General features: G+C 43.9%; 1 protein-coding gene and 1 long non-coding RNA gene across 5 annotated transcripts; one reads left to right on the top strand and one right to left on the bottom strand.

The window, feature by feature from the left end:
* Window positions 1–79,593: 79,593 nt before the first annotated feature.
* Window positions 79,594–149,798, bottom strand: LOC138528762 (uncharacterized). Its single transcript, XR_011284233.1, has 2 exons — window positions 149,700–149,798; window positions 79,594–79,759 (listed from the first exon to the last, which is right to left on the bottom strand). It is a non-coding gene; the product is annotated as an uncharacterized lncRNA (long non-coding RNA).
* A 43-nt stretch (window positions 149,799–149,841) lies between these two features.
* Window positions 149,842–883,185, top strand: PCDH9 (protocadherin 9). Of its 4 annotated transcripts, none has more exons than XM_069640630.1 (3): window positions 149,842–149,973; window positions 150,779–153,969; window positions 882,331–883,185. In XM_069640630.1, exons 2-3 carry the CDS (start codon window positions 150,916–150,918, stop codon window positions 882,406–882,408), a joined length of 3,132 nt encoding a protein of 1,043 aa, XP_069496731.1. In that variant the 5' UTR covers window positions 149,842–149,973; window positions 150,779–150,915; the 3' UTR covers window positions 882,409–883,185. The 4 variants fall into 4 exon arrangements, with proteins under 4 accessions (XP_069496731.1, XP_069496734.1, XP_069496732.1 ...); XM_069640633.1 differs by lacking the exon at window positions 882,331–883,185 and adding an exon at window positions 422,745–426,556; XM_069640631.1 differs by lacking the exon at window positions 882,331–883,185 and adding an exon at window positions 233,604–234,359.
* The last annotated feature ends 270,248 nt before the right edge of the window (window positions 883,186–1,153,433 follow it).

Here is a 1,153,433-nt window from a genome sequence, read left to right on the forward strand (position 1 = left end):
TGGCTGTTGGCTGTGCGCTGCAAGCTAGCGAACCAGCGAACAGCAAACAGCAGCACTTATGCAAGCACTTGATGCATGTGCACTGATGCGCGCGGCCTGTGGTTTATGTAGGCTTCTGGGAAATAAGGGGCGGAGCTATCTGTAAGAATATAAATATACGCTCTATTAGTACTATTTTACTATTCTAAGTATATTAAATACATATTGAATAAAACCACAGTAAAATATACCCATAAAGAAAGTCCAAACAGGTAGCAATGTAGTATTAAAGCAGTCCAGTCCAATCCAATCCAAAGGCAGCGAGGCTTGCCAGCAAACAGCAGCACCTTTGCAAGCACTTGATGTGCGCACGCTGATGCGCGCGGTCCGTGGTTTATGTAGGCTTCTGGGAAATAAGGGGCAGAGCTTTCCAGAAAGAAAGTCCAAACAGGTAGCAATGTAGTATTAAAGCAGTCCAGTCCAATCCAATCTAAAGGTTTAGTTCGTATATGAGATGCCCAGGGAGTCCAAGATTTTAAACAGTGGCCTTGTGAAGAGGTTGCAGAGGGAGGGGGCCGTGCATGAACTTTGCAGAACCCTGCATTTGATGGTGCTGGGGTCAGCACATGAGGAGTCAGAGAAGACCTTCATTCCTCTGTCTTTCAAAAATGAGTCTATCCATTTGCAGGCACTGTCAGAGAAGTTGGCTACTGAGGAGAGGTGCTGGCATAAGGTTTTGTGGTCGACCAGATAAAAGGCCGCCAACAGGTCCAAGAGCAGAAAGAGCATGGGTTTGCCTGCGTCTCTAAGGTCATCAATCTGTTTTTTTGGTCAAGGAGAGCTGTTTCGGTCCCATGACGTGGTCTGAACCCTGATTGTCTGAGTCCTAGGAGATGATTGTCTTCTAGGAATTTCTGTATTTGCCGTTAAGCTGCATTATTCAGAATTTTTAATAGGAAGGGGACAGTGGTGATGGGCCTGTAATTGCCTGCCATGGGTGGGTCAAGGGAGGGATTTTTAAGGAGCGGGCGAACCCACGCTGACTTTAGTCCCACTGGGACGTAGCCAAAGCAAAAAGAGGCATTAATAAATGCAGTGATGATAGGGGCTAGGGAGGGGGCACAGTCCTTGATGTCTTGTGCTGGGCAAGCATCGCCTTTGCAATTGGAAGGTTTGATGGATCGGAGGAGTGAGACGACCTCTGTTTCACTCATGTCTTTAAAGTGAAACACAGGGGAGTGACTAGAGTTGGCTGCTAGCGTAAGGTTACCTTGACTGCTGATGACCAGTTTGGTGAGCTCCCGTTGGTGGGAGAGGATTTTGGCCTGCAAGGTTTCCAATTTGTTCAGCATGGCGGATGCACCAAGTGTCATCCTTCACAATAGGTGATGGAGGGGAGGTGGGGGTCTCAAGCTCTCTGAATATGGCAAAGATTTCTCTACTTCCAGATTTACTATTGGTTATCCTAGTATTGAAGGAGGTGGCTTAAGCATTGATGATGGCGATTTTGTATTGTTTAGAGAAAGATTTGTTAATCCAAGTGGTGAGTGCAGCCCTTTTTTTCCCATGCATCTGTAGGAGATCCTGGGAGAACCAGGCATTAGAATGTTTAACTTTTTTAGCTTTTTTGAGGGTGAGAGGTGCCACTAAGTCAACGGCCTGGGTGATGACTGTGATGCTGTAAATGCATCGGAGGGACAGGGCCTCTGTATCCTTGCCCTTTACTGCTTTGTATGGTGTGTTCTGTCATGTTTTCCACGCAGGAGTTCATATGGGACTCCTGGTGGTGCAGCTCTCTCTCTTTTGTTTTGGTGAACAGACCCGTGGGATACCCTTATGGCACCCATGGGTAGGGGTACAACCCTGTGCCCCTAGTGTATATTTTTGGGCACCTGTGTGTGACCCACAGAGCAGGCTACAGGCTGGTGGCAGCTCTGTGCTGAAATGACTGGTGCCCTGAGCGTCCTCCATTTTGGGATGCCCAGGCCCTGTCATTGGAATCGGTAGATTCCTGATGGAGACAAAATGGCCCCCATGGCCTCTTGCCTTCCATCACCTATTACCTTGATCTTACCTTGATCTTCCCGAAGTCCCGGGAAGCCCTGCCTCTGTCCCTTCCCCCATTTTATTGTATTATAATCAATAACAAACCAACTGCTTGCCCCCTTCTAATATTCCAGCAGCAAACAGATCCTACCCCTAAAATAACTAAATACATTTGAAATGCTACGTAGATGAGACATGGTGTTATCAAAAGGTATTTCCCCTTTCTGTAAAGGCCTGGCAGGCTTAAGTACAATGGTCTGGAAGTTTTCTCAGACCTATGACAGAGGTTAAGGTTGATTTGAAACTTTCCAGCCATTACCTCTTTTGTTTTGCATGAGTCAAATGCACTTGGCCGGTCGTGGGAAGCAGCCTTGTACCACTTCCAGGAACAAGTCCTGTGAAGACCTTCTTCCATTTCTCCACTAGCCGTAATTATCGCACTCAAATGACCGAGTACATTCTCTCGTTGTTTAAGGGTTGCGTCCCCATAATGCTTCTCATGGAGTGTCAACGCCCTTTTTTGCAAAGTCAGTGTTCCACCATACCAGCCGCCCAATTCCTCTCTGGCCTCATGAATCATACCATTAGCTCTACAATCGAGCAGAGGCCCGTGTGCCCTGCCAGAGGGCCCGTGCGCCCAGCTGTCCAAGTGGGCCTGTGTGCCCTGTGACAGAGAAAGGTCAGCGTAGGCTGACAGAGAAAACCTGTGCGGCCGATGCATCCGGGAGGCCCGTTTGCCTAGTAGAGGCCTGTGTGCCCTACCGCGGGCCTGCGTGCCCAATAATAGCGAGCACGACAGCAGCGGGCCTGTGTGCCTGGATCCAGCACCCGCAGCGAGCCTGTGTCACGAGCGAGGAACGCGAGTGCCCCCCCCACACGGCTCCGAATGACCAAGCGAGATCATCCCGCAGTGGGCTGAGAGCCCTGAGAAGAACAGAGGACCATGAGCGACCGACGCCGTGCAGCGCATCGGAAAACACCTCAAGTAAGACATTCCCCGCTCCACCGCGTTGCACAATGCAAAATACTTGAGACATTTCCTGGTATCCGAAATACCCGAGTGCCTGCTAACATCCCAACTGCCCCAGCCAACGCAATCATAGCAAGGGGAACAGTAACAACCAATGGCCACAACCAGGGCCACGGCAAAGGAGTACCCAGCACCCTGTCAACACCCTTGCCACCCCGACCACCACCAAACAGTGTGGTGGGGATAGCAATAGTACCTAGGAACAACGCACCAAAACAGCAACAAATGGTGACCGCCCAACACCCAACTTCACATACTGGAACACAGAATAACCGGGGCACCCGCGCCACCCGCGCCGACGACGCCACCGTCCCTTACAGTAAAAGGAGCTCACCACCCCTGCCTACATTACCAACAGAAAGGACAGGGACCACCCAGAGAACCCAAACCCGTAACACATCGACCTGAACAACACCGCACGCCACAAGAGGGCCGCCATGACTGACCAGGCACAGGCAGCCAAGGATGCTTGGACACCACCAATGGCCAATGCCAACCTCAACTCAGATGCCAGCCTCATGAGGAGACCGAGCCCACTCACACTCAATCCTCACCACGACCAGGGCCAGCGATGGAAAGAGTGGGTGGAAGAATTTGAGGACTTCGTAGGTGCCATCAGCACACAAGAACCCCCCAATATACTGAGTATTTTCTCCAATGTTGCAGGGAGAGAAATTAAAAACATCATACGCACGATTTCCCTACAGGATTGCAACACGTATGCGAAACTTCTACAAGCCATCAATGAGAAAATTGTCATCTCACCCAATCGTGACTATGAGCGGTACACTTTCAATCAATGTGGTCAACTCCCTCATTGATTGATAGGAGAATTCGTCATCCGCCTCCAAAGAAAGATTACGAAATGTGACTTTGCCAACTTTAATGATGACAAAGCTATCAGGTTACGCATAATAGAAGGGTGCATATCCTCGATGTTCACGAAACATCTCCTAAAAAAGCCCCTTTCACTAAAAGAAGTCCTAGACTTAGCCAGAGTTTACGAAAGAGTGGATGTCCACGCCGCAGCTATTGAAAATCCTAAAAATGGCAACATCATCGCAGCTGTGCGCCCCTATGCCCGATACCCAACCTCACAAAACAGGATGAACCCCAGATACTCAACTCAACGGACCCAGAGTGACCGCCAATGCTACCGCTGTGAGTTCGAGTACCCACACAGAGGACCATGCCCTGCCATTGGCCAGTGTTGCCTAAAATGCGGAATGGAAAACCACTTTCAAGTGATGTGCAAGGAACAACTCCCCGAGGGGAGTTCAACACTCCAATGGACTGCCAACCGAACAACGGAGTCACACACAGAACAACAACGCCCTGCAGAGAGAAATGCACCACTCCCAATGAACGCCTATCAACGCCCGAACACAGTGAGAGCTCTTGAAGGACTCCAGATTGAACCAGATAGGAAAGACCATGAACTATATGACATCCACCAACGAGACCCGATGCAAATACCGGAACAAAGGGCGACATACATGAGGGACTCCCTGTCTCCCCATGAACAGGACATAGACCCGTACACCAACTCCCCACCAAGATATCAAGTAAGGGAGAGCGACCATACTCAATACCTGCAAGATGGTTACGACAGGGAACACGTCCGCCTCCTCAGTGTTGACATGGAGGACAGAGTAACAATTCAAATGGGGAACACCAGAAACAAATTTGTTGTCGACACAGGAGCGACAGTGAACATCATGAATGAAGACCTATACCGTGATATCGCCCTCTCATACCCCCTACGAGAATCCAGGACGCACATCTTCCAATGGGGAGCAGCCCTACCCATGACATCCAGAGGGCAATTCCAATGTGACCAGAGACATCGCACCCTCACGGTGACTTCCACGATTCATGTCATAAAGAGTCCATCTATTGGTCACTGCCTTCTCAGCTACCGAACGGCCAGTGCCCTGGCATTGATTGACTTACACTACGACCAATTGGAAGTGATAGAGGGACGCCCATCGATACATGAAACCATTATGGCGATAACAGGCTGACCCCTTGTGACAGGAAACCTCAAAGACCAGTTCCCAAAACTCTTTGAGGGAGTGGGAATGCTCAAGGACTCACCCATCAAACTACACATCAACCACAACATCATGCCGGTACCACAGCACCCCCACAAGGTAGGCTTCCACCTACTGGAACAAGTGTCAAAGGAGATCCAGCTCCTCCTCCTCAATGACATCATAGAGAAGGCAGAAGGACCAACGCCTTGGGTATCCCCAATAGTGATAGTGCCCAAAGACAACAGATGCCTATGCATATGCGTCCATATGCGCATCCCAAACACCGCCATCCAGAGGGAGAGGCACCCAGGCCTGAGCCTGGAAGACATGCTTATCAGGCTAAATCAGGCGAGGCACTTCTCAAAACTAGATCTCAATCAGGGCTACCACCAGCTCGTCCTGGACCCAGATTCAAGACCTATCACCACCTTCACAACCCATGATGGACTATTTAGATATAAGAGACAACATTTCGGTATATCATCTGCTGCGGAGATCTTCCAGGAGACAATTAGACGCCTGATAGCATCTGCAATGAATGCTCTAAACTACAGTGATGACATTCTGATTTTCGGAAAGGACCAGGAACAACACGACAACGCCCTAACAACTATCTGCAAGATCCTCCAAGAAGCAGGATTGACGTTAAATGAACTCAAATGTAACATCAACAAGACCAGCCTCAAATTCTTTGGGCACATATTCTCCAACAAAGGAATAACAGCCGACCCAGATAAGATAAAGGCCATCACTGACCTCCAAGCCCCCACGACAGCGGTGGAACTGCGCTCCTTCTTAGACATGGCGAGATATTGTGCACGCTACCTCCCGAACTATGCCACAATCAGCGACCCACTCCGCACCCTCCTGAAAAAAGACCAACCTTTTGTCTGGGATGCACCCTGCCAAGCAGCGTTCGCAACCATGAAGGAAAGTCTCACCACTAACCGTCAACTGGCATACTTTCACCCAGAGTGGCACACCATCATTACAGTAGATGCCAGTCCAGTAGGACTTGGGGCCATCCTTGCCCAGACCGACGCCAAAGACAATGCCCGCCATGCAGTAGTGGCATACACCAGCCACGCTCTATCGCACACAGAAAGGGCCTACTCACAAGCAGAGAGGGAAAGCCTAGGTGCGGTATGGGCCTGCGAGAAATATCACCATTTTATCATCGGTCGGAAGTTCACCCTTGTAACAGACCATTAGGCACTCCTCTCAATATTTGGCAACCCCAAAACTAAAATGCCACCCCGAATAAAGCACTGGGGAATAAGACTACAAGAATATAACTACGTGATCATCCACAAACCTGGGGGAGACCCTGGCCCATGAAGCCGCCAACTCCATCTCCTACCTGTCCTCAAATGCCATGCGACCAACGATCTCAACTGCAACATTCTAGGAAAGAAGCAAGGCCGACCCTACAATCATAGCCACCGTCTCCCTCACCCGCTCCAACAAATGGAGAGAGTGCCAGACAAGAGGTATTGGAGGGGAGGAAGGAGACAAGAAGGACCTCGATCAGCTAGCCAAAGTGCATGAAGAACTAATAGCCACAGACCAAGGAATATTACTGTGTGGAAACAGACTAGTAGCCCCGAGAGACCGAACGAAAACCCTGGTAACACTAGCCCATGAGGGCCACAGAGGGATCGACAACACAAAACGATTTCTCAGAAACTATTTCTGGTTTCCCTACATGGACGTGATAGTTGAAGATATGCTGATGCACTGTAAACCCTGCCAACTTTCGGCAAAGGGGCCAACCCCGAACCCCCTCCAACTAACCACACTTCCAACAAGGCCCTGGCAAAAAGTCGCAAAGGACTTCTACGGCCCTCTGGAAGAAGGGGGGTACCTGCTAGAGATAATAGGCGAATACTCAAGATTCCCGTTCATCAAGCAAATACCCTCAACATCATTCACGGAAACAGCACCCATCATAGATAAACTATTCACTGAGTGGGACATTCCAAACATTGTCAATACAGATAACGGATCTCCGTTCCAAGGACGAGAATTTGTGAAATTCGCAGACCACCTAGGATTCCACCACCAGAAGATTACACCACTCTGGCCCCAAGCCAACGGGATGGTGGAACTTTTCATGGCTACTATCAAATTGACCAGACAGAAAGCGGCAGCAGAGCAGACGCCCTACATGCAAGCCATCTGCAGCATGCTCAGAAGGTACCGAAACACCCAGCATGACGCAACGGGAAAGCCATCGGCCAAACTCATGGTGAGATACTAACCCCACACACGCATTCCCCGATGGGAAGATTACACACCAGAAGAAGATATACAACCATCAGAGAACGAGACACTGAAAAGAAGAGAAAAGCCAAGCAGTGGGCCGACAAAAAGAGGAGAGCAAAGGAACACCAACTACAAGTAGGACAAACTGTCCTAGTCCGGCAAACTCAATGGAAGAAGACAGACACAGGCTACAGCCCGGAGCCTCGGGTCATCACAGCCATCAAGGGACCCATGATCACAGCGACCGGAGAACCAGGAGACATCACCCGAAACTCCTCATTCTTTAAGAGACTATGGGCCTCATTACGACCCTGTATTTAAGGGTTTAATGGCGCCGTAAAAGGTGTCGGCGCTGTTAAACCCTTAACGCCTGATTATGAGTTCCCTTTGTGGGTTCGAGATTTTAACGCCTGCTTTTTGCAGGCGTTAAAAACCAACCCACAAAGGGACCTTGGTGCTAATTACGGTGCCGCAATTTGCAGCACCGTACTTAGCGCCTTCCCCATTCCCATTGAGCCCTATGGGGCAAAAATGGGAATGGGGCAGGGCCATGGCGGCATGGGGAATTACCGCCCCGCCAACCTCGGAATGGGGTGGTAATTCCCCATTCCGCCATGGCGGAGTCGGTAAGTTACCGGCATGGACCATGGTCCAACGCCAGGGTCGTAATGAGGGCCTATATCTTGAAGAGCCAGAGACGCTGGAGATAACAGGCGAAGCTGCGAGAGAGGACGAGGAAACAGAGCCCCCAATGGAAGCGACTGGCGAAAGCAGGGAATCCCCAGGGAGGCCTCTCAGAGCAATAAAGAGACCAGTGAGACTCATCGAACAGATGTAACTGGACTCTCATGTTAAGCACGGGGAGGTGTTGTACGTGATTAACAGGGACAGAGCCCCTTTAAGAACAGAGACACACAAGGGAAGCAGGAGGAGGGCAGAAGGGGAGGGGACAAAGGGGGAAACTGGAGTGAGTGAAGATGTGAACGGAATAAAGGAAGGTTGATATGCATGGTGGCTCCGTGTCTCTGTGAGGTGTATGGACGCTAGCGCGTGTTGAATGCCACCCCAACAATGACTTTTCACCTCTCAATTCAAGTTTCTGGAACGCAGGTTTGTATAAATTAATGTTGTACATATAAATATTTATCTCTTGTGTCACTATTCTTTTGTCATTTCTAATCCACTGTTCCTGTTTTCTGGAAGAACATCATATGTAATACTTCTGGTTTAGATAGTTACAATCTTTCTAAACTCTGAATCTTATCTGACACATTGAAAAGTGTTCTAGCTGGCATTGCACATAATTTCATTCAATGTTAAAAGGGTAAAGGAAATCAACACACTACACAGTGAATCATTTTCCATTTTAGAAGCTTAAAGAATATGCATGTTTTAGCAAGAAATACATTTGAGAGAAGTTGAAGTGGTCACACATAGGCGTCAAAGTATTGGGTGAGTCTCTCTCGTCCGCCACTCTAAATATAAAGACAGGAGTTGCAATCGTGATTTAGAAGGCGCTAAAAGCATCAGTAGAGGGCTGCAAAGTAGGCCAAATGGGCCATTTTCTTTTAGCTGATCTAATTATTGATGGAGTTCACATTTCAATTTTAAATATTTATCGTCCTCGAAAATGTACCTTGTTATTCTGGGAAGATATCAAGAAGCTATTGTTGGACACAACTGCTCTAAATTAGTGGTGTAGTGGTTTTAATCAGTGATGCGGCACAGAGATAGGCTGATGAATAGACAATCTAAGGCCAGGATTGCTATGTAGAAAACACACAATTCTTTCATCATATTCCTAGATGAGGTAGGATTATTGGACACATGAAGACTTCTGGATAGTGGGAATACTTTCACATCTAAGTAATACAAATCAGATCCTTGCATACATTATGCATTTTTTTTTTATAAACCCTAATTGGTAATATTTGTTTGGTTTCAGACACATCCACCGATTATATATGACTGCTCACAAGTGACATTATCAGATTTTAAACAACGGCCCATACTAAATACCTAGAAAAATGAAATGCATAGGGATACATATTATATATGATATGACATAGTGATGAGTCATTTATAACGCACCTGTACACAAGTGTTTCTAGGTGCGACAGGACCAGGTAGGGAAGACAGAGGGAGGACATAACAAATGATCTGACTCCGCCTTATGTCATTCAGTCTGTGCAAGTGAAGGGGGGAGAGGGAGAGGAGAAGTGCCGGGGGAAATAGAATGAGGGTAGCATTGCTCTAAGTAAGTGCAGCCAGAGCAGTGTGGCTCTGGGCAAGTGCAAGGAGGCAGAAGACCGTACGGTTACAGATACAACCCTGAGTGCGTGTTGTGACCGGAGGCAGTGCAGGGGCTACTGGTCGTGGATGAGCCTGGTGCGCAATGAGATTCTGAGGGTAGCTAGGCAACTAATCAGCGCAGCAGACTGGTAGGTCAGCAGGGGGGAGAGAGAGAGAGAAAGCAGAAGCAAAAAGAAAGGTCTTGAGCTGCTCCAAAACCTTAGTTGGTCCGGCTCAAGTTTGAGAGGGCAGGGAGGCCGTTCCAGAGGGAGGCACCTGCAGAGGAGAGAGACCTACCACTCACTCTCTGCCTGGAAAAGCATCTGACCCTCAGACAATTGGAGGTGGCTGAGCGAAGAGCTTGAGTTGGAAGGTGTTTAGGAAGAAAGAGTCGGATGTAGTGCCAGCCCAGCCCCAGAAAGCCTTGTGAATGATCCAGAATGTCTTGAATTTGATCCTTGCAGCAAGTGGGAGCCAGTGAAGAGATTTCAAGGCTGGAGAGGGATGGATCTCTGGGCTTGAGGCCAAGGACAAGTCTTGCATTTCTGTTCTGGATTAGTTGCACAGAGTGGAGAGTAGAGGAAGGCAGATTGAGAAAGAGGCTGGTGCAGTAGTACAGCCTAGAGAGAACCAGGGCTCTGGAGACTGTGAGCTTCTGGGGGAAAGTGAGAAAAGGAAGAATACCTCTGAAAAGTTGCAGCTGGTACTGGGACTTCTTAGCGATGTATGTGATGTGAGGAGAGAAGGAGAGAGCAGAGTCGAAGATGACACCAAGGTTTTTTGCCTCACAGGAAGGTGCAGAAAGAGGGCCCAAGAAGGGCAGCCAGAGTGAAAGAGGGAAAGAGGGAGCAGGGTTGCCATTGAGAAGAATCTCAGTCTTAATGGCATTAAGGCATAGATTGTTGGAGGCGCACCACTCTTGAATCGCTGATAGACAGTCAGGAATGAGGGAGAGAGGAGAAGAGACTGAGGGGAGCTTGAAGGAGAGATGAGTGTCATCCGCATAACACTGAAAGTTAGAGGAGAAGGTAGAGATGAGGTGGGCCAAAGGGGCCAAGTAGATGTTGAAACGCGAGGGTGAGAGGTTAGAGCCCTGGGGAACAGCACACATGGAAAAAAAAGGTGGTGGGGAGAACGGACCCAGGTTGGACCTGGAGGGACGGTCAAGGAGGAAGGAGGTCAACCAAGCCAAGGCCTGATCTGTGAGGCCCCGGTTCTCACGGAGATGATTGATCAGGATGGCATGATTGACCGCACCAAAAGCAGAGGAAAGAACAAGGAGGATGAGGACAGAAGGAAGGCTATAGTCACGATTAGGGAGCAGATCTTTGCGGGTGTTCAGGAGAGCGTTTCTGTGTGTCTGGGTGCTCTGAAGCCAGACTGATAGTCATGGAGACAACCAACAGATTCAGTGTGGGGAGTAAGCTGGGATATGGCCAGCTTTTCCAGGAGTTTGCTGAGGAAAGGAGTGATAGAGATGGGGTGCTACTTTTCCAGACAGGATCAGCAGAAGGTTTTTTCAGGAGGGGGTGCACAAGGGGGTGCTTTAGGGGGAGGGGAAGGTTCCAGTGGCAAAAGAGTGATTGTAGAAATCGGCCAAGGCTGGATCGAGGGTGACCATGTGGTCCTTGACGGTTCTGGGGGAGCAGGGGAGCACCTGCTTGGATGAAACTTTCATAGGTGGGATCCATCTAGAAACATTGTCAGGTGCGATCGGAGAGAAAGAGGAGAAAGGCGGAGGAGAGGGAGAGGCAGCCAGAGGATGGACAGGAGAGGCAGAGTAAGAGGAGAGAGAGGACAGGATGTCCTGAGTTTTAGTCGAGAAGTGAGCAGCCAGAGCTGTGCAGAATGCCTGGGAGGGATCAGGAGAGTTGGCGACTGCAGTAAGATTGGCCAGCTCCTTGCACATTTTGAAGAGTACAACCGTGTTGTTAGAGGCTATAGGTTGAGAAATTGCGTGCTGACAACAGTCTGACACGCCTCCACATCCGTTGCAAGGTTGCAGACTGATGGTAATCAAGTAGCTGGATGTCCCCGTCGAGCAGCACTTACTAGTGCTTCATGATGCTCACCATGCCTATGGCGTTTTGAGACCTTTCTTGGATCATCACGCTGGGGTACAAGACACCTGTGGGACCCACAACTTATTGTGCTTATCGTGTCATCATTTTGACACTATTGGAATGGCTACTGATTCCAGCCCTGTTGCTGTCCTTGTATTTAAAAGGCTTTGACCCCGTATTTTCAGGGGCAGATGTTCCTGTCGATTCCAACAGGGGCCTCTAGCTGTCCGTTTTAAGAGTGTATATTTGTCTATTGTTGTTTGGTATTAGTGTATGTATGCATGATGGTTGCATGTGGACGAATGAGTAAACGATTGAATGGTATTTGGATGAATTGTATGAATTGTATTTAATTTGAATACTCTTAATTTTCCTGCTATGTAAATTATATTTGTAGTGCTGATTAAATCATGATTAAATTCATATATTGAAATAATGTATGAGGTGTAATAAATTCCCTTTGATACCTTGGGCCTCATTACACGTTAGGCGGTAGTCATGGCGCTATTAGCGCCATGGCTACCCCCTTACCGCATTCCGGGCCCGTGTTCCCGGTGTAGGGCCTTACCGGGTCATTCCGACCCTGGAGGACCCGGTATGTCCCCATTCCGGAAACCATTCCCCATTCCCATTTGAGCCCCCATAGGGCTCAATGGGAATGGGGAAGGAGCTAATAACGGTACTGCAATTTGCGGTACCGTTATTAGCTCTGAAGTCCCTTAGCGGGTCCCTCCCCTAACGCCTGGTAAAACCAGGCGTTAGGGGAGGGACCCGCTAAGGGACCTCGTAGTAGGGTGGTAAGGGATTACTGGCAACGGTGCCCTTACCGGTGCCGGAAATCCCATACCGCCTACCGTGTAATGAGGCCCCTTGTCTTTAAAAAATGGTATCCTCTGTACTTCTTTTCCGAGTGAATAAGTAATACTAATACCCCAGCCCAGAGTGGAGGGTTTCCTGTGGCTTTCAGAAATATATAGATAGAGACTTTTGAGACATGGGCTTGGATGTGGGCTCTCTTCTTGGACAGGACAGAGACTCATTATTGCTATTTGGAGCAGGAGGCAGGCCAGGTTGTCAGAGGATGCGCCGGATGCCCTCCACTTCCTCTCAGCCACCCTACACTCCGGTTTCATGGTAGCGATGTTGGAGTCATACCAAGAAATGCACTTGGAGGTAGGCTTCAGGCGGATTCTCATGACAGGGGCAAGTACATCCAGAGTGTAAGAGATAGAAAAATGCAGGTTATAGAGGGCTGTGTCAGAGTGTGAGTGAGCTGCAGGCGTAGGAGGAGGAGAGAAAGTAACGGCAAAGGCCTCGACTGACACTCGCTTCATGGGCGGGGTGACCAAGAAGGTAGGTGGCAGTGCTTTTATCGAATTCACCTGGGGGATAGAGAGTTTAAGGTGGAAAGAGAGCAGAAGCGGTCAGTCCAAGAAAGAGGAGTAGTGAAAGGATTAGAGAGGGGGAGTATGTCGGGTCAGAGGGTAGAATAGTAAGAGAGAGAGTATCGCAGAAGAGCCCTGAGGAGGGGTTTGAAGCATCTAGGTGGATGTTGAGGTCTCTGAGGAGGAGAAGTTGAGAGGTAGCGGCAAGGAGAGAAGCAAGACCACTCAGAGGAAAAGGGTGACCAGGCCAGGTGGCCTGTAGATGGTGGCCACAGTCAGAGAGAGGCCAGAAGAGATAGAAATCCTGCAGACAAGGCATTCAAAGGAGGAGTAGATCTGCATAGGAATGACAGAAGCAGGGATCCACACCGGGAAAGATCAGAGCTGCTCCATCTCCAGTATGGTTGGTTCTGGGTTCAGGGAGGATATTGTAGTAATCAGGGAGGAGAGTGTCAAAACTCATGACAGCGCTGGTCGTGAACCATGTCTCAGTGAGACACATAATTTGTTAGCTCTCTGAGTGAAGTATACTATCTAAATTCAGAATCCATAAGCATATAATTTCCCAGTGTAAATCAATGACATCAATTAGGTGTTTAGCATAGATGAGCATTGCATGGTGGGGGCACAAGTTATAGATGCCTAGCTTACCAAAACTGGCAAATTTGTTTGGTTATTTGCACTGCAACCATAACGTCACTTTAACAAAGTTCTTTTCTCTGAATTTCAAAGGTTTTTAGTCAAGTTAGTGAACCATAACCTACCCTTAGCAATGTTGAGTTTTTTTCCGTTCTAAATAGTGACTCTGTAGTTATGGTTAGGGTGACGTTTCCATAGAAAGAGCAGATTTTGGGTGCCTTAAAAACTTTGGTGGTGTTGCAAAATAGTATAGACCGCAAATTTTAATGTTTTTGAAAGGTTTGATGCAGTTTTCGTCGAGGACAGGGGCAAAGTGATAGGGGAGTCCCAAAATCTGTGAAATCTGCTTGGCATTGAATGGGCTATAAAGTGTCCTGCCAGCTAAAGCCCAAAAGGCTGCACAGAATTACACCAAACCTGTGTGAGGAGCGGCACCCTGGTCCTGAATGTGTGCTTTTGCAGTTTGGCGTTAATCCGCCCAGTTTTTAATTTTTTTTATGTGGAAAGTTTAGATAAACGCATCAATATATTGGCCTGGTTCGTGGATTCACTTCCTGATTTGTTGTTCATAGATGCCTCTCGACCAATCATAGAGTGACGCAAACAAGGGCACTTATTGGACAATCAAGGAACGTGAGTTGCATCAAAATGCTTTCAAAAGGGTGCCATGTTTGGTTGGAGATCCATGCAGTTTGTCAACAGAAACCGCAGTAGAAACATGTGTACAAGTGCTCATTTGGACTTGTATTGCTCAAGATAGAGTGCTTGGGTAGGTTCGGAGTCACTCGAAAGATGCAGAATCTATGCGTTTTGTGGCAAAAAAAGAGTGTTGTTATCTGCAATGTTTGCGGTCGCAGTTTTATGGTCGCAGACAGTGGAATATGCCCGGGAACTATTTTGCTGTCTGCACATACCACTGCAGTTAATATAGTGGGAATATAATGCCACACATTTGGTCATTTATTTAATGTATATTGTTTGTAGGTATGTTGGGGTGGCTATGTTATTATGTTACAGATAGGACACGTGTGTGAGTGGGGGGTTGCAGTTTGTTTTGTTAAGGGTTTTTTGGCATGTTGGTATGGCTAGTGGTCCATGCCTTGAACAATATGGCCTCTTGCCATGGCATTCGGGAATGCTGTATATTGATTTTATGTATGTTGGGGTGGGTTTTATTTTGTTACAGATAGGGTCAATGAGTATGGGGTCTAGTTTTGTTAAGGGGGTGCAAAGTTGACTTGTGCACATGGCCAGTAGTTAGATTGTTTGGGGTATGTGAATGTGGTGCATTGTAGGTCTGGACATATGTAACATTAAGTTAGAGATAGGGGTTAAGTGAGTGAGGATCCTAGTTTTGTTAAGGGGTACAAAATTGCTTTGTTGACATGGCAAGTAGGTAGATTGATTGGGTATGGGAATTGGGGTCGAAAGTTGATCTATGGGTAGTGGCTAGATGAAGTTGTTCTGTGTACATGACCAGTGGCCAGATTGTTCAGGGCACAATGGTCAGGCCATGGCCATGAGGGATGATGTTTTTGATTGTATGTATGTTGGGGTGGGTTTGATTACGTTACATACAAGAAAAAGTGAGTGTGGGTCCTCATTTTTTAAGGGGGTGCAAAGTTATTTTGTGGACATGGCCAGTATTCAGATTATTTGGGGTATTGGAAGGGTTTGCTAAACTAGCCTGTGGGTGTTGATAGTGGCCAGATCAAGTTGGACTGTGTCCATGGCCAGTGGCCATATTGTCCAGGGGAAACTTGTATGGCCATAAGGGATGTTTCTGGAATTGTGAACAGTGGGCATGTCTGTAAACTAATCACAGGAATTGTGGAGAATTTCCATGGGTGCATGATGTTTGAAGTGGTAAATGATCCCTGTTTTACTGTTACATGCTATACAAATGTAGTGGGCACTGAGACTTGGAATAAAAGTAGGTGTGACGTTCCAGGGGGAATTGGGTGATGTGTAGAAAGTCTGTGAAGCAGTGCTTAATTTGGAATGAGGGAGGCAGTTGGGAGATGTTAGGGAGTTTTTCTAAAGTCCACTTGTGATAGGACTTTATAAACTGTCCCTTTGGTATACAGAGATCCAACTTCTAGTATAGACCTGTACCACTCAAGGTTTTGGAAGTGTGGCAGAGCAGCCATGTGTATGTAAGGAGGGCGATGTGAGCAGTAGCTCAGTACAGAGTACTTAGAATTGACATGCTTAAACAATTGGAGTTATATAAAAAGTTACTTATTGCAAAGATAAATCTTCAGATAGGTAAGTATTATTTCAAAACTAATAAACACAAGAGAAACCCAAAGCACTAAAATATAAGATTGATGAATGGAATTCAAAGGTAAGTAAAACCACGGTTACAGTAGCTCAGAGCATTCTGCTGTAGGAATAAAATGAATGAACAGCACCACAACAGCAGGTAAGCTCTTTAAGACTAATGAGACTTTTCATCTGCCTAAAGGCTTTAGCAGTCCATCTCTATCTAGGTATGAGTTATTCAAGGTCAGACTGGAGGGCAAATCAGGTAAGGCACAGCTGTAGAAAAGGCAAAGTTCCAGATGATTCTTCAGTTACAAATAAGTAGCAACGTTTGTTGATAATAAAAGGGTCAAGGTCTTCTGAGGCGGATCCCTGATGGTGCACATGCTTTAGGCCTGAACTTGTATGGGAGAACACCCAAACACTGTAATCAGCACTCCAGTAACACAGTAGTGAGAGACTGACTCAAGGTAAGTATTACCAAGAGTCCAACAGTACCTGTGGAGTTATGAAGATGATGAAGCTGATGCATTCATGATAAGGCAGCTGCAGATCCAGTTGCTTGTTTCTTGTTTGTGGTGATGAAAGAAGGGACTCTTGAAGGGATGTTGCAGCGGCAGTCGAGAGTGGGGAGCACCAGCAAAGGATTCTTCATGCTCTAATGTGGATCTGTGGTTTTGGTGCCTTTTCACAGACACCAACGAAGAATGGTTACTGCCAGGTCAAATCACTTTGATTGCTCGGTACTTTGAGGAGTTGAATCTTGCCTTTGGAGTTCTGGAAGGAGTCTACCAAAGGTTTGGGAGGATTCAATCTTCAACAGATGATGCACTGCAGGATGGTCTCAGGACCCAGCCTATTGGAGGTTTGCAGCCCATGAAGGCCACATATCATTGTGGGATGGCTCAAATTGCAGGTCAACATAGGACTGATTATGTCCATCAGTCCAAGGGAGGAGGTGATCCTCCTCCTAGCCTCCCTGTCAATTTGAAAACGGGGTCAGAACAGCAGTGTTCACTTCAGCAGACTTCTCCGGTTGCTGGAAGATGCTGCAGATGTCTCTGGTCATCATCTTCTTTGGATCTTCAAATCCAGTGGTTGACTATCTCAGCTTCAGGATCCTCACCTTTTATCCAGGAACCCAGCCAATCAACATTCATGCTACATTCAAACTTTGTGGGGTGGTTGTCCTGAAAGTTGAAACTGGTTCCAGGCATGCACGCCAGAAGACAAAGACCAGCAGTGTTTCAGGATCCTCCAGTGACAAATCAACTTCTGGGGCACCAGTGGTCCAGGGATGACTATCGGTTTCTAAACCATCAATCAGCCCCACACCTCTAGTACACCAGAAGGGATCCAAACAGATTGGAAACACAAGAAGACATCGGTTTCAGGGCGCTTTGCAGCATCTGCAACAGAGTTCAAGACTGTAGACAGCTGCTGGTATCAGGCGTCTGGAAGTTTAGTGAGAAAGGCTGGCCTACACAGTGTATTAGGGTCAGGAATCATTGTCTCAGTGCTGTTCGGTGGGTCTCAAGCACTGGTGGAGGCATCTTAGATGGTGTGAGCGACTGTGGCATGATAACAGTCAGCGTTGCAGTCAGTTACAGCTCAAAGGGCTAGACTGCCTCAGAAATGTGCTCAAAAGTGGACGCTGGTTGATGCTTGTCAGGCACTTTCCACCTAGAAAGTTTGCTTGCAGAGCCTAGCAGAGTGTTCTGTGTGCTGGCTGGGTACCGGTTCTGGAGCTGCTGGACGGATCCTCTGAGTCCAGTATCTCCCTCTGTTCCCTGGGAGATGTTTAAGGGAGGGATCTTGCTTCCCTCTTGGATTTCCTGGCCTTCCTTCACTGGTGGAAGATGTAAGGCAGACTGTACCTTTAGCCACGGTTCAAATGAGTCCTTCTTGTTACTCCTAAGCCTACCTTAATGAACCAATCCTGGGTCACCACCAACAATCTTCTGCTATGCGTGAGGTCATAACCAGAGTGCTTTGCAACAGGAAAGGTAAAGGGGTGACAACATGTGCTACTGATTCCCACCCATCTTCCTATCTGTTGTGGATGAAAGTGTCTCTCTGTATCACGAATGTCAGCTAAATCCTCCTCTTCACTGGACAAATCAGGGTTGTCCTCGCCCTTCCCCCCCCCGACTCCTCACCTTCCGTTTTCTTCTTGGATCTTCCTTTCTGGTAGAGTGAAGGTTTCTCCTTTTTTTTATGAAGGAATGGACGCCCCCGAAAGGATGCCACTGTGCCACCATCAAAGGTGCGACGGGGGCAGCCCTTCCGAAGACACTATTTGCGGGGAAAAAGCCAGAGGCACAAAAAACCCCGATGTTGTTCCAAGGGAGTGAGGTTCTGGCTTGAGTGGGAGGTACTTGCAGCAGACGGAGAACGAGGCAAAGAGGATATGCACCAGGAAGGTAATTCCGCTGCAGGAATGGCTGGGTGGCAGTATCTGCTCGAGCCGCAGGCTGAGAACAGGTACCCAGCGGATAGTCCGACACCAAGGGCAAGGCAAAGGCAGTCCAGTGAACGGGCAGAATTCCGGTACACAGCGGGTCAGTAGGTAAGAAGGGCGAGACGAAGGCAGTCCAAAAAACAGGCCGAATACTGGTACACAAAAGGCGGAAGACTAGAAGACAGGACCGAGGCAAGCGTAAGACAAGAAGAACAGGGAAACAGCAGAAGGGGAAGCAGATCAAGAAGGAAACCACAACGGAAGAAAAGGGAAAGGTATTAAAAAGCCTAGTGAAAAGAGAAGAGAGAGAGGGGGACAAGGGTGAGCAAGAGGGCTCAGGAGGAGCACGAAGAAAGAAAGGGGAGGTCCAAGAGGAAACGGGAGGAAGGAAGGGCAAAATAACCCAAACGGAGAAGCAAAAAGCCAAGGACCGGGAGGAAAAACGAAAGCAGCAGGGAGCGACGGCAACCTCAGAAGGAAATCCGGAAACGTTGCAACGCGCTCACAACCCGGAAGTAATGGAATAAATACTTCCGGTTGTGTATGCGTGCAACCACTAGAGCGATGAAGAAAGATGTGAGGATACGTGAAGGGAAGTCCTATGGCAGGCTGAAACACCAGCGGTTCCACACCCGCCAGCCCTGTCTAGATGTGACAGTATGCCCCCTCCGAAGGAGGCCTCCCCCAGGTTTGCCAGGATGAAGGAAATGGAACTTGCGAACTAGGAGTGGGGTATGGATATAAGAGGCTGGTTCCCAGGAATTTTCAGACCAAGGATACCCTTTCCACCGAACTAAATATTCTAATCTACCCCTACGGTATCTTGAATCACAGATCTGGGCCACTTCGTATTCCTCCTGGGTGACAACTGGGGGTAAGGGCAACTTCTTGGTATGACGTGTCCAAGTGTCTTTGTGAAATGGTTTAAGTTGGGAGGCATGAAAAACAGGGTGTACTCTACGAAGGCCCTTAGGTAGTTCCAATTTAAAGGCCACCGGATTGATCACCTGTGTGATCTTGTATGGCCCCAGAAACTTAGGGGAAAGTTTGGAGGGGTGAACCCATCGGGCTAAGTATCTAGTGGACAGTATCACTCTAGAACCCACTCCCCACCCAGGGTCCGGGCAGCGCTGTTTGCCAGCTTGTATTTTAAAACGTTTTTGGGCCTCACTAAGATTCCTTTTAGCCTGGTCATGGGTTTCCCGAAGAGTGGCCAGTGTGGAGTCCACTGTAGGTAAGCTAGAAGGTGAGTCAGAGACAGATAATATAGATCTTGGGTGATAGCCATAAGAACAGAAGAAAGGACTAAACCCGTGGGCAGAGTGGAAAGAGTTGTTATATGAGAATTCTACCAGAGGGAGAAGGGAGACCCAATCGTCCTGTTTGAGGTTTACAAAGCATCGTAAGTACTGTTCTAGGGTTCCGTTAAGGCGTTCTGTCTGCCCATTGGATTGTGGGTGGAACCCAGATGTCAACGCCCTTTCCACCCCTAATCGATCACAGAGGTCCTTCCAGAATTGGGAAGTATATTGACTTCCTCGATCAGAGATAATCTTCGTGGGCAAACCATGAAGGCGGAAGATGTCTCTAATAAAGACTTCGGTCATACTAGCAGCTGACGGAACCCCCGGTGAAGGGGAGAAGTGGGCCATTTTTGTAAAGGAATCGACCACCAACATAATACAAGTGCATCCCTTAGATTGAGGCAGGTCCATAATGAAATCAGTGGATATGACCTTCCACGGTCCGTCAGGCACAGCGTTGGGTTCCAAGAGTCCTATCGGCCTTTGGCATGAACTCTTGCTTCGAAGACAGAGTGCACAAGACTGAAAGTAATGAGTGACATCTTCTCTCATCCCTGGCCAATAGAAATGTCTTTGTAAATACTCCAAAGTACCCTTGGTGCCTCTATGTCCAGCCATCTTGGAATCGTGACAGCTAGTCAAAGCCAGTCTCTGAAACGATGGTTTGGGTAGATGCAACTTGTTTTTAACCAAAAAAAGGCCGTCCTTGATGTCATATTGGAGGTTTCTGGAATGATTATCTACCTCAAATTGGCCTCCAGAAGCTTCTCTCACCTGTTTTACGAACAGAGATAACTCCCCGACTCGCTTGGTAGAAGGAAACATCAAATCTCGAGAGAGTTCTGATTCTGATTCATAATCCCCTCAACGGGAAAGGGAGTCTGCCACCAGATTGAGGTGCCCGGGTATGTAGGTTATGTCAAAATCAAACTGAGCAAAAAAGTGGGTCCAACGTGCTTGACGTGTGTTGTAACACTCAAACTGCCTCAGTACTTGTAAGTTCTTGTGGTCGGTCCGGATAGTAAAGGGATGTTTACCTCCCTGCAGTAAATGGCGCCACTCTAAACAGGCTGACTTCATAGCCAAGAGCCCACGCTCTATAACTGAATAGTTCTTTTGACTGGCATTGAGTGTCTTGGAATAATATAAAATGGGGTGTTCCACCCCTTGGTATTCTTGCAGCAAGACTGCCCCAATGGCAGACGCAGAGGCATCTGTCTCCACAATGAATGGACGGCTTTGATCAGGTTGGCGAAGGATGGGAGCGGTACAAAAGGCGTCTTTCAGGCTGCGAAAGCTGTCCTCAGCATCTGTAGGCCATTGAAACGGGGCCGAAGATTTCTTGAGCAGGGTGGTAATGGGTACTATCCTTTGAGAAAAGTTGGAGATGAACTTCCTATAGAAATTCGCCAAGCCAAGAAACCTCTGTATGTCTTTTATGGATTGGGAGAAGGCCATTCCAAGATGGCAGCCACCTTGCGAGGGTCCATGGCTATGCCTTGGTTGGAAAGAATGAAACCCAGATATGGGTTGGATGTGGCGGAGAACACACATTTGTTTAGCTTAACTGAGAGATGATTGTCTCTGAGCCTCCTCAAAAACCTCCTTGACGTGTTCTTCATGTTCTTCTATAGTGTTGGAAAATACTAAGATGTCATCAAGATATACTATGGTGGTCTGACACAGTATATCAGAAAAAAGACGGTCCATGAATCGCAGGAATATCAAAGGGGCATTTACAAGCCCAAAGGGCATCACCTGGTATTCATACAGCCCAAACGGGGTCCTGAAAGCCGTCTTCCATTCATCTCCTTACTGGATCCGTAGCAGATGGTAGGCATTCCCTAAATCTAGTTTCGTGAAGACGGTGGCACCCTGGACGGCTTGTATGATTTCTGCTATCAGAGGCATCGGGTACCGATCCTTAATAGTGACCTTATTCAATCGCCTATAGTCAATGCAAGGTCTCAATTCTCGCGTATCCTTCTTAGGGATAAAAAACAAGGAGGCCCCCGCATGTGATTTCGAGGGCCTGATGAAACCATTGGCCAGGTTGCTGTCCAGATACTCTCTAAGGTACTGTTTCTCCTCCAGAGTTAGTAGGAACATCCGGCAGAAGGGTACTAGAGCTCCAGGGTGAGTTCGATACTGCAGTCTTCGGGTCGGTGCGGAGGAATATCATCAGAGTCTTCTCTGTCACAACTTCTGTAAATTCCTTGAGATGATGCGGAAGACAGTGCACGGTTCTGGGTTCTTCATAACATAAGGTCTGAACTATCTCGAATCTTGGCCCAGGTAGACACTCTGCCTTACAGAAGGTAGATTGGAAACTTAGAACGTTCTTTGCCCAATCAATGTAGGTATTGTGTTTTCACAACCATCCTATCCCCAGGATGAGGGGAAAGTGAGCAGCAAAAATGATGTCGAAGGTAATCTTCTCCGAATGCTGCTGAATGTAGAGGGTGAGTGTTTCCGTGGTGTGAGTAATTATTCCAGAACTTAAAGGTTCTCCATCCACGCCTTCCACCTTCTGGTCCTCTGGTTTAGCTACTCGACGTATCCCTTTCTGTTCTGCCCACAGGTTATCTATAAAGTTGCCAGCTGCACCACAGTCGAGTAAGGCCTGAAAGGTTACCTCAGTGTTCTCCAATTTTAAGGTTACAGTAAGGACCATCAGTCGAGAGTCTTCTGGGATCCCCGTGGAAGACACGGAAAGTGTAGTGTAAGGACTTGACATGGCCCCTCGGAAGTGAGTCCTGACACTAACCGAGGGCGATCGTTTCCCGATCGTCTAGGAGGGACTTCTGGGTAGTCACGTAGCAGATGGGTTGACGCAACACAATACATACATAAACTGCCATCCCGTCTTCTCTTCTGTTCTTCCGGGGTGAGTGGGGCCCGGGCAGTTCCAATTTGCATAGGTTCCTCCTTACTCTGACGCAGAAGCGGTGAAGGGGCTAGAGAAGGAGTATTCAGAGGAGGGGGTCCGTAGAACCTAGTCTTTTTCTTTTCGGCTCGCCGTTCCGACAGCCTGAAGGTAATACGGAGGGTTGCAGTAATCAGGTCGACGAAGGAGGCTGGACGGCAATTCGTGCCAGTTCATCTTTGAGGTCTTCTTGTAAGCCTCGCCGAAAGATGGCATATTGGGCTTGCTCCTGCCATCCTGCTTCTACAGCGATTTGCTTGAAGGAGGTGATGTAGGTCAACAAGTCGGAATTCCCCTGTCGGATGTCTAAAATGTCTTCCAAAGCTAGGAACGTACTTTCCGTGCGCAGGAATGTCTCCTGTAGTCGGGTCTTGAATGCATTATAATCTTGCAAAACAGGATCGGGTTGGTTTACTAGAGGGGTAGCCCAGGCCAGGGCATTCCCCGTCATGTGGGTAATCATAAATCCCACCTTGGCGTGATCTGAAGCAAAGGTTTGTGGACGAAACGAGAAGTGAAGGTTGCAGGCATCTAGGAATTCTTTTACCTGTTTGGGAGAGCCATCAAACTTGCCTGATACCAAGGGAAGGGGTGGTAAGTCTGTAGAGGGCCCTTCTCTCTCAGTCATTCGCTGTTGTAATGCGGCATTGGCGGCCTTGAGGTTCTGTACCTCCAGGTTCAAGCTTTGGACGGCCGCTACTAATTCTTGCACCTGTTGGGGAGTTGCCATCTCAGTTTCTTGTGGGCGTTGCAAACTATCACGAACGTCAGCTAAATCCTCCTCTTCACTGGACAAATCAGGGTCGTCCCCCTCCCCCGGATCTTCCTTTCTGGTAGAGTGAAGGTTTATCCTTTTCTCCTTTTTTTTATGAAGGAATGGACGCCCCCGAAAGGATGCCACTGTGCCACCGTCAAAGGTGCAACAGGGGGCTGCCCTTCTGAAGACGCTATTTGCAGGGAAAAAGCCGGAGGCACCAAAAACCCCGATGTTGTTCCAATGGAGTGAGGTTCTGGCTTGATTGGGAGGTACTTGCAGCAGACGGAGATCGAGGCAAACAGGATATGCACCAGGAAGGTAATTCCTCTGCAGGAATGGCTGGGTGGCAGTATCTGCACGAGCCGCAGGCTGAGAACAGGTACCCAGCGGATAGTCCGACACCAAGGGCAAGGCAAAGCCAGTCCAGTGAACGGGCAGAGTTCCTGTACACAGCGGGTCAGTAGATAAGAAGGGCGAGACAAAGGCAGTCCAAAGAACAGGCCGAATACTGGTACACAAAGGGCAGAAGACTAGAAGACAGGACCGAGGCAAGCGTAAAACAAGAAGAACAGGGAAACAGCAGAAGAGGAAGCAGATCAAGAAGGAAACCACAACGGAATAAAAGGGAAAGGTATAAAAAGCCTAGTGAAAAGAGAAGAGAGAGAGGGAGGGGGACAAGGGCGAGCAAGAGGGCTCAGGAGGAGCACAAAGAAAGAAAGGGGAGGTCCAAGAGGAAATGGAAGGAAGTAAGGGCAAAATAACCCAAAACGGATAAGCAAAAAGCCAAGGACCGGGAGGAAAAATGAAAGCAGCAGGGAGCGACGGCAACCTCAGAAGGAAATCCGGAAACGTTGCAACGCGCTCACAGCCCGGAAGTAATGGAATAAATACTTCCGGTTGTGTATGCGTGCAACCACTAGACCGATGAAGAAAGTGTTACGCTCACCTGGTTCCCACGGGGGCGTCGACCAGAACTGGGCCGCTGTTATTTCCACCAGCATGACGTGTAGCGCCGAGATGACTGACTGGACTGGCCCGCTCAGCCTAGTTTGTCTGGCTCGCAAGAATATTCTTCTGCAAAGGAGAAGAGAAATTAACCACCCGTGGAATTGAGTGTCAACCCACCTTCCCCACTCCCGTTGTCTTCCCACTGATCACTCTTGATGTCCCCTCCTTAGTCTCACCTGATGGTTTGGAAGGATGAGCTCTCCATCCTGCGTCGACCGCAGGGGCGCCTTGATGACCAGTTACTTCACTGGCGTAGAGGAATTGGTGAGTTCCAGTATTGACTCTAAAGTCCAATTGTTCATAAGAGTTCAAAGGTCTGCTCTTCACTCTGTCCGATTCCTTGCAGGTTGCCGATCAATCCACTCGAAGATTTCCAAATGGCACTCGGTAAGATTCAGGTAAGTCTATTGTATTTTTCCCCTTAGGGACCGGGGTACGGCGATGAAGCAGAGTTGACTGTGCCGACCCGAGATGAGGTGAGACCCCCGTGGTAATTCAGGTAAGTTTTGTGGGGGATAACTCGTATTGTCCTTGCTTTCTCCCTTTAGGGGCCGGGGTACGGCGATGAAGCAGAGTTGACTGCGCCGACCCGAAATGAGGTGAGTACCTCCCGTGGTAAATCAGGTAAGTCCTTGGGGGTAGCTTGTATGGCCTTAGAGAGTCCCCTTGCTCACCTTGCTGTCTTTGTCTCCTTAGGTGTCGGAGGGCGGCCGCGAGATGGAGAGAGCGTGATGGAATGCTGAAGTACCGCCGAAGCAGGTGAGTTCAGCGCGGCGCCGTAGGAATGCGAAGCAATGCTTCAAAGACTTCTGTCTTTCAGTTACGTGGCGAAATGGATCAGGATTCAGGTAAGGATTAAAGTTAAAACTCCTGTTCTAACCTTTATCCTTTTTGTCTTCTTGTTTCAAGAGTCCCAGGACTGAAGCGGGCGTGGCTGAAGACTGGAGCTGCAGAAAACACGGTGAGCGTTACGCTGCAGCAAGCAGAATAACGCGAAGCACGTGTGACTGTCCGGGCGTGGTTTAAATAGCCTTGGAAGAAGATCCAGGTAAGTATTCTTCCACAGCCCCACCCAAGTAACAAAATAGTCCCTTCAGTAAAATAGTCCCTCCTAAGCCTCATTTGGCTTTAGTCTTCATGCAGCATGGTCTGCCTCAGGTGAGTATGCAGCATGGTCTGCTTCAGGTAAGTTATCAATAATGAGCCTGGCGCCCATGGCGCCAGGACTGACTTTATCTTTATGAGCCTGGCGCCATAGGCGCCAGGACTGTACCCAAACAGCCCCTAACTGGGGCTTTTGGGCATGCTCCAAGTGGCATGATGCCTGCTTCCGGGGCTGCTGGGCCTGGTCTGGTCTTCCGGGGGCAGGCATCATGACAGCACTCCCCCTAAAGGCCCCTCCTAAAGTCGTTCCCCCCCTTGGCCGTGGTTTGTCTGGAAATTCCCGATGGAACCTCTTCACTAAATGAGGTGCATGCACGTGGTCACTAGGTTCCCAAGACCTTTCCTGTGGATCATAACCTTTCCAGTCAAAATATTCTTGACTTCGAACTCGGGCTCCCCGTCTATGAGGATAGGTTCAGGTGGAGTGGTTAGCCTTGTTCCTGGTTGCACTGGCTTCAAAAGAGACACGCGGAAAATGGGATGGATTCGCATATGAGCAGGTAGGTCCAACTTGACGGCCACTAGGTTAATAATTGCCTTGACAGAAAAAGGTCCCAAATACCTGTGGTTAAAGGTCCGAGTCCCCTTGAGTGGTAAGTGCTTAGTGGCTAACCATACTTGGTCCCCTATTTGGTATTGAGGAGCTTCACTTCTCTGCTGATCCGCATCCTTTTTGTATTTTTCCTTAGTCTTTTGCAAATGGATGGTTGCTTCTTTAAAGGCTTGTGTAATAACAGCGTGGAGATGGTCCTGCGGGCATCTCTAAATGCTGGGGTGAGTCCAAATCTGAGGTTCGAGGATGGTGCCCATAATTGGTAAAAAAAGGACTTTGTCCAGTTCCTGAGTGTACAGAATTATTGTACGCATACTCTGCGATCCACAGGATGTCTTTCCAATTCCCCTCAGACTGATGTAGCATACAACGGAGGTTCTGTTCAAGAGTCTGGTTGGTCCTCTCCGTTTGACCGTCGGTCTGAGGGTGGTGACTGGTCGAAAGCCTAACATCAATTTGTGCCAGTTGGCAGCATTTCCTCCAAAAATGTGAAATGAATTGACTGCCCCGATCTGAAATTAACACTGAAGGAAAGCCATGAAGGCGGACAACATTTTCAAGGAATTCCTTGGCCAGGATTGAAGCTGAAGGTATCCCTTTTAAAGGAATAAAGTGGGCCATTTTAGAAAAAAGATCTACAATAACTAGAATGGTATTGTAACCTTGGTACGGGGGTAAATCCGTGATGAAGTCTAATGACAAGGTATGCCAAGGGGTAGGTGGTATGTCTAATGGTTGCAATTATCCAGCAGGTTTTTTCTTTTGCCCTTTATTTTGTGCGCAAATGCCACAAGACATGACAAATGACTTGACATCCTTTCGCCAGGTAGGCCACCAAAATTGCTTCCTAATTTTAGCTTCGGTTTTTGCAATACCCGGATGCCCTTCTATTAAGGTGTCATGGTAATGGGAAATGACTAGTTCCTGTAGTTCCTTTTGCGGTAAAAATAGCCGGCCTTGGTAATAAGGTAAATCATCGATGACAGAGTACTCTGGACCTTTCTTTGCCCAGTCCTGTAGGGCAACGGAATCAAAGAGTTGGTGGATCTTGTTTTGAATGTTCTCCAGTGTCTGTGTGGAAGTCAGGCCAAGGATTCTCTGTTCCGGAATTATGGGTACGGGTTCTAAAGTTATTTCTGCTTCTCCCATTCCAATCCGGGACAAGACGTCTGCTTTACCATTCTTACAACCTGGTTGATAGGCTATTACAAAATCAAACTCGGCGAAGAACAATGCCCAACGGAGTTGGCGCGAAGATTGGGCTTTGGCTGTCTTTAGGTATTGTAAGTTGCGGTGATCGGTGATGACCGTGATGGTATGTCTGGCACCCAGTAGATAGTGCCGCCAAGCCTTGAAGGCGGACTTGATAGCCAGCAGCTCCTTGTCGGTTATGGCATAGTTTAATTCGGGGGCTGAAAATTTTCTTGACCAAAACGCCACTGGGTGAAGCTGGTTAGTTTCGGGATCCTTTTGGGAAAGGACTGCTCCCATGGCTGAACTGGATGCATCTGTTTCCACTATGTAGGGAAGCTCGGGCGTGGGTGTCTTAATATGGGAGCAGATGTGAATTTAGCTTTTAACTCTTGGAAGGCGTTCTCGGCTTCCTCTGTCCACACAAAGTGTTTGTTTTTTCGCAATAGTGTTGTGATGGGATGTACAATGTGCGAGAAGTCCGGGATAAACCTGCGGTAGAAATTGGCAAAGCCAAGCATGCTTTGAACTCCTTTGATTGAACTTGGCGAAGGCCAATCAAGAATGGCATCCACTTTTCGTGTATCCATCCGGATTCCTCTCGGGGTCAGAATAAATCCAAGGAATTCCACTTCCGTAGTGTGGAAGATGCATTTTTCCAGTTTAGCATATAATTTATGCTGGCGTAACTTCTCTAGGACTGCTCGGCCGTGTTTTACATGCTCAGATTCTGATAAAGAGTATACTAAGATGTCGTCGATGTAAACAACCACACAAACGTTGATAAGCTCTCGGAGGACATCGTTCATGAAGAACTGGAAGGCTGCTGGTGCATTGCATAGTCCGAAGGGCATCACCTGGTACTCAAATAGTCCGTACTTGGTGCGAAAAGCAGTCTTCCATTCGTCACCCTCTTTGACACGTACCAGATGATATGCCCCCCGAAGGTCTAGTTTCGTGTATATACAAGTGTCCTTCACCTGGTCTAGTAGTTCTGGGATCAAAGGCAGTGGGTATCGATTCTTGATGGTTATCTGATTCAGTGCGCGGTAGTCTATACATGTTCTAAGGTCGGCTTCCTTTTTCGGTACGAAGAACAAAGCTGAAGATGCAGGGGATTTGGACGGGCGAATGAAGCCATTAGCAAGGTACTGGTCTAGGTACTGGCGCAAATGAAGATTTTCGGGTTCCGTAAGGGCATAGATTCTGCTGCAAAGTGGTTGTGCTCCAGGTACAAGATCTATTTGACAATCATACGATCTGTGAGGTGGTAAGGTGTTTGCCTGTTCCTTTTGGAAGACATCCTGAAAGTCTTGGTATTCAACAGGTAATTGCATGGCTACTGGAATTACTGGGGCCAGGACTGAGTTTTGAGTTTTCCTTGGGTAGCAGGTGTGAGCACATTCTGGGAAGGTTAGTCTCTTCTCTCGCCAATCAATACAGGGATTATGTTTTTCCAACCAAGGTATCCCCAGTATCAGCTGAAACTGTGGGGCCTTGATTAAGTCAAATATCATAGCCTCTCGATGCCCATCTTGACTCAGCAATGTCATCTCTGCAGTGGAATGAGTTATGGGTCCAGAGGCAATTTCCGTTCCATCTACAGTGGTGACAACATCAGCCGTGGTCTTGCGGGTGAGAGATAGATTCATCCTGGTAGCCAATTCCCAGTCCAAGTAATTTCCTATGGCTCCACTGTCTACGTACGCCTTTACCGCGTGCATGCGTGATGGCTGCTCTGGATCTACAAGGACCATGGGTATGGTGAAATGCGAGGTCAGAGTGTCCTTCTTTAAGCTCGGCAAGCGGACCTCTACGCTTGCCGGGCGTGGTCGTTTCCCGAGTCAGATTTCACATGGTTTTCGTCTGCTGCTCCTATAACTTTCTTGGGTGGTTTTACAGGGCAGTTCTGAAGAAAATGACCAGTAGTTCCGCAATATAAACATAATTGCAGTTGCCGTCTTCTATCTCTCTCCTTTTGGGTTAGGGGTCCTTTAACCCCCCCGATTTGCATTGGTTCTGAGACATCTACTCCCTTGGAGCTTACGTGGGTTTTAACCAACACCCTGTTCTCAAACTTGGTTCGGTCAGCCTTCCTGGTTTGAAGTCTGTGATCGAGCTGGACCACTAGATCTATATATTCAGCACAGTCTTGAGGCGGGTCCACGATTTGGGCCAAAACATCTTTGAGTTCTCCTCGAAGTCCTCAATGGAATAATGTAATTCGCTTGGCTTCAGGCCATTCGGTTTCCACTACTAATCTATTGAAAGTTGCAATGTAAGATAAAAGATCCTGGTTACATTGACGTAGGGATAAAAGTTCGTTGTCCAAAGCCTGTCCTCGGGAGTGTCGGGCGAATAGTCTTTCCATGCTTGTTCGAAAACCCTGGAAAACTCGAAGAATCGGGTCATCCTGGTTAACTAGTGGAATGGACCAACCTGCCGCACTGCCGCTGAGATATGACAGTACAAAGGCTACCTTGGCCTGATCGTTTGGGAAAGCTGCAGGTCTACATAAAAAGTGCAAGCAGCATTGATTCATGAATGTTGCAAACCCTTTTGGGTCTCCGGCAAAGCGTTCAGGCGGAGCCAAAGGAACGGCTCCAGGTAAATTTATCTGCACCGGGTTACTCAATGGTACAGGAGCTGGACTTGCCCCAAGTCCTGGTAGAGGTGTTTGTCCAGCCTGGCTCTGTAATAGTTGTCTGGCCAACTCATCAGTTCGTTCTTTTGACACTATCAGTTCCCTCCTGAGGGCATTGGTTTCTTGGCAGGCGGAATGCACTTCGGCCCTTAATTCCCCTAATAATTGGGCCAACTGATCAGTTTCCGAGGTCTCCATGACGCCCAGGTGAGTATTTGTGGGTATGCTTCGCATTCTGTTTCGCTCACCTGGTTCCCACGGGGGCGTCGACCGGAACTGGGCCGCTGTTATTTCCACCAGCGTGACGTGTAGCGCCAAGATGACTCACTGGACTGGCCCGCTCAGCCTAGTTTGTCTGGCTCGCAAGAATATTCTTCTGCAAAGGAGAAGAGGAATTAACCACCCGTGGAATTAAGTGTCAACCCACCTTCCCCACTCGCGTTGTCTTCCCACTGATCACTCTTGATGTCCCCTCCTTAGTCTCACCTGATGGTTTGGAAGGATGAGCTCTCCATCCTGCGTCGACCGCAGGGGCGCCTTGATGACCAGTTACTTCACTGGCGTAGAGGAATTGGTGAGTTCCAGTATTGACTCTAAAGTCCAATTGTTCATAAGAGTTCAAAGGTCTGCTCTTCACTCTGTCCGATTCCTTGCAGGTTGCTGATTAATCCACTCGAAGATTTCCAAATGGCACTCGGTAAGATTCAGGTAAGTCTATTGTATTTTTCCCCTTAGGGGCCGGGGTACGGCGATGAAGCAGAGTTGACTGTGCCGACCCGAGATGAGGTGAGACCCCCGTGGTAATTCAGGTATGTTTTGTGGGGGATAACTAGTATTGTCCTTGCTTTCTCCCCTTTGGGGCCGGGGTACGGCGATGAAGCAGAGTTGACTGCGCCGACCCAAAATGAGGTGAGTACCTCCCGTGGTAAATCAGTTAAGTCCTTGGGGGTAGCTTGTAGGGCCTTAGAGAGTCCCCTTGCTCACCTTGCTGTCTTTGTCTCCTTATGTGTCGTAGGGCGGCCGCGAGATGGAGAGAGCGTGATGGAATGCTGAAGTACCGCCACGCAGGTGAGTTCAGCGCGGCGCTGTAGGAATGCGAAGCTATGCTTCAAAGACTTCTGTCTTTCAGTTCCGTGGCGAAATGGATCAGGATTCAGGTAAGGATTAAAGGTAAAACTCCTGTTCTAACCTTTATCCTTTTTGTCTTCTTGTTTCAGGAGTCCCAGGACTGAAGCGGGCGTGGCTGAAGACTGGAGCTGCAGAAAACACGGTGAGCGTTACGCTGCAGCAAGCAGAATAACGCGAAGCACGTGTGGCTGTCCGGGTGTGGTTTAAATAGCCTTGGAAGAAGATCCAGGTAAGTATTCTTCCACAGCCCCACCCAAGTAACAAAATAGTCCCTTCAGTAAAATAGTCCCTCCTAAGCCTCATTTGGCTTGAGTCTTCATGCAGCATGGTCTGCTTCAGGTGAGTATGCAGCATGGTCTGCTTCAGGTAAGTTATCAATAATGAGCCTGGCGCCCATGGCGCAAGGACTGACTTTATCTTTATGAGCCTGGCGCCATAGGCGCCAGGACTGTACCCAAACAGCCCCTAACTGGGGCTTTTGGGCATGCTCCAAGTGGCATGATGCCTGCTTCCGGGGCTGCTGGGCCTGGTCTGGTCTTCCGGGGGCAGGCATCATGACAGAAAGATGTGAGGATACGTGAAGGGAAGTGCTATGCCAGGCTGAAACGCCAGCGGTTCCACACCCGCCAGCCCTGTCTAGACGTGACCCTCTGGTTATTTGAGCTCTCTTTGTCTCCCGATCAAAGCACAGGTCTCCCTTGAAGTTTGTGGCGAGAACAGACTTTCTGTCTCCATCAAATCACATACTTCTTCCTTCTGAAAGGAGGTCCATCTGCAGGGGTTGCCTACTGTAAACAGTTGTCACAGACATAACATTCACTGCCCTTCATACTAAAGGGTGGGAGCTAACTTCAGTTGATACAGATGCATATTAAACATGTGTTGGGTTTCCTGTGCTCTGTTAGTTCTGTGACCAGGCCTCTTCACAGGGCTGCTTCAATTAGCTCTCATCAGTATTTGCTGCCATCACATAGAACAGATAATGAACAGCAGGGATGCATGGAGCCTTTGATATTTTAATTTGGCTGGCCATGGCAGGAGGAAGGTGTTTGACTTCCCCCTTCCTGAGATGCTTTGATGTACCAGTGGCTGTCAGATTCCAACTGAACATGACTGAACATGACAGGAGGACATTCCAACTGAACATGACAGAGTACACTTCACTAAGTAGCGAGTGGTTTGCCACACAATGAATTGCACCACACAAAAGTTTCAGAGAAGTGTGAATTTCTTTATAGTTAGTTAATTGAAGCCCTCCGGTTGTTTACACGTGTTTAATGATAATCACATTTGTGTATTGATCAAAAAGAAGACATTAGTGATGAGAGGTTGAGTGTATGTTATACCATAGTGTTCAATTTAAGCAATAACCAAATAATTCAAACACAGTCATCCCACAATGAGTGAATTCAATGAAAAGTGGATAATAATAATAAAAAAATATATAATAAAAACGTGGAAATAGACACACAAGAGACAAAAAAGAAGAAAAAAAGAAAGAGAAATTTAAAAGGTTTTTAGAATGGAGTTCTCATGTACAAGTACATATCATAAATCAATTCTTTGCTATATTTACTTAAGTTCCAGTTTTTGCACCATTTGCGCTTAATATTATATCATGAACCATGTACTAGTAATATGGGGGAGGTATCATGCTTGTATTATAGATTTGAAGCCTCTCACATCTGACATTAGTACTATCATTCCATGTTGCATAGTTAAACTCAATTGTTAAAAACACACTTAGTCACCTAGAAATAAAAGGATGTGTTTGTCTTATCCATTTTCTTTCACAAATTAATTCCTGGGTAAATCCCTACAATAAAAAAATACGGTGGGTTTTCAAGTTACTAAGGCAGTTCACATTATTTCTTAAGTTTTAAGATTTTCAGAGTCACTATTTTTTCATATGCAATCTATTTTATACCACATCCCGCTTGTGTCAGCTCAATATACTTGAAAAATGTCCAAATCATATGTATACACACTCTTACTTTAAAGTGATTCTAATGATTCTAATGGTCTGTGCGAATTCGCGCGTTCAACTCCGCACAGCAGACGTAAAAAAATGTGTCTCCAACCTCCCAGGCTATCCTTACCTTGTAACTCTTCCTGTCCACATTACTCGCGTTGGCTCTGCACATCACTGAGCCGTCGCGTTGATCTCCTGTGTTTTCTATGGCGTTGCCATAGTTTCAATTGTAGTCCCTTCTCTCTTTTTGTTCACATTTTAGTGGCTGCCATATTGGAATGGTAAAAGCTGACATACATACAGTGTGGTCCCCATAACATTAACCACAGATACAATGTATACATATTGATGGACCTTTTTGGTATTAATGATTTCAGTCTAAAATAACAATATTTAAGGTAATGCATTTGTACATTAATTTCATTCAATCGAAAGGCGTTTTTCCTTCCTTAAAGCTACAAACGCTTCCCTCTGCTATTTTTCATTCATTTGTAGGTATAACTTTCTATTTCCTCACTCAAGATTAAAAATATATTAAATTACTAATGCCAGATGTACAGTGCTCTAACCTACATCAAACTTAAATTTGAATCAATGCGGCGGGCATAGGACCCCCTATATTTGTCCTAAATGACAATTGAAGAATTCAAACTTCCCAAATACCAATAGCTGTAATTCTGTTACAATACTCATTTAGTCTTCGTATTATGTTTATCCAAGTTTTTGGATATATGCAGTTTTGCCCTCCTCCACTTTTTCCGATGTATCACAGTTTATTACATATAACTTCACTTTTTGGCCTGTGTGGAGCCCAAAATCCAAATTTTAAGTTTTCGAGGGTGTCCTTTCAGAAAAACATTCATAAGAAATGTCCCATTTCATTTTCCTGATTCAGACCAAATTCTATTGTTCTTAATTTGCAAATAAATCTTGCATCCGTCTGCCTCAGTTTTTCTTCAAGATTTCCTCCTCTTCTTCCTTATTTCTCTGAAACTTGTGTGTGGCGCAATTCATTGTGTGGCAAACCACTCGCTATTTGTACACACCAAGGAGGTAGGGGATTGGTTCCTCCAATAAATTGCCGCATGGATGCGACATGGTTGAAAGGCCATTAGAATAAATAAGGTTGCCAACAGAAGAAGTTGCACCGGTGCCCATCCCCAAACAAATCTCTACAGTTACACTTGACTAAGTGTTTGTTATGCGGCGAGCATAGGAAAATGTGTGTGGATTAGCCCCACACATTTTCTGGAGGTTGATCTCCCAACATTTAATTTAATTACAAAATTTCTAAAAAGCCCTGGCAAGCGCACACTGCCCGTGCAGATGGTCAAATTCCTCACCTCCCCTGCTTCCTGTCCTCACAGATACTCTCGATCCTTGACAGACTTCACAAAGTGTTCCTGCTGAAGACTAATGTCAAATCAGGACCTCCCCCAACCAGCACAGTACAAAGGCCAAGAAAGGACATGTCATCATGAATTGGCAAAAAAAAGGGCAGCCGCCATTTTGGGTCAATAGTCACCCTTCTGTGGATTACCGCAGCTGCGATCACAGCCAGGTTAGGAACACTACACTAAAGTTGGTAGAATATGTCCACTGCCACCAGCCCTTCAGATGAGCTTGTTCCTGTAACCAAAATGGTACAGCAGCAGTAAACATAATCATACAGGAACATACAGTGGAGTGGTCTGTGCTGATTTCACAAAAGAAAGGGTAAGAAGAAGAACAAGTATCCCCCTATCCTTGGGAAGAGGTGTTCTCACAAGGAAAATAAAATAAAATAAAAAGGGAAGTCCAAAGGGCTGACAGTAACACTGCACAAAACGTGCTGGGTGCTGCACAAGTAAATTACAGATGCCTTGGAAAAGATAGAAGAAAGGATGACTCCATAAAATAAAGTACACAAATAAAGAACAAAGAATCCCATAGTCAGAGGAAAAGAAGGTGTGAGTGAGAAAAGGGTCCCACTGACTCAGGAGAACAGACAAGAACAGACAACAAAATTCAGGAGTCCTGCTGAAAGTGCTGCGGGTCTCACAGGTGGAGTAGATTTGACATACACATGAAAAATCGACCTAGCAGGAGAGAGCTGGGAGAAGGAGCGAGCTCTTGTGGGCTGATTAACCATTATTTCAACTGAAACATTCAACTGAACAAAATGAGCAAATCAACCCGCTTTACTTTGTGTACTGCATAACAGTGGAAAAAGAGATGGATGGAAGCAAGCAGGCATATCAGGCTGGCCTGCAGCGACAGAGGAGGCAGCTCCTATTTATAGTGGCTGCCAACTGCAATGGAGCAGCAAAGAGGTGGTAGCCAGAAACGGCAAGGCAGATGGCCGGCAATGGCGACATAGGGGTAGGAGTAGCAAGGGAATCTCTAACCCTGCCTACCATGCGCTATGTTGCATAAACAGTTAGAATGTTGCATGAATAGCTGGAATCAGGTAGGAGGTACAGGGGATACCATCCCTGGGGATGCAAATGCTGAATGAAAGGAAGGACTATTTCTGTCATCATCAGTGGCCTTATTGGAAGGGGCAAATTGCAGAAGAACTTTAGCTGCGAGTAGCAGCGCCCATATCAGAAGGGCGTCCTTCTAATGAAAACATACTTACACAGCAAGCTCCTATGTGAAGACCAAGATAAGTGGAGATGCACCTGGTACTCTTTAGAAATAAATGAGTGGAAATTAATAATCCATAATGAGCAGTTTTCCACCACAATATCTGGCAGTACCACGGGAACCAGCAATAAAGTTGAAGTGTGTAAGGAGGACTTCCAGAACAATACATGGACCCTCATACAGTATCAACAGGAGGAAGGCCCTCCTCATGTAGTGCCTCAGGTTTGAAGGGAGGAGGATCATCAAAAGCCTTCCGGAAGCCGCCATGCCAGGTGCTACTTATGGAACCATTATGAGACCGTATTAAAGAAGTTTGATCTGCAGTTTGAGAAAAAGACTAGCTTGATGATGAAGAGGTATAATTTTGGCATGCAGGAGCAGGTAGAAGGAGAGACCATAGAGGATTTTAATACTTGTCTAACTGAACTCGCTAACAAGTGCAACTTTGGAGAAACCTAAAACGAACACATATGTTGGACTCTAATCAATCACGCAATAACGAGACGGAGCCAGCGCTGCCGTGAACCTTCTTTATTCACGCCTATACATTTTCTGTCCTCCGCCCCTCCAGCCCCCTCCCGTTCCTCCTTCCTCCCGCCCTTTCCCTGTGGTCTTTCTTAAAGGGGCTGTGTCCCTTTTGTACAATGTACAACAACATACAGGACTAGTTTATGCTGAAGATCAGAGAGTCCAAAATTAGCGAGGAGATATAGATTTAAGGGGGCCTGACTTTGGATCCGACCGTGGACATAGTTAAAAGGATGGAACGCATGCTGCATTTCTTCAAATACATGGAAAGAAAGGATACAAGAGGAAAAGAAGGTGCGGCAAAGATAGGGACAAAGGAGGAAAGAGGGAAGAGTGGAGGAGGAGATTGACAATCGGGGGAAAGATAGAGCACCTGTGAAAATGGACAGAGGATGGGGAGTGAAGAGGTGCTTCAGGTGTGGGGGTACCTTTAATTTTGTAACCTCAGGAGCTTTACGGAATTAAAAGCAGAATGTAGGAAGTGTGACAAGATGGGACATTTTGTCAGAAGCTGCGAGAATGTTTCCCAGGAAGAAGTAAAAGAAATTCAGGCAGATATTGTGAAAGTTGAATGCAAGAGAGTAGACAAGGAAGTTGAATGGGTAAGCTTCTCTGTCAGTAAAGTGGGGGCAAGCCAAGGAAAGGAGGGTAGCGTCATGCTGAGGTTAATGTGAACCGGGTGACAGTCCCCATGTTAATGAACTCGGGGTCTGACTACATTATAATTGATTGGGAGGTGTGGGATGACATTTTTAAAAGTGCCAGCGTTAGGCTCTAACCACCGAGAGTTCATGCCATTGCATTTGTCTATGGACCCCCAAACTGTTTGTATTTGTTTTTGCACATTTTCCTGACTTTATGCAGTGAAGTGAAGCGTTGAGCCTCAATCCACTGGCCTTTTGCTCACTTGTTATGGGGAAACGGAACAGCACTTCAGACTGTCAGTACTGGGACACTAGGTTTTCCTTTTTCTTTTTACAGGTTATCTATTTTGGGTAACCTTTTTCTTGTAGCACACAGCAACTTCCAGTGCCATGCGGATATTTTTGCATCACCCTAGACTGTACTCAGAGGATGTGTTGGTTATTTTTAAATGTGCCTAAAGACAAGCTGGTGGCAGCAGTAACTTTTTCCTTATTTTTACTGTATTTTATATGAGCTCTCACGCATTTACGTTTGGCTACTAACTGTGGCTAGTGTCCTAACATGGCCATACCACAAGGATTTTTGGTTGTTCTTTGGCCATTTTGTCTTTTAGCATTCTACAAACCTTGCTGGGTCAGAAAACCTATGCTATGGTCATGCATTTGCGTGGGAAAGGAGTTATTTTCGTGGGGTAGTGCAAGGCATGTGTGCTGGAAGCCCGGAAGTGGGTTGTGACTGGCTGGTCCCAATCCACAAACTGGATCTGTATGTCTGCTGTGTTTGAATGAGTTTCACCAATAGTGGTCCCTGATTGTACCTCTGCTGCAGTGTGTGTGAGGGGCAGATCTTCATTGGTTGGGCTGAGTTTCAGTGCTCAGCTGAATTTTTCCATAAGAAGGAGACCTGCATCCATTCTAAAGAGATCAGAGAAAGAGTCAAGTATCCTGCATAGCCATGAGGACTTTGAAGACCATGGACCGGTCCTGGGAAAGCCTGGTGACTAACTTTTGCTGTAGTCTGGCTACTGATCTTAGAAGACCCTCATAGGTACTTCGACACAGTGAAGCGGTTGGAACAAACCATTCTACGTCTTCTCGGTATCCTCCTATTTGGAGTCTTCAGAAGCATTCCCGGACCTTCCAGTGGTCTGACCAACTCCAATTTCGGCTACCGTGGTAGAAGCGGCTTTGTTCCACATTTCTGCTCAGAACTTCAGGAGTCTTCAGTTTGTCCAGCAATTTTGGTATCCCAGCATGCAAAGGTTTCTGAGATAGATGCTTTCTTCAACCGCAACATCTGTGAAACCTGCGGTCGCTCTGCATCGGTGACCGTTCCTGAATTCAACTTTCCTGCACCTAGTCAAGGATCCTGAAGAATCATACACTGGTGATTGCTGCATTGTTGCATGGGAAGAGTTTGCACACAGTTACTGGACATGATCAGAACTCTTCTTGCACTCACAGCTCCTGGGCTTCTTCGACCCAAACAAACAGTAAGAAAACCTTCCGTAAGTCCCTTGAATGACCTGGCAAATCTGAGGAAGAATTGGAGCATGGTGGATGCATTACAACAGTTCTTACCTGCACCCCTATCTCCACCCTTTAAAAGTTTGTAAACCTTTAAATAGTTTTGTAACTTTTGACTTTGGCAATACTAGTTACCAAAAGCCCTCCAAAAAGGTAAAAAAAAGTTTTACACACCAGTGAACATCTTCATGTGTCACCTGGAAACTGATTCACATCCACTGGACCCTCCTTACCTTTTCCCTTTCTGTTACACTTTGAAAGTTTGTGAACCTTTGGGTGCAAGGCCCCAATCAAATTATGGTTGGACCTTATAATCACTCTAAGTTACCTGGGGCAACCCGAATGTGGAGCCCTTGCTCACGGTGCTCAGAGAGGCACAGCTCCACCTCACTGAGGAGGCCCAACAAGGCTGAAACACATGTATGGGGTTGCAGTTGGTACTATTGTTGTTACGCGCACCTGGCTCCCACAAGGAGGTTTGGCTGGCTTTTCGGTGCTGGACTCCCCTTGTGGGTGGCACAAAGACTGATATGCAAATGAGTATTCCTCCTTTGTGAAAAGTACAGTGAGCTAAAGGCGATGGCTGCAGACTCTCAAAGTGGGAAAAAAACACAGAATAGGTTTTCATGCCATATTCTTTCTAGAGAGGGGCGCCTGCTACCTTTTTTGTATCTTTGTAAGGAACTTGGGGTTGGTCACCCTTTGTTACCTGGGGGAACCTAGATGTGGACCCCTTGGTGCTCAGAGAGGTACAGCTCCACCTCACTAATGAGGCCCAACAAGGCTGAATCATGTGTATGGGGTTGCTGCTGGTACTATTGTTGTTACTCTCACCTTGCTCCCACAGGGGTGTCGATCTGAACTGGACAGCTGCGGCCTCCACCAATGTGACGCGTAGTGCCGAGATGACGGACTGGACTGGCCCACTTAGCTTAGTTTGCTTGGCCCGTAGGAATATTATTCTGCAAATGGAGAAAGGGAATTAACCACCCGTGGAGTTGAGCGTTAACCCTCCCCCACTCCTGCTGTTCTCCCCACTGATCACCTTTGATGTCCCCTCTTATAATCTCACCTGATGGTTTGGAAAGATGAGCTCTCCAACCTGCATTGAGCGCAGGGGCGCGTTATAACCAGTTGCTTCACTGGCCCGAAGGAATTGGTGAGTTCCAGAAAAAAATTGACTCTGAGATTCCCGGCAAGACGCCGTAAGTATGTAGTTCGTAAGAGTTCAAATGTCTGACTTTCACTCTTGTCCGATTCCTTGCAAGTTGCAGCTTGACCCTAGCGAAGAGTTCCTCGTGTCAACCGGTAATATTCAGGTAAGGATTTGTATTATCCAACACAGTTCGATTAAATAATGTCAATATGTAACCTGTTGCTTTCTCCCTTATTCAGGTGCTGAGAGAAAATATGAAGTCTCAGGGAATAATTCCTCTGGCGGTAAAATCAGGTAAAATCAGGTAAGTCTGTTGTGGTGAGGAGGTTTCCCCTTGTTTGTCCCTTTATTTCACCTTGCTGTCCTTTTGTTTTCCCTTAGGGGTCGGGGTTCGGCGAGGAGGCAGTGGAAGCTGCGCTGACCCGTGAAGAGGAATAGTACCCCCGGTGGTGAAAACAGGTAAGTCTATGGGGGGTGACTAATATTGCCTCTGTGTATTCCCTTGGCTCACCTTGCTGTTCTTGTCTTCCCCCTAGGTGGCGGAGTGTGGCGGAAGCATGCAGAAGGATGTGGTGAAATGTGGAGATGCTGCAAAGGCCAGTGAGTTCAGCGCGGCACTGCTGCAGGCGAGGCGACGCGCATAAAATAACTTCTTTCTTCCAGCTCAAAGGCGCGATGGATCGGGAATTCAGGTAAGGATCAAAGGTATTGCTCTTGTTCTAACCTTTTCTCCTTCTCTCCCCTTTTTCTAGGAGCTCCCGACTCGAGTCGGGCATGGATGCTGACTTGCAGGCATGGTGAGCGTTACGCTGCTGGATGCAGAATAACGCAAAGCGTGTGCTGCTCTTCGGGCGTGGTTTAAATAGCCTCCAAAGTAGTCCCAGGTAAGTATTCCTCCCTAGCCCCAACCGAGTAAAAAAAATAGTCCCTTAGGTAAAGTAGTCCCTTCCAAACCTCCTTTGGCTTGGAGCTCTTGCAGCATGGTCTGCATCAGGTGAGTTTGCAGCATGGTCTGCATCAGGTAAATTTTAATCTATGAGCCTGGCGCCTATGGCACCAGGACTGACTCTCCATATGAGCCTGGCGCCATAGGTGCCAGGACTGCACCCAAATAGCCCCTAGCAGGGGTTGTAGGGTTTGCTTAGTATAACTTGATGCCTGCTTCCGGGGTTGCTGGACTTGGTCTGGGTCCCCGGGGGTAGGCATCATGACAGCTCTCCCCCCCCCCAAGGCCCCTCCTAAAGTCGTTCTTCCCTGTGGTTTCGGTTTGTCTGGGAAATTTCGGTGGAATTTTTTCACCAATCGGGGTGCATGGACGTGGTCACTAGGTTCCCATGATCTTTCCTGTGGTCCGTAACCTTTCCAGTCGATTAAATAAAAACGTTTTGACTTTATCAGCTTGGAGTCCAGGATGTTCTTAACTTCAAATTCGGGTTCCACGTCTACAAGGATGGGGTCTGTTGGCTTGGTTAGTCTTGTCCCTGGTTGCACTTGCCTCAAAAGTGACACATGAAAGACGGGGTGAATTTGCATATTAGCAGGTAAGTCCAACTTGACAGCCACTGGGTTGATAATGGCCTTAATAGAGTAAGGTCCCAAATATCTGGGGTTAAAGGTCCGTGTTCCCTTTAGAGGTATATGTTTTGTGGCTAACCATACTTGGTCCCCTATCTGGTATTGTGGAGTATCACTTCTATGCCGATCAGCATCTTTCTTGTATTTTTCTTTCGCCTTTTTTAAATGTTCAGTTGCTTCCTTAAAGGCTTGTGTAATCCTAGTGTGCAGATGGTCCACTGCAGGCATTTCTAAGTGTTGGGGTGAGTCAAGGTCTGAGGTTCGAGGATGGTGCCCATATAAGGTATAAAAGGGGCTTTGTCCAGTTCCAGAATGTACTGAATTATTGTATGCATATTTGGCGATCCAAAGAATGTCTTTCCAATTACTCTCAGTCTGATGTAACATACAACGCAGGTATTGTTCGAGAGTCTGGTTGGTCCTCTCCGTTTGACCATCAGTTTGGGGGTGGTGACTAGTCGATAACCTCACATCGATTTGCGCCAATTGACAACATTTTTTCCAAAAATGTGAAATGAATTAACTGCCCCGGTTAGAGACTAATACGGACGAAAATCCGTGTATGCGAACAATATTTTCGAGGAACTCTGGCCAGGATTGAAGCTGAAGGTAATCCCTTTAAAGGAATAAAGTGTGCCATCTTGGAAAAAAGATCCACAATGACTAGAATGGTGTTAAATCCATTGCATGGGGGTAGATCAGTAATAAAGTCTAACGATAAGGTGTGCCATGGTGTAGGCGGAATTTCTAAAGGTTGTAAGAGTCCAGCTGGTTTTTTCTTTTGACTTTTGTTTTGGGTGCAAATGCCACAAGACATCACAAATGATTTAATATCCTTTCGCCAGGTGAGCCACCAGAATTGTCTCTTAATCTTAGCTTCAGTTTTTGCAATACCTGGATGCCCCTCCATTAGGGTATCATGATAACGGGAAATGACTAGCTCTTGTAGTTCCTTATGTGGCAGAAATAGCCACCCTTGGTAATAAGGCAGGTCATTGGTGACAGAGTATTCCGGCCCTTTCTTTACCCAGTCCTGCAGGGCTTTAGGATCAAAGAGTTGTTGGATCTTTACCCGAATGTCCTCTAGTGTCTGTAGAGTTGTCATGCCAAGAATCCTTTGTTCAGAAATTATAGGTACTGGTTCTGGGTTCATTCTGCCTCTCCCATCCCTATTCGGGATAAGGCGTCTGCTTTACCATTCTTACAACCTGGTCGATAGGTTATCACGAAATCGATCTCGGCAAAGAACAATGCCCATCGGAGTTGAGGTGACGATTGGGCCTTGGCTGTCTTTAAATACTGTAAGTTCCGGTGATCGGTGATCACAGTAATGGTATGCCTGGCACCGAGAAGATAGTGCCGCCAAGCCTTGAAGGCGGATTTAATGGTTAATAACTCCTTGTCGGTAACTGCATAGTTTAACTCAGGTGCCGAGAACTTTCTGGTCCAAAATGCTAGTGGGTGAAGCTGGCCAGTTTCAGGGTCCTTTTGAGACAGGACAGCTCCCATGGCTAGACTGGATGCATCAGTTTCCACAATGTATGGAAGTTCAGGGCGCGGGTGCTTTAATACAGGTGCAGACGTGAATTTCGCTTTCAGTTCTTGGAAGGCATTTTCAGCTTCTTCAGTCCACATAAAAAGGTTTATTTTTTCGCAAGAGTGCTGTGATGGGATGTACAACATGTGGGATAAATCTGCAGTAGAAATTGGCAAAGCCAAGCATGCTTTGTACTCCTTTAACTGAACTTGGTGATGGCCACTTAAAAAAATTGCGTCCACCTTTCGTGAGTCCATTCGGACTCCTCTTGGGGTCAGGAGAAACCCAAGGAATTTAACTTCTGTGGTATGAAAAACGCATTTTTCCAGTTTTGCATATAGTTTGTGCTGGTGCAATTTCTCAAGGACTGCTCAGACATGCTTCACATGGTCAGATTCTGAAGAGGAGTGTACTAGAATATCATTGATATATACGACAACACAAACCTCAATGAGTTCACGAAGGACATCGTTCATGAAGTATTGGAAGGCTGCCGGTGCATTGCCCAACCCGAAAGGCATCAACTGGTATTCGAATAACCCATACTTAGTGTGAAAAGCAGTCTTCCATTCATCGCCCACTTTTACACGTTCCAGATGGTATGCCCCCCGGAGATCTAGCTTAGTGTATATGCAAGCGTCCTTCACTTGGTCTAGTAGTTCAGGGATCAGAGGCAATGGGTATCGGTTCTTAACAGTTATATGGTTCAATGCACGGTAGTCTATGCACGTTCTGAGGTCGCCTTCCTTTTTGGGCACGAAGAACAAAGCTGAAGATGCAGGGGACTTGGATGGGCGAATGAAGCCATTAGCAAGGTACTGGTCTAAGTATTGTCGTAGGTGAAGGTTCTCAGGTTCCGTAAGGGCGTAGATCCTGCTACAAGGGGGTTGTGCACCGGTTATGAGATCTATTTGACAATCGTACGATCTGTGAGGTGGTAAGGTGTTTGCCTGTTCTTTTTGGAAGACATCCTGGAATTCTTGGTATTCTGGAGGTAGTTGCACGACTGCTGTGGTTACTGGGGCCAGGCCTGCGTTCAGATTTTTCTTTGGGTAACAGGTTTGTGCACAATCCGGGAAGGTTATTTTCTTCTCTCGCCAATCAATACTAGGATTATGTGTTTCCAACCAAGGTATCCCCAGTATTATTTGGAACTGTGGGACTTTGATTAGATCAAACACAATAGTCTCTCGATGCCCATCCTGACCCAATAGGGTCATCTCTGCGATGGAATGAGTTACAGGCCCAGAGGCAATTTCAGTTCCATTGACTGTGGTGATGACATCTGAGGTGGTTTTTCGGCAGAGAGGTAGATTCATCCTGGAAGCCAATTCGTAGTCCACATAGTTTCCTATGGCCCCGCTATCAATGTATGCCCTTACTGCGTGCATACGCGATGGCTGCCTTGGATCTACGAGGACCATTGGTATAATAAAATGCGAGGTCTCAGTATCCTTCTTCAAGCTCGGCAAGGGGACCTCTTCGCTTGTCGGGCGTGGTCGTTTCCCGAGTCTGACTCCATATGGCTTTTATCAGCTTAACCACCACCTTCTTGGGTAGTTTTACAGGGCAATCCCGTAGAAAATGCCCAGAAGTTCCGCAATATAGACACAATTGCATTTGCTGTCTCCTTTCTCTTTCCTTCTGGGTTAAGGGTCCTTTAACCCCTCCGATTTGCATGGGTTCTGAAGCATCTGCTCCTTTGGGGTTAGCGTGGGTCTTGACCAACACCCGATTCTCAAACTTGGCTCCATCAGCCTTTCGGTTCTGAAGTCTGTGATCTAACTGGACCACTAAGTCTATATATTCAGCGCAGTCTTGAGGTGGGTTCACGACTTGAACCAAGACATCCTTGAGTTCTCCTCGAAGCCCTCGATGAAATAACGTGATTCGTTTCACCACAGGCCATCCAGTTTCCACTATCAACCTATTAAAGGTCGCGATGTAGGATAGAAGGTCCTGGGTACCTTGTCGTAGGGACAAAAGTTCGTTATCCAGGGCCTGTCCTTGGGAGTGCCGGGCAAATAGTCTTTCCATGCTCATTTGAAAGCCCTGAAAATACCGAAGAATTGGGTCATCCTGAGTAACTAGAGGAATTGACCAATCAGCTGCACTGCCGCTGAGATATGACAATACGAAGGCTACCTTGGCTTGATCATTTGGGAAGGCTCCAGGTCTGTATAAAAAGTGCAAGCAGCATTGGTTCATAAACACGTCGAACCTTTTGGGAACTCCGGCAAAGCGTTCGGGTGGAGCTAATGGAATACTTCCTGGTAGGTTTATTTGCACAGGGTTACTCGATGACACAGGAGCTGGATTCCTCCCGGGACCTGGTAGGGGTGCTTGTCCAGCCTGGCTTTGCAGTAGTTGCCTAGCAAGGTCATCAGTTCGCTCCTTTGACAAAATCAGTTCTCTCCTAAGAGCATTGGTTTCTTGACGGGCGGAATGCACTTCAGCCCTCAGTTCTCCTAGTAATTGGGCCAATTGGTCAATTTCTGAGGTATCCATAACGCCCGGGTGGGAATTTGGGAGTAGTCTTCGTGTTCTGTTAGGCTCACCTGGCTCCCACAGGGGCATCGATCTGAACTGGACAGCTACGGCCTCCACCAATGTGACGCGTAGTGCCGAGATGATGGACTGGACTGGCCCACCTAGCTTTGTTTGCTTGGCCCGTAGGAATATTCTTCTGCAAATGGAGAAAGGGAATTAACCACCCGTGAAGTTGAGCGTTAACCCTCCCCCACTCCCGCTGTTCTCCCCACTGATCACCTTTGATGTCCCCTCTTATAGTCTCACCTGATGGTTTGGAAAGATGAGCTCTCCATCCTGCATTGAGCGTAGGGGCGCGTTGATAAGCAGTTGCTTCACTGGCTCGAAGGAATTGGTGAGTTCCAGAACAATAGTGACCCTGAGATTCCCGGCAAGACGCAGTAAGTATGTAGTTCGTAAGAGTTCAAATGTCTGACTTTCACTCTTGTCCGATTCCTTGCAGGTTGCAGCTTGACCCTAGCGAAGAGTTCCTCGTGGCAACCGGTAATTTTCAGGTAAGGATTTGCATTATCCAACACAGTTCGATAAAATAATGTCAATATGTAACCTGTTGTTTTCTCCCTTATTCAGGCGCTGAGAGAAAATATGAAGTCTCAGGGAATAATGCCTCCGGGGGTAAAATCAGGTACGTCTGTTGTGGTGAGGAGGTTTCCCCTTGTTTGTCCCTTTGTTTCACCTTGCTGTCCTTTTGTTTCCCCTTAGGGGCCAGGGTTCGGCGAGGATGCAGTGGAAGCTGCGCCGACTCGTGAAGAGGAATCTTACCCACGGTGGTTAAATCAGGTAATTCTATGGGGGGTGGCTAATATTGCCTCTGTGTATTCCCTTGGCTTACCTTGCTGTTCTTGTCTTCCCCTTAGGTGCCGGAGTGCGGCGGGAGCATGCAGAAGGATGCGGTGAATGTGAAGATGCTGCGAAGGCCGGTGAGTTCAGCGCGGCGTTGCTGCAGGCGAGGCGACGCGCATAAAATAACTTCTTTCTTCCAGCTCGAAGGCGCGATGGATCGGGAATTCAGGTAAGTATCAAAGGTATTGCTCTTGTTCTAACCTTTTCTCCTTCTCTCCCCTTCTTCTAGGAGCTCCCGACTCGAGGCGGGCGTGGCAGAAGACTGGATGCTGACTTGCAGGCACGGTGAGCGTTACGCTGCTGGATGCAGAATAACACGAAGCGTGTGCTGCTCTTCGGGCGTGGTTTAAATAGCCTCCAAAGTAGTCCCAGGTAAGTATTCCTCCCCAGCCCCACCCGAGTAAAAAAATAGTCCCTTAGGTAAAGTAGTCCCTTCCAAGCCTCCTTTGGCTTGGAGCTCTTGCAGCATGGTCTGCATCAGGTGAGTTTGCAGCATGGTCTGCATCAGGTAAGTTTTAATCTATGAGCCTGGTGCCTATGTCACCAGGACTGACTCTCCATATGAGCCTGGCACCATAGGCGCCAGGACTGCACCCAAATATCTCCTAGCTGGGGTTGTTGGGTTTGCTTAGTATAACTTAATGCCTGCTTCCGAGGTTGCTGGACTTGGTCTGGGTCCCTGGGGGTAGGCATCATGACAGCTGTTCAAAGGAGGTTTGCCTGGCATTTCAGTGCTCGACTCCCTTCTGGGCGGGACAAAGACTGATATGCAAATAGAAATTCCTCCTTTGTAAAAAGTACAGTGAGCTAAAAGTGATGGCTGCGGACTCTCAACGTGGGAAAAAAAACACAGAACAGGTTATCATGCCATGTTCTTTCTAAAGAGGGGCGCCTGCTACCTTTTTTGTATTTTTGTAAGGAACTTGGGGTTGGTGACCCTAAGTTAACTGGAAGAACCCAGATGTGGACCCCTTGCTCAAGGTGCTCAGATTGGCATAGCTCCACCTCACTAATAGGCCCAACAAGGCTGAAACACATGTATGGGGTTGCTGTTTGTACTCTTGTTCAAAGGAGGTTTGCCTGGGATTTCGGTGCTGGACTGCCCTTGTGGGTGGGAAAAAGACTGATATGCAAATGGATATTCCTCCTTTGTGAAAATTACAGTGAGCTAGAAGTGATGGCTGCAGACTCTCAAAGTGGGGAAAAACCACAGAACAGGTTATCATGCCATGTTCTTTCTAGAGAGGGGCACCTGCTTTTTTTTGGTATTTTTGTAAGGAACTTGGGGTTGGTCACACTAAGTTACCTGGGGGAACCCAGATGTGGACCCCTTGCACATGGTGGTCACAGAGGTACAGCTCCACCTCATTAATATGGCCCAACAAGGCTGAAAAACATGTATGAGGTTGCTGTTTGTACTCTTGTTCAAAGGCGGTTTGCCTGGCATTTTGGTGTTGGACTGCCCTTGTGGGCGGGACATAATATGGCCCAACAAGGCTGAAAAACATGTATGAGGTTGCTGTTGGTACTCTTGTTCAAAGGCGGTTTGCCTGGCATTTTGGTGTTGGACTGCCCTTGTGGGCGGGACACAGACTGATATGCAAATGGATATTCCTCCTTTGTGAAAAGTACAGTGAGCTAAAAGCGATGGCTGCAGACTTTCACAGTGGGTAAAAACCACAGAACAGGTTATCATGCCATGCATGTTCTTTCTACAGAGGGGCGCATGATACCCCTTTTTTGTATTTCACAAATTAGAATTCCTGTGGCTGCGAGTGCTATATCTAATTACTTACCTTCCCTTTTAGGTATTGTGGGGGTCAAATTATTGTTTGGCACTGACATATTGTGACTGTATGTATGTTTTATATTATTTAGTGTTGATATTACAACATGTTTTTTGTCATTTTCATTGTGTATTTCTTGGCCATTAATAAATATAGTATTTTTATAACCAACTGTCTACGTGTAATCCTTGATTCCTAACTGTGTGGACTCATTGTGGAACCCCTGACCACACTTTCTCCTGAGACTTGGCTGTGACCACTCTCTATGCTACCTTGATTGGTTTGTCTACAGCTCTCAGAGTTTCCTTGTTCACTACTACTAGGATGGCCTTCTAAACATCTGTCCACCAGGCCAGAGTTTAGAAATCCAGTCTCACAGAAGGCCTGGGGACCTCAAAGTGGAAGACCAACATCAGAGGGTATATAGGGCAGAGTTGTGGTGTTTGAGTTCATGAGACTATAAAACATGTGTGAGACAGGAGGGGACCTACCACTACAAAAGGAAGTATTTTGCTCTGGTTTGGCAATAGCATTCCTCATGCAAGTGATGCACGCCTTGTTTAAAGGAATTGCTAAAGAGAGTTTAAAGAGACTGAAGCAATATCTGCTTCCTGGATAACATTTTGGTCATTGGGAGAACAAAGAACAAAGTAACTCTCTGAAAGGGAGATGTGTATATTTCAAATGGAGTCTATAGATTACCTGGGGTATCACTTGAGTGCTGCGGATGTAGAACTTAAACAGAAGATGATCTCTGCTGTAGTCCACCCGAGCAAATCTATGAATCATCAAGAAGCTCAGCCCTTCATAGGATTAGGGAAATGTTACATACATTTTGAGAGACATTTTTCCAACAAATGTATGGGTTTGTGCAAGAAGCTTATTGAATTTGAGTGGACTAGAGAATGTTTGTCAACCACTTTCATTCGGTGTGCAACTATCAAGTACACAGTAAAACACATGAGAAAGAGTTTGCTTGTTTCCAACCAAAACACAAGCTTCTTCCCATGGGCTCTAGAGAAGTCTAGATTGCTGCTGTTTGTAGAGCAGGTTTTTTAAATTAAGGCTTTTTAGAAAAGTGCTGCCATTTGTGCCCCCTCAGCTTTGTGCACCCCTATTGCGGGTGCACTGGATTACTGTAACAGCATCTGTCTGGGCCAGCCCAACTTTATAGTTCATCGACTCCAGGTGTTGCAGAACTGAATGCCCTATTCGGTCCTCTGCCTCATTTCTACTGACCAGGCTCCACTGGCTTTCAGTGAAGAGTCAGATCAAATTTAAGATGCTCTGTATCACTCATTGTGCCTTTTTTGGCATTGGGCCTCTTTTCTTCAGGCTAAACATATCCACTATCTCCCTAGATGTAATCTGCAGTCATCCTCTGCAAGCTTCCTGGAAGTTCCTTGCTTCTGTAAAGCCCAGGCTAGTGGCTGATCTTTTTCATTGCTGGCTCCTGCCCTATGGAACCCCCTCCCCAAAGCCTTGCCATGCCATCTGGGTTTTTGTAAAGCACTGAAGATTTTCTTGTTTTAGACTGATCTCTGCCCTGTTCTTTGGTGAATTCTCTTTGTGCTGGTGGTTTTAGTGCCCATATGCCCTTGTGGCCTTGGTTTCTGTGCTTTATAAAGCATTTTACATGACATTATTTTTCAGATCCCATCCTCGGGCAGTCATGACACCCCTTCATTACTGCATCAATGATCTCTTGTACATATACAGTAAAGAGCATGGGTGCCAACACACACCCTGCCTCACAACGATATTCACATCAAGTGCTTGTGTCACCTCTTCTCCTAGACCCAACCAAACTATGGCCTGGTTCGTGGAGTAAAGCAACTCAACAATCCAGGCCAGTTCAGGGGAGCATTCCTGGATAATAATAGTTGCCATAAAGAGTTTCTCGTCACTATGTCAAACGTTGTTCTGAGGTCCAGAAAGACTGCATACAATTTAATTTGATTAAGAACTGTGTATTTCTGGACCAACTAGGAGAACATAAAACACTGGTCAACTGTGAAGACAACTCCCTGAACGCTCACACCAGAGAGAATACAACCCACTAGGGAAGAAAGGCCCAAGTCGATCTTGTAAGGATAACACATTTTTTATCTCACACGCAGATGAGAGCAACAGCAAAGAACTCTACTGCTAAGAACGTTATGCTGAAAAGTGGTACAAGCAGAATCTTATAAAGCAAAACATCATCATACATGATGGAATAGATAGAGTAAAATCCTGTGCAGCTTGTGGTGTGTGTCTATACAGGATCCGCCTGCCCCATAAGAGATGCCAGGCCATTGGTTCCAGCCCGAACTGTCTGTCTTCCAGCACCTGGGGGCTGCAGTGATCATCTTCTTCTCAGGTCGAAGGTCAGAAAACAAATTAATTATACTCCTACCATACAACTACTTTATCACTCATACTGTGCACTTAGCAGACCTTAAGATGGGTACAAAGGACTTTCTAGTGCACTCTAACCTTCACACACACACACACACACACACACACACACACACACACACACACACACACACACACACACACACACACAGTTCACTCACTTCTTTCTGCACCATCCAGCACCAAGGTCTCCACCCTCATTTTGAACTGTAATTTACCCATCCCAGCTCCTCAAAATACAAATCACACAATTGTCTCTTCACAATGTGCCCTGTCTGTCCTCTTTGAACATCTCAGGACTTGTTACTTTGGGGTTGGTGCCATGGAATTTAGATGTCTTAAGTTTTAGTCAGTTATGTGGGCTATAACTCGTGGTCACCCAGAATGGGCCGGGTCATGCTTTGGCCAGTGTGAGATAACATACACAAGGCGCCAGTCTGTAATCACTGCCTTGCAGGGCACATTCCTCTCGAACATCTTTGCAACACTGTTACAACAATGAATAGGCATTGTGGTGGTTGGGAGCTCAGGCATAGCTGGGGATTTCTCTTCTCTTGCGATTTGGGCCTAGTGCATGCAATTCTGCATTTACTGTGCAGGCCTTCCTTCTACCTATGGTTACTAACATCTACACAAGATAGCAATGCTGCTTGCGCCTTATGCTGTACTATGTGGATAGACTATATTTGGTTATATTAGAATAGGGTCCTGTTAAACTGAGAGGTAGTCCTCTCACCATTTCCCCTACCCCCTGGCCCTTCATAGTGCTTCGAATGCATCTCGCTTCACTCTAAAGCACCTAGGGGGAAGGGCGGGCTGCCCCCTTCCCAACAACTGTGCCCCTATTCTTCCTGAGCCCAGCCTGGAAATCCATTACTATTTAATTTGCAGACAGTTCAGGATCATCTCCCCGAAGATTTTGCAAGCGCTATCCAGCAGAGAAATAGTATGGTAGTTAGCTGGAGAGTCCTTACCACCTCTTTATATATCGGGATGATTGTCGGTTTTTTCCAGGAGGATGCTATTGTCCCAGCGCAAGTTATAGCATTGAAGATTGTACCCAGTACATAAACCAAAACACCCTCCTCCCCCTGGTTTAAGTCAATTGGAACAAGATTTGGCCAAGCTGCCTCCCCTCCCTTTTGAGACCTCAAAGCTATCACTACGTCTTGTGTGCTGCCTAGTGCTGGCATCATCCTTGTAAATCTCCCACCCAGTGTTGCTCCTTTGAGACAGATATATAACTTGGATAAATTAGACCGCCAAGACTTGCTTGGAATACAACAATGTAATGCTTGGTCCCCATTTAATTCCAAGTCAGCATCATCTTCCAGAAAAGAACAATATATCCATCATAAAGCTTTAAAGAGGATTGACCAATTGTGGGATGTATTGACCCACTCCACTATGCTTCATGGCATCACCCTGATAGTATGGTGCAAGGAACTGCAAAAATGGCGGCAGAATTATTGTGCGCGCCAAAAACCTACACAAAAAACCTACAAAAACCACATTCTCAAGCACACAAAAAGATGGATGCATAACCTGCCACCCATGGTGCATGTTTGGTGGAATAGCGCAGACCCTGCAGAAAATGTGCCAGTGGGCTCTATGACCAGCCAACAGAGTGCAGAGAGAGAAGCAGCACTTTGTAAATAAAACTCCAAAATATGCCTATAAATGGCATTTGCTTTGGTGCTAAAAACTCCAAAATGCCCATAAGACAACACTTCTCAACATCCAAAATCTTGTTTGACGCTAAAATGCAGGTAATCTTATGAAGCATTGCGAACATACAAAGTCCTAAGGTGAAGAGCAAAACTTTTCTTCAGAAAACCTGGATTGTCTGTAAACTGACAGCCCCTGACAGAATCTGGGTGCAGTACCCTGGGCTACCTGGATGACAGCTGTCAGATGAATTACTGATGAAACTTTAAAGTGATCTAAACTAAAATGTCTGCCGGATCAGCAAATATAAAAAGGATTGTGGCTAAAAAGAATAAAGATCTCAGTTGCTTTTATCCCACAGTTAAAGCTAAGAAAGTCATGTATTTATGTTTGATGCAACAAGTTTGGTTTTTCCTAGATTTTTAATTAAGAATAAATTAGCTTGGCTGAGCTCCAACCCTTTGGAAGTGGACAAACAGGTTTCTCCCAGGGGGAGGGATATCCTCTCAGCTGAAAATCACGGGGAGGTCTAAGTATGGGTTAGCCCAGACTTTTGTCTATAGAAAGAGAATGAACAATTGCAGGCCCCTCTGCCCAGGAAACAGAGGTGTGAGAGGGTCATAAATGGCTCCTGGAAGGAACAAACTAGGAGAGGAAGCTCCTGGACTAGAGGGAGAGAAAAAGGGGCATATCATTTGCTGTTAAGCATGAACAAAGAACAATGTTTAAAAGACTCATAACTTGTGATTCAAAATGGTGAAAAATATACCAAGGACATATCTGTTAGTCTAATTTTTGACTGCACGTTTTAAGAGGCGGCAGAACCGTGTAGCATGTTCTGGACTGGAATGGCAATAAATGGGGTTTTATGTGAAATGTATGAATCCTAGAATTGTGAAAGTGTACACACACATTCCTATTTTAAACACACGCGTTTGTGGAAATTTGCATAAAGTTTGGAAATTGTGTTCATAGCAAAAAGGACAAAATTCTGTAGAAAGTTCGAACAAGATCCTACAGCTGCGGGATTTTGATGAACAGCTAGTACATAAAATATGGCATCTTTGTGTGTGATTTGTGTTAAAGGGACCAATGTAGAAATGTATATTTAGTATAAAAGCTGATTTTGAGACCACTAGCTAAAGGGAGCTCTCTGAGAACTGTAAAGCAAACCATAAAATGTGACATCATCCGGCCTGGATCCAATCACTCAAATGGAAGGTGGAGATGAATTTCTGATCCAATCCCAGCTCGCGGGGACATGCTTAGCTAAGATAGACCATACACCCGTTTTGTGATGTCATTTTAAAGGATAAATAGAGACAGCTGACAACACATAGAGACTCACAGATCAACTCACTTTCCTGATTCCGGCGAAGCACTTTGATCCAGTATTCTACATCCAGATTTAACATCCTACCAGATCCAGATTTCAGGACTCTTGCAAGCAGTAGATAACTATTGACTTTCTGCAAGGCCTAAATCTTCAAGCTTATTCTTTCAACCCAGTGGAGCACTGTGATGTGAGAAGGTCTTTTGAACTAAGATCCTGAAATTCTCTGGCTTGCTACCACTAGGCTTGCCTGAAGAACTCGCTATCCAGCTCATTGAAATATCCACAAATAAGAAGGACAGATCCTGTGCAAATCCAGTGACTGGCCTAGCTGACCCGATCCCGTGCCTGATATGCTGTTCTTCCTAGACCAGATCCAATCCATGACCAGAACTGACAGTCCAATTCAATAACTTATCCTATGAGTATTAATAGGAAGAACTGTGACCCATAGTATATTTGCATTGTCTTATTCCAATCTCAAACCCATCCCATTTTTAATTCAGAACCAAAGTGTTGCTAGAACTATCTTTGCGCTGACTCTTTTCTCATCTGAAGAAGTAGAGTATCCACAACAGACGGGTTACGCTGATCACGTGACTGTAAGATCCATCTGTGGCATTCGCTTTTTCATAGTCATAATCTATTGTACTCAACCCATCTTTCTTTTTCAAAGTGCATTTCTAAAACCTCTATAACTCCCTCAGTTTTTATAATAGAAACAAAATTTCAACTCCTACTTGTACCTAACATCCTTAGCTATCCATAGAACCCAAAATGCATTGCAAAACAGTGCAATTTTGTTATAGCGAATATCACATAAAGAAAAATGTTTTTACATTCTGAGTCATTTTACACGTGTGAAATAGCTTTAATGTATTTCCCACTTGGACTTTGAGATTTCAAAAGTTTTTTTCTGACTAAATCATTGTTTATGATTGTTTGCAACTGTGCAAAGCGGCTCCCATAGGAATTTATAACAAATTAAGTATTTTTGACCACATTTGGTGTTTGTGCTCAGTCAATTCCAAATACAATTTCAAAGCCATCTGACAGCTGAAAAGTCATTTCCGTTTTTCTCTTGTGTTTGAAGAGGGAAGGTGGGACTGATATTCTGTTTGCTTTGTGCTATTCCTGAAAACCTGCTCTCTCCTCACATCTATTTAATTGCCTATTGTGAGGTTGAGGGGTGTTGCCGGGGTAACCACTAACCATAGTGCCATCTGTTCCAAACCAATTAGATAAAACTAAATAAGGGTTTCAATTGCGCACTGCATGCTGGGTGTGACTTGGGTGTGTGTAGGATTGAAATCACTTACACAATGATTTAAAGCATAATCTTTCTTTTTAATTGCTAAAATCTTTTTATGCTCTGCCCTAGCTAATCTAAATGTAATTGTATCCACCTTGGGCCCCTCTCTAATGCAGGCCTCTATTTTCTGTTTTGCCAGTCTGCAGGCACCATCAAACCAGAAATTTTGTAATATTGCCCTATTCTTAATTGTGCTCGTATCAGATGAAATGTAGGGGATTAGGTTCTGGTTGAGGCATTCAAACTCTTGTACAATCTCCAGAGGAGTACTCGCCTCCCCACATATAACACCCAGGTTTTCCTCAATTGCTGGTTTCATTTCCAGATGGACATTACTTACAGTGTGATGCCGCAGAACGACAGCTGCACATACAGAAGAGGATTCTCCAACAGATTGAGTAGTAACACCAACTCCTTACACGGCAGAATGAAATCCAGGCATCATTTCAACTCAGAATTGCACAGACCGATTATATCGTTGCAGCGCTAGTGCCCCTCCCAATGATACCGGGCGGTTGCTCTAACCTTCCAGAGGAGGAGGATTTTTGTAATATTCACCTTATTTTATCTAATCCCTGCCCTTATGCTGCCTCTGTAACCCCACCACTCTCACATTAAACCAGGAATGAGGTTAGTGAGGTGTTTTCAAATCACCCAGGAATATGTCCATTCACTGTATTTCACGTGAAGATGTTCACTCAAAATCTGTTGTATCCCAGCTGACTCAGCATTATGAACCAACACTTTCATGAAAATGGAGCAGCACCAATTCCACCCCATTCTTCTTCTTAGACTAATGGTTTTGTCCAGGCTTTTCATCCCTCATTGTTACTCAAGGCCGACCCCCACATCCCTTAGAAAGGCAATCGTCCTTATTTCTTTTTAAACCTGTGTTTGTCATTTTCATCAGACAGCACATTACTATTTTAAAATGTTATCCAAATTCTTTATTTTTAGTGCTTGGTGTGACAATTCACAGGTTCTCATCAATCCTCCCCAGAGGGAAGCCCTTTCCTTTGAGGCTAGGGAGGTGAACCGGCAATGCAAAATATTCCCTCGGGGTGGCAACAGTGGGAACTCACAGGGAGAAACTCCCTGCTTGGAGTACAATAACTCCCATTCCGTCAAGGAACTCTCTAGACCCCTTTCCTAGGAGTCGACTAAAATATTTGATGGCCCTCAAGGCCCTTCGAACCAGTCTCTATTTGTTATTGTATAGTCCCTAAAAATCCCTCTTGTCATAATAATGGTAGTGTGAAGAAGAAGAATGTGAAAACTACGAAGAGTACTCAGTGGTTGGCAGCCAACCACACTAGGACAAGGAAGATTGATCAAGGAGTCATAGGTTTACAAAAGAAAGAAACAAATGACTGCTCTTCTACGCTAGGGAGGACCCAGCACAGTACAATTAAAAGCGAAGAAGGGCCGATAAAGTTGTTCACGGGAACCCGGGAAGTTTAAACCGGGGCTGAGGAAGAAGTTTGGAGATGCCGACCCGTCCTGAGTGAACAGGACATCAAGAAGCCGAAGGCACAGAGATGATGGGGAGTCGAGTGACATGCATGCGAGGAATCTGAAGGTGGTGGCATAACCCAAGCAAAATGGACTGAGTGGTCCAAGAACTGTACCGAGATTGTTCCAGGAAGGGCACCACTGAGGCACGCAACAAAGAAAGAAGAAGCAGCCAAACAGAGTAGCTACAACCGCAGAAAATACCTGACCGCACAGGAAGAACCGGTGATGCCTACCCAACACAACAGAGGTAACGGGAACAGTGGGGGACCCGTGTGGGAAACAGGTCCAAATAAGAGAGAAAGATTATCAAGGGTTCAAGCATACTCAACCCAGTATTTAATATTGTGAATACTATAACAATTGTAAAGATTACCAGGGACCAATCACACTTGCCCAGTAGTGAATATTGTATTTGTATTTTGTATTTATTTTAATGTATATAGCGCTTTAATCCAAAGCGCTGTACAAGAGGAACCAACAAATATAACAAGCAATACATGACAATTGAATCGAAACCAGAAAACAGTACAATGAACAATTTACATTATTGATGAGGCTAGGGGCTGATAGAGAGGGAACAAAGTGAGAGGTGGGTAGGTAGAGGTAGAATCAGTAGAGAGGAAGGAAGCAAAAAGGTGCTAGGGGGGTAAGTGGAAGAGATAAGATTTTAGAGAAGTGCGGAATGAAGGCTAGGAGGTAATAGGGTGGACTGGGAGGGGTAGGTGGTTCCAATGGAAAGGAGCGAGAAATTGGAAGGAGCGGAAGCGGGAAAGGGCAGAGGGTGGAGGAGGAGGAGAGAGAAGGAAGAGACCCGCAGAACAGATTGAATGAGAAGGCGTATAAAAAGTTAGAAGGGAGGATAGGTAGGGAAGGGCAAGGCCATAGAGGGATTTGAAGACTAAACAGAGGAAATTAAATTTGATCTGCGAGTGAAATGAGAGCCAGCCTAGTGAGTTAAGAGAAGAGGAGATGGTGTTGTGAGGTGAGAGAAGGCAGAGGGAGCAGATGGCAGATTGTTAGATGGATTTGAGGGGGGAGAGGTGAGAGGAAGGGAGTCCAGAAACCTGTTGGAGAAAGAGCAAGGAGAAGCCTAGGAGGGCTAACATTTTCCTTGAAGAACTGAAAGAACTTGCAAACCAGAGTAATAGAAGCCATTTTAAGACAGAACTGTTAAGGCTATAGGAGCCTGTCCAGGAGAAGAGAGTCATTCTCCCCAACCCCCTTTTCTTTGAGATTGTGTAACTAGTGATAGGGACCAAATAGGACAGTTTTGGATGGAGGACAGAGTGTTGATTTGGACAAACCTCACTAATGATGAGCCCCCTAGTTAGTTTTACATTTGGTAGGTCAAACATCTTATTGTAAGGGATAGATATGCCTTTTTCCTATAGTTTTAAAAAGTAACCTGTAGAAATACCACCCACTGAGGTGTCTTCTTCTTTGTGCCTACCGCAATGTTTTCAAATTAACAGTACAATCATTTCGAGGAAAGAATCCAGCTCCACTTCCATGTGCCCCAACGCCCTCATCACTTCACGCTCCTCCCTTTCAGCTCAACCTCCTCTGCAAATCAGCCCCCACATGTTTCCCAAGATAAATCAGGTGCCCCCATCTAGTGCTTCACATCAGATCATCTGCTAATCTATGGTGGACGAAGGTCCAATCACGCTTTAAGTTTATCCCCAACATCATGCCACATCGTGTAGCGGGCACCTTCATCCCCAGTTGCATGCATCTGTGAAGCCACATCCATTTCATCCTGCAACCACTTCTGTATCTCACTGCACCACTCACCCGTGCTGGGTCCCAACAATACCACTCTGAAAATAGCCCTGCGTCGTCTATGCTTCCGAATGAGACTCAGCTTCAGTATACAGTGCTGCACTGTGAGTTCGATCTGAGCATCAACTACATCAGCCATCTCTGCACAAACTCCTTCCTAAAACCCCTTTGCCCCATTTGTTAAAGTAGTGAAATCTGAAACTTTGTGTAAATCATGTTTCTCCAAGGAGATTCTTAATCTAAGAACACTTAAGAGACAAAAAGAACAGGCCTGGCAGAAAAACACTAACACTTCTACTTTTGCCTCATATCACATGGTGGAGTCTAATTACAAGTCTGCAATCATGGAGGCTAAATGAACCTTTTATGACGAATGTATTAAATCTGCACACTCTTCCCACAAAGAGCTCTTCTCAATCCTTAGGGACTTTGAGGGGAAAGATAATTCCTTCCCTGTCCTGGTTAAGAGTGATCATTGGTGTTCAGACCTTCAAATGGGCTTCAGTGGAAAACTGACTCTGATTGCAGCAAGATTGCTTCTTTGAGATCATCCTCTTCTAGTACCACTAATAGTATGTCTAGCTCGGACTTTACTCTTACACCCCCTTCCTAACCTATCCATATTTTCAGTTTTAAAGTCATTAGCGATTATGATCTTGTGGATATTATTGCTCACTTACAACCTTCCTAATGTTCTGATGACGTTTTCCCTCCTTTAAAAATTAAAGAACCATTTGCTTGTATGACCCCTCTGTTTACACATCTGGTGAACTGACTGTTTGCTACCTCTATAGTTCCCAAATCTCTGAAGAAGGAATGGCTCTCCCCTGTGATCAAAAAGGCCTCCCTCGATTCTTCCTCAGTCACCTATTATCGTCCCATATCCACTTCTACATTACTTATGAAGACCCTTGACATGGTTGCCTACTCTGAAATTCAACTACATATTGAAACTATTAGAATTCTTGGTCCACTTCAGTCTGGTTTTCGAGCACTCCATGGCACAGAGATTGCCTTGATTGACCTATAGGCTAATTTATGTCATATTGCTGATTCAGGACAGGTTGTGCTTCTCATGCTCCTCAACCTCTCAGCAGCGTTTGACTTCGTGGATCACTCAATGCTGCTTGATAGGCTGGAGAGTATTGCCAACTGCTCTAGCAGTGCTCTACAATGGTTGGCCTCTTTCCTTGGCCCTAGATCAGCCCAGGTGGCTTCTGAGGACTTCAAATCATCTCAGGAACTCCTTACCTGTGGTGTCCCACCTCTTCTCTTCGCCTCTTCTCTTTAATCTGTATATTCATCCTTTTTTCAGCTGCTGGACAGTCTCGGTGTAGACTACACTAACTATGCTGATGATACTCAGGTTGTCATTAAATTCTCTGTCAACTATGAGAATGACCTCCTGACTATCAACTACATCTATGGTTTAATTGAAAACTGGATGATAAACAACTCCTTGGCTCTTAATGGTGAAGAGGGATGGGAAAGCTTACCACCTCTTCCCCCTCCTACGAAATTTATGACACAGATGAAGGACAGGAAACACTGCAATCACCTATTCTATTTCAGACTGATTCCCAGTGGTCCCATGATTAACAAGTATGTCAAGAGATACCTCCTCAGCCAAGCATATCCCCTCAACCTGCCCTACAGACAGGGTGCAGTGTGAATTTACCCCAGCCTGGATGAGGAGCCACATGCCATGTTCAAAGACACCTCCATTGACAGTCTTGACTGAAAGCACCAAAAAGCCATGTTGCTGACGTTGTTAGAGACACCACGACATAGCAGCGTTAGACATGAGGCACTGTGTCATCCACACATTAGGACAAAAACACACTCTCGAATACATGAAGAACACGAGCGTATAGTTCAGTAGTTAGAGGACAGACACGTATACATACTGTCATTGCTTTTATTATTTTTGCCATTAGCCAAATGCAGCAAAGCAGAAACTGCAAGAAGCAAGAGGTCCTGAGCAAAGCTTGCAGATGCTTACATGTGAACAACCCAATGGAACTGCAGGAGCACCTATGGAACCTGACAGAACCAAGTGTGACTAACCTATGGAGAATGTAGGATAGCAGGGACACTGTAGAAACCACATTATAATGGTTTTGGAAAATCACAGCAGGCCATAGGCCTGTCGGCAAGAGACGAGCTGAGCTGATTCAGGCTGAACAGGGAGCAAGACGTGTGAGACAGGACCCACAGCCAAGGCCATGATATTCAGATGACATTCCAATCCACAGACGACAAAGGCACCAGCTTCAGTAAATGTGAATAATTCCTCGTAATTCAGAGCCACACAGCTAAAATCCATGGTCTGTGAACATGTGACGTGGCCGAAGCATACAATGGACAGTGACCAGCGGTGGGAAAGAGAGCCGGTCTCAGGCTACCAGACATAAGACCGCAACAAATATGCCACAATGTGATAAAAGTGTTGCACCGGGCAGGAGGGCACTCTCAAAGATTAAGGTGGTACACACAAGTTACAATGCAGACACATAGGGTCTCATTACGAGATGGGTGGTATTAGCTCCATGGCTGCCTCCCATACCGTGCCTGTATCTGGTCTCGTTCAATGGGGACTTACCGGTGTAGTCCGACCCTGTCGGGACCTGTAAGTCCCCATTGAACAAACCATTCCCCATCCCCATTTGAGCCCCCATAGGGCTCAATAGAGATGGGGAGGACGCTAATAACAGGCTTGTGACTTGCAAGCCCGTTATTAGCGCCCTGGTCCCTTAGCGGGACCCGTAAGGGACGTGTGGTCAGACGACACGTTCCTTACGGTCCCCACCAAGGGACCTTGGAATAGGGCAGTAAGTGATTACCGGCACCGGTCTCCTTAATGGTGCCTGGTATCCCTTACCGCCCAGGTCGTAATGACCCCCATAGTCATTCTTATTACCAGGAAAAGGTACACAGAGAGCTGAGAATCTTTGTAGATCCCGAGCCTCGGGATGTCAGCTCTAGCCAGTTTAGTACCCTGGGAGTGGGTAGCAATGGCAAGAACCAATGGTAAGCCCACCACAATGAAACATTGTTTTAGATAGTAACATGAGGGATGGAACAGGATAGCCACCTGACATACGAGGGCCAGTGGAATAACATGTATAGTGTCCACTATAGGTGATAAAGTATTCAATACCATATCATGGAGCCGATAGGTTTTCTGGAAAAGGGCCCAGGTGTGATGTCACTCTGACATAATTGTACTGTAAAACCGGCCTGCGAGCCGAGGGTGAGTGATTTGTGCATGGATTTTCCTTGTCCCTGTTTGAACCCCATTGGTTTTGTCTGTAATAAACCACAGTTTTAACTTGCCAATGACTGAGTCCTCTGTGTGTCTGGGAAGAAGGGAGTTGGGCTCTCCAAGTCTGAGGACTTCCAGTGTCCCTCTGGCATACCTACGAGTTATTCCCAACACGTTGGTAGGAGAGGTGATGGCTGACTGCGCTAGCCTGGCACCAGGTCGTCTCCTTCGCCGTCGAAACTGAGAGGCTGCGGGTCCCTCGCATATTTTGAGAAAATGGGAAAACGCATGCCTGTGTAAAGGCCATTAGGAGCCCCTTGTGAATCATCCTGCCCAAAGTCAGCGAGTTGTCTTGGCAGACCGGGACGGGGAGGTAAGTGCCTTGAGGAGGAGTTGGCAGCCGAGCAGCACCAGCAGACCTCAGAGTGTAAGTATTGACCCAGTCTAATGGCAACTGTGGCTGTGGGCGGGTATTGAGTATTATAAAGTATTGGTTAGTAGTGTTGAGTATTGTCAAAGTATTATTTAACATTGTTAAAGTAGTAGGGACAGGAGCGGAGGTAGAAGTACCTTTTCTATGTTTAGGGACCATTTGGTATTAGAGGTAATCGGTTCTGGTGAATAACGTAGGCTATAGACTTGAGGTCTTGGATGAGAGAAGATATGTAAATAAAGGTATTTTTGTGGGTTGGGCGTTTTAGCTTGGGTCATAGATAGTTATATCCCTGTGAGGGTTAGCAAGGGAGCTGGCCTAGATTGCGGAAGATGAGTCCACTGGTTAAGTGTCCTGGAGTGAGACATTTCACACACTAGGTGACACAGCAGGACCAGTTCGATCACAAGACAATACTAGTATACTCCGCTTGGAGCATGGGAAGACAGCTGTGGGGTTTTTGTGTGGCTTGGGAGTAAATGGCTACTACGGGGTGGCGTGCGGTATGTGATCTTCCAATACTATCCTGTTAGCTTGGTGATGTCACCCTTATGTTTGCATATAGGACACAGAGAGTTTGAGACGGTGAGGAGCTAGTATTGCAAATTTGGGATTGGCAGACGAGGTGAACCACCAGCGGTGCGTGGAAGGCACATGCTCAGGATTGTGGGTGTGCCTGAGGAGGCAACAAGTGTGAAGGAGGAGTGGTGCACGGAGCACGCCTGATAAGTTGTGATTGTGCATTGCTTCCTTAAAGGTACTGGAAAATGAATCAGGGAAAATGAGGGGGGGCAAGCCCCTTCAGCACTTGTCTAAAACATTAACGCCTTATAAAGAGAACATTTGTAAATATAGCATAGAATGGCCCAAAAATACAGAGGGAAAGTTAACCAAACCATGGCCACCTTGTGGAAGTTTCTCCAAGGACATGAAGCAATCACTACTGACACATACAGGGAGCCTATAAGGGAAATAAACAGACAAAGTTCATGGCTATATCCGAGCTATGGTGCATGTTTCAGAAGGGTGAAGAGGATGCTGCGAGGTGTCAGTGGATGCTGAGTCAACTGGAGGTGAAGGACCAAGGGACTAATCCCTCTGCACCTCCCCCTACCCCTCCCAGTGTAGCATCCGATGATACAGATGATGAACAGTGGATGTATCCAATGCGGGAGCTAAGTGCAGCAGAGGGGTATTCGATTCCGACTTAGAAGCCACCACCATATACAAAGGAGGAAAAGCCAAAGGCGAAGGACAGCCAACTATTAACCCAGAGGCGGGGAGTGATGTGCAGAAGGGTACGAAGGAGGTACTACTCAAGGGCATAACTACAAATGAAGGGATAGCAGCACAGGCGCTCTTGAAACTTATAGGGAAGACTAATGGAGAGGCAAAAGGGCCGACCAAAGTGATAGAAGGCCTGAAGAGAAGCAGCCGAGCAACAGATTGGACAGAAATTATGGACAAGGAAGATAAGGGGAAAAAGGATAGGGAGGTGAGATTAGAGTGTGAGGAAAGAGAGAGAAGGAGAGAAAAGAAGTTGGAAAGGGAGGATAGGGAACAAAGGAGGGAGGAGGAGAAGGAATGCATGGAAAGGGAATGAGAAGAAATGACTAAGAGAGATTTTGAAGAAAGGAAGAGAGCAGAAAGAGAGATGAGGGAGGAAAGGGAAAGGGAGTTGGAAAGGGTAGAACGATGGAGAGAGATATCAGAGCAAGAAAAATGCAAGTTAGCTGAGAGAGAGCAGAAGAAGTTACAGTTGGACAGACTGACAAGGGAACAAGCGTGCACGGAGTAGGACGAGTGATCAATAAGAGGGGTAAACACACAAGTAGCACCAGGTAGGGAAAAAGATAGAATTGAGGAGGACAGACTGATAGAGCCAGACAGCACAAACTCTTGAGGCAGGAGCACAACAGAAGGAGTAGGAGCAGGCATAGGTGCCTGGGCGGGAGGAATCAGGTACGACTTGAGAGACCTCGATTTCAGCATGAAGCCCAAAACAGACGTGACGTCAAGTAGACTGAGGGTTGCAGATGATTAGTGTAGCAACATGGACAAAGGATCTGAAAATTAGGATAAGTACAGTGGGGATGAGAGGGGGGAGCATTTTTGATCCCACTCAGTGGAGACAGGGACAGACAAAAGGGTGTCATGGGAGTTTAGGATGCATAGACAGGGAGAAGGAGGGGGCTGCTCAGAGGAGCAGGCACAGCAGTTAAATTACTTTAGCACCTTGTCCAGAACCTATATCAATAGAATAAGGGATCTCCCAGGATGAAGCAGAGGGGAGACAACCATAGCTTGTTCAAGGGGATGATTGACTAGAGGGTATGATGACAACAGGGGAGTGCCCATATTAGAACCAATAGATGTATGTGCAGGCATTGAGAGGGGAGACCTGTAGAGAAGGAGCCAAGTACCCCCACCTCAACCATCTCGGCCACATTGCCTTTATGTTGGAAACCAGAGTGTGAGACAAGTGCAGTACCAGTGAAAATACTGATACCGAGGAGAATCCTGGAGTCAAGGTTCCCATTAAGGAAGCCATGCTTGCATACAAGACAGTATGATGGCCTTTTGAATGAAATCCCAGAAGAAGCAGGACCAATGAATGAAAGAGCCGATTGGTGACATCACACACAAAGCTGAACCGACGTACATGGAAGAGATGCAGATAAGTGACATCTTGGGCTCAAAATGAAGAAACTTATGCTACAGAAACGATGAAGATATCAAGTAATTTTACACGTGTACATATGCAATGAAACACAAGCAGATGAAGTATGCTTGAGGATAGCTTTGTAGTGAATAAATTGTGGCAAGTGCCAATGTATTCATATAGGAACAAGTGAATTACGAACGATTCTATGATGTGTTATAGCGGAACTAGACCAAAAGAAGGAAGAACTCTTTTCCTAGGAGTTGCAGTTGAAAAAGCAATTGAATTACAGAAGCAGATCTCAGAAAGGTGAGGTTGGATGAATACCAAGAAGCTGAGGTCTTATCAGACTTGGATGAGCAGAAAGTGGTTACAAATTGTGTGAAAGAACAAAACAAGGAAGACATCAGAGGTCTATTAAAAAATAGGATTTTAAATGCACCAGAGCTCCAATTAGTAGTCTCCAGTCAGGTGGAAGGATGAAGTTGGACAAAGAGAACGGACCACACCTACCCATGAAGGAAGAGAGTGCCTTAACTCCCCTGAATTCTCCACAGCAAGGAACATTTCCAAGGACAAGTTCAAAGCCTTGATTGACAGAAGACCACTGAGGTGATGATAGATGATATGCTGATTTGGGGAAACTCTGGTTATGACCAGCTCACCCGAACCTGGAAGTCTAGCCTGCATGCTGCTAACATAGGTGGAAAAGTACTGACGAATGTAAGAGTGCCAACCAATTGTAGGGGGCCACATAATTAAGAGCCCTATAGTTTGTATAACCAATGGGACATTGTGTATTTGTTGACGTTCATAGTGACTTGTTTGAGGGGAGGGATTAGTTGCCCAACTGATGTTAAGAAGCCTATCACTTTCTTAGACTAGTAGGACACATCTACATAGATGTTGCCACTGAGCCTATCACATTTGCCACTAGGTTTTAGTAGTTTGCCACGTAGGATGACGTTAGTAAATATGTAGGTTCATGTCATCTATGATGAATTTTACTATATAACTCATGTTTTTTTCTGAGGAAAATTGAGAGATCATGCAGTGAGACGTCTGTTGATGTCCGTTGTTTCCCCGTTTTAGATCATTGTTATTAAAACAGTTAATCTTTTGCCAACTACCAGAGCCGTTTTGATTACTGATGCATCCCCATTCATCTCACCGTATTGCTACCTTGTCTTAAAGGGCTGAAGCGACTGACTCAGTTCATGTGGTAGCAGAGTGATGATGATTAAAGACCCATCAACATAGTAAGCTTTGGGTTCCCGGCAATATCGAGCATCCTCTGCTATTTAACTGAAAGGATGTGAAGATCCCTGTAGATAGCGGAACCGGTTTTTAAGACACAAGCCTTGCAAGCACAGGTTAGAGAGGTCCCTTGTTTTCAGGCAGAAACCTCTAAAGACTTCTACAGGAAGGTAAACGGACAGAAGCTTGAAGAAGCTGGAAACAAGGCGGCGATCCCGAGAGTCGGAAGTTGAAAAAGCAAATGGTGAGCAAAATTGTGAATGGGCAACGATTGGAGAAAGTGATAAGGGGAAATGATTTGGGGTAAAAAGTAACTTGAGACGATGAGTGTTGAGTTATTAAGTAATTGACTTGAGGAGAGGAGGCAAGCAATTGAGAAAGTGTGAGATAAGTAAGCCCAGTGTCCTGCATCATAAAGACATAACAGAAGGAATCGTATCTAGAGTCCATTTACGGGTGGCGTAGGCTACAGATTAGTTTAAAGACGATCCAAACTGAATGGTTCACATCCCAATCGGCTGTATTTATTAGGGGCAGGATAAGTCTAGAGGATCGTAGACTGAGATATATGTGGCCAGTCGAGTATGTCATGTTTTTCTGTTTGTTTATGTGATTGTATAGCTTTATATGTGGTGAAGGAATAATAGAGAAATTAAGAGATGAAAAAAGGAAAATGCAAGATTTAATAATTAATTATGTATTTGTTGAAATTGAATTGCTGGTGTTTATACAAATAAAGTAGTCTGGAATAAAACGTGATATAGAGGGTTTGGAGGATGCAGTGGTTGGTGCACACTCATATTGTATTATTTTCTTGAAACGTAATTTTGAAAACATGCAAAGTGTAAAGGTGACTATAGACAGTCAAGTGTGATGAGTCAAAATGGAGGATATTACTAAACATGGTCACAAGGGGGATCATTATCAAAGGCAGTTTTGCAGCATATGACAACATATTTGCATACAGCATACATAGGAAAAAAGTTAGAGAAAAGGTTAGTGAGCTTAGAGCTCTGGAAAATGTACCAGGAGGAAACCGAAGAGCTGCCTCCTGAAGACTGGATACTTAACATATGCAAAGAGGGAGGTGAGGAGTCTTCTGCTCCCCCACAGCACCTGATGTAGACAGCAATAGCAAAAAAGATGATGGACTGTACCCATTAACATAGCTTAAGGCAGAAGACCGGGTACAGCAATCCGGCATATGAGTCACCTGCTCAAAGCAACAATGAGGGTGCAGAGAAAATTCCTGAGAGAGATGTGATCTCTAAAGTACGGAGGGACAAGGAGAGACGCGACAAGCAGATAAGTGATCGAGCAAGTACATCCTTAGATATAGGATGAGAAATAAAGAGATGGAAAAGATAAAAGGATAAGGCTGATGAGGTAGCGCTCATACAGAACAAATGGATGGGTGGTCAGATTTTGCTTAAACACGATGGTAAAAGCATTGAGAACGTAAGGCCAAGGGAAGATTGAGACAAACAGAACTAAAAGGATAGAGAAAGAGAGGAATGATTGGAAGAAGATGGAGTAAAAAGCAAAGATATACAAAGACAGGAACAGTTGTATCAAGACAAACAACTGAAAAAGCAGGAAAGAGCAGAAGAGCAAAGAAAGTATGACAACAGACAGAGGGCAATCGGAAATGATAAAGGCTAGAAAGAAAAAGAGGGGAAGAGGATGAACAGGAATTAAGGGATACAACAATACATAGATGAAGAGACAAGGAGATACGAAGAGCAAATGAAAAAATAAATATGAAAAGAAAGGAAGAGAACAGGGTGAGAGAATAAGCAAGGAAATGAAGAGAGCTTGATGATGAAATAGAACGAAAGAGAAGGCAGAGAGCATGCGATCCTGAATGTATGGAAAAGGAATTAATGGATCCTAATCCAGTAGTGGCATTGGAAGAAATAGAATAATTCTTCCCAACAGAGGAGTCCATAGCAGGTCCGCCTAGAGTAAATTTAGAGGATGAGTTTGACTCTAGAAGCATTGGCGACGCAATTGATAAGGTCTCTCATGATATGAGGAATAAAAAAGTACTAACAGGAAAGGGCAAGAGCGACTGTCTTGAGAGTTCACAGCTATATGACAGAGAGCGAGGCTTGTGTAGTTTTGAGCCTAAAGAGCTGTCTTCAGATAGATTAACTCTGAATAGAGATGAAGAGGAGAGAAGCCACACATGTTGGAGGCAGGACATGTCAGTCGCGGACAGAGAAACCTTCAGAGGGGAGGAGGGAGGTAATGCATGTGGTTCCGAGGGATGTTCTCCAAGAGATTGAGAAGTAAGATGGCCTGATCTAAATCTACCCAAATCCCGAGCGTCAGAATCTCTAACGCGACTAGATCAATCTAAAGGATGATCCCATGGTGAGAGGGGGGACTCTCCACCTTATGTGAGCAGGTGAAGGTCACTGCCCAGAAGAAGACGGAGCAGAACCATTGTCCCTGCTATGGACAAGCAGACAATCAGCGATGAATGTGAGTTTTTGATTTCGTAGTTTCCCTTGTTAGAGAAAGGAAAGGGCTAGACCACTGTATATACCCTGGCCACATATGGATAAGGATAATTTAAGGTGTAAACACCTGTGTTTAACTTCTGGTGCTGGGAAATGGATACATGAGTTAGAAAACAATACAGGAGGAAACACGCTAGCTGTAGGGGACATTAAAGGTCTCCTAGATGCTATCCTTGGGGAGAGAGCTGATTACGTTTGGTCAAGAGCATGGTATTCAAGTGTTACCGCGTTGAGCACTGCTCCTGATGGAGCACCGTTCAACAACTGTAGGGCAGCAGTCTGGAAAGTGCTTAGAGTGATGTATCTGGACACGTCAGATATGGGAGCTATAATTACAAAAAAGATGCAGGAAGGGGAGGATTCTCTTGTTTACATTCAGAATTTTCAGGAACAATGGAGCTTGGAAACTCGAGAGCCATGGGGGAAATCTATACCTGTATTTGATGATATACTATGCCAAGGGCTGCCAGAGCCAGTACAGAAGCAAAGCCATGGTCAGAAATTCAGCTGACCATTGCGCATTATTGAAGACTTTTGCAAGAGAAGAATCGAAAGAAAAACGATACTAGGAAACGTGAAGAGAAGTTAGTGAAGAAAAAATTATCAAAGTACGCCATTGAAGGGGCCATGTTAAATAGCGGAGCAGGATCAGGTCTTCAGCAAGCAGCAGGCATGCTACAGGTGAATACCCAAAGGCAGCATGATCAAGAAAACAGTGGATTCGTACCTTGGGGTAGGGGAAACTTTCAAGGTAGAGGCTTCCAGAATAATCAAGGGAATTTCCAGAATAACTAAGATGGGATTCAAAACATGCAGATTGATAGTCAATGCATGCAGGGCAGGCAAATTAGGAGACCTCCTGTATGTTGGACATGTGGTATGTCAGGACACATTACATGTATGTGTAGAAGTCAAGGGTTTGTACAAAATGGGCAATACTCAACAGGGGGGAGCGTATACCCGCCTGCATACACTCAACAGAATGAAAGTGGGTTTGCTCAAAATCAGACAGTTCAGACAGTACAGCAAACACAAACGTTGAGAGTACAGGAAGATTTACACATGCAGCAGACAGCAATGAATCCACTGCTAGGGCAGTCACAGCAGTCACCCATGCAGATACAGCATGGGTCAATTGATGACTCCTAGGATATGGGGTGTCACTGTCGAAGGAGGAAATACATTCACAGGTACAGGAATGAGAATGTATCTACAATAGGACAGCTCACTGGGAGACTTGATGTGTTCAATACTATCTGTAATGCCTAATCCTCAAGAGGAGCCAAGGGTTGACATTAATATAGGGGGCAAATCTTTTTCTTTTTAAGTAGACAGAGGTGTAACACTCTCATGTATATGAGAAGGAAAATGTACACTATCAGGAAATGCCATGAATACTGAAGGTTTCACAGGAGCTACAAGTAGAGTTCCCTTTACTGAAAAGTTGCCAGTCTCTATAGGAGAATTTGACAGGTCTGTGCCATTATTATATTCAAGACAGACACCAGACAATATATTAGTACGCAATTTAATGACAACATTGAACATGACGATTTCATTCACTGATGAAGGCATAGTGAGTTCAACACCAGGAATGCATTGTTTAAACATGAGTGAATGTGTTATGGCATTTTGCAGGACAAGTGACAATGCGAGGGATGCCATGAGAACCAGACATTGTTTTTTTACTATGGAGTATGCATCCTGTTAGCATGGCTACCAGGTTTAGTGGCAAGAACTAAGAGAATACCTGATGAATTTTTGTTCAGGCCAAAGATACCTATGGATGAAGAAGAAGGACGATTCTTTCCTTCAGAATTGAAAGCAGCCATAGTGTGAGGAGAAATTGCTTTGCTTGATGGAACCGATTATGAAGGCAGACAATGGTGCACCGTGATTGCCATTGTGGAAGGCTATAGATTGAGTGAAGTTACTGATGAGGATATATTTAAAGACCATCCGTCAGCTGCCAAAGTATTATTTGAAATTAGTATTATTTATTGGGTACAAGCTATTAGACGCAAGGTTCCTCAAAAAATGATGCTGACATTGAAAAGTCCCAAGATTTTTTTATGAAGATATGGCAAAGGTGCAAGCTTCATTATGGACAACAGGCCCCTATGACGTAGGCCTATTGATGGGAGCTGATGAAGTAAATATTAAATTGAAACCAGGAGCAATTTTACCTCAAGCATGACAGTATCTCATGTCTCGAGAGGCAGATGAAGGTATTTTTAAGACAATATCCAACATGATGGATCAGGCACCAACCTCCTTTCAGCCAAACTGTCCCTTTCCTCCAAATGTACTATACATATGCACATCATTTACAGACCAGCAGGCACAGCCCCTGACTTCCAAGGCACTTGCACCATATTCTAGGCAACAACTTAAAAAGCTCTACAAAAACCATCCTGCTTGGAGATTTCAATTTAGATCTCAACGATCCAAAAGACAAAGCAGCCTTAGCCCTAGCCAAAGATCTGAAAGACCTTGGTTTCTTACAAAAACTCACAAGCCTGACTCACAGTAAAGGCCACACCCTCGATTGGGTGGCAGACCTCAACAGCTCCTCCACCGTTGTTTCCAACACGGCATACCCTTGGACTGACCACAACTGCATCCAATTTACAGTCCCCACCAATCTCACCACCAAAGTAGTTTCTCCCGCTCCAGCAGCTACGGTCAGAAGCTCCAAATAATTAACCAAGAACAGCCTTCTCCCTACCTGGATGTCCCAGAACTTAAACCTCCCTTCTCAAGTGACCCCAGCTCACATGCTGACACCTACTCCCACACCCTCACTAGAGCCATTGACGCCATAGCCCCGATAATAGCTAAAAAGGAAAATAAATCCATGCACAGCAATTCATGCTTCACAGAAGACTTACTAGCCCTTTGCACCAGCAAACATCTAGCACTAACCAAATGGCAGGCTAAGCTTAGTGATTCCACACTGGAAGAATTCAAAAGGCTCTCAAAGCAATTCAAAAAAGCCATATTCAAAACCAAGTCCAACTATTTCAATCACGGTTTCACTAATGCTAACTCCAAATCAAAGGAAATGTTCTCTATCTTTAAAGACCTCATCACTCCTTCCACCAGCCCCAATGAGATCATCAAAGACAAAGCCTGGTGCTCCAGCATTCAGACAGCCGTGCTAAACAAAATTCAATCTCAATGCAAAGCACTCCCCAAACCCATCCGTCAGGCAATGCCCAGCACCGCCCCTCACAGACCTTCTGCCCCTCCCTTCTCCTTCAGAGATGCTTCCGAACCGAAAGTCATAAATATACTCCAATATATCAAACCATCTGTGTGTAAAGGGGACACTTGCCCCCTAACATTATCAAAGATTGCGCCAAGTCGCTGAATCCTTTCATCACGGCATTCATCAATGCCTCTTTTACCTCAGCCACGGTCCCATCCAACCTCAAGGAAGTCTGGGCCTGCCCCTTATAAAAAAAAATCCCTGTACACCACCTCCCCAAATAACTACCGCCCTATCACTACCGTCCCCTTCCTTCTCAAGATCCTAGATAAAGCATCCCACAACCAGATCCAACACTTCATAGAGTCTAACGCCATCCTAGGCAAAAGGCAATCAGGTTTCTGCAATGGCCATGGCACTGAACCCGCCCTCCTAGACCTTAAAAATCAAATAACTAAGATAATAGACACGGGCAAATCAGCCCTTCTGCTGCTACTGGACCTCTCAGCAGCGTTCAATCTCATTGATCATAAAATCCTTACCTCCATCTCACCAACGCAGCTCACTTCTCCAAACAAGCCTCCACCTGGATAACTTCATTTTTAGAAGGCAGAGCTATGAAGGTCTTCTCGGATCAGGCTAACGCCGTGCCCACCACTATCCTTTGCGGAGTCCCCCAGGGCTCCAGCACAGCACCTACACTCTACAACCTATTTACAAAACGACTCTTGGACAAACTGGACTCCTTTGGCATAGATTACACGAACTTTGCCGATGATACGCAAGTCCACCTCCCTCTCACTGGATACTATGACCTAGACTCAGCAGCCCTCCTCCAAATCTACTCCTCCATTCAATCCTGGATGGCTGCCAATGTACTCTGCCTCAACAGAAATAAGACCGAGATCATCCTCCTAGGCCCAAAGAAACCCTGTCTAAACTCAACCACAAATACTGCAACTTCACCATCGACAACACCATTATCCCTGTCTCCTCATTGGTGAAGACCCTTGGAGTCTACTTAGACTCCTCCCTGTCTATGATACGACAGGTCAGTGTTATTGCCTCCGCCTCCGCCCATACCACTAAACTTATAACGGCCATTAAACCCTTCATATCCAACCAAAACTGCCTCTCCATCGCTCAAGCCCCTATCAGAGCTAAATTAGACTACTGGAATGCTCCCTAGCAGGCACCTCGGCCAAAAACCTAAATAGGCTCCAAATAGTCCAAAACAACGCGCTCAGAGCAGCTCTTAGTATCCCTAAAAGAGACCACATCACGCATGCCAGACAGTCCGCCCACTGTCTCCCTGTAAATGAGAGAATCACATTCAAGACCCTCACCCTAACGCATAAATAAATGCTTATGACTTTCTGCCTGCCCTTCTTATCAGAAACTATCACTAGAGAGACCTCTGCGTACCCTAAAAGAAGCCATTACGCCAACCAATTTTGCATCCCACCCATCAAAGGAGCCAAAGCAGGTGGGATTGGTTTTCCTCACATAGTTCCCAAACTCTAGAATGCCCTACCCGAAGCTCTAAGGGCTGAGACCCCCCTCATTGCTTTCCGCAAAGGCCTCAAAACCATACTTGTTAACTAACACTCACCCCTCTCCGGTTCTCTGCATACTCCTGTACTTTCTTGTAACCATGTGTGACTTTTCTGCATCACTATCCTGTAACCAAGATTTTTTTTTCTGCAACCAGCAATGATTTCCTATTGTCTGTGAGTTGTAACTTGAGAGGGAGTTTTAACCTCTTACATAATGATGAACTTACGTGTTATCTGGTACAGTTTGACTTTATTTTGTTACAAGAAACCTGGTGTAGAACCGAACTTTGTTGGGATGGTTTTATGATGATCTCTAACTGTGCCCATGGAGGAAACAAGGGTCGCCCCAAAGTTGGCCTTACTATAGCTGCAAAAATAACTAATGACTGGGTAAAAACAGGGGAATGGCGATGTTCACACCATTTTCGTGTGGCTTCTTTCCAGCTGGGGGTTGATCAGGACTGTATGGCCATCCTTATTGTCAACGTGTATTGGAATCCAAACGAACTATCTGATTTGGAACTCACTAACGAGTTAATTAAATTGGGAACTATCATCAAACTGTGGTTGGATAACAATAAAGGTGGTCAGCTTGTGATTGCAGGAGACCTTAATGCGTACTGCTACAGTGAATGTTTGATTGGTGATATCATCATGGCCAACGATAGCGATTTGGGTAAAATAGGGGGCAACCCCAAGCTGAGGGGCAGAATGTGGAACCATTTTGCTGAATTGTGGGCTCTTGACTTACTATACAACGATCATTTTACATGGAAAGCTTGTGGTCTGACCTCCACTATTGATTATATTTTTCTGTCTGCAGATCTGTCCACCTGTATGAGTAAATTCGAGATTAAAGAAACCAGTTGTTGCAATCATTGCTTTTTGATGTTCGAAACAACCATCAATGTAAAAAGTACAAATGTTTATACGTACAAATATGATCTGACTTCTAGTGTACATGGCAATAGAATAAAATGGACTTATGGTAAGAACGTCAAGTTCACCTCTACTATGGTGACAGACTTTGAGACTATGTCTCCCTATCAACGGACAGTTTGCTACTCTGCTGCAAACTTTACTGCATATATCCACTCTATTATTAATAAAATCGAGAACCAATCACTCAAAAAACCAAAACCAAAAAATTACCAGAATCATAATACTGATGGTACAGTTCATAAACGCAGATGTGCTTTTAGGAAAGAATTAAGACATCTTTATAAATCTGGTCTTCCCTAATCGGATATCATGCTAAAGATAAAGAAAATCAAACAAGGTTACAAAAATTGGTTGATCCACTACAAAGGTCACCGTTCGCAAATGGACGGTGAAGCAATGCTGAGAGCTTTGAAGGGTCCCAATTGTTCCAATTTTTCGTCACTAATTAATGAACTGGAGAGACCTCAAAAATTGGCTAACATGAATACTATCGATGAGCACGTATGGTTAGACCATTTTGCTAATCTGTACACCCTCAACGATAGTACTGACACAATTGAGGTAGACTGGAGACCGAATTGGACACTAAAGTTCTCCAAAGATGATATTTAGAATTTAATTTTTAAATCTAAAAACTCAGGTGCTCCTGGCCCCAACAATCTCTCTAATAAAATGCTTAAGCTTGATCCCGTTAACTGGGCTCATATCTTGTTTTTACTGTTTGAAAATGTTTTGTTATGTAAGCATATTCCCACATCATGGAGGGTGTCCATTGTAATCCCTGTATTCAAAAAGGGCTCTGGGCTAACTCCGTCTAGTTATAGACCGATTGCTATTGCGGATACCGACTTCAAACTTTTCGCCCCCTTGGTCTTAAGGGATCTGGAAAATTGGATTACTGATAAGCACATCTTGGACCTAAAACAAAAAAGGCTTAAAAAAAATGTTGGTACCGACTGTTGTGGCCTCATTCTTAAATCTTTAACTTCTAGATCTTTAAAGGGGGGCAATCCATCCACCTTTGTGGCATCAATGGATCTTAGCTTAGCCTTTGATCTTGTTGACAGGAACATTTTATGGCAATTACTTAAATAACTTGATATCCCTATTCACCTGTTAGAAATTATTATGGCTCTTTACTCGGATACTAGGATAAGGGTACGACTAAATACCAAAGTTATTCCGAACGGCCTTAGACAAAGATGTATGCTAGCTCCGACTATTTTCAACCTCTATGTGAGTGGTGCCAACAAAGCTTTGAATAATAAGGGTCTGGTTTGTCCCAAATTGAATGGTATCTGCTTAGCTTGGATGGCGTATGCCTATGACTTTCTTCTCATTGACAACACTAAGGTTGGTCTTCAGCGATTGCTTAAGGCCTTCTAGAGTTTTATTCTTGACTTAAGGCTCAAAATCAACCCATCCAAGACGGTTATTGTACGCTTCGGTAGGCCTAATAAGAAAGAAAATGCTTTCACATGGCTTTGTGGTAATCAAATCATTAAAGCTCAACCTGCTTTTAAGTATTTGGGATTCCACCTCACTGGGACAGGGTCAAACACTTTAATCAAAAGCCAGCTGAAACTAAAAGCAGAAATTGTGATCAGACAAATGCGTGCGATTGAAACAAAATTTGGGAAGTTCTCTGCGACCCCGCTGAGAGAGTTCTATATTAAAAAAGCTTGGAACTTTTTCTAAAGATTTATTTACATACTTGGCATACATAGAAGGTAACATCTGGAGGTCTGTACTCTTCTTTTTGCCTAAATGTTTGCCATTGGAGTTGATTAAATACGAATTCGGCCTAACTTCTCTTGCCACTGTTGCTACCTGGAAACGTATGCAACTGTGGCGTAAATGCCATAGGGCAGCTAAGGACTCTCTGTATGCATGTGCAGCTAGAAATTCTGCTAACCCTTTCTTCGACTTGTTACAGGAGGAGACAATGCAAAGTCTAGTTAGTATTGGTATGTACGCAGTTTCACTTTGCAATAAAACCAAAAAGGTGAAAATTAGCCTTCAGGGTTTTGACTGGCAAGCAACGAAAAATAAGATCTCTGAAACTAAGCTATATATACACGCTTGCTCTGTTTGGAAATGGTTCCCTGCCATGGAAAGCTACCTCAAGAAATATCCTAGTGAACAAATGCGGAACGACTACATGCGCTTCCGATTTAATGTAATCCAAACCAATCAAATCAACTGTATTAGAAATTGTCCCTCGGGTGATTGGAAATGGTGTCGCTTCTGTAAAAGAGAAGGAGTTGTAGAAACCCTATAACACATTCTGCTGGTGTGTCCCGGACTTCTATCTTATGGGATAAGCTATTTTGCCCAATTTGTACCCTCAGTTTATGATATAAACAGAGAATTTATATGGAACAGAATGCTACATGAGAACTCAGCAGTACTGAATATTCAAATTACTTCTTTCTTGAGAAATGTTTGTGATTTATGTTGGTCTGTCGAATGTGTATGGTATCAGTATGAAATTCTTCTGGGACTGATCTTAAGCTAAGGAATGCTGTCACATGTGAGGGGAAATGTCCTAGTTCCCTAGCTGCTACTGTACTATTTATTTAGTCATATTATTGATTTTTCACATATTATGAATATGTTTTTACATGTAAAACATGGAACTGTTTTTATCATTTAGTTTCTTTATATTTTGAAATTAAATTAAGCTGTGTTCTAAGCTAATACCTTTGCTCTTTGTAACAGTGTTATCTAGATTTGCACATTTGCTTGTTGAATTCTCTTTTACTTTGTATCTTTATGTAAAGGTTTATTATAAACCAAAACAAATAAACATTAAAAAAAATGGTCTGTAACAGTGCCACAATGACCCTGGCTGATGTGTGCTTTGTAAATGTTAATAAATAAATAAATAAATAAATAAATAAAGGGTATCTTAGTGACCTCAGAGTCAGCATGCAATATGTCAGTGTAACCGATCAAAAAAAGTAAAAGGTAGTCGGGGTGTCTAGTGCAAGACCTTCACCTAATTAACCAGATTGTAGAGGCTGAGTTTCCTCTAGTTCCTAATCCTGTGACAATTTTATGTTGTATCCCTGTAGAGGTGCGATATGTCACAGTGATTTACTTGAAGAATGCATTTTCTTCAATCCTAATTGCATAAGAATTCTCAAGATCTGACGTCATTTACGTTTTGTCAGACTAAGTTAAAAAGTCAGAGATTACCTCAAGGGTACTGTGAGTCTCTATCGATTTTCAATAGAGTTTTGCAGATGGACTTAAGTAATATTGATTTGGAAAGTGTTGTGTTGCAAGACGTAGATGACAAATTGGCCTGCAGCACCTCAAAAGAAGAGTGCCGATGCGATTCAGTTCAACTGATGATTACTCTTGCACAGAAAGTATATAAAGTAAACAAAGAGAGTATTGTCAAGAAGAGGTGTTATACATAGGTCAGTTAATCTTGCATGAAGGAAAAAAGGTTACTCCAGAGAGAGTTGAGCCTATTTTGGAAACAATAAAGCCACACACGATAAAGCACATGCAAAGATTCTTGGGACTATGTAATTACATGAGAGCATGGGTCTTTGACTACAGTTCATACATGTATCAGGAAGCAATTGTTTGGACTGAGGAAATGGAAGAAGGGTTTGATGAGTTGAAAAAAGCAATCTGCACAGCTCTAGTTTTAGGGATTCCCAATTATGCTGTGGAATTCTTTTTGTTTTCGCACACAAATGGCACTGTTATGATGGCAGTACTCGCACAGAGAACCAAATTGAGGTACAAGCCCCTTGCATATTACAGTCGGATTTTAGACCCAGTAGTGAGGGGTCACTTTCTCTGCAAACAATCTTTGACAGCCGCTGCATTCGCCATTGAGAAAGCTGCAAGCATAGTAATTGGGTGTTCCATGGCGTTATTTGTTGAACATGCAAAATTTGCCATTTTGGGAAAACCTAACGGCACCTTGTGCTTTCTCAAAGGGCTTCTGCTTATGAGGTGGTTATATTAAATCCAGCGATTAAAATAGTTTGTTGCAGAATAGTGAATCCTGCCATGTTTGTAGCAGAACCACTGGCAAAAGGTGAGCATGTGCATGATTGTTCAAACTATGAAGAATTTAATGACGAGATCACAAGAGTAAAGGAGAATGTGTTGGCAATTGCAGAGGATTGGTTTGTTCAGAATTTAGTGGAACACGTTGCATTTTATGTAGTAAATTGCATCGTATGTTAAATGTTTACTGTTGGACACACATTGCGTACATTTAGAAGAGTTATCCGAGAACTAATAGTCCTTTTTAGCATTTACATATCGACTATGTCGACATGTTGCAAGTCTGTAATCAATACAGATATATGATTGTAGTGGTATGTCCCTTTACAAGATGGATTGAGGCTGGTCCATGTATACATCCAGATTCCACCTGTGCAGTGAAATTTCTAGTACGAGAAGTGTTTGCCAGATGGGGAATAGGTGAAGTATTGAGATCAGATAATGGTCCTAATTTTGTCAATGAAATCTTTGAAAAAATGAGCTTGTTGCTTAGTATGAAGGACAGGTTTTGATGGGCTTATCACCCGCAAGCAAATGGGATCTGTGAGGGACTCAGTGGCCTGCTTAAAGAAAGATTAGCCAAATTGAAACTTACCTTGAGGAAAGGATCGTTGCATTGCCTACCAGTGACATTGTATGCGTTGGGAAATAAACCAGGTTCCGACCACCATCTTATACCCCATGAAATAGTGACAAGAAGGCACATGAGGACTCCCCTCACACCTCCATCTAGAACTAGAAGTGACGCCCAGATGACAGCAGAATTGTTAGGAAAGGAGTTACATGCTTATTTAACCTGTATGACTTTAAGTATCTAAGTCATTTCAGATCAGCTCAAATGAAAGGGGTGTGGGATACAGAACACAGAAGGAACTGCAACAATGAACAGAATTGAATAATTACATCTTCCCAAACTTTTCCCTGCTGATCAAATCTTAATCAGGAACTTAACACGTTGAATGCATGAACCACGCTTTAATGGCCCATTCATCGTGGAAGATGTCACGTCGTCTGCAGTGAAAGTGCAAGGCAGACGTGCATGGATATTTCTTGGAGACAGGAAGATCTATGCTGAAGAACACTCTTCACCTGCACCGCTGTCAGAAGCAAGCATCGGGGAAGAACCTCAGCATGTGCAGACTAGATATATGATGAGGAAGAAGGATGCAGAAACTGTTGAATAAAACAGATAAAGAGTATATTGGACTGTGGCTTGTTTCGGGATACTCTTTTAAGCTACTAAAAAAGGAGTTAAGAGAAGCTAGCTGTTTTTGAGCCACAGGAGTTTGGTGACATTGGACTGAGACATGTTTATGTCTTGAGTGGAAAGCAAAGCATGCCAGATTTGGAGTTCCTTTTTGACGACTGGAAAAGGGAACAATACCATGATTCCTTTCTCACTGAATTTCTTTTTGGAGGTGCCTATGACAACATTCATCGGATTGTCCTTGCTATATGCCCTGCGCTGGTGGGGAGAACTACTGACATTCATCATTTCCTGCAAGATTCTAAGTCTGGTCCAATTGTGAGAAGATTGCTAGTTCTTCAACTTCCTGAGTACCATGGGGAAAATACAAATGCCCCTATCTGCTGGCAATGCACATAGACTGGTTAGCATAGTCTTCTATTACCTGATTGAGGCATGCCCACATCTTGTTGGAGGACAAACGTATGTCTGCATGTTTTCGAGAAACCCAAGGAACAACGTGCCACTTAACAAATTGTTACGGGGTATCATAACACAGGTCAATTTGTATTCTGAAAGAACACTGAGAACAGAATGAGACTTTTAAAAAAAGAGATTCAGAGCCTAATAGCTTTTATAGTTTACTTCTTGCTGAAGGAGAATCTTTATTTCGCCTGGTGAAAGGACAATTCCTTCGTCTTCATTGAGAACTTGTTGATCGTCTAGTAGCCATCAGCTGATCGAGGATCTTGTTGAGCAGGTTCAGCAGCTTTCAGAGTATTGCACGATGTTGCCTGATTAAAAAAGAGAATGGGCAGCTTCATTAGCAACAACATGATAGCAGACAACGAGAGACGTCCACATTGTGCAAGAAGTTATTGTTGTAAGGAATGGGCTTACCTATACATCATTTACACATGCATTGTGTTCATAGTGATACTTCTTTCACTTACAGTGCACAATACTTACTATTTTGATCCAAATAGAGCAAAGAATCCTGTGTATCTTCCTATGCAGAAGAAGGGTACAGATGTGGCAACTACAAGGCAGCCGAGAACGTATGTAATTATCTCTTCTCTAGAGGTACATTTAAAGGCACCTATTCCTGAATTGGATAAAGCTAGGCTACCTATGAAGCGGAGATCGCACATGGAGATTATACAAGACATCTTTATGCCTGCACATTATGTTAATAGGATGAGGCTTTTGAAACTTTCTCCTACACAGGTAGCACATGTAAAAACACCAAGTCCACTGACAAATGTTTCTATGATTGGTCCAGTCAGAATGAATTATATTGACATACTTCATGAGATGATTATAGAAGCTCAAAGGGAAAGAATGAGGCCCAAACAAAGTGCTAAGGAGGAGGATCATGAGTTAAATGATTACCTGGATAGTACAGCACACTTGGGGAATAACAAATGGTATCAGCATATGAAATAAGTGGGAAGGAGGACCTCGAAGGAGGAATGCTTTGTATGTGCACTCCTTTGCAGCATGGAGAAATCTAATATCTTCATAGATACTGAAATAGACGTCCAGACAGAACATTGTCTATCACACATAGCACTCTGCCTTACAAGAGGCCAGTTTATGGCTCAAGATGCTTATCTCAAATGGGCAACTGAATGGACAGATCCAGATGAAGATGTTTATATCCAAGACACAAAGACAAGAAACAGGGTGCATACCAAGAATCACATGATACGAAAGGAAAAGCTTGGAGTTAAAGGAGCTGAAATCAGATGGAAAGTAAACAGAAGACTTGAGAGTCCAGGAAAATCTGCAGAAGAAATTCAGAGATGGAGAAACAGAGGTCAGATACATATTTGGGAATCAGTGCTATCACCAGATGGATGGGAAGAAGGAGTATTTATCTGCAGAGCCTGGGTTGTCATTGGTTGTTATCAGCCAGTCATTGACATAGTGCAGAATGGATGCAAGCCTCTATGGCCAAGACTTGCTAAACTACTGACCTGGGTCAAAGATAAAGGAGGACCCTTGCAGATAGTGCCTCTGGAATGTGCAAAACTGTGCTTCAGAGACAATGGCAGGAGAAAAGTCAGAGAAAACCAGAAATGTGGTTGAACCTTTGATGTACCAGAAATGAAACTTGCAACAGCAGTAATTATGGCTCATTACTGGGCACGTGGATCCAGAGTTTATATGAAAACTCCCCAAAGATTGGGGAGGACGATGTTCATTAGTGAATGTTCATGTTCCTGCATTGGTAATTCCGAAAAGTAACTTAAGCATTGACAGCTTTCCGAAAGCAGATGCTCACCTGAGGAAGAAGAGATCTGTGTAGCTGATGATTCGAATAAAGAGAGAAAACAATTTTTCAGCCAAATCAATAGAAGCTTTTGACTCCTTTCAGTTTGAACACAGACTGTTCCATCAGACCTCGTCGGTATTCACACTGATCTTTATGCCAAGTATCCAGGATGGAGCAAATACTAAATGGCTGCAGATCACCAGATGGGAATTGCTGCAGACAAGCAACACTACTATAAAGGGATTCAATGCCATCAGAGAAGAGATGTGAGCCATATGATTGATGACGCTTCAGAATCAATACTTCCTGGACATGATTACAGCTATGAATCGAGGTGTTTGTGCAAAAATCGAAGAATAATTTTGTACCTTCATACCTTCTCATGACGACGAGAATGGGACCTTAACAGTGGCCATGGAGATGTTGACGAATTTACATGTCCAGATGATAGATGAAGTGGAAGACATTGATGATGATAGCTGGTTTGGGATGCTCTTTTCTTGGTTTCCACAATGGATGGCAAATATATTCAAGTTCCTTGGAGCCCTGATCATGATGGCGTTGCTTGGATTCTGTGTGATTAGGATAATAATCGCAAATTGGAAGAAGACAGCAAAAAAGGCATAGGGATGAAGACCATGATCGATGTTGAATCAGGATGGATGGCCAGAGACCTGACAGATGAGTAAATCAGAGACTTTGTGAAGGCCAGTATAAATGCACCAGTATCCTAAAAAACATCAGAGGTATGTGGGAAAATGGATCTATTGCAGTCCAAGTGGACAGAGCATGCTCATGACGTGGAACAAAGATGAGCATGTGAAATCAGCTGGATCCCTGAAAGGAGTCATAAAGATATGGGTCCTGAAAAAGCATTTCCTCAGACAAGGATGTTTGGATGTGAAGAATGATGGAAGAGTGGTTGATGAATCCCCGAGAAGGGGTGTGTAGCGAAGGAGCCAAGTACCACCACCTCAACCATCTGCAAACATTGCCTATATGTTGGAAACCAGAGTGTGAGACACGTGCAGTCACAGTGAAAATACTGATACAGAGGAAAATCCTGGAGGCAAGGTTGCCATTAAGGAAGCCATACTTGCATACAAGACAGTATGATGGTCATTTGAATGAAATACCCAGAAGAAGCAGGACCAATGAATGAAAGAGCGTATTGGTGACGTCACACACAAAGCTTAACCAACGTAAATGGAAGAGATGCAGAGACAAGAGAATGAAGATATTCTATGTGGCATCAAGAAAGTATCAAAGATAATTGACATCATGGGCTCAAGATGAAGACATTTATGCTACAGAAACGATGAAGATATCAAGTCATTTTACACGTGTACATATGTGACGAACCGCAAGCAGATGAAGTATTCTTGAGGATAGCTTTGTAGTGAATTTTGTAGTGAATAAATTGCGGCATGCTGCAACATATATATATAGGAACAAATGAATTATAGATGATTCCACACTGTGTAATAGCAGAACAAGACCAAAAGAAGGAAGGCCTCTTTTCCAGCGTGTCACAGTTCAAAAAGCAACTGAATTACAGAAGCAGATCTCAGAAAGGCAAGGTTGGATGAATACCAAGAAGCCGAGGTCTTATCATACTTTAATGAGCAGAAAGTAGTTACAAATCATATGAAAAAACACAACTCCTGTTCAGAAGGCATGGACAAAACAAGGAAGATGTTAGTGGTTTATTAAAAAATAGTATTTTAAATGCACCAGAGCTCAAATTTGTGGTCTTCAGTCATGTGGAAGGATGAAGCTGGACAAACAGAACAGACCACGCCTACGCATGAAGACAGAGCGTGCCTTCACTCCCCTCAATTTTCCAGAGCAAGTAACATTTCCAAGGACAATTTCAAAGCCTTAATTGACAGCAGACCACAGAGGTGATGATAGATGATATGCTAATTGGTGGGAAGCTATGGTTATGACCAGCTCACCAGCAAATGGAACTCTAGCCTGCATGCTGCTCACATAATTGGAAAAGTACTGACTAATGTAAGAGTGCCAATCAATTGTAGGCGGCCGCATAATTAAGAGCCCTATAGTTTGTATTACCAATGGGACGTTGTGTATTTGGTGATGTTTATAGTGACTTGGTTGAGGGGAGGGCTTAGTTGCCCCACCTGATGTTAAGAAGTCTATCATTTTCTAAGACTGGTATGGAACGTATACCTAGATGTTCCCTCTTAGTTTATCACATTTGGCACTAGGTTTTAGTAGTTTTCCACATAGGATGACATTCGTAAATACGTAGGTTCACGTCATCTATGACAAGTTTTTATTATATATCTCATGTTTTTTCTGAAGCAAATTGAGAGATCATGTGGTGAGACGTCTGTTGATGTCCATTGATGTCTGTTGTACTCCCTGCGCTAGATAATTGATATTAAAACAGTTAACCTTTTTGCCAACCACCTGAGTCTTTTCGATTATTGATATTGGAATAAAATCTGCATTACTATTCATCTCACTGTATTGCTAGCTTGTCTTAAACGGCTGAGGCGACTCCCACAGTTCAGACCATCAAGTGAGACTGACCAGAAGGACACACGAGGAGGGGACAAGTGAGGATGAGAGGGGAGAGCAGTTTCAATCCCAGTCAGAGGGGACAGGGACAGATAAAAGGGTTTCATGGGAGTTTAGGATGCATACACAGGGAGAAGGAGGGAGCTGCCCGGAGGAGCAGATACAGCAGGCAAATGACCTTTGCACCTCACACAGCACCTATATTAATAGACTAAGAGATCCCCCAGGACAAAGGAGAGGGGAGACAGACAAGGCTTGTTCAAGGGGACGATTAGCCAGAGTGTATGATGACAACAGGAGAGTGCCGATATTAGAACCAATAGATGTATGCGCAGGTATCAAGAGCGAGAGGGGGAACCGTCAAGTGAGACTGACCAGAAGGACAGATGAGGAGAAGCTAACATTCACACAGATGCCCTTATTAGAGAGAGGAGTGTTGCGACCTCAGCATGTGTGCCATGGAAACACACACACAAGGTGAATGTGAAGTGCAAGTTGCCATTGTTGAGTGCGGGAGCTACGAAGTGGATATATGAGATGGAGAAAATAAAAGCTGGCCATAAACTAGCAGTGGGTGACGTAAAGGGACTTCTAGTATTGATCTTAGGAGACACAGCTGAAGATGTATGGAAGAGGGCAGGGTTCCCGGGGGTGACGACACAAAACACAGCCCATGACGGGTCGCCATTTGCAAACTGTAGGACAGCGGTATGGCAAGCACTAAGGACACAATACCCAGACACATTAGACATTGGGGCCATTACGTCACGGAATCTGAAGGAAGATGAGACCCTGTGCAGTACATTCAGGAGATACAAGAGCTTTGATGCCTTGAAACTTGAGAGCCTTGGGACCAAACAGTAGCAATATTCTTTCATATACTAGTGCAGGGGTTACCAGAAGCGGTGCAGAAGAGTCTAAGGAAACTAGTAGGTATGGAAGCAAAGGGGTGGTCAGAAATACAGCTCACAATAGTTCACCATTGTAGGCTGTGGCAGGAGAAGGTGAAGAAAAAGGAAGAGGACAGGAGGGCAGCTGAAGCAAAACTAGTACAGAAAAAGCTATCAAAGTATGCGATGGAAGGAGCGATCATAATCAGCTCCACCCCACAAGCAAAGCAACTGCAGCAACAACCATAACCACAGCAGTTTGCACCGCCCATGGGAGGAGGGTACATGGGGCGGGCGGCCCACTGCAAGGGTTCCAACAGAGGGGGCGCGGCTTTGGACCACAAGTGCATCACAACCAAGGGGGTTTCCCAGGGGGATTTCGGGGATATAGGCAGAAGATGCAGCAGAACCCTAAGGGGATTTTCAGGGGGATTCCAGGGGCAAGAGAGAGAGCCACCACAGTGTTGGACATGTGGGCAGACAGGACACATTACAAGAGTGTGTTGATCAAGGGGAATCAAGTAGAACTGTGGTGGGGGGGTGGCGTCAGCACCCTTACCAAGGAGAGAAGATTGAATATCATGCACAGCATCAGCAGAAGCAAGGGTAGATGCAGAGTACATATCAAAAAATGCCACAAGCAAAAGTGCAAGCACCACCAGCGCAGATGCAGGTACCACAGTTGCCAGCACCAGTACCACACTATCTACAAGCACCACAGATTCGAGGGAGCACACAGCAACTATCACAGATACGGAACAGGGTCGCACCAGCACACATGGACACAGTAGCGACAGTACCCATCAGACAACAGGGGGAGTGACCATTGTGGGGAACAACCACTTTACAGGAAATGGGATATCCTTGTACCAGTACCCGGTCAGATAGCACAACGAGTAGAGCACTCGCTTTGACATCCGTGCATAGCCTTCTGATGCAGGTTCGAATCCAGGCAGAGCCAAACTCAGCCTTTAATCCTTCCGAGGTCGTTAAATGAGCACCACACACCATGGGAAATAAGCAGCGCTCAGATACCTGAGGGATTGTAGTGCTATATAAATGCACAAACAAACCTCATTAGGACAGCCCACAGATGAACTTGATGTGTCTCAACCTGTCAATCACACACAACCCTGCTGAGGAACTTCGCATAGGGGTGGTGATAGGTGACAAGACTTTTTCCTTTCTCTTTGACACCGGGCTGTCTAGGTACTGCATTAGGGAAGGAGCATTTGCATTTTCAGGCAATGCCATGAACACTCAAGGATTCCCTGGGGCTTCAGAAGTGGTTCCTTTTACTGACAATGGGCCTCATTACAAGGTTGGAGGTAGCCTTGCTGGTAAAACCGGCAAGGCTACCTACAAACTTGCAAGAAAGTCTGACACCCACAAATGGGCAATTACCAAATTATTCTGGCCCCGTCGGACCCGGTAATTGCCCTTTTGCGGGTGCCAGAATCGGGTGATCCCCATTCCCTTTGAAGCCCATACGGCTCAAAGGGAATGGGGAAGCCTGTAGCACCGGCTCGGTTCATTACCTTGCTGGTGCTACAGGCAAGCTGTGCTCCCGGGTTCCTTTCATTCTGCCAGGTCAGACGTGGCAGAATGAAAGGCACCCACGAGCACAACACAGAGTTTGCCGGTCCGGATACAACAGTGCCGGTAAACTTACTGGTACCATTGTATCCAGACCGGCAAACTCGTAATGAGGGTCAATATCTCACTTTGTATCGGGAATCACAATCTATCACTGCAATTGCTTTACTCTCGACAGACATCTGTAAACATTCTGGGACGAGACATTATGAGAAAGACTGAACATGACAATCTCATTAAAAGACAAGGAAATAATATTCTCCACACCAGGAATTCAAATGTTAAATGTAATATGAATTGTCCAAGCATTTTGTGGATGCACAGCACAGAAAGGGGTGCCAGTGGACCCAGAGCTGTTCCAGTATGGAACTGACATTGTCATTGCATTGCTTTCAGGAATTGCAAGGAAAATGTGGTGAGTTCCAAACGAGAACCTATTCAGGCCAGAAACACCAATGGACGAGCCAGAGGGAACAAAAGTGCCGATAGAAATAGAGGCAGTAGTTGCAATATAGGACTGGATTGCAGTGTTCAGGATGTATGCCACAGGACGGGCATGGAGATCAGTGATCATAGTGGCGGAGGGGTGTAGGTTGACAACAGTGACAGACGACAAACTATTCAAGGAAGAGAGACCGTAACTAGAGATGGTCTTCAAAATGAGTGTAACATAATGGTAACAGATACACTATAGAGACGTGCCACAGAGTATGGCAATGGCCCTAGAGGTGCAGCCCTCATTCTGTGAGGAAGCCATGGCCAAGGTACCCGGCAGCCTATGGACCACAAGTCCCTATGACATGGGCCACATCAATAGCATAGGGGGAGTGAAGATCAAGCTGAAATCAGGAGCAATTGTACCAAGAGTAAAGCAGTATCCCCTGACAAAGGAAGCAGACAAGGGGATTTATGATACAATCACAGCACTGAATGATAGAGGCATTCTTGTATCATCAGAATCCCCATGTAACACTGCAGTGTATCCTGTGTACAAGGCAAAGGGAGGTTCATGGCATTTTATACAGGATTTAACACCTCTTAACCACATCGTAGAAGCAGAGTATCATTTAGTTGTGAATCTAGTAACTATTTTGTGCAGCATTCTGGCAGAAGCTGCCTGCTTTACAGTGATTGACTTGAAGAATGCCTTCTTGTCAGTACTACTACATCCACTCACAAGACATGACCAGCTTTATGTATAGAAAACAGAACTGGAAACACACTCGGCTCCCACTGGGATACTACGAGTCACCATCTATCTTGAACAGAATGATACAGATGGACCTGAGCAACATACAGAAGGAAAGCACAGTTTTACAGTATGTAGATGACATTTTGATTTGTAGCAAGACAGTAGATCAGTCGGACAGGACCCAGTACACATGCTGACTGTGTTAGCAGACATAAGGTACAGGGTAGACAAGGCAAAGTTACAGTACTGTTGGAAGAAGGTGCTATACATTGGACAGACAATATCTCAAAATGGCCAACAGATTACACTAGAGAGAGCTGGGACAATACGTAAAACACCTAATCCCACAACACTGAAGGAAGGTTCTTCGGGTTATGCAACTACTGCAGAGCATGGGTCTTTGAGTACGGCACATGCACAAGGCCACTATTGTGCACCATGAAGGAAGCACAGAAGGGAAACAAGATACTGACGTGGACCACTGAGATGACTGAAGCATTCGGTGAACGGAACTGAAAGAAGCAATATGCACAGCCCCATTGTTAGGGATCCCAGACTATAAAAAGGAATTCTTCTTGTTCTCACACACTGACAGTTCAGTCATGAAGGTAGTACTGACACAAAGGACAAGCATGGGCCACAAGCCAATAGCTTACTACAGTGGACAACTCGACCCAGTAATGAGAGGACATTATCTGTGCGAACAAGCATTGGCAGCTGCCTCCTTCACAGTGGAGAAGTCAGCAGCAATTACAATGGGGTTCACCAGCACTCTTTACATAGATGATGCCCTCTTTGTGCTACTGTAGAAGCCAAAGAGCACACTGATCAAGCATAGGGCATCCTGTTACAAGGTGATACTATCAAATGTAGGCTTGAAGATAGTGGGATGCAAGACTGTAAACCCAGTAACATTTTTGGCAGATATCCTCCAGTTAGGAGACTATGCCCATGACTGCACAAAGAACATAAAGATGTTCAGTGAGAAACACAAGGTAGAATAGGATGCACTTGAGGGAGGACAGATGCTCCACATTGACGGTTCTTCAATAATTGATCAAACTGATGGGGTCAGGCATACTGGGCGTGCAGTGGTAAGACTGAAGGAAGACGGGACAAGTGAGGTGGTCGCAAGTATTTGACTACCATCCCATTATTCAGCAAAAGCAGCAGAACTAGTGGCTCTTATACTAGCACTGGAAAACAGCATAGAGAGGAAAGTGATGATCTATTCTGACTCCTCCTACTTGACATCAACAGTACACTCAGGACTGGCACAATGGTTCAGGAGAAGGTTCAGGAGAGCAGACGAGACTCCAGTGCAGCATGCGCTATTACTGGACAGACTGATCAAGGTAATTGCTTATCCAACACAGATAGCAATAGTGAAGTGCCAAGCCCACACAAAAGGGGAAGATCCTATCTCAAGAGGGAATGAAGCAGCAGATTCTGAGGCAAAATTCAAAGCATATTTTGGGGAACTATGGGAACTAAGAGAGAGACACAGTGCATAAGGAGGAGTGAGAACTATGATAATAAAGGAGGGTTACAGTGTATTACCATAAATGCAGATCATGGAGTTGCAGGGAGCTGCACCAAGGGAGGAGAGGGAGCTATGGGTAAGGAGGGGGTTCTCAATGTCTCTGTCAGATGCCTATGGTGACAGAACAATGTAGGAATACCCATGGTCCCAGCTTTCTGAAAAAGAAAAGATTGAGAGAAGATCTTTTAGGGCAAAATGATATTCTGTTATTCCAGGAAACCTGGCTAGTCAAACCAATTGAGATAGAGGGCTTCACACTTCAAAACCTCCGGGCCTCCCAGAAAGACAAAGGGAGACCAGCGGGAGGGTTGTTAATTGCCCTCAAAAACTTTATTATTAAAATGACCACACCATTATGTAACAACGATGTGGGAATTCAAGCATGCAAACTAGAACTGAAAATGGACACTCCACGCCCCATCATGGTTATTATTAATATATACTGGAACCCGGCTTATTCAAAACTCCAGCACTTTGTAGAAGCTTTGGACTCCCTCTTAACAGTGGTGAAGACAGAGCATGAGGGAGCAAATATCGTACTAGCAGGGGATTTTAATGCGGATTAGATTATTATCTGCTGCGACAAGATCAGGCAAATGAAAAGGATCTCATTGCAAAAAGGAAAACTGTGGAGAGACTTCTTGACTTCTTGGGATCTCGAGATGTTAATAGAAAAGCCTGTATCAACTGAAAAAACAGGAGCAACCTGGTGTCAAGGGAACTTAGAGTCTACCTTATACTACATCTTTGTTTCCTCAGGGCTTTTTGGTTTGTGCTCCAGCCTAATCACAAACTGGGAGGGGGCAGCGATCATGCAAGCATGGAACTCTCGTTTCCTGATTTGCAAAAATATCAGCACATCAAGACCGCCCAAGAAATCGAGGGTCTCAAGGGCAAATTGAGAGTCGCAAAATACAAGATAGGGGGAAAAAGGTTGAATAAACGACTAGAAAAAGTGCCGTCCGCAACTTGGAGCAACGAATCCCATCTGGAAAAATTCGGAAACTTCATCTGGTCCATACTCCCACCAAGTGAAATAGGCGCCTTTGGCAAACAACAACATCTTCATCCTTTTGACGAAGAAACACAAAGGAAAAAGAGAAATCTCCGACAAACTCTGCGCCATATGGAAAATAGGCACCATGACCCCATTACCCTTTTGCATGAACTAAAAAAAGTTAAACAGATTTACAGAAATTGGTCTAATAATCGAAAACATCAAAGACTACAGGAAGATGGCGAGCGAATGCTCTATCTATTAAATGCAAACAACTGCAGAAACTTTTGGGCGGCGCTGTGTCGACTAGAGACTGGGTTTAACAGCTCCCTGTGTAACTTAGTCCCTGAACAAAAATGGGTAGAATACCTGTCAGAAAATTTATACCAACAGGGTCCACAGTTTTCAACATGCCTATGGATTCCCCCTGGTCTCTTACGTTTGATGAACATGACGTCCTGGAACTAATGGCCAACTCTTCTTCATCAAAAGCTGCATGCCCAAATGGCCTAACCTATTAGGTCTTAAAAGACAATCCAAAACCAACGATTGGAACAAGTCACCACATACAAGTACCTAGCCATTTGGATAAATCAATCAACGAGCGAAATTCCTTGGGCACTCCACTTAAAATAAAAAGTCAAATCGCTGGCCAGACAGGGTTTAATCATCCACCGGAAATTTGGTAAGTTCTCGATCAAACCTTCCTTAGCTTTTTACAAGCAATAAGTAACAGCAATCTTGACATACGGAGGGGAATGCCTGATTAACATGGATCAATCTATATGCATCCAACTTGAAGCCATCTACTGGCGGAAAATTCTATCCCTACCACAATCAACCCGCACGCCATGTATACGCTACGAGATCTGCCTTCAATCTTTGCAATCCATAATCATGTGGAAAATCCTTGACACATACAGGAAACTGAATAACGAAGACAACATTGTAACACTTGATATATTTAGAGCATCGCCATCAACACCAAACAACTCTGTACTGACAAGATTGAGAGAAGCCGTAGTGCTCATATGCTCGGAAAAAAACATATCACTCGACATGCTAATAAAAAGGCTTCAACAAGCCAAAAAGCATCTGGCTAGACTAGACTGGATTGAGACAGAAAAAAAGAAAGATGAATACAAGCTAAATCTTAAATGCGATGGTGAAGCAAGAGCAATAAACCAACTGCCCCATTACCTCAACCTATTCCCAGATCGCCAAATACGCGACACCTTCCCAAGATTTAGGTTAAACATCCTTCCGACACGACAAATCTTAGGCATATGGACTCTGAACGCCTCGAACAGTACAAACTGCAGATTTTGCAAAGTCACTGAAGAAACCATCAAACATATAATAATGGAATGTGAAGCTCTGAATCAGAAAAGGCTGACATACAGTAAAAGATACGAGTCAGCAACCATCCCATTGGACAGTGAGGCACGGTGGAGCTATATTTTAATGGGAAACAACAGAAAAATGGTGTCCACAATCGTCCACTTTTGGAAGGACATCACTGCTGTAAACTATACTTAAGTGTTTTAAAGACTATGCTATTTTCGTTCAGATATTCTTTCTTTTTTCTGTTTTTATTCATATTATCCGTAAATTGCACCAATATGTTGCACAAATGTAAGGTTTAAGAAATAAACCATATGCATTTTAATTAAAAAAAAAAAAACAATCCAAAACTCTGGGCCAAGATTCTAAACCGTCTCTTCCAAGAAATCCTAAAGACCAGGGTTTTCACTCCATCATGGATGAACGCTTTAGTTATTGTATTCTTCAAGGGGGGCGATCTGCTAAGCCCGGCAAACTATCGCCCAATTGCCCTCCTTGATGTAGATCGTAAACTCTTCATGCAGCTTCTATTAAGAGAACTTTCAACTGGGTGGACTCAAGGCAGATACTTTCACACCATCAAAAAGGCTTTAGAAAAGGTCTCTCCACAAGTCTCAATGGGCTCATGTTGAATGTTCTTAGTGAAAAGACAAATGAGAAAGAGGGCAGCCCCCTCTATGGGGCATGGGTAGACCTTTCTAAGGCATTCGACCACATGGACAGTTCTCTACTCTGGCGCAAACTGCATAGTTGGGGGATTCCAGCCTCTCTGTTAGCAATGCTTAGCGAACTTCATAAGAATACCACCATAAGATTGAGGCTGGACGACCAGGGTCATCTGTCAGATTTAAAACAGGTCTTCAAAGGGGTGAGGCAAGGATGTCTAGGAGCCCCCCTGTTCTTCAACCTGTTTCTGTCAGACCTAGGAGACTTTCTGTTTTCATCGTCATTGGTTAGTCCAGTGATCAACGGAAGGAGAATGCATTGGCTCGCCTACGCGGACGATTTAGTCCTGCTGGATAGATCGGCGATTGGTCTTCAGCGCCTCTTAAACAAACTAGGGGAATATGCCACCCTAAATGGGCTTTCAATTAACCCTTTGAAATCCAAGATTCTTATATTTAAACATCCGAAGAAGAAAATAGGTTACGGATATTGGGTTTTGGATGGTAAAGCATTCCCCCGCGTCGAAGACCTCACTTATCTGGGCTTTGAAATTTTCGCCTCACCCGCTATCAACAAGGTGAATACTGCAATTCTGGATGAAGCCAAAAAGATTATTCCTCAAATGAAAAAACTGAATGCAAAATTTTGCAAATTTTCTATCCTTCCACTCATCAAGTTCTACATAGCCAAAGCAGTTCCAGTCCTCCTCTACGGTCTGGAAGCAAAACCTTTGCTATGGCATACTAACTGGAATAAATTAGAGGGTCTTTTGTGGAATAAATCTCTGGCTCTTCCAATGTGCACCCCTTTGGTGAGCTTACGCTTCGAACTAGGTCTGACCTCTCTTGGATGTCGAGCAAACTGGATAATTATATAATTATTCTGTAAAATTTCGATCGCAAGCAAGACCTCCCTCTACTTCGACATGAATAAACATCTCAAAAACTCAAGATCTCAGCTACTTCTTGGTCTAGAGAAGAAAGTCAGAGGTATCTTGCTTAGGTTCGACATGTCATTAGAAACTCTAGTATCCAATCCCTTGAAAGGGAAAAAGACCCTAGAAACAAGTGATTGGATTGACACCATTGACGGAGTGAGGAATCTTAATCCTCCCAACCATTTTCTAAAGGTGGATAAAAAACTTGGTTTTCTTCCTCACTACCTTCAAATGTTTCCGGATAAGGGAATAAGAAATAACTTCTTGAGAATCAGGCTTAACCTAGCCCAAACCGGGGAAACTTTGACCAGAAGGAACTTGGGGGGCCAAGCAAAAAAACTCTGTAGACAATGCGACTCTCCAAGCCAACAATCCAACAATCCCTAAAACACCTTCTATTGGATTGCGAAGGAACTTGGGAAACAAGACTGTTGTTGCTTAGGAGATTTGTGGCTAAGGAAGAGAGTCTAGCAACTGAGTTTTTTTTGGGACAGGCTGATTGCCGGCCAGGAGACCATGCTTATGGCAACAATAGTAGAAGTCATGAAAAAATGCTCAATTCTATCATAGAAGGAAATCATTCGTCCCCGGAAAGAGCACTGCCGTGATGCAACTGGTCCCCCTCGTAGTCCCTGGGTTGTATTTGTATCTTTGTTTTGTACTTTCTTTATTTTATTGAGTTCAATTGTATAAAACTTTTATTTTTATAAAGGTTTTTTCTTTTTAAAAACCAAAACAAATAAATAATAAAAAAATTTAAAAAAGAAAAGTGGTCATGCCACTAGCACTATTGAAGAACACATTAGAACAATTGCACTATCCAACGCACACTGGGAAGGAGATCATTGCTACATGCATTGGAGAAGCATGGTTATGTCCTGGTTTGAGAGAACAAGTGACTATATTTGTGAGTAAATGCTTGACTTGCCAGCTGTTTACACAGGTCATACTCTGAGAGTTGTGAGAGGAGCCATACCAAGACAGGTAGGCATATTTCTGCATCTACACATGGATCATGTGGATATTATCCAAGTCTGCCAAGGTTACCGCCACATGATAGTGGTTGTCTGCCCATTCTCCAAGTGTATTGAGGCAGGTCCCTGTTCACATGTTGATGCCATTAGAGCAGTGAAGTTCTTGGTCAGGGAAGTGTTCCTGAGATGGGGCGTGTGTGAGGTTCTGCGGTCTGATAATGGCCCTCACTTCACCAACGAAAGGTTTGAACACATCACAGCACTGTTAGGCATTCAGCGTACGTTTGCCTGTGTGTACCTCCTGCAAGCAAATGGGGTGTGTAAACGCCCAAATGGACTCCTAAAGGAGTGCATAGCTAAAACACAGCAAGGGACCAAAAATAATTGTCTTTTGCACTGTTTGCATTGCACAATAAGCCAAGATCCGCCTAATATTTAACGCCCCATGAGGTTGTGACAGAACGGTGCATGCATCTTCCCCTGGTTCCTCCCAAAAGGGCACTGAAATACTGTGAGAGTAGTGCAGAAGTGTTAGGACAGGAAATGTATGAATACATCACTCCTCTGGTGGTTAGCCCTTCTTTTATCTCTCGCCAGAAACAGCAGATCCAGGGGGGTCCAGAAGACACCAAAGAGATTGGCTGTGAAAACACACCACAATACTGCAAACTCAAAAATGCAGTGAAGGTTGGGGACATTGTCCTCTTGTGTAATTTTAGTGGCACTGGAATGTGCCTCAGTTCACCGGCCCACACATGGTCGAAGAGGTGGCAGACCGTGCTGTCAAGTTAGTCGATAAGACAGTCTGGAACCACTTGCAAGACCTCAAGCCCTACAAAGCAGTGGCCGTTGCCTGGCAACAAAGTCTCTGTAACAGACAGGGCCAACATTCAGGACCTAGGAGATCTGTAAGTGTGTTCTGAAAGTACCCGTCTACGGAGACCAGGACATCCTATGGTCACACGCTCGCAAGTAGCAGAAGTGGCAACTGAACTTTTGTAGACATCGATTAAGGATACACAGTCTGTTATTTTTCTCTTCCGCACACACAGGGTCTACGTGAAAGCCGAGGAGATTAAAAAAGTTACTGATACGACATCTAATTGGTCACCTCTTTTCTTATCTTGGTGGGGATGCCTAGACACTATCAAAAGGATGATCAGTCCCATTATCCTTTATTCCCTATCCATGATGCCCACAGCAATTCACGCCTCTTTCAACAACAACAAACTTGATTCCCTTCTGTCAGGATTCTGCATGTGATAACACCCACTCCATGCCATGCCATGCACACGTTTCCAAGTCCCCTGCATTGCCAGCAGACATATCTCCATACGGCCAAGATAGTCGCCGTACATGTTTGAACCCAAAGCCCCGTGCCCCACGGTCCTGCGTTCTGAAGCAGGAAACGCTTTCCGGACACAGCACATTCTTCTGTAAGCATTGGAGGTTGCCATGGAAGCGCTGGTACCCTCTGCATGCACTATGTCACGTGTTCCACCCGGGGAGCTGCTGTCTGCACAGTCATGTGACTAGGCGTACTTAAACTCTGCCTGCATGCTTCCCTGAAGCTTTACATTCAATATAGTTTGCCCTGTGATTCCTTGCTCCTGTGACTACGGTTTATCTTGTTTCCTGACCTTGTGCCTGTTTTTTGACTTTTGTCTCGCCTACTCCTTTGTCTCATTTTTGACTCCACGGTAACAACCCGACTTCCATCTCCTGGACTTCTAGATTCATGTTGTGTACCTCACTACCGGCTAAAGCCAACTCAGACTGCTTTACAGACAGCTAGTGTTTCTCCTTGGCCCCTGGTTTTGCTCTCTTGCTTGGACTTCCTCGCCATATGTCGGCCATCGAGACTATAGCGCCTCCTTGCCCTGCGACAGCGCATGGACTAGAGACTTACTTTTTGTGCACCTCACGGAGCGAATAGACATCCTTGTGCCATCGGGGTAGGTGGATTTGCTTGAGACTAAAGATTTCTCAGAACAACTAACCTGCAGCATAGGCACCCTCATGCTGTCAGGGTAGATAGATTGCTTGGAACTTGAGACTCTTGGAACACCACCCCTTCAACACAGGCATCCTCGTGCCGTCAGGACAGTCTTCCTATTCTTGGATTGTTGAACACTCACAGAGGGATTCTGGCTCTATCCTTCTTCGTACCTTCGAGGACCCCATCATCTGGTAAACTACGTATATATACCTGTTGTCTCTCCATATAGTCCTTGCTCCCTATGCTGTCCTTAATAATCCCTGGGTGTTTTGTTACAGGTCAGCATCCAGCGCCTGTTGACAGAGGGACAGTCTGATATCAGACACTCTGTCGCTGGCTATTGCTGAGAAACTCCTCACCAACGTCAGCATTCTCTTGTCTTGTCCAGTACTTAACTATTCTGGATATTCTAGACTGCTCATTTACCTATGTCCTTTTTCTTGCAGCCTATGGTGTCCTGTGTTGTGTTCATCTCTTCCGATTAATAGATTCCTCTGTATGTTATTACAAACACCCAGAGGGGTACATTGTTAAGAAGAACGTGTCGCCTACACTACGAGTTCAACTGCCTGCTAGCAATCTGGAGACCCCAGTACACAATGGGGAATGATGAGTTCTGACATAATCAGAAGCCTTACAAATGGACACAAATGAGACCCTGGCTACCATAGTTCAGTTGGTTACTGACTTGCATGCTGACATGGCGGCTGTGCGGCTCCTACTTACCCATCCAGGATCCCCATCCTGCATATATGAAAGCCCATTTTCCAATGCCCACCCTCCAGAAAGATTTAACGGGTTTCCGAAGCACTTCCGGACTTTCCTGAATCAATGTAGAATACATGTATTGTGTTGTCCGACTTCTTTCCCCGATTCAATGACTAAGGCTGCCTTTGTATTGTTCCTTCTAGGGGGTACAGCTGCCACTTGTACCAACCCATTGTTGGAGGTGGGCAGTCACATGCTTTACGACTGGGATGCCTTGATCACTGCCATGAGTCGTGTCTTCACTATGCGATACAAGACACAAGCCACTGACTTGGTGTTGTTAAGTTTACAGAACGATGAGACCTCCCTATTAACGTATCTGGCGAGGTTCAACCAGCTGGTGGCAGAAACTGGATGGCCGCAGGATAAGAAGGCGTCAAGGTTTTATAAAGGGCTTTCAGACCCTTTGAAGAATACTTTGGCCACCTTACCTGTGGTTCGTACTACGTTCCGAGAGCTGTCAGACCTCATCCTACAAATCGACACCATAAAAGATGAAAGGAAGGGTGAAAAAAGGGGTCTCACTCCTTTTCCCTCAATTCGGCAGGTCCCGTTAACCAGGAACAGTGAGCCCATGCACATTGGGACAGTGGGGGGCCGTTGTCCTCCAATGAGTGGGAACATCGCAGGAAGAACAACTTATGTTTCTATTGTGGCTCTTCGGAACACTTGTTACTGTCATGTCCCAAGAAACCCACTAAATAACAGGGAAACGCAAAAGCTCAGCAATAGGAGTTAATTTGCTGAGCTGTTCATCCCCACACTCCGTAGTGTCGGCCCTGTTCACAGTCACCGCAGTCTTCACGTTCTTCTCTGGGAAATTCTGGATGGCATCAGCAGTCCTTGATTCTGGAGCTACTGGAAGCTATGTCGATGGTAACTATGCCTGGGAGTTGGGCATGCCGGTTATCTCTAAATTCTGTCCCAAATTTGTCAATGCAGTAGATGGGACCACCTTGCTTTCCGGATTAGTAACGGAACGCACCATTGATCTTGTAATGACCACTGACAGTGGTCACTCAGAAACCATTTTGTTTGACTTGATCGCAGCACCACAGTTTAAGCTCATTCTAGGTCTACCTTGGCTTACACTACACAAACCAGTTATCGACAGGCAGTCCTGTGGAATAGTATTCCTCTCGGCCTATTGTGAGTCAAAGTGTCTGGGCTCAGATACTACGCAACAAATCCCTTGTCATCTGCTTCTGGATACCACCGCTATCATAGGGGCAGTTACAGCTACACCACTGCCTAAGGAATTTGATAGTTTCAAGGATGTGTTTGAGATAGGGGGTGCTGACAGCTTAACCCCCACAGGCCTTACAACAGTCCTATTGATCTAGTACCGGGGGCAAAGATAACTTCTGGACGGGTCTACTCCCCTTACTCAGAAGGAGGATGCCGTTCTGAAGGAATACATTGTTAAGGCATTGAGTACGGGTTTCATTCGCCCTTCCCGTTCCCCTGCTCCATCCTCTTTGATCTTTGTACGGAAGAAGGAGAGGGATTTTCAGCCCCATATAGATTCTGCACCCGTAACTCGATCACCATGCTTAACTAATACCCTATACCTGTAATATCGGTACCCTTGGATCAGCTTGGTTCATCTGTGGTGCGCACAAAGTCAGACCTGCGAGGGGCCTATAACCTTGTCATGATACGCAGGGGAGACGAATGGAAGACCACATTCAAGACCCGATATGGCCTATTCGAATACTGTGTGATGCCTTTTGGATTATGCAACAGCCCAGCAACATTCCAGTATTTCAATAAATATGTGTTCCGGGACATGCTGGATCAATTTCTCATTGTATATCTTGACGATATATTGATATATTCCCCTTGCTATGAGTCTTATGTGAAACACGTCTCTTTGGTTGTATAACACCTGCGAGAAAACCATTTATATGCCAAGGCCAGAAATTGCATATTTCATGCTACCGGGGTCGAATTCCTAGGCTATGATATTACCAACCCAGGAGTTAAGATGAGCCAAATCAAAGTGAAGGCAGTACTGGAATGGCCTGCTCCTACCACCCTGAAGGCACTGCAACCATTTCTTAACTTTGCCAATTTTTACAGGTGATTCATTCAGTCCTTCTCTGCCATAGTGGCTCCACTAATTGCCCTCACCAGCTGCAAGAAGGAGTTCACCTGGAATGCGGCAGCACAGCAAGCTTTTGAGGCACTCAAGGCTGCTTTTATGACAGCACAGGTCATACAACACCTGGAGCGTGCATTGCCCTATGTCGTGGAGGCCGATGCCTCTGATGTGGCCATAGGAGCGATTTTGTCACAACAATGCACTTATTCCAGCAGTCTGCACACTGTGGCCTACCATTCCCGGAAGCTAATGCAGTACGAGCAAAATTACACCATCACTGAAAACCAGCTGCTAGCGGTACTCAATGCTTTCCTGGATTTGAGGCACCACCTGTTTGGCATGGCTCTTCCTGTACAGGTATACACCAACCATCGCAATTTCCTGGCGTTACAGTCTGTTAAATGCACCATGACCCATCATGCCCGGTGGCATGAGTTCTTTTCCATGTTCAATTTCGTCATCACGTATCGCCCTGGTCCCTTGCACTCAAAGGCTGATGCGCTCTCTCGTATCCATGGATGGTTCTCTCCTTCTCCCTCACCAGGTGTTGTGTGGGTGTACTCTGCATCCTTCCCTGAAGTCTTCAATCCAGGACATAGTGCAAGGAATCCGGTGGAAATCACAGAATACAACATCGACGTAGTCCGGTCTTTGCCTTTTGTTCAGGGTAGGGTGTATATTCCGGGTGCCGTCACAAGTCACACAGCATTGCAGTGGTGCCACGATTTCATGTTAGCAGCCCATCCATGGAAAAGGAAGACCGTTGACCTTTTTTTTTACGCTGATGGTTTTGGTGGCCATCAGCTAGGGGGTGCTGACAGCTTAACCCCCACAGGCCTTACAACTGTCCTATTGATGCCTCATGTCTTGTACCTTGCTACCAGCTAAAGCCAATTCGGACTGCTTTAGGACTGCTAGTGTTTCTCCTTGGCCCCTGGTTCTGCTCTCTTGTTGCCGACCCTATTTCCACTTGGTATTCCATGCCGTATGTCAGCCATTGACACTACCCTGTTTTCTTCCCCTGTGACAGTGCGCAGACTAGAGACTTCCTTTTTGTGCACCTCACAAAGCGACTAGGAGTCCTCGTACCATCAGGGTAGGTGCATTTGCTTGGGTCTAGAGACTTCTAGGAACAACTCCTGTGCAGCATAGGCATCCTCGTGCCATCGGGGAGGGTGGATTGCTTGGAACTAGAGACTCCATGGAACACCACCCCTGCAACATAGGCGTCCTCGTGCTGTCAGGACAGTCTTCCCTATTCTTGAATTAATGAACACTCACAGAGTGGTTCTGTCTCTCTCCTTCTTCGTGCCTTCCAGAACCCCATCATCTGGTAAGCTACGTATACATACCTGTTGTCTCTTTATATAGTCCTTGCTCCCTATGCTGTCCTTAATAATCCCTGGGTGTATTGTTACAGGTCAGCATCCAGCGCCTGTTGACAGAGGGACAGTCTGACATCAGATGCTCCATCGCTGGCCATTGCCGAGAAACTCCTCACCAAGGTCAGCAATCTCTTGTCTTGTCCAGTACTTTTCTATTCCTGATATTCTAGACTGGTCATTTACCTACATCCTTTTTTTGCAGCCTATGGTGTCCTGTGTTGTGTTCATCTCTTTCGATTAATAGATTCCTCTGTATGTTATCACAAACATCCAGAGGGGTACATTGTTAAGAAGAACTTGTTGCCTACATTACGAGTTCAACTGACTGTTAGCAATCTCCAGACCCCAGCACCCACTGAGGAATGACAAGTACTGACATAATCAGAAGCCTTACAAATGGACACAAACGAGACCCTGACTACCATAGTTCAGTTGGTTACTGACTTGCGCGCTGACATGGCGGCTTTACATGACTCTACACAGCGCTGTATTGATGAGCTGCTAGCCGGCATTCGGCCCAGAGGTACAGAAATGCCTGTCCATGCAGTTGCATCTGGTTCTGGCTCCTCCTTACCCATCCAGGATCGCGGTCCTGTATATATCACTGCCCATTTTCTAATGCCCCCCACGCCCAGAAAGATTTAACAGGTTTCCAAAGCATTTCCAGACTTTCCTGAATCAATGTAAACTACATTATTTGTGTCGTCCAACTTCTTTCCCCAATTCTACGATTAAGGTTGCCTTTGTATTGTCCCATCTAGAGGGTACAGCTGCCACTTGGGCCAACTCATTGTTGGAGGAGGGCAGTCAAATGCCTTACGACTGTGATGCCTTGATCACTGCCATGAGTCGTGTCTTCGATATGCGATAAAAGACACAAGCCAATAACTTGGAGTTGTTAAGTTTACAGCAGGGTGAGACCTCCCTATTAATGTATCTGGCAAGGTCAAACCAGCTGGTGGCAGAAACTGGATGGCCGGAGGATCAGAAGGCGACAATATTTTGTAAAGGGCTTTCAGACCCCTTGAGGAATACTTTAACCACCGTACATTTGGTTCCTACTGCATTCTGAGAGCTCTTAGACCTCGTCCTCCAAATCGACACCAGAAAAGCCAAAAGGAAGGGCGAAAAAAGGGGTCTCCCTCCTTTTCCATCAATTTTGCAGGTCCCGGTCACCAGGAACAGTGAACCCATGCAGATTGGGGCAGTGCAGGGTCCGTTGTCCTCCAATGAGTGGGGATATCGCAGGAAGAACAACTTATGTTTCTATTGTGCCTCTTCAGAACACTTGTTACTGTCATGTCCCAAGAAAGTCTGCAATAGAAGGAGTCCAGCTGCCGAGCTGTTCTTCCCCGGACTCCGTAGTGTCAGCCCCGTTCACAGTCACCACAGTCTTCACGTTCTCCTCTAGGAAATCCTGGATGGCATCAGCAGTCGTTCATTCTGAAGCTACTGGAAACTATGTCGATGGTTAGTATGCCCCGAGTTGGGCATACTGATTATCTCTAAATTCTGTCCCAAACTTGTGAATGCAGTAGAAGGGACCACCTTGCTTTCGAGATTAGTGACGGAACGCACCATTGACCTTGTAATGACCACTGACTATGGTCACTTAGAAACCATTTAATTTGGCTTGATCGCAGCACCACAGTTTGAGCTCATTCTAGGTCTACCTTGGCTTACACTACAACCCGGTTATCGACAGGCAGTCCTATGGAATCGGTTTCCTCTCAGTCTATTGCGAGTCACAGTGTCTGGGCTCAGACACTACGCAACAAAGCCCTTTTTATCTGCTTCTGGATACCCCTGCTATCATAGTGGAAATTACAGCAACACCACTGCCTAAGGAATATGAGGGTTTCAAGGACATGTTTGAGGTAGGGGGTGCTGACAGCGTAACCCCCACAGGCCTTACGACTCTTCCTATTGATCTGGTACCAGGGGCAAAGATACCTTCTGGACGGTCTACTCCTTTACTCAGAAAGAGGATGCCGTTCTGCAGCAGTATATTGATAAGGCATTGAGTACGGGTTTAATTCGCCCTTCCCGTTCCCCTGCTGCATCCCCTTTGTTCTTTGTACCGAAGAAGGAGGGGGATATTAGGCCCTATATAGATTCTGCGCCCTTAACTCGATCACCATACGTAACCAGTACCCTATACCTTTAATATCAGTACTCTTGGATCAGCTCAGTTCATCCGTGGTGTTCACGAAGTTAGACCAGTGAGGGGCCTATAACCTTGTCAGGATATGCAGGGGAGATGAAAGGAAGACTGCATTCAAGACCCGATACAGCCTATTCGAATACTGTGTGATGTCTTTTCGATTATACAACGCCCCAGCAACATTCCAGTATTTCATGAATGATGTGTTTCGGGACATGCTCGATCAATTTCTCATTGTATGTCTTGACGATATATTCATATATTCCCCTTCCTATGAGTCTCATGTGAAACGCGTCTCTTTGGTTCTACAATGCATGCGAGAAAACCATTTATATGCCAAGGCCAAAAAGTGCATATCTCATGCTACCGAGGTTGAATTCTTAGGCTAAGATATTACCAACCCAGGAGTTAAGATGGGCCAAACCAAAGTGAAGGCAGTACTGGAATGGCCTGCTCCTACCAACCTGAAGGCACTGCAATTGTTTCTTGACTTTGACAATTTTTACAGGCGATTCATTCGGTCCTTCTCTGCAATAGTGGCTCCACTAACCACCCTAACCAGCTGCAAGAAGGAGTTTACCTGGAATGCGGCAGCACAGCAGGCTTTCGATGCACTCAAGGCTGCTTTTACGACAGCACCAGTCTTACATCTCCAGATCGTGCCTTGCCTTATGTTGTGGAGGCTGATGCCTCTGGTGTGGCCATAGGTGCCGTTTTGTCACAACAATGCATTGATTCCAGCAGTCTGCACTCTGTGGCCTACCATTCCCAGAAACTAACGCAGTATGAGCAAAATTACACCAACACCATCACTGAACGGGAGCTGCTAGCGGTACGCAATGCTTTTCTGGTTTGGAGGCACCACCTGTTAGGGATGGCTCTTCCTGTACAGGTGTACACCAACCATCGCAATTTACTGGCGTTAGAGTCTGTTAAATGCACCATGGCCCGCCATGCCCGGTGGCATGAGTTCTTTTCCATGTTCAATTTCCTCATCACGTATCGCCCTGGTCCTTTGGACTCAAAGGCGTATGCGCTCTCTCATATACATGGCACACCCTTCGCAGCGTGCTGTGGATGGTTCTCTCCTTCTCCCTTGCCAGGTGGTGTGTGGGTGTACTCTGCAGCCTTCTCTGAAGTCTTCAATCCAGGACTGGGTGCTAAGGAATCCACCGGTAATCACGCATTACAACATGGACATAGTCCGGTCTTTGCCTTTTGTTCAGTGTAGGGTGTATATTCCGTTTGCCATCATATGTCATATAGCATTGCAGTGGTGCCACGATTCCATTTTAGCAGCCCATCCAGGGAAAAGGAAGACCGTTGACCTTTTTTTTTTTATGGCGATGGTGTTGGTGGCTCTCAATGTACAAAGACGTCATGGAATACATTGCATCTTGCGCTGTTTGTGCTCAGAGTAAGAGCACCGCTGCCAAGCCCATGGTTCTTTTAAAGTCTTAAAGAAAATATGCAAGAGCATGAAAGAAGATCCAGGACATTGCGCCTTATTTAAGGTGATTGTAAATGTATTTTAATATCTTTTCTCAAAAAAGTTGCCCTTATAATTACACGTGTTTCGGCCTCTGCCGGCCTTTTTCAAATTAGGGCTAATATGTTGAACCAAACTGGGGCTCACTGACTTCTTATTCACGAAAAATGTATTGGGTCGAATCCCATTGTTTTTTGAGAAAAGATATTAAAATACATTTACAATCACCTTAAATAAGGCGCAATGTCTTGGATCTTCTTTCATGCTCTTTCATATTTTCTTTACTATTTTTGACTGTTTTTTTTGTGGCTTACCGTCGGTCCAGTGATTTGCGACAGATCATTGAATGTCAGCAATAGAGGGGTTATTGATCCCTGTTTACACTTTGGATCTTTTTGCATCTATTTAAGGTCAAAGGAGTCGCCCAACAGACCAGCTGTAACCTTAAGCCCAGCTTTTTGTCTTCTTCTTTTAAAGTCTCTTCTCATTCCTGATCAGCCTTGGATCATGCTTGCTATGGATTCTATTGTGGAACTGCCATCAGTCAGGGCGTACAACACTATATGGGTAGTGATCGATTAATTCACCAAAATGGCTCTGTGTGTACCCTGTCAGGGACAGCACCAGCACCAGCACCAGTGCTCACTGCCTGTTCCTCAAAATTGTCTTCAGGTTCTTTGGTCTCCCTGATATCGTTCTCTCAGATCGAGGATTCCAATTCCTATGATATTTCTGGACGGCTCTCACATCCTCCTTTGGTATTGATGAAAGGTACTCCAGCACTTACCATCCACAGACGGATGGCCAAACAGAGCGACTGAATGTCACCCTTGAACAACACCTATAATGCCTCACTCTCCAACATCAGGAATGCTGGCTTTCTGTTCTGGTAATAGCAGAGTTTGCATATAACAACTCCCCTCATACCTCCACTGGTCCTTTGCCATTCTTTGCCCTCTACAGTCGGCATTCAAGTACTCTTCCAATGAATCCTGCGGTTCCCTCCTACAACCCTGATGCCCTTGCCTGCATTCACGATTTATCTGTTCTACACAGCAGTGTTAGGGAACACTGGATGGAAGCTCAGGAACATGCCAAAGCCTTTGCAGACACACATCGAGTTCCTGCACCAGCCTATCAGGCCTGCATGCAGGTCTGGTTGTCCACAAAGAACCTCCATTTTCCTTGTTGCAAGGCTCTGCTGCCTTGGATTGTTGTTTCTTGTGTGATTTCGGAGGTCATCAGCCCTGTGGCCTTACTGCTAGCCCTCCCAGCTTCTTGGAGTGTTCCACCCGTCTTTCATGTTTCTTGGTGAAACCATTCCATCCTGCCTTAAGGCTCCCATCACGTCCTCTTTCTTTGTCAGTACAGGGTTTGGATGAATATGAAGTGAATGCGATCCTTGACACTAAGGTCTGTAGGGGGGTTTGCTTGTATCTCATCAATTGTTAAAGCTATGGGCTTGAGGATCGGATGTGGCAGCCTGAAGAGAACATCCATGCTCCTGTACTGCAGTCCCGGTTTTCGTTCCACTCAGAGGGTGGGGGGTCCTTTGGGGGAGGATGCTGTCAGGATTCTGCATGTGATAACACCCACTCAATGCCACGCAGGTGTTTCCAAGTTACCCGTATTGCCAGCAGACATATCTCCCAACGCTTAAGATAGTCACTGTACATGTTTGCACCCAAAGCCCAGTGCCCTACGGTACCGCATTCTGAAGCAGGAAACGCTTTCCGGACATAGCACTTTGTTCCGTGAGCATTGGTGGTTGCTATGGAAGCGTTGACACCCTCTGCATGCACTACATCATGTGTTCAGTCCGGGGAACCGCTTCCCGCGCAGTCATGTAGCTAGGCGAACTTAAACTTTCCTGCGCGCTTCCCCGATGCTTCTGATTCAACAGTTTTCCCTATGATTCCTTGCTCCTGTGACTACGGTTTATCTTGTTTCCTGAACTTGTGCCTATTTTTGGACCTTGCCTCGCCTACTCCTTTCTCTCGTCTTTGACTCCACGGTAACAACCTGGCTTCCACCTCTTGGACTTCTTGCCTCACGTCTTGTACCTCATTACAGGCTAAAGCCAACTCAGACTGCTTTACGGACTGCTAGTGTTTCTCCTTGGCCTCTGGTTTTGCTCTCTTGTTGCCGACCCTGTTTGCACTTGGAATTACTTGCCATATGTCGGCCATTGACACTGTCCCACTTCCTTCCCCTGTGGCAGTGTACAGACTAGAGACTTCCTTTTTGTGCAGCTCACGGAGCGAGTAGGCATCCTTGTGCCGTCAGGGTAGGTGGATTTGCTAGGGAATAGAGACTTATCGAAACAACTCCCCTGCAGCATAGACATCCTCGTGCCATCGGGGTAGGTGGGTTGCTTGGAACTAGAGACTCCTTGGAACACCACCCCTGCAACATAGACATCCTTGTGCTGTCAGAACAGTCTTCCTATTCTTAGATTGTTGAACACTCACAGAAGGATTCTAGCTCTCTCCTTCTTCGTGCTTTCCAGGACCCCATCACCTGGTAAGCTACATATACATACCTGTTATCTCTCCATATAGTCCTTGCACCCTAGGCTGTCCTTAATAATCCGTGGGTGTATTGTTACAGGTCAGCATCCAGCGCCTTTTGACAGTGGGACTGTATGACATCAGACGCTCCGTCGCTGGCCATTGCCAAGAAACTCCTCACCAAGGTCAGCATTTTATTGTCTTGTCCAGTACTTATCTATTCTGAATGTTGTATACTGGTAATGTACCTATGTCCTTTTTCTTGCAGCCTATGGAGTCATGTGTTGTGTTCATCTCTTCAGAAATACTAGATTCCTCTGTATGTTATTACAAACATCCTGAGGGGTACATTGCTAGGAAGAACTTGTCACCTACACTACAAATTCAACTGCCTGCTAGCAATCTCGAGACCACAGTACCCACTGGGGAAAGGTGAGTTCTGACACCTCCTTCTCAAATTCTTATGGAATCATAAGGTACAGCGCATTGCTATAAATAAATTTAGACTTTTCAAGTCCTCAGGAGGAGTCATATTCCCTAATTTTCAACTTTATCACAAAGCCTATGTCCTAAAACAACTAATCATTTTCAAACATTACAAATCTCATCCTAATAGTGCTCCCCTTTGGATTAATGTCGAAGCTAGCTTTTTTTTACGCTTTCCTACTTCCTATTGACCTGTGATGGCCCAACTTCACTTCTTTCATCAACCCTGACAATCTTTTTCTCTGGTTCAATCACCACAGCTCCACCAAACCCAATCTTGTCACTATTTACAGATGGTACTCAGCTAGTATCAAATGTATCAAACAACTCTTTAACAACTCAGAAGTAATCCCCTTTCCACAGATTTGTTTGCAATAACAAATTCCTGTTTCAGATATTCCCTTTCACACAACCCTCATTAGATCAATTACTAAATCCTTGTCCACTTTCAACCACAAATCCCCTTCACCCTTTTTGAACTTCTTGATTAGCAGTCCTTCAACTGGTGCTGCCAAACTTTATACATTATTAAATTATCCCCCTTCTCCCAGATCACTCAATGTTAGTACTATAAGGCATTGTCAAGTTGACTGGAACCTGCAGCCTACCCCAGACCAATGGACCAACATTTGGAAAATGTGTCATTCAACATCCACTGCTGCCAATCTCACCCTAACCTATTTTGTTTTTCACCATGCTTTTCTCACTCCTTTACGTATCGCCAAAGCTGTGGACAATCTATCTAACAATTGCTGGTCATGTGCTGAACCTAATGCTGACTTTCTTCTTTTATCTTCAAATGTAAACGTGTTCACGCTTTTTGGTCTATGATTTGGTCACGGTTGGAATCCATTTTTCAGAACCTCTAACACTCCCCAACCGAATGATTGGATCTGTTACTAATCCAGTTACAAATCATATTGAGTGCCCTGCTCTGTTTAATCTGTTCATAAGTATTGTTTTTCAGAATATCACGTACAATGGGAAGAATGTAACTAACTTATTTAATAATACTTGGTGGAACTCTATTTGCTCTACCCATCGAATAGAAAAAATCCATGCTTCTTCTTTTGGTAATATGCATAAATTCAACATAAAATTGAATATTTTTGTTCAGTACCTCAACACTCATGATTAAATGTTATCAACTGCTTGTTATGCTATCCCTACCCTCTCCTTTCATACTGTTTAATGTATTGTCTTTGTCTCTATGTCCCCCTGTTTGTGTCTTTTAATTTACTTTTCTACTTCAATACGTTAATTGAAGCTGACTTGCCCAGCATATTCTTGATCAATTGGATTTATTCTGATACTTCAGATTATTTAATAGTTTAAAAATTGGTTTACCTGTTCTTATACCATCTGTGCTATGCTATTCTAATAAAAGATTTTTTTTTAAAAAGGATACACTGTCTGTTTGTTATTTTTCTCTTCTGCACACACAGGGTCTACGTGAAAGCTGAGGATATTGTACTGTTTGTTTATATCCATGCTGCCTGCTGCCTTCTACCCATCTCCCATATACCTTCTGCAACTAGTTTGTCTCAGTGTCATGGATATACTTGTTCATGGTGCTTGAGAAATTTGGACTAGGCCCATACTTCCTAAAATGCGTCAAGGTACTATACACTAGCCCGGGAGCCAAGGTATTGACCAACCGCACCATGTCAGAATGGTTTGAACTGGGTAGGGGTCCGAGACAGGGCTGCCCGTTCTACCCCATACTGTTCGCCCTTACTATGGAACCAGTAGCAGCAGCAATTAGGGAACACCAGAGACAGAGGGGTATATGGATGGCGGGCTTGACCCAATCAATATCACTATATGCAGATGACACCCTATTATACATCCGGGAACCAGACACACATTTGGGGCCAGTGATGGAGGCAGTGCACACATTCTCAGAATATTCGGGATACAAAACTAATCGCTCTAAGTCTGAAATCTTTCCCCTGACCCCAGCCACTATATGTCCAAACAACACACACGGCCTACAGTGGTCCCCGGACAAGATTAGGTACGTGGGGGTTATTGTGTCGGGAGATAAAACATCCTTACTTTTGAATAACCACGACTCCCTACTGAACACGATTTCTACTAAACTCTGCTTCTGGGCTAAACTTCCCATCTCACTCATCGGCCGGGTAGCTATAGTGAAAATGGTAATCCTCCCCAAGCTGCTGTATATATTTACCAACGTCCCGATATGGCCTGGTAGGCGGTTTTTTGATGCTCTCAGATCCATGGCGGTGGATTTTGTCTCGTGCGGGGGGGGGCAGCCAGAATGAAGTGGGAAAAAATGGTGGAACCCTATAACAAAGGTGGCGTAGCTGCTCCTGACTTCGAATTGTATTATCTAGTGGCACAGGCCCAGTTCGTTAAACACTGGTATGATGAGCAGGACACCTCACCCCACATTAGTTTAGAAAAACATGCTGCATGCCCAACCGACTTAAGGTCAGTCATCTTTAAAGGTAAACACAGAGATGAGTGTCCATTCGACCCAGTCAGTACAACAGCACAGGCATGGTCCAAATTTTACCATAGACTCGGGTTGGAGACACCTTACTATGCAGAGGCCCTGTTCTGGAACTTCCCCGGTATAGCACCCACATATGATCCAGGTATACAGAAAGTATGGGACCCGGAGGAAGAATTTAAAATCAAAGACATATACCCTAATAGCAAATTTAAAACGTTGGAAGAGTTCAAAACAGGGATGGGAAGTGACCAATTGATGATATTACAATACCATAGAATGAGAATGGCTTTTAAGGCTAGGTGGCCAATGTTCCCAGACGAACCGCCACTGCACCCGTGCCTGGTGACCCTGTCAACCCGGTCGGGAAGCAGCAACTCGGGGCTATACATGGCTGTGCAGGCCAACACTCCAATGGTAAATATGATAAAGTACTCCTGGGAAATGGATCTGGGTGCTACCATAACTGACAGAGCCTGGGCGAGGTATTGTGAATTAACCAAGTGGTTATCCATGAACGCGTGCCTCCGGCTGATCCAATTTAAGGTGTTGAACAAGTTGCACTACACCCCCAAAAAATTGTGAAATTTACAAATAACAGTCCCGGTAGCTGTCAGAAATGCGGGGCGGATCAGGCTGATTCGATGCACGTGTACTGGAGCTGCCCTCATATATGTGTATTCTGGGGGGAGGTGGCGAATATCCTAGAGGAAGTAACCTAGATACCGGCAGACCTCACACCACAAAAATATCTGTTTGTGGATATTGATAAACAATCAGAGGTAATCAGAAGGCTCTTTAATATTGCATGCGCTGTGGCAAAAAGTGCATCCTGCAGAAATGGAAGAGTGCACAGGCATCACAAGTGAGCCACTTTCTTAAGGAACTGATGTATGTTAATGAATGTGAAGAACACTACGTACTGTCACTCCCGAACTCATGTAAGCCGAAGGACATTTGTGCCCCATTTAGAGTATACCTGTGCGAAGTGGACTCGTCCAGTAACAGCCCGGGAGGGCCCAGCAATGTGTCTGATCAGTAATACCGCACACTTTGTTATATAACTGAACTGAATGTCGCTTTTATGGACATATACGAAATGTAATGTTGTTGCAATGTTTTTGTACCACAATCATTAAATAAAGTTTAAAAAAATATATATAGCCGTCTAAGGATTTCCATGCCTCAGACGAACTAATTGATAAGGTTTTAAATGAGCGTGGGACTGTAGCTACTGCACCTCCTCCCTATGTGTTATTCCTGTTCCTCCTGTTGTTGCTCCTTCTCCAGTTGTTGCTCCTCTTCCTCCTTCTGCATCTCTGCCCTTACCATCAGTTGTTGTTCCCTTAACTCCGTTTTTACCGCCAGCGATAGTGTCTCCACTACCTGTTGTAAAAGATTTGTCTGAATTGTCTTTTCCAAGTTGTTCTGCTCCACTTGAAACAATTGAAGGGGCAAGTGCCGATTCAAAGGTAAGTGACTCGAAGTACAGTTTCATGTTGAGAGAGTTTTTGAGTTTAAGAGAGAGTCAGATCGGCTAAAGAATGATGATATGGATGGCGATAGATTGGACGCTTCGTATGTGCAGAAGCAATTTCTTCCTTCTTGTAAACCAATGAGTGAAGAAATGCGTATTTGCACAAGGGATGCACTTAGATGGATTTCGGTTGTTTCGATATCTTCCCTGGAAGTATATGACACATTTAGTCAGTATACTCCGGCTGTGCAAAGGAAAGTGTTACAGGTAATGGTAGAGTACCTGCAGGATGAGTGTATGAAGAAAAAGGTTTGTTGTCCCGCATATTTGATGGTCATTTATAAGAGAGCAGTTTCGACTGATACTGCTTCGACTGCTTTGTCTCTTGATTTAGCCTTGTTGCTTAATGAACGTTCAGAATTGCCTACTTGTCAATTGCCAATGAGGGAGGTTCCTCCGACATGTGTTCCTAAAGTAGCGATTCCATTGAACGTCGCGACAGGCACAGCAGCCGCTACTAATGAAGCTCACTATGTTTCACAATTTGTTCATGTCCCGTTCTCTAGACAGGAAGTGAATACTATTAGACTGTCGATTCCAGATATTAGGAAAAATCCAACAGGGTTTTATAAAGAAAGAGAATCTGTTTTGCATTTGTCAGTGATGTAGACTTGTTGTTCCCTGTGATCCTACCTGCTGATTTATGGAAACAGATTAGAACTGTAGATGATCAGGAAGGGCTGGGTGACACATGGGGTAACTTGTTAAGTATAGATGGAGAAAGGTAAGGTGGTGAGAAACCACTACAGGTGATACTGACAATACCAGACAGAATAGTAACTAAATTGAAGACTCTAGTTCCAGAGAGAAGAATAGTTTGGAGCAAGCTTACTGCTTGTCCCCAGGGAAAATCTGAAGGTGATACCAAATGTTTTAATCGGTTTGAACAAGTATTTTCAGATTTTAGCGGTGAGGATTTAAGCGCCGAGTCAGGAAAAAGGCTGTTTGTGGGCAAATGTGTGCTTGGATTGTTGCCTGATATCCAATCCCAAATTATGACCTCCGAAAGTGCCTAGCAAGCTAAATCACAGTCCGAAGTATTGCATATGGCTCAAAATTATGAAAATAGAGTCAATAGTGAAAAAGAGAGAATAGAAAAGAAGAAGGGAGACTTGAAAACCAAAGTATTGTTGCAGCAGACAGTAAGAGGGACTAGAGGTGGAACTACACAGTTTAGAGGTGAGTTTGCTCCACAGAGTAATGTGCAGATGGGTCCTGTACACATGAACCAAAGTGCTTATTGTAGACAAGAAGGTCATTGGCGAGCACAATGCCCGATCCTTCAGGAGAGATCGAATAACACATATAGTACCATGGGTAGATGATCCAGAGGCTGTCCTCGGAGAGGGGGTCCTGGTAGAAGTCAGTTTGCTCAGAATCCACAGTCACTCTCACAGGATAGTGAGCAACATAGTGTTGATAATCGGAATATTTTTGATAATCCTTCGACTTCCTATTTTCTGAGGATATCGTATTCAATGATATATTGTTCCGTTAGGACAGCCCAAAGCTGAGTCTGAAACCGGTGCGTATTCCCGTTGATCAGAAAAGGCCCTATGTAGAAATGAATGTGGGGAATAGGAAGTATCTATTTTTGATAGATACAGGAGCACAGAGTGTTTCATTGATCATTCGCGGGTCCCAGATATTCCACTGTCAGGGCAGAATAATATTTGTATAGGGTTTTCCGGCACACCAGTAGTTAGTCGGGTTTCTCAGCTGGTACCGATTTCACTGGGGCCATTCACGGATCAATGTCCATTTCTTCTAACAACGAATTGTGGTGAGAATTCGTTGGGGTTGAATCTTTTGAAGGAATTAAATGCGGTAATTCATTGTTCCTCAGATGAAGTGCATTTGACGATTTAACCTTAGCAATTTTCTGCTTCACAATTTCTGACTAGGCCTTTACCGACTGAATTGGATAAAATTCTGCCATATTTATGGGCAGTTGATGATAATGATGTTGGCATTTTGCAAATTGATCCTGTTAGAATTGTTTTGAAACCAGGTGTTAAGTTGCCACGTATTCCACAGTATAAGATTTCAGTTGAACAAGCTTTAAAGAGTATAGTTTCCGATTTTGTGCATCGAGGAGTGATTGAGGAAATTGCAGGAAGTTTGTGCAATAGTCCGATTCTACTGGTGTATAAGAAAGGGGATAATGCAATTCCTTTCCGATTTATTATTGATTTGCGTGCTATCAATAAGATTGTTGCTGCACAATTTCCAATTGTGCCTAATGTGACCACTATATTAACAATGATTCCAGCTACTCATTTTAGTGTTGTGGATCTAAAGAATGCTTTCTTCAGCATTCCTGGACATTTTGACAGTAGTCACTTGTTCGCGTTCACCCTAGGGGGACGCTCGTTTACATTCACTCGTGTGCCAAAAGGGTACACTGAGAGTCCAAGTATTTACAGTAGAGCTTTGAAGGAGCAACTCGATACACTTGAGTTGTCTCACACTTCTACATTATTGCAATATGTTGATGATCTTCTTTTAGCTGTAGACTCAAAAGTTGCTTGCAAGGAGGGCACCGTGTTGCTGCTTATCCGTCTAGCAGAGCATGGGCATAAGGCTTCATTGAAAAGGTTTCAATACTGTCGACAGGAAGTCGCCTATTTAGGCTATCTCCTGTCAAAGGAGGGAAGAAGACTGACACTTCAATGGATGAAAAGCATCCCTACCATGTCTGTCCCAAATACACAGAAAGAGGTCAGAGCCTTGATAGGCATGGCTTCGTACTGTAGACAGTGGATCCCGAACTTCTCATTAATGATAAAACCAATGCTGACATTGACAAAGAAGGGCACTTCTTTGCCATTACCATGGAACTTGGATTGCCAGAAAGCTTTTGATCTGCTCAAGGCTGCTTGGTGTTCAGCACCAGTTTTGGGCACACCAAATTATGACAAGGCCTTTGTTTTATATGTGCATGAATGTGATGGATGTGCTTTGGCAGTGTTAACGCAGGAACATGGGGGAAGAATAGACTGTGCGGTTATTTTTCCTCCATGCTTGATCCTGTTGCATGCACTTTGCCGAGATGTCTGAGAGCTGTTGCTGCTGCCGCTGCATCTGTAAAGCAATGTGAGGGTATGGCTTTAGGTCACTCTTTAATCGTGATGGTACAGCACTCTGTAGACGTCATATTGAACAGAACGCAAACAAAACATCTTACATCAGCACGATTAACAAGATACGAGCTGACTCTATTTGCAGCGCATACCTATATTAAGAGATGTTGTGTATTAAATCCGGCAAACTATTGCCTCTTCCGCAAGAAACTGCTTGCAGTGACAAGATGTCACATGACAGCCTCTATACCACAGAGCAAGAATCCAAAGGCAGAATTGATTTAAATGATACACCACTAAAGGATCCACAAGGGGAGCTGTTTTGCAATGGCTCCTGCTTCAAACTTCCGGATGGTACATCCACTGCTGCTTATGCCATCACTACATTGAGCACTATTGTGGAAACCAAAAGAATTTTGCATAACTCTGCGCAGGCCGCAGAGATTATTGCATTGGCTCGAGCTTGTGAACTTTCCGAAGGGCTTAGAGTGAATATATTTACAGTCAGTATGCTTTTGGGGTGGTTCACAACTTTGGCAGATTATGGGCAGAAAGAGGTTTCTTGACCTCACATGGAACTAAGATTCAACATGGCATGTTGATAGTTCGGCTACTCTCAGCACTTGCACTTCCTATCAACTAGCAATAACGAAGTGCACCGCACACTAGAAAGTAACAGATGATGTGGGGAGAGGAAACAATTTTGCTGACAGGATAGCCAAACAGACTGCCACCGATTTATATACGGAAGTGTATGTAACAAATTATCATACCTGTAAATTCTGTATTATACTTGTAAACTTTGTAATTATGGTTCTGTATGTTTTTCCTATGTTGTAACTAAGTGATGCGCCCGGTTGCCCCTGGGCCTGGTGCGCCATACAAATAAATAAAATACAAATACAAACGAAGCCACTAATAGTTGTATAATAGATGAAGGAATTGATTTGATAATACATATTCAAGCTGATGCCACTCCAGAAGAGCTTAATCAATGGTCTGAGGGTTTAGCAAGTTTAGATGATGAAGGTTGTTGGATAGACAATGTCAAGAAATGATGGATGCTACCAGATGCTTATGTCACTGGTATAGTTCCAATGGCTCATCGTCCCACTCATATATGTGCTAGAAAGATTTGTAAACTGCTAGAAGCTTTCCGGGGAAATGTAAACATCTGAAAGACTGCTCAGCGTTTAGTCCAAAATTGCATGGTATGCTTACAGCATAATGTATGGAAAAGTACATCAACACTGAGGGGTATTTTTGGTCCCCCCTCTGTGCTCTTTGAGGTAATACATTTCGACTTCATCAAAATGGAGTGCTGTCAAAACTACAAATACGTTCTTGTAGTCATTTGTGCCTTCAGCAAATGGGTCAAAGCATTCCATGTAAAAGATGCCACAGCAATAATGATGGTGAAAACCATGCTTAAGGAATATTTTCCTAGATTTCGAAAGTCATTTGGTCGGATAATCGTCCACATTTTATCGCTGCTGTTCTCCTACAAATATGCGCGGGATTACAGAAAGATAAACGGTTCCATTCGGCCAGAGACGCTCAGACTTGTAGAACGCCATTATGGTATATTGACGAATAAGATGTCTAAAGTTTGCACTAGTAGCAATTTGAAATGGCCAGATGCCTTACCAATAGCTCTATTGTTTACACGGATGACCTCACAAACAAAAACTGGGCTCTCCCCCTATGAAATAGTGATAGGGAGGCCAGCCAATATTTGGAACATGCCCAAGTCCAAGCGAATGAAAGACATGGAGCATTTGCTCCTTTCTGAATACTGTGACCAGTTAACTCAAAACTTGTATTTGATTTCTCAACAGGTGCGAGAAGCCCTCCCAGTAAAATACGAGGGGCCAGGTCATCGACTTCGACCCGGCGACTGGGTGCTCACTAAAGCATTTGAAAGAGCATCCTGTCTCACTCTGCGCTGGAGAGGACTGTTTCAAGTCCTATTGGCCACACAGACCGCTGTACGAGTAGACGGAAAGAAACATTGGATACACGCAATACACGTTAAAAAGATACCCTTTCCTCTGCCGCACGACAAAGCAGAAGAGAAAGAAATTGTTCACTTTGTTCCTCATCACAAGCCTGTTCTGACTGACACCAAGGGTGTCCCTGAAACCTTTCCTGAGCCTGTGGGGCCTGGGGAGACTGCTGCTTTGCCTTTCAGTTCTCCTTCGGATCTTTCTGCATCATTGAGTAATCTTACTTCTGTTTCACCACTTCCATCACGAAGCGACGACACTTTGTTTGCAGATCACGCCGTATCTGGAGTCTTGAGGTATGATCTGCGTCTGCGGCACTAGCCTTACAGCATATCATCGGCTGTGCCCACAAGAAACCACTGTTGAGCCAGTCCCTTGCCACTCTCTCACTGAAGCATAAATAAGAGGCAGGGGCCGGCAAAGTTACCTTCAAACAAGATAAGCTACATGGTCAGGAGACCACCGACAAATTAACTGAAAGAGCCTGACGGAGAGACTTTCTAAACAGACTCTGAGGAACAATGTCCTTCCCTAGATCTACCCGTACGGAGCAAGCTATTGGTCATGTGAGTGACAAAGAATTTGTTCATCAAAGATCATGGTCCTTGAAGACTCATTGTTTTCTTGTTAAAATGTTAATCGTTCTGACAGTTGTATTTTTGCTTGGGTTGTGGTATTTAGAGGGGGTGCGTCCAATTGAGACTTTGGGCCTCATTACACGGTAGGAGGTGGACCAAGGTGCTATTAGCACCTTGGTCCATGCCGGTAAATTACCGGCACCGCCTTGGAGGAAAGGGGAATTACCACCCTATTCCAAGGTTGGCGGGGCGGTAATTCCACCTTCCTCCATTGCCCTTCCCCATTCCCATTTTTGCCCCATAGGGCATAATGGGAATGGGGAAGGTGCTAATTACGGTACTGCAAATTGCGGTACCGTAATTAGCGCCCTGGTCCCTTTGCGGGTCCCTACTTTAACGGCTGGTCTACACCAGCCGTTAATGTTGGGTCCCGCAAAGGGACCTCGTAGTAAGGGGGTAAGGGTTAACGGTCACCAGTACCATTACTGGTGACCGTTAACCCTTACCGTTTTCCGTGTAATGAGGCCCTTTGTTACCAACCGAAATTGTTCCCACTATGTTTTACCCTTTCGTGCATCTGCACACTCTACCTCCTAGGGATTCCCAACACAGACAGAGTTATCACAACAACACTTTCCTATTAATCATGAATGCCACCCATGCGAGTCTAAACAAAACAAATTGCTGGGTGTGTTCACATTTGCCACAGCACGGGGAAAAAGGGTTGGGCTGATATATTCATCCTCTTCCTTTGACTACTGCATGCTACGCCTCACTGAGGGCACTATTCTTTGGTCGTTGGAACAATAGTATTTCTGGGAACTTCTATGGGACTAATCTGAATGAGTTCGAGAAATGAGCCCTGGCACCTTTTGGATGTGCAAATAGAAGCAAACTCAATGTTGCTTCTATTAGGCCTTCCGATAGATTTTCTAGGCCTTTCCAGTTGCAGGCAACCGGGATGTCATGCCTCCTTCCTACACTATCAATCATAGCTCCAACTGTTTCCTTCTGTATACAAAGGGATGGTTCTCAGCTAATGGGTACATTCAAGGGTTGTAACAACATTGCAAACCTAACTAGTGAGGACAGACCTTTGTATGTAGGTGTTCCTGTTTATTTTGTCTGTGGCAATGAAGCTTATCCTTGGCGACCTAGAGATTGGCTATTAGGAGACTAGCAAAAGTATTGGAGAAAACCATCAACAGAACCACTGATATACTATACAACATGACGCTGGAACAAAAAGCAATCAGATTAGTGGCCCTTCAGAATAGGATGGTGTTAGACGTCATCGTAGCCGAGCGTGGTTGGGTATGTTAATTGGTGGGGTCTGCTTGCTGTGTTTTTTGTACCTGACTCCTCCCCAACTATATTCAAGGCAACACTAAATATGCATACCTTGAGTATGAAGTACATGTCCCCGAGGGAAACTGGGATCTAAGTGCTTGGTTTTGGGACTTTCTACGTTCATAGGGCTGGAAGCTCTTTTCAGTCTTAGTGGTAGTTCTTGGGGTTCTATTGTTCTGTTGTTGTTGTTGTGTACAATGTCTTCCTGCCATATGTTCAATGTTAGGAGGATGTTGTGCACAAGCTATAGGTAAATTAGGACCAAAGGTACATGCGCCCAAGTAAACTGCTAACGTTGTAATGAAAGATATCACTATCAAGGAACTCACGGCGATTGATATTTCTGAAGATTGTGATTCAGGATGTACGGACATTGAGGTGTGGGGTTTTGAATAAAGCGAATGTTTGAGTAATGCTCTTGGCTTTAGCCAAAAGGAGGGTTTAGTAAACCGTATTCGTATAGTACGGCCTTATCATGAACATTGGCCTAAGCCCTTTCCTGTTACACAGAAAACTGCATCTGAAATATTCTGCTTTTCAATCAATGTCGCCGCCATTTTAAGAATCGTCTGCCATTTTGATTTCAATTCTTGTTTCTGTGTTCTAAAATGGTGGACTGTGTTTTCAACTTGCAGCCAAGCGGAAAGACCTTGGAGTTCTGTTAATGTTTAGGCTGACCGAGAGCAGACTGTTTGACCAAAGTAAAGAAACCTTGAGACTCGAATGGACTGCCATCCAAGGGTTGTCTGCGCTCACAAGCCTCATCCTCATATAAACAATGAGACAATGGAAAACAAACTCAGATTGTGTGGTCTGGCTGAACTGCGTTGTAGCGATTCTTGAAACAAGGCTTACAGTGGATCATAGAACCAACAGCACCATTGTAACTTCATGGACATGCAAACTTGTTTAATTCCTTGTACAATATTGTAATATTTGGCATGTGAACTGGGCACCAACTCTAGCTTGTAACTTATTAGCTTGAAGAGAGGCTGGACATTGTTTTGAAAATAGTATAAATATATCTGTTTTTAGATGTCCAGCACTCTAATCCCTCACTGTGTCTGCTGGTACACACTGTGAGGTGTTTTGTGCCAGATAGCTATCTGTTTTGCTTTGAAACTATTGTATCTTTTCAACCCGTGATTGGTGTATTTCATTTGTGGTACTAAGCCTCGACATTTCTTTGGTCTTTCACTGTCATGTCCCTGGACGAGGGCAAGGGAGCCCGGAGGAGAACCAGGATGCTGGGAAAGACCATAGATATTATTGCATGGCCAAGTATACTCAAACGATGGATGGCAGGATGGAGTGGTGGGAAGCAAAGCCCTGACACAAGAGCAGTCATCAGTGAACAAGGTGCAGGATGAAAATGACAAGAGCCTGAAAGTATAGGACGTAAGTGCAAAGTTACTGACATGGGTGGAGATTGAAGTTGGTCCAATGCCGATAATACCCCTGAAGACACCAGCACTGTGCTATCAGAAGAACGGCGAAGTTGCAGTTGGCGAGAACATTGAGTGCAAACCATTGAACAACTTGCAGCTTTGAAGACGGGAACAGCAGTTCTGATGGATCACTATTGGGCTTGAGGATCAAAGGCATACGAGAAGCTGCCACCTGACTGGGGAGGAGTTTGCTCATTGTTACACATCAACAAGTCTTTGTTGGTCATGTCCAGAAAGGATGTGAAGCTCAATGAGTTTTCGAAGATAGACAAGAAGAAACGATAGAAGAGATTGATTGAGGTGGCACCCAATCCCAAGAAAGAGAAAGTGGAGAAGCAAGAAGGATTGAGCAGAGTAAAAAGAGGAGGAAATTACATCTTGGATGCATCCGAAACGTCATTAGATGAAATTCCAGCAGAACACAGGCTGTTCAGCAGGACACACATGTTATTTGCATCAATAAAACCCTATGTGCGGATGTACACCAGTGCAAAATGGTTACAAATCAATCGCTGGGAGCAGATGGTAATGATTAATTCTACTGTGAATGGATTCAACAAGATAAAGGAAGAGCTCAGAGCAATTAAGTTGGTGGCACTCCAGAATAGGTATGTTCTGGATCTCCTCATGGCTATGGAAAGAAGAGTTTGCGCAAAGATAGGGAGTTTATGTTGCACATTCATACCTGCCAACGACAAGGATAACAGGACTTTATCAGATGCAGTAGCACAACTGGCACAGATGCATGCCAAAATGGAAGACCAAGCAAGGGGAAGAGGGAAAGTTAAGAGCTGGCTAGCGTACCTATGGTCATGGTTGCCATCAAGGCTGGCAGACAGACTGAAGGTGATAATGGGAACTCTCGTGTTGGCAGCAGCATCAATGTGTGGGATCAAAATCTGCATGGCCAAATGCAAGAACACAGCAGAAGAGGCTATCAGATTGAAGATCTTGATAGATGTAAACATAGGAGGAGCAAAAGACCAGATTGTTGCAGAAAGAGACAAGCGCAGAGAAAGAATTGCAGAATACCAACTATTCCCAACAGAATCCATGAAGCTGTACAACCCATACGATCCAAAGTACTATGAAGGGAAGTGGGTCTGGTGCAACCCCGAAGGAGTGTGCTGCTACATGCACTAGTCGTTCGATGACCTCACAAATGACTATGGGCACCTCAGAGGAATAATGAAGATATGGCAGCCCAGAGTAAAAGGACTGTCATATAAGGATGTGGTTCACAGGTCGACCAGAGGGCTACCACCTCCTCCCCCTCCTACAAAATCCATGGCACAGAAGAAGGCCAAGAAACACTGCAATCACCCATTTTATTTCGGACCATATCCCAGTGGTCCCATGAATAACAAGTATGTCGAGAGATAACTCCTCAGCCAACTATATCCTCTCAACCAGCCCTACAGACCAGGTTCAGTGTGAATTTACCCCAGCGTGGATGAGGAGCCACAAGCCATGATCAAAGACACCACCATTGACAGTCTTGACAAAAAGCACCTAGAAGCCATGTTGCTGAGGTCGTTAGAGGCACCACGATGTAGCAGCATTAGGCATGAAGCACATGTGCCTTCCACACAGTGAGACACAAACATGCACTCGAATACATGAAGAACGCGAACATACAGTTCTGTAGTTAGAGGACAGACACATATAAATACTGTCATTGCTTTTATTATTTTTGCCATTAGCCAAATGCAGCAACACAGAAACCGCAAGAAGCCAGCACCAGCTGAGGTAATGTGAATAATTCCTCATAATTCAGAGCCGCACAGCTCAAATCCGTGATCTCTGAACACGTGACATGGCCGAAGCAGACAATGGACAGCGACCAGCTGTGTGAAAGAGAGCCGGTCTCAGGGTTCCAGAAATAAGACGCAACAAATATGTCACAATGTGAGACACGTGTTGCACCGCGCAGGAGAGCACTTGCATAGCCTATGGTGGTACACACAAGTTACATTACGGACACATAGTCATTCTTATTACCTTGAAGAGGTATACAGAGAATCTTAGCAGATCCCAAGCCCGGGGTAGTCAGCTCTAGTCAATCACAGTTTATTACCCTAGGGGTGGGTAGCAATGGGTAAGAACTAATGGTAAGCCCACCACACTGCAACATTGTTATACATAGTATCTCGTGGGATGGTCCAGGCCACCAGCCACCTGACATGCAAGGGCCAGTGGAATAACTTGTTTAGTGTCCACTAGAGGTGATAAAGTACTCAATATCCAATCATGGAGCCTGATAGGTTTTCTGGGAAAAGGGCCATCACTCTTACGTAATTGTAGTGTAAAACCGGCCTGTGAGCCGAAGAAGAGATAGTTGTGCATGGATTTTCCTTGTCCCTGGGCTGATCCCTGTTGGTTTTGTCTGTAATAAACCACAGTTTGAACTTGCCATTGACTGAGTTCTCTGTGTGTCTGGGAAGAAGGGAGTTGGGCTCTCCAAGTCTGAGGACTTCCATTGTTCCTCTGGTATACCTGGGAGTTCTTCCCAACAATGGTACCAAATCTGAGACTATGCTCGTTGGCTCTATCCAGCGTCTGCTAAAATTAGACCCTAGATATTCTGTCTTTGATATTGCAGGATCCTTTATTATGACTAGCCCCTGGGTTAAGACCCTGGGTGTCTATCTTCATTCTTTACTAAACATGAAGAAAGATGCTCGTTAGCTGAAAGCCTCATTTGACTATACTATTCGTCTCATTAGGCAGATTAAACCTTTCCTATCTGATGCCAATGCTGCCTCCCTTGCAGTTGCCATTGTCACCTCTAAACTTGACCAATGGAGCTGCCTTTTGACTGGCACCTCTAAAACTAACATGAAAATGCTTCAGGTCACTCAGAACAATGTGGTGCATGCTGTTAGCTGGCTTTCCAGAAGACAGCATGTGACGAGGCCCGTATTGCCTTGAACTGGCTTCCTGTTAAACACCATCCAACGTACGAGGTCTTACTCCTCACTAATAGATGTCTTCATGAGAAAGCGCCATCATACCATATAAATCGGATTAAACATGCTTGCAATTGGACTTCCTTTGGAAAGGTTGTACTTTCGAAAGCTCTCAGCCTGAGGTGAAGAAGGAATCATCCAAGACAGAATAGCACTCTTCACCAGAATTTCCAGAGTTGGGAGAGCAGACCCTGAATGGAACCATCCTATCCTCGAGTTATCCTGAGTGGGCCTCACAGCAACTGGAGGGACAGACCAGCCGAAGCTCCCTTTTCTACCACACCAATCCAGTCGCTCTGTATTCACTGCACCTGGAACAATAGGAAGTCACTAGTGCTGGTCGCTGTGCTCCTCCACTACTTCAAACTTGCATGCACTTTGAACCATCTCAATACTGCATTGTGTCCTAGCTAAAGCTCCTCATCTGCTAGGCCCAAAGTGACTGCTTGATATTGGGGCCTGAACCAAATAAATGGAGCGTCACCCCTGACTTTAACCGGCGGTTACAACCATGGCCTGACCCAGCTGGACTGCTGCCTTACCGACTGTGCTTTGATGCACTCAAGATCCCCACTTCAATGGCCGTTCCCACTGACTCAAACCCCTGGAGCATCACTCATCGACCTCTCCTGGTGACTAAAGCCTGACTCAGCTTGGCCAACTGTGAAGCATTTCTGGGACTGCCCTGAACTGCATCCATGAGAGCCACCCTTCTACTGCAATGAGCAACCACATTCGCCCCTACACGATGTCTGCCTGCTGCTTGGGCCCACATGATCCGACGTTACCAAACTGAGGTTGATCCGCTCGCATCTACGTTCAACACTGGATCTGACTTCGTCAACTCACCAAAAACTGAATCCAGGTACTATTGACTCTGCCCCCTTGGAACTGCTTCTGTCACAATTGCTTCTGTTTTCATCCAAGATATCCTGTTACATCTTCTCTGTTCTTCTATCAGGGTGGGGTTGTGTACAGTATTCTCTGTTCATTCTACCTGCAGATGGTGTGCTTGCCTAAGGTATGTATGCATATATATATATATATTATATATATATATATATATATATATATATATATATATATATATATACACATATATATATATATATATATATATATATATATATATATATATCTCACACGGCCCGCAGTAGCGGGAGTGTAGTTATGGTTAAGTTGCTCAACTCATAGGAAGAACACTTTTTGGGTGGCTTATAACTTCGCTCCGCGTGGACAAATCCTCACCAAACCTTTCAGTAAAAGTAAATGGCCTGCTCTGATTTCTTTTGAGATGTTTGGTGAGGTTTGGTCTAGGAGGGCCAAAGTTATAGAGAGGGTGCCAAAACATAGTTTTTTCCATAGACTGAATAGGCAAAGATTTTGCGTATGCCTGTAGGCCAAACGGCTGGACAAATTTTAACCAAATTTGCAGCAGGACTGGGGGCTTGGTTCCAAAAGCGTGCTTTTGTGTGTTTGGTTAAAATCCAACCAGTACTTTTGTTGCAAAGAACGGAAATGTACATCTCAAACAATTAGTGATATCTGGCTCTGCTCCGCAGACCCATTTCCCTGTTCGCTCCGTGGACAAAGTCTCATTGGCGAGCATTGGACGCAGCCAGTGATTGGCTGGAGGGAAGCGTGCTGTGCATCAAAATGTTTGGGAAACGCTGCCATGGTTTATCGGAGGACAGTGCAGCGCCGGAATGGCCTGGAAAACATATGTTACACCATGTGGTGATGGGAAGAAGGGATCGGAACGGTGAGGGAGTGACAAGTGGTTCATCTGATATATCGCATTAGGTGGAAGAAGCTGGTGGTGTGCCTGCAGTATCTGTGCGTATTGTGCCAAATCGTGGGTACCTCCACAGGCAACTACCTTGTGTGCTGAATGGCAGAGTGTAGTCCCTCACATTACCAGAGGACAGGGTGCTGAGGGACTATATTGATAAAGCCTTGGCCACAGGGTTTATCAGGTTGTCCAGATCACCCGCAGCCTCTCCCCTTTTTTTCGTCCTGAAGAAGGAGGGCGACCTCCACCCTTGTATCGATTATAGGGTGTTAAATGCTATCACTGTAAAGAACCAGTATCATCTTCCGTTGATTTCTGTTCTCCTGGACCAACGTGGAGCATCTGCAATCTTCACCAAACTGGATCTTGGCGGTGCGTACAATCTCGTACGCATACGCAAAGGGGACAAATGGAAGACCGCCTTCAAAATGCGGTATGGGTTATACGAATATCTTGTAATGCCCTTCGGGTTATGCAATGCTCTGGCCATGTTTCAGGCTTTTATTCATTATATTTTACTTGACTGTCTGGACCAATTCGTAGTGGTCTACTTAGGTGACATCCTGATATAATCTTCATCCAGACAAGCACGTGCTGAACATATGCGTTTTGACCTGCAGAGACTCCGGGAAACCACTTATTCGTAAAAGCTGAGAAATGTGTGTTGAACATGACAAAGATGGAATTTCTTGGTTACGACCTCACCAACCATGGTATCAGAATGAGTCATTCTAAAGTCAAGGCAGTCTTAGATTGGCCTGTAACTACGACAGTCAAAGTGCTTCAGTGGTTTTTTGGGCTTTTTGAATTTCTATAGACGATTTAAACACTCTTTCTCATCCATCTCGGCCCCTTTGACTGCTTTGACCAGCTCTGGGCAACCCTATCAATGGAACCCAGAGGTGCAACATGCCTTTGACGCCCTAAAGACGTTTTTTCTTCCACTCCGGTATTGCAGCACCCTAATACACTGTTGCCTTACTTGGTAGAAGCAGATGCCTAAGGGTCGGCTATTGGTGCAATACTGTCTCAGCGTTGTCCTGATTCTGGAGAGGTTCACCCCATCGCCTTTTCTCTAGGAAACTCACTCCATACTAAATAAACTACCCCATCACAGAAAGGGAATTGTTGGCCATCAAAGACACCTTTTCCGAATGGAGACACCATTTGTTGGGTGCCCGGCATCCTGTTACGGTCTTCTCAGATCATTGCAATCTTCTAGCCTTTAAATCATTGAAGTGCCTCACTGCCCGTCAGGCTCGCTGGCATCTCTTCTTTTCCCAATTCAATGTCACCATCACCTACCGTCCTGCCCGTTTCAACACATGTGCTGATGCCTTGTCTCGTCTGCCTCTTGAACCTCGGAGTGCAGCACCCGACCGTCCTTTGGTGTTACCCTGTCTGGGTTTTTTGCGGGTGTACTCCACACCCGTCTTTGCGCTCCTTGATTGGGGATTGGGTTGATTCTCATGCGGCAGAATGTCTCGATCTTTATCTGGATGATTTGCAGGGTCTGCCGTATATTCAAGATCGACTGTAGTTACCTCCAGGGGAGGCGCATATTCGTGCTCTTGCATGGTCCCATGACTCTTTGTTGGTGGCTCATCCATGCCAAAAGAAGACTCTGGAATCTATTCGCCACTGGGCCTGGTGCCCATCAATGTCTAGGGATGTCATTGATTACATTGCTTCCTGTTCAGTCTGCTCCCAATGTAAATCCTCATACACCAAGCCTTTGGTTCTCTTACAACCACACCCGGTGCCGCATAAACCTTGGTACATGGATCCTGTGGATGGATTCAACACCATCTGCGTAGTGATAGACTGCTTCACTAAGATGGCACTGTTTGTTCCCTGTGTTGGACTCCCTTCGGCCTCGGTCTTGGCGGCCCTGTTCCTCAATAATGTATTGCGATTCTTTGGTCTCCCCTCAATTGTCGTTTCAGATTGTGGGACACAGCTCACGTCACGCTTTGGAAAGCCTTCATGACATTCCTCCGCATCAAGGACCGTTTCAGCTTGGCTTATCATCCACAAACCGATGGACAAACCGAAAGGGTCAATGCCACTCTGGAGCAGCATCTTTGGTGTCTTTGCCTTCAGTTTCAGTCGACTTGGTTGGTGATGCTCCCACCAGCCGAGTTTGCGTACAACAATTCTGTGCACTCATTCTCCAGTGTGTCTCCTTTCTTTGCACTGTATGGACAACACCATTGTTCATTACCTCTAGATCCTGCTCTTCCGATCGACAATCCGGCAGCTCAGACTTGCGTTCGGAATGTCAAAGCGGTGCATGAGTCTGTCCGTGGCCACTTGTTGCTGGCCCAGAATCGGGCTAAACGTTTTGCCGACCGGCATCGGGTCCCCGCACCCGACTACAAAGTAGGCATGAAGGTGTGGCTTTCCACGTGCAATCTAAACATCCCTGGGAAACGTAAGCTCCTCCCAAGATACATTGGCCCGTATCCTGTTGTGGCTGTGACAAACCGCGCCGCGCTGCGTCTTTCCTTGCCATCTTCATGGAAGGTGCATCCTGTATTCCATGTCAGTCTGTTGAAACCTTGTTCTGCCTCTGCTAGGCTGCAGGGTCACCCACAGCCTGTGCATGTGGATGGTGATCTGGAGTACGAGGTGGTCGATTTTTTGGATTTCTGTCTGTTCTGGGGTTGTCCCTTCTACCTGATTGACTGGAAGGGTTACGGTCCTGAGGACAGGTCTTGGGAGTCTCTCCGCAACATACATTAGCATGCTCTTGTACGCAGGTCCATGCCCACAGGGGGTTGGCGCCGCCTTTGGGGGAGGTTGCTGTCACACTTCACCGTTCACATCCTGCACCACTTCCAAACAGAAGGGTCCACTCAAAGAGGAATGCTCACAGACCTGTTATCTTCCCTCATGGTGTGTAGTGCTTTTTTTATCTCCATTCACTGCCCGATGAAAGTTACAGTGGAGAACGGCTTTAATGGTCTACATTTCAAATGCTGCTCCGGGTTTGTTTTCATGTGTCCGGCTCCTCCAATCACGTCACTCTGACACACTTCCTGGTTGTGGCTGCTTCCGCTTTCTTTTCATAAGAGAAGCCATGTTACTCGGTTTGCCGCTTCTGTTTGAAGTTAACTCCAGCCTTTTGAAGTTTCATCTTCTTTGTCTTGGATTATTGGTATCGACATTTACCTGCTTCACGGACTGCTTTTTGCCTTTCGTTCTTTTGTTCCTTTTGGCAGTTTGTGCACCAGGACACTTCCACGCCTCCAGGAATGCACTTGCCTTCTGTTTGGTCCCTTCTCTGCCAGCCCATGTTCAAGACACCTTGCCTGTTTCCTGAATTGCTTTTGCCTATCGTTTTGGTGCCTTAGCTGCCAGGTCGTGTATCAGGACTCCTTGCTTATTCACTGACTTTGTGCTTCAGGCATCCACTTGTTTAGCTGCCTGTAGGTATTCCTTTCCATCAACCTGCGTGCAGCTCCTCTCCATTCCTTGAATTCAGTCATTGCACAGCCTCCCACAGGACATGTCTGGACCGTGTTCCTTCACGGTGAGTTCACACGTGTATTTTGTGCTTTCCGTGGGATTTGCATTCAACGTCTGCTGTTTACTCTGGGCAATTCTCTCTACTATACCATCCGAGAACACCCCTTGCCAGCCTTTCTGAACTGTGCTATCTAGGACTTCCTTCTATCTTACTACCACATCTCTGCTACCAATTACTGGGACTTAACATCCTCTGTTTCTTCAAGTGCACAGGTGGACGCTGCGCAGTGTGTGCACCAATCCGTATCTAGCACACTCCTTGTGCCGATCGGGATTAGTACCCTCACTAACCACCCTGTTTATTGTTTTATACTGTCGTCGTCTTCCTAGGAGAAATCCCAGTGCACCAAGTGGTAAGACTAACTCCTCTCCTCTGACACATCTACTGGTTTCCCAATAGATCTCATATCTGTACTTAGTATTATAGGTAGGAAGATCTGTTCCTAGTAGCAAGTCAGGAAGATAACCTACCAAGCATATCCTATATAGTCTTGAGTATTACTGTCAGCATACCTTTCCCTTGTATCTCATTACTTCTTTTTTTACTGCAGCTGGTTTTGTGGCGGTGCATTCTCCACGCTCTTTTGAGTGATCAGACTCTTTGTACTGTTTCATACATTAGAGGGTCATATCATTAAAAAGTTTGTATACCCTCACAGAGAGGAATCTTGGTTGGAGACTCCAATCAAGCTCTTCAATCAAAACTCTGAGCAACACAAACATGGTCTCATACCTTGACTCATCCACAGGTTGGTAACCTTTGTTTTGCGCAAGGGTTCTATTTTCTTCATATTTTTCCTCCATAACCCCCATGTGGAGATATATGTAGGCTGTGAATCGGACCATTTTAATCTGTTCCTCTTTAATACTCATAGTCATATATAACTCGCTCAAGGCTTTATGTAACAGGCCACTGTCCCGCCACGCATCCATGTTCATGGAGGTGACCTGTCACATCATTTCTACTAGCCAGGCCTCCTGATCTTGCTCTACCCATTCCCCTCTGACAAATAATTTGTCCATAAGGTGCTGCCTAGCCATGTTCATCTCCACTGTGGTCATTATGAAGAGTGTTCTTCCTTTATTAAATTATTTATATAAGGGTAAACCTGTATTCTGTTGCTTTTTGTCTAGTTCAGGGTTGATTTTACTTTATTTTTACACACAGGTCTGATAATTAGGGTCTAAGTTTTGGGAAGGCGCTTTTACAGTTTAACACAGCTTTCTAACCCCCAAAATGTATCACTACCTTTCCTGTGTTAGCCTGCTGTGGTAGGCTGCCACGAGTGGAAACACTATCTCAATCCAGGACAAGCCCTCACTTTGTCAAGGATTTTAAAGATGTGGCACACTCCAGAGTAGGACTCATTCTACTGGCCAGGGATGCGGCACCAAATAAAACGCTTTTAAGTTTATTACATTCAAATTCCGTTTTGAGAAGGCAGTCAACCCATCTGACACCCCCTTGAACGTACACCCTGTGTTGCAAAGGACCATGAACCAGGTTGGTGTGTAATCAATGAAATATTTATTTATTTTTAATGTTTAATAAAAATCAAACACATTCAATATAGGACAGCAATCACCAGTGTGATGATAATTGAACAGTCAAGCGATAGGATACACTAAGTTTAACCTTCTAACAGCAGATACACAATGCACAAATGAATGAAAGCCAGATTACTTTTCGGGTAGTATTTTCAAATAGCACCACAGTTAGGCATTCCCCCTGCAACACTTCCTCAAACTCCTGTTAACCAAGTTGTGTGTTGGTGGAGAGGAGTAGCAAGGAGTCAGGTGTACTAGGCAAAAATCAGAATGAAAATCCGATCTACCATCCCTGAATGGGAGGCCAAAATCGGATTGAACTCCCTTGAACAATGAGCAAAATGGCACTCAGAATTACTGAAGGGTGATTTTACATGCGTGGTTGAACAGATAAGGCAAGAATGTGTGTGGCTGTATCAAAGAAGCAAGAAAACTCACAAGCTACAAGGCAAGGTACTAAACAATGGACACGCAAGGAGGTTACTTGCAAGGTTAACCTATCCACACCGCGATCATCTCTATGGGAAATTAATTAGTTTATTCAAATAGTACTAAGGACTTACACAAGGACTGAAATGACTAGAAAGAATTGCGCTAACATATGAAGACTAACTCAGATTTTTCTGAGGACAGGATACACAGAGGATTCTAACAATTTAAGAAGTTGCTAGGATACTTATAGGATTTCTTATTGGGTTTCTTATAGGGTTTGGCAAATGGCAAGGTAACAGAACAAAGGATGCAACTTTTTGATATTGGGGAGGGGTGATACTTACAAGAAGCACTGAAATTGGGTACTTTGGACAGCTAAGCAGGTCTCTGGACAGCGGGACAAGGGTCTGGTCGCTGTGCAGAAGTGGGTCTCCTCTAGGGACACAGCGAGGCAACCAGGGTCTGGTCTCAATGGGCAGCCTTTCCTCCGTTCTCCCTGAATTATTGGGATTTTTGTAGGGTTTCGTTCTGGATGGTGGTTCTGCCTGGATACGGGGTACTGCATGGATCTGGATCAGCTACCCCTGGCCTGACACTGGAGTCTGGAAATCTTGTAGGGTGAATTTGGAATGCCTGGATCTCTGGATGTTGATTTGTGAAGGAATGATTCTTGAAGGTCTGATTCTTGCCGTCCTGACTCTGCCTAAGCTTCCTCCTTTTATAAACCGGATGGCATCAGAGGATTTTTACTATGTGGGCAGAACTAAGCTGGACATTCCACTAAGATCGGATAGGTCAGGCTGAGGATGTCGCCGCCTCCCTGTAAGCAGATTGGACCCAGGGAAGTGACATCAGTTTTAGTATGGGTGTTTTCATGAGGTGCTCTCTTTAACCACAGTTACTTTTGCCAAAATCAGTTATGAAACAAAAACCTTATATTTACAATTGTTAGCCACCTGAAAATCAGATGGGCAGACCCCATATTTTACAAGGAATATGCTGTTCCAACTCCCAAGTTTGTATGATGCTGTTTTGTCCTTCTGGCAATCTTTCACCATTTCTATGGACAACATTTCACATAAAATTCTACAAATGGACACACATGAACCTAACAATGTCGGGCATATCCCCATCAAGTTTCATAACTGTACCATGTACCATTTCTTCAGAAATGCCTCTTTCATACCATTCGTGCCCACTGTGGGATGTGTTTACCCATGCATCCAAGCCCTACAATAAAACTGTGCAGTACTGGCATGGAAAACATCATGATGGCCAGAACTCCCCAGAGAGTGCAGCGGGAAAACATGAAGAATAGGCTGCCACTCATTTTTGCCTATGTTGTGAACACAGGAGGGCACTGCCTAAAACCACCATTGGGCTACACACACAGTAGCCTGAAACCATTGGGAATGGCAATGCTGATTGCAAAAAAAAGCCACTCAGAACTGTGGGGAATTCATTTTCTTAATCCCAAAAATGGTTGCATTACCAGTACTCACCACTATCAGAAAGCCGGCGTTTTAAAACCACCAGACTTTTGTGTAAAACTGCACAAATGAAACAAAACCAGACCAAGGAAAGACTTGCTAAGAGGTGGAAGAATGTAAAACCATATTCTGAAATGACATGAAGGAAGTCATTATTTAATGTATAGGTACAAATTGTCAGTTTGATTTGAATGTAGAAAACTGGGAACAAAAAGTGACATTTAGCTGAAACCTGGTTTAGTGAAACTGGATTCTGCCTGACAACTACCCCCGACAGGAGAAACCTGTTCAGCCACTCTTCCCAGGCCTAGCTGCATCCTGCTGCCCCTTGTCAAAAGGAGTTGTCACCTCTCTGATTAGATTAGGGGTGGAGCACCTGGGAACTGGAAGGAACAGAACAATGCAACTCCCTTGACTCAGGCAAATGTTATATTGGGGCGTCGTAAAATGGCTTCCTCTTAGGGGAAACTGGGAGGGGCAGTGCCTCTGCTAGCAGCTGAGCTTGGGGGAAGTGGATAAACCAGTTATTCCATCCTGTGATGTGGGAAGCCACACCCCTTTTTGACCAGGGCATAATTTAAAAAAGATAGATAACTCATAGTGCGGACTTGTCAGAATTATATAAGTAATATCATTATTTTTGTGATTTTTCTGTGAACATTTTGAGAGGCGTTAGGACCCTCTGGTGTATTCTGGGGGGTTGCTAGTGGAAAATAGGGTCTCACTCCAAATGTACATCCCAGACTAGGCATTGACTTGGCTGTAGTGTTGATTGAATATCGCTTACACCACTGCATGTCAGGAAGACCTGTATCGTCTTATCTTGCTGCTTCCAAAATCACATTTAACCCATCATAATTTCACATTACTGTTATTCATATCACTGAAATAAATGTTTTAATGCAAAACGTATTTTGATTCACATGGCTCGGCTTTTTTCCCAAAAGTGGACAGTCTTTCCAACCACCCAGCCAAATGTTTTGCTCTGGTCAGCTTTGCCCAGAAGTTGCTATGAATTCCCTTTGATCCTAGGCAATTGAAGCTGAAGAGAGGTGTCAAAGGAATTCACACTTCAGTGATAGGGCTGTCTATTGTCTCATGCTGCAGCAATGCATGTCAGTCTGACGAAGTCGCCACTTCCCACACCTCTGGGCATTTCATGTTGTAAAGCGACTTCCTTTCACAAGGGGCTGGATATCTTTGAAGTACCTGCCCAGGCAACTGATTCTGCTGCTTTCAAACTGCTTTCAAAATAATGTTTTGTCTTTCTTTCACAAAAGCCCGTCTTTTTGTAAATATAAATATTATACATTTAAACCAAACCCCAGCCCCACACAAATAATGCTGTTTCTGTGAGAATTTTGGGATGATTTCACATTTTATCTTTTAAAGAGTAACTTTCTTGCATTTGCAAAAGCAGGTTTTTACACATGTGTTTATTTCAGTTAATTTTGAGATTCCCAATGCGGTTTCTGTAGCACACATTTTCTTTGGCACTAGTGGTTCTGAAAGCTTTTTATAGCTCTGGTCAGTTTCTGTACACAGGGATATGCTTGGCAAATGGGTTCTTTGAAACTGACACATAGCAGGTGAGAGAGAGAGCTTCTTTTGAGGCACTTTTCTCAAGTTAATTTGTTCCAAAAGCTGTGTTTCAATAGAAATCCGAATTATTGGCCTTTCAAGTGGTTTCCCAGCACATTAGCAGAACTGGGAATGTTTTTGCCTCATCCCTTGCTACTCAGCAGAAATAAAACTTGCCAGGAGGGCTTTCCTTGAAGGGCAGAATCTTTGTGCAAATGAATCAAGAGCACATTTAAAAGCTGTCTTGGGAGTCATGTGCACAGTTTTAATATTTCAACAGGACAGAACAGAAAAAGGTGATGCCATTCTGAGCAAAGGTCATTTTCAGCTTAATTTCAGATAACAGAAACAAATGCAGCTATTCTTTGTGGTGGCAGTGTTGAAAGCTTGCAACTCCTGCACCAGGGAAAGAAAGCTCAGCCGCTTTTGGGTGAAATGGGAAATGTGGTTTTTGCTGTAGGGGGTTTCTGTGGGGGCTGGCAAATGTACCCCACAATGAGTACATTGAACATGTAAGGAAATGCCTACAGCATGCATTTGCTTATGCTCAGCACAATTTAGAAACGTCAGCTGAAGGAATGAAGCCCTACTATGATCTAAAGGCCACCAAGAAAGAGTATGACATAGGTGACATGGTTTACCTGTACAATTTTCAAAGGAATCAGGCCAAGGAGCAGAAATTCCTCCCATCTTGGCGTGGTGCCTTTGAAATTGTAGATAAAATATCACCTGTTGCTTACAAGATCTGCATCCCAAAAGGTGAACTAACAGAAGAAAAATGGGTCCACATCAATCAGTTGAAAAGCTGTCATCCCAGACACGATTTATGACTGATTGATGAGCCAAGGAAATATATATATATATATGAAACCCATAGTCGGCAACAAATAATCTTTCTAGATGTTTTGGTGAAAACCAACCAACAAGAAATTATTACCGAACTATATCGCAAGCCAACAAGCTCCAACATGCCACTGTTCACCACAAGTAATCACCCCACATCTTTAAAGTGGAGTATTCCATACGGCGAATTTGTAAGAATAAGACATAATTGCAGTCAAATAGAAAGCTTCGACAAAGAATGTAAAGTCACAGTGGTGAAATTTCTAAAACAAAGATACCCTAAAGCTGTCCTAGAGAGAGCATACACAAAAGCCTGCAACCTAAATCGAAGAACTTTACTCTTGACCAATAGATTACCTGAATCTAAAGAACAGGAGGATGCAACAAGACTTATTCTTACATTTGGAACACATACGAATGTCATAAGAAAAATATTACATCGACATTGGCATTTTCTAAAGTTAGACAAAGCTTTAGCACCGGTTCTTAAGGAAAAAGTAAATGTAACTTTCAGAAAATTCACCTCTATCAAAGACTCCTTGGTTAATTGTTTTCTGTTGCCCGTAAATGAAAGTCAAAATACCACCACTTGGATACACAAAAATACTAATGGCTTCTTCAAATGCTCAAAATGTAAAGCATGTAAATTTGCTCAGAATAAACTAAACTATATACATCCTATAACAAAGCATCTTGTAGAATTGGGCAGTCACATTACATGAAATACCGAGTTTGTGGTATATGCTCTTCTATGCTCTTGTGACCGCTGGTACATTGGCAGTACCATCGGAAAACTTAAACTCAGAATTTTATAGCATATGAGAGCTATAAAAAACTGTGACCCCTCTTAGCCAATGGCAGTCATTTTCAAAGATCTACATGAGAGCAAATTGGACAGCCTGAGATTCTTTGGATTACATCACATTCAAGCCAATCCTCATGGGGGCAACAGAGAACTGGCACTAGGCCAAATGGAGACTAGATATATCTTGGATTTCGAATCTAAAAAACTAAAGGCCACAAACTCTATGAAGAGTTATATGCATACTTAGGAACTTAAGACAATGGTCATCAAGAACTAATGAATGCTTTTTATTGTCCTCATTGTCTTGTGGTAAAACTTTGGGCTATTAGTGTATATTAATTTTAAGATCATTATGGATTTTTATGTTGATAGCCTATACACTAATAAGAGTTTGCGAAAGTGAGGTTCGCAGCATGATGTTTTTTGTTACATCTTATTCAAGATTTTAACCTTTTTTGATTATTGCCTGGTTGTGGTTATATTATTGTTTAATTAGTGGTGTTCATGTGTGTTTTTATTTGTATTTTAACTTTTATTCTGTGCTGGTTCCCTTGCAAGAAGAATAAGAACTTACTTCCTAGAAATAATAGTTGCCTTTTGCTGGTTTTAGCTATATACAGATGTTTTTAGCTTGGATTTGTTTCTATGACATATGATGAGTTTTAACATAGATGTCTATTTTTTTATAGATATTGCATCCGCACTATGCACTTCATGAATTTATTTCAAGTGAGATTTCATCTGCACTATGCACTTTATGAATCTACCTCAAGCGAAACTTCATGCAATTTGCACTTTAGGAACAGTTATGTAAAGTCTAGCACTATGCACTCTATTGATAAGCATTAGACATATATCTGTATGAAAGGCCTTATCTATGCACTCTATGATCAGTTTACAGCAAACTAGCAATATGCACTTTATTGCAAAATGTCAAACTTGGGTTTGAACAAAAGGTTCATACACTGTTCTCTAAAATGACACCCGTAATTGAAGTGGCAGCATTGTTTAATTTAATTTATTTAATTAACAACACATTTCTGATTATATACAAGATTGTGTTAAAATGCCTGTAATCCAACAATATTCTTCAGGTCATGTATGCTTCAACAACAGAGTATCAGTAATAAAGTGCATGCAAGATTAGCTGCAATAGCAATTACAAAATGGCAACCGTGTTCAACAGCAAATATAGGCCAAGAATTGGTAGTAATGGAAACCAAAAAGGGACCACCACAGGTAGCAGAACCATAGAGTTGGGAAAAGGTGGGTATATTTACACAATGTTACAGAGCACTCACTTGTACGTGATCAAGCAGCGAGGAAGCTGTGAAATGCGTTGTACCGTGTGTTTCTATCTTTGGCTAATGCCGCAGTAAAACTGGATATTTTTAAGGACACTTCATTTGCTTTTGTTTTTTACTGAACGAACGAATGAAGCATCTTTCTGGCGATTAACTACTCACCGTTTGGAGTGCCATCCCTTCGGGGGAACGCAGGAATTACTTTCCCTTTTCTGTATATATATATATAACAGGGAGTAATTTATTTTGTGTTATTGTACAAATGAAGAAAAGAAAAGATATTGTTTTGTGAAACGGAAATGTCATGGTATAACTATAGGTTGTTGTTGTTGTAAATTCTATGTAAATCTTCCTGGGGAACAATGTGAGTAAAAAGTACTGAAACTCTTTTTCTATCTTTTATTTAGAGAACTAACCTCCTTAACCTTCCAGCCTGGAGGTGGGAGCGGAGTTCGGTGAGCACCCCAGGGACCTGGAAAGGAAGGAAGAAAGAGGCCACACTCTCCAACCCGAAGATGGAAGGGGAGGCTGGAGTGCCCACTCCCACAAGAAGTAGGAAAAAGGGGTACCATGCCATACCCCCCCAACCCATAGATGGAAGGGGACACTTGAGTGCCTCTGATGAAGGAAAGTTATGACTAAGGAAACCCTGCTCTGCCCTGCTCTTCCCAATCAAAGAGTCATGGAAGAACATGGGGGGGCATCTGGGGTGCATTTAAAGCCCCCAAGAAGAAGTCCCTTTCACATGAATGGCAAGCATTTTGAACACACACAGGTTGGCCATGGGAGACAGATTACTGTGCTGGGTGAAGAAGAACTGCCATTTGTCCCATATGAACATTCACAAATAATTTAAAAGGACTATTATCATTTAGACCTCTTTCGCAGAAACCATAATGTGGATTGTATTAATTTTTTAAACCATTTTTATGTAATTTCTAGGTGATTTTGTGGATATAAAATGCATCTACCTGTGACTGTGTGAACTGTAATGGCGAGTTAAACTAGGTGTCTGGCTGATCTGAATATGTTCCAAATGTGAGAGATGAGGAGCAGGTGGAAAATGAAAATAGGGATATGTTTAATAACTAACATGTTCATAACTGTTGTACTTTTTATGGAAACAGCAGAAATGTGCCACATGGCCATGCTACATCGTATGGATTTGGTGGTCGGTTTATCTAATTCTCCATGATCAGCTAAAGCAGAAAATATATTTAGTCTGGCAGTTGCTAGTAAAATTATGAAGTTGTGATACATAACTAGTTTTGTCAAAAAGTTGAAAGGAGAACAAAGGGGGGATTACAAATCGGAAATGCCACATGTTGCTCCAGTCTCCTCAACCAATCCTGACTTGGAGGCGGGTTTTGGAGGAGAGAGTGGGTAACTGCCGAATCAAAGTGGCAGGGATTACTGCAGGGTGCTTCCTCAAGATTGTAAAATTGGTGATGTCATTTCTGCTGTATACGTGGGACTGCAGTAGGACAGAGAGAAACCCAGAAACCCAGGAAGACAGAAAAAGAAGGACAGGAGGACAGAGAGAAGACCATCAGGTAGGCTGCTGAAACTTACCATCTGACAGCTGTAAGGAGACACCAGAGGAGACTGCTGAGAGTGCATCTGGGTGGAGCTGTCTATTTCTAGGAAGGTCTCAAAGCTGACTGGGTGTGGTGGTGGAGAGCGGGAGGCCATCTTTGAGAGTGGAGTGACCAGAGTCCTGCCCTATCTTTCTAGAGTGTCCTGAGATACCGCTGGCTTTCCTGAACCTTAAACAGAGGCTTGCTATGTAAGAAGAGCTAAGCCCACGAAAACCAAAAGGTGGGGGGTCTGCTTGCCTTGAATGCTTTCCCTTTATAGTGGGTGGGAGGGGCAAAACTTTGTAAATCCTTAGCCTATGTAACAAACAAATTACATTTTTTATTTTTTTTATTATCATTTATCGAATATAGTTGAAATTATATCAACTTTTTCAATTCATATAAAATAGAGAAATCCATAAGCATCAAATCCAAGTGAAAATAAGATTCATAAAAATTCACAGAATACTATAAGAATATACAAAATATTTTTTTTCAAAAGTGAATAAAATGTTATCATACAAATTTATCGGAAAAAGATAAACAAAGCAACTCAATTTTTTTTTTTCATTCCATGTCCAAAGCCTTTAAAAAGTTGATAGTTGCAATTCTTATACTCATACATTCAGTGGCTGCCAAGGCGACCCATCTATTTCTAGGATCAATTTGTACAAAATACGCGAAGTGGTTAACAAAGTGCAATCTTCTTAAAGTAATAAGTGCAGGACAATCCAATATTAAATGTTGGAGAGTTTCTAAAATCGTTACATTTTTGCAGAACCTAAACCAGTTGAGGTCAGAGGGAATTTGCTTTCTTCTTGTTTTAACCTCACGGGTAGGCCAGATATTAAGCCGCAAGCGAAGAATGGCAGTTCTTATTGCAGCAGATGGGAAGCGTAGGTAAGAAGCAGTGTCTTTATAACGCTTCGGTCCAAAGATTGTAGAATCAAAGTCTTTGAAGGTTAAACACTGAGTTCTAGTGTCAATCCAGTCCATCATATACACCTTCTTCTTTGCTTGCTCCAGATGAAACGCAAGAAGATCAAGTGATATGTCAGCGTTCACCATAATTGTTAGAATTTTTGTAGACCAGTGTTTCGGAAATACTTCTACGGAGCTAAGCAAATAACTAGAGATGGAAGATAGTGTGGAATTATCATGTATGGATAACAAGCATTTGCAAAATAAGGCACATAAACGCCACTTGTGTAAGGCAGTTAAAGAGATTAATCCCAATTCATAGCGTATCAACACACTGTGGTAAATGTAAAGTTGCACGCCAAAACTTAGCTTCTAATAAATTGAGAAACCCTGGGGGAACAATTAACGTTTCTAAACCATAAAGGATGGTTGCTACAACATTCTGGTTCCAATATGTGATGGCAGCTTTGATAGAAAATTTGCCATATTTGGAAACAATTACTCGTGTTTGACAGATTGCCATGGTTAACTTCTGTTTAATTTTATTCAGGTGCGAGTCTAGCGTTGGACAACCATCGAAAATAAGGCCCAAGTAAACGTAATTTGGTACCATCTTTATGGGTACCCCCTCAATTTGCCATTCTAACAAGTGTTTGCGTAAACCTTTAGGAACATATGTGACAATTTGTGTTTTACCAGTGTTTACTACCAATTTGTTTTCTTTAAAGTAGAAACATAGTGCTGACAGAAGAGTGCATAAACCACTGGGTGTTTTTGACACTAAAACAAGATCATCCGCATACCACAAGGCACACATTTTTACACCGTTCAGTTTAGGAGCATCAGTCGTTACTTTGCTGAAAATCCAGCGTACATCGTTAATGAAAAAATTAAACAAGGCAGATGCTAAAATGCACCCCTGTTTCAGCCCTCTAAATGTTGGAACTGGGGATGAAAGAAGACCCTCAGAGTTTAATCTTACATAGACCTTAGTGTGTGGGTGGAGGGCAAAAATTATGTCAATAAGAGTGGAAGGACAGTCCGCTTTGAGTAACTTATCTATAAGTTTTGGTCTTGAGACCGAATCAAAAGCGGAGTGAAGATCCATAAACGCAAAATATCTGGCTTGTCTCTTGTTAAATGCTTGTTGTCTTATGGCATTTAAAGCAATTACATTGACGCCAGTACCTAAACCAGCCACAAATCCAGTTTGTGCTGGGTTGCGTTGATTTGCTTTATTTGACCAAACATTAAAATCTCTTAGCATCAACCTGGAGAATATTGTGCCTGAAACGTCCAGTAACGTTATTGGACGATAACTTTTAGGGTCCATACGATCGCCTTTTTTATAGATCGGAATAATCACAGAAGAACGCCATGATTCCGGAATGTTTTTGGTTTGTAAAATGTGGTGAAAAGCATTGTTCAAGATTAGTGCCCATTCTGTTATGTCTTGTTAGAGCATTAAATTAGTGAGTCCATCCAGGCCTGCCGCTCTAGACGATGAAGATGTTTTAATAAAGTCTTGAATAATAGATCTTGTACAATGCAAAGCCCAACTATTTACAGAGTTGCTGTTATACTTATAGCAGGTCATCTTGGAGTCGTCATATAGAGTGGAAAAATGTGTGACCCACACCGATTCAGATACTCCATTGAGTTGCGTGTGACCTTGGGGTGATGTGTTACATTTGTTCAACAATTCCCAGACCAAGGCAGAATTTTTGCTACGACAAGCTACCAAAAAGTATTCACTATCTATTTGATACATGGTAGCTCGCCTCGCGTGCACCAAATTTCGATATCTCGAAGTAGCAACCTTAACTGCTTTCATTTGATCAATCATGTGGAGTTTTCGATGATTTCTGATCCCTCTTCTGTAAGCTTTCTTTCTTTCACAGAGAGCGAGATCAAACCCATGAACATGTCTTTTAGCTGATTTACTATGAACGGGATAAAGATTTGCGAAGGTACTTAACACATCTATATACGAACCAGCCTTATGTAACCGTTGATTGTTTAGAATAGCACCATTCAGAGCTAGTAATTTATTGACAGACCATTTGAAGCGGTTTTTGCCATTATTGACAGATACAGTCTGATTATAGTAAAATGCAATTTTCGAATGATTTTCAATTTCAACCGCCCAAAATAGTGCTAAGAGATGGTGATCACTAGATGTCTGTTTTACTATAACAAATTTGCTGGTATTCATAAAGATGCTACTAGACATAAAGATGTAATCTATAGTGGATTTTGAGTTGCCTCTCCCCCAGGTGCTCATTGGGGGAATGTCACCTATAATCGCACCGTTTGCCATCTTTAAGTCATGATCTTCCATAAGGAAGATCCATCTTGCATCCGCAGGATTCTTATTCCTTATGTTCGAATCAAAGCAAGAAAGGTTCAAATCACCCATTAGTAAGATTCCAGAGATAATACTTTGAGCAGAGATATACTCGAAGAGAAGAGAAAGCTCATCATAAAAACTGTCATCAATGATGCCCACCGGATTCCTATAAAGATTAAAAGTGCGTACGTCTGTGAGTTAAAACAGATCTTAGCCAAATGCATGAATTTGTTTGGTGCTTGCCAGGGGGAGATTTTTAAACCCTTACTCACTTTCACTGCAACTAACAGACCAGCTGTAGGTCTACCTTTACCAGCATGGACTGCTGGCAGCAGACTGAGCTCATGATCATCCCATATAGGGGGACTTACTAGCCACGTTTCTTGTAAGGCCACTATGTCATAAGTGTTCAACTGGTTGTTTAAAGTCCACTGCAGATGAGAATAGCCTCTAGTATTCCAGCTAGCAAGCGAAAGTTCAGTAGTGGGAATAACTGCTTGTGGTTATGAGCGAGAATTAGCAGATACTCTGGGATCTAATGGAGATTCTTTAGTACAATAATTGCAGGCACACGAAGGTGCAGGAGTAGTACCTACAATGGATTTATTACCATCAATCTCCTTAGACTGCTGACGTGCTGGATCATGAGCTAGTACAAAACCAAGATTGAATAAATCCATTCTGGCATTCCATAAAGTATTATGAACGATTACAGACTTTATCCAGAGTCTAACGATGGAAAGATTCTTGTCACAAAGAAACTCAACTTGATCCAAATCAGTGGAAGATATGGCATCCAATCCCTCTATATCTCTGAATATGTTTAAGACACTAGCACGACATAAGTCATACTTTGGAAAGGGCCCATCGCGACACTTCAGAGTTAAAGTATGGAACAGATTGAGTTTCTTTGAGAATGCAACACTATCATCATTTATGTAGGGTTTAGTGCCATCATTACGTAAATCAGAGTTTCTCCTATTGTCTTGTTTTGGAGGATCTTGAGGACAATTACTATTACAGGGAGGTGGGCTGGGATTCGTACAATTATCTGTTCTGATTTTAAGGAATGAGGCTTCATTTTGGGTATGGTTAAAGGGGTTATGTGTGTGAGGGGACTGATCAATGGCATGTGAAGCTTCAGGCAACACCTCAGATATTCTTTTCAGTAGATAGGAGTCCACTGCAGCTCTTAATGAGCTTAAACGATCTTCAACTCCCACTGCAGGAGCGGCAGAGGGAGGTAACTTGCCAGCGCCTGTAGAGATGACACGGCATTGAGTAGATAATGTCGTTTGTACAACAGGAAAGGATTGTTTTATTTGTATATTATCAGGCTTGAATGTTAACAGATGTACCAATTCATTCAAGGGATCATAATTAAAAGAAGAAATAGGAACCTCCTTTGAAGCAACTTGGGAAGATGGAAAATTGGCTAGCAAAACTTTATCCACAGGAAATTTGCAGTCATAGCGGCTAATTCGCTATTCGTAATCTCGTCGCAAATATCTGAAGGGGCAACAGCACTGCGAACTGAAGTTTTCGTCACACCTGAAAAGGGATGTGTTTGAGGTAGTTTTTTTTAATCAGCCAGAGTTTTTTTATTTCTTTGTGTAGCTTTGGTTGACACAAATTTTGTTTTTCTATTGTTCAAAAGTAAGGATCCAATTTTTTGTGAGTTTTGGTTAACGCCCCCACGATACTTGCAGGCTGCAGGTTGAACAATACTCTTCACAGGAGAGTCAACGCTGATCCAGGGCTCATTATTTTTTTAAGTCACAATTTCCTCCACACATTCAATCGGGCGGATAATTTTAGAAAATGTTGGTAATACTGAAGTAGTAGTCAGAGGGTCTCGGATCAAAGTTTCTAAGTGTGAAAGACGCTGTGTAATAGATACCCCAGAGTGTTCATTTTAACCTTGATGAGATGACAAATGAGATTCAAGATGGACTACTCTTTGTTCCAGGTTTCCTAAAGAGGGGATTTTAGAACATTTGAGCGAGGTGTCTCTCATCCAGTCACTTATGTGGTCTAGCTTAATGGTTTGTACAGCTATCTTCTGATCCAAAGAATTGAAAAGCTTAAATAGAGTGGACATAGTGGAGTTAATGGCCCCCAAAGTGATTTCTAATAGGGCAGGATTGGCCGAGGGAGCAAAAGATTATTGTTTCTTGACAGTAGTTTGACAGCGGCAGGGAGTAGGATGTAAAAAAGACACCTCCTCATCCAGTCTTGTTGAATCCATGGAGCATGGTTGTGCATAGTCAGTCATTATTGAGGCTCTTGAACTTTCTAAGTCCCTGCATTCAGGGGGATTTTGACAGGGGGGTGAAAGAGATTTATTTAGACTAACGTGTCCCACGTCTTCGATAATTACTGAGGCCAACAAGACATTCTTAGTCGGGATATCTCGTGCTGTTTTATGGCTTTCATTTGCCACGTCTTCAATATCAAGAGTCGACTCTTCTAAAACGGTAGCAAAAGTTTGAATAGGTTTAATAGATTTGATAGGGGAATGAGGTACAGTTAATAAAGTTTGATCTGAAATAGTAGAGCTCAAAAAAGAGTGGGAGCCTCATTGTTAAGGGCGGGATGTTGAGTTGGAGTTACACCACTTAGACAACAATTAGGTAGCGGTGGAGCAGAGGAATCCCTCACAAGAGATGCCAAATCAATCGGATCAGACGTTACTATACCGCATTACTTTTTCTCATAAAAATTACGGATGTCATGTTGAGTGGGAGTTTTATTGATTGGGTTAAAATAATATTTTTCTTAGAAATACGAGTTCGACTTTTGGTCTTTTCCTGTAATTTAGGAATATTTTGATTCATGGGCGTTTGGGGGAGCAGAGCTAGATCCGGTATATTAGGCATTGAACTTGGAGAGGTAACCATAGGGTTTCTAGTAGTCTCCGATGGCATCCCTGTTTTCAGAGTGAACATGGAATGATTTAAAACAAATTGTTAAAAATTAGTACAGCTTTCTCCTTTGATAAAAATTCAAAACAACAGGCTCAAATATTAACAACGTTAAAACTGATATAATTTCAAACAATCATCAATTCAGGATTTAAACGACTTATGTTAGTAGATGCAGCGGGATAGTCAGTACCTGAGGCAGTATGGTTAAATGCCACCATCCGCCAAACAGCCGCACAACAGCCGGTGGACTTGACGCCACAGGGCTTGTCGCCGCAAGTGTGGCTCCGGCGCGACTTTGAGTGCGCTGTCGGGTCACGTGATCGCCCACGTGGTGTGGGCTAACTCCGCCTCCACCAGGAAGCGGAACGGAGCAGGCAGGAGCAAAGCTTGCAGTGCCTGTACAGTTCAGGTAGCAAGTTCAAAGTTCCATAAAGCACAAGGAAGTGACAGGAGTCTGCTCCTGTAAGACACAAAATTCTGGTGAGCAGAAGCCAGTAACATATTAATTTAATTCCCCATTTGGCAGAACACTATGGGTGAATTTTGTTAACATTCGAATTTGAAACCCACTTCCCAGGGTGCACTGAAAACTATAGCCTATAATTTAATTGGATAATCCTTGTTGTCCAGCTGGCACTGACTTCTTTAAGGAAGAGGCGTGTCTTTGTTCTTAAATCAGTCAAATATTCTATCCAGCTCCCCCGTCACAGGCCTTTCAGTAAGGAGGGGAGAGGTCTGAAATCCAAAATTCCCCAAAGCATTAACATTTTTCTGTCTGACTTCCCAAAATAGACCAAAGCAAGATGGGGGTCTGAAAAACCATGGTTTGGTGTGAAATTACATTATTGATCAGTGTAATTATTTTGTTAAGTGAGATTTACAGAAAGGGAAGAATTGTGTCTGTGTTCTTTGTGTGATTATTGATGCTGATCGAAGTTGATTAGGTTGTGCCATGGATAAAGTGGTGTTTTTGATATTTCCGTGCTAATTTCTATTACTGTAAATTTAAATACATACCAATATATACCCTGTACTCTGGCCCGGTTGTTGGCTCATTATTAGCTCAGGGGAGAGGGATCCAAGGGGCATGATATGTGTCTGAGATGGAGCTAAAAAAATAATCTGTTAAACCTTTTGTTGAAAAACCACTTTAGTGGGGAGGAAAGGGACTCCCTGTGTTGAGGGGGGCTTCTCAATAAACCGTAACAACCTGGAGCACCATTTCATAGGCAAATGTGGTGCTGCTACCAGATACATTGGGAACACATAGTCATTTCACATCACCTTAAAGAGGTGCACAGTGGGCTGGGAACTGAACTGGGTCCCAGGCCTGCGGACAACAGTTCTAGCCAATCAGGGGACAGAAATCCAGAGGAGGATGGCAGGGGGCAAGGGCCAATGGTAAGTATGCAACCTTGCAACAATGTAATAGATCGTTTTTTTGGGGACGGGGCAGGCCATGCACATGACATGGAAGGACCAGTAGAGTAAGATGTATATGAACCACCTATAGTGGGTGATAGGTTTTTGGGGGAGGTCCCAGGTGTTGACGCAATCCTTTATTAAAACGGGAAGACACATCTTGTGGAATTGAAGATTCTGGAGATTTGTGAATGTCCGGCATGATCCCTGTTGGTTTTGGTAATACACATCAGTTGTAACTTGCCCTTGGCTGAGTCCTCCATTTACCGTGTCTCCTCCAACGGGGTGCAGGAGAAAGGAAACAGGGACCGTGGCATTGAGGGACGAGTGGGGGGCGGGTGTTGGTTTTCTGGAGGCAAAAGAAGAGGACGAAGGGAGGGGGGCCGAGATGCAGTGAGTAAGGGGATGCAGATCCGCAACTACCAATGTGCTGGGCCTGCGTTAAGGGATTCAGATTCCGTGAACAGGTTGGTCAACTTGTCACCCACATTCCGGCTCACTGCTGTGGGGTTCGGAGTGGGTACACACGCTCAGCCCGACCTGCACACCCACTCGAATCATGGAGGGCTCCCAGATGTAGAGAGCATGTGCTCTCCGTGTAGAGCCACTCTCCTGAAGTAAAGGTGCAAGAGAGGCAAGGAGATACTACTGCTCTGCTTAAAATCACTGAAGATGATCAGAAAATGCATAAGCTGGCTAACAAGCTCTGGGAGAATGCAGCAACACGCAGAAAGCAATGTATTAAATCAAACAGACTCGTAGAGGGAGCGCATAGGACACATTCACGCACATGAACACGCGCGCACACGCGCTGGCGGGAGAGAGTCGCCTTTTTTCTCAATGGACAGACGCCGTCTCCGGAGTCCCACCTCGATGCTGGGAATCGCGGGACGTCACTGACGCTGCGGCTGAGAGAGAGACACGGGGTGCATCTGCGGAGATCCAGCCTCGCGGACCAGCAGCACCCTGGGTGGAGAGAGCCCTGTCCTCGCACAGCCAGCCGCAGCCAGCGAGAGCAGAGGCACACAGCATTGGCTTTCTGAACCGCTGTGCAGCCTGCACGCGCGCACACACACACAAGCCTGGCCAAAGCACCACGCATCGGAATATGCGAAAAAAAACATGACCCTGTCTGATAACATGGTCACGGTTCCTTAGTAACTGATCGTTCGTCATTGCGTGTCTTTGCACCCACGCTGGGCTGCACGGGACTCCGAATGTCTTGCAGAATTCTCATGACATGGGGAGATTACCTGTAACGGCGTCTGTGTTTTTCCATGTATAAATAATATGTTTTTTGAAAATATACATCAGGAGAGTTTTTTTTAATAAGTCTTGAATTGCTTGGTACTGCCCATCCATGCCACATCAGTACTGAGATATCCGCCAGTGTGGGTAGCATGCATAGTACACATGTGTATGTTGTGTATGTGTACTGAGACATGGGTCTGTATTTAGCATGCACATGCTCCTATTGCCTGGTAGTTCTGCTTATGCCTTCAGCCTGGACATTTACAATGGGTGCCCCTTTCTGTTGCACGAGTCTTGCTTACTGGGGGGGACATATCAGAACCTGCATGAAATAATGGCAATTTCAGTCGGATTTAACATGATTGTCAATATGTGTCATGAAGACGCCACGCCCTAGCGTGAAATCTATGTTTCTGCTTGTGGGGCCATTACTCCACAGGCAATACTTACCTGCCTCTAGATGTAAAGCGGCTCGGGAGCCCTTTCTGGAGACTGGCAGAGATTGGCCTGGCTATACCCAGCCCACTTAAAGCCCTGGATGCAGTCCATAGGACAAGACACCCACTCCGATTTTCTGATGGAAATCACACATAAGGTTACCTTTTGTGAAAATGTGTGGCTACATATTTCTTGCCGTGGTGGCACAGACTTCGTGGACATTAATCTTTATATTATCATGCCAGTGTCTGCATGTTCCTGTACATGGTTCCCTAGGATGCCTACATTGTCGTATGTCCTCCCGTATGCTTCCTATGTTACAATGCCTGTCTCTACATATCCTTGGACATAGCAATCTAGGGTTCCCAGACCTTTCCATGTATATCCTTAAGATGTACTCCCAGGGATACAATTCCTGCCCTTGTATGTTCATGGCATGGCTCCATAAGCTGCCCTCCCTGTCCCTGTATTTGCCCTGGGATGGATCTCTCTGTTAACATAGCTGTCTCTGCATATCCTTTGGCATAGCATCCTAGGTTACCAGGCCATTCCCTGTATAACCATGGACATTGCTCCCTGGTATACCATGCCTGCCCTTGTATGTGTGTGGGTATAGCTCCCTAGACTATGTGTGATTTGTCACCTGGATAATTCCTGTGCTATGCTGGCATTTGTCTGTCGATACACATTCCTATAATTGTGTGGTGCGTAGGCACTGTTCTCTAGTTGCTGATACCTAAAATTATATACTGCGTGCAGGTAGATATGCCCGTCCCTGTGTGTGGAAAACCGTGCATTGTTCCCTCGATGCCCATTTTTGTTCAGAAATGTTACATGCACATGGCTTCCTATGTGGCTGTATTTCCCTCAATGTGCTATTATTGCCATTGGTTTCCCTTGCTAATTTACGCGCATAATACACACTGCTCTCAAGGTGTTTGCCCTATGTGTTAAAGGCTAATTGAGCTCAGAATATGTACCCCTAGTAAATGCATGCGGGTGAGCCCAACAATACCTATGTGTTAGGTGCACATTTATCCACATGAGTCCATGCCTCTCCCAAAGTGCCACACACAGAGCGCTCTATAGCTGTTCACAATGGCTGGTCATGCTTATAACTCTGCGTTAGATGGACATTGGTCCCCGTGTGCGCATTCGTATCCACAAGTGCCATACTCAGAGTGCTCTATAGCTGTTCACAATGGCTGGTCATGCCTATAACTGTGTGTTAGATCCACATTGTTTCCAACGCGCCAATGCCTATCCACACGTGCATTACTCAAACTGCTCTATAGGTGTTCATGCATGGCTTGACAAGCATTCTGTATTAGATGCACATTGATGCCTCTGTGAGCATGCCTATCCTGAAATGACGCAAACAGGCTGCTCTATAGTTGTTTGGGCCGGCTGGTCATACATAGATCTCTGTGTTAGAGGCACTTTGATCCACAAGTTATGCACACAGACTGCTCTATGGTTTTTCATGTCCACTAGTCATGCCTATCACTCTATGTTGAATACACATTGATCTCGATTTGTGCCATGGCTATCCCCAGACGCCGGACACAGACCACTCTAAAGCTGATCATGCCAGTTGTTCTCGCCTAACATTCTGTGTTAGATGCACATTCATCCCTGTGTGTGCATGCCAGGCTCAAGTGCTGCAACCAAACTGCTCTATAACTAGGTGTTCACCACTTACACTCTTTGTTAGATGAACATTGATCCGTGTGTGTAAGATGCACACTGCTCCCTATATACCCATGCCTCCGTCGTTGTGCTGCACACGGCTGTTCACACCAATCCCCCTGTGTTACATGTACACTGATACCTTTGTGCTTACGCCTGTCCCTATGTGATGTCCACAGACTGCCCTACAGGTGTTGGCGTCATTCCCTATCTGACGCATAGGGATGTGCAAGTGACACATAATGGGGTAGATGCTCATTGTGTCATTTCCCTTCTATGTATGCTAGGGCAATACTCCATACATTCCCCCGCCCTCCACACACACACACGCGCGGCACCTGTTACACGCACTATCCTCGGTGGGGATCTATGACACTCCTTGCAGTGCATTGGGCTTGAAGCCCTTGCTTGGCACAGGTGCATATGAACCGATGCCTTTTTTCCAAGCGGGTATGCATTCTCGTTCGTCGGTCGCTCCTGGACGCACTCTGCTTCTCTCAAAGGATGTTCCCTGCGGTGCCCTGGCTGCCCCTGCGGCGGCCTCCGAGTCCCAACCCCCTTACTGTTGCCAGACCCAACGGCTGCGGAGGAGCAGCGTGAGCAGAGGTCGCAGCGGCTCTGGCGGCTCCATTAAGGATTCAACAGCCAGCAGACCCGCTGTCACCCGCCCCTGCCCTAAGCGACGGGACCGGCGGCCAATCCACTGCCGCATGAAGGAGAGGGTGGCTGGTACTGAACCCAGACCCGCCTTATTACACTTCTGATTGGCCTCATAGGGGCTCTCAGACAGAAGCTGCTTCGCGACGGCCAATCAGAAGCGACGGGGGCGAGACTAGTTCTCAGCACCCGCCTGCCATCTGGGTTTATTCAGAGTTACATCAAGAAATGCAGTTGAGAGTGTGTGTGTGAGAGAGGAAGCTCATCTTCCCGCCGCGGCTCCCAGCAGTCACCAGCAGCCTGCAGCCCCATGGATTGTACTGTTTCCTCGGCGCGTTCCGGGCACAAGGATGCGCAGGATCTGCTCTGACAAGAAGTTGCAGCCTTTGCTCCTGCACAGGGATGGGATGCGCTTGGAAGGCCTGCAGGGGGAGCATCACTGGGACTAACGCGGAGTCTACCTGGATCTGCATCGACATTTTACCCCTATTTGCAACACATCTGTTTCTCACCTGGACAGGAACGGCATAGAGAGGATTACATCGTCCCACTAAATGGCAATCATGCGTGGAGTTGGAACAGCACACAATAGTTGAGGAATCCGTTCTTCATGGTCTTGCTTTATTTTTGATGATTTTCTGAAACTGGTGCCAAAAGAATTTCTTTCTGCCATATGGGATGGAACAGATTTTTACTCTTACCGCAGTTGCTTGTACGAGGCAAATGGCCAATCGCTCAAGTTCTAACACATGCATTCATAAAATGCATATAATCAGCCGGATGTGAACGCCTTTGTCTAGTCCTATATGCATTTTTGAGGAGATCAAGCCTTCGTGTGTGTGTTTGTCAATGCTCACCTGATCCCCTGGGTCTGCACCCCCTCCTTTCGACTGGAACTAATCGCACGGCATGCGCTTCCCACACAGCCTCATGCAGACGAGATTAGTGTTGGGCAGAGCTGGCCGTTTCCATCCTGGCAGGAGCCTGCAGCCTTTGCACCTCTGTAAATCTGCAGTCGGAAAAACCATCGCAGCCGGGGGCTGCGTCTGTCACGGCTACCTGCATGGACGTTACACTGCATTCTTTCCCTTGAGGTAGCTGCTCGCCCACATCCCGAGGACACGATCTGTGGTAAGACAGCGCGCGCTTCCCCGGCACGCTCCGCAAAATGCACATTCTTGTTCCGCTTTGTTCCTGTGAATGGCAGGTGTCCCATGCCCACCCCCTTCTAGTTTCGGAAGTTGTACGTGCCTTCACTGGGGTATTATTAGCCTGGGGCGGGTTTCCTTGAATAACGGGTGGCACACGTTGGTTGTGAATAGCGTGTGCTGTGCCCTCTCAGTGCAGCGAGCGAGGCAGCGGGGAGCGTGTTCTAGAAAGAAAACATACATCGTGTGTGTGTGTGTGTGTGTGTGTGTGTGTGTGTGTGTGGAGGCGGGGGCGAGACCAAATTCTGTTTGGCAGCTGTCAGTGTAGTTAGGGGGCATGGTGGTGAGTGCACAAAGGCTGTTTTTTGGTTCAACCGTTAAAGAGTGCGCGCGTGTGACGGAGACGAACGGCACCATGTTCAGGGGGGTGTGGGGAAACTGCCTGCAGTTAATCAGGAAAGTACTTCATTTCATTGGTCGTACGTGCGGATAATGCCAGTGCCTGTTCACCAAATCCACATCTGGGCAGTTGGCACTTGCAAATCACAAGTGATGTACAGTGTCAACGTGAGTGCATCCCATGTTTGCATGTTGTGCATCTGTACGCGCGCCTGTGTTAATAAGTGCACACACACACGCCTGCATGCGTAGAAAGCCCATAATAATGTCGACATGAATGTACATGATATTCTCCTGTGGGGGTGTTCCAAAATGTTGAATCATAGAGCGAAATCATGGCATATTTCATGAGATACAACAATGATCTGTCTGTGTGATTCTGTTGGCAGCTGCTGGCTCCAGATCTGACGTGACATGTGAGCTCCTCTGCAGCCCATGAACGCCGCCGACTGCACGCCGCACAGACATCCACGGAAGGAACCTGTGAACCCCAGCGCCCCGGAGAGGAGCAATCCGGCCAACCACCATGGACTTGAAGGATTTTTACCTGCTGGCCGCCCTGACCGCCTGCCTGCGGCTGGACTCGGCCATTGCCCAGGAGCTCATTTACACCATCAAGGAGGAGCTGCCCGAAAACGTGCCCATTGGGAACATACCAAAGGACCTCAACATTTCGCACATCAACCCCGCCACCGGGACCAGCGCCAGCCTGGTGTACCGCCTGGTGTCCAAGGCTGGGGACTCCCCGCTCGTGAAAGTCTCCGGCAGCACCGGAGAGATCTTCACCACCTCCACCAAGATCGACCGGGAAAAGCTCTGCCCCGGGCCCGCCTACTCCGGAGGCAACGAGTGCTTTTTCGAGTTAGAAGTTGTCATCCTGCCTAATGACTTTTTCCGACTGATTAAAATCAAAATCATCGTGAACGACATCAATGACAACGCTCCCATGTTCCCCTCCACCGTCATCAACATCTCCATCCCGGAGAACACCCTCATCAACAGCCGTTTCCCCATCCCCTCGGCGGTGGACCCCGACACGGGCACCAACGGGGTGCAGCACTACGAGCTCCTGAACGGGCAGCGGGTCTTCGGCCTGGACATCGTGGAGACCCCGGAGGGCGAGAAGTGGCCGCAGCTGATCGTGCAGCAGAGCCTGGACCGGGAGCTGAAGGACACCTATGTCATGAAGATCAAGGTGGAGGACGGGGGTAAGATGCAGAAGTCCAGCACGGCCATCCTGCAGGTGACCGTGAGCGACGTCAACGACAACCGGCCCGTGTTCAAGGAGAGCCAGGTGGAGGTGCACATCCCCGAGAACGCACCCACCGGCACCTCGGTCATCCAGCTGCACGCCACCGACGCAGACATCGGCAGCAACGCGGACATCCGCTACGTCTTTGGCGCCCAGGTCACCCCGGCCACCCAAAAACTTTTCGCCCTGAACAGCAGCAGCGGCCTGATCACCGTGCAGAGGCCCCTGGACCGCGAGGAGGCCTCTGTGCACAAGGTGTCCGTGCTGGCCACCGACGGCAGCTCCACGCCGGCCCGGGCCACGGTGACCATTAACGTGACAGATGTGAACGACAACCCGCCCAACATCGACCTGCGCTACATCATCAGCCCCATCAACGGCACCGTCTACCTCTCCGAGAAGGAGCCCGTGCACACCAAGATCGCCCTGATCACCGTCACCGACCGGGACACGGACGTGAACGGCAAAGTCATCTGCTTCCTCGAGAAGGAGGTGCCCTTCCACCTCAAGTCGGTCTACGACAACCAGTTCCTCCTGGAGACCTCGGCCCCGCTGGACTACGAGGGCGCCCGCGAGTTCAACTTCCGCATCGTGGCCGCCGACACGGGCAAGCCCAGCCTGAACCAGTCGGCGCCCGTGCGCGTCGAGCTGGAGGACGAGAACGACAACCCGCCCATCTTCAGCCAGCCCGTGCTGGAGCTCTCGGTGCCCGAGAACAACCGGCGCGGCCTCTACCTGGCCACGCTGACGGCCACGGACGAGGACCGCGGCCGCAACGCCGAGCTGGTCTACCAGCTGGGGCCCAACGCCTCGTCCTTCGAGCTGGACCGGCGCACGGGCGTGCTGACGGCGGCCCGCGTGCTGGACCGCGAGGAGCAGGAGCGCTACGTCTTCACGGTGACGGCGCGCGACGGCGGCAGCCCGCCGCTCCAGAGCCAGGCGGCCGTCGTCGTCACGGTGCTGGACGAGAACGACAACAGCCCCAAGTTCACGCACAGCCACTTCCACTTCTTCGTGTCGGAGAACCTGCCCAAGTACAGCACGGTGGGCGTGATCACGGTCACCGACCCGGACGCCGGCCCGAACCGGGCCGTGGAGCTCTCGCTCCTCAACGACCAGGACAACAACTTCGTGCTCGAGCCGCGCTCGGGCGTCATCAAGTCCAACGTGTCGTTCGACAAGGAGCAGCAGGGCTCGTACACGTTCGACGTGCGCGCGGTGGACGGCGGGCAACCGCCGCGCTCGGCCGCCGCCCGGGTCACCATCAACATCATGGACGTGAACGACAACAGCCCCGTGGTGCTCTCGCCGCCCTCCAACCACTCCTTCCGCCTGGTGCCCCCGCAGGCCATCCCGGGCTCCGTGGTGGCCGAGGTCTTCGCCGTGGACAGCGACACGGGCATGAACGCAGAACTAAAGTACAGTATCGTGAGCGGCAACCACCGGGGGCTCTTCCGCATTGACCCGGTGACTGGCAACATCACCCTGGAGGAGAAGCCCGTGGCGGGCGACGCGGGCCTGCACCGGCTCGTGGTCAACATCAGCGACTTCGGCTACCCCAAGTCTCTGCATACGCTGGTCATGGTCTTCCTGTTCGTCAACGAGACGGCCGGCAACGCCTCGCACATCTACGAGCTCATCCGCCGCACCATGGAGACCCCCCTGGACCGCACCATCAGCGGCGCCAGCGAGTCCTACCAGAACGAGGACTACCTGACGCTCATGATCGCCATCGTGGCCGGGGCCATGGTGGTGCTGGTGGTCATCTTCGTGACCGTGCTGATGCGCTGCCGCCACGCCGCCCGCTTCAAGGCGGCGCAGCGCAGCAAGCAGGGCGCCGAGTGGATGTCGCCCCACCAGGAGGGCAAGCAGGCCAAGAAGAAGAAGCGCCGCAAGCGCAAGGCGCCCAAGAGCTCCCTGCTCAACTTTGTCACCATCGAGGAGGCCAAGCCGGGCGAGGCGGCCCACCACCACCACCACGACGTGCCCATCAACGGGACCATCAGCCTGCCCGCCGAGCTGGAGGAGCAGGGCATAGGGCGCTTTGACTGGGGCGCCACGCCGCCCAGCACCTTCAAACCCAACAGCCCCGACCTGGCCAAGCACTACAAGTCCGCCTCGCCGCAGGCCGCCTTCCACCTCAAGGCGGACACCCCTGTGTCGGTGAAGAAGCACCACGTCATCCAGGAGCTGCCCCTGGACAACACCTTTGTGGGGGGCTGCGACACGCTCTCCAAACGCTCTTCCACTAGCTCAGACCACTTCAGTGCCTCAGAGTGCAGCTCCCAGGGCGGCTTCAAGGCCAAGGGCCCCCTGCACACCAGACAGGTAAACGAGCACTTTTACTGGTCTATAAGTACTGCTTACAAGTGCCCTATCAACCAGTATTAAAGTGCCACTAGGGCGCCTCTTTGCACCCACCCTGGCTTAGTCTGTGTATTTTGAAGCGAGGAGACAGAAAGAGCGCCCTTTGACACCCAGCGATTCAAAGCGGATTGTAGTACTTATCCAAGTCTGTGAGAGTTACACAGTATAACATGTACACGATAAAAAGTGATTGCAATGTACCAAAAATGATGTATGATGCTGCATCTGGGAAGTGTTGCACTGCACAGTGGCCTGGAGCGTGCTGCACAAGCCCCGTGGGCTGTGCGTGATAGCAATGGGACCCGTGCGGGCTCCAGCTCAGGACAGGGCCGCCTGCTTGTGCAGCTGACGCTCAAAGTACATGGTTACAGATCTCCTGCAGTGGGGTGTTATGATGCAAGGTGTTAATGTTAGCTTCTCCCAGGCGTGATTCAGAGTTGCTCAGTTCTGATGTATATTCTTTTGGGTTGTCAGAGCAGGCATGTGTTACCTCTCAAACACTTACCCATCTTTCATTTAGCTACATCTTTCATGCACCCCTTTTGATTGAGCTTCCTGTATTGTCCGTGCTAATTGTCGCGGTTCATGATAATAATGGCAACATATTGAAACATAATGTGCAGGACACGGCCACTCTTTATCGAACAGCCCATGTCCACGACATACATCAGGGGAAACTGATAGCAAAACAAGTGACCACTGCTATATCTAATAGCAGGCACCTTTCTTTAACATCTGCCAGCCTAATGCACAACCCAATCCACTAGAGCACCACCATATCCTGTGCCCAATTGACGACCACGACTTCCAAGCAAACTCGGTTTGATGCAACACTTAAATAGTGGCATCCACCCCTCGCCTCGTGCCCAGAGACACTAATATGCTGCCCAGAGTACAGCTGTCCCAGACATTTCGCCTTCTCAGCTTCAAGCTTCTTTTCTTCGGACAGGAAGGTGCAACGCTTACTGTTAATGCACGTGCTCCACATAAACATCCGCTCTGGTGTGTGTTGGACAGCGTGCAGAGCAGATGCTGCTAGCTTCCTGCGTGAAATATTACCCGTGGAGCAGGATTACCGCCGGGCAACTCATATTTCAAATCCCGCCTTAGTTATTCTTAGGTCCTCTAATGCCTCGATAATTCCGATTTAAATCCACCGCGGTTTCATTGGCTGTTGGCACTCACAGGGACGGTCCGTGCTACCTGTAGGTGGCGCTACGGCACTATGTCGTCTGCGCTGGCCAGGTGCAGTAGAGTACAGGCACGGGGGGGGGGGGGGGTGGGAGGAGGGGATCAATCGGGTGCCACCGCCAAAGCAATCTCCTCCACTCCCGTATCCAATTGCACTGACCCCACAGGCTTCGTGCGATGTCTAGCGTAGTGAGCAACGCACGTGTGCAGTGTTGATCTCTAGGTAGTCTGTTCTCAGGGGAGGCGATTGTATACTCACAGATGGATATGCTTAGAGGGAAGGGGCGCAGCAGAACGTTGTGATATTCCGCTGCATAGAACCATACGCACAAGATTGAATGCACAGCCAGCCTCACAGGCCCACTATACACACACACATATATGTGTGTACTTGTCTGGACCAACTGTTCACAGGGTCAGGGCATAGAACACATATACCATTCCCTGCATGCTTTCTGAAAGTCGGTCAGAGTTTTCTTCTGCTCATATATTTCCGTATATTGTTGAACAAGGTGCTGCTTGAAACGAGTGTGGCGCTCTGGGGGGTGGGGTGGTGGATCGGAGGAGGGGTGCTGGTTCATTCTCCCCATGCTTGTCGGTCGCTTTCATTCGGGGCTTTACAGCAAAGTCTTATCAGCCACTCTTTATCGACAGCAGTTTTTATTGTAGCCGCAAGCTTTACACTAAGCTGTTTATTGCTGTTCGCTAACTCACTTGACAGCAAGTGGGGAATTCATTTTCTTGCCCCAGGTGTCCTTTCTTGGGTATAAACAACAGATGTTAAAGATATGAAAACGGTGACCCATTTACATCCTGCGACTCGTCTGAGGCAGAAGCTGACTCGTGCGCTGCAGTGTAGTCTGGATTGAGGCATGCCAGACAGTCCAATCCATGGCTTCCCAGACAACACAATCCTCTCCCTTCTTAACACTTCACACGCAGGCACCCACGCGAGGCCGTCCCTGCACTGACTTGGGACCGCGCTGATACACACACACGCACACGCACGCACGCGCGTCCTGTACTTAGTTCAGAGCATCAGGAGGCACTTTCTGCAATACCATTGTGCACAGCCAAGGGCTACATATCCCGTACACAGTAACGATCACGGTAAGATATTTTGTGTGGTTTTTGTGCACAGTTCAGACCACTCCGAGACTCGTCCCATACAGAATATAGATCACCATGAAACATGTTATATGCATACTATAATACTGTTGTCCTCACACCAAAAAAAACCGTGAGGCACCCTGTGCTTACGCTGCAGAACGCTCTAAGATCCGGGTCTGGTTCACAACGCGTGTTTCAATGTGTCCAGCCCATTGCAAAACGCTTTGTGAATCATGACCACGGTGTGTACATTTTAGAACACCTGGGGCATTTTGTGTATAGAATAGATCACATGCATGTGCATTACGCACACACGTAACTAGAACGTAAGGCACTTGATACACGCACTTTAGATCACTTTGAGGCACTTGTGCACACATTCGAGACCACCGGACCTAGGTGCAGAAACGTTGTAATGCCGTGATGTACTTTGTGCACAGTTTCGACCGTCATGACACTTTGTTTAGAGATGTAGAGTTCTGTCAGACAAGTTGTGCACACTCGTTATTTAGCACGGACATGTGCAGTGGGTTCCATGTCCTTGGCACACGCACGCGTCACCGGCTTCACCAGCACTGGCTGTCGAATGCTTTGCTAGCTCTGTCCTTTAGATGAATGTGCAGCAGGTTCTTTCCTGCAAGGAGCTGTGCATGGTCCTGAAATCTACTGCCGCGAGCATGGCATGTGACAAAATGCTACGCAAGGCAACCTTACTATACAATCTTCTCTCACAACACTTTTCAGATGACACAGCCTACAATCAGCCATTCGACAAGCAGTTCCAGACACACACGTCACTTATTTGGTGATCTAGTGCAGAACAAAGACACCAGTTCCATTTCTAACTAGTGGGTTACACACACGAGCACACCTTCTTTCACCATCACACTCTGTAGCAGAACATACAGACTAGCTATAAGTAAGTTGAGAAAACGCGGTCACACCGCACAACCATCTCCTATATCCCAGAATGAAATAAACAAGCGCAGATAAAACACGGAATGCTGCAAATGGGCAAATATACAGGGTCATTAGTTTGTCAATCGGTGGTGCTCTTTGGGTCTCATTCATCTTGCCACTCTTTCCGGAATTCTGCTGTTTCGTTTCTGAGTGCACACAAGGGTGTTTGAGTTGTTCCACTGGAAGGGCAAGGTCCCATTGTGTCAAGGTTTCAGTCGATTGTATACCGTTTAAAAATGCTGTTAAAGAGCGGAACAAGGATGCCATTGGTCAAAGTTCACATTTAGCTACCAATGCTTCAATTGGCCCAAAGTCAAACACAACTTCACATGAGAAGTGGCTAAAAGTATGACAAAAGTAAAGATCTCCTATACAAATCCTGATGGGTATTTTTACGTAGGCATTGCATTGTCACTGGCACCATTCTGTCAAGGAGAATGTTATAGTAAAGGTATCCACGTTACAGTCGATCCAGTCGAACTTTATTTCTATTCAGCAGATTATTTCCTGGGATGTGTCTAGATGGGTAATCCTATAGAAAGTTCTGTGGAATCCACATACCTTTTCATTCGATCAGCAAATTCCCAAGCTTAATAGAGAAGGTCAGAGTAAAACCACATGCACACCTTTCCCGACTTCCCTTCACAAATAGCTCTATTTCAGTCCCCACTCTTTTGGTGTTATAGACAGCCTATCAAATTGTCCCATGCGCTGCAAGCATCACCACCATTTTAACATTCTGAAGTACTCTTAAAAACGTACCAAGCAGAATGATTGTCTTTCAGATCAGATAAAGCATTTTAGATGATTCAACACTTCATTCAAAAGTCGCATGGAGTACCAGCTGTGGTTTAACCACATCTGGTCACCTGAGACTGGCTGTATTGTAGCATAATTGTGTCTAAACCTATAAGAAACTAGACCTGTCCAGTCTTGTCTCCACCCTGAGCCTTCCATTTTTTCAATCCTGAAATTTCAAAGCAGTAGGTGTGGATCAGATGTTGATGTTTCTGTACTACATTTTTATGCTGAATAATTTTCACACAAAGAAAGGGAACCGTGTCTTATATAAGTTGACATAGCAGCACAGTGCAGGATACAGGCCTGAGACAGGACCCGGGTATACAAGCAAGCAAAATGTGATGAAATAATGTTTTATAATCACTAATTGTAAAGAAGAGTTCGGTTAAGAGAAGCGTGTACATAATTGATTCTGGCATCATGCAGCATACAACATGCCGAGTACTGACTTTGGTCAGATACTATGCTCAGGATTTGAGCTTAAGTATGCAGATTGTTAGTCCATAACTTCCCGTGTGCAACATAAGTTCCAACTGTAGCATGCTTCCAATTAAGTAATATTGAGACGTTTCCCATTCCTGCTACATGACCGTTTGATATCCTGAAGATGGACTATTTGTCCGAAATGCATTGGCCAACACTGTCGACCTCGTTAATCACAGAAGGAATGTGAAGACAGTAAAGACTCATTTGTCTTTTAGATAAACTAAGATGAAGAAGGAGTAAAGCATTTTGTTTTTTGGATACATTATTATGTAGTTTGACCTGGGGGAGGGCATTCAGTACCTTGGGAGGTTCCTTCAGTTTTCTTTTGGAAGCAGCCACCATGTTGTCTCTGCTTTCAGAAACTACAATGTCGTGCTGTTTTTGTTTAACAAGAACCTTTGCACGGCTCTCCTTGTATTAAACTTTCCTGACACACAGCCCTAGTGAACCCTCTACCCATATCTACCTCTCTCTATCTCTCTCTCTCTTTCCCTCTCTCTCTCTCTCTCTCTCTCTCTCTCTCTCTTTCTCTCTTTCACACACTCTCTTTCTCACACTCTCTCTCACACACACACACGTGCACCGTTTCACAGGTCGAATGATCTGCTCATCTCCACTCCACCATCTCTTTTCTTCCCCAGGGAAATCATATCAGTGTCACCCCTCACAGTTCACATTTTGCTACCAATGGTTCTTTTGGCCCAAAGTCAAACAAAACTTCAAATTAGAAGTGGATAACAGTACTGAGAAAAGAGAAAAGTAAATATCCCCTATATAAATCCTGATGGGTATTTTTATGTAAACATGTAATTGTCACTGGCATCATTCTTTCAAGAAGAATGTTATAGTAAGGGTATCCACGTTACAGTCGACTCACTCCAACTTTATTTCTATACCACACAATATTTCTTGGGATGTAGCTAGATGGGTAATCCTACAAAAGTTCCATGTATCCACTTATCTTTTCATTCTATTACCAATTTCCCAAGTTTCATAGAGAAGGTCAAAGTGAAACCACATGCACACCCTTCCTGGCTCCCCTAAAAAATAGCTCTTTGTCAGTCCCTGCTATTTTCGTGTTTTAGACAGCTGTTCTCAAAGCGTTCCATGTGGTGCAAGCAACACCCCTATCTGAAAATTCTGGAGTACTCTTAAAAAATGTAATGCTCAGAACGATAGACTTTCAAATCTGGTAAAGCATTTTTAGAAGAATCAAATCTTCATTCAGAATTAGCAGGGAGGGCCAGCTACAGTTTGACCACATCTGCTCATCTTGAACTGGATGGAATCAAGCGTAATTGTGTTTCCTTGTGATATTCTCGAATACTTAAGGCCGAACACATAATAATTACCTTTTTTCCGCCAGGTTTGGTGTGGCCTTTAATATTTGCAAAACATCTCTTTTTAAAGGGTTCCGCCCTAACCTCTGAAATAGGTGGGTTCCACCCTCAAACCGGTCCTTTAATCCTGCTCACTCTCCCCACACTAACAATCTTGAACAAACCCCTACAAACATATACATATATACAATCACACACTAATACAGACACGCATCCCTAGTCCCCTTCACATTACACCACAATGTACACATACACGCAAACGGACACACTTACCTGACAGCCAACTTCTGTCTTCCAAGGCAAACCCTGGCTGTGCCTCTCAGCCTCTGCACACACTGGTGTGCGACTGCGACGTGACAGATTTAGAAACACAACCCCCCCCAGAACCCCACTCCCCCAGGGAAAAATAGTGATTTTCACTCTATACCGTCACTTTGTCTAAACCTATTAGAAACTAGACCGGTCCAGTTTTGACTCAATACTACGCCTGTGATTTTTTCAGTCCCGAAAGTTCAAAGCAGAAGGTGTGGGTCAGATGGACTGTCCTAATATTTGTTAATGCTTGTATTCCACATTTTTTTGCTGAGTAAGTTTCACATAAAGAAAGGGACCAGTTTCTTATATAAGTTGCCATAGCAGCCAGTGCAGTAGCCAGGCACAATTGGGGACCAGAGTGCACAATCACGCAAACTTTGATGCAAGAATGTTGTAGAATCTAGTTGTGAAGAGGAATTCGGATAAGACAAGGGTGCAAATCAGTGATTGTGGCCTCGTGGCAGCAGCCACCAAGTTGTCACTGCTTTTAGAAATTAGTGTTTTGCTGGTTTTGATTAACAGGAGCCTTTGAACGGTCTCTTTTTAACTCTTCCTCTCTCTCTCTCTCTCTCTCTCTCACTCTCTCTCTTTCTCTCTCTCTCTTTGTCTCTCTCACACACACGCACAACCCACCACATCACAGTTCGTATGATCATGATCAGCTCCTCTTCACTCCACCATCTCAGTTCTTCCTCACGACAATCGTATCGATGTCAGCATGTTGCAATATGCTAATAAATGGCGTTTGCTATTAGCTGCCAACACTCTGCCGCTGTTTAAACACATAACCACCCAATCAACGGAACAATTCTTCAACGTAGCTTGCCATTTATGTCAACACTTTTCAATAAGGATCCCTATGAAAAATGTCACAGCTGGAAGATTAATTATATCCATGCCAAGGACACTTTTCATTAGTGTTTTGAGCAAGCACATCAACAGAGACTCATAATGTATTGTATATGACCCCAGCACTCTATTGCCGCTTCTTTACAATTTTCCACACAAAGCTGGAGCTGCTTTGCCTGATTTACACCAGATGACAAACCATTTCAAGCAGGCTTGAGTTCAATTTGCCCAATGTGTCGCAGTTGCCAATATTCATGTGCTTGCACAACCTGCCAACAATAGATGGCACTTTTTTTGGAAAACCTCCTGTTCTATTTTTAAACAATATCTTTGGGACTATTTGAAATTATAATACATAAAGTGAGACTAACATAGTTGGTGAAGTTTTCCTTAACCCATCAATCCAACAGTCTGCGAAGCAGAGAGAATAAAATCCAAAATAACAATGTGCCACATCACGCACGTACAATGTACTAATTCTCCTGGACAGCAGTTGAAGTCCGGGGTAGTCAAACATCTTGCTTAGTACACAATTGGATATTTTCAAACTCATTCGTTTTATAAATAGAAGTGTCACAATTTCCTTCTGTCATGTGAACTACCTTCCCTCTAATCTTTCCCTGGTCCCGCTCTTTTGGTCTGGGGAGTTTGTGGTATTTTAATGCATACATTTCTTTATCAGGGAGACCCAGGGTGCATTAATATGAAGTGGTGTGATTGATGAGATCCCACCTGGAATCACTCCAATCTGGGCAGCAGTTTGTTGAAGCACTTCAGAAATATTGTCTTCAGTAGTCCTGAATGAATCAAGTGAAATAGCAGCATTTTCTTTATAAGGAAAAACAACCTGGCGATTGAATCGAATGTCAGAGCTAAATTCAATTATAAGGTAGAAGGAGAAGGCAGGTGTCCCTTGAAGGGAGAGCTCTTGAGCGTTAATTGTGAATGAACAGTGACACAGAAGAAAATGTCTACGCACAGCACAATAACCCAACTCAACTCAAAGTTCCACCACTTCACTTCATAGTGATCGAAGGAGACATGCATTATGTGGAACTTTTACAATTTATCAAAAGCAAGAAGATATCCCAATAGAGAACCTTTCTTTCTCCAGCATTGGATCTTTAATAGATTCACATGCTGTGAATATTCCCTGTTGTAAGGATGGGAATCATCAATGACTTTTTTGATTCCCCTTCCCCTAGGCAAGAAGAACCTACATTTTGTAGCCCAACACCCTTGTTATGCATGTTTTTGGGCCCCATCAATGGGACCTCGAGTAACCCCAGACTAGACCCTCCTCTTCCTCTTCCACTCAGATTCTAACCATGTGTTCTGCTGACAGAGTTCTCTGGCTTTAACAGAATATTACATTAAAAATCATCCAATACAACATCTTCAAAAGAAGCAATTTTCTGTACCACAACATCAGGTCGAATACTTCAGGGTGTGGAAGTTTCCTGGGGGGGGAGGGAAAAAGGAGACACCTTTTTAAGCCCTGTGCCACTTGTGGCCTCAAAAACATACATGAGAGAGAGATAAGCACTCCGACTGTATATACTGCCTTTGCCTTTATCTGTTGAGGTCTTCGCTCTAAGACTCTCTAAGTTAGAAATAGAAGGCTGGTCTGCTGGCTCAATGAGGGGAACCACCCTGAACACCCCTCCAACATCGAATCCATCAAGAGCATGGCTGCCTTCATGGGGAAACGACTGCGTTCGAGGGTAAGGACCAGGCAGGAGGAGCGGCGAATGAAGAAGATGAAGCGCAGGGTCGCCTACGGTTATGATCCATCATCGACAGCCGAAAGACCAAGGGGATGGCCAGTCATCGCCAGAACGGATGTCAGCAGCAGAAGGTGGCAAGTCAGCAGCAAGTACGAAAGCACAAGCATAAAATCAAGGCCAGCGAGAGTGGGCGAGGCCTCGTCAAATTTGCTGCATCCGCAGGGAGGGGGCACAAGAGTCACCCAAAAGCTGTGGGGAGCACAACCGCCGTGGCAGTAGACATAAGTACCTTGCCACCATCGGCCACACTGAATAAGCTTAAAGACACATCAACGAAAGCCGTTGCCGCACACAAGGTGCATAAGCACACCACGACCACAGAGAAGGAGTTGCATTTGGTCAGCCCGTCGACGTCACCGGCGACAAAGCACCAGGCGTCTATCCCTTCCACAATGCTGCATTAAACAACCATCTCAACGACCCTTTGCAAGTTCAGCTTGTCAACGATGCTCCACAAATCGGCGTCGTCCACTCAAAGTCCAGCTCGTCCACGACATTCCACAAAACAAGCTCATCTACGACACACCATAAATCGGTCTTGTTGACAAAGAAAGCCAGGGACAAACACTGCACAAACACAGATACGTCACCCTGGCCTGTGACCCCAAGATGCCATGGAAGAAAGCCCAGTCAACAGAGGGACGAGAACTTCGTCAGGAGGTGCAGGATCCCCAGTAAGAGGCACCGACATAACCAGAGCACGTCAGCCAGGTCTCTCCTATCCAGTACTCAGATGTAACGCCAGAGGAGATATTACATTGTGAGGTTGACGCTGACTTCATAGCATAGCACCAGCAATCGGACTCAGAACCATTGATAATAATGCAGGAGTAGACTCCAGCTAGGTCAACAATGCCAGAGAGTCATATTCTGGAAGGGGACCTACCAGTCAGACAGCCACATGAGGAGGCAGGTCAGGCACCGCAACAACTACAGGGAGAGGCAGGGCAAGCACCGCCCACAGGACCCACCCACATACAAATCCAACAAAGGGAAGCAAGGGCACTGTTAACCAATCCACAGGCCCTACTATCCATGCAAGTGCTCTCGTCCCTGCAGAGGGTCATCACTCCGCTCGATGCAGCTCTGATGAAGCCAGTAATGCTGGCTTTACTTTACCACCGCCTCAGCCAGCATTACCACAGCAATGTCTACATCACAAGGAAGATCAACAACGTCCTCGATCATGCCTGGCAGGTGGGATTTAGAAGAGTGAAACAACCATTCACAATCCCAGCGGTAAAAGGCTGTCTTGATAAGAAGTACAACCCAGCGGAGAATGCACCAAAATGCCTGACTTCACATCCTTCTCTCGAGTCAGGGGTCTCGGCAGCGGCAAGCCGGAAAGCTAAATCCAACAAACAAAAGTGCGCAATACCACCAGACAATGAAGCGCGAAAGCAGGACGCTTTTGGTAAAAAGGTCTTAGCGATTGGAGCCATGACAGTAAAAGCAGCCAACTCATTAGCCATCATAGGCAGACATGATAAGGAGATGTGGCGTAAACTCGCTCCAATCTTGGAGCATCTCCCAGTGGAGAAGTGTATGGAGGCAAAGGCATTCCTGAAGGAAGGGAAGAGTCCTCCAACATGGGGATCAACATGGTGGTGGACCTGGTCGAAAAAGTTTTTAACTGGGTGGCCAACGGGGTGGTCCTGAGAAGGCAAGCGTGGCTCCGATGTACGGATTTCAGGCCATATGTCCACCATAAAATAGTGGACATGCCCATCGAGGGAGACAAGCTGTTCGGACCCAAGATCAACAAAGTTCTAAAAACAATTAAAACGGACACTGACACAGTCAGGTTGTTAACATCCCTGCAGAACCATTGGCCCTTTCGTCAGTTCAGGGGAGAAGCCGGCAGAACATTTATGTCCTCATCCAACAAGTGACGTCAGTACTGTAGGGGCTCGAGATGTTACTCTCAGGGGTACAACAGAGCTTACCAGGGATACAAAGATACAAAAAAACCAAACGATTTCAGACAAAATGAGCATCGCAAGCAGCTCTCTGGTTCCCAGAGGGGACGGCAGGGTAGACCCAACAGTGACAATCCATCACACTGTGCCCTGAGATGGAGGATCTCCAGGTTTGCCCGGGACTGGGAAAAAATAACAAAAGACAAATGGGTGCTGGATTTGGTATTATACGGGCACCTACTAGAGTTCAAACAAACACCCCCTCCCATACCTCCAAACCACCAGCCGCAGGCACACAATACTGCACTGCTAAGAGAAGTGCAGCTCATGCTGCAAAAAAGGGACATAGAAATAGTCTGCAGGGACCAAAGGGGAAAGGGAGTCTACTCCTGGTACTTCGTCATCTGTAAACGGGATGGAAAATGGAGGTCCATTCCAGACCGAAGGAGGTTAAACAAATTTATTGAGCACCAGCAGTTCACTATGATCACCTTAAAATGGGTCATAGAAGTAATGCAGCATCACGACTACCTCGCGTCCCTGGATCTCCAGAATGCATATTTTCATGTGTCTGTACATTCAGGACACCGGAGATACCTCCGGTTTGTGGCTGGGAATCACATTATCACCTTAACGTCCTGCCGTTCGGCCTAAAGTCGGCCCTGAGGACCTTCACAAAGTATCTTGTTCCAGTGGCAGCCAGCCTTCACAGACAGGGACACCACATCTATCCTTATTTAGGTGACTGGCTGGTGCGCTCCCCATCCAGGCCGGGGACACAGTCTTCCATAGAAGCAACAGTGTGCCTATTTCAAACATTGGGCTTCGCCATCAATTACAAGAAATTCTTCTTACGGCCACCCAGGAGGCTCACATTCCTTGGAGCGGAATTCTTCACCCAAGAACCCAGGGTGCATCCCTCCAGCGACAGAATAGAGGCCCTTGCGACCCAGCTGAAGTCATTTGCACCAAATGAAAGTAAAAACAGTATGACAATGCCTGCAACTACTCAGGATGATGGTGTAGTGCATAAGGCTAGTCCTGCACTGCAGACTCCATATGAGACCACAGCAAGAGTTCATGGCAGCGAACTGGTCCCAGACTACTGAATCATGGCGGGACAAAGAGTGTACCCCTCTCAAGTTGTGCTCACGGCTTCAGTGGTGGGCAAACAAAACCAATGTCTGCAAGGGGAAATGTTTCAGGATCCAACACCCGACACCCGGCTGGTTACAGATGCCTCCTTCCAGGGGTGGGACACTCACATGGATCAACTACACATCAAGGGGATATGGGCACCCCAGGAGACATCCCTGCATAGAAATGTGCTCAAACTCAGAGTGGTTCAGTAAGCACTTAAGTCATTCCTCCAAATTCTGGAGTCCTAACAGACAACACAACCCCAATGTATTATCTGCAAAAGCAAGGAGGAACGAGATCCAGTATGTTGTCCAAGGAAGCTCAACTGACATGGCAAAGGGCCATTGCCCATGGGATCAGCATTCAAGCATTACACCTTCCAAGGGTACAGAATTAGACAGCGGGCAGCCTCAGCAGGCATATGTCCCAAAACCACGATTAGGAGCTCAACACCTCACCGCTACAATCACTGTTTCAAAGCTGGGGTCAGGCCAGTGTGGACCTGTTTGCCATGATCCACAACAAAAAGTGTGCCTAGTACGCTATTCAGATCAACCCAAAATGGCTCAATGGGATATGGGTTTGCTTTTCTGTGAGATGGCCTCTTTGTGTACGCATTCCCGAGGTTCCCGATCATGCGCAGAACAATACAGACGATAATGCGTCACACCTGCAGGGTGATCCTCATTGCACCAGACTGGCCACGCCAGACCTGGTACTCCCAAGTGGTCCAGCTTTCCAGGGACAAACCCGTCTGACTCAGCAATTAACCAGACATCATAACACAAGGCAATGGGAAAATTCTGCAACATGACCTCCAATCACTTCCCCTGACGACGTGGCTCCAGACATCGCTGAGTTTGGAAGCCTAAATATATCACAGGAGTGCTGACAAGTCCTAGCGATGGTGGAAGCCCCTGCCACTAGCAAATCATACCGTCTGAAGTAGAAATGGTTTTGTAAGTGGTGCAAAACCCAATGCCAGTAAAAACCAGAATGGGCTCAACCCATTCCGGGTGACGCCAAAGGAGGTACTGTCATACCTGCTGGGCCTCACCAAACATGGCCTTGCCCACAACTCTACTAAAGTGCATTTGGTGGCCATCTATAAGTACACCAGACGGGAGAAAGGCATTTCCCTCTACAGACACAGACATATAAAGCATTTCCTCAAAGGCATTTTCAGAAGTTTTACACCAGTAAAAAGGATATCATCAGAATGGAGCCTCAACAACATGCTTTCAAGGCTCATGAGGAAACCATCTGAACCTATGACCTCTACACCACTGGGATACCTGTCGTGGAAAGTGGCCTTCCTGGTGGCTATTACGTCGGCTAGAAGAGTGTTAGAGCTGCAAGGTCTCACAATCAACTAGCCCTACTTGTGGATCCAAAAGGACAGGGTACTTCCCATGATAAACACACGATTTGTTCCCAAAGTCCCCATGGATTTTCACAAAAATTCCACGATAGCCTTACCAGTTTTCTTTAGCAAGCCTTTGTCACTGGCAGAGGTGGCACTACAGTCGCTCGACCTCAAGCGAACATTAAAATACTACATTGACGGGACAGAGTCCTTCAGGAAATCAATGCACTATCTCATGGCATATAGCCCGATGAATAATTATCCAAGCAGGGCATAGCAAAATGGATCTCATCGGCTATCATGTCCAGTCACAGTCAGCGGGGAACCCCTCCAAGCTCCCCCACATGCACATTCAACAAGAGCTGCTGTGGCTTTGGCGGCATGGTGGTCGGGTATCCTGATCTCTGACATGTACCAAGCGGCCACCTGGTCAGTGCCACAAAGCACTACTGCCTGGAAAAGCAGCATCCTGAAGAAATGCGTACAGGGAGAGCAGTGCCACAGCACCTGTTCAAATACAGTACGATCCTATGGACTTGCTGTAAGGTGTGCTAGTATTTATTTTTTACCTGCATGCACCTCCAAGGTCTCTATACTGCTATATAGTTTTTCACAGCATGTGAATCTTTGAAAGTTCCAATGCTGGAGAAGGAGAATGTGTCTTACCTGTAACTCCTGTTCTGCAGCATTGGTATCTTTCGAAGATTGACATGCGCTCTCCTTCCACCCCTTCAGATAAACCCACTCACATGGGGTCAGAATCTGAGGTGAAGAAGAATAGGAGGGTGTAGTCTAGGGCTATTCGAAGTACAATTTTTGGGGATCAAAAATACCCATAGCAAGGGTGTGAGGTTCTTTTTGCCTAAGTCAAGGGGAATCAAAAAGTAACCGAGGATTCCCAGCCTGACGACGGGGAACATTCACAGCATGTGAATCTATGAAAGAGACCAATGCTGGAGAATGTGAGTTAGAGGCAAGAAACATTCTCCTTAACTTGACTTCACACTTGTTGTTAGTCACACACATATGACTGAGACTTGCAACTGGGCAATACTTCACACTTAGCACTTTCCCTGCTACATATTAAGCCAACAATGTCATATCCCATGGTCTTTTGTTTCATGCTTCCTATGTTGTTATGTGTCTTCTATTCAAATCCAATTGAAATTTGTTTAGGGGGAAACATCATTATTGTTTAATTATTTAAGATTTTGGGGGAGAAGGCTAGTTCTTGGTGTGCATCCTAGATTACATGATGAGGGTCATACATGTGCATTGCAAGTGACTGGGGCCAGATACTGTTGGAGTACAATATTTTGCTTTAGAAACACAGTATTATTGTTTCCTCGTAGAACAACGCTCTACATTTCTCCCTAAAAGTTTTGTAAAGTATGTACACGCGTGTTAGCATACTTCCCAATGTCTCTCCTCTTAGGGTAATTAGTGAATAACTTCAGGATGAGGTAAAGTTAAGAGGTTTCATCCAACTGGTCAATTTTGTATTCTCACGACATATGCGATTGCATTTGATACATTAGCCGTCTTAATTTCAGTTCTGAGTTTTGTGAATGTTTTATCATCGTTGGGTGCCAGTTTTATTTAACGGGAGACTGCAGGCCCTTTGAACTTTTGCCTGTATCACCATCAGTAGAGACATACTTGAAGACATCATGTGTATTCCTATTATTTACATTCTTCTCAAATAAATGCAATTGGTGCTGTTTTGTTCTATATGACCCTCTCATCTTTGAACAGTCCAGCATGTTACTGATCTCATACACATTTATGTCTTAGTCCAAATATGCAGCTTTGTATCACAATAACTGAACTCTAGAACATGAATAAAAATGCTACTTACAGTGAAATGACAATTACATTTTTTTGTTGAGATGTTCAACTGTTCTGAAAGTGCTAGTGAAGCAAAAGCCCCGATTTTAATGGTCTGATGAACGGATAGAAATAGGTTTTGCATGGTCCAAGTTGAATTTTCATACCGTAGCTCATGACATGGGCCCAACTCCACAATGTTAACCAGCAAGATTATTAAACAATGCTACACATTGGAAACACAAGTACACGTGGAATGCAAAGAATTCAGACCACAAGTAAGCAGATTTACAGAGCCAACTGGGTAAGCACATCACACACAATGAGAGCAATGCTATCACTAAATATCCTCCCAACTTTTCTTAATGGCATTTCCCTCTGACAGGGCATGAACTATCACACACGTTCATGTTCAGTGTTCTATTAAGTAAACAAACCGCGATGAACTAAGGCTCTGTGAAGGGACCTCCTTCCTCATTGTGTGTGACCCCATGTACCACCATCGTGGAGTCTTTTCAAGATCAATTAGATGGAGGTTTTGTTCGTCACATATGTACCAACAACACTGGAGAGATAGGTAGTTAATCTCATCAAGTTTTGGCTTACATTGCCAGTTTCACCACTGCATTTGTTTCCATTTTGAATGGCCCGTCATTTAGATATATTTAGTTTTAACTGCTTTGTATGCACACATTAATCAATGGCCTCGAAGCAGATGATGAATCCACAGGCCACAACTATTAACACTCTATCATATAATAGCTGTTTATAGCTAAATTAAGAAACACATTATCTGGGATATCAGAAGTCAAAGAAAGGATGCATATATTGAAAAGTCAGGCTTTTGAGGAATACTTGAAATTCACACTAACTGGCTTCTGCCAAAAGGTAGAAACAGAAAATGTGAGGACCCTTATTGGACAATAAACTTGAGCATGAAGCCGATTTAGGAGTAGCTAGAAAAAGTACATTTTACTCACCATAGTGACTATTGTACCGCTAGAGCATAGTCCTCTTTCTCCATTCATGTGGGAAAAAGCCGCAAAGAGGGAAGGCACTGGAGCATGATGTAGCAAAATGCCAGGGGTATCGAAAGTGACATCGCACTACCCTTGACCACTAATTACATCACAGGACGTGATGTCATTTGACCCCCCAAAGTGACATCAAAGGAAGCGATGGAACATGACCATCACCTCGTGAAAAAACAGGAAGTGGCATCACATAGCATTGTTCCTAAGTACACTTAAAAAATGATGGTTACAATATCACTGTAAAGTGATATACATATGTACAGGAATGGATCACCATATGTAATAACAGCGCGCATAGGCCCATATTACTGTGAATGCAAGCAGACGTCCAAGGCCAAATGATAATGATGTGTTATTATGTAGCACTTACGCTTAAGCGCTTTATGTAGAACAAATATACATACAATATCACTCGACCAGTGTTGGTACTAATTGATCAACATCAGCAGGATGAAAGGCTGAGTTGACCTTGCTGGGAGTCGAACCTGCAGATCACGCACACATTGCAGCAGTGAGCGCTCAACCCCCTGAGCTATTTTACCAGATATAGGTATCAGAAAACCAGCCACTCCAGAAACAAAGCACCACATGCTGCTGGACACAACCCAGGGCCTCAGTTTAATTTCTTTTTTTAAAGGTACTTTTGTTTTTTTTATTTTTTTAGGGATAGCAAGGGAGACCACAGGGCTAGCAAGGGAGACCTCACGGGATGCAGGTGCGACCCCTGGCAACCCCTAAATGCATCTGTGGCATGATGCAAAGCAACATTAATTGAAATGAAAACACATTTCTGGGTGCATGCATATATTCAGCTACAACCTGGATTGTTCCTCCCATGCACAAGCTGCCTGCCCAAACTATGGGTCCTTTAATCAAGTGCAACCTATTATGGGATATTGTTATGGAAGCCGCAGGTTGGGACATTTAGAGGAAAGGTGACTATAGACTAGGATTTCACTAGCTAATGCAATGTGCAGTTGTTCTTACTTTGATGCTCTATCCACTTTCCTCTAAACAGGTGGAAGGTTTCTTAGCACCCTCATTCCTGTGCAATACAAGGTCCAGAAAGACAAAATAAATGCATCAAAATTATAGCCAGATACATTGTATGGTCAATCAGTCAACAACACTTTATTTGACTTGAAGTCTTACAGTGAATATAGTACAATACATAATTCATCATAAAAAATGATATGCATCAAATTACATTATAATAACATAATATAACATTCTCATGGTTACTGTTAATCTCATTAAACCTGAATCCTAAAACACAATAAATAGGAAAAGGCCCTTGAATACATTTTAAGAACTGCCATTCACATATATGACGCTTATGTTAGGGTGGAGGTAGCTGTTCTTCTTAACATTGCCCTGTGCATGTATTTGCCTGCCAAGGCAATGACTGCCTCATTAGTGGTAGACCTGCAAAAAGATATAGCTTCAACGACAGTTTGAACATTAGCAGCTCGCTGAGGTAAAGGCATGTATATCTATCATAGCTTGGCCAAAAAAGGGCGAGTGTTCCATACTTTCTCTTTCTGATGTACAGAAAGGGCACTTGCCTTGGTAGGACACATTTCAAGCTTTTAACAGGGATCCCAATGGTAACAGGCCAAAATGGAATTTCATATACAAGATACGTGCATATGGGGGCCCATCTCCCCAATATATTTCTCTTGGCTGAGCCCCTGTTTGTGTGTCCAATATGCACATGTCAATGTCGATCTTTTGTCCATTGTCAGAATTCTATCCTTACTGGCTACAACTAGTATAGTTATAACTAGCTCGAACTAGAATAGTTATTATACTATAACTAGTATAGTGTTCGTTAATACATGTTGCTTTTGACCACAAGTAAGCAAATCCAATTGAAGGCAAAACACATTTGATATGTCTGCACCAATGGATAGAGGATGTGCCGTCCTGTGATAGCAGGTCTGGCAGCTCTTCTATGTACTTTGTCAAGTGAGGGGCAGCCCAAAAGAGTATCCAGTAATGCACTGGCCTCAAGCCGAATTAGTCTAAAATACATTTTGTGTCTAATTCTGCGTGAAGCATGTGATTAGATAAAGACTTTCGTAGGCTTAAAGCTTTTTGAAGGAACTTATTCTTCAGAACCACCTGCTTTAGTGCCTTTAGCATATACTGGCGAACCAACAACTCTGTTCTATACAAAACATATGCCTTGGCCTGGGAATTGTAAATATCAAGAGTGGGGGGGAAAAGGCTCCTTGCCATTCTTAGCCTAAAACCTGAGAGTAGCATTACTGCATTGTGTTACGTCCTCTGCACGTAGGTGGTTGACGTGACACTGTAGCGTGTCGTATAGATGACAGAACTAAAGTAAGTATTTGAAGTGGCTTCTTCGATGTTCTTGTCCACATACCACGCAAAAACCATCTCCAGATCACTGACATCCACCACCCAGACTGGCATCTTCCTTCACTCTCACCAACCGTCACTCCTGGAACCCTCGGCACACACCATGCTCTCTGCATTCCATGAATGATGTTCATACTAACATCACCAATTCAGTTACTCACCACTACACACTGCTACAGATGTAGGCATGCCTTTTCTATGTGGCTGTGCCATTTGCAGTTTCTATCCAAATGTATACCAAGATAAGCAGCATTTTTTACTTGTTCAATAGTTCTTTAGAGGCTGCTGCTGTATTGTCATAACCTACAAATAAGTGACCAGAGGATCTGCTCACTTTGGCTCTCTGCAGGTAGAACCTAAATGCCGTGCTCACATCAGTGGTGAGAGGAGATCTTTCAGCCTTAGGTTTAGGGGTAGAAAGTAAGACCGGGAGGCTCATACCTTGGTTGGTGTGAACTGGGGCAAGCAGTTTGAATACAGAGGTTTGATTAGTGGACAAGACCACGATGTCATTATGAAAGATAAGAAAGTTGGCTTTAAAACAAAGAGCTTCAATATCACTTATTCTTCATCGGAGTAGGAAATATGTCTTTTAATTAATGAAACTCAAGTATGTTATTGCCATGGCCTTGAATGGTTATGAACCAGAGCAGAAAGAACTATATTCCGATCCCAGGTTGAATGGGGTGTCCAGATCAGTCGTAACAGATAGCATAGGCTGTTGACATGGCTTCTGATCACTGGGTTTGCAAGAGTGACATCCAGCAACTTTGTGATCAGAATGGCACCTATAACCAGCAAGTGTGTTCAACAAAATTCAATGTTGATAACCAAACTGCCCAGACGTGATCTAAAATCAAGAACCACTTTAATGTTTGCCTTCAAGGGCATGATCTAATTTTGTAAGCATCAATGGCAGAATCTAGTCCATGAGTTGGTATATTGGCTGCTAGTGTAATTCACCCTGGCTGCCTTAATTGCTTCCATACTGTTCTGCGACAGAACAAGGTTGCACACATTCAATATTTCAGTGACCAGACTGTTATGGTCAATGATTGAGGGTCTTTGTGAAGACAATTATGAGGTGTGACAAGAATGCAGACCTCTTTCAAGTGCAAGCACATCTTAATATCAAAGCATGTTGTAGCAATTGATAACCAACAGGATCCTCAAGGAAATTGGGCTTGTTCCTGAGCCTGCAAACCAGCTTTGGAATTAGGGAATAAAGAAGACAGGCACAGTTTGTCTGATTCTCCCAACAGAAAATAAATATTTCTTCTACAGAATCGGGATGCTATCCTTTCTATGTAGCACAAGGGACAGTTCTAGTTGTTTTAGCCATTGAGCTGGTCCAGATATACAGTTCTGGAGACAGAAAGTAAACAGTTGACTACATTTACTTCAGAAGTTCACATTTGGATGGGTTTTGAGTGAAGCTTTCAGGGAGTCTGCACTCGTGTTGAGTGAGCCTGCCAAGAGGTTGGCCATGGGGGACAACACTTTATTCTGTATTGCACAATACAACAATTGTAGAGAGATGCCACATAACTGCTGGGATCTTGTTTACCACTACTAAGTCTCCAAAAGACAGGAAGATGCATTTGAGTTCCAAACCACAGATATACAGCAGTCTGGTTCATTGTACTTCACACTTTGCGCAAATGCACTGGACCCAGAGTTCAATCCCACTCCTTGGGGGAGGAGGCTGTTGCTATCAAAATGAAAGGGCTTGTTTGAACAAAGAAACACCAACCATTAGCGTGTTCATGTGCATCCACCAAAGATGGTCTGATTTGACTGTGCCTGGAACCAAGACTCTGTTGGATTGCGTGAGGGACTTTTTAAATTAATCTCTAGTGATAAGGAGGGGAAGCTGATTCGTTTCCATGTATAGCTTGGCATGGAGGTCTATGAGTGCACAAGAAGACACCAGGCTCAGAATCTCCTGATATGTGTTGGCAGTCAGGGGACTTGGCTGGTGTAGAGGTGGAATTCTGTCCCCTGGGTGGAAATGTATTTCCCTCTGGGTATCCCATGCAAGGATGATATATCCTGGATTAAGTTGATATGTGAGTTGATTTTCTGATATTGACACACGAAGAACACACAATCGGAGGTTTTCTGCAGAGAGACTCACACAGTGAGATGCTCAGGGTCCAGATCAGCCAGTTGTTGATGTAAGGGTAATTGTGAATTCCCTCTAACTTCAAGTAAGGGGCGACCACTGACATCACCTTGGTAACTACCATAGCTGTGGTGCTGGGGTAAAAAGAGAGCCCCTTGAATTGGAAGGACTGTGGGAGAGTTACAAAGCAGAGGAAATAGCAAAAAGAAGGTGCCGTGGGAATGTGGATGTACGCATTCTGCAGGTCCAGGCTTCATAACCTGTCCTCCCGTTGTAGGAAGGAAATGATCTGCATCATGGTGATCATTTTAAATTGATCCTTTTCAGAAAACATTTGAAACCGAAAATATTGAGTATAATACACACTCCTGCGTTACCCTTTCTTTGTGTATGCAAAGAATGCAGAGTAAATCCCCTTGTGAACTTTGGAAGTTAGAATTTCCTCTATCACCTCAAACCAGAGCAACACCAGTATCTCTGAGGAGAAATTCAATATATATTGTTGATGGGTTAGGGGGATGATCAACAGTGTTGGGGTGGATGGGGAAGCTATATCATTTAAATAAGTCATAGCCCTGTGGAAAATGCCCTCCAATTGCGAATTAACTGTGTTATTTGGTCCTCAACTGAGGATGTGTTCTCCTTGGACTTGTGGTGGTCAATTCTATCATCTTCAGAGGGAGAGAAGGAAGTGAAATAGTGAGATCATGACAAAGAGTCACATTGCTTACTGTCCTGGGACCGAGTATGAAAACCCAATAACTATTGGAGATTTCTGAGGTGATGGCTGAAAGAGTTTGAATCGTGACTTTGTGTGATTGGCAAGTATACAAGCCTGGAAGTATCCTTGTCTTTTCCTCAGTCAAATTTGTGTCTGTAGATGAGATGAAAAGTTGCAGCTCATCGAAGGTAAGAGATGACCTAACTTTATCCTGAGATTCTGAAAACAATGTTAACCATGCAGAGAATTGTGAATCCATGCCGGTACAAAAACTCTGGCCCCGCTGTCGTCTGTCCTACTATTGATTTCAACATGTCCATCAAAACCTTTGGTATTGGCAAAACCAGAAAGGAAGACCTCTTACTAGTCCACTGGAATTTAACTCACCTGAGCTACACATGCAGAATTTGTGCTTGTAGTAGGATTTGGCTAATACTTATGGACCCTTTTGGAAAAGGCATATAAATGATTTGTACAGGGTCCTTGTGGATAGTGATATAGATGCACAAAAGATTGGGAGTATGTTTTTACCTCTGCTCGCTTATGTAGACAACACTGTACTCATTGATCATACTCTGCAAGCCTTGCAACAATTAATCAATGAGTACACTATGTTCATGTATTCCTTAGATCTTCATGTGAATTCTAAAAAGTCTGTAACAATGGCTTGTTTCTCAAAGAGGAGACATTACAAAATATCCTAGCTGTGAAGTAACCAATCCCAAATTCCACAGGTGACATAATTCAACTATCTTGGTATTAGATTTTCATCAAAGCTATCAGGGGGCCTTCATATAGCCAAGCAAACACTTAGTATGAAAGAAACGCTTGGTGGCATCACTAGATTTACAAGGATGCGTAAATCATCACCACTCAATATGATTCTCAAAATCTATATGATCAAACTAAATCTGTTGCACTCTTTGGGGCCACTCTGTGGGGAATGCGACTGTGTCCTCGTTACAAATATGCGGGGACAATAAAAAAAAATATTGGGCCTTCCAACAGCAGCACCAAATCACGCTATCTATTTAGAGGTAGGTAATCATCATTTGGAGGATGACCTTAGATTGGAGCCGGTCCTTCATTGGATTAGCCTCTGCTCAAACACCAAAGCAATTCTAATGCATTTTACTATTAATAACATCTTGAACAAATCTAGTACTCTAGCCATCTCCTGGTTTAAGCATATCAATCACTCCTTAACTGAAATTAATGCTACACCCCCTTTTCTACTCCAGAATTATTAGATCTTTCAACATGGGTAGCAGTATTTAACCAAATTAAAACCTTTTGTAATGAGCGACATGAGTGCCTAGGAATACAGAAACCGTCCAACCGGAAATACGCATTGTTAGCCTCAAACAAAACGCAGAATTACCTGTTATCGAGTAACTTGCTGAAAGACACATACCTAATTACAAGGGCTTGTTTTAACGTTTTACCTCTGTAGGCGATAATGGCAAATTGGACATGCAGTAACCATGACGAAAAGTGCAATATGTGCTTTGCATCATCAGAAAATGTATCACACTTCACATTCTTCTGGACAGCACAACAACAGGCTAGAGCAAGAACGATAACACCTATTCTAAGGAGGGCTGCATTCATACATTGCTGCCCGGCTCTTTAATATCTATTAAGAGCTGACACCCCGTTAGCAGGCTGGGCACTACTATCGTTCCTTAGACAGGCCCTTAGAATAAGGGATAGAAACACAATAGTAGAATTTGACTAATGCATAACCTGATTATGAATGATTTTACCATTGATTGTTTCTTTCATTGTGTTACATTCTGTATGTATTATCGCTGTTAATGATGTGTATTATATGTAATATTAGGTTATGTTTTATGCAATTTTTTCTTCTGAAATAAACAAACAATGACAATACGTCGCATATAGATATCGAAGGAGAGCCGATCTTTGTGGTGGCTTCAGGCTATATAAAGGTAGTTCCCTTCCTGCAATGAAGTTGTGATGCAGGTGGGTAAACTGGTAGTCCACATTGTTCACATCTTAGACAGTCTGAGACCTGTGGAGAGCTGAGACTGTGTATCCAGGAGTGTGATAGGTAAGGTAGATTAGACAGCCCAGTCCGAGAGATGATGATGCGTTTCTGAGATGGCTCTTTTGGATTGGTCCCAGTGTGGGATCTGATTTGACCCTCAGCTATGATGCTTTTTCCTCGTGCCTGATGGCACAGTGTAAGGTTTAGGGAACGATTCCCAGTCCATTGTGTGATTGGGGTCGAGTCACCCCCCTGTGGTGTCTATGAAAATAAGACCCAACTTACCTTGATACATTCCTTAGGGGACTGCCTATGAAAAAACTCCCCCTACTGCTTGAGGTGAATGAGGGGAGCCCTCTGGGTGAAACAATTGCAGGGTGCAGTATATTTCCAGAAATGATCAGGCCCCAAATGTTAAGAAGGAGCCTTATGTTTATTCTGGGAAAATAATCTATGGAATACCATGCCCAGGCAACTCTGCACACAGGAAAACTCCTTTTCTGTCAAAAGATTTAAAGAAAAGCGCAGACAGTGGGCCTCATTCCGAGTAGGGCAGTAAAGTATACCGGGCACCGGTAAGGAGATGGGTGCTGGTAATCCTTTACCGCCCTACTACGAGGTCCCTTAGCGGGTCCCTTCCTTAACGCCTGGTCGTGGGGTAAGGCCACGGGCGAGATTATTAGTGCGGATAATTTATGGGGTTAATGGGACGGGAGGTTGCAGGGGTGTCCCCCCGCTCCATTAAAAAAATTACGGTGGTTGCAGGGGTGTCCCCCGCAGGTTCCATGGATTAATATCTCCTCAGAAATATGGCAATATTCTTGTATGGTGATATCTTTACAGGGATATTAACACATGGAACCCCTGGCACAAGCTGGACAACTGGATTATTTCTCTAAAATTACATTAGGCGATATTAAATCCCACATTTGCACCAAGGATTCTCAGTGATTGAAAACTACCCAGATATATGTAAGCCAAACTGGACAAGTCGGACGTGTGCTCTGGGACCTGTTTTCTGCTGAAAGAGGCGGGGCTTCTGCTGATCAACGAAAAACAGAAATTAAGAAAAGGTCTAGGGAAAGATCGATGTCAGAGGATGCAGCTTATGTGAAGTACAAAGGGAGTCTTGCTGCCATGGTTACTATCCTAGGTTTTAATTCCCCAGAGGGAAGAACACTATTAATTAAGACCAGGCCAAATTTGTTGTCATTGGCAAAATGAATAACCCGGTTAAAGACGTCCCCATAATGTCACTGTAATATGGGCAAAGGCAGTGAGTGCTGGAAATGGAAAACATTTATTTGGCGAACCGTAATTTCTTAGGAGCGGAAGGCCTTATGGAGGGAGGGGGTGGGACCAAGGGGCGTGGCCCCCAGCCAGGCTGGACAACACAATATCTCCTCATAGACCCTTATGTGTCGGATGCACAGTCCTGTCCCCACTTTTATTTAACATATATATCTGCTCACTCCTTAACATCTTTTCTGACTTTGATCTGTGTTATCATTCATACACGGACGATACACAGATATACATTCGGCTTAGTCAACCCATGGAGGCAGTTGAGCGAGTTCTAAAATGTGCCAAACAAATTCAGCCCTGTTTGTTGGACAATAACCTCCAATTAAATCCTTCCAAGACAGAGATCATTGTTTCAGGCACCAAAAAGAAGACTCTTAATTTGATGTCTACGATTCCCTGTCCATCCTTGTTTGAAACTAACACAAATTGCACTCTGACAGTAAAACACTTGGGCTGCATATGGCAGTCCAGCTTAAGCTGAAACTCCCGAGTTAGCCAAATTGTTAAATCCCTTTAGGATCAGCTAAAGCTTCTCAAACCACTATTGCCTTTGATTTCAGAAAAGGGTCGTCCCGTAGTAGTAGGAACCCATAAAAATTCTAAGCTAGATGTAATGCTCTGTTATAAGGTATTCCCAAATATCAGTTTCAGTGGCTTCAGGTTGCTCAGAATTCTGCAGTACGACTGACTTTTGCAATACCATGAAAAATACCAATTTCAGACTATAGAAGAGACCATCATTGGCTTCCAGTGCAACAGCTAATTCAATTTAAAATCATGTGCCTTGTCTTCAAGTGCCTCCATGGCCTTGCTCCCAATTATTTAATCTCTAGGAAAGCTCTTCACTGTCCTACAGGGGCACGGCGATCTAAGGGAAAGGGGCTTCTGACTGTCCCCCCATCTAGAACTACCACTATTGCTCTTACCTGGAACACCCTGCCTCTTCAGCTGTGACAAATCAAATCCTTTGTCTCTTTTAGGAAACAGGTAAAAACATATCTGTTTAAATGAGCCATCTAGCTGTCAGACAAGCAATTTGTGTCTATTCACTTTATCTCCATTTGCGTGCAGATGCAGGCTCTGCCAGGTTCCCATTGTTGGAATATGCACATTATAAATATTACAATCAAATCAAACCGAAATCATGCACATTACTTATGGCACTGCTTTCCTTTGAGACGTACCTGTACAGTCTTTCCCAAAAATGGTGACCAACCATCTAGGAACCAATTCATTTTCTCTGTAGGTGCATTGCAGATAAAGTGTGAATTCCTGACAATGACTCACAGTTTTAATTATAGACTAGCTCATTATTATTGTATTATTTAATGCATTTCCTAAATCAAACACAGCTCACTGAGACAACATTCATAACAATTCAGAGCTTTTTACTTTTCGTCCTGTGGAAATTGGGTCATAACAGTGGAAGTTATCTGTTGTATGATAATCTTTCAGTTGTCTTTTGGGTGTATCAGGAAGACATTCGATATATTAACTATCCCATCATCATTAAGTTGATTACATTGACATAGGACATGCCATTAGATGTCCCATTTTACTGCATCTTTCTTCGTTTTTTTTAAATGGAGACATCCTCCCATACTCCTCACCTCTAAACCCCTAGCCCCCATTTTGCCCTCATCGCACAGCCTTTTACCACATTTTACTATGGTAAAATGTCCCACTGCAAAATACGGTGAAAACGCCATGGGGGAATACGGGGATGTCAATTGAATACCAATTCTGTGTATTCATATACCATCGTTTGTAATATTTTCACATGCCATAACACTGTACATACCACTGTTTTGCAATCATTAAAATGTACAATGACAGTATACACATTATTACTAGTCTAAAAATGCTGTATAGACTGAGCAATCAACACATTAGGTATTAAGGCTTAATCTTGCAACACATTATTTTACTACATAAACTCGATAGTAATGGATTACATTTATGGAAAAGGCCAAGGAGTCCACATCAATTTGAGATTTTAGCGAATTGTCTATCGCCTTTGTCGAATCTGCAGTTCTTAACATAATTGTTTTAAAACACTAGGTCAAAATACCAGTCGGCATTCTATTTCTTTCTAGTAGCGGGACTTGCATTTGCAGTCAAGCTGTCACATCAATGCTCAGAATCATGCGTCAGAAGGCTTCTAGCACTCGCTTAGAAGATGGGCTTAGCACACATAAGAACACTGTTGCCTAGTTTAATTTTTCCTGCAAACAGAAAAAGCTGTCTATCTGAAGAAGGAAATCTTGACTACGGACGGATCTGTAATCTCTCATGTATACAGCAGGCAACACTATTCTACTTGAGATTGTATCATATTTATTTCAGAAAGCTTATAAATCTGACAAACTCTTCAATAAGAAAAGACGCGCCGGGTGGATAGGCTATATTTGTAACAAAGACACGTAAAGAAAATCTCTTATAATACAGAATTTGATATAACAAAAATGTGACAATTGTGTAAATATCAGAGCATTTCGAATCTTGTTTCCTGAACCAATGAGGGTATTTGAATGACTGCGGGTGGGCTCAGCCATGCGGGTACAGAGACCACAACATGTTTCCTTCTCATGCGGGATCGCTTGCTAGCTTGTACCCTGTCAAGTGTGTGAGCAGGAAATTCAGGGACAGTGTCCCTACGGTGAACCCTGGGTAGTGTATGTGCTATCTGACCTGTGCCATCCTGAAAGCGCTAGGTGAAAGCCTGCTATGTTTGCAGCAATGAGGTCTGTGTTCACAATGAGAGAGGCATTTTCTTCAGCATGCATTAAGATGACAACAAGCTTAACAGATCCAGGCTTTTGTCATTACTATAGAATGCCATGGGATATTGCCCCTCTGATGAACATCAAACATGCTGTTTGGAAAATTCGTTTAGTTTGCTATTCGGAAAAAGTATGTGATGCATAAGGGTGAAACCTCTTTTAGGCTTTATTATATTTTATATTCTAATAATCATAAGGCTAGGGGGGCGGGTAGCATGTCCAGAGCTGGCAGCACTGCTTCACCTCAGCTCTTTTAAGTGTAAAAAAGTCAATAATATTGAATACATATATAATTAATTGGGCTGGGTACCAAATAAATAATGCATGCCCTACGTTTTACATCAAGGACATTTTGTAAGGACAGATGCACCCTTTCTATTGGCTCATAAAGTGACTTAGGGAACCAAGCACGGAATCGTGCAGCCAGGCCTATTGCACCACTAAGCTCACAAAAGTTGAGACTCTGCTCTTCTCTGCCCTGTTCCACGGCATATGATGTACCTTCTGGACAATTGGGAAGATTCACTTGCCAGTGCACGTCTTGAAAGTGTGACATACACTTTGAAAAATACATCCTGCTAAATTCATACATTTGAAGCACATCATCCACACAATGATATTCTTTATTTGCACACTCAACTGTTTGTTTTCATTACATCCTTAGTATAGTAGCAACCACGTGGAGCCAGGCCATTACATACACATGTCCAGGTTTATAGTTTTTGAAAGATGTTGTTCAAATGTTAAATCCACTAAATGCACTATATCAGACAACAGCTTTTGTTTCCTTCAACTCTCAATATTCCTCACCACTTTCTATGCTGGCTGTGGGAGTGTAGGCCAAAACATCTGGAGGGTGACAGGTTGGCTATCCCTGTAATAAACCGTATCACTATTATAAACTCTGGCGTGTATATATATATATATATATATATATATATATATATATATATATACGTTCAATGATAATACAGTCATTAAAGTGCCCAATAATTTAGATGACTCTGGCAGCTGGCATGTCCAGAGTGTGTGGCAATCTTATTTTCTTACCTTTTATTTGTTTAATTATCATATAGTTAACAACTGAAACATTTTATAACACAGACAAAAACTAGTCACACTTGTTTCTCTTTGCAGAGAAGGTATTTATTTGTCAGCATCACTACCCTATGTAAATGTTTCTTAGAATCGGTGCAAATTTCCCTAAAATGTGCTTCTGCGTATCCCAGAATCAATCACTTGTCATGCTGTGTTACTTGCAAACACAGGAGGCACTGCCCACCACTACTGGTGTTCCTACACCAGGCATCCTTTGGACATTGCATTGTCTTTACATTTCTCTAACCACCAACAAAGGGCAAATCATCAATCACTTAACATCCCTAGGGCAAATCATCAATCACTTAACATCCCTATAGGGTATCCACTTGAAGGTAGCACTTTAGCAACAACGTTACACACACACTGTGATCCTACTTATTTTTTTCACATGAAGAGTATCCACAGGCTGTCAATTTCTAGCAAATTACGATTTATGCATCGTTGCAGTGATGTCGCCTCTATTTTTGGAACCTTTTATACCCTTAGGTAAAATAGCAGAGGCCCATCCCATTCTTTTTAGCCACACACAACTACACCATCTCAAAACCCCACCCAACAATAACCCGAAAACTATCCACTTAACCGCAGGAGATCATTTTAATTGTAAACTAAAGTATGGTTGACTTTTCATTAGAGAGGCTCATCCTTATATATCTATTGCAGTTCCTTTGTTCAACACAACAACAAAGCTAACTCCTGGTTTACCATTTTATTATGGGTAATCCCAACTGTGAATTGATTCAGAGTAGAAATAAATAATTTTTCCTGCCAACACAGTTGGCAAATAACATATCATTATTGTATAATACAAAGAGCTTCAAGGCCTCTGTAACCTCCATGCCTTCTGTCAGGTTTGATTGGATACAGGCGTATTTTAAATCTATACATTTGCAATATGCATCATCTTTATTATATTCAGAACGCATATCCTTACAGTAGACAGAATGGCACAGGCCTATGAACATGGATCGGTAAGCAACCGAGCTGCATATGACCCCAAAATGAGGATGTGCCCATTGAAAAATGTTTGTGGATCAGGCAGTAGTGTGGGTTGGTCATGGACTTTAGTATATGGATGGACTAAAACCACCCTCTTATGTGGGATTCGACTTCCCACCATCTGATTCAAATATTGCATCAAACTAGTTCCTCTACTAATGTTTATGCATGATACTGCTCGTTAAAGATCCGAATGCCGATGCACTCTGCACATGTGCTGTGTATGAAGAATGGATTCTGACATGCTTTGATTCTGTTACTAAGTGTAATGATTTCATTTGTAGCATTTATACAGCACAGTGCACATAATGCACATCCTCCAAGGTGGTCTCTTTGTTTCGGGAGATCATCTATAATTGATCATATGGTTTTACATTCTTAGCCATTAGGAGAATGAGTTGTGAAATGGCTTTCCTTGTCCTCTTCAGTTCAAATAAAATGCATTGTGGAATTTCTTGCTTACAGTCCATAATATTTAAACTGATGGAAGGGGTCCAATCTCTTCATAGCATGTTACCACACAGGATTGTACAATGATTCCATTGCAAAAATGTGTTACTCTTTTTTACCTTTATGGTACTTTACTTAGTTGGCAATATTCACGTGATTTACAATATGTAATTCACAATACTGTAAACATGCTTGTGCATCTATCTGTCTGTCTATCCATCTATTCATCCATACTTCCCTCCATCGATTCCTCTGTTCATATACAGGCAGGCAGAGAGAGAGAGAGTGTGTGTGTGTGTGTAAGAGAGAGAGATAGAGAGAGAGAGAGAGAGAGGAAGAGAGAGGAAGAGAGAGGAAGAGAGAGAAAGAGAGAGAGAGAGAGAGAGAGAGAGAGAGATTGATGAGGATATAAATAGATTAATATATGTTTAAGCACTGAAATCGATGTATCCAAGTTAATGTGAATTGCTGGCTTGTTTGCATAGAAACACCACCTCTCTGGTACTTGTTATCAGATGTGAATAATTATATCAACCAGGATTGGTAAATAGGGTGCAGATATACCAAAATGAGTAGAGGGAATCAGCTAGAGAGATTTATATATAAAAAACAATGCAGAGCGAATCCTTGGTTGAACAAAATATCTCTAAAAATGAATTGATGACATAGTTGTTTACTAGATGTAACAGGGTGGACTTGGAGACTGAATCAGAATATCTTATAAGAAACCATGACTGTGCAGGCTTTGTAGTATACCTGCTAAGGTTTTCACTCTAGTAAGTATCACATTTGCTGTTGGCTATTGAAGGAAGGCTGGTTACTATATGCAGACTTGTGTTGGCCCATAATCTTATTTTAAATCTGTTTGACAAACGAGCCAATACTTGGATTTATTAGCATAATGGCGTGATATAGTTGTCCATCTGCAGGGGGCAAGGGGTTTCCTTAGCTATAGGTGTTCTAGAAGTTCTCTCTGTTAAACATCAATTTGATACCATTATTTTGCCACGTATAATTTCAGGTTATATATTTTAAATGACAGACTGATGTGAGTGACACTGGAAGAATGAGAAGATTCTTATTTTTGATATGTAGTTATACACAAAACATAATTGTGATCTAACAAAGGGACTCATTGTTGAAACATGAACCTGTCATATTATGCCACAACATAATAGGAACGGGAATTGATGAGGAACACACAATTTTAGAGTTGTCTCTGATTGCAGGAAGAACTCATTAAATCAGTATTCCATCTACTGGCATAAACCTCTAGCCCTATTTCATCAGAATAAGGCTATACTTTTGTGTGACCCACGCCTTGTGTTTCACTCTTTTTAGTGATTAGTTACTTATTTGTAACTTTAGTTCTCCAGCGTTGATATCTTTCAAAAAAACTCACACACTTGAATGGGAATGCTAACGACATTTTTGTTCTCTGGCAACTTTTGTTTCAGATATATCTATGGGGAAAAATAATTTTCATTAAAAAAAAAAACGATTTTAAAAGTTACCGTTTATGTTAATGCACCCAGAAGGAGTTATTGCATAGCAAACAAAAATACCTCCCAACATATTTCCCACAACAGCTTAACAAGTTCACCCCTGCAGCGGATCACTTTGTATCATCACATTCTAGGATTGTGCCAGCTTCCCTTCTAACAAGGCTTTGGCCCTGTTCAATGCTTTAGCAGTTGATTAAGAAACACTTTAATCCCATGCAGGACACTGAAAACTAATGGTTTGTGGAGTGTTTCAGTACTTAAGCTCCAATTGCAAATGGTATGAAAAATGGTGCCGTTCCGCCCTTGCCTGGAAACATCCTTTTGCAGTTGTATTAATCATCAGTATTTCCTCACATGGCATGTCTGGTTCTTCCGTGGGCATGTGTGCACGTGTTCCCCAGAGAAAATCCATGCAGATATGTCCACAAGGCTAGCAAATATATAATATGCATACCATTTTTACATTGCAACAATCAAACTATAACTGCATATGCCAAGAGTAAATGTGAGTTCGTCTGAATGGAACATAAATATTTCAGAGCAAATATTTACTGGCCACATTTGAGAATCTATGCATGATTACCAACTGCTCAATATACGCGCTACAGGAGAATGTTAATGGTGCAAAACTACAATGGCCGTAATTATGCAAACGCGCTGGAAGTAGAGTACGAGAAGCAAACTACTGCTTCCATCCTGCTGCTGGCAAGTCACACAGTCAAGCCGCTCAACTACAAAACTAGATGACTTGCAAGTGGTGGGATGAGATGCTAGAGCTATGGGTTGTCAGCATTCAGCGCAGTTCCTCATTGCTCTGAATCCTGCATCTGTTTTTTCCATGTAGAGAGCATTGGGCCTGATTTACAAAGCGTTTTCTAAATGGGATTTTCCCATTTATGTATTTATTTCCTTTGTAAAGCACACATACAACCGTTGGCATTGAGGCGCTGTTGCAGGTACAAGGTACTAGGCAAGCTAGTGTGGAGCAGGCATAGTTACATACAGATACAGGTAGGACAGGTGTATCATGACAGTAGTTATCAAACAAACAAATAGAAACAAGGTTGAGAGGCCTGAAGTGGGGAGTTCAGCTCTAGGTGGAAAGCTGGGTTTTTAATGCTTTGCCGAATATCCAGTAGAATTTCAAAGCCCACAGGGAGGGCGGGAGGTCGTTCCAGAGCTTAGCAGCAAGGTACATGAAGCTGGAGCGGCCAGCTTTGCATCTTTTCACTTTGGGAACTCTAAGCTTGTCAATATAGGGGGTCCTACTCGGTCTTGAGGAGTTTGCTTTGGCAATCCTTTTGGAGAGGTATGGTGGGCCAATGTTGGACAGGCACTTGTGGGTAATAGTGCTTTTAAAATGATCAATTTCTAAATGGGGAGCCAGTGTGCATTTCTTTTAGCAAGTTTAGAGATGTTTTTGGAAGATGTGCCATTGAATAGGATATTGCAGTAGTTTGACTTAGAGCCAATGATAACGCAGGAAATTATAAGGCAATTGTTTCAAGAAAGGAAGGGTCTGGCTGCATTAAGATCCTTGGTAGCATTGGCTGCCGAGGAGGCAATGGCATTAACTTGTCTGGTCATGGTGAGTGATGCGTCTAAGTAGAACCCGAAGGTCTTTACGGTGTTAGAGACAGGAATTGGGCATTTGTCCATCATAAAGGTAGAATATTGATTCCTGAGGTTCTGTAGGGCATTTGGTGGGCCAACAATCAGGATTTCTGTTTTGTCGCTGTTGAGACAGAGGTGATTGGCGGCCATCCACGTCTGAATTGTGAACAGGTTGAGTTCAAGGTGTTAGAATCTTCTAGGTAGTTACCTGAGAGTAGGATCAAGATTTGAGTGTCATCGGCATAGTTAATATATGCTATGCTGAGGGAGTGTAGGATGTGGAAAAGGGGCTCTGTGAAGATATTGTAGAGCGTAGGAGCGATGAAGGAACCTTGTGGTACCCCACAAGTGATGCGCGAGGGAGAGGCATTGGAGATTTCAGAGAAAACCTTCATGACTCTTTCATTCAGGAAGGATGCTATCCAGGCAGTGGCTGATGGTGAGAAATGAGCCTGAGTGGTGAGGTTGTGGCAGAGGATCTGGTGGTTGACCAGGTCAAATATTGCCGATAAGTCTAGCAGGAGGAGCAGAGCAAACCTACCTTTTATCCCTGTTCTCATCTAATTGATTTTTTAAATCAAGCAGGGAAGATTCTGTGCCTCGCCAAGGGCGGAAACCGGATTGAAACATCCCTAGGATGCGATTGTCCTCCAAGAACTGCTGAACTTGCAGATAGGCGGCTCGGTCCAGAATATTTAGGAGAAATGGGACAGTGGTGATTGGCCTGTAATTTGAGGTGACAGCTGGGTCCAGGGAGATTGTATTCAGAAGAGGGAGTACCCAGGCTTCTGTGAGGCTGGCTGGAACAGTACTGTGAGCGAAGGAAGTGTTTATGATGGTGGTAATGATGGGCATTGACAAGGGGTGCAGGGTATAAGTCGCCTTTGCATTTTGAGGTTTTTAGGCCATTAATGAGGTTGGTGACATCGGTTTCAGATAAGTCTCTAAAGACAAACTGAGTGGTGGTGGGTTTGGAGGTGGGAGGGGGGCAGGTGTTGCTAGCGGTCATAGGTACAATGTTGAATGTTGCTTGTTGAGATAGGATTTTCTTATTCAGGGTGTCAATTTTGCCTAGGAGTGCCTCTTGGATAGTAGAGCACCCGCGTTTTGTCTTTAATGATGGTTGAGGGGGAGCTGCAGGGGATTCAAGTTCTATATATATGGAGAAGATTTCCTTTGCATCTGACTTGGCATTGCTGATTCTAGTGTTGAAGGAGTTGCTCTTGACTGTGATTATAGCTAGTTAGTATTCTCTGGAGGCTTTTACGAAATTCTGTTTTGAAGAGATGGTGGGTTCTTTTAGCTAAGTTAACTGTGCTTGTCTTTTCTGGGTGTGTAGATCTAACAGCTCAGGGGTGAACCAAGGAAGTGGGTTAGGTGGTGCTGTAGGCTTGTTGGGCTGTGAGAAATAGAAATTAATGATATGGTGGTCAGACCATGGACAGGGAGTGCTGGCGCTTGTGGAGATATGGAAACTGTGGTCTGCGATCCAGTCCAGTGTTCGCCCTTTGTTGTGTTTGGGATTGATGATGCATTGGGTGAGGCCTGGTGTGTTCAGTGCATTCGATAACGATTTTGAGAGTAGATCATTAGGGTCATGGAGGCCAAGGTTGCGGTCTCCCAGCACAAGCAGGATGATTTTGGAGGAGGCTTTGAGGTTATCCTGGAGAATATGCAATATGTTTTTCTCAAAGTTAGGGGACAGGCCAGGAGGGTGATAAATGAGGTGCATGGTTATTGTGCGTGTACAGGATGGGGAGAATTTAAGAGAGCGATCAGTATTGCCATCAATGGTTGTGTGAACTTGTCTGAGGGTTATGGATTCTAATGCGAACATGGCAACTCCTCCTCCCCTAGCGATGGGTCTGTCATTCCGTAGGATGATATATCCTGTGGGGATAGCTAGGGCTAGAACAGGGCCAGATGCTCCGTGAAACCAGCTCTCTGTGATGGCAAGTGTATCAAGGTTGTTATTGGTGATCAGGTCATGTATATCAAGTGCATGTGCAGGAAGGCATTGGGCATTGATCGTGGCACATGTTAGGGCGGGCTGAGAGTTCTTGTGCATGGTGACTGAGGCTAGATCAGGTGTGTGGGCTTGAATCTGGGGGGCTGGGTGTGGGGGTGTCTCTAGTAGGGAGAGCTGTGGTGTGAGGAGGGAGCTGGAGGTTTGAGTGAAGAATCGGGATGAAGCTTTTGGTTGCTAAGGCTGATGTGACTGTAACTAGTTATGGGGTGTGCGGCGCCTGACAATGTGCAGTGTGAGTGGTTGAGGGAGGTGTCTAGGGTATGAATGGTGAAATGAGTATGGCATTCCAGTCCAATTATTTGTGAAAAGGGTTGATCTTGTGAATTTGCTGCTGTTAGAGAGAAGTGATGCTGCATAGAGTGCTGGCTCAAGGATCTCAACTGTATTTATAGAGGTGCACAACCTGAGTCTCTGGATTCCTTGTGGGGCTGATTGGGCTGATAGGTTGATGGGATTCAATGGGCTTTTAGGATGTGTTTGGGTGGGTGTGCTACCTGCTGTGTACATTGGTGCAGGCATTTGATTGTGGAGGGAGCGTGGCAGCGCACTGGGCAGGCAACAGCTCATTGCCTTGCTTGCTGCGTGTGTATTAGAGAGGGACGCATGAAAGGCATTGTTGGTATAGCCAGGAGACTCACATGTTCTGGAGGGGAGGGGATAATGCCTGCACATGTGCTTGAGTGGGGGGTTGTGAGTCTAGTCGTTTTTTGGGCACGAACTGCGCTGGGCGGCCTTTGACTACTGTGTTTGCTCAGGGATGAGGGCAGAATACGTGCATCTGTGAGGGGCTGCAGAAGTGAGGAGGCAAGTGCCTGATGTCATGCTTGGTTGTGCCTAGGAACAGTGGGGTCTGAGGCACACCGGCTGTGCATAAAGTCGCTAGAGCAGCAACATGAATGATGGCCAGCGTAAATTGCACGTTAGCGTTTTGCCTTACTAGTGAGCAGTGAAGTGCGGGAGGGAGGAAGAGGGTCGGAGTGGACAGCGGGATTACATCTGGATGGAACAGGGGACTGTGCGGGGAATGTGCACCGTAATTTGTTGGCCAGCAGCATAAGTAGCGCATGCCAAAAGTTCAATGCGTTATTTGGGGGGTTGTACGGTTGTGCAGCCGTTGAATGGGGAGCGATCCCAAGTACATTTTGTTGAAAAGACAGGGCGTAGCCAATGTAGGTAGACTGTGTGGTGGAAACATAACAGATGTAGCTTGGAAACAGTGAATAACATTATCCTGCAGTGTATTGAAGCCGAGGTTGCCGCCGGTAGCAAAGTCCAGCTTGGAAAAGCTTTTGTAAATCAGGCCCCATTGAGTCTTAAATTAATACGAATTGGCTCATTCAGTGGTCAATGTGAGTGACTTCAGTGGTCAACATGAGTGACTTGCTGATTCCTGGTGATGTCATATCAGTGAGGTATATTATTTTTTAATTATATGTGGTACCCCTGGCACATTTTCTAGCCAGACATTTCCCTGATGAAGGACCTTGCATGGTCCGAAATGCATTGAACAATTTGTCTGTCTGTTGATTATTGAAGATGCGTTAACCACATTTAATATTAGGATTGCTCAAAATGACTAAATGACTAAACTTAGGTACATGTTTTTGCATGACTATTTGCAGTATTTACTACCGAGGTGCAGCCATTACTTGTATCAGTCTTTGGTTTTGGCAGCCCAGTCTGTCATGCTTATGTACGTAAGCGTTGTGCTCGTGCCTGCCCTTCACATATACATTAGTTCTGAGCAATAGGCATTGACTGGCCTATGGGGCAATAATAAAATGCCCAAAGGACCACTTTTTTGGCCAGAGTGGGCCAGTTTCTTAAGCTACTGCACTAGTTTAATCAATGTTACTAAGCAAATATGTTTTCAAATGCATTATTTGCATCATATTCTACCAAAAGCACCCCATTGGATAGTACTTACACAGTTTGTTCTGGATAGTAATGAATTGTAATGTGCAACTGTGAGACACTTTTCCTTTGGTGCCTGGACCGATATTAGGCCACATGCCAACCATGCTGAGCATCAGTCAACAATGATAAAATGCAGGGATTCATCTGTCTCTCACAGGCCAACAATTGGCCCTTTTGTTTGCTTCCCTTTTACAATGTATTCTTATTAACTTTCGCAATTTCCACAAATATGCCCGTTTTTATATCGACATAATCCCACTGGACGTAACCTCATAAAGAACCTCAGTAATCTTTACCAATACAATATATATATATATATATATATATATATATATATATATATATATATATATATATATATATATATATACACACACATCACAATCACATAGGCTTTGAACAAAAGTAAAAGCTAACAAAAACAATAGTATTTTTGAAGCACTAAGGCAAAGAACACCATGCCATGCTACCACACCATGCCATTTTCTCGCTGTGGCCTGTAGGAAATTATTTGTGCAAGCCCCACTCAAAATAAATACAAAATAACAATGTAACGAACAATTGAGAATAGCCAAGAGTAAAAAGTATATATTTTAATGAGAAAACAAGAGGTGCTTCATTAATAAACTGCAGGGTTGTAATTCTGAATATCACTTTGGGAACATACCATGGTGCGAAAACTATGGCCCCCAAGAAAACCGGCACATTACCCCTGGTGAATTCCATGTTGGATGGCCAAAAGCCTTGTCTGTTTGGCCAGGAATGACTGGAACAGTGTACCGTCAGAAAGCTTGCCAAGAGGACGGGTCAGTTAGGAATCAGAGTGAGGAGCCTAGGCCAGGTCAGATATTGGGAGCTAAGGAAGCATTTGGTATTTTCCATGAGTATAGAAAAGATTGAACTTTCGTCCGCTCGCCCCAAAGGAAGAGAACCATGCAAAAACATCAGTGGCAGAGAGATGCGGGAGCATTGTGTGGGAACTATGAGAGGAAGGCATGATTCTGTCATTGGGATAATATCAGCATAAAGTGCAGGCAGTGTTATTCTGCCAGCAGAATGGCATAGATACCTCCATATATACTACACAGTGAGAAATGTGTAACTAGCGTATCCAGATCATTGTGATTAAGTCACACATATAAACTGTAAATAAGACCGCATAGGACAACACAGATGTTCATCAATGGGTCATACTCTAATGGTGTCACTCTGCCTGTTTAAGTAACAAGGAAGACGTTTTCCAAATCAACATACTTGTTTCAATTATTTCTATCATTCTAGAAACTTTAGAATCCTTCATAGTTGTATTTAATTATACATTGCACTTGAAATGGCTACAGTACAGCTGTCAGATTTGTGAAGCGAGCTCTATTTATATTTCATTATGCAAACCCACACTACACCTGTTAATGACTTAAGTAAAAACACACAGTAACTCATGAGATTGTCAATGATTTATTCACAGAAAGGAACCGATGTAGCAAATGGTATTGCTGCACTAAATTATGTTGTTCTGTGCATCCGTGTTCTAAGTGTAGGTGGATTGCAATAATTTAGCAAACAAGATTTGACGGCTGTATGTGATTTTAACAAAAAAAGTTTTTTCGAGGGAATTTTTTACCTAAGATCATATTACCGAAAAAATACTCAATATTTTTATTTTGGGGGGAGGAAACCATTTTTCGTTAAAATCACAGGATACCGATTTGACATATGCCAGAGACAAGGTACCGTGACATTAGTGCTTATAAAAGGTTCATAATTGGTCTGGTGTGCAGGGAATTGTGAAAGCAAATTAATTGTGCACACTAAATTCAATCTTTGATGCACACCATTGCTTCTATGTTGAATACCAACATCTATTTGTTAAAATTATTTGGGTGATGTCACGATATATATTAATTTTGCATAGTAATAAATAATGAATACTGAATAACAAAATCAGACTTTGGACAGAGCATGAACAGATCTGCTTTGATGGTTTGCAGTTGTGATATAGTCATTGCATACTTGACAAACATCCAATACTACATCCAATTACTGCACAGGATCCGAGGTAATCTTCATAATGAACAACTTTTGGTTAAATTCTGGTGCTATTCTGCCTTCGTGCATAACACAAAGGCAAGGTATATCAGTATTGGAATGGCAAAATAGATGTGCAGATGGCTCGTTGTGTTTTTCTTGAGTATTCACACTTACATATGTGACACTGCACTCAATGGGCCTCATTACGAGGTAGGTGGTAAGGGATTACCGGCACCGGTAAGGACACCGGTGCCGGTAATCCCATACCACCCTATCCCGAGGTCCCTTAGCTGGTCCCTTCCTTAATGCCTGGATTTACCAGGCGTTATGGATGGGACCCGTTAAGGGTCTTCAGAGCTAATAACGGTACCGCAAATTGCGGTACTGTTATTAGCTCCATACCCATTCCCATTGAGCCCTATGGGGGCTCGAATGGGAATGGTTCCTGGAATGGGGACTTACCGGGTCCTCCGAGGTTGGAATGCCCCGGTAAGTCCCTATTTCGGGAACCTGGACCCAGAATGCAGTAAAGGGGTACCTCCTACCTCGTAATGAGGCCCAATGTCATTTGTGGTCTTTGCGAGCTGATGGTAAATGCTGGTGTTCAGTAGGGAGAGACAAGACGAGGCAAACAAGTTTATTTTGATGAAACAAGCCCCAAATTAGTGTCAAAATAAAGTATTTACAAAAAGGTTAGCATTGAGGAGAGTGACTTTACACAGCAAAAGTACTCTGCACTGCCCTAAATGGGCCATATTTACAAAAAAAGCCCAACCCAACACTTTTTTAATCCCGTTTATCACAGTGCAGAGTTCTTTTGCAATGCAAAGTCACTTTGCTCTGAGCAAAACGTTTTGTAAATTAGGCCCATTTACAGCGGTGCAAAGTGTACTTTTGCACTGCAAAGCCACTTTGCTCCATGCTAAACATTTTGTAATTTGGACTTCAAAGTCGACATGCATCCCCCAAGAACAGGAAATATTTGGATGAGTCAGAGCAGGTTTCAGACATTGGGCATGATTCATGGAATATTTGACACGGTGCAAAGTGACTTTGCACTACTAATAAACACCCTGATTCACAGAGCTGTGCAAAGTGTATTTTTGCAGTGCAAAATGACTTTTCACTGACTTTGCACTGCAAACATACACTTTGCACTGCTCTGTTAATCGGGGTGTTTTTGGCAGTGCGACATCACTTTGCACCAGTGCAAAGTGATTTTGTATCATGCTAAAAGTTCTGTGAATTTGGCCGTGTATCCAGTCAATCATTGTTTCTGTTTAGAGAAAATCCTGGTGGAGTTTATACAATTCAGGAGAGTCCCCATCAGAATTTTTGCAGTCTATTTCATGAGATATATTAATATAAGTCATCCAACAATATAATTAAAGGCCAGATGTATGTTTGTCCTTTATGTCCAATGCGTCATCGCCTGTTGTCACAGCTAGAGGGAGCTGTTTCCTTAAGATATATTGAGACAATGCCAATTTGCATAGCTTCACCTCTTGTCACCGCTAAGGGAGCTGTTGCCTTAAGATATATAGTGGTCCAACTGTGTTAATGAAAACCTGCACTTTTGGCAGAATGAAGCGTTGTCAAGGGAGCGCTCCCTTGACAGCGCTTCATTCCACGGAAAGGCCAGACTCTTTTGCCCCGCAATTGCGAGGAAATATAGAGATATTCATTAGCACAACGTTAGCCAAGATCTACAATATTACTTGATATGTGAAGGAATAAAAGAGCGTAGAAGCCTCAGAAGAAGGACAGTTGCTAGAAACACGTGCCAGACTGACTTGGAACTCAGTAAATCATATTCAACCTTGCATGCAAATTTCTGACATATGTGCAGTGTGAATGTATCTGTGCCTTTTTATGTAATTCTGAGATGGACCACAGGTATGTTAAATAGAAGGTAGTGATGAGGTAAACAAGGTTTACAGGTTCAATTACCATTAGAAAGAGTTGAGTATGTTTAAAAAACAAATGATGCCATTGAGGATATAGAGAACACTGAATTTCAGTGCTTGTGTGAAGTCCAGAAAATAACATTGCAAACATATATTGAGCCAGTGTAGGGTTCCAATTCTCTCCACCTCGTTCTTCTTTGTTGAATGTTAGGAATAGCAAATCTATGCTGGTTCCAGATGGTGAATAACTGCATTGACAGTTCTGAGACTTTTGTACTCTTTGCACATCAGGTTTCTTCTTAAAAAAAGAAGAAGCTCTGAGCCCCCCACACCGATGACAAGGTTGTGCCCTCTTTGCCTAGACTGATTCAGAAGGACATTTCCAAACACAATGGGCTCATAGGGGAGTCTTCCACTTACCATATTGCTCAGTGGACTGGACCATATTGCTCAATATGAGTCTGACCAATACAATTATGCCGAAAAAACAGAAAGGATGACTTCTGGGCTTTTAAACCCCCTACATCAGTAAACAGAAATAATAAATGATACATAAATAAATAGATAAATACATGTACTCCAGTGATCTTTGTAACTCCCAATATTCTATAGAACGTTTTAAGAGGTATGCCAAAGTTCTAAGCAGAATTATGGCAGTCCCTTTTCTGCTCGGCCAAGCATCTCAAGCATCGAATGAAAACATCTCCTATTTCATCCTATACAGATTAAACCACTTTATACTCCAACAAACTACTTTAATCTTACTAAATCCAGCTAATGTTTTTTTGGTGGAAGTGAAGAAACTTTTGATTTTAAAAAATAAATATTGAACAATTTTCAATAAATGGATTTTACATAACTAATGTAAATACAAGAAGACTAATGTCCTTAAGAATTTCGAAATGCAGAACTCATTGCATGAACTGCATCTCTTTAAATGGATCATGAATAGAGTAAGCATACAACATAACTGCATGAGCAATATCTACTATGATAGCAACGCAGAGATGCTTTTTCAGCTTTGCCTTCAAACTCATGCCAGAGTAGCATTGTGGGATGCCTCTTTGGATTTACAGGCAATTACAGTCCTCATGAATTTAGGGGGAAACCAATATTAAGAGTAGCATTTTTTAAATAATTTTGTGAATAACGTTTACAAAGACAATGCTCATAATACTCATAGGGCAGATATTTTTACAAGGATACTTACAAGCAATTACTATTACATTATTGTATCGTCACACTAGGTGCATTACCCATGCTCTTATTACAAATTCGTCCCACAGTTAATTTCTCAAAGGGTCACTAAATGTGTTGTTTTCCAAGGAACCTCTGTGAAAATATAATAATGCTATTCAAATGGATGCTCGTAAGAAGGGGGTTGAACATTGGCCGCATTTTAAATTTGGCTAATGACAGATTTAGCTCACTGCCAGGGCTCTTGAAGATACAGAATATTTGGGCCCTAGTGTGTCTCCCCTCCATGACCCAGAGCGAGTGCCTCGATAGCTCTGTTATTCTAGCAGAATTGTTTTTAGAAATGAGGGTGTGTTGGGATTTATTGAATGCTGCTTTTAAGAATTTACATTTTCCATGCTTCTTTTTACATTGATGTGTTTTCTGCTTTTGTGTTGCATTACACCCTACTTTTTATTTGTTGCTGTTATTCTTATTCTTATTCTTATTCTTATTCTTATTCTTATTTGTGGCTGCCACTGTTCATGGGTTAAAAAATGCACCCAGAATGGATTGGGCACTTCATATACAGACATTTTCGATTCTCCCAATCCGTATCATGCCCTCAATTGTAAAACCAATTTGGCAAAGTCAGTATGTCTGGCTGTGCAATTGCAGAGGGTAAGCATTGTATTGTGTAAAGCCCCCACTGGTCTAACCCTCTGTATTTGCAAAAGCAGTCCTATTGACTTTGCCGATTCTTGTTATTTAAGAGTGTGTCTCTATAGGAAAGATGGACTATGCCATCTGATCGCATTCAACTCTAAATTGAATATCTAGGGACATATTACGGAAACTCTGATGGAGGTACTAGCTGTAAAAAGTAAACATAATTACCAATTTGTGGCCAAGTGGCACCGGCCACACTGTTCAGTTTTACAAAAGCACATAAGTGGCATTAACTTGACAAATATATAGTGGTCAATTCAGATAATTTCACAATTCTATGATGAATCTTTGCCACATTAATGTAAACTTTCACAAAGTATTTGTGAATTAAATATTCTTATTAAAAGCTAATGCACAAACGTTTTACACAATAAGACCAATGTTTTGTCCTAGAGCTGTTCCTTGATGGTTAAGATTTAATTTGATCTGAACCAAGAAATGTGTGTTTAATGTGAGAATACATGTTTTAGACACTGACTGCCTGATTTACAAATTATTTTTAAAAGGGATGATTTGGTAAATTGGCCCTACATATTTGTTTGATTATGTGAATAAATGTGCACTATAGTTAAATTATAGCAAGGAAAGAGTAAACTGTAGTTTTCAGAGAAAAATTAAGACATGTTGGGCCTGATTCACATCAGCATTGTATAATGGTGCAATCCCTTAGGAAAACCCTCTGCGAATCAGGCCTTTCGAATGGGAATGTTGATGCCCAAGTGTGTAGCCTAATTCCCTAACATATATTGCCAGATACTGAATTCATGTCTTTGAGTGTGAAGGAATTTTCAGATGCTAATATTTGAATTGATTAAAAAAGGTACAGCAGGCGTTAACACTTAATTTTACCGTTCATTACAGGTGTAATGTTTTGGGTCTTAACTTCCTCTTGAGGTGGTTTTGTGCACTTCGTTGACAAACAATGCAATGGTCCTCAGTTTATCAACCTTGGAATGATGAACGGCTGTGTCTGCCCTGCTGGGATTTGAATCTGTGTTCTTCATGCTGTACACTGATATCTCACCTTTGCGTTTCACAAGCAGACCTACGCTGGGGGAATCATTCAGACTTGGAGCCTTTTACCTTTACAACTCTTAGATGGTTTGCACCCACTTGATACACATCTTCTGGCTACCAGTTAAGACAAGGTTTTACAAACGTTAGTCCAAGATGCCAATATTTGTCAGAAGTACTTTATTCATATTTTGTATTATTTCATTTAATATTTCACGCCTCCCAACATCTTTCTGGAGATCCACAAAAATTAGATCTTGCTAAAAAGGCTGGTATCCCTCCCATGGGTCAAACATTCAAGATGCAAGCTACTAGCCAGACATAAAACAATGTTACTCACAACCTCACATATATACATACACACAGCACACAATTTTATACTCACCAAGAGTCAAATAATATTGGACAGTGGCTAGTGGTGAGTGTACATTTTGAACCCTAATCCCGTCCCTTTCAGACTACTCTCTTCCATCATTCACTGTCATCGAGTGCAGGTTTCTTCTTCTGTCTTGTTTTTCAGTTTAAAATCAAACGAGCTAGAGCCATGTGTGTTATGTAACTGGCAAATTTGGTATCACAGAAATGTAGTTGACAGAGTAAGCAAACATGCAAATGCTTGTGTTTCCCTCACGAAAACTGTACACAATTCCTTTTTAATACATTGAAATATAAAATCCAACTGTTATATTTTCTTAGCTATTATTTTGCTTTGGAAAATTATACTTGGTAAAAATATTTGGGCTACATGCCTCAAGATCTATTAACTGAACAACCCCATTGCATTGAAATGTGTCTGACAAATTACATGGAATTGCTTGTTATCATTCCCGGGAGACACTGCCTACTGCGTTATTAATAAGTATGAGTCTGGCAGCGCCACGCTTAGCTGTGAAAGTATTGCTAAGTTGGGAACATTGCCACAAGTAGATGGCTCCCATGGTTCCTAATTGCACAAAAGAAAATAGAAGTGTATGGACATCTTCCACTGCATACAAAAGGCACCTGGTCGAGATGAGTTATGGACACAATTTCCAGGATAAATAAGTAATACGACTACTTTTTTCAATTCACCCAAATAAAGAGAAGAACCTAATTATGGCCATTATATATGCAGTGAAGAAAGTAGTGATAACACATACCAAAATCTCATTCTGCAGATTATAACAGTTTGATGAATACCTAGGGAATGCTCCTGCACTCCCATCAGCTTTCGTTTGGGTAGTAGTAGTACACAATAGCATGACGGTCTGCCATCAGTCTCACACTACTGTAGTGTCATATTCATGACAAAGCAGCTGGCCAACCATAACAGAGCATGAGCCCATATCACTACTTGATGAGGATGAACTATAATTCCCCCTCAACCTTTCAAGATGGTGTCTAATGTTTTTCCTTTGTTATCACTGATGGCTTCAGCCCTTTTAATGGTTCCCAGTCACATGCATATGGTTTCTTCCTATTCAGTCCATGGTGTGATCTGCAGATTAATAATGTTCTTCCTGACCTGTAATATTGATTTTAAAAGGTCGCAGACTTTCTTGTTCCAGAGGGGCACATTCGATTTTTACAATCCGCGATGTAGATTTATGTAAGACTCTCCTCTGCATGGCCTACAGGGGAGAGGGGCCAAAGTCATGCAATAAGCATTGTATCTTCCTATGGATAGTGTTTCCACCTATCAACATACTCTAATGGGAACATGTACGGTGGGACTGCACATTTCCTGACTGGCAAGGAGTATGATCCAGCCCTAATTAATGTTCATATATGTTAACAGTGTTCATGCATTTGAGGACCTTCGTTATGTCCATTCCCACCAAAATCCATTCTTCACCTGCAATCCTTGTGTTGAATGAATTGGATTGAAAAGATAAAAGGTAGGTAAATGGTATTAAGCCTTGTTTGAAAGCTCTAGTGAGGTCCACATCCTAGTGAACATTATTCTTGTAGCAGTCTCTGGACTGGTGTAAGAAGCATATAACCACATCCAACTTAACATGCAACAACTCCACAAAGTACTTGGATGGTACTTGGTGATTGCGAGGAGATCATTTGACATATGTACATGCCGATTCCTTTGGGCATTATATGTTGATTATTGATGAACGGACATCACATTTATGGACGGCTGCTTTCTGACAGAATGTACATTGTTCATAATGTAGGATATATATATGGAAAATATTGAGTAAGAGTACTGGCTGATGGATATGGACATTCCACTGTGATTCACTGTTGTATATGTAATTCTTATTGAAGGGCATTTCATAATTCTTAGGAAAAAATCAATGCAGGTATTTAGATTCTAGAATTAATTGTATATTACATATAATTACTATTATAGAGAGATGTACTAAAGTATGTAGTTAATTCTTTGTGGTAGAGTTCACAGTGTAATATAATGTTTGTAATAGTTAATCTTTTTTAAAAATGAAGTTGGTAAAATAGCGTTATCACATTTTATTATGTTCTCCTCTTAGTAAACCTATTTTGAAAATTATTCTTCAAAGTGTTTTCAAAGTGTAGCAACCCTATATGCCTATTATGTTCACTGATGTAGTTGCAGCAAATTGCTTTATGATTGTTCCTACACACCAACACAGGAACTGACACACACATGCATGTGTGTGCGCACACACACCCACACACAGACACCCACACAATTGTGTTTGTGCATTTATTTTGTTTAAACGTGGAGCTAATGTAGCTGAAACATATCCAGAAACACGTGAAATATAGTAAATCAAGTGCCGCTATTTTTTCAAAACTTTTGCCATTACCGTTCACCATTGAATGTTTGCCTGAGAAACACACTAACTGAAAATAAATGTACATGCTAACTAGTTGAGCAAGCCATAATGCTTATCTATTCAAACGGTTTGAATCGGAGTTCAAATCTTTTTTGGGTAATTTTGACATTCAGCTGCACATGTCGCGAATCATTAGGGATTATTGAAACACCATTCATTAAATTGGCTCAATATTTTTTAATAAAATGTGCCTATCACCATATTACACACTTGTTTTTTGTTGTTACCACTTCCTTTATTGTGTGCTTAAGTGAACATACACACACAAACACACATATATATATATATATATTTTTTTTACAAACATAACCTCTTGGGCCAGCACCATGTGCCACTTTGTCTCTGGAGTGGCTGGCTTTCTTGTTCAGGCCTCTCAAAAAAACAAGGGATTTTACAAATGTAACAGTGACCCTAAATAAAAAAAGAATAGGAATAGGAATAGTAAATCATTTGTCTTTTCTGGAATTCTATACAATCATTGCTAGACTCATTAAAGGTTTATTTTAGGCACACTTCAGGGGTTGAATCACTATTTAGTCTGTTCTCAAACACCTCAAATTCACATTTCAGCCAAAAACGTCCAAAAAAGCATTCAGAGTAGAGTAAGCATCAGTTTCGGACTATGTATGTGGCTTTTCGCAGCTTGCAGTTATAGCCTGTTTTTTCTGCCGTTTTCTCTGTTAATGATCATCACAAGACATTCCATCTCGGTGTCTTCTGTCACTGGACAAAATCCTTGTGCCTAAAAGCTTGTGTAAATTGTAGAAATGCTTGACCATAGCACATAAAGTGGCCCTTGATTTCATTGTGCCACAATACATGCTCTGTTGCAATGTGTCTATCTTTCCTATCTCCATGGCATGCTGTTCAGGATGTTTGCATGTATGAGGTAATGAGTGCCCAGAGTACGAGATGCTGTATGAGTGCGCTGCTTTCCTTGCGCTACACTGAATTCTTTTATACACAGTTATGAACCCTCCCAATGGTATGTATTTTACCAACCTATGAAGCCTGAAAAGTAGATCCACACAAGCTTGACATGTGGCCAAAAATGCACCAGACCTGCAGATGAACTGACCTGTAGTTCACAGTTACCAGTTTAATTGTATCTGCTACAGTGTAATTTGCTTTCTGACTTTGAGAACATTCATGCATGTAATTGCTACTGTTACTATACCCGGTAAGATAGCTCAGTGGGTTGAGCGCTCAATGCTGCAATGTTTGTGTGATCTGCTGGTTGCACGTTTGCATCCTAGCATGGCCAACTAAGCCTTTCATCCTTTTGAGGTCGATACATGAGTAGCAACACAGGTTGGGTGATATTATGTACACTTGTTCTATATAAAGTGCTTAAGCGTAAGTGTTATACAATAACACATCAATATAATTTGACCTTGGACGTTTGCTTGCATTCACAGGAATTTGGTAATATGAGCTTATACACACTGATATTAATGATACGTATGGTGATCCATTCTTGTAGGAAATGTATAGCACATTACAGTGATATCGTAACCATATTTTTCATAGAGTACTTAGGAACAATGCTATGTGATGCCAGTTCCTGTTTTGTCAAGGGGTGACAGCTCGTGTGCCATCACATCCATTGATGGCACTTTGGGGTAGGGTCAAATGACATCACTTCCTGTGATGTCATCAGAGGTCAAGGGTCGTGTGATGGCACTTCCGCTACCCCTGGCATTTTGGTGAAATGACATCCCTGATGCCATCTATTTCTGGCACACCCATTTTCAAACAGAACATATGCAGCCTCAACTTCACTGCGTATAATTTAATGATTGCGAAACACATAGGAAATGAAATGTCCTGCATATATGAGAAATGCATTAAAACAATACCTCTTTCTAAAAACACACAGAGAACAACGTTACGTGTTTCTGTAGGAACTATGTATTGGCCCATACATAGAAAAGTGCTGGCAACTTGGCAGTGTTACAAATCATATCATGATTAACTTCTTTCTCCCATTCAGGAAAGGCCTTTACAATATCTTAGTTACTACCACAATGTCTTTCCTCCCTTTCAACAATCATTCGAGCAATGATTGTATGCCTTCATGAAAATACAGTTCCAAATATTGTGTTTAGAATGCTATTTTGTGGCCATTTGTTTATATGTAATGCTTCTGTAGTACGTTTAATGAAGCTTGCAGCAGTGTGCATGTTCTAAAAAACGATTCCATTTGAATTAAATGTTCATAGGGGTGCACTGGATCTGCTCTTCCCTTTTACTTCACAATCACTCTCACTGGGAAATGAACTGAACAATTACTTTCCCTTCTACTCTGTTTCTGAAGTCAACCCATTGAAGATGCTGTACGTTTTTTTTTATACAGCAGTTACTACGGGTTGAAACTCCAGAACAAAAAATGGGTTGATTCCCAACCAAAATATATGCCAATAATGTTTTGTTCCCAATCAGAACTCATTTGTACATCTTCTAGGGAATACTCTTGTGGTCGATAATGCTATTAGAATGTAGTAGCGATAACGTTGTTCACTTAACAATGAGTAAAGTACACATAACATGTTAGTAAATTAAGTGCCTGATTTACAGACATGTTTTCAAATGAAGAAAGTCCTATTCAAAACTTTTTTGTAAATGAGGACCATTATGTGGTTACATTTTGTAACATTTAAATAACTAAGTTGTCTTTATTTGATGATAATTTTAACTGTAAACTTGTGGAATAGTTTCAGAATCAGCTTGCTTTAAGTACAATGCTAAAGTGAATGTGTTTTCTTTCCAAAAGCGAATGCCTTGCTCTGTGATTTACCTTTCACTTTGTTGTGTTAAATTACGTTGCAGTCAGTGACTATTTGAAAGGTATTGATGGGTAATTGCATTGCTGCTTATTGAATGCATATACATTTTTTTCTGTTGTTTCCTTGTTTCGTGCTGAAGCCAGAATGTCGGCAATGCAGAAAGTACCAGTTGTTATTTACTGCTATCTGTATATTCTGATTGGCTACGAAGAGGCCTGTGGATACAGGATCACGCTCCGAGGCCCCTCCTGTGGGGGCTGTTTGTGGACCCAGTTCTACTGAGTCGTGGGGTACCGGAGCTTACTCTGAGGCCTCTCTGTTTCCCCCAAAAATAAGACTGGGGTGCGCCCGAGACCATGGGTGGGCTTGCTGTCACCGAACGGATGTCCGAGGCCCGTGCAGATAAGGCTGTTACCGGACATGGGTCCGAGGTCCCTCCTACAGAGGCTAAAGCTACCAACAGTTCTGAGAGGCCTAGCAAGGCCTTGTTGGTGAAAGCTGTTTCTCATCGTTCCCACTCTTGCGGCAACACCAGACCTGTTGAGGGGGCACAGAAGCAAAGTTCTTCTTTTACTGGCAGTGCCGAGGTCCTTCCTTCAAAGGCTAATTTGGCAGTTGGTATGTCACAGAAACATTCCAGGCCTCACAGTACCGACTCTGCCGAGGTCCCTTATGCTAGGGCAAAAGTTAAGACCCGTGATCCATCGAGGGGACCCCTGCCTCACTTCCTCACGTGCCGCAGTTCCCCCCAGGTGATGACAAAAAGGCGCCCGTTCCTGCCACGATCGCGGCGGCCATTTTGGGTGCTGCCCCTACAACTACGCCATCGGCCTCAGGTGTAGAGCTTGGTTCCGTGGGTAAACACAGAGTCCCTTGTGCACATCCTTATCAGCCAGTTTATGATTGGAACGCCGGATGCCCCTTCCACACTCTGTTTCGTTGTCTGTGGGGTCGGCACCGTTGATTTATGTGGATTTGTTGGTGGAGGGGCTGTTGTGAAATCCTTCCCCGTTACGTCCCTGGAATTATCCTCCTCATGAGAGGCCGCCTCAGGTTCCAAAGCAGTCCCCTGAGGAAGCCTTTTTCAGTAAATTTCAGACGCTCATGTGTACCGACCCCATGAGGGAATATTTCAAAGGGCTTTTTAGGGAGATACGTCCGGCCGCGCCTACGGCTCCACCCGTTCCTCCGTTGGTTCCGCCAGCGCCTCCCTTGCCCACGGTGCCTTCCCCGACTCTTCTGCCTTTGCCACCATTGTCCCCCGTGGACAAGCCAGCGCCCGGCATGGCTCAGCAAGATCCTGACCTGTCGGATGACGTGCAAGGCGATCAGGGCAACGATGACCTGCCCCGCTCTATCAGAGCTTTCCATGACCGGGTTCTGGATATGATGGCTTTCTTGGATGTTCCGGTGCCCGAGGCACCCGCTCCGCAGGAGGGTGTGCAATCTGGGGCGTTCAACCTGTCTCCCTTGGAGCGTACCGGCCTGTTCCTGCAGAAAAACGTTCTGGCCGAGGTCTGTAGGGCCTGGGAGAAGCCACACTCTGGACTGTTCGTCAATAGGAAAATTGACACGCAATACAGGCTGCATTCTTTGGAAGAGGCAGCCCTGTCGTCTTGTCCGCCCCCCTCCTCCACAGTAGTGGCTGTGGCCACTTTGCAGTCCAGGCCTGCAGAATCCTCTTCCACGACAGCAGCTCAGATTCTGGGAAAGGAGGATAAGCTCCTTGACTCCCTTGGGAGGAAGATTTTCGCCAACTCGGCCTTGCAGCTCAGGCAGGCCAATGCCGAACTGGTGTTAGCGGGGGCTAATATGCAGATGTGGAAAGGTCTGTCGGAGTTTGAGGAGTTTATCCCGGTCGAGAAGCTGGAATACTTTAAGGGGGGATTGTCCGATGCCAGGGTACTGGCCCAGGATCTCCTGGAGGCTGCGGCTCATCACGTGGACACCTCGGCTTGGGGGCTTATGCTGGGGATTGATGCCTCATGGCAGGTGTGGCTACGTGCCACTAAATTCTCGAAAGAGGTACAGGACAAGATGTTGGACCTTCCGTTCGATGGTAAGGAGCTCTTTCATTCCTCAACAGATGTAGAGCTCACCAAGACGAAGGATAGCACTCAAACGGCTAAATCCTTGTCGGTCCTTGTTAAGACCCCCTTCAAAACCCAAAGACCGCTGTCGCAAAGCCGACCCTCCTCTGGCTTTAGGGGCTTCCGTGACCGGAAATCTCGCAGAGTGGATACCCCCTCGGGGAATAACTGCCGCAGACAACAACAGACTCTGTTTTACTCCCGCTCCTCATCTTCCTCTTCAGGTTCAGGTGGCAACACCACCGAAAAACATGCAAAATTAAGGTTTTATGGGCTTGCATGAGATCAAGGTGGGAGGAAGCATCGCGTCTCATTGGGAGGCGTGGCAGACCATCACCGAAGACAGATGGGTCTTGTCAGTCGCTCGGGCGGGCTTCCACTTACCCCTATCCCACCCTTTAACCCTCCTTTTCAGCTGTCAGGCTCGCCCTCCCTCAAAGCCGAGGTTCAGAAACTTCTGCACCTCAGAGCTGTGGAACCCGTTCCCCTCGGGGAACGAGGGGAGGGCTTCTACCCTGGCTGTTTACGGTGCCCTAACCCAACCAGGCTGGCCTGCGCACCATCCTAGACCTTTCCCAGTTCAATCTTTTCCTACCCCAAGAGAAATTCAAGATGATCACGCCCGGCCAGATACGGTCCTCCTTGCAGATGGGCGATTGGCTCAGTGTGGTGGATCTTCAGGATGCGTACATGCATATTCTGATTTGGAATCCACACAGGAGATATCTCAGTTTCTCTTTGGGAGAGGGGCACTTCCAGTTTCGAGTGCTTCCTTTTGGCCTCAGTTTGGCGCTGCGTGTCTTCATGAAGATGATGTCGGTGATTGCGGCCTATCTTCATCTGCAGAGTATCCATGTGTATCCGTATTTGGACGACTGGCTCTTACGCAGCCCTTGTCCGTTGAAAGCAGCGGGCAATCGTCAGTCTCCCCTTCAGCTCCTGTTCCATCTTGGGCTGTCAGTGAACTGGCGGAAATCTTCCATGACGGTCTTGCAGGACTTGATTTTCCTGGGTTTTCGCTGGAACACGATCGACTGCAGAGTGTACCTGACTGGGGACAGGATGGCGGATCTGTTAGCCACGTGTCAGATGCTTGCGCAGTCGGAGAGCATGGCGGCCTGGTGGTTCCAGAGGCTTCTGGGCCTCATGGCCTCGTGTGTGTTGGCTCTTCCTCTTGCTCGTCTCAAGATGAGGCTGACCCAGATGGCTCTTCAGAGTTCTCGGCGTCAGGCTGTGGACCCGGATTCCAAGCTGGTAATGATTCCGGCTTCCATGAGAGTGGACCTGGAATGGTTGTCATCTCTCAGCAACCTGTCGGCGGGTGCAGGGTTTCAGGACCCAGTCCTTACGGTGACGATCACGACAGACTCCTCCCTCCTGGGGTGGGGTGCGACATTAGATCCTCTTCAGGTCTCGGATCTCTGGTCACCTCAGGAAAAGCTCCTCCACATAAATCATGTAGAGCTTCTGGCAATCTTCCTAGCGCTCTGGGCGTTCAGACCGGTCATAGCCAACAAAGCGGTCCGCATACGCACGGACAATGTGGTGTCGATGTATTACATCAACAAGCAAGGGGGAACCAAGTCTCCTCTCGTGGATCTGTCCATCCAGATTTGGGAGTGGGCTGTGCTTCAAGGTGTTTGGCTGCTTGCAGTGCACATCCCGGGCCATCTGAATGTCACAGCGGATGCCCTCAGCCGGCAGACAGTGGTCAGCTACGAGTGGGAGTTGAAGGTGGAGGTCCTCTCATGGATTTTCTTGCATTGGGGCACACCGGAGGTGGACCTCTTCGCTACGGCGGTAAACAAGAAGCTTCCTCAGTATGCCTCCAGAGGGGGGCTGGGAGCCTCCTCTCTGGGGGATGCGCTCGAGATTCCTTGGCACAACATGAGGGCCTATGCTTTCCCACCTCTGCCTCTGATTCATCGGATGATTTGCAAGCTGAATTACACGGGGAACTGTTCTCTTCTGCTCATAGCCCGGTGGTGGCCGGCCAGGCTCTGGTTCTCAGAACTTCAACACCTGTCGGTGTGTGCACCAATCAGGCTGCCGGTGAGTCCCGATCTGCTTCACCAGGGGGATCAACAGCTGTGGCACCCCTCTCCACAATCGTTCAGCTTGGCGGCATGGTGCCTGAGTTCAGGTCCTTAGAACGTCTCAACCTGTCTGCTGATAACATGCACATTATTGAGGCAGCCAGAAACCCTTGACAAGGTTTCAGTATAGAAGCAAATGGCTTAGGTTCTGTCATTGGTGCTTAGAGTAACAGCTGGACCCAAGGGTGGCTACGATTGACACTGTGCTGTCCTTCGTATCCCACCTAGCAGAGTCAGGCATTCACGTTCTGTCGTGAAAAACTTATCTTTCGTCGGTATCCGCCTACCTATCTATGGACCAATGCTCTTACTCGCTGTCTAATCCAGTGGTTAGAGACATTTCGTGGGTTTGACGCGCCTTTATCCCCCGGTTCCCAAACCGCCTCCGGCGTGGTATCTGAACGTGGTCCTTACGGTGTTGTGCCATAAGCAGTTCGAACCAATGGCCACGGTGGACCTCAAGCACCTTTCGTGGAAGGTGTCTTTTCTGGTTGCCGTTACTTCAGCAAGGCGTTTGAGTGAGCTCCAGGCTTTGTCGTGGAGCATCCCTTCTTGGTTTTCCACAAGGATAAGGTGGTCCTACGGACAAATCCTTCTTTCCTGCCGAAGGTTGTCTCTGATTTCCATCTGAACCAGTCAATCTCCCTGCCAATCTTTTTTCCGAACCCTGCTTCAGAAGCAGAAAGGGTTTTGCATTGTTTGGATGTTAGAAGGGCTCTTAAGTTCTATCTAGACAGAACATCCGAATTTAGGAGCTCCTCTCAACTTTTGGTAACTTTTGGTATTCCACAAGGTAAACAGGCCTCTAAGGCGACTATCTCCGATTGCTGCCTGTATTACGGAGTCTTACACTGTCCAAGGACTGCAGCCTCCTAAAGGTATTCATGCACACCTGGTGCAGGGCAAGCAACCTCAGTTGCCTTTCAAAAATATGTCCCCTGGGAGACCATCGCAAAGGCGGTTACTTGGGCCTCCCCATCGGCCTTTTGTAAACATTATTGTCTAGACCTGAGCTCCAGATCTAATGCTCAGTTTGGCCAGGCTGTGCTGTAGAACCTTTTTCGGTAAGGGGTTTTCCATCCACCCGTAGTTCCTGTGAGGAGTGCTTGGGAATCTCCCATAAGAATGGAGGAAAGGGAACGGGACGTAGGAGTATAACCATGTTACTCACCATAGTGACCACCTTACTCCTAGTCCATAGTCCCCTTTTCTCCATATGCCCGCCCGCCGTCCCCTCTAGTAAGGTTCCTCTTTTATTGTTTAAAGGTCTCTGACCTGGCAATAGAAAAGGACTGATGGGCAATGCACGGGGCAGAGCTAAGATGGGTGGGGTTACAGCTGCATGCTGTACCCCACGTAGAAAGAGAGGAAGGACTAAAAAAATTGCTAAATTTTGTATGCTTTTACAAAGTGCTCCGGTCCTGTCCCACAGGATGGAGGAATGTCCCCCATAAGTATGGAGGAAAGGGGACTATGGACTAGGAGTAAGGTGGTCACTATGGTGAGTAATCTGGTTATTTGTAAGGATAGCCCAGGGGCAAAGTACTTGCTTTGGGAACAAGATGATGCAGTGCAAATAGGTTTGGTTCCTGTTCCAGTGCTTAGAAGCTGGAGGAGGCTAGGATTAAGCAAGATAAAACGGACCAAATAAAATGATAAAATGGCCTTTTTCTAGAGTTGATGTCATGGAGCTGCTGCTGCTTACATTTTAAAATAAACAAAACCCTGCAATTACTGTGACCTGCAACACATCGTTCCCCTTTATCTATTTAATGTATTGGAGTCTGCTACTGGAGACTTACGATGTTGTACTAGTGACTTACAAATGTTGGGAGAGAGTGCTTGAGATCTAATGTGTTGTACGAGAGTTGAAATGCATTGAATGGAGATATACGATGTTTGAGGAGGGTAATTGAGACTCACACTGTTGGGGTGTTGAAGGGGGGTACTGGAGACTTAAGTTTGCTTGAGGTTGATGGTGTTGGATAATGCTGGACACTTACGTTGCTGGAAGGTGGCATTGTGTAAACATGAACCTGTTGGAGCAAGGCATTGAAGATGTTCGAGTGTGGGAGTCTGTGCCAGACATTTAAAGCTGTTGATAATTGGGTGCTATGGGCCTGATTCACAAACCAATGATTGCATCTTTTTGCCCAATGCAAGCACACAGATGCACAGAAAACACACACGCCGCATGTTCCAATTCGAATCCCACACAAATCCCAGTACTCAAACAAGTCAAAACTCTTGGGGTATACATTGATGCCAACCTCACTATGCACAAACACATATCAGCCCTCTCCTCTTCTACAGCTTACACAGCTAAACTTTTTGCACTCAGCCGCCAATTCCTTACTCCCGCAAACTGCATTACATTGGCCAAAGCGCTGATTTTATCGAAATTGGACTATTGCAATATCCTATTTCTAGGAACATCCAATTCTCCAGCATTGGATCTTTCATGGATTCACATGCTTTGAATATTCCCCGTTGTCAGGCTGGGAATCCCCGGTACATTATATAGACCCTTTCCCGTAGGAAAACTTTTTCGATGCTTATGCGTCCTATCCACCTCGTTTTGTGTCATGCGTGCCCGTACCGTCAGGACGTCACGATACAAATCCAGGCCCCGCCCCCGCGCTCCCTCAGATTTCAACCGTCTTTCAAAGTAGTGGGATCCTCGTGTTTTACTACTAGTGAAAACTAGGTTGTTTTGTCTGTTTCGCTTCGGCGAAGTTCAAATTCTGGAGAATTATGTCTGGAAAAGCGTTATTTCGCCCGTGTGCAACCTGTTGCCTCAAAAAGGTTTATGAAGGAGACGGCCACATGGACTGTATCTACTGTCTCCACCCGCACCACTCGGCGGATACATGTGAAATTTGTCAGGGTTTCTCCCAAAAAACCCTTAAGGACCGAAAAAGAAGGCTGGTCGACTGGCTTAATGACGGAGCAGGGGCCTACCCGGCTTCGGAAGTTGGCTCCACGGCCTCCAGGAGCAAGTCGGAACCTCCATCGAAGAAGGTACGGCCAGCTGAAATGCGCGCTGAGGACAAGCATAAGAGGAAACAGGATGGATCTTCCTCATCACGTAAAAAGTCCTCCTCCTCCTCATCATCTAAGACGGAGAGGCTAGCGCTGTCAAAATCATCCTCAGGGGACCGCCCCAGGTCTTCCATGAGTCGGGAAGCCTTAGCCGGGAAGTCGGCATCCAAATCGACGACGAAGTCTAAGGGCTCGACGACGACGACTTGCTCGTCGACCTCGGTGTCATTGACGATGCCTATTACCGTTCAAGCAGCAGCGGTGGGGATTCCTCCGTCGACGGAGACTCAGTCTATGGCTTGGCTGCCCGAGGTCTATGACCCGATCCCCCCGGAGGTCTTACTGCAGCCAGACACGGCCGGCTCGGCGGAAGGAGAAGGTGATTTGGTTCTGCAGCCATCGGATTTAGGCTTACGGCCTTCCACGTCGACGACGACAGCGACGAGTGCGAGCGGGGGTATGGTACCGATATCATCCACGTTATTGACCCCCCAGACGGTTTTGTCTCTGGATGTGCTTAATACTCTTCAGAAGCTCCTGCAGCGGCTGGATACGCAGTTCCCTCAACCTGGGACGTCATCGTCACTTTTGTCTGTACCTTCCGTCGACGAGCAAACTTGTACGGCTCGATCGACGATGAAACACCCATCGGCTCCCCAGGCGGCGAAAGATCGTCCTCGAGCTCAGGAGGAGGGTGAGTTGTCGGAGTCCGACTCTATACTAGATGTCTCGGGGTCAGACGTCTCCCTGTCACCGTCGAGGGACCCAACATGGAATTCGGATGTGGAGTTAGAGTCTACGAGGAGCCAGACACAGCCATCTCCCCCTGATGATGTGGGAGCTTTCCATGCAATGATGGGGAAAGCTCGTTCCGAATTCGGCTTGATTCCTGAGGAGCAGAAGAAAGACTGTTTCCTTTTTGACCATATGGGTCAAAGGAGAAAATCGGTATTTGCTATCCCAATCCTGGACCACGTGTGGCAAGAAGGTCTCAAGACGATGCGTCATCCGTTCTCGGAGCCCGCCATAAAGGGACGGATCGAGAAAAAGTTTAAAGCTCCGGAGTCCACTCCAAAATGTCTAACATCACAGCCTCTGTCTGACTCGGTGGTGTCGGCGGCAGCGGCTAGGAAGGCCAGGGTCCAGCAAAAATGTTCAACGCCACCTGAAAGCGAGGCTAGGAGACAGGATGCCTTTGGAAAGAAGGTGCTCTCGGTCGGAGCGACGACAGTAAGAGCAGCCAATTCCTTAGCGATCGTGTCACGATATGATAGGGAAATGTGGCACAAACTAGCCCCTATCCTAGAACACCTGCCAGACGAACACCGGAAAGCAGCTATGTTACTGGTGCGGGATGGCGAAGAGGCCTCGAACCACGCTATCAATATCGCAGTTGACCTAGCAGAGTCGGGGTTCAAACAAATCAACCACGGAGTAGTGCTTCGTCGGCAAGCGTGGCTCAAATGTACTACTTTCCGTCCTGAAGTACAGTACAAAGTCCTTGACATGCCATGCGAAGGGGAACACCTGTTTGGCGAAAAGGTTGATGAAGCGCTGAAAGGGATGAAAGAAGACACGGATACTGCTAGGTCCCTCGGCGCCCTTCAAACGGGTAGAAATTTTCGCTCTTTTCGCCCCTTCAGGGGTGCTTCTGGAAACTCCCGCTTTGGAGCCTCGAGGGACCGTGGATTTAACAAGCCCTCTTACTCTTCACAAGGGTTCAGACGAGCGTCCCAGTCGGCACGTAGAAGCAGGGATTATCAAGCCTCCAGACGGCGAGGCTCAGGTCCGTCGTCAACGAAGAACAAGCAAACCAGCAACCAATGACGGCCTTCGGAACGTCCTGGGGGGTCGAGTCTCTCATCACTTCGACCGATGGAAATGCATCACCACAGATCGATGGGTCCTAGACACGATTCGCATGGGTCATGCGCTGCAATTCAAAGACAAGCCTCCGCGTCTTCCTCCTTTATTCTCGACACAGCCCCACCTCCGAATCCTACGACAAGAGGCGGCGCTTATGTTGCGAAAAGGGGCGGTAGAGAGAGTTCCTGTAGCACAGGAAGGACAAGGAGTTTATTCCAGGTTCTTTGTTGTAAAAAAGCCAAACGGCAAATGGAGGCCCATTCTCGACCTGAGGGTACTCAACAAGTGGCTAAAGAGCCTAAAATTCAAAATGCTAAAGCTCCAAGAGGTTATCAGGTCGGTGCAACCCATGGATTATCTATCATCACTAGACCTTCAAGATGCTTATTTTCACATTCCAATACGCCCACGACACAGGAGATATTTAAGATTCGTCGCCGGGAGGAAGCATTTTCAGTTCAAGGTCCTCCCGTTCGGGCTCAAGTCCTCCCCCAGGACGTTCACCAAGTGCTTGGCCCCTATAGCGGCCCATTTAAGGAAGGATGGTCATCATGTCTATCCATATCTAGACGACTGGCTGGTCAGAGGTTCATCCAAGGAACAAACACGAGACAGTCTACGAGCCACAATGTCCCTCTTACAGGAACTGGGCTTCGCAATAAACTTCAACAAGTCCTCCGTAGAGCCTTCGAGGACCTTGGTCTTCCTAGGAGCGGAGTTTCATACACACACAAGCCTGGTGAGACCATCCAGCGAAAGAATTCAGAAACTTCAAAACAAGGCGTCGGAATGGAGAGGCGGTACCAAGGTCTCGGTGCGCAAATACATGTCCCTGCTAGGTACCATGTCGTCCTGCATTCCGTTGATAAGCAACTGCCGTATGTTTATGAGACCTTGCCAGGAATTTCTAGCGGACCGTTGGGCGCAGAGCCGAGGTCGCTGGTCCGACAGACTGGTCGTCGACGAACAACTAGTTCAAGCACTCGGCTGGTGGAGAGTGTCTACTCATCTAACGAAAGGGATGCCTCTACTGGAACCAGAGTTCCAAAAGACGGTGGTGACGGATGCATCGCTGAGCGGATGGGGAGCTCATCTGGATACGTTACAGGTACAAGGCCAGTGGTCCTTGCAGGAGTCCTCCCTGCATATCAACCTGCTAGAACTAAGAGCAGTGCGATGGGCTCTAAAATCTTTTCTTCCGCAACTGAGGGACTCGGTGGTGCGTGTCATGACGGACAACACCACTACGATGTTCTACTTGAGAAAACAAGGAGGGACACGTTCCAGGTCCCTATCGACGGAGGCACAGAAAATCTGGCATTGGGCCCTACAACACAACATGCAAATCTTAGCGTTCCACCTACCAGGCGTGAGAAACGTGGAAGCCGATGCCCTCAGCAGAGAAATGAACGAAGTTCACGAATGGGTGCTGAACGACCAACAACTACAACAAGTATTCAAGAAATGGGGACACCCGTCTATAGACCTGTTTGCAACGAAGAACAACAAAAAATGCCATCAGTACGCAAGCAGATGGCCTCAGCAGGGCTCTCTGGGGGATGCGTTCTCCTTCCCATGGACAAACAAATTCATGTACGCATTCCCTCCATTTCCCCTGGTCCGGAGGACGTTGCAATGGATCCTCAGGTACCCATGTCGGGTAATTCTGGTGGCCCCATACTGGGCCAGACAGGTGTGGTTTTCAGACCTGCTACACTTAGCGGCGGCGGAACCGATGAGATTTAAGAAGACCCCCGACCTTCTGTCTCGACAGGACGGTGTTGTTTGGCATCACGACCCGGACAGCCTCCAGTTGACGGCCTGGCTCCTGACTTCGCCGAATTTGGTCGGCTAACGATCCCGGAGGACTGTCGGCGTATCCTACAAGCGGCAAGAGCACCTTCCACAAACGCCTCATACGCGTACAAATGGAAAAGTTTCTGTCAATGGTGTGAGGATCAACCAGGTTTGGCCCCGCAATCGATTAAGCCAGAACAGCTCCTTCCATACTTGCTGCTCTTAGCTCAAAAGGGCCTGTCGGTATCTTCAATAAAAGTACACCTAGCAGCCATTTCCAGGTTTACTCGTCGACGGCATTCGGCACCTTTGTTCAGCGACCGCCTGATTAAGCACTTCCTTAAAGGCCTATTTCGGAGTTTCCCTCCAGAGAAGAAATTTCCGCCGGAGTGGAGCCTCAATCTGATCTTAACGTCTCTTATGAAGCCTCCTTTTGAGCCAATGTCATCATCGTCTCTAAAGTTTCTGTCGTGGAAATTGGCCTTCCTGGTGGCCATCACTTCAGCCCGACGTATTTCAGAAGTTCAGGCTCTAATGGTAGACCCACCATACTTACGATTTTTCAAGACCAAGGTAGTCCTAGCCACTAACCCACAGTTCATACCAAAAGCTCCTTCGGTGTTCCATAAACACTCCTCTATTGTTTTGCCTACGTTTTTTCCGGAGCCATGCTCGGGAGCGGAGCGCATGCTACACACATTGGATGTAAAAAGGGCTCTCAAGTTTTATCTTCATCGTACGCAACCGTTCAGAGAAACGAGACAGCTGTTCGTGGCCTATGGTTTGGGGGCTAGAGGAAAAGCCATTTCAAAGCAAGGACTATCACGATGGGTGTCATCTACCATTTCGTACTGCCATTCCAGGGCAGGGAAGCCTCTTCTACGATGGCCAAGAGCTCATTCAACTAGAGCAGCGGCATCGTCGACGGCACTGTGGGCCGGAGTCCCTCTAGGGGACATCTGCATGGCGGCTACCTGGGCGGCTACACACACCTTTACCCGCCATTACTGCCTGTCACAGCAACATGCCGAAGACACCCGGATGGGACAGGCGGTGCTTAGACACCTATTCCAATAAGGTAAGCCCCGGCTGAGGGGTTGCATCCTGTGAAATTTAGGACTGTATGTGGTTCGTTTTCCTATGTTAACGATTACTGATGTATACATGATCATAGGGAACGGGCTTTGCGAAGAAAGTATATGGGTTTGCATGCACGCCTCCTCTTGGGGGTGGTACTGCTATGTAATCTATTCAAAGCATGTGAATCCATGAAAGATCCAATGCTGGAGAAGGGAATAGTTTCTTACCTGTAACTCCATTTCTCCAGCATTGGTATCTTTCATGGATTCACATGCGCCCGCCTGCCTCCCCTGAACATGCAAACCGGTTTCCCCACTACTTTGGGGGCCGAAATCTGAGGGAGCGCGGGGGCGGGGCCTGGATTTGTATCGTGACGTCCTGACGGTACGGGCACGCATGACACAAAACGTGGTGGATAGGACGCATAAGCGTCGAAAAAGTTTTCCTACGGGAAAGGGTCTATATAATGTACCGGGGATTCCCAGCCTGATGACGGGGAATATTCAAAGCATGTGAATCCATGAAAGATACCAATGCTGGAGAAATGGAGTTACAGGTAAGAAACTATTCCCATCTAACATAAATAAAATTCAACTACTTCAGAACAAAGCTCTTAGAGCGGCGCTAGGCATAAAGAAATCTGATCACATATCCAACATCAGGAGAGAAAACCATTGGCTGCCAATTGAAGCCAGAATCATTTTCAAAACACTTAGTGTAGTCTATAAATGCATCTCAAACAAAGCGCTCATCTACCTTAACAATACCCTCAAGAAAAAAATCTCCTGTAGGACACTTAGATCCAATAAGCTGGCCCTCTTGGAAGTACCACAATACAAATACAGCAGAGCAGGTGCAAGCAGTTTCAAAGTCCTAGCCCTGTTGCATTGGAATGCAGTAAAATAGTATCAAAAATGATGTTACCTTATTAGGTTTTAAAAAAGCGTTGAAAACTTGGTTATTCAACAAATATTAAGTAACCTCTGCTAGTCCCATTACTACCCCATTGACTGATTGCAATATAGTATAAGAAAGTAACTATTTGAATGCAACTGTACCGCTGTATAAAAATGTTTTATTTGAATTCTTGACTGTAACTGTAACATTGTATAATAAGTGATAACATGCCTGTAATTCCACTGTGATACCCGCGGGTCTGGGCGACTAATACATGTAATAAATAAAAATAAATAAATAATCATTGTGTCACAAATACATGTTTGGCAACCACGGCCACACAGTTTCTGGTAATAAGTGCAGAGGGAAAATGGCAGATGCTATTCAAATCACATACTGATTCCTAGCAGGATGCCGTTTAAAGTGTGCCTGTTATATGCTTATTTCCCTTGCATCTGTGATCCTTTGTTAGATCACAGGTGCAGGGGGAAGAGCAATGCTATCAAGGGTCTTTACTGACCCTGGCAGCAGTCACATAAAAACAATAGAAACCTTCATGCTTCTTGAGAACTTCTCTCTTCGTTTCTCTCGTGGACTAAATCATCTTTTTATATTGAAGGGATCTTTAAGGACTGGCATGGTAACATAATTGGGATGATAATGTTGGCAGAGGAATGATCCCAGCCCACCACCAAAGTAGTTATCAATCAATAAATAGAAGATTTGGAACTTGTTTAATGATTTCTATTATATTTTTGTGTTTGTTGTTTTCTTGCAATTTCTTGTATAGATTTAAAGGTAATGTTTCTGTATTCATGTATATATTATAAATAAATAAAAAATAAAATAAAAAAATAAATACAATAGTGATGAGCAAGCAAAGGAACTAGCACTATATGGCCGCAGCCAGACACATGCAGTTAGCCGGAAGATAAACCAGGAGTTTTTGACTAGCAATCTGTGCGCTAAAAGTTTCAAACACAAATGCACCTCACACTCTGCTTGCACAGATTATTTATGAATCTCCCCCAATATTTTTTATGTCATTAACCATATACCATAAATGTCAGCTATACAGGTCATTTGGTATTTTCTACCCCACACAATCTCGGAACAGGTCTGATTGCACAATGCTTTCAGAAAATTCAAAGAAAGTTGAAACTGGTATTTCACTCTATAAAAGCTAACAAGAAGATTCCTTTGTTCCTAAAATGAGAATACTTAACAATTATTATTATTATATTGTTATTAGGTAACAAAACAGAATCGTAGGAAGCTTCTATATTGAAACAACTGATCGTAAATAGTAATACAGCATTGAATAGGCTGCTTGTCACGTGAATGGGCCTTGCCACCCAGTTTCTTGCGCCTTCAAAGTCTCTACTTAAGGACTGTAGGCCAGTTCCTGGCACACAGCATTGAGTAGGCTGCTGGTCCCATAACTAGGCCCTGCCACACAGTTTTTCCGCCCACCTCCAGTTTTTCCACATTCCAAGTATCTACTTAAGGACTGTAGGCCAGCTCCAAGCAGACAGCATTACGTAGGCTGCTGGTCACGGGACCAGGCCCTTGCACTCAGTTGCTCCACCCACCTCCAGTTTTCACAACTTCCAAGTCTCTACTTAAGGACTGTAGGCCAGCTCCTGGCAGACAGCATTAAATAGGCTGCTGGTCACAGGACCAGGCCCTTGCACTCAGTTGCTCCCCCCATTTCCAGTTTTCTAAACTTTCAAGTCTCTACTTAAGGACTGTAGGCCAGCTCCTGGCAGACAGCATTGATCAGGCTGCTGGTCATGTGGCCAGGTCCTCCCACTCAGTTGCTCCGACTACCACGTATTTAATCAGTCCTCCTTAGGCGTCCTCATCGCCGGTGTCCTCAGCAAAGGACGTATGAAGACAAGGACCTCACCAGTCTGTGCCTGTTCGGGCTGGACCCACTTATCCTGCATTTCACCTACAAACTAATTGCTACTACTGCTACTCACAAAAAGGCATTACCATGTGTCTCCCCCCTCCACAGCCCACCCCTCTCACTAGGGTTCCAATGGCCAAGCACGCTGGGCAACCCCATCTACCTACCCTAACAAACCTTACCAATATTGCCCCTGCCCCATCTCTCAGGTTTGACAGTAAACAAAGATTCACCCACTGACTTCACCTCCTCCTCCGTCTCCTCACCTGTGGATTCGTCGCAGGATGAATCCTCCGAGGGGATTTGTCTTCTTTCACGCCAAGAGTCGTTAGGCTTTTCTTTGTTGGGTTTAGGATGAGCTCCTCTGGAAGCCACACTGCCTAATGACAAGAAGTCGGCAGTAGGGGCTCCCAGGGAGACCACCCCACTTCAGGAAAAAAGCACAGCTGAAAAAACCCTGATGTTGGTCTTCTGTTCCAAGATGGTGTAATTCGGAATGAGGAAACTCCAAGTCCCAGAATGCACTGGAAGGAGCAGGGTGATGCACAGGAGGGTACAGCAAGGTAATATTGAAGGACCGGGAGGGACGGAAACTCAAGAACAAATGGATGAAAGACTGGGAGTGGGAAGAAATACAGGTAACAGGACAAGCGGCAACAAAACGGCCGGAAAAACAGAATGAAGCGTCACAGAAGGAGAAGGGGAAAACAAGCCCTGAAGGTGATGCTTCGGAGGGGCAGCAAAGGAAAAACACAGCAGAGGAAGGCACAGGCGAAAACACTCGAACATCACTTAGACCCAACCGGAAGAGCAGGGTTGCAACGCGCAGAGTGAAAGAATTGACGTATATTTAAACACGTCAACGCGCACATCACGAAGTTGGCCGCAACACTGGAACGTTACGCCGACATAGCGATGATTGCGAGTAGCTCATCTCCTTCTCCAATGCTCGCACAGTCTCCATGGAGTCCGGATCGTGACACCATCCAACACCACAGACTACAAACATGTGCCCTCTCATGTTGATCACTGCTCGCTCAGCAGTCGCTCACGCTGTAGAGATCGCTGACCTCATCTCGTACAACAACCTTGATACCGTATTCATCAATGAAACATGGTTCATCCCATCCTCCCCAAGCTCAGCGCACGGTGAAAACCAAACTGAAGCTGCCAACAGAACACCACCTTCTCACTTTCCTGTGCCCTCTTCACCCACTAACCCAACCCTACCTCTTTGTTTGTAGATCCGCCCAAGTGCCTGGAGACCAACTCCTTTGGTGACGGTGCGCTATATAAATACCTTTAAAATTAACATTAACATTAAAAAGCCACAACAATGGGAGAAAAGAGTACCATAGGGGTGAACAAGCTACATTTCTCTTGTCGATGAATCCAAACCATGAAACCATCAATGATCAAAAATAAAGACTCATCTGACTGACCAATCCTAGAGAGAAAGACGCAGAAAGGCTCTAACAGGACATTAAAACTGCCCTGATCCCTCAAGAAGATTTTGGAGTAACATAGTTTCAGAGACTGTAGCACCATATGGAAACAGACTTTGAAGCTCAACAGCAATTTCCATCAAATCATTCTAATTCTGACAAATCAGTCATGGAAATGAATATCTGACCTAGTAACAAGGGAACAAGGACAACACACAATGAGAGCCTAAATGCCACTGGCTGCTCAGGAAGACTGACTCCAAATCCATATCCTGCAGGGCCTCATGGTGGGTGATCACTGGTTCCACAAACTATGGATCAGCCTTCAACTTCAACACAGTTGCTATTACTTGCGAACCAGGTCTCGAAGCTACCTCAGCAAATTATATAGCCAAATGAAACTCCAAGTGCTCTGCAAGCCCGAAACATCCCTAATAAGACATCACAGTTCCAAACAGTCCATCACCCAAACAGCCAGTGAGAATGATCAGGAAGGATCCCATTGGAACACATGGGAAAGAGAAAAAACAGAGGACCTAGAAAGGGCACGCCTGTTGCGGTGGATCGGGAGCAGGGAGAACTGTTGCAAACAGATTCAGAGCATGACTCTTGAGAGACAGAGAGCACAGACACCTCAACAGTATTTTTGTGGGCAGATGAAGACTGGAAGGCAGATGTACCGCCTAAGGAAGATGCTCTGGAAAATCCACTGTAGTGCTTGTTGCATGACACGACAGGAGCTGCCCATAGCCTGTGGGTGTTGTTTTTGGGCTTGGTCTCACAGATGATGAAAAAGAATCTTGTTTTGCTTCACTACATGAATAAGATTCTACATTACATTGTGCCCATCCAAATTCTAGACCACATCTGAGAAGTGGGGCTCCTTATTATGTGGCACCTTTTCCCTGAACTCCTCCTTAAAAGATGCCTGAAGACAAAATTCAAGGCATTGGAGAATGCTTCTTATTATCATACTGGTCATCCTACAGCATGATCAGTGGTCTTCGTGGCAGTGAAGCAACAATCAACCAATCCTTAAGCCATGTTTTATGTGCCGATTTACGAGAGAATGAAGGCAGACGCCTATGGTATGGTGTTCTTGTCCACAGGAGCTACAACAGTTAAGGCGGCTAATGCTTTAGGCATCATGGATAAATACAAGGAGAGATGTGGTACTGGGTAGCTACATTACTGGAACACCTCTCAGATGACAACAGCAGAAAGTGCTTGCCATTCTAAAAGAAGAGGAGAATGCATCAAACCATACAATACATATTGTAGTGGATGTAGCAGTGCATGGATTCCCACGTGGATGTTCAAGCAAAGCAGCTGGATATGCTGTTTAAGGCCAATACATTATTTGGAAGGCAAATAGATGAGGCCCTCAATGCCATCATTTTGGATAATGACACTGCTAGAACTCTGGTGTCCTTGCAACATCAATAATCCTATTGGTACTTTCAGGGACAAACCAGAAGATGCACCTCTGCTGCAAAAGGAGGTTGAGATTTCCACCACCAGCCCTACTATATACAGGGCTTTTTCAGGGAATACCAGATTAACTGGAAGGCAAAAGATAACTGCACAGTGATGAGGTACAGATGATCGGTCCAATCAGAGGGTTGACCTCTCCAGCTGTAAGCCTGACTCCCTGTCATCTCGTCCCCTTACAGACAGCACCCCAGTGGGAGGATGGACAGCACACTTGTACACCTGTGGTCAAAAATAACATCAGAGGCCACACCATAGAATTAAAAACAAAATTCCCAAAAATTCCACCAGTCAGTAACACTAAGGAGCAGGGAAAGGAACTCTAACAAGAAGTGAACATCTTTTTACAGAAGGGACCCATCGAAAGAACTTCCCAACACCAAACGAAATTTGGAAGTACATTCTAGATGCTTCCTGGTAAATAATCTAGATGTCAGCTGGAGACCCATCTGGACTTAAGTTCAAGATTCTGCTTCTGCAGGATGTCATCACTTCCTGCAGCACAAAGCCTTCTTGGCATTTCTCTAGCTGCAGGATGTGTACTTTCATATATCATTCCATAAGGCCAACAGGAATTACCTCAGGTTTTTAATCAGCAAAAAGCACTATTGTTTCACGCTCCTGCCATATGACGTGCATTCAGCTCTGATGATATTTGCAAAATGCCTGGCTCCATTGGCTGACCACTTTAGGTGGAGTAGACAACACTCTTGCCATCTAGATCAGGGGTCTGCAATCTTTGTCTATCCAGATGTTTTGGGATACAATTCCAATGAACACTTTCCATTGACATTGATTGCTAGGGACAATGGAAGATGTAGTCCAAAACATCTGGAGAGTCAAAGGTTTCAGACCCCTGATCTAGATGATTGGCTGGTGCAGGGGACAATGAAGGTGCATGCAAGGAAGGGCATGTTAGAGACTGTACACAATTAAAATGTGCATGGATGTTTATGGATTTTCCTTTGATCCTATATCTTGATGTCACGGTCTTGATGTCTAGAGTGCTGTCATTGTTTTCATGGTCTGCAGTTTCCAGACTGTACCTGTGGCATCAGTCAGGACCTATATATTGCTCCTCGGTAGACGGTCAACATGCATCCCACTTATACCAGACTGGAGGTTAAGGATGTGAACTATTCTGTAGTTCCTCAGAAGCAGATGGTTGCTACCCCAGGAAAGATGAGAAGGCACTATCTCTGTACGTGGCAACCTTCTCAGACACCTTCAGCATGGGAGCCAGTTTGCAACCTTAGCAAGTGTACTCATCTACAAGACCCACAACACTAGGAAATAGAAGTCGTTCCTCCCTGCAGACAAAATAATACCTCTTCATCAATGTTTTGGAACTAAGAGCAGTCAAATCGGCACTGTGCTCTTTTCTCCCCTGCAAAAATGTAAGATAGTCAGCAATCTGACAGTCAATACAACTATAATCCTGTCCCCTGTTTTCTCAGAAGTACAGCAACTGTGGAACTGGACCATGCACAACAACATGGGTTTCCACTTGTCAGGTGCACAAAACTCCACAGCTGATGCTCTCGGTAGAGAGGTGGAGGTTTACTACAAACAGGATTTGAAAGAGCAATAGCTGGCTTGCTGAGGTGGAGAAAGACACAATTGCATTTGTTTGCAACACGGTGCTACAAGAAATGAGACTACTTTATGAGCAGGTTCCCTCAGGAAGTCTCAGAGCGGGAAGGTATCTCAATTCCCTGGACAGGGATTTTTGCGTACACTTTTCCTTCAGTACTACTAATGAGGCAGTACCCATGCTGTCTTATCCTCATAGCCATGGCTTGACCCAGATAACCGTGCAACACGGACCTCTTTGAACTGTCACACTGCATACCAATTCACCTTTTCCAATGGTGGATTTCTTCTACAGGGACAGGGGCCAGATCACCATAATGACACAGCATCACTCAAAATAACGCTGTGGCTTCACACATTTTAAAATATGAGAATTTGATCATCCCTGAGGAATGGCAAACAGTACTACATGCAGCTAGGGTGGATTCTAAAACCAAAACGTATACTCTCAAGTGAAAGCGTGTTTGCACTTGGTGTAGAGAAAACAACCTGCAACCTTTGTCTGTACAGTGGCACTGGCTCTTGCCATTCGTGTGCCCCTAGTAAGAGTGTTTTGTTGCAAACGTCTATTTGGGTACATCTTGCATCTATGTCCCACTATACCCGTGTACCAGAGATGACCCCTTCTTCTCCAAAAGGATTATTAAACAGTTCATGAAAGGATTATTAAACAGTTCATGCTTTGAACATTTCTGCTGGTGCACAATATCTCCATGACTTGGGAGTCTAAACACAATATTTTACCATTCTGATGCAAACCCTTTTTGAGCCCATTTACAAGCCTGGCATTAGCCACATTTCTTGGAATCTGGCATTTCTGGTGGCCATCGCTGCAGCGAGTTGGGCGAATAAGAATTAGGCTTTGGCCATTGCGGAACCTCATTTAAAATTCTTTAAGGATGACATTGTCCTCCCAATCAATCAACAATGTCTATGCAAACTACCTTCTGAATTTCAAATACATTTTTTTCTGTAACACTTTGTTAAAGTCTGGGGCTAGACATCAAGCCTGATTTAAAATGTTTCCTTGAAAAAACAAAAGAATTCCAGAAAACTGCACACCTATTCATGATTTACATGCCCATTTGTAAGGGTGACCCCATCCTAAGCTAGGTGCTGCATAATGGATCACATTGACGATCCCCATTTGCCACAGGAAGGCCAACACAACTCTCTCAATGAAAGCTCGAGTCCACTCCATGTGATCTGTGGCTGCTATCAAAGCCATGTGGGTAAAAGTTATCCTGCAATGTATCTGCTGAGCTGCTACCTGGAAAGTGCCACACACCTTCACCAAGCACTACTATTTAGATGTGCAGTTGAGACGAGAGGCAGTGATGGGACGAGCTCTGCTGCAGCATCTTTTTCATTAAGGTGTGCCACTATCACTCGACCTACCCTTTTTTCCTTCTATAGATCATTTTGCATGTGTATATGTATATTGCTTTTAAATATATTAAAGGCATGTGAATCTATGAAAGATCCATTGCTGTAGAACAAGTTAGTTACTTACCTGTAATTTCAGTTATTCATCATTGATATCTTTCATGGATACACATGTGACCCTCCAACCCTCTCCATACAAGTTTCGAATTATTCAGATTAAGGCACTTCAGCCAGATGGATTCTGAACATGGCCTCAGGGTCAGGGCTGCAACACTCAACGTCCCATTGGCTGAGGGGAAAATGGACCAAAGGAAGGTAGGTACAATGCAGTAGTGACTACACTTTAATTTCAACACTATATTAAACATAAATTGTAACACAGGATTCCCAGCCTGATGACATGGAATATTCAAAACATATGAATCTATAAACGATATCAATGATGCAGAACTGGGGATACTGCATGTAGGTAACTGACTCGCTCCCATCTATCCACATGCAACTCATTTACTTGCCCATTCTATAGCTGCTCATTTTAATTGTCTTGGGTAAAGTTTAGGTTGTCATTACATACAGTCTTGTAAACTGTCTTTATCTAAATTTCATATCATTTTCTTTAGAGGCAGACCACGTATGATGTGTCATGAACAATTAGGACATTGTAAAAGTTAAAACACCTAAAAGATAGATCATCCTTTATCCCAGCTAGGAATGGACAGATATTATGCCAATAGAAGGCACATACCAGGCAAACCTGAATGCCTGAAACTGGTTTAAGATGTTATACTTCTGAGCTGCATAAATATTATTATGCACCCTATTATCCTATTAAAAGTTGTCTAAGTCTAGACATTCACAGATGCCATAATGACGTTCTCAGATTACCCAAATACCCAAATATATGTTTTATAATAAATCAGAGATTTTCAGACTCGCATGGTGTAGGGCTTGCACAAATCCATAGTTGATGCAAAAATACTATTTCCACAAATGAACTCATTGATTTACTGATAATTATCCACCTGACCTCTTAATTCAAAGATTGTTTGATACAGTAAATTTATATTGCAGAAACCAAAACATTTGTTGGTGTTACTCAACTATCTCTAAATATGTCAGGAGTGCTTGCTGTTTATACACTGCTGAGTATATTATTGATATCCCCCGATATGTCAGAGAAAACAGTCAATGTTCATTAACATTTCTGAATCATGGATAAAATGAGCAAAGCGCTCTCTGTTTTTTGCATTCAGAATGTCCTGCACTCAAGCTCCCTGAATCCCCTGATCAGGACTTTTGTGAAAGAGGATAGACAGGCGTTGAATGCAAGGGGCTTTTACATATATGTAAATATTTGCTAAACAACTGACACTAAACTAATCATTGCGACCATGCACACCTGCTGGGTGTCGTGTGTTTGTTGCCATTGATGGGCCTAACCACAAAATCCCAACCCCTTTCCACCATGATTTTGGAAATCCATCTAAAGGAAATGGGACCCGGGCCTTTTGCAGTGCAGCATCTTTAAAAGAAATCTGGGAGTGGAGTCAAAACATATATGCAGGACATGGTCCACATACGCTGGCACAATGTCCCAGCAATATCCATCATTCCATTTCTCACATGGGATCATACAGAAGCTGCTGCAGGAGTTAATCAGTCTTCCTTACTTTTTTGTCCTCTCTTTTTTGGTTGTATGTATATTTTCTGGGCTGAGCAGTTCTTATCTCTGGAGATTTGCTTACTCTGTTTGGATTGTTTGGGCCCTGACCACCAATGGGACACCTGTGCTGTTTGTAATGAAACTTTTCCTTGTAGGTTCAGATGACAGCTCCAGAGATTGGAGGAGATGTTCTCCCAGGTCATGCCTATCAACTGCTGAGGTGTGTTGTGCCATACAAATAGGAAGATGGTAAGCAGTTACCTCTTGGCTTTGGTGCCATGGAGAAGTGATTCCTTCACAGAGGTATCTGCATTTGGAGGGATCAATTTCTAACCACTAAACTATGAGCTGGGGCTTTATACAAGCCACTAGCATCCTCTGGTTGGGATAGTGCCATGCCTGTGCCCGGAGTCTGTCATCCACCACAACCATTGCTTTACAGGGTCCTGCCCTTTCTACTGGAGTTCATTCTCAGCTTTCCAAAGCCTCCAATGGCTGTATAATGAGGGACCATGGTGGCCTAAGATGTTCAGCACAGTGGCCCTCATTCTAAGTCGGCCGGTCTGGTAAAATAGTGCCAGTATTTATGGATACCAGCACTGTACTGGACCGGCCGACAACGTGTATGCCGGTGGAGCACCAGGGTTACCTCCAGCTCAAAGCTGGTAGTAAGGCAGGCACCCTACTGGCATACAAAAGCCCTCGTTACTGGCACAAGCATTGTCGGTGCCAGTTAATGGAAATCCCCTCAAGGGGTCCTATGCGACTCCATGAATGGGGATTTACACCGTCACTCCGGCATCCGTATTCAGGGGGCAATGGCGCTGGACCGGGTGCCAGAAATCATATCTACATCTGCTGGTATCCTGGCAGCTCTACCACCAGGATACCAGCAAAGTCAGAATGAGGCCCCATGTCTCCTCATGTAATTCTACCTTACAGGCCAGCCAGGGAGACAATATGGCACATGCCAACATGCTCTCGGCCCATACTGGTATAATTTTGATGATGGCGGCTGGCTCATCTTCGACCCTGTTATCACTTCAGGAGTACTCTGATTGTTTACCTTCAGTAATCTTGCCAAGGGCCACAGCTTAAGGTGAAAGGCCCTTCTGGCCATGGCAAATTGTGAGTCTTTCATGCAGCCGGTTCATTGGTCACCTATACTGAAATCAAACTCCTCTTTTGCATAATCCTGATCCTCCTTAGGCATGAGCAATTTGATTCACCCAATGTAGTAACCCATGACAGTGTCAACCTGGACTCAATTTTTAGTGACAGCAATGTAGTCTACAAGTAAATATAGATTATCTGATCACTTCCAGAGACTTGTATACTTGCCAGTGATGGTGGGATACTTTAAGGGCCTCATCAAAGAGGTAATTTCCAGGAGCTTTCTAAACACACAACACTGCCATCACTGCCTCCACCTCCAGTACCTCCAGTACCCCGGAGACTGCTCCTCAGACCCCAAAGTGTATGAGCCCAGCAGCACTGCACTGAATCATAGACCTTTGTCTTTCAGACTGGCTATGTACAAGAGCCCTGAAGGACACATTATTACAGGTTTCCATTTCTCTAATTGTCCTTTTAGGGCAAACACAGATAAAACACATTGCTGCAATATAGCCTAAATGCGGGTACTCACCACGTGTATGGCATGAGTGGCAACCTGTATGGGTGTGCAGGGCATACAAACCTATCAATAATTGGAAGAGTTGCTGCTTTAATCCCCTTCTTATGATTCCTTTGCTGTTTTGAGAGGAGGCATCTGGTCAAACAGAAATACATCAGAACGGAATTCCGCCCACAGCATACTTTCCATTCATTATAAATATGGTGATAAGCAGGCTATATATTTTCCCCACAAAAGAGAGAGCTTGACATACACTAGCTTCTTAATCTGTAGCAGTAAAGCAGGTCATGTTGAAAGTGAGGAAAATGTGCTTCATCTGGCCAGCTGCTGTAACTAGATAGAGGACAATCAAGTGGCAAAGGTGGATTTGCCACTCTCCGTTAGACCTCCAGTTGAGGAGTTACTACAGCAATCCTTGGCAGGATGTAACCTTTATGGACCCTCAACACTCCCCGATTATGACAACAGGCACCTCCTTTATTGAGTGGGGGACAACTCTATCAGCCCAGAACCTTTGGAGCATATCAATATATTAGAATGCCTAAAGGCCTTCCTCTAAGATCATTTGTGAAAGGTAATCTTAATGCAGAGGGCAAACTAAAACATACTTGTATTAAACAAACTAGAAAATAAGTATTACACTTCCTCAACTGTGTGTCGATTTGTGGTAATGTGGTCGTTTTCACCATATGGCCATCTATAGGGCAGTTGTGAACAATTTGGAGGCAGTCAGGCTCAATCACTCCAACAAGACCAAACATGAATGGAAAATTCCACCATAAGTCCCAGTAGAGACACACCTACAAGATGGCGTACTGCAGCATTTTGTCATCAGGCTCCAGGAACTATTTTTATCAAGAGCACAAGAGCTCCCTTTGCCTAGCAACCGGACACGCTGCCCCAAGGCGGACATACAGCGGCTCCTTATGAACCCGCCCGGCTGTACACTACAGTACTGGTATTGGTAAGCCTCACTAATTTGTACAATCTAGGCATTTTAAGTATCGCTACGACCACAGTTTTGCGGCGCCTCACCAGTTTACACCGGGTACATTCTGCATGATGTCGCACACAATTTTTTAACGGCTCCTGTTTGCCCCACTGGACACAAGCCTTACACAGCGATATTGTGACACACTAAGTATCCAGTTTGAAACCAGACCCCCTACAATAGTGGGTGAGTACGTCTTAGTCTAGTTTCTTACAGTGAAACAGGTGTAAAGCCTCACAGTGCAGTCTTTATGTGGGACCCAGCGCTTTTCTCAAGCGACTGGTCCAGTGTTTTGACTGCATGCCTTGAACTTTCACAAACTGACTAAATATTCCCAATCGTTAGTCAACAGATATGGTGAAGGGACCCGCACCCCCCGGTAGTGAAGACTTACCTGTTTTCTGGCTAACTCTCAGGTTAGTGAAATATGAGCCCAGGTCACATATGCTAAGGTACACAAGTGAAGAGATTTATTTACATAATTAAGAGTACCACTGACACAGTATTACCTCTATTCACAGGAGAAATACTTAATCACAGATATCACTTACTTGATGAAGGGCAAACATATGCCTAAAATGTGTCGTAGTTAACAAGAGGCAATATGCCAAGACATACCAGCCTCACTTCAGCCAAGAATTCCTCCTTATTGAGATATCTGCTCTCATTAAATTTCTAATTGTGAATTTGATTATGTTTTGTGATATGTTCTTGTACCTTGAAGTACCCACAACTGACCAGAAGAGTTTGGTCAGCACATGTTGTGCAAATTATGATGATATTTTCAAGTTTCTTATTTCCTCCAAATGGTGCATGAATATTTTGTAACATCATAAACTGAATTGTAACTACTTTTGTTTTTACCTTTGCACTTACTACTTGTCTTTAGTAAACAGCTTCACATTCCTTGAATTTGTGACTCTGAATAAAATTTTTAAGACATTTATTTTGCCTTAGTGTGCCCTGGTCTTGTCCCCCAAGCTTTTTGAGGTACCTCCTTCCTGCACTTTATCAAATCTTGTAGCCAAGATCAGACCGGGAGCACCTGAAATACCTTGTATTTCACAGTAATCAGTTGAAAACCTTTCAATTTGAACAAACAATTAAGAGTGCACCTCTACATACACCATTCCTCTAAATTAACAATTTATAAATGTAGGGCAACATTGCTCTAATAATGCTTACCATGAATGAAAGTTATAGAAAGCAGTTACACACTGATACCATTGGGATTTTCTTAATAAACAAAATATTAATCAAAGAGATATAATATCTTAAAATTATTACATGGCCAATGACAATTATAGAAGTTGATCTGCTAGATAACTTTGTTCTAAATAAGAACAGAATGTATTACCTGTAACATAAAACACTAGAAAATCAAATATGATGAGAGAATGTAAGGGAATGATGAAAAAATTAAATAAAGGATCAGAGGGTTCCATGATTAATGTATAATAATGTCATAAAATAATTAATAAACAACTAGAGGGGCCCATGATTAACGTATAGCAATGTCATAAGATAATTAATTTACCTGTGTAGTAATCCAATCAGTATTCCCAGGGTATATATTGAGTAAATAAGTGTAGAATACAGCTTCCAGATCTGAAAGATAATAATTAGTAAAAATGATTATATCCTGGGATATTTAGGGATCCAAACTCTTGAGGAGTTAGTAGCCAATGCACCATGAATGAAGAACCGACCAGAAAGGAAAATCCAGGTGCTCCATGCAGCAAGTATATACAATGAAACTTCTCGTAGCATGAAACTCCAAAATGAATAAGCAACGTGTGAAAAAATGTGATGAGACCATGAGATCATGACGTATATATGTGTAAATATAGAAGCACACACAACAGATATTTGAAAAAGAAAAAGGACGGTATTAAAACAATAAATAAAGAAAATAAAGTAATACAGAGTGGTACACAAGAGAAGAATGAGCGAATAAAATGAACTATAATGCTAATAGTGCTAAACTATATTTTTATAAATAGAATGAAGTAAACTAGTCGGTGGGTAGAATTCCTGTAGCTCTCAGTAACTCTGATAAGTAGCATTTGTCTCACAAAGGGACAACAATCAAGTTGAATCAGTGACATAAACTGAAATTTGTAAAGGAAGATAACAAACTCTTGAATTACATGAATACATTAAAAAAGTTCTCAAACCCTGGTGATTGAAACCTTAGGTAACAAGCAGGTAGCTATTGGATATTTGCATAAGATTAAGTAAAAAATAAAGGTAAGAGTAAACATAGTATATATGTCACATTGTTACATTATCATACTTACGGTTAATGTTCTGGGGACATCACATTTCGTGCATACAAATTAAAAGATGAAAAACTATGGACTTACCATACCACTTTAAATCAATAATTTAGGCGGTATATCAAGCCTACATATGGTTCACGTTGCCAGGGTATGTGCAAGAAACATACTAATAGGTGTTACAATGTTTATCAGATATAATCTCTGGATACAATTATACATATCTTTCACAGGCATGATATTAAACATGTTACAAGGTAATGTAACATAGTATTGAGAGACATAAGAAAGTAACACATGTTTAGTATAATGTTTACCCTGCTCCAAGAGGCAAACAACCATGTAATCTTACTAGATATAGCAATGTAAACTAAATTCCTCGTTCATGCCTTTAGGAGTTCTTGTTTCCAACAAGTCAACCCAATACATTTCTCTCTGTATTAATCTCTTCGAAATATCTCCACCTCTTATGGGTGTTTGTACAACCGCAAGGATCATGAATCAAATTTGGGAGGTGATATGGCCATTATTAATGAAATGCCTATCCACTGGTGTATTTATGTTCCACCCATCTTTCACACGTTTTTCTCAGTGTCCATCCTACATAAAGTTGACCACATGGACATGTGATGGCATAGGTGCAAAGTGTCCCAATTTGATATTTTTGCCACTATGGGGATGCTGAATAGAACCGCCTCCAACAATGTTATTACAGTTACTGCAGTTAAGACTGGGGTATGGACCTTTTTTGCATTTTCCTACGTTCACTGTGTGTCAGTAACCAGGTGTTCTGCACACACCAGTTTGGCCCTAAAGTTTTAACTATTTTGTAAGCCATCATGGGTATGCTAGGGAACAGTTTTTGCAACTCTGGGTCAGAATTGAGATATTTCCAATTCTTCATAATGATTCTAGCTATTTGTGTACTCTGTCTAGAGAACTCAGAAATGTATAAAAGTGGGACATATTTGATTTTATGAGTGGGTTTAAGTAATTCTTGCCTAACAACACCTGATGCCTTATGGTGTGCTTCTCTGAAAACCTCCTCTGTATATCCCCTGGATATACATATTATGCTGAGATTAACCTTTTCTGATATCAAGTCTCTGTTTCTTTTATAATCTTCAAGAATAACAGATGACTATACAGTAAGAGTTTCATCATTGAAAGTGGATGAAAGTTATCATAATGGAGTACGTTATCCACTTCAGTTGGTTTGTGGAAAATTGTGGTTTTAAACTCATCTGTTCCCAAACTTACTTCAACATCCAGAAAATGCAATGTTGGACTGCCTACTTCATGGGTATATTTGATTCTGGGGTGAATCATCTTGAGATATTGGAAGAAATGTTCAAGCTCAGATGTTGTACCTACCCAGACACCAAAGATGTCATAAATGTATACTTTCCACATAACTATTTTATTGTACCACATTATGTTATCCAGTACTTTTGCTGGTTCAAAATGATACATTAAAATATTGGCATAAGATGGGACCATAGCAGATCCCAACAAAGAGTCTGAGGCTTGTGCATAGTACATCCTGCAAAAGCGGAAATAGTTGTTTAATAAGATGATCCATAGTAGTACCATGATAAACTGTGTGTTTGTGTGTTGGCTTTAAATGTTTCAGTATGAAGAAGGGCCCACTCTATGGCTTCAGTGCCTTCATTGTGCGGTATCGATGTATACAAGCTCTGTACGTCCATGGTGAACAAGATGCTCATTATGCAGTTTAGAAAATTAGTTGTGTCACGTAAATATATGCTGGTTTGTTATACTACTGGCTGTAAGACACGATCAACATATATCACCAAACGGTCAAAGATGCTGTCAGTCCAAGCTACAATTGGCCTGAAAGAAGCTTTTGTAGTGTGCTTATGTATTTCCGGAAAGGGCATAAAAAACAGAGTTTTGTTAATCAGATTCTGGAGAATTCATGATACATTCATGTAATTTTGCCTGATCAAGGACATATTTGATGATAGTACTGATCTCATTTAATGGATCACTGTCAAGACGTATATATATATGTATCAACTTCCTGTAATAGTGCCGAACAGTTCTACTTGTTCACTTCTGTGTCCATGGCTACAATGGCTCCCCGTTTTTCAGCTGATTTCATAGCAAGTGTATGATCCCACGCTAACTTTTCAATCATTGCTAATTGCTTAATGTTGTTGGGAGACATTTTGTTATAATTAATATGTCTTAAGTGATTAAGAACGTGTGATTCAAACATGTTCAGAGCAGTGTTGTTAAATACTGGATTACAAGTGCTTTTGAGATGTACATCCATCTAGTCTAAAGTGGTATTAGAACTTTAAAGAGGGAGTTGTAAGTAAGTAATCGAACATTTGTCATTTAATCTGGCAAAGGAGTTTCTATAGACAAATCCTTTCAGTAAAGAAAATGGTATGGTTAGTGGGTACAAATGATAAACCTCTGTTAAGGTACACCAATTGTTGATGGTTTAGGCTCTTGCTAGAAATGTTAACCCAAATATTGTCTTCTATTATGTTATTGACCTGAGTTGTCTTTCAAGTTTATTACAAGTTGAATTCTTGTAATAAGCCTTTTTCTGAAAATGTCTTTTAAATGTGATTTTAATTAAAGTAAAACATCTATATGAATGTTCGAACAGCAATTTTGAGAAAATAATTTGTTTATATGAATCTCAATTGCTTTTAGTGTCTTTTGAGCTATTTATTAATATAAAATGAGAATACATGTTTATTTCATTTGTTGCAACAAGTATTTCAAGAAAAGACATTTCTAAACATCTAATTTATGATACTCTTTTTAACCCAGAGGACATGTGATACACTTGTAATAGCCAAGATGAAGCCCATTAGGCGACACGCCGTGATGCTGTGACAGGCGTAGTTGGTGATGTGACTGCTGTTTTTCGATCAGGATATGAGCTTCTTTATTTTGTTTTAACCTGAATCGATTTTAATGACTGAAGACCAGATGCAATACATGTGAGAATTTATGACGTCATGACAGTTTTCTTTCTGTTGGGAGTTTTGGACATTTTGAAAGTAGTGCTGATCAACCAGGAATCATCTCTCAAATACATCAAGAACCTGCAGCCTTTCCTCTTCATTCCAGTTTCAAAACCATAACCTTAATGCTGATCCCTAATATATCAAAGACCAAGTTACTTCATATTGAAAAAGGTAAGGGGATCTACGGATGATTCTTTTACTCGTGATGAATTGGATTTCTTTTTTTATCGAACAAATATTTGATCATTTATTTTCTTAAAGCAAATGTGCTGCCCACTTAAAAAATATATTGACAATATTGTAGATGCCTGCAGCTGCCATTTCATTCTTTCTATGAATATGAAGATCAGTGAATTTGCGAAGTATCGCACTTGTTAAGGTCAAACATCCTCAATTCAGTCATAAAGTAATGATGAATTGTCCGGGCTTTGCTTCCGCTAATAACAAAGTAAATAATCTACAAACTGCTTTATTCCTGATAGCCTCTGATGGGTCTCCCCAATGGTGATCACGTTTTGGCACAAACTTAAAGTAGAATTGAAGCACTATAAAATCTTGTGTAATCAGGTATCATTGTTTTACAATGTTATAAATTATGATATTACTGACAATAAAAACCCAGCGTACCCATCTGGAGAACTATGAAGGGCAAATGCAAGTAGGATCATCAGAAGCCAAAAATGACTAATGAGTCAAATGCCATTCTAATAGTGTTGGAGCAGTATCCTTGGATTGACTGCACACAAAAGAGAAACCCAATATGTCATGGAACTACACAGTATTCAGAACATGCACAACCTTTTTATTACTTTATAGGATAGTTTAGCATAAAATGCCCAAGATTGCTTTTCTGACAACATGAATCTGAAGCAGTGTCCATGCATTCGGAGGTAAAGTAACCATGCTATCCATTTGGTAATTTAAAAGTATGATTTCAAGCATAGTTAAGGGAACACATTATGTATTAGACAATTTGATAAGGTATTTTTATTTCATAAAGTAAAATGTTGCTCAAGTCTATGCTGAGGGTTACTGGATCATCACAGTAGCTCAATTTGATTTTGACAGCAATAATTTGTATGCACAGTTTAGTAAAATATATGGGTTTGAAAGTGATAGACATCCAGGATTTATGCTCACTATCATATTTAATGCAACAGGATCATTTTGACCAATATGGAATTCATAAAATAAAAATAAATCATATTCAATTAAACACATTTTAGGATTTTAATTAGAGAGTTGAGCAAATTTTACATTATTGATTACATTTTTCTGATAACATTGTTGTAATTTTTATTTAATATTGTGGTATAAGTGTTATGACATTTGTTCTTTGAATGTGAAATGCTAAATACACTATTGATCCATTCCTTGCTCATGGCCAAGCTTGACTTTTCAATTTCTTTTTAAAGGTGCTAATATCACAATTCCATGTCAGGCTTTCAATATCACAGGATTCCATTTCTGAAGTTTGTCCAATTTGTGTATAGATTTAAGATTCTTGTTTTAGTTCAAAAACGTAAAGAAAAAGTCCCCACAATATCGGACATACCACTTATCTTCACATAATACTCCATGACCTCTACTATCTTTCAACAAGAACCTGGACAACCATTGGTTGGTAATGGTCTCTACTAGACCCAATTCACTTAAATAAGGAGCCACACGTTGTGCTTGAGAGACTTTGGGTTGTGATGGTATATGCAGTTCTCTCTCTTGAATGACAGGTCCACAGTTGGTGTCAAGCACATTAGTTGGTCCGCTGACATGTGCAGATGGCCAGAGTACCATGGCTGACTGGGTCATGGTCGGACTACAGTTATCATTGGACACTGGTATCTTCTGATGTTTCTATTAGCCTCAATATTAGTGGTATCAATAAGAATGCATTCCTGAGGATACTTTTCCATCAAAAGGAGAATGTGATCCCTACCGAGCCATTCTGGGGAAATCTTCTGGCAAAGCCACAACATTGCTTGTTCTGTTGGGTGGAAAACAGGTGTATTTTGTGGTATTTCCCAATGTTTGTGACACCCTTGCTACCTGCCTTTCGTGTAGTTCCCATGTGTGGCATTGCTGTGCTGCCTGCTGAGCTAATCCACTATCATGTTCTGCGCTCCTGGCATGTGATGGACTTGCAGGGGCATGTTGTGCCAATGGTGCAATTATATACACATTGTGCATACTGCAACACTGCTTAGAGCGAGTTTCACCCTGTAAGCGATTCATCTGTATTGAATCTCTCATGATGGCATGGTTGCTATAGTGGTGCCCCTCGGACAACCCGCTCTCTGTTGTGCAACACTTTTTGTATCCTAGAAGAGTGGTTTTGATCAGTATTTTGTCCTCACAGCGTACCTTGGTTTATGACCACATGTCAGACAGCAAGTGATGAATGGGCCTCATTCAAAACCTGCAATATGTGATGAGGGGAATGTAGAACAACATCGTTCCCAAAAGGGCCATGAAAGTCTTTACTGAAGCAGTTTTGGATTGGTGGATCATTGCCAGGATTGACTGAATTCTTTCCTGAGATGGTTTTACGAAAGAGAGTGCTGTGGTAAACGAGCTTTAAGGAAAATCCATTCCTTGGTGGGGCTTAATGCAAGATTTCTTATAGTTGGTGGCAAATCTTTGTCAGGTCAATGTCTGAACTTTGTGTTACCCAAGTACGGATAGACATTATGGCCCTTGAATTTGAGGCACGCTGCCACTTGTGCTAGAGATGTGGTGAAGGTCGTGGGCACCGATCTGAGGCCAAAGGATAGTACGCCAAATTGTTTTTCCCATAAAAAACAAACACATCTTTTCTATGTAATTTCTTAATGGGTGAAAATATGTGTCCTCTAGATCTCAGAATGTAAGGAAATCCTGGTCTTCTATCGACTGAATAACCTCTCGCAGGGTTATCATCCTGAATATTTGTTTTTTGATAAACTTGTTCAGTGTCCTTATGTCAAGGGCCTTCATTTTCCATCAGTATTTATTATTCTGTTGTATTATTTTAAGTGTGGACCTAGCTCAACAGCAGCAGAGCACTGTACAGTGAGCACATAGCCAGAATTTGATTTGGCATCTTTTAACAGTTACGCAGTACTGCGGGTTGAGGTCTGTGTGTCCATTGGCATTGGTCCTTGATCAGAAGTTGTTCAAAAACTGATGTTTTGGGAAATCTGCAAAATTGGTGAATTTTGGGGCATTCCGAGCCAACACAGGGATAGAGTTCCAGAGGGTGGGTGCACAACAAGAAAAGGATTGTTTGCAAGCCCTCTGTTTGCAGAAATGTTATGATTCAAGCAAGTTGGTCAATTTGCTGTGTGAGGAGGGTGTGCCACTAGATATGTGGAGCTTAGCCACTAGGTACACTTGTGTGCAACTCACAACTGCTTTGTAGATGATACATGCAGTCTTGAATACTTTCCTGGCCTGGATAAGGAGCCAATTTAGTTAGCGTAGGATAGGGTGATTCAGTCAGACCTCTGTGCACCCGTTCTAAGACTTGATGCAGGGGGCTGGACTGCTTTTAGAGGAGCCAAGTGAGCAGCTTGGAGCCCTGTCAGGAGAGCATTTCCTCCATCAATGTGCGAGACCACAAGGGCCTGCAATACGGTCAGGAAGTCCTGCAGTGAGATGAAGGGTTTGATTTTTCAAAGGGCAGCTCTTCGGACACAGGTTGTTTGGGCCTTCTTGACAGGCTGCTGTCAATGGTGAAGCCTAAGGATTTGATGAGCCCAAGAGTTGTGGATGAAATCCTTCTAGGTACATATCATTGAGCCATTGTTGGACAAGTTGTTTTTTAGCGGGTGAACCAATGAGGACAAATTCACTTTTGAATGGGTTTAGTTTGAGGTAGGAAGTTGACATCCAGGACTAGATGATGGCTAGGTAATCATAGAGGGGAATTATGTCCTGTACGCTATTTACTTCAATGTACAACGCATTATCAACCACGTATTGGTGGATGGCTGTTTTGGGACACTACAGGAGACATGGAGTCAGTTGGAATGCAACAACGTCACCTGGATGGCCTGGTTTCTGCCCGAGAAGTAGGAGATAAACCAAGTCATGACAGTACCAGAGAATCCCATCCTGTTGGCAAGGATGGAGAGAAGGATCCAGTGGTTGACAGTGTCAAATGCAGCCAAGGAGGAGGAGGCATGATTTGGAGGCCATAACCAACCACCTGGATGGCGGCTGTCTTAATGCTTCACTTGGGGTGGAACCCTGACTGATTGTCATTTAGCAGGTGGAGTTGTTTGATTCTGGGGAGTAGTTGTGTACAACTACTTTTTACACGATTTTGCCAATGAACAGGAGGTTCATAGTGGGTGGGTAGTGGGCAAGGTCGTCTGGATCTACTGTTGTTTTTTTCAGAAGAGGTTGTATCAGAAAAGTCTTGAGGTTGTCCAGGAATGACCCTTCTGTGAGGGACACATTAATGATGCTGCGGTGCATGTTGAGCGCCGGGCCCCTCTATGTTTTTATGATGGAGGCCGGGTTTGTATTGTCAGCATAAAAAGTAGGTTTTGCGGATGCATTCATTTTGAGGAGATCTGGGGATAGAGGCAAGTATGTATTCCAAATGGTCAGTTTGCATGCCAGGGTACTAAGGGCAGTAATGTTGTCATCAGTTGTTTTGATGGTCTCTTCAATTTTGTCTATTTTCTCGATAAAAAGTGTGTTGATTCCATCACATTTTTCCTGAGTTGCTGGTACCTCGGGTTCGTGTGAGAGTTTGGTGCAATGCTTTACTGCTTCAAAGAGGGCTTTGCTCCTGTTAGAGGCTGCCGTAATGGTGGTGGAGTAGTAAGCAGCTTTGGTTTCTGTAATCACAATCTTACAGTTGGTAGGATCTGGAATACATTCCTTTCCCTCAATGTCTCTTGGGGAATTTTTGTATGGATCTTTTGTGGAGCATGGCTTCCTCCTCTTTTCAAAGTAATTGATGTGGTTTCATCCCCTGTTGTTTTGCTGGTGATGTGTTTGGAGATCTTGTTTTGAATTATAGGATATGTCCCTTCTTTACTATGTATAGCACCCATTTGTCTGATGTTATTTTCTGCCAAGAATTGTAGAACTGCATAATTCGCCCTGCCACTGTGGTGCTTCTGGGGCTTTCTCTTTTCACTGATTCTGGCCTGTTGTTTAGTGGATCTGGCTCTCAAAAGAGTTGAGTTTCTGTGCTTCATTATGGAATAATGGACTTTGTTTATGTGGGACTCCTTATACTCTCTACAGTACCCTTGGGAGGAATAGGTTTGGTGATGGTATGACTTGTTCCAGATGAAGATCTTCCTGTTGCACCCGTAAATGGCCAATAGAATGTTCTGGCTGGCAGAGATGCCAAGGACCTTGCCTTGCCAGTGTCTGCTTTAATTGATTATAATGCCTCATAGATTATATGTGCCAAAGATCTGCAGGCCCCCCAATGGCTCATCTAATATTTTGACCTGTTTGTCTGTTCTGAGCTCTGTACAGCAAAGGCACCACTGCCTACGCAGGATTTCCCAATTGGAAATTTGTTTACATTCTGTCTTGGCGATGCACTGCAAAGTTGATGTTGTGGTTGGAAGCACCCTCACCTTCCTTTAAGATTAACAATACCTACTTTCATTTTTCTTCAGGCAGGTGTCCTAGTATTGGCACTATTCAGTGCCAAATTTCTCTACCATGCCGTAGTTGGTAAGTCATTAGCCGATTTCATGGTGGGGGCTCCTGTTGACAGGTTCGTTTGACCAAAGGCCTTAGTCCCTATTTTTCTGAAGAAACTGAGCATTTGGCCGACTGGGTATTTGCCTTGTTTGCGGTTGCTTCTGACGCCACTGATTCTGGGGTGGGCTGACTGTTGATACATTTTGGAGCCTACTCTACATCCATATACTATTTTCCAAGACACCCTTTTAGGGGAACTTCATCCATAGGAGTGCTTCCACCCAGAAATAGTCTAGTATCAGGATACATTTTACCGATTTCCTGTGCCTATTCATTTGATTGAACAGAAAACAGTCTTTCTTATCCTCAGTTGGTTGTAGTCCAAATGTGTCACAACCTTATGTGATCATGGTGAGAAATGCCCACACCTCCTATGAAAGTGATAGCTTTAGGGGTATTCAAGAAAGTCCTCTTTTGGATACGGGTTGTCCTCCCAGTCATGGTTTTGAGATGATACTGATAATTAATCCATATCTTTTGGTCCTGTATCAGATTCTGTATGGGTAAGTTCCCCTTCTTCCTGGTGTGCTGGGACTGGTGTGTTGTCCAGTGGGGTTTGTGGTGGTGTGTCCTTTCTTTTGTACAGGCACCACAGCAACATGGTTCTCACCTTCAGAGCTTATGGGTACACTTGACCTTGCAAAAGGGTTATAGGAGCAGAAGCGGGATGCATCATTTCTGCTCGGAGATGCACATTTGCAACAATTTAAGAACCTGCATGGACAGAAGCATCTGTGGGTGAACAAGTTTCTCTGGCACAGGTAGTTGTAGTGTAGACAGAGATGGAGGCAGTGGTTGCAGAGGGTGTGACACCCCTTGCTCTTGTTGTGCAATTGGAGGGATCCATGGTGAATGAAGATGTCCATAAGGGAATCTTCTGAATCTGAAAATCTGGGTGAAAGGCCTTCTGCTACATCACAGTCTGAGTCTATGTGATGCTCCAGAATCTGGCCTGGCGTGATGTCTCTCGGATGACAGTTGAAATGATGACCTTTGGCAATGGGCTTCCTTCCTTTATTTTAATTTCTCTTTGTGTATGCTCTGGAGAGCATCTTTGTTTTTCAACTGAAGAGAGGGTCACTGGAATGGTCCATGTGACCCCTAAATGCATGACAGCCCAACGACTGAGAAACAAAAGATGCCAGTCACTGTTTTGCCAGCACCCAGGAGGGCCAGTAAATCCTACATATGTGAGCAGATATTTTCTTAGACAACTGTTCAAACCATATCCAGCTGACGTCTTTGCAGACATTGGTGCCTTATCACTAGACCAGGTTGACTAACGATAAAATATCCAGCTGTGCTGATGTCATTAGAAACACCATGACATAGCAACATTATCCTCGAAACAAACTTGCATCCCTGCACAAAGCACATTGACACACACGCGCACACACAAAGAACATGCATACACAGTTCTATAGATAGAGGACAGATATATGCACATACTGTCGAAAGTCTTTCTTATTTTCTTTCATTAGCCAAATGCATAAATGCAGAAATGCAGAAACGCAAGAGAGCAAGAGTCACACAAAACAAGCTTGTAGTTGCTTATTGCAACTAACCATATGGAACTTTAGGGACATATAAGGAACCTGGAAGGGCAGAATACTACTAACTTCGAGAGAAAGTAAAACAACGTACATATATAGACTAACTATAGTGAAATTTGCACGAACCCACATGCCTCAGTACAAGGAACAAAAACATGCAGACTCTGCAGCACGAAACGAAGGGCCAGTGCTTGCAGCCCAGGACAAAGGCGGGTGGAACATTCCTGACTACAGGGGCACAGAACCACCTGCAAAATAGCAGGATAAATCCTCACTAATTGCAGACCAAAGGCTCAGTTTTGCTGTCCCCACCCATGTAATGTAGCCGAGCCGAAAAATTGCAATTTAGCCGTGATGGGAAGAGAAGCTGTTCCCAGTGAAGCAGGCAAGAAATGATACATGTGTTATACAACAAAGTTTGCAAGTTGCAGGCACTCTCTCAGGTTATAGCAGTGGCAACAATTGGGACACAGTCTTTCTCATCACCTTGAGAAGGTACATAGTGTGCTGAGAACAGAGCAGGGACCCAGGCCTGAGGATACCTGCTCCAGCCAATCAGGGAGCACACATCCTAGGGTGGAGGGTAATGGGCAAGGGCCAATGGTAGTCTTGCAACCTTGCAACAATGTAATAGATTGTTTTTTTGGGGGGAGTCTCAGGCGAGACCACCTGACGTGGAAGGATCACTTAGCTAACAGATATATGTTCCATCTATAGCTATTACCACCCCAGCTACCTAATAGAATGGGCTCTTAGGTTTTTGGGGAGTGCTCAAAATGTATGATGACATCTGATTACAAAAGCCGATGACACAGGCCTAGGAGGGGTGATTGCTGGACCTTTTGTTTTCTTGTATGATCCCTGACTGTTATAGAATATTAAGGACAGTTGTAACTTGCCCTTAGCTGAGTCCTCCGTCATTACCGGTGGAGGGTTTGTTGGGCCCTGGCACTCTGCTAAATGGTGAGTGTGTAGCACACACCTCAGTCCTCCGTTATAAATTTACACAGCCCATACTGGGTGAAGTTGCTGTAACTGTCAGTGAATCTGGTAGCCAAATTGTCAATGAGGTTTCATTTCTGGTCACTGATGAGGTGTTCACTTGTATGGTTATATTCTCTGCTGACAGGTGTGTGTTATTGGTAGTGTTTATGTCGTTGACTGCTGAACTGCGTGTTTCTGTTGCTACCGTGATTTTGGACTATTCATTGACAAGATTGTTGCAATGGTTTTGTTGGCTTCATTGATGGATGTCTCGAGAATGTTAGATTTTTGTCAATGGATGTCTCGATGATGCTGTCATTGATGATAATGTTACGGTGGAGGTTGTTAATGATAGGTTTGTTCCCACCTTTCATGTCATCTATGTTGAGGACATTGATGATGATAAGTGTCGTCTCATCTTTGAAGTTGAGAATTGGTGTGGTTTTGTCGCTGACGTTTGTTGGTGACAACATCGGCATTTGCAGGCTTTCTGATGGTTTTGACGACAGGACCGTACCCATCTTTGACTGTGAAGCACAACCTTTGCTCATCTAGGAAGACTTCGACTGCAGTGAACATTTCGATAGCTGGTCCCTGTGCTTGTCCTAAAGTGTGAGAGGGATGGATTTTGCCTTTTTTGTTCTATTTTTTCCATCTTTCCTCAGACCTAGATCTCTTGTGGCCTGTGATATCCTTTCTCTGGAGGAAGGGATAACCACACTCTGCTTCTGAAGGTGAGTATTTTCCCTCATTTACCTAAATAACTAGGTGACTGTGCATACCGTAAGGGTTTTAGAACTGAAACCCTGGCAAGTGTCACAGTCCTCCATAATAAGATGAGGATGTAGACAGTAGATACAGCCCTCATATCTATCGCCAGTATAGGCATTTCCCAAGTCCACAAGTAGCACAGGCTTTGAAGAGGGATTGTTTGGATCTCTTCCCTAACTGAGATATATTTGGAAGAAACATACCTGTTCTGTTATAGGATTTCTCTGCAAAAACTGCAGAGAAGCCTCAGGATTCCATTAATCACAGTGTGTGGTAAGAATCTAACCGTGGCCTCCAGGGCTGAAGCTGAGCACTCAGTGTCCCATTGGCTGTGATGAAAATGGCCCTAAACAAGGTGGACAGACTGCAGAAAGGCATATTTTCTTCTTTTAACTAGATAGTAGGAAATGGACAAAAGCACGGATTCCCAGCCTTATGATGGGGAATATTCAAAGTACGTGAATCTATGAAGATCCAGTGCCGGAGAAACTGGGTCATTCATTATTTAAAGTATTTTATATTATGTGCATAGAGATATGTTAGTCAATGCGTGCATGCAAATATGTTCACTACTCATTAAAACGTTCCCGATATGAAGTGGGAAGTTTACAGTTTGATCCTTCACTGCAGAAGATGTTAATTATACTCTGAGTGATTCTATTGACTTGAGATTCAAAAGTAACAATAATCACATTCAACTTTTTGTGTAGAATGCCTGTGTTTCTGTGATAACGTGAACCGTTGCAGTGATTTAAAAAGCATAGCTCCATATGTGGGTGAAACTTGTTGATTCCTTGTGCTCTTACCAATGGGTTTTAAGGATGTGTGGGGAGATGGTGGATTTTGAAAATACAATTACAGGCTGCTTACCACCATTTAAAGCATCACAATGTAACCAAAGCAATATGGGGGTTTTAAGGATGTGCGGGTGAGAGTAAATTATTATTTTGCAAACAACATAAACAATCGACATGAGGTACAGAAGATGGAAGTTGTATTATTCCCTTTTATATGTGTGTATGCATATCTGTCACATTCGGTTCCATTGCCATACACATTGGCTTTGCTCCGTGGGCAGTGGAGATTATGTGCTTCTTGTATGATTCGATCTGCCCACAGAATGTTGCCTTCTGATTGACAATTCTTGTCGAGTTAGTATCTGACTCTTGACCCGAGGCTAAGTCAATTAACCAAGTATGCTCCATTGTTGCTGTCTGCTGCATGGGTAGGCCTGCATTTCATTTTCGGAGTAGGACGCCCGCTATTCATCTTTCATATACCGGATACACTCAGCAAATCCAAGGTTTTAATGCTTTGTTTGATAAACGGAATGGAACATCACTACACAATATCAAATGAATTTAACTACTATCATTTAAAAAATAAAATCGGGTTTAGATTGTAGAAAAGCAGCAGGTGGCTGCTGTTGCAAAACCTGCACAAACACATGTTGTTTATGAACGGTGTGCTGATACACAGTGTTCATGGTAGTGTCTTCTTATAACTGGTAGGGCCTGGTTTACAAAAAAGTTTTAACATGGTAAAGTCGCATTGAAAACATGTTTGTAAATCAGGCCTTTAGTTGAAAGAAAGTCAAGTTGCACAGAAGCACAATAAGTCCTGAAGATGTCAATGGGATCTCTTTTAAGTGTTGAAAGAGAAACAAAAACTGGATTTTAATATTTCAGTAAAGTAGCCCGGTTTATGATCCTTTGACTTTTCAGATTTCATATGATAAAAGTTGATGCATATCTGTTGTGGCCTTGAAGGATGACAGGACGCTGTAGTGAATCTACTCTATTAAATAACAACTGGTGTGGACTGGTATATGTCCAAGTTCTCATCAAGCACGTACTTACAGTTCAGTTAAGTTCAGGACTTCCCCAGTTGAGTCACTGAGGGAAGTGGGTGCACTAGGGTGGCACGCTGTAAGCTTCTAGGGCCCCCAGGTAACCTCCTGTGGCTGTGGTGTTACACCCTAGAAGCTGGGCTGTACGGCTGCTGGAAGTTCTTGCCTTCTCTGTTCCTCATCAGGAGCAGCGCTGTGGTGCGACCGCTTCATCTGGCGGGCTGCCAGCTCTCAAGCGAGAAACGTTTTCCCCCGGAGCGTGGGCTCGCGAGATCTCGTTAAGTGCGATCTCGCGAGAACACACTCCCGCGATCGAGTGATATCCCCACACACCTCCTTTGCTGGGAAAAAGGATGCATGGTCATTCCATGACAAAGTCTGCAAACTTGCTGGGTTTTCTTCTCTCTCTCTGAGCTCTGCTTAGATCTGTATATGGGGCAGGATTGCTGGAGTGCCCTTGAGAAGATGCGGGTGATTCAAGTTCTTCTTCCCTTGCTCTTCGCTGTGACTCCCTGGGTGTAGTTGGAGAGCCGGGGCTTGAGAACTCGTTGCCCTGGTGTGGCTCCAAGACACCTCTTTCTGAGCGGCGAGGGTTTTCGGATGTCCCTTGGCGGTCTTGATCTTCTCCGGTGTCCCAGTGTGGTTGTTCCACGTCTTCCCTCCTGCGGTACATGGCCACCCTCTCCAGATTCCATTTCCTTCCGTCGCTGGTGCAGATGTGGTTTGACCCTCTCTCCATGACTTCTATGGGACTGCTGTACTTGGAGCCGGTCTCATTGTCTTTGTGGGGAAGGCGTATTTTCACCAGGTCACCTCTGTTAATTGCTGTGTGTCGAGCGGCTCGACGCAAGTCCCCTTGGGCCTTCATGGCTTTTGTTGCGCCGCATGCGAAACGCTACGTCGTCCATGTTCACGTCTTCGTCAGCCCTCACTTGATGGAGCCAGGGTGGTACCAGTGAGGATGCGGCCCTTCTCCCCCTCAGCAGATGGAATGGGGAGAAGCCAGTGACGGCGTTGGGGGTGAGGCGGTGTGCCGCTACTGCTTCCTTGACCGTCTTGTACAGGTCAGAGCCCGAGGCATGAGCCAGTTGTAGTGCCCCTTTGATGAAGCGGTTTGCTCGCTCAACCAGGCCATTGGCCTGTGGGTGGTACAGGCTTGCTCTCCGTTGTCGAATGTTGTTGAGCTTGAGAAACTTCTCCATTTCTCGGGAGATTAACTGGACTCCGTTGTCTGTGACGAGTTCTTCTGGTAGACCTTCCCGCTGGAATACGGCGGTGAGTGTTTCAATGACTGTGCTTGTGGTGATGTCTGACGTGAAGTCAGCTTCTACCCATTTGGAGAAGTAATCAACCATGACTATCCCATATCTGTGCTCTGGGGGCATGTTGTCCAGGGGCCCAATGAAATCCAAACCTAGTTTTCGCCACACCCCTTTGGGCACTTCGGTGGGCAGCATGGGGGCTTGCCTCACGGTTAGGCGCTTGTCACTGTTGGTGCACTCGTGGCACCTTTCGACCATTTGTCTTATGTCCTGGTCCATGCCTGGCCACCAGTAGGCGTCGCGTATCCTGCGTCTGGTCATGTTGCACCCCAGGTGGCCTGAATGTGCCCTGCACATTATCACTTTGCGGATGCCGCTGGGCGGGATGATTTGATCGCCTCTGAAGATGAGACCGTTCATGGTGGAGATTTCCTCGTTCACTTTCCAGTAGGGACGGAGGCCTTCGGGGATCGCTCTCTCGTTGGGCCATCCCTCGCGAACCCAGGTGCCTCGTCCTGTTCGAACTCCTCCCGCCAGTGGCGCTCACTCAGGTCCATGTATTCGCCATTCCTCAAGTCACTGATGGAGGCTACGACAGGAACGTGGTGTCGGGGGCTCTTTGGCTCAGGAGTCTGGACATGCAGTCCGCTTGTGCATTTTTCCATTCCGCAATGTGTGTTATTTCGTACGTGTATTCTTGAAGCTTTGCGGCGATCCTGGCCAGCCTCGGGGTGGCCGTCTTGGTGCCACCCGGGCTCAACATGTGGATGAGGGGTTTGTGGTCGGTGACCAGCTTGAATCTCGTCCCCATACGTACGATCTGAAGTAGTCGATGGCCCATGCACATGCCAACATTTCCTTCTCGACCATGGAGTAATTCTTCTCCGATGCGGATAACGCTTTGGATGCAAACGCCACAATGTTCTCAGCATCGCCCTTCTTCTGGGTCAGGGTGGCCCCCAGGCCATACGCGCTGGCGTCTGTGGTAATGCAGGTGTCCCATTCAGGGTTGTATGGTTTCAGGCACGGCGCGTGTAGGATTCTCTTTTCGATTTCCCGGAACGCCTCGTTCTGTTCCGGACCCCACGAGTAGGCTGCCCCCTTCTTCAGAAGCTCCCTCATGGGAGACGTGGTCGCGGAGAATCTGGGGACGAATTTGGCATAGTACTCCGCTAGGCCCAGGAATGAGCGTAGCTCCTCTTTGGACCCCGGAGCTGGGGCTTCTGTTATGGCCTGCATGAGGTCCTTCTTGGGACTAACGCCGTCACTTGAAATGCAGTACCCAAGGTATTCTACCTTGTTCACTCCGAAGACGCACTTTTCATGGCGTAGGTGAATGCCCTCCTCTTGAAGCCTGCTCAAGACAGCCTTGAGTGCCTTGTCATGGGTCTTGTTGTCTCTGGCATACACAAGGATATCATCTTGAAAGAAGGAAACATTTGTGAGTCCCTTGAGTAAGGAGTTCATCATTCTCTGAAATGCGGATGCCGCCGATGACAACCCGAATGGCATGCGGGTATATTGAAAGGTGCCGAAGGGCGTGCTGAACGCTGTAAGGGGGCGAGAGGCTTTGCGCAGGGGAATCTGGTGATATGCATCACGCATGTCCAGCTTAGTGAACATTGCCGCCTCTTTCATCATGAGGACAATCTCATTGATACTGGGGAGTGGAAAGCTATCTGTGATCACCTCTAGATTGAGGCTTCTTAGGTCGATGCAGATCCTAAGGTCGTTGCTGGATTTCTTTTTGATCAAAACTACTGGACTCAACCACTGTGAGGATTCCACGGTCTCGATGGTTCCTTCTTCGACCATCACCCGAAGGTGGGCCTCCAATGCGGGTCTCGCTGTGGCAGGGACTGCCCTGACTTTGTGTTTCACCGGTATGGCGTTGGGTTTTAGGCGAATCCTGTGGACATAGTTTCTCACCTTTCCTGGGTTCTCGGAGAACAGGTCCGGGAACATCTCCTTGAAGTTCAGCGCTGCTCCTGAGGAGACCATGAGAACCTGTTCCGGAGTGCTGGGATCCAGTTTCATGCTGAGTTTGTGTTGATCGTCCCATCCCAGTACAGCTGGGCCTTTGGGTAAAAAATACACTTTGGTGGTGGTGGACCTCCCTTTGAATTCGATCCGGGCTTTGATGTAGCCTAAAAGGTCGACAGTTGCACCACCGAACACCGTCGGCTTTTGCCTGGTCGTTCTGATCTCTACTTGCGCTCGACCCATCATCTCCTTGTACGTGTTGATGGGGAGGATTGTGAGGTCGGATCCCGAGTCTGCCATGACACGCGTTTCCATTCCGTCAACTTTAATGGTGCAGTGGGGCTTTTCCCTCCTGGCCTGGGGAGCGTTGACCATGACCACCATGGGTCTGTCCTGCTGGTCGTCATCGTCGCTTGAAACGCAGTCACCATCGACACGGGAAACCGTCTTCTCCCGCCACGTGCATGCCTGAGCCACGTGGCCGATGCGTCCCCACTTAGAGCACTCCTTATTCCTGGCGGGGCAGTCGCGATCATTCGCCATGTGCTTGGTGCTGGCGCATCTATAGCATTTGGGTGCCTCCTTTTGCCTGGGACCTTTGTCTCTGGGGCCGTCGCGGGACTGCTTGTCTCTGCGCCCTCTCCATTGTAGCGCCGCAAGTTCGGGCGCAGGCAGGTGACTTCCCGCCTCTTTGCGTCTGCTGGAGGTTTCCTCCTCCGCCCTAGCAATTTGGATGGCCTTGTCAAGGGTGACCTCCTTTTCTTATGTGAACTTGTCCTGCACTTTCCTAGAGTTGGATGTGAACGACGAGCATGTCGCAGATGACCTGTTCTGCGTTTTCGCCAAAGGCGCAAAGAGAGGCCAGCTCCCTCATCCTGGTGATGTAGTCGTCCACGGGTTCGCTCCCTTCTTGTTTGCGGGTGTAGAACCTCAGTCTGTGCAGTACAACGTTCTCCTTATTGATGAACCTCTTCACAATGCGACGTGTCGCTTCCTTGTAGACGTCGTCGTCGTCATCATCGGCCGCAGGTATCTCCTTCAACCCAGCAAAAATGCACTGTCCTTCAACCCCCAACGCATTTAACAGCATCGCCTTCTTCCTCACGGGGGCATACCGCGCGCTGCCTATCGCTTCCAGATAGGTGGAGAACAGGGGCTCCCACTGCATCCATGGAATTGCTGGTGTCCCCGGTGACGGGAGAAAGGCAGGGGGCGGCGTGGCGCCTTGCATGGTGAGGCCGTGGGGTCTTTGTTATCCTCGTCGCCAATTATGTTGTGGCCTTGCAGGACGACAGGACGCTGTAGTGAATCTACTCTACTTTATTAAATAACAACTGGTGTGGACTGGTATATGTCCAAGTTCTCATCAAGCACGTACTTACAGTTCAGTTAAGTTCAGGACTTCCCCAGTTGAGTCACTGAGGGAAGTGGGTGCACTAGGGTGGCACGCTGTAAGCTTCTAGGGCCCCCAGGTAACCTCCTGTGGCTGTGGTGTTACACCCTAGAAGCTGGGCTGTACAGCTGCTGGAAGTTCTTGCCTTCTCGGCTCCTCATCAGGAGCAGCGCTGTGGTGCGACCGCTTCATCTGGCGGGCTGCCAGCTCTCAAGCGGGAAACGTTTTCCCGCGGAGCGTGGGCTCGCGAGATCTCGTTATGTGCGATCTCGCGAGAACACGCTCCCGCGATCGAGTGATATCCCCACAATATCCTTTGTTTAGGAGTACAGGATACGTGGCTTTTCGCAAGAACATTCATTGTGCATTGACATGCTGGATGTTGGTGTTAATTTGTTGTGGCATTGCCCCTGTTGCTGGTACTCCTGACAAGTAGGTTTGATCCAAACACATCTCAGAAGGGGAGTGGACGTTGCATTTTATTTTATACCTCAAGGAATGTAGTGTCTCCACAGTGTGTGTTTTCACCACAAACAGGTATTACTTTGTAACAAGGCCTCAGGAAAGGGGAGGATTGGGTGAGCTAATGCAGTGTGAACACATTGTACCTGAAGGGGTAAACTTCAATTTCTCACTGGTGATGCTGATGACACTGCAAATTGGCAACTTTTACTGATCTTTGCTCATTTACTACTCCATGTGAAGTGTGTGAAAGTCAGGCAGAGCACACATGTGTGGCTCTGGATGTCATACCCATTTATGTTAGCAATATGAGCCTTCGATTTGTTCCAGAAATTGTGAGAGGGTGTGAACGTAAGGGTTGTTACAGTTCATTTTCCCTCCTCCTTAACATGAAAAATAGTTGAAATAGTTAATGAGTTAAATAATGTACATGCTGGTTAATTTGTTGCATGAGTACTGTCTAAGACTACTCCCAGTACAGTATACTGCTAGTATCCTGACTTTAAGATTAGAATCCAGCATGAGTGCAAGATTCTGATTGGTCAAGAACCTTCTCCAGGAATTTTTGAATGCTAAGGTGTGCATTTTCGTCCATCTCTCCATTTCGTGAGGGAACAGAACAAAAGAGAAGCAAGAAGTTACCATCCATCTTGCTTGATTCCTGCAGGCATGTTTTTGTCCTGGCTTAGTTAAACACTGCACTGTCACACAGTTTTTGCTAGTTCTCCATAAACAAACTGGGCCTTATTTAAAAAAAAAAATCCTTTTACAATTGCACAATCCCATCGGAAAATGCTTTCTAAATCAGGCCCGTTACCAGACCTTATTGTAGAAACTTTGCACTGGTGCATGAGCAATTTCTCAAACATTGCGATTTTGCATTTCACACTAGTGATGGGACTAGGGGATACATTTTCCTGGTGAGACAAATTCAGTAAAGGTACGTCTTTTGCATTCGGACAATATTTGACCTAGTGCTAATAACATTTGCACTGATGCAAATGTTCTGTAATAAGGCTGTAGTTGTGCAAACAAAAAAACCGACTATTTTAGTAAAGTTTTGCGTCGGGGCAATGTTTGCACTTGTAATAAAAAGCAAATGTATTAGCACTAGGTTCAAGCTTAAAAAAGGATGGGCCTGATTTACTAATCTTTTTTTAAGGGGATTGCGCCGTTGTGAAATGCGTTTTCTGTTGTAAAAGAATTTGTTTTGCGATTTAATTGGGATTGCTTTAACGCATTGTGGATGCTGCGGAAAGTAAGCAGCAAGTAAAATGAGTTCTCTAGCCAGTGGCACCGACTTCATGTTTTCCCAGGGGGTGCCGGCGCCCGAGAATAAACAAAGTCTCAGTTAAAGTATAGGGACTTTTACGTGGATGGACTTTCTCCTGGGGGTGGGGGCGACGATCCACAGAGCACGCACGTACTCGGTGCCCCTGGCTGCAGCTGATTGTGTGTTGCTTCATGGTTCAGCCTTTACTGTTACTCTAGTTGAAATTCCCATGCCATTGCGAATCACTGCAGCAATTGATAACGCAGGAGTGCAGTCAGAGGATTTTCATTTCCTTGTCTTCTCTTCCCAGATTTATTGCAGGCTGTCCTCTCTTTTTGACATTATTTATTAAAAATAATGTACACGTGGAAAGTGGCGCTGCATCTCACGAGTACATTATGTGTCAACTGTATGTTAACCGCTTGATTTGTAATTTTCCGCAAATAATATAACATTTTTCAGTGAGGTGCTTGCTATTGCAAACAGCCAGGCTATTGAAAGAGGACATAGGAAATGGCAAGGTGATCGTGTTTATCTCTTTCGTACACTTTAAGTCAAATGTAAACTTTGTAGAACTCACTGCCTCCCCGCATTAGAAACAGTGAAGACCACAAGGCTTTCCGGAAGCACTCAAACCCTGGCTCTTTGCCTAAAAAAACCTTAAAAAACATGTAAGGGATGCACCCGACCTACCACAATGACCAACACCTGGCGTGGCACCACGCTGATTACGGACCATGTCATAGATCCTCAGGCCTGACAATGTCTAACGCCACTACTTGGAGTCTTTGCCCAGATTTGAAACATGAATCATGGCAGCACCCATGTACTTTACATAATGTATTCATTACCACATCCTCAGGAATTCCATACGCACTGAGGCCTAGAGTTATCTATCACAATTAATCAGGGGCGATTGTGCTAGAATCGTAACCCAAGCAACAATAACACTCATGAGCTTGCTCAGGGCTATGCCATTATGCACTACGCAATCAGTCCAAGAAGGCACATGCCTGTTAATCCTACGCACCTGGAAATCAAAATGCAGAACCAGATACCGGTGGACCATCTAGTATTTGTAAAGGATTCCAACCGGGCATCACACACCGGACCAGAACCTTCGCCCTTAGCCTTAGATGTAGCGCGCAATGAGAATGCTTTTTCTTGATTTTTTTATACAAATTCGAATTGAGCTGATACCAACCCGTCTCACACCCCCTTTTGCAAATACCCCGGGTCACAATGGACCATGAACCAGGCTGGTGGGTGGTAACACAATATTTATTTATTTTAATTTCAAAGAAAATCACACAATTTTCATATTGGGCAGCAATCACCAATGGGGTGATAATTACGATGAAAACCACTTGGGTAACCTTCTACAAGAACATATCCAAAGCACAAATGAATAGGAACACTTTTTCAATTAGGATAGATAGCACCCGAGTTAAGGTTTCCCCCTGCAATGTTCCCTCAAACCCCAATTAATCGAATTCTGAGTGGATAGAAAGAAGCAGCAGGGAATCCCTCACAAAATAAGAGGCAAACACCCTTTGCAATGGCATAAATTGACAATCGGAATTTGACAAATAATTAATTATATGTGTGGGTTTATCACAGTTTCAGGCATGTAATATCACTAGCAACTATAAGGTAAGGTATCACAAAAGGCATACAGTTCAAAAAGTAACTTGACATGAAAACACAGTGCAGCCCTATTCACACATTTGCAGTTTTAAATGTCAAAACGTTTATTTTTTTTAAACGGGTGAAATATACAGAATCGGAATGCGGTTTTTAGGCTGGGTGATAGATGCACATCATAGGGACAATATAGAAGTGGAAGAGTGGCTATAGCTGAACAACTGGATGAGGTTTTCAAGGTGGAATGAGGTTTGGTTTAGGTAAAATAAAGCAGCTAAGAAAAGAAAATCGGTTTTAAAAAGAAAAGGCAAATTTTACTTAAACTAAATTATCTGGACTATATGGTTAAAGAAAGACACAGTATGTTGCAAGATTGATTCACAATGTCAACGTTTTCACCCCACGTTCAACTTTATGTGGTAGTTAATTTGATTATTCCATATATGACTAAGGACTTATGATCTATGAAAAGTGGCGCTAACGCTTGGAGATCAATGACAAGATGCACAGAGAATTCTAACAGTTTTAACAAGGAATCAGGGTATGGATAGGATTGCTTACAAAGTGGTATAAAGACAAAGTATCAAGATGGGGTAGGCTATGTGTGGCTACGGGATGGGGAAATACTCACAATCTGCATTTGAGTTTGGGGATTTGGACAGTCAACCAGTTCTGGGCTCAAAAGCTCTGGTCACAGGATAGCGGCGGACACTCCTAACAGCAAGCAGCTGGGCAAGTCTGGTCACTGGATGGCAAGGGTACAGCGGGCATGCAGGTATTGAGCAAAAGGCTGGTCTGGTCACAGGATGCTCCCCAAGGGTACCACAGCTTTTCCCCTTTGCTATTGGGTGTTTTGTGGGGTTTTATGGATAACTGGCCCTACTTGGATCGGGTCAGTTATGTTTTGGCCTAGCAGCAGAGTCTGGAATCTTGCAAAGGTGGATCTGGAATGTGTGGATAGCAGGCGCTGGAAATTAGGGAGAGAGTCCTGTCCCTGTGAGCTCCCACCCTTTATATAAAAGCGAGTGACATCACCAGGTTTATTGTAGGGCAGAACTGAGCTAGACCTACGCCCAAGAACTGGATAGGTCCACCTAAGTTAGTCGCCTCCTCAAGGAGGAGACTCAGTTTAGGGGGTTGTGTTTTATGAGATGCAACGCCTTCCCACAGTCCTTTTTGCCAAAAATCAATCTTAACATAAATTACACATTTGTACAGTTGTGGCACTTTAACAAATTACATAGGCAGATTACATATTTCACGCCGAGCATGGCAGTCCAATTCTCCCATTTGTAGGACTTTGTTTTGTCCTTCTAATAATTTTTCATCCTTTTCAGTGAGAAATGTCATACCTAAAATTCTATAAATTTCTACATGGGTACATATTATCAAAAAGCATGTTAATCTTGAATTTCAAAGTGACACCATGTACACTTTCCTCAGAATATCCAATTCTCTGCCATTCTGTCCCTTATATGCCACTGAAGGCTACCACGTCTTGAATTACAGCCATCAAAATTGCATCTAGATTGTGAAACTTTCGCATTTATGAGTTGTCCAATTGCGGAGATAAAAGTCTCAAAGTTGTATTAATAAACTAGTATTTAGAGCCAAAATGGGCAGCCTTTGTCCTCCACTGGGACCATTTCTTTTTCTTCAGGCTATCAACAAATGTCAGTTCAGCCCAGGGCTGCCCTGGAGTTTCCTCAGCTTGAGTGACTGGTGGTTGTCACTTCCAAAAGTCAAACGTAGGTGTCCCAGATCTATTGTCTCAAGCTGAAACCCAGACAGAAGTCTGACAAGCATGTGATATTTCTTTCTCTTGGTACATTCAAAGTTTTCAAGGACGGCAGTTAACAGGTAGGTGTCCCAGAATCTAGTGTGGCTTCTTTTGGGGGGAAGGCCTTTCCTGTTGCTAGCAACCCCTCAAGCACAAAACCTGTCTGGCTAGTTCCACAATGCAGCCAATGCCTTTACTTAGTTATTTTATTTTTCTGCAACAGAATCATGTCTGTTGAAACAAAACATCCCATCTAGGATTTCACACAACACCCCCTGTCATTCCCAGGCAAGGAAAGGGCTTTATTTAACATTGTACTATTAAAACAGGCATTTTTCTTGGTTTGGAAAAAAACATTTTGACACGTGGTGAATGCTGCTGGGATTTGCCTTTAAAATTTGTTTTTCCTCTCTCATCTGGATTCCAAACATTGTTTTGCAGCCCTAGTCAGTTTCATTTATAGAGCAATTTGTTTAAGACACAGTTCTACTGAAATTGACATATGCCCTTAGAGCTAGGGTTTCTTTTGAATCAGTGATTTTTGACATTTTGTAGCCCAAAAGTCAAGCGTTTTCCCATGCAGTTGAAAGTAAAGCTTCTGTTGATTTCCCATATCGGGTCTGACACAGCCTTCCATTCAGGAATAAGGCTCTCTTCTGCTGGAGCACAATATGAATATGGATGGGCATGACAGGGCCTCCCGGGATCAGAAGTGTGGAAGGTTGAACAGATGAGAAAGAGCATCAGGCCGCCCACATTTTAAATGCCAACTATTTCCTTTTTCAAGGGGAAATGTTGAGCCAGCAGCAACGCAGTGCTGCTTTTCCATTTTCTTCTTGGGTGCATGTAAGAAACACACTGGCTGCCTTTCTCAGTGTGCTCCCTGTCCCATCTTGCCCAATAGGTGCTTGGCAAAGCAGTGCAGCCATCATTTTGTAGCTGCAAAACACAGTTTTGATGCAAGGCCCTGGTGCTCAAAGGAGCCAGCACAGCCATTCTGCTGTTAACTGCTGACAGGCAGCTTGGTGATGTGGGGAAGTACTGCTGAATGGGTAAATATATCCCACATAGTTATTCTGTTAATCACACCTACCAGTATATTGCACTACTATCTATCAGTATTTTATCTAGCAGAACTAGCAACCCAAGCACTAATAGCAATTATGAACTTGATCATTGCCCTGCAAATATGCACTATGCTATCAGTCTAGGAAATGACTTTGCTTGCTAATCCTACACATCTGGAAATCCTTGAGGACAATGATATAACAAGGAATGTTCCAGCACTTATTCTTTGCTAATCCCAACTATCTGGGGATGTCCTAGTCAATCCACCTATCAGGGATTCCGCTTAGCAGAACTGCTGACAGACAACGGCGCTAGCACCTATAAAGCAACAACATGAGTTCTGGGACAAGTCTGCCTGTCACCACCCGCCAGTCTTAGGCAAACATTCTGACCCAACAAGAAACAAGGAGATACCACCCCTTGACAGGCACTGGAAGCTCAACAGGAACAAGGTCCCCCTGGAAAACACAGGCACTCAAACACACCATTATGCTAACTCTTGCCTCTGCACCAACAATCAATAGAATGCAGCTACAACCCTCCATTAATTCTGCCAAGATGCACACATGCTTACAGACCTCCATGTTCACCTCAACAGTCTTCAGAACACAGCTATACCTCTCGAAATTGGCCTAGCTGCACACATAATGTCAGTCTCAATCGACAGTGCCGCCGAAAATGCAGATATCCAAATCCATTGGTCTTGCTGCACTCATTCTACTGATATTACACAACCACTGCATCACACCTAGCACTAGTATGCAGCTCCACACCACCTATTGCATACTGGCTGCACACATACCGGGTGCACCCAAGCACGTTTCACTACATTACTCTCTACTGACCTGGACTGCGGTCCCCGAGGGCATTAAACCCACATCCCTTTGGAATCATACCAATGATAAAAGGCACTATACAAATGCCCAATAGCATACATAACATAGGTAACACAGGTCACATGGTTCTTCAGTAAACATTCAAATAACAATAGCAACACAGCACGTTTGTTACCTAGCCTCCTTATTATCCCTTTTTACTGAATATACCATTTTACACTTGATGCAGATTGGGTCACCATTTCTAGATACTCCTACTTCCCGTCCAATTTCCTCCATACTTGTTGGACATTCCATCCTTCGGGACAGGACTGGTGCACTTTTGTAAAAAATCATCAAAAATAAAAATGTTTGTCCTTTTATTTTTATGCGAGGCCAACGCGCATTACCATAACCCCGCCTTCCTGAGCTCCGCCCCGTGCTTCACCCTTGAGTCCTTTTGTCCATGCGGTCGGGGTCAGATGCACTAGCATCACTGGGAATTTTTCTTATTGTTCCCTTGTCCTTCATTCCTGCTCGGGTTCCACTGTCATCTTGTCCTACGTGTATGCCGGAGCGTCTGGGATTTGTGACCTGTTCTTCCTGCGAACGTCGTTTCGCAACGGCGGATCCCAATTACCATCGCCTGGAGTTTTTAAGCCCAGAACACCGTAGGGACTCGTGCTTCTATTGCGACTCACTCTCCGTCTGTGTACTCCAGCATCGGCTTATCAGGTGGGAGGAGGTGTTTCCTTTTCAGGGCACCTCGGCCAGGGGACTCCTTCCTGGGGTCTTCCCGGTCTGATAGGGGGTCAAATAGCTCTACTACCAGAGATTTCCCTGAGGTGTCCTGCAAGGGGCCTAACAGGTGCACCAGAGCCTCCCCCTAGGACACCCGCAAGGGGGCTGCCAAAACCAGTTCTTCTTCCAAGGTTCCCTGTTTAGGGACTCAAATTGGGCCCAGTTCTTCTGTGGCTCTTGGAACCAGGGCTCGCCCTGAGGTTTCCACATCGGGAACTAATTGCAACGAGCCTCGGCTTGAGGCCCCTCCCAAGGTGGCTAAATGTACCGGGTTAACCCTGAGGTTCCCTTTCTTGGTGGTATTTTCAACACTGGCAGGATTGAGGGACCCCCATCGAGGGTCATGTCTGTAGGGCACGGCTTTCAGCCTTCCCACGCTCAGGCTTGTGGTGACACCAGTTCTGCTGAGGGGGCACAGAAGGCAGTCGCACACCATAGGCCTTCCAGTACCGGCTCCGCCGAGGGTCTCCTTCTTTGGGATCATTCTTCAGCAGTCTCTAAGGTGTCAAGTACACACCCTAGATCTGCCAGTACCGGCTCTGCCGAGGTTCCTTGCTCCAAGGCTAAAATGTCACATAAGACCCCTGAATCTCCTGAGGTGACTATGGCCTCAATTACTCTTGTGACGCAGTTCGCCTCAGGCATTGACAAAATGGCGCCCAAACCCCCGCGGGCCATGGCAGCCATTTTGAATACCTCTCAAACACCAATGTTTACCAAGGCTAGTGCTAAGCAGCCTCCCTTTGGGGCTCAGCAGCCTTTTCACACTTTGTGGACAGTAAGAACCTGTTCTGCCCTCCAAAGGATTGCGTGTTCGGGCACTGCTGCCACATACAGTCTCGCTCCCTCCTGCATCCGCACCTTTGATTTTTGTGGATCCAGTTGGTGGGGATCCATCCTGGCAACCATCTTCCTGGTGGTCATGGGGCTATGCCCCTTCCGAGCAAGGGATTTATTTGGGAAGTTTCAGATGCTTATGCATTCTGATCCCATAAAGGCGTACTTTAAGGATCTGTTTAAGGAAATATATCCTAGGCCGCCTGTACCGCCTCTGCTCTGGCAGATCCTACACAGGTCCCGTAGAGCCACCTCCTCCACCTGTCCGCCACTACTTGCTTCTCTGCCTCCGCTTTCCCCGGTAAAAAAGACATTGGGTGCTCTGCCAGACAACACTTTAGGTCCTGAGGCGCCATGTGCAGCAGATCAGTCCTCTGCTCCCGCTTCACTGGATGAGGACCAAGCAAACCAGAACAACAATGAGCCAGCCCACTCTAATAGAGCCTTTCACGACCGGGTGCTGGACATGATGGCGCTGCTTCACATCCCAGTACTCGAGGCCCCAGCTCCATAGGAGGGAATGCTTTCTGGAGCCTTCACTCTGATGACACAGGAGCACACCGGCCTGTTCCTCCAGAAGAAGGTCTTGGCTGAGGCCCATAAGGTTTCAGAAAACCTCATTCCTGGTAGCATCTAAACAAGAAGATAGACGCTCAATATAAGCTTCATGCTTCTGAGGACATATCTTTGTCAGCATGCCCACTCCCCTCGTCGATGGTCGTGTCAGCAGCTACTCTCCAGTCCAAGCCAGCCTCTATATCCTCCACTGCATCATCCCAGATCCTCTCCAAGGAAGACAAGCTTCTTGTCACCATTGGAAAGAAAGTTTTTTTCCAATGCTGCTCTTCAGCTGCATCAGGCTAACACCGAGCTCATCCTGGTGGCCACCAATGTCAAGCTGTGGAAGGAGCTAGCCGAGTTGCAGGAATGCATTCCTGCTGATAGACTTGAGGACTTCAAAGGTGGCTTGTCGGATGCCAGATTTCTGGTGCAGGATCTACTTGAGGCTGCGGTCCATTGTGTAGACGCCTCCGCTCCAGGCATCATGGTCGGGGTAGACATATCCTACCAAGTGTGGCTGCACGCTACAAAGTTCTCAAAGGAAGTTCAGGGCAAGGTGCTTGATCTCCCCTTCAAGTGTAAAGAACTGTTCCACTCCTCCACAGATGAGGAACTGATGAAGACCAAGGAAAGCACTCAAACGGCCAAGCCCTTGTCTGTCAGTGCGAAAACACCAGCAAAGGCACCTTGTACTCAGAGGTCGGGGTCTCAAACACGGTCTTTCTCTAGGTTGAGGCTTTCAGGACCGCTGTGCACACTGAGCAGATACTCTAAGTGGTGGGCCCCAACATAAACAGCAACCACAAGGTGCTCGTTTTTTCTCTAGCCCAACAGCCTCCTCATCTGGAATGGGTCGTCTCCCCACCGATATAAAACATCAAAATTATATTTTCCTTCAGTCACATGAGACTCTGGTGGGAGGACGAATTGCGTCTCATCTGGAGGTATGGCAGACCATCACTGAAGACCGATGGTTTTTGTCAGTCACATGGGTGGGCTTCTGCTTGCTCCTGCCCCCTGCCCCACCCTTCAATCCTTCCTTCCAGCAGACTGGGTCGCCCTCCCTCAGAACCGAGGTACAGAAACTTCTAGACCTCAGAGCAGTGGAACCTGTTCCCCTTGGGGATCAAGGGGAGGGCTACTACTCCCGTCTGTTTATAGTGCCCATACCCAACCAGGCTGGCCTGCACACTATCCACGACCATTCCAATTTCAATCTTTTTTCCCTCAAGAAAAAAAAATTCAAGATGATTACGCCCAGCCAGATAAAGTCCTCTTTCCGTTAGGGTGATTGGCTCAGCATAGTGGACCTTCAGGACGCCTACATGCACATTCTGATTTGGAGCCACATCGAAAATATCTTTGGTTCTCTGTGGGAGCGGAACACTTCCAGTATTGTGTGCTCCCTTTTGTATTCAGCTCGGCACTCCGTGTCTTCACGAAGATGATGTCGGTCATTGCAGCATTCCTCAAACTACAGGGAGTCCATGTATATCCATACTTGGACGATTGGCTCCTGACACTCCTTGCCCACAGATGGCCACAACCAATCTTCAGTCACTCCTTCAGCTCCTGTTCCATCTTGGGTTTTCAGTGAACTGGCAGCAATTGTCCATGACAGTCTCTCAAGACCTGATCTTTCGGGGTTTTCTTTGGGATACCGTTAGTACCAGAGTTTTCCTGACAGAGGACAGGATTGTGGACCTGTCGTCCACATGCAAACTCCTCCAGTCCTCTCACATGACGGCTTGGTGGTTCCAGAGACTGTTGGGTCTCATTGCTTCTTGTGTGTTAGCGCTACCTCTTGCGTGCCTGAAGATGAGACAATCTCAGCTTACTCTTCAAGATAGCTGGTCCCAGGCTATGGAACTGGATTCCAAGATGGTGGTCATGCGCCAGCAACCTTTCAGTGTGAACCTCCTTCCAGGTTCCCTGCCCACAAGTAACGATTACAACAGACTCCTCCCTTCTGGGGTGGGGAGCGACACTGCATCACCTCGAGGTATACAATTTTTGGACACCTCAAGCCAGTCTCTTCCATATATATTGCCTGGAGATCCTGGCAATTCTTCTGGTGCTCAGAGCTTTTCTGCCAACTATCACCATGAGTGTGGTCTGTATTCGCACAGACAATTGGGTTGATGTTTTACATCAACAATCAGGGGGGCACCAAGTCTCCTCTCCTGGTGAAATTTGCCATATACATTTGGAACAATGTCTGGCTTCAAGCTGTACACACTCTGGGTCACATCAATGTGACCACAGAGTCCCTCAGCTGCCAATGGGCAGCCAGTTATGATTGGGAGATGAACGATGATGTCCTCACTGACATTTTTCAGCAATGGGGCACTCCAAAGGAGGACCTCTTTGCAACATCATCAAACAGGAACTTCCTCTTTATTCGTCCAGGAACAGGCTCAGAGCGTCTTCCTTGGGGGTCGCACTAGGGGTGTCACGGTATTAGTTTTATGACGGTACGATAACCTTCTTGCCAAATGACGGTATATCATGGTTATCGCGGTATAGCAGGTGGAGTTAACTAATCTTAACAAATATTTTCTAAAAGGTCATAAATTGACAGATTTATCATCACAAACAAAACCAGGCACCCAAGGCTAGAATTGGGCTTTTCAACATACTTTCCACTGAAATGCCTTGCTTCCACCAAACACAAACACATGTGTGGAGAGGACGGAGGGGGGCTGCTATAACTGGCAAAGCAAACTGAATAACTTTTCTTAAGTGGTCATTAAGGCTTTATGCTCCCCCACTGGCTACTGGTGAAGATGAACATGTTGCCATCTTGATAACCTGCATGCCACCGATCAATGGAGGCTGATGGTAGTATACGCTTGTGTGCATATACACACACACAGACACACACACACACACAGACGCACTCTCTTTACGTTACAGCCTTTAGTTTACTTGCGGGCCAAAAGGTGTTCAGTACTCACGGACATGTTACCCTTTGGTATGGCAGCAGGGAATACCCACAGAGATGAGTGAATTTCGCAGTGTGACTTATTATATGTAAATTCAATGATAGAACCAGGGAAATCCCCCATTGCCATATGTTTAGAGAACATTATCCATTATAAATATATAAACCCCAAAGCCGCCAACCCAAAGTAAACCCTTTTCCTTCTTGGCACTGTATCTATTCTTCCTATTGCTAACATATTGATTTTGTGTCAGGCACGTATGGTTTATGGAATGGCATTAAAAACTGCTCCAACTGAAACTACTTGGCAGACGGCACATCCAACAGTGCAAGACCAAGACTGCGCAGCACTTGCTTACTGCAGCCTTTCCAAATCAGATTGAAAAGCACACTTTACGGTATGAACGATATAACGGTATAAACAATGTGACGGTTATTATTGTTCAATTAAGTGGTTCACGGTATCTTTAACGGTATACCGTTATACCGTTACATCCCTAGGTCGCACTTGGGATCCTGTGGGACAACATGAATGCTTATGCTTTTCCTCCCATTACCATAGATTCATCGGTCACACTGCAAACTCAGGAGCGCGTCGAACTGCAATCTCCTCTTCATAGCCCCTTGGTGGCCAGTAAGGGTTTGGTTTTTGGATCTGCAGCACCTGTCGGCTGTTCCCCTGATCAGGTTGCCGAATATTCCAGTTCTTCTTCACAAGAACAATCACCAGCTGTTGCACCCCTCCCCACAATAGTTCAGCTTGGCAGCCTGGTGCCTGTGTTCCAATCTTTAGCACAGTTCAGTCTGTCCGAGGACAACATGCGCATAATACAAGCAGCCAGGAAACCTTCCACAAGGGCTCAATACAGGAGCAAGTGGCTCCGTTTTGGCCATTGGTGTTTGGCCAATGAGCTCAATCCCAGACATGCTCTATCAACACTGTTCTGTCTTTTGTATCTGACCTGGCAGCCTCTGGCATACATGTCCTGTCGCACAGGACTTATTTGTCCACCATTGCAGCCTACCTGTTTACCGACAGCTGTTCGTTTTCATTTTCAATTCAGTCATCAAGAGACACTTTGCAGGTCTTTTTCATCTGTTCCCGCCAGTTCGGACCCCTCATCCCAAATGGGATCTGAAACAGAGTCTTCACTGCCTTATGACATAAGCCTTTTGAAACCATGGCCACTACCAATCTTAAGTATCTTTCTTGGAAAGTTGCTTTTCTGATTGCAATAACATCAGTAAGGTGAGTAAGCGAGCTCCAAACTCTTTCTGTGGAACACCCGTTCCTCACTTTCCACAAAACTAAGGTTGCGCTTCACACTCATCCTTCCTTCCTTCCTTCCAAAGGTGGTTACTGATTTCCATTTGAACAAGTCAATCTCTTTACCAGTCTTCTTTTCGAACCCGGCCTTTGATGCTGAGAGAGTTCTGTAGAATCTAGACATCAGGCAAGCCCTGAAGTTTTGCCTCGATAGAACAAGTGAACTCAGGAGCTCCTCACAACTCTTTGTTACATTCTGGGACCCGAAACTGAGCTACCGGACGGATGCCCAATTTGGCCAAGCAGTTCTCAAGAATGTATTCCAATAAGGGAAGTTTCCTCCACCCATATACCTATGGTTAGTGCTTGGGAATCTCCCACAAGTATGGAGGAAAGGGGAAGGGACGTAGGAGTATGATAAAGTTACTCACCGTAGTAACTACCTTACTCCTAGTCCATAGTCCCCTTTCCTCCATACATCTGTCCGCCGTCCCCTCTATTAAGTATCCTCTATTGTTACTAAATGGTCTCAGACCTGGCTATACAAAAGGACTGAAAGGTGATGCACGGGGCGGAGCTCAGGAAGGCAGGGTTACGGTCACGTGCAGTGGCCCCATGTAAAAATAAGGGAAGGACAACAAATTACATTTTTGATGTTTTTTTACAAAAGTGCTCCGGTCCCACCCCGAAGGACAGAATGTCCCACAAGTATGAAGGAAAGGGGACTAAGGACTAGGAGTAAGGTAGTCACTACAGTGAGTAACTTTGTAATTGTGCCAAACTGTGGAATAAACTGCACAGTTAGACGATTCCAGGAGGTTTAGTGCAATTGTTGGTGAAATTGCACTTTAACACAAGTGTTCAAATAAGGTTAGATGTAATTGGGAAATTGGGAGCCCAGGTATGGCAAAACGAGACTTAAGGCAGGGGCTGTGTCCTTTCACCCTGCCTTTTTAATTTGTATTTGTCAGTCCTTGTTGAGCACATATAAGTTGCCATATCATTCCATCTAAATTGGGAAGTCGTAGAGTTCCAATGCTTTTGTTGGCAGATGATATGTTCCTCTTTGATAGGACTCAAATTGGCTTACAACATGCTTTGAATTCACTTGGTAGTTACCTTCTGTCCAACAATGTGGTTCTTAATGTTGAGAAAACACCTGCAATAACATTCATAGGTTCTAAAACTAGGAATTATTTGGCTTTGTTCATTGAAAAGTTGCAATTCGAAGTAACAAAGGAAATGAAATATTTGGTTGTCAGATTTTCAAATAAAGAATACTCTGGTTTACAAACTATTAGACTGAAACAAAAGCTAACACCATTATAAAATACTGTAAATATACAATGCATCCTGTAATTAGATTTTACACGGGGTAGGTGATCCCATCCATGCTTAATGGACTCGAATTGTATACTTTGGACTCAAAGTCCAGAGGAAATCGAAGGAATCTTCTGAAAACAATTATTACAACTTCCACATGCTATTCCCTTTTTTGTGATTGGACATTAATTGGGCTTTGTTTCTTTGAAGGTCCTGGTGAATATAGCAAAAAGTAGGCTATATAGGACAGTTTCACATCTGCCATAATGCTCCTTGATTAAAGATTTAGATGCAATTCAAGCCCATCATTTTTGTAAGTCTCTTTGACAGTTCATTGTAAAGTGTGAGAATATTCTTGAGAGTTCTGGACTGAACCAAAGTTGCTTGATATAGAATCTTGTTAGATTTTATAGGAATATAAAACTCGACCAGTGGAGTCATGAGCAAGAAATACTGGGTAATTACAAATCTTTCTCTTAACTGGCTGAGCAATATAGGCCATGCCAAACTCTACCAGGGTATGTGGAACGATTTCCAAACTGTAAGATTCGACTAGTATATATGACGTTCAGGTTTAACCTGTTAGGCACCCTGGTGAGATGAGGTTCGGTGAGACAAATTGAAATGAAAGCCCACGTGTGCAGGTTATGTAAGAATAAGGAGTGTTTAGAGGCGCTTAAGCATTGGGTGTCTAGTTGCATGACAACCAGAACTTTAAGATTTTTGCGCTATACAAGGTTTCTTACCAAGAATGTTACCAAGAATGAACATTTAGATATTGAGAGGTTTTGGAACAGATTGTTCTGAGGTCAGGGATCTTTTCATAAAACGGAGAAACAGATAATATGAATTTTTGAGAATGGGATTGTTATTTTAGGAGGTCTAATTTTAAAATCATTGTATTGTATTGGATGAATGTAATCATTGAGTGTGATGAATCATTAATATATTGTAAAGTAATGTATGTGATGGTTGTATTCTTTTGTGTGTTAAAGTTTCTATTAACTAATGACAAACTTAAAACAAATAATGTCAATGGGCAAACAAAGGAGATCCAGGCATGTGTATCATTTCACTCTAATACAGGTCTCTGTCCAGGCTGCATTTAATTGTTGTTTTAAAAGAAGAGTATGCAATATATATCAATGTGTGCCCACATGGTGGCCTAAAGGGTCATCCTTTTATTTCATTACATCTTATAATGGTATATTCAGATAGTGCTCAGTGAACTCATGTCGTGTGTGTTTCAAATGGAGTTTCGAAGTACCAAATCTGGAACCAGGGTCGCTAGACCTCATGTAAACAAGACATTAGATCTTCACTTGAACAGGAAGATTGTGGAGGGCTCTTTGCTTCCTCTTTTGTTCTTTCTTTTGACATTCTCAAGGTAATGTTGTTTACAGTTAGAACAATGTAAACATCCACATTGGTTCAATTAAATGTGATATTGACAGCACAATTCTATTATGTTTGAAGTAATTGATTGATTAATGTGTGGCCCACACACTAAAATGCACTCCAGTATTTGAAATGAAACCTCATAAATGCTCTTTAATCCAATATATGAAGGGATTATTGAATACTTGGAAGAAGATGATTTAATTTTCCCAGGAGAAGTAACTGTACATTTAATTCTGTGATCACTGAACGTGTAATTCGAAGGGATTGTGTCCTCCGACGTATTCCTTATCTTTGATAGATCATCTCCCAGCTTGCTGGCCTCGGAAAATGTTTTCAGTAGAGGGCGCTGCGTGTCGATGCCCCTCGAGCCGATGTCCCTCGACAGCCTCCGTATCAGCGCCAACGTCATCACGCGTATAAATAGACTCGCGCAGCGTCCGTTGCTCAGTTCCGTTTTTCCGTGCTTAGTGGGGCCTCGGAATATCGTTGCTCAGATCTTCAGTCAAATATACTTCATTATTCCTCGTGAATACCGACTCGTACTCGATGGCTTCCTCACCCGAACCGACGACTCCACGGTCCAGCTTCAAAAAATGTCGAGACTGTGGAAAGAAAATGTCGTTGACGGATCCTCACAGGATCTGTTTGTGGTGCCTGGGAGTCGAGCACCATTGTTCGTAGTGCGAGGACTGCATGTCCATGACGGCGAAAGCCTTGAAGGAGCGTAAGGGGAAGCTCGAGAGAGGTAAGGCAGTTAAAACTTCTTCGAAATTTTCCTCGGCAGAGTCGAGACATTCTTCTCCTCGCCATCACAAAAGACATTCTCATTCTAGGTCTCGAAGCAGTTCCCATCACTCTTCGAGATCTAAGCATTCAAAAAAGAGATGTCGAAGATCCCCTTCTTCATCTTCTTCTTCTTCCGTTTCCCCAAAAAGGGTCTCCTGCCCCACAAAACATAGCTCCCAGGCTGAGTGGGAGGAATTCAGGAAAAAGATGCTTGGCGTCTTCGAGAAAGTGGCCTTGACCCCCTCGAAGACTGCTGAGGGTGATACCCTGGGTGAAAGACCCGAAAAATCAAAATGCAGTGAGTCGCAGCACCTGGCGAAAGAAGCCACTCGAGAGCGTCACAAACCCTCAAGTAAATGCAAAGTTGCGTCTTTGACGCCGTCGTCGAAGATCCCTTCGACGCATAGATCGGCGCCTTCGGTGCCGTTATCGAAGGGTTCTTCGACGCACAGGTCCGTCGAGTCGACGACGTCTTCGACGTCGACGCCGAGAAAGGACAAACCCATGGCCACCTCACAGCCAGTGGCCATACCCAGAGCCTCGATCATGAGAATGTCGTCGACAACCTCGAGTAGAATTCCGATTGTCTCGAGTTCATCGAGGCCTCTACCACCTTTCTCGACACCTTTTTCGATGGCTTCGAAGCCTTTAACGTCCGCGTCGACGACGTCGACGTTTTCTCAGCCAATCATGATGAATTTGGCCCCTTCTGCTCTGGAAATGGGATTTATACCATTTTCAAGCCCTGATCACTCCAGAGTCTTATCATCTATTTATGAAGAAGGGAAGGATTCGGATCAGGAAAGACCTTTTGAGTTGCAGGGATCTGCAACTCCTGTACCAGAGGAATTTACCTCTGAGGAAGGTAGGTTGAAAGACCTCCAAGAATCCTTACAGGAAGCATGTGGGTTGGACACTTCCCCAGAAGTGGAGTTTGCCAGACCAGACCCAGGTTCACATGCTCAAACCACTTATAGAACCTTGATGGCAAGGATAATAGAGTTTATGGGGTGGTCCACACCCTCACCTGCTTTTCAGCAAGACGACCTCACAGACATCTTGGTCAAAGGTCCACAGGAGGATCCTGTGGTGCCATTTCATGCGGCATTACAATGGAGAATATTGGCAAACTGGGAAACACCTGAGGTAATCCCGGCGGTTAACAAAAAATTATCAGCTAAATATAAGGTGTCTTCTGCTGACCCTGCATATTTATCCAAACACCCAACTCCGGAGAGTCTGGTTGTTCAGGCAGCTACTTCATCAGGTAGTAAATCGGCTTACCCTACTGTTCCACCGGACAAGGATGATAAGAGATATGACTCTATGTCCAAAAAAGTATTTTCTGCATGTAGCATGGCGTTGAAATCCATCAATGCTACTTGTACGCTCGCAAGTTTCAGCCACACACTTTGGGAATGTGCTTCATCAGCGGCTGACTGCCTCCCGGAGGGAGAAGAAAGGGAAGCGTTCCTAAACATCATCAAGGATGGTAAAGACGCTATGTGCGAATCCCTTCAAACTGGCATCAATTCTGCTTACAGCATCAGCAGGGCCATGGCGGCAAGTACAACAACCCAGAGATTTGCTTGGTTGCGAAAGTCTGGTTTTGCTCCAGATGTGCAAAGCAGACTCTTGAATATGCCCTTTGACGGCTCTTCTTTGTTTGGTAAGAAGGCGGATGACAGTTTAGAAAAGCTACAAACATCAAAGGCTGCAGCAAAATCCCTGGGAGCTGCACCATATCGCCCCTCAGGAACCTCTTGGAGAGGTAAGTCCTTTTGCTTCTATTCCGCATTCGGAAGAGGCAGAGCACAGCCGGTTCAAAGGGGTCCGAAAAAATTCACCTGAGGTGGACGGGTTAAAAATACAAAAGCCGCAGCAGCAGCAGGTGCCTCTGTACCCTCAGCATCTGCATCAGCCGCCTCCAAACCGCTCTGAGGACTCTCCTCACAAAACACCAGTAGGAGGCAGGTTAACTCAACATTTGACGGAATGGCAGGCTATTACGTCAGATGCTTGGGCATTGGAGACAGTTGCCCAAGGTTACTGCCTGCCTTTTCCACGCATCCCTCATAGTCATCCACCGGGGAACAGCTCTCTGAAAGTTCCAGATCTGCTCCTCTTGCAGAAAATTGTAGACCTGCTAGAGAAAGGTGCCATAGAACCGGTACCTGTAGCGGAGAGGAACAAGGGCTGGTACTCCCCCTACTTTCTCATACCGAAGAAAGACAGAGGACTGAGACCTATCTTGGACTTACGAGAATTGAACAAGTTCCTCAGGAAGGACAAGTTCAAGATGGTAACTCTCTCTCAGATACTTCAAGCCCTCCAGCTCCAGGACTGGCTGGTATCTCTGGACCTCTAGGATGCTTATTTCCATGTGCCAATCCATCTCAAACACAGGAAATACCTGAGGTTCGCAATTGGCGGCTCTCATTATCAATTTCGAGTTCTGCCATTTGGGCGGACCGTCGTCCAAGGGTCTTCATCAAGCTAATGTCGGTAGTGGCTGCAAGTCTAAGGAGGGAAGGGATTCACGTCTACCCCTATCTGGACGATTGGCTGATCAGAGCTGTATCTCTGAAACAAGCTCAGATTCAGCTGGATTATGTCTGCCACTTCCTTCACAAACTGGGCTTCTCTCTCAATTTAAAGAAGTCATAGATGATACCATCACAGAGACTCCAGTTCATTGGAGCGGTCCTGGACACTTCCCTGGGAAAAGCCTCGCCACCAAAGGTGAGGGCTCAAGATATTCTGCAGATGGTCACCAAGTTACAAAATGCCCAACGTCTCCCAGCCTTCGACTTTTTGAGGTTGCTAGGCCTCATGGCAACTTGCATCTTCCTTGTGCCAGAGGCTCGCCTGAGAATGAGATCTCTTCAGTGGGAACTGAGAACTCAGTGGTCGCAATTCTCAGGGGGAATGACAGACCTCCTTCAGGTTCCGGACAAGGTGGCTCGAGCCCTTCAGTGGTTGGCCTGCCAGGAAAACATCTTGAAGGGAGAACTGTTTTGGCAACCATGGCCGGAGATAACAGTAGTCACAGATGCCTCACTCACGGGGTGGGGGGACCATCAACCTGTTAGTGCTGAGAGCAATCAGACTAGCGCTGAAGGCTTTTCTGCCATCTGTACAAAGGAAAAATGTCCTGATGATGACGGACAACACAGTGGCCATGCACTACTTCAACAAAAGAGGAGGCGTAGGATCACTGCCACTGTGCAGAGAGGCAATGCAGCTCTGGTTTTGGGCAATTCAAGAAGGAATCTCTCTATCGGCAGTTCACCTAGCCGGAGAGAAGAACTTGATGGCAGATGCTCTGAGCAGGCAGGGCACAGTCTCCCACGAGTGGGAACTAGCTCAGGAAGTCCTTCAGGTGATCTTCGCCCTTTGGGGAACCTCTCAAGTGGATCTGTTCTCCACCAGTACCACAGTACCAACAGGAAGTGCGATCTGTTTTGTTCAAGGGAATTTCCACTGCGAGGAGCTCTAGGGGACGCGTTCGTAGTGGACTGGGAGTTTCCACTCCTGTACGCGTTTCCACCAGTCCCTGTCATTCCTCAAATGATCAGGAGGTTGAGAACATTCAGGAGGACCATGATCCTAATTGCCCCAGACTGGGCCAGGAGAACGTGGTACCCGGACCTTCTGGACATGTCCATCTGCCCTCCAATTCGTCTTCCACTCAAGGAGAATCTTCTCTCACAGAAGGGAGGTCAGGTTCTCCATCCAGACATAAGAACCCTCAACCTTCACGCTTGGCTTCTGAAAGGTTGAGATATAAGGATTGGGACCTCCCTGATGATGTCATAGAGGTGTTGCTTTCGGCCAGAAGGCCAGCAACTAAGTCTTTATACCGCTGCCGTTGGAACAAATTTTGCAGCTGGTGTAGAGAAGAGAATATCGACCCCTTTTCATGTGGTACACCAACGGTGTTATCCTTTCTACACTACTTGGCAAATTCAGGCCTTCAAGTTGGCTCTATCAAGAGCTATCTTGTAGCGCTATCGATCTTCAAGCGCACTGCAGAGGAGCCATCGTATTTCAAATTACCCTTAGTGGTAAAATTTCTAAAGGGATTAACTAATGTCTATCCTCCAAGACCGTTCCAGGTTCCTTTATGGGACTTAAATTTAGTCTTAAATTTCCTGATGGGTACGCCTTTCGATCTACTCCACTCTTGTTCGCTAAGATTTCTCACCCTTAAAACTGTCTTATTAGTGGCTTTAACATCTGCTAGAAGGGTGAGCGAATTACAGGCTCTATCTTGTAAACCCCCTCATACAATTTTTCATAAAGACAAGGTTGTCCTACAGGTGAAGCCTAATTTCCTCCCAAAGGTGGTTTCTGAATTCCACATCACTCAGAAAATTACCTTAGCTTCATTCTATCCGCCTCCCCATCTGGGGAAAGAGGAAGAAAGGCTACATAGGCTGGACCCAAGGTGGGCTTTAAGTTTTTACATCAGCAGACTTGCTAGGATTAGGCAAGCAGACCAACTGTTCGTAGGTTACTCAGGGCACAAATTGGGACTACCGATAACAAAGCAAACCATTTCCAGATGGATTATTTTGGCCATTCTGGAATGTTACAAACTAGCAGGGAAAGAGCCTCCTCAAAATCTTAGGGCTCATTCAACCAGGGGTATCGCAGCCTCCTCGGCCCTCCAAAGAGGGGTTCTGGTTCGAGGCATATGTGCGGCTGCCACATGGTCGTCCGCACATACCTTCACAAGATTTTACAACCTGGATTCCTCCTCTAGTCAAGAGACTAGGTTTGGCAAAGCCGTATTACATTCTGTTCATTCCTAAACAGAATCATGGCGTTTTACTCCCACCTCCAATTACACACCACTGCTATGGGAGTCTATCAAAGATAAGGAATACGTCGGAGGGCACAGTCCCTTCGAAGAACTAGTTACTTCTTACCTGGTAACGTTCTTTCGATGGGATGTTCCTCCGACGTATTCCTTATCGCCCCTCCCATCCATCCCCGCAGTAATACTTCCCTTGTGGTTGCAGTTTACGCTCCTTCAAGGTCAATAACCAATTCATGTAAAACAACTGTTAAAGTCAAAACGGAACTGAGCAACGGACGCTGCGCAAGTCTATTTATATGCGTGATGACGTCGGCGCCGATACGGAGACTGTCGAGGGACATCGGCTCGAGGGACGTTGACGCGCAGTGCCCTCTACTGAAAAATGTTTACGAGGCCAGCAAGCTGGGAGATGATCTATCAAAGATAAGGAATACGTCGGAGGAACATCCCATCGAAAGAACGTTACCAGGTAAGAAGTAACTTGTTCTTCTCTTCAAGTGGGCTACATATGTGCTTTATTTAAGGACGAGTGTTTTCATTGCATTCTAGCAGTTGTCTTCAAACTTTGGGCCCTCCTTCAATGGGGGCCCAGAAGGATGCTTGTGTGGGAGGTGGGGGGTTAGGGGGGCAAAGTTATTTAAAACAGGATTATAGTGATTGCATGTAATAGAATATATAAGCATTTAATAGAAAATATAAGCATTTATGGCTTGTGGTTGTCCCAGAAACAATAATTTTACGAAGGGGGTGGGGGCTCAGCATAAACTTGTTTGAGGACCACTGCTTTATAGTCCAAACAACACAACTGTTAGTGCTGTTTTATAACACTGTGCATGAGTTATATACTATATAATGAACAATTAATAAGCAACAAAAGTGTAACAAAAGGTTAATAATAAATAACTCCTTATTGTGCAATGTACAAATCGGTACTGATGTCATTTTATGCACAGCCAATGGTTCACCAGTGCTATAAGGGCAGTCAGTTTGGTTGTGTCTGGTATAATCTGGTGAGAAGCTCCCCCGGCCCCATGATAACCTCACTTTGTCTGGTAACTCTTGAATGTATTTCTCAAATGTGAAATCTGACAATGACAATGTCTGGAACCACAAATAATGCACATACAAAGACAATGTAGAAGTTGGTCATTTTGTAGTACTAATCCAACCAGGAATCTCTTTTTAATACTGGCAAATCACTCATTGTATGTAGAATGATGCCAGAGCCAGTAATGATGCACATGTTATTGATTATGATTTGTAATTAGTTACTTATTATTGAATTGTTGTTATTCCAATGTTACATCTTAATCATGTGTTCCTTTATGAATAACTCTTGCACCACACATTATAAAGTGGTAATAGATTGATAATTTGCAGCTGTACTCCTTGAGTCATTTTGGTAAAAACAAATGTCATCAGGGTTCCTGCCTCTTTTTTCTTCCAGAGATGGCCAAAGGCATCTCTTTAAAAAATACCGCTACAAAAATACTAGTAGCCTAAAAAAATAAGGTTTTTCACCTACTCAAAAATCGCCCACACCACCTCCAGGTTTACAAGAAAAAAAGTGTTTTTTTGGTTGGCAATACACAAACTTTGAACATAAATTAAGGCCCTTGGAATGTTTCCTCCTGTGTCTCAATGCAGATGAAACAACTATATAGATTTTTAAACAGTGTGTAATAACCATGACCTTTGACACGCATAAACAATCCTCTTTTTTTCTCACAAAAGACAATCTACATGTATATATTGCAAAATATTGATAGGAACACAGAACTTACCGTCAGATTCTGTAAGCATGAATCACGTAAGACCAACTTCAACGTATACTGCGTGTTAAAGTAAAGAAACACAATGAAAATAAAATGAAAAACAGCTGGTGACTGTGATGCAGTTTCAGAAGAACTATACAAATAAAGAAGCCACACTATTAATAAAAATATATTCCACTCAAATTGTTGAGACATCCTAGATTAAATCTTTCAGAAGTAGTATTTAGGAAGAACATGAACAGAAAAACATCAGGTAAAAAACAAACTGCAATTGGATGACAATGCTAAAAAAATTCAAAGGAATTAGTAATTCACTAAGTGAATAACAACGTTGGATACTTGGTCACTGGTACTGCTTAATATAATGACTACAGCAAAAATAGGAAACCCAATGACTGTAAAGCATTTAACAGAACAAAGTTAGGGAAAATGTGTAAAAGACGTGTTTTGAACTTTCAGGCATACACTATGATTTGAGGTAGCGGGTGTATTTGAACAAATCTTTAATACCTGGCATCAATCCTTCCAAAAAGGATGCTAAAAATGTTCAGCTTTGGTCCAATCATTTTGTATTAAAATTACAAGAAGCGGACAGGAGTGGAAAGACGACAATGTAAAATGGAGGGCAACAATCAAGGCTTACCAAAATCTACTGATTCACCCATTTTATGAGAGTCAGTTCATCCTTCATGTTATGTTTGGGTGTGCTCCAAATCGAGGAATTATGAGATAATTGTTACTGTCAAATGTATTCATTGTTCCAGTTCATCCATAACTTTAGGAGCAGTGTCTCTCAGACATTCCATCTAACATAACCAACAGTCACAGACAAAATAAACACACACACACTTACATTTGCATACTCACTGTATCACATACTTTAGTTACAATTCAAGTTATAGGATGTATCAAAATGTACCAATTAATTGGATCAGAAATGTTTTTTTTCTCACGGGTAGTATAGCTCAGTGCCAAAGTGCTCGTCTTGCAAGCGAGGTGACACAGAGCAACACAGGTTTGAATTCTGGGTTTGCGCTTAGAAACCTCTTTGGTATTAAGCATATTATAAATAACCAATTATAAATATAGATCAGTTCAGAAGTTTGAATCACTGTGCTGGTATCAATACTGAAGTAGTGAGTCCAAAATGTAGAGACAATGGATATTTTGAATAAAAAGAAAAACATCATACTTTATTATATAATAAAAGGCCAGATGTATGTTTGTCCAAAACTGTCATGCACACGCTTCACCTGTTACCACCGCTAGAGTGAACTGTTGCCGTACCCATGCAACAGTTTAAGTTGCAAAATGGAGACTGTGCGCTTCACCTGTTATCACCAGTAGAGGGAGCTGTTGCCTTATGCATACAATAATAAGAAATACAATGATAACATACAATTAGCTGCAGAAAAGTCCTGAGGCAGAGATACCACTTTGACAGCAAACTTCAAGTTGCATACACCAAGAAAATATATACATTAAAAAAACATATAAACAGAAATTCTTTTGATTAAGCTGCTCAAATTTTACAAAAACAATGATGGGACACCTCCACACAGAAAAACTTTGGCCCGTGTACACAGGTTTTTGCACTAGTTTAATATAAAACACTCCATCCATACAATATCAATAAAAATCAAAGTATGTTAAAACTACTATTTATTTTACTTGGCTGTTTATCATCAGTGCTTTAAGAAATAATTCCAAATAACACCATCTTCTGTCATCAGCTAACATTATGTAAATCTAGGCCATGCATCATTGGGTAAAATTAAAAATCATGAACAGCGGAATGATATATTTCCAAAGGGAAATATAATAACAGGGACAAAAAAGGTATGCATATTTGATTCCACTTAGTGACATCACAACTGCAAATATGATCATTTTCTGAATTCCATTCACCTTAGTTTATAACCAGTGGAAGTTGGTGTAAATGGTGGCAAGTAAATTATTTTCTGGTCTAACAGTAAATTGAACAAAAAACAAATCTTTGTTTACTGTACCGTAAAGGCAAAAAGGGTAGTCAAGCCTTTACCAAATATTTACTTTGTTATATTAAAACAAAACATTACAATCCACCAAACAGAAAAAATGTTTGGCTCAAAGCATTGCTTGAGATTAAAAGCATCGCCTAGGTCTAGTGAATATAAAGCATTCTCACATAATTGGACCATTGACACAACTTGTTACTATCCACATTTGACACCGCCCTAGAATCAGTTTGACTAAACAGGTTTATGATTGGCCCATATTTGAAAGCCACAACATGAGAGGATCCATCTCCAACATCAGTTGATTGGGTTTTAAGCTTCAAACTCCTAGAAATATTGTTAAATCATCCTTTCAACTTTTGTCAATAATGGACAGCAATGATAATGCCCACATCACAGCCGTGGGTAATGTGGATTAACCCCATAACCTTTAGGAGCTGACCTGAGTCAGTCTTACACCACTTTTTAGAACATACATGTTTTTACGAGTAAACAAGGGTCAAATCCAACACCAAAGAGATTTTTACAATTTTATGGGAATTAGAATCACTGGCAACACCACCCCTGCTATAGTCAGAGATGAAGCGGGGTGCCAAACAACTGAACATGCTACCCCAAGCTCTGAGAGCTGAGACCTCCTACTGGCCACTCAGGAAGTCCCTAAAAATATGGATATTTGCCTAATCCAAACCTACTGACATTGAACTGGCTCATGCTCCAAGATTGTGTAACTGGGTCTAACAATGGCTTGATGCCTTTGGGTTAAGTGTGCTTTATAAATGAATAAATAAATAAACCCCCATTAGTCAGTGTAAGATTAATCAGAACAAAAAGGATATCAACACATTTTAATTCCTGTTCAATTCCTCAATTTTTTTATTGAATATAGCTCGGTTTATGAAAAGCATTGTATTATCATACACAATAATACATTAATATCAGTCATTGCAACTTCTCAGATAGTGATTGCTGCATAAAGGTGAACTGGGTGACTAGGTAGAAAAAGGATTGAACTGGTATTGTTTTTCAAGGGAGCAATATGTGATCTCAAATAAGATCCTGTGTTTCTGAAAGAATATGACTATGATATAAAGATACTCTACCAGGGATAGGAACCTTTTGTGTGCATGGGCTCTGCAAGTTATGCTTACAGAGATTGTTGCAACCTCCAATGAGACCTGCCTCCAAAGAGCCCTGCCAGTCAACAAGAGAAACGTCAAAGCCATGGTTATCATAGCTTTTTCAATAATTTCACATAAACATACACATTAAGTTGTCATACATATATGGTCATATCTTCATTCATTCCATTATTTCTTCGAAGGGCACTAGCTTTTATTGATCAGGTCCACATGGCTGGAAATTATACAAATATATAATTAAAAGCTGAAGCCACCCCAATCAAATTGCACCTTTCTCACCCATACATGTATGCAATATTTCACATGTGGCTTGCATGTCATATGTAGATATCTGCACTGTTTGCATACTTCTAACCGCTTTTTATTGTGTTTTATTATACCTGTACTATTTTGCATATTTATTGTAATTGATCTGCAATGCTTACTTGGACGGAATGCTGAACACTTTTGTAAGCAGCATTTGTAATTGCTTTAAATTCTTTATGCATTGTTTCACAATTTCAAATTCCATCCAAGACAATATGATTTGATTGATTGATTGTTTAGTTTAGTTTATTTATTTATAGAGCACACCTAACCGTGAGGCAACTGGGCACTTATTCTTGATCGAAAGACATTGGTTACAAAAATCACATCATAAAGAGATTGGCTTGTGTTACAAATCAGATCAACGAGCTAGACAGGTACAGCGTTTATAATGTAGGTTAAAATATAGTTGGACAGTTAATATGAATCATGTAATGATACAATAAAGCAGTAATGATACAGTAAATATGATACGTCTAGACATAGTGGAGTGTTACAGGATGTGGCATGTTATCCCAGGTCCTGAGCAATGAGCCAGGCTTTAGCTTCTTTTTTGAAAGTTCAAAAGGAGGGTTCAGCTCTAAGTGTTGTGGGCATGGAGTTCCAGAGGGCCAGGAAGCTAGATCTGCTGGCTTTTTGTAATTTGTATTTAGGAATGTTTAGACAATGTTAGATAGTTTGACCTAGTGGGTCTGGTCGATTGGTTCCTGGGGAATTTATCAAGCAGGTATTTCGGCATGGTGTTAGATAGGCAATTCTGCGTGATAACTAGAGTTCAAAGTGAGATTCTGTATCGCACTGGGAGCCACTGTATATCACATCTAATTGCAGAGATGTGGTTAGTGCGGGGGATATTGAGGGCAGAGCTAAGTGCGTTGTTTTGGAGCACTTGTAGTTTGTTCAAGTTCCATTTGTTGGAACCTAGGTATACGTTTTTACAATAGTCTAGCTTAGAGAGAATTAGGGATCTGGCTAGGATAATGCAGCTGTTGGAGGAGAGAAATGGTTTGCAAGCATTTATCAATTGACGGTATATGCGATGACCAAAGCAGTTGCGTTGACGTGTTTAGTGAGGGAGAGGGCGGAATCCAGTTATATGTATAGAGTTTTGACCTCACTGGAGACTTTAATGATGTTCCCATCAATGTTGCAGGATTTGTAGCGGGTGTCTAACTTGTTCAGATGGGGCTGCGAGCCTGTGAGGAGAAGTTCAGTCTTATCATCATTCAGGCAGAAGCCATGGGTGGCAATTCATGCGTGGATGTGAAGATCTTTCTCGTAGCAGCCCGTAAGAGTGTTGAGGACTTGGCTGTCATCTGCATAACTAGTGTAGGTGACACCCACGCCATCTAGGTGGTCGAACATGAGCTTCGTAAATAAGTTGTATAAGGTGGGGGAAATTCAGGAGCCTTGTGGGACTCCATGTGAGATTGTTAGTTGTTCAGCTGAGGGCGAGGGTGTTAAGATATTTATAGTCCTGTTTGATAAGAAGGATTGGGTCCATTCAGCAGCATTCTAGGCGAAAAAGGCTGCTGAGGTCAGCTGTTTGGTGGGTAAGTTATGGTCAACTAAATCGGAGGTGGCTCGAAGGTCGAACAGCAGAAGGATGGCCAGTTTGCTTTTATCTTTAGATATGTTCTTTTGGATTTTCAGGCCGAGGAGGGCTGATTCAGTGCCATGCCTCGGTCTGAATCCTGATTGTCGGAGGCCTAGGAGATTGTTGTCCTCGAGGGGCTTTTGTATTTTGAGGTATGCTGCACGATCAAGGACTTTCAGGAGAAATTGAACTGTTGTTATGGGTCTGTAGTTGGTAGGGATATTTGGGTCCAGGTTAGATTTTTGTTAGCAGGGGCATTACCCATGCCTCCTTGAGATTGTTAGGTACTGTGCAGGTTTCAAAGGATGCATTGATCAGGGAACTGCTGAACAGCACAAAGTCCTTTTCTCCTTCCTTTATGATTGTGGCTGAACAGATATCCCCCTGCCAGTTAGAGGGTTTTAGGCTGGCTATGATATCTTCTACCTCCTTGGTGGAAACCGGGAAGAATTGGAAAGTAGGACCAGACAAGAGTGGTAGGTTATGTGGCTTTCTGAGGTTGTTACTCAGAGTCAAACTTTGCTTTTTGGCTTCTATTTTAGATTGCAGCAGAGCTATGTTGTCAAGTAAGGCTTTTTGGATGTTGGCACACCATGAGGCATTTTTTTGTGCAGGCCTCGGAAGGTGCAACAGGGGTCTCCAACTCCTTGAGGATGGTAAATAGTTCTTTTGAACATGATTTAGCATTTTTGATCCTAGCGTTGTAGGTCTCTCTTTTGGTACTTAAGATGGCGGATTTGTATAAGGAGGCCGCAGTTGTGAACTTGTTTAAGTTTATTTATTATGTGATTGTACACAAGTGTTTCAAAGCGCAACCATGCAAGGGAGGGGAAGACATAGGGAAGACAGGATAAACAATCTTCCTAGGCATGTTACATTCAGAGTATGAGGGCGAACAGAACAATAAAAACATCACTCCATACAAAAATATGAACATTTTTCAAACATTTGTGTAGACTCTAACGGCCTTATTTACAAAGCATTTTCCAATGAGATGTTCCTATTAAAAATGCTTTTGTAAATAAGACCCTAAGCAACAAATGACTACTGCAGTGGAACTAATACATTCAATTATTAAGTCACTACATTAATCTGTGCAATGAAATCGAATGTTGCCATTTGTGGAAAGTTGCATATGTGAGCACCGGAATTCAACAGAAGAGTACATAAACGTAACCAAAAAGCACACATAAACCGGGAATAACATATTAGGATACAACAGAACAACTGTAGAGTGAAAAGGAAAACTAGCTATTAGATTGGATGAAAGCACAATTCAAGTGGAGTGTATGCATTATCGAATCAAACATTCAATAAATAATTAGGGAACTGGGAGAACATGTCTCTTGACGTTGCCAAACCTTGTGGGTAATAAATGGTTGATACTATTCCATCAAAACGAAGGATGGTAAGAAGTTTAAGAACACAAATATGTGCCTTCCTCGAAGCCCATCTATTAAGTCACAAGACTCGTTGTCAGGGTATCTGAATTGTATGCTGGACAGATGTCTAGATGTTGTCTTTTGGAGGCACTAATCCTCTCTGTTTGGCGTTATACACATTTGGGTAATGATAAATTCATTTGTTATCAGTTAAAGCTGTTTTACCTTTTCGCCAGTAGTTCAGGGTCTCTAGTAATTTCTTATCAAGGGGCTTGTATTTTAGAAAAAGGTCATAGTATCCAAATATCTAACATTTCCGATATATTCCTAAAGCTAACCTTTACTAAACAGTAGAGTGATCAACAGTGTGTCAAGTATAAATGGTACAAGACTTCTGTTTGTGGCATTGAGAACACAGGCAGAACGCGGATGTCCATTTATATATTCTTGCCACTAACTCGTCCTCCTAGCTCTATATGCACCTTAGATCTTTATGCATAGGGATTGTCTGGATGAAACATGATTTGGCTGCATTTCGGACAGCCCTAACATGAATGGCATAGACCAGAGTCATTTAAGCAACTTGGAACAATGTGCTTGACTTGAACAAAGCCTAACAAGTGTCTTTTGCACCTGCTTTTAGATTTGCCCATGCATATGGTTGTTGCACTAGCAACTTTTCTTTTATACTTGAATTCCCGGTTCACAAATGAAATAATTAGATTGAGTAAAGAGCGATAGTCTGAAAAGTTTTTGTACAATGATTTTTGATTGGGACAATACGTTTGGTTTTAGCTGTGCACCAAATTTCCAGTCCATACAGAGCCCCTGTTATCTCTTTGTCTTTATATGATTCTAGACCAGTGGGCACACTATTGCCATTCTTACTATGCAAAATCTGTTGCTTGATGTGGCCTGTTTTCTTAGATTTGTAAACGTATTTAGAACATTCCTGGTGTCAAACTCCCTCAGTGATTAAGGTGGGTATCCTCTTAAAAAATGTAAAACTTAGTGGATAAAACATATAATAGAGGGCGCCTGACGGAGTCCTGATATGCCCAGGAGGGTAAATATTAGTAATAACAAGAATCAAGATGAGAGATCCCGGCAGCGAAATGGTAAATTAATTTATTTAGTATCAAAAACAATGAAAACATAGGGCAAACTACTTGCTTGCTCACAAGATAACAATACACAGACACATTTTCATTTTTGACAAAGGGGGCACCTTCTGGGTGCTGACCTCTATGATGTAGAGGTAATACTCCTCGTGTCAGTGCACATTCTCTAAATAATCATACAAACGAGTGGTTGCAACCCGGAACTCTTGGTGGTCCAGGGGTATTTGGCGAACATAACACAGAACAATATATAACAAACAGATTAAAAGATAAAACAAAGAGTTGTGTCATAAAACATTGACACTGTAGTGTTTCGGCCAGCTGTAGCAGTTGGTGGGTGCTAGCTGTTGTGGTGGCCTTCTTCAGGATGAGACAAGGGATTGACTCTGTCCGTGGGGTATCTGAAAAAGTGATGAATTAAAGGGCTGTTAGAATCTGTGTGTGTGTGGTATTATTAATACTTTTAGTTTACTTATTAGTTGCTGGTTTATGCTAGAGGAATACACAAAAGTTTGTATTCAAGAGGCACTTACTGTCTATATCAAATATGGCGGTAGTGCTTCTATCGAGAGTCTCTAACTTTGGCGTATTGGAGACTGTAGTGGTGCTGAATCCACTGTTAGGTTGCGGATGACTCGCTTACTGGGTCCTGGGAACCGAAGGGTTAGCCAGGACAGAACGCCTATTATTGATGCGTCGGGTCCTTTGGTCTAAAAGATAAACACAACGAGGGACACGTCTGTTATCTGTTTGGTCTGGTTTACAGACCTGGATCCATTTATAGGGGTTCCAAGTGTATCTAATGTAAAACTCATAGCGATTCTGGTACTAGCAGTAGTGTTATTAGCACACGTAAAATCAAGTGCCCGTGGAATCAAGTGCACATAGTGCTAGGGACAGCGAGTGCATATGCATGCAGGTCGGTGAACAGTGTGGCGTGGAATGATCAAAAAATGGTTGCTGTGTACAAATGAAGTGACGGCCGTGACTACTATGGTACGGGTGGTATATATAGCAGTGTTCTACCTGTGATTTACCTGCCACGAGGCCTACTATGATATTCTTCCCTACAGATCATGATTTTGGATCAATCTGCAATTATGTTAAAACCCTTCAAATCGCAAAACATGTTTGCAGTTAAGGCCACTAAAATTGCATGGCAAGAATACATCAATTAAAAGTTATTTAACATTTTTTAAGGCTGTATTGTTTGATGGGATGGCAGTTAGGCATGTGTTATAATTAACAAAATATTTCTGGCTTAGACTGACCTAAAACAAAGCTGTGTAGTCAAAGTTGTAAAGATCAAATATTCATTTAGAAAAAAAAAATAGAAAAAATCCAATCTGGTTACTGTCCATTTGTAAAAAGGAGAGTGACATCTTTCACAAAAGTCTTGTATTAATTAGAGAACATATGATCATTGAGATTATTGTTTATATATTTATTCGGATCCATCATGCCATAGATGCCAAGGGATTTCATATGTAGTAGTCAATGTACTGGCCTTTCTAAGTTCGGTCTGGAGTGGTTTATAATGTATCTCTGTATGCGAAAGAATGCACAATGATTATGAAAGCAATATGATATATGATAAGTCATTTATAACGCACCTGTACATATGTGTTTCTAGGTGCAAATTATATTCCTGATTACATCTGGCTCACAAAATTGAATCCCCAGTTGCCTCATTTGATCTTATCTGTAATATGATAAAAACAGTCTCACATATTTGTTTTATGTCCAGATAAATAGCAGTTCTCTACATCTGTAGAGAAATTAAGGTGCTATGTTATCAATGTTGGAGTTCAATGGAGCAATGACATGACAGACCAACAATGTGTTAGTATTCCTTCCAGGTTCTTTGTCAAACACCTGCCCCATATTATAAGTGGCCGGGGGCACTATGAGGTCGATCTACCAGAAAGTAATTCTGATTTAACGACCCTTGACTTAACCTTAGTGAGAACTATTAGTGTCACAAAGGATGTAATCTGAGGAATGTTGTTATACTCCTAATTTACAACAGGAGTAAGCCAGAAGAAAGTCAGGGTTACTGTTAGTACCCTCTTTGGAAATCAACCCCTATACATTTATTTTGTACATATGGTTGATTTATTGCTTGGTATACAAACAGGACAACAATTAGTTGAAGCGAGGTTTACTGACTGGTACATCTGGCCAATCCCTTTGTTAATCTGGTACTGCCTCTGAAACACAAGCTAACTATATACTTTATTATTCTATAATAAAAGCTATGTAGCCCTGAAATAAATCACTTTGGTTTTGACACTCCTAATTAAGTGCAAGCTTTGACCATTACCGTAAGGAAATTAAACATTTCCCATAATAGCCCTTGCCATAGACTTTCAGGCATTCTATTGCGCTGGTAGCTTTATTTAACTATACAGTTTCAGTTTGTGGTTGGTGTATAATTCAATTGTAAACATTGCACTGCACTGATCCTTATGTACTTCTGTACCTTTTAATATTAAACTCTTCTTCTTAACCTCCAATTATTCAGTATGTAGAAAGGGATAAATATAGTTCAGTGTGGTAAGTGATTGTACTATTACCTGTTCCCTTACTGTTGACAATCCTAGTAGGGTCGACTCAAATGTCCATTATTATGATGTTGATAAATTGAGTAGCGTTAATTTCGTTGATATTAACCCCTTAATTGCCAGGCTATTATGTAAGTCTATGCAAAAAGGACAAACATACTCGTCCTTGGTACTTAAGTCTCTTATTTACAGTGCCACAAAATGTAAATATTATGTTAACAATAGTCACACAGAAAGAAGAGAATATACCATACTTGTTTTACCCAACACATTCCAATAAACTTGTCTTTTATATTTTCAGGTTAAGATACAATATGTTTTGGTGTTTTTCAAATGCACTTCATTAAATACAAACAGGTCTATTGGTGTATAGTTTGTTACAAACCTTTACCAAACATTTCACATTCTTTCATCAATTGATACAGTTTCTTTTCATTTATCCTTGAAATTGCTTTGTCTCTGGAAAAATATCTGTTAAAACGTTGACTAAACCGCAAATTAGTTTAAAATCATTTCCACAATATAAACGCTCCCACCACTCCTCAACATCAATCATTGGGCATCTGATATTAAATAGCCCAAGTGTTTTGTTCTTTGTGTTTTCAGAAACTCACAACTCAAAAGAAGATGTTTCAAATGTTCTGTGTGCATGCAATACAATATACACACTAAATTGAAAGATCCTTCTGGTCTCCTTGCAAAGAAAACGTATTTTGTGTGAATTACATTCATCCTAAATTGGAGAAATAGATTTCTCTGCAGGGGACACGGATATTTTGTCAGATAGTTAGGTATTCTATTTAACAGTCTGCCATGTATTTTTGCCAATCTCCCCAATTTAGACAATTCCATTCGCTTTTCTGTTCAGTTCCAATTAGCACACCACCGTTTGAGTTTTGTTTTGTTGGGATTTGTCTATAATTGTCTTTCACTAGATTTAATATTGTGTAATATATGTTCACAGTTTGTAGACCATGCTGATAGCACTGCATCGTAGGTGAAGTTAGGTTTCTTTTTTAAGATCTCAAATTGAGGCGGGCTGTCTTCCAGTATGGATTTCCTAAAGAGATTAAGAGAGTTCCACATGACTCTCCCGTACATGGAGACTAAACCCAACTCCCATTTGATAGCAGGTTTTGCCAAAGAATTTGGAAGGCCTAAGATCTTTTTTCCAGAAGCAGCCCTCCAGCAAGTCCCACGTTTTCCAAGATGTTGTGAGAGACCAAATGTCAAGACTGGAATGACTTTCATCCTGTAAAATTCAATCACCACAGACAAAGAGAATTTCCCATAATTTTTATGGAATGCTTGTGCCTGAGCTATCAGGCTTATTATTTTCCTTTTCAACTCAAATATTCCAGCTCTGTCATCTCGATTTGAATTTACAAACATGTCTAGATATTATGTCTCTTTCACTGTTCGCAGAAAGTCGTTGCCCAACCCCCGCAAAACAACTTCTTCTTCTTTCTACCTTGCATGTTTTGAAACACCAGAATTTCTGATTTTTCTATGTTGATTTTAAGATCATTCAAATAAGTGTAAGTCTGCAAGATGGCCAGGCCTCCTTGCAGACCAATTGGGTTTGGGATAGCAAGACAAGATTGTCGGCGTAAATCATCCAACCTAGTGAATCCCCATTCAATCTTGGTGGACATGTTACAGGATCATTTAGTACATGTTTTAGGTCGGATATATAGGCTGAATAGTTCTTACGCCAAGGGGCTGCCTTGTTTGACACGTTTCTGAGTGACAATCTGCTTTGATAAATGACCGGCAGAGTCTAACCGTATTTATATCCTAGTGTCTGAATGTAGTTTGATGATCAGAGCCAAAAGATCTTCTGGACAATTCCAGAATCTTAATTTTTCACAGAGGAAATACCTGTTGACACTGTCGAAAGCCTGTTTTAGGTCTACAAAGGCTAGATTTAAAGGTCTTCCTGATATCAACGCTTGAATCTGTAGTGTACTGAGTAATAGTATATTAAACAAGATGAAACAAAATTCAGCCCAGTGTTCTGGATTTGTTTTTAAGATATAATTTGAGAATCTGGTCCCGCCGCACCAGAAGCACTTGCATGTTTTAGCAAAACTACTAAGTCTTCTCTGTCTTTTGGTATATTCCATGTGGAACCCCTAGACGTGGCATTCATCGGGTCAACAGGATGTGCATTGCCGAAGAGCTGGCTGAAGTGAGACACCCAGACATCTTCCAAGATGGGGTTAAATTGCAACGCTTTAGCTTGTGACTCTACATTGTTGATTATTGTCCAAAACTGTGTTCTTTAACAGTGTGAGCCGCAGCATGTTCCCCCGTCATTCTTATCAAGGGTTGATTTGTGCTTAAGCCAATTTTGTTAAAGTTGCTTACGTTTCTTTATCTCTTCTGTTCTCGTCAACTTTGGACAGTTTCTCAGGCTTTTTCTATCCTTCCTCAGGGTTTTTCTTTGAGTTACTATTATCGAGACGTATTTATGTTTGTTGCTGTAGTGCGTTTTGCCCGCTTCATGGCTCTGTATCCTGTAGCTCTGGAGAAGCGGGAAATAGTCTGCTTCACCTGTATTTGAGTTACCAGTAGCTCTTATTCTTAATCTATTATGACCAGGTTTCACTTTGATTCCACCGATGTTCATCAATGGTTTTCTTAACATGAAGTAGTTCCACCTGACCTCTATCACATTATGATCACTTTCATCAGTTGTCACAATTCTCATTGAGGAAATCTCACCTAAGATGTTTGATGAGACAAAGATATAGACCAAGGTGGCAGACGAGTCTCTGCAACGCCATGTCATGGCTCCGTGGATGTCTCCCTGGATGTTCCCATTGAGAAGGTCACGTTCATCCATGACATGCATCCAGGTCAAAATCCTCTCCCTCTTTTGTATATGCCATGTCTGTTGACAGACACCTTCTTTCATCTGTTTGTTAAGATGCCTGTTCTAGGCAATCCATGTTCAGGTCTCCACATATGATGATCTTTAGGTTTTTTTTTATTTCATTTTTGTGTCATCTATCAGATTACTTATTTGATCTAGAAAAGTCAAAGTTTATATATCGATAAGGTTCCAATAGATCTTTATTACTAACACCCATTCAGACATGGCTGAAGCTTTGTCATCTAGTGCGATCATTAAACCTTGAATATATGCGCTGGGATTATATATTCCAGTTATCATCCAATTTAGGCTGTTACTTATGATCGAAAGAAGACATGACTTTGGACTTCCTCTTAGGCCTTTAATGGCTGGAGTGAGGAAAACTGAAAAAACTTTGATCACCGGTTTTTCTCTCACCCAGGTCTCCTGGAGGCAGATAATGTCAGAGCTCGACTACTACCCCTTTGAATTATTAAAGAGGTGTACAAAACCTCTGGTGTTCCACAATGTTAATTTAATGTTTGGTGTATGTTATTTCTCTGAGCGTTATGTCATGGAGTGAGACGCCAAAGTCTTTGTCCCACGAATTATAGTCTAGGTTGCTTCCTTCGTCACTTTTTTTATTTTTTGTTCACAAAGGGTACTTCTAACCGCACTGACTGTGTTTAGCTTGATCCTTAAGTGATGTTTATCATAACAAGTAGAATCCTCTTCTCTGTATCGCTTTGCTTTCAGCACCTTATGATTGGCGTACCTGGAGACATGAGTGTACAGTTCAGAGTGACTTTTCTAATTTGTTTTCATAGTGCTCGACTTCACCACTTTCTCTGATGCGAGTTTCGACTTATTCTGTTTGTGGAGCCCAAAACCTAACACTCTTAAGTCCTGTTCCGCTGCTAAAATGTGTTTGTTCTCCATGTTTGATGGAATGTGTATATTAACACGGTCTAATTTTTCTTCACAATGGAATTCGACTAATTTAATGTTTTGTGAAGAAATAGTTTGCAGGTTTGGAATCTGATGGAATAACCTGAGAATGTGTTGTCTATTGAGAATCAAGCCGTCATCAATATTTAGCAAATGCCCAAGCTCTAAGGCATTGTATGAGCTTTCTTTAACTTCTTTGGATTCTCGAGAAGATTGCTAGACCCTTTTATTGTTGTTTTCTTTTTTTCTTCAGTAGGATTGCTTATTAGGCAATTTTTGTTTTGGACTCTGGTCAATTTGTTGATACTCCTCAAGCTTTCCCTAATTTGGTGTACAAATAAAGATAAGATGAGAAGATATGTGCTGTAGTAGGTACATCGGATAACTGTGAAGCCAGGACAGTTAAACAGAAATCCCAGCTTCTCCACCTATACAAATTGTGTGATTCTCGAATATCGCTTTAGCTCATATGATCGAGATTTCATTACCAAACAAGTTGAATCATTTACCTAGCATATGAGGCTTTTCCTGCCATACAATGTTAAGTCTTTGGCAACTGAGGCTACACTTGGCATGTGATCATGGCATTCAGAAATGGGAGGCTGTGCCTCCTATGTATTAACAGTGCATGACGTATGAGCCTTAACCTGGCATGCAATGACACTCCTTTAGTATATGAGATTACCTCATATACTAAAGAAATGGCATAGTATGCCAGGTTAACTATAATGGACATGTGAGCCTTTAACTGGTATAAAATATTCGGAACTGGCCAAGCAATGGGGTGTACCGGCATACAGAGGCATTAATACAGCACCATAGTTTAAATATATAGGTGAAAACTAAAATATATGTTCTGTCCCCTTTAAAACTTTGTTATTTTATTAATCTTACATATATGCAGGCGTTTTGATATGATATGATAGTTTATTTATATAGCGCCGATACACAATGTGTTTCAAATCACTTCAAGGCAAGGGAGGGAACAAGGGAAAAAACAATGACATTCTTACAGGCCATGAACAGTAAGGATGTGAAATTAACTATCGTACTCGGCCTGACGACATTTCAGATAGTTCAAGAGCTAAGACATAGATAAGGAAGGGAGTGGGAGAGTGGGAAAGAAATGGTTCCAGACAGGCACTACTGTACTAGGCCTGATGGCATTTCTGGTAGAGTCAGAGAAAAACAAAAGCCAAGGAAGAAGGGTTCAGAAAGGGAGGGGAGGAACAAAACAAGTGACTATCGTACTAGGCATGACAACATTTCAGATAGTGCTGGGGATGGGGGGGGCGGAACAAGTAAGGGGAGGAGGGGGAGACAGACGAGTTTGCTATCATATTAGGTCCAGGGACTATTCTGATAGAGTAAGTGCATAGAAGAAAGTGAGGGGAGGAGATAGGAAAAGGGAGAAAGGGAGAGGAGGAGAGAACAGAGAGTAAGCAGTCAAATAGAGTGAAGAAGCAAGAAGGGAGAGCAAATACAATTGCAGAAGTCAGTAGTAACATATAGTGTTGCAAGCCAGGATACAAGATGAAGATGGGAACAGCGTGATTCAGGGTCACCAAGAGCACAGGATGCAAAGGAAGTCCAGCATGAGAGTTGAGAAAGGGTGAGGCACTGTGAATCAATCAAGTCCATAAAAGTCAAATCCAGCATTGGCTACAAGACGGTGATGGTGAAACCAGAATGTATCAGGACAGACTCCTGTAGAAGTAGGCTGGAGGGGGAGGAGGGAGGCGGAGCAGGGTAGAAGAATCAAGCAAAACAGGCAACACCTGTGTGCGAGAAGGGAGTGGGGCACAATGGAACATCACAGGGGGACCAGAGGGGGTCGGGATGACCTGTGGGGACAGAGGGAGTAAACCGATGTTGGTGCATGCTTACCCGCTGTCTGAGCAGGGGGTCGGGCCCTGGGTCCTCCTGGTCCGAACAGGTCCAAACAGGAATTGCCCTTTTCTTCGTCTGCACTTCACTTTGGACACCGAGGTGGGAGACGACCTTGATCTAAGAGTTAAGAGCAGGAAGGAAGAGGCAGGGCTAAGAAGATGGGTGGTGCTTAGGCCAGGTGACCTAGATCCACTTGCACCTGCTCCCCATCTGCAAAGTAAAAGAGACAGGGGCTCCCTAATTAGGGAAAAAGAGCAGCAACCAGGAAGTCACCAGGTGGGCAGGGCTTGCTAAGCGGGGAAAAAGAGCAGCAACCTGGAAGCCAAACAGGTGGGGGGGCTTAGGCCATGTGACCTAGATACACTTGCACCTGCTCCCCATCTGCAAAGTAAAAGACTGGGGGGGCTCCTTAATTAAGGAAAAAGAGCAGAAACCAGGAAGGCACCAGGTGGGTGGGGCTTGCTAAATAGGGAAAAAGAGCGGCAACCTGGAAGTTGCCAGGTAAGTGGGGCTTAGGCTAGGTGACCTAGATCCACTTGCACCTACTCCCCATCTGCCATTTTGTACATTTTGACCTCACGTCATGTGACGTGCCATGCCAAAAGTTACTTGACATCACTTCCTCTGATGTCATCTGGTGTGTGACATCATTTTAACTACTTGTGGAATTTGGGCTAATTGATGTCCCCGTTTACAAAAAGGAAAGGGCCTGATTCGAAGTTGGAAGCACCCACTCAAAAACGCTTTGAAAATCAGGCCCTAATTGTTCGTACATTTGCTCATATGGAATTGGGCAGAAAGAGAACAATATATGGTTTCCACAAAAAATATTTTTAGAAGCGATCATTAGCTATCCTGTTACTCAGCACTTTGCATAATATGCATTTAAGATGCCCTAATAACTACATATCAATGTATTGGTCCATCTATGTCTTACGATCTTTCAAAATGCATACAGATCATTTGAGGGCTTAATACGTATCAAGCTATTGTCCAAATGACCTAGCAGTCTAGTCACTAGCCATCTATCAAACCCAAACACCATCAGTGCACACATGTAAACAAAAATGAAAAAAAAATTGTCAGCAGCTTTAGAAGCATGCAGTTTTGGGCTTTTTGAAGGTTTATGAAACACATTTGCAGCAGTGTTGGCTGAAGGTCATTTCTTCTTTTGCCAGTGGGCCAGTAAGCGATTCTTTAATTCCATGAGCCTTCCTCTCTGCAGGCTAAACAGTAAAGAAGCAATCTGAAATGATTCTTATATTTAAGCTGTCAAGACATCTGTTAACCCTGTACCAAAGTCAGCAAATAGGATTTTTCTGAAGACTTCAACCCAGAACATGTACGTCATGAATATTCTATCTCAGAAAATATAGCGAAAAGCTATGCAGCAATTAGCTACATTCCAAGTGAAGTGGAGAGGGTTCCCATGTATTCCAAGTGTAAACATGCCGTTATTTACCTTTATTGAAAAGCCGGGGACAATATGGCAACACAGATCAAATGCATTCAATGTTTGGTGTGAGTGCTGCTATTAGACTGTCCTGCAACACTGAAGAAGCAGAGGTGAAATTTTGCAAAATGTTTTATAGCTCATTTGCATTCATCTCTAACATAAACTGAATGTTAATAGCCCCGCTGACATTCTCATCTGATGGATGGTCAGAAATGGGAGATGCCATGTTTAACATTCAAGCAGACTAAGATGCCTCGTTTATGATCCCAACAAAAGTACACGGAGCTTGCAATTCTGTTTGTCCTCCGTGTCATGCACTGCTAGCAGCCCTGCACAGCAGCTATAAAACCAGTTTATGTCCTCGTGGAGGGGAGATTGATTTGGTGCGGCAATTCCTGTGCCTTGAAAAGAGTGTTTTGTTCTTGCTTCCATGCTGCATTCCAAATAGGCTTTTAGAAAATGTAACTATCCCTGAACGGAATTTTTTCTCTCATGTTTGGACTTCCAAATTCTCAGAGTATTGCTGCACAACGCTACTGTGGCTTCTCAAATTGGTTATCCTTATAGGCCATTTAGAGCATCGCCTTCATATTTCCATTGACATTGTAAAGCTATGTTTTGCTTTTTATAGTTCCACTACTGCAAAGAAGGCTTTTCAGGTATGATGTGGATACGCAATTGTGCTTTTATTGAATGCAAAGAACAGCATTGTATTAATTATTGCTGAACAAGCTCTCCTGCATTTCCACCTTTTACATCCCAAGGAGGCCTGTCCACCTTCAAATGATTGTTCCAGAGCAGGAAATCTTTAAGTTGTTTACTGATAGTTTTCTTTTTTTCTGTACACTGCAATTTCATCAACAAGGCCTTTAATTTGTGGGTTATGCTGGTGGGCTCAATGGTGATCCATCTTTGTTATTTGATTTTCCCAAAAATTAAAAGTGTGTCAGTGTGGAACTATGAATGCATTCACTGTCCCCCTACGATATATCCATGAAATGTAGAATCCTCTGCGGAAGTGTTGGGCCCCCATTGCTGAAAGCGTCAGGCCTCATCTAAACAATTGTACAATTCTTGGTTTGACATTTCAACAACATAGTTAGGAAAAAGTATAGTACGCAAGTTATGTATTTGTGAAGCAGGCTGTCGAGATTAATTGTACGGTTTAACATTATTTAAGTCTTGTTTAACTATCTGAAGGTCTGGCTCTCCCATCACCACTGAAAATTTACATTCCCTATCTGCTTGAAAAACTCAGGCAGAGAGTGAACTATTTTACAGCTCACTACAACCTTTGTGCACTTTCTCACTACAACCGTTGTCACTACAACCGTTGTGCACTTCTAATTGAAGCAAAGATAAAGGAGAAACAACCTTTATACAAAACCAAGTTCTCAATTGCATTGTGCACAATCGGGGTGGAAAGCTAAGTGAATACAGAAAGAGCTACAAGTTGTTGCAAATGAGTTCACATTAGTTTGCTCCATGTGTGAGTCAAATGTTAATTCGTAATTGTACTTTAACACAACCTGCTGCATTATTTTATATACAATTGTTCAGCAGTATTAGTGCTTAGCATTCACTGTCACTGTTTAAACAAGAACTTTTTACATCTTATTTTTAAACAAGTCATGTACTGTATGCTCCATAGAGGTATTTCAGTAGATGTACACCCATTTTGTATTATTGACCGAACTGTAATAAAAAGATGGACGTTTTGTGACCTGTGCCCAATGTAAAAAGAAATGCTCATCTCACATTTGTCAAATTTAAGTCAAATTATGTATTCATATGTGCCCATTGTGTCTGAAAATGTGTTGCACACAAATAAAATGTAAATATTGTCACGTTTAAAGTATGTTCTACATTTTGTTTTACAACAGAAGGAATTTATCTTTCATTTTTAAATTTTGACACAGGATGAGAGCCTTCTGTAAATGTATTGCAAATTTCACAATAAAATTTTAGAAGTTTTATAAACAATGTTGAGTGGTTTTGTTGAATTGATTTGTCGCAAAGTTTACTGTGTTTCAAAATATGAATTATTTATTTGTTTTTCAACCTTTGATAAAACAGTGGACGCATCACTAAAATGAGCCTGCCACACAATGATTTGTTTACGCGTAGAAGTGGCTACTCTAAATACCCGAGTATCTTCCAAGTGATAGTTCACAAGACACAAAGAAACTGACCCCTCCACATTTCTCAAATCAAGAGACACCCTCTGTACGCTAAAACTAAAAAACATGGCATTCATATTCTCCAGATAGATGAGGACTAGCATGAGCGCTGTGAAATAGGTTTGTTTCAAGGCAATTTTAAAATGTGTCAAACAGGCATATATTTGAGATGGGGTTGGAACATGTTTCCTAACTCCAGTTCTACACTTGAGTGTACAAATGTGCCTGCATAAAGCTACACTACCTGAAATGAGGCCAGACATGAATTCTGCTTATCTCAAGCTGTGTGCATTCTGCCACTATCACATGCATAGAGACAGCAAACCAATACAATGACTAGCCTAAAAGTCCATTGTGACTGTCTTAAGCTTCATGCAGAAATATCACTGACCCAGACAAGCTGTAAACAAAATAAAGTAGCCATTACTTGAAACAATATGCAGCACCCAAGTAGTGCTGCACAGGACAAAGACATAACATAAAGTGCATTCAAATATCTAGCAAACGACTTAAGTACATTCACATGGTATGCTCTCAAGCTAATTCTGTAAAAGTGACACAACAACAGGTTTCCTACAACTCATCCTCCGAACCATGCTAGCAACATGCCTTACATTCTAAACTTCTTCTAATTCTCATGGTCAAATCTCACAGTATACACTTGAAAACCCTGGGCTTCTTTTAACATGTAAACCACTGCTATGCATTCAAGTGTACAAAAAAAGCACATTTCTGAATTGAGAAAAAGGAAAGAAAAAAAATGCATTCCATGTATCCTTGTCATAATTCGTTTCAGCAGTTACTACTAATATATCCATCGTTTTATGAAAAGGGAAGCCTGCAACATCTATCAAAGTGGGCTGTGAACTCCAGTGAGATTCTAAACAAATGATCATTATTGCTAAAACACAAAAAAAAACTATTGACTGTTTCTAAATGTTGGTTGTTAAAAGGTTATAAAACATTATACTCCTACGTCCCGTCCCCTTTCCTCCATATGTTTGAGACATTCCTTCCTTCGGATGGGACCAGAGCATTTTGAAGCATTAAAAATGACTTTTTGTCCTTCTTTTATTTTTACGCAGGGCCACAAGACGTTGCTGTAACCTGCCTTCCTGAGCTCTTCCCCACGCATTGCCCATCAGCCCTTTTCTCCATATGGTCGGGGTCAGACGCACTTGCTTCTGGGATTTTTTCATCTTTTTCCCACTTGTCCTTCATGTTCCGGCTTCGGGTTCCACGGTCTTCTTCAACTCTGTCTATGCCAGAGCATCAGGTATTTGTGTCCTGTTCTTCATGCAAACATTGCTTTGCTTGAGCGGATCTCATTCTCTCTGTCTGGAGTGCTTGGGCCAGAACATCGAAGGGACTCTTGTTTCTAATGCGACTCACTCTCCGTCCAGCAACTCCAGTATAGGCTTGTCAGGTGGGAAGAAGTGTTCCAACAGCTGCCTCATCCTCAATTACAGCAGTTAATTGATGAAAAACGGAAGCATCCGGTAAGTGTGACGAAAGTCACTTCAGGCAGTGACAAAATGGCAGCCCAACGCATGCGGCCAGAGGAGTCCATTTTGATGAGCTCCTCAAAACCAACTTTTTCAATGGCTGGGACAGGAGGGCTTACATTTGGGGCAGAGCAGCCTTTTCCACAAAACCTGGATAATACAAACCCCTTTATCATGCCAACTGACTAGCGTGCAAGGTTTCTGCTGCCACACACAGTCTCACTTCCTCCTACGTCCGCTCCTCTAGTTTATGTGGATCCAGCTGGACGGGAGCCATAATGGCAACCTGCCTCAATGCAATCTTGGGGATACCCCCCTCTAGAGCGGCCTCTTCCCACTCCTCTGCCTAGACCTTCCTCTGATGATGCATTCTATTGCAGATTCCAGGCCCTCATGCACTAAGACCCGATGAAGGCTTACTTTAAGGATCTGTTCAAAGATATATATCCTAAGTGTCTTCAGCCATAGCCTGCTCCTCCTCCTCCTCTTCAGCATGTTCCAGTGGTGCCTTCTCAGCTTCCAGTGGAGCCTCCTCCTACACTGCCACCTTTGCCTCTGCTTTCACCAGTTCTTACGATGCGGTGGTGGAAATGGCTATGCCCAAGGTGTTTGAGGTACCGCATGTCACGGATCAGCCTTCTGTTCCCACCAAAACAGATGAGGAGCAAGCTGACCAGGATAGTAAAGACCCGCCCCACTCCATCAGAGCTTTTCATGACCGGGTTTTGGATATGATGGCATTGCTAGAGATACCAATCCCGGAGCCTCTGGCTCCACAACAGGGAAATCTCTCAGGAGCGCTAACCCTTACATCACATGATCGCACATGTTTTTTTCTTCAAAGCCCGTAAGGTCTGGGAAAAACCTAGGTCTGAGTGTCGACCTATAAAAACACTCACCATAAGCTTTAAGCATAAAAGGACATACCCTTGGCTGCCTGCCCGCTTCCTTCATCAATGCTAGTAGCAGCAGCTACACTCCAGGCTAAGCCTTCTTCAGCATCCTCCACGTCTGCCTCACAGGTCTTATCCAAGGAGATAAAACAGACAAGAACAAACTACTGCCCTTGGTCGATATGGTGGAGGTACCTAATACAAAGCCATATGGTGTCAACCTTATCCAAGGAGGACAAAATTCTGGATGGCATCTAAGAAAAGGTTTTCTTCAATGCAGGTCTTCAGCTGAGCTGCGTCAGACGAATACTGAAGTCATTCGGGTTGCTGCCGACCTCAAGTTGTGAATAGAGCTTTCAGAGTTCTAAGACTGTATCCCACAGGACATGCGGGAAGATATTAAAGAGGGCCTCTCTGATGCCAAGGTCCTGGCTCAGGACCTGCTGTTGGCCGTGGCCCATCATGTGGACATATCTGCTTGGGGCCTTACGGTCGGAATTGATATTTCCTGCCAGGCTTGGCTTCATGCTACAAAGTTCTCAAAGTAGGTTCAAGACAAAGTACTGAACCTCCTCTTTGAAGGGAAAGAGCGTTTCCACTCCTCCACCGACGAGGAAATCAACAAGACAAAAGCAAGAACATTGACGGCTAAATCATTGTCAGATAAAGTGGCCTATACACAAAGATCGGAGACCCAGACAAGATCCTTTTCAGGTTTTAGAGGTTTACAGGGGCGTCAAGTGCACCGAGCAGAAGGAACCTCTGGTGGGCTTTGACGCAGGCAGCAGAGACAGAGTGGGCAGTTTTTCTCTCTGTCCTCAGCCTCCTTCCTTGGCAACGGTATCTCTTGGCCCCAATAAATCATCCAAATGATGTTTTCCATTGGTCACACAAGACTCTGGTGGGAGGACATATATATCACCTCATCTGGAGGCGTGGAAGACCATAACAGAAGACTCATGGGTTTTGTCCGTCACCCGAGTGGGCTTCCGGCTCCCCTTCCTCATACCCCACCATCTCGCCTTCCTCTTCAGCAAATTGGGTCTTTCTCCCTCAGAGCCTAGGTACAAAAACTCTTGAACCACAGAGCAGTGGAACTTGTTCCCATGAGGGAGCAAGGGGAGGGCCATAGGTCCCATCTGTTAACAGTGCCCAAACTGAACCAGGCTCACCTGTGCACTATCCTAGACCTCTCCAGCTTCAACCTTTTCCTTCTCCAAGAGAAATTCTAGATGTTTAAGCCTAGCCAGATAAGGTCACTCTTCGGTAGGGTGATTGGCTCAGTATGGTAGATCTCCAGGACGCTTATATGCACATCCTAATTTGGGCCCCACATTGGAAATACCTTTGGTTTTCCATGTGAATGGAACATTTACAATATTGAGTGCTGCCGTTTGGTCTCAGTTTGACACTGCATGTCTTTACGAAGATGATGGTTATTGCAGCATTCCTCAGGCTGCAGGGAGTTCATGTCTATCCAGGTTTAGATGATTGTCTTTTGCAGAGTCCTTAGCCCCAGACTGCAGCAGTCAATCTTCTGTCTCTTCTCCAGCTCCTATACCAACTGGGGTTGTCGGTAAACTGACAGAAATAGTCTATGATGGTGGCTAAGGACCTGATATTTCTAGGTTTCCATTGGGATACTGTAATGCCTGGGTTTTCCTAATGGAGGACAGAATTGCATATTTGTCAGCCATGGGCCGTCTTTTTCTAAGCTCCTCCCAGAGGTGAGCCTGGTGGTTCTTAAGACTCCTTAGCCTCATGTATTCTAGCTCTGCCTCTTGCAAGGCTCAAAATGAGGCACACACAGCTAGCACTTCAGAGCTTCTGGTTCCAAGCTTTGGACTCAGACTCCAAAATGATACCGATCCCATCTTCCATGAAATCAGTTCTTCAATGGGGGACAACTTCCAACAACCTTTCAGTGGGAACTTTCTTCTAGGAGCCTTTACCTCAGATCAAAATCATAATAGACTCCTCCCTTCTGGGGTGCAGAGGTACATTGGGTCATCTTGAAGTCTACAATTTTTGGATACCTCAAGACAAAATGTCTCATATTAACTACGTGGAACTCTTGGTGGTTTTCCTGGCATTGAAAGCTTTCCGGCCTTCCATTATCAACAAAGTAGTCTGAATTTGCATGGACATCTCTGTGGCTATGTTCTACATGAACAAACTGGGGGCCAACAGCATGCCTCCTCTGCTGGATCTAGCCATCCAGATTTGGAATTGGGCACTCCAAGTCTGGCTACAGGCCATGCACATTCCAGGACGGAACAATGTTGCGGCAGATTCCCTGAGTCACGAGTGTATGGCAAATCATGAGTGGGAAATGAACAGCGAGGTTCTTGCCAAACCTTTCCAGCTATCGGCCACTCCAACGGTGGACCCCTTTACAACTGCAACCAACAGGAAACTGCCACTATATGCCTCCAGGGATGGTCTCGGAGCATCTTCCTTGGGGGATGTGCCCGAGATTCCATGGGACAACATGAAGGCTAATTCCTTCCGTCCTCTGCCGTTGATTTATCTCTGGAAGCTCAGTAATGTCTCCATCTGCATTCTCCTGTTCATAGCTCTTTGGTGGCCAGCCAGGTTCTGGTTCTCATAGCATCTGCCTTATCAATATGTGACCCAATCAGGTTACTGCAGATCCCCAGTCTCCTGCATCAGAGCAATTACCAGGTGTGGCACCTCTCTCCACAATCCTTCACCTTGGCAGTCTGGTGCCTGAGTTCAAATCCTTAACGCAGTTTAACCTTTCGGGGGATAATATGCACACAATCCATGCGGCATGTAGGCCTGCTACAAGAGCGCAGTTCAAAAGTCAATGACTTCATTTCTGTCATTGGTGTCTTGCTAAACAGCTTGATGCTCAGCATTCTTCTATTGACCGTGTCCTGTCATTCATATCGGACTTTGCGGCCTATGGCATCCATGTCTTATCCTGTCAGCCACTGCAGCTTATCTTTCAACAGATAATTGCTCTTTTTTTTCCTCTAGCAAACCCAGTAATGAAGAGGCATTTTGCAGGTCTCCTTCACCTCTTTCCACCGGTCAAGCCTCCTCAACGAAAATGGGATGTAAACGTGGTCCTTACCACACTGTGTCACAAGCCATTCAAACCACTTGCCACTACGGAGCTGATGTTTTTCCTCTGGAAAGTGGCCTTCTTAATTGTAGTTACATCTGCTAGAAGAATAAGCAAGCTGCAAGCTCTCTCTGTCGAACACCCATTCTTGACCTTTCACAAGGATAAGGTTGTGCTTCACACTCATCCTTCTTCCTTCTAAAAATGGTCTCAGAGTTCCACATAAACCAGTCAATTCCCCTCACGGTTTTCTTTCCTGACCTGGTCTCTGATGTGGAAAGGGTACTCCATAACCTAGATGTCAGCAGAACTCTGAAGTTTTATCTTCAAAGAACAAGCGATTTCAGAAGCTCCCCACAAGTTTGTTACTTTCGGGGACCCAAAAGGGAAACCGGCTTCAAAAGCTTCCATTTCACCATGGATCACTTCGTGTATCTCAGAGGCTCATAAAGTTCAAGGCCTTCAGGCCCCAAATGGCATTCATGCACATTTAGTCTGAGGCAAAGTGCTGCTATTGCCTTCCAGAAATATGTCCCTTGGGAGTCCATAGCCAAGGCTGCTATGTGGGCTTCTCCCTGGGCTTTGTGTAGACACTATTGTCTTGACCTGAGCTCCCGGGCTGAGGCTAAGTTCGGCCAGGCAGTTCTTAAAAACCTGTTCCACTAATGGAATTTTCCATCCTCTCATTTCTGTGGTTAGTGTTTTGAAATCTCCCAAAAGTATGGAGGAAAGGGGAAGAGACGTAGGAGTATAACAAAGTTACTCACCGTCATGACTACGTTACTTCTAGGCCATAGTACCCTTTCCTCCATATGCCCACATGCCTTCCCCTCTAAAAAGTTTTCTCTATTTGCTAATGGTCCTTCGATTTTGGTGATAGAAAAGGACTGAAGGACGATGCACGAGCTCTGGAGGATGGGGTTACAGCCACGTGTGGTGGCCCTGTGTAAACGAAAAAAAAGAAAAAAAGTAGTTTTTGATGCTTCAAAGTGCTTCGGTCCCATCCGAAAGACGAAATGTCTCAAAAGTATGGAGGAAAGGAGACTATGGACTAGGATTAAGGCAGTCATCTTTGTTATTTTGTAACACCCCAACCTTCTGAAAGTATTTGTTTTTATTGGACAGATTTAAAAGACATTTGACATTGGCTGGTAAATATAAAGATTATTTTAACATTTGAACTAATCTGAAATAATATTTAATGTGCTTAGTTCACAAATAATTTACCAGGAGTATATATGACTTAACCTAAACGTACACCTGAAAATAAGTATTTTATTTACAAAAGAAGTATCTTTTAGTAATTCTGATTTACTCCTTGACTTAATCAGAGCTATTTGATTCACAAAAGAAGATAGTCTGAGTAACTCTGACGTATACTGGACTTCCAAACAGTTTTTATTGCAGTGGTATAACCAAGTCTCTCTGCCAAAGCTTCTAAAAAAAGAAACTCGTTCCTTTGGACATATTCGTTTCTGTCTGTAAATACAGTGTTACCTAACCTAAAAAAAAATTCTCTGTTTTTAAATTCAGTTTTTCTTTCAGTGGAGGTCGAGAGCTCATCTCAGCGTGACATGTGGTCAGAATATGAACATGGCCTCAAGGGGTGCCCTGAGCAGTTTATGTGCCATTGGCTGAGGGCAAAACGGGCCAAAATGAGAAGGCTATATAAGTCACTGCTTTGTTCTTTATCCTAAGATGTAACCAAGAATTCCCAGACTGACAATGAGGAATATTCAAAACATGTGATTCTATTCCATTCTGGAGTATCTTTTGGTAGTAGATGAATATCAATTACATAATGTATTATTTGTTTTTATTTATTTAAATTTATCATCAAGATCGAACAAGGCCTGTCTAGGTTTCAGAGATTCAAAAAAAGTCCTACAGAAAGTTTCTATTTATAGTTTTTGCATTAGAAATAAATAAGAGACACAATCTTAAAGAAAGAAGAAACAATAATGGAAACTGCGAACCATATTCTTGAATCCAATAAATAGATTTTGAATCTTCTCCCAACATCTATTTTAGTGTTAAAGTCCTTTTAGACAGTACTTGAAATAGAGTGGATTTAAGTGTTGAAAGTTGTCAAAGGAGAGACCTTCTGTGTTGTTTTTAACTTTGGACACAACTATTTGGATGAACATTATGGTAACGACTTTGAGAAGGCATTGTTTGTGAACGAGTGGATGATGAAATTATCAACTATTACCATTTGGGAATGATAATAATTAACTTCACTGGTGAATAAGTGAACATTAGTAAGGACACTTGAACAAGAGCAGGGGCTGATGCACCAGTAAGTTATTATGAGTAGCTCTGAACTTCCCATAACTTACTCCCAGGGTGGATAATGCTATTCACAACATGTTTCTCATATTAATATCTTTGTGAAGCAAACAACCTTCTCAAGGAGTAACTGTTTGTATCAGAGATTCCTGTAGCTCCTTTATTGTGAACCAAAATGCCCTCTCGTGGTGTAACTGAAAGTTACTCATAACAACTTCTTGATGAATCAGCTCCAATGTAGCTGAATAAAATAGCACATGTTTGTAGCTGAAGAATAGATAGAGAGTGTGTTTCCTTGTTTTATAAGAAAAAAACTATTTGTTCTGTTTATTAAGTACAATATGCTCATGGGATATTTGAAAGACAATTCTTATGCATATATCTCAACAATAGAAATGATATTAATGAGACAGAGTGCAGAACTTGCAAGAGCAATAATATTTTCTTTCCAATTTGATCTGAGGTCATGTATACCAGTCAACATTTTAAATAGCTTCCACACCAACTCACATTCACTTCTAACTTAATGAAGTACATAGACCTATCTAGCAAACAAAGGCTGACTTCTGTCCCATCATTGTCACTCTGTTTCTTTGAAAACATTTCTCTTCCAATCCACCAACTGTTAGATTGCACACATACGATTGGAAACAAGCATTGTCCCATATTCCTGATGCACCGAAATTCCCTTTACCTTAGCGACCTTAGCGATTTGCTCCTTTTCTTTTCCTGTATCATATCCTCCCTCTCCATTTACATTTTCATCTCCACAGGTTACCCCACGCTATGTACTTGTGAGGTGCCTTGGTGCCTGGTGATACTTACGGTGGGAGAGTGTGCAGTATAAACCACTACAAAATTACAATACTTTACATTAGTAGCTGAAAAGAAATCCCAATAATGATCATCTCGTCTCCAGGAAATGCTTTTGTATTTAAATACGGAAATGAAAAATCACCCCATACCAAGTTAAAATCACCTGCTGAACCTAATGTGAGGGTCTTCAACTGGACATTTGCAAGGACCAATAGTATCAAATTTTTTGATGGATATCTCTGTTGATAGTGCTGTGATACTAGATATTATTACTTATCTTGGTATCCAGCTTCACGGTTTTACAGCAGAACCGTTGTTGCTGAATTATTTGCTGCACGATTTTACCAAACGTTTGCAGCAAAATGCAGGGCTAAACATTCATGAAGCCCTTCATTTATTTCTACTCAATGTATAATTCTGAGAAAAATTAAGAACTGAGTTGGCCTTACTTGTATTAGAACTGACTGCAGGTTACGCACAGATCTATCTCACCCATAATGTCCACAAGAAAAAGGGGCACTCATAATTTAGATGATAAATTACACATATATAAATTGACTGAGTGGATTCTGTAATACATTTTAATACAATTAATTTTAAAGTAGAGTTAAAGACAAAGGTGGTCTGGGAGCACACCACTTTTACTAACTGTATTCATTCAAGCCCACATGTGTGCCTTTCTTACCTCCCTTCTTGCGGAATCCTTTATGTTCCCGAAATTTGCACTGGGCAATCTATATTGGTCGCTCTGTCAAAATAATGGCATCAATTATTGAAGTATCTCTGTTCCTATAATAGATCAACCACATAATGTGTGAACATCTCTGTATTGGAAATTTAAATGTTGGTGAACAGGCTTGAAGTCCTCCATTTTCAATAAAAAGAGGATCAGTAGTTCATAATAGTGTTCATAATAGAAGGTCAAATCCTTTTGGAAAAAGCGACACAGTTTTATTGTGCCACATAACCAGAAAGATAACATTATGCTCACAGGACCTTACTTAAGCCAGTAGTGGACATTTTGGTAGGTTACTCAGCTTTTACAGAGGTGGAATTATTTGTTATATTTTATATGTTATTGTTTAAAGCGTGGATCTAGGTTGAGAGCAGTAGAGTGCTATACAGAGTGTGGGTAGCCAGTATTTGGCCTGGAATCTTTTAACAGTAGTGCAGTACTGTGAGGTATGTGCATCAGTGTGTGTATCGATTGGAATAAGTCCTTCATCAGGTGGTCTTGAAAGAGTCATGTTTTGAGAAATTTCCAAATGGGAGAATTGTGGGGACATTCCGAGCCGACCCTGCGATCGAGTTTCAGAGCGTGGGTGCATGACAAGAGAAGGATTGTTTTAGGGTCAAGCTGGTTGATTGATTTGCTGTGCGAGGAGCAGAGGCACCAGATAAGTGGAATTTAGCTGCCAGGTATGCTGGGGTACTACTTGTGACTGCTTTGTAGAGGATACATGCAGTCTTGAACAGTATCCTGGCTTCGAGTGGAAGCCAATGTAGTTCACGTAGGATGGGGGTAATTTTGACACATTTCCGTGCTCCCATAATAAGACGTGCTGCAGCGTGTTGGACTGCTTTTAAGGGAGTCAAGGGAGCAGCTGGGAGATTTGTCAGGAGAGCATTTACCCCATAAGTGTGCGAGACCACAAGGGCCTTGCCGTACGGTCCATATGTTTTGTGGCGGGATGAAGGGTTTGATTTTTCAAAGGGTAGAGTTTTTGAGCCAGGCTATTTGGGCCTTCTTGACAATGGAGGTCATTACGACCCAGGCGTTAAGGGTTAACTGCCACTGGTTGATAGCTAAATAATGCAGATACAAATGATGTCCTTCATGCCATTTACTCTCATGTATAACTGAGTATCGTCTGCGTATTGGTGGATGGCTATATTGGGATCTTTGAGGAGAGTGTTCAGAGGCTCCATGTAAAGTTTTAAACAGATTAGCGAGGATGAGGACTTGGGGAACTCCGTAGGAGACCTGGAGACCAGTGTCTGCCTGAGAGGTAGGAGGTAAATCAATTCAGAACAATGCCAGAGAATCCCATCCTGTGAACAAGGAGGGAGAGAAGGATGCAGTGGTCGACTGTGACAAATGCAGCAGAGAGGTGAAGGAGGACAAGGAGGCATGTGTTGCCCTTATTCATGATTTGGAGAGCATCATCCACCACCTGCATCATCGTTGTCTCGATATTACACTTGGGGCAGAACCATGACTGATAGTCAGTCATTTAGGAGGAGGAGTTGTTCGATTCTGGCAGGTAGTTGTGTAGCAACTACCTTTTCAAAGATTTTGCCAATAAACAGGAAGTTCATAATGGGTCAGTAGTTGGTATCATGCCAATGTTGAAGTTCAAAAAGACCATAAACAAACACCAGTATTTATACATTAGAAGTCAAAATCCCTAGCCACTATGGTAATGTGTACACTACTCATATTTGAAATTCTTGTGGACTTTATATCTTTCAGGTTTTCTGTCAAAGTTTACTATTCATTTCACAACATGTTCCACATTTCTTTAAATTAACTCAATTTAGTGCATACTGTCCAACATTTACAAGCTGAAACCATCCGTTTTCAAACATGCCTTATTTTAACATTACAAGTCAGAGTTGTATTAACATAATTATAATCTCTCACTGATTGATTTAAAGCCAAAAAAGCATGTGCACTGAATAACAAAGTAGAAGTCATCAAATGGTATTTCGCAATAGAGGTTCTCGAAACAGAATTTGAATTATAATTAAAAATGCACCAAATACCACTGAGTATTTTTCCCATTGATTATTTCCTGCACATTGACCACTGCTGACATGCACAGAACTATCTCACTCATACTTAAACACGGTACCAAATCATTTGTCTCTGTGACACAGTCTGCTCACAATGGATGTGTAACCCCTGACAGAGGTAATCAAATAACACCACTGTGAAACTGGCAAATCCAGGTGTGAATTGTCCATTGTCCAGATCCACATTTGAAGGGACAGTATACATGGAACCGTAGCAACATCTCACAATTCATCAACCACCTATTATGCTGCTTTGAGTATGTTCCCTCTGCGAGAAGGAGTACAACATTGAGGTCCTGTTTGCTAGTAGTGGAAAGTACAGATTCTTCACATTGCCATTACCTCGAATACAGTTATCAATTTAGAATATGTCTAACAATCTAAGGAAAATAGATAACCATCCGAACAAGGGTATGAACCATCTGCTTTGGTTAAAAAGTGGAAAACAGATAACTGTCACACTAGTTCAGATCCTCTCGCAAGTTGGTAGACGATGATATTTGCAAGTTGGTAGACGCTGATATTTGCAGAATCATCGAGATCTTTCTTCGCAATAGGGATATCCTTTCACCTCAATGAATCCAGTGTTGAAGTTTGGGACAATTGGCACAAACCATAGGGTGGCATTTATATACTGGTTCAGGGTGGAAGATTTTGTCTCTGTTGTCCTGTGCCTCATATGATGAGACTGAGGCTCTAGAATTACACATTTATAGATTGTAAAGAAATTATTGAATCGTCCATTACACAGCTATCAGGATAATGGTGTAACTTGATAAATGACTGAAAGAGAACATTAGATGGTCAGAGAATTTTGATACTAATGAGCACCATATACAGCATGCCTGCCAATGTAGCAAATTACCATATTGTTATGTATGGCATCAATTTAATTTCCAAAAATGTCATGGGAAACCAATTGAGGTTCTTTATCGCAAACCACTTACAACCTACTTACTAACCAGCATCCAGGGAACCAATTCCGCCCAAAATGTCAGTGACAATCAGCAGTTCCTAGTCCTACTCAGAATCCTAAATTCCCCATGATTATCCAAAGTAGAACACTCCGCTTAAACATCTCTTACTCGCTAAAGGGGGATCTCCCCCTGCCTTGTCCACCACCCTTCCTACCTGACCACAACATTCCCTGCAGTGATGCTTCATAATGTAATTGTGCATATGTAGCACTTGTCCCCTTTGGTTAATGTAAACTTTGTATGTCACCTGTTTTCTTATATGCATGTTATCCTGTTTGTTTTGTTCCTGATAAAGGTACCACTGTTTTAGACCCTAATAAACGGGTTCACCAATTGTTCTATTTTTTGTGCTATTGCACAGGCCCCCTTTGTTTGAATGACTACGCCATCTGTAAAGGTGTTATTGTAAGCAATTTCTGTTTGGAATTGACATCCTTGTTCTTCAAATAAATACAAATGTAAATAGTGATTTCGGACTAGTGGACCATTCACTGGATTTCACGTCCACCAGAACATCTTTAACAAACTCAAATGTAACACCACATCACAAATCATAATTAGTTTTATCACCACAATCTCAGAAAAGCTAATTCTGAAGCATATAGAAAGATGCAAAATACACAAGTGGCTGATACTAGTTTGAAAAAACTGCTGACAGGTATATGCCACCAGACTGAGTTATCCAGAAAACCCACCAATTATTTATTCAGTTTCATCTGTGAAGTAACAATTCCAGATAGATTAACAGATATGACATTTTCATTCAAGCCAAGTTAATCTTCTTCAACATTATGAGTCAGAAATCGATGTGGTCATACCCAAAAATACTGCACTCCCCACCTACCCAGCAATCCTACTAAATATTGCCTACCTCCCTACCAATATTTGACTCCATAATTCAGACAAATAATCCCCTCCTCAAACTTTGCTGTTGGACACTTCTTCTAGGGATGTATAGCATCACTGGCCATTTCACAATCAGCAAACCTTGCTAAGTGCTACACTAAAATCTGAGGTTATAGTTTCTGAAATTGAAAGTCTGTAATTAAAATCTTCCTTTTAAAACCAGTGACACATCACAGATCGTTCAGGCAACCATGCCGTATCTACTTCTGTACTACCCCATACCTGAGCAAGTTTTGAAAAACCAGAAAGTCTTCTGTATTATGTGAAAACAAATATCTTGTTCCACTATTGGCAACCCGACATAAGAAGTGGTAGAGTGAATACACATATTTACAGGTATCCCAAGGTTTTTTTTTTCTCATGTTAATTCTATGAACCAAGTATATTTGCTCCCTGATATATATATTTGCAGCAAGTAATACAGAAGAGCACTGGACCCGGGTCAATTGATTTTTTGACTGGATGTACTCACTGCAGTGGAATCAACGTATTTGATCCACATTGGTCTCCAACTACTAGTCCACTCATCCTTGAGCAGGGTAATCTGTGAGGTACCAAAGCATCATCTCTTTGACACCATCTGCTCAAAACTATATGCAGACCCTTTACTGAGGTGTCAAATAACTATAAATTCCAGGTGCATGCTATTGACATCCAGATCTACTTTTTATATGATCATGTAAATAAAACAGCGTCTAACTCTTCGAATGCACAGACATCAACTTTTGTTTAGTTTCTGTTTATCTGAAAGATTGAAAATTAACTGAAATCCTTTTGGCTGGTGGTCTAATCTGCGACACCTTCCCTTTCACATAGCCCAGTTAGTGTGAGCAGCTTACTTTCTGGTAGAAAACATTAACCTTTTAAGAAAATTAACTTTAACTTAAAGATGATCATGATTGTGATTCCAATGATGCATCCCAACCACTGTGTAAAGCTAACTATGGCATGATCACGCTTGTACTTGATATTTTTACAAGTTATCTACACTGCCTACAACTTCATGTCAAAGTGTACATAATCGAGCAGTCAGAATGTTCCTGACTATATAAAGAGAACATCCTGTCTTTAAAATACTAAATTGGTTCATTCAAAATGTAATTGAATTGGATGCGGCTTTCTGAGGCAAGAGCCTGCAGTCCTAGAAGAAACTAGCTCCCAGGAATCCTCAGATATATCCTCAGCAACAACAATGATATCAACAAAGTAAATGGAACAACCATGGATGAAGAGCAAATTGGCCATAACAACCTATGTTAGAGAATACCCTTGATCTAATATTGGGAGCCCAGTAAAACTATGTACAATTCAGGGAGGATCAGAAAGCCATACTTTCCAGACATGATCTTGGTTACCAGGACACCTCATCTACCTACACAGATGACATCCTACCTTTCAGTGTATTTTGGGCACTATAGGGTCAGCTACCATTCATCTGAGCATCCAAATGATCCGTCTGGCTGTTTTAGCAGGCTCATGCACAAATAATCAAAGACCTGAACATTATTTTAAGTGCATTTAGGCAGTACTTGTTCTTTGCAGCATATTCCAATGTTGCCTTATTGGTCATGTTGCATTTCAAAAACAATTACCAACCTAGTAACAAGGAAAGAAGACACACTAAACTCAGCGTTTCAATAAGATCACATTGCTGTTGCGCTTTATCAGGAAAACACAGAACAGGCTCTGATCAGCAAAACGGCAAAGGTAGTTAGTTGTAATAGTGTTTAAAGAGGTAAAAGTTATTATCGAGCTACTTTTAAGGAGGCACCCAGACATCAAAGGTTGAAACTCCAGACACCACCAATACTCTAAAAATAATAGATGCAAACAGTATATGAAGAAACTTTTTTATATGTTTTAGTAGGGCGCCTGCATTTAAACAAATATATATTTATACATTGTGTCTTTTTCATTTGGCTCTTTATCCGACCTACCCTGCCCCTTTTACCACAACCTACCAGCCGGCTCTGATTGCCATTGGCATATCATGTATGATATTCCCAGCACTAGCTGCCTCAATATCAACATAACTCAAAATGTGGTTTTTCCCCTTTGTGTCCATGCTTCTTGCTCTACACGTGATCCTTCCTTCACTTCTCATCGTGCCTCTTCACATGGCCTGGAATGGCTGTTGGAGCCCCAGAAAACATAAAGAGAGAGCGATGGCTCAAGTGGAGACAGTCGGTGAGAAGAACCCTTTAAGCACATAGCAACTTTGAGACATGGAGCATAAAAATTGCATTCTAGGGTAAGTTGATATTTATTAATTAATTTAGTTCATGCTTCAAAATGTGGGCTACTTTATATTTTCAGTTGTTTACAGTGAAGAAACAGAGCCTGTGATTCTCACATTTTAGAAAGATGGTTTATTCACATCAGTATGTACATTGTCATGTGAAACATACAGAATCAATTAATTACTTTTGATATGAGTGCATATTGAATAAAAACACATATTCCATTGGATTACTTTTTATAAATATTTGACTGTCATTGGATTTTTCTTGAGAAATAAGTTCACTAGTTTCCGTTTTTTTGGGAACTTATTAAGTTCTGTTGAACCATTGTTTATTCTAGAGTTTGTTTCCTGGTTACTGTTTACATATTAAGATTGCCAGTTGTTTCTGAGATTGTGTCCAATAGATGCTAGCAGGATAGTGAGAACTGGACCTGAGGCCTCTCCCCATTGGCCACTTTCTTTGTTTTGCACATTCCAACTCATAACTTCCCAAACCTTTAATTTTGTAACCTACACCCTGGCATCTTATACAACCAAGTTGGGTGGAACCTATACAAAGGAATGTATGATAATTACACATAATAATCAGTCTAGCTTTCATTTTTATTATGGAGCTTGGGCCTCTTTGTTTATGTATAGAGTAGTGCAAAACCTGTGTCCACTGGCCAAAGTTGTGTTGGGAGGAGGTTTCCCATCATTGTTTTGGTTAAATTTCCATTGAGTGCCTTAATCAAATGAATGTATGTTTATATGTTTTAAAATAACATGTTTATATTTTCTTAGTGTCTGCATGCTGTCAATGTGGTATCCCTGTATTGGGCTTTTTCGGCAGCTAATTGTATGTTATCATTGTTGAAATACACATTTTGTTTGCCTGGAAGATGAACTTGAAGTTTTATTATTGCATGCGTAAGGCAACAGCTCCCTCTAGTGGTGAGAACATGTGAAGCGGGCAGTCTCTACTGTGCAACTTGAAGTCTCGTTGTATGCATAAGGCAACAGGCGAAGCAGATGCATGATGGCTTCAGACATACATACATACATACATCTGCCCTTTTATTATATAGCATGATATGGAAAGTTTGTGTTGGCTGGTATTTCTATTGTTTGTGTTCTAAATATCCAAAGAAGTATTGCATACCCACCCATATATGGGCTGAGACATGCATGATCATCCACATAGCGTATGAAACAATCACTGAACAGGTTAGAGTCCAATCTTATCTGGCCCAATGTGGACTACATTTTAAATAGAGACAATGGGCCTTATTACGAGTCTGGCGCTAGCCATTCCGGTAAAACCGGCAGGCTGTCACCGAATTCATGATGAATTACTGCCACCTGACTTGCCAGAATATTCGGGCATTACAGACCCGGTGGCCTGGTAAGTCAGGCTGCGGCAATTGTTACTTCCCATTCCCATTGAGTCTCATGGGACTCAATGGGAATGGGGAGGGCAGAAGCATCAGCACTGTGTGCAACAGTGCCAGTTCTTCCGTCAAAGTCTGCTGGCGGGTGCCGTTCTGCCCACCAGGGTCAGTCCTGGCTGGTGAAACGGCACCCACCAGTAGACTCGTAGTTTGCCGGTCAGGAAACAAGGGTGCTGGTAAGCTTACTAGCACCCTTGTTTCCTGACCGGCAAACTTGTAATGGGGACTACTATGTTTTGAACCATCATACTTTCCAATACTACATATTTCACAAACAGTCATGCTCCTAAATTGTTCTCCCATAATGTATTGCAGTGATTTGTTCTTTATAATGCATAGTTGAATGCTGCAGCTATAAGTTGACACACAAGAGGAAAACACACACCAAATAGAAAAAATATCACTGAGCTGACACACACACAAACATGCACACACAATTGTAATTGACAGACCCATACTACCGTTCAAAAGATGGTACCTATAATGCTGTGTTATTTAATTTGCCAGGCCACAAAGAAGGACACTCTGCATTAAGAAGCAGCTGACTGTAATGAGTTAAGAGCTTCATTATCATGGTTCTACCCACATTGTAATGGAGTACAAAAGTAGGAACAAAACATTCCTATATCAGGAAACATGGAACAAAGGAAGCTCTTAACAGCAACATTTGACAACTCTGTCCCTACGTTTCTGCTTCACGAACACCTGGGCCTTTGACAAACACCTGGGCGCACATACAGAAAGAACTCTAGTTCTATCCAGACATAAATATATCTTTTTGTTTAACCAGGTTTTTGTCCATTGGAGTGTTTCAACTTTGACAGCAGGCTTTTTTCAGTGCACGGGCGACGGTGCCATGGTTCATTGTTGTCTTGCAGTGCAGGAGAAACTCATGTTGTAATGCTTATATCTGATTTATTTTGTATTTTGTATGTGATGTTTTAGAGTTATTTTAGCAAAAGGTAAATAGTATTATTGTTTTAACTGTTTCTTTCTTTCTCTTCATTTACTCCTGGTATTCATGACACTTTGACATCCTGTATCTTGGCTATTAAATCTTGGATGGCTGAACATAATCTTGTTTTAATTTCTTCTAAGACAGAAGTACTCTATTTTCCTGCTACTATTAGTCCTCCTTCTTTTTCTTTCCTGCCTTCTTCGCTTCCTACTTCTTGTCCTGCCAATAATCTGAGTGTCTGCCTTGACTGTGAGCTTTCCTTTATTCATCATACCTCTTTACTTTCACGCTCATGTCGGGCCCACCTCTTCAACATTGGTAAGCCAAGGCCCTTTATTACTTTCTGTGCAGCTAAATTCTTAATTTCTTCCCTTATCTTTCCTCGCTTGTTTTATTGTTCCTGTATTCTTTTTTGTCTTCCCATCTCATGAGTGGCTCCTCTTAAGTCCCTCTTTTACTCTTCTATTCATCTCCTATGTTCTCTCTCAATTTGTTATTCTTTATCCCTGTCACGCTCATCTCTTGGTTGGGTTTCCTATCACTCTTGTCTCAAATTAAATTTTCTTTGTATGGTCTTTAAATCTTTCCATAATCTTTCTCCTCCTTATATTTCCTCTTTAGTACCCTTTTACAACCATTGCCATTCTGTTTGTTCCCAGTACCTTTTTCTTTTAACTGCTCCACGCCCCCATGTGCCCAGTCTCAATGTTGTTTCTTCTCCTTACTTGCTCCTTTACATTGGAATGTTCTTGCTCTTTATCTGTGTTCTATCTCCTCCTACCCCCCTTTTCAGTCTGCTCTTAAAGCTAGTCTTCTTTAGTCTTTTTGGTTTAAAGATGTGGTGTTCATTTTAATTGTACAGAGATGTGATGATTTGTACAGGGCTATGGCATATAGCTCCCAATAAATACAACATAAATACAATAAATACAAAAATGTTCTAAAGATGGCATACTAAAATTTCTGTTAGCGTAAATAGGTTAAATTTCAACATGACAATCCCCATCTATCCCTATCCTGTATTCATGGCATTGCAACATAGCAGCTGTTTCAACATCAGTCGGGGCAGGATCACGTTAACAAGTTCAGTAGAATTGAGTCTTTTCTAGCTACAGTGAAACCCTGACACTATAAAAAAGCAAAGGCTATTTTCATTTTTCATCCATTTAATGGAAAGGAATACTGAAGCAGTGTCATGGTGAGGGAGCTTTGTCTGAAGAGCAACAGGAGGTAGGCAGACGTGTCTGTGCATGTCATAGAGAAGCGGAGGCTGTGACATATCCATGGTGAGCAATTGTGCTGCATGAATAATCACGATGGCACATTTGGAGAATTTCTTTGAAAACATTGTTTTGCTCTTGCTCATTTTAATTTTGATGCATGGATACAGTCACACATCTTTCGAGGTTTCTTCTCTATTTTCCTCAAAGGTGTATGTTTTGCAGGAATTAAGTATTTTCCTTTTTTAGTCTTTACACCATTAAATATATTATGAGCCAACTGCATGCAAGATGTGCGTTTATGAATGTCATTGCACGCGGATATGTTTCTTACATTAAATTGCCCTGCAGAGGAACAAAGAATATGCAATGACAGATTACACAAAAATGTTCATGAGTAGAAAGTGAGATGTTTTTTGTGGATCACTGTAATTATTGGACCAACCTCAATACAACTTTAAGCTTAATTTCACTGTGGGTTGTCTACAGAGAGAGAGACGGGATATGTCCAAACCTAACTGTGTTGCTAAAAATAATCAAAAGTGCAAACCTGTGGCTTGAAGAGAGCAACATTTGATAAAACATTTTGTTCAAAGTTCTTTACATTTGTTCTTGTGGCACATAAAAAGAAACAAAATCAGATCACTCTTGTACTGAAATAATCCTGATTCATTAATAACTTTTGGAATGAATACAAGCTGATTACTTGCACTTATATTGTTATCACTTTCAGGAAAAAGGTGTAGGAATGGGCCGTTTGATCACCGTAATCAGAAGCAGGCCCACCCTTAAAGAGTATGTACATACTTTTTCCATAAAGCATACATTTATTGTACAAATGGCTGGGAGGGGTTAGATGACATCAAAGAGTCAAACTAACTGTCTCCCCGAACCACATAAAGAACACACAGTTTATACTATTGTAACAGTTAAAACACTTCCAAAGGTTTTGGTACAGAGTCAACCCCCACACATGATTGGTTAAACCTATACAATGTAACCATATTCCCTTTAGTTCCCACCCTTCTTATTGGATTCATTCATCTTGGCACCATCCTCTTTAACTTATAATTGCATGTTTCATATTTACACTACACACCTATCTGGGGCCTTTCCATATTTGGTCATAGCCTCATCTCCTAGTTACACAGTTTACACAATTTACAAATAATTTCAACTATCACAGGCTCCATCTCGTTAGACACATTTACCCCTAATTGTGACACACATGGCTATTCTATGAAAATAACATGAATGTGAAGAGGAGGGGAATGAACACATTTCCTTTAGATCTATTGTTGCTGGTTTTATTGCCCAAACATGTTGGTGTCCACATTTTACTCTAAACTATGTGACTTAACATTCCAGCCCACATGGTCCTAACCCACACCTTGACAACTGTATTGAACATCCATGATCTATCAGTGCCTCTTTCCCTGCAAGCAACACACATTAGGTCTAATTTTCCAGCCCTAAAATCCTGCCCTACCAGGTGGCCGGAATCCACCTGTGATTTAGATTATTTATTTAGATAAATGTAAACAGGTAAACTAAGTCAAACTTTCAGATACTTTCTTTTTCTTCTCTTATGAAATCTGTGATCTCTTATAGTTGCCATCTGCGCTCGAATATGGTTGACTCCATCTGGTGCGCGTAATAAATGATTCAAAATCAAATAAAAATTTAATAACAGACTCCTATATACTTAGAGAAATTGCATCTCCCCTTCACAATGCACCTAAGCCATAAGGAAGGCCTGCCCGAAAATGACCATCTGATATTCATCGCAACTGCTGCTGTCCTTCCCCAACCTTGTGAAATTAGTTTCTCAGTCACACAGAGTTCAATTGCCCAACCTAGTTTTTCAGCCAAGGCAAATCCTAACTTGTCAGAGAACTCTGCAACAACACAGATCTGTATATTCATATTGCCCAAAAGCTATTTCCCATACCCATATATCTATGTTCAGGACTACCGTATCCCATCACACTGATTTTCCCATTGCAAATCTCCTACCTTGCATGCACATGTAGTGCTGCTTGCTGCCTGGTTGTTAAGTGCTATGTGGCCTGACACACTTATGTTGCATTTATATTGTATCAGCAGTTTTGACATTTATCATGCTGCACACATGCAATTTGAAAGTGTATCTACAAAAACATAAACAACATTAAAAATAACGCATATCTCATTCCCATTAGCTACACTGGATTCATGCTAAATTGCCACATTATGTCAACATCGCTGTCGCCCCAGCCACCAACAAGGCACGCACAATTCAAACTTCTCTTTACCAGTGCGACCCTTATCAACTACCCCAACAAAGGTTTCACTTTTAGGCACACTTATCTTAGGCCAAAGGTCACTTTCTATGAAATGACTTGCAAGTCACACTTCTTTCATTTGAATGTGAAATAAAATCATGCAAGAGATGAAACGGCAGTGGCAGGTGACTTATAAAGGGTTGCACTGACAACCCCTTTCCTGTAACATCATTTAAGCCGGCCAGATGGGAAATCTCTGAGGACCCTCTCATGGTAGACAATGAAGAGGGACAGCTGGCTGGGGATCCATACTAAGGTACGCGCTTCCCAGGGTTTCCTGCCAATTAGCAGAGCAACTCATTCTCTTGCTGAGTTGTAAAAACATTCTCCTTCAAGAATATCGATAGAGTCCATCCCCTTATGATGGCAAGGCGTGCAGCCCCTAATAGCTCTGAAAAAGGTGTGAAACACGTCAAGTATTATTTATTGGTTAATGGATATGAAAGGCGATTGAGTAAAATATATATTTATATATTATAGCATGGCGATAGCCGCCCTATAGTTAAGGTGAGTCGGACCCCCATAGGAACCCCTCAAAATTCTATTGTTAATAACTTTTGATTCGAGTAACAGATTTGACCTAAATGTCAAAAGTAATTAAGGACGTGTGCCCCCCCACCCCCCCTCCCCCAGACTGAAAGGTTTCTAAAAGATTTGTTGAAAAATAAAAAAGTTATTAAGCGTCAACATTTTTTTTCTCCATTGACTTGCATTCCATGCATGGTTTCGAGTTATTCAGCGCAGTAGTTATTTAAATATTTGATGCAGAAGGAGGTACCTCCTTCTCAAAAATATATAGCTATATCTAAAGGCCATGGTCAGTGACATGGTAGGTATCTGGGAGTCTTATCTATTTTGGCTGTATGTTGTCAGACTTTCTTATATGCGAGACTGTGGAGAAAAAAGACGAACATTGCTTAAAAAGAACTATTGCTTATATGAACTATATAAAAGGAGCCACCCTACTTTTGTTTTAGATGCCCCATGGTATTATATATTTTATAATTGCACCCACCTAGATTACTGCCATGTATTATACACTGCTTTCTTTATATTCATCTACCTTACATAACTACATGGGTAGTCTTTTACTGTATTTGATTTTTTAACTTCTATTGTATCATAAATCCCAAAGTGAGCCCTCCCCCTTTAACTATATAAAACAAGTGAATGAACTCTAACCACAGTTATATTAAAATAATGTTTTGGGGTATTATTCTATCATGTTTGTGTATTTATATGTGATAAGCAGTCCTTAAAATGACAGTTTTAGGGTACACTGAGTGTAGTATTGTAGCACATTTGGAGTACGATTTGGATGTTATAAAGGAGCACATGCAGTCTTTCTATGTTTCCAGGAAAATGATTATGTAGTTTTGTTCTTATGATTTCTTTTATTGACATCTTTTAAGGACCATTGTATCACTACTGTCCCTTTTGTCATTTATATTGCATACTCAGATTTAAAAAAAAAGCAATTCTTATAGCGTCACCTATACAAAAAAGGGGAGTGAATGGTGTATTGAGGATCATGCCTAGCAACAGCAACGACTGAGGTTTTTACCCTTGTCTATTCAGCATCCACCCGTTGAGCAGCGTTGCTATCTGTGGTTCAAAGTGGTACCCTGTGCAGCCGCTGCTATATACAGGCAAATGGCATGTCGAGTGTTTGTGAACGTGTCTTAGCGGTGGGTAATAACAGCCAAATCAACACTTCTCTGTAACTGCGGCTATAAGAAGCACGTGTGTAGGGGCGTCAACGCTTTTTCGCTTTTCATTGGTTGTTCTGATATTTTTTGTTGATGATACAGGTCAGCATTTTATCTGAATGTGTTATTTTGTGTGCTTAGTTGTTCCCTTGTCTTATTTGAAGTTTTGGAAGTTGGCTTAGTTTTGTTTTCAGTTTGTTGTTAATTTACATGTAGACATGACTACAAGAAAGATTTGTAGCCATGTTGAATAGACGTGGCTAATAGATATGCTGGGAATAGATATGCTGGGAAATCTTTTGTATGTGTACTTCTTTCTGATAGGTTGCTGTGAATATGTGTCGGCCATTTTATTCGTTTTCTTACAATATAGTCCTCTTTCTGCTTTTGATTTTGGAAACCCACCATTTTGTCCTCCTTTCTCATTTTGACTGCAGAACTCACACTGTGCAGTTCATGTTACTTGCGACAAAACATCATTGGCATTAATCAGTTTTTTATTGTATTTGATAATATGTTCATAATGGGGGTTTGTGATTTCTTTTGGTATCTTACTGTGTAGTGGCCCTGCTGTACACGTAGAAAAGGGGTGGGAACAATTGTTGGAAGTTGTTTATTAGGAAAGAAAATATATTTCAGTGAGGTGCATGATATAGATTATTCCTGCACTCAAAATAAAAGAATGATCACAGAGCAGTAGAAACCTGTTTTTATTTAAAATGCTTTTATAATCAGTTATGATGTGTATTCAAGTGCTTTTTGGGGTGATCTGAAAGTGCTCTGAAAAAGATGTATTTTGCTGTGGTGCGGTTATTTGAAAATGCGTGTGCTTTAAAAAGATTTGTTTGGCTGGAGTGTGTTACTGTATGTTTATCTATAAAAGAAAATCCCTTGGGCCTGATTCACAGAGCATTTCTCAATGGGATTCCACCATTATAAAATGCTTCTCTGAATCAGGCCCATTGTCTTAATTTATTTGTTGTTTTGTGAAACCTAGTGATTAATTTCATGAAAAATATGTTTGATTGGTTTTACTTTTAAATATACACTAATAAGGAATATGGGAATGGTATTAGTTGTGCAAACTTTTATTATGAAAAAAAGAAATGGAATGTTTTTTTCTGGTGCAAATTGCCCCAATAAATGCATGTGCACTATGGGTTCAGCAAAGCAATTTCAAGTATGGGTTTGTTGTGCCTACTCTTCATGAGTTTCTTTCTGTTTTTATTTTTTAATATAAGGCGATAAAATAATTGCCATTTAAAAAATTATGTATATGTGTAGTGGCAGCAATTGCTTTGGTGTTGTAAAATAGGTCTTGTGTAACTATGTAGGGTACAATCTCACACCATGATACAGTTGTCGTATTTCAAACACATTACTTTGCAGTTCTGCAGATCCGGTACAGGTAGGATGGGAGGAGGTTGGGTGGAGATGGCTGGAACAGAGGAAGCAATAGAAGTTGAAGAGAGTGACACAGGTGTGGTTTTCTACAGCAGATACCTGTGCGCACATTATAGGCCATGCGATTGTACATTTTGATGGAAAATAGCCTTCCTATAGGGGTTCTTCAACTTTCTGTAAGGGAATCGGATGAGGTGCTTATTCAAATTAGAGGCTATACAAGTTTGGGATGGTTCATTGGAAGTTTCCATCTGCAACAGTTTAAAATAGGAAACACACTGCATTTTTGTAATGTTCTTGTTGCTTTTCTGCTACTTGATACAGAGATGATGGCAGCCGGTAACACACTGGGCACACAAGTTCTTCCATTTGGTTAAAGGGTATATTTTGCATAGCCATTCACAACTTGATAACTTTCTTTCATTGCAGTTGTGCAGATTGGGTATAGGTAGGGAATGATGAGATTGGGTGGAGGTGGCTGGAACAGAGGAAGTGATAGAAGTGGAAGAGAGTGCACAAATTGTAGGTCATGGGTGTTTTACATTTTGATGTTAATTATTCTTTTAATAGGGTGCCTCTATGTTGTCGTAATGGGACTGGATGAGGTGCTTAATCAAATTAGAGGTTGTAACATTTTGGGATGGTTTATTGGAAGCTTCCATCTGCAATAGCTTACAATAGGAAACACACTGAACTTTTTTAGTGTCCTTCTTACTCCGATGCTACTTGAAACAGAAATACTGCCAGCTGTCAGTGACAGTTTTCTGGGCACAATTATTCTTCTATGGAGTTAAGGTGAATGTTTAGCATACCCATGCACATCTTGGGAGCATTGACATTAATTCAACATCTTCTCCGTGTTCATTGGGATGAAGTGGATGAATCCTATAGGAAGGCTCATGTGAAACATAAGGTGATTACTAGTTATTTTCCATTAATAAACACCGAACCTCAGTCCGTTCTGCCTGTATCCGATCTTTCAAATCTTGTAGTGATGTGCAAAACCTGTCACTGCTTGATCGAGGTGGGAGGTGGCATCCTAGATGCTTTGGGCAAGACTCTTTTAAAACATACCGCCAATTGCGAATTCCAGGACTATTTTTAAGTCTCATTTTACTTTACCCCATTCTTTAGAAAAAAACTATTTAAAAAGTAATAAATATAGAATGTGAAAACACATGTTATTTGTTTATCTTTGTTATATGTATGCATTCTAGTGTTTTCCCCTTACCAGTTCTTACCTCTTTTTTCCTTACCTCTGCGTATAATCATGGGTGCCAGCTTTTGATTTTCGCTATGGTGGAAAAGTACCTGGGCATATGTTATTCTTGCAGTTGGTCATTTGTTTACTTTTTCAGTGCTGCTTAAATTTGGTTAATTGGGGTTGTACAGTGTAGCACAACAGTCACAAAGAGACAGCCATAAAGCCAGGCACTTCTAGCACGACGATTAACCAAATCTCACAGTGTATTGCCTAAAAACATTGTGAGTTCTCAAAGTCTGCAATATTTTATGTATAACATCTCTACAGTCAGAACAGGTCAAAATGAGTTTGTGATTGATGAACATCTTTGAGTATGGGTTGCACGTGTTTTAAAATATTGAGTGGCCGTGCCCACCGGACATGGATGAAGGCCAAGGTTAGTGGTCTGGTAGAGTTCTAAAATGGACAGGACTGTGTGCACCAGACATAGCTGAAGGCCATGGTTAATAGTCTGGTAGTGTTCGAAAATATACAGTGGGTACGGCTGTAGGCCAGGGCCAGTGGCCATGTGTGGTAAAAATGTACGTAATATCAAAACCCTTGAAATTCATGAAATAAAATAAACTTTTGTTACAGGGACATTAAGGTGAGTGATATATGTTGTAACAAAAAAATTGAAATACAAGGAAACATCTTTAGTTGCAGGGACATTAAGGTGAGAATGTAACTCAACAGAACCCCTGAAATTTAGCTAAAGCCACCATAACTCTGCACCCACTTTTGCACAGCCTCTGTCCTCAATGAGGACATCACAGATCACATCACTGATGACATCACCAATTATATGTTGTATAAGAACACTGATGAATTACAAATCAGATAGATCACTGACACCATCACTGGTGACAATACTAATTACATTGTATATAACTGATTAAATCAATAATGCAATTAGACATAACCTCATTTATAAAATAGGTTAACAATTTTTGCCATTGACGAAGGCTGTGGTCACTGGCCATCAACAAACCCAATAGCTAGTGGTTAGTTAATGTTGCAAAATACTAATGTGCATGGGTAAAATCCATGGCTATTGGCCCGTCACTGTTTTAAAATATACAGTGTGCAACCTTGAAAGCTCTAGTCAGTGACCATAGGTAAAGGCCATAGATAGTGATCATTAATATGTTAGCATATACTGTTGGCACAACCAAAGGCTGTAGCCACTGGCTAGTATTGTATTGAAAAACATGGGTAGTGTCTGTTTAGTGTATATAATATACAGCCGAAGGCCATAGATAGGGGCCCGTTAGTGTTCTATAATACAAAGTGGGTACGACCGAAGTCCATCACTTATGGCATGTTAGTATTTTAAAATATACAGTAGCCAAAAAATGTTCAAACTGCACATGGTCAAAGGCACTGGCTAGTAAGGCCCATTTACATATTAGAATATACTAGCTGGGATACCTAGCCTGGCCCGTGTCCTGATCGAATGGTGTCTCATGTGCCTGGAGGATGTCGCTCTTGTACTCTTGTCAGCAAGTATTACTTCAGTTTGCTCTGGCATCTCATTTGCCCTGGAGAAAGTTGCTCTTGTCCTCTGGCCGGCAAGTTGTGCTGCTGTTTGTTGTGTTTCAGAAGCTCTTGATATTGATTTTCACCTTTGTCTCAGATGGAGCTTTTCCAAGTGAGTTTGTTTTTTGTGCGGCATGTTTCAGCCACTTAATAACTTCAGCAAATTTGAGAAAATGTCCAAGAAAGATTGATTGATTGATTGTGCTCTCTTCTCGTTAATGAACTTAAGTAAACTGTAACTCCATATTTTGAGTGGCGTGATAAAAAAACTCTTTTTTATTTCCTTTAAAACTGCTTTAATAAACAGTTTCAAACTGTATACAGTAGTAATACATTTTAAAGGAATAACCAACCTATCGAAAATTTTGCTTCAGACACTTTTCCAAATTTGACTCACTCTAGTACCTACTGTAGTGAATCGTGGTGAGCATTAGTAAATGAGGGTGTCTACAGAGTAGATCTTTTGCATCCAAAAAAAGACTACAATTTTGCTGCAGACAAATTTGGAATCCATGCAAAATTTGGTAGCAGTGGGTTCAATGGTGTGTATTTGTAAGGCCCGACACACACACACATACATACAAAAAATGTTTGCCTATAAGATTTTTGCATCCAAACATAGACTAAGATCTTGCATCAGATAAAAGCGGAATCCATGCAAAATGTGGTAGACGTGGGTTCAACAGTGTGGATTTGTATAGCCGAACAAACTTACACACACATACATACATTCAGTTTTATATTTAAAGATAGTGGGCACAGCCAAAGATTGTGGTCACTGGCCAGTATTGTGCTAAAGTCCATGGCTAGTGTGTGATCAGTGTATATAATATACAGTGTACACAGTTCAAAGCTGTATCCACTGGTAAAGTCCAAAATCTATGGTTCGTGCCCTGTTATTGTTTTAAAATATTCAATGCATATGGGTGAGGGTTGTGACCACTGTCCATTACTGAAGGTCATGACTAGTACCCATTCATGTGTTTACAATATATTGATCCATGCACACTGACCATGACCGAAGGCCATGCTTAATGACAGTTACTGTTGTAATGTAGTTAGTGATGCCATCAGTGCTGTGATCTGTGATGTCATGATTGTGGTCATAGGCTGCGCAACAAGGGGTGCAAACTCATGGTGACTTTAGCTGAATTTCAGGTTTTATTTGCGTTTAGTACGTCCCAGAAACTAAAAAGTGTTTTCCTTGAATTTATTATATATATATATATATATATATATATATATATATATATATATATATATATATATATATATGCAGTAGCGGCCGTGTAGTTATGGTTAAGTTGCTCATCTCATAGGAAGAACACTTTTTGGGTGTCTTATAACTTCGCCCCCTTTTGACGACTCCTCACCAAACTTTGCAAAAAAGGTATATGGCTGGCTCTGAATTTTTTTGCAAGGTTTGGGGAGTTTTGGTCCGGGGGGCAAAGTTATAGGGGTTCCCATAATTGTTTTTTTCCCATAGACTGAATGCAGAAAAACTTTGCTCACGCCTACAGCCGAAACCGCTCGATGGAGTTTAACCAAATTTGTGGCAGGCGGGCGGCTTAGTCACGAAAGCGTGCTTTTGTAAATTTGGTGGAAATCCATCCAGTAGTTTTTTTTTTAAATGACAAAAAAGTAGGTGCAAAAAAATGTCCAATATCTGTGTCCTGTCTGCAGACACACTTCCCTGTTCGCTCCGCGGACAGGACACCAATTGGTCGATGGGTGTGCGTCATGTCCGCGGACAGGCAACCTGTTTGCTGATTGGTTGGAGTGAAGCGTGAGGAGCGTCACATTTTCTCGATGTGCCCGCCATGTTGGGTCCGCAGAAAGCGCGGCTTGGAACAGAGCTGGAATCCAATTTTGGGGAGTGTGATGGTTTGGAAGAATGGCTGGAGAGGGTGGGAGAGTGAGAGGTGGGTCAAATGCTGTATTTGTTTAGGTGGGAAAAGGCTGTGATGTGATTGCGGTGTCCTCGGTCACCGCGGCTGTTCCCGGACATGCTGAAAAGGGCCCAAGAAGCAGTCTGCTGGGGGCTGGGAGAGCAGTGTGAGAAGCAGCAGGGGTGCAAAGAGGATCTTGCTGGCATTTGAACCTGTGTCCTGTGAGTACGTTTCTCAGTTCTAGGTCTTGTTCATGCTCCCACCGGCTCTTTCTTTTGCTGGCCTTTCCTAGGCATCATTTCTCTGGGCCGACATCCCCCACCCCTAGATTTTCCTTTGAATCTTTATTGTTGTGAGTTCTCACTTATTGGCCAAACTGGGCAGTGCCTTTCTCTTTCTCGCTCTCTCACTCAAACACACACACACTCTCTCTCACTCTCTCTCAGACACAGACATTCTCTATAATTCTCTCTCTCACACACAAACACACACAAACACACTGTCTCTCTCTTTCTCTCTCACTCTCCAGCTGTTACTTCAATTAATTTGGGGGGGTACATAGGCTCCAAAGCTCAAGCTCCCAGTTCTGGTAAGTTTTAAAAGTTTCATACTGGCAAACCATTGACTGCACTACTGGGTATTTTATTATGCTCTGATGCATTTTATTATGCTCTGATGTATTGGTTTTGGGTAGTTAGTTCAGTATTGGGCGGAGAGGGGATGCATTGAAGAGTTTGTGCTTTAGCTGCAAGTACTGTATTAGTATGTCAAGTGAAGTTGATAAGGGATTGAGGTGGTTGTGTTATGTTTTTGGGTTGTGGTAAGTTGGCAGGTGTTTGCTTACATGGGTGTGTTATACTGTGGTGGTTGTGGCCAGGGCTTGGAGTCTTGGGTGCACGGCCACGCACCCAAGACTCTACACTCTGGCCACAACCACCACAGCATAACACACCTATGCAAGCAAACATTTTGACTGTGGTATGTGGGCTGCCTAGGGGGTATGCTTTAAAAAGTTTGTGTATTGGTTGCCAGTAGTGTAATAGTATTTATAGGACAGTGGACATGGTGTGTGGTAGTTGGTTTGTTGGAACATATTTAGAATGTTGGTATCTTAGACTCTTTTGGACTGTGTTTAGAATGTTGGTATCTAAGACTCTAGGCATTTTGGGTTGTAGTTAGTGGGCAAGTGTTCACTTGCATGGGTGTGTTATGTTGTGGTGGTTGTGATTCCAATAATTGTATACTTACTGTTTGCTTTGTTGAGACTGTATTCAGTGTTTTGTCACGCAATGCACCCAAGACTGTAGGCACTGGTCACAACCATCGCAGCATAAGACACCCATGCAAGCAAGCATTTTGGGTTGTGGTGAGTGGTTAGGTGTTTGCTTTTATGGGTGTGTTATGTTGCAGTATTTGTGACTCCAATCATTGTATACTTACTGTTTGATTTGTTGATGTTGTATGTAGATTTTTCATGGTATGGGAAATTGGAGCAGACATTATTTTTTCATTCTATGTGATAAAAGAAAAGATCACGTGTTAGTTAAGGTAGTTTGTAATGAGTTATTGCATTGCATAGCAGACATTTCTGTACTTTGACGACCCTCATAGTTAGTGCTTTAGAAGCACTATGCTTCAAACCAGTGTACTGTGAAATTTGCCCAGTTCCTGTGTTGGTTCGTAAAATCATTGGGTCTGTGGGATAAAAAACCCATGAGGATTAAAAAAAAAATCTTTCTACATTATGGTACAATATTTTTCGCTAGTTTATTTCAGTAGAAGGAATTGAATCGGTGTATGGTTTTTGGTTTGGAAGTGGTGGTACTATTGTTTTAATTAGATAGCAGTTGGCGCATTCTAATTGTTTATTTCATGTTGTATTTTAGCAGTATTCTTTTATCTGTTCGGTTGTTGCAGAATTTTGGGGCAGTTAGATACCTGTTGGCATATTGTAACTGTTTATTTCTTGTTGCATTTTAGCAGTATTCTTTTATCTGTTTGGTTGTTGCAGAATTTTGAGGCAGTTAGATACCTGTTGGCATATTCTAACTGTTGATAGTTTTGAAGTTGTTGAGAGTATTTTTATACGTAATAAGTGTTGTAGGGTTTCCTTAGAAAAATGTATATTGCAGTTGTCTGGTTGTAGTTAGATACCGGTTGGTGTATTCTAACTGTTAGATAGTTGTTGTCCTATTCTATTAGTCTGTGGATTTAAAGGTTGTTGAGGACATTTTGTAGATGTTTATACTCAGGTTAGTGAATACATTTTGGTCTTAAGAATATTAAGTAAGCATTTACAAGATTTGCTGGTAATCTTTGTATTAGAGTAATGGAAGTGCCATTATATACGAACCATCCACATTTCTTTTTTATGTATGCAGTGTAGTGACCTGTATTGGTTGTGGCTCCTGCGTGGTAGATTATGCATACTGTTGTGAAGGTTTTCTTACCAAGTGATACTTGTCCATGTGTGAATCCAGTCAGCTTGCAGTTGTTTTTGGTACCATCTGCATTGTAATGTATAAGCATTACTATTACGTATTCACTATGTGATTGTATTTGTAAAGTGGAACGATTATCAAAATTGCAAGTAGTACATAATCTGCCATGGTTTGCATTTTGTAAAAGTTGCTGAAATGGAATGGATTCACGGTTAGATATGGATACATACATGAAGCGTTCATTAGAGATTTGTTCCTGTGCCACATGGTTGCAGAGAGTGCATTTATGTTTCCATATGTATGAAATCTGGAAGATTTCATTCATAGGTATGTTTTTGTTTCCAGTACTTGTACTTGTAGTAAGTACATTAGGAATTCTTGTGGATCTTCATGTGTGCTTATAGTGAATCTGACCATTCCAACACAGTAGTCCAAGTCCTGCCTTATTCCAGAAACACTAAGTGTTGTCAGGATTGTTGGTTGCATTTCTGTGAAGGACTAACATTTGCAAACATAATTGGTCTGTCCGCTTAAGTAAATATTTTCAATAATTGGAGGCAATTGGAATAGAATATTGATTGCTACATTTGCATAGCAAATTACACCAGTTGTATTTGAAAATTTGAATTGACTAGACAGTTCTGTGTTTAAGAAATTTATTGGAACTCTGCGTTGTTTCTCTGAAGATGTAGTTGGTTTTGTTTGTGCAGTAGATCCTTCTTTGGTTGCGGTCATTGATGAAGGTTTAGCTTCTTTTAATTTCTTTGGAGGTATGGTTGTTAGATCCTGTATAATTTGAGCCTGAACTAGATTTCTTTTACAAACCTTTGCTTTTTTGAGGAACAGGATAGGTTTTGAGATGGGGTGTGTAGAGTGCACGTAGTCTATTGTATTTTAGAATGCAAGGAATATCAGCTTTTACTTTACTTGCATCAAAGTTGACTAGAAATAGTACTTCAAATGTACATAGCCGTGATAGTGCTCCATAGTTCATACCTTCTTTTAGCACTGTGCTGCCAATATGTATCAATGTTTGATCTAGGGTAAGACATTGTGATTTATGAATGGTGAATGCATATGCTAGAGATAGAGAAAATAGTTTTCTGCGTACATACATGTCTTTGAAAAGAAGGAATCGGGCTGTTGAGCATCCTATCCTTTTAACTTCTGATAGTTTGTCCAAGTGAATATTGACAAACTGAATGTTGTCACGTGGGTATGTTTGAAAGCCAACAACTGTACCAAGTGCTCCATTAATTAGTCCTTCTCCGCGTCAAGGTTACATTTGAGCATTACTCTGCAGTTTAAAGATCATTTTAATATTTTTTCTAAAACTGCTGTGTTGGAGATAGAGTTTTCTAAGGTATATAGTCGTGCTGTGGCTTGTTCACACATGGGTAGTGTCATACCGTGCATGTCCAGTTTGTCTGTGGAGCAAATTTCAACTATAGGTTGCATTTCTTTTTTCAAAATTCTTTCATTGAATTGTTCACAGCTTGCAAGAGTTGGCATCAAGGACATACAGTTTACATTTTGTGTGTGCTAATTGTTCCATGACATCAGTAGCACATGAGTTATGGCTGTATAGGTCATGGATGCATCTGGTATTCGATACTATGTGCTTCTTTAGATAGAACAGCAATCCAAAAACTTCAGTTAATTCTTTGTATTGGAAATGTTGCCAAAGATTGACATTTCCTATGCTGCCAAGTGTTTTACGGCATAGTTTGTGCCCTAAGGTTTTAAAAATGTGTTCACCTTTAACTGGTGTTCATTGAAGAAGATCACCCGAAAACAATAATGTGTTTTTTCCAACGAGCTCTTAGTAGTCTGTTTTGAGGACCTCTTGTAATCTGAGGTGAATCAAAGACAACATTAGGTTGGAGACCATGCTCACCACATCTTTTAGCAGCATTTTCATTTTTTGTGTGAAATCTCTGCATAGTTCCATTGCAGCTTCTGGAGACAGTTTGTAGTAGTCTAATTTGTTTTGGTGTTCTACCGGAAGGAGTAGTAATCGATGTAATGTGACAACGCCTAAAGCTGTGGGTGCAGTTACAACAGCTGACAGTTTGTTGTTTGCTGATGATTTTTATTAATAATGTTTTCCCTGAACCAGCTTGATCACTCACATATAGCAGTATTGGTTTGTAGTCTTGGCAGGTACAAGTTTTAGTTTCGTGCTGCATGCCATGTTCAATTTGTTTTGTTATTTCTGGGAAAATGCTACACTGTTCATTGTTTAATTGTGATTTGAGTATAGCAAAGTCTTCTGTAGACTCTTTATAATGCTACATGGTGTTTCCTACTTCAGTCATAGCTAATTCAACCTCATTTGCTATGAATGGTTGTCCAAGTGGTTCTTGGCTTCCTGTTAGAGAAGGTTACTGCTGTCAGGAGTGTCTATATTTAGTTGTGTTTGGAGTTCTTCTTCTTGTTGCTGTTCATTGTCTAACATTGTTTTGTACTGCGAAAAGTTTATGTCTGTTATAGTGCTTGTATTTGCTTTGAAAGCATCTTCATAGGAGACATGGTTATCTAATAAATGTTATTCTTTTCTCCATGGTTTAAAAAGTTGTAGTGGAGACATGTAATACTGTTCTTTATGTTGAGGAGTTTTTAATGACAATGTCATATGATTAATTAAGCTTCGTTTGGTAAGTTTCACTAGGCTGCCTTCACAATTCTTTGACTTTGTATCTACCTTTCGAATGGATTGTGTCCTCCCACGTATTCCTTATCTTAAATATATCCTTACCTTCAGTTTTGCTGCTTCGGAAATGTTTTCGCTCCACTCGAGGCGACGGCGTCGATGTCCCTTGGCGGCATCCGTAGTATAAATGCCTCGAGCGCGCCCGTTGGCCTCAGTTCTGTTTTTCCGTTAGCTTCGCTTCGGATCGAAATAAAATGCTGCTTCAGTCTTAAGCGATTATGTCGTCTTCCTCGAACCCATCTACTCCAAAAACGGGGTTTAAGAAGTGTCTAAGGTGCGGCAGAAAAACGTCGCTGACCGACCCTCACCGTAACTGCCTCTGGTGTCTCGGGTCCGAGCATCAGATCGATGACTGCGGTTCGTGCCAATCCATGACCCACAAGGCCTTGAAAGAAAGATGAGGTAAACTGGCGGTGGGGGAGGAATTCTCGAAGTTTTCTTCGAGAGGGAAGAAAGACTCGGCTGAGTCTTCGGCAAAACACCATAAAAAATCACGATCGAGGAGTAGATCAAGGAAGTCCTCTTCTTCTTTATCCAAAAAGGTGAAAAAGAGACAACACCGATCTCCCTCTTCTTCTTCTTCCTCGACTACGGAGGAAGTTATTACTTGTCCAACTAAACACAACTCCCATAAAAAGTGGGAAGCATTTAGAGAGTCCATGATGAACATTTTTGAGAACGCGGCCCAGACCCCCTCAAAAATGTCTGTTGAATGTCATGCCTCTATTCACAAAAGTGACAGAGGAAGGTTTAAAACTAAGAAGTCCGACAAGAAATTGTCGAGGGTGTCTTCTAGGGACTCTTCCCAGACACCTAAAAAGACAGACTCTATGAAAAAGACTTTCGACGTCGATAAGTCATTAAATCCTTCGACGAAAACATCTTTGAAGCCTCTGTCGAAGGCTGTCGAGTATAAAGGGTCGACAACCCAACAGAAAAAAGTCACGTTGAATATTTTATTGACGACCTTGAAGATTTCTTCGACGGCGTCGAGTGTTTCGAAGACTACTTCCACAACATCAACTGCCTCGAAGATTCCTTCGACGCCATTTGTAGTGCCTTCGAAAACATCGAAGAATACCTCGACAACATCGAATGTAACGGCCACAACTTCGACGCCATCGACGCTTCTGTCGACGTCGACACCAGGGTTGAAACATATTCCTGAAAATATATTTCACCCTGAAAACAGACATGATTTTTTCCATACTATGTCATCTGTATATGGAGAAATGTCATTAGAAAATGAAGAATATGAAGAACAAGATGAACCTGAGGTTACATCAGCAGGGGTAAAATATGGGACAAGAGATGTTCCAGAGGAATTAATAAATCCTCAATCAAAAATGCAGGATTTGTATGAATGTTTACAGTCTGCAAGTGGAATAGACACATCTCCTGAATATGAATTTGAGAGACCAGATCCAGCAGAACATGCTGATCTGGGTTACAGAAAACTCATGAATAGAGTAACAGAGTTTATGGGGTGGGGTAATAATGCACCTGTATACCAGGTTGATGACATGACAGATATTTTGTCAGGAGGTCCCCCAACCAGACCCCATACTTCCTTTTCATATTGCCCTGCAAAGGAGAGTAAATGCTGCTTGGGAAAGACCGGAATCTAGTCCAGCAGTAAATAAAAAATATGTGGCAAAATACAGACCTTGTAACACTGACCCAGAGTATTTGAGTAAACATCTTTCTCCTGAGAGTCTGGTAGTTCAGGCAGCTACATCAACAAAAAATGCGGCATACCCCACTATTCCCCCAGATAAGGATGACAAGAAAATAGATACTTGGTCGAAAAAGATCTTTACATCAGGGAGCATGGCTCTGAAGTCTACCAATGTATCTTGTACATTGGCTAGATTTAATTATACTCTGTGGGACTGCATGTCAGCGGCAGCTCAACACATCCCGGAAGGAGAGGAACGTGATGGTTTCCTATCCATAATTAAGGATGGTAAGGAGGCTTCGGGAGAATGCCTTCAAGCAAGTTTGGACACTGCTGACAGTATCAGCAGGTCCATGGCGTCTAGCGCAGTGCTATGCAGATTTGCGTGGCTAAGGAAGTCAGCTTTTGCACCAGATGTTCAATCTAGACTCCTTAACATGCCATTTGATGGCTCAAAGTTGTTTGGCAGCAAGGTGGATGAAAGTTTGGAGAAGCTGCAGACCTCCAAGGCAGCGGCAAAGTCACTTAGTGCCACTATACGGCAACCTCAGCAACGCCCCTACAAAGGCTCATCTTCCTGGAGGGGTCGTCCCTTTCGTTTTTACTCCTCATTTGGGAGAGGAAGGGGACATGCCAATCAAAGGGAGCAAAGAAAGTTTCCTCGGGGACGAGGAAGAGGCGCTAGATCTGCCCCAGCAGCAGCATCTGTCCCTTCAACTGCTGCTGGAGCTGCCGCAAAACCACTCTGAGGTTTTGACTAACAAGACCCCAGTGGGAGGCAGGATCTCACAGCATCTGAAAGAATGGCGGGGCATTACTTCAGATGTTTGGGCACTGGAAACAGTATCCCAAGGTTACTGCCTTCCTTTTCTAAAGAAACCTCAGAATCACCGACCGGAATACAACTCTACCAAAAATCCAGACCCGCTCCTGTTGCAGGAAGTTTTAACCCTGCTACAGAAAGGTGCAATAGAACATGTACCTGTAGCGGAGAGGAACAAGGGTTGGTATTCCCCATATTTCCTCATTCCAAAGAAGGACGGAGGACTGAGACCCATCTTGGACTTGAGAAACTTGAACAAGTTCCTCAGAAAGGACAAGTTCAAGATGTTCACTCTTTCTCAGATCCTTCAGGCTCTCCAACTTCAAGACTGGTTGGTATCATTGGACCTTCAGGATCCTTACTTTCATGTGCCAATCCATCTCAAGCACAGAAAGTACCTGAGGTTCGCGATTGGCAACTCTCACTATCAGTTTTGAGTTCTGCCTTTCGGGTTGACCTCCGCCCCAAGAGTTTTCACCAAGTTGATGGCGGTAGTGGCAGCGAGTCTCAGAAGAGGGGGGATTCATGTCTACCCCTATTTGGACGATTGGATTATCAGGGCACATTCTCCAGAACAAGTCCAGGATCATCTATTCAAGACTTGCCACTTCCTTCACAAACTAGGGTTTTCTCTGAATTTAAAAAAGTCAAACATGATACCATCACAGAAGCTCCAGTTTATAGGAGCAGTTTTGGATACTCGTTCGGGCAAAGCCAAACGAAGTATCCAAGTTCTACGAAGTTCTACTTGGGTAGGGGGCACTTTTTCTCATGCTCCCGGACCGGAGCCTCGAAAGCACTCTGAAATTGTTCCCCCCTGCAGAGAACCGTGTCGCAATATATACACAATACAGTTTCCCTCGAAAGGTAAGGGTCTTCAGCAGCGCGTATGGCCTGCGAGGCTGGTTCAGGGATGCGCTGCCCCACAGGAGTGTTTCTTGCGGTGACAGGAGCAGAAACAGAGCTTGCTGTAGAGGAACTCAACCTACTACTTTTATCGTAGGGGATGACCCTCCAAAATGCCCCTGTGTGGGACGATGTTAGGTGCCGCCGCATGGAGGTAGTCCTGTAACTGTACAAAGCTGTTTTGCCATGACTGAGCTCCATCTGGCACTTAGTGAAGCACACCTTGTGTGCACGAGCTTTGGGTACCCCTCCAATGGTGGTAAACAGCCTACACACCCATGATTCACCAGGGCTGCTAGTAGTAGGGACTTCCACTACCTCAACCTCGTCATCCTCTTCATCACTCTCTGCATCTTCATGCCTGTTCCCCTCCCCAAGCCCTTGGGGAGGTGGTGGTGGTGGAGGGGGTGGGGTTGGTGCTGAGACAGAACTAGCAGCAGCAGCAGCAACCATGGTTGCCATCTTCAATGGTGTCAGAAACCACAAGTATGTGAGAAGTCTGCAGACAGGAAAGAGCAAACAAGAGCTATGCAATCTAGCAGTGTGGAGCAGTGTCTGTCCTGGAACTCCAAAAATAGCCCCCATTTGCACCCGATCCTGCTCCTACCCGCATCCTAGCAGGTCGAGCCACAATGAAGCACCATTCAGTCCTGGTGGGCTGCTGTAGCTTGTAGGTAAGAGGATACCCAAGCGTGCCCACACAGCATTTCATTTTTGAATTTCGGCACGAAGGAATGCTCGATCCTTTGCCTGCTCTTAATATGGCCGCCCGTGCTCCTGGCACCAGAAGCACCACGTTGCCCAGCAACGCACCGGGGATTTAAATCCCTCCTTCCCACCGGCAGGCGGAAGCCGGCCCGCATCCGGCAAGGCCCGCGACGATAAGGCCCTGTTCTACGCCTGACCCCCCCCATTTGCACCCGATCCTCAGAGGGAGCAGGAGCTCTCTCTGCCTCTGCCCTCTGATGTATGCACTTTAGTCAATGTTAGGAATTGTCACATCTAGGTGCCCCTGATGTATGCCAACTAGCCACCGACTATCAAAGCCTGGCCTGCTCCCCACTAGCGCCACTAGAATCCACCTCCATCTACAGACCATGATCTTCTGGCTCGCCCTAATCATGTTCCCATTCTGCTTAATACAGGACAATGTACCCTGTAGCAACAATAGCTACATAGCCCACCAGGACGGCCTGGCTAAACTAGGGTGCCCCAGACACCACACCATCCCATGCCCCACTCCGTTCCTACCCTCCGCATCCCCCTTCCCCTCCACTAACCACCCTCCCACCTCCACCTCCATTGCCATCCATGGCCCACCTACCAACAGCCACCCCAGCCCCATTGCTAAGTCTAACCAAATTAAACCGACCACTAAACCTCCTGCCCGCTTTAAGCTGCCCGGCCTAACCACCCCATCCCTTACTCCCAACCTCACAGCCCGCAATGACAGATTAGGCTCCAGACTCCCCACCACAATTTCTAGACCCAGCTCCAAACCTTACACCAAAACTAATACAAAGCACATTGCCTCAAACAAGCCCACACCTCACCCACTAAAAGGCGCCCTACTCAACGTCAGATCCCTGGCTGCCCACCCCACAGAAATTGCAGACATTATCCTTACCAACGACCTTGACTTTCTAGCCCTAACAGAAAGATGGCTTCATGAGGCGTCCGGACCCCATTTATCGCTAGCCATCCCAGACAAATACTCTATCCTCAGAGCGGACAGAGCAAACGCCAGAGATGGAGGTGTAGCGATCATTTCCAAATCCGCCCTAGGCCTTAGACCAACCGACACAGTCGCACTCACATCCTGTGAGTTACTCACAGCCAAGCTACAAACATCCCCCACAACCACGATCACCATGTACCTCATATATAGGCCCCCAGCCCCCCCTGGGACCTTTGAAGAAGACATCACATCCCTCATCACCGAAAACTCCAAACCATCAGCACAAATCATGCTCCTCTGAGACTTCAATCTCGGCTACCAAAACCCGAACGATGCACATGCTGCATCCCTAGCCAATGTCCTAACCGATCATGGTCTTACTCAACTCATTGTACTCCCTACCCACCAAAAAGGCAGAACCCTTGATTGGGTAGCAACTCACAATTGCAATACAACCTGCAAAGACCCCCAACCTCTGGCATGGACCGATCACCACATGATCCCTCTTGAGGTCAACACCAATCAGGCACTGCCCAATAAGCACCCCATGGCACCAGCATGTCCCACCAGGAATAAACGCAACATTACTGCTGAAGCCCTACTACCACTGGTCTTACCTTCCCTCAATGCTCTCTCAGCCAACGCTGACCTAAACCTGCTGATCGACACCTTCAATAATTCCATGGCTAGAGCAATGGACACCGTTGCCCCTTTAAAAATACGCAAAGTTAAACCCAAAGCTCATCTGAACTTGTGGTACATCCCTGAGCTCAAAATACTCAGGAAAGAGAAAGCTAAGGCTCATCACACCTGGAAGACTAACCCCACCGCGGAAAACAAATCGAACCTCACTAACTTATCCCCACTTTACAAAAGCGAGATAATCCGGACCAAAAGAGATGCTTACAACACCAGGATCACTCAGGCAGGATCCAGCACTAAAGAATTATTTAAAATTCTGAAGGAACTAGAAAACCCTATTTCACCTCCAGAAACCTGCCTGAAAGACAAATCCTGGTGCACCAACATCCAGAACGCCCTCAACAATACAATTTTAGGATTCCAAACTAAAATTGAAGACAAACGGCAACAACTCCTCAACAATGAGGTCACCAACCTTAGCCTACCCACACCCAACAACACTAGCGCAGGCTTCTCGTTTAAGAAAGTCACCATCCCGGATGTTCAAAAAATCATCACCTCCCTAAAACACTCTAACTGTAAGGGAGACAGCTGTCCGGCACAGATCATAAAAGAAGCAGCCAGAGAGCTCTCCCCCTTCATTACCAAACTCATCAACCTATCCTTCACCAATAACTCTATCCCCAGCAACTTAAAACAATCATGGGTTCTCCCACTCCTGAAAAAACAATCCCTCGACCGCGCCATACCCACCAACTACAGGCCCATCACCACAGTCCCCTTCCTACTGAAAATCCTGGACAGAGTTGCCTACATCCAAATTCAGGAATACCTGGAATCCAACCAACTGCTAGGAATACGTCAAGCTGGCTTCAGACCTCAACACGGAACTGAAACCACCCTTGTTGATCTTAAAAGCCAGATTGATGAAATTAAAGACAAAGGCAATGCCGCAATCCTACTCCTACTAGACCTCTCAGCGGCCTTTGACCTGGTCAGCCACGAAGTCCTCTGTAATCACCTTACCACCGCAGACCACTTCTCCTCCTTTGCCATCACATGGATACAATCCTTCCTGGCAAACAGAACCATGCGAGTCTTTTCCACTACAGCTGCAGCAGACCCCATCCCCATCACATGCGGGGTCCCACAAGTATCCTGTGTATCCCCCACTTTGTACAACATATTTACAAAGCCTCTATTTGACCAACTGGACCGTCTGGGTGTCACCTACACAAACTATGCAGATGACACCCAGATACTCCTCACCATCTCTGGTAATTACCAAGAAGACTCCGCCCGGATCAACAAAATATTCTCCATCATTCAGGCATGGATGGCCTCCAATGGCCTCTGCCTGAATGATGAGAAGACAGAGCTCCTAATCGTCGGCTCCCCCAACACTCTAACTAAACTCAACCCTAGCTATAACAACATCACCATAGATGGCCATGGCATCCCCATAGCCAAAAGCGTAAAAACCCTTAGTTTCTATCTAGATGGCAACACCAACCTTAGCAAACACACCAATATGACCGCTTCAGCCGCTGCCTATACCGGCAAGCTCATTAGGTCCAGCAGACCTTTCCTATCACCCAATAGCTGCCTCACCCTTGCCAGGGCCCTAATACAATCCAAACTCGATTACTGTAACGGCCTGTACCTAGGTGCTAATCAATCCATACTCAACAAGCTGCAGGTAATACTAAACAACGCCTTGCGCGCAGCCCTCAACATTCCCAGACAAGAGCATATCTCCGCTACTAGGAAAGCCTGCAAATTGCTATCCATAAAAATTGATCTAAAAACCATCTGCCTCACGTACAAATCCCTCAATCACCTAGCACCACCATATCTAGCTAATAAATTCACCCTGAAACCCGCCACCAGATCCACCAGATCCTCCAACACTCTTTGCTTATCAGTGCCCAGGTTCCACCTAAAAAGAGCTGGAGGGGTAAGCTTCACAGTGCTTGCCCCCCAACTCTGGAACTCCCTACCGCTTAACATCAAAGGTGTCGAATTCTTCCAGATCTTTAGGAAGCAGGTCATCAACTGGCTTCTAAACAAAGAATAATGCCATTAACACCAGACCTTGCGGTAACTGGCTTAGACACTGTATTTATATTGAACACTGTATATTGTACGCATTTGCTCTTGTTTACTGATCACTGTATATATATATATATGTATATATTATAAACTTGTACGAAGTATGTAAAACTAAGATACTTCTCAACGCTGTAACCAAATTCTTAAGCGCCCTTCTACCTCTGGGTTTGGAGCGCCATACAAATATAATAAACAAACAAACAAACAAACACATTTTTGGGGTGTGGCCTTTTATAGGGGTGCTGCTGCGCGCTTCACGGACAGCCGCCCTGTCCGTGAACACCTCGAACACCAAAAAGGGTTCAAAAAGTTCCAAGAAATATCCAGATCACTTGCAACATGGTCTGGGGCATGTGCAAGGGTGAAGTTTCACTTTAAAATACCTTGGATTGCTCAAGAGAGTACTTTTTCGGTGTCTGGGGGTGTGGACTGTGCCCGCGGACAAGGACCTGCGCTTAGCCTGGGTGCGGTCACATGATGACATAATGGACACATTTGCGAATTGGACGGCTGTCCATAGGACACCGAATGCGCGGGGTCAGCTGTGCTCATTCACACAGGTGTTCTACGGACAGTGTTTGGGTCCCTGAACTAATTAAAAGTGCGACACATGTGCGGCAGACAGTTATGGACAGGCGTGATGTTCGTAGATCCTGAGGGTGGGATGCGCATGCGCACAAGTGTCCGCCGGACAGGGTTTGGGTCCCTGAACTAATTAAAAGTGTGTCACAACTTTGCGGACATGCAGACGGGTTATGTGTTCTACGGACAACTACACTTTGATTGCGGACAATACAAACAGGGGAGGGTGCTCGTAGGACATCCCATTTTGATTAATTACGGACAGGCGGACAGGTTATGTGTCCTACAGACACCTCCATTTTGATTCCGGACAGTACAAACAGACATAGGCCCTCATTACGACCCTTGCGGAAAGCGACTGACCGGAGCGCCACAGCGTAAATAGCGTTTCCGCCATTGTACGAAGGAGCAAAGTGCGGCCCATTCCGACCCATCTGGCACGAGCACCACGCCACGGCGGAAGTGCAAAGTCCGCGATGGCGGAAATGACCCCAAAACGGCCCACACCGCCGCCGTACGGCGCCCTAGGTGCAATACCGCCACCCCTCTTAGCGGTCACCGCAGTGTGCGCCTACCGGAAAGTACGGTGCCCGGAAATATACGGAAACGGAAGTTAAAACATGGGCCCGGAACGGGAAACATCCCGGCGTACACCTATAAAAACACCAAAACCACACAACCACTAAAACCACTACCCTGAAACACACCCCAACCCGTCAACCACCCTAGCGAAACCAAGAAAAATGGTAAAAGTAGCGAAGAAAGCGTGCGACCGCAAGCGGCAGGTCCACTTCTCCCGTGAGGAACTCACCGTGCTAACAGAGACCCTCCAGGAGAATGCTGCCGTCGTCTTCTCCACGCAAATGACCAGGACGGCACTTGCAAACAAGAAGGCCATATGGGCTCTGGTGGCACAGCGGGTAAGTGCGGTGGGGACCGCACCCCGCACCCCACAGCAATGCCGCAAGCGATGGGACGACCTGCGGATACGCGTCCGCAGCATACTCTCTGCCAACCGCAACATTGCCACAGCCACCGGGGGAGGTCCTGAATCACCCATCAAGTTGACCCCCTGGGAAGAAATCTGTGCCTCCACCATCGGAATGGAGAGCATAGAGGGAGTCGGAGGTATGGAGAAAGGAGTGCAGACATCCGAAGATTCAGGTAGGTGGGCCAGATAAAACAATGCCAAATCCACAAAGTCCAACCATGTGAAGTACCATGCGTCCACATAGTGCAACAGAAACACATGTCCAGGAGAACGTCCACACACATCGGCCTGAAAGCGCACGTCAAAACCCACAATAAATACATAAATAATTAAAAACCCCTAATACACGCACTACACGTGCAGCAGGCACACCCTAACTGCAGGCTGCCAAACAACTGCACCCTCACTCCACACACAAATCAAAGCACCTCCAAGACCCCGACCCAAATCACCCTCAGCTACCACCCCAATGCATGTGATACAATGCCATTCCAATTCCCACTGACCCATCAATAACCCTCGCCCTCCTTTACTCCACCACAGGGTCCGATCCAAACGACGAGCTACAGGACACCCCTACCAGCACACCTGCAAAGAGGGCCAAGACCAACGGCCAGAGACCCTCCACCTCAGCTGCACGCATCAAGACACGGCAGCAGCACAAATCAGGTGGCAGCACAGAGGAGGGAACATCAACAGGCACCCCAGCAGCCAGCATGGCCACAACACCACCACCACAGGTCCCCCCAATGGATGCCACAGAAGGCACTGCCTCTGGTGGCAGCAGCACCATAGGTGACACCCCATTGATGGCAGCATGCTCGGACACAGAAGACGGGGATGTCGAGGTCAGATCCATCCATGACCTGTCCCAATCCCCCTGTCTGTCCCATCCCGTACAACATGAGGATACCACGCAGGTGCAGCCACAAGACGACGACTGGCCATCCCCCACAAGCCCTGTGGCAAGGCAACATGAGGACAACAGCCCCTCTGTGACACCACCGCAAATGGCCATGGCCCAGCAGAGGCAACAGTCCCTCGACAAGTTAATCGACCAACAGCAGCAAATGGCCACACTCCTCAAGGGCCATGCCGATGAATGTGGGGGCACCAAGGCAGACATAGAAACATCAACAGAGACACTTAGGGCAGAAATGGAGAGAGGTACAGAGACGCTAAGGGCACAAATTGAGAGTAGCACCGAGAGCCTGAGAGTCCAAATGGAGAGTAGCACCGAGAGCCTGAGGGGGGAACTGCATGCGACGTCCAAAGACGTATGTGCCGAACTTGCCGCAGTGCGCCGTGTGCTCACTGAGCTCTCGCAAACCCTTAGGGACATGCATGGACGTGAGCAGGCAGACACATCATCCGTTGCAAGTTCCGTCCAGGGCAGCCCCCAACGTAGATCTGGAAGGAACCTGCGCTCCACAGGCAGGGGTGCCCCTGATACCCGCAGAGGGGGCATGCAATAGCGACAGCCCACTGACAATGAGCATCTTTGGACACTGGTGTTCGGGGGGGAGGTAGGAGGGTGGAGGGGGTGTGTTGGGCTCACTTGGGTGGCGGGTCGATAGGGTGCTCAACATGATATCACATATGCCATAAAAAGTGCACGATCAACCAATGAGAAGTGTGGACATTGATCTTTGTGTACTAGGCCATCATAGGCGTACAGTCCATATTGTGCATGTCCCAGACACACGCAGTGCCACGAGTCCCGTGTCCATGTATCAGCCACCAGGCGTGAGTGCTAGAAGCATACATCAATGAGATGCTGACGAATGTCACGGCCCTCCGGTGCCTCGCAGACTCCATGAGGTGCTGCCACATCCCCACCCTCATCATGACCATCATCAGGTGCTTGCAGTTCTGCGTCAGGGGGCATGGGCACATTTCTACGTACGCACATGTTGTGGAGCATGACACATGCCATCACCATCTTTGCAACCTTCTCATGGCGGTACAGGAGTGCCCCGCCAGACCTGCTGAGGCAGCGGAAACGGGTCTTCAGTAGGCCGAATGCCTGTTCAATGACTACACGGGTACGTGAGTGGGCATGGTTGTAGTCCTCCTCATGCTGGTCCCGTGGGTTCCGGACTGGTGTGAGGAGCCATCTCTTCAGTGGATATCCAGCATCACCTGTATGTGGACGAGAAACGTATGATGTGGAATGCCATTGATACGTACGCACACCCCCCCCCCCTTCCTGGCAGGTCATTGACAATTCACATACCCCACATCATCATGCATGTAATGAGACTCACCGAGTAGCCAGGATCTGTTCCCTGCGTGTCGCTCCATGTAGCGTGGTATTGTAGAGTTCCTCAAGACCATAGAATCATGGGTTGATCCAGGGAATCGGGCACAACAATGTGTAATGATCCTGTTGGAGTCACACACCATCTGTACATTCAGGGAATGAAATTGTTTTCGGTTGCGGTACTGGGCCTCCATGGCATGTGGGACGACCAATTCAACATGGGTGCAGTCGATGGCACCAATGCAACCCGGTATGCCGGCAAGTGCATGGAATCCCACTTTTGTGTTGGTAATTTCCTGCTCCGAGCGTGGTAGAGAGATGTAGTCGTCTGCGTGCTGCAGGAGGGCATCGAGCACTTGCAATAGTGTCCGTGAGAACAGTGGCTGAGAAATGCCATGCAACTGTCCGACTGTGTGCTGGTAGGTGCCTGTGGCCAGGAAGTGGAGTACAGACACCACCTTCAGTAGGGGTGGGATGGCGGTTGGGCTATCTATCATGCTGACAAGGTCAGCCTGTGTCATGTCCACAATGGCGGCTATGGTGTCCCGGTCCAGACGGTAGAGGGTGTGGATCTGCTCATCAGTGAGGTTGAACGGATGTGCTCGGAGGCGTTGAATTGCGGGCTGCCTGCGTGGTGGTAGTGGCTGTGCTGGTGGGCCTTGCTGGCCCTGCCTTGGCCTCCTCCTCCTCCTGCGTCTCCTCCGTGCGGCTGGTTGTAGTTGGTGTTCGTCTACTTCTTGGAGTCGGAGCACTTGCAGTGCTATCAGGTCCCCCAGGGCCAACATCGCGAGTCCTGCCGGTAGCATTTCGGTGTGGTTGTGGGAGGAGACTGGGTGTGCAATTTATGTGTTTTCAGGCTGTATGGCCTCCACCTGTGGTGATTGATTCCACCTGTGCAAACTGCTCTCCCCTTTGGCCGAGCACGTCCCGCGCACAACGCTGCAATTCGGGGAATTGTATCTTGCTATTGCAATCATGTATTTGTACCCGATGGCCGTGTAGGATTGGTTGATATGTTCATTCTGCTGTGGTCCCATTGTTTCACATACTATCTGTGCAGTCGCGAACAGACTTGTGAGGGGTCAGTGGGACGTAGTACTCGAGTAACGGTGGGCCCTCATGCATCACTGTACCGAGTTGCAACGACGGGCGGGGCGTCCCATTCGTGGGTGAAGGCAGTTGCCATTTTCACACACAGCCGCACTCGATGGAATAATTAGTGATTTCAAACGGCCACAGATGCCTTTTCGACGTGATGTTGCAAATGAGGAATTCGAAGGGCGGCGCTTTCGGTTTCCAGCTAGCGGCGAGGAGATGCCCACAGGTCTGACTGCAAATGTAACGTTCTATTGTTCTATGTCCTTGAGACAGGGCCCATGGCGAGGGAGCAATGATTGATATGAATAGTTTGGGATGCGCAATAGCTACGTGGGCGATGAGGCCGTCCGTTCCCAAATACATGTTACTTCACAACACTGGAATTACGGGCTGGGGCACTGTGGATTTAGCAGGCTGCATAACGCACAGACTCAATGGATGTTTCTAATGTTATGTGAGTAATTATTCAGGCATTTTGATCCCGGGATGAGGGAATGATGGATGGATGCATGGGCAGGTGATTTGATACAGAGTTTGCCATGTACAGGGCTTCTTGGGATCTATCCGCCTCCCCTACGCTATGTGATGCAGGGCTGCCATAGTGGGACCATCGTCCATCTGGCCTTGTTGAGCCCTCCCTGTCTCGAGGCGCCCTCAGACACTCGTTTGTGATGGTGTTTGCACCTCGATATAGATGGTTATGAGTCGCAAGTGGTTTTGGGGTGGTGATGTTCCTTTGGAGTGGGCTAGCATGCATATGGCTGTGGATTTCGTGTGATCATTGAAGTGAGTTGTTGGTATGTAGTTCTGATGGCCATTCTGTTCTTTTTCTTTTCTTTTGGTTGACAGGTATCTCCTCCCCTTTTGCCACTGCCATCTGTATGCCACTCCTGCAGATGGCTTTTACTCCCGACACCTGCTGCTTCGTGTTAATCAGTGGAGCAGCATTACGATCTTATGGGACGATCGCCAATGGGCCACATGCCCTTACGCAGTACTGGTGGCTCGGAGCAACATTTCGGCCTTTCAGCTGGACTAGTGCCTCCCCATTGGGACGGCCCTGCGGTTCTGTGCGCTTCCATGTTGCCTTTTCGTACGTGAATGTGGCTCTGTGTACCATGGGGGAACAGGGCGACACACAGGTAGTGGCTGGTCATTTCTTGCGGAAGCAGCCCACAATGGTGATTAGTGTTTTGGAGTTCATGGCCTGATGGCTGTATGTGCTTGGTGATTTTGATGTGCATAAAATTTCTATTCTGATTTGGCCCGTGTAGCGTTTTTCTTTGCAAGTGATGTGGCATATGCCTATTTGGGGGGCGATGTATTGTGAGGAGATCTGCATTGGGTTCCAGCTTCGGGGTTTAGTTGCGTGGTACTGTGCTGTGCGCGTTTGCCTACGAAGCCCAGTGAGGTCAGGGATGGGGGCTGCCAATATGCCAGTTTGAATGTTGTCATGCTCAGGGGCGGGGGATTGGGTTTTGTGTAACAGATGCCGGTCAGCCAGGTGGACTGGTTGAATGATGTGGTTTTCGGAATATTGCTGGTCACAGGTGCCTGTGTTTGCGTGCGTTTCTTGGTGGGGGACTGTGGTCATGTCCATTGGGATGGCTTCTGTATTCGTGCCATCTGTGCCCTGCAGCTCCCATTGGCCCCTCTTGTGTTTCTTTTGTTCGTTGGCATGCATGGGTGACTTGTACATTTCAATGGTTGCATTGTGGCTTCATTGCACCTACGGGGAGTTGTACTTTGTGGGCAGGGAGCGGTGTACAGGCACTCAGTGGGGCCGTTTACGGTTGATTCGCGATGCCGTACTTCTCGCCATGGCGGAATGGTACATTCCGCCATGCCTGATGGCGTTAGGTACATGTCCGCTAGGGTCGGAATTGGCGTACCGTTGCACCATGGTGGTGTTTGCGGTTTGGCATGGCGCGCGCGCGCGTGCTTGGTGCAGTTAGCGTTGGCGTTCACTACGGTGTCGCTAATGGCTTCGTACTTTGCGGTGACGGGTCATAGTCGCACCGAGCGCTATTCGATGGCGGTATTGCATTTCCGCCATCGTTTTTCGATTTCCGCCAGGGTCGTAATGAGGGCCATAGTGTCCTTAGGTTAATGTGGACATTCTGGACAGACGCGCTGTCTGCGGACACCCTAACAGCCTTTATTTAAAAAAAAACACAGAGAAATATAGTAACAGTATACATAATATTTTATTATTGTACAAAAATATAGAAATTATGAAAGACTGGGGGAAGCAGAAATTGAGACAAATACAGGGGAATTAGGGTTTTCTACATGTTGGGTGGTAGGAAAGGAAGGGATTGAAGTCTCATCATAACGTCTTTGGTGATGGTGATTTTTTGGGGATGGTTGACTGGGACATGGGGAAGGGGTACAGGTGCATGTGGGACAGTGATATTTAATATTTTCCATTATATGGTTTTCTACAAAGTTCTTCAAAATTATGAAATTGGTCATTATTTGATCCATTTATTGTTCTAAACGCTGTAGATGATTTTCCATATTTTCTGTATGTTCTGTTAAAGAAAAAATATCACTGTTTTCACTCATTTCATCACGGGGAACATTTTCTTCAAGCCACTCCAGAGTGTAAGAAAAAAAAGAGAAATTATTTTTTAGTGTATCCTACTAAAGACAGTTTATAACTATAGGAATTAATGTAGTGTACTTATCAGTTTGTTTTTCAGTTTTTCCTGTTAGTGCTTTGTAGGTGTGCTGTTGATATTAGTTGTGCAGTTTCTGTATAAAGTATCAGTGAGGTAATTCTGCTGGAGGCATATGTTATTTTATTTTTGGGTATGTTCCATTATGTTTCATATGCTATGTAATTGGACTGAAGGTGTCTTATACAGTTTGTACTTCTTATTTATTTGTTAAGGTAATTTATTTATATGCTGCTCTTTGAACATGTTTAGTGTGTTTGTTGTATGATACAACAATGTAAGATACCCTCTGAGCTTTTGGATAGTGTGATGTTGACAGAGTCCGTCCGCGGACATTCGCATGGTCCGCGGACATTACAGCCACTATCATGGGACAGGGGACTCAGTATCTTGTATGGTACATCTATATAAACTAAGGGTATTCTGGTAAAAGCCTATGATAGTCATGATATCTATATATGCAGTGAACAACATTTGTTTAAGGGATGTTATGGTTAAGTTGCGCTACTAAAAACCTATGAAATTCAGTGAAAAAACTTTGTTAATGGGACTTTATGGTTAAGTTGCGCTACTAAAACCTATGGAAATCAGTGAAAAAACTTTGTTAAAGGGACGTTATGGTTACAAGTAAAACCGAAAAAAAAAAATGAAATCCACCAGTTATGGTAAGTTAAGCCACCATAACTCGTGCCACCACCACTGCTAAGACTAACACCCAGGATATCAAAAATTAAATCACAAATGTCATTGATGACATCACATGTCTGGCTGCCTCTTTTTTTGTTCACTGACCTATCTTGGTCAGGTGGCTTTCTTCACTGTCAGTCAGGAATTTAGTTTTCATGCACAACCTCCACAAGGGATTGTCATTATATTGTTGGCAGAAAAGTATCAGAGATCATTGAAGAACTATCATGTGCCAAATAGTTCATTAAGCAATGCATTGCTATGAACACCATGTCATTACTGAGTTCTTTCCAGTACATGAACAAACTCATGAAGAAACGTAGGCATTGTCTGCAGCATGCGCCATAGAGGTGCAAAATCTTCCCATGTTGGATAGTAAAATGATAAATGCTTTCATTTCAGAGTTTTGCATACCGTGAAACATAAGTACCTACCAATGCTTCACTTACTGCATAATTGTACTACTACACACAAAACATCAAGAGATCACAATCCATTCAAATAGAATCATCATGTACAGGGAAAGTAACGTAAGCAAAAAAACTGCAGTATTACCAGAACGTGTTCATAACCTAACTAATTGACTTCATGCACAGAAAAGATTCCTGTGTTTCAGGATTCCTTCTTCTCTTATGTATATGTATCATATGATACATATACATACCCTACGGAAAGTAGTGAAAGAACATATGAGAAGGGTAAAGTCTAAACATATAGTACTTTTTACTTTTTTAATTCCTGACTGACAGTGAAGAAAGCCACCTGGCCTAGATATGTCAGTGAACAAAAAAGAGGGAGCCAGACATGTGATGTCATCAGTGATGTCATCAATGACATTTGTGATGTCATCTTTGATGTCCTGGGTGTCAGTCTTAGCAGTGCATGCTGGAGGCACAAGTTATGCTTGCTTAGCTTATGGCGAATTTCAGAGGGCTTTTGGTTTTACTTGTAACAATAACATGCCTTTAACAACGTTTTTTCACTGATATATATATATATATATGAGTCAGCTATGTTCATATATCTACCAAACACTCACCTACAAATGCCTCTATTGAATGCATATATTTGTGTTCATGTAGGGGCACGCTGGCCCTTTTTAGCTGAAGAGTTAATTGATTTAGTACAGATGTGAGTCACGCCCATTTAACCTAAAGATTTGTAGGAAGATTGAAGATATTTTCCTTCATTGTCAAGCAGAAACTATGTTGTCATTAATTGTCCAAAATCAGAGCTTTTGAAACATTAACATTGTTGAAATACACTTGAAATGCACGTTACCCTGCCCACCACCTCCCACCCTCTGTTGCGAACTCTCACTGGCTGCTTTAGGTTGGATGTGCACACAGTGGAAGTCATTGCAATGCAAGAGATGGCTATACAAGATTGATCTTGTAACAATTGGCACAGGCTAGAGAGCAATTTAAATGAGTACCCAATGGCTAATGTTTTTAGCAAATTATACTGTTAATATGTTGTTTCTCCTCGAACTAAATGATTTATTAGGCTGCAGTCTTCTTTCTCATGGAAACTGGTGTTGGTGTATTGCAGCAGGATGTCTGCAGTATGCATATGGAATGCTTAATACCGACGGCTCTGTGCTGCTAGGATTTTGTCCAGATATATGTTAATTAGAAACGGAGAAGACACACATCGTGTACTGAATGCAAATGGCTGTGACAGTTTTAAGAGCTAATGACTGTGAAGCACAGTCTATACAGCTACAAAGGAGTGTAGCTGGATCACAGGACATTTTCAATGAAAGATTATTACAAACATGATCATTAATTTAATGCATGTCACATCATTGCTATTTTATCACTTGCTTTCCAGTTTCGTGAAATAGCCAACTTATTTGGCTTACTTCAGTACTTACTGGACAATGGTTCACTTGCGACTCCCTAACCTAGACATTCTTCTCTCCTATAGTGTGCTCACCTTCTCTCATGCAATTATAGGCCTATGGCATTCATCATGCATTCTTTCATATCTTTAGTCTCACTCCTCCAAACTGTTAATATGTAAGTACGTTCATCACTCATGAGTGGATTGTTGTAAACGACTTGTGCCATCCTCTAATTTTCATAATCCTTCCTATTAGGTTGTCACCAAATTGTTTGGCAAAGACATGGGCAACTAGTTTTCGATGGAGAAGTCTCTCCTCTTAATACCAAAATATCACTAGCCTTTCTCACGAACTTGTCCACTTGAAACTGAAGTGGGAAAATGGAACACAAGGCTCCCACCAATCCCCTCACACCCCTGGCCTAGAGGATCACGGCCCAGGCACCCGCCACGAGAGGAGTTTGCCCATCTACCAGACGACCAAATACCCTGGTACAAGAACATACGGATGTGCCCACCAGCCTGTCCTGCCTATGCCGACACCTGCGGCATGGATGAACTCGACTGAACCATGCAACAGTAAATGAACACATCGTTAGAGATGCCATGACGACCTAGCCACAAGTCAGCACACCTGTGCAACATGCACACTGGACACTCCCACACCAATCCACACGAAGAACATATTCAGTGCTATGACGCAGGTGACGGACATACTCACTGACGCGCATCTTTATTATTTTTCACATAGGCTTTTTAAAATGCAGAAACGCAAGACGCACAATGAACTCATCTAAAATGCTTGCTCACGCTTCTCCTAAACCCATGCATTGCAATGAGAAATATAACGAAGACACGATACTGGGGATAAAGCAATATGATACCATAACCTAAAGCGCTGTGTATCAAACGTTTCCACCTATGCACCAGGCCCAAGTAGGCCGCAAGCAAGAGCTTCCATGAACATTGAATGAGCAAGAGTACAGTTGCTGACCCTGCAGAATGAGCCCGGCGATAGCAGACAGTCAAGGGCACAATGTTGCAAACTCGTATGCCGCAAGCCGACACCAAGGTCACACCTGCAATTAAAACCAGGCCCACAGTGGAAAATACAATATTAATTGTGCAGAATTCTGCCTCGACCACGGTCCCACCTCACGTGACCAAGCCAAACCTGACAGGGTGCCAGGCCCAGGAGGAGGGAGGCACCGGACCCCCCCCCGTTTCAAGACACAGGCAGATACAATTAAGTGATTCAATGGACATCTGCGGCGGTGGGAGTAGTCGGCCTTCCAGCATATGAATAAATCTTCACATTGTCTGCACATACCCATAGTGAAACATTGTTGCAAATGACAGGTGCACCGCGAGCGATGGTCCCAGACTGGGAGGCTCGCGTGTGGACCAATCAGAACATGGGGCTCTTATCACTGACGCCATTAACATTGACCAATCCTCAGGGGTCTTCATGTAACAATTTTCATGTATCAATTTGAAGGGACAACCCAAGTATACCACCTGACTAACCCTCGACCACTAACAATGCTCTCTATACGTATGCTATACTAACCCTACCACTCGAGGAGCCAATCCAGAGTGGCGATAGGTTTTTGCTAAACTTTCCCAGGGGACGCAAGTAGCGCGTCATACCAAGGTAAAAAGGGCCTGCGAGCCCATCGACAGAGAGAGTGTCAGGACGGACGCGTACGATCCTTGACCCATCCCTGCCGTTTTGTTTAATAAACAGCAGAATCACCTTGCTTCTTGCGTGTGTCTCATACTAATTTTTTGGGATATACGGGAGGAGTTGGGGCCTCCCTGCCCGGAGGTCCGCGGATGGCCCAGCCGACCCCGGGAGAATTTCCCCCCGACAAAACTATAATGGACGATAGGGCTGTACTCGTTGATCAACTACACAGTAAGAAACACAGGTTTTCAGAATGACCAAAATGTATATCTAAATAATGTGTACTAAAACGAATTATTCGGATATGCTTTTTTATGGAAGTCATGGAAATGTCTTTTTTAAAATCTATTTCATGGTTAGGCAAGTATATTCGTATTGCTTTGACTGACCCAACATGTCTGGCTTCCCATGAATAACCCCTGCTGGAACGACCCACATATAAATCTCCTCAGCAAATGTATGCTTTTGGCACTTCTCAAATCTTGGCTCCCAATTCTTAGATTACTTTTGAATTTCCCCAGAATTTTTAACTTTTTTGTAGACCTTGCTTTCTATATGTTGCTGTGCCTTTTTTACTGTGATAATAAGGCCGACAACGGAAAATACTACTCAGGATGCAAACAAATCCAGTTGCAAGTTACCAGCCAGCCGTAAAAAAAAGTTATTGCCACCTCAACTCTATACACACAGCACACTATTTCCTACTCGTAAAGGGTAAAACATCACTTGCCAACGGCTAGTGGGGAGTGCATATTTTGCCCCTAATACTGGCACTCAAAAGTAAAAATTGATTGTTTTCTGGGTAAAATGTAGATAAAATGTGCAGGCCATTGTAAATCAGTAAGGAATTTAGACCTCTTATACACTGTGTGTGTGTTTGCTGATAACATATTTGAAACCTTTTTACTCATCAGTGTGTCCTAAGTACTTGGGCTGTGTTGTGTTGTTCTATATTTGCCCTTCTGTTGGCTTGGCCTGTTGTATTTGTATACCAGATTTTTTTCAATGGTTCAATGTTGTTTTTTTATTTCGTTACCAGGATATGTCACGTTTAGCTACTTTGCCAGCATTGCAGTCATGTTAATTCATGGTGCAGTGTTTACCACAGAAAAGTGACAGCACACAGGGATCGCAGTCGAATTAACTAGATCATTTGAATGACAATGTGGATTTCATTAGTGACTTTTAAAACTGTTATGGTAAGGAAATATGTATTCGTAACTTTAAATAATCTCTCACTTTGTATTTTTTAAATGTCAGTTACAACAATGCAACACGTGTTTTGCATTTATTGGATCCCTTTAATATTCAAAAGATAAACATTTATTTTGCATTAGTATTTTTTACACAGAAAAGCGAGCAATTATTTATTTATTTATTTTATTTATTTATTGAGCATTTGTAAAGCGCGTGTACATCAAGAAATTGTGTTTCAAAGCACCCATAGGGCAAACGGGGAGGACAGAGTGCAAGCACCCTAGTTGCTGTGTTTTGCTCGCATCACTGGCCAAGACCCACTCAGTGAGTTCAGGCATCCTAACAATTGGATTCTGTGATGCTGATCAGCTGTCTTACTGAGAGTAAAAGTGCAGGGATCACTCACATTCTTGTTTTAGTCCTTTAGTCAGGTGCACGGTCCATTTGGATTCTTGGATACTTCAACCGCTCTGCTGTTCAATGGCTTGTGATTCATTGAATATGGATAGCAGAAGCACTCCAGTTATTGTTTTTGTTGTGAGCCATATCATCGGCCATGACACAATTAGTGTTATCAGGCACACTGCCTCGTTTTTGGGGCACTCTGTCTGCTCAAGTTAAGAAGGCCAGGTTGTTATTCAGTTATTGATTTAGCTATTGGCAGGTACCTCAAAGAAAAACATTAACACAAAGCAGATTATCCAAAACAATGTCCTACGCTCAACACTAAGCATTGCCAAAAGAGATCACATATTGTCAGCCAGAAGGGAAACCCACTGACTCCCCAGTCGAGAGAGGATCATCTTCAAAACGCTCGCCATCACTCACAAGTACCTTTCTAACACTGCTCCAGCCTACTTGGTGCAAAAAGTTGTGAGAGCCAAACCCCTCAAACCAGAGAGATCAATGCATGCAAATCGCCTTGTGATACTTACATTTTACCAGATCAAGGGGGGTTGGCTCAAGCTTCCCTGCCCTAGGTGCCAAGCATTGGAACGCCCTCCCCCATAATTTATGGACTGAGGAATCCTACTGGGCCTTTCATAAAGCCCCCAAAATGTTCATGTTCACCTAAACTGCTGGACCTGGATACTAATGCCCCACATACCGTAAAATGTCTTCTGTGACTCCCTAAGATGTATGTAACATGATTTTATTTGGGCTTAGGCGCTTTACAAATGCAAAAATTAAATAAATAAAATACATTTCTCAGGATGCGGCTCAATCAGTGATTTCAAGCACCCTACCCGGGTGATTCCTAATTGCTCTGAGTATCAGCGCAAGTGGTTCAATGAAGATAGAAATATGGGATGCACTGTAGTTTTATTTATTCAGGTGCCCTACTTCTATGGATTCTTGGGTGCTGCGACCTCATACCTTGTTAACAAACCACAGTTTGTTATGGACCCTGCCCCACTGGATTCTAGTACAATTAGTGTGGGCTGGCTCAACGAGGATCAAAGCCTGGGAAGTGCTCTAGTTGTTGTTTTAATCCTTTATTCATGCACCCTGCCCTGGTGCATATTGGCACACTCATTCGGCTCTGATGCTCTATGCCAGAAAGATCAAGTATGATGTTATTACAGGAAGCACTCTATGCGCTTTATTTAAGATGTTTTTCTTTTATGTGAGTTGTTCCCATTGAAAAATACTTTTGCAAATCAGGCCCATTCCTCTATTTCAGTCCACAGATTGGGACCCACACCGTATATTCAGGCACCTTGTCCATTGGACTCTGGAGTGCTTTGATGATCAGCTTCTGCCAAGTAAAATGAGCATAAATGTGTGTAAAGTGATATAGTTGTTACTTGAGTCCTTTAGTCAACAACCTTTCCCATGTGCTTCTGTGGGTTGCTCCAACCTATTTGTTGTTCATCGACATCTGGCTGAATTTAGTGTAGGCTTCATTCAACATTTCACAGATTGAATTCAGTCAGAAAGGTACACTTACATGTAATTTTAACCTTTTGTTCTTCACCATTGTGATGTACTCCATGGCAATGCCAACAGCTGTTTAACGTTCAATATAGGTATGTAAGAAATAAGGTCATAAAGACACAAACTCAAGTCTTTGGTTTTTATGTTGATTTTGTGGTCAGCCTATATTTGGAAATTGTTACCGTTTTATGTAAAGTTATAAAAAATATATTGTAAAACTCATTGTTATACACGTTTTACTTTGTTAGATACCATATTAGAATGATTCTATTTTAGGATGTTTTATGTTAGTTTTGTAATAAAAACACTAAAAAGAAATGCATGCCAAAAAATGTAATTGAGAAATACCACGTAATAATACAACTCTAGTATTACTCAAATATACACTTTCATATGGGCTAGATTAAAATGTCTGGTGAGGTAACATTACTTGAAGCACCATATCCCAAAATGAGATGGCAGAACTGTGCTGTTGACTATCTAAAGCATTGACATCTCAGCATCGGTACTCAAGTTATATATATATATATATGCAACTTAGTGTCTCTGTAAGCCGAGAGTCTAGTGTCGTTAAATTACATAGTTTGCTTCGGAAAGAAGGAGTATAGACAACACTGTCAGATAAATCAGCGGAAAAACAATGCAAACAAGCTTTACATTTTTGACAGTGAAATTCAAATAAAATTGTGTGAGTTTTTGGGGGGCCCTAAATGGATGGTAAACAGATACGGATAGTTCAGTTTTAATAGAAACAAATGTCAGAGTGTCAGAATTTATAATTGTTAAGCTTTCTTAGGATTCACTCAAGCTATTGACGTCTGCCTACATGAGCTAGCTGTTTCTAACCTGGGACATTTCTAAGATCCACAATTGATCTACGGAAAGTGCAATCATATAAACTCCTACACCCCGTCCCCTTTCCTCAATACTTTTGGTACATTTCGTCCATCGGGACAGGACCAGAGCACTTTTTTAACCATAAAAACCATAAAAATTACGTGTTTGTCCTTCTTTTATATTTACGCAGGGCCACCCCACGTGAGTCCTTCTTTTATGTTTACGCAGGGTCACCCCACGTGACCGTAGCCCCACCTACCTGAGCTGTATTCTAGGTATTTTTTTGATTTTTTTTCCTTATCCTGCTTATTCCTGCTCCGGTTCCATGGTCTTCTGTCTTCCGTCTATGCTGGAGCGTCTGGAATTCGTGTCCTGTTCTTCGTGCAAATGTCGTTTCACGAGGGCAGATTCACATTCTTTCTGTCTGGAGTGCTTGGGCCCGGAACACCGGTGGGGCTCTTGCTTCTACTGTGACTCCCTATCCGTCCGTGCACTTGATCGTCGTCTTGTCAGGTGGGAGGAGGTATTCCTGTGGATTCATCTTCCTCATTTACAGCAGTTCACCGAAGTAAAAAGGAAGCATCCTGTAAGTTAATTCCTTTTTAGGGCACCCGGGTCAGGGGACTCTGTCCCGGGGTCTTCTGTTTCCAGGAGGGGCCCAAGTGGCTCTGGTGCCTGGGCTCTCCCTGAGGTGTCACAAAAGGGATTTAACCTGGACTCCAGAGTTTCCTCCAAGGTTCCCTGTAAAATGGCTGTCAGGACCGGATCTTCATTCAAGGCTCCACATCTGGAGGCTAAAGTTAAGCCCAGCATTTCTGGGGCTGTTTTCACCAGCGTAGTTCCCAAGGTTTCCAAGTCTGGAACGAAAGGTACCAAGACTAGTCTTGAGGTTTTCAGTAAAGTGACTAAAAGGACCAGGCTTACACACGAGGATACCTGACTAGGGGCTATATGTAAAACCAGCAAGATCGAGGGGCCCCCTCCTAGGGCTCTGGCTATGGGGGGTGACGCTAAGTCTTCCCACACACAATCCTGTGGTCAAACCAATCCTGCTGAGGGGGCAAAGAAGAAAGGCAAACACATAAAGTCTTCAACTTCTGACCCTACCAAGGTGCCCTCACCAAGTGCTAATTCTTCAGTAGAATCTTAGTAGTTGCAAAAGCGCTCTAGTCTGCTACCACCGGCTCTGCCGAGGTTCCCTGTCACAGGGCTAAACAGAAAAAGAAGTCCCCTGATGCCCCTGTGGTGAGAATGGCCTCACTGACACCTGTGACGCAGTTCACCTCAAGCAGTAGCAAAATGGCGCCCCAACCCCTGCGATCTGAGGCAGCGATTTTGACTACCTCTCTCACACCAATGTTATCAACGGCTGGTACCTATGGGCCTGTTTTTTGGGCTGAGCAGCCTTTTCCACAAAGTGTGGACAATAGTAATCCGTTCCGCCCTCCAATGGATTGCCGTGCTTGTTTTCCATTGCCACAAACAGTCTCACTCCCTCCTTCGTACACCCCCTCAGTGTACGTAGATCCAGCTGGTGGGGGGCCATCCTGGGCAACGAGCCTCTTTGCAATCCTGGTGTTATACCCCTTCTGAGCAGTCTCTACCTACTCCTGCAACTAGACCATCCTCTGACGATGCTTTTCATGGCACGTTCCAGGCTCTTATGCACTCGGACCCGATGAAGGCATACTTTAAGAATCTATTCAAGAAAATGTATACTAAGTCTCTCGAGCCACAACCAGCTCTTGCTACTGCTCTGCAGGTTACGGTATTGCCGGCAACTCCTCCTCTTCCGGTGGGGCCCCCTCCTCCACTTCTACCGCTGCCTCCACTTTCACCTATATATAAGACTGGTTGCGCAGTCAGGTCTGCCCACGGGGTCTGAGGTGCCACGTACTGCAGATCAGGTTTCTGTTCCCACCACATTGGATGAAGATCAAGCCGACCCGGATAGCGAAGACCCGCCTCACTATACCAGAGCTTTTCACAACCAGGTTGTGGATCTGATGGCATTGCTATATATTCCAATACCGAGGCTCCGGCTCCCCAATAAAGTGTACTTTCAGGAGCCTTTACTCTTTCGACATAGGAGCACACAGTCCTTATCCTTCAAAAGGATGTGCTAGCTGAAGCCTGCAAGGTCTGTGAAAAACCTAATTCTGGGCAGCATCTGAACAGGAAAATTGACACTCGCTACAAGCTGTACTCATCAGATGACATACCCTTGACTGCATGTCCACTGCTCTCTTCAACGGTGGTGGCAGCAGCTACACTCCAGTCTAAGCCGTCCCCTACATCCTCTATGGAAGTGTCTCAAGACCTTTCATGGAGGACTAGCTTCTTGATGCCATTGGGAAAAAAGTACTTTACAGTTCGGCTCTTCAGCTGTCATAGGCAAATACTGAGGTCATCCTGGTGGCTGCAGATATCAAGCTGTGGATGGAGCTTGCTAAATTTCAGGAATGTATTCCTCCTGACAGGCTTGAAGATTTTAATGGCGACTTATGTGATGCCAGAGTTCTGGCTCAGGACCTGCTGGAGGCCACAGCCCATCATGTCGACACTTCCGCTGGGGGCCTTATGGTTGGAGTAGACATCTCCCGCCAAGCATGGCTGCATGCTACGAAGTACTCGAAGGAGGTTCAGGCCAAAGTACTTGATCTTCCCTTCGAAGGTAAGGAACTGTTTCACTACTCCACCGATGAAGAACTCACTAAAATGAAGGCAAGCACAGAAACGGCTAAATCCTTGTCGGTCCTTGTCAAAACCCCAGCTAAAGCAGCTTATACTGAGAGGTTGGTGTCTCAAACAAGGTCCTTCTCAGGTTTCAGAGGGTTCCAGGACTGTTTTGCATGCCGGGAAGAAGCTCTCACTGGCAGGGTGGCATGTTTTTCTCTCGGTCAACGGCCTCTTCTTCGGCAAAAGGTGCTCTTGCTGCCGTTAACCCATCTAAAAGATGTTTTCTGTTGGCCTCACGAGACTCCTGTGGGAGGATGAATATCATCTCATCTGGAGGCATGGCAGACCATCACAGAAGACCGGTGGGTTCTGTCCGTCACCCGGGCATGCTTCTTCTTACCCCTCCCTCATACCCCACCCTCTCACCCTCCTCTTATCCAGACTGGGTCGCCCTCCCTCAGAGCCGAGGAACAGAAACTTCTAGACCTCAGAGCAGTGGAACCTGTTCCATTGTGGGTGCAAGAGGAGAGCTATTACTTCCATCTGTTTACAGTGCTCAAACCCAACCAGGCTGGTCTGCACACTATCCTTGACCTCTCCAACTTTAATCTCTTTCTACCCTAAAAGAAATTCAAGGTGATTATGCTCAGCCAGATAAGGTCCTCTCTCTGGAAGGGCGATTGACTCAGTGTGGTAGATCTTCAGGACACCTATATCCATATCCTGGTCTGGGGCCCACATTGGAAATACCTGCAATTCTCTGTGCGAATGGAACATTTCCAGTATCAAGTGCTACTGTTTGGTCTCAGCTCGGCACTGCATGTCTTTAAGAAGATGATGGTGCAGCATTCCTCTGACTGCAGGGAATTTATGTATATCCATATTTGAATGATTGTCCTTGGCTCAGTCCTTGACCACAAGCTGCAACAGCCAATCTTCAGTCCCTCCTCCAGCCCCTGTTCCATCTCTGGCTGTTGGAGAACTTTCCAGAAATCTTCTATGACGGTTACTCGAGACCTGATTTTTCTAGGTTTCCATTGGTATACTGTCAGGGCCAGAGTGTTCCTGATGGAGGACAGAATGGCGGAACTATCGACCATGTGCCAGATTTTCCTCCAGTCCTCCCATATGTCGGCCTCGTGGTTCCATAGACCCCTGGGCCTCATGGCTTCTTGCGTGTTAGCACTACCTCTTGCAAGACTGAAAATGAGGCGCACTCAGCTTGCTTTTCGGAGCTACTGGTCTCACCCTATGGACCCAGACACCAAAATGATTCCACTTTCACCCTCCATGAAGGCAGATCTTCAATGGTGGTCATCTGCCAGCAACCTTTTGGTGGGAACCTCCCTCTAGGAGCGCTGACCACAAGTCGCGGTTACCAGAGAATCCTCCCTTCTAGGTTGGGTAGCAACGCAATGTCACCTTCAGGTGTTCGATCTTTAGACCCCCCAGGACAAGCAGTCCAATATCAATTACCTAGAGCTTCTGGTAGTTTTTCTAGCACTCAAAGCTTTTCAGCCCTCTATCATCAACAGTATGGTTTGAATTTGCACAGACAATTCCGTAGTGATGTTCAACATCAACAAGCAGGGGGCCACCAGGTCCCTTCCTCTGGTGGATTTAGTTACCCAGATTTGGAATTGGGTGATCCAGCACAATGTCTGGCTTCAGGCAGTGCACATTCCGGGTCACATCAATGTTCTGGCAGTGGGGTTTTCCAGCAGTGGACCTATTTGCAACCTCATCAAACAGGAAACCTTCGCTTTATGCTTCCAGGGACGGTCTCAGAGTGTCTATCTTGGGCACGCACTAAAGATTCCTTGGGACAACGTGAAAGCTTATGTCTTCCCGCCTTTGCCGTTCATTCATCGGTCACTCTGGAAACTCAAGAGGGCTTCTAACTGCACTCTCCTCTTCATAGCTCCTTGGTGGCCAGCAAGGTTCTGGTTTTCAGAGCTGCAGCACCTGTTGGGGTGGGCAACCTGATCAGGTTGCCGCAGATTCCCTATTTTCTCCACCAGAGCAATCATCAGTTGTGGCACCTCCACCCACGATCCTTCAGCTTGGCAGCCTGGTACCTGAATTCTAGCCCTTAGTGCAGTTTAACCTTTCAGAGGATAACATGTGCATAATTCAAGCAGCATGTAAACCTTCTACAAGGGCTGGGTATAGGAGCAAATGGGTTTTTTTGTCTTTGGTGTCCAGCCAAACATCTTGACCCTTGACAAGCTTCTATTGACTGTGTCTTATATTTTATATCAGACCTTGCAGCCTCTGGCATCCACATCTAATCATGCAGAAAATACCTATGTGTTATTGCAGCTTGTCTGTCTACAGACAGTTGCTCCTTTTCATTGGCAAACACTGTGATCAAGAGACACTTTGCAGGTCTTCCTCATCTCTTTCCTCCGGTTAGGGTTCCCCAACCAAAATTGGATCTGAATGTGGTCCTCACCGCTTTGTGTCATAATCCATTTGAACCTATGGCCACTACCGAGCTCAAGTACCTTTCGTGGAAAGTGCCCTTCTTGATTGCGGTAACATCTGAGAGAAGAATAAGTGAGCTTCAAGCTCTCTCTGTTGAACACCTGTTCATAACATTGCACAAGGATAAGGTTGTGCTTCGGCTCATCCTTCTTTGCTTTCTGAAATTGTCTCTGAGTTCCACTTAAACCAGTCAATATCCTTACCGGTTTTCTTTCCGATCCCAGTCTCTGATGCCGAGAGGGTTTCACACAACATAGATGCCAGACGAGCTCTGAAGTTTTATCTCGATAGAACAAATGAACTTAGAAGTTTTCCACAACTCTTTATTACATTTGGTGACCCAAAAGGGAAATGTGCTTCAAAGCTTCCATTTCACATTGGATAGCTTCATGTATCTCCAAGGTCTAGAAAATTCAAGGCCTTCAGCCCCCAAAGGGCATTCATGCACATTTGGTCAAGTGGCTGCTGTTGCCTTCCAGAAGCATATCCTTTTGGAGTCCATAGCCAAGGCTGGAATGTGGGCTTCTCCTTTGGCCTTTTGTAGACATTATTGTCTTTACCTGTGCTCCGGTGCTGATGCCAGTTCGTCCAGGCAGTTTTTAAAAATGTGTTCCAATAAGGAAAATATCCATCCTCCCGTTTTCCTTTGGTCAGTGCTTGGAAATCTCCCAATAGTATGGAGGGAAGGGGACGGGGACGTAAGAGTATGACAAAGTTACTCACCTTAGTGAGAACCTTACTCTTAGTATATAATCCCCTTTCCTCCATACGCCAAACGTCCCTTCTAACAAGTATCCTCTATTTTGCTAAAATGGTCCTTCAACCTAGTGACAGAAAAGGCATGAAGGGCGATGCGCAGGGCGGAACTCTGGAAGGAGGGGTTACCATCACAGGGCTACCGTCAGTAGAGCAAAATTGTAGTTTTGCCTATTAGACATTAATCTATAGCGTCTGGACAAAATCGCATAGAACCTTCTCTCTGCAGTTATGCATAGCCTATTAGCATCTAAACCCTGTGCAGAGGAGGCCACAAGAAGCAGAAAATGTGTAACATTTCGAACACTGTGAATAGTGAATAAACAAATGCAAGGATGGGAAAGCAATATAAAAATAATAACATTTTATAGATTTGTCTATTGAACATTTTAATATTCTATCTGCAATCTGTAGTCTGTGTGTCATGATGAGATTACATAAATTAAAATAGTCGTCTAAGTCATGACGATCGATTAGGATACATTCCTTAATATTCAAAATACTGAATGCACACTGTCAGTGGTTCACGAGGATCCTGCTTTGTCAAGGTATGATGATAAAACAGTCTCCATCAGTTTTGTTTTGCAATTCTAAGGAATACATTTTTCAAAGTGTGACTTTTTAGACGTTTTATTGATGTTTTCCCAACATAGTTTTTAATGTAAAGGTTGTGGATGAATGGTGATCAAGTTAATGGATAAAATGTTTGTTTACAAACGTTCTGCTACACCTAGCAGTTTATACTATGAGGTGAAACTAGGATTCTTCAACTACTGACTAAAATGTCCCTGACAATCTTTGAAAGAATTATTTATCAAAGGTACAATTTTAGGTTGGTCACAGGAAGCCATAACAAAGCTCCAACCTGCAGCGCAATCCTGATGGATTTTCAAGATTATTAAACATATTCAACAATCTATTTTAAAAGTCACCATTATTTATTCTGGATATTATTGGGACATGATCATTTTTCCTGGTTTGGTAGACTTACAAGCCCACCCTTGTGTGCGAAATCAGTGGTCCTGTCATCAAAAGTCAATGGTAGGCAAACATATACATCATTATTCACAAAGGATTCCATGAATACAAAAAGCAAAGAGGGAGGGGCTTTTTCAATTTTGAGGGTCTGAGAACTGCAGATCATGATATTCATAAAGGTGATTAACAATTATCTTCTGCAACAGTGCTAATGATGCAAACGCCCTCCACTAAAGGTATGATTCCTTTGCATACAACCAGGACACCAATGGTTCATAGAGTTGCTGACGTGGGATCATAAATATGTACAAAAATATCAGCAATTACACTTCAATGCATAGTAAGTCCCCCAATGCTTATTGCAAACATCTGGCATTAAATGCTTTGCATTTCAAATTGCATCGCATTTGTGAATTGGGATGCTCTTCTCAGAATCAGGGAACTGTCACGTTCACCCCCCTAGTTGCCCAGTTGCAGGGACATTCAGATGGCATTTGTGAATAAGGCACATCGTTTCTGACACAATATCACTCGAGTGAACTGTTCATTTGCACCAGTAAAGTTCTTTTTTTTTTTAAATGGAGAACTTGATCTGTTGAATGTTACATTCGTAATGATCACTGCCTTTAAAAAATGGCGGTTACAAGATTTTACCATTTTGTACTAGATAATGAGATCCTTCTCACTTTGCATTACTCTAGTGAAACAAATGTTCTGTGAAACTGTACTATAATGCAGTTAGTATGAAATGGAGTATTACTAGAAATAACCCTCAACATGTAAATTGGTGCCACTCATCATCACTACTACACATGGGCCCAGGTTACGTTTTTGGTGCTCACATTTGCTTGTGACAATGGGCCTGATTTACAAAGCATTTTACAATAGGATTGCTCCATTTTAAAGAGCGTTCGTGTTCAGGCCCTATGTCGCATGGAAATAAATGCCACTTCCTTCCATTGTCAGCACCATTGTCAGCAGTCGTAGCCATGTTGGCATGCAAGTGAGGGAACTGGAAGACTGCCAAGAATAGCACACACTTCAGGTTGACTTTATTTGGGGGTGGTATTTTAGTTAAACGAAAATGGATTTCTCTGGCTCAGGCATGTGTTTGAGGACAGAGTTCTGCAGACAACCCCCCCCACATACTGGATGTAGCTAGAATGGCCTTTCTACTTGGATAGACACACACCACTCTCCATCCACCTATGTCCATTCTGTCTAGCACTTAACGGCTGAGGTAGATACCAGTTAAATAAATATTGCTTTACTCATCCTAGCAAAGAAAGATTAGTTTGGGCCAAGGAGTCTTAGCTTTGAAAGGCAATTAATTGCCAGCTGCCACAAGAACAGACTTCAATAGGATATTAAGTACCTGGCAAAACACCCAGGGCGAACATATAGTGCGTACAAATATCAATGCAATATGCAAAGAAAAGTGCATGTCGAAAAATCGGCATGCAGGAAACTATTATTTTTTTGTATTATTGTGTATTGCAAAATCGGTGCTTTTGGGTTAAATGCAAAAAGCTAGAGCACAACAGACATTGATCAAAGAATACTGTTGGATGCCCAACTAGCAAACAAGACACTGGAAGTAACCTCACCATTTAGCATTGGTTTGGTATACAATATTAATATTTTCATTATTATTCAAACAATATTTGAAAACAAAAGTGTTCAATTATTATTTTGAAAAGTCAGAATTGTAGCATATTGTAAGTACGCACATCTAAGTCAATTGTGATCCAGTTCAAATATAATAGGAGCAATGCTTGAAAATTAAGCAATCCTAGTTGTATTTTTTTTTCAAAAACAGAAATTTGGATAAGTAGATATTTTTTCCAATGATAACAAAACGGGTGCGTGAAACATCTAATTTGACATTACATCATTGCTATGGTTTGGGTGCAGAACTCTGTTGTTCCCGTTATGGCTGTGATACGACTCTTACATTTGATTCTTCCTGCCTCTGCAGATGTAATATCATATGACAGTTATTCATTTTGTCTTTACTGAGCTGACTGTTCTGACATGACAATGAAATTACTAAAGCAGTACTGAATTTAACGTTATCACACACAGCATTCAGTTTAGTAATTGCTTTCTGTTCTCTGCATATTTTACCGTTGATAGCAGGACAAGAATGGTTATTGCATATTCATAATGTAGTTGGCATGTAGTTTGTGAGACATTTTTTTAAAATACATTGATTAGTGACTGTATTGTAGAGCAACTGATTATGTCTAATGTATGGTTCATTCAAATTATGGAATGTTATTTTCTGGAGAAACCATATTTACCGGGTCATCTCTTTCATGTTGTTGTCAGATAGTATGAGCTTGTTTTTTACAACAAATATTTGGGCGACACCAACATGTTGCTGATTAAAATCTATGTGTAAACAGGGCTAATTAAATTATTATGAACTTGCTAAATCTACCCGAAAAGTGAGAAAATAATGTTGTGGGTCATGGTCAAAAATATTGGTGACCCACACAATTTTGTGTGTAACATTTGAGTATGCGAACCAGCACGCCACAGACCTGCTCTACTCAAAACAATCCTAAATGTTTGTGGTTCGAGTTTTACACAAATAAGTCTGCCCACCCATCCACAATCTGCCATATACTCTAATCATATGGCAAACATAGGTTGCGTTTCAAAGTGTAAGACATAGTATAACAAGGAATAATTGAGGATGCAAATGCAGTTCTTGGCATGTTACAAAAGTTGTATCTGTTAATTAATGGTATCGTTTAAAAATGTCAGGATCTAACGAAGAGTAGTTGTGAAGAATATAATGCATGCAGATATCAACACATACTCCTGCCACATGAATGCAGATAATAATAACAAGTCCATTTTCTCATTTTATATAATTGTTTCTTGAGGTTTTAAAACATTCACGTCACTAGCGAGGCTATGTCAACGTTCTTAGTCAGGACCTTGAATAACCTAATATAATAACAGCTGCTTCTAATGTCTGATGCTGTCTGATTCTATCTGTATTCTTGATAACTTGAATTGACTACAAGAGTGACACACAAGTAACAGATACCTCCATTGGAGGGGAGGGATGTTTCTTATGAGTGACAATGGGCCTCATTACACATTGGTGCTATTAGCACCATGGTTGTCGCCGCTACCATACCGGTGTCAGTCTAGAAATACGGATACCTGTACCTTGAGACCGCAAACGCCACCATGGAGAAAAGGGGAATTACCACCCCATTCCAAGGTTGGCGGGGTGGTAATTCCCCCTTTCTCTATGGCCCTTCCCCATTCCCATTTTTGCCCCATAGGGCTCAATGGGAATGGGGAAGGAGCTAAGTACGGTACCGCAAATTGCGGTACCGTAATCAGCACCAAGTTCCCTTTGCGGGACCCGACCTTAAAGGCTGGTGTAGACCAGCCATTAAAGTTGGGACCCGCAAAGGGAATGTAGTAGTAAGGCGGTAAGGGTTTACCGGTACCGGTGCCCTTACCAGTACCGGTAAACCCTTACCGCCTACCGTGTAATGAGGCCCAATGACTTTTAGTTACTCACTTCGACATGACATGTTTAAACAGCTCTTGTTGCTGGTAGATGGAAATGGAGATGCATTTTATTTTAAGTAGTATGAAATAAGTGGGGCTTTTTTTGTTTTACACAAACAAATGTATTTTATTGGCAGAGGAATCATTTCAATGATAGTAGGCTTGATATAAAATGTCATTCCAATAAACCAATTTAAAACAGACCTTTTAATTGCTGATGATCTATATTTTGTGTGATAGATGTTGACATGTTATATGTGCTTCTTGAATACAATCTCTGTAGAGTCTAGAACAATGTGATGTGGTTTGCATCAATACATAATTATAGCAGAATACTGAATCTCTCGTGTGTGTAAGATCTGTGTGCACCAATGGCGTAGGAAGGAGATGAATTCCGGTATTTGTAAAGCAGCGGCTTATGACATTTTGTAACATTATGATCTTAGATTCATATTCATACTAGCTACACTTCTGAGTTACCAAAAAAGCACAACTCACAGTATTGTATATCATAACATCAAAATATGCATAGCGCATTAAATAAGGAAAAGTCAATAATCCATCTGATAACAATTTAAATAAAAAAAACCTCTAATAGCTTTCTCTATCACAAAAATGGAGTATAAAAGCTGTCAACACTAGCTAAAGTGACTAGTTTATTTAAATAAATAGAATTAAGTTACCTAACCTATTTAAGCCAACTACTACTCATAGAGTTTTCCACTGCAAATATAGTTGGCTTAGACAAAGTTGAACAGATAGGACATGTCCTATGTTCCTAATACATAACACGCAGAAAACAGATTTTATCCTTGTCTTCTCATGCAAAAATAGAGAGGGCTAGAAGATTACAAAATGGCACATACCCTGTGTTTCTGGTAGAGATTATGCACAATAATCACTCGAGCCTGCTTTCCACAATGAAGTAAAAGCAGCACAACATAATATGCCTCGCAGTAGCGTGGTAGAACGGGTCTTTACAATGAATGCTACATTTTCATTAAGGTCAGGTTATAAAGAATAATCGTATTTATGTATAATCTAAGTATTTTTTCAGACCACCTATACAGCAATCCTCCGAACAGGAGACCAGCGGCCAATCTTCAAATGCTGATAGCACAATTCCTTGGTAGTTGCAGTAATCAGCATAGTATTAGCAATTCAGAGTATTGGTGTTAGCTAAGATCCCTACTGTTTCATAACATGACCAGCCTTACAAACAATAAGAAACAAACAATATGAAATCCCAATAAATTAAAGGCAGCTGCTTCATGCTAAACCTAAACATTACCTTCACTATTTTTCATGTTAATGTTTTAATTCAATATTGTAAACATACTCAGTAGGTAAGACGTTCAGTGAATAATTGGTCTGTGGGCTGCTCTTCAAAGTAGTCCCTTATGTTAGGTCGGAATTATGCTGGGGTAACGGCTGCAGATACTTAACTATGACTGATATCCACTATAGTCAGTCCAAGAAATAGGATATACATGTAGATTAGTTAAATTGGGTTCTGCCAAATTCAATTCAAAACCATGTATGTAAACAATATTTATTCATAAAGGTTGTCTGTCTTTAGGTATACATTGCCTGTCCTAAGCCATCCTAAATTGATATTTTAGCTTTCCTAAACCAACATCATCCAAATGGTGGCACATGCATATGTTTTTCCCATCACCGGCTTTGGCAAGGTGGATCAAAAACAATTTATTACATTCTAAACAGTTGACATTACATGGATATACAAAATATTATTTCCTTGCTCTTGTTGGCATCCAATACATTGTTTCCTCACAGTCTTAGAGTAGAGTTTGTCAATCATTTAGTTGTTCTAGTTCCATCCCAAGGTGTGTAGTCAACTATGTGTACTCACAACCTCATCATATTTGTTACACATTAGTTTACTCTTTACAATATTCATATATAATTACAAAGTACATTTACAGTGGGCCATTGCCCATTATACATAGAAACCTATAGAGGTTAGTAGTGGAGGTGAGAAAAAGGAGAAGTAACTTAAAGTTACAACATGCTGATCTCAACGTAAGTCCCATCTGTCTAACATTGTAGGTTTCAGTACCAGTATGCTAATAGAGGTCATGTTATCAGGGCGTTACACATTTATTTAAGGGAAACGTTCATGATTTATTATCTGTGCATTATTGCATGTATGTATTAGTAAAGGCAGTACTCCTACGTCCCGTCCCCTTTCCTCCATACTTATGGGACATCTCTCCGTCCTGTGGGATGGGACCGGAGCACTTTGTAAAAACAGAGCACTTTGTTAAAAGCATCCGAAAAAAATGTTTTAAAAAATGTGTCCTTCCTCTCTTTCTTGCACGGGGCCCGGCACACGGCCATAATCCCGCCCACCTTTGCTCCGCCCCGTGCATCGCCCATCAGTCCTTTTCTCCGCTCGTTCATGACTGGACACACTTTCATCCTCGGAAGATAGTCTTCCCTTTTTTCCTCTCTGGCTCTCGCTAGCGATCGTTTACTAGTCTGTCTATGTCGTTCAAACTAGACTTTCCAGATTGCTCTTCGTGTCATCGACGCTTCACGAGGACGGATCCCCATCCTCTTTGCCTAGAGTGTTTGGGTCTGGATCACCGTTGGGACGCCTGTTTTTACTGCAACACCCTCTCGGTCCGGGCACTTCAACGTCAGTTGGAGCGGTGGGAGGAGGTATTCCAGCGAACTCCTCCTTCACATTTTCAGGCGTTCATCGACGAAAAGAAGAAATGCCCAGTAAGTTCTTTACTTTTCAGAGCACCCCGGCCGGGGGATACCTTTCCGAGTTCCTCACGGACTGGGAGGGGGTTGATCGCTCTGTCACCGGGGATTGCCCTGAGGTGCCCTTTGGGCCTAATAATTGTACCAGAGTTTTCTCTGAGGGTCTCCGTAAGGGGTCTGTGGATACCGGAGCACGCTCTGAGGCCCCTCCTGTGGGGGCTAGTTGTGGACGCAGTTCTATTGAGTCGTGGGGTACCAGAGCTTGCTCTGAGGCCTGTCTGTCGGCTTCCCTCATAAATAAGACCGGGGTGCGCCCCAAGGCCTTAGGTGGGCTTGCTGTCACCGAACGGATGTTCGAGGCCCGCGCAGATAAGGCTGTTACCGCACCTGGGTCCGAGGCCCCTCGTACAGAGGCTAAAGCTACCAACAGTTCTGAGAGGCCTGGCAAGGCCTTGTCGGTGAAAGCTGTTTCTCACCATTCCCGCTCTTGCGGCGACACCAGACCTGTTGAGGGGGCAAAGAAACAAAGTTCTTCTTTTACCGGCAGTGCCGAGGTCCTTCCTTCGAAGGCTAATTTGGCGGTTGGTATGTCACAAAAACATTCCAGGCCTCACAGTACCGGCTCTGCTGAGGTCCCTTATGTTAAGGCTAAAGTTAAGACCCCTGATCCATTGACGGGGACCCCTGCCTCACTTCCTCACGTGCCGCAGTTCCCCTCAGGTGATGACAAAATGGTGCCCGTTCCCGCCACGACCGCGTCGGCCATTTTGGGTGCTGCCCCTACAACTACGCCATCGGCCTCAGGTGTAGTGCTTGGTTCTGTGGGTGAACACAGAGTCCCTTGTGAGCATCCTTATCAGCCAGTTTATGATTGGAACGCCCAGATACCCGTTCCACACTCAGTTTCGTTGCCTGTGGGGTCGGCACCGTTGATTTATGTGGATACTTTGGTGGAGGGGCAGGTGTGGAACCCTTCCCCGTTACGTCCCTGGAATTATCCTCCTCATGTTCCAAAGCAGTCCCCGGAGGAAGCCTTTTTCGGTAAATTTCAGACGCTCATGCGTACCATCCCCATGAGCGAATATTTCAAAGGGCTTTTTAGGGAGATATGTCTGCCCGTGCCTCTGGCCCCACCCATTCCTCCGGTGGTTCCGCCAGCGCCTCATTTGCCCACGGTGCCTTCCCAAACTCTTCGGCCTTTGCCACCATTGTCCCCCGTGGACAAGGCAGCGTCCGACGCGGCTCAGCAAGATCCTGACCTGTCGGATGACGCGCAAGGCGATCAGGACAACGAGGACCTGCCCCGCTCTATTAGAGCTTTCCATGACCGGGTACTGGACTTGATGGCTTTCTTGGATGTTCCGGTGCCCGAGGCACCCGCTGCGCAGGAGGGTGTGCTTTCTGGGGCATTCACCCTGTCTCTCTTGGAGCGTACCAGCCTGTTCTTGCAGAAGGACGTTCTGGCCGAGGTTCGAAGGGTCTGGGAGAAGCCACACTCTGGACTTTACGTCAATAAGAAAATTGACGTGCGATACAGGCTGCATTCTTCGGAAGATGTGGCCCGGTCGTCTTGTCCGCCCCATCCTCCACAGTGGTGGCTGCGGCCACTTTGCAGTCCAGGCCTACAGCATCCTCTTCCACGACGGCTACTCAGGTTCTGGGAAAGGAGGATAAGCTCAGGCAGGCCAATGCCGAACTGGTGTTAGCGGGGGCTAATATGTGGTTTGGAAAGGTCTGTCAGAGTTTGAGGACTTCATCCCGGTCGAGAAGCTGGAAGATTGGCCTATGCCAGGGTCCTGGCCCAGGATCTCCTGGAGGCTGCAGCTCATCACATGGACACCTCGGCTCGGGGCCTTATGCTGGGGGTTGATACCTCACGGCAGGCATGGCTACATGCCATTAAATTCTCAAAAGAGGTACAGGACAAGGTGTTGGACCTTCCGTTCGATGGTAAGGAGCTCTTTCATTCCTCAACAGATGTAGAGCTCACCAATACGAAGGATAGCACTCAAATGGCTAAGTCCTTGTTGGTCCTTGTTAAGACCCCCTTCAAAACCCAGAGACCGCTGTCGCAAAGCTGACCCTCCTCTGGCTTTAGGGGCTTTCTTGACCAGAAATCTCGCAGAGTGGATACCCCCTCGGGGAATAACCGCTGCAGGCAACAACAGACTTCTTCAGGTTCAGGTGGCAACACCACAGCAAAACCTGCAAAATGAGGGTTTTACGCGCTCGCACGAGACTGGTGGGAGGACGAATCGCGTCTCATTGGGAGGCGTGGCAGACCATCACCGAAGACAGATGGGTCTTGTCAGTCGCTCGGGCGGGCTTCCGCTTACCCCTACCACCTACCCCACTCTTAAACCCTCCCTTTCAGCTGTCGGGCTCGCCCTCCCTCAAAGCCGAGGTTCAGCTGTGGAACCCTTTCCCCTTGGGGAACGAGGGGAGGGCTTCTACTCCCGGCTGTTTACGGTGCCCAAACCCAACCAGGCTTGCCTGCGCACCATCCTAGACCTTTCCCAGTTCATCTTTTCCTACCCCAAGAGAAATTCAAGATGATCACGCCCGGCCAGATACGGTCCTCCTTGCAGATGGGTGATTGGCTCAGTGTGGTGGATCTTCAGGATGCGTGCATGCATATTCTGATTTGGAATCCACACAGGAGATAGCTCTGTTTCTCTTTGGGAGAGGAGCACTTCCAGTTTTGAGTGCTTCCTTTTGGCCTCAGCTCGGCGCTGCGTGTCTTCACGAAGATGATGTCGGTGATTGCGGCCTATCTTCGTCTGCAGGGTATCCATGTGTATCCGTATTTGGACGACTGGCTCTTACGCAGCCCTTGTCCGTTGAAAGCAGCAAGCAATCTTCAGTCTCTCCTTCAGCTCCTGTTCCATCTTGGGCTGTTGGTGAACGGGCGGAAATCTTCCATGACGGTCTCGCAGGACTTGATTTTCCGGGGTTTTCGTGGAACACGATTGACTGCAGAGTGTACCTGACCGGGGACAGGATGGCGGATCTGTTAGCCACGTGTCAGATGTTTGCGCAGTCAGAGAGGATGTCGGCCTCGTGGTTCCAGAGGCTTCTGGGCCTCATGGACTCGTGTGTGTTGGCTCTTCCTCCTGCTCATCTCAAGATGAGGCAGACCCAGATGGCTCTTCGGAGTTCTTGGCGTCAGGCTGTGGACCCGGATTCCAAGTTGATAATGATTCCGGCTTACATGAGAGTGGACCTGGATTGGTGGTCATCTCTCAGCAACCTGTCGGTGGGTGCGGGGTTTCAGGACCCAGTCTCTACGGTGACGATCACAACGGACTCCTCCCTCCTGGGGTGGGGTGCAATGTTATATCCTCTCCATGTCTCGGTCGGATCTCTGGTCGCCTCAGGAAAAGCTCCCCCACATAAATCATTTAGAGCTTCTGGAGATCTTCCTAGCGCTCAGGGCGTTCAGATCGGTCATAGCCAACAAGGTGGCCCGCATACGCACGGACAATGTGGTGTCGATGTATTACATCAACAAGCAAGGGGAGCCAAGTCTCCTCCTCTCGTGGACCCGTCCATCCAGATTTCGGAGTGGGCTGTGCTTTATGGTGTTTGGCTGCTTGCAGTGCACATCCCGGGCCAACTGAATGTCACAGTGGATGCCCTCAGCCGGCGGACAGTGGTCAGCTACAAGTGGGAGTCGAAGGCAGAGGTCCTCTCAAGGATTTTCTTGCTTTGGGGCACACCGGAGGTGGACCTCTTCGATAGGGCGGTAAACAAGAAGCTTCCTCAGTTATCCCCCGGGGGGGGCTGGGAGCCTCCTCTCTGGGGGAGGCACTCGAGATTCCATGGCACAACATGAGTGCTTATGCCTTCCCGCCTCTGCCTCTAGTCCATTGAGTGATTTGGTAGTTGAAGAACTCAGTGAACTGTTCCGTTCTGCTCATAGCCCCGTGGTGGCCGGCCAGGTTTTGGTTCTCAGAACTTCAACACCTGTCGGTGTATCCGCCGATCAGGTTACCAGTGACCCCCGATCTTCTTTTTCAGGGGGAACAGCAGATGTGGCACCCCTCACCACAATCGCTCAGCTTGGCGGCATGGTGCCTGAGTTCAAGTCTTTAGAACATCTTACCTTGTCTGTGGATAACATGCGTATTATCCAGGCAGCCAGGAAACCCTCGACTAGATCCCAATACAGAAGTAAATGGCTCAGGTTCTGTCATTGGTGTCTGGGAAAACAGTTGGACCCAAGGGGGGCTACGATTGACACAGTGCTGTCCTTCGTATCCTTCCTCGCAGAGTCGGGTGTTCACGTTCTGTCATGCAGAACTTACCTTTCAGCGGTCTCCGCTTATCTTTCTACGGACCAATGTTCTTACTCTCTGGGTAATCCAGTGGTTAAGAGCCATTTTGCAGGCTTGACACGCCTCTACCCTCCAACTCGTAGTCCGCACCCGCCGTGGGATCTGAATCTAGTCCTGACAGCATTGTGCCACAAGCCTTTTGAACCAATGGCCATGGTGGACCTCAAGTACCTATCCTGGAAAGTGTCCTTTTTGATCGCTGTTACGTCTGCGAGGCGGGTGAGTGAGCTCCAGGCCTTGTTGGTGGAGCATCCCTTGTTGGTCTTTCATAAGGATAATGTAGTACTACGGACGAATCCTGCTTTCCTGCCGAAGGTGGTAACTGAATTCCATCTGAATCAGTCGATCTCCCTGCCGGTCTTTTTTCCGAACCCTACCTCAGAGGCAGAAAGGGTTCTGCATTGTCTTGATGTCAGAAGGGCTCTTATGTTCTATCTGGACAGAACTTCCGAGCTTAGGAGTTCTTCTCAACTGTTTGTGACTTTTGGTAACCCTCAGGGTAAGCAGGCGTCTAAGGCGACTATTTCTCGGTGGATCGCCGCCTGCATTACAGAGTCTTTCACCGTTCAAGGGCTGAAACCTCCTAAGGGTATTCATGCACACCTGGTGCGGGGCAAGGCAGCCGCGGTTGCTTTTCAGAAATATGTCCCCTGGGAGTCCATCGCTAGCGCAGCTACTTGGGCCCCCCATCTGCTTTTTGTAAGCATTATTGTCTTGACATGAGCTCAAGAGCTGATGCTCAGTTTGGTCAGGCTGTGCTGAAGAACCTTTTTCAGTAAGGGGTATTTCCATACCCGTAGTTCCTGTTAGGAGTGCTTGGGAATCTCCCATAAGTATGGAGGAAAGGGGACGGGACGTAGGAATATAACCAGGTTACTCACCGTAGTGACCACCTTACTCCTAGTCCATAGTGCCCTTACTACATACGCCCGCCTGCTGTCCCTTCTAATAAGGTTCCTCTGTTATTGCTAATAGGTCTCTGACCTGGCGATAGAAAAGGACTGATGGGCGATGCGCGGGCGGAGCCAAGGTGGGCGGGGTTAAGCCGCGTGCCGGGCCCCGCGCAAGAAAGAGAGGAAGGACACATTTTTGAAAAACATTTTTTTGGGATGCTTTTTACAAAGTGTTCCGGTCCCGTCCCACAGGACGGAGGGATGTCCCATAAGTATGGAGGAAAGCGGACTATGGACTAGGAGTAAGGTGGTCACTATGGTGAGTAACCTGGTTAATTATCTACAGGGGAAAACGTATATCTACGCCTAATAGGTTGCTCGTCCTATTGCAGCACATATTGGTATTGTGATTCCATGGGTGGTGATAATTGTCTTTAGATCTCATGCGTGGCGTGGTTAAATCTAAAGTCACACAGATTATGATGTTCTCTGTTTCTAATATTATCTGTAATAAACGCCTGTGGTTAGTACTGTAACAAAGTATACAGATGTTGTTGGTTGTATTCTCACTGTTATTCCTGGTATAAAAGTTCAGAGAAATAACAGTACCTTGTATTTCATATTTAAACTTTCATTACTGTGTATGAAGTGTTTCACTGAAGACTCAGTAGTCTAATCGAAATCCAAATATACAAGCTAAATGCTTCTCGGTGCTTTTATGATGGCAGTCGTTATATATTAGACCTGATAAGTACAAAGAAAAATTAATTGTTTGCTATCTATTGGGGAATACCCAAGACAAAGGAGGATGCTATCTAAGACCTAGTTTCTAAACACTCACCTGGTTAGGCAGAAAATCAAAGATTCTCAGGATGGTGCGCTTCTTGTGTGTCTGACAGCACTGCCATCCAGAACATGCATTATAATGCTGTTGAGTGATGACGTCACATATTATTTTGTGTGGTGACATCATCATTGTGATATCCGGCCGCTCGTCGGCACACTGCTTTAATTCTATCCCAAATGGTGAGAGTTGGAAGGAAAAGTATGTTGCAAATGTATGCTGCAACAGAGGAACATTATCGAAGGGCGATCGTTAGTCAGGAGGAACACAGGAATCTCTAGGTTCCGGATATGCATCAAGTTATACCTAATATCTATATCAGATTGTGGCAATAAACTGCATTACATTATAATAATCACAAAGTGTGTGAAGGGGAAACATTAACCCTGCGTAAGTTGGATCAGTGCACTGTCAATCATAGTTGTTAGCTATATTATGTCAAAGAGAGAGTCCATTGTAACTGGGTCAGATTACTACATGAACACTGGCTGTTAGTTGACCTTGCAAGGTGCTCATGGTTATGCGTGTTTCATTTGTTATTCATGTTGAAATCATCATTGCAGAAGCCCTAGGCTGTCACACAGCATATGTGCATAGGATACTGGATAGGAGAGGAAGTCTTCCTCACTGTGCTAGATAAAAAACTATTATCGATCAAATCTGGTGACTGTTTAATTACATCTGTGATGAGGAGGGAAAAGCCCTATGATGTGAACCTCAGGTTTAAGGGTGTTGGCTGTATGCCAGACTCCATTTCATATTCAGGGGTGCTCTATGCATTTCTGTTCTGATCTACAATTATGCAATATGGCATAATTCATAATTATAGCATATCTGAAGCATATCATATTTGCGAAAACAGCACCTGGGCTGTCCACCTCTGCCAAGCCGAGGGCTCAGAATGCCAGCCTTACCTACTGGTAAGGGCTGCATTCTAAGCTCTTGGATTGCCTCAGTGGATCTCCTAAGCACACCCTCTCTGCCACCGCACTGCCATGTTCTCTGCTTCCTGCTCCCCTCTCCCAACACTGCTTGCTGTCCTGGTGGATGCTGTTTGTGTGCAGGTGGCATGTTACACGTACTTTATAAGCACCTGCTCAAGAAATTGTAATTGGTTACATTAATAAATAGATAATAAAAAAAGAGTGGCAGGGAAATGTGTTTGCGAGTACAGGAGAGATAGAGAGTCAAGGAGGAACAGGGTGTTGGCAGATCCCACACATATTGGGGAAGTCAGGAAAAATGGTGGGTGTAGATTCTTGAATATGCAATCGCGAAACTGTATCTTTGCAAATCTGTAGTTCAAATGAAAGACATAGATACCAGTACCCACAGTCCACCTGACCCCTTGCTTCCTCTGCATTATACCCCACCTCCACTGCCTACCATGCATTTTCTTTCTTTTAACACTTTATTTAGCATATGGCAATCACATACAAGTCTTTGCTCGGTTACAACTTGAGCTTAGTGTGCATTACTGTGTATACATTGTGCGTATGTACAACATCATCATCTGTATTACATCAGTGGAAATCTGCATCGGCACACTGCGCTGTTGCTACAGTTACATTTTGGCAAGTAGTATTTGACATTCTCTCCAAGTATGCTCTGTAAGGGGCCCAAACGTCTTTCGGTCTCGATGTAGCTCACTGTATATAACTCTCCTCATTGTCGTTTACATTAGCCATTTCCCTGAACCATTGTTTTAGTGTTGGGGCTTCTCTCACCTTCCATCTCAACAATATGCATTTTGTTGCTATTATACAGCTGAGATTGAAGAGCCTGCGAGTTTTGACGCCTGTCTTGCCTATAGCACCTAGAAGATATTTCAGTTGCAGAGGTGTTGGGGATAAGCCGACCATTTCAAATAGTATTTGTGCGATTTGATGCCAGTTCTCTGCAATAGGGGGGTAGTTCCAGAACATGTGTATGGTGTCTGCGTTGTCAGAGTTGCATTTCGGACACAATTGGATTTGTTGCAGGTTGAATCTAGTAATGTGCTTGGGAGTGTAGTGGAGTTGATTTAGGTCTTTATATTGTATTAGTCTCAACCGTCTGGTAAGTGAGATTTCTTTGGTCAAGGTACACATTTTCTCCCATTTATATTCATCTTTATTCGTTCCAGTGTCTCCTTCCCATTTTTCCCTTAGTATGTTGGGCATGGGCATGTTTTGCTGAATTTTGCAGTTTAGTCTCGAAATCAGTCTCCTCTCCTTGCCGGCTAGTACTATCATATCCAATAGGTCATAGGACTCGGTTTCTGTCGGGTATGATGGTGATTAATGCCTTACTGCCGCTTTCATGCGCTAATATTGTAGTACTGCAACAGGGTTGTTTCCTAGTTTAAATGAATCAAATATTGCGTTACTATCTGTGCGCTTGATACTAATATTCACAAACTGCTTGTTTACACTCTACAAATCCATATGCAGATAGCACAAGAAAATAATAGTCCACACTGTGTGTTCAATCCGCTTTTGTCTTTATGTTGAAATTATATAGTTCATGATTTATGTGACCAATAGCCGACACGTGTTTCAACCGTTGTGGTCGTTCTCAAGGCTATATTGGTACAATTCGCCACATTCAAATGCACAATGATTCACAATCAAAATAAACAAAACATTATATTTCATGTTATCAAAAAATATTAAAAATAAAAACATACCACACAGGTTGAAGTGGGTTTCGATAGATGCAAGCAACCATGGAAATTAAGAATGAAGAAAAAAAAAATATTTGATTACCAATCTAATACGGATTATCATACCTTATGAGTAAAGTGATGAAAAGACTAGATGCAGTCAAAATCTATTTACAATGTCATGTGACCATGCCAGTTGACCACCCGTTACTCTCCTTCCTTGAATTATCCAAACATTCCCCCATGTGAAAAATCCTTGTTATTCCACCCAATTGTGCTCCCGTAGTCAGGTGTCTAAAAGTATTGAATAGGCTTACCCTTGTCACATCTTGCTTTCTTGACATCTATATAAATAAATACAATAATAATGTGCACTGATTAAATAGACCTATTGATTACCCAATATGTCTGCACACTGTGTAGATAAATGCCCACCTGATAGTACTGCAAGAGTAACAGAACACAATTAGTTAGTATCTTCTTCTAAGTCTCTGGGATAGTTCCCCGTAACCTGAAAAGTTTGACAGGACACTTGTAAGTGAAACTATTTCATTGTATTTATCCATGTATAGGAATTAAATTGTTTATGACCTACCTTTTCTTGGGTTCAATCCCTTACCCTTAAAAAATCTTCCTGTAAGAATTATAAAAAATAAATACTTCATTGAATTGATCCTACATTATAAGGCATATACTGATTTAGTATATTACATGCCACTATACTGTTAACCCATTATATGAATATATCCCGTTCAACTGAAACTAATTTTCTATAGCTTGTAAACTACACAGGTGATCAACTTGGCATGTCACAGGCCATTTGGCTAATTATGTATACCTGAATAAATCACAAATTCTTTGTAAATTTACAAAAAAACTTACATCTCGTGGTCTGAATTCAAGCCATGTTCCGTGGACCTCAAGAGACAAATTGTTTTAGCTTCCATTCTACGTAGTAGCAATTGGGTGTCCCCTCCCCTCTTTCACTTTTTGACTTTCATCAGCCCCAAAAATCTTAGATCCTGTACATTGTCCATTTGGTGTTCTGTTTGCCAATGTATGGCTAAATGTGTTTTTGGTTCATTGTTCCTTAAACTTAACAAGTGTTCTCTAATGCGTATCCTTAGCTGCCTGATAGTACTCCCCACATAATATTTGCCACAAACGCATTTGATTAAGTAAACAACATAACATGTTTTGCAATATGATCATGATATGATTTTGATATGGTCATCTACGTTGATTGTATTCCCAAACTGATCCTTGAAAATTTTACATTTGTCCCATGCATATTGACATTGATTACAATGCCCACACTTGTGAAAACCCTCATCACTCTTAAGCCATCTTGAACCTTCTGGTTTAGGAGTAACATCCAACAAGAATGGACACAATTTCTTCCTGATGGTAGGTGCCTTAGTAAAGGTGAATTTAGGCTTATCTGTAAGAAAAGGTAGTAAGTCTTTATCCAGTTTAAGGATGTCCCAATGTTTACTTGTCAGACAATACAATGCTTTGCTGTCTCCCGTAAATTGTGTGATAATGGCAATAGGCTGTGTTTGCAAATTATCCTTCCTCTTGTTATAAACCAGATCCCTTTGTTGGGTATGCGTATATTTATTGGCTTCTTGATTGACACATATATGACTGTAACCCCTTTCAAGGAACCTACTTTTAAGTGAGACACATTCTTGCTGGAAATCACTGCTGCAATTTCTACGAGCTCTGTAAAATTCCCCTGCAGGAATATTATTTATGGTGCCTCGCTAATGGCAGCTGTCTGAATGCAAAACTGAATTCACCTCGGTGGGTTTACGATAAGTTGAAGTATGTATTGGATTATCAGAAATGAATATATGCAAATCTAGAAAATCAATCTGTGATGGACTAGCATGTCCCGTAAATTGAATTTCAAAATCATTATTGTTAACATGTTTTACAAGATCTTCAAAAGATTTTAGTGTACCATCCCACACTACTAAAATGTCGTCTATGAATCTCTTCCATAGAAATGCCCCTATGTGTCGGCTATTGGTCACATAAATCATGAACTATATAATTTCAACATAAAGACAACATTGGATTGAACACACAGTGTGGACTATTATTTTCTTGTGCTATCTGCATATGGATTTGTAGAGTGTAAACAAGCAGTTTGTGAATATTAGTATCAAGTGCGGAGATAGTATCGCAATATTTGATTCATTTTCACTACAGTTTGAACCCATGTGGAGGGTTCTCAGATTGCGAGACTCCCGCTGCTGATGTTGAACTTGTGCTAATTTTGCTAATAGGTTGGGGAATAGCGCACTGATTCAAGTATCAATCCACAGCAATTTTAAGGTCTTGTTTCCCAGTTTAGTCTTGAATGCTTCCAGTGTGACTAATCTATTTTCGGGGAAGAGGTCCCCCAGTTTCATCACTTTTTAGGGGTCCCATGTTTTTTGGACATCTACATCCATTCTAGGGGGGAGGTCGGGGTTGTACCATAGAGGTATGTGTTTGCTATGTGGGTTGGTGATTTCACCCTGGCTTATGCGGGTAGTTTGTATATCGCTCGGGGTGGCGGGTTGTTTCTTGAGGTCGATATGCAGAGACTTGCTGTCCAGGTCATACCACAGACCCGCATAGTGGACCTGAGCAGAGAGGAAGTATAGTTCGAAATTGGGGGCTGCCAGTCCCCCTCTGTTATGTGGCTCGGTGAGAGATTCCCAACTTGCTCAGCCAGTTTTCCCTCCCCTCACGAATCTCCCAGATAGTTTCCGGAGTAAATCGAAGATGTGTCGCCCGGGCCAGATTGGTATGGTGTTGAAGTAATATAGGAGTTTAGGGGCTACTACCATTTTTAGGATGGCTATGCGTCCCAGTAATGAGAATGAGAACTTGTCCCATAGATTGAGCTTATTCTCCAACGTGTTTAGGTATTCAGCATAATTTCTATCGTAAAGGAGTTTGTGTTTGTGTCATTGTGACTCCTAGGTATTTTACCATCTCATCTGACCATTTCATCCCATGAGTATGCAGTGGCTTTGGGGTATTATTGTCAAGGGGGAACAGTTCTGATTTCAGGTATTGATCTTGTAGCCTGAGTGTGCAGTGAAGTTGCGGACTTCTGCCAGTATTGGTTTTATGTTAATTTCGGGGTGTTTCAGGTATATTAAAGTATTGTTCGCATACAATGATATTATCTGCAGCGATCCACGTATGCGTATACCTCTGTGTCCATGGAACTGACGTTTTCTGCTTGCAAATGGTTCTATTGTTAATGCAAAAAGTACAGGGAGAATGGGAACCCTTGGAGGGTCCCTCTAGCTAGTTTTATCTCCTTCGAGAAATTTCCGTTTGTCTGAATCTTGTCCTTGGGTTTGTGATATAATAATTGAACTAATCTGTTAAAACGCTCTCCTATTCCCATGCGTCTGAGAACTCTGAATAAGTAGTTCCACGACACTGAATCAAAAGCCTTATCAGCGTCCAGCACCATTGCCACCACTGGGAGTTCTGGGTTGATCTGTGCCATGATGCCAAACAGCCTCCTTAGGTTCAGGGGCGTGGATCTCCCTGGGATGAACCTGGACTGATCCGGGTGTACCAGAGTCGTCATGTAGGGCAATAATCTATTGGCCAGTGCTTTTGCAAAGAGGTCCACTTCCGAATTTATTAGGGATAGTGGGCGGTAAGAGGAGATTTGATTTCGGGGTCTTCCGGGCTTTGCGAGGACAGTTATGATTGCCTCTGTTAGGGAAGGTGGTAGTGAGCCGATGGTGCAAGCCTCTTCCCACACTTTAAGTAGTTTGGAGGCTAGGATATCTTTGTACACTTTCTATAGTTCAATGCTGATTCCGTCTGGCCAAGGGGCTTTGCTAGATGCCAATGAGGCTATTGCTTCAGCTGTAACTGGGGCACATAGTTTCTCATTAGATGTGCTGTCTAGTGTAAGGAGCTGTGTGTTCATTAGGTATCTCATTACCTCCTGTTCCGTTACTGTATCAGTGTTAGAATACAACATTTGGTAGAACTCTCTAAACCTGTCATTGATTTCCAGGGGATTTTCGCCTTTTAGTATGGTCGCCAGCAACCGGACTGGACGGTCGCTTTCCTGTAGCGTCTAGCTTGTACCTTTTTGTTAAAAAATCAGGTTTCTCGTTCTGCAAGGTCATATAATTTCTGTCTATGTTTATTTATGATGCCCAGGAGTGATTTATCCTTTGTCTCAGCGTATTTATTTTCAAAGTCTTTGAGGGTACTTTCTGTCTCGTTCAGCTCACGTCTGGTGGTTTGTAAGATACCGGATGTCGATGCAATCATTTTCCCTCTAAACCATACCTTGAATGTTTCCCAAATTGTCACAGACCTATCGACTGTGCCTTCATTGTCAGAAAAGGAGGTTTCAATGTCTATTCTGAGGGTTTCCGCCAGGGAGTCGTTTTATAGAGCGGGGGGTGCCATTCTCCATATACGGGTTAATTGCCGTGATTGGGTCTGTTTGAGTTTGAGTATGACTGGACAGTGGTCCGACCATGTGCGTGGTAGTATTTCTGTTTTTGTCACTTCCCCCAACCTCCCCCAACCAGGGTTCGGACATGAGCCACCAAACTATCCTGGAATGTTTATTGTGCACTGTGGAATAGTAACTGAATTCCGAGGTCGAGGGGTGTAGTATGCACCAAATATCAGTTTGTATTGTGTCATGATTTGTTTGATAGCAAGAGCAGCCCTGGTAGTGTTCCTATGTTTGGTGCTGGATCTGTCCATGCTAGGGTTGAGTATTGTATTGAAATCTCCACCCCATAGTATTGGGATATCTGGGTTCTGACACAGTATGGTTGATATTTCGGTGTAGAACATGGGTTCATCTGTGTTAGGGCCGTATGTGTTTATGAGGGTCAATGATCAATTATAGATCATACCTGAGACTATAACGTATCTGCCCTCCAAGTCCACATGTACCGTGCCAATCCTGAAGTTAATGCTCTTGTGTATCAATGTTATTACACCGCTCGCTTGCGACGAGTAGTCGAGTAGTCAGTGAAGAACCTGTTTTTCCCCCATCTTTGTGCGATTTGAGTATGTGTTGCTTTCAATGCATATGTTTCCTGTAGCATTACTATGTTGGGTTATGTCTTTCTATGTATGCCCAAGTTTTCCTTACTTTATTCGGGTTGTTCAAGTCTCTCACATTCCATGAGAGTAATCTAAAGTGGGTCACCATATCGTTGTACAATTACATCAATTACATTGCCATGTCTGTTGCTCAGTCTAATCAATTTCGAACAGTTTCTATCTCTTATGCCATCTGCCATTTTTTCTTGATTTTCCCTTCCAGAACTGCAAGGCTTCTAACAGTCCAGCTTGTCAAAGCATGTAACATTAACCAAACCAATCCCATTCCCCCTTTCCCCCGCCACCCTCACTATCAGCCCCAACACAATGATGTACCCACTGTGAAATGTTGATTGAACCTTGGGGGGGCATGTTGACTGCCTGGTCCGATTATCCGGCTCAACGTGCCTGACTTGGGATTGTTGCTTGTCGCTGTGCCTTGGAGTATGAGGGGCAAAAGTTGTAGTTGCAAATCTGGTGTTCTGTTCAGTCGTAATTGTATCTACGGTCTCCTTTCGTTACTCTGTGCTTCCTCCTGTTGTGTTCTTGGCTGCCCGTGGAGGTAAGGGTATTGATCATTCCACGTATAGCAGTGCTTGCTCGGGGTTATCATCAAAGTGGGCCTTCCTGCCGTATTGTATCCTTAGCCTGGCCGGGAACATGAGGGAGTATGGTACATGAAGCAGATGTTTTACTGCATCGTAGGATATTCTTTGGGTTTGGACGCTGGCGGAGAAGTCCGGATATATGTGTATTGTGGTTGATTTGCATCTTAGGATGCCCTTCTCTCTGGCCAGTCAGAGTATCGTGTCTGTCTATATAATTTAATAAACTGGCTATTATCTTTCTTGGAGGGGCTAGTGCTAGGTGGTGCTAGTGTCCGGTGCACTCTCTCGACCAGGAACTGGCGGATAGCTTTGAGGGATCAAACACATCTCTGAGGCGTTTCTCAATGAACATTTCCATGGGGCCCTTGCATGCTGGAATCACCAATACGTGGATGTTGGTGCGTCTCGATCGTGACTCCAAATGCTCAAATTTGTTCTTCACTCTTTTGAGTTCAGTTTGAAGGGTGTTTAGAGTCCAGTCATGGCGTTGTATTGTGTCCTCATTTGTTCCTATTCTTGTTTCAGCTTCATTGATGCGATCACTCTCTTTTCCAATTTTAACTTTCAGCGATCCTATTGTTCCTACTACATCGCAGAGCTTAACGTTGATGCAAGAAAGACATTCTGCATAGTTTGCAGTAGTTGGTCATCTCTGGGACAGTCGCTGCTGTTGTCCATTGTGGAGGTTTCTGAAGGGGGAGGAGGTAATGAAGCCGATGGCAAAGGGCCTATTAAGGAATCCATCGGGCCCTTTTTTTGTTGTTTACGCCTTTCATCATTATATTAAGTGCGTCCTACAGACCGGCTTGAGTTTGACTCCTTTATTGTACGTACAGCACTGATTGCGTTCTATGATGGGGGTAGCTAGTTGTGTATCCCTTGTACATGAGGCCATGAGGAAGAGTCCGTTTGGTGGAGTTTAAATTCCCTGTCAGTCGCTGGTGGTGTATTATCATGGAGTCCCTATATAGTTTGGATGTGTATGAGGTATACTTGTGGCTCTATTACAGTCTCTTCCGTTATTATCGTGGATTATGCTTGCAGAATGGTCCAGGAGCCTTGATGGTGGACACAATTGTGATGAACAGGTCATGTATGAGTTAGGTGTCAGCTGAGTTTTAGGGTCTCTTGTTTCGTGTGACGTGGCACCCGTTCATCTCAGTTAGGCAAGTATAGTACGTCAATTCCTTGGGGTATTGCTGAGTGTGAGTGGAAGGTAGGGTGCCTACAACTGTTGGATGATGCTGATCCGAGTGAGATTGTTCAATGCTCCTGAGAGCATCCGTACTAGTTAGTGTTGAGTCTCACGCACACTCCCGATCAGTCAGTGTTGCTGTATTTATCTTGGGCTGTAGTGTTCATCCACAGTCTCTTACCATGCCTTTCTGTTGCTCAGTCCAATTATGCTAGGGTTGGACCGTTTTAAGTATTTCAAGTCTTGACCTGGTTGATGAATGCCTTGGTGGGATTTGGACGTAAATCCAGAGAGCAGGTCAGGCGCTCTTGTCAGGATGTTCCTCTGGTCATTGCTGTCTAGTCTCTCGCTGTGTCATAGACGCGGTCCGCAGAGCAGCTGCTGCCGGGGGCATGGCTATGACCTGGTCTCTGGACCTGTATCAGTTGTAGCCTTTTGCCCAGCTTCCTCAGCCGATGGTGCGAGGCCGGGGCCTAAGATGTGGCCCAGAGCCTTAGTGTGCCTGCATCGCAGTCTTCGTGACTGTGCCCTTTCAGCGGTTGTGTTTGCATGCCAATACCTCCTGCTGGGCTGCCCCGTGTATTGCAGTTGATCCATGTCGGATCGTTGCTGGGGTGTGGTTCGAGCACTCAGTGATTGGGCTTGTATCGTTCCTTGGTGATCGGGTCTGTTGGTGCTTGTATCTGTGAGCATTCCCTGTTGGCCTTTAGTTTGTTATGAATAATGGCTGTGTGGTGTGCCCTCAGCCAATAGATGGAGAGTATAGGTTTTAGGCCGAATGCGGGAGGCATTGTAGCCTGGAATTGGTTGCCTCTTGTATATATTGTAATGTTCGGTTCACTTCTGGCTAGTTATTTGAGTCCCAGGTTTGGTGGGTTATGTTTTGTGCTCCCTATTGTGAATGTATGCGACAGTGCGTGTGCCCAGCTGTGGTCGGGTTGCTGTGGTTCTCAGTACCGGTTGTGGTGTGTGCTCGGGGGCCTTTATTGGGTTACTGGCATGAGTTTTACCTCCGTATGGTCTAGTAGGGACGTGGCGTAGATGCTTATGCATCGTGTGTGCCGGTGTGCACCCCTCCTGCGCAGCATTCGCAATGTCGTCCGGGATAGCTATGGGCACCTACTTCACCCTGGAGATAGGTTTAATTGCAGTGTTCTGGACCAATTCAGCTTTGGATCTCTGTCCTCTGTCCACCGCATGCTGTCGCAGTTTTCCCGGGCTCACTTATTTGGATGTAACTTCACGTGGTCCTGTTGTTCACAGTGTCTGGCCGCTGTCCGGAATGCTCCAGCAGGTGGTCAGCCACTTGCTCGATGATTCGTTATCCTGTGAATCTCGTGCCAGCGGATCACGGGGTAGCAGCCGTTGACATGCAGTGCAAGGAGGCTTCGAAAGGCCTTCCGCTAAGCCGCCAAGCCGGGTTGCACCTTGCGTATTATTGCTGCTCTGCCATAGGGTCTGGTTTGGTTGTTTATAGCTTAACCATGCAGAGTCGGCTCAGGTCCGATCTGCATTTGGTTGTGCCGCTCTCTGCACCCCAGCTCACTCATGGCACGTTACAGGTGGGCGGGCTCCTCTATTGCTCTGCTCTCCTCGGTGCCACATCGGCGATACCCGGCACCTCAACAGGGGCGCACGTGGGTCGCTGTGGTGTCCGGTTTTCCACCAATCTCGGGAAGTCGATTCGGTATCGGTTCCCAAACACCTCAGGCTCTTTAAAAGTGTGAAGTTGCAGCCGGTGATGATTAATGTTGCTAAGGATTAATACTGGGCACGGAGCTCTCCCTTTATGCAGCCATCTTAACTGGCTGCTCAACAGCACCCCATACCATGCATTTTTATCTAAAGGTATGTAGCTCTCACTGTTGTGGCTTCCTAACCTACCCCAATGATCATCCATGGAATTGCTAATTGGACTTTATGAGCTGTAAATACCAGCTAACCATGCTCAGCCTTCCTTTTGCCACAGTTAGACCCTTAGCATTCCGAACATACAACTGGGCTACTGATAACTATAATCACTATGTTACTCAGCTTTCCAGGGCAGTTATGGTGCCTTTGTTCTAGTTAAATTACCTTATTTATTTGTATTTGGTCATAATTTGTATTGCGCACCTAACCCTGTGGTAACTGTGTGCCTGAAAAACATAGGAACGTTAAAGGCGTACAAAGGATAACAATGTTACAGGCATACATAGGATAACAATGATACAGGCATATATAGGAGCACAGCAGGCGAGTCGACCAGAGGTTACAGGTTGTTATAGTGGCCAATAAATACAGAAAGGGAAGCATAGGTCACAGTTGAAATGGTAGTACAGAAAAGCACAAATATCTGTATAATAAATAAGGCGACAAGGTGTGATTTGACAGCATCTGTGATCGAGTTATGGCCTAGGGCTTCAGTTGGATAGGTTTATCAGTGAGCCAGCTCTTTACTTTAGTTATGAATGTGCAGAAGCAGGGTTCCATTCTAATGGCAGGAGGCAGGGAGTTTCAGCATTTGGCGGCCTGAACTGGGAAGCTGGCTCCTCCTGCTGTTTTTAGACCTTGGTGCTGTTAGACAGTGTGAGTGGACATATCTGGTGGGTCAAGCTGATTGATGTTTGGAGAATATATCCGACAAGTATTTGGGGGCAGTGTTTGACAAGCATTTATGAGTTATAGCTAGAGTGCGTAGTGTTATTCTGTTGTGCACCGGGAGCCAGTGGGTATCCGGTCTGAAGTTCGAGATATGGCTGGACTTCGGAATGTTTAGTGCTGACCGCAGGGCGTTGTTTTGTAGGACCTGAAGCCTGTTGAGGTTCAGTTCAGAGGTTCCTAGGAAAAGCGTATTACAATAATCAATCTTAGATAGCAATAGGGCTCTGGCTAGCGTAGTGCAGCTATTGGGGGACAAGTATGCTTTACAGGCATTAATCAGCTTATTGATGTAGGCCGTTGAGGTCGCTGTAGTGTTAACTTGTGGAACCTAGATAGGTTTTAATTTCCTTAGAAACCGGAAGGATGCGTGCTGAGGGTCAAGCATTTTTAGGAGCTTTTTTCAGGAGCTTGTCTTTTCATCATTAAGGCAGAGGTTGTGGGTCGCCATCCATGCCTGGATTTGTAAGTAACTTTAATTAATTATCTTGGTGTCGTTTTCGTAGCAGACTGTCAATGTGATGAGAACCTGGGTGTTATCTGCATAATTCGTATAGATGACACCCATGCTGTCAAGACGATCTAAAAGAAGCTTTGTGAATATGTTGTAAAGCGTTGAGGAAACGCAAGAGCCCTCAGGTACCCCTCAGTGGATAGGGATAGGGTCAGCTGAAGCAGTGGGGGCAAAGACTCTGGTAGTTCAATTGGATAAGAAGGATTTAATCCAATTGGAGGTGTCAGTGGAGAAGGCAGCTGCAGTAGTCAAGTGTTCTGTGCAGTGGTCGAAGTGTACAAAAAGAAGTAGGGGAACTATGTTCCCTGCTGGCCTGCACCCACTCCCTACAAACCCCATCATCACGTTCCCTCCCTCACACAATACACACCAAAAAACACTTGCACCTGCTGTTTAAGGGAACGTTCAGTGCAGTGCACTGAAAGGACAAGTGTCAACTTCTTCCTACACTTTTATTTTAAAACGAAACCATTCCGGAATGGTTTCTTTTTAAAATAAAAGTATAGGAGCTGTAAAAGGTAATTTAAAAAAGTAGAGGACCACTCCCGACTGCTCCCGCTCACTTCGACCACTGGTTCTGTGAGGATCTGGTGATCAACCAAATCAATTGCAGCCAAGAGGTCTAATAGCAGAAGGATAGCCAAGTTATCTTTATCTTTAGCCTCATGCATCTGTATTTTCAAATCCAAGAGGGCCGTCTCCGTGCCATGTCTAGGCCGGAAGCCAGATTGTCGGAGACAAGTATATTGTTGTCCTCCAAGTGCTTCTGGATTTGTAGGTATGCAACCCGGTCCAAAATGTTTAGGAGGAATGGGACTGTTGAAACTGGCCTATAATTCTTAGGTATGTTAGGGTCTAGGTTTTTTTTTTAGAAGTGGCAAAACCCAAGCCTCCTTGAGGTTGTTGGAAACTAGGTTAGATTTGAATGACGAGTTTATCACCGTGGCGATGAAAGGGGATAGCTCTTTGGCGCCTCCCTTAATGAGAGGTGCCGGGCAGATATCTCCTTGACACCTTGAGGGTTTTAGGCCTCTGATGATGTCTTCCACTTCTTTTGGTGTGACTGGGGAGAATGAGAAGGGAGCGCACAGTGGGACTTGATGGTCTTGCTTTTGTTTTGTAGAAGAGGTGCTAGTGAGGGTGTTCTTTTTGGCTTCTTTTTTAGCTTGTAGTGACGCTATTTTATCGGCTAAGGCTTGCTGGATTTTGGCGTACCAGGCTGCATCCTTCAGGCAACCCTCTACTGGCGGGGCTGGGGATTCCAATTCCCTTAAGATACTGAAGAGCTCCTTAGTCCTTGATTTTGCGTTTAGAATCCTATTGTTGTAAGTTTCTTTTTTGGTGTTGAGGATGGCTGATATCAAGGAGGCAGCTGCTATATTGAGCAGTGCCTTGTTGTGAGTGGTGGGCGATTTTTGCCAGATAGTTTCAGCCACTCTTTTGTTTTTCTTCAAGATATTTAGTTCTGATGTGAACCATATGTTGAGGTGGGCAATAGGTTTGGCCTTTTCCTGGTTTGAGGGGTCGCAATGTTGTTCAGGGCTGACTCTAAGGTGTTAGGATTTAAGTCCTTATAGCTGGTTGAGTCCAGGATGTTATTGATTAAAGGATGTATATTTGGCAATGTTATGTTCCGGGAATTTCTGGCAATCATCAGAGGAGCAACAATCGGGGTAAGGGGTGAATTCCCTTGAATGGTGAAGGATATGTAGTGGTGGTCTGACCAGGCGATAGGTTCATTCTGAAGAATTTTGGTGGAGCAGTTAAGGTCAGACAACCAATCCAGTGTTCGACCCTTGATATGTGTGGCCCGGTGATTCGGTGCTTAAAGCCGATTTGGGAAATAGTGTTTTCCAGTGCTAAAGCGTTGGTATCATTGGGGTCCGGGAGCCCTAGGTTAAGGGCTCCAAGCAGGATGAATTGCGACCCTATTTTAGTGTTGTTTGTCAGGAGGTCTGCAATGTCTTCCTCGAAAGAGGCGATAGGACCTGGGGCCAGTAGATGAGGTGCATGAGGATAGTTTGACTAGCTATTAACAGGAGTTTAACTGATAGGACTTCAGCTGAGGGTAGGCTGATATGGGAAGTGGCTGAGGCCCAGGTGAACTTTTGCTATAAAGGCAACTCCCCCTCCTTTGCCAATGTTTCTCTCAGCTCTAATAATGGTATAACCTTCTGGGAGGGCCAAGGCTAGTGCAAGGCCTGCTGCCTGGTGCAACCAAGTTTCAGTGATGGCGAGAAAGTCCAGGCAGTTGGTGGAGATGAGGTCTGAAATATAAAGTGCATGGGCCATTAGGGACCGTGCATTGATCAGTGCTCCTTTGATGATAGGAGGTGTTGCAGCAGTGGTCAGACCTTCTGTGCTTATAGTAGCGGTGGGAAGGGGATCCCTAGTTGGGGTAGAGGTAACTGGTAGGTTAGGTGAAGCCATGATCTTTCTGGTAGCTAATGAATGGAGGGGCAACAAATACTTTTTAGGTTTGGGCAGTGGCGTTTGATCAGACGTCAATGTGGTGATCTTGCAATTAGAGAAGCGAGAACCTAGTCTCTTATTTCTGGTACTTACTGTGCAAGGTATTAAAAGAGTAGGAGGTATAGCGAAGCATTGGATCCATTCTATGGGGCTGAGTAGATTATTAGGGATGTGAGGGTCGTCTGCGGGTGTGTTATTATTGCCAGACGGGTATGGCAGGAGGGATGGTAAGAAGTTGTTAGGCGTGATTGATTGGAACAGTTGTAAGATGTAGGCCATAGTGAGGGTGACTCTGTTGAGGGCAGTCATGTAGGCCGAGTAGACAGTGTCTAAGGCGCAGCTGATAGTGCAGGGGTTGGAACCCTAGTGGAACCACTAGAGTGCACTAGGTTCGGGGTCCTAGTGACCTGAAGGCACTATGAAATACAAGGCTGAGTGTGGGGTCCTAGCGACCTAGCGGCACAGCAAAATGCAGGCTAGGTGCAAGGTCCTGGTGACCTAGAGGCACAGCAAAATGCAGGCTAGGTGCAATGTCCTAGCGACCTAGAGGCACAGCAAAATGCAGGCTAGGTGCAAGGTCCTAGTGACCTAGAGGCACAACACAATGTAGGCTGGGTGCGAGGTCCTAGAGACCTAGAGGCACAGCAAAATGCAGGCTAGGTGCATGGTCCTAGTGACGTAGAGGCACAACAAAATACAAGGCTGTGTGCGGGGTCCTGGCGATTTAGAGGTACAGTGATATGCAGGCTAAGTGCGGGGTCCTAGCGACCTAGAGGCACAGCAAAATACAATGCTGGGAGCGGGATCCTAGCTGGGCACAGAAAATACAGGGCTCGGTAAGGGTCCTAGTGCCCTAAAGGCACAGCAGAATACAATCTAGGTATGGGGTCCTAGCGACCTGGGGGCACAGCAGGGTACATTCTAGGAGCGGGGTGCTAGTGACCTAGAGGCAAAACAAAATACAAGGCTGTGTGTGGGTTCCTGGCAAGCTAGATGTACAGCAAATACAGGGCTAGGTATGGGTCCTAGTGACCTGAAGGCACAGCAAAATACATTCTAGGTGTGATGTCCTAATGACCTAGAGGCACAGCAAATACAAGGCTAAGTGTGGGGTTCTAGCGATCTAGAGGCACAGCAACTGTAGGCTGGGTATGGCGTCCTAGCGACCTAGAGGCACAGCAACTGTGGGCTGAGTGTGGGGTCCTAGCAACCTAGAGGCACAACAAATACAGGGCTAAGTGTGGGGTCCTAGTGACCTGAAGGCACAGCAAAATACATTCTAGGTGCGGGGACCTAGCGACACAATTGCGAGGGGGAAGGTAAGGCACAGGAGACAGAGAGATGCTAATAACTGATGAAGGTCTAGTGATGGCCGTGTCAGTCATAAAGTGAACATCAAAGTCATCGAAGTCATACAGTGCACATTAGCTGGGATCTGTTATAAAAGGAGGAGCAGTGTGTTTGAAGTAAGTATGATGAAACATTAGGGGTAAGACGAGGCGCATCAGGTGGACTGAAAGCACAGCAGGTAGGGTCTGGGCCAATAGAGCTCCTAAGGTGTACACTTGCGGTGAAAGCAATAAGGGTATGCACACTCACTGATGCACCCCAAGGCGAACAAAGGCAAACAGGGCTTTTTCCTGGCCTTCTCTGTTTGCCGGCTTCCGCCTGCTGGCGGATCTTGTTGGCCAAAAAAGCGAGGGAGGTTGCTTAGCAACTGAATGCAGCCTTGTTTTCAGACTGTGTTGCGCCAGCCATCTTGGAATATGCGGCATTGCTTATGAAATCAGTAAAGCACATCGGACATGGGTAAATCTGCTGCAGTAATGGCAAAAGAGGTGAAATCTCACCAACACAGCAGGCTGGTAGACACAGATGGGCTGGATTGGACAGATTCTGCAGAGGAGCGGTCGTGTTGCAACAGGTCGTGTCTGCAGACCGTAGATCAGCTGATATGATGCAGGAAGGAGACTGGCTCCAGCCCGCTCGACCTCGCTGAGCACTGGTGTGTCGGGGTCAAGGCTTGAACTTAGTCTATTGGCCTTTATCACCTAGGAGAGCCCACCACTATGCATATGATTCCTTTAGTATGTAGATGAACACTCAGTATAAATCATTTGGCATGCAAATATATCTCTGCATCTGCACCAGTACACCAAGAGCAGATTTTACTCTGAATTCATTCATCATTTTAGGTACAACTGATTCATAATAACACAGCTAGAACAAATGTTTGTTCTTGATAAATGAATGACACAACACAAGATATTGAGACTGTATGGTATACTTTGTTGTTTGTAGCTCCAAAGTTGGAAGGTGGAAAGCATGAAGCACATTGCCTGTAAATCATATAATCTGTGGCAACCTGGTGGAGCCACTGCCTTTTATAGTTCAGTCATTAATTAGCATACTTGTAATACATTTATAATTTATTATAACTTGGACATCTTAAAGAGATTGCTTCAAGAGGTATAAGGGAATGGGTTGACCATGAAACCTGTTCTGATAATATATGTGTGAAGTACCTAATTAAATATATAATATGTACTGCATTTTTTGTTTGAAGGGGATTCGGGTACTGAAAGATGAGAAGTACTTGGTAATTAGTGAAGTGTTTCTCTCTAGCCTGATGCTACATGTGAAGCAATGGCATTGTTGCTTTTGAGCCTTATGTTGGAAACCAACTTGCTTGATGTCACATTAATAACCAAATTGTGAAGGATTAATAACCAAGTTGTGAAGGAGTGTAACATTGTTGAGACCAGTAAATCAGGTTTTTCTTCCTTCAAAATGAAATTGCCTAATGTGAGCACCATGGTGCAATTCACTGTTGCTCTATAGGAGTTATGTTATATATGTAAACACTATTCCATTCTACTAAGTTTTTAAGAGAATACTGTATGAAACAAGAGCATGTGGCGAAGAGATTCAGAAGGGAAGCGTTGGTGAGAGGAGGGCTAAACTTGAGAGGATCAGGATGTACTGCAGTCGATGAAATGCATCTACCGTTTACTTCATCACAGAGTGTCTTAACTTTATATTAGTGGCAGAGAGCATGCCCCTGTTGACTGCAGTGGAGGTAAGGGTCCTGCAATGAATCAGACATGCATTGGTCATCAGAAAAGGAAGTAGGAGACATTGCATGCATAGTGAAGGAACACACAAGGCAATTAAGGGCAAGACATGTAACAGTCAGCACCACAGAATATAAGCACAGTAAACATGTCCAACATTCCAGGACCATCCATATTTTTACTCCAGCCAGGTGAATCCCTTATCCGATGGATGAACTGTAAGGGAGACTTCCTAAAGTTTGTTTTAGTGGTTTATGGGCCAGACATTTCGATTGAAAGCAAGGATGCTCTGTTGTATCAGTGCCTAGGTTATGCACGTCAAGAGATATTTAAGAGGTAACCATATTGGGTGCAGATGGAAGGAGACATTAATCTGTTTGAGATAAGCATTAGTAAATTGGACAAACATTTTGAGGTCAAAGAAAACACAATTTGGGCAATGTGTCTTTTCTGCAAACGAGAACAGAAATAAAGGGATTCTATTGAAGAGTTTGTGACAGTACTGCAAGGGTTGGTATTGAAATGTCAGTTTGGTCATTGTCAGGAGAAACAACTGAGGGACCAACATGTGATCAAATGTTCGGATGACAAGGTACGTAAACAACTGTGGAAAGAGAAGGCTTTCAATTTAGATTGTGCTATTGAAATAGCCAAACAGGTGGAACATACTGCGCTGTGCATTAAACAACTAAACAAAAATGATGAGAAAATTGTAGGAGAGAACAACGTAGTGCTTTAAGGGAAGAATGCCACATACTACAACTTGGGTTTGAGGAAGAACCTGAATTGGAAATTGGAAGAAAAGGCAAACAGTTGCAATGTGGTCACCAAGAACGAAGGTTATAGAGCATGACATATTTAAGTTGACAAACATGTAAAGAGGTTCTATAAGTGTGGAAGCACACAACGTTGGACATGGACAAAGCATGTACAACAGTGCATGTAGAGTGTAGATTGTGTGGTAAGAGAGGGCACTTGGTGAAATGTTGCAGACTTGGGACCACTCACAGAGGATCTGCCAATGAGAATTTCAGAAACGAAGTTTATGAAGGGTTAGAAATAGTTTAGTGAATTCAGTGATGGGAGTGAAGATTAAGAAAACCAAAACCATGATAAGAGTAAATGGAGTAGACATCAGTATGTTGATTGATAGTGGTACAGAATATGCACTTGTAGGGAGAGAGCCATGGAAAACAACATGAGGATGTTTTGTCTTTTAGGAGGCCAATATGAAGGCCAATGCATATGAGGAGAAGCCTATTGAGATAATAGGTATGATGCAAATGAAGATAGAGTTTGAAGGGCAAATTACAGTCGGAGGGTGTTTGTAATGGATGTAGGAGGACATGATTGTCGAGGGGGTGTCATGCAGCTTTAGGGATAAACATGATCCCATTGCTCAAAAACAGGTATATACTGTAACGGTTGTGGAGATTACAACAGTGGCACAGTAGGATATTCAGACATGTGTACCAAAAGTGTTTGAAAACAAAGTAGGATGTTCACAAGATTAGAATGAGAAAGGGAGCCATGTCTAAGGTGGCCAAGCTGAGGATAGTGTCACTAGCACTCATGAAGGAGGTTAAAGCAGAAATAAAGATAATGTTTGACAAGGAAGTAATTGATAAAACATTGAAACCTTTGAGAACGGACTTACTCTATCAAAAAAGTGACGACAGACTTTCCGGCAAACACAGATGGACATAACCATGGTAAACAACGAAAATCTTTCTCAACGTATCCGAAAGAGGATCCACCAAGACTGAAGGACCTGAAGACAAGAGTCATCCGCCTCTTCAAAATCGAACAAAAAGCTACTGACAAGCACTACATGATTTTAAACAGAAGAACAGTCCTCAAGATCTTAAAACAAGTCGATACGCTCCAGGTCTTAAAGTCAGATGACTTCATCTTAATTGAGCCTTACCACAGGAACAAGCAAGCAAAGGCATACCTCCATATCAAAAATGTGGCTCTTCGGTAGATCTCTCAAGATGTCTACACGGAACTAGCACATTTGGGTTTTATCCTTAATGAGATCGCTGTCCAGGACACAACTAATAAACGGGTCGAGACCCACAAGAGATCCCCCACTAAAAACTACAGATACAAATCGCGAACGGAATATCTATATGGATCATCAAGAAGGTGGAAAACTCACTCGCCACTAAGAAAAACTAACTACAATCACAGGAGATTAACCTGGGAACGGACTAATACAGTCGACCATTCGAAATATACTTCAACCGACAATGGAAAAAGTTAAACAAGAAGAGAATCCACAAACCATTAAGAGTTTGAGAGACATCAAGACCCTCGTAACTCTCCAAGAGTCCACCATCAAGTGCGAAGATCTGCTCCGGAACATCAAGCTGAAAGCAGGAAAAAAATACCAGATTCTTCCTTTACAGTTCCGGAAGAGGTCCCAAAAAGGAGCAGTTGGTCATGGATACGGGACGCCCTGACACCAGGTCGTAAAAGATAGCGGCGAACTCGGGGCATCAGTTCACCATCACAGTCACCACGCTGCAACCTTGATACTTCTCCAAAGTCAACATTGTCTATAGCCTCATGGAACACTAGAGGACATACACATTTAACAAAATCAGACAGCTATAATTTGGGAGCTCACGACATCTTATGCCTCCAGGAAACATGGTTGCAAGACAAGCCTACCTTGGATGGCTACTCTATAGAGATCTCACCTGCCTTCAAAGGCCTTTTAGGCCGACCATCATCAGGCCTAATGATAGCTACTCGTCTAGGATCAGGTATTGACATCACTAAGAAAATAGAAGCAAGTTACGGATTCCTGGCAGTCCTAGCCACATGGACAGAGGAAACTTCAGAGGAAAGTAACTCCCCTCAAGACTCTCTTGCCATCATCAACGCCTACTGGAACCCTAAAAAAAAACCACCATCAAATATTTGTGATGCAGCAGCTAACATTATCGACAAAATCACAATTAAACATCGGATCGCAAATATCTTCATCTGTGGAGACTTCAATGTAAGCTGTGCTCTGTCGAACTTATTTAAGACAAACCCAGTCACCTCAGCTTCTATGCAGGCAAGGGGAAAATTATGGCTGACTTTAATGAAGTCCAGAAACTTTTACAATTCAACAAGTATAAAGAGTGTTCAAACTCTGATACCTACGTGGGAGCGCGAAGGGTCATCCGCAACTCTTGACTATATTTTTGTCTCAGAAGAAATATATCATCGTATCACTTCCTTTGAAGTAATTAGAACAAAAGCAAGTGACCACAATCTACTGAATCTCACCTGCAAAAGTAAGGTCCGAGAACACCAATTCTATAGACCATCGATTGAAATTAACTCCCAATCAACTCGCCTGCGCATGACTTCCAAAAACATTAGAATATTGTCTGACAAATATAAAAGCTTAACTTTAGACATCGAAGTCCAAGAAGCAACATTTAGAGACAGCTACATTCCCCCGCTGCTACCATTAAAAAACACACAGTTGCATCTGCACAACCTTACAACGAACCATAATCACAGTCGGATTCTGGTAATTAAACGAAGATCTTTGAGGAAATCAAAGAAAAAAGCAGCATCTTTGAATACACTAACGACGTAGGAAGCTTATCATACGGAGAGGAGAAATTACAAACAGTGGCTAAGAAACACCAGATTTGCACTTTATCAACTTCATGCAGAAAACATGCTTAAGGCCCTAGCCAACAAAAAATCTCGAGATTTTTGGTCACTAGTTAACCAAGCAAACCATCACTCCAAAACTCAAATGATTAATGCAGTTCCGGAGGTAAAATGGATCAAGCACTTTTCGCAACTCTTTGAGGCCCCTACACCGTCCACCGATCCACTAACTCAGCCAGCAGCAGGAAATTGGGTGGACCTCTCTGATGAAGAGGGAATAAAAAGAGTCATCTCAAAGCTGAAATTATCGAGAGACCCCGGTCCAGACGGGCTAGCAAACTCTGATCTAAAACAACACGCAGACGACTGGTCAGTGGTAATGAGCATGATCTTCAAAGACTGTAAAGATCGGAAAATACTACCTGATTCTTGGACTCAAGCAGTCATCGTTCCGATCTTTAAAAAGGGTATTAGAGAAGATCCCTCCAACTACCGGCCTATAGCCCTGCTTGATGTTATCGGCAAGGTTTTCGCAATGATCCTCTTGAGCCACTTTCAGAAATGGCCCAGTCTATCTCCATGTGCTGACCCTCTTCAATCAGGATTCCAGAAAAACGCCAGTACTGGAGTGAACATAATGATCCTAAACATTATCAAGGAAAAGGTCCTCTTAGGAGCACCACAAGTCTTTTTAGGTTTCGTGGACTTATCCCAGGCTTTCGACAAAGTCGATAGACAAAGGCTATGGAACAAACTAAAGGTATGGAATTGCCCCGCACAAATCCTTGATCCAATATTCACTCTTCACTCTAACACCAGTGGCTGTTCGTTTAAATAACCAAGGATTACTCTCTGACCAGATACCGTCACAACCCGGAGTTAAGCAGGGCTGTCTGCTGGCCACTTTTCATATCCTATCTTGGTGACTTTAAAGATTCTCAAGACTTGATCGGGTCTTTTCCTCCTAAAGTCGGAAGCATCAAGTTCAACAGACTCTTATACGCCGACGACTTGATAATACTGGACCAAACACAGGTCGGCCTTCAGCGCCAATTGGATAATCTTGACCAATACATTAAAAAAAACAATCTGGAGATCAACAAATCAAAAACGAAAATCCTGATCTTCCAGAAACAAGGGAACAAAAAGAAAGAAAACTTACAGTGGTTTCTCCATCAGTCAAAAATCGAAAGTGTCCAAACTTTTAAATAGTTGGGGTCAAAATTGATAGCTCCAAGAAAGCAGTAACCATGCAGCAGACCCTATGGACAAAGACCAAGAACATAACTGCCCAAATGCGAGCAATTGACAGAAAATATGGCAAAATTAGTCTGCTACCGGTAATCCAGTACTACAAGGCAAAAGTAGTTCCGTCAATAACTTATGGCATGGACGCTACTCCTGCTATCCCCCTGACATTGTGGACAAAATTGGAAGGTTTCATCTGGAGAGCAGTACTTGGACTTCCAAAATCTACATCATCTGCAGCCATAAGACCTTGGTTTACTCTCCTTAGGCGCAACTGTGGCCCAAAGTTCAATTCAACTCTTCAGGAAAATTCGCCATCCAGCGAGCCTTCAAATTTACCACATGATTGCTGAGGAGATCGACAAAGGCAGTAATCAATCCCTTAACAATTGGGCTAGCACTCAAAAACAAGCACTACACGAGATAGCTTGCTCAGAAGATGAACTACTTCAAAATCCTCTGGGAATCAAAGAGAAAATGGAATCCTTAAATTGGATAAAAACCAACGAGAAAGCAGAATCAAACAAATTACTAGGCCATTTGCCACCGGTCTTCAACAAACTCAAAGAGCCCATGGAGTACTGTACAAAATATCCAAGTAATATCCTAATGAGAACCCTTATGAAGGCTCTTCTCAATCTGCTACCTACCCACGAAATTTTAGCAATCAGAGCTGCCACTAAAGATAAAGCTTTTCGCCTCTGTAAAGATCAGCAAACTACAGAAACAATTAGACATCTCTTGATGGTCTGTCCGGCAATAGAACAAGACCGAACGGCCTTCCTTGGTCCATTGTTTACAAACTCACTTGCTGATGATGAAGAGATATGGTGGAACCGTCTTATCACAGGAGCTCAAAGCAGATGGCTAATACCAGCGGCAAAATTCTTAAGCATCATTATGGAAAAGGTCAACTTATCACAGGATCCAAAACCAGATGGCTAAACATCTCTGGAAAACTTCTTCAAAAAATTATCAGGGAAAAGGTCAACTAACTAACCTTAATAAATATTAACTTCAACTTTAACGGGGAAACAAACAAGCAAACAAACTCCCTCCTTGAAACATTAGACCTCCACGACATCGGCATTAAAAAAAAAAAAAACTACAGATCACGAGCAACTTGTATTCACGAAAACTAAAAATCTAATAAGATTATATACAAAAAACAAAAAAATGAAATTGATAAAACAGAAGTTTCTGAATGGGTCAGCCCCATAGTAGTTGTCAGGAAGGCCATTGGAGCAGTGAGGAGTTGTATAGATTTGAGAGAACTTAACCACAATGTTGTGGCAGAGAAGAACATTCTCTTCTGCCTAAGATTCATGAATTAGCTACTGATCTCTCTGATGTGAGTGTGTTCTTGCTTCTTAACCTCAGGTCAGCCTTCCATCAAATTAGGGTACATCCAGAGTCTGCTGATTTGACTACATTCATGATGCATGTTGGGATGTCCAATTGTGCTAGGATGCCATTTGCGTTGATTTCAGCGGCAAGTGTCTTTCAGAAAGTTTTACACAGAATCTCGGCAGGAATCAAAATGATCAATTACTATCAAGATGACATATTAATTTGGGGTTGTGTTGAGATTAAGCATGATGTGCATCTGAAGGAAGTGTCGGAGAAGGTAGGGGACGTTGGATTGACATTGATACTGGAGTAGTGTAAATACAGGAATATTGCAGCAGACTATTTGGGGTGTAACGTATCCAAGGAAGGGTTGAGGTCAAAATAGAGTACAGTTAAGGCTACTACTGAGTTGGCTGCACCAAAGAACAAAATGAAAGTAGCGTCTTTTTTATGCTTGATTGAATACTATGCTAAGTTTGTTAGAGGCTTATCGGGCAAAACTAAGGAAATGAGGAGACTCACCAAGAAGGGCGTTTAATTTGTTTGGTCTAAAGGTGTGATTTGTAATTGAAAGGTGTAAATGATGAGATATGATTTGACAATTGTCTTGTACCCTGACGCTGGTGAGTATGGAATTGGAGCGGTGTTGATGCAAGAGCAAGGCATGAAGGAGCACACAGTGGTGTTTGCTTTAAGGATGTTAAAAGATGTTGAGTCATGCCATTCCATTATGGAGCAAGAGGTTTCGGCAGTGATGTGGGCTATTGCTAAGTTTAAGGTGTATTTATATGGAAGAGCTTTTGTGATTAGGACTGATCACAAGCCGCTATTTGGGATTTTCTACAAAAAAGGTTTGGATGGGGTGTAAAGACGAATTTCTAAATGGGTCACTAAACTACAATGTTTGGACTATGTAGTGGAACATGTGGCAGTAAATAAAATAATGCCCTAGTATATGGTCTGACAGGGATCCAATCGTGGATATGGAAGATGACGGCAAGGAATATAATAGTTGGAGGAAGAGGTTAAGAACATATTTGTGATGGAGTAATGTCTCAATGAAGAATCTTAGGTCAATTCATGTTTGGAGGATATTTATCAAGCTATTAAAAGGTTGGCGAGAAGCGATTGTAAGGGTTATGAGAAGAACTGTTGAGAGTGGGTTGATAACATCAGCAAGTACAAGTGGGTGAAAGATGAACTCAGTGTTCAAAATTAGTTTGTGTGTAGGGGACAAAGGTTGCTGGTGCTGGAAGGAATGAGTGAAATGGTGGTGTAATTGCATCATAAAGGAGATATGGGGATATCAAGAACCAAATTGGAGATTAGGACAGATTTCTGGTGGGAACATATGCATGGGTTCATTGAATTGCAGATCAGTGAGCGTGATGCATGTAGAGACAACAGTCTGGAAACTAGATTACATTCCATGATTGTGTCGGAAGGGGCAGAGGTTCCTTGACAATCCTTGTGTATTTATTTATTGGGTCCTTTGGATATCACTGGAGCTCGAGGTTTCTACGTGATTGTTGTAATGGAATTATAATCCAAATGGACAGAAATGCAAATTGTTAAAGAGGTTACTTCGAAAAGTATAATTACATTTTTGGAGGATGCGTTTTGGAGGGAAGGTTATCCAGCTAGTCTGTTGGGTGATAATGGACCACTGTTTATTTCACAAGAGTTTCAGGATTGTTTGAAGTGTGTGTGTATTTGGCATGAGTGGAGAGGTTCAACAGAACCACCATGGATGGAGTTAGGATGTCAATTAGTGAGAATGTAAACTGGCAAAGGTCGATGATGCAGAGGGTATTCCAGTAGAGGATAATGCCACATGGAACCATGGGATTTTCGCCATTTGAGGTTTTGAGAGGGTGCAAGCCAAATACATGTTTGACACCTCAGTGGTTAGGGAGCTCTAAGATGGTGGTGTGTGATTTGGAGGATGCCAGGAACAAAATAGTCAGAAGTGGAGAGGTATCCAAGCAAGTATGGATGCATTTGGAAAATGTTTCATCCGGGAGAGAGGGTAAAGATAAAATTACCCAGGAAAGAGAGGAAGTGTAAACCCAAATATTCAGGTGTCAATATAATTTGTAAGGACTCACTAACTTTGTGAGAGTGAATGGAGGATAGGTGTGGAACAAGGGAAGAGTGGTTACAGTCCCCTGGAACGCAATGTAAACAGGAAATTGAAGATTTAAATGCATATGTTGTGCACAAGGGACACATAGTGCAGAGCTGGGGCTATAGCCACACAAGTGAAAATGTATCATAATCATCAGCATAGCAACACACATCTGTTGTGGCACTGGTGTCCCTCTGACATTGTGCTCCCAATATACTAAGTTTGCTTTTTGCTGAAGGCAAATTAACTGACTAAAAGGCTCAGCATCTTCAGTTTTATAAAAATTGAAAAGGGAAGCAGAACATTGACGAAAAAAAGATCATACGTTAACCAGACCAGAAAATGATATCAGTATGCTCTACTATTTAGATAATGAGAGATATCTTTTTGATCAGACAATGTGATCAGTCTGCTTATGGATTAGATACTGTGATTAGTCTAGTAAATACATTTTGATTCCAGATTGTTTGAAGCAAGTTTATATACCTGGCTCGTGGAATAATTTAACTATGTTGTTATGTTTATGTCGGTGAAGACCAAAATTCATGAGTACTGTGCTCTTCTACTGACTGTATGTCTATACTAGTTGTTTGTTTCATCATCATCAAGTTTATTTCGGATATGCATAGAAAATCCATAAAAACAGTGCATAATACACAAATATCCAACATTTGAGAATCAGTAAACACACATCCATAAAAAAACAGTAATTAAACAACTAGGAGGGATTACAAATACATTTAATTCGATATTGTCAGTTAGCTCATTACGGTTCAATGAGTGCAGAAAACATTTCCTTTGATACAACGCTTTTATCAAGAATAAGTGTAAGGAGCAGGCCACACAGGGTGAATTTTCACACAGCAGGTATATCAATGCTGGCCGATACTGCACAAAGCCCTGTTCCCACAGTATTGGCCGAATGACACGACTTCTGTATGTCACATAGATAGGGCAAAAAAAGTTCAAGTGGGCCAGATCCTCATACAGAGTATCAAATAAATGGGCAGGATCAGTCCACACCACCCCCGGACCAAGCTCCCACCACAGCCCTCAGATGGATATAGTTGACCGTGCTTGTGACAAAAGTACACAGTCTGTTAGGGATTTAGACCAGAGCAGATAACCTTGAACGAACACCCTGAGACATTATGGTCATTAGACCACAATTCTTGGGCTTCAGGAGTTCTAGGCCTTCCCTTTTCAGTCTTACTGGTTCGTACAGGCCTACAGTCCATCTGTGTATCTTACTCCGGGATAAGGTGCTACTCGGGGGGTACAAATGCATAAAATTCATCCCCCTTAAAATTTGATTTTAAACAACCACAGAATCTTTTCTCTCAAATCCATATCTAACAAGAAAAGAATCAGTTCCTGGCATTGTCATTTCTCCATAACCTTAGTCAATGTAATACTGGTTGCAGGGAGATTATATCCTCGATTTGAGTACAACCCAGCTCCATGTGAACACCAAAGTTAGGGGCAGAGGTGGGCAGCCCCAACAGTTTCTTAAAAAATTGACTCTTCGTGGACTCACCATGTTGTCAGGTGAATGACCCCACAGGTCCATTCTAATTCTGGGTACATACACCGCTTTCCCCTTGTACAACTGTAACAGCGAGGCAACTGGTTTAACCTTAAACATGCATATAGCTCTTGAGAACCCACCCAACCCCTGCTTAAACTTTGAGACTTGTTTTAAAACATGAGCCTTAGCACCAAAGTTTGCTGAAAGTCTGACCTCCAGGTAATCAAAACAATCAACCCTGGGGATAATATTATTCCCTCAATACATGATCTTGAAATGTATCCTTCTCCTCCCCATCCAACAAACCATCGCTGCAGATTTTGCTGTGTCAAACACCAAGTCCAGCCTTTCTATGTAAGTGGCATACTCCGAAATGAGTGCCTGCAGAGCTCCTGGTGTGCGTGCCATCAAGACAGAATCATGCGCATATACTAGTACTGATAATGATTGTCCAGAAAGTTTTGGAAAATCAAGGATAAACCCTAGGACGTGATTAAGGAGCCCATTCATATACAGGCACAAGCACACATCCCTGCCGAACCCCCAATTCGACTGGGAAGGAACGTGTACATTTCCCATTTACACCACTCCTAATGTAACCTGGCCAAAAGATCTACTAGTGATCCCGGGCAATTCATGGACCTGAGCATCGCCCACAACTTAGTGCGATTAACTTTATCAAATGCGGGGCTCAGGTTCATGACTGATAGGTAGATGGACTCCTCCTTCAAATAAAGAGAATGCACCACTACCAAATAAAGATTCAAAACCTGCGCCACCGTGCCCAGCCCTGGCCTAAAGCCTAGCTGGACTACTTGCAACCCAATCTTCCAGTCGGGATAGAATGGCATAACCTAGTATTTTAAATAACGAGTCTGGGAGAGATATTGGTCTGTATGAGGCCAGACAGACCCAAGCCCCATTTTTGTAAATCGGGTGGATAACTGCCATGTGCCATGACTGGGGAATGGGCCCACCTGCACAGATTCCATTAAACCCTCATGTCAGTATAGGAGACCATAGATCCGATGCCATGAGAAACAAGTCAGCCAGGACTTTATCCAGGCCAGGGGCATGATTACAATGCTGTTGCTCAATTGCCATCTTTATTTTTCTCTACTGAGGACACAATAGGTGCCTCTGAGCCCACCTCCTTGCTACATCCCGTATTGGCCATGGTCACTAAACCTTCAGATTCGACTATATATTCTGCACAATAGAGATTCGAAAAATGGTCCACCCAGGCCTTCTCTGTGACCATACCGACTTGGGTTTCTAGATTATATTAATAATATGGACCTTTCTGCGCAATCTCGAAGCTTGGAATCATTATTCTTGGTGGCCACCACACAGGCTTCCCAAGCTTTTTCCTCGATTACCTGTTTTCTGGTTGCTAGAGATTTCTTAAAATGGGATTTAGCCGCACTTTGGCATTTCTGTAGGAGCCCCTACTCCCCAGTGCTAGCAAAAGACTTTTCTTAGCTTTCAAGCAATCCTGGTCAAACCACAACCCAATTCTCTTCCCAGCTTGTTTCACTAAACCGCACGTAAAAACCTGCAATATTTGTGTCAGCAGCCTACCAATCTCCGAGATGTTTATTTTCTCTGTGTTCCCTGACAACAAATTATCTAGTTCACAATGACTTGACAGTACTGCCTTTGGCAACAGTTCCTCCTTCTTGTCCTCCTTCCATTTAAGTCTGTGCCGCAAGGTATCCAGAGATACCTCTGGACAATAAAACTGCTTTGACCTGTCCATCTTTGATGCTGACTTAAACTCCAGTTTGATAGAGTAATTGTCGCTGCATATATCGTCCAGCACTCCATACCCCTTAATAAATCTCCAGTGCTCAACGGATATGCAGAAATAATCTATCGTCAAGCTTGCCCTTGCTGAGGAAAAAGTGATTTTGCCAGGGATATCCCCACAAAACCAGCCATTGGTTGAGTGTAAACCCAACTCATGCAGGTAATGGCAAAGATGCATCTGCTCCGCACATATCCTAGTGTCCACCATAACTGGGGAGGGAATACCTACCACCGAATCTTCAGTGCTGTCATATACATTATTGTCTGTACCACTCCCCAATTTTGCAATAAAATCTCCTCTCAATAATACACACACATAAACCTGCAGGGACCCAGCCAAGAGTTCCTCCAAGACTAGAGCCAACACCCAATACAATTCTTCCCATGTTGTTTGTGGGGGCTATTATAAAATTGTACAATCAAAAGATCTGGTTGACCCTGTTGGAAAACTCTTAACAACCAGGATAAATTGTACCTGGGTTGTCAAAGTCACAAGTGTGCTCGCCAAGTGAGTTTTGAACAAAGTGCACAACCCGCCATAGCTTTTCCCTCACCCATCCTATCTGCCATGCACTGATAAGAGACATAGCGATCAACACTGATCTCATCCTGAGACCACGGGCCTCATTACGGCTTTCGCGGTAGCCATGCCGCTATTGGCGGCATGGTTGCCTCCAAAACCGGGTCCGGCTCCGGGTTCCCTGAATGGGGAATTACCAGGCCATTCCTAGTTAGGAGGGCCCAGTAATTCCTCCCTCAGGGAACCCGGGCTTGGACCTTCCCCATTCCCATTCGAGCTCCCAGCTCAATGGGAATGGGTGCAGGGAGCTAACAAAGGGCCGATTACGACTGGCCCGTTGTTAGCTCCCTGGTCCCCTCGCGGGACCCGGTAAGGACGCCTGGTGTATCAAGACAGACATATTACCAATAGAACCAGGTGTTCCTATCCTCCATGGGCCCTGCATCTGCTGAGCCCCCTGGGTGGGATACCAGCATGACCTTGCAGGCATTTTCACAGAAGCATTGCCCTGGTCCCTTCCTGGTGCCCCTTTTGCTACTTTGTCCTGGGGATAGAAAAAAATTCAAAGGGTCCAGCCAGGCCCTACGGTCATGGCTCGGCCTACCCAGGTTAGACTCTACCAGATATTTGGTCACCTGTGTGTGTTCTTCAAAGTTATCACCACACAGTCCCCCACAATGTATTTAGTCATAGAACCTACTCATGGTACTCTTCAGGCAAATTAGGATTAGACAGGGCTCTATTGAACTCCCATTGCTCAAGTTTGGCACATTTAAGATCACTGCCACCAGGGGTAAAGCCTCTGGAGGCAGCTGGAGGGGCGAGCTATTTGAATTTGCCCTTCCCTATGCCAACAATTGTGCCACTCACTGTGTTCCCCCCACCATGGAATGCTGGGATAGTGACTGCAATCATTCCAACATCCGGAGTGGCACATGTTTACTGGGAGGGCAATTAGAGGATACATGTAGCTCCACGGGAACTACGAGTTCTTGGCTTATTCCATTCTCCCCACTCACCCTTATACCACTTCCCTGGGCTATGGACTACTCTGCCACATTAGTACAGGTACCCTGTACAAACGCCTTCCCTGTGGCATTCATAACACCAGTTTTAAATCCTATCAAAATATTCATCAGCGGTAGTAGCATTATTTTGTTTTGTTCTTTCGGCACTCACTCCTTCCAACAGACCCTCTGGGTCCATTGTTAGGGCGGTTGGGTCCATTGTTGGGGTGGGTGGGTCACTATCCAGAGATGCACTATGACAAAGAGCTTGTGTGCAAACACCTGACATGTCTAATTTGGGGGACCAAGTGTGCGGCGCCCTGTCCTGCGATCATAGTAGGGTCAGCCACAGAACTTTGCCTAGTTTTGAATGCATTTTTCATTTCAAAATCAAGCTTAGCACGATACTCCAGAAATCTGTTTTTTAACTTTATATCTGTATTCTCTGCTCATGAGTGATGTATATGTTTTCTCTTATTTTGTTATCTATTTTCTCCACTAGATTAGGGTGATAGGTTTTTATTTGACTTAATTATATGTTTTTACCTGGTTCATTGAACTTGAAGGTTTTTTTGTAATTCACATTTCTAAAAGTCAGGAGATAAATAATGGGTCAAGTGCAGCCGTGGAAGGCATTAGAATAGTGTAACATACATGTATTTGAAAGCATTGGCTAGTGTGGTATAATAAGGCATTATTGCAACTTAGAACTGAATCAATCTTTTTAAAAATTGGTTTACCAAAGAATATTTATTCGTTTTCCCTTGACGCACAGGCCACACTCGTCTCCAAATTTTGAGTGTATCCTTTTATTTGTGTATATTATTTTGTGGATACGTTTTCCTACAGATATTGGTGTGCTGTATTCCCATCAGTCCCAGCAATATAAAGGGAGACAGAATTCTGAACTTGTCACCCAGGTGTTGATGTGCTTTCACTACGTTCATCCATTTTGTTGACCAAAAATCAGGAGGTCAAAAATTAATTCCAAAGCATGTTGCATATAACATTTTGCTGTAGTAGTGTTTTAATTTCTATTGGCCACAGGATAAATGCATATATGCATGACATGAGATATACAAATTTGTCGTCCTATGAATTATATTATTGTGCCATTTTGCAGAGTTGGTGTTCTCTTTTTTTCCAGCTGGGAACTTACTATTCAAAAATGTATTGTGATTGTAGTTTCAATCTTTGTTAATCATTGTTGCTCATTTTTTTGCTTAATGAAATGAATTTGGAATAAAACAAATATTGACTACTCAAGAAAGAGATCAATATATTTTATTTCTATGCATTTTTGTTAAGGTTCATGATGGGTTAATGTTTTAGAAATACTTTGATATAGTTCTTGCTAATATAATAGCAAAAAGTTTAAAGTTCTAATTCTTAGTGACAAACTACTGTGGAACAGTTTATGGGGTAAGCTATATTTGTGTTGATGTCTGGTCTTGCAAAGCAGGCATTTCGGCATAGGATCTTTCATTGATTTGCATGCTGTGAATATTCCACGGCGTTAAGCTGGAAATCCTTGATTACACTTTTGTTTGACTTTTGTAAAGACAAAAATCTGTATATTTTGTATGCTATCACCCTCTATGTAGGTGCTTTAGGCTGTGTTAAATGGACCATTGAGAAGTAAGTCCCTCCTCTACAGACCATCCTCAGATTTTAACTGTGTGTCACTATGAACGGAGTTCGCAAGTTATTTCTCCAGTGAGAAAAATGTTTTTCTGAAATAGTTCTACTTTAAAAGGAAGACAGGATTGATAGTGTTGGGTAGGATAACACCAGATGGAAGCCAAGGCCAAGAAGTCATTATTTAAGGTCTGTGACTCCAGTGGCCTTAAAAATGCCTTTGAAGGCGACAAGCACAGTGAGTGCATTTACCTCCTCTACGCAAACCACTTTGTAGAGGAGTGTGATATTTGCGAACGGTTTAGTGCCCAAACCCTTAAAGATAGGCACAGATGACTCGCATGTTAGCTTGAGGATGGAAATTACCCATCTTTAAGGTCAGAATCCACGAGGAACTTGGTGATGCAAAGGGGAAATAGACCACCCTCTAAGGAAAGGGCGAGATCTGAGGCGAGGCCCCCTAAAACGCATAAGCACCACCATGGCCAGAGGCCATCGTTGTCTTTGACTTTAGGCACAGAAGGGCACAAAACCTCATTGTTGTCGACCGTGCGGGGGGAAAAGCCTATAAAGTCTGACAATATCCTTGTTGTCACACTCAAAGAAACCATTGAAGAGTTTGTCAATGAGAACACTGGCAGTCACAGAAGACTGCTTGTTGACTGCAGGCCTGCACTCCAGCAAGGCAGCCAAGACCTGATCTATGGCATATCTGTCACTGGTATCTCTGTCCATCAGTAATACACACACCAGTACAAAGCAAACCACAAAGACCTCGTTGGTTGCAGGTTTATCAACGAGTAAGCACTCACCAACAACAACTTTGTGGACAATGCTCATCCAATAAAAGCTTGTCGACAATAACTTTGTTGATGAGTAGACAATGATCACCTAGTATACCATTGTCTACGACAGCCCATAAACCCTCCTCCATGATGACACCACTGACAACCTCGTAGACAAATATAACATAAGGGGTAAAAACCATGCAGTAATCCTTGGGAAAGTCACCACACTCATCCGCAGGCACTGCAAAAGCTGCACAGCAAAGGTAACGCCTGGTGCCACAAAAGCCCCTTTAGAACTGCTTCGCCTCCCATTCCAATGGGGTCAAGCCAGTCAATGCTAGAACCCACTTAGACCTTGGGGTTAGGCCCATAAATACCAGGGCCTATTTGCCCAGTCCCAGGGCAACCACCAATGAACACACAAGATGTATTGTCAAATCCATAGGTGTTGCTGTCCCTACAGGTCCTATCGTCACTGCAGTCTGTATTGGCGCAGCTACACACCAGGTTACCACCTATTCAACTCGTGCAACTGGGGATACCACCTATAGGGGACTGCCAGAAGGTGAGCAGCAAAGGATTTCATGCTCAAGATCTCTAGCGAGCTCTAGCCCAAGAGCAAGATTACCATTATGGCATTCATCAGCTACTAGGTTAAGGTCACCCTCACAAACCGGATTCAGGTCTTGACGTACATCCATGGAACCACAAAAGTACAAAAAATCTAAGATTAAGTGTGGGGACCCAATACCACATAGGTCTCCATGACTTTCAGTAGTTCCTCCATGATCTTCAACAGTGCTACCACTCATACCGTCATTCTGGATGGAAGAACATGAGGAAGGGGAGCTTCTAGATACAGATGGCGTTGATGCTTTGGACACTGCATCTACAACAACAGTGTCTACAAGGGGCAATAATTGGGATACAGACACTCCAGCAGACAAACCTCTGAAGGAAGTGCCTAAACCCTCACTGCCAGACTATGTAGGGGCTTTCCATGCCATGATCTCAAAAGCCTGCCAAGAATTTGGCCTTGTCCCATCAGAAGGCAAAAATAGGTATTTTCTCTTCCATTAAATGGGCAAGAGGAGAAAGTCATGGTATCATCCCAATTTTCGATCACGTATGGGATAAGGGGTTACGTACATTGAAACACCCTTTTACAGAACCTGCCGTTAAGGGTAGGTTGGAAAAGAAATGCAAGCCTCCAGACTTGACACCCAAATGCATCACGCTGCAGCCTACACACGGAATCCGTTGTTCCATCAGCAGCAGGTGGAGAAGCCCATTCCCACACAAAAAGGTGTACCGTCCCTCCGGAAAATGAAGGTTGCAAACTGCACACCTTTGGAAAGAAGATAATAACAGTTGGGGCTACAACTGTCAAAGCGGCTAACTCCTTGGCCATTATGGCAAAGTATGACTGAGAAATGTGGCATAGGATTGTCCCTGTCCTTCAACACCTACCAGAGGACAAGAGAAAAGAAGCAATGTCCATAATGAAAGAGGGGGTAAAGGCATAGCACCACATCATTAATATAACTGTGCATCTGGCTAAGACAGTTTACAAACAGATTGAAAATGGTGTGGTAATGAGGTGGCAAGACAGGCTAAGCTGCACAGATTTCAGAGCTGCTATTCAACATGAAGTCATTGACATGCTCTTTGACGAGGATTATCTTTTTGGCCTGAAGATAGAGGATGCCATCAAGGCAATAAAAACAGATACTGACACGCCCCTGTCACTCACCTCTTTACAAAGCAGAAATACTTTTTTTCCCTTTAGGGGCACCTCAGGGAGAGGTGTACATGGCAACTCCATGAGAGGGGGGCAACATATGCAAAAAGGGACATATTATTCCAAAGGATACAGGAGGTCCTATAAAGGTTATTAGACGTCAAAGGACGATTGACAGCCTCAGAGGCACAAACGAGGTCCAAGCTGCCATAAATGGAGGAAGGGAAAGCAGCTACACATTGTAGGTCGGGGAAATGTGTCCAACTACATTCAACAATGGCACCAAATAACAACAGAGAAGTGGGTTCTGGAGGTTGTCACCCACAGGCACCTATTGGAGTTTGCAAAACAACCGCCTGACATCCCTCAAGCCTCCACACATCAACACTGCTGTTGCAAGAAGTAATGCAAATGTTGGAGAATAATGCTATAGAAAAGGTGTCAAGACATCACAGAGGGAAAGGGGTTTATTCTCATTACTTTGTGGTGAAAAAATGGATGGCAAATGACGTCCCATATTTGATCTATTGGGTCTAAACACATTCATCAAAAGACACGAATACCAAATGGTGACCTTGCAGCAAGTGATCAAAGCAGTTCAACCACATGGCTTTCTGGGCTTCCTCGACTGCCTGGATGTGCATTTCCACATAGCTTTCCACCCAAAACACATCAAGTACCTAAGGTTTGTAGTGCAATACACTAACAGTTCTGAGTGCTACTATTTGACCTCAAGTTTGCCCCTTGTACCTTTACCAAATGCCCAGCATCCATTGCTGCAAGCCTACAGACGAAGGGCCACCACATCTACCCTTATTTGGACGACTGCCTCATAAGGGCGTCAACATGTGCAAGGTTGCAGGAGTCCATGTCAGAGAAGATGCGTACACTCCAGAGACAAAGTTTCTCAATAAATCAGAACAAATCCTCTCTGCACCTTTCTGCACCCATCCATGACTTTGGTCTTTCTTGGGGCACACTTGAGAACTACAAGTAAGGCTGTCAATGGACAGAGTGAACACACTAACATCACTTGTTCCCACCTTCACAACAGGAAATTGAACTTCAGTGCACATGTGCATGCACCTTCTCATGCACCTTCTCATCACCATGTCATTGTGCGGTCCACTGATACCCACTGGCATGCTCTAATGCGGCCCCTGAAGTATTCATAGCCACACATTGGTCGCAAGTGTCAGGGACATAGGAAGACAAGATCCTCATTATTCCCAAGCTGGTGCACAAGCTTCAATGGTAGGCCAACAAGAACAACCTAACAAAAGGGAACCAGTTTCAAGAATTGTGTTACCACAAGACTCTCATAACTGACAGTTCCATGCCGGGCCGGGAGCCCATCTCTTTCAACTGCACGTCAGTAGGCTCTGGACAGCTGAGGAGACGACACTCCACATCAATGTATTATAGCTAAGAGCAGTGCACAGGGCCCTAAAATCCTTCCTGCCAGTGCTAAAAGGATGCAATGTCCGGATACTTACAGACAATACCACCATAATGTTTTGCATCAGGAAGCAGGAAAACAAATGATCTGTGACCTTATCCCAGGAAGCTCAGCCGTTTGGCACTGGGCCCTCTCCATCTGTATGTTCTTTCAAGCACTCTATCTCCCAGGTGTCCAGAACGAGGTGGCAGACAACCTGATCAGCCAATCCACTCAGTCTCACAAATGGGAGCTCGACAACAGCCAACTTCAAAAAGTGTTCCAGCATCCATCCATAGACCTTTCTACCACCAACCACAACATGAAATGTCTACTGTTTGCCACCAGAGGTCCACAGCAGGGATAGAAAGAAGATGCCTTCTCCTTTCCGTGGATGATCATGTTTGCCTATGCATTCCCACCAATTCCTGTCATACATCAGACAATACAAATGATAAGGGCTCATCCATGTCGACTCATCCTGATTGCTCCCAACTGGCCACATCAGACGCACTACTCAGATCTTCTCCAACTGTCAGTAGTTCATCTGATAAGGTAACTCAATCAACCAGACATCATATCCCAAGACCACAGCAAGGCCCTGCACCACGAGCCGTAGCCCCTAAAGTTGACAGCATGGCTTCTTATTTACCAGAATTCAGACAACCAACCATTCCGCAAGATTACCAAGATATCCTTGCAGCGGCCAGGGTGCCCTCCACAAACCATTCATGTGGTTTTAAGTGGAAATGGTTCTGTGCAACAAGCAGTCCTACTGCACACCGTTCAGCTGGAACAGCTTCTCATGTACTTGCTGTATTTGGCAAAAGAAGGGCTCAGTCATTCATCCATCAAGGTACAATTAGCTGGCATCTAAAGATACACTAGAAGAAGGGGGTACACACCCTTCCTCTGTGACAGTCTGGTTAAGCATTTCCTGAAAATGCTATTCGAGCATTCCCGCCAACAAGGGATACAGTCCTAGTGGCTATCACATCAGCCAGGAGAGTGTTAGAGCTGCAGGCGCTAGCCATCATTGAGCCCTACCTGCGTTTCGGTAAAGATAAAGTTCTACTAATGACCAATTCATGGCTCATTCCCAAAGTTCCCACAGATTTTCATAAGAACGCAACCATTGCATTACCGGTTTTCTTTCCTAATGCTGCTTCTCCAGCAGAGGTTGCATTGAATTCTTTGGATGTTAAAAAAGCCATCAAGCACTACATGGACAGAACCAAATCTTTCAGAGCCTTTACACAGCTCTTTGTAGCGTTTGGCACTACCAAGAAATGGAAAGCAATATCCAAACAATGGATCCCCAGGTGGTTCAAGTCTGCTGTTTCTTTCTGCCACACAAAAGCAGGCATGCCGTTTGAGAAGCCACCCCACGCTCACTCAACAAGAGCCACGGCAGTGTCTGTGACCTTATGGATTGGAGTCCCACTTACAGACATTTGCCATGCAGCGATGTGGACGGTGCCTTACACTACTGCTGGAAGGACAGCATGCAGTGGACGTCCAGGCAGGGAGAGTTGTCCTTTAGCACCTGTTCCAATGAGGTAGGCATTTTACCTGCTTGAAACCACCAGTTATTATACTGCTATATATTCTATTCACAGCATGTGAAGCTATGAACGATCCAATGTTTCATAGTTTCACATGTGCTCTCCATCCACCCCTACAAGGTAAAAGCGTCATAGCTCAATATATAGCTAGCCAGTATGACTGACCAGAATATGAGGAAGCACTGTAGATGACAGGCTTACTACTCGATGGCCCATTGGATGGGGTCTGAAGCGCCCCTAAGGAGCGTGATAGCATTCCAAATATACTGAAGTCTTTTCTTTACAAAAGTCAAACAAAAGGGTAACTGAGGATTCCCAGTTTAACACCAGGGAATGTTCACAGCATGTGAATCTATGAAAGATGCCAATACAGGAGAACAGGAGTTACAGGTAAGCAATGTACTCCTTTCACAGCTTACAGCACTTCTCTATTAACTGTATACCTCCTCAACACATACGAGGTATGTTAGGTTCTTTTGTGTCGCTGTCTTCTGTCTATCCAACCAAAGTGAACCTGTGTTCTATTGTACAATATATGTACATTATATATTTAATAAAAAATAGCTACTATCATATGACATGCTTAAGCAGATGAGAATTGTAAAATTGTTATGAAGAATTTCAAAAATAGTTCCAATGTATACTATTCTGTGATCCATTAAAGCCAAAATATTTTGTTGGATCTTGATCATTAACCACTCCACAGATCATGTTTGTAGTGAAGTCATACACACTATGTGAGACACTGAATTGTGGAATAGTTTTGTTCAAGACATATTCTTACAGGAACAGAACATGATTTTGTATTACAGGCTTCAGTTGTGGGCTTGCATCTGGGAGTATTATTTTTGAGCGTCCTGCTGCATGGAACCTTAACTGCATACTGTTAGTGTTCATTGGGTGAAAATTGCATCCATTTATTCTTACTTCTATACTTTGTGTGTTTCCTGCATGCAACTTGAAGAGGCAAAAACAAGACTGCACCATTTTATTATTGCAAACGTGGTTGATTGGAAACAATGCCGGGCTTTGTGGTTATGGGTATTTTGTGTGATGGTATTGGTTGAACAGATGTTGCTGCTTTAATAGAGGATCTAATAAAGTCTTCAATGCATACAGTAATTTATTTCAACTTTGAATACTGAAGGTTGTTAGTTGTTAAACAACTCCTAATAAATATCCATCCTATGTTGGAAACTGTCTACAGAACCATGAATTAAGTTAGGTCAAACTAACCTGCACTTTTGCACTTTAAATGCAAACTGGAAAGAGCTAATTGTTTACTTCATTTTACCATAATACTTCTGGCCTCTTCATTGGTAACTCAGCAATGCAACAAGAAATACAACATGAACAATAATTGAAGAAATTGACTAAAGCATGCAGATTGAGATCACATAAACAGAGCAAGAACAATGATTTTAAAAAATGGAACAATATGCGAAATAAAAGTATAATGATTGAGGACGTTCTTGGGCAAAAAATAAGATACATGTACATAGGGATTTCTAAAATTATAGATATTAAAAGTCACACCAAATACATGGAATTCTATGGTGAATACATTGCAATTGATGTATATGTAGAGTGCATCAAGTCCTGGGGATCTTCACTCCGGTATAGGCAATTCTCTTAATCATTTATTTCCGTCTTAAGTGGAGGATTCCTTCCAACTAGAGTACTGTTAATTTACGTTTTGTTAATGATTCGTTTTTGCAAGGATTTTACTGCGTATGGAATGATCAATACATTTTACTTGAAATCTTCTTGCTTAGCTTTTATGAGACACTGGCAGAACCTCCCTGTCGCTACCCAAGTAAGGATACAGAAGGCTGCAGTAGTGGATCATTCCTGACACAGCCACAGGAAACTCTGGTGTCATAATGAAAAAGTTTTTAAAAACATTTTTTGTTATTACAAAAAGGTTTCCCTCTGTGCTTCGTGGTCATCATTTCAAGCTGATGATCAAAAACACAGTGGTGCTTGCAAAAAAGTCAAGTCATTTAAATTATATAATAAATAACTGAAGCAGTAGGCAGGCACCAAGGAATGCAAAGTTGAAATCTGGATGAAAAAATGCTAGCCACTACTCTTTTGTGCTGCTTCATCGTACCATAGTTGCCAGCCTGGACACTTGGCTTATGTAACAATGTAAGTAGGTGGATATTTTCTATTTGACACGATTTGGAAATCATCTCTGCCTCTTTGAGGACTCCTACGCATAATCTCTTGTTGAATTCAAATTGGGCACCCGAAGCTGATATGATTATACACAGATGTGTTGCTCATTGACTTCGTATGCAGCATTGAAGACCTAATGAGGAAACTAAATGGCAACAGAAGGAGATGAATAGTGCCTACTGGTTTCATGATGGTTATACATCCATTGTTTCATGATTGAATTTGTGAGTGGCCAAAAAGGGACCATTGGTTGTATTACACAGGGTTTGCAGTTGGTTAATTTCAACTGTTTATTTGTGTTGCCTAGCAACGGGCTTCCTTTTAAGGCAATTGACTCTCCGGCTGCGGAAGCCGGTCCCCACGACGAAGGACCATAGAGACGCGCCTGTCTATGCCCAGTGAGTCCAGTCATATGGAGAGGGCAGGAGCCCTGTCTACCCCATTGCGTGCAGCAAGAGTAGCATTTTTCAAATTGTGTCCAAACCCCTAGTTCACCAGGAGCCAGAGAAGGAGCCTTGGCACCACTCATCAAAGCGGCTGCAATCGAATGCTGAAGCTTGTACCTGATCCAACACCAGTGTTGAAGGCTTCATGTTGATTTCTTTGTCCTAACACGTGGAGCAGTGAAGTGCGATCCGCGCCACATGCATACCATGTCTTGCCAGCACTAACACTCTAAAATGGCCGGCGCTACAGCATCGAACACGTTGTTTATTTGTGTTGCCTAGCAACAGGCTTCCTTTTAAGCCAATAGACTCTGCTGGCCCCCACAACGAAGGTCCACAGAAAAAGGCCCCTGTCCGTGCCTGTCAGTGCCAGAAGTGCGGACCAATACACGCTCCTTGCACATCGACATATCTCACATCGGACTATAGTCTTTGTTTCACTGTTCCTCACACGCTCTAGCCTGCCTCTGCTTGGAGCATGATTCGAATACAGCAAGCTCACATTTTGGACGGTAAGACGTTACGAGTCACACTCTTTAGATTTATGTTCGTTACCACTACACGTTAAAATGGTAGTAACCTTGTAACAATGTAGTATTGCTTAATTCATCTAGTAATCATTCCTGATGTGTACTTCTTCTAGCTTTTAAGGAATTCTACTTCTAGCCAGGTCGCTTACTGTTCCTCTTCATTGCATAGCTAGCATCCTCATATGCGGGGAACCATTTATCATTGGCGCAGGTACTCCTACAGAGACTAGCACCCATGATTACCTAGGATTAAAATGAGTAACTGTTTTGCTCAGTTCGAGAGCCGTAGCTCCTAGCAGCCATTGTACTTGCCCATAGTTCTTTAAATTAGTATTGCCTGACTGTTGCGTACCAGTGAAGTACTCACAAAAGTATGTATAATTTGCCTGTTCTGCTTTAGAGCCTTTTGTTCCTAGCAGCCGTTGCACGCATCTAGAGATCAGTTAATAGAATTGCCTGGTTGATGCTCGCCACTGAAGCAGCGACAGACGCATGTGCAGTCTCTAATGTGTTACGGTACTGCCATTCACTATACACTTGCTTTACTCTTCTCCTATCTCAGTAAAACAATCAAATAATATACCTCAACCTAAGTCACTGTTAGGTAAGTCTTCAAGCGTCCGAAACGCCAAGCGTTAATCATGATTTGCCCAGTTCAGGACAAACCTATATCCTTTGGGTAAGCTTTAAGCATACCCAAATGGCTTCCTCCTACCAATTCACTACAACCTATTGATTTCTTACCCACAGTTTAAGAATGTAGCCTAACCCACACCTGAGACTACATCTAATGTGAATCCAATACTTACAGCAACTCAGTGGATAATCAAATTTGCCACCCAGCCTACTCCAAATATACCTTGTCTGCCTAGCAAGAGGAACCTCAGACTAAGATCTCAAGGTTCTATGACCCTTGAAACCCACAGCAACAAAATGTCTCATAACAAGAACTCCTTGGGAACTTGTAAGAATCTTACTAAACCTAGGACCTCAAAAGGCAAACATAGTAGAGATACTCCTCCCAACAAGCCGTTATGCCCAACTACATCCTCACACAAGCCCGTCTCTGCTCATCCCAATTCTGACATACTTAGGTTTGAGTTACCGCTCATCAGGTGTGCGCTTATTAACCCAAGATCGCTTACAGCCCATGCACTGGACATTGCTGACCTCATCCTGACCAACAATCTGGACATCTTAGTATGCAGCAGCCAGCCCGGTTCTCTCATTGGCCATTCCAGATGACTACATGATCCTCAGAGCAGACAGAGAAAATGTGAGAGGAGGCCGAGTAGCACTCATCGCTAAAAAACAGTTGGGTGTCAGAGAAATACCTATCCAACAACCTCAGGTGAACTCCTCACCGTGAAAATACCCCTTCCTGCTAATTCTACATTGACTTTGCATCTCTTGAATAGATCTACAGGTCCAGTATCATCCTTGGACGAAGAGATCACCCAGCTTCTCAATAACAATGTTAAACCCGGGTCAAAAATAATTTTACTGGGAGACCTTAACCTAGGACTTAATGACCTGAAAGATAACAATGCCTTAGCATTAGCCAATACGATAACAGAATTAGGGTTCTTTCAAATATGCCTTGCGCCTGGTCTGACCACCACGTGATACCTTCACTATCCAGGACCAGCCTACCCCACACCATGGTCACAGTATGTCCCCTCCAGCCCTAACCAGAAACAAACACAATATTACAGTAGAAAGGATACTTCCTCTACTTAACCCTATCATTAGCCCACACAACATTGGGCCTCATTATAAGTTTGCCGGTTCAGGAACTACGGTACCGGCATGCTTACCGGTACTGTAGTTCCCGGACCGGCAAACTACCAGTTGTGCTCACGGGTGCCTTTCTGCCCACCAGGTCGGACCTGGCGGGCAGAAAGGCACCCGCAAGCACAGCATGTCGGATGCACTGGCACCGGTATAAAAGGTCCCGGGGCCTCTGACCTCCCCATTCCCATTCGGCCCTATGTGGCCGAATGGGAATGGGGAGCTTCTTTTTTCTGGCATCCGTAAATGGGCAATTACAGGGTCCGGCAGGGCCATAATGACCTGGTAATTGCCATTTGCGGGCGCCGGAAAAAAATTGCAATTTTGGCGGTAGCCTTCCGGTTTTACCCGCAAGGCTATCGCCAAACTTGTAATGAGGCTCATTGACAACTAAAACCCTGCAGAGATGGTAGATGTACAACCAAACTCTCTCTCAGGCTATAGACAAAGTGGCCCCACTATAAATGTGCAAAGCTAAACAATCTGCTCATCTAAATACTTGGTATACCACAAGCCTAAAAAGTCTACGTAACTCCAAAAGAGCAGCGGAAGGGATTTGGAGAAAAAAAAGTCTTCTATCTACAAAGGGAAATTTGTCACAGCAACTAATATCTAATAACTAATAACTACAAACATGCTATCCACCAAATGAAAAGTGATACCCACAATGAGCGAATTAGAACCCCCTGTGACACCACAGGAACGTTGCATTAAAGACACCACCTGGTGTTTGAATATCCAAAAAGCGCTGCTGGACAAAATCTCTTTCCTTCGCACCAAAATTGATACCAAAAAACGTAGCCTGCCTTGAGATGCCTAACATTTTGAGCATACTAACGTCACTGTGAACCAGCCTATCCCATTTCAGTTTGCCCCAGTTTCAGTACCTGAAGTGATAACAATAATCGAAAGCCTCAAACCTTCAAGATGTCAGGGGGACATATGCCCAGCCACTCTCATCAAAGATGTGGTAGTGGAGATCGCACCCTTCATCACAACCTTAATAAATGCATCTTTTGAAACTAGTACAGTCCCCATCAATCTCAAGGATACATGGGTCCTCCCACTTCTAAAGAAACCCAAATACACCTACCAACTATCGGCCTATAACTATGGTACCCTTCCTTCTTAAAATTTTGGACAGGGCTGCGTGCCGCCAAATTCAAAATTATCTTGAATCAAACACCTCCTTGGCCTTCGCCAGTCAGGTTTCAGACCAGGTCATGGTACAGAAACATCTCTCAATGACCTTAAAACACAAATGGTTGAGCTAATAGACAAAGGTAACATAGCTCTCCTTCTCCTGCTAGACCTATCTGTGGCATTTGACCTGGTCACCCATAATGTCCTATGTAAACACTTGACTTCAGCTGCACACTTCGAGTGGATTGTGTCCTCCAACGAATTCCTCATCTTAGATGTATTCCATCCAGCTTTGCTGCTCTTCGGAAATTTTTTCGGCAGAGGGCATCGTGCGTCGATGTCGTCAAGTCGATGGTCCCTCGAAGGCCTCTGTCGAGGGTGACGTCATCGGGTGTATAAGTAGCACGTGCGGCGCCCGTTGTCCTCAGTTCCGTTTTTCCGCCGTTACGTTGCTTCGGACATTTGGCGCGCCTCGAGTTCTGTGAGACTATATATATAAACAAGAAGAAAATATGTCCTTATCATTGACACCGACCCCGACCCCGAGATCGGGTTTCAAGAAATGAAAGTCGTGCGGCTCAAAAAATGTCGATCATGGACCCGCACTGCAAGTGTTTGTGGTGCCTCGGAGAAGGCCACGACATGGAGGCCTGTTCGAAGTGTCAGGCGATGACGGGGAAGGCCTTGCGAGAAAGGAGAGGAAAGCTACAGGTAGGTCGGAAGGATCGAAAAGCCATTAGCGTCGAGTTGAGATCCCATGAGGAGAAATCTCCTCGACGCAAAAGGCATCGATCTAGATCCCGAAGCGATTCTCATTGCTCGTCATCTTCGTAAAAAAAAACGAAGAAACACCACCCCAGGTCTCCCTCCACCTCGTCGTCAGACGAGTCTCCGAAAAGGATGAAATGCCCCATTAAACATTCGTCTTCCGAAGAGTGGGAAGCATTCAGGGTCAAAATGATGGAGGTGTTTGAGAAGGCAAAGCCTCGGTCCGCGCCTTCTTCAGAAGCCGGCCGGGAGCGTCATCGCTCCGACACTCGTGCGCCCTCAAGCCCGGGTGATCGTAAAAGTAAGGATAGGGAACCTTCCAGGATGCCAAGGGATAAACGCTCGAGTCGACCGCTCAAAGTCACCGACGCCGTCCGAGAACTGTCACACCTCGAAGGGAAAATCGTCGAAGACTGCCTCTACGCCCTTGAAGCAGACCCTATCGACGACCTTTATTGACGTCGATGCCGAAACCCTCAGCGCCAAAGGCTCCAACCAAGCCAGGGCACCCAGAAAAAGAGAAGGAGAACGTTACAAAACATGTAATTTCTTCAGAGCCTGGTACTACACCTCTTCCTCCTCCTCACTCAGAGAAGGTTTTCAAGCCTCTCCCTAGGAAGGAGTTTTTCAAATCCTTGACCTCAATTTTTGCAAAACAGGAGAAATCTGAGGAGGAAAATGTACCTTTTGGATTGGAAGAAGACACCCCAAATGTCCCAGAATGCTTGACCTCAGAGGAAAGCAGAATGAGAGATTTGGTGGAGTCTTTACATAATGCAAGTGGCATTGACACTTCTCCTGAGAATGACTTTGGTAGACCAGATCCAGGAGAGCATGCCAGTCCATCTTACTGTCAGTTAATGACCAAGGTGGTAGATTACTTGGGATGGGCTAGACCACCAGCCCAATTCGTACAAGACAATTTAACAGACATATTGGACCATGGTCCCACTGAAGACCCAGTATTACCTTTTCATGTAGCCTTACAAAACAGGTTGGCCAAGAATTGGGACACTCCGGATTCTATTCCTCCGGTAAATAAGTCCCTCGCATCAAAATACCCCCTGGCCATTAGCGACCCCGGCTATCTGTCAAAACATCCAACTCCCGAGGGTCTGGTCATACAGGCAGCCACAGCTTCCAACAAACTTGCATACCCGTCTATCCCTCTGGACAGGGACGATAAGCGTGTGGATGGTTGGGCACAGAAGGTATTTTAAGCTGGGAGCATGGCTTTAAAATCTGCCAACTCCACATGTGCCTTGGCAAAATTTTCATACACTCTGTGGGAGTGCATCGCAATGGCGGCGGAGCAGATACCAGAAGGGGAAGAAGGGTAAGGGCTCCTAGCCATCGTTAGAGATGGAAAGGAAGCCATGCAGGAATCCCTTCAATCTGGATTGGACACTGCGGATAGTGTAAGCAGTTCCATGGGCACTAGGACGGTAATGCGCAGGTTTGCATGGTTACGGAAGTCAGGTTTTACACCGGACGTACAGAACCGCCTTCTGAACATGCCTTTAGACGGGTCACACCTTTTTGGCAACAAGGCTGACGAGAGCCTTGAGAGGTTGCAGACCTCAAAAGCAGCGGCCAAATCTTTAGGAGCTGCTATTAGGCAACCTCAGCCTTTTCGTGCGCAAGGGCAATCATGGAGGGGACGATCCTATCGTTATTACACCTCATATGGGAAGACGAGAGGAATGGCCAGTTAAAGGGGCCATAGAAAGGCCACTTGTGGTGGACGAGGAAAACGTGCTAAGCCAGCTCCATGTGCAGAATCTTTGCCATCAGCGATTGCAACATCAGCCACAAAACCACTTTGAGGACTTGCACCACAAAACACCGGTAGGAGGCAGGCTGTCGCAGCATCTGCAAGAATGGCGAGCCATTACTTCAGATGTTTGGGCTCTAGAAATAATAGCCCAAGGCTATTGCCTTCCTTTTCTAAAGCAACCTCAAAGCAATCCACCTGGGAGACACCCGTTGAAGTCTTCAAATCCGCTCCTACAGCAGGAAATTCTAACCCTGCTGGAGAAAGGTGCTATAGAACCAGTACCTGCAGCGGAGAGGAACAAGGGATGGTACTCCCCGTATGTTTTGATCCCCAAAAAGGACGGAGGACTGAGACCCATCTTGGACTTAAGAAACTTGAAAAAGTTCCTCAGGAAAGACAAATTCAAGATGGTTACCCTTTCTAAGATTCTTCAGGCCCTTCAACTCCAGGACTGGTTGGTGTCATTGGACCTCCAGGATGCTTATTTCCATGTGCCGATTCATCTCAAACACAGAAAATACCTGAGGTTCGTAGTTGGCGACTCACACTATCAGATTCGAGTCCTGCCATTCGGTTTGACCTCTGCCTCGAGGGTCTTCACCAAGTTAATGGTAGTGGTGGCAGCGTACCTCAGGAGAGGGGAGATTCGTGTCTACCCCTACCTGGATGATTGGCTGATCAGAGCGCGCCCTGCCGAGCAGGCACTGGATCATCTGAAAGTCACTTGCCACTTCCTCCACAAACTGGGCTTCTTCCTCAATTTCAAGAAGTCTCAAATGACACCTTCCCAACAGCTTCAGTACATAGGAGCTGTACTAGACACATCCTTGGGAAAGCGCTCGCCTCCCAAGATGAGGGCTCAAGACATTCTTCAGATGGTTTCCAAATTCCAAAATGCCCAAAATCTCCAGGCTTATGACTTTTTAAGGTTGCTCGGCCTCATGGCATCCTGCATCTTTCTGGTGCCAAGGGCACGCTTGAGGATGAGATCCCTTCAATGGGCCCTAAAGACTCAGTGGTCCCAGTTCTCGGATCAAATGACGGATCTTCTTCAGATTCCGAACAAGGTCAAACAAGACCTTCTATGGTGGACCTGTACAGAGAACAGAGTTTTTGGCAACCATGGCCGGAGATCACAGTAGTGACGGACGCCTCACTCCTGGGGTGGTGAGTTCATGCCAACGATTTGACAATCAACGGTCGTTGGTCTCCATCGGAGTCCAGACTACATATCAATCTTTTAGAGCAGAGGGCAATCAGACTAGCGCTGAAGGCATTCCTGCCATCTGTCAGGGGAAAGAATGTCCTGATAATGACGGACAACACAGTGGCCATGCACTACCTAAACAAAAGAGGAGGTGTGGGCTCACTACCCCTGTGCAGAGAGGTAATGCAGCTCTGGTATTGGGCAATTCAGGAGGGAATCTCTTTAACGGCAATTCATCTAGCCGGGGAAGAGAATATGACGGCAGATGCTCTGAGCAGGCAGAGCACGGTGTCCCACAATTGGGAACTGGCTCACGAAGTCATTCAAGAGATCTTCGCCCTTTGGGGAACCCCTCAGGTAGACCTATTCGCAACCAGTACCAACCGAAAATGCGAAAGGTATTGCTCAAGGGAATTTCCCCCGAGAGGAGCCCTGGGGGACGCGTTCGTGGTGGATTGGAATTTCCCACTATTTACACATTCCCTCTGATTCCCGTCATTCCTCAGGTCATCAGGAGGCTAAGATGCTTCGGGAACCGCATGATCCTTATTGCCCCGGATTGGGCCAGGAGAATGTGGTATCCGGACCTTCTAGATATGTCCATCTGTCCTCCAGTACGTCTTCCTCAGAGAGAGAACCTTCTCTCTCAAATGGAAGGTCAGGTTCTCCACCCAGAGGTCAGAATACTCAACCTTCATGCTTGGTATCTGAAAGGTTGAGATACAGGGATTGGAACGTTCCAGATGATGTTATGGAGGTGTTTCTTTCGGCAAGAAGGCCAGCAACAAAGTCTCTAGACCGTTGCCGTTGGAAAAGGTTTTGCAACTGGTGCAGAGAAAAGAATGTCGATCCTTTTCTATGTTCTATTCTGGAAGTACTATATTTCCTTCTGACCCTAGCTCATAAAGGTCTGAATATCGGAACAATAAAAGGTTACCTTGCAGCGCTTTCTATTTTCAAGCGCTCATCGGAAGAATGCTCCCAATTCAAAATTCCTTTGATAACACAATTCTTAAAAGGTCTCACTAATGTGTTTCTTCCTCACCCATTTCAAGTAACAATTTGGGATCTAAATGTAGTCCTAAAATTCTTAAAATGTGCCCCTTTTGAGCCTATGCACACGTGTCCATTAAGATTACTAACATAGAAAACAGCCTTTTTAGTTGCTCTAACATCGGCAAGAAGAGTGAGCGAATTGCAGGCACTGTCTTCTGGGCCACCCTATACTGTGTTCCATAAGGACAGAGTTGTATTGAAGGTTAAACCATCATTTTTACCAAAAGTAATATCTGATTTTCATTTAAGTCAGAAAATTGTTTTACCCTCATTCTATCCTTCACCTCATCCTTCTAAGATGGAAGAAAGATTACACAGACTGGGTCAATCGGTAACAAAACAGACAATTTCACGCTGGATCGTACTTTGCATTTCAGAATGCTACAGACTAGCACAAAAAGACTCACCAGAAGGGTTGAGGGCTCATTCCACCAGAGGCATCGCCTCTTCCACGGCCCTTCAAAGAGGTGTCCCAATAAGGTCAATTTGCAAAGCAGCAACATTGTCTTCACTTCACACCTTCTCAAAATTCTATAGCCTGGATGCTTCCCAGTCTAGGGAGCTGACTTTTGGGAAAGCAGTGCTTTATTCCGCCATCTAAAGGCATTGAAAAAAAATATATATCTGACCCCTCCTCCAGAGAAAGTAACAAAATACTGCTTTGGGAGTCTATCTAAGATGAGGAATACGTTGGAGGACACAATCCACTCGAAGAACAAGTTACTTACCAACTGGTAACGTTCTTTCGATTGGATGTTCCTCCAATGTATTCCTCATCGCCCTCCCAACCTACCCCTCTGTAGATTTTTCCAGGTTGTTACCATCTCAAATCTTGCAAGGCTGATACCTGTCTGCCGGCACAATCTACACAGTACAAGATCACAGGCAAAAAAAGGGGGAAAAACAGAACTGAGGCCAACGGGCGCTGCGCATGATACTTACACACCCGATGACGTCACCCTCGATGGAGGCCTTCGAGGGACAATCGACTCGACGACATTGACGCACGGTGCCCTCTGCCGAAAAAATTTCCGAAGAGCAGCAAAGCTGGATGGAATACATCTAAGATGAGGAATACGTTGGAGGAACATCCAATCGGAAGAACGTTACCAGTTGGTAAGTAACTTGTTCTTCTCTGCCAAAGCCACATCCAGTTCTATGTGGAGTTGCCCAAGGTTTGTGCATCTCAACCACTTTGTACAACATCTTTACAAAGCCACTATTTGACTACCTTTGTTTGGGTGCCACCTACACTAACTATGCAGATGACACCCAAATACTCATCCCCTTCTCAGGTTCCTATGAAACCGACTCCAAACCTTTGAACAAAATCTACCAAGTCATTCAGGCATGGATTGCCATTCATGGCTTCTGTCTGAATGACGACAAAACAGAGCTGCTATTGATTGGCTCACAAAACCGTTTAAACAAACTACCTGAACAATTCAAATCTTTTATCATTGATAATAATACCATTAAAGTAGCAAACAAAGTAAAAACGCTAGGGATCTATGTTGACTCGACACTCTCCCTAAGCAAACAACTCAATGCTACAGCATCATCAGTGGCATATGCAGAGAAACTTATTACGGCTTGCAGGCCATTCATGTCCCCCGATTGCTGTATTATCCTGGCTAGAACACATATATTATCAAAACTGGACTACTGCTATGCCTTGTATATCGGCACTAGTCTGCACAACCAAAACTACAAGTGTTACAGAATAATGCATTAAGAGTGACACTCAACATTCCAAAAGCCAACCACATTACTTCCACCAGACAAAAGGTCCATTGACTTCCAGTGACGAACAGAATCACCTACAAAACGTTATCACCCACAAGTGCCTAGCAGACAAAGCCCCTACATACCTTAATTGTAAGTTTACCAATAACCAATCAGTCAGACCTACCAGAACCTCTCAGGTCAATCAACTTAATGATCCCTAGAGACAAAATTGAAATAAAAAGCGGGGGGCAAGAGTTTTCCGGTCCTAGCCTCTAAACTTTGGAATGCCCTGCCTTCAGACCTCAGAATGGAGCCAGCCTACTGGGCTTTTCGAAAAAATTCAAAATATGGCTAGTCTCACAAGAATAATAATGACTCAAGTAACAGACTATTGACATATGGAGGGAATCCAATGCACCTTTGGCACTGTAACTGCTAGATGTTTTGTACTATTCACTGTTTCTCCTTCAATGTAATTGTACTGCTGTATTTTTGCCCGTCAATGTAATTGGTATACAGAATTTTTGCCGTGCAATGTAATTGTACTACTGTCGTTTTGATCCCACTTTTGTATGTATTTGTTAACTTGAGCCCAGATGCCTTTGGGCGAGGAGCGCTATATAAATAAAACAAACAAACAAGTCACACCCATATCTAGTGCTACTATGTGTAAATAGTTACACTGACATAATGCAGACAACATTAATGAATGTGTGTGCAGTTGCATATACACTCAGATGATTTGTAATAATGTCATTTTGTTAGCAATCCATGAACGAAGAGAGTTTGCATTGTGAAGACAATTAAAACCCTGTTTCAAAAATGTTTATTCTAAGAGACTTTGATGTCATCCACATCTAAATCCCATTTAGGCAGCTGACATTGATTAACATGGTTGACAGAATTGATCCCAGGAGAACACCAAACATGTAAAGGGACTCTGACTCATAGCCACTACATACAACGCCAGCCTAAAACCACCCAGGCTGTTTAGAATAAAATGTTGTATTAAGACATCTACGTTAATTAGAATATTCAGTTGAAGCCTTACAGGGAGGAAAGAGTGTGATTGAAGCTCTGTATTACAAAGAAAGATAATAGAAGGTAAATAAAGGGATGTTTGGGTCACATTACGTAAATAAGTAGTCAATTCTTTGAACGTGGGCATATTCGAACAAGGATAGAATCTTGACACTAGATACAACATTGGCATACATGCTTGCCCATAACTGATTAAGCATAGCATTGTAGTATTCATACTTAAAATTTGGAAGTTGAGCATTGTTCCTATATCTTTTCTTTGTTTCCAACCTGGCACGAAATAGGTATTACTTCAGTAATCTATTCACCCTAATTGACAAGAGATAATGTTACCTTTGTTACTTGTTATAGAGAACATATAAGCTTCCAAAGGATTTACTTCCAGTCAGAGGAAATATGGGGTATCTGATAAAAAAAAAAACATGAGACCCTTTTACAACCATGTGTCATGCCTGAAAACGATTTTACATGTGCCTATGCATGATTTGCAGTTTCTGTGGTTGGCTCTTGCAGGGAGGGAGCATGGGATTCCCTGCTGGAAGAATCTAAAGATATTGTTCCCTATCTTAGAGTGACCTTTCCATGCTCTGTTTTTAATATACACTTAAGGAACATATAGTTCTTTTGTGGCAGATTTGAGACTTAGTCCAGTCAAAGCCCATCTTTTTCTCTTTGTTTATGATACTGGACTGGAAGTGTTCTTGTTGGGCAACAGTGTGTTCAGCTCATTATTTATGAGGATTTACTGCAGATTTTGTGACGTTGGCCTAATTCATACTTCCAGTTGATGCCTCTAAGATGACCATGCGTAGGCTAGTGCTGTTTGTCTGATTCTTGTTTCTATTTTCAGAAAAGCTTTGTCTGAAACAAGGAGGACAGTTGATGTACATTTGGAGATATTAAAGGTTCGCTTCAAGAAGCGCCTTTCCAGCACACCAAATTTCAAGTGTCTCTCAGCATCTGCAAAAGAATCAACAGAGAGAGACCACCGTGCACAGGTTTGGAGTATTTGGAGTATTTGCACTACCTACAATGTTCTACACTGCAAGCACCTGCTTAGCTGATCCACAGTCTGGGAATCATATTTGGAGACCACCTGCAACTCTCCCTCCATCCAAAACAGCAAACATTGTACTTTGATCACACAGTTGCTACGTTGAACCTTTGTAGTGCCTTGCCCCACCTGGAGCTTTCAATCCAATATTTCTTCCTGCTATGGATTTCAACTGTGGTCTGCCTTCTCTTTTTCTTTTTTTACTGAGATCTATACATTCTCTAAAGTTTGAAGGCACATTTTTCCAGCAAGACCAACGCCCACTTGTGTCTGACTAGTTGCACACTGGATCTGGTCTCTCTCTTGATCCTGATCTCACTAAAGGACCAATAAGATCACTTGCAAGATTTTTAACATTTTCTATACCCCAAAGACCTTAATGGACTGCTGTAGAAATGTGTGTAAGGAGGCCCAATTGGCTAAACATATATAACAGTCTGATTTGTATTCCAATTGCTACTGTTCTTATATCACCCATTTCCCTAACTTTACATTCTTTATCTATTAGCTTGTTTCCATTGCACAGTTTGCTTCTCACATAGTTTATCATTATGGTCACCCAAATCCTTGGAGACAAATAGCAGAAGAAGAGCATGGGTAGCTCGAACATCTTAATTTACCTCACTGGTTGTAAACTCATGTACCTTGCAGTATCACAGGTGTTTTGTGAGTGAACAGTGCATTACGAGTTTTACTTGCCTCCCATGTCCACTTTAAGAGCTCTATAAGGGCTCCATAGCACAAATGATCCTTGTAGTGGTGCGACATAGTTGACATTCTTCTTTTGTTCATCCTCAATATTTTTTGTTTCTGAGAAGTGTATAGAGCAGTCAGTCGATTTGCTTGGCCTTTAATTGAGCTTTGTGGATACAATGTACTTCAGGCACCAGCCTGGCTGATGGGACACAATACGTACAGTGTGGGTCTCATAAGAGCCTTTCATGCCCATTTTATGTGAATGTACTAATTGGAGGGTGGTTTGGCTGTGACAGGATTCCAGGTATTAAGATGTGTCGAAGCCCATCTGATGTGATATGGTCCCCGATGACACATTTCTTTCATTGCTTTGTCCTTGGTCATGCATTCAGACTAGTTGAGAAACATATGTGTTACACGTGCCCACACTCTATCTTGGTACACCTATCGTTCCTTCTGTTCTTTACCACCTAGAAGCAGAAGCCTGGGTTATTCATCTTTGGGAACTTATAAAGACATTTGGCTACGTGATTGTTTCTACTCTGAAGGCAGTTATGAAACCAATCCCAGGACTATTTCAAGGGATTATGCTCGGTGGTTCCACATGAAATCTTTGATTGTACATAAAATGTGGATCACACAAACCATTTTGTTAACTCATCCTAAATATTAAGCTAGAATGTGTGCACTCGCTGACTCGCAAGATCTGTCTTCTCTGTAGCAAAGATTTCCTTTGCACGTTGGAACAAACACTATTATTATCTGTGTGCAAAAATATGGCATTTCATGGTAGGCTCCATTATTCCACTGCAGGAACCCTTTGTTATCTTGGCCATTAAGCACACAGTTAAAGCCTCATATTTACAGTGGGACAAGTCAAGGCCAGACATTACAATAAACCTGAAAGACGGGAATGCAAAAGCCTGATGAGTTGCCATTGTGGTTTTTGTATCACCAAAACGAATTATTTTTTAAACCATTTAAATTCTAAATGTATTTGAAAATGAGAAGGCTGTACAGATGATGGCACTGCTATGTTTCTGCCAACATAAGGTGTAATAAAGCAATGTAAATGCTGTGTGAGCTTTCAAACTGCAGGCACACAATTAACCCACTGCAGTGGATTTGAAAGCATAGCTTAACTTCTTTTCAAATGAAAAATATAATGTTAGATTTCATAATGTACCAGGGTCCGAAACACCTGAAGATATTTTTCACCTTTCATGACATAGTTAGGTAAACAGTGACATATTGTACATTTGAAAAGGATTATATAGGATTCTGGCGCTACAACCTATGAAAGAATATTAGAAAAAAATCTCTGAGATGCTGTCAATGAAAGACAAAAGTATTAGCAATCAACATATGACAATTCGTTCCATAAACATGCCCAATCCAGCTAAAGAAGGGCTAGCAGATTGTAAAATATTTGTCTTCCTGTTTCTGAACAATGAACCACTTACATTCCAGTGTGACCTCAGCCAAGACACACCACAGCTTATTCAACTGAACACCAACATCACTGCATGAGCACCCTGACACTACTACCTTGCTCGGTCCGTATTACTCCATTCAGTAATAGCTCTTGTATTCACTTGCCTGTGCTATCTGAAAACTGAGCCTGAACCTCCATATCAGCCTCTACCCCTCCATTGGAAGTTAACATGCCCTCAGCCATTTGGCTTCCTGGTAGAATTGTCGGTACCCTTATGGACAGGCCTGCAGAATTTAGTCTAGAGGGATTCCACTTACATGCAGAATCCTCTGCCCATTGGATCAGATTTGAACAATCCCAACACCTCCTGGAGCACTATGAAATGGCCTGTTTCCCTTCAATTATGTGGATTTTCCCACTGTACATCCTTTGTTGCTTCATTTTCGGGGAGTTATGCTAGTTGCGATTTGAAGAAACTCCTTGAAAGATTTAATTGACCCTTCCAGATAGTCTGTTAAAAAACAGTGAATTATCTGCTTGTGCTAATGGGTTGCCATATTTATCCATTGTCAGGGTGTGTTCTTTAGTATCTTGGTGCCCACCAACTGCTGTAGCAATTCAGTGCAAGAGTTGCTCAAAACATCCTTAGTCGAAACACAGTATATGTCTTGAGTGACAACCTATTACATTTAATATAGCTAACTACACATTTCAGTGTAATGTTTACCAAGGTTATCCATCCCTCTTCAGTTTCGTAGCAATGACACAAACACGTGCTGCTTATTGAAAAAAATCAATCAATTAATCAATCTTTGTTTTTTGATAAAAACCTTTACAATATTTGCTGTACAGTCTACATCACACACACCTACAAACTGCAGATCATACACAAGTTAAACAATGCAAATACTCAACCCCTCTTTAAACAATAATCATAAAATTGTGAAAAACAAGGAATTGATGGACTACTGCATTTCATGCTACCAATTATTTCTTGTAGTTGTATAATTCTATTATCTGGTTGTATCTCCACATAATTGTCACTTCTCAACATGGACTATTAACATTATTATATTTTAGTAATACAAATGTGATATTTCAGCTGTCAGGAATTACACGTCAGGGCCCTGTGCACTTGGCTTTCAAGAAAAGGCCAGTCATACACACAGCATGTAGTGCTGACGATCACGCGTTTTCTGGGATGGGATCAGGGAGCATGCAGTTTTGCCTTTGAACCATTTTCCAATCCAAAGGGGAGTTAGGAGAGCCTTAGACTCATCAATTGGCCCTTCGTTTGCCATATAGGATAGTTAGCACTGATATTTTCTTACGTAAAGAGGCTCACAGCTTACTATTAGTATCATAAATGTATTAGCCTTCGTTTAAGCCACTGAAGTGTCAAAACGAAAATTCCATAAAGTACAGCCAACTCTCATGTGCATTACATATTTAACAATATAATAAAAGGCCAAATGTATGTTTGTCCTGTATGTTTGTCTGATGCAGTAGCTTTGACCTGTTGTCAGCGCTAGATGGAGCTGTTGTCTTGGGATATATGGTGGTCCTACTGTGTTAATGAAAATCTGCACTTCGGTCTGTACACTGGCTCATACACTAGTTGATAATATTAACAGTGAGAAACATTCTGTCAGAGTTGCTTGACAGTGCATTTATTTTTAATTAGTACCCGGCATGGGTGGGGCTTATGCCTCCCAGCCAATTAGGAGACTCGAAACGAGCCCTTTGCCACATGGTAAAGCCCCCTTTCCAAGCCTCTTGAGAGTGGGAGGCCGCCATCTTTCCCTGCCAGGTGCTCACGTAAGTGCTCCGCTGCTCCCCCTGTCCCCAATGCCCCACCCTAGCCCCCTTTTACATATGTTTCCCCCTCCTTGTGCTGTGCAAATGGACGCATGTAAAGGGAGAAGGGACTATGTGTCCTTTCTACCCGTTCCATGCCGGTCATCTTTTTTCCCCTCCCTTTTCAGTTGAGAAATACTGAAGATGTTTCACAACTTACCAAAAGACACTATTAGCACCCCGGTCAAATGGGCTGGGGTTCTAATAGCAATAAACCTCTCGCTTGGGGGGCATTACCGTATCAGATAATGCCCCGGGGCTTCTTTAAGCCCATTGCTTTACATGGTAATGTCCCCCCATCTTGGGGTGTATTTCTTACATCTAAAATCCTCCTTCTTGCATAAGGATAGTAGCAACCTGCTATCCATTTTGGGTATGCACTGCTCCAACATGTTCCCTTCCTGTTTGAGCTGCAAAGACATATTAGTTAACCGAAATTTATAAACTAGCCAGTCTCCCTACTGAATGGGCACTGATATCTTGTTCAGCTCTTGCAGACGTATCACTTTCAAGTAGGTTGTAGAGCATGCTAAATAAAAGGGCAGCTGAACTCTCATTTTTGTAAAATTTCTAAAAAAGGTTGAAATGCGTGATTACAGACAAATAGCCTGATTTACAAAGCGTTTGGCAATCGGATTGCGCCATTGAAAACGGTTTTGTTAATCGGGATCTCAGTTTCTCACTAGGGGTGGGAGAATTTATTTTGTGGGAAAAGCAAATGGAATGTGTTTAGTTCATATTTTTTTATAAAACCAAGCTGATTTGCTAATGCAATTCAGCAATTTCTGCCATGTTTCTCACCCAAAGTATTGGTCTACTGAAAAATAATCGTAATGATCACTAAGCTGACTACATTAAATAATTCTCCAGGCACCACATTCAGTTCATATTTCGAATACGATTTTCAATTTGCAAGAGGGAAAAATACATTTTTGTTCAAAGCTACAATAGATTTCAAAAAACATTGTATTACTTTATATTTCATTTGGAAGGAGTTATTTTCAAATATTTAAATTCTATTTACAATGTATTAATCATTGTTGTCAGTGTTTTATTTTGTATTTCTGCTATCATGGCCACCACCAAAAATGCAAGGAGGCCACACTGTATATAAGAAACTATTTTAATACCAGATACATTTTCTTTCATTTATTGTACAACACAAAAGCATACATGTGCACCCATTGCAAGATCTGGCAAACAGGCCCAAGCATTGTTAATAAGACAGGAAAGACTTTAAAAATGGACTGTTTTTTTTTTTAAATGTGGTTTAAAATGAGCTAGGGACAAAAGCTGAGGATATGGTCCTACTGATGTTCAAAATGTTTTGGGGAACAACAGAGTGTATGTGTGCCACAAACTAATGAGGTGCATATTGGGTATTCAGCAAGATGTACTCATGTTGATACATGTACCTTAGTGCCATCATGAACTATACTAAAACAAATGTAACTTAATTTTTGACTACACATTTATTTTCTGTTGCTGGGATTGGTACAGTACAGCACTTTACTTCAATTGAGAAATAGAAATCACTAAAACAAATTAAGTACAGGGGGCTGAATATACCTCAGTAAACAGAATATATTCCTTGCTATATCCTAACTCTAGTCATTTTAAATGTGCCATTAGAAATATATTGTTCTGTTTCCTGCAGCCCTGTTAACTCTTTCAGGGATAAGCCTAGTGTGTGTGGCCAAGGTACAAAACAAAGACTTAAGCATATCTTAGAGAAACTTGGTTCACATAAGCTTATGAATATTTGAGTTTTCCTGTTGTGGAATCATGGTTATAATACACACAGTTCCTTGTTTTCTCTTCCACCTCAGTGTGTCTGGTGCTTTGTCACAATTGGAAAAGCAATGTCACTCACAGGCTGTCCCCTCCCTAGAGCAATTATAGGCAGTTACACCCTATCAGTGTTTTTAACTGCACACTTCCTTGGAGTGCGCTTCCGGTATTTCTTTTCTGAACTTTTAAATCATACAAAAATACATCTTTGGATGGTTATGCACATCTTTCTTTATTATTTCCTTTCAAACATAAACTTTCTTCTTCAAATAACCATATCCTTTTTGTCTCTCAACACGTGTTTCTCCACATTTACCGCACGTGGTTCATCAGGAGAGTTTCAATTTTTTCGAATTTGGTAATATTCTCGACTTTTAAATGCCTTTTTTAAAGTTATTTCTTTCATTTATAGCAAAACATTTATCCTTTCTTATCTTCCAGATTAAAAATATATGGGATTTCTTATTTATCCCGGTACGATTGCCTTCAATCCTTCAACCAGCACGGACTGAGAAGGATTGAAGGCAATCGTACCGGGATAAATAAGAAATCCCATATATTTTTCATCTGGAAGATAAGAAAGGATAAATGTTTTGCTATAAATGAAAGAAATAACTTCAAAAAAAGGGATTTAAAAGTTGACAATATTACCGAATTCGAAAAAATTGAAACTCTCCTGATGAACCACGTGCGGTAAACGTGGAGAAACACGTGTTGAGAGACAAAAAGGATATGGTTATTTGAAGAAGAAAGTTTGTTTGAAAGGAAATAATAAACAAAGATGTGCATAACCATCCAAAGATGTATTTTTGTATGATTTAAAAGTTCAGAAAAGAAATACCGGAAGCACACTCCAAGGAAGTGTGCAGTTAAAAATAATTGTTTGTTTAATATTGCAGCAGCCGCAATAAACACTTCAACAGGTGCAGCATCCAGGTAACAAATAAATTATTCATTACTGCACAATAAGAAATTCGCCAATTATAGGAAACCAAAGCCGCAAAGGACTGCAAAATTTATACAAAAAACACCCTATCAGTGTGTTAATTTCACTTTATTCAAACATTAGGTTTGACAGGTCCATAGACGTTTGTTAGAGTGTTGTTGCATGTAGTCCTGGGAATTTATTCTAGGGGCCTCAACAGGAAATATGTAGCACTAACCTGGATTAAATAATAGCTATGCTCTTGCTACACGTATGGAACCTGGGATTTCCTGGGGGAAATCCCACAGAAATACCAACATATTGGAAAAATACATTGTCATTTTCTGGAGATAGCTTCACAAATTTACAACATTCTACTTTGCGGTTTAACTAATAAAGGGAAACATTTGTAATGGTGTTACCAACTGTCCCTTTTCAGTCATCAAGTTGAACTACATTTATACAATGCAAATACCACACTTCCATAGTTGTTGTTTCTCATTTGGGTGCAGGCAAAACTCTATCAAGTCATTGATATAGAAGCACATACTTGTGATTGATTCTAGAAGCCCCCATACTCAGATGACTTGAGCAATCTGATGACAAAGTAGAAATGAAGAGACTGCCTACAGATATTTATTATTTTGAAATGTATTTTGAATTTTTCCATCCTCAATTGATATTAGTATAATGTTAATCCTCTAGCCCTAATTCCGTATTGGACAGTTATCCATATTTTATTATGGTTGGGATTTGGATAGCTTTATTTTGACAATATGCAGTATTGATTAATAAATTATTGTTATTTTTGTCAGTTGTTTGTGTGGACATTACTTTTTTTATCTCTTGGGCTGTGTTGAATTGTATTATGATGTATTGCGCATTCCACATCTTCTCCTGATGGGTGTTGTATAGGGTCCAGCCAAGTGACTAGGTTCTTGCAATTAACTGTTTGTTGAACATTAGTCCAAGACAGTAAATTTCAAGCAAGTCCTTTCTGCCCTACCTGAAATCTTCAACCAGGAAAGAAGCAAATATTACGTTTCTTTAGTAACACAATGATTTGGTTAGCACTTTCATCTGGAATGCAGCACAGTAGTATAATTGCAAGATATTATATCGACGCAGTAGAAAAATGTCAAAATAATGTTACACAAGACATGTACATTTGCAGAATAGGGATATTGTTCCTGCAGAATCCCTACTTTCCCACCATTATTTCCATTTTATGTGATGGCACCAACCATTGAGGTAGCTGCGTACTTGTAGACCTGTGTTATGTCCAGTTTAAGCTGATGCAATTTTTGGTGGTGGATGCCACCAATATAAAATGTTGTCCTTTACTGTTGTGGAGACTGCCAGTGGTAATTGAGCGGATTGTGCTTGACCTCCAGTTGTATTTGTTTTATTTACCACTAACCATACTGTTACCACGCTTTCTACAGTAATGCCACAGGAGTCTGTGTTAGTGATACTAACTAACAATAAAACCAACAGCTTCCAAAGTGCCTTGCTTACAAGTAGCCCATTCAAATGCTGAAACACAGATCATCACAATATGGTAATTCAAATATCAAAATTAATATTTTTGTTGCTCAGCTAAGTGTTCATGGTGATATTTCTGGTTAATAATATTTGGACACAATGAAAATCTATCCTGTGTAGTTATTGTACATCAAGGTATTTGATTTCACTTCTGCTTGCAAGGGGTTACTAATACCTGAAACAAAGAATGATGACAGACGATTCTAAGTATTGTCAGCCCTACTTGTATGTTATCGTATATTGAAGGATGGATACATAAAACTAGATCATGTTCAATGGAATACCTAATAGGTTGTTGCCATGGAAACATTGGCAAAATTACAAAATTACATTTCAAAAAGGTTCTCGCTTGTGAAGGCATTAAGTAATGAAATAAGTACCTGGTTAAAATTGCAGTCACATTAGCCATGCGTTATCTTCACAGTGATATTCACTCATTTGCACCTCAATTGTATAGATCAAATCTTTTAGAAGAGGCTGATGAATTGCCAGGACAAAACCAATGTTTCACAAGCTTAGGAGTGATGCAACCCGTGGATTCTGCTATTCACAGCTCGTGTGTAACACGTTTCTCTGTAAGCATGTCATTTTTGTCTGCAACATAATTTACTGCCATTAAGTGATATTAGCATTTCGTAAATGTTAGGCATATATCTCACAGGGTATTGTGCCAACTTACATATTCTACATTGGCACTCTCACTTCTTGCAATGCTGCCAGCTACCTAAATAATTCTCTGGAACTTAAATCTGCTTGGAATTCTTTGACTGTGTGGGAATGCGGATCTCAGAACACACATGCAAATAGCGGAGCACAACAATGTATTCCTCAAACCCACAGCTGTGTCCAACAACGCTCCATGAGACATTTTATTTCAAACCTTGCCATCTACATACTTACTAGAAACATATTTTGACATAATGTATTGAGGATTTAGTGAATTAAACGTTTCACTTATCTTGTGAAAGAGAGAACATATTGTGCTGTCTCCTTTAATCATACCTTTCTGTCCTTAAATGTGGCTCAATTGCTTTATGAATATAATAGAAAGGCACATATTGTTTTTTAAAAGTAGCCTGTTGAAATATTAACATGCGTTTTCGTTCTTCACATCACGTTTTACCTTGGATCAATGCACGATGTATGGGAACACTTTTAACAGACTGTAAATAAGACATGTTCTCCTTTCATTCTTAAAAGGGCAGAAGATTATTTTCATCTTCAATGTACATGTACATGAATGTACTAACTAGCCTCACAAACGATGTGCATGTTACACATGTATACAAAGCAATAATGCCTTCTCCAGCATTGGATCTTTCATGGATTCACATGCTTTGAATATTCCCCGTCGTCAGACCGGGGATTCCCAGCCTGACGACGGGGAATATTCAAAGCATGTGAATCCATGAAAGATACCAATGCTGGAGAAATGGAGTTACAGGTAAGAAACTATTCCCTTCTCCAGCATTGGATCTTTCATGGATTCACATGCTTTGAATATTCCCCGTCGTCAGGCTGGGAATCCCCGGTCTGACGACGGGGAATATTCAAAGCATGTGAATCCATGAAAGATACCAATGCTGGAGAAATGGAGTTACAGGTAAGAAACTATTCCCTTATTCTGTAAGAATTTAGATGATTTCAAAAGGTGTGGCAGCTATTCAGAAGGAGAACATCTTTTAAATAGCACCATCCCCAGTTTGTTCAGGTAGACATCAAGAGGAACGGTTGAAAAAATAGCACATCCGTTTTTAGAGCAAGCCTTTTGAAAAGAAATAATCAACTGGTTTAGGATTCTCTGAAATGGAACCATGAGAATAAAGTGGCACTCGCATGTTCAGTGTAAGTGCATATCGGGGCAGAAAAACAATGTTCTATGGTTTCATGTGTTAATATCCCCGTAAAAATATCACCATGCAAGAATGGCACCATATTTTTGCGGCAATGTTAACCTATGAAACCTTCGGGGGACACCCCAAGAGCCCCACATTATTTTAAAGGGACCTGGGGACACTCCTGCAAGTCCTGCTCCCATTTACCCCAAAATGTATACCCACTAATAATATCGCCTATGACCATTCCCGATGAACATATATATGGCAATATTATTGGTGGGGATAACATTACCTGATTCTGGTTCTATTTGAAGTAGTTTGACTTCAGAATCTGCATCAGATAAGCTATGACTATTCATCTACAATAAGCATCATTTTAGCACCGTTTCCATCCCCCTTGAAATTCTCCATCTCGTTTTGGGCTTTGATATCACATTCTTCCGTGCAAAGACCACGGACATGGCAGATGCATGCTTTAAAGAATTCTTCTTTGTCAACCACTTCCATCGACTTATTCTGCAACCATCAGTAAAAGTTAATTGCAGGGAGGTGTGCTGATCTAAAGACATCCTTCTGTCTGTAACATCCGTTTTGTTTCTCAGTAATGTCTGGTTACTTTGCTTTAACTGGTATGTGCTCAATGAATAAAGACAACCTCCACCTTAGATAGGTCCTTGCTCATGTAAAATTGGGTAAATGGGTATGTCTTTTCTGTAATGGTATGCACCAGTAAGCAATGTGTGTTTAAACATGGCATGGATTGTGTCAAAGGTTTCATGTACCAGTCAGACTTTGGCAAGAAGGTACCTATGCATACACATTTAGAATTGCTTCACTCTCACCCGCCCCGGCTGCATCCTCTAGCCCCTGGTGTAACAGCAGTAGTCTGCGTATAAAGTACAACACACTGCATATGTTTTATCAAATATTCTTCACATTTTGTGCAAAACCCCAATAGTTGCAAGACTTCGATTTAGTTCCATTAACTTTCTTTCAAACCTTTTTTTAACATGCCAAGAGACCGCAACAAGTCCCGTAATTCAGACCATCGTCCATCTGCCAGAGATAAATGACATTTCTTTGCATGCTGTTTTTTTTACTGCCACTGGGGTAATCACCCATAATTTCTCAGAAAGGTGACAGGTGTGATCAAATGTAAACCTTTCCCAAGGGTCACGTCAATTCTTGGAAGCCACTCTGGGTAGTAGTACTCTTGAGTTTTGGGAGGAAGGTACGGATAGTTCTGTTGATGCACTCGCAAACGGGTTGCATCGAGTAGCACAAATGCAGCATTAAAGGTTTGCTTTGGGAGGAAGAGGTACCTGAAATATCTTCATTACATTTATGCAAATTACACCAACTCTAAATGTGGTACAACATGATGGTGACAGCATTTCAGAAATTGGTCATATTGGGCCTTTTTACTGGACAACATTCTTCAATTACCAGGATGCTTGACACATTTCTGGTAGCACAGTTGCTATGGCCATGCAATGACCCAACACAGATCCTGGATAGGATGGCACCTATCAGCTGACCTGGGTGGGTGAAATATGTTCCCCTGAATTGTCTGCTGATTCTCTGGAAACCTACCTGCTGAAAAGATTCTGCAATCTTGGTAAAGGGAGGGAAATTGGCATCCTGAGATCTGGATCACTGCTTCAACAGAACTGCTTCTCCTAGGGCGCAAGGAGATCCTCCTGGGGTCTGACTCTACTAAACTCAACATCAGAAAAGTATTACAAGTAGGCTTGTGTGGGCTCTGACAAGGCTCCTTTCTAAAGCCAAAAGGAAATGCTGCAGTGCCTGCAGGTTATGTGTGTTGGTGCCTTCCACGGGGCTATTTGCCATACCATAGTCTGTTGGTACCATCAGTGACACTTTCAAGAAATATACACTTTGTCACTTAAAATACCAGGCATATAGTTAATTTTCATTACTTCAAATTCTGAGGCACATTTGTTTTTCATCAAAGACGGGAGAGGGACCATCATTAAGAAAGCATTGCTCAGCACTGCAGATACATTTATTTAGCAGTCATTCTTTCTTGTTGGCTGAGATTTTTGGAAAATGTTTGGACTTTGTGAAGGTCATGTTTTGAGGACTGATCTACACCCTATTGTGGGGACAGACAGTTTACAAACTACTACAGATTATTCTCCACTACATGTGTGATGTAGTGTATGAAAACATATGTGAGATTGTTATCCAAACTCATTTGATGAGCCTAGCCATTTTGGTCTACCAGTCCAGACCTGCATGGCTGAAATGATTCCTTGGTGCGGAGAGAGTTATGTGACATTTCCCTTGCAGGTGCGGGCAGTGTTCCATTCTCGAGCATTGGATGGGTGTCTTAGGTGGCAATCACACCTCTGGTGACAGTGAGACCTCTAGGTGTCCCCAGAAATATGTCCCACTTTTAGAAAAGCTGCATATTATGCTTTCTCCATAATACTGATTCTGCACATGGAGCTTGGTCAGTGAGCAGAAGGCCAAAGAGGCATGGAGCCTGCACACATGCTGTGTCCCCACCCCAACATAGTCTGGTAGAGGACCTGGGCAGGATCATTTTCTTACGAGTGGGATTGTCCAATGGATTCGTTTGGAATTATTCAGTGGGTGGTACAAATAGCCAGCAGCGGCCTGACCTAGTGCCATACTATCAATGTTTCCCCTTTCTGTAATATTTGCAGCCCTTGACTATGTTGCATTGTGCATGTGGGTTGCCTGCATACCTCAGCACTTCTGACTTAACCCAGCTACCAAAAGTGGACCAGCTTTCTTGTCTGTGTCTTGGTTTGCATGTAATGCCTGTTTTCAGAGCTTAATGCTGTGGGAGCTTGAGCACAGCTCAAAAGCCACTATCGTCTCTCCCCTTCAATGACCACAGGGTGTTTCATATATTTATCCTTCAGTTGTCCTCAGTGTAAATTGTTAAACTGGTACAAGTAGGGGACTTGTGAGCTGCCATGCAGGACAAGTAATTAAGCAGTATTACAAAAAGAAATTGACAGACTGGGCCAAAAATAATAAATTACACAATCTAGACAAAATTCAGTCACTATAATTAACTGGCCAGTTACTTCATCTTACTTCCACCAAGCATTAGGCTACAAAGGTTGATGGCAGATGTATTAATCCAATGACTGGAGGAGTTAGGGAAACGAATCTGTCTCCTTTGAGATTGGAGGTTTACTTAGTAAACCTACAGATTATTCTCCACTCCATGTGTGATGTAGTGTATGAAAACATATGTGAGATTGTTATCTCACCAAGAGGACTAATAGCACTTGCAGACGCATGCAACAGCCGAGAGGCTCTTTAATCAAAATCAAGGCAGGTCTGGGAGTCAGTCACTCAAAGGCCCACTCACAAACTCACAATGTCACTGGCCATTAATTTATTAACTCACTGACTCGTAAAACGAGAGAATCACTCAATCACTTTAAACAGTCTGCAATTCATTAAAGCATGTTGTGAATGCTTGTTATTGAAACTTGCCAGCCCTCAATGGAGCGTTTTTACAATTCAAGAAGAGTGTGTTGCAACGTTTCTTTGAAATTCAGTGCAAACATCTCTCTAGGATTGTAAATGTCAATGGGACTCAAGGCAACGTGAGCAGTGTCACCTGTTTTTGTGCATCATATATTGTCAAACAATAACATGTTTCTTCAAAACAATGAACACATATCTAGGTCTCAAAGTATTATGGTGTTCAACATGGACCAAAACTAAAAAACATGCTTCAAGTTAGCATCACAGAGCCTGTTTCCTCATCTGAAAGGTTAAAATACTAACTGACTGTATATATCAAATACATCAAAGGAAACTCTTGTGCAGATTTCTCATCTTTGCCCATGTGGATCCCTTTGAGAGTTCAATAGGACATGAAAAGACCGGCCTTTTTGCCCATCTTTTCCAGTCATTAAAGAGAACAGGTTTGATTTTTTTTTATTGTAAGGATCAGAGAGGAGCAGCACCGCCTGAACAGTTCCCTAGGCTCCGGTTCGCAAATCTCCATGGCTTCTCTGTTCTTTTCTTTGCATCTCAGTATGTACAGATAGAAAAATGATGTGTCCACGAGTCTCTGGTGCCAAATTGCCAGTGGGAACCAGCGACATGCTGAAAATAAAGGCATCATCAATGGGGTTTACAAGTATTCTGTGGTCGGGTTTTGGTGCTGTAATTCATTCAAGAAGAGCATGCACACATTTCACGGAGAAGCACTGTTGTTCTCCAGCAAGTTCATGGAAAATGAATGTTGAACTCTATGGCAATTGTTAAAGTTTTAAGAGGTCCTAGGAACACTTCAATGCTGGAATACAATGGAAGAAAGGACAGATTTATAAAAAGAAATCTATAGGAATGTCCCAGGATAGTTTCAAAAATACACTGTTCAAAAGTAGATTTAATGTTCCACCTTCCAGTACCATATTGTCAAGGAATATACCGTTGATAGAGAAAGAAAAAATCATTTAAAGAATTTGAGACTAACAACAACCAAGTTAACTTATGTGATGTTATCTATGAACGCATGTTAGCGTGTGCACAGTCCCAGTGTCCACAATCAAATCATGTGATATACAGTATTGAAGACATTAAGACAACATTATACTGTACCTATGTAGAATCATTGTGTGACACACACCTTACAAATCCAAGGACATTAGACCGTCAGTATGTCTTTGTCGAAGTAGGATACAAATATGCGATCCATCATGAAAGCAGAACAAATTAATCAGCCATCGGAACCCCCATGAAATGAACTGTGTCCATTCCCATGTCTTACCACTGTGTTAAAAAAGGTATTCGGCCTGGTCAAATGCCAAACTGAAGTATGTGAACTGAAGTTAAATACTGACTATTTATCTTAGCCAACGTGTTAACAGTAAACAGAAAGTTCACAATAAAAATGATAATGGACATACCATGTCTAAAAAGCTTGGCAAAGTATTCTTTACACAGTCATAAATGCTCTACTCAGTGCATATTTTACAAATGTCATACTTTGTCAACAATTCGACTAACTTATTTTTTACAGGTATTCTTTTTTTGGGATGGTATGTATCACAGCCATACCCTGAGCACATAGGACATACAAAAGAGTAGCATCGAGAGTTGTGTTGTTCACCCACTCCGGTGTTCAGATACATCAATGGTTAAAATGCACAATGTGAGAGAAGCTGAAATGTGAAGGTCATTATGTTTGTGGGTGATTTGGCCATGGTGATTTATGCAGGGCACCCATGTGCGGGGGATTCCTTTAGATAATTGGAAGCTGGTTAGAAAGCAATGCAAGCAACATTATAGCACATGCTGGAGCTTAAAATGTGGAGTAAAATACACTTGGGGGATTGGTTGGTTCTCTGACGATGCTCTGTCGGCATACAGCCATCTGTAATTTTTTTTGCTAAGCATTTTGCATGAGAAATTCAGGTTTATGTAAAATCCCGGGGATTTATGAATTTGGAGATAGAGTTACAATGGTGTGTCAAACCTACTGCATCAACACATGTAATGTGCTTCTTTCATTAGGACACATTCTTTGTATGTTTGGATCAATTTGAAGTTCACTGCAATATCTAGGTTTGTCTTGTGTCTAGTCACGATCTGAAACATTGAGTATCAATGACCAAAGCAACTTTGTGTTAGAAATGCATGTCGTTTTCATATTGAAGTACAGAAATGTCTTACTTGGACAGTAGTCTCCATTTAGAGGTTAGCGATGATTGTGGACAAGCTGGATAATTGGAGTGCACCACTGGTAACACAGAATGTCACATATATAGAACCTAATTTGGACATAGGCTATCTGAGAGAAAAGAGGGTAACCACTTCACTCCTGTGCTGGAGGTGCCCATGTGGGAGGAGGGAGTGTTAAGCCATGCCATCATCATTGCAGTATCGACTGGAGCTTGAATTGTGGAGCAGAACATGTTTGGGGGGATGGGACGGTCCTCCAATGATACTCTGTTAGCAGAAAACCATCGGTATTGTTTTTGCTGAGCTTTTGGAATGAGAAGTTCAAGTCTTTGTGCCATCACTGGGGCATAGGAATTTGGAGATGGAGATGCAATGTGTCTAGAAGCGACTGTGTTGAAACTTCAGGAGCTAGTCTAATATAACAGGTAATGTATGTCTTTAATTCGGACACATTAAGTGTATGTTTGAGTTAATTTGAGGTACACTGCATATTTCTAGTTTCCGAATGTGTCTAGACAAGATCTGATATATTGAGTAGCAAAGACCAAAGCAACGCTGTGTCAGAGATGCATGTCATTTGCATAATGTAACAGAACAATATCTTACTTGGACTAGTTAAGCATTATTGTCGAAACGATGGGTAAATTGGGTTATTCCATAATTAATGCAGAGTGTCAGATGTTGAGAAACTTATTTGGGCATAACGTTGGCTATTTGGGAGGGATGAGGGAAACCACTTGACCCCTGTGGTGATTGTGCCCATTTATGAGGAGGGAGTGGTAATAAGGTATTTACAATTGATAGTTTTGAAGGTCACTCATAAATCTAGAAGACGCAGGGAGTAGGGGTCACCTTTGCACGTTATTCTCATGTCATAATGTATTGTCTGAATATTAGCTGACTGAAGGCTGCTATGTGGTCAGATGGTAAATTGCTAGTTCAGATGTAGGGATCTGTGGTTAATTTGGTTCTGTAGCTGGGTTACAGTAGCCCTTTTCCCCATTATTATGTCAAGAAAGAGAGTTCAGTGCTGGGTGACACATAACGGGGCTTTAGTGCTCTAGGTGCTTCACGGGGAAAGGACGAGTTTAAGTGCTGTAGAGACTGGAAAAGTGCCTCTTTGAGGAATGTCTAACTTTCAGAAATAGGGGAAGAGCAACTAGTGATACGTTTGCCAGTAGGCACAGGTAAAAGGACATTGCCTTTGGATGCAGTAGTTTGGAACTTGATGGCATAGTACGGAAAATTGACAGTGTGCAAGTATGTTTGAAGGAAGCTTTGTTGGTTCTCAATATCCTAATAACATTTTACAGAAAAATCATTTTACTCAATATGTAAAATAACGCAAGTATAGATCAAGCAGAAGGGAATGTGATCAGTACAAAGGTTCGCTTTTGGGAAATGTCCTTAGTGATGAGTCAAAGACAGTGTAAAATCTGTTTCCGCCTGCCTGAGCATATCTCATAAGGCCACTTCTAAGAAAAGTGCCAAAGGTATAATATATACGGTGCCTCCTTTTCAATAGTGGAATTAATATTTAAATTGCAATACAAGCATTTCCACAGATGTCTACAATGAGATCATATGGTTTATGTCTACTACCTCCAAATGTGCCTTCAACTCCAAATATGGTTTCTGCTATCCGATTGTAGAACATGATGTCATACTTTTTCTGTTTCATGAAGGCAGAGTGTCTTTCGATCATATAGCGACCATTTATTTACACTGCAAACTAAGTCATAAAAATGTCAGCTCACCTTTCATATATTATTCAAAAAACAGATATTATTGATATAGTTTAGTTGTTTAACACTATTGCTATACTATGTTAAAAGTGGGATACACAACTGCCTATAATATGCTTATTGCTATATGGGAAAAGGATATTGTAAAAAAAAAACTGATCTTTCAATTATTATTTTTTTTTTAAAACAGCAACATCCTTTGCCCCTTATCCTGTTGAATATGTATGGGGTGCATTTAGGGGGCTAGAATCTTAAACAAATATACATTGTTTTGACTAATGGAGTTATTATTAGTATGTTTAGGCTAGAATTCATTATAAACAGATTAAGCTATATTATTATTGGGTTACACTAACTTTTCAAATTGTTAGTACATTTTATGTCATAAAAACAATTGTTCATCGGCATGAACCATTATATTGTCACGGTCTGCCTCACAAGCCTGCAAAAAACACTGTTCAAAATACAAGGTTCTAGACTGACATGAAGCTACAACCCCCTGGATCAGTCCAACCCTGCTCTTAGGAAACAGATTATTTAGTAGAAGTCTCCCATATCGCTCTCATCAGTTTGCATGCTGTATTTTTGTAGGGCATTGCTCTCTCCAAATCCAGCCCAAGGCCCAATCTCCACCAACTTCAAGTAGTAAACTACTATTTGTATTTGCATCTATTAAATTAATATAGTGTTTGCTCCAAAGCGCTGCACAAAAAAAGAGACAATGCAAAGGGAAGAAGATTATGAGGACTGTAGATTACTTTATAGGGAAAATCGAAATGAGGCCAAGGAAGGAGAAGAGTGGATAGTGAGAGTTAAGGTGTTCTAGTGTTTAGGAGCCAGTAAAGAAAAGGAGGGAAAATGGGAAGACACACTAGGGGGATTGGCGTCAGGCATAAAAAAAAAAAAATGAAAATGAGAGCATAGTAACTGCGCAGGAACGAAGAAAGAGAGAAGAGAGGTAGGGGAGAACAGGACCATGTGTGCATTTAAAGACGATGCACAAGGAGGGAAAGAGTAGAAGTGATTCAAAGGGAAGCTAAATATGTATGTACGAGGAAAGAGGGAGAGAAGAGGGTGCAGCTAGTAGAGTTGAACTTGCAGCATATAGGAGAAATATGGTAGATGGGGAGGCCCGTCAAGAGACCAGAGCAGTAATCAAGACGAGAGAAGTGGTTATAAGGAGTTTGTTGGACTGAAAACATAAAAAGGGTCGGGATTTGCTTATATTGAAAAAACTAAACAGGGTAGGAGAGAGAGCAATGTTGGAAATGTGGATGGAGAAAGAGAGTGACGAGTCGAGTGATGGCTGAAAAACTAACCATAGTAACATCAGCATTTTGCCAATCTTATTATGAGTACTATTTTTGGAAAGCAGTCAAAGGTTTTTCAGAGACCTGTAGCTCGTCAGATGTCCCAGGCAACACTTGACCCCAATTGCAAGAGACAAGAGAGACGCCAGTGATAGGGGCTGTCAGAAGACCTTCACTTAAATGTTCTGGTGGGTGTAAAAAGGAGCCTACCCAGAGAAGATGTTTGTTTAAAAAATGTCTTTTAAACTTTTAAACTTAGATCACATTTTTTTTATTTTATTTAATTCATTTACTTAGATACAACCCTTTAAAGTAATGCATTTATCATTTAATAATCTTGGCATACAATTAAAATGGTGGGATGAAGAGGATAGCATATGAAGTGAAAATGGTTTATGGTCACACAAACCCAATTAATAGATAAAGCAAATGTGAAAAATAAAAGCATAACCTCTATCGTTTTTCAAGTGAATTATTGGAGGTGTAAATCAGGAGATACAAAACAAATTCCCCGTCACAATCATTAAACTCCATGCTTATCCACCAATGGACCAATGGCCAATGAATGAAAAATATTATATAAAACAAGCATTGCCAATGCTAACAGTTTGGGCTTTTCTGTATGCATGGCAAAGACACTTGCTAGGCACTGCCGTAGTGGTATTAACTGCCCATTGATGGTAATAGTTGCGTACTGGTGTGAGTACCTAGGGACCTAAATGCATGTTTTTTAACAGGACTTCAGGAGAGGACACGCAAAGTGCTTATAAATGGAGTGGCTGAAAGCAGACCTGGTTCACATTTTTTATTACACGAGTATCGTGTTTACAGCTCTAATTAAATCATTAATTCTCAGAAGACTGCTTTGAAAAAACTTTGGCACTAGGGATTAGCATGACCATCTGGCCATCGGCAGTCAATGGGTGGGCAAATAACAAACACCACCTACAAGCTGTGTGTCCCTCCTCATATACCATTTCTCCATAGCGATACTTTAATGCAATACACACATTAAATACATAGGTTCACATTACAATGACCATTGCATGTCACAAACATTCTATATAGCCTAGAAACATTGCATTATACACAGGGTTGCAGTCGTATATTTAACAAGAATCGTGAATCACATTTCAAATCATATTTATGCTGCAAATCTTCATTATTCTGTGTTAGAAAGTGAGGCCTTTAATATCCTTGTGGCAAAGGCTTATGTTATAGCCAGGCAATAATAAGGAGTGTGGATCAAGAAGCAATCATGAAGAGGAAGGACATTTTTGATGAAGAACAAATAGGATTATAGTGTATTTACTGTGGAGGGGCAAAGATACACATTGTATTTAACCAGAAATAAAAGTCGTGATTGAAGTTGGAAGTCTCTGAGTTGGAGATCAACTATTTCTCTACAAGCCTTTATTTTAACTAAGCAAAGGCCATTTGTCCTCTCCTTACATGTGTCCCAAAGTGAGCTTGTAACTATTAAAGGAGTGAGGGGGAATGGAAAATAGGAGGAAACTCCAGGAATTAAATCTTTGTGGGTAAAAGGCCATTTTGGCATATTTGACTCTGCTTCACCAGCTTAGATTAATGCAAGACAACTACTTGATCACATCAGCGAGAACATCTGATATCAGTTTAGAATTGATTGCTACTGGTTGCCCATTAGAATTAGCAAAACTAACACCAGGGTACTTTATATGTTCCCTCTTCCAACACAGTCAAGAATTCCCCACGATACCAGTTGAGAACAAAATGTGTGTGTGTGTGTGTGTGTGTGTGTAAATTCAGTCTTAGACTTGTTCAGTTACCATGCAGATACACCATCATATTGCTTGCTGATATTTATGATAGAAAGGGCTGATCTTTCAGGTTAGACACATACAATAAATTCATAAGTGTACGCCATACCTTTGAGTTCATCAATGAAAGAAAAACATTAGTGTGAGAAGGAACAATATGGTCTTGTCCCTAAAATGTTATCAACACGGGTGAATTAGGTGCCATTAACCCAGGTCAATGGTCTTAGTTTTGCCTATGAATCCATAAGAAGATTAGAGATGTTTCCACATAGTTAAAAGCTTTGATAATTTGAAACATGAGGGCCCACGACCCTTGCCCACATGCCTCATGAGCATCAAGGGACGTAAGGGCTTTGGGTTCATTAGCTGTAAGTGAATTTACGTTGACATGGCAAACAAATCCAAAGTGATATGCTTATAATTATTTTAACAGAGTGGAGCTTTCAATGTACCATTTTGACTAAGTGGTTGATTAGCACTCAGGCATATAACATATAGTATGGTTTAATGTGGGCATTTTTTCGGTAATTGTCTACCACAGTATTGGCATTCCTTGGCTTGGGAAACAGCACTATCAGTGCATCACTAAGAAAACGACATACTTTCACACAATCAAGAAAGTAAGGAAACAACAAGTCCATATGAGGAACACAACCCTATCCCTGAAGTTCTTTATCTGTTTTCTTTGTGCTAATGACCACAGGTTGCTCACGGGGAGAAAAGTAGGTTCATCTAATATGTTGTGATTGAGACTCGTATTTGTGACACAGGAAGGGTGTAGGTTTAGTAGTGACCTATTTACAGAATCATAGAAATGTGTTTGTTTCCACATTCTTTTTTTGTAATATCTGCCGTTTGTGTTCTTAAACTGCAAAAACCTTACCTGCCATCATTCTTCTCACCTCTGTTTATGTCTCTTGGTTTATTACTTAACATTTAATTATACAATGAATTTGTGTGTGTCAGGTGCGTGCCCAACACTTATATTTGGAACTAGGCACAGGGTACATGTTCCTTGAGCTTTCAGCCAGCCCCTTCTCCTTGTGTTGGTTGCCACGCGTTATCCAACGTTGCGCCCCTTTGCCAAATTACAAATGGATAGTGTAGGTTACAGACTCTAATTTAATCATAGTGATTCCAAACGATGCAGAAAGGTGGAATTTGATGATGAAGATGATATGGGCCACAATTGTCCATGGTGCTCCCAAAATGATCGTTCTGCATTGAACCTCAGCAAATGATATAATATTGTTTATTTCGGTGTGTGTGTTGTTAGGCAGCTCCAATTGCCAGCTTTGCAAGTCTGAAGCAGTCAAGCAATAACAGAGGGAACTTTCCCGGATCCTGGTCAATTGATAAGTAGCATGCATCTGCTGGACAGTAGTAGGTCATCATCAGCCATAGTAAATATTTCCAGCTTCATTACTGTCAGCTCACAATGGACTCACCACTCAGGCAGCAGAGAAAATGGTATGTTGTCGCCTACGTACCTGACCCAGTTACACTCTGGATGAGCCCATTAAGAAGTTGACCACTTTTTTTCCGCAGGTCGTGACGCATTTCTGAACCCAAAAAAAACAAGTGCTTCCATCAAGACTTCATTGTCCACGTGAATATGCACGGCCTCTTCTGTAAACTATTACCCAGATAATAAACATGTGCACGATCCTTCAGCAACCTCAGGAGACTCAACAGCCTAACCGACCTAAATCAGCCCTGCAGCATTTTTATGGAGGCTCGCCATATTTTACAAGACATGACTACTTCTTGAGTGCAAAGATTAATACAACTCACAGTAAAATATCAGAATCGACTGAGAATATATGTGAAGCCATGACACTGTAGAAAACCCAATCCAGCGCAACATAAAACAATGTGTTTTATCGTACAAAATGAAACCAAATAGAATCACTTAAATCTTGCACTGAATGAATCATGCATCTGGTACACTTCCTGAAAGTTTATAATCAGCGACAGTATAACAAGCTGACTTTGTACATAGGACCTTTTTCCTTGACAGGATCTGCTGTCTGCCTTGCTAATTCCTATGCAATGTAGCCCTCTCTCAATAATTCTACAAAGCTGCAAAATGTAAGTGCTTTCAGAAAGCTTCATTGCATATGCATTAGCTAAAGCTCGTTTCTACCGAGTAAAGTCAGATTTCTTTTTTCTATGGGAACTAGAGCATCCACACACAAGGTGGCACTTGCACACGTACAAACAGGGACAAGTTCAGGTCTCGGGTTCATAATATTAATGTAATTCAAAGTGGAACATTTACTATTGATGTTTAGCAGATCAAAGATACGGATACAATATCACAGAGCTACTCAGCTGATAACCTCTTCATACTCTGTATGCCTGTGGCAAATATGCACACATAGGCAGAGTACACCGTTGTGTGTATTTCTGTGTGGGCATCTGTGTTTACATGGGAGGGGATAACCATTTCTAAATATGTATAATTACCTAAACTGTTAATCCTCTCGAATAGTCATTCATAGCTCTTTTGCTTATGCAACCATAATGCAGCCATACGTTTTTTGGGAGAGATTTATTTCTCGGAGATGTATATTACCACATTGTTTGTCACCGTTTTGGTTACCCACTAATACTATTGTGTAATTGCTGGCCTAATTATATGGCTGCATTTTTTATTTTATTTCAGGGTTATACACCCAAAGCAACTGTGAAATAAAGCCTGCACATAAGATTAACACTGTAATAGCAAACCATGGACCAAATGGGAGCCACAGAAAGAAAATGATCAAATCCACATTTTGTGGATCAGTGAACATATGTATTTCCCACTATTGTGGTATCTGTGGAATCCAAAGAATCCATTATAACGTGCCCAGCCCTTCTGTTCTGCCGCTTTCTGAATAATTTGCCATTCGCCCATTGCAGAGCTGAAAGGAACGGGAACCCAAGTGGACCCAAGATGTTCAACCTTACAACGATGCATGCAGTGAATCCAAAGTGATCATGCACGCATTATGCAGAAAAGCAAAGAAGGCTATCAGGACGAATATGTTGGGTGTCTTAACCCTATCAATTCCTACCACCTGCATCTGTTTTTCTTTTTTCTGGGTCAGGAAAAGTGGACACAATCTGCTGGAATCAGGCAGCTCCACAGAGATAAAAACACATATCTCTATGGACCACCTTTTCGAACTCTGCTTTATACTTCTGTTTTGAGTTTCTGAAGAGAGCAGGGAATTTGATTGGAATGAGGCTTACAGTTATAATCATTAAAAAAAAACGGTTTCTTTGCTTTTTACAACGTCTTCCCCTTGCAGAAGGATGCTGCTAGGGTCTTACTACAAATTATGTAGATTTCAATAAGTGTTGCATCATTTTTAATTTTTACAATTGTACACTATGACCCTGATTCATGGACGTGTTTTATAATTGCGCAATGCCATTGGAAAACGTTCTGTGAATCAGGCCCTTGATATCTTAAAATATATACTTTCTTTTTTGAAAATGAATGTAACAATGGTTTGCGTTACACACATCTCACAAGTGTATGTGCCTAGCAACAATCAAATTTACAGTGTCACGTCTTTCAAATATGAAGATCAATATTACATTCTAAAAAGAAGAGCCAGTTATGAGTTAAACAAATACCTGCACATTCTTGATAAAAAATAGAACACATTTCACTGCAATTATGCAATTAATTACAATTCACAGTGTATATTGATTTTTTTCATCTTTTCGAAAACAACACATATTTTCATAATCTGAACTGAATGCTCAAACCTGCGACTCCATAGCACAATTACCCTTGAAGCCTGGTCTCTAACTTTTTCAGAAGACACATGAACAATGCATTAAATTAGGGAATATGCATCATAATACAATTGTGTGCATACTGAAAGTATGTTTTAATATTTATGAGCATGAAAGATGTGCTTGTTTTCAGAGATGTATACACATTTTTTTTATAAATTCTTGCAATATTGCCTACATGTCATTATTACTTCATGTCCACCTCCCAAACCTATAACAACTAACTGCATAATGTTTCTCATTGAACACTATTCAATGAGAAACACAACTTGTTAGAACTATATTTAGTTACTGATAGGAAGTAAAAATATCCTGGTAATAAGAGCTTGTTACATTAGTTAAAAAAAGAAAAGTTAAATTATTTGGACAAATTCACTATTACTTCAAATGTGTAACAAACGTAATGCTGCTCAATACACCCGAGTGAACACCATAACACTTGTGGGTCATTTTTGAAAGGTCTAGCAAACCAATCCAATCCCCTCAAAGAATTTGAAGTCTGCTTTAGCCTCACATGACCCACAAATATCTCTCTGTATGCTGATTGGGAAACACGCCTATGTTATGCTAGCGTGATTCTCACCTTACGCACCTTTTTCAGCCGAACTTATTAAGAACTACGACTGCTATATTCTGGTGTTGCTAAAGGTTAGTGGAAATGTTTTTCTTCATTTTATTATAATGGACATGGCCAGCCTGTATCATTGTTCTATTATGGATGGCATAGGCGTATACTCATATTAAACAACCATGTCTGTTTAACACCATGCATGAATTTTGAGAAGCATTTCTACCATTTCAATTGTAGTTCGAGGTCAAATGGACCAGTGCCACCTGAGCACATAATAATAATAATAATAATAATAATAATAATAATAATAATAATAATAATAATAATAATAATACTAATTGCTCAGCATGTCTAAACAACATTTGTTTGGCCAGACTTTGATTTTCGCGGGGAAATCCTTTGCACAACCATTGATTTGATATTATTTTCTTAATGATTTTATGGAGGGAAATGTAGCAATGTGTGTTCCATGCTGGTACATTAAATGAATAATGAGTGCCATATGCCAGATGTATACATGAACAAGGACAGGTGGAACATACGTTATGCGTTACACAGTTTATGAAGTAATACATTAAGGGACTTGTTTTTAAATGTCTGCTGGTAGCAATTATCATTTGATAAAGTGTTAAGGCAGTGGGCTTGGGGTTTTACTTGGTCTTTGTTAAAAGAAGGGAACTCAAATATCTATTAAAACATGGATACCATAATAGACTGCACTCTCTGAATCAGAATAGTCGAAATACAGTGTATAATCTCTGGTATAGACGTCCTTTGTAGTACAGAAACTATTGTCATCAGTATGCATGCCAACATGCCCTTTTCCATTTGGGGAATGCTAGTCCACTCCGGTTTGTATATTGTAGTCCTGGATTTCACAATTATAAACCCAAGATTATATGCCCCAGAATGCAAAATTCAAACAAGGACTGTACTAGTGTCTCCTGATTAGAATGACAAGAGATTGAGGGCCTGATTTACACCACCTTTTCCAATGGGATTACGCCATTGTAAAACACTTTTGTTAATCAGGTTCAGTGTGTACAATTCATTTCTCCAAACTAACCAAGTGTACGTCTGCTGGTTTTGTGTTAAAAATAAATACAAGTTGCTTGTGTGTCCCATTTGTTTCCACATAATAAACACACTTCCTTTTTAGCTGAACATCTCTGTGCTAAAAGACTTATACACCTCAGGAGGAGTAATTATTGTTTGGGATAATGGCCCTTCCCCAGCCTCCAGACTTTGGCTTCACCTCAGGCATTTTAATGATCCCTGCTTTTGTCTGTACGTCTTACATTGAAGAATGTCTTAGAAAGACATCCTAGCACCTCTATTTTCACCTTATTAGAGCTAATACTGCAGTAAATCGAATTCTAAAGATGAAAATGAAATGCTCAGAGGAAGCATTGTCTATGAAAGTCAATTTTAGTTGATGTAGCTGGATTTGTGCACTCTACTGAAGTGCTCTATGTCTTTAGAACTGCCTTAGGAAAACCTCAAAAAGTATATTGATGTACGTTTTGGACCATCGTAATCTGTGATTTCAAAACATTGAAAATGTCACGCTCACCTGATTCCCACGGAGGCGCAGGTCTGGCTTCGAGTGCTGATGCTTCTTCAATGGTGAAGCGCAGGACTCTGAAGATGGACAGCAAGGGCCCCTCTACTCTGGCTTTTCTGGCTCGCAGGAATATTCCCCTGTGCGTGAAAAGGGAGTATTACCTACTGACGGAATAATGCTCAAGCCTCCCACTTCCTTCCAACCCTCCACGATACCCTTCCACGATTCCCCGTGAAGTCTCACCTTAGGGTCTGGAAGGATGAGTTCTCCATCCTGCTTCTGATGCAGGGGCGCGTTGAAACCCAGTTACTTCACTGGATTGAGGTTTGATGGGAGTTCAAAATAAGCTTGACTATTCAGGTGAGGCGCTGTAAGAGTTCTGTTGCAAGTTCAAAAGTTCAAGCTTAATAATAATGTTCATTGTCTTATTGCAGCAAGCGCTAATGCTTATGTCTTTTTCCCCTTAGGGGCCGGGGTTCGGAATGCCGGAGATATGGCGCCGACCCGAAGTGAAACGTGCAGTTCCAGTAAATGACAGGTAAGTTCTGGATGAGCGTTCAGGTAATGTCTTTGCATTCGCTCATTCAATGTCTTTGTCTTTTTTCCCCATAGGGGCCGGGGTCCGGAATGCCAGGAAGCGGCAGGACCCAAAATGAAATGGGAATGACCCAACAGGTAAGTCTTAGAAGGAAACTGAGCCTTTCCTATTCCCTTCCTTCTCGCACCTTGTTTTCTTGTCTTTTTCTCTCTAGGCTCTGGGAAGTGGGTGCGGATCCGGATGATCGCTGCTGAAGATGGTGGCACCCAGGAAAGGTGAGTGAAATGAAGCGCTGCAGCGATCGAAGCGAAATGCTTTTAAAATTATGTCTTCCCTTTCAGGATCGTCGGTGTGATATCTCCGTGATGCAGCTTTAGCAGCTAAGGTCTTCTTTATCTCCAATTCTCTCTTATCTCCCTTTGCAGGCGACCCAGGATGCTGACAGGCGTGGCTGAAGTCCAGATGCAGGAGCTGACACGGTGAGCGTCCAGCTGCGAGGAGCAGAACAACGCTAAGCGTGAGTTGCTGATCGGGCGTGGTTTAAATAGCTTTGGAAGAAGTTCCAGGAATGTATCCTTCCACTGATCAGGTATGTATCCTTCCCCGACCACACCCAGGTGGAAAGTAGTCCCACTGGTAAAGTAGTTCCATTGAGGCCTCTAGAAGGCCTGGATGTAGCAGCATGGTCTGCCCCAGGTAAGTGCACATTAAAACACTTGAACACATGTCTAGCTTTATGATCCTGGCGCCTAAGGCGCCAGGACAGGGGTCCAACATGAGCCTGGCACCTAGGGCGCCAGGACTGTGTCCAAAGGGCCCCAGCTTGGGCCCGTTGGCACTTCCCTGGGGGGAATGATGCCTGCCTCTGTGGTTGCTGGGTTGGACCTGGCTCCTTGGAGGTAGGCATCATGACAGAAAACTCCACACATAAAATTGAGAAGCCCAAGCATGAGGCAGAGATGCTGACTACTGTTGGACATATAGGTAACACGTTTTGGTCCATGTTAATAGAAGTGGCAATTGCATCATGCCAGTAGCTGAAACCAATATATCTAAAAGAAATACCAAAGATCAGTCTTTACTTATGGCCAAAATATTCCAATATAATTCCAAGGCATTTTCGAAAGGTTTTCAGAAAATGGAAGGCACATAAACACATCAAACAATACTGTTGTTACAGTTCTCAGTTCAGCACAAAACCTAATATTTTAAGGAGGCTGAAACGTAAGAACATAACAGAACATTCACCCACAGCAAAGAAAATATAACATTGAGATAAAAGGAAGGTAAGACCATTAAATAATCAATATGACATTTGATCCTCATACATATGCCTGGTTGCTTGCTTGCCACTTGTTCCCAGACATCCCCTGGAGAGTACATTCAATTTTGTTTTAAAACAAGGATTAACCTAATATGTCTTTCTTATCTCAACTTTCATTTCTATTACCCTGCTCCACTTACATCTTTACGCAAACCTTTAAGAAAAATGCGTCTTGTTCTATCTAAGCTGACATAGAGTATACTTTCTATTGAACCTCTTACCTCTGCCCGATGTGCTGCACATATTGGGACTTTTGTTTGTTTTCCACCATTTGTGTGTTTGTTCAATATGTAATGTGTTTACACTATTATATTATAATTGACCAGACTAACAATACTATATATGTTTGTTATTTACCTTATTGCATTGTTTTCTTTACAGTGGTTTGTTGTAGAAAGTCTGAATCCAAATTGTGTTAGGATATTTTTCATTGTGGATCTGCACATATTGTCACTCAGTCACTGGTTGCCAAACAACTCACTCACTCAGGTACATATATGTATGGGCTACATATTAAATTTGGCCGCATGTTGTACCTAGCATATTTTCTTTTCAATCACAAGTCCTAGATTTTTATCCAGTTCTACCTCAGATTTTGTAAGTGACATCAAAGGCAACTCATGCTTCACTATCATTGCCCATGAGGTTACCCAGAACCAAATGTGTAATGCATCATCACTCCTTTGCTTAGTCCTTTTTTGTTAATACAAATTCTCTTTTTTCAAGCTGTTCCATGTATCATTTTTGGTGCAATATGTTCTTTGTGATAGGTTTGTGGGGTTGACCATGTCAAGGGGGCCAAGGACCCCTCTCAACTTGAGCGTAAGTCACCTAACAGAGAGATCTACAGCCGGATCTACCTCAAACGTTGTGTGGGGAAGTTAAAATGGACCTCGTCTATAGCTCCCCAGTATGCAATGGGCTGTGCATGTACATTGGTGCCTCTGTCTCCATCATGATGCTGTTCAGCTTTTGTGCTGGCTAGGTCTCTTTTTCTATTCTTTCAGATGGTTCCCAAGAACATAAAGAGACCAGTATGTACCAGAATCTTCGGACCTCTGAGATGGATAATGCATCACGTCTTTTGTTTTGCTGTAGTCACGGGTATGCCCAGATGCGGGTCCTGTGCCTGCTGGGCCTAGAGACTCAAGCTGCTCCTCGCTGATGAGGCCCAACAAGGCTGAAACATGTTTGGGGATGCTTGTGGTCTCTTGCAGAAGGGATGTGTCCAAGCAGATTGGGCTAGACTGCCCCTTTTGGGATGGGACCAAGTTTGATTTGCATATGGTCTTTCGCTATTTTTGTAATGGCTTGGCAGGAGAAGAACTATGGTCTGAAGGGTTGCCCAGAGCAATGCCAGAGGTTAAGATTAATTCTAAACCTTCCAGCCATCACCTCCTTTGTTTTGCTAATGCTTCCCGAGATACAGCACCATCCAAAGAAAAAACAGTATCAGAATCCACCTTGGCCCAAAGGACAAGACCCAACCTGTGAATAGGGCAACTGACTGTTTACCCAAATGGTAATTAACTACGTGTTCCCATTCAGAAGCCAAATGGGAGTCCAAACACATACCCCGCAATTCCCAGAATGGCTGTAGGCGAGCAGTGGGGCAGATACATTAGAGCTAGACACAGCAAAGAGCCTCACAACACTAAGGTAAACTAGGGAACCCTCCTCCAAAACATGTATAGGCAAGGACTTACTTGATACAGGAGGGGAACAGAGAGCAAACAACTGCATGAACCACATGACAAAGAAGGAGGCTGAAAAGGTGGTGGGGCTAACAGTGAACCCCTGCAGGCAATGTTTCTGCCCAGAAGGGAAAACCTCAGACAGAGATTCTCCAAGGGAAGTAGCTGATGTGGGTAACCAATTGAAACAGAAGAAACCTCTAGGAAGGAATGTGAGGGCTATAAAAAGCCAGCAGTTAGTTGACAGTGAGTGGTTTATGGCTGAGGTAAGAGAGCAGGTGAAGGAGGAGATTTTGTGAGACATTCTGGAGTGTTTGCAGAAAGTGGAGGAAAGGTTTTTCAAGGCAACAAAGTGGCATGGATTGGGTTTGTTTGTGATTATGGTTGGAAGTCATTTTAAAGGGAGTGAGATAGGAGAAGTAAATGAGAGGCAGGAGGTAGCAGGAGAGCAGAGGCACGTTTTGTCAGGGGAGGAGTGAGGTCTGGAGTTAAGCAGATAAGATCCGGAGGGAACTGAAGATGGAGACAGAAAAAGGGAGAGAGGTCACCATATCCAGGAGACAGAGTGGAGTAGTTTCAGGAGGCAGCTGGACGTAGAAACGTAGAAATATGATATATATATATATATATATATATATAATATATATAGAGAGAGAGAACATCTGAGGATGGAGTACAATGAATGTAGAGATCAGGAGACAGGAGAGAACTGGAGTTTGGAGACAGGAGAAAGGAGGAGAGAGAGAAGACCAGGAGACTGGATGTGGAGAGGTGAGTGACTGAGAGGAGACGTAGATTGGTAAGAGAAAGGCATAGGGAAGGTAAGAGAGGAAAAGGAAGCATGGTGGTCACCCAGAGTATGAAGAAGATCCCATGGCAATTGGACTACCTAACTAGCCCACATAGGAAGTCCCTGGGCGAGACAATGGGATAACACCTTTAGGGTCTCGTAAGGACAGAGAAAGAACAGGCAGCTGGGGTTACCTTGGATATAGTGAATTGGCACAGCAATGTGGCCTGTTTGATAAATGAGACTGGGCTAGGGAGGTGGGGGCTGACTCAAAGGTTAAGTGAAAGGTGTACAGAGGGCCACCAGACAGCAAACCCCAATTTGTTGTTTTTTGTAACACTATTTCTGTAGTAAAAACTGACATATTTTGCGAATGTGAAGCCTGATTCCAGCACAAGATGTATTCATACAAAAGGGAATATAAAAACACAAATAGATTATCTCTTTTTTTGCTTTGGCTAAACCAACAGTCTACAAATAATTATTCCAGAGAAAGCATTGTTTTGACATGAAAACATTTCCAGCATATTTAAACACTGTTTAAGGACTGGAGAGCAGTTTAGACTATAACTAGAAAACGACGAAACGCCATGCATGTCAAACTAATGTTTTTTTAAATAAATATCAATGTTGTAGTACTAAGCTAATGCAGGAAACTCAGGACGAGAGAAATGTCATGGGTGGAACGGCTGCTAGGTTACGGGTCACACATTTTCTATAGTGATCTATTTGTTTAGTTGGACATTAAAGTGGATCAAACAAAGTCTGGTATAAAAAGAAACAGCCTGTTTTTTAGAGCCAGCTTTTTAGAGTACAAATATAGGAGCACAATCATGCACTGTACCCAGTCAAGAGCTACTTACAAGGTCATGACACACCTCAACATTTGTATTTCTAAATGTTCCTTTTTAAATAATAATCTTAAAATATTGCTGCATTTTTCGGTAAATATGAGACACTATTGATTCACAACACCAAAAAGTCACGTTCTGCTGGCTATTTTTTATGTATTGTCATGTCAAAGTTTCAGTGGAAAATATTGTTATTGAAAATATATATATATTTTTTTTTTATTTTTTTACTTTGGCTATCATTGAACTGCACCGACTGCAGACAGCATTTTGTGACCTTTCAGATAAATAGAAGGAACATAATAGAAGAGAAATGACAAACATTACTTCAATACAATGCAGGTGTATGTTCTGTGTGTGTGGGGGGGGTGCAGGGCTGAGGTGTATAGAAATCCTGTCTTGGTACAAAGTGAATTCACATTGTCAACAAAGACTGTTCTCCTAAAGAGTTAACTTTAAGATAAAAGAACAACTTACAAAGGCAGTAGATCATTCAGTAGGGTAGAAATCAAAAGGGCACGGTTGTCATTCCTATCCTGCCTTGGAGACTGACATGATAGACATGTTCATAATAAAATGACAGTTATGTTTCATTTTTGTTTTTCACTGTACTTCAAAATGATCTGTTTACTCTTATGATATTTAGAATGAGTGACATACGTTTCCTCCTGCTTATTCATTTTTCATTTGAAAGTACATTTAATCATCAGAAATTGTTCATGTGTTGTGGGGTTTAAACAACAGTGTATCACTCTTTTGCACTGATCGCACATATTTCCACTAGGCTCATGTATACACTCTAAAGAACTACTTCAGAAAAGTAAGCAACATATGATGACCACAATGATGACATCATGAATGACATCCATGATGACATCACTGATAAAAACACCGGTGACATCACTAATTACATCATATATGACATCACTGACCACATTTGTAACACAAGAGTCAAACTTTGGGTATACCCGCGAAAAGCCGATATCTCAAAGCATATTGCATCACAGAAACACAGTGTTGTGGGGGGAATGGGAGAGGGCTGGTGAGGCGAGGAGGCCATTGGGGAGTGGGTGCAGCTCGGACAGATGAGGGGGGCACCTGTTGAGGGCCTGGGACCAAAAAAGCATTTATTTTCAGCCATTTTTCCCGATAACCACAGGTATAAAACTGCAGGCAGATAACCATGGGTATCTGGGTTGCATACTCCAGATACACTTGGTTATATTAGTTATAACCTCATTTAAACACTTGGTTATGGAAAAATAGTTATGAAAAAAAGCTTAATTTTAAAAGATAAGGTGAGGTTGGGGGTGAAGTGACATAGTAGTGTTTTAAAGGAGAGAGTGGGCACAAACGAGTTGGCCTGATGAACAGTGGCCACAAACAAAGGCCACGCCCTGTGGGCTGCAAGTGGTTTAAAATATGCAGTGGGCACGACCAAAGGCTGTGGCCACTGGTCATGGTTGAAGGCCATGGCCAATGGGTTGCATAGAGTGGGCATTGTTGAAGGCCGTGGCCATGGCCAGTGGGTTACAAGTACTTTAAAATATACATTGGCCACTGTCGAAGGCAATTGCTAGTGCCCTGTTTGTCTTTTAAAACATACAGTAGGCACTGCCTAAGGCCGGGACCTCTTGCCATGGCTGAAGGCCACAGTGGCTTGCATGTGTTTATAAATATACAGTGGGCACTGCCAAAGGCTGTGGTCACTGGCCATGGTTGAAGGCCATGGCTAGTGGCCAGTTTGTGTTTTTAAACATACAGAAGGCATGGCCAGTGGGATGCAAAATATGCAGTGGGCACAGTTTAAGGCCAAGTCCAAAGGCCCCTGCATTTGTGTTTTTATTGCTTTTGTTGGGGATCCACGAAATAAATGACAGCCAACTATATAAAAGAGATCAAACTGTTTACTGGCATTTAAAAAAATACAATAAAAACACCTGAAACATTTCATGCTATCAGAGTTGGAGCCGTTTGTGTACTCCTATTATTATGGTGCGTTGTGGGCTATCATCAGTTGTCGTAGCGGGCGGGAACAGTTGGGAGTGTTGCTCCTCTACGTTTGTATGTTTTACTGTTCCTATACTTTTATTTTAAAAAGAAAGCATTCCGGAATGTTTTAGATTTACAATAAAAGTGTAGGACGAAGTTGAAACTTGCGACAGCAAGTGTGTTTGTTTGGGGGTTTGCATTGCACATAGGAGGGGTTGTGGGGATGGGGTTGCGGGGACTGGGGCAGGTCAGCAGGGAACATAGTTTCACTAATTCTTCTTGTATACTTCAACCGCTGGCTAAAAGTGCATCTTCTCTTACTACCATATCAAATTAAACACAATCCCTTCTCACATGTGGTCGCCATCTTCGAAAGCTAAAATTCGCATGTATAGCATCTAAAATCACATACATTCTCATTTTGTCACTGATACATCCATACGATATATTGCTCCAAATTACAGTTCATTTATCGTGGACACCTGCTTATTATCAAAGTCTTTGATCCATTTTATGAATACATTACATTGTGTGCTAACAATTGCAACCCACAGTCACTCCGTTGTCGTAATTAGGCAGATGCAAATAATGGACAGATTATAAACCAATGTTTGCAATATCATTTGAGATATAAATATTGTCATGACGCCTTGAGGCTACCACATCTATCTGTTAATACAGTAAAATAATAAATCTAAGGTGCATAATGCTAGTGCTCATTCAGGGTGACAACTCTGGCTCAAGTGCGTCATGCAATTCCGCAATCTCAATTGTATTAACATTTGCCCTCTGGCATTTTATTAAAACACATCATGCTTGTGCACATCCAGGATGACAACCCATCTACAGTGCTTCGTGCAATTGCACAGTCTTCATTTTATTTGCACTTGCCCTCCGGCGATGTTTTGAAATTGCATGATGCTTATATGGTTATCATCAACATCCTGTCCAATTTAGTATGCTCATATGCTAATACATAAATGTTAGATTGTGTCAAGAAACTGAATTCAAAGTGATGTGAAATAGCTGCATCATGTTGTCCTCTCAATGCCACCATATATGTCAGGCCTAAAGTGTATAGTGGTATCTCCATTGCATTCTACCATGTACAAAACAGTGTTCCCATGACCAGATATATACTTCCATGCATGGCAAATGAGTGGTACTGCGATATGAGTGGCTTGCAATCTGAAATGCCCTTATATATCAAGTATTTATATTAAGGCTATAAGTCTATTCAACTCCACACTACTAATAAACTACCAGTGAGCGCATAAAATCAAAGTTGAGACATGCACAGTCCGACAGGTATACCTCCTGTGCCTCATTTGGTAGAGCAGGCCAAAGGCAGGCTATATCTTCAGAAGGGTTAGGAACTGATAACAGTAGCAAACCTAACAACTTAAGTACCATATTTCCAAAATAAAAGAATTATCAATCAAGGTTCTATAAAAATAGGGAATTTAATGAAACAATAATTGCAAACGAATTGAAAACACTAAACAACTCAACCCTGTAAAAGAAACAGAGAATGCCGAACATTGGTGCAAGTGGAGACTCTGGGTTTATAACAAGGGTTGTTCTGACAAGCGACTTGTCAGCAATGTGGTTTGTTCCAGGATATGTAATTGGAAGGTATGGAATCGGGGATTCAAAGTAACTATGGTCCTTTAAAATGGAACAGGGGGACATGTCCTCTTCAATAATACCTTATTTCGTGTGTTTGGGTGCTTGACAGCATCAACCTGTGCTTCTAGGCACTTTTGCTGTGGTGGAGCCAAGTTGTGCACTCCCACGGCTGAGTCGGCGTCGAGTCAGATCGATGTGCAGACTTCGATTGGGAAGAGTTGTGATTTGCAACCGTCGAGTTGATGGCTTGAAACAGAGTCAGCAATCAAGTTTGTGGTGAGACAATGCTTTTGCTGTTTTGAGACAGTGTTGAAGATAGGTGAGTCAATGACTTCCAGCAAGTTCAGTCAGCAAGCAAATCAGTGCCTCCTCTTTCAGCCTACCTTTTTCATCTTCCTACTTTAACTTCACTGCCATTCCATGTCTGCTGACTTAAAAGTGAATCTAGTCAAAGCTATGTCAGATATGCAGCAACAATGGACAATCATACTGTATAAAACTATTCTAGACCAGATCACTTATTTCTCGGGCCTCAGATATAAGAAGTGGTCTGACTCTGTAGGTGTGACACAGGCATTAGCAGGTTTTTATGGAAAGGGAAGCACTTTGCTGCACTATGAATTCAGTACAGTTTACAACATGTACAGCAAGCAGATATTTAAACCCTGCAACATCATTTGTACAAGGCATTTTGTGATATAATGAAGTCAATCAAACTCCTATGTCCCATCCCCTTTCCTCCATATTTTGGGACATTCTGTCCATCGGGACAGGACCGGAGCACTTTTTAAGCATCAAACATACATTTGTTGTCCTTCTTTTCTTTTTATGCTGGCCACCGCATGTGACCATACCCCCGCCTTCCTGAGCTCTGACCTGCGCATCACCCTTCAGTCCTTTTCTGCACGCGGTCGGCGTCAGATGCACTTGCATCTTAGGGAATGTTTTCTTTGTACCCTTGTCCTTCATTTTCCTGCTCCGATTCGATGGTCTTCTTTCCCCTGTCTATGCCGGATTTGTGCCCTGTTCTTTGTGCAAACGTTGATTCGCCAGGGCGGATTCCCATTCTCTCTGCCTGGAGTGCTTGCGCCAGAATAATCAGTGAGAATCTTGCTTCCACTGTGACTTCCTCTCCGTCTGGTAAGTTCCTTCCTTTTTAGGCAACCCCGGCAAGGGGACTCCTTCACAGGGTCTTCTGGTTCTGAGAGCGACCCAGGTGGCTCTGGTACCAGGTTTCTATGTGAGTTGTCCCGAAACGGATCTAACTTGTATTCTGGGGCTTGCTCTGAGGGCCCCTGACAAGGATCTGTCACGAGCGGATTTTCATCCGAGGTTCCCCATCTGGGGGCTAAGGTTAAGCCCAACATTTCTGGGGCTGTTTTGACAAGTGTTATTCCCAAGGTTTCCAGGTCTGGATACCCGAGCCTCTGGCTCCACAAGAAGGTGTACTTTTAGGAGCCTTAACTCTTTCGACACAGTAGCACACAGGCCTTTTTCTTCAAAAGGATGTGCTAGCTGAAGCCTGCAAGGTCTGGGAAAAACCTAAATCCGGGCAGCATGCAAGTAGGGAAATTGATGCTCGCTACAAGCTACACTCATCAGAAGATATACCCTTAACTGCATGTCCACTCCCCTCATCAATGATGGTGGCAGCAGCTACGGTCCATTCTAAGCCATCCTCAACATCCTCTACGGCTGCCCCTCAGGTTCTGTCCAAGCATGACAAGCTTCTTGATGCCATTGGGGAAAAAGTATTTTCCAATTCTGCTCTTCAGCTGCGACAGGCGAATACTGAAGTAATCCTGGTAGCAGAAAATCTCAAACTGTGGAAGGAGCTTTCTGAATTTCAGGAATGTATCTCTCTGGACAGGTTGGAAGATTTTAAAGAGGGCCTATACAATGCCAAAGTTCTGCCTCAGGACCTGCTGGAGGCCGCAGCCCATCATAAAGACACTTCTGCCCTGGGCCTTATGATTGGAGTAGACATCTCCAGCAAAGCTTGATTGCATGCTACAAAGTACTCAATGGAGGGTAAGGACAAAGTGCTTGATCTTCCTTCGAAGGTAAATAGCTGTTTCACTCCTCCACTGATGAGGAACTTAATATAACAAAGGCTAGCACTCAAATGGCTAAATATTTGTAGGTCCTTGCCAAGCCCTCTGCTAAAGCAGCCTATATGCAGAGGATGGGGCCCAGACAAAATCCTTCTCAGGTTTCAAAGGGTTCCAGGAGCCCTGTGCATGCTGGGCAGAAGGTTCCTCTGGTGGGACTCGTCACAAGCATCAAAGGCAAAGTGGCCGGTCATCAGCCTCCTCTTCGTCAGCAGATGGTCTTGCCGTTGCCAAACCATTTAAATAATGTTTTTCATCGGTCTCACGAGACTCAGATTGGAGGGTGAATATCGTCTCATCTGGAGGCGTGACAGACCATCTCATCAGACTGATGGATTTTGTCCGTTGCCCGGGTGGGCTTTCGCTTGCCCCTCCCTCAAATCCCACCCTCTCACCCTCCTCTTAAGGAGACTGGGACACCATACCCCAGAGCCAAGGTACAGAAACTTCTGTACATCAGAGCGGTGGAACCTGTTCCCTTGCGGGTGCAAGGGGAGGGCTATTACTCCTGTCTGTTTACAGTGCTCAAACCCAACCAGGCTGGCTTGCGCACTATTTTTGACATCTCCAACTTCAATCTCTTCCTACCCCAAGAGAAATTCAAGATGATGATGCCCAGCCAGAAAAGGTCCTCTCTCTGGAAGGGCAAATGGGCTCAGTGGGGTAGATCTTCAGGACGCTTACATGCATACCCTGATCTCTGGCCCACATCCGAAATACCTTAGGTTTTCCGTGGGAACTGAACACTTACAGTATTGAGTGCTGCCGTTTGGTCTCAGCTGAGCACTTTGTGTCTTTACGAAGATGATGGTGGTCATTCCTAAGGCTGCAGGGAGTTCATGTCTATCCATATTTGGACAATTGGCTTTTGCAGATTCCTTGCCCACGGGCTGCAATGGTCAAACTTCAGTCAATCTTCAGCTTCTTTTCCAACTGGGGCTGTCAGTCAAATGGCGGAAATTATCTATGATGGTTGCTCAAGACCTGATTTTTGTAGGTTTCCGTTGGGATATTGCCAGTGCCAGAATGTTCCTAACAGAGGAAACAATTGCAGATGTATCGACCATGTACCAGCTTTTCCTGGAGTCCTCCCACAGGTCAGCCTGGTGGTTCCAGAGACTCCTGGGACTGATGGCTTATTGTGTGTTAGCCCTACCTCTTGCAAGATTGAAAATGAGGCACACACTTCTTGCTCTTTGGGACTGCTGGTCCCAGGCCATGGATCCGGACCCCAAAATTATTCCAATCCCATCTTGCATGATGGCAGATCCTAAATAGTGGTCATCCGCCAGCAACCTTTCAGTGGGAACCTCCGACCAGGAGCTCTGCCCACAGTTTACTGTTGCAACAGACTCCTCCCTTCTAGGGCGGGGGGGGTGACAATGCATCACCTCGAGGTGTACGATCTGTTGACAAACCACGACAGAATGTCTCAGATCAATTATCTAGAACTTCTGGCAGTTTTGCTCACATTCAAAGCTTTCAGCCCTCTATCATCAACAGAGTGGTGTGAATTTGCATGGACAATTCTGTAGCAATGTTCTACATCAACAAGCAGGGTGCACCAGGTCCCCTCCTCTGGTGGATCTAGCAATCCTGGTGTGGAATTGGGCAGTCCAGCACAATGCCTGGCTACAGGCCTCATACAATCTGGGTCAGATCAATGTTGCGGCAGACTCCCTGAGCCACCAGTCTGTGGCGAGTTAAGATTGGGAGATGAACAGCGATGTTCTTACCAAGATTTTCCAGCATTGGGGTTCTCCAGCGGTGGACCTCTTTGCAATGGCAACAAAAAGGAAACTGCCTCTTTTATGCTTCCATGAATGGTCTGTGAGAATCGTCCTTGGGAGATGCCCTCGGGATTCCTTGGGAAAACATGAAGGCTTATGCCTTTCTGCCTTTGCCTTTGATTCATCGGTCGCTCTGGAAACTCAGGAGCACTTCCAACTGCAGTCTCCTCTGCATAGCTCCTTGGTGGCTAGCCAGGTTCTGGTTTTCAGTGCTGCAGCACATATCGATATTTTACCTGATCAGGTTGCCGCAAATTCCCATCATCCTCCACCAGAGCAATCACCAGGTGTGGCAACCCTCTCCACAATCCTTCAGCTTGGCGGCCTGGTACCTGAGTTCAGGTTCTTAGCGCAGTTTATCCTTTCAGAGGATAATTTGTGCATAATTCAGGCAGCACATAAAACTTCTATGAGGGCTCAGTACAAAAGCAAATGGCTTTGTTTTTGTCATTGGTGTCTAGCTAAACAGCGTGATCCTCGACCGGCTTCTATTGACTGTGTCTTGTCTTTTTTATCAGACCTTGTAGCCTCTGGCAGCATGTCCTATCATGGAGAACCTACCTATCAACCATTGCAGCTTATCTGTCTACAGACAGTTGCTCTTTTTCCCTGGCAAACCCAGTAAGAAAGAGACATATTGCAGGTTTTCTTCATCTCTTTCCTCCGGTCAGGTCTCCTCACCCAAAATGAGATCTGAACGTGGTGCTCACTGCTTTGTGTCATAAGCCATTTTAACCTATGGCCACTGCCGAGCTCAAGTTCCTTTCTTGGAAAGTGTCCTTCTTGATTGCAGATACATCTGAGAGAACAATAAGTGAGCTTCAAGCTCTCTCTGTCGAAACATCCAATCCTAATTTTCCGCAAAGATAAGGTTGTGCTTCGCACTCATATTTCTCCAGCATTGGATCTTTCATGGATTCACATGCTTAGAATATTCCCCGTCGTCAGACTGGGAACCCTCGGTACACATATATATAGTCATTTCCAATAGGAAAAAACTTCTGCCCTATCCCCGTCTGCGTCCTCTACGGGGCCGCCCACGTACACCCCGTTGGACGTGATGGTATATAAGCCCCGCCCCCGCGGGTCCCTTCAGATTTCAACCGTCTCCAAAGATAGTGGGATCTCCTCGTGTATTTTCTTCAAATACTTATCGAATTGTTTCTAACTCCTGCGAGTTTGTCTGTTTGGTCCACTTCTAACTCCTACGAGTTTTGTTTGTTGGGCTGGCAATAATGTCGGGTAAGCCTCTTTTCCGCCCGTGTGCCACGTGCGGTCTAAAGAAGGTTTATGAAGGGGATGGCCATCTTGACTGCATCTACTGCCTTCACCCCCACCACTCGGCGGACCAATGTGATATTTGCAAGGGGTTTTCCCAAAAAACCCTGAAGGACCGGAATCGGCGACTGGTCTCGTGGCTGAACGACGGCGCTGGAGCGTACCCTCAGTTGGAGGTAGGATCGGTGCGCAGTATCGCCTCAGCGAAAACATCAGAAGCCCCCCGACGCTCACATCCGTCGGAACCTCCGGCCAAAAAATCACGACCTACGGAGAAGGACGTGCCTCGAAGTCATTCCTCTAAGGCCTCATCGAAAGAATCGACGAAGAAATCATCTTCCTCTTCTTCTTCGTCGAAGAAAGATAAGGACAGGCCAAAATCCTCCTCGAGCGATCAGAAAAGATCAGCTACGAGTAGAGAGGCGGATAAACGCAGGGAGAGCTCCGCGAAGGCGGGACCGCCTAAGCACCCTGCAGGCCCTCCGTCGACGACGGCGACGATCCAAGTGCCCGCTCCGTCACAGTCCCCCGCCTTTCAAACGGGCTCATCGTCGACGACGATTCCCTCGTCGACGGAGTTCCAGGCCTGGAGGCCAGAAGTGTTCGACATGGGGCTACCCGACACACTGCTGCAAGAACAGGCAGTTTCGATCGCCTCCAAAGAAGACGACGGCTTCAGAATAGTGAGCCCGGAAGACCTGGGGCTACGGCCCAGGTTTCCTTCTGGTGCAACCTGCTCTCAAGTTTTCACCCAGCCTCCAAACGCCCAGGCTACTCTCTCCATGGAGGTACTTTCCTCCTTACACTCGCTCTTGAAGTCCCTGGACGAAAGGCTCCCACCTGTTCCGACGACTCCCCTCGTCGACGAGCCCGGACCTTCACACCGCCCGACTAGATCGGTCGTGGGCCCAACTGCTCCAACAGTCCAGGAAGAAGGTGAGCTCTCGGACTCCCTCTCTGAACAGGGGTCAGCTTCTGGTATCTCCCTCTCGCCGTCGAGAGACCCGTCATGGGTTTCGGATGTGGAGGTGGATCCTCCGAAAAGTCCCATTCACCCGTCTCCACCGGATGACATAGGGGCCTTCCATTCCATGATGGAAAAGGCCTGCAAGGAGTTCGGTTTGACCCAACAAGAAGAAAAGAAGGACTGCTTCCTCTTTGACCACATGGGCAAGAATAGGCGTTCCGTTTTTTCGATACCGATACTGGACCACGTATGGAAAGAGGGCGTCCAAACCATGCGGCATCCATTCTCGGAACCTGCGGTCAAGGGCCGCGTAGAGAAAAAATTTAAAGTTCCAGATTCGACGCCAAAATGCCTCTCTGCGCAACCCACGCCCGACTCGGTGGTATCGGCGGCGGCGACGAGAAAGGCAAAGGCCCAGCAAAAATGCTCTACCCCTCCGGATTCCGAAGCTAGACGCCAAGACGCTTTCGGTAAGAAGATCCTGTCAGTGGGAGCGTCAACAGTGAAAGCAGCGAACTCCCTGGCAATCATGGCCAGGTATGGCAGGGAGATGTGGCACAGACTGGCACCCATTATGGACCACCTCCCAGAAGAACACAGAAAATCAGCTATGTCCCTGGTTCGTGAAGGAGAAGAAGCCTCGAACCATGCTATCAATATAGCGGTGGACCTGGCAGATTCGGGGTTCAAACAAATTAACAACGGAGTGGTTCTACGACGCCAGGCCTGGCTCAAGTGCACCAACTTTAGACCCGAGGTGCAATATAAGGTCGTCGACATGCCTTTCGAAGGTGACCACCTGTTTGGCGAAAAGGTGGATGAGGCCTTGAAAGGAATGAAGGAGGACTCTGAGACGGCGCGCTCACTGGGCTCTCTCCAAAGCGGTAAGCCCTTTCGTTCCTTTCGCCCCTTTAGAGGAGCTACGGGAAACGCACGATTTGCGGGATCCAGGGATAGAGCATTCGGGAGGTCCTCATATCCGTCCCAAGGCTATAGGCGCGCCTCACGGTACTCGACCCGACGCAGAAATTTCCAGGCCTCCAAGAGACGTCCCACTTACTCGTCGTCGACGGGAAAACAAAAAGATCAACAATGACGTTCTAGGAGGGAGAGTGTCAAGTTGCGTCGAGGAATGGGAGTCAATTACGACAGATCGGTGGGTTCTGGACACGGTGAGACTGGGACATTCCCTAAGATTCAAATCCAGACCTCCAAGACGTCCACCGATACGCCTGTCTCAACCACACCTAAGCGTCTTGCGTCGAGAGGTTGCGCTCATGCTAAAAAAAGGCGCCATCGAGTTAGTCCCTGCTTCGCAGAGAGGCTTAGGGGTTTACTCACGCTGCTTCGTAGTAAAGAAACCAAACGGGAAGTGGCGCCCCATCCTCGACCTACGGGACCTCAACAAAACCCTGCTGAGTCAAAAGTTCAAGATGCTTACTCTACAGGAAGTAATCAGATCGGTCCAAAAGAACGATTTCCTGGCGTCTCTGGACCTCCAAGATGTGTATTTTCACATTCTGGTGCGCACTCACCACAGGAGGTTCCTGAGGTTCCTAGTCGGCCAAACACACTACCAATTTACTGTGCTCCCTTTCGGCCTGAAGTCCTCCCCAAGAACCTTTACAAAGTGCCTAGCACCCGTAGCAGCCTGGCTGCGGAAGGAAGGGCATCACGTTTACCCGTACCTCGACGACTGGCTCGTGAGGGGATCCTCCCCAGCGTCGACCAACGACAGCCTATTGACCACCTTGCGACTGCTACAGCGTCTGGGATTTGCAGTGAACTACGAAAAGTCTTCACTAAAGCCCTCGAAGAGCTTGAAGTTCCTAGGTGCTCAATTCGACACCCACACGGGACTAGTGAAACCATCCCTGGAAAGGTTGTTGAAGATCAAACACCTGACAAGCCAACTTCGTTTACAGAGCAGGTTGTCAGTAAGAAAATATGCGGCTCTCCTCGGCTCCATGGCATCGTGCATCCACCTAGTCGCGAACTGCCGGTTGTTCATGAGACCTCTACAGGAGTTCCTATCAGACAGATGGAAGCAGGCCACAGGCCGCTGGTCGGACAAGATAATAGTCGACGACGAACGAGTTATCAAAGCCCTCCGATGGTGGAAAGTGGCGCGCAACCTGGACAGAGGGGTCCCCCTGCAGGAGCCGGAATTTCAGAACACCATCATTACAGACGCCTCTCTGTCGGGCTGGGGAGCACACATGTCACGTCACCAAACCCAAGGCAGGTGGTCGTCGACCGAATCTCGCCTACATATCAACGTCCTGGAGCTAAGGGCGGTGAGATGGGCCCTGAAATCTTTCCTCCCACACATCAAGGGGTCAAAAGTAAGAGTGCTCACGGACAATACGACAGCTATGTTCTACCTGATAAAACAGGGTGGCACCAGATCCAGGACCCTCTCGAAGGAAGCTCAAAAGATCTGGCATTGGGCTTTAAAACACCACATCTCCCTAGTGGCATACCACCTACCGGGAGCGAAGAACGTACAGGCGGATTCCCTGAGCAGGACTATGTCACAAATACACGAGTGGGAGCTGGACTCCACTCAACTCGGGAAAATCTTCGAAAGATGGGGGACCCCGTCGATCGATCTCTTCGCCACGGAAAGAAACCGAAAATGTGTTCAGTTCGCGAGCAGATGGCCCCAAACAGGCTCCCTGGGGGAAGCGTTCTCGTTTCCGTGGACAGGCAAGTTCCTCTACGCCTTCCCTCCATTTCCCCTCATACGGAGGACGATCCAGGGGATCCACAGGTACAATTGCCGGGTCATCCTAGTGGCCCCGCGCTGGCCGAGGCAACCATGGTTCTCAGACCTCCTTCATCTGTCGCTGGATCAGCCGATACCATTCAGGAAAGTGCCGAACCTCCTGTCCAGGGACGAGGGGACCGTGTGGCACCACAATCCGGACAGCCTGAACTTAACTGCATGGCTCCTGACTTCTCGGAGTTCGGGAACCTAAAAGTCTCGACTGATTGCCGAAGGATTCTGCAGGCGGCCAGGGCCCTGTCCACTAACAAATCATATGTAAGCAAATGGAAAAGGTTCTGTATATGGTGTCAAACACAACAAAATATACAACCTTTGGAAGTAACTCCGGAGCAAATCCTCCCGTATCTTCTTCATCTTGCGGAGAGCGGACTGTCATCATCGTCAATCAAAGTGCACCTGGCGGCTGTTTCGAGATTTACAAGAAGAAGACAGTCCCCTCCACTATTCAGTGACAGGCTAGTGAAGCATTTCATGAAGGGTCTGTTTAGAACCTTCCCTCCGGAAAAACGGTTCCCACCGTCGTGGAGTCTGAACACGGTTCTAGCTGCCTTAATGAAGCCTCCCTTTGAGCCAATGTCCTCTTCATCTCTACAATTTCTATCTTGGAAACTCGCGTTCCTAGTTGCCATCACTTCGGCTAGAAGAATGTCGGAACTACAGGCACTGGTCATAGACCCTCCATATCTGAGGTTCTTTAAGGACAAAGTTATTTTATCAACTAACCCTTCATTCATCCCAAAAGTACCGTCGGTCTATCATAAGCACTCGACCCTGGTACTCCCTACTTTCTTTGCATCTCCTTCGTCGACGGCGGAGAAGGCTCTTCACACTCTGGACGTCAAAAGGGCGCTAAAATTTTACCTGCAAAAAACGCAAGATATCAGAGCCACCAGACAGCTATTCGTCGCCTACGGCCCCTCGGCTAGGGGTAAGGCTATCTCCAAACAAGGTCTGGCTCGCTGGGTCTCCTCGGCGATTACCCTGTGTCATTCCAAGGCCGGGAGACCTCTACTACATCGTCCCAGAGCCCATTCCACGAGATCGACATCTTCCTCCGTGGCTCTATGGGCAGGAATTCCGCTGACGGACATCTGCCAGGCGGCGGCATGGTCTGTTCCGCACACGTTTACGCGCCACTACTGCCTGGAAAAGCAGCACGCGGATGAGGTACAAATGGGAAGGGCAGTGCTTCGCCACCTTTTTCAATGAGGTAAGCCAAAGTTTCAAGAATAATGCTGCCTATTATTTGGCCTCAGCTGTTTTTTCAGAGTGTATACATGAATGTACATAGTTTATTGACCTAAACATAAGTGGTCGGGTAGATATATGCGCAAGGGGTGCATACTGAGTCATATGACATAGTATTGTATGGCGGAAATCCGTTTCGTATCAGTATAATAAGTTGTTGCTTACATACATGGTGTAAACGGCAGTGTTTGGGGCTGTCTCTACGAATGTAAGTTAGATTGCACTCTCACCTCCTTCTTGATGTTACTGCTTTACAATCTATTCTAAGCATGTGAATCCATGAAAGATCCAATGCTGGAGAAGGGAGTAGTTTCTTACCTGTAACTCCATTTCTCCAGCATTGGTATCTTTCATGGATTCACATGCGCCCTCCGGCCTCCCCGGACTGCAATGTGGAAGATTGGTATGTAAGCAAGTTTTCCCCCGTTATCTTGGAGGGGTCGAAATCTGAAGGGACCCGCGGGGGCGGGGCTTATATACCATCACGTCCAACGGGGTGTACGTGGGCGGCCCCGTAGAGGACGCAGACGGGGATAGGGCAGAAGTTTTTTCCTATTGGAAATGACTATATATATGTGTACCGAGGGTTCCCAGTCTGACGACGGGGAATATTCTAAGCATGTGAATCCATGAAAGATACCAATGCTGGAGAAATGGAGTTACAGGTAAGAAACTACTCCCTTCTTTCCTTCCAAAAATGGTCTCGGAGTTCCACATACATCAATCAATATCCTTACCAGTTTCTTTGCAAATCCGGTCGCGGATGCAGAGAGGGTTCTACACAACCTAGATGTCAGATGAGCTCTGAAGTTTTACCTCGACAGAACAGGCAAACTTAGAAGTTCTTCACAACTCTTTGTTACTTTTGGTGACCCAGAAGGGAAACCGGCTTCGAAAGCGTCCATCTCACACTGGATCGCTTCATGTATCTCAGAGGCTTACATAATTCAAGGCCTGTAGCCTCCAAAGGGCTTTCATGCACAATTGGTCCGTGGCAAAGCGGGGGCTGTTGCCTTCCAGAAATATGTTCCTTAGGAGGCCATAGCCAAGGCTGCTATGTAGGCTTCCCCTTTGGCTTTTTGCAGACACTATTGTCTTCACCTGAGCTCCCGGGCTGATGCCCAGTTGAGCCAGGCAGTTCTTAAGAACCTGTTCCTGTAAGGGAAATGTCCATCCTCTTCCCGTTTCTTTGGTCAGTGCTTGGGAATCTCCCAAAAGTATGTTGGAAAGGGGATGGAACGTAGGAGTATGACAAAGTTACTCACCGTAGTGGCTACCTTACTCCTAGTCCATGGTCCCCTTTCTTCCATACACCCGCCTGCTGTCCCCTCTAATAAGTATCCTCTATTTTGCTAATGGTCCTTCCACTGTGGCGATAGAAAAGGACTGAAGGGTGATGCGTGAAGAGGAACTCAGGAAGGCGGATCTACGGTACGGTGCGGTGGCCCCATGTAAAAATAAAAGATGGACACATGTTTTTATTTTTGTTGCTTCAAAAGTGCTATGGTCCCATCCCGAAGGATGGAATGTCCCAAAGGTATCGAGGAAAGGGGACTATGGACTAGGGGTTGGGTAGTAACTTTGTTATTCTGTGCTACTAGTTATTCTGACTCATTCACAAACCCCCAAAATAAGCCCCCTTTAATGCTTTATTGTTTTAGAAATTAGACAGGCAGATTTTCTCTAAGAATATCAACTCTGTGTCAGAAACTTCTAACTCTGCCTCCAGTTCCCAGCAACAGATATGCCTTTCCAAATAGTCTTGTTTAGGCTAAATATGTGACATCAGAGTGAGAATCTATTCACTAATTTGCCCACTGGAACACTGAAAATCCGAACCCTGTTTTTGGAGCCATGAAATGTTTCGGGCCACTGGAAGAGCAGCACGTAGTATCTCTGAGGTGTAGTATCCAATGGCTCTTATCGTAAACCTCCTCAATATGGCAGTACAGCAAATCTTGCAAGCCTACGTTGAAGGGCCTTTGAGAAAGTTCTGCAGCAGAGATACAAGGAAGCTTGAGTCTTTACATCATTATACAATGCTTGATTCTCACTAGGTGACCAATTTTGGCCCCACACTTTAGGTAATATTCTGTGCATTAGCTATTGCTAGAAGTAAGACTGATTCCATAAAAATGACAGAGCTGAGCAGCCTTGCTAGGGATCTTTTCTTTATCTGCTCATCCATGCAGACTAGGTCACCTCTTGTTGCAGGCTGGTTTTCGAGAGCTGGTCTAACTGAACATGTCCACGAGAGGGCTTGAACGTTGTTAAAAGTATATTTTGAAAACATGTAACAGTCCTTTAGAATAACAGAGTTTACAGGGTCCTATTCTCAATTCCCAATGGTTGGTTAGGATATGTTTCAGGCACATTCTATAATGTTCAACTCAGCCTTTTAGTGGTATCAGGTAATAATATCCCCATATATATGGTCGCCGTAAATAATATCGCTGGGAAAATGTCGTGGCAATATTATTTGGGTGACCATATATATGGGGACAGGGGCAAAAGAAAATATATATTTTTTTTTAAAGTTTGGGGGTTGCGGGGGTGTCCCCCGCATGTTCCATGCAATAATGTCGCCACAAAAAACTGCAATATTTCGTCGATATTTTTGCATGGCGAGATTTTTGTGGCGACATTATTACATGGAACCCTTTTAGTTAAAGTTAAATTATGCATTGTCTTTTGACAGATTTCTGACAGATTTCCAGATATCGCAATACAGAGAAAGCTGAAAGAGTTGTTTGAAAATCGTTCCACAATATCTAATATGCTTGGCAGGTGTATCTGTGAAAAGGATTGTGTGCTGTGATGATTGTGTTTATGGGCTGCATATTGGGGATTCATAGTAAAGTTGGTGTAGTTCCTAAAACCTGCCAACTTTCATGGTTTTTGTCTGTCGTTTCACTGAATTTCAAGGCTGTTTTGATACCATATTCCGAAATATCAGTAGCTATAGTCTTTTTCATGTAAAAATGATTGAATGCCAGTTTGCAAAAACAATATTTTTTTTCTACTGCATTATGCAATATGGGCTACAAAGCTGTTGTACTCTGTAGCAGACCCACACTCACATTTATTTTCTCCCTCTACCCTTCACAATACGTTTCCCTCCTCTGCAAGTTATAACTTTAAAATGGTAACTTCACATTAATGGGGAATTTTCAGTTTGAATGGAGAGCAATGCACTCACTTTTTGGTGAAGCCCACTGGTGCATTCTATTTCTTTCTTGACATTTATGCAATGTGCCTCACAACCCACCGTTGCTATATACCACATAGGCCCGTATGAAAGAATGCCATCTGGTGAGGGTGAGAAAGCCTGAGCTTTAGTGATTTTTAATTATTAAAATAATGTGGGTAATTTTTTTTCTGAAGGGGAGGTCTGCTAATCAGACCCCCGATCATAAATACTTAATGCCCAAATTATTGTGTAAACATTTGTCTTTGCAGAGATAATCTACTCACACCTGCTATTCGAGCTGCAGTTTCAAATAGCATTCTTACACAGAGAAAGGACTGGATTTGGCGTCAGGCTGCAGTGCTCTGGTGATAATGGTGGAATTGGGTGCGCTGGTGGCTTGGATGAGATAAGCAGAGTGACATTTTGCTTTCATCTTGCGGCTCTGCATTCAGACACACTATGACTGGAGTGATCTGTGTGGCAGACCTGGGTACTGGCTGTATTATTTGGCCACTTCAGCACGGCTTCTATTAGTCTGGGGCCATTTGGTAGCATGGCTGTCCAGTCTGATGAACTCTATTTTATGCAGTAGTAACTTTAGTTACTTGACCTTGGGTCACCTTTTACTGTCTGTTTTAGTTATTAATTATATTTGTGTTGTCTTTTGCACAGTATGCCTCTGACCTCCCTGTGCCATCTGAAGCTCTCAAAGTCTCCTCTCTTTCTCCCTTTTTAGTGCTTTAGAGTTTTTAATGTCATTAGTCTTGCAATGTTTCATGTACTTGAAATTCATTTTTACAGTATCATTGGCTTAACATTACATTTTTGTCTTTTATGGTGCTCTCTCTTTTTTTGATTCTCTCCAGTTTAACTTGTTATCAGAACTATTATTGCTCCAATTAATTCATTATGTACAGTGCTTAAGTGTAAGCCCTTTAAAGCAACAACAAAAAAAAAATGGAAACACAAATTACCTTTACCACAAGTCCTGCAGTCCTGCAGTCTAATGGGGCAGGTTGACAGTTCATATCTGAATTGCTGACAGATGCTGGAACACAAAGTGACAGCCGGGGAGGTGGCTTTTTACATGTTTTAATTGGCTGCACCTCTGATTGAAGTTGTAATAACTGTGAAGCATAGTGAGCCTGATGGTACATTACATTATAAAAATAGGTCATGCCTGGTTATAGCATGGTGACTACTATGATCACACAATTATACAGCCACAGCAATTTGATATCATACTAGTGTTAGCTCTATCAGCATTGCTTATGCTGTGACAGGGTGGATATGTATTAACTGTCTGCCTGAATTTCTCCACAACTGCTATTTGGGACAATAGCCAGGAAGCTGGCTTTTTGATCCTTCTGTAGGAAGGGCAAAGCCTTCCTCCCAGAGAACAGGGACACCCACTAGGAGATCTCATGGGAACCAGTGCTTGAAAAGCAGCACTTACACAACAGAAACACAATCACATCTGAGTGCTATCAAGCACAAAGAACAAAAATGCACACATGTTATAGTTGTACAGTTTGTTACACAGCAGAATGCATATTGTACAAATGCATTATTTCAAAACTGGTAAAAACGTTGTATTTACATTTATGCTATGATCATAGAGAAGCGGGTCACATCACAAATAATGTACATTGTAATAACACTGTCACCTTGAATTCTTTCCCTGTGCACAAAACGGGGCACATATCTTTCGGTAGAAGGCCTTTGATAGCTAAAAATGTGTCTTAACATTTGTACAAGCTGCTGAGAAAATGGGCTACTTTGAAGGCTTGTCTTTGCTTCAACGTTGACACTTAACAGCTATCTGCACAGCTTTTCATGTGTTTCAAATCAGTTTTTTCTTAGTGAAAATGTTTTGCTAAAATTGGGTTTTACTTGCCTTTGCAAATGATACACCCACATAGGTGGCGTTGATTATTTGCCAGCTGGCAATTGGCATGGAACCACATACCTACTTTGGTATTAAATGTAGCTTCTCAAATTCAGTTATAGCAGATATATAAAACACTCAAAATCATGTGAATTTTTCAATTCCCCAACAATTTAGTACATTGATATTGCATTTTATTTCAATAAAAAGTGAAGATAGATCAAAACGTCCACATGTCCAACACAAAATACAAGATTATTTTCAATCAAGGGCAAACATGTTTGCTTTTTCATTTTTTAACACTTAGAAATTTGCTAATGTTTTTACCTGGCACACTAAACATACTGATGTATTTCAACTGAGACATTTAGCTTTTGACTTCATATATAAGTGCAATGAGAAACCACAACACGATAGATACTGTTAGTTACCACTTCAAAGGGCGTATGCAATGAGTAGACTTTTATTGCTGTACGAAGGTGATAAGGAGGGTACAATTTTATTTTGGCATACTTATTCCCGTTCTCAAAAGTGAATCACAATAGCTCAAATTATAGAATTCTAAATGAAGACAACCGAATATCTAAGAAACCACTACACGTGAATGATAGCATTGATTTTCTCGTGCAGGCTCAGTTACTCACAATCAATTGGTTAATTTGTTCCATTATACCAGGTACACTCATTATACACTAAGGCCACTTGATGACCTTCAGCCCATTTGCTGAGCCCCCAGCGCCTTGGTTTCACCTTTGCCCTTCCACTGCTGGAAAGCCAGGGACTGCAGTGATGAATCTGAAAAGGTTCTGCTTGATGAGTTTAGAGATCCTCTGCTGAACCTTTGAAGTGTTATTTAATTTCTCCAGCATTGGATCTTTCATGGATTCACATGCTTAGAATATTCCCCGTCGTCAGACTGGGACCCCTCGGTACACATATATAGCCTTTTCCAAAGGAAAGCTTTCGACACTTTTGTGTCCTATCTACGTCCTTCTAGGACCCGCCTACGCATGCTCTGCAGGCCGTGCTAGTATAAGAGGCCCGCCCCCGCGGCTCCCCTTCAGATTTCAACCGTCTCCAAAGTAGTGGGATCTCCTCGTGTTGTCTTACTGTTTTGTACTAGGTTGCGTTATTGGATTTCGAGTACAGTATAACGTCCTCTGTGTCAGGAAAAGCGCTGTTCTGTCCATGCGCGACATGCGGCTTAAAAAAGGTTTATGAGGGGGAAGGACATATGGACTGCATATATTGCCTCCACCCTCACCATTCGGTGGATACCTGCGACATACGCAAGGGTTTTTCTCAAAAAACTCTCAAAGAACGGAACCGACGCCTGGTGGCATGGCTGAATGATGGAGTGGGGGCATACCCCCCTCGGAGGTGGGCTCCACACAGTCGGCGTAAACATCACGCCGCGCGGCCTCGTCGGAACCACCGGCGAAGAAATCTAGACCGTCGGAAAAAGAGTCGTCTGGAAGTCACTCTACTAGAGACTCCTCGGCAAAGAAATCATCCTCATCAAAAAAGCATGAGAAGGAAAGGAAACCCTCCTCTGGCGATCATCACAGATCGACCACGAGTCGAGAGTCGAGTAAAAGCGGGCACAGTGTGGAGAAGGCGGGACCGGCAAAACCACCTGCGAAGTCTACGTTGTCGACGGCGATCCAGTCATCAGCCGCCTCCCTGCCACTTGCACAGGGGGCATCCACCGTCCCGTCGACAATGGCGTCGACGAGGGCCTCGTCGACGGGGGTCCTACAGGAGGCCTGGAGGCCTGAAGTCTTTGACCCGACCCCCCCGGAGGCTTTGCTACAAGAACAAGCTATGTTGCTGTCCTCGGAGGACGAGAACGAGAGAGTTGCTGGCCCAACAGACCTAGGGCTACGAGCGGCTGACAAGTCGTTGACTAGGGCATCCGTTACACCGGTATCTGCCCCTCTCCTCAATCCTCAATCGGTTTTGTCGTTGGATATTCTGTCCACGCTTCAGTCCTTGTTACGGTCGTTGGACCAGCGACTACCCCAGGCAAGCCTGCCACAGTCACCCGTCGACGAGCCAGGCCCGTCCCGTCAACCGACGCACCCACGCACGCCAATCTCAACACTGGCACAGGAGGAAGGTGAGCTGCCAGATTCGGAGTCTGACAGGGGAGCCATGTCGGATATCTCATTATCCCCCTCCATGGATCCTACCTGGGAGTCGGAGGCGGAGTTGGAAAACCCTAGAAGCCCAGCTCACCCGTCCCCTCCGGACGACATTGCGTCATTCCATTCTATGATGGAGAAGGCATGCAAAGAATTTGGTCTATCCCAGGAAGAACAGAAAAAGGACTGTTTTTTGTTCGACCACATGGGCAAGAGAAGGTGGTCGGTGTTCTCGATACCAATACTAGACCATACATGGAAAGAGGGGTTGCAGACAATGAGACACCCATTCTCAGAACCAGCAGTGAAAGGACGCCTAGAAAAAAAAGTTTAAGGCTCCAGAGTCTACCCCCAAGTGTTTATCCTCTCAACCAACACCGGACTCGGTGGTGTCGGCGGCAGCAGCGAGTAAGGCAAAGGCACAGCACAAGTGCACGACGACTCCTGAGAACGAAGCGAGACGGCAAGATGCCTTTGGCAAAAAAGTGCTCTCCGTGGGAGCGACCACAGTAAAGGCCGCAAACTCTCTGGCAATTGTGGCCAGATACGATAGGGTAATGTGGCACAGACTAGCTCCGCTGCTTGATCATCTTCCAGAAGAACAGAGGAAGGCGGCGATGCTACTGGTCCGAGAGGGTGAGGAAGCCTCAAATCACGCAATAAACATCGCAGTGGATCTTGCTGAGTCAGGCTTCAAGCAAGTCAACAATGGGGTGGTATTGCGTCGACAGTCATGGCTTAAGTGTACCTACTTCAGGCCAGAAGTGCAATACAAGGTCTTAGATATGCCCTTTGAGGGAGACCTTCTTTTCGGTGAGAAGGTGGATGAGGCCCTAAAAGGAATGAAAGAAGATTCGGACACGGCACGTTCATTGGGTGCCCTCCAGAGTGGCAGAAGTTACAAGTCTTTTCGTCCCTTTAGAGGGGCTTCAGGTAATTCAAGATTCTCTTCTGGAGACAGATCCTTTGCCAGATCGGCTTACCCCTCGCTGGGATACCGACGTGCCTCACAATCGGCTAACCGTCGATGAAACTTCCAGTCTTCCAGAAAACAACCATCATACCCATCGTCGTCAAGAGACAAGCAAAATAAAGATCAGCAGTGACATACCACAAACCGTTCTGGGGGGAAGATTTTCAGCATATGTCGACGAATGGGAAAGGATAACGACGGACCAATGGGTGTTAGACACTATAAGAAAGGGACACTCTCTGCAATTCAAACACAACCCTCCACAAATTCCACCTGCGTTCACCGCTCAGTCCCATATGAGGGTACTGCAACAAGAGGTTACACTCATGTTAGCGAAGGGCGTGATAGAATTAGTTCCAACATCACAGAGAGGTCAAGGAGTCTACTCAAGATACTTTGTCGTAAAAAAGCCGAACGGCAAATGGCGTCCCATTCTAGACTTACGCGATCTCAACAAGTCCTTAAAGAGCCTGAAATTCAAGATGCTCACTCTGCAGGAAGTGATCCGCGCAGTTCAAAAGGGAGATTTCCTGGCGTCCCTGGATTTACAGGACGCGTATTTCCATATTCCAATGTGTCGGAAACACAGGAAATTCCTACGTTTTGTAATAGGGCGAACTCACTACCAATTCACGGTTCTTCCTTTCGGGCTCAAGACCTCCCCCAGAACGTTCACAAAATGCCTGGCTCCAGTGGCTGCCTGGCTAAGGAAGCAAAGCCACCATGTATACCCATACCTCGACGACTGGCTGGTAAGGGGATCCTCCCCAGAGTCGACCAACACAAGTCTGCAAGCCAGCATGCAGCTTCTACAACGGCTAGGATTCGCCATAAACTTCGAGAAATCCTCTCTGCGGCCATCGAGAACACTGGTATTCTTGGGGGCACAGTTCGAGACTCAGTTAGGGCTGGTGAAACCTCTTCTCGACAGGACCTCAAGACTCATTCAATAAGCGGCCCGGCTACGGCGAAACACCAGGATCTCAGTGAGAAAGTATGTTTCGGTCCTAGGGGCCATGGCATCCTGCATCCATCTGGTGAGAAACTGTCGACTATTCATGAGGCCAGTCCAAGAATTCCTCGCGGACTGATGGACACAGGCTCAGGGATCGTGGTCGGACAGGATAACCATCGACGACGACAAGCTACGTCGGACCCTTCAGTGGTGGCAGAGTTCCCACAATCTGAACAACGGTGTGCCCCTACAGGAGCCGGAGTTTCAGAGCACCATAGTTACGGATGCGTCCCTAACCGGATGGGGAGCGCACATGGGTTCTCTCCAAACGCAAGTTCGCTGGTCTCCAACGGAGTCACTCCTACACATAAACGTACTGGAACTCAGAGCGGTACGATGGGCTTTGAAGGCGTTCCTACCACACATCAAGAGTTTGCGAGTGCGAATACTGACCGACAATACAACAGCCATGTTTTATCTGAGGAAACAAGGAGGGACACGATCAAGGACTCTTTCCATAGAAGCCCAGAAAACATGGCATTGGGCATCGAAGCACGAAATTTCCCTCGTGGCCCATCACCTTCCAGGAGTGAGGAACTGCCAAGCCGACTCCCTCAGCAGAAGCATGGCCCAGATACACGAGTGGGAAATGGACACGGGTCACTTGAGGAAAGTGTTCGAGAAATTGGGTCACACCCTCTGGACGCCTTCGCGACCAAAGACAACAAGAAATGCGAGCAATTTGCAAGCAGATGGCCCCAAGAGGGTTCGGTGGGGGAGGCGTTCTCCTTCCCATGGACGGACATGTTCCTCTATGCTTTTCCCCCGTTTCCCCTCATACGGAAAACAATACAGTGGATACGCAGATACAATTCCGGGTGATTCTAGTGACACCATACTGGCCGAGGCAACCATGGTTCTCAGACCTCCTCCATCTATCGCTGGAACATCCCATAGCTTTTCCGAAAGTCCCGTACCTTCTATCCCGGGACAGAGGCACGGTGTGGCATCACGACCCGGACAGTCTCAACCTTACGTCCTGGCTCCTGACTTCTCGGAGTTCGGTGCTTTAGACATTTCAGAGGATTGCCAAAAAATTCTACAGGCGGCTAGAGCCCCTTCTACTAACAAATCTTATTCCTATAAGTGGCGGAGATTCTGTGAATGGTGTAGAGTACAAAGGGGCCTACAACCATTGTTGGTGACGCCGGAACAAGTTCTACCTTACCTGCTCCTCTTGGCAAAAAAGGGATTGTCCCCCTCATCGATAAAGATACACCTGGCAGCCATCTCGAGGTTCACAAGGAAGAGGCAGTCGTCTCCTCTATTCAGTGACAGACTGGTAAAACACTTCATGCGGGGTTTATTTCGAGCTTTTCCCCCGGTGAAACATTTTCCCCCGACGTGGAGCCTCAACACAGTGTTGGCAGGCTTGATGAAACCGCCTTTCGAGCCTATGGCCACGTCCGACATAAAATTCATTTCGTGGAAGTTGGCATTCTTGATAGCTATCACATCAGCCAGACGTATCTCGGAACTACAAGCGCTGGTTGTGGACCCGCCCTACCTAAGATTCTTTAAGGACAAGGTAGTCCTGGCAACTAACCCTATGTTCGTCCCGAAGGTTCCGACGGTATATCACAAACACTCATCCGTGGTTCTGCCTACTTTCTTCGCCACTCCATCATCGGCAGCAGAAAAAACTCTTCATACCCTGGACGTTAAGAGGGCTCTGAAATTCTACCTACATCGTACACAAGACATCAGGGCTACTCGGCAACTGTTCGTCGCATATGGTCCGTCGACGAGAGGAAAAGCAATCTCTAAACAGGGATTGGCTAGATGGGTCTCGTCAACGATTGCTTTTTGTCACTGTAAGGCCGGAAGGCCACTGCAAGGACATGCTAGAGCTCATTCTACAAGGTCGATGTCCTCCTCAACAGCGTTATGGGCTGGAATTCCGCTGACGGACATATGCCAAGCTGCGGCATGGTCAGTGCCCCAGACGTTTACCCGCCACTTCTGCCTTGCCAGGCAGCATGCAGACGAGGTGCAGATGGGAAGAGCTGTCCTGCGCCATCTGTTTCAATAAGGTAAGCTCCTCCCTGTGGAGATTCTGTTGTCTACCATCTTAAGGGCGATATACTTTATGTGGGCAACGTTATATGACTTAACTTATCCCTACGGTAGATATGCATTGTGTAGTAGGGTGAGGATATATATTGTTACATTACATTCTCACCGCCGTCTCAAGTGTTACTGCTATACAATCTATTCTAAGCATGTGAATCCATGAAAGATCCAATGCTGGAGAAGGGAATAGTTTCTTACCTGTAACTCCATTTCTCCAGCATTGGTATCTTTCATGGATTCACATGCGCCCGCCAACCTCCCCGTATGTAATGTATGTGATAAATTTAACCCTTCCTACTTTGGAGGGGCCGAAATCTGAAGGGGAGCCGCGGGGGCGGGCCTCTTATACTAGCACAGCCTGCGGAGCATGCGTAGGCGGGTCCTAGAAGGACGTAGATAGGACAAGGCTATATATGTGTACCGAGGGGTCCCAGTCTGACGACGGGGAATATTCTAAGCATGTGAATCCATGAAAGATACCAATGCTGGAGAAATGGAGTTACAGGTAAGAAACTATTCCCTTACTATTCACTTTGACTTCACGATCAAGCAGACGGTCAATCTGCCACAGTCACTGGAGGCAAGTGGGAGCAGCTAACAAGCATTAAAATACAAATATACATCCCATGAGAGAGGATGTTAAATATATAAAATATAAGCATTGCCAATGCCATCTGTTTTTCAGGATTTGAATGTTTGGCATGTAGGCAGCACTTTTTTTTATTTTAAACGTGGAGAATTACGTGGGCAGGTGTTGCCATCATATGCAAGTATCAAATCGTTTTCCCTAGTCCTGCCACGAAACACCAGTGAGTAGCTCAGATGCATAATTTGGTCACCCACTCTAATTTTCAACCTCACATATCTAGTTGCTGTCATTATGTGCCGAAGTGATGCCAGTTATGCATGTCATAGTTACCAGATGCAATGTGCATCCTGCACTTGCCCAGTTACTGCCCTCAAACATTTCATTAATACCATCCAATTCAAGTTAAGGGCTGTGCGAATTGATATCTGGTAAGGGTGAGAAAGCCCTAGCTTTTATAATTTGTATTAATAATAACATGTTGCAGGTAATCCATCTCCGAAGGGGGGGGGGGGGGGGGCGCCTGCTGACCAGACCCCCACTTTCATTAAATGCTATGCCAAAAGCAGAGCGTACAGTTGTGCCCTGCTGCATCAGTCCCCATGATTTGCAGCTCCTGCTCTCGTGGCACATTGCAGGTTCAAATGTCACATGTGCCCTGTTTGACAGCTGCAGTTGACAGCAAAGTCACAGAGGATGCATTTGTGTCTGCAAACCCCCCCCCCCCCCCCTCTCGACCCAACACCATGATATTCATGATAAACTATCAGCTGGTGGCAGGACAAACCTGATATATAAGCCATATCTAGGTTTTGATGTGGTTGCTGGTAGTTCACATAATTATTCAGGGCCATCTGATTTGGAGCATACCAGTGCCAACCAGCCAACCATACGAGCTCAGACGAGCTATGAAAGGCTATGTGCATTCCAGGCAACCTGAATGTCTGCATTCCAGTGAATGAGACAAACGGCAGGATGCTTGCCTCTGCTGTATCCCTGGGAGGATGAGAAACTACATCAAAGGCATGCTCAAAATGCATTGCTAATGCCGCTCTGAACTGGTGGTGGACTTTCACCGATGGTTACAGGTAGCGTTGAGGCATGTGTGACTTGGCTCAAATGATTGTTCTACTTTAACATTTCAGGTGAAAGAGATGCTCCAGTCTTTTTAAACCCATCCCAACTTGTCTGGTGTTGGATATATATATATATATATATATATATATATATATATATATATATATATATATATATATATATATCCTAGATTGGGCACCATTCTAGGAATATAGCCTTTCTTTGACCTACATTACCACAAAAGCTGAAGGAGGTATATTTGTGCCTGCTTTACCTTTATTTTTGGCATCAATGTTGGTTTGCAGGCCTGTGAAGGCTGAGTAGGTGGCTTAGCCACTACTTGCCCTTGTAATCCTGCAGAGCAGAAATTTTATCCCAAGTCCCCACTTGGATAGTATAATGATGTATGTTCTTAAATACCATCTGTAACACTCTTTTGAAGGGCCACCCTCAACACAGGGAGTTCCTTCCCTCTACAAGCTAAGTGTCACACAATGATATGATATGGCATTTATAACGCGCCGATACACAAGTGTTTCAAGGCGCGATGAGGCAAGGGAAGGGGAACATAGGGAAGACGGACAGCGATCTTACTAGGCCAGGTGTCATTCAGATCATGCAAGTGCATGGGAAGGGGGAAAGTGCGGGGGGAAGGTGAGAGGACAGTGCAGTACATAATAGAATAAAGGGTGAATGTTAGTTATTTTCTTCTGCCCATTCTCAGCCTCATATCATGTCCCTTGAAATCCTCACCCTGATCTACCAAAGAGCCAAGAAGCAGGCCGGTGAACTGGAATATATATATATTCATTTATTTGAAACATAGGTAATAGAAATCATACTATACTACACCCGCCACCTTCTTTGTTGCTCACAATTAAATTCTTATTGCACAAATAAATAACACCAATGGGTTGAGAAAAGAACCCAAATCACCATTCTTTACTTTCTACAAATTTCACTTTGAGAAAAAATTAAACTGATCAATAAGCAAAAGCAATTGCGTATACAATGCTGTGCAATTTTGACTTTCCCGCACGCTTAAAAGTCTAGCAGGTTTGTGTACAGATCTGGACAAATGCATACGTCAGTTATGATTTGAACCACACTTTTTCCTTACAATAATCACACGGTGAGTTAGCAGTGGGTTTTTAAGACCCCTCTACTTTGGTCTGCGTGGGGGAAGTTGGACAGAAAAATTGGGCTGATTTGAGAATTTAGGATTTTAGACCCCCCTCCAATTAAAGGCCTGTGTTGGGGAAGATGCACCGCAGATAGTGGGTATTGTTGGAGAATTTCAGATTTCAGACTCCACTCCACTTAAAGGCTTGTGTTGGGGCAGTTGGACAGTAAAAAAAAGGGGATCTTTCTAGTTCAGGGACAAAGACACCCCTATTCCTAAAGAAGTTGGGGTGAACAGGATAAATTGGATCACCCAATTCAATTACAGTCTATAGTTTTCAGCGTACACCGGGAATGAGCTTTGCTAATTTTGAATTTTAATAAACATCACCCAGTGGTGTTATGTCAAGGGGAATTCATAAAATGCATACTTTTTAGTTAAATATGCTAAGGATCTACCCAGTTTTGCCTCCCCCAACCCACTATAAAGGGAAAGCATATAAGGCCAACAGATCCCCCCACCTTTTGGCTGCAAAGTTTTCTATTTTACTTACATTGAAAACCTCTGTTTAAAGTTCAGGAAAGCCAGCTACATGTCAGGACCTTCTGGAAGGAATGGGCAGGGGTCTGGTCACTCCACTTTCAAGGATGGTCCCCAGGTCTTCACCATGTTTTAGGTCTCCCTAGCAATAGACAGCTCCACCCAGATGAAATCTCCTTTGGTGAGTCCTTGCAGCTGTCAGATGGTAGGTTTCAGCAGCTCTCTCCCTTCCTCATAGTGCATCCACTTTATATAGCAGCGATGACACCATCAAGTGTACAATCTTGGGGAGTACTCTGCAAGATTTCTCACAAATAGGATTGGACAGTTAACCTTCTCTATCCTCCCAAATCTATCTCCTCCCTAAGGATTGTCTTAGGAGTCTGGAGAAGACATATGGCAGCTTCCCTTTGCAATCCCCATTTGTTCTCATGTCAGTTTTTGAGCAAAAATGAGTTATGTGGCAAAATGACATAATTTTACTAGTAACTGCCATAATATACATATTTTCCAATTCAGCTAATCATGGGGAATTCAATAAAATGACAGCCAGCGCCACACCATTTTGCATGGCCGTTTGGCAATTTTCCACCATTTTTGCAAAAAGCATAATCATTAGAAACATGTAATTTATTATCCATATTCCTAATTTTACACTCCACCCATTCGACCACTCTCAAATTTGGAACATTTTTATATCAGCTAGAAACCCATTTTAGATGGCCTTTACAGTTCCCTGTGTCACAGGTGGATGAATCGTATATCACCAAAATCGCCTGTAAATTACCTAAAAAATGACACATCAATCAAGAAAGTATAAAAATGTGGTTGCTGAAAAAAAGGCCTAAGTAGTCCTTTTGAATTAATAGTAAATCTCATATTGGGCAAAAGGGAGCTCTGCCTCCTCCGGGCCAATTGTCTCTTTGTTGTTTGAGGTGTAGGGTGCAGATCATAAATGGGGGATGCATTTGCTACACAGAGATCCCCCACTGCAGACAGCTGGCATTCTGTCTTCTTATCTGAAGGGGACCGCCTTTCGATCTGAAAAACTTCTATTTTCCTGTATTTGTTTTGTTTTCAGTGTTCAGCCTTGTTTATAGCCCCTGTGTTCACACACTGTGAAAAGAGAAACAAAATATCGAGGCTGAGTACCCCAAAAGGAAATACACCAAACACAGGTTTCAAAGGAACATACAAAGTACTTTTATTCTCTATCGAATACAATTACAAAACAGTGCAAAGTCAAATAGCTATCGGCCCTCAGTACAACATAACAAACTCCAGCGTGGTTCAGTGTGTTCAGTGAGAGACTGTACATTAGAATGCATTCGCTTTTTATACATTTTGTGAGTGCTATGGCCAATCCCTCTTCGGGTTAATATTCTACTTTATACATCACCAATTCTAGGGTTTGTTGCGAAGTCTCAAATCACTGCATCTAACTGGTTTGTTCTTTATTACATGTAACAATAAGCGTATGCATTAACTGTGTATTCGAAGTTTCGTATTGCAGGTCTTCTTAAACATTAATACAATATAGTAAAACAGATGTTCTTTGTCTAATGTGTAAATACATTATCATAATATATACTCGTGGATTGGTTTCATTGCGCGAGTAATCCTTTTACACATAGGTCAATGTAGGACAAGGTCTTAGTTCATGACCTCAACAAGTAGCCTGCAGGCAGATTACACATTAGCGATGTACAGAGGTCAAGACGGCCATGTTGTATTTTGCAATGACATCGTCCACCATTTTAGCTCACAGGGTGACTTTTCCACATAAATCCTAAAATGGCGGTTTGACCTAAAAATGGCGCCCTACATGGATTAAAGGTCAGGACCTTGCAACACAGATCTTGCAAGTGACTTTCGAGCAGCTTGGCGTAGACCAATATTAATATATTTATTACAATAGGAGGCATGATATACTTTTTATTCCGACAACACTTCCCCCTACATTCTGGGTCTAGGGAAACTTGGTATTTTACACCCTCCGTGCCACATTTTGTTGAAGTTGTAAGTAGCTGGGGGGATGTAAAACCAGCCAAGTTTGCCCACATGCACCATATATTTTCCCTGCTATCTATATTTTGGCAGGGGAACATTTTTCTCATGTCTTGCTTCAATTTGCAAACACACATTCAAAGCCGTTTTGGTGTCAGTATTTAGAAATACTGTTTTTCACATGAAAGGGACCTTTGAAGTTCTTCTGCCCTTGTGAATTAACACACTGCTTTTCCTTTGGTAATGAAACGTAGGCCTTTTTCACATGGCCCTTCATTTCCATTGATTTGAGGGCTTTTGATTACACCCACACAAGTCATGGCATATTCTGTCCACTTTTAGGAACTGAAATAACAAGTTACCCCATCTTACAGTACTCGGACAGATAAGATAGTTATCATGCATGATGTACTGTGCAGCCTCACAAATGTATGCATTACCATCACATGCCAAGTGGAGCTTCAAACACAGAAATAATGCTACCCAATGACAGTTAGTTCCTCAAAAATATGGTAGTGTTCAGATTTGTTCAACCATGAATATTCAAGGAAAAAACTTTAGTTGCAGGGACATTAAGGTGAGAACTTAACACAACAAAACCCCTGAAATTCAGCTAAAGGCACCTTAACTTTGCACCCCCTGTTGCACAGCCTATGACCACAATGATGGCATCACAGATCACATCACTGATGACATCACTAATTACATTACAACAGTATCTGGCACTAAGCATGGACTTCAGCCATGGTCAGTGTGCATGCCTAGATATATTTTAACACATGAAAGGGTACTAGTCATTGCCTTCAGTTATGGACAGTGGCCACATCCTTCAACCATGTGCATTGAATATTTTAAAACACTAACAGGCTACCAACCACAGATTTTGGCCTTTACCATTGGATACAGCTTTCAACCGTGTTCACTATATATTATATACACTGATCAGGCACTAGCCATGGACTTTAGCACAATACTGGCCAGTGGCCACAATCTTTGGCTGTGTTCACTATATAATCTATCATATCAATGGCCCAATAGCCATGGCCTCCTTGAGCAGTTTTTATATCTTTTGGCCATGTCCACTGTATATTTTTAAATAATAAAATGCAATAAGTGATAGCCTTCGCCGTGCCAACTGTGTATTATGCAACACTAACCAGCCACTAGCTATGGTCTTCAACACAATACTAGCCAGTGACCACAGCCTTTGCCTGTACCAACTGTATATTCTAACACATTAATGGGCACTAGCTAGAGCCTTTAGCCATGGCCACTGACTACAGCTTTCAGTGCTGTCCATTGTATATTTTAAAACATGATGGGCTACTGGGCATGAATTTTAGCCATGCACATTGGTGTTTTTGAACACTAACCAACCACTAGCTAAGGACTTTGGTGCTGGCCAGTGACCCCAGCCTTGGTTGTGGCCAAGTCCACAGCCTAAATTGTTATTGAAGTAGTCAACGTTTTCATGAGTTATAAATTATATTATGTCTCATTCCATTATTGATGTAATCAGTTAAATACAATGTAATTAGTGTTGTCACCATTGATGGCATCAGTGATATGATTTGTAATGCCATCAGTGTACTCATACAACATGTAATTAGTGATTTCATCAGTGATGTGATCTTTGATGTCATCATTGTGGTCATAGGCTATGCAACAGGGAGCATGAAGTTAAGGTGGCTTTAGCTGATTTTAGGTTTTTTTGGCGTTAAGTTCTCACCTTAACATTCCTGCTACTAAATATTTTTCCTTGAATATTCATGTTTAGACAAATTAGTCCACTACCATTCAGTTGCCCATCCATGTAATAACCAGGACTAACCCTGCTTAGCTTCAAAGCAGGACTGACCCTGCTTAGCTACAAAGCAAGGAAAGGGCCAGCCCGTTTCTCTGAGTCCTTGTGTAACTTTGGCTAATTTCTTTAGCAATATGGCCTGAGGAGGCCGCCCCCTTCCTCACTTTGAAGCTAAGCAGATTCTGTCCTGGCTACTGCATGGATGGGAGACTTGGATGGCAATCATATTGGCCATGGCTTTTTTTGGATCTATGTTATCAGACCACATTCAGAAAAGTTAGAATTACAAAATAGTGAGTCCCACTTTGTCGCATCTTGCAATTCAAGATTTTTGAAATGTGTGCAATTGTCTTCCGTTTTCCCTTTCATGTATTTGGGGGATATCCCCATAATCCGCAAACCCGAAAACATCAAAATAGGGAACCGGGGGACATCCCCGCAACCTCCACTTACCTAGTTCAGTATTTTTGAAATCAGCATTTTTTACCTATGCCGAATGTGGCAAAAACACGCATTCAACATTTTTCATTCAGTATCTTGGGGTAACAGCAATGTTTCACCCTCAACGTCACTAGAGTTGTAAAATCTCTTTTTTTTTTAAACTGTAACCGTGGTTACTGAACTACACATACCCTTGGCTATCTGGAAGTCCTTTATAGCCGCAAATATCGAAAACGCATCCGAAAAAAATACTTTCCTGCACCCTGTGCCCTCCTCATTTATATCAGGTCCCCAATCCCCAGATGTCCTCCTCACCTCTTCTGCTCTCTTCCTTTCCCCCACAACACACACTGTTTCTGTGACTGAGTTTGCTTTGAGATGTCAGCTATCCGCAGCTATAGCCAAGGCTACAGAAAGATTTGTGTTGCAAACTCAGTCCCTAGCCCTCCTCCTACTCCCATATTTCACTTGGTGCCCTTTAGCCACACCCCCACCTCTAGCCTGATGGCATTTGCATTTTATTTTACCTGCACATGGTTTTTTCCTGTGTTTCACTTTCCCATATACTCGGCTATAACCTCATATATCAATCACATCGAGAGAAAAACAAGATGGTGGCTGTTTCATTTCTAAAAACACCCAGTTTTGGGTAAATCCCTGAGATATAGCTATCTATTTTTGATACAGGGGCACGCCGTCTCTATCAGATATTTAAATAACTACTGCACAGAATAACCCCAAACCAAGCATGGGTTGCAAGTTAGTGCTTTGTGCCCAAGTTGTTTTGGACCTGGTCCAAATCCATGAAGTGGTTTGGGCTTTGTGCTTTGGCAAATATTGACCTTCTTTGTCTATAGGAAAATGAATGGGAAGTAGGCTTCAACTTTGTAAAATAATTGTATTTTGTCTTCTTAATAACTTTCTTATTTCTTAACATATCTTTATGAAACTTTGCACTGTGCAGAGGCCCACCAGTCCCTAATTACTTCTGCAGTTTTGGTCAAATCTGTTACTCGAATCAAAAGTTATTAACAATACAATTTTAAGGGGTTCCTATGGGAGTCCGACTCACCTTAACTATAGAGTGGCTATCGCTGCCCTATAATATATATATATATATATATATATATATATATATATATATATATATATATATATGTTACATGGACGCGGTAGCGTCCATGTAGTTATGGTTAAGTTGCTGTTTCCATAGGAAGAGCATTTTTTGGGTGGCTTATAACTTCGCTCCCTCTGGACGAATCCTCACCAAACTTTGCAAAAAATGTATATGGCCACTCTTTTTTGCAAAGTTTGGAGAGGTTTGGTTCAGGGGGGGCAAAGTTATAGGGGGGTCCCAAAACTTTTGTTTTTTCCCATAGACATAATGGGAAAAAACTTTGCGCACGCCTACAGCCCAAACCGCTGGACGGATTTACACCAAATTTGCGTCAGGAGCGGGTGCTTGGTCCCAAAAGCGTGCTTTTGCAAATTTGGTGTAAATCCGTCCTGTAGTTTTTTTTTTAAATGACCAAAATGTAAGGCAAAAAAATTAGGGATATCTCCATTCGCTCTGCGGACAGACTTCCCGGTTCGCTCCGCGGACAGTTCCCTGATTGGCCGAGCGGCTTGCGTGATGTCTGCAGACATGCGACGTGTTCGCTGATTGGACGACGTGGTGCGTGAAGCGCATCAGATTTTCTGTGGTGCCCGCCATCTTGCATTCGCGGACGACCGCGGACAGCGCAGTGAAACTTGGATTAAAAATTGTATTTAGAGGAGTGTGTTGGTGTGTAAGAGTGTTTGGCGAGGGTGGAGGAGTATGAGATAGGTTCAATGTTCTTTTTTTTATGTGCTAGACACTTTTGTTGTGTTCGATTTTTCTGCGGACAACACGGCTGTTCTGAAATGTTCGTAAATAAACAGAATGGATTTGGTGTTAAGTTGAAAGTGTTCTAAGAAGACTCGTGAGGTCCTGGAATGTTCACAGGGGGTGTCCTGAAGACGTTGTCTGTATTGTTCGTTGTCAAGCTGAAAGTGTTCTAAGAACACTCGCTGTGTCCTGAAATGTTCGTACATAAAGAAAATGGGGGTGTTCTGAGGACGTTGTCCGTATTGTTCGCTGGCAAGTTGAATGTGTTCTAAGAACACTCGCGGTGTCCTGAAATGTTTGAAAATAAACAAAATGGGGGTGTTCTGAGGACGTTCTCCGTATTGTGTGCCTGCTTAGCTGTATCCAATGAGGGAATGTCACAGAGAATGAAGTGGAAATGGTAGAAGGGTTGTCTAAGAGTTATGCGGTTCGCGGACAGGGCGTGCTACATCCGGGGTTTTCCAGCAAATCCAGCATGGAAAGAAGACTGTAGGGATCAGCCAATCAGATGTTGAAGTTGTGGATTTGTGTTCAAAGAGACTGTGTGTAGTGAAGATGGCAGAAGTGGAGAAAGTCAGGGTGTTGGTGCTTGGAGATATGTTTGTGCATGGTTTACAACAGTATGCTCAATGCAGGCATGTTGCAAAGAATTATGTTGTTAAAGGATTGGAGGTGGTGTGGAGCACTGTGCCTGATTACAATGTACAGGGAATTGTACAAGTTTGTGAAGATATGGGCAGGATCGACAGTCCCCATGTGGTAGTTTTGCACTACGGTGCTTTCCATTTGGGCTATGTCAGTGCCCCTACTTTGTTGGCAGATTTGGAACACTTGGTTCAAGCAGTAATGAACATCCTTCCAAATGCCAAAATATTTTTTTCTGGATTAGTACCTAGGGTAATATGGGACAATAGTTCAGTTTTGTTTCCTCAGCAAAACAATGCTAGGTGTGTAATCAACCGAGGCATGTGTGCCTTCATGCTTAGAGCTGGTATGTTCTTCTGTAATAATGAGAATATTGATTCCAGTAATGCTGTTTATTTTAAAGAAGATGGCATTTCCTTATCTTTTATGGGAAATGCCATTCTGTTTTGGAATGTAAGGGTTGCTTTGGAGAAGGTTATGTGAAGATTTTAGGAGTAAAGTAAGAAAAATAAAAAAAAAGATACAAAATAACAGGTGTCTGTCAAGCATCTGCAAAAAAACCCCCAAAAAGACAGCTCTTTTCAGAGCCAACCTCAAAGGGGAAATGGGGCACACTATTTAAATTTACATTCACCACGCTCAGATTTTCGATATGTCCACGGACATGGCGGTGGTCCGCGGACATCGAAATCACTAGCTAGGGGTTCAGTATGTTCTATGTTACATGTATATAAAGTCAGGGATATTATGGTTAAGTTGTGCTACTAAAAACATATGAAAATCAGTAAAAAAAACTTTGTTAAAGGGACGTTATGGTTAAGTTGCGCTACTAAAAACCTATGAAATTCAGTGAAAAAACTTTGTTAAAAGGGACGTTATGGTTAAGTTGCGCTACTAAAAACCTATCAAATTCAGTAAAAAAAAACTTTGTTAAAGGGACGTTATGGTTCAAAGTAAAACCGAAAAACCCCTGAAATTCGGCAGTTATGGTAAGATAAGCAACAATAACTCGCGCCACCGTGCACTGCTAACACTAACACCCAGGATTTATATCACTCCTGAATTTAAATGTTCAGGTGCAGAGTAGGGATCTATCCAACTACAGGATTTCTTAATGTTCATGTCCATTATCCAAACATGTATGGATTTTATACATGTGTTCGTTATTACTGAATGGTCACACGCAATGCAATAAACAAAAGCAGCAGCTCCGGAATTGGATATGATATCATACAGAACATCGAGGTGGAAATTAAGCACTTTTTATTACATACCCATCTTCAATGTTTCTGTTGTCCCTATAACGTCCAGACATCTCTCAAGAAGTGGTTAGGGTTCCGTGCACTTCTTCAGACATCTCTGGACTTTATATGGACCACTGTCACTATTCCTGGACCTGTCACTATTGGCAAGTTTAGTTGTGTCAGGAGGATTAGATGCAACTGTTGCGTCTGCCAGCATTGTCTACGGGAGCCAAACCATTTCTTTGTACTACAAGGGGTAACGGGCTCTGCTGCAGTGTAACACAACTTAAATCTGTGTCAAGCATGGATAGAAATAGTTATTGTTCAAATTTGTGCATTGCCGTTGTCTAATAATTGAGTCCATCAGTCCCTGCATCTTTTTTTGTCTTTTGTGTTAGAACCATCTTGGTGGACTCATTGCAAATTATGGGTATATCGGCTGCAACATTTACATATGACATGAGATCTGCTTGTGCATTATTCGGTCTGGCCTCTACTTGCCCTGTTGAGCAGCTTCACGGCAACATTCTGGTGGTTTATGCCTAACTTGCCAAGCTCTCTGTTTGCTGGCTTATTGGAACAAAATGGAGTATTGTGTCCACTGGACTACACATGTTCTTCTCAACGTTGTGACATATTTCTACAAAACCATTCCATGTGAAGAATGTGATATTCTTCAAAGCAACATAGATGCCTTGTTTTACATTAACCCTTTTTCTTACAAAAACAGTTTCTGTGATGTTGCGTTTTGTTAGCATTTGAATCTAATTAATAGAAGAGTATAGTGCATGCTTTGTAAACTAGACGAGCTATGATGAAATGTTTAGAAAGTGGTGAGCGGGAAGCACTTGTTCTCACGAGGCAGCTTTTAAACCTTCAATGATGGAACATAACGGAGACATGATTGCTAAAGGGCTAATTGTTAAAAGAAATTAACCACTTGTGCCTTTGATGTATACTTTACTCATGACTAAAACAGAAGTGCAAAGGATGAGCATCTGGAAATCTGCTGGACAGCCAATATTGCCGCATGGGGGGTATAGTGCTGGTCAGATAGCACAGTGAGTAGAGTGCTTGCTTTGACATCCATGCAAAGCTTGCTGACGTAGGTTCGAATCCCGGTAGGGCTAAACTCAGCCTTTCATCCTTCTGAGGTCAATAAATGAACACCACACACCTTGGCTGATAATAAGCAGCGCTCAGATGCCTGAGGGTTCTTTGTGCTATATAAATGCAACAACAAAAAAATTTGCAGTTGTGAATTGGGTGCATGTATAACTTGCCTCCAATTCTGCTAAGTTCAGATTTGCTTCTGCCCACACTCTTTGCCTGCTCCAAGCACTATTTATCAGTGCACATTTCCAGAGCTTCATCCATACTTACAAAATGTATCTTCACTTGGATGATGAACATTGAACATTGACAGCCCTTCCGTTGGTGCCCCTTTGAACTGAACAGAACACCCAAAAACGCATTTTAATGTGTGGCTATTAGGTGGCTCTAAAGAACCCCCTATAAACTAACTGTTGCTTTTGAGTACAGATAGGGGAGAGACGTCAGATCAGGAGGGACACAGCTTTTGGATGTAGTTTGGTTACTTACCCACTGACTGCCCATGGCCATTCTAACCCCTATGGCCATTCCCATGCACTTTCAGCACCTCGCCACCTAAAACATCTCATGGGATCTCTTTAAGCAAGCTCCATTAGGCAGGCTCATCAAAATGTGGCCTTAAAGTGTTATTACTAAACTGTCTGCTAAGAGTTAATGGTTTATTTACAGCTGTGCATTTTCTACTGTCATAATAAAAATGTCTTAAACAATTGTGCCTACAGTCACTTGATTTATATATGCTCCTTGCACTGAAGTCCAGTAAAAAAGAAGCATTGACAAAGCCAACAGATTTGTTTTGTATATACTTATTAGGCATATGTAAGGCACTACACCCATATGTCCAGGATATCACACCATGTTCTAGCTGTTGCTATCTTATTGCCAGCTAGTAGCGTTATGGCAGTGACTGTCAAAGGCCTATTCCATACCTACACAAAAGCCCAAACTGTACCTTTTGCCAATGATTGTCTATACTGTATCTAATGTTTCATTTCATTTAATCATTTGTATAGCACTTTTCACCATGGGTATGGTCCCAACAACCTGTAGGTTGAACACATTCGGAGGGACCAAAGTTCAAAGTATGGGAAATTGGGAGGTGCTATAATGCTTGTGTGCATTATGGCCATTAAAGGTTATGAGGGTGTGGCCGATTCCCTGACAGCCACCATGTCTAAATGTGAGGTGCTCCCCTTGAAGTTTAGTCCTTATCATGAGTTTGGCGGTAGCCCAACTGCCAAATCCCCAGCGCTATTAATGCCGGATCACCGGTTCGGTGGAACAGTAAATCCCCATTCCCCATTGGGCCCATTTGGGAATTTCCCATTCCCCTATGGGGAATGTTCAGTGCTATTGCCGCCAACAATCAGCAACTTCATGGCAGATTTTCCCCCAGCTCACAGCTGGGGGTAAATCCGCCAAGCCTGTGATTTGGCAGACCCTTAAATGCAGTGGTAGTAGCGTTACGGCCGCATTTAAGGGTTACCGCCAAACTCGTGATGAGGCAGTATGCATCAGCCCATCTTACTGCAAGAAGTAGAGTGTTCACACTCACCTTAAAAGATGAACAGTATTTCACAGATCGAAACTCTGAAGTGTAGGAGGGGTGCTACTTACAATAAATGTCAGGATGGAAATAAAGCCACAACAAATTTAAAAAATAAAAAAGACTTTACTTCCTTTGAAGTGATTTTTCTTTACCACATGTTAATATGTCCAGTAATTCAAGTTTGGACAGAAGCAACCTCAGGCCAAGTCTAGTAGTGTGACCTTGTAATGATATAGTCTTGCTCAATCCAAGACTCCTCGAGACCTTCAAAACTGTGCATAAAATGGTACCTCCTAAAAGAGGACTGGCCAATAAGTGCCCATAACTGTGGGAAATCATCATGGAGTGAGCGGGCATGGAAAACCCTTTGTCCTTCTTCAACTATCATATCATGTGTTAACCAATTTGTAGTGACAGTCATGACATTAAGGGACATGTGTTTAACCCTTTGAGTTCCCTTAGGACATAAGAATGTGGAGGCCCTAAAAAACAGACATGCCTTCAAATTGTTAACAACTGATTTCGGACACCATTGACTCTCCGAAGCACGTTGCTTCCATTGCCTTCTATAACTTGCTCAGGCTCCCTGATTATGGAATGTACTTCCTACATCTTTGAGACTGGGTCCTGTGCTTCTAGAGGTTCTTCCCCTGCATTGCAGTTCATCAGCCGGCACTTTCATTTGTGTCCAATTTATTTCTGCTTAAATTCTGTTTAGGAACTAGATAAATGATCTATAAAATCCTAACAATGCAAATTAAAAAATGTATATTCTTTTTTTTTTAAGTATCAGTGGGCGGCTTCAGGAATTTGTATAGGTCGCATATCAGTCATTGTGACACTGACCTTCCCTCGGCTGAAAACTATGAGGCTCTTCTTCTCCCGGTTTAGAACATTATCTTCTTATCCTTCGTGGGGTGCCAATTATGCTGATTAATATATCTGGAAAGATGTCGCATTTGTGCGCACACATGATTTCTCCAAATGCTTCTTCATATGTTATCTCATTGGTACATTTGTGCAATTCCTTTTTTTAACTTCTGGATGTCTAGGTTTTTCCTTCTATTTTGGAAATGCGTTTTGCTCTTTTGTTTGCTTCAAATCCAATTCATACAATGGCAAGATCCGAATCATCCTAGAAGGGTCAAGTCTAGCTCTGGGAAAGGTGAGCGTGACATTCATATCCAACGCACTACGATAACTTATCCGCACAATCAGTTTATATTACAGTCACTTTCGCTCAAGAAGCTGTGCGTAATAACTAATACGTATTGTGGCTGCATGTGTTAGCGCTGGTATTATTATTATTTACATTTGTTTACCATTTGTGACTTTCTGTATTTTTTGCACTTGAGTCTTTTAACCAATTCTGAGCAAATGGACATGCAAGTGGGATGTATCTGAAGAATGGAAGACGATTAATAATAAGCCACCAGAAGAGTCAGAAACGTTTCAAAACGATATTTTGCAAGACATTTGTATATTATGTCCATCTATGTAAGTGCCATGTGTGTGTCTCATTCCCTCTCTCTCCCTGCCACTCACACACACTCTTTCTTTCCCTCCTCCCCTCCCTCTCACTCACACAAACGCAGACAAGCAGCCACACACACACACTTTCTCTCTACCTGCCTCTCTCTCTCACAAACACATGCACACACATTCTATCTCTCTCTCTCTCTCTCTCTCTCTCTCTCTATCTCTCTTTCTTTCTCTCTCTCTTTATCTCTCTCGCTCTCTCCTGTTCGGGACTACAGCAACATTGCGTTGCTCTTTTTGATAACAAACAATCTTTGTAATTATCCAGTGTATTCAGAATTCAGAGAGTGGTGAGTACAATCTAAGACAAAGGACCTGATTTACAACAGCGCTTTAAATCACATTGAAAGCCGCATTGTCAGTCAGGTGTCTAGAGCATCCACTAAGTGCACCCCTAAATCAGGCCCCTGTAGGTATGTATATGGATCTCGTGGTTGTATTGATTAATAAAGTGTTCACTGCAAATTTAAAAAGACATTGGTGTTCAAGAAACCGGCTGGGAAGAGGAGTGCTACAGCGAAAGTTAGCTGATTTGCAATGTGCAGAGGCCTACAGATGGATGCTGCAGCAGTAGGACAGATGATATGGGAAGCTCGTCATCATAGATGTGGAAAGCTGCTGATTACTGATCTTCCATGTTGAGGGGGAGCTGACGCTCAGTTGTAAGAAACCCGGTCTGCCTATTTGCTAAAGAGTAGCAGTTGGCAGGTGGTGGAAGAGGATGGCAGGGAATGCTATTCAAAAGAGATGCACCCTTTGGTCGGTGCAGACTTGCCTGGGGGTATAGAGACATCTAAGTTATGTAAGTGATTTCAATCTGGCACACACCCAAGTCACGCCCTGAATGTAGTGTGCAAATGAAACCCTTATTCATTTTTATCTATAAGTTCAATATTCTGAACGATATACCACTCATATCACACCCTTCTCCTGAGACCCCCCCCACCCTCCCGGTCACATTGAACTAGGAATCAGGCTAGTTTGCAAAGGTAAATATTTATTTATGTATTTAGAATTTTAATCACAATATATTTTAATAGGTAAACAACAATCACCAATGGGGTGACCGGACACTGAGTAATGTCTTTAATGCACTAGGAATCAAGTAAGGAGCACAAAAACAAATGCAGCACAGAAAAGAATACTTTTTGGTTGGTTTAGAACAGATGGCACTATGGTTAGGAGTTCCCCCTCCAACACCCCTCAACCGCCCAATAGACAAATAAATGTGAGGAGAGAGCAGGTATTCAGGAATAGCACAAATCAAACAGAATACCACTCCCACCTTCCCCCTTCAAACACAAGAGAAAAACGGAATTGATTTTTCAGCTGTCAGAATGGCTTTGAAATTGTCTTTGGAATTGACTGAGCAAAAACACCAAATGCGGTCAAAAATACTTAAATTATTATAAATTCCTATGGGAGCTGCTTTGAACAGTTGCACCTAATCACAAACAATGATTTAGTCAAAAGAAAACATTTGAAATCTCAAAGTCCAAGTGGGAAGCAGTTTAAAGCTATTGCACACGTGTAAAACCTTTAGGAATTTCAATTTGTGGCATACTTTTCCTACAACGGGCCTATAGATAGCTAAGGATGTTAGGTACAAGTAGGAGTTGAAACCTTGTTTCTATCATAAAAACTGAGGGAGTTATAGAGGTTTTAGTAAGAGTCATTTTTGCAAAATAGGCGCGAGAATGGAAAACAGAAATGACAGATGGGTTTGATTATACTAGATTATGACTATGAAAAAGCGAATGCCACAGATGGATCTTGCAGTCACGTGATCAGCGTAACCCGCCTGTTGTGGATACTCTACTTCTTCCTGGGATTTAGTTTTCTTAATCAAATCAATAAGAAGTTAGGGTTTAATAACACAGATGAGAAAAGAGTCAGCGCAAAGATATTTCTAGCATTACTATGGTTCTGAATTAGAGTTGGGATGGCTTTGAGATTGGGATCATACAATGCAGATATATTATGGGTCTCTGTTCTTCCTATTAATACTCACAGAATAAGTTATTAAATTGGACTGTCAGTTCTGGTTATGGATTAGATCTGTCAAGGAAGGACAGCACATCAGGTGCGGGACAGATCAGCTAGGTCAGTCACCGGATTTGCACAGGATCTGTCCTTCCTGTTTGTGGGTATTTCAATCAGCTCGATAGCGAGTTCCTCAGGCAGGCCTTGTGGTAGCAAGCCAGAGAGTTTCAGGATACTGGTTCAAAAGGCCTTCCCACACCGCAGCGCTTCACTGGGTTGTGAGAAAAGGTTTGAGAATTTAGGCCTTGCTGGAAGTCCATAGTTCTTTACTCTGGCAAGGTTCTTGGCATCTGGATCTGGAAGGATGTTAAAGCTGGATGTAGAATGCTAGTAGAATCAGTGAGTCCCTATGTGTTGTCAGCTGTCTCTATCTATCCTTGCAAACAACATCACAAAATAGGTGTATGGGTCAGCTTAGCTAAGCTTGCCCTTGTGAGCTGGGATTGGATCAAAACCCCATCTCTGCCTTGCATCTGAGTGATTGGATCAGGGCCGGATGATGTCACATTTTATGGTTTGCTTTACAGTCCTTAGAAACCTCCCTTTAGCCACTGGTCTCAAAATAGGATTTTATCCAAAAATACATATTTCTACATTGGTCACCTCTACACATATCACACACAAAGATTCCATATTTTATGTAGTAGCTGTTTCATCTTTCTACAGAATTTTGTCCTTTTTGCCATGAACACAATATCCAAATGTTCTGCAACTTTCCACAAATGTGTGTGTTTTCCATAGGGATGTGTGTGTAAAGTTTAGCATTAACACAGTTCACATAAAACCACATATATTGCCGTTCCTGTCCACAATATGTTACACAGTTCTACCGCCTCTTAACACATGCAGCCAAAAATGAGATTAACAAATCTGTCCTTTGTATATTTTCCACCACTTTGAATCACAAGTTATGAGTCTTTAAAAATGGTTCATTGTTCATGCTTAACAGCAAATGGTCCTGCCCCTTTGACTCTCCCTGCAGTCCAGGAGCAGCCCCCTCCCTTGTGAGTTCCTTCCAGGAGCAGTTTACGGCCCCTTTCACACCTCCGTTTCCTGGGCTGAAGGATCTTCTATTGTCTATTCTCCTTCTGTATCTACCAGTGAGTTTCTGTTGAGAGGATTTCCCCTCCCATTGGAAGAAACCTGTTTTTCCACTTCCAAAGGGTTGCAATTCAGCCAGACTAATGTATTTTTAATTAAAAATCAAGTAAAATCCAAACTTGTTGCACCAAATTACATAAATACATTACTTTCTTAGCTTTAAATCTGTGGGATCAAAAACACAACTAAGACCTACATTCCTTTTAGCAACAACCCTTTTATGTTTGCTAATCCAACAGACCTTTAGTTTAAATACTTTGAAGTTTCCTCAGGAGCTCATCTGACAGCTGTCATTTACAGGTAGCCCAGGGTACTGGTACTGCACTCAGATTTTGACAGGGGTTGTCAGTTTACAGACAATCAGTTTTTCTGAAGAAATGTTTTGCTCCATACACTTTAGGACTTTGACTGTTCGCAATGCTTCATTAGATTACATGAATTTTAGCACCCAGCAACATTTTGAATGTGGAGAAGTGTTGTGTATAGGCATTTTGGAGTTTTCAGAAACAAAGCAAATGGCATTTGTAGGCACATTTTGGAGTTTCATTTGCAAAGTGCTGCTCCTCTCTCTGCCCTCTGCTTGCTGGTCATGGAGCCCACTGGCACATTTTCTGTAGTGTGTGCTCGACCCCACCACACATGCACAATGGGTGGCAGGTTGTTCATCCATCTTTTTGTTGTGTTGCAGAATGTGGTTTTTGTAGGTTTTTGACACGCACAAGAGTTTTGCTGCCATTGTTGCAGTTTCTTGTGCCATAACTATCAGAGTGCTGCCGCATAGCAAAGCGGAGTGGGTCAATACATCCGACAGTTCTGGGGTTAGGTAATTTCCTAGTTTCCACAAAAAGGCTTTCTCCACTGTGATTTGGGTATTCTCTAAGGACAAAGATGAACTCTAGATTGTCAATCATAGCAGTACAGTGTAAATAACCACCAGCCAAACAATTTGCACTTGCCAACAATGTTTCATGTAATGCAGGCACCTGTCTATGTTCCTTCACAAAGACAGTGCATCATCAGGATCATTGTGGAGATTTGATATGGCACATCAATCACTCATTTGTATTCATGCAATATATCTGTGAGCCCTCAAGTCCATGGATCCCACAAAAATAAGAAATGTTCACACCAAAGTCTTTCTGGACATCCCTCATCTGCCCTCATCTGTTCACACCTCTCTCTCTCACCTCTCTACCCCGGCCTTCAGCCATGGCCGCTGTCTGTGTTGCATCAATTATTATAAAAGACATAATCCCACTAGCCATGGTTTTTAGCCATGGCTAGTGGCTCTAGCGAACAGGGGTGGGCCACATCCACCTGCCTACAAACTACCCAGATCCCAACAACCATGGCCTTCAGCCATGCCCACTGTCCACACTGCAACCGTAAGGCAAAAAGGCAGCCTATGGCCAACGGCCCTGACCCTTATTCCCTGCCTAGGAACAATTAGGCAAAAAAGACTGCCAGGGCACATATCGTCCACACTATTAATTGGTTAGACCCTACGGGCAATGAGTACTGTCCCTGTTGCAATATCAAAACTTAAATTGCATGGACCACTGGCCACTGACCCATAGCCTCTTTTTCCCCCTCTTTCATTACTGCATTAGATTCCCCATGAAATTCCTGGGTAAACAAACCATGGTCACATCGAATGCGGCACTAATCTTTCCTAGAAATCATTCCCACGTTAATGCATCATTTGACCATTCACAGCGGTAATGGGAAAAAGCTTGAAAATGAAAAACGATTCCCCATCCACACTACCACTATCGGTGTGCCTTGTCCTCCTTTCTTGATCCCATCATTTGCTTTTCCATGTAAACATGTGTTTTTCGCGCGAACCTTGCTCTCCATGGGATTTCCATGGCAAGATGAAAACGTTTTGCCTCAAAACAGACTGTACTGCCTACTCAAACTCTGCAACTACACATATGGTTCTCTTCCCCGCTCCCCAACTGTACCACCTCTGTCTCTCCTCCAAATCGCATTTTGATTAAATTTCTGCTGTGGCATTCCCACAATTATTGCTTGCATGAAGTAAAAGAAAAAAAATGACTGCTTTGAATTCCTGAAAAATATTGCTGCTATAATTTACCAAGGGAGATACATACATTTTTTTGGAGTGCTGGCACACCCATCTCCACAGGATTTAAAAAAATACTACTGCATGGAATTACACCAAACCAAAAAATTCAATCTTCGCAACCCTTGGTGCCCAACTTGTTTCTCATTTTGTGTAATTCCATTCATTGGTTTTCATGCTCTGCGTATTCAATGGAAGCAGGTTTTCTCTATAGGAAAATGAAGGAGAGTTGCCCCAAGACATCTTTTTGTTGTTTCGTTAATAACTTTTGAAACATTTACCAGATGTTCCCCAAAATAGCCAATATAACAATATTGCACACTGGTAGGCGTGCCGTGCACAGCTACCTTTTTAAGTATTAAGCACGAATTTGGAGTTGCTTTAATTATAATGATACATTGGGGGTCCCAGCAGGGACCGCACCCCACTGCACCTTCACCTTGAAGCGCTTGCAAGCATGCATGGAATGCTAGCAGATGCACACAAGGGGCCCAATCCGTCACACTGCACATTTCAATTTTCAGTGCACTGTTTACCACCAAGTAAGTTACGTTGTTCTTTGTGTTCGCCTTCCTATGAATTATGTTGCATTACATGTAGCAGCAACCTGCATTATTGCCAGGTTTATTAATTAGGGCTGAACACATGAACACGGCTCTGAGAGCAGCAAATAGGAGCAGCGTACTTTCTCCTGTAATCCCCGCTGAAAGCCCATTAATAGCTGTCATCAGAAAGATTGGTGCCAGCGAGTTTAAGCCTTTTGGCATTCCACAGGAGCAGCCTTTAGAGAGGAGAGTGAAAGGGATAAATGACTGCGCGAGGCCCATGGCTTTGCGTACAGCACGTGCGTGAAAGCTTTTGAGTCCCTGGGCACGCTGGGGGAATGGATTCTATACCCGTTTGGATGGGGATGCTGACCTGCACAGGGGTGGGATTAAATTGCTCGTAGATGCTTTTGAGTGAGCACCTTACTGTTCGCTGGCTTTCAGAATTGATGTTTCCAAACAGCTATGTATTTCAGTGGGTCAACACATGTTTTCAGGCAACACATACTGAGTGATAGGAATGCCATACTGAGAAACGAACTTTGCAGATCCACAAATACTATGTTACCGTTTGCTGGCACGATACATGCTATGTCTACATTGCATCTCAATCTCGGGACACGAATCTCATCAAGGTGTTAAGTAGCGAACAGGTTGCATAAAGCGTTAGCAACCTTTTCGCTGATTAACAGATTTTCTGAAGCCACACATGCCCATGTATCACCTCTCCGAGCACATTAAACTTCAGAACACATTAAACCTCTGCAACCAATTTACAGGCAGCGGCATTCTAGCACCATGGGCACATACACGCTCTCCTTTGGATACACATGCCTCTTTGAGCTTGACACAAAACACCTTGAATCTGACCCACACAAAGAGTTTGGGGTACTTCTGGTCTGCCTGTATCAATGCAACAGCAGTGCTAGCTTGCACCTTTCCTCCCACCACCACCCTAACCCATCCCTCTCTTTCAGATCTATCCAAGCACATGGAGACCCTACAAATGGCTGCAGATGGACATATAATTCCACGCACAGAAAACACACTCCAGCCCATCTTTGTCAATATGTTTTATTGTATTAATATGATTTATATCCGGTAATGACTTCAACCTTTGGACTATATATACATTTCTAAATTGTGATTATTTTGCATAGAAATGTCCCTAGTCTCATACACCCTACCATGACAATCCCACCCAAAATCTGGGACAAGAAACAGGCTGTATTTCTTGCTGAATCTTATGTTGTATTTAAAATGATACTTTTTGTAATGTGCTTAATGATGGATGCTTACAAGTCTGGAATGCTCGAGGTTAAAGTGGATGATATAATGCAGAATGGGTATGGATGAATGACAGAATGATAAGCCGCTGGTGTTCCATCAGAGGGCAGTTGGAAGATGTAGCCTGGGAGTTGGGAGCCAGTAGGTTCCTCTCTTGTAATATCAGGAAATTACAGTGTAACTAAATAAAGGAACTTGCTTGAAGTGTCAGTGGATTCTCTTTCCAAAAAATACATTTAGAAATTAACAGTGCTCCCTTAACGTTTAAGGCTGGGAATGTCACCCGCTTTATTAGAAATATATATAGGCAGCTTGCTACAGAAACGAAATTCAACTTGCCTGCTATTGTTTTGCTACTGTTTACATTTACTTTACTCTCAAGCATCCATGAAATTAAAATGAAAGGAAATCTTAACAATGCAACTCTCTCTAATATAAACATACACATTGTCATCAGACATCAAATTAAGAAAACCCACAGCCCTTCTTAGAAAATTGGGTCAAGGGTATCTCTTTGCTCCAGACCAGGGTGTGAGCTTAGAAAGAAGATGGAGTTTGAGAAGGGGCTATGGCAATGATGTGTGTTGACTTCTCCAGAATAGGGAAAAGGAGATTATCGCCTTTTGGCCACAACACCAATGTCACTCTAGTTACTGGTGGATGAATACAGCCTCGACTTGGCAATAAGGGTATTTAAGGTCAATCTGACCAAGTACTTGGTCATAGTGAATTTAGAGAATGCCTACGTCTACACACCTATCCATGTGTGCACAAGCCCCATCTGAGTTCCACAACAGAAAGTCATGATTATCATTTCCTTTTCCTGCATTTCGGACTCTGTTTCATACATAGTGTGTTTACCAAATGTTATTGCACCAATAGGATAGCTCAGGGGCAATGAATTTGTCTTGGAAGCAAGACAACACAGAGCAACACAGGTTAGAATCTCTATCCTGTGCGATGAGGCTGGTCTCTTGGATTAAGTGTGTTATAAAAGATCAATTCATTAATTTAATTAACTAATGGCAGGCCATCTGTGGAGAGAAGAAATCCAGTTATTTTGTATCACAATGTATAGCAACACAATTCAGTTCATTTTCTCTTAAACCATGGACAAGAGTTGTCGTCAGAGAAAATAAATGACAACATAGAAGTGATTTGCCTTAAATTTTGGGACATTATTTGTTTCTGGACATAAACGGACACATTTTTGGTTGGGCTAACTTGGCAACTTATTCTTAAGATGTGGCTTTAGGGTAGATACTTTTATTTTGGAGAGCAAAACATTTCGATGTATTAAAGGGTCACACAAGCATGCTATCTGGAAAAATTACAATTATCATTGCACATCATGCTTGCCAACCCAGATATACTTTGATTATGTGAAAACTCAGAAGTACAGTGAGCAAGGGGTCCAAATCTGGATTTTCCTTAGTGACGTAGAGTCAAAATCCAAGTTTTCCAAAATTAACATACGGTTTGGGACCAAAATGTCCCACAGAATACGTTATTTGTCTGTATTTGTTCTCAGTGTAGTGGCTGCGGCATTTCTGAATATGATCAAAGAGGTGGGGTTTAATCCAAGACTACCAAAGCTAATCCAGGTGTGGACTCACCGTGCTTCACCTCACTGGTGATTCATTGAAGGTTGAAACCTGTGTTGGGGGCTACTGATGGTACTCTTGTTCGGTAAATAATTATCTAGTATTTTGGTGCTGTGCTGCCTTCATTGGTAGGACCAGACTGACATGCCAATCGATATATCTTTTCTGTAAAAGGTACAGTGAGCTAAAACCTGCTGAGTGGGAACCTTCCTTTAGGGCAGGTTATTTGGTTGTGTTCATTCTAAGTGGAGTTTCCCTCACATTTTTGCAATAGTTCCAGAGTTTGGCCACCTTTTGAAAAAAAAAAACAATCCTCTGTGTCTCTCTCTGGTAAAACATGTGGACTGTATTATCCTTTTTAGTTAGTATTGGATGAGTCCTGCTCGGATGTATTCTGCTCCAAAACTCTGATGTGTCTTTTTGGAGCTGAAGAGTGTTTTGAACTGGATTGTATTAACATGTGGAGTCTTGCTGCTGTTATATGTATGCGTGGAAGTTTCTTCGTGAGATAGTTCTCCCTGCACTTGCGCGATCTGAATTCCCTACACTTGCGCAAGCTGAACGATACAAGGCCTAATAAAATCATTAATTTTTCCTCCCTTGTTCCCCCCTCCTTGACTTGCCGCGCCTAGAAACACTTGTGTACAGGCGTGTTATAATGCCACATCATATCATATCATAGTCTGGCATGCTGTTATATACACAGTTGGCATAATCAATATTTTATGGAGCCAATTCAGCAGATGTCTTGTGTTGAAAAGCTAGTAATGGCATGAACCTTCTCATTGGGGGAAGATGACAGAAACATGTATTTACTAGTGCCATTTTTGCACTCCAAATATGAGCCTATATTTCATTAGGATCTAAAGGATCTTGATTGCTTTTGATGTATTTGGGAAGGTACACATTACAGTAGTACATGGCAATGGTGCCTGTGGGATGGGTGAATACATTGAAATGTTTTTTACTAGATTGTTAAAGTTTTATCTGTATATATATTAAATTACCATACTAATCTTAAACAAATTTGGTAGTATTGGAGGCACTGGACTTTTTGTGGAAAACAAACCATATCCAAAACAGTTGTTATGGAAAACATGACTCAAAGATTAAAGTTTGTGGGCTACGTGGGCAGCACCACCTGGTCGCCTTTCTGATCCAGGCACCTCGCCACTGCATATGAGCAGGAGCTCCTTGGACCAGCCTCCGCCCCTGCAGGAGCAGCGGGCACCTTCCAGCAAGTCGACCGACTTTCGGCACAATTAAGGTAAGCGCTAGACTGTAGCACCTTTACCGAGGTCTGTGCACCTCAACACGGCATCCACATCCATATTTGATCTGCATTTTATTTAAACCAAAAATCAGGCCAAAACGCTGCACAAATTCCACGGAACCGTCTGAAACGGCACTCCTGCACCGGAATCGCCATTTAAGTACACAAGGTACTTGACTTTAAAGATGGCCGACCGTCTTTACAACGTCTGACTAGCCTGCCCAAGGCTATCCTTACAAGCTGCACCGATAGGCTGCCCTGCCTATTTCCTTCCCCACTGGCTGTCGGCAGGCAGAGCCGGCCCACAACAACCAAGACCCACTGCTACAAGGCCAGCACCTGATTGGTTCCTGTTTGTGCCTGTGTCTGCCGTCTGACAGGCTCCCTGTCTGTCACATACCAGGTAACCTACAAACCTGCAACCATGACTTTGCCTAGCAGCATCACAACTGCATCTAGATTACTGAGTTTGCCTTTTGGCCATACTATCTATTGCTTTTATAACTAGATAAATTGACGTTAGACTGCCTCTCAGCAACTGCATCCAAACTGCCTTAAACCTGTCTGTCCACTGCCTCTTTACTGCATATCCATCACCTGTAGCCCTGATTGCTAAAAATCGAATTTATGTAACCCATTGCCTGTGCATCCTGCTATCGACCTATGCTTGATGTTGTGACTGCATTACTGCATTATCTGCCTGCGCTGGATTATTGAACTTAGCCTATGTGTCCATTGTGATTACAGTAGTGCATTGCCTGCCTGCGCTGGATTATTGGATTTAGCCTATGTGTCCATTGTGATTACAGTAGTGCATTGCCTGCCTGCGCTGGATTATTGAATTTAACCCATGTGCCTAAATAGTTTATTGAACTCTATCTCTGCCCACTCAGCCCCTACCAATATAATGCTGGCTCTCCTTACCACTATCATGTTCCCTTTTTGCATAGTTCCTAATGCTACACCATGCACAAGAGGACAATTCATTAAGGTGGGCAAAGGACTAGCTAGATTAGGTTGTCAACGTCACTTCCCAATCCCCTGCCCCATCCCCTTCCTCCCCACACACCCCTCCTTCTCCATACCATCTTCTCACTCCCACATTACACCTACCACCATCAAGAACGCAGTAACCTCAGACATCCCGTGCCTCAGTCCCAACCTGCCCACATACAAACACACCAAACCTATTAGCATTAACGATAGGACCACACCCATCCTGGGTACTGAAAGACTCAAAAGACTCATGTCTAGAACTAACATGTCCCTATTAGCTACCTCACTCACCACCACACCCAACACACTGACCAAAATAAACATCACACCCATTAATTTCCAACACAAAAGCCTCCACAACGCACCTCCAAGACACCAAATCAAGAACAAAACCACTGATTTTTTCCCCCATTTTAGGTAACACACCACCCCCTGCCCCCACCTCCACCCTCAAAAGTGCATTCATCAATGCCCGTTCACTAGGTGCCCATGCAATAGATATCCATGACCTTATCGAGGACCAACATCTTGATATGCTGGTAGTCACTGAAACCTGGCTTCACCCAGCGGCAGGACCACTACTAACCCTTGCCATTCCCCCGGGATTCAGCATCTTTAGAACAGATAGGAAAAACACCCAAGGAGGTGGAGTTGCCATAATAGCCAAAACCACCCTGGAAATCAGAGACTGCCCAATAAAACAGATACAAGGTTAAGAACTCCTACTAGTGAAGTATACTTCCAACCCCAAAACCACTACCAACTTCCTAGTGGTGTACAGATCACCTAATAAAAATACACACCCCGATTTGGACATCCCACTACTCCTAGCTCCCCTCACCAAGCCTAAAACTAAATGCATAGTCCTCGGTGACTTTAACTTAGGATACAATGACCCCCGGACTCTGAAGCATCTACATTCTATACAGCTATGTCAGAAATGAACTTCGTACAACTGATAGACAAACCCACCCATTCAAAAGGAAGAACCCTGGACTGGCTTCTCACTCTTAACTCTCAAGTCACCATTGACTCCATCCTCCCAGTCAAATGGTCAGATCACCATGTAATTAACTTCACCATAGACAATGCTAGTACAGATCACATCACTCCCAAAAAAACAGAAACCTTCGAAACTAGAAATATCAAAAAGCTCTCATCCGACAAACTCACTCCAGCCATGAGTGCTGCTCTTGCCCATACGGTTCTAGGTATCAACAACCCTTCCTATCTAGCAGAACAATACCAACAATGCCTCACCCAAACTATTGACTTACTTGCTCCCATCACCACCAAAACCCGCAGACCTGACAAACGATCCTGTTTTTGATTTAATGGGGAACTTGTAGCCTTAAGACGCACAAAAAGATCATTTGAACACCTCCATAAGAAAAACGATACCCCAGAATCGGCATTAGCCTTTGCTGAAGCCAACAAAACATACAAATCAGCAATAATCACCCAAAAAGCCAATGCCTTTAACCTCCGTATTACTAATGCATCCTCAGACAGCAAATAACTGTTTACCATCCTTAGAGAGCTTGAAAACCACTGTCAAACCTCAGCACCTACTAACTCTAGTAAAGACTGGTGCACCACTATACAAAACGCCCTCTCATCTTAAATCCTCCTACTGCAAAATAAAACCGATAGTAAAAAAACTCTCCTAGCTGACAAAACTCCACCCACCATATCAATGACCACACCAAATACCACTACTGGCCTCCCATTTCAATTCACACCAGTGTCTAACAAAGAAGTATTTGACACCATAGCGAAACTCAAAGCCTCCAACTGTAAAGAAGACCAATTCCCTTCCCACCTAGTGAAACTCTGAGCCCCCACCCTTACACCCATCATCACCGAATTCATCAATGCCTCTTTCCTCACAAACACAGTCCCCACCAGTATCAAAAAAGCGTGGGTCACACCACTTCTAAAAAAACCATCCCTAGACCCGTCAATACCCACCAACTACCGACCTATTACAGCGGTCCCATTTCTCCTAAAAATAATTGATAAAATAGCCTACTGTCAAATTCAGAACCATTTGGAACACCATCAACTATTAGGAGACCGTCAGTCAGGATTCTGTCCCAACCATAGCACAGAGACAGCCCTCCTTGATCTGAAGATCCAAATGGATGCCACTAGAGAAGCAGGTAAACTCTGTCTACTGATGCTCCTGGACCTCTCAGCAGCCTTTGATCTGGTTGACCACGATAAACTCTGTAACACTCTAGCAAACAACTTCAACCTAGCTCAGAACGCCACCAACTGGATCAAATCATTCTTGGCAGATAGGACCTCCAGAGTATCCATCGGCAAAGAATCAGCAGACCCGGTGCCTGTCCCTGCAGGTGTGCCGCAAGGCTCCTGCCTTTTCCCTACTCTGTGTAATGCCTATACCAAGCTATTATTCGCAGCTTTGGATGCCATGGGTGTCATCTATACTAACTTCGCCGATGACACCCAAATCCTCATTCCTCTCTCAGGCAATCACGAACAAGACTCTTTCCTGGTTAACCAAATCTACTCACTCATTCAAAACTGGATGGCTAATAATAGCCTTTGTCTCAACGACGACAAAACCGAGCTCCTCATACTAGGCTCCTCCAGCAAAATCAATTCCCTTGAGCCCGCTTTAAAATTATTCACCATCGATGGCACCATAATCCCTGTTCTTAAACAAGTCAAGACCCTTGGCGTCTACTTAGATGCAACACTATCCATGTCTAAACAAGTTAACACATTAGCCTCGTCCGCCTCCTACACCTCCAAACTCATCTTCCTTAGCCGCAAATTCCTCTCAGCCAATAACTGCGTTACTCTAGCCAGAGCACTCATACTGTCTAAGCTAGACTATTGTAATATCCTCTTCCTTGGCACCTCCAAAGCCAACATAGCCAAACTTCAACTCTGAACATATCTCTAACACCAGAAGAGACCACCACTGGCTCCCCATCCAAGCTAGAATTCTATTTAAAACCCTGAGCATCACTCACAAATGCAGGGCTAACAAAGCACCCAAATACCTCAACAACACAGTCATGAACAAGCCCCAGACTAGACTGCTCAGGTCCAATAAAAACGCATACCTTGAAACCCCCAGATACAAAAGAGAGAAAGCAGAGGGTAGTAGCTTCAAAACACTGGCCCCCAGACATTGGAACGCTCTACCCACCCACATTATGAACGAAACTTCCTTCCCAAAATTCAAAAGCTTTTTGAAGACTTGGCTTTTCAGCAAGTACTAACTGAACCAGAGCACTAATCCGCTCCAATTAACTGTACATATCTGACTATTTTGTATATTGTTGTATAATTATCTGACTATTTTGTATATTGTTGTATATTATTGACTGTTATTCCTTTGTACTTCTGTGTTCACTCTAAGATTGCATTCTCCCATTGTCTGTAACTACGCCGTGATACCCCCGGGTCTGGGCGTATAACAAATGTAATAAAATAAAAATAAAATAAAATAAAGTTGGTCTGTATGGACATGTGTGTGGACAGTTAACATTTGCTAGTATGATTACAGTTTCCTTTGCACAACACAGGGAGACACATCACTTATAATATTTTCCACCTGCTAGTTCAAAGCCGTGCCTCCCTCTAATTGCCAAATGGAGGCAAATGTATTCTCACCAAACTGATGTGAAATTATAATATACTCTGGCTGGGCACCTCCAAGGTAAGCAATAATTGTGTTTGGATCTGTTGCTTTGTATAGAATTTGTTCAGAGTCCATATTGGGAGGCTATTCCACATCCTTTCAAGATAAAGCCTATACCCTTCTTACATAAATTGCACTGGGCAGTTTCCTTCCTGTTATTGGGTGAATTCGGGCAAAGATTTATACAAGCAAGAAAGGCCTTGAGCTACTTAAACATAAGCTAACTATTAATCTGCCAGTTACTCTATCTTATTATTATAGACTTTCACATGTCATCAGCATTTCTTCTGAGTGGGCAAGGCTCAATTCGAAATTAGACGAAATATCTTTATTCTTTTGTTTCATAGGGTGAAAAATATTGGGCTCGCAGCCGAGGGTAAAAAATAACAATGACTTATAGAGCATGGTGGTGTGATAGTGGGTTGCCATCAATAGATCCTATATAAGCTATATCTGTAGTAGCATGCTAGGTGTAATGGCTTTCCAGAAATTGTGTGGCACACTTTTGGTGTAAGGATTTAATGCCTTCTGGAAGGTTAGGATATTTTCTTGGGGATAACCTGATGATGATGAGTTGAGGTTTGTATGTACGTGTGTGTTTATGGGGCTTATAAAGCACAAACTTATCTGGAAAGCAATGGAGTGCTGCACAAAAGGGACACACCCTGGAATTGTGTGTAAGTTGTAGGGGTAGAAGAGGAGCTGGGATGAGTAGGAGGAGAAGGGAAGGGGGAACACTAGAGGAGGAGAACGGTTTCATAGATGCCATTTAAAGATGATGTGCCTCATGGCTTTACTGAATGAAGGCTTGAGGGGGCAGTCTTATCTGCATTAGTAGCTTGGACTAAATATAGGACGAAAGGGAATGCACCCTGTTTTTTCTTCCCACTTGCAGTTCTGTGCTTGCAGGCTGGTGATCTAGTGGGCACTGCCAGTGTGCTGTCTTCAGGAGATGTTGAGTGTCTTGGCCAAATAAAGTGGTGTTTTTGTTGTGACTATTATGCAGGTGATGGAGGCAGTCTGTCTTGAACACAATCCATGCTTCAAGGGATAGACATTGCAGCTCCATTAGGATGGGTTTAATGTGGTCGAATATTATTAGTCCTGTGATGAGGTGTGCAGCAGATAAACACCTTTTTGGAGGAGCCAAGCTGGCATCTGCACCTCCTGTGAATAAAGTGTTGCCATCATCAAAGTGGGAGATTGCCAGGGCTTGGACAACTATTCTAAAACTTGTGGCAGGGATGAAAGGTTTTACTTTGCAGAGGAGCACACGCTGGTATCATGCTACTTGTGTTACCTTGTGATATGCTTTTTGATTGCAAGGGCACAGTCAAGAGTAAATATGGGAGATTTTGTACTGAGTGAGAGTTGGGGTGTGAATCCATGACGCTTCAAGTCAGTCAAGTCATCTCTGAACTTGCACATGCTTGGTGGGGATTTATGTGTTTCCTGGACAGTTGGACGTTTGTTTGTGCTTTTAGATATGCATATAAAGCCATCTTTAAAAGGGGGGTGCACCTTGATAGATGTTAGGGAGACCTAAAACCATATGTATTCTGTAATTATGGCTATACTGAACGTCACCGGGGTAAATGTTATTTGTGCTTTTGTACGTGAATGGGCACAAGCGCTAGAATAACTTTGCAACATCAAAATGTCACACTGAAGATCGATTTACTCTTACATAATCATGTTTTTAATGTTTTATTTTCAAATTGCCTTGGTAGGTTTGTACCATCCATGTTTAGATTTACAAAGTGTTTTCTTTGGACTGTTCTTAGTTGATTCACTTAAATCCTCATGTCATGTGTTACGATTTACTTTATTTCTTGTGGCATGTCCTGGTTTATTAATCAAACCTTACAGACAGTGGAAGGAGTCATGATAACAGGATAGTTATAAAGTAACAGGTGTTTTTGCAGAGTGCACTTTAAGCCCTGTGGGACATCTTGGCCCAGATAACAGAAGTTTAGTTCTACTCAATGCAATGCTACTAATTTTATTAACCTTTAAAGTATGAAGGGCTGTGGGCACCGAAGTGAATGTGTGCCTTTGACCATGTGAAAAAACAAAAATCCCAGTAATGGATACATTAGTACACTGAGGCACAGACAATCTTGGGGCAATGCCAAGCATTATACATTGGAAAAGTATTATCCCAAGTAATCATGGCCCTCCTAAGGTCTATATGACTATTCGAACATGCAGCTGTTCAAGATTATAGGAAATTTAATGATTTTAGGCTGCTGTTCAAGTCAGAATGTTTGAAAATATGTCTACACCCGGGACTATAGATTGCATTATGTGCATTGTGATTAGACTAGAGATGGTCTATAATGTAAATGATGTGCTAATTAAGCTTTATATGCCTGCTCTTTGGGCGGAGTTAAAGGCCTAAGTGAGCGAGGGTGTTTAATTCGGTTTAAGGGCCCTCCTTATGTCCAGCACTACAAAGCCAGTAATACCTTAGGTACACTATTTTTAGCCCTGACACTTCAGTTGCAGATGTGTTATTTGCCTCCCATCAAATCCAGCAGTGACAACATGTTGGGGTTTGTATTTACATTTCTGCCAGCAGGGGATAGTGTATTGATAAAACTCACACTTTTCTAGTCTGTGATACTCAAACAGGGAAAGACGAAACATTGAACAATCTATGGACTATACCGGTTTGTATAGCTTGCAGATTGTCAAGTGAGAGCACACAATGGCAATTCAAAGCTTTCTGTTGCCATTTAAGCATCCATCTGTGAATTCCCTGGCTTATCCATAATAATTTCTTTGTGAATTAAATAAGTCAGGAGTAAATGAGAGTTCCTCATGGTAATTTCTTTCTGAATCAAATAGCCTAATCCAATAATAGGTTAAGGGAAAATTAAAATTAACTTCTTTGTAAGTCGACTTCTCAGAATCCAACGAGGGCTGTCATGGTGGCTGTTCTTATTTGATACAATCCAATCTCCCAGGTGTTGTATGATTTGTATTTGAACAGGAATTAAGTATTTAGACTTAAGAAGTACACAGTGGCCTTAACACTGCCACGTTCAATTAATGCCTCAGTGTCCTTGAACATCATGAAACCATGAACAAGATATTTTCAAATTGAAGCAATTGGAAAGCATATTGGAATCACATCAACTAATGCAACCTGGAAATTGAATGTATCTACTACAATTGATTGATTGATTGATATTTTATTTCTATCGCGCTCGTACACAAGTGTTTCAGAGCGCGACAAGGCTAGGGAGGGGAACGGGAGAACAAAACAGCGATCTTACTAGGCCCAGTGACATTGAGAACGCGCAAGTGCATGGGAGAGGGGGCAGGGGAAAAGTGCATGGAAGGGGGAGAGGTGGAAAGTGCGAAGCAGAGGAGAAACAGATAAATAACAAAAATAAATATTAAAGGCAACAAACAGTGGTAATGCAGCCATCAATTTGCAAGTGCTAGGTTTAAGGCAGCAGACAGGGTAGGTCCGATAAGTGCAGGAAGAAAAAGGGGGGGCTGTATGGGTACAGATACAGACCCCAGTGCAAGGGGTGGCCCGGAGGCAGTGCGGGAGGGTGACAGGATGAGCAGGTACCTGGTCCCAAAAGACAGAGGATGGCCAGGTGCACGGTGCCAAGAGAGAACAGATCGCAGGGGAGAGGGGGAGTGAAGGCAGAAGAAAAGAGGAAGGTCTTGAGGTGCTTCCGGAATCGGAGATGGTTCTCCTCAAGTTTTAGAGTGGCAGGGAGGCTGTTCCAGAGGGAGGCCCCAGCCGAAGACGGAGATCTACCCCCAGCTCGTTTCTTAGAAAAACGACTGACCCTGAGTGAGTTGGAGGTAAAGGAGCGAAGAGCTCGAGAGGGGAGGTATTTGCAGAGGGATAGCTGAAGGTATTTTGGACCCAGGCCCCAGAAAGCCTTGTGAACAATGCAGAGGGTTTTGAATTTAATCCTTGCATCCACTGGGAGCCAGTGGAGAGATTTCAGAGCTGGAGAGATACGATCCCAGGGCTTGAGGCCAAGGACAAGCCTCGCAGTCCTGTTCTGGATTAGTTGCAGAGGGCGGAGAGTAGAGGCAGGTAGATTTAGAAAGAGGCTGTTACAATATTCCAAGCTAGAGAGAACCAGAGCTTGAGATACCATGAGCTTCTGGGGGAAGGAGAGGAAAGGCAGAGTACCTCTGAGGAGGTGCAGTCGGAAATTTGACTTTTTAGAGACCTCAGAGATGTGGGCGGAGAAGGAAAGGGTGGAGTAAAAGATGACCCCGAGGTTCTTAGCGTCGCAGGTGGGGGTACGAGGAGGGCCAAGGGAGGCCGGCCAGAGAGTGAGGTGAAAGGATGGTGAAGGTGTGCTGATGAGGAGGATCTCCGATGCTGGCATTTAGACAAAGATCATTGGCGGCACTCCAATCTTGAATGGCAGTTAGGCAATCAGAGATGAGAGGGAGAGGAGGTGGCAGAGGGCAGCCTGAAAATGAGTTGAGTGTCATCAGCGTAGCACTGGAAATTTGAGCAGAAAATGGCAATGCAGTGGGCGAGAGTTGCCAGGTATTGGTTGAAAAGCAATGGGAGAGGTTAGACCCCTGGGGAACACCACAGGTATAGAGGAAGATAGATGAAAGGAAGGACCCAAGTTGGACCTGGGAGGGTCGATCTGAGAGGAAAGAGGTCAGCCAGGCCAGAGCCTGATCAGTGATAGCCAGGTTTTCACGGAGAAAGTTGAGCAGGATGGTATCGTTGACCGTGTCGAAGGCAGAAGAGAGATCGAGGAGGATGAGGACAGAGGGAATGTTAGAGTCAGGGCTGGTGAGCAGATCTTCACAGATGTTTAGGAGAGCAGTTTCCGTGCTTCTGGCAGCTCTGAAGCCAGACTGGTGGTCATGGAGACAGCCAACAGAATTGGAATGAAGGTTAAGCTGAGAGATGGCCAACTTTTCCAGGAGTTTGCCAAGAAAGGGAGTAATGGAAATTGGGCGATAGTTAGCTGGACAAGAAGGATCAGCTGTCGGTTTCTTGAGAAGAGGATGCACAAAGGAGTGCTTCAGAGGGGGGGGGAAGGATCACTATCCAGCATCTAGTAGCATTGCTACTAAAATCACTAGCGTAGGAATATATCTAAATGTAACATCTGTATTCAGTCTTCATCATTTAAGAAATAGTTGCCATAGATGCAACACTCCAGTGTCTGCTTTCGTAGGAGGTGATCCTATCTGAAATAAACTATTAACCAAGGTCCATTTCCATCGTATATGCTCGCTATTTCTTCATCTTCCTCATCTATTTTTGGGACACCTTCAGTATTACAACGCAGGCCCTAAACACAGTTCTTCTTGAATTGGGACGCAATAGTTTAGGTATTTTAATTGCTTTGCTGCCTTTAGAGAGCTAAAGAAAATGCAAAAACCAACATAATTAATGGGTGACAGTGGTGGGCAAACATTTAAACATGTTAAAACATGTTTCCGCCCACACATCAGGATATCTATCAAATAACTTACCAAGGCTCATAAAAAATGATTATAAAAATGTATAAAATATATAATACGTTATCAAGTTGCAAAGGTGCCAGAGTTGGATGGGATAACACACCAAGAATATACTTAATAGCTCCCTACAAATGTCGGCCGCTGTGGCTTTCCTACCTTAATGACACTTTGACATTTAGGATCATATCAATAGCGGAACAATACTGCTAAGACATCAATAAAGCTGCAATCACGGACTAGCAGTGTGCAAGTCACGTTTATTTAGTATGCCTCTTCCCCTATTTGTATGATATATTGGCAACTTTAGGTTCCTATTCACATGGATACACCTAGCTTTGCAACCCTCGTCCATAGTATGATATGCACTATCAGCAGTGTACCATGCACACCAAAACTCTCCCCATTTAATCGCACACAGCCATTTCATTTGCAGAAAATCCATCGTGTTTGACAATGTTTCAATCTGTTCCCGGATTGTATTTTTTTATTTTATTTGTACGTTGTCACTTTTCAATATAGCGTAACTTTGGAAGGGAAATACTGAACAATAGCAGGCATATGGTCATGAGTGCTAATTAATGCAGAATCCAAAACAAAATGAACTCTAAAGGTATTTAGATGCAAATTCTGTAAACAATCCTGGAGCCACTGTAGAACATGTGGGAATTCTCATCAATGCAGCATACACTCTAAATAGACTTTTGTCTATAAGAAGTACTTAGTATTGTGCTTTCAAGGATGTTCGCTCGATTGCCTTGGGGGCTTTTAGAGTGCCCTTTCCTTGGGGTAATTTGTACAGCCACACGCATCTAATAGCGCATGAAAATGTGATCTTAAAAAGTCCTTAGTGAGCAACTTGGAATCACAAACGTGGCCGACATGGATGTGTTTTTCTGCAATGCACTACGGGTTTATAACATTTTTGGTTTTACCTCGAAATGTATTCAAAATTGATAATACAAATGGTAAACTTATTCCCTGATTTTTCAAAAGCATATTTGAATCTGCATATTAGATGCACACAGAACCTGGGTGCTCAAGGCTCTCAAAAGTACAGCGATATTATGTAAATGTATATGGCTGTCACACATGTATTTTGAAAATAAGGGCCATGCAGTTACAGGCCTTGTCATAATGTGCCTCATTGCATGTGCTTTCAAGTGCACTGCAACTTTTTCCCCTGCAACCATGATCTCTTATTGTTTGACATATGCAGAGCAAAGCATGATTCCTTCCTTCAGGGATCAGAATGTACTCTTGGCACCCGTTACTTTAAATTAACAGAAACACGTGAGGATTCCAATGATCATTTATTAATGTACTTAGTTATGTAGTTATTTAATTCTGCCACCAACTTAGAGCTTTGAATGGAAAGAAATGCATTTACAGCGAACCTTTAAAGTTTGTCTCGATAAATGGGGGGTTGGGTGCGACATGGGTGGAAGGCTGGTCTCCCACCGACGAATGCAAATGGGAGGAGCACACGAACATCACTGACGGATTCAAAAAAGGCTGTCAGCATAGGCATCAGCAGGCAGCCCCCACAGTCACTCCAGGATCCTTTGAGAGCCATGTTTATGCGGCTGCCCCTCCGCACACCCACAATTTGATGTGCCACCTCCCATTGCTCATTATTATTGGAGATTCTGCCTGTAACTATTTATTAACGTGTTTAATTCTGACATATATTGCCCAACTTCAAAGCAGAGTTCCCTTCTGGCACCCCAAGAAGGAAGTGCAGGAGGGGAACAATATAAAGGCATGTTCTAATGAGCTGATCATTCACAGATTTTGGTACATTAAGGTAAGAGTTAAGTGGAAGCGAAAGGGAAATACAAAAGTGCTAGTCGGGTGAGGCAGGAACGCACACACCTTTGTTGGGGGAGAGAATATGAGCTAGTTCAGGAACTATCAAACGAGCAACTACTATAGTTCAGAATACTTAACGAAACATGCAGGTGCCGGCAAAACTGCAAACACGCATTCACCGAGCAGTAGCACAATCATTTCACGGTTGAAATCCTGCCAGATTTACTCGCCTCAAATCCCCTTTCGTCACAGTACCTCTGTGGGAGGTCGAATCATGTGACATCCAAATCAATCTTGTAGCTTTACTTCCGAAAACTGGTTGCTAGACTAGACAGTGTCCCGAGGACACACCGTTTAGTTTACCAAAGGCCTTCACATTCAATAGAAATCATCTCTTGGCACAGCTGCAAAAAGAATTTCTGAAGCTCCTCAAAAAAGGATCTCTGGAGTGGGAAATGCGTTCTATCGGCAAAAGAAAAAGAACTGGGAATGGCAGCCCCTATTGGCTCTGCACTGCCTGAACACGTTCATGAAGATCTCCCTTGAATAACGGGATGCAAGTGTCCAGGTTAATCTTTACTGCTCTGCTACCTTCCCATTGTGTGCCTCCGCTGACCAAGCCATATAATGTAAATACACATAATGCATCTGTGGTCACAGAAACGGAAGGAATTGTACCATTGATGAAAATGCTGTGCCTCTGTATCTGACTGCCGATTCTGCACCTGAGGAATCCCCTGCAATGTAGAAGCGGGGCGAAACAATGCTGCATGGCTGAAGAAGATAACACAAACATCTAGATCACTGTTGTCTGTTCCGATTGAGTCTGTTAGTGGTGATGTTTATTCATGGTATTAATATAAGATAGATTTGACATATGTTTGGTGGTCACTAGCATTTTATGTGTTCGTTTTAAGAAGATCTCCACCTAACTAAGGTTGCAAACAAAAGATATCCGGATTTACAGTAATATATAGTTCATACCGTATGTTCAGATTAGTCACATTTTCCTGACCACAGATGCATTATGTGTATTTAGATTGTTCAAGTTGCGGGGCGCAACTATGCAGGAACTTGGGGTTGCTTGAATCCTGGCTTCCTTCATTGTTTCTGATGACAAGCCTTTAAAGGTGCCTGCTGACATCTTTGATCTGTATCTTGCACATGTGCAGAACACTGAGCATGCTGGAGTGACAGAGTCTCTGGAGTTTCTCCTCTTCTTCAACTCACAAGCCTGCACTGTCACCAAGGAGGTTCACGTAGCACACACATACGTGCACTCGTTGGTATTCCTGTGTGTGTTTGTGAAGCTTATCTGATCCCCTTGCAGACCGACACTCTGCAGAGTTTGTGCCTGGGACAGACGGGGATTATACCACTGAATAACCAAGTCGGCTCTGGTCGGAGGCCCACAGGGAGGATATCCTCCCATACCAGGGCACCATAATGTGAAAGAACCCCTAATAGTCTTCATGTGTCAATCCCTGAAACGTGATCGACGTGAGCTGGTGTGATCCAGGAGATCCTTTCTGCGCTGGCAGCAGCAGCCCGCCCCTATATATCCCCCGCTATTCACCCCTAATGTCAGAGTGGGGACTTCATCAGACCACATATTGTCACCATTCACCAAGGAAGTGTGGTCACTCAGGAAAATGTGCTCGACCCTCATAGTGAGATACAATCAACAAACACAGGTATATGTTTTCTTACCTTGTGTGTAGGTATGGGGGATTTAAAGCGAAATGGCATGTGTTTCGGGGGAAAACACAGGTGGGACATAGAGTGGGAAATGGATAGAATCAAAAGCATCTAAACTTTTTTGGAACAGAGCAATTTATTCAGGGATAATCATTTTGCCAATATGTATTGCAATCAAAACCTAGGTTGGCAGCCGATATTGTTAAAGTGGACTTGCCCTACACAGTTGCTTGTCTGGTTACAGGGAACCTCCTGCTTTACTCGCTCTCCGTTATGTTGTGCTCCCATATGGATGTGACTTGAGACAACCAGTAGAGTCCAATGAAAATAAGTAAGTACTTGAATAAAAAGGCCTATATCCAAAACCAGGGTTGTATATACGGTAATACAAACCATTCCCATTGATGCTTTATAAAGGGATCTTGCAGAGAGGGGGGCACACAGTTGCAGATTATTCTGATATTTAAAGTGATCCTAATTGCATTTCTGCATCAAATGTATATGTTTAAGCAGATTGTATTTACGTCTGTATATGTTAGTACTTAAACTGATAATAGGTCTTCATCCAAGCAAGCAGAACTATGAAACGAGGTAGAAAAAATAGCTAATAATAAAAATGTTTTAGATATTGGGCACATACGATTCTATATTTAAAAAATGTTCAGCACATGTGCTTCACCATGTATTTTTCACATGCCGCCTTGTTATGCGATGACCCCACAAAAAAAGAGGAGAGACACGACATGGGATCAAAACCCACAGGTTTAGAGCTGCACTTGTACTGCACAGTCCTCTTTCTTCAGCTGTCACTGAGCTCCCTTCCGACATTGCTGGGGCATGCCACAAAATCAATTTATTTGAACTCTGATATTCAGCTGAAAAGAAAAGAAGTTTCCGAGCAGAGTTTCCAGATTCCATTTCCAGCAGAGAGCAGAGCACTGAGCCGGCAGGAGTAAGGCTTTGCAAATGTAGATTTCCTGCCTCACCTGTAATATCCTGCGTGTCTTTTCTAGATGGTATTTAAATTAAATGGTTCAAACCGTGTTGTTGACCAAATTATAGCCCGTTACAAAATGGCAGCATGTACCTACCGGCTCATTAGTCAGAATATAAACGTGATTGGTTATGATGCGCGTAACGCGCAACCTTAAAATATTTAGAAAGAGGTGTGCTATTTTCACGTGTTCGAGTGCAGCCATTTTGAAGGAGGCATTATTTATTTCCTAGGTACTGCCACGTGTCCGGGATAGGATTTGTTGCTTGCTCTTAACACGACTGAAGTCTTGGGAAAAACAAATCTGCCATTTTGTGGGCCAAAGCCAGCCGATAATTGTAATCAATACGAATTGTCGCCCTTATACAAGCACCCAATTGATTTTCCGACTGAGCAGTAGAGTGCAATCAAGAGAAGCCCCTGTACCAAATATTGTCTAATTGATTCCTCCCTGAAGTGTTCTATTTTCTTCTTGCAGGCGCATGGTTGGTTGCTCTTTCCTGAACGCCATGTTTTGATTTAAGGAACAAAAGAGGCCTTATTGCTAGGTTGCCAGCAAACGAGGGGCGAAAATGCATATTCCGCACCCAGCCATTGTGATTTGTTCAAGACTGGTTATGATACGCATGTACTTATTTATATTTGATGCAGTCTGATTACCATTCATGCACATATTGTTGCCACAGTAACAAGATGTGTTAAAAGCTCTCTATGGCTTCTCTCTGTGATCTAGCGGCCCATTTAGGATGACTTCGTGTTAGCAGGGTTATCGGGCTTTGACTGTTTGCTGCAGGGCAATGGGCACGTTCGCGGGTCTACTGGCCTGACACAAAATAAAACCTAAAAGGCTGTCGAGTTTTTTTATCGTAAATAATTTGCATTGATTTTCCCGTTTGCTTTCTCAAACTTTGATATTAAAATTGAACAGCAGATTTAACACCGATTTTCCATGCCAGTGCGCAGGAGTGAGATTGCTGTTTTTCCTGCTCAGAGCATCGGCAGTTTCTGTGACAGGAAGAATCTGTTTTCTCCTGAGTGCATTAGCAGTGCCCGGGCAGGGCTTCACGATCCGCGTCCTTGCGTGCAAGATGGAGTGAATGGCTTTAGAGACTCTTTAGCACCTTATCTCCTCCAGAGTCCTCTCAGTTCAAGGGTACCGAGTCAGCGATTGCGTGTCCTAGTGCAAGTCCCTGCACGTAATTCAACCGTTAGCTTGATTCACAGTCTGACAGTTACAGGAACGGAACGAAGGACTTGTGTGTCTTTGCCTATGTGAAGCGCAGTAGAGTATTTTCTGGCCAAACTCGGCCCATCGCTGTAGGAATGCGTTATCTTCACGTGCTCACATAGGCTATGTGTAAAGTGCCATTCAGCAAACGTCAAATAAACCGTTTCTGGCAGTGTTTTGAATGGAGGAAGTTTACTGTGGTAACACACTAGTTTTGAAATTGTGTTACTTAAGCATTAATCAATTATTGCCCTACAAAACCCATTAAATGGGTGATCATTTCTATTAGCATGCCGGGCATATAAACCGTGATGTTGCTGCTAGCAAATTTTCCTCTCAGGGGGATGATGGGGCAAGTGCACAACACATTGGGAAAAAAGGAAGTTGGGGCTACATGCAGAGTTCCTCTTCCATTTCCATGGCAAGCTCTGTGGGGCCATGAACGGGAGGTGTAGTGGTGGGGAGGTTAAGGAGAAGGTAAATTGAGTGGCGGTCTATGGGAGCAGTAGGAGATGGCAGAAGCTGAATGAGGGAGGATGGTGGGTGTGAGCAGTTCACAGCTTGCTGCAAACCTGGGCATGGAGCATTCAATTCAGGCCAGGTTTGGAGCAGCCTGATTCAATGCCTCAAGCGGCCCCGGGTGCTAATACAAGACAAATCTATGACAAACCTGCCACTGCTACTTTCATGGAAACATTGCTTATTTACAGTGCACATGAGGATGGTCTGGGTGGTGGAAGGAGTTGTGTTGAACTGGTCTGAAAAGAATAAGGCTCTATTGACTGTTTCTAGACCCCCAACTGTTTCAGCAATCTAAAAGAAAGAGTCTGGAACTGCACATTTCACAGACACATATCTCCTGTACATTGGAGTTGGTGACAGTATGGGTGATAGAAAGTGCTGATGAAAAAATGACAAAGGTGATCCAGAATAAAGATGTAAGGGCGTTTCTAGTCATTGAAAGCTAGATCATTTTTAAGAAGTGTTTCGACTAGTTCTCTATCAAAAAAGTGATACAGATTAAAAATCGATAGGACTCGCCCCTTATTTCCTCTTTTTAGGCTTCTACTAGAATCCTATACTCATCTCATGAATATAAAAAATGTGGTGTCTCAAGATTTTGATTGACAGGCAAGGTTAGAAGTATGTTTTTGGGTTGTAAATATTCTTAATAACTTTCCCTTTTGATCTCCAGCAGACCTCTTGTCTCTAGAATGTGTTCAATATAGGAAACTCACATGATGTGGGCTTGGCGTTCTCTTGGATGAGAGGATCACATATTCTGAACAACCGTTTCCATGCTACAGTGTCATATAATATTTTATGCACTCATTCAATCTGCTAAGGTAAACTATGGGTAACGGTTTAGAGGCTGTAACATTTTATTGACTTGGTCATACGCGAATATAACTTCAATTAGAACTGGGAAGGTGATCATAGAGAACCATCAAACAATAGCAGAGATCCAAAATAGCTTTTGTGCAATCAAAACACTTCTTTCTACCCATGGCTCCGACATCCAGGGAGAGTTCCTGTGCATGCATTTAACTGGGCAAATGCCACTGCCACACCGAACTAGCAAATGACCATCTCATGTATACATTACCAACCATGCCTCTCACAATGGTCACATGCTAAAAAGACACACCAGGCATACAGTCCCAGGCATGTATTCAATAGCTTTTTGATCACATAGAATGCTAACTCAGTGGACTTGCGTCTTTCAAGAAGCATGTATCACATCGGTTAGACAGTTGAAATGTCAGCATCTATTCTTCCAAGGTTTATGAAATGAGTGTCCATAACTGCATAAAATAAAAGATAGCAGCAAACGTTCTTATCACAGTCAACATTAACTTAATAAGAACATTATGTTGCTCCTTTTATTATTTCACAATCATATTGCTTCTTTTACTATGTTAAACTAATGTAATATTCAGTATTAAGTACCCCTACTGCACATTACATGTATTTTGCAAGTGATCAAGTAGTTCCTTGACTATACATAGGAACGAGCTTGCAATATCCCTATAATAAGACTACAATGTCCTTATAATACATGACAGCCTGCAATATCCATATAAAAGCCTGGAAATAATGTTCTTATTACAGGCTAGTTCTGACATCACAACTGACCTGTAATAATTAAATGGCATCACAACTGCTCTGTATTCGGTTATTACGCTTCAAGTGTGACATCACAGTGCATGTTGATTGAGCTGGCTCAGAGCTGAACTTCAACTGTCGCTGCTGCACTTAACGCCATGACAAGCTTTTCAAATTGTGTATTTGTACATTTTTTTATGTGAGACTGTGTAAACAGTAATTGGCAATTGGTAGATTGTTTAATTTGAATATTTCTACCGTGTTATACATGTGAACAAGCATCAGCATGTTTTTACTTATTTTAAAGTACAAAAGGAAAACTAGTTTTCGACTAATTTTATTAAACTGCTCAAATTACTTTTCTGCAATACATTACACACTACCTGGTAGCTTTTTAAAATCCGAACACCTGCTACCTTATGTATATGGAAGAGCGAACGGAAGACCTCTTACATTAGATTAAGCAAGAGGCCAGGTAGTACTGGAGACGGCAATATGTAGCCATGTATTATAATGGATAAAATACCCCCTACTGTATGCAAAAAGGATATTTGCAAGTCACTTCGTTGTTCTATGACCTTATAAAGGAACTCAGCCTTCATCCTCATTCTCTCCACTCACTCTATTTGGTTAAAGAACTCCTCAGTGACTTGCAATATCCTAATAATGTACGGTAGGGGCTACTTTATCTGATTTTTTATGTACATAATTGGGTATTATTTTTCTTGAAATACATGGTTACATTAGCATACCCTTTAATACTTGGGTCATGATTTACAAAGCATTTTGAAATGGGATTGTGCCATTGTAAAAGGCTTTTGAAAATCAGGGCCTTAGTCTCTTCATCTGTCTGATGCAAGAAACAGTTGGAAAAAAAGGCAACTTACAATTTGCTATGTGTTACAAAGTACATATTTTTACTTTTATACAAAAAAGCATTTGAGAGCTGGCTTTGTGGTTTAGATTAAATGGTAACGACAAAAGTGAGGGGTGGAAGGTTTTGAATGAATCTGAACCACTGATGGTCTCATGAATTGAGTCTCATTAAATGGGCTCATGAAAATAGATTCCTGCTCTCTGTTGAGTTAATCACCATGCGTTGTGAAGGTTTCCAAGTAGTTTATTAGGTATGGTATACGCAACAGCAGGCTCTGTCAGGAGGCAGACACCAACTGACTAGAACAACAATTCTAGACTCTCACACAATAAGATTACATTCTAAATTGGAACCTATGAGTTCACAATGCCTGTAACATCCTATAAAATAAACAACACTTTACATAACTATTATATGCACTGTAAGCAACTAACATATAGGGTCCTATTGAGTCATCTGTACTTACATACTATGAAATAGAAATGTAATTACACATGAAACATAACACTCTCCTCTGATAAAGCCCAGTAGTACACTAACCAACTGATTCACAGAACATTTTCCTATAGATTTGAAACAGTATAAAACGCTCTGTAAATCAGCCGCCTTACACTAAGTAAATATTCAGTCTACATATTTATCAACTGCTGAAAGTGACTTGGAAAAGAAAATGGATTCAAAACCAAGAATCTAAAAAATGTGTCATGGCCGTAATGAAGTAGGAGCAGTTGAATCCTGTTGACATCTGTCTTACAATGTATGCTGACTTTGACGGCATACATTGTGATGTCACAACTCAACTGCAATATGAGTAGTGATGTTATTCTCACTACTGGTCTAGGCCTATAACAGGAATATTATCTACAGGTTTGATTAAACATATTGCATGCTTCCATGTATTATTATGGTGACAAAAACCCTGCATTCTGCGGGGAGAGGTGGTTGGACAGGGAATACAACAGACTGCCAGTTGTTGGGGCCTCTTTGAGGGCTCAGGTCTGGGGGTCCAGGGATCTTTCCACTCCTGTCTGTCACTGAATACAGGAGTCATAGCCATTAGCACCTGGGTGCTCCCTGCAGGGGGCTAACTCAATGTGTCCTCTTTAAAGCATGTGAAAATAGAAAAGGGATTACGTCGCTTTTTTATTTCCATGATGATGGCCAGGGAGCATGAGGAAACGGCCTAGTGCAGCATGTGGTACAGGTTAGTTGTGGGGTTTGGGGTTGCCTCTAGAACTGGCAGGGTAGACTCACGTGATGAGGGAGAAAGCCCTGAGGGAGTGTCATATGCAAATATTTACAGACCTGGGGAGAGAAGCAGAAGGTCAGGAGACAACTCGGAAAGTGATTATTGATTCATGTTCCAGACCCCCCTAAATGGTCAAATTGTCGAAACCACTCCTCCAGGTCCTAAAGGAAAATGAAATTGCTAGTCTTATAATGTTACTGTTTATTCATGATGTCACAATATCTGCTGCCAGAGTCATCACACAGACTGAAAGGCAGCTTTCTCAGCACAATTCCAACTGCCATAAAAGCAATGGGTAGGTTGTCATTAAAATAATTATCAGAGTGTTCTTCCCCAACCAAACAGATTCTACATTTATTTCTCATTACACCAACTGTAGTATCTTGTGTACCATAGCAAGCAAGAGTATGCCCCACTGTATTTCACAAGAGTAGTGCATTTCACCTCAGAGTTCTGTGACCTTATAAAGCAAGGTTGTCCAACTGCTGGCCTCGAGAGCTGGAAACATGTCAGATTTTCAGGATACCCCTGATTAATATTAGTGAGTTAAATGTGCATACAATGGGCCTCATTACGAAATTGGATGTAGCCATGCCGTTCTTTGCGCCATGGCTACCCCCAAACCGGGTATGGGTCCCGCAAAAGGGGACTTACCGGGCCATTCTGACCTTCGAGGGCCCGGTAATTCCCTTTTGCGGGACCTGGACCCGCTACATCCCCATTCCCATTTGATACCCGATAGGGCTCAATGGGAATGGGGAGCATGCTAACAACGGGCCCGTTAATGACGGGCCCGTTGTTAGCATCCTGGTCTGCTAGCGGGCCCCGCTCTGCATGTCTGGTCTGGCCAGGCGTCCAGAGCGGGATCCGCTGCAGACCACGTAATGTGGCGGCCCGGAATGAACGGTGCCGGTCCCTTACCGGCACCGTTCATTCCGCGGCCGCCTACGTTGTAACGAGACCCAATGATTCTAAATGTATACACATTTCTTCTCCTGAATATTAATGAAGGATATCCAGAAAACCCAACAGTATGCCAGCCCTCGAAGCCTGGAGATGAGCAACTCTGTTATAAAGGAACTCAGCATTCTGCATTGTTACTCTATTTAGTCACTAAACTCATTGAATAGTAGGGATACGTTATTTTATACATTAGAGCCATGTTATAGCCCCATTGCACACATATATTAACACAGTTACATCCGTTTTTTCCGATTGTAATAAATGATTACAGTTTCAATGTGAATTCAAAATCCTGTTGCTTGAGCTATAACGGAGAAGTATTCAAACCCTTGCCTAACAAATTTGTTTATGGGCACACCCACGTTTTATTCATATTTCTTTCTGTCTGTCTGTGGCACTTTACAGCTCTGAGTATATAAGGGGGCATGCATAGTAGTGTGTCTGTTTAGTGCACTAGTTGAGTAGAATGCAGGAGAGGTGTCAGCTCTGTGCATGCCCCCAGTTATTATAAACATTGCACGTGCATGTTATTAAATCTGCTTGCAATCCTTGTATGCAGCACGTTATATCTGGTGTTTTGGTGTTTATTGTTGCTATCCTTAGCAGATTCTACATGTTTAGAAGCAATGCTGTGTCATCTTGAGCGTAAGAGAGGGGATGTGTCCAGGTATTGAAAAGCATGAAATCTATCCTCCATATGAAACTAGAATAGTGCCGTATTCATCGTGACATCAGACATTGCATATCAAAACTAATGGGGACACACTGTAACAGGAACACATCTGGGAAAAAAAGAGAAACATACGTGAATAAATGTGATAACTGTAAAAAAAGAAAGGTTGGAGAAAGATTGCAGAAAGATAAGATGCAGAAAGAAAGCATATATAGCAATACAATGGATTAGGAACTGGAAGAATTAAAATTAATGGAACATGGAGAATCTAATCTAAAAGGAGAAGAGAAACATTGCTATAAGTAGAGTAAAGAAAAAGACAATAGCAAAATGTTACAGTCCTTGAAAAACCAAAGATAAAACAAGAAAAGGAGATGCAATCCACAGAAAATTAAAACATGTAGGGAAAATAAAGGAAAGTTTGAGTTTTCGATTTGTGGGAAGCAGGATCCATCAATTGAAATAAATAAAATTGCCCCTTTCGTGAATAAAATAAATTTGAAAGTTACTTGATCACCGTTTTGCTGTGCCTAGAGCTAATTATTTTGTGGTGCGTGCCATGTGAAGATCCATTCATTAAAATGGTGTGGATTTGTGATTCAGACCTATTCAATCTTACCTTCATTGCTACTAACACACAGGTTTGGAGGACAGGAGTTTGACGAGGAAGCAACAACATTTGAATAGATCTTCCCATGCTCACAACAAAAGGGTTATACCACAGTGCGAGTTGTCCAACCACAAACTGGCCTTCACCAAAGTCGAATGGGAGGCCGAATGGAACATGCCCAGCTGCATGGGTTCATGGTATGCCAATCAGGCACGCCTATTAGTGAAGTCGCAGGCTTGTGTATCAAGGTAAAATCATGTGTTCACTGTATCCAAAGAGGGATTAAAGAGGGAATTTATCACCACCTGTTGCAAGAAAAAACGGAACACTACTATTGAACACGGTATCCAATCCCACCTGTCTGCGTTATACAGGCTGAAACACAGCATGTGCATTAGAAAACTAAATGACAGGAATGTAGGAAAATAAGTGGAGGGGGCAAAGTAGCAAGGAGAAGCAATTTGCCCGACGTACAATAATGCACATAACACATCAAGAGAATTAAATTTAAGGATGCTCATGTCCATTTCTACCAGGTTTCCTGTGCCTACTATCACTGCCTTGGTTAGTTCTTTACACTGTTCCTCAAATATTACTCTTTTTATTGTTCCTTCTTTCTAAAAAAATATCTCCAAAACGTCTCTTGGTCAGCCCGTTGACTAGTGATATGAGAAATAGATTGGTGATAACTTGACTAGCGCAAACCTTCAGATATTTTGAGAGATCAGAAAAGTGAGAGGTTCACCTGGGGGTAAAGTATCAGAGGCCTGTGAGGCATGGCAGACTGTTAACATCCCTCTCTGGGCTCTAGCACATGCCCTGCTGCCCTAAGTGGGGCCTGCATGCCGGCCACAGTGATGTGGGGGTATGTTAACATGTTTTTCTATTTCCTGCAAGCTTGCAATGGCAATATCTACAAAAAAGACGTTTCAACAAATGACGGGGTGCAAGTGGGGAGGGGACATTTAAGTTTTGGGGCACTGAGTGATTTCAGAAGGTGTGTGGGATTGGCTTATGCCCCAACATTGACCTCCGGATATTCACAGGCCACCAAACCTTTCCCACTGTGGCTTGCAAATATTGTTGGTTCACTTTTGTGGAGTGGATGGGGCTGCTCGGGATTACCAGTGTCCCGATAGGTATTCTTAAATGTGCTTGCCATTGGGACACTTTCAAATTATGCTTACCCGAAAAATGCAATGTTAGATGTTGACTAAGTCAAATTAGAATCAACATTCTTGTATTTGAATGCATTTACCAAGAGAACTATATAGCATTTTGATTCTTGACAGGATGGTGTACCAGGTTATTATCCGTTTTGGGTGCAGGCATGAGCTCTGTAGTGAAACCACCAATATTTTGGGAAGCACATTGAGGCCATTGAAGTTTATTTTTATTTTTATTTGGATGAGAATTCTGCTTGAAATCAATCTGGACCGAAGCCATAGATTCACATTGTGTTCAAGAACCTGTGGAGATGTACACAGGGTTTGCATTCATCTTGGTAAGGGACACTTTTTGGAACATGTCTAAGGAACCTTTGCAGTCCTACGTGTTGTGCACAATGCTGTTACTGATTAAAGCACCTGCATTGTAGATGTTATAATATAGTTGAAAGAAATCGTTGCTTATGGCCATAACGTGTTTGGAGAAATTGGGATGTCCTGTGTGTACGGTAACACTCGTACCACTGGAAATTGCCCTGGATACATGCTCCTCTGTCCTTGTCTGTGACAGTACACAAGGTGCCGACCATATTTTTTTTTGAATTTTTTTTATTGTATGTGCTATGGAATGCCCTCCCACCGCCCCTAAAAGCAGAAACCTCCCGCATAGACTTACGCAAAGCCATCAAGACACTTCTATTCACTTATGAAAATGATGAACTATACGCACACAATGTTCCCACTAACTGTTCTACAATGCATGTGAAGTCCCGAGAAATGTTCTCTACAAATTGCTTGATGTATACCTCAGGCATCTTAGCCCCTTTACTTACAACATGTCTGATGTATGCCTCATGTAACCAAGCTCATCAGATGCAAATGTATGTCCTATGCCTCATGTAACTAAGTCCACTAACTTTAAGAGCGCCTCGATGCCTCCGGGCTGTTTGCACACTTTACAAATTTAAATAAATAAAAATAAATGTGTAAGGCACTTATACATCAAGTAAATTGTGTTTCAAATTGTGTTGGAATTGAAGTTCGACCCTGCGCCAAATAGAATCAGTGCGTCCCCAAGAGCTAAACTAACAACTGTCTGTACCGGGATGGCAGAGTCAATCTAAACAGCTGTCTCCCCAGAGGACTCTGACGTCGTTATATAGCATTGCATTATGCAATTTCATCTATTACTTTGTTTTGTATCTTCAAAGTGCTTCAGCATCACCATTGCGTGCTTGCGCCTTTAGACATATATGTCAACCATGGCATGTCCTGTAAGGGTTAAAGACTCTTCTCCCATCTAAATGGTGCTAATACAACCTCTGCTTACGCTTATTCAATGAAATAACTGGTAATTTATAATTTGGGAAACTTTGATTTTCACAGGAAGATGAAGATAAGATTGCTGTGCCAGGTGTTTCAGTCACAGAAGAGCTTAAAGCATGAAATGAGCAATGTACCAGCAAGGCAGACTTGCTGAATAATTCATCACTGTCTTATGCAAGTCTGCTGCCATGCAGTTATTTAGGAAAGCATATTATATTCCCATCGATTTTAGTGCATGCTGGTACAGTTTATTTGCTTGGGGAGTAGAGAAGAAATATCGATGGAGAGTGAAGCATGATAATGTGCAAGTGTGTCGGCGCATGTCTTTGTGTGCACTTACATGTGGGACTGCATGAACAGTTTGCATACGTGATGCTAATCAGTGGCTGGTTTCAGAACTTGGGTAGAAAATCAATTCAAACTCCAGAGGCGGTATACATGTGCATGTTGATGGCCAGCAGCATCCCAATTGATCTTCCAGATGGAATGAAAGACGGTCTGCGGAGATTGTTTTCCCATTAGAATTGTCTCTCTCTGGATGACAAGCAACATGGAAGAGAGAAACAACGTGTTTTTTTTTTCTCTTCCTGAACCTACTTTACTATAGATGGCCAGAGAGAAACTAAAATGTGTTCAACTGCCGGGGAGTCTGAAGTTTATCCTGTAGCGCTGCATAAGTGTACACAATAAGCTCTACTGGCTTAGCTCCTCGTAATTAGTCACTTTGGAGGTTGAAGTGATCAGAGCCAGATCTTCTTATGGGGGGGGTCTTTAATCGGTCTATTACAGTTCCTGATACAGGGCTGGCAAGCTTCTTGCAGTCCAAAACGTTGCTGCCAAAATGTTGCCCTTAATATCTTTTTGAATGTGTAATAAGCCCATTATAAAACAGTTCCCATCCCATAGGACCCCCTCCAGATACATCTCACGCGGTCTCTCTTTCAAATGAGTTACAGAGAAGAAGTATAGAAGCAACTCATGTTCACCAGCCACACAAAAGAGAATCTAGCAAGGCTCCACCACAACTTTCTTTATGAACAAAATATGTATCCAAAGGTAAGAGAAGATACTGAACATCTTAATTATTTAGTGGAGACATAGGCATCTGCTGACCTCGGTTGAATCTTCAAACATATATGCATATTTTATAAAACTCAGCAAAGCAAACCACAATAGCTTCGCTTTTTATGTAAACAGAAATCTTGAAACTACTGCTTCTTGTAATATTTTCTATATTATTTCATTGAACTTAGAGATATATGTTCATACAATTCTCAAAAAGAGACAGGCTTTGCATACGCATGGGGAGCCAGGTGAAGGTTGCCAGGCTCTTTTAGCTGTTTCTCCACTGATATTGATGCACATACCGGTTTCGTCTACAGCCTGAGCCTTGCTTGCATAACACATGTTCCATACTGTGTGCATTCATTCCTATTGACATTATTTTGACACATGCAATCCCTGCATGCGCCGAATGATGTAGGTTTTCTACTGAGTGCCTCAGAACAATCTCAAGTAGTGCCTTCTAGTATTAACATAATTCTATAGCTCAGAAGTGCTTATCTCTTTAAAGTCTGTATTGACTTTATGAAATCATTTGTCTTCATCATAGTTCCCTATTTCTTTTTGTCCTGAATTGTACACATATTCTTGAGGCTCTGCTCACAAGGCATGTGATTCAAGAAATTAACCATTTAGGCACCCCCTCTCTCGGCTGCCTGCAATCCGTTTTTATAATTTTGGATGCATAGCCTTCATAAATGGGCAAGCTAGGCCATATGTGGGTAGTTGTACATCTGCATATTGTCCCCTGTCTTCGTTGTGTGTCTCCTTGTGACCCTGTACATTAGGTGCCCATCAAAATACAAACCCAAACACATTTTTTATTTTTACTTTTGTGTTGCACATAGCGCATAACTTGCTCAAGAGCAGTGGAGCACTTTACAACAGGATTGTGCCAGAATTGGAATTGGTATTTTATACAGTAATGCAGTACTGTTGGTGGAGGGTGAGGGGTTTTTCTGCGTCCATCAGGTATTGTTGAAGTAGAAATGTTTTTAGTGTTTTGCAAGAACTGGACGGTTGCAGGGGCATTTTGAGCCTCCACTTGGATTGAGTTCCAGATGGTCAGTGCATGGCAAGAGAAGTACTGCCTGTGAGTCTCCTCTTTACGATATAGCTTTGACTCCAACCTAAGTTAGGCCATGTGAGATGCAAGAGCCTCCAAATGTGTAGAGTTTAGCTGCCAGGTATGTTGGTGTTCCATTTCAGACAGCTTTTTAGGTGAAAAATGCAGTTTTGAATATGATGCTGGCGAGGAGTGGAAGCCAGTGAAGTGTGCACAGTGTTGGATAGATATAGTCTAATTTGCAGGCACCTGTAATGAGGACAGCTGAAGTGTGGTTTTCTGCAGTATGGAGGGCATTTCCACATTGTTGTGTGAGATACTGAGGGCTTGGACCACCGTACAGAATTCATTCAGGGGAATGAAGTGTTTCATTTTGTGGAATGTGTGAATCTGTATCCATGTAGTTTGTGACTTTTTGGCAATGTGCTTTTTGAAGGAAACACTACTGTCAACAATAAAGCCCAGGGATTTGTCTGAGTGTAACAGCTGATGGATGCATCCTTCCAGGCACATGTCATCCAGCCATTGTTGAATGAGATGTTGCTAGGTGGGTGGACCAATGAGGACAACGTTGGTCGTGATCGGATTCTGTTTAAGGTACGTTTTTAACATCCATGTTTGGATAGTATCCAAGCATTCACAGAGGCGAACAATGTCCTGGGAACTGCTGACCTTAAGGTACATCTGAGTGTCATCAGCAAACTGATGGATTAGTAATTTGGGGTCATATAGGATATTTCCCAAGGGTTCCATGCATAGATTGAAGATGATGGAGGAGAGAATAGAACCATGAGGGACTCTACATGTGACTGGGAGTTAGTTGAATCTGAATGAACCTATCTGTGCAACGTCTTGCCTACAGGATAGGTAGGATGCAAACTATTTTAGGACTGTTCCAGAGAAGCCTATTCTGTCAGCGAAGAGGAAGAGGAGTATATGGTGATCAACTGTGTTGAAGGAAGCTGAGAGGACTAAGAGGACTAGGAGGGCCGAGTGCCCCAGGGGTTCTGAGTGCATCATCCACCACTTAAATGGTTGCAGTCTCAGTGTTGCATTTGCTGTGGAAGCCAGACTACTAATTGCAGAGGAGATGAAGCTGGTTGATTTTGGCAAGTAGTTGGGTTGCACCTAGTTTCTCAATGAGCTTCCTGGTGAATGGGAGACTTGTGATAGGTCTGTAGTTGGCTAAGTCCTCTGGGTAAAGAAAGGTTTTTTTGAGAAGGGGCTGTATGAGACCTGTCTGTACAATTTCTGGGTATGCCCCTTCACTGAAGGAGGTGTTCACAATACACAGGAATGCATTAAGTGCTAGGCCAGTGAGTTGTTTAATATGGGAGGATGGGACGAAGTTATCCTTGTATGTAGTGGGTTTGTGTTAAGCGAGTGTACCTGAGAGATTCTTAGGACAGAGGAGGGTGAAGTCTATCCAACAGGGCAGTGCCCGAGGCGGTGGATAGCAGGGCTTGTTCTGATTTTGAGGCATCAATCTGATCTATGACGTTATCATGTTTGTTAATGAGTAAACTGTTTATTCCATTGCAATTCTCTTGTTAATACGGCACCTAAGGGACATGTGTGGTTTTAGAGCAGTGCTTGACTACTTCAAAAAAGGCTTTGCTCCTGTTGGAGGCTCCCTCAATGATGGAAGTATAGTAAGCCAACTTAGCCTCAGAGATAACATTTCTGAATTGGATACTCAGGGATTTGAGGGATGAGAGATCCTCTAGGCTGTGGTCCTTGCACTGCCACTTTTCAAGGGATCTGATAGAGGATTTGTTTACAGCGAGCTCGGGTGTCCAGGGTGCCAACTTTAGAGGTGCTTGGGCATCCACTAGTTCTTTGCCAACATGGTTAAATGTATCCTGAAGGGCTGAGGCATTCCCTATGGTGAGGAATGCTGTGGCCATTGCCTTTACTAAGTCTATCGGGACATTTCTCAAGGATCGGTGCTCAATAAAAGGACATTCAGCCTGAGCTTTGTGGGCCAGCCATGTGTGTATTTTGAGAAGGGGCATTGTGGCTGGTCAGTTCAGTCAAGGAGGGGTGGTTTGAGCATGAGAGGATTGGGCAGTAGGTGAAGACTAGATTGAGCATGTGACCTTTGACATGAATGGGGGAGAGTACAATCTGTTTCAGTTCCATGGAGTCGATTAGAGAGAATAGGGAGCCAAAGGTGGTTGGGACTTGTTATGTTGAAATCACGGAGGATGTTATTAGAGTAGAAAACCTTTGCAGAGGAGAGAAAGTTAGAAAGGTCATTAATGAATTTACCAGCATGACAGGGATTCAAAGAAGCTGTGTTTGGGGTTTGGGATTACCATGCAGGCCCAGTCAATCTTATGGAGGTCTGCCACTCCACCTCTAGTTCTCATGTGCAGTCTGTATGTTGAATACTGTGGCCATGGGGGTAGAAGGACATGAACGATGTAGGGGGAGGAGGGTGTAAACCACATTTTGATAATGAAAAGGGCATAACGATCATTGTTATAACGTCAGCAATATTGGCAGCGTGTTCGACTGCTGAGCAAGTGTTAACCATCATAGCCGGGCAGGCGTGAATAGAGGGTGCATATTGTATGGGTTTATGAGGAATATTCATTTGGTTTGTCAGGGTAACTGTCTGGGGCTGCTTTGGTCATTTGGCTGTGCATTTCCTGGAGAGGATGGGAATGGGTTGTGATGAGTGGAGTCACATGGTGGTATTTAACTGGTGTAGAGTAATTGGCTTTTGGCCCTTACCAGGTCGTAACAGGACCGAAGAAGTGTTGCCCATTTCTCAGACTGCCCTACACTTCAGACTCTCGGGCGAGATACTCCATGTGAACTAATAGTTAAGAAGGCTAATGAAGGGCCAGGACTATCAGGTGGTTGGGGGTTAGGTCACGTGACCAAGATCCACTCACACTAGCTCACCAAATGCAAAATAAAATAGGCTGGAAACTAATCTGCTTAAATAGCGAAAAGAAAAGGACAGTAAGAGTGAAGTTACGAAAAGTATAGCAGTGATTCACAGGTGGGTGGAGTTAGGTCACATGTCCTAGATCCACCTGCACCAGCTCGCCAACTGCAAAAGAAAAGAGGGTGGAAGGTTGCTTAAATAATGAAAAGAAAAGGACAGGACAGGAAGGCACCAAAAGATTAATAATGATTGACAGTTGTGTGGGGTTTACGTTACATATATATCACAAGTGATTGGAGACTATCAATATCTCTTTTTGCTTACAAGAATTTCTGTGATTTACGCGCACAGTTTGGCATTTGTCTGCATTAAAAATAATGGGCACCTATTTCAACTCTTTACATTAGTTCAAAATATTTCGTTGTTACTGACAACAAAGCCCTGGAAAAACTGCATACGAATTCATCAGTCCCAATGGTATGCCACTTGTTATTGCCTTTTCTTCGGTATGGTGCCAGGTCATAGAATATTCTGGATGTGCCTCACTCTCATATACCATCGTTGGCCATGCTGCTCAGCCACATCATTTCTTAGGATAAATGCCACAATATCAATCTACAACATGTCTGGGCCCAAGGTCCATGAACATTACGGCCCACGAGAGACCAGACCCGTTGATGTCTTTCATTGTAGAGTGAAGAGATGTGCCAGTGTCTCCAAAGAGCTCACATGCTCTGCAAGATTGTCAACTGCATCATTACTTTCTTCTGATGGTATTCCAATCACATCCTCAGGAAGTCGCATCATTTGGCAGGTGAAGTGTCCCCATGTAACTCCAGGGACTGCCGCTAAACAGCCACTACAGGACAGACAGATGACAGGAATACCATGCATCCCAAACCAAAGCAACAGTAGGTATGATTCTACATGGGTGCTACGGGCAGGGGGGTGCAGTGAGGGAAGGACAAATCAAATAATGTATGTTTTAACTACATCCCACAGACTTCTTTCTCCTATGGCATTTGTGCTGGCCCTCTTTGTGTAATAATGCAGCACAACTCAGTATCCGAAACGTCAACGAGTAGTAAATGCAGCATAGGCTAAAAACAGGGTTGGCACAGAAATGCACTGCACTAAGTTCAGGCAGATGCTCTCTGAGATAGGCTTGCATGTTGATCACAGGTTTGTGCAAATACGATGACACATTTGTTTGGTGGTATCAGCACAGCTTGCAGTGGGGAATCATCGAGTGTTTATGCATCCTCTTTCCGTCCATGAACACACTCACAAAACCACAAGATGTAGCGATGCTAAATACCACTAAAAGGATAAGCACAATCATGTTTGTATGCATGAGAATTCCGTTGCGCACAGTCGCTTGAGTGCAAAAAACAATCTGATATTCTGATTAGCAATCCCTCACTACCTTCATGAATGCAGGCCGCACCGTACTGAGGGATTTTCTGTTTACATTGGTCTAGGAATGACTTCTAAAACAGTTCTTAAAATTCGCTTTTTAAAATGTTTAACATAGTTTGACTCATTTCCTAAATCGGCAATACATAGCCCCTACTTGAACCAGACCAGTTTAGCAAATTGTCCTCACTCTCTTCAAGAATAACCTTTATGCAAAAAGATTAATACATGGTTGGGATTTCTGTGCCAACATGGAATTATTGAAAGGCCATTGTTCCATACAAGAGAATGTTCTGCAAACGAACATACCCGACAAACCACAGCCTTATCTACTTAAGTGCCAGGAGGTTCTGTGTGGTGGCCAGGCTTAATTAGCTCCCTTGCCTGTTAGTAAAGGGTGCTCGCTTGAACATACGGAGGAATAATAGAATATGCCGCTTGTGTCTGGTCTGGATAGTAATAAACTTGAAGTGCGTAGAGATATTCTCACACAATGTACGAGATTAGATGAGAAACGCGCAGAATGTATCGGCCCTTGTGTAGCTGTATGCTTGGCCGTACTACTTCTGTGATATTTGCCATTTTGAATTTGTGAGAAATAGCATTGGCATTATTAACGGGACCTGCGTTTTAATAAATTATGTTTAATAAACAATGAATTGAGACTGGTATTCTCAGCTGTTGTATATTTTGATATATTCGAATACATTCTGTTTTTTAATTGTATTGTTGTATCGCTGAACTTGTTTTTTTGTGTCTTATATCTTATTTGTGTTTTAGTCATTTTTACTAAAACACACAATAAAAAAATAATAATAATAATACTAATAAATAAGGGGTAGATTGCTGGGCAAAACCGTTTCTGATGTATCTATGATTTTATGGTAGCCAGCAAAGATGGATTATAAAAATGAGTGCAGCTAAAGCTCACCCTAATTTCTCACACCTGCGGCCATCTTCAGATTTTTGCAGATTCCCGTGCTGCATGGGAAATGCCTGCCAGGCAAGTCGCCCAAGACGCATGGAGTCAGCCCTGCACCTTATTCTCCTTCTCGTTATTAATGTAGACATCAGGGTATACCCTTCGTCCAATATTAAAAGGCCTGTGGGTTCGTCACTGTCACCGGTAACTTCCTTATATGCGTGAAGGATGTTATCTGCTATCTGCAGTACTGCCATTGAATTAATCAAAGTGTTAAGGAATGTTAAGCCTGAACAAAACACAGACATACACCTCTTCTCTGAAAAATGATATGATATGATATTTTATTTATATTGCGTCTGTACACAAGTGTGTCAAGGCGCGACGAGGCAAGGGAGGGATACTAAGGAGGACAAAAACGACTATCTTACTAGGCCCAGTGACATTGAGAATGAGCAAGTGCAGGGGAGAGGGAAGTGGGAAAGTGCAAGAGGCAGGGGAGGAGTGGAGAGTGCTGAACACGTGATCGAACCAACAACAGGTAGTGCAGCCAGCGAGTGGCAAGTGCCAGAATTAAGTGCAGGCAATGGGTGTCAAAAGTGCAGGTAAGGGGACTGTAGGGTTGCAGATACAGACCCAAGTGTACGGGTTGTCAGGAGGCAGTGCGGATATGCAAATGGGTGGGCAGGGGTCTGGGCCCGAAATCAGAGGGTAGCTAGATGCCCAATGCATAAAACACTGATGTCAGCAGGGAGAGGAAGAGAGAAGGCCGAATCAAAGAGGAAGGTCTTGAGGTGCTTCCGGAACCAAAGATGGTTCTCCTCAAGTTTCAGAGAGGCAGAGAGGCAAAGAGGCAGTTCCAGAGGGAGGCCCTGGCCGGAAAAAGCGGTCTACCACCAACTAGTTGCTTGGAGAAGCGACTGACCCTGAGGTAGTTGGAGGTGGAGTAGCACTGGGCAGATTGTACAGAAATCATCCTCCACCTACTCTCATGATTCTATGTGTCAGTTCTTAGTGTTCCTGTATCAACCTGACATCTTCTACCCAAATATATTTAAACTCCTAAAATAATCAATTAATGGGACTCTGATTAACACTTTCAAGGACATATCGAGAGAGAAGCAGAGCAAGATGTTTATAAGTAATCATTCTGATGGGAGAACACTGAAAGCTCGACAGAGAGATTCCTAAGTGATCTGGGAGTAGTTGAGTTTGTAAGATGGATGCACAGTGACAAGAAACACACAATTTATGTTCCGATGATTTGTGCATTGATGCTGCATTAGAGAAAACGATGTGTATGCCATGTTGATCTGCTTTCCAAAACCCATAAAGGGTCTTTTGTCACGGATACAAGAAACTAGAATATCATAGACCCAGTAGAAGGCAAAACTGTTCTGAGTGAACTTTACATCATACATGGGTCTTGATTTACAAAGCTTCTTCCAAAGGGATTGCGCCATTGTGAAACACTTTTATAAATCAGGCCCATGCTGTACTTATATACAGTGAATGTAACATAAATACAATTGAACATCCGATGCCCCTAAACAAAATCCATAGCAACACACAGTACAGACGCTGTGGAATCATAGAAGCTTCTTGGCTTAATTAACAGTGTAATGATGGGCAGACAACCTGGTTGTTGCTTGTTTTCATTGTATTCCTACCCTAGGCTGTTGTGCATAGTATGTCTAAATCTGGACATTGGGCCTCATTACGAGTATGGCAGTATTGATTTTTATCCGGCATCCAGAAAAAGACAATTACCGGGTCATTACGTCCTTGGCGGACCCGGCCACTGCCCTTTTCTGGGCACCGGTAAAAATGAATCCCCATTTCTATTGAGCTCCATAGGGCTCAATGGGAATGGGGAGAGTGGTAGCAACGGTACTGTTGTTAACTGTACTGCTGCTACCCTCAAGTTCTGCTTGCGGGTTCCGGTACGGCCACCCAGGAAAACCTGGTGGTTGTAAGGGCACCTGCGAGCAGAAGTCATAGTATGGTGGTACGGTAACAACGGTGCCGGTAGCGATACCGGTGCCATTGTTGCCTTACCGCCATACTCGTAATGAGACCCACTGTACCCATGTTTGGATACTGTAATTCCCCTTCTCAGTTATGCATTCAGCTCCCATGGCAGAAAGTGTGGCTAATGTCCAGTCTTAGTTCTTGCAAATTACTGTGTTTGCAGGCGAGTGCAGCTAAACCATGAGTTCTCCAACAAATGAAAATGGAAAAAGTTCTGTTAAACCTTGACACTGGCATGAACCTGAGACAAAGATTGATCTACACATTTCCTTTCAACAGATCCTACTATGTAAAGTACTGATTGTCTTTTTCTAATGTTCTTCTAAAAATAACCGTTTTCATTCCCGTCATGAAAAAGCTGGGTTATGCTATTTAAACATGATATTGAGAGTAGGAGTTGGGTAAAAACTTTACTTGTATATCATTTAACTTACGAAGATCAGGAAATTATTATTGCTATCAATCAATTAGAACTAAAAAAACTTATAATCATCAAGAATTCCATCATGCTAGGTGTCTGATTCATGGAAGTGACGCTGCACTGCCAACAAACACTAATTTGCAGAGTGGTGCAAAGTGTATTTGCACCGCTCTGTGAATCCGGGTGTTTGTTGGCAGTGCAACGTCACTTTTCACTAGTACAAAGCCACTTCCACCGCACTAAAGGTTCCATGAATCAGGCCCTAGGTGTCTTATGCTGCAATCATAGGTCTATATGACATGTCATCATATTAGACATATTTAAACACCATTCTAAAGTCTACCATATTTGTACAATTTACCCTATTTACTAATAAAACAAGACACCACTGCACGTGTATGGACAGATAGGAAAGCATAAGAAAGGGACAAAGAGCAATTTCAATTGCTAATCCTATTTGATATGAGGTGGGGAGGGGGGGAGCTGAGGGGGTTATAGCCCAGGGTCTTTTGGTTGTAGCCCCGGATAGAAGATCAGGTGGTACAATGAAAATGCTACCTAGCCCCAAGTCCCACCAGTCACGTCATTAGCTTAGCCCCGGATCTTTTCCAAACCTAGCAACACCAGTGTTGCCAGGTCAGAAGGAAAAAAATAAGCTGAATGCCCTTCCAAAACAAGCCCAAAACAAGCAGACTCCCATCCAAATAAGCTGAAAAAACAAGCGTGCACCTAAAAAGTTGTGGAAAGGTCTCAAAAGTAAGAAACATAACACAACAAGAAAAACATACATAGACAGAACAATACATAGTGTATTAGAACAACAATATTTTATTGCATGGTGACTAGAAGTCCCAGATTTCAAAACAATACGGCCCTGAAATACATTGTATTTGTATTTATTGTTTTATATAGCGCCTTAATCGAAGGCGCTATATAATATTGTAAGATGGCCAATTGGAAGCTGAAAAGAAACATGGCCTTCCTGAATACATCTCTCTGAGAAAATGTTGTATATAGATTCCAATAATCCTCTAACCCAGTTTTGCAAAAAAAGTTTCCAAAAAATAAATAAATAAATAAAGGATTTTAGTGGATAATGCGTCAGCACTAGGGTTATCACCAAGATAATATTGCTATAGAGTGACGCTTGCTAAACTAAAACAATCCCCTTCTTTACATGTCAGTGTGTCTGTCTGCATGACAACACTTTTAAAGTACGCTTTCTTTTTGCATATGCTTAGGCATTTGGCATTGATGGGCCACCTGGTGGGCAAGTAACGATCCCATCAGTGCCAAACACCTATGCATATGCAAAATACAGGGCGCACCCGAGAGCAAGACAAAGCAGCAATTGCCATCAAGTGCTGCCAGCAGCCCATTGCAGGACGCTCTGTGCGACGTGTAATGGGCTTAACTGCAAAATAAACAAGCCCAATTACACGCGCACAGACCGTGCAACAAGCGGACGAAAACCGCGACAAGCGACCTCCAAATATTATAAGCGACTTTGGGCAAAAACAAGCCCAAAGTCACTTACAATAAGCGGACCTGGCAACACTGAGCAACACCCTTGCTTTCCAACATACATTAAGTCGTGATTTAACACCACAACCCGCTTCAAGCCTCCTCATTGGCTGAGGGGCTGCCACGCCCCCCGCCGTGGACAAGGCGGCTGAAATCCCGGCCGAGAATCAAGGGATTCTCTGCCGGGCAATGACCCGGCGAGAGCAAATCAGTATGCATGTTGCATTCTGCTTGACTCTCGCTGGTAAGAATTGGGTTTCTATTACAGAAACAAGGCCACAATAATACATGGGATGTAAAATGTACACGTAGACTGTCTTCAGTATAGCTTCTCATTAATACAAGTCTTCTTTACCTGTCCAAGCCAGGGCCCTTCTAAACATCCCCCCTCTTGAAACAAAATCTGTCTTAGCAATGAGCCGGTGTTTATGGCCCACAAGTTGCAATAACTGTTCTACAAGTCTCTCTGGAATCTCCTTGGCAATACACAGTGTCTTGTTGAAAAGTATTTCTTGGCCTGACTAGAGCTAGCCTTTTGTTGCTTGGTTTTGGAGGGTAAGGGTCAGTACATTAGTGTCAAGGTCAGAATTGTTCATGGGGAGGTGTAGCCCAAGGGACAATAGCCCATTTCTAACAAGGGTGCAGTTGATAGCGAGACTGGGATGCGTGGCTCCAGATTTGCTTGGCTGGCATCCAGGCTTCTCAACACCTTCTTCTCCCAAGGCTCTGGCTCTCTTCTCCAAAAGACCACTCTCTCCTCCTGCTAACCAGCCCAGCATATGTTTGTGTCTAGCATGACCTCATTCCTTCCATTCCTATCCTCCCCTCGATCCTTGCACACACCTTGTGCATCTGCAATGCTTCCCCCAATTGCTTGTTTCTGTACCCATCCCAGTGTTACCGTTTTCAGGCTCAGTGATGTTCTATCTTTCTTCCTCTGTCCCACCACCTTAATAGGTCCAGGGACAGCCACACCTGGCACTCCAGTCTTCTTCTATTGTCTCGTCTCCTTATTTTGTCTTTCTGATATACATGTTATGCACTCCTCCTCACGAAACCCATTTCCTCAATCGTACTGTCCCTTTCTCCTCACAAAACGTATTTTTTCTCGCTCATCCTTATGTCTACTCCTACCTCCTCACCAGCTGCTGTCTCCTGATCATCCACCATCTTCTTATTATTCACCACTTAAATATATACCCCATCTTACCCTTTCAATCTCTCTCGAGCCACATTACTCCTTCCTGTTTTCTGCCATGCTATCTCCTTCTGAACCACATCCTAACGTTTTACCACCTTCTCCTTTTCCTTCTCCTTTCTCCTTTCTCCACCTCTGGCGCCTCTGCCTTAATTATGATTTGGACTTTCATCACTCCCTCACTGTTTTCCTCGTGTTACCCCTATAGGAAGCACCCCTTTCTATTTCTCCACTCCTCTCTCACCCATTTCCTCCTCTGGTATATTGAAGTATGTACTCCTTCCTCTTTCTTCACTCTTCTCCCATCCTTCTGTTCCTCTGGTACCTTTGTAGAAAGTAGAGAATTATCTTCCTCTGCTACACTTTCACCCTTCCCCTCCTCTGGTACCTCATATGCTTAATCTGCTCCATCACCTCCTCTTCCTCATTCTGTTTCACCACCACCTACGCTTATCTTCTCTTCTCCCCACTCTAGCCTCCATGTCCCCTTCTTTATTTAGTTGCCTGCCTCCTTCACTCTTAAGCCAACTGGCTCTCTCCTCTAGTCTTCTGCCTACTCCTCTCTCAGGCCTAACGTTCTATATCTTCTTCTTCAACCGCCCACAATAAAAGCTCTAAGCCAGACACCTTTATCATCTGATAATCAGTGCTGCAATATCCATATGTGTTTGACCTGCTAGTGGTGCACTCTGGATTAATTAAATATATTTAAGGCTACAGGTTTCTTGTCTGAGGGAAATGGGGCATGACTTCTGATTGCATACCCATGGAATGTGATATCAGGATCATGCTCTTCCCTGCTGCAGCCTCAGTGTCTCCTTGAGGAACTCTCTCCTCAACCATGAGTCAATCATTCTCCAACAAGAGGGTCTGTGAGATATAATGATCCCCAATATGAACAATAATCAATCAGTTCAGCGCAAGACAGATTACAACAGCACAGAGAATTACCTTATAATGTCTACCCTCATAGCTCAGAGGCAGAAAACAGTGAGTGACTCCAAATGGATATGTCTTTTCCAAGAGCAACCCTCCTTCTATAAGAAAACTAGCTCACAATCCAATACATGATGAATTGCCAAAATTAACCTACTAGGATAATAATTTTCACTTAAAGACTTCGAAAGCATCCCCTAATAAACTTTGTCAATTCATGTATCCATGTATATTTTCAGATGTTTTTTCGGAAACTGGATATTTACATCAGTCAATTTATTTTAAGATCGTGTGCCCTAGTTTACTGAAACTCTCCATAGGGTTTCATTAGCTGCCTGTTGATATCAGGGTTTTTTTTTGTTCGCCCTCCTCCAATAGACATACAAATCCGAAACCCCATCATATATTTTTAATGGGTTATTTGTAACACGCTCATGCGGACCAGGGGATTGAACTTGCTACGGGCATCATCTTGATTCCAAGGCAAGCGCGTTGCCCCTGAGCTATCCTCCCGAGATATATTCTTAATGGTAGGTGTGCTTTGTGCAAGAAGGCAATTATTGGTCCAGCAATTAAGATCCCATGCAAGGTGGCACGGTCCAGCTTAACTTCTAAGATATTAATCAGGCTCTATATTAATGGTATACATAGTAACTATTTAAACATTCGCCTTGTCACCAAAATATGAATGTGTGCTACATTCCTTGCCCTGTACTAGGTGCCACGTTAAGTAATTCCTCTGTTCTACTACTATGACATCATTTTCTTTAAGGGGGATGCGCAAGTATACGAGCAGATCAGCTGCTATGACACATTTTACATTTGCTGTGAAATTGCGATGTGTAGCTGCACAGATCAAGTGCGTGTGAACAGGCATCACTTTTAAAACGTTCGTTGGACCCAATACATATGTGCACACGTGAAGTGACGACACACACCCACACACACACACACACACACGTATTCACTAAGCAAATGTATTAATGCTTTAAAAACATAGCACAGAACTGTATGCTATTCCATTTGCGTATAGAACATAATGTGCCAGGATGCAGAGGTACTTCTGAACTATAGCCCCACGTCACTGATGCACCCGGATGTCTCTTTCATCCACTAGACAGTGTTTGCCTCACTGTGTAATCCTCACAATCTAAAGCTGACATCTAGATGTCTGAGTGATGACAAATACTCAAAAATAAAATCATATCAATGTTACATTATCTATTTCAAATGTAAGTTGGGAAAATCATGGCAAATTGGCTACACGTGGATCAAATTGCGTGAAGCAAGAACTGTAGCTCTACTATATGCGACCTAAATGGCGGTGATGTTGCTTAGTAAATGTATACTGTGAGAGTACATTTGGAACAGCTGACTCTTGTTGTCTGCGTTCTCTTGTTTCGGGTGTATTTAGACTACTACTTTATGTGATTGGATAACATGGTGATGGGTTCACATTTGGTGTTGTGAGTTTATGTATGTCATTGTATGTAGGGGATGAACATTCTTCATCACTATACATTTTCTATGAAATATCTCTCTACATGATTGATACTTTTTGTACATGTTGAATACATTATATTGAATCCATCTTCGCTAATGGTTTAGATGTTTTAGTCTTTGTTTTAGAATGTGTTGCCACTTCCTGTTAACTACTCAGGGCTCCAACTAATGTGAATGCAATCATTGCTAACCCAATGGACCCCAGTACTGCTTGAATACTTGTTTCTAAATCATGCCAAATGGCAAAGAATATATTTTTTAAAACCTGCACGGTTGGTATTACCTACAAGTCTTCTCCCTCCACTGAATGTCTTGCATTTGCTTTTCCTTTACAATAGTGAATCTGTAAGCATACGTAAGCATCAGCGCCGGGAAGTGTAAATCAGATGACTCTGTTTACTGTGCCAGAAAAAACGTCTCTTATTATATAGTCATGTGTATTTATTTAAGGTGCTGCCATTTTACATAGAGTACACGGAATTTATTTTAAAAAGATATTTGTTTATGTCAGTTTCAGACACTCTTGCCCACAGAACTCTCCTTCTATTGTCCATCTTAAACCGTGCTTTATGTGCTCAAAATGTTAACGATTTAGCTTTCTTCGTTATCATGGGACTGCTTGGCTTTGTATTACACACAGTGATTCTAACGTGGTGTCACTTGAGTTGGGTTTTATCTGACAGTTTGTGTATTCTGGCTATGAGTAGGATTGTTGTAAATTGTTTTTCCATCAAGCAAAATGGGTGGCATTTGATGGGCCTTTGCTCTGCCTTTCCTGTGTGCACTCGATTGCAGTTCTGCAATGCAGCTGGTTTGTAGGGATTGGATAACAACAGTCAGGGCGATGTTTGGTATGAAAGCCAAAGATCACAGAGATGTGTTTCTAGCCGAGTCTTCCGAGGGTTCCTTCTCTTACGGCGTGATCTGATCTCTGAATTATTCAGAGTCTATATGCATTGACTCTGAATAATGCAGAACCAAAATGTGAACCGGAATGCATACCTAATCTTGGGTGCAGGAGGGGGATGGTGTCCACTGGACATGAGCCTAGTATTAGACCAGAGGAATCCCATTTTAGGACCCACAGTCGGGCACCTCTGTGGTTTCCAAACAATCAGATCAAGTGATAGTGTAGCTCTTTTAAGCTGCGGGATTGGTGCGAGAATTTCGCAAACCTATCAACTCTAAAGAGTTATACGTTTACTGAAAAAATGTATTTTTTCAGTACACAACCGTGCTTACTATTATGCCCCTCAATCCATCTTCAAAGATTTAGAACACTGCGTTGTGTTAACAAATTACCTTGATTATCAATACTGGGGTGTGCGCGAAAAATCCCCAAGTCAGAACAGTGTTGTAGAATCTGTGAGACGCTTACGCAACAAGAGTCTGCAAGGAATGTAATCACTCAATGCAAAGTACTAGGTGATTATCATATTCAGTACTTGGGTAACCAGGCCCATGAACTAGATACAATCCACGGTCTCCATTTTGGCAGCGTTCTATGAATACTGATAGTGCAGCCCCGCACAGAGGTGTTGCTAGGAGGTCAGGGGGGCCTGAGGGGGCTTTAGCCCCAGGTCTTTTGATTGTAGCCTCGGATAGAAGCTCAGATGCTACAACCAAAATGCTACCTAGCCCGAGTCCCCCCAGTCCTGACATTAGCTTAGCCCATGATCTTTTCCAGACCCCATTGAGCACTGTATAGAATCAGGCTGATGGTGCTGAAACATTTGAAAATCTAGGAGGAACAAACCAAGAAATGAAAGGAATGTATTTAAATGACTGATATGTTAGTATAATGTGTTATGATGAGTTTTAAGGTTTTAATGACTAATGATTAGTAATGTCATTAATTGTATTGTTGGATATGTTTGTTTAATTGTAATGTATGGGTCATGTTTATATTGAAACACATTAAACTAAATTAAATTAAATTAAATTTAATTGGAGAGGGTAGGAATTAGTTGCTCGTTGCAGAGGCAATGTGGCATGTTTATCCCAAAGAACGTTTATGCCTTTCATTTTCCCGAGCAGCCGGCCGTAGAACACAGTCTCAAATATAAGGTTTGGTAGCCTTTATAATGGTATCCATGGTGACCAAAGAGGTGCACACAAGATTAATCTGATGCAGTCACATGACCTGGCCTTTCCCTGACCACCCTGGGAGATTGATGTCCTACAAGGGGTTGGGGGACGGGTTATCTGTTTCGTAGGGAGCCCACATCAGTTGTGTCTCATTGGGTTCTTCGAGGTTTCAAGCTTCCATAGAGTTTACGCCTTCAGAGCCTTGAATGAAGGATATGGGGAATCTATCATGTGTCTTCGTACACACCGAGGGTTCATCCAAGTCCTGACACTGTGCCATTGGCGGTGTGTGTCGGGTTGTGCATTCTGCAGTATGTCGCAATGTAGATTCAAGGGAGGAATAAAGGCACGAAATGTGCAGGAGCTAACTGGAACCTACCTGACATCGAGAGACCACCATGGATTGAACTGGAATTTACAGTACAATCCCCCAGCTTAAAAGTAAAACAAACATGCTGTTGAAATGTTGCAACACGTGGTGCCCTTTGCCATTGGGCATTTGTGTAAATTGAAGGAGGGGGCTGGACAGTGCAACTGCTTATTGTAGGATTCAATGCATATGGTATTGCAATACTGAGCACGCAGATATCAGTGCATGTATGTGCACTTGTCCAAAATAAATGTTTTCGCATTTTCGTTTTTTTTTTTTTATGTGGCCTATTTAACTTTCATATTTTTTTTGGTAAACTTTCAGAGTTTTATTAAACACTAATCCCTATCTTGATTCATAGCAAGTGTACCATGGGTCAAAATGTTAAGAAATATGCCTGTGAGAAACTACCCATTATGTCATTTGGATGGTCTGTTGACCTTTTGAGGAATATTTAGGGGCCAAATCCACTTACGAATGTTGCTTCTGTTTCCTAGAGGCAAATGTTAAATCAGTTGGAGTTATGTTCCCTGAATTCCATATGATATCCCATAAATGAGTTCCTACATGAAGACATACGAAAATAAGAAGGTACTTTGTAGGACTTCTTTATTGGCATTGCATTAACAGCTTTGTTGTATAAAATCGTTCATTACTGTTCATCTTTCCGAGAACTAGTCATTGCTAGATCTAAACATTAGCCACATCCAACTACTGTACATACAGCATTTTTCTGGCACATAGTTTTGAGACATATTTTTAATTATGTGAAATTATTTTAATATAGGTAAGCAAATCAAACATTTGAGGAAGGAATGCCCATCACAATATTTCAAATAACAGTAACATCAGGGAAAAGTCACATATGTGATAACACTTTGAAGATTTGCAGCAAGTTCATAAACAATGTGTATCTTGTGGCAGTGTTCTGACATTCTGACAAGCCCTTCAGCACGATATTGGAAAGTAACTGACACTGGTGTAAAGATGCAGGACAGCATCTGAGACAGCACGAGTTATTAAAAACAATTGGTGTGAAGAGTCACACCATACCAGTGTTTGACAGCTGCAAACCCAATGGCCATGCCTCAAATTCTCTGCTGAATCTCCCTGCAGATTCATTTTGTTGAAGGACAACTGTAGGTAAGACAGATGTACAGAGAGTTTTGCAAGAGAAAGAAGTCTGGCTAGGCTACTGATGAAACTTGAGATTAGTAAAGAATTAAACGCAATGGATTCGAAAAGTTGATAATTATGCCTCAGTGGCCGTTTAAAATGTCAACCCTTTTAATTACTTTAGAAACCCACTCATATTCCCCATGACATGTATTTTACTAGGAATATCCACTTGGACAAATGCAATTAAAACACACACAGGAAGGTTTATAATACTGCAACTCATTAAGAAAGTCATTGACACCACATTTATTTTCGGATAACACAAAGATCCATCATTTGGTTGACTAAACCACACTATAAAGCAGTTGTGCGTGGTGCTGTGGACATTTTGCTTTTTATAAAGCCTTAACAGGCTGGATTCATCTATAATGGACACAGGACTCTGACCCAACATACCTTAATGGACATGGCAAAGATGGACGAGTAAATACCTGTGCAGGCCCTCAGCTGCAGTGTGTGACTGAGGGAGCTTTCACAACCTGGCTGTTTTCTAAAGATGGCATGGTTTCCCAATGTGAATACCCCAGCTGTGCAGGCCCAATAATTCATGAAAGGACAGAGACATGTTGGTTCCCCAGCTTTGCCTGGTGCATTGGCCAAACAGGCTGGTGCATTGAAGGCTGAACAATGCCTCAGGGTGCTCTAGCACCTCCCTGCAGTTTAAATCTCTCTCGAATGGTGAAACACTGATGCTCTATGCTTACGTCAGGTCAGAAACTAGAACTCAGGAATATTGACACCTCTGTCCACCTCCTGGTTCCCGCATTAAGTGAACACTTAGGGGTACACTAAGCAGTGCTCTGTGGGAATCTGTTCAAGGAGCCTATGAGAAGAAAGGTTCATGGCTTGGTACACATTGGCATGGCAAAAGTACTGGCATTATGACCAAAGCCAACCTGGACATGTTACACAACATTATTTGTGGCATTTGGAGCAAAGCCAGCTTGACGAGTGTTCTTAAGTAGATATCATGGCCTACAATGTCACAGCTAGCAATTACATATTTGTTATGTGTGCATTCTTGCCTACATTGGTGGCACCTTTATTTAAATGTTTTTTTTTTAATGGCTTAGCATGTTTTACTGCCATTATGGGAAACACCAACATGATGAATGTTCTGATGTGAGCATGCTGGCCTACATTGGTGCAACCAATATGGATGTGTTTTATTACAGTGGCAGAACATTATTTAAACTTTAGTTGCAGGGTCGTTAAGGTGAGCAATACAGTGCAACAACACCTTTGCAATTCATGGAAAGAACTTTAGTTGCAGGGTCAGTCAGTAAGGTCAGAACTTAACACAACAAAACCCCTGATATTCAGCTAAAGTTACCTTAACTTCGTGCCCCCCTGTTGCGCAGGCCATGACCACAATGATGACATCACAGATCACATCACTACAGGCTGTAGGACCACACTGATAACGTCAGAGGAGAAGGGATATTTCAGGGGATACACATATTTCAGGATTGTCTTGGAAGCCCGACAACGCAGTGCAGCACAGGTCGAATCCTTATCCCGCGCTTAGAAAGCACTCATTGGTATTAAGCGCATTAAGCACATTAAAAAAAGAACAATTATACGTTAATCATATACATACATATACATCACGTACTACATCATGAATGACATCACAGATTACATCAATAATGGCATTAGACATAACATGATTAACATGTTAGCTTAAAAACTTTGATTTACTTAATAACAATTTATGCCATGGGCTTGGCCATGATGAATGCTGTGGTCACTGGCCATCTCCAAACACCATAGCAAGTGGTCAGTTAACATTGAAAAATAATAATGTTGTAAGAGGATTCAATTCAGCACTACAGCTAAGTTAACGCCTAGTCTAGAATACTGAATGAAAACCCTTATTGATATATCTTTAGTCCAGTTCATGCGTTCTGGATGACTACCCCTATATAATACCCCTCTCTTGGGATCCCCCTGACCCCACTGAGCCAAGAAGTAGTTCTGTTTTGCAAGTTAAAAGGTTTATTTGATAATTTAAACAATAGATATTATATCACGCTTTATAATAATTAATAATTGAATATCACACTTAATCTAATATGATAAAGATCAACAACGGAGAATCTGGCACTAACACGCTTCTCTATAATCAATAAGGAGTTGACTTGAAATGGATAAGGTAGCACACTGGTAAATAGGTACAGAAGTATAATGTGGTAGAGAATGCTTTATAAGGTTCAAGGAAATGCAAGGTTGAATGAATGAAATGCAGTATAGAAAACAACTTGATATGATTTCAGCAAAACAATGTAATCACTTTTCTCTGGCTATTCACTCCCCCCCCTCTTTATGCAATGCAAGGAAATGGGAGGAAACACACAGTTCTCAGAAATGCAATCAATGTAATTCAGTTCAACCCAGCAAGCTTAGACAACAGAAAACAGATAGGAGTTTTGAAAACACAGGCCCAAATGCTTTGATATGTGCTAGCAATGGATGAGAAATATGCTGGAAATGCTTTTTATTCCCTTTCAGAGTTTCAGGGTGAGTGGTATCTAGTTAATATTAGTCCAGGCTCACACTAGCAATGAGGCAGGGATAGTTAGCAGGTTAAACGAATTTCTGGCAAATGGAAGGCAAGCAGCAGCTGATTTTACATGTGGAGAAATTTGCAAATCGCGGCAAAATTCGCGGATGCGCCGAGCGCTATTACAGAGGAACCACAAGGACTATCTCTATCGTTTTGGGGTCCTAGGAAAGCCTAGGATCTCAGCTTCAAAATGAAAGTTACTGCAAGTCTCTAGCACAAACGGTTGCGGAGATATGAGCGATTTTGTGAAGGTCGTTTTTTCAGATTTGAAATTTTAAACGCACACTTTTTCAGCTTTAAAAATGATGGCAGGATAACACAATTGCTAAGCTGCAGTTCTACTTAGGTTAAAAATGGATTGAATTATATTATTTTAACTAGGAGATTGGTTCTGCACAGTTTTCTAGGTACTCATACTATATTCTTGAGTGAAATGGGCCTCATCACGGATCTGGTCAGGGTTTTAGACTCGCCTCTGGTCTCTGCACTTCACAGTGATCTGGGTCAGCTCTCTCTGGTTCTCTGGTCTGGGTCTCTAGTTCTGGATAGATTGAAGTCTCTAGTTTGGCTCTCTGGAGGTTTGATGAATTTGAAGTTTGGATCTCTGGATGTTGTATGGTCCGGCAGAGTGCGTTGCAGCAAATGGAATTGAAGGTCCCTATCTGTCCTGTCTCTCTGCTTTTATGTGTTTTTGAGAGTGGGTGTGTGTGTTGCATCACTAGACTTGCCCCTCTCACTTGTCATTGGTCCAGCTTTCATTCCTCCCCTTGATTGGGGAATGAACTGTGAGTCAGAGTGATGTCATTTTATGGCTTGCCAAGAAGGCACTCCCCTGTCAGATTGCACACATTCTATATTTGATAATAAAAGACATATTTCACAGTTACACAGTTGCTTGAAATTACATATACATGGTGTGGCTGAATTTAGCCATGTCTCTGTCCAAATCTGCTTTTTCTAGGAGCTTGCATTCAGAGATGGTACATAATTGACTTTTTAACTGATTTTTCAATTTCTGACATGGACCCAACTTTACATACATGTGCGCAGGGAGTAGGGACATTAACTGATGAAGTTTCAGATTTTTAACATGCACACATTTAGAGTAATATCCACTTTTCCGCTGACACCCCCCTGTACATACCACCGGTTCTAAAAACCTCTTAAACTGTGGGCAGAAAAATCACAAGAATTATGGTATCATTTATAAAATTTTCACATGTCCGCACCATGAGTTATTAATCTTTTTCTAAACAATATTCTGGCTACAAAGGGGTGTGGTTTTCTCTCAGCACAAGGTAGAAATACTGGTTAATCCAGTTCTGCCAAGCCAGCTTGCTCTCACAGGCAGTGCCCCTCCCAGCTCCTGCCAAGAGGAAGCTACATTTTACGACTGCGTAATAAAACCTTTGCCTGAGTGAAGAGGGCTTTGTTCACTCTCCTGCAGAGGACAGGTAATTCAATTATCAGATAGATGGCATATCCTTAGTGTGGGCAGCAAAAGGAAGGTTGGCCTGGGAACACAGTGGTGACTCAAGTTTCACTCCTGATGGGGGTAGCTGCCAAGCAAAATCAAGTTCCTTAAGCCAGACCTTCAGCTAACTGGCAGGTTTTTTGTTGCTTTTTAACTTAACTTGCAATTTTACACATGCAGCTAGGATGCTGAGTCTAAGTGCAAAACTATGACATTTCAACAGTTACAAAGGCATGTGATACCAAACATAGGTCACTCATTTAATCTAAACATTTTCGATTTTAGTGTCTTTAAATCCAGTGCAACTTAAACTGCTGCAATCCACAGCTCAGCCAGTCTTGTTATAAACCTTGTCTTATGATCTTCATTTCCCAGATTTTGTAGGCACACAAAACTCCATTCTGCCAAATGTCTGCTGGTGTTCAGTAAATATTTTGCACATATTGCAATGTTTGAAAATAGGCATTTTGACTTGCCTTCAGGGAAACAGAGTGGTTTTAAAACGCCGGCTTTTGGATAGTGGTGAGTACTGGTACTGCACCCATTTTTGGGATTTAAGAAATGAATTCCCCACAATTCTAGGTTGCATTTGGCAATCAGCATTTCCATTCCCAATGGTTTCAGACTACTGTGCGGGTAGTCCAATGGTTGTTTTAAAGCACTTTGAAGCTAACCGGCGCTACTGTTTTTCCTTTGGCAACCCATTTCCCTCATGGCAACCCGGCCTTTCATTCCCGCACTGGTGGGTGGCAAGTGAGGCAACCATTTTAGTGTGCGCACAAACTGCGCAGCTTTCCTGGATTTCGGCGCACATGTGGGTTTTCCGCCATCTTGAATTTTCTAAGCCCACAGCACCAAATGTGGTGGCATGATAGCTTAAACGTGGGTCAGGACACCCAACAAGCCCCCCCCACGTGACTGCCCCTTGAATTTGAGTCGATGGGGAGTCGCGTGCACAAGGGTTTTGACCCATGCACCGGTCTGTCCGCATAATCTTCTTCCTCTTCTGTAGATGGCACAGTTCAGCATCTTCTTCTCCATCCGGTACTGATCGATGGTTCTCCTCGCCGGTCCTGATGGGAATATTGGGCGGTCCACTGGGCCCATTGGATCTTCGTTCCCGGTCTCCGGATCGTCCTCCTCGGCCCGTCTTCAGGTTTTCTTTCTCCTAGGACGACAAAGGAAGAGCGGCAATACCTACTCATAGACGTTTTTCCACCACTGTTGAGATAGTGGGGCAGCATATGCATTTCATCATAACGAAACATTACATTCTTATTTTGAAAAACAGTATGACTAAGAGACAGTTTCATACAAATCACAGTATGTTAGAGACTAGATGTGGTACGTTTTATGATTGGAACTGAATTAGTCTGATACAGTACCCGCTAGGATTCCAGAGGATTCCTCCAGTTGTTGCAGAGTGTGCCTGGGATGGCAACATTTCAACTGGTTTATGTGTACCCACTTGTCTTCCCCCTCTGCCGAACCGCCTTTGGGGATGCGGATCTTGTAGGCCACAGGGGAGATCTTATCGACGATCTCAAAGGGTCCCTTCCATGTAGGCAAAAATTTGCGCTGCTTGGCCTGGTTCCTTTGGAAGTTGTATAGATAGACCCGGTCTCCCACCTGATATTCCTTCCTGGAAGTTTTCAGGTCATAGTGGGTCTTCATGCTATCAGCTGATCTTTCTAGATTCCGCTGAGCATAAGCAAAAGCATGTTGGAGGTGTTTCCTTAAATTCTCCACATACTCATGAGTAGTGGAGGCATTTATCAGTGTCTGCTCTTGGGTCCTGTAGAGCAAATGCTGAGGAAGCACCATCTTGCACCCAGTCATCAACTCAAATGGTGACATTTTGGTTGCAGATGAAGGGGTAGATCTGATGGCCATTAGGACCAGAGGTAATCGGATATCCCAACTTGGCCCAGAATCTGCCACAAACTTCTTTAATATGCTCACAATTGTCCGGTTATATCTCTCTACTGCCCCAGAAGAAGCTGGTCTATAAGCAATATGCAGCTTTCTCTTGACCCCCAATATCTCCCACATCTTTGTCATTTCTTCACTGGTGAAGTGGCTACCTCTGTCTGACTCAATCCTTTGAGGTAGACCAAAACGGGAAAAGATGTGGTTAATCATCAAGGCAGCTGCCGTTTCTGCCTTGCAGTTTGGGGCTGGGAGACATTCCACCCACTTGGTAAACAAGCATGTCACAGTCAACATGTACTTATTCCCCCTAGCCGAGCGAATCACAGGGCCTACAAAGTCGATTTGTAAATCTGACCATGGCAGTGTCATCCCCCTCTTTTGGAGAGGCGCACGGTGCGTGAGGGATGATGGCTGAAATTGTGCACACACAAGACACCCCTTCAAGTATTGGTCGAGGTCCTGCCCCATGTGTGGCCAGTATGCAACCTCTCTTAAGATTTCCAATGTTGTGTGAAACCCCCTATGACCGGCGGTGGCCGCATCATGGGCGTGACTTAACATCAGGCTTCGGAATGAGGTAGGAACCACCCACTGATCGTAGCCAGCTTTGGATTTCCTTACCAGCAAACCGTCTTGAATCCGGAACATTTTTGGACATTTCATCAACACTCTTAGGTCCTCTTTCCCAATGTAATCGGTATCCGTCAGGGGAAAGTTCTCAGGGTCCTCAAGGTGCTGGTAAAATTTACCAATTATTGGATCCCCCTTCTGAGCAGTAATCAAATCAGCATCAGGGGTCTCCTTACTCCATTGTGCAATTGAGAGGTCGTTGTGAGCATTTGTCTGGGACCTAGTGATAGCGGTGACCTGGATTTCCCCCAACAGGGACTCAATCTCAATTAGATCCCCTTGGATGGCCCCGGTTTTGGCCAGCTGATCAGCTAAGTCATTTCCAGTTTTGTCTGGTCCCTCTACTTTGGAATGACCCTTGATCTTCTTCCAATAGATGGTCATCCCATTCGAGGTGACCAGATCATCAATGTTTTGGATCAACTTCCCATGTTTCAACGGTTTGTTGTTAGCACATAACATGCCTCTGGTTTTCCAATTAACCAGGTGCTCCACGAACCCGTTCCGTACATAATCCGAATCTGTGATTATGACCAGTTCGCGGAGTTGATGCTGGACAGCAGTGAGGATGGCCTGATGCACAGCCATCAATTCTGCCACCTGACCACTTCGGGGACCAATTTTGTATCCAGCGGAGGGTTCTGGGGACTCATTCACCCATGCATTCCCTACGCCAGCCACCAGTTCTTTCTCCCCGTCGTTGTCAACATGGTAAGAGCATCCATCCACATAGACAGTGGGCATGCCCTCACACTTGTCTTCTTCAAAGACTTTGTGTGGGGAATTAAGGTATGCCTCCATGTTGTCCTTTATTTTTAGACTTTCGTCCTCGAGACAGTTTTCTCTGGCACAATCATGCAAGTCAGCCAGACCTTGCGCGAGGGGACTCTTCTTGTTTTGGCCATATCTGACCTCCACAGGAAAGCCTTGCATTGACAGAATCCAGGAAGTAATTCGGGAATTACTCACATTTCCGGCCCGGATTCTGTCACTTTGGAGATATTGCAGAGGCTGGTGTGGAGTCTCCACTATGATGTGTTCCCCCTGGATAAACGGGCGGTAATTCTTCAATGCCCACGCCGTTGCCAGGAGTGCCTTCTCACAATCGTTGAATTTTTCCTCCACAGAGGATAAAGTTTTGCTCGCATAGGAGATTACTTTATTGACCTTGTCATGCTTTTGATATAATACTGCCGTCAAGCACGTATTAGAGAACCCTGTCTCCAGGAAGAACTCCTTGTTTCTGACCGGGTAAGCTAGGCAAGGCGCTTGTGAGAGGCTTCTTTTGAGTTGTTTTACTGCCTCGGCTTGTTCTGGACCCCATTCCCACTTGACCCCCCCCTTCAGGAGATGAATCAGTGGTCTGGTGATCTCTGCGTAGCCCTCAATGAACTTTCTGCTGTAATTAGTCAGTCCAAGGAGGCTCCTTAGTTCCCGCAGAGTTGTGGGGTCTTTCAGTTTCTGAAGTGCTTCCACTTTCTTTTCCTGGGGACAGAGACCCTGAGGAGTAATCTCATGCCCCAAGAAATTAACACGGGTTCTACACCACTGTGCTTTCTGAAAGGAAAGTTTTGCTCCGGCGGCCCTCAACTGTGTCAGAACATAACGGATCTCCGCGATGTGTTCCTCCACAGATGAACTTTTGATGAGGACATCATCTACATAAGCCAGGTTACCCCTCGCACCCAGGTCGGGCATGGCCTTATGTAGGAAAATGTTGAATTCATTGCCGGAGTTGAGGTATCCGAAGGGAGTCCGGGTCCATGTGTACTGCTGGCCCCCAAAGGTAAAAGCCAGTTTGTATTGGTCCTCCCTGCTGACAGGCACGGTCCAGTATCCATTGGTCAGGTCTATTGCAGTGGATACCTGTGACCCCTGGATCTGGGCCAGCCCTTGGTCAATGTAGGGCAGAGGCCATCGGGAAGTATGGACCCGTTTGTTGAGCTCCCTGAGGTCGGCGCAGAGTCTCCACTGGCCGTTCGGCTTCAATATTCCCAGCACCGGATTATTGAAGGTGCTGTGGACTGGACGGATTATTCCCCGGGACTCAAGGTTCTTAATTATTTCAGTAAGGGACTCCATTGATGCGAGAGGCAAGCGATATTGCTTCACAAACACAGGAGTCATGCCAGGGTCCGTGGGGATTGTTGTTGTGTGGATGTCGGTGCGACCACAGTCATATGAGTCTACCGCAAAGAGATCTTGGAAATCCAAGAAAACTTGTTTCAACTTTTGCTTTTGTTCCAGAGTCACACAGGCATCAGCTAGATTGACTCTCTCTTCCACCATCTGCCTGAAGCCTGGAAAGACTTCTGGTTTGGCTATCTCCGCGGCCTCCTCCAGCTGGGTGGAGAAGTCCCTGGTCAGAGTGCTGATTTGGACCGGAGGCTTCAGGTGGGCAAGGCAGCCTTCATGGACCTGGAAGATCACCTCATCCCTCCTGAAGTCACAAGTCACATCTTCCTTACCATAGGGGCAGGAAGTGTACACCAGGAAGTTCCCCCCATGCCGGGTAAAAATCCTGTCTGGTGTTGCGTTGTCATCACTGTCACTGTCAAAACAGTCCTTGGGGATTGGTCCTAACAGTTCATTCCCAAGATCAATGGAGAAATGTCGGTCATCAACCGCCATTCCAATAATGGTGCCTGCGGCTAGAGTAATACTCTTTAAGTCGCTGTTATCCACCTCTATTGGAATGGTGTCATGTTCTATGTTGACTAATGGAGTTGGGTTTACCCCCAACCCTTGCTGTTGCAGAGAAGCATTTAGATGTATGTAAGCATCAGGGTTTTTCAACTCTTGTCCCCTTTTAACTTTCACTTCCAGGGAGAATTGTCGGGTCCTTTCTGGGATGGTGACTTCCTCTTTAACCTGAATTTCAACTGCATAAGGTAGCCATTGAGCTGACCTAAATGCTTTTTCTGGATCATCAAAGCCCATGGGATTATCCGCTAATCGGGACCAAGCTTTGAAGTTTATTAGGTCCAAACTAATGGCAAAGCGATTGAGAATGTCACTGCCTAAGTAAAAGGCGGCAGGGACGTCTCGCCCGACCCAACAATTGTGGACTATGCTCTTGTTGCCAATGGAGATTTTGAGCATACACCTGCTTGGCAGGAGACGTTTGGAATTAGGTGCTTCCAGGTCCATTTCCCATTTGTCTATCAGTTTGAAGGTGGGAATGGCTGGATCTTTTGGGAGTTGGCGAAACATGGCTTCGCTGATGAAGCTCTTACCGTTGTTCACACACACTCGAGCGAGAACAGAGTCCTTCCCATCATTTAACTGAACAGGGATGAACAACTGCTCTCCAATTTGCTGAATATCAGCCAGGCTTTGAGCTGATTTCACATCTTTCTGGACTATAGGAGTGGGAGTTTCTGATTGTGGATTAGTAAAGAATTTCAGAGTGTTTCCTTCCAGCGTGGAATACCAATTTAGACTGGAAGGAAGGTTGATTTTCAGAAATAGAGAGGACCCCCCATCACCAGTCTGTTGTCCTACTGCTATGACTGTCACGTATGGAATTTGGTTGTTCTGGAAGTGAAATTCTACTTGGTCAGATTTTTGTTCAACCATGTGGCAGGTGCCGTTTAAACTAACATGGTTGACACTCTGTTTTAATTTTATTGGTCGGCTAGTCTGGGTCCAGAGGACCTCGTTTACACAATCTATTAGGGGTGACAACCTTCTCAGGAGGTCATTCCCTAGTAAACAAGGGGTGCCCTCTGGGGTCACAACTATGACCGGGTGTTTCAACTTGTGTCGCCCGATCTTAATGTCCAAGTCTGCAGTCCCCTCAACGGGAATTTCCTTCCCGTCAAAGTTCTGCAGTTGTCCAGGAAGAGAGGTGAGAGGAATTTGGTAATCCTCTCCCCTTCCTGCATTCAGTTCATCAAAGGCCCTTCTGGACAGAAGGGTAGCTTGAGATCCAGCGTCCACCAGTGCCGAGATTGTACCCTGCCCCTGTACTTGTACCGGGGCATAATATTTTCCCTCCTTCTCCTCAAGGGGGCACAGATAGTGTACATTTTTGGACAACTGGTGGGCTAATTTTCTGGTTTTGGACATCGCTAGCGAAGAGACTTGGGCAGAATCTTGTGGAGAGCCTTGGGAATCTGAAAGAAAAATTTGGCAACTGGAGATCAGAGCCATTGTGGGTTCCCCTGGCTCCGGTTCTGGGCCGCCCCCCCCTTTTTGGAGGCAGTCACCAGGATGGGTTCGAACCAGGGGATTTTCTTGATGTTGGTTCTGGGATGAGATGGTGGGCGGCGGTAGCTCAGTCTCCACATCTCCCAAGTCTGGATTTGCATCCCTAGGGACCCATTTTTCTTTGGGAGGAGTTCCCCCCTCTCTGAAGGAGAAGATCCTTTTCCCAGGATCCTCTGAGGATCCCTCTCCCTCAAATTGGAAGATCTGTACCTCCTCCTCAAATTGAGTCTGTTTGGGTCTTTTGTTTCTCCTACCCCCCCTCTGCTCCTTAGGAGGCAGACTTTCAGGGGCAAGAGATTTTGTTTCCGGTTCCTGGGTTTCCAGGGGCTGTTTACAAGTGAGGAAGGAAGCTTCCTCCAAGGCTTTACACCCCCCTTCCCCTTGTGCCTCCTCCCTGGGAACCGGTGAGTTATCGGGGTGCTGCCCCCGTCATTGTTCTGGAGCACCAGGTCCAGAGTTGGGTACGTTCTGCGCCGGCACGCCCATCTGAGGGTTCTGCTGAGCCCTCAGTATGTGACCCAGATCCCGCGCCATGTTTTGAACCTGGCGCTCTAACTGGGAAACCCGCTCAGGCTGATACGGGGCCCTGTTTTCTCCCCTGGGCTGATCCCGGGAAGGGTAGCTGTCCCTTCTTTGGTAGTACCCCTGGTTGGGAAGATTTGGGTACCCCTCCACCCTTGGCCTCCCCTCTCCCGGATTCAGTGGTCTGGGCTCGGGGAATTGGGGAAAGAAGGATGGATGATTTTGGGGTTGGAAGTCGGGTGGATATCTGGGGAAAAAGTTCTGCCCAGGGTTTGGTAAATTTCTGCCCTCCTGTGGGAGGTTTGGAGGGAAGTTCCCTGGGTTAGGTGCTTGGCTGGATCCCCCCCCCTGGGCTGGAGGAGTCCACACATAACCCAGGATGGGTCGATTTCCCTTGTAGCGAGGACTTACATAGTCAGGAGAGCGAGGGACCCCATTTGTGGGGCTGCCTCCCTGGCTCCCTGTCTGTGACTGGCCCGAGGACCTTCTGGGCCTAGCATTATTAGGTGCAGGTAGGTTTTTAGGCCCCCCCATCTCCAAATCCAAAACGGGGGTGACCTTTACCTCTGCCACCTTGGCAGCAGCAGGGGTGCTGTTGGCTTTGGGGTTTTTCTGGGCATTGCTTTTATTTTCTATGGGCTTCTGCACCTCATAGATCCGGGTAGCCTGTTCAATGACCCAGTCTAAAGATCTTTTCTCATGAAAATCCCTCACGAGCTGGGTCATGATATATTTGGGCAAGGCATGGAAAAACGTATTTATAAACTCTCTACTATCTGTGCGCACCCTTCTTGTGGTCTGTGCAAAAGCACGCTTTAACTCCTGCACAAATTCTTGTGGGGCCTGATCCTCCTCACATTGCAAATTGTAGGCTGCCTTGCGAGCCTCTTGAGGATTTCTGTGAACAGAAAAATGTTTCAGGATGGCCGCCTTATATGTGGACCATCTTAAATGATTTTGGTCCTCCAGCCCCGCAAAGAAACTGGAGTATTCCGGGGAGAAGGTCCACTTTACATATTGAATACAGCTTTGGCTGTCCTTCAAATGGAAAGTCTCCATCATTTGTTCAAACAACTCTAAGTGCTCCCAAACAGAATACTTAGCGTTCTTATGGTAAGGCGTGATGACGCTCCTGATCGCCTTAATCTGCTTTAAGGGGTCCCTAAGCAAGGCCCTTTTTGCCTTATTGGCCTTTTTGGTTCGGGTAACCCTTGTCCATTCTTCCTCGGACTCAGAGGCACTGCTCCCAGAGGTTCTCGTCTGTCCTTCCAGGTTTTCCCGGATTCTGCGAGCCTGGGAATGGCTGGCAGAATGTGGGGACCTGGTCTCCTGTGTCCTGCGCAGTTCAGAGGAGTCTTCAGATTCCTCCTTGCTGCCAGGATTTGATGGGTACCCCCTCCACTGACCTAACTGGGCAGAGGTTTTCAGGATGCCCTTAATGGGCCTACTCTCCTGGGGTTCCCCATTGAACTGTACTGTACTTGGGTGCCCATACCCGGATGCCCACCCCTCCATTCCTGAGTGGTACTGGCCTATGAGCCCCATACTCTTAGCTGGATAGTAATCTGCCATCCCTGTGGCCCTGTGCTCATGTGCGCCAGGGGACATGGGGGTGGCAGAGTCCAGGGACTGAGAGGTATGAGGGCCTCTGGTACTAGGGCTCCTGAGGTTATGCTCCGGAGTTTCCATTTCCCAGCGAACCTCATCTCTATCCGCCCCTGCTCCCTGTTGCAATGCAAGAGCCTGCATTTGTGCTTTCAGTTCCTCTGCTAAGGCCTTACTCGACTCTATCAGTCTCTCCTGCATCGCTACCTGTTGTTGGAGCCTATCATTGTGTTGACAGAGGGCCTCATTTTCCCTCTGTTCTTCCTGGTTGGTCCTGGAGAACTGGGCCAGTCTTTGCTGCAGGAGGGTTACCTCCTGAGCTGTGTCCCTATTGGCCTGCTCCTTTCTTGCTAGAGCATCCTCCACCCTCCTGGTGTGCTCTAGCAAGTTCTGGTGTTCTTTTTGGAGGTCACCCAGTCCCTGGTGGGCCAGGTGATTTTCTTCCATTTTTCTTTTTAAATGGCAGACTTCCTGGCCTAAGGTATCCCTTTCCTGACTAAGAGCCTGCATCTGTGCCGCCAGGTCGTCCCTTTGCCTTTGGAAGGCACCAGCATTCTGGCGCTCCTGATCAAACTCTGCCTGGGTATCCAGGTCTTTCAGAATTAGTTTGTTGCTCTCCTCCTTCACTCTATCTAGGTGACTTTGCAGGGTGGCTACCTGCTCCGTGCATGCCCTGTTAAAGTCTAATTGTTGCTCCAGCTTTTTCTGGCTCTGCAGTAAGGAGTCCAAACTGTCTTGGTGCTCCTTCTGCAGGGCCAGAAATCTAGTATCCTGTTCTACCTTTTCCTGTTGCAGCACATCCATATCCTTCTTTATTTTAATGATGTGCTGCCTACTATCATCTTCTGACTCCTGGCTCCTCTGCAGCCTCTGCTCAGAAGAGACCAGGTCAGATTGGGCCTTCTCTTACGCCATCTGTTGTCTTTTTGCCAGATCATGGCCTTCAGCACATTTATTCTGTATGGCTCCCATATATAAATATAAATATGCCGCTATCCTAACAATCTTGTCGTGTTCATCTTTGGCCTTAGGAGCCATATATAGTTCACTCAGGGCCACATGTAATGGACCCTGATCTCTCCATAAGTCTGACCCTGTTTCCGTGACCTGTTGCATGATGGCCTGCAACCAGACTGTTTGGTCCTGGTGAGTCCACTCACCTCTCACAAATAACTTATGTAAGAAGTGCTCTCTGGCTATTTTCATATCTACCAAGGTCGTCATTCTAGAGATTGGTCTCTGTCCTGACTTACAGAAGTTAGTATTTTATTTTTGCAGAACAGAACTTTTCTTGGAGTGTCCCTTTTGAGGAATGCTTCACAGCGTAATGCAGCGTGGTGATCCGACCGGATGTATGTATCCCGTCAGTTAGCACACTGTATTAAGCTGCACAAATGGTAAATCTAACCCAACGTCTCGGCTCGAGCCCCCAATTTGTAAGAGGATTCAATTCAGCACTACAGCTAAATTAACGCCTAGTCTAGAATACTGAATGAAAACCCTTATTGATATATCTTTAGTCCAGTTCATGCGTTCTGGATGACTACCCCTATATAATACCCCTCTCTTGGGATCCCCCTGACCCCACTGAGCCAAGAAGTAGTTCTGTTTTGCAAGTTAAAAGGTTTATTTGATAATTTAAACAATAGATATTATATCACGCTTTATAATAATTAATAATTGAATATCACACTTAATCTAATATGATAAAGATCAACAACGGAGAATCTGGCACTAACACGCTTCTCTATAATCAATAAGGAGTTGACTTGAAATGGATAAGGTAGCACACTGGTAAATAGGTACAGAAGTATAATGTGGTAGAGAATGCTTTATAAGGTTCAAGGAAATGCAAGGTTGAATGAATGAAATGCAGTATAGAAAACAACTTGATATGATTTCAGCAAAACAATGTAATCACTTTTCTCTGGCTATTCACTCCCCCCCCTCTTTATGCAATGCAAGGAAATGGGAGGAAACACACAGTTCTCAGAAATGCAATCAATGTAATTCAGTTCAACCCAGCAAGCTTAGACAACAGAAAACAGATAGGAGTTTTGAAAACACAGGCCCAAATGCTTTGATATGTGCTAGCAATGGATGAGAAATATGCTGGAAATGCTTTTTATTCCCTTTCAGAGGTTCAGGGTGAGTGGTATCTAGTTAATATTAGTCCAGGCTCACACTAGCAATGAGGCAGGGATAGTTAGCAGGTTAAACGAATTTCTGGCAAATGGAAGGCAAGCAGCAGCTGATTTTACATGTGGAGAAATTTGCAAATCGCGGCAAAATTCGCGGATGCGCCGAGCGCTATTACAGAGGAACCACAAGGACTATCTCTATCGTTTTGGGGTCCTAGGAAAGCCTAGGATCTCAGCTTCAAAATGAAAGTTACTGCAAGTCTCTAGCACAAACGGTTGCGGAGATATGAGCGATTTTGTGAAGGTCGTTTTTTCAGATTTGAAATTTTAAACGCACACTTTTTCAGCTTTAAAAATGATGGCAGGATAACACAATTGCTAAGCTGCAGTTCTACTTAGGTTAAAAATGGATTGAATTATATTATTTTAACTAGGAGATTGGTTCTGCACAGTTTTCTAGGTACTCACACTATATTCTTGAGTGAAATGGGCCTCATCACGGATCTGGTCAGGGTTTTAGACTCGCCTCTGGTCTCTGCACTTCACAGTGATCTGGGTCAGCTCTCTCTGGTTCTCTGGTCTGGGTCTCTAGTTCTGGATAGATTGAAGTCTCTAGTTTGGCTCTCTGGAGGTTTGATGAATTTGAAGTTTGGATCTCTGGATGTTGTATGGTCCGGCAGAGTGCGTTGCAGCAAATGGAATTGAAGGTCCCTATCTGTCCTGACTCTCTGCTTTTATGTGTTTTTGAGAGTGGGTGTGTGTGTTGCATCACTAGACTTGCCCCTCTCACTTGTCATTGGTCCAGCTTTCATTCCTCCCCTTGATTGGGGAATGAACTGTGAGTCAGAGTGATGTCATTTTATGGCTTGCCAAGAAGGCACTCCCCTGTCAGATTGCACACATTCTATATTTGATAATAAAAGACATATTTCACAGTTACACAGTTGCTTGAAATTACATATACATTTTGTGGCTGAATTTAGCCATGTCTCTGTCCAAATCTGCTCTTTCTAGGAGCTTGCATTCAGAGATGGTACATAATTGACTTTTTAACTGATTTTTCAATTTCTGACATGGACCCAACTTTACATACATGTGCGCAGGGAGTAGGGACATTAACTGATGAAGTTTCAGATTTTTAACATGCACACATTTAGAGTAATATCCACTTTTCCGCTGACACCCCCCTGTACATACCACCGGTTCTAAAAACCTCTTAAACTGTGGGCAGAAAAATCACAAGAATTATGGTATCATTTATAAAATTTTCACATGTCCGCACCATGAGTTATTAATCTTTTTCTAAACAATATTCTGGCTACAAAGGGGTGTGGTTTTCTCTCAGCACAAGGTAGAAATACTGGTTAATCCAGTTCTGCCAAGCCAGCTTGCTCTCACAGGCAGTGCCCCTCCCAGCTCCTGCCAAGAGGAAGCTACATTTTACGACTGCGTAATAAAACCTTTGCCTGAGTGAAGAGGGCTTTGTTCACTCTCCTGCAGAGGACAGGTAATTCAATTATCAGATAGATGGCATATCCTTAGTGTGGGCAGCAAAAGGAAGGTTGGCCTGGGAACACAGTGGTGACTCAAGTTTCACTCCTGATGGGGGTAGCTGCCAAGCAAAATCAAGTTCCTTAAGCCAGACCTTCAGCTAACTGGCAGGTTTTTTGTTGCTTTTTAACTTAACTTGCAATTTTACACATGCAGCTAGGATGCTGAGTCTAAGTGCAAAACTATGACATTTCAACAGTTACAAAGGCATGTGATACCAAACATAGGTCACTCATTTAATCTAAACATTTTCGATTTTAGTGTCTTTAAATCCAGTGCAACTTAAACTGCTGCAATCCACAGCTCAGCCAGTCTTGTTATAAACCTTGTCTTATGATCTTCATTTCCCAGATTTTGTAGGCACACAAAACTCCATTCTGCCAAATGTCTGCTGGTGTTCAGTAAATATTTTGCACATATTGCAATGTTTGAAAATAGGCATTTTGACTTGCCTTCAGGGAAACAGAGTGGTTTTAAAACGCCGGCTTTTGGATAGTGGTGAGTACTGGTACTGCACCCATTTTTGGGATTTAAGAAATGAATTCCCCACAATTCTAGGTTGCATTTGGCAATCAGCATTTCCATTCCCAATGGTTTCAGACTACTGTGCGGGTAGTCCAATGGTGGTTTTAAAGCGCTTTGAAGCTAACCGGCGCTACTGTTTTTCCTTTGGCAACCCATTTCCCTCATGGCAACCCGGCCTTTCATTCCCGCACTGGTGGGTGGCAAGTGAGGCAACCATTTTAGTGTGCGCACAAACTGCGCAGCTTTCCTGGATTTCGGCGCACATGTGGGTTTTCCGCCATCTTGAATTTTCTAAGCCCACAGCACCAAATGTGGTGGCATGATAGCTTAAACGTGGGTCAGGACACCCAACAAGCCCCCCCCACGTGACTGCCCCTTGAATTTGAGTCGATGGGGAGTCGCGTGCACAAGGGTTTTGACCCATGCACCGGTCTGTCCGCATAATCTTCTTCCTCTTCTGTAGATGGCACAGTTCAGCATCTTCTTCTCCATCCGGTACTGATCGATGGTTCTCCTCGCCGGTCCTGATGGGAATATTGGGCGGTCCACTGGGCCCATTGGATCTTCGTTCCCGGTCTCCGGATCGTCCTCCTCGGCCCGTCTTCAGGTTTTCTTTCTCCTAGGACGACAAAGGAAGAGCGGCAATACCTACTCATAGACGTTTTTCCACCACTGTTGAGATAGTGGGGCAGCATATGCATTTCATCATAACGAAACATTACATTCTTATTTTGAAAAACAGTATGACTAAGAGACAGTTTCATACAAATCACAGTATGTTAGAGACTAGATGTGGTACGTTTTATGATTGGAACTGAATTAGTCTGATACAGTACCCGCTAGGATTCCAGAGGATTCCTCCAGTTGTTGCAGAGTGTGCCTGGGATGGCAACACTTCAACTGGTTTATGTGTACCCACTTGTCTTCCCCCTCTGCTGAACCGCCTTTGGGGATGCAGATCTTGTAGGCCACAGGGGAGATCTTATCGACGATCTCAAAGGGTCCCTTCCATGTAGGCAAAAATTTGCGCTGCTTGGCCTGGTTCCTTTGGAAGTTGTATAGATAGACCCGGTCTCCCACCTGATATTCCTTCCTGGAAGTTTTCAGGTCATAGTGGGTCTTCATGCTATCAGCTGATCTTTCTAGATTCCGCTGAGCATAAGCAAAAGCATGTTGGAGGTGTTTCCTTAAATTCTCCACATACTCATGAGTAGTGGAGGCATTTATCAGTGTCTGCTCTTGGGTCCTGTAGAGCAAATGCTGAGGAAGCACCATCTTGCACCCAGTCATCAACTCAAATGGTGACATTTTGGTTGCAGATGAAGGGGTAGATCTGATGGCCATTAGGACCAGAGGTAATCGGATATCCCAACTTGGCCCAGAATCTGCCACAAACTTCTTTAATATGCTCACAATTGTCCGGTTATATCTCTCTACTGCCCCAGAAGAAGCTGGTCTATAAGCAATATGCAGCTTTCTCTTGACCCCCAATATCTCCCACATCTTTGTCATTTCTTCACTGGTGAAGTGGCTACCTCTGTCTGACTCAATCCTTTGAGGTAGACCAAAACGGGAAAAGATGTGGTTAATCATCAAGGCAGCTGCCGTTTCTGCCTTGCAGTTTGGGGCTGGGAGACATTCCACCCACTTGGTAAACAAGCATGTCACAGTCAACATGTACTTATTCCCCCTAGCCGAGCGAATCACAGGGCCTACAAAGTCGATTTGTAAATCTGACCATGGCAGTGTCATCCCCCTCTTTTGGAGAGGCGCACGGTGCGTGAGGGATGATGGCTGAAATTGTGCACACACAAGACACCCCTTCAAGTATTGGTCGAGGTCCTGCCCCATGTGTGGCCAGTATGCAACCTCTCTTAAGATTTCCAATGTTGTGTGAAACCCCCTATGACCGGCGGTGGCCGCATCATGGGCGTGACTTAACATCAGGCTTCGGAATGAGGTAGGAACCACCCACTGATCGTAGCCAGCTTTGGATTTCCTTACCAGCAAACCGTCTTGAATCCGGAACATTTTTGGACATTTCATCAACACTCTTAGGTCCTCTTTCCCAATGTAATCGGTATCCGTCAGGGGAAAGTTCTCAGGGTCCTCAAGGTGCTGGTAAAATTTACCAATTATTGGATCCCCCTTCTGAGCAGTAATCAAATCAGCATCAGGGGTCTCCTTACTCCATTGTGCAATTGAGAGGTCGTTGTGAGCATTTGTCTGGGACCTAGTGATAGCGGTGACCTGGATTTCCCCCAACAGGGACTCAATCTCAATTAGATCCCCTTGGATGGCCCCGGTTTTGGCCAGCTGATCAGCTAAGTCATTTCCAGTTTTGTCTGGTCCCTCTACTTTGGAATGACCCTTGATCTTCTTCCAATAGATGGTCATCCCATTCGAGGTGACCAGATCATCAATGTTTTGGATCAACTTCCCATGTTTCAACGGTTTGTTGTTAGCACATAACATGCCTCTGGTTTTCCAATTAACCAGGTGCTCCACGAACCCGTTCCGTACATAATCCGAATCTGTGATTATGACCAGTTCGCGGAGTTGATGCTGGACAGCAGTGAGGATGGCCTGATGCACAGCCATCAATTCTGCCACCTGACCACTTCGGGGACCAATTTTGTATCCAGCGGAGGGTTCTGGGGACTCATTCACCCATGCATTCCCTACGCCAGCCACCAGTTCTTTCTCCCCGTCGTTGTCAACATGGTAAGAGCATCCATCCACATAGACAGTGGGCATGCCCTCACACTTGTCTTCTTCAAAGACTTTGTGTGGGGAATTAAGGTATGCCTCCATGTTGTCCTTTATTTTTAGACTTTCGTCCTCGAGACAGTTTTCTCTGGCACAATCATGCAAGTCAGCCAGACCTTGCGCGAGGGGACTCTTCTTGTTTTGGCCATATCTGACCTCCACAGGAAAGCCTTGCATTGACAGAATCCAGGAAGTAATTCGGGAATTACTCACATTTCCGGCCCGGATTCTGTCACTTTGGAGATATTGCAGAGGCTGGTGTGGAGTCTCCACTATGATGTGTTCCCCCTGGATAAACGGGCGGTAATTCTTCAATGCCCACACCGTTGCCAGGAGTGCCTTCTCACAATCGTTGAATTTTTCCTCCACAGAGGATAAAGTTTTGCTCGCATAGGAGATTACTTTATTGACCTTGTCATGCTTTTGATATAATACTGCCGTCAAGCACGTATTAGAGAACCCTGTCTCCAGGAAGAACTCCTTGTTTCTGACCGGGTAAGCTAGGCAAGGCGCTTGTGAGAGGCTTCTTTTGAGTTGTTTTACTGCCTCGGCTTGTTCTGGACCCCATTCCCACTTGACCCCCCCCTTCAGGAGATGAATCAGTGGTCTGGTGATCTCTGCGTAGCCCTCAATGAACTTTCTGCTGTAATTAGTCAGTCCAAGGAGGCTCCTTAGTTCCCGCAGAGTTGTGGGGTCTTTCAGTTTCTGAAGTGCTTCCACTTTCTTTTCCTGGGGACAGAGACCCTGAGGAGTAATCTCATGCCCCAAGAAATTAACACGGGTTCTACACCACTGTGCTTTCTGAAAGGAAAGTTTTGCTCCAGCGGCCCTCAACTGTGTCAGAACATAACGGATCTCCGCGATGTGTTCCTCCACAGATGAACTTTTGATGAGGACATCATCTACATAAGCCAGGTTACCCCTCGCACCCAGGTCGGGCATGGCCTTATGTAGGAAAATGTTGAATTCATTGCCGGAGTTGAGGTATCCGAAGGGAGTCCGGGTCCATGTGTACTGCTGGCCCCCAAAGGTAAAAGCCAGTTTGTATTGGTCCTCCCTGCTGACAGGCACGGTCCAGTATCCATTGGTCAGGTCTATTGCAGTGGATACCTGTGACCCCTGGATCTGGGCCAGCCCTTGGTCAATGTAGGGCAGAGGCCATCGGGAAGTATGGACCCGTTTGTTGAGCTCCCTGAGGTCGGCGCAGAGTCTCCACTGGCCGTTCGGCTTCAATATTCCCAGCACCGGATTATTGAAGGTGCTGTGGACTGGACGGATTATTCCCCGGGACTCAAGGTTCTTAATTATTTCGGTAAGGGACTCCATTGATGCGAGAGGCAAGCGATATTGCTTCACAAACACAGGAGTCATGCCAGGGTCCGTGGGGATTGTTGTTGTGTGGATGTCGGTGCGACCACAGTCATATGAGTCTACCGCAAAGAGATCTTGGAAATCCAAGAAAACTTGTTTCAACTTTTGCTTTTGTTCCAGAGTCACACAGGCATCAGCTAGATTGACTCTCTCTTCCACCATCTGCCTGAAGCCTGGAAAGACTTCTGGTTTGGCTATCTCCGCGGCCTCCTCCAGCTGGGTGGAGAAGTCCCTGGTCAGAGTGCTGATTTGGACCGGAGGCTTCAGGTGGGCAAGGCAGCCTTCATGGACCTGGAAGATCACCTCATCCCTCCTGAAGTCACAAGTCACATCTTCCTTACCATAGGGGCAGGAAGTGTACACCAGGAAGTTCCCCCCATGCCGGGTAAAAATCCTGTCTGGTGTTGCGTTGTCATCACTGTCACTGTCAAAACAGTCCTTGGGGATTGGTCCTAACAGTTCATTCCCAAGATCAATGGAGAAATGTCGGTCATCAACCGCCATTCCAATAATGGTGCCTGCGGCTAGAGTAATACTCTTTAAGTCGCTGTTATCCACCTCTATTGGAATGGTGTCATGTTCTATGTTGACTAATGGAGTTGGGTTTACCCCCAACCCTTGCTGTTGCAGAGAAGCATTTAGATGTATGTAAGCATCAGGGTTTTTCAACTCTTGTCCCCTTTTAACTTTCACTTCCAGGGAGAATTGTCGGGTCCTTTCTGGGATGGTGACTTCCTCTTTAACCTGAATTTCAACTGCATAAGGTAGCCATTGAGCTGACCTAAATGCTTTTTCTGGATCATCAAAGCCCATGGGATTATCCGCTAATCGGGACCAAGCTTTGAAGTTTATTAGGTCCAAACTAATGGCAAAGCGATTGAGAATGTCACTGCCTAAGTAAAAGGCGGCAGGGACGTCTCGCCCGACCCAACAATTGTGGACTATGCTCTTGTTGCCAATGGAGATTTTGAGCATACACCTGCTTGGCAGGAGACGTTTGGAATTAGGTGCTTCCAGGTCCATTTCCCATTTGTCTATCAGTTTGAAGGTGGGAATGGCTGGATCTTTTGGGAGTTGGCGAAACATGGCTTCGCTGATGAAGCTCTTACCGTTGTTCACACACACTCGAGCGAGAACAGAGTCCTTCCCATCATTTAACTGAACAGGGATGAACAACTGCTCTCCAATTTGCTGAATATCAGCCAGGCTTTGAGCTGATTTCACATCTTTCTGGACTATAGGAGTGGGAGTTTCTGATTGTGGATTAGTAAAGAATTTCAGAGTGTTTCCTTCCAGCGTGGAATACCAATTTAGACTGGAAGGAAGGTTGATTTTCAGAAATAGAGAGGACCCCCCATCACCAGTCTGTTGTCCTACTGCTATGACTGTCACGTCTGGAATTTGGTTGTTCTGGAAGTGAAATTCTACTTGGTCAGATTTTTGTTCAACCATGTGGCAGGTGCCGTTTAAACTAACATGGTTGACACTCTGTTTTAATTTTATTGGTCGGCTAGTCTGGGTCCAGAGGACCTCGTTTACACAATCTATTAGGGGTGACAACCTTCTCAGGAGGTCATTCCCTAGTAAACAAGGGGTGCCCTCTGGGGTCACAACTATGACCGGGTGTTTCAACTTGTGTCGCCCGATCTTAATGTCCAAGTCTGCAGTCCCCTCAACGGGAATTTCCTTCCCGTCAAAGTTCTGCAGTTGTCCAGGAAGAGAGGTGAGAGGAATTTGGTAATCCTCTCCCCTTCCTGCATTCAGTTCATCAAAGGCCCTTCTGGACAGAAGGGTAGCTTGAGATCCAGCGTCCACCAGTGCCGAGATTGTACCCTGCCCCTGTACTTGTACCGGGGCATAATATCTTCCCTCCTTCTCCTCAAGGGGGCACAGATAGTGTACATTTTTGGACAACTGGTGGGCTAATTTTCTGGTTTTGGACATCGCTAGCGAAGAGACTTGGGCAGAATCTTGTGGAGAGCCTTGGGAATCTGAAAGAAAAATTTGGCAACTGGAGATCAGAGCCATTGTGGGTTCCCCTGGCTCCGGTTCTGGGCCGCCCCCCCCTTTTTGGAGGCAGTCACCAGGATGGGTTCGAACCAGGGGATTTTCTTGATGTTGGTTCTGGGATGAGATGGTGGGCGGCGGTAGCTCAGTCTCCACATCTCCCAAGTCTGGATTTGCATCCCTAGGGACCCATTTTTCTTTGGGAGGAGTTCCCCCCTCTCTGAAGGAGAAGATCCTTTTCCCAGGATCCTCTGAGGATCCCTCTCCCTCAAATTGGAAGATCTGTACCTCCTCCTCAAATTGAGTCTGTTTGGGTCTTTTGTTTCTCCTACCCCCCCTCTGCTCCTTAGGAGGCAGACTTTCAGGGGCAAGAGATTTTGTTTCCGGTTCCTGGGTTTCCAGGGGCTGTTTACAAGTGAGGAAGGAAGCTTCCTCCAAGGCTTTACACCCCCCTTCCCCTTGTGCCTCCTCCCTGGGAACCGGTGAGTTATCGGGGTGCTGCCCCCGTCATTGTTCTGGAGCACCAGGTCCAGAGTTGGGTACGTTCTGCGCCGGCACGCCCATCTGAGGGTTCTGCTGAGCCCTCAGTATGTGACCCAGATCCCGCGCCATGTTTTGAACCTGGCGCTCTAACTGGGAAACCTGCTCAGGCTGATACGGGGCCCTGTTTTCTCCCCTGGGCTGATCCCGGGAAGGGTAGCTGTCCCTTCTTTGGTAGTACCCCTGGTTGGGAAGATTTGGGTACCCCTCCACCCTTGGCCTCCCCTCTCCCGGATTCAGTGGTCTGGGCTCGGGGAATTGGGGAAAGAAGGATGGATGATTTTGGGGTTGGAAGTCGGGTGGATATCTGGGGAAAAAGTTCTGCCCAGGGTTTGGTAAATTTCTGCCCTCCTGTGGGAGGTTCGGAGGGAAGTTCCCTGGGTTAGGTGCTTGGCTGGATCCCCCCCCCTGGGCTGGAGGAGTCCACACATAACCCAGGATGGGTCGATTTCCCTTGTAGCGAGGACTTACATAGTCAGGAGAGCGAGGGACCCCATTTGTGGGGCTGCCTCCCTGGCTCCCTGTCTGTGACTGGCCCGAGGACCTTCTGGGCCTAGCATTATTAGGTGCAGGTAGGTTTTTAGGCCCCCCCATCTCCAAATCCAAAACGGGGGTGACCTTTACCTCTGCCACCTTGGCAGCAGCAGGGGTGCTGTTGGCTTTGGGGTTTTTCTGGGCATTGCTTTTATTTTCTATGGGCTTCTGCACCTCATAGATCCGGGTAGCCTGTTCAATGACCCAGTCTAAAGATCTTTTCTCATGAAAATCCCTCACGAGCTGGGTCATGATATATTTGGGCAAGGCATGGAAAAACGTATTTATAAACTCTCTACTATCTGTGCGCACCCTTCTTGTGGTCTGTGCAAAAGCACGCTTTAACTCCTGCACAAATTCTTGTGGGGCCTGATCCTCCTCACATTGCAAATTGTAGGCTGCCTTGCGAGCCTCTTGAGGATTTCTGTGAACAGAAAAATGTTTCAGGATGGCCGCCTTATATGTGGACCATCTTAAATGATTTTGGTCCTCCAGCCCCGCAAAGAAACTGGAGTATTCCGGGGAGAAGGTCCACTTTACATATTGAATACAGCTTTGGCTGTCCTTCAAATGGAAAGTCTCCATCATTTGTTCAAACAACTCTAAGTGCTCCCAAACAGAATACTTAGCGTTCTTATGGTAAGGCGTGATGACGCTCCTGATCGCCTTAATCTGCTTTAAGGGGTCCCTAAGCAAGGCCCTTTTTGCCTTATTGGCCTTTTTGGTTCGGGTAACCCTTGTCCATTCTTCCTCGGACTCAGAGGCACTGCTCCCAGAGGTTCTCGTCTGTCCTTCCAGGTTTTCCCGGATTCTGCGAGCCTGGGAATGGCTGGCAGAATGTGGGGACCTGGTCTCCTGTGTCCTGCGCAGTTCAGAGGAGTCTTCAGATTCCTCCTTGCTGCCAGGATTTGATGGGTACCCCCTCCACTGACCTAACTGGGCAGAGGTTTTCAGGATGCCCTTAATGGGCCTACTCTCCTGGGGTTCCCCATTGAACTGTACTGTACTTGGGTGCCCATACCCGGATGCCCACCCCTCCATTCCTGAGTGGTACTGGCCTATGAGCCCCATACTCTTAGCTGGATAGTAATCTGCCATCCCTGTGGCCCTGTGCTCATGTGCGCCAGGGGACATGGGGGTGGCAGAGTCCAGGGACTGAGAGGTATGAGGGCCTCTGGTACTAGGGCTCCTGAGGTTATGCTCCGGAGTTTCCATTTCCCAGCGAACCTCATCTCTATCCGCCCCTGCTCCCTGTTGCAATGCAAGAGCCTGCATTTGTGCTTTCAGTTCCTCTGTTAAGGCCTTACTCGACTCTATCAGTCTCTCCTGCATCGCTACCTGTTGTTGGAGCCTATCATTGTGTTGACAGAGGGCCTCATTTTCCCTCTGTGCTTCCTGGTTGGTCCTGGAGAACTGGGCCAGTCTTTGCTGCAGGAGGGTTACCTCCTGAGCTGTGTCCCTATTGGCCTGCTCCTTTCTTGCTAGAGCATCCTCCACCCTCCTGGTGTGCTCTAGCAAGTTCTGGTGTTCTTTTTGGAGGTCACCCAGTCCCTGGTGGGCCAGGTGATTTTCTTCCATTTTTCTTTTTAAATGGCAGACTTCCTGGCCTAAGGTATCCCTTTCCTGACTAAGAGCCTGCATCTGTGCCGCCAGGTCGTCCCTTTGCCTTTGGAAGGCACCAGCATTCTGGCGCTCCTGATCAAACTCTGCCTGGGTATCCAGGTCTTTCAGAATTAGTTTGTTGCTCTCCTCCTTCACTCTATCTAGGTGACTTTGCAGGGTGGCTACCTGCTCCGTGCATGCCCTGTTAAAGTCTAATTGTTGCTCCAGCTTTTTCTGGCTCTGCAGTAAGGAGTCCAAACTGTCTTGGTGCTCCTTCTGCAGGGCCAGAAATCTAGTATCCTGTTCTACCTTTTCCTGTTGCAGCACATCCATATCCTTCTTTATTTTAATGATGTGCTGCCTACTATCATCTTCTGACTCCTGGCTCCTCTGCAGCCTCTGCTCAGAAGAGACCAGGTCAGATTGGGCCTTCTCTAACGCCATCTGTTGTCTTTTTGCCAGATCATGGCCTTCAGCACATTTATTCTGTATGGCTCCCATATATAAATATAAATATGCCGCTATCCTAACAATCTTGTCGTGTTCATCTTTGGCCTTAGGAGCCATATATAGTTCACTCAGGGCCACATGTAATGGACCCTGATCTCTCCATAAGTCTGACCCTGTTTCCGTGACCTGTTGCATGATGGCCTGCAACCAGACTGTTTGGTCCTGGTGAGTCCACTCACCTCTCACAAATAACTTATGTAAGAAGTGCTCTCTGGCTATTTTCATATCTACCAAGGTCGTCATTCTAGAGATTGGTCTCTGTCCTGACTTACAGAAGTTAGTATTTTATTTTTGCAGAACAGAACTTTTCTTGGAGTGTCCCTTTTGAGGAATGCTTCACAGCGTAATGCAGCGTGGTGATCCGACCGGATGTATGTATCCCGTCAGTTAGCACACTGTATTAAGCTGCACAAATGGTAAATCTAACCCAACGTCTCGGCTCGAGCCCCCAATTTGTAAGAGGATTCAATTCAGCACTACAGCTAAGTTAACGCCTAGTCTAGAATACTGAATGAAAACCCTTATTGATATATCTTTAGTCCAGTTCATGCGTTCTGGATGACTACCCCTATATAATACCCCTCTCTTGGGATCCCCCTGACCTCACTGAGCCAAGAAGTAGTTCTGTTTTGCAAGTTAAAAGGTTTATTTGATAATTTAAACAATAGATATTATATCACGCTTTATAATAATTAATAATTGAATATCACACTTAATCTAATATGATAAAGATCAACAACGGAGAATCTGGCACTAACACGCTTCTCTATAATCAATAAGGAGTTGACTTGAAATGGATAAGGTAGCACACTGGTAAATAGGTACAGAAGTATAATGTGGTAGAGAATGCTTTATAAGGTTCAAGGAAATGCAAGGTTGAATGAATGAAATGCAGTATAGAAAACAACTTGATATGATTTCAGCAAAACAATGTAATCACTTTTCTCTGGCTATTCACTTCCCCCCCTCTTTATGCAATGCAAGGAAATGGGAGGAAACACACAGTTCTCAGAAATGCAATCAATGTAATTCAGTTCAACCCAGCAAGCTTAGACAACAGAAAACAGATAGGAGTTTTGAAAACACAGGCCCAAATGCTTTGATATGTGCTAGCAATGGATGAGAAATATGCTGGAAATGCTTTTTATTCCCTTTCAGAGGTTCAGGGTGAGTGGTATCTAGTTAATATTAGTCCAGGCTCACACTAGCAATGAGGCAGGGATAGTTAGCAGGTTAAACGAATTTCTGGCAAATGGAAGGCAAGCAGCAGCTGATTTTACATGTGGAGAAATTTGCAAATCGCGGCAAAATTCGCGGATGCGCCGAGCGCTATTACAGAGGAACCACAAGGACTATCTCCATTCTGCCAAATGTCTGCTGGTGTTCAGTAAATATTTTGCACATATTGCAATGTTTGAAAATAGGCATTTTGACTTGCCTTCAGGGAAACAGAGTGGTTTTAAAACGCCGGCTTTTGGATAGTGGTGAGTACTGGTACTGCACCCATTTTTGGGATTTAAGAAATGAATTCCCCACAATTCTAGGTTGCATTTGGCAATCAGCATTTCCATTCCCAATGGTTTCAGACTACTGTGCGGGTAGTCCAATGGTGGTTTTAAAGCGCTTTGAAGCTAACCGGCGCTACTGTTTTTCCTTTGGCAACCCATTTCCCTCATGGCAACCCGGCCTTTCATTCCCGCACTGGTGGGTGGCAAGTGAGGCAACCATTTTAGTGTGCGCACAAACTGCGCAGCTTTCCTGGATTTCGGCGCACATGTGGGTTTTCCGCCATCTTGAATTTTCTAAGCCCACAGCACCAAATGTGGTGGCATGATAGCTTAAACGTGGGTCAGGACACCCAACAATGTGCATGGTCAAAAGCCAATGCCTAGAGGCCTGTCACTATTTTAATATATACAGTGTGCAACGTGAAAGCTGTAATCAGTGGCCATAGCTAAATGACATAGCAAGTACCCATTAATATGTTAGAATATACAGTTGGCACAGCCAAAGGCAGTAGCCACTAGCTAGTATTGTGTTGAAGACCATAGCTAGTGGCTGGTTAGTTTATATAGTATAAAATGGGCATGGCCGAAATCCATAGAGAGAGGCTGGAATGTGTTGTGTAATACACACTGGGCACGTGCGAAGTCCATCGCTTATGGCATGTTATTATTTAAAAAAAATGCAGTGGACATGGCCAAAAGATGTACAAACTGCTCATGGTCAAAGGCCATAGCTAGTGAGGCCCTTTTATATATTAGAATATATAGTGGACACAGCCAAAGATTGTGGCCACTGGCCAGTATTGTGCTAAAGCCCATGGCTAGTGCCTGATAAGTGTATATAATATTCAGTGGACATGGTTGAAAGCTGTGTCCACTGGTAAAGGCCAACATCTATGGTTCTATGGTTCAGTGCACATGGTTGAACCACTGTCTATAATTGAGGGCCATAACAAGTACCCATTAATGTGGGAATATTGTATTAACTGGGATGCTGAAGTCGGACCGTTCTCTTTTAGGGATTTGGAGGGGTGGGTTTGGTGGTTTCCGTTGTCTTCTTCAATTTGTCACCATGGCTCAAGGCCATGCTTAATGCCAGTTACTGTTGTAATGTTATTAGTGAAGTCATCAGTGGTGTGATCTGTGATGTCATCATTGTGGTCATAGGCTGCGCAACAGGGGGCACAAAGTTATGGTGGCTTTAGCTTAATTTTAGGGTTTTTTTGCATTAAGTTCTCACCTTAACATCCCTGCAACTAACATTTTTTCCCTGAAAAAATATATAAATATATTTCTCAATAAACACATTTTCTAATATCTTTTTGAATAAGATGTGCTGCCTGAGTTTGCTGATTTTGTGACTGCTTACATAATTGATGTTCTTAGTGTTGGCATTCAATTATTTTACAGTACATACATCCTTAGGGAAAAACTTGTATCTAAACATTTTTATTTCTAGCCTGCAAAATGGGATAGAAATGCCTGTTTATTTATTATATTCATATGACAGGTCATAAATTATGTGTCATAGTATACTGTACTGTCTGCACCAATCCGGGTCCCTGGCATTCAATAGTACATCAGTGACACTAACGAATACAAGATGGCTGGCTAGTAATTCACTTTTACTTGTGTACAGACCCCAAGAAATACTGAGGTGCCCCTTGTGAATATGGTGACATGTGGATTCCTCTGAATCACAACGTGTAAAAAGTACTTTTTATAAATGCATATCACTTTGAGAAATGGGTAGGAGCTTTGTGAGTGTTTTAACATTAGCCGGGCATCATCTGTCCAGGTAAAGCCTGCCACCTGGGGGAGTTTCTTGCTATTAGCATCCCAGCATCTTTATTAGGATGCTAATAGTTGGGTTTATTTAAATTGAGAAATGGCCCAGTTCCTATTTCTCAACACAATAAAACTACAAACAAAGATGGACACCATGTAGTAGAGAGAAGGGAACTACACGAAGTCCCTTCTCGCTTTCCATGCTGGCATTGCCACAACAGTGATGCACTGGGGACACTGAGTGTTTCCAGCGCTGGCAAGGGAGAAGGAGCGTAATGTAAGTGTGGCGGAGGTGAGGGCAGGAGAGTGATATTAAATTGATGTAAGTGGGGGGGTTAAGGGGAATGTGTGTGGGCAGGGGTGTACTTACCTCACCTATGGAGTGTGTCTACTGACTTCTTAGAATGCCAACAGGAAAGATGGCCATGCATAATGAATGCACACTGTAAGTACAAGTGGCTTAAGACATGTATTTTATTCATACTCCCCAAGCAACCTCAACATTCCCATGGAAGACGGCAACCCGATGTCACACCAAGTCTCACTGTGCCCCTCTTGTTCCAACTCCAATCTCAGATAACCGTTCTCAACAACCCTCTTCACCACCTTGCAGTACCACAAGAACATCCACCCTCCCTGGGAGGCCTACCTGAAACCCCTTTACACACTCTCCCTCATCCCCACCACACCTGACCTTTGACCAAAACTTCTCACATCACAAACACTCTTTCCACAAACACCCCTCCCATATACAGCCTACACTCCCCCCACAAGGCACACGCCATACGACCCCCTCTGCTACCATCTCAACTCATGCCACTCACTCTGACTTCCCAAATGGCCAATAACACTCCCTTAACTCCCCAAACCTCCTGCATCCTCATCAATGCCAGATCTGTCCCCAAAAACAAACATAACATATTCGACTTCATCACCTTTGAAAACCCATACCTCTGCTTCATCACAGAAACCTGCTTCTCTGACATCTTGTGACCAATCACACACAAGTACGTCCCCCCTGAATACGCACCCTATCACTCACAACAAAACTAGCAGAACAGGCAGAATGCCATCCTCTACAAACCTCACCTATCTGTCTCACACTCTGAGGCACAAGCATAACGCTCAAACTGTGAATTGCTCCTAGTTAAATTCACCATGAACCCCTCACTCACCCTCATCTTCCTGCTTATCTGCATACCCCCCAGCTACAGCAGAAAGTTTGTTAATGCCCTAAGCGACTCTCGAGTGAGCATCCTCGTCTCCCACTCTTCCCTCACTCTATTAGGAGACCTCAACATATGATTTGATACCCCTGACAACCCCATGACATGACCACTCTTGGACAACCTAGAAGCCCTCAACTTGAAAGAGCAGGTAACAGGTGCCACCCACACAGAAGGACACACTCTTGATGTGATCTTCAGTTCCACCAACCTCATCTCCACACTTCCCTCATGACCGCTCATATGGACACGCCACACACCTATCTTCTTCTATCTCCTGTCACCCACCCTTCCTCTATGAATGACTAACTCTGTACCATCAACCCATGTCCTGCTTTGGAATAAGGTCATAGTAACCTCAGACCTGGCCCACTCCCTTCTCTCCTCCCTCCCTTGCCTACAAATTGAAGGAGAAACAGCTTCCATTGGCCACTTTGACTCTTGGCTCTTGAACGCTCGCCTGCCTCTCACCCCATCAAGATGTAGCATCTTCAGACAAGGCCCCTTTCCCAGATGGTTCATCCCTCTCCTCAAATCTCTCAAAACACATAACCACTCCCTTGAATGTAGATGGGGGGCTGATCCGACCACCCAAAATGAAATTGCCTATGCCCATCAATAGACTCAATGCCCGTAACAATAGCAAGGATCTCCACATGATTATCACAGAATTCATGGCCCCCCTGCACATCTCACCCACCCCATATACCAAACTCTCTGCGATGCCCTTTCCAAACATTTCTACAACAAAGCGCTAGAAAGAACCCACACCATCGAAAAGAAACTGACAGAACTCACACTCTACTGGCTCGCCTAATTGAACCGCCCACACTGCATATGCCACCCCTATCTTCTCTTCTATCACTCCCATCTCTGGCCCCATATTCCTAAAATTGTTCACTGACAGCCGACCTTCAGGATTCCCAAATGACCCTTTCCCTACCTCCTCAAAGAAATCTTCACCTCAACCTGCACAGGCAGCATCGCAAAATCCATCCTTAACGCTTCCATAACCTCAGGCATTTTTTCTACAGCTTTCAAGACATTTCACTTCAAATACCTCTGGAAAAAACCCTCACTTGACCACTTCTTGCCTACAAACTACAGACCAAAATTCAAAATCAGTATCCACCCCTCACCCAGGCCTCGCTTCCTGCCTCACCTATACTGGCCGCTGGATGGCGGTCAACCACCCCCTGCTCAATCCCCGAAAAACAGAGATCTTGATCTGTGGAAAGACTGCCTTTTCCCCACAACCTTACTCCTGGCCTCCCTCCCTACACCCCCTCCCCTCCCAACGTATTGGGCACAGTCAGAAATCTGGGTTGCATGAAGGACACTGAACTAACTCTATAACAAAACAAAAGAGGTGATGGTGGCACAAGGGGCAATCCAGCTCGTACTGCTTGGTCATATCACTTCTGCACCATACCACAAGCATCCCCAAACATGTCTCAGCCTTGTGAAAATTATGTGTTATTTATATAGCACCTTAATCCAAAGCGCTTTACAGAGCACACATTTACATACAATATCACCCAACCAAAATTGGTACTCATTTATCGACCTCGGAAGGATTAAAGGCTGAGTTGGCCTTGCCGGGATTCGAACTTGCGACCTGCAGATCACACTCAGATCGCAGCAGCGAGCACTCAACCCACTGAGCTATCTTACCGGGCCTCATCAGTGAGGAGTAGCTTGGGTCTGTACACCCAGCAGGCACGGGACCCACGTCAGGAGATACGTGTTCCACATGGGGTGCCTACTGCAAAACAAAAAAGGTGATGGTGGAAGGTTTTGAATAAATCTGAACCTCTGGCATTGCTCTGGGCAACCCTTCAGACCATCGTTCTTCACCTGCCAAGCCATTACAAAAGGGGAAAGACCATATGTAATTCAGGCATGGTCCCACCCCAAAAACGGCAGTCCAGCTCGAACAGCTTGGTCTGCCGCACCCAGAATTCACCCCCTTCTGAACTCAGCTGCATCTACGCAACCTAGAAACTATCCAGGACACGCGGGAATGTATCAAAATCTGTGCTCATCAAAACTAACCTAAGGCACTACCACCTTCCCACACACATCTACTATCAAACACATTACACAACACCTCTGCCATAAGAATTTACGCTACCCCCCATGATAAATTTGGTCTAGCTGCACATGTAATGACTTTCCTGCTCCCACTTACTCTGTAGACTACCTCTCAGCACCCATCCACTACATTTGCCACTCTAAGACAAATTGCACAACCACTTCTATCTTAAAAAAGTAGATATCCTCCATGATAAAATTCGGTCTTGCTGCACACTCCCCCCAGACCTCCCCTCAGCACCCACCCACTACATGCATTATTCTAAGACGCACTGTACAACACACCTGCCATAAGAATGCAGCTGTCCCCCACAATAAAAAATGTGGTCTAGCTGCAAACATAGTGGTTTTCTTCTTCTGCCCTTGCACACCCTCCAGTTTACCTCTCGGCACATCCACCACCTACCCTACTGTAAAACACATTGTGCAACACCTATGCCGTAAGAATGCAGCTATCCCCATGATAAAAATGTTGTCCAGCTGCACATATAATGCCATTCCTGCTCTGTACTACCTCTCAGCACCCATCCACAGTCCCAACTCGACATGTGTCGCTAACAAGGACTTGACCACCCCTACCTACCTGTGTACTGACCAAAATTCACACATGCATTCTAACTCTCTCTTACGTTTTTCCCATACCTGCACTTCTGTTCTCCAATGGCATTCAATTAATTAAAAAAATATATCTCTGCAGGGTGCAATATGTGAAATACATAGATGGGGCAGTTATAATATTTCTATGGCAAGTCTGCAGGTTTTGACAGAAGTGGCATGCTTTACTGCGTTTCACTTTCATATCTACCACTTTGTTAGGGGTAGAATTGTTTTTCTTGCACTGCTGCAATCATTCAGAATGATTGGCCTTTCAAGAGCTGTCATGCTGATTTTTGCACCCAGCTCCCACATGAATGGTGAGAGTCAATGAACACATTAGTATTTGACGTGTGTCCAACACTGATGAATTCATGAGAGGGCAGGTTTTTGGTGCATTAACACTGTTGCCCGTCTTCCCCAAATGTCCTGTTCACCTTTGTGAGGAAGGGTCTGCCTACAAGAATCTGGTATTCATAAAGGTGCACCTTTTGTCTCCTTCATTGATACTTAGGGCTTCGTTCTTGGAATTCTTTGCACTGTGCAAAGTGTCTTTTCACTGCTGAAAATTGACTTTGGACTGCCAACAAACACACTGATTCATGGAATCGTGCAAAGTGTCTTTTTGTTGTGCAAAGTCACATTGCACTGCAAAAATATACTTCGAACTGCTCCGCCCTGATTCATGGAACCGTGCAAAGTGTATTTTTGCAGTGCAAAGTGACTTTGCATGGCAAATAGACACTTTGCAAAGTTCCATTAATCAGGGTGTTTGTTGGCAGTGCAAAGTCAATTTGCACTAGTGAAAAGTCACTTTGCACCATGCAAATATTTCCATGAATCAGGCCTATAATATTTTATTAATTGAGTCCATTCTTCAGAGGCATCGCTAAGAGGGGCTTAAGGGGGGGAGGGGGCTATAGCTCTGGGTCTTTTGGTTACAGCCCCGGATAGAAGCTCAGGGGCGAAAACAAGAAGGATAGCTAGCCCTGAGTCCCGCCAGTCCCGACATTAGTGTAGCCCTGGATCTTTTCCAGACCTAGCAACACCCCTGACATTCTTCTTAATAATTACAGTGGCATCAACATTGTCAAAGTATTGGTGCCCAAAGAATATCCATAGGCGATGACTAGAAATAGGATTTTCCTTGCAATTCAGGTTTTTCGCTATGAACAATGATGATGCATTGGAACTTTCTATTAAGCCGCCATATGAAGAACTATTAACATTATTTATCAATAAATCAATATTTCTAAATATCTGCCTACCCTAGATACTGATTAGAAGGGATTTGCTTAGGGTTATGCTTGGAATAATCTTCCTGGGGGAATGGGGAGGGGTGGGGGGGTGGCTATGCAGGCTATCTAAGAGCTGAAGATGCATACCTCCATGAACTGATTTGGACCATTGCTAATTGTTTTAAATTACAGTATTGATTATTTGAAACACATTTTAATTTTTAAAAAATCGCCTGCTATGGATTCAGAATGGCGTGTCAAGATGATTGTATTACATAGAGCAGCATTTACATAATGATCGGAATAAACACGAGCCATGCTCGGCTACGGTGGCGCGGCGTGCGTGTGGAGTACGCAGGCCTCTCAGGAGAGGAAGCGCTGCACCTAAGCTATACAAATTCGCAGGTATGGGAATTGTCTCTAATTGGTCCCCAACCAGGTAGCAAACACGGCAACCGTGCTCTGGGAGGACAACTTCAACATGTAGCATCTTGTTACAAGTCGCTGTGGCTTCGAGAGGGACCGGAAAGCAGGGCCCAACACAAACAGAACTTGGAGCTGCGCTTTGGAAATGAAGGCAACTTCTCAGCCGTGTACAAATAATTTAATATGGCATGTATGCCGGGGCCCACAGACCTGTTCATCCTGCTTGCACATTCCCTGCAAAACTGTGATTTACAGACGTTTGAGGACTTTTTTTTAGTCAAAGATAGAGCTGCATTTAAGTGCTGATCTGAACTATCCACGAGGGACCACTGACATCTCGTTCAGCAGAAAAGGCGAGGATCAGCAAAACACGCTTTCATTGCAGCGTCTGTCTTAGTCTCGCTTTGATTTGTAGGATCCATCATTTGAAGGGTTGGGATTTCTTTTATGGTTTATTTAGAGTCTTGTTTTGCAAATGATCTCTTTAAAGTACATGCCTGGATGCCTAGCTAGGTTATACTAAACCTACGTCGCCTACCACCAAGCACTCACGCAGACCCTTGCCCGCAGAAGAGTGTAGAGAGGGCTACAGTTTCAGCTAAGGGAAATCTTGTGTGGATGTTCAAGACAGATAGCTTAAGAATCCCTTTCTATGTGAGGCTGGGCCAGGGCCTTTTGGCTAAATGTTCTGTGCTGTTCGATCAAGCTGATTTGTGTATGTTAAAGTAAATGTGTTGGCCAAATTGAAGTGCGCAGTTCTAATTGCAAACACACCAAATCGCGAGTGATAAACAACGAGAGCTTGAGATACAGTAGGTAACGTGTTCTTACGTCCCCATTTAAAATACAAACTTCAGGCAATCTATATTTTCCTGCAGCATGGTGAAGCAATGCCTGTCATTTTGGAACAAGCCCATCACCTTTTCACGTGAGATTACAGGGCCGGTGCAAGGATTTTTGCCACCGTAGGCGCACTGTCAAATTAGCGCCCCCCCCCCACTCACTGCGGTGAGATTGCCTGAAGATGGGTAGCCCCTGCTTGCAGCGTTTCAGGTACTGCACCCTCTGCAGAGGTTCCCCAAACACTCGAGTTGCGCAGCAGGCAGTTCAGGGTCAGGAAACGAAACTGGCAAATCGGTTGCCGGCCTCTGGCTTCTGGGTCCTGTGAGCTCAGTCTCCTGGAGATTCTTGGGTGGCTGAGACGGCTCCGCCTGGCCCCCTGGCTCCTGGGGCCCTCAGCTCTCAGTCTCAGCCTCTCATCCTCACGGGACACCGAGACCAGAAATGATGCCCTCTGGGTGAGGGTCCTGCAGCCAGCATGTGCTGCAGTTGAGGTTGCAGAAGGCCTTGCTACGCTATCCCGCAGCAACCGGTGCAGCCGAAACCATTGATGATAGCATGAGGGGCAAGGTACACGACGAACTCCAGAGTCACAATGGGTGGAGATAGCACGTGCAGTGCTCACTCGGCTCGTACTGCGCAAGTGCGAGTGCGACTTGTGTGACGCAAGCGCTCAGCGCCGCCATGCCCATGCCCAGTCATGACCTGTCCCTGACTCAACCATCATCGGGGGCCTGCGTGCAGGTAGCATCGTGGTGCAGGCAGGCTGACAGTCAGATGCCGCCTCAGGCGCTGACGAGAGAGAATACATTTATATCTGTACTTTGGGGGCTAAGCCTTCGGCAGCATTTGCCAAAGGCCAAATTGCCGCCCTAAGATTTGTGCATTTTAGGCAAGTGCCTAATCTTACTAGTGATAGCACCAGCCCTGAGTGTGTTTAAGAAATTGTTCCTGCCTAGTGCTGAGTAACTACAATCAAATAAAATTCAAACCTCCCGAATTTACAGGGGATTCAGAGATGGCCACCTTCTGCAAATGATCAGATGGCATGAAAAATAATGTCTGTGATAATTGGAGCCTACATGCATGTTACATTAAGGAACAACTACGAAGACATCACCTCACTTCTGATCTCAGTGTACTAACAAAAAACAAGTTCATGTATCATGGCTCGTACAAGAACCCTATCAAACACTTTATACATTATCCCACAAAAGAATGTTTCCTTTTAATTCTGCAACAACAAACTATGGGCTTCTTACTGGTGCCCATTGTAGCTTAATTCACATGTCTCAGCCAGATTCTCCCTGCAGCTTTCATACAGGTCTCTGCAGGCAGGAAGAAGTGGCATGGCATATTAAGTATGAATAAGGCACAATGCAACCTGGATTACCTTGTGTTGCTATTTATATCATTATTGTACTCCTATGTCCGGTCCCCTTTCCGCCATTCTTCTAGGATATTCTGTTCTGTGTCCTTTTATAAAGTTGTGTACAGAGACAAGGCCATGCTCGGCTCAGGTCCCACTTCCACAAGTGCCACCTCTAGGCCTTGTTCTTCAGTCCTTTTTCCCACTCGGTCCGGATAAGACGCGTGCTGCAGCAGGTCGTTTTTTTCCTGCACTTTTTCTTTTATCCATGTCAACACATTCTCCCCTCATCTCGGGCATTGTGGTCGGTTTTTCCTCCAGCTAATGAGGGTCATAAAGGTTGTTTGACCTGTATGTCATGCGGGTGCCACTACGTGGCAGCAGACCCCTCTTCACAGTATTTGGGGCCAGAACAGCACTGCAACATGTGTTCTTTTTTAACACACTTTCTGTTCATGCTTCATGTTGTCACATCCAATGCTGGGAAGAGATTGTCCACCGTGCTTCTCCAAAACACCTATGAGATTTCATCTCTGAAAAATCCCCCAGCCTGGGGATCTCTTTCTGGGGCTCTCCAGTCATGGAAGCGGCTTCACCGGCTCTAGCATCACTGAGATTTGTCTGGAGGTTCCCTTTTCAGGGTCTAATCTGGATACCGGGGCATTCCCCAAGGATCCCAGCTTAGAGGCTACTCTTTTTACCGGCAACCCCGAGGATTCCCCATTCGGGGTCAACAACCAGTGGCACCAAAGTTCCCTCTGGTGGGAGCTAAAGCTCTTGGGACTTCTCATGAGGTCCCCTCAGTGAGGTCTAAATCTATCACTGGGTCAACTGAGGATCCCCTGCTAAGGGCTAATTTTCTAGATGTTTGACTTTGTAAGGAACCAGACTTGCTGAAAGCATAAGAATTCGGCAGATCTCACCTGCAACAGGAAACACTGTCACATAATGTCCATTACTGAAACCTCTGACCATGTTATATAGAATTGTTGAAACCAGAAGTACTGAGCCAGTGCTCACTACCAGAAAACAGAAAATAGAAACTTTCTCTAAATGAAACATGTTGTAACAGTCAAAGTTTTCCCTGCACCATTATACGCTATAATGACATTGGGGGTTGCAGGGGTGTCCCACGCTTTCTAAACAATAACGTTTATAAAAAAAAATTTTTTTAAAGGACCCTGCGGTGCCGATTCCTGTCCACGTAAGTGGAAGGAACTTGTGTCGCAGGGAGACAGGGAAGTCGGCGGCACACAACGAACTGTGCCGCCAAAAGGTAAGTAGAATGGGGTGAGGGGGTAATAGAAGAAACGTGAAAATGTCGAAAGGGAAATGCGGTTAAATAAACTTGTTTTTTTCTTCCCCCTCAACCTTTCTCCCTTTCAACATGTTCACGTATATGCTTGAAAAGCGCAATGTAAATCAGGCCCATAGTGTTTTACCTTGACTCCTTTTCTCTATTTCAATACCTAGCATACTTGAATAAGGGAACTGGTGAGTCCTTTAATTGCAGGTAGAGCGTCCGCCGCTCCCCCCCCAGACACGCCCACCCCCGCTCCGAGTGTGTGAATGTCTGTGTTTTGAGCGTGTGAGTGCTGGAAGACATTTTTCAAATAAAATAAATATCCGTCTAACATGATGAAACACCTGTGGAATATGTAAATCCTATTTCACATGTGCGACATGTTAGAAGCACATTTATGGGAATCATATTCCACTGGTAGGACATCATGTCTAATGAACATGGGATTTCTGTGCCTCTCATCGCATGTACTGCAAGAACAGGAGGCTTTAAGAAGTGACAGGAAAGCATGTGCCTCCTTCCGCAGCATTCCTCTGACATTGGGATGGCCACCTGCACGCTGCGGCTTTACTCTGTGACAGCACTGTTGTCTTTGAAAGCCACCAGCCACCAGCCTGCAGCTCCCACGCTATCAGAAAGCACAGCTGGGCTTACAACCTAGCATCTCTGTGTCAGAGGTCTCCTGCCAAGCACAGTTGTTTCTCTTTCTAGTTAACAAATCTGTACCGGAAGGGAGGAGCAGAGAAAGCTGAGGGAGGAGGAGAAGGGTGGCACACGCAGGCTTGCTTTTTGGTTAATTGTTGAGGGTGTTGCGGGTGGGATGGAAGGCACAGAAGGGGAGTGGGGAAGGGTGTCAGGTTGTCAAGTACTTCATTTTGTGCCGAGGAAAGACAAACACAGAGGGATAGGCGAATCAATTGGCAAGCAGGCATGTCATTTTTTTGCATGTTTGGTAATGAGTAGCTGTTAGGTAACATGTCACTGACTGCTGTTTTACCTCTATATTTGTGGACCCCCCCAGCTGTTTGCTTTTGTTTCATCCTCCTGACCTGACTTTCTGCCAGTGAAGCATAGCCTTTAGCTGTGCTCTGCTGGGCTTTTGCTCATCGTTCTGGGGAAACTGACTTGTCCTTCTGACAGTCAGTACTGGGAATGTTTGTTTCCCTTAGTCTGATGACGTTGTTTTCCCTTTTGTATTTCAGTGTGCAAAGTACATTACTGTAACGCACACTGGGGTCCTTGCGTTTTGGGGCCCTAGCCATCCCTAAGGTATTTTCTGGTAACTGGACAATGTACCTCGGAGTAGACTGGTGGCAGGCTCAGCAGAAGATTTTTGGGTATTTTAATTAACTTTTAGCAAGCCATACCACGCTTACCGTGTTTGACTCATGACTGTGCCTAGTGTCAGTCATGGCCATGCCACAAGGTCTTTTGTCTTCTCCTTTAGCCATTTTGTCACGTTGCCTTCCCCTTGCTCTTCATGTACCGTGGAATCCTTATATGCGCATGCATTCACCCTTGAAAGCCATCGCTTTTCGCGGCTAATGCATGCCATGTGTGTGAGTACCAAGGAAGTGGGCTGGGACTGTCTGGTCCCTATCCACACTACTGGAGCCAGGATGTCTGATGTGCACGAAAGCATGAGAGTTACAGTGGTCCCTGATTGGACCACTGCTAGCGTGCATGAGTGGGGCAGATCTCCTCATGCGTGGACTCACTGGACTTTAGGATATGAGGAGGGGCTCTGAGTACAGACCTGCACAGGATTGTGTCATTATAAAACACTTCTGTGACTCTGGCCCTATGTCTGCCATGGAGATTCATTGAAGTCTGAGAGCTCCTGGGATTAGATGTAACTTTTGTAATGATATGAGATTTTCAGAAATGCACATTCCTGTTTACAAGTGTAACAATATTTATTTATTTTACATTTGTATAGCGCACGAAACAGCCCCTAGGCATCGCAGTGCTGTTAATTGTAGTTACACTTAGTTACAGAAGTTTGAAGTACATTACATTACAAAAACATTGGTGAGACAGAACAGTTCATAATGCATTGAAGGCAGCTTTGGGTTCAAAGATATATTGGGAGACCACACTCAACATAGGGAGTGCCTTTTGCTCCCATTGAAGATGGCCGGCAATCTACCATTTATGTTGTTTGGGTTCAATAAGCCCCATCTATGACTCATATTGAGCAACATAGATCCCTCCCCCTGTGCCAATAATGTACCAATAACCGGGGTATTGAGAGAATATATATTTATTTAAAGTTTATGTTCAATTAATTTCCTTGAATGTGATAAATATACATACACGTCACCTTCCCAGTAGCACAAAACCAAGCTTCAACACAACATGCACTTTCCTCTTTGTAATAAACAGGCAGCTATTATGTGATAACATATATATTGAAAACAAAGCACAGTTTTGGTTTTAAAACAAGTTACACATTATTAGAACACTGCTTGATACATGGAGTTTCTCTGCACACTTGAACATGCGAGCAGTTTACAATCACACAGACTGGGAAGATATTTTCTTAATTATGTATAGAACACCAAAAGCAATGCTCCCGAAAAGCAATTCAAAACTCGTTCTGCTATCAGGGTCACTTCCTCAGTCTCAGGGAAAAGTGTGCATTTTGCAATTGAGAATTACACTGGGTTTCACTTTTGCAAAGCACCTTTCCCCCCAGCGCCAAAAACCCTGGCACCAGTTAATTGTAGCACCTCTCTGTTTAAAGGCCAAGTCTAGGGAATGGGGACAGTTTAGGGCCAAGGCCACTCATTTGTTTAAAGACAATGTTTAAGGAGTAGTAACAATTGGGAATTTCATTTTGGGACTAAAACACATTTTGTTGAAAGGCAAGGTTTGGGAATAGTGTCAGTTGGGAATTTCATTTTGTGGCAAGGACACCCTTGTTCATTAGAGAAATCTGGAGTGGACAGGAAAAATAAAGGCACCAAATCACTTTACATGACTATAACTTAGTTCCAATTAGGAAAGAGGGTGGCAGTTTCAAACTCCTCCAAGCTAACCCTTGCATCAATCTGTTTGGGAGTTAATTAAATATTCAGTCAAATATGCTCAGTATCTACACTATTTGCCCCCACCAAATATGATGGGAAGATATTAAAGCAGGCAGATCCCCCAACACACTTTGGTTTCAAATGGATCGATTCTATTTACATTGGACCTCTGTATTGGGACATTCAGGAAAGACAGCCAGGCTCCTGGGGGGTTGGGGGAACAGCTCGGGTCTCATCACAGGCTGCTGTCAAAGATAGTGCCAGCATCCATCCCTTATTTGGCTTTCCTTAAGAATCATGGTCCAGCCGGCTGTTGGCTTTCCTATTTTCTTTCTCCCATGCAAAGTTAATGCTCCATTAACTTTAGGCTTTCCACCCAAGCAAGGTCAGGCAGCTGTCTCTGGACACCCTGAGGTGGTCATTTAGAAGTTGCATCTTTCTGAGTGAGATTTTCTTTGTGCATTGGACACCACAGATGTAAACGCATCCTAGACTCCTGTGTGATTGATGCATGGTGACGTAGAGGCAGCAATCAATAAACAATGGAGCATTATTTCTTGACTAGAGTTGACCATGGATGACTGGGTTTATTTATGTTAAACGATCAACCAACGCTCTTGTTAAGACTCTCACTTGACCTGGGTTTATACATTAGTCTGAAGGGCCATTACTGGCTAGTAAGCCTCCCTCCTTTGTGTCTATTGCCCAATTCTCATCTAAGAATGGCAGTGCGACTGTACATGTGTGCCAACTGTAATCGTTTTACTGGTGTGGACTAAATCCATGCTCACTTTGACCAAATAGGACTGTAAGCACCAGCTCAATCTAAACAGACAAGCAAAACAAAGATAAGATTGACACATAGTTTTATGTTAATTGATTATGGGTAGATTTGAGACAGTGACATTGGTGAAAAAAGGTTTGTAATCTTGAAAGAAAAAACGATCTGGCATACCGATGACTTGCCTGAAAATGTACTTTTGGTGGCAGGCCCTTTCCTTTAATATAGCAAATGAACAATTTCCCTTGGATGCAGCACCTAGTATGCCTCATCTTTTCAACTTAGAACAGCCAGCACTGCTTAGTAGGATATTGCAAATGTTCAGATTGGTCTGATTAAGGGTCTCATGGGAAAGGCGCTGGCCAGTGTGGGGTATGCATGCATTGGGGGCACTACCTCGTACTGGAAAAGACCAAACCGTGCCATTATCAAGATCTTCCAAAGTGAGAAGATGTTTCATATGCAGTTTGTAAAAATGTTGATTGAGTTATGAACAGAGCTATGGACAATGAAGAACAGCGAACAAAGGCTCATCGAAATGCTTCAATGGGCACATCCTCTGGGCCATTTCAGGGTCTGATTGGTAATACTTTGCGCACACTTCAGAAAACATATTTAGCATTACTGCACACTCAGTCCTCCAACCCCTAATCAGAAAGCGGTTGATCAAACTGGATTTACAATTAGTTTCCGAGCAGTGCATTAGGTTGGCACTGTATGCTCCATTTTCTTCAGGACTGTTCAGCATTGAGGGCATATGCTTGTCCTTGTCCCTTTGGAAGGCTATGCAATCCACCTCATCTCCCCACGTCATCAGATACACAACCTGAAGGCCAGTAACAAGTGTGCCTGGGAGTCAGATGAGAGAGTTCAGTGAACAGAGGTCTTTATTTTATGTTTCACACTGGTGTTTACTATCGAATGCTGGAGGGAATGCTTCCCTCTCCCGACAGTCGTCAAGCCAAGGGCATATGAGTACATGTGGTGCTGAGATCAGAGGGATGTTGGAGATGGAAAGAACAAAGCAACTCGGGATTCATCTTGTGAACTGGCTAGAGCTCAATCACCATGGGCACGTGGCAGAAAAGGAGATGTGTTGTGTAAAAAAGAGGATGAAGATAAAATAAGATGGATAGAGCCAATAGGGGGCGGAGGAGTGAGAGATAGACACATAAACATTTGGAGTAATGGGGTGGCTCACGTGAGGACATTGCGGAGCAAGGAGTCATTATATAAAACAATAGGAAAGTGAGATAGACCGGTTTTGAAGATATAAAGTTCGGGGTGGGGGCGAACAACTATGGGCCTCTCAGGAAAGTAATATGGCAGCAGGGTGTGAAAGGGGGCACAGGATGAGGCAAGGAGAACGCATGCCAGTTCTCGATTAAGTGCCAAATAATGTCCTCCTACAGAATGTGGGTGGGACTCAATAGTCCAGTGGTTTGGGCTCCCATAGGATCCGCCCGCAGAGGGAAAATGCGTAGTCTTCAAGTAGAAGGGTGCGAGTAAGCAGAGAGGCTTTCAATGTTGTTGCGTGTCGAAATCACAGTTATATGCCGCTACAAGGTGGTGGTCATTTAGATGAGGGCTTCCCTAGTGGTGCCAAACCCTGCAATGCCGGGGCAGCAGGTGATGGTCGCCCGTCTTGGCCTCCATTCAACTAGTGACTCTGAACAAGTCCATTCACCTTCTAGCAAGCCCAAATCCTGAACCTTATTCTCACTGTGCCCTGTATGGCCACATCGCCTTCCGTCTCACTGCTACCTTTTGCAATGTGGCGCACGTTCCTCAAATGGCCGTATGGGGGTGCGCACTACTATGCTAAGGGGTGTGGGAGTTATGAATCACATCCCTGAAAATGAAAGGCAGCATCACTTCAGGCATCCGATAACAGGGTAACATTCCTTGTGGACAACACATGTAGAACTACATGAAGGGTACTTACAGGGGATGTTCTTCCATTATGAATATGTCGATGGTCAGCTGCTTTATATCACAGTCCATTACTCAGGACATTCCGCTTGTATTCCCATATCAAGTCGTGATGTTGTTTCGCCTCATGTGTGCATGTATTTGATGTCTATTTAGTGGTCGAGATTATTATTATAAGACTGTCCTGGCTCCCCCTTCAATGCCGGCTGCGATCGACCCCCCGTAGCTCAGTGTGATCACCTCTCACAGTAATTCTTGCTCTTAAGCAGCGTTCGAGATCCAGTGATTCAGTCCCATTGAAAAACGCTTGGTAAGTAAGGCGTAAAGTGCGATGTCCTCCGAGCGCCCCGTAGCATTACCCGGGGTTCATTGCAGGGCCTTTACCCGTCTTATAATGGCTACTGCTTTCAATGGTAGATTGCTAGAGAGCACCATGTTTAAAGAAGTATCTGGAATCAGGAAAGCAATTGCAAACCTCTATGTAAGTCCAGGCCAGGCACTTTAAGCACTTCTCACCATAACGCTGGGTCAATCCGGCAGGAAACATATGCCAGCTTTCTTTTTGTAAACACACAAAAAAAAGCAAATATAAGCAGCACAGCATCACGTTACCCCTGGCATTAACATAAACTTTAATTAAAGTAAACCTTGAAAATGTCCTAGTGCCAGTAGACATTGTTTCCCTCATACTCCTGTCTGTTGCTACCCACCTTCAGCCAGTGACACAGGCTGCCCAGAGCTAGCCTGTATTGCAGTAGCCATGCACGTTTAAGGCATTGTGACATGAACAGCAGTGGAGCGATGCTGATAACAACTAAATCCGTTCTGTTAAAACAAAACGAAAAACAGCACTCTCGGCATTTTCACTGTCAATAGGTGCAAAATGCAGATAGAACCCTGCGAAAATAATATGTTCGAAACTGTGAACTAATTGCATCAAACATGCCAAACTGTAGACTGGTGTTCGGAAAAGACCCACGATGCCTGGCACGTGTTGAGCCTCTGTTATAAAATACTGAGGCCCTGGTTCATGGAATTATTTGCGTGTAAATCGCGGATTTGCGTGCCAGTCTGTTAAGAATTAATGTCCAGACTAGTTATATGAACATTGATACTTTATTAAGTATCTGTCTGTGACAGCAGGCACTGCCTCCAGCCCTGCATCAACTGACCTGAAACAGAACCTTCTCAAAGCATAACACTCTCACTAGAATGCATTGCATCATAATGGCTTGGATAGGTAATGAACAGGCACAACAGTATAGTATGAACACTTACACTTTCTGAATCTAAACATTGAACAATTCACAACAAGTAATATATAATAAGACATAAATATCCCAACACATCTCCTCCCTTACATTGTTGAATTCAATTAGTATAATAATCTCTTAACCAGGTAGGTTTACTCCTCACTCTCCCCAATTCCACTTTTACACTGCTATCTTTTGAAGCATTATTGTCCCCACTCATGTTAGCATTTGAACCCAATAACATATTATCATTTGAACCCGATAACATATTATCATCATTGTCACTCTCATTGCCTTCACACTCTTCATCAGGCCCGTTGTTGTTACATTTCACTAACCTAGACATGGACCAACATTCACCTCCCTCCATGATGGCTACATTTCCTCTGACTACAGAAATTCTTTTGGGCCCAATGAATTTGCTCTCAATGCACTTAGGAGATATTCTCGGGTTTTTAATGTAAACCATATCTCCTTTTTTCCAGTCTATAGGTTTGGATTTCCTTTCAGCATTCGCCCTCTCCATATACCCATCCTGAGCCTCTCTTATGAGTGACATAACTCTGGTCCTGTCCACATATGTACTCTTTGCCAAATCCAACCATCCCGGACACAATTTGGTCCCTGGTTGCCTACCTTTGAGGCAAAAACAAAGAGGTGATGGCTGGGAGGTTTAGAATAAATCTTAACCACTGGCAATGCTCTGGGCAACCCTCCAGACCACCGTTCTTCGCCTGCCAAGCCATTACAGAAGGGAAAGACCATATGCAAATCAGGCTTGGCCCCACCCCAAAAGGGGCAGTCCAGCCCGAACTGCTAGGCCACATCCCTTCTGCACGAGACCACAAGCATCCCCAAACATGCCTACCTTTGAGGGACATAAATGGGGAAATTCTGGTAACGGAATGCGGAGTGGTGCAATAATTCCACACCATCTCCCGTAACACACTTTGCCAATTCAGACCTGCCACCATAGCCAACTGTAGCCCTCCTTTTATAAACCGGTTTGCTCTCTCTACCAAACCATTAGCCCTAGGCTGGTAGAGAGCGGTTCTGTAATGTTTAATACTAAACTTGTTGAAGAACTCCAACATTCTGTCAGAGCAGAACTGAACACCATTGTCTGACACAATCTCTGTAGGAAATCCCTCTCTATAAAATACCTCTTCAAAAAATGTTATCATTTGAGTCGTGTTAGCTTCTCTTATCGCCTTCCATTCCACCCATTTAGAATGGTAATCCACTAGGCCAATCAAGTATTTAAAATCATTTCCCAAATCTTGTAAAGGCCCCATTATATCTACCGCAACATTTTTCCATGGTTCACTTGGAACTCTTACGGGTCTTATGGGAGCCTCTCTAATAATCTTACTCTTATCACTCTTTTCACATTCTCTGCAACCTCTAACGCATTTCTCGACCTCACTGTCAATTCCTGGCCACCAGAAAGACTGCCTGATATGTCTTTTAGTGCCGCCCAAGCCTAAGTGACCCTGATGCGCAATGTTAACTAACTTGGACCTAACATTACAAGGAGGCACTACCCTTAGTCCCTTCCTGAGCTGAAAACCATCCTCTGATAAACTCAATTCTTCTTTTATGCCATAATACCCTTCATATTTCTTTTCAACAAGATCCTTCCTGGGCCAGCCTGTTTTGGTCCACTCCTTTACTTGTTTTATTATTTCGTCCATATCATCAGCATCCTTCCACTCATCTCTCCCTATGGCTTCATATTCCACTTCATAAATGCTCAGGCCTTGTTCAACACTCATTTCTTTAGAGTCATTGTCTTGCACAGGCAATCTTGATAAACAATCTGCCACTACGTTGTCTTTCCCAGGTATGTATATAACCCTACAATCATAAGCTAATAAGTCTACCATCCATCTGGATATTCTAGGGGAACCTTTGGCCCAGTCCCCACTTCCCAACAATTGAACCAATGGCTTATGATCCGTTCTCACAGTGAAAGATTGACCCCAGAGATAAAACTTAAAATGCTCAACAGCCCACGATACAGCTAGAGCTTCCCTTTCTACCACCGAATAATTTTCTTCCGCACCCCTCAAAGGTCGAGAAGCAAAAGCTATGATGTGTTCTACTTTGCCAGCATCAAACTGAGAAAGAGCAGCACCCAAACCCAGAGTACTCGCATCCACTGCTAATACAGTTTTCCTATTGACAACAAACCCTCCCAAGGAGGGAGCACGTGCAATACCCTCTTTGATTTTAAGGAAAGCACTCTGACACTCATCCGTCCATATATACTTTGCATTTTTCTTTAACAATTCTCTCAGAGGCGACGACATGGTGGCAAAGCCGTCAACAAACTTGTGATAATATTCGGCCAACCCCATGAAAGAGCGCAATTGCTCTTTGTCTTTTGGTTGAGGAACACTTCTAATACTGTCCACAAGGGATTTCTTGGGTGAAATTCCCTCACAAGAGATCCTGTGACCCAAATAATCTACTTCCTTCACTGCAATTTTACATTTTTCCCTCTGCACAGTCAAGCCAGCTTCCCTGAGTAACCAACCCTGCTCTCAACGTTTCATCATGTTCAAGCTCACTCTCTGCAAAGATAAGAATGTCATCTTGAAAAACTGTTACTTTTCTCAAGCCCCTCAGTACTTCTTCCATCACCCTCTGAAAAACAGAGGCCGCGGAGGCCAACCCAAAAGGCATGCGGTTATACTTAAACACCCCCTCTGGTGTGATGAAAGATGTGAGGTGTCGGCATTCCTTGGATAATGGAACTTGATGATATGCTGACGAAAGATCAATGACGGAGAACCACTTCGGCTCACCCAACGTTGACAAAGTCTCAGAAATATTTGGCAGTGGATGTCTCTCAACAATGATGTTCTGGTTCAAGGCGCGAAGGTCAACACACAGTCTCAGTTTCCCATTTGCTTTAGCTACAAATACAATGGGCGATAACCATTCAGTGGCCGTAACAGGCTCAATAACACCCTTGTTGACCACATTTTTCAGTTCTTCTTTGAGTTGATCTCTCACTTTCAATGGCACTTGCCTCACCTTGTGTACCACAGGCTGTGCATTGCTTTTGAGCTTTATGTGGTGTTCAAATTTCTTCAGCTTGCCTAAAACACTTCTGGGAAATCCTTGGTCCAAATGTCTTCTACTTCTGCTATAGTCACAGGATTGGGAGCACTGGCCTGAACTCGCACTCCTAAGCTCCTCTGCTCCTCCCATCCCAACAGCGAAGTACCTTTCCTCGCCACTAATACAATAGCTTGACAACTTCTTTCTTTATATTGTACAATTGCTGGAAATTCCCCCAGAATGTCTATAGCCGACTCCGCATAACCACAAGCTCTGACACTGGTGGGTCGAATTATGTCCTCACTTTTTCTTAAAACACTGACCAGGGTGTCTCGGGATATAATAGTCCAAGGCGAGCACGTGTCTACCTTCATTACTAGTTCACACCCATCAACAAGAAATGTGTCCACAGGGCCCTTCGTCTCCCCAGTTAAGGCTGATATCTCAAAAATATATTTGTTGGCTGATTCTCTCACATCCGCCACTTCCTGTATGTCATATCTCCTTTTGACATTTTCTTCTTTATCATCTTCTGCTCTGTGTTCCACATAACTGACAGAAGCGACTTTGCAGACATTCGCAAAATGTCCCTTTCCCCTGCATTTGAAGCATTCCCCAAACTTAGCAGGACACGATGGAAAGTTTGCGCCGTGTCTGGAACTCCCACATCGAGGACAAGAACTTCTCATGTTCCCGTTTCCTTTCTTCCCACTGAAAGAGTTGGGTTTCTTTCTTTGATCCAGAGCGCACACAGCTACTGATGGTGTGATCGATTTGTCTATCCTGAGCTCCTTGACATACTGAGTGGTTTGCTCAATGCCCCTGGCCAGATCCACCGCTTCATCCAGGCTCATGTCCTTGGCAAGGAGTTTTTCTTGAACCCTGACATTGTTGGTGCATCTTATTAACTGGTCTCTTATTAATGAATCACTTAGCTGTCCAAATTCGCAGGAGTAGCTCAGGGACCTCAAACATGCAATGTAAGATTCTACAGGTTCTGACTTTTCTTGTATTCTCTGGAAAAACCTGTGCCTCTCAAAACTGACATTTTTCTTTGGTTCAAAATGATCTCGCAGGCGACCCAGAGCTAATTCATACTCATCCATGTCGTCAGATCCTGACACTTGGTTTCCAGTAAGGCCATCAAAGATTCTTCGCCCTTCTACTCCTAAATTATGTATTAGCAGAGCTTTCTTGCGTGTGGGTGAGAATCTGCCCCCCCCCATGGCCACCAAATAGTTCTCAAAGGCATCCTTCCATTTATCCCACCTAACTGCAGGCCGGCCTGGTTCATTCAGAAAAGAGAGAGGGGGTGGAATGGACGCAGCCATGACAACAGTAACTTGGTTGTGAATTTAATTCTTCCTTTAGAGTCCTCTTGGATGTATGCAGGCAGAAATATTACTTGATTGACCTATAAACATACAGATCACTTATATGTATCTCCAGCTGTTATTCCATGTGAGGCTTCACATGCAAAAGTTCATTCAAATTGGTGTTCCTGAATCATTGTCACTGTAAAACACCAGGAGCGGGCAATGATGCGGGGAATAAATTTGCCCACAGTGTTGTTCAGAGTAGGGAACAGTAGTGCCTTCTCCCGCTCCTTCACTGTAATTACTGGCTGATGTGGAGCTTACGCTGCGGGCACAGAGCTTGTCCTTTTTCACTCTCCCGAGTGGCAACGCCCGCCCAGCCGTTTCCCAACTGTGCGCGTGGCTGAGGCGGTGCTCGCTCTTCACTCGCGAGCTCGCGCTCCACTCGCGAGCTGTTTTCTGCTCGCGCAAGGTCGCGCGGACTGAGACAGCGCTCGCTCTTCACTAGCGGCTCGCGCTCCCGCTCCACTCGCGAGCTGCTTTCAGCTCGTGCGAGCGCTCGCGCTCCTCTTTCAGTTCGTGCGAGCGCTCGCGCTCCTCTCCGCTTACACAACGCTTGGGGGCTCTCTGGTGTCTGCGCGCGCTCTTTTAAAAGGGGCACTTTTTCCCACACAGGATGCACACCATACGCCTGACCTGCTTGAACTGGGTGCGTCGTCTTGTGGCTTCCTTATCTCCGCAGCGGCGCTCATTTCTTCTGTCTGCTGTCACGGCCGCAGGGAAATCAGGGATCCACAGCCACATGAAAAGCGCCGGGGCCGTCGCACCGAAGGTTCAGAGGATCCTCATCGCCAATGTTAAGAATTAATGTCCAGACTAGTTATATGAACATTGATACTTTATTAAGTATCTGTCTGTGACAGCAGGCACTGCCTCCAGCCCTGCATCAACTGACCTGAAACAGTACCTTCTCAAAGCATAACACTCTCACTAGAATGCATTGCATCATAATGGCTTGGATAGGTAATGAACAGGCACAACAGTATAGTATGAACACTTACACTTTCTGAATCTAAACATTGAACAATTCACAACAAGTAATATATAATAAGACATAAATATCCCAACACAGTCTGACCGCAAATCCTTATTCGCCAAACAGGGATTGGCTGGCAGAATGGCACGCAAATCCCTGTTTTACACGCACATCATTCCATGAATCAGGGCCTGAGTGATCACACCCTCTATGTTAACAATGAATAGATTTTGGTGTATGGCCTGGGTGGGTTTTGGGAACCTACACAGTTCTATCTGGGCTTGTCCTGCCTCTAAGTTATCCCATAATGTGTGTTTTAATGGCCACTGTATTTCCCAGAACTGGACATCTGGATGCACCATTGTCGTATGAACATCGTTGTAATGTGCACACTCGCGTTCAGTTACTGGTAGTCAGTTCACTTGTTTTGCTTTTATTCAACATATCTGATACTTAACTATAGATTTTGAGTCACATGTGGACTACTAAATCCTGAGTCAAAAACATGTTTTAACATTGGAAAGTCCCATTGAAAACTATTTTGTATATCAGGCCCTTAGTTTTTCTGGTGTGGTGACAAAGAGAATAGAAACTCTGGTGGCTAACATACAGTCGCATGATTATGTAACTCACTTTCCAACATTTTAAATTGCATTGAAATATAGTATGATTACAAAATCATGCTTGCATTAGGGCTGTTCTTTGGGAAATACATCCACCTAGCTTCCTACTTACATAAATCCAAAATTAATTCATGTACATGTCTGCGTGCATTTTCCTCCAAGTGCCGACACTAATGCTCAATATTTTGTAATGTTGATGTCATTCCGCCCCATGAACGTTACGTTTGCAGAATGTTTTAGTGAAACCCGCTCAGTCCAGGTATTCAATCGTTAGCTGGACATATCATTTTTTTGGGGCACAGGTGTCACATCAAAACATAGATTATTTCGCAATTGTAACATTCTACACCTATCATGAAAAAAATGTGATGATCAATAGATTGTTTTGGATTCTCCTTTTAACACAATGGGCCTCATTACGAGTAGGGCGGTAAGGGATACCGGGCACCGGTAAGGAGACCGGTGCCGGTAATCCCCTACCGCTGTATTCTGAGGTCCCTTGGCGGGGACCGTAAGGAACGTGTGGTCAGACCACATGTCCCTTACGGGTCCCGCTAGGGGACCAGGGCGCTAATAACGGGCTTACACGTCGCAAACCCGTTATTAGCGCCCTCCCCATTGAGCCGTATGGGGGCTCAAATGGGAATGGGGAACGGCATGTTCAATGAGGACTTACCGGTCCCGCCAGGGTCGGACTAGACCGGTAAGTCCCCATTGAACAACACCGGTGCCGGACCCGTTATTGGTGGCAGTCATGGCGTAAATAGCGCCATGACTACCACCAATCTCGGAATGAGGCCCAATGCCATTAGCAATAAATGAAACATGGCATTTGCTTCTTAAGGAAAAATGTTTTTGCACTGTATTTGCTATACATTTCTGTGACCATTTTTTGTAACAGAAGTGTAAGGTAGTATGGGTGTGAACTTAAATGAAATAAGTCAACCCCACAGTTTCCAATATGTAATACTGCATGCTGTTGCAGTGTGCTTGCTGTCTTTGCACAATGTAAACGATTGTGTGGAGAATGTTTTGCAAATAGTGCCAACTAACAGACAATATTCCAGGGCTTGTGGTTGCGCCCCTGTAATTATGAGTAAATTGCTCAACTCATAGGATGAGCCATTCTTGGATTGCTTATAACTTTGGCGCCGTTCAAAGAATGTGTATGAAACCTTGCAGAAACACAATATGACCAGCTGTGAATGAATTTCCAAAGCTTCATGCAGTTTCATCAAGGGAGGTCAAAGACAATGTTTTGCTCACACCTACAGCTCAAACCACTGGATGTATTTCCACCAAACGTGCACCTCGTCTCAAAAGCGTGCTTTTGCAAATTTGGCATAAATCTATCCAGTTGATTTGTTTTTTAAATGGCCAAAAAGTAGGTCCAAAAATATTAGTGATATCTGCATCCGTCCATGGATTCATTTCCTGGCTCAATGTCCGTGGATGCCTCTGGGCCAATTAGGGATCTGGGTAATGTTCACAGAGATCGTATGTGCCCGCTGATTGGTGAATTAAACATTGTGAGGTGCGTCAAAACATTTAAAACGGATGGCATGTTGGATTTGCGAACTGAGCCTGTAGTCTACTGACATTGCAGTAAAAACATTAAAAAACACATTATACGTGTCAGACTAATGAAACAATCTCTGGGGAGGTGAAGAGTGATGAGGATGGGATCGGATATGGCTAGAAAAAGCAGAAAAATCATGACTTTTTTCTTCTCTGAAGTCTGTGAACATTCCAGATATTCGGGGACATCGCTGAGATGTTCTTGAACTTGACAAAAGATCAAGAATATCCATGCATATTTCTGCATTATAGGGTCGATGAAGATCAGTTTTTGGATGCCTTATAACTTTAGTGCCATTCAATGAAACTGCATGATATTCTGCAACTCTGAATGCTTTTCAGAAGTTTGGTGCTGTTTCGCCAAGACGGGCAAAATTAGAGGGGTGTCCCAAAATGTTTGAACTGCTTCCAAATTTGGTGCTGTTTCACTAATCTGCATATAGGTTACCCAAAAGATTTTAGAGTCTACTGTGAATGTTTTTGCAAAGTATGGTTGGATTTTGTCAAGAGGGGGCAAAGTTAGAGGGGAGGTAACATTTATAGATGGCTTATAACTTTGGTGCCGTTTGACAAATCTGTCCTGAATGTTAGTCTTAACAGTGCATGGTGGTGGCGCAAGTTATGGTTGCATAGCTTACCATAAGGGCCAGGTTTCTTTGGTTTTTGTTTGATTTTACCTTGCAACCATAACATCCCTTTAGCAACGTTTTTTTCAATACATTTCTTAGGTTTATATTAGTTTAACTTAAACATAACATCCCTTTAACCAAGTTTTTTGAGGGAATTTCATAGGTTTTTATTTTTGCTACTTATCCATAATGTCCCTTTAACAAAGTTTATTCAGTGAAAAAAAAAATATATATCCCACAGGAAGAACACTTTTTGGGTGGCTTATAACTTCACTCTCCCTGGAAGAATCCTCACCAAACTTTGCAATAAAAGTATATGGCCCACTCTGGATTATTTTGCAAAGGTTGGTGAGGTTTGGTCCAGGGGGGGCAAAGTTATAGGGGTGGTCCCAAAATTTATTTTTTTCCCATAGGCTGAATGGGGAAAAAACTTTGCGCACGCCTACAGCCCAAACTGCTGGATGGATTTTCACCAAATTTTCAGCAGGAGCAGCGGCTTGGTCCCAAAAGCGTGCTTTTGTAAATTTGGTGAAAATCCGTCCAGTAGTTTATTTTTAAACAATCAAAAAGTAGGTCTAAAAAATGAGTGATATCTATGTACGCTCCGCTGACACACTTCCCTGTTCGTTCCGCGGGCAGGACACCGATTGGTTAATCGGCTTGCGTCATGTCTGCAGACATGTGACGTGTTCGCTGATTGGATGGTGAAGAGCGTGAAGTGCGTCAGATTGTTCCGATGCGCCTGCCATCTTGGATCTGCCGACAGCACGGCGGCGAGCAGAGGCCAAATGTCATTTTGGGGAGTGTTTTGGTGTGCAAGAGTTCTTGGGGCGGTCTGGGGAGTAAGAGTTGGGTCAAATACTGTATTTGTTTAGGTGGCAGGTGCTACTGATGTAGTCGCCATGCCCGCGATGTCCGGGATGTCCGTAATTAGTTAAAATGAGGGGTGTCCTAAGGACAGTATTCCCGTCTGTTCTGTCCGCAGGCAAGTTGAAACTGTTCTAAGGACACGTGCAGTCTATGCGGACATAAAAATTGCCCTACGCCACAGTTAAAATGTTTGATTCTATGGATGTGATATGCTGCAGTGGTTGTGGCCAGGGCCTAGAGTCTTGGGTGCATGCCCGAAGGCCATGTACCCAAGACTGAAGTTATAAGCACCGAAGTTATAAGCCAACATGGGTGTGATATGTTGCGGTGGTTGTGGCCAGGGCCTATAGTCTTACACCCAAGTCCAAAGTTATATGCACCAAAGTTATAAGACACCATGGCTGGCTTATAACTTTGCTCTCCCTGGATGAATCCTCACTAAACTTTGTAAAAAGTGTGACATGGGTGGGCGCATATAGACAGTTAAAATGTTAATCAAATATCTATCAAATATTTGCAAATCTACAGTTTGTGTACTGTTTGATTTGTATAGTTTGTATGTGAAGTTTTGGCTACGTCATATCATTAAGTTTGGTAACACGCACTGCAGTATAAAATATCCATGGAAGTAAACTTTTTGTATTGTGGTGTATGGCTAGATGTTTGCTTCAATGGTTCTGTTATGCAGCAGTATTTATGCGTTGTACTAGAATATACTTACTGTTTGATTTTTTGAGATTGGATATATTTTTTTCATGAGTTGGGTAACTGGATCACATATTCTTTTTCAATTTCTGTGATAAAAGAAAAGAGCATGTTAGTGTATGTATTTTATAAAGACTTATTACATTGCATAATAGACATTTCAGTTTTTTTCGACCCTCACATTTAGTAGTTTACAAACCAGTGTACTGTGCAATTTGCTCAGTTTCTGTGTTTGTTTTTCAGATCATTGGATCTGTGGGAAAAAAAGTCCATGTCGGATTAAAAAAAAACTTTTTTTGTTATGCTACAGTCTGTTTGTTTGTTTTCAGTGTTCACTTGTTTCTGGGTAATGTTCTATCTGTTGGCTTGTTGCAGATTTTTGGAGCACTTAGATACCTGTTGGCGTATTCTAACTGGTTATAGTTTTTTTAATTGAAGTTTTGTTAATGTTTAAGTACAGATTAGTTATTACATTTTGGTTTTAAGAAGATTAAATAAGTGTTTGTAAGATTTGCTGGTAATCGCTGCTTTACAGTAATGGTACTATCATTACATTCGGACCATCCACATTTCTTTTTTATATATGCAGTGTAGTGACCTGCGTTGGTTGTGAATCCTGTGTGGTAGATTATACCTATTGTTGTGAAGGTTTTCTTACCAAGTGATACTTGACCATGTGTGAATCCAGTCAGCTTGCTGTGGTTTTTGGTACCATCTGCATTGTAACGTAGAAGCATTAGTATTGTGTATTTACTATGTGTTTGTATTAGTAAGGTGGAGCGATTATCTGAATTGCAGGTAGTACATAATCTACCATGGTTTGCATTTTGGACAAGTTGCTGAAATGGAACGGATTCATAATTAGGTATGGATACATACACAAAGCGCTCATTGGGGATTTGTTCCTGTGCCGCATTGTTGCAGAGAGTGCATGTATGTTTCCGCATGCATGAAATCTGGAAGATTTCATTTATAGGTATGTTTTTGTTTTCCAGTACTTGTAGTAAGTACATTAGAAATTGTTGTGGATCTTCTTGTGAGTTTATAGTGAATTTCACCATTCCAGCAGAGTAGTCCAATTGTGGTCTTATTCCATGAACACTATATGTGTTGTCAGGATTGTTTGTTGCATTTTTATGAAGGACTAACATTTGCAAACACAATTGGTCTGTACTGTGTAAGTAAATGTTGTCAACAATTGGTGGCAATTGAAATAGAATATTCATTGCTACATTTGCGTAGCAACATACACCAGTTATATTTGAAAATTTGAATGGACCTGATAATTCTGTCTCATTTTTTTGAGGTGTGTGTTGCTTCTTTGAAGAAGTCCCTGAGTTACTTTGAGTAATAGGTTCTTCTTTGGTTGTGGTAATTGATGAAGTATTAGCTTCTATTACTCTCTTTGGAGGATTTGCAGTGAGATCCTCTTGCATTTCTGTTTGAATTAGTTTTGTTTTACAACGTTTTCCTTTTTGTGGAACAGGATATGTTTTTAGATGGGGGGTGTATAGTGAACATAGGCTATTGTATTCTAAAATGCAAGGAATAACAGCGTTTACTTTACTTGCATCAAAGTTGAAAAGAAATAGACCGTCAAGTGTACGTAAGCGTGATAGTGCTACATAGCTGATGCCTTCTTTAAAGACTGTGTTCCCAATATCTATCAATGCTTTCTGTAGGGTAAGACCTTGTGATTTGTGAATGGTGACTGTGTATGCTAGAGTTAGAGAAAATTGTTCTCTGAGTACATACATGTCTTTGAAGAGAAGGAATTGAGCTGTTGAGCACCCAATACATTTTACTTCTGAAAGTTTGTCAAAGAGAATATTGACAAACTGAATGCTGTTGTCACGTGGGTATGTTTGAAAGCCAACAACTGTACCCAGTGTTCCATTAACTAGTCCTTGCTCCACATCAAGGTTACATTTAAGCATTACTCTACAGTTTAAGGATAATTTTAATATTTTCTCCAAACCAGCTCTGTTGCAGATCATTTTCTAAGGTATTTAATCTTGTTGTGGTTTGTTGACACATGGGTAGTGTCATACCATGTACGTCCAGTTTGTCTGTGGAGCAAATTTCAATTATTGGTTGCATTTCTTTTTTCAACATTGTTTCATTGAATTGGGAACAGCTTGTAAGAGTTGGCATTAAGGACATAGAAATGACATTTCTGTGTGCTAATTGTTCCACGACATCAGTAGCACATGAATTATGCCCATAAATGTTCATGGATGTGCCAGGTTTTTAATATTGCTTGTGCTTTTTGAGATAGCACACCAACTCTAATACTTTTTAAAATGTTGGCGTATGTGAGGTCTGCAGATTGTGGCATTTTTTCTGTTAATTCTCTGTATTGGAAATGTTGCCAAAGGTTGACATTTCCTATGCTGCCAACAGTTTTATGGCAAAGTTTGTGTCCTATGGTTTTAAAAATAGGTTCAGATTTCACTGGTGTCAATTGAAGAAGATCTCCGAAAACAATAATGTGTTTTCCTCCAAAGAGCTCTTCGTAGTTTGTTTTAAGTACTTCTTGCAATCTGAGGTGAATCAAAGCTAACATTAGGTCGGAGACCATGCTCACTTCATCTAATAGTAGCATTTTCATTTGTTTTAACACTCTGCGTAGTTCCATTGCAGCTTCTGTAGAAAGTTTGTAATTTCTAATTTGTTTTGGTGTTCTACTGGAAGGAGTAGTAATCAGTGTGAAGTGACACCGCCTATGTTGTAGGCAGCCAAACCTGTGGGGGCAGTTACAACAGCTGACAGTTTGTTGTTTGTTAATTGTTGAAGGAACTTGCTGATGATTTTGATTAAGAATGTTTTGCTTGAACCAGCTTCACCACTGACGTATTGTAGTATAGGTTTGTAATTTTGGCAGGTACATTCTTTATTTTCATGTTGTACACCATGTGCAATTTCTTTTGTTACTTCTTGAAAATGGTAGGCTACTCTTTGTTCAGTTTTGATTTTAGTACAGTTAAGTCTTCTGTATCTTCTTCATAGTGACACATGGTGTTCTTTACTTCTGTCATTGCTAATTCTGCCTCATTTGCTATTAGTGGCTGTCCAAGTGGTTCTTGTCTTCCTGTTACAGAAGGTTGACTATTGTCGGGAGTGTCCTTATCTAGTTGGGCCTGGAGTTCTTCTTCGTGTTGCTGTTCTTTGTGCAAAATTGTTTTGTACTGTGTAAAGTTTATATCAGTGATAGTGCTTTCATTTGCTTTGAAAGCATCTTCATAGGAGTCATAGTTTCCTAGTATCTCTTCTTCTTTTCTCCATGGTTTAAAAAGTTGTAGCAGGGACATGTAATATAGTTCTTTATGTTGAGAAGTTTTTAATGACAATGTGATATGATTAACTAAGCTTCATTTGATAAGTTTCACTAAGCTGCCTTCACAATCTGTCACTGTATATCTACCTTTTTTTTCATCGGGTTTTATATTATTTTTGCATGTGAAGATTTGTGCTATGTGGTATAGACATGGTTTCCAAAGTGGTACTCCGGTTTGGGTAGTATGTGTCTAGTAAATTGTTTTTCAAAATGTCTTGGCTGTTGGGATCATTTTTGGCTATTTTTTCTATGTCGTTGTATGATTTGAGAACTCTTTTTCTAGATTTAGCAGGACCAAGACGTAGCCATAATATATTTTCAGATGTTCCATACAAAGCAGTACCGGTTAAACAATCTGCAGCTTCATAGGAGCCACATTCTCTATGAGAGAGCATTTTTATGCCTAGGCTGTACAATTTCTGAGATATTGTTTTGTCCAATGATAGGTCATTCCAGAGGTCTTGAAGCTCTGTTTTTTCTGCTTTTGTTAAGTAGGCTGTAACATATTGTGCAACTGCAGTGGAATTGTCGGCAATGTACTGCACATCTATGTTTGCATTCCATAAGAGGGCAATGATTGCATTGTAATCATTGATATATTTTGATCCTTCTGTTCTTTTTATGTAATACGTGTTCTTAGGTGATTTACCTTTAACACTATGGGCCTCATTACGACCCTGGTGCTAATGTGTTAACGGCGCCGTAAAAAGGCTGTGACACCGTTAACCCATTAGCGCCTGATTACGAGGTCCCTTTCTGGGACCCAACCTTAACGTCTGGTTTACACCAGCCGTTAAAGTAGGGACCCGCAAAGGGACCTTGATGCTAAGTACGGTACCGCAATTTGCGGTACCGTACTTAGTGCCTTCCCCATTCCCATTGAGCCCTATGGGGCAAAAATTAGAATGGGGAAGGGCCATGGAGGAAGGGGGAATTACCGCCCCGCCAGCCTTGTAATGGGGTGGTAATTCCCCCTTCCTCCATGGCGGAGTCGGTAAGTTACCGGCATGGACCATGGGTCGTAATGAGGCCCTATGTCTAACTGAAGACATGAAGTTGTTCACTTCACCTGTTTCTGTAACTGGTCTACGAAACCAAAGCAGCATTTGGTGTAGTATTTGTTTTTGTATTTGCTATGACAATATTTGCCACATTTGAATTTTTGAAATTGTACAATTTGTGCATGAAGATCACTATTTGTTATTTCCGATGGGATTTCACAAGTGACATATTTTTCGATAAACTGTAAAACAGTGGCGTCACTGTCTTGACCAAATTTAGGAGCATCTTTAATCCATAAAAGCATGTGGATATTTGGTGCTCCTCTGGCTTGGTATTCTTTTCTCCAAAAGAAGTGTTGCATTTCTCTGAGGGGAAGAACAATTTTATTACAAATAAAGTGTAGCATAGCAATGAAACGATTATGGAAATATCTTGAAACATTAATAGGATATAGAGAGCAAAGGTCTCCAGGTGTTAGTATATCTATGTTTGTTCTATTTTTGTTTGATATGCATAGGAAATCATATAAATCTTCCCATGCATATTCTGCACAACTAAATGTAACAAACCAAGTGGGTGGGCCAAGGTTTCTTATCATGCAACATACATCTCTGTGACATCAGAACCAGTACTCTTTCGTACCACGCATGCTTACTAACAGATTTGTAATGCTTTATTGTAAAACCTCATCTTTTTCTTGCACTTTTTGTATTAATTGCATAGCTGATATATTTTGAAAGTGGGGTCCTGATTTCAATATGTGTGCAACTCCGTAACATGGAGTTGTTAGTTCAATTTCAAAGAGTAGGTGGAATATGTATGCCACATTTTGTCTAAATCTGGGATCTTCAGAATACGTTCGTAACGAGCGGTATTCTAATGCTGTTATCTGAGTGGGTCTATCAGCATACCTTCCTCCTTTGCCAGTAGGAAAAGTAGAGGAAAAGCACATGCTTCTATACTTTTTCCCATATGCTGATTGGTGCGTTTCTAGTGCATCATCTATGGTGTCATTAGAGTGTAATGGAGGAATTGTATACTGGTCTAAACTATTGGATACTGTAGCAGGATCTATAAGTTCAAATTGACCAGTTTCTGGTGACTCTTGAATTATTTCAGTTGTTCCCCTTATGTTTTCTTCAATATTTATTTCTTTGTAGTATTCCATATTGTCTTTTAGATATTGCAAGGCTTGTCTAACTTTATGTAAGTCTACGAGTTGTTGCCACATTTTTATGTCTTTTGTTGGTACACCATTTACTAAAACAATTAAAGATTGCTCTATTGGACGCTGCACTCCCAGAGTGTGCACATTTTCTTTCAGATCTAATGGTAAATAAACTACTTTGCCACGAATGCATTTTCCAATTCAGAGGAAGGTAATTTTGCTGTTTTTGGTTGAAGGTGTATTATTGCTTGAAATGGGTGCACTGTTTGAATTATAATGCTCTCATATAAATTGAGTTGTTGCAGGGGTTTTGGTAGTGGGAATAATTCCAAGTTATTGGTGATAGCACGTGAAGGAGTTTGGTTGTTGTCAAGTTTTGTAGTGCAGTAACTGCAAAGTATTAAGGGGTCAGTTATTCCGTATTTGTTTTCTGCTATACGGTAGGGAGCTAATTCAAACCATTTGGAATCTTCATTGTCTTCTATTTTGTATGTTACGTCTACAGTTTTTGTGTTACCTTTATAAAAAGTTCTTCGGCAACACACACACACACATGGTTTGGTACTTCAGCGGATGTACTTTTAAATTTTAGTATTTCTATTTTGCATGTGTGTAGTAGAAGATTGCCAAGTGCAGAATTGTTGCTAGTCTGTTGTAAAGCTATTGCATTTTGTAAGTGGCTTTCACTTCCAAAATATTTTCTCTGGATATGGTCAATTTCTTTGAGTAGGTCTTTGGGTGTACCATGTAGAAGAGTGTTATTTAAATTGGTTAGTGCTAAAGCAGGACTTTTAGCATAGTACAGTTTATAGACTAGATTTCTTATAGTTGAATGATGTGTTGATATCATTTTGATATGATGGAAGGTGCTTTTGCAAATAGGTCCTGAAATGCAGGCTAATGAATGTACTTGTAATCCTGTGTATTTGCGCACTGGACAGGTATACATATTTTGCAGCATTTTGATTTTGATTTTGATTTTGTCTTTGCCTTTCACATACTGTTTGAGGAACTGGCGTAAAGATTTGAAAGATTTTTTGGTAATGTTACACATTGACGTGCATGGCCATTTGTATACTGGACATTCTGGTTCAGTCGAATGGAGAGGTAATTCTGAGTTTTCTGGTGATATTTTTATAAGCAGTATTTCTTGTTCTATTATGGTATTATTAGTTTTTTCATAACCTCATCCACTACTATGTATGGCAATTGTGTTTGTTTGGTTTTGTTTGTATGCTTCTTCATTAAAATACGGTTCTGTGCTCGTGGTGTGACTCCATTCACCTCCACAGATATTTAAGAAGTTATTTTTGTTGACATACCGTTTATTGAGAAGTTTTTTTTGTAATTTAGTAGTTAGTTTTGTTAGTGCTTTCATTCTGTTTAATACTAAAATTAATAACTTTCTTTTGAGAAGGATTGCACTGTCTATAAAATTCTAAGATTAATTTTCTACAGTAGGTTTGAAGGGTTGTGGATGATTTGTCTCCTGTTTTTATAAGATTCGGAAGGACTCTGTGGCGGAACATTTTTGCTAAAATCCTTTTTTTGGTATGGTTACTTGCTAGTATATCAAGATTTATAGGAGCAGTTTTAGCAGTAGTGGTAGCCGAATTCTTGTTAATCATTTTCTCTTTCGTTTCACATTTTGATAGAGGAGGCACAGTTTCTGTACTGGAAGATTGTTTTGTTTCGCTAAATGACTTAATTAGCTGTTTTGTTTCAACTTTTTTTGCAAACTCTGGTAGAGATGGATGCTTATTTTGGACACTTTATTTTGATTTGCTCTACTTCTGTGTTGCTTTCTACTGACTTGCTTTTTGGAAGGCATTCTTTGAGGTCTGTTGAAAAAAAGGTATGGGTTGTGCCGTTCTTCAATGTATGTGTGCTGTGTGCATGAGTGTCTGAGTATGATGGGAAAGATGTATGTGGTGGCGTGTGATTGTGCATTGGGCAGCTACAATTAGTTGGGAAGGCTATTCTTCTATGTGTGTGTTACTAAACTGCGGTTCAGATAAGAGTAGAAAGTGAGCTGGTGGTGAGGAGAAGCATTAATAGTAAACCTAATGGTATAAAATTAAAACAGTTCTTTGTTTTGTAATACTAACATTCTTGGGGTTGAGTATGTTATTATTGTTCCAAAAAAACGGGGATTTGTGTGTCATTCTGCCTGCTAATCCCTGTTTAATAAATGGGGATTTGTGGGCAGAATGGTTCAGAAATCTCAGTTTATTTTGATGCGCAAATTACATGAATAAACCACACAGTGTGTTTGAGGAACAGTAAGAATATTAAAGTAGTACTTACTCTTTTTTTGTGGGATGAGCAGGTTTCTTCAGATATGTTGTTTGTAGTTCATATGCTGCTAATTTTCAGGAGAGTGGTCTTCACTGCAATTGTAAAAGAAAGAAGTTAGTAATTTTGTGTGTTTATAGCACTGATGTTAATGTAGACGTTGATTTTTATGTTTTTGTAGTAGTATTCTTGTTTGATATCTGAACATAGTGTGTGCATGCATTTCATTTGACTATGTACAGCCTTTACAATATGTCAGTTCAATTAGTAGAATTTTAAGTGTATGAAATTCACTTGGTTTTTTTAAAGGTGTGTTGTAGATAGCAGACAGGTTTGGTTGTGTCAGTTGATTATAGTAGATGGGAAACATTTCAATAAGTTCATTTTATAGGTTATGCAGGTTTAGTGGTATTACTCTGTTTATATGCATTCATAAGAGTTGTACATGTACATACATGCCAATATTTTGTAGCAGCTGGGAGGGATATTATCTCCGAGCAATCGGGAGAGCTGAATTTCCCCATTAGAATGCATTGGGATTAGAATTATTTTACGAGGGAGGCAGTATAAAACAGCAACATTTTTGCTAATGAAATCGGGAGTCTCCCGCCTAAATCGAGAGGGCTGGCCTGTATGCATGTACTGTGAATACAATATCGGGAACATTTATTTTTCCCATAGGATTGCATTGGGACTAGCATTAATTTAGTTGGGAGATAGTAAAAAATAGTGCGATTTTTCAATGAAAAATCGTGAGTCTCACGCCTAAATCGGGAGGGTTGGCATATATGTATAAGTTATGCAGGTTTAGTGGCATTACTCTGTTTATATGGATTCATAAGAGTTGTACATGTACTGTGAATAAAATATGCATACCTTTTGAGAAGGATTGCATGAATAGTTTGTATTCATGCATGTAGATATGAATGCAGCTGTAAGTAGAAATCTTGAAGAGTTGTAGAGTAGTTTTTGTAGTAGGTGCTTTCCAATGATATGAGACTTGCACTCAGAGTGATCAACAGGAGACTTGAAGTGCTGAACTCTGATGATGGAGTTAGATGTAGAGATCTTGGATGTGATTGGTGGATGGTTGTGTGACTGCTTAGCTGTATCCAATGAGGGAATGGCACCGAGAGTGATGTGGAAAGGGTAGAAGGGCTGGTAAGAGTTATGCGCCGCATGGACGCCACGGCTGTTCGTGAATAGGGCGTGCCACATCCGGGGTTTTCCAGGAAATCCAGTATGGAAAGGGTATTGTAGGGATCAGCCAATTAGATGTTGACGTTGTGGATTTGTGTAGAAAGAGACTGTGTGTAGTGAAGATGGCAGAGGTGGAGAAAGTCAGGGTGTTGGTGCTCGGAGATATCTTTGTGCATGCTTTACAGCAGTATGCTCAAATTAGGCATTTGGCAAACAATTGCGATGTTAAAGGAGTGGAGGTGGTGTGGAGCTCTGTGCCTGATTGCAATGTAGAGCGAATTCTACAAGTTTGTGAAGATATGGGCAGTATGAACAGTCCCCATCTGGTAGTTTTGCACTATGGTGCTTTCCATTTGGGCTACATCAGTGCCCCTACTTTGTTGGCAGATTTGGAACAGTTGGTTCAAGCAGTAATGAACATCCTTCCAAATGCGAAAGTAATTTTTTCTGACTTACTACCTAGGGCAATAGTTCTGTTGTTTGTCCTCAGCAAAACATTGCTAGGTGTGCAGTCAACGGAGGCATGTCTGCTTTCATGCTTAGAGCTGGTATGTTTTTCTGTAACAATGAGAATATTGATTCGAGTAATGCTGTTTATTTTGAAGAAGATGGCATTTCCTTATCTTTTTTGGGAAATGACATGCTGTTTTGGAATGTAAGGGTTGCTTTGGAGAAGGTTATGTGAAGATTTTAATAGTAAAGTAAGAAGAAAAAAAAAGAAAATACAAAATAACAGGTGTCTGTCAGGCATCTGCAAAAAATACAAAAAACCAGCTCTTTTCAGAGCCAACCTCAAAGGGGAAATGGGGTACACTATTTAAATTTACATTCACTACGCTGAGATTTTCGATATGTCCGCAGACATGGCTGCCAGCGCGTATTACATTCGGGGATTCTGGGGTGGAGAGGCATTCGGAGCTAGGGTTTGGTCAGTAAAGTTTACTGGGTGTGTTATTTAAGGAGAGATTTTGTCAGAACATCTTTTTCCTGAGAGTAGAACAGATAGCTATGGCTGTGTGTTTCAAAAAACAGATTATCTGGATTTTGGGAGACTCATGGATACATTGGTTGGAGGTGCATGCAGAACGTTGTAGAGTAGCTGCAGATCTTGGATTCCCTCATGTGGAAGTGCACTGGCATGGAGTGCGTGGAATGAAGTGGCTGGACTTGGTATCTCTCTGTTCTACTTTAGAGATAGAGCATCATCCAGACATAATTGTAATTCATTGTGGAGGGAACAGTTTAAGACATGTGTCTGGAATTTCTTTGCAATTTGCAATGAAAGAAGGACTTGGGAAGTCCTTCCCTGTCTGGAATTTCTTTGCAATTTGCAATGAAAGAAGGACTTGGGAAGGTCATGGACATGTTTCCAAATTCCCAAGTAATATTTTCTCATATTGCGCAAAGACAAATGTGGCTGCGTTCTTGTTCATTTGGTCCACAAATGGAGAAAGCGAGGCGCAATGTCAATAAGGCTGTTTGTGCCTTTCTAAGAGATGTTGGCATGTCCTCTTTTCACAATGAAAATATTATGTTTCGTAGCACATACATTTTTCGCAGGGATGGAGTCCATCTTACCTATGCTGGCAATCAGATTTTTCTGAGAAATGTACAAAATGCATTGTGACCTTTTTTTGGAATTTCAATCATCTATTTTGCTGTAGATATTGACGATTTCAAGCTTTTCAAACACACAAAAACACCATCAAAAGGCTCTTTTCAGTGCCACCACTTCCTCCCAGAGGAAAGTGCATTGGTTTTGCTAGGGCAGCACCCTAAAACTTTATATGTCCTAGGACTGTCCGTGGACTTCCAAAAAATGCACAGGGCCCTGCACTGTTTATTTGCCACTTTTATTTTTAAACTGTGAAAGGCAGGTCTGAAAAGAGCCTTTTTTGGGGGATTTTTTGTTGTTTTATATTTTTTTTGTTTTTTTTACACACGACACACTCGGAGAGGTGGGGAAAGGAGGGCAAGGGAAGGACACCAACCACGGGGATAAGAAAGGGCAGGTGGAGAGAGGAAGATGTAGGGTGGGCCTTACTTAGGTAGCTAGCAGGTCTTCTGGTGCTCCATGACCGTAGTCTTGAAAGCACTTCGAAGACTCTCCCCCTGCAGAGTACTGTGTCGCAGTACATACACAATATTGTGACCCTCGAAAGGTAAGGGTCAACAGCATCGCAAATGGCCTGTGAAGCAGCTGGAGGTATGTGCTCTCCCACAGGAGTGTCTCTTTTGGTGAGAGGAGCAGAAATGGAGGATGCTGTAGAGGAACTCAACCTATAACGTTTATCACAAGGTACAAGCTTGCGAATGTCCCCACTGTGGACCGACGTTAGGTGTCGCTTCATGGATGTTGTACCAAAGCTGTATGAACCACGTCTCCCATGACTAAGCACCATTTTGCACTGTTTGCAGGTGACCTTGTTCGCACGTGCTTTTGGTACGTTACCATGAATGGTAAACAACCGCCACACCCAAGACTCCCGGCGAGTGCTGTTAGTAGGAAATTCCTCGACCTCATTCTCTTCATCCTCTTCATCCTCGTTCTCTACATCCTCGCACCTGTTCCCCTGTGCAGGCCCTTGGGGAGGTGGTGGTGGAGGGTTTGGGGGTGGTGCTGAGGCAAATGTAGCAACAGCAGCCATGGATGCCATCAGGGTTGATGAGAAAATCTCAGCAAGAGCAGCAAAGGCAGCAAAAGTCAATTTGCAATAGCCAGAAGTACAATGAAGATCAGCTCTGGGGTGTGGCCTTTTATAGGGGTGGAGGGATGCGCTTCGGGAACAGATCGAACACCCAAAAAGGTTCAAAAAGTTCCAAAAAGTATGTGAAAAGCCAGGGTCTTTGTCTGGGACATGTGCAATGGTGAATTTCTTCTTTAAACTAATTTGGATTGTCTGAAAAAGTTATTTTAAAATGTTGGGGAACCGGAAAGTGTCTGCAAATTAGGACACACGCTCAGTGTGTGTGCAGTCACATGATGACGTCGGAAACACGTCCACGAAGGTCGTGCGCATGTGCGTGGGTGTTCTACGGAGAGTGTTCGGGTCCGCAAACAAATTAAAAGTGCGACACAAGTGAGACAGACAGTTATGGACAGGCGCGATGTTCGCAGGATTTACGGGTGTGGTGTGCATGTGCGTAGATGCTCTGCATACTGTACGGACAGGTATAGTGTCCTTAGGACACCTCCATTTTGTTTGACTACAGACATCCTGGACACCGCGCGTGTCCTTAGGACAGTTTCAACTTGGCTGCGGACGGTACGGACAGGTATAATGTCCTTAGGATTACTCCATTTTGTTCAGTTACGGACATCCCGGACACCGGCTGTGTTCTGAGAACAGTTCCATCTTGGTTGCAACCAGTACGGACATGTATAGTGTCCTTAGTACATCCTCATTTTGTTCATTTACAGACATCCTGGACACCGGGTGTGTTCTAAGAACAGTTCCATCTTGGTTGTGAACGGTAAGGACAGGTATAGTGTCCTTAGGACACCCTCATTTTGTTCATTTATGGACATCCCGGACACTGGGTGTGTTCTAAGTACAGTTCCATCTTTGCTTGCAAATGGTACAGACAGGTGTGCTGTTCGCAGACATTTTAACTGCTTTTTAAGAAAAATAAAACACAAAGGATTTCATTAAACATAATATTTTTTGTATTATATAGATATACACAATTTATAAAAGAGAGGGTGAAGCAGAAACTGTTACAAATATAGGGGAATTAGGGGTTTGGAGAGGATGGATGGGAGGGGATGAAGGGATGGAAGTCTCATCAAAACGTTTTTCTTGGTGTTGAGGGTTTGGGGATAGTTGACTGGGACATGGAGAGGGGGAACAGGTACATGTGGGACAATGGTATTTAATTTTTTCTTTTATGTGGTCCTCCACAAACTGTTTCAAAACATTGGAATTTTCCTTGAGAATGTCCATTTTCTGTTCCATGTGTTGCAGAGTCTTTTTCAATGTGTCTTTTGGTGTATTATTTTCAATGTTTGTATGGTGTGTTATAAATAAATATATATATATATATATATATATATATATATATATATATATATATATATATATATATATATATATATATGTTAAGTACACATAAAGCAATGATTATTAATTTGCTTATATAGAGAAGTGTGTACCATTAGTATCACTGTCTTCAGATATTTCCTCACGTGGAAAATGTTCCTCAAGCCATTCCAAAGTACTGCACATTTCTGTGTGAAAAACAAAAATATATTTATTTTAGTGTATCTAATACAAAAAGTTCAGAAATATATAAGAAATATGAAGTTTACTTACTAGTTTTGGTAAATTGTATTCTTACTGTGGTGTAGGTCCACTGTTGCTTCTAGCTCTGCAGTTTCTGTGAGGTAACTATGTTGGAGGCATATCTTTTTTGGTTTGGTATATTCTATTTTACTACATATGGTATTTAAATGGATGGTTGATGCGTTAGATATATAGGTTCCACTTCTTATTTATTATTCCATATAATGTGTTTATGTACTGCTTTTTGAACTTGTGCAGTGTTTATATGACATGATAGAACAATACAAGATACCCCCTGAGATTTTGGGTAGTGTTGATATGTTACATGTATATAAAGTAAGGGAATCCTAGTAAACATATATCAAATTCACTCTATGAAAATGTATATTCAGTAAATAAACTTTGATAAAGGGAGGATATAGTTAAGTTGCGCTTTTAAAAACCTATCAAATTCAGTAAAAAAAACTTTGTTAAAGGGACGTTTTGGTTAAGTTACGCTACTAAAAACCTATGAAATTCAGTAAAAAACGTTGTTAAAGGGACGTTATGGTTCGAAATAAAACCGAAAACCCCCTGAAAGCTAAGCAACCATAACTTGCGCCACCACCGTGCACTGCTAAAACTAACACCCAGGACATCAAAGATGACATCACAAATGTCATTGATGACATCACTGATGACATCACATGTCTGGCCAGTAACAGTCAGGTACTAAGAATTCACTATACTATAGTATAAAGTAATATATTTGTAGACTTGTACTTCAAATATGTTCCTACAGTAATTCACTTAGGGTCCACTCAAAGCATATGAAACATATACAAAGGGGAAAACACAGACTTGGAAGACAGCAATGCTATCTATGTATGAATTTCATAGGTTTTTAGTATCGCAACTTAAGCATAACGTCCCTTTAACAAAGTTTTTTTTTACTGATATATATATATAAAATTAAGTCATTTTAGCCGAGTTGCAGTCGCCTATGACACTGCACCACATGGTATGCATATTAAGGGTCAAACGCATATGCTGTCGTCTGCATCATTGGGAGCTGTCTGCCTTGGGTTTAAATGCTATGTATATATATGAATTGTCCTATATGGCAAACACAATTTTCTGAAGTAAAATGTAGCATTTTAGTTCATTAGCCTACCCACAGTGTATTGCTCAGGTGGCATTTAGGTAGAATGTTTTTTTGTTTTTGTTCCAAGGTTGTATATACCCACCACCCATTTGCTGGTGTTTGATATATGTATGTGTTGTTCTCTTTAAGCTAGCAAGTTGTATGCAGTACAAAGGCACTCGAACTGAACAACAGTTCCTATAAATGATTTGTAGGAAGTATGGCACGCATTTCCAAACCTTAATCCATATTAAAGTTAGAACATATGCTCTCATGTTGTGTTTTCTTATAGAAACCACTGGCTTAATGCTAATTGCTGTGATAGCAATATGTTCTATTTTGAATTACTATGGCGCTCCTCGTTTGCAAGCCTGATGGTGCACCAAATGCGAACGCCTTCAGACACTGAGCGGTGAGCAAAAAGGGCTGTCTGGAAACCCTCCATTTGAAAACCAATTCAACATCCTGATATTTACAAAATGTATTTTTAGCCGTAAAATCAATTAAGCATTAGAGCAAGGACCCACCTTCCTAGCACACCCTGCCAAGCCAAATGGTTTGTTTTGGCTAAAGGAGCTTGGCACCTCAGTCAGTATTGTTGGCCAACATTGTTCTAGTTCAGCACTGATGCATGCAGAGCACACGCATGGTTGTCCGCTGGCATTCACATTCTCTTGCCTTCGTGAAGAAGCTAGCAGTGCTGTTTGGAAATCACGCCAAAGCGAGGAGTACACAATACGGTTGCATTAGGGATATTATTTTTTGAACTACTGCTTCAGCTCCTGTTAATTCTTTTTCAGCAATGTATCATACAATTAAACATGCACACGATTGAATGGCAGGGCGTCATCTCATACAATAAAATATAGAATATCTTCTGTTCACAATCAATCATTTGAATAGGGGCTTACTGGATCACATTCTTCAAACGTTTGAAGAACATTTGTTGGCATAATATTATATTTTATCCCTTTTCTATGAGTGTGAACATGAGACAGTATTACTGAAACTTGCATGTTTTTATTTTAAGGGTCTCCACCATGAAAGAAATTCAAACTTCTCCATTGACACTTATGCATGTAGAACATATAATCTAGCCATCCACATTGCAATGGCCTGTACCCATTAGATAAAGCTTTGACATTTCAGAAAGATATGTCCTTGCGCTGGTGAAGTAAGGCCATGATAAATAGGGATCACAAAAAGCAATCCATAGTCTTCAGGGCTGCAGGTAAATGTGGACCATGAGCCTAGTGTCACAACCATGGCACACAAGTGCAGCTACTGCACTCCAGGACAGTACATCTATCATCGCTTTGAAACACATTGTGTATAGACAGTATGCAAATAAACAATCAATTCAATTCAATCAGGAATACAAAAGCAAGTATTGGGCCATAGGCCTCCCTGATGGCCATGGAGCCCATCAGAGCCCTTACACTAATAGACTAATCTGAACGGGTCTTGGTGATTATGACAAATTGACTTTTCTCTTGCAGGAGTACAAGGATGAGTGGAGACTAAAACTCTCACTCAACCCTCACACATACAAACCGAAGAGCCAACACATCCATAGAGGTAAAACAGGCACAGTTAAGAGAAATAGCACCTTTGCCTTCTGTGCTAATGTGGACCGAGGAAAGGCTATAACCTTAAGACAGGTATGAATGTGGTTCAATGGCAACACAAACAGCCAAGTATACAAGTCCAAAATAAAGCAATGCCCAATTAAGGTTCTACAAAAATATATGCTTTAATTTGACACACCTTGCCCAATACTAACTAGAAAACATTGTAAAAAAACAATGCCTGTAGAAGCGGCATAGAACATGCACAGATAGAATAGTTGCAGCACTCTGGGTGATGAGATAAGGAGGGAAAAGGCATTCAAAAGACCACATTGTTCAAAAGGATATTTGTTCAAGTTGTAAGAAAAGAAACAGAAGGCCTAGCCAGTCTTTAGCACCCACAGATTGAGCAGGGGGCAGATATCAGTTAAATACATTCTGAAAATGTCTTGGGGGTTCAACAGCATCGAAACAGGTCTCACTGCGTCAACCTCAGCATTGGCACAGGTCGCAGGTGCAGCAATCGAGAAGGTCCAGCGACAAGCTGTTTTTCAGATGGAGTCACATGGAAGGGGAGCTGCAATCTCGACCCGTCTACTGGAGCTGTGTGTATCAGGTGGCTACCAGCTCTAGTTCAGTGGTCGAAGATCGTTGGTGGTTGGGGTGGTACCGAGATGGGCAGTTGAGTTGGTTCAATACAAAGGCTTAGAGGTCACAGTTTGCGGAACACCAGGCTCAGGTCAGCCCACTCACAGGTGTGGTGGTGAAGAAGCTGGCATTTCAGATGGCGACTCACGCCAGGCCAGGCAATGGCAATTCATACTTCGAGCTGAGTCAACAGCACACTTTTGCTGGTGTGGTGCAGTGGCCACTGAGGTTGAACAGCAGACAGTGGTTCGAAGAACAATGGAAACCAAACGGCAGCATAGACAGGCCGGGCTAGATCACTCGGTGGCAAGGTACATGCAAATCACGGTTTGTAGCGGCCTATCATCGACAACAGGGATCTCGCCAGTTCTGGCTTCCAGGTGCTGTGAGCCCCACTCCAGAGTCCTGAGGGCCAATGTCAGTCCTTCTGGACTCCCTAACATGGAGGAGGCTGGCACACAACTTCGGAGGACCTGTAGCATGATGAGGTCCTAGGCGTAGGGTGGTTGGCAGAGATGCAGACTTTTGGTCCAGAAGCAGTGTACATGCCAATGGACCCTGGTAATTGTTAGGAAGCAGATCTTGCTTCTGCCTTTGGTACCTCTGCCTTCACCCCACAAACGGAGGACTGTTTTTTATTATTTAATGTGTATACAATTTAGACAACTTTTACCCATACATATCACATATATATCATGTTCATACTTACATAGATATAAAAAAGCATCAAATTAATTCACTTGGTAAAATAATCACAGAAACAGAACCATAATACACAAACAAATTTGGTACGTCCCCTTCAACTCTGAAGGAAGAAAGTCAAAAATCAGAAAGTAAAAATAGCAAAGATAAGGAAAAAGAAGCAAACAGAAACGTCAGAGGCCTCAAGCCAAATGTCACAAATGAGGTCAAATTTAAAAGGTCCTCCAACAGCTTTAGATCCTCTCCAAACTTTCGCAAGAGCTTATCTGCACATTTCCATACCTGCGTTATGGCAATGATCTGTCTTAGGCTACAGAGGGACATACATCACAACAAAAATGATTCGCAGCCTATATGGCCATTATCTTCAATACATTTAGAGTAATATTGTTCATATACAGATCTCATCGCAGAACATTTTGTAAGTATATTCTTTTCAGATTCCACTTCCTCTCTATCAAGACATATTCTGCAGAGTCTTTCATTTAATGGGATACTTGACCATGAACCACTTATTTCAAGCACATTTAGGCGGTTTAGCCTGATACTCAAAAAGATCTGACATGTTACCAGTGAGGGAAGGAGTTTTAATTATTCTTGAGGTTCCTTGTAACTAAAAACCATCCTAGAAAAGGTGTGAAAGGACTTCATACTAGCAACCTTTTCACGGTTATAACGCGATCAAACTTATCAGCAACGGTTTTTTTTTCTTCAGGATTTTACAAAGGCACCTTCAACATGTTCCCAGCATGGTATCCAACACAGCGTCTCAAAAAAACACTAATTCATGGCTAAATTTGTTCATCGCTATATCAGTACCACTGCCCAAAGAGGATTGTAAGATAGACAGAAAGGAATTTTGGGTCAGAAACATAATATTGATGTACAATTTAGCTCTATTTAAGGTAATTAGAGTAGAGAGAGATATTAAACCCATCTCCAGTCTAATAGACTCGATGGGCGTATAGTTGCTCAACCCCAAAATTCTACGCCAGATTAGCCCTTCAATTTTCTTTTCCTTAGAGGTCCAATCTATATAAGAAGCCTCAAGAGCATAGAGAAAGGCTGTTGATAATTTCTGTCTATAAATTGTACGTATACCCTGTAAGCTATACCCTGCAATTCTTTTGGAGAAGGACAGGACCGCTCCCACGGTGGAAAGTACCTTGGCTCTCTTATTTAACTGCAATGAACCAACTTCATATCCAAGGTACTTATATATAGTAACCCTTTTGATATTTCCAATAAGGCAAGTTATAGAGATCTTCTTACACCGTCTATGACCAATGGCCATAAATTGTGTTTTGGTAATGTTTACTTTCAAACCATTTTCATCCGCATAGGCGCAAACTGACTTTGCACTGTTGCAGATCCCAACATAGGTATTATCAAAGATGACAATATCATCTGCATAACAGATCCAGCCCAACTTATTAATGCCGATCTTGGGGAAAGTATTAATTTTATCAACAAACATTTCCCCAAAATCCTCCATGGAGAGATTAAAGAACATAGGGGCCAGTGCGCAAGCCTGATGGACTCCCATTTTTACTGATATCCAGTCAGACATTAGGCCCAAATTATTAAGCCTTACCCATGTGGTGTTTTGTTCATACATTAACTTGCAGGTGTGTAGTAAATGAGCTGGCATGCCCATATGCTCGAGTTTTGCCCAAAGCATACTTCAAATGGATTATGTCCTCCCACATATTCCTCATCTTAGATATTCGTATCGTCAGCTTTGCTGCTTCGGAAAAAAAAAATCCATACCAGACGGCGCTGTGCTCGATGTCATGGCATTGTTGTCCCTTGAGGGCTGCCGTAGAGTGTCAACGTCATCCGCAGTATAAATGGCTTGAGCCGCGCCCGTTGACTTCAGTTTTGTTTTTCCGAAAGCTTTCGCTTCGTGTGTATGAAAATGGCGCTTCAGTCTTTTTCGAGATATCTTCCTCATCTTACCCTTCTACCTCTAAAACTGGCTTTAAAAAATGCCAGAGTTGTGGGAAGAAAATGTCTATAACTCACCTCCATCGAGTTTGCCTCTGGTGTGTGGGTCTGGACCATCGAGTTGACGAATGAGGTTCCTGTGAAGCTATGACAAATAAGGCTCACAAGCTAAATTGGCAGTGGGGGAGGATTCTTCGGACTCCTCTTCGAAGAAAATAAAGTCTCTCGGGAGTCAAGGGAAAAGTCCTGACATAAATCACCAGGTAGCGCCGACACCTTCCTCGACAGCGCTAATATCTAAAGCTCTTTGGACCTTATCGAAGCCAGTATTGAAAAAATTGACAGCATCAACGCCTTTGTCGAGGACAACACTGATTCCGGCACCAGTATCAACGCCTTTGGGGAAACCAAGGTCAATGCCTTCACAAACCACGGGTAACATTTTTCACCCTGTGCCAAGAAAATACATTTTCAAGTCTATGGCCTCTATTTATGAGGAACAGTCGTCGGAAGAGGAGATTTCCCCTTTTTGGGTAAAATATGGTACTCAGTCCAAAATGTCGGACCTCTATAACTGTCTCTAAACAGTTAGTGGTATAAACACGTAACCTGAATTGGAATTCAACAAGCCTGAGCCTGCTGATCATGCAGACTCGGCATATAGAAATATCATGAATAGGGTGGTGAAGTTCATGGGGTGGAACAGAAGTTCACCCACCTACGAACAGAATGACATGACGGACATTCTCAGTCAAGGTCCTCAAAGGGATCCTGTTCTTCCTTTTCGCACAGCACTTCAGAGGAAGGTTATGGCTACATGGGAAACCCCAGAATCTAGACCAGCGGTGTCCAAATATTTTGCTAGGAAATACAGACCTTCTTCCTCTGACCCTGACTATTTAACTAAGCATCCTACACCTGAAAGCTTAGTAGTCCAGGCAGCTACATCCACTAGACAATCTGCATACCCTTCTATTGCCCCAGATAAGGACAATAAGAGAATTGATACCTGGTCTCACAAGATTTTTTCTTTGAGCAGTATAGCTTTAAAGTCAACAAATGTGACTTGCACCCTTACAAGATTCACATACACCCTGTGGGATTGTATTAGAGCAGTGGCTGAACACATTCCTGAGGGCGAGTAACGAGACAGCTTTCTCACGATTGTGAAAGATGGAAATAAGGCTATGGGGGAATGCCTTCAATCAGGACTGGATACTGCTGACAGCATCAGCAGGTCTATGGCGTCTAGCACAGTGCTACGCAGGTTTGCGTGGCTGAGAAAGTCTGGCTTTGCACCACATGCGCAGGCCAGACTTCTCAATATGCCATTTGATGGCTTGAAGTTATTTGGCAGCAAGGCGGATGAAAGTTTGGGGAAGCTGCAGACCTCTAAGGCAGAAGCTAAGTCACTTACCGCCTCCATACGACAACCGCAGCAACACTCCTACTCAAGCTCATCTTCCTGGAGGGGTGATCCTTTTCGTTTGTATTCCTCATTTGGAAGACAAAAGGACCGGCTAGTCAAAGAGAAAATGTCCTCAGGGTGGATGAGGAAAGGGTGCTAGATCAGCCCCAGCAGCGGCATCTGTCCCCTCAGCCGCAGCTGCAGCCGCCGCAAAGCAACTCTGAGGCCTTGACCCACAAGACCCTGTTGGCAGGCAGGATCTCTCAGCATCTGAACGAATGGTGGGGAATTGCTTCAGATGCTTTGGCACTGGAACCAGTGGCTCAAGGTTACTGCCTTCCTTTTCAAAAAAGGCCTCAAGACCATCCACTGGGATACAACTCTGTCAAAATTCCAGATCCGCTCCTGTTGTAGGAAACTTTAATCCTGCTAGAGAAAGGTGCAATAGAACATGTACCTGTAATGGAGAGGAACAAGGGTTGGTATTCCCCATACTTCCTCATTCCAAAGAAGGACAGAGGATTGAGACCCATCTTGGACTTAAGAAACTTGAACAGGTTCCTCAGGAAGGACAAGTTCCAACTCCAGGACTGGTTGGTATCATTGGACCTTCAGGATGCTTACTTTCATGTGCCGGTCCATCTCAAGCACAGGAAGTACCTGAGGTTCGCGATTGGCAGTTCTCACTATCAGTTTCGAGTTCTGCCATTCAGGTAGACCTCCATCCTGAGGGTTTTCACCAAGCTGATGGCGGTAGTGGCAGCGAGTCTCAGGAGATGTGGGATTCATGTCTACCCTTACCTGGAGGATTGGTTAATAAGGGCACATTTCACCGAACAGGCCCAGGAACACCTGAGCATCACCTGACACTTCTTACACAGACTGGACTTCTCCCTCAATTACAAGAAGTCAAATATGATACCATTCCAAAGACTCCAATTCATTGGAGCAGTCCTGGATATTTGCTCGGGCAAAGCCTCGCTTCCCGAGGTGAGAGCTCATCACATTCTTAAGATGGTAACAAATTTCCAGAATGCCCAGCATCTGCCTGCCTTCGATTTTCTGAGGTTGCTCGGCCTCATGGCATCCTGCATTTTTCTGGTGCCAGAGGCCAGATTGAGAATGAGATCCTGTCAATGGGCCTTCAGGACTCTATGGTCCCAATTTTCTGGGAATATGTTCCGGCCAGGGTGGCTCAAGATCTTCTATGGTGGGCTTGCAAGGACAATATTATCAAGTATCAAGAGAGAATCTTTTTGGCAACCATGGCTGGAGATAACAGAAGTGACGGACGCCTCACTCACAGGGTGGGGAGCCCACACCAACGATCTGACAATCAGCGGTTGTTGGTCTCTATCACAGTCCAAACTACACATCAACTTTTTGGAGCTGAGGGCAATCAGACTAGCGCTGAAGGCCTTTGTGCCCTCTCTACGGGGAAAGAATGTCCTGATAATGACGGACAACACAGTGGCCATGTACTACCTCAACAAGAGAGGAGGCGTAGGGTCACTACCACTGTGCAGAGAGGCAATGCACCTCTGGTTCTGGGCAATGCAAGAAGGAATCTCTCTGTCGGCAGTTCACTTAGCCAGAGAGCAGAACACGGCGGCAGATGTTCTGAGCAGAGGCGTAGGCAGGGTAGGGCCTGAGGGGCAAGGCCCACCCAAAATCTGTAAATGCCCACTCAGCAGTGCTGTGTAGGCATTTACAGATATTTTTGTCCATGCAGTGGGCTCAACTACATTAGCTTCAGGCCCCATTTGCCAGACAATCCTGGCTACGCCTCTGGCTCTGGGCAGGCAGAGCACAGTGTACCAGGAGTGGGAGCTAGCTCAGGAAGTCCTTCAAGAGATCTTCACCCTTTGGGGAACCCCAAAGTGGATCTGTTTGCGACCAATGTCAACAGGAAGTGCAAACTGTAATGCTCAAGGGAATTTCCTCCAAGAGGTGCTCTAGGGGAAACGTTTGTAGTAGACTGAGAATTTCCACTCCTGTACGCATTTCCTCCAGTCCCCGGCATTCCTCACATAATCAGGAGGTTGAGAAAGTTCAGGAAAACCATTATCCTAATTGCCTCACTTTGGGCCAGTACGATATGGTACCCGGACCTTCTGGACTTGTCCATCTGCCCTCTAATATGTCTTCCATTATTCCATTAAGAGAGGATCTTCTCTCGCGAGAGGAAGGTCGGGTTCTCCATCCAGAGGTCAAGACATTCAGCTTTCAGGTGTGGTTTCTGAGAGGCTAAGGTATAAGGATTGGGACCTCCCGGATGACGTAATGGAGATTTTGCTTTCGGCCTGAAGACCAGCAACAAAATCTTTTTACCAGTTTCGTTGGCAAAAGTAACTGGTGCAAAGATAAGAATGTGGATCCATTCCTATGTGGTACACCTATGGTACTTTCTTTCCTATTACATTTGGCAAATTGGGGCCTCCATACTGGTACAATAAAAGGATACTTAGCTGCTCTTTCTATTTTTAAGTGCTCCTCAGAAGAGGTGTATTACTTTAAAATTCCATTGATTGTGCAATTCTTAAAGGGTCTCACTAACGTGTACCCTTCAGTCCCATTTCAAGTCCCTGTTTGGGATCTAAATTTGGTATTAAAATTCTTTACATGCATCCCTTTGGAGCCTTTGCATTCTTGTCCATTAAGGCTTCTCACTTTGAAGACAATCCTTATATTGGCTATTACATCAGGCCGCAGGGTGAGTGAGTTACAGGCTCTCTGTTGTAAGCCTCCTCACACCATCTTCCAGAAAGACAAGGTTATACTTAAAGTCAAACGTTCATTTCTACCAAAAATAGTCTCTAACTTTCGCTGTTTCAAAAGATCGCATTGATATCTTTCTATCCTCCCCTCATGCAAGTAAGGAGGAAGAAAGACTCCACAGGCGGGACCCAAAAAGGGCTCTCAGCTTTTATATTTCTAGACTAGCAAAATTTCGGCAAAGTGACCAACTTTTCATTGGATACACTGGCCACAAATAGGGCCTAGCAGTAACGAAACAGATCTAATCCAGATGGATAATTTTAGTAATTGGAGATGTTACATGCTGGCAGGTAAAGAACCTCCAGATGGGCTAAGGGCTCATTCCACTAAGGGCATGGTGACTTTGATGGCTCTTCAGAGGGGTATCCCGGTGTAAGATATTTGTGCAGTGGCCACCTGGTAGTCAATGCACACTTTTGTGAAACACTATTGTTTAGATTCCACCTCAGCCCAAGGGGGTCTTTTTGCTAAGGCCGTTCTTCATACGATCCATGAGTAAAATTAATTAGTACTCCCTCCTCCAAATTGTCACTGCTTTGGGAGTATATCTAAAATGAAGAATACGTGGGAGGACACAATCCATTCGAAGAACAAGTTACTCACCAACTGTAATGTTCTTTCGATTGGATGTTTCACCGATGTATTCCTCATCGACCCTCCGAACTTACCCCACCGTACAATTTATGTATTTTACACTCAATGTTCCTTTAGAGTTTACGGTCTAAGTGTATGCCTTATCAACTCATCAATTGAGATCGAAAAAATAGAACTGAAGTAAACTGGCATGGCTCGAGCCATTTATACTGCGGATGACGTCGACACTCTACAGCAGACCTCGAGGGACATCGATGACACAACACTGAGCACAGCGCCCTCTGGTGTGGAATTTATTTTTTTCGAAGCAGCAAAGCTGACAATAGGAATATCTAAGATGAGGAATATGTGGGAGGACATAATCCATTTGAAGTATGCTTTGGGCATGCCCGCTCATTTACTATACATCTGCAAGTTAATGTATGAACAAAACACCACACGGGTAAGGCTTAATAATTTGGGCCTAATGTCTGACTGGATATCAATAAAGATGGGAGTCCATCAGGCTTGCGCACTGGTCCCTATGTTCTTTAATCTCTCCATGGCGCATTTTGGGGAAATGAATACTTTCCCCAAGATCGGCATTAGTAAGTTGGGCTGGATCTGTTATGCAGATGATATTGTCATCTTTGATAATACTACCTATGTTGGGTTCTGCAATAGTGCAAAGCTGATGATACGAATATCTAGGATGAGGAATATGTTGGAGGAACATCCAATCAAAAGAACGTTACAGTTGGTGAGTAACTTGTTCTTCTGTTTACTGGAGGACTGTAGAAATGACTCCCCTGTCAGCAAGTTCCAACACCATCTTCAGGATGGTTCAATATGAATCCAGATGATTCAACAAAGTGGTGGGAGACCTCTTCCTTTACAAGCAAAGGTCCCCAGGTGAGTGGCTCAATAGGATCAAAAGGCTTTAGAAGAGCAGTCCTCTTTTGTGAGGCATGGCTCTTTGTGAATGGGTGTGCCTTTTGGTTTCTTTTTCCAGGCCAGCATCCTGTGGTGTGGTTTTCTTTGGGAGAAAAGGACCTACGTTACCTTTACAAAGGATCAAAGAGAAGCAGCCCCCCAAAGCTAGTCCTCTTAGTGGACAGGGGTGGGCCTTATTTGAGAGGAATACACATAATCCATCCACAGCTGAACTGGGTATGACAGTGGTGACATGTGAGCTAAATCAATGTATTGTGACTGGGATAGCTCTAAAAGATGCCACCATACCCTAACTCAGGTATGGCTATTTACAGTTCTATCCGCTACCAGGACAACATCTTCAGGGTTATGTAGTTTTTGGAAACGGTGTGCATACTTTAAATGCAGCCCCTGTACTGCAGCGACTTGGGTGTCACTGCATCTGTTAAGAGGGTACTTGTGGCCTCTGAACCTGCTCTGAGACACTGGTAGAGCAGGCACTGTTAATCAGGATGTTATTACATATTATTCGTATGGCATGGAGCTTATGAAAGGAGCATCTGATTAGCAGATTTCCCTTTCAGAGATGGAGTTACCCACATCATTTTATTATTTAATAACATTATCTTTTAACGTCAGGGCTTTCCCACTTTTACCAGATGGCAATTCATCGCAGTGATGTACAACAGAGAAGCAGCAGTGGCACTTCCACTCCTGATTTCATCAGCCTGCTCTCTTTTCCTTAGTCATGCTGTGGATTCTGAGTACAGAAAGAGTCAGGTTTATCATTTTGTATCTTTCTGGGTTGAAGTCGAATAGCTGATGAACACATATTAGTATGACTTGTGAATTGCGATTGAAATTCATGCAAAGATTAAATTCAATTCTTGATATAAGCCTGGTTTTAAAGACACTAAACACAGACTTCTAAATATGGCTGAGCATGTCTCAAACTGCATCCCTGATCAATTCTGGATTTTAAAAAAAACGTTTGCTTTGTGATGTTATTTTCTCCTACAGATCCACTAGATACACAGGAGCTGGGATTGCATGTTGATTGGAAGTATCAATTGTTCCTTTAAATCTGATGTATTTGTTTTTTGGGTAAAGTCAGTGTTATTGTTTCAAAGAGAGAGAAAATGCAAAACATGATATAAAGCAATCGGGAAGAATCCTCAAAACAGAGTGATATTTGAGTAACATGTTCATTTAACGTGAAATCCCCAACGTTTACCGATCATCATACGCTCTCAGTTCTTGCAATCTACAATTGTTGTTCACATGTCAGGAGTATCACGACTCCTTGATCTGGCTCCTTATGTTTCTCTGTTTGAAAAGAGGAGAAAGTATTAGGCAACATGTTCAGTGGAATCTATGATTCTTCTTGACATGTCGTGTGTGCCCATAGGTTTTCTTTATAATATTTTAACTGGACTCTGTAGCCATTTTAGACGCCATTTGGAGCTTGGAGCTAAGACACAGCTAGTCTCATCTCCTGTGGTTTTATAAATGGACACTTACTGCTTCATTCACACCTTTCCCAAGAAGTCTGGTATGGGGGAATCTGACTTCAAAGGCAATATATAAAATGTTCTGAAACTGGATTTGTTTAAATGCATATCTCTAGGCGTGACAACAATGGGGGTCTACAATCCAAATGATATAGGCAAGGAAAGCATGTACCCCCCATCCCCTTTGCTGCATTCATCATTTCTTCCAGGTGCTCTAAGCATCCGTGGTTTGGAGATATGTCTGTCCATTGGAGCTTAACTTTTGTAGTAACATGTTATGAGTATTTCATTTATGTGTTTTATTCATCATAGTTTTCAACAAATAGTAGCAGTACACACCAAGTAGAAAGACACATTTCTAATGGAATCCTTTTGTCTCACTGCTGTCGTTTGATATACAATAGATCATAACTAAGTAGAATTAACACCATAACATACATTCTGTACACATTTTGCAGTCCGATTGCAGGAACTATAATAATTGCCAGAACTTGAGAACCTATTTATTCTCGATCATACCTTCTACGACGGGGTTACAGATAGGGTTACAAACATCTCAAACCTTTTGAATCTTGTTAGAAATTATTTCCAGACTTGTTAGTTATGACATTTATATTAGCCATGATTCAATATCCAAATCTGATTTGTACAATATTAAGGACATTTGTTTTGCTACCTTAACACATTTCTTAATTGACAGAGTCAGGTGTTCCTCAAGGTACTTTAGTTGTAAGAGGATGTTTGTTATTATCATGTCTTTTGCAAGTACCACATTCTAGCTGTGGCAGTGATTGAGATGCAATCTTGAATATCATTCTACCTTTCTTTTGTTTGCAATGTATGAACACATGAACATATGAGTCATATGAGTCATGCTTACAAATGTATCAATACATCTACAACATTTATATCTCAGCCCAGGCCTAGGGCAAACATTTCCTTTGAGGACAAATACATTCTCAGTAAAATTATTTGTTGTGTGTAGACCGTTTTCATGTTAAGGATGGCACTTCATTTGCTGTCTGAGATCAGAGCATGTAAGTTTCATTTACAGGGTTGTTACAGCAAGAGGTGAACCCACCTGAGGGTGAGAAGGAGGAAGGACGGGTAGTAGAAAAGGTAATGATGGAAGAGACTCTTCCTCTTCCTGCAATGACAGCTGGGGTGCATCAGAGTGCAGTGACATCAAACCCCATATCCCGCAGGTTCCTCAACATGGAACTATTTTGCCCTGCCACCAGGGAAGACCATCAGGACAGAGAAGACATAGGGCTTGTGCATGGTGGCCTAGCGTCCATGCAGCATCCTACAACGCTCCTGCTCCCACCCCCTCCGGCAGTTGGGAGGAGGAGGAGTGGCCTAGTCAATCCCAGGACCTTGGTGTAGCATTGAGGTGACATCAGACACATTATGAACAGACCGCACACTTCTATGCAGCCTAATTGGCAGTGGATGTAACAACTCTGGAAAGCAGCAGCTTTCTTTTGCAGGCACCATCTTGACCAGCAGCTTTGGGCATCTTTAGCCAAGAACCCCCCCCCTGGACGAAATCATGTAGCATAAGGGCACCTAATGCTTTTATTGTAAGCTCTTAGTGAATGCTGGACCCGCCAGTTGTGGCAGTAATCTTTAGGCGGCATTTGGCACTCCACCACACTTTCATCATGTATGGTGTTGTGCTGAGGGTATACAATCAGCCAATCAAAGGTAGCTGTGCCTTGTGAAAATACCCACGAACCTTCAGAATGGCTTCATCCTGTGGGGAAAATACCATAGAAATTTGTGCAACTACGCACTGTGAGAAAAAAAAAAAAGTATGAAAACGCTAGTGATGGCTGTGCCATGTACAAATACAGATGGACCTTAAGGGGAGGTTGCACACTTTTTAAACGGAAAATATTCGATAAGTGAGTGATCAGGACTCTGAAACATTACTTGCTGTATATTCAATGCAATGCAACGTGCTGGTCGCCCAGGGTTACTCAGTCACAGTCACAGCTGCAGCTTTCAATTTCCTAACCGCACACACCCCAGAACAACCCTGCTCCTCTTGTTGGTGTCTAGCATGGGCTACAGGGTCACAAATCATTTTCTTCCTCTTCTGACCTGGTGTTGTGACTACAGGTAGATATCCCAAAGACGACCGCAATGAAGTGTTCATTGACATGTATAAACGTTGTGCGTGTTAGCTCAATCGCTTAGATCAGAGACAGTCGTCTGCTGGTTCTTTTTTCACTGCTTGATGGTTTACCATCGTGAAGGACACCATAAGGCATTTCTATAGTTCTAAATGTCTGTGGAGGATAGCTCAGGGGCAACGTGCTCACCTTGGAAGCAAGACGACATGGAGCACTGCAGGTTCAATCACCGGGTCCGTGCTTAGAAACCTCTGGGTATTAAGCGTGTTATATGTCATCATATCATATCAATGTGCACTTTCAAGAACTCCCACGGGCCTTGGGTTTTCTGAGAACCCTCAGACTGGTTATAGATTCTGCTGTGCCTTTAAGCCTCCCCAGCTGCTCTTCAACATCAGTTTGTCGCAGTCACTGTGATCAGGAGCTTCCTACCTGTATCCCCCCGAGAAGTAATTGCTTGGTGTTAAATACCTCGGAACAGGTGGGACAGGAAGGGGGTGAATGTGAAGAGCAAAGTGAAACCAATGTATTCCCAGAAACTATAAGGACACGTTCTACATTGCGGCCTGATTCATCATGCATGATGGGCCTGATTCATAGATTATTTTGCATGGTGCAAAGTGACTTTGCACTGTCAACAAACACCCCGATTCATGGAACAGTGCAAAGTGTCTTTTTGCCGTGCAAAGTCACTTTGCACGGAAAAAGGACACTTTGCACAGTTCCATGAATCAGGGTTTGTGTTGGCAGTGCAAAGTTACTTTTCAGCAGTGCAAAGTCACTTTGCACCCACCGTGCAAGAAATGTCATGAATCTGGGCCTATTTGTTTACTTCTATAGCCACAATATGAGTAATTGCTGAACACGTTCTTTCATTGGCTGCAGATACCAGGGTGCCCATATTCATGTAGTGGCTTGCTTTCTTAAAATTCGTATCTACACATGCTAAAGTCCAAGGACTGCAGGAAATTGAGTGCACCATAATGTTTCATCTTCACAAGATGAGAAATGCTTTGGAATTGTATTTTTATATTGAGGATTATGTTTTGTAGATTTGATGATGTCAATGGTCATATGAAATGCATAAAACAAAAGTGGTTCAACCGCTTTAACTTGAACGTCTCTTCTATTAGTGCAGTAATGCGCTCCCTTGTGATCCCTACACAATGTGAGAACATACAGTACATTTCAAACATGTATAATAAAACAGGGCAAGACCACTAGGCACTGCAACATTATCAGTAGACTTGTCTTTTCTACCTTCGCAAAAATTCTGAAATGGAAGGGACTAATTAAACTTTGAAACATTCTTCTTCTGAAAGATGTGACATTGCTTATCTAGAATCGTGGAAAATATTCCCAAAGTGAATAATTCAATGTATCGTTTTCCTTCTCCATAAACAGTGCCTAAACAGCAACTAAAATGGCGCCGCTGTTGCCTTTAAAACACGCAGGGTGCCTCGCGCGTTTCCGCGCGTTTCTTTTATTTATTTATTTATTTATGTATTCATGTTGCTTCAAGACGATAATGTTTTGTGCAGCAAAAGTGAGCGTCATATAAAATACATTCAACATTTGCTCCTTAGCAAAAGAAAACCTAGCATTACTGGAGAAAGTAAGCGCCGGGTTGTGCCCTCGAGTGTAGAAGTGTGCTCTTAGTACCATGTGATGCCAAAGGCCAGGAAAAAGAGTGGAAAATGAGTTTTTGACAAGGGAGCTCTGGGGCATGCGCCAATCACATCCAGTGTTAAGACGGCCCAGCTGCAGTCAATGGGAATTGCCGCAGGGCAGAAGCCGGCGCAGAGGCATTAAAGGCAGCAGTGAAGTGGGCAAGTCAAAAGGAGAAGGCATTCAAGCACATACACATCAAAAACAGCAGGCCATTTGGTGAGCGAATTCCAAAATCAGCAGATTAGTCCCTTGACCCGAACATTCCATTCATAATTGCATAGATTGCCTTTTTACCACTCGCATAATTGTCTTGGGTTAATTGCAGCAGTAATATTTTATGTAATTTACTAGCATCCTCATAATTCTATTTTGTCTTTTAACATCACCAGCCTGCTGGAATATCACTGTGATTATTTGTTTTAACGAAACAAGTAATATTGTTCGTTGAAGCGCAAAGGAGGCATCAATGCCGCTGAACATGATTCCTGGCACGGTCGGGAGTTGCCCGTATCAGTAGTCGCAACCAGCGAGGGATAGACAGTTCCCTCCTGAGAAATGATCGGCCACACGCCCTTATTTGGTACACAGATGCTATTAACACTTAGCCAACCTACTTCCCCTTCGAAGATCACCGATAGTTCACATTCTTTGTTCAAATGAAGCACCTAGAAATCTGGACGGACTTTGAAGAAGTCGGAATTGCTCTTTTTAGTAGATTTCCGCTTGCATGGCTCCTCCGAGTAAAAAACAAAACACTGATGTGGAAAACGAATGCCAACGCAAGGGCTGAGCTTAATGACTGAAAACGCCCTCTTTTGCTTGACAGTTCAGCAGCCAGCAGTGACACCGGCTTGGGCCTGTGGCAAGTATCCACTGGGTCACATCTTGATGAAAACACTGAAGCCATCCCAGTCTCCGAGGCAGCAACGTCTATTTCCTTTTCACCTATTTAGGGCTGAGAAGCAAAGCAACACCTCCAAGGGAGATCCCGGTGGCTCGAGGCAGCCATAACTTTCATTAACCTGGCAGTGTTTCAGCCCCGGGTCAAGCTCTCCTGCTGACCCCCTTCCGCTGAGATGTCAGTCACATTTCAATACCGTTTCCGAGTGGGCTTGGAGGTTCCATCTCTTCATTCACTTTGAATGAGGCAGGTTGCTCATGAATGCAGCTTGACGTGTCACTCAGAGATGCTTGCACTATGTTATTTTTGACTGGCATGTCTGCAGTGGTGGGAGAAATGCTGAGACTCCATCTGTTTTTGTTTTGACAGCTATCTTCAAAGACTTATTTTATATCCAGGAAAATCTCTATCAACTGTTTGGATGAGAAACTGTTATGGATATTAATTGCCCGTTCTTGGTGGGCTTAAAAGTCAGTGTAGTTTAACACACGTTAGAGACCAAGCGAGAGAGAGAGGGAGGGAAGGAGGGAAATAGACAGAGAGAGAGAGAGAGAGAGAGAGACACAGAGAGAGACAGAGAGAGAGAGAGAGAGAAAGAGAGAGAGAGAGGGAGAGAGATAGAGAGAGAGAGAGAGAGAGATAGAGAGAGAGAGGGGCAGAGAGGCAGAGAGGGAGAGAGAGAGAGAGAGAGACAGAGAGAGAGAGAGAGAGAGAGAGGAATAGTGGCATGGGCAATTATAAAATGACTACCTTCTCAAAAAGAATCTAACATTATTAATCAAACAAGGATTATGGAAGACGGTAGTCAATAAAACACTCAAAAACAAAGAACACTAATTTTACAAATTGCAAATAATGAGAGCTCATTTCGCATTCACTTCACCCCTGGTTAAGAGGATTTTCATGTAGTTCTTTGTTTCGCTCTGAATACCTAAAAATTAGTGGGAGGCAAAGTCATCTTTGCAGAGAAGGCCTATTTATTATATATATTCTTTTGTGTCTGCTATTGGTTGAATGAAACACACAGAGCATGACTCATCACCCACATCATATTTCACTGGTGCACACATTAGTGTGAGCAAGAAGCCTCTGGGGATTTCATATGTTGCACTCCAACCTGAAGCCCCAACCTACACCATCTCACTCCGAGCCTGTAACCCCCAACTGTTAATCTAAAACCCCAACCTGTAACATCAATGTAGGAGCCAAATCTGGAACCGCTAACCCCAACCCCTGTAATCACAGCCAGTAATCCCTGCCTCAAAATCCAACCTTTAACTTGAACCTGTTGCCTGTGACCCCAACCTGTAAACTGAATGTGTGACGTGCAAACAGCACATGTGGCTTGTTACTGCTGTCCCCTTAAGATAATACCTGAAACCCTAGACTGTAATCCAATCTGTGATTAAACACCACTAACAGAACAAATACATCCTGCTCAGCAAAGCCAATGGAACTATACATACCGCTGACATACATGACCTTATTGGAGTGGTAAATCCAGCTGCTGAAACTGATTGACTTCTACCAACAAAGCTACAAAAGTTACAGATGCTGTTTAGGAGGCCTTCATGGAACATGTTTTCACAATATTCAGTGAACGCGTGGCTGTCAACAGGAGGTATTCCAGCAACCCTGGTTAAAGAATGTTATTGTAGAGAATGTGTGTGAGCACTCACCAAGCATGTATTGCAGGGTGTGATCAGAGAACACATTTTTACAGGATGCACCAGGGCCACAATTCTGTAACCTATACTTTCGTAATGCTGGCAGCAAGTTCCTCTGGAGCTCCTTTTGCGCCGCCGCAATGTGAATGAAAGCTGTGAAAGCCTTGCGTAAGGCTTTTGCACTTTTCATTCACCGCACACCACATTTTCATTCATTTCATTAGGGCGAGAGGAGAGTCAAAACACAACTTCTGTTTCCGCTGCTCCCTTTCTTTTTTGCCATACAAATCCTCACAATATGTGTCCCACATGGATTTTCATGCCAGCACAAATGCTGTGGATCTTCTAGGGGCCGCTGACTTTGTGTCAGCAGAAAGCAGACGAATCTCATCGCTATACATAGTAAACGCTGTCTGCCATGTGTACATGGCGAGCATCGTTTACTCAGTTTTCATGGCGGAGTGCAAGTCAAAAGTCAGTGTACCTGCTTGTACATCACCTTTTGCCTTGCAGGCTTGCACTCTGACAGGAAAATGACACAAGTTGGTGGTGGGGAACTGCCTAAGTTTATGTCTACACATAGCGGGTCCCTGCCGCGAATACCACAGGACTCCAAAAGTGAGCCCCTTTCCGTCAATTGCCTGTATGAACCAGACCAAGGAATGTATTTTAAGGTGGCTGATACAGGAGCTAGCATACTCCTTCTGACTCACCGGATGATTAGGTGCAGTCTCGGTAGGATTAACTCTATAAGAGACTGAACAATAAACAAAGAACTGTTGGTTCTAACCACACGGTAAAGACTGCAGGCAATACACTCAAAACATGGTATAATTAGGCCACAAAGCCAAAAGTATTAAAATAAAAAATAAAATAAAACTGGTCATAGGAAATCAAGCACATTTGCAAGACTGGCTAGATGCCTCCAGTTTGCTTATCTCTAGTAGAACCCCTCTTGTGAAATGATAGTGCAACATTACTAATCAGATGGCTCGAACTGCTGGTCTTACTTCATGCTACGGGCTCAAAATCAAAGCCCTTTGATGGACTACTGAAATCCCACGTACTCACTTGGGGCCTGGCAGCCCTGAATATGATCACCAGACTCTTCCTGTAATGCCTCCCCACACTCCCTGTTCCCACCAGTACTTACCTGATACAATACTTTCAGGTGCTGTGCCCATCACTGTGACTCCGATTCTTCTCCCCTGAACTCCTGAGGATCTTTCCATCTAACCTTTCCATTCCCATTTGCCCTCATCCCCCCTCACTCTCATTCTTTATTTCACTACAGCTGCCGGCCTCACACTGCTATTCATTGCCAAGGGAAATGGAGAATAGATTAGGGTGTGTTCCTTCGCCATTTCCATGGTGGCCATATTGTTTTTTTGTGTTTTTTTTTAAACTTGAGAAGTATCTGCACTACCATTTCTATACTTAACAAGCATTAGCAATGCCATCAGTTTGGGCTTTTTATAAGCATGGGAAAGGCTCTTGCCAGGCACTGCAGTAGTGGCATCAACTGCCTGATGGTAGTAAGTACAATATTATGTGGTACCTTGGCATGTAATAGCAGTGACTGGAAAATGCCTAATACTTATACACAAGCCAAGACTGTTGGCTTTGCCGCTGCTTGTTTTTTAACTGGACTTCAGTGAAGTACATGCAAAATGTTTATAAATCGAGTGGCTCAAGGCAGTCCTGGTTAAGGCATTTTTATTGCACCAGTAGTGAGTTTACAACTCAAATTACATCATTAAATCTCAGAAGACTGCTTTGAGAAAACACACAACAAGCACTTCGAGTTGAAGGTTTAATGGTAAGGCTTGAAAGTGTTTCCATGAGGAGGGGTTTTGGGTGGCAAGGGGCAGAACTGGGTGGGACTGGCTATGGAGATTAGCATGGCCAAGGGCGGTCAATGGTTGGGCAAATAACTAAACAACACCTACAAACTTTGTGCCCTTCCTCTTATGCCATTTTGTTCTATCTTTACCCGAATGAAAAAGTTTCAGCTAATAGCTAGCACTAAAAATAATGAGAAAACTATTAGCCCCTTTAACAACATGGCATATTGTTTATAGCTGTGGGATATTGTGACCCACTCAACTGTGCTATGTTACATCACTTTACTGCATTGGTGCTTGAAACAGCACACAATGGCCACGCTGACTCCTGTGTGCACCACAATTTCTAAACTGCATTTTTGTAATAACCAGAAAATGGTTGCACCCCTGCCACACACATTTCGGGTGGGGTGGAACAGAGTACTCACTGTAGGAATGTGCCAGTGTGCTCTGAAACATTTAACATGGAGTGGAGTGAAAGAGGCAGCATTAGTTTGCTAAAAATCCAAAATGTCTCTTTAAAATGACACTTTATCAACCTTAAAAGTGCTGTCTGGTGCTAAATTCATCAATTTCTCATGAACCACTGTGATTAAAAAGGCCCTGCAATGCCCATGATCATCATTGTGCCTCAGAAGAACCGGGCCTCATTTATATGACAGCTCCTGTCAAATGTATCCTTGAAAAATCAACCCAGGGCTTTGTTTTGCATTTTACATGGAAATGGATGCCTGTAACTGTATCCATGCTGCAAAACAACTCCAGCACTCAATAAAAGAACTATAGCTGCACAAAGTGTATATTTGCTGGAGATGAAAATCAAATTTAAAGAAATAGTCAAATGTGCTTTTTCCTGACTGAAGGGGGACAATTGCCTATTTAAAAGTACATTGTTGTGTAAAGGCCTGATTACTTGTAAATGTAAAATTATTTGTTACTGTTAAAAATACACTTATAAACTGTTTTAATTCTATAGGTTTAAAGTTAAGATTTAAAAGGAGAAAATCAAAGCTAAAACCCAGGCTGAGTGGGTAAACTATATAAAAAAAACTTGCTCTGCCAGTTGCTAGCCGTGAGAAAGGGTGACACCTCATAAACGTCTGGAACAGGAAAGGCTCATTGCTAGCTTGGAGGCTTTGACTGAGCCAGGACAAAGGGGCTTCCCCATTCGCATCAGACATTCATCTTTGCTCCAGGCTGAGACAATAGCAGGCTACGACTCTCACCTGTCAAGTGTGAGGGGCAGTAAACTTCAATCAAAAGAGAGGCCGCTCATCCTGCTTCAAAGGAATTGACATTTGCTTGCAGTTGGGGAAAAGATTAAGTGACAATAGACTTCCTTTTGGTTTTACAAAGCCTATGTTGTAACTGAACTTTGAAGACATTTAACTTTGCAGCAAGAATGAGAAAACATATGAAAAGTTTTAGTTTTAAATCTAATTGTATGCTCTTTCTTGGAAAACTTGGTAGAACTCATTACTGCATAAGGCACAGAAGTTGTAAAGAATAACTGATTGTGGGGAAAGTATTGATATTGCACACATAACATTTTGTATACACATTCTGGGGGTAAATGCACATCTGTGTACAAAGTTGGGATCTTTCATGGTTACAATTGCCAAAATGTAGCAGAAAAGCAAAAGCAGGTCCCACAGACTTCTTGGGGTTTGGATTGAAATGTGATCCAAAATATGTAACCTGTGTATCTGATTTTCTCAGAGGTTATAACTGTATAACTATGTATTTGTGGAAAGGTTAGATTTTGGTCCCAGTAGCTAGCAGAGGTTTCTAGTCATTGCAAAAATCATCTCATAAACTTGACATCCATTTCTGTGATCCAATCAGCGAAGAGAAAGGTGGAAACTATGTTCTTGCCCAATCCTAGCATTATGATATGATATGATATGATAGTTTATTTATATAGCGCCTATGCATAATGTGTTTCAAAGCGCTTCAAGGCAAGGAAGGGAACAAGGGAAAATATGACATTCTTACAGGCCATGAACATTAAGGATGTGAAATTAACTATCGTACTCGGTCTGACAACATTTCAGATAGTGCAAGTGCTAAGACATAGATAAGGAAGGGAGGGGGAGAGTGGGAAGGAAATGGAAACAGACAGGCGACTACCGTACTAGGCCTGACGACATTTCTGGTAGAGCCGGAGGAAAACAAAATGTGAGGGAGAGGGGTGCAGAAAGGGATGGGAGGAACAAAACAAGTGACTATCGTACTAGGCCTGACAACGTTTCAGATAGTGCTGGAGGGAGGGGGGGCAACAGTAAGGAGATAGGGGAGCGACAGACGAGGTTGCTTTCATAGTATGTCCAGCTACAATTCTGATAGAGTAAGTGCATAGAAGAAAGTAAGGGGAGGAGGTGAGGAGATGGTAAAAGGGAGAGGGGAGGGGAGGAGAGAACAGAGAGTAAGCAGTCAAAAAGAGTGGAGAAGCAAGAGAGGAGAGCGAATACAATTGCAGAAGTCAGTAGTAACACATAATGTTGCAAGCCAGGATACAGGATGAAGATGGGAACAGCATGATTCAGGGCCACCATGAGTACAAGATGCAAAGGAAGTCCAGCATAAGAGTTGAGAAAGGGTGACGCACCATGAATCAATGAAGTCCATAAAAGTAAAATCCAGCATTGGCCACAAGACGGTGATGGTGAAACCAGAATGTATCAGGACAGACTCCTGTGTGTAGGAAGGGGGGGGGTGCACAAGTGAACAATACGGGGGGACCAAGGGTGGGGATGGCCTGTTGGGACAGAGGGTGTAAACACATTTTGGTGCATGCTTGCCTGCTGTCTTAGCAGGGGGTCCGACCCTGGATCCTCCTGGTCCGAAAAGGACCAAACAGCAATAGCCCTTTTCTTTGACTGCCCTTCACTTTGGACACCTGGGCGAGAGACGCCCTTCATCTAAGACTTAAGAGCAGGAAGGAAGAGGCAGGGCTAAGAAGGTGGGTGGGGCTTAGGCCAGGTGACCTAGATCCACTTACAGCTGCTCCCCAGCTGCAAAGGAAAAGAGGCTGGAGGGCTCCTTAAGTAGGGAAAAGAGCGGCAAGCAGGAAGGCACCAGGTGGGCGGGGCTTGCTAAGTGGTGAAAAGGAGCGGCAACCAGGAAGGCACCAGGTGGGCGGGGCTTGCTAAGTGGTGAAAAGGAGTGGCAAGCAGGAAGGCACCAGGTGGGCGGGGCTTGCTAAGTGGTGAAAAGGAGCGGCAACCAGGAAGGCACCAGGTGGGCGGGGTTAAGCCAGGTGACCTAGATCCACTTACACCTGCTCCCCAGCTGCAAAGGAAAAGAAGCTGGAGGGCTCCTTAAGTAGGGAAAAGAGCGGCAAGCAGAAAGGCACCAGGTGGGCGAGGCTTGCTAAGTGGTGAAAAGGAGCAGCAAGCAGGAAGGCACCAGGTGGACGGGGCTTGCTAAGTGGTGAAAAGGAGTGGCAAGCAGGAAGGCACCAGGTGGGCGGGGCTTGCTAAGTGGTGAAAAGGAGCGGCAACCAGGAAGGCAACAGGTGGGTGGGGCTTAGTCCAGGTGACCTAGATCCACTTACACCTGCTCCCCAGCTGTGGGTAGTAAGCCTGCCCCTGCCATATACTTTAGTGATGTCATTTGCCATGATAAATAAGTGAACCTGACAACACACAGACTGATTCCTGACTTCCTTCCTGATTTCCTGTGTGGCGTCCTGTTCCTGATTTCTTCATCCAAAAAACCCAAGGGAAGCATCCTGATCCAACCTTGCTTGCTACTACTTGATGCATGCCTGCAAACTAGCCATCCCATTGATCTCGAGTTTCCAGTAACCAGTGCAGTCCAGTGACCAGAACGGCCTAGATGATCCTTTCCTGCCAGATTTGCCCAGCTGTCCTTGGTTAGACCTGATCTGTGTGATGACCAGAACCGTTGACGGTCCAAAATCCTAAATCAAAGTGGACTTTAAGTATTAATAGGAATCATAGAAAACCATAGCATACCTTGCCATGCCTTGTCCTATCACAATCTCTAAACCATCCTAGCATTACCTTAATACCTTGTAACTTTGTCAGAATCCTTATTGCAATCCTGTCTTTGATTTATCTTGCTAAGCACAATTTCTTTAGTCATTTTTATCTTGTGTAAATCTTAAACTCTCAATCCTACTTCGAGTGATCTGACTGGTTCCGCCGGAGAGGACCCTGGGGATCTGATGATGAAGTCATGAATCAACTCTAGAACTTACTGTGTCCCTCCTTGGTATTCTGGCCGGAATGCTTTAACATAGAGTAAAACTATAGTAAATATTTTCTTGTCCAAACTGAGTTCTTTTCTGTTTTCACTATCCGATTTTTCTAAAAATGCCTCTCATTCAACCTTGCATATCTTCCTCAGTTTAATAGCTAGCACCTTCATTTCAACTCTGGATTATACCTAAGACCTATAGCTACAACCCAACTGCACTCCAAATCAGTGCATTTCATCCGTTTTTCTTAAATATTGTTTGGTTAATTTTAGGTGGGAATCTACAATTTTGCAAAGTTTTACATGTGTGATTTTTATTCTAAATTATTTTCAACCTTCCATTCAGATTCAAAGTGTTTACTTTTGCTCAAACTATAGCTCATGATTTTTAGTATCTTTCCAATGTTGCCCCCATAGAAAGTTGTATTGATTTAAGGATTTTCGCACAAATTCACTGTTTTACCCAGCCATTTCCGAATCTCATTTTAAAGTGTAAGATTTCAAATCCGTTTTTCTCTCTTGTTTGGGGATGGAAGGTTGGATTCAAATTCTGTTTTCCATTCGTTATTCCTGATTACTAGCTGCTTCCTCACATCTATCTAGAATTTTATTTTTTGTGGGTTGAGGAATATTGCAGGGGGAAATCCTAACTTAAGTGCTATCTTTCCAACCAAGCCAAAAGTGTTCTTTTCTCTGGTGTTTTATATTTGTGTTGCTAAAGAGTGAATTTAAGTGCATTACAAACCTTCCTATCTGTTATTGTCACCACATTGGTGATTGCTGTTCCCTATTAAAAGTATATGTTTGATTTGAATTTTAAATAAATTAATAAATATTACCTTTACCAACCAGCCTGATTCCGTGTCCATCGTGACCTGGGGTATTTGAGAAGGGGTGTGATATGAGTGGTATATCACTCAAAATATTGAACCTATATATATAATAACATAAGCATTTCAGCTGTGCGCTGCATACTAGCCCGAGACCAGGGTGTATTGACTGATTGACATACTTAACATAGTTAAAACCAACACAGGGAGGTTGGTAACAGCCTTGATGACCTTGTAAACATGCTTTCTTTCCTATGGCCTTTAGCTTGTCCTCCATGCCATTACAAACTTAGAAAGTCTTTGTCAGTGGTTTCGCTTATCGATTATTTTTCAATCAATAAATTGGCTTCTCGTGAAAACATAGTGAGGGATGACAGTCCACCTTTATGTCAAGATATTAACTATACCAAGTCACAAGGCTCAAAAGTTTGGAAGGATGTATTTACTTAACATATGGTATTTGCTCCAAGGCAATATTTTTTCTGTGCACAGATTATGATTGATATGTTGTAGTTTAATATGTATTTGTTTTCATCTTTTCAGTTCATATGACATCCCATAGAGCCACCTAGGTGTCCTACTTAAGTCACGTGTTAAGTACTGCCAGGATTGGACAAGGGAGACCTCATATATTTTTCCCACCAATTCTGTCCTTCCTTTTTCTGGTTTTACCTTGTTCCTAGTGAGTTTGGGGTTGGTCATTACTCAGTCTGCACCTACATTTAAAATGCTTATTGTATATCCACCATTTTGTGTTATAACAACTTCATTCACTCTACCTTGTGTCCCTTAAACTGGATAACCAGTGAGACATGTTTCTGTACAGTGATTTGCTTTCAGTCAGAACATTATGTTCGGCGAGTTCTTCAGTTGCTCCACTCTTCCTACTTCAGAGAATACATCAACTAGAAATGAGCAAGAAAGGAACGTATTTTGATATTCAGGGCATTGCTGGCAACTCTGAGGATACCCCATGACAGGGTAATACAGAATGCATGCCTGAGGTTCCCCAATTTGGGGCTATGTTCTTCACTGTCCCTCCTGAGGTCCCCTTATCAGGGGCTAAAACCAGCTCAACTCAGGATCCGCTTTCAGGGGCAAAATTCTGCAGCAGCTCTGCTAAGCTTCCCATTTTAGGTGCTATGTCAGGTCCTGCTTCCACAGAGTTTCCATAAAAAGGGGCTAACCCATCTGCTGGGGCCAAGCCAGAGACTCCATCAAGTATCTCCTTAAGGGGTTTCCAGGGTCTCTCACTTAGAGACCGTGCCCTTGATCAGCAAGTCTTCATTAGTACCTCCTAAAATTCCACCCCGCCAAGGCCCACTCCTGTGAAGCAAACATTTTTGGAGTGCCCAAAATCCTGAGGGTCAATGCAGGGTCAATGCATCATCACCCAAGACCTACATGATCTAGATGACCTTCTCCATTGATTGCTTTATTAGATGGAAAAACATTTGCTTTATAGAAGAGTCATCAATGACAATGAGGATGACTTTGCCTTCTATATTTCCCCACCTCTTCATCTTGCCTCCTTTACCATACATGAATCCTTGGATGGAAGGCCAACATGGCAACCAATTTTGATGGAATTGTGGGATTGGTTAATGTCGCTGTCACCCAAATCCTCTTCTCTGTGCAGGATGTATTTTTTTCTTCCCCCTGGTTTCAGGTGTTAATGCAGTCAGTGCACGTGAAGACATATTGTATATATTTTATAAAGGAGCTGCTGTCCCTTTAGCCGCTTCAGCTGCCTATGATGCCATACCATATGTGTACGTCTTTACATTCCATAAGCGGTGCTGTGTCTTGTTGATCCTCCACCAGGTGCTGCCTCATTGCCACTACTCCTCTTCCACTCCCTCCCCTTGACAACAATCAGCAAACCACTATGTGGTTCCCCAGGATAAACCAAGCCTGGAACACCATCCCCTGCAGTAGGGAGAGGATGACAACAAGACTAAGGAGGACATGCCTTCATCAGCCAACTCCTTTCATGAGCGAGTAATGGGCTTGACAGAGTTTCTGGAAATTCCTCTGCTTGAATTTTCTCAAACAGAACCAGGGATCTTGGTAGGGGTCTTGTGTTTAAAAGCCTTGTAGAAGATGTGTATTCCATTACAAAATGATATACTTTCTAAAGGCATGAATGTTTGGGCTAAGCCTCACCCTGAGTCCTTACAACACACAGTCCTTACAACACACAAGAAAATAGACCTTGGTAGTAGCTGTTCCTTAACCTGTTTTAAATCCTCTTCTTCAAACGTCTCTGCTTCTACAGTTTTACGTAAGAGGTATAAGGTACTAGAAACAGTTGGGAACAAGGTTTATGCAAATTCATGGAATCAAATACATATGCCATGGTGACCTGAAGCTTTGATGAGAGATCAGGAAGTTTGAAACATTCTCAACTGGAGACAAACAGGCCCAGTTCAAGCCTTCCATGGCAGATGCTAGCTTTACTAGATATGTTGGAATTGGCTGCATACCATGGGGACAGAGCAGCCAGGGGAATGACCCTGGGCATGGCTGTATGCATAGAGGATTGGTTAGAAGTGACAACATTTAGAAAGAATTGCAGGACAATGTTCAAGACCTCCCCTAACATGTGATTGACTCTTCCACAGCTTTGCAGAAGAGGGACTGGCCAAAAGGAAAGTGAGCATGCTGACAGTCAAGTACATATATTTGATCACCAAGTCTCAGAGCAAGTATTTTAGCAACCTGTGGCAAATATCTTTCCTGCTCATTTGTTGAGTTTCAGGGATCTTGGTATTGAATGGTCAGACACACCGATAGGCCCCTGAGTCTCAAATTCAAGAAGAAGAAGATAACAAGTGATAGTGGATTCTTCTGATCTGCTCTCACACTACTCCAATCAGGGCTGGCTGACACTCTATGTGGACGCATGGAGGATCATAAGAAGGGATGCAGAAATGTTGCTTGAAAGTTGTTGCTTCCATTTTCACATCCCTCCTTTCTCTCCTTTGCATCCTCCTTTGGAACAGATTGTGTTTCCCTACCTCTTGGTGAGGATCAAGAAACGGTTACAGAGGCCTTTGAACATTTTCTGTTTTCAGGTGAGGGCCTTCAGGCTATTATTTCCATATATTAACAGTGCCAAAACCAAACCAGGCACACCATAGTCTTTCCCGGGGTCCCTCTGCACCTTCCTTAAGAAAAAATAATGATGAACATGGCAGCGCTATTCAAGATGTAATTATGTGAATGAGCATACCTCCACATTTCTATTTGGCATCTGGATTACCAGTTTTTATGTTTATAATTAAAGAACCACCATTTCCAATATAAGATTTTTCTTATTGGTATGAGCTTGGCTCCACATTTCATCACCAGGGTTATGGCAGTAGTGTCTGGTTATGTGTGCATCTAAGGAGTGCACATATACCTCTATTGTATGACAGGTTCTTCACAGTTCACTATTTCCAAGCAGTCAGACATTAGATTCAGTTGCTGAATCTTCTGCTTGGCCTTGGTCTTTAAGTGGACTTCCAGAAATCTTCCTAGATGTCCGCTTAGGAATTTAGTTTTATAAGCTTCAGATGGAACACTGCCCTGCCAAGTTTTGTTTTTGTTCTTCTGCAAATTACAACATTTTCAATATTTTTAAAATAACTTTATTGTCAGTGAAACGTAACCAGACCACCATCCTAGTTGATTCTGAGGATGCTGGGACTCATGGCATCTTGTATTTCAGGGTACCCTCTGGTTCAGGTGAAAATGCGGCATACCAAGTTATTTCCGGTAGCATTCTGGGCTCAAGCTATGGAGCCCTAATTCAAATCCCTGCATACACATCAATAAATTCTCCAGAATTGTACCTGGTGGTAAAAACTCAAGTAACTTGACAGTGTGGTACTGTTCAAAAATCCAAATTCCTCTTTAATGAGGTGGATATGGCGAAGAATAGACCAACACAGATCTATTTTCCCAAACACAGAGGCTGCAGCAGATTTCAGAATTAACAAGGCCTCAGTGTCACAAAGAACACATCATGCACGTTAGAATGAGCCAAAACCATTAATAAATAAATGGAAATCCCCTCTCAAACACTAACCCAATACGTGACCCAGATATGGAAAACACTAGCTACTCTTCATGTGCCAAACATTCATAGGACACATGCAGAACTCCCTCAGCATGCACACAGACACCAGATGGCACACAAGACCAAGTTCAAAGAATAGTAAAGGTCTCCTCGCCTCAGGACAATTAGGAGTATTATTTAATTGGAATGTAGGAAGCCATGGAATTCTCTTCCCTCGCTTGTGTCTTACTCATGTTTTGACATCTTATCAGAATGTCCAATGTTGGTGATCTCAATGCCAACTAATGAAAAATTCTCTTGCGTCACTGCCTACGATAGATAATGTTGACCAATTAGCTGACCCCATAATGATGAAATAGTAACATTGTCTGCAGTGGGATGGGCCCAGATAGATATCCACCAATAGAGTCATTAACTCCTATATATTATATACATAGTGTGAGCCATTAACCGATTCCATTTCCCCAAACGTTTTTGTAACTTGATAGAATAATGGGACATCATTTTTGACGTAATTCTGTATCAAAACTAGCTTGCAATTGTTAGAAAGAAAAGCGCTATGAGAGGAAGTGCTTTTATGCTGTGCCGGCTTTGATTTGTTGTTTGAATAAAGTAGGATTTTGACGTGCACCTGAATCCTCCATCATTGAATGTTTTTCCTGACTAATTGTGTGAGCACCTCGTAAACACTTTGTGACCATAACAACAGACTCATCTTTCCTGGCATGGGACATTCTCTGAGGGATCTTCTAGACCACAATATCTCGGGAGGATAGCTCAGGGGCAACACGCGTGCCTTGGAAGCAAGGTGACACAGAGCAACACAATTTCGATCCCTGGGGCAATGCTTTGAAACCTCTGGGTATTAAGCACGTTATAAATAACCAATTATAATTATAGTATGTGGTCTCCTGAGGAGTTGAGGACCATTGTTCAAGCTGTGAAATCCTTCACTCCAAATATCTTAAACAAGGTGGTGCAGATTCAGAGAATTCCTCCTCAATGATGCTTGTGCACAATCCGGATGGGTTCAGGTTCCCACCCTTTGTTCTCTTAGTGGTGTAGATGTAGGAATGGGAGGTGACTCATGGAATTCCTCTATAGGCAGTCAACCTTAGAGGACTATCCAACTAGGTGGCTTGCTCAACAGGGAACCGGGAAAGGCAGTTGCACAAAAATGTCATGACACATGTGTTCAGTCAAGGGGGGCTCCTCATGTGGCTCTATATGCTTCTCTATTCACCCAAGAATGTCTACTCTACTGCTCCCAATGGGGCAAGCTCCAGGATCTCTGATGGACACTTGAGAGTTTGAGTGGCAGGAGATGCAGACCTAAGTCTTCCCCTTCCTGTCCTGTTCAAAACATAATTCGGAAATTTCCATTTCCATTTGCCCTCCTTCCCCCCTCACTCTCTTTCTTTACTTCAATACAGCCACCAGCCTTAACACTACTATTCATTGTCAAATTAAATGGAGCATAGATTAGGGTTGGTTCCTCTGTCATTTGCATGGTGGCCATATTGTTTTTTGTTTCTTTTGTTAACTTGAGAAGCATCTGCTCTAACGTTTTTATACTTAACAAGCAATGGCAATGCCATCAGTTTGGGCTTTTGTATAAGCATGGGAAAGGCACTTTCCAGGCACTGCAGTAGTGGAATTAGCTGCCTGGTGGTAGTAGGTGCAAAATGATGTGGCACCCTGGCATCTAATAACAGTGATTGGAAAATGCCTAATACTTATACACAAGCCAAGACTGTTGGCTTTGCCGCTGCTTGTTTTTTAACTCGACTTCAGTGAAGTACATGCAAAGTGCTTTTAAATCGAGTGGCTGAAGGCAGTCCTGGTTAATGCATTTATATTGCACCAGTAGTGTGTTTACAACTCAAATTAAATCATTAACTCTCAGAAGACTGCTTTGAGAAAACACTGATGGGCACTTTGAGCTCAAGGTTTAATGGTAAGGCTTGAAAGTGTTTCCATGAAGAGGTGTTTTGGGCAGAGAGGGGCAGAACTGGGTGGGAATGGCCATAGAGATTAGCATGGCCATGGTCAGTCAATGGGTGGGCAAATAACTAAAGAACACCTACAAGCTTTGTGCCCCTCCTCATATGCCATTTCATTCTATATGTACTCTAATGAAATAGTTTCAGCTAATAGCTAGCACAAAACATAATGAGAAAACTATTAGCACCTTTAACAACATGCCATAGTGCTAATAGCTGTGATACCCCTGGATATGGGTGTTACAAAAAGGCTATACATACATAAATGAGCACATAAAGGGTCTACGTTGGTCTGTGAAACTGTTCTGAGGGAATTGGACCCTGATGAAGTATGGTATTAACACATTCAGGAAGCTCAGAGTAAGTGTCTAAAGGTATCTGGATAGCAAGTTGCAAAGCTCAGTATGAAAAATGATGTGAGTGAATCCACTTTCAGATAGCTGCAATGGTGTAATTATCTCCATTGATATTCTTTTGAATGGCACACGGGTAGCATTGATAACAGCCAGTGGTTGTAAAATTTCTTTCAGGTCATCCGTGTTTGCACATTTTATCTTACACTTTTGACAGTTCCTTTTCATCACAATGTATGCCCAAGGTAAGCACAAGCATCTTAGTATATGTTCTTGTGTCTTGGATATACCAGACTGAGCTATGCTGAGGTGAGCACATTTCAGATCCATTACTAGTTTCTGGAATGTTTTTGGAATCAATAATTGCCAGCAAGGTTGCACGTTATGTTTGGGATCTGGATTCAGCTTATGCAGGAGTCTTTGCTTCCCATTGAAGAATGTTGGGTTCTTCTGCTAGCTGCCTTCAGAGGTGACAGTCTTTTCAAAAGCTTTGTGAGATAAGGGTCTTCCTATAGGACAATCATGATGTCCAGGGAGATATGCATCTCGTCGTCTTCTATTGTATATTCAGGACCAATGTTCTTCATAGTACCCAGTTTGGGTGTACATGACTGTTGGTCATCTCATAAAGTTTCTGGTTGCGTAGATCCAAAACCTCGGGGTACTCTTTCCATGGTGTCAAGAATGCATACCTTTTCTAATTTAGGGTAGTAGATCTGCAGACCGATCAATTGAGCTCTTTTGCTGCTAATTTAAATCTCACATTACAGAAAACCAAAATTAATGTGTCCTCCTATGCTTTAATCTTCTCAGGACTGATACATGCTTTGGTACAATCATCCCATAATATCTTTTAGGGATGAAAAGTTGTTTGTCCAACTGAGTCAGGCACCCAGGCAGTGCTTGCAAGGTAGATGCTGAAAAGATCCACCCTGCCACTTTCTGGTCCTCGTTAAGGACACAGGCTTGTAAAGTGATTTTGGCAAACTTTAAGGCAGTGCCTTCCATGTAAGTCATGATTTTGTTCATATTGCTTATTTGGTTGTGGCTGACTCAACACACTGTACAGAGAATGCTGGAATCGTGCTAAACAACATGCTATATGTTCCTTGTTTTTCTCAGATTGTAGGGTGTGTGGTACCTGTACATTCAGGATCGAGATGTAACAAAGGTTCTCTTTCACTTTCTCTTTACATTTTATGAGTTTTGACTCAGACACTTGTGCCATTTGTTGCCATTCCCACTGTCAAAGACCGCTTCATCTTTGTTCCATGTACCCTTTCTTCTATCTGTGTTACCACCAGTCTGGCCACTTGGTCAAGGAAAAACTAAACACCCCTAGCTTGTCCTGCTGCCATATCGTGAAGAAGGAACTTGTCAGAATAGGCCAACCAGTAAACTTATATGGCACAAAATCAAATGCAGGGGTCTGCCACCTGCGGCTCTCCAGATGTTTTGGGCTACTACTCCCAGCTTCTCTAACCATTGACTTTAGTTGTTATGGCTCCTGGGAGTTTTATTCCAAAACATCTAGAGAGCCAAAGGTTGCAGACCTCTGATCTAATGGATGCCAGCAGTGACGGTTGTCACCTAAAAAATATTTGTTCTGCAGGCACTATAAATCATTCCAGCTGAAATTGTCTTTTCCTCTTAGATTTCCCATTCTCCTCTGCAGAGTGAAAATGGATGTATGCCAACTGTGTGTTGTCCAACTATTGGTCTGCGTTCTAAGCTGTACAACAATGAAGTTTATCATCAAAATACCAACATGTACTCTTTGGAGCCTCAACTGTTTTTAAAGGTGAAATCATGAGGCAAATTATCCTCTGTTGTTATGAGCACTTTTAGCACAAACTGAAACATTGGAGCAACCTCTGGAAGCTGAACTGTAGGGACACATATGCGTTTTAAAGGTTTTTCTAAATGCGGGCACATTAACAGCACAACGATCAAAGTCAATTGGCGGTGGGAAAAAATATGTAGGCAGGTTGTATGCCACCTACATAATTGTGTGTTTAACTAGATCCGAGCACATAAAACAACGGAGAAAAAAAAACGAGTCACTGTAAGTGATGGGGATAATAAGTAGAATGATGGGAGCGGAATGGAAAGTAAATAGTGGAATCAGCTCACGGCTGGCATCAGCCTTCTCTGCGTCCATACCGCATCTTCGTGCTATGCTTGGACTGTACATGATGAGTATGGCGTTGAGGTAATGCTCGTACCTCACCTAATCAAACACGCCCTCGGCGCTCCCCAGGGGTCCATCACGCTAACTGGAGATACAGTGATGGGCTCTTCTATAGTGTCAGCTTTCGGGCGAACACCCTTACACAGATAAACAGTTGTCATCTGTCTGAAATGAAAGTGCCATGAATGCTTCTGTATTATAACATGTATTATAAGAAGGGTGGACAGGCATATTACACACGTAGCATTTCAATTCACAATAACGTCACACGCAGTGAGGCCTTCTCTGAGCTATCAAGATGGGCCATGCCGGGAATTGTTTACTCAGTCAGTTTGTAGTTTTATTTTACTCAGCAGTCTGGTTCTGCTAGTCTTATAGCCTTGTGTATCAATATACACAAAGTAAGTACGTACACGAAGTCGATCAAGCACTCCCGCTTGAGATAAAAAGTGTGACTTTTCTATAGTGAAAGTTGGAAGGAGCATTGCACACATAGGTCTGTCTGCTCTTACTAGAGGTACGCAAGTCTCAGCAGATAGAGTCAATGAGTACATGGGAGCGGAGTCGCAACTACCACATGAACCTTCTGAACAGGACGTTTGCGCACCGGTGGAAAGAGTAGAGGCACTTCTCAGGCATACTGCTTTACTTTCATGTGGACATAACAAACACTTCTCGGCATGGGTGATGTCATTTTAACAACTTATTAGCAATTTTACTGAGTAGAGCACCTGTAACCTATTGGTAAGGTACCAACCTTATATCTTATTCATAAAGTCTAAAACTGAGGCAAATCTGGAGCTGCGCGGGTCATGTGATAATGTGAGTCACACACATTTGGTCATAGGCTTCTCATGTGCAGAACGTTCGTAATCGGGCCATATGTCTTTAATTAGACTGCATCAGTCCTGCAAATCAGACCTAGTTTAATATTATGAATGTTTCGGTTTATTTATTAATTTGTTGGTATTTTGTAATGTACAATCTGTCAACATATTCTATAGGTAGCACAGAAAGATTAAGTACACAGCACTTATCTGCTTTCTTTTTAGATATACATTTGATGAAATAGTACCAGCACTTCATAAAAGGGCCACTGCATTTTTCAAATCTATGTTACTAGCACTCAAATGCCCATAGAGGCTGAACAGTGTACCTATTTGCCTGAACTGTTATAATGGACACTCTAAAGGCACACGAACCGGCATGCGTAAAGGCCCCTCTATTGCCTGATGTGATCGACACTCCTTGAAATTTGACCAAACATCATCCACTAACCAAAAAGCTAAAAATCTCTGCATACTCAACTCATACAAAAAACCACACAACCACTTCTCGCACAGCAAGCCGTACACACTTCACCAAACCACAACAACAAACAAACACATAAGGCACACCAACAGCACACGATGGCTGAAATCGTTTCCAATACTCACAACAAAGCTCAGCGCAGTGTTAACCAAACTGAACCTGCCAACAAGACACCACTTTTCTCACTATCCTACTCCCTCTTCACCTTACTAACCCAACACGCCTTTTCGTTTACAGATCCACCTGAGCGCCTGGGGACCAACTCCGTTGGTGACAGTGCACGTTACAAATACCCTTAACATTTAACATCAATGTTCAATATCTTACTGGCTTCAGGATTGAGCTTCTTGGCTATGATTCTCCTATACACCTCCTTACTGGTGTCAGAATCTGTCTGTGCAAGGTAAATAACAAAGGCATGGCCATCCCACAATGACAGTGGCCACTATGTTCTATATACCGCACCCCCAAGTCTTTTCTTTGTAGGACAGTTCCAGCATTCAAAACAGAGAGTTGCTGCATGCTTCCTCCCGATGCCTGATACACACTAGAGGGTCTATAAAAACACAATCCAATGAGTGGTCGTTAGTTCTGGGCTGCCAAACCTCTCATTGCACCCCCAGTCCCCCGACCCTCACCCCGTTTCATGTGAACATAGGTGGTTTCATTACCCCTAAACAAGCAAAGGACAACAATCTGCACTCTTTGCTGGAGTGACAAAGTGCGTTCTACACAGGCTTAATACAACAGTGTAACGTGCCTTATGCCATGCTCAGAAAGACATTTGTTGTCCTTGAATCTCTGGATGTTTACCTCTAGAAACAGAGAAAATCAGAGAAATGCAACCCTCTTCAGCAAGACTGAAAACGTGCCACTCCTTAAAGTATGAATGCCATATGTGCAACATGCATGAACCACCTTAAAGAGGGTTGGAATTCCATTTTTAAGCAATTCGTTTTTTTAATAAAATGTGGGCTCTTAATTGGAATTTATTAAAGGATTTTCTTTCTTTCAGCCCAAAATCCCTGGAAATAGCCACTTTTATCATTGGCTCAGACAAGAACTATTCTCTGCGTTTCATGGTTGTTGAATTTAAGCATACTTAGGCCAGCACCAATACACAGGTGAAATCTGACGTGTGTTAATGCCGGTTCACATATATTTCAAGAGAGCTACTGTTCTGATTGGGGACAGGTTTTGCAGAGGTTAGTTCACATTCGATGCATACAAACCTCAAATACCCCGATCACAGGTTCACAGCTGGGCAGAAAACTCCCAGAGGCCAAATCCTACGTGTTACTCCTGGCCGGGGGACTGTGGCACTGTGGACGCGTGTCTTCATCTTAAGGGAGAATAACAAGAGATACATGCAGATGGAGACTGTTAGAGATAGAAAGGGGACGAAAAAGTAACAAAAATGAAAAGAAGGGAAGCGAAATGGCAAATCCGAGAAAGGAAAGGCTCTCCCCACCCTGTTTGAACTAATCATATTTGAACAATGGTTACCCAGGCCTCATGCCTTAGACTAGCTGCTAACATGCATATAATACGAATTTGTGGAATACCAAAGTATACACTGAATACAATTCTGTGCAGCAAGCACTTCATGTGTCTGGGCATGGTGTTAATCCATGGGAACCAAACATGTGTGCTGAACAGCACTGTTGCCTGGGCAGTTCATGGCGAATGTGATCCAGCCCAGGTGTATTTGCAGATGCTAGCAACACTAACCTACTTAGAGCAAAGCAAAAAGATACTACTACATCCACCCCCCCCCCTTTCTTCCCTCCCCTCACCCTTTTTCTGCCCCCTCTATGCCTTCTGTGTCGCTTGGCCAGGCAGCACAACTCTCACAATTTAATTGGCAGAGGCTTTTGAGGCGTGAAAGGGAATCCTTCAGCAAGGACAATGCTGCTGTTCATTGGCAATTGGAAGAGAGGCGAGAAAATGCAATTAAGCTCCCCACTCCTGCCTTGAATGGCTTAATTCAACTCTTCTCATTTGCCACTATTTCACTACTATGACTGTAGTCACTGGCATTTAGAGGAATAAAGCAAAACGCATCTCCTGAACTCGCTCTCTCTGCTGACGGACAACACTTTCATCTGTAACATGTCACATGTGCAACCAATTACCGTCATTTCTAATATTCCATCGACCAACGCGACCAACGTTTTGCCACACTTGTTCTTTTGATCGCCTGTTTTCAAAAAATGCGTTTGGTAGTATTTTTTTGTTACTGTGTTTTTATATGTTGTGTGCTGCTGAAGATATGAGGGTTCTATGATAATATTAAGAATGTTCAGACAGACTGCCCAAGAGGGGACATTAATAACAGGTTGACACGGCGTGTTTTGCAGAGAGGGCTTGGTAACGTCTTTGCATTTCGTGTGGTGTATCTTCTTGCTTTAAGGAAAGCATGGAGATTGTGTCGAATTAATATGTACGACAGGTTTTCATTTTCTTTTTGCCTCTGTTCGTTCAAAAAAAATGGCTTGTACTTGTTAGATTTTGCTCAAGTCAGTAAAACATGCACTTTTACTAAAATGAGACGTTTGAAATGAAAAATAAATAATGACAAAACCATAACTGTTCAAAGATATGCCTCTCCGGGTTGTTCACGTGCCGAGCACCTATTTATTGTCTGTTGGAAATGTTGACTGCCATTTCTTGCCTCTTTTCTAAAAGCCTGCGTGGGTGAGGGTACACGCACATATCATTAGATAAAACTAGCGGGGATAAAGTCGTACCATTCCCCAATCAGTTAAAAAATACCGACAATGATTGCATATTTCCTGCACCATCATCTATCACATTGCTTGATGATTATATTTAATTGAATGAAGAAAATGTTCACCTTACATAGGAGAGGCCACTCGATCCTGCCCCGACAAATTGAAGGAAGAAAACTTTGACCTTACATAGGAGAGGCCACTCGATCCTGCCCCGACAAATTGAAGGAAGAAAATTTTGACCTTACGTAGGAGAGGCCACTCGATCCTGCCCCGACACTGCTACTTAGGCAGGGAGGCCAGTTTAGGGCTCCTGTGGGGCTTCAGATTAAGGAGTTGTGTTACTAATATTTGATGCTACAGGAGACATGATAACAGAAAGTTAAGGCTGACTTTGGACCATGCAAAGAAACAATATTATAAATATTTAAAACATTTGGTGGAAATATTATAACAAATGCATATTTGAATTCATGTTAGGAGTAAGTGAATGAGTTAATGAGTCAGTCCTCAATCAAAGACCAGATTGTTGTGTATATGGCCTCTAGATATTTGTGTTTACTATTGCTCATATGAAAGGACCACAGACGTCTACCTCACGGGCACGCCTGTGCTGTCAAGTCTTAATATACAACTCAGGCCTGGGGCACATCTAATTTAACAAAGTGATCCACAGTTCACACCTAGGGAAGGATGCTCAGCCAATCAGGTGGCCGGGAATGTGGACAAGAAAACACAGTATACCGCCCACATTTTCCAGCCACCTGAGGCCCTTCCTCGGGTTGTGCCATCTTGAATGTGGGGAGGCAACAAGGAGCCTTTTCCTGTCGACACCTCATACCCATACCCTCCCAACCCTCCAAGATAACCTGCACCCATCCCCCACCTCCTCCCTCCCTCATCTGTTACCTTTTGAACCAGAGCGTTGTGCTCCTGTCCTGCCGCTCCTCCTGCCCGTTACTTCCGCTGCAATAGAAATATAAAAGGGAAATCGTTTTTTTATGGGACATTGGGTTCTCACAAGATGGATGGAGCCCATCTACCGATAAACACAAAATAACCACACCCGGACGAACCCCAGGGTGTGAATTCCAATCATCCCTGCTTAGGGAGGTGTTTATTTATTATTTATTTATTTGGCATTTGTATCGTGCACATAACCCAGAGGCATCTAGGCTCTAAATCATAAGAAAATGGTTACATGAGAGAAGCTTAGGATTTACAGTTACAGTTGGACATGTTGCACACTTACAGAGAGAAGCTTAGGATTTACAGTAACAGTTGGACATGTAAGCATACAGATATTAAGAACGGAGTGCAAGTGCAGATATTCAAAAGCAGGCAATGCAAGTATGACTGGACTTGTGCCAACAGTGATAGGTGTGTGGGTGAGCCTACTAGTTTCAGAGTGAAGAAGGGTGGTAGTTTGGGGAGAACCGTCACTTGCTCAGAGTGCAGTCAGATTTGGTCTTCAGAGAACAGACAGATCTTGGTCCCCAGAATCAATGTTGGGCATCTAGGCTGAAGAGTCTAGTTTTTAGGCATTTTCGGAAAGACCAGAGATATTGGTTGTTTCTTAGTTGAGGTGGCAAGGTGTTCCACAGTTTGGCCGCTACTACGGGGTAACTGGACCTCCCGGCTTTCTGTCTTTTGTATCTGCGTGTGGCAATGAGGTTAACATATGAAGCTCGAGTAGGTCTGTTAGACTGAGTTTTGACTATTCGATTGTTTAGGTAGGCTGGTGTATTGTTGGCAAGACATTTGTGGGTCATGGTAAGGATTTTAAATTTTATCCTGTCTTGGACGGGGAGACAATAAATATGTCGTCTGGTAGACGAGATATGCTCATTCTTGGGTATATTGTTCTGATCTTGATGGGCGTGCAGATTATTATACCTCCGTCCCCAAGTACCACACAGACAGAAATGATACACTGCCTGTGCAATCTTTGAGGCCACAGGTGTGTTGAGCCTTCAATCAGGTAACAGGAACGCCGGAAGGACCCCCTGACAACTGTAAGGCAATGGGTGATGGTTAAACAGGAGCAATGCAATTGGTACAGGTAAGAATCAGTAGTAACAAGGCTTACCCAGGAGTGCTGTAGTTGGGGTCCTAAGCGTGGCGAGAGCCACAGACTGCTGATGGTGGTGAAAGAGGCTTTCTACACGGCTCGTGGGTGAGTCACACCTGGATCTGATGTGGATGGACCAGTAAGGCAAGAAGGTCAAAACCAAGTTCCAAGATTCAAGGTTCAGAGGGGATAATCCAAAGGCAGTCCAAGAGAGAGTTCCAAGGTCGAGGAGCCAGGGAAACAAGGCGGGATCCAAAAGGCAGAAATCCGAGGAGCAGGCAAGACAAGTCTGTAGAACAGTCCGAGGTCGCAAAGTCTGTGATCAAAAGGCAGGTAAACCAGAGCGCTAAACAAAGCTCAAGAGATCAGCTGTGAAGCACTGTACCCGCGTTGTCAAGATGCTTTTAAACTGATTAAGCAATCACGTGATGTGTCCCGTGATGTTGTCCCACGGACGTGCGAGACGTGATGTGATCACGTGGTCACGAGACGCCGGAAGTTCGGGGTTGCTGTGGGAGTCTCCGTGGGCGTGGCCAGCCGTAAGTGCGCTTCCATGGCAACTGCCAGCGAAACGAAGGACGGAAGATGCCGGGGCTACAGGCTGGTGTCCTCCTATGCCAGGCGAACTGCTGGTTCTTTCTTTGTGCAGGGACTGCTCTTGTGGGTAGGTGTGGTGTGGGATGTATGATCGTGTGATTCCTGATAGGGAGAGCACCGGGAGACGTGACATATATTCATCGCAGCCCTGACAGCCTTATTTTGTACTATTTGGCGGATTTTGTATGTTTCTGGTGCTAGTACCTGCAAATAGGGAGTTGCAGTAATCTATCCTTGAAAGGATGAATGCTCTTGCTAATGTGATGCTATTGTCCGATGATAGGAAAGGTCTGATCACTCTAATAAATGTATAAGTGTAGGCTGCTGACAAAACAATGGTGTTAACCTGCCTAGTAAGTGTATGAGACAAATCTATGCAGACTCCCGAAGTTATTATTTTGTTGGCAACATTGATAGTATTGCCATCAGAAATGAAAGAATTGTAGTGTTTGGGGAGGTTATTTAAATTGGTTTTGTTTCCTATTAGGATTAACTCTGTCTTGTCATCATTGAGGCATTATCCATTTTGCACCATCCAGGCCTGGATGGCAAAATAGATTTTGTTGAGGTTCTCCGAGTCTGTGTCGTAGCAGCCTGTGATAGCTATGAGTATTTGTGTATCGTCCGCATCATTGGTATATGTAATACCCATTGTGTCTACTTTGTCGAATATTAATTTTGTAAAGGCATTATACAATGTTGATGAATTGCAGGAACCTTGCGGTACGTCACATGTTACTGGGGCTGGTATGGCTGCTGATGAGGTGGAGGAAACGTTAATTGTTCAATTGGACAATAAGGATTCAATACATTCGATGGCTTCAGGAGAGAAGTGTACCGGAGTTCTGAGATGGTTGCATACAATTTTATGATCGACCAGATCAAAAGCTGCAGAGAGGTCTAGTTGGAGAAGGATGCAGAGATCTCCTCTATCCTTGAATTTGTCCATTTGTATCTTTAGGTCCAATAGGGCTGTCTCTGTTCTGTGTCCAGGTCTAAGCCCAGATTGTCTCAGTCCTAGAAGTTTGTTTGTTTCCAGAAATTGTTGGATTTGCAGGTATGCTGCACGGTCGAGGAGTTTTAGTAGAAATGGGACTGTGGTAATCGGACGGAAATGTGTTGGTATGTTTGGGTCATGGGTGTTTTTTTTAGCAAAGGTAGTACCCAAGCTTCTTTTAAGTTAACTGATATTGAGCTAGTGGTGAAAGAACTGTTAATGATGGAGGTGATAAACGGTGCAAGTTCATTAGCAAATTCTTTTATGAGTGAGGCAGGACAGATGTTGCCTTTGCATCTTGAAGGTTTTAATCCTTTGATAATGTTACATGTTTCTTCTATAGTTATGTGCTTGAACATTAATTTATTCATCACTTGTGGTTCCGAGGTCAAAGGTGTATTTTGGGGGACAGGGTCTAGGTTAAGTTTTTTTTTAATTTCAATTTTGTTTTGCAGGAGGGTGAGGCTTTTGCACATTGGTGCACCGTTGCTGGTCTTTGATGGAATGGTCTGGCATCGGGGCTGGTGATTCCAGCTTACGGAGAATGGCGAATAAATCTCTAGAATTTGATTGGGCATTTTAAATTCTTTGATTATAAGAGTCACTTTTGCCTTTGATGATGGCTTCTTTGTAGTTATTGGCTGTGGTCTGAAAACGGGTTTTGTTTGTGTTTTTAGCCAGTTATTTTCGGCTGATCTTTTGGTTGCTCGCATGGTTTGTAAGTCTGACGTGAACCAGGTATTAGCCAACACTTGTGGTTTCACTTTTTTAGGTTTCAATGGGGCAACTTTTTCAATGGCTGATAGTAGTGATTTCTTATATTATTGTCACGGCTGATATTTTTTGAACTTCTAGATGGTTCCGTAAAGTGGAGTCTAAGGGGTTCGGATAGACTGGTTATTATGGTCATGGAAAAGATTATGATGTTATGGTCAGTCCATGGTGAAGAAGTATTGGATAGGATGTCGGTGACACAATTAGTGTCTGCGATCCAGTCAAGGGTAAGTCCTTTCTCCTGAGTAGGTGAGCAGATGAGGTGAGAGAATCCTTGGGCTTTCATAGAGTTGGTTAGGAAGCCTGCATGGGTGTCTAAAGGATCATTAAAGCCGAGGTAGAAGTCGCCACGGATGATGGCTTGAGATTGTGGTTTCATATTAAAGGCTAAGAGAGATGTGATGTCATCTTCAAAGGTGGATAAAAGACCTGGCGGTCTATAGACAATATGAATAGTGTAAGTGCATGTATGTGTAAGTTCAATTTTTAAGGTGATTACTTCACCTGACGTGAAAGGAGATTTACCTGATATTCTGATGTCCAAAGTATTTTTAGCTATGAGAGCTACTCCACATCTTTTAGCTGTGGTTCCATCCTTCCTGTAAATAATGTATCCCTCTGGAATGGTCAATGATAAGGAAGCGCCTGAGGCTGAGTGGAGCCAAGTTTCCGTGACTACCAATCTGTCTATGTCATTAGCGTTGATAAGGTCTGCAATGTCTAAAGCATGTGCTGTGATAGATATAGCATTGATGAGGGCGCCTTTCAGGTGCATTGTAGAGTCAGTAAGGTTGAATTTTCTGCCATTGGTATTGTAGTCCTTTAGGTTTATCAGGTTGTTTTCACTTGCGCGTGATGTTTGATAGGTAAGTGTGGATGGGATCTGCCTTATATGTAACAGTGAGTTATGGGATTGCTGAGGTGTGGGCAGCCTTGCGACTGGTGTGTCCAGTGTCTGTGGTAATTTCAGTGTTTGTGAAGTGGGTAGGTTGATGATTGACACAGGAGTTACGGTGTGGTTTTGGCTGTGATGGTGGCCAGTTCATGACAATAGTCTAGATTTTCTAGTAGGGCCAGATGTGGGTTGTGTGACATAGAGGCTAGTTGAGGTGTTGACACCAGGAGTTTCACTTTTAGGATCTATTGGCGTGATCTGAGTTAGCAGATTTGATGCAGGGAAAGGGAATACTTTTGGCAGGGAAGGGGTAGGGCACAGGTGGGGGTGGTGTCGGGGACACAGTAGGTGGGCGATGCCGTTTCTTACTGTGATGACCGAGCCTGATGAGTAGGGGAGGTCCGCAGCCATAATTAGGCTTAGCGCGTTTTAGAGTATGCCGGTCAGAGATTACAGTAGGTTAGGCAAAGAGTGTAATCTAAGTTTTCAATAGGTTAGGCAAGGCACAGCAATCAGATGTGCAGTAAATTGGGCAGAGTGCAACATTGAGCATTCATCAAGTTAGGCCATGTGCAATAGTCTAGTATACAGTGAGTTAGGGGAGGTACAGAAATAAACATTCAGGAACAAACATTTAGCAAGTTAGGTTATGTGCCACTATCACATAATCTACCAAGTAGGGTGGGTAGAGCAGTCAGATATGCAGTGAATTAGGCGAGGCAGAGCATTAAACATTCATCATAATAGTAAAGTGCTGCAATCGAATATTTCGTCACGTTAGGCAAGCTGCTACTGTCAGCAGTAGGACACTTAAACATGAACATGTATTGCAGAGATATGTGTACATAGTAGGAGGTACATGAAAGAGGTGTTCACTAGATGAGGTGTGGCAATTGTGGTATGGCTCCAGGTAAGGACAGCTGGGTCAATGCACGTAGTTTAGCAGAGTGAGTCCTTTTCAGTCAGTTGGAGACAATTAGCAGGTACGCAGTATTACTACAGGCTAAAAGAAGAGGTCTTTGTGCTTGTGTACTAGCGTTATGGTGTTAGGCAAATATATGAACATTTCGAGTAGTGCCCAATTAGTGATGGTGGTTGATAAGGGACAAGGATACGAATGTTGCAGGGGGAGGTTTCAGAAGGTCACATATGGAGCGAAGAATGGACAATGACTTACTATATTGGCAGCACAACGTGCAGGCACAGGCCACGTCCGCCATGGATAGTCACATACAGTAGGGGCCTTGAGTGAGGGACTTTGGTGGGAGGTCGGCGTTCGCCTGCCGGCTCCCTATTGGTCGGTTTTGACTGCAAAGGGACCAATAACGTTGCTAGCTCAAGTGGAGACAGGAAATTAGCAGTGTACTCCGGTGCGCTGTGGTCTGTTGGCCATTTTCAAAAGGTCGAGTGTAAAAAGGCAAGCAGTAGCAAGTTGCCAAAAAATGGAAGGCTATACATCAGAGAGTACTTGTTGTTTGGGGCTCACAATAAGCCTTGTATATTGCCTGTATAGTAGCCGATTTTAAACGAGGCTTGGATTCATTTAGTAATTAAAAAAAAAAGATTCTCTGCTCTGCGGATTAACCGCATAAATGGGCTTACCTTATGATGAAGGGGTTAGGGACCCTCTGAAAGTCTCCTTATCCCAGGCAGTGACAATGTGCCCCACAGCTTCCATGTGGGTGTAGGCAGGCAAATGAGGCGGGGAGTTGACAAGGCCTAAGTGAGGGCCTTTGGTGGGAGGCCAGTGTTTGCCTGCCGGCTCCCTTTTGGTCGGTTTTGGCTGCAAAGGGACCAATAACGTTGCTAGCTCAAGTGGAGTCAGGAAATCAGTAGTGCACTACGGTGCGTCATGGCCAGGCAGCCATTTTCAAAAGGTCGAGTGTAAAAAGGCAAGCAGTAGCAGGTTGCAGAAAAATTAAAGGCTATGCATCAGAGAGTACTTGTAGTTTGAGGTGCACAATAAGCCTTGTATATTGCCTGAATAGTAGCCGATATTAAACGCAGCTTGGATTAATTTAGTAATTCTTTCAAAAAGATTCTCTGCTCCGCGGATTACCCGCATAAAGCCCAAACGGGCTTACCTTGTGATGAAGGGGTTGGGGATCCTCTGAAGGTCTCCTTATCCCAGGCAGCGACGATGTGCCCCACAGCTTCTATGTGGGTGTAGGCAGGCGAATGAGGTGGGGGGTTAGCAGGGCCTGAGTTAGGGCCTTTGGTGGGAGGCCGGTGTTCGCCTGCCGGCTCCCTATTGGTCGGTGTATAATGACCCTGAGCCCTCGCTGAGTCCCTTGCTTCACTTGGGCCTACCTAGGCTCAGGCTAGTGGGCCATTACAGGTTCTGTGTGCAACCCACCCTAAGTGGGGGCAATTGCTACAATATTTTGAGTCAGCTCTGGGCTCTTAGTTTCAAAAAGAAATGCAGCTATCCTTCTGCAATGATTGATCTTCTCCTTTGCCTGAAGACATGTCAATACAGCTATTTTCTATTCCTTCAAACCCCTGTGCAGACATAATGTTAATTTTGTCAGTTCTTCTGAGCTTCTTTCCTGTCCAACCCGATACAATCACATAGTGAGATGTTTGGCAGTGCAGTTATGTGTGCTTCTGTGTCCTGCAGTGACAGAGCTGGTACAAGATTAGCCTACGACTTTACTTTAAACATACAATTCAGTCCTGTGGCTTTCTCTACTATTTGTTTTAATTCTCTTTCTTGATATTCCATTCCTACTACATATGCACAGATGAAGTAACCACTCATTCCGTGAAGAGCAGCTTCCTGCTTTTGCCACTGAGTCTCCCTCTAACCTCAAACCACCCATGTTCTCATCTTGCTTATAAAATATCTTCCCTGGAAAATGTTAAAATCATACACTTCATCTACAGTGCCATGGTATTAATATGTCCAGGTAATGTCTTCTTAAATCTCTCTTTGAGACCTTTAGATCAATAAACATGTTCTTTTTCTACATATTATGTAGACATCACATCAATTAGTACTTGCCATATTAATTTGATTACTTAAATGGAAAACGTACTTATAAACTGTAATAATTTATATCTATAGAATATATTTACTTGTCCAATAATTGATTCATTGTGGAGAAATATTTGTGATCCAACATGCCCGACCACACAAATTCCATTGTGAAATCTGGTACAAGATACAGGGTGTTTTAATCTGAATATTTTGTTTTTATTTAAAATTATAAATCAAGGAATTAAAGGTTGTCTCGTAACCGCAGATTATTTACAGAAAAGTAGACACAACCTGACTGCTGTTGTCTCAGTTACATTTGCATTCACAATTCAATTATGTTTGCATTCAGAATACAATATTCAACTTATTTTGCATAACCACACAAACATAATCCTAGACAAAATGGGATCTTCTAATATTTTATGTTATAGATACAAATTCATATTGAATTTCCTAACATTTTGACTTGCACAATCTACATTATGGAGTTATAGTTGTATACCTGAAAACAAATCCCGTTTGTTGTGAACATATCTAGACAAAAATAGCGATTGATATACTAGCCAAGGAGATTGGGCATACTAATAACTTTTCATGGAATATTTGGGGACTAGGCAGCAAGCTGGAGGCATGCATGTATATCTGATGCACATTTTATATGCCTGCAAGAGACTTGAAAAATTGAAGCAGTTCTGAATTTAGGCATGTTATCATGTCAAAACCATGTTTCACCCTGCTTCTAATTGACCGAAATATTGACAAAAGGTGGGGACTTTATCATAGATACATTCTTCCCTGGATGTGAAATGTAATGTTTTGGAAGTTCCCTCTGCTGATCTTTTGGGGGTTTCTTTTGAATATAAAGGGGGGGGGGTACATTTTACACCTATTGCATTTTTACCATCATCAACTTTGGAGGCAATTCAAGTACTTAATTCTACAACTGATATCTTATTTGATAAAAGGAATGAGACCAATCATGGCCGTGTTATCATTGCTGGTGATCTAAATTGACAATTCAAATCATATACAACTTGTCATCTGATTTGGCTATTGAAGATGAAGTCTGGGGAATTCTTGAATTGTATTCTGAAGTGTCCAGAAGCTGTTAATTTTTGTCAACCAATTAGTGGATATATATGTGTTTGACAGACATGGCCTTAAACCATGTAATAGCCTATTTAAGGAGGAGTGTCCCACAAGAACAATTTATAAAGCTGCCTTGGTTTTGAGCCATATTAGTTACATACCGTTAGGCCTGGAAACACAGAACCGTATAGGTTACTTTACAGTTAGTGAGAGATCAAAGAGTGTTCATGATCCACTAATACCCCCAAACTGTACCTGTATTCTCCATATTGACCCTTTTTAATATCAAAATCTAAAAACCTAAACACTACTTTGTAAAAAAACAATCTCAAATATGGTCTTTTTTAGACATGGTTATGATTCTATCTAGACTCTACTATGAATTGTTGCCAACTCTAATAGAGTTTGCGGTTACAGAATCAACTATTACTTCTTTGGCCTTTACTATGGCTTTTCTGCATCAATCTTCACTTAGATTAAATAAGAAAAAATGAGTCTGCCCCAAATGGTTTCCTAAATAATGTAGACAAGCGAAGGAAGCTTGCTTAATGAACTAAAAAAATCCAAATGAAAGTAACAATCTCACATAATTTCTGAATGGCTGAAATATAAAAAAAATATTGGTAAAAATAGGTCAATCACCTCAACAAATGGGAGGTCCCACAAATACAGCTTCAACTAATATGCAAATATTTTTCTGGAGATGTGTCTCACAGGACAATTGTGTAACAACAATTTGAGCCTTGATAACTGAATCTAAATGGTGTGATCACTTTAGTACACTTTATCTTGTCAAACCTATAGATATGGCATATAATGATGGATCTGGGTACAATTTTATAGCATGTGACCAAACGCGCAGTAACATTTGTTTGACATAATCTGCAACCATTATGTTCACTGTAAAAGAGGTCTAGACCTCACTCAACCTACAAAAATGCAATAAAACACTTGTCTTTAATTACATGGATATATTCACAGAAGAGGTGGATGCCTGAGCTCCTTTGCTAACTGAGTTCTTCAACAAACTAAACACTACTGAAATGATCCCATGAAGTAGGCAAGGGGCAATTACTTTCCCTTTCTCCAAACTAGGTAACCAGGATGATCCCTTAAATTATCATTCTATAGCACTCTCTCTTTTGAAGTTATATGCCAGGTTGATATTATTGAAATTAGAAGAAATGTATGAGTCAAATTATATTGTACTGTCTTGTACATGGCTTTTGATGCAGTCCCAAGAATGGGCCCGCCAGCTGATCTAGCTATCCCTAGATAGCTAATTGATGGAATACATGCATTATGTTCCTACTGGGATGTCAGGCGTATGTACCAAACACTTAAATATCAATAGAGGGGCTGGACAGGGCTGTATAATGGCCTCTCTGTTTTCTTCATGTATACATTGCACTGCCGTTCCTCTGAACGACTTTGAAGCTTATGCCCTCAAAGTAGGGAAGATAAAATGGGGGCTACTTCTTTTTGCAGATGGTGCTATATTAATTAAAACAAAAACTGACTATACTATAGAAACACAAGAATGATTTGTCTAGTAAATGCCAAGATAAAAGGCTAATAATCTATATAAGCAACACTAAGATTAAGACCCTCTGTGCATACAATGTGTCCAGGAGAAATAAATTACAACACATTATTAAAGAGCCTGTTGCCAAGGAGGTGGATAGTTATGACTACCTAAGGATACAACTCCAAAAACAGCAACGTGGGGTTGGCCAAATTGAAAAAAGCTCAACATCTTTAGCCAGGAGCTGAGCAATAGTTGCATATTTTACTAGGCAATATGTTGGGTGAACTTTGTCAGCTGCAATAGGGGTTTAGAAAATGCATTCCATTCAGATGCAACTCGTGACAGTAAACTCTGGGGGTGTTCTAACATAGCTGCTTAGGTAAAGAAGAGAACTAAATCCTGTGCTTGGACTGATCCCACAGTATTTGAATTGGGTATTTATTGAATATTACACACTGTTAAAATAAAACCCATTTTGTATTGGCTAAATCTGTGGAATGTCCCAGAATTGAGCCTTTACCTGGATGCCTTACATCATGTTTTGGCATTACAAGATGCCAGGAAAATACTATAGATTATTATGTCAAGGAAATTATCAGATACATATGTCTATCTTACCTCTCGGATAATCCTTAAATAAATGGCTCACAATATAAGCCATTAGTTTGTGGTTCCTGAGAGATTTTGGGGACTCTAGTGCCCGTTAAGCTCTGTTGAGTACCCAAGCATTAAACCTAACTCAGGTCAAAAAAGTATTTGGATATTCCATGCCATAGATACACATACACTATGATGACCAACATGAGATTAGGTATTTTACCACTCTGCAACTTTACAGCATGATGGGATAGTCATGAGTCAGGCAACTACAAGCTTTGCGCCATCTGGAACAAAGATATATGTCATTTTGTTTGCACACTGTATAAAAGGTCAGAAAGATATTTCTTAGGCCTTTACTAAAATGTTATAAGATTAGAACCATAATAATGTTCTTTATCTCATCAACATGATCAGTGAAGAGACTGTGCTTAAAGCAATTTAGATGTATCTTGTGATAGCTTGGTATATTTAAAAAAAAAGCATTTACTACATTTATGCTAACTGATATTTCACAGAGTGAGTAATATGAGTTATAGATCAATGAGACTGTCATTAAAGCAATTTTAAAACTATTAAAACAAGATTTTTGCGAGAGTTTGACTTACTTGCCGGTAGTTATGTTATTCATGAATTACAGGATTGATATTTATTGCGGTGGACCTGTGTGTGGTCTTCCAAAACAGAATTCTGATAGCACTTTTATGTGTTTCCTTTTTAACAAGGTTTGAAATATATGCCTTTTAAATGTGTACAACATATTTATTGTTGCAATTATTTTGGATTTATTCTGTCCTTTTGAGGATATTTCTATTGATTGGGTAATAGTGTTTGTGTTGTATATAATATGGTATTATTTTGCTGCTTGTATGGCTATTAGCCAAAACAAAATATTGTGCGCGTTCAGTGGAGTGGTCAGCTGAGTGGTGCTGTCTCACTGGATTGCTGTGGAGAGATGCTGAGACGCCGTTTACTCTACGTATTGTGCTGGACTTTGCCGGGTAGGCGAACCTTGTGAAGCAGCATACTCTGCTAGAAGGACTATTGGCGTTTAGCCAATTCAGTGAACTTTGTTTGTTTTTTTGGTTTGTTTCAGCCCGCCCCCAACAGAACCAGCCCCACCCCATTAAAACTACTGCACGTGCGCATTCAGCGTGCGCGTTCAGTGGAGCGGTCAGCTGAGTGGTGCTGTCTCGCTGTCTAGCTCTCTAGCGAGCAGCGAGGCCCCTCATCGTGATATCTAGTATTCACTCTGCAAAGCCCTCCTAATTTGTCAAGCATAAGTTCCAACAGTGTCTTATAGGAACTAAAGATGCAATCCCGACTTCCCACGCTGAAAACTGGAATACCGGCAAATATATTACCAGTCCTCTATAAAGCCCCCGCCAACTCCATTACAGCAAATAGCCAGAAGAAATTGTCTTAGATGTGTTTGCCAGAAGGAAACAAATCCTGAAGGATCAAAACCTATGTCGATTTTGTAAAAATGCAAACCAACAAGGGACATTGGAACATTGTATAGTTTACAGCCCCCATTTGAAGCCAATTCGAAAGTTCTACTTCGAAAATGTTATTGAAGAACAAACCCGTACATGCAGACTGATATATGTCAGCAAATTTATTCATGTCCTAAATTAGCCACGAAAGTAGCAATAGTACAGTTTCTGGACGCCATATTTCCAGAAATATGACACTACAATTGAATTGTTGTATGTACATTTTATAGAGAAATGTCAGTGGTGTGCTTCACAGTTTGTTATATAGTCGAGGAAATCATGTTTTATCTTATCTCTTATTATTCGAAGAACAGCATATTAGTTTTGAGTTTTTGTTCTTATTTTACTTTTTCATTTTATTTTTTATTTTTGTGTTTTATGAATTTGCCAATCTTTTTCTTGATGTAACATATGTGGATATAGATAACTGTTTTGTAATTTGAAAGGTTGATTTTATCAAGTAAACAAATAAAAGAAAATATATTATTTACAAAAAAAGGTGAAGCAATTGTCAGATTAAAGTTTGAAACACAATAATTCCTTCATTTTTCTCTGAAACAAATGACAAGTGTTGGCATTAGAGAACATATTGGCTCAGCATGTGTTGCTCTAATTTTAGAACTGAATCAAATCTGAAATGTTGGACACTACAGGTGACACACTATTGGTTTATTGTTTGGTCATTCATACAAAAATGATTTGTTGTGGGGTTGACTCGGTTACAATTATTTTAAAGGCTTGTATTCAGACATGCTATTTATTTTATTAATGCTGGGGCAAAGTAGCTATCACCCTCACTATTGTCTAGAACACAGCCTCAGCCTCTCATCACCCTATTTTAATGTGTTCATTAAGGAAATTATTTGTGTTACTTTATTGACTGTGGCAGATATGAAACAAAGGTTTGTCAGTTCACATGTCAATTCTGGATGTATAAGGCCTCCTGAGTTCACAAATTCCTGGAGAAAAGCCTTATTATCGAGTTATCAATCACAAAACATAGATTGTAAACAGTGTTTCCCCAAAGTACCTTTAATCATTACATGTCATTTTATTAATTATAGGTACATTACTATGAAAGCTCTAGGATTATTGTACTCACTTTTGGTTTCTCTTTGAAAGGTCCATCACAGGTGGGGCATCAATGGGCTTCAAGCATCGCAAAATAGGCTCTTTCTTTCCATCTGTCCATCTGATCCCAAAATTCCTTCTACATTAAGCGGTTCTGTCTTGAAAATGGCTTATGCATTCAGTACTATCTGAAAAAAGCCCTCTTAAGTAGCATTTCCATTTCCTACTTCCAATTGGAGCCCACATCTGCTTTTCTCCTGGCAAACAGACTTTATTCCATTTGTGCGTTCCCCAAAACACTCCTCTTTTCCTATGATATGATATCTGATATGATATTTTATTTATATTGCGCTTGTACACAGGTGTTTCAGGAGCGCGTGCTTGAGTTTAAGTGCCCAAACACCTACAACCATGCAACATCATTTTATGTGGCAATTTTGGATTGGAGATTTCCTGTGATAGGTTCACTTCACTTACTCACAGATCCCAGAGGCTTCCTCTTTGCTTTAATTGACCCGTAAACGGTCTCATAAGTGGGTGTGTCAGCCATGATGTATCCTTCCTATCAGAAAGGTAAAACCAAAATTGGACTGGAAAATATTCCTTTCCCTCAAATTGTTTGAATTGATATGTGATGCTAATAAGAGCCATACATTCAGATTTGCAAGAGTATTCTGAACCCAGAAACATGCTTTATGGTTTTTTGATCACATGCCTAACAGAGTTTTATGAAATATGCAAATGTTGTAATGTATAGTATTTGATTTCTGTTCCCTTTTTTTCTGCTGATCTCAGATATATTTATATTTTTCTATGTGGCCATACGTTTCTAAAGTTACAGTCAAATGTCTATTTCTCATGGTCACTATTATATATGTGTTCTGCCACAGATTTCACTGTATCATTTAGCTTGAATTACATGTGTTAGCAGGGCCCTGTTAATAAGAGAAACATCTAGTTAGTATCTCTAAACAAAGAACCATTTTTAATAGGCTGCTTTGATGAAACAGATACACTCTTCATCGGACCTGAAGTCTCTGCAAATGTTGAATCTTAGGGTTTGTGTGGATAGCTACTTATATGATGTTACCATTAGTTACTGACAATATATTCATCAATCACTTTCAAGGGTGGATTTCCAAATAGGCTTTAAAAAGTGAGTCCCTGAATTAGAAATGCATTTTAATGTATTTGTCATTGTTTGGAAAAGGGCATCTGTCCTTGCTAAGCACAGCCATTATCCTTATATCAAAGTGAATGAAAATGGGGACTTTGGAAACTCCTTTTTTAAGCACAGTGAAACTTGCACAAGAATACAAGGTTCACAACTCATGATTCACTGTATGGAGAAGCTGCATGAGATATATGTTATCCCATGTAACATGTGCAATTTGTCTTAGCTTAATTTCTGATAACACTAAAATCGGAAATTGTTCTTCACATAAATGTGCTAAACCTTTTATGATTTCTAAATAACATTATGTCTGTCATTCATTTCCTTGCCGAATACTGAAACAAAAGGTGCACCGTTTATTATATTTTCCACATATCAGAATACATATGGAAGCTTGTTTACATTAGCATATTGTGTTTATTGTAAAGTGTTTGGTCTTGTAATGTTTAACATATATTCAATGATATGTCAGCGGCAGTGGCTTAATTCATGCATGTCGCTGACATTTTGAAAATCGCATCAACCAAATGGCCACACATAGCAATATTTCTCGACATCTGCAGTAGTTGCAGAGGTGCAAACAACATTAAACATATACTGCAAACCATAAACATCAGCATGTCCCACCAACCTCCCAACCTTTGAATACATGCACATTCATGTTGGAGGGACAATACATAGGAAATATTGTATTAACGAAATCTAATCCACAAAATGCATAGACTAATCTACCACACCAGTTATAGAGCAGGGTAAAATGTATGAGCAGAAGGGTTGGAGGGAAAAACAAAAATGAAAAATATGCTGGGAAATGCATTCCACAAACTGCACAAAAATAACCACAGTCCCACTACACATACACAAAACCAACATGCTTTTCACTCATATGCAGTAGGCTGTAAGTAACACAATGAAATGAAACATGTTCTGTGGAATTAAACATTCAGAATAATACACCTTTCAACATCGGAAGCCACAAATATATACACATGCACACTTTTGAAGTCAAACAAGTATCAATATTCCTGTTACTATGCAGAGTGCATACTGTACAAAAAGAATAAATCAAATGCGCTACAAAAAATACAAAAACATCAGTCCCTCTCAGAACAAGCAAACACCCCATACCAGGCATGCTCAGTAGGTTCAGAGAGATAAAACACAATGGAAAATATTCTATTAAATGAAATATAATTGGCCAAATGCACATGACAATCTGATGCACTCAGCATGCAGAAGTGGCCTCCATTAATGTGCAGTATCATCACAAGCAAAATAAAAATTAAAAAAATGTCAACTATCCCACCAAATGCAGACCCACTACAAATACATATACAAACAGAACCCTATCTGTCATTCTCCCTAGGACCAGAGGGTCACAATTAAATGAACAAAGATCCCTTTAGAATACAAAACAACAATATACACACACACCCACATACACAAATATTATAAGGCCATAAAAGTGTTTCTTTACATGCTCAGTAAACATGTAGGTCAAATCACAGGGACAAATATACCACACAATCTTCTGCAGTCCCCAGCCAATACCCATCCATAAACACTGAATGAGTAATGCACAGTAACATCAGAGAGGCGCAGACAATTATAAGTATAGAACCCGTACATGCACAGTAGAGTTGAGGGGGTGGGGGAATCAACATTAACAATATACAGCAAAATGAAAAATATGTACATGTACCAAAACAGACACAGTTTCAATGAACCCACATAATCACACACACCCACACACATGTTACTAATCACTGATGTGCACTAGAGTCAAAATACAATGAAAATATTCTTCAAAATAAAAGGATTCTGCAAAAATCACAAAACATATATATTTGTGTACAGGGCAATAGGCATGGATGCAATGATAGAATTAAATCTATGTAATGAAACCCAACACCCACATACAAACACCCTGATCTCTCATGCACAGTAGGATCACAGCAATGGTATTAAGTGAACATTTTACTGTAAAATGAAAAATAGTCTGTAAAAAGCAAAACATTGTCTGCCATCTCCAACTTCAAGTAGGGTAACAGGAAATGTGAGATAGTTTCAGAAGACACCAATAATGAGAACCATATCACAAAACCATAGCCATTCTGGGAAACACACTAGATGACTGACCACACAAAGGGTCAGATGGAAAAAACGAAATGAAAAATATATGGCTAAATCAAAATTATTCTGCTAAATGCATGAGATGATTGTAGACCATAAGCAGTAGGACCGCCCAGCTAGGTGCAGTAGGTATGGATGTAAAAATTGATTAAAACAAGTACAGAAAAATACACACACACATATCTACAGCCCCCAAAATAGACACATCTAGTCAGCCATGTTCCTCAAAATGAAAAATATTCAACAAAAAGAAAAAGTTTCTGTGAAACACACAAGATGATCCACCACTTGCCCTAAATGAGGCAAAATGAACTATATATAATATACAGTTAAGTTGACAGATTTGTGTTGGGTTTGGCAGATACGCTTGTACATTTCATGCAATAGTTTTCATTTCGCTCAACATTTTTCACTTTGTTTTGTCCCTTTAAACCCAATGTGCATGCGTGGGAGCGATACTTCTGCTGGGTATGACACAGCATCATGTTCTTTTTGTGGTCTTTTTTTTATTTACAACTATGGGTTTCGTTTAATTTTGTCCCTTTAACCTTGTTGCGCATGTACCCTGGCCGTATGGCATTTTGGATGTGGTGGACCATCTTGTGCATTTCACAGAATAGTGTACTTGTTTACATCTATTTATCATATAGTGTTGTCCCTCCGGCCCTGCTGTGAGCATTTGTGTGTATGCGTGTGTTTAGGTCTGCTGATACATACGAGAAGTTGTCATATTTGTCATTCCACTTTGGTCTTCCAGGACTATTGTACACATATGTATATTGCAATATGTTTGTGCTTAAAAAGTGAATAACTTGAGATTGACAGATCTAAATATTTTTGAAAGTATTAGATGTGCTCAATTTTAAGGTAAGTGCTTCTTGTGTGCGTCAAAAATCTGGAACATCTAAAGTGGACAATTTTGCGATATATTGGTAGAAAACATGCCTTGTTTGCTTGTAGGGAAAATGCAAAGCAAAAAAAACATCTTTTTCTCAGCAATTATTTTGAGCATGAAAACATCAATGACATGTCAACAAATTGGACGGCATTGTTCAAATATAACTGGACCAGTCACTTGCAAAATTTGGTAACGTTTATTACAAGAAAAAAAGTGACTGCTGGAAAAGATTGTTTTCATTTAAATATGTAAAATATTTGTTTATTTGCACATTGTAATCAGTTGAAGAGCAGGGAAAGGAATAGGAGCCAGATCAGTTTGCAGAATGTACCGGCAATTGTTTGCAATATTATTTGGATGTTCTCTCTCTCATCAGTCTATCAAATTGGATCAGAATGTTGGAACATTCCTTACACCCTCACTGCACAGAATGATCAATTTTCTAGGAAATCTAGGGGCCAGGATGCTTCAGCCACTGTGATTGGCTAGAATTCTGGGCAGGTATAATAATGGGTACTCCCAAATTTTTTGTTATCGGGGGGTCAAGTCTGTAGACAGGGAGGATAAAGGGAAAAAGAAACAAGTAACAGACCTACTACCCCTCTCTCTAAAGTCTGACAACACAACAGGTATAGGTGCTAGAGAACTGATGTATGAATCAACAGCAGGTACCTAGAGGGAGAGACAGTTTTTAAAGCAGAACCGTGCAAAATGTATAAATCTCTTTAATAGGTACTGATAAAAGAATTTTTGTAGAAAAATATATATACTAATAGGCTTTATCATATCTCACTCATACCATTCATATCAATGCAATCATTCTGTGACAGTCGGGTTCGGCAATTAACAATTTCTTCAGACATATTGGTTGTTATTCATATGTAAAACAATTAGAAAATACACAATTGAATTTTCTATAGGTCGACATATGTTTCGGCCCCTTTCAATAGTCCCATCGTTGTTTACGGTGGTCTAAATAGTCAGTGTTGGGCCATCTTCAGGACAGTGATGATTTATTAAAAGCTTAACGTCTTCACCCTTTTTCGTATGAAAAGCCAAATCTAAAAACATAAATTAGACAGAAATTACAATGTGTAGCGGTCCGGTCTCTTCTAGATGGTCTCAAGGTGATGGCTGGGTAGCTAAGCCAAAGAAACTGCACCTACCTGTGGCCGAAAAAAGATTGTAGACCACAGAGATGAAATTGTCGGGTATCTTCTGTATTCCCCTGATCTATAGCCCTAGCAAAAGGAGAATAGAAAACAAGGAAAAATTACTACCTTGTGTATAAATTATAGCACTAACTAACTACTGGACGTTACTTCTTCAAATGACATTGCAGAGCAAACTTACAGGTACCCCTTAACCAGTGGGTGGAGCTTCAGAGTTCGGTGCCTCCGACTCGTATCATGAAATGGTATCGGATTGGGGTGGCTTCCTTCGACACTAGACCTCGTGGTGTCTGTGGAAGAGAAAGAAAGAGAAGTAAGAAGGGTTTTCGCTAAATTACCCTTCTGAAGTTAATTTAAAAGACGGGCCAGCATGGAACCTGTACTACCCGTGTGTGAGTGCGGTTGAATCTGATGGAACTTAGCCCTGGGTACGGGGTGGCTGCGGGTGATACTGCCGCGTGGTCCGGGCGGTCTTATTCATTAAGTACGGGGCTGATGCATGAAATTATACGCGTCTCTCATGAAGTGACTGTGAGTAATGCTGTCACAAGGGCCAGACAGTTTTATTCACTGAATGGTGAGGCTGAGAAGTACGAAGGGTTTTCGCTAAATTACCCTTCTAAAGTTAATTTAAAAAAAGGGGCCAGTGTGGAACCTGTGCTACCCGTGTGTGAGTGCGGTTGAATCTGATGGAACTGAGCCCTGAATGAGGGGTGGCTGCGGGTGATACTGCCGCGTGGTCCGGGCGGTCTTATTCGTTAAGTACGGGGCTAATACGTGATATTGTACGCGTCACTCATGAAGTGACTGTGAGTAATGCTGTCAGAAGGACCAGACAGTTTTATTCACTAGATGGTGAGGCTAATACGTGGAATAGTACTCATTGCTCTCAGAGAGAGCGCTGCTCCTCACCTTACTGGGTCGTTCAAGCGGTATCGCGATGCTGCTCGGTCGGCATTTGCTGGCTTCTGAATGAATCGAATCAGAGAGGGGGAGTGGCTGAATATATTTAAAGATAACGTGCAGCCCGAGGCAACGTGCAACTCAGCTAGAAAGGCAACGTGAGTAGCAAAGAGGCTACGATTTCCCACGGACCCCGATGACGGGAACTTGAATGTGTAACGAGGTCACCTATTGAGTGGCTAAAACTACACGGTATCACTGTTGTAGTCCTAAATATAACAAACCGAATGTATGATAGTAAAACGACAATACATTAGTAATGTCATAAGAGGAGGTCTTTTTTTCTTTTTTTCTTTTTGTACCCATAGGAAATAAGGGTGGCACGATTTGATGTGAAATGTATAGTATTAATGTATTTTATACATGTATGTCACCGCAGCTAGTGAGTAGAATACATACTTCCGACACTGGTATACGTCATCGGGGTCCGTGGGAAATCGTAGCCTCTTTGCTACTCACGTTGCCTTTCTAGCTGAGTTGCACGTTGCCTCGGGCTGCACGTGATCTTTAAATATATTCAGCCACTCCCCCTCTCTGATTCGATTCATTCAGAAGCCAGCAAATGCCGACCGAGCAGCATCGCGATACCGCTTGAACGACCCAGTAAGGTGAGGAGCAGCGCTCTCTCTGAGAGCAATGAGTACTATTCCACGTATTAGCCTCACCATCTAGTGAATAAAACTGTCTGGTCCTTCTGACAGCATTACTCACAGTCACTTCATGAGTGACGCGTACAATATCACGTATTAGCCCCGTACTTAACGAATAAGACCGCCCGGACCACGCGGCAGTATCACCCGCAGCCACCCCTCATTCAGGGCTCAGTTCCATCAGATTCAACCGCACTCACACACGGGTAGCACAGGTTCCACACTGGCCCCTTTTTTTAAATTTTTTTAAATTAACTTTAGAAGGGTAATTTAGCGAAAACCCTTCGTACTTCTCAGCCTCACCATTCAGTGAATAAAACTGTCTGGCCCTTGTGACAGCATTACTCACAGTCACTTCATGAGAGACGCGTATAATTTCATGCATCAGCCCCGTACTTAATGAATAAGACCGCCCGGACCACGCGGCAGTATCACCTGCAGCCACCCCGTACTCAGGGCTAAGTTCCATCAGATTCAACCGCACTCACACACGGGTAGTACAGGTTCCATGCTGGCCCGTCTTTTAAATTAACTTCAGAAGGGTAATTTAGCGAAAACCCTTCTTACTTCTCTTTCTTTCTCTTCCACAGACACCACGAGGTCTAGTGTCGAAGGAAGCCACCCCAATCCGATGCCATTTCATGATACGAGTCCGAGGCACCGAACTCTGAAGCTCCACCCACTGGTTAAGGGGTACCTGTAAGTTTGCTCTGCAATGTCATTTGAAGAAGTAACGTCCAGTAGTTAGTTAGTGCTATAATTTATACACAAGGTAGTAATTTTTCCTTGTTTTCTATTCTCCTTTTGCTAGGGCTATAGATCAGGGGAATACAGAAGATACCCGACAATTTCATCTCTGTGGTCTACAATCTTTTTTCGGCCACAGGTAGGTGCAGTTTCTTTGGCTTAGCTACCCAGCCATCACCTTGAGACCATCTAGAAGAGACCGGACCGCTACACATTGTAATTTCTGTCTAATTTATGTTTTTAGATTTGGCTTTTCATACGAAAAAGGGTGAAGACGTTAAGCTTTTAATAAATCATCACTGTCCTGAAGATGGCCCAACACTGACTATTTAGACCACCGTAAACAACGATGGGACTATTGAAAGGGGCCGAAACATATGTCGACCTATAGAAAATTCAATTGTGTATTTTCTAATTGTTTTACATATGAATAACAACCAATATGTCTGAAGAAATTGTTAATTGCCGAACCCGACTGTCACAGAATGATTGCATTGATATGAATGGTATGAGTGAGATATGATAAAGCCTATTAGTATATATATTTGTCTACAAAAATTCTTTTATCAGTACCTATTAAAGAGATTTATACATTTTGCACGGTTCTGCTTTAAAAACTGTCTCTCCCTCTAGGTACCTGCTGTTGATTCATACATCAGTTCTCTAGCACCTATACCTGTTGTGTCGTCAGACTTTAGAGAGAGGGGTAGTAGGTCTGTTACTTGTTTCTTTTTCCCTAGAATTCTGGGCATACATTGGCCCTTTAAGAATGATGCCAACAACTGGAACCAATTCATGGTGGGCTGGAATCTGAGGGTAGAATTCTCCTATTCCACTCGGGACCTGATGATGTATTCCAACTATCTTGCAGCCCATTACTTAGCAGGGTGCTAGTGTGCACACTTCACCTAAAGTGATCAGGAGACCATGGCCTTTACTTTGGTGTCTCATTGAGATCAAGCATTGAGGATCAGTGTTATCATACATCTTCCTGAAAACATATGATTGTTCCCTTCTCAAATTCCACATTATAAGACTGGACCTTTCCCTTGCCTCTGAGGATTGAAGTGGAAAGCAGTAACTGATTATCATTCTCCATATCCAACAGATAGATTTGCTTATGCATGATCATGTCAGTATGTGGGATCAATAGTTCAATGAGAATATGCGCTTCAGGGCATAACGTTTGGGGTGCTGGTTGGTAGCTCCTCTGAAAAGAATGGATTTTTTCCTGAACTCTTTCCTTATTATAAAAACCGCCCAGTGGATGAAAAATTCCAATTATTGCATCGGTTCTAAAACAGGCCCAATACTACTGAACAGGGCCGTTTTTCAGAAAACAAAACACTGCTATGTATTAGGAGGTGTAAGCAAAAATATGAATAAACCCTTGACTCCCGAGTAATGAACAGACAGTGGAAGTGAAACCACATAGACTCCTGCAAGATTTTTCCTTTTTTTCCTTTTTGACATAACAGCCTGCCAGGCACGCAATCAGAGCTGTACAAAATGTGACATTAATGTAACAAATTTGTCCAGACTTCCAGGCATGAACACATTTGTCGCAAAGCATTGAGGGTGTGGTAATTACACTGCAATTTAGTGTCTGATGGATGTTCTCAGGGGAAAAGTGTTGCTCTGATTCAAATGAAATAATGCCTGGCATATTCCTTGTCCCAGTAGTGCTTGTAAGAAATGTTCGTCAAAATGCTCAATGTAAGCCACACACAGCACTTAAATAAAACTAACCACATACCCAAGCTACAGTGACTATGGTCAAGAAAAGTGCTTTGTATCCATTTCGTATTTTTACACTTAACGCAATTTGTCTTATAAATCATATTCCCGTTTTATTTTTAGTTCAGCCAGTTCCCATTAATATCGGTTTCACTGTTGCACTGTCTAAACTTTAGGAATTACACATTCATATTGTGCATGAATGTTAAATGCAAGGTGACTTTATGAAAAACGTAAAATTGAAAATACATCTACTGGTAGCTACAGGGACTCCAGAAGCAAATCCGTATTCAGCGAAAAACAATAATTTGTGCAATATTGTCTGCATTTTTTACTAACTAGCCACAAATTCTATGCCAAGACCTGCAGGTCAGCTATCTCAGTGGGACACGAGAACATGTCAGGCATTCCTATCGAGGAGCAAAGCTCTGGTCCCGAGGCTACGCAATAGAGTAAAGGCCATTTGGCCACCCAAGCCGAAGTGTATACATTTGTGGGACATGGATGCCGTCTTGAAGGTTTTGCAGAGATGGCCAGAAAACCACAAGCTGACCAGGAAAAGCTCTCTGCTAAGCGGGCCATGCTTGTTTGTTTAGTAGCGTGCAGGAGAGTGTCAGACATAGGAGAGTTGGAAGTAGATAGCAAGTCACTTTCCCTAGAAGGGGTCACATTTCATGCAAGGAAAAGGATGAAGACTGCTGTCCACTCCGTGTCATTCCCAAGATTTCCAGAGCAGCATAAGTTATGCTCGGGCAGAAATCTTAAGGAATATGAAGCAAGAACTAACCCACTCAGGCCTGCCGGACAGAGCAGTTTGTTACTCGCGCTACCTAAAACTTTTAAAGCAGTGACAGTAGCCACCTTGGCCCGCTGGGTCAAGTGGATCATGCTCCAGGCAGGTATCGACATCAAGAGATTCAGAGTGAATTCGGCATGTTGTGCCATACCTTCGAAAGCTTTCGTAAGTGGAGCTCGGCTTCAAGATAATGAAAGCCGCTGATTGGTTGACTGAATCGACCTTCAAGACCTTTTACTTTAAGCCTGTGGAACGGGTGGCCTTGGTCATGGAAAGACATCTTTGAAAAATCACAATATGAGCCTCTGTGTCTTCACATAGAATTCTGATTTTCCAGACTAATGTGTAGGAAAGTCATAATTCTATTAAGGACACAGAGGTGAAGTATTATCCCACCCATGCAATAGCTGAGCAGCTAGAGAGAGCAGTATCCGCTTGCCTGCAAGGGTCGCACGCACCGAAGCCAAAGAAGGTGGGAGGTGCAGCACAAGTGCGCACAATTGCCCATCCCCATGGTAGTTATCAGTGTCTATAACAGGTTTTCTCTTCTAGGAGGGGGGGCTAAGCCAGCCGGACCTTGATGAGCTGGGCAGGATCCAAATTGGAGCATAGACTGGTAGAGGAAGTTGTTCCACATTGGGTGCCATCAGTTCATCCTGTCTGAGACTATGCCAAGCTTCAGTTAAGGAACTCGCGGCAGCAGCAGAAAGAAGTACAACATGGAGGTTCACAGACATTTACATGGGGAGACATGCCCGGATTGGAGGGCAGCGCCAAGTGTGAGGAGTTGGCGCATTGTAGTTTAATGTTTTTAAAGTCTATCCTTCAGAAAGGAAGTACTTTATTTTTGCTGTTTTAAACGTGTTGGTCACAGAAAAGAAAGTCATTGCGAAAGTTCAACTATAGGGTTTTTGAGGTACAGACTTTCCAGTGAAAATCTTCTTGAGAAAACAGAGTTGGTTGAGGGTTTTGTAAGCCAACAGGATCCTTTTGGAGTGACCTAAAGTGCGTTTTTCATAAGTATGGTTTTCCAAGTTCCTATGACTGTGGGAGCCGTATTGTGACCTTTAGGAAATGGAGTGCTGAAAGTGCAGTGCAGTTGAACAAGCGGATGCTATCAGAAATTAAAAGGCTGTCACTATTAGAGCATCAGAAATCATTAAAGTGCTTGCAACTGGTCTTTGCATACTGCTCCCAGTACAGATGAGATCTTCATTTCCAGCTCCTTGACAAAACTGCTGCGGCTATTGCAGAGATCTGTGTCTGGCCTGCTGGTGACAGAATGAAATCGATCTGTGCAATGTAAATCATGTTGTCACTATTAATGACACAGTAGGTGTTATTATTACATTACACAATGATAGTAATTTTATTTACATGAGGAGAATGGAAAACAAAATTATTCCTTGCCAGGTTCACAAACATGCATTGCATGTTGCACACGTCAGCAGCTTTCACAGACACACCCACTCATCTACATTACTAATCAAAGACAGAACAAAGAGTGGCATTATTTAAGCAGCACATTCTGAGCTCAGGGGGCCTTACCATCAGGTAATGCCCCGGGTGTAAGTTCGAACTTTAATGTTAAGTCTGGGGCATTATGTGACTGGTAATGCCCCAGCATGTAGTTATTGCTGTTAGTATACTGGCACTTTGTATCCGAATACTAATCGTTTTTTTTTCTTTTTTTAAATTAAGAAATGGCGTGTTTGTAGTTACTCAACTTGGAAAAAATAGCAAAAAACGATCCCCACCATGGTTCAGGGAGAAAGGAACTACACCTAATCACTTTTCCATTTCCATGGGGGCCATTGCCGGGAAGGAGATGCGCCGGGAACACTGAGTGTTCCCAGCCATGGCAAGGGATGGAGGAGAGCAAGCTAAGTAGGGATGGGCTCGGTGGGGTATGTGGAAATTGAGGTTGGGGTGGGGGTAAGAAGGGGAAAAGGAGCATGGGCGCACTTACCTGATCCCGGGTAAGGAAGGTGGCGTCTCCCTCTTCTAAGGTGGCTCGAAACAGGGGCTTTACCATCTGGTAAAGACCCCACCTCCTGATTGGCTTGCAGGCCACCACTCCCCCTCCCCACTCTCCGGGTATTAATACAGAATCAAAAGCACCAGGCAAGTGAAATTAGCACTAAGGGAACACATTGCCTTACCGCAAAAAAATGGGCCGGATTTAAAAAGCATTTTTCAATGGGATTGCACCATTGAAAAACACTTGTGTTAATCAGGACCATATACTTTTTATGTATTTATGCAAGTGGCAGTATTTGTCCTTGTCCTAGACCTATGCCCTTGCACAACATTTAATTGAAAGGATGTTCTTTTGCTCTAGGGCAATGTTTGCCCTGCTGCTAGTCGCATGTGCACCGGCGCAAGGTTTTTATAATACCACCCAAGTATACGTATCAAGTTTCTTATATAAAATGCAAACAGGATAATCTATTTGGATTAAAGTATAGATGTTAATATTATAAACAGAACAATAATTAGCATTCTCTGTGAAACGGATAAGAGGTTCAGTTCTTGTTGCCTCTGCTCAAAAATGTGGCTACAAGGTTAGTCAAATAGCTCTATAACAGTACAGTTAACCTGCTGAGTTAAACTATTTTACAGTCCGATATGTCATTTAAACAAATTTAGCAGCCACCTCCTTTTCCAATGCACATTTGCTCACATCTTTCCCGTACCATCTTCCCACACCATTCTATTGCCTTCTTTTTCTCAAAGCACTGATTCTTCTATTGGTTCGATTTTGTGCTGATTTTTTATTTTTATGTATCCAAGATTGAAAATAGGACGCATTATATTTTCTTTCCTATGAGAAAGAAAGATTCATTTGGCAAGAAATACGAATCAGTCTGCAAACCACAGGAAGTGTAGGTAGATATTAATTAATCTCTGAAGCGCATGTTAACACAGAATTAGTTGTGTCTTACTCCAGTGTTGTTTCAACTTGTACATCAATAGATTACTTATTTGCTTCAGTTTCTGGCAAATACCACCATGAGGACATCCATGATGCAATATGAAACACATCTGTTGTATTCATCATGCAACACATTAGGAAAGTTACAAAAAAAGGAAACGATTACAAAAAGAGCCTCATCCTACCACTCAACCTTTTTGCCATGTCATACTTTAGTACATTGTATTTATGTGTTTTCTGTTGTTAGCCCATACTTGGTCTCCACATATGACGAATCCTACCCCGAACTCTCTCACCAGCTTGCATAGTAACTAAATATGGATTTGTGAGATTAAGTGAAGGGCAACACTCAGTGCTAATATGCAGTTATTAATACTGCAGTGTCAGTGCAAAGATCATACTGCATTGTGTGAGTGTTCCGAACAAGGTACAAATGTGAGCAAAACAGCCTCCAAAATCCTCCAAAATCTGTCGGGAAGTGGGCATTTACGGATGTTGCAGACAGGGGCAGTCATGTCAGAAAAGTGAAAGTGCCTTTCCAGTCCTATCAACAGTTCATTCACCACTTCATCCGGTTAATGGTAGAGATCAAGGCTTGTACAGATAAGTATGGAGTCGGCTCGTGTGCAGTGTGGTCTCTAGCATTGGGACGCACACTGAAATAATACTGCATGTTGCGTCAGACGATGGTGGCTAATAGCGCATAATGTATGCAGCAGTGGGAAATAGCCGATCAGAGGAGGATAGCAACTTACTGCTAGCGTGTAGACTCCATGGGCTATGCAGTGTAGTGTTGTGAATTCCTGAGGTAGAACCTGATGCTGAGCCTGGCGGACTGGAATGCTACAGAAGAGTTGCTGCCTTGCAGGAACTGTTGATGTGGGATTGAGTGGGGACTCTGGCTCTAATTCTCTGCCTAAGTTGGCTGAGAATGGGGTGGGTAGATCTCTCTCCTCGGCTGGTGCCTCCCTGCCTCTCTCAAACTTTAGCAGGACCACCTCAGGTTTAAGAAGCAACTATAGACCTTCCTTTTCGCTTCTGCTTTCTCTCTCTCCCCTGCTGATGTTTTTTGTCTGCTGAACTAACTTGTTACCTGGCCTCCTTCTGAACATTATGGGGACCAGGCTCCTTCACGACCAGGAGCCCCGCGGCACTTACTTGAGCTTTTCTTATTGCACTCTCCCTTTCCCTCCCCCTGACACTTGCCCTCTACCTTCCCCATTCACTTGCACTATCTGAATGAGACATGGCCTAGTAAGATTGTTTGTTTTGTCTCCCGTTCCTTGTCTTGTCGCGCCTAGAAACACTTGCGTACAGGCACGCTATAATGACTTATCATATCATACGTTTCAGTGCTCTCCTGTGCTTTTCTCCTCGGGGTCCAACAGTGGACAGGGTGTGGGGTCATTCTTCTTTCATCAGGCTTGATAATGACACTAGATCCTGGACTCCTTCACCTCTGTGCAGCCAGACGTGTACCTCCCTCCAGTCATCTGTTCAGTCTGCTGAGTGGTTCTGTCCACCTTCAGTGGTTAATGTTTCGACCACAGAAACCATGAAGATTATTTTCACACCTTGCCAACTGCCGCCATGTTGGGACATCTATCCCCACCCAAATACCTCTTTTCCAAGGACACCAGTCTCATGTGTTTTTCAGCATTATCCCACCGAGCCTATTCCTGTCTCTGACGTTTTCCTCTCTGGGGCATAGGGGTAAACATATGCCACACAGCTGTTTAGGTTTGCCCGCATGGATGATAAAACTCTGGGCGGACTAGGTGTCAGAGGACCCCCATTGGGCTCTAATGTTGCTTCTGGTCCGATGGTTCTTTTATGTACTAGTTCCTTTATCATACATGTTCATGATGTGTTGATGTTGTGTACTGTCGCTCTTCTTGTTAGAAACGCTGTGCATTTTTTAAAGTTTCCTTCTAGTGCCTTGAAGCATACATGTGTTCTATAAACCAATGCAGCGCAATGCTGCTCTACTAAAGTGTGCCACGGCACGGTCAAACATACTTTCAGGTTGCCTGGTATTTTGTTTTCAGAAAGTGGTCCCCCCAATGTGTGGCAACAAGTCCATGTAAATGTCCTCTTGCATGTTCTTTGATTACTGTTATTTGCATTGGAGATGCAAACCGCACTTCAAGGATTTATTGAAAAATAGCTGTCGCTAAGGTTGGGTGGAGCCCTGGGCGCTGAATGGGAGAACTACTTCGATGAAAAAAAAAGCACTCCACATCTGCTTTTAACATAATTATGTCGAACAGTGATTGACGAAAATGAAATAATTGATTCCCATGGTGGAGGCCCAATTCAGCAACAGCTCTGTCTCAATCAAATCTCTGCTCCTACCCACCCTCTTGCCCCATCGCTCACGCACACAACACTAGAGACAACGTTCACCTCTGCGCTCCCGTCCCGCCCTCTTCTTTCTTTCTCTTTCTGTGTTCTGCTCCCGTGCCTGCCCTCTTCTTTCTTCCTCTTTCTGTGTCGTTCTCGTGCTTTGTTTGGCTCTCAGACATCCTTTGCCATACTCGAGACCGCTTTAAGTTTAGACAAATCCTCCTGGATCTTTCCCCGCCGTCTGGCTGCTCTACACAATATACTGTTTTCCTTTTTAATTACGCTTGGCAACCGAACGCTGCTTGTCTGCTAGCTCGTCCTGATCCCAGCTCATGTCTCTGAACAGTGCAAGATGAGTAAAGGTTTTGGCAGCCCGCGTGTTGGCATCTCCCAGAGTTTGATTGGTTACGCACAAATAAAGGTATTCAGCTTGTCACCTTATGGAAATAATGTAATTAATGAGACTTTAAACACAAAGCAAAGCAATTAGCTTCCTTGTCTTTATCAAGAATACATCTCTGTACTAAAGCTTCAAATTATGCATTGTAATGTTTTACATAAAACAAGGGGAAGAATAGCCAGGGATGGGAAGTTTTATTTGCTTCAAATATCCAACTTCAGCACTGTCTTAGATTAACAATGACTGTGAGACTGATTAAGGACTTCCGGCTTTGCTTGTTTTTGTCAGAGAAGCCTTACATTCTATGCATCGCGTATGTGACATGCATATTCATTTCCAGCAGTCATTAATAGACCGCAGGCTAGAGTGTTATCACATATGCTATAATAGCTCCAACATTAATTCCACTTTATTACTTTCTTTGCAGAGTCAGCAACAGTGACACATGATTAATAATTAACGCCACAGAGAACTTTTTGAGATTAATAACCGCACAAGCTGGTTACAAAATTGAGATATTGCACAGGTTAAGTGACATTGGGCCTCATTATGAGTTTGCCGGTCCGGTAACTACGGTAACGTTAAGTTTACCAGTCCTGTAGTTACCGGACCGGCAAACTATGAGTTCTGCTCGCGGGTGCCTTTTCTCCCGCCAGGACCTGGTGGGAGGAACGGCACCCGCGAGCAGAGCATGTCGGATGCACCGGCACCATGGTGAATGGTGGCGGTGCATCCAACCTCCCCATTCCTATAGGGCTCAATGGGAATGTGGAGCATTTCATTCCGGCGCCCGGTAATAACCCGGTAAGTGCCCATTTGCGCTGGAAATTTTTTCGGAAGATTGGCGGCAGGCTGCCGGTTTTACAGGCAAGGTTATTGCCAAACTTACAATGTGGCCCATTCAGTTTGCAGCCCCATTTCAAATCACAATTCTGAGAAGTTATTGGCTGATGTCAGAGACTGCATTTCATTCTAGCAGTTGTCTTTATTTCAGAACCACATGCTGAAAAAAACACAATGACAGGGTATATATAAAACCTTTGGTGCATCTCCTCAACTTAGAAGGGATAGTGTCATACCCACATGGGTGCCATATGGTCATCTGAGGAATTACCGTCTGGCAAGGGTGTATGATGCAGGTAATTCCCTCTGAGGAAGGGTGGTCTGCTTATCACCCCTCACGATTTTTATTCAACTCCATTCCAAAAGCATAGGGCCTCATTACGAGTCTGCCGGTCTGGAAACAAGAGTGCCGGTAGCAACATACCAGAAACTTTACGGAACGGCTGACTACAACTCTGCTTGCCAGAGCAGATGCGCCTGGCAGGTCTGACCTTGTGCAAGGATAATATGGAAATACAAGGCATACATAGGTTTTGGTATGATGTCTGATGGTTTACATAATTATTAAAGCCACATCCGATTTGTAGCCTGCCTGTGTCAACACTGTGAGTTCAGACTATCTATGAGAGGCAATGTGGACGCAATGGGAGATCTCGGACATTACTTTGATGGGCCAAAATAATATAAAATGGCTATTGAAAAAAATTGGGCTAGACATTTAGCATAAAGCGTCACAGTAAGAAAATGGTAAATATTATACTAAGAATCAGTGTTGAGTTTGTCTAAGTGTGGGTCTTTTGGGGGCTACTATATCAATAATTGAGTACACACCATTTTCCTTATGGCATCAGATTTATACAGCAGACAAAATGAGGGAACCGCTGCTAGAAATCATCATACTAAGAAACGAGAAGGTAATTTGCCCTAAACATAGTAATACCCACCTATCGAAACACTATCCACGCAATGACTGTTGCAGCATGCCTCAAACAGGTGCATCTCATGCAGGACCCCAGCACTGGGGCCCTGAAAGGTGACCTTCACATTGGGTTTGAGGTAAAGAACACCTGACCCAGTGTAGGGCACTGCCGCTGCTATACTCAAAGTGGAACACTACTTATGGGTTTAACAAATGTACACTGCACAGGGCCGGGCAGATCAAACGGAACACTGAATGGTGTCATACGTTAAAACGTGTGCCTCACAAAAGACTGTATGCAATCATGCAACTACTGGCATAATGAATGATGTGCCAAAATGCAAGGCTGAAATAAGTTCACCTATTCCAAATAGCAAACTTCCAATGCATTAATGAAACGTGGCCATCACTGAAGGATTGAGAAATGTGTCATCACCCTAGACAGGACACTATGATTGCAATACAACGTGTTTTACATTTTAAGTACCACTGTGAAAAGGACCCATCATCACTTAAATACAGACAGGTAACCATCACTGCAGCATAGAGACAAGTGTCCCTCAGAGATCACTAGAACACAAACGCACTTAAAGGGAACTGTCACTGCAGGATTGATAAAAGTATATCCCACACAGGACAGGATGATGATTGAACCAGTGCACCTTAGAAATGTTACCTTTAAGGATGCATTGCTGATGCACTCTTGATGCTCTAGACTGCATCTGGTGCCCCTCACACACAGACTAGCATGTTTCCATGTTAGCATTGTGAAGTGACAATCATGACAAAGCGTGTGCATGTGCACATTATACATGACAGGGCGCCACCACTGTGCAGGGCACACATGACATAACACCACATATCTAGATCACCAGTGGCAGTTGCATGGTGTAGAAACTCCACTACAATATTGCTAAAATACTGAAATGTGACCTTCTCAGAGTAGAGATATGAGATACTTTGATTCTGAAAGTTGAGCCTCCAAAACAATAAGGAAAGCTCACCTTCACTGGAGGAATGATACAAGTGACCCCCGCCCAGCTAGGACACAAACATTGCAATAGTGGGTTAATTCTCATTGAAGGCTTGAGAAAAGTGTGGGAGAGGACAACTTCACTGAATCTTGAAGGATGACCCTCACTGCTGGACAGACACTCTTCTAAGAGGACGTCAGCATACAATATACCAATAGAAAATGGTGGTTTTTCTACAGGACTCCCTGAGATAAATGTGCACTTGTGACTAGACACAGTAAAACAAGTGACCCAACTTGCAGAACTGAAACCAATGCACACCATACAGGTCCCCATCCCTGTAATAATGAAAAGCAGGGCATGTGACACACAATGGCGAAGTGAAGTGTTAAACTCTCATACAGCGAATGCTGCCTCACTCTGCAGTATGGATGCAGGTTATTTTTACACAGGCTGCCAACACTGCAGGGGGAGACACTCAATGATGCAAAACTAAGCATACGGCACCGGAGAATAGACACCACTGTTGTTCTGAAACTATGCGAGCCACACTGTGGGATTGAACCCAGTGCATCTCAAGGGAATGCATTTGCTGCCATCATTGTAAAGGGATAATTGCCAATGTTGCCCCAGAAAATAATGGTTACAACCCCCGCCCAATACCACTGCCTCATAACATGACCAACATCTAATTTATGCAACGGTTTTCCAGTTTATGGTTTATTTAATGTCTTACCCTCGATTCTCAGAGTGGACACACTTTGCAGCATGGTTTCCTGCATGGCTTAGTCAGATCCTGATTCAATTTACCAAACCAAAGGCTGGCATACTTGTTCATAAGGCTATTATGTTCTAAAAGACTTTTCTGAAACACAATTAGATCTCACTCATCCAATCTCCTTTGACATATTGCATGGTCATCGAGCACAATAATGCAAGTGAATTTGTCATATATAAGGCCCCTGGTATAATTTACAGCTCGTTCCTTTTAAAATGATTCCATAGCTATCTTGAAGCTCTGGCTTGCTGTCATGTGTTTGTCTGCTTTACCTGTTGGTGTTATTTTCAATGTGACTACCTCTGGAAAGTGTGCTTTAAATCATGAGTATACATACAGCCTTTCCCAATACCATTTTCATATCCTATTCGTATGACTTGCCAGAGAATGTTAGATACATCTGAATTGATAATTTCTTCTTCTTGCATCAAACAATGCATAGGCTTACATGATAACCCTTAATTGCAAGCAATGTCACATTTAAATCATTAAAGTACAATATTCCAATTCCAATCAAGTTTCATTAATCAGGGTAAAGCTGGAAATGGGAATCTATATATTCATAAAGGGCCCGATTCATGGAATTATTTGTGCGTAAAATAGGGAACTTGCGCGCCAAACTTTGTGCATAATCCTGTTCGTCTATCCATGGAATCAAATGCGCAGGAATTTTCTGGGACTTGCATGGATTTCCCAAAGTCCCGGCATGCCCCTGCGAATGGCTGAGTGCCTTGCGCGAGACACCACACAGAGCGCGAGCGTGGCTTGTGCAGTGAGTGCTCAGGGGGGCAAAACACCAAAACTGGGGAAGAACATGCAAAAAAGTGGACGTTATAAGGGACGGCCCACAGGCAGTCCATCCCATGCCCACAATTGCACGGAACAATACGTATTAAGGCACCCAACCGCACAACCTCCCGGCAGGAAATTGGCCACAGAAAGCCCTCATACTATCCGCCACCTGAAAGCAGGTGTACAGACACTTGCGCATATGAATCACTGCACGCAGCCAGGATTCTGATCTAACTTATGGGTCCTCGTACGCTGTGTAGTGGGGTGCCAGAGCGCTCTATGGGGGTTTTGCACGCAGATTTTCTGAGTTTTACCTGAGTTACGATGAATTGTATGCATATTCTTGGGTTGCCGGTAACAGTTGCGGGGGATACTGTGCAGGGTCCGCGAGATGCAGCCCTGCTTGCTGGTGGCCCCACACACTGTTCTGATGGTGCATGTATTCGTGCCCGGGGAGCATGCACAGGTGGCTTTTTCTGATTTGCATGGCGGCGTGCCAGGTCCATTCAAGCTGCAACTTGCATATGCAGTTACTTTGCGCAAACCACGCAGAGGACGCAGAAAAACTTCTGTGTGCATTCTCGCACAGTGACATTCTCAGCACGCAGTCTTTGCAGGATTTATGCACACTTTTCCATGAATCGGGCCCTAAGTGTATTTATTTTTCCAAAGTATGTGACTTACCATGGAGCCATAAATGCTGTAATACAAATCATGACATTGATAACCAACACTTTCATATCGGCTGCCTTTATAGCTGCTTTGCAAAGCACGTTATCATCAGTTATAGAACATTATATCCACGGTTGCACTTGTCTTTTTTAGCAGTTTATGATTCAGGTAGAATGAATCTCTAAAAGGCAAAATTATTGCAGATATTCACTGTGGAGAGACTCACAGGCTCCCTCGTAATCCCTTTACCAAATAAGGCACAGAGATGTGCAGTTTGGACCATGTTATTCCATTTTAAATCGTCCTTATTGGGCCACAAAAACATGCCTGTGTGAAGGACTACCACATTCCTTAAGGTGGGTCTCTCTCTGAGCTGTTGAGCTGGTGGGAGCTCTGCGTCTGGTCTCTGAGAAGGAGCGAGATGAATGCCTGACCTCTCTTTTGTCTGTGATGTTTACTGTGAGGGAGGGAGCTTTATGGCTGGCTTATTTCATCTCTGTGTTCTGTTCATTGATAGCAAGAAGTGTGTCTTCCTTCAACCTGTGCACTGATGATTTGTGGGGAACTATGTCTGGCAGGGCCCTTTTAACCCTCTGCTGTGAACGGTAGGTGTTTATGGTGTGTGTGCGTGTGCGTGTGTGTGTGTGTATTTGTGCGAACACGTCCATAGGGGAATTGCTCTCAGTGCTTTATATAGAAACAGGGAAAATACGTTTGAGTCTTTGAGTTGTATTTTCCTGCTTTGTGCTATTATTAAAGTGTGAACTGTCATTGCCTTGACAAATAATCTTATTTATTTGCGCTGACAATCCTTGAAGTGTTTGAACTGGACAGATTTTTTTTAAATTAAATACTGCTCTCTACCAAGTTCATGTATCCACACCTATTGTATCCTGAACTGATCAATCTGATGTTTCCATTGCCTCAACATTGATTTTCTTTGGCCGGGGGAATAGCTCAGGGGCAGCACTTTTTGTCTATGAAGCAAGACAACAAAGAGCAACTCAGGTTAAATTCCCCAAGACTGGTCTCCGGTATTAAGCGCGTCACAAAAGAGTCATTCATTACTTTTTGTCTAATGTATCCTCTTCCATTAATGTCTCCTATCTGCACCTTCTAGATTTCATTGTTGATTTCCCCTGGTGCAAGAACCCATTGGCAGGTTCCCCTCCAATCCTCTACTGCTGTATGCTGTAGATGAAATTATGCATTCAAGTAAACCAGACACCTCCTCGAAGCCCATATGTGATCTCGGCTTACTATTATGCGGTTTATCTGGTTCACTAGCTTGATAATATCGCATTCCACTGGCAAAGGTGCTTTGGTCTGGATAGACTCCCCGCGCTCCCACACGCAACCACTCTTGCATCAATCAGTGTTAAATGATTACATTGGTATCTGCATGTGCTTGTCTCTGCTTTCAGTTTACGTTACACAACAAGAATGAGAGCGAATATTAAATATGGAAAGATTCTTTTAAATATGTTCCACATGTTTTCCTCCCGGTATTTTACACCAGCGCTTGTTCATTTTGTCAGAAGTCTACTTTGCGCTGTCTTCTCTGACCTGTACTCCTTGGAATAAATTGCTTTCAGCCTGTGTGCATGTGTTCTTTGTAGCTGAAGGATGCCTTCCATTTGCATTGTTATCTGTTCTAATTTTCGTTTGATGTATTGCTCATTATCAGATCATTTTCGTTTGCACACAAGGACTCTTTCAAAGAATCAGCACGCAGCCTATTTTACTTTGACAGCTGAGCGCACGTTCTTCATATTGAGGCCAGTATAAAAAAATAAAAAAAAGACTTCAGCTATGAAAACACGAAGTTTGGATGTGTGGCTGATAAAGGTGTAGGCATGGCTGGAATTGTTATCCTTCTTTGTGTTTTGCTGCAGATTGGAGGCTATTTTGTAATGTTGTCGGGAACCTGCACCAAAACATACACCTTTATATCCAAAACCACACATTTGACTATTTAAATGTTAAAGAAATTGGGAAAATAACTTCATTAGTATAACTTATATACACGTGAGCCTAAAATATTGACATCCACCATAGTAAACCATGTGTTTATAAAATGAAATCCAATAGGCAGATATCAATAACAATACCAAATAAGATCACCAGACTGTGTGGTAGTGGTCAATGTAATACATGAAAACCACTCAAACCAAGGTAAGAAGCAGTAGGCACATCTCTGTATTGAGAGCAGACAAACAGATTCTCCTGCATTACCAGATTATCAGTAAATCGGTAAATGGGTGGTAAATCCACCAATTTGCTGTCAGACTCGTTTACTGTTACCACCACTTGGTCCCATGGCATTACCATAGAATTACGTGGGAGGTGGTAGGGTGGTGTACATTTCCATTTTTGCTGTCCGTAAGACTCCATGAGAATTTCTGTGTGAGATTTGGAGCGAGTGGTAATATCACACACTCCACCCCCAAATTTGGAATTTGGTGGTGTGGTAAAAGGTTCACCAAACAATGGCAGCAATGGAATTTCTGTCCATTTTTTACCACCCAGCCCCGATCGAAATGAGGCCTATTGACTTAAGTTGGGATTGTAAAGGTCTAAATGTATCAGGAATTCTTATTCCAAGCGTGTACCAGAATGCTGTCATCCAAAATTATTTTCCAAATCAAGCAACTGTTGTGTACAATGAAGCGAATGCACAGAGGAGGACTTTGCCAACTCCAGGAATGAAGGAGGGTAACACCTTTTTTAGGGAAGCCGGTCAAAGGAGAAACTTTAATGGTGGAGCTATCAGGGTTAAGGCTTTAGGGAAATCAAAATGGGTTAGAACATTACCATAAGACAGCAGAGACTGCTCTTTATAGAAATTGAAAATGATGACAAGAAGGCATTGATACGCTGCTGGCAGATTGCAGAAGAAATCTCTGGAGGTAGATGTCAGTACATTCACAAAACAGAGTCTGTCTGCATGTTCTTAAGGTCAATAGTATCCAAATATCACATGGAAAAGTAGCAGTAGGGCTACCAACTACCATGTTAAGGCAATCAGTTCAAAGAAAAAGGTGTGAACCAACTAGAAAAGGGCATCTATGCACTCCTTTGCCAAGGGGGCAGGCAGGGAGTATGTTAGTAAGAGGTTAGTCAAACAGACATCAATGATCGCTAACACCAGAAACATTTTACCATGGCCACTAGCATATATGTCTAAAGAGACGGCATCTAGATGGTATCTAAATGCACAGTCTTCACTCAGGCTGTGCTCTGTGACAGGTCAGAATCAGGACTCAGACACAGAGGCATAGTTAAAAGGTTTTATGCTTGACAAGTTCCAAATAATCCTTCCCTAAGTCTACAATTGAATTTAGTTTATTCACGATTCCATAAAAGAAAGTCTAAAGGGGGCTCTTCAGGAGGTCCGTAACAGAATCATAACGTCCTCTGTCCAGAATCCTATTCGAGCCAAAAGAAAACATAAAAAATCAAAAATGACAAAGAAAGTCTGTAGAATGTATGGCTCCTGGTTTCTGGCCTCAACCATGTCCCGTTCAGTTAAGACTTTTGCCCAAAGTTCAAGTTACAAAAGAAAGGCAGTTCTTAGAATGCTGGAAGGTTGTCATGGTGTTCCAGTCCGTGTCTCTCTCCGGCTCTTCCTACTCTGGGACTATTTCAGTCTTTATCCCCTATCTGATTCTTTAATGTACCTTCCACCCCATTCTTGGGTTCTCTCAGTCTCCAGTCCCATCTCTGGAATGTTCTCCTTCTCACTCCCAGCTCTGTGGTTTCTTCCCTTCTCACTTCTCACTCTTGTGTGCTCTCAGACTCCCCCCCTTCTGGGGCTCTTTTTACTCTCACTCCACATTCTGGGGTTTGCTAAGTATATGTATGATTGGGGCTCTTTCCCTTTTCTCTCTCCCCTTTTCTGCGGTATGCTTCTGGCCTCTTTCTCTTTTGCCCACCTCCCCTTCCAGTGGCACCTCTGCATTCCTAATTTCCCAGTGCGATGCTACATAGCAGGGGCATTGAGTTGGGTCGGATGTCCTGTCGTTGTGGCGCCACTGATGTGATTTCTCATCTGGACTCTTTGTTGGCTTTCCAAGGATCTTCTCCCTTGTTCTTTTAGTGTTGTCTGTGCAAAGGTGCCCATAAGACGTTTCAACAGGGCTCTGCTTCAGCCTTCCAGGGGTCTACTCCTTTTCTATCACAGCTTCTTGGGGCTGCTCTGGCTGTCCATCAGCAGCAGCTGTGCTTCGCTGCACTCTCCTGGTGCTCATCGCACTCCTGCTTGCTGACACAGACGTTCTATCTGCCTCACTGGCAACACCTCCTCTGTGATTGTTAGTTTCTGGGAAGTGTCTCCAGTGGCCTTGCTCACCATCTCTCCTCAATCTGCACAGTGGATTGGGCATACCTAGGGTCAGAAGCCAAGTAAGCAATTAGAAAGAAGGTTATAGGGTGGTTGTGGAATCTAGTGCGTAGATATCCTGCAAAGGTCTTAGTGCCTTGTGGGATGATGACATACTCATCTCATGGTCCGTATCTCCAAAGGGGCGGCAGAGGGTTCCCACATACTATGTCCCTTAGAGGGTGTTAAGCGTAGTGTGCTCACCTCCATAGACCCAAAATGGGATGGCTCCCACTTGGGCTAAGGTGCAAGTCTCCCTGGGTTCATAACTGCTCTTTAGTAAGCATCTAATGGTTAGGAAATACAGAATAACTACATTACTTGAATAGAGTTTGGCTTTTTTTGTACATGCTTTTTACAAAAAGGGACTCATGCTCTAAACATAGAATTAAATTCCTTGAGTTACTAAAGGCAGACTGAAAGTGACACCAAGATATGTGGTCTATGTAGGCATTAGCTAGACCGGTACCTCTGTTCCAAATATTGGAATTTTACATTTGGTGAATATTTGGATGAGAAAAAGATTAATCCGGGTTACCAACAGGGAGGCCATACCAATTAAGTTGTAAAAAATAGGCAGGCAGGTACACCTCTGTGCTTGCTTCAGTGAGCAATAGCTCTTTTTTTATTTCTCTCTGCTACAGGACTCCTAAAAAGAAACGGACAATGTGCTAATTGTCAAAGTTGTATTTAGACATGATATAGATAAAGTAAGCAACACAAGATTGATAAGTGATGAGAGAACTACAGTCATTCCCGGTCATTTCTTTTTTTTTTCTTTTTTTTTACCATTAGCTTGACATTAAGACTGTGATAATGTGATGCTTACTCATTCATAAAGTGCAGACCAATACTTCTCTCACAAAGCTTCCAAAGGAAATGGCCAGGGTTATTTAAAGCAATTTAATGATTAGTGTTCTCTCAGCGTGGGGTAGTCCTGTGTTGCTCAGGTTCCCTACTTCATTCAGGAATGCTACAGGCACCAATGAACAGCTGTTACATTGTTGCCTTATATGCTATCACCTATTGTCATTTTCAAAGATTTGGTGTAAACTAACTGATTGTAAATGATGTCAGTTCGTTTTTCAGATGATACTAACAGAAGTGATAGCTTGAGTGAGCAAAACATGAGCCGGGATGTTGTATCAGGTGGGCGCTAGGGTCAATGCAGCAGCATCCTATATCTCATTGTAGTGAAGTACTGAAGGGGATCCAGGAGAAGCAATGAGCCTCATTACAACCCAGACGTTGGACCATGGTGCTGATAGCACCATGGTCCATGCCGGTAAGTTACCGACTCCGCCATGGCGGAATGGGGAGTTACCACCCCATTCCGAGGTTGGCGGGGCGGTAATTCCCCATGCCGCCATGGCCCTTCCCCATTCCCATTTTTGGCCCATAGGGCTCAATGGGAATGGGGAAGGCGCTAATTTTTAACGCCTGCTAAAAGCAGGTGTTAAAGTGCAACCCGCAAAGGGGACTCGTAATCAGGCGTTAAGGGTTTAACTGCGCCAACACCTTTTACGGTGCCGTTAACCCCTTAACGCCTGGGTTGTAATGAGGCCCAATGAGTCTTGAGAGATCACAAACAGGAGAGGATCTTAGAATCATAGTGTTGGATGACATCAACCTGATAAAGAATATGAAAAGGCAGCAATGAGAACAACTTATCAATTGGTTCCTGTATGAAATGAGTGAGTGAGAGAGCATAAAAGTCACTGAGTGACGTCATATGCCACATTTACACATTTAAGTCTCTTTTAAACACAGTTCGGACTTGCTCGCTTAATCCATATGGACAGGGAACATCTTTTGCTTGGTCGATCCTTAATTTTCAATGCATCCACACACTCCCGGTTCAATGCACTTTGAGTGATTCAAAGCGTTTTGAGTTGATCTTAAAACATGTTTGTAGAAATCTAACTAATGCACCTTGGATAGAAAAGTGTATTTGTTTGATCTAATTTGCTTTGACTCAATTTGAATAGCAACCTTCTGTATCAAGGATCTAGAAAAGGATCTGTATTTACAGATCTAACATCTCCCCAGTAAACACACTGCCTCTTTGATCATCCAACCTCTTTGGGATTTTCTCTCTCTTGCCCTCCCAACGCTTCTCTCTCTTTTCTCTCTCCCTGTCCCCCTCTCTGTGAACGTACCTCTCACTTGCATCTGTTATTTTCTGTTTTAAATCTATGTGCTTAACCCACTACCTATTTGCTTGTCTGAATCTGTGGCTTTGATGTTTAAAAGGCTTTTGACTTGCACTGATTCCATAATCCCAATGTGCTCATGGTACAATTTAAAACATTTAACTTCAAAACGACTTGAACCTTTAACATAATTAATCCATCATGGTTTACATATATATATATATATATACACCCTCACCGTACATGTAACATAATTTCATTATTATTTGGGTGGGAGTAGATTTTTGTAAATGGGTTGTTATGTGTATGTTGGGCAAGAATATGTGTGCGGAAATTACACACTTACTCGTTATCTCTTAAAACAATTAACAACACCCACAGACCATTCCAAGAAGACCATTGCAAAATGGCAACAGATACTCTGCTGTGTTGGTCTTGTCTTTGAAGAACAAACAGAACTCTTCCAGATCCCTACGAACTACTTCTCCCTTCTCCAACTATCCTACTCTCCTTTTAATCTTTTATCACCTCTACACTATGTAAGTAGACATTGGGCCTCATTACAAGTTTGCCGGTCCGGTAATAACGGTACTGGTAAGCTTGCCAGTACCATTGTTACCGGACTGGCAAACTAAGAGTTCTGCTCGCGAGTGCCTACCCTCCTGCCAGGTCTGACCTGGCAGGCTTGCCGGCACCCGCAAGCCGACACTGCTTGTAGAACCGGCACCATTCCGAATCCCTTATGGGCTCAATGGGAATGGGGGGGGGAGTTTCCAGCCCCTGGCAATGGGGAAATACAGGGTCTGCCAGGGTTGATATGGCCCTGTATTTCCCCGTTGCCAGGGGCCGGAAAAATGCGCATGTTTGGCACAGCCTGCCGGTTTTACCAGCAAGGCTACCGCCAAACTTGTAATGAGGCCCATTGATGTTCATTGCAACCCTACACCTCCTACGCCAACCACCACATTATGAAGTACTGTGGAGCGACTTAACACTCAATACATGACCGTACACCCCTTCGGAACGTTCACATCCCCCTTACTCCTCCAAGAACAATGGCTCGCTGCACTGGTAGCTGATAGGTAATTGATCCCCCTTCGGTAGCAAAGCTTTTTTTTGTTTGACACCGTTCCCTCGGTCTACCCCTGATAACTATCCTTTCATGGCTTTATGCCAGAACCATGTGACAAGGGGACACTTAACTTGCAGAAGTGCACTACATAACACCACGTTTTGTTGAATGTATGATATCAGTATTAAGTTAACCTATATGATACTGCAGTTTCAAAGTTGTACAATTTAATAATTGTGGGACAATAGGACACAATAGGACACAGTGTTGTCAAAGTTGCTCAAAGGGAAGTCTTGAGCTGAATCAAGCCGACACTAGCTGATGTGAATCGGGCCAGGAATGCTTATCTGCAGATCAGTTCCACTCCGTCACCTCAGTAGTGGTTTTAAAGATCCATCCTCCCTAATTACAGCGCAGAAAAGACAGACATTTGTCGCTTCAGGCACTTCGGTTATCCCTAGGCTTGACTCGTCTAGGTTGTTGTCTCTATACTAGATGTCACCGATTTAAACCAGCAGACTCGAGACTGCTTACATTCAGCAGCATATGAAAAAGACTCCGTATAGGGGTTGATGTCATTTTAGAGATTATACCTGAAAGGCTTCATTGAATACATCACATCTGTTTAGATGAAAACGTCTTCCTTGACAGTTGTAGGGTTTAGTAATGGCCGTGATCTCAATGGTGTAAATGTGTGGTTGTTATTCTTTTTTGTGTAACTAGCAGTGGTTTGTTGAGAATGTTTTCATTTGTATTTTGTATAGATAGTGTGATTTTGTTATTGTATTCCTATTAAAACTGTCTGTTTTAATGAATGATAGGTAGTGAAGGGGAGTAGCGAGCATGATATATATGGAATATAGAGCATATCCAAACCCTTCAGCGGAAATGAACACACAAGTACATATTTAGAAGCACATGGGTACTGCAAGAACCCGCACTGAGTGACGTTATGTTTCCCTGTGACTACGCAAAGCATTGCACACACGGGACTATTCACTCTTTTTCACATACCTTCTCATTGCAAGTTACCTTTGCAATTGCTCACTTCTTGTGTGTTTCATATACAACTGTAAGCCTTGATCGTTTTTGTCTTAGACACTTGGGGCCTAATTTACAGAATGTTTAGGGCAGAGCAAAGTGACTTTGCACTGCAAAAATACACTTTGCACTGGGCCTAATTCACAGAGCGAAGTAGTGACTTTGCAGTGACTTTGCACTGCAGAAGTACACTTTGCAACGTTCTAAATGGGCACAATTCACAATAAAGCACGAATCCATGCAGACCTAGTGTTTTCTTTGTAAATGTATTTTTGTCCCTCATGACCTGGCATGGGGACACTATAATGCTTCCCAACACATCTGACAACACCTGGGCTAACTCAGCAACTTCCATCTACCAGAGCATTCAGGTGTCTTGCAAGGTTAGTCATCCATTTCTCTATGCTACTCTTTGCTTCTCTAGCTGTATGCCTTTTTTCCATCTTCTACATAACTCTGCTGTTAAGAAGTTGCATGAAAATGCTGCTAATAATTTTTTCAGCCAATGGGCGAATCCAAACGTGAGAAAGATCTCGGAATTGACTACTTGTGTACATTAAATGTATTCAGTGCAGTACATTGATTTTTAAATTGTTTCTAAGAATTAAGCTGTTCTAAAATGTCTGCAATTGCTAGGACTTTGAGGCACCTGCTTTATTTTGAAATAATGCATTCTTTGTTGGTCTACCAGCCTGAACTCGTGATGGCTTTATCTTACAGAAAGTCATGCAGAAATGTATTTTAGCAAATATAACAAAATGAAGTGCAGCGGTCTCTGCACTATAGTTAAGATACACAGGAAACACCAAAACACAAATTGCTAATACATTTTGAATCACAAAATGGATTTGGATGGAATTTTGCAAACAAAACGTTTGTCAAGGACCACACCCCTGCCCCCACCACCACCCCTCCAGACTAGACATTTTGGAAAGAGCAGTTAAAATATTTTTAAAAGAATGTAATAAAACACTGTTTCGGCCTAGTCCCCATTAATTTTCCCGTTAATAAAAAGTCCACATTTTGCTCCAGTGCACTGCCAAAACTACTGGACAGAATTGGACTAGGTGTGAAACAACTGGGGGCATGAGGCATTAACTAGATTTCCGAGAGGGCGTATTCCATCCAGTTGTTTTAAAAAAAGAATTGACGGAGAAGGGGCTTTCCCCCTTATCCCAGAATGATAGCTATACCTCCCTTGTCACCAGTAATGTCAATAGTGATGTCATCAGTGAAGTCATCTGTGATGTCTTCATTGTTGTCATACGCTGCACAACAGGGGGAGCATAGTTAAGGAGGACTTGCTCAAAATGCGATTGCTGAATTTTAGGCGTTTTGTTGCATTAAATCTGATCACCATAACTCACTTAAACAAGGTTTTATTCACTGAATTTCAAATGTTTTGTTGTACTATAGTTTCTTCGGTGGTCACTAGCCATGGCCACTCTACATGTTGCACCAATAGGTTTCTTTGGGGCCCACTAACCATGGTCTTCAGCCATGGCCATTGTCCACATTATTCAGCTATGGCCACTGTACATGTTGCACCAGTAGGTTTGTTTGGGTCCACTAGTCATGGTTTTCGGCCGTGACCACTGTACATGTTGCACCAATAGTTTTCTTTGGGGCCCACTAGCCACATCCTTTAAGTCATTGACACTGTACATGTTGCAACAATATCTTTCTTCTGGGCCCACTAGTCATGTCCTTCAGCCATGGGCACTTTACATGTTGCATGAATAGGTTTCTTCACAACCCACCAGCCATGGCCCTTGGTCATGGCCACTGTATATGTTGCATGAATGGATTTCTTTGGGGCCTACTAGCCATGAACTTCAGCCTCAGAGGCACTCACCAAAAGCCCCCCTTCTCTTTCCATCATCTCCCCAGTCCCCTCAATTTTGTTTTTCCTCCAGGGCCGTCTCATGGCCTTTCCCCCCTATCACTTTGTGGTTTGTGTTATGCATTCTTTTCTCCGAGGTGAATTTGATTGAAATGTGAGTCCTGAAATGCATGGGGTTCGTTGTGTTAAATCTGATCACCTTAACTCTCTCTTAACAAATGTTTTTTCCTTGAATTTCAAGGGTTTTGCTCTACCTTGTTTCCTCAAAGCCCACTAGCCAGGGCATTCTGCCATGGCCACTACACACGTTGTACCAATAATTTTCTTTTGAGGCCATTGGCCATTGCTTTCAGCCATGGCCAATGGCCGTGGCCCAACATGTTGCATAGTATGTGTTGCACCAATATCTTTCTTTTAGGCCCACTACTCTTGGCCGCTGGCAATGTCACACCATTAATGTATTATCATACACCCATTGCCCCCTGCCCAGTAGATGTAGGCACTGCAGATGGGAAACCTTGTTGATAAGCACCTCGTTCTCTGTTGAATATTAAAATAATTACTGGATGAATTTACCCCAAGCAAGTAAACGAAATTAAGTCAACGCTTTTTGCACAAGTTGTTTCCTATTTGGTCTAAATAACAAATTGCTCCCAAAATTTTCAAATATGGGGTGGAGGTGTTGACAACCTTTTTCTTTTAAAAATGTCATCCAAATCCATCCAGCAAGTCGAAAGCTATTAGCAATAGAATCTTTGGGAACAATGGCTGCTTTTCGATTTATGAAAAGCTTATCAACCTCTCTGCTGCAACGGAACCATGGGAGATATAGCTATAGTTTTGGGAGAAGGGGGCACAACCCTCCCCATCAAATATTTTAAAAACAACTGGAAGTAATAACCCTAGACACCTCCCAGAAATTGAGTTAACGTTTTCTTTTCTTATTTGGTCCAATCTATCCAGTGTTTTTTGACCTGCGCTACACAGAAAGTTTGACTTTTTTCTATGAGAAAATGAATGGGAGTAGGCCAGAAACAGTGGGCCTCATTACAACTTTGGCAGCAGCTGTGCCGCTGCCGCCGGAGTTGTTTTTTTACCGGCACTCAGCAATGGGCACTTACCGGGGCATTCCAGCCCCGCCAGACCCAGTAAATGCCCATTGCCGGGAGCCGGTATTTCTTCGCTACCTGGTAGGTCTGCTTGCGGGTGCCGTTCCGCATGGCAGGTCAGACCTGACAGGCACCCGCAGGCAGTTCCCTGACCGGCACACTAGTAATGACCCCCAGTGTTTTTTGCTTTCTTAATAGTGTTTTCCTTTTTTAACATGTGCTTCCAAAAAATGCAATACTCAAGGAGCCTGAGCCAAACCTTTTGTTTTCAAAATATCAGCCAAATGCTTCCTGCAAGTAAAAGGTTATTAGCAATGCAACCCCTAAACATTCTATTGTCAATAACCTTTGATTCGAGTAACAGATTTGACAGAAATGTCCAAAGCGCTTAAGGACTCGTGGGCCGCCCTCAAACTGTAAAGTGTTGTAAAGATTTGTTAAAAATGAAAAAATGTATTAAGACAAAAGAAAAATGTTTTCCAAGAGGGTGGCCTACTTCCCATTCATTTTCCCATAGACAAACAAGGTAACATTTTGCTAAAGCGTACAGCCCAAACCGTTGGATGTATTTGGACCAGGTCGGAAACAACTTGGGTACAAAAAACATTTACTGCGATCCGTGCATGGTTTGGGGTTATTCTGTGCTGTAGTTATTTTAATATTTGACTGAAAATGGGGTGCCCCCTTCTCAATTATACATAGCTATGTTTTTAGAAATGAAACAAACACAATCGTGTTTTTCTCTCAATGCCAGAGATATTCAAGGTTATAGCCGAGGATATGGGAAAATCAAATGTAGGAAAAAAGCTATTTGCAGGTCAAAAAACATGCAACTGCCATCAGGCTAGAGGTGGGGAAGGGGGTGGCTAAAGGGCACCAAGTGGAATTTGGGAGTCGGAGGAGGTCTAGGGACTGAGTTTGCAACACAAAGCTTTCTGTAGCCTCGGCTATAGCCTTGAATAGTCAAAATCTCGAAGCAAACTACATCACAGAAACAGTTTGTGTTGTGGGGGAAAGGGAGAAAGCAGCCATTTTGCTGATATTTGCAGCTACAAAGGACGATTGCTAGCCGAGGCTATGTGTAGCTCAGTACCTGTGAATACAATTTTTTGAAAAAATATATTTTTACAGCTATAGTGATGTCGGGGTGAAAAAACACCAGTGACACGATGGCCATCCAGGTCTCCCATCCATGCAATAACCACAACATACAACGCTTAGCTCAAAGTGAGGAGCGCCAGCCTCCTCAGACCATTTTGCCCAATAAATGAGCCTAACTTACAAAACCACTTAGAGAAATGGGGCAGACCTTTTCTTGCTTTGAAGCTAAGCAGGGTCAGTTCCGCTTTGAAGCCAAGCAGGATTAGTCCCAGTCAGTGCATGGATGGGCAACCGGATGGGCATCTGATTTTTTTTTTTAAACTCTGCTACTGTCAGTCCTTGAAAGTTTTGCACTCAGAGACAGTTTTTTGCCTTTTGCTGAATTGAATTCCGGTATTTGTAGTCTCCCAGTCAATAATAACAACAAAAAATATATATTTCTACAGCAACAGTGGGTTTCCCCTCCAGGCAGTAACTGAGAAAAGCCCTGCTTAGCTTCAAAGTGAGGGGGGGCAGTGCTCTAAGGCCTTGTTGCCTAACGAAGGAGCCTCCCTTACAAGACGACTTAGAGAAACATGGCGTAAGGGGGCTGGATCATTCCTCGCTTTGAACTAAGCAGGGTCATTCCGGTTACTGCATGGATGTGAGACAGTCCACACTCTCAATAAATATCTCATAACATACGTCATCCACTTTATTTTCTTTAAACCGTGCTACTGTTATATATTGAAAGCTTTGCACTCGGGAGACCATTTTTTTGCCTTTTGCTGAATTGCATTCTGGTAATTGTAGTCTCACAGTCAAGACGGGTGGTGGGGGGTGTTAATGCCACAATTGTACACTTTTTGCCTAACATAGTTCTATGAGGATTTATATTTTTCATTGACACTATGGTATGTGTACTTTTCAAGTTAGCTTTATAAAGCAGAGTATTGTTGAAAGTGAGAGTATTTTCCCACAATATGGAAAGAGAGTTTGCGATCCTGAACAGTGGTGCAGTTACTTTCCCCTGATTGTGACTGCTTTTCAGGCACTGGTAAAAGACACGTGGGTGGACAGGGTAGCCTTTTTTCAGAGGGCGGACACAAGCCCTTGTGTTTTTTTTGAGGTTGGCAAGCTTGCTCAAATATTTGGCTATCAGGATTTTGCTCAGGTTGTCATGTTCCCAGTGCAGACACTTACACACAAGACCACAAGCACTTGTTTCATATTGGGATTTTGTTTTCCATGGAATATTTCACTCCATGTTGCTGGGTTTAAAAGGTGAACACCTTTTATACTCTGCCAGCAAATTTATTGGAACATTTACTTTCTCAGGTTATTTTTCTGGTGTTGATTACTTTTTTAAAAAGTCCAATGCTATTTTGTCTTGCACACTTTCGTCTAAGGAGTAGTCTATTGAACTACATTTGTATATTTCACTTTAAGATATATGTTAATTTACTGTGCATATATTCATTGGTGCCAGCTTTTAAATTGTGTTATGGGGGCAAAGGTATCAGGGCATATGTTATTTTTGCAGATGGTAATTATTTTCCCCTTTACATGCTGATTAGTTAGGGTTGTGCTATATATGACAACAGTCACCAACAGACTGGCCATAAAACACAGGGCCTCCGGCACACTGCTTAACTAAAGTATGTGATCCTTGGCATATAATGTAATTTCAAAGGGCATTAATTAAAACATTGGGAGTTCTCAAAGCCTGCAATCTTTTATACATAATAAAAAAATAGTAATGTGTACCGTGACATTGGGGTGAAAAATCACTGGTAACTTGCATCTCCCATCCATGCAGTAACAAGGACTGACCCTGCTAGCTTCAAAGTGAGGAAAAGTCCAGCCCCTTCAGGCCATGATGCCTAAAAAGTGAGGCTAAGTTACAAGACCACTTACAGTAACATGGCCTGAAGGGAGCCAGTCCCTTCCTCGCATTGAAGCTAAGCAGTACTGTGCGTAAATTCATGGGTGCCAGCTTTTGATTTGGGTGCAAAAAGTACCTGGACATATGTTATCCTTGCAGCCAGTCATTTGTTTCCTGTTTCCGTACTGCTTAAATGTGGTAAGTTGGGGTCATGTGATGTATCAAAACAGTCACCAAGAGACCGGCCAAGAAACAAGGGGCTTGTAGAACGGGACAGGACATTTCGGCGCGGGCAGTTAGGCGCATGCCGTTATGGCCTGACACTTTCTCTGCAAGTCCCATTTGGGCACGCCCAGTTAGACGCATCCAGGGCACAGGGTCATCTCGGCGCAAAAATGATTTGGCGTGAGAGGTCAAAATTGGTGTGGCATGAATCTGCAGGCACTTCGCATTTTATACTTCTCAGCGCAATGATGTTTTGGTGTGAGAAGTCGCAATTGGCATGAACCTTCAGGCACTTTGCATTTTGTGATATGGATTAAATGTGAAACCAAATTATATTTTACTGCACCATTATAAAACAGGATGGAACATGTAGTACGCCATCTCTGGGCAACATTATAAAACTGAAAAATAAAAAAAAAAACATTATTTGTGCTGAATGTTGTTTTCGAGAACCATGGACTGCAGGAGTTCAAGACACAGTTCTTATCCATTATGCTACAATGATAATAAGTGTGCACTATTACAAGTTTCATACTTAGCCTTTTATAATTGGACATATTAAATTGTAGGCTAAGTATGAAATGTATGCACCACAAAGCACTAAACCATTGTGGTGTAGTGGTTGAATGCTGTTCCTTGATCTCTGGCAGACCAGGGCTCAAGACTTCTTTTTTTTTAATTTGAAACAGCATATTTCTGTAAATACTCTGTATACTGGACTATGTAGTCTTAAGAGGCATGCCTTTGATCCATGAGACCTCCTTCATGGAAACGTTCACCTAATTACTGCATGATTTTAGGATGGTCTTTTGAGCTGCACTATGAATGGTTAATATTGTACGTCTTTCATTGCATGTGAGCCAGCACAAACAAGACATTATTTGTAGCTCAAAGGAGGGACTTGCCACACAGTCCCATTATTCTCTTAATATATTGCAATACTCTTAGACTTTGAAATAGTGGGGGAAAGTAGACACCACTCTTCTCCAGTCCATTATTCTGACTTTCCCCAGCTCAAAAAACACATTTTACTTTTGCCCCCTCCTCTTATTCTACACTACGTACATCCTCCTTCACCAACTTACAGATCCCCTATTGCCATTCAAGCCAAACAAATGGAGGTGCAGGAGAAATCATGAAAATAGTCAACATACATGCCTTGTATATATTGTAATATGCCATACGTCCTTGTTATTTGGAAGATGAACATTCAGATGTCCTTTTTACTTTGCATTTTGGGACTTGTAGTACAGGACACTTGATGGAAAAAAACAAAACTGCCAGTCACAAAATGCAAGAAAAAAACAAGAATTGGATGGGCATCTTACAAATTACATGGAGACATGCACACATGCACACACACATACACTGACACTGGAAACTCACACTCGACATGTCACAATGCTCAAATACACACACCGCTGCCCACACGCACGCACACACTAGCATTCGCCTTTATGGAGCAAATGCACACTGCACGCACAATCCCAGAGACACACTTTCACACCATGTACACACACCCACACACTCACATCAATCACACACACATTGCATGCAAACCCTATAAGATGACATGCACACCCTCACACCGCACATCCTCCCTTACACTGCACATATATTCAAAAAGAGGACTACTCCGTCTCTGGGCAACATTATAAAACAGAAAGAAATGAAATAAAAAAATTACATTTATGCTGAACGCTACCATCGGAAAACCCTGGCCTGGAGGAGTTCAAGACACAGCACTTAACCATTATGCGACAATGATGTTATTGTTTGGATTCTCACAAATTTTATACCTAGCTTTTCATCACTGGACATATTAAACTATAGGCTAAGTATGAAATGTATGCCCCCTGCAGCACCAAGCCACTGTGGTCTAGTGGTTAAATGCTGGGTCTTGAACTCTGGCAGACCAGGATTCAAAGCTGTATGTTTTTATTTATTTTTTATTTAAGTAGTTTAATTAAATTAAAAGAAAGCAATGCAACTGGGAGCTGGTGAGGTTTGTTACAATGCAGTCCTGTGATCTTATTTGGCATGAGAGCATTTAGATATGGCTGCAATGTCAGCCACGTCCAAACATTCCTCGTGCCAATATAAAGGCACCAGAATGGCTTTCGCGCCTGAAAGGGCATGCCAAAATTGATGCTGCGGCGGAATGGCCGCACCAAATCGGCACACAGCAACATTACGGTGCCGAAAAGGGTTGTACCGCTTGGGGTATGCTGCTTAACCAAAGAGTGTGGTCCAGGACAAACAATGTAATCTTATTGAACATTGCCATAAAACATTGTGAGTTTTCAAAGCCTGCAATCCGAAGAACATGCTAGTGGTCTGGAAGTGTTCAAATAATCTATGGAATAACAAAAATCTTCAAATTCAAGGAAAAAACTTTAGTTGCAGGGATGTTAAGGTGAGAACTTAACGCAACAAACCCCCTGAAATTCAGCTAAAGCCACCTTAACTTTGCACCCCGTATTTCGCAGCCCTCCATCAATGACGTTTGTGATTCTTTGATGTCCTGGGCTTAGCAGTGCAAGGTGGTGGTGTGAGTTATGGTTGCTTAGCCTACCATAACTGGAGAATTTCTGGGGGTTTTCAATGTTACTTGTAACTGTAATGTCACTTCAACAATGTTTTTTAACTAAATTTCATAGGTTTTTATTAGTGCTTCTTAACCATCACATCCCTTTAACTATGTTTTTTCACTCAATATATATATATGTATATATATATAGTCCAAACACTCACAACGCCATGTGAGAGGACCTCCCTCAGAGGTACCACCATTCAATGAAGCACTCAAATGCCATGTTAGTGCATATTCACATTTATTTCAAAGAACGCCATGGCATGGAGTCAGAAAAAAGCAACGTGTTCCACACCACAAGGTGCTTGATCTCACAAAAGAACAACAATATTCGCCAAGCTAAATACACAACAAGTCCTTTGTCCATTTCAGATGCATGCAGTGTTTCTCCATACTGCCTAGGGAGACCGAAAACAGCAGTGAGCTTATGTTGCGTAGCTGCATAGTACAAATAACCTACATACATGTAAAATGACTGAATGAAACAGTACAATAAATACATTGCCAAGCGCAATATGCATAATGTGATTTGCAAAAATAGTATTTAAGCTTTGTAATTAGGCACCAGTTTAACATAATGAGTAAAGAGGAAAAAAAAGGCGTTTCTATAAATACACAACACATATTCGTGTTGATCCTGCAAAAAATAACTGCAGTTTATTAAACAGAGCAAATAGTACTTTAAGCATGCAAATGAGCAATGTGCAAATAAGCAAATGCATAAATCCATTACCAAACATAGCAGTAGCAATCAAAATAAAGTGCATAGTACCTGGCAAGATGCATATAAAACCCAAACATAGATAATGCATTCCTAACGTTACCACTTGCTGATCAAGCATAGCTAAAGCATACATCGGCTAAATGCACACAACGGCAATATTTAAAAACCAAAGAAAAAAAAGCTGATGGACAAAATTAGACGTGAGGTCACAATGTATGTATATGTTGCCCTTAAGCATTTGCATTGTCCAGTTACCTTGAATGTGACATAGATCCCTACTACTGAGCACTTCACAGTAAATGGGCAAAACATTATGTATTTTAAGGTGACTTTTATCCCCATAATATAATTCCTCACGCATTTCATGCTTCAATGTTGATATTACCTGGGTGGATCGCTCACAAGTTAAATAAATAAATAGATACTCCCCTGAGTTCTGTGTAATGGCCAAGTCAAACTGTAACCTTTCCGTGGTTGATAAATTGGGTAATGTTAAATCGGGTGATAATAACACCTGCCAATAAGGCATTAAGGAGCAGGAAGAACCCAGCATGAAGTCCCATCTAACAGCACCTGCTGCTATTATTATTATAGTTTTATTATTATTATTATTATTTATATTATAATTACTAATGCTATTATCACCTTAAAAAGTACCTACTTTAATAATAAGGGCTTTGGAACCATTCAATTGCATACCGTAAACACACTACAAACAGGGACGTCATTTCACCAAAATGACCCCTGATGACATCACAGGAAGTGATGTCATGTGACTCCACCCCGGAGTGATATCGCGGGAGGCGATGGAACACGACCTTTCACCTGTTGATGAAACAGGAAGTGGCTTCGCATAGCATTGTACACTACGAAAAATATGGTTACGATATCACTATAATGTGATGTACATTTCATACAAGAATGCATCGCCATATGCATCGTTAAGATTAGTGTGCATAGGCCCATATTACCACATTACTGTAAATGCAGGCAGACGTCCATGGCCAAATGATAATGATGTGCTATTATATAGCACTTACGCTTAAGCACTTTATATGAAAAAATATACATCCAATATCACCCAACCTGTGTTGGTACTCATTTATCGACCTCAGAAGTATGAAAGGCTGAGTTGAGGCGTTTAAGAACAGACTTAATCAGTGACTCACCCCCTGAAGTGTGTCTGAAATAAACCTTTAATTAGTCTAGCAATTATTGTGTAGAATTCCAGAAAGACACATTATTAGGTATTCCTATTCTTTCTTATTTAGGGTCAGTGCTGAAAGTGTTAGACTTGTCACACTCCTGTTCTTTTTTTTCTTCTTTTTTTTAAGGGGCCTGAACAAGCAAGCCAGCCACTCCAGAATTAAAGAGCCACGTGGTCCTGGCCACAACCCAGGAGCTTGCGTCATAAACAAATAAATAAAATGAAAACACTTTTTTTTTTTAGTGGTCGCAAGGGAGACCACAGAGGTAGAAAGGGAGACCTCAGAGGTCGTAGTTGCGACCTCTGGCGACCCCTAAATGACGTCCCTGAATACAAACTGAGCCATACTTAGTTGTAAACATTCTATGCGTAATACCACCAAAACTACCAGCAATTCTCAAAGAGCATGTGCCGATAATAAAAAAAATGACACAGCAATAAATGTACATTTGTTTAGCATTTCCCAAACTGAGAATTTTAAATCCTTTGTAAAGCCAGAAAATACAAAAGTCATTGTGAGAGAAAGAACCTGGAACATTATCTCAGCACTGGTGCTAGACTCGAGAGCCATTTTTTTCCAAAGTGCCAACAGAGTTCACATCGTGAAGAGGCATCAATTAAAAGTCGTTACATTCTGTTATTATGCATCTGTTTGATCTGCCATTTAGGAATCAGCTCTGTGCTGTGCTGGAATTGCATATGTACTGGATTGCCTGTAGCGTTTTCTCACCATATGGACGACAGTGTGTCATAATCACAGGAGCACAGTGCATGCCAGATTCACTGGCGACAGCAAGTAAACTGGAGCACTTCAGCAGGCATAACGTGCACATAATGCCACTGCACATGGGAAAGAGTAGTACATGTACTGTTGCTCGCAGTTCTTGCACCCAAGCAGCGAGATAATGGGCATGGAGCTACAAGTGTGGGTGTTAATCAGACCTGTTGCTGTTACCGTCCTTGCACAGTATAGTACAGATTAAGTCATCTCTATAATACAGGAACCAATAGCAGTCGGTTCTCCCAACGTTTTGGAGTGCAAGAAACATCAGCTGTAGCCAGCACAGTCTCTGGTGTGGAATCATGGGAGTAACAGTCCAAAACACCTGAAGGTTACACAGCCCAGCAAACCCATACCTTATCATGTTTGGATCAAGACATTGTATGATAGGTTAGGGTTTAATGCTTGAGTCTTATTGTTGGCAGAATCATGAGAGTATTATAATAGGGCCTCCATTTCTACACACTTAGGGCCCAATTCATGGAACATATGCCCGGTTCAAAGTGAATTTGCTCTGCTGAAAAGTGACTTTGCACTGCTGACACAAACCCTGATTCAGGGAACCGTGCAAAGTGTATTTTTGCAGTACAAAGGCCAGGCATAGTCACTGCATAGTCATTTTTGCAATACTCTGCACAAATGGCCATGCATTTGTATAAAAGAGCACATCATGTCCCTTGCAGCTGGTCCCTTCTATTGTATGCAGGTTGCCTTTGAGAGTCAAGCGACTTGATTGCAGGACATGCTGTATGGGATTGCACTTTGCCACAACATGTGTTTCACAGTGTTTTCTGAAACTATGCTTAATTACCGTTCTCATTCTGCACAGACATACCCAAGGTATAATTTGCAAAAGCATATGTCTACATTCTCAAATTAAATACACAAAAATACACGTTTTTATTATATACAAAAACATTATTTGCTAAAAATAACAGTCTCACATCCACTGTGCGCTTAGTAGAAGTGACTCACACTACTGGTAACACATACATTATAAATAATGATGTCACAATTTCCACAGACGTCGGTTTGAACTAAATTCCTCTCATCTGGACATGTGCAATATTCATAAGCAAATTCACAGGAGAAGGGGATCTGCCCCCCTGGGGGGGGGGGGGGGGGGGTGGGTGAGTGTAACTCTTAAGAGGGACCTCTGCCAGCATAGTAGTAGGATCACTCAAAGAGAACAATGACTGGATTATCTTTGATATACGGCAGACAGGGGAAGGAAGGTTCCCCATGAAAGAAATAGCCAACAAGAGAGGGGTCCCACCATATTGCCAATTCTTGAGGTCCCCATACTTACCATGCCCCCTCACCACTTCCTGTAGAAAAAGCACTCTAGGTGTGTGTGAAATCCGAAGGAAAAGACTTATGTTAGAAAAGAGGGAATTGGCCCGTACAGAAGGCTTGCAATGGGCCAATCCACTGTTTCAAATTCACTATATGTGGGTCCATGGGGGGTGAACTCCCCTTAAGTAGCTCATATTTGGACATCAGAAGAAGGATTGCACTGGAACGTCATTGGAGAACGAGTATCCCCTAAGACTGCAGCCACTGAGATGAAGATAAGGATCTGCAATTAGGGAGCATGGCCCTTTCCTCCCCCACTGCAGAGGGCCATTTGGGGTGACATCCTGCAGGATCAGCGATTGCCTATTGCTGTGGTAATGGGTAACAAGACCTCTGCCTAATGGAAGGGACTGCTTTGCAAGTGTTCATTAGCAACTTCCCTTCCTGGAAAGGACAGAAAATAGACTGAATGTCTACTTTGAGACCCTGGACTCACAGCGAGTCTGGGACATAATAAGCACACTCAGCTCTAGTTTCCAGCTCTAACCGCACAAAAAGCTACACCAATCTGGGAATCCCCTACCTGTCCCAAGTTTCTTCATGCCAAGTAGCATTGCTGCTTTTTTGAGTCACACCACATGTTCGACTCAATCGACCTGCACATCAACCCAACAATGAATGGCCAATTCAAGAAGATTACAGACTCTCAGATCAATGCTGTGGAGCCCAAAGAACAAGGCTGAAGGGTATTTATAGTACTACATATACTCCTATGTCCCGTCCCCTTTCCTCCATACTTATGGGACATCTCTCCATCCTGTGGGACGGGACCGGAGCACTTTGTAAAAAGCATCCAACATTTTTTTCCAAAAATGTGTCCTTCCTCTCTTTCTTGCGCGGGGCCCAGTAACCCTGCCCACCTTGGCTCCGCCCCACGCATCGCCCATCAGTCCTTTTCTCTGTTCGTTCGAGACTGGACGCACTTGCATCCTCGGAAAATTTTATTCCCTTATTTCCTCTCTGGCTCTCGCTAGCGATCGTGTACTAGTCTATCTATGTCGTTCAAACTAGACTTTCCAGATTGTTCATCATGTCACCGTCGCTTCGCGAGGGCAGATCCCCATCCTCTTGTTTAGAGTATTTGGGTCCGGATCACTGTTGGGACTCCTGTTTTTACTGCGACTCCCTTTTGGTCCGGACACTTCAACGTCGGTTGGAGCGGAGCGGTGGGAGGAGGTGTTCCGACGAACTCCTTCACATTTTCAGGCGTTCATCGATGAGAAGAAAAAAACGCCGGGTAAGTTCTTTACTTTTCAGAGCAACCCAACTGGGGCATACCTTTCCAGGTTCCTCTCGGGCCGGGAGAAGCGTTGATTGCTCTGTCACCAGGGATCGCCCTGAGGTGCCCGCTGGGCCTAATAATTGTACCAGAGTTTTCTCTGAGGGTCTCCGTAAGGGGCCTGTGGATACCGGAGCACTCTCCAAGGCCCCTCCTGTGGGGGCTGTTTGCAGACCCAGTTCTACTGAGTCGTGGGATACCGGAGCTCGCTCTGAGGCCTCTCTGTCGGCTTCCCTCGAAAATAAGACTGGGGTGCGCCCTGAGGCCTTAGTGGGGCTTGCTGTCACTGAACAGCTGTTCGAGACCCGCTCAGATAAGGCTGTTACCGGACGTGGTTCCAAGTCCCTCTTTCAGAGGCTAAAGCTACCAAAATTTCTGACAGGCCTGACAAGGCCTTACCGGTGAAGGCTGTTTCTCACCGTTCCCGCTCTTGCAGCGACACCAGATCTGTTGAGGGGGCAAAGAAGGAAAGTTCTTCTTTTACCGGCAGTGCCGAGGTCCTTCCTGGGAAGGCTAATTTGGCGGTTGGTATGTCGCAGAAACATTCCAGGCCTCATAGTACAGGCTCTGCCGAGGTTCCTTATGTTAAGGCTAATGTTAAGACCCCTAATCCATCGACAGGGACCCCTGCCTCACTTTCTCACGTGCCGCAGTTCCCCTCAGGCGATGACAAAATGGCACCCGTTCCCGCCACGCCCATGGCGGCCATTTTGGGTGCTACCCCTACAACTACACCATCGGCCTCAGGTGTAGAGCTTGGTTCCTTGAGTGAACATAGAGTCCCTTGTGCGCATCCTTATCGGCCAGTTTACGATTGGAACGCCCAGATGCCCCTTCCGCACAATGTTTCATTGCATGCGGGGTCGGCACCTTTGATTTATGTGGATACGTCGGTGGAGAGGCCGGTGTGGCACCCTTCCCCGTTGCGTCCCTGGAATTGTCCTCCTCATGAGAGACCTCCTTAGGTTCCAAAGCAGTCCCGGGAGGACGCCTTTATCATTAAATTTCAAACGCTCATGCGTACCGACCCCATGAGGGAGTATTTCAAAGGGCTTTTTAGGGAGATATGTCTGCCTGCGCCTCTGGCTCCACCCGTTCCTCCGGTGGTTCCACCGGCGCCTCCCTTGCCTAAGGTGCCTTCCCCGACTCTTCCGCCTTTGCCCCCATTGTCCCCTGTGGACAAGGCAGCGCCCGACACGGCTCAGCAGGATCTTAACCTGTAGGATGACGCGCAAGGCGATCAGGACAACGAGGACCTTCCCCGCTCTATTAGAGCTTTTCATGACCGGGTACTGGACATGATGTGCTTCTTAGATGTTCCGGTGCCTGAGGCACCCGCTCCGCAGGGGGGGGGGCTTTCTGGGGCATTCGCCCTGTCTCCTTTGGAGCGTACCGGCCTGTTCTTGCAGAAGGACGTTCTGGCCGAGGTCCGCAGGGTCTGGGAAAATCCACACTCTGGACTTTTCGTCAATAAGAAAATTGACGCGAGATACAGGCTGCATTCTTCGGAAGAGGTGGCCCTGTCGTCTTGTCCACCCACCTCCTCCACAGTGGTGGCTGCGGCCACTTTGCAGTCCAGGCCTGCAGCATCCTCTTCCACAACGGCTACTCAGGTTCTGGGAAAGGAGGACAACTCCTTGACTCCCTTGGGTGAAAAATCTTCGCCAACTCGGCCTTGCAGCTCAGGCAGGCCAATGCTGAACTGGTGTTAGCGGGGGCTAATATGCTGATGTGGAAAGGTTTGTCGGAGTTTGAGGAGTTCATCCCGGTCGAGAAGCTGGAAGACTTTAAGGGGGGATTATCCAACACTAGGGTCTTGGCCCAGGATCTCCTGCGGCTCATCACGTAGACACCTCGGCTCAGGGTCTTATGCTGGGGGTTGATACCTCACGGCGGGCGTGGTTTCATGCCACTAAATTCTCAAAAGAAGTGCAGGACAAGGTGTTGGACCTTCTGTTCGATGGTAAGGAGCTCTTTCATTCTACAACAGATGTAGAGCTCACCAAGACGAAGGATAGCACTCAGACAGCTAAGTCCTTGTCGGTCCTTGTTAAGACCCCTTTCAAAACACAGAGACTGGTGGCCCAAAGCCGACCCTCCTCTGGCTTTAGGGGCTTCCTCGACCAGAAATCTTGCAGAGTGGATACCTCTTCAAGGAATAACCGCCGTAGGCAACAACGGACTCGGTTTTTCTCCCGCTCCTCAGCCTCCTCCTCAGGTTCAGGTGGCAACACCACCGAAAAATCTGCTAAATGAGGGTTCTCTGCGCTCGCACAAGACCCCGGTGGGAGGACGCATTGCATCTCATTGGGAGGCGTGGCAGACCATCACCAAAGACAGATGGGTCTTGTCAGTCGCTCGGGCACACTTCCGCTTACCCCGACCCCCTAACCCACTCTTCAACACTCCTTTTCAGCTGTCGGGCTTGCCCTTCCTCAAAGCCAAGGTTCAGAAACTTCTGGACCTCAGAGCTATGGAACCCGTTCCCCTCGGGGAACGAGGGGAGGGCTTCTACTCCCGGCTGTTTACGGGGCCCAAACCCAACCAGGCTGGCCTGCGCACCATCCTAGACCTTTCTCAGTTCAATCTTTTCCTACCCCAAGAGAAATTCAAGATGATCACGCCCAGCCAGATACGGTCCCCCTTGCAGATGGGCGATTGGCTTAGCATGGTGGATCTTCAGGATGCGTGCATGCATATTCTGATTTGGAATCCACACAGGAGATATCTCTGTTTCTCTTTGGGAGAGGAGCACTTCCCGTTTTAAGTGCTTCCTTTTAGCCTCAGCTCGACACCACGTGTCTTCACGAAGATGATGTTGGTGATTGCGGCCTTTCCTCGTCTGCAGGGTATCCATGTGTATCCGGATTTGGACGACTGGCTCTTGCGCAGCCCTTGACCCTTGAAAGCAGCGGGCAATCTTCAGTCTCTCCTTCAGCTCCTGTTCCATCTTGGGCTGTCAGTGAACTGGCAGAAATCTTCCATGCCGGTCTCGCAGGACTTGATTTTCCTGGGTTTTCGCTGGAACATGATTGACTGCAGAGTGTACCTGACCGGGGACAGGATGGCGGGTCTGTTAGCCACGTGTCAGATGTTTGCGCAGTCGGAGAGCATGTCGGCCTGGTGGTTCCAGAGGCTTCTGGGCCTCATGGACTCGTGCGTGTTGGCTCTTCCTCTTGCTCGTCTCAAGAGGAGACAGACCGAGATGGCTCTTCAGAGTTCTTGGCGTCAGGCTGTGGACCCGGATTCCAAGCTGATAATGATTCCAGCTTCCATGAGAGTGGTCCTGGAATGGTGGTCATCTCTCAGCAACCTATCGGTGGGTGCGGGGTTTCAGGACCCAGCCCCTACGGTGACGATCACGACAGACTCCTCCCTCCTGGGGTGGGGTGAGATGTTAGATCTTCTTCAGATCTCGGATCTCTGGTCGCCTCAAGACAAGCTCCTCCACATAAATCATTTAGAGCTTCTGGCGATCTTCCTAGCGCTCCGGGCGTTCAGACCGATCATAGCCAACAAGGTGGTCCGCATACATACGGACAATGTGGTGTCAATGTATTACATCAACAAGCCTCCAAGTCTCCCCCCCTCGTGTACCTGTCCATCCAGATTTGGGAGTGGGCCGTGCTTCATGGTGTTTGGCTGCTTGCAGGTCACATCCTGGGCCAGCTGAATGTCAAAGCGGATGCCCTCAGCCGTCGGACAGTGGTCAGCTACGAGTGGGAGTTGAAGGCGGAGGTCATCTCATGGATTTCCTTGCGTTGGGGCACACCAGAGGTGGACCTATTCGCTACGGCGGTAAACAAGAAGCTTCCTCAGTATGCCTCCAAAGGGGGGCTGGGAGCCTCCTCTCTGGGGGATGCTCTTGAGATTCCATGGCACAACATGAGAGCTTACGCCTTCCCACCTCTGCATCTAGTCCATCAAGCAATTTGGAAGCTGAAGAACTCGGTGAACTGTTCCCTTCTACTCATAGCCCTGTGGTGGCCGGCCAGGTTTTGGTTCTCAGAACTTCAACACCTGTCGATGTATCCGTCGATCAGGTTACCAGTGACCCCCGATCATCTTCATCAAGGGGGAACAGCAGATGTGGCACCCCTCTCCACAATCGCTCAGCTTGGCGGCATGGTGCCTGAGTTCAAGTCTTTAGAACATCTTAACTTGTCTGCGGATAATATGCGTAAGGGATATTTCCATCCACCGTAGTTCTGGTTAGGAGTGCTTGGGAATCTCCAATAAGTATGGAGGAAAGGGGATGGGACGTCGGAGTATAACCAGGTTACTCACCATAGTGACCACCTTACTCCTAGTCCATAGTCCCCTTTCCTCCAAACGCCCGCCCGCCGTCCCCTCTAATAAAGTTCCTCTGTTATTGCTAATAGGTCTCTGACCTGGCGATAGAAAAGGACTGATGGGCGATGCGTGGGGCGGAGCCCAGGTGGGCGGGGTTACGGCCGCGTGCCGGGCCCCGCTCAAGAAAGAGAGGAAGGACACATTTTTGGAAAAAGATTTTGGATGCTTTTTACAAAGTGCTCCGGTCCCGTCCCACAGGACGGAGAGATGTCCCATAAGTATGGAGGAAAGGGGACTATGGACTCGGAGTAAGGTGGTCACTATGGTAAGTAACCTGGTTATAGCCTCCCATCCAGGAACAAAGGAAGTCTCTGGAATATGCCTAATGGTCTGTTGGAAAATGATCCCAGTTCCATACACGAAGATACACACAATTCTGACATTTGGCAGTGCTCACTTGAAAACCAGTCGCCTAAATCGACATCAAATTGTGTTGAGGCTAACTGTATCCCCCCATAAGCTGCTATATCATTCCAGATATAGCTTTATATTTATCAAACTGGTACCCGGTCTATGAGGAGGTTAATTGAACACTACTTTTGTTAATGTCAAAGGGTTCTAGCTAGACGAGCAAACAATCCTTTGAAACACACTTTCCTGGGGTAGTTAGAAATGCTTCACTCAATTTGTACACTACCTCCTTTATAGCAGATTTGGCAAAGAAAACCATGTTAAAAACATTTGGTGAACAAATTGACTTGAGCTATTTTGAAAGTGCCACCCTGGTGCTGCTAAAGATTATTTTATTTTCAGCAGATTGTCACGACTGTAAATGCTACTATTTTTCTGCCTTGTTGCCAAAGTATATGGCAGTTACTTGTATATCCCTAGACAGCATTGAACAAGGAGAAACCGTGAGCAGTATATATTTTGGCATGGATCATTTAAGAATTTGAGGCCCAAATGGCAGAGTTCACTTCCTGTGACAGCATGATTCTGTAATACAAAAAACAAAAAAGCTCAGTCTAGCATACCCTCACAGGTAGCATCCCATCAGAGTTATATGTGAGGGTAATTGTGAGGCATGGGCAGTGGGCAGAGCAGGTAGCAGGAGGCATGACAGATGTGCGGCAAAGGGTAAAGCTCACAGAGGCACAGAAAACAGAATTTGACTGGTAGGCAAATCCTGGGTTCTTAGCAGTCTGATGGCTGACACACCCATCCAAGTTAAAATTCAAAGGACATGTCATTTTGCTTTTAATTCATATACTGAACTAAGATATCTCAAAAATAATTTTCCCTCACCGTGCCCTTTCCCCGGCGATTTGTGAAGCGCTCGATTGCTTCCCAGAGCTAGGATCAGGCTCAATAATTAGCATATTAATAATGACTTGGCTGAGGTGAGATTCGATGTGTCTCATACATACAGAGTAATATGACAAGAAAGAAGAATGTACAACTTCTGAAGATACCTGGCTGCCATGGTGTGCATTTGATAAACAAAACACATATAATTTCTGGAAAGCAATTCAAAAATTAATTGCAGCGGTGGCGAATTTCAGGAATTCAGACAAGCAATTATTATTTTCAGAACTCCGTGAGTGATGTTGACAAGGCTGAACTTTCCATTTTCCATCAGGCACCTGATGAAAATGACAGCAGCAGCAGGAAAAGGTTTGTTTTTATTTGTATTGTCTTTTTGTTTTGTGGTTCATGAAGCAATCAGCCCTAAAGTTTAGTTGATTTTTTGTTCATACAATTGGTAATATTAATTTTTCACGGAAATGTCAAGCAACTGAAGATTAAGTGAGGATATTATTGAAATCCATCTTAAGCAATGTCTATGTCTTATCTTTTATCTGATTGCACAAAAAGCCTATGCATTTCACTCGGCGTCCTAACCACAGGCCTCATTTGATGTCCTTTATGAAGTGTAATGCAGTTAGGATTGATAAGGTCTTTACATGGGAAATCTGTAGAGACACAGGCATCTTTACGCTTCTGCAAATCGATAGGGACCACATTTCAGGAGTTGTTGGAAACCAACTGAAAAGAATGCCCTGTAAACCAGAAACCATGAGATATCTGAGGTACAATTAAAGATAGCACATCACCTCTTTTGCAGGTCGAACTATAAGCAAAGGAACAACAGATTGGGAAATTTGGCAATCAAATATTGGCCACATTTATTTATATATGAAGTGTAAATATTATTATTGTGGACCTCTTTTTTGGTATCCCCATTCATTCAGGTATGGGGGGGACAGGATCGGACTGGGCCATAAAATTGTCTCGGACACCAATGAAAAAGTGGCCCACAATTGCAAATGGCCATTCATTCCTTTTTTGACTCTGTTTGAATAGGAACCAAGAGGGAGCTTTTTGATAAAATGTGATGCAAATTGTGCATTTTAACGAATATTTATTCAGGAACACTGGCCAAAACTACTAGCCGCATAGTGAAGCAACTCATCAAACAGTCCCACACCAGCATTTTCCGTTTTTGGTTCACCCATGGACCTATTGCCCTATATGTCAGTCCAAGCCTGATGGGGAACTAGAAAAATGGAACCCCCTCTTGCAGAGGCCCAACTCAAATATAATTATCCAAAGAACGTCCAGTTACAGCACCAATTTATAGGACAGGCTTGGGACATTGCACCGGCCCTTATTTCTGAGAGAGCAGCGTAAGAGGACGTCCTCAGCAGGGCAAGCCTTTTTCCTGCCCTAGGCAAATAGTCATATTGATGCCTGCCCCCCTTACCATGACCATTCTGCTCCAAATGCATTCCAGCACTTCACATGCTTGGTCAGGCTGCATGTACCATGTGCAATAGGTGCACATACTTCACGTTTTTAATTATTTTGTGAAAACACCATCACATTAATTCACAATCTTACATGCAACAATTCTCACATTCAGGGAGTTTTTGAAATAACTCATCAGAATTAGAAATAATTATCATATGATAAAAAAGCATTTACCACCAGGCACGCTATCACCACAAGGCCACTTACAGAGACCTTATGTTCCGATTTTGAGTCTGCCAGAGTCCGTTGTTGCTCATTGGATGACTGAAAATGTGTGACAAGCATCTGCAGAGTATTTTAAGTTATCCATTACAGGAGGTATTCACCTTTTAACAATAATGACAGTATGGTCTTCTGATTGTCCGCTCTGATATACCTGGGTATTGTAACTTTTCCCAGAGCATTGTGTCAACCATCAATATGCTGACTCTCCTTGTCACGCTTCAAGTTGTTGATGCAGTTACCCCTACAGATGTGTTGGCAACTCCTTCGAAGGGCTATAGCACCTAAATTCTGGTGCAGGGGGAGATGCTTTGGCAGTTTGGCATGTAGCACCGATAATACACCTGTTATGCAAACCAGCATGTTTTTGGTAAGGTTTTCTTGGTCCTTGTATGCTGAAAAATCTAGCCAATTTACATAAAGTTCTAGCTGCAACAGTTGCATTAAACACCATATTCGAATGGATTGTGTCCTCCCACGTATTCCTCATCTTAGATATATCCTTACCTTCAGCTTTGCTGCTTCGGAAATTTTTTCTCTCTCCACTAGAGGGCGCTCCACTCGAGGTGACGGTGTCGATGTCCTTGGCAGCATCCGTCGAGCACCGACGTCATCTGTTGTATAAATGCCTGGGGCGCACCCGTTGGCTTCTGTTCCGTTTTTCCGTTAGCTTCACTTCGGATCGAAATAAAACGGCGCTTCAGTCACAGCGAATTATGTCGTCTTCCTCGAACCCGTCCACTCTGAAAACTGGGTTTAAGAAATGTCTAAGGTGCGAAAGAAAAATGTCGCTGACCGGCCCTCATTGTAACTGCCTCTGGTGCCTCGGGTCCGAACACTGGATCGACGACTGCGGTTCGTGTCAATCTATGACCCATAAGGCCTTGAAAGATAGACAAAGTAAACTGGCGGTGGGGGTGGAATCCTCAAAGTTTTGGCGAAATGCCATACAAAAATCCAGATCGAGGAGTAGATCAAGGAAGTCCTCTTCTTTTTCGTCCAAAAAGGTGAAGAAGAGACAACACCGATCTCCCTCTTCTTCCTCGACTTCGGAGGAAGTTATTACTTGTCCAACTAAACATGACTCCCCTAAAAAGTGGGAAGCATTTAGAGAATCAACGATAAAAAAATTTGAGAAAGCGGCCCAGACCCCCTCAAAAATGTCTGTTGAAGGTCATGCCTCTACTCACAAAAGAAGTGACAGAGGAAGGTCTAAAACTAGAAAATCCGACAAGAAATTGTCGAAGATGTCTTCTAGGGACTCTTCCCAGACACTTAAAAAAGCAGACCTTAAGAAAAAGACTTTAGACGTTGATACGTCATTAAAAACCTCAAAGAAAACATCTTTGAAGCCTCTGTCGAAGGCTGTCGAGTATAAGGGGTCTACGACCCAGCTGAAAAAAGTCACGTTGAGTGCTTTATCGACGACCTCCAAGACTTCTTCGACGGCGTTGATTGTTTCGAAGGCTCCTTCGAAAACGTCGACTGCCTCGAAGATTCCTCCGACAGCATTCGTAGTGCCTTCGAAAACATCGAAGAATACCTTGATAACATTGAAGGTAACGGCCACGACTTTGACGCCATCGCCGCTTCTGTCGACGTCGACACCAATTAAAGGGTTGAAACCTATTCCTGAGAAAGTATTTCAACCCAGAAAACAGACATGATTTTTTCCAAACTATGTCAGCTGTGTATGGAGAAATGTCCTCAGAAAATGAGGAGGATGAAGAAGAAGATGAACCTGAAGTTTCATCAGCAGGGGTAAAATATGGTACGAGAGAAATTCCTGAGGAATTAATCAATCCTCAATCAAAAATGCAGGACTTGTATGAATTTTTACAGTCTGCAAGTGGACTAGATACATCCCCTGAATACGAATTTGAAAGACCAGATCCAGCAGAGCATGCTGATTTGGGTTACAGAAAACTTATGAATAAAGTAACAGAGTTTATGGGATGGGGTAGGAATTCACCTGTATACCAGGATGATGATATGAGAGATATTTTGTCAGTAGGTGCTCAACCAGATCCCATACTTCCCTTTCATTTTGCCCTGCAAAGGAGAGTAAATGCTGCCTGGGAAAGACCATAATCTATTCCAGCAGTGAATAAAAAACATGTGGCAAAACACAGACCTTGTAACTCTGATCCAGAGTATTTGAGTAAGTATCCTTCTCCTGAGAGTCTGGTAGTGCAGGCAGCCACATCAACAAAAAATGCTGCATACCCTACAATTCCCCCTGATAGGGATGACAAGAAGATAGATACATGGTTGAAAAAGGTCTTTACATCAGGGAGCATGGCTCTAAAGTCCACCAATGTATCTTGTACGCTGGCTAGATTCAATTATACTCTGTGGGACTGCATGTCAGCAGAAGCTCAACACATCCCGGAAGGAGAGGAACGTGATGGTTTCCTGTCCATAATTAAGGATGGTAAGGAGGCTTCAGGAAAATGCCTTCAAGCAGGTTTGGACACTGCTGACAGTATCAGCAGGTCCATGGTGTCTAGCGCAGTGCCATGCAGATTTGCGTGGCTAAGGAAGTCAGGTTTCGCACCAGATGTTCAATCCAGACTTCTTAATATGCCATTTGATGGCTCGAGGTTGTTTGGCAGCAAGGCGGATGAAAGTTTGGAGAAGCTGCAGACCTCCAAGGCAGCGGCAAAGGCACTCAGTGCCGCTATAAGACAACCTCAGCAATGCCCCTACACAGGCTCATCTTCCTGGAGGGGTCGTCCTTTTCATTTCTACTCCTCATTTGGGAGAGGAAGGGGACAGTCAAAGAGTGCAAAGGAAATTTCCTCGGGGCGAGGAAGAGGTGCTAGATCTGCCCCAGCAGCAGCATCTGTCCCTTCAGCCGCTGCTAGAGCTGCCACAAAACCACTATGAGGTTTTGAATCACAAGACCCCAGTGGGAGGCAGGATCTCACAGCATGTGAAAGAATGGCAGGGCATTACTTCAGATGCTTGGGCACTGGAAACAGTATCCCAAGGTTACTGCCTTCCCTTTTTAAAGAAAGCTCAGAATCACCCACTGGGATACAACCCTACCAAAAATCCAGATCTGCTCCTGTTGCAGGAGGTTTTTACCCTACAGAAAGGTGCAATAGAACAGGTACCTGTAGTGGAAAGGAACAAGGGTTTGTATTCCCCATATCTCCTCATTCCAAAGAAGGATGGAGGACTGAGACCCATCTTGGACTTGAGAAACTTGAACAAGTTCCTCAGGAAGGACAAGTTCAAGATGGTCACTCTTTCTCAGATCCTTCAGGCTCTCCAGCTTCAAGACTGGCTGGTATCACTGGACCTTCAGGATGCTTACTTTCATGTGCCAATCCATCTCAAGCACAGAAAGTACCTGAGGTTCACGATTGGCAATTCTCACTATCAGTTTCGAGTTCTGCCATTCGGGTTGACCTCCGCCCAAGAGTTTTCACCAAGTTGATGGCGGTGGTGGCAGCGAGTCTCAGAAGAGGGGGATTCACATCTACCCCTATTTGGACGATTGGATGATCAGGGCACATTCTCCAGAACAAGCCCAGGATCATCTATCCAAGACTTGCCACTTCCTTCACAAACTAGGGTTTTCTCTGAATTTAAAAAGCCAAACATGATACCATCACAGAAGCTCCAGTTTATAGGAGCAGTCTTGGATACTTGTTCGGGCAAAGCCTCGCCTCTCGAAGAGAGAGCTCACCAAATTCTGCAGATGGCAACAAAATTCCAGAATGCCCAGTGTCTACCAGCCTTCGATTTTCTCAGGTTGCTAGGCCTCCTGGCATCCTGCATTTTTCTGGTGCAAGAGGCCAGATTCAGAATGAGATCTCTTCAATGGGCTCTCAGGACTCAATGGTCCCAATTCAAAGTGGAAAAGACAAATCTTTTACAAGTTCCAACCAGAGTGGCACAGAATCTACAATGGTGGACTTGCAGACAGCACATCCTCAGAGGGGAATCTTTTTAGCAACCATGGCCGGAGATAACAGTAGTGACGGACGCCTCACTCACGGGGTGGGGAGCTCACACCAATGAGTTGACAATCAGCGGTCGTTGGTCTCCATCGGAGTCCAGACTACACATCAACCTATTAGAGCTGAGGGCGATCAGACTAGCTCTGAAAGCCTTCCTGCCCACTTTACGGGGAAAGAATGTCCTGATAATGACGGACAACATAGTGGCCATGTACAACCTCAACAAGAGAGGAGGAGTAGGGTCACTGCCACTGTGCAGAGAGGCAATACAGCTCTGGTTTTGGGCAATACAAGAAGGGATCTCTCTATCTGCCATTCACCTAGCAGGAGAGCAACACACAGCGGCAGACGCTCTGAGCAGGTAGAGCACAGTCTCCCACGAGTGGGAATTAGCTCAGGAAGTCCTTCAAGAGATCTTCACCCTTTGGGGAACCCCTCAAGTGGATCTGTTCACAACCATTGTCAACAGGAAGTGCAAACTGTACTGCTCAAGGGAATTTCCCCCGAGAGGAGCTCTAGGAGATGCATTCTTATGGAGTGGGAGTTTCCTCTTCTATATGCGTTCCCTCCAGTCCCTGTGATCCCTCAGGTAATCAGGAGGTTGAGAAAGTTCAGGAAAACCATGATCCTAATTGCCCCGGATCGGGCCAGGAGAACGTGGTACCCGGACATTCTCGACATGTCCATCTGCCCTCCAATACGTCTTCCAAAAAGAGAGGATCTTCTCTCGCAAGAGGGAGGTCACTTTCTCCATCCAGAGGTCAACACACTCAATCTTCAGGCATGGCTTCTGAGAGGTTCAGATGCAAGGATTGGGACCTTCCGGATGATGTTACGGAGGTTTTGCTTTTGGCCAGAAGGCCAGCAAGAAAATCTTTGTACCAGTGTTGTTGGAACAAGTTCAGTAATTGGTGCAGGGATATGAATGTGGATCCCTTTGAAGGTGATATTCCAATGGTATTATCTTTTCTGTTACACTTAGCTAATCTGGGGCTCCAGGTTAAGACAATAAAAGGATATGTAGCAGCGCTACCTATCTTCAAGCGCTCGTCAGAAGAAAAATCATATTTTAAGATACCTTTAATAATACAATTTCTAAAAGGTTTAAACAATGTTTTTCCACCAATACCTTTTCAAGTTCCTGTGTGGGATTTAAATTTGGTACTGAAATTTCTGACAGGTGCACCCTTTGAGCCTTTACATTTTTGCCTGTTAATGCTTCTTACTTTACAAACTAAACTTTACTTCTAATTGCATTGACATCAGCCCGCAGAGTAGGTGAGTTACAGGCACTTTCGAGTGGTCCTCCTCACACCACCTTTCATAAAGATAAAGTTGTCCTTCGAGTCAAACCCTCTTTTCTACCAAAGACAGTTTCAGACTTTCATCTGTCACAGAAAATATTTCTACCTACGTTCTACCCTACTCCTCACACAAGTAAGGAAGAGGAAAGACTACACAGGCTAGATCCCAGAAGGGATCCTAGCTTTTATATCTCAAGATTGTCGAAAATACATCAGTGTGACCAATTATTTGTGGGATTCACTGGTCGTAAATTAGGATTACCTGTGACTAAACAAACATTATCAAGATGGATAATCTTAGCCATACCAGAGTGGTATAGGCTAGCAGAAAAAGATCCCCCTGAGGGTTTAAGAGCTCATTCAACTAGGGGCATAGCAACTTCAACTCCGCAGAGGTATTCTTCCTTTCCTCTCCTTCCCCCAGAAGCTCACTGTCTCCCGAGCTCTGGTTCTCTCGAAGCTGGACTACTGTAACAGCCTCTATCTAAATCTGCCTGCCTCTACTCTCCGCCCTCTGCAACTTATCCAGAACAGGACTGCAAAACTTTTCCTTGGCCTCAAGCCCAGGGACTGTATCTCTCCAGGACTGAAATCTCTACACTGGCTCCCAGTGGCTGTGAGGATTAAGTTCAAAACCCTCTGCATTGTTCACGAGGCCTTCTGGGGCCTGGGGCCTAAATACCTTCAACTCGCTCTTCCTAAATATCTTCCTTCTCAAGCTCTTCACTCATCCGTCTACAACTCCCTCAGGGTCAGCCGCTTCTCCAAGCAACGAGTTGGGGGTAGATATCTCTCCTCGGCAGGGGACTCCCTCTGGAACAGCCTTACTGCCTCCCTGAAACTTGAGGAGACCATCTCTGCTTCCGGAAGCACCTCAAAACCTTCCTCTTTGCTTCTGCTTTCTCTCCCCCTCTCCCCTGATAAATTCTTGACTGAAACTGCACTGAATCTGCAACTGGGCCACTCTCCCCGATCTCAGTCCTTGGCCCAGCCACTCTCCACTTGCACTGCCTCTGTGGCTACCACTGCAGTGCGGGGCTGTCTCTGTATCCCTACAGCCCCCCTTCCCAGCACTTGTCTGCACTTACCTTGCACTTGCCACCAGCTGGCCCTATTATTTATTTGTTACTCTACTTCCCTGTACTGCACTTTCCCCCCTCCCTTTCCCCTCGCACTTTTCCCTTCTCTCCACTCATGCACTTGCGCGATCTGAATGACACCTGGCCTAGTAGGATCGTTGTCTGTCTTCCCTATATTCTCCCCTCCCTGCCTCGTCGCGCCTTGAAACACTTGTGTATAGGCGCGTTACAAATGCCATATAATATCATATCATAACAGCACTTAAGAGGGGTGTCCCTGTACAAGACATTAGTGCAGCAGCCACATGGTCATCCATGCATATTTTCATCAAACATTATGCTTTGGACTAAACTACCTCTCAAGGAGGTCTATTTGCCAAATCTGTACTACATTTGGTACATGACTAAAAAGACATCTGTACTCCCGCCTCCAATAGAAAACTGCTTTGGGAGTCTAAGATGAGGAATACGTGGGAGGACACAATCAATTCGAAGAACAAGATACTTACCAACTGTAACGTTCTTTCAATTGGATGTTCCTCCCACGTATTCCTCATCGACCCTCCCATCCTACCCCACAGTACAATATACGTGGTTTGCACTGTGATTTCTTTTAAGGGTTGGGTCAAAAGAGGCACACCCTTAATTATAATCCATGGGCTCCAAAACACGAAAAAACAGAACTGAAGCCAACGGGCGCGCTCAAGGCAGTTATACAATGGATGACGTTGGTGCTCGACGGATGACGCCGAGGGACATCGACGCCGTCGCCTCGAGTGCAGCGCCCTCTAGTGGAGAGAGAAAACATTTCCGAAGCAGCAAAGCTGAAGGTAAGGATATATCTAAGATGAGGAATACGTGGGAGGAACATCCAATTGAAAGAACGTTACAGTTAGTAAGTAACTTGTTCTTTCGGCAATTCCCTGAGATTATTGTATACAGATGTCTCTTGTTTTAGGAATCTTTATTATGTAGTTACATCAAACAAATGACAATTCAAGGATTACGTGATTCAATGCTGTTTGTAAGTTAAGCTTTCACATCACTAATTGGGTACCAATGAGTACAAGGGAAACTGCATACCTGGTTATAGCTCCAGACTTCATTAACATATATTTATTTAGAAACTCTTACTTCTTTCTAATGGGCAGCTACTAACTACACCAACACATTTCAAGAGACCCTTCCTCATTTGCACAACTGCTATGTAATTGGGTAGTGCTACACACAAAATCTGCCAGATTTAAAATCAGGACGTATGTACACCCCTCTGTAACACAATAATCAGAATACAGCAATTACAGTGCGAGTTTCAGTCCAGGCTTGTCTCACAAGGTGCAACATAGATAGTAGTAGTGAATGTTTCCCTCATGCGTAGAAAACACACAGCATGGCAGGCACGGTGCAAGCTACCTTTAAGAGGAGGTACAGCATGATTCCCTCCCATACACAGAATATTTACAGCACAGTACACAGTGGAGAATCACCCCATTCACTAAAGGGATGGAGTACAGACAGCAACCATGTAATCGTTCTTTATACGTACTGAAGAACACGTTACAGGTATGGTGTGAAAAGAAGAAATACACACACTCGGAAAGGAAACGGGAGAATATGTAGCATGGGCAGCAGCAGAGCAAGTTACGCACACACTTAGAATAACATATAGCATTGGCAGCAGAGCAAGATTACCTCTGACACAGAATAGGCACAGCATGGAGGTCAGCATTGCAGTTCATACACACGTGTCCTGACTTGTCCAGGCTGCATGCAGCCCTCATCAGAAAATTCAGGTTTTGATGATTTCTCCATTGTTTGTAAGGGCATTGTTGGGCAATTAGCAATCACCCTTGAGCAAGTAGACAAACGGGCTAGAAGAGAGAACATCAATTATCCAGCATTGAATCTTTCAAAGTTTCACATGCTGTGAATATTGCCTGGCATCCCCTCTTTCCAGCCTGACTCTGGGGAATATACACAGCATGTGAATATATGAAAGATACCAATGCTGGAGAAGAGCAGTTACAGGTACGAAACATTCTCCTTCTGTGGTGTTCTTTTGTGAGGCCTTCCTCTACACTGTCTCTTATTACTCCTTCTGACCAACTCCCCTCCATTAATCCTCCACCCATCTGCTCTTTCTCTCTCCTCATTCTGTACACATCAGCAAATACTTCCCCTCTAATCCACTCCTAAACCCTTTGTTCACCTTTCTTTTGCAGCAGCCTTTTTTCTCCACCACACCCTTCTCTCCTCCCATCCTTCAGCCTCTACTCATGCCTAATGCATCCTTCTCCCCATAGTTTCCTCACACCATTTATTTTTGTACTTACTCCTTCACCCTTTTTGCTGTGATGTCCATCTCCCCAATGCTGCGCTTTCCCCAGGCCCTGCTCTCTGGCACCACTCTCATTTCCCTCATAACCTGGCTTGGAAGTTTAGACTTGCAATACAGAGGGGATTTGTTATGGATGAAGCAGCCAGGGGCTGACCTCGTCCTCCAGTCAAATGGAGCCCAAGCTTATGCGTGCTGCTTAAGGTAGGTTATCCCTCAGCAAAAATAAACAAATGTAGATATATGCACACATAAAGCTAGTTAAGGGGTAGTGTGTATACTGCTTTGTCTAATAATTGGATAGCCAGTCTGAGAAATACAATACAATAACTAAAATGCCTGGCTGCTGTCTGGCCTGTTTGGTTGTTGACCTCTGTGACTTTCAGTTGACTGTAGATGTACCTTAATGGCTCAGGCTTGGGTGTGGTCTGGACTTGAGAGACAGCCCGCCACTTCTAAGCAGAGGGAGGGTGATAGTGCTACCATTTCAATGTTTGCATTTGTTCATCCACACACACATTGCTAGGCTCCCATGAGACCAGCTGCTCAAGAATTCAGTCTAAGCAAACACATTAAAAGGCATGATTCTTGCAAATGTGTTGGGTGCTGGAGGGGCGCAATATGCACACTCCTTGGCCTGACCCCAACTGCCCCCTCACCACATGTCCCTATATATGCCACTGCAAGTATTTGTGCAAGGACAATTGTGAAACCAAATTCTGCAAAGTGAATTAATGTATCAACAAAGTGACTTTGGAGGCGATTCTAGGATGGCCCCTTCTATCATTACAATGTTGATTTTGCCCTCTGCGAGTGCCTAGTTGGCCTAGCGGTAGCACCGGCCCTGGTCCTCAATGTCTCAACTTTCTCTCTAAGAGGCACGTGCGCTCCTGTTATAGGCCCCACAGATATAAAGGGGAACAATGTTGATTCTCCATTCAGAGACGTCTGACAACGGTCAAGGTGCTTCTCAATACCTCAAAAATATAACAGAACAACATTAATGAAATACGTAGTAGAAAACACCAAGAAAGACAGATTACACGTGTACAATTATAAGGCATTAAACGTTTGTAGAAACACATTTACCAACCTATACATTAGGACAGCCAAAAATAGTTTAAGGATGTAATTACATGACACACTCACGTGCAATGTGTGTTCTGTTTTAATGAATTAGTTATGTATACTGACACCAATCATGACTTAGCGCTGACTTATCGCAGTGCCCAATAATTGGTCTAAGATGATTAAAGATGGATATTTACCGTACATTAAGAAGAGTCAAACTGACATTTTAATGTAAGCAAAAGGTTGCGAACTAAGTGGCTAGTGAGTGGAAGAGTATTTTAAAGTTGATAAAATAGAAGTTATGAAAAGAAAAGGTACAATAAGGGTATGTAGCTGCAGGATAATTGTGAAAGACCGAGCAAAGTGGACTGGCACAGACATGGGAGGAGCCTATGACAAGAAAATGCAAAATCACTGGGAGGGGAGTGTTTGTTTCACCCTTTCAAATGTTTCTTTTGGGCCAGTCCACTTTTGCCTTCTGGCTCTAGCAGGGCATTGAAACAGTGATTACAACAGTCAGCACCCTGCTGATAGCTAACGTGCTACTGAATGCAAACCTTTTAGATGCTAAAACCATCGCATTTATTTAATTTAAATATTCTGTGAGCTGAATCTAGGGTAAATGTTTTTTCTTGCAGTTATAGAACACTGAAGCTAGCCATCCACCCCACAAAATAATGAAATGTTCGGCTGAAGCTGAACATCTCTTTTATAGCTGGCATTTGGCAGAATGCTTACTCGAAGCTGGATTTTAGTACACCCCTAGTCTATACCCACATACGAATAACAAATAAAGAAAAATGACAACAAGACATCCAATGGATCTTATTGTCCAACAATATTCATCAGAGTGAACATAACAAGAAAAAGATAACAATAATAATATTAAGAATAAGAATAAGATAATAATAAGAATAAGAATAAGATAATAATAAGAATAAGAATAAGAATAAGAATAAGGTAACAGAATGAAGAAGGAATATGCGAATGGACAGCTTGGAGTATATTTCTTTTCCTTTTCTTTATACAAAGGTATCATAGTAATGTATACCCAATATCATTTAAGGGTAGATGTTTCCTGGGAGTCGTGTATAGAAAGCTTCTGTATAAGACTACTCTGTGTCACTTAGTGTAAGTATCTGCCAGCAATGCCATTACATCCGCGATGATGTAGAGGCCTCATTAAATCGCAGAGACTTGTAGCTGTTGTAATAGACAAGCATCTCAGACTTCCATTCTCCTTAAGAGCTATATATTTTCGTACTCTTGCAGTTAATTAGTCGGTTTGTCAGTATTGTTTGGTGTTGCATTGTAGTTTCTGGCGCACTTTAATTTTTGTTTGACTTTTCTACAGAGGTGCTTCATGTTATTTCAGCAATGTCCCTATTCCGGTTGACTTCATTGCTCTCTTTCAAAAGAAACAGATTGAGAGGAGTTAAGTGTGGAGTGTATGTAAAGAGATATTAAAAGAATAAAATGATGATGACAACATATGGGCTACTGAACTCCTCTGAGGGAGTCTGGGTGATTCCACCAGAGCCAAAATGGTTTGATCCCATAACCGTAATTGCCTACACATGCATCTCTCCCACTTCCCTGTCGGTTGAACCTTACATTCACTCCCCATACCACCGTCCCTCAGATCTGTACACTCAGTGGGGGACACCGCCCCAAGCCTCCTGGCCTGAGGCCCATTGTCCACCATCTGCCACCCCACCCCACTCCATGCATTCACTGCTCTGCAGGCCAGTCAGCGGTCCATGGATGTGGCTAACCATACACAGTGAGGATGGTTTTAACATGTCCATCTTCGCCGAACATGGGTAGCAGCTTCTGAGGAATTTGGATAAGGGATCTAGAGAAGTAAACGATGTGACGAATGTCTGGAAGCACTGAATTGGTTTTGCATGACATTTGTTGAGGTAAGATGGTCGATACACTAGTGTACATACAATAATGGCATTAGCCGCATTGAGCTTGCACATCTTCCGTCTGTGACTTTCCGGTTTTTATTTTAGCTCCTGTGCCTTATTGTGTACTCCCTGATCTTCCTACTTAGCACTGACATTCCCGCTTCAGACCCCATCATCTCAAAATCATCTTGATTTGCTTCCACTTCACCACAACGTTTAAATTCTGACATCCCGTAAATGTTATCAACTTTATCTTCCACTCAGTGCCTGCACCTCACCTGTCCTCTTCATGGATTTGTATTTATTTCGTTTATATGTATTGCTTAGAGCGAAAACCTAGTTCAACCCTAGCTTACAATAGGAGGGTGCAGTCATTGGTCTTGGTATCTTATACAGCAGCACAGGCCACAGGTTGGTGGAGGGAGAGCAGGATCTGTATTCCTCCAGGAGGTATGTGGAGAGAGTCACATTCTTTATGTTTTGAGGACCTGGAGGACAGTGGCAACATTTTAAGTCTCTGCCTGGATTTAGTTACAGATGGTCGGGCAGACGTACTGCTTGTGATTCTTCTCTTAATGGGCTAGATAAGACTACAATGTTGATGGTTTTGCTACCTCAGTTGCAAAAGACTTTCAGAAGTGTGGTGTTTAGTCACCAAGTATATGGTTGTTCCATTCAAGACTTCTTTGTCAGTGATACATGTAGTTTAGGATATCATCCTGGTGTGGAGTGGAAGACGGAGAAGCTCACACAATGTGGGAGACATAGTTGAATTTCTGAGCGTCTGTAATGAGACAAGCAGCAGTATGGTGGGTGGCTTTGAGGGAGGGTTAGTGGCATTACTGGAAGCCCAAGTAAAAAGGGCATTTCTACTGTCGATATGTGAGATCACATGGACGTGGACCGCAATGCAGAAGTCATATGGGGGAGGTGAGGGGTTGAAGGATTTGATTTTGTGGAATTTGGAAATGTGTAACCACTTGGTTTGTGCCTTTTTGGCTATATGCTTTTGAAAGAAATGGCTACTGTCAACAATGAAGCCCAAGGAGTTTGATAGCTGTGGGGCAAATTAATTGTATGCACATGTTGTCCAGCCATAATTGCACATGTTGTTGTTTGGCGGGAAGACTAATGAGGATTAATGTCGGTCTTGGTGGGGCTCAGTTTAGGTTTCTATAGGCATTTGACATCCATGTTTGGTTGATGACCAGGCCTTTTTGAATGTGCATAATGTCCTGAGTGACACTGACCTTACGGTACGGCTAAATGTCATCAGCATACTGATGAATGGCTATGTTGAGCTCACTTAGAAGAATTTACCAGGGTTCCGTGTATAGACTGAAGACACTTGGAGAGAAGATGGAATCATGGGGGACGCCATATGTGATTAGCTAGTCTTATATATTACATGTCTCTGTAGAGACAGTGCCACTGGAGCTGCAGGTGCACAAACTCCTGAAGCGAAAAGAATATAATCACTTTACAGAAGTCACACAATTGCACACTGTCACAGCACTTCCAATTGCCTGTTCCCCACTTCCCTTATACTAGACCTGTTAGGGCATTCCAAAGCATGAATCCCCAAGATTGACCTCTGTTTACTTAACTTGCCAACCAAAGTTTTCTAAAACTTTTTTATGAGGTTATGGGAATTCTTCTGTTAGTTGATTTGTTTCTGAATATAATTCACACTGTAAAATCAACAGGGTGAAAGAAATACTCCTCTTGCTATAATAACATACATTAGATCCTTTGGGAATGGCCCCAGACAAGCAGGAGACTAGAAACGTGGGATATATCTGTAAGTATAAGCCTGTGTTTCAGTTCTACCTCCTGTGCAATCCCCAGAGCCACCATATTCATTAACTGCTGCGGGAGGCCCCACACTCCCATGCACCTGTCACCCTCCCATTCCTTTCCACTCCCCTTACCCACCAACCTCCACCACAGACCTGCACTTACCTGTCTGCTCTTTTCTCCCAGCCATACAACAAGGTCTCAGAAACAGTAAAAGGACTACTATTCTTTTAGTATTACTCATGAGGCAATTTCAATGTTTAGTTTATTGTTAAAGGAAATAGGGAATTCCTGAAAGATGTGTTCCATTTCCCTAATAAAAATAAAAATGCAATAAAAAAATTATCAATGCCCCTACAAAACGAAAAATACCTCAAGTTTAAAATAAAGTGTCAATGATGCTGGGCTGGGTTGGCAGCACAATTGCAGACGGTGCCAGAGGAATATAATGGCTGGGATAAGTGTTCTGTGGCAACATTCTGATGTCTCTCCTGTCCCTTTCTCTGTTTTAAATAGAGTATTTTACCCTCATTGTGTGAATGTTCTAACAGCAATAATGCCCAATCCTTTGGTCATCACCAGGCAGTAATACCCCTTAGCCCTTGATAATGGCCCTGCTTTACTTGGACCTATCCATTAACTTGTGGCCAGGGTCATTACCACCTAGAAATTCCCTCATAATGCAGCATTATCGTTTAATTGGCATCTACTGTGGGTAGTGCAAGGAATCAGCTTGTTCGGAACATGGGCTTAATCCACACTTGTAAGCCCATGTTCTGAGTAAACTATTGGCTGCTCATTGTGAAGGGTCAGCAATGCGAGATGGACAACTGCTTGTAGTTTTTTCAAGATTTGACATTTTATTAAAGAAAAAGTTTGCAAATAAAGCCTTGCTTGCCATACTCTGTCAGGTAATTCCCTACCTGGTCTAAAGGCTAAGGAAATAACTCTTAACATAGGAAACTGGCTCTCACTTTACGCACATTCAAAGAATAATAATACAACTACATAAAATATTTTAAAATAATTGAATGGCATATGAATGACCTTCACCTGTCCTCGGATTATCAGTTTCCAGGGATTTAAAGTCAACTTCAAAATGTTCAAATGAAAAGAACAGTCTTGAACCAGTGCTTGTCAGTTTCAAGTCAAAACATAAGTTCATCAATCAAAAATCCACTGGTAACAATTCTCTGGTTTTGATTGAAAAGATACCCTTCAAATTCCAGCCAAGAAAATAGCATCAATGGTAATTCCTGGATATCTTCTCTTCAATGTTGGTTAGCACTGTTCAAAGAACAGAATGTCTTCATCTACAACTTTACAATTAGTTACTAACTCTGCAGTATATTCGGTATGATTGTCAGGATGCTTCTCTTTGGGTTGTTGCTTCCCTCTTTACAATCACCCTTCTACGGTTGCTATTATTAGATCGGTCAATTTTGTCTCACAGCCTGCTACTGCTCCAAACCACTTCACTGTGACATCCACTGACAGTTTGATACACTACCACAGTTCAGGTACTTCTGCTTCAGTCTTATACTTCAGAATTATTAGACATTAAATGACAAGACACTTCAATCTCTACAGGCATTCAGGACACTCTTCTTTTCAGTTTTCTGAAAGGGGCAACCTCTTTGCCTCTTCCATCTGTCTGACTGCCAAGAAATATAAATACAGCTGTTCAGTATTTTGGGATTGTTGGGTATGCAATGACAAGACACTTCACCTTCTACAGGTACGCAAGGCACTCTTCCCTTCTGGGCCTTCCCAAAGGGGGAAACCTCTCTGCCTACTCTGTCTGTCTGACTGCCATAACGGGTAACCTAACTCTGTCCAGAAGACTGACGACCTCTCAACTTCACTAGCCTTTAGCATTTCAGGTTATTTCCCCAAAATTCTTTCCAAGCACCCAGTTCCCCTTCCTCAGACATATTCACAAACCTTCTGTCCAAGTAATTACTCAGAAGCCGTAGTGCCACTCCTCAGGCTTCAGGTAACAATGCCACATTCAAACGTAAGTTTACTGGACTGTTGACAACTTCACAATTCAGGTGGAGGGATTTAAACAGTACTTGCTTCACTGGCAACAGGGCTAGCCTCTTGGCTTGGGTATTGCTTGTTGTTTGCTTCCATATAATCACGTTATAAAATAACGAATGTGAATTTGGAAGGTTACAAGGTTTAGTCTTCAAAGTGAAACCATAATTAGGCACACACGACCACTCTTTGAGATAGATTTTTGACTTAAAGACTTGAATGGAATTGTATTCTCGGGTAAAGTTAAAGTGGCAGCCTCTGACTTCTTTCGGGAAATGTAATTGGTCACGCACGACCTTCCTTTGTGATTGTTTCGCTAGTAACTCTAGTAAAGCAGTATATCTATCTTTTAGGAATGGAAAACTGTGTTCCTTTTCCACAATTGAAGGTACGTGACCACTCCGGTAATAAGAAAAAGTGTAAGGTTTATTAAGTGTTGCTGAGCACCGAACTTCACTCACCGACCCCAGGGTCACTGCGGTTGTGGATTGATTCACACTTCTGACTTCCTCGTCCTCTTCTGCTTCTTTGGGCTCACTTGGGACACTCACCCTTCTGCAGTATGGGTGTCTCCAGTCCGTTCTTCTTAATAGGGAGCCTTTCTCGCTCCCAAAACCTTTGGCTTGCCTTCTGTCTCTGGCCTTGGGTTGCTGCACGACCACGGCTCTGCAATCACAGCAACTCGGTTCACATGCAGAAAACTTCTCTTCCAGCATGTCTTCGTCGGCACAGCCTCTGCAATATAGGTATTGAGAACACAGGACCCTCTCAGAACTTGCAGGTCTCCACGTTCCGGCATCCCTTCTGTGCTCACACTTCCTCGTGAATTGTCATCTTGTGCTAGTCTACTACTACTGCCAGCCTTCCAACTCCTGCTTCAGCTCCTGCTTTTCTCTTCTTCTGCTGCAGCCTTGTATGCCCCAAAGGTGGAAGCCCTCAGCCTCAATTGCTTAACACTTGAAGTGGCTATTAGGCTTACACATGCCTTTTCAGTCCTCTTCTTCGTCTTATTTCCTCTAGGATTCTGAGACATGTAGTTTGATTCTCCAAAATTAGTTTTGTTTATTTCTTGATTACTTTTAGGGGTAGATTTAATTCCTTTAGTAATTTTAGCAGAGGGGCTGGGGTTTTCAACTTGTCTTGAGGAAGATGGTTTAGAGAAAACATTTTCACAAACCATTTTAGTGTACCCTTGGAAGTGGGGAGGGCTTTTTATGTTACATACCAAAAGGGTCTTTCTTTTGTTATAGTACACCTTCTTGTTACAATTTAAGGGCTCACCACCTTAGGTTTAATAGGAGGTTGAGAGACATTGAAATGGCAGTAAGCCCAAACTATTTTAGCACAGTGATAAGAGTCTCCTTATCAGTGGAGAAATACTGTGTCTCATCCTATGAAATCTCCTCACTATCCTGGGCCCCGTCACCTCCAAAGGTGATCTTCCCACAGTACACCAGCGCCAGGGCTGGGATCAGGATGCGTCTGCCTTCCCCTTGCCACATGGGAGGAGACTTTAGGCAGGCTTTCAGTGAGTGATCAGCGGAAATCCACACACCATGTTGACTTCCTCATGTCCCCTATTCCCTGCCTCCCCACCTAAAAGTAAACATGTAAAACATGTGCCACTACCTTCTGACGCTACATATCTACAACACCTTCATCAGCTGGCCTCCATGCACATATACAACTGCCTCTTCCTATTGCTCCCTTTTTGACTTCCCTGTTGGTCCAATCTCTGTATCTTTTTTTGTGCGCAAAATGTTGCACTCCCGATCGCAAGCATTTCCACAGAGCATGCAAAGAGAAAGCATTAGCATTCCAGGTGCTATTCCAGTGTGCTTATGTCAATAATGTCTGAGTTGGCAAGCCATACTAGGTGGTCGCACACCACTGACCTCGTTAAAGGCCCTTGCTTCACACAGACCAAGCATATCTGGTGTTGCGCTGCTAGCATCGAGTTATATTACTGATAACTGCAGGCATTATTGCCTTATTAAAGCAGTATTGAAGGCTATGACAATATCTATTGAGGTGGTGAGAATAAAAAAAAACTGCTATACAAGAGTTTGTGCATTAAGAGGAATAACATACATTCAAAAAATATAAGACATTTTTGTTATCCTCAAAGAAGGAAAAATCAATATGACCAGAACTACAATAGCTCCACATTGGTCAAAACGGAACATGGCTACGTTAAATGCAACAGTGAATTTGACAAGAACAAAAAATATTGATATGTTTGGCACTAGCTTAAAAAAATAAGACATTCTGTTTGGCAACTTTCTCCGTTTTTATGGTACAGAAGAGGAATAGATCTACCCTGGGGAACTAAACAGGATATTATGTTATCCCAATCAGGCCAACTTGCGCTGCCACCGAGGATTTTCCGCTCTGATGGACATGGTGCAACATTCTCCAACACCCTCGAGGCTGCATCCGAGAATCAGCCTTTCCGGCGTGTTATACTCCAGGGATATGTACCCATTCTTCGAATGATTACTTTCTGTTCCCTCTTGAATTCTTGCCCAGCTCTTCTCCGGAAGGGAAAAAAAAGGAAAAACTTTCAGCCGTGTCGCTTGTTAGCAGGCTCGTGCACCCTGATATGCTTCCAGAGGTGCGCCGTGGAGAGTCGGGAGTGCAGCTGTTCTGCTCCAGCTAAACAGGTTCGGGGGAATGAGGAGCTTAGAGCAATTTGAAGGCAGCCAAGCAAGGAGAGGGATGCACAAAGAAGCAGCTGATGTTAGCAGTCCTGTGGCATACAGCAAATGAAAAGGAGCAGGCTTCTGACAGGAAGGAGATAGAATGGCAAAAAGGGTTTGGCTGTTTGCACTGCTCTTCCACTAGTATTCCTTGTCTTGTTTTGTTGATTATAAGATTAACTCATTTTACACGTTTCGGAAATATATATTTACCCTATAACGTTGTGCTTGTCATTCATGTAAGTGAATGTGACAAATACAATGCCACATACATATACACGTTATATAGGAGAAGGTATATGAAAAACAAACATAGCATAGTTTCAGCACAATGTGGCAAGCTACTGTTCTGGCAAGACAAAACCACTCGCCTCAATCTTGGCGAAGGTGCATCCAGGTCTCCATGGTAATAAAATAAAAATGCTGAATAACGTTTTTTTTCCCGTTGGGTTTTTTAAGGAGTCACAATAGGGGAACCTAGGACTTAATTTTGAGTTTGATTTTTGAGATTTTTGTTTAATGTGTAGCACTTGCCTTGAAGTAATGCATATCGTGCAAATTTCTAAATTTGTATCAGCCAGACCTAAGATATTAACTATAATATATATATATATATATATATATATATATATATATATATATATATATATATATATATATATATATCAATACATTCATACATGCACAGTAAGACAAGGTTGAAATCAAACCACACTTGCAAAATATAACACATGCAGTTAAATACCACAACATAAACACACCCTGGCCAACAAGACCATGCTGCAAATAATACACTTGGAATAAGCAATTTAGCCAGGCACAATGAACAGTAACTATATACTTGGAATGACATCCTTGGATGTACAAGTGCAAAATACAAATCAACAAAATAGCCGTGAACAACAGGCACTTCACACAACAATTTGTTCAAAATAATACATTGATTCCCTGTTGCATCACCACGTTAGAAAAAAAAGAAAAAAGCGCCACCCGGATATGGGTCTCGGCGGGTGGCTGGAACAGCGGGTCGGGATTTTGTATTCTCGCCCGCTCTTCCAGCCACTTATTGACTGAGCGTCCTTCCCCAGATGCGAATATCAGTTCTAGGTTTGCTGTCTTCGGGTGTCCAGGCTTGTGGTGCTGCACTGGGCCATAGAGATGTACCTGTTTACTTCCACACATCGCTAAAAGTCGTGTACTGCCACACATTCTATCAACTTAAAGAGAACAGGCAAATTGCACATTGGGGAATACATCTATGAGGGAGGAGTCAGAATAATATACTTCCTGTTGTAAATTACCCTATTGTCCCTTAACCCAACAACTACATGGGGGCTTCTACCACAAAGAGAACTCACAGAGAAACTAAGTAATGTAGGTTACACAAATCACTCTCTCACATCCACTACCGGTGATGTGATGTGATATAGAGTTTGCTATGCCATTTGAAGCATACGCATACCCTATCTTATAGAAGCCTTCATACGTAATGTGGATTGCCTCTGTAACATTCTCTGATATTAAATGAGGGGGTTACTCACCAGGTATTTACGTCTCAGAAAAACAATGCATGCTGCTGTCTTAAAGGCCAGTGGGCGTTATAATAAGAGGATAGAATTTAGTGCCACATTCTAAGTAGTCATTTCTTAGATCATCGCAACCCTGATTTGTTTTCATTCCCCTATGTCTGTCTTTCGCACACTCTGCATCGCATACTTCGCAATGGATTAAACAAGCCATATGATATTCAGAGTGTAATCGAGGACAGCTAATCCACAAGGCAGTCTACAGTGCAGCCCCCTTTATCTCAGAGAAGGCTGTAAGCTGTATGTACCAGCAAGACGGAGAATCTTCCATTGAGCAATCCAGAAATTCCTGATCATTTGCTGCTTAGGAAACAACTTCAGTCAGTCTTATTCAATAAGGCATTTTAATCGCCACTCATTGTCTGGAGTTGATTAGATGGCTCTGGTAAATCCTGAGCGCTGTGCAACAGATGAAGGTAGCAGCATCGCAGAACTTATCATCGAAATTGAATGGAGGATAGCTAGCTTCATTTCTCTGAAGCTCATGAGTCCAAATTTCACTTAAAACCCAGGACGGTGCATGTGTTTTGGTCTTTGCATTCAAAGTGGCCATTGCTCATCGGTCAAATCCTCTTCCTGTGTTTAACATGAAACCCAGTGAATGAGGTTGGAAGCACTGCAAGGGAGCAAGGTCAAGAGTGATATAGTTTTATTATCTAAGTCCCAAAGCTGCGTATAATTATTTGAGTCAGAGCGGCTGTCTGCAAATGGTATCTCAAAGGGGCTATTTTAATTAAAGTTCATTGCTTCGAACAAGTGTAACGTGACAGTTAATTACTTTATTTTAAATCTTCACTTGATATGATGTGTGACAAACACTTTAAATAAATAAAATATGTGTTGATCAAGTGCGGGCTACCTTTGAGAGCATTGTGGGTGCATATGGCTGCCATCTCAGTGGAACAACCTTCCCTCAAGTAATTATCGTTAATAATAGTGGTTTATAGTACGAAAAAACAATTCTTAACCCACCCATCGTGGACTTGAGATGGGCTGCAATTACCCAGAGCCAAACCTCAATTAATAATGGTACCTTGATTGTCAGAGAACGCAAGATGAATGTTAATTTAATTTCCATGCTATTATTACCAGAATGTACACAGCACGTTGAACATCAGTTTGGGCCAATTTCAATATAGTATCCGTGGACCCACGTCCACATATCCAGTGTCAGCTTGCCTGCATACCTCAAGACAAAACTGTATTGATGCGGTGAAAAGGACCGCCTCAAGCTTAAGTTCAAAATGGCTGTGTAAAGTGGTTTGCTTGTTTTAAACGGCTATGGGAGAGCATGGCATTGGTGTGGCTTTACAACCGCTTGTAAATAACCGATCAAATGACCAATATGTTTAAGCAAGGAAAACGTTTTGTATTATATTTCTGAAACTTCACAGGCTTGATTTAGACTGATGTTCAGATCAACATAGTACTGTAAATGTGTTGCTATACTCGTTCATGCATGTGCTTTGGTGACACGTTCTTCTAGGTTACAATAGACTTTTAAGATTACTCGTGTCCCAGGACAGTTGGTGGGTTTCTAGAACTCCCATAATCTGAGGCGTTTTTGTACCCCTTAACCTTTGGGGGGGTTTAATACTCTCCAAGTATAATGTACTGAAGAGTCATCCCTTCTAGCCAGAATGATTAGGTATCCTAGGGCCTCCTTCTCCGAGGCTCACTGAATCTGAAAACCTATCAAAATTAGAAAAATGGTACTCTGATAGTCTCTAACTTGGATGCGCCCTGGACCTAAAATACTCTGGAAGTGAGAGCCTGATGGCCTCCTAGTCTGAGAGTTGCTGCCTCCTAAACCCGCCTAATCTGTGTTATTCCTGCATTGTTACTGTGAGGAATTGCCATCCTGTAAGGGTGCAAAAGCCCTCACCTTTTTGATAGTTGTTTAATAATAAAATGATGCAGGCCATTTCATCTCAGAGGTATCATAACCAGGCCGCACTTTCAGTAAACTCCATGCAAAAAGAATAATGCACACCTGTGCCTTGTTGCCTGAGTATCACTGATCTACACCAGGGGTCCTGAGCAATTATGAACGCCAGGACAAACGTATACAAAATCACATTGTCTTCGTAAACATTCCTAAGCATACCCATAAAAATTAAAGTGATGCAAACCATATCTTTGGCTAAAAAGGCCTTTGATAATGGTACTTTTGACTAGGTGGGCACCATTTTAGTGATTGCACCCCCATTGAATTAGTCATACTACACTGCATTTACATTTAGCAGCACTGTAAGCATGTATGCACTTTCTATCAATGTTTTCATATAATATGTTTTTAGCCAAAGATGTGTTTTGCATTATTAGATTTTATTGTGACGGGAAATGTGAGGGTTGAATTAATTTGTAGAAATGCAATTGTAATGTCTTTGTTAATCTGGCGATGAATATAAGCATCAACATTACCATGGGTATGCAAAGGAATGTCTATTATTGTTAGTTGAGGGAGGCTGTTCATGCAACAAGTTAGTTTGTTTTTTACTGTGTATTATTAATCTATGTAATTCAAGTTCACTTACGAAGAGTCAGCCAGTCCGAAAACAACTGTGGCGGTAAATACGCCACCACCGTTGTTTCCGGACTGGCTGATTCGAGTCCTGCATGCGGGAGGTATCACTCCCGCCAGGTCTGACCTGCGGGAAGTAACACCACCCGCCTGCAGGCGGACATGGAAACACTGGCTCTGTCATAGATGGAACCAGTGTTTCCATGGGCCCCATCCCCATGGAGTCATATGGGACTCCATGGGAATGGGGATTTACAGAATTCCGACTCTGGAATTACCGGGTCACCAGGGTTGTAATGCTCCAGTGATCCCGGCAATCATGGAGGCAGAATGGTATTACCGGTCTGGCGGCAGCATGCCGTTTTTTTACCGGCATGGCTACCGCCAGACTCGTAATGAGGCCCAATGGGTTTTCCTGTATATATCAGTCTCCCTGGTCTGCAGAGCCTGCTCTCCAGTGGCACAGAGCAGGTTCAGTGGTCACACGTGCCCTTTTGAGCATCTGATGTGACAGCCATGTCACTGCAGTACAGAGGGTGCATTTAAGCCTACACATCTATTCAAAAAGCATCATAATTATGAAAAAGTACACACATCGACTCAGGAAAATCTGGAAATATAAACCATACCTATGTTGTTATGGTGGTTGGTAGGTCACATAAATAACAATGCAACATCTGATTTGTATCATACCAGTGCCATCCCTGTGAGCTCAGACAGTTATGGGAGGATATATGGGTTTAAGGCACCTGCATTCTGCATTCCATTGAATAAGACAAAAGGGCAGGGTGTGTGCCTCTATTTACTCTCTGGGAGGAAAGGTAACACCTCCTTTGCCAGGCCTGCTATCCCTTGGCTGGAGATGCCCAGAGTTCTAAATCCATTACAAAGGCTTTCCTCAAACTAGGGGGATGCACACCAGTGAGGCGTCGAGGCTGCAGGCTAGGAAAGGGGTGGAGTTGGACAGACAGGGAAGCAGAAATGGGTGTGAATAAGGGTTGCTCCATTTTACTTCCTGTGGTCTTTTGTCTCCTTCCTGTCACCTTCACTTCCTGCGAAACAAGGCACACTGGGTATGACTCAAAAGGCAAGCAGCACTTGTCAAAAGGATACAGATTGGAACCCTTGAAGCAGGATCGCTTTGCTTCAATACAATATGGCAATTCGCCTATACAAGAGGAGGTCTCCCATCCCTACTTTGATTCACTTTTGGACCATTCAGGACTTAAGAAATAATTCATTTGGAGCTCTTTTGAGAGAGTTTATCTTTCCAAAGCCCTCAGCAATTTCGGTGAAGAAGGAATGCTCCAAGGTAGAGACAGGCTCTGTCCATAAACACTCCCAGAGCATATTGGAGGTGACTATTTCTGAGGGCCTAGGCCTAACACTTTGGCAGCAAACCTTCCTAGGCTGAGAGAGCAGAGCCTGAGATAGGCTCTCTTTGTCCTGGACACCCCTGCAGTGGGTCTTCTAGCATAGTGAGAGCCAGAACAGACAGGATTCATGTTTCATCACATTAAACTGCACACTGATCAAACTGCATTTGAACTATGTTCACAACACTCAAATCAACTGGACCCATTGGTACTTCCTCTGGTACTCACTTGAATGTCAAACGGTTGTTGCATGCATCCGTCGAACTGGCTCACTGCTGCATCGCACCAAGCAGATCATGGCACCTGTTCACCTAGAACGACCTGGTCATCACTGAGGATGACTTGGAACTGCTGTCACTTTGAGCATTACATAGGACCAACAGGATCACAGCTTCAAACGTACAGTCCTCTACTTGAACCACTAGAGTATCATGTCACATGCTGACCTGAACCATCTGTTACCACTGTCTTAAACCGAGTTGACCTTCAAGCCAACACTTGTGAACCATCCGACGTGAATCAATCGAATGATGCCTTCAGACGAAACCAAGCACCCGCTTCAAATCGAATCGATTCCAGCTCATCGTTTGTATGAGTACAACTTGCCTCACTTAAACCTGGTTCGACCTGCATATAAAGCACTGTGAACCCTCGTTTGACATCACCGAACAACTTAACATTGGAATCAATTGAACCAGTACCCCTGGTACACCTTTTTGGGTCCTGTGGACAGATTAAGTCTTTTTTGCACCTTTTCCCATCAACACATATACCTTTGGACTACACTGTTGCATTTCTTGCCCTTTGTCCGCCCTGATAATGTATTCAGAGTGTGTTTACATTTCTGTTCTGCGTCTTCGATCTTTTTTACAGGGGTGTGTTTTGATAGTGTTTGTAATGGTTAGTTGTTTAATAGTTATGTTTAATTAAAGTACATACATATTTATAGAACCTTGATTGGACATTCATTTATTTTAGAACTGTTGTTCTATTACTGTTTGTGATGCTACTGGCTCACATTCACACTCCTTCTGAGAGTATTACATTTTCTCTCCCCATGTTACTGCTAATGGGGAAGGAATTATATCTCTTTGCTGTCCCTCCAATACTGAGCATCATTTTTATTCTTGTAGGCTGATGGGCTTTGCATCTGAGACCCTCCTATCTTGACACCCACTCACAGCCACATATATGTTAAGGGAGATGAGGCTCAGTAGAATTCCTAGATTGCAGACCTTAGACTCTGCAAATGTTATTAGGTGTGGTCAAATTAATGGACCCCTCTAATACTGAAGTACCCTGGTTTTGACAGCAAAGTCATTGCCTGTGTGCCATTGCTTTTCTGAGAGTTGCTGACACTTAGATTCTCCTAGTCGGTGGGTATGCAATTGGATTGTCATACTTGTCTAAACATTTCTGAGACAATTCATAGGCAATTCTTATATGAGTGGGTCTGACTCTTAAATTATGCTATTCCAAGAGGCTGTGTCTCTAATGCCCACAATCTGTAGGGCCCTGACCCAAAAACCAACTTTGTCTATATTTTGCTTGTATTGAGGCCTTCCTATTCTGATTGATCAGACAGCCTCTTAGTTTGACAGGCTGTGCCATAGAGCCTCCCCTGTCCTAAGGGTCCCTGGCAAATATACCCTTCTTCCTGCGTTTTCAAATGTAAATGACAAAGGAAATTCTTCCTATTCTACTAACATAATCTCCTCCAACCACCTCCAATCCCCTCAGCCTTTTCTCTACCTTACAAGCCATGGTTGCTCACCCTTAAACTGCTGAATCACTTTATCCATCTCAGACAGCCACTCTGCCTCCTACTTGTCCTCAAAAATATATACCGAAAGACTGCTTGCGCTAAGATTAATACCGCCCAAACCACCCTCAAACAATACATCTGATGGCAATAAAAACCCAGAAAAATGTTGCACTTTCTCTCTCCTCCTGGACTAATCCAAAATCCGTGACTGTAGTGTGTCAACTATATAACTTTCTTTCTGTAGAGTAACAGCTTCTGTCACCCACTCCAGTATGGATTGCACTTCATGCACTGCAGGGAAATGGCACTGACTCTTGTCTCAAACTGCCTCACCCCTGCCCATCTCCACAAACTGTATTCTCACCAACCTTTATCTTCCTGCAGCTTTTTACACAGTTGGCTTCCTTTCTCTTCTTCTTACCCTCACTAACATTGGCATTTGTGTTTCTGACTGAAAGGATTGCCTGCTATAAATCTGGCAGTTCTATGTGAAAATGTCCCTTGGGAAAAAGTCACCAGGTAGGGGATTTTCTTCCTTGCACCCCTAAAAGCCTTCCCCCACATATTCTAGGACCTGTATTAATTACTATTCTAACTCCAGCCCTCTAATATTTGGGGAAAGTGCCTGATTTTCATGGGAGTACAACTTTGGGGAAATGTCGCCCCCTGGTGACGTTTTCCCAGGCAACTTTGGTTGACGCCCGGATTCCGCCATGGTGAATGGCGGAATTACCGCCCCATTCCAAGGTTGGCGGGGCAGTAATTCCCAATTCACCATTGGCCCTTCCCCATTCCCATTCTTGCCCCCATAGGGCTCAATGGGAATGGGGAAGGTGGTAATTACGGCACCGCAAATTGCGGTATCGTAATTACCTCCAAGGTCCCTTTGCGGGTCCCTTCCTTAACGGCTGGTAAAACCAGCCGTTACGGTAGGGACCCGCAAAGGGACCTCGTAATTGGGCGGTAAGGGATTACCGGCACCAGTGCCCTTACCAGTACCGATAATCCCTTACCGCCCGGGTCGTAATGAGGCCCTATGTAAGTAATGTTCCATGACTATGTGCCCCCTCATCCCCTGGCTTATTGACCCACTACATTTTCACTTGGACCTTTTTTAAAGCACCCTGCAATGAACGGATACATTTTTTGGTTCTGTGATACAATATTTCTGGCTAGAACACTCACCATCTGGATCAATAAATGCAAATAAATACAGGAACCATTGTTTCTTTGTGTTCTAGAATCTGTAGTTATGAGATCACTAATATAAATGTCAAACTACAAGTTGCAATATTAGGAAAAGAAACACTGCGTGAGCTATTCCCACGTGACAGAGACACAGGGCACGATTCGTGGAATATTTGCCCGGTCCAAAATGAATTTGGACTGCCGACACAGACCCTGATTCATGGAACCGTGCAAAGTGTATTTTTGCCATGCAAAGTCCGGGCAAAGTCATTTTGTACTGCAAAAATGACTATCCGCTGACTTTGCGCTGACTTTGACCGGCAAAAATACACTTTGCATGGTTCCATGAATCAGGGTTTGTGTTGGCAGTGCAAAGTCACTTTTCAGCAGTGCAAATTCACTTTGAACCGGGCAAATGTTCGATGAATCGGGCCCAGAGGAAGCTCTGAATCCACCTGCCTTAAGTATGGGGTCAAAGTCAAATTAATTGATCTAAGAGACAAAAGGTGTCCAGGAACATTCACTATTTTGAGGATTCCTTGCCTCATAACACTGATGATTTCTCTTAATGTGGAGCCGTTTAAAATGTTTACATGTGAATGGCATGTAGTTCAGTTATACAAGACAATGGGGGTAATTCTGAGTTGGGCGGTAAGGGTTACCGGGCACCGGTAAGGAGACCGGTGCTGGTAAACCCTTACCGCCCAATTCCGAGGTCCCTTAGGGGGAACAGCAGAGAACGTGTGGTCTGACCATACGTCCTTACGGGTCCCGCTAAGGGCCCAGGGCGCTAATTACAGGCCTGCTATTCACAGGCCCGTAATTAGTACCTTCCCCATTCCCATTGAGCCCTTTGTGGGCTCAAACGGGAATGTGGAATGGTTGGTTGAATGGGGACTTACCGGGTCCGCACAGGTCGGAATGTCCCGGTAAGTCCCCATTCACCCAGACCGGACATGGACCCGGTATTGGAGGCAGCCATGGTGCTGATAACACCATGGCTACCTCCAATCTCGGAATGAGGCCCAATGATATAATATGGTATGATATGGCATAAGGCGCGAACAATGACGGCCTTGTAATTGATATGTTACAAACTATGAATGTTCACGTTTTTCAATACCCATTCAAAAACACTGTGTAAATCAGGCCTCATATATTGATTTGCTGATTTTACATTTGAGAGCCGTGTCGCTTGACTACATACTACAAACTTTAGACCTCAAACGTGAATACACATTCAAATTGTACGGTCTAGGATTTGCTCGTGAAGAATTGTGATATGCGGTCAACAAAAATGGAAGCACAACTCTCTAGGTCCAGCAATAAAAAAGAAAAAAATACTAAAAAGAGGGAAAAAAAATCATAATGATGTTGGTGCTCGGTGGTGCCTGCAAAGTTGTCCTTACACTTATATGCTAATTATAATTGTGTGATATAAAACGAACGAAGGATTAACAAGTTTAGGCAAAGAGCAGCAGTTATTAGATTGGTGTGAAGGCATCAAAACACAAGGCACCGTTGCTCCCAATATTAGAAATACAGAACATAATTGCTTAGGTCACTGGAGAGACACCCCTGCAGCGCGAGGCTCGTCTGCTGCTTTTTGTAGATGTGTGCCTTGGCAAGGAGATTGCATTTGCATATAAACCTGAACTCAACCAGAAAGTCCTGCAATGGCAAATCGTTCCCACCGCGAAACGAATAGTCCTGGGGTGCAACGGTACAGTTTGGCCCAGACTTGTCTTGTGACGTCTAGGGGGGCTTACATGTTTGTGTTCTCCTATGTTTAAGAAATACCAATATCCCAACGTCGCTTCGCGGGTGTGCACTTCCCGAAACAAACAGAAATGCTAACACAAGAGCAGAGCTCACAGAATCAGCATGATCTCACGTGTCACTTGGAAATGACTACGCGGGTGATTCAGCACAGTACATATAGATCGTTACATAGCATAACATATCATACAGGCTGCGTATAATGGAGTACAAGAACACGTTGGGGTGTATGCTGGAAACATTGCACTGCGTCAAATTAGCAATAGTGCAGCACAAATGGACCTGGTGCACAAAACGTATTCTTGCAAAGCATGTTTCCATCAGGGCAATGAGTGCCCTGGTCCTTTGCCCTGGAGCAAACATGAATTGAAAGGATATGTTTTTGCACTAATGCAATGTTTGCCTTACAGCTAATTGTAATATTACAGAAACATTTCACTTGTGCAGGTGCAATTCCATCTAGAGCAAACATTGTTCTAGTACAGAAACATGCCCTTCCAAAGCATTTGTGCACCGAAGACATGTTTGCCCTGGGCTTAGTCCTTTGCTATAGACCTAAGACCCTTTTGGGCCTAATTTACAAATGGTGCTTTTTGCTGGAGGTAAATCCTCTGATTTACCACCAAACATGTTGAACGACAATGCAGTCATGTATTTATTTATTTATAGTTTGCTTGTTAGGTGCTTACACAGCAAGTACAATACTGTTTCAAAGTGCCCACAGGGCGAGGGGCTGAAATACATTACATAACACAATAATTAACAAGGGCAGTGGAGGGAAAAGGAGGAAGGACACACTTAGTATGCCTCGTGAGTATTCAGAACGTGCAGGTGGAAGTAACGGAATTACTGCTGCATTACTGACAATCTTACCCACATAGCAGTATTTGTAATGATGGCCAAAGTCACCCCGTTATGCAGCCTCGAGGGAGGTTTATTCATGAAAAACCACTTGAAGAATGTTAGAGAAGGTACTGTAGCTAGCAACCATTTTGAATAGATTTGTTATGTTTCAATATGGTCATGGACATAGATAAAAAGCAAAAGTCAATGAAAGGTCTAAAGAAACGTTGCTTTGAATCTGATTTGTGCAGATTACTGAGAAACGCAGTGCCAACAATGTGTGCCAATTAGATCACTAAGAGGCAAGAAAGTAGGCACAAGACAGACCACAAGAATAAATGAATTCATGATTGTGTTTAATCTCCTGCCCTTGTGACTTTGAGGTTACAGACATTTTTCAAATAAATCAATGACATCTGAGAAATGTTAAATATAAATCCCAGGACATGACCCGAGTGCAAATGAAATGCAGAACAGTAACGCATTCTTCAAAGAGATGACTGTGATGGAGAATAAAGCCATGCACAATAAAAGAGCTTTGACTTCATATGCAGATCCGAGGTCTGCTCAGATTCCCTCCCACACTGTAATAATGTGGTGACCCATCGTCCAATCTACGATGTTATGATCCGTCGATCTTCGGATCACACCATAAATACTCCAGAAATGTCTAACCTGTGGCTGGGCTGGGATAGCATGATGTCTGACTTCCAAGCCTCCATCATGGAACATGTGGCGCCATGCGCATGCAAGACTAGAGTGATGATTCAGCTCCAAGAATAAGATTACAATTTAACTTTTCGCACATTTGCAGCACCAAACAAAAATGAAAGCCTTGTGTCTCATCAAACATGGGACACTCATTTTGACCTTTGTTACGTGCCTCACCCCCGTTTCATTTTGGAGGAGTGCAGCACACGGTGCACACATGCATCATATGATGCAATGAACAATACATACGTGACATTGATGTGAGACAGAGAATCCAAAATGGCATAGCTTGCTCAAGCCCCGTGTTGTCATTTGTTGGCCAATTTTGCTCACCAACCCACCAACCTTTCCCGGCAGATTCCTCTTCCACTTCCCCATCAGGAATGTGCCCTCTATATGTGCCCTTGCAAGGCCCTACACTTTTCATAGCCATTCTACAGATATATAGGAAAGTGCAGGTGAATGGCTGTTCCAAGTGAGCACTCATCATTACTCACCACACCAACTCCCCACCTTGAGTGTACAGCCATGTGAAATGGTTCAGTAGGCCAGGCTAAGCGATCCAGAATCTGGTAACAGCCCATGGAGCTAGTTGGCCAAGATACAGACTTTCCAAAATCAGGGTTGGATTATCATGAAGGCCATGTTAGTGGGTGTGTCCTTCCCAGCCTCTTTTTCTCCTCCTGTCTCCTTTTCTACAGTGCATTTCAATATGGATTGCATCTGTGCATTAGAGAGTATATCTGGAGGCCCCATATGCACCAATACTGTGGTTAGCAAATTGCCACTTGCCGAGATAACCACTCCTCTAGACTGCAGTCCCTTTCTCACTGCAATTATATATTACTGTCTGCAGTATGGCACTTCCGCCGGCGATGAAAAACACAACTGCTGATTACCAAACATGTTTCCAGCATGTTTACATCAATTTGAATTCAGATTGATAGTATTCATGCAAATACCGCCAATGGTAATGCAGTGAGAATCCCCAGTGCGGCAGTCCTGAGCTTTCTACTGCCATAGGGCATTTGCTAATCTTTGATGGGTGGCATATTGCCTATGGCGGTTATTTCCACTCACCAGCAGTAGGAAGCAAACTACAACTTCTGCTACGGGGGCCGGGAAGTATGGGCATTTGGAAGGCTTTCTTTGAGATATATTGTTAATGAAGCATGCAATGTATTCTGCAATGGCTCAGTCATGCCTCTTATTCAGTTGTCCAAAGGCATGACTCCTCGAAGGTAAGAATCTGTGAGATCACTGATATAAACATGCATATTTCCAGGTCTCAAAAAGTCAAATGCAGCAGATGCTTGTGGCAGCGAAATCCTGCTGTGGGTGCTTTTTTAAAAAGCTGTTTCAATTCTAGAAAGATCGCTAAGAACAGGCATTCCAGTAGAAGTATGTAATTGTACTAAATTGAAACACTGTGGTGCTCATTTTTTATGCATGAATGTTCTACGAACCCTTCTTATGAGCCGAGGCCTTTAATAGAAATGTCTTCTGACATTCACCGATGATCGAATTGCACATTTACTCGAGGAAATAAAGAGCTCTTTCCCCTGAATAATTGTGCAGTTATGGTGCAGGCTGGGGAAATCATCAACATGTCACATCCCAGTACAGATGTTCCGCACCTATTTGCTCACCTGTGTGCCGCTCATATGCATGTACACCTCTCGATGCTTCCCGCTCCCCTTGCCCCTGGATGGAAGACGAAGGATTGATGGGATCCAGTTGTCCAGTGTTACCATTTCGGCACTGACGTCAGCGCGCACTTTGTATTTCCAGCTGCTGCCATGTGTGCATCCCTAGATGGACTGCGAGGACATGCTGAAGCCTGCGACCAGGGCTGTTGGTTTGGAGAGGATCCTGCATGCGTCAAATTAATCCCAGGGGAACGTGACAGAATGACACAATCAATACCAGAGGCAGATGATGGGAATCGATCACATTAGTGCCCATCCAGAGATGAGAACCGATCCGTCGAAGCATTGCTCGGGAGTTCTGAAAGCAATTGAACTTAGCACACATAAAGCAAACGGTGAGGCGGTACTTCCTCCAAGCAAGGGAAGGCTGTGTCCTCGCATGCCATCTGGATATCTGCAACACATATGTATGAAAAACCCTCATGCATTTCCTTTCACTAGAGACACTCTCCCTAGTATGAAAAAACCCTCATGCATTTCCTTTCACTAGAGACACTCTCCCTATTTTTTCAGACATTGGGGAAACCGAACTGCATATTACTCTTTGGTGGGTCAGTGAACCTTTCAGTCCCGGCTCCAGGGATTTCCATCTGGGTGGGCCCTCTTTGTGATCAATGGCGCCGAATGTCCATTCAGTGTAGGTGCACCCTAAACACATTGGTCCTCATTACAGGGTTGCTGGAAAAACTGCTGGTAGGCAGCGCAGGTATCCGGCAACCCGATAACAGCCGTACCACCGGCTGATATCCTGTCGCCACCGGGATATAACAAGGGTGGCAGTAACAGTTACTCTGCAATACCATGGAGTCCTGTAGGACTCCATGGGAATGGGGGCACGGAAGCACGAGCATGTTAGCAACGGTGCCGGTGCTTCTGTGACAACGATGCCAGTAGGGGCCTGAAAACCCAGCAGATCAGGCCTGCCGGGGGATCCGTGGCACCTACAGGCATCGTAGAATGGCGGCCAGGAAAGCGGGCCAATACGTTGCTACCGGCACCCTTCTTTCCGGACTGCCATACTAGGAATGAGGCCCATTGATCCAGATTTCCCAGATCCATGATACAACAAGAAATGTCTTCCTGGATCTGGAACAATACATTTGCACCCTTCAATTGGTTTAGTCTGTTGGACTGCTTTACACAGCCTATATTTAAAGCCAGGTTGTTAGGACCATGGGTGAGACTACTTGAATGTTTGATCAGGTTGCTTGTTAGGAGTGCACTCAGTGGCAGAATTAAGGCAAGGTAATTCATGGGCAAGACTCACAGAGCATCCAGGGTAGGCTGGGTGTTGCGCTTGACCTTAGGGTGGGAGTAGTTGATGGCTGTGATTTGCCCAGGATCACTCACTTTGTCCAAATGGGAAATCTGCTCTCCCACTCCATCTGTGCATCCCTTGCAAAATCAAATGCTCCGCAGTACCCTTTCCAAAGTGTTCTTCTCTCCTTCTGCATCCATTCCTTTGTTCCCTACCATAAATTCCCACACTACTTTGACTTTCCATTCACTACTCACTTCAGCTTCCCTTCATTCCCCCTTCTCCATAAGGAAAGCTATTGTCAAAACTTAATAAACTAGCAACTGTATACTACAGAGCCCTGAGCTAGAGCCTAAGAGGTAAATCACAATTAATCATGCCATAAGAACAAAAGTTATGTATTGTTTAATAAAAATGTTATAAATAAGTTATAAAAACAGTATAGGGAGAAGGAGAATCAAGCAAAATAGTGTGGCATCATCAATTTACCTATTGTCCCTTGCTTTTCGTTCTGCTCCTCCCTTTCTATTATGTTCACTCCTCCTTCAACTTTCACCCTCAGTCACCTTCAGAGAGATCCCCCTGAACATCATTCCCAAGTAGTGCTACTCCCATCTTCCTAAAACATACCTTCAAGGCCTGGCTCAGAGAATCGAGGATGATGCCTCCTCCTCCTCTGTGAAGCCGAGCAACAAAGCACTGAGTATTTATTTAATCTCAGATATTGCGTGCTCAACAATGCCTCTCTGAACACTGTGGCTCCTCCCAGCAGGCCACGGAGGAGGCGATGCTTGTGGTTCTGCCATCTTTTTGTGAAACACAGAACTCACGCCAGAATACTGAAGTAAGGAACAGGACATCGGGCCTCATTCTGACCCAGGCGGTAACTTACCGCCTGGGTTGTACCTTTACCACCACGGCGTAAACTACGTTTACGCCATGGTGGTTGGCGGACTTACCGCCCCATTCCGAGGTTGGCGGGGCGGTAAGTCCCCAATCCCCATTTACCCTTCCCCATTCCCATTTTTGCCCCATAGGGCATAATGGGAGTGGGGAAGGCGTTAATTACGCCACCGTAAATTACGGTGGCGTAATTAACAACAAGGTCCCTTAGCGCCATGGATTTTAACACCTGCTAAAAGCAGGTGTTAAATCCTCCATGGCGCTAAGGGACCTCGGAATCAGGCGGTAAGGGTCGGCGCTGTTTACGCTGCCGTAAACCCCTTACCGCCTGGGTTGGAATGAGGCCCATCGTATTTCTTATAAAATGACATTTTTTAGCACAAAATTGTATTCATTGTTGCATTTTTTCAACAAATTTTAATTGGATGGAGAGTGTGTGGGAGTGGTAGCATGCATGAGAGAGAGCGAAGGCAGCCTGTGCGGGCTCAGGAGGCAGATGGTGCAGATTGAGGGGTTTTTGGCCTCCTGTTATAGCTCCAGGTGTGGTGTGGCAGACAGGAGAGGGCCTATATGTCATTGTCTGGTACATATTGTTTGTAAAATCGTATTTCTTATAAAATGACATTTTTTAGCACAAAATTGTATTCATTGTTGCATTTTTTCAACAAATTTTAATTGGATGGAGAGTGTGTGGGAGTGGTAGCATGCATGAGAGAGAGCGAAGGCAGCCTGTGCGGGCTCAGGAGGCAGATGGTGCAGATTGAGGGGTTTTTGGCCTCCTGTTATAGCTCCAGGTGTGGTGTGGCAGACAGGAGAGGGCCTATATGTCATTGTCTGGTACATATTGTTTGTAATATGCAATTGTTCATGATGACCTCTTGTTTGACATGCATGCTTTGATTTTCTGTTGAATGTCACAATTATGTTCATTAAATGCAGTCTTATATTTTCCAAAGACAGATGTGTGTGTGTGATAGATGTGACAGTTGCACTGCCCACCCATTAAACCATAAGTGAGGCCTTTTTGGGATCGATTTTACTGCAAACTGAATCACTTCTAGAGGTACCACATGCCATGTTTGCATGCAAGGATGTGCCCAGGATCATACACTTTGGTGAAGCGGTGAAGCCAGAAATTGAGCATAACCTTTCAGTTAGGTGCTTGACCACCGATCTCTCCAATTCAAGTTGGTACAAATATGTGTTGAAGTTTGGTTTTTAATGCATAAAATAAATGATCAATTGTATACATACCACTTAATGCACAAGTGACATGATAAATCAACCTGACGATGTAAAACTGTAAAAACTTGCTGATGAAAAGAGTAACACAGTCATCCTGTTTTTATTACTGAATTGGACTGCGGAGAGGGACCACTCCTGTTTGCACATGGTTGCAAAAGGACCCCTCCATCCAATTGTAATTGTTTCCACCAAGTATTGAAAAAGTAAATAGTAAAAAACAGGCAAAATTGCCTTTGTGCTGCATTTTTCCATTACATGACTAGACAAGTATGAATCCCTCCAACAATTAACGATTGTGAGAGCATCTACAGTGGATTCCTTTGGAAACTGCTTGCTTTTACTAGGTGTATAAGTCAGGTGGTTTTTATGGGAATCCATTGGTTTTCCACCAACTTAAAAATAAATACTGGTGGAAAACCAATCAGACTTAGCAAGGGAGACATGCGAGAGCAGGCAAACGTGTTAAGTCAGCTCTCCTCTCCAACTTTGCCTGCCAAATCAGGCAAAATCCTGCTCCACATGAAAAGTGTTGGTAAATGCTTTTAGAGCCACTTTTTCCACTCGCTTGACTTGGAAAATTACACCTAATGAGTGTAGCTTTATTTTCCCCATCCTGATTGTTAGCCTACAAGTTCCAGCATGCAAGTTAATGAGAATTTACGAAAATTCTCATTAGCCTACAAGTTCCAGCATGCAAGTTAATGAGAATTTACGAAAATTCTCATACAGACACAAAGTGAACTGAAATGCATGTCAAAGTCATTGTTTCACACAGCTTGTTCTGTACCCCATCATTTCGAATAACCCAGCAATCACACTTAAATAGCGTATTAAAATCTTATATTATTTTCAAGAAAAAAGTGTCACTTCCTGTTGTAAATAATCTGCTGCTAAAACACATTAAAACACTACGACCTCACGGGGAGGGCCTGCGCAGCTCTGTTTGTCTTTGTGGGGAGAGAGGCAGAGCAGTGGTGCACCCTTGGGCATTTGTCCCTTGTCCGACATGTTAAATCCACCTCTCATTGCACTCTGCAGGTAATATTTAAACTCTGCTTTTTAGGTTTACATGATGTGCCAATGTTATACTTTATGAGCAACATTAAAGGGATGGTTCGCCCACAAGTTTTTATTTCAAAAATAGATAGGCAATATTAAAAAAAAAACGATTGCCATTTTTTTTTCCAAGTCCCTATGCAAAGTTTTGAGCAATTCAAGCTCAAAATTTGCAAAAGCAAGCACATGGGCGCATCCATTTTGTGAAATGGAGGCCCGCCTGTGCTGGCTTTTGCTTTTGCAGCACTAATGAAGGAAAAGCCAGCCAGCTGTAGTAAACAAAAGCTACCACTGGATGGCTTTTCCTTCATTGGTGCCGGCACTCGGAGGACGTGGTCCAGAGACTACAGGCAGAAAAGCTGCAGCTGCATCTCGGTAAGTGCTATTTATTTATTTTTTAAAATAAGCACTAGCTGTGGTTTTTTTCTAAGTTTTCCGGGCTGGAGGAGCCCGGAAAACTTAGAAATAAAACCGCAGCTTTAAAAACGTTGTATTTATGTTTGCGGTCCGAGCCTGAGAAACTTAGAAAGAAAAAACGCAGCATTTTCAAACACAACCGCGTTGTGTTTCTGCCTAAATCTGCTTTCCCATTTGGGGCTTTAGGGCTCCCCATGGGGAACCAGAGGAGCCTGAGAAACGTAGAAAGAAAAACCGCAGCGTTTTCAAACACAATAACGTTGTATTTCTGTTTGCGGTCACTTCAAAAGCTACCGCAAACATAAATACAACGTTTTTAAAGCTGCGGTTTTATTTCTAAGTTTTCCATGCTCCTCCAGCCTGGAAAACTTACAAAAAAAATGCAGCTAGTGTTTATTTTTATTTAAAAAAAAAGCACTTACCGAGATGCAGCTGCATCTTTTCTGCCTGTAGTCTCTGGTCCGCGTCCTCCGCGTACAGCACCAATGAAAGAAAAGCCACTATGTGGTAGCGTTTGTTTACTACAGCTGGCTGGCTTTTCCTTCATTAGTGCCGCAAAAGCCAAAGCGAGCACAGCGGCGGGCATCCATTTCACAAAATGGATGCCCCCATGTGCTTTCTTTGAGCTTGATTTGCTCAAAATTTTACATAGGGACTTGGAAAAAGAAAATTGCCAATCGATTTTTTTTAATATTGCCTATCTATTTTTGAAATAAAAATGTTGGGCGAACCATCCCTTTAAAGGAAACGCTCCTCTGTTTTGGCTTTTTCGAGGTATTCATGATTAATCGTCTGTTTATTGGGGGGGGCACACTCCTGCCATCTCGCTCCCTGCCCACCATCACTGGTGGGATACCACAGTAAATAACTTTCATTTACGGCATTGCCTAAATACCAAGCTCCCAGCACATACTACTTTCTAAACATGACAGACAATAAACATGATGTGTCTGCATTCAAACTCTGTTAATAGTTACTCAAACAGTATGAGGTTATCAAGTCAGTACGTATCACTTTGAATAATGAAAAGTTCTGTCAGGGCAGGCTAGGCTTCCACACAAAGATACACACTATTATGGGCAGAACCCCACTTGTAAGTATGCATGCAAAAAAGATCTGAGACCGGGCCATACTTGTCGTACTAGCCTAGTTCATGTAGGGCCTTGTTGGATTAGCACAGTGATGATTGATTCATAGGTGTAGCAAGAAAGACACCCAAATCTGGACATATAGGACATATAAACTTTCACTTACTGAAACAACACACATTGGCAAAGACAACAGCTTGGGGTTTTAAGTAGGCATGGGATAGGCATTTGCAAGGCACTCAAAACCCTTCCTTACAACAGATAGCTGCCTCACCATAGCATGAGCAGTTATTTGTGTCAGGGTTCATTACCGTAATGTCCTTTTCACTGTCACCTCCTCTAAAAATCTCCAGAAAATGCAATTCATTCAAAACAATGCTCTCAGAGCAGCCCTGAACATCACCAATAGGGAGCACATATCAACAGCCAAGAGAGCAGTTAATTGTCTCCCAATCCAGGAATGGATTATCTTCAAAACTATGTCCATCACACACAAGTGTCTGTCCAACACAGCGCCTCCTTACCTTTCTCTAAAAATCACCAGTTCACAATCTTCTAGGCCAATCAGGACCCCATATGCTCACTGTCTCAACCAGCTAAAACCAAATGAACCAAAGTGGGTTGCCAGAGCTTCCCCTTCTTTGCTGCCAAACAGTTGAACTCCCTGCCTCCCACCCCGAGAGCTGAGCTGAAACATGGTTGATTGCATATTCCTGCCCCTCACTACTGTAAATGTGAAACTGCTATGTGCTTAATGATGTACGTTCTTTCTACAAATGCAAATAACTGGTTATGTAACCGCGCCTTGAGGCCTACGGGCTGTTTGGGCACTTTATACATGAAAAACATGTTTTAAAAAAGAATAAGGGTACAACCTGGCCATGAGATGGGAACAGCTAGAAACTGGTGCAAGTACCTGGGCAAATGATGTAATTGCCTGGGAAATGTCTGTCTAGTACCTATATACAAGCCAAAACGTTTGGCTTTGTGATTGCTTGTTTTAGATAGGGCTCCAGTGCAAGGAACAGATGCACGACACCAATGTTGCTTACAAATAAACAGGCCACAGAAACACATTTTTAGAATATTTGTATTACACCAGGAGCTCAATTACAGTGGAATTTAAGTCATTAAACACTCAAAAGAATGCATAGATATAACACAGGCAGATGCTATACAGCACACACATTGTTGTTACTTTGTGATAGATCTTACTCAAAGAGTTCCCAGTGGGGCATGCTTCATCAGGGAGGGGCAGGTAGTTGGTGGGAATGCTATAGGGATTAAAATGGCAATAGTTATTCAATGAGTTTGTAAATGACCAAACGCACCCATAGGATGTGTGTCCCACCTCACATCCCATCTCCATCCTATCTGTGTTCCAATGCAAGAGCTCTGGCTTACTCCTTTCAGGCCAAACTAAAATAACTATGGTTGTAAGTCTCTGTATCAATCATAGACACCGGCATTGCTTTGGTCAGCCTTCCAGGTCATTGTTTGCAAATCAGCCTTTATCCTGCCACTAATGGGAACAGCCCTGCCCAAACTGCTAGAGCCTAAAAATGCCTGCCGTGGCTGGTGTTCCAGAAAAAGGGGACATGGCCTAGCAGTTGAGGTTGCACTTCACCTTTTGGGGGTGTAACCAAGGCTGATTTGCTAATGGCGTGTCCCCTTTTGTAATGGCAAACACATACTAAAGACATATGACATGGAAGACTTCCCAGAGCAATGACAGTGGTAGTGTTTAATGTATGCCTTGCATCTATTACTTCTTGATTTTACCACACTCTCCTGTGTGCAAGCAACATCACCTGCCATTTATTGTTTGATAAAGTTAACCATTTTATTAAGGATGATGGGAATAGCTGCTATATTCCCACACACAATAAACATGCCTTAAATTACACATATACACTTGTGATTATAGGTTTGAGAAAATAGCTACCTTGCATCTGAGATGCTGGGAATGTAGGTTAGATGAACAGTGCTGTTAAAAACAAAAGCAACACAAGATCTTGCTAGATAGTTGTAGAAAGCCTGCTTGAGCAAGAGGTGTAAATGGTCCTCCCTCTCCTTGGTCATTTGTGCTTTCATGGCTGTGGGGCATACATCAGTGCCCAGGCCAAGCAAACAAACCCTGGCCAGGCAAACTGCTGTGCAGCTCCTCAAGATGCTAATCACACTGAAGTTGCTGCAACATATTTATAGTGAAATCCCCCTTGCTTTACAGTGAGGTTCAGCACCACTAGCAAGAGCTCTCTTCTAGGGGGGCACAAGGGGTGGTCTGACCCTCCTGGTCCCCTTGCTGGAGCCGGGCCTGGAACCTTTTCATGCTTGGGACACCGTTTTTAGGAGAACTACTGGGGCACATATGATTGCTATTGAGTGCTCTTATTTAAGGAACGGTGTAGTGTTAATGATGTTAGGGTACAACGAAGCAAACAATGCATTGTGACGGGTATACTTAGCTGTGAGCTTGTGTGTACGGCACAACACTGTCCTGTTGTGGAAGCATTTCTGCAGAGGCTGTTCGATGCCAGCAGAGAAAATGATGCATGCCCTGATGGATTTGTTAATGAATTCACAGCTGCTGGAGTCTGCAACATAGAGAACGAAGGGCAGTGAGGTAAGGCGAATCAGTCTGAAGTTAGGCAAATAGCCTTATTAAAGGCCTGCTAGTGTGGCTGGCAATGGCATGCTCAAAGTGAGAATGAAGATGCTCACAGTAGTTGGCTAATAGAAAGAGAGAGCCCGGTTGGATAATTAGCCTCCGTTAAATCTGTTACCCACGACTATGGACAGGACAGCAGGGTAGGTGTCTTTTCTCTTATTCCCTTTGATTGGAAAGCGCATGTGGCGCGATGGAAAATATCCCCGGAGCAAGTTTCAGGAAATGATCTTGTGCTGCAAATTGACCGTGGCACACTCACGACCACTATGTACAGGAAAAAGTGCAAACTGGAAGTCTGAATGTTCCATGTCACTGAATAAGAATAGGGAAGAGGAGGCACGCTCTACATTGCATGGAATGATACAAGAGGAAAGGCAACAGAGGTTGATGTATCTTCCTCTTCATCCTTTAGGGACTTTTATAGGAACCAAAGTGGGACATTTGGATGGAAGTCCCTTTCACCTCCTGCAGTCGTCTCAAGCCACACACCTCCCTTGAAACTGATGCCCGGCTCTTGATGAATGATCAGAAACACTTAGATGGTAAAGGAAGCCAAGCAACTCTATGAACTGGAGGGAATACGTGCATGAAACATTTATTTTAAAAGCATATCAGTCCAACCATATGCTATGACTTGCAGTGAATACTCCAACAGACACAGCAATGAATGAGGGAAACCTACAACTTTCCTGACGATATATACATTCCAGATGAAATGTAAAACCTATATACCAGGTCAATTTACGCTTATGTGGCATTGGTATATTCCACATAGAGCCTACACATATCACTCACTTGCCTTATTGAGCATGCACACGTTTATGCCATTTCTGTGTCCACATTCCCACAGCAGTGACTACAGAACTGCACGAGGGAATGCCATATGATCTCACCACATTGGATGCCCCTGGACCCCCGTGTGTGGTGTCCCTAGACACCAAAGTGTGCTCTCCTCCTTATACAAGAGTATATCCTTCATGGCCATGCTGTCTGCACCACATGTATTTGCAATTCTACACTACCATGTATGTTCCTTTCACATTTGCACCCCATCCTGCACCACTTTCACTATAGGATGGAGGCGTGGCCTTAGAGCAGGGTTGCCTGCAAAACAATAGAGTCATATATTATTTTAATTGTATTGTTATCTTTTGTGTGCGCCCCCCACCAGGCTGAAGCTTGGGATTTTATAGGTGTCATTGAATTGTAAAAATCAGATGTTACTGTAGTATTACCCACCTACATGCTACTCATTTTGTCGACCATGTAAGAATGAAAGGCAGAAAGTGCCCTATATAATTCAAAGAAGGACTTTCAGGCTCTGCAATGACCCCTGAACATGTACACATATATGAACAGGTTTATAGTGAATAAGCCGAATTCAAAAAAGTCTAATGTAAAAATGTCGGGAAAAAAAAATCGAATGTGTTTTTTTTAATTTTATTTTTTTTAATGGGGGCGCCCCCCCGGCCCCCGTTTCTTTTTACTAGCTAAAGCCAAAAAAACATACAAATAAAAAAAACACATTTTAATTTTTTTTTCAACATTTTTTTTTTCGACATTTTTGGATTCGACTCTTTGCATTCGTTTTAATGACTGGCTACCATATGAACATGCTCCAATAAAATGAGCCCACTAAAACAGCCTGACGTCACCCATATCTCCCAGTTGTTCTCTGAGCACCGTACAGAAAAGAAAGGGAGAGAATATACACAGTTGCCTGTTAGCTAGTTGTGTGCACTATAAATCCCATATATACTCAGATATGTACACTTATACATATGATCTGTCCTGCTACACCACAATATCTGGCATGCCAAAAATACATAAAAACACTGTCTGACTTTCAATAGTTAGCAATGCAGACTAAAGACTGCTCGTGTTTCTCACTGAACTCCTTCATGTATAGTCCTGCATGCTGTGACAAAGCTCTCCAATCATAGTCTGAATGGGCCAGTGTTGGCACATGGAAGTTTGTATTCCGGTACTGCCTATGCAGATAGGGTTGCAAGTACCAGAATGCAATAGAATTTGAGCCTAAATGCCAGGAATATTGGACTATCTTACATCTGGCATGTGCCAACTTGGGATCTTGCCCATGGGCTCTACTATTTCAAGACTATGACACACCCCAGAAGAGCCTATGTGACAAAGTCACAGGTTGTAATAACCTTTTGATACAAGTATGTAGCTGGCTGCTTCTTTTATTTACATTTATATCTAAGTGTAAACCATGCATTTTGCAAATGTCCCGTGACTATTGGCTTGCATTAGTCATTATACGTTTGTGCAAAAGTGTCCATTTAAGATAATTTCCTTCTTCATGAGTTGTGCCCACATGGTTACAATCACAACACTCTTTGTCATGAACAGTCTCCTGTGAATTTCTTTCAATTTTGATCACAAGTACCAATTTACTAACATCATCACTGACTATATGACCTTACTCGTAAGAGGAGCTACCCAGGAATGCTTAGGAATACCCCTTTTCTATAAAATGTTGTTCTAGATCATGTCCTAACTTCATATATGTGGTGGAGAGAGAGAGAGAGAGAGAGAGAGAGAAGAGAGAGAGAGAGAGGAGAGAGAGAGAGAGAGAGAGAGAGAGAGAGAGAGAGAGAGAGAGAGAGAGAGGAGAGAGAGAGAGAGAGAGAGAGAGAAAACCATTTCTTGAATAGTCTTCAGGAAATTCTTGAATAGTCTTCAGGAAATCTAGGCTGTTTGTAGACGTCTCCTTTACACTATCCAGTGCCTGAACCTCTCCCTTTTTGCTGTTGCTTCTCCAGCCTGTTGATTCTTACAACTTCTAAGAACATTTTTGTAGTGGGTGTGGATGTAGATGTGTGAAAAGGCAGGGAACAATGAAGTGTATATTCCATTCTGATCATTTTATCTGTTGCAATTGAGTGTATCTTGTTGTGTTTCTTGTTCCTAATTCTTTCTTTCTTTCTTTATTTATGCCTGTACCATAAACGCATACAGAGTAAAAGTGTAGCTAAAATGATCTTAATAAAATAATTGCAAAATTAACTCCCATAGTTACAAAGCTATAATGGCAGTTGTTCAAATTATAAAGCATAGTCTTCAAAAATAATATATGCAAATCCAAAACAATGTTTAACATATTCTTTAAGCATACATCAAGCAAATGTGTTCAATTGGTTTTAGAAACAGGTCTGAACACAGCTCAGCCATGGCCTGAAAACAGATTGTGCCTAAAATAAAGATAATTGCCCACTATGTCACATCCTGTCTCGTAAATCCTCGGCGATGTCCTCATTCTATACGTATATCTATCACCTGATGATGTTGTTCAATCTCACCCACCTCAGTCTTTTTATTGTCTGTGACTCAACCTCTACCTTCTGTTGCCTTACACCACCATGGGTGCACAACATACGGCCCGCGGGCCAGTTGCGGCCCGCCATGCTGTTTTGTCCCGCAAGCAGCATCGGCCGCCCTCCATTAGGAAAGTCTTTGTTGTCTTCCGGGCTGTACAAAACACTGGCCCTCATTGGCTCAGCACACACGCACCACGTCGCTCCTGTAAAAACAAAATCAAAATATCGAAGCTGAGTACCCCAAAAGGAAATACACCGAACACGGGTTTACAAAGGAACATACAACGTACTTTATTTTATACTGAATCCAGTTACGAAAACAGAGCAAAATCAGATAGCTATCGGCCCTCAGTACAACACAACAAACTCCAGCATGGTTCAGTGTGTTCAGTGAGAGATGTTGTACATTAGAATGCATTCAGTTTTTATACACTTGGTGGGCACGATGCCCAGCCCCGCTTCGGGTTAATATTCCACTCAATACATCACCGATCTAGGGTTCGTGCCAAGTCTCGAACAACCGCATATAACTGGTTTGCCTTTAATACATGTATCAACAAGCCAATGTAATAACTGTGTAGTCTAAGTTTTTCCATGCAGGCCTTCTCAAACATTAATAAAATGTAGTTAAACAGATGTTCTACGTTAAGTATTTGAATACATTGTTTCAACATATGCTCTTGGATTAGTTTCATTGCACGAGTAATCCTTCTACACACAGGTCAACGAAGGTCAAGGTCACAGTTCACGACCTCAACAAGTGGCCTCCAGGCAAGTTACATAATAGCTATGTACAGAGGTCAAGACAGCCATGTTGTATTCTGGAATGACATCATCCACCATTTTAACTCACAGGGGGACTTTTACAAAGTGAATCCTAAAAATGGCAGATTGACCTAAAATGGCGGCTTTCATTGTTTTAAGGTCAGGACCTTGCGACACAGATTCTTTTGCAAGCAACTTTCGAGCAGCTTGGCGTAAGCCAATATTAATATATTTATTGCAATAGGAGGCACAATATGATTTCTCTTTTGACACTCCTACGAGCCGCGTAGTTCGTGTGTGCAGCACCAATGGAGTGCCAGCACTACAGCTGGCGTGGTCCATAAGGCTTGATGCCGGAAGGGATTTCAGCCTTGGACTATGCCAGCCGTAGTACGATTCCAGTTACCTCCCCAGCGTTCCAGCTTACCTGCCTTCCAGCACGTCTCTGGTAAGTGGTCTGTTTGTGTTTTTGTGTCTGGTCTGTTTTTCTGTATTTTTGTGTTTTGTATGTTGGGGTGGGGGCGGTGTCGGGTGTGTATGAATGTTTGGTTTTGAATGTTTTTTTGTGTATGTTGAGATGTGGGGATGGGGGTGTCGGATGTGTATGAATGTTGGGTTTTGAATGTTTTTTTTGTGTATGTTGAGATGCGCGGGTGCGGGGGTGTCGGATGTGCATGAATGTTTGGTTTTGAATGTTTGTTTTGTGTATGTTGAGATGCGGGGAGGGAGGGTGTTGGATGTGTATGAATGTTTGGTTTTGAATGTTTGTTTTGTGTGTGTTGAGATGCGGGGGTGGGGGTGTCGGATGTGCATGAATGTTTGGTTCTGAATGTTTTTTTTTGTGTATGTTGGGGGTCTGTATGTGTGCATGCTTGTTAGTTTGTATGCTGATTTGGGGGTGATGGGGTTCTGGTCTGTATGGGTGCATGCTTGTGAGTGTGTGTGCTGAGTTGGGGGTGGGGGATTTGGGTCTGTATGGGTGCATGTTTGAGAGTGTGCTGATTTGGGGGATGGCGGGTTCTGGTCTGTATGGGTGCATGCTTGAGACTGTGTGTGTGTTGAGTTGGGGGGTGGGGGGTTTGGGTCTGTATGGGTGCATGCTTGAGAGTTTGTGTGCTGATTTGGGGGGTGGGGGTTCAGGTCTGTATGGGTGCTTGTTTGAGAGTGTGTGTGCTGAGTTGGGGGGTGGGGGTTTTGGGTCTGTTTGGGTGCATGCTTGAGAGTTTGTGTGCTGATTTTGGGGGTGGGGGTTTGGGTCTGTATATTTGCATGCTTGAGAGTGTGTGTGCTGAGTGGGGGTGGGGGGTTTGGGTCTGTATGGGTGCTTGCTTGATAGTTTGTGTGCTGATTTGGGGGGTGGGGGGTTCGGGTCTGTATGGGTGCATGTTTGAGAGTGTGCTGATTTGGGGGGTGGGGGTTCGGGTCTGTATGGGTGCTTGTTTGAGAGTGTGCTGATTTAGGGGTGGGGGTTCGGGTCTGTATGGGTGCATGTTTGAGAGTGTGCTGATTTGGGTAGTGGGGGTTTGGGTCTGTATGGGTGCATGTTTGAGAGTGTGCTGATTTGGGGGGTGGGGGGTTCTGGTCTGTATGGGTGCATGCTTGAGAGTGTGTGTGTTGAGTTGGGGGGTGGGGGGTTTGGGTCTGTATGGGTGCATGCTTGAGAGTTTGTGTGCTGATTTGGGGGGTGGGGGTTCAGGTCTGTATGGGTGCTTGTTTGAGAGTGTGTGTGCTGAGTTGGGGGGTGGGGGTTTTGGGTCTGTTTGGGTGCATGCTTGAGAGTTTGTGTGCTGATTTTGGGGGTGGGGGTTTGGGTCTGTATATTTGCATGCTTGAGAGTGTGTGTGCTGAGTGGGGGTGGGGGGTTTGGGTCTTTATGGGTGCCTGCTTGATAGTTTGTGTGCTGATTTGGGGGGTGGGGGGTTCGGGTCTGTATGGGTGCATGTTTGAGAGTGTGCTGATTTGGGGGGTGGGGGTTCGGGTCTGTATGGGTGCTTGTTTGAGAGTGTGCTGATTTGGGGATGGGGGTTCGGGTCTGTATGGGTGCATGTTTGAGAGCGTGCTGATTTGGGTAGTGGGGGTTTGGGTCTGTATGGGTGCATGTTTGAGAGTGTGCTGATTTGGGGGGTGGGGGGTTCTGGTCTGTATGGGTGCATGCTTGAGAGTGTGTGTGCTGAGTTGGGGGTGGGGGGTTTGGGTCTGTATGGGTGCATGCTTGAGAGTTTGTGTGCTGATTTGGTGGGTGGGGGTTCGGGTCTGTATGGGTGCATGTTTGAGAGTGTGCTGATTTGGAGGGTTCGGGTCTGTATGGGTGCTTGTTTGAGAGTGAGCTGGGGTGGGGGGTTCTGGTCTGTATGGGTGCATGCTTGAGAGTGTGTGTGCTGAGTTGGGGGTAAGGGATTTGGGTCTGTATGGGTGCACGCTTGAGAGTTTGTGTGCTGAGTTGAGGGGTGGGGGGTTCGGGTCTGTATGGGTGCTTGTTTGAGAGTGTGCTGATTTGGGGGGTTGGGGGTTCGGAGTTGGTGGGTGGGGGGTTCGGGTCTGTATGGGTGCTTGTTTGAGAGTGTGCTGATTTGTGGGGTTAGGGGTTCGGAGTTGGGGGGTGGGGGGTTAAGGTCTGTATGGGTGCATGCTTGAGTGTGTGTGCTGAGTTGGGGGTGGGGGGTTTGGGTCTGTATGTTTGAGGCATAGTGTTTGGTTCGGGGTCAGGGGGCCATGGGGCATAGTGTTTGGGGCATAGTGTTTGGTTGGGGGTGAGGGGCCATGGGGTATAGTGTTTGGTTGGGGGTGAGGGGGGCCATGGGGCATAGTGTTTGGTTGGGCGTGAGGGGGCCCATGGGGCATAGTGTTTGGTTGGGGGTGGGAGCCATGGGGCATAGTGTTTGGTTGGGGGTAAGGGGGGCCATGGGGCATAGTGTTTGGTTGAGGGTGAGGGGGCCATGGGGCATAGTGTTTGGTTGGGGGTGAGGGAGCCATGGGGCATAGTGTTTGGTTGGTGGTGGGAGCCATGGGGCATAGTGTTTGGTTGGGGTGAGGGACATGGGGCATAGTGTTTACTTGAGGGGTAGGGGCCATGGGGCATAGTGTTTGGTTGAGGGTGAGGGGGCCATGGGGCATAGTGTTTGGTTGGGGGTGAGGGGGCCCATGGGGCATAGTGTTTGGTTGGGGGTGGGAGCCATGGGGCATAGTGTTTGGTTGGGGGTGAGGGGCTATGGGGCATAGTGTTTGGTTGTGGGTGAGGAGGCCATGGGGCATAGTGTTTGGTTGGGGGTTGAGGGTGCCATGGGGCATAGTGTTTGGTTGGGGGTTGAGGGAGCCATGGGGTATAGTGTTTGGTTGGGGATGGGAGCCAGGGGGCATAGTGTTTGGTTGGGGTGAGAGACATGGGGCATAGTGTTTGCTTGAGGGGTAGGGGCCATGGGGCATAGTTTTGGTTGGGGGTGAGGGGGCCATTGGGCATAGTGTTTGGTTGGGGGTTAAGGGAGCCATGGGGCATAGTGTTTGGTTGGGGGTTGAGGGAGCCATGGGGCAGAGGGTTTGGTTGGGGGTGGTGAGGGGGCCATGGGGCATAGTTTTTTGGTTGGGGGTTGAGGGGGCCATCGGGCATAGTGCTTGGTTGGGGGTTGAGGGAGCCATGGGGCATAGTGTTTGGTTGGGGGTGGTGAGCGGGCCATGGGGCATAGTGTTTGGTTGGGGGTGGGAGCCATGGGGCATTGTGTTTGGTTGGGGGTGGGCGCCATGGGGCATACTGTTGCACTCCAAGAGTGAACCCAATAATAAAGCAAAAACAGGCACAGTTAGGAGATGTACATCCTTTGCTTTTTGAGGAAACCTGACTCAACGAAGGCCATACTCCTCTTGGGCAACCCAAACAGCAAACTATAGCAGTCCAAAATAACAGAATGTCCAATCAAGGGTCAATAAAATATATATGATTTAATTAAACAGACAATATACAATAACTAAATAGAAATAAATATAACAATGGAAAATGTGTAGTACAAAATGTAAGTTTGAAATGCAAATAAAAATCGTTACCCCTCAAAAACATTCTTTTTCCATGTGTTTAATACAAATTGGGGGTTGAAAAAGCCTCCTGCCACGCCCCGCCTACCACCCCGCCCACATTTACTTTTCGGCCCACTATAGCCCTCATGTAAGGTACTTTCGGCCCTCTGTCAAAATCAGTTGTGCACCCCTGCCTTACACCATCGGCCAAAAGACACTTCTCTATCTGCATTCAACTTTTATGTCTGGCGGAACTGTACTTACAAGAAGTGTCTATTAGCAATTTCTGCAATCTGATATAGTGTATTCATTTATGTTACCATCATCTGCATAACACTACTATCTCTGGTACAAGCTTGTAGGAAGTGGGTAGCCATATTTTGCTTACGAAGGAAGGACAACTTCAAAATGGCTGTGAGGTTCAAAATGTCACTTAAAAAGAGTAAAGTAACACAGCATAACAAGGAGTGCCTACACCTTTATAACATCACATTCTAGAGTCACTATCAATGAAGCGTTCAAATGCCAAATTATACCTTAACAATGTGATTCAGTGAGGTGTGAAATTTGCATAAAGATATTTATTTAAAAAGAAGAAATCAACGTCCTTTAAATAGGTCAAACAAACTACACTCTTATAGAGCATTTGACGATGACTTTGAAAATGCAAAACATATTCACGTCATATTCACACAGAAGAGGTAAATCACAGAGATTTACTTTTGACTAGGCAACTTCCTGTATGAACCCCTGGGGCTCGTCTTTATATTTCATAACCTCTTTTACATGTTTCTAGTGTTTCCTGACTTATTTGCACTGTGGACTACATTACACATCTTTGCCCTAGGATGTCTGTTAGTGTAGCATCATTTATGAGCAACATACTTCATTCTGGTATTCAGTCTATTCTACTGGAGTTGAGTTTGCACAGAGGCACATCAGCTCATATCATATTTCCTATTGCATTTCTACTATTGTAGTTCCTTGCATTCATCTTTATACCGTTAATGCTTGGTTCTGTCAATTCTGACATGTGTCTTGGCATTCACTCATTATATCCCTGAGATGTTCAGTGGGCATCTAAGAAAATGTTACTTGTCAATTCTGGCCTGAAAATAATCAATGGCTTCCTGAGCACATTGTGAGGAGTCACACAGCCATATTTCAACTAATTCTAGTATTTCTTCCCAAATATTAGAATCCACCATCACTGGAACTTGCTTGGTACCATGAGTTTTATTACTTTCCATCTTTCTAGATCAGCATTCCATCTGATCCAATGCCAGTACTCAGAAACCCTTAATTATCCCAATGTATTTGTTCTGTGCATCCGTATCCTATTCCTGGTTCTTCCTGCCCACATTGTGTGCCCTATTTTCCATTGTTCTTCCTCCGTTGATTACTAATTGGCTTCCATACACAGGGGCATAAGATGACATTTTCTCAGAAAAGGTACCAGCACAATAAAACCACTTTGTAGATATTGGTGCAGTGTAAAAACATTATAATGTAACACAACATTAATGGAGCATTATAGGCTTTGGTAGAACCTATTCTATATGTGTGGTTGAAATTGTGCTGCAATGGGTTGCGCCTTGTGAGTGAAGTTGAAAAGTCTTGTGCATGATCTCCCACAATGCATCTATACCCATGTCACTGGGTATGATGTCACCATGCCTTATTACATACAAGTGTTTCAAAAGTTCATGTAAGTGGTCATATATAGCACGCTTAGTTGTAGAATGTTTTAACATTCCAAAGTCACGCTACAAGACACCCAGCACCCCTTTCTCACCCCCATCCAATTCAGTATGCCAATTCATTGTGAACTACTACAGTTCCAAAATACACACAATCAGACAAATCCCTCCCACAGTCCCTCTTCTGCCCCTACTCCCAAATCCTCTGACAGATGGGACACATACAACACAATAGACCATGACATTCTTGTTATCCTCACAACCAAAGATAAACTTGCAAACTTTCTGACAACCAAGCTCAGGCTGCATGAAACTGCATTACCACCCTAGCTCCACACTGGATAAATATCAAATCATGCCTCTCAGTCCGCAACATCCCTTTATCCCTCATAGCACTCAAATCTCCCCCTTAAGATAACTTTCCTTGCCCATTAACCCCACATTTCCTAAATACTACTGTCCCAACACAGCCCTGCTTTAACTCATCAGAATCACTGAATGATTTATCACAAGCCAAAGCCAACAGTACACCACTGCAATCATCCTCCTCAACTCCTTCCGATCAGGTTTTTGCCCTGGATATATCACTGAGCCTGTCACACTTCACATTGTGAATGACCTCCACAACATCACTGACCAAGGACATACAGCCCATCAAGACCTCCATGATCATTCTGCAGCTTTCAAAACTACTGACCACACCATACTCCTAAATATACTCTGCCACACGACACAAATCTCCCAGGCTTTGCTCTTGACTGTTTTACCTCCTTCCTAACTAACAGAAGGCACTTTATCTCCATGCCCCCAAACTGATCAAACCCCACCTGTTTCAAATGCAAGGTACCACAATAATCCTCTCTATCTCCCCTTACCTTTAACCTATATGCTGAATTTCTTGGACACAGTCTTATCAGCCACAACATCCACGTTTCCCAATACAAAGATGACACACATTCTTCCATATCTCCCCCTGACAACTCCACACCCTCAGCCATTGTTGAGCCGACATCACCACCTGGGTAGCCACCCACTTTCTGAAACTCAGTCTATAAAAAATGCAATACCACCGTATCTGAACCCCTGGCAGAAACACAACCACACTCCCTGGATCAACAAACTCACCTCGGACAATCCACACATATCCCTCTCCACACCATTCAAGTCCCTAGGTTTCACCATCGACCCCCACCTATTCTCCACACACCACATACCTGCCATCATCAAAACATGCAAGCTACAGCTACACCTCCTACACAGGGCCATCTTAAGCACTTTTGGGGCCCTGGGCACCAACATCTTTGGGGCTCCACTCAACCAAAACAAAGAAATTAAGTGATTCAAAATAAGCTAATCAGAATCATAAATAAGTAGAATTTGAAGGCCAACCTTAGCAGTCTACGAAGAGGTTACTTTTGTTCTAGTATAGATACAGGATTCTTTTTATCAATAACATCCAGGAAGGTATGCAGCCTGTAGTATTAATGCAAGACCGTATGTAAAAGTCAAATGTAACCCAGAATAGAGAACTCACATTATACTTTTGCACTATCTGCCTTACAGAATGCAAAAGTACTCAAGCATTGATAGAGGAAACCAATTGGATGGAAGGAGAAAGCTACACATACCATAGCATGGATAGTGGATGCAGATTACTAGGATAGTGTCTGTATCCAGTCAGATTGTGATTAGAAGTGGGACATTGTTTTCAAATAGTGTTGTCATTAGAGATCAAAGGAACGTATGCCTGTAGTATGCAATTTATCAATGTTCACTATTAACACGTGTTGGGAGATCACAACATTTCAATAAGCATAAAACAAATGTGCATAGTGGAAATGTAAAATATGCATAATGGAAATGTATTGAATCAATACATGAAAAACACACAAGAGACTATAACAAGTGATACAACAAGTATATGACAAATGTGTATATTGGAAATGTATGGAATGAATACATGATAAATGCATCTACACAAAATATAAATAATAAACAGTCTATACTGTATTGGATTACTGACTGGCATTCAGTTTTTTGTGTCAAATGAGCGGACCTTAAAATATGCCTGCCCAAGGCTTGCAGCATCTTGTCAGCTCTCTTCTGTCTACCACCCCTTCCACACAAATGGCGTACATAAGATAAAAGATCAACTAATGGCCGGTGGACGAATTGGGTAGGAGCGGGTGGGAGTGCTGTTACTATACTTTTTTTTTTATTAAGATTTACAGTTCCTATACTTTTATTTTAAAAATAAACCATATCGGAATGGAAGTGTAGGAAGAAGTTGAAGCTTGCACTGCAGTGCACTGAACGTTCCTTTAAACAGCAAGCCCATTTGTTTGAGGGGTTATAGTGTGCGTGGGATGGAGCTTGGCGGTGGGTTTGTGGGGTGTGGGTGCAGGCCAGTAGGGAACAAAGTTCCACTATTTCTTTTCATACACTTCGACCACTGGTAATGGGCTAAAAGATAGTCAGCAGCATGCGAGGAGGCAAACGTCACAGAAGACAGCATAGTAATGCAAGAGATATTACATGATTTGACCAGGGTCACTGTATCGTCTGCTGGCAAAGCCAGGATAAAAGCATGAATGCTTTGGTTCCACAGTCTTCAATTTGGATACTTATTCACCATTGGTGTAAACGTTTGTGCTCATCATTGGAGGTGATTTCCTAGGTTTTCCTTCACCACATCTGAACAAACCAATTTCTAGACCTTCATCATACAGATGACATGTGCATTTTTATAGCAACTCCTATCTGGTGCAGGTACATTGCTGATAATATAACCTGTTGTTTTGCAAAACCAAGTACATATGCAGGCATCTGTATAAACTCCAAATATAGGAAAAGCTCAGCCAGCCTTGCTGGAATGTGCTATTCTAATCTTGCATATGAACACATATCTCTGCAATGAGTGCTTAACACACTGAGCTAACTTCTGAACAATTGTGGCACTCAGCATAATTTCCTCAGGAAGGAAAGAGTGCTACAGGAGTTGTGCCATAAGAAACACATACTATGTTTACCACAGTGAACACATAAAACATTACATAATGAAGTGAACAAGGCAGAATGTACTTGTCAAAACAGAGAGCCAATAGATTTAGAGCCTCCGCAGCATGCCATAAAATATCCTGAAGTGTGCTATTTAAGTCTGGTGAACAATGGAATCTTACTTCTTTAGATCAGGCAGCCTTGTGGGGCCCCCCTCCAAGGTGGGGGCCCTGGGCAAGTGCCCCCTTTTGCCCTCCCATCTGGAATGTGCTATTCTAATCTTGCATATGAACACATATCTCTGCAATGAGTGCTTAACACACGGAGCTAACTTCTGAACAATTGTGGCACTCAATTTATCAATACTCATTTCAACTTTGGCTATTGCACATTATCAGCATAACTTCCTCAGGGAGGAAAGAGTGCTACAGGAGTTGTGCCATAAGGAACACATACTATGTATACCACAGTGAAAACAGAAAGCATTACATAATGAAGTGAACAAGGAAGCATGTACTTGTCAAAACAGAGAGCCAATAGGTTTAGAGCCTCAGCAGCATGCCATAAAATATCCTGACGTGTGCTATTTGAGTCTGGCGAACAATGGAATCTTACTTCTTTAGATCAGGCAGCCTTGTGGGGGCCCCCTCCAAGTTGGGGGCCCTGGGCAAGTGCCCCCTTTGCCCTCCCATCAAAATGTCTCTGCTCCTACACAAGATTAGAACATGTCTTCCCCCTTGAGTTTTCCCAAACCACAGTCGAGGCACTAATTCTCCCAAAGCTGCACTATGGAAATACTATCCTCACTAGACAACCCAAAAAACGAGTTCTCTCCTGCAAGATATATATAGTACAGCAGAATGATTCATTGTACACTTACCCAAACATTCACACGTCACTCAAGATCATCTCTCCCAGCCCCACCATCGACCAATACCCCTTAGATTTGCTTTTAATGGATTTTGCATTATATGCAAGTCCATCCATTTGAAAACCACATTTTACCTTTTCAACGCACTCAAATCCATCACCTACATAAACACCAGACAAGTCAACCAATGTGTTGTACTCATTCCACTCTGCATGCTTACCTGCACACAAAAAGAATATTTCAGCTAATGGATACTTAGAGCCTTGAACACTCTCCCACAACTTATTTGCCACACCTGCAATCATCTACTTCCCATGCTGTCCCTCGCCTATCTCAATCTTACTATCCTGTTCTGAAAACATTATTTCTTTTTCACCTCATCCCTTTTGCACTGTGTAAGGCACTTTGAGACCCTCTGCATAAGGTCAGCGTTATATGAAAGTTTAAATGACATAAAATAATACTTTAATTTCAAGAGTGATGGATGTAGGGTGTTCTTCATTAGAACATACATAGTCTCCTGTGAAATGGGCCACAGTATGTCTTGGGCATTGCTGCAATGTTCTATGTCACTGCTACTACTGTATGCACGTGTAACAAAGAATGCATGTTAGCTATGGAAGAAGAGATGATAGTGGAAGCATCTGATTGGTTGCATATTTGAACGCATGCTGTGATGTAGTGTGGCATATATATACATGTACAGACTGGTCTGTCTGACAGACCACAGTGTGTCTGGGTCCATGTTGCTTCGAAATGTGTTACTGCAGCTATATTTGCATATGTATCATTGTTCAATATTATTGTACTCCCAGCATACACACTGTGAATGATAACTTACATGGCATTATACAACAATGTTGGTCTTAGAGATAACCTAACTAATGCGAGGAAGAATATCATACGTCTTTGAAGCTTCGCTATGAGAACTAGATGAGAAAAACAGTTTATATCTGCTAGGGGGGCAGTGTTAGTACCGAATAAGACAACATTGTAGTGCTTGCCTAAAAGGGAGGTATGTGTCTGTGCTGTGGGGGCCCTTGCAGGCATAATCATTTATGGGAATGGTATGAAACATACAGTGTGAAGATCAAAGAGATGTCTGTGGGCAAAAAGAAATGATTTTAGAATAAAGAAAGGAGGACAACTTCTTTGGGTAGTCAGTTAAAACCACAGGGTGTATTAAACTGTACTGTCGGTTTAATGGGCAGTGCAGTTTATGAGAGAGAGGAGGAAACCATTGTCAAGCCAACTCCTGTCAAGAACGTCATGATTTCATATATATATATATATATATATATATATATATATATATATATATATATATATATATATATATCAGTTAACCTGATAACCTGACCCCGGAAACAGCTTCACTAGAGGCCTACTAAAGCTATCTGGCATCAAAACACAAGAGACGATTAGTGAATACCTAGATACAAAACATCCCCATAAACAGTACAAGTTCTACACCTTCTACAGACATACCCTCCAAAGTAGGATTCTCTAAGACAACCGTAGGAGAAACATCCATTAGTAGGAAAGCACTGTTCAAAGTAATCAAACACAGCATCTGCTACTCCCAACAGACTGACATGACAAATACAGTGCCATCCATCTGTAATTTAACAGCAAATTAAGTAAGATCAGAGACCACAGGGACAACAGCAAGCACAAGAACCAACCCCACCTATTTTCATCATGCATCGTGATGAGGTGTAGCACCTCGAAGACACTCCATCTCCCAGGCTTGAAAAGCATCTTCATCACTGTTAAGGCCAACTCACATAAAGTCAACATTGTAACATCAATAAATACACCTGTGGTTAATTAATCATCTTCCAAGATAATTTCTCTGACACATTGTACCCGGGGACTCGAGTAGTGACAAGGATGTGAGCCAAGGATGATCATAACAAGCAAGGGAGAAAGTAGGGAGTGAGATGAGCCAATAGGTAGTATGGTGCAAGTCCATGGATAGGTTTGAAGACGATGGGAAGAAGTTTATAATTAGCTCTTTGTTTCATAGATTTCCAGCCAGTCTTGTGATGGGCAGAGGAAGTAGAGGTAAAGCGAGAAAGATTGAAAAGTGTACAGACTGCGAAGTTGAGTACTTTGTTCAGAGATGAACAAGCATAGTTGTGAAGGCCATAGAGGAGGCTGGCATAGTAGTCAGATCTAGAAAAAACTAAGGAAGTGATATGCTGTTTTGCAGTTTTGAAAGGAAGAAAAGGACAGATTTTTCAGAAATAGAGGAGGTTGAGTCTGGCTGCAGTGGCAGATTCGGAGATGAAGAGTTGTGAGATGGGTCAAAGATGAGGCCAAGGTTACGAGAAGAAGCAGAGTAAGGAAGGTAGTCAGAAGAGAAGAAGACGGTAAGAGGAAAAGTCTGTTTGGAGGGAAGTACATTTATTTACATTTTAGAAGTAGTTTATTTACATACATGACATTGATTTAAATATTGTATCGCTCTAACTGACCATCTAAAGGTGAATAGTGCATAAACAAAATTCAACTGCATCAGCAATAGCTAAAGCTACAGACAAATGAAAATCCATATTGTCTGCCCAACATATATTCTTCTGTTCACTGATACAAAGTAAATCAGAGTTGTCATAGTCAACATTGTGTTCTAAAAGACTGAGATTGCCCAAAAGATCCAGACAGCATGGAACATTCTCTCCCCTTGTAGAGTCACCTTCAATCACTGGTCCTCTCACAACCAAAGTGTCACAGCCAGTCTTATTTGGGTGCTGACAGCCCTCTCGACCCCACTAACTGATCCTGCCACCTCACTCATCAAGGGACTGTACAGGTTTGACTACATCTTTCCCATATAACAACCCTGAAATCGTTTCTCTGTAATCCTGATCCCCTACACCTCACCAAGTAATTGAAAAATCATCTCTTCAAAGTTCACCTCATCAATACCTGACAAAACAAAACCATTAATTAATCATTCAGCTTCCCAGGCTCTCAAATTGTCCCTTCATGCTTCCCAGCCATGGATATCATATGATGTTGTTCCTCCCACCTTACACACTGCTCTACTCCATTCTTCTTAGTTGTGTGATCTACATATACTATTACATACATACAACAATACAAGATATCCCCACTGTGATGTGAACATTGCACCAATGGTTTTGCCATTGCTATGAATCTCTAGCCACAGCTGTCAATGGCATTGTGGCCTTTCAAACCAAGCCCAGTCATGTTGTGTTTAGCAATGAGATTACTTTGTACTTTTTGATTGGGTATCTTTCTGTTAGTGCTGATAGGTAACAGCAGTAACCAGTGTACCCATATGCAGGCAGAGTGGTAACATAACCTGGGTGTGACAAACCCATACCTTTCCTCCCCCAGGTAGGACACAAGAGCATTGGTGAGTGTTGGCAATTAAAGGCTGTGATATTTTAATGCACACTTATGGTCATAACAAAACACAATCATAATTACAATAAGCATAATATGCTGTACGTTTGGGCATCGGGTCCCAAGGTTACCCCTTCGAAGGGATTGTGTCCTCCGACGTATTCCTTATCTTAGATATCTCTTTCCAGCTTTGCTGGCCTCGGAAACATTTTTCTCTAGAGGGCGCTGCGCGTTGACGTCCGCAGAGTCGATGTCCCTCGACAGCCACCGTATCGACGTCGACATCATCCTGCCTATAAAGGCCGTGCGCAGCGTCCGTTGCTCAGTTCCGTTTTTCCGCGCTTACTCAGTGCCTCGGAATATCGTTGCTCAGTTTTCATAGAGAATTAATCCAATTTCCTCGAGATATTCGATCCATACTCAATGGCTTCCTCGTCGGAACCGACGACCCCTCGGTCCGGCTTTAAAAAATGCAGAGACTGTGGGAAAAAGATGTCGCTGACTGACCCTCACAGAGTTTGTCTGTGGTGTTTGGGAGCTGAACACCATTGTTCGGAGTGCGAGGACTGTATGTCCATGACAGCTAAGGCCCTGAAGGAGCGTAGTAGTGGGAAGAAGGAAAAAGGTAAGACTTCTAAAGCTTCTTCTTCCTCGACAAAGTCAAGACATTCGTCTCCTCGTCACCATTCGTGCTCCAGGTCTCGAAGCGGGTCCCATCACTCCTCGAGATCGAAGCACTCGAAGAGGAGATGTCGAAGATCCCCTTGTTCGTCCTCCTCTTCCTCTGTTTCACCTAAGAGAATCCCTTGCCCCACGAAACATAGTTCCCGGGTTGAATGGGAGGAATTCCGCAAAAATATGATGAGCGTCTTCGAGAAAGCGGCCTCGACCCCCTCGAAGACTGCCGAGAGCGATGCTCTGGTCGAAAGACCCGAAGGTCCAAAACACCGCGAGTCGCAGTACCCAGCGAAGGAAGCTTCTCGAGCGCGTCACAAACCCTCGCGTAAAGCTAAGACCTCGAATCCTTCTTCGAAGGTTCCGTCAACGCCGTCGACGAAGGTTCCGTCGACGCCGAGGTCGGTGTCTTCGACGCCGTTGTCGAAGGGACCTTCGACACACGGGTCTGTCGACTCGATGCCATCTTCGACACCGGCGTCGACGCCAAGGAAAGTCACGGTTGCGGCGCACCCAGTGGCTATCCCCAGGTCTTAGATGACGATGTCGTCGAGATTGTCGACATCCTCAAGCAGAATCCCAATTCTATCGAGGACCTCGAGGCCTCCGCCTTTGTTTTCAACGCCACGTTCGAAGCCTTCGACGTCGGCGTCGACGACATCGACGTTTTCGAGGCCGATTACAACAATTTTGGCACCCTCTGCCTTGGAGATGGGTTTCACACCCTTTGTGAGCTCAGACCAATTGAGAACAATGTCCTCAATTATGGAAGAGGGAGAACTATCTGACCAAGAAGAGACATTTGAGTTGCAGGGATCTGCAACCCCAGTTCAAGAGGAGTTATCCTCAGAGGAACGCAGATTAAAGGAACTCCATGATTCCTTACATGAGGCAAGTGGTTTAGACACTTCCCCTGAGGTGGAGTTCGCTAGGCCAGACCCGGGGGAGCATGCTGAAACCCCCTATAGAGCCTTAATGGCCAGGATCACAGAATTTATGGGGTGGTCAACACCTTCACAGGCTTTCCAACAAGATGACCTCACGGATATTCTTGATAAAGGTCCACAGGAGGATCCTGTAGTACCTTTTCATAAAGCTCTTCAAAGGAAAATCATGACGAACTGGGAAACCCCAGATGTCGTCCCGGCAGTAAATAAAAAACTGTCTACTAAAGACAGGGTATCTTCTGCAGACCCGGAGTTTTTGTCCAAACACCCATCCCCAGAAAGTCTGGTGGTACAGGCAGCATCTTCTACTGACATCAAGACTGCTTACCCTACCGTCCCACAGGACAGGGACGATAAAAAATATGATGCTATGGCTAAGAAAGTTTTTTCGGCATGTAGCATGGCGTTAAAATCTATTAATGCTACTTGCACCCTTGCTAGATTCAGCCATACACTTTGGGAGTGTGCTTCTACAGCGGCTGACTGCATCCCGGAGGGAGAAGAAAGGGAGGCGTTCCTAAATATCATACAGGACGGTAAAGACGCTATGTGCAAATCCCTCCAGACGGGCATTGATTCGGCTGACAGTATCAGCAGAGCAATGGCGGCAAGTACAACAACCAGGAGATTCGCTTGTTGAGAAAGTCTGGTTTTGCCCCAGATATGCAAGCCAGGCTCTTGAACATGCCATTCGGTGGCTCTTCTTTGTTTGGGAAAAAGGCGGATGACAGTTTAGAAAAACTGCAAATATCAAAGGCAGCAGCAAAATCCCTAGGCGCTGCAATCCGTCAGGCACCTTTTCGTCCCACAGGATCCTCTGCGAGAGGCAAGTCCTTTCGCTTCTACTCCGCATTCGGAAGAGGTAGAGGACGACCGGCTCAAAGGGGACAAAGAAGAACGACCCGAGGTGGACGGGGTAGATATTCAAAAGCCGCAGCAACAGCAGGTGCCTCTTTACCATCGGCATCTGCATCAGCCGCCCCAAAACCACTCTGAGGACTTCCCTCACAAGACACCTGTAGGAGGCAGGTTAACTCAACATCTGGCGGAATGGCAGGCTATCACGTCAGATGCTTGGGCATTGGAGACAGTTGCCCAAGGTTACTGCCTGCCTCTCCTACGCATACCTCAGAGTCATCCACCGGGGATCAGCTCTCAAAAAGCTCCAGATCCGCTCCTCTTGCAGGAAATTTTAGACCTGCTAGAGAAAGGTGCCATAGAACCGGTACCTGTAGTGGAGAGGAACAGGGGCTGGTACTCCCCTTACTTTCTCATTCCAAAGAAAGACGGAGGACTGAGACCCATCTTGGACTTGCGAGAATTGAACAAATTCCTCAGGAAAGACAAATTCAAGATGGTAACTCTTTCTCAGATCCTTCAGGCCCTTCAGTTCCAGGACTGGTTGGTATCTCTGGACCTTCAGGACGCTTATTTCCTTGTGCCAATCCATCTCAAACACAGGAAATACCTGAGGTTCGCAATTGGCAACTCTCATTATCAATTTTGAGTGCTGCCATTTGGGCTCACCTCCGCCCCGAGGGTCTTCACCAAGTTAATGTCGGTAGTGGCTGCAAGTCTAAGGAGGGAAGGAATTCACGTCTACCCCTACCTGGACGATTGGTTGATCAGGGCTGTATCTTCGGAACAAGCTCAGATCCAGCTGAATCACGTTTGCCACTCCCTTCACAGACTGGGCTTCTCCCTCAATTTAAAGAAGTCACAAATGATACCATCGCAGAGACTCCAGTTCATCGGAGCGATCCTGGACACTTCCCTGGGAAAAGCCTCACCACCAGAGGTGAGGGCACAAGATATTCTACAGATGGTTACCAAGTTTCAAAATGCCCAACGTCTCCCAGCCTTCGACTTTTTGAGGTTGCTAGGCCTCATGGCATCCTGCATTTTCCTAGTGCCAGAGGCTCGCCGGAGAATGAGATCCCTCGAGTGGGCACTGAGAACTCAGTGGTCACAATTCTCAAGGAGAATGACAGATCTTCTTCAGGTTCCCGACAGGGTGGCTCGAGACCTTCAGTGGTGGGCCTGTCAGGAGAACATTCTGAAAGGAGAACAGTTTTGGCAACCCTGGCCGGAGATAACAGTAGTCACGGATGCCTCACTCACAGGGTGGGGAGCCCACGCCAACGACTTGACCATCAGTGGTCGTTGGTCTCCATCGGAGTCCAGACTACATATCAACCTGTTAGAGCTGAGGGCCATCAGACTTGCGCTGAAGGCTTTTCTGCCATCTGTACAAGGAAAGAATGTCCTGATAATGAAAGACAACACAGTGGCCATGCATTACCTCAACAAAAGAGGAGGCGTAGGATCACTACCTCTGTGCAGAGAGGCGATGCAGCTCTGGTTTTGGGCAATCCAAGAAGGAATCTCTCTAACGGCAGTTCACCTAGCCGGAGAAAAGAACTTGACAGCGGACGCTCTGAGCAGGCAGAGCACAGTCTCCCACGAGTGGGAACTAGCTCAGGAAGTTCTTCAAGAGATCTTCGCCCTTTGGGGAACCCCTCAGGTGGATCTGTTCGCCACCAGTGTCAACAGGAAGTGCGATCTGTTCTGTTCAAGGGAATTTCCCCCGAGAGGAGCTCTGGGAGACGCGTTCATAGTGGACTGGGAGTTTCCGCTTCTGTACGCGTTTCCACCGGTCCCTGTCATTCCTCAAATGATCAGGAGGTTGAGAAGATTCTGGAAAACCATGATCCTAATTGCCCCGGATTGGGCCAGGAGAACGTGGTACCCAGACCTTCTATACTTGTCCATCTGCCCTCCAATTCGACTTCCACTCAGAGAGAATCTGCTCTCACAGAAGGGAGGTCAGGTTCTCCATCCAGACATCAAAACCCTCAACCTTCACGCTTGGCTTCTGAAAGGCTGAGGTACAAGGATTGGGACCTCCCTGATGATGTTATGGAGGTGTTGCTTTCGGCAAGAAGGCCAGCAACAAAATCTTTATACCGCTGCCGTTGGAACAGAATTTGCAGCTGCTGTAGAGAAAAGAATATCGACCCCTTTTCATGTGGTACACCAATGGTTGTGTCCTTCTTACTCTATTTAGCAAATTCAGGCCTTCAAGTTGGCACCAGCAAGGGCTATCTCGCAGCGCTATCCATCTTTAAGCGCACTGCGGAAGAACCATCCTATTTCAAGTTACCCTTGGTAATACAGTTTCTAAAGGGGTTAACTAACGTTTATCCCCCAAGACCATTCCAGGTTCCCCTATGGGATTTAAACTTAGTCCTAACTTTCCTGATGGCCACACCTTTCGAACCACTCCACTCTTGTTCGTTAAGATTTCTTACCCTTAAGACTATTTTATTAATAGCACTTACATCTGCTAGAAGAGTGAGCGAGTTACACGCTCTTTCTTGTAAACCCCCTCATACAATCTTTCACAAAGACAAAGTTGTTCTGCAAGTGAAGCCTAATTTCCTCCCAAAGGTGGTTTCTGAATTTCATATCACTCAGAAGATTACCCTTCCATCTTTCTATCCTCCTCCTCATCCAGGGAAAGAGGAAGAGAGGTTACACAGGCTGGACCCAAGAAGGGCTTTAAGTTTTTACATCAGTAGACTGGCTAGGATAAGACAAGCAGACCAGCTGTTTGTAGGCTACGAAGGTCACAAGCTGGGGTTACCGATAACTAAGCAGACCATTTCCAGATGCATCATTTTAGCCATTTTGGAATGTTATAAACTGGCAGGAAAAGAGCCCCCTAAAAATCTTAGGGCTCATTCGACCAGAGGTATCGCAGCTTCATCGGCCCTCAAAAGAGGAGTGCCGGTTAGAGACATATGTGCGGCTGCCACATGGCCGTCCGTCCATACCTTTACACGGTTTTACAACTTGGATTCCTCCTCCAGTCAAGAGACTAGGTTTGGAAGGGCAGTATTGCACTCTATTCATCAATAAGAGGAAGCATGAAGTCAGTCCTCCCACCTCCAATAACAGAATACTGCTATGGGAGCCTATCTAAGATAAGGAATACGTCGGAGGACACAATCCCTTCGAAGAACAAGTTACTTCTTACCTTGTAACGTTCTTTCGATGGGATGTTCCTCCGACGTATTCCTTATCGACCCTCCCATCCATCCCCGCAGTACTACTTCCCTTGTTGTTGCAGCTTACGCTCCTTCAGGGTGATTAGTCTAGTCCAGAAAGAATTATTGTGGGCTACAAAACGGAACTGCGCAACGGACGCTGCGCGCAGCCTTTATTGGCAGGATGACGTTGACGTCGATACGGCGGCTGTCGAGGGACATCGACTCGGCGGACGTTGACGCGCAGCGCCCTCTAGAGAAAAACATTTCTGAGGCCAGCAAAGCTGGAAAGAGATATCTAAGATAGGGAATACGTCGGAGGAACATCCCATCGAAAGAACGTTACAAGGTAAGAAGTAACTTGTTCTTCTGGCCTGTGCCGCCTTTCTTGTCCCACGACAGTGTGTGGTCACTGTTCCGTGACCTGTTTTCTTTCTGTTTCTTCTCGCCCTTTTTCTAGGGTGGGAGGGTTCTGGGAAAAAGAAGAGACTCTGCGTTCGCAAATAACTCTTTTGTTTGGGTCCCCGTGCAGGGACCCAAACTGGATCGCTTGGGTCCGCGTGCAGGGACCACAAACTGATTCTGTTTTTTTTGCTGCCAAAGCAGCTCCTTATATTGGACCCAGGGCTGCCCTTGCGTCTTTGTTGCGCCTGTGTGGTGGGCTGGGTGCCGCCCCTTTGGCCGGCTGACACCAACGACAATGGCACCATGTGGTGCCTAACACTGCTGATGCTGTCTGTTTCCTGCCCCCTCCTGACACGCTGGTGCTTAGCAGTCATTGGGGAGGAAGGGCGAACTGTTGTTTAACACCTCACCCTTCCTTCTTCTTTTCCTGGGCTGGCGGCAACTGTGTGTCACTTTGTAGTTGTACTGGGGGAGAGGGAGGAGCAAGTCCCACTTTGTTGGGCAGTTGCTCATCCCTCTCCCCTGCCTGGCTGGCATGGGGCATGGGTTACCCGGCCTCGCCTGGTGCCTGCGGCGTTGCCCAGAATATGAAGTTTGTAGGGCAAATCATTCAGAATGTTAAATGAAAATGAATTTCAGTAATAATAACATCTATTACAATAAATCTCCAAAGTGGGGGAATGAAGCAGAATGTGATATGTACTAAGGTGATTTTATTAATATTATCATTATTATTGTTAGTATTATTATTATTATAATTATTAGCAAAGAAGATGCATGCAACTTTGTTATATTGCTCTTTAAGTTCAGAATATTGGCCAGGATGCTACATCTTCCCTCATGGCTAGTTATGTGTAGACTGTGCTGGATGTCCCACAGACATTTGCAACATATCTGAAGCAAAACAAGCACACTCCACAACTGAAGTCTGCATAAAACGTACTAGTTTCCTTATCCTAGTAGATTTGGGGTGGACGTGTATTTTAAGAAGACCAGGTTATTAGTTGCAGATGCTCAAATTACATGTTCAACATTCCATTCTAATTCTAATTAGAAGAAATAGAATGGAATATTAAATCACGATGGAAAAGTGCAATTGAGAGCAATAACCATTACAGATATTTCAACAGCGCACTGTACTGAGGCATAGAACATGAACCGTGCCTGATGTGGGTGAGATAAAAGGGATCTGATAGCTTTGCAGCTTATTTCCAGGGAGAACACTTCACGCAGCCTTGCCTTGGTTATCCAAGAGCTTGAAGAACGGAGCTTCTCGAAAAGACCAAACAGAAGTGTGTGCATTTATAGACAGTTGCTCAGAGCCAACTAGAGAAGCGTGTTAATTGTTCAGAGAGCTCTGGGTTTATTTGCATTCCTGTGGCAAAAGGTTTGAATTCTAACGGGTGGACCCGCTCTTTTTGTACCAGTTATTCACAGGTGCTGGAATGATGGTTTTCCAACTGGACTGGGGCTGTTAGTCCGGACATAGAAGAAGGAGATATCTTTGCCCTCATATTATGCCAGCTCCTGCTGTTCTGTGCTACTTTTTAACTAGGAACAGGCAATCCCAGCACCACTCAGATTTGAACAAATCTTAACAATGGGGGTTTGAACTGGCTGAAATGACTCTAGCCATTTGCGGTGGAAAATCAAAATGATTCAACAGGTTTGAATACCAATTGTAGCTGCTCAGCGAAATAGCTGATCCTTTTGGCTGACACGGGCTTGGAATTTTATTACATTTTATTTGCTTATTATTTTTTAATTTAACATGCGCGTAATATGGTCACAGTTGTACCTTACACACAGAAATACAAAGGTTTGAATGATATTTCCCAAAACCAAATAACCTCATTACTAAAGAGGCAAAAAGAGCATAAATAATAGTTTTCAAGACAAGTAAGTTCACTAGACATAAATCAGTGTTACAAATGTCACCCTAATTTGGTTGCATGGCTGCGCTAGAAATTCTGAAACATACACACTTGCAATTTCGCTCCAGATAAAGGTAGCCCCTGAATCCTCCTATGGATATATATTGGCTTATTTTTTGCTATTGAGCCATTATTCAGATTAAAATTATGTCCACCTAATATGGACCAATACATGGCATGGTACTAACAGAATGGATCAGAATCAGAGATGAGGAGGTCAAGCATTTCAAGTCTCAGTTTGAATTCACTAGTGAGTCAGGTCAGTAGACGTGTGAATCACTCAAATGATGGCTGAATCGGTTTTAAAGCCATGGTTCAAACTATCAATCAAGTTGAGCACCACATTCGCGTCTTTGCACTAGTTGTAATTGTAGAAGCAGTTGGAAAACGTTGTACTACTGCCACAATCCAAGACTCTTCTATTTAAGTGTTTTCATTAGTATTAAAAAAGCAAATGATCATAGCGAGGCTTCTGCTCCAGCTCTCTCTATATTTCACAAAACGAACAGTCTGTATCGCTCATCTGCAGCTGGGTCTCCACTAGAGAGTTCAGAAAGCTGGTCACAAAAGTGCTTGGGCAGCCTTCTGCCAGTCACTGTTAGCAGATGCCACCCCAGTCTTAGAGCCCTTGAAATGGCAAATCAACATCATGGTGCAAGCGGAGACACGAAGTAAGCACCAAGAATAGGACTCACCTGATAAGGAGTCTTTTGGGGAGTGGAACTGGTTGGGTGCTCTGATACGCACTGTTGGGTCCTTTAATAGAGCAACAAAACACAAGAGGCTGCCAAATTCGATTAGAATACTCAAAGGAGGACTTGCAGGCAGTAAAATCGAATGCATAGCCACGCGTACCTCCTGCTTTGGATAAGTAGGAGCTCTTCTTGTTACTTCAGTCCATAATTCTTAAAGATCACTCCAGCAACTACTGTTGATTCTGTGGGTTACCCCTGCTTAAACATCTCAGTCTATTCACTATCAACAGTCATCCATGGGATTTAACTTAATTTCGTCTTGTTCTCTCGTCATCCATGTGCTGTGTAATTAGGAGTGCAGATTTGATCTGTAAACTACCACTGTAGCACATTTATCTTGACAATGTGTTTACAACTGTTATTAATACTTTACTTAACGGTACACTTATACCAGGAAATAACTGACAGTTGTGACCTTTGGGAATAGCCACTGAATGACAGCTGATTGAGAACCTTAGGCGGTGATTTTGGTACAAATTGTAACGGTATTCTGGGGACCACCAATGCACACGCTAAAGTTCTCACTCGACTGTCATTCAGTGGCTATTCCCAAAGGGACAGCTTTACATGTTGCTGATCCCCTCTCAAAGCAGAGAGTGAAAGTACAGAGAAAGGCAAAACCCCTTTACTCTGTACTTTCACTCTTTGCTTTGTGAGAAATGAAATACTGCCTGCAAATATGTTTTACGGGCCGTGATCTATACTGGATTTCAATGGAACCTGCCTGAAATACACCAGGTGTAAAAGCAATGCGTATTCTATAGGATACTTTGGTTTCTGCAGTTGTAAAACCAAATGCCCTCTTGAGATGGAGGAGAAAACCAAAGTGGAGATGCTATGTCCACATGGCTGCCCTCCTATGCCAAATGACAGCGGTAAAATGATCTGCAGCGTAAAAGGAAAAGGTAAACGCATGCTATGCTTTCCAAATAATATCCAGTTCATTAGAAAGGTACCCCCACATTGGCTATTAACACCGTGCAACAAACATATTCCAAACCTGGAGAGGTTACATGATTTAAAACTGGGCTTGACCATGCTCCAACCTCCCATGCCTTTTTCATGGGTTTCATCTGCCACGTGATCTACGTCATATTCTGCGCTTGGTTTTAGGTACTGTTGTAAGACAAAACATAGACAACAATTCCAGTATGCCTGATAATAGCAACCACATTAATATTTTCAATTCAATTTAAGGACCAAAGTTGGATTAAATATTTGTTTTTGGTTTGGTTGAATGATTTGGCGTTCAGTTAATTGTACAACAAGCAATTAATATAGCTAGGCATTTCATTTATTGCACGTGTAAAATGGCCAGAGGAAATATCATTGAAAAATACCTCGGCAAAATAAAACCCACGTGATATTTCCATTGAGAGTGTCTGCATGCATGCCCTAATCAAGATAATTATCTGGAATTAATTCAATTTCATTTCTAAAATGTAATGACATCTTTCAACACTTCTTCATGTTATCAATCCTTGTTGACCTTCTGTAGGTTTCCCTGAGGATATCTGCATGTTGTGTAGATTATAGACATCAGCATATGTTGTATTATAGTGTTGTAAATAATGTTAAACTGTCAGAAAAATGTCTGTAGCCTGTCAAAAAAATCAATTAATTAAACTTCAGGGAAAGAACATATTTCTGAAATGCATAGCATCTGCAGGGACAGTGTCCTCAAGGGCGCTGATCTCTTAGGCTTTTCCAGGTTGATGTTTATGTCTTTAATTTTTTGGTAAAAGTCCCTGCTTGCACAGGCCACATGCTATGGATCATTAACGTAAATTGAAATGTATCAATCATTTTGGTCATAAATTCTAATTAACCCTCGTTTAATCTGATATGTTGACCGTTGAGACCTAGAACTGTCCAAATATGGGAACCATGTGCTATCCATTTTCACAGATTTCTGCATAGCACTGGTCCAAATTGAACATATATGTTGAAATATAGGAGTTTAACAGTGATTCTAATGCTACTGCATTAGAATTTTTAATGGATGTATTGTGTGTCTACTGACACACAATACATCCATTAAAAATGAAAGCACCTGTTTCTCTGACCACAAAATAGTAATTTAGAAGCTTGATTGCAATTATCTGAAAAGTGCTAGATCTATAGTATGAAGGCCAACCCTTGCAACAGGCCACTGTGCATCCTCATGATACAGAATTAAGTGCACTTTCAAGCAAAGAATATGGCTAATGGAACTGCCCTTCAAAATAATTGTACACATACACATGTGTACGTTGTCAGTCATTTTAGTTGCGTTTCATGGAGGTTGCGCTAGCAATTGTGCAAGGACAAGGTAGACTTGCCAATTATTCTGGCATGTGTGGAGAGATACTTACACTCCAGTAGTATGAAGCATAATAGATTCTTTCTTTCATCCAAATCCGTGTAATAAACAGTTTTGGTTGACTGTTCTCGCCTTCCTGCTTTGTGGTTTTTTGAGTCTTCTCTATTCAAATTCAGGAGTATTTCGTGTCACATTTGGTTTTTGGGAGTGTCAAAGGCTGTGCATATTTTCACCCTTTATATACAGAGGTAACCTGTGACGACTCATTTCTATAGATAATAAAAAAGTTAAATAGTTTGCTCATTAATCCACATTCTAATTCAGTGAACATCTCTGTCCATCTTCTGTTACCATATTACTAATGATCTCGGCAAACATACAGGAACTTAGTCAGCAGCTTTGGTGTCCACTTGCCACAGCCCTCAGCCATCGCCACTGTATATTCTGCTCCAGTTAATAAAAAATATATATATATTTGCCCCTGCCTAGTCGTTCTGATCCAACTTGCAGAATGTAAAGACTACTGTCAAGTCCCAATGGTCCAATTGATAATACCCCTTTTTCCTCTCTTTTATTTCCGCAATAATACTGTGAATGCCGATTCCCATGGTAACATAACACTTACCAATTTCAGCAATAATGTAATGTTTGTCGGTCCCTACAGTAATGGAACAATGTTTGAAAATGAAAAAGCCTTCCCCATTTTCCCTTACAGTAACCATATGTCCACCTCCTATTTTCTTGGACCCCTACTCTCCTCCCTTGTGTTTTACCCCCTTGCTCTCTCCCATCACCGTTTCACTCTTGTGTTCATGCATTGTATTTACTTTTCTGAATGTGCCTTGCAACATTCCCTCAGGAACTTCACAAGATTCCAGTGGACTTCCTCTGACAAGCTGAACATTTTATCCCTGAAATGGACTCCCAACTGACACCATTTCCCCCGCCACTGCACATGTGGTCTACTTTCCCCCTCTCCACCTGTAGCCAGATATGAATGTATGCCTTTATTCCACTAATTACCATTTAGAGCACTTTTCATTCTTCTCCGGGATTCCCTCAGGAATCTCCCGCATTGAGCAAAAGAAATGGAAGCCTTTTATTTCTGAAAAGCCTCTCAGCCTCCCTGCAGGAAAGCACCACGAGAGATTCATAAAAGCTTTTTGGAAGCAGGCAGCACCCCATTCTCCATCAAATATTCGAAAAACTATTGGACGGATTTATGCCAAAAACAAAAACGCACAAAAACGCACATCTGCAATGTGTTCTACCCAAGTTGTTTCTTACTTGGTGTAAATACGATTAGTGGTGTTTTGCTATGAGTGTACAATCAATGCACATTTGTTCTAATGGAAAATGTATGGAACTTGGCCAAAACCAATTTTAGTTTTCTTAATAACTTTTTCACCTTTTGACAACCATCCCCCTAAATTTGCAGTTCGGGGAGGCCCGGAAATAGCATTGTTTCTGGAAAATGGCATCCAAATCTCTCTAGCACGTTGGAAGGTATTGGATACAGTTATTTACATAGGTTTCACTTTAACTCTATGGCAGTGCCCACCACCACATCCTATCTTATTATAGGGTGATGGTCGCCACCCTATAGTTAAGGTGACTCATGAGTCACATAGAAAATCTAAAAAAATGAATTGCTAATAATTTTTGACTCCTGAGATGGATTTGACTGGCATTTTGCAGAAACCTCTGACCCAGGCTGGGGCTAGTGGCCAGGGAGTGATTTAATAACTAGGGCTAGGGAGTGATTTAAAAACTACAGTGGGCACAGCGGAAGGCCCTGGATGTTGACCATGGCCAAAGGACATTGCCAGTGTCCAGTCAGCGTGTTAAAAAATACAGTGGGCACAGCAAAAGGATTTGACTCTCAAGGCACAGCCAACGACTTTCTCTGTCTACCTATGCCTCCATTTGACTAACACTATCCTACTCACACATTCACACCTTCCCTTACCCATCTGTAGCCTTGGATCACCTCTAAAATTCTGACTTTTAAAACAAAAATGCATTGTGACCTATTACACAAATTATGGATACTTGCCGTACTCATAGCCTACAAAAATTCCCTTGCTGACCTAATCTCTGTGCTGGCCAAATCCTCCTACTTCACACACATATACTCCCCCCTTTGTAATCATCCCCACCACAGACATTCCACTACCCTTCACTCTTTCCTCCAACTTCCCAAACCAATATCCATCGCCTCCCCCTTTCTGTTAATTATGTTGATCACTACTTTTCCTCTAAAATCTCTAAAATGCATGACATTCTCAGAGCCCTGATCTCACTCCCTCCACAAACCTCCTTCTCTTCACCAACTCTCTCCCTGCTTCTTCTACTCTCCACTCATTCTCCCCGATCTCTCCTATTGAATTTGCAACCATGCATCACATTGCCAACCCATATTGTACTTCTACCTATATGTTTACTTATCAAATGGCCTAAGTCTTAGGGCCTCATTACGACCCAGGCGGTAACCATGGTGCTATTTGAACCATGATTGCCTCCAAAACCTTACCGATTCTGCCATAGTGAATGGAGCAATTACCGCCCCATTTCAAGGTTGGCGGGGGCGGTAATTCCCCATTCTCCATGGCCCTTCCCCATTTGCATTTGTGCCCCCATAGGGCTCAATGGGAATGGGGAAGGCGCTAATAACGATACCGCTAATTGCGGTACCGTTATTATCTCCAAATTCCCTTTGCCGGTCCTGTCCTTAATGCCTGGTAAAACCACAAAGGGACCTCGAATAGGGCGGTAAGGGGTTTACCGGCACCAGTGCCCTTACCAGTACCGGTATTCCCTTACTGCCTGGGTCATAATGAGGCCCTTAGTTTCAACCAATTGCCCTTATCGCTCAGAGCTCTTTAACCTCTCTCTCCACTGGATCACCACTGCCACTTTCAAGTGTAACTGTTGTACCTCCATTGAACAATCCCCCTGCTGACTCAAACATCCCAAAACACTATCACCCAGTTTCTCTCTATTTCCATTATTTAAAAGTGCTTGAGCAGGTGGTCTCCTATCAGATCACTAAGTATCATGAAGATAATGGCCTTGGAGATCTACTTCAATCTGACTTCTATAATAAAACCTTCTATAATAAACACTCCACCGAGACTGCACACATGCACGTCTTGTGTGGGGTATTTTGGCTGGACTTTTGGTTGGTGGTATTTTTGGTATTTCATGATTGGTGGTATATTGTGGTGTAGTTGTCAGCCTAACTTCAGAGTACTGCCTAATAAATGGTTCTTATACTGGGATTGCTAACGGTAAGCAAAGACTGAACTTAGTACACTCTAAATGATGAATTTATGCCCTTGCATTATTTTATTTACAATACCACTTTATGCCCATTTGGAATGTATCAAAGAATACATTTACTATGCACATGAACTAGTATCATTCACTCCAAGCCCCAGAGAAGAACTCACTTCACAGTGATCAATTTGTTTTATTTTTTACCATATGTTATAAATAATTACTGCCTGCAGTAAAATGAATTTCCCACATGCTATGCATCAATCTGTAATGCAACCCAAGAAACCTGAACACTGAATAAGTACACTGAGGCTATTCACCCTGTTCTTGGATTGTTTATCAGAAGTAGAAAATGTGAAAAATACAGAAAGACATGTGCAATGCATGATATCCACATTACATTTCAAACCTGATTCAAAAATGAAAAGGGAGCATACTATCCACAACTCATTTTCAGATTAATTCCCTGCGATGATGGGCTTTAAAATGCTCTGCTGTATAAAATGAAGCCTTTTCTGCAATGGGTTTCAAAACATTCTATTTGCGATAACGGCCAGAGTTCTGCCAACATTAGCCTTGAACTTCCCAACTAACCTTGGCAGAGTACGAGCTTCTGTCACATCTGAATTTTATCACATTAATTGAGAAACATGAACATAGCTGTCTATGTTTAAAATGCACAGTGCAGCACCTAAAAAAAATAGTTACACCCTACACTATCTGATCACAAATAATTTTCTCATGCTCACCTCAATTAACTGAACTCACGAAGAATAATAGTTAATTGTGCGTGTGTCTGGGATTGCTAATGACCCCAGTCTAGCTGCTGGACAGAATTCTTCATCTGATTCACTTCCTCTGTGCTTGGAAAGAGCCCACAGAGTTCTATGCCACCCTTTCTGTCACGCCTCTCCCATGGTCAGCCAAAGAATAAGAGTGCCCGAGACTGCAAACACTTCTGAGACAACAGCCAGCTCAAGAACCAAAGAGAGAGAGAGAGAGACAGCCCTCCTGCACTGTGCTACCTAAACCTTCTGAACTAAGACTGCCCATAATGTGATTCCTACTTTCATAAAATATAGAAAAGCATGCCTCTCAAAGTGACATCATTCCATCAGAACCACTTCCCTTTGTCAATCACCCTCAAACATGTGATTATTTTGAGCTGCTTGGAATGGCAGCCACAGAAGAAAATAGCTACATCTGAATGCTGTTGTCCAGCTCTGAAAGTTTTTTAAACAATAAACTAGTTTTGTTTGCAAAATGGATTGTACATTCCATAATTTTTTCTTGTCATGTCTTCATTCAAACACAGTGTAGCCTTAATTCTGCATGTTTTATTTATTGCATTTCCAATCTAACCTTGCACAGCCCAAATGCTTTGCACACTGGATTTATCAATCTGCAACCAGGTTGTACACAACAATCATGAACTGATTTGCTCAGAATGTTCATAGGGAATATGTTATAAGTTAGATGGATAAGGTAAATTAGTATATTTTAGTCTTACGGTGACAACACTTCAGTCCATGACTGTTGTATGGAGTAAAATCCATGTTATGCAGTATCAATATCAAATTCATCTTTTAGCTGGCATGTGCACTGTATTCACAGTATTGACATCTACTGGGTTCAGCATCAGTATCACACATGAGTCTGACACTCTTGTTCACTACTGGGATCAATCTTTTACCCATGTTGAAATGTGGAGCTGCTGTTGAAATTCGGAGTCACCACTCCCAACAGTCTCCAACTTTCTCTCTAATGTTCAGCACTCCAAACTTTCTTCTATACTCACCCTTTTGGACCCCTCTAATGCTTTGGACACTGTTGACCATTCCTTTCTCCTCCTTACTTTCCAGGACCTATGGTTTTGCAAATCTGCTCTTCTCTGTATCACACCATAACTGGAAAGCCAATCCTTTGAAATCTCTTGTACCCCATAAACCTCTGACCCAACCCCTCTCCCTGTCTGCACCTCCACGGATCAGCCCATGGACATTTGCTCGTCACCTTCAATACCTCTGCCTTAAGAAGACTTATCTCATCCTTTGGTTTTCATTATCACCTTTTTTTCTGATGACAAGCACATATTTTTCTCATGTCCCTCCTTCACTCCAGCCCTCTTGGAATGGATTACAAACTGTCTCACTGCAATTCAGAGCTGGCTGGCTCTCCACTGTCTCATGCTGAACTCTTAAAAAATGGAAGTCATCTTTCTCCCGGGTTGCAAAGCCATCCCTCCTCTCTCCTATCTCCTTCCCTCCTGAGCCTATTGCCCCCCCCCAAGACTCACAATCTTGGTGCCCTCTCTATAGTGACCCATTCCTGCAACAATCCATCACTATCACTGCCTCAGCTGTTCATATTAACCTCCTCAACATTCAGAAAATGTGTCCATTTCTTACTAACCGCTCTACAAAAACTCAAATCTCTCCTGTCATGTTCAGAAAACTTGACTACTGCTCAAGCCTACTCCTTGGCCCTCTCCTTGCTTGGCCTACTGCTTGTTCTTCCTATCTACACATTCCTCCCTCTAGATAAAATCATCAGTTCTGCTACTCACAATATCTACAACAGACCCAGATCCCCCATATACCTACCGAAAACATGCACAACTGCTCCCTTTTCATGTTCCCTCTCCTAGTCTACAAAGCTATCAATAGTCCTTGTCCTCAGTAGCTGTCTAAATGTATCTCAGTTTACTCACCATCTTGTTCCCTCCGATCCCTCCAAAAAGATACATTTTAACTGCATATTTGAACAAGGGTAAATTTTGCCCTAGCTCTTATACGGAATGGCATTAGCCCTAGGGAAAACTTTGCCCTGTTGCAAAATGTATCTTTTTTTGCTCTAGGGCAATTTTTACCCTGGTGCTTATATCATGCCAAACTGAAATTGTCACTGTGCAATGCTGTTCTAATATGTCCCATTGATTTTAGAAATAGAATAAAATTTGTCCTAGTGTTAATACTGTGCAACTTTGCTCTTGCACCAGTGCAACGTTTCCGTAATGTGGCACCTGGTTTCTTATGTATGTTTTTTCTTCTGTTTGTTCTCTTTTGTCCCTGGGATATGCCCCGCTGTTAACACCCTCATAAACAGACTCCTCCTTGATCTCATGTTTGTGCTATTGGAGAGGCACCTTTCATAGGAATGCCTCCCCATCTGTAAATATGTTATTAGAAGTCATTTCTGTTGGGAATTGACACCTCTTTTCTTCAAATAAATACAAATACAAGCATGCTGGCATTTGCTTCAAACATTCTGCTGCAAAATCTGGACTGCAAGAGGAGACACTAGGACTCTCATGCAATATAAGTTATGTAATTTAATGTAAAGTAGTCCTGTTTACTTTACTTCACCATGATGGCAGCCTCATTGCGTGAGGCCTTCCAAGAAAAGAGGTGTGTGTGTTTGTCTGTTAGTGAAAAAGGGAAATGCATGCACAAAACATGAGGTGAGGCATGCAGACTGGAAACACCTGAGTACTCTGTGCCAGTATGAGGCTACATGGTGTGCGTTATCATCCAGAGGGGAGTGCCCAAGATCAATCAATTTGGAAGTCAGCACTTTTGTCAGTGTATGCTGCCAGAAAGAGTCTCTGTGAGTGTCAAGTTGAATATGGGGCCTCATTACGACCCAGGCGGTAAGGGGTTAACGGCGCCGTAAAAAGGTTGTGGCACCGTTAACCCCTTACCGCCTAATTACGAGGTCCCTTTGCGGGTCCCTACCTTAACGGCTGGTTCTTATCAGCCGTTAAGAATTGGACCTGCAAAGGGACTTTGGAGGTAATTACTGTACCGCAATTTGCGGTACCGTAATTACCGCCTTCCCCATTCCCATTGAGCCCTATGAGGGTAAAAATGGGAATGGGGAATGGCCAATGGTGAATGGGGAATTACCGCCCCACCAACCTTGGAATGAGGCGGTAATTCCGCCATCCACCATGGCGCAATCGGTAAAATACCGGCGTCAACCATGGTGCTAATAGCGCCATGGTTAACGCCTGGGTCGTAATGACCCCCATGGTTTCCAATAAAAGGCTGACTGGAAAAAGTACAGACACATATCAATCATTTCAAATATGAACTGTGCTAAAGAGACATATTGGGAGCTGCAGAGTTTACAGAGAACCATGAAGAGAGAGACTGGCCATGTTTGAGGGAGGGCTTTTTTGTACTCAGACACCTTCATCGTGAGACAATTTAAACTTGCTGGACGTTCAGATAAGATGTCTCTCAGTCTACCCCTTGTCACATCACGACAGGAAATGCAGGCACCCGTCATGATGCCTCACTCCTTTAATCCACTGCCAGTGTCACGTCTGAATCTGCCGCGTGTCTCTAAGAAGTGTTATCCTTATTCTCTGATGAAATCCTTGACTGCCAAGAAATTGCTGACCCTCCTGCTGCCAAACATTATTTTAATAATTCATCTACTTTACTGCTTCTGCCATTCTCAGTAGAAATGATTGTTTGAATCGCGTATGGTGTGTTACAGTTTAAAAAGTGTATGCAGGGGATAGTGGAGAGAGGATGTGTGACAGCAACGCAGGTCTGCCAAGGCACCAGGGCGAGTGCTGGCGCAGGATTAGGCAACAGTTGGTATCTGGTACTCGGCCATGGGATGGTTCACAAACGTGTGTCTAGGATGTGCTAGGGAGCTGCACTGATGACCCTCTGATGTACGAGCGTTCTAGAGTATCCAAGAGGAAACATGCATATCAAACACATAATACCAAAGAGATTCAGCTAGATATGCACAACACACCATCAACGATCAGCCATGACTATTTTATAATTTTAGACTCGTTTCTTTTATACTCAGTTACACAGGGGACCCCGATAAGCATGCTGCAAATGCAATAGGTCATTCATATTTAAACTTACACATGTAGCGTTTATAGCAAATCATTCATGATAAAATAATGTGTTGTAGAAATTCCTTCCATGTGCGCATCTTTGCATATGGCTATTTATCACTTCCTCGTGATTTTCAGAGGAGCAGTTTTGTTGCTTCTTACTGCAAAACATACATTAGTAATTTCAAATGGCTTTGTCGAACTGTGCTATTGGTCATATACATATAGGTATTTGTATACACACATTCGAAGTTGCACCGCTCGCATAGTCACACCTATTGGGAAGGTGATTTTGTGCAGAATTATTTTGCTCAGTTTCAGGTCGTGCCAAAGAATTAAAACATCCCAAGTCACGTGATGTGTTGCCTACATGGCCATGCATGTGGCAGTCAGTAGTTTACTGTTATTTATTTATTTATTTAACACATCAATGATCCTTTCCTAACAATTAAGCATGCATGTTCAGCATTTATAAACAGGCTTCATAGGTTTAATTGTGCAATTGTTCTTATGTATGCATTCAGTAGTTTGAGGGTGCATATATAATGCCATAACACGTTGCTTCTACTTTAATGCATGGCTATTGGCAATACCAAAATGTGCTATACAGTATGTAAACGTGTAGGGGTAACCAGGGGATTTCTTTAGTGATGACTCGTGAGGCATTAGATGATACAATGAACATGTAACAGTGTTCGATAATTCTAACACATGTATACAGTCATCCTAATTAATCATGTAGTACAGGTTCTGTCAGTGTTCACTCCTGAGATATTTATTGCCTCTTAACATTTTGAACACTGGTCTTGAGAATGGCCACAGAGTACAAAAATTGGAAAAGCAGTTACTTCTATTCCTTTGATTGTAATAATGTAATTATTCTCACAAATTGTTCACAGAGGATACTTTACATATAGCGAAAGGGATTCCTCAGTATGGTGCTATTACAGGTTACATTGATTGTGTGGGAGAGTTAACCAGGTGGTGGGGTTACTTCAACGAGCAAAGATCTGGGCATTGGCAAGGGGATAGAACAACAATCTGGTAGACATTTGGGGTCTAGAGCGAGTAGTAATATATGTGCATTAAATAAAAACAGAGATTGACTATTGGCAAGGAGTAGAAAATTAAAGGGGCTTTTTTGTATTAAGAACAATCCAGCGTGGTGGTAGTGCTTTGAGGAGGTAGACACTCTGGATAGTTGTTGAGGTTTCCTATGGACACGTTGAGAATGTTGTTGAAGGGAGGTGAAGAGTATTGGGGAAAGGCCAAAGACTAGATTAAAGCAGTTGCCCAGTTTGGTAAGTGATCAGAGTTTGAGCAGAGTGGTGAGTGGAATATTGATGGATCTTCCTAATATTTAGCAAGTTGATCCTGGTTATAGAGGCAGTGGCTGTGATTAATTGTTAGATATTGTTGTTGCTCTCAAAGAGGGCTCCAACATTGGCACACATATTTAAATCGGCTAGGAGGTAAGGAGGGAATGAGATATGCAATGGGTGAGTGGGGTTGGGATTGGAGGTTATTAGAAAGATGGCTTCTGCCTTTGAGGAGTCTAGCATCAGTCACTGCTTGGCCATATAGTGGCGAATGGCAGAGAGGCAGATGGTGATGTGTTCATCAATAGAATTGGTGATGAAGGGAAAGAGGGGAAAGATCTGTGCTTGCAGGGAAAACCAAAGGTTTAAACGAGGTGGCCCAAGGAGGAGGTCAATCATGTGAAGAGGACTGCATCTAGGGCTGATCCTAGAGGAATGGACTCCAACTAGTAACAGTGTGTGTAGGAGTGTAGGCATTCCATGAGACTGAATATGATCGTGTGTGATCAGCTGGAGATATAGGAGGTCAGAAATTCATGTACGGGGCCCTTAAAGCTAAGGGACTAAAGGGTATCAACAAATGGTACTGTCTTCAGGGAGATCAATCAGAGTGATAAAATAAGATAGATGAGAGTGGTAAACATTACTGAGGAAGTTGGAGACTAAGGTGAGAGCAGGTTCTGTGGAGTTTTTTATTTGAAATCCTGACAGGAGGACATGGCTGAGTGAGTGAACCTCAAGGCTGTGCACAATGTGGTTAACAATATAACTCTCTCTCTCTCTCTCTCTCGAATTTTGAAGAAGTGGGGCAGAAGAGATACAGGTCATTAGAAATAGGGATTGTTGGGGTCTGCAGTGGTTTTGATGTATGATATGGTCATGACACTTCTATATGAGTCTGGGAAGATACATACATGTTGAAGATAGTGGAAGGATTATTGGTGTCATCAGATGTATGTGCATATGCATGGTTGAGGGTGGGGGCGAGAAGGAGTACAAGAGCAGGCAGATTATTGATGGTCAATGTTGGTAGCCAATGCACTGCTGAACTAATCAAAGGCACATTCAACAGAGTGGGCAAGTGGGGAAAGAGCTTAGAGGGCTGTCTTGACTTGCTTGATCAAGATAGTAGACCTTGCAGTCACGATTGAATGTTCTCTTGGTGATAGAAGAGGGACGTGAAAGCTAGAGTGTAGGGAGAATGGAGTTTGTGAAGTGGATGTGTACATTGTCAAAGGGAAGGTGTTAATATAAAAGGAAATTGAGAGTGGAGGATGGAAACAATACATCTCAGGAGTTCCTTTGGGTATAGATACACAGATCCTGTAGGTTGACCAGTAACTTGTTAGAGAGACAGAGTTAGAGATGTGTTAGAGAGGGTGGAGTGCAACTGTAGTTGGTGGTTCTTTGTAATATTGGAGAGGTTGTGGTCAATAATTAGAATGGCACAGACATCATCCATGAGCGCTTCAGTAATAGGTCAAAATTAGAAAAGAAGCCATTAATGGTGCTTTGTCGGTGGTAGATAAGGATGAAAGTGACATGAACAGCGACAGCAATTTGGACAGAGATATGTTAGAAGGAAGGGGAGTAAAGTCAGTGGAGGCAATTGGAACCAAAGGCTTCCTTGCAGATAATCATGCCAAAACGTTCACTTCTTTTATTAGATGGGATGTGGGGGAAGTTGGCAAATTCAGTGAGAGCATCCAGAGATGTAGCATCAGGATGGGGAATGTGTGCTTCATTGATACTCATCAGACAGTTTGGGGTGAAGGGTGTTGATGTGGCAAATGAGAAATTAAGTATTGTTACAGAGGATTTGGGTGTTTGAGAGGGCCAGATGGAGTTCAGTTCTGAAGTAAGGGAGTGAAGACTTAATGAGGGAATGACTAAAGGGAGACAGCTAGGATTAATGAGGTAGGAGTGGGTTGGAAGGGCGAGAGAGAGGTGCGGACAGGGGGACATGTACAAGCTGAAAGAAGGACAGCTAGGCATCCGCCTGGTTGAGAAGTGTTTGGTGTTGGACATTTTTAGAATTGTTATATTATAAAATGAAAATTATTGCCAGCAAATACAACGTTGTGCTCAGCTGATCATTTGGAAAGGTCAGCTAAATGATTTGTTTAGTCATTGGAAGTTACTGCAGTGGCAAAAATGTGGAATAGATGTAAACATTCTGCAGAGTATCTTCAGATGCAAGAAACGCTGCCTCACTAATCAAGTGCCCGGCAATTTTCTGTGTCATGCATTGGACTACATGGGAACCAATGCAACAGACAGAGGTCTCTTGCATTTGTATGTCTACATTCTGCAGTCCAGAGTTGCTGATAACTGACATCCAACTGTACATTAGTTATAACACATTGGCAATCATACATTTTACAAAAACTTTATGACAGTTATTTATGACACATTTCACAATGGCCCCATGTAGGGTTGGGTTTAGTACATGCTTTGGGGCTAGGACTATTACTAGGAGTAGGAATAAGGAGAAGTGGCATGAGCAGAGAAAAAGAAAGTAAAAAGAAATTAAGGACATAGAGGCTGTATACATTTAGGGCAAGAGATTCAATTTGTGTATCGTAAGGGAGTTTACAGTTATGCTACCAATGCAAATCAAAGATGGAGTATTGCCAAAACATTTACCTACCAGTAATCAAACATATAATGTTACGACAAATTGCTTTAACGATATATCTGTTATGAAGAAATCCATTCCAATAATCAACACCTGTTACAATAATTGTGTTCAGTTATTTTTAAATATATCCTATTCAAGGAGTGGTTTATGTCTTGGTTACAGCGTGAAGAGGACAACGGAGAACAGAATGCTTAACACCTCCAATATATGGCTCATATCATGGCTCTGTAGCATTGCCATTCTTGCACATAAAGTGATGTAAATTGTGTAAACAAAACTGTAAGTGTTTTCAAGGAGTTTCAGACTTGAAATCCACCAATTACTTTTCCTGTAAATGATTTGTGACTGGTAGTCCCATGCTTATACTATATTACACTAATAACTTTCTTTAGCACAGTCCAGAGTTTTTTGTGAGTTTTAGTTTGTCTCTGTGAACTTTACCTACGACAAACAAATAGATATTACTGTTTTACAGGAAATATATATTGAACAGTCCCCATGCAATTATGACTCGAACAGGTCAATTTTTGAATGGTCTGTTTCTATATACTAAGAGTTGTTTTTGCTGATCCTGGCGTTGCCATTATGAATAAAGTGGGGCTTTTTTGGCAATGAATGCAGGGCCCCACAAGCAGTAAAGGTGTGCTACAAGTGTGGTTTCTTGATTGCCCAGTCGAGGGGAAAGGGTTGTGAGGAGCATCTAATGGAACTTCACATCTCCACAGCATGTACTGCAATGGTTCTAGCTTGGCAGGGTTACACAGGGGTTCTCCAAAGGCAAATTAGTCACACATTCTATAGTTTCAAACATCACTGTTATTCTACAGCAAGTTACTGGACTATAAGATCTACACCAACAGTAATATAGTCATCTAAGTGCAGAGGGAGCATGCATATGCTTAGGCACAATACGTACTCATTTACAATAGCACTGAACATGGCCACCATGAGCAGAGATGACTGCTTGCGTTGGATAGACAGAATCCTCATTATGACCGTTCTTGCCCATGACCTTCCAAACTGTAGGTAGAATATAACACTGTGGCTTGGCAGATCTGTTTATTCTGCAATAAGTCATTGGACTATAATCAGAGAGCATTATTTGTATGATCACAATCACATTCTCTTCCTTCGCATACCAACCTCTAAAGAAAAACATCATTCTTGTGCTCTTGAGTCAAACCCACTCCTCTCTGTCTTTGCACTGAGATTGTGGAACACGCATGTACGGCTTTCCTTCCGAGTGTTGGCATCTAGCTCAATTTTCTGATATTCATGTTTCTCTCTTACTAGGACACTGATATTCAGAGCTTTTCGGCCCAACAGGTCAGCCACTATTGACCCAAATGACTAAATGTATTTGTGATAACAAAAATGTCAAAGGCAATCTGGACATCAGCTGAATGCCAATGTGATATTATGCCGTGTCAGGAGATAATACAGTCCCACAAAACAGAAGCACACTTTGGGCATCCAACTGACCTATATCAATGGTGAGAATGACTATTCGATAGGCGAAGTGTAATGCACTTACTTCTTTATAAGTACATGGACCACATCTTCTGATTATAAGGCAATTGTTGGGTCAAATTGGCACCTCCATCCCCAAGTGTGATTGTAGTATGTCCTTGATTAGAAAATCTACAATATGACCAACCAAATTCACTTTAAAATCACTGCTAGAGGCATGACAAACGATCATTGAATAGGTTACTGAACAGTAGAATATCGTATTTCAGTTTGTTCAAATTCATTTGGTGTTGCTAGACAAGCCTCTTGAATGATAAACCACTACACTGGTGATTTGCACAGCATAATTGCGTATTACATTACATTATATAACAGTTTTAATAGGATGCCATGAACAGGTCTGGACCAATGTTGTCACCATAAAGCAAACATATAGGAGGCACATTTTATTATAGAAGTCTTCTTACAAGCACAGGTGCCAGCTGCTCCTGGTATATCCCATTGCAAAATCTTGTATTGCTTCAAAAGCCTTCCCTGATCACATGTACCATGTTGTATCTGTTACCAAATTCCAAGGACTTGTATGATTAAATCCTTTCAAGAAAATGAATGTTTTCACCATCCTCTTCAGGGCCTATGTCTACCTATCCAGGGGTCTGCAACCTTGCGCTGCAGATGTTTTGGCCTACAACTCCCATGGGACCTAGTCAATGGTGAGGCCTTATGGGTGTTGTAGTCCGAAAGCATCTTAACATCCAACTTTTGCAGACCTCGGATCCTATATGGTCAAGATCCACCACTGGCGACCTGTATAGTTTCTTATACGAAAAAAGTCCACCACACCACAAATTAACCCTTAACTATCATAACACTTCTACTTCACACAACTCAGTTTAAATATAGCATAGATGAGAACTACTTAATATTTGAAGTGAGTGTTGGGAAGAAGTGCTGTAGTCGGAGTCAAGGTCAAAATTATTATTACAATACATTTTGCCTCTTGTGTACAGATTTTAAGGAAACAATTCATCATTTTGTATATCTATGTCCTATTTATGATGATTCGAGATTGAAATCCTTAGTACCAATTATTGTAGCATATGGATTTTTAAATACAAATGCTGCTACAGTTTTTTGTGTGCATTTGCTAACTTTTTAGACATGACTTGATGAAGAAGGGCGACCATGGTGACATCTGTAATGTCACTCTGCACATGTGTTGTTTTCATCTGTTCACTAAGCACTGTTGTTGTGTTCTATTGGTGCACCTTGGTATCACTTCATACGTACTTCACCTCTAGTAAAATATCATTCTTTGTTTTCCTCCAAAATTGTATTACTCTCAAGTTTAACTGATATGATTCTTAAATTTTTTATGGTGTATACAAGTTAAGAGATGGACTTATGTCAACAATTTTGATAATAGAAAGTGGGTCCATGGAAAACACAATACAAAACAATTATCAAATTTGTCATGAATTTCTGGATGTGGCCAGATCAGTGGCTTTCCATATTTGGTGAATTTTCATGTAAAGGGTCAACTATTATAGGGTAACCCTTTTTTTCTAACGATACATAGAGCGCTTTTTCTGATGCATAAGTGTATGTTGCAGTTTGATGAATCTGCACACATCCGTTAACAGAATAAAGACTCAGACTGTTTTGTTTCTATTTTTCTAAAGGTTTTTTAAAATTCCATGTAAGTAAAGTTACCTGGGGTTCCCAAATTATACATTCCTCATGCAAATACCCACACATCAGGCAGTTCCAATACATCTATTGTGCCCTCTGGGCATACATCTTGACAGAACTAACTTGGAGCTCATAGGATTGAACTGGGTGCACAGGCCATAGAGGCTCAGCTCAGACACAGCTCTGGGTCTATGGACCAGTACAGACCTGACATAGACCTAGGCCACGAGCCTGGAGCTGATGCAGTGGGTCTTGTGCTGAGTTTGAGATGAGTCTAATGACCCAGAGCCGAGGAAGAAGATCTTTCAAATACCAGGCTCAGCACCATCTTGGTGTTGATAGGCCTGAGCTGGATCTGCTGGTCCAAAGAAGACTGGTTTATGCTGCGCCAGGGCTCTGAGCTGGTCTGTGGCCAAAGTATAACCTACTTAGAGCACCTAGTAGAGCTTGGGGCCTTTGGGCCCAAGTTTGGTATTTTGAACATCATAGACCCAGGCTAGGCCCAGCTCAGTATCCGTGGGCTTGAGAATTTTCCCATATCGTCAAGCGGGGCTGCTGTATGTCTAATCTTGATGCACAGGCCTTGTCCCGTGCCCATAGATTTTAAGACAAAAAGGCAATGTTTTTGACCTTATGGTGACAGTCCTTCTAAGTACTGATCATGCGCTGGTTTGCAGGATGCAATGGAGGGCTATAATATGCCCTCTTTAAAATATGTTTCACTATGTGCTCTGCGGACCTGGTTCTGATTTCGCAAACCATAGTTATAGCTGCCAGGCAAATAGCAGTTTCCCCTAGGCCAACCAGAATCGCGTTCTTCCACTAGCCATTCAGATTCCCACTTACTGAAGTGCAGAGATCCAAATATAGAAGTGTGGATCGGAGTGTACATGGGAACTTACCTTTTGGAGTCCCCATTACAACTTTGCATCCCCGGGACACGAACAGAACCTCAAGAAACTCCGGTTTGTCTATTGGTTTTGGAAAGTTGAGTGTGTTTTCATTGAGCTGCACCATTACTATACGAGTCTGGAGATCAGTGGTCTTCCTACTGGCAAGCCAACATAACTATAACTATAGATTTGCAATCTATAATATATAAGCAGTTAGAACTAGTGCCACTCCAGGTAATTAAAATATGCTTTACGTTTAATATGATTCGTTTTTTAAAAAAGAAATGTGTATTTTCATTTCATGTAAGCAATATGTCAAAGCAACAACATATCACGCAGAAAAGTGCAATGTCCCGTTTATTCTTGGTGCTAGAGCAACTCCAGATGTGTTACTGCATGGTTGTAGAGTTATGTGATTGTATATCTGAGCTCCATCTCCTCCCCCTGCCTCTAAACACACAAAGTGAAATAGCGGTGCACTCTGGCGCAGTAAACACCTGGTAAAACGTGTTCATCCAGACTATACAAATAGCGAGGCGCGAGATCAAAGGCTCAGCACAACCTATACAGATGTATAACTTGAATAAAGCCAGCAGAATCCAATTGGTACCCTTTCAAAAAATCCCTTTGAAATCCGGCCAAGGGAGGCTTGAAAGCGGAGCAATGTTTCTCTGACACATGCAGACTTTGAATCACGTCCCTATTGCTTTCTTCACCACCTCAAACAATCCACAGGGCTGCTGATAAAATGTTGCAACGCCACATGTTTTCATGCCACGCCTGTTGGCTCACTTCAAATGCACGGAGGCATGCTCGAAAAGCAGCATTGAGTGTGCACCAAGGTAACACACAAATAACATTATACACTACGACCAGTGGTCGAAGTGTACAAAAAGAAGTAGTGGCACTATGTTTCCTGCTGGCTTGCCCCATCCCCACAAACACCACCGCTGTGCCCCCTTCCATGCACAATACAAACCCCATAACACATGTGCCTGCTGTTTAAGGGAACATCCAGTGCATTGCACTGAAAGTGCAAGTTTCAACTTCTTCCTACACTTTTATTTTAAAACAAAACCATTCCAGAACGGTTTCTTTTTAAAATAAAAGTATAGGAACGGTAAAACGTAATTAAAAGAAGTAGAGGAGCACCGCTCCCGACCGCTCCCACCCACTTCGACCACTGACTACGGCACTGTTTTGGGAGGAATGTCATGCTCAGCATGCTTTTGCATAATACGGGTGGCTATTTCAGAAGTACATCTCTTGTCTCTGACAGGAAGGCAGCCTGCACTTCACGATTTCCGGTCCCACAGTGGGGAACAACTTGGTGTTGTATCCTTCCGAGGTCTACGAGTAGTATCTGTTACTGCAGTGCTTAGAATTGGGAGGGAGCCGACATGAAGCACTGCGTAATATCCCACATCCTTCTCTGTCTCCTCCTTGTTCTTCTTGTTGTTGTTCTTCTTCTTCTTCTTCTTCTTCTTCTTCTTCTTCTTCTTCTTCTTCTTCTTCTTCTTCTTCTTCTTCTTCTTCTTCTTCTTCTTCTTCTTCCTCTTCTTCTTCTTCTTCTTCTACTTCTTCCTCTTCTGTCAGGTGGCAATGACAAGAACATGTGTTGAGGGGGGAGCAGCCTTTTATCTTGAATGCACTTAGGGTTTGTTGTGGTTGACAATGAAGAACTCATAATGTACAGCAGGGGTCTACAACCATTGATGGTTTCATTTATCTGACTGTCATCATTAGAAGAGGTCTCAGACCTTCCTCAGAGCAATTAACATTGTTCCAGCTGTGTGCGTGTGCATGTGTGTGCATGTGTGTGAGTCAATGATGGTTTTGAAAGGTGCAGATATTACACTCAAAGATGCTTCTGCATGTGATTAGAAAGCAAAAAAAAAAAGTAAAAAAAAAAAGTATGTGTTCTTAACTTGTGTGAGGGTTCACATTGTAAAAGCTGGATTCAGATGACATTCATTGATAGCAGTGTTCTTAGGGATGAAGATTTTTCTTCTATGATTAAAGATGCCTTGGTAGGTGTCCAGTCATTAGTTCGAAAACAAAAGGATCGAATACAATACATTTGAGTCAAAAGGACCGGAAAAAAAAGACTGAATGCCTTTTTTTTAATGTACTTTTTTGGGGGTGTTGGTATAGGTAAAATTAATGGTTAAAAAAAAATATATATATGTGGTCTTTTTTTCCGGTCCTTTTGACTGAAATGTATTGCATTCAATCCTTTTGTTTTCAAATATTTAAACTACAACTGCCTGGGATATTATTGTGCATGTGTTATGGAACAAGGACAACCTTGAGCTTTTGCTGGTAGCGGATACATTCTCTTCCTGTATTTGATATATTTTCCTACTTCATGTGCGCTCTTCTTTCAACTCATTACTAGCTGCTTAACTTTTCTCTTGGGCTGTACCTGAGATCCATCCACATTCGTCTGCTCTGTATATCTAAGGTACATGTCCACCACTGTGCTCCCCGTTGAAGCAGAGAGTTAGATTGAACTGTGCTCTAGTTCACTCTTGTATGGTGTTATACATTAGACATAGAAAAGATAGGCAGTGTCAAAATATGGACATTTTAGGGAAATGCGTATATCTGGCCAGTGAGAAGTACAATGAGAAAGGGCACAGGTATGAAAGGCTATGGGTGGTGAAACATCCTTGTTATAAAATCAAGACAATGTAAATGAAAGGAACACATGTGTATTACTGTGTTTCTCCAGCAATGGATCTTTCATAGAGTCTCATGCTATGAATATTCCTCGTGGTCAGGCTGAGAATCCTCAGTTACACACTTCCTGACTTTCCACGGTTATATGGGAAACACCATTCAAGGGGAAGGCAAAGGAGATATGGGGGATCTGCCATACTTAAACAAGTCAATCTTTAAACCTGACTTGGTTTCACAGTTGAAATGTAACACATTTGTCATATTTAAATTAACATGCTGTACTTTATTGATGTTTTACTGTATTATTTTTGGAAATGGAGATTATTTTAATTTTATTGGTAGTAGTGTGAACCTAGCTCACGAGCAGTGGAGAGCTTTACAATGGGAAGATGCTAACATTGGGCTTACACAGTAATGAGTACTGTTTGTGAAGGGAGGGCAGGATTTGTATTCGTCCAGCATGTGTTGCTTAAAGTGCCACTTTTTTAATGTTTTGTAGAACTGGAGGATGCTAGCACTTTTCGAGAATCTTCTGGGATTAATGTTAATGTTAAAAGATATTTGTACCACACACTATCACCACCGGAGTGGTCCCTTGGCGCTCTGGCGGATCTGAAAGTTAAGAGGGTGGAGTGGGTTAGTAGGGCATAGCGGGAAAAGGTCAAGCGAGAGTTGTGATGTCCTGCTGACAGTTTCAGTTTGGTTAACACCATTCTCTTGCATGGGTGTGATTTACAGATTGGCAGAATCTCAGGTGCTGTTCTGCAGGACTGTGTGGTTTGTTGTTGCAGTGTAGTGAAGTGCATGAAGTTTGCTGCACAGATATGTGGTCGTGTTTGTTTAGCGTTTGAGAGGTGTATATAGAGTTGAAGTTTTAGCTGTCGGGTTACTGTTTTTTTTTCTTAGCTCGTTGGTTCGGACGTCTGTGTTAGTTGTCTCTGCCCGTGCTATATACTCAGGCATTTCGTGGTGGGTCACTCACCAGGTTCTACGCATAGTGGTGGCATGTCTCTGTAACTGTGTAGTGGTCTGTGAGCAGGAAGGTGGAAAAGGCCTCCCCACCCCTGGATGGAGATGGGTATGGTTGTGGGGTTTGCTGTTAAAGTTGTCAAAGGGGTTTGCCTGCCAACGCCTCCCTGTGCTCCTAAGCAGAGTCCCACTTCCTCCGAAAACCAGGTGCTCAATGTCTCCTGGGGTGCCAGTTATTGAATAATGCTCCCTCGTCTGCAGCAAACGTGTGTATCCCTTGTGCGATTCATACCGTATGGGATTTTTTCAAGATGGTCAGCACATGGCAGAAAAAGTACTGTTTGTGAGTCTTCTCTTTATGGGCTATATTAGAATACAACCTTTTGATAGCTTTTTATTGGAGGTTTGCTGCCAAGCATAGTGGTGTTCTGATTGAGATTGTTTTTTAGGTTATACATGCAGATTATAATATGATTGTGGCAGGCATCGGGAGCCAGGGAAGCATGCACAGTTTAGAAGAGATAACTTGGAATGTACACAACACTGCAATGAGCTGGGCTGTGGCATGATGGGCTGCCTTAAATTGAACTATTAGCATGGCAGGAAGCACAGTAAGGAGAGTGTTTTCCCATCAATGCATAGGCCATCACGCAGAGGTCTAGCTCCGGGATTAAGGTTTTGATTTTGCTTTGTGTGGAGGTCTGTAGTAATGAGGATTGTGCCTTTTTGGAAAGGGCTTTGGTTGGGGGGCTACTGTCAACAATAAACCCCAGGGATTTCACGAAATATTTAACTGCATGGTTAATCCTGACAGGTGAAAGCTGTCCAGCCATTGATTTACAGTGTGTTGGTTGGCGAAACCTTTGATGAGGATAAACTAATTGGTGCAATTTGAGATAGGTATTTGACATCCATATTTGGATGTTAGCCAAGCATTCCTGGAGGTGAAATATGTCCTGTGGGCTCCTGATCCATCTGAGTATAAAGAGTGTACTGATGGATAGCTAAGCAAGGGTCATTTATGAGAGTTCCTGATGGTTGCGTGTATAGATTAAAGAAGATTGGGGTGAGGATGGAACATTCGGGGTCCACCAGATAGGACTGGGAGTGAGTTGGATCTGAATATGCCCATTTGTGGGGGGGTCAAATTGTCAAAAAAGCCCACTGTGTCAGTGAGGAAGCAGAGTAGTTCTAGATGGTCGTCTATGTCAAAGGCAGCCAAGAGTTTGAAGAGGAATAGAAGGCACACTTGGCTGGTTTCAGTATCAGTGCTGCTTTTACCAGCCAAACTGGTAATCGGGGAAGAGGCCAATCTGGCCAATTGTTGCAAGTAGTTGGGTCACAACCTCTTTCTCAATAGGTTTCCCAATGAACGGAAGACTTGCAATGGGTCATTCATTTTCTGAGTCCTATGGGTCAAGTTAAACAAGGGGTCTTTGATTAGAGGTCGTATAATAGTCATATGAGGCCTGTCTTTGCTAAGGGAAGCCTTCACAAAACTGAGAAGTGCTTTGAATTCTGGGCCAGTTACCGGTTTAATGAGGAAGACCAAGAGGAAGTCATTAGTGTGAGCAGCAGGTTTAAGTTAATTGAGCATGTTTGAGAGATCCTTAGGAGAGAGGAGGTAGAAGTTGGTCCAGGAAGACAGTGACCGGAGGATGGATAGTGGGGTTATGCATCGTTTTGAGGCATACATTAAATCTCTGCTCTTACTATTGTTGATAATTAAGAAGGCATGACTTCTGTCTCATTTCCTTTTTTAAGCAAGCACCCGGGGACAGGTGTGGGTTTGGTGCAGTGCTTGATTACTTTGAATATGGATCTTCTCCTATTAGAAGCTGCCCCAATAGTAACGTTGTAGTAAGCATGCTTAGCCTTCTTTGATTATAGATCTACATTGGGTGCCCATGGATTTGAGAGATGTGAGATCCTCTGCAGAACTTGAGATGGGCCAAGTTCTGCAGAACTTGGCCCATCACGTTCCAAACGTTCGGAGTATTTCTTGGTGACGAGCTTGGGCGTGTACCAGCGTGAGTACAGTTTAACTTTGGCACAACTAGACTTTAAGGTTGCGAGTTTGTATGTGATATGAGTAATTGGATTGCGTCATGGTTGGACCAGTCCAAGGGCACAGGTTTTGAGCGTTGAAAACCCAAAGAGTAGGTGGGAGACAAGGTTGAACTTTTCACCTTTGTCATGTGTGAGGGAGAGTATGTTGTGTATAATTTTCATGGTGTTGGTCAGTTAGAAAAGAGCGTTGTGTAGGTGTTTTGTTGGTTTAGGCTCAGGGACGTTAAACTCGCAGAGGAATACGTTGTTAGAGTAGGTGATTGTTGCAGTGGAGAGAATTTTTGAAAGATAATCAACGAAGTTACAACTCTCCTGGGAGTTTGTGTAGAAAAAGGTGGAATGTAATTGAAGTATTGTTTGACATGGGGAATCAGCGTGGGAGGGATTTCGATGACCTTTAAATTGGGTCGGAATACCATGCAGGTCAAGTCGATCTTAGGGATGACAGCCAGACTGGCTACATAATTTGCCCCTGTTGCCAACATGTTAGATACTGTAACAATGGGGTAGGATGACATCAAAGATGAAGGGGTAGAGTGTAAACCATTTTTTGATAATGCTGCACATAAAAAGAAGAACAGAATATGTCAACCTTTTTTAGCAAGTTGATCTTTTACTTTCTGTCTATTGACATGGGGTTTTTGATGTAGATTAATAGACATACAACTGTAACCTCCCACAAGAACCTATTCCTCTTATTTTAATTGACCATACCAACATCAACAGTGATAAGTTATAATAAATTACTGTGTGGTGGATTAACTGTTGTGGGTTAGTATTCCTCTTGTGAAAGCAATGTCACAATAAATCAATAAACAATGCCGTACTTATGTATTTTGAACCAACATTTTAATCGGTAAATGGTGGGGTGTTGCACATTTGTTTATATTTATAGTCGTTAATGTAGGGCACTGTGTCATACTCTTGGAGATAACACCTGACAAGAATGCATAGGAATGCATGGTCAACTACAACTCATGGCTTCAAAATTAAAGGTGTTGCAATTCACACAATCAGGCTTGGGTATTGTTCAAGATGCATCGTTTGACCGAGAGTGCCCTAAACAGCTCATTGTCTACATAATGTACTATATTATTGGGCTAAAATCATTACACAATGCAGCACCCAATACATCTCTGCAAGTTCTTAGAAGAAAGATTTGTATGCACATTGTTCCTGACATCTGAATCATCTCACAGTTTTATCAAAAAGTAACAACAATTCCCCCATTTGCCTAAGAGGATCCATTGTGGAACTTCATTTGTACACATGATGGGTCTTTCTCCTTTAATGATGCCCTGTGACCAGCCAATATATTTAAAGTGCATATTTACATTACCTCTTGACAACACGTGTATGAATGCTCTGCAGTTTCTTAGTCTTCACTCCAACTCCACCAATCTCTTCGTGCCATCTCAAAAATGAGTGACCGAAACTGCAGCTCAAGCACAGCTGGGAAGAAGAAGCAGGCAGCTGTCAGCCTCCATGCCACAGGGAGATTATCAAAAAGGCAATGCAGATGTGATTGCGTAGCATGGCAGACCCAACAGGTAGAATGAGGAGACAAACATGACACATGTTCATTCCGAAAACATGGGAATATTAGTGTTATAGAAAAATAATTAAATATAAAAGTCGACATTGCCAACCCCGAACCAATGTCATATACTATGCACTGATATTCTTCCTTCTCAGAATAGCAGGCCCCATTTTCACAGTTTCACTTTTATCATTAATGTGTACCATTATCTGCATTCTCAGCAGAGAATTGTGTGCTTGTAATTCCCAAACGTGTGTCACTCTACCCTATTACCCTATAGGCCTCATTACAAGTGTGCCGGTCCAGTAAAAATGCTGGTAAAATGGTGGTAATTACAGCTCCAGCATTTTTACCGGGCCGGCACACTTCAAGTTTGACATTGGGGGCCACTGATCTCTGGGCAGACCTGACTTGCCGGGAGTTCAAGCCCCTACTAGCAAACAAATATCTGCATCACCGGCCCCATTACTAACAGTGCTGATGATTCAGTAAATGCCATCCCATTGGACTGCATGGGAATGGGAACTTACCGGCACTCTGCTACCCGTAATATCCCGGTAATGCCGGGATCTCCAGCTACAGAAATGGAAAATGGAGTTTGTCGGTATTGTGCTGGGAATACTGGCAGGATACTGGCAGACTGACTGGTGAGCTACTGCCCAGGATTACAGGAGGATGTGTGCACCATATTTCCCACAGTTTGTGGGCGCTCTTTTTCCATTGTTTTCCGTCATAGCTCCTTCTTCTCTGCACCTCTCCAGCCGGCTTTGAATGATCTCTACTCCCTACCACTACCAACTAATGACCAGGCTCCTGCTTATTTGTAAGGTTTTGGTTTCCTCCATCCAGCCTCCCTCTGGTCTAATGGGACTCAGATGTGGTTAATAGGATGGTGTTGGCTGTTGAGTTCCTCTTGGGATGTCTTAAAGCCCTAGTGTCAAACTTGGGATTGTCTGGTCCCTCCCCGTGTGTGGTCTTTCTTCTGCCAGAGAAACCATGGTTCTGCCTTCCAGCCTCTCAGCTGTTAAGAAAACTTTGATGTGATGGTTTTGTCTAGTGAACTTGGGAGTCAGCTTTTTGAAGCCCTGGTGGGTCTCTATTGTCTGTGTACTTCAACTTCAGGAGCTGGGCCCTCCACATTGGTGTTCTTTACTCACTCTTTCTCTTTCTTTTGCTCTTGCTGGGATATGGACTGACGGACTGACTGTCTGGCATACAGTGGCACAGATCAAGTCCTCCTTTTTTTCCCCATAGATTAAGAATTGGTTTTGCAACTGGGCGAGGGTCGCAGACCATGCAGGCAGTGCCAGCTTTGCAATAAAGCGTTGCCTTGATTCTTTGCAAGCGGCTGGAGTAGCCTTGGGCACACTGTGATGAGCCCCTGCCCTCCACGTGTCCAACGGTGTGGATGGGATTGTGTTGATGCCTCCCTCAGGCCCAGCATCATATTGCCTGTGTTGGCACCCACCAGACATGCTAAACCCACTAGTCTCTGATGTGATCAGGCAGGGGATTTTGTCACAATGCGTACACACAATATGTACGTGGATGAATTTCTGTTTAATGTGCACCCAAACCTATGAGCTTTCAATTTTTTTTTTATGTCATTACGTGTGTTCATGTTAATCTGTGTTTCCATATTTTGCCTTATAAAAAGGTTCGAAAGCAGCATACCAGATGAGCCCCGTATTCTACCTGCTATCCATTACAAGGCCATTTAACGGTAATGCAGATGTCACTGATCCTTCATATGTCTCTAGCTTCCTTTGTAGCGGTACACCCTTTTATCTTTTGAGGAGCGTGTTCACAGTTATCCATTCAACATCTGGCCCAGCGAAAGTGAACACATTGCCGATCTAATGCTATGCAGACATTAGACTCGCTTCTACTTACTGCAGACTAGCAGCAATGAAGATTAGGTCTCCCAGTACTTTCTGTTCGAGAAAGTATTCTTCAAGCAGATGCAATATTTGGAAATGCAGCTTTCCCCCACTCTTTGAATTTTAAGTATTTATTTGGGACATCACTTTTTGGTAAACACAGAGTGTATATGTATTGCCTGGTGATGTACACAGACCAGTACTTTTCCTTGATCAATTCCAGGGTGAAGATTCTGAAAATGGCGGCGGGTCGTACAGGGACGTCATTTAGGGGTCGCAACTGCGACCTCTGAGGTCTCCCTTGCGACCTCCGTGGTCTCCCTTGCGACCTCTGTTAAAAAAATTAAAAAAATATATATATTGTTTTTCGCCCGTTTTTTGTAATGCAAGCTTCTGGAGTGGCTGGCTTTCTTGTTCAGGCCCTTTACCTTTAAAAAACAAAAAGAAAAAAATAAGAACATGAGTGCCACAAGTCTAACACTTTCAGCACTGACCCTAAATAAGAAAGAATAGGAATACCAAATAATGTGTCTTTCTGGAATTCTATACACTAATTGCTAGACTCATTAAAGGTTTATTTCAGGCACACTTCAGGGGGTGAGTCACTGATTTAGTCTGTTCTTAAATACCTCAACTTAGCCTTTCATCCTTCTGAGGTCGATAAATGAGTACCGACACAGGTGGGATGATATCGGGTGTATATTTTTCTATATAAAGCGCTTACGTGTAAGTGCATTATCATTTGGTCATGAACGTCTGCTTGCATTCACAGTAATTTGATAATATGGGTCTGTACACACTGATCTTAACGCTACATATGGCGATCCATTCTTGCATTAAATGTACACCACATTATAGTGATATCGTACCCATATTTTTCGTAGTGTACATTGCTATGTGATGTCACTTCCTTTTTTGTCAACGGGTGAAAGGTCGTGTTCCATCGCTTCACGGGATATCACTTCAGGGTGGGGGCAAATGACATCACTTCCTGTGATGTCATCAGGGGTCAAGGGTCATGTGATGTCACTTCCGCTACCCCTGGCATTTTGGTGAAATGACGTCCCTGGGCTCATACCCTGGACAAATAATGCAATATGGTCGAAAGTATGTCCAATACGCCTTTGGGCGAGCAAAGATTATCATACCTACGGATTACCTACAGTTTGGCAGCTGATACCCGTATCCCAGATGCGGAAGGCTCTCCTTATTCTTGTTATGCGCTTGAGGACACTCTGAGATTCTCGGATGGACAAGCAACCTAATGGCGAATTCTGTAATATGTACTGTTCCAAATGTTGCCAACAAATGCTAAAAACAGCAAGCAGAAAGCACAGGAAGAAGGAGAAGAGGCCTTGCGGGGCCTGCATTTGCTCGTTTTGTTATGCAGAATTAGAGCACATCCTAGCAGCAGAAAGGTTAACAGCTTCAGGGGAATTCAGGAAGCCCAATGGATGATCGACACGATAGAAAATCACAGTGAACAGCAAAGGAAAAAGCGTGACATGGAAAGACATGTCTCTCTATCGCCTGCCAACACACCACAAGTGCAGATAGCAAGGGAACTGCACGCAGCGCGAGAGAACACAGGGAAGAGAAGATAACACGAGCAGCGGCAAGCTTGTGTAGGCACTGACAGAATCTCTTTCTGGACGATGGACGGAAAGGGCTCTTATTACTGCAAACCTGTCTCTACAATGACGTGAAAGGAAAACGGTGCCTCCCCTTTAGTGTGAGTCCTATTGACTGTGAGAGGGCACGCCAACCTAGATGAGCCACGATTAGCTATTGTGAGCCAGTGCTACACATTTCTACTATCTATGTGTGTCAAAGTAGCAACAACAAACAAACCACGCATAGCCTTACACAGCAGCACCCGACGGATACCGACTGGATGCCACATCAAAATGATCAGCGAATAGTGTTAACAGAAACTGAAGCTGCCAAGAGCACATCACAGCTCCCTTGCTCTTTCTCCAAACTTTATCCTATTAACTTACCCCAACCGACCCCCTTTTTTTCAGATTTGCCAGAGCACCAGCGGACCACTTTGGTGGTGATAGTGTGCGGTATAAATATCCTTTAACATTAACATAACGTTACATATGATGACTGTTCTCATCGCATTGCTGTTAAAATTTCCCATACACATATCTCCATAATAGCTCTACTGGTTGGAATGCCACACGTTGGGCCTCATTACGAGTCCGGCGGTAGCCGTGCCGGAAAAACCGGCAGGCTGCCGCGGGACGCGGAATGAATTACCACCTCCATGATTGCTGGAATCACCGGGGCATTACAACCCCAGTGATCCGGTAATTCCGGAGGTGTAATTCCATAAATCCCCTAAATCTTAAGAAGATGCCAACACTATAACTTGCTAGAAAAACATTTATTATTCTTGCATATGCTATACGGGTTGTAGTAGGAAATGGTGTCTTGGTAGCGGACAACAAACTTCTTCGTGAAATTAGTGGACCTGCAGGCTCTGTGGTTATGATTAAAAGAAATAATATGAGCACACATGCAATTTTCAAAAGCAAAAATATGCGAAATGATCACATGCATTAATTGAATGTCACCTGAAGTATCATATGGTGTGCCGATGCAAATGTCTCCTGCAATTGTTATAAATGTGCCCTCTTTTCAGTCCTTTCATGTTTATCTCAACAGGGGTAGGAGCTTTTCTAAGGTTCTATGTTCATTTATCGACCGTCATTTTTTCAATGGGTTTTTTGCTGATTTGATTTCTTCAAAAACACTCATTTCTTTTTTTGGGGGGGTGAGAAACCCTGGCTTCCCTTTTAATTTGACTCTATTCCCTTCCCCCATCCCTTACATACCCTTCACCACACACCCCTATGTTTTTCGATGAGTTTAAAACCAAACATTGGTGGTTCTTCTGTGGGGCTGAAGTGTAAGCAAGTGAGCATCTGGTGTCAGAGTGCCCTTTCTGCTCCTCACCCCCTTCTGCTTGGTGCACACAATGTTATAGTTTGCCACTTCCACTTTGATCATTAGAGCACTCCCCTGGACCAACCACTTGTAGTGCAGGAAATCCAGGACAGTCCCTGTTGGTGGTTCCCTCCTGGCCTTTACTCCATACCAGATGTGGTTCTTGGGAGATCTCACCACTTCAACTAATGTTCCCTGGCCCTGCCTCTGCGCTCGTGAGAGCAGACCCTGCTGCCATGCACCTGCCATTGACTGGGAATGCAGTTCTTTTTTTCTGGTAACCACAGACCATCAAGACAAGCCATACACGGATAGAGCACAAGGAGGCAGGAAAATACACAGCTGGTCATTATTTCGGCGTTTTAGTGTTTTAAATCCTCAGACCAAGCCAGCCGATGTGTTCTATGGCAGCTAAAGGGGTGGGGGGGTGGCTATAGCCCCAGGTCTTTTGGTTGTATCCCTGGATAGAAGCTCAGGGGCTACAACGAGAGGCTAGCTAGCCCAGAGTCCCGACAGTCCTGACTTTAGCATAGCCCTGGATCTTTTTCACCTAACAACACCCTTCCAAGCCAGGACTCAGTCTAGCTATGCATCAAGTGCAGGCTGTGCCTGTCTAACCCCTCAGCCTCGCTGGATTGCACTTGTCCAGTTCCCTGTTGACTGCCAGCTACAGACCTTGGTCCCCATCCTGTGAAGTCAACGTCCACGTCTTCCAATGTGAGCTCAAAGAGAGAGAAGGCGCCCAGATAGTGCAACCTCCACTCTTCTGGTGGCTGCTTCCACCCCAGCCATCCTGATGTGGAAAGTCTGGTGTATGGTTTGCACCTCCACACATATGGACACCACTAAAAAGGGCGAATTCCCATCCAGAAGAGATCTCTGCTTAAGTCATGTTATTATTTATTATTTATATATGTTAGCCTTCAGTGTAATGTGGTAAAGTGTTCATGCTCTTTCACAACAGTCATCAGTAGAGAGAATAGATGCCCACACATGGATTCCATGTTCATTTTTCAACAGTCATGTTTTTCGATGGGTTTTTTGTCAATTATTTTCACATCCCATCATAATTGTTATTCTTTATGGGGGGTTCCTCACCAAGACCGCCCCCCCCGCTCCCCTATTAATTTAACTCTATTCCCGATCCCCCACCCATAAAATACCCTTCCCCACACTCCTCATGTTTGTTGATGGTTTTTTTGGGAAAATAAATACGGCCAAAAACCCATCGAAAAAATGACTGTTGAAAAATGAGCCTTGTACCCACACCGTTCTGGACATCATGCCTGCAAGTCATCCAGCTGATTAAGACATACACAAAGAGATATCCCATATATCCAATGAGCCCTGCAATACATCTCGCAAAACCCATTTGCCCCGAATGCCCTAAACCCATTGGGTGCAGTACTGCTGCAATCCTTGCGCAATGGGCATTTGAAAACAGCAAATCATGTATCCGAAATGTGTATCTAAATCCATGCATCCTGTTATTTGCACTTCTAGCCACCATGTCAGAAAATGGTTCTAGCACACCGGCACTGCATATGTCAGCATGAAATCACACAGCAATGGATTAGGTTCCCTTTATAAATGGAACATGTTTTGCTGTCGTTTTTAATATAGTGCACGCTGTAGGAAATGGGTTTCGCTTTACTGGATATGTTGCCTTTTGAATCCTGTTTGTTAAGCTCACCCCAAATGCAAATCACATAAGAAAGTAAATTGCTGACCTGGCAGCCTTAACATAGCATCAGCGCCTGCTGCGCTTCATCCCAAGATGTGTATTTAGCAGCTACACCTGGACTGTGCGTGTTTGCATTCCACTGGTCTCCCAGTAAGTGCGTTATTTGTACAGTTTGTGGAAGCGCGTGTACCTAGCGAAGCGTGCTGTAGTTTCGCAGCTTTTTGCGTAGTGCCTTTTTCTCGTTTTTCAGTGCATTTGCCTGTCACAGTAGGTGGACCCGTGCTGTCCTTTGAGATGGACTGAGGCTCCAAGCCACCTTGTTTTCCCCGTTGACCGTTTTTCTTGTCAGTTTGCTTTTTAACATGGCTGGCTGAGCAGCGCATGAGAAACAACCCACTGAGACGCGTCAGAACACATCAACAAAGGGACAATGACAACGTGCATTTGAAGCCTGGCCACTGCACGGATTCATGGTGGCCTACTTGTGAAGAGGCCATTTGGCGCGGCCCTTCTAATCCAGTCAGGGCTAATGTAAGGGTAGAAATGCTTTTGGGGGATCCATTTAATTTAGATATAAGCTAGGATATTTACTATTCATGCCTTAGCTGAAAACTCACCTAGTGGTTATTAATCCCAAAGTCTCTGCTGCTGAATTACACAGAATGCCAACGTGTAACATGTGAAAGCAGCCTTGGCTAAGCAGGTTGGCCTGAATACATGCATTGATCCGTAGGGAACAAGTTAAAGTTGAAGTATCTAGAAAGCAACAGTACGTTATGGGAAAGAAGGAGGTAAGCAAGTGGCGCATGGGGCAGAGGCCGCCATTAAGGAGAAAGGGAAACAACGAAACAACATGGCCACCAATGGCCACAGTTCTTTGGCTGCAATTGGAAAAGTGTTTTTATAAAAATGACCTTCTCACATGGAAATTCCCAAAGCCAATGTTTCTGTGTATTGTGATGTTTCCCAAAGCATCAGTGTCAGAGTTGTGAACATTTCCAAAAATACAGCCCCCAAATGCCGGAGAATTCCAGTGCCTAAGGCTCAGTCTAGTTTGGCGGTAAGCCGTTTGTAAATCCGATAATTAACCGTCAAGATTGTTTACTTTTACCGCCAATTGGTTCTGTGGGGTTACCAGAGTGATGGTAGTGCAATGTAATTCCCCATTTCGAGAGTCCATAGGACTCCATAGGATGTTGCTGTATTTATCAAGAGCGGTAATTCTGCTGCAGTAAATATGCCGATTTTTGGAGGAAAATTTGAAGATTTACCGCCAGCTTTTTGCTGGAGGTGAATAATCTGCTTTTCCTCCAAACCTGGAATTCAGTGATGCATTAAAAATGGTGTTAATTCTTTACCAATAAAAACAGTGACAGTAACAGAATGACTGGCTTTTTTTTATTGCACCTCCAAACTTATAATGAGGTGTAGGTGTGATGATTAACTAACCAATATATCTGTGGTGCAAGAATCCCCAACATCACTATCCTTTGTGAAAACATTTGCTAAGCCTGTATGTGAATGAAGTATGAAGATTTCCACCATAAGTGGACAGTCTTTGAGTTGTGATTATTTCCAGGTTCACTGTCCCTGTCATGTGAAGATTACCAGATCCACTGTCTCCAAGTATGTATCATAGAGGAACCCTTTGCTCCTAAAGAATCATCTAGCTTGGTCAGGACTGGTCTAAATGTGTTTAACTCATTAGTATTTTTTTTTTTACTGTGAAAATGAATTAATTCTGTGTGGATATTATCGCCTGTGAAATTAGTCACCCATTCATCTTTTAATTCCGACACCGGATGTTTCAGCTACAGTTGTGAGAGGATTATCTGAATTTCACTCTGTTGCTATTCAATTATCACAAACTTCTTTTTGAAGTCTAAGGTCCCTATTCATGGTATTACTTGTGCAGTAAATAGGGACTTTGTGCACCAAACTGCCTGCAAACTCCTGTTTGTTAATTAATGGAATCGACTGTGTGGCACTTTTTTTATACTTTGCAGGGCGGGCTTGACACGTCTCTGTGAGCAGCCAAGTGCCTTGCGCGAGACACCAGACAGAGCATGGGTGTGGCTTGCACAGAGGGAAGGTAAGGGGCAGAATACAGAAAATGAGGAAGAACAAGAGAAAATCTGGCTGTTACGAGGGACGGCCGACAGACAGTCCATCGCACGCCAACTATTGCACAGAATGATGTGTATTCATGGATCCGATCGCGCAACATCTCGACAGGGAAATGTCTACAGAAAGCCCTCATTCAATCAGTCACCCGAAGGCAGGCATACATACACTTGTGCAAGGGATTCACTGCGCAGAGGTAAGATGGGGTGTCGGATTTAGGAGTGCGTGTAGGCAGCCGGGTTCCCGATCTATTTTAGGGGTGTGCGTATGCAGTGTATTGGGGTACAGGAACGGTTTATGGGGATTTGCACATATATTTCCCAAGTTTTTCCCGAATTACGATAAATCATGCACATTTTGTCGGGGTAGCAGTTGCAGGGGACCCCGCGCCGGGTCCCTGAGATGAATGCCTGCTTGTGGGGGACCCACCACACTGTTTTGAGGGTGCATGTATTTGTGCCCAGTGAGCATGCAAAGCTGGCTCTTTCTAGGTGTTTTTGCTTTGCGTGGAGGCGTTCTTGCCGTGACTTGCGTGTACGGTTACTTTGCATGAATAATTCCAGAAATAAGCGGAGTGCGCAGAAAATCCTCTGTGCGCAGGCTCGCGCAGAGTCATTCTCGGCATGCAGGCTTTGCAGGATCTCTGCACACTATTCCATGAATCGGGCCCTGAGCCTTCTTCATTGACTCTTGATCACTTTCCCGAAAAATTACTCAAACAGACCAAAAAAAACAAAACCAAAAAAAAGACCATCATCTCAATATTTTCTGATGTATGTGTCTTTACAAAAGTGTTCTTAATTTTTTGCTGCCTACATGCCCAAGAAAACATTGTGGTCCCTTCAATAAAACTAATTACAGCACATAAAAAAGGGATAACACTACACATGCAGTTTCAAATAAGGTCTGACAACATATTGCTGCTATTCTAGAAATCACCCCCACAAAAGGAGCCATACAGGGCCATTCGCTTGGTCCTCTGCAAGGGCTCAGGGCCATTATTGAAAGAAAGAGCATGAGATCAGAGCATAAATTGTTGGTCAAGCAGGTAAGTGGGGAGAGAGGGATGGGGTGGAGCTAGTGTACAGAATGTGTTGGAGGGTTGCGTGAGTATGGGTGTGGGGAGACAACAGGGAGAGGCTCCCTGTTGCCTCATGTAGATATGGGCCCAGATTCACAATAGCATAAAAACGATGCTCAATAAAGGAATACTCAAAATGCACGACAAAACCCAGCTTTATTCAAAACACAGAATCTCAGCTAGTACAGCATACAAGCAGCTCTCAACAATACAATGAGTATGAGTGGATTTTGTACCAAAAATACTTAAGCAATGATGTCATAATATGATATCAGTTACAAAACGTATACATGGTTAGGATTGGTTAATATATTAAGATATATAAAGAATACAGAAGTGTTAGTTTTCTTAATGATGTGTACATCTTTGATGACTACTCCTGTACCCAATCCATCATAGATAATAGTTTCACTACATCACTACATTGGCCACTAATTGACTAGCGTTGTTCATCATAGGCCCTTGGGCAAGAGGGATTTCTATTGGTTGGCACTTTACTCACCAACCTTGAACACTTTGGTAAGACATCAACATATGAGAGACACATAGGATAGGGGGAGAGAGAAGTCCTTGTTCTGCACTTGTTCCAATTAAAAGTGCTCCCCATCATTCCCAGGCATGTGGCCTATCTGTTCCTTTGTATTTGGCCATGTATTTCATATTGTGTCTGTGTGTGTGCCAGAGAGTTTCAGCAGGTGTCTTGTCTGTGCTTTGATCATAATGAATAGCCAGTTTTCTTAATGTCTTGATCCGGTGTAAGGGGACTGTGTTGCAGAATGAATTTCCTCCTATTAATTGTACTTTTAGCTAATTCTAAGATGCATGTTATTCTCTTTGTGAACATTGGGGATACCATTAATCTATCCTCTATAAAGTCTGTTGGCATACTGATTGCATGCATCAGGACATTAATGGCTATTTTTGCACATATGATAACTTTAATTAACTTGGAAGTTTGCGCTTTTCATCCTGGGAACTGTTAACTCGTCCATTCATTCTTGCATTCTATTACTCCTGTCCGTGTGTCTGACCTTGGCACTTGCTAAAAACTATTGTCTGGGCAGCTTCAAGGATTCTAAAATAAATATGTATTTTATGAATTCGGCATCTTGTCTATAGCCTTGGTAACTCCTAGGCCTGCTGCAGTTCTTTGCTAGGAAAATGGTTGTACTCTGTGCTTCTCACCTCCATACTGGTGGCCTATATGTGTGGCTGTTCATTTTACATTCACCTTATGCATCTGCTGTGTGGTGTTTTCCCTGTCTGTGTATGTTGCATCTAACCTGGCTATAATTCCACCTGCCCTACCAGTGTAGGGTGTCCCTTTGATGGTAATCCGGAATCCTCCTCCCTTCTATGCTATAAACAGCACACTACATGTGCTTTCTGTAATCCCTACTCGTGTTGCACAACTTAATTCTTTATGGCTGAGGTGTGTACATTGATTGTTTAAAGTATTTTTTCTTGGAATCTGGCTTAGTTTGTTTAGCTTCTCACCCTAGAATCATGGGGTGGTAGGCCTGACTTTGCTGGTGCCATTTCTCACCTGTGCAGTAATGGTGTGGAGTAGAGTTAGAAATTGGCACTTGCATATTTACCTGAGATGGGGCAGTAGGTGATAACTGCATATTGATCTACACCATTACACTCCTCTCATTCAAATTGTGTGCAGGACAGGCCACATACCATTTGAAAAGTGGGAACAAAACAAAACCTTTCGAACGCCTCGACTCCACATTGCCCAGTTACAGGTAAAAACAGATAGCAATACAGTAGTGTGTCAATCCATCCAAGCACTAGTCTGGGAATGCACACAATGGAATGGTATGACAGAAGTAGTTTATCATCATTGGTGTCAAATGTGGGCGATAAGTTGAGTAATATGAGTGCTGACGCACAGAAATCCTGCCTGTTTTGGATGGACGAGATTTGATGATTCTGCATAGTCTTGTCATTGTTTGGCCAGAACCCTCTTAAGAACTTTGACTGAGCTTGGTCACTGTGAAATCAGCAGAAATTGCCAAGAATGGGTTGGCTTTATAATAAGGTTCAGATTCAAGGTGCTGCATTTGTCACCTTCCTAAGCAATACACTCCCACTATGTGCAAAGATGGAGGGATTCTGGTGGTTGGAAAATACAGGCTGTACACTCTGTGTGTTCACCTACTTATCCAGCTGCCTGATTGGCTGAGCGCCCTTCACCCGGTGCAAATGCTAGTTCATGTATTACCCACATGCAAAAATGATTTAAAAAAACAAATGCAAGGTATAGTAATGCACTCAAGCAATGCATAGAGTCTTTGCCACCGGGTTTAAAGTGGACCCTCTGTGGCAAAACCCTCGCATGACAACGCTGCAATGTTGAGCGATGCAGGTGTTAGGTGGTGATGGGGTAGCGGTGAAGAGAGAGTGCAGACAACTTCATCCTCCTTTCTGCGACCGCAAGGTAAGGTTCCGGGAGGGAGAGTAGCAATGTTACACTCCACGCTACACCTCTGATCTTGCGCATCTGTCCCTTCTCCCCTCTTGCACTTGCGTTGTTCCCCTTGCAATCAGCTCCATGATTCCCTTGCCTGAATGTCCGACCTTCTCACCTCCCTCTCTCGCTCCCCTCTCCACTTTGGCCCCGCACCCCCCCTGCATTCGCACCTGCACCTCCTCGCAATCTACCCCAACCCTTGACCTAGCTCATTCCTCTCTGCATTGCTCCCCATGCATCCCTCACTGCATTGGTTCCCAAGCATTCCTCTCTGTTTTGCTCCCCACACATCCCTCTCTGCATTGCTCCCCATGTATCCTTCTATGCATCTCTCCCCATGCACCCCTCTCTGCAATGCTCCACATGCATCACACTCTGCATTGCTCTCCATGCATCACCACTCACTGCCGTGCTCCCCATACATCCCTTTCTATGTTGCTCCCCACGCATCCCTCTCTGCGTGCTCCCCATGCACCCCTCACTGTGTTGCTTTCCATTCATACCGCTCTGTGTTGCTCCCCAAGCATCCCTTTGTGCATGCTCCCCATGCATCCCTCTCTGCGTTCCTCCACACGCATACTTTGCCGCGCTGATCCCCATCTATCCCCCAATGCATTGCTCCCCACGCATCCCGCTCTGTCTTGCTCTCCACACATCCTTCTCTTCGGGCTCCCCATGCATCCCTTGCTGCGTTGCTCCCCATGCATCCCTCGCGGTGTTGCTCCCCACACATCCTTTGTTGCGCTGCTCCCCACACATCACAGCTGGGGTTCTCCCAATGCATCCCTCGCTGAATTGCTCCTCACGCATACCTCTCTGCATTGCTCCCCACATAACAGTCCCTTACGTTATGTGGCCATTGTGTTGTCATTCCTCTATATTGTATCCACTTCTGTATTGTCACTCCATTGCATTGCCTGTATTTCCTCTTACTTCCAGGTTTCCTTTTACTACCAGTATTTGTGATTTTGTCTGTTAGGTTACTACTGCATTGTTTACTTGTTGCATCCCTTGCCTTTCTAGTCTTCCTCTCTATGGCCCCTTTGACTTCCTGCTTTGTATTCTTGTACTGTACTTGCATCCTCACAACCTTTCATTTCAATGTACTGTACTTCTGTTGTCTGCACTGTTCTTCTTCACCCACGCTAAGACCTTGCAAGGTCCAGTGTTCCTGTTCCTTGTCATATGTACCAGTTGCCCCTCTTGTTGTGTGACCCCTTCGTGTGCCTCCCTCCTTTTTGCCCCTAGCATTTGACCCCCCCCCACTTCTCCAGCTTGGGCAGCCCCTCGAGCCCCCCTCACTCTCCACCCTGCATCCTCTATGGTGCTCTCTGTCTCCCCTATCTTCTCCAACTGTTATTCTATCAACTATCCTATCCCTCTCCGTAAGTCTGGTAGAAAGAAGCTCACAAGGGACATCCTGGTCTCCAACCCAGACCTTCCTATCACTGATACCTACACCAGTGCTTCCTCCAGACATACCCTCACCGACATCCTCTTTGTTGTTCCCTCTCCAGGCCTATCGACCCCTCATATGGTCTCTATTTTCGTTCCTTTTTCCTCCTCTATTTTTAATGATGGCACCTGCTGTGAGGCACTCCTCCCCCCTTCCACTCCTCCAAGACCATCATTAATGTCTACTTAAATAATACCATCTTGGTCCAGGGCCATCAGGCCAATCTCCTCCTTTGTGATACACACTTTGTGTATTTATCAACTTCCATTCTTCTCCTGCTACTCCTTTCTACCCCTTTCTGGCTCCTCTGCCGCCTCCTTCCTCCAACACCTCTCTGGCACCCTCCACTGTTTCTTTGGCTGCTCTGCCGCCTCCTTCCTCCTCCACCTCTCTGGCACCCTCTGCTGCTTCTCTGGCCGTTCTGCCATCTCTCCCTCTGCCACCTACCTCTCTGGCACCCTCACCTGCTTCTTTGGCTACTCTGCCTCCCTCAGCCACCTCTACAGCAGTCTATTCCTCCTCTATCACTACCCTGCCTTCTCCTCCTTTCTTCTTTGCCCATTCTCAGGCACCTCTAACACTTCCACAGGGCGTATCTTATGCTTGTACCCATCCATGGAAGTCTTGCAAAGGTGGCAATCTGTTCCACGTCGCTACTCTTAACTCTCGCTCTGCTGTCAAACAGTCTTCAGACATCTGCCATCTCATGGAAGAGCTTGATTTGGATGTACTCGGTCTCACTGAGACTTTGTTCTTTGCCAGCTCTGTCATGAGTTTTGACACTCTCCTTCCTGATGGCTACAAGATCCTCTCTAAACCCAGAACCAACCATCCTGGTGGGGGACTAGCCTTGATCTTCCCAGAGTGGATCCCTGCTTCTGTCATTCCTCTGCAGGCCTACTCCTCCTTTGAATGCCTGGTCCGCAGGCTCCGCAGGCTCTCTATCACTCATGGCCTCTCTCTCACTGTGGCCACCATATACAGGCCGCCTGGCCAGGTCGTACTCTTTCTCTCTAAATGGGTTGGCCTCTCCTCCCCCCTCCTTGACGCTACCACTCAACTTCATCCCCTCAGAAACCTGGATGCTACTAGCCCCTCCTCTGGGCTCTTTTGCAACCTCTGCGACTCTCTCTCTGTCTCTCTCTCTCTCTCGCTCTCTCTCTTTCTCTCTCTCTCTCTCTCTCTCTCTCTCTCTCTCTCTCTCTCTCTCTCTCTCTCTCTATCTCTCTCTCTCTCTCTCTCTATTCCACCCTCTGGCCCAACTCACTCTGCTGGGCACAACCTAGATATTCTGTTCTCATCAGTCCCCCCCCTCTCCAGCTCTCTCACCACTCCTTTCTCTTGGACTGACCACTTTCTTCTCTCCTCTCTCTTTCACGTCTCTGCCCCTCAGGTTAAGCCGACCCTAGCACTGCCACCCACCTTCTTGGTCATCCGGCCCATGAAACATGTGTCAGTGTATGCTTTCACCACTGCTTTCTCTCCTCCTCCTACACCTTTGGCTGACTCACACTCTGACACAGCCCTCTCCAACCTTCATCTTTCTATCTGTAACACTCTGGATGTCCTTTCCCCTGTCATGAGGATCTGCTTGATGCTTGCATCCAAGTGCAACTCTTGGTACGATTCTGAACTTGTCAATCTTAAGTGCAAGTGTACGGTGGCTGAGAGGAAATTGAGGGCATCAATTGCACCCTCTGAAAAACTGGCCTGCCACATGCTCCAAAGGCAATACAGACTCTCTGCCCTCTCTAAGAAGAAAGCCTACATCCAAGTCCATGTCTCTGTAGCATCTAACAAGGCAGCCAAACATCTCAAAATCTGAAAATAGCTGGCCATTCTGCTGCAGTCTCTACCTCTCCTGTTCCATCCCAGGCGCTCTGCATGTCTTTAGCATCTAATTTCACCACTAAAACTCTGGACATCCTGTCCACTCTTTCTGCCTCTACCTCTTCTTCCTCTCCCTCTTCCATTCCAGGCCCCGCTCTGTCCGTTTCCCCTCTGCCTTTCTCCTCTTTCCCCCTGTTCACTCCTGATGATGTCTCTAGACAAGTCTGATCTAGGAAAGCCTTGTTAAAGCAGGTTCCCCCCTGTTCCTCCATAATTTGTAAGGACCACATTGACACCCTTGTTCCGGCCATGGCTGATTTCTGCAATCAATCTTTTGCCACTGGAAACTTGCGCTCCCCCTTAAGTTGTACAACGTCCTTTCATCATGGGATGAAAGGACGCTGGGTTTTTCTCTGTTGTTATTTCAACTTGAAAACTCATTGAATTTTGTAGGAGGGGTTAAAAAAATATATAGATGTGGCGTGGGTGTTCGGGAATAGTTAAATATATACAGGGGATGGGGTTGCGGGGAATCCCCCCCCAAAAAAACAATGAGTTTTCTCGTTGAAATATCCACAGTGACATGGAAACCCTTAAGCACTCCCTGCTGCACTGCACGCCCTTCTTAAGAACCCTCTGCCGATCCTTCCTCTCCGGCAAACTATCGTTCGATCTCCATCACTCCTTTCCTGGGCAAACTTCTGGATAAGTTGGCCAACTACCAGCTTACTCTACATACAGAATCTGTTGGTTGTGTCCATGACCATCAGTCTGGCTTCAGAGCAGCCAGAATCATGGAAACTGCTCTCCTGAACGCACTTGAAGACTTGCTCTCCACTCTTGACTCTAACCTTCTTTCTGTCCTCATTCCCTTTGATCTATCCTCCGCTTTTGACACGGTCAATGACTCCATCCTGCTCAATCGTCTCTGCGACAACATGGCCATCTCTGATCAGGCCTTTGCCTGGTTGACCTCTTTTCTCACTGATCGACCCTCCCAGGTCCAAATTGTGTCTTTCCTCTCTCTCTTTCTCTCTCTCTCTCTCTCTCTCTCTCTGTCTCTCTCTCTCTCCATATATATATATATATATATATATATATATATATATATATATATATATATATATATATATATATATATATATATATATATATATACTTTTGGTGTTCTCCAGGGGTCTAGCCTCTCTCCCTGACTTTAACCACTACCTGGCACCTCTGGCCCACTGCATCTATACTTTCTGCTCTAACTTTCAGTGTTATGTGGAAGCCACGCAGCTCTCCTTCAGGCTCCCTGCAGCCTCGTCTGCTCCTTCTCTCATACCAAACTGTCCGCAAGTTAGGATGTGTGTGCCTCTAACGATCTCTGCTTAATGCCAGTAAGACTGAGATCCTCCTCCTTGGGACATCTACTCCTGCCTTCCCTCTATTACTCTGGCCACCCACCCTGGGCCCTCCTGCTTCTTCCTGTGAGGCTAGGAACCTTGGGGTCATCTTTGACTCCACCCTCTCCTTCTCTCCTCACATCTCTGACATCTCTAAAAAGTTCCACTGTCAGCTGCACATCTTCAGAGGTATTCTTCCCTTTCTCACTTTCCTCCAGACGCTCACTGTCTCGGGAGCCCTGGTCTTCTCTAGGCTGGACTACTGCAACAGCCTCTTTCTAAATCTGTCTGCCTCTACTCTTCGCCCGTTACAACTTATCCATAACAGGATTGCAAGACTTGTCCTTGGTCTCAATCCCAGGGATTGGATCTCTCCAGACCTGAAATCTCTCCACTGGCTCCCTTTGGCTGCAAGGATCAAGTTTAAGACCCTCTGCATTGCCCACAAGGCTTTCTGGGGTTGGGGGAAAACACTACATCTAACTGTCTCTTCCTAAATATCTTCCTTCTCAAGCCCTCCACTCATCCACCTCCAACTCTCTGAGGGTCAGGAGCTCCTCCAAGCAGAGAGTGGGGGGTAGACCTCTCTCTTTGGCTGGGTGGTCCCTCTGGAACAGTCTCCCTGCCTCTCCCAAACTTGAGCAGGATCATCTAAGGTTCCAGAAGCAACTCACAACCTTCCTTGTTGCATCTGCTTCCCCCACCCCCTCCCTTGCTAATGTCCCTGTATGCTGCACACTCTGGTTATCTGGCCAGTCACTGAATTTATGGGACCAGTCTTCTGCACAATCAGTTACCCCTTTACTGCCCCTGGGCCTCGCGACCACTGTATCTGTAACCCTACAGTCCCCTGACTCTCTGCACTTATGAGCCACCTACCAAAGCACTTATGAGTTACTTGCACTCTCCTCCTGCTCTTCCCCACTGGCACTTCTCCCCTTCCTTCCCCCCAGCACTTGTGTGATCTGAATGACACAAGGCCTAGTAAGATTGTTGATTTGTCCTCCTTCTGCCCCCCCCCCCGCCCCTTCCTTGTCTTGTTGTGCCTAGAAACACTTCTGCACAGGCGTGTTATAATGACCTATCATATAATATCATTTACTTATTAGTGAATGATGTTAAAGCATATTTAAACTTGTTTCAAAATCAACAGCAATAAATTAGATTGTACTGAAAGTCAACAATGCATTTATTTGACTTTAAACGTGGTGCTTAAGCCAAAGCCGGAGTGCATTGCTTAGCAAGGTGACACATGCAGCACCTTAAGTCTGCACCTTATTATAAAAGCCGACACATTCATGCCAATTTCTGCTGGTTTCCCAGTTCCCAAGCCCAGCCAAAATTCTTGAGAGGCTTCTGGCCAAACAAAGACAAGACTGTGCAGAATCACCAAGTCTCGTCCATCCAAAACAGGCAGGATTTCTTATGTGTCAGCCCTCATATTACCCAACTCATCTCCCACATTTGACACCATTTTATTGTACGCATTTCCAGACTAGTGCTTGGCTGAATTGACACATTCAAGACATACTGCATTGTTATCGTCTTTTACCTGTAACTGGACACTGTGGAGTTCAGGGTCCAAGGGATTGTTTTTTTTCTCCACTTTTCAAACGGTATGTGGACTGTCTTGCTCACAAATTCAAATCAATTGTCATACATTTATTTACGTAAAATGATGAAAGTCCGATTTTTCCTGGGCTGGTTGAGATGTGACAACCATCTTGGTGACATTTAAATCGTGTCTAAATACGGTGGTCATGTGTGTACACCTGCACAACGGAATGTATAGGAATGCAAACAAAATGGAGATGCTAACACCATTCTCACATCAAGACTTATGGTGCCCTACATTCTGAACATCCTCTCTGTGCCCATGGCCACTTTAGGTCCCTGTTGCAAAACACCTGGACATAAAAATGGATGCTGCTTTTACTCTGACCGCCCACATTGCCAGTGTGGTTCAAACATGTTCCTTCCAACACTAAATCATATGCTGAGACAGTCCCATTTCATATTTCGAAGGACGCATTTTAAGAGTCAACAGTTTTATTTCAAGCTGGCTGGATTAATATATGACTCTTTTTATATGACTCTCTGAGTCGTTCATTAATCAACTCTGGAGCTGGATTACAGCTATACTTGAACATATCACATGTCTCCTTTTTTTCACTCGGGAAACAGGTCAATTGTAATGCACGCGGTCTTGTTTTCAAGATTTATCACTGCAGCAACCATTGTTTATCATGAATAAAACCCACAGCTACTTAAATAAAAGGCAACTTTAATCTCAATCAGCAACTTTCCTTGTGTTACTCTTCATCTTCCTGCCCATCATGGTTGCCATTCCTTCATGGTGCATTCCAAAATGTTGTGGAACTCTCCCACAATTCTTTGTGTTGTATCCTTGATGTACGTTTTTACAGTATGACTTTTCCCCTCTAAAGTGAATTTAACAGGCTCCAATCTATTTTCTTTTTACCAGCACCTTAATACCAGCCACAGTGATATATTGTGCTTTACAAAAGGAAATAAAAAGACAATAGAAATAAGTTGTGATGAATCCCAAAGCCACTGCCACTGTGTTGTGGATGTTGGGCAATCTTTCCCTAGTCTCCTGTTGATGCTTGACATTACTGTATAAATCCTTTCTGCCTTAATAAGGCTGGTGACATACACTGTTGTTTATCTCACTAATTATTTATTTAGAGTTGACATGGAAATCTTTCCCTCTAGACATCGTTGACTGCACCTAACACAATTGTGCCTTGCCTTTGTGAGACTTTTGCTATTGTAACACGCTTAAAATACCCTATTAATTATGCATCTCTTTCAAATGGGATACAGCAGAGGAAATAAATGCATATTAATAATACATCAGTTATTAATCTGTGTACTTGTCATTTGACTGTGTCACGCATTCAGGAGAAATGACAGCATGTAAAGTTTCCGTCTCACATAATTACGACGAGGAAGCCACAATTGTGTTCAAGGTCACAGTATGTCAAAGTATATTTATGTTTCTTTGCCTCAAGAAAAAAAAGACGTTTGTGACGACAAGCTCCCTCATATGTGAGCTTCATAGTTGGTTCACGTTTGCAAAATGACATGAAGCAATGTCTCTTTCAAACAATGAGTGCAGTCTACAAGTTAGCAGCCAATGGTACCCTGTTCCTGGCGATCTCCAAACATTTTTTTGTAGTCATTGTTTTGAAAAATAAAGGTTAGTTGTCATGCAAAAGTTGCTTATCTATTTTTTTGTGGCTGCTACACAACAATGGATATATGAACACTTTTCCCAAACCTAAGGAGTAACCCTTCTAATAAGGGCACAGTAAATGATTTCCATAGTTCAAAATCTCTCCTGATGATCGATCCTAAACACACCGAATGGTGAAACACCCGTAGAAAGACAATTTTGAGAATAAGAACAACAATAAATGCATGATATAAGCAACAAACTGCAGTTTTTAATTTCGCTCCAAATCTGGCATCTTACAAACAAGGGAGCCAAAAAAGTTGGCGCAAAGACAATGGGCCTCATTACGTCTGGGGCGGTATGTGTTTAATGGCGTCTGTAAAGGTGCTGGCGCCGTTAAACTCATACCGCCTTATTACAAGGTCCCCTTGCGGGACCCGCTCTGGACGTCTGGTTTTACCAGACATCCTTAGCGAGTCCCACAAGGGGACCAAGGAGCTAACAACGGGCCTTTTATTGACGGGCCCGTTGTTAGCTCCCTCCCCATTCCCATTGAGCCCTATGGGGGCTTGAATGGGAATGGGGATGGTCCGGGTCCGGGTTCCCTGAATGGGGAACTACCGGGTCCTCCAAAGTCAGCATGGCCCGGTACTTCCCCATTCAGGGACAACAGACCCGGACCCGAGGTTGGAGGCAGCCATGCACGTGTTAAGGGCATGGCTACCTCCAAGCTCGTAATGAGGCCCAATGTGTCCCAGCCTTGTATTTTCAAATAATAAGTTCACTGTACACACCTACAGCATCCAATGCTATGTTGTTACATTATGGTATTGGGATTTACACCGCGATATGTGGTCCTGCGGCTAAGGTAAGGGGGTGGGTGAAGTTAGTTAGTGGGAAGAGAGGAGAAAATCCAAGATAGCGTTGCTGCTTGCGTTGATGCGTGCTGACCGGATCCATCCGGTGGTCTGCTTGCAGTCAGTTTCTAGGTGTTCCATGTTAAGACCATAGAGGCATGTGTGTGCCCTTTGTTCTAGAATGCATTTGCCTGGTGTGGTATGTAAGTTGGTTATAGAGGTTTAGTGTTCTCATGATGATAATGATTTTTTATTTATATAGTTCTTTATTTATATAGTGCTTCCTCTAAAGCGCTGTGCAGAGAACATATGTACATACAATTATCACACAACCAAAATTGGTACTCATTTGTCAACCTCAGAAGGAGCAAAGGCTGGGATTCTAACAGCACAGATTGCAGCCGCCAGTGCTCAACACGCTGAGATATCTTACCTGCTTATCGTTGATATATGTTGGCAGTGGTATTCAAGTGCCATGCATTTGTGGTTTAAGCATTACATTAATTGTTTATTGGAATATAGTATTTGAGCACGCTAGTACAGGGAGCATCTAGAGACCATGATGGGAAGTTTGGTGAGGAGCGCAGACAAAGCCTGAAAGCACATGTAGAATATCATAACATGATATAGTGAGGCAGGAAAGTCAGTACAAACCTTCATTAAAAATAAACTTATAGAAACACATGAAAATGGTATTCCAAGGCAGAACAACCTTGTTCCCTTCCCACACTTATACCACTGACCTCTTGCAGACCGATCCCACTTCACTTTCAAAATCCCTTCCTCTCTCTGGGGAAAGGGGCAATCTGGAGCCTCCACTCATTCCCATAAGCTTGGGGTTAAGCTTTATGGGAAGCTTGACAGGGTTACAGGAATGGCTAGCTGATATATTAGGATCCCAGCCACACATTTCTACTTTCTCAGCATAACAATTAGCAGGCTGAGCACCATCTCCTTACTGAACAACTAGCCTATGTGCCCATCACCTTTTGTCAGGAGATCGGGGCAGGGGACAGAATCCCTTGGAATTACTCACATGGGCCTCATTACACGTTCAGCGGTAGCCTTGCCGGTAAAACAGGCAGGCTGCCGCCGACCTATTTTTTTATTCCAGCGCCTGACAGTGGGGGAATACAGGGCCATTACAGCCCTGGCGGACCCTGTATTTCCCCATTTCCAGTCGCCAGAATGTATTACTACGCATTCCCATTTGTGTCCGATAGGACTCAATGGGAATGGGGAGGATGGTGGCACTGGCACCATTTGGAATGGTGCCGGTGCTACCTTCAGTGTCTACGAGCGGGTGCCGGTCGCCGGCCAGGTCAGACCTGGCGGGCAGATAGGCACCCGCTCGCAGAATTCGTAATTTGCCGGTCCGGTAACAACAGTACCGGCAAGCTCACCAGTACCATTGTTACCGGACCGGCAAACTTGTAATGATGCCCATTGTCTCCAACAAGAGTCAACCTCCTCTCACAAAATGTCACAGTTCAAAAACGACTTCCCCACTCCTCCACCCTCTAGCCCTCCCCTGTTGTTTCAGCCACTCCATGCATTTGAAATGTTGCTGAAATCCTGCAAGGAGTTCTTCACAATGAAACGAGGAGCAGAAAAAGATAGAACGTGAAATATGGATTCTTCAAAGTGACCACAAATATGTGTCTGCTATCCATTAGCCTAACCGTAGTGCTGTTGTGACAGGAAGGTGAACAGAAGCATGCTGGCAGTGCAAGGGAGGGGCATGGGGCGAGGAGATAGAAGAGGCAGCCCAGTAAAACTGCAATATGTCTTTTGCAGCATCTCCGGCCCTTACTACTTACTACTGCACCCTGCCAGAGATCCTTGTAAAACTTGGTGCCACATTTAAATAATGATATCAGAGCAAGGACAATTAATTAGTATTTATCTATCTTTAAGGATTGTCCTTCCAGAGATAGGGAGGGGCTGTCAGGGATTGGAATATGCACAGTATGTTATTTGTCGCCACAGTGGGTTTCCTGGAGCTTGGAAGGAACTGCCTCAACTATAAAAAAGCTATTTGTACCACAAAAGGGCAGAAAGGGGGGCAGGACCAGTTTTCTAGGGCAAGTTGAATTTGACTGATTTCTACCCTAATATTGAAAGTGGCAGGATCTCTGGAAACGTTTTGCAGTTTGTTTCAGAAAGCAACAGTGAGACATATGTATTGGCCACCTTGGCTCTTTTTGTCTGCCTGAATATATTCTGCCTTCGTATGACAAGCGGGTGCCATTGGGCTCTAGCTTTCCGTTGCCTGCCTCATGCTTGCCCATCCTTCCTGCATATTTCTTGCCTTCTCTGGACACACAGGCAGAAGATGGCCTCCAGATTTAGTCTCACCTTTTCAGTACCATGCCTCTCTTTTTAATGTATATGTCCCGCTTTCTAGTTTCATTTATGCCCTTCATTGTATGCATTTTGCATTTACCTCCTCAGTACCATCTCTCCTTTCTTTTTGTCTTTTAATGCTCTGCCCTTTGACATGAGGGTCCTTGAGGGTCCCTGAGTGTCCTTGAGGGTCTCCAGTATGTGTGATTCAGTGAGATAGCTCTGCTGCCTAAGGCCAGACACTGTATGAGTGTAGGTTGTATTCCACTGGCCAATGCTGTGCCTTCTCCATGCGAGAGAAGCCCGTCCTGCTAAGGCCCATGATGTTATTATTCTCTTGAGTAAAGCTGGCACTACTGGGACCATACTCTGCTGTGGCCCATCGCCCACCATTCCTACTTGAGTGGAATGAACCTATGTGCGGCACTTGCTGCAAACATGCGAGTGAAGCGTGCACTGATGGGTCAGTGCTGTACCCATTCTGCATAAGTGAATCTTGTCTTGCTGTGGCCCTTGCTGTACCTATTCCATGTGAGTGAAGCTTGCTCTGCCACGGCCCATCCTGTTCTTGATCTGTTTCATGGGCACTTGCTCTGCCGTGGCACTTGCCCTTTTCGTTCTGTGTGAGAGATGCCTGTGATGCTGAGGATCAGGTTGTGCCCAGTCTGTGTGAGGGGATGTTGTGCTGCTCTGGCTATTGCTTTGCAAGTTCTGTTGGAGTGCAGCTCTATTTGCTGTGGCCGATATGATATGATATGGCATTTATAACGTGCCTATACACACGTTTTTCAAGGCATGATGAGGCAAGGGAGCGGGAACAGAGGCAAGACAAAGACAGCAATCTTACTAGGCCAGGTGACGCAATGTCATCTGGCCTAGTAAGATGCCTTAACTTTTTTATGTGAGGGATGCTAAGACTGCTGTGGCCCATGCTCTACGTGTTTTTGTGTGAGTGAAGTTGGTCCTGCTGAGGTCCATGTCCTACCAGTATTTTGTAAGTGGTGCTTACCCTGCTGTGGCCCAGGCTGTACTCATTCTGTTTGATGGAGGTCGGCCCTGCTGTTGCCCCTTGATCAACCTGCTCTGTTGCCTGATATTATTAAGATGTAAACCATGCTCCACTGGCCTTTGCATGACATCAAGCCACTCTAGTGGATCTGAAAGAGAGAGGGTGGCTGAGGTTAGGGAGCGAACAGGAGAAGTATTGATTGCTAGGTGTGGCATGATTGACACAGGACCTCTACACGATTGGTAGGTCGGACGTCATTGCGGCAAAGGGTTCACTAATCAGTGGGCTGATGGAGCTTTAAATGCCCAGACTCAAGGCAAAGAAATGTGAAAAGGCTGCCAGGTTTGAGAGTGATGCTCTTGAACAAATAGTGGCTAGATTATTAATGCATTGTTCTATTCCAAGGTTCACCCCTCACTCTCTTACCCTCATCCACCCACACACACACTCACCCCCTCGCTCATCCTTACCCGAAACCCACGGTTCCATGTGTTAATATCCCCGCAAAAATATCGGCATACAAAAATATCGCCATATTTTTGGGGCAATATTAAGGCATACCTGCAGGGGACACCCCCGCATTATTTGTGAAGAAGCGGGGGACACCCCCGCAACCCCTGCTCCCAAGAACCCCAAAAATGATCCTCCCAAAAATATCTCCTATGGCGGTTCCAGACGACCATATATATGGCAATATTTTTGGTGGGGATAATATGTAGTGATACCCCCACCAACACAAGTGTCACTTTCTCACATTTCCCCCCCTCTTTATTAATGGTTCGTATGCGCATATATCTCAATGGTTTGGGATTGCTAATTGCAGAATGTGCTTCTTTCTTTCTGAAGAATAAAGCACTCCTGTTGTTGTATTACTGCTAGTGTGTTGATAGAGACACATATATTAAATAATTTCCGGAGATGTACACTACTTATTGTCAGAGACTATTTCACCATGGAAATATATTATTTTCACAGATGCATTTGTAATATTCCACAGTGGAATCAATTCCTTGACAAATACAATACGCCTGTGATTGGAAGAGAGAGAGACTGCAGAAAAGAGAGGAACCACCTTGCTAGAACCCTTTCTGGCCTCTATATGACCCCTTAAGTATAATCATGTTGTCCTGGTACCGCATTGGAGAACTTCTTTTGGTGGATTGATAATTTTCCTCAACAGTGTAAACCCTCCAGCGGCAGGATTGTGTGTTGCAGCTCAGTAATGTCTGTGCAAGACTAGGACGGCGCTCTTCCTCATGTTAATCACATTTTCTTCGATGGTGTCAGAGGTTCTCTGTGAAGCGCATGAGGCATTTTTGTGGGGCTTGATGGAGCAGAAGACGATTGATACGCCTGTGGCAAGATGCAACAAAAGAAGTCTGCTTCCTGTTCTACCTCAGGCTGCTTCTGTCAGTACAGAGGAAGGGCATTGAAGAGGGTATTAACAACTCAACAGGGTTCCATGTAATAATGTCCCCTCAAAAATATCGCCATGCAAAAAAATCACAGAACAATGCCATTTTTTCTTGGGGACATTATTGCATGGAACATACGGGGGACACCCCCACAACCCCAAACCCTTTTCTATTTTTCATGGGGAGCGGGGGACACCCCCGCAACCCCTGCCTGCCCCTGTCCCTATCTATATGGTCACCTATATAATGTCGCCACAACCTTTTCCCAGGGATATTATTGCCTGATACTCTCAACAGCTATGTGGCTCATTTGTCTCTCCTAGCACAGTCTCTGGCATTGCATTTAACAGATTGCTTAAAATAAGTGTTGTTTTATTTTCATTATTTAAAAATCCATTCAACACAGTGCTGGGTTCAGGAAGAAAAGATAAGTCCTTTGTTTTGGATCATAATCCAATAAGAGATCAGTTCCCATTGTACACTATATATTTAAATGGCTGGAATTGCAAGCCATACAAGCCGTGTATCAGAAAGTGTAAAAACGAACACAATACTTCTTCCTGTCCATCGCTTAGCACTTGAAAGTCACAAGGAATGGTGGATGACTGAGATTCAGCTGTCTGTGCATTAGCACCTCAGGAATATGGCTTAATCATGAAGACTCATTAGATATGCATGCTTTCCAAAGAAGTGTTAAAACATATTTCCCATGTGCTTTTCAGCTACATTCACTGTATCACTCACAATGCCTCCGTCTTTTCAGATGGGACTTAAAATATTGCTTTGATTCTACACTAAAACCTATTTTGCTGTATTATAAGCCTTACCTCTGAAAGTGTAGCATTAAATGTCTCTCCTTCGGCTAGAAATTGTTGCAATTATATTTGACAATTCTGGCATTTTAGTCGCAATGTCACAATTTGCTTCATCCATTACATTGAAAGTACATAAAACATATGTCAATTATATTATTGAATAGATTTTAATACCTGTAATCTTTTAGGTTCAGCTATTATTCAATCATAGATATTTAACTTGTATCTAAGACCACTCTCCGAGCTCCTCAAGGAAACCGGCATATTCTTTATGAATTATGCCGACGATACACAACTGGTCCTGGTGGTCAGTGGGGATCATGCACTCAACTCCATCAACCTCCTTGGCACTTACGATCTAATCAAGTCTTCAATGACTAGAAATTGGATGTGCCTCAATGGCAGCAAAATGGAACTCCTCATTTCTGGCTCCCAGCAGGCCTGCTCTAAGTTGGGCCCTGAATATAAAAGTTTTAATATCAAGAACTGCACTATTCCAATACAGTGTAAAGTAAAAACCTTAGGCATCTGCTGGAATCTTCTATGAACGCAGAAGCCTATGTTAAACAAATCACTAGAAACTGTCACTACTGTCTCCACCTAATTATTAAAACACCCAACCTTTTGTCACTGAAAAGAATTGTGCCCCCATTGTTTGGCCAACCATTCTCTCAAGGCTGGACTATTGTACTGCCCTGTTGATTGGTGCCAGCAACCTTTGCCTGAAGAAATGTCAATCATGCAGAACAATTGCATGCGTATCATTAAGAAAATTCCAAGAAGAGATCATATCTCCAATCATAGGAGAGATTTCCATTGGTTACCGGTGCAGTCCCTAATTTTCTGCTACACTCCAAGAAGATCATTGCGCTCCTCCAACTTAAGGCAGATCAACTGCCCTGGACATAAACGATCAAATCGACTAGGCAGATCATTTCCAGCTGGCGCAGCCGATTTGTGGAATACACTCCTGCTGGCCCTTAGGCTGGAAGAAAACACAATGGCATTCCATACAGCATTGAAATCCCTTCTCTTCAAGTGATGGATCAGCCAAAATGTCTCTGTTGGGCCCACTAGGATCTTGATTGTCCCGTTCCTCTATGTTCGTCTGAAAAACTGGTGCCTGGCCTTGATACAGCACACTATTCAGATCTTCTTCTAAACAATATTTATCCAGCAGTATGTCTATATTCTATTTGAGTGAGGAACACTCCTAATTTCTGGCCTTGTATTAAATGTATTGTTAAGGGTCACACGTTCTTTTGTACATAGATTTCAGCCATGGTAATTGGGATTTAAATATGTTCTTAAAATGTCATAATGCCGTGATGGATAGCACATGGAACAAAAACATGTTGTGGGCCTTACCGCAGTCTGTGTAAGCTGCATGCTTCATGCTGTAGCTGCTGATTTAAAATGTTAGAAGAATTCAAGCAGCCAGCAGAGAATAACTGCTCCCCTAATACTAGTCACATGATGATCAGCAGGTAAATATTCTTTCATCTGTGCCCATTTTCCATGGGGACAAGGCACATGAATGCCTATACATTAACGATACAATGAACAACTGCAAAATTAAAACTACTGGATATCCAAATGCTTGTTTCCTCATTTTGTCATCACCTCTTGTACTGCCTTAGCTATCTTTGAAATCGGATTTCTGTCTCCTTTATTCTGTGTTATTACGAACCCGTGCCTCTAATAAGTATCACATTACAACAATGGTGCTATGCATACTTAGTGCAAGTCCAAACACCTTTAACCTGTTGTTGCTGTTATCAATGTTATGTTTCCCAAAATATTCTGACTCTTAAAAATAGTCACAGCATGCAAAGTAACATAGGCAATTAAAAGGCATGAGCCCGCTGTGCAAAGGGTCTGTTTTAGTTATTGTTTCAAAACCAGGAGATTTGTGATGTGCTTCGGGCTATTGAGTATACCGTGGCCCCCTTTTGGTTGCATTTTGTGAATAACCCAGCACAATAGCTTTAGATCCTGGCAGTTAGAAACACCAACATTCTACGTGCCAAATGCTGAGATAAGATTGTAACTTCTTTGTCAAAGGATTGTTTCCCACTGAGTTCATTCAGGCGATCATGGTTTGGAAATGAGTAAAAATTCGTTTTTCTGGTCCTGGCCAGAGCATTTCAACAATTCTCTGATGAAATAATGGGATATGTTAAAACAGGTAACAATATAGCCTTCTAGAGTGGGGAAGAGGGTATGATCATGGGATTAGGTTCCCTTTGGCCCCAAATGTTATGGACGTGTTAGTATCCAAAGCAATAATTACCTCTCTCGAGTTCAATAAAGCTATCAGCACCCAGTGATACTATGAATATAGGTTGTGCTGGTGAAGTAAAATAGCCTCATTTAACAGTGAGTAAAGTAAATGGACAAATATTAGTAAATCAGATAAAATGACATTGTACAGTATTTCAATAACAAGTCTGTCTTCATAACGGAAGCATTTCATTTCTAAGCTCGGTTGCTTTTAACTGGGCGTGCACTGGGTGTAATGTCAAGCTAACACCTGAAATTGGATATTGCCTCTGGTTTTCAGGTGCAGTGAAAAACATTGAAAACAGTCACTTGTAGAGATTAAGGACCTGATTTACAAAGCACATGTATATGGGATTTTCCTTTGGAAAAACGAAAATCAGGCACTAAGTGTATAGTTGAAGGTAACCTTGCTGGGACTTGGCATGGCCGATTCCTAAATGCAGAGGCATGCAGAGAATCTAACGTTCCTGTTTCCCTGTCTGCTTCTGAAATGAGAATGCTTGGAGTGCAATCAATGACTGGTGTTGACTGCAGACTGAACATTCTGATTGACTCAGAAGAAGTCAATAATGATTTCCATGTGCTAATGTCAATTATTGAATATACCACAACCACTAATGCATTCCCTAGTGGTCATTCGGCACAAACTGAACGGTTTTGCAAAACAAGGCCTATATCAAAAGCCATTTCTTATGCACCATTTGGTGCTTGACATTACTAAACTAATAAAAATACAAAATGATCAGCATTGATGAACCGAAACTGTTTGGCTTTTCTTTGGTGAAGAGGTCTGCAGAGGAAAATGACACAGCAAGCAGGAGTCCATGGCAAGGGGCATGTGTAAGGAGCACAAGGAACACATAGGGGGATTCAGCACATTTACTGTACAATAGGGGGAGTGCAGGGGACATGAACAAGTATAATAGGTGGATTTGGAAAAAGAGGCACGAGGCACAGGAGAGATGAGGCACAGAAGGTAAGTGATTGGAGGAGGAGGCAGTGGGAAAAGGATAGAGTGCAAAGGGTGATAGAGTGATGGAGGCGACTCTAGAACAGGTGTGGAGGGAAATGGTCACAGGGGGTATGGCCACATCAAGCATGGCAGGGGTGGCACAATCATAACTGACACAAGTAGGGTAGAAAACAGGAAAATATGGTTCATGAGGAGGAAATGCAAGGCAACAGTTCAGTTGGAAGGGACTGAAGACTGATTGAACACAGAAGTATGGCACAGATAAGAGCTGGGGCACAAACCCAAAATACACATGGGGTAAACTATTAGGGCCTATCGGAGAAATCCGGACACTTCTCTTTTTGCCACAGTTTTACCACAGGATCTTAGCTGGACATCTACAAACCTTGTACTGCGTATGTCATTGTCGATGCACACTTACTTCTAGGTATAAACCAAAAACAAAATAGACACAAAAATAACCACCACACGCTTTCACAGTAATACACCTTCATGTTCACTCATTTGAAACAACAGATAGACAATGAAACCAGTTAACATTTGGTAAGCATGGAAATAATTGTAGTAAGTTGTTAAGGATTCCAATCGGGCGTCACACACCGGACCAGGACCCTTGCCCTTAGCCTAGGATGTGGCGCTCAATTAGAATACTTTTTCTTTATTTTCTAGAATTCAGATTGAGCTGGCACTCATCCCGTCTCAAACCCCCTTTTACAAATATCTCGGGTCACAATGGACCATGAACCAGGCCGGTTGGTGGGAATACAATATTTATTTATTTTAAATTCAAAGAAAATCACACAATTTTAATATTGGGCAGCAATCACCAGTGGGGTGATAATTACTACGTTAACTGATGAAATACACTTGTTTGACCTTCTACTAGAACATATCCAAAGCACAGATGAATAGGAGCAATTTTACTGTTCGGGTAGATAGCACCCGAGTTAAGATTTCCCCCAGCAATGCTCCCTCAAACCCCCATTAATCGAATTGAGTGGATAGAAAGGAGCAGCCATGAGTCAGGGATACTAGGTAGCAAACGGAAATAACAAAATGGGAGGCAAAACGGGTTTGAAAACCTTTGCAATTGTATAAATGACACTCAGAATTGCTAAATAATTCATTTATATGTGCAGTTAAATAAATGGGGTAAATATGATTTCTAACAGTATCAGCGATGTAAGACCACTAGCAACTACAAGGCAAGGTATCAACAAAGGGCATACAGTTCAGAAATCAACTTGAAAGACACGATGCAGCCAAAATCACATGTGGGAAAGTTGCATTTTTGTTTTTTACAGGTTTAAATGTCAAAAACGTTTTTTAAAAGAAACAGGTGAAATAGACACAATCGGAATGTGGTTCTTAGGCTGGGTGGTAGATGCACATCACCGTGATAATATAGAAGTGAAACAGTGATTCTAGCTGAATAACTGGATTAGATTTACAATGTGGAAGGAGATTCGGTTTTGGGAAAATAAAAGCAGTTAACAGAGAAAATCGGTTTGGAAAGAAAGGACAAGTTTTACTTAAACTAGATTATCAAGAAGATAGCGCTGCCCATGACACAGGTTAAGCAGCCGTCTTAAACCCCTTCATGCCACATGTCTCTTTATGTGGAAATTAATTAATTTATTCAAAATAAGATTAAGGATTTTTGCAAGACGGAAATGAAAGGAAGAATTGCATTAACACGAGAAAATCAAGGAACAGAATACACAGAGGATTCAGACTATCTTCAACAAGTTACCAGGGTATGGATGGTATTACTTAGAAGGTTCCGATTCCGAAGTCCTCTAATGGGAACCGCAAGGGACGTTTGGTCGGACCACACGTCCCTAACGGGTCCCGCTAAGGGACCAGGGCGCAAATAATGGGCTTGCCATTCGCTAGCCCATTATTTGCATCCTCCCCATTCCCATTGAGCCCTATGGGGGCTCAAATGGGAATGGGGAATGGTTTGTGCAATGGGGATTTACCGGTCCCGCCAGGGTCGGACTAGACCGGTAAGTCCCCATTGCACAACACCGGACACGGTCACGGTATGGGAGGCAGCCATGGAGCAAATTGCTCCATGGCTACCACCATACTCGTAATGACCCCCACTGTATCAAGATAGGGTGTGTGTAACTCTGGGATGGGGAAATACTCTCAATCAGTGCTTAAGTAAGGGATTTGGGACAGCCAACCAGGTTTCTGGACAGCGAGGCAATATCTGGTCACTGGTTACAGCAGCGGGCTCTCCTGGCAAAAGACAGCTGGGCAAAGGTCTGGTCACGGCACAGCGGCAAAACTCAGCTGGATGGAGAGGGTAGCAGAGCAAGCAGGCGTCACGGGAGAATCCCAAAGCGGGCTCAGTCACCTTTCCCCTTTCTCCCTGAATTTAGTGGGAGTTTGTTATGGGGTTAGTTCTGAAGGGTGGTTCTGCCTGGATAGGAGGGCCTGCACCAACTATCTCTTTTCTGGCAGTGGAGTCTGGAATATGCAGGGTGGATCTGGAATCTTCAGGGTGGATCTGGAATGTCTGGACTCTCAGGCGCTGGACATTTCAGAAGAGAATGTCCCTGTGAGCTTCCCCCCTTTTAAAAGGTGGATAACATCACAGGATTATATGTGGGGGCAGGCTTTGGCTGGGCATGCCTATAACAACTGGATTGGTCAGGGGTGATTGTTACTGCCTTCCTGTCAGCCGGTTGGGTTCGAGGGGCATGACCTCATATTTATGATATGTGCTTTACAATGCATAGGATCATCCCACAGTTACTTTTGCTGAAACCAGTTATAGCACAAACATGCACCTTTTTACAGTTGTGGCACTTTTGAACCTTACATAGGCAGATCACATATTTCACAGAGAGCAGGGCGGTCCAACTCCCAAGTTTGTAGGACTTTGTTTCATCCGTCTAATAACTTTTCGTCATTTTCATGGAGAAATATTTTACTTAAAATTCTATAACTTTATTCATGGGTACATAATATCATAAGGCATGTTACTATTGAATTTCAAAGTGGCACCTTATACACTTTCCTCAGAATATCCAATTTGCTGCCATTTCTGGCCCCAATATGCCAGTGAAGGCTACCACGGCTTAATTTAAAGCCACCAAAATTGCATCTAAACTGTGAAACCTTTGCATTACTGTGTTATCCAATTGCAGAGATAAAAGTCTTTAAAATTTATTAATAAAATAGTCTTTTGAGCCAGATGGCCAGCATTGTCTAGCAAATAAGGGCATCCTGCCAAGGCTGCTCTTGAGTTGGCTTTGAAGCCCCTCAGTTGCAGTTGATGAGAGGTGTTTTTTTGCAATTTCACACCTAAGTGTCCTGAAATCTATTGCAGCAGGCTAGAGCCCAGACAGGAAGTCTGACAAGTGTGTTCCGTTCTCCCCCTTAGTCCATTCATAGTTTCCTAGGGGCTGGCCCTTTGGCGAGCAGTAAATTCTGTTCTCAGAAAGCAAATGTCCTTTGAAACCAAGGGCTTAAAAACCTATTTTGCTGGTTCCCCAGTACAGCAAATTCATTTTTTTTCTTGAGCCAAAAGCAAGGCTGTTGGAATAAACCAATATATTAGATTTCAAACAAACCCCCCCTTACATGTCTAGGCAAGGACAGGGCCTTATTCATCATTACAATTTTAAAACAGACATTTTTCTTGTTTGCGATGGCAACCCTTTTTACACGTGGTGAATTCTTCCTGGATGTCACTTTCAAATGCGGCTTTCTTACATCCATTTTCTAAATCTTTCCAAAACCCCAGTCATGTTTTCAATGCACAAGCATCTGTCAAAATAAAGATCCCTTGAAACTAACATATGCACAGAGGGATAGGGTTTCTTTTGAAGAATTGATATGGGTTATTTTGTAGCAAAAAGTCAAGCATTTTTCTGTATGGCTGGGCGTAAAGTTGTTTGTGATTTTACATATTTTTCCTGCTACAGCCTGTCATTCTGTGAAAAATTCTTTCTTTTGCTGTGGCACAACCTTAATATGACTGGGCATAGCTGGGTCTTGCTGGATCAGGACTGTGTATAGTTAAACAGATGAAAAAGAGCATCAGGGCAGCATCATTTTAAATGTAAAATATTTCCTTTTTTCAATGGGCAATTCTGAGCTAGCAGCAAAGCCGCGCTGCTTTTCAATTCTCTTCTTTGGTGCGCATAAGGAAACACACTGGCAGCTTTCTTAGTGTGTTCCCTGTTTCATCTTGCCCCATAGGTGCTTGGCAAAGAGAGTGCAGCCATTATTTTGTTGAGGTGCAGATTGGTCAAGTAGGGGAATTCTGCAGGCTGGTCGATGTATCCCACAAAGTGTTTGTTTTAGAGACATGTGATCATTTAAGAAAACACATTTTATAACAATAATTGTGATGACAATTAGCATTGGGTCATCATAGCAGTTCAAATGTAAGTGATTTTCCATTAACCTTAGACATCTGACCTAGCACTCTTTGACTTTAAAAGCAATGTAGTATGAACACAGTTTTAGCTCTCGGTTACTCCCTTACCCTTGCCTAACATTGCATTAGTAACAAGATTATGAGATCATTAGATTGGTGATTCTGAGGTTCGGACCGCTTCTGCGTGAATGAAGAAACCCCCCAGCTAATACTTTGGAGTTTGGCTCCTTTGTTAATCCTTTGGTACCAAAAAGATTTTAAAAGTTCTCCCTTCCGTGTCCAGTCTGACACGTTGCCAGTTAAAAGACCCTACAGAGTCCTAATTGATCATTGACCTTTTTATACTCGCACTGAGCTCACTGTTTTTCAAAATAATCATCACGCCCTTGACTCACCCGGCCCTTTCTGCAACCAAGTACAATTTGGCCTATTTCTACCAGGAGACCACCCTCAATTTGTATTGCAGCCTTCCAGATCTCCCTCTGCAGTGGCACCAGTCACCAGCCCAGCAGAGAAGACCTCAGAGCCAGCTACGCAGGACAGCCCCTCCTGTGAGCCAGCCAGCAGCCTCTGTCATTCTCACCCGACACTTGCCTGAGCAGGCCAAAGACCAATGGACCAAGATCACTACTTCTTCCTTTCTCCCTCTTTTAAACCTTTCAGTGAAAACGGCCTCTGAACCTATGTCTCATAAATGTCCTTGAACTTTTTCCGTGGTGTCATCTCTCATACCATGTGCCGCAACCTACCAGAAGCCATCCTGCCCCCTTCTGATTCTACTTGTGTAACTTTCCATCCCCTGGTTTAAATTACCTTTGGACAGTATTCTGCATTCCACAGCCTCCCAATAATGTTACATCTCCTTTCTCTCTTCTTGCTCCCCACATTGAACATTTATTCTCAGGGCGCATTGAGCTGTTACACTGCACACTCTACCTTGCAAAGCACTGCTGCTGAGCTTTCAATTTTGCATTATTTTCTGAAACTGGTGATGTGTCTGTGCCTGCTGCACATTAGTACACTCAGAGCCTTTGGTCTAACACATCTAGCACATTCCATTTACCCCTATACTTAATGTTCGTTACCAATGTCACCCCCTATCCCCAAAACCACATGTTAGTAACCCACATACTACACTTTCATTAATACAATATGCTGTACAAATTCTTTATCTCATGACCTTTCCCACAGGCCACATGACGCATGAACATCTGAAGGAACGGGACACATGTGGATGTGGTGTAGAATGGTACCATCAGAATTTACTTTACAGAATGCATTGGATGCTGTGGAGAATGGGAACATTTTAGTAATTAATTCAGACAAAGTTTGGAGATGCAGTAAGGCCATGGGGCCCTATTTGCATATGGTACACATCTATACAACTGTGAAAAAGTTATGCCATTTTGGGCTGAAATAATTGACCAGATCAAACTCATTTGAAGTCTATCACCCAGACTAGGACTGATGCTCTTGATATTCAAGGCTGTACAGAAACTACAAAAGGGAAACTTGGTGGTTATGTGGACTAAATAAGTGCTCTCACTAAACTGTAGGACAGATGTGAGACATTGAAAGTCGACAAGATAGCATACAGTGGAGAAGGGGCCTCCATGGATAAAACTACAATGAGACTGGGGGGAGGGATGATATGTTTCATGATATATGGTATTCCTTTATATGCAGACTGAATTCCCCACTGATCCTTCACTCCTATGTTTTGTGGGTCAGTGCAGGGGTTGAAATGATAGGTGGGGAGAAGCTTGGATTTAGGGGTGAGGATTGTTAATTTACTACAATCTGGATCTAAATCGGATAATGTATGTATATCCGATATGAGAGCATGGATTTGATTCAAAGATTCTATTTCATATCATACTTCCCTTTCATTGTAGCTCTAGTTAGCATTTTAAAAATAAAATAAAATATAGAAGCAGCCAGGTGGGATGCTAGCCAATGAAAGCATTTAAACACAAAAGATGGAAATTCAATGGAAAGTGTATTTGCCTGGATACCATGTGAAGATGTTACACAGAGATAGATGAGGATCAAAGCAGTTTACAGGGGGTGCAGATATCAACAATGTATACCCTGTTGAGATCAGCAAAGGTATTGCAGTGGGACTCCATTAGGAGAGTATATGAGCCATCCAGCATGCCCAAGACCAGTGTGACAATCAAAGATTTGTTATCATGAATGGTAAGACAGGTATGGATTTTATAGCTTTAGCAGTGGAAATAGAAGAATATGATAGTAAGAGGGAAATTAGTATAATGTTTAACAGTAATAGGTTTAAAAACAACAAGAGCTTCAAAAGAAAAAACTTGCTGTGTTGATTAGGAGACCACCGGCAGTCTCATTTTTAGAAAGGCAAGGGAAACAAGAAAAAGCATCAGTGTCAGCATGCAAGGATGCAGCAGTGGCTGCCTCATGTGGGGAATCCAAGTTTCAGCGACATCAAGTATAGGAAGATGTGGTGATGGGAGAATACTAAGCCAGTAAGAAAATAAGTGTTGGTGCAGAGTGATTTGGCATCCAAGAGTGGGAAAGTGAGAGAGCAGGAAAGGGGAGCCTCCTTCAGGAGTGTGTGTGTGTGTGTGTGTGGTGTGTTTATTCACACAAACAACTTTTATCTGGCAGAAAGTCATTTAGGTACATCATACAAATACAATATAAATGAATATAGACAAGATGAAACACATACATTACAATGCATCTTATTTAAAATTCAAGCCAAGGCAGTCACACAACACTTGACCAACTCCACCCAATACACATCAGGACATCACCATACAATACCTTTTCCTCCTCAATTATGCCCTGTTGATATACTTGGAAACAAGATAAACCACATTCAAGTTGTTAGACATTTTACTAAACTGCAATGCTTCCCTAGCAGTTGCGATGTGAAATAACTGCAAGAAAAGTTTCAGATACCTAACTCTTATCTACTTTAAGGTTCCACAAGTTAGCATGAAATGGTCTATTGTTTCTGCTCCTTTGCCACACATTTGGCACTCAGAGCTACCCTTCCCATCCCACTTGCTGGTATGCACCCGCACTGGTAAGCAGCCTAGGTGAAGCCTCATATATAAGGCATGGGCATAGGCTGGCTCAATGATGTTCAGGTATGACTCCATTCCTCTGAGATTGTATGCTCTAAATAGCTAGGGCCAGTGACCAGGGCTAATGAGATTGCCTATGCCCTGCTCAATTTATATCAATGAAAGGCCACTTTCACCATTCAAAATCCGTGTGTTTTGCCACTATGCTGATAGACGCAAAAGGGCAAGCCATTGTTTAACATAGACCAGCCATTGTATCCTCGGACAATCCCCCAGCAACATTACATGCTCCCCAGTATTTCAATTACTCTTGGTTACCCCAAACCAGGAGCCAATATTAAATCGGTCTAATACCTATTCATCATCAATAGGGGAAAGACAATACTCCATACAAACTGTCCTCGTTGGAGTACTTTATGGAAGCAGCAAGATTGCTTTCACATTTTTTTCATAAAAGGTAGCTGCTGCTATGGCAATTCCCTTCTGAACAAGAGTACCAACAGAAACCCCATACATGTGTTTCAGCCTTGTTGGGCCTCATCAGTGAGGTGGAGCTGTGCCTCTCTGAGCACAGTGAGCAGGGAGTCCACATTTGGGTTCCCCCAGGTAACTCAGGGTGACCAACCCCAAGTTCCTTGTAAAATGTTTTTAAAAAAGGTAGCAGGCGCCCCTCTCCAGAAAGAACATCGCATGAAAGCTTGTTCTGTGTTTTTTTTTCCACATTGAGAGTTTGCAGCCATTGCTTTTTGCTCACTTTAACTTTCATAGATGGGAAATATCTATTTGCATATCAGTCTTTGTCCCGCCCACATGGACAGTCCAGCAACAAAATGCTATGGCAATTCCCTTCTGAACAAGAGTACCAACAGAAACCCCATACATGTGTTTCAGCCTTGTTGGGCCTCATCTGTGAGGTGGAGCTTTGCCTCTCTGACCACAGTGAGCAGAGAGTCAACGTCTGTGTTCCCCCAGGTAACTCAAGGGGACCAACCCCAAGTTCCTTGCAAAATGTTTTCAAAAAAGGTATCAGGCGCCCCTCTCCCGAAAGAACATGGCATGATAACCTGTTCTGTGTTTATTTCCCACATTGAGAGTTTGCAGCCATTGCTTTTTTTTCACTGTACCTTTCCCAGATGGGAAATATGCATTTGCATATCAGTCTTTGTTCCGCCCACATGGGCAGTCCTGCCCTTTTGGGGGTGGGACAAAGACTGATATGCAAATGGAAATTCCTCCTTTGTGAAAAGTACAGTGAGCTAGAAGCGATGGCTGCAGACTCTCACAGTCGGTAAAAACCAGAGAACAGGTTATCATGCCATGTTTTTTCGAGAGAGGGGCGCCTTCCACCTTTTTTGCATTTTTGTAAGGAACTTGGGATTGGTCCCCCTAGATTACCTGGGGGAACCCAGACGTGGACCCCTTGCTAACTGTGCTCAGAGAGGCACAGCTCCACCTCACTTTATTGCTTGCTTTTAGAACAACGTGTGAGAAACATTTAGCAATAGACAAAAATAAAATAATTTGTTCAATAAAAAAATACCTGTTTAGCTCTTTGCGTACCAAGAAAGCTTTTTAGGTTAAATATTTTCTTTTAACGACAATGGTATGATTTAAATTAATATTCTAGAAGCAAAATGTGCATTTTATGATTAAGCAAATGGAATATTCCCAGGTTCCTCCTGCGACACATTCATAACTGCCAATCACTTCTTTCTGCACTGTGCAATATCTGGATTGATGGCTCACTTTGGATTTCTGACAGATTTCTTGGCAACATTGCTCATTTCTGTGCAGTCAGGGAGCCAAGCAATCCTGTCATATTCTGCTCTGATGCCAGCGATGCACAGTAACTTAGCTATAATTGCAGCGTGGCGAGAGGGCTGTGCAAAACAACTGCAAAATAGCTCAAATACTCAAGCTAAAGCGATCCCCTCAACTCGCAATCGCTCCTGGTAATTGCACTTGTGTTAGCAGCAGTGTCGAGAACCAGCGGTTTGCTCGTTTGTGTTTAATTATTTATATGATAAAACGCATTTCTGCTGCTTGTAGCCCTAGCCCATGTCAGAATCCCCCATACTGCATTGTGGCTGTTTTATGCAGTTGGGGGGGGGATTCGGAGAGGAAGGGGTGGAAACCTAGCCATCTTGTCATAATGAACGCTGGGTAGGAGGAGACCAGATTAGACATGCCTTCCTCATGTAATTCTGTTGATATACAGAAACTAGAACTATACCTTGGAAAACTGTAGCTGTTAATTCAGCTTTTCTCTCTTTTAAGCAGCTAATTTAAATATATATTAAGCCCATTATTTTCATGTTAAGAGACTCAGGGCCTCATCAGGAGTTGGGCTGTAGCCCTTAAATGCGGTGTTAACGGTATTACAGCCACATTTAAGGGCTGGCCCTATCACGAGTTGGGCGCTAAATGGGCTGTTTTATCTCCAGCCTTTCTCTGGAGGTGAAAATCCCCTGTTTTCTGCTGTATTACCGCTGGCTGTATTAGTCCGCATAATTAGTGCTGAAAATGCCCCATTGAATCCAATGGACCCAATGTGGAATGGGGATTTACTGTTAACACCCAACCCGTGATCCGGCGGTAATACCGCCGACCAATCAGTGCTAGGGCTATTACTTTCAGGCTGTATTACAGCCGGGAGACAGCCCAACTCGTGATGAGGCCCTGTGTCAGGTAAGTTGCGTAAAATGGGCAAGCAAGATTAACAGATATAGGGCTAATACAGTGAAAGGAATTTGTTATGATTCTTTATAAATGTAACTACATGAAAACATAGGTTCATCAATCCTAAATGATTTCACATATTTGTCCCACAGGGCCACTGTACCTCTGGCTTCTGCATTTTAGGTTGCAAGTCTTTTAAGACCACTTAGATCTGAACCATAGTTTCCAGCAGTTTCCAGGCTTTATTTTTGCATTGCAGTGTGCTACCCACTTATGCCACGACGTGTGGCTCTTGCCCAGTTATGCTTGTTTCTTCATCTACTCTTAGGACTTCACCGACTGCACTCTGGGTTTGATTAAGCACACTCCTTCCCACTCTCCTTCTGTACCTGTTCTGATCTGAATCCACCAATTCCTTTAAAACAACAGTGCAATGTGTCCCCTTTTGTCTTGTGTTACTCTCCCCACCCCCATTCACGCATGGTGTGCCACAAATTAACTTGGCTGGCAGTTATTGCTGTACAAATCTGCAATAAAAACATACACATTAAAAAGTATTCCCATTTCAGGATATTCTTTATAGTATTTACCCTTTTTTTTTGTAAGTCCACATCTTAATTTTAAACTTGAGGGCTGACTCAGCGTTATCCAGCTGTGTCACCCCTCCTTATCCCCCTGGCTTATTTCTAACGCTTCGTTGTGCTTTTGTAGAAATGCATGTGACCATTGCGGATTCACCTCTGCTCTCGCGGCAGTTGCTAACCTCAAAGGCCATTAATTCTGACCACCACTTAATTCTCATGGAAATGATATTCATGAAATAACAGAAATAAACTCCTTTCAATGCTAACACAACAAAAACACAAAGTGTGAGACAAAGGAGTGAAACATACACAGAGAGAGAGGGGGTATGCAGGTCGAAGAAAGAGAGAGAAGGAGAAAGCATGAACGAGTAAAAGAAAAAGAGAGAGGAGTGTTAGGCAGAAACCTGTGCAGTTCCCTCTGGGACCACTGCAAAAAGTTCAAGTCTACAGGAGTTAGCGGTAAACCCAATTGGTAGCAGTCTGCACCACCCAGATTTACTTGGTAGCTGTGGCTGAGCAGTCAGACTTCTCTCAAGACGAGTTAAGGCAGTAGTTGGAGTATACAAGATAGGGCAATTTACACAGTAGAACAAGCAGACACTGATCAGAGCTTGGGTGTAAAGATATATAATTATTTATTTCAAAACACATCTATGAAAAACACACTGGCACTAATATGCCAAACAACTTCAATCACAATTACTATACGTATATATCAATCCCCTAACAATATTTCGCCAAGTCTAGGTTCAACAGCACCACTTATTTGCAGACAGAGGTGAGTGTTTTAACCCAGATGGCACTCTAATATTCGTTAGAAAGGGAGAGAAAAAGGCTGGGTATGAAACCAACTCAGTACCAACACTTTTACAAAACAAATGCAAGGCAAGCAAGGCAGGGTCTGCTGTAGATCAAAGTTCAGATGCCAGGCCCACTCGGAGAGAGGCGAGGCGACTTGTCCCAAAAGATACCACAGTGGAAATGCACTTCAAGTCTTTGTAGCAAAATGTCACAACAAGGTCGGACCAGTTTAGAACAAAAGTTAAGAAGGTCTGGAGGCGACCCAGAGGAAAGGTAAGGATTTAAGACACCCCACGCTAACCGTCACAAGGGAAGCCAGGCGGACACAGTACCTTGAAAGTGAAGAGACAGCACGGCGGGGGCAGTTGTTCCTGGTGGTGGATGCAAGTCGGGGCTTTGCCAGAAGATGAGAGGATCTCGTCGTCGAGGAAAGTTGAAGATCGTTGCACCACCAGGGAAGAGACCAGCCGCGGAGTGCTCTGTCACAAGGCACCATCTTTTGGTTGCGGTACAGTGGTTAGCGGCTATCCAGTTGCCGGTGTGCTCAGCACAGGCAATTCGACCACTAAACGTCCTGGAAGTGAAGAAAAAGCAAGGGACTGGTTGTTCCCACCAGTCAGGGGAAGAAGACTCTCCAGCAGAGAGATCTCCTCTGTCGTTGGGAAGTGGTGAGTCGGTTCAGCAGGGCTCCACCGGAGGTGTCGTCGTTGCAGGTCGGCTCAGCTTTACCCTTGTCGGATTCTTAGGTCCTGTGGCGACTTCTGAAGTTCCAGTCCCAAAAGCCCTGCTTTTATGCAGAAAACCCCCATTCACTCAGCCTAGCTGTCACTCAAACATGCTAAGTGGTGAGCGGGGCGGCTCACCGCTTGGGCCAATCACACAAGAGTGCGACCTGAGTTGGCAAGGCAACTCAGTCCAGGGTGCCTAAACCCCTTCCCACACCCCATCTGGTACCCAGACAGAGTGGCACCACTTTTGGAGGCTTCTGTGTAGAATCCCGCCAAAAGTGGAACAAAGGGCTCAACCTTTGGTTTGGAGTTACAGAGGCGAACACATACGCCATTTTAAAAAAATGAGTTCTGGCAGAAAATACCAACCGGTGAATTTATTTAAGACAAATAAACCGGCGGTATGTTACAGACTAATGTGAAAAAGTATTAGCCTCGAACAATGGGAAGAATCCCATAGGAATATATTTGCGGTCGAATAAAAAAAGTAGTATCCACTGCCACCAGCCAAACCTCGACAAGGGGGGACGGGACAGTGCCCCCTCGAACAACAGACCCAGGGGTAATCGAATTACCCCTACCAGTACGTCCACAATAGGGTGGTTTGTACTAGTTCTGTTAGTAAATTTAGGTCTAGTAAAGCCAATGGTGACTTTACATGCCCTGGGAGACAGTAGTCAGTCCCGGGGTATGGAGTCTAAGGTGGGGGTCACCTAGGACACCCCAGTGTTACGGCACGGAAGGTGCTGTGTAACACACATATCAAAACACATGAGGCCCTATGGAGTAAAAGACCCCATAGCCCATAGAACACATTAACATTCAAAGAAATACCACAAATCGGAGGGGCGTGGCTAAGCGCCGAAGAAGATGGCCGCCTGACCGCGCTACTCCGCCTCATAATTTTCTTAAACAAATGCATTAGGCATACTTATATATAAATAAAACTTACCTTTTTCCCTGCACGTATCCCGCGAAACGACTGGAACACAACCGGGTGTTTTTCAGCGCCGTTCCGAACAGCTGGAGGCGCCGCTCGGCTCGCAGCATCGCGCACTGACAAGACTCCGAGAGAGTGTGGAAGAAGCGCCGCCCTGCATGAAGTAAAGGTCGGCGTCGCGCTTCACGTGACGCGCCGGCCTGGGCCTAATACTACGGGTGCCCAAGACGACGCTGCCACCTGGTGGGCACTTCTAAAAAAAAAAAAAAAAAAAAAAAAAAAAAAAAGATTGCTGAGGAAGAATTCTAAATCAAAAAGGAGAAACAAAGCGAAAGAAAGTGGAGAGGTGAGGAGTGGAGGGAGAAGGGATTGCTAAAAGGGGAGAAAGCAAATGTTGAGGAATATATGCAGAAAATCAATACAAATAAAAACAGTATTCTCAAATTTTTAGTCACAATTGCTTCAACAATCCCTATCAGTAAGCTCCACAGCCTGGATTAATGTTCCCCAGCCCCCAAACTCCTCACCTCTATTACTAAACTGGTGGACTCCTCTTCAAATAATACACTGCACAGAAAGATTGCTGCTACCAACATTACCTGTGAAACATATTCAAAAAATTTCTGTAGTATACGCCTTATTGTTCTTCTATGCTTCCATTTTGGTCTCTTTACATAAGAGTAACATAGTACAAACAATATGGATGTAATAATTGTATACTGCAGGCTGTCTTAAATGATATTTATAAAGAGTCTCTGCGAAACGTCTTCAAGCCTTCAATTCAAGCCCTCAAATCAACAAACCTCTCTATCTTTTTATAACAAGGAGGAAATATAACTAAGCAAACTATCCACTGAGCTGTCATATTCAAACTCATCTACAACTTGACGCAGTAATAAAAACTATAAAGACAAAGTCTACTTTACAATCTCCAACTATGGCAACAAATAAAACAAACCAAAAAAATGCACCCTCTGCTAAAGACGCCACCTCCTCCACAACAAACCTGAAAAGACCTAAAAGTGAATCACCACCCCCACTAGGAATCTCTGATCCTGCTATTGAAGTCATCCTAGCGGAAATTAGGGCACTTAAACCCTTCATGGAAAACACCAATACTAAGCTACAGCAACTTGATGAAAAGTGGATGGGTGTTAATAACAGAGTGGAAGAGGTAGAGAAAAGAGTTGGAGTGCTTGAAGACTTATCCCCTAAAGTAGCACAGTTAGAAAAATCTATTAAAGACCTCCAAAGGCACAACGAAGACTTGGAAAATCGCAGCAGGCGCAATAATCTCCGCATTTCAGGTTTAACAGAAGGTGCTGAAGGATCCGACCCTATTACCTTCCTACAAAAATTTTTACCAGCTATTTTACATTTGCCCTTGGACACAAAATTCAACATACAACGGGCCCATAGAATAGGTCAACCTTCAACTTCCTCCACATCTCGTCAGCTGCCGAGAACAATGATATTCTACCTATTGGAATATTCCCAACTACAACTCATTGTTTCAACAGCAAGGGAGCGTAAATCACTTATCTGGCATGGCAGTAAACTATATATCTCACAGGATGTAGCCAGAAGCACGGCTCTGAGAAGAAAGACTTTTCTATCCTTCCGCCCTGCTCTAAAACAATTAAATATCCGATATGGTTTATACCACCCATGCTCCTTCAAGATAACACATGAGGGTCGCACAGCTATATTTGATGATCCAGCTGATTTAAGATCTTTCATACAAACCCTAAAGTGTGATGGTATGGATACCTCCAATCCGCCAAGCACATCAACTACAACCTGAAGTCTAGCTTTCAATTCGTGATAAAGGTGTTTTATTATATTGTATGTTTATACTAGTAATTACCTAATGCAGCTATAACCCAATTGCTCTAACAAAATGGGGTGGATGCCGTTCGGGTGTCCCTCTTCCACTGATGGTCGCTCTTTTCCTTTTGGCGACCCAGTTGGCGATACCTATCCCCGTTATCTCTTTTCTCCTGAATCCTTATCCTATGTCCTGTTTGATCTCCACAACCTTTTGTATTTCATTGCCTAAATTATCCCAAAATGGGATCAAACCCCTTTCTCCCCTTCCAGACCCTCAATGTTCAATCCTTTTGTGTCATTACCTGGGTATATATGTTTTTAACAACATTACTAAAGATCTGATTCTATTATCGTATCGCAGTCGTATGTTGCATGTTTATCACTATGTATCTGACTAAATGACCTTCAAGTGTATAACCTGGAATATTAAAGGATGTAAAAATCCTATCAAAAGATGCAAAGTATTATCTCATTTAAACAAATATAAGCCAACAATAGCCTGCCTGCAAGAAACACACCTATCTAACAAAGAATCTATGAAACTTAAATCTCTTTGGGTTAAAGAGGTTATTTCTAGTCCTGCAATCTCCAAGAAAAATGGAGTGGCTATACTAATTAGTAAAAAACAACCCTGCAAAATCCTCGATCAAGATGCAGATACAAATGGCAGATGGGTCTGGGTAAAACTTTTAATTGACTCCACACAAGTATCTATTCTCAACATATATGGTCCCACACTACCAGATCCCCCTTTCTGGACCGCAATCAAACAATTGATACTCAAAAATAACTTCATCAATCTGATAATGTGCGGAGATGTCAATCAGGTCCTTGATCCTTTTTTAGACCGAAAATCCAACTGCATATTCATACCAAATAAATCTCATAAATCTTTTACTCAATGCCTAGCGGAGACAGGATTAATCGACACCTGGAGACTATCCCACCCCACACAACTAGACTATACCTTCCATTCACCCCCACATAATACACTATCACGGTTGGATTATATTTTTGCAACCAAAACCCTATCTGGATCCATTATAGACTCTAAAATCGCTAATATTATCATATCAGATCATGCACCGGTTATTACTTCTTTCTGCCTTGCTGAAACGAACAAAACTGCTACTAGATGGAAACTCAACAACTTCCTTCTAAATGATCCACAGTTTAACCAATCAGTTCAAGCCTTCATTCAACAATACTTTGCTAACAATCTTGATGGTGATACCTCGGTTGTCAATAATTGGGATGCATTCAAAGCCGCCATGAGAGGTCACATAATGGCCCTCTCCGGTAGGAACAAAAAACTTAGGAAAAAACATATAGATGACCTTTACTCGAAACTCACCCTTGCAGAACAAAGCTATTACGCAGACACCAACTCAACAAACTTACGACAAGTAATAAAATTACGTTTTGAAATTAACAAAGAAATTACAGAACTCGCAGCAGGAACCATACTCAAATATAAAACAAAAATATACCAAACTTCAAACAAAGCGGGCAAGGTGCTGGCTTCATATTTAAAAACTAAAAAAGAAAGAGTTCAAATATCACATATCAAAGACACTCAAGGCATATCTCATCACCGTCCTGACGCTATACTAGAATGCTTCAGAAAATTTTATGCGGATTTATACACTCCAGAATGTTCTATTCCAAAAGATGAAATTGAATCCTTTTTTAAAAACATTAGTCGTACTTCATACCCTAGATCAGACCTTTCTCACCTTGATAGCGAAATTACCTCCTCAGAGATCACTAAAGCCATCCACAGCCTGGGCAAAGGCAAGGCACCCGGTCCAGATGGACTATCAACTGAATTCTACATCAATTTATCCCATATATTGACACCAAAACTCAAAACTCTTTTTTCATACTTTATATCGCAAAAATCCACCTCTGGATCATTTTCAGAAGCTCTACTGATCATTTTCCCTAAACCCGACAAAGACCCGTCCCTCCCCAGTAACTTCCGACCCATTTCTCTAATCAACATAGAAAGCAAAATTTTCGCTAAAATACTTGCTAATAGAATCGAATCTTCCCTCCCAAATTTGATTAAAGCAGATCAAACAGGTTATGTAAAAGGACGTAATATATCCTCAAATGCTAGACTCCTACTGAATGCTTTTAGTCTAGTAGCTAAGAACAAAAAAGACAGACAAGGATATGCTGCCATCGCTTTGGACGCGGAAAAAGCGTTCGACCGTGTAGACTGGAATTTCATGTTCCAATCCTTACGCTGGCACGGATTTGGTGAGAAATTTATCTCACTGGTAAAACTTCTATACTCAGCCCCCAAATCCGCTATATATTTAAATGGACAAACCTCTTCATTCTTCACCTTACTCAGGGGCACACGGCAAGGTTGCCCCTTCTCACCGCTATTATATATTCTCTCACTGGAACCGTTGCTGGAATCAATAAGATTAAACAAAAATATCCCAGGGATTCAAGTAGGCACCTCAATAACCAAAATTGCTGCTTATGCAGACGACATTCTTATCCTGATCAAAAACCCTAAATTCCATATACCTAACCTCTTAGAAACTCTATCTCAGTTTGGTCATGTATCAGGATATAAACTTAACAGACAAAAATCAGAAATTATGCCACTAAATCCCTATTGCCTCAAGCATGACATTGAATCTTTTGGCCTCAAATGGTGTAGTGGATCCATCAAATATTTAGGACTTCGTTTTGCCCCTACAATTCAAGAAACCATCAAACTCAATACAAAAACACTATTGGACACCCTGAAAGACCTTACATCCAAATGGTCCCCTCTTTACCTCTCCTGGTGGGGGCGGTTGGATACTATCAAAATGATGCTGTCCCCTATTGTACTTTACTATCTTCAGCTCCTTTCCGTTCCACTATCCCTTTCCTTTTTCAAATCTATATATTCCATACTACTAAATTTTCTTTGGGGAATAGGAAAAAGCAGAAGAATTGCGCTAACTAAACTCAAAGCACCTTATGAAATGGGTGGTGTTAAATTCCCTGACTTTAAGCTATACCACTCTGCATTTCTCATAAAACAATCTCGCCAATGGTTCACAGATCCCGAATCTGCAGATATCCCTATATGGTGTACAATAGAGAAACATATAGTTCATCCACACGATATCACTGACCATATATACATATTTAAGTATTCTCCTAGGAACATTTCGGAACCTATTAAAGCATCCGTTTCAGCGCTACAATCCTTTCTCTTCCCCCACACTAAAAATCCCAATAAACATCTATCCCCTTTACTATGGCATAATAAAAATATTGTCATAAATAAAAAGATCCTCAATCGTAAAGCATGGATTGGAAAGGGAATTAGATTCATCCAACACATTGTAGATGGTCCTTCTATTCTCTCCTTCCAACAATTCTCTACCTTATTCAACATACCCAAGACTGACTTTCAGTTTTACAATAAGTTAATCAACTCCTGCCTTGATGCACTAAATCATTTCTCCTATAAGATTCTTTCCCCAGACGCCTTTAGACTACTACAGCTAACCATGACAGGTGAGGTCAGAGCCTCAAAAATATATAATATGCTTACCTCAACATTTAATATTTGTCCTATTCGTCTCAAATGGGAATTTGACTTAGGATATAAGTTTGAGGACCACATATGGCACCGCTTGTTTTCTAAAATCAAACAAGTATCAGTCTCAGCTAACATTACACAACACTACTATTTCTTTATACATAGAGCATTCATTACTCCGGATAAATTAGCGAAGACTAACCCGAACTACGACGCTAAATGTTGGTCATGTGGCCTTTCTCCTGCCACTTATATGCATATGTTCTTTGAATGTTCATATATTGTCAAATTTTGGTACGATATCTGGAAATGTATTCAGCGCATCTTCTCTGTAAGTGTTCCATTTTCTCCTTTAAGCATATTCTTAGGAAGTGTAGCCATCACAACACAAATTCCATCGGACTCTGCTAGATTATACGACCTACTCATATGTATAGCATTAAAATGTATCACTGCAAACTGGAAAGACTTTCGATCGCTCTCTACCAGAGCATGGTGGAATGCTTTATGTCAAACTCACAAATTGGAAATGTGCATGGCAAAAAATCTCAATACAATCTCTAAATACAACGCTAAATGGCACTATTTCACATGTTATCTCAACTGTTTCAATGCGACGGCTCATGGCTCCTGAATATACACTCTCATGCATACGTTACGAATCGAATGATTATATTTATGTAATAATGCTTGTTTTTAATTATCAATGTAAGATAAGAATCAGTTTTATGCAATAATTATCTTATACCCATTTCCCCCCCCCTCCACCTAGCTCCCTTCTGTACCTAGTTTGTCAGCTGTCTGTTACCCAGTCTTGTCTCCCCATCTCTCTACTCATACCTCCATATCAGTTACTCATTACAGATATATATTATACTAATCCAGGTTTAATCAGTACTTTCTACAATTGCTACTCCATTCTTGTTCAATTTAATGCATCTAATTTCATATATCTTCTACATGGTTATACCCTTTCTTGTTGAAAATTATTATCTTTGTTCATTCTCTATGCTTACCAGATATACTCAAAGTCTGTAATGTGCTAACATATGTAATAATATCTGTATCTTGAATAATAAAAAATTATGAAACAAAAAAAAAAAAGAAATACCACAAATCATGTCCAAGAGTGGGAGGAAAAGAGTCTCACTCTTGGCAGGATGGAAAAAACAAACTCCAGAAATCCAGCAAAGCCGCTGGGGGACTCACTAGGTTAGGAAATTCAGCCTAAACAGAGAATTCTCCCTAACAAGGAGGAAAGCAAGTAATAGCAAAAGAGAGAGACAGAGGGAGTAATTTAACATGTTAGCATTAAAAGGAGACATATACACAGTGTGTAAAGAATAAAGTGTGAGAAAAAAGAGTGAAACATACATAGAGAGAGAAGGGGTATACAGGTCGAAGAAAGAGAGAGAAGGAGAAAGCATGAACGAGTAAAAGAAAACGAGAGAGAGAAAGCAAGTAATAGCAAAAGAGAGACATCAAGATAAGAGAGGGCAAAAGAGAGGGTCAGACACAAACAGAAAGCAACCGTAAGAAGCGGAGATTGGAGGGGGCATGCAGAGGGAGAGAGAGTTGCAAATGGACAGAGGGCCTCGTTATGAGTATGGCAGAATTTCCTGTGGCATTTTTGCCATGTTCAGTTACTGTAAACGCCTCTCAGATTGGCAGCAAATCCACCGGATTATGCGATTTTTGTTAAAGCGATATTATGTATATATATAGGCATCTACTGGTGTTTTGTAGGAATTATCACTGCTGGTAAGTCCACCAATGGTAATTCCTCGCATTTCTGGAGGTAAGGTGGAGAAAAAAACATCCAGCCAAGTGCTGGAGTTTTTCCTCTGCTTTCCCTCCAAACTCTGAATATGCGGCGAATGTGCTAGTGATTCCATTACCGCCAATGTTTTACCACGCCGCTACAATTCTCGGAATGACCCCCAGTGTCTGTAAAACAAACAAAAAATAAAGCTGAAGAAGGTGCAGATATATAGACAGCAGGCGTTATTTAGGGGGCCTATAGTGTAGTACATGTAAACACAGGAGCTGCTTGATCAAGAAAAATCACATGAACCCATTGAATAAAAAGCATGGTAAGCAAAGCTGAACAGAGATCACACATGGATTGTACTTCAGTAATATAACATATATTTTACCTTTTTAGTAGCTTCTAATAAACACAGGATTTCTAAATTGTATAGATTAGTGTATTGACCGGAATTGTGTAGAAATCGGATAGAAATGTTACAACTGATGTTTTCTGTGCACGCATGTGCATGTCTTCATGTTCAAAGCCGATACTCTGGAGGCAGCCAGTGCATGCTAAGACCCAGAGCAAAGTTATTACGCCTGAAGGCAGTGTTAGGGCAGTAGTGTTGTAAAGCCTTAATGTAACATTAAAGTGGTTAGGTTTTCTCCCAGAAGAATAGAATGAAGTGGTCTATTTTTTTTTATTCTGCATTGCTGTGGTCTTAAAGCAGAAATCCATTGCATCCAGAAATGGAAGCATTCTTGGTCTTCCTAATTGCTTAGTAGTTAGAACCTAAATTAGCATGGGCTATAACATTAACATCCAAAAATCAATTTCAACATAAGAACCGTACAAAATGCTATTCTATATTCGTACCCCATCCACAATACATTTAAACAATGCACATTCTAGCCACACATGCGTGCACGCACACAAATACGCACACACGCGTACACACACATGCAGATACATGAAACACATACATAACATCAGCCAATTCTATGGCAAAAGGAAGAATCTGACTTGGAATCGTGTACTTTAAAATATGTGAATATAAGCATGCAATATATTTTATTTATTTATTTGCAGTTTTTTTCACGGTTCATCACACGACACACGCCTGCCAGGAAACTCCTTCATCTACAATGAATGTGGCGCACAATAAAACACTTTTTATTTTTAATATACTAAGGATCCTTTTTGAGTAGGCCTCCAACTCGTCTCACAGCCAACCTCCACAAACACCCGTGTCACAATGAACTAGGAACCAGGCCAGTGTGTATCAATAAGATATTTATTAATGTATTATTAAATGAAACAGGAAAATCAACCAACTGCACAGCCACAATGTTGTAGCAACACAAAATGCAATCATCTCTACAAAACCACCTGGTTAAGATATAGTATTACAGTTAATTCTGTTTTTTTTTTAATGGCAGAAAAGAAAAAGAACAATTTAACACAAAGTGATAGCACCGATAGTGAAGCACTCCCCCCTGCAACAATGGGAAAATGGGTTTTCAATGATTCAATACTACTGCTATGGGATGGCACACAAGGGTACTTTGGGCTGCTTACACTAGAGGACAAATCAGGCTTCACAACAGACTAGCTAGAACACTTAGGAAATTCGATTTGAACACAGACAGCAGATGAGAAAGAAAATAAAAATAAATTAAGGGAATGCAATTCAGAATCCGTGATCAGGGTATGGTAGGGGAAGAGATATAAACTAGCGACAACATGTTTTTCAAGGTTAAAAGAAGTTTATAAGAAAAACAACATGACATATCACTCTAGTTTCTTCTGGGGCTGTGAAGGGCTGGCAAGCTCTTAACAATGAAAAATGAAGGAAATGCGATTCAAAATCCGCACCCAGAATCTGATAGAGGAAGGGGACTACTCTAGGAAAAATGCTTTTTAAAGCATGAAAAGAAATATTTTGAAAAACGAAAAGGAGAATCACCTTAATTTTACTGGGGCTTGAAAATGACACACATGCTTTCAACAATGAACAAGGCATATAGGAAAATCGGTTTTAGTTAAAATGACAGGGGCAACTAACAGGTAGGCTTTGGGCAAAGGGATTACTCACAATGGGAACAACGGTGTGGGTTTAATAGGATAGATGCACATAGGAATGACACTGGCAAATGAAAATTTGCTTAGCAGGGCATAATTTAGACAAAGGGAAACATTTGTGTTTCAGCACACAATGGGAATAATTATTATGAGACAACATTTAAATAACTATAGAAATTACATAAAAACACTAGACAAGGATGGTTGGTTTTGAATTTCAACAATCCTGATCCGTGAAATTCAATGGTGGAATTCATTGATTTACTCACAAAATACTAAGGATTTACACAAACAAATGAGGGTTTTTTCAATGAGAATATTCTAACATATACAGGCATACAAGAGATTCTTCTATGGGAGATGACTTTACTACACAGGCAATTGGGGTTTTCAATAGGGAAATATAGGATGCACTGCTCCAAAAGTGAAAGGCTTATGCATTTTAGAGCTGGGGTTAATGCTACTTACATAGCAAAGCAAAAACAAAGAGGTGATGGCTGGAAAGTTTAGAATGAATCTTAAGCTCTCGCATTGTTCTGCGCAACTCTCCAGACCGTTGTTCTTCACCTGCCAAGACATTACAGAAGGGGAAAGACCATATGCAAATCATGCTTGATCCCACCCGAAAAAGGGGTAGTTCAGCCCAAACTGCTAGGTAACATCCCTTCTGCACGAGACCATAAGCATCCCCAAACATGTTTCAACCTTGTTGGGCCTCATCAGTTAGTAGTAGCTTGGGTCTCTAGGCCCAGCAGGCACGGGACCCCCGTCTAGGCATAGCCGTCCCACTTGGGGTGACAAAGCAAAAACAAAGAGGTGATGGCTGAAAGGTTTAGAATTAATCTTAACCTCTGGCATTGCTCTGGGTAACCCTCCAGACCATCGTTCTTCACCTGCCAAGCCATTACAGAAGAGGAAGGACCATATGCAAATCATGTTTGGTCCCACCCCAAAAAGGGCAGTCGAGGCCGACCTGCTAGGTCGCAACCCTTCTGCACGAGACCACAAGCATCCACAAACATATTTCCGCATTGTTGGGCTTCATCAGTAAGTAGTAGCTTGGGTCTCTAGGCCCATTAGGCACAAGAGACCCAAGTTAAGCCAACCGCCACATCTGTACAATGTAGCATGGTCATGTGTCTTATTTTTGACATTTTCATAAAATGTACAACAGTTATGAATATGTCAGTTATCAGGCGTGTTATTAATTTCATTTTCCATCATTTCAACAACTATCACAATTGTCACATGTTTAGATCAGCCAGAAACCTAGTCTAACTGGCCTTTACAGTTCCCAGAGTCCCAGGTAAATACAAATTATATCCCCAAAACCACCTGGAAATTAAAATGGCATGAAATTGAAATAAATGCTCAGTATGACGGCTGCTCAAAATGCCTAAAACAAAAACAGTCTTTCTGCTCCACCAACAAGGAAACACTTAAACATTTGATCTTAGCATGTCCCGAGTTGGAGAGCGAAAGAAACAACATCTTTAGCCCAATAACAACAAACTTTCAGTTCCTAACTCGAGATGATTGGTGGAGAGCCCTGTTTGATGGGTCAAACAGAGTGGTGTTGTACGCGCTAGTTTCTTTCCTTCAAGTTGCAAAAGACCGCTTATACGCCGACCCGGTGGGGCTGAACGCTGGGACGTCCTGAGGTCTGTCTGTACTGGAGGCTGCGAATAATGGTAAAAGTCAGGGGTAATAGCGGATGACTTGTGAGCCCTCATTGAATTGGAATGTATGTTAATCCTTCTCTTTTTAAAGGTTTGTAATAAAACCAATAAAAAAAAAAAAAGAAAACAGTCTTTAGTATTCATTGGGAGTGTGTGTTCAACATGTGGGAGGGCCGCTTCATCCCCCTACAGCCATCTGTCTCCCTGGGCTCAGCCTGTGACCAGAGTTTTTTATAAGTCTCTTCAAAGTGGTGTGGGCTCTTTTGAAGTGGGTGCAGCAAGGGCTCTCACCATTTTGTCATGCCTTAGCCAAGGATTGCCTTCTTTTGAAATCTCTGCTCTCCTGCTGCCACTCTGCAGAATAGGGAAGTTTGACGCCTCCAACATCATCACATTTTATTGCATGCTTGTTAGCTGGGAGGTGCGACAACCGGCTGGAAGCGGGGCCTTTCATTGTGAATTTTAGAACGGAACAGGTTCTTCCTGAAGTAGGTGTTTCTTCACATATTTATTTTGCTGGTGAAAAATAATATAAATTTGCTTTGGTCACCCCAACACATCAGGTTTTGCTTTCCAGACATTTTTCTGTGAGCTGTGGTTTCTTTTTCCATTGTGGCTTTTTAAAGCCATTTTTATTTGCAAATACCTGTGCAGGTCGTTTTTGCTTTTAATGTTTAAACATCCTGTTTTCCATGTCACAGGATTCTTTGATTCCTCCTTATTAGGTGAATTACATTAAATTACATTGCTGCTGGTCGATTGATAATGACAGGTAAGCCCCTTTCCCCATGGTTCTTTAATTTTACATGAGGAAAAAGAAAAAGCCAGGACATTTTTGTTTCGGTGTTTAAATTCTTGCCACTCATGTGAAAATAAAAGCAAAAGCCAGGCCGTTTTTGTTGCAGTGTTGGAATTATTGCCACTCATGTGAAAATAAAAGCAAAATAAAAGCAAAATCCAGGCAGTTTTTGGCTGCAGTGTTTAAATTCTTGCCACTCACTTAAAATAAAAGAAAAGGCCAGGCTGTTTTTGTTGCAGGGTTTAAATTCCTGCCATTCATCTGACAAGGAAAGCAAAACAGGGCCATTTTTGGTTGCATTGTTTAAATGCTGCTGTTCAGTTGAAAGGGACTTCTGTTTGGAGCCTTTAAATGCACCCCACAATTTATTTATTTGTATGGCGCCGAAAACGCACAGGCATCTGGGCGCACTCAAGATGTCTCTTTCTGAAAGGGATGGTTGGCCAAGTGCAATTTTCTCAAAATTATGTAGTAGAACTAATCTATTTTTTTAGTCAGAGGGGGAAGGGGTGGGTCTGTAGAATAGACCTGACCTAGAATTCGGCTGTCCTACACACAGAGAACAATGTCTGAGCAGGCTTCAGAGGGGATGTGTTTCTGTTAATACTGCAATTCAACAGTTAATTTATTACACAATAAAAAGCTTACAGGATACATTAAAAATGTTAACAATGCATCTATTAACATGTAACAAAATACCAAAAATATACATCAAGGTAATGAAACAAAATAACCATTGTATAACAATTCGGCCTTCACAAATAATGAGGGCAATTAAAATGGGAAAGAAGCATATTTGAACATTATTTTTTTTAAATGCCTAAGATGTTATGTGCCACTTTATCAGAGCATACGATGTAGACTAACTAAAAGAGCATTGCAACCTCATCATTGCAAATTGGTAATATACAAACCGCCAAAATGCCCCTTCTGTAACACCAAATGTGTACGGCCTCAGTCGGTGTGTCAATACCTGTTGCCTCACCAGGTAAGAACTCATATTAGGGACCCTTTCTAACCGAACCCATGTGAACCTGCACAGTTAATTATTTCCTTCTTTGTTCCTTTTTCTTCACACCGCCTTCCCCAGCACTTGCACCAACCCTCTGCACACCACCCTACTGCTCGCCACCACCAGGCCGACGCACAGATCCAACTAGACCCTCCAACCTGGATACGTGATGCGCCTCAGCCATGTGCTGCTTCTCAGCCGGTAACAAACGTGTTAAGAAAATGAAGATTTTTATCTCTCCCTTCTTAAGTTCCAGGAGAACCTTTTCCATGATATAAGGCTAACACATCCCCCTCACCCCACATTGGGGCAGGCTGAATCCTCTGATTTAATATTGTCTGCCAAAGCTATTACTCGCCCTCCACACGCCACCCACCCCCTGTGTGTATCACATACACTACAGCACGTCAGCTTACACATACATAAATGTTTGCAAACCAACAACCAACTAATGCCGAGCTTTAGATTTTCCCTCCACAGAACACTAATCAGTGCAAATCTTAAAAGGAACGTCCTCTGGCATCAAGCCTCACCAATCAGGCCATTTAGAAACACTAATCTTGGTAAGCAATTTCCTGAGTTAGCACACATGATCAGATTTGCATTAGCGTAACTAAAAACATAAACTCTGACACTAATCGCAACCTACTGTTCTCTTTTTTTCCTTTCTTCCTTGGTGCACCATCATATCCTACAAATGTGTGGGTATTCCCCAACATGATGTAAATATGAACAATGATATACAATTGTGAATTTTCAATATTAAAAATTGTCTACCAAATTATGTACACATACTAATTTTGCTTTACCTACTTCGCCAGACAAACATGTGCATGCCACCACACTCACTTGTCACCAAACACCATCATCATGCAAAACTTCACGCCTTTCATGCAGAAATTGAGCTACTTTATATGTGTCACCTAATCACCCTGACACCAATTACCAATCTGCTCAAACTGTGGTATGCCTTATGAATGATACAGCTTTGATAAAGACCCTTGTTGGGTCGAAACATGTGTTGGCACCTCTAGCAACAATAAAGACCCAATGGTGAAAATCTAGAGCAAGAGTGCTCTTTATTTATTTATTGTGACATAGTATTGCTTAAAACCTAAGAGACTTTCACAAATTGTATACGCAGCACCGACATCGCAAGATTCACACAACAATCCCTTATATGTATCATTTGTTTCAGGCCCTGTAGTGGTGTGGTCGAATTTCGAGCCTTGTATCTTTTTTAAGATGGCATAGTTCCTAAGCGGGATCCTATATTTCAATTATGTTTGAGCTTTTAACCCACTAAATAATAGATTCCAATTAAATTCTTGGACTAGAAATATGTGGTAGTCATCATGAATAAAATTCATTCTATAAAATGTTCTCTCTTGCATACTTAATAAAGATTTCCTGAAAACCCCTTAGGATTTGACTATTTGTTCTATCACTACTCAAAGAGATACATGTAATGGGCATATTAATGGATTAACTAGAAAGAGTTTATGTAGGAAACGGTATAGATTCCTATTAATCTCTATGTGTGTAGCTACTAGAACAAGCTGTCCTATCTAAAAACCTGTGTCTTTGAAGAGATGCAATGCATGTAGCATTGGAGTCAATTGGAAGCAGGCAAAACAAGCACCATTGCTGTTGCATAACAATATGCCATTGGTAAAAGCCATTAAGCCTAAAGTCTGGTCACATCATCACAGATATGCAAACCTTGATAGTACCCACGTAATAATATTTTAAGGTTACTCTGCTACCAGCTGTCCTTCAACCAACCATGAATATTAAGGCATTTCACCACAACTCGTTATACATTAAAAACGATCTTCTTACATATGTTTAAACTGAAATGAAAGCCTTATACTTTCACAGTGGAAGTCTGAAAGGCATAGGGCACTGTTTATGTCACAACCCCGGTCTTCCTATTGTACGATTTAAATCATAAAAGTTTATAGGGAACATATTGGTCTTCAATTATGTCATCAAACTTGTCTGCAGAAAGCGCGGTCAATTAGACCAAGCTTTAGTACACCTAGTTACAACTGGCTTTTTTGCAAAAAATGTGTCCAGCTTACGTGTGCGAAATGAACATGCAAAGTTAAAAAAAAAAGTAGAATTTGCCTGTGTGGCCATTCATATAAAGGGAGTAATGCATGATCATCTAGGTTGAGTATGCATAATTATGCTGCCCATTGGTTGTTGCCCAAGTAACACCATGAGTCAAAAGTTATGTGGATATGACAGGGTTGTCAATGGTATCTATCATTGCAACATTGCTTTTCATAGATGTCGGCTCACAAAGAACCTCTCATAGGCTTCTCCCGTGCCTGGTCAGACAAGTTGTAGACTCAATATTGACTGATGCCCCTCTCTCGGGCAGAGGCAATGTCAAAGCCCTCTAAATAAATGACACTGGTTAGAATAAACATTTCTGCAAGATTGATAGGGATATATGTGTTAAATGCATATTCAAGGAGGCAAGCCTGAGGAGAGGGCTCAGCACGCATTGTTGGTGTGTGGGAGAAAGGCTCTCTTCCATTAGGCTTTGATAACTGGTTAGCCATTGTTATGTAGTGTGGATATTGTCCAGTCCTGCTGGCCATCTATGAATGATGCTAGAATGCAGGTTGATGAAATCTTGAGTGTGAATGTTCTGAATGTGTCAGTTGGGGGCATAAACTGGAGGGCAAGATGGTGGCCGGTGAGTGGTCTCATAATATACATACTTAAGAGTAACTGGAACAACACAGCAACTGTACATATGTTTAATAATGCATACCCGGTCTGTATTACTAATGGCCTTGCAACTGGCCTCTGTCTGGACTACCATCAATGGCCACCAGGACACAACATCATTTGTTGCCATTTTTGCCACCACTGTGCATTGTCCTGTGCAAAGAGCTGCTTTGTGACACACACACGCGATTTCCATTGGAACAAACTCCAAAGGGTGCCTTGAGGTGGCTTTTATAATATGGAGCATCATTTCTTAGTGCCCTCCCTGGATTTGGTAGAAACATGTTGCTATGGAGCTATGAGTGTTGATTTATAGTTCTCATCTGTGTCCTTATATTGGACTTGAAAATGGAAAATACCATTCAAGGGCCAAAGCCCATTAAGGTTGTTCTCCTGAATTGACACTGCGTCATACAGGTGTTTGGTGGTCTGGGCCCTTTGTGATGTCATGAAGCTCCCAACCATTTAGCCACATGCCTATTGGGAGCCAGCCCATTACTTAGTTACCTGCTACATAAACATGAGGGGAAAGCCAGGCCCATTTTTCCCACAGTAATCAGGGGGGCCTCATTGTTGTTTGCTTTGTTCACAGATCTGCATTTTGTGCTGGGGCACCCTTTGTGAATTGACCACATTGAATTTGACATTCATTTGAGCAGGTGGCAGAGTTGTTTAGGCACATGCGAGAACAATTGCCTCCGTCTGGCAGTACAGCATGCTGTAAATTCCAGAAGACTGCACTCTATCACCAAATAAAACAGCCCGCGAAAGACCATCTCTGTACTCCGGTTAGTGTAGCGTAACAACAAGGAAGAAGGCAAGCCTGAAGCAGTCAGCATGTTGCCATAATAACGCAGTGAGCTCATTAAACAACGCGGGGAAAAGGTGAAGGTCATTGGCATTGCGGGCCTGGCTCAAAGACAACGAATAACTAACTGCCTTCTCGAAGTTTCCCTTGAACTGTTTGCAAATGGGATACGAAAGAGTTCTACTTCTTATTTTAAAAGGTTGCGTTTCTGATGCATGATTCAGAATGAGCGATTACTCCCTATGACGCAGATGTAATCCAAAGGAATACAATGCTCATCCTCGGAACTCGGTGTTGCACTTCTGTGAGAAGCTCCAGAAACTGAAGCATGTTTTTACTTTCATCATTTTTGGGCCCTCTTTTATAGCAAGTTTGCCGAATGTGAAGTGATAAAGGATAGTTTAAAAGACGAGCGTTTGCTTTCAACTTGCATTCATGCTAAAATAACCACACGGTACACAATTTTGATTAGCAGCTATACAACATATCACTGTAATAATCCTAATATTGAGTAGGCATTTAGGGCTCAACTGAAACATCCTTTTTCTGGTTTCAAATGTATTTTGTGGCTGGAAAAAATGTCATAGTAGGGCAAATATTAAACGCGCGAAAACATTGGCTATATCTGAATGAGCGGGAGGCTGGTGTACCTCAATGCATGCCCTAAAGAAATTGGTGGGTTCGAATGAGAGAGAAATGCAAGATTGCTGTGCAGACTAAAAGTCCCTCAAGTTTTGCATGCATGAAAGTTTCTAGGGGTTTTATGTTAAGATCATTTAGCAGCAGGGGTAGGAGAAATTCACCAAATGTGCTCTTGGAAAAATCGTCAAATTCACTGCACAGTTCACCAACTTCAAAACTGGTAGTTTTGGGTTGTTTCGGTTTAAAATTTCGCTTTTTCCAGAAAATAATTTTTTTGAGGACTATGAAACATTTCAGGCTGAAACAATAACATTTAGTGGCAATTGCAGAGGGGATTCCCTTCTGAAATTTCATTTTTTTCATGCAATTTCATTTTTGGGGTCAAAAACCTGACCTTTTGGGGGAAAAAAGAACCATTAGCCTATAGAAATTGGCCTATGAAATGTCAAAGCAGGCCAAAAATATGAAAAACGCCCTGCTCAAAACGAAATTGAAGGTGACTTTTGCCAATTTCGTTTTTCCGGTGGTAATTTCGGCCACCTGGTCTACCGGGAGTTTGTGTCTAGAATGGAGTCCTCATTTGCCTACAGTGCTAGGATGCATTGGCCGGGTGACGTGGTGTGTCAGTTGCTTGAAGAAGTGCAGTCTACTGTGTTTACTATTTTTTGAAGGGGCTGTTAAAGGCGTGTGTGAGTGGCTTTATTGGGTGCTGTGTGTCGAGTTTGAGAACAGATAAGTGAGTTATTAGGGAGGGCTTGCAGAGACTGACTTGAGGCATACAAGGGTGCCTGCAGTTTCCTTTTTCGTATTTCAGCGGACTTTACGGGTCAGTCTGGGCAGAAAAGGGTATATACATTGACACTTGCATGGGTCCCCCTTTTTGAGGTAAGGCAGTGAACAGTTGATACTCTTTGTAGGGAAACAGATGTCTATTATTCATTGGGCAGCCAGGACGGGGGGGGGGTCCCATTGTTGCCTTAGTTGATAGTTGCAGTCTGGGAGTCTATTTGGCATCCCCTAAACTGGGGAGGTAGGCAAGCATGCGACTTTCAAATGAACACAATTAGGCAGGGGTGGGGCTTTTTCTTGTACTTTGTCCTAGTTGTTTGTTGCTGCACGCACCAATGGGTTTCCTGCTATTGGGCAGTTTTTGCTTAGATTAGGCACTGAAAAGCTAGACTTCGCAATGGACGGGTAATGCCACATGATGCAACTCACTTCAGAAACTACAACAATGAATCTACAAACTGTGAGAAACACTCAACCGAGAATGCGAAAAAGCTAAAATAGCCTGTTGTCTAGTATGTGACCAACATGGGGGTGGCATGTCTATGTTTAACTCTAACTGTCTTTCACATGTGAACATATCCCTTTGCACAATAGTCCTTTCTCGCCCACAAGAGAAGTGGTGCACCAAACAGCTAAGCAATCTCCTCTAATCAAGAGTACAACCAGGATCCAAAGACATGTGCTACTGCGTGTTTGACATCTGGGAAGGTCTGAAATGCCGGGGCACAGTCGCTTGCATGTCAGGTGGTCGCTGACTTGTGATGTTACTCTGTCACTGTCCTTCAAGCAATGGGATCTTTCCATTCAGGAACTCTCCGAGTTCCAATTCAGTGAAGTCTGTTCAGTCCCCACCCTTCCCCATGTTGTAATAATATGTGTATAAAGGAAGCTGTTTCTGGTTGACATAATAGAAGAAACTACAGACCATTTATACGATGTGGTTAATTGCCCCAATGAAGTCAACCATGTTTCTATCTGGTTGTGGGCATATTGAGGGGCACTATGTAATTCACCTACACTTAATTAGCATCACCTCTGTGATATCATACATGAATATAACTTTCCACTGCCCCTCAATGGCCTGTATCTTGGTAGTGTTTTAGTAAGGGTTCCAAGAGGTTATGGTCATATTACCAAAGGACCTCAAACGCAGTCCAGTTCCACATCAACGTTGGGAGTTCCCAAGGTTCATTAAACTGAGGTTTTCTTAAGCACAGTGCCAAGTGCACTTCTTACGAGAATCTCCTTCAATAACCAACCTTGATGGTAACATCCTCTAATAGTGTAGCATGGGTCACACTCCAGACATCATTGAAGGAACCTCGATCTACGTAAGACGGTAAATTTATGTTTGAACGTAATGCCAATTTGTTTTGTTGCTTTTGAAGCAACATTTCATCTTCTATACATCAGCTTTTCTAAAGTTCTAGTGGCCTGTCACATTTCGAAGTAGCATTACTCTTCATCAAAAGCAAAAAGATAGTGCTTAACTCAATCAAAATGTTCAACGAATTCAAATGTCCATGTGAAACAAGACTCTACACATTCGGGGATAGACATTGCATCCTATTCCTTGCACATCTTGCAAATGGTGTGTCTTTTTGCTGTCTACCACGGCAAATGGTAAATATGTTGTGATGTAGTCGGGACATCAGCGTGTTTAGATCAATGTTTTCTTCATGCTTTACAGTTAAATAAATATAAGGATGCGTTTGCCATTGAGCCATAGAGAAAAATGCAATACCTGCATTATTATTATCAATTTGCTTTTACATTTTGTCAAGAAATATGTATATCTTTTCCTTTTGCAAACCTTAATGTAGATATTGTTGAAGAAAATATTAAGATACATATAGAGAGCAATCAGAAAGAAATGTCCTAGGTCTTCTCCTTCCTGGTAGGGTTTTAATATCCCCTGAGGTAATAGAAGGCTGGCTTGTAATTCGACAGACTTTGTTAGATTGTCTTGAAGTCGGTCTTCGGCCTGCCTCTGATGAGCAGTCAGTTGAGCAAAGGCTGTTTCAATATCGGCCATATTTTCAGGAGGGTTAAGGGTTCCCTCAGTTAGGTTTTTAAACTCTGAGAAGAAAAGGGTCTCAACCTCATCAGAGAGGGTTCCAAAGTCGGCTGACCCTTTCGAGGTTGATATTGATGAGGGCGGGTTGGTCCCAAAAATAAAATGTTCAGGAAAAGGTGGATTTAAGGCGCTAGGTGTAATGAATATATGGGAGGGTCTTATTTTTAACACTATTCAATCCAACTGTCCTATTTGATAATGGGCTATTGGCAGGGTGTCTAATAGCACGTGGGGTTTGAAAAACAAATCCTGTTGGCTAACTCGGATTTGAAGTTGGGAAAACAAAATCTCTTAATGGTGGATATTCAATCAGAATGAAGAACTTCAATAATCCTTTTCTCCCCTTCCGGTGGGATGACAATCATTAGCATGGGTTCTCAACTGTTATCAATTGAGTCATATCCCACCCAGACACCATATGTAGGGGCGGCATGGTATCACAAGTATGACACTGACACAATGGGTACAATTTGTAAAACTTTTATTGAAATTGTTGCGGTTGGAGAAACTTCTATTTTGCCCTATAACTAAGATGGGAGTAGTCTTGACCTTCAAATAATAATTAACACAGTTCTACTGAAGTCTGTCAAATCAAAATGGCCTATGCTAACAAAACCTAATGCCTCCCCTATTTTTTGTACAAACAAGTGTAATAAGGAGAAATGTATGCAAAAGGAAAAATTAGTGTTCAAATGAATAAATTGGGTTGAACCAGCTCTCCTCCCCACGTTAAACCTCACGGATTAAGGCTGTCCGTGTAGGCAGGATGACACACTCTGGAACGGCTTTCAACACAATAAACAGTTCCAAAATGTGGCCTTCCACGTTTAAGCCTCTTTTCTTGGCTTCCCAAAATAATAATGTTTCAACCAAAAAGTTCACAAAGGTCCCCCTCTGTCAGGAACAGACCTTTTACCACACAGTTCTCGCAGGTCCCCCTCTGTCGGGCTCAGACCTCTTCACGATAGAGTTCAACACAACTTGCAAGGGGGCTCCCTTCCCCAAGCTTATTTCACTTTGGGTCTCCCACTGTCGGGCTCTGACCACTTTCGGTGGTTGAAGACTTTTGAATGTGCGTGGCATTTTTTACAGAACACTGCAGGGCCACCTCGACTGAAAGTTCAACTTTCACTTTCCCCTTGTCTAGGAGTTAAACTTCTTTATTTAATTTTTACTGTTGATTCGCTTTATCACTTCAAACAATTAACTTTTCACTGTGACTTTCCAGTGGGTTACTTCCTTTAGCCAGACCACTCTGTTACTTAGTATCGCTGATTTCGCTACTGTCTTTTATTTCAAAGTTAATACATAGGTATGCCTTTCCTCATGTCTCATCCACACGCGTGCAGCCTACACTTATAATTTTGCTACTTTAAACTGTAATACACACGGGTCTATAAGGTCGCTTGTAAACTCGCTGGCTGTGTGCGTCTCTTCTTGATTTTGCGATTCCCAATTCACGAGTCAAGGTTAGTACCACAGGCTTGACCTTGTCTCCCCAACTCTGCCATTTACCCGAGAGGGTCACTGATGTCCTTGAAACATAATGCAGTCTTTACATGTGGGATCTGGCCTTCTCCACCTATTTTTCCCAGCGGAGGCAACAACATCCAGTAGGGAACTCTTGGGGTTTTCAACCCGCTGCTCTTGCCCCTTAGTCCACCGCTCTGCTGCAGTAGGTTTGCCTTCATCCTGAAAGCCCTGCTTGTTCTTGTGTTCCACCTTGCTCAGAGTGTGTCTTTCAGTTCTGCCTTTTATTGGTGTGAGGAGAGCTAATTAGTATCAGATGTATGCACTTATAATGAAGTGCCTGACTTTGCCTGACCCGATTAGCAGAACATGTCTTGTATGTATAACAAGTTAATGTTGTTATTCTAAGTCACCCTCTTCCTTGGCCCAGTGTTTGTGTAGAAAGGGGAGTTTGGAACCTCAGAGCATCTAAAACATAGGAAGGGTTGGATAAACAAAATAGAGGCGATACAGCGTCCCACCATTGGCGGCCTCACCCTCACTCCCGGAAGACCCCCCCCACCCAGGTGATCAGGTGATCCTCCTGCAGTGGTCCACCCCCAGGATCTGGATCCAAACCGATGCCGTGTCCTGGCCATCTGGATGACAAGTCCCTGAAGAGTAGCAGGTGAGACACGCTTTGGTTTCTCACAGTTGGCTCAAGCCCCATAAGAGTTGGTAGGCTGAAATGTTGGTTCAAGGTTGGCATACCAGTATGGGGTGTACTGGTCATATGAAAATGTCACCAACCCCACCCATTCACCGTGCAGAGTGTGGTATCCTGCCCTCTGCTATCAGTATAGGCAATTTCAGGAGATTTAAGTTTTTTCGATTGTTGACTCCAGCCCCACAACAGTTGGTGGGCCGAAATTCTGGCCCAAGGTCAACATATCAGTCTGGGGTTTACTGGTAATAGTGAAATCTGACCAACCCCACCCATTCTCCCTGCACAGAGCAGAGTCCGGCTCTGAGCATCAGTATAGGCGATTTTGGGAGATTGCATGTTTTGTGACTTTTCCAAAAATAGGAAGTTAGGACACAAGGTCGGCATACCAGTCTGTGGTGTACTCATGATAGTAATATTTGACCAACCCCACCCATTTGCCCTGCACAGGGATGGAGCGGGGTGCGGGCCAGTGCTATCAGTATAGGTGATTTTTGGGAGGTTGCCGATTTTGCAATTTTTCAATAATAGGAAGTTATGAGACAATAAAACATACACACAGCTATGGCAGACCCCTGCAGGCCTGTTTGAAGAATTATCAACCAATATCATTGATAGATTCAGCCTCTAAGTTGTTACCCAACTTTGTTTTGAGGGACCTTGTCCTTTGAGCTGAAAAACCCCATAAATTTAGTATATTTCAAAATGGATTTGGGAAAGGTGTGAGTACAGCAACGAATGGCATTTGGATATCACTTCTATTAGCTACTGCCCTATCATATAAACAGCACTGACTATACATAGCTGCCCTCAACCTCTCATCCACCTTCGAAAAGGTGGATAGAGGTTGGTTGTGTAACAAACTAAGTGGGTAGAGGATTCCTAAAGAACTGCTAACCACGTTGATTTTATTTCTGTCTAAGAACCTGCTGAAAGTTATACCAAACGCTAAGGGTCTTCTCTCAAAAAAGGACATTGATAACTTGTACCTGGGGTGTGTTCTTGCACCCATTTAATTTAAATTGTACATCTCGGATCTCTCTTTGGTTTTTTAGCAGTCTTCTCTCTTTCTTCCTACTTTGGGCACTCTGGAACTGGGATGGCATCCTGCTCTTGGATGTCACACCAATAGGCCTGCAGAAAAGGTTGGATTTAATGGTGTCTTCCCTAGTAGAAAACGGGTTGTCAATTTACCCTAACAAATCCAATGTTTTGTACTTAATGCCCCTAAAGAAACATAAGAGTTTTGTGCGATCAATTTCTGGAAAGGGAATTGTACGAGTTTCATCAATAGTACATTTGGCTTATTTGTTTGCTCCATAAAACCAAATGTGGTTGCTAAAAAACAGGTTGGATATTGAAGATGAGGCGTATATTTTACAAATGTGAGCCATTCAGCAATAGTTGTGTTTTTATTCTCTATCCCCAGTGCTGCATTTTTTTTAAGGCAAAGGTGTTGCCATCCATTTTGTATAGCTGTGAACTTCTCCCCCCATGAAATACGAGATGGTTGTGTGTTAGTGAAGGGAAAACCTGGCTAAAGTTTCTTAATCTCTCTCCTCATGTTCCATTCTAGGCTATCAGAATTGTTATTGGGACTTTCGTCTTGGTGGTTTTACTCCAAATGGCAGAAGTTACGTTTTGTTTTATACGTTTTATAATGGGGACTTGTCTGATTTTTTTTACTAAACTGAGAGAGTCTACCTCTTTTAGATCTAATTCAACCTTGACCATGTTTATATGTGAATGTGAACAATATTTAGGGGATATTGGGTGGACCACCAATTTGAATCTTCCTATGCAATGTAGTCTCTGTGCCCTAAATAGATATGAGTCCCTACAGCATTAAAACAAATTATCGTTATTTAAACATCTGGCAACGTGGACAGAAGCAGGTCCACCTGTAATTCACTCTCAATCTTTCATTCTCAAGTCGCCTTCACGATCCTTCAGAGATAGGGCCTCATTCCGAGTCGGGCGGTAGGGGTTAACGGCCACCGGTAACGAGACCGGTGCCATTAAACCCTTACCGCCCTATTCCGAGTTCCCTTTGCGGGTTGAAACTTAACACCTGCTTTTTGCAGGCGTTAAAAAACCAACCCGCAAAGGGACCTTGGAGCTAATTACGGCACCGTAATTTACGGTGCCGTAATTAGCACCTTCCCCATTCCCATTGAGCCCTATGGGGCAAAAATGGGAATGGGGAAGGGCCCATGGTGAATGGGGAATTACCGACCCCGCCAACCTTGGAATGGGGCGGTAATTCCGCCATTCACCATGGCGGAGTCGGAATGATAACGGCGTCAACCAAGGCGCTAATAGCGCCTTGGTTAACGCCAGGGTCGGAATGAGGCCCATAGACTCCTTAAAATGAGAATTAATTGTTACACTACTCTGTAGGTTATGGATCCTCATATTGGGTTAGAGGATTTCTCCTGCAGGCTATGTAAAACTAAAGAAAGGGAATCCCTGCACCATCAATGTGTGGCTTGTATCTCGGCAGTCTTTTCTGAAAATGTATAGTCTAGATTTACGAGTACTACCTCGGGTTTGCATTCTGTGGCCCTTTTGGGACTCTTAGATTGTTTGAGGGATTTTTTTCTTTTTTTATAAAAGCCTTTTGAGTTTAAATTGGGTATTGTGGGGGCAGACACATTTTCTTAATGAATTTTTAACTGGTGTGGTTATCGAATTTTACGAAATCAATTTGTATAATTATGTTTATATGTGTAGGATTGGATCTACGTATGTATTGTTTAAGGTTATACATAAAATGGTTTTGTTTTCTTAACCTACATTTTTTTATGATACAAAGGTGACACCGAAAGAGTGGCCAGTACTGAAGAAACTTTGCACCGGTAACAGGGCAATTTTGTGTAAAATTAGAAATAGGGAAAAGATTGCCCTAGTTGAAATACATAGGGCCTCATTACAACCCAGGCGTTAAGGGTTTAACGGCGCCGTTGGCGCGGTTAACCCTTAACGCCTGATTACCATTTTAACGCCTGCTTTTAGCAGGCGTTAAGATGCAAGGTGCTAACCCGCCTTGGTGCTAATTACGGCACCGTAATTTACGGTGCCGTAATTAGCGCCTTCCCCACTCCCATTATGCCCTATGGGGCAAAAATGGGAATGGGGAAGGGTAAATGGGGATTTACCGCCCCACTCACCTTGGAATGGGGCAGTAAATCCGCCATCCACCATGGTGTAAACAGAGTTTACACCATGGTGGTAAAGTAGGGAACTTACCGCCTGGGTTGTAATGAGGCCCATAGTCTTTCTTAGCATTTAGGCACATTGGGAATGGGTGTATTAGCGCTAATACGTAGCCCATTTGAACATCAGGAAAAACATTTCCCTGGGGAGTAAAAGCACTAAAGCCAACAGTGCGATAGAGCAAATACTATGCAAATTTGCACATGCTCCGATGCAAAATTTCTGTAAAATGGGAACAGAATGTGCTTACTTTATTTAATGGACAAAAACAGTCTCTGTGTCCGAGTACAATTGATAGAGAATTTGACGTGCAATAAGCATGCCTGATAATCCTGTTAATCAATCGCATGCTTGACTCTTGATTGGTACGTGCAAACAGTAACACAAGCATTACATTGCAGGATGCTATTGAGATGATGGAGGGACTAGTTAGAAGGGCAGCACCATCACCTACAGAGACAACATCCACAGAGGCTTAGCAGACACTGCAGATGTCAACACGTGGAGCCGAGGTAACATCAAACAGCTTTCCAATGCAAAAGGGGACAGTGAAGTGAACTTTCTGACAGTGTGGGACACTAACAGAACATGTTACTGAATCGGACTCTATCTGGAATGTGAGCGAAATTATTATGGACTTTGAGCTGTGCAGGATTATAAAAGTGGACTGCTTGATACAACCAAGTTAGTGGATGCTACAGCTGATGCTTAACGCACTGGCTTTTAAAACGTGTTGGATATAGTGACATCATGTTTGACATGATATACCAGAATCATCGTTGTGCGTTATTTGTGTGTCTTTTGTGGATGCTCACCCGGGGTGGGAGGGGTGGGGGTAAGGGAGATTGGGGTTGCCTTCACAATTTATTATTTTTTGATGGATATTCATGCAAAGGGATCTTGCAACGCTCAGAATTTGTAAAGTGACTGGTCTCAAAGTATTGGGAATAAACAATATGTATTTACCAGAACAGTTATCTACATAACATTTGATTAGGATGTGTTTTGCTTTTAGAGATGCTTATTGACAACTGTTTAAACTCGCCCCCTATTTATTATGAATAATAGTTTCGTGGATCTGGAAATAAATGCTTACTTGTTTAAGATATAGAATGTTCCAGAATACATTAATAAATGATATATGAAAATGATGCAATATATACACTTACATATCTGATTTTATAATTTATGTATATTGTCTGTCACATTTTTATTAAATATATATGATATGGTTAAATGTTTAAGGTTTCAATCAATACAGAACAATTATTTGCAACTTATTTATCAATGTATGATTAAATAAATATTGCATAGCACAGAAACCATGGAACTAGAGAATACACTGGATATGGTTCACAAAGTAAAGATTTGCACTCGGGACACTTATTTATTTCTCAAAATGTGCACCTTTGGCTTACATATGTGATTCACAAGAGAAACATGATGCGAGATGGTCACAAGTATTTTCAAATTGCAATTAGGGATTTTATTTTGAGTGACAGATACACATTGCAATGTAAAAGGAAAGTTAAACTAGCATTTTATGAGAACATGGATTTGGCTGTCCCAACAAAATAATTTGGGGAATGTGTAGTGTTGAAGAGTAGGGTGAAATGTGCAATGTAGCAGTTTGAGGACTTTTCTAAGGTAATAGAAGATGCAAGTATACTTACTTCATGGGTTTGGAAGGAGGGCAGTCGGTACGACAGTAAAGTGAAGGAAGTGCGTAATGCTCAGATGTGTGTTCTACCTGACGGTCAGAAGTGATATCCCCACTTGGTGAAATTAGCATGTTATCATTCCGAGGCCATCAAATGTTACACTGGGCAACATTGGGAGCTTTTATTTACATAGTTAATATTAATGAGTCTTGTAGCACGCACTGTTACCACCTGCATGGTCTCTTGGCACTCTGATGAATGTTCAATGAAAGGGGAGTTGGGATTTAGAGGGTGAAGAGCAAGAAATCTTTGGTATGCTGGTTGTGTTTAGATCAGCGTTTGACGGTGAGTATGCAGAATGGTGAATTTTTAGTATGGTTAGTTAGGGGCAACACATTTCCTACCCCAAACCATCCATCTACGTGCACTACATTTTCTACCCCCAAAAATCCCCCTAAGTGCAATACATTTCCCAACCCCAGCAGTCCAGCTAGGAAACCACCACATAACTTTGTAGCAAAATGTATATATGTATGTTTTTCAGTGAAAATAATTTAGATAAGGGACAGTTAAGGTGAATAAGTTCAGTGCAAAAAAAGCCTTGAAATTCAGTGAAAAAACATTAGTTAAACTGACGGTAAGGGGCAGATTGAATGCTACAAATTCCTTGTAAATTGGCATGTGTTGGAAACTACACCACCTTAACTTTGAGGCCCCAATTGCACAGCCCCTAAGCACACTGGTAAACCATGGGAGGGAATGATATTCACTGCCAGATGTACATGATTACTGTTGGCCTTAAAAGCGTCAGGGGTTAATGAATGTGTATGTGGTAAATTCCCCCACTGCAGAAGCAAATAAAGGCTACTAGTTATTACCTGATGTAAGATTGAGTATCCACTCATTTGCAACAGGATTCAAATCTAAGGTAGCTGTGAGTGCCTTAGTTTTGTACAAGTATTGGTCCTTAAACATCCACATGATGATCCAGGATCTGAGAGAGCACCAGAGGACCTGTCCTTGAAATTGATGTATGCTATATCTGACAGTATATTATTTACGACTGATTGTATATTTTTACACTCTGTGACATTTATTTAACTTGCACATCATAAAAATAAATAGTGCAGTTGGCTACAATTCAATGACACTGGTAGTAATGCCTAATGATATGATATGAAATGATATGGCATTTGTAACGCGCCTATACACAAGTGTTTCAAGGCGCGATGAGGCGGGGGGGCAAGGGGAGACAGACAACGATCCTACTAGGCCAGGTGTCATTCATATCGCGCAAGTGCAAGGGTAGGGGGACTGGGAAACGCGCAAGGGGAAGGGGAGAGGGGAAAGTGCAGTACATGGTTAGTAGAATACAAGATAAATAAAAGGGCCAGCTGGTGGCAAGTGCAAGGTAAGTGCCGGGAGAAGGGGCTGTAGGATACAGAGACAGTTCCGTAGTGCAGGTAGGCAGTGCAGTGAAGAGTGGCTGGGCCAAGGACCGAGATCGGTGAGTGGCCCAGTTGCAGATTCAGTGCAGATTCAGTGATTTTAGCAGGGGAGAGAGGGAGAGAAAGCGGAGGCAAAGAGGAAGGTTTTGAGGTGCTTCCGGAACCGGAAATGGTTCTCCTCAAGTTCCAGGGAGGCAGGAAGGCTGTTCCAGAGGGAGGCCCCTGCTGCGGAGAGAGATCTACCCCCAGCTCGTTGCTTGGAGAAGCGACTGACCCTGAGGTAGTTGGAGGTGGATGAGCGAAGAGCTTGAGAAGGAAGATATTTAGGAAGAGAGAGTTGAAGGTATTTTGGCTCAAGGCCCCAGAAGGCCTTGTGGACAATGCATAGGGTTTTTAACTTAATCCTCGCAGCCACTGGGAGCCAGTGTAGCGATTTCAGTCCTGGAGAGATACGGTCCCTGGGCTTGAGGCCAAGGACAAGTCTCGCAGTCCTGTTCTGGATGAGTTACAAAGGGCGGATAGTAGGGGCAGGAAGATTTAATCACAATACCAACAGAATCACAAGCCCATTGAGCGCTAGTCTAAGCAGAGCAGTGACTTTTCGATGACAGTTTTTATTATGTAATAACCTGAATTGATTCATAGAGAACAAATCCACTTTAATTCACAGAGCAATCAATCATCCTCACGAAAGCCAACCTGGCTGACCCACCCCACTCCTCTGTCCCTACCCCAGCCTCACTCACCTACCCTCCCTTCTATTTTCGCCCTACCCAAGAATTGGAAATCTCTAATCCGATCACTGGCCTGAAACCATCTTGCTGCAAATCGGACACTTGCCCTGCCCCTCTCGTTAAAGATTGTGCAGAAGTCCTCATCTCTATCATGACCACTTTCATCAACTCCTCCTTTACCAACAGCTTTGTCCCTCCAGTCCTCAAGGAAGCCTGGATCTCATCTCACCTTAAGAAGGTTTCTCTATACCACTCTACTTCTAATAACTACCAACCTATCACCACCATTCCTTTCCTCCTAAAACCTTTGGACCATGCTGCCTATATTCAAATGTATTCTTACCTGGAACTCCACCATATACTTAGCCCAAGACAATTTGGCTTTTTCCCTGATCAGGGCACCAAGTCAGCCCTACTTGACCTAAAAAAGCAACTAGATGAAATCCGTGATTCAGGAAACCTTGCACTCCTCCTTCTACTGGACCTCTCCACTGCCTCAGACCTCATCGATCACCAAACCCTCTACCACCACCTCACCACAGATGTCAACTTCACCCTGTTGCCTGTCCATTGGATCTCCTCCTTCCTTGCAGCAGACAGAACTGCCCATGTCAACGCAGGAAATGCAGGATCCCATCTATCTTCTCTCCCCTGTGATGTCTCACAAGGATCTTGTGTCTCCCCCAACGTTATACAACGTCTACACAAAACCTCTTTTTGACCACCTTGACTCCCTGGGTATCTCATTCACTAACTATGCTGATGATACCGAGATCCTTATCCCCCTCTCAGGCAACCACAAACAAGACTCAAGCAACTTAACACCATCTACAACATAATCCAAGCTTGGATGGCCACTCACCAACCATTTCTAAATGATGACCAGACAGAAAGCCTGGTTGTCGACCCCCGCACCCCATCTGGCCAAACTGGACCCAGCTTACCACTTTTTTTATCAACGACACCTGCAGCATCCCAATATCCTCTAGCGTTAAAATGCTTGGCGTCTACCTGGATTTCAGCCTCAGCATGACCAGGTACACCAATTCTATCGCCTCATCACCAGCCCACACTACTAAACTACTTAATGCCACCAAGCATCTTCTCTCTTCACTATAGCAAGAGCCACTATTGGTTCCTGGCTCATTTACTGCAACTCCCTCCTAACCAGCACCACAGAACAGAAACTTTACAAACTCCAGACTATCCGGAACAATGCCATACGGGCTGCCATGGACCTATTTCAACATGATCACATTGCAGCTCTTAAAAGAGCTCCTCACTGGCTTCCAGTCAATGAATGCATAAACTTTAATATCCTTTTGATCACTCACCAGTGCCTTCCTAATAAGGTGCCTCGCTATTTCTCACAAAGTCTCAACAAGTACAGCTCCTCCAGACCTACAAGATCCATCTAAAGCCACAGACTAACGACACAGCGTTTCAAATGCAAAAGAGCTGGGGGCTCCAGCTTTCCAGTCATCACCTCCCGCTTCTAGAATAACCTGCCGCCCCACATTCATACTGAACCCTCTCAATCTCAATTCTAACTCTCATTCCATTCTTGTCCTTCTTCACCTTTCCTCTGCCTTTGATAGGTCAATCATGCCAGCCTTATAAAACAGCTCTGTGATACCCTTGCCATTATGGACCTAGATCTGGACTGGTTGACCTCCTTCCTCTCTGACCAGCCTTCCCAGGTTCAACTGGGCCCTTTTATCTCCCCCTTGTTACTTTCTACATGTGGTGTCCCTTAGGGCTATACCTTTCAGCCTTGACTTTTCAACATCTACCTTGCCTGCCTGACCCATTTGATACCGTCCTTCTCTCCTAACCTCTAGTGTCATGCAGACGACACGCAGCTCTCTTTCAAGCTTCCCTCCACTGTCTCCCCCTCTTCCTCTCTCATCCCTGACTGTCTGTCTGCTATTCAGGCATGGTGCACTGCTAACCATAGTTGCCTTAATGCCAGTAAGACTGAGATCCTTCTCATTGGGACCCCAGCTCTCTCCTTCCCTCTCATACTCTGGCCACTCTCCATGGGCTCCCTCCCCCGTGAGGCAAACAACCTTGGTGTCATCTTCGACTCTCCTCTCTCCTTCTCTCCCTCCACACATCACGGACCTTGCCAAGAAGGCCCTCTTTCAGCTGCACCACCTCAGAGGCATTCTCCCTTTGCTCACCTTCCGCCACAAACTCAATAGCTCCAGAGCTGTGGTCCTCTCCAGGCTGGACTACTGCAACAACCACTTCCTCAGTCTGCCTAACTCCTCCCTTCACCCCCTTTAACTAATCCAGAATAGGACTGCAAGACTTATCCTTGGCCTCAAGCCCAGGGACTGCATCTCTCTGGTCCTAAGATCTCTCTACCGGCTCCTGGTTGCTGCAATGATCAAGTTCAAGACCCTCTTTCTTATCCACAAGTATTTCTGGGGCAGATACCCTGCTACATCCAACTGTCTCTCCTTGAATACTTCCCTGCTGGAGCCCTTCGGGTTTCTAGCTTTAGCTCTCTGCAGATCAGTTACAGAGAGTGGGGGGCAAATCTCTCTCCTCCGCAAGTGCCTCCCTCTGGAATTGCCTCCCTGCCGCTCCCAGACTTGAGCTGGATTCCCTTAAGTTCTGGAAGCTTCTCAAGACCTTCCTCCTTCCCTCTCCCACTCCCCTGCTAATGTGCCCCTCTGTCTCTTTTGACTGGCTGCCTGGTTCCTTCAGATTCTTACAGGGTGCCAGACCCTCCTCGACCAGTATACCCCTGCACTTGGTCTACCCTGATACCCCTCAAACCTGTGTTTGCCCTCCGTGCTCCTCCCCCTGCACTAACCTGGCTGTGCATGCACCATTGAGTCCTCCCAGCACCGTCCCTCACACTTAGCATGTGGACCTTCTTCCCTGCAGTCTCTGCAGTTGTCTGGCTCTTGTCCACCCAGTCTCCCCGTGGCTCTTGCATAACAGATGGACCCTTCTACCCCGACTGGCACGTCCCCTTTCCCCTCTCCCTCGCAAGTCTTGTAACTGCACTTCCACGATCCGAATGACACAAGCCCTAGTAAGACCGTTTTTGTTTTTCTTCATCACTGTCCCCTCTCTTGTCTTGTTGTGCCTTGAATGACCTTGGTGTATAGGTGCATTATAAATACCCAATAAATAAATACCCAAAAAATACTGGCCGTTCAGGAAGCAACTAACGACCACCTATTTCAATTACTATAACGCTTTGTCACCATGATGCTATGTAACCCTCTGCAGCTTCCATTCCCCGGCTTCCCCAACCCTCTCCCTACCCTCCATGCCCCCCTCTGCAACCAGCACCCCGATGCCTGTGGGTTTTCATGCACTTTACAAATGCATAAATAAATAGATGTTTTTCCAGTTTCCTATGGGCATAAGGCTGGTTAAGGGCAGTGGAAACTATTGAAATGAAGAAGAATTTGACGAGAAGAATTAAGCAATTGTGGATGACACATTTGTGGCAGACATGCCTTCCAGATTTTAGGGGTACCACATGAGAAGAACTGACTAGGCCTGGGATTGGGATAATTCTTGAAGCACTCGATTGCTCTGTTTGACTCAAAATGAAAATGTAACTTAGACCATTGCATGTTTGTCCATAAGAAACTTTGACGAGTTGAAATGGATTGCCTCCGTAAAGCCTACTGGCTGTATTAAAGACAAAGGGCCAATTTAAAAAACAACTCTGTTCCTGTGATAGTTTATGCCTGTTGTAACTTACATGTCTGACTGGACATAACTTATGACTGAAAGGAGTATTAGAAACATATATCAAAATTACCTTCTACTGCCTGCAAATGTGTCAAAGTTGTACCTGGTTCATAAAAATGGGCGAGTATTGATAGTGTGGCATGTGTTACTCTATGGCATGTCACACAGAAAAAAACAAATTGATGTTGCAGTACTCACTTCAAAATGAGTGTACACTGCACAACTCTTTTTACTCCACACATCCAACAAATGTATATACATATTAATTCACCCTCACACCTCCCTAAACATTGAACATCCAAATGTAGCTCTCTTGTAAATAAATGTATCTGCAAAACATTGAATTCGTTTGTATTTGCATGCTAAGTGATTGCTTTGCACATGGGTCCCAGACATGGCAAATTATGCTGGTTGACTACTTTTTCGCGTAACCGTAAAATCACACACATTTAGATAAGAAATGTCACCATATTAAAAATAAAAACATATATATTCACTGAAATACCTTTGGTAAAGGGATGTTATGCTTAAGTTGCTCGAATAAAAACCTATACAATTCATTCTTCTATCCTATTCGTTCCTATGTGTTTCCCAATTGGTTGTAAGGTTAAAAAAATAAAAAACAAAGACATTTGCCACTTATGGTAAGCTATGCAACCATAACCTGCATCTGCTATGCACTGCTAAAACTAACATCCAAAACATAAAAGATGACATCAGAAATGGCATCATCAATGAAATCACTGACTGATGACATCACATATGACACCACTCCCCCATAACAATCCTGATGCAATGTCCCTACCAGGGGTTCAGTTTGGAGGGTTGCTAGCAATGTAGGAAGGGTGATCGGAAGGTCGCTCATGAACTACTCCATGTATCACAAAATGTAATTATTGAAACAGAAGCGTTCTACTGAAATGTTGTTGTTAATACAGCAATCTAATAATGCATACAAATAGGTAATGGCTGCAGCATGGACCATACAAGGAGAGTTTTTTTATTTTGCATGGCAGTGGCGTGAGTTGTGGTTGCATAGCTTACCATAACTGACAATTTTCTTTGGTGTTTCGATTTTACCTTGCACCATAACGTCCCTATAACAACATATTTTTCAATGAATTTCATAGGTTTATTTTATTGGACGTTAACCATAATGTCCCTTTAAGAAAGTTATTTCAGTGAAAGTTATAGGTTTTTATTAGTGCAACTTAACCATAGCTGGATTTCAATGGGTTTGTAAGTGAGAATGGTTCATGTTACAGCACTGTACTTAATGTATTAATAATTCCTATTTTAAAATATACGAAAGAACTATAAGCCTCCTTTAAGAAACATATTTTCTGCAGCGCATACTGATTTGTGTTATTTTCAGTAGTGTATGCTGGCGATGCAAGTCATGGTTGAATTGTTTAGGGCATGGGGCTCGACCATGACGCCAGACCCACCAAACCAACCTCGTAATCCACTTTACCTAGCATGCATCCTCAGCCAGTGGCCACTACACCCCCATATTATGACCAATGGCCAGTATCCACAGTCCATGGGGCATCGGCTTCAACCATGTCGCAGGACCCAATATGCAAGTCTAAGAAGACATTTGTCCTTTACGGGTCCTTGCCCACTACCCAGGCACCAAAGTTATATCACAGTTTTTTGTACCTACATTTCATGAAAATGATACCTGCTCAGTATCCCCTTTCCTCTAAATGTCTCTTTTATCTTCCAGGCTTCTCCCAATCCTTCATCACAGTATGTTCATGTAAATGATCTCTGCACATTACCCCACTTCGCTCTCACTGTCTCTTTTATCTTCCAGGCATCTCCCAATCCTTCATCACAGTTTGCTCATGTAAATGATCTCTGCACAGTACCCCACTTCCCTCTCACTGTCTCTTTTATCTTTCAGGCTTTGCTCAATCCTTGATGGCAATATGTTCATAAATATGATCCCTGCCGAGTACCCCCCTTCCCTCTCACTGTTCCTTTCATCTTTCGGCCTTTTCCCAATTCTTCATTGCAGTATATTCATGTCAATGATCTGTGCACAGTACCACACTTCCCTCTCACTGTCTCTTTTATCTTTTAGGCTTTGCTCAATCCTTGATGGCAATATGTTCATAAATATGATCCCTGCCGAGTAACCCCCTTCCCTCCTGCTGCCTCTTTCATCTTTCAGGCTTCTCTCAATCCTTAATCGCAATATGTTCATAACAATTATCCCTGTAGAATACCCCCTTTACTCTCACTTTTTCTTTTATCTTTCAGGCTTCATTCATCACAGTATGTTCAAGCAAATGATCTCTGCACAGTACCCCCTTCCCTCTCACAGTTTCTTTTATCTTTCTAGCGTTTACCAATCCTTCATCGCAGTATGGTCATGTAAATAATCTCTGCACAGTACCCCTTTCCCTCTCACTACCTCTTTTATCTTTCAGGCTTCATTCATCACAGTATGTTCATGCAAATGATCTCTGCACAGTACCCCCTTCCCTCTCACTACCTCTTTTATCTTTCAGGCTTCGCTCAATCCTTGATCCCATTATGATCATAAAAATGATCCCTGTACAATACCCCCTTCCCTCTCACAGTTTCTTTTATCTTTCAGGCTTCATTCATCACAGTATGTCCATGTAAATGATCTCTGCACAGTAACCCCTTCCCTCTCACAGTTTCTTTTAACTTTCTAGCTTTTACCAATCCTTCATCGCAGTATGGTCATGTAAATGATCTCTGCACAGTACCCCACTTCCCTCTCACTGTCTCTTTTATCTTTCAGGCTTTGCTCAATCCTTGATGGCAATATGTTCATAAATATGATCCCTGCCGAGTACCCCCCTTCCCTCTCACTGTTCCTTTTATCTTTCGGACTTTTCCCAATTCTTCATTGCAGTATATTCATGTCAATGATCTGTGCACAGTACCACACTTCCCTCTCACTGTCTCTTGTATCTTTTAGGCTTTGCTCAATCCTTGATGGCAATATGTTCATAAATATGATCCCTGCCGAGTAACCCCCTTCCCTCCCGCTGCCTCTTTCATCTTTCAGGCTTCTCTCAATCCTTAATCGCAATATGTTCATAACAATTATCCCTGTAGAATACCCCCTTTACTCTCACTTTTTCTTTTATCTTTCAGGCTTCATTCATCACAGTATGTCCATGTAAATGATCTCTGCACAGTAACCCCTTCCCTCTCACAGTTTCTTTTAACTTTCTAGCTTTTACCAATCCTTCATCGCAGTATGGTCATTTAAATGATCTCTGCACAGTACCCCTTTCCCTCTCACTACCTCTTTTATCTTTCAGGCTTCATTCATCACATTATGTCCATGTAAATGATCTCTGCACAGTAACCCCTTCCCTCTCACGTTTTCATTTATCTTTCATGCGTCTCCCAATCCTCATTACAGTACGTTCATATAAAAGATCTCTGCTAAGAACCCCCTTTTCCTCTTCCTGTCTCTTTTATCTTTCAGGATTCTCTCAATCCTACATTGCAGTAAGTTTATGTATATGCTCTACACAGTACACCCTTCCTGCATACTGTCTCTTCTATCCTATGTGTTTCCCAATCTTCATAACTCAAACAACGTAATGGACCACAGAATACATACTAAGTAGTGTGTTTAAAAGGAAATACCCACATGTCATTAATCTTACTGACCCAACAGAAATATCAGAGCCCTCAAGAACATACCTGAGAAAGGCAGGGTTGAAGTTTATTTTTTTTTCAGTTGGATTTTCATGGCTGTCACCTTAGGATGTCCTGCCTGCCTACCTGTAATTCCACCTTTTATTGTTTGTAGTTTCTCTGAGCTTTTACAGCATTTCAGTATTAGTTCATCTACAGTCTTCAAATGTGTATTAGTCAATTCTCAGTCCCGTGCTGACTACAGCATTGAATTTTCAGATTTTCTTTCTTCCCATAATATTGACTTAGTGACTAAATCTTTCTGACATATTAGCTGGGACCTCAATTTCTGCATGCTATCCCTCCAGGATACAAAGCATTGTGTCTTAACCGCCTGGCCCCAGCAAAGAAACATGCCTGTGCATGTTCTTCATTACTGTTCTTTTAACATAACATCCTTCTGGAAGAAATTCTGCCTTCATTTTGTTTATTATTTACATTTCTGCAAGGCCAACTGTAGTTGTGAGAGGTTTCAAGGTATGGACTGAGGACTCTTCCCTTACCTTAGTACCTAACTTCCTATTGGATATGGAAGCCTTCAGTCTCCCTCAAATATATAAGACTCAGTGACCTTGATATTATTAACTTCATCAGCCTGCTTTGATGTAATTGACCACCTGATACACCTAGGCAGCCTTGGTTAATCTGGGATTATCAATATGGCCTGCTGCTTTTGTCACTCTTTCCTAAGCAACAGGTCCCAAGAATTCATGACCTTGCCCTCTGTTTCCCAACCTTTAAACATCACTTGTGGGGTCATACAGGGATCCTCCCTGTCCCCAATCTTTTTCAATATTGATGTCGAGCCACTGGCAAACCTCATCCATTCACACGGTTTTTGGTTCTACACGAATGACACACAGGTGGTGCTGCACTTGGATGAGGATACCAGGGATGAAGCAATGATGTGTTCGAATGGTTTGTCTGCGGTTAATAGTTGGATGGGAGCCAATTGGCTCAAACCTAACTCTGAGAGGACCTTGTGGTGGGATGCCTCTCTAAATATGGGAGGACTCCTTTTGGTCTTCTGCAATGGGCACTGCTCTGACCCATGTGATTTTTCCCACGAAACATGTTCATCACAATATCTCACTGGCTCCTAAGATCAATGTTGTGGTTAGCCAGTGTTTTTTTTACATCTTAGACTGTTGTGAAGTTTTATTACTGCATCCTGCACATGTTGATGATCATGTACACCATTACTTCATGGTTTGACTATAGAATCTTTCTCCCAGTGGCCCTTCTTACCTGATTAATCACCTGCAGATCATATGTTTAGCGTCACACATTCTAAAAGGACATAGTACATTTGAACGTACCATTTAGCCTGTCTAGTCTGCTGCATTTCACCTGCCGTGTCATAAAGTCGAATTCAGCCTGTCTAGTGTGCTGCATTTCACCTGCCCTGTCTTAGATCCAAATTTAGCCTGCTGGATAACCCATTTTGATTGTGCTTTGCAGCTGTTTGTGCTCCCACAAGGTTCTTCTCCCTCTGTCTCCCCCCACTCCAAGTGCATTAGGGGTTCAGCCTGGCAAGTGCCCCCCTCTTCTGCCCACTATGTCGCTATCTATCTCTCCTATCCTCTCCAACTGTTTCACAATCATCTATCCTTCTCAAATTACTAAATCTAGCTGGAAATAACTTAAGAAGGACACTATGAGCTCTAATCCAGGCCTTCCTTTTGCACTCACCTGTGTCAAGGCTTCCACCAGAGAGACTGTCATTGACATCCTCTTCTTCGTAAACTCATCTGACCTATGGACTCGCTACATGGTTAGTCTTCTGTCACCTATCACCTCTTCTGCCATTAATTGTGGCACTCTCTGGGAGGTCCTCCTTGACTGCTTCACCATTTCCATAGTCATCATCAATGTCTATTTCAATGGAACCATCATGGTTAAGGGTCCTCAACCCAACCTTCTTTTCTTTGCCTCTCTAATCTTACTTCTCCCGCCAGCCAGGCCCCCTTGCCCACTACACCTTCTGCCTCCTCTGTTCAGATGCCTGGGCCTTGCCCTTCTGTCCCAACCCCCTTGTCGGCCTTGACTCCTCATCAAGCCATTACTATCTCCCTGGCCCGCTTGCCACCCGCAGGGGAACCACCATCCCATGCACCCCACCCCCCCCTGAGGAAGACCTTTAAGGATGGCAAGCTACTACACATTGACACCCTTAACACGCACTCTGCTGTTAAACACTCAACTGATTTCTGCAACCTCCTCGAACTCATGGATTTTGATGTGCTCACCATCACTGAAAGAACGGCTCTGTCTCAAGCTTTGACACTCTCCTCCCTGAAGGCTACAAAATCCTTTCTGTGCCCAGGCTGAAGAAGGCAGGTGATGGAGTAACACTGATATTCCCTGAATGGATACATGTGTCTATTTCCCTATTCAGACCTACTCCTCTTTCAAGTGCCTAGTCTGCAGGCTCTCACTCTCTGCTAAATTTTCCCTCCTCATTGCCACCTTCTATCGGCCTCCTGGACAGCTCACTCTCTTCCTCTTGGAATGGACCGACCTAGTCTCTTCTCTACACTCCTCCTCTTCTCAACTCCTACTGTTGGGTGACCTCACCATCCACCTTGACTCTCCTGACTTGGCTGGATCTTTCTGCAACCTATGTAACTCTCTATCCATCTCTATTCTACCCTCTGGTGCCACTCATACCGCAGGCCACACGTTGGATGCTCTCATCACACTGACATCCCACTATCTATCCCTCTCACTATCTCTCTCTTGGACTGACCACTCTCTTCTATCAACTCACCTGAAGCTCTCCTCTCCTCTGGCAGCAACTCACCCATCACAGCTACTCGGCTTAAAGATCACCAGACCCATGAAAAAGTGACAGGGGCTGCCTTTGCCTCCACCTGCTCCCCTCCTCCTTTTTCTGCGGCTGTCACCCCACCCTGAAACAGCCCTTACTACCTTTAATCTCTCTATCTTCAACACTCTTGATATTCTTGCCCCTGTCATGAGGGTCCAACTGAAGCCTTCCCAAAAGTGCAACTCTTGGTACGACTCCGACCTGGCTGCCCTTAAACGCAAGTGCAAGGCAGCTGAGCGGAAATGGAATTTGTCTGGTGGACCATCTGACAAACTGGCCTGCAGACTCCTTCAAAGGCAATATCAACTCTGCATCCGCTCCAAGAAAAGAGTCTTTATTCAAGCCTGCATCTCAACAGCATCAAACAACATGGCACACAGAACTTGTCAAAGTCTGGAAGAAACTGAACAATACTGCAACAGCCTCCTCCTCGGTCACCCCCACCCAGGACCTCTGCTCGGCCCTGGCAGCACACTTCACCACAAAAACCCAAGACATCCTCTCCTCCCTTCCCCCTCAACACAGCAGACACCAACACCTGTGCCTCCCTTGGCCCCACCTCCAATTCCACTCTCCTCTCTCTCTCCCGTCACACCTGATGAGGTTGCCAGACAAGTCCGGTCTATGAAGGCCTCATCTAAGCAAGTTGACCCTTTGCCCCTCCAAAACCATCAAGGACAACATTGACTCCCTAACACCAGCCTTGGCTGAACTTTGCAACCTCAGCTTCTCCACAGGAGTTTTCCAAACTGCTCTCAAGCACTCCCTTTTGCATACTCTTCTCAGGAAACCCTCTGCTGACCCTTCTATTCCATCAAACTACCGCCCAATCTCTATCACTCCTTTCCTGGGCAAACCCCTGGAAAAGCTGGCTGTCTCTCTGCTAAACCTCCACACGGAATCAATCAGTTGTTTACACGACCATCAGTCTGGCTTTAGAGCATTCAGAGGCACTAAAACTGCTCTTCTGAAAACATGTGAAGACCTGCTCTCAATTCTTGAAACTAACACTCCCTCTGTCCTCATTTTCCTTGATCGCTCCTCCGCCTTTCAAACGGTTTACCTCAACATCCTGATCTCACGGCTTCATGACACCCTGGGAATTACAGGTCAGTCTCTGGCTTGGTGAACCTCTTTTCTCTCTGACCGCCCATCACAGGTCTTGATTGGTGCCTTTCTCTCGACGATCACCCTCTCAACCTGCAGCGTTCTCCAGGGTTCTAACCTATCCCCTTGTTCTTTAACATCTACATGGCTGCCCTGGCATGCGTGATTGCCACTTTCACCTCTAATTTCCAGTGTTATGTGGATGACACACAACTATCTTTCAGGCTACCCTAAGCCGCCTTCTCTACCTCACTCATACCTGAATGTCTGTCCGCTATTCATTCATGGTTTGTTGCAAATGACCTTTGTCTCAATGTCAGTAAAACTGAGATTGTTCGCATTGGGACACCTGCTCCCGCTTTCCCCCTCTCACTCTGGCCGGCCTCCATTGGCCCTGTGCCTACCCCCACCTGTGAGGCCAAAAACCTTGTGGTCATCTTCGACTCCACTCTCTTTCTCCTCTCACATTTCTGACATTTCAAAAAAGTCCAACTATCAACTACACCTCCTTAGAGGCATTCTACCTTTTCTCACTTTCCCTCAGCGGCTCACTGTCTCTAGAGCCCTAGTTCTCTCCAGGCTGGACTACTGCAATGGCCTCTTCCTCAACCTCCCTGCTTCCGCCCTGTATCCTCTGCAAGGTGTCCAGTCATAGTTTCGACAAAAAAGATTGAATGCCCTTTTTTTCGAAACCAAAAGGACCAGAAAAAAAAATTCAAATGCTTTTTGATTTATTTATGTATCTATTTTTTTGTTTAGTATGCAGAAAACAGTTTTTAAAAAAAAGAAAACACAGGGTTGGGGGGTTGGAGGGTTGTTTTTTTATGAGGGACCCCCCATAAAAAAAACATTTAAAAAAGCATTAAAAACTTGTTTTCCCCACTTTTTGTGTCAAAATGCATTCGATACTTTGTATTTCGAACAAGTCACCTACAACCCCTCTGAAACTCATCCAGAACTGAACTGCAAGACTTATCCTTGGCCTCAAGCGCAGGGACCACATCTCTCCATCCCTGAAATCCCTTCACTGGCTCCCTGTGGCTGCAAGGATCAAATTTAAGACCCTCTGCATTGTCCACAAGGCTTTCTGGGGCATGGGACCTACTTACCTTCAACGACTACCTTTCTAAATACTGTCCATCTCGAGCCCTCTGCTCATCTACCTCCAACCTTCTGCAAGTGAGCCAGTTCTCCAAGCAGAGATTTGGATGGAGATCCCTTTCCTCAGCAAGTGCCTCCCTCTGGAACCGCCTCCCTGCCACCCTCCGTCTTGAGCCTGAAATTCTCAAGTTTAAGAAACTCCTCAAGACCTTTCTCTTTGCCTCTTCCTTCTCTCTCACTCTATCCTGCTAACCTAGCTTTCTGCTGTTCCTTCTTTCCCTCCTTCCACACAGCTTATTGTCTGGCCGCTGGGTTACCTCAGAATATCACAGGTCCCAGGCACCCCTGCCAGTCCCTCTGCACTTGCTGCCAGGCTCTGCACCCCTCTGCACTTGTAATACAAACCTTGAGAGCTTCTCTCTCCGCACTTCACTAGTCTCTACTGACTGGTGCACTTGGTCCCCTGATGCTCCCTTCCCCTCCTACACTTGCTCAATCTGTATACAGCCCTGCCTTAAGATCGTCTGTCTGTTCTCCCTTGTCTTCACCCCTTAATGTGCACTTGAAAAAACCTTAGAATCGCCAGCATTTGCTGTGTCTAAACTGTTAAATGTTTCATATTAACTTAATCTGCTGTGCAGACCGTTATCGTCTCAGAAATTCAAGGGCTCTGAGCGACTGTTGTTTTCCCTGTGTTCCATCCCTCCTTGAGCACTTTGAAACACTTGCCTGTGTATAGGCGCTATATAAATAAACATTACCATACCATACAATACCATGATAATTATGCACCGGCTTATTTTCTTTTGTTGTCAAAACAAGAATAAGTCCTTGTACAGGACCAATCCGTTCTTCTAAACCCATACAACTTTCTTGCAAGAAAAACAATGTTATCTTATCATCCTAATCACGCCCTGCATTTCAGATATTTGTTGTTAGTGTAGGTGTTGATTGTGCCAGTCATTGAAGTGTGCAATCCTCTTCCCAGTTCTATCACCAATCACCTTGAGCATCCTTCCTCTCAATCTATACACCACTTATCACCACTTGATTTTGAGACAAAGGGCCTCATTACAACTCAGGCGTTAAGGGTTAACGCCGTCGTTAACCCTTAACGCCTGATTCCAATTTTAACGGCTGCTTTCAGCAGGCGTTAAAATCCATGGCGCTAAACCGCCTTGGTGCTAATTACGGCACCGTAATTTACGGTGCCGTAATTAGCGCCTTCCCCACTCCCATTATGCCCTATAGGGCAAAAATGGGAATGGGGAAGGGTAAATGGGAAATGGGGATTTACCGCCCCACTCACCTTGGAATGGGGTGGTAAATCCGCCATCCACCATGGTGTAAACGTAGTTGGTGTACTTGCCTCCTGGGTCGTAATGACCCCAAAAGTCTAAAAAGTACTTGATTAGGTGGACCTTTCAAACTCAACCTAATTGAACGTAGCAGATGTTACCTGGAGTTCGATGCTATGAAACCCACATCTTTCTTCAGCCCAGACGCAATACTGTGATTCACATTACTACGTAGAATAACATAACATTCTATAAATATGCAGTCCTCCTTCTGGTGCATTAGTAAGTAACAAACAGACAGTAGGACTACCACAATTATTTTAGAAATCACAGTACATGATCTGTTCAAATACAATACTTTGTTATGGTTATTTGGCAATGTTCTTCCTTTGCAACATGTGTAACTTGCATGTCGCTAGTAAACATTGTGAACTATCCGCTCATTTTAGCATGCACGTCTGAAAGTGTTTTTTAAGAAACCAAGAGAGGACTTGAATGTGAATTAATGTAGAACTATTTGGAAATGCAAGACTCGTTTCATTCCTTGGCTGAGGTTATAGGTTTGTTTTCTGCAATATATTGGGTGAGTATGCCTAAGGAACAAGGCATATGAATGGCTTTTTAGAAGTTAGCATGACAAATGTGCCCATGTTTCTGCACAAAAGGAATACACAGACGAGACATGTAATAAGTTGAGCTTTGCTCCACTACTGTGCTCATGATAAGAAACAAGTACAGTTTTGTTTAGCAGGCCACATCACAGATTTGAAAAAAAAACGGTTCATTATGAAGAAGAGAATTGCCCTTTTTTAATTGTTTTGAAATAGAGCCAAAGATGCCCCTTATTACAGTAACTTGATGACAAGACCACCAATGTTGGATAGAAGCATACTAAGATAACCACTTCTAAAAAAACTTTACAAAAATATTGAGTCTTCTTAAACCTCTTCATGTCCTTCATATGCTTAAATGTGAGGGGTTAGGGGTGGTTAGCCAACATTGAAAATATAAATCCAAACCTCTCGCTGGCCAGATTCCTTGGGTCCCCTCCCCTCACCCAGTTGGGATCATCTGTTATCATCTTTGACACCCCTCTCTCCTTCTTTCCTCACATCACAGACCTTGCCAATAAGTCCAATGTTCAGCTTCATCACCTCCGAGGTATTCTACCCTTCCTCATCTTCCCCCAGAAGCTCAATGGGCCTCATTACGACCCAGGCGGATGACCATGGTGCTACTAGCACCATGGTCCATGCCGGTGTCCGCCATGGCGGAATGGGGAATTACCACTCCATTCCAAGGTTGGCGGGGTGGTAATTCCTCATGCCGCCATGGCCCTTCCCCATTCCCATTTTTGCCCCATAAGGCTCAATGGGAATGGGGAAGGCGCTAAGTACGGTGCCGCAAATTGCGGCACCGTACTTAGCACCAAGGTCCCTTTGCGGGTTCCTACTTTAACGGCTGGTAAAACCAGCCGTTAAGGTCGGGTCCCGCAAAGGGACCTTGTAATTAGGCGCTAATAGGTTAATTGCACCGCAGCCTTTTACGGCGCTGTTAACCCATTAACGCCTGGGTCGTAATGAGGCCCAATGTCTCCAGTGTCCAGGTTCTCTCTAGGCTTGACTAGTGCATTAGCCTCTTCCTCAACCTTCCTCTTTCCCACCTTCACCCCCTCCAACTAATCCAGAATAGGACTGCAAGACTTATATTTGGCCTCAACCCAAGGGACTGCATCTCTCCAGCCATAAGATCTCTCCACTGACTCCCAGTGACTGCAAGGATCAAATTCAAAACCCTTTGCATCATCCACATGGCTGTCTGGGTACGGGGACCTCTCTACCTCCAGTTTTCTCTCCTGAAGTACCTCCCAGCCAGAATTCTTTGGTCATCTGGCTCTAACTCTCTGCTGGTCAAACGTTTCTCCAAGCAGAGAGTGGGAGGTAGATCCCTCTCCTTGGCTGGCACCTCCCTCTGGAATAGACTCCCTCCCCCCATCGGACTTGAGCTGGATCTTCTCAAATTCTGTGTAACTTCCCAAGACCTTCATTTTCTCCTCTTCCTTTCCTCTTTCCTCCGATGCTGAACTCTTCACCTGCCACTGTGACTGGAGCCTGATCCCTTCTCAGTCATACAGGGACCAGACTGCCACCCACCAGTCCCTCACAGCATCCTTTTCCAGCACTTGCCCTCGAGCTCCCTTACCCCGACTATCCAAATGCAGTCCTCCTGTGCACTGCACCCTTCCTCCCCTCCACCCCTTTTCCACCTGACACTTGCCACCATGGCCTGACCAGCACTTCCTGCACTTCACCCGTGGGGGGTACCCCTCACTTGCACTTCTCCCCTCCACCTTACACTTATCACCTTGTCATGCACTTGCCAGGTAGGATTGTCACAAGGCCAATATCACTGTTTCTTTGTTCTTTGTTGTTGTATTCTTGTGATTACCATGCCCCCCCATCCTGTCTTGTGGCACCTCGAAACACCTGTGTATAGGCGCCTTGCACATTGCCAATAAAATAAATAAATAAAATTAAACATACATATCAATCTTTAGTCAGTCAATGCTCCTGTCTCATCCATCAGCAAACTGTACCAGTCAGGCATCAAGCAAACAGCAGGGGTGGACTGGCCTATAGGGAACTCTGGAGATTTCCCGGTGGGCCTCTGCACCCTGGGCCTCTTTTGTGTGATAGTTCCAAATTGTCCCATAGGAAAAGCATTGGGCTTGCTGAAAATGTGTAATATGGGCCCCTTTGAACATTATTTCCAGGGCCAGTTTTGGTCCCTTGAAATTATTTCCAGGACCTATTTTAGTTCCCAGTCCACCCCTGGCCAACAGTCAATTCCTTTTTAAGTGAGGACATCATCAAGTGAGCTTATTACCATTCTGGACCTCTAGAATATTCCATTCAACTCAATCTGGAACTGCACCCTTGCGATACCCACTCAAGTGCTTAGCTACACATGCAGTGTTACAGCAGCATTGAGTTACATCCCCAAAGTGGGCATAAAATGGAAGACTCAGACTCAATCCCTGCATTGCAAACTTTCCTAGAAGATGCAGGACGAGGAGAGGTCCTACATGGCTGCAGGATGGGGGCCCTGTTCTGGAATATTTGCTAGATAAAGCTGAAAAAACAAAGATTTTGAAGGAGCACAGTGAGGTCTGAGGAGTGGACGTCGACATGGGTAGTAGAAACCATGGCAGTGGTTAGGTGGGAAAATACTATTTCAAAGTGATGCCTTTAATATCTTTTCCCCATTGATAGTGCCAAACTGTTACCCTCTTGGGGATATTTTTTGAAACCAGCAATATATTGAAATCCATTCTACATACGCATGGTAACTCATCACACCTACAGTATTTGCTTAATAGCCAATTAATGTGAATGGCATTTGCTTAACTGTGGAGGCTATGACACCGATCAAGAAAAGTACGGTTAGACGTACATTAGATGTCAAAATCCATAAGTACTGGCAGTGGCGTGTCCAGACTCTTTGGACTGGGGTGGCCCAATTGGGGCACTGACCTATGCAGGGTTGCCATGAAGTACGAGTACAGTGAGGTAACGATCATAGTTTATGGTAATGGGGTGGCACCTGGGGTGGCCAAAAAGATTCCAGGTTTAGCACGTGACGCCCCAGGCCACTCCCTGGGCAGGCTACTAGTATTGGAAATCAAAGAAAACATGCATTATTGCAGTACCAACAGCGTATCCACGTTGTTTTAAGATTGCATTTTGTTGAGAACCAGAACATGCAAAATGCAGTGAGGGGGCGGGGGGAGGGGCACAATGTTATGACACATATGAAAAGTGTTATTAATGAAGACTACTTTTGCCCCATTAGGTTCTGCGAGCTGCAGCGTTTGCTTAGTCGGCTTTGTTTACCTTTTAGCGCACCTCCCGCAAAGATGAATTGAATATATGATTAACACTGTGCAGCCCGCAGCAGTCCAATTCCCTGACGAGAAAGACACGCCAGCCTCACTCCCCTGAGCCCCGCGCGCGATGCAATGCCGCGATCTGATGTCAGTTTAATCCCTGCAAGGCAGCTTAAGCATTTGTGGTCTTTTCTTAAATCAAGAGATCCCTAGAGTTTTAAAGGGATCCTCATTTACAGAGAAACACTTGACCTTAAACCCCGAGAGACAGGTTTCATGAAACACGCACAGACCCTGCTGTGCCGACAGGCTCTCTCACATTAAGATGAATAAGCGAAGTCCATATTTTACAATCTGATCTGAAAATTATGCATATGGTAAAAGACTGGGGGAAAATGAGAGGGAAAAAAAAAACATTTATCGTGATTATTCGAAGGGGGCCTCAGCGGGACGGGATTATTGTACTTTAAGTGAAATTGATTTTGTACATGATTTGATTTTAATCCAGTTTAGTTGAATCAAATTCTGCAAGGAACAGATATTTAATTTAGTGCATCAGGATGAAAAGGACATCAGTTCAGAGAAGTTTAATGTATTTGATGTGATAAAGGCAGCATCTGATTGTGATATTTTTAGCCTAATTCCTTGTTACTTTATTACATCTCGAATACTTTCCTCTGTGCATAATGTTTTTATTAAATTCGGATGAGATCTTCGTCTTCTGACTGGTACTCAGTCTGATTGCTTCTGGCAAAATGGAAATAATGAGGGGGCGGGGCTGAAGGATTTCTTCCAGGGCTTGCTCTGCTTGTTTTCAGTGATGTTGACGATATAAAAGCTAGCAACTATAACCGGAGACACTATTGCCTACAAATTCTAACTGCAGGTTGCCGTTAAAGCAACCGCAAACACAAATCCCAAATCCCAATATTTACAAATAATCATAGACATTCCTCTCACTCCAGGGCCCCCCACTCTCCTGCTCCCCCTGTCCATTCCAGCTGATCTGTTACTACTGCACCCTATTTGTGACCCCGGGGTACAATCCTTATGTACAGTGCTCTGTTGCTTTCCAGCTAGAATCACATTTAGTGTATCCCATGAATGCATAAATATACATTAAAAGGCACGCAATACCAGCAACTAAAATATTAACTTTGAAATTAATTTCTTTTCTGTTGCATTTTCTGATGTTCACCCTGGTGTTTTAACTTTACATTTCACAAATATGCAACAGTTGTTACCTGACTTAAAACATACAGATCCCTTTTCCTCTCATTGATTGTTGATCTTTTAACATGTATATGAACAGAGGCAGACTACTGCATTTTCTTGAAAAAATCGGGTGGCCTTTTTGCAGCGATTTGAAATATGTAACATGCCAGCCCTTGGAAACTGTGATATGAACATGAGACATGTGCAAGAGGATTCAATCCAGCACTACAGCTAAGTCAATGCCTAGTCGGGATACTGAATGGAAACCCTTATTGATATATCTTTATGTCCAGTTCATGAGTTCTGGATGACTACCCCTATATAACACGCCTCTCTTGGAACCCCCCTGACCCCACTGAGCCAAGAAGTAGTTCTGTTTTGCAAGTTTAAACGGTTTATTTGAGAATGTAAACAAAATATATATATCACACTTTATAATAAATTAATAATTAATATCACACTTCAGAACATGAGCAGTTAACAACAATGGGTAATGTTCTACTAATAAACTGATTTGATTACCCAGGAGTAGTATAAAGGATGAGGTAGCACGCTTGGGAATAGGAACAGAAGAATAAGGTGGTAGAGAATGCTTTATCTAGTTTCAGATGGATGCAATGTTGAATGAAAATGCAATACAGAAAATACTCAATATGATTTCAACAAAACAATGTAATTACTTTCTTCTGGCAATCCACTCCCCCCCTTTATGCAATGCAAGGAAATGGAAGGAAAGCACACAGTTCTCAGAAATGCAATCAAATGTAATTCAGTTCACCCCAGCAAGCTTAGACTACAGAAGTTTGAAACACAGGCCCAAAATGCTTTTATATGTGCTGGCAATGAAGTGAGGAATATGCTGAAAATGGTTTTAATTCCCTTTAGGAGGTTCAGGGTGAGTGACATATACTTGGGATGAGTTCAGGCTCACTTTAGCAAGGATCTAGGAGTAGCTAGCAGGTTAAACGAATTTTTGGCAAAGGAAAGCAAGGAAGCTGCTGTTTTCACACGTGGCTGGATTTTTAACCAAATCGCGGCAAAATTCGCGAATGCGTGAATCACGATTACGGCAAAACTATAAGTCGGTTCTAAGCTTGTTGAAAAGCTGAGGTTCTAAGCTTTCAGAGGAAAGTTAAACCAAGTTCCTAGCCCAAATGGTTCCAGAGATACGGACGATTAAATAAAGGTAGTTTTTCGGATTTGAAATTTTAAAAGTTCAAAGCGACAGGTTACAGCTTGCAGCTAGAAAATGACAGGTGACAGCTTTGCAAATGACAGGTGACAGTTAGGAGGCAGTTCTGGTTAGATTAAAATAGATTGAATTATATTATTTTAGCTAAGAGATTGGTTCTGCACAGTTCTGCTAGGTACTCACAATATATTTTGAAATAGGCCTCCCCACGGATCTGGTCAGGTTTTGGACTGGACTCCGGTTCTGGTCTCGGCACTTCACAGTGATCTGGGTCAGCTCTCTGGTTCTGCTAACAGCGGTCTGGGTCACTCTGGATCTCTGGCCTCTGGTTCTGGATACTGCTCTGCTTTCTCTGGGTACAGCACTGCTTCTGGATCTTTCTGGCATAGGGTTTCAGGCCAGAATCAACACCTGGGTCCGGCTGTGAATAGTCTGCAAATGGTTTTTGGGCCTGCTGACAAATACTTTTGCTTGCAGTGGGCCTTCTTGGTTCAAAGTTCTGTAGTCTCTGTTTAGCTTGGAAGTCTAAGTGTAGGATCTCTGGATGTGAAGTCGTCGGTCAGCATGCTCTGCAGCAAATGGAATGGAATGTCCCTACCTGTCCCAGCAGTCTCTTTTTATGTGTTTTGAAAGTGGGTGGAGAGGCTAGCTTTCTAGGCCCAACCCCTTCAGAGTTCTGATAGGTTGGAGAATTCTTTGCGTTCTCACTGGAGAGCAGGATTGTGTGTCAGAATGATGTCATTTAATGGCTTGCAGAAAGGACACTCCCCTGCCAAATTGCACACAAATCTATATTTGATCAAAATACACATTTCTCAAATACATAGTGGTTTGTCATTGCATGTACATATTACCTATCACATGAGGTATACTCTGTTCAAACTCTGACTTCCTGAGGGCTTGCATTCAAAAATGGAAACTTGTTTTCGACAATTCCCATGTCTCTAGCTTAAACACAGAGTCTGTAGTATCCATAAATAGCGGGGTTTTGCCCCAGAACATCACACAAATTCCCAACGAGTCTTAAAACGTACACAGAAAATTCACAAGAATTATGGTATCATTTAAATAATTTTGACAAGTCCGCACTGTGAGTTATACATCTTTCTTAGAATCATATTCTGGCCAACAGGGGTGTGTCTTTTCAGGTCACATGGTGTAGAAACCAGTTTATCCAGTTTCTGCCAAGCTCAGAGGCCCTGCCCCTCCCAGCTTCTGCCAAGAGGAAATTATTTTACGGTCCCCCTAATAAACCATCTGCCTGGGCCCTGGAAGGCCCATTGTTCAAGAGGAAGCCATTTATGGCCTCCCCCCAATAAACCCTCTTCCTGGGTCCTTTGTTTAGTCTCTAGCAGTCCCTTGGTAATTCAATCAGAGAGGGGTAACCTCCCCTCAGAATGCAGCCAGGCCTGAGAACTGCTATGGATCCAGTTTCACTCCAATTGGGGGGAAGTTGGCGGGCAGAATCCAGTTCCTTAAGTCAGGCCCCAGCTACTGTCACTTTTAGTTACCCAGTTTTCTGCATTCAAATAAAACTAACAATTTTTACACATGCAGCTGGAATGCTGATTCTAAGTTCAAAACTATGACATTTTAACAGTGACAAACTATGTGGCAGTCACAAGTCTGTCCCTCAGTTTATTTACACATTTCGATTTTTGGTAATTTTAAATCCAGTTTCAGTTTAAGCCGCTGCAGACCTGCAGAGCTCAGCCAGTCTTGTTATAAACCTTCAAGTCACTTCAGAATATAACTTTACATTGTATCCACCTCTTAGTAAGTCTTTCTTTGGCCTGCTTTGGGTTCATTTATTCAGTTTTACACAAATGTCTGGTGTTGTTTTAAAACGCCAGCTTTCTGATAGTGGTGAGTACTGGTAATGCAACCATTTTTGGGATTTAAGAAAATGAATTCCCCACAGTTCTAGGTTGCTTTTGGCAATCAGCATTGCCATTCCCTATGGTTTCAGGCTACTGTGTGGTTAGCCCATGGTGGTTTTAGGCAGTGCCCTTCTGTGCCCATAACATCGGCAAAAATGGGTGGCAGCCTATTCTTCAGGCATTTCCCTGTGCATTTTCTGGGAAGCTCTGGCCATCATGATGTTTTCAATGCCAGTAATGCACAGTTTGTTTTTTGGTAGGGCTCGGATGCATGGGTAAAAACATCCCACACATGTGATACTGAGGAAACACATCTTTTACGAAGAGTACATGAGATGTGCTGCAAAAGATAGAGTGTTGTCACAGGTGTCCAATTATAGCGAAACTTCAGGGTGGGCCGGGAAGGGGCTAGCATTTCAAATGGTAGGGATGGGCTAGCATCAGACACTATGCGTGGGTGAAGCAGATATATTTGTCTGGTGCCTCCTCCTTTTCCCCCCAGGAAATGTCTGTAGAATCTAGAGTAAGGCTAGCAACAAATGGTGCAATGTAAAGCCCAATGGGACAGTGATATTGGCCAAGAACATGATGGGAATTAACTGCACATTTGAATGGAACCTGCCAGTATGGAATTCTGTGGTTGGGATGTGGAGTTGTATTTGTTTTGTTGGTTGCTTATTCATGGTGCGTGCACAGCTGCATGGTCCCATAATTCTTTGTAAGACTGAGTGGAGCTCCAATTGGAGTGCTTTTGCCGTGTCAGTAGGCTGTCAGAAGGAAAGGCCTGGGCAACTGACTTTAAAACATGAGCATCACTTGGGCATCACTTAGCCTAACATCACATAATATGGTATAACAAGTGTCACCCGCAGGCGTTCCGACTGACGGTTTCTTCCGCGCTGGGTTTTGGGACATAGGTACGGGAGGTACTAGTCCCTCCTTTGTGTCCGTTACTTTTTCCTCCTTGTAGCGCGGGGCCGCTGGGAGTATATCTACTCTCCCGGCCCAGCGGTCCCTGCGTTGCAACTTTCCTTTGGAAGCTCTCGCTCTTCCGGGTTTCTTCGCTCCTGCCTCGCTCTGTCCAGGCTCCAGCCACTCGCGCTCTACAGCGAGTGTTCTTCTTACTTCCCTTCCCTCCAGTTTTCTCTTCTGCCGCCGTGCCTCGGCGGTTTTCTGTTTTCTCTATTCTGGCGGCCCCATCCCCGCGGATAGGCGCCGCCCCTTTTCCCTGCGCTTTTCTTTTCTTTATTTATCTCTCTCCTCTCCTACGGTCCTGAACCCCCTTGCAGGCCTTGGCTGGTGGTAGTTCCGGCTCCCGCGACAGGATTCCTCTGTTCCACTGCTGTGTTACCTTCAGTTACTCTTACTCTTACGGATCCAGTCTACTGTTTCTACTTTTCGGCTGGAACTACGTCTTCCGGGCTACAGACCAGAGGAGTCCAAGGGTTTTTTCCCCATTCGGGGTTTTTTCCCCTATTTCGGCTTGGTTCCGGAAGGGAGGTCCTCGGACAGCTGATCTCTCCAGCGGTCACGGTGGCCTCCCTCCGTGACAAGCAAGCTCATCAGAAAAAGGAGAAGGATTATCTATTCCGACGGCGTCTGCAGGACCCCGACAGCGATTCCGGCGGTTCAGGTGAGGAGAGTTCGACAGAAGGGGGAGAAAAGGGAGACCAGACACTTAAACTGTCACAGTTTGCAACGCCAAAGAAAGACACCATGTCAGCCGAAGGGCAAGTGCAAGAACTTTGGAAGGCAATTCAAGCTATGTCTCAGGAACTTCAGGGAGTCAAAGCTGAGAACGCCCTCCTTAGACAAATGGTATCCCCCCGGGAACCTCCTCCTCCAGAATTACCGCCTACAACACTATCCTCGAGAAAATTTGATGGTGCCCCCAAGAAGGTGAAGGAATTCTTAGAGGCGTGTACCGTCTACTTTACTTTCCGACCCCGCACTTTCTCTACAGACCAAGCGAAGGTCGGCTTCCTAATCTCAAACATGACAGGCAACGCTCTGACCTGGGCCACTCCCCTAGTCACAAGCAACAATGCCATTCTCCAAGATTACGCTGCGTTCCAAAGTTCTCTGAGACAGACTTTCGAACGCCCAGAGTTGTCATTTACCGCTTCTGAAGAGTTGTTGGATATAAAGCAAGGTTCTTTGGACGTCCTGTCGTATATCTCTGCTTTCAAAACAGTAGCCTCTGGCGCAGGCTGGCCAGAACCGGCACAGTATGCCATTTTCAGGAGGGGTCTAAAAGAGGAGATTAAGGATGAGTTAGCCAGATCTACTCGCTCACCTTCTTTCTCGGACCTGCTAACTGCGGCACTACATATCGAGTATCGCCTACAGGAAAGGAAGATGGAAAGACGCAAACAACGAGACTCAGGATTCTTCCCGGATTCTCGGACATTCTCTCCCCCCAGTCGCTCTCCCGCTGCCGCTTCAGAGGAACCGATGCAGATTGGTTTCACAAGAGCACCTCTGACTGCTGCCGAAAGACGGCGAAGAAAAGAAAAAGGACTTTGCGCTTACTGTGGGTCGGATCGACACCTTCTAAAGGACTGCACAGAACTGCCTAACAAAAGGCAGGGAAACGAGCACCCTCAGCATCAATAGGGACTAGTGTCCGGGGGTTTCCAGTTCTGTCTACTCGTCCCTATGTTTCTCTAACTGTTTCTTCTTCCAACTCAAATGAAGACTCCAGACTCATGGTAGTTTCAGCTATCATCATGATAGAAGGCGAGAAGGTGGAGACTCTCGCGTTATTGGACTGCGGAGCAGCAGGAAACTTCGTTGATACCCTATGGGCCGATAAGGTTGGTCTACGCAGGATACCCCGGAAGGAAGGTCAGGAGATAGAAGGAGTTGACGGCTCTCCACTATCATCCGGACTCATCACCCATACCACTGAAGAGCTATCCTTAACAGTTTTTCAGCACTCGGAAGTGATAAGGTTCGACATCATTCGGGCTGCACATTTTCCAATTATTTTGGGGATCACATGGCTTCGCAAACACAATCCTCAAATCAATTGGACTAATAACCAGCTGAGTTTCTGTTCTACATACTGCACCGAACACTGTCTTCCACCGAAGAGTCAGAAGGCCCCTCAATCTATTACGGCTCACACCTCCAACTGTGTGGGGGTTTTTGCACTACCCAGTTTTTGTTTGAAATACTCTGAAGTATTCCAAGAAAGCCTTCACTCCAAACTACCACCCCACCGGCCCGAGGACTGTACCATAGATCTGGAACCCAATGCACTAGTTCCCTTCGGCAGAATGTTCTCTCTAACACTTACGGAGAAGCTTGTGTTACGTAACTATTTGTACACAAATATGGCGAATGGGCTGATTCAGCCTTCGAAATCCCCTGCAGGGGCTCCCTTATTTTTCATCAAGAAAAGGGATTCCACTGAACTTAGACCCTGTATAGATTACAGAGGCCTAAATAAGGTAACTATCCGAGATCGCTATCCCATGCCATTGATCTCCGATATCATCGAGGCTGTACAAGGAGCCAGAATTTTTACCAAACTCGACCTCAGAAACGCATACCATCTGCTCAGAATCTCCAAGGGTGACGAATGGAAGACGGCATTCCGCACTCCATTCGGCCTGTACGAGTATAAGGTGATGCCATTTGGACTGGTTAACGCTCCTGCAGTGTTCCAGAGATTTATGGACAGAATGTTTTCCGACATGCTTTCCACTTCTGTCATCGTCTATTTGGATGATATCTTGGTCTACTCCTCAAACTTACAGGAACACATCGTTCATGTCACTCAAGTTCTTGAACGTCTACAGAAAAACGAGCTATTGGTTAAAGCCGAGAAGTGCAAATTTGCGGTACCTTCTGTGCAGTATCTGGGTTACAAGTTATCAGAAGAGGGAATAGACATGGATCAAAGGAAGGTGCAGGCCATTCTTGAATGGCCCGCGCCCACTTCTGTCCGAGAGGTGCAGAGGTTCCTGGGACTCTCAAACTATTACCGAAGGTTCATCCCCAACTTCTCGGAAGTGGTGTACCCCATCACTCGCCTTCTCAAGAAGGAGGCCTTGCCGTTCCGCTGGTCAACCGATACCGAGAACAGCTTCAAGTTGCTCAAACATCTCTTCTGCTCAGCTCCGATACTCCGACACCCGGACCAAACTCAGCCCTTCATCCTGGAGACCGATGCCTCTGCAATTGCCATCGGAGCGGTACTTCTTCAGGCTGTCGGTGGAGTGGAACATCCGGTAGCTTACTTATCTAAGACACTCTCACCCAGTCAATTGAATTATTCTGTCCTAGAGAAGGAGCTGTTGGCAATGAAATTGGCTTGCGATGAATGGCGCCATTTGCTCATGGGGGCCCGACATCCCTTCCTTATCAGGACAGACCACAAGAACCTGAAAGCCCTCCAGGAAATGGAGTGTTCTAATTCCAGGCAAGCACGTTGGGCATATCTTTTCTCGCAGTATGATTACCAGATTTCTTACATTCCTGGGTCACTAAACCGTCTGGCAGACGCCCTATCCCGCAAGGACTCCAGCAAGGAAAGGGCTTTGTTATCTGCTGAACCTATGTTTCCTCGCAAACCGATATTAGCCCTCGTTAGCTCTTTTCTACAAGAGGTTAAAGCCGCTGTGGTTCAGGAACTTCCCCAATTACCGCTACACTCTGACTCTCATTACCAGGAGAAGGACGGCTGGCTATTCTTCAAGAAACGGCTATATGTTCTGGAAGGAATGCTGCGAAAGAAGATACTGGATTGGTGTCACACTTCTCGCCTTACAGGTCACCGTGGGGGAATCAACACCCTGGAGCTCATCTCGAGGAATTTTTCCTGGCCCACTGTGAGAAGAGATACCCTGAACTTTGTGAAGACCTGTCCTACTTGTGCTCGATCTAAATATCCTACAGGGAAACCGTTGGGATTACTCACCCAAGTTGAGATGCCTACTCGCCCCTGGGGGTTGGTTTCTACGGATTTCCGAATCCTGTACCTGCATCATGGTCACGGTGGATGCGTTCTCCAGGATGGCACTCTTCTCTCCTCTTTCTGGTGTTCCTACAGCCACCAGGATGGCTGAGGTGTTTGTACGAGATATTTTCAGACTACATGGTTTACCTGACAAGATCATCTCTGATCGGGGTAGTCAGTACACCTCGAGATTCTGGACAGCCCTGTGTACCCGATTGGGGATCGAGAGAGCACTCTCTTCGGGATTCCATCCCCAATCCAACGGTATGACGGAACGTCTGAACGCTACCCTCGAACTATATCTGAGATGTTACGTCACTCAGCATCAAGACAATTGGGTTTCTCTACTGCCTACCGCAGAATTCTCGTATAACAATACCAGGCACACTGCCATTGGTCTCTCACCATTCTTTTGTACTTATGGGGTCCACCCTAAGTCCATTCTTCCTGAGGTTCCAAATTTCACCAACTCCCCAGCGGCCGAAGAAGTATTGGGTCAGATCAAAGATGCCCATGCCACGGCATTGCGGAGCCTAGAGAACAGCAGGAGACGATCGAAGATCGGAGCAGATAAACACCGCAAAGAATGTCCAGACTGGAAGCCAGGCGACAAGGTGTGGTTGTCCACTCGGTTTTTACCCAGATGGACAAGGCCCTCTAAACTCTCCCCTCGCTTTCTGGGTCCCTTTCCCATTCTTCTCAGGATCAATCCTGTGGCTTACCGTCTTCGGCTGCCTCCTTCTCTAAATCGCATTCACCCTGTATTTCATTCGTCTCTCTTAAAACCTTTCTATCCTGATTCTCATCACAGACCAGTGCTCAGACACATTCCCTCACAGACACCCAATCAAGCAGAATTTGAGGTCTCCAACATTAGAGTTCTACCGAGGAAGGTTGGAATACCTTTTGTCCTGGAAGGGTTACTCGGAGTCGGAGGACTCTTGGGAACCTGCTTCTCAGGTGCATGCTCCTCGCTTGCTTGCCAGGTTCCACCGCCTGCATCCGGGGAAACCTGGGGTGGTGTGGACTGGAAGGGGGCATACTGTCACCCGCAGGCGTTCCGACTGGCGGTTTTTTCCGCGCTGGGTTTTGGGACATAGGTACGGGAGGTACTAGTCCCTCCTTTGTGTCCGTTACTTTTTCCTCCTTGTAGCGCGGGCCGCTGGGAGTATATCTACTCTCCCGGCCCAGCGGTCCCTGCGTTGCTACTTTCCTTTGGAAGCTCTCGCTCTTCCGGGTTTCTTCGCTCCTGCCTCGCTCTGTCCAGGCTCCAGCCACTCGCGCTCTACAGCGAGTGTTCTTCTTACTTCCCTTCCCTCCAGTTTTCTCTTCTGCCGCCGTGCCTCAGCGGTTTTCTGTTTTCTCTATTCTGGCGACCCAATCCCCGTGGATAGGCGCCGCCCCTTTTCCCTGCGCTTTTCTTTTCTTTATTTATCTCTCTCCTCTCCTACGGTCCTGAACCCCCTTGCAGGCCTTGGCTGGTGGTAGTTCCGGCTCCCGCGACAGGATTCCTCTGTTTCACTGCTGTGTTACCTTCAGTTACTCTTACTCTTACGGATCCAGTCTACTGTTTCTACTTTTCGGCTGGAACTACATCTTCCGGGCTACAGACCAGAGCAGTCCAAGGGTTTTTTCCCCATTCGGGGTTTTTTCCCCTATTTCGGCTTGGTTCTGGAAGGGAGGTCCTCGGACAGCTGTTCTCTCCAAGGGTCACGGTGGCCTCCCTCCGTGACAAGCAAGCTCATCAGAAAAAGGAGAAGGATTATCTATTCCGACGGCGTCTGCAGGACCCCGACAGCGATTCCGGCGGTTCAGGTGAGGAGAGTTCGACAGAAGGGGGAGAAAAGGGAGACCAGACACTTAAACTGTCACAACAAGGCATACATACTGGAGCATGGTTTGCATTGGTATAAACAAATACATGCGACTCACTGTGATGTTTTCAAAGTGAAAAAGCGTGTTCCAAGTTCTTATTGAGTGCTCTGTTGGCCAAGGTGTGGTAACTATAACCACCTCAAAATAATAATTGTGACCTAAGGCCCCTACAGCTGTCAATCACTGCTGATCTTTTGATGTCTTATTATTTTGCCACCATTTTCCCTACTTAAGCTGCCCTCCAACCTCTTTCCTTTTGAAGTGGTGAGCTGGTGCAAGTGGATCTAGGTCACGTGACCAAGCCCCACCCAGTTGCCAATCACTATTCTCTGGGGCCTTCTTGTTTTGCTACCCTTTTGCCTTACTTCAGTAGCCCTCATCCGTCTTTTCTACCCTTTTCCCTTACTTCAGTAGCCCTCAACCCTCTTTTATTTGCAGTTGGTGAGCTAGTGCAAGCGGCTCTAGGTCATGTGGCCAAAGCACCACCACCTTCTTAGCACTGCCCCTTCCTTTCCTTTCAAAGGGCCTCTCCTGCCTTAATAGACAAAGAAAAGGGAAATTCCTGTTTGGACCATTTCAGCTCGGAACAACCCAAGACCAGAAACCCTGTTCCTCTAACATCAGGCAAGCTCACTTGAGTATGTTTTTCATCCCTCTATCCCAAAATCCCATCCCCACCATCACCACTGATCAACACTAATGCCAATCACAAGAATCACCAATGACACTGCATCACACCAACCTCGTCCGCGTCACCATAGACACGGGGGCATTAGATCAATGTATCCACCTGACAAAGTATTTATTTATTAATCAAAATATCTCTTACATTGCATGGCTACTACTTGCTTAAGGATTTGACCTAGTAAGGGAAAATGGGTGATGGGGTGATAGTAGCATAAGATTTCAGCGCTCAGTTTGGGTGAGAAGCGGGAGGATTTTCCTGTCTTGAAGGTTGAGGGAAAGGTGCTTTGTGTGAGGGAGCTTTTTTGAATTGTCAGGTAAGAGAGGAGTGCTTTAGCTGAAAGGGTCTGAAGTACGGATTCAGGGAGGATGTCATCTACCTACAATGGGGCATTGATGGATGTCAGGCTGGCAATTAGGTAATTCATAGTGCGTGACTTGAAAGTTGTTCGCTTAGTTGTGATTTTCTAACATGGGATGTGCTGTGTGCTGTCAATTGCAGCATTGGCGTCTATGTGCTGGAGGATTATATTGATTGTGCTTTTGAAGAAAGAGTTGATGATAGTGAAATTAGTGCTCACTTTTTCAGATGGTGTCCAGATTCAGCACTCATTTAATGGGGACAGGTGGTGTTATTTGCTGCCCCTTTTCCAATGTCAGAATGATCTCCGCTATGACTTTTTTAAGGTGTACACAGTTATGTCATCATTATGTCCCATTATGTGATTGTCTAAAACTGAAAGGGGCACCTGGCTGTTCCCTGATCTCTCCAGGTAGAAACATACATGTATAAATCAAACAATCTATCATGGCATATCTGTATATTTAGTGACCCACTATTTTATTGTAGTTGTTATCTTGACCAACAATAAATGAAACATATTAAATCAAAAACAAGTTGACACAGGTAAAAGACAAGCATACATTCCCAAAAGGAGAACAACCAAAAAACATTAAGATGAACTAATGCATTTGAAAGTGAATCTAATCTTGACTCAAAACGTTACGTCTTATCTGAGGCACAATATTTATTTTGAATGCCGAATCAATCAGTTTAATCAACAGTGTTGTATGTTGAACACTGTCTTGTGATGGAATTGTTGACATGTCTGTGTTTCAGCCTTGTACAAGGAGTGAGATGTGGTAATTGTATCGGCCTTCATCAGGATGGGTTACTAATTTCCAGAATTGTGTGCGTCCTCTTTTTTAAGTGTACTTAAGTCTCTCCATCTAACACATTTTAGTGTGTATTTTTGAGATTGCAGCCAGTGGCGATATTGACAGCATTTTCATTCAAAGTTCTTTGCAAATATTTACTGAGGGTTTGTTTCATGTCATGAACATGGTGATCAAATGGGTGAATGTCTGATGCCTTTTGTCAGATTTAATATGGATAGCTCATCAATTGCGACAATTGTTGTGGAGCGTAAGGGCGCGACAACTTTGGAGAGGAGAGCCTCATATTCTTCCTGAATGGGCACCGCAGTACGCTCCCTTTGTTCACCATAGTTAGTAATGGCGTCCGTTAATGTACCTCTAAGGAGTATCCCTCGCTTTTTCTCATGAAGCATGAAGCATGCATTAGCTTCCTCTAACTTTTGTGTTTTCCAAGTAATGGAAAATGGGAGTTCAACACGGCTTGAAAGGTTAAAACCATTTGGAGATGAGACTCGAAAGGGAAGAATGAGAAATTGAGCTGCTCATATAGATCTGAGTATTTTTATGGTTCGATTCTGCTCAGGTAAACCGCTTTTGTAATACTGGAATCTAGGATACAGAATACTTACTGAATATCATAGAATTCTCTCAGCATTATTTACTTGTGTGCATTTGAGAAATTTTCAGGTGAAAATATCCACAAAGGTACTCTGCATATTATTTGGGGCTGTGGGCAGCGCAAACTATACACTGGCCAACCCAACTGCATGCATTAGTGTCAGGATAGCACTAGTTACCCTAATGTATTACAGGCTACCTGCACCCATATGGCTAGTGGCAGCACCTTTCACTGCGTCATTATGAAATGGTACAAAGGAAAACATGTCAATCCCTGTTTGAGTGGTAACACTGCAAGTTGGACAGCAGTGTTGTTGTTCAATTTAAAAGAAAATGCATGAAAATGTCTGCATTAACCCTGTCATAGATCACACATTCCTTCGCACCTGTTCAAAATAGGCACACAGGAATGTGACTACATTGTGTGCATTTCAAAGAGCAGTATAAGTGTGCTTTTGGCGTGTGCTTTAAAGAACACAGAAAAAAATACTTATTTTGCAAATCTGCAAGGGGAAAAAAGGCATCTGAATGTGTGTATCACATCAGGAGCCCTTTGAGAATCGGACACAGGTTTTTTAGGTATACGTGTTGAAATGTGCAAGAATATCCCATCACTTGTGCCAACATTGTTTTGAGAATCTTTGCCATACTTGAATTCCACATGGAGTGTGAAAGTATTTTCCAGCAATGTGAGCTTCAGAGACGTATACATCTAATTGATTCAAACCGATTCAAGCGCAATCAAACATTGACTGATTCGGCTCTTCAGCTGGTGAGACATCTTTAGGGAGGCTCGAATGGCTCAAGCCAACTCAAATGTTTTCTTCAAAGGTTTGAACCTGTATTAGCATCAAACACATTAAGGCTTGCTCAGCCCTTATTAAAAACCACTAAGGGCCGGATTCATAGAATTTCCTGCGCAATAAATAGGGACATTGCATGGCAAACCACGTGCAAAATCCCATTTGTCCATTCATGGAATTGACTATGCAGGACTTTTTTGTTCTTTGTGGGGATTTCGTGCAGGCTCGGCACATCTCTGTGTGCAGTCGATTGCCCTGCGCGAGATATTTCTCAGAGTGCGGGCGTGGCCTGTGCAGAAGCCCGAGTAGGGGACGGAACATGGAAAATGAGGAAGAACATGGGAAAATGTATGTATTACAAGGAACGGGCTGCAGGCAGTCCAAAGCATGTCCAGAAATGCACAGGACGAAGCGTATTCCTGGATCTCACCGTGCAAGCTCTCGTCCGGGAAAGGCCCACGCAAAGCCCTCAATCTGTCCGCCACTCGAAGGCAGACATACAGACACTTGCACATAGGAATCACCTCTGCGCAGTGATATTGCATGTTGGATTAAGGGGTGCATGCAAGTAGATTGGTTTCAGAACAAACTTAAGGGTGCACGTACGCAGTGTAGTGGGGTGCATGAATGGTTTTCAGGCATTTGCATGCAGATTTTCCCGAATTTTATCTGTGTTATGGAAATGTTCACTCATTTTGTCAGGTACCAGTAATAGTTACGGGGGGCCCTGCATAGTGTCCCTTAGTTGCAGACCTGGTTGCGGGGTACCCCATGCACCGTTTCAAGGGTGGATGTGTTCACAGCCGAGGAGCACGCAAAGCTAGCTTGTTGTGGCCCTTTGCATTGCGTGTCAGAGCGTTCCGGCCGCAACTTGCGTGTAAAGTCACTTTGCGGGAACAATTCCATGAATACGCTGAGCCCTAAACAGGAAATGGGTAAGCAGTCAAGAGCCATGTTGGATCTCAGACCCACAACTGCTGTTGCCAATAATGTTTTCAATGAGTCCACCTTATTGGTAACATCACACGGACACTCCCAATGTGAAGTGGCTTAAAGATGATCTGCTTGCTGCACAAGGAAACAAACAGAACAAAAAAAGAAACAGGATTTGAATCTAGCAACGTCATGTACGTCGTGTCCCAGAAGCTAACTTAAAAATTAAGCCCACATACAACAGCAAGCATGCCAGCTATGTGAAAGTATTCTGGCGATCACACAATAACAAGAACTGATGTATTAACACAATGTGGAGAAATGAATTTATGACAATGATAGACAAGCAGCAATGTAGGGTGTGATGCACATTGATGTTGCATATGTATTTTGACACTGTCCTGGTTCACAATGGCTAAAAAGGTATTGTGTTGAACATTGAAGGCACAAGACTGTGGGGCGCCACACATTCGGAAAATCAAAAAGTATCAGGAACCAGGAATAACGAGGGTCACTCGCACATGGGAACGCTTCAACACTACCCAGATGTTGTACTGAAGCAAACTACGAATTTCAACGGCTCCAATGTGACCGATCAAGGCTAACAACTGTCAGCCAAATAGGATTTGCTTCCCCTGCCTATCCTTAGCCTGATTAGGTGGAAGAAAAATACATCTTTTGAATCAAACAGCATACTGCCTGCCAGAATCCTTAAACAGATTTGTATCTAATCAACCAGATCAGGGCTTCCCTTTGGATTCACATCAGCCATATGTGCAGAGGTCTGAAGCAAAGTCCAACACCGGAAGTGCCCAAAGCCATACCACTTAGTCGTGGTACAACAATCAACAATGAAAATAGCAAATGGGGATGGAGGACTTTAATTCGTTTATTAGAAACTTTTTTCATTTCTCTTTTGTATTTAAATTCATCAACATTATATAAAACAACACAAATCTGCAACACTGTTGAAAATTAATTCCATTAGTTCTTCATTTCGTCCTAGTTAATGTCAGATTTAGGACTATTTAGTTGGAAAACCCAATGTACACAGTGAGCGTGCTAATTCTTTAGTAGAGGTTAACGTCACTACTTAAGCCGCAGACCATTACTTGTGAAAGGGTGGTTTTTAAATGTGGAATCGCAAAGTTGACAACATTTCACACTGATGCACCAAAGAATGATGAAATCCAAAGTATAACATAGCAAGAAATAGCCCTCACTGATGATGGCTTCTTTAGGCGCAAGGCATAGAACTATTTAGAATGTAGGTTTGTGCATCACAAAATGTGTTTCGAAATGGCAGGTCTGCATACTAACAGTTTGTAATTCCTTCATTAACACCTAATCACAGTTTAATGTGTGGAATTAAATATGGACAATAGGTCTTCACACTTCACGGATTGAGTCATGACTGATTCATGACTGATTCATGACTGATGACTGCTGGCATAGGGTCTCGTGGCACAACATATCATGGCTCGATTAGAAAGCTGCAAGCTCGATCAATTCATGATTTCTGGCCACTGTTCTGAGCTCATTGTAAAACAAGAAAAGTGACATTCCATAACGGATCAGCACTTTCAAACAAGAAAAAGGCCATTCCATGATGGAGCAGCACTTTTAAACAGTGTGTCATTCCATGATGGAAAAACACTTTTATTTTCAAATCTGGTACATATTCTGTAGCTTTATAGATGTATGTGCATGATGTGGCACAAGCAAGAAAAGTGTCATTTCACCAGGATTGACAGTTTTCTGTTTTTACATGGAGCTCAGAATCAGACCCAAAGCTGAGGAGTGTGTTCTCACATGGAGCACATACTCAATGCCAGTTCCCTTTTCCTTTAGACATTTCCCTCTGTTTGGAGCCACACTCGCATAGGGCACTGAGCTCGTTATTGACAAAAGCCACCATTTTCCTGGCATTGACACCAATATGTTCATATCATTGCTGGCATGAGGCTAATTCATGTCTTGACAAAACTCCTCTGCGCCCCTTCGAAAGACAGGGCAGGATCACATTATCGTGGGAGTATTCTTTCTCTCATGGACAGGTTGTGTTATGTTATGTACTGGAACTCAAATGTGTATCTCCTGATTGGAGCTGGATCATAACATACAAAGGAATCCCCATGTCTATTTGTTCTGGAGTATCAGACTCAATTAGAGCACCCTCTCTGGTAAAGCCATATTACACACACAATCCATCGTTTGTGAGGGCAATTAGCACTAGGACAATAATTGCTCCCGTACAACGCAATGTTTCAATGCATTTTTGCACCAGAGAACATTTCCTTTATTGTATATATGTTTGTTTCGGAATGCACCATCAAACATGTGCATTACATTGAAAAAAGAGAAACAAAAAACAAGTCAAATTCAATAAATAGCACATAGCAGTTAGAACAATTCATGTCATAAAAATCATGTGTGGTCATACTAAATGGTCATATACATTCAGTACCGTAAATATCAAGCCAAATCGGATGTGAGGAAGAGACTCTGAACATTCCATGTACCGCTTCAGTGCTCTCCCCAAGGGGGAATTAGCACCACTAAATGTCATTATCGGTATGTAGTCATTGGGCCTCATTACGAGGTAGGTGGTAAGGGATTACCGGCACCGGTAAGGACACTGGTGCCGGTAATCCCTTACCACCCTATTCCGAGGTGCCTTAGCGGGTCCCTTCCTTAACGCCTGGTTTTACCAGGCGTTATGGATGGGACCCGTTAAGGGACTTCAGAGCTAATAATGGTACCGCAAATTGCAGTACCGTTATTAGCTCCATCCCCATTCCCATTGAGCCCTATGGGGGCTCGAATGGGAATGGGGAATGGTTCCCAGAATGGGGATTTACCGAGTCCTCCAAGGTTGGAATGACCCGGTAAGTCACTATTTCGGGAACCCGGACCCGGACCCGGAATGCTGTAAGGGGTAGCCATGGTGCTTATAGCACCATGGCTACCTCCTACCTCGTAATGAGGCCCATTTCCTTCTGAATTCGGCTACCCTTATTTATGTATTTATTTATTTTACGAGGTTGCAATTCCTTATAATAAGCCATTGCACTGTGCCCAGTTTAAAGTACTCCCTCGGACCCGATATCTGCCAGTAGTGGACCCAGTTCCTTTCTTTGACCCAAGCACGATGTATGAATTTAGTGATCGCAAAGACAGTTAACATTTCGCAGGCTGATTGTCATGAAAGTAATTCCTCTGCGAGATGTCTGCTTCAGTGTTTTAATAAAATAGTTATCAGATACAAAACCCTGATTTGCCTCTATGAGGGGCATTCGAAACGAAAGTGTTCCGTAGTTTGCCTGGCTGATGAACCGGGGGGCGTAGGTCATACACTTGGCAGAGTATGGCATGTGCCATTCTTGCAGCAATGTCGCCAGTGCCTAGTCTGTGGGCCTCAATACGAGGCAGGCGCTCCCGTAATGAAGGTTGCTGGTACGGGACCGGCACCGTTAATTACAGGATGCCTGATTATGGGGTCCCCTAGTGAGACCCGGAACAGAAAAAAAAACTAGACGTCCTTTCCGGGTCCCACGAGGGGACCAAGGAGCTAATAACTGGCCTGTTATTAACGGGCCCGTTATTAGCTTGATCCCCTTTTCCAATTGAGCCCTATGGGGGCTCAAATGGGAATGGGGAATGGTTTTGTGCATTAGGAATTACCGGGTCCTCCAAGGTTGGAATGACCCGGTAATTCCTCATCCACAGATCCTGGTATGGAGGCAGCCATGCCCTTATTAATGAGGCCCTGTGTCTCAAATTTAGAGTCCCTGCACAGGAGGGTTTTAATACATCAAGATATGTTTGTTTGTTTGTTTATTTTAGTTGTATAGCGTTCCCCATCCAAAGGTATCTGGGTGCAAGTTGTCATGATACATTTTGAATACACACGGTTAACAGGTTGCAGACATAGCTACAAGTCAGTTACAATAAAATGTGTAGGTTGGTCATTTCATGTTACAGTTGTATTGTTCATAGCCCACAGTCTGTTTGCAGTAGTACAGGTCGCATTCAATACCATACTGAAGGGAAGAGTGACTACATTTCTCAGCCCCTCTACCCAGCTGCTTGGGTAGATGAGCTAAGACATGTATTCACTCTTTTCTTCAGCATGTTATGACATGTGAACTGTACTATGTTTTCCGTGGTATGCACAATCGTATGAGAGGTTATCCAATGAGTCTTCGGGTCTACAGAGTCAATAGTCGATTTAATATACCCGTAGCAGTGTAGTTCCATGCCTCCACTTTTTGACAAAAGATCCCTTTTCCCAAGTCTATATGTCTCCTAGTGCGGGGATACCCACAATCAAACCCACTATATTATTGGGTGCACGGCTAGTACATCAGCTCTGTGTTGTTGGTCATCCTCTACATGTAGTGCCATGTTTGAAGTGCTTTGAGGAATGTTTGCAATACTTTTTAAGAGACTGTTTTCCACTATCTGGAGTCCAGCAGTTTTACTGTGTCCACAAGTGAACATTTCCAAGAAAAGACCCACCATGGATTTGGTGCAAAAATGCATGCTAAGAATATGTTTTTTGCACTAACGAAATGTTTGCACTATTGCACTTGGACCAATTGCAACATGTGTGTAACAGTGCCCTAAGGCAAAACGATATTTTCAAAATAGAGAAATTAATGTTCTATTTTTGTTTTGTTTTGCTTAATTTCCTTTAGATTACATACATTGAGGGGTCAAGAAGAAAATATAACGAAACAGTGAAAAATATCTAAATTATGTGCAATGGGAAAACGTATTGATATATCTTTTGTATCTCAATTCAGTTGTACATTTATTAGAAAGTGAAAGAAACACCACCGACTGTATTGTCCCAAATATCATGCTGTTACAGGGTTAAGGGACACTAACTATAGCCAACACAGAAAAAGGAGGGACAATACTATTCTAAATATGAATTATAATTCATTTAACAACAAGCGTTATGGCAAACACTGCAATTACATCCTGTAAATAAAGCAGGGTTGGTATGGCAACCAGCTAACATTGAGCGTAGATTTAAGAAAATAGTGCCAAAACCATTTTCATATTTCTTTTACTCGGTTAGAGTTTGCAGCTGCAAAGTTATTGTGTGCGATGTAATACGGCTCCTACTGAGAAAATACACTGCCAAAATGAGGATTCTAAAGGACCCGGCCGGCGTCAGGGTGCAGTGCCAGGACAGTGTCCCAGGGATAACTACTGCCCCGCTGCACACAGGGTGATCATTCCAGGTGCACACCTGGATTGTCTAGCACCCAGATAAAGGAATATATTGAGAGATGTAAGTGCTACAACACAGAAGAAAAAAATATGGTTTTGAAGACTGAGCATAATCTTCGGCTTAATAATTGCATGTGGGTTAAATATAATGTTTCGATGCAAGTCACTGAGTGCTGAGATACAGTACAGTGTGCACGAAGGGCATAACCTGTCTCTTATACTTCTCAAATTACTGACCACGAGGTTAACCACCTTTGGCCATTGTAAAAAAAAACTGCAATCACCATGTCCCTAATGCGAACCAGCTAATATCAATGCAAGTCTGGGTGTACGCTAAAATACAATGTTTTAGTTTTCTTGGCAGGATTTCTAGCAATATGTAGCGCATCTTTATTTTGGAATTGATCTTCTTTTAAAATCATAAATTGTAAAAATAGAATTGTACTTACATTTTGCATTTTCTGCTTTTTGGGGACACGCTAGTTACATTGTAATATTACAGATTCATTCATGTCTATGAAAATAAATCATAAAAAAGGTAATGTGTTAGCCACATCACACCATCACTGCACTTCCTAAAAATATTTATTCAAGGGCTCTTCCAAACAGAAACTCCAGTTGTAGGTCTAGTATGACCAACCTTTCTAGGTTAGGCCTTTGGTGGAGTTTGAATCTGGAACCTTCCATTCCTTCTCACACAAGTGGCAGGCCTGCCCTGGTGAAAAGGTACAGATAGGTGCACACGTATTCAAGGTTAGCACCAGCATAGAGGGAAGTGCATGGCAGTGTGACAGAACAACAGACAGCACATGGCAGCTTGTCGCTCAACTTGAACTAGCATTATATTTTCCTGTGTCCATCCACATTAATTTCACCTCAGTGCTGGAGTCGTTTTGGTTGTTTTAAAATTGTTTTAAATGGGCCCATGATCCCAAACTTTCAACAGTGGCAATGTTTTCAGTGAAAGGGCAGCATGGCTTGGCATGACTTTTTAGTTGTGAACTGCAATAGAATACCTAACAGGATGAATGTGGATCTGTGTCGAATGTAACCAGAGTCATTCTTCAGATATATGTTTACCTCATCATATGTGCAAACATCATGAATGTACAAAATATTTGCATTTTCCTCAGCCAACATACTTGGATATAACCCCCTCCCCCAATATTTAATAAATCTAAGGTTTTAATAGCTCTGTGGTATTCTTACAATTCTCATAACCACATACACACGTCCATATATTGGATTCCTTCAGTATATATAGGTGAACAGGGCATGCTATGTTATGTAATCTTCTCCTATCTCCATCATGGCAGCCTCACAGCACTGATAGGTTATGAAAGTGGCATATTGTGCCATAGCATGGGCTAGCCAGACTGTAGTAAGTGGGGGAAAAGGGAAGGAACACAGTGAGGGTAGGAGAACCAGGACTTGGATCGGCGTTCGTTATGGGTTCTCAGAGCCATTTTCCAGTGCACATGTAGGTGTGGCTTGTGATTTGTGTGTATACTATTTACCTGTGAATTTGCTTAAATATTATAGGATAAAACAAATGCAAGGAATGCTCCTGTGGAAGGAAGAGGTGGTCCAGTAGGAAGGCAGGTAAAATGGCAATTTGCAACAGGTCTTTATGTATGAGGTAAATACACAAGGAACACAATAAAATGGAGGAGAAACCAGGAAAGGACGTTTTACAGTTACACAAATCTAGCACAGAATAGGAAGTTGAGACACCAAATTGTGTTTGAAAAGGTTTGAGATGCCACAGCCAAATGAGAGAAGTTAGAAAGTGACCTCTATCACATAAATGGAATTATGGGAACCACTCGTTACTCTCCGTTGACCTTTTTTTTTAGACACTAAGAAGGCTATTGCTCATGCCAGCTGAAAACGTATTTGTCGGCCAAAACTGATTCTGGGGCGCTCTGCAACTGTTGCCATTACTGCTCAGTGTCATTGCAATGAGACTCAGGAGATCAGGATTGTCAAAAGTGTTCCATCAATATTTGTTATGGTCATGGGAGGGATCTGTAAGAGTTGCCCCTCTAAACACTTTCATTTGCTTTGTTTAAAGTTCCTTTCTTTTGAGCTCTCACTCTGTCTCAAATTGTTCAACCCTCTCATTCTGAATGGTAGCTACCCAATTACCTTTGCTAAGTACATACTTGTTATCGTGGATAACTCGTCCTTGACATTTCAGAATATTTTCCACCATGCACGTGAGTTTGGGGAGTCAATGACGATAATACAGTGACTATGGGCCTCATTCCGAGATTGGTGGTAGTCATGGTGCTATTTGCACCATGACTGCCACCGATAATGGGACCGAGTCTGGTGTGGTGCAATGGGGACTTACCGGTCTAGTCCGACCCTGGCGGGACCCATAAGTCCCCATTGCACCAACCATTCCCCAATCCCATTTGAGCCCCAATAGGGCTCAATGGGAATGGGGAAGGCGCTCTTTACGGGCCTGCTAATGACAGGCCCGTAATTAGCGGCCTGGTCCCCTAACAGGACCTGTAAGGGACATGTGGTCTGACCACACGTCCCTAGCAGTTCCCGTTAGGGACCTCGGAAAAGGGCTGCAGGGGAATACCGGCACCGGTCTCCTTACCGGTGCCCGGTATCCCCTACCGCCCGACTCGTAATGAGGCCCTATGACCTGGAATTCCACAAATCCTTCAACTTCTTTTATGATCTGTTCATTGGTTACATTCTTTGGTGTTCTGATCTTTCACAAACCTAAATGATTGGCGATAGACAATTTCAATACAAATATGAGCCCCTGTCGTCAGTGCATGTTGGGGGGCTACCCAGGTTTCCCATTCCTCCGAGTCCTGGACAATGTGATCAAAAAGATGATTTCCACAAATAAGTGTGTTTACTTCCTTCCAGGCCTTCGATATTCATTCAATGTGGGATCAAACCTGGACATACAATTCCACAATTTAGCTATTAAAGTGGAACAGCCTGATGCCTCGGCAAAACAGCCAGCTGCTTACCAAAGATTGTTTGTCAGGTGGCCGTGAGCTTCCTCAGCCGAGAAGGTGCTGCAGGGATTTCATTAAATCAAAAACATTCGTCAACACTCACTATTTCCCTGGTGTGCAGTTGGTCTGATCTAGTGAGTTGTTAGGCTTTGGGGAGTCTCTTTGGTTTATGGTACACTATTTTTCACCAACTTCCATACTGTTCTGACACTCTCGGTCAACATATCTGACTGCTTAGAGGGCATCTAGATGTTTCTTTGATTAATTAGCTTGGAATGGGTGATGATGAAAATGGGTTTAACACAGTTAAGTGTTACCCACAAAAGCTAGGATCCAAGCAGTTGCTTTGATTTCAGATTAGTTGTGAGAGTATTCACAGAAACTGGGACAAATGAAGGCACGATTTTGTTGTCTCCTGTTGAGAAAACAAACGAAAGTCTTTAGAAAATCATTTGGGTCAGTTCATAGTGCCTTTCGGATCACTTACAGTATTTATAGTTTTAACCTTCTACTTGGTGTCTCTAGTTGATCTACCAGCCAGTTTAGCATGAAACAGGAGAATCAGTTCTCTCCCAGATGCAGGCCAATTAAAGTCGTCATATGTCTCATCCACCAAGCCCCAGAATTATTCCCAGCAACCATTGTAGCAGCAGGTCTTCCATTTTCTTTACAAGAGGATCCTGGGCTACCTCCTTGTTTCAGGATCCTGCCCATGCTCATACCAACCAATTTGCTCTCGCCTCCTTGACACTTCAACACATGCTCCTCCCTACAGGGCTCTGCTCTATTCCCCTGCTTGATCATCCTTCCGCCCACTGGCTGGCTGTTCCTCCTGCAAATCACATGTTCCTTCCTCCACCGTATTGAGGTGATCCTAACTTGGCTCATGGACCACCACCCTGCTCTCTCTCTCTCTCTCTCTCTCTCTCTCTCTCTTTCTCTCTCTCTTTCTACATATGTTGAGGTCTTACCTTGATGTCTCCTTCAACCTCATTCTTAAGCACTACTGACTCTTCCTCTCAACTTCCCTCTACCACCTCCTGATAGGCTTATTTGATTTTCTGACTCACCACCTCTTTGCTACGTTCTACCAACACCCAACCCCCTCTCTTGATGTTCTTCAAATCCGTCTCTTCAGCTCTGTCTACAGCCTCATGTTATCCCCACATGATATTCTGGCAATCCTCCTGCGCATGCTCTGTTTACCAATTCCTTCTCATCTTGCTTGTAGCTCCTCCAATCCACTTCAGATCTCTCCACCGCCTCTTACTTTCCCCTTTGGATGTTCTTCCAATGCTACATTATTAGCTCCCTTCTCATGTACTAGATGTGACCAAACAGGTTTGTGGTGGACCAACGCCTAATTTGAATGTGGTCTTTCCACTTTCTGTAATGGTTTTGCAGGCAAAGAACAATGGTCTGGAGGGTTGTCCAGAGTGATGCCAGAGGTTAAGATTAATTTTAGCCCTTTCACTCAAGAAATTTTTTTGTGCTTTAGTCACCCAGAGTGGGACAGGTATGCCCATACATGGGTCCTGTGCCCGCTGGGCCTTGAGGCCCAAACCACACCTCTCTGATGATGCCAATTGATGACGAAACATGTTTGTGTTTGTTTGTGTTCTTTTGCAGTAGGGATGCAACCAACCAGTTTGGAATAGACTGCCCCTTTTGGGGTGGGACCAAGCCTAATTTGTATATGGTCTTTTCCTTTTCTGTAATGGCTTGGCAGGTGAAGAACAATAGTCTAGAGGGTTGCCCAAATTGATGTGAGAGGTTAAGTTTCATTCTAAACCTTGCAGCCATCACCTCTTTTGTATTACTATATGTGTTTATTGTCAAGAGTACAGTATGATTGTAATGGTTAAACCTTTTTCCTGGTAATGGCTTGGAGAAATTGTCTACTATGTTACCATATATGGATGATTCCAGAACAAATCAAGGTGAGTGCTATCATTTCTGCGACATCTGTGTCTCCTTTGTTACAGTTGTGTTACTATAAGATACTATCGGCTTGATTCACAGAAGCGTTTTATAATGGTGCACTCCCATTGGAAAACGCTATGTGAATGAGACCCTATGTATTTTGCCCCTGCTCTCTATACATGCTTTGGTGCCAAGCAGAATTGGCATGCTGCCCCAGTCGTCGCCATGTCCCTGATCTTCTCATAATGTTTGTTAGTTGCCCATCTAATGAAATTCTGCAGCAGCTTTACTTAAATCACGCTACTGATTGTAGGTGGAAACATTGTTCTGTCTGCTTTTATAAGTGCCTTTGATATCTCAGAGGAAATAATACGTTTTTGTCTAAATTTACAACTGTTTCACAAAGGTGTTCTATAAGTCAGAGGCTTAATTCTGCGAATTTGGAAGGACCCCTTTTTCGCTTGTTATATCTCCTGGCTGAGGGTAATAATCGGTGAATGTTCCCTTCAAAAAACAATTGTGTTAGAACATAGCACGACCACGGGAATACAAGGCTTTTTTCTGATTGTTTATCTTTGTAATAGCAAAGACAGTATATGCTTCTTTCCTTTGAGAGATTCGGATAACATGGATGTTCCCACTTTTTCTATGCCAATTGTTCCATGGTGTTGCGATAGATTGATACTGTAGATCGTGTTTTGTACTTTTCCGAATCATCAGAAATCCACCACCAGGCAGCATGAGAAATAGAGGTTTTCTTGGCCATCAAACCCTCTTCTGCGTGCTATTTTACTCTGTACGGTCTAGTTTGTTTGCTACTGGAAATTCTTTGTGTGCACGTTGATCTGTATGTATTATTGCATTAGTGATTTCACGACTTGAATGAAGAAATGGTGCCTCGCCCATTGTCTGGAAGAGATTAAATCGCAAACAACATGTAAGTGAGTATATTTGACAACGGGAAACATTAACATTTGAAAGGAAAAGACACATTCAAACCACCGTTTAAATTTGCATGAGGCCTAAGTCATTGAAATGTATTGCATTTAAAAATTGGGGCTGGATGTCGGATTGAGGTAAAGGTCAGATTATTTCTTTATAATACATATTTGAGAATAATTATCAAAATTAGACCAAACTCTATCCTGAAACACTAACATCTAACATATCATGGAATGGAAATGACACTTTGATTTAGGAAAATAGCTGGCATGCATGAAAGTTTTAATATTCAACTTGAGGTCTGGTCCCATGTGCATGTGGCTTCCTGAAGCAACGTTTCATCAATGGGTATACACGTTTAGATTCCTAGGCACATAGGAAACAAACTATCACAAGTAAATTGATCTTGTCCTAGTTTTGAGTTGTGTTTTAGGGTGAATGTGAAGATTTGCTCGCCCCTTAGGAGCACTTTAAAGGGGAAGTCCATCCAAGGATCAAGGTTACACTGCATTGTCTAAAACCATTCAAAACACTTCTCTTTTATGTGTTGTCTCATAATGTTTCTGTGTATTTATTTGTGTAGGGATTTCACAAAATGTAGACAACTCGTTTTTTTTTTCTTTTTGTGAACTGATTTTACATTTCCTGTACATTTCTATTCAAACAGGTCAATATGAAACTATTGTTCAACTATTAACTAGTTCAAGTGTGTATTTCTCAAATATCCTAATGACTAGTTATTTACTGCAAAGCCATATTCACGATGTAAAGGGAGTCAGTTGCATTCAGAGATGTTTGCAATGCCATCCATTGTATTCAGTTTAAGCGATATACACCGTTCGCAGACTAAAAGGAAACACACATATCAGAAAAGGAATGCACAATCCACTAACAAGGGAGCCGGGGGAGCCTTCAGTGGCATAACGTATCAGCAGGAACACAACGGTAGGCGTCGCGCGTAGATGATCTCCAGGGATTAAACAAATCTCTTGTCTCAGCCATTGAGCACGCACAGTGGAATTGTTTAAAGGGTTGAGTATAATGGCGTGCAAATGACAGCTTTGCAGGGCTCCTGTTCAGCAAGAGAGTGACATCTTCAGTTTGCCTGTTAGGCTGAGGATGTTTGCATGTGTCCCCGAGCAGGCACAGTGTCATGGCCTAGTTAAGCGGCACTATCAGTTACTGCATGTTTTCAATGCACAGCCATTGAGAGTATGCTGCACTCAACACATTGTTACAGACATCCGTGTTCCACTGTTCTGAGGAGAGATTGGCGTGCTATTTATCTGTTGTCTTCTTTCAAGCCGTGCCAAACTGTTGCCCTATTGTCAAATTAGAGGAATTTCAACCGCAGATCATTGTGGAAAGGAAAGTACAGCTGTACGGTCAGAACCACCGACTGACAGTTAGGTGTCGACTGTAGATGTTGCGTCTGGTGACTGGTGAAGGGATAGGCTAGGTACCAGTAAGGGTCTTACATTAGGTAGTAGTCTAAGCAGCATGCTAGCTTTCTTATCCAATGACCCTCATTCTGGTGCATGTGTTAATGTGCAAAGAAAACTAGGAAGAAACGTCACAACTGCATGTTTTTTTTTTTCCGTATGCACATTTGCTGATGAATGCAAAGGACATATGTGTTTTTCTGTGTTTATTATGCAGAAAATCCGACCAATTGTGGTCAGTGATCATTTACAGTCAGAGTTTAAATTTGAACATTCCATGCGGAAAAGAACACCGGTGGTTAATCTATAGAGACCTTATGAAATCAGCATTACCTCAAAGTAGGTGCAAACCAGGGGAGGTGGGCCTCAAAGTAGTGCAGAGACAATGAAATGAACATCTCCTGAAACTGCAAATATGTGAACCCATGCACACATTAGACTGTATAAAAGATCACAACGGCCACACCCACAGCAACACTGCACCTTGGAGGGAGCAACAGCCAAGAAATTGCAATGAGAAAAGTAGCACTGTTACTTTGAAAAATATCAGGCAACATATCAGCCTGCCTTGCAATCCCTGTTAGGGAGGATTCTCCAGAATGGCTACTTTCCCTTACCTACTGAGTCCCTCCGCAGCTTTGCTGGATTTCTAGGATTTATTTTTTCACCTGGTAAGAGTGTGAGCCTTTTTGTCCCACTCTTACATGTGTTTTGCTGTGTGTGTTTAACATTCTTGTGTTCATAGACTGTGGAGCCTCACCTACTCCATAGGCATCATCTCTTTACTGTGTGTTACACAGAACCTTCAGTGCAATGACACAGGGTTGTCTTTTAGACTTACCAACTCAGACTCCATTTTCTGGGACTCACTGCTGTCTCCCAGAACATGTAAAGTTGCCATTGACGTTATTAGTCTCTCCAAAAATCCACAGACCCAGTACAAACTTACATAGGGTACTTGAAAGGGTTAATACTTATCCCTTTTTGTCTGTTTCTCTTGGAACATTATTTCACTCCCTTTTCATCAAGACTTGGATGTTGGCAGTGGTAACTACCTTATTTTTCCTACCGCGGTTATCTTAAATAACCTTGGTATTGTTTTAGGCTATCTTGGTAGCCTCAAACTTAAACCCGCTGGACCATGTACATTTTTATACGGTTCCGGCTGGGTTTATTCGCCATTTCTTTTTGAAAATGTCTTAATCATGTTTTACTCCGCACGGCAAACCAGGTTTGGTTCCTTTGTTCACCGTCTTTTCGCGGGCTTCTCCGCAGAAGGCCTCCTCAGGCGCCTGAAAGTCTGAGTAGGCAGGATGTGAGGGAGGGGTTTTAGGACCCCTGCCATGGGTTCCCTTTGTATCCCAAGTTGCACTCCTGTTTGATTTGCTAGGTGACTGTCCCACCGGGACAGCCACATTGCTGTGTGATTGACAGCCAGGCTGTGTGAATGGGGGAAACTGCTGGAAAGGCAGAATTGCCACTGGAACGAAAGAACCAATGAGGAGCTGACAGAAGAGGACCCCTACAACAACTGAACCGCCCAGTGAAGCCCTGCTGCAGGTCCGAATCTTCAGACTCCAATGACAGAGAAGATCTACCAGGAATCCTCTTCCCCATAGCTGTTGAGACCAACCAGCTTGCCCAAACTGCAAACCAGGACTCCCTCCTCTGGTCGTATTTGCTGTACAGAGCTACAGTGAACCGGATAGCCAGGAAGGTAAGACCCTGCTTGGGTTTTAAGGAGCGCACCTTTTATTTGTTGCTTTGCTCTGCTGCTGCTTTCTTCCCTGAGCAGTGCAGGACCCTCCAGTCTTCCTACTTCATGTCGTCCACCTCAGCTACAGCTTCTTCTCCATTTAAAGGTACTGTGCAAATCCGGTTGTTCGTTTCGTCCAGCTGCGGTGAAGGTGTGTGAAACCTTTCACCAATCCGAGGGCTTGTCCTTCTCTACTCTTTAAACTAACTTTTCTGCCAACCAACTTCGTCCGGAACTCTTGGCAAAGATTTAACTGCGAACTATCGCGAACTGTGTGATCTTGACCAAAAGAATTTTGTCCTATTGACTTTGGCCCTAAGCCTTTTTCATTTGATTCCATCACTGTAGTTCCTCTTTCTAGATTGCCCTGCTTACTTACCTGTTGGTCAGACCTTCCAGTTTATAGCTATTTTGGGATCCCGCAAAATGCCGCGAAAACATCCGTTTTGCACAAAATGCTGCAAAAACTGCCGTTTTTGCAAAACAACCTGCAAAAGCAACAATAAAAAACAAAAATCCTCAGGGTCCCAGATTCTCAAAACGTATCAATGCAAGAAATGAAATGCACAAACACATCTCATCACTTGCGCCCAAAAAAAGAGCAGCCCAATCCACAAGGGACACTTGAATGGGCACATTTTATTAAAATGTGCCCATTCAGGTGTCCCTTGTGGATTTTATATGTGCGCCAATTCAGATTGCCTTTTTCACCTCTGAGTAAATCAGGGGGTGTTTCTGACAATTTAAAAGCGCATCCTAAATTACCATGCAAGATGCACTTTTAAATGTGAAGAAATTGTAGGCAACCCTACGCCCACGCGAGCTGGGGGTGCTGCTGCATGACGGGGGCATCATTACAAGTCCGGTGGTAGCCGCGCTGATAAAAACCGCACGGCTGGCACCAGATTAATTGCTTTTCTGGCAGTCCCTCCAGCCAGATGCTGGAAAAAAGAAAATCCCCATTCCTATCGAGTTCCATTGGACTCAATGGGAATAGGGAGGATGGATGCACCGGCACTGTGGTGCAACAGTGCTGGTGCATCCGTCAAGGTCTGCGAGCGGGTACCGTTCCGCTCGCCAGGTCAGACCTGGCGGGCTGAAAGGCACCCACTCGCAGAACTCGTAGTTTGCTGGTCCGGAAACAACGCTAGCGACAGGTTTCCGGTACCGTTGTTTCCGGACTGGCAAACTCATAATGACCCCCAGGGTCTTTCTTGACCCAGTTATGCATTTTATTAAGTTATATGAACCGCTGCTATGTCGCTTGCATTTCTGTTCCTCAAACATGATAGAAATGCGTTTTCTGGGTCGCATTTTACAGTGGACACGCTGGGAGCTTGTAGAACACTGTGGGGGGCCCTTCTATTCAAGGTACTACCCATTTTGACTGCCAAAAATCGATCGAATGGTACAATTTGACCTATTTTGCCAGTACCATTCGATCGATTTTTATATCGATTTTTATAAATACCGAACATGTGGAGCAGGGGTTGCGGGGTTGTCACCCGCTCCTTATGTTCAGTATTTCAGCCTTCGGGGTTGCAAAGGTGTCCCCGCTTTCTCAAAATTGGTGGTGGGGGACTGAAAACAAAAACAAACAAAAAAAATTAAAAAGGGGCCCTGCAGTGTCGGATCCATCCTGCGTTAGAGGTACTGATCTGACACCGCAGGCTGGAGGGGAAGCGGCAGCGACCAGACAGTTAACTAGGGGAGTGGTTGGGTTGGTGGTGAAAGGTACATTTTGGGTTGTTTGGCTGAAGTGCAAATCTATTTGCGGCAAAATTGAAGAACTGTTCTGCCAAGCCAGAGACATCCGGGATTCTTCCTATTAAATTAATTCAAAAGATACATAATAATGACACCCTGACTCTCTTTTAGCCTTGCATTCTGCCTCTTTCCTACAATTTGGCAATCTAACACCCTCCAGATAATACAAAGGGCCTCATTACGACCCAGGCGGTAAGTTACCGCCTGGGTCGTACCTTTACCACCATGGCGTAAACTATGTTTACGCCATGGTGGTTGGTGGACTTACTGCCCCATTCCGAGGTGAGTGGGGCGGTAAGTCCCCGTTAACCCATTTACCCTTCCCCATTCCCATTTTTGCCCCATAGGGCATAATGGGAGTGGGGAAGGCGTTAATTACGCCACCGTAAATTACGGTGGCGTAATTAACAACAAGGTCCCTTAGCGCCATGGATTTTAACACCTGCTAAAAGCAGGTGTTAAAACCTCCATGGCGCTAAGGGACCTCGGAAACAGGCGGTAAGGGTCGGCGCTGTTTACGCCGCCGTAAACCCCTTACCGCCTGGGTCCTAATGAGGCCCATAATGTCCCGCAAAAATGCTGCAATAAATAAAGGTTTGTGCCGCAAAATTTGCCATTTCATGCCACAAATTTGCAATTTCATGCCGCAAAATCCTGGAAGGTCTGGTTGGTGCTGCTCAATTTGTATCTAACTTTGTCTTTCCCTCCCTTTTAAATTGTTGGAGTGCCATTTTGCTCACACTTCATTTTTTAGCTTAACTTGTCCAGAATCTATTGGGAGTGGTGTGGTGTATTAAGAGTGTGATTTTTCAACTGCTTTACTTTAGTGAGATGTTATACAACTGATGTGTAAATAAATGTATATTCTTTTTACTCAGAAACCTTGAGTCAGTGTTTGTTTGAATCATAGTAATTGCTGTCCTTTGTGTAACTATTGATACTGCTCACTTGCTCTTGAGATACCTCTGGCTGCTCAGCCATCGCTACCACATTACTGTGTAGTACAGGCATGTACCAAAGGTGAATTTGTACTGTCACTTGTAGTCTTAATTGTGTGTGGTGTTCCCAAAGGGAACTGCATATAATTCTGCCTACCAATCCCCACCAAAGGCAGCTCTTTAACAAACTCAGCCTCACCATGTGCTTCCAGAACAACAGCTCCAGAAGGCCCCACACCAGCATCAGCAGATGAAGAGAGTGCAAGGATGTACATATCCAACCTGCTCTGCTATGTATTGACTGACCAGAAGGCTACACACCAGCATCATCAGAGGAAGAGAGTGCAAGGATGTACATATCCAAGCTGCCGGCCCTGTATTGGAGTGAGTAGAAGGCCAAACACCAGCATCAGCAGAGGAAGAGAGTGCAAGGATGTACATATCCAAGCTGCCAGCCCTGTATTTGAGTGACCAGCAGGTCCATGCCTATAAGAGGGATGTTCCTTGGGTGATCATTAAAGACAACATCACCTGGGAAAAAGCCAACTTCTGGCCCCCATATATTGGTGTTAAACCATTCATTATTTGCTCTTTGCTCCATTCACGCTTTTGCACAAATGTTCTGTTCCACTATCCCTCCTTAAACCCGCTTTGTCTTGGTAGCTTTTTTCCTTCTCTTTCTATTCCCCTGAATACATTATTCTATTTCTACCTTTGTGCCTCCTTTTGCCATATCATAGTTCTTCTTGTCTGTTTTATCCTCACTCCAATTAATCTCTATCCCCATCGACCCCATCCCATTGCTCCTGTTATTTCCCCATCTCTCTTCACTATTTTCTAGATGTCCTCACTCCCCACTTTCTACACTGCAGCTGATTTCTATGTACTCTCTCACCAACCTCAGCATTCCTCTTCTCCTCTCTTCCCACTCCACATGCTGTCAAAACTCCTCATATTGCTCCTCACGCATTACTCCCACCAACCTTGCCCCACTCCCTTGTGCTCCCCTATTCACAAAAACTACCACAATAAATGCACCCCTTTTCTTATTCTCTGATAACATGTATCTACTAGGTTTTCATCTTCTCAAACTTCTACCCTTTATTCCCCCTCTATTGGACTTTGTAATGCTAAATCTGAGTGTAATAAAGCTCCTTTCTTAAATGACCTTTCCTCGCTTGTGTCATGTCACAGGTGCAAATGACTAGCCCTCCCACATAATTATGTGGGACGGCCCGTGTGTGGGCCGTAGTGCAGGGCTGTGATGTTAGGACTAGGGAGGCTGGCAGTGAGGGGGGAACAGTTCAATATACATTTAAATGTAGAGGTCGCATCTACCGACGCTCTGTGTCCTCCCTAATTATTCTTACAGGAGGTGAGACCGCTCACGACAGTAGGACGCTGGAAGGCCACGTGCTTCCTGACTCTGACAGCTTGCTCCCTGTAAATAGACAAAATCACTATTTCTGAAACCTGCATCACCCCCTGGGACTCAGCCACCCTTGCCACCAATCATGATCGCTCATCCACATTCGAGAAGGCGGGGTGGGCTTCCTTTACTCCAAGTCTCTTACATTCTGTACTGTTTCTCTGTTTCCAGTTTGCCTCTGGTCCTAAAGCACGTTATAAATGTGCACATAAAATTTAAATAAATTACAATTCCTCCCGACATGCTCCCTTTCTCCGCGTCTGCCAACAATCTTGGAATCTCCTTTGATCCTGATCTCAACTTCTCCGCGTTTATTTCTTGAAATGCCACATGTTCCCTTCTTAGAAATATCAGAAATATCTGTCAACCTTCAACTTTGAAATCCACTAAACACCGATGGAAATATTTCTAAGTGTCTGAGTTCACATCCTTCGCAATCTCCCTAATTGATTCTGTATAAACTCGTATGAACGTAACCTTGGCTGTCCTTCCATAAATGACTGTGCCGATTGCAAATCTCTCTTACTTGTGTACGAAGCCATTGATTTGCACATGCCCACCTTTCCGGTTGCTTCTCTTGCTTCCCACCTTCTTGCCCCCTTCGCTCCTCCACCACTAGTAACCTTAATGCTCCCCACACTGCACCACTGTAGTGCCCTTCCTGCCAAACATCAAAAATGCTACCTCTTTTGACACTTGAATATCTCTTGTGAAAGAACATCCTCTCAATTCCTAATTTGTCCCGTCTTCTTCTGTCTCCTGTACCCATGTCCCCCTCAGCCTATTGCTGAAGTAAATTTCCACAGCTTCTCCACTCACCTCTTTTCCTTCATGTTTTCCCCTCTGTCTACTAATATAGCACTTCCCCTCTCCCCCTCCCTGCTGTCTGTCCAGGTTTCTCCCCATTAAATGTACAATAGCCTTCCTACCACCAGTTTCCAATGAGACAGATAACTAATCTAAGTGTAGGGTATCCTCTCACGACATATAGATCTGTTTCTGTTTGATGCAATGTATCATCTTTTTGGACAAAAAGATCGTCACTGGCGTTTACTCTCTAAATAAATTAATATATATTCCACAAATGAATATATTAATACACATACACATGTTTCTAGTTCAGAAAGGAATTTGTGCTCCAACATCCATTATTTTGTATAGATCCGATCAATTAATTATTAACGCATTCGATGGGTCGATATTGTGATAGTTTAGAAATCACACACATGATTTCAGTTGCATCAAGCCTGTGTTGTAAAGCCTGATGTCTGTCGGGGGTATCTCTTCCATTCAGGCATCTCATACACGCCAGTCATCAAACATGCATCCTTCAATTACTAACACACAAAATACAACACGACATAAATACTAAATGCAGTGTTAATAGGTGCATGCTCTCCACTGGTAGCAAGGCACACACCATGTTCCATTTTAGGCAATTATTCACAGGGATTTATTTTCAATTATGCAACTTCACATCACGTAGCAGTTTTGGTAACACTGGTCTTTTTATTTGAAATCCGGAAGAAACTTCATTGCGGTCTAAATATTAAGAATGGAATGTCAACAATTACATTTCCAGCTTTAAAAAACATAATAAAAAGTAATTACTGTTGCAACAAGTCTGCAAACTATAATTGTTTAATTAATAAACCAGTTATAAGAGCTGGCATCATTGCATGTTTCTCTTCGAATTCCTGTCATGGGATCAATCCTACATCCATTTCTGTAAACATCAAATCAAGGTGGAGAGAAATGACCAATCACAAGAGAGAAAGTCCACATAACAGCAGGGCATCGGTGCAGCTGTCACACTCTTGGGGAGCTCCAGGTCGACAAGTAACCAACAGTGTGATCAGAACAGCAGTACATGGGACTCTGGAGCAGTTCACTGTGTTGCACTTCTGTGCACGTGGCTCCTGCTAGATCACCATATCATTTGCACATGGCATTACTCTGTGTCTGTTTTTCAAAAAACCTGATCAAGATCCTGGATTATTTTTGACATTTTCTCAGTCCATTTTCCTGAGGGTCCCTACTGCTTCCAATGCCTTGAAAGCAAACATCTGTACCCTTGCTAGATTTCCTAACGTAGTTAAGTTGCACAAATGTGGCTTTGTACAAGCCCTGGTCTGACACAGACCGTGTGCAGACTTCCTAGGTTCATCACATAGCTTGTTGATTCTGTCCAACAGCTGTCTGTACCATATCGCTAAGAGACTAACACAATACTAGACCTGGCAGCTGGGTATTTGAGTCATACAGCTTTGACCATCAATGCATCATGGTGAGTTGAAACAAACATAATTGGGTACAACATGCACAACAATGTCACCCAAGCAAATCCCAATAAGAATGTTCAAGTATTTATGTAACTTGCTTATGAACATTCATTTACATATTGGTGCATAGGGGGGAAAGCATATTGAAATTGGTCCTGTCAGTGATATGCCTACAACACCAATGCAGTGTGCAACACCATGCCTACTAATTGCAAATCATATTCTATGAACAACTCCTTAGGTAAATTATTTGTTTTTCAACAGTACATTTCCCCAGACAAAAGCATTTTCACTTCTCTGAAAAGTGAAAAAATACCCTGTACTCTTAAAACCGTGGGTAGATTGCTTCTTGTATACTCAGAACAAACATTACTCATACTCCTCCAATCCCTTTAGCAGGGGACACAACAACTCCACAATAATCATGGTTAATGACACCCTTACATCACCCTGTGAAACCAAGCCAACAGCATGGCAGACAATTCAAATCAGCACCCAGATAACCACTGGGTTGGCTTTTGGAGTTCTTAGGGGCTATTTATTATACCTGCATGGGATTGGGGAAGAAGATGAATCTGACAAGGTTTACATGATTGCTGCAATGTGATGAATGATCCTTAGTACCCGGTGAGGGACAATCCGATTGTTACAAACAGTCTGATTGGCCCTCGCCGGGCCGGAAGCACTCTGTTCAGAGTGCCGAGTCCCGGAGTACCTTCGCTTTCCTACCCAGTCACCATGGCGTCATTTTATTTGTTTACTTTTTTTTCTATTTTTTTAATGAATGGCCACCATGGAATTGGAGAAGGGACTATGTGCCATGTAATTTGCTTATTTGTTCGAGTTGAGAAACAGTTTCAACGCTATTTCTCAAGTAGAGATTAAATGCTATCAGTACCCTGGTACGACATGCTGGAGTAGTAATAGCAATAGAACCCTAAGAGAAGCGGGCATTACCCATCTTGTGATGCCTCTGGGGTGAAGTTAAAGCCTTCACTTCACTCGGGCTTGTAACTATTGCCCTGTGGGCATTACCAGACCAGTAATGCCCCCCTCCTCTGGTTCTATGGCATCAGGCATAGTGTTCCCATGCTCAAGCGGGAGGTGGAAGAGGAGGACCCTGCTGATGGGGTAAATGATGATTGAGCTCATAGACAAAAAGGGACCAATGTGAACAGGATGAGGCAAAGAGAGGAGCAAATGAATCCATTTATTTTATGGAATGAAGATAGCATCGACTATATATTTTGAAAGAAAATAAACTCTACCTCCAACTAAGAAATTCCTTTTCGTTATCCATTTTTTGTTCACTTAAAAAAAATACAACCTCAGCTGTAGTGGTGGCAGAGTATATCAAAAAAATATTACTTCTTCAAAGGGGCATTATCAAAAAAGTGACAAATGATGCACAGAAAGAGGCTGAGGGAGATTGTCCATGAATAAAGAATTCCCATAGACAGACAAAAAAGCACTGACATTGGGTGGATAAAAAAAAACAGATTAAAAAAAACAATACAATGAGTTCTCAACATTTCAAAGGGTAACACATTTCAAAAGAGGCTTCAAAGAACCCCAACAAATCGAATGGAGGTTTTTCCCAAAGGACCAAGGAATTATACTGTAGGGTGTTGGCCAAAGTTTCTCGAACTAATCCAATGAGGTGTCAAAGGTTGCAGGAAATAATACAACATGATATATTCGTTTTAATATAAATGTATTCCAACAGGAAGGGTACTCTTATTGAACTGAAATCATATTCCTCAAATTGGGAGTGCAATTTTTAATTAAAATGATAAAATATCACAGCCCTTTCCTCTAACATGTCCCCTTTGTAATCGTTATGGACTGTCCACTCTCTCTGCCTTTGATTAATCTCAGCTGTCACTCGCAGGAGACGATAGTGGGGTATTGGAAGCTTATGCAGATGTAGGTCTACAGTTGGTATGTACAAACATAACCTCAAAAGAAAGAGCCGGCTTCAGGTGTGCCGGGACCATGGCAACACAAAATGAGATCTGTGCACCCGAGGCTTGTCTCGACCACCAGGTGGTAGAGAAAGTGTTTGACACCACCAATAATGTGGAAGGCAACTGGATTACTGTGTGTCCAACATTGCATTTATCAGCTTCATTTTAAGGACGCCTGTGCTGCCTTCTCAGCTTTATGGCTCAGATATTCTGTACCAGCCCTAGCCTGGGACCATGTGCCTTCGCTTGGACAGCCACATCTTAACCCTTCGAGCAGCAATCTCAACCTACACCTCCTATAGAGCCTTCTTCGTGTGATGTACCTTCGTCAAAATGGCTTCATTTGTGTTGTTGCCTGCCCATAACTCCTATTGCATCTGCTCCTGCATGTGCAGCGTCTGCACCAATAATATGCCTGTATCCACCAGATGCCTTCCTGACCGGCCTCTATCACTGGCAGTGCGGAGGATGTTCTGTACCACTGGGACATGTGTGTTCGCCATCGGTGCAGTCCTGGGATTGAAAGAGGTTTAGGGCCATTGCCTCATTTATCAAATATATCTTTGGTGCAGGAGTTTCGCCATCCTGCCTACCTGGTCATGGAAAGGGCTGTTTACCATCCCAACAGATCTGTTTATCCTTAATGTATTCTTCTGGTGGTAGTAGAAGGGGAGATTTGGGGGATAGTCAAGATGTGCCTGGACCGTCATGATGATAATGGCAGGGAGACAATGTTGTCTGTAATGATGGAACATCATGAATTGAGTTTACATACTATGCCTGTAGATCCTTGTTGACAATTGTTTAGTTTGCTTTGCAGTAGCAGTGTGTGGTGTGTTTGTCTTAACTCGAGGAACATCTTTTTGTCACACATACTCTCTGGAGGTCACATGGGCAGGTCCATCCCAGTTAGATCCAGTATCTGGAGCTAGATTAACAATGCCATTTGACCTAGTAAAACAGAATTCCATCACTGTCTCCCTATTTACAAACTTTCATTTCAGCCTCTATTTTGTTCTCACACATAAACAGACAAGGAAACAGTAAAAGTGGTAACTAAAGGGTAAATGGCACCATGTATAATTATTATAATATACATTTTTTATAATTATTTTTTTAACGCGCTTAATAACAAAGAGTTTTCTAAGCGCAGACCCGGGATTTGAACCTGTGTTGCTCTGTGTCGTCTTGCTTCCAATGAATGGAACTGATGTTGGTGTTTACCTAGGAAATGCAAATAATTAATGTCATTCATTTGTAGCAATCACACTATTAACCACAATTCAGTTGACAAATTGATACATGCTAACATTCCCCTTTTATTTTTGGAGGTGCTTACCCAGCCTTGCTTTTTAGAATTCTGGGTTACCCGATCACAAAGTGCAATAGTGATGTGCAAATTGGGCCAGTTAATGCGCAATTTTCCCTAATTGACGGAGAATTTTGGATGGACATTTGCACTGACTTACCAATGCAAACATGACATTGAACTAAGCTAAGTGACTTATGCAGAAACGGCATCCACGCTAAGACCCTGATTCACAGAACATTATAAAACGCTTCCATGAATCAGGTCCTAACTGATGAGTTCAAGAACCAGATTGCGCACTTTTGGCAATGTGGCAATAGAAGCTGCTAAATTGCCCACCATTGGGGAAATGCATGTGATCGTGCCCTGGATCTTCAATTCCCACGAAGAATCCTGTATCACCAGTCCAAAATGCAGGCACAAGCCAGGGATGACAAGCAACACATGGGGCAAGTTGGCATGTATGCAATGGCTTTGCAAGTGAAGTATTGCTGTTCTCTGAGGACATTGCTGTGTTTATGTACCTATGAAGCCTAGCATGTTTTCTAACTAGCTGATCACATTCTGTTGCCCCACTGAATTCGACATATGAAATTTAACTTGCAATTGACACATACGAAAGACAGGCTCACAGTCCTGACTGGGCCTTTAAACCACCTGCAAATATTTCAAGGATTAAATTAGCTGCAGGGAAGGTGTTTACATATACCTTCTGCAAAATGGTAAAAACAGTTATTATATAAGAGCTCACTTTTTTTATTGCTGCCTAACTCATACTGGGAGTCTCCCTATTGTTTAGAGAGTTGGGAATTGTCCTTTAATGACCACACTTTATACCAACACTTTGTAGGCCAACATCCATCTCTATTCATGAATAAATGCATATGGATTGTAAGTGGTGTGTTTTATAACAGTGTTATTTCGGTGCCCACGTAGATTTTGCATTCAGAGGCTCTACTTTGCTTACACAGATGGCACCACATGGTGAAGCTCCAACCTCTGCAGGAAATGCCACATGTGCCTGTCGCAATTCCCCTATTTCACCAGATAGGGCAGCATATCACTAAGGCCAAAGCACTGCACTGGTTTGTTTCTTTAAATTACCAACTGCGCCAAGAGTGGCTGCAACTTGTACAATAACCGCACTGCAAACACTTCCATGCAATTTGAAATCCTTTCAGTGCTGGGTATTAAAGTAACAAATGGAGCCAGGCGATCCTGGGTATGGATGCCATATAAGTGCTTGCACCAAAGGATTTTGTAAATGCCCCCTGTCATGTATGCATGGCGGCAGGCATTTATGATTGGTTCCTATGGAATACACACAGAATTTTTTGCACAGTGCAAACTCACTTTTTACTGGTGCAAAGTGCCAACAAGCACCATGATTCATGGAACAGTGCCACCTGTCTTTTTGCCAGGCAAAGTCACTTTGCACTGCTTCCCCTCCCCCCCGATTCATGGAGCAGTGCAAAGTGTCTTTTGACAGGCCAACGTGACTTTTCATGGCAAAAAGACACCGTGAACTGCTCCACCCGATTCATGAAGAAGTGCAAAGTGTCTTTTGACAGGCCAACGTGACTTTTCACGGCAAAAAGACACCTTGCACTGCTCCACCCGATTCATGGAGAAGTGCAAAGTCTCTTCTGGCAGGGCAACGTGACTTTTTACGGCAAAGCGACACTTTGCACTGTTGAATGAATCATGCTGTTTTTGTTGGCAGTGCAAGGTCACTTTGCACCAGTGAAAAGTCACTTTAGGATGACTAGCAGGTCATTAGTGTGCAACTTAGCAAGACCGTTGCCATGCAGAGTGTTAAAAGGTAAACAATCATTGGACGCCTAGGTTACTTTCTGGGATGTGATAACTGTGAATTGTGGCATCTTGTACACCCACAACCTTAACACGAACGTGTTCCTGTATCTTTTCACGCAAACATGTGTTGGTTCATCTCACTAAAGTCAACAGGTTAGGGTACCTGGAGACAACTGAACGTCACTCACTGTCTCAACTGAAATGCGACTGCCCATTAAGAATATATAGAATAGAACAGATGTATGTATCTGTTTAATGAATGTAGCGTAACTATGTTTGATTAGGTGGACTATATCCTTTTTGACTTTTATAATCTAATGCATTCAGTGATTTTGTATGCATTGCTCACTTCATAATTCTGAAAAGAGACTAGGTCTGCTTCATGTTGTCCTTGCCACATGAGTTTCGAGCAAGCCAGTTGGCGGGGTGGTTTTCACTGGGCTTTGTGTAACTTGCAGCTTCAAGCCTGCAGAGGCGTCACTAGGAGAGGAGGGGAGGGAGGGTCGTTTGGTGGTAGCCCTGGAAAGAATCTCAGAGGGCACAACCAAAAGGCTAGCTAGCCCCGAGTCCCGACAGACTCGGCATTAGGGTAGCCCCGGATCTTTTCCAGACCTAGCAACACCCCTGCTAGCCTGCAATCCACATGGGAGATGAGCAATTCCGTTTTCCATGCCGGGTGCTGGGCACCGCTTTTCATTCGTTCTGGCACTTCCGCGCGATATCGTCAGTCTGTTCAAATCAATAAAGCGCCCATTTTAAGCTCACATTCACTTTGAACCAAGTGTCGGCCTCTACTGGAGGCGCACGGCAAGATTGCAGTAATTAGCAGGCTTCTGCCTACACGCGTGTACGCTTTTGATCACTTTCAAATGGGATTTGTTGTTTTACTCTTCTCCTTGCAAACTGGTTAATTTCCACAGGCTTGCCAAGCGCCTAATTAGACTTTCCTGCTCTGCAGTGTGTGGAACTGGGATCAGAGGCACCAGAGAGGGAACGCGGGGTGTGCGTTCCAGGATCGTGCACGGTCGGCAGGCGCGTGTGTGGCATACCGAATGCCGCATTAAGCTGTCACAGGACAGTCCACAGTTCCTGTGCAAAAGATAGCTGCTGTTCGTGACTTCCATCGCGAGGCGGAGAGGAGATGGATGTCGGGGCCAGCCAATGTGCAAGCGCATTAACAAAACATTCATTAGCATTTAATTAGAATGTGCAAATACATTTTTGTTCCACCGAGTGCTTCAAATGCCACACGTTTTGGCGGGCCTGGTTTATTTTGAATTTTCTTGTTGATGAACGGAATAGATTACACAATTGGGCCATAATGATAATTATGTATGTTTAAGTGCTGTCTTCTTTGTTGATGAGCTAGGAAGTCAGTAAATGAGAAAAAGGCTGGAGGGAGAATGGCAGCAGGTGAGCGAGTGATTGGGCGTACTAGTGAGAGAACGAAGGGGAGGTAGGAACATTTGGGGACAATAGGATAAGTAATGGATCTAATGACTTAAAAGAGGGAAATGACACACTACTGTAGAACTAACTGAAGTCTCTGAACACAAAGACATGGAGAGGTTAGAAAAGAAAGGTGAATAACAACGATAATGACGCTGCTGAAGCTAGCGAGGTTAATTAATATACGGGACTGCAGTGGACCATATGCTGCAATGGATCCCTCAAGTCCGTACCATCAGTCTCCCATGGTGGGCCAGTATGGCATGTCTCCTGTAGGTGTGTTCAAAGCTAGACTCATCATCCATTTAAAAGCATTAGCAAAGGTCTAATGACTCGGTCTCCTTCTTGGAGCCAAAGCTGGTGCAAAGATCTCCACTCTCCGCCGAAGATGTGCATACGACACATGTGAACCACTATGCATCAAAGGAAGAAAGATGAAATCGAAGCCAAGAAATGCTTAAGGGATGTGGTAGTCTACCAGGACACGATCGAATCCAAGAGGTGGGCCGTAGAAATCAGCAACCATTGAAAGATGTTCTGTTGATCCTCACTCGCAGTGGAAAGTAGCGGAGCAGTCACTAGGGATCAGGGACATTTGATCATACGGGTGTATTTGATGGATTTTTAACTGTGTTTTCTTATGTGGGGCAGGCCCCCATATGCCTCTCTTGCAGACCCCTACACTTCCCCAACCCAGTACCTCTTAAATACATTTTTAATACACTCTAACCTGGACCACACCCTAAAGAACACCACGGAAAATGCAGCAAATCGGCCGTTCGACCCAATGAAGTGAAACGGCCATGATCAAATGGCGGGGTACCTTCATGGATTAGTACTATACAAGACTTTGCAGAACCGATCCTCTGCGGAAAGGCAGTCCTCTACTGAGACAGGGGACAACATGAGGAGGGGAGACGGGTTCCAGTTGACTTAGACACAGCTGTACTGATATCAAACCGCAGTCCTGGCATTGCAGCCAAGCCTCCTGGACATATTTTTCATCTCTGAATATCGCAGTCTTCATAACACCGATTTACCACGACTGTCTTGCAAAAACATAATATAAATAAATAAATAAATAAATACATCAGTGTTGTTTAATCTGCTGTTTGAATTCTCCATGGTTGGAACATGTGGAACCTAAAGCAGTGAGCGGCCCTTTTATGGGATCCTCTTTTCCTCCATTCACCTCTCTAAACACCTATTTTCTTATTGACTCCAGGACAGAGTGTTATCACTTTGGAAAACTCGGTGCTCACCAAGGGTCCTTTCATTTCCCTGCGTGTACTTTGCCAAGCACTGTCTGCCTCATTTTATTTCAATATTTACCTATCTTATATTAACTAAACGCCACTTTCCAGTAACTTCAAAATTATTGGAAAGAAGGGTAAATAGGAAAAAACGGAGGTTCCTATTAAATACCCCCTGGTAACAGTGGAATAACCTGATTGGGAGGGGCACAAGACATGTGTGCCGCTTCCTCTTGAAGAACACGGCAGCAGCGCCTGTCCGATTCACCTGGTTGGCTGATGCAGGATTTTGCTTTGCTTTCGATCAGCAGAAACTTCCCAGGAAGGGCAGTGCAAGTCCATGCTGTTTCTTAAAATCGGTGCTTCTTCAGAACTCAGCAAAACCTCTGAAATGATTTGTTTATATTTGATGTTTTACAGTAGAATTGTGGAATGTGTAGACATCTAATACATATTGTGTATCTGTGAACGCTTGTGGTAAGGCTTCTGTGGGCAATAGCACCCTGGTATAGAGTGGCAAGGCATAGCTGGAAGCCTGGTAGAAGAAGGGTGGGGTCTGACTATGCACTTTATCATAGAAAGGAATATCCTTTATAAGATATATGAAGATTTGAACTGTGATCCTTCTATAATAAATAACCAGTGTATGGACTTGAAAGTCACACTCCTGCAGTGGTTGCATCAGAGGGCAGTGATGAGCCGGGCCTTGTGATGCTCGACTGTGTGAAGAATACTGCATATCTTTGTTGGTAGCCTAGTAGCTGGCAGCCCGCCATATGAGCATTATGGGGGTTGTGTGGGATAGATCCATGAGGTGCAGGGCCTATCATACTAGGCAATGATGATGAATAAAGAAATCAGAAAAAAAAGAGATTTCGAAAAATGCTTTGTGAAAGAGATTCCCAACTGAATATAAAGTTGCATGCTTGGGCAAGGGACTCAGGACATTTTGTAAGAGGTCGTGGATGTTTCACTGGGCTCAAGATTGTAAGCCTTGAAACATTTGGTCAAATCCGATGGTGGGCAGGATGTTATGATATTAGCAAAGAACAAGAACATGTTTTCTCACAATACTAACATGAGGTTATTACACATTTGTTGCTATGTTTCAAGAGATCTCTGAGCCTGTTTGTGGGTGATCAAGTCGTTATGAATCATGAAGAGTTAGTTGATTCTGGAATGTTCAGATATTGTGATATACTATGATCAAGAGATCTACTAGGGCCTATTTTCTATTTTTTTTATTTAAAATGTTTCAGTTTAAAAATAAGCTTTTCATTTTGTCTTATCAAACATCATACATTTGGTTTATACATTTCAATCAATTCTCTTTTTCAATTTTGTCCATAATCTTATTCCAACAATGAAAAGGTATATAAATCATCCGTTTCTCAATACCTAACAATATCCAGGCCCATCTTTCCTCGGGGCTCAATGTCTTATGAGCGATCTCATAAAAGGATCGGCATACATTTCACTCTTGTTCGAGAGCAGGACAAGACATAATAAGATGATACAAGCTTTCTGTTTCTGCCTGATTTTTACATATTCGACAAGAGATTTCGTTCTTTTCTTGTTGTTTAGTTCTTACTAGTCTTTCCCTTGTGGGTAGTATGTTTAACCGCAGTTTCATAAAAAACATTCTAATGTCTTTATCGGGGAATATAAACCAGTACGGTGGCAATTCATTGATGGCTCTGATCTCAGTTTTACTTGTCTGATTTTCTTTACAACGGGTTGTACATTCATTCGTAGTTATCCAGTCATTATACATAATTTGTTTCTTGGCATGTTGAGGTCTCATTTGTAGCATTTCTTCTGTTATATCTTCTTTTCTTAGTGCTAATATTATTTGTTGTTTCCATTTTAATAATGCCCTTGCATTTATAGGATTAGGCTTTGTCTGAAAGATTTCTAATGCTGGCACTTTTTGTTCACATGTTATTTTTCGGTAAAGATCACACTTTTTCCAGCGTATCACTGAGGTGAGCGATTGAACTGTTATTTCAGCTCGAATTCGGGCTATTGGAAAAGATTTAGGCAGCCTCATTATTTTCCGCCAGAAAATAGCTTCCAGTATGGGCCATATTTTCTCAGACAGATTTAGTAGTGTTTCACTTCCGTATGTAAGTATCGGAATAACCTTGCTCCTATAGAATGTAATAATTGGCCGGAATGAAAATGTACCATATTTTTCATGGAGTATATACCCTTGTCTCGCCAATACCATTAATTTTTTGTAGATGTATCCCCCATTCTTTTTCTTCCATTGTCTGGCTGATCACATCTCCCAGATACTTGTACAAAGATACAACACTGATTGGACTGCTATTAATATGTATCACTGGTTTCTTTTCATTTTGTTTTGGTTTCATAATAGCCATGATTTTGGTTTTTGGTATATTTATTTTTAAGTCATTTCTTGCCATGTAGTGTGCAAGCAATCCAAGACTCTCCTGTAGACCTTTCGGTGTTTTATCAAGCAATACAATGTCGTCTGCATACATCATTATTGGTATCTTTGCTGAGTTTATTCTTGGTGGATTTATTCTATGCGACATCATTTCACATGGAAGATCTGATGTGAACAGATTGAAAAGGGTTGCTGCGAGCGGGCAACCTTGTTTTAGCCCATTCCAGGTCTCAATATAGGCAGTCATTTGCCCATTTTCAGTTAACCTTACTCATATTTTTGTTGAAGAGTAGAGTAACCTTATTGGTTGTAATATATGTGTAGGGCAATTCCACTTTTCCAATTTGTTCCATAGCAATTGTCTATTGACACAGTCGAACGTGAGATGTAAATCCACAAAAGCTATCCAGACCTGTTGGTTGGAGGTCTTTGCTTCATGTTTTATAAGGTTCAGGAGAAAGAGATTGATATGTGTGCCAACTGCGCGGACAAAACCAGTTTGTTGAGGCGCAATCCGTTTATTTTCCGTTGCCCAATCCGTTAGTGCCCTCAATAGAATGGTAGCAAATATTTTCCTCAAAGGGTCTAATAATGCAATGGGCCTGTAATTTGATGGAATCTCTTTGTCTCCTTGTTTAAAGATTGGAATGAGAACCGCTAGTTTCCAAGTTGAGGGTATTTGATTCAGTTGGTTAATCAGGGTGATAATTTGTAATATCATAACCGCCTATATCTGTGGTGACTCTTTGATGTTTGCATTTGTAAGGCCATCTGGCCCAGGTGCTCGCGAATTATTCAGTTTCATGATTATTTGTAAAATTTGTTGTCTTGTTATTGTGATTACGAAACGCTCACGTCCTGATTCCAGGCAGCATCAGGCCGACTCACACGTGAAATTTCACTTCGGCATCCACGCAGCCTCCAAAGGACAAAATCTGGTTGACTCGACTCCAAGCACAAGAGGGCACTGTCCCAGCTACACCTCTCCAGTTCTCCCAGCCTACCTTTCCACCCAGGCTCCATGCACGACCACGGTGCAGGACTCTATATACAGACCAGGACCTAAGAAGAGAACTCGGACAACGTTGTCCAGCCGTTAAGTGCCACTTCGTGGCATAGCAGCAACCCCACAGTAGGAGAAGGGGTGTCTCAACCTTCCGGACCACACTCGAACCCAGACCTTGGGATAAATGCCACGGCAGGCAAATCTCCAGCCGATTGAGCAGAGGGTCTTGAACTAACATGCCCTGATGAAGGGGAATGTAGGCGCACGCTGAAAAGAGCGCCGAAACGTGAACTGCTTGAGAAGCTTGCCAAGCATCACGGCAAAGAATTCTTTTACTACATAGAGACCCGCTGATAGGGCAACATTGAAGCCCTGAACTTAGATCAAGACAAAAGGAACTGTCTCAAAGGGAAATAACTTGATAAAAAGAGAAAAGCACTTCCCTCACACCTAAGGGCAAAGACTTTTTTAGTTTCCTCTTTCCTCTGAAAAAAGGTTTCCTTTATCATATGTAGAAGAACTTTGGTTGACATTTGAATTTCAGTTTGTCATGTTGTTGAATATGTTTCAAAAATGTCTACAATTTTCCCATTTACTTTCCTGTAGCTAGAGAACCATGAAGTTGAATGACTGTGTCTGTTTCTGAACCTATGTAATGCACAGAATTTATCTTATGCACATTGTAAATATTAATACAACTTTGTAGAAAATGCACGAATGTTTTGGACTAGATTATTTCTCCAAACTGAGTTTTTGATTTACTGTCTCCAACCTGCTAATGATTAGTGGCTAACACATTATTGTTTTGGTTTTCTTTCTCCCTCCAACATTATCATCCTCACTAGAAAGCGGACAAATACTAGCATTAGTGGTTTGATAAGATCTTTAGCACCCTCGCAAAGAAATAGTCCCTCAATAATCATTTAAACTTAGACTTAGTCTAACAAAGGGTAGGATACACCTATTGTTTATGTTGTTATTGTGATTTGCCATCTGTTCATTTTAGGTTGAACTATGAGTTCAGAGGTTGCCTTCTTCTTGTATAGAGCAGTGAAGTCTTTCAGCCAACGGGCTTCAGTAACATTTTGATCTTCCGATGTTGGGCAAATTGTGTTGTATTTAATAAACTCCATAGTTCTCGGTTGTTACGATTAGTAAGGCAAGATAGCATCTGTTCTGAATCACGTTGTAACATGAAGCTTTTATGTGATTTTATCCAATTCCGATATTTTTGTTTAGCTGTGTAGATTGCAAGCTGGGATTCTTTAGTTCTTTACCTATTTAAGTCTCTACTTAGTTTTAGGAGCTCTCTTTTTTTCATTGCAATTAGCGGATCGTAACTATGGGTGTGATGCAAGTGTTGTTTTTTATGATCTTTTTGGGGTTGATATTGTGTATCAAATAGCCACTCGTAATTTATATTTTCAAGATCTTTTTTTTCTGTGGCTTGGTAGATCTGATTTAGACCTATTACGTCGACTGACTTAAGTCTCAATCCTGTGGCTTTTGCATTCAATTCCATGGAAGGGAGTGTAATTTTCTCTTGGTAGTAATCTTGCTTTGGCCATATCATAGAAATCATGCGATGTTGACGATTGGTATTCACTGTGATCTCTGATTTTATTAGTGTCTTCGCAATGTTCTCCGAAATGTATATATAGTCCAGAACTGCTTCCGATGTACCTTGTGACCATGTCGGAATTCATTGTTGTTTTACATTCTGGTAAGTTCCGATAAGACTCAGATTTCGTGTTTTCATTTCTTTCATCCAAGATTTAGCTCTCTGGGACAATTGGTTCTTATCTTTTTGATTTCCAGATTTATCAAAAATGTGTATAATCAGATGTCCACAAGTTATTATATCAATTGCTGGAAACTTATTGACAATTTTATGGAGAGCTATCAGAAATGTATCTAAGTATTGCGTTTCACTAACCGCTAAGGGATTCCAATACATGTTAAATATTACAGTCCATGCCGGCTGTTTACAGTGAAATTCATTTTGTTGATGTAACACTATATATTGGATCCAAGGGTTTAAGTTTCTTGTTTCAACCGGGGTCCAAAGGGAGGTAATTTTTATCATAGTGATCTGTCCTGGCGACGGTCTTCCTTTCTGTTGTGTGATAGCTGGATTAGTAAAAATGTAATATCCTTCACACGTAGGAGGATGGGACAACCATGTCTCTTGTAAACAGATTATTTGGGACTGTTGTAACTTTGGATGCGTTTGATGGAATAGATGACCATGTCCTCTAGTGTTCCATGAGGTCAGTAAAATATGTTCATTATCTTTTTCCACTCGTTGTTATGAGGACACCGACAATATACTTTCATTGTCTTTTGTTTGGAGTGAATATTCTCTTCAGTCTTCAGATATATCTTGATGTGGACGTGCCTTGGGTAATGTGGGTTTCATCTTCCATTCTGTAGGACATGGTTGTATATAGGGACTCATCATTTCTTGTTGAGGCGAGATTCATGTCCGATTTCCCTAATTCTCACCTAAATGGAAACTGTTCATCCCTTTTATTCATCGGCGTATCATATATTGCCCTCTGTTTCGTATCCTTCTTCTTAATGCATTTGAAGCCAATGCATTGTAACTGGTCATCTGCTTTTAGGATTTTATGCATAGTTATCTTACTCGCTAGTTGTAATTCAACTTTATCAAGGTTATAGTCATCTAGGAATTTGACCAGTTTTATGTCCTTCGTACTGATATGCTTCAAATCTGGAATCGCATGAATTACACGCAAACTATTTGTACGGTTTAAAATGACCGCAGGCTTTGCCGGTCGTTGGTGTGTCATTATAATCACATATTTCTCTTGCCGTTTTAGTGGGTCTACAAATATAGGTGTTTTCAGCAGTGGATATGCAAAGCTTCTCTCATCATGGGTTAGTGGAAGCGGTCCATTTTGCGTCGATTCATTATTACGTTCTCTTATTGATTTCTGTTCATAGTTTCTTATTTTTTTTTTCTTCCTTTGGTTTTGTCTTTTCCATACTGTAATCACTCTCCAGCTCTTCATCAGATATATCAATACAGGTGAGGTCTATTTGTTGGTTGGCATTCAGATTGATGTTTGGATATTGATCTAAGAGGATCCTGTCTTTGATGTTCTGTTCTTGATCTATATCAGAGATATCTGAAATATGATGAGCCATGTAAGTGGACAGTTCTAACAGTTCAGCTTCCTGTTTTTCCTCCACTCGTTGTGGTTCCATTCGTATCAATGGTAGAATATCTGTCTTTTTATTTTGTATTTTTCCTTGATTGCTGTCATGTGTGTTTTGTTTATTTGATTTCTGAGTATTGGTTTGAGCCACTAGTAACCCCTCCTATCGCTGCGGAATGTTCAGATTTCTTAAGAACGCACAGGAACCTGTTTGTCGTTTCTTATTTTTACTTTCAATAATGGCCTTTCCTTTTGAATTTCTTTCGCCATCATGTTTCAGAAATAGTTCGAAAGGCAGGGGATCTGCTCTTTTAGGGGGTTGTGTCTCTACTCTTGGTTGATTTATCTCTAGGAAAGGCATTTCCAAGGGGTTTGTGTTCTCTAACTGTATACCTTTTTGTCTCTGAACGCTCTGTACTGGGATCTTCGCTGGGAGAGATGGCCCTGTTAGTTTTGCCGTTATCTTTGACATCTCTTTCATAAGTGACATGATAGCTGAGTTGGCCTGTATTCGCTCCATTCGATCTGCACTGGCCATTTCAGCCAATCTGTTTTGCCACATACGGCTTGTTTCAGCCTCAATGTCCAACCGTTGTTGTATTTGACAGATAAAGTTCTCAATGTGAATCTGTTTGGTATGCATCAGAGCGATCAGAGTGGCCTGATCTTTAATAGCGTCGACATTCGCCTCATGCAATTTTAGATACAGAATAAGTGACTGTGATGTTGTTGTAAACAATACGTTTTGAAGTTCCATCATTGTTGTTGGTAAGCGGGCCATATTCGGGTACTCTTTCAGTTCTTCTGGCATTAAGTGATCAGATGTGTCAGGTTCTGAAAGAGGACGTTGTTCTTTCTTTATTGGATGTTGTATGGCCTCTATATCTTCCGGCATTTTGTCCTGATACTCTATTGGTTTATCCTTCCAGTAGAAAAGAGAGTTTACATCTTTCTGGTTTGGTACCGGAGTTGATGTATGGCACTTTGTTTTCTGATTTATACCTTTTGAGTTTCGCTCTTGGTCTACCGATAGCTCATGTGAACTCATGAGTGAGTTCAGTTCCATCATATCCAATGAGAGGCGTGCTGCTCTATAGAGTTTTTGCTGATCAACTTCGTGTGTATGTAAGCTTATTAAAGTATTTTATTCTTGGACCTGTACCCAAAGTGCTCTTGCACGTAATGATTTCGCTTTCCTTTGACTTGTGGTTTTGTTTATGTCGATTTGCAGCAGTTGGTTCTTGCTTTTACCATGTTTGGTTATTTGCTCAAGGCCATCAGGTGGATCATCCACTCTACATGACATTTCAGCATCTGGGAGTGGTGACTGTAACTCCTTTCCTTGTTCTGCTATTGCAACAGATGGGTGTCGTGCCTCGGCAGCGGCACCAGAGGGCAATGTCCTCAGAACTTCTCTCGATTCCTTGTCCGGGTCCTCGGTCCGCGCTGAGGCACACGTCTCCACCTTCTCCATGACACAGTGGCGGATCTGCCCATCCGTGTCCCCACGGCCCCTGGCCTCCCTCGCGGCAGAGGTTCCCATGTCCGAAGGGGCCACCATCCCTCCCCTTTCACCGGGGGCCCCTCCAAGCACCAGCGCCCGCCCTACTCCTCCCCCTCCCAACATAGACACTCCCGCCAGAGCCAGCCGAAGCACACGGGAACGGGGGCGGCGAGTCCCGAGGTAAGGAGGAACACTGGGGGGAGGTCCTTAACACTGCAAAAGGCTTGTGTGACAGAATTTTAATGACAGGTGTCAAGTCAGTTATGTTTACGGTTTGTGTTTGGTTAATATCATTGCTTCTCATATCATTATTCCAGCTATTTGAGAGTGGTTCAAAAACTGCAATTGTTGTATTATGTCCGCTTACCTTCGTTTCCCACGCCGTTGAATCTACATTGATCTTTGTTCGATCCATAGGGTAAGGTATAGTTTTCTCTTTTGTGTGTGTGGCGAAGGCTTGTAAAATTGAAGATTGTTCTTAGTAGGTAACGTATTTGTAGTCATACTCGGTTCTGTTTTTCGTCTCTGGCGAGTCCTGGGTCTAGACACATTCAACAGGTGGGAGGACTGTTTCATTTCCCCACCGTTCTTTTTATGGTTCATGTAGAAGATAAAAGGGCGATGGATGTAAAACTGTTTTCACTGGCCACAGGGCATGAGAGTGCCAGCGCTTGGTACAAGTGTCCTTCCAACACGAGACGAGTTCAAGAGTTCAGAAGGAGTCGCAGGGTTGCCCCTAGAGCCCCAAGACCCTAAGACTCTGAGACTGACTCCGTGGGCGCTCTGTGGATTGTGGGAGTTTTTAACTTCCTCTCCCCACTAGGTGTAGAAAGTGGACTGGAACAACTGTGGAATCCTTCAGAGTCTGGGCACCTAAGACTCTGCGACTGACTCCGCGGCCGCTCCGCGGATTGTGTGAGTTTTTAACTTCCTCTCCCCAGTAGGCGTAGAAAGTGGACTGGAACAACTGTGGAATCCTTCAGAGTCTGGGCACCTAAGACTCTGCAACTGACACCGCGGCCGCTCCGCGGATTGTGGGAGTTTTTAACTTCCTCTCCCCAGTAGGCATAGAAAGTGGACTGGAACTAGGGCCTATGCTGAGCATGCTTGGGTCAGTGGCATGGCACCCCAAATCAATCATCAATGAATTCAATAATGAAGCTCAGCCTGCAAAGGTAGAGTCAGGATTTATTTCCAAATAACTGTGAAGAAATGACCTGAGAAACTGGCATCATATCACCATCCCCCAAAAAGAGGCCTCCAAACAAAGAGACCTTAGGTTTTTGCATAATATTCTGAACAATGATCTTTATATAGAAGAGTCAGGTTAATATATTTAGTCAGTGACATTATGAAGTAGCTTCCGAATGGAGCATCCTCGATCCTTGGAGGACACAGCTTTACTGCACCATTTGAGACCTGTTCAATTCTGTTCTATTCTGCTCTCCCTACCCATGTGATACAGACCACTGCCTCAAGGAAATATTTCCATTGCACATTATAAAACTTAATCGTGGATCTAGTGCCAATGTGACCCCTACTGCAGTTCTCAGGAGGCAAACATGCTTTCATATGATGATGTGTGGCATGTTGATGGGCATAGCTGTGTCTCAAACAGAGACTTAATGTGACAGAATGCCATCTGGTGGGGGCATGATATGCTGAGCGAGTGGTGAAGGTAATTCTCTTTCTGAAGGGGCAATCTGCTCATCAGATTGCACTTTAACAATTCTCCAGTCCAAAAGGCACATGCACACATGCACCTTGTTGATACCATCTTCTGACATGAACAGCAACAGCCCTGCAGTGGCAGCAGGGTATTTTCAAAGTTCACATGCATCCCTGAACTCAGCTGCTGGTCGCAAAGTTGCAAAAGTCAGAGTTAGCTTATGAACCACTGGCACCTCTGGTTTGAGATATCATCGCTGTATATCCTAGATCTCTGGTGGCAGTTACTACAATCTAAATATAATCATGTCTATGCATGTCATGGTTGTTAATGAGGTTACACAATTATGCAGCCACTGGCATTCAATAATTAAATGCCTTGTATTGTCAGCTTGGAGAGCAGTGACCCATTCATTATAGGGCTGGGTCTGTATTAGCTTAGTTGCCAGGGGGTACCTACAAAACCCATGTGGGGCCCCACCCAGGAAGCCTCACTTTGATCCCTGTGTGGCGGGGTGACACTTTCTTCTCCAGGGAACAGGAACTCTTTCTGGAGATCTCCTGGGAAACAGTGCTTCAAATGCAGTTCTGTCATTACAATGGTGGCCACACCACAGAGTGCTGATTACTGAAAACCTTTTGATTGGTTGAAGACAGTGGAAGAGGGTTGAGAAAGGGTAGTACAGAGGAGGGTTTCAGGTCACAGAAGGGTTGCATCATCTTGAATTTTGCTAGGGCTCCTCAAAACCCCTGCCCTTCCCCAGATCCTGCAGACAAGGCACTCTGGGTATGACAGTAGGCAAAGAACATCTGTTACAACAACCAGCATTGGGACCATACTTACAGGCTTTCTGTGGACCAATCCACTGTTGAATTTTGCATACGTAAGGAGAGGGGAAAATCTTTGTTTTAGCTCCTCTTTCTAAATAGCCCAATGTCCTCTTTAGGATGACTAGCTGTCTGGTCAAGGCCTACTGCAACTTAGACATTTACCCAGGACTCCACTCAATGGAGGTGTCAGAATTCTACACATGCTGTCTGAAAGTGTTTCTGCTTGGTAAGGGCAGAGTAAAAGACTCGCCTTGCCACTGGGAGCCTATGCAAGATCACCTAGCAACCAAAGACCCAAGAAAGGGACTCCTGCCGCTCCCCACATCTCTGAACTGCCTGAAAGCCAGGTTGGCCAAATTTAACACCATCTACGATGTTGCAATTGAACTGTCAGGGCCATATTCAACCTCAAATGCCTTTGCATCTCTATGTTTCACTTGTCATTGAAGCTGTGCCATCCTCTACATTGGCGACCCACTAAATCGTCTTGCTTCCCCAACTGGACACAATGCACCTGGCTACTAGCTTCTTTCAGCTGCAAGCATTCACCACTGCAGTACCCCATGTTTTGTTGAGCCAGCCGAGCCTGCTCACAGCTGAAGCCCAGTCTCCACGTCTCTCCACTTCTCTCAACCTGCAGCTGCAAAGTCATCCAGTGCTGCCAACCCAACACTTCCTGTTGACCACACCATCTTGGACCTGCTGCATAACAACACTGCAACATTGGAACCCATTGTTCCTGGCTCGACCCTGGCCCAACATCAGAAGAACCCAGTTCTATATCAAAGTGCTTTACTTGGCACTCTTTAGTCCAAGTTTGAAGTGGCCCTGTTCCCCTAGCCTGCCTTAAAGGCCGCTCCCGATGTTTAAGCCCCCCTTTGTCCTTTTATTAAAGAGATTTTCATAAACTCTGCTGCTGGAATCTTTTCCTGGGCATCACTGCCTAGAAACCCAACGTGCCATTAATTTTAAAGTCTGATGTCTTAGTGTTTCCCATTGCAGCGTTGGGGCAGTAGTTTTTTTTTTAGTTGGGTGGATTTCTGTATGTTTAAATAAAGATCCTTTTTTTAGAACCTTTGTTAGACATTCTTTTACTTTGGTACCCTCATAATATTGTTGTTTGTGTTTCTTCTGTACAAGCTGACGCCCCTGCTAAAGAGGGCAGCCTGCCCTCTGCCTGCTTTACCAAAAGAGGTGGATGCATGCATGTTAGGCTTAGCCTGTTTTAACTTAATAATTGGGATCACAGCTGGTTTAGTAGTAGTGTGGTGCTAAGTTGCCACTTTTGCAGTTTCAGTTACAATTATTAATAAATCTAGCCAATGAATATAATTCTATTTGGATATCCGTGCATTGGGAAGGGAGCATGTGCACAGGCATCCACACCCTCAAACCTGTCTAAAAATCTGTGCGGCGGAAGAACATTTTTTCACCAGATGACCCTTGGAACCAAATGTACTGACTGTTGTCGAAGGCATGCTACACTCAGATACACATACGGATGCTGTTTGAGTCAGTATATATGGTTCAATGGTGTGAATACTGTTATACTATTGGGAGGGTTGTGAAAAATCAAAGGAGTGCTTAGCCTGTGTGTAGTATGCACTTAGTGATTCAAGCCTACAACCCGTTGATCGTAGATATGTTTGCCAAACATGATGTTACCACGGTGCTCTTGGATTTAATGCAAGGCAGACTGAAACCCTCACTGTTAGTTGCCCCTTTCCCTTTCTCATAGGAATATTTGAATGAATTCAATTCGAGGCTGCCAGAATTTCCAACTTGGAATGATAACATCAATTGGAACATAATATATAGGTTTATTCTCGCTTTTGACAATGCACTTTTCTCTGTAAGAAAAGTGTAATGATTCCATGATGATAGTGTATTCTGGAAGGGTCATTAGAAATTAACATTGTACACTTTGAAAAAGAGACAGTTTACAATGTTAGTACAATTAAAAACATATATTTAGATAGCTACTTTTAAATGCAATCACAGAAGTTTAAGGCCCTGAAGGTATATGTTTCTTTTCCCTGGTTGGACAGATTGCAGCATTGGCTCTGGTGTCATTAGCAGAAAGACACACACCTGGTTCTCACCTACATAAAAAGAGACATATACATAATGATAGAGATCTAGGGCCCGATTCATGGAATATTTGCACGCTTCAAAGTGACTTTGCACTGCTGAAAAGTGGCTTTGCACTGCCGACACACACCCTGATTCATGGAACTGTGCAAAGTGTATTTTTGCAGTGCAGTGCCAGTGCAAGTGGTCATTTTTAAAGTACAAAATGACTTTGCACTGACTTTGCACTGCTAAAATACACTTTGCACTGTTCCATGAATCAGGGTTTGTGTCGGCAGTGCAAAGTCACTTTTCAGCAGTGCAAAGTCACTTTGAAGCGTGCAAATATTCCATGAATCGGGCCCAAAGTGTGAGAGAGAGAAAGATTGCAGAGCGTGAGTGAGGAAATGAGAGGGTGAGACAATGAGAGGGAGAGCGAGAGAAAGAGAGGGAGAGAGAGAGAGGGGCGAGAGAAAGAGAGGGAGAGAGAAAGAGAGAGAGAGAGAGAGAGAGAGACAGAGAGAGAGAGAGAGAGAGAGAGTTGTCATTGATTTCCATTTTGTCTGACCCACACTTTACATTTTTTGTAGTATATTTCATGAAAGCAAATGAAACCAACTGACTGCCCAATTAAATGAATACTTGCTTAGTCAGCGAAATGAATTTTATTTGTTTGTGAAATAATGTAAACATCAGCTCGTTATGTCTAACAGCAACAAGACAAACCGTTTCTCAATGCAATTTGCATTTGGAAGGGGAACGCTAAGGACCGTTCAATAACAGATTGCAGGAAGCGAGCACCAGACAATGTTTCCCTACATGCACAGCCACGGCTTTCTGCTGAGTAAAGCGGGCAGTTCGGGAAGACGCGCATGCATTCCAGCCCACCGTGAGTACCCAGCACTGACCTACCGTCAAAGGACTGGCAAAAGAGAAATGAATAAAAACGTGGAGGTAGTGAAGCGTAATGATGGACGTCATAGCGTACACAGCCTGACATCCTCAGAGAGAGCACATTGCCATGTGGGGCGGTGGCCATACTGCCCGCACGAGACGCATCCACACATAAAATGTGGATCTGCCCACAGAGACTTGCATCAGGAGCAACCTTGGGTGGATTGAGGGCTGGAAATAAATGATCACATGTATAACTAGTTGGGCTACACCCATCATGGACATTTCCCCAGAGAAATGGTCAGTAGTATACTGTGTTCCCGTTTACTGTATATTGCATGTTGTTTCAACCATGGGTCCAATGTCAAGGTTACTCTATTTCAAATATACACAATGTAATTCACACACTGTTTGGAATCGGTCTGCTGGTAGGACCCAAGCTACATATCAATACATCAACATGTTCTGTATTGTATTGGGTGATGTATTTTATTTATCGCAATTGTCATTTGTATAGTGCCTACTCCCATTGGCATGGTCCCAAACTGCAGTAGGTTGAACGCCCTCGGGGGACCGCAGTCCAAAGTATGAGAAGTTTGTTAGAGGGTATTTAAATGCATATGTGCATTTGTCCAATACAAAAGTGTATAGGTAGGCCACGCCCCTATTAGCTACCCATATCAAAGTGGCATGTGGATGGGTGCTGTGAGATCTTAATGGAGAGAAAGCAAGTTCAAGAGGCTTAATATCTGTACATCTAGGCCGAATGCTGTCACTCTAATGACAGAGATGTTGTTTGATGTGTCTTAAGTGTAGTGTATGATAGCACATGCGTGCAGGTAGGTGGCCTTGCCTTCGGCTTTCTTCCATAAGCATGGAGTGTGATGCACACCCATGGGTTCTGGCTGTCTTTTTTTTTCTTCTCTAAAATATGATTGCCGACCAATTGCTGCCTGGGACCTCAGCCTTTGCCGAAAGGGCACTCTTGCGCTTCAGGTTGTGGGAGTTTAGGTTGTTCTTCGTAAGTGTCTTGTGTTTTCATTGGTATTGGCAGTCCTCTCCACATGACAATGCAGCTTTAGCATTAATGTGGTGCAGGGTGAGAGTACTTTACATCAAGGATCCTTTGTTTTTATAAATGGGATTTCAGGGTCACAGATCATTTTGCAATAAAACCCAGCATTGCACGGTGAACAGTGTGTTTTATAACAGTGATTGGCACAGGTTGTAGGCTATGCAAAGTACCACTCTCTAGGATTGTACGTTGGAAAAACCGTCTCCTGTGTGGGGTGCGTGGATTGCGTATGTCCATGTATCGGTGTAGATAGAGTGTGTATGTGATGGGACACATGCATGTTTTTCACTAACTGTACTCGGGAGCCATCTATCTCCTAAATCACCATTCGCAAGCCACTGTGTAGGATGATGTATGACTCATGGGCACCGCTTGGCTAATGTGCTACTCTGTCAAGTGTGGCATCTTTGGCATCAGCTACGACCTTTACATTGACAAATTGCCGTCTATTGCTATTGCAGTACACATGCTCACTGTCAGCCAGTGGATAGATTGGTATGTGTGTCCCATCGATTACACGTATGGCGTAAGGGACACTCGCAGGCTTAAAAAGTCCTCCTTACATTGCTGGCTCTTTGCTTGTGATTAAGAGTAAGGTATGTGTTCCTCCTCTTTGGCGTGCACCACTGTAAGAGAAGTATGTAAACACAATGGCCCTCATTACAACACCAGCGCTAAACCATGGCGCTATTAGCACCATGGTTGGTGCCGGTATTGTAACGAGTCCGCCATGGTGAAATGGGGAAATACAACCCCATTCCAAGGTTGGTGGGGCGGTACTTCCCCATTTCGCCATTGCCCTTCCCCATTCCCATTTTCACCCCATAGGGCATAATGGGAATGGGGAAGGAGGTAAGTACGGTACCGCAAATTGCGGTACCATACTTACCCCGCAAGTCCCTTTGCGGGTCCCTACTTTAACAGCTGGTCTAGACCAGCCGTTAAGGTCGGGTCCCACAAAGGGACCTCGTAATTAGGCGCTAAGGGGTTAACGGCACCGCAGCCTTTTACAGCGCCATTAACCCCTTAGCGCCAGGGTCGTAATGACCCCAATGACAATGAACTCACTCCATCCCATTGATAGGAGGTTCAGTCATAGCAATAGGAGTATGTGGAGAGTTGGGAACCTTTGTGGCATTTCCTAATGTCCAATCTATCTGACTTGTTAGCTCATGCAAGACCATTTAGTGGGAACTACAGAGCTGAAGTGCTTCTGTATCATTTCAGTGGTTGATGTGGGTGGAGCCTGTACTTGTGTTTAAAAAAGAAAGCATTCCAGAATGGCTCAGTTTTAAAGTAAAAGTGTAGGAAGAAGTTGAAAATTGCACTTCAGTGCACTGCACTGAGCATTCCCTTAAACAACAGGCGCGTTTGTTTGGCGGTTTGGATTGCACGTAGGAGGGGCATCCACGTGGGATTTGTGGGGAGGTAGGGATGGGCAAAAGGGAACATAGTTCCATGACTTCTTTTTGTACACTTGGGCCATTGATCATTTTGCACAAACAAGTCTGCATCTAAACACTCCCTTCCTTCTCCCCCGATTTCATTGGCTCCCCTGTTCTGGCATGAGTTTGTATCACGTGGCAAAGAGGTATCCTTTCAGGTTGAGGTTCTATTTGCATGGCGTTTGATATGTTGATTGATGACACGTTGAATGCATTTCTGGTTATTTGCAAAGGTTATAAAAACTAGGTTTCTCGCACCTCTGCACCTCTATATCGGAGATATTCCTCTCTTCTCTCTTTAGCATTTGCCTTTCCTTGTACTTCACTAATCCAGGTGCACAGCATCCGTTGATTGGTACATGATCTTTGGGGTTCTACTAAAAGTGATTTTGGCATGTCTATGAAGTTTGGCCACAGTGAACAAAACTGCAAGAAGCTACTCCCGAAAAATCATACAATCCACTCTGAAATATGTTGGCACGATTGTGAATTTCCTTCTGGGATCAAACAAAATGATATGTTAATGTTAAAGGATATTTATACTGCACACTATCACCACCAGAGTAGCCATCTGGCGCTCTGGTGGTTCTGAAAGGTAAGAGGGAGAGGTTGTTAGTGGGGGAAAGCGGGACAAAAGTATAGTGAGGAACAAAGTGATGTACTTTTGGCAGCTTTAGTTTGGTTTTGGCACCGTTCGCTGAGCATGGGTGCAGTTCATGGATCGGTAGACACCCATGTTCTGTTTTGTGAGACTATGTGTGACTTGTTTTGTTGTCGTGGTGTGAATTGAAGTGTGTGCGGATTACTGCAAAAGGAAGTTATTTGTGTTTGTTTATCGTTGCAGAGGTGTATGCAGAGCGGGAAACTGAGGTTTGGTAGTTGGGTTAGTGGGACTTTTCTTATCTTTTTGCTTAGGTCATTCAGTATTCACCTAGTCCTTCTTTGTGAGCCATTAGGTGGTGTGAGGGTAGGAATAGGTGGGGCCCCCTTCCCTCTAGAGGTGAGAGGTGTATGATCATGGGCCATTCGTGGGTCACCGCCATGGGTATTTAGAGCTGGTACCCTCCCTTCCATTTGTAGGTGGAAGTGAAAACCCCTTCCCCTTTTTGGGTTAAGAAGTGTATGATATTATGATCGTACATGGGTCTCCATGGGGTTTCCTGTTGTCGTCTCCCTAGATTAAAATTGGCTGATGCCGCCCCTCTGAGTATAGGTGGTCCCTGTCTCACTGTCTACCTTCATGGCTTAGTGCTCTATCGCCTGAAGTTATGGTGCTTGTTCTTAGTGCAGCTTGGAGTTGGGCGTTGGTTTGGGGGCATGTATGTCCTGGGTTCACTCTTTCCCAGGCTTCTACCTTCCAGGTGTGATCATTTGGGCCCATTTTATTGTCTGTGCTGTCTTAGTGGTCCTATCCTTTCCCATCCAATTGTGAGCTGAAGGTTTTAAGTGATTTGCAGAATTTTTAGTGGTCCTTTGTGTTACGTATTTCTTTCGGAAGGCTGTTCCATGTTTTGGCTGCTAGGTAGGAGAATGAGGATCTTCCAATTTATTTTCTTGTATATGGTCTTGGTTCCAGGCTGTAAGTGATTTCAATCAGGCACACACCAAAGTTACGCCCAGCATGTAGTGCGCAAATTAAACCCTTATTTATTTGTATCTATAAGTTCAATATTCTGAATGATATACCACTCATATCACACCCTTCTCAAAATACCCCGCTCCCCCCGGTCACACTGAACCAGGAATCAGGCTAGTTTGCAATGGGAAATATTTATTTATGTATTTAGAATTTAAATCCCAATATCTTTTTAATAGGTAACAAACCAATGGGTGGCAAGAACAATTAATAATATATTTAATGCACTGGGGATCAGGTTATGAACACAAAAAGAATGCAGTAAAGAAGAGAATACTTTTGGGTTGGTTTGGAACAGATAGCACTGTGGTTAGAGGTTCCCCCTGCAACACCCCTCAACCCACCAATAAGCAATTTAAATAGATGTGAGGAGAGAGCAGGTATTCAGGAATAATACAGAACAAACAGAATATCACTCCCACCTTTCCCCCTTAAATGCAAGAGAAAAACGGATTTGACTTTTCAACTGTCAGAATGGCTTTGAAGCTGGCTGAGCAAAAACACTAAATTTGGTCAAAAATGCTTAAATTATTATACATTTCTATGGGAGCCGCTTTGAACAGATCTAAACAAACATAAGCAATGATTTAATCAAAATAAAACATTTGGAATCTCAAAATCAAAGTGGGAAATAATTTAAAGGCAATTCACACGTGTATAACTTTTGCAAATGTAAATTTGCGGCAAACTTTTACTATGCGATTTTTGATAAAACCGGGTCAATCGCACTGTTTCGCACTGCGATTTTGGGTTGTGGATGTAGCTAAGGATGTTAGGTATCAGTGGGAATTTTCGTTTCTATCTTTAAAACTGAGGGAGTTATGGAGGTTTTAGTGGAAGTTTTTTGGAAATAAAGACACGAATTTGGACAAAAACGTCAGTTCAAAATTAGAAAATATGGCTTATGCTTCTACTGAAGACTAGAGCATGCAGACTAGACATCAAGGTTGGGCCGCAGTAAGCTCTGAGACTGATTCATGACTTCAGTAGCAGATCCCCAGCACCTTTCCCGGCGGAACCAGTCCACACACTCGAAGTTGGATTTATGGATGAGAGTTACACAAATATAAATGACTCTTTAGCAACTAGACAGAATAAGATAGCATTAAAGATTTTGACACTGTTACTGGTAATGAAAGTAAGGATAGTTCAGAGATTTAGGGTGGGACAAGATAAGCAAGGTATACAATAGCTCTCTAGCATCCTATTAATACTCGCAAACCCCTGGGATTGAAGATTTTAGGCCCGTCAAGATTATGGTCAATGGATTGGGTCTAACGGGGAAAGACAGCACATCAGGCGTGGGACTGAATCAGCTAGGCCGGTCACCGGAACTGCACAGGATCTGCCCTTCTTGTTTCTGTGTATTTCAATTCAGTGGGATTGCGAGTTCATCAGGCAAGCATTATTGGTAGCAAGCCAGGTAGTTTCAGGATGCTTCCCTACACCAGAGCGCTTCACTGGGTTGTAAGCATTAGTTCAGGAATAATTGAGGCCTAGCTGAAAATGGTTCAGCTACTGATTGGCCTAGTGATTGGCATCTGGATCTGGAAGGATGTTGAAAGCTGGATTTTGAATGCTGGATCAGAGTGCTTCGCTGGAATCAGAAGAGAGATTTCCTATGTGTTGTCAGCTGTCTCTATTTATCCTTTCCTATGACATCACAAAATGGGTGCATGGGCCGGCTTAACTAAGCCCGTCCCTGTGAACTGTGATTGGATCAGAGCCTCCTCCCCACCTTGCATCCAAGTGATTGGATCAAGGACAGATGATGAGAAATTTATGGTTTGGTTTTTACAATCCTTAGAAACCTCCCCTAGCCACTAGTATCAAAATCGAATTTTGTCCTAAATACATATTTACACACGTATAACCTCTATGAAAACCACATACAATGATTACATATTTTATGGAGTATCTGTTCCTCAAAATCCCACAGCTGTGAGACCTTCTTTTGCCTTTTTGCAGCATTTTTTCTATTTCTCTATGAAAACATTTTCCAAACTTTCGCCAAATTTCCACAAATATGTGTGTTTACCATAGGAATGTGAGTGCAAAGTTTAACAATTCTAGCATAAATACAGTTCCCATAAAACCACATATATTGCCATTCCTGTTCAGAATATGCAACACAGTCCCACTACATTTTGCATGTAGGGCCATAAATGACAGTAACAATGTTGCCCTTTTTATATTTTTCACCACTCCTGACAGCGAGTTATAAGTCTCTAAAAATGTTCATTACATATTCATAGCAGCAAATGGTCAGCCTTTTGTCGGTTTCTGGAGCAAGGAGTAGCCCCCACCTTTTTGGGATGTCCTTCTGCAGGCCTAGTTTACGGCCCTTTCACACAACCATTTCCTGGCGTGCAGAAACTGCCATTGTTCAGTCCTTGGGAGCAGACACAAGTCTGTCCTACCCCACAATTATCATATGTCAGTGAGCATTTGCTGAGAGGAATGTGCTCCACTTGTGTGGAAACCTGTTTTTCAACTTCTTGCAGACCCAGTCAGCCTAAGTTAAAATTTCATTTCTTGACTTGAAATCCAGCACAAAACAAACTTGTTGCATCAGATGACATAGATAAATTACATTCTTAGCTTTAAACCCGTGGGATCAAAACAACTGAGATCCATGTTCCTTTCAGCAACAGTCCTTTTAAATTTGCTAATCCGGCAGATCTTTAGTTTTAGCCAACATTAATGTTTAATCAAGAAAGCCCATTTGACAGGAGCTGTCATTCACAGGTAGCCCAGTGTGATTGCATACAGATTTTTGACAGAAACTGTCATTCCCAGGCAATCCAGTTTTGCTGAGAAATGTTTTGCTCTTAACATTTTAGGACTTCGTAAATTCACAGTGCTTCATTAGATTAAAAGAATGTTAGCGCCAAGCAAGATTTTGAGTGTTGGACAGTATTTTGTACAGGCATCTTGAAGTTTCAGCAGCACAGTAAATGTCATTTTCATGCGAATTTTGGAGTTTCACTGGCAAAGTGCTGCTGCTCCCTCAGTACCCCATGTTTACTTGTCATGGAGCCCACTGGCACTTTTTATGCAGCGTGTGCTCTCTTCCACCACACATGCACCATGGGTGGCAGATTGTGCAGCCATCTTTTTGTGTGTTGAAAAACGCGATTTTGGAGGTTTGGGCGCGCACAAGGGTTTTGCCGCCATTTTGCTGTTTCTCGCACCATAGATAGCAGAGTGAGGCTGCATAGTATTTCAGCGTGGGTCAATACAACCCACAAGGCAGATGTCATTCCTTGCTCTGAGGTTTCTCGTCAGCAGGTAGATGGTTATCTTCTTTTGCGGGCCCATTATTAGCTCCTTCCCCATTCCCTTTGAGCCCTATGGGGGCTCGAATGGGAATGGGGAATAGTTTTCGAAATGGGGACTTACCGGGTCCGCAAGGGTCAGAATGCCCTGGTAAGTCCCCATTCCGACACCACGGACCCGGGCACGGGTTTGGAGGCAGCCATGGTGCTATTTGCACCATTACTACCTCCAAACTCGTAATGACCCCCATAGTGTGAGAAAATGTACGATAATGTACCACTGAAAGCAGAAGGTGCATGTAAAGACACACACAGACACGCCCAACTAATAGCCTATTGATGTATGATTGTTTATACCATTGAATCCATGTGTGAGCGCACCATTTGGAAACCTTTAAGTATCCCAACGAACAGGATGATTCCCTTCCTCTTGGAGCATAAATAGCACGTTGAGTCATTGAAGAAATCCTGAGGTAGAAAGGCTTGGCAAGCTCCAATTGGTGGGATTTGATTAGGTGCAAGGCTGGGCTGATGATACATTAAGCTTTGTGTGAACATGATAACTTAAGTAAAGATTATAGGCCCCACGAATAACTGGTGCCCTGAAAGTTGCTATCAATGCTGAAAGTCAGAAGGACTTCCTTCTCCTCACAGGTGGTGTTAGATCTGCAAATGATCTGGATCTAAGCTAATGTCAGGGATGTCAGAACTCATGGCTATCTAGCCTTTTGGTTGTAGCCCCTGAGCTTCTATCCGGGGCTACAATCAAAAGACCCAGGGCTATAGCCCCCGCGGCAATCCCTAGCAACGCCTCTGCTTCCCTCTTTCTTCAAGGTGTATTAACAGACAAGAATAAGCTAAATTTGAATGGATGGATTATTTTTTTCTTTTTCTTTGTACAGTATTATCATCACAAATGTTCACAACGAGACAAACAATTACTCACAACCTAAAGTCACTGACAGGCATGTAGGGAGTGGGAGGGGGAGATGAAGAGAAAGGGAATTATTTTGATCCTATTCTTATTACAGATTATTGTAGTCCTGAAGAGGACCTTTGTGGAAGGTCGAAGCACATGTCGGCAACATACCATTAGCAAAGACACGTCTAAGAAACAATAGCAATTGTTAATATAGGACTTTATTTGTGAGCAGATTTGCACCAGCAAAGAGTGTAATAACTTTTCAGAATTCTGACATAAGATATCACAGATGTGGCACAAGTGGTCTAGATTAATATGTGTAATTCTTATTACAACTTGCGCTGAGAATGGGAGATCTTCCAACTAATTACAGAAGATGTTATTATCATTTATTTTGTGAAACAAAAATGAAGTAAAATAAAAGAAATATAACTGTGAATTTGCAATGTAAAAGCTCTTGCTGAATAATTGTACACACTCGCTCCTTGGAATGCCGGCAGAATTATGCTCTAATAGCTCTGGTTGAATAGAACAAACAATAAATAGCACCACAAAATTGAATCAGGAATTGATTGTGACCTCATTAATAACCTTGAGGGCTGGGAAATGTAATGCACCCTCTTTAGATATTGGAGCTCACCACTTGAAGCACTGCTTTCAAGAATTGACTATGGAAGCCATTTTATTGCAGGCGGTTTACGTGCTGACATTGAGCTGAGCAACCCCTACTGAGCACTTAACTATATTATAATGCATTCATTAACTTCCACTGGATTTTGACTTAATTCATTTTGTCTTTCAGCAAAGCTTACCCCATATTTAATAAAAACATTGATAGATGACAGAGATGGGCAGAAATGTTAAAGACATAAGGGTGTTAGGTTTTTCCAAGTGCATGTCTTTATTTCAGCATACTGGCTAGGAGTGTTACAGTGATGGGGGTCTCACACAAGCACACGCCCACACACCACAAACACACACACACACACACATCATGATTTTATTTTGAAATTATGTGACAAATCACTTACCTTGGCACTGTAGTATGAAATAGGTAGCGATAGTGGAAACAAATCAATTGTGGACTTTATTTATGGCATCTTAAATGCTCTTGTTGGCCAGTATATGTTGCTACTGGGCCATATTTTCACAAGGAGGCTCAGAGGACATCTTCACAATAATGACATGCACATTTATTGAAGTCTTTGCATCAGTGCACATGATGCACTGGCTAGACTCCCTGAATGCATTAGTGGTGAGAGCAATGTGTTCTGTATGGTAATAACATTCCCTACCACAACAATTCCACTCCAGAATTCTAGGACAAGGAACAGATCTTTGATCTGAATGTTCTGTTTTATTAAGGTTGGAAAGCCAAACGGCCGAACTTGCATGCGCCTTACACAGCCATGCATGGGTAAGGTTTCGTTATTAGCTATGCACTTCTCCATGCACCTCTGCTCTGCACGGTCATTTACGCCCGGTTTCAGTTTCTGAACAGTGAATCACTCCCCACCTTTTTCAAACCCGTTTGGGCTTTAACCCATGACCATTGTTTGAAAGGTATGCCCCTTACTCGCAATGTTTTCTCGTGCGCTATCCGGGTAAGGGTTGATGCACTTACCTATATTTGCTCTATTGCTCTTTTGACTCCTGAACGACTCACATGCCGTTCCTTTCAATATAACACCAAGAACGGTATTTTAGACACTTGCTTACCCATATATTGCAGACTCTTTGCTATTATCTTTGAATGTGGCTTTTGATTGCCACTTGGCAAACACACACTACCTTCATGGGTGCTTTTAACCCAAACTTGACAAGAGCTGCATTATTCTTGTGTTCTTTCATGTGCAAGCCAGTTGCCATTTGTGATATCTATTACCTAATCATTAACATACCCGCTACTGCTTAATTAAACATTTTATTCACAGACCATAGTACTTTACCCCAGGCAGATTTTCTTGGTCACTGCAGAACTTGAATAACAAAAGTGCATCTTTTATCATGAAGAGTACATTACTGTATGTTCCTCTGTTCTTCTCTCCTTTTTTACCTGCTGTTGGCATAACTTGTATATCTTGCGTTTATGATTCAATATGGTTGCCTCCGTGGATTGTGGTTATTTCACTGATTCATTTTCACTGTTTGATACCATAGGGATTGCTATGCTTTTTCTTGGACTCACATTTCCGGTGATTATGTTTTTGTTTTTACCTTTGTGATTGATTGTTTTGCTTATCCGCCTTGTAAAAGACCTGCATTTGGGTCGAAACACATGTCAGCTTTGCTTGTTACATATCACTGTATTCTTGAAGGCTCAACCTGCACTTATGATTTTCAATAACTATCCAGTCCAGCTTGGCTGATTCGTCAAATTATATTCACCAATAATAGTGTTCCATGGGCATTGTTGTCCTGGGTAATTAGTTATTTCTAATATGAGATGTGCACTAAAAGGCAGGCTTTGCCTGCACAATTGAAGCAGAAGCAATTTTGCAGCAATCTATGTGGGCGGTGTGTCCGCCAGCATTGAATGAATCGAGCCCAATACTTAGGAGGGCCTCATTCACAGAGCGTTTTCCTATGGGATTGCACCATTATAAAACACTTCTGTGAATGCGTCCTTAAGACTTCTACCAGAACACCTCAAAAATTTGAAAAGGAACTGAATACCATGCTATTCTGACAAGCTTTCATTGTCTAGATACACAATACTTATCCATCCTGCGGGTAATCATTGATGCCCGAGAAATGATGAGCCTTAGCGTTAGCTTATCAATTCCATATGCAATTAATGGCATTATAAACTTGAGTCTCCACATGCATACATTCTATCGTTCCATCCCCCTATCTACCTACTGACCTGGAAATGGAAAACTACCCCTGTGCTTTACACTGAAAGTACCTTTATTCTTATGTCTTCCTTCTAACTAGTAACTCTTCTTCTCTCCTTTTTTTTACCATTGGAACTGCGCCATAGCCTGTAGAGGAATGGTGGTTCTTTAAAATAACATTGTTATTATTATTATTATTATTATTATTATTATTATTATTATTATTATTATTATTATTATTAATGATATTATTAGTATTATTATTACTTTATTATTGGTAGTATTATTATGTTGTTATTATGTGCCAGCCCACTACCATAGATGTGTTGATAAAAGGGTAGTGACCTCTTCCCGCCCTTTAACTTGCACATTATTCTTTGGATCCTTGAGGGTAACGACTTCTGAACATTGCAGATAAAGTTTTGTGAGAGGTGCGCAGCAGCAAACTTTTCCCCATCGCTTGCATGTTTGTCTTTTTTTTCTGTTGCAATGCAATTAGGTTTCATGAATAAAGGGTTCACTGAACAGAGCTCAAAAGGGATTCTCTGAAGCAGCGTGAAGGGGCATTCATTAGTAGCAAATGGGCAGTCCAGAAGTGGCTTTGGGATGGCCACTGTGGGGGGTTCGTGCAATTATTGCAATCTGATTTCCTGGGCCCTTTGGGTGTAAGCTGAAATACTCATTGCGCAAACAGTGGAAATGTCCATTAAGTCGGCTCCGTCTTAATTTCAATCTGTATTCATTCTTGGCAGAACCTCGGAGCCCGAGGCTGCGAACACACTAATTTCGCAGTCTGACCTCTAATAAGATATTGTTACAATCAATAATGGGCTGCCTTTTCCTCGGCTCTTGACTGAAACAGCAGCTTCCTGTAGAGCAGAATGCGCGGCAGCCATGTTGTGCTTGACAAGCTTTTCGGGGGCCATCCTACATTTGGACCCTGAGCCTCTCTTGATGTTGAGCGAGACAAAAGGGAGTCCTGTAGATCGTTGTAATTTCAAGGGAGTGACATTGACTCATGTTTAAGTGGGAGGAGGGGGGTATTTTCTGTTCCGCTCTTGCTGCGAACTTGCTGTTTTCCGCTTCCAGACGAGTCTGATAAAATATGCGCTCATCCTCTGCCAAGGCTCTCGATTCCTCTTCTGCGCAGACGGCCGGGTTTATATGATAAAATTTTAATGACCGTGGACCTGTATAATGAGGTGCGGCACCAGCACCTTTTCAATGATGGTTATGGCTCTGTGAAGACTGGCATCGGGTGGAATTCCTCCAGCTGAATCCTCAATGTCCTCAGAGGCAGGCTCGCCAGAGATAGAGGCAACTCCAGCGAAAGCTCCATTATCATGCCGCGGCCGTGCTGACGGAGCGCAGATTTATGAATCCCTGCCAAGCAAACTGTATTACAGGCTGCAAATTAAAATGGGGTTTTGCACATACTCAACTCACTGGTGAGCCCGGTTGTAGGATTATCCTTAGCCGAACAAAAAAAAAATAAAGAAAACCACCAAAGGTGACCTATTTTGTGTCCCAAAGAGGGTTCCCGAGTGAAGGTATCATATTCCTGTGGTCTCCATGACAGGATAATAATGTGTAGCGACGACCTTTTTGGCAGGCTTTCCCAGCATAGAAAGTGACAACCCCTCTTGCACAGCAGGGATTTGACAATGGCTTTCTTGCCCCCCATTTGTAATTGGCAGACACTCGGTTACCGGCTGTTATCTTTTTGTGCTGGAGCCATTCTCAGTTCCTTTTGCTTTTTTTTTTTTTTTTTTAAACCTACTGAGATTAATCTTCAGGTTGGCGACTAGTGTTTTTATATAACAAAAGGGAAAGAAGGGTATCTTACACAGAAGAGATAGTTAGCTAATCCTATCCTGAAGTTCTGAAGGAAAGGGCATCGGCATTGCGTACAAGGGAGGGGAAAGTTTTCCTGGCTTCATATCTCAATCCATGTTGCGAAAATGCATTTGCAGCTGCATCTCATAAAACCACAATATGAGCAAACAAAGCGCAAAGGTGAGTAGGTAATGACACTTACAAACATATCCCAATGGTGAGTAGGTAATGACACTTACAAACATATCCCAATGATGTTTGACTTGCTTAATATTATGGAAATCCTTTCCCACTGTGTGATTCTTGTGTGAATCCCTTAGTTTTCCTCTGGCACTTGTTTTGTGCTCTGCCCATTGACACCTTGTCATTTCATGTAAAGGATGTTTTGGTGAGAGGGAAAGGGGCGTACAGGGCTAGGCAACAACCTAACCTCTAGAGGTTGAGGTAGTCATCCAGGAGGACATTAATATGGACTTCGACATTGGAGTTGTTTGGAAGGGATGGCACCCCACCAACAGCATAGCCCAGTAGCCACAGGGGTGCAGGGGGAGAGCAGATGGAGATGAAACTGCAGGAGAGCACCTGGCAGATCATCCTCTGATGGCCCCACAACAGATACCACTGGAGGAGGATACAGGGACAGTCTTCCTGTGCAGAGGAGGCAATTCAGGCTTTCTTTAAGAAGGCGAAGGTGGGTCAGAAGTCACTGCTGCACACGACATTAGAATCCTTCTGGGCCTGGGTCTATTTCTGCTTCTCAGTGGGTAGGAGTGGCAGGGAGGGGAGAACTCCATACTAATATGCAATATCTTCCAGAAGATAGGCGAACAGTTTAACCCCCAGATGAATGCCGTGGACATCTCACTCATACACAATCACTGCAGGCTGTAGAGTCACACTGTTGTGTACAACTAGCACACGTCACATGGCGCCCAATGCAGCACCCTCCACTTGCAGTGATGCTTGTGGTAAGTCAGTCATGGATAACACATCAAATTCTCACTGTTCTTACCCTAGTAGGTGACCCTCAGCTCCCTCCATGCACTGGACCAAGTCAGATTTCTACGCAGCCCCTGTTAATGGCACAGCAGAGCCTTGCTCTCTGAAACTATCAACTGGCAGGGCCACATTGGCACTAACTAGGACCACAGCCTCCTTTGGTTGGTCATAGAATTATGGGTTTTGAGCAATTTGGTTAGAAGTTGACGAGTATGCGAGTGGTGTGGAATGCAGGCCATACTGCCTGCATTGCCTGTCATCAGCCAGTAAAGGTGACCTGGATCTGCTGACTGCTGTGAATGCTATGGAGAAACACCTGCTCCAGTACCACCATGCCTGCTGTCTAGTGGTTGGTCAAGAAGGCAGTGAAAGTGAAGACATGAACACTGGCAGCGTCAAGAAAATTCCAAGAGTCTCTACGCGGTTTGGCAGAGACGAATAAACGGAGGCAGAAGCTCGAGTTTATTAAGAGTGTATAGAGTGATCAGGAATCAGCATATATGATACACCTTTACCCCCTGTATGTCATGCCCAGTGAGCTGTGCACTCTGATTATAATGCTGAGCTCCTCCGGCACACACCTGTTCGACTATTCTAAACATAAGGTAGTGGGTTTGTACCCAAAGGTTCTAATGTTGCATCCATGCAAATATTTTGAAATTATGATACATTCAGTGTTTACATTTTACTGCTTGCTATGTGTGGCTTTATTATACTTGAGTAACAGATAATATCTGTGTGCAGGAACATTTTGCTATTCTAGTATATATGTTTTTTTTTTTTTTTTACATTGTGCTAGTTTTGCAGCAAGTTTGGCCGCTGTTAAAATGGATGTGGACTTTATACCTGTGCAGTGTGATCTTGTTTATGTTCTTTGGGGTATCTGGACTGTGCATTAGCACATTTTCTGCAGTGTGGTTTTGAGCTATTGTACTCTCAGTGGGTGTTATTGCAACACGGAAGTGAACCATGGTTGAACAAGCATGTTGTACATTTCAATATTCGTAGCATTATTGTATTCTATTGTATCAGGTCTTACTTGTACATTAGTGCAGTCCTGTCAGCAGTTCTGAGTGTAATTCAAGTAGGGAGGGACATCAAAACAGTTTTAGCAGCACTGATGCCCAATATATGTGTAGCTGTGGATTATACAAGGTGCAGACTGTGAAGCACTGCTATGAGCTTTTCGAGCAAGTGTCAGTTGCACGTTGGAACAATATCTGCCGCACATTTGCATGCTGTTGATGGAGATCCTGACTGTATTTCAATGCAGAATTTAGCTAAGAATACCACTCAGGTAGACGGACGGCGGTAAGGGTTAACGGTCACCGTTAATGGCAACGGTGACCGTTAACCCTTACCGCCGTACTACGAGGTCCCTTTGCGGGTTGGAGGATTTAACGCCTGCTTCTTGCAGGCGTTAAAATCCAACCCGCTAAGGGACCTCGGAGCTAATTACAGCACCGCAAAATTGCGGTGCCGTAATTAGCGCCTTCCCCATTTCCATAGAGCCCTATGGGGCAGAAATGGGAATGGGGAAGGGCAATGGCGGAAAGGGGATTTACCGCCCCTCCAACCTTGGAATGGGGCAGTAAATCCCCTTTCCGCCAAGGCAGTGCCGGTATTTTACCGGCATGAGCCATGGCGCTAATAGCACCATGGCTCACCGCCTACCGTGTAATGAGGCCCATACGTTGGTTCCGATTTTTCAGCACTGATGTTATATTTTTGTAGCTGTGAATTGTGCATTCTTCGCAGTGTGACTGCGTGCTACTAAATTATCTGTGATGTGTGATTTGTGTGCCTGTTTTACAGAAAAGTTCTGTTCCCTTGCATAGTGTCCAGAATTTCATATTTTTGTAGTTTCTCGGAATGGTTGTCCCACTTTGGTTCTTGTGTTCAGTGCTTCCAATTGGGCACCCTACCCTCGTTTCACTTTGTGAAGTCTGTTATTCATTTCCCTTTAATGTCTTCAGCATTGTTTCCTTTTCCCTGCATTGTTTCCTTTTCCCCTTGTTTACAGTGTGGAAGAAAGATAGGTGTGCCCATAGGCCTAATTCATGGAATTTGTAGCGCAGTGCAAAGTGACTTTGCACTGTCAACAAACACCCGCATTCACAGAGCGGTGCGCAGTGTATTTTTGTAGTGCAAAGTTACTTTGCACTGCAAAAATACTATTTGCCCCGTGAATTAGGCCCATTTAGCACCAGTGGTCGAAGTGTACGAAAAGAAGTAGTGGAACTATGTTCCCTGCTGGCCTGCACCCACTCCCCACAAACCCCATCACCACGTCCCCTCCCACACACAATACACACCCCAAACACTTGCACTTGCTGTTTAAGGGAACGTTCAGTGCAGTTCACTGAAAGTGCAAGTTTAAACTTCTTCCTACACATTTATTTTAAAACGAAACCATTCTGGAATGGTTTCTTTTTAAAATAAAAGTATGGGAGCTGTAAAAGGTCATTTAAAAAAGTAGAGGAGCACCGCTCCCGACCGCTCCCGCTCAGTTCGACCACTGTTTAGCACGGTTCAAAGGGTACGTTTTTAACAGTGCCAGTGCATCCAACATGCTCTGTTCGTGGGTGCCGTCTGCACGCCAGGTCCGACGTGGCAGGCAGAAAGGCACCCGCGAGCACAACTCATAGTTTGCCTGTCCGGGAACTACGGTACCAGCAAGCTTACTGGTACCGTAATTCCCAGACCAGCAAACTCATAATGAGGCCCATGACTGTTTGGTACATATGGTGTAACCACTTGCTTACAAGTTCGAACTGCACAAAATCAACACACATGAAGATACTAGCAAGTTCAGTGTGTTTAAATTCCTCTTGTTAACCACCCCCTGCAATTACCATCTGTCTGGCTAGGCGGGACAGCCGCATCATTGTGTCGATTGTGTAGACTTCCTTGGTTAATTCTGTCAGGAGTCAATTAACATAACATGTTCTTTTTATTCTTATAACTACTACATACAGGTCATTACCCCAACGTTGTGCTATCCAGAGGTTGATTATTCAAGTGATGTGTGAATGAAAAAGAATGTGGGCCTCTGGCGGTATGATAAAAGTTATCGAACATGCACGCACAGGAAGCTAAGTAAGAGATTACAGAAGATTACACAGACGGGTGATATATTTTGAATACTAAAGATGAATAGTTCATTGATTACACTTTTTCCATATACAAAATGAACATGATGAGAGAGAAGAGAGAACTGAGGAAACACATTGGCAATATTGTGCAAAACATGTACTCACCTGAAAGGTTTGCTAACTGTAGCCAAGAGCATTGTTGTGCATTAGGTCGGGGGTACTTCGCAAGCAGCGGTTGATGGGATGAGATCATTTAAAGGCCACCACGTAGGAAAACAGCATCCACTGCAAGTCTGAAGATCACACTCCCTGGAGGATGAGCACAGATTTGTGGGAGTACACGAATCAACAGGATTTGAACCTACAGCTTACATACATATCATTAAGGTGCTGCATTAGTCCACTGAGCTATCTTACTAACAATTGCTTTACTGAAGGTCCATTAAGAGGACATTTGAGATTTGAAATGTACATGCAATGAGTAAAAGGCTTGGCTTGGGGATCCTGTTAAAAACACATTCTGAATTTAAATCCTACGATGACTGTGTTTATCTGAGATGAGGGCAGTGATTGTACTTGATGATGTCTCATTTAGAAGTCAGGACTAAAGTTGGAAAACTGGCTCTTGCATTCTATTTACCAAATAATTAGGATTAAGGAGAGCGTGTGCGATACAAATAGTTGTCAACTGCCACCAATAGCTATAATTGTATTTGCATTTTGTGCTTTTACTAACAAACATCAGTTACCGATGTTATGGAAAGGGAAGTCAGTGTTACCTATTGATATGATATCTTGAGCAGTTTCTCTGAACACTAATATCCTTCTGAAAGTTGTGACCTCAAAAAGGCAACATGGCAAAATAACCTTTTCATTACATAGATGATTGGTCTGGCACACATACCACTTCTCCTTCGACTGGAAACAAATATGAAGAGTTTATGAAATCCTTTTAAAGTTAAGTTAATCTTATTGTGTGTTTTTCAAATATGCAAAAATTCCCTATTTTCTCCATCATTGATAATCGATGTTCCCTTTCTCCCTTATAGCTGACAAATCTTCAAAATTGGTATTTTCCAGTTAATGGGATAAACCATTGCCCACATTATTTTCTTATGCTTTGGTTGCTGTAAAAACATTTGGTCCATTTCACTCACCCACCTATCACTCTTACATTCACTCCTATACTGCGTTCATCATCTTATGAACTTTCATATGACTCTGCGCCAATTACTCTGTTCAAACACAAAGGAAAATATGTATTGATGTAATAAACAGAACATGCAGTATATTTAATCAATTGCAGGGCATGAAAAATGCATGGCAACTTAAAAGAAAACAGAGAATTTATTTCCAGCCTCAGACCCTTGCGCGTCCTCTTAGTATTCTGAAGTCCAACAGAGAATCATTTTTATCTCAGTGGGTCTTTTCACATAAGAAACAATCGCTCTGGATGCCTGGGGGAAGACCTCAGACTAGATGAGCATCTCCGTTATCATTAGCCATGCAATAGCTCTTTCTCATTCTGTTCTTGTTGGTGCCCTAAAACAATTGCATTTTGGCTTTTATAAATGTTATATCACAGTAGAAAGTAACTGGCGCACATCTATCCATGCAGGCATATTTCATCACTTTAATATTAGGGGTTATTATTGCTAGAAATCATGTTGCTCTTTTGGAAAGGAGGAGGGGTTGGGTCAGCTTACCAGGTTTTGAATTAAAAAAACCCTTTTCTATCGTTGATATGGCCTCTTAGAATGCTAGTAGATACAGTACAGGAAAAGTAAGAAAATATATCACATAATGTATTCTTTTTTATGGTGATAATATTTCTTTCTATCACATCTAAGAATTGTGTAACATTTGTTTTGCAAATGATAAAAGAAAGCATATGTCAGCTACATCAGCTGTCTGAAATATCATCACCATATAGGGGCATATTTGATAAGAAATCATGTCCCGGGAGGATAGCTCAGTGGCAACGTGCTCGCCTTGGAAGCAAGACGACACGAAGCAACACAAGTTCGATCCCCATGTCCACGCTTAGAAACCTCTGGGTATTTAAGCGCGATACAATTAGACAACTAAGACAAAAACAATTATGCAAAAAAAAAAACTATTCCTGTAACAGCGCCTGCATGCCCGCGGGCTGTGTGAGCGCTTTAAAAATACAAAATAAATGTAAGCAGCTCTGCCCGATTTTATGGTGTGTATCACAAATGCAACCCTATGTATAGATGTTCAATAAAATTGTCCATGGCTGTTGAGTGCATATATACACTTAGCAGATCAGAGGGAAGGGCGGGAATCATAGATAAGAATGTGCAACTTTCTTGTAACTGTAATTCTCCTGCATTGGTATCATAGATTGACATTCATTGAGAATTCCCAGCTTGAGGATGGGGAACTATTCAAGCACGTGAATCTATGAAAGATTCAATGCTGAAGAAGTTATCAGAATTGCACAACTGCTGCTATTGATGTCTTCATATTAAATACATGTCTGATTTTAAACACTTAAGTCTATGTAACCTTTGATAGAAAATCACAATCTTTCTGAGTCAGGAAATAGAAACACAATAAAGTAATCTCCAATACAGGAACATCTTACACCCAGCAGGGACTATATTCGTTTATTTTGACATTATGGGCATTATAGGTGGTACAGTGTCCACCAATGAATGAAAGGAAAGGAAAGGAAAGCGACCCACAGGCCAAGAAACAATCCTATGAAGAAGAGCCTTTACAACTATTAATCAGTTATTTGCATGCAAACATCTGGTGTGGATATTTTCAAATAATTGTACCAGTGTATCAATACAGGAAATAAATTTGCACTCCCAGAATACTTAATCCCACATAAATGTACCACAGTCCAGATAAAGATTAAGACATATATTGGTATTCATCTCGGGAGGATAGCTCAGCGGCAACATGCTCGCCTTGGAAGTAAGACGACACAGAGCAACACAGGTTTGATCCCTGGGTCCGTGCTTAAAAACCTCTGGGTATTAAGCGCATAATAAATAACCTATCATCATACCGTTTGCTTTTCATAAAATCAGCATGCAAAAGTAGCAGTCCCCAAATATCGGCAGGGTATGGTGGCATAAAAGGGCTGTGGTCATGACACTATAGCTAAGATCAAACCTATTTAAATTGATGTTTCCTAAAATTCTTTTGCTAATAAGCTTAGACTCGCTTGACAAATTTGGACAGCATTTTCCCAAACAATTGTCTGCCACTGTGCCCTCCACACTGTACATTTTCGGGAGAGTTAATTAAACGATTAAAAATGGATCAGGAAAACAAAAAAGCTACTTTTGGTCTACTACCATCATTTTCCCATGGAGTTAAAGGTGCATTCATTGAACGCCTGAAGCGCCAAAACTGCTGGATGGATTTGTCCGAGGTAAGACACAAGTTGGGAACAATCACAGATGTGCTGTTTATGTTTTGATGGTCAAGCGATAAAAACAGACGGATTCCTTGGGTTTAACAACCGGAAAGAAATTATATATGATATGTGTATATTATTGTAGGGCGGCAATCACCAAGGGTGTAACATAGACCTCACCCATAATATAGTGAGGGGAATATGGGCCTCAGCAATAGGTCCTGCCCACTGACCTTGGTCCCATGGATATTTGGCCTAATTTGTGCAATGAGGACAGTGGACAAAGCAGTAGGCTGTCACCACTACCCATGTCCAAAGGCCAGATCAGTGGGATCTGATTAGTTACAAGACAGGTTGATATGGCCCACAGCCATAGGTCGAGCCAATGGTCATGGCCGAAGACCATGGCAAGTTGACCTTGTTCTATTTTTTCTAATTGGTGCAACATGCACAGTGGCCAAGGCCCAGGGCCATAGCCATTGAGCCCTGGAGAAGATCTGACATAACAAAACACTTGAAATTCAGTAACAGTAAAACACTTTAGCTAAGAAAGAGTGAAGATGTTTCAATTTGTCACAGCAAAACTCAGGAAATTCATCAGGTGTGGTAAGTAACGATCATCTTAATTCGGAGTCGCCACTTGTTGCTCAGCCCATGAGCACATACATGATACATGGAGAACAGCAGGAATCAACGCTCAGCTAAATATTGAGATCAGATTGGGCACACTCGACTGGGGGCCACATTGTTATAGTGGCCTTGGATGCCCACAAGGCATTTGATTCTTTAGATTGAGCATTTATTGACTGGGACCTGGTTGCCTTTGGATTTGGGGATGAGTTTAGGAGACTTGTTGTGACAGATTCACAACACCAGAATAAAAGTTAACAAGCTGCTCTCATCAGTAATAATCATCTGGAGGGAAACCCACCAGGGGTGTCCCCTATCACCACTCGCCTTTGCAGTGGCGATTGAACCAATGGCATGTGTCATTAGGTCACAGGGAAATATCCAGGGGCCAGACTGTATGGGGACACAATACAAGGTGGCGATCTATGCGGATAATATTTCGCTTACCCTTGGTGATATTGTGACCTCCTACCAAGCGGCAATGAAAGTGCTAGAGTAGTTTTGGGGTGCTCTTGGGCTTCAGGATTAATGAAGATAAACCAGAGGGGTTAAATGTCTCTTTATCAGCCGATGAAGTGAGGAATTGCATAGCCTGTCTCGGCTCTCTTGGTCTAAAGAACCAATCCACTATCTGGGCGTCTGGCTACCAACTAGCCCTTAGTTATCTTATAGGACCAATATCCCGGACTCAATTAGTTCCTATGTGTGAGACCTGAAGAGGTGGGACCAACCAGAACTATCGTGGGTAGGATGGATCCCGGCAATAAAATGACCCTGATTCCAAGATTACTCTTTGTTTTCCAAACTCTTCCCCTGCAACTTCGTTCAGCTATGCTTAACAGGCTTCAAGGGGAAATGATGAATTATATATGGAGACGGAAGCAACCATGAATTAAGCGTCCAGTTGTGCTGAGGAGCCAACAACCGTGAGGCTTAGGAGTGCTGGATGTGAAGAAATATGTTCTTGCAGCACTGATCGCGCAGGTGTTTGATTGGGGATCTCTGCTGGGTGAAAAAGGCTGAGTAGGTGGACCAGATTGGCACGAGGAACTCTCCTGCATGCCACAAGGGATTCCCTGGAGCATTGGGCTAGGGTGTTGCAGTTCTGTGGTGTTGCATCGGGGTTGGGTCCTCTCTCTCCGGTGCTGATGAACCCTGTCTTCTACCCAGGGTTATGCAGGTGGGAATTGGTGCTCAGGAGTCACAGGGTGCCTTGACCCTACGGGACATTAACTCAGATTCCCTTCCATTAATGTTTAAAACCTGCAAGTCAAAGTTTAGGATCGGGGAACAGGAAAGATTCAACTATGTACAACTCCGGCACTGGGCTTCACATTAAGAGGTTTGTGAGAGGGTTTGACAGATTCCCAGAGGGTTGGAACTATCGCTGACAGATGGAGTGGCAGAGAAATGAATAACCAAAACCTATCAACTACAGGGACATTTACCCATGGACTCCCTTTCACATAGGGTTAAGTGGACTGGGGAGCTGCGAGTCTCAATGGAGCAAGAAGATTGGATCCACATCTGGGAGAGGGCCTGGAAATACTCTAGATGCATCATGGTTACGGAGAATGCATTTAAAGTCTGCCTTAGGTGGTACCTGACCCCTCAGCAACTGAGTACCAAGGGGTCTCATCCCTATGCTGGAGTGGATGTGGTATGGAGGCAGACCTGAGGCATGTGTGGTGAAATTCCCCGGTAATTATGATTTTCTGAAAAGACGTTTTTCACATAATAGGGAAATCATGGGTGGGTCTCTTCCATGGAATCCAGTGTGTGCGCTATTAAGGGGAGTGGACTTGGATGGTAGGTACACAATCTCAGGTCAGAGGGCTACCTTGATTACTCAGCTACTTCAAGCGGCGTGATTGGTTATTGTACAGCAATGGAAAGATCCTCTGGGCCCAGCAATAGCCTACTGGTAGGTAAAGGTTTGGGAAGTGTTGGCAATGGATAAGGTTATGGTGCTCGCCTCTGGGTCTGGTCCCCGTTTATAGACTACTAGCTTGGGTGCCCGACGTTGCCCATGTCTTGATCGAGTGGTGTCTTATGTGCCCTGGAGGATGTTGCTCTTGTCCTCTTGTCGGCAAGTCTTGCTTCAGTTTGCTCTGGTTTCTCATGTACCCTGGAGGATGTTGCTCTTGTCCTCGTGTCAGCAAGTCTTGTTTCAGTTTGCTCTGGCATCTCATTTGCCCTGGAGTAAGTTGTTCTTATCCTCTTGTCGGCAAGTCATGCTGCTGTTTGTTGTTGTGTTTTCAGAAGCTCTTGATATTGATTTTCGCTTTGCATCAGATGGAGCTTTTCCAAGTGATGTTCTTTTTGTGTGCGGCATGTTTTAGTCACTGAATGGCTTCAGCACATTTCAAAAATGTCCAAGAAAGATTGATTGAATGTGCTCTCTTCTCATTAATGAACTTAAGTAAACTGTAACCTTGCCATTTCCCATTTTGGAGTGGGGTGATGAAACCAAATTCCCTTTAAACATGTTTTAATGCACAATTTCGAACTTTATACAGTAGTAATACATTCATTTCAAAGGAATAAGCAACACATACAACATTTTGCTTCAGACACTTTTCAAAATGTTGCCTCCTTCTAGTAGGGGTGAGCATCAGTAAATGAGGGTGTCTACAGAGTGCATTTATTGTATCCAAACATAGGGCCTCATTACGAGGTTGGAGGTAGTCATGGCACTATTAGCGCCATGACTACCTCCAAAACCGATACCGTGTCCGGTGCCGTTCAATGGGGACTTACTGGTCTATTCCGACCTTTGCGGGACCGGTATGTCCCCATTGAAAAAACCATTCCCTATTCCCATTTCAGCCCCCATAAGGCTCAATGGGAAGGTGCTACTAACGGTACCGCAAATTGTGGTACCGTTATTAGCTCTGAAGTCCCTCAACGGGTCCCTTCCATAACGCCTGGTAAAACCAGGCATTAAGGAAGGGACCCGCTAAGGGACCTCGTAGTAGGGCAGTAAGGGATTACCGGCACCGGTGCCCTTACCGGTGCCGGTAATCCCTTACCGCCCACCTCGTAATGAGGCCCATAGACTACGATCTTGCCCCAGACAAAAGAGGAATCCATGCAAAATTTGGTAGACGTGGGTTCAACATTGTGAATTTGTATAACCAGACACACATACATACATTCCGCTTTAAATATAAAGACATGAGAGACAAGGTTCATCTATATCACAGGCCGAACCTCCTAAAGCACTTTTCGATCTTGTAGGTCATTGCGGCACATCTGGCGAGAACGGAGATGTAACGAATGTCTTTGGAAGCAGCGGGACTAAGGCATCGGGCGGGGCTGTCTGCAGAGTGGATTGGGAGCAGGGGCTCGCTGTGAGCTGAGATGGATTGGAAGGTGTTCCCCCCGGATTGCCGCTCTTCCTGACTAGACAGGCTCATTCTCTGGAGGAGTCCTAGAGATGGTCCTTTCACGACTTGGTTCTGGGGCCATATGGCATGGCTGTGGGGCAGGGTCTCAGTTACATCCCTACTTGTTTACAGGATTCTCCTAGGACACTGATCTCGATGTGGGGGATGCTCAGTGATAGGCTTTGCCACAAGGAGGGGTTTCATGGGTGGAGTGATCCTCATTCAGATGGTCTTCTTTTTTAATGTAACGACTTTACACCGGGTGGCATGGCAGTGTGTACTTCTCCTGATTATTATTTTTACGTTTGTTGTTATAGTTATGATATGTGTCAAAAGGAAACTGAAGTGAGGTTTTGTTGTCAATGATCTACAATGTTTGAGGAAACATTTGAAAATGCTAAATAAAGCTTGTTAAAAGAATTGACATCATGGGGACAACTAAAGGGGTTGGAGGGGAGTCCGAGTTAAGATGGTCATCACGTCCCACACCCGACGAATTTCCTGTGTTTTGTTGCAACAAACTAGATCATCTTTAATTGTTTCTCACCTAAAGTTTTGTTTACTGATGTATAGATATAGATATATTCAGTCAAACTTCATTTTTCAAATCTTCCAAAAAAGATGGAAGACGTGAAAGCTGAAAGGCTTATTCAATAGATGTGAAGGGGAGCAACAAACCAACAACACATAATTGACAATATTTTGAAAATTGTACTTTTCTGGACACAATGCAATGGGAAAGTAAAGTACAACCGTTGATAGACTATAATCACTAGATACTAAGAACAGAGAAACAAAGTAAGTATATCAGCATTGGGACAACATGGAGTCATGCACCGCATGGGGTCTAAATTGGGGCTTCAATCATCAAATGTGCTGGGACTTCGCCAAGCTGATTGGATTGTAGATCGCTCGCTGCTGAAGCCAATCCTGCCAAGGAACTTCATCTTCAAATGCATGACATTTGAAAATATTCCTAGCAGGGCTGGGGCAGGTAAATTATACCAGTAAATGAACTAACTGGTCCCTCACGGTGGGCTGTACCCTTCCTAATTGGACTCTGGAGATTTGATTCATAATGGAGTATCTGTTGAATATTCCGGACGCAGTAGACTGTCTTTTCTTGCACAATATTTTTTAGTGTGAATGATTGGTATTTTATTTCTAACCCCTTGGCTGTAATCTGGTTCTGCTTCATCCAAAAGACACACGAATTACATATACTGCTTTATAACGTGATCGAAGGCTCTCGCGAATGAGTATCAGAAATCCAGCCTCCAGTCTGATAGAAGTAGAGAGCGTGCCACGTGGCTGAATTTTCAGAGCTGCAGTGGCCTTATGCTAGTACCAGGGTGGCATATGGGGTGCCCTTAGGAGTTTCCCTCTTAGTGTTTGCCATTACCAGACACAGGCCTTCTGTCAGCGATGTGCAGCATTTCTTCTAAAGCCCCATGTCCCAAGCTAACAGAGGATTCTAACCAGCACATCATATGACTTGTAGTACGACGGCACATTAGAACGAATTAATCTACAGCAATGAAACAAACAGATTGGCAGCAGACTAGAGCTGTGTTTAATGGCCTCAATATATTCCAGTTAGAATTGCTCTGGGGAAACACTGATGGCGCCACAACTCCCAAACCACAGTTTTGCAGTACAGTGTTGGCCCACTTAAAGGGAAATGAGACCCTCCATCACCACAAAATCTCTTAATGCCCCACCTGAATGTTATCTAAATATTTGGACCAAGAAGGAGAACATATAGTGCATAGGCCTCCAAGCTACTGCTATCCAGATGTTTAGAACTATGATTCTCAGTACCCCTCTGCAATGACTATGCTGGCTGTTGCTTAGGGGAGCTCTAGCACAGTGAGAGCCAATGGCTGCAGACCACAGAACACCATTGCTCTGCTATTGGTGCACATCCCTTCCTCACATCTTAGTTCGTGGCTTGGTGCTGAGTATTATATATACTATGGAATGCTTCCCCACCACCGTCAGTTGTAAACAAAGACTGGGTATACTGTGAAGAGCAACCAGGCATGTGTTAATTTATTCCTGCAACATTAGCTCTGAAAAAATAGCTGTCTTGTGCGGCGGAGCTGAGGAGAAGTCGCACTTATTAATCCTGTGACGGGTTACCTGAGGTAAACGCATCTCACACTGACAATGCATACACTGGTGTACTCTAGAGGCCCAGGCGTTCCTTGGCGACACCTTTCTTGCTCCCTATAATAGAAATTCTTGTTCCAATTGACACACTCATGTTCTTGAACGCATAAATGAAGCGCTTTGTTATTTTTACCACGTTTGAACATGCCTTAGGCTTTAGCGTGGCATGGCATAGACTGTCTTCAACGCCTGAAGTCAGACCTCATTCTATTGCAAAAAAGCAGACCTTTTCTTAGATTGGAGGAACAGGATGACGTGCGCTCTTCTTGAAAACTCAATGTTAACACAATAATGACAATAATACACGATGTTCTGTCCCAATAGATATAGTACTGTGGTAAGCTTCAGAGGGCAGTGCATATAGGGTACACCATTCAGAAAATGCAATTTCGTAGGTAGCCCAGCAGTTTTCATTCTGTGTGCAATCTATCAAGTCTCATATATAAGTAAAAACAACAAAGAGGATTTCTTTCACACCGTTTCTCCATTAGAAAATCACAATCTGTGGAAATAAAATTAAAGTGGGGGTGAGGCGGTGACCTATTTCCGAACTTTGGAAAACTCAAGCCTTACAAGAATTCCATCTTTAAGAGCAACTGCTCATCATTTCGCAATATCAATCATGCCAGACAAACCAAAAAAAAGGAGGAACTTTTATTTGAATGTTTATTTAACAAACTGTTTTTCATGACATATTGTCAGTGAAAATGTACTGCGTGTTGCACCTTTACTCCCTTTCATTTGCAACGATGCATTTTCCTGAATATTTATCTGGTAGCTATGGCTACAAATGCTTCTAGTGAGGAACTTACGTTCAGATCAATTACGATGCAATAGCAGCACTTCTCAGAAAAGGCACTAATGTAGTCGTACAATAATTGATGAGAACATTCCAATTGACTTCTTTAAAAAATAATCCCACGCACCCCAAAAAAAAGTCTATTTTTGATATGCGGAAATGTAACCCCACATCTTTGCCGAGAAACCACCAAACTGTAGATTGGCATAACAGTAATGGCTAATTGTGACTTTGGGAGAGCCATGCACAGAGATATGTCACTGAGACTGCTAAACAAGACGTCTTGTTGTGCAAGTGATTCCTCACTCCAAATGCACGCTTTTCAGTAGAGCATTGTGAGCACGGCACCCCTGCATCCATGCATACTGGTACCTGGAGACTCGCCTCACACAGAATCGCAACCTGCCTTTAATACGTCAGCAGCAAGCTGCTAAAATCAACCCTGAGATCCTTCACTCTGAGGCAGAAGTAGCAGCGTGCCTGAGAGTAGTTGGGAGGGAAATGAGAGCTGAAGGAGAAACTGCAGGGCAGTGATTGGTTTGATCTGCTGAGTAAATTGCTGTTTTCAGATTCAATTTGTATCAATAGGCAAAGCTCTGTTTACCTGTAGAGCCTGTCAAATCCAGTATCCTGAACCCTGACACAAGCAGTCTTAAGGAACGGTTTTGCCATTATACGGAATATTTGTTTAAAACAAAAGAACTTGACACTCGGCACCATATTGGAACCTCTGGTATGCCAGACATATCGGCTTGCCTGGTAATCCTCTGCAATGGCTGCTCATGGGGGGATAGCTCCTCCTGAGCAGAAAAGAAAAGAAAATACCTATTTCATTTCAGATTGGATATATGGTGAGTTATGTATCAGACTAATGTAAAACACGGCCAAACATCCAGCAATCATATGGAACCATTTTTAATGCACCCAAGTGTTTCATGCTTGGAGTTAATGTGCCCTCTTAACTTGTTTATATTCCATAAACAAATGCATGTCCATTGTTGTGGGTAGGATTTTGATGGGTGTACGCCTAAACCAAACGGTCAGCTAGGATTTTCCAGAAAATGTGTGCATGCTAATATTTAGAAATATAGATATTGATTTTCTTAGCACTTACTCTCTCTGAAAGCAATCATTTTTGAGAGCTATTGCTATGTTCTGCTGTCGAACGTATAAAGACTGTGAACTCGCAGAATGGTCATCTTTTTACAAGCAATTGCACATGTTTATGGGCATTGTTATGGGTCATGGCTAGTGCTAGTCCATAGCCTTGACTAATCTTTACCCTGAAAAGTGTGCGGTCCAAAGAGATCATATTTTGTTTAATCTTGTTTGAGCTTTTAGAGCAAGGATGATCCCTTATGAAACAAAGCTACAGATAGAAGTGAGCTGAAAGTGTAAAACAAGCACACCCAAGGTATACATTCGTTTTCAAAAAATGATTAGCAGAATTTGCTAATGAAAATATATTTGATTAGCAAACACACCTACATGATTAGCAATGGTGTACTAATATGTGTACGGTCAACATAAGATATGAATACCCAAGACATAAAATGAGCAACCTTTATGTGTACCACTGTAAGACAGTAGTGAGAGGAGTCTGTAAAATGTAAGGTGCTGTTACATGAATGGACACTGGTTTTCAATTATTTGAAAAAGAAATAACCTTTCTTTCCTATCACAACTTTCACACAGGTCTAGAGAAGATGTTTACTTCTGTTCTCCAGCATTGGATCTTATATTGATTCACATGATGTTAATATTCCCCCAGCTTCAGGCTGGGAATCCTCAGTTACTATATGATTCCCCTTGCCCTAGGCAAGAAGAACCTACATTTTGCAGCCTAACAACCTTGTTATGGGTATTTTTGGTCCCCACCAATGGGACCTCGACTAGCCCTAGACTAGACACTCCTCTTCTTCTTCCCCTCAGATTCTAAGCGCGTGTTCAGCTGAGGTAGTCCCTTGGTTTTCCACAGTCTGCATTTAGGTTAAAATATTCAAATATACAACATTTTGCAAAAATAATCATTTTCTTCTACAATTCTCTTCTACAACATCAAGTCTACTACTTCAAGTTGTAGATTTTTCCAGGGGGTCGAGGGCAACAGGAGACCTCCTTTTTAAGCCCTGTGCCACTTGTGGCCTGAAAAACATATATGAGGGAGATAAGCACTCTGAGTGCATATACTACCTGTACCCCCACCACACCATTGAAAGCTGCATTATCTGTCGCATTCTTAGTTCCAAGACTCTCAAGGATAGAAACAGAGGCTTTTCTGCTGGCTCAATAAGTCGACCAACCCCGAGTACCCCTCAGATGTCAAATTGACCAAGAGCATGGCCGCTCCCACGTGGTAATCAACGCGGCCTAGGGAAAGCAAATGCGAAGAGGCTGTCCCATGGAAAAGCAAACGTGTTACAAATTGAACCCTTTTGGGGGTCCTGCTGGCATATGTGGCATGCATTTTGTTGTGGATCGTGACAAACAGGTCCACTGTTACCTTACCCAAGATTTGGAATAGCGACAGTAGCATCGAGGAGTCAAGCTCCCATTTATGGTTTTGGGACACTGGCCTGCTGAGGCTGTCTGCTGTCTGATTCTGTATTGCCAGACGGTGAAATGGTTGAATGCTGATCCTGTGGTAAATGGCCCAGCACATTCAGTTGAGCTTCCTTGAACAGTGCCTTGGATTTCGTTCCACCTTACTTTTGCAGATAATACATTGTGGTGGTGTTGTCTGCGAGGGCTTTTACTGTCCAGTTCTTCTGTATTGGGAGGAATGACTTGAGTGCCCACTGAACTGCCCGGAGTTGGAGCGCATTTATATGTAGTGATATCTCCCGGGCGTCCATAGCCCCTTGATGTGTAGCCGGTCCAAGTGAGTGCCCCATCCCTGGAAGGAGGTGTCCATAATCAGTGTTTTGTCAGATGTTGGATCCTGAAATGTTTTCCCCCCGCAGACATTGGTTTTGCTTGCCCACCATTGAAATTATGAGCACAGTTTGAGAGGGATACACACTTTGTCCCCCCTTGATCTGGTGAGCAGGGACCAGTTCACTGCCAGGAACTCTTTTTACGATCTCTTATGGAGTCTGCAATGCAGGACTAGTGGTATGAAAGACACCATCGTCCTAAGTACTTGCATGCATTGTCACACTGTTCTTACTGTGTTTGGTGTGAATGTATTCAGCAGAGTCGCAAAGGCTTCTACTCTGTTGCGGGAGAGACACACTCTGGGTTCCTAGGTGTAGAATTCCTCTTCAAGGGATATAAGCCTCCTGGATGGCCGTAAGAAGGAATTCTTGTAATTGACGGCGAAGCCCAATGTTTGTAATAGACTCATTGTTACTGCTATAGAAGACTGTGTCCCCTTCCTGGAAGGCGAGCATACCAGCCATTCATCTAAATGAAGATAGATGTGGTGTCCCTGTTTTTGCAGGCTGGCTGCCACTGGTGCGAAGCACTTCGTGAAGGTGCGCAGAGTTGTCTTCAGGCCAAATGCAAGGACCATGAATTGGTAGTGCGACCTTCAGACTACAAACCAGAATTATTTCCGGTTCCTTGGGTGGATGGAAATGGGAAAATATGTGTCCTGGAGATCCATGAATGCAAGGTAGTCATGGTGTTGCATTGCTTCTATGACCTGCTGTAACATGATCATGGTGAACTTTTGGCGCTTTTGTCAGGGATGGCACTCTATTAAGAGTGGCACAGAACGCCCAAAAAGGGTTTGGGTGGTTGTGCCTAAATAAAGTGGACAGAGAAGCACACACACCGCTGAAAGGAAAGAGAACGAAGAGTAGGCAAGAGTAGCAAGGAAAAGGTACAGAAGGAATTCCCTCTTGGGGTGTATGCAGATATAGGAAAAGAGTATTCCACAAACCTTAGGAAATACTCAAGCCTTCTGCACAGTTTGCTATAACAGAGGCCCACGCTGTTTGTTCATGACTTGGAACAGCAGCTATGGGTGTCTGTAATGTAGAAACGAGACAAGGGAAGGGGCAGAGGTTGACTGATGGGAACCAACAGACAAGCTCTGAACAAAAGGGTCTACAAACAGGACAAGAGAAGATACTTTCAGACAAATCCAGGAAAAGGTGGTTGATAGCAAACTAGCAGAAGGAAATGAAGGGAAAGTCGTGTAACAGGATAGGATAGCATAGCAGAGGACAGTAAGGAACAAGGTTGAGAGCTCAGAGGAGCAGGAAAGCAATGAGCAAGCCCACAGGAGCAGGGCTGTAAGGTAGAGAGCCCAGAGGGAAAGGGCTTAGGGCAGCAGAGTAAAGCAGGCTGCACGGCAAGGAACCCAGAAGGACCGGGCAGCAAGGAGTGAGCCCTGAGGGGCAGGGCCGCTGACCGTAGAAGGTTGCAGAGGACTGTAGAGGGCTGCTATGCCGAGAACCCAGCGGAAAAAAGGTAGGTAGTAGGCAGCGGAGCGTGATAAGCTGCAAAGTAGAAAGCCCAGAGGACAAGGGCTGTAGGCAGCCGGAGTGAGGCAGGCTGCAGAGCAGGGAGCCCAGAGGACAAGGGCTGAAGGCAGCCGGAGTGAGGCAGGCTGCAGAGCAGGGAGCCCAGAGGACAAGGGCTGAAGGCAGCCGGAGTGAGGCAGCCCGCAGAGCAGGGAGCCCAGAGGACAAGGGCTGAGGCTGGAAGACAGCAGAGCGTGATCAGCTGCAATGTAGAGAGCCCGGCAGGGCAAGGGCGGAGGCTGGAAGGCAGCAGAGCGTGATCGGCTGCAATGTGGCGAGCCCGGCAGGGCAAGGACGGAGGCTGGAAGGCAGCAGAGCGTGATCGGCTGCAATGTGGAGAGCCCGGCAGGGCAAGGACGGAGGCTGGAAGGCAGCAGAGCGTGATCGGCTGCAATGTGGAGAGCCCGGAGGAGCAGGGCTGTGAGGAAGGGAGCCTGGAAGGCTATGGCTGTAGGCAGCGAAGTGTAACAGGCTGCAAGGCAGGAAGCCCAGAGGAGCTGGACTGAGGCAGGAGCCCAGAAGGCTAGGGCTGTAGGCAGCAGGGTGTAGCAAGCTGCAAGGCAGGGTCCAAGCAGGAGTGATGGTAAACAGCATACAAAGATCCGTAGAAAGAGACGAAAGGTGGAGGAAGGTCTCTCAATGCAAGAGGCTGAGCCACTGCAGGCAGCAGCCTTTTATACTGCCTAGCCCAGCACAGAGGCAGGCTAATTGGTTGCACCTGGCTAAGCACACCTGCAGACAATCGGCCACCTCCGTCTCTGTTCCTGAGCTGGTGGAAGCAGAGCAAATCCCTATGTCTTCTCGGGGGTGTAGTTCCTTTGATGACCAATAGGAACAGCCAGGAATCGATGCTTATAGCCAAGTGCATTGTGGTATGCGTAGTTTGTTGGAAAAAATAATAAAGCACCAAAGTCTCGCAAATGGGAAATAAAGTCCCCAAAGTAAATATAGATTGATCCAAGAGTCTGTTGTAAATAAATGATAAACAAATAGTCCATATTGAGCGCAAATGGATGCGCCCATGAGGCAGGCATGACAGTATGCCCCTCTCCAGGCCCCTCTCCAGGCTCCCTGAAGACCGACCTACAAGAAGAATGTCTGTCACACCGTACAAGAGCCTTAATCCAAAAAGGCACATCATTAAGCACCAGAAACGGTTTAAGGTTGCAAGGTGAGAGTCTTGAATGACAGAGACAGTACAAATGTTCTGAACTTTTGATGTAGAAATCAGAAAAGACGAAGTCTTTGGAACACAAACCCCAACTGTGTGTGCATGAAGAGAGGAACTGCGAAAAACTGCTGCAGGCTCCATGATAGATTTTGCTTTGACGGGCAACAGTATGATGCTGGAAGGTGGAGACATAGGTACAGCAGAGTTGGTAGCTTTAGGAAGGTTTTCCAAGACATCCGGAGAAGCCATGACAACGTTAGGGTTAGCCGCAGAGAGTTCAGGAGTCACAGCGGCGGTTTCCCCATGATTAGTAGACAGTTCAGAGGTTACAGCAGCAGTGAGATCTTGAATGGCTGTAGAGAGTATCGAGGCTGTAGCAACTGGGTGTGTGGGTGCCATGAGAGAACCAGCGGGCGGGAACGCACCTGAGACTGGTAGAGTAGAGTCTGACAGTCTTAGTGCTATAGATACACCAGCAGGAACAACTGGAACAGTAGTCTTAACAGGGAAACCCTTCGCTGACTTTGCAACAGTTAGCATGGTGGATGTAGGATCAGGAAGAGAAGGTGCTGTGGGATCAGGTTGTGTAGCAGAGGATTCTGCTGCAGCTAGCACAGCTGCGAAGGAAGTAGAAATCTGGGCATCGGGAGCATCAGAGTTAGCAGTAGTCTCAGGAATCACAGTAGCTACAGCAACCTCAAGATTTGCAGCAGGGACTTCAGGAGACTCAAATGTGGCAGGGAGTTTAGGAGCCACAGCATCAGGAAGATCATGAATTGCAGTTGGAAGTACGGGTGCTGTAGCAGCTACAGACAGTTCAGGTGTTGCAACCACTGGTAGATCGGGTACCACAATCACTGGCGATTCAGGGGGTATCGAAGAAACTGGAGATGTTGATTGCTCAGGAGTGTTGTCTGATAGCACAGCCACACTTTGGCAAGCCCCGCTTGCCAACTCAGCATGCTCGGTGTGAACTGCGCCAGTCTCCTCAGCTGACGTTGTCATCCCAGAAGAGGTTGTAAGTGTGAGTACTGGACAACAGGCAAGGGTGAGGGCGGGACCATCCTTTGACTCAGAAGGATTTCCAATCAGAAGACCACCCTTGTTTTGTGGTGTAATGGCTGTGTGAGTGATTTGACCCACCGGAGGAGTTAATTCTTTTCTGTCAGTACAACAACCTGAGTTTCTGTGGCTGGAAGGTGAAAGAGCTGTGTCAGTCTTTAGAAGGGATGCATATGCTATATTTAGGTCTTCCATCTGCTTGGTATAAGTCTGTATACTTTTCTGCGTGGCAATTCCAGGCCTTATCATGTCGATCTCTAAAGATAAGATGTCAGGTGTTGGACATAGTGTCAGATGGTCTGGTGACTTGTGTCCCTTCATAAGATTCTTATGATGCAAATAAACAAAGTCATCATAGAGGTCTTCGGTCTTTCTTTTAAGGCGTAGGAGTTGTTCGTGTAGCAGGTAAGTATCATTAGTTTGCTCTAAAGCTTCAGAAGCTGGTGTGGCAGAAAATTTGGTTGTAGCAATGGGAAGACTGACCTTAGGGTTATTGTGGTTAGTAGATACTGTGGAAGCATTAAGACAACCGATGGTTAGTATAGGTCTTTTGTACCCAGGGCCAGATGCACAAACCTCAGGATAATGACTGCCTTGTCCTGTCAAATAAGGGTTTCCAGCATTCTGGGGAGCTTGCCAAGCTGATCTTGCGCATATCACTCTGGCAACAGCGTATTCTGGTTTAGAGTCTCCCACAATGAGTGCTATATCCTTAGCTGTTGCGGTGTTAGAAGGCTTGTCAGAAGACGCAGGAGTGTTTTTCACTGTTTGGTTTAACAAGATCTGTAAGAATTCATTATCTTGCTGTAGCTCTGCAACAGATAAGGACAGCCAGTGAGTATAGTACCGTGCTTGTAAATCTTTGTTTACTAAGGCGAGACTGTCCTTTAGACTAAGGTTCTTGTTTGCTGTCTTTAGGGAAACCATAGGTTTATGCAAAGGTTTCTTAACCCGAAAGGAAAGCATCTTTGGTCTGTGTGTGCCTTTCCGGCCTATGGAACAAGACATTTTTGGCTCTTGCATTCTGTCAGGGATGGCACTCTATTAAGAGTGGCACAGAACGCCCAAAAAGGGTTTGGGTGGTTGTGCCTAAATAAAGTGGACAGAGAAGCACACACACCGCTGAAAGGAAAGAGAACGAAGAGTAGGCAAGAGTAGCAAGGAAAAGGTACAGAATGAATTCCCTCTTGGGGTGTATGCAGATATAGGAAAAGAGTATTCCACGAACCTTAGGAAATACTCAAGCCTTCTGCACAGTTTGCTATAACAGAGGCCCACGCTGTTTGCTCATGACTTGGAACAGCAGCTATGGGTGTCTGTAATGTAGAAACGAGACAAGGGAAGGGGCAGAGGTTGACTGATGGGAACCAACAGACAAGCTCTGTACAAAAGGGTCTACAAACAGGACAAGAGAAGATACTTACAGACAAATCCAGGAAAAGGAGGTTGATAGCAAACTAGCAGAAGGAAATGAAGGGAAAGTCGTGTAACAGGACAGGATAGCAGAGGACAGTAAGGAACAAGGTTGAGAGCTCAGAGGAGCAGGAAAGCAATGAGCAAGCCCACAGGAGCAGGGCTGTAAGGTAGAGAGCCCAGAGGGAAAGGGCTTAGGGCAGCAGAGTAAAGCAGGCTGCACGGCAAGGAACCCAGAAGGACCGGGCAGCAAGGAGTGAGCCCTGAGGGGCAGGGCCGCTGACCGTACAAGGTTGCAGAGGACTGTAGAGGGCTGCTAGGCCAAGAACCCAGCGGAAAAAAGGTAGGTAGTAGGCCGTGGAGCGTGATAAGCTGCAAAGTAGAAAGCCCAGAGGACAAGGGCTGTAGGCAGCCGGAGTGAGGCAGGCTGCAGAGCAGGGAGCCCAGAGGACAAGGGCTGAAGGCAGCCGGAGTGAGGCAGGCTGCAGAGCAAGGAGCCCAGAGGACAAGGGCTGAAGGCAGCTTTATACATTTGTTTAACCTCGTTAGGTCTAGATTGGGCTTCCATTTTCTGTCTGGTTTGCAGATGATGAAATACTGGGAGTAGACACCCTTTTCCCTTTGGTCCCTGGGACTTTTTCGATGGCCCTTTTTTGCAGCATGAGTTGCTCTTCTTGTAGGAGCGCAGCTTTGTGCGCCTGAGTTTGGTGGTTGGGAGGTATGGGAGGGGTTGTTTGTTTGTACTCTAGCAGGTGCCCGTATAATTCCATGGCCAGCACTCATCTGTCCTTTGTTATTTCTCTTAGTTTCAGGCAAACCTGGAGATCCTCTCTCCCAGGGTGCCATGAGATGTATTGTCACTATAGGGCTTTGCCCTTCCGCCCACTCTTGAATCCAGAGGGCTGCTTGTGATGCTGATTCTGTCTATAGTCTTTTATTTTTTGGTTCCATTGCTAAGCTTTCTTGTGCCCGTGGGAGTAATGTGTGAAGTACCTTGCATATTGACCTGCCTTGTTGGATGAAGATGTAGATGTTTTTCCAGCTGCCCCTCTGAAGTGATGAAAAGTCTGACGTTTCTGCAGAGATGTTAGTGACTTTACTATGTCTGTGTCTGTTTTAATTGTTTTTATGGCTTCTTCAATGTTTGGTCCGAATAGCTGATCCCCCTCAAAGGGCATGTCCACTTTATGTGGACATCTGGCTGGAAATCCGTACATCGGAGCCACGACTGTCTCCTGAGGACCACCCTGTTAGCCACTTGCTTAAAACCTGTTTCTGCCAGGTCCACTGTCATGTTGATACCCAAGGTGGAGGACTCTTCCCCTTCCTTTAGGATTGCCCTTGCTTCCTTAGGGTTCTCCTCTGGGAGATGCCCCAGGGTTGGAGTGAGCTTATGCCACATCTCCTTATCATATATGCTTATGATGGCTAGGGAATTGGCTGCCTTCACTGTTGTGGCTCCAATTGCTGTGACCTTTTCCCCAAAAGAGTCTTTTTTAAACACGTCATTGTCCGGTGGTATTGCACATTTTTGCTTCTCAGATTTTGCTTTCCGGCTTGCTGCCTCAGAGACCACTGACTCAGGGGATGGCTGAGAATTAAGACAATTTGGAGCATTTTCTGGTGGGTTGTACGTTTTATCGAGGCAGCCTTTCACCGCTGGGATTGTGAATGGTTACTTCATTTTTTTTAGTCCTTCTTGCCAAACGTGGTGCAGGATGCAAATTAAGACCACTGCCTTGCTCCTCTTACCCACATGGTTACATAAAAAACATCCCTTCTCATCCTCAGAAGAAAGGAGGACAAACCCTTTGCATGCCTTCATTACTATAGAATAGAACCCCTTGATGTCGTCGGGGGGAGACGGTTTTGCTGATTCCTCATCCTGTGGAAATTGCCGTGGGAAATCTGTATGGCAATCTTCGTCTGTCCTCAGAGAGTCGGATGAAAAAGATGTGGTATCTTGGTGTTCATCCGCATCTGTATCTGTTTAGCTCTCCTTCTTCCAGCACTGAAAGCGCCATTGTTGAGAAGGTTCCATGTCATTTCATCGCGGGATGTTTTTTCGCTGGCTTTTTTACTGTGGATTTTTTATGAAAAAACTCATCAAATTTTTTATTTTTTTATTTTTGAGGGGTACCCCCCAAACCCTCAGCCCCTTAAATGTTTTATATATCCCTGAATACCCACACCCAATAAATATATTTTTCTAACCCCCCCCAAAAAAATGAGATTATTTTTTAGGCAAAAAAATCATGGTAAAAAACCCCACGAAAAAACATCCCATGATGAAAGGACGTTGTACCGTTGAGACGGTACAGGTTCTTTTGAATGAGGGGGAAGTTAGCATCAGTAATGTACTTCTGTCCCTGCGTATTGGACAAAGAGTGGGGGATGCTGGTGGGACAGAGAAAATGACCTGGATTGGTAATGTCTTCTGGAGGACCTTGCTGATCTTCTCCTCGATGTAGACCTTGGTTTGGGAGGAGATTGCTGTGGTACTGCTGGTTGAGGTGGTTGAAAAGCCAGCATTACTAGCCTCATTATGGCTGCATCAAGCTGAGTGATGACCCTCTGCAGAGAAAAGAGTACCTACATCGATAGCAGGGCCTGTGTGTTGGTGAACAGTGCCCTCACTTCCCTTTGTTGGATTTGCAGGTGGGTGGGCCCTATGGGTGGTGCTGGACCTGCCTTTTCCTTTGGCTGACCGCCTGCTAGATCACCTTACTGAATAGAACTCCCTGGCGTCGGTGGCCTAGCCAGAGTCTCCTCTTGTATTATTACCGACTGTTCCGAATATGACCCTTCAGCCTGCTGGTGCTGCATTTTGAAGTCAGTGTTAACCTTGTACTGTAATATCTCCTCTAGTATTACATTGGAGTACTGGATGTGGGAAACCTGGCTGATGTGTTGTGGTTGTTCATCTGGTTAAGGAGGCTGTGTCTCCTGAGGAAGATTTTGCCTCTCCATCAAGGGGGTTGCCATCAACAGTGTTACTGTCAACAGTGTCGGAAAGAAGATTTCTTTCGAATGGATTGTGTCCTCCCACGTATTCCTCATCTTAGATATATCCTTACCTTCAGTTTTGCCTCAGAACATTTTTCCTCTCTCCAGCAGAGGGCGCTCCACTCGAGGCGACAACGTCGATGTCCCTCGGCGGCCTCCGTCGAGCACCAACGTCATCAGTTATATAAAGGTCTCGAGCGCGCCCATGGGCTTCAGTTCTGTTTTTCCGTTAGCTTTGCTTCGGATTGAGATAAACCGGCGCTTCAGTTATAGCGAATTATGTCGTCTTCTTCGAACCCGTCCACTCCGAAAACAGGTTTTAAGAAATGCCAAAGGTGTGGAATAAAAATGTCACTGACCGACCCTCATCGTAACTGCCTCTGGTGCCTCGCTTCTGAACATCGAATCGACGACTGCGGTTCTTGTCACTCAATGACCCATAAGGCTTTGAAAGAAAGACGAGGTAAACTGGTGGTGCGGGAAGAATCCTCGAAGTTTACTTCGAGAGGGAAGAAAGACTTGGCTGAGTCTTCAGTGAAACACCATAAAAAATCCAGATCGAGGAGTAGATCGAGGAAGTCCTCTTCTTCTTCGTCCAAAAAAGCGAAGAAAAGACGGCACCGATCTCCCTCTTCCTCGACTACATCGGAGGAAGTTATTACATGTCCAACAAAGCATGACTCCCCTAAAAAGTGGGAAGCATTTAGAGCATCGATGATGGACACTTTTGAGAATGTGGCCCAGATCCCCTCAAAAATGTCTGTTGAAGATCATGCCTCTACGCACAAAAAAGTGACAGGGGAAGGTCTAAAACTAGGAAATCCGACAAGAAATTGTCGAGGGTGTCTTCTAGAGATTCTTCCCAAACACCTAAAAAGAAAAGCCTCTCAGTGCATAAACAGGAGGCAGACCTTAAGAAAAAGACTTTAGACGTTGATACGTCATTAAGAACCTTGAATAAAACATCTTTGAAGCCTCCATCAAAAGCTGTTGAGTATAAGGGGTCGACGACCCAGCTGAAAAAAGTTACGTTGAGTACTCTATCGACGACCTCGAAGACTCCTTCGACGGCATCGATTGTTTCAAAGGCTCCTTCGTCGGCGTCAATTGTCTCGAAGATACCTTCGATGACATTCGTAGCGCCTTCGAAAACATCGAAGAATACCTCAACAACATCGAAGGTAACGGCCACGACTTCTACGCCATCGACGCTTCTGTCGACGTCGACACCAATTACAGGGGTGAAACCTATTCCTGAAAAATTATTTCACCCAGAAAGCAGGCATGATTTTTTCCAAACTATGGCATCCATATATGGAGAAATGTCTTCAGGAAATGAGGAGGATGAAGAAGAAGATGAACCTGAAGTTTCATCAGCAGGGGTAAAATATGGTGCAAGGGAAGTCCCTGAGGAATTAATTGATCCTTACTCAAAAATGCAAGACCTGTATGAATGTTTACAATCTGCAAGTGGACTAGATACGTCCCCTGAATATGAGTTTGAAAAACCAGATCTCTTTGAACATGCTGATTTGGGTTATAGAAAACCTATGAACAAAGTAACAGAATTTATGGGATGGGGTAGGAACTCACCTGTATACCAGGATGATGATATGACAGATATTTTGTCAGGAGGTCCTCAACCAGATCCCATACTTCCCTTTCATATTGCCTTGCAAAGGAGAGTAAATGCTGCTTGGGAAAAACCTGAATCCATTCTAGCAGTGAATTAAAATTATGTGGCAAAATACAGACCTTGTAACTCTGATCCAGAGTACTTGAGTAAGCATCCATCTCCTGAGAGCCTGGTAGTTCAGGCAGCCACATCAACAAAAAATGCTGCATACCCTACAATTCCCCCTAATAGGGATGACAAAAAGATCGATGCATGGTCGAAAAAAAGGTTTTTACATCAGGGAGCATGGCTCTAAAATCCACAAATGTATCTTGCACTCTGGCGAGATTCACTTATACTCTGTGGGACTGCATGTCAGCAGCAGCTCAACACATCCCGGAAGGAGAGGAACGTGATGGTTTCCTGTCCATAATAAAGGATGGCAAGGAGGCTTCGGGGGCATGCCTTCAAGCAGGTTTGGGCACAGCTGACAGTATCAGCAGGTCCATGGCATCTAGCGCAGTGCTACGCAGATTTGCGTGGCTAAGGAAGTCAGGTTTTGCACCAGATGTTCAATTTAGACTTCTTAATATGCCATTTGACCGCTCAAGGCTGTTTGGCAGCAAGGCAGATGAAAGTTTGGAGAAGCTGCAGACCTCCAAGGAAGCGGCAAAGTCACTCAGTGCTGGTATAAGACAACCTCAGCAACACCCCTACACAGGGTCATCTTCCTGGAGTGGTCGTCCCTTTCGTTTTTACTCCTCATTTGGGAGAGGAAGCGGACAGGCCAGTAAAAGAGGGCAAAGGAAATTTCCTCGGGGGCGAGGAAGAGGTGCTAGATCTGCCCCAGCAGTGGCATCTGTCCCTTCAGCCGCTGCTGGAGCTGCCGCAAAACCATTCTGAGGTTTTGACTCACAAGACCCCAGTGGGAGGCAGGATCTCACAGCATCTGAAAGAATGGCGGGGCATTACTTCAGATGCTTGGGCGCTGGAAACAGTATCCCAAGGTTACTGCCTTCCCTTTCTAAAGAAACCTCAGAATACAACTCTACCAAAAATCCAGACCCGCTGCTGTTGCAGGAAGTTTTTACCCTGCTACAGAAAGGTGCAATAGAACATGTACCTGTAGCGGAGAGGAACAAGGGTTGGTATTCCCCATATTTCCTCATTCCAAAGAAGGACGGAGGACTGAGACCCATCTTGGACTTGAGAAACTTGAACAAGTTCCTCAGGAAGGACAAGTTCAAGATGGTCACTCTTTCTCAGATCCTTCAGGCTCTTCAAATTCAAGACTGGTTGGTATCATTGGACCTTCAGGATGCTTACTTTCATGTGCCAATCCGGTGGTCGGTCAAAAGGCCGAAAAAAAAAATCTTGAATAACAAAAATCTCGAAAAAAAAGGCAGAAAAAAAAATATCGATTTTTTTTTTTTATATATATATATGTATTTTTGGGGTCAGGTAAGTAAAAAAAAGGGTTAAAATAAAAAAGAAATAGAAAAAAAGGGGGGTTCGATATTTTTTTTTCGGCCTTTTTTTTCGAGATTTTTTTTTTGGAGATTTATAAATTCGGTATTATGACTATAAACCTGCCAATCCATCTCAAGCAGAGAAAGTACCTGAGGTTCGCGATCGGCAATTCTCACTATCAGTTTTAAGTTCTGCCATTCGGGTTAACCTCTGCCCCAAGAGTTTTCGCCAAGTTGATGGCGGTAGTGGCAGCAAGTCTCAGAAGAGGGGGGATTCATGTCCACCCCTATTTGGATGACTGGATGATCAGGGCACGTTCCCCAGAACAAGCCCGGGACCATCTATCCAAGACTTGCCACTTCCTTCACAAACTAGGGTTTTCTCTGAATGTAAAAAAGTCAAACATGGTACCATCACAGAAGCTCCAGTTTATAGGAGCAGTCTTCGATACTTGTTCGGGCAAAGTCTCGCCACCCAAAGAGAGAGCTCACCACATTCTGCAGATGGTAACAAAATTCCAGAATTCCCATTATCTACCGGCCTTCGACTTTCTCAGGTTGCTTGGTCTCATGGCATCCTGCATTTTTCTGGTGCCAGAGGCCAGATTCAGAATGAGATCTCTTCAATGGGCTCTCAGGACTCAATGGTCCCAATTCTCAGGGGAAATGTCAGATCTTTTACAAGTTCCAACCATAGTGGCACAGGATCTACAATGATGGACTTGCAGACAGCACATCCTCAGAGGGGAATCTTTTTGGTAACCATGGCCAGAGATAACAGTAGTGACGGACGCCTCCCTTACAGGATGGGGGGCTCACACCAACGAGTTGACGATCAGCGGTTGTCGGTCTCCATCGGAGTCCAAACTACATATCAACCTATTGGAGCTGAGGGCAATCAGACTAGCACTGAAGGCCTTCCTGCCAGCTGTACGGGGAAAGAATGTCCTGATAATGACGGACAACACAGTGGCCAAATGCTACCTCAACAAGAGAGGAGGTGTAGGGTCACTACCACTGTGCAGAGAGGCAATGCAGCTCTGGTTCTCGGCAATACAAGAAGGGATCTCTCTATCTGCCATTCACCTAGCAGGAGAGCAAAACATAGCAGCGGACACTCTGAGCAGGCAGAGCACAGTCTCCCACGAGTGGGAGTTAGCTCAGTAAGTCCTTCTGGAGATCTTCACCCTTTGGGGAACCCCTCAAGTGGATCTGTTCGCGACCAGTGTCAAAAGGAAATGCAAACTGTATTGCTCAAGGGAATTTCCCCCGAGAGGAGCTCTAGGAGATGCATTCGTAGTGGACTGGGAGTTTCCACTGCTATACACATTTCCTCCAGTCCCTGTGATCCCTCAAGTAATCAGGAGGTTGAGGAAGTTCGGGAAAACCATGATCCTAATTGCCCTGGATTGGGCCAGGAGAACGTGGTACCCGGACCTTCTAGACATGTCCATCTGTCCTCCAATACATCTTCCAAAAAGAGAGGATCTTCTATCGCAAGAGGGAGGTCATGTTCTCCATCCAGATGTCAACATACTCAACCTTCATGCATGGCTTCTGAGAGGTTGAGATACGAGGATTGGGACTTCCGGATGATGTTATGGAGATCTTGCTTTTGGCCAACAACAAAATCTTTGTACCGTTGTCGTTGGAACAAATTCGGTAACTGGTGCAGGGATAAGAATGTGGACCCTTTTCAATGTGATATTCCAATGGTATTATCTTTTCTGTTACATTTGGCTAATCTGGGGCTACAGGTTAGTACGATAAAAGGATACGTAGCAGCGCTATCTATCTTCAAGCGCTCGTCAGAAGAAAAATCTTATTTTAAGATACCTTTAATAATACAGTTTCTAAAAGGTTTAGACAATGTTTTTCCACCAATACCTTTTCAAGTTCCTGTGTGGAATTTAAATTTGGTATTGAAATTTCTGTCGTGCACCCTTTGAGCATTTACATTCTTGCCCATTGAAAACTATACTTCTAATTGCATTGACATCAGCCCGCAGAGTAAGTGAGTTGCTGGCACTTTCTAGTGGTCCTCCTCACACCATCTTTCATAAAGATAAAGTTGTCCTTAGAGTCAAGCCTTCTTTTCTGCCAAAAATAGTTTCAGACTTTCACCTGTCACAGAAAATATTTCTACCTACTTTCTACCCTCCTCCTCACACAAGTAAGGAAGAGGAAAGACTACATAGGCTAGATCCTAGAAGGGCTCTTAGCTTTTATATCTCAAGATTGTCAAGAATAAGTCAGTGTGACCAACTGTTTGTGGGATACACTGGTCGTAAGTTAGGACTACCTGTAACTAAACAAACATTATCAAGATGGATAATCTTAGCCATAACAGAGTGTTATAGGCTAGCTGGAAAAGATCCCCCTGAGGGTTTAAGAGCTCATTAAACTAGGGGCATGGCAACTTCAACAGAACTTAAAAGGGGAGTTCCTGTACAAGATATTTGTGCAGCAGCCACATGGTCATCCATGCATACTTTCATAAAACATTATCCTTTGACTCAACTACCTCTCAAGGAGGTCTATTTGCCAAATCTGTGCTACATTTAGTACATGACTAAAAATATATCTGTACTCCCGCCTCCAATAGAAAACTGCTTTGGGAGTCTATCTAAGATGAGGAATACGTGGGAGGACACAATCCAAGAACTTTCTTTCGATTGGATGTTCCTCATCGACCCTCCCAACCTACCCCAACAGTACAGTTTACGTGGTTTACACTCTGATTTCTTTTGAGGCTGGGGTCAAAAGAGGCACGCCTTTAACCAAATTTATGGGCTCTGATACACGAAAAAACAGAACTGAAGCCAATGGGCGCGCTCAAGGCCTTTATACAACTGATGACGTCGGTGCTCGACGAAGGCTGCCGAGGGGCATCGATGTCGTTGCCTTGAGTGGAGCGCCCTCTGCTGGAGAGAGGAAAAATTTTCCGAGGCGAAACTGAAGGTAAGGATATATTTAAGAGGAGGAATACGTGGGAGGAACATCCAATCGAAAGAATGTTACAGTTGGTAAGTAACTTGTTCTTCTGTGGTTTCTCAAGGCCTGGGGGCAATTTCCTTCCACATCACCGAGGCTGTGGGCCGTGATAATGAAACCATTTTCATGCGCTCCTTTTCTATCAGATTCTTCGTCGACAAGCCCAATTTATGATGTGTCGTAGACAAGGTAGTTTTGTGGAGCGTCATCTATGAGCTGGAATTTTGGATTGGAATGGACGAGGAAGATTTGTGTAGTGTCAATGAAGAACTTGACCTGTGAACTGTTGTTGACAAGGAGGTCTTATGCAACGTTGTCGAAGAGCAAGAAACCTGATGCTTCATTGCTGTTGTTGGGCTTACCTTATGCGACATTTGCCATTCCTTCTCCATGGCTGTGATTGGAGGGTGCTTATGCGCTTTCCATACCTCAATGGTTTTCTTCAACATGTGCTTAAATGTTATTAGATTGGCTGACGACGAGGTGCTTACGTCTCTGGACTTGGCGGCTGCAACAAGCTTTGGGGGTTTCGGATGTCCTGTGTGCCCCCCCTGTGGACTTAACAACTTGGACACTGCCATGCCTGCTCACACTGACCTTGACTTATGTCTGTGATTTCGTTATTTTTTTGTCAATTTGCTGCCGCCCGGCAACCGCTGGCCTTCTCCGGGCGATCCCAGCTTCTCAGGACCCTTCTGTCGTCTCTTGCCCACCGCTGATGGCTTGTAGCCTTGGGCGGTCCTTTGATTGGTCTACTTTATTAGCTGTTCTTCCGACCTGGCCCTTTCCATCGACAGTGGTCATGTCCCTACGGAAGCAGCCATGCTCTTCATCAATTCGATGTCAGACGGGTACTCAGGATAATTCCCCTCATTGAGCCAGTAGACCAGCCTTCTGCTTCTATCCTTGAGAGTCTTGGAACTAAGACCTCAACAGATAGTGCAGCTTTCCACGTTGTGGTGGGGGTGCATGCAGTATATGCAGTCAGAGTGCTTATCTCCTTCATACATGTTTTTCAGGCCACAGGTGGCACAGGGCATAAAAAGGGGTCTCCTTTTGCCCTCCATCCCCCGGAAACTATCACACCTTGAAGTAGTAGTCTTGATGTTGTAGAAGAAAATTGTTGTACATTTGAAGATTTTAACCTAAACTTTGACTGTGTAAAACGAGAGGAGGGTCTAGTCTAGGGCTACTCGAGGTCCCCTTAGTGGGGACCAAAAGCACCCATTACAAGGGTGTTAGCCTGGAAAATGTCAGTTCTTCTTGCCTAGGGCAAGGGGAATCAAAAGGTAAGCAACGACTCCCAACCTGATGAAGGGGAATATTCACAGCTTGTGAATCTATGAAAGATACCAATGCTGGACAATAGGAGTTACAGGTAAGAAATATTATCCTACTCTCTCTCCATTTCCCCCCTATGAAATTGCAGTGAACAGAAAAAAAGAGAGTGGAAAGAGCCCTGAGGGCAAGAGAGGATGAGTTGTGGTTGCATTGAACAGGGTAATTTAAAAAGCTAGCTTTGCTACCCAAGTGTCAATTTCATTAGCAAACCTACAGAATTGCATAGAAAATTGCTAAAGAAAAACCCCATGCGAGGGATGACTCAGGATCACTTTATCTTGTTATGATAAGAAAAGAACTTAAAAGTCACTTTTAATCACTGTGCAATGTCAATGCAAATGTGTGACATTCCAGGAAATGTATGTGCCTGGGCAGTTTACCCAGATAATTTGCCATATTACAGCAGCAGTATTTTTAAATGCAAACTCCAACCAAGCTGAATCTTCCCCTATATGCATGTTATATCATCAGTGATGTCATTTGTGATGTCATCAGTGGGCTTTAGGCAATGCAATGAGGTCATCATAGCTAAGGTAGCGCAGCTTCAGCACCTGCTGAATTTCAGAGGTTTTGCAGCGATAAATCAGCACCTTAATGTCACTTCAACTAATGTTTCCTCACTGAATTTCAAGGGTTTTTGTTGCATCACTTCAACTTCAACGTCAACTCAAGTTTCTTCACTGAATTTCAAAGGTGCTTTTCTTCCCAACCACATGAATTTCTGTCTTGTTTTCTGACAACCTACCTGATGTCATTTAATTTTGCGCCTTCAAACGCTTGTGTATAGATGCGTTATAAATGTCAAATCATATCATCATCAATATCTGTTGTTCAGTTTACCAGGTATTTTATGTTTTTTTGTGTACACTAGATAAAATGGGATTGGTAATAGTGTACTGTGAGGAAGAGCGAGGCAGGAGTTTGGAACTGTAACAACGAATACTAAGGGCCTGATTCTTGGAACTTTTAGCGCAGTGCAAAGTGACTTTGCACTGTCAACAAACACCATTATTCACAGAGCGGTGCAAAGTGTATTTTTGCAGTGCAAAGTGACTTTGCAATGCAAAAATACACTTTGCACCGCTCAGTGAAACAGGGTGTTTGTTGGCAGTGCAAAGTCACTTTGCACCACGCTAAAAGTTTCATGAACCAGGCCCTATATTGGGTGAGTTAGGGACTGTGGTGAGGAATAGCAAGGCATGATTAGAGGGGGTCTACCTATAATAAGAACATTTTTTTTTATTTTTTTTTTATTTAATTAAAGTGTTTATTGGTTAATTAAAACCTTATACACTACAGAAAAATATTATATCAAAGAACATTTTCTTTTTCAAAAATAACACTCGAGAACTATGAAAGTACTGGGACGAGGGAGAGGGACATGATGATATGAGATCTAGATTCATGATCAACATCTACGTCTTTGACTACTGAGATTGATCACTAACAAAAAAGGAAGGGTATGAAGACACAATGTGAATCGAGAAGCCATAATGTTATGAATTGTTCAGACGATACTGAAACGAGGTACCGTACATTGAACAACAATGCAGATCGAGAAACACATATACACCCATTGAAATACAATTTGTGTCTTAATATTCCAGTAACTTTATTTTATGTGAAGGGAGAATGTAAATACTACACAAAACATTGATAATTGAACCCTTTTTTGGAAAGAGTTAAATAAAAATAGAGAAAATAAGGCTATTTTGTATCCCATTTGCGATTCACAGTTACACAGATTTTGCAAATAAATTTAACTAACGGCATGTGCATGGTATGAAATTCGAGAGCTGATTGATCCTTAGACACTAAATTCATGAATCACATATACATGCTACAGAAATCCATACATTAACTCATTGTTTTGAAAACAATTTCTGGTAGACACAGTGAACACTTTGTCTACCATGTTTGCTCATTGGCACTATTTCCAATCCAAACATTTTCCTTTTTTGTTTTGCATGTTGTATACCTTGTTTTCTGTCTGTGTTCTATATTCACTACTGTTTCATTTTGTATTCCCTGTTAAGGATCTTTGAGCCTTCTTCTTTTTTTTTTCTTTTTGATTATTTTTTTGGAGATGGGGGAAAAACATTCCGAGGCACCCTCCAGTGATGAAGAGATCGATCTTGTCACTGTCCCTGAAGACCCGGAAGATGTTGAGTGGGTGGAGCAACCAGCTCCACTCAAGCAGCAACGCTGGAGGAGTTTCACATATTTCCTGTGCTTGCAGTACTTTAAGGAGCCCAAAGTTGCTCTATTAAAAGTCAATAAGGGACAGTACACATTTTGTGGCGATGTCCGAAGGAGACATTTTTCCATGGTTCCTGCACAGAGCCTAGGCACCACAGTGTTCGTCGTCAACCACCTTATTCGTTATTAGAAATTAATTTCTATACTCAGGCCTGGTGGACAGATGTATTGAAGGCCACCCTATTTTAGTAACAGGTAGCAAGGCGAGTGATCAAGGCTAAGTCTCAAGCGGTGTGGAGTATGTAAGGGGTCCTTAACGAGTAAACACAGTGAAAAGTGTTGGCGAAATTATGTCCCTGCTTCATACCTTGGAGTAGAGGGAACATCCATTATGAATGTAAGCTCAAAGTCCTAAGAAGATGAGCCTCTGGAAGTGCCCCTGGATCACCCAGTGACACCAAAATGCCAGGGGTAGTGGAAGTGACACTACATGACCCTTGACCTCTGATGACATCACAAGAAGTGATGCCATTTGACCCCACCTCGAAGTGACATCACAGGAAGTGATGTAACACAACCTTTGACCCCTTGACAAAACAGGAGGTGGCATCACATATCATTGTTCCAAAGTACACTATATGAAATATATTTCTACGAAATCACTGTAATGTGACATACATTTCATACAAGAATGGATCACCACATGTATTGTTAATATCAGTGTGTACAGGCCCATATTACCAAATGACTGTGAATGCAGGCAGACTTCCAAGGCCAAATGTTAAGCTATTATCTAGCACTTACGCTTAAGCATTTTATATAGAAAACATTTACATACAATATCACCCAACCTGTGTTAGTACTCATTTATCAACCTCAGAGGGATGAAAGGCTGAGTTGGCCTTGCTGGAATCGTCCCTACAACCTGCAGATAACACACACATCGCAGCAGCAAACACTCAACCCACTGAGCAATCTTACGGGATATAGCTATTTCACCAGCTATAGTAAAATTTGCATTTACATGTCTGAATGTTCTCAAAGTCAGAAAGCAAATCACCTAGCCACATCTGATTGGTTGGTGGTCTAGAAAGTTCCCAAAACTGATGTGAGGTGAAAAGGGCTATCTCTGTCCCAGTTTTCCCATTTCGGGCAACCCGTTTGGTTTGGGATTTCTCTGGCTAGGTGAGCTGATGTTTTTATGCATTTGATCCATTCTCTGCCAGGCATTTGGTGTTTCAGCGGAGGTAATTCTGTAGGCATTTTCCTTGCAGTCAATATTTATATGTTGGTTGTACTTTATCATGGTGGGAGAAACAGCTATTGTTCTTTCTGTGTTCCTCTGACACTCTTACGAGGAAGTGAGCCAAGTTTTGGTTTTGCAAGCTCCTTCCCCTTCCTGATACAATGTATAGTCTGTGGCAGGCCGCGTTCGCTCGCTGCGTGAGTTTCCCCAGTCTGTCGGCAGTGTTGCAGGGGAACCGCTCAGCTGTGTAACACACTTCCCTGAGGCAGCTGCCCCCCACTTTGGCTGTTGGAAAACCGCTTGAGGCGTTTTTGGCTGGGTGCGGTTTATGCCTTTCGATGCAGCCTGGTCTTTAATGGCAACCTCCTCTGCATCTTGCCAACTGGCAGCAATGGGTCTCTAGACACGGCCCCAACACCTTTTGTCTCTCGAGACACGGCCCGACACTGTGTGTCTCTTGGCGCACGGCCCAACCTCATTGTCTCTCGGGACACGTCCCTGCCACCATGTGTCCTAGCATCTGGCGGTGCAGTGTTGGTATCTCACTTGGGTTCTCAGGTATGGTTGTCAGCTCCTGGTGCCTGGTGTTGACATCTCGACATCCAGGTTAGAAGTGTAACAGTCATACATATATTTTTTTAAATTGAACACCCCTAGCACCATGCAGGTGCTAAGGGTTTTTCATTCTGAAAAAAACACACACTTACCTTGCAGCACACCTCAGTACCAGGCCCTACTTCCTAAAATCTAATTTCTCTGTTGATGACCGTGACATCTTTAACAGGTAAACAGACTTCAGAAAATACAGTGCAGCAGAAACCACACTGCAAGGTCATATATATATATATATATATATATATATTCAGTAAAAAACTTTGTTAAAGGGACGTTATGGTTAAGTTTCGCTATTAAAAACCTATGAAATTCAGTGAAAAAAACGTTGTTAAAGGGACGTTATGGTTCCAAGTAAAACCGAAAAACCCTTGAAATTCACCAGTTATGGTAAGCTAAGTAACCATAACTCGCCCCACCACGGGGTCGGGAAGACCATGAGAGAGACACGGAGCATGAGCGGGGGGTGGGGGGTAACACGAGGGAGACACGGGGCATGAGCGGGGGGTGGGGGGTAACACGAGGGAGACATGGGGCATGAGCGGGGGTGGGGGGTACACGAGGGCGACACGGGACATGAGCGGGGGTGTGGGGGAAAAGAAGGAAGACACAGGGCAAGAGCGGGGGTGGGGGGAAGAAGGGAGACCCAGGGCATGAGAAGGGGGTGGGGGGGAAGAAGGGAGATACGGGGCATGAGCAGGGGGTGGGGGGTAAGAAGTGAGACATGGGGCATGAGCAGGGGATGGGGGTACAGGAGGGAGACACGGGGCATGAGCAGGGGATGGGGGAACAAGGGAGACATGGGGCATGAGCGAGGGGTGGGGGGGAAGAAGGGATACACAGGGCATGAGCGGGGGGTGGAGGGGAGAAGGGAGACACGGGGCATGAGAAGGGGGTGAGGGGGAAATAAGGGAGACACGGGGCATGAGTGGGGGGTGGGGGGGAAGAGGGGAGACACGGGGTTTGAGCGGGGGTGGGGGAGGAAGAAGGGAGACACAGGACATGAGCGGGGGGTGGGGGGAAAGAAGGGAGACACGTGGCATGAGCGGGGGTGGGGGGGAAGAAGGGAGACACGGGGCATGAGCGGGGGAGTGGGGGGAAGAAGGGAGACACGGGCATGAGCGGGGGTGGGGGAGGAAGAAGGAAGACACAGGGCATGAGCGGGGGGTGGGGGGAAAGAAGGGAGACATGGGGCATGAGCGGGGGGTGGGGGGAGAAGGGAGACACAGGGCATGAGAGGGGGGGAAGAAGGGAGACACGGGGCATGACCGGGGGATGTGGGGAGAAGAGAGACACGGGGCATGAGCGGGTGGGGGGAAAGAAGGTAGACCTGGGGCTTGAGCGGGGGGTGGGGGGAAGGAAGGAAGACACGGGGCATGAGCGGGGGGTGGGGGTGGACAGAAGGGAAATACGGGGTATGAGCGGGGGGCAGAAGGGAGACACACGGCATGAGCAGGTCGTGGGGGGGAAAGAAGGGAGACACGGGGCATGAGCAGGGGGTGGGGGGAAGAAGGGAGACACGGGGCATGACCGGGGGGTGAGGGGTGGAAGAAGGGAGACACGGGGCATGAGCGGGGGGTGGGGGGGAAGAAGGGAGCCATGGGGCATGAGCGGGTGGTGGGGGGAAAGAAGGAAGACATGGGGCATGAGCAGGGGGGTTGGGGGGAAGAAGGGATGTGGAAACAGAGAAATTGACATGAGGCCGGGAAGCCCAAAAGGAAACACACCAACACAGGTTACAAAGGACATACAAAGCGCTTTATTTCAAAGTTACAAAGTTACCAAAGTCAATTGACATGCGAATAGCTATTCGGCCCTCTGACTAACACACGAACCTTCAACGTTAGGTTCGCACTGAAAGTGGGAGAGACCGATCATCGGGATGCTTGGGTTTTTATACATTTTGTACTGCATTGGCCAGCCCTCTTGCAAGTTAACCATTCTTGGAACCATGGCTAGGGTTCGTAGCCAGGTCGAAAACACAATTTCCATATATTAGATCAGTTCCGCTGATACGGTTACATATTTACACATAGGTTAAAGAGAGGACAGGGTCTTAGTTCATGACCCTAACAAGTAGCCTGCGGACATATTATTCATTCACGTGTGCGGAGGTCACCATGGCCGAAGTCTTACTCGAAATGTCATTCGGCCTCCATTTTGTGATTCGGGGTGACTTCCACACTGCAAGAGTACCTAAAATGGCGGCTAGATCCAAGATGGCGGCTTACACGATACATTAAGGTCAAGACCTTGCCGCGGAACCTATGTACATAGTATTCTTTAGACAGCTTGGCGTAGGCCAACATACATTTAAACAATGCGATTGGGGTCACAATATTATAACGATTTCCACAGACCCTCCTTTTGGCCTATGCCAAGTGCTAAAACATCATTCCCTAATACTTTTGAAAATACTTGAAGGCATTATCATACATAGGTTCCGCATCATTGTCTGAAATGTCAATAGCCATAAAATTGTTCATAAGAACTTCTTGCAACATGAATTCTTTAGATGCTGTCTTCGGGGTGTATATTTTACGCCCTATTGCGCTCATAACCTGGGCACAACATCCCCCTATCATTCCGCATATACTCGGGAGGCATTGAAAACAACAGCAAAGAAATAACAGAGTCCCTAAAATACCTAAAATAACAGATAGCACCTTCCACCCCCAAGATCGTAGAGAATCCCAAAACCAAGTACTAAGGCTCCAGTCTCCTACAGGGATATGGACTTCAGAACTAAGAGTGTGTAAATTCTGAATTGCTTTGAATATTGTTGGTGAAGAATCTGGTACGAAAACACAGCAAGCGGACCCCACTAATTTACATACTCCACCTCGTTCAGCTAAAATGACATCTAATGCCATTCGATTTTGAAGTGCTACCAATCTTATTGCCTTTTGCTCTAAGGTCATATTGTAAAGTATGTCCGTGGTCCGGTTGATCGTTTTCTCCAACACCCTCGCTAATCCCCTAATGTTTTCTCAATTTGCTATTTGTCCCCAGAAGGGGACTACTGATTTGGCTATATCCCCGAACACTTGTCCAGGGGTATCTCCATCATTATCCCGTCGCGGGCGAGCCTTAGATACCTCTAAGATACTGGCTATAAATACACCTGGTAACAATATCCCTAAATAACAGGTCCCCTCCCAATCCTTGGGCAGCCAGGGAAAAGCTAAACTACCACAAACAAAATAAACGGGTCCCCCTACATACAAAGGCCTATTTTCCCCAGTCATATTTACAATATTTACACAAGGCTCGAAATCTCCCATTGGCCTAGTGCCATTTCTTTGTACACAGAAAGGGACAGAATCAGGACTGTGATTTACAGAATAAGAAGGAGGCATGGCATCCTTATTGCCTATCGGAGCCATCTTGAAAGAAACTAGATTTTGAAAAGGAAAAGAAAGTTTATCAGACGGCCTAATAGAAGCGATATTAGGTCTACTCCTATTTGCGAAAAGCGAGCATCCCAGGGGAGTCAATTCACGTTTTTCAAATTCATTCAAATTAGTCCCATCGAAGTTCCCTGAGATGCTATCATTCCATCGGCCAAAAAAGAGTGCTCTAAGAGAGGCATAGCAAGAGGTTGTTAGAGGTAAGGGATGTATATACCATCCCAGTCCCTTGTTCCCATGTTGTGGTAAGTGAGTGCAGATCCAACAATTACTCCTATTAAAAATAGCATGCGTAGCATTCATCACTATCATCAGAGTGTTATTATGATATTTCTGTCTATGCCGAGAATCCCTAGGGGACAGAGTGTGAAGGTGTACAGAGGGAGTCAAAACAGTTGGTACAATTTTGGTCGGTAATAGAGGCTTCAAAGGATAGATTTCTTCAAAGTACCAAAGTCCCACGGCAGCAGTTGCAAAACTAACAATAATCAAAACGAGAACACAACAGTACGTTTTCAGGGCCCAGGCACATTGTCCATTGTTCGAATTGGTCACCTCCTTATCTAATAGTTCAATACGAGGAGCAGCGGTGAAGGCGGCAGGCATCATGGTTATCCCGATCGACGGCCCCAATGTTCGTTGCTGGCGGCACTTCGGCCGCGCGACTTCTTAGTCCTTCCCAACCCTAGCCAACAGAACCCTTCTTTTCTGTGTTCCAAAAAAAGGGAAAGATAATAGTATTTCAATCACTCCTTTTTCTTCCAGATGCACGATACTCGTGCGGTAATTTTATTTTCGCTGTCGAAGGTTGTACCTGATGGTACCCAAGTTTGTTGAATCCAAAAGCAAAGTATCGTCGCTCCCTGAGGGGAGCGTCACGTCGATGGCGACGGAAGTCGCAGAACTTGAAACAAGAGTTTCCGGAAGTGATTGATCAAGAGAGTGTGGAGACAGAATGGACGGCTCCCCGAGCTCCTCAGGCTCAGAGAACTTCTCCGACGCACTCACAGCGCTGCCTGCTACTCCGAGATCAGAGATCGTAGCATCAGCGAGGGGTTCTGTTTCTTCTGTAACGTGTGGCGTCGGGTGAGGGATCTTCTTCACATGCGTTGCATGTACCCAATTCTTCTTTCCTGCCACCCGCACTGCCGTCCTGGTGACCAATAAAACCTGGTAGGGTCCCCGCCAGCGAGGCGCGAGACAGGAAGACCTTTCGTAGGCCTTCACCAGGACCCAGCTGCCGGGCAATATATCGTGTCCTGGGCCCGTAAACCGTACAGGTAAGGCGGCATTCACCTGGTGGTAAATGAAATACAGATTTTTAGTCAATTGATTACAATAGTCTATGAGCAATACATTCTCCACATCCCTCAGGGCTTTAGGTTTAGGGAGACCCCAAATATTAGCAGGCCTTCCCATTACTACCTCGAATGGAGAGAGCCCAGTTCTAGTCTGGGGTGTGGTGCGCATAGCTAACAACACAATAGGTAAAGCATCTGGCCATTTTAATTTAGTGTCGGCACATGTTTTTGCAAGTTTGTTTTTCAAAATACCGTTGTGTCTTTCTACCAACCCCGCACTTTGAGGGTGCCTAGCTGAATGAAAACGTTTCTCTATCCCTAAGGCAACACATATTTGCAACATTACGGCTGCGATGAAGTGGGGGCCATTGTCCGACCAGATTATCCTCGGGAGCCCAAATCGAGGAAAATAGTTTTTTACCAAGATCTTTGCGGTGGTCATGGCGGTAGCATCTTTGACGGGGAAAGCCTCGACCCATTTGCTAAAAGCACAAATGATAACAAGAACATATTTCAAGTTATTACATCGCTCCATTTCAATAAAATCAAGGTGAATGGTTTCAAAGGGGACAGAGGGGGGCCCGAAACTTCCCCTTGGAGTCACTGTCCCTTTACCCACATTGTGCTGTAGGCAAATCATACAATTCTGAACATATCTTTTTGCAGTTCCCAAAATTTTATCATTCACCCAAACCTGCTGTAATATCTTCGCAATTTGCTGGGCACACACATGTGTTGGACCGTGTGCCATCGTGACCATTGCTAATACATAAGAATCAGGAAGCAACCATTTCCCGTCAGATGCGTCCACCCAACACCCTTCGTCATCCAATTTCCCCATGCCTTCAGCCCATTTCCTAGATTCTTCAACAGAGGCATCAGTCTGAATATCTCGCACAGACCCAATGCCTTCATCTATTATACAACCATCTCTCACTTCCCTCGAGGTATACATGTCTGTGCTAAGGTCTGTGGCTGTTTGTCTAGCTATCGAATCTGCAAAGGCATTTCCTCTGCCCACATCGTCTATGACCTTGCGATGTGCTGCACATTTCATGATCGCTAGTTGTTCAGGGAGTGAGAGCGCTAAAAGTAGTTGTACTATTAAGGGACCATGCTGAATCTTGGTCCCGTGTGAGGTCAGAAACCCTCTTTCCGACCACAGTTTTCCGAAGTTGTGAGCCACCCCAAAGGCGTACTGACTATCCGTATAAATGTTAACTCTATGCCCTTGGGAGAGCTCACAAGCGCGGGTCAACGCTATAATCTCTGCGGCCTGCGCGGAGTTATGCGGAATCCTTTTAGTTTCTACGATCTTGTTCAAAGTAGTAACTGCATAAGCAGCTGTAGATGTGCCATTCGGAAGTTTAAAACAGGAGCCATCACAAAACAGCTCCCCTTCCGCATTCTCCAAAGGAGTATCTGAGAGGTCTATTCTGCCCTTTGTTTCTTGTTCGGTGGCATACAGGCAGTCATGTGATCCGTCATCGCCGCAAGCAGTAGTTTGCGGGAGAGGCAAAAGTTCAGCCGGATTGAGAACACAACACCTTTTAATTTGGATATGAGGAGCAAATAGAACTAATTCGTACCTGGTCAACCGGGCAGAAGTAAGGTGTTGTGTTTGAGTTTTATTCAATAGAATATCGACAGAGTGAGGCACCATCAAAATTAAATCGTGGCCTAGGACCATCCCCTCACTCTGTTTTACAGACGCAGCGGCAGCAGCAACAGCGCGCAGACATCGCGGCAAAGCGCATGCAACAGGATCGAGGGCGGAGGAATAATAGCTGCACGGCCTATTCTTCCCTCCATGTTCCTGCGTTAACACAGACAAAGCACATCCATTACATTCATGCACAAACAACACAAAGGCCTTATCGTAATTTGGTGTACCCAGAACCGGTGCTGAACACAGCGCGGCTTTGAGAAGCTCAAATGATCGTTGATGTTCCGATTCCCATGGCAGTGGCAGAGAAATGCCCTTCTTCGTCAAAGCCAACATCGGTTTTACCACTAGGGCAAAGTTCGGGATCCACAGTCTACAGTAGGACGCCATCCCTATCAGGGCTCTGACTTCCTTCTGTGTTTTTGGGACAGACATGCCAGAAATGTGTTTTATTCGTTCAGGTGTCAATCTTCTCCCCTCCTTTGACAGGAGGTAGCCTAGATAGGCAACCTCCTGGCAACAATATTGAAATTTCTTAAGTGAAGCTTTGTGACCATTTTCAGCTAAATGAACAAGCAACAATATAGTGCCTTCTTTACAAGCTTTCTCAGAGTCTGCAGCCAGGAGCAAATCGTCTACATATTGAAGCAGCGTGCAAGTAGGTGGTAATTCAAGGGTGTCGAGCTGCTCTTTTAAGGCTCTACTATAGATACTAGGACTTTCAGTATACCCTTGAGGTGCCCTTGTGAATGTAAACGAGCGTCCCCCCAAGGTGAACGCAAACAAATACCTGCTCTCCTCATGTATCGGAATACTAAAGAAGGCGTTTTTCAAATCTACGACACTAAAGTGTGTAGCCGTAGCAGGGATCATTGTTAAGATCGTTGTTACATCAGGCACGATTGGAAATTGTGGGGCTACCACCCGGTTAATAGCACGAAGATCTATTATAAACCGGTACGGAATTGCATTGTCGCCTTTCTTATATACTGGCAAGATCGGGCTATTACATAAGCTACCTGTAATCTCTTTGATCACTCCACGATGTACAAAATCGGAGACAATGCATTTCAGAGCGCGCTCTCCTTCAATTGAAATTTTATATTGCGGAATGCGCGGTAGCTTAACCCCATGTTTCAATATTATCTTAACAGGGTCGATGTGCAATATCCCGACATCATTATCGTCTATTGCCCACAAACATTCTGGGACAATGTCAAATTCGGGAGGTAGAGGTCGGGTCAAGTATTGGGAGTTAAAGGGTTGCTGTGGTGAAACTGTTAATCTTATTCCGTCAGGGGAACAATGAATCACTGCATTCAGTTTCTTCAACAAATTCAACCCCAGCAAATTTTCTCCACAGTTTGAAGTAAGAAGAAAAGGGCACTGGTCTGTAAAAGGACCCAAAGAAACGGATACCGGCGCAGAAACCGGACAAACAGTTGGTATACCAGGGAACCCTATAGAGACGTTTGTTTGCCCTGACAGTGGGATGTTTGGAACCCTCGAATGGTCGATGGAGCACTTTTGTGCTCCAGTGTCGATCAAGAACTGATGTTTCCTATTCCCCACCAATAATTCAACATAGGGGCCCTTCTGAATAACGGGAATAGGTAAAGGTTCCAAACGCTGCTTCGGGCAATCCTAATAAGGCAGAACTTCATCAAAGGGAAGTTCCTCAGAAAGATAGGCGGCGGAAGGGTGATCAAATATATTTCTCGAGTCCATACTCAGAGTCTGACTTTCCCGTGAAAAAGGTTGCTGGGGATCTTGTAGAAGCTGACCCCTATCAGGGCCCCCTGCTCCAGGGCGGCCCCGTGGTCGCCTACCCATTCCTCCGAATGTGCCTCCTGACCTCTGACGGAGGGCAGGGCACTGTGCTCGCCAGTGACCTTCCTGGCGGCAATAAGCACACTGATTAATATTTATAGAATTTGGAGGAGTATTTCCTCTTGGAATGTACTGACCTCTAGTCTGTGTCGTACCTCCTCTGGGGTTTCTGACAATTTGCTGCAACAATACCTTAGTCTTTAGGTCACCCCTTCTTTTTTCAATTTTCTCTTTTTCATTATTAACCCGATTCTCGTAATACTGAGCCATATGCAAGACCTCTGACTGAGATTTTGCCTGCCAAGCGCTCTCTGAGGACATAATTTGTGACTGGATGTCGGGCAACAATCCACGCACAAATTTGTCCACAAACAACCTCTTCCCCGACTCTGTACCTAAATCCTGTCCACTGAAGTCGGAGAACACCTGTTCGAATCTATTAAAGAATTCAGTAGTACCTTCAGTTTTCCCTTGGATGCAGGCCGTAAGCTTGTCCCAAATAATCCTTTTTTCCGGAATTATAGTTTTTAATTTGGCAACTATTCTATCGGGTAAAGTGAGTATTACCTGGGGTGGTTTCTCACCAGCTGGTCGTTCCCCATCTATTCTAGTCAGATTTACCCATGTATCCCCTAACCCCGGCACATCATCTATTGTTCGTACCTGTTTCCATACATCAACAGGCAAAAGCACTGGAAACAATAAATCCATGTCACTTAAAGTGAACACAGAAGATTGCAAAACGGATTCTATTTCTTTATAAAATCCTGTCGGGTTCTTCCTGATATCAGGAACTGATTGTCTAATCGTGTTCACTTCCTGTCGAGAGAACGGGACGTGAACAAACTGTGATACGTAATGTGCAGGGATATCCATCGCGGCAGTACCAGCCGCCGCGTTGGCGGGGATTTCTACTTTTGGGACAAGGGTCGGAGGGACCTCTCTCATAGGCAACTGAGATATAGGGACCTCCGACCGCTTACTAAGTAATAAGGCCAAATCGAGCGCTAAAGCAGCTGTAGAAGTGTCAGGCGAAAAAGCTCTTTTACAAATACCTAATAACTCTGTGGGGCAACCAACCTTCTTCCTTATACATTCCTCCTGTAAGTGCTGTACCATCACTTGGATTACCTTCCTTTGCATCTCTATCGTGTATTGACTATATGTGTCATATACCTCATCTGGCGGTATCGATGAATCCGAGATCCACCGAATCGCATCTCTGGTACAAATCCGTACTTCCTCAGGTGCTGATCTTCGGCACGAAAGGAACCGTTTCTGCACATATATCCTATCGTCTTCATCATCCTCGTTTTGTAACCTTTCAAAATCCCTTCTAAACTCAAACAACCTATCAACATGCCCATATACCTTCTGCTCTGTATCCCTCGAGAGTGCCAAAGCGTTCAGATCTCTCACCCCTTGTGGGAGATCCGAAGTCTGCAATCTACCCCACATTACACCTAAATGAATCCCCAGTCCTTCAATAAAAACGTTTTTCTCGGGAAAATCGTGCAAATTAGATAATGTCGAAAGTACATCAGTTTGATCACCTTTTTCCATGCAATGTTTAGCCCAAGCAAATAGTTCCTGTTTCCTGCCCGCAGGAACAGTACTACGAGTCACAATTTTCGACCCTGCACCGGGATCTGATTTAGTGAACACAGGACTCCCCAGAATCGAAGGTGTAGGTGAACCTAACAAGGGTGCAGGGGAAAGAGGTAATGTAATAGACGAAATAGACAGAGGAGCGACAACCAAAGAACTAGGGGCAGTAGGCTGCGCAGGAGGAGTAGGAATAGCGATAGGAGCAATAGCAGGAACGGGCAAGGTGCCCACAACGGGAGCATACGGAGGTGGCGCTGAAGAATCAGGCCTCCGTTCGTTTAATATTTTCTCAATAAACTCCTCGGAAACATGGAAATCTTTAGAGGGGTACATTTTCTGGACTCCGAGCGAGAAAGCTCTGTCCATCTTCTGGGTTTCATCTAATCGTTTTTCTTTGTCATACAACAATGCCTTTTCGGCATTCGTTTTATGACGTCGTGCATGTTTATCCCTACTTTTAAGCTGCTGTAATGCTTCCTTTTTCCAATTTTGCAACACATCAAAGGCTGCTGGCCTAGCCTTCTTTTTAAGCAAGATCGACTCTAAGTATTCAATACGGGCGATCTCAAAGCTACCATTGATTGGCCACTGAAATTCGGAGGCATTTCTGGTCTGTCTGTGCCAAATGTCATTAAATACAATACTACCAATGCCATACTTACAGTACATAGTACACGCCGGCGACCCCTCCTGTGGTGCCGGACGGCTAAATTCCAAAGATTGTCGATCGCTGCGGAACAGAACCCTAAAGCAGCTAGACAATTTCCCAGGCATTTCTCAAAGAATTGGTGTTACCTGGTCCAATAATTGTGTCTGCAGATACAATACGCCAAATTCAAATTGTCAGGGTTAAATTAAGAGCCGGGTCACGACTACACCTGACCAAACCTAAGGAGGACCGTACGGTTTACAAAGGACTTCAACTAACAAATTTTACCTGCGTTCGGTGGTTTCGGCAAATCTGCCCGCCTCGGAATTGGACCCTCGTCAAAATGCCGTGTCAGACCGCACGACTATCGCCCAAGGATCGGATCGTGCAGCGCTGCCGAGGTATCGCGTCTCGATCGGTCGGGCCCGCAGAATCACACCGTCCGATCCCGATTCGATAGTCTGCGTCAACCTTCAATGATCCGGCATCAATCTTGAGGGTCCCTATTCAGGCGCCAACTGTGGAAACAGAGAAATTGACATGAGGCCGGGAAGCCCAAAAGGAAACACACCAACACAGGTTACAAAGGACATACAAAGCGCTTTATTTCAAAGTTACAAAGTTACCAAAGTCAATTGACATGCGAATAGCTATTCGGCCCTCTGACTAACACACGAACCTTCAACGTTAGGTTTGCACTGAAAGTGGGAGAGACCGATCATCGGGATGCTTGGGTTTTTATACATTTTGTACTGCATTGGCCAGCCCTCTTGCAAGTTAACCATTCTTGGAACCATGGCTAGGGTTCGTAGCCAGGTCGAACACACAATTTCCATATATTAGATCAGTTCCGCTGATACGGTTACATATTTACACATAGGTTAAAGAGAGGACAGGGTCTTAGTTCATGACCCTAACAAGTAGCCTGCGGACATATTATTCATTCACGTGTGCGGAGGTCACCATGGCCGAAGTCTTACTCGAAATGTCATTCGGCCTCCATTTTGTGATTCGGGGTGACTTCCACACTGCAAGAGTACCTAAAATGGCGGCTAGATCCAAGATGGCGGCTTACACGATACATTAAGGTTAAGACCTTGCCGCGGAACCTATGTACATAGTATTCTTTAGACAGCTTGGCGTAGGCCAACATACATTTAAACAATGCGATTGGGGTCACAATATTATATCGATTTCCACAGGGAGACACGGGGCATGAGCGGGGGGGTTGGGGGGAAGAAGGGAGACACAGGGCATGAGCGGGGGTGGGTTTGGACAGAAGTAAGACACGGGGACTGAGCGGGGGGTGGGGGGAAGAAGGGAGAGACGGGGCATGTACGAGGGGTGGGGGGAAGAAGGGAGACACGGGGCATGAGTGGGGGAGTAGGGGGAAAGAAAGAAGACACGGGGCATGAGCGGGGGGTGGGGGGAAAAGAAGGAAGACACGGGGCATGAGCAGGGGGTGGGGGGAGAAGGAAGACACGGGGCATGAGCGGGGGGTGGGGAGGAAGAAGGGAGACACGGGGCATGAGCGCGGGGTGGGGAGGGGAAAGAAGGGAGACACGGGGCATGAGCGGGGGGTGGGGGGGAAATAAGGGAGACACGGGGCATGAGCGGGGGCAGGGGGAAAGAAGGAAGACACGGGGCATGAGCGGGGGTGGGGGGGAAGAAGGGAGACATGGGGCATGAGCGGGAGGTGGGGGGGAAGAAGGGAGACACAGGGCATGAGTGGGGGGTGGGGGGGAAGAGCGGAGACACGGGGCATGAGCAGGGGTGGGGGAGGAAGAAGGGAGACACGGGGCATGAGCGGGGGGTGGGGGGAAAGAAAGGAGACACGGGGCATGAGCGGGGGTGGGGGGAAGACGGGAGACATGGGGCATGAACGGGGGGGTGGGGGGGAAGAAGGGAGACACGGGGCATGAGCGGGGGGTGGGGGAGGAAGAAGGGAGGCACGGGGCATGAGCGGGGGGGTGGGGGAGAAGGGAGACACAGGGCATGAGAGGGGGGGAAGAAGAGAGACACGGGGCATGAGCGGGGGTGGGGGGGAAGAAGGAAGACACGGGGCATGAGCGGGGGTGGGGGGGGAGAAGGTAGACACGGGCTTGAGCGGGGGGTCGGGGGGAAAAAGGAAGACACGGGGCATGAGCGGGGGGTTGGGGTGGACAGAAGGGAGACACGGGGCATGAGCGGGGGAGTGGGGGGGAAGAAGGGAGACACACGGCATGAGCAGGTCGTGGGGGGGAAAGAATGGAGACACGGGGCATGAGCGGGGGTGGGGTGGACAGAACGAAGACACGGGGCATGAGCGGGGGCTGGGGGGGAAGAAGGGAGACACAGGGCATGTACGAGGGGTGGGAGGAAGAAGGGAGACACGGGGCATGAGCGGGAGAGTGGGGGGAAAGAAAGAAGACACGGGGCATGAGCGGGGTGTGGGGCGGAAGGAAGGAAGACACGGGACATGAGCAGGGGATGGGGAGAAGGAAGACACGAGGCATGAGCGGGGGGTGGGGAGGAAGAAGGGAGACACGGGGCATGAGCGCGGGGTGGGGAGGGGAAAGAAGGGAGACACGGGGCATGAGCGATGGTGGGGGGGAAAGAAGGAAGACACGGGGCATGAGCGGGGGTGGGGGGGAAGAAGGGAGACAAGGGGCATGAGCCGGAGGTGGGGGGGAAGAAGGGAGACACAGGGTATGAGTGGGGGTTGGGGGGGAAGAGGGGAGACACGGGGCATGAGCGGGGGTGGGGGAGGAAGAAGGGAGACACGGGGCATGAGCAGGGGGGTGGGGGGAAAGAAAGGAGACACGGGGCATGAGCGGGGGTGGGGGGGAAGAAGGGAGACATGGGGCATGAACGGGAGGGTGGGGGGAAGAAGGGAGACACGGGGCATGAGCGGGGGGTGGGGGAGGAAGAAGGGAGACACGAGGCATGAGCGGGGGGTGAGGGGGAGAAGAAGGGAGACACAGGGCATGAGAGGGGGGAAGAAGAGAGACACGGGGCATGAGCGGGGGGTGGGGGGAAGAAGGAAGACACGGGGCATGAGCGGGGGGTGGGGGGGAAAGAAAGTAGACACGGGCTTGAGCGGGGGGTGGGGGGGGAAGAAGGAAGACACGGGGCATGAGCGGGGGGTTGGGGTGGACAGAAGGGAGACACGGGGCATGAGCAGGGGAGTGGGGGGGGAGAAGGGAGACACACGGCATGAGCAGGTCGTGGGGGGAAAGAAGAGAGACACGGGGCACCATGAACGGGGGGTGGGGGGGAAGAAGGGAGACACGTGGCATGAGTGGGTGGTGGGGGGGAAAGAAGGAAGACACGGGGCATGAGCGGGGGAGTTGGGGGGAAGAAGGGAGACACGGGGCATGAGCGGGGGGGTTGGGGGGAGAAGGGAGACACGGGGCATGAGCGGGGGTGGGGGTGGACAGAAGGAAGACACGGGGCATGAGCGGAGGGTGGGGGTGGACAGAAGGAAGACACGGGGCATGAGCGGAGGGTGGGGGGGAAGAAGGGAGACACGGGGCATGTACGGGGGGTGGAGGGGGAAGAAGGGAGACACTGGGCATGAGAGCGGGGTGGGGAGGGTAAAGAAGGGAGACACGGGGCATGAGCGGGTGGTGGGGGGGGAAATAAGGGAGACATGGGGCATGAGCCGGGGTTGGGGGGGAGAAGGGAGACACAGGGGCGGGGTGAAAGAAGGAAAACACGGGGCATGAGCAGGGGTGGGGGGAAGAAGGGAGACATGGGGCATGAGTGGGGTGTGGGGGGGAGAAGGGAGACACGGGGCATGAGCGGGGGTGGGGGGTACAGGAGGGAGACACGGGGCATGAGCGGCGGGTGGGGGGAAGAAGGGAGACACAGGGCATGAGAAGGGGGTGGGGGAAGAAGGGAGATACGGGGCATGAGCGGGGGGTGGGGGGGAAGAAGGGAGACACGGGGCATGAGCAGGGGATGGGGGTACAGGAGGGAGACACAGGGCATGAGCGGGGGTGGGGGGGTACAGGAGGGAGATACGGGGCATGAGCGGGGGATAGGGGAAAAGGGAGACACGGGGCATGAGCGAGGGGTGGGGGGAAGAAGGGATACACAGGGCATGAGCGGGGGGTGGGGGGGAAAGAAGGAAGACACGGGGCATGAGCAGGGGGTGGGGGGAGAAGGAAGACACAGGGCATGAGTGGGGGGTGGGGGGGAAGAGGGGAGAAACGGGGCATGGGCGGGGGGTGGGGGAGGAAGAAGGGAGACACAGGACATGAGCGGGGGGTGGGGGTTAAAGAAGGGAGACACGGGGCATGAGCGGGGGTGGGGGGGAAGAAGGGAGACACGGGGCATGAGCGGGGGGTGGGGGGGAAGAAGGGAGAAACGGGGCATGGGCGGGGGGTGGGGGAGGAAGAAGGGAGACACGGGGCATGAGCGGGGGGTGGGGGGAAAGAAGGGAGACACGGGGCATGAGAGGGGGGGAAGAAGGGAGACACGGGGCATGACCGGGGGATGTGGGGAGAAGAGAGACATGGGGCATGAGCGGGTGGGGGGAAAGAAGGTAGACCTGGGGCTTGAGCGGGGGTGGGGGGAAGGAAGGAAGACACGGGGCATGAGCGGTGGGTGGGGGTGGACAGAAGGGAAATACGAGGTATGAGCGGGGGGGAGAAGGGAGACACACGGCATGAGCAGGTCGTGGGGGGGAAAGAAGGGAGACACTGGGCATGAGCAGGGGGTGGTGGAAGAAGGGAGACACGGGGGAATGAGCGGGGGGTGGGGGGTGGAAGAAGGGAGACACGGGGCACGAGCAGGGGGTGGGGGGAGAAGGGAGACATGGGGCATGAGCAGGGGGTGGGGGGGAAGAAGGGAGCCATGGGGCATGAGCGGGTGGTGGGGGAAAGAAGGAAGACATGGGGCATGAGCGGGGGGTTGGGGGGAAGAAGGGAGACACGGGGCATGAGCGGGGGGGTTGGGGGGAAGAAGGGAGACACGGGGCATGTACAAGGGGTGGGGGGAAGAAGGGAGACACGGGGCATGAGCGGGGGAGTGGGGGGAAAGAAAGAAGACACAGGGCATGAGCGGGGGTGGGGGGGAAAGAAGGAAGACACGGGGCATGAGCAGGGGGTGGGGGGGAGAAGGAAGACATGGGGCATGAGCGTGGGGTGGGGAGGAAGAAGGGAGACACGGGGCATGAGCGCGGGGTGGGGAGGGGAAAGAAGGGAGACATGGGGCATGAGCGGGGGGTGGGGGGAAGAAGGGAGACACAGGGCATGAGCAGGGGATGGGGGTACAGGAGTGAGACACGGGGCATGAGCGGGGGTGGGGGGGTACAGGAGGGAGACACGGGGCATGAGCGGGGGATGGGGGAAAAAGGGAGACACGGGGCATGAGCGAGGGGTGGGGGGAAGAAGGGATACACAGGACATGAGCGGCGGGTGGGGGGGAAGAAGGGAGACACGGGGCATGAGCGGGGGTGAGGGGGAAAGAAGGGAGACACGGGGCATGAGTGGGGGTGGGGGGAAAGAGGGGATACACGGGGTTTGAGCGGGGGTGGGGGAGGAAGAAGGGAGACACAAGACATGAGCAGGGGGTGGGGGAAAGAAGGGAGACACGGGGCATGAGCGGGGGTGGGGGGGAAGAAGGGAGACACGGGGCATGAGCGGGGGGTGGGGGGGGAAGAAGGGAGACACGGGGCATGAGCGGGGGGTGGGGGAGGAAGAAGGGAGACACGGGGCAGGAGCGGGGGGTGGGGGGAGAAGGGAGACACAGGGCATGAGAGGGGGGTGGGGGGAAGAGGGGATACACGGGGTTTGAGCGGGGGTGGGGGAGGAAGAAGGGAGACACGGGGCATGAGCGGGGGGTGGGGGAAGAAGAAGGGAGACATGGGGCAAGAGCGGGGGTGGGGGGAAAGAAGGGAGACACGGGTCATGAGCGGGGGGTGGGGGGAGAAGGGAGACACAGGGCATGAGAGGGGGGAAGAAGGGAGACACGGGGCATGAGCGGGGGATGTGGGGAGAAGAGAGACACGGGGCATGAGCGGGTGGGGAGAAAGAAGGTAGACCTGGGGCTTGAGCGGGGGGTGGGGGGAAGGAAGGAAGACACGGGGCATGAGCGGGGGGAGAAGGGAGACACACGGCATGAGCAGGTCGTAGGGGGGAAAGAAGGGAGACACTGGGCATGAGCAGGGGGTGGGGGGAAGAAGGGAGACACGGGGCATGAGCGGGGGGTGGGGGGTGGAAGAAGGGAGACACGGGGCATGAGCGGGGGGTTTGGGGGGGAAGAAGGGAGACACGGGGCATGAGCGGGGGTGGGGGTGGACAGAAGGAAGACACAGGGCTTGAGCGGAGGGTGGGGGGGAAGAAGGGAGACATGGGGCATGTACGGGGAGTGGGGGGGGGGGAGAAGGGAGACACGGGGCATGAGCGGGGGGTGGGGGGGAAAGAAGGAAGACACAGGGCATGAGCGGGGGGTGGGGGGGAAAGAAGGAAGACACTGGGCATGAGCAGGGGGTGGGGGGGAGAAGGAAGACACAGGGCATGAGCGGGGGGTGGGGGGAAGAAGGGAGACACTGGGCATGAGCGCGGGGTGGGGAGGGGAAAGAAGGGAGACACGGGGCATGAGCGGGGGTGGGGGGGGAAATAAGGGAGACACGGGGCATGAGCGGGGGGTGGGAGGGAGAAGGGAGACACAGGGCATGAGCAGGGGCGGGGTGAAAGAAGGAAGACACGGGGCATGAGCGGGGGTGGGGGGAAGAAGGGAGACATGGGGCATGGGCGGGGTGTGGGGGGGAGAAGGGAGACACGGGGCATGAGCGGGGTGGGGGTACAAGAGGGAGACACGGGGCATGAGCGGCGGGTGGGGGGGTACAGGAGGGAGACATGGGTCATGAGCGGGAGGTGGGGGGAACAGGGCAGACACGGGGCATGAGCGGGGGGTGGGGGAGGAAGAAGGGAGACATGGGGCATGAGCGGGGGGTGGGGGGAAGAAGGGAGACACGGGGATGAGCGGGGGGTGGGGGAAGAAGGGAGACACGGGTCATGAGCGGGGGGTGGGGGGAAGAAGGGAGACACGCGGCATGAGCGGGGGGTGGGGAGGAAGAAGGGAGACACGGGTCCTGAGCGGTGGTGGGGGGGAAAAAGGGAGACACGTGGCATGAGCAGGGGGTGGGGGGAAGAAGGAAGACACAGGGCATGAGCGGGGGTGGGGGGTGGAAAGAAGGGAGACACGGGGCATGAGCGGGGGTGGGGGGGAAAGAAGGTAGACACAGGGCATGAGCGGTGGGTGGGGCGGAAGAAGGGAGACAAGGGGCATGAGCGGGGGTGGGGGGAAGAAGGAGGACACGGGGCATGAGCGGGGGGTGGGGGGAAGAAGGGAGACACGGGGTATGAACGGGGGTGGGAGGGAAAGAAGGAAGACATGGGGCATGAGCGGGGGGTGGGGGGAAAGAAGGAAGACATGGGGCATGAGCGGGGGGTGGGGGGGAAGAAGGGAGACACGGGTCATGAGCGGGGGGTGGGGGGGAAGAAGGAAGACACAGGGCATGAGCGGCGGGTGGGGGGTGGAAAGAAGGGAGACACGGGGCATGAGCGGGGGATGGGGGGGAAAGAAGGAAGACAGGGGGTATGAGCGGGGGTGGTGGGGAAAGAAAGGAGACACGGGGCATGAGCGGGGGGTGGAAGAAGGGAGACACGCGGCATGAGCGGGGGGTGGGGGGGAGAAGGGAGACACAGGGCATGAGCGGGGGGTGGAAAGAAGGGAGACACAGGGCATGAGCGGGGGGTGGGCGGTGGAAAGAAGGGAGACACGGGGCATGAGCGGGGGGTGCGGGGGAGAATGGAGACACAGGGCATGAGCAGGGGCGGGGTGAAAGAAGGAAGACACGGGGCATGAGCGGGGGTGGGGGGAAGAAGGGACACATGGGGCATGAGCGGGGTGTGGGGGGGAGAAGGGAGACACGGGGCATGAGCGGGGGTGGGGGGTACAGGAGGGAGACACGGGGCATGAGCGGCGGGTGGGGGGGTACAGGAGGGAGACATGGGTCATGAGCGGGAGGTGGGGGGAACAGGGCAGACACGGGGCATGAGCAGGGGGTGGGGGGTACAGGAGGGAGACACGGGGCATGAACGTGGGGTGGGGGGTACAGGAGGGAGACACGGGTCATGAGCGGGAGGTGGGGGGAACAGGGCAGACACGGGGCATGAGCGGGGCGTGGGGGAGGAAGAAGGGAGACATGGGGCATGAGCGGGGGTAGGGGGGAAGAAGGGAGACACGGGGCATGAGCGGGAGGTGGGGGGGAAGAAGGAAGACACAGGGCATGAGCGGGGGGTGGGGGTGGGGAAAGATGGGAGACACGGGGCATGAGCGGGGGGTGGGGGGGAAGAAGGGAGACACGCGGCATGAGCGGGGGGTGGGGGGGAAGAAGGGAGAAACGGGGCCTGAGCGGTGGTGGGGGGGAAAAAGGGAGACACGTGGCATGAGCAGGGGGTGGGGGGAAGAAGGAAGACACGGGGCATGAGCGGGGGGTGGGGGGTGGAAAGAACGGAGACACGGGGCATGAGCGGGGGGTGGGGGGGAAGAAGGTAGACACAGGGCATGAGCGGTGGGTGGGGGGGAAGAAGGGAGACATGGGGCATGAGCGGGGGTGGGGGGGAAGAAGGAAGACACGGGGCATGAGAGCGGGGGGTGGGGGGGAAGAAGGGAGACACGGGGTATGAGCGGGGGTGGGGGGGAAGAAGGAAGACACAGGGCATGAGCGAGGGGTGGGGGGGAAGAAGGGATACACAGGACATGAGCGGCGGGTGGGGGGAAGAAGGGAGACACGGGGCATGAGCGGGGGTGAGGGGGAAAGAAGAGAGACACGGGGCATGAGTGGGGGGTGGGGGGGAAGAGGGGATACACGGGGTTTGAGCGGGGGTGGGGGAGGAAGAAGGGAGACACAGGACATGAGCGGGGGGTGGGGGGAAAGAAGGGAGACACGGGGCATGAGCGGGGGTGGGGGGGAAGAAGGGAGACACGGGGCATGAGCGGGGGGTGGGGGAGGAAGAAGGGAGACACAGGGCATGAGCGGGGGCTGGGGGGAAAGAAGGGAGACACGGGGCATGAGCAGGGGATGGGGGAGAAGGGAGACACAGGGCATGAGAGGGGGGAAGAAGGGAGACACGGGGGATGTGGGGAGAAGAGAGACACGGGGCATGAGCGGGTGGGGGGAAAGAAGGTAGACCTGGGGCTTGAGCGGGGGATGGGGGGAAGGAAGGAAGACACGGGGCATGAGCGGGGGGTGGGGGTGGACAGAAGGGAAATACGGGGTATGAGCGGGGGGAGAAGGGAGACACACGGCATGAGCAGGTCGTGGGGGGAAAGAAGGGAGACACTGGGCATAAGCAGGGGGTGGGGGGAAGAAGGGAGACACGGGGCATGAGCGGGGGGTGGGGGGGTGGAAGAAGGGAGACACGGGGGCATGAGCGGGGGGTGGGGGGGAGAAGGGAGACATGGGGCATGAGCGGGGGGTGGGGGGGAAGAAGGGAGCCATGGGGCATGAGCGGGTGGTGGGGGGGAAAGAAGGAAGACATGGGGCATGAGCGGGGGGGTTGGGGGGGAAGAAGGGAGACACGGGGCATGAGCGGGGGTGGGGGTGGACAGAAGGAAGACACAGGGCATGAGCGGAGGGTGGGGGGGAAGAAGGGAGACATGGGGCATGTACGGGGAGTGGGGGGGAAGAAGGGAGACACGGGGCATGAGCGGGGGGTGGGGGGGAAAGAAGGAAGACACAGGGCATGAACGGGGGTGGGGGGAAAGAAGGAAGACACTGGGCATGAGCGGGGGGTGGGGAGGAGAAGGAAGACACAGGGCATGAGCGGGGGGTGGGGGGGAAGAAGGGAGACACTGGGCATGAGTGCGGGGTGGGGAGGGGAAAGAAGGGAGACACGGGGCATGAGCGGGGGGTGGGGGAGGAAGAAGGGAGACACAGGGCATGAGCGGGGGGTGGGGGGAAAGAAGGGAGACACGGGGCATGAGCGGGGGTGGGGGGGAAGAAGGGAGACACGGGGCATGAGCGGGGGGTGGGGGGGAAGAAGGGAGACACGGGGCATGAGCAGGGGTGGGGGGGGAAGAAGGGAGACACGGGGCATGAGCGGGGGGTGGGGGGGAAGAAGGGAGACACGGGGCATGAGCGTGGGGTGGTGGAGGAAGAAGGGAGACACAGGGCATGAGCGGGGGGTGGGGGGAAAGAAGGGAGACACGGGGCATGAGCAGGGGGTGGGGGGAGAAGGGAGACACAGGGCATGAGAGGGGGGAAGAAGGGAGACACGGGGCATGACCGGGGATGTGGGGAGAAGAGAGACACGGGGCATGAGCGGGTGGGGGGAAAGAAGGTAGACCTGGGGCTTGAGCGGGGGGTGGGGGGAAGGAAGGAAGACACGGGGCATGAGCGGGGGGTGGGGGTGGACAGAAGGGAAATACGGGGTATGAGCGGGGGGAGAAGGGAGACACACGGCATGAGCAGGTCGTGGGGGGAAAGAAGGGAGACACTGGGCATGAGCAGGGGGTGGGGGGAAGAAGGGAGACACGGGGCATGAGCGGGGGGTGGGGGGTGGAAGAAGGGAGACACGGGGGCATGAGCGGGTGGTGGGGGGGAGAAGGGAGACATGGGGCATGAGCGGGGGGTGGGGGGGAAGAAGGGATCCATGGGGCATGAGCGGGTGGTGGGGGAAAGAAGGGAGACATGGGGCATGTACGGGGAGTGGGGGGGAGAAGGGAGACACGGGGCATGAGCGGGGGGTGGGGGGGAAAGAAGGGAAAGAAGGAAGACACAGGGCATGAGCGGGGGGTGGGGGGGAAAGAAGGAAGACACTGGGCATGAGCGGGGGGTGGGGGGGAGAAGGAAGACACAGGGCATGAGCGGGGGTGGGGGGGAAGAAGGGAGACACTGGGCATGAGCGCGGGGTGGGGAGGGGAAAGAAGGGAGACACGGGGCATGAGCGGGGGTCAGGGGGAATTAAGGGAGACACAGGGAATGTGCGGGGGGTGGGGGGGTGAAGGGAGACACAGGGCATGAGCAGGGGCGGGGTGAAAGAAGGAAGACACGGGGCATGAGCGGGGGTGGGGGGAAGAAGGGAGACATGGGGCATGAGCGGGGTGTGGGGGGGAGAAGGGAGACACGGGGCATGAGCGGGGGTGGGGGGTACAGGAGAGAGACACGGGGCATGAGCGGTGGGTGGGGGGGTACAGGAGGGAGACATGGGTCATGAGCGGGAGGTGGGGGGAACAGGGCAGACACGGGGCATGAGCGGGGGGTGGGGGAGGAAGAAGGGAGACATGGGGCATGAGCGGGGGGTGGGGGGAAGAAGGGAGACATGGGCATGAGCGGGGGTGGGGGGAAGAAGGGAGACACGCGGCATGAGCGGGGGGTGGGGGGGAAAGATGGGAGACACGGGGCATGAGCGGGGGGTGGGGGGGAAGAAGGGAGACACGCGGCATGAGCGGGGGGTGGGGGGGAAGAAGGGAGACACAGGTCCTGAGCGGTGGTGGGGGGGAAAAAGCAAGACACGTGGCATGAGCAGGGGGTGGGGAGAAGAAGGAAGACAAAGGGCATGAGCGGGGGGTGGGGGGTGGAAAGAAGGGAGACATGGTGCATGAGCGGGGGGTGGGGGAGAAAGAAGGTAGACACAGGGCATGAGCGGTGGGTGGGGCGGAAGAATATAAGGATATGCCATCTATCTGATAATTGAATTACCTGTGCTCTACAGGAGCTCTGAACAAAGCCCTGTCCTGGCTCAGGCAAAGGTGTTATTGGCAGGAGTCGTAAATGGTCGTAAAAAGTGGCTTCCTCCTGAGGAAAGGGGAGGGGCACTGCCTGTGAGAGCAAGCTGGCTTGGCAGAACTGGAAAAACCAGTATTTCTACCTTGTGCTGAGAGGAAACCACACCCCTTTGGAGCCAGAACATAACTTTAAAAAGATGGATCATTCATAGAGCGGACATGTGAAAATTTTATAAATGATACCATAATTCTTGTGATTTTTCTGCCCACATTTTAAGAGGTTTTTCGACCCGGTGGCGTGTTCAGGGGGGTTTTAGCGGAAAAGTGGATATTACTCCAAATGTATGCATGTTAAAAATCTGAAACTTCATCAGTTAATGTCCATACTCCCTGCACACATGTATGTAAAGTTGGGTCAATGTCAGAAAGTGAAAAATCAGTTAAAAAGTCAATTATGTGCCATTTCTGAATGCAAGCTCTTAGAAACAGCAGATTTGGACAGAGACATGGCTAAATTCAGCCACACCATGTATATGTAATTTCAAGCAACTGTGTAACTGTGAAATATGTCTTTTATTATCAAATATAGAATGTGTGCAATCTGACAGAGGAGTGTCCTATCTGCAAGCAATAAAATGACATCCCTCTGACTCACAGTTCATTCCCCAATCAAATGATAAATGGAAGTTTGACCAATTAGAAGCTGAGAGAGAGGTAGGGTCAGTGATGCTAGAACACACCCACATTCTAAACACATAAAAGCAGACAGACAGGACAGATAGGGACCTTCAATTCCATCTGCAGCGGGACGCTCTGCCGGAAAAATCCATACTTACCTCCATCAATCTTCAAAGAGCCAACACTTAGACTCCAAGATAAACAGAGACTTCAGAACCTTAACCAAAAAGGCCACTGCCAGCAAGAGTATTTGTCAGCAGGCCTCAAAATATTTTTGCAACTGAACTCTTCAGACAGCCGGGCGAGCCGTCTGAATTTTGCCAAGAACTTTTGCAAGAACCCGGTGACAGAAATATCCAAAGAGAAGGCAGGACCCGACCCAGAGAACCGGTGCCTAGCAGAGACCAGGCCATTGTATCCAGAGTGCTGACCCCGATGCTGTGAGCAGTTCCAGAGGCCAGGCGCTGTGAGCAGAACCCGGGAAGACCTGACCAGACTGAAGTCCGTGACCAAGTCGCTTTCCGGTTCAAAATCTCTTGTGAGTACTCAGCAAAACTCAGAACACCTCTCTTAGTTAAAATCATATAATTCAATCTATTTAACCTAAGTAGAACTGCCTCCTAGCTGTCACCTGTCATTTTAGCTGCAAAATCTGCCACTTGTCATTTTGAGTTTTTAAAATTTGCAAAACCAAAAACGACCTCTATTAAATCGGTCATAACTCTGTAACCGTTTGGGTTAGAGACTTGCAGTAACTTTCCTTAGAAAGCTTAGAATCGTGGCTTCCCTACGAACCTAGAACCGCATTCCTACCCCCCTATAGTTTTACCGCAATCGCGGAACACGCATTCGCGAATTTTACCGCGATTTGCAAATTTCTTCACATGTAAAAACTGCTGCTGCTTGCCTTCCATTTGCCAGAAATTCGTTTAACCTGCTAACTATCCCTGCATCATTGCTAGTGTGAGCCTGGACTAATATTAACTAGATACCACTCACCCTGAACCTCTGAAAGGGAATTAAAAGCAATTTAGCATATTTTTTAATTCATTGCCAGCACATATCAAAGCAATTTGGGCCTGTGTTTTTAAACTTCTGTTGTCTAAGCTTGCTGGGGTGAACTGAATCACATTTGATTGCATTTCTGAGAACTGTGTGTTTCCTTCCATTTCCTTGCCTTGCATCAAGGGGGGGAGGGGATTGCCAGAGAAAAGTGATTACATTGTTTTGTTGAAATCATATTGAGTATTTTCTATACTGCATTTCATTCATTCAACCTTGCATTTGAACTCTATAAAGCATTCTCTATCACATTATTCTTCTGTCCCTATTTACCAGTGTGCTATCCTATCCATTTCATGTCAACTCATTAGTGATTATAAAGAAGTGTGCTAGTGCCAGATTCTCCGTTATTAATATTTATCATATCAGATTAAGTGTGATATTCAATTATTAATTTATTATAAAGTGTGATATCTATATCGCTTGTTTAAATTATCAAATAAACCTTTTAACTTGCAAAACAGAACTACTTCTTGGCTCAGTGGGGTCAGGGGGATCCCAAGAGAGGGGTGTTATATAGGGGTAGTCATCCAGAACGCATGAACTGGACATAAAGATATATCAATAAGGGTTTTCATTCAGTATTATAGACTAGGCGTTGACTTAGCTGTAGTGTTGAATTGAATCCTCTTACAAATTGGGGGCTCGAGCCGAGACGTTGGGTTAGATTTACCATTTGTGCAGCTTAATACAGTGTGCGAACTGATGGGATACATACATCCGGTCGGATCACCACGCTGCATTACGCTGTGAAGCATTCCTCAAAAGGGACACTCCAAGAAAAGTTCTGTTCTGCAAAAATAAAATACAAACTTCTGTAAGTCAGGACAGAGACCAATCTCTAGAATGACGACCTTAGTAGACATGAAAATAGCCAGAGAGCACCTCTTGCATAAGCTATTTGTGAGAGGTGAATGGGTTGAGCAGGGCCAGGATGCCTGGTTGCAGGCCATCACGCGACAGGTCACTGAAACAGGGTCAGACTAATGGAGAGATCAGGGTCCATTACATGTGGCCCTGAGTGAACTATATATGGCTCCTAAAGCCAAAGAGGAACACAATAAGATCGCCAGGATAGCAGCATACCTGTACCTATATATGGGAGACATGCAGGATAGATGTGCTGAAAGCCAAAATCTGGCAAATAGGCAACAGATGGTGTTAGAGAAGGTCCAATCTGACCTGGTCTCTTCTGAGCAGAGGCTGCAGAGGAGCCAGGAGTCAGAAAATGACAGCAGACTGTACATCACTAAAATGAAGGAGGATATGGATGTGCTGCAAAAGGAAAAGTCAGAACAGGATACCAGATTTCTGGCCTTGCAGAAGGAACACCAAGAAGGTTTGGACTCCCTACTGCAAAGCCAGAAAAAGCTGGAGCAACAGCTAGACTTTAATAGGGCATGTGCTGAGCAGGTAGTCACCCTGCATAGCCACCTAGATAGGGAAAAGGCAGAAAGCAATAAACTGATTCTGAAAGACCTGGATACCCAGGCAGAGTTTGATGAAGAGCGCCAGAAAGCTGGTGCCCTTCAAAGGCAGAGGGACGACCTGGCGGCACAAATGCAGGCTCTTAGTCAGGAAAGAGACGCCTTAGGCCAGGCAGTCTGCCATTTAAAAAGGAAAATGGAAGAAAATCACCTGGCCCACCAGGGACTGGGTGACCTCCAAAAAGAACACCAGAACTTGTTAGAGCACACCAGGAGGGTGGAGGATGCTCTAGCAAGAAAGGAGCAGGCCAATAGGGACACAGCTCAGGAGGTAACCCTCCTGCAGCAAAGACTGTCCCAGTGCTCCAGGACCAATCAGGAAGCACAGAGGGAAAATGAGGCCCTCTGTCAATACAATGATAGGCTCCAACAACAGGTAGTGATGCAGGAGAGACTGATAGAGTCTAGTAAGGCCTTGACTGAGGAACTGAAAGCACAAATGCAGGCTCTTGCATTGCAACAGGGAGCAGGGGCGGATAGAGATGAGGTCCGCTGGGAAAGAGAGACTCCTGACCAGAACCTCAGGAGCCCTAACACCAGGGGCCTTCATCTCTCCCAGTCCCTGGACTCTACCACCCCCATGTCCCCTGGCGCACATGAGCACAGGGCCACAGGGATGGCAGATTACTATCCAGCTAAAAGTATGGGGCTCATAGGCCAGTACCACTCAGGAATGGAGGGGTGGGCATCCGGGTATGGGCACCCAAGTACAGTACAGTTCAATGGGGAACCCCAGGAGAGTAGGCCCATTAAGGGCATCCTGAAAACCTCTGCCCAGTTAGGTCAGTGGAGGGGGTACCCATCAAATCCTGGCAGCAAGGAGGAATCTGAAGACTCCTCTGAACTGCGCAGGACACAGGAGACCAGGTCCCCACATTCTGCCAGCCATTCCCAGGCTCGCAGAATCCGGGAAAACCTGGAAGAACAGACGGGAACCTCTGGGAGCAGTGCCTCAGAGTCCGAGGACGAATGGACAAGGGTTACCCGAACCAAAAAGGCCAATAAGGCAAAAAGGGCCTTGCTTAAGGACCCCTTAAAGCAGATTAAGGCGATCAGGAGCGTCATCACGCCTTACCATAAGAACGCTAAGTATTCTGTTTGGGAGCACTTAGAGTTGTTTGAACAAATGATGGAGACTTTCCATTTGAAGGACAGCCAAAGCTGTATTCAATATGTAAAGTGGACCTTCTCCCCGGAATACTCCAGTTTCTTTGCGGGGCTGGAGGACCAAAATCATTTAAGATGGTCCACCTATAAGGCGGCCATCTTGAAACATTTTTCTGTTCACAGAAATCCTCAAGAGGCTCGCAAGGCGGCCTACAATTTGCAATGTGGGGAGGATCAGGCCCCACAAGAATTTGTGCAGGAGTTAAAGCGTGCTTTTGCGCAAACCACCAGAAGGGTGCGCACAGATAGTAGAGAGTTCATTAATACGTTTTTCCATGCCTTGCCCAAATATATCATGACCCAGCTCGTGAGGGATTTTCACGAGAAAAGATCTTTAGACTGGGTCATTGAACAGGCTACCCGGATCTATGAGGTGCAGAAACCGGTAGATAGCAAAAGTAATGCCCAGAAAAACCCCAAAGCCAACAGCACCCCTGCTGCTGCCAAGGTGGCAGAGGTAAAGGTTACCCCCGTTTTGGATTTGGAGATGGGGGGGCCTAAAAACGTACCTGCACCTAATAATGCTAGGCCCAGAAGGTCCTCGGGTCAGTCACAGACAGGGAGCCAAGGAGGCAGCCCCACAAATGGGGTCCCTCGCTCTCCTGATTATGTAAGTCCCCGTTACAAGGGAAATCGACCCATCCTGGGTTATGTGTGGACTCCTCCAGCCCAAGGGGGGGGATCCAGCCAAGCACCTAACCCAGGGAACTTCCCTCCTAACTTCCCACCGGAGGGCAGAAACTCTCCAAATCCTGGGCAGAACTTTTTCCCCAGGTATCCACCCAACTTTCAGCTCCAAAAACATCCATCCTTCTTTCCCCAATTCCCTGAGCCCAGACCACTGAATCCGGGAGAGGGGAGGCCAAGGGTGGAGGGGTACCCAAATCTTCCCAACCAGGGGTACTACCAGAGGAGGGACAGCTACCCTTCCCGGGATCAGCCCAGGGGAGAAAACAGGGCCCCGTATCAGCCTGAGCGGGTTTCCCAGTTAGAGCGCCAGGTTCAAAACATGGCGCGGGATATGGGTCACATACTGAGGGCTCAGCAGAACCCTCAGATGGGCGTGCCGGCGCAGAACGCACCCAACTCTGGACCTGGTGCTCCAGAACAATGACGGGGGCAGCACCCCGATAACTCACCGGTTCCCAGGGAGGAGGCACAAAGGGAAGGGGGGTGTAAAGCCTTGGAGGAAGCTTCCTTCCTCACTTGTAAACAGCCCCTGGAAACCCAGGAACCGGAAACAAAATCTCTTGCCCCTGAAAGTCTGCCCCCTAAGGAGCAGAGGGGGGGTGGGAGAAACAAAAGACCCAAACAGACTCAGTTTGAGGAGGAGGTACAGATCTTCCAATTTGAGGGAGAGGGATCCTCAGAGGATCCTGAGAAAAGGATCTTCTCCTTCAGAGAGGGGGGAACTCCTCCCAAAGAAAAATGGGTCCCTAGGAATGCAAATCCAGACTGGGGAGATGTGGGGACTGAGCTACCGCCGCCCACCATCTCATCCCAGAACCAACAGCAAGAAAATCCCTGGGTTCAAACCCATACTGGGGACTGCCTCCAAAAAGGGGGGGCGGCCCAGAACCGGAACCAGGGGAACCCACAATGGCTCTGATCTCCAGTTGCCAACTGTTTCTTTCAGATTCCCAAGACTCTCCACAGAATTCTGCCCAAATCTCTTCGCTAGCAATGTCCAAAACCAGAAAGTTAGCCCACCAGTTGTCCAAAAATGTACATTACCTGTGCCCCCTTGAGGAGAAGGAGGGAAGATATTATGCCCCGGTACAAGTACAGGGGCAGGGTACAATCTCGGCACTGGTGGACACTGGATCTCAAGCTACCCTTCTGTCCAGAAGGGCCTTTGACGAACTGAATGCAGGAAGGGGAGAGAATTACCAAATTCCTCTCACCTCTCTTCCGGGACAACTACAGAACTTTGACGGGAAGGAAATTCCCGTTGAGGGGACTGCAGACTTGGACATTAAAATTGGGCGACATAAGTTGAAACACCCGGTCATAGTTGTGACCCCGGAGGGCACCCCTTGTTTACTAGGGAATGACCTCCTGAGAAGGTTGTCACCCCTAATTGATTGCGTAAACAAGGTCCTCTGGACCCAGACTAGCCGACCCATAAAATTAAAACAGAGTGTCAACCATGTTAGTTTAAACGGCACCTGCCACATGGTTGAACAAAAATCTGACCAAGTAGAATTTCACTTCCAGAACCACCAAATTCCAGACGTGACAGTCATAGCAGTAGGACAACAGACTGGTGATGGGGGGTCCTCTCTATTTCTGAAAATCAACCTTCCTTCCCGTCTAAAGTGGTATTCCACGCTGGAAGGAAACACTTTGAAATTCTATACCAATCCACAATCTGAAACTCCCACTCCTATAGTCCAGAAAGATGTGAAATCAGCTCAAAGCCTGGCTGATATTCAGCAAATTGGAGAGCAGTTGTTCATCCCTGTTCAGTTAAATGATGGGAAGGACTCTGTTCTCGCTCGAGTGTGTGTGAACAACGGTAAGAGCTTCATCAGCGAAGCCATGTTTCGCCAACTCCCAAAAGATCCAGCCATTCCCACCTTCAAACTGAGAGACAAATGGGAAATGGACCTGGAAGCACCCAATTCAAAACATCTCCTGCCAAGCAGGTGTATGCTCAAAATCTCCATTGGCAACAAGAACATAGTCCATAATTGTTGGGTCGTGCAAGACGTCACTGCCGCCTTTTACTTAGGCAGTGACATTCTCAATCGCTTTGCCATTAGTTTGGACCTAATAAACTTCAAAGCTTGGTCCCGATTAGCGGATAATCCCATGAGCTTTGATGATCCAGAAAAAGCATTTAGGTCAGCTCAATTGCTACCTTATGCAGTTGAAATTCAGGTTAAAGAGGAAGTCACCATCCCAGAAAGGACCCGACAATTCTCCCTGGAAGTGAAAGTTAAAAGGGGACAAGAGTTGAAAAACCCTGATGCTTACATACATCTAAATGCTTCTCTCCAACAGCAAGGGTTGGGGGTAAACCCAACACCATTAGTCAACATAGAACATGACACCATTCCAATAGAGGTGGATAACAGCGACTTAAAGAGTATTACTCTAGCCGCAGGCACCATTATTGGAATGGCGGTTGATGACCGACATTTCTCCATTGATCTTAGAAATGAACTGTTAGGACCAATCCCCAAGGACTGTTTTGACAGTGACAGTGATGACAATACAACACCAGACAGGATTTTTACCCGGCATGGGGGGAACTTCCTGGTGTACACTTCCTGCCCCTATGGTAAGGAAGATGTGACGTGTGACTTCAGGAGGGATGAGGTGATTTTCCAGGTACATGAGGGCTGCCTTTCCCACCTGAAGCCTCCGGTCCAAATCAGCACTCTGACCAGGGACTTCTCCACCCAGCTGGAGGAGGCCGCGGAGATAGCCAAACCAGAAGTCTTTCCAGGCTTCAGGCAGATGGTGGAAGAGAGAGTCAACCTAGCTGACGCCTGTGTGACTCTGGAACAAAAGCAAAAGTTGAAACAAGTTTTCTTGGATTTCCAAGATCTCTTTGCGGTAGACTCATATGACTGTGGTCGCACTGACATCCACACAACAACAATCCCCACGGACCCTGGCATGACTCCAGTGTTTGTGAAGCAATATCGCTTGCCTCTCGCATCAATGGAGTCCCTTACTGAAATAATTAAGAACCTTGAGTCCCGGGGAATAATCCGTCCCGTCCACAGCACCTTCAATAATCCGGTGCTGGGAATATTGAAGCCAAACGGCCAGTGGAGACTCTGCGCCGACCTTAGGGAGCTCAACAAACGGGTCCATACTTCCCGATGGCCTCTGCCCTACATTGACCAAGGGCTGGCCCAGATCCAGGGGTCACAGGTATTCACTGCAATAGACCTGACCAATGGATACTGGACTGTGCCTGTCAGTAGGGATGACCAATACAAGCTGGCTTTTACCTTTGGGGGCCAGCAGTACACATGGACCCGGACTCCCTTCGGATACCTCAACTCCGGCAATGAATTCAACATTTTTCTACACAAGGCCATGCCCGACTTGGGTGCAAGGGGTAACCTGGCTTATGTAGATGATGTCCTCATCAAAAGTTCATCTGTGGAGGAACACATAGCGGAGATCCGTTATGTTCTGACACAGTTGAGGGCTGCCGGAGCAAAACTTTCCTTTCAGAAAGCACAGTGGTGTAGAACCCGTGTTAATTTCTTGGGGCATGAGATTACTCCTCAGGGTCTCTGTCCCCAGGAAAAGAAAGTGGAAGCACTTCAGAAACTGAAAGACCCCACAACTCTGCGGGAACTAAGGAGCCTCCTTGGACTGACTAATTACAGCAGAAAGTTCATTGAGGGCTACGCAGAGATCACCAGACCCCTGATTCATCTCCTCAAGGGGGGGGTCAAGTGGGAATGGGGTCCAGAACAAGCCGAGGCGGTAAAACAACTCAAAAGAAGCCTCTCACAAGCACCTTGCCTAGCTTACCCTGTCAGAAACAAGGAGTTCTTCCTGGAGACAGGGTTCTCTAATACGTGCTTGACGGCAGTATTATACCAAAAGCATGACAAGGTCAATAATGTAATCTCCTATGCGAGCAAAACTTTATCCTCTGTGGAGGAGAAATTCAACGATTGTGAGAAGGCACTCCTGGCAACGGTGTGGGCATTGAAGAATTACCGCCCGTTTATCCAGGGGGAACACATCATAGTGGAGACTCCACACCAGCCTCTGCAATATCTCCAAAGTGACAGAATCCGGGCCGGAAATGTGAGTAATTCCCGAATTACTTCCTGGATTCTGTCAATGCAAGGCTTTCCTGTGGAGGTCAGATATGGCCAAAACAAGAAGAGTCCCCTCGCGCAAGGTCTGGCTGACTTGCATGATTGTGCCAGAGAAAACTGTCTCGAGGACAAAAGTCTAAAAATAAAGGACAACATGGAGGCATACCTTAATTCCCCCCACAAAGTCTTTGAAGAAGACAAGTGTGAGGGAATGCCCACTGTGTATGTGGATGGATGCTCTTACCATGTTGACAACAACGGGGAGAAAGAACTGGTGGCTGGCGTAGGGAATGCATGGGTGAATGAGTCCCCAGAACCCTCCGCTGGATACAAAATTGGTCCCCGAAGTAGTCAGGTGGCAGAATTGATGGCTGTGCATCAGGCCATCCTCACTGCTGTCCAGCATCAACTCCACGAACTGGTCATAATCACAGATTCGGATTATGTACGGAACGGGTTCGTGGAGCACCTGGTTAATTGGAAAACCAGAGGCATGTTATGTGCTAACAACAAACCCTTGAAACATGGGAAGCTGATCCAAAACATTGATGATCTGGTCACATCGAATGGTATGACCATCTATTGGAAAAAGATCAAGGGTCATTCCAAAGTAGAGGGACCAGACAAAACTGGAAATGACTTAGCTGATCAGTTGGCCAAAACTGGGGCCATCCAAGGGGATCTGATTGAGATTGAGTCCCTGTTGGGGGAAATCCAGGTGACTGCTATCACTAGGTCCCAGACAAATGCTCACAATGACCTTTCAATTGCACAATGGAGTAAGGAGACCCCTGATGCTGATTTGATTACTGCTCAGAAGGGGGATCCAATAATTGGTAAATTTTACCAGCACCTTGAGGACCCTGAGAACTTTCCCCTGACGGATACCGATTACATTGGGAAAGAGGACCTAAAGTGTTGATGAAATGTCCAAAAATGTTCCGGATCCAAGACGGTTTGTTGGTAAGGAAATCCAAAGCTGGCCACGATCAGTGGGTGGTTCCTACCTCATTCCGAAGCCTGATGTTAAGTCACGCCCATGATGCGGCCACCGCCGGTCATAGGGGGTTTCACACAACACTGGAAATCTTAAGAGAGGTTGCATACTGGCCACACATGGGGCAGGACCTCGACCAATACTTGAAGGGGTGTCTTGTGTGTGCACAATTTCAGCCATCATCCCTTAGACACCGGGCGCCTTTACAAAAGAGGGGAATGACACTGCCATGGTCAGATTTACAAATCGACTTTGTAGGCCCTGTGATTCGCTCGGCTAGGGGGAATAAGTACATGTTGACTGTGACATGCTTGTTTACCAAGTGGGTGGAATGTCTCCCAGCCCCAAATTGCAAGGCAGAAACTGCAGCTGCCTTGATGATTAACCACATCTTTTCCCGTTTTGGTCTACCTCAAAGGATTGAGTCAGACAGAGGTAGCCACTTCACCAGTGAAGTAATGACCAAGATGTGGGAGATACTGGGGGTCAAAAGGAAGTTGCATATTGCTTATAGACCAGCTTCTCATGGGGCAGTAGAGAGATATAATCGGACAATTGTGAGCATATTAAAGAAGTTTGTGGCAGATTCTGGGCCAAGTTGGGATATCCGATTACCTCTGGTCCTAATGGCTATCAGATCTACCCCTTCATCTGCAACCAAAATGTCACCATTTGAGTTGATGACTGGGCACAAGATGGTGCTTCCTCAGCATTTGCTCTACAGGACCCAAGAGCAGACACTGATAAATGCCTCCACTACTCATGAGTATGTAGAGAATTTAAGGAAACACCTCCAACATGCTTTTGCTTATGCTCAGCGGAATCTAGAAAGATCGGCTGATAGCATGAAGACCCATTATGACCTGAAAACTTCCAGGAAGGAATATCAGGATGGGAGACCGGGTCTATCTATACAACTTCCAAAGGAACCAGTCCAAGCAGCGCAAATTTTTGCCTACATGGAAGGGACCCTTTGAGATCATCGACAAGATCTCCCCTGTGGCCTATAAAATCCACATCCCCAAAGGTCCTTTGGCAGCGGGGGAAGACAAGTGGGTCCACATAAACCAGTTGAAATGTTGCCATCCCAGGCACACTCTGCAACAACTGGAGGAATCCTCTGGAATCCTAGCGGGTACTGTCTCAGACTAATTCTGTTCCAATCATAAAACATACCACATCTAGTCTCTAAAATATTGTGATTTGCATGAAACTGTCTCTTAGTTATATTGTTTTTTTTTTTTTCAAAATAAGAATGTAATGTTTCGTTATGATGAAATGCATATGCTGCCCCACTATCTCAACAATGGTGGAAAAACGGCTATGAGTAGGTATTGCCACTCTTCCTTTGTCGTCCTAGGAGAAAGAAAACCTGAAGACGGGCCAAGGAGGATGATACGGAGACCGGGAACGAAGATCCAATGGGCCCAGCGTACCGCCCAATATTCCCATCAGGACCGACGAGGCGAACCCATCGATCAGTACCGGATGGAGAAGAAGATGCTGAACTATGCCATCTACAGAAGAGGAAGAAGATTATGCGGACAGACCGGTGCGTGGGTCAAAACCCTTGGGCACGCGACTCCCCATCGACTCAAATTCAAAGTGCAGTCGCGTGGGGGGGCTTGTTGGGTGTCCTGACCCACGTTTAAGCTATCATGCCACAACATTTGGTGCTGTGGGCTTAGAAAATTCAAGATGGCGGAAAACCCACATGTGCGCCAAAATCCAGGAAAGCTGCGCAGTTTGTGCGCCCACCAAAATGGTTGCCTCACTTGCCACCCACCAGTGCAAGAATGAAAGGCCGGGTTGCCATGAGGGAAATGGGTTGTCAAAGGAAAAACAGTAGCGCCGGTTAGCTTCAAAGCGCTTTAAAACCACCATTGGACTACCCGCACAGTAGTCTGAAAGCATTGGGAATGGCAATGCTGATTGCCAAATGCAACTTAGAATTGTGGGGAATTCATTTGTTAAATCCCAAAAAGGGGTGCAGTACCAGTACTCACCACTATCCAAAAGCCGGCAGTTTAAAACCACCCTGTGTTTCTCTGAAGGCAAGCCAAAGTGCCTATTTCAAACATTGCAATATGTGCAAAATATTCACTGAACACCAGCAGACATTTGGTAGAATGGAGTTTTGTGTGCCTACAAAATCTGGGAAATGAAGAGCCCAGAACAATGCTTATAACAAAACTGGCTGAGCTATGGAGTCAGCAGTTTAAGTTGCACTGGATTTAAAGACACTAAAATCGAAAATGTTTAGATTAAATGAGTGACCTATGTTTGGTGTCACATGCCTTTGTAACTGTTGGAATGTCATAGTTTTGCACTTAGAATCAGCATTCTAGCTGCATATGTAAAAATGTTTAGTTTTATTTGAATGCAGGAACTGGGGAACAAAAAGTGACATTTTATCTGAAACCTGGCTTAAGGAACTGGATTTTGCTTGACAACTACCCCCATCAGGAGTGAAACTTGAGTCACAGCTGTGTTCCCAGGCCTAGCTGCCCTTTTGCTGCTCACACTAAGGATATGCCATCTATCTGATAATTGAATTACCTGTGCTCTACAGGAGCTCTGAACGAAGCCCTGTCCTGGCTCAGGCAAAGGTTTTATTGGCAGGAGTCGTAAATGGTCGTAAAAAGTGGCTTCCTCCTGAGGAAAGGGGAGGGGCACTGCCTGTGAGAGCAAGCTGGCTTGGCAGAACTGGAAAAACCAGTATTTCTACCTTGTGCTGAGAGGAAACCACACCCCTTTGGAGCAGAACATAACTTTAAAAAGATGGATCATTCATAGAGCGGACATGTGAAAATTTTATAAATGATACCATAATTCTTGTGATTTTTCTGCCCACATTTTAAGAGGTTTTTCGACCCGGTGGCGTGTTCAGGGGGGTTTTAGCGGAAAAGTGGATATTACTCCAAATGTATGCATGTTAAAAATCTGAAACTTCATCAGTTAATGTCCATACTCCCTGCACACATGTATGTAAAGTTGGGTCAATGTCAGAAAGTGAAAAATCAGTTAAAAAGTCAATTATGTGCCATTTCTGAATGCAAGCTCTTAGAAACAGCAGATTTGGACAGAGACATGGCTAAATTCAGCCACACCATGTATATGTAATTTCAAGCAACTGTGTAACTGTGAAATATGTCTTTTATTATCAAATATAGAATGTGTGCAATCTGACAGAGGAGTGTCCTATCTGCAAGCCATAAAATGACATCCCTCTGACTCACAGTTCATTCCCCAATCAAATGATAAATGGAAGTTTGACCAATTAGAAGCTGAGAGAGAGGTAGGGTCAGTGATGCTAGAACACACCCACATTCTAAACACATAAAAGCAGACAGACAGGACAGATAGGGACCTTCAATTCCATCTGCAGCGGGACGCTCTGCCGGAAAAATCCATACTTACCTCCATCAATCTTCAAAGAGCCAACACTTAGACTCCAAGATAAACAGAGACTTCAGAACCTTAACCAAAAAGGCCACTGCCAGCAAGAGTATTTGTCAGCAGGCCTCAAAATATTTTTGCAACTGAACTCTTCAGACAGCCGGGCGAGCCGTCTGAATTTTGCCAAGAACTTTTGCAAGAACCCGGTGACAGAAATATCCAAAGAGAAGGCAGGACCCGACCCAGAGAACCGGTGCCTAGCAGAGACCAGGCCATTGTATCCAGAGTGCTGACCCCGATGCTGTGAGCAGTTCCAGAGGCCAGGCGCTGTGAGCAGAACCCGGGAAGACCTGACCAGACTGAAGTCCGTGACCAAGTCGCTTTCCGGTTCAAAATCTCTTGTGAGTACTCAGCAAAACTCAGAACACCTCTCTTAGTTAAAATCATATAATTCAATCTATTTAACCTAAGTAGAACTGCCTCCTAGCTGTCACCTGTCATTTTAGCTGCAAAATCTGCCACTTGTCATTTTGAGTTTTTAAAATTTGCAAAACCAAAAACGACCTCTATTAAATCGGTCATAACTCTGTAACCGTTTGGGTTAGAGACTTGCAGTAACTTTCCTTAGAAAGCTTAGAATCGTGGCTTTCCTACGAACCTAGAACCGCATTCCTACCCCCTATAGTTTTACCGCAATCGCGGAACACGCATTCGCGAATTTTACCGCGATTTGCAAATTTCTACACATGTAAAAACTGCTGCTGCTTGCCTTCCATTTGCCAGAAATTCGTTTAACCTGCTAACTATCCCTGCATCATTGCTAGTGTGAGCCTGGACTAATATTAACTAGATACCACTCACCCTGAACCTCTGAAAGGGAATTAAAAGCAATTTAGCATATTTTTTAATTCATTGCCAGCACATATCAAAGCAATTTGGGCCTGTGTTTTTAAACTTCTGTTGTCTAAGCTTGCTGGGGTGAACTGAATCACATTTGATTGCATTTCTGAGAACTGTGTGTTTCCTTCCATTTCCTTGCCTTGCATCAAGGGGGGGAGGGGATTGCCAGAGAAAAGTGATTACATTGTTTTGTTGAAATCATATTGAGTATTTTCTATACTGCATTTCATTCATTCAACCTTGCATTTGAACTCTATAAAGCATTCTCTATCACATTATTCTTCTGTCCCTATTTACCAGTGTGCTATCCTATCCATTTCATGTCAACTCATTAGTGATTATAAAGAAGTGTGCTAGTGCCAGATTCTCCGTTATTAATATTTATCATATCAGATTAAGTGTGATATTCAATTATTAATTTATTATAAAGTGTGATATCTATATCGCTTGTTTAAATTATCAAATAAACCTTTTAACTTGCAAAACAGAACTACTTCTTGGCTCAGTGGGGTCAGGGGGATCCCAAGAGAGGGGTGTTATATAGGGGTAGTCATCCAGAACGCATGAACTGGACATAAAGATATATCAATAAGGGTTTTCATTCAGTATTATAGACTAGGCGCTGACTTAGCTGTAGTGTTGAATTGAATCCTCTTACAAGACATGGGGCATGAGCGGGGGTGGGGGGGAAAGAAGGGAGACACGTGGCATGAGCGGGGGGTTGGGGGAAGGAAGGAGACACGGGACATGAGCGGGGGTTGGGGGGAAAGAAGGGAGACACGGGGCATGAGCGGGGGGTGGGGGGAAGAAGGGAGACACGGAGCATGAGCGGGGTGGGGGGAAGACGGGAGACACGGGGCATGAGCGGGGGTGGGGATGGAAGAAGGGAGACACAGGGCATGAGCGGGGGGTGGGGGGAAGAAGGGAGACACGGGCATGAGTTGGGGGTGGGGGAGAACGGGAGGAAAACACGGACATAAGCTTAGTGTGCAGGCGGCAGATCCCGCAACTCGGCCCTCCGCAGGCCACTGTGTGCCGATGCTGTGAGGGGGGCTGGAGGAACAGGAGAGACACAGGGCGTGAGCAGGGGGTGGGGTGAAAGAAGGAAGACTGGGGCATGAGCGGGGGTGGGGGGAAGAAGGGAGACATGGGGCATGAGCAGGGTGTGGGGGGGAGAAGGGAGACACGGGGCATGAGCAGGGGGTGGGGGGTACAGGAGGGAGACACGGGGCATGAGCGTGGGCTGGGGGGTACAGGAGGGAGACATGGGTCATGAGCGGGAGGTGGGGGGAACAGGGCAGACACGTGGCATGAGCGGGGCATGGGGGAGGAAGAAGGGAGACATGGGGCATGAGCGGGGGGTGGGGGGAAGAAGGGAGACACGGGGCATGAGCGGGGGTGGGGGGGAAGAAGGGAGACACGGGGCATGAGCGGGGGGTGGGGGGGAAGAAGGAAGACACAGGGCATGAGCGGGGGGTGGGGGTGGGGAAAGATGGGAGACACGGGGCATGAGTGGGGGGTGGGGGGGAAGAAGGGAGACACGCGGCATGAGCGGGGGGTGGGGGGGAAGAAGGGAGACACGGGGCCTGAGCGGTGGTGGGGGGAAAAAAGGGAGACACGTGGCATGAGCAGGGGGTGGGGGGAAGAAGGAAGACACGGGGCATGAGCGGGGGGTGGAGGGTGGAAAGAACTGAGACACGGGGCATGAGCGGGGGGTGGGGGGGAAGAAGGTAGACACAGGGCATGAGCGGTGGGTGGGGGGGAAGAAGGGAGACACGGGGCATGAGCGGGGGTGGGGGGAAGAAGGAAGACAAGGGGCATGAGCGGGGGTGGGGGGAAGAAGGGAGACACGGGGTATGAGCGGGGGTGGGGGGGAAGAAGGAAGACATGGGGCATGAGCAGGGGGTGGCGGGGAAGAAGGGAGACACAGGGCATGAGCGGGGGGTGGGGGGGCAGAAGGGAGACACGGGGCATGAGCGGGGGTTGGGGGAGAAGGGAGACACGGGGCATGAGCGGGAGGTGGGGGGGAAGAAGGAAGACACAGGGCATGAGTGGGGGGTGGAAAGAAGGGAGACACGGGGCATGAGCGGGGAGGGGGGGAAAGAAGGGAGACACGGTGCATGAGCGGGGGTTGGGGGGAAGAAGGGAGACACGGGGCATGAGCGGGGGGTGGGGGGGAAGAAGGAAGACACGGGGTATGAGTGGGGGGTGGGGGGAAAGAAGGGAGACACGGGGCATGAGCGGGGGGTGGGGGGTGGAAGAAGGGAGACACGCGGCATGAGCGGGGGGTGGGGTGGAGAAGGGAGACACAGGGCATGAGCGGGGGTGGAAAGAAGGGAGACACGGGGCATGGGCGGGGGGTGGTCGGTGGAAAGAAGGGAGACACGGGGCATGAGCCGGGGGTGAGGGGGGAAGAAGAGAGACACGGGGCATGAGCGGAGGGTGGGGGGAAAGAAGGGAGACACAGCGCATGAGCGGGGGTGGGGTAACATGAGGGAGACATGGGGCATGAGCGGGGGGTGGGAGGGGAAGAAGGGAGACACAGGGCATGAGCGGGGGTGGGGGTGAAGAAGGGAGACACAGGGCATGAGCGGGGGTTGGGGGAAGAAGGAAGACACAGGGCATGAGCTGGGGGTGGGGGGAAGAAGGGAGACATGGGGCATGAGCAGGGGTGGGGGGGAAAGAAGGGAGACACGGGGCATGAGCGGGGGTGGGGGGGAAGAAAGGAGACACGGGGCATGATCGGGGGGTGGGGGAAAGAAGGGAGACACGGGGCATGAGCGGGGGGTGGTTGAAGAACTGAGACACGGGGCATGAGCGGGGGGTGGGGGGGAAGAAGGTAGACACAGGGCATGAGTGGTGGGTGGGGGGGAAGAAGGGAGACACGGGGCATGAGCAGGGGGTGGGGGGAAGAAGGGAGACACGGGCATGAGTGGGGGGAGGGGGAGAACGGGAGGAAAACACGGACATAAGCTTAGTGTGCAGGCGGCAGATCCCGCAACTCGGCCCTCTGCAGGCCATCTTGTGCCGATGCCCTGAGCGGGGGCTGAAGGAACAGGGGAGACACGGGGCATGAGCAGGGTTCGGGGGACAGGAAGGAGACACGGAGAATGAGTGGGAGGGGGTGGGGGTAACGGGAGGAAGACACGGGCATTACCGTAGTAGCAGGCGGCAGATCCCTCGGGATAAACAAAGATGGCGGGCGTCTTTCAAAATAGACACACTGCACGTTTGCCCCGCAGCCAATGGGAAAGCACATAACATGTCTGCAGACACCACGCAAGCCGCTTGCATAATCCCTGTCCTGTCCGCGAAGCGGACACAGACATCACTAATTTTTCCTGACCTACTTTTTGGTCATTTTTTAAAAAACTACTCGACGGATTTTCACCAAATTTGCAAAAGCACGCTTTTGGGACCAAGCCGCTGCTCCTGGTCCAAATTTGGTGAAAATCCATCCAGCGGTTTGGGCTGTAGGCACGAGCAAAAAAAATTTCCCATTCAGTTTATGGGAAAAGAAATGTTGGGACCCCCCTATAACTTTTCCCCCCCTGGACGATTCCTCACCAAACTTTGCAAAAAAATTCAGAGTGGGCCATATACATTTTTGCAAAGTTTGGTGAGGATTCGTCCAGGGGGAGCGAAGTTATAAGCCGCTCAAAAAGTGCTCTTCCTATCGAAACAGCAACTTAACCATAACTACATGGCCACTACCGTGGCCATGTAATATATATATATTTGTTTTACTTTGTCTGCAAAAGTACTGCTTGCAGCACCCATGTAGCGTTGTTCAAACAGTACTTTTGCAGTGCAAAGTGACTTTGCTCCACAAAAATACACTTTCACCACTCTGTGAATCAGGGGCGGTTCAACGTATTTGTTGGCAGTGCAAAGTCACTTTGCAACGTGCTAAGATTTCCATGAATTATGCCCTAAATGTCAGTAAATGACCTTAATCTAACTCAGTCCCTAGCTGCTCAGGAAAGGGAGGAGGCAGTCAACAAATGTGAATCCTATTGTCTGTCTCCCTACTCGAGCTTTTCTTCCCTGCCACACTGAACCCTCCATGAAAGCTGATTAAACGAACAGCCAATGCAGCCTTGCATTGCACTAAACTACTTATGAAAACGGAGGCATATGATTTTGGCAGCAAATATCTCTGCACCTTGGCACAACAAAACCCAGGCTCTTTCATTTTGTTTTTGTTATCAGATGCATTTCCTCGGCTATGAGGTGAAGCTAAAAAGAAATTAAATTGAAACAAGTTCTGTGTTTCTGCCAAAAGAGATGATTAAATAAACTAAAATGGCACAAAGCCACAGCTGTATCCTCTACCTGTAAAAGGCATTTACTTTGGATCAAGCAGTAATCGTTGAATGCTATTCAAAAAGGGATCTACAGAAAGAGAAAATGCAAAGACATTAAGGTTACAGCATATATACTATGTCCATGCAATAACTGCTACCAGCACGTGTATGATCAAAGGCTGTTTACATTCCCTTGCAACATTTGCAGATCAGAGGCAGGGACGTCATTTAGCGGTCTCCAGAGGTCGCAACTGCGAACTCTGATGTCTCCCTTGATACCCCTAAAAAAAATGGAGAAAAAAAGTGTCATTATTTTAATTTAATTTTTTGTAATGCAAGCTCCTGGGCTGTGGCCAGCACCATGTGGTTCTTTTTTACGTCTAGGGTGGCTGGCTTTCTTTTTCAGGCCTCTAAAAAAAGAACAGGGGTGCCACAAGTCTAACACTTTGAGCACTGACCCTAAATAAGAAAGAATAGGAATACCAAATAATGTGTCTTTCTGGAATTCTATACAATAATTGCTAGACTCATTAAAGCTTTATTTCAGGCACACTTCAGGGGATGAGTCACTGATTTAGTCTGTTCTTAAACACCTCAACTCAGCCTTTCATCCTTCTGAGGTCGAAAAATGAGTACCAACACAGGTTGGGTGATATTGGGTGTATATTTGTTTTATATGAAGCGCTTAAGCGTAAGTGCTATATAATAACACATCATTATCATTTGGCCATGGACGTCTGCTTGCATTTAGAGTAATTTGGTAATATGAGTCTATACACACTGATCCTAACGATACATATGACGATCCATTCTGTGTGAAATGTACATCACATTATAGTGATATCGTAAACATGTTTTTCGTAGTGTACTTAGGAACAATGCTATGTGATGCCACTTCCTGTTTTGTCAAGGGGTGAACAGTCGAGTTCCATCGCTTCCCTTGATAGCACTTCGTGGTGGGGTCAAATGACATCACCTCCTGTGATGTCATCAGAGGTCAAGGGTCGTGTGATATCACTTCCGCTACCCCTGGCATTTTGATGAAATTACGTCCCTGATCAGAGGCCCTCTTGAGTGTTCACCGTTTACATTTGTCATGTAAAGTGATTAAAGTGCTTATGTCGTTAGAAGCTATCACATTTATGTTACATCATGTTACTTGCTTCCCTACTTCGCGAGACTAAGCAACAAGGACAGCATTACAGAAACTTTGCACTGGGTGCAAGTGCAGTTAACAGTAGGGCAAACATTGTACTAGTGCAAAAGAAATATATATATCAACGCATTTTTCTACCAGTGCAATTTTTTGTCATAATCATAGCAACAGTACACAATTTGCCCCAGTACAAAAAATGCACTGAATGTACATGGTTCATGCACTAGGGCAATTTCTTTTTCCGCACTTCCACCACAGTAACGTCTCCATAATATGGCCACAAAGGCATATACCAAGAAAGGGCTGGCCTTTATAATGCCACTGTTTCAGTTCAGTTTTGGCCATTTCAAAATGTGTAAGTCCGAAAATAGTAATTGAAAACGCAATAGAATCGTGCTCTTTTTTTTATTTTTTTTGTTAACAGGTCAATGTTCATCTTTCTATAATGAGATTTTTTTGTCCTCTAGTGAAGCCCTGTAATGCATGATGGTGCACCTGTTCCACATCCACACGCGGGTTTTAGACATGTTACTGCTTTTAGATCAGTGTTGCCAGAAGTTAAGTAACAATTGGGAATTTGAAAATAACTGCCAACGTCTTGTGGCATGAATATTATACACAATAAGCGTGTTGAATCCTGCTGCTGAAACACAATTCTCTATGGAAAACACACATGTCCAATGGCATACTCGGTATGATCCAAAGTACAAGAAAACTCCACATCCAATGAGTCTGCTTATGACCAAAGATCATCTCCATTGGTCGATGCTGACTCCAAGAAGATTACATTCTTCAAAGTAGACATGAGCCTCCCCAATTCAGTCCTACTAAGGACACCAGAATGAATGGCATTGCAAGTAGAGAACTAAACCAATTTCCAGAAACCGCATATCTGATGCATACTATGCAAATCAAATTGCCAATAACAGAGTTTGAGTCTCTTAGGATTCCCAAGTTAAGAAGATAGGTATCCTAGAGGGCTATGACATTGGTGAACATATACCATAAGCAGCCAAACACTGTAAGAAAGGCAGAAGGAAATAGTGAAAGTGGACCTTGTTGGCGAGGAAGTTATGCGAGAACGTGAGGGAGTCTGTGAGGTATCAAGTGAAACTCATAAGTACACCAATAGGATATCAACAGAATGAATTCCAAGGTACACATATATTAATTTCTTTCAATATAAACGTGTTCTAAGAGTCAATTTGGGCCTGAATGAGCAAGTCCACACCACCAAATACTTTAATAAAGTCAATAGCAGGTGTAGAGGACATTACTGAGGTACATGAATTTGTAATGATATAGAGACACTAAGAATAAATAAAGGGGAAATATTAATAGTGCAAATATTGCCAATAATTAAAAGGCATTGTTCTAGTCCTTTTCCTTGTTCTAGGCATTGCTCTAGTCCTTGCATTGCTCCCCTGACTCTAACCACACGGACGGCGGTAAGGGTTTACCGGTACTGGTATTGTACCGGTACCGGTAAAACCTTACCGCCTTACTACGAGGTCCCGCAAAGGGACCAGGGAGCTAATTACGGTACCGCAATTTGCGGTGCCGTAATTAGCACCTTCCCCATTCCCATTATGCCCTATGGGGCAAAAATGGGAATGGGGAAGGGCAATGGGGGAAGGGGGAATTACCGCCCCACCAACCTTGGAATAGGGCGGTAATTCCCCTTTCCACCAAGGCGGTGCCGGTATTTTACCGGCATGGACCAAGGTGCTCATAGCACCTTGGTCCACCGCCATCCGTGTAATGAGGCCCTAAGACTAGATTGTTCCTCCATAGAAAAACGTGAAATTACTTTGTCGAAATAATGGCAATAATTTTAAAAGGTACGGCTCCCCTCCCTTTAGAGACTATACTGACTGTTTTGTTGAAAGTCAACTGAATCCGAAAAATCCATTAACTTTAGACCCATTTTAAACTTTCCCAATTGGTTTAAGCTCCTGGAGGAAGTAGAAGGACCTAGCTCCAAAACGTTTCGGCAAACAACAACCAACTGCATCCACTTCAAGATAGATTTCACCCAAATGATAGCACTGAAGCATAGCCAGAGATCATGACAATAGGCCCATTACAAGTCTGGTAGTCTTAAAATAAGTGTTCTGGTAGCAACGTACCAGCACCCTTTCTGGACCACCAGACTACGAGTATGCAAGCAGGGGGGGTGCTCCCGGCAGGTCTGACCTGCTGGGAGCACGGACCCCAGCAGGCATGGTTTCCACAGAAGCACCGGCAGCGTTAGCAACCCTGTCTATGCTTCTGTGTCCCCATTCCCGTGGAGCCCTATTGGACTCCACAGGAATGGGGACTTCCAGTTCCCGCCGCCTGACATCCTGGGTGGTACCAGGATATCAGGTGTGGTACCAGGATATCAGGCAGCGGAAACAGTGTTACTAGGTTGTAATGAAGCCCATTCTGACTATTCACAGTTTGGGGATTCAAAGGCAATCCTTGTGTTACGTTTATTTGCAGTATTTGATCCCATTAACCACTGCGTTCTCATATCAGGTCTTGAAGACACTGTGATCGTTGGTCTGATGTTAACCCTATAAACATATTCCTTGCAGAACTATGGGAAACTGTATGTCTTCACCTTTGCGTCTTGATGAAATAGGCTCCTCATATAACAGACGCTGCAGCTCCTTTTCTAAACCACCAGAGTGAAAACATAAGTAGTAAAAGTTGTAAGCTGATAATACCTTCCTTTTGTGCTCCAAGGTCTTTAATTCTATTTGAAGGCGAAATGGGGACAGAGGGCAGATATATATCTCAGTTCTGCATTCCTGTTCCTACTTCATGCGCAAACCAATGTATTCCCGTGGAATCTGTCTGACCGTACCACCTAGTAAATCCAGGCAGATTCAATAGCATTCCACTGTAAAGCTACAATTGTTAACTATGAGAGATATTTATACTTTTTCCAAAACAGAATGAAGAGTAAAAGTCATTTCACCTACGTTTTACTCCCGACATTTCCATTACGTTGTGGCAAGAACAACATTGAACAGAGGGGCCATATGCACTTAAGTGCTAACAGACACAGTCGCCTTCCTAATCATTTAAAATGACCCCCACACTCTGGCCATCCCGTTTAGCAGGCTTAGCATCACATCGTGTCGTGAATTTAATTCTTAGATACTTACATTTCAAAAGGAAAATATGATAAACACTGTGTAATGCAAATTAAGAGGAGCTGCAACTGCTTTAGTAGTTGTCTGGATTTATGCAAGGGACCAGACACAATGCATTTATTTTTACTGTGGCAACTGCAATAATATTATACCCTACCCTTCTCCCTTAGTTGGTACCATCATTGTGCCAATCTGTTTGACAAGCTTCCCAACATTCTTACATAATCCATATGCCCAGCTGGCAAGTTCATATTGGACCACCACTATTATAACGTAGCACTAAAATCTGTTGTAGAACGTTCTACACTGGAATGCACATTCACCCCTGGCGAAGAGTGCTCAGTCAATCAGGTGGCTGGAAGAGCAGGCAAGAATACACAATCCCTGCATTCTGTTCCAGCCACCCTAGACCCTTTCCCAGGTGGTGCTTTTTTTCTCCCTGTTGCCTCCACATATTAGAATAATCAAATACCCCTTCCCTCCACCCCAACTGACCTGTGGGTCCAGAACGCATCTGCTCGCCACCATCAAAATAGAAAAGAGACTAGGACCCTTTTGGGATGATGGTGGCCATTTTGGAACATGTTTTCCATGGCTGCCATCATCCGAAAAGGGACATAGTCTCTTTTCTATTTCGATAGTGGTGGGCAGATGCATCGTGGAGCGGAGTGCAAGGCATTTTTTGTTTCTCCAACAGGAGATGGGCTCACGCAGAGCTGATCTTCTGTTGGATTAAAAAAAAAAAAGAATCTATCTGCACCCCTGAATTACCAAAGCTCGGGCTGGCAGGCCATTAAAGCTTCTGTACTCCCCCCAGCGGGGGGGGGGGGGGGGGGTTGAAAGCTATGGTTGTTTCTGCACTGGCCGTATTTATCCTTTTGGGACACAATCAGATTTCCCCTACTTCCAATACTTTCAAGAATCTCTTTAGTTCTCTAACACCCTTCAAAACAGCCCTGTCATATATTTAATAAATCAAGGAAGCCCAATACATCACAGTTATTGGTCCTGTAGTTATGGTTTAGTTGCTCAACCCATAGGGAGAGCTCTTTTTGGGCGGTTTATACCTACTCCCCCATGGATGAATCCTCACCAAACTTTGCAAAAAAAAGTATATGGCCACCTTGGAATGATTCTGCAAAGTCTAGCATTGTTTCCTTAAGAGGGGCAAAGTTATGGGGGTCCAAACATTTGTGGAAATCTTCAAAGACACAATGGAAAAAGATCTTTGCTCCCACCTACAGACCAAACTGATGGATGGATTTTCATCAGATTTGCTCCAGGAGCAGTGGCTTGGTCTTGAAAGTGTGATTTTGTAAATATGATGAAAACCCGTCCAGTTTTTTAAAAATGACCAAAAAGTAGTTAAAAATATGAGTTATATCTGGGTCTGTTCTGCGGACAAATCAAGGGGTGGCGCGATGTCCCTGGACATCGTACACGCCAGCTGATTGAATGGTGAAGAGCGTAAGGTGCATCATATTTTTTTAACGGTCTCCATGGTGGATCCATGGCCTGCAGCCGCTGTCCACGGATAGCGCGGTGGGGGAAAGTCTGGAAAACACATTTAGGGTTATTTGGTGGTTGAAAGAGGGGTTGTAAGGTGTGGGGCTGGAATAAAGATGATATGGAGCTGTTTTTCTAGGTGAAAAGAGTGGGGAAAGGTGCTGCCCAGTCTGCAGACACCACGGCAGTCCACAGACAGCGCTGAGAACCAACAATTTGGAAAACACATTTGGGGTTATTTGATGGCTGAAGTTGAATGACATTTGTGATGTCTTCTTTGATGTCCTTGGTGTTAGTCTTAGCAGTGCACTGTGGTGGCATGCATTATGGTTGCTTCGCTTACCATGACTGGTGCATTTCTGGGGGTTTTTGGTTTTACTTTTAACCATAACGTCATTTAACAAAGGTTTTTCGCAAAATATATATATATATATATATATTTCATATCCTCAAATATAATTTTTGATTATTTTTACACTTTGTATACACAATAATTGTGAAGATTCAAGTTATCACAATTAGTGCCGCCAAGTACTTCTAAGAGAACGAAGTGAAGAGCATAATAATGCAGACAGCCTTATTTTTCATCTTTCTGTCCACTTAATGTAGTCTAGTTTCTTGCAGTAGCAAAAACCAGTCAATGCTCAGGCTTTACTGCAGTTATCTGCCCCTAACTTCTTTAAGGAACTAGTGACACCCCCTATTCCAAATTATTACTTTAACACTAGTATGATGCACTCACTCTTTAAATATGCATTCATCTTTAAAGAAGCATCAAACTTTCCTGCAAACATATATATTTCAGACCAATGCCATGCCAGGAGAGATTAATGAGGGACCTTGCAGAGCACAGTATGACTCCCACAATCCTGGATTCAGGCCAGAAGTGACTGGCAGGATGACATGGTGGCCATCTTCCATACCTCAGGTTCCAACATGTGGTAGCTAAGCTCAGAGAGTTTTCAATGTACTCTCACTAGGCTTCTTTCTTTGTATATCTAACTTGTAGTTAGCGCTTTCAGATATTCAGCAGTAAGAGGAAGACCACCTCAATCATTGCTAACTCTACAAGCTCTGCCACACATAGATCTCATTGCTCTGCCTCTTCACTCATCCACCTCTCAATTTAATTCTTGTTGCAATTTTCTGTCTCTTTCCTCAAACGTCTTCTGTTTCTCTTCATCTGTTATCACTTTTTTATTGTTTCTCTTGCAGGAAATCAACAAGAATGTCTCCACTTGATTGTCCACCAATCATCCTATCCTTCCCTTTCTGACATTCTCCTCATGTGATCTGTCTTTCCCTCCTGTTCTTCCATCATTCTGAACCTCCTTGACACCTTTACACCATAACTTTGTCCTTCCACTTTCCTCCTTCGTGCCACTCCTCCTTTTCAAATCTCTCTTCGAATAAACTCTCATTCCCTCCCAGTACATTATCCCTAAACATGTTTCTCTTCATGTGTCTAGGTTTCACCCTCACTTGATCGTTTCCTTCTCCCTTCTTCTGAGTTCCTCCCTGCTCCCAATCAATAGTTTCTTCTTCTTCTTCACCCATTTGGGTATTGCTCTCTCCTCTTGTCTGTTTGTTAGTTCTTTCCATGGTTCTCCTGCCTCTCACTCCTCCATCACTCTATGGACCCCTATCCTGCTGATGAGCCTGCTGCCTATAGGGTGTATAATTGAAATAAAAACAATCCAAAATGACAGTCACCTACAGTAAATGGCATGGCAGAAAAGGGGCTTCACATTTAGAAATTACCCCGGCTGATTTCGTCCTTAATACATATTAAAACTATTACAAATCCAGTAGCAAACTACTAACTGGTTTCAACATGCATGACTTCTACAGAAAGGAGTCCTTCAAAGGATATATTACTTTAGAACACGGGGTGTCTACTTATATGAAATATTTGGGGATAGGACAACAGTATGAAGATTTGTGGTTGAGAATGAAAGAAGTGTGGTCAAATGATATTGGGCTACAAATATCAGAAGGAGAGTGGGAGGATTTATCTCGAGTTGGATTCAAATCTAAAATGGATATGACTTTACAGACCATTAGACAGAAGATTGTTGGCAGATTATATTGGATGCCAGTAAAGAATCAAAAGCTTCATCTTTTAGTTGATGATATATGTTTGGGGTTGTGCTGGGAATAGGGGTTCTCCCTTGCATTTGCTTTGGGACTGTCCGAGGGTACACGTTTTTTGGAAAAAAGTGTTGGATAGGATAGATGTTACTCTGAACATACTCATTCCTAGGTCAGCGGGAAACATGATTTTGTTGATGAGGAGAGGGAGATGTTCAGTTGCAAGGGAGTTTGATTCATGGATAGATAAGGCCTTACTGATTGCAATTAAACTTAACTTGAGGGTCTGGAAGAGTAGGAAGAAGCCTGTGGTCGAGGATTGGATTGTTGAAATGCAATTGTTGTATAATTATGAGAAGGTATCATTGAAGAATAAGAATCGTCTAGATGTTTATCTTTTTTTGTGGAGTCCATTTAATGATCTGTATGGTTAGGGGATTTGTGTTTTCTTTTTTTTTTTTTCCTTCTTTCTTTTTTCTCCTTTCTTCTTCGTCTTGCTTCTGTTTTTCACTGCTTTCTGTAGCTCTTCTTTTATTGTCTTGTGTTGATGTATTGTGTTGTCTTGTGTTTTTATTATATATGGGTTGGGAAGTATGGAGAGTATTATTTGATTGTGGGTTCGTTGTGTAATAAGTTAAGAGTCAGTCGAATTCATACTGATTATTATAATATATTGATATTGAATGATGTATGTAGTGTAAGATATGACGTGTCTCTACATTTGATTTATATTCATGAGGTATGTATTGTAAAATGGATGAATAAATATTATAAACTTTGAAAAAAAATGAAAACAAAGGATATATTACTGACATGTCTACGACCACAGTTATTCTCAACTTCACCTTGGCCTTTTTTGGAATAAAAATGGGAATCCCTTTGAAATTAAATAATCAGGTTTTTTCTAAGCTATATTTGGTTTCATATTGTGGCATTTAAGAACATATACATTGTCCAAACCATCTCATGTTGTTTTATTGCCAAATTGTTTTCTTGTGACACATACCTGTCTGGGTTGGAGGCTCCCCTCTTAAGGCTGTAAGTCCAGGCCAGCTGATTCTTTGCCCGCTGCTTGGGAAGTCTTGACTCCTTCCCTTGAGGTAAGGAAGGGACCTGTGCGTCAATGGAAATCATGCCAACACAACGGGGATATTACACCAGGGAGGTAATGACTGGAGTTGCAATGATGTAAGATAGACAGGGAGAGAGAGTGAAGGAGAGCAGGCCAGGAGAGAAGTCACAAGCAAGAGCGGGAGTTCACCATCTTCTAAATTTTATTTCCTGTACCCTCACCTCACTCCTTTCAGAAAACACACTCAGGGACTTTCATCACCCGGCAAAGACTTGTGTCACAGTTCTCTTATTGCCCCTTATATAAGCTTGTTTTATTGTAAAATGCGTATTTAAGTAGGTGAGACATTTCCCCTTAATTGAATAATCTTTGCTTTTAGGAAAAATTATTTTGTTGGAGCTTTATTAGGGTGCATTCGGCCGAATAGCCTCAGCCATTGATGTAAAGATAAAGCTTTCCAAGAAAGGAAGAAGACATTATCCCTGCCACTCTAGGGGAACCTTTGTTGGGGCCTGCTTTTAAAACAAGTATGTCTCCAGCCTGGACACTGGCACCCTGGTTTTAGCCTACTGGAAGTGATAGCCCTGCAAGTGCTCTCTGGCAAGCATTCTGGATGGGAAGGGCAGAAGAAGGGGACATCATTTGCCACAGCACCTAGAGAGGCCTCACAACACACAAATGACCTTCTGCTGGAACATGCCTGCCTGCCTGCTGCTTGCACACTGGTGCCCAAGACTTCCTGACTGGGACAAGCAGATTAAGGACTCACCATTCCTCAGAATCCATGGTCAGGATCTCACATCCCCTGTAACAAAAGAATGTGCCTTTGGCTCTTGCTGCAATTTCAAACTGCTTTGAGTGCTTAGGAACTACACTGATACGAATAGCATATGGCGGTTTCAAGCTTCTTTGAGCCTTGTGCCTTTGCTCATTTTTTTATTGCATTGCATTGATGAATCCCATTGCATCAGACTGATCAACCTCAGATCTGGTTGTCTGATGCACCAGAAAGCACCAAAAAGCCCTGTTTGACACTATTCAGCTCGATAAAGATGATAGTAAGATATATACAGTCATTCTGCCCTATTGGCCTTGCTCTATGAGCCCTAGTTACAATTGGGACCCCATTCCTTACATTTTTAAAGGACATATGAGCTCATTACGACCCTGGCGCTAATGGGTTAACAGCGCCGTAAAAGGCTGCAGCGCCGTTAACCCATTAGCGCCTTACTACGAGGTCCCTTTGCGGGACCCGACCTGAATGGCTGGTCTAGACCAGCCGTTAAAGTAGGGACCCGCAAAAGGACCTTGGTGCTAAGTACGGTACCGCAATTTGCGGTACCGTAATTAGCACCTTCCCCCGTCCCATTGAGCCCTATGGGGCAAAAATGGGAATGGGGAAGGGCCAATGTCAATGGGGAATTATCGCCCCGCCAACCTTGGAATGGGGTGGTAATTCCCCATTGAACATTGGCAGACTCATTACGATACCGGCACCAACCATGGTGCTAATAGCGCCATGGTTTAGCGCCAGTATCATAATGAGGGCCATATACTTTAATAATTGCCTGCATACATCTGTATTCATACCCAAAGTGCCAGAATTCTTCATATTCTGTGTATTTCATTGCATGTATGATGTGTTATTGTTTTGTATTCATTTGTCAGTCATTTTAGTGGGACTAAAGTCTTTCTTATTTAACCTTCATTGGTAATTTATTTTATTTTCGTACCAGAGTACTATGGTAGTTTGGATGCTGCCATCAAAACCCTCCTGAAGAGTACAGCCTGGCCTCAGCCCATGCTACCTTAAGATGCGCATGTTTCACCTTTATGATTGATACCAATGCTGGTTTAGTAGAACTGTGGGGTTGAGTAAAAGTTTAGGAATTTCTATTCCACCCTGTACTCACGCAAAGCACTAGTCATTTTGTCACAATGACTTGCTATCTCTCAAGTATTCTCCTCCACTTACCCATGCTCTCCTCAGTCTCTTTGGCCACTACTCTCTAGCCACTTACATCGTGCTTGGGATCGACTGCCTTCCTTAAGTCTCCCAGCTAACTTCTCCAGTTCAGAGACTCAAACTTCTCCGAACCTCCTAGATCTCTCTTCCAGTTTCCAGTGTCCTAGTTTAGATGCTCCTCCTGCTCATTCTATCTCCACCAACTGACTCCATATGAACTCATAAAGCTTGGAACAGCAGCCTAATTTTCAAAATTGCTTCCTTTTATAATGGTTTGGCTCCTTCTCTTAGGATGCCTCTTTCATAATTGGGAATGGATGTGTTTTATTGCATGGAGCTCTGCCAATGCTTCCTAAGCTATTGTGTTTTTTTACCTTTACCTCTGAGGAGAGGCTCTTGCCTACATGATTCAGGTGAGTATTCTGGTTATGGGAATTGTAGTTCTTTGTGCCTTGGATAGGTTTTACCTGCAATGGCCTCACTCCCTTAGTTTGATTACGGCTGCTTCAGGTTGGGCTCGTTATGCCAGGAACAATCGTCATGTGCCTATGGGTATTTCTGTTCGGTTGACAGACCCCAATCAGCCATGTATAGACACAGAGGCTAGGCATCAGAGCTGCATTCTCTCATATACAAGCATAACACGTGGTGAACTTCCACCCATACCTCCTCTGCCAAGATATGAGTTTGGTATACAATCCTCGATCATTGATGACACCATGACAGGGTCTGCACTGATCTTACACCTGAAGTCCCAGTCTCACCTCCAGCTTGTAGGCCTTTCTAAATGGCCAGCCATAGGGGGGGTGTCCTTTGGATGACTACGCTGTAGGGAATACCTGCATCAAATCCCACATCTTCCACCAATGTGACAAAAGGACTACTGACCTAAACCATCTACTCAGCCCTCACTCTTCTACATAACAACAGTGATACCAATCATAAAGGTGAAACAGACATAGATAAGAGATAAGAGATATGCCTCCTTCGCCTTTCATGATAACATGGGCAGAGGTTAGGCTATACTTTTAATAGGGGTGTGAATGTGTGACAGTAACAACCCAAACAGCAATAATACAGCAGTCCAAAATATAGGAATTAGGTTCATGAAGGCATAGAAATACAAAATGTAAGGATGTATGCATGCAGGATACTTATCAGGGAGGAAAGGGCAATACATCACATCAATCATGCTGAAAAGTATATGTTTATGAAAATAAGAGTTGTAGGGAGGATTAACCACTCCCAAAGGTCCCAACAAATGGAGCAGAGTGGCTGGGGACTTCTATCAGAACGTAATCAGCATTTGGTGATTCAGTAGCATCAAACCAGACTTTCTATCATTATACAAACAGGTTGAACGAGGTTTGGATGCTTCAAGTTTCTGTGATCCAAGCGGGAGCAGGTGTTGATTCGGAATCGAGAGTAGGCTCTTTGCGGTTTTGATGCAGATTTCAGAGGTTGTGAGGTGACGAGGCACCAGAGTCAGCCAATGTTCGAGAAGATGCTGGAGGCATGATTTGAGGCATGGCAGATCGAAGGCTTCCATATGGGTGGGCTTCTTGTTTGAGCAGGGGCAATGATGCTTTGCTTCCTAGGTTGCTGTGAGTCTGAATCCAAAGGTTCCGAGTCAAGACATTTCCTTGTTTGTTTGTTTGTTTATTTTACTTGTATAGCGCACCCGACCCTGGGGTATCTGGGTGCTAGTGAGTAAGAAGACGGTTACACGTTACAGTTCAGACGCATTGTACATATGTTGTACTTGTTCATGTTCTTCAAACCCAGGGGAGACTGGCTAACACCTGCAGAAAGCCTTCACCTCAAGTGATGTCCTGGCTATCAAGAAAGCTGTCAGAGAGGTAGGTTTTGATCTAGCAACATTTCACTCCCAATGTGCCCTGGGGGTGGGCATAGAACAAATTGGCTGAGGACTTTGGAAAGAGCAACTCTCCCAAACAGATGCAAACTAATTCTTCTTGAAGTCTTGAAGGTCCAAAATGTATTTATGAAAAAGGGGGTGATAACCCTTTCTTATGAAGGCTACAGTCCACAGCGGATTGGGTAAAAACAAGTCTTATTTATGGGGCCCAATCTCTGCTACAGTAGCAAGTGGTCTTTGCCTTATTGCATCATGCTGAAAGTGTTTTGTGATACAGGTATTGAAGGAGGCAGGCAGGAAAGAAACGTCTTGAGAAAAGCAAGAGGCAGGGACCCTTCACCAAATATTCTAATCACCCTCTTCCTAATCACATAGCTTCAAAGTCCCTTTGGTGTGCATTACCCTGGTGTGAGGCTGGTGCTTTCTTTTTAGACTGCCCCTTTGAGGCATGCTTCACAGGAGAACTCCTGTGGAGAGATTTCTGGACTGTAGAGGTATTACCTGACCTTGTAAATGATCAAAGAGAGGCATTGTCTTTTCAGTGTATTACCTTGAAAGAAGAACAGGGACAGGGTGTCTGAATAGAATACCCACAACCCTTCCACAGCTGGTCGGTCAGGGCTAACAGTGTTGCCATGTGCATGATACAAATCAGATGTAGTTTTTAATAATGATGTGCACTGGCAAACCCCATCCCAAAACCTAGGTATGGTTTACATTTGTAGATGACCCTGCCACCTGTTTGGTAGTTTATCATAATTATTATGGTTTTAGAACAGAGTTGCAGATTTAAATGCAGCCTCTGAACTTGCTTTGTGCCACTGGAGAGCAGGTCGTGCAGATTAGGATACTTATGCAGCACGGCACAGAATGACACAATACTTTTGATGTGGAGTTTGTTGGAAACTGGGTCTGTTGAGCAGTCCACCCTGTCTGAGATGGATTACCCTATCATTTTATTATTCATTCAAATATAAAATGCCATGTCTTCTCTACCCTTTACAGATTGCAATTCTGCTCAGTGTCGCATGTGACTGTCCCTGTCCCTATGGGAGGGACTAAGTGATGATGACCAGGCCATAACGACCCCAGTCCTGCCACCCACTAGCTTGCGGAGGCATCAAGCTCCCCTGGCCACTGCACCACATGTCTCCATATCCTATCAAGGGACGTTGTCACCGTACTGTAGAGCCATTCCACAACATCCAAACGTACATATCCACAGACAGTGGACACACACATACTCTCTTATGTACCTCCGAACTCTTGGCAGATAGGTTGGACAAATGTCTGCTTCTGTCTACAAAAGATGCCAGGAAAGACAGGAAACATCTGCTGTACGGAATACAATTAAGGGATCAACCATTTAATGTTCAGCCAAAGGAATTTCTGAAAAAAAAACATTAAGAATGTATTAATTTACTTCAACCAAACATGAAAGGAGCAAAATGACTCATGGATGCATCAAAAGACATGCAAAGGTTGCAGTGTTCTAATGGATATGCTATTGTAAGAGTTAATTATAGAACATAACAGTACAATAGTGTTCAAGAAAATGTCAAGTGTGGGTAGAAGTCAAGGCTTTTGGCTGAGATAGGCTTGGAACACACCTTGCTGATGATGCATGGATTTGCCAGTTGGGAAATTGACCGTCACTCTAATTGCAGTCTGAAAGTATTCCCAGTTGGGTACCAAACAGTGATTTTTCCAGAGGTCACAGTTCTTTCTCGTATTATTGTTAAACCTTCTGGAGTGTCAGGGCATCCTTTAAGAGCACCATACACTGTTTCAGCTCATAAAATAATCTGGTGTAAGAGGCGAAATGCACAGTCCCATGAGATAAATTCACAAGCAATGCAGAAGGTTACAGGTGAATTATTGGACCTGAGCAAAACAGAAAACTCTAGAGAATGTGCATGGGCCATCTTACAAAACTGTATTTCTTGAGAATAAAGAAAGGTGTTCCACCAACAGAAATGGTGCCAGAGTTAAGGGCACTAGCAGACACAGAGCCCAGAACATTTTGTCACTTTGCAATAATGGTATCTGTAGCCAAAATATTTCACTCAGAATATTTACCATTTGTACATTGACCAGTTTTCGGCGATTCTTTTAAACCTCTTAACCAAGGAACCAAAGAATGAGGAAGCACTGGGACAACATCATGTTGTAATCTTTAACTTTCACCATTTAGTTTAGTATAGTGGAGCCTGGAACCTTAATTTGCAAGACATGGGGAAAAGGCCCAAGATTCAACCTTAAAGTTGTACGCCATTTTCAAGACATAGCCTACTCTTCGTCTATCTTTCTTGGTGGCAGTATAACGACATTGAAAGATGCCTAGAGGACAATTGCCCTTCTGGACTTCAGCCATGCATTATGGCCAAATGTCCCCCTTTAAACTCCAACAGTGGGTCCATCTAAAAAATGTAATAAGAAATCTCCCAGAATGTGTAAGGCTGTGGCAGGGGATGTTCCATCAATCTTTTTAACATATACAGTCTGACACTCAAAGTGGACGTTACTATGACTTTGATTTACTGTGACTTAACCATTTATCATTTATTTTCACTTTTCTCACGCTAAAATTGCATTTAACTGGTGAGCTTTACAATATTGTGTAATTGCTTATGAGTCTGCCTTTTGAGTGTGATTGCCAAACATGTATACATTGCTAAGGAGACAAATGGCCCAACATCACTTAAAACAAATCCAGTTAAAAGGAAAAGTTTTACTAAAGTTTGGTACTGGCAACCCTTTTTTTTAATCTTTTTAATTAGTGGAAAAAGCCCTAGATAACGAGGCCGTTGATTTTCACAAAGTGGTCTGACCCAAGAGCCCAATACTGCAGTATGACAACTACATCTCGGTTTGGATTTGGTTCTGAACACAGCTAAATCCAACGTTATAATTAGAGCTCACCCCAATAGTCACATGTGTGTTGAAATTTGGAACAGGCAGATTGAAGGTTGTTCCTTTTTGCTGCTTTGTATTCTCCTGCCACCCAATTAGTAACGTAGTTGTTATGTCGTTTGGCTTTATGGGGTGGACTATGCAAATTGTCAATTGTGTTCACTATTACAGAGAAGGACCGCAAGGTCAACCCTACCATCATTTGAAATATAGGATGTGAGATTGTCAAATTGTGGTGTGGGTTATGTTATGTTATCTTTCATTTGTATAGTGCCTACTGCCATAGTTCATGGCATTGAAGCACTTTTGCCTATCAGAGAGGCAAAGGAGGAGTATAACAGAAAGTTCAGTAGGGGTAGGGAGGAGCTAAGTCAAGGGCATGAGAAGGAAAAGGTGGAAGAGCTATGTGTACAATTGGGCCACGTTTATCTTGGGACTCAACTGTATTTTATGGGGCGCAACACCGAAAGGAAAGACAGCTGGAGGAACATTGTTTGCTGTGCCATGGGGTATATCTGGAATGTACTCACTGCATGGTGAGCTGGTGGTTGTTAAATCCATGCCCAAGAAAAGACTGACGGCAAAGCCCTTTGACTTACTTCCCTAGGGACCCCAACATCATTTGCAGGGATTGTAAGACAGAATTCCAAACTTGCCAATTTTGCAACAGCTCCCTGAAAAGCAAGCATGTATTCATGTATTCATGCCATGGTTATCAAAACCATAGGCATGTGCGCAAAGATCTTAAGGACAGCAAATCTGTCTATGGCTAAGCCATGGGCAGACCTCTTCTTTTTTATATCTTTATTTATAATCATTTACATTTTATACAAACAAAAACAACCCAATGGAAATAATAAATGTTCAAACTAACACTATAATCAACCCCCCTCCAGCAATAAATGAATCTTCAATCAATCCGAATAACAATTCTTATATAACTATATACAAGGCTTAACAGTAAAGATGAGAGCACAGTACAAGTCATCCCTAAACACATCAATCGTACATATAACACAACCAAAAAAAAAAAAAAATAACACAAAACACTACTTCTCAGCACAAACATAAACAGTCAAACACATACAGGAACACAAAAACCACCCAAAATCTTTACTACTGATCCAGGCACTGTACGTATATAGTATAAGTCCCTATGTACCATAAAAAATATTAAATGGTGACCAGAGTTCCAAATAAACATCTCCTCGATCCTGCCTGTGAAAAGGAATGCTCTCAAAGTCTGATAAAGTTGTTCGTCATTCCACCAATCCTCCACCAATGGCTTTTTCCTTGTCTTCCGCAACTTCAGAATCTGTTTTAGTCCCACCATCAGCACTTTGCCAACCCATTCCCCACAGTGTCTGTCTATCTCACATCTTCCTCTGCCAGATAAAAGAAAAGTCTGAAAAGGTAATCTTGGAAAATGTATGGATAACACTGTATCCATCCTGTCCAACAAATTCCCCCATGGTCAGATGTCTGAGCCTTCCTCATTGTCATTGTGAGCCGAGGCAGGTTGAAATCATGCCCAAGAAAACACAGCATGCAAAGTCCATCCACTTACTCATCAGAGCACTCAACGGCCACAAATAGCCAGTTTCTACCGATGGGAAAGTTGGAAGGACATATGGGCACATTTAACTGATGGTGAGATTTCAAACACGGCTTCTTGGGAGCAAAAGCCCCTGTCTCGCCTTCCTTGAGGTTAGCAAGTCCTGCTAGGTCTTTACAGTAATGGTTATTATGGTGCGTGATGTAGGAATCCTTGTAAGCAGATGTTGGGTGCTAATAGGAGTTAATTTACATAATCCCCGCTTTGACTAGACTTCTCATCCTGGGCTGCATTTTTTATGTCCTGTTAATGGAGGGCATAAAGCAAACGTTTGGTCGAAAAAAGAGGTGTATAATCTAGTTAACAGCATAGATTTCCTAGTCTTTTCTTCTGGTTATTTCTTTTAGATCTACATTCAGTCCTGAAGAAGACACAGCATGCTATTCTGTTGAGTGAATGCCAAAACTCATTATTGTGCATTTTATTAATCAAGAAGCCATTGAGCTCAACAAGGATAAAGACAACAGGAATAATTCTGTGTTGCCTCAACTAGTTGACTTGTGACTGCCAACCTTTTTCATCTGCAAATGATTGTGCTGTATCAAGCCCAAATAGAATGAGAATGGTGTCTCGTCCTCGGTTTTGCAACCACTTAAGCAATATAATATAGATTCACACAAAGAGGAGGCACGATTGTGTTTGTAAAGTGTGACATTGCTCATTGCATTTTAGATATGAGTGAGCTCAGCTCAGTAATCAATTGGGATATTTGAAATGTATATGATGTGTGATAAGCAGTTCACTCTTTTAAATAATTCTTGCATTAACAGAATATATTGTTGATTTTGTAGTACGTGACTTGACTCCTTGCCATTGAAGGATAGCCATAGGAGCATCCATTATGTTTAAAGTTAATTGCATGATCGATCCCGTCAGACACACATTCCATTTGTGGTGGATTTATTCCGTCCCTAGTGATGAGGGGTTAAGGGAACTACCTAGCCTAAATTGTAGTTACCTAAGCATAATATAACATGACCTATACACCTAGTATACAAGGAAACTAGTATCATAACCCCCCATCGAAGGAGTGAATGAGTAGCACTCAGGTAAATTCTAGTCAACACACACTGAGCTTTGGAAAAAGAGCACATTGATCACAGCAGAGCAAGACATTACACAACATTTTTCTACAGCATGAAACATGTCATGACATAGCATGGCATGACATACCACAGTGTAACATACCAAACCTAACTGAGTGTAGCACTTCAAATCCAGGCATGGCATAGCAAGTGTAGCTCAGTGCAAGCATATAGCAAAATATACAATTTCCGTTGTTAAGATGTCCGCCTTCCAGGGGAACTATCATGAATTATTTTTAACAAGGGCGGGACCGTCTGTCATATGACTCACTGGTGCTATCATTCTTATTCTGTCTATGCCTATGGGTAGACCCAAAAGCAGAGATGATCCATTCTATGTTGTCCAGCCTTTTGAGAAAGATCATACTTGCTTGACATGTGTGGCTGTCTTCCAAGGATCAACTGAATAGTTGCTCCTTGCAAGACAACATTTTTTAAAAAGAATTTCTAGTGAAACAGCTCCCACATTGTTCCAGGAAAAGTAAAATCTAATTTAGGAATTATTTATAAATAAAATGGCATATGCAATCTGAACTATATATATCAAGCTTGTCGAGTCTGCTGTGGTGTATCAGTTTCTTACACGTCTGACAGTATGGGGTCGGGCATGAACGTGGGTTTTAAGCTCTGATTTCCGCCTTCCTGTACAATACACTGTCTGTGATACGTGGCGATCAGGCACTATTTGGATACCCCTGGAACGTTCTTCCCCAGCAGAAGCAGCTTAGAATCTAATACTTTGCACTATATTATTGGTGGCAGTGTCACTCATTTTTTTTGTGTTTCAGGTCTTAAATTCTGTGAGGCCAGTTTCAGGTTTTCTATTGCAGGCATTTAAAATTTAGATTTGATTAAATATGAGAAAACTCTTCTGTAATATGTGTCATTAAAAATGCTAGGTCCATATTATTAGGAGTTGTCTGTAACATTGCACAGAACATTGGTAAATTTGAGTGAGGGAAAACTGGGTTTCGACCCTATTGTTTGTTTGTTTGTTAGTTTATTGATTTGTAGGGTGCACTATTCTTTTCTTTAAGCACCAGAGCGGGAAAGAAATATGCTGTTTGGCTTGACATCACTAGAGTCCATAAGCATGTTTGAGCTTTGCACTTTAACTTATGCATTTGGATATTTAGCATCATTAATCAGAATGGTAGAGGAAAGGTCTTGTAATATACAATGATAATATTCATGTTTGTTATCACATCATTCAAGGGAATTAACTAGTCCACCTTTGCTTGATTCCTGATAATTATATTGGTTATGTGGTTTTTCTGAAAGGCATTCTCTGGGATTGGTATGTTGGCTATGCTTCAAGACCCAGCTCTGCAGTACTTGCGTCCTGTAGTAACTGAATGAAACCACTGCCTAGGTATACTTGGAATCTCCTCTTTCATTTTTAAATCGATTACGGTCTTAAAACAACCCATGCGTTTTGTTAAATTAATCATCAAAGTGCTCACCTGTCAATTGGTAAGACCAACTTTATCCATGTTTGAGTTTCAATCATTTAATTTTCTATTTCTGTTTCATGTTTTTCTAATCAAAGATCCACTTTTACTCCTGTAGAAACATATAGTATTTGTCAATCCGAGTGGCTTGTCAAATATAGGTGTCCTTTTTTAAAAGTTCAGAAGACTGTCCAGACGATTTAGGCTGAAGTTCTGATGAGACTTCTCTAGTCACTGCTTGGCACGCAAATATAAATTATCATTCAGTTTTTATAACAAGTATGTAGTCAAGGAAAATGTCAAAAGTAAACTTTTAAACCTCTAATGTAAAACAGAGGATCAATGTACATTGATGTGTGTGTGTTTGTACATTAAAACAAAAATATTTGCCACCTTTCTTTTTTGATCTTTTAAATGCTATGCTTAAAGTGTTGTTGGGATATTGGCGGGGAGCTTTGAAAGAATCTAGATACTTCTCCCATTTAAGAGGTAAAGCAAGCACACGGTCTGTTCTTCTGTCCACGCATTGCCATGGGAGGGATTCCTTAAAAGCATGGTCAAAATGCATATCTGTTATGTTAACAAAATGGACTGTGCACAGCCATCGGTGATGTGGGGGAACAAGTACAAGCAGTCATATGTTCATGAAATGCCTGACAGAGGGGATCCAAACATCAGAGACCGTCCTGGACCTATTGTAAGTGCACAGTGGAGTATGTATAACTTGAAAGGATAGCATTACTAGACAAGGAGATTTACCCCGAACATTGTTCAACCACGCCTGATGTGCCAATTTATGATAAAAAGGAAACACAGGAGATATGTGGTCACACTAATTGCAATGTACATTATTCGGTCACTGGCTGGTAAGAATGGCAGCTGTTTTTCAGCTCTGGAACAGCTGATTTACAACAGAAAAAGAGAATATTTTAATCCTAAGTAATCAGAAACATTTGGTGGTAAATCACTATCCGGGGACACATAAATTTGGATTTCTTTCCTTTTCACCCAGCTACAAAGATTGATAAATGTGCAGAAATGATTGATGCTTACCACTCTGTCAGAGACCAGAGATGACGTGATGTGGTCTGATCAGGATTTACACCTGTAGCTGTGTCATATACTTTCGAAATATGGATTCCGGAATACAGTCCCAATCAAAATTCTGAAATTATTCCCTATCTATTTGAACACGTATTTATAAAATGCAGCATTCTCGTTCGAGAAGGATTTACAATCGTATAAATCCCCATCATTATTGGAAACAAATCATTGCTATGTAAAATGTCAATTCGCAAAAAGTGTCCCCGACTTGAGCAGCAACAATACTTGCAGAGGTCTTGCCCTCTGTCTAGGCTACTGAATGCTACGTTTGCCTACCCCCATCCTCAATCTTTTTTACTCTACAGTTCCACATAAAGTAACGTATATTTTGAAGTGGTTTTGATTTTGTATGTATTGGTTCATTGTTGTTGCACTATGACATCTACAAGCAAACTGCGCATTCTGCTGCCTCATCCAGGGCCGCACCATAGTCGCCGTTGAGAGAACTGTATTAGTGATAAACAACTATACACTAACCAAAATATGGGACTATCAGGGGCGTGAATACCACCTGCGTGTGGTTGCCCCGTGCACACCACCTGCACTACGCTCAGACAGGGTCAACAAAACTATCATGCATTATCACTGTTGCAAGCCAATAGCAATACATGTGGGAATGCACTGGAGCTGGTGGTATTGGGCTGTACTGGCAGGGCCTGCCCTCTCGCATTGACAGACTGCACATGGGCACTTGTCTCGTCTTCAGATTGGGACCAGGGTCACTCCATAGAACGGGGGTGGGTGGGCATATCTCCCAGTGATGGGCACCTAAAGGGACTCCACTTTTGCACCCCCCACATTGGCCACTTGTGGTACATTCTAAATATGGGAAGACTACCAAGTGATGCACTTTCAATGCATCAGCCACAGCCTACTTGCTCATGCGCCTACTTTGATAATACTGATTCCTGGACAGCGTAGTCGTGTTGAGGGATTGTGGGTATCATAGTCCAAAACATCTGCAGAGTCACAACTTGCATCCCCAATAAGGCAGTAGCAACCCCCCATCCCCTCCTATCTTCACCCCTCATCCCCTCCTATCTTCTTGCAAGTAAGGAAATACAACTAGCTGTTGCACACTCACAAAAAATGAAAGCATGCACAGATGTTGGATTTCAAAAGGGGTCTTCTAACGTGCCCGTTCTATAATATCGATATGCCATGCAAGAAGGCCAAAGAACACTATATGCCTGCTGCTGCTTGCTCATGTTGAGCCCTGGTTGTTCTTTAACATGCAATTCAAAGATACAGAACATGTAATCCTATATATCGAACGTTTCGGCCATATTTTATACATGCATTGTTAATGGTCTAAAAAGGGTATTCAACACATGTTGAGACACACCATAAAAAGTCTAGTATAATAGAAGCATGTATGCATATTGGGGTACGTATTACAGAGAGTGCAGCCCCATTCCTCAAAATCATCAGAACTCAAGTCGAGGGTATACACAGGGGGACAGAGTCCACCCACTTTATTCAGAGGGTGGACTCAGTCACCTCCAGCTAAGTTCTCTTTGAATTTATGAATTAAAGCTGACCTTGGGGATCAAACAGTAGTCGTCAGGTTTGTAGACCAGACGCTTCACCACTGCACTATATAACCTGATGAAAAATAACAAACAACTAAAGGTGAAATGTCCCATTTCGGTACTGCAAGTCCCAGGGAAAACGTTTGTATTGGTTCTTGGAGTTTAAAACATGCACTCCTTTGAACGTTTTCAAAAACACTATTAGAAGAAAATATCCTGTCTTGGTTTTGTGTGTGTGTGTTGATTTTATGAAAGGCAAATGCCATTCGTTCTGTGCAATCTGGGTGGTTATGCAAAGCCAATTTAATGGAATGTGCATATTTCACCTTTATATTCTAATTTCTGGCAAAGTCACATCCCATTGCGTTTGTTGATGAGTCCCCCCACTTTAATTTTTAGGACCTGACCCCTGAATATCATATTGTGCCGGTTGCCTTCTGGAGGCTGCACTTTGCTATTAAAGAAAAGGGGCACTAGAGGTATGTTGCTTGCTACTGTAAAGTGTTGCAGCAAGTGATGTTCACGCAATGACAACACTGCAGTCATGTACACTAGTGATACAGCCCGTCCGGGCACTGCTACTCCGGTACATGGAATACCTTATAACTGAAGAGAGTGTTTGAGTGAAACTGAATTAATAATTAAACACAGAACCTGCACTTTTGGGGATGATGTGCACAGAACATGGCAATTGGTTTGGAAACTATTCCAAAATAAGAGTTTGCAGTTGTATACCAAATGGCTAAGAGGGATGAATACCACAGGGCTGGCAAGAGATAACACCTCATGGTGTTTACAGATACTGTAGCATCTGCGATATCCGCTACATTTTTCCTTTGAGTGTGGTTATGGGTATGGTATTTACCACAGGATCAGGCCTGTTATTATAGTCAAAACACCAAAGACAGTAATCAATAATGTAATATGTCAAATAACTACTTGGTGTATAAAAATATATCAATACAAATTGATTATATTAATATTGTTAATAATAATAATAATAATAATAATAATAATAATAATAACAATAATAATAATAATAACAATAATAAATAATACGCTCTGACTGTGGTCAGAAAGCATGTTTGGTCCTTAAAGTGCATCGAGACACAGAGCAGCAGTCGCATGAACTGAAAATGCCTCATGTACATTGTCAACCATTTCATATGGATGGAAATGAATGTATACATTTTTTTTAATCCCAGGCTTATGGCATTTCAGAAACGCTGTGTGTGGTCATAATTTAACAGCATGTACTATTTCAGAAATAATGCATGTCCAGCATGACTTCTGCACTAATTTTCAATTTTTTTCAGTTGAGATCCATTTAACACAGATGTTGTTGATGATATAAAAAGTGATGCCATATTTGATATCACCAGTGATGCCATTTGCAATGTCATTGGTGTGTGTTTATGGGCTGCACAATGGAGGGCTCACAGTTAAGGTGGCATAGCTTCCGTTATATATTCAGTGAAAAGAAAATACTTAAGAGACAGTTAACCAATTAAGATGAAAAGGGTCAATGCAACAAAATGCTACATATTCAAATATATAGTCAGGAAAAAAACAAAAGCAAAACTTGATTAAAGGGACGTTCTGGCAGAAAGTTCAAGTTGTCATTGTAGAAACCTATGAAAGCGAGTCAAAACAGCTGTGTTAAAGGGATGTTCTGATTGCTGTGCAAAAGAAATAATCCCTACAAAATTGACAATTATTGTCCTAAAGAAGCCATAATTTAGCCAGCTGGCTGTACTTCTTATAAGGAACCCCATCGCGTAATAGATAACACCCTAAATGTTGACATAGGTGACATCACTGATGACAACACAACTAATGATGGCCAGAATAATAAATCCATTAAATTGATATTATTCACAAATTAAACAGTCATCTATCACATTACTGACACGACAATCAATGCTATTTAAATGAGAGATTGCATTATAGATGTGTCAAACTCCATTACAAAAAAAATACAGATTAAGTGTTAACTTTTTTTCATATGTTACAGAACGTTCCTTTAGGGATCAGAGTCTGTATACACGTATTTCCCATATTTCCAAATGTAATGACGTTATGTGTATGAGGAATTCCACCATCCGCATGGTGGGCGTACTCTCAAAGAGGCTTTTTTGAAATGTTTAATTAATTGGAAGGATGGTAGACCGACCTCAACAGAATGTGTGGGGCTAATCACATTTTCTTATGCTCAAACCATGACAAAGAATAGACCTGTGTACTCCGGGCTGGACAACGCCTTCAGGCACAGACCACCCCTGTCATATTTAGTTGGAAAATGGAAGCCAAGGATTGCACAATGTCATCCCCAGGGAGCGGGAGAACCAACCTTCCCTCTGCCATGGTCAGTCTGATTAACTGAAAAATGCTTCATGGAACCATCCTGCTCTTTTCTTAGGCCATGCAGCTAGTAGCAGCGATTAACATACCATCAGATGGTACTTTAAACAGGACCGAAGGGAGCCTGGCTGCAGAGGATAACAAAGGAGACAGGAAACACAACAAACTTTTTTTAATGTAACTATGTCAACCTGGAGCCAGTTCCCGCTTTCAATATCAACGACAAGTGAACTGACAAGTCTGGGTATTGTGTTGCAATAGGCCAAGCCAGCTAGGGGGCCCCATTCACAAGATACCAGAATGTGGTTTGTGCAAGCCAGAGAATCTGTTCTCTCAGCACCTCCAAGGGAGACCTGTCGCTTTAATCAGAAACCACATGGAGATCCATTAACCAGATAGACTCTGATCACAACAAAGAGGAAGACGGGTGGTACTTAGTTACACAAGCAAGTGAGCGAACAGCTTTTTTCTGTTGAAAGACAGGTTCTGCCATATTAGTTCTGGGACATCCCTTGTTTCTGTTTTCACCCCTTTACCTTTCTTGTTGCAAAGCACTCAGGTTATAACCTCATGCATATAGATAACTGTTTGTAGGGACCCCAGGATTGCTTCACTAAGGTAGGCTTAGCTTAAACCAATCACTGTGGCCCACTTGGCTTTGAAAGAAGACTGGAGCCACTCTTTAAGCAGATCATCTGAAGGCTTCACAAGAAGTAAGAAAGAAGAACTCATCCATGGATCTTGGCTGAAGGTTCAGTCTGCCTTACAGCTTCTGCCAGTGAAGGAAGGCCAGGACATCCAAAGAGGGAAGCAAGACCCCCCCTTAACTTCTCTCAGGGAGCAGAGGGAGAAAAGAACTCGGAGGAACCTCCAGCGGCTTCAGAACCATTGCCAAGTCAGCACACAGCGTGCCCTGCTAGGCTCTGCAGCAAGGATCCAGGATAGGGAATGCCAGAAGCTCTCTGAACCAGAAACAAAGGACAGGGCCGCTGCCTGTAACACACTCCACAGCTGTAGGCCATCCACCTTAAAGGAAAACACAAGCCCATTGAAGAAGCTGGGAGAAGTGCCTCGACAAGCATCTACCGCCGTCTGCCTTAATGGACATTTTTGAGCCTGTTGAGATCCTTGATCCACAACTGACTGCAACGCTGGCTGCTGTCAAGCTGCAGTTGCTTAAACACATCGGAGACGTCTTGACCAGTGCTTCAGAGCTGCCGATCAGCACTCAGCCAATGATTCATGACCCTGAGCCTGGAGCCGTTTGTCTACTTTTGCTCGCTGAAGCTTCTTGCCGCCTAATACCCACAGCTGATCCCGTTTTGAACTCTGTCACAAAAGCCTATAAAGTGCCCTGAAGCCGACTCGACCCTGTCAAGCACCAAGAACACCAACAGCAAAAGGTACATTTTAGTTTGGTCCCCTTGGTCTTTCGCAGAAGGCCCCGGAGACATTTTAAGACCCATTGCTCCCTTTGTGCTGAAACCAAGAAACCTTAACAAACTGTGGTGTTCATTAACCATACCGACCACCCTCATGTCGGTATCTAGAGTGCATCCCTTGTCCTCCTTAGTAATGTCCGTCCTCTGCATTCATTTTCAGGGCGGGTTGTAATTCATAGTGTTCTTAGATTGTCTGTTGTGTAATAATGAAGTAGATATTTGTATACAACCTTTACTGGACAATCCTTTCATCATTGGGTAATAATTGTATTTTTGCTGTGCTGCAACTAACCAACGATCCACAACCTTTAGAGGAGATTAGCCTGCCGTTCCATCAACGTTACCAAAATTGCACAATGAAGTTTATAATTTTAATTGTACGCTTATTGTACGCTTATTAATTTCAATCTGTTCAGATCAAATTCTGGTGTATTAGAGGTGTGGGGTTGATTGATGATTCAGAAACCGATATTCACCCCTTGTCCCCCGGAATTTGATTCATCACAATGTGACAGTGTTATGTCATTGGTATCTTAGTCACAACCTTGCATGTGTGTTGTATCTCTAAAATGTACTCTGTAAGAGCCTTTCAACAACTTTATTGCACCATGCAATGCGACCCATGTGAAGTGACTTGTATAGATATATACCTTTTCCTTATTACTTTACAAATATGTTGTTTCATATTTTATACACTATCATACTGTACCAATGACTGCATTTTGTCTCAGTTTTAATTTTCAAATAGTTACCATAAAATCAATTTCTTTCAAAATTTTTTCGACAAATTAACAAATTATAAATTCATCACTACAATCATTGCACATATTTTGTAATGGATGCCAATGTTTTTTCAGGGATAGTCAATGAGGAGAGTGGATAGCACACTTAAAAGAAGAGACCATTACACTAGCAGGCTATCATTAATGCTGGTCCCCTCTTTGCATGAGATTGGCTGGTGAACTGCTGTTTGGTCTTGGAATTTATCTAGAGCCAAAATTATGTATAATAATAAAATCACACTTTTGTAGTGTTTTATGCCAGATTCCTTCCACTTTTAATCCTTTTCATTAAGCTTTATAGACCTGGTCCAAGTGCTGTAATGGCGTTATGGGCCCTGACGACCGAGTTGGAGGCCTTAGAACAGGAAGGACTTTTAAGAAGGTTTGAGTGCCCATAAAGCACTGTATGGGCTGTGCCTGGGGGTCCATTAAACCTGTGTTGCCCTTGAAACAATAATGTATACATAAATTATTAGTCCTGTAGCCAATTCCCCCTGACAGTCCATGCAGATTTAGGACATAAATCTGCTGTTTCTGTCTCAGGTAATTGGCTGTGGATGGTCGCTCTGCTGCCAGTAGCCCTACACATGTAGCACGTTTAACAAACTGCAGATGTTTGGGACCAATCAGCAACCTATACTGGTTTGCATTGCCCACAGATTGTACAAAGAGACTGGTAAAGTAACAACAAAAAAGCACTAAGTACCGCAGACTTAGTGCTATTTTTGTGAATTTAGCCCATTTAGTGCAGTGCAAACAGTACTTTTGCAGTGCAAAGTGACTTTGCTCTTCAAAAATACACCTTGCACCGTTCTGTGAATTAGGCCCTGTGGAACGTGTTTGTTGGCAGTGCAAAGTCACTTTGCTCCATCCTAAACGTTCCATGAAATAGACCCTTATTCTGAGAGCTGTACTGAGAGTTATTGTCCCTGAAGAACATGTTAAGGTCCTGGTATGGCCTGAGAGTTGGGTCTACAAAGCGGCTTTCACCTGTGCTTGCTGTATATACAATGACGTTGCTCCCCAACCAGCAACCTCTTCCTGGTTGCAAGTGTCCAGCTCGGAAGGAGTTTCCATGACACACCCTATTATAGTTGAACATTGGCACCAAGCTCAAAAGTATGATGACTGAATAGGTTACCCAACGCCCTTCTGTTCACCACACAACAGATTAGTAGAGGTTGTTACAGAACTGTGGAATTCACTATTTTTTTTTTTTTTTTTTTTTTTTGAAAGCTACAGTTTTAACATATAGAGAAAACTTTTGTTTCAAATGGTCACTTCGAAGATTGAGAAAAAGCAAAACAACATCCCAAAGGTTCATCACAATTAGTTCAAGGTTCAAGGTTCAGAAATTTCTTTGAGGTGATTAGTTTTTGAATTAGCTAGAACTAGAGATAGCACTATTCTTCATTCCTGAGTAGACTAAGGACGACAGAAGAAAGATACAAGGATAAGAAGCAGAATTCAAATGCAACATAAACAAGCTTTGTCTCAAACTGCCAACAGATCGGGTTCTGATCTATTAAAAGTCTAAGCACAAATGCTCTCAACAGATTCAGGTCAGAAAGTGACGAAGTCACACCACAGGCCCTCGTGGGGCATGCCTAACTTGCAAGCACAGTTAGCATGGAGACTGAAGCAATATATTTAAGTAATTTACAATGGCACATACGTGTTTAACGTTATTGCCACTGGAAATTAGTCGCCACCAAGCCTCCATATCTCCATCTAAAGGCGCAAATTGGCTCAGGTGCTTTGAGCGTAAATCGCAGGTGGCTAGACAATCAAGAATTAGATGTTTTAAGGTTTCAGTGGACCCTCGACAAAAACGGCATAAATTGTCCTTCAGCGAGGCAACCTTTCTTTGCCATAGAATTTCCTTTGTTCTCAAAAATAGGAATTGCTCGCGATAATGTCTCGAGTAGCAACGCAAAAGATAGGAAGATTGTACGTTTAATTTTTTGTGGTCAGGACTCAGCCATTTTGAAGAGGCCAATTTCTCGTGTGCTTCCAGGTTGATGGTCCATGCCCAGATATCAAATTTTCGTTTCGCATGTTGTGGTCGTTTGAACAGATCGTAATTGCCAATTTCCGCAACATCAGCCCAATGTTGGACTCGTGAACGCCAATGGTCTAGTAAGCAGGCCCTGGTGGAGTCGTCCACACCTGAGAAGATACAGTAGGCCGCTGGTTTGCTGTTTTCTTTCATCTTTCGCATCAGTGCAATTGATTTCCAGATCATATGGCTATAAAGAGAGTTTAAAGACAGTTCATGTCTTAAAGTGATAACAGGGACACACTTCGGAAGGTTTAATGCACGTTTCCAGAAGCAACCTTCAAGCTGGTTCCAGGTGTTTTCATTTATGTGCCAGCTAGCTTCTGCACCAAAGGTCAGAATCGGTACCACCTTTTGTAGGTAGAACATTATGATCGGAGATAGCAAAAATTTGCCGAAGTTTTTGTTTATTTTGGCCGCTTGAAGAGCCAGTCCTAGACATTTTACTTTCAGGGCGTCCACCCATGACTTTTCGCAGAGCGAATTATTGAACTGCACTCCAAGGTACCGTATTGAGTTGACTGATGACAAACGCTGGCCACCGACCGCCCAATTAAAGGCTTTATCTTTCTTGCTTCTCACATGGCCAATTGTCACAATTTTTGTTTTTTCAGTGTTTATTTGAAGCTCATTAGACGATAAGTAATCGTACAAACAATGAAGTAGTCGCTGCAGTCCAACTAGTGTTCGATCCAGCAGCACCAGGTCATCAGCATAGGCGATGTATCGTACAGAAGTCCTATGTAATTTCGGAGGGAAGCAGTGGGCTTGATCTAAGTGGGGCTGTAGATCTGCTAAAAATAATTTAAACAGATCAGCTGCCAATGGGCACCCTTGCTTTACACCTCTTGTTGTTGTGATTTTATCGGATAGTTCCCCGGCCTTATTTAAACGTACTCGAATTGAAGTATTTGAATGTAGGGCCATGATAGGATTGAGTATACCAGCTGGACATTTCCATCTTAATAATTTTAGCCACAGCAGATTACGATTTATACCATCAAAGGCTTGCTTCATGTCAATGAAGGCCAGATGTAGCTTGGTATTTGCTTTTAAGGCTTCTAATTTCAGGATGGTTAATATTGAGATGTTTACATCGACGCCAATGCCCTTTGAGAAACCAGTTTGACGGTCATCTAAAATGCCAACCTCACAAGCCCAGGTTGCCAATTTTGATCTTAGATTTGATCCGAAGATTTTACCGATCGAATCAAGTAGGGCGATCGGGCGATAGTTTTCAGGAGAATCCCAACGCCCCTTTTTGTGGATGGGAACAACAATTGCAGTTAACCAAGACTCAGGCAATGATTTATGTTTGGTGATATTCTTGAACAGACATTCAATGAAAAGCGCCCATTGCTGCATGTTTTTTTTTAGCATTACGTTACTGATCAAATCTGGGCCAGCTGCACGCGAGTTCTTTAGTAATTTAATAGCGTGGGTTATGTCATCAAGCGACATTTCTGTGTTCCATGGCTCACCTTTGGACCTAGACTGTAGTTCAGGTTCAAAAGTTTGGCTGTTAAAAACTTTAGAGAAATGTTCGCACCAGACGTCAGCTGAAATGATGTTCTGTGTCGAATTCATGCTGTTTGCCTGGCCTATGTTTAAAATTTGCCATATATCGCGTGTGTTTTTTGTCAGCATATATTTCATCATTAATTCGGCGCGGTCTTGTTCTATTATCATACGATTGGAAGTAACCCAATTTCTAAACAGCGTACGTCTGTTTCTCACTTCCACTGACAATTTTTGATTTGATATGTTTCTGTTTTTTTTTTTAGACACCTCAAGTCTCTTCTTAGCTCTTGTTTTTTCTCATGCAAGAGCTTGCAGAATAGATGTTTATGACTTTTTTGTTGTATTTTCGAAACATTAGGATCGATTGTATGTATCGATAGAAGGGGTGTGTAATCTATCCCAATAGGCAATCTCATAAGCTTCTCAGTTAAGCAGCCAATCTGATTAAGACTAATCCGCAGCCGATTTCCGCTCCTGTTTGTTTCGACGGGCAAGTTGTATAAATCTGTAGGAATGGCAGTTGACAAGAGACATTCAAGGTTTAATAGTCTATGGTCGCTATTGGACATGTGATGGACATGCAGTGAGTTGATCTTTGGCTCAAACACTCTTGAAATCCAAAAATAATCGATGATACTATGTAGGTGCTCTCTATGCCAAGTTGGTTGTGCAGGATTATCACCTTTGACTGCACCATTAACCATTATACAATCACGTATTTTCATTGCCTTTGACCATTGTTGAGCTCTGACTCCAATCTGATCTTTGGGAATCAGATGGTAAGTCTGGTCCTTTGGAGCATATTTAAACCAGGTGCAATTTAAGTCTCCGCAGCAAATAATTGTTAAATTGCTGTGTTTTAAAATTGCGTTATCCATTAGAGAGCATACAGCATCTATGAGTACCTTCGAGCTGATATTAGCCGCATTCCAGTAGCAGTTTATGATTAGAAGCGATGTCCTTCTTAAGTCAGCATTGTCGCACATTGCGTGCATAAGTGTACCTTGAACAAAAGGATTGGGATTAAATGCTTCTGGTGTGGACCAGTTTTGTGACAGGCGAACCATAGTTATAAGTCCTGCGCTTGGGCGCCCATGGGCATTTTTGATGGCTGGATTGATTAAGGTAGTAAAGCCATCTCTCAGGGGGGCCTCAGACAACCAAGTCTCCTGTAAACAGATGGCAAACACCTTTTCGAGAGGAAATTCAAAGTCATTAAATAAGTGGCAAAACCCTCGAGTGTTCCAAGAGAGAATTGAATGAGGAGCCTCCGCTGTTGTCAATCATGGCTAAACTTGAGCATGTACTCTCGAACGGCTCACATAGATCTTCTTTTGGGGCTTTATGTGGCCGTGGGTACCTACTGTAGTTAGATGTTTTCTGAAGTTTGCAACGTCTTCAACTTGTTTAGCGAGCAGTTGCTTGTCGGACTTCTTATCGGAATTATTTACGATGTCAGTCTCAGGTTCACTTGAAATTTCGAAGCCAAACATCAAGAGGTCGTCTGCAGCTTTCAATAGAGTATTACGAACTCCCCATGAAGCGATGTGCAACAGAACGGAATCAGAGCATTGCTCTGTTACATATTCAACTATTTGGATGTCCTCAGTGACAATCAGCCGGAGAGGAGGAATGTGTTTGAACAACCTTAGCACATTAGACCGGTTCAAATTGAACTCGTTGTCATCACCCAGAATGTTTTGTAATCTCAATTTATGATTACTTTTTGATGTTTGCCGGGAACTTTTCTCAGCATCCTTGAAATTAGCAGTGAGCTGCAGTTTGCGCTGATTTAGCGTTAGTTTTGGGTTGAGGCTAAGACTCGTTGGGGCAGAATCGGCAGGCCCTCCTTCCGTCGCACACCGCCTAGAAGAAAGCTCAACATTTCGCCGATTGGATATAACACTCTTAGCCGGAAAAGGCTTATGGCGTGGAGGCTGAGGCGAAGGCAAGCTTGCCTCGCCGCACAATTTAGACCTTTCGTCATCACCTGAGATCGAATAAGTTGACAAGTCACATAGGTCAATCGAAGGAGAATTAACTGATGCGGCAGAAGAACGGTCCTCCGAAATTATACGCCGCCGCTTCACTCCAAGTTTCAAGGAAGAGGGATGGCCAATGCTGTGTGTCTGTACATTTTCAGTGCAAGATTTCATGTTACGCTTAAATAGGCCTACTCTAGGTGGAGTGGATAAGTTCCTGATGAAGCTTTTGGAGGTTGAATGTATGCCTTGCTTTGGATTAGGGCATGATGTCATGTTTTTTCCCTTTCTCAAAGGGACTGTGGATTTTGCATTCTGCGTGCCAACATTCCTTTTTGGCACCACACCCAGATCACCTGTTTTGGCTGAACCTGAGAAAATGCCGAATGATGAAAATGGATTATTAAGTGGAGCTAATTGAACCGCTGGAGGCTTTGAGGAGTCTATGTCCTTTAAAGGGCCTGCGTCGATAACTACAGTTGACTCACTTTCTAGTAAAGGTTGACTTGCATCAAATGAAGGTTGTGGGATTACCTTTGCCAAGTCATTTGTGCTTGAATTTCCTGTACATGCACTGGATATAGAAGTATTTGCTGCGTCTTTTGAGTCAGAGTTCTGTGAGCTTACAGCCAAAGAAGGAGGCATCAAATGAATATTCTTGGCCAATGAACAAGTGTGCTTACACACATTAGCTTTACCGATTGTGGTAGGTGGTGATAGGTTAATGGCTATATCTGCAGTTGAATCCTTAAGATCTGTTGACCGGGTTTCATTCCTCTTTTGATTAGTTGAGATGACCTCGCTGATATGCGATTGCCAACGAACTCTCAAGCCTTCTTCAGCTTGCATTTGATCTTTTGAAAATGTGATGAAGTTATCAATTCTTTCAAGTTTTGACATTAGGTTCAATAGCATCGCTCCTTGATCGCGAATGGTTTCATTTATAGACTCATACAGTTTTACAAAAGGAATCATTGCTTGCGAGGAAGCAGCAAGCACGTTATTGTGAATTTGAATTGCAGCGGCAACTGATAGACTGGATTTTGAGCTTGGGGTTTTGCAGGATTCATTGGCAAGGCTTGAGTCATGTGATAAATCCTTGCTTGGAGTGTGGAGTGCAGGTAAAGACACAGGAGTCGTATTAGCACTCACTCTTTTTTTACTCAATTTCCCATCTAAACAGGTGCCCGCTTGTTGCGGTATATGAGATTTCTTTTGCTGACCCCTCTGAGGCGAAAACTGCGTCGACTGACGTGCCGGAACTGAGAGTGCACTAATGTCAGGCTCTGAGGGCTGACCACTCAGGTTCAGTGCTGGGATCCGCACTGTTAAACTGGAGGTGTCCTTCATCAGGGGAGCTTGCAGAGATGCATCGGAACTGTTGGTAGGAAAGGTTTTTGGAGGCACTTTAGGAGTGTGGCTTATATGAGGAGCATTGGGCCTCTCCGGACACTCATATTGAGATGAGCGGGCAGAGCCAGAGCTGGAAGTGAATGAGTCTGCACAGTTAGAGTTTATCGAAATAATTGTGTCACGACGTGGATCTGGCTGTGGCATCCAGTAAATTTTGGAGGCAGAAGCTTGTGAGAGCATTCTTGACTCTTCAGTTGAGTCGTCTTTTGCACGTGGACCTTCAAGGTGAAGAGCAGAATTCTGTGGACAGAGCGTGATGGAAGGTGACGCTTCAATATCTTCTGCATGTTTTGTCGGAAGGATAACTTCGTTCGATTTCACAGCTCGAGACGGGGCAAGAGAAGGAGCAGTAGATGGTTGTTCCTGGACTAAAGTATCTGCACACATGATTTCCGCATCCGTTAAGTCGAAAGGAAAAAGGGGGATGTCGCAAGAAACAATTTGCATAGAGGGGAGTGCATCATCCGGGCCTTCCTCCACAGGCGGGGCTGGATTTAAATTGCGAGAGAGAGTTGCGGTATTAAGCGTAATGCCTTTTCTTGGATTACATCACTGTGCGTATTACTCAGTGGGGTATCGGTAGTTGAGGGAATTGAATCACCGAGGACAGAGTCATGGTTTGCTGCAAGATGTACTTGAGCGGTTATATTATGAGAAACAACAGGTGCAATTAGGTCAACAACTTGCTTGCTTACCTTTGCACAAGTCTTGATTTTGCCTGGCATGGCAGTCCAGGGGTTCAACATTCGTCGCTGTTGTAATGTATTGAGTCTTGTCTGAGGGCCACGAGCCGGAGAGGGCGCCGCTACCTTTGGGATGTCGACCATGTTCCAGCGGCGTACCAGCGAACCAGCAAACAGCCAACAGCCGCTGTAAAAATGCACTCGCCCTTCACTCACGAGGGCTTAATTCACTATTCCAGAAACCCCCCAACATTGACCTTCAAGAATGATGGTGGGAACATGGAACACATAGTGGAAGCGCATGCGCATGCATCCCCCAGAATCAGAAGCGTTTCATACAGCACTGATCTTGTGGGAAACAGACGGCTATGGACACGTCTTTGAGCTACAGCACGGGACTCTTTTTGAAAATGCCCCCCTCTCCGTAAAGTCTTTGGCAATGAAACATGTGAACAAAAGATCCGAAGTGACTGCGCCTCTCCCTCGCCATGCGAGTGTTTTGAAAGAGCCCGCTATCGCAATTACACAGTTCACTCGGGCAGCCCTCCGCCGCCTCCATGTTTTCTCATGAACAGGCCCTTTCAGGCCGCAGCACTCAAGCAGAGTCTGCGACCGAAGTTGTCCCTCCGCCGCTGGAGTTCACCGCCCTTGTTTTGTTAGGCTCAGCGTTTCCTAAACGCCGGCCAGCCCGCAGAGCTCGCGTGAATACATCACTCTCCGCTGTCTTTGGCTTTTGTATTTACTGGTGTCTGGTGCTGCGGGGTCTCCCGCTGCCCTTGAGGAGCAGTGACCATTCGTTACGTTTGAAAGAGTGCCAGCTCATTTATTAAGCCGGGGTGCGCAGAGCCCAGAGAAATTTATTCTATCTAGCATTTAATAAAAAATTAAATTAAAAATTGACTTATGCTGTGACATGTCGCGCGTTGCCCTTCCAGGGTTTAAATCCAGGAGCCACGGGCCCCGTTTTGGAATCGTGACACTGCATCAATCACGCGCGCGAGAGACAAGGCCACTGATGTCTTCCTGCGGCGCTTGTTTAATAATTAATTTCTCATTGCTGGCATGCTCAATAAATGGATTGCAACATTTGAGCCCCATTTAAGGGGTCTAGGAGCTGCTTATTAATACTTAAAAAAAAGGAATTCAGGCTGAAAAAAATCCCCGGATGAATCAAGAAAATGAAATCCTGCCGAGGCCTTTGTTGCCCCCCTCCCGCCCCCCCGCGTCGGCACTGTTTGCTGAGTGAATGTTATGGATTGTCACATCCATTGCTATGCATTATTTCGTACATTGCTCCACTTGTCATATGAATTGGGTGCTGTAGTCTTGAGATGTGGTGGGCGCAGTGATTGGCATGATCGTCAATAATAAAACAGAGCGGGGGACACCGAGGAGGTTGTGCTGCTGCACAGCTGCGCAATATGTGCAATCACTGTAGCTCGAGCTGTCTCCCTTTTCAACCTCTTGTTTTATGTATTAGCTATTTATTTCGCCTTTATTAGCGGTGCTTTCCGGCCCCCACTAAAAGGTGACAAGTCTATTGACAAAAAGACGTACATTTTTTTTAACGTAGTATGCCTTATGAAATGATATTTACACAACAAGGAGCAGAAGCTGTACCAGCATCTATCACCACTCAACGCCAATAGTTTGGGCTTTTTTGTAGGTATTTGCTAGTCACAGACATAATGGTACTAAACGACCATGGGGTTGCCACACCTGGAAACAGCAGTGATTACCTGGGCATATGATGTCAGCACTTGTCAAATGCATATCTAATATCTCAAGACAAAACTGTTGGCTTTGCCGATGCTTGTTTTCAAACAGACCTCTGTGTAAGGAAGAGGTGTGAATCAAGTGTTTGAAGACACACTTGGTTAAGACATTTTTTTAAATGTGTATTACGCCAGTAGCCATTTACAGATGCAATTATGCCATTAACTCTCAGCACAATGCTTAGGAATAACAGTGACAAGCACACGTTTGATGTTACTGCGTGATGGAGCAAGTTCAAACAGATCCCGGTATGAAGGGTTTTGGATGGAGAGGCAGGTAGTGGGTGACATGGACAATGGATGGCAGGGGTGGCCAGTCAATGGGTGGGTAAATAATGAAATCACACTTGCAAGCTGCGTGTCTCTCCTCACATGTCAACTCCTTCCTACTCTAATCCAATGCAATCGTTTTTGTGTATAGGTGGCAGTGCTTAATTTGAAAAGAAATAAGTGCCAGGGCCCAAATATGTGCCAGCACCCCTATGGCACTGCAGGAGGGCAATTCAACACAACTGCTGCTCCCCACAGTGTCGACATATTTGAAGTTAAGACACAACTCGCACCTGCTCATTGAAGTTGATGGATGCACTGTCACCACTTCATAATCCAACTGAGTCTGAGCCAATAGGTGCCGGTGCTCAGAAATAAGTACCAGAGCTGAGCCCTGGCAAACACCCGCACAAATTAAGCACTGATAGGTGGCATTTAATCACCTTCCAAGAGCCAAAACAAAAGAAACATGTGCTATGAAACAGGTTTGCTTGTTGAATACCAGCATGTACCACCACCAAGTATCCATTTGGTTTAGTCAAGAATCCCTTTTATTTATTTATTCACAGATTCACTTTTGTAACAGAGGGATTTAGTTATTGGTTCAAAAGGTTCTGGGCGAATTGGGATGATTTAGTGAATATGAGCGGTGTGGAGTGATCAGAAAATACACAAGTGGCATTTGTACCAAATTGGTGTTTGTCTATAAGGCCTGCAACATTTTAATAACCACTTTGTTTATTTTCCTTGATGGGTATACATGCCCTAATATAGTACATTAAATTATCCTAGAAATGGATGTTTGCACCAACACAATGGTTATAGCCGTATTAATTTGTCATTTTCCAAAAATGCATTAAGGCTATTGTTTGCACTGGGTAATGTTGGCCTTACTGCTGAATGTCCTTGCACTGGTGTAAAGTTTCTGTAATATGCCCCAATTGTCAGTATTACAGAAACTTAACACTGTGGCAAGGGCGATTAGCATCACCGCAAACATTCCCTTAGTGCAAAAAACGAATTCTTTCATTGCATTTTTGCACCAGGTCATAGTAGTGGGGTATTGCCTTGTGGCAAAATTCATTGAACAAGTTTAATTTTTCCAGAGCCCAGGACCCACCCCAGACCCTGGTAAGGCCTGCATCCCCTTTGAGATATCATACTTGACCTGGCATATTTTCTGCTTCAAAAGGTCCAATTCACACTCCATTTGCTATACCCCTCCATTGATTACCACCCCCACAGCCCTCCCTCCACACGTCCCCACCCTCCATGATTGGCCGCCATGACCAGGAACAAGCTGTAGCAGACGTGCCACCCACTCCGGTGAACAGGGAGCATTCTTCCCATTTCGATTTCTAGAGGAGCAGAGGACCCATCCCGGAACCTGCTAAGGCCTTTTTCCCCTTTGACACTTCTTACTTGGCCTGGCATATTTTCCATTTAAAAAAGAACAATCCACGCTCCATCCACCCGGCCCACTCCCTCTGTTGATTGGCTGCCATGATCATAAGCAGGACTTGAGCGAGAGTCCCAGGGCAGCCTTGCCCAGCCAGCTGGCTACATGCGCAGGCAAAGGGCACCTTCCGTGGGCACCTTTCTCCTCGTTTTCCTGTTCGCACTGGCAACCTAGACCTTCCAGTTCTTGTCCTCACAGTTTACAGCTACAATGAGGTAGGAGACTACGTTCCCACTGCAATGCTGCATTTGGAATCTCATTGTGTTGTTTATTCCAACACATTGCTTTTTCTTACTGCAGTGCTTCTGGGTTGGATTTGCACTTTTCAACAACAGCTCATGTGTTGTTCCACCACATCGCATTTTCTTCCCACAGTGCTTCTGGGTTGGGCTTGCATTTTTCAATTCTTGTTGTCATGTTGTTCAACCACATTGCATTTTCTTCCAGCAGTTCTTGTGGGTTGGGTTTGAATTTTTCAATCTCTCCACCACTTTGAATTTTCCATCCCAAAAGTATCCAGGTTGGCTGCATTTTACCATGGTGAATAGTGCCACAGTTACACTGCGCCTGCTCCCGATATGTCTGTCATCTCCAAGACCAGAGGCGCCAACTGGTGTACCAGAAAAACCTCCACTGCCCCGGTCAGACCTCATCCTTACATTCCACCTCCACCCACCCAATCTAGCACCTATGTGAGGACTCGCCCTGACCACTTTCTAGTCAACAACCCCCCTCCAGCAATACCCATCCGAGTCTTCTCCCCCCCCCCCAGTTTGCCATCAGGTTTACCACTATAGAATGCATCTCAGTCAAGCCTTTAAGATGAGCTCCACAAGATCTTTCACAACCAGGTGTCAGTCTCTCTGCATGCATGCCACCACAATGAAACATAATCTTTTCTGCAGGTCAAAACCCACTGAACTGTATACGTCTCAATAATCACTACTCAATTACACACACCCAAAACACGCATTACCTTCTGAAACAGAATACAGCTGAGAGCCTTGCAAAATCCAGACCAGCTTTTCACACAATCTGTCCCGTTTGACTCTCCCACTCCCCTGACAATCTGTTGCAGCACCCACCCTCTCACATGATAACTATGGGTTGCTGCTAGCGACCTAGCCACTCCGTACCCACCTCGTGCTAGCTAAAAATACACACGCGCGCATTTTAGAAATCCTTTTATCACCTCTTAAATCTCTCACTACGGTCAACTGAAGGGCGTTCAAACCCATAGCACTTCAAAGCCACACCAATTGCAGTCGGCGCTATAAAAATGATAGATAACATAACACAATACCAGCACAATTGTTGCTCTAGTGCCCATTGCACTTGCACAGTGTAACGTTTCTGTAAATCCTTTGATTTCCTAAATTGTAATCTTGCAGAACTGAAATAGGGATGAAGGTCCGATGCCAGAATCCAACATTAGTTTTCTTTGTGGGTCTCAAGGTTGTTCATGGATTAACCAACACATGTGGCTCAATCCACGTGCACTAGTATTAATGACCTGGTTGCAAGTACTAAACACAATGTATTACAAAAACACTGCTCACAAATAAGCACTGAGGTCTGAGTGCCTAGCCAGATATCCACATCATATTTTGTCATCACAGTATTCAGAGTCTATTTGTTGTTGTGTGTGTTCATTAATGTAATCTGATGATGTAATTATAGTTTGCATACTTTACAGTCCTCTGGAAAATATTCAGGGGTTTTCCAACAGAATGCTTTTACCAATGGTGTAATGTATCATACTTTATATAATACACGTTGAGTAATAGAATGGTAGGTTATGAATCAGCTACTGTGCCAATTGACAAATCCTTAATTAAAATGTATTGGAAATGGTATCCAAGGGAAGTGGGAAGGCTTACTTTTCACAGTGAATTTAATCCACAGCTTTCCATTCAGGTTTTTTGGTGCACTCAAAATGACATATGTTATGATATGATATGATATAAGTCATGTATACTGCGCCTTTACACAAGTGTTTCTGTTGCAGCTTCTCCGCAATACTGTTACTGCTCATTGTGCGTCTGGACTAATACAACTTAATGTACACTGATAATGCAAAGTTTAAACCAAGATTATATTAGCTGGATAGCTAGATATATGGAGCTAGAGCTGAAGACAGTTATATCATCCAAGAAGGTGACACAAAAGAATCCAGTCCACTGAGAGCCTGGTTCAGCATCCTTTGAAAGGTTAGAAGTGCACTCTTCAAATCTAACCATTAATTGGTACATGCCCTTCAGGACTGAGAATCCTGTGCTTTCTTTGGCACAGCTAGTTAATTCAATCTGGCAATAGCTATAGGGCAAACTAAAGCTACCCAATATCATTGAAGCACCTAACTTAACACATGAATAGGCAAGGGGCATCTGTTGAAATGAAATACACTTTGCGTTTCCCTAATGCCAGGAGCTGCCATTGACATTGATACAATCTCTAACACCTCAGCACACAGAACCACCAGACACTGAATACTGGAATTCAATGCTAATGTTCAGTAAGTACTAAATTAAAACATGCAATGTATTGTAACACTCAAATGTAGTAACCAAACGTGCAATAGTACTGGTAATTCCCTGCAAACGCTTCAATAAGAGTACCTATCAAAATGAAGAAAAGCACAACAAACAGTCTACACAAAGTCTTTCAAGCACAGTTATTCACAGATTATCTCAACTTTGAAAAGTATTATTGAATAACAATGGATGTAGGCATTTCATGGAGTTTTGCAGAACCCATCATTTAGGGTTTAGAGTTGCAGGAGTTAAAAGTTCCAAGAGTGAAGAGCTCTTAGAGTTGTGTTCAATGAGGACAGAGTTCAATGAGTCCATAGTTCAACGATTCACTTCACAAATGTTACAGTGAACGCACCTCCTCTAGAAAGAATTCCAAGCAAGATTCAATCATCAGAGGGCTATGAGACAGCAGTGTCACAGCAAGCCATGAGGCCAAAGTCAGTGAGAAATCAAAGCTAGGTTGGATTACTGTAGAACTATGGGACATCAGTATGCTGTGAAGTTAGATCTGTATGGTCTCGCACATCCAGATGTAGGCAGCACCCGTGAAGAAGCAAAGCCAGATCATACCAGCAGAGACTAGTGGGGCATCAGTAACAGTTTGAGCCAAGGCCGGGTGATCTTGCAGATTTCCAGCAATGAGCATGTTGGAGCATCACAGAACTCTATGAGCATGTTGCAGCATCACAGAACTCTAAGTCCTCAACAGCTCAGGGAGCCATGTCAGCATGGCCTTGTAGATGGACAATATTGCAGACATATAATGAGGACCATCATTGTTTACCAGGTCCAGGTATCAGTCAAATGATGGCCGGATCGTCTTCCAATGTCCATCCAGGAGCAAGAGAAAACTCTAGGATGAAGCCAAAATTCAAGTGTAAATGCTAGTTTGGTGGAGTGAGGTAACCAAAAGGAGGGGAACATTTCCAAGCCTAATACAAGTTAATCAAATATAGGATTGTTGTCATCTGACCATGGCCTTGTTCTCACTCTATACCTATAACTATTGAAATATCAACTGTCCCTTTTGGTTCTGGTTTTCAAGAGACTGTGTGCACACAGGGGGGATTTGGATCAGGTTAAACATAACGTGGGAACTCTGGAGAAACTTTCAAACTGCAGTTTTTCTGTGTGCAACCCAATACTTGTAGTTTGGTGAGGGATCAAGGGGTCATATTTTGTCGGGAAAGATCACACAATATACAGGGAGCAGTAGTGATGGGAGCTGATCTTGTCACCTGTTGGCATACATTTTGTAAGTGACTTTCCTGACATTTTTAAACATCAAAATCCCTGTGCTTTGTAGGCTCTGAGACAAACCCTCTTTTGCCTCATGATAAGTAGCTACCTTGACTATGGTAAGGCCATATCTCTTTACGCTAGTCTGCCAGACCCTTGTGCCAGCACCAATGTGCAGCCACTATGTCAGCAGATGACAACGAATAGTGGGTGAAAAGTGCATAGTGGGCATGTGAGAAAGTGCAAAACACAGTCTGATCCACTGTGAGGAGCAGTGCTTTGATGGGTGGATGAAAGGAGAATGCACACACTCTTCACAAATGATCATGACCACACATATTGACTTATAGATTCCACTGATGTAGTGTGAGGAATACTTTCTCAATGAATTGATGTTCCTGTCATCACAGGTGCTCAGCATCGGGATCATGTGTGCTTGAACAAACTCTGATGCAGCCGCTGGCCAACCCATGACATCTTCTGACAGTTCCTAAGGTAAATTTTAGGAAGCTACATGGGTCTCTGACTTACCAATCCCACCCTCTATTTACTATGTACATTCTTGCAATTGCCTTCATCTTTCACTTTCAGCTGCATTGCCAATCCTTCCCATCTAATACTTCCATTGCCCAACCTCCCTGTGCACAGACCCCTCATAGTTGTCATGCTATCATTTTAGTTGCTCTTTTCTGCCCACTATCCCATAACAAAAACATCCCTCAACATGGGGAGGAAGGATAGCTCAGGGGCAACGTGTTTGTCTTGGAAAGCAAGACAGTGCCGCGCAACCAAGATTTGAATCCCAATCCCAGGCCTAGAAACCACTCCCTGGTATTAAGCATGTTATAAAAGAACAATTATAATAATTAATTTTATTGCTTCACCCATAATATGCCCCTCACCTGGTGCTGTACATGACATACGTGAGAACTGTAAATGTAATACACACCACACTGTCACCAAACACATTAATGCAGACAAGATCCAGCAATATGCTGTCACATTGAAAATGGTGTATTTACAGGTTGTAATTCATCTCAGTTGTCTGGTCAAACCATTCTTTCACCAAGGCCTATCTCGCAATCAGTAAGAAAGGGCTGCTTGATAATGCCACCAGTGCTAAACTCGAGCATCATTTTGAATGATCTAGTTGTGTGAAAGGGTGGCATAGTTTGATGTGGTAAGGACATTCACGGTCATGTCCATTGGCAAGCAAAAAACAAAAAAAGAACTTGACCATCCATGCTAAAGTATTTTTGTTGCGAGATCCTATATGAACGCTGAAATTGGCATCTTCCAATACATGCATGGCTTTGAGAAATAGAAAGAGATATTATACTATGATTGGATGACACATGTCCCCACGCTTGCTTCACTCCCGCTTGCTTCACTCCCGCTTGCTTCACTCCCGCTTGCTTCACTCCAAGGCAGTTTCCTAGCTTCAGACCTATTCATCAGGAAGATCTTTGAAGGTGTAATTTAGCAGCTTTGACTTGAGTACAGCCAACTAAAATTACCAATGGTAGGGCTTGCCATGCTTATGTAGTACCTGTGGAGGGAACTCATTTGAACAGAATACAGACATGGAAAACCCTTTCTCCTTACTTATGTATTAAGTATTGCAATCAGGTTGCCCTTTTGCCTTGTTTACAATTTGTGACATCAATTTCCAGGGGCCCAGGACATAGGCCTCCACATCATGTGTTGGACTCCAGAGCTTTTCTTCCCATCCTTCTTTTACTAAGGTGAAAGTCCCATGCACCGTGTTTGTGAAAAGCAACTCAAAATGTCTACTACCTTTTGTGGTATCTCTTGGTAGGCACATTGATTTCATGGAACAATGAACCTTAAATGTCTCTGTATAGACTGTCCATAAGTGCCCATCACACTCTTCAATGTATAATTGTAGTGTGGTGGAGTGGCAGAGACTGGATGTCTGTGGTGCAGTCTTTCATCCCTATTTGTTGGGAAGCGTGTTGCTGGAGGTGGAGACAAACCCACACAGAGGCACAGAGTGGGGGAGAGTGGCTGTCTTTGCTGTTGTTCTAAAGCGTGTTGCTGGAGGTGAAGACTAATTATAAAAACACTGGCTATCGGAGTGCTGGAGGGTGGTTGTCTGTGTTGCAGTCTTTCATCTCTGTTTGTTGGGAAACATGGTGCTGGAGGTGGAGACTAATTATGAAATCACCAGTTATCCACGGAGCGGTGCAGAGTGGCGGAGAGTGGCTGTATGTGCTTTCCATGAAGTTGTGGAGTAGTGGAGCCTTAGAATTTGGAGTTGTTGGAAGTGAGCTCTCTACTCCTGCTGCCTGTCGTGGAAGGGACACAGTGAAAACGGTTCTCGGGATGAATGCCAGCCAATGAACTAGAAGCCACTTTTGCATACATTCAAGGGACTGCTCTGCCCCTAGGTCCAGAGAAACAGTGTGTCAATGTTTCCAAGCAAGGGCTTTGTCTGGGTCTGAGTCTGTGTTTGAGACAATTCCTGATGCAAATACATTAGCCCTGTCTCCTCAGGGGTAACCCTTAGTGGTGAAGAGGGAGCTCTAGCAGCGAGCATGGGAGAGGATAACTCTTTAAACGCTAAAGCCTTTGTTTTGAGTAAATTGCCTTTCCGCTTGTCAGCAGACTTACTCAAAACGTGTGCCCAGTCTACAACCCTTGGAAGTGAGATGGGAATTGCCCATACCTTTGCTTTAGTTTTGAATGAAAAGACTTCACTAACAACAAATCAGCCAGGCCATTGTCTCTCACTGACAAGTGACAAATTAGCTCTGCCTTTTATAGTTGAGCGAGTCAACTTGTCACTAGAGGAGGGGTGCCCTTTGAAAAGGCCTATAAGGTTGGTGGTGGCTCTATATGGGATTGAGCGCTCTGAGAGGGTGGCCGAAGGTTCACCGACTCAATTATCAGCCCAGAAGGGGTGCAAAACCTGAGTCGCTCAAGCTAGAGATTGGGATAAATGAGCCTGCAATTAACTCCCCAATGCGGAGCTGATTGAGAATGAGAATGAGAATGCTTTAACTGACTCGGTGGAAAAGAAGCTTTGGCGGGAAGAGCAGACCCCTGCCAAAACAGTTATGTACCTAGAGGAAAATGGGTCAGTAAATGGTGGGTCTCTTTATCTCTGCTAAAATGTATGCCAATTGCTCAAACTTTGGATGAGTCATCGGAAATGAGTGAGGTGAAGAATGGAGACAATTTCCCAGCCTCCAGAATGACTGGAGAGATTGCTAATATATTGTTGCAAATGGGAAGAAATAAGGTCTCCTCAAGGAAGAGAAGCCTCCATGAACCTAGTCCAATCGCAGGATCCACAAGTGAAATTAATTACTCAAATATACTGGGAAAAGCAGATCTGGCGGCGCTAGGAAACGTGACAAAAGACATAATTGCTAGCTCAAGTGAACATACTTTGTGCCAGTGCCCTGGCTGTGTGGGTAAAACGCTCTGATGACTTCTGACACTGACTCATCTTTGGAAACAATCTGCCCTGCACCAAAAAATACAAGACTGAAAAGTAGAAGCAACAGTCGGAGGAGCTCCGGTATAAATAACTGAGAAAATGTATCAAGGTTCCAGTCAGAGTGTAGCCTTATGTCGGCCTTAACAATATCACTGGCACCGTTTTTAAAACTAAATAAGTCTATTAATGAAAGCTATAAAGATCAGGCTACATTGCTGGCAATGACTCACTCAAAGATTATACACATGGAGGCATTCCTAACGGCGATTCAAGGAAGACTGGAACGAGACACAGAATTGAAAGGGCTCCTTCAGAAACTACTCTGTGATCACATGACTGATGTTGGGGCCAATAAAAAAGTACAACTGGATGCGGCTAAGGGGATTTGGAAATGGGGCAAAGAAGCTGCAAAAGAGTACCCATTAACATCTTTGTCGTGATCAGATCGAATAAGGCCCCAAACTGTCAGATAGTCCAAACGACCCCAAATATACATAATGGTGAAGTAGAGGGTATAGCCAATGATTCAAAGGTGCCAAAAATCCAAATAGTTGATCCCGAAAAGCAGATTGATCCCTGGGTACTAGAGGGACCAGAGGAAGTGGCAGTGATGCATAAAAGCAGGGTCTGAAGACCAAGTCGCTATCCCGACCCCTTTAACAGATACATCCCCTGTAATGGATATTGACCTGAGCAAGGAAGTGACAACAGAAGAAGAAAATAACTATTATGAAATCTATTACTCACAAAGAAAAGGGAAACAGATGGCTAGAAAGAACAATCCTGCACAGCAACACCAAACAAAAAAATGAAAAAAATATGTCCATAAAGAAATCATTTATGTCAAATGGGTCTCAAGGCTTTATCAAGAATTTAAAAGAGCATTTGTCCGAACTGGGAAAAGCCCCACAGTCTAGTCGCAACATCAAGGATGGAAGAAGCTCTGTCATTCAGACCCATATAAACTCTCCTTCCCAAACCGAAAAATGCTGATGAAAATAGAGGCAACAATCGTCAAAGCTTTGACCAGGAACTATTACATCTCTCACTATATGAAGATGAAGGGAACATTCAAGCAGTAGCATCTTCAGTGTCACCAAATATATCTAGTGGGATCTAGCTCCTCAGGAATCAGTGGAAGTAACTGCTGTGAGAGCACCCCTGTACACTCTACCTATTGAGGTCCCGGTCTAAAGCTTTTTGACTTCAGAGAAAAGATGCCTGCAGCCCCTTTCTCTACTTAAAGATGAAGGAAACTTTAAAGTATAACTGTGAGAGATCTGAATGAGAGATCCACCCCCATAGGGTTGGGTCTGGTTGTGAATGCCCACGACAACCATTTGCATAGGAGGTGGTTTGCTAAGAAGAAAGAACGAGTCCTAGAAATTCCCCAAAAAAGCTACTTTGAGGGAAAACCAAAGGGCTTGCCTGAATTAAATGAGGTTGTTCAAACGGCTGGGTTTAAACGTTTAGACACTAGCAAAGGTGGTCACATAAAAAGGGAGACCTTAGAGGGGAGTAAAAGTGGGGGGACCAGGGTGATCCTGGAGAGAATAATTTCAGTGGCAATGGTTTAATGCTGAATCGTTTAAATATGTCCCGATTATTTCAGCATATACCTAAACTCCATGAATTGGAATCAGGTGAAATTGCATCAATTCAGTTCCACATTCCCAATCAATTTCACAGTGTATGTTCATGTACACATTCTAAAATCACCTGCTTTCTTTTTTTTGAATCAGTAGACGCTTTTGGCCCTTGGTTTTCTATATTAGAGAAATGGTGGTCGGGCAGTGTGAGAATCATGGGGCAAAGATAGGACACATCCCTTTCAATACAAATGATCATTGTGTGAGAGATGGATTTGTCCATAGGCACAGTTCTCCTAACACCAAGTTAGTAGGTGGAGGAGAGTCTGTCCAGGGCCTCGAGGGTGAGTATCCTGGAGACAGACTAGCTCTAAAGGTCACAATTAACAGACAATCACATTTAAAAAAGGTTGATAGTAGTTCAAGATCGCACCAACTCATACTTGGATGATGAAGACAACTGGGGACGGATGTCCAAGCCTTGGAATTCAAACAAAAACCAATAATGTTCAAAGCAGCCCTTGGGTGAAACTATTTCTTTTAAGTTGGAATAGTAGAGGGTTTAGTCATCTTTTTATATAATGAAAGGGTCAATATAAAACAGTATGACATCCTTTGTCTTCAGAAGACCTGGTTATCTACTGCCCCTTTGGTAGTTGGATACGCTCTCTTCTTAAATCCTGCTAAAAAAGGTGTGAGGGGCAGACTTACCACAGGCTTAATAACAATGGGTTTGGCTCTGAAAGTGGTTAAAATTAGAAACCCGAAACATTACATGCAGCTATTGGTACTAGAGATAGGAAAGCCTAGCAATATGATCCCTGCCTGTTTATACATTGTTAAAATGTACCGGCATACGCTGGCCTGGAAGAACACGTGTTTTGTAGAGGTGGTAATGTCTCTAATTGACAATTGTAAAATGCAATATACTGACCCTATAATCATTTTGTTTGGAGACCTAAATATAAACTGTATGGGAAAAGAGTTGTATATCCTACAGGTGCAGGAGGAGGTGAAAGTGAAAAAGGAAAACCCAAGGGTTAGGATTAGGTTAAGAGCGCTTGAGGAACAAAGTTTCCACCTTTTGAATGGACAGACCTCAGGTGACATACCAGTGATACCCACATGGAGGCGAGGTGACCAATCCTCCTTCTTGGATTACTTATTTGTGTCTACTAACGTGTCCTCTCTGGTTATATCACTAGAGGTAACCAGAATGAAATATAGTGATCATGACTGTGAAATTGGTTATGGGATTGCCAAACCAAAAGAATGGAAATGTGTGAGTATCAGGTGGGGATAGGATCTGGAAGAAATAGACTTTATTGGAATCCTAGTGACGTATTGTAAGAAGATTCAATTCAACACTACAGCTAAGTCAATGCCTAGTCTGGGATACTGAATGGAAACCCTTATTGATATATCTTTATGTCCAGTTCATGTGTTCTGGATGACTACCCCTATATACCACCCCTCTCTTAGAATCCCCCTGACCCCACTGAGCCAAGAAGTAGTTCTGTTTTGCAAGTTTAAAAGGTTTATTTGAGAATTTAAACAATATATATATATCACACTTTATAATAAATTAATATCTGATAGTACACTTAGACATATGATGTTGATCAACAATGGGTAATCTGGCACTAGCACACTTCTTTACAATCAATGAGGAGTTAGTATAGGATGGATAAAGTAGCAAAACTACTTTTATGATTTCAAGGGAAAAGCAATGAGGAATAAAATGCAGTACAGAAATACGTGAGATGATTTTAGCAAAAGATAATATAATCACTTTTTCTCTGGCAATTCACCCCCTCCCCTATGCAATGTAAGAAATGGAAGGAGATGGGAAGAGGAGCACACAGTTCTCAGGAATGCAATCAAATACAATACGAAATTCAGTTCCCCCCAACAGGCTTAGAGAAAACCGGTATGAGTTTTAAAACACAGGCCCAAGTGCTTTGAATGTGGTGGCAATGAAGCGAGAAATATGCTGAAAATGCTTTTAATTCCCTTTAGGAGGTTCAGGGTGAGTGAGAGTTACTTGGGATGAGTTCAGGCTCACTTTAGCAATGATTCAGAGATGGTCATTAAGAGGCAAACAAATCTTTAGCAAGGAAAGAAATGACTGCTGATGGTTACACGTGGCTGGATTTTTAACCAAATCGCAAATCGCGGTAAAATTCGCCAGTGCGTGAATCATGATTACGGCAAAAGTATAAGGAGTAGAAAGTCTAGGCTTGTTGGAAAGCTGAGATTCTAAGCTTTCAGAGGAAAGTTAAACCAAGTTCCTAGCCCAAACGGTTCCAGAGATACGGACGATTAAATAAAGGTCGTTTTTCGGATTTTAAGTAAACTCAAAATGACAGGTGACAGCTTTGTAGCTGCAGAATTGACAAGTGACAGTGGTGCAGCTTTACAAAATGACAAGTGACAACTTCTAGGAGGCAGTTCTGGTTAGATTAAAATAGTTTGGACTAGATTATTTTAACTAAGAGATTGGTTCTGCACAGTTCTGCTAGGTACTCACAATATATTTTGGAAGGACTGGACCTCATCACGGATCTGACAGGTTTTGGACTTCGGTTCTGGTCTCGCCACGGACGGTCTCTGTGCACAGCCTCTGGTCTCTGCTCTGCTGGTCTGGCACTGTCTGGTCTGTCCGGATACAGCGATCTCTGCACGGCTCCTGGATCTCTGCACTGGTCCTGGCAAAAGTTCATGGCAAGGGATTCAAGCAGCTCGCCCGACTGTGAGTAGCTTGCAATGATTTGAGGCCTGCTGCAGAGAACTCAGCTTGTGGGTTTAGGGCTCTGATTTAGGTTCTAAAGTATAAGTTCTAGGTTCTGGAGTATGTAGCTGGAGTCAGTCTGGAACTGGTATCTTCTGGATGTTGTGTGGTCCGGCAAAACGCTCCGCAGCAACTGGATTTGAATGTCTCTACCTGTCCCAGCAGTCTCTTTTTATGTGTTTTGGAAATGGGTGTGTGCCTGGGCCTAGCTAAACCTGCCCCTCTCTACTTGTCATTGGCCCAATTCTCCCCTCTCCCATGATTGGGGGAAGGAAATGTGAGTCAGAGTGATGCTGTAGGTTTTATGGGTCAGAGGATCCTCCCCTGGTCAGTTTCCACACAAATCTATATTTGACCCAAATACATATTTCATAGATACACAGTGGTTTGAAATTACATGCACCCATCACATATCACATGAGGTATACTCTGTTCAAACTCTGCTCTTCCTGGGGGCTTGCATTCAGAAATGGCAACATTTTGTGCTTTTTAACTGGTTTTGCAATATTAGTTTTTCATTAAAAAATGATACACATATACACGGCCTGTCCATACATACTCCAGTAAATTCCCATGTCTCTAGCTTAAACACAGAGTCTGTAGTATCAATAAATAGCGGGGTTTTGCCCCAGAACATCACACGAATTGGAGTTTGGGCTTGAATTGTAGGCAGAGTTTCCATTTCAAGGTTCCCCACATTTCACATTTCTGTCACCCGGTTACCAAGAGTTATCAGTGTTTCTGTAAAATATATATTTTGCTTTCAATTCAGTTCTCAGAGTGTTGGAGTCCGCCTCCAAGACTTGGGTGGGTCAGTGATCACATGTGTCTCCTGCTGGGAGATCTTTGTGTACACTCAACAGTCAACATCAGCATATTCTATTCAAGTGCAAGAGCCTATTGTGTGGTCTCTGGGAGGCTGAGGTCAGCAGACCAGGGAGCCACTTTGCATTTGGTTAGTATGACCATGTGATTTCCTGGGCTTCCTGAGGTGAGAAGGGTTCCCAGCCTTTTGGCCTTTTAATTAATTCAGATTGTCTTCTGGGAACAGCATGTGGTTAAGATTTTAATTAACTCCCAGCTTTTGATGTAAAGGCCTCTCCTGCAACTCCTGACATGCAGTTTCCCTGTCAGAGTTTAGACCGCTAGCGCCGCCTTGAGGTATTTATCGGTACTGCGTCCATTTTTTGGATCAGTCTTGAATGAATGCATTCCAAACAAGAGATTTTACATGGAAGTAAATTATCCAGGTTCAGCACATGGCACTGGTGTGGTTCTGCAGTCAAATAATTTTGTGCCCGTTGAAGGAATGAATTCCCAATAGTTGTGGGTTGCTTTTGGCAATCAGCATTGCCCCTTTTGCAATGGTTTTAGGCTACTGTGTGTAGCCCAATGGTGGTTTTAGGCAGTGCCCTTCTGTGCCCATAACATCGGCAAAAATGGGTGGCAAGTTAGGCAACCATTTTGGTGTGCGCACAAACTGCGTGGTTCTCCTGGATTCTGGCGCACATGGGGGCTTTTTGGCCATCTTGGATTTTCTAAGCCCACAGCACCAAATGCTGCAGCATGATAGCGCAAACGTGGGTCAGGACACCCAACAGTATGGCTAATCAATGGCAAATATAGGTCTGCTTTGGAAAATGTGTGTTTTGGTTCCAATTATGTACTTCTGTTTAGTGACTTTGTTAAAATGAAAGTGCCTGGGCAAAAACACAATTTAGACCTGGACTTGCATATAACATTGAAATAGTTCTAAAAAAACGCCAGTTGAATAGAGACATCAGAAAACTGTGTTCTCTCCAGGGACCGATTGAAACCGGTTCCATTAAAAAATACAAACAACAGTACAAAAATTGGCTGTCTTACAACAAAAATTCAGAACTACAGGGTGACCTAGAATGAATGTTAAAAATCCTTGCGTCTAATGATTCGAGATGCCTGTGGTTATTACTGAATGAGGTTGGGGGAAATCAGAGGGCTCTTCAATGTAATGCAGTGCAAAAGGATCATTGGGTCCATTTTTTTGGGGCTCTCTTTGAGAGAATCTTAGGTAAGGAGACTTTGGTGATCCCTCCACTTACATCTTGTTGGCCCTAAGTTCTTGAAAAAGATGAGATCATGGACATGATAAAGAGAGCAAGCAACTCTTGTGAACCAGGGCCAGATGGCCTCTCGATTTGTATGCTTAAGGAAGCCCCTAGGGAAAGGGCCAACTTCTGAATGATTCTATTTGCAGAAATTTCGACCCAGAGGGAAGTCCCTGTTTCGTGGAAGACGACCATCATGGTGCCTATTTTTTAAAAGGGCAATAGGAGGGACCCAACAAACTACTGCCCTATTGACCTTTTGGACATCCATGGACAAAATGTTTTATCCCTTTTCCTGACTAGACTAAAAGGTGGGTTGCCAAATCAGTGCTTTTGACCAAAGGCAAACAGGTTTTCTCAAGGGAGTGGGGTGCAGTCTGAAATTATACCTGTTGAATGTGCTCAAGCTTGGAGTACTAAAGGAGGGTACACACGTCTATATCACATTTATCGATCTTGCGCAAGCATTCAATAGTGTGGATATGGAGTCTTTGTGGGAAAAAATGTCAGCTTGGGGTTTTCCAGCATACATTCTTGGTCCAATCAGGGCTTTGTACACAGGTACCTCGATACAGATACGACTAAATAAAAAAAGGTTTACTGACTAAAAAAATCCTTACTTTTTTGAGTATTGAAACAAGGGTGTCCCTGGCCCCAGAATAATTTAATGTATTTATCTGTGACCTAAAAGAGGTGATGGAGGCTAGTGGTGCGTTTCTGCCAAAAATAAATGTGGGGGCCCGAAGGGGTGGATGCTATATGCTGATGATCTGATTCATCTTGATCAAACCCCCTCTGGCCTCCAGAGAAAATTGGACCTTTACAAAAGTATGTTCTGTCAAATGCATTAAAAATCAATGTCTCCAAATCAGCTCTCTTAGTTCTACAGAGACTAAGGGGTAAGAAAAAGCCTAATTTCTGATGGCGGCTTGGAAACAAACAAGTAGAGCAAGTGGAAAACCTAAGATGTTGGGAACTGAGATAAACTCAAGCGTAAATGGCACGCATATTGGAATTGAAATCAAAGGTAAAGTACCTAGCCACCCAGGGAGTGATAGTTCATGAAAGGTTTCTGAGGTTCTCATTACTCCGTGTATTGAAATTCTACAAACAAAAGTTAATCCCAATCCTGTTTTGTGGTGCAGAGGCACTGTTGTGCTTCCCGTGGGAGGTCTGGAGCTCTCTGGAAGGATCATTCTGGAGAAAGATACTAGGCCTCCCTAGGTGCATTGCCGATAGACATTATAAGACATGAATTGGGCTTACTTTCAATGTGCGCAGTTGTGACAGGGAAGTCTCTGTCACTGTTCTGTAAGCTTATTATGGAGAATCAACTGCCCCAATTCAGAAATAAGGGAGCCGGTCTGGACTGGGTGAAAGAAATGTGTCAAAACAGTGTTTAGCTATCCTGGATGAGGCCAATATCAAGGTGGAAACTTTGCTTTTAAACCCATATTCAGCTAAAAAAAGAAGATATGGTACTGGGACTGGATAAGAACAGAAACGGAGAAGGGGCAATATAAGCTTCATGATCATTTAAATAAGGAGACAAAGGCTGTGAATGTACTTCTCAAGTACTTGGTTAAATTTCCAAGCCCTTAACATCGAGACCTCTTCATGCATGTTAGGCTGAAACTGTTTCTCACTAATGAGGTTCTTACCCCGCAAAAGCGTGGAAGAGAAGGAATGCATGCCTCTACACTGTGTAAATCATCAAGGGAAACAATAAGGCATTTAACCCTTTGCTGCCCTAACCTCAAAGATACAAGAACTAAATACCTGGGCTCTCTCATAAATGAGGTACCCACTCTGAGTGCTTCAGATTGGTGGGAGTCCAGGTGTTTGGGGGAACATTTTAAAGTGACTTTTGCACTAAACTTTTACATAAAGTTGCTATTGCCCTTTTAGATTCATTTGGTTTGTACATTGGAGGGTAATTTGCATCTATCAATAGTCTTACGTGTTTTTTTAATATGTGCTCTATTTCTGTATTTCTTTTTCTGTTTATTTTGTATGCTCACATATTTTTGCTCTCGATCTTTTAAATTTGTAAAGGTTTGAAATAACCAAATGCTTAATAAAAAAAAATATATATAATAATAATCGTAGCATTCTACTAGTCTGTTGGTCTGGAAATGATAGGAGGAGGAGAATTTATGAGTTACCCTAAATTAAAACCATATTGAATTAATGTAAGAGTACAAACAACGTCTTTGGATAACCCAATGCGCATGAGTATCACAATGAGGGCTTTTGCCACAGTAGGGTCAATGATAGCGCTGGTGGGCATGACTTTTGAATGCTCGGTTTTGTGGTCTAACACCACCACGGCAAACAAGTGTCCAGAAGATGTTGGTGGGTCATTGGATGAACAGTGTCATTCTTGACCATATTAAAGGGTATCAACTGACATCCTCACTTCAGAGACTTCCAGCAAGTTGGGCATGACTTGCTTTGACATAATATGTGCACCCCATGAAGACCAGCCGACATGAAAAGTTACATGAAAGGTACTTGCAGCTCTTTCCAGAATTATAGTTTAGTGCTGTTGAGTGTTGACCACATAACTGCCTCTTCTGGCCACAACCAATGGAGCATTGTGAATGGAAGTGGTACTTGTAACTGGGATTGAAATGCTCCCTGATTACGTGTTCTTGAACAAGTTACATCTAGATGATAGGTTCAGCATAGAGGAATTTGCCCATTCTCAAAGTTTCATATGCGTGTCAACCTGGCCCAAAACAGCACCAAATACACAAGTAGCATTCTCGCTAAATTTGGAAAGCCATTGTATGAATATAGTCCTTAAGGAATAGGTTAACGACAATCATCACACATTTTTATTTTCATTCCATCACTTTGAGAAGCAAGAACTGGAATACCACCCACACCCGATAATGTAATAAACACGTCCCTGGGTAAACACGTCCCTGTGTTAATTGCCACCCTATTTTGCTCATAACCGATTTTACAATATAATTAAAAGTTCCAAAACCTGGTCCATGGAGAAACTGTTGCAAGTTATACAGGTTTCTCTGGGGAGGGAGAAGGGAGTTCCTGAATAAGCTGTTCTGGCAGCTGCACCATAGACAGAACATTTCTGTCATCAATCCACGCCCTCTGATCTACTCCCACCGGTCTATAATCCAACTCTGTTCTTCTATCATTTTCACTGCTCACTCTTACATAAGGACATGGAATAGATGAGAGCGGTGAGGGGAAAAATCACACATTGATCTTTCACTGCTCACTCTTACCATAAGGACATGGAATAGATGAGAGCGATGAGGGGAAAAATCACACATTGATCTTTCACTGCTCACTCTTACCATAAGGACATGGAATAGATGAGAGCGGTGAGGGAAAAAATCACACATTGATCTTTCACTGCTCACTCTTACCATAAGGACATGGAATAGATGAGAGCGGTGAGGGAAAAAATCACACATTGATCTTTCACTGCTCACTCTTACCATAAGGACATGGAATAGATGAGAGCGGTGAGGGAAAAAATCACACATTGATCTTTCACTGCTCACTCTTACCATAAGGACATGGAATAGATGAGAGCGGTGAGGGGAAAAATCACACATTGATCTTTCACTGCTCACTCTTACCATAAGGACATGGAATAGATGAGAGCGGTGAGGGGAAAAATCACACATTGATATTTGCTCCACCAGCTGAATACATAACAATCTGCAACTAATTCATGCATTTGCGTTTACAGGGGTTGATGTTCAAGTGGTGCAAAATAGTGCATTAAAGAAAATATTTTTATTCAGAAAATTTTTTTTAGTACCACCTTCTGATTTTTTTACATTTAAAGTAATTTTACAACAGTGTTTTTTAGAGGAGTTCTTCTGATCAGGCTTCCTTCCTAAATGTTAATTTCTAAAACATTTCTCTCTGTTCAATATGCTTTAGATCATTGTTATTGTGAAAAGAGTTGTGAAAAGTGTTTTTCGAAAAGCAGACTCCAACATACAGCGGGGCTCATTATGAGTATGGCAGTGCTGGAAAAAAGTGGCAGTAACGGAATTGCCACCACTTTTCTCGCTCCATCATACTACGAGCATGGCCCTGGAGTGGGGTATTTACCTCCAGCATAGTGCTGGAGGTAAATCCTCCCACTTTCTGCCAAAAGAATCTGCAAAATTGTCAGAATTACCATGGCGGTAATTCCGCCAGTGGTAATTCTGCCGAAATCCTGAATGGAGTCCTATGGATTCCAAATAAATGGGGACTAACATTGCCACTTGTAATTTGGCGATAAATGTGCCGGACCAAGTGGCATTAACAATAATTTCGTTGGCCGGTATTCTGGCAGATTTACAGCCAGAATATCGCCCAACTCGTGATGAGGCCCACGTCTTGCTCCATAATATATGAAACAGCATATATTCTGATGTGCGAAGCTGGGGGAAGTTGCAATGGATTTTATCTCTGTCTTAATGTTTGTAAATACATATATATATATATATATATATATATATATATATATATATATATATATATATATATATATATATGTATGTATTTATTATATATATTTCGTATAATGTATGTTAGGGTACTGGAGACACACATTGCTATCATTTGCATGGTCTCCAGACACTCTGTCGGAAAGTAGGTAATACAAATTTGGCTACATATTATCAAGCACATACCATAATGTTTTTCTTTTTTCTGGCAAGCTTTCAATACCACTTCCTGACAGCACCTCATCGTGAATCATACCTCTATAATGTTTGATTATGCTTATACAGCATGGGTTGAGTCTGTGTTAGACTAATATTAGATGCTGGCGCCGGTGTGTTCCGACACTCGTCGTCTTTTTGTCATCTCCCACCTAGAAAAGAGGTTTTATTTATATAATCCAGCTCTTTTGAAATGTAATTGTTTCCAACTCTTCTTTGAGGCAACTAAGTTATGATGGCCGCTCCTGGGTAGAGCACATTGAATGTGCCGCACACTGCAAGAGAAAGTGCTTTCAACTCAAATTGAAGTTCCAGCCTTCAGGCTAAGACCTGCACACATTAAAAGCCCCCCTCCACCCCCCCGCAACTTGCACTAAGTCACGCAACTTGCTCTTTTGCTTCTCTCCTTCTTTGCTCTACAGTGGTCCAGTTCCCTCGGCAATGGTATATTAATAGATTGCATTTATCTGAAAAAGAGTCAGTGGTTGAAAAATGATAGCAATACAAAGTAAGAAAACACACACACGCACACACACGCACACACAAACAGAATTACGACCCGACACACGGAGCGAAAATGTGAGGACTAACAGTAATGTACCTATCGAAAATAAAGCTCGACAGCATGGAAAGTCCAGTTCATTATTCATGAGGCAAGCAGCGCAGAGCAGGCACTTAGTTGAGAGTCAATTTAATAAAGTGGCAGAATGAGCAGGTTTCCAGGAGAACAAGGGCATCCTTTAAAGGCGCAGGGGCTTTTTCATGTATTGAAATGCGCCTTACTTTAATGGATCGCGTTATCGCGAACATGTGCTCTGCTTCTTAAAGAGTCAACACATTTTCAAATCAATTTGTTTTTCCATAAACCCCTTTACTTATTATTGGCCTGATGACCAAGCAATGAAATTCAAGCAATCAGGAAGGGCTTATTGCTGACCCGGTCATTTGGGGAAAACGTGCAAATATTTAAAGAACAATTCAACATTAAAATATCTGACAAAGCAATGAGAAAGTAGTAAACTTGATGGACATTATGAAAGATTTAAAGAAAGCAGACTTTTTGATATGATAGTTTATTTATAGCGCGCTCAATACCCAGAGGTTTCTAAGCGTGGACTCGCGGATCGAACCTGTGGTGTTGCGTGTAGTCCTGCTTCCAAGGCGAGCACGTTGCCCCTGAGCTATTCTCCTGAGACTTATCACCAAAATGTCATTTAGTTATATGTTCTTTCACTTTCTGTGTTTTTGGATAATGATATTGTCCTTAAGACTGCAGTAAGCAATTTCAAGGATAAAGGGGTACATGTTAATGTTTGTCTTAGAGGTGGGGATACAATTAAGCTTTATAGACCTAGCACTAGGGCCATGCAAGGAATTAAGGGGACCTGAAGACGGAGTGTAAGGTTCAAGCACAGCAAGGGCATTTAACACCGTCAGTGCCCATAGCTCCACATATGGCTCAAGGGGCATGTTCTATAAAGCTATGATGTTCTGAGTTATAGGGGTGACGTAAAAAAAGAAAACAAAGAAAAAATACATACATTTGCCTAGAGCGTTTGCTGGTAACTAGCTTGTTGCCAGCACCAAGTGCAATCTAATGAGGGAGGAAACAGAGGGGCTTTAATCCCAGCCGTGCCCGTGTGTCACAGCAAGGCAAGCGAGTGTTGGATGAGGTGGTAAAGTGTGAAGCTGGGCCACATCGGCCAGTTGCAGATGGATGAAACTGATGGGGGCAAATGACTCCGCCACTGCCGGATTAAGGTAATGGGGCACAGGGATACAGTGTGCTCGGGCCCTTCCGGCCAGGTGTGTCATGGGCAATGTGTGGAGCGGCACTGGTGCCAGGGAACTCTGTGCTGTGCTCCCATGGTGAGAGGCAGGGCAACACGAGTTCCATGCAGTGCTGCCAGCAGGCCTCAAAGTGTGGTGCATGCTCTAATCACGTGAACCAGAATGGCTTGGAAACGCCTTATGGCCCAGAAATTAGCCAATTAGGTGGAAGCCAGGTCATTTCCACAATGTTGCTCGGCACGCTGCATGGCTCTCGGCATGCTGCTCCTTTCATGAGAGTAATTGTATGTGAAGCAGCGACATGTCCCTCAATCACCACTATCTGGTTTCCTACTTCTCCAATGAGTTTCAATGAATGAGGGCTGATGAGGTCGTCTATATCTATGTGAACTGCTATATTACTGAGAAAGCAATTCAAGTTTGCTCACACGGCAATGCGTCCGGTCTTCAGCGTGGTCGCAGTAGCAGGGATTGAGGTACATCAAAATAACTGAGGAGTGACCACCACCGAAGTGGTATCCAATGAAGTTAAAGGTGCAGAAGTCTGACTTTGTGAACCCCCATTGTGACTCGTGGCACACACATTCTAAATGTGTTGCTGGGTCCAGAAGTGAAGGAATTGATAACCCACTGAAACGGTCGACCATATAGTAAGGGAATGTCTATTGATTAATTAGACATCCTGGTGAAATGGTTTGTTTTTAAATGCCACGTGTGATCAGATAAGTAGGAAGAATTAAAATGAGTTTCTATTCTCCTTGTTCCGGCAACTCTGGATTTGAGTACAATGAGGTATCCATTACCTATCTATTTTGTGGCACGTGTCTGAGATACTGGTCCATAACTAGTTAGGGCCAGTCTCCTATGTCTATCCCCTAACCCCAGTAAGGTGGTGCACCAGCTTCTGCTAAGGCCAGTCACCCCACGAGGGACATCTAGTGCTGGTTGGAGGGCAACTAAAGCTCATTTCTATAGCTTAAAAAAGAATTAAAAGCAGGGTGTATTTGCATGGACTTTTTTGTGTGTTCACCTCACGGACCATTTGTCCAGGGCACGTGGCCCATTTGGTCCTATATTAGATTTTGCGTCGGACAAAGAGAGCAAACTTGGATGTTCCCTGCTATGGCGTGGACACAGACTCAGGGAATCTGTCTGGCAGTCAAGAACTGGATGAATCCCAACAGCCTGATTCTAAATATATTCTTGACCAAGAGGCTAAGAAAGATCTGAAAGTCCGAAATGGAAGAGAAGGATTCTGCTCTGTTTCAAACACTTTTTGCATGGAAATAACTCCTAGCTGCAGCCGCAGGATCCATGTCTGTGGTTATGTGTAGCACAGGGTACATTTACGAACATGGTAACTCATCTCTGACAAAGTGCAGAAAGAATTGTTAGTTCACCAACTTGAAAGCAAAGTGAGCTATATGTTGCATTATTGTTCTTTCTTTAAATAAGTAAAGCTAACGTTTTGCACTTTTATATTATGATAATTGGTCTTTTTAAATACTTTTAATCCATCCTCGCAGATCCAGTTATATGTTTTCATAATTATAGGAATTGAGTATGTAGGCAAGGGTTTGGAGAATCAAGAGCAGTAAGGTGAGAGATCTGTCTAGGCATACGTACCAGAATTATAGTTATCAATTCAACCAATTGATCCATACATCTGTTATCATCCTTATAGACACAGGTTTGAATCCTGCCAAAGCTGTCTCAGCCCATAATGCTTTGGTCTATGATGCATTGGGTAGGCAACACAGCTTCCATTACAGCACTTTAAAGCTTGAGGCATCTGACATGAAGCGTTATTTACAAAATATGATCTCACCATCATTCATGTGCTCAACACACAATCTGTTTGCATATCTATACAACTGTATATGCTCTTAGCAAAGATACAGTATTGCCCTGGCCTCAGACAGAATCCTATTGTATTTCACTGTAAAATCAAAAACCTCTAACACAGTGAATCTGCATTTGAAACACACATATTTTGAAGTATTCATTATTGGGAGTAAAGATCAAGTAATGTTTTAAATTAAGGGTATTTCCTAATGTGATCCAACCTGAACATGACTTGGACTTAGAACACTAATTGTGCTGTTTTCAAGTTAACCATGTCATTTGATGGACTTGGAATAGGCTAAATGTAAAGACCCAGCAGTGATTATCCTATTTGAATATCCATCGCTTGGACCTGGGTGATATCTTTTGCAGTATGGCTGATATCAGTAGTGTCAGAGGCCTTCCACTACTTAATATATCAGTAGCATTGCACACCAATGACTGTAATATATATTTTGAAATATTGATATGATATATTTTATTTATATAGAGCCTATACACAAAGTGTCTCAAAGTGCTTCAAGGTGAAAGAGGGAGCAAAGGTAATAGGATGGCAGTGTTGCAAGGCCTTGAGACATTAAGAATGGGCAAATGAACTATCATACTAGGCATGGCAACATTATTGACAGTGCAGGAGCATTGACAATAAATAAGGAAAGGAAAGGGGGGCAGGTGAGGAACAGACTATATACTTCATACTAGGCCTGACAACATTTCTGACAGTGTAAGAGCATTGACTAAGGAGAGGGTGGGAGAAGAAGGTACAGGTGGGACATAAATAAGAGGTCAAGATAGACAGAAAATCAGAATGAGTAAGGTGATGAAAACAACGGCAAAAGGTCAAGTGTCCAGGAGCAAACAAACAAGGAGGGTGGAGCAGCGATGTATGAGCACACCATGAATCAAAAGTCAATGAATGCATTTTAAAATCACCATGAACGATGATAGTACCTCCTTAAGGTGGACGTCAATGTCCATACTTTGGTGGCACGGCAGTTAGCGAAAGCAGGCTCATTGTTGCTAGAGCAGGCAGAGGAAGGTGAAAGGTCGGCATGTTCACAATGCTACTGTCACAGAACTAAACAAACCCCCCATTCACCTTGAAATCATGTCTGAAGGCTTGCCAAAACATCCTTGACCTCCTCACTGCCCATAATGAAGGAAGATGGCCAGTTGCAATTAACTCCAGGAAATACATGAAAGTAAGAAACTGTTTTCTTTTTCTGTGGCACATTCCACATGATGTATATGCATAATAGAGAATATTATCAGCAATTACTTTATTCACCTGTGAGGGATAAGCAGCAGAGGTTTCTTGCTGGGCTTCGAACCTTGACACTGTGGACCATCCATGAGATTTTTGATGCCATCTCGTGGCCCACACTATGGTTGCTTAGCTTACCATAACTGGCAGATTTTCTTTTTCTTTTTTTTGGTTTTACCTGTAACCATAACGTCCCTGTAACAAGGTTTCTCCATTGAATTTCATAGGCTTTGGCTAGTGCAACTTAACCATAATGTCCCTTTAACAACATTTTTTGTTAGTGAATTTCATAGGTTTTTATTAGGGCACTGTAACCAGAACGTTGCTTTAGCATAGTGTTTTCAGTAAAGGTGTTAGATTATTTAGTAGCGTAACTTAACCATAACTTCCCTTTAACAACGTGTTTTCAGAGACTACGGACTGGAAAGTACCAAGACCAGGTCGTCATTACAATGTAGGAAGCACACTGAAGTTTGTCTACTAACTGCATAGGTGCTGCAGTAAAGAATAGTAGAAAAGCATAATGTCTCATTTATTACAGAGCAATAGCAAGCACCTCAGAGAGGCTGGAAGAAAGTTCCCCTCATGACGCAATGGCTTACACTACTAACCCCATTGGTACGCACAGTACTGTGAAGCGTACATTATCTAACGTATGTTTCTATAAGTACACCAAACACATTTTCTTTTCTGTGAAAGAACATAATGGAAAGGAAAGCAAGGCAGCACAAGCAGTAACCCTTCCACAACAGCATACGACCATAGCAAAGGAAACAAACTCTGTGCATAGCAAAAAGGACAGGCTGGAAGCCAAAGTGGAAAAATTGGTGAACAATTGTGTCGGCTGAAAGGTTGCGTACAAGGGTGTATCATTGGCAAAATGAAACAGCTCTTGGCAGACCTGCACGTGTACCCCTTCCTCATCTGAAAGGGTGCCATCCGCTCAAAATCCCTGTGATGGGAGACGTTAAGGTGATACTTAATGTCTTCCTCCTCTCACAACAAACTCGAGGAAATCCCCAATTCCCCAGAATAAGTATCCATTTATGCTACCACTTCCCTTTCCTAATGGTGTGTATGAATGTGTACAAGCAAAAGCGCTGTTCACGCTCAGCGGCACACAGTCCTCATTGGAATGACCGCAATTAAGGAAAAGGTAGGTATCCTACGGACACCGCATTTGCCCGGCCTATCCACAATGACGATGGAGGCATCCGTATGACGCCAGCACGCTCTGCATGGCCGCATGTTGTCCTCCACCACAGATGTGTATCTGTTCCTCTATATCCTGGTAACACTGCCACTGTGTAGAATATGTAAACAACTGTTAATTAGGTTGTGGCGTGCACTGACGCCCTACAGGTACCTATACAGATAAACATCCCACCTGCTATACCCTATAAACAGCCAGCATCTCCCAAAATGCTCGGCACACATATGGCACCCTATTATTCAGTATAGAAGTGGCAACGGTATGCACATGCGCACAACGTATTCCACCCAAAACGCATCCTGCGGACAGCAGTTCAAAATAAGAGCAGTGACGACATCACCATGCGACCGCACCCATGCGCAGTGACATGATCCAGACCCATGGACAGCAGCAAAGTACAGTGTTGAGGAACGTAGGGAGTGTTTTTCAGAAAGTAGTCGCTTACAAACACACCACAATGGGCCGTTGTAAATGTATGTAGGTTTTTGAACAATATAGGCATGTTTTCCAGGTGCAAGTTCTCCACAGCAGCCCTACAAATGGCCCCACCCCAGAGCTGCTGTGCAATATGTTTGCAGCTATTCAGAACACAGTAGCAGGCCACATAGGTTTGGCGTGTAAGTGATGTTGGACCAAATGGGCTGTGCTACATTACCTTTGCAAGTAATTACAACCATGTCAGTCCGGCTCAGTGTGCACAGTAATGTAGAAAATTAAGAACGGCCCTTCCTGTGACCCACACCCGCAGGTGTGATAGTCCCCACTGTCCCAAGGTCATGGGTAGCAAGCTGAAACCGGCAGATTGTGCGCGTGTGTTTCCCCAAGGACGTCGAAGGCCTTGCCCCAATAAAGCAAAACATTCCTTCTTTCCTTTCTACTGTCTTCCTTCCAGCATGCCGTCATTGTGTACTGTTAAGATGTTCCACACGCATCCACCAATAACATTGTAGAGCTCCCCATGTAACAGTATCAGTTCTGTACAACAGTCCTCTGCGTACACACCACACCCAGAAATGTTATTGCACAATCCCTCTGCCTCCACAGTCCCACATCAGTGGCTAATTAGAACCAAATCATTGTAATCTATGAAACATTGGGCTCCTCTCTATTGATAGAATATTCAAAAGTCCATTTGTCACCCCATGGAATGCATAATGACACATAGAAACAGGATACTTCAGGCCTGCACCCATCAACACCACAGATTTAGCCTCTGTCTCTCTGAATATCCTACTAATTTCAAACCCTCCCACCCCTCCCTCCCATGTTATTACCTGGCTTCATGCAGCGAGACCACCAAAATAAGTATTTTATACGAGAATACATTACATTAAAAAACATGTGTTCTTTTGGTGTATGCGTGTCCAGCCCCATAATAAAGTGGTGTAGTACATTCTGCCTGTTTTACTGTTAATGCAACTCTTACAATGAATGCATTAAGGCTTAAGCGCTTTAAAACACATTGTGTATAGGCACTATATGAATAAACTATCATATCATATCATTTGTGTCCCTTGTGAAAAGGATGCACTGTGCCCTTTATCATACAAGAAGCAGCACTTTCCAAAGGCTGAAAGACACTTCTGGAATGCCAGAAGTGGGCACTCTAACTTTGGGTGAATGCATTGTATAGAGGCGATCCCTCAGTGACATCCCGTGCGCATGCTCTGTGTTGTGATATCTTGCACACAGGCAATCATGCTCTGGGTGTGAAGCGCATGAAGAGTAAACCACCATATTACACACTCAAGCGAGTGTCAATGCCCTTGTGCTAACACTGACAGCGTGGCCGCTGCCACACTGTGACGGTCAGGGAGGGTGCCCGAGCTGCATATCATTTAGCAGTGGTGGATATATCCACTGCTCTACTAAAATTGCCCCTTCCTTCCTGTGCTTGGCACATCAATGTTAATTATTAGGGCTCAAAGCCCAATGCACACCACCCCTGGGATGGGTGTGATGCTGTTGCCGGACACCAGTGCCATGAGCCATGAGGCCCCTTTTTGGTGTTGTTATCTTCAATCAAATATCCTTGAAATAAACAATTCAAAACAATTCAATAGATTTGCCTTTTTTTGAATCATGCATATTGCATGCATAGTCTGTATACCGCTGATTCTTGGAGCGAACGCAGAGAAATGCATCATTTGTTTCTCAAAACCTATGTTGTCGACTGTTTCATATACCCATAGACACACAAAACAGCCTACACGTGCAGCCTCATCCTCATTAACAAATGATGGCCCTGGAGCGAATGGCACCTTGTTCCGTACTACCGTAGGAGGTGTTAATTTGCAATGTGGCATACCTTAATTTGCATGGGGGTATGCCTCATGAAATGAGGAATCGCATTGCTCTTGTATATTCTTGGTTTTACCACAGCATGCTTCGAGCAATTAAGCCACATGCTCTGTGGGTCTCCAGGGAATGTTTTCTATATGAATAGAAGAAGAGCACCGACTTGTGTAGCCAGTCTGAATGTGCAAAGCAAGGTTGTAAGGCCCACAGTAAGGCCAAGACTCATTCCCCTCGGGTAGGACTGCAGTTCCTTCCAAGTCGACCGTGTGTAACGGCTGCTGCGGAAGGGGGGCACTAGACTGAGTAGGCTGGGCTTAGAGCCCCATCTATCTGGCCACCATGCTCAGGGACCTGACTGCTGTGATCCTGGTGCTGGCCAGCAATGCTGCCCACAACAAGAGAAAGGAGATCTAGAGTTAAATGGAGATAGTGGATCTCAGGGAAACTCTCTCCATGAGAATGTGCAGTTATAGACTGCAGTCCTCCATCCCCCACACGGGGGGCTCATATCTGCTTTACATAAGTGCTCTACTTGGACCCTCACTTGTAATCTCAGCATAGCCCATGCCACTCGCGAGCAGTGGCTGCAACGATCTGCCCTGACGGAGCGGGAAAGGGTATCTCGTCTTATTCCTGATAGCTTGTTTTTCTGAGATGTCCTTCAGTTGATTGAGCTACGCCCTGTTTGGGTGGTAGTGGCTATTTCTGAACCAAAAACAAATAGAATCTTGATGAAGAGCTCTAAGAATCCCTGGTTCACTGTCTATAGCTGCCCATGCATGAGGCCCTTACTCCAACTCCATTGATATTATGATTAGTAACAGGGATCGAGTCAAGGGTACACGCGAGTGGACAGAGTCCACCCACTTTTTTCAGAGAGTGGACGCAGGCCCCCAGGGTATTTCAGAGGTTGTGTGTAAAACGAGAACATTTGACAGTTTTCTTTGAATGTATGCCGACATGAGGATTTGAACCGCAGTCACCAAGTTCACATGCCAGGCACTTCACCACTGCACCATATAACTTGATAGAAAAAACAATGCATCTAATGTTGAAATGACATATTTTGGGACTGTATGTTCCAGGGCAAACATTGGTAAACATACACACCTTTTAAAATGTCCAAACACTATTGGAAGAAAATATATTCTCTTTCTTTACAATGGGTGTTGATTTTAAGAAAGGCAATTGCCATGCATCCTGTGCAATTTGTATGGTTATGGAAAGCCAATTGAATGAAATGTGCATATGTCACCTTGATATACCAATTTCTGGTGACATTACACCCCACTGCGTATGTTAAAGAGTCCCCCCATTTGCTTTTATTTTAGGACTTGACCCCGGATTAGTATAATGCAGACATTTATGTTAGATTGTCAGAGATACATGAGACTGCAAAAGCAACAGGATGTATGCACTCTTTTTGAGCAGAGACACCAAGTCCAACATGTGGTCTTTCCAAGTTTGACCGATGGACCATTTGTGTCCCTTTTCTCTCAGAGAATGTTGTATACAGCCAAACTAAATTAATATTCTTGCAAACATTTTGTAACCCCCAGATGTGTACGTGACATTCTAGGTGACTAAGGTAAAAAGGTAAAATGTGCTTCCAACCTTAACATTGCTATAACCTCGTCGGCATATGTATATTCCTGACAGCTGTTTTATCTGTCAACCAAGGCCACTGCAGATAGCCTTGGAGATGCACAGTCACTCTTGATGAGATCATTAACAATCCATGCACGTCAAAGCAGCACAACACATCTTAGCACCAATTTACAGACACTGAAACCCATTAGAACAGTGGCCCCGAAAGGGGCAAATCATTAGGTTGTACACTAATTGTCTGCTGTGCTCCTCAGAATTGGTTTGTGTTGATGCCAGCTGCTGTTGCAAATTGTTAACGAGGTCTTGCAGCGGCTCCATAAACAGGCAACACCCTGCACTCCGGACAGACCCGTACGATCTGCATCAGTTTGTTTACATTTCTGCATTCTTAGTGAGTCGAATTTTGGGAATGGTGCTTTGCGACGAGGAAGGAACATTGTGTACACACGTGTTGCTTGGCCCTGCAACACTATCCACATGTGTTCATGTCCAACCGGTGCTTAGTCTGTAAATACAATAAGGGTCAGGGCAAATATTTTCTAGCGGGCCCATGAGACATCAGGCTAGATGTTCACTGCCCACAGTTCCCACTGGCCATGGCTGTGCCCCATGTTGTCAGTATATGAGGTTAAAGCTGGAACCCCCACTGGCTCGTTTGGGCATGGATTCACTGCCTAGAGCAGACTTAATTGTTTCTTGCTATGAGACATGTTTAGCTACTCCTTTAAACACCGTCATCATTAACATTTTTATCTGAATCTATATGTGAAACGAGGAACACATTGACCATATAGCCATAGAACATATATCATTGTAGCAAGATCTTCTTGCAGCATTTTCCCAGGCCGTGGTGCCTTGTTGGTGCTGCTGGCTGGAGACTGTCCTGGCATCAACCCACACTGCCATGACAATTCTGCCAGTTATTCCAGTAGAGAGCTGCACCAATGTCATGCAGGCTGACTGGATCAGTGTAAGGCCATGGCCAGCATGAGCACCAAACATTGTTCCTTTCCAACTCATTGTTATTTAAAATAGCATTGCCAAAAAAATAAAATAATAATTTTTATTTTATTGTTTAAAGGGCAGACCTAGCTCGGGGGCAGTGGAGCGTGGTTAAGAGTGTGGCTAGCCGGCATTTGAGCTGACATCTTTTAACAGCGCAGTATTGTGAGGTATGTGCATTGGCATGGGTGGGCATGTGGTTCATGAATAAAAATGAGCCGGCCTGGGATACAGAAAAACATTGCCACTGAACACATTTGCTTGCTGTGTGACTGTAGGACTATTAAAGTAATACATTTGCCAAAACACCACATTATAATCAAACTAAGGCTCAGAAATATGTGCCAAGGCTCAGCCCTGGCAAACACCCACACAAACACTGCACCCACTACAAGTATTCAGAGCTGTCACCGACCCGCGACTCCGGGTTTTGACCCGCAAAAAAAAAAAAAATCCTTGAGGGCACAAACAGTGTCAGAAAACCTGCAATCAGGTAGGCTGACAAACAAGTGTATCACTTACTAAAGTGAGGATCCTTTTGCCGCTAAGGTCTGCTTCTGCCGGTGACAGAGATCTGAGCTCCAGTGGCCACCTAATGTTTGCAGATTGTGTGGCCTAGAGGTGTATAGCCTTGCTGCTACATCTCCCAAGGAAACAATTGACGCGCGTTGGAGTCAGTCACACAAGTTATTGGTGGGACTGGGTCGAAAAACATTGTTTGCAATTTGGTTAATTGCAAGTTCAGGTGTTTGTCCCATCGCTACATATAATTGTTATTGAGGTTTCAATTCGTCAAACAAATTGCTGCTAGTGAAAACACTAGTGAAAACGCATTCCCATAAGACAGTTCCATGCAATCCCATTGCTTCTGAATACCTATCAAAGGGTGACTCAAAAGTTCAAAACAGAGTGTTGCTAATAAAATGAAGTGGCTGCCTGCCAAACTAAGCACAGTTCACAGTCAACTGAGGAACTTTCACCTGCACTGGGGCAAATAAGCTTATCTATGCTATTAAATACTACTATAAAAAGGTTATAAAAAAAATACGGGAACACTGCTTATCTCTAATTGTAATACAACTGTCCTCAATGTGGTGGGTTCACAGCACATTGTGTCCTTTTAGTGAGGTCGGCGGAGCTATGCAAATTATGCACATTTCTGGCGCGTGGCAGCACATACGTGACACATAAGTAACCCTCGAGCCCACTGTGAGAAGTTGCCATCTATGGGCTTTCACCACTCATGGCTAGACCATCGGTTTCAGTGGGCATCAATTTGCAAAGGATGGGCGGTTAAAGCGGCTATCGCTGTTCTTTACAACAGAGTGTTTCCCAGCGGCCTCACAAATAATGTCATTCAAACAGGCGAGGAAGCCAGAAGCAGCATTGCAATGTGACTGCCCCCCCCCCCCTCCCTCCGCCACACGCCCCCACACCCCCTTCCGCCCCCTTCTCTCTCCTCATGTCTTTCCCGTTACGGGAAAGGCTTGGCTGCCGCCATTCTGTTTGCTACATTAGCAGCCGAGCCTCTCCCCGAATAAACACAGGCGGCAATGAATGCAAGTGGCTGTTTCTCAAACATAAACCCCTGCATTTGTCAGCGAGCTAAAGGTCAGCTTGGTACTTGGCCGCTCGCTCACGTCTGACTTGAGGGAAAAAAATGGCCCCGGCCTTGCAGTAAGCGCTGACGCAGTAAGTGCACGGAGGAGGAAGCCTTTTTTTCCCGTGGAATGCCTCGCGTTTGTGTGCACCTCGAACTGAGCCCTGTGAAAACGCGTCTTCACAGATTTCTGGCTGCCATTTCATGTGTGAACTGATAAGAACACCTGCCTCTTAGTATTATCTTCTTGCTGGAGCTCTGCAAACTCAGGTGCTGCGTCATTAACCCCTGCTGGAAAAGTATTGGCAGACTCTTGTCGCTGTGTGCATTTCAACATATCGTTCCTTTATGATCACAGATACATGAGCACGCATTTCATCAAATTAGAAGTGTGTCGTGGCACCGTCAGAGCCAGCCATTCATGTCAGGGTGTCTGACAATGATCCACCATCTTGTTTATGGATCTGCATAACAGGGCGCGCGTAGCGATCGTTTCCCATATGTATCGTGGTCGAAGTGTAGGAAAAGAAGTAGTGGAACTATGTTCCCTACTGGCCTGCACCGCTCCCCACAATCCCCATCATTGCGCCCCCGCCCATGCCCAATACAAACCCCAAAACACATGCGCCTGCTGTTTAAGGGAACGCCCAGTGCAGTGCACTGAAAGAGCAAGTTTCAACCTCTTCCTACACTTTTATTTGAAAATAAAACCATCCCGGAACGGTTTCTTTTTAAAATAAAAGTATAGGAACGGTAAAACTTAAAAGAAGTAGAGGAGCAACGCTCCTGATCGCTCCCGTTCACTTCAACCACTGCATATGTATCATGATTTACCAGCTTATCATGACCACCTACTTGCCAAGGACGTAAGTGTGCACATCCTCAGTTCCACTCTGTAACAATGCTTCTCCCATAAGCTGGTGATTTTCTTGATCACTAGTGAGCACACTACATAACCTGGGCATTTGTCCATTAGCTATGCCATATGCATCACCCATTACTCATTCTTGCCAGCCCCTTTCCTTTCCCCTCCAGTAAGGTGCTGAATGAGACATTTTCCTTTGGTTTGGCATAACAAGGCCGCAGATTTATTTTCACACATATATACAACCACAGCAAACAGATATTGAAAATAGTTCCAAAGATGCGGCGACTGCTCCTCGTCCTGCTTCCCCCTTTTTGTCCATTTCCATTGCAGGCCCAACTCCCCCAAGACCTTCGAGTCTGAGAACCGCCTGCCCCTGCAGGTATTTGCGGACTGGGGGAGCGCCGTTAGTTGGGGGGAAGCTGAGCCCCAATTGCTACCGCCAGACACCCCCGCCGTTTAGGCTCCCAGGAGGCGCTGTCCAGAATGGGCGAAGCCCCTTCCTGTTTAGCAATGGCTCATTCAGAGTCTTTCTGTTCTCATTGGTCGCCACAACACCGCCTGGTCCTCCTGCGACAACGACGTCCAGGCTCTGCCTCAGCTGTAGGGTGGGAGGGTGGGAAACGAAAAACCTCTCCTGCTTGGCGGGCACCCGGCTGCTGGAAGAGCTGCAAGTGCTGCTGTTCCGGGTGCCCGCCGCTTATGAATCCCAAGCTCCTCCCCTTTCTTTTGTTGCCCTTCGCGGGCTTTTGCAGCGCTTGGCGCTCTTTTTCTGCCTCTTGCCGCCCTCTCCCCTGCCCCCGCGGGGGGGGAGGGATGAGAGAGCGGAAGGAGGAAGGCCCCTGCCCCGGTTATCGGGGTGCCTCCTCCATTTCCCTTCGGGTCTCCGTTCGTCACCTTCATAACCTGGGCATTTGTCCATTAGCTATGCCATATGCATCACCCATTACTCATTCTTGCCAGCCCCTTTCCTTTCCCCTCCAGTAAGGTGCTGAATGAGACATTTTCCTTTGGTTTGGCATAACAAGGCCGCAGATTTATTTTCACACATATATATAACCACAGCAAACAGATATTGAAAATAGTTCCAAAGATGCGGCGACTGCTCCTCGTCCTGCTTCCCCCTTTTTGTCCATGTCCATTGCAGGCCCAACTCCCCCAAGACCTTCGAGTCTGAGAACCGCCTGCCCCTGCAGGTATTTGCGGACTGGGGGAGCGCCGTTAGTTGGGGGGAAGCTGAGCCCCAATTGCTACCGCCAGACACCCCCGCCGTTTAGGCTCCCAGGAGGCGCTGTCCAGAATGGGCGAAGCCCCTTCCGGTTTAACAATGGCTCATTCAGAGTCTTTCCGTTCTCATTGGTCGCCACAACACCGCCACGCCAAAGGTGGGTTACCGCCCACCGTGGCTCCCCCTTTTCCTAGTTTGTAGCTCTAGAAGTTCTGTGTACACCTTGCTGCCCGGTGCCAGTCCTTCTATCCTTCTTTGACCAGGGATGTCACCTTTGCCAGTTGTGCCTGATCCTGGGGTACCTCAGTCCCCCCTTGACCTGCTCTCGTACCACTGGCTCCTGGTTCTACCACTCTTTGAAGCCAACTGCTTCCTTCTCTTCAACCATCTCCTTACTAGGCAGAACTCTCCCCACACTCCGTGCCTGGTAACACCCTGCCCCTGCAGGTGTTTTAGGAGGAGAGCGCCATTTGTTCGAGGAGGCTGAGCCCTCGTTGCCAACACCAGACGCCCCTGCCGTTTTTAGGCTCCCAAGAGGCACTGGTCCGATTCCGTTCCTTGCATTATCCAACCATCTCCTTCTTGGACACAACTCTCTCAACCCTCCGTGCCTGATACCTCCCTGTCCTTACAGGTGTTTTCGGGCTGAGAGAACGCCATTTGTTCGAGGAAGCGGAGCCCTCGTTGCCACCACCAGACGCCCCTGCCGTGTTAGGCTCCCAAGAGGCGCTGGTCCGACTCCTGAGTAGTGGAGTCTATACATGAAGCTACTGTACATACTGACTTGTCTTTTGGCTCAAAACTTATCCCACCTTTTGCCACATACTACTGGTGTTATATTGATTCCACCGAACCGACCCATGTGCGCCAGCCCAATAAATTGCGTTGTGTATTAGTAACTTTCATGGCTACTTTCTGCAGCCCTATGGATAGCCTGAGCCCTCTCCCCCGCCTCAATGCCCTTGCAACTACCAGGCCCTGCAGTGATAAGGTACCCCACCATAACCCTACCTGGACAACCTGTTTTGTAGGGTATGCCCTCCTGTGCGTTGACCTCGGTGGATCAGCCACTGACCTGAGTGCCCCAGCAACCTTCACCCCCTGGCCAATTCAGATATGTCCCATCCCATGCCCACTAGAATCTGCCCAGATATGGTTGCCTACAAGGGTATCCATCTACCTCCGTGCCCTTATTGCCTCCCCGGCCTATTCTCCCATCCTCTCCTAACCTGCTTCATATCATTTGAAACGTTGGTAGGAGGATAGGTTTTTTCTAATGCACTTAATACCCCGAGGTTTCCAAGAGCTAGCATGGGCTCAAACTTTTGTTGCTCTGTGTCCTCTTGCTTCCAAGTCCAGCCTGCTCCCCCTGAGGTATCCTCACCTCTACGCTTTGTACCTCCCCTGATTAGCCCTATTCACTTAGGTACATTCACTCTTATGTCTTCCAAATTTGCAATGCCTTGCCACTCCTGTCAAATCCTGTGACCCTGCGTGATCCCGACCAACCACCTTTGCGTGGTGGAAATTCCCTTAAAAGCCTGCTGCACTGAAAAGTTGCCTATCGCAACGTCTCTTCACGGGCCACCAAGTGAGTTCCGTAATAGAGTCCCTCACTGCAAACCCCTACCAGTTACTTGCGAACTCAGCTGACCCATTTGAACACCTGCAGCCCCTGTGTCATCTCTGTGGCTGCTCCCACGAAACACAAACAAATGCCGTCAACCCACGTGGCTGATAACTAATCCACTGTTGCTGTGCCATACCTACAATTAGCTAAACTACTCCTAATCGTTTTTCACCTCCAGCCCCCCGAGCAGCAACTGCGGTACCAAATAACAGCGCGACGTGATATCATGTACCCCCCAAGGACTTAAACCATGTTCGTCCCCTTTTCCTACATTGTGTGTCCGAGCGTTTTTACACCCGCCATAATTCCAGATACTTTTGCTAACTTTACATTGACCGTCATTGGGGCGTCTTGTCCTTCCAACTGCCCCATACCCGTACCACTAGCTGCTTTACTGGGGCTCTACTGGTGCCTAGTCCTATCTTTCCTAAGAGTACAGCTGTCACCTCCAATGAAAGCCTTAGACCCCACTCCTGTACAGAAACAGCAGGTGTACCACCAACCCCTGTACCATGTGGCAGTTGCGATAGCACCACACAAGAGATATGATCCTTCCAGCACGCTCCGCCCAGGTAAACTGTGGCCCAATCGAAAGCTTTAACCCTCCCATGTGCCGTTGCACGGGAAGTGGTGCGGTTTAAAAACAGTCACTATCTAGTGGTTTTGCCGCTGCCGAAATTACACATGTTAATCCCCCAGCTGTAGCCTTCCATACTTTCCCTGGCCGCACACCATCACCTCGCTGCTAGTGGGTCGCTCAGCCTGGCCAAAATAAAAACGACACCTAAGACAAGTTGAAACCTGGCTGTAAACATGGAATATTCCCTTGATGACCCATGCAAGCCCACTGCACTGCTCACCCATCCCAACTGACGGTAGTTCGCCCTCATTTCCGATGTTCATGGGCGCCAATGCCCTACCTAAGCCCCACGAGGAGACACTCAATGTCACCCACACTGAACACGCGGGCGCCTCGCAACCTTCCCTGCAATGAGCAACATAACGCATGTGTGGCGCCTAGTCCTAGTAAACACATCCCCACCTCTGACGGTGTTACCCAGTCATCAACCGGGACCTCCACTACTATAAGTCCCAGACTGCCAAAAGAAAACCGGGCCTTGACCGGTTTCCCCCCCAAAATGCAATGGGTAACGAACGCGATATCTCCCGCTTGTCGCTTTGCCTCTGACTTGCTACCATGCCCTCAGCCGCTCTCGTGCGCAACGTAATGCACTTTCCCCTCCCCACGGTAATTCCCCTAATGCTGGAGGACATATTGGCCGGAAAATCGCGCACCACCTGTACGTTCAGCTCGTCGCATCTAGGAAATATAAAGAGTTGCTTCTAAAACCCCATCCCCTATATAGACCACTTTTGAAATGGTGTTGCCATGGGGTCCATGTCAGGCATATGAAACTGCCTTTCTTTGTTGTGCTTGGGAAAGCACGACTGACATCTCTGTAATGTGTAGCTCTACCGCTATTTTGTACTGAAAATCCCTGATCCTTCTCCATTGAAAAGCAAGGCAACGTGGAAGACCTCTGTCCTGAACGTCGTACCACCCACTGCCATAGTAAACCCCTATATCATTAGCCCCGAGAGCACAGCTGTAAATATCGCCTGATGACTGTGCAGGCGGCAATGCGGTACATAATGACACCCTACACGCCCCTGTACAAATTGAAACAACTCGCGGCACTCTTCAATAATTCCAACACCGCACAGAACGCCATGATGATGCCAACCGCCATGTCCTCCAATAATGCAAGCCCCCCAAGTTGATTGTAGTCTGAAAAAACCTTATCCCACGGGCTACTACACACGCCGTTAATCATAATAATCTCCGGCGCCACAGCACACGGTTTCACACCCATGAACAGGTACCACCTCCCTTTTATCAAAGAGCTTGCTACCGACATTTCTATCGTGCTGTACCACTGTACGCAATGAAATGCAATTCATTATTTTCCTGCGAGCAACGCAGTAAGTTTAGGTCAAAGGCTTAGAGCACTGCATACTATTGTAACTGTACAGTTACTTATAACGTGCTTAATGCCCAGCTGTTTTCAAGCACGAATCTAGCGCCTGAACCTGTGTTGCTCCGCGTCTTCCACAGTGAGCACGTTGCCCCTGCGCTATCAGTTACGCTGTCCCATGCCGCCCAGAAGCAGAAAAGCAAGAAACACACCTTTGGGTAAGCGAGTAAAAACCTGGGGAGGGGGGTGCCTATAAACTCATCTCAAAGAAATGGCAGCCCAGAAGTGCCATATGGACACATGGCTCTGTACTCCATGACGCCCTCTGCTCCATTCAGCATGGAGCGCTGCTAGCACACTCCAAGCATACCCCTGCCTCTTCTGGTGGACAGCTGGCGGACGCTGAATCTCCCTAACAAGCGCTGCGAGAAGTGTCGTGTCTGCAGCATAGTGTAGGCCCAGGGGGCCATAGGGGTTGGTGTCCATGTGGCATCGCACCAGCCTCTGCAGGTTAACTGCTCAGTTTAATTACTTTTTGTCTCACCGCCGATGCAGGCCTGCATGCTCCAACTTGGAAAGTGTACTGTGGAGAGGGTGAGCGAGCACTGCCCCCTCCCCCCGTCCCCCACCGAGAAATATGCAATTTTCGAAGCGAAGCCACAGCAACGAACGATTAGTGGACACAATGGAGCAACACTGTGATGTGTGTCCGCCCTGGATTTGTGCTGCGCGAGAACCCCCACGGGAATGTGTACGATTCAGCAACCTGCAGGTAAACAGGAGAGGTGGGCGGGCACCCACGCACACTCCTTCCCATGCACATGCGCGCACCGCTACCACACAGGAGGAGTATACAGTCACCCACCTGAGCCGACCCACAAACCTTCCGGGATCGATCCACGCGCTTTCACTGCCCGTGCCACAGAGACTGGCTAAAAATTCGCTGTCTGAACCCGACTCGCGTTTAGACATATAGGGGGACTCGGGATCGTATTTATACCTTACACATTTGCCTTTACACACCCATAAACCCCGCTCTTTCTACGTTACGCTTGCTGCATCATGTACAATTTCTACATGGCCCATAAAACTCCTCGCCTCAAATGAGCCCGCTTACTTGCTCCGACGACCAGACCACCAGTTACTGGAAACCCCTTCTATGTAATTACGGAGCCAGCCGCACTATCATTATCCACCCCGTCCTCTAACCAACGGAGCATTCGGCTCTCCCCACCTGTATGTACCTTCTTTCACTCTCTATCCGCGACACCCGAGCTCCTCTCGTGACTGCAGCTGGCGCACAAAATCCTCCATTGGACCACCGTGACATCTAGGATCTCCCACGCGAACGCTGGAAAGGCCTTCAGCTGCAGTGACCGCCACACAGCAACGCGAACAGGGGTGAGCCAGGAGAGCAGGAACCCAAAACGACATCCTTCTTGAACGAAAAACCTCTCCTGCTTGGCGGGCACCCGGCTGCTGGAAGAGCTGCAAGTGCTGCTGTTCCGGGTGCCCGCCGCTTATGAATCCCAAGCTCCTCCCCTTTCTTTTGTTGCCCTTCGCGGGCTTTTGCAGCGCTTGGCGCTCTTTTTCTGCCTCTTGCCGCCCTCTCCCCTGCCCCCGCGGGGGGGGAGGGATGAGAGAGCGGAAGGAGGAAGGCCCCTGCCCCGGTTATCGGGGTGCCTCCTCCATTTCCCTTCGGGTCTCCGTTCGTCACCTTCAAAAAGTGCTCATTAACACCTGTATAGTGGTTACAGAAATGGCTGTTGGATTGTTTATGATGCTTAAATTTGGGCACAGTTGAAAAACACACACAGAAAGTTGTACCATTCAGGGATTATTGGTAGACTACAAACTAAGGGGGTCATTTATAGTTGCATTCATTGTCTTAATGAAATACAGCTGTAGATAACTGACACCTGTGTGAGTGTTATTTCTGAAACTGTGCCCTATTAAAAGATGACCACCAGCAGAGGTGTTATTTCTGGAATACCCCCAGGGCTATTTCAGAAATACCACATCTGCCAGTGGCAACGTAAAACGTTTTTTAAAACATTTCTTTCAGCCATTTTCACCATCAATGTGAAGTGAAAAATACATTATGCACAGTCATAGTTCATACCACTACTGTGCATTTTGTTATACGCAAAAGGGTACATTCTGACCCTTGCATGCATTACTTGTTATGGTGCTGAGAGGGAGCAATCATAAATACACATTTTCACCCCCTTAACATGGCCCTTTGTAAAAACGTGTTTTACTATATTGAAGGGAAGCACCTGCACTTCCCTTCTTTACAGTAAAACATGTTTTTTTTAAATGTGGCCTGATTTTGATTTTTTACTACCACCCATTTGGTGATGGCAAAAAAAGGTGGATTTTCTGCAGAAAGTCTACTTAATACCTTAATATACAACAGCCTGTATTCTCATGGAAGACCGCAAATGGTATTTGATCAAACCCTGAATTGGTTGCATGGTAAAATCAGTGGTATTTGCCAAATATTTCTGATTGTACGTTTACACTCTGAATGATCCCTTAAGTCTGTTATCCCTTTTCATTGCCTTGACCAGAAACCTCTTATCTTATTTGGCCAACAAAAGACACATACACAAATCATCAACAGATTCAAATATATAGATACAAAGTCACATGAACACAGATACATCTTTCCAGCTATATCTAACACTGCCCCACATACATTCAAGCACATCACTCTTGCCACAAAAACGGAAACACACACACAGGCACACCACACCACTCATTTTCTGTCTTACTTGACAACACATAAAAATAGAAGGTCACAATTGCTCCCTCTCCCTCACCAGATCCCAGTCAAATTCCCATTACTGTTCCCACTGCATCTATGAATTGAACTGTGCAGCCGAATTTCCAAGAAAGTGTAACTTGGGAGCACAATAAGTGCCAAGTTCTAATGGTGTGTTTCGCTCTGCCTTGTCCAAGTGCAGACCACATAGCCACAATTAGCAGCAAAACCCTGACCATGGCTTCTTGTTGTTTCTGGTAGAGGTTGACTCACACATAAAGGTCATCGATGCATACATATGAGCCAGGGCACTGGAAGGCATTGAGGGGCTTGGTCATATGGGAAATTAAAGGGGATGATTGGCAAGGAATTGGTGATTACTCAATTGAGGGATGCATGCAAGGGACGGGATGGGGATTCAGTTAAGGATGGAGCAAAAGGAGAACAGAGGACTGAAAGTTATTTGTAAGAAACAGGAGGCCATCGAGAATATGGTGCAGGAGAAAGACACTGGAAGGTGATGGGTAAGGTAAATAGGGTTAATGAGACAGAGACACACATCTGAAAAGATCAGCAGGTTGATTGTTGCTGAGATCCGTGCCTGGCTTGCATGGCACTCGCCACGATTTGGGGACTGGCCCGATCCTTTTCTTTTTCCTGACAAAGTGATTTATACTTGCTCTATGAGCATATGTTTCAATTAGACATCTCTTATATTTTTTCAGCTTGGTTTATCATGGGACTTGATGCTTTGACAGTGTACATACATGTACAGACTAAGATTATATTTATTGTGAGTTTTCATTATGATTATAATCTTATTCTGTACAATTGTTAGTACTCTCCAATGAATGTGCCTCAGTATTCAGATGATTAATAGGATATCCTCTTGTGGATACATTTGTGCTTTGAAAGCTAGACCCATTTAAAAGTGTACCAGTTTGTTCCTTGAATAACAACTTTGCAGAGAATGTTTTGTTCTTTCTGATATTGAACATGGAATAGGACAAGATGAAGTATCCTCTGCTTTCGAAATTGGAAATTGTTGAACCAGAAAGGTAGGGACCAAATCCCCTTACTACATTTCATACATTATGAGATCCCATGCAAATCACTTTTCATCACTGTGCATAATGTTCCTTATCTGTCTGTAGAGAAAGTATCAATCGTATGGATTCATAGTTTATCAGGTTAATCCATAAATAATTATAATTCTATTTGTTTACATAATGTGGTCTGGTGGGAGGCAGGATGCCAAGCGAAGGTCTTATGTTGTGTGAATGTGGGGGGAGGTTAGACAGGGTGCCTAGATATGCTTTGTGTTGTGGGCTGTGGGGGGAGGAAGCCATGTATGGGTCTTGTGCAGTGCAATCTCAGTGTTTGGCTTTGGGAGCGAAACCGGAGTCCCTGATTAAGCTATGGCCCAGCTCTACCAATGAATTATGTAGCTTTCTCACCTCTTTACATTAGTATAAAACAAATAATGAGATGTGATGGAAGGAGATGCAGTCAGCTGTCAAATTGCAAAATACAACACAAGGAAGCATGGGCTCAAATCACAAATCTCTCATTTCACCAATTATATTATCCTGGCAAAATAATTTTCCTATGTATGGTATGTGGGAATGTATCCGCGGGTCCAGGCCTCTAAAAAACACAAACATAATTGAAAGATATGTTGCATTAAATGAAATTAATGTCAACATTGTCTTGTATATATACACTTAGGAATGTGTGGGAGGAGAAGTTGGTATTCAGTTTATTTGTTGTGGATGTTGGGCTGAAGTCTTGTGAGTATGGGCTAATGCACTATGGGGCAGAAAGTTACAATTGTGCCCCAGGCCAGACGTTTCCAACCCTCCCATGTCCATGCCTAAGGTGAAACCTAATGTTGAAACATTATATCAACAGAAACGCTTACTGACTAACATGTAAGGACAGTCAGAGAGATTATTTTGAAAATGCTTTGCCACAAAGACCAACTGAAGAGCTCGTTTTTGGAGTAAAATATTTGTAACTCTCTGTTACACTTCTCCAAGAGTCCCCTGGTGATTACTGCTATGTTAAAAACATATATGAAGGAGTCGCCATTTAAGATGTATTTAACTCTCTGAATTGATTTGAAGTTAAATAAAACATGAGGTGATGGCAGGAAGGATTAGAATTGATCTTAACCTCTGGCATAGCTCTGTGCACCCAGCAGACCACTGCCTACCAAGTAATAGCAGAATGGGACAGTCCATATGGAAATCAGGCTCGGTCCCACGCGAGAAGGGGCAGTCCAGCCTGAACTGCTGGGTCACATCCTTTCTACACAGGATCCCAAGCAACCCCACCCATGCTGTGGCCTCACTCGGCATCATCAGTGAAGTATAACTTGGGCCTCTAGGCCCAGCAGGCTGTGGCATTAAATAGGCATGTTCTTGCTGTTAAAATAGTGAAGTGCAATGCAGCTGCTGTACATTCACAACGTCCTGCTTATGATGTACGTTAAAGAAAATATATACATGAATGCATACATTGACACACATAACGAAAGCCTGCAGCAGAGGCTTCTGTATGTTCTAAACACATGCCCTGCTGGAGGCCTTATTTCCCTTCAGCTACAGCTGGTGCTGCCCTACACACATTTGCATTCCAATGCCCGCTGTCTCCTGCCTTAGTGATATTCATTGTCCTCTAAGGGGTTGACACATTCTCAGGAGCCAGTCCCAGGGATGACTGCACTTCAGGCTCCTGCTGCAGAAGGCAGGTGCCCACCTGATGCAGTGGCGACGTGTGACCTCATCGCGCGATGCAGTTCTTTTAGAGCAACAGGCACAGCACTGAGGATAACAAGACATCGGCAGCAGGGTAAAAACAACAAAGGATACGGTGCCCATATTGCCTTGAAATGCAAACATGTCTATGTTAATGTTGATTTGAGGTGCACGGCTCAATTATCACCAATGGCATTTGAAGTAGAGTTATGCGTCCTTTCTTTTTTCAATCATGAAATGAAAGAGAGTGGAGGAGATAATTGTGTCTCTCTAGAGCTACACAGCTTGGCACATTAAAAATGTATCACTCACCTCCAGAGGATTGCAACACTTAACCTTTGACCTCTTGCTTTAGAGGTTCACATGCAGCAGAAGTGAACGCGCGCTCCTGTCTTGTGCAATCACTTTATTAGACACTTAAAGGCCTATGCTGATTCCTTTGGGATGGCAGGGCCTGGGAGAGAATTGCCATGCCTTAATTGTAGACATTAGTTATTTGACTCGTGTTGAAGTGCGGTGTAGGTTTCCAATGCCCAAGAAGCTTACAACTGCTTGGTACCATGCTGGTCCCATTGCACATAATACTCAAATGCCACTATTGCACTGCTCCTCGTGGTAGCCGCTCGCACATGCATATTCCCTACGTGGCAACCTAGTAAATTACAGGTTGCTCAATAGACTGCCTCTTTAGTACTGTGAAGGCATTGGGAAAGATGCTCGCAGTACTGTAAACCCCTCATATGAATGTGTCCACCATTTTTAAAAAGTGGCGTAATTTAAATATTTTATTATTTAGTATTGACTCGATCACATCAAATGATGTATTTCACACTATGCTTTCTAGAGATTAGAATATCTTGTCATGAGTGCAATTATTATCTCTGTCAGTCATCAACAGTATGTGGGCGCTGAGAATAGCACAGGGGCAACGCATTTGACTTGGCAGCAAGACAAGGCAGAGCAACACCGGGTCGAATCATCGTCCCACAATTAGAGACTGGTCTCCGGTGTTGAGTGTGTTATAGCACATTAATGAATTAATATTCTTTATTCCCTGTTGAAGGGGCAAATGACTATTGGAGGGCATTTACATCCAGGTTCCATCTGCAATGGAAACAAGGACACTTTGAATGGGGCAAGAGGGAGGACTGCACAGTGGAGGGAGAAGAAGAGTCCCTATGAAAGGTTTACTTGAAATAAAAAGGAAGTACGTCACACCATGATCACCAACTGAGCAGATTAGAGATTCTTCATTTAAACTCTACCTATAACTGCCATATATAGATAGACGTTGTACCCTATAGTCAAATAAGACGGTCAAAGTTGAATGTGATTCCCCTTTCATGTACCCGATGACAGAAGCAGCTCTCTGTAAAATTAAACACAGCTTGAGTGTGTAATGCAGCAGGGCAAACATGAATGAAGGATCTTAAGCTGGCTCTTGGGAACAGTAGTTTCAAGTTTCAAGTTTTGGAGAATGAGAAATATATTAGTCAGCTTCTCTACTGCTCCACAGTAGGCATGTCAGCCGGTTGGTGGTTTCTAGATAGATAGGGTTCGGCACTGAGGCATTAATACAATCGACGGACCGGTGCCTTTCACTACAACCTATACCTGCATAAAGTATCTTAAAACATTGCAGTGAAAGAAAGGCTAGACCTTGAAAGATGTAAGGATATCACTTCAGGGTACGATTCCACTGTTGTATTCCCCGCACCACTTTATTGGCTGTGGTTCATTTTGCAGGTGAGTATATTTTCTTTGTGAGCTATGTGACCTCTTATGGCTTTGTGCATTTGCTGAATGTTCCCTTATGCAGCAATCAGCAAAGCTGCATTCACGAACAATCTTGGATATACTGAGCTGCTCTCATCAAATAAACTCTCCGGTCAATAAATTATCAATTTGCAGGATATATATGAAACACAGCGAGTGCACTTTGTGTGCAACACATCTACCACAATCCTCAGCCCCAATTTCAATTTCCCACCCTCTTAACCATAATCAGACTTTATAACTGATTCCATCATCTTCAAATCATTCAATGAATCTTCTAGTTACATCCAGTCCTGGTTCCCCAATCAGTCTTCCACCTACACTCTCCTGACTTCTCTGCCAATGCCTGCCATGGTAAAGAGCAGGATCACTGCCCGCATATCCCCACTGCTACAATATTGCCTCCTGGCAATAGCTTCGGTTCTACCTGTCGGTGTTCCTGAATCATTTAACATTGTCTCATGAATTGGGGTTCACTGCAACTAGGAAATGTCTTTCACTGTGCCGGTGGCATAATTATTCAATTATTCGCATATTTTGAGAGAACAAACCAGCACCACTCATGTTGCTTTCATTTTTAAACCTTTACAACATGTGATGGTGCTATCTGTTCTCAAATATGCACAATAAGCAAGCCAATAGTAAAACGCAATTCCTTGCACTGCTCATTTACACAGATACATATGTTTTAAGCATGGTCACATTTGTCCTTTGCATATTAGTTGTGCATTTTTCCCTGTGGTAATTTTGACTGGATTTTTTAGTTTTTTTAATGTTTTTTTTAAAAGGTGGGTTGGGGGGTTCACCACCTATCTTGCCCCCCCATCACCCCACTCTGCTACCCACCTCCCAATACCCTACTTCCAAACACAAAACATATATTTATATTTATATTCAGTGTAAAAAAACCTTGGTTAATAAAGAGTTAAGGTATCAGATTTTACACAACAAATCCCCTAAAATTCAGCAATCACATTTCAAGCAAGTCCACCTTAACTATGCACCCCCTGTTGCACAGCGTATGACCACAATGATGACATTTTGTTGCTCTGTATTTTTTACGTTGAATCTGATGACCTTAACTCTCTCCTAACTAAAGTTATTTAATTGAATTTAAAGGTTTATTTTTATGCTATCGTTTCTTTGGGGCCCTCAAGCGATGGCCTTCGGCTGTGACCACTGTACATGTTGCACCAATAGGTTTCTTTGGAGCCCACTAGCCATGAACTTCGGCACAGAGATATATTCCCTCCTACCAAGGAGATGTGATCCCTGCAGGTGTAAAATTACTTTTTTTCCCTCTCTTCACATTTACTATTTTTTTTGTATGTTTATCAAATTTGTTGATTTTACAAAATGGATTTTTCTTCTTCTACTACTTGTAGCTGGTTTCGATGTTTATAATGCAGAAATTTCTTGTTTTAGGCAGGCTGCAACGGCTTCGATCTTCACCATGGCAATAGTCCAGCTTGTTTTCCTGCCACTTAACAGACGGGACCACCATGAGTCTTCTTCTCTTAGCGAGAAGGGTTCCAGAAGTGGTTTTAGGTACGCTTTCCTCAGAGAAGAGGTTTCAGGGCATGTCGTCAGCAGGTGTCTTACTGATTCTATTTCGGAGGTGTCCTTGCAAAGACGGCAACTGTTGGAAGAGGATAGACCTCTAAGAGCTCTGATTTCGTTGGTGTGCAAGAGGTTTAGCTTATCCCTCAAGAAAGTTTGTCTCCTGCGTTTGTCAGGAAAGCATCTGAAAACTTGATCGACTTCATTGAGCTTTTTTTGAATTGGCTTGGTAGGTGGGCCAGAAGTTTGTTTGAGGTGGCCTTGTCTTGAGTTTCTATCCAATCCAGTTCGGTTAACTTCTTCTTGACTCGCATTGGATTTTGAAAGAGGTCCTCCTCATTGCAGCCGCATTGCTCTAATTGAAGTTTCTTCTTGAGAGCCCAGTTTGATAGCATGTTGGAGTTTGCTGCAGCTATTTCTTGATTTATCAATTTGTACTGCAGCGCTGTATCTGGCATGATCACTTTTCTGAAAAGGGCCATTTTGTTCCAGTCGACTATTGCTTTTAGGGAGAGCAGGCCCAGTTCTCTCCTTATTGGTGGTAATGATGTTGATTTGGGAAGGTGTAGCACTTCTCGTCAGAAGTGGGCATCGAGTTTGCTCCAAATTGATGGTGGAATTGTTGGCATGGCTTCACCTCCGTAAGTCAGGGACAGGATTACCTTTCCTTTGTAGTACTTTATCACCGGCAAAAGTGAGAAGCGGCCAAATTTCCTATCCATTGCCTTCCCTGTGAGGTGAGTTTCCGGGTTTTTTCCCAGAGGTTAACCTGCATGCTTGTCTCGTTGGAGGAGCTGTCAATCATGACCCCAAGATATTTGAATTCTTTTACTTGTTCAATTTTGGTTTTCTCGATCGGCCATTGATTGGGTTTTCTTTTTGTTTTTGTTGGTTTTTCGATCACCAAGATTTTAGTTTTTTCTTTGTTGATCTCCAGATTGTTTTTTCTTATGTAGGTTGCCAAGTTATCGAGTTGGCGCTGGAGTCCTATCGATGTCTGATCAATCAAGATGATATCATCCGCGTAAAGGAGCCTTGGGATTTAGGACCACCCTATTTTAGGTGGGAATGCTCTGAGGGCTTCACATGACTCTTTGTAGTCTCCAAGGAATGCTGTAAAGAGTGTGTTCGCCAGAGAGCAGCCCTGCTTCACTCCTCTGTTCATCAGAATCTCTTCAGAGAGGGTGCCTTTTTGATTGAGCTTTACTCTTATCATGGTTTTAGTATGTAGGGCGATGATGGGATCTAAGATCTGGTTGGGACAGTTCCATGCATCCAGTTTGGACCATAGTAGGTCACGGTCAATCTTGTTGAATGAGTGGGTTAAATCGACGAAGGCCATGAAAATCTTCTTATGTTGTGTTCTTGAGATGCTTTTTATTATGCTGAGTAGAATGATGTTTACTGTGGTCCCAATGGTCTTGGTGAATCCCGCTTGGAAGGGATCGTCGCATGGAGAGTGTTTCGCCCAGCGTTGAAAGCTTTCTAGAAGGCAGGAGCCATTGATTTTCCTTATCGTATATAGCAAGGCTATTGGTCGGTAATTGGAGGGGTCAGATCTCTCGCCCTTTTTGAAGATGGCGACTACTGTTGCTGTGGTCCAGGAGGTAGGAATTGTTTTTGAAAGGCTTATCTCTTTGAAGATGATGCTGATGAAGGAAGCCCAGGCACCTTGATGGTTTTTCAGGTCAATGTTCGTTATCCCGTCAGGGCCTGGAGCTCTTGATGGTTTTAGCTTCTGAATTGCACTTTCTATGTCCGCTTCATTGGAGAAGTCTTCCCAAGGTGTGGGGCCTGTATGATAGGTCGGCTGGGGCTTGTGGATGGCTTCTGGAACAAGCTGTTGAATTGCTTAGACCATCTTTCCTCACTCACAGCGTTAGTTGTTGAAGGCCTTGTGGTTTTGTCTGTCCCTTTTACGAGGTCCCAGAATCCTCTGGAGTTTTTGCCGTTGACCTTCCTTAGCATCACCTCTGAGTCATGTTGGTATAGTGTAGCACGATAGAATTTAATCCATCTTGCGTAACTCTTTGCTTCTTCGTGGTATGTATTCTTGCTTGTTGGCGAGTTTGTCTTATTTGCTTGATGTTTAAGTTTACGAGAGTGCTTCGTTTCTTCACCAAGAGTTTATCATAGTGGTGCGGGCCTTGTTGGTGTATCCCTTGGTTTTTCGGAGCACCTGCTTGGTATGGGATCAATAGCGGTTAGTAGTCGATTTTGGAGCTTTTATTGGGCTCTGAAGAGCTCAGTTTTTCCTTGTAGTTCCGAGATAGTTCCAGAATTCTTTCTTTTGTTAGTTGGAGATGATTACCTTGGTTGTTGGCCTCCACTGTTTCCTTCATTGTCAGGTTTGGAGATCTTTGTGACCACCACGAGATTTCTAGGATGTTATGATCGCTTGCCTTAGCGCGTGTAATATTGAAGGATGATACTAAGTTGATCATTTCCACTGAGGTGAATATGTAGTCAATGGTGGTGTTTTGGTTCATTCTTTCTGTTGTTGGAATTTGGGATGCTTGAGGTGAGATTTGGTCTACGTTGAAGATGAGTCTGGAATCCATCAGTTTCACCCATGTTTGCCCTCTGGAGTCGCCTCGCCGCTTGCTGTTGTTTGTTGTAGGGGGTTCTTTTGGAGTCGGGCAGTTCGCATTTAGGTCTCCGCATATGATGATCAGCGTGATTTCAGTGTTCGCTTGGATGTAGTCTATTTCAGCTTCCATTGTCCGTAGGAGTCTCTCATCTGTGATGTCCTTGGGGTTCCAGTTTGTGGTCATGATGGCCATTGAGGATTTCTGGATCTTCTTTATGATCGGATCAGTCCTTGTCCACTCCACCTGTACCGACAGGTGGCTTTGGGAGAAGGAGTGTTTTTTTTCAATAGCCAGGCCACATCCTGTTCGGACTTCAATTAGGAGGCCTGCTGATGGGCGGCCTATCAGGGCTCTTTTTGCTGGAGCTATTTCGATTGCATAGCCGTCCATTGCAGGAGGAGTTGACAGCCAGGTCTCCTGGAGTGCTAGAATGTCATAGCTTCCCAGATTGATGTCTCCTGTTGTCATCAGGTGTTTGTAACCCCTTGTGTTCCATGATCCCAATTTTAGTGAGGCTGATGTGTCATTCTTTTCTTCTTTCGATCCTGGGGTTTCTTGCCTCATTTGCCTCACTGGTGATTGCTATTTGTTGGCCGGGGCATTTGGTGGTTTAGGTAGCCACGCCCAGAGTTGTTATATTGGGGCGAAGGAGAGTGTAGGTAGTGTTGTTTTTATGATAGGATTGGGATGGCTATTTGGTCCAGGTTTCTTTGTTGGTGTTGATGGCTTTTCTTGCCGGTGGACTTCGCTGTCCGCCGGCTTCGAGTTTCTTATTAGTGCTGGTTTTGGTGAATCCGTGGGCTTCATTTTGTGTCGTCGGTTAGGTGGGGTTCCGTAGTTTGATTCTCCTTGGTGGTATCTTGCAGTTTTCGTCCTGAAATGTGCCCTTTGGCTTCCTGGTGCTTTATTTTCTGTGTCTTTGTCGGGGGGGGGGGCTTTTTGTCTTGGTATTTGGTTAGTAGGAGTCCCTTTCTGAGTAGGGTTTCAGAGTCTTCCCTGGTCAGGATTGCTCTTGAAGCTTCTGTAATGTGTATGTAGGCCTTAGCCTTTCTGGCTTTGTGATAGGGTTCGATGAGAGTAATGTTGTCGGGGGTTAGCCTTTTGAGGTCTTTTGTGTTTTTCACGATCTTCATGATTGTACCTCTGTTCAGAGTTATGGCTTCTGAGTTTTTTTCTGTTTGTTCTAGTTTAAAGATGATGCATCTTGGTCGAATTTTGAGGTGCCCTCTTGTAGGTCGAGGTTTATTCTGAGCAATCGCTTCATCCTTGTAGGGGGGTCTTGCGCTGTGTGGCGTTTTGTAATCTGCGCTTGCTTGTTCCATATGCCTCTTCAGTGCTGCAGGCCCTTGTGGCCCTGGTCTTTCGATAGTTCTTCGTTGTCTATGGATATTGAGGTCTGGTTGTTTTTGATGGAGTGATTCTTTTGGACTTTGGGGGCTAGTGGGCAGGTTTGGGGAATATGTTGTCGGGATGTTTCGTCTTCGTTTTTTTGGTGGAGTTTTATTTCGAAGGTGCACTCAGCAACTGGTTCACAGTGTCACGATTTTTTGTTGACCCCTTCCTCAGGGGAGAGGTGGAGGGTTATGTCCATTGCACTTTTGTCGGCCATAAAGTCTTCAATTGTCCTCAGGGAGTTTTCGAGTGCAGAGCGGGGTGTCCTTTGAGGGAGTGGAATTATGGTTTTCTGTTGGTTGAATACCAGATAGTTTTGCTTTTGAGAGTTTTCATTTTTGGGATAGGAAGTAATGTGGTTTGGTGAATCAATGATGATGCAGGTCTCTTTACTCGGCCTTGCTTTAGCGATGGATACTTTTTTTCTTGTACTCTCAGTTTTGTTCTTTTCTGTTGGAGTATCTTGATGGGCGCCTGAGAAAACAAAAGGTGCAGTGCCTGGTGGAGGGTCTGTTTGAGTTTGGGTGCAGTGACATTGTGTCTTTGGTTCTTCAAGTTTATTTCTGGCCGTGTCTTGTGGGTCTTTTTGGAAGTATGGGCAGGCGTGACAGCCTTTCGGGTTGTTCTCTTTTGCAGTGATGAAGCCCTCGACGTAAATCATTTTGGTATGCATCACTGCAATGAGAGTTGTGTGATCTTTTAAGGTCTCATTTAGCGATTCATATAATTTGCCAAAAGGTGCTATGGCGATTGTGATAGCTGACATTATCGTCGTCAGGTCTGTTTTTTTTGTATGGGTTTCTTTGGGTGTCGTGTGAGTGTGGGTCTTGCATCTGAGTGGCGTCCCAAGAGGTAGGTCGTGTAGGGGCCTGTCATCCAGCAGGCTTTGTGCGAGACGGGTTTCTCGAGGCAGGTAAGGTAGGGAGGATCTTCTCGCAGGTCTTTGGATCCCTGGGATCTGCCAGTCTGTGTCTGCCACCGATTTGGGGCATGAGTCTGATAGAAGAATTGCAGCGTGAGGATCTGTAATGAAGTCCGGCCTGGAGGCACAGAGGTCTCTTGAGGGTGGGTGCTTCAGGGTGTCAGCGTCCTTATGTTTCCCCAGAGGGGGAGGGGGGCGAGGCCGCCTGAGTAAGGTCTAGCCTCACCCCTAAGTTGGCGGGCGGTGATTGGTTTGTAGGAAGCAGTTGTGGAGATTTGCCACCTCGTCGAGAGTACTGATGTTGCTCAAAGTGTGCTCTGGGGGGGAGATCACCAGTGGATTCTCCTGCGGCACCGGGTCTGGTACGATTTTGCCGGTTCAGGGCGTGCTGTTTTGACTGGAGGTACGGATTGTTTTGCGTGATTTTAGGGCTGGCTGCACGTCTGCTAAAGCTTCTAGGATTTCGTCATCCGTAAGTTCATTAAGCACCTTGTGCTTTCTTTTACCTTGTCTCGCAAATAGTTCTTTTAATGAGTTGCAAAGGGTAGTATTTGAATTTGACCCCTTGCAGGGCAATTGGAGCCCCTTTTTAGTTTGCGCCGGTTTTTGGGCTTTCTTATTGGTGTTTTTTTTTGTTTTTGGATTTATTTTTCTGGTGTACGTTTCACCTTTAGGGGCAGTATGTGCTCCTCTCCCAGGGTTAGATGGAGGGATTCCTTCTTTTTTCTTTTTCGGAACTTCGGAGTGGTGATTATAAATGTTTTCCCAATCTTCTCCTGTGCTGTCAGGCCTGGCTGAGCCACTCGGTGCCCTTTCGTTCCCAGAGGGTGTCAGCTGCGGTATGATGTCAGCCACAGGGGGAGCTCGAGAGTCCGATGTGCTGCTCAGAGGTGCAGGCGAGTCTTCGCTGTACGGCTTCAGGATTTTCGGGTGGGGCTCCTGGAGTTCCGAGGGGCCGGAGCCCCAGGCAGCATGGACCTGTGCCATGATCGCAAGTGGTGCTGCAGGCACCCTCAGAGCCTGAGGAACGCCTGGTCACAGAGAGGGCTCGGACGGGGTGGCCCGTCCCATTGGGCTGGCGTCCGGGTCTATGGATACAACCCCAGAGCCATCTGGGTCACGAGGATCCTTCCGCAAGTATTCACCGTCCAAGGTAGGTGGCGGTTCCAAGAATGCTTGAGGGTTGATTTTGTTGGCTGCTGTTAGCGGCCATTCTAGGGCAGCCTCACGCACCAGGGCTTCCTCGGGTTGGGGCATGTCCCTCGCAGTCTGTCCTTCGACTGGCTGCACTGGGTTGCCTCCAACACCGAGGTCGAGCTGAACGTTCTGTGCTGCCCTGCTTTTGAATTCCCTGCATTCCGATGAGTTGTCTGTTTGTGAGGATCCAGGGCTCGGAGCAGGGTCCAAAGCGGCATCGTCCATTGAATTTCGAGATTCACGTTGGGTGGATGAGTTTGCTGCCAGCGTTTGTGCCCCTTTTTTGGTGGGTTTTCTGGTAGTTATGCACTGATTTCGTAGTGCAATATGAAGTGCCTGCAGTGTTGCTGGGGGTGCTTCCTGGCGTCATAACAGTCGTGGTTAGTAGACCTTGTGGTCTTTGCTTGGTAGGATGTTTTGTACATGACAGGGGCCATGATGGCAGTTGAGTTTGGCGAGAACTACGCAGGCGCCTTTTCTCTTCTTCGGCCCCCTCATTTGGTATTGCTAGAGGGTAGTGTTGTTGGTCAGCTTGGCCTGAGGCCATGTCCTTACCAGTCCTGACAGGGGCTGCAGAGACTGCACTTGACTCTGCCACGACTCCGCGGATGCTCCGCGGTTCAGGAGGGATTAAGTATCCTCCCACAGGTAAACAGTGAAGATAGACTCAGCAGCTAGAGAGCGTTAAAAGGAGTCGGGACTGCAGAGACTGCACTCGACTCTGCCATGACTTTACTATTTACACAGTAGGTATTGTGGTGGTTCTTGCATGTGGCACTAAACATACAAATAAAAAACACACACGCGGTACGCAAAACGAGATTTGCCATTGGGAAACACAGGCTCCAGAATTGGGGTGCAAACGTACTGTGCACAGTTTTGCGCTACTTGTCAAAAAGACCTGGCCTTCATTTTCAACAACTTGTTTCGCCTCCTTGCCCAAGAGCTTTTGTACTAGCTTGATCCCTTATTTGATAACGGCACACCTGCTCTCTTTTCCCTAGTTGATGGTATTTATTTTCTCAGAAAAGTACACAGTTAATTTGTGCCAAATTCAGAAGTCTCAGGACAACACAATGAACTGCTATACCTCACAGCATGGTTCACATAAATTCGCTCCCAAATCACTGCTTTCGTATAAAGGAGTTCCCGGTGCTTGTCTGTCATAGTACAGTTATGAATTAGCATTTACTTTGGAATATTTTTCTTGCAACGTTATTTTGTCAGAAGTAAAATGCCTCACAGGGCTGTCACTGCACGCTCAAGGTACCCCCCCGGGGGCTCTTCCTTGCATTTGCAGGCTCCGCCTGATGAATGCCTCTGACGCCTTTAAGAATGAGTTGTTGATATTCCTTGCATTTACCTCAAGTGACACCTCCCTTGTTTTCTCAGTAGTACAATGACAGCAGAAGTAATGGCAAACTTTCTACTTTTTCTAAGAACCCTTTGCATATCAAAAGACAAAAGGAAAAATAATGTTAATGCCAGTTTTTGAGGGTAATGAGCATACACAGCGAAGGGTGGCTGTGCCAGGCAGATCCAATCCCAGAAGGATCACACAAATACACTACACAACAAAGAGTATTGAGAAATGTGGATTCGTAAGGAGCACTTAGGGATGAATAAAGTGTCAGAGAAGGAAGGAGAAAAGAACAGGCTTGCTGAACTTCTTCTTTGATGTTCTCTTCTTTTTTATTGTTTTGCATAAGGGAGGGAATACAACATCTGCAACACGCTTGTTATCTTTTGTTCTTGTGTTCAGCGATGCCACGATTCACAGAAATAAAAAAAAAAGTTTCCCTATTACAGTGATCCCCGCTTGGCTGACAGGTAGGAGAAATGGGAAGCACGATTACAGCAGGAAGACAAAACAGATACATCGTGTTTACAGATCCGCGCGCCTTCTCTTTGGGCGAGATGGTTTAATCCAAGGCAGGCGTTCTCCTAGCACTCCTCAATGCACGCCCTCGATATACACCTGCTGACCCAACTGCCAAAAAAATGCGCCAGAAGAAAAACAAATGAGCGCTGTGTTTTCTCGCGATGTTGACGAATGACATTCTAAGGTCCTTCCGCACCGACGGCGCATTGTGTGGGTAATAAATACATTTTAAAGTGCACAAACTGTCCTTTGGCTATTCAAATATTCGTTTCCAACGTTGAGTCAACCACGTCTTAACATGTTACAAGAAGTGAATTCTGATATACATTGTCTGAGATCAGGTTTTGACTGAAAGGCTTTTTATAATATATTTCCAAATCCCCTGAACGTCGTAAACCCTTAGGTGTTAAGGGCGAGTATCTTCGCCTAGAATTGCCTGAAGCAAACATTGTATGCTCCGCCCACCACCGCAGTTAGTTTAATGTATATGCTCATTGGACAAAAGTAAATGTACAAACATATGTGCAGATGTTTGCACACATGTATACATTCATAAAATTCACATAACCCACAAATACACGTTTTTGAATGAAAAATAATGGGATACAGTTTAGCATGTAGTTTAACGGCGTTTCTCTAGACATTGGGCCTCATTACGACCCTGGCGGTAAGGGGTTTACGCCAGCGTTAGCTGCGCCGACCCCTTACCGCCAATTACGAGGTCCCCTAGCGCCATGGCGCTTTTAACACCTGCTTTTAGCAGGTGTTAAAATCCATGGCGCTAAGGGACCATGGAGTTAATTACGCCACCGTAATTTACGGTGGCGTAATTAACGCCTTCCCCACTCCCATTATGCCCTATGGGGCAAAAATGGGAATGGGGAAGGGTAAATGGGGATTGGGGACTTACCGCCCCGCCTAGGTCGGAATGGGGTGGTAAGTCCGCCAACCACCATGGCGTAAACGTAGTTTACGCCATGGTGGTAAAGTCACGGCCCAGGCGGTAACTTACCGCCTGGGTCGTAATGAGGCCCATTGACTGGGCATTGCGCAGCACACTTATGGTCGCATAATTTATAGTGTTTTGGAACACGGGCTGTGTTGCCACATGGTCAGTGCTCTTTGCATCTATTGGTCAGAGAATGGTCAGATGTTGAGTGTGGAGCAGCGAGAACTTATCACTGGCAGTTTGTAATTGTTATAAGCTTCTTCGTAGTTTGTCAGCAGTAAACATTAAAGTGTGTGGGTTGGAAAACTAGGTGTAATGGCTGGCTTCTAGACTACTGGAAGTGATTTGTTTGGGTCTGATAACTATCTCAGCAGATACATTCTATTTGACATCCAAAACAGCTCCTAGGGGGGGGTGCTAGACAGGATCGTGTATCATGACTCATCAGAAAATACAAGAAGCTCATCTCTCATCTGACAGGTTGCCGCCAGCCATCTTGGAATTATCTAGGGAGCAGGCTGCTCTTATACTACAGTCTACTCTCTGTCATTGAAAGTAGGGGTTCTACACAGTAAAGAGGAATGAGGCAAGACACCCAGAGTGGAGACCTAGCACATCCATCAATCAAGTACTGGATTTATGGTTATTATCATCTATAATTCAACCTGCCCTAGAAATCAAATACTGCAAAAATAATAACCTGCACATTAAAACAGTTTGAAATAACAGATTGCTCTATAGCATCAAAATGCCTGAAGTCACATTTAACCACAACTATTTCCTTTTTTGCATTCTTCTCTCTATTTGTATATTTAGGCATTTTACTGAGGTCAGCGTTCTTTGTTGTGATATTTTGTGCACTAGAGAAAGAAAAAGATGAGATGGGGCAGATCGAGTTACACACACTTAGAAAATGGTATGGTAAAAACGTGTTTTATTGGCATAATCCAAACATTGTCCCGCAAATGCTGCACTTATATCAAGTGCTGCACACATCAACCCTTTGGCACATGCAGATTATAGTTAAAATGCCTGTGTTTGTGGTTTGATTGTCCTGTCATGCCATAGTCGGAGGCCAGGGTGTGGGGAACAATTGGTTATCTCAAAGTTGTATGCTGGACACTAACATCGGAAGACATCATTCTAAGAATCTTGGTGGACAGATCCCAGCCAATTCGCTCCAGAAGAAATTATTATGAATATTGCATTACAAAAATGATACTTACGCCCAAAATGGCATACATGAAAACAAAATGAAATTACATAGAGCTCATTTTGAAAGACATTGAACCAAACCCACAGGTTGAACATAAAACTGTTGTCACACATAAATCATTGAGCAGACATTAAGGCTGGTGAGGTCGCCGATGATTGGTAGGTAGGTTATCCCACCTGTGTCAAGCAATTCAGAAGAAATAAGCTTGTTCAAAAGCAGTACAAAATCACAACATATATGTCTGAGCAGGACATGGCCCAAGGATATCCCTGTATGGTATAGGGTCCTGTATGTACTTCTCTCTTTTCTCAAACCACAGTGTATGTTGTGGTCTGGGTAGATTTAGCTAGAGACACATACTCACACACCTTTTATAACTTAGATTGGAAAAGGGCCAACATATCAACTCCCCGGGAAAAAAGGTTTTTTTCCACTTTTGTTTTAACTTCTAAACCTAGAAGAGCAACGACCATTCAAGCAAAACCTGATTGGGTCCCTTTCTTGATTGGGGCGCTTGATGTCTTGAAGAAATGTTTCTGAAAAGGCTCAGTGTGAGTCATAGTCTGCAGAGTGCAGATTTCAGCTACTGAATACATAATGTCCAAAATAATATCTCATGCAAGCCATTATTGTGGGTCCGGTGCGTTCTCTGATTTATTACAGTCTGCCCAGATTTTCATTACATCAGTCTGTGCTCATTCGGAAAAAAGCTATCAGGCCGATTATATTTCAGATTCCAATGTATTCTCATATTTCGTTTTCCATTTTCGTTTGCTCAGGTTCTCTTAGTTGCAGGCTGTGGTAACTTTATTGCACCAGTAGAAATAGTGCAAATCTGATCTTTTTCATTATGCTATAGGTATCTGTTTGTTCCCTTATTAATGGCATCACAGGAAGGGTGTGCTTCTGTGAGCTAACATGCCACCTCTATCCTTTGTATTGTCCAATTGTAAGCACTGGATAACCACGCACAATAGATTTATTTTCGACAGTATTACTTTGTATCAATCATCAATCAAAATGGCCTAACAAGGAAATGCAATCAAAATCCAGTTGTCCTTCGATCAGTGATATTGCACCACTGTGCTATTTGTGTCATGTTGCCAGTTTATCCCCATGTGGTGCACTCATTATACTAGCCTTTCATTAGAATGTGCCTCTTATTATTTTTGTATATTTCTGACCTGTATTTTTAGATCTCCCACCATTCATGTTGTTATTTGTCTTTCTAAGTATTTGGGGTCTCAGCACTGGTGTGCTTATGCTTAATGTTCTTGTGCATTTCAAATATCTGCGTATCTGGACATTTTTTCCTTAATAGTTTGTCTGCTTAGCCTCTGTTCATCAATTATCACCTACCATACTTATTCATTCCCTTCCTTCTTATTTTTCCATCCAATATCCAATACTGTTTACAGCTATTAATTATGTTTTGCTGATTGATTGCATTAGCTCATTATCATACCCTCACAGAAAATAACTCAATTGAACAAGACCATAAATTGTGGACAGGAGAAATTACATGAACTTCTAACCAACCGTGTGCCATATAAAAATAGAAATGTATTGCTTTGCACATTTCATTAATAACAATTGGTAATATCAAACCTATGAAAGATATATTTCATTAACAACCACATATGTAAGTTGGAAAACCCCAACTCCATTAAAACTATTTGATCAGGTGTATCCCTCCATTCATCCACATTCGCATTCTCCCACAAATGTCCACAAATGTACCTGTTCACTACTACCCTTTTATTATAATGCAGGTTTCATACAAAAAAGTATTCCTGCTACTTCTTGTTCACCCTGTTGATCTACAGGTGCAGCCCTTGCTCAACAACAATTTAGCCGTCCACACATGTTTCGGCCAGACTGTGCAAGCCTTTTCAATGTGGCTCTCAGTTGACTCTAGCCTTCTTCAGGACAATGGTGGGTGCTTCAATGTGCCCCACTTTCTATGCCTTGGTGTGTTGGCTGCTTATCTCCAGTTGTGACTCTGGTAGCAGTCTCGGGGTTCTGGCGAGATTCTTATTTTTCTTCTGTAATCTGTATCAGATTACATGAGGCCATTGCATGTGCCGAATCGAGCCCCATCGTCTTCGTCTAGATACTGCTGACTTCAAATATGCACAGGAAGGTACCGCCACGAGCCTGTTTGTATGAATTGTCTATCTTCAGTGATTATATGACACTGTTCAAATTGAATGGAGTTGGGGTTTACCAACATACATATGTGGTTGTTAAATGAAATAAATCTATCGTATGTTTGATAGTACCAATTGTTATTAATGAAATATGAAGAACAATACATTTCTATTTTTGTATGACACACGGTTATAAGTTATTGTAATTCCTCCTGTCCACTACTTATGGTCTTGATAAATTGTGTTCTTTTATATACATTGATTGCCTGGACGATCACGACTATACCAGGTACCCTTAATGATTTTTGTTATCAGGCTCTTACTCAGGACATTCATTCTGACATTCATTTCAGTTTTCTTTCTATACATTGCGCTGTATGGTGTGCAGAGGTTCTTTCTTGCTTATTGTTCATTTTATTGTTTAATTGGTTGCCTTGAGACCCACAGAAGTGAGTCAGTTCTCCATTGGTAATGGTTGGACGTGCAAGTTCGCATGAACTGCTGACGTACCGTGGACGTACTGGTTACATCTTTCCTGATTTAAACAAGCCGTCTTCCGTGGGCTCAGCATTTAAGTACGAGTGCTCTGACAGGCATGGCAGTGCTTTGGTTTTTTCCACACATGAGTGAGTGTGGTATTCCCTCAGTTATAGGCTGTTATATTGTGTTTACTCCAATAGGCTTGAGTGACCTGTTATTTCATTTAATACCTATGTTAGCTCTTGGGCTTCACCGTTGTGCTTTGGACAGTCTACGAGTATTACACATGCTATCAGATGATTCATATGTTACCTCATTCATTTGGTTTTTGGTGTTATATTGCACTTAGTCTAACACTTTTTTACTATGTGCATATTTCTATTTTCTGTACAATAATCTCAGGTGCTATTGGTCTTATCAGTGCGTTTCTCTCAGGCGCTATTGGTCTTAACAGTAAGTTCCGATGTTATGAAACAAATAGGATACTACTTGTGTTGGTCCCCTTTACTTTACATTTGATAGTAACACAGGGGTGATCATGAGACATCAGATATTAGGTTTTGTGTGCAGGCTTGTGACTGTTTATATCACATTTCTTTAATTTTTTTCATTTTGTTTTTCAGGCTTATTTTTTGCATATTACTGTGAATGCTTGGCATTGGGCATTTCTATCTTTATCATTACATTGCTACGGTGGTTTTCCCTTTTCATCTACCTGTTTACACCTGTGTTGGCATCTGTTGCTGTGCATCCATGTTTAATTGTGTTTAATATTTTTAAGGTGGTCTGTTCTATTCTGTACTAAGGGACCCTCATTCCTCATGCTTCAGTGGATGTGCATTATCAACATCATGCCTTATCAATATCAGTGGGTTTGTCTTATCAACATCATGCCTTATCAATATCAGTGGGTTTGTCTGATCAACATCATGTTTTCATTGATTGCTAATGACATATGATGATTGATTTGTGTGAATGTGGGAACTTTGTATTATGTTTCCATTTCAGATAGACCCTGAGGAATAATAAGGGTTTATCTGAAATGCATTGGCCTTGTTTTGTTCCTTTTGCACTATTTCAATTTTTTATAACACATTCAGTAAATGGTTATTGCACATAAACAGTGGTCAAACAATTCATTAGAATGTCCTTAGGTTTTTACATACTATGATGATTCTGTGCCTTGTGCATGGACACATTTTAGTGAGCAATTAGTATTACAGTTAGTGTGACTGTAATCTTTTCTTTGTTCAAATGGGGAGAAAGCAACCTGAATCAAGCATCAGCCAGAATTGAACTCGAGACATCTGTATTCAGCTCATGCCACCTCCCCCAGAATGAGATCTGAAAGCAGATCCCATGCTTTCTCACAGAGATGAACTGGTGTGGATTGGGCCATAATATTAACAACTGGACCTGACTGTAAATATTAAGCCAGGGTTTATGGGTTGCACCTGTGTAGTTTCGGGGTCAGATAAGGAACAATTAATGGGGGTTCAGCGTGACCAGCCAATCTGTTGGGCCTAATATGATGTCTTGGCCCTCATCAAGGCAGAAAAAGAAAAGATCTGGAAAATAAAGATTATCAGAAAATGTACAGACCCAAGGATTTCAAAACGTCAAAGACCTTATCACTGCTAGGAATCTGGGTCATAAATATTGGCCCTGAAATAATGAACTAACAGATAAAAAGCTGAAGACTCCAGGTTCTGACAAACCCAACAACAGATGCTAATTTATATGCATTTATTTTTACAGTGGCTAGAAATTCTATATTAGGTGGTAGAACATTTTTGTTTGTCTGAGAACATGTTCAGTATGAAAACTATGGAAATGTGCATTTTGTTGCAAAGAAATGGTGCACGCTAGTGTGTCATAGATCAAACCATACGCAGCCTGTCACTTTTGAAAGGGAAAAACAATATGTACAGAAAAGTATCAATAAGCTATAAGCCAACATCTGTAATTGTAAGCAATTAAACATTGGTCCTATCATGATACGAATTGCATACATTGATTCATGCTAGAGAGAGGAATCTGGTGAGCAAATTAGCAAGGTGATACTCTGGGCCTCATTACGACTGAGGCAGAACGGGTTAATGGGCTCCGCTAAAGGAAGCTGACCCGTTAAACCCGTTCCGCCTCATTACAAGCTCCCCTCGCGGGACCCGGTAAGTTACGCCTGGTCAAACCAGGCGTCCTTACAGTTTCCCGCGAGGGGAAGAGGGAGCAAACAACGGCTGCTCGTAATCGGCCAGTTGTTTGCACCCTCTCCCATTCCCATTGAGCACTCTGGGGGCTCATATGGGAATGGGGAAGGTCCGGCCTCGTGTTCCTGGAGGGAGGAATTACCGGGCCCTCCAAACTCGTAATGGCCCGGTAATTCCCCATTCTGGGAACCCGAACCCGATGTAATGTTGTAATGAGGACCTCTGTGTTGAATTCACTACCTGAAAATGTTACACTGTTTAGTGCAAGAAATCCTTGAAATTACATCACATTGAATGTAAGGGAAACTAGCTTTAGAAGTTACTCCTATAAGAATGCTTCCATCATTAATATGCCCAATGACCACAGAGGGGTATGTCTAGCGTGATATCACCTTTGGAACATTGTCCAATCACATACATTGACCAATAAGATTGGGGAAAGTATATACACTTCAAAAAGGTGGGGATACTGTTCTACATAAGTCAACACACACACTCACTCAGGGACAGGTGCTGCCAGACTCACTCAGTCACTCACTGCCTGATGGAGAAATATGTATTGAAAACCACAGGAAGAATGGACACATCACTCTCCTTTTGAAGACAATGATGGATTATCATCAGAGACTTTGAGTGGGACCTAACAGGAGTTAAAGTCTAAGGCCTTCATCAGTGGAAGAGACAACAGAGAGATGGAGGAGGAAAGCTGACAGATGTCCACCAGTTCGTAGAGGGGGAGAATTGAAGTAGTCCTTAAGAGGGTGATAACTGTCTGTGATGAAGCCACAAGAAGTTTATATGTGAGTATGATCTGATGGTGACATAATCCTGAGGGGTGTTGTTCCATAAAGGGAATAAGATTAAATCCTGGCCAGAATGTTTGTAAGTACCGAGAGGCAGGGTTATAGAAATGGACTGTACATCATGTGAAATAAATAAACATTGCATAAGCGTATGTGCTTATGGAATTATAGATCAATTAAATAGTACCTATGGTCTATATATAATGAGATCCCCTGACTCCTTCTCTGTACACAGTGCAAACAAAGAAAAACAAAAGACATTACACCGTGTGCAGATCTAAGTAATTAAAGTCACTTCCTGGATACACCATTGAGGAAAATACTATTGTTAAATCTAAGAGTTGCCAGGCAAAAGGGAGATGGTGATGTTTCGCTACCCATATTCTCACCATTTAAAGTTTCACATTGAAAATGAGAAAGGTACCCTTTCACACAATAATTAAATAGAAACATCATGATAACTAATCTAGCCCACATAAATGTTGAACATACCTTCCTTTCTTCAAGCTATCTACATACATAAAGGTCTAGTAGTATGTTGCAATTTGTTTCTAAAATGTGGTTGAAATTCAGATATGTCTCTTGAGTAAGGGGGCTGTTCTCTATTATCAAATTGTTTCTTAATATTACATCAGATAAGCGTTAAGTACACTCAAAGGCAATGGTTTGCCTTGTTTGTCAGCCAAGGCGCACCATTGCCTTTGAGCGTACTTAACGCTTATCTGATGTAATATTAAGAAACAATTTGATACTATCATTAATAAAAACGAATATTGTATCGCATTAACCAAAGTGTTACAATGATCATTTCAACGACTGGAGCAAGATAGCCAGGAGACAAACTTTCTGATTATTTTTTTATCATTGGCCCTTTTATAAAGAAACTATTTGTTTATCTTTAATCTTTAATCTGATTCCATTATTTCTATTTTGTTAATAAATAGACCTTATGTGCAACCCTGTGGGTTTCTTGCCCCGAAAGGGGAGGGGCACTGTAAGGAATCAATTTGATTAAATTGGGGGTCCCATATTCATAAAAAGAACTTGAGTAAATAAAGGAAAATTGTGCGTGCCTGGTTGGGGTGGGTGGAAAGCTCCCCTGAGTTAGATTTCACCTGATTAAAACATCCTACAGTATTTAGATGAATAAATCTATCATTTCTGTTATACTTTGGCATAGCCACAACCTACAATTCCAGGCAATTAACAGACAGTGTGTTTTTCAAAATTTGAAATGTATTAAAAAGAATAACGTCATTTCAACTAAGGTGGTCTAGAGCTTTTCACAGTGGAGATCACTACAATGCTGTGAATAGCAAAAACAGCAATAATCAACGAAAAACAATCTTCCTATCTATATGAATCTAACTATTATCAGTTCATACAAGCATTCATTCTAATATTCTACACATACATTCTACATAATATTCTCAGCTAAAATAGTCTAGATGCTCTTAATCTGTCTAACAATACTGAATACTTCAATTATATAATTTCAACAAAAAACGAGTTTGTATAAAACATTACATTTTCTCCAGTATCAAAACAAGTATGGCATTTGAGAAAGTTACTTGAACAATTAACCTTTAGAGTGTGGTTGCAATCAACCTCAAGTGTGAGGTAGTGATTGTATAGGCTATGTGTAAGTCATGTAAATGGCAACAATGATCAACTTAATATGGCTCTGACATGTTTGAATAAAAAAATGTCTCTCTAGGATTCTGTTACCCTGTTCTGAACCCACATATGTGCTATGTTCTCACAATCTTTCAGTGCAGCTTATTAAGAACATGTGTGTGCAGGATTTTCACTAAACATGAATATGCTACTTTGCATCTTATTGTGTGAGTGGCTCTGAATACAGGTATTGATGTAGATTTAAATACACTTG

The sequence above is a fragment of the Ambystoma mexicanum genome, chromosome 7q (genome assembly GCF_040938575.1).
Source record: "Ambystoma mexicanum isolate Mex_15411 chromosome 7q, UKY_AmexF1_1, whole genome shotgun sequence".
NCBI classification, from domain to species: Eukaryota; Metazoa; Chordata; class Amphibia; order Caudata; family Ambystomatidae; genus Ambystoma; species Ambystoma mexicanum.

What these genes read in the sequence shown, in the direction of transcription:
- PCDH9 (XM_069640630.1), top strand. Translation starts at nt 150,916, where the DNA reads ATGGACTTGAAGGATTTTTACCTGCTGGCCGCCCTGACCGCCTGCCTG. An exon ending in GCCCCCTGCACACCAGACAG is followed by an intron (nt 153,970 to 882,330) that starts GTAAACGAGCAC and finishes ATTACATTGCAG; the next exon opens with GATGCTATTGAGATGATGGA.